Source organism: Budorcas taxicolor, chromosome X, assembly GCF_023091745.1.
Source record: "Budorcas taxicolor isolate Tak-1 chromosome X, Takin1.1, whole genome shotgun sequence".
Classification (NCBI taxonomy): domain Eukaryota; kingdom Metazoa; phylum Chordata; class Mammalia; order Artiodactyla; family Bovidae; genus Budorcas; species Budorcas taxicolor.
In genome coordinates this window covers 78,988,205-80,078,188 of record NC_068935.1, presented here as the reverse complement: position 1 = coordinate 80,078,188, position 1,089,984 = coordinate 78,988,205, and the positions used below count along the sequence as shown (strand labels likewise).

Here is a 1,089,984-nt window from a genome sequence, read left to right as displayed (position 1 = left end):
TTTATTTTGTTCTATCTACAACCGGTATGAAGTGTGAAAAATCTGAACTTAGTAATTTTCCTTAATTCTTAGAAATAACAAGTATTTTAAAAGATTTTAAAAATATTAAAGTAGTTGATTCTTGTTATATCTGAAACTGTTATGAAGCAAAAAAAAAAAAAAGTGAGCAATATACTTTTGTTGATATTTGAGACATATTGTTATCTTGAATTTGCCCAAAAAAAATAGTAAGAGTGAAATGATTTGCAATAAATTTAAAAATAACCTTTAGATCCTGCATTTCAGTGAGATTACTTACATTCATTTAAGAATTGTTTGTACACAGCAAATTTCTAAAATAAAACATATAACATCAGAAAATGTATGTGATGTGTTTAAAGAATAAAAGCAGTTTAAAAATACCTAGTTCTCTATTTTTGTATAGCTGGCTTAGTTCATATAGAGCTTGTATCCCAGAATCTACTTCAGCAAAGGAAGCCTGGAGGGTTAGGGAGTAGGAGTAGAAGGGGGAGGACACAGTAAAAGGTGAGGCTTTGGGGAGGAGGAATGGGCCTGCAGTCTTGGTGGCAGCCTGGAGTGGAATGCTTTCCAGGGAAGGATTTAGGGAGTAACAAGATGGTTGAGGCTATCCTGAGTTGATGTTTCACTCAGTGAAAACATGAAATGGCTTCAGTTAAGGGTGTTCTAATTGCTATGCATGAAAAAGAACTCCCACTTTCCAAAACTTGCCAGTCCAGGGCTAGTTGCAAGAGGGAAAGTACCACTGCTTTTTTTTCCTAAGGGTCAGGGGTCCTGTTTTCAAAATACAAATATGGAATCCTGCCAGATTGCTCACTGTGTAAATGTGTGCATCAGTTACATTTTCATATAGACAGCTGGCTGAGAAGAGGAAGTCCCCAAGAAAACTAGGTATTTGGATGCATTGTGAGAAGAGAGCCTTTTATAGGGGTGAGAATGCTGGCTGGAGACAGAATAGGCCAGGAAGGGAGGCATAATCTGTAGAAGGGGGCCTGGCTGGGAAGGAGGGTGAAAACTGGGGAAGGGGTCAGTCTAGGAGGATGAGTGGGACATGGCAGGGGAAAGGGGAACAGACAGAAGAAGGGGAGATGGCTAGTTAAGGGAACCTGGCACAGGGTGAAGAGGGAGGCCAGGCTAGGAAGGGGATAATGGGGTGGGACTGGTTAGGGAAGGAGACGTGGCTGATCAAGGGAAAGAGGCCTAGTTGAGTTAGGGGGCAAAGGATAAGAAAGGAATACTTGACTGATAAAGCAGGGAAAGACTGGGAACTGGCACCTGACCAGGGAAAGTCTGGCTAGGAAAGTAGGCTTAAGCTGGGGAACAGAGTGAAGCTGGGGAAAGAGGCCTGTCTTAGAAAAGGAGCACAGACTTGATAGGATGGCACAAGCTGAGGATAGGAGACTAGCCGGGATGGGGGGATGAGGAGGTGAAAATATCCTGGCAGGGAAAGGTTGCCTGCCTGGGGAGGGGTTCTGGCAAGGGAGTGGTGCCTGGGAGGGAGGGGACATCTGCCTAGGGAATGAGAGAGTAGTGAGAGGCTTGAATGCTGAGATCGACACAGGCTGGGCATGCAATATAGGCGGGTTGATGGACCTGGCTGGGAGAGGGGGCTTAGCAGGTGGGGAGAGCCTGCTAGGCAGGGATTCTGCCTGGGAACAAGGGTGTGTATCCTAACAGGTCCTGGCTGAGGGAGGCACATGGTTGAGGAAAAGGATCTAGGTGAGGGTGCGGGGCACAGGCTGGGGTTGGGGGGAAGGTCTGGCTGAGGAGAGGGAATAAGCTAGGGAAGGGGTTTGGCTGAGGAAGGGGTACAACAGTTGAGGAAGAGGGCCTTCCTGGGAAGGAGGCCAGCCTGGGAAAATGAGCTTCAATTTGGAGAGAGGCTGTAGGTTCTGGTGTGAAGAGAGCCTGGCTGGGGGGAGGGATCCAGATGGGAAAGAGTTGCCAGCTGGGGGCATGTGTGGGTGCAGGGTTCCTGGCAGGGAAAGGTCACATGTTTAGGGAGGGACTTCACTGGTGATGGAGAGCTGAGAGAGGGGGATGCCTGCCTGGGGAAGGAGGCACTGGCTATGAAAGGCCAGTGAAGGGGAACTCCTTAGAAAAGTGGTCCAGCTGAAAAGGGAAAGGACAGGCACAGGGACCTGGCTGTCAGAAGGAGGCCCCTTCTAGGGTAGGGGTCCCATGAGGGCAAGGGGACAAAGATTTGAAAAGGGGCCTTGGCTGGGGAAGAGTAGCCTGGCTAAGGAGGCTGTCAACAGGGTCGCAGATTTGGGGAGGAGCCTGGCTGGGTGAGGGTCCTATGAGCAGAAAGGTCCTACATGGGGAAGAAGATGGACTGGATTGAGGCCTGTCTGGGGAGGGGAGGCTGGGGCCATAGGATGATACAGAGGCCGGGCTGCGGCACAGAGTGGGAAAACTTCCAGGTAAGTGGTTAGAGGCTGGAGAGTTGGGCACAGGATAATAAGATGACTGGTTTAGAAAGGGGCAAATCCAAAGAAGGAGGCATAGGCTGAAGAAGAGGGTCTGGGTGAGAAAAGGGTCCTGGCTAGGCAAGGGGACATAGGCTGGGAAAGGAAAACCATGTTGGGTCAGGGAGCCTGGGGACAGGCTCAGAGAAGGGAGCAGTAACACTCTGGGGCAAGGGCCTGGGTAGGGTTGCTGCAAAAGGGGATAGTGGCTGGGAATGTGACTCAGCTGGGGAGAAGATCTAGGTGGGTATAGCGGAGGCCTGCCTAGTAGGAGAAGGAAACCAGGCTGGAGAGCTACACTTGGCCAGGGAAGCAGGCATAGGTAGCTGGGGTGGAAGGCATCAATGGACAAAGAGAGCCTGGATGAGGAGGGTCTGGCTGATTTTGAAGTACGGGCAGGTTATGGGCTTCTGATAGGGGACGGGTTATGTACTGGAGCAGGCTGCATAATGTGGGGAAATGGGACTACCTGGAGGGGGCAGTGGGGCTGGCTCCAAGGGTATGTAGACTGAGGAGCAGCATTTGGGAAGTGAGAAAGGAGGAACAGGCTGGTGACAAGGACTAGGGGCCTGGTTGATATAGGGTATAATTGGTATAAGATGAAAAAAGGATTCCTGGCTTTTGGAGGAAGGCCTAGGGTGTGACACCTGGCTAGGGAAGATATCTGCACATAAAGTAGGGAGGGGCTGGGTAGAAATGGGGGAGGAAGGGTGCACTGGCCAAGGAAGGGGGCATGGGTGGAGCAGAGGCCCTGAGTGGAAAAGAGGGCTTAGGTTGGTGAAGAGGGCACTGTCTGGATAATGCGGGCCTTGCTGGGAGTGGTGGGGGAGGGGCTGGTGCTGCTCACGGAATTCTTTGGCAGAAGGCATCAAACAAATCAGCAGAGTCCCATTTTACAGGCTTGTCCTTAAAGAAATAACTATTTCTGTCTTGGGAACCCTTAAGATCTTACTGGGTCTGTCCCAGCATCCTCCACTGGATTTGCCTTCTTCTGGAAGGACAGGGAAGAGTAAACCCAGGCCAGATCCCACCCAGGCCCAGAGCACAAAAAACAAGAGGCTTTCACTGTGGGATCTGGCAGGACAGAGGGAATTGCAGTCTGTCCCATTTTGTAACAGTGACCACAGTCACTAAGGACAGTGATTGTTCTGGGCAATTTTGTGTGCAAAAGCCATGGGGTACTGTTCCCAAAGGAATCCAATTCCAGAAGCAACTTCATTAATTTACTTACTATTCTTCATTCACTCATTATCATGTCTTTTTGCCTTAGGAGCCAAAGACAAGGACATCTAACTGGATTTGAAGCCCAGTTCATCTATCCACTTCCTATTTTTGTGACTTGGATAAGTCATTGACTCTTTCTGGGCTTCAGTTTCCTCATCAGTGGCGTGGGACTGTTAATACTTGTCTTAGAGGTATCTCTTGGGATGTTAGGTACATTAAATGAAAATACACATAAAATGTACAATAAATGTTAGTATCATTACCTAGGGGCCTAAGACTATGACTCTGTCAGGTATGGCTGCAACCACTGCTTCATTTTGTCTACAGTAACTTTTGGAGCCACTTAGCTTCTTTCCACAGGTCCCACAGTAGGAGCCAGAGCTCTTTGGTCTACAGTGTAAAGGCAAAAGCCACTGGAATTTACCAAAGTGCCCTCTTGGGGACAGGGTGGCCCATGTACAAGGACTCTTCAGGTCAGTCAGTATCTTCCTTCCAGGCTTTTTCTGCACAAACACATAGACACACATATTGTAAAAAATCAAACTCGTACCATTCTATGCAAACTACTTTTTTTTTCTTTTACCTAACAATACAATATAAGCGTTTCAGTTTGTCCTTAGTCTTCAATATGATGCTTTTAATGCCTGCATTCTAGCCTGTGAATGTGCCATGATTTATTTATTCTATTCTATTGTTGGACATTTAGATTGCTTTCAATTTCTCACTGCTATAAATATGTCATTGTAATATCCTTGTAGCTGAGTCCTTGTCTATATTTCTGATTATTTCCTTTTGATAAGATTTCTAGAAGTGATCTAGATCAAAAGGAGAGGCTTATAATGCATACTGGTAAATTGCCCTCCAGAAACAGTGCACCAATTTACACTCCCAGGAAATGAGAGTGTTATTTTTCCTTATAGTTGTGAACACTGAAAATTATCATCTTTGCTAATTTGTTAGGTGAAAAATGTTGTATTAGTTCACCCTTTGTTGATTACTACTAAGATGGAATATTCCTCTAAGTATTTATTAGCATGTATATTTCATTCCTGACCTTTGTGTAATTTTCTGAGTAAGTTTGTATTCTTCTTAGGGATTTTTAATAGGTCTTTTCACTTGTCATTCAGATTTTTAAAAAATTATTTTTCCCATATATTATTAACCTTTCAGTTTTGCATATGCTAAAGTTTAAAATTGTAGTGCAGTCTGTCTATTGATCTTTTTCTTCATGGTTTCTGTCTTGTTATCATGCTTAGAAAGGGCCTCCCCATCCCTAGGTTGAATCAACATTTGTATACACTTTCTTTCAAGTTATTTATGCTTTCTGTTTATATTTAATACTAGCATATCCACCTGGAAATCATTTGGGTATAAGATAAAGACATAAATTGATTTTCTCCAATTACAGTAATTAAGCAGTTAGCCCAACACCACTTATTGAATAATCTACCATTTCACCACTGATTTGAAGTGCCACCTTCCACATATATTCCTTTCTTAATGAGAGGGTAGATTGCTTTTCAGTCAGTCACACAGAATAGCTGCATTCCAGTGACCTCCATTTGAAACTGCCAGCTGTCTATTCATCCATTCACTTCATATTTATTAAGGAGAATGATGATAAACAATAGAGGTAGAGAGATAAAAAATCCAATCCTAGTGCTCACCATCCAGTAGAGGTGGCAGATAGGAAAATATAAATAAACAGAAAGTAGCATGACCAGTGCTGTGATGCAACGAAGCACAGACGAAGGACACTTCATTAGACCTGGGGGTTGCAGGGAGGCTTAGGAGCAGCTCACAGGGAACACAGCCAGACCAGAGGCAGGAGTGACAGAACAGGGTGTCTCACATTCACTGGAGCTGGAGGATAGAGGTGAAAGGTAAGGGAGCTGTGGAAAAGAGGCTGCAGGGAGAAGCTAGCTGATCTCTCAGCTTTACTAACCATCAGTTTTACCCATAATATTACAAATTAAGTAAATACAAATTAAATTAGATACCATTTTTCATCAGCCAGATTAGCAAAGAAGTCAAGTTTGATAATATGCTGTGTTCATGGGAGAATGCAGAAATGGGCATTCTCAAACATTGTTGATGATATGTAAACAGGAGAACAATTTGGCAATAGATACCAAGTATAAAGTGTGAAAAACCACTACATATATATATACATGTATATTTCATAGATATAAATATACTGTTTCCCTTGTACATGACTACAGAATATATTTTAAATGATAAGACTGGTTGTTTTTGAGGAAGGGAACCAAGTTGCTGGGGAAAAGGATGGGAGGGGGTTTTGCACTGTGTAATATGTAAAACAGCTGAACTGTTTTGAACTATATGAATTCATAAATAAATCTAAATAAAATGCATGTAGCTTTTGACCTAGCAGTCTATATCCAGGGATCTATACTACAGATATACATATTGTGCAACAGTTATTCAAGGTATTCATTACAGTGTTGTTTGTCAAAGCAAAAACCTAGATATAGCCTAAATATCTTCAGTAAGGACTAGCTGAGTAAATTTTGGATCATCCATATGAATTGTTTCCTCTAGGGAGAGGGAAAGAAATGGGTGAGTAGAAGGAGAAAGGTGTTGTGCTTTTAAACTATATACTTTGATATAGTTTAATTTTTTTTCTGTAAAGCTATATACATCTCCTCATTCTCTCTCCCACTAGCCCCTGGCAACCAACATTCTACTTTCTGTCTCTCAAATTAACTACTCTATGTAACTCATATAAGTGGACTCATACAGTATTTGTCCTTTTGTTACTGGCTTACTTCACATAGCATAATGTCTTCAAGGTTCATGGACACTGTAACAGGTGTCAGAATTTCCTTTTTAAAGCTATTATTCCATTGTGGTATATACCACATTTTGTTTATAATGATATCACTGAATTTTTAAGTAGAAACTTTTACCTATGTATCCTCTAAAAAATAGAAAAAATGATTTCAAAACACTATTTCCTTTCTTCCTCTTCCTCTGCTGCTGCTGCTAAGTCGCTTCAGTCGTGTCCGACTCTGTGCAACCCCATAGACGGCAGCCCACCAGGCTCCCCCGTCCCTGGGATTCTCCAGACAAGAACATTGGAGTGGGTTGCCATTTCCTTCTCCAGTGCATGAAAGGAAAAATGAAAGTGAAGTCGCTCAGTCATGTCCGACTCTTAGCGACCCCATGGATTGCAGCCCACCAGGCTCCTCCGTCCTGGGGTAATTTAAATAGCATAGGAATTATCTGTTTCTTGAAAGTTTGAAATAGTCCATTCACTTGTGAAACTAGGCCTGGGCCTTTTTATAAATGAGACTCTTTGGCAGTCAGGTACAGTCCTTGGAAGAAAAGCTATGTGATAAAAAAACAATCATAATTAATCTAAAATAGATAGGGACAAAAATTAGACAACAAAAATCAGGAGGTAAAGAATAAGTGTGAAATTTTTATTATCTCTCAGAGGGTATCAGAGATACCATTTCACTTTTGAAATTGAAAAATTGAGAATTAGAGGCTTAAGCATGGTGCTTACCATCATAAAAATAACTAGTAGAAACTAAAAGTAAATTGCCTATGCTCCCATTTAGAAGATTTAAAAAAAGAAGAAAAGAGAAAACTTAGCCCTTGGAGCAACAGATAGAAAACAAAGGAAACAGAAATAAACAGTGGACTGCCTTTTGTCATTGGGTAGGGGAGGGTGTGGGAGGAGCCAGGTAGCTTGTGCCTTTTTTTCCTGGTGTCTTTGTTTTTGTACTTTGGTTTAAATTATTTTGCCTATGGAGATACCAACCAAGGTTGTGCTGTGCGACTGTGGCCTGTTCCTAGTTTGAAAAAGAAGACATTTTCTTATCTCATTTTGATTCTTTTTTCAGTGGTATCTCCTAGGGAGATTGTGCAAATGCACATTTACTCAACCATCAAGTCCCAACTTCAGTCTGAATAGGAAAAATGTGCCCCCTAAATATGTTTGTGTGTGTGTGTTAGTCACTCAGTTGCGTCCAACTCTTTGCAAGGAGGTCTCCTGCATTGCAGGTGGATTCTTTACCGCCTGAGCCACCAGGGAAGCCCAAAATATGTTTATTGCTCCTGAATTAATCTTGCCAAAAACTGTTAACCACAGACCTAGATGATCTCTATAGGCCCTTCCAGTTCCCTCTGTGTCTGTTTTGGTCACCCCCCACCTCTCTCTCTCTCACACACACACACACATACACACATGCACACACAAATTTAGGACCTGTCTCTGAACATTGTATATGATTCCTGCAACACCACACGGCAGAACCAATAGGGAAGCAGTTTTGATCATCAGAGCTAGTCAAAGATATGAAGAATCATCTCCCGGTGGTGAGTTCTCCGTTATCGGAGGTGTGTGAGCCCAGGCTGGATAACCATCACCTCACAGAGGTTTTCAGGCCATTCAAGCATCTAATGGGAATTTAGAAGATCTCCACTTTAAGCAATTTGAAAATGAAATAGGTTTCTTTTAATTAGAGGTAGGGAGTGAGCCAGAAGAGGATCACAGAACCCCCAGGGCAGCTGGGCTGGGAGCTGGGGGAGTGCTGAAGGAGGTTTGCTAGGCCTTTTTTTACTCAATTGAGTCCTCTTTCTAGAACCACAGAAATGTTAATCCCTCCTCCAGGCCCTAATCAGTCTTGAGTTGGGAACACAACAGTATTGGGTAGCTGCAGGAAGAGCCTAAGGTGGAGACACTACAACGGCAATATTGACTCTAGCCCATGTTCCTAGGTGCAAAACTAGATTCAGCAGGCTTGGAGAGTTGCCCAAGGGACCTGTTCTAACGAATAGCCTAGAAACACTGGAATACATTCTTAAGTGTGTAAATAGTGCTTCTGAAATATTTGAGAGGCCTTGAAAACAGTTTAAGTATCCTAATCAGTTCAACCAAATACATTAAGTATCTCTAATAGCAGGCACTGCTGGCTGCGTTGGGGCCCAGGAAGGCCAAGTGAGGAGCCCCAAAGTAATTAAGAGTGAGTTTGTGCTCTCCAAGGTGGCCTTACAGCCTCGGAGATGAGAACCATACAAATCCTAGTGACTGCCAACCCAAAGCCCACCCTTAAGTGCTGTGGTCCACCAAGAAGATGAGGAAATGAAATGGGAATGCCCTGGGCCAGCTTGGAGTGGGGAAAAAGAAGGAACCGGGAGCCTTGAAAGTTCAGCTCAGATTTAGGGGGAAAGCACTACAGGGAAAGGCATCCCAGGTTGTGAGGATCCCAGTAGGCAAATACCAGAAGTGGCAGTAAACAAGGCACGGAGTAAAGAAGGGTTGTTCACATCTGTTTCCGTCCATCCCCACAAAAGCCTTCAATTTCCTTATGGGGGTGCTATCCCTCTGTCACCCACTTGGGGTGAAAGTGGTTCACCCCCTAGGGCTCTCCCCTTTCAGGTCTGCCAATCAAAGCACTGATTCTCCCTGGCCACAGTGATTGGCTCAATGTGAATCTATGGCTTGGGCCCGTCCAATCAGAGTGAAGCCCATTGTTTGATGGGCACATGCACTTTTGAACCTGTGAGAAACAAAATCTGGAGCCCCAGCCATCTTAGATCTGTTCAGTTGGGCGCTGGGGGACTGCAGTGACCAGGGCGGCTCGGGTGAAGCCACCATGGTATATCACCAAATTGAATCAGCTCCTGCTGCTGCTGCTGCTAAGTCGTTTCAGTCGTGTCCGACTCTGTGCGACCCCATAGACGGCAGCCCACCAGGCTCCCCCATCCCTGGGATTCTCCAGGCAAGAACACTGGAGTGGGTTGCCATTTCCTTCTCCAGTGCATGAAAGTGAAAAGTGAAAGTGAAGTCGCTCAGTCATGTCCGACTCTTCGCGATCCCATGGACTGCAGCCCACCAGGCTCCTCCATCCATGGGATTTTCCAGGCAAGAGTACTGGAGTGGTTGCCATTGCCTTCCCCGGGATCTTAGAGGAGGTTAATATGATTGGCCTTCCTGGAACCGGAGGCAAGTTCAAAGTTCTTGGAAAATCCCAATCAGAATTTTGGTTGAAAGAAAAGAGGAAGGAGATTGGTAGCAAAACAGTGTTTTTCCATGTCCTTGAAGCTGTTTTATCTGGATTTCTCGGCTACCTTGGAACCAAGAAGGAGCTACGCAAGGTATTCTAACCCCTGGCAAGTAGCTTCTCAAGGGAGTAAGTGGGAACTCTGGGACCTGTGGCAGTCTGATGTGAATTAGTATTTCTCCATTCCCAGGAATGCAGGTATCACTGGGGGATCCTAGGAGTATCCAGTTTCTGATCCTTATCATGAGTTTCTGATCATGAGCTGCCTTCCTGTAGGGCCCAGATGTAGTAACCAGCCACACCTGAGAAGAGAGAATATTTCTACCACTTGCTTCGTGCATGCATGCTCAGTCGCTTCAGTCCTGTCCAACTCTTTGCGACCCTATGGGCCGTAGTCCACCAGGCTCCTCTGTCCTAGGGATTCTCCAAGCAAGAATACTGGAATGGGTTGCCACGCTCTCCTCCAGGGGATCTTCCTGACCCAGGGATCGAACCCCTATTTCTTATGTCTCCTGCATTGGCAGGCAGTTTCTTTACCACTAGCGCCGCCTGGGAAGCTCCCCACTTGCTCCACCCTTCCTGAAAAAAATCTTTTGTGCTGAGGAGTCACAATGTTACACTAGAGGCAGTGGAATCCATTAAAAGGTTGTTTTTCAGAAGGAATGAGACATCAGAGCTCTGCTTTGGGGATAAGGAATCTTAGGGGAAAGAAAGGATTGCAAGAACAGAGATTGGAGACAAGAAGATGATTTGAGAGGCTCTCTTTTAATCCATGACAGACGACACTGACCTGGCCTGCGGCTGTGACAGCAGGGAGAGAACAGGGGACCAAAGCAATGGACACTGGGGGTAGAACTAACATTTATGTAGAGGGTAAAGACAAAGGAGAGAACAGAGGTGATTCCCTGGTTTCCGGCTGGAGTAACTCAGGAAATGGTCCACTAAGATAGGCCCTTAAAAATTCCTCGATTGCCAATCAAGTTGCATGTCCCGTTTTTCTTTTTGTACCTCTGAGCCAAATTGAAAGGAGTGTGTGAGTGAGCAAACTATCTTAGAAAGGATACACAAGAAACTCCCAGGAGATGAACTCAGCAGCTGGGAATAGGGTGGGAATGCATTGCTTATTCAAAATACAAGTATAGTTTAAAATTTTAAATATATAATCAAAATTTTAAAAAGCAGTACAGGATTTCTGGTGATTCAGTGATTAGTACTCCACACCTTTAGTGATTCGTGCTCCACTGCCAAGGGCCCCAGCTCAATCCCTTGTCAGGGAACTAAGATATCACAAACTGCATAATAATACAGAAATAAAAGCAGTAGCAAGCCCAGTGTGTGTCACCCAACAGTGCTGTCACCAAGCTTGGAAGTTTTCAGTTGATAATAATAAGAACTTCAGCAGGACAATGCAGGGAGGGCTCTGCATCCTTCTTCCTATAGTTCTCTAGTAGATAACTATTTGGCCACAGTGCACAGCCTCTCTCTTTGTCTTATGTACATCCCACTGCTTTCAAGGAAAGCAATGAATTCTCAGAGATAATTGTCTGAATTCCCTATTATAAATGCAATATAATTTCTTCCTGAATTTGAACCCACAATGAGTTTTGAGTTTTGCATCATTTGCAAAGCAAAATTTCTTTCTTCAGCTTCTACTCATACAGAGATCTGAGGCCCACTACAATGCCTTGTCTAAAAGTAGAACCACTAAACTGTGGTGACACAAAGAAATTGCAGCAGAAGCTTTGAAATTTAATAACTTTTTGTTTTGTTTTGTTGTTTGTTTGTTTGTTTTTTACTTTGAAAAAAAATTTTAGCCTTGATGTATTTCCCTCACTGATCTTTGAAGATAGAGGGAAGTCCCCAGAGGCCGAGGTGGGAAGGGTGATAGGTAGACAGGATGGCAGGGAGCACCTCTTAGAATTCTGTTAAAAAACAAAATTCACCTGAGTAAATCTGAAGATCAATTGGCTTTATTCAACAATTCATAAATCAGGCAGCATCCCATCTAGCAAGTAGAGAGGAGCTCCAAGCAGAGGTCTATGTGGCAAATTATCTCAGTAGTATTGGCCAAGAAATTCCAGACTGGCTGGTTAAAGTCACTTTCCTGGGATGGGCTAAAGCTGCAATTTGGGTAGGTATTAAGTCTGGGTTTACTGATATGGAACTTAGCACAGGCAATTCCATTTTGAGCCTGTTGTTTCTCTAACAGTTCCATTTGTGTAGAATATGCATGGTAAGAATAGACACAAAGTATTAACAGAGGTTTTCTCCCAGTGGAATTATGGAGTTTAACTTCTCCAGATTATTTACAGCATATATTACAGTTTCATTTTAAATTATATTTCAATAAAAACAAATCAGTGTAGAAATACTGTAAGAGACTCATTAAAACTATTTTGTAGTATTTTTTCTGCAAACAAAATACCTTTTTTCAGTTAAGAAAAAAAAATCATTTAAAATTGCAAATGCTTTCCTTTTTTAATGAAAAAACAATCAGCCATGATTTTTTTTCAATGAATAAAAATTTCCCTAACAGGCTTGCTCTAATTGTTAAATTTTACAAATTTCAGTATTATAGTGTGCTAACTCTGTGCACAAAGCTAACATGATTAAAAGTTAAACTCTTTCTTAAAACACTGAAAATCATTATAATGAATAATTCAAATTAAAAATTCAGTGTTTTCCTAAAAGTAGCTTCATATTTTAAGTACTCAGAAAAATGAAGCTTCAAAGTAATTTGTAAAATGAGACCATATAAGTAAATAGATAATTTATAAGAAAATTAATTGTTCTAAATTTTTAGGTATTATATTAAAACAAAAAATGTTTAAAAAAATAATTTGTACAATGGGAAAAGTGACTAAGAGTGGGGGGAGGCTTCTGAGTGTAATGATACTGCTACTCCATTTCTTAATCTGAGCACTGGTAATATAAGTATATTCATTTGAAAAAACTCATGTAAGAATTAAAGATTTTAAAATTAAAAAAAATAAAAAAATAAAAAAAAAAACTCATGGAGTTGTACCCTTATGAAATGGGCACTTTTCTGTATGTGTATTATTCTTCAGTAAATAATATTAGAAAGAGGGAAGTCAAACAGAATTGAAGGTCACAGAATTTCAGGATGAGGACTGAGACTAGATTGTTGGCTATTGTGAATAATCATAATAGCTACCATGTACATGGCTCATAATTATTATATTGAACACTTGCCATGTGCCAGGAATTACTTGAAGCACTTTGCATATATTACTAAATTAAATATTTCCTTTTTAAAAAAATATAAATTTATTTATTTTAATTGGAGGTTAATTACAATATTGTATTGGTTTTGCCATACATCAACATAAATCCTTCCTTACCCTGTAAAGTATGTGCTATCATAATCCTCATTATATGTATTCACTATCATAATCATCATTTTACAGTTGAGAAAGCCAATGTACAGAGTGGGTTAAGTAACTTGTCCAAGGAGGTTATAAACTACTCTTGCTAGAAAGTGAAAAGTGAAAGTGTTAGTCGCTCAGTCATGTCCAACTCTTTGGAATTCTCCAAGCAAGACTACTGGAGTGGGTTGCCATTCCCTTCTCCAGGGGATTTTCCTGACCCAGGGATTGAACCCGGATCTCCTGCATTGCAGGCAGATTCTTTACCATCTGAGTCACCAGGGAAGCCTCACTCTTTCTAGAAGTCGATAGTAATGAGAACAGTAATTCATATAGGAAGCAGGAAGGTTTGTTTTTTGTTTTTCTGTTGGTCTAGGCAGAGTTGAGTGCATTTATGGTTTGAGGAGTCAGAAGCCAGAGAGAGGAGGGGAAAGAGAGCAAAGGTGCTTGATCCTCCCCAGAAGCCCAGGAGGGGATGGATCAAGAACCCATATTGGTACAGTTTTGCCCAGAGAAAGGCACCTTTTAAGATCTGAAGAAAGGAGAGGTCTACGCAGTGGAGAGCTGAGAGAGTCCAACATCAGAAGATGGTGAGAGCCTTTGCTGGGCCAGAAGGAGGCCAGGAGTGGGTAAAGAGAACTGGAGAAAACCTGCAGTGACGATTACTCAGTGTTTATAACAGTGAAAATTATGGCAATTGCTCATTTCTGGATCCCACCTCAGGCCTGCCGAATCAGACTCTCTGGAGGCAGAGCCCCAGTGCCTATGTTTTTAATAAGCTCTGAAGGAGGTTCCGATAGCCCCTGAATTTGAGAGACATACTGGCTTATAAAATCCACAGGCCTCAGAAAATGAAGCAAAGATGGGTCCACTGTGTAAGACAACATGAAGGGATAGTTTTCCCTAGAATTGCAACCTTTTAATAGACTCTACAGGTGACTCTGATAGAGGTGGTCTGTGGATACACTGGGAAATCTTTCCTCTACAGTAACAGTGGCTAGTATGTAGGCTTTGGAGCTGGATTCTAAATAGTACTAGAGTCTACGGCCATACCACCCTGAACATGCCCGATCTTGTCTAAATAATACTATATATCTCTCATGCCACTTTTGGCAAAGTTAGTTAACCTCTCCATGCCTCAATTTAATCATCTGGAAAATGGGACTAATTATAGTATTCACTTTGGAGGGTTGTTGTGAGGATTAAATAAATTAATGTATGTAAAATGTCTGAAACATAATAAACACAACACTCAATAAATAATAGCTATTATTGTTGCTATTTTTATTATTCACCATAGTTGCAGGGCCCATGGCCACTGAAAGTATGATCTATGAAGAGCAGCTTAGGCAATGGAATGTTCAGGCAGATTCATGAAAATCACCCAGAGAGTAAAAAAGACAGTCTTGTGACCAGAGAAACACTCACGAGGAGAAAGGAGAAAGGTGGCGGAATGAGGGCTTTTCCCTGTCCTGGCTGGCCTTACTGGGGTTCCTGGCTGGCAAAGACAGTCACTGACCAAGTGCACTGGAGCTCCACCCTGCTGATTTAGTGAAGGAAGGCTCAGTGGGGGGAATGGGAGGGGCAGAGAGATGGAAGTGCTGGTATCCCCTCTCCGGGGGGATAGGAACCAGTATGCATCAAGGACTAACTGCTTAAAACCTGCCTTGATTTTCCTCTGGTGGAAAGTACCAGGTTCTAAAATATTCTCAAATGAAGAAAAGTCCTTTATTATTTATCTGACTAAAGGCCTGCCCTTAGATTCTAAGCCAAGTCTCTTGGACATACACTCAGCCATGGGTTCAGGCTGCTGCTTAGCCTCTTGGTCTCTCTTTCTGCACCTTTGAACTTAATCCTGCTAGGTTTCTAGTTAAGGGGAGCCCAGACAGCTGGGAAGAGAGCTACAATCCAGGTCCCATAAGAAGCAGTTGAAGGAGGAGCTGTTAGCTTGGAGAAGAGAAGACTGAAGGCAGTGTGGTACCTGTATCTCTAAAGGGCTCTTACAGGACAGCAAAAGCAGGTGGGGTGGGAGTCCCAAGGGGCAGAGCTAGGGCTTATAAATGGATAGAAACAGTGGGAAAGCATATTTCAGCTCAACACAAGGAATTGACTTTCTAACAGAACTGATCATCCATGAATCAAAATAGATACCTTGTGAGGTAATGAGCTCCCGGACACTGACGTGCAAGCTGAAGTTGGATGATAGCTTGATAGTAGAGAACACTTCAATGTCTGGTTAACCTTTATAGCTAAAACACTTGTTCTGTGCTTTTGTTCAACAGCATGGTTTCATTCCATAACCATTGGTATGCTTAACCTTGCTTTAATATCTAGTAACCAGGTCATATCTAAATATACTGCATGTGTGCACGCTAAGTCACTTCAGTCATGTCCAACTCTGTGCAGTCTTGGGGACTGTAGCCTGCCAGCTCCTCTGTCCATGGGATTCTCCAGGTAAGAATACAGGGTTGTATTGGTGGGTTGTATTCTTGGTCAGTTGCCGTGCCCTCCTCCAGGAAAGCTTCCTGACCCAGGGATCGAACCTGTGTCTCCTACAGCTCCTGCATTGCAGGTGGATTCTTTACCACTGAGCCACCAGGGAAGCCCATCGAAATACACTAGAGAATACCTATTGGGGAGCACTCTGAGTTTCTCATAGGCCTCGTGTGGATCCACGTGTGTCTCTCCTTTCTATCTCTCCCCTCCCAGACTGCCTACAAAGTCTGCTACTCTGCTCTAGTTCCCAGCTTGTTAGCTGGCCAACAACAGACTCATTGGCTGTTTAGGATCTAGGGTATAGAGTCAGTGATGGAAGGTGACAAAACAAGAAACATGGCAAGTAATCCAGAGGCCCAAGAACTCTGGCCAAGTGCCCGTGGCTGTTATCCATGGTCTACGGAACAAGTGTTTCTTAAAGTTTAGTGTGCATCGAATCACCTGGGATCTTGTTAAAATGCAGATTCTTGTTCAGAAGCCTGAGATCCTGCATTTCTAACAAGCTTCCAGGTGCTAATGATTAGCCCAGTCCATGAATCTAAATCATTATACAAATAGGAGGGTTGTTGCTGTGGTTATATTTACCAGTGTGATTATCATTCATTGTTTCGTGCCAGAGTTGTAATAAGGGTTGCAAACTCAAATGCCCATCAGCATTAATAAAAGTGGGTGAGAGAAGGCAGACATACAACAATGAATTCTAACCTATTTGGACTGAGACCCAACATAGCACCAAATAGAGGGTGTCCCCAGTGGCTCAGCTATAAAGAATCCACCTGCAGTGCAGGAGCCGCAGGAGACGCGGGTTTGATCCCTGGGTCGGGAAGGTCCCCTGGAGGAGGGCATGGCAACCCACTCCAGCATTCTTGCCTGGAGAATCCCATGGAAGAGAAGCCTGGCAGGCTACAGTCCACTGGGTCACAAAGAGTCGGACACAACTGAAGCGACTGAGCGTGCATGCACATAGCACCAAATGCAGAGGGTAGACACCTAGCAGCCACCAGTTCAGGAGCTGTGTGAGTCTACATCCGCTCTGCATGTGTGTGTAATTCTTTGTGAGGAGCCTCTAATCTTGATGTCAGTTTGGTGGAGGTCCCAGGGGTTCTGAGGGGGAACAAAAAGCTAAATCGGTTACTCTTCAGGTGCCTCCAGACCCCCTGGGCCTAGAGCACCTCTCTCTCTTACAGAAGTAAAGCCCTCCTTGGTACTTTGCTCAGATTTCTTGCTTCGAAACAAAGGGTTCATTTTTCTTCATTCAACACAATAAGCACTGGGTGCTAATTAGCACTATGCCCTCCTACATGCGCATTAAACAAAAGGTTTGCTGTGGGCATTTTTGGCCAGTAGACTACGGCACAAGGCCCAGTTCAGAAGGGTAAGAGGTGAACTGGGCAAAGGCCTGACGGCAGAGTCTCAGCTCAGCACTCTGTCCCTAGTTTTGGGGAGAGAAACTCCTTGGAAGGGGAAATGATTTCTCAAGCTGTCACTCAAGCCAGATCAAATGATCTCTGCGAATATTTGCCTTTGATCTGAATCTCCCAGATGGAGGAGATCCAACAAAGTGCCATTTCATCCAACTCACCACAGCCACCTCCCACTCAGCAACACCTTAATGTCTTCTCTATTCCCTAAGCATGTTTTTGGGTTAGCCTTTATTTTCCTGAGTGACTTTCCTCCCCTAAGCAAGAATTTTACCTGTCAGAAAAACACTGTTCTTGAGTATAAGTTAGTCTTCAGGGACTGTGGGCTCTTTAAGACTTCACGGCCTGATTTCTCTGTCAGGGTCAGGTGCCAGAAGTCACAATGCTCAGTGAGATGTATTGTTCTTCCACAAGAGGCCCATCCAGTAAGAAAAATGGCAATATAGCAGAAGGCTTAATCCCAGGTTTATGACCAGGGACAGGAAACCCCCCCTCAACCCCCTTGGTCCCTTGGGAAGTGGCACTGGAGAATCAAGTCCAGCTATCCCACAGAAGAGACAGGACAGTGTGCTTCATTTTCTCACAGCCCCAGCCCTTTTTCACAATGGCAGCACCAGCACCTCCTGGAAAGGAATGGTGCTAACTTTCAAGATTGGGCAGCCCATCATTGCACACAGCCTGGGCCCAGAGCCAAAGGAGCCACAAATGGGAATCATCAAGTATGCCAAGAAGGGAAAAGGGCTCAGAGAATTAGCTGCCTCCCCTGAGGGGAGGAGAAGCTGCTTCCAAGGCCCCAGGGTGTATCTGTCTCACACTTTGCCCTGGACACTACGATGGTGGGGGGACCCTCTCCTCTGAGGAGTGTCAAGTGAGACCTCTACTGGCCTATCTCTCCACACCATCCCCCTTAAATTGCTCCTCTGTGTGCTGGGTCAAGGCTGATGAGAACTTAGAGGAACTGAGGCTGGCCCTTCACAGGTGCGATGAGAATGTGGCCAGTCATGATGGTAAGCCCCAAGATGGAGAACCAGAAGGACCCAGGTGGTTCTGCTCCCAGGTGGCCTGCTTCATCGGAACATCCAGCTGGTGAAGAGAGACTGTTGAATTGCAGGAAAAGCTTGCTCTGGAAATCAATCCCATTAGGTTGGAATTCGGCTCCCCCACTTTCTAGCTCTGTGACCTTGAGCAAGTTATTTCACTGCTCTGTGCTTCGGTTTCCTAATCTGTGAAAACAAAAGAGTACCTACCACTTCAGTGTACTATGAGGACTTAACGAGGTATTTGTAAAAGCACCTTTTTTACCATCTGAACCACCAGAAGACCTGGGTTCGATCCCTGGGTTGGAAAGATCCCCTTGGAGAAGGAAATGGCAACCCCCTCCAGTATTCTTGCCTGGGAAATCCCATGGACAGAGGAGCCTGACGGGCTACAGTCCACGGGTCACAAAGAGTCGGACATGACTTAACGATTAACATTTTCACTTTTCATAAAAGCACCTGACGCAGAGCTTGTGCTCATAAGTGTTTCTTCCCTTCCCTTGGTTTGGTAGAATATGTTTACTAAGGACAGGTGAGATACACAGAGGCCTGCCCTATCCTTCAGACTGGTATCAAATTGGAGGCCTCTAGATACCATGCCCCCCAAACAAAAATAAGACCAGAAGAACATTAAGTAAAGCTGCTGTCTGCCTGCCAAATGCATAGCTGATCCACTTGGTCCATGGGCATGTTTGAAGGAGTCATACCTCTATGCCAGGCTTGCCACAGTCTGTTCTTCTTGTGATCAGAAGCAGTCATTTGCAAGACTGCTGGCCTGAGGAACGGTTTCTCTTTGTGAAGCTAATTAATCCACGACGTACTTTGAACTTTGCTCGCTCCTGTACAAACCCCTCTCGCCATCCTTCTCCTAGATAACCTCTCCTCCTGCTGGCCTCAACTTTAAACGTTAATTCTGCAGGGAAGCTTTCCAGACGATCAAACTAGGCTATACTTTCCCAGAACACTTGGCACACCGATAAGTAATGAAAGGATCACACAGTTCTGTATATAGACTGTTTTCCCTGCTAGGCTTGAAGCTCCTGAGGGAGAGACAGGGCCTGTTTTGTTCACCTCTATCACCTCAGCATCTAGCATAGCACCTGGCACATGGTATGTCCTCAGAATAATTGTTGACTGACTAGATAATGCCTGTAGTCCCCCTCAGTCTTAGGATTCTAGTGTCACACAGGCAGGCTATTCCCCTGTAAACCCCCAATGGCAAGGCCATGGCTGACTAGCCAGAGTCCATTCTGGGAATGGTTTGAGATACCCTGAAATATCTCCTCCCCTCTTTCTCTCTCCTTTCTCTCTTTGTCTCTCCTTTCTCATCACCATCACCATTCAGCCTCTGCTGAATTATCCAGTGATTCTAACAGCTCTTTTGGGTTCTGACATAGGAGAGCAAGCCAGGATAAACATAGCACCAGCTCTGTGTGTTTCAGATACCAGATCAAGGTCCTAAGTCCTGGGTAACAAAGATAAAGTCCTTAATTGCCCCGCCTGGTGTACAGTCCCAGGCTGGCAGATGTGTAGGAGAGGCCTAGATTGGGGAATCATGATAGCTCAGACTGTGACTGCCAGGAGAAATGTGGTTTCTGGAGTCAGAGGTCAAGAAGCTCCCCTCCCACTGAGCGCTGGAGAAGAGTTCAGAATGAACAGGAAGTTCAGCACAGAGAGAGCCAGCCGAGAGGCAGCCCTGAAGGAACCATCCATCAGAGGCTCAGATTGTAACTGCTCTTCTGTGTGTTGGCTTAAAAATCAAATTCCATTCTAGACAAATTTCCTTATTGCATGCAAGCTGCTCTAATTTCAAGAATGTCAAATACGCGGCCAAATGCAATTACACTTTAAGCACAGCACTCACTTGAAATATAGCACAAATTTCTAAACCAATTTTAATCACATTACAGAGAGGGCAGACATGCTTAGCAATCTGAAATTCCACCTTATCCAGAGAGCCTCTCGTGATTAGTTAGAAGAGCGGCCAAATTGTTGACTCTGCCCTGCCTATTCTCTTGTTGGCTCTCTGCTGTCAGGTAAGCATTTACCCTCATTCTTGTACATAATGTAGATGTGTTTGTCGATTATTCATTCTGCCCTGGTTACCTATTTGCTTGGTTAATCACAGGAGCAGCCTTTCGGCTGTTTCTTTCTAGTTCCCCTCTGTGAGCCTAGGCCTGGCTTTGGATTCCATTCATGCAGCGTAGGCCCTATCCCCACTCCTGCCCAAATGTTTAGTGGATTCTTTGAGAATGAAAGCACTGGCAGCCATGGACCAGGTCTGGTGGTGGCTGGGACAGTATGTAGCAGCAAGTCCAAGCTCAGCCAGAAGGTAGGCATAGGTGATTTCTGTCTGGACAGTGGGTCCAAGCACCTTAACATCACTCTGGTCTGGGAGACTGGCACACTCCTTGTGGGTCAGCGTCAATTGAGATGCCTGTATATATATTTCTACCATGGGGTAGCTGGAAGAAGGGCCATATGAGTGCTCTCTCTGATCCCCAGCCCAGTGACCAAGACCTGAAGGAACCACACTCAGGGGCCACCTAATAGTAGGGAGATCAGAAACTAGCTAGTTAGAGGGCCTGCAACTGACCTTTGGAGTTCTTCCAGGTGGAAAAATCTAGGCTGCTGATCTCTGGGTTGCCCCAAAGGCTGCAGAACCATCATTCAGGTGGGAGAGGATTCCAGGCTCCACACACAGCCTGAATCTCATGCTCGCTTGCTCTTGCTGGCTTGTGTGTGCGTCTCTCTCATGTTCAGTCCCCATCTCCAACTCTGTGTGTGTGTGTATTAATATATAGATACTGTCTGTTTCTCCTTTCTCTCTTTTCTCTCTTTCTCAGTCCTTGTCTCTCTTTCACTTCTTTTCTATGTGTGTACATGTGTCTCTTCTGGTTTCTCTGTATCACTGTCTCTTAGTCTGTCTCCTCTCTCCCTCTCTCTTCCACCCCCACTCACTCCTCTCTCTGCTCTTTCTGATTCTTGCTCTCTCATCTCTCTCTGTCTCTCTCTTCTCTGTCTCTCTTCCTTCACTGCTCACTTCACAGTCCCAGATACAGAAACACCACTTTTTCCCTTTGACAAACCCACACTTTTCACTTAGAAATAAAGAGGAAGGAATCTGGCCCAAAGCACAGATACTGCCCAGTCAGGATGTTAAGCCCTTAACTCTTCTACTGGTATGTGTTGAGGCCACAGGGCTTGAGCTGCCACAGAAACTGCTGTCCTCCCAGAACCTGGCTAACTGGGATATTCATGCATTGGACAACTTCCTGGGGCTGGCAGAATCAGGTGGAGGAGTTGGGAGATGAAGCTAGACTTCATGGACTAGATAACAGACTTTTAAAGTCTATCTATCCCTGATGTGAGATTCTAAGATTTTATGCTTGTAACTTAACTCAAACCTGAAATAATCACAGTATTGAATTCTGGGCTTCATACATTAAAGGGAACAAACCAGACTATGTCCAGAGAAGAGTGAGTAGAATGGAACAGGGCATCGAGGCCATATCACCATCTCACAGCTGACACGAATTATGTACCTACTGTGCAGACGCTGGACTAAGTAGCGCACGTAGATTAATAAGGCACAGCTTCTTGCCTTCAAAGAGTGATCCAATCTAGAAATATGAGTTTAATAATAATAATCCACACTCACCAACTGCTTCCAATATGGCTAATGCTGTTGTAGACTTTTGCATGTATTATCTGGTTTAGTTCCCATTTATAGGTGAGAAAACTGAAACCCAGAGAAGTTACACTTTGTGACAGTTTAATACCATGAAGATTTATTGAAAGAGGGCTCTTTAGCCTGGAGAAGAGAGGATTCGTGGGTCACTTGTCTTCAGATTTCTGTCCAAGCCCAAGAGGACAGACGTATGCGGCTCCAGAGGGCAGAGCTGGAACCCAGGAATGGATGCACACGTGGAATCACTACAAGGGGGGAAAATCTGTCTTAGGAGTCAGAGTGGTCCATGTCTAGAACAGGCTTCCCAGGGAGGAAGAGGGATGTCTAAGCAGAGGCTGCATGACCATTCAGGAAGGGAAGAGGGGGGAATGTGTCTAAAGGGCTCTCGTAGTTGTGGCAGGCTGCACATCTCCATTTCCTGGCTGCACACTGGCTTAAAGATCCAAACATGATACTTTTAAAGTCCTCTGGGGATCCACACTTCTGTTACCAAAGAGAAATGTGTCTCCCTCTGTACACAGGAAGCCCCTGTGGCGTGTTTGTGTTCATCTTCCTTCACACATTTCCCAATTCTCTTACCCCTCCCCAAGGAGTCTGGGGCATCCATGTCTTGCAAGAGAATACCACCACAGTCTTTCCCCATAGTTTCCTACTCAGGCCTTGGGCTGACATTTTTGCTGTGGAAACTGCAGACCAAGAGTCAAGCAGTGACTCTTTCTCAATCAGGGGTCAGACCGTAGCAGATGACCAGCAGACCAGTCACCACAAGCCAGGTCCACATAGCCAAAAGACCCTTATGCCTCATACATGGTGAACCGTGATCACCCATATATCAAACCCAGGTGCTCTTCTGACTGCCAAGATGAATACTCTTGGCCTTCCTCTAAGTCTGGCCCAAAGCAGAGCATCTGGCAGTGAAGAAGATTGCTAGAAGCAGCCAAGCTTGTGAGGTGGTCAGGCATGGCCCTCAGGGTCACCCCTTTCATAGCCTTCAAGCTCTGGTAGTGAAGGTCCAGACTGGCCAAGAGAGAGCAGCCAAGGCCCTTGCTTGGGAAGGCTACTCTGCTTGAAGCTAGAGAAGTCAAGGCACCGAGCTCCTGTCAGCAGGGAGGCTGTGACTGGGAGTCCTTCATGCCCTTCAGAAAGAGCTTCCATGGAGAGAAGCGCAGGCCTCAGAAGGTCCCTGGAGTTAAAGTCATCCCCACATTGCCCGACCATGTTACCTGAGGGCTTCCCACATGGCTCAGATGGTAAAGAATCTGCCTACAATGCAAGAGACCCAAGTTCAATCCCCAGGTCAGGAAGATCCCTTGCAGAAGGAAATGACTACCCACTCCAGTATGCTTGCCTGTCTTGCCTAGAGAATGTCATGGAATTCTGTGGACAGAGAAACCTACAGTTCATGGGGTCGCAAAGAGTCAGACACAACTGAGAAACTAACACTTTCACTTTCCATGTTGCCTGAGAGAGCCAGGGAGCAAATGGTGGTGAGGGAAGACTCCTGAATGTGAGACCCTGGGCTTGTTCCATGAAGGCCCAGACGCTTCACTGGGAAGACTGCCCTGAAAAGACTTTGTGGAGGGGGCTTTTGAGGGGCTCTCCCCTCTGGCTTCTGTGCCCCCAACACAGGTGCAACCCCTTGTTCCCCCAGTCCACATAATCTCAAATAATCAGGTGGGTGAAGACTAAATGAATAATATTTGTCCAGAGATGTCAAGGGCAAATGGACAGTGGAGAAGTAGGGACTGGCCTCAGAACTAGTGGTGCCATGGGTTGTCACATTCTGGAAATGGTTCCAGGCCATTATGAGGTGCTGAAGGGCAGGAAGCCTACCAGGGAAATCTCTTGGGGGATGCTGCCTGCTTAGGTCAAGTGTGATATGCCAAGATAATACTTTCAGGTTGAACATTATATCATTGTACCAACTGCAACCCCCTAAGCTGGGGATAGGGGACTTGATTCTAGAAAGACCAGGGAGTTGTCAGGTTAAAATAGAGGAGATGGTTTTGGATGGGTAGAAGTAGGAAGTACTCAGTCACTTATGACCCAGGTCTATACCTGAAACTTGTATGCCCTCAGCTATGGATAACTACAGGCCACCGGGCTCCAGTGGAGCTGCCACAGGTTGGGAGGCTGAAGACGGAAATGCAATGAAGAGAATTCTTGGCTGAGGTGAGCTACTACACCATGGGCAAGCCAGCAAATTTCCAGAGTGTAGCTGTTCCTCAGGCTGATGTCCAACAGAGAAGGGGATCTGAGAAGATGCCCCAAGCCAGGCACATCATGTGGTTGGTTGAGAGATTTAGGCTCTCCAGGGAGCTGAGTTTGATCACCTGGTAAGCAGTCATGCCACTGATGAGGTAGTTGACTGAGAGGTCCAGAACCCGAGGGTAACACAAGAACTCGAGTGCTCTGTCATTAGCCAGATGGTTATGGTCCAAGAGACTGGCTGCCAGGGTGAGGGAGCTGAGCTGACAAAGCTGGCCAAGGGCTTCTGAGGCTAGAAGCTCCAGCTGGCTACCCCTGAGGTCCAAGCCTTGGTTGCACCATCCCCTCTAGGACTTTTACGAGGTTGTGAGAGAGGTCGAGCTGTTCCACACTCTATGTTAGCCCTGCCAGAAAAGTTTGGAAGCCAAGACCCTGGCAAGAAACACTCAGCCTGGCCGTCAGGGTGGAGGAGAAAAAAGAATATCCTGCGAAATAGACAGAGTCGGGTGGAGTTGGGGAGAAAGCTAAACCCCATTTACACACACACACACACAGAGGCACACAAGGTCTTGAGCATTTCCCTTGACATTGCCACATAACATTACCTCACTCCAAGAAATAGGAGTGGTTGTTCCTACTTTATAGATAATGAAAGAAGCTCAGAGAAGTAAAGTGACCTGTCCAGTGTACAGGATTTTAACCCAAGTCTGGCTGACTCAAAACCTATGCCCTTTCCACTATTTATCTTGCCTCCTTGAGCGTATCTTTTTCTAGTTCAAAAAGCCCTTGTTCTCTATGGCAACAGGAAATTTGTTTCCATCCATGAATGAATCAGGCGATCCTACAGTACAATACAATCAATACAGTCCTTGAATGTTAGGGCTGGAAGAGACCTTCGAGACTATTTCTCTCTGACAACACTCTCATTTTATAGCTGGAACAATGAAAGGCTCAGAGAGGGGAACAGGTTTGTCTAAGGCGACAGCAAACCTGAGTCTGAATCTGACCGCTCACCCTGTTCCCCAGGAACTCACCAAGTAGGGGCAAAAGAGGGAGAGGCAACGATGGATCCGTGTATAGACTGTTTATACACGGATAGACCCTGCCTTCCCCTGGTTACTCTTTTCGTGGGGATGGGGCACCCATCCAGGACAGGAAAAACCTACTTCTAGCCTTTTCTCTTGGGAGAAAGGTCAACCAGGGAAGTTCTCCTCCCACCCCCCCACCCCATGACACTACTCCCCCCAAATAACTTACTGAATAAAAATTCATCTTGGGGTAAAAACACATGAGTCCAATTCCTGATTTTACCATTAGCTAGCCTAACAATCGTAGGCAAATTCTGTCATTGCCTTGAGCCTCACTTTTCTTATCTATAAAATAGGGATGGTAATACCTCCCTTATAGAGTTGTTGTGGAGATACAACATGATGACATCTATAAAGCACTCAACACAAAGTACCCACATATAAGTATTCATTTGTCCCTTTCTTATCCACGACAAACTCATATATTTTCACCCGAGTGGGCCAGAAAGGCAAAAGTCTCCAGTACAGGGAAGATAGCCTTGGGGCAGAGGGGCAGAATTTCTACTACTGCCCATGAGGTGCAGAGACAGCCAGGCCAGGAGCAGTCTGAGTTCTAACTGGGCCTTGCAGTTGGGTTCCTTTAGTTTTCCTCCAAACTGTGAACCTGGGCTGGACCTTGGGTAATTTTAAATACTCCCATGCCAGGGCAGGAAGTGCTGATAAAAGATGGGAAAAGCAAGAACCAACAATACGCCCTGGGTAAAAGTAATGCAGAGGAGAGGATAAAGGCGACTGAAAGTGAAAAGGAAACAGAGGAGAAGTGCTGGACTTTCCTAACCTCTCCGAATGCCAGGAAATAAACAAACTGGGATACCTTCCTGGACTGGCCTATGAGTTTCCCTCCAGTCCTTGGGGACTGCTATAGGGAAACTCCTTAAGTGGAAGGGAAATGCAGGCTCTGAGTAAATTCACCAGCCTTTCAGCCCCTGTATCATGGGACTCTGGCTCCAAGATGAGAGGGAAGTCAGAGGGTGGGAGCCATGCTGAATCAGGGATAGGCCTCTACCACTGGGCAGGTAAAGGGCTGGGTGGCCCTTCCTCCAGTTATTCCGTTAATTAGTATCAGGTGCTGTGGGGAATGAGGGGCCTCGTCTCACCTATATTAAAAACAACAACAACAACCTGTACCATAATTTCCTTCCCTGGCCCTAGCACTCCTTCTTTTTTCAGGCAAGCTTTTAGAAAAACTTGGTTGTTGATTTCTCCCTCTGAAAAGAATCCATACTCTTCATCTGTTGGTCTCCATCCCCACTACAACTTCTTGCATCTGAGCCCAGCTCGTCTCACCTCCCTCCAGTCTCTGCCCTTCTTCAAGATAGCTGGATCGCTGAGCCAGCAAATGTAACCATCCTTTTCCTTGCTTTAAACTCTTTGATGGCTCCCCACTGCATGCTGGATTAGGTCCCACTCTCCTTCTCATGAGGCCCTTTGGGATCTGGCCCCTGCCTTTATTTCTTGTCACTTCCCCACAAAAAAACAATCATTCAGTCATACTTTACTTACAGGTACTCTGGGATATACACATATTGTTTCATGCCTCTGTCTATTTGCATCTACCATTCTTTCTTGCTGGGATTCTCTTTCCAGCTTGATTGCTTGGCATATGTTGACCTGACCTATGAGCTACAGCTGAAACATGGTCTCTTATGTGAAGCCTTCCTTGATCTCCCACCTTCTCTTGGCTTCAGTCTTCTAGTCACCTAAGCGGCACCCTACTAACACTCGCTAGTCAGTTCTTGTCAAGTCTGGTCTTATTTATCCCCATCCCTGACCCTGATTTTTCTTCAGTGGAGTCTTCTTCCATACCAGGCACTATGCTAATGTTGTATACATACAGCATTATCCCATTAAGTCTCCCTACCACCCTGTGAGTTTGGAACCATTATTATTCTCATTTTACAGCTGAGAAAACTAAGGCTTGAAGAATCTGGGTCAGTTACCCAACATCACCCAGGATACAGGGCTAATAAGAGTTAATACAGTGGAGATCCAAACCCAGGCTGATTCAAAAGGCTTCACCCCGGCACTAAACGCACCTAGCCTTTACCCCTAAACATCCCTTAAGGCAGAGGCTTGTTGAAGCTGGGCAGAAGTGGAGAGAAAATATCTTTAGATCCCTATGCCCTGATGTCCTAGAGGCTGCAGACAATGACCTTGGAGCAGCCCAGTGCCTAGTATCTGTGGCTTCTGGAAAGAAACTAGTACCTTTCTTAGGAGAAAAAGATGCAAGGCTTCAGGCGCTAATGCTGCCTGCTTCAACAGCTCACACAAAATCCCCTGGCCCAGACTTGACAGAGAAGGTCAAACAGTCCTGGGCAAGACTGACAGCCAGCAGGGAAAAATCAAGGGGCAGAGGCAGGGGGGCGAGCAAATAAGCCAGAGTTCAGGCTCCAACTGCCACCTGGTGGTCACCTTAGAGAGGCAAATGGATGGGGCTGGCTGGGGTTCTGTCTTGGCACAAGCCACGAGGCAGAAAGACTGCTGGTCCTGGCTCACAGCATTCTTTCACTCACTCACTCATTCATCTATCTATCCACTCATTTCTTCATTCATTTTACAAAGGTGTTTTGTACTAGGCACAGTTTTGTTGTTGTTTTTCAGTTGCTAAGTCATATCCAACTCTTTGTGACCCCGTGGACTGCAGCACACCAGGCTCCTCTGTCCTCCACTATCTCCCAGAGATTGCTCAAATTCATGTCCATTGAGTTGGTGATGTTATGACTTCAATGGTAAAGAATCAGCCTGCCAATGCAGGAGATGTAATTTTGATCCCTGGGTCAGGGAGATCCCCTGGAGAAGGGAAAGGTTACCCACTCCAGTATTCTGGTCTGGAGAATCTATGGGGTAGCAAAGAGTCGGACACGACTGAGCAACTTTCACTTACTCACATACTCACTGATGGAGAGGTAGGCGGGGTTAGATCCGGTGGGGCTCTGAAGACCTGTTTTACATACCTGCTGAGTGAGATGGTGGGAGACTGGCAGGGTAAGTTGCCCAGGATCACCCAAGCTAGCAAGTGGCACTAGGCATTCTGTCTTGAAAGCCGGTGCTCTGCAGTACTGACAGGAATAGACACATAGAGCAGTGGGAAAAAAGAACCCAGAAATAGACCCACACATATCTTTCCAAATGAGTTTTGACAAAGGTACAAAGCAACTCAATGGAGGAAGGATAGTCTTTCCAACAAATGGTAGTAGAGCAACTGAACAACCATAGGGGAAAAAAATAAATCCCAACTTTATAAAAAAAATGAATTACAAAAAAATGGATTGCAGACTTAAATGTATAACATAAAATTATAGAACTCTTAGAAAAAATAGGAGAACATCTTTAGGACTCAAACATGTTTGGAACCAAACATTTCTGACTCTAGGCAAAGAGTTTTTAGGCTTGACAATAAAAGCACAATCCATAAAAGTAAAAAATGATAAATGGGACCTCATCAAAATTAAACATTTTGCTATGTGGAAGACATGTTTGATTCACACAAAAAGACATGAATATTCATAGCAGCCAAAACCTGAAACAATCCAGATGTCCTTCATCAGGTGAATGGTTAAACAAACTGATACATCCATACCATGGGATACTTATTATTCAGAAGTAAAAAGAATGAACTCTTGATATAGCTAACAACTTGGATGAACCTCCAGAGAATTATGCTGAGTGAAAAAAGCCAATTCTAAAAGGTTATATACTATGTGATTCCATTTTATAAAATTCTTGAAATAACAAAATTATAGACATGGAGAACAGATTTATGATCACCAGGGACTAAGAATGAAAGGAAGGAGGTAGGTTATAAAAGGACAACACAAGGAATTCCTTGCGATGATTGAACACCTCTCTGTCTTGACCCAGGCTGTGGATACATGAATCTCCACATTTGATAAAATTGCATTAGAACTACACACACACACACAGATGTGTTCATGTGAAACTGGTGAAATCTGAATAAGCTCTGTGGATTGTATCAGTGTCCATTAACTGGTTTTGATACTGTATCGTAGATAGAGAGGATGCCAACACTGGCAGAGGTGGGGTAAAGGATGTACAAGACCTCCTTGCAGCTTCCTGTGAATCACTTTAAAACAGAGATCACAAAAGAAACAAAAATCTTAGAAGAAACCATTCGAGATTCTAAACAATAAACTCAGAGTATTTAATCAAAAAAGTTTGAAGATCTCCACTATGTCAGTTTTTTAAAAAAACCAAAAACACCTTAACAGATTTAATAGCATTGATACCCAAAAAAGTCAGTTCCTCAAGAAAAGATCAGAACTACTTATATTCTGACATTAATAAGGGGATAGTCAAGATGACGCTTAGTCTAATACTCTTACTTTACAGATGGGGGAAATGAGGCTCAGAGACAGGAGGCTATTTGCCAAGGTCATACAGCAGAGAAGAAGGATAGAATTAAATCCTCTTGGTTCCCAGTTTTAGAGAGGATGATAAGAGGCTCAGCAGGGGAAACAAGGTCAAGTGCCTCCCTCTCTGTGGGCCTCTCTTCCTTAAACTCTAACTTAAAATGGCTGATTTGAGTATGTAAAGTGCCTAGCCCAGTGCCTGGCACCTAATTGGTATTTTACAAACTGTAGTTTCCTTACTCCCTTTGTTGAGAGGGGGGCCACCATACCTTCATTCAGAGCCAGAGGGAAAGAGACAAAGATTACAGCCACAGCAGGGAGTCACCCTTACCTTCCTTCCAGTTCACCCTGATTTCTAGACCTCTAGTAGGGATTGATCCTGGTTATGTCCTGGGGGTAGGGTTGAGGGTCACCATGGAGATGCCTGGAAGGATGGGGACAAGATTTCTGTTTCTATGGTGACTGCCTGAAAGCAGGATGTGATCTGGAAGAAAGGTTAGGGAGCATAGAGTTCTTTCCATGCAGATGGGGTGGGGACACTCTGAGCCTCATCTAGGGATGGAAGTAGGGGAATTAGAGAAATGAAGCCACTCATCTCCATGGCAACAGATGGGGAAGGGGTGGAGTCACCCAGGGAACAGCAGGTGGTAAAGCTTTCTATCATGCTAGAAAGCTGCTAGGAGTTCACTTAGAGCTATTTAAATGTTTTAACTGTTTCTCCATATAGCACCTAAATTCATCTCTCATATCACCAGTATGCCTCACACGTTGGAAAGACTGACTAGTATACCTACTGTAGTCTCTTTCAGAGCTACTGCATGGGGGGCAGGCTAAGACATTATCTAAGTTTTTTGGAAATAAGTGCCTTACAAATGGGCGTGCAATAGCTCCTGCTTGCCTTGCAATCCATGGAAGCAGGGGTTTTGTCTGTTTCATTCGCTCCAGCACCTAGAACAGTGTCTTGCACATCCACACATCCAATGAATGCATGTTGAATGAATTAATTACCTACCTCATGTTGCCTCCAACTGTAAGTTCCAATAATACTGAAAAACTTCAAGTTCCCTGTACATCCTGTCCCTATTCAAGACTCAAGCACCATCTCTTTTGAGAGTCTATGAACCCTTTGAATAAGTTTCCCTTCTTGGTGTTTCTGTCATACCTACCATGTATCACTATAAAATCATACACCACTTTACACTGAGACAGTGGAAACAGTGTCAGACTTTATTTTGGGGGGCTCCAAAATCACTGCAGATGGTGATTAAAGCCATGAAATTAAAAGATGCTTACTCCTTGGAAGGAAAGTTATGACCAACCTAGACAGCATATTCAAAAACAATCTTTGCCAACAAAGGTCTGTCTAGTTAAGGCTATGGTTTTTCCAGTACTCATGTATGGATGTGAGAGTTGGAATGTGAAGAAGGCTGAGCGCCGAAGAATTGATGCTTTTGAACTGTGGTGTTGGAAAAGACTCTTGAGAGTCCCTTGGACTGCAAGGAGATCCAACCAGTCCATCCTAAAGGAGACCATTCCTGGGTCTTCATTGGAAGGACTGATGTTGAAGCTGAAACTCCAATACTTTGGCCACCTCATGCGAAGAGCTGACTCATTGGAAAAAACCCTGATGCTGGGAGGGATTGGGGGCAGGAGGAGAAGGGGACGACAGAGGACGAGACGGCTCATGGCATCACTGACTCGATGGACATGAGTTTGAGTGAACTCCGGGAATTGGTGATGGACAGGGAGGCCTGGCGTGCTGCGATTCATGGGGTCGCGAAGAGTCGAACACGACTGAGCAACTGAACTGAACTGATTGTCTCTCTCCTTCACCTAGCAGTTAGTAACCCAGGAACAAAGACTATACATACTGATATCCCAGCTGCTAGCACAGCGGCTGGCACATAATAGGTCCTTAATAAGTATTGAAGTAAACCGAATGCCTCCCTGTTGCTTACAGCACATCAAGTTCTACGCACTTCTGGCTGACTCTGCATCCTCCATAATGTGGGTCAGCCTACTGATGCAACCTTACTTCCTTTTACTTTTTAGCACAATCTGTTACATGTCCATTCCCCCTTTCCTTCTTCTCTAGGGATGTAATTTCCCCCTTCTTCTGTAGTGTAGGATAGTGGTTAAAAACATGGGCTCTGAGATAGGATCTGGATTCAGTGGAGTTGGGTTCAAATCCCATGATAAGGGAACACTACTGAGCCAGTTATTTTAATCTCTCTGAGCCACAATTTCTTCATCTGTAAAATAAGGACATAGCAACACCTATCTCTTATGGCAGTTGTAAGGATTCATTGAGAAAATGCATATAAAACACTCAGCACAGTCACCTGACAGTAAATGAGCACTCAGAGAAGGTAAGGTTTTCATTGTTTTGTAGTTCATTTAACATTGAGTCCCTGCTTAACAGGTATCAGGTGCTGTGCTGAAGCAAACAAAGTTGAATGAGACCCTCTCCCTGACCTCAGGCTAGTGAAACACGACTGTGGATAAAGAAAACCAGAGTCCAGTACTATCATAGGGAGATGAATAAGAGAAGGGCACCTCACCTGCAGGTGAAAGATCAAGAAATGCTTCCTTCAGTTAAGTTGTCAGTACTAAATAAAAATTTGCCAGGCAGACAAGGGAGAGAAGGACGCTGCCGGCAGAAGGCACCACCATGCAAATACATGAAGGCCTAAGAGGACACAATAGTTTTAGAGAACTCTGAGGGTCTGCTGAAGGTGGAGCTTAGGATCCATGGGTAAACAGAATGAAAAGGATATCAGCAGCAGAGATATCAGAAAGTCAGGGATGGAGTTTGCCCTTTAACAGGATGTGCCCTCCCCCCACACCCCAACCGAGCTGAAGTTATTCCTTACATTCTTACCAAATTCCTATTTGACTGTTTACTGGTCTTTTCCATTGAACTATGGATCCCTTAAGGGCTCAAAACCAGTGTCTTGTTCTTTGAATTCTCAGTGTCTAGAGTTCAGGTGGGCTTCCCTGGTGGCTCAGATGGTAAAAAATCTGCCCACATGACTCAGAGTCATGCATTCTGTCCATAAAGAAAAGTTAAAACAAAATTCAATTCCTAGTTTGAAGAATGTCAGTAAACCTAAGTATGGACTTAACCTTGCTTCAAAAAGTGCACAGAATTCTAAAGGTTTGTTTATTGGAGAAAAAGCTGTTCTCATGAAGAAGAAAAAGCAAGGACAGAAATAAAGTAGACGAACTAAGACACAGAAAAAGCAGAAGTAACAACCTGAAGCTTTTTTTTTCCCCCTCACTGACTACTGGTAATAAAATTGTGATAAATCTAAAAAAAAAAAAAAAATCTGCCTGCAATGTGGGAGACCGGGGTTTGATCCCTGGGTCAGGAAGATGCTCTGGAGAAGGGAATGGCAACCCACTCCAGTATTCTTGCCTGGGAAATCCCATGGACAGAAGAGCCTGGTAGGCTACAGTCCATGGGGTCACAAACAGTTGGATATGACTGAACGACTAACACACACACATATACACAGGATTCAGGTAGCACATAACACATGTGGAAAGAAGGAAGGAAGGGACTTCTACAAGGTCACACAGCTACTCAGTCACAGAGGTAGGTCTCAAATATCGGTCTCCAGGGTGTTTTTAACTGCTGTACCACATTCCTCAGAGTTGGATATAAAAGTACGAATTTCACCCTTTCATTTAATTATGTCTTCATCATACTGGAGTTCTTCCTTTCATGGCTCAATGAACATCTTGCTGCTAGTCAGGCAAAGTCAGACCTCAGAAATACTTAGTGAAGATAGTTTGAAAACTAAGGATTAAGTCATTATTCCATAAATAATTTTTGGCAAATTACAACCTACTCTTGGCTTTATGCTGCTCACAATTTGATCTCATCTAGTGTTACTGCTGGCATTACAGGTATGAATATCAGTGGACTATTCTTCACTCAAGACAAAACAGCAGTAGGTCAAAGATACAAATTGCCAAGTGCCCCAGTTCAGACAGGCAGGAAAAGGCCGACTATAACATTTCTCTCATGACTCACAAATTTTATCTAAGATAACAAATCTGTGTTGATTCAAACATGACAAATGAATATCCATCATTTCAAACAGGGAGTCACAACTGGGAATACTTAAAAAGTTCATCTCTTTTCTATATTCATGCATAGATTACTTAAAATGCTTCCTACTATTTTCCTGGACTCTAGTTTCTCTCGATTTCAACTTACTCTATATACTGTTGCCCAGTTAGTCATCTTAGCTCTGTGACTTTGGGCAAGTTACCTAACTTCTCAGAGTCTCAGTTTCTTCATCTGCTAAATGAGGGGGCTATGCTATTAGTAGATTAGTCCCTCAGGCTTCCCAGGTGGCTCTAGTGGTAAAGAACCCACCTGCCAATGCAGTAAGAGGCGTGGGTTCGATCCCTGGGTCAGGAAGATCCCCTGGAGGAGGGCATGGCAACCCACTCCAGTCTTCTTGCCTGGAGAGTCACATGGACAGAGGAGCCTGGGGAGCTACCATCCATAGAGTCACATGGAGTCGGACACAACTGAAGCGACTTAGCACACACACATGCACTTGAGTCCCTCAGAGGTGCTTTGGTGCCTTGGGTGCCACTGCAGAAGCTGGGGGAAAGATGGGTTAAGTTGGCAGGCTTCTGGGTACCCACTTCAAATACAGCAGCCCTTTTAGAAATTATGGTTTTGTCTAAAATTCAGTTTGGAAAAAGTTCTGCTACTACACAAAGTTTAATATTACATTTATAAGATTTCTAAGGGCCCTTATAGATCCCCTAAACTGGGATTTTTAAAAAAATTTCCCATACACAACAGGGATTTAATGTGATAAAATGCTTACACACAGAAACACAATAAACAGCTCATTTTTAGTATTACTTTTTTCGAACCACTTTTTAATCTTGGTAGTATCTCAAAATAAGATGCAATGCAATACTTAAAATGATGATGTGAATATATCATATGCACTTTGAAAGTGATTGGCAATTCTCATGAAGACTGTATGTTGAAAGCCATAGAAAAATGGCTTACAAAGCTCAAGACCAAATTCAAATTCTGTATATATTTTTTCTCTTAGGCAACAGTAAATCTATGTCTTAATTCAAACAAATGTGCAGGAATGAATTATCTTTAGCCTCACAATTACTGTGTCTAAGTCTCCTTCACAAGTACAGTATCTTTCTTCTTTGTATTCTTTGTCAAGGCAGACCCCGAAAGTTCAGTTTACCAAACTCATTAGAAGTGCCAGACAAATCAGACTGGTAATTCACCAGAGCTTCCTTTCCTCCTCAGCTTCTAAAGTGTTGCAAGGGGAGGCTTATTAGAATCACCTGGGGAGATTTTTCAACCCACACATGCCCTTCTGCTTCTTGCCAAGTACTCACTGGAGAAGGAAATAGCACCTCACTCCAGTACTCCTTGGAAGAAAAGTTATGACCAACCTAGATAGCATATTCAAAAGCAGAGACATTACTTTGCCGACTAAGGTCCGTCTAGTCAAGGCTATGGTTTTTCCTGTGGTCATGTATGGATGTGAGAGTTGGACTGTGAAGAAGGCTGAGCACCGAAGAATTGATGCTTTTGAACTGTGGTGTTGGAGAAGACTCTTGAGGGTCCCTTGGACTGCAAGGAGATCCAACCAATCCATTCTGAAGGAGATCAGCCCTGAGATTTCTATGGAAGGAACGATGCTAAAGCTGAAACTCCAGTACTTTGGCCACCTCATGCGAAGAGTTGACTCATTGGAAAAGACTCTGATGCTGGAAAGGATTGGGGACAAGAGGAGAAGGGGACGACAGAGGATGAGATGGCTGGATGGCATCACGGACTCGATGGACGTGAGTCTGAGTGAACTCCGGGAGTTGGCGATGGACAGGGAGGCCTGGCGTGCTGCGATTCATGGGGTCGCAAGGAGTCGGACACGACTGAGCGACTGAACTGAACTGAACCAGTACTCTTGCCTGGAAAATCCCATGGATGGAGGAGCCTAGTAGGCTGCAGTCCATGGGGTCGCGAAGAGTCAGATACGATTGAGCGACTTCACTTTCACTTTTCACTTTCATGCATTGGAGAAGGAAATGGCAACCCACTCCAGTGTTTTTGCCTGGAGAATCCCAGGGACGGGGGAGCCTGGTGGGCTGCCGTCTATGGGGTCGCACAGAGTCGGACACTGAAGCGACTTAGCAGCAGCAGCAGCACTGGTTTAGCTTGGGGCTTCATTCTGTCCCACATAAAAGATCTCTCCATCTTTTAAAATCCTACTCAATTTAAGGTAGATGGAGTAAAGACACCTGAACTTAGAAGACACTGGCTTTGTCGCAACTGGTTGGGCAAGTCACTTAACTTATCTGATCTCAAGTTTTTTTTCCTCTAATTTTTGAGATTCCCTTCCAACTTTGAAATTCTATGACTGCATGTCATGTCAAAGAAGCTTTCAGACTACTCCTAGCATAGAATGATTTGTCATTTTTTGGGTTTCCAACAATCTGGGCAATACAACATATCCCCTAGTTATATACTGTCCTATATTGCCCTCTAGTTGTTTTTACATGAAAAATTTTTCTTCTCAATGACAGTTTAAACTATATTTAGTTAAAAATCTTATTTTCCATGGCAGGCAATATGCATTTTAATTAACTTAAATCTCCTAGGACAACTCAGGGTGTGTCCTAAGGTGAAGTGAAGTGAAGTGAAAGTCTCCAGTCATGTCCAACTCTTTGTGACCCCATGGACTATACAGTCCATGGAATTCTCCAGGCCAGAATACTGGAGTGGGTAGCTGTTCCCTTCTCCAGGGGATCTTCCCAACCCAGGTTTCCTGCATTGCAGGTAGATTCTTTATCAGCTAAGCCATGAGGGAAGCCCAAGAAAACTGGAGTGGGTAGCCTATCCCTTCTCCAGGGGATCTTCCTGACCCAGGAATCAAAGCGGGGTCTCCTGCATTGCAGGCAGATTCTTTACCAGCTGAGCTACCAAGGAAATCCTAAGGTAATCAGAATATATTTTATTGATTTGTTCAAAGCAATGAGATCTCTTCTCTCAAAGTCCTGGAATTATATTTTTACATCAGTGCAGTAGAATGGGAAGGGGTGGGAGGTGGGAGGGAGGTTCAAGAGGGAGGGGACATATGTATACCTATGGCTGATTCATGTTGATGTATGGCAGAAATCAACACAATATTGTAAAGCAATTATCCTTCCATTAAAAATAAATAAATTTTAAAATTAAAAAAAATAATGTGAGTCACAAACGTGAACTTGATATGTAATTCTAAGTTTTCTAGTAGGCATATTTAAAAAGCGAAGACAAGTGAAATTAATTTTAATAATATACTTAACCCAATATATACACAAAATATTAGCATTTCAACATGTAGTCAGTGTCAAAATAATTGAGATATTTTGTATTATTTTTTCATAATTTTTTTTCAAAATCCAGTGCATATTTTACGTTGACAGCACATCTAAATTCAAATAGCCACATTCAAGGGCTCAATAGCCCCATGTGGCAAGTGGCTACCATATTGAACAGCGCCGTTCTGCTTAATGGATCTGCTTTCCAAACCGAACACTTATTTTTCTATTCCTATGATGACATTGGGCACGTAATAAGTACCAGGCACTGGGCTAGCCAGAGGAGCGCAAAGATTAATCAGACTCATACAGGTAAGGGAGATAGATTTGTAAATCACTAGCTGTAATATGTGGTAGGTGTTCTGATAGAGATGCACCAAAATTTTCATTTGGCAGGGGAAAGGGGCTCAAGGAAGTTTTCAGAGGAAGTGACTTTTGAAAACGTGTGTGTGTGTGTATAGGAGGGGTGACTTTTGATTGTGTATGTGTGTAAAGGGGTGACAGTAACTGGTAAGTGTGTGTGTGTGTGTGTGTGTGTGTGTGTGTGTGTGTGTGTGTGTTGTGTATAAGAGGGGTGACGTCACGGGGAAGAGGAAGGGCGAGGATTGGCAGGTAGGAACCCAAAGCTCGAGCTGCTGGGTTGCCGGAAGCCGGAGGGGGGCGCTACTTGCCCTTCGCTCTCACGCGCGCAGACCTGCGAACCCGGCAAGCTGCGCGGAGTTCGGAGCCCCTGACCGCCCTGGCCGGCTCCTGGAGTGCTCCTGCTCCTGCCTTCTCGCGCCCGTCCTGGCTCCGAATTCAGCTTCGTCACACCCGATCCTCAGAGCCGATGGCACAGTCCAGGGCCGGGTCGGCGACGAGGAGTCACGCGAAAAGCAGCGCCTGGGGTTTGCTTTTTTATTTGCGTGTGTGTTTCAGTAACAGATGTCTACTACTTGTAATAGGCAGCGTAACAAAATGAGTCCATGGAAACGGTTGCTAGGCTGAGTTAACAGCAGCCTACGGAAATTTGCAGACGCTTAGGTAACAATGGAGCTACTGGACCAATGCGGCGCCCCTTCCGGTTTCTTCATCTCTCGCCTAGCTCAGCTTTCCCAGGGTTGCCTTTGACCCCGGAAGTGAGGTTTTCCGGGTTCCTCCTCCCTAAAATGGCAGCAGTCGAGGACGAGTTACTGTTACCGCGGCTCCCCGAGCTGTTCGAAACCAGCAAGCAGCTTTTGGACGAAGTGGAAATCTCAACTGAACCCACCGGCTCCCGAATAATCCAAGATAAGGTGTTCAAGGGACTGGATCTCCTGAAGAAGGCTGCAGAAATGTTGTCGCAGCTCGAGTTGTTCAGGTATGGGCGAGAGGGTAGTAACCAAAGGCAGAGAACGTAGGTAATGATGATCACCAAAGGTGGAGCCATTGAGCCTGGGTGGAGGAGGCCTTTGAAACTGGGAGCCTTTCTGTCCTACCTCCCCCTGCGGTCTTGTGTACATTGCTTGCATTCTCTACCTCTCTTCCAAGATAGTTAATTTCCGACGACTCTCCTCCTTAGTTTCGGTTATTCGCAGAGGCATTGGATGTGAGTGCTCAGCCACTTTCATTGAAGAAAGCCGGCAGCTGTTCCAGGTGCCGCCTCCCTTTGTCCCACCCCGATCCCAGCCCTCCCCTCCCCCAGGAAGCAAGGGCCACAGTTGGAATGCCTAGCCAGACTTCACAGCCTACTCTGCTCTTTGCAGCCAAAATGAAGATTTGGAGGAAATCGCGTCCACCGACCTGAAGTACCTGATGGTGCCAGCATTTCAAGGAGCGTTCGCCCTGAAACAAGTCAATCCCAGCAAGCGTCTAGATCATTTGCAGTGGGCTCGAGAACACTTTTTAAACTACTTAACGCAGTGCCAGTACTATCATGTGGCAGAGTTTGAGCTGCCCAAAACCAAGACCAACTCAGCTGAAAATAACACTGCTAATTCCTCCATGGCCTATCCTAGCATCGTTGCTATGGCATCTCACAGACAGGCTAAAATAGAGAGGTGGGTCATTTGAGGACTGCCTAATGGCAGTGCTATTGGGGAAGGGTGCATGTTTTTTCCTGGGGGGTGGGAAACAATGGTGTATGTATTCTTTGGGTTCTTATTGAGCATAGGCCCTGGTAAGAGCAAACTCTCAGTTTTTCAAGAGGCCTCTGTCTTGGTTGAAATGATCATCCCTGTCAGACTTCTAGCACCTTATGGTTGCCAACCGCAACAATATAGTTTTAGCAGTGTTTCCCAATCTCTCCCACATCACAGCATAGCAATATTTACACGGTACAGTGGGGCACCCCATGGACTGTACAGTCCATGGGGTCGCAGAGTCGGACACGACTGAGCAACTTTCACTTCACTTCACTTCGCAGTGGGGTAAGTATCTCTGAAAGGCACAGATATCTTATAACTATAGTCCATTTTTGGTCCATTGATTGAGAAGCTCTGTTCTAACAATACTGGATCAGGTGTGTAACATCCTGAACTAATCTTAATACTGGTATAGCTTCATCATGTGAAAGTGCTCACAGTGTTTCGGAGCTATGCTAGGCAGTGGGGATTCAAATTGGGTATGGGCATTTGTATGAATGTGGGTGGTCTCTTCCTTGGAAGAGCATACAATCTGGTGAGGAAAAGAAGCATAGAAATGATATAAATTATAGAATGATGTGATAAGAAAATGTGTAAAGTATTGGGAGAGCAGAGAAAAAGGGCACCTAACCAAAGAGGGAGCAGGAGAGAAGAGAAGGCTTCCTGGCAGAGGTGACTCCTGTGGTGAGTTGCTAAAGGATGCATAGGAGTATTATCTAGAGGAAGAGGAAAGGATGGCTTTAGCCAGCAAAGATAATAGCAGTAGAACAGCTACAGGGGCATTAAAGACCACAGTGTTGGGGTAAAGAACAACTGTAAACAGTTAGGTGATGCTGGAACACAAAGTGGGTGGTGAAGAGGGGGAAAGAATACCGAAAAATGTTGTAGGGTTCAAACCAGGGAGAGCTTGGGGTGTGAGGAAGGTGAAGGAACAACTTTGTTCTGGGAACTTGGGAAGGAGGTTTGAATCCCAGCTCCAGCATTTAATCATTCTGATTTTGGGTAGATTGCTTAGCCTCTCACTGCCTTAATTTCCCCAGGTGTAACACTGGATGATAATAGGTCCTATAAAGTAGTTAGAAGAGAAATGAATTTTAAAAACTCAGCAGTGTCTGATACAGTAAGCACTCAGTCAGCTATTGTTAGATCTTTGTAGCAAAGTACAGGTGGTGGAGTCAGAGACCTGGGTTTGAGACTCAGTTCTACTTATAAGCCATTGAACTTTGGGTAACTTGTGTAACCTGCCTGAGCCTCAGGTTTCCTCATATGTGAAGTATAAGTAACAATGGTAGCTATCTCATAGGGTTAAGAGGCATTAATAAAATAAACCATGTAAAACAGCTGGCACAGTATCTGGCACATAGTAAATATTCTATGTTACCTACTATTAGGCCATGCTAAAGAGCTTGAACTTTGGTTGGTGACTTGGGATCCACTGGAGGTCCCCCCCCCCCCATCCCACCGCAAAGAGTAGCAAGGTCATATTTGCACTTTAACTTGCGTAATCTGGCAGCAGTTAGGAAGCATTCTGAGGGAGAAGATTAGATCCAATTAGGTCACAGAGGTAATGGAGGCCTTACTATCCCAATGGCAGAAGGGATGGGGGAATATATTTATTTATAGGATTGAATCTGCAGAAAACCTGGTGATCAGTTTGTTTTGGCAGGTAGGGTAGAAGGAAGCAGCATGGGAGATGTCTATGTTTCTGACGTAGTTGGAAGACTGTGGAACTCATTGAGATGGGGAATAGAAGAGGAAGAGTAGATAGGGGAGAGTATGAATTCTGTATTGAGACATGTTGCATTTAAGGTGCCTAGAAGACATCCAAGTAGAGGTATCTGTAGCATGAAACTCTGGAGAGGCCTGGTCTAGAGAGCTGAAAATTGATTGATTCATTTAACATATTTATTGAGCCTTTACTGTGTGCCAGGAACTGTTCTAGGTAATGGAGAACCAGAGTCCATGCCCTCATGGAGTTCTTATTTTGGTGGAGGAGACAGACAGTAACTAGTAAATAAAAATGTGACTTTAGTGGTAAGGGCTTTAAATTATAAAGTACGGTTAAGAGCTAGTGAGCAACAGAATGATTTTTGAGGAAATGGGGTAGACTGATATGAAGTGGAATTTAGTGTCATGTCCTCTGTAAGAAGGTAGAGGTAGCCTGTTGGCTTATACCAGTTTAAACAGTGAATTTGGTATCCAAATAATTGCAATGTATCAAAAAAAAAAAACAAAAAAACAAAAAAACCAACAACTAAACGCAATAGAGAGATACAAATGGTGTTTTAGAGAATGACCAGGGAGTGATCATATCTGGTTGGAGGGATAAGGGAAAGATTTCACAATGTAGTAGCATTTGAGATGAGAGGAGAAGCTTGGTTAAAAATGTAAATTACAGGTTTGCCTGAATGTAAAAGTAGTTAATACTCGTGAAAGTTGGAAAACAGAATTTTTTTTAATTAAAAATAAGCTTTCATCTTAGCACTGAGATGATCTTCGTTAACTTCCTGATGTTTTTCCTTTCAGATATATAGTTATTTTAGTTAATACATTTGGAGGAATGCCATTTTTTCTTTTTTAAAACCTGACATCCTGTTGTGATTTCCTTTGTCTTTTGAAGCCAAGATATTTAATGGTTAAATAGTATCAGTCTTATAATTATTTAAGCTAATCTTCTATTGTCAAATGCCTAGACTGTTAATGGGTAGGGGTTTTTATTTGATTTTGTTATTCTAAGTAATGCTACAAAGAAAATAAATGTATCTCTCACTGTTTCCTTAGAATTGATTTCTAGAAGGACCAGTAAGTGCCTAGATTAAAGGGTTTGAATATTTTAAGACTCTTGATGGTAACAGTATTGCTTTCCATAGTAACAAAGTTTCAAAGTATATCCCTCCCCGCCCCCCCACCCCCAACCAGATGGGCAAACAAGAAAGATACCTCATTGTTTTGATTTGTATTTCTTTGGTTAAAAGCTTGATCTTTGAACTTTTTTTTAATGCCCAACAGAGGAGATCAACATTATGTTTTTGTTAATGGCTCCTATATTTATATACTAGCTCAGGCCTTCCCTGACCTTCAGACTCGTGCTTCCAGCACTGTTTGTGGATGTTTCACAGCCACCTCAAACTTAACTTGCCATAAATTGAATTGTTGGCTTTTTAATCCCAAAATGTACCCTCACACTCACGTCCTAAGGATCTCAATAAAGAGACTGCCATTCACCCAGAAGTTTTAAGCTAGAAACCTAGGAGTTGGCTTCAGTTCCTCCCTTCTGGATTGCCACATCCAGTCCATCAACAAGGCCTACCAGTTCCAGCTACAAAATATACCTAATGTCCTTCTGTTCATCTCTTTCTCCGCTGTCATACCTCCACTTAGGCCAGCAGCATGTCTGATCCAAAATATTGTTCTCTTTGGGGGAAATGCTCTTCATTTATGTCTTTCTGGGCTTTGTCTTTTTTCACTACTAAAATGTATATTCCATGAGAGCAGTAGCCATTTCTCTCTCGTTCTCTGTGGTGTGTCTAGCACAGGGCCTGGCATATAGAAGGTGCTCAAAAAACATGTCTTGTTGACAAGCGGCATGTGGGGACAACATGAGCAAAAAAAGCCTAAGGCAAGGTAGTTTGAGGTATGTACAGGAAATGGAGAAGAGTCTGGTTTGGCAGAAGCTAAAAGTAGTATGGTCAGAGGACTCTAGGGAAGTGATGTGTATAGAACACTGAAAAGGAAGAGGGATGCAGAAAGACAAGTTAACATGTTGTAATAGTACTCCAACTGGGAAGAGATGATAATGAAGTTACAACTGTCAGATACTACTTTTGCAAGAAGCATTTATATGATTAGAAAACAAATTGTTTAAATCCTTATTCAATTTCTGTAAGTCCTCCATCCTCTGCCTCATTTACACACTGAGGTCATCCTACATAAAACACCTAAGTAGTATGTCCTCTCTGTCTCTCTCAAAGCATGTTTCTTCATGTATCTTCTCTACTCTTAATTCCCATCTTTGAGGAGTAAGTGTAAGTCTTGTTGATTAATTGAACCTACATTCTTTTGACAGAAGTGGAGAAGTAGAAGCTGGGTAAATAATGAGTCTAGTTTAGGACTTACTGAATTTAGGTCATGATGTGACAACTGGACAGCTGTGTCCGTAAACGGATGGAAATGTGTAACTAAAACTTATGAGACTGTTTTGCAGCTAGTTATAAAAATTCAGGAGCATCGATGGATATGGATCAGTTCAGTTCAGTCACTCAGTCGTGTCCGACTCTTTGTGACCCCATGAATTGCAGCACGCCAGGCCTCCCTGTCCATCACCAACTCCCGGAGTTCACTCAGACTCACATCCATCGAGTCAGTGATGCCATTCAGCCATCTCATCCTCTGTTGTCCCCTCCTCCTGCCCCCAATCCCTCCCAGCATCAGAGTCTTTTCCAATGAGTCAACTCTTCGCATGAGGTGGCCAAAGTACTGGAGTTTCAGCTTTAGCATCATTCCTTCCATAGAAATCCCAGGGCTGATCTCCTTCAGAATGGACTGGTTGGATCTCCTTGCAGTCCAAGGGACTCTCAAGAGTCTTCTCCAACACCACAGTTCAAAAGCATCCTGATCTCCTTTAGAATGGACTGGTTGGATCTCCTTGCAGTCCAAGGGACTCTCAAGAGTCTTCTCCAACACCACAGTTCAAAAGCATCATTTCTTTGGCGCTCAGCCTTCTTCACAGTCCAACTCTCACATCCATACATGACCACTGGAAAAACCATAGCCTTGACTAGATGGAGAAAAAAACATGCAGAGAGAAAAAACCCAAGGATAAAACCTTGGGGCAAATTAAGGAAGAAGGATGAGAAAGAAAAGGGCAGTCAGAGATAAGAGACTCAACATGGTACAGATGGAAGTACTTATAGAAAGAAGCCCAGGGAAGATAGAGAACAAATGTCATGTCGTCTTTGAAGTTTCTCCCTACCTGTCTCCCCTCCCAGATACTATAGCATTTAGTTTTTGTTACTTATCTGGGCATAACTATCTGTTATTCTCTAGACTTGGAACTTCTAAAGGTCAGAGACCATGACTAATTGTATCCTTAGTGTTGTAATTATGTCATTGTATATCCTTGGTACCCAACCCAGTACTTGGATCATGGTAGGTACCTGAGGTATCTTTGGGAAGGACAGAGTGGTCATCAGAAAGATGGAAGCAATATGGTGTAGCAGAAAAATCCTGGGCTTTTGAGTCAGACCTGGGGTGACCCATCCAATTTCTGCCACCTAATAGATGGGACATCATCTAGGCCCTCTCAACTTTTAATTTTTCTCATCTGCTAACGTTATTTATATTGCTGCTTACAAAGCACTTTCATGAGTGTTGGTCATCTGATCCTCTTAACAGTGCCATGAAGCAGATATTATCCCATTTTAGAAATAAGGAAATGGGCTCTCAGTATTGACTTGTCCAGAGTTACATGGCTAGTAAGTGGTCAGGCTAGGATTTAAACTCAGGTCTTCAAATTACCAATTCTAGTGTTGTTTAGAACAGAGAGAAGAGTGGTCATTTGAAAAGACAGAACAGGTTAGGGGAAAGGCACTGGTAGAGTGAAAAATTGTAACTGCAAATGACAGGGAGGATAGTTGATTGAGTGAGGCCTGGAAGAATGTGGATGGGGACTGGATTGATAGTGGAATGGTAAAGACATTTCCTTGGTAAAGACAACAGTGCCTCCTTAAAGGCAAGAGAAGAGGAGGAAAGCTGACACTATAAAGATTTGAAGGTAAAAAGGGAAATTGAATTTCTCCATTGACTGGTCATCTGATTAGCATGATGGTGGCATGGATTTCACAAAAGATGAAGAAGATGATAACTGAACAAGAGTGACCGTTGCACTGAAGTTTAATCATACAAATTTGTCGTTGACTCATTTGACACCAAATTTGTAATTGGTTAGCTCTCTTCAGCAGCTTGGGAACAGAAAGGGGAATGATGAAAGTTGCCCAGAGTCAGAAGGGTGACAGGCACTGGGTGATAAGGATTGTTTGCATGTAGTGGCTCACCATGGGAAATCTAGAACAGTGATGAAGTCTAGGACAGTGTTTTATAGTCTGTTCCTGGAGCCCTAAGATTTCGTCACAGTGCTTGGGTAGGAGAGATGTTGGGAGCCTTTCTCTGATTTAACCAAGGTAGTTTTATCTTTTATTGCTTATTGGCGTTCAAAATAAGCTCTCACAAGAAGCAAGGATTCTTCTGCTAACAAAGGTTTAAAAAACACTGGCCTCAAAGATCAGGTATTCAGGAGCTTAGAAGTCCCAAAGACGACTAGGAACAAAGTCGTAGGAGCAAAGGAAGTAGAGAAGAAAGACCAGAGAGTGCGATTCGACTGCATACATGTGGAGGGTAGGAAAGGAAGCATAAGAACCTTGTTCAGAGGCCCAGCAGACTAACGCAGAATTTACCCCAGGTTATATACGTTGAAGGTCCTGGTATTCTTTTTTTTCCTGACTTAGGTACATCAGGAAAGAGGGTGGGGTAGGAGTGGCATCAGAGTTTAATGTTCTCAAGCGATGTCTGTAATAGCATTCATGAACTAGGATTGACCTGTGTAGTGTTTTACTCAGAAGGCCACCTATGATGGTGCTGTGACATTTATTTGTAACATTGCATAAAGTACCCACTTGTTAATTAAAAGGAATAGAAGAGCCTAAAAGTTTTTATAATAAAGAATGTTTCCAGAGCAGTGGTTCTTGACTTTTTGTGGGTCATGGACCTCCTTTAACGTCTTCTCAGCAAAAAAAAAAAAAAAAAAAAGGTGTATAAATAGAGTTCTATACAAAATTGGAGGGAGTTCAAAGACACCCTTCCTCCCCAAATTCTGTCCATTGAAGTCAAGTTAAGAATTCCAGATTTGAGTGAACACTTGCAGAGAAGCATCTGATCCCGGAGGTCTGGAGTGGAGTTCTAGACATAGGTATTTCAAGATACTTCTCTTGGAAACTGTGGAGTTTTTCCTTTATTCCTCTTTCCCTCAAGCCCTTACATCCAATAAATCAACAAATACTGCTTTATATTTTAATTACATCTGGATCTTACCACCTCCCTATTTCAAGTCACTCTCAACCTGGATTATGGCAGTACCCTCTTAAATTGATGTTCCTGCTTCCACCCTTGCCTCCCAGCCTCTCACAGTCCAGTCAGAGTAGTCTGTTAAAAAAGTTTTCACATCATGTATTCTATTTTAAAGCTTCCAGTGACTTTCTCTTATTCAAAACATTTTGACATGTGATATTTCGTGTCTTATTAGCCTATTGGGTTCTATATGGCCCTGGCTATCTCTCTGACCTCATTTCCTATCATCTTCCATGCCAACCACACTGGCCTCCTTGCTATTCCTCAAACATGTCAGGGCAGCACTCTCCCACCCAAGGACCTTCATATTTGCTTTTCCCCCTTAGAACACTCTTCCAGATCCTGTCATGGCTTCTGTACTTATTTCCTTGAAGTCTTTGCTCAAGTGTCACCTCTTCAGAGAAGTCTCTCCTGAACACCCCTACTTTCACACCATCATTCTATCCAGTTTACCTTGCCTTTTTTTTTTTTTTTGGCTTGTTCAGAGGACTTATCACCACCTGACATCTATTTCTTTTTGACTGCTCACACTAGAATGAAAGCCTCAGGAGAGCAAGGACTCTTTTGTAAGTACTGTTGTGGCTCAAGCACTGAGAACAGTGCATGTCACATAATAAGTACTCAGTAAATAGTTGTCCAGTGAGTGATAGATGACATACTAGAATGCATCTTGGAAAAGGCAGGCAGGGTGGATATGAGTCTTTAAATTATACAGGATGAGTCAGAAGAGCTGGAAATGTTTTGCCCAGAAGAAAAGAAGAGATGACCATTTTTTAGGAATTCCTGCATCAATGGCAGGTAAATAAAAATTCTATGATTATTTGAAGCTATAATTCCCAAATGGACATTGTATGATACTAAGCACCTGACCTAATAAAGGTTGATGTCATAAAATTACTAAAGTACTCCCATCTCGAAAGATGATGGGAAGAGTTGCTCAGATCAGGTTTCCTCTATATTTCTCTGGCTTTAGAATGTATTTCTCCGCCTCTACTGATCCCTTCCTCGCCTTGTAGTCTTGTGAGAACGGCCTTGATGGCAGATTCTGAGGTATAAAATCATTATTTTTGCCAAAGTGAAAATCAGCATCCTTACTACCTGATCATTTGCAAAGGTAAAATCATATTTTGGCCTTCCTTTCAAGGAGCACTTCTTTATTTTTAAGTTCATGGGAAATACTTTTCTGTGGAACAGATACAAGCAGAAGAAGGAGGTGGAGCATAGGTTGTCTGCACTGAAATCTGCTGTGGAAAGTGGTCAAGCAGATGATGAGCATGTTCGTGAATATTACCTCCTTCACCTTCGAAGGTGGATTGGTATCAGCTTAGAAGAGATTGAGAGCATTGACCAGGAGATAAAGATCTTGAGAGAAAAAGACTCTGCAAAAGAGGTAAGCCTGGTCACTGCCTAAACAGCTCAAAAAGCTACTGTCAGAGATTTGAATCTTCTACAGGAGAGTAATCAAATTAAAATCCTTTCATGTTTCCATAAAATCACTGTTTTTATTAACCTTAGTGGAGGAAGGCTGAAGGTTCTCTAGGATAGCTTTCTCTCTAGTTTATAGTATAGTGTTCCCTAGTGCTTTCTGACTGTAACACAGTTCTAGTCTTCTGTAATTTTGTGACATGCCAGGAGAGGGGGAGTCTTCTCTGAAGTGAAAACTGCTTTTGGCTGTGAGCAGTCATGACTGTGGGGGCTTCCCAGGTGGCGCTAATGGTAAAGAACCTGCCTGCCAGTGCAGGAGCCATAAGAGATGCAGGTTTGACCTGTGGGTCAGGAAGATCCTCTGGAGGAGGGCATGGCAACTCACTCCTGTATTCTTGCCTGGAGAATCCCATGGACAGAGGAGCCTGGCAGGCCAGAGTCCATAAAGTCAGAAAGAGTCAGAAATGACTGAAGCAACTTAGCACACATGCAATCATGACTGCTGAAGGAAGGCATAGGGAGGTGTGCCTTGAAAATCTGTGCTTGACTGTAATAAACAGGAAGAGGGATAGGATGGGAATGAAGAAGAAAAGTGGGACTGGAGAAGAGAGAGAAAAAACTTAAAAAGAAGATAAAAGACATGAAATATGTTTTGTTCGGGGGAGAAATCAAAAGTTAACCTTACACAGTGATATACTGACACCATAGGTCACCCAAGTATGAAACATAGCAAGGACCTCTATGCACAAAATGTTAGGCATAATGGTAAAGAAAACTTGGTATAATACCACTTTGGCTGTACCTGAAGACCATAACTATGTTTTGGAGCTGATTTTTCAAAATGTTGGGCTCTGTGTTGGGGTTTCATACATAGCAGAGCAGCTGCCTCACTGTGATCTATTGAAAGTCAGCCCTCAACACAAGGGTTTGTTTAAAAAAAAAAAAAAAAAGGGAAGAATTATAGAAAAGAAAAAAAAAATATCTGGCTCTGCTACCGGTTACTTTTTGGTTCAGGGTATAACATGAATTGAGTTGTATTAATCAACTAGCTGCAGCCATTTAAGTCCTCAGAGAACTCTTGCTAATTTGATTTGTACTAATTAGCCCAGGAGCTTTTGCCTCAGGGTAACATCAACCTAGTTCCTTATGTTAAGGGATCAAAGAACGAACAATTAATATTCTAAAGCTTTAAGGCCCCTTGACTATATCTAGATGAATGGGTTTCAAACCCATTACTATGAGGCTGGACTATTCTGGATCCTCCTGTCTCCTTCTTTGTTTTTTGTTTTTATTCTCTCTCATTTGGTATTGGGATTGGCTATGTAAGTGATGTTACAAAGTGAACATTTTTTCTTAGACCATAGTTTGTTTTGGTATGCCCCTGAACAGCCAAGATTCCTTGAAACATTTCTGTACACCTGTATATGAAAGATACTAACCCATTCTTCCTCCCCCTCTTGCATTTAGGAACATCCACTTCTAAAACACTCTAGGGAGCTGTTGACATTTAATAGCATAATTACATTGGACAGGGTTTTAGCAGAAAGGTCTTAATAATTCAGCTTTAGCCCTGAAAGCCAGGCTGAGGAAAGGGGCTTCAAATTCAGCTCAAGAGGTTTAGGTGAAACATGGAAGAAAGCTTTGGAATCTGCCTCTTTGGAGGGGAGAGTTTTAAAGTCAAGTAATTTTTCACTAGTGAAATGATTCCTGGAAGAGCTTTCTCTTCCTCCCTTTCCAGCATGATACTTGGGCCATCTCAGGAGAGCTAACCAACCTCCACCATTGGTATTCTGCTAATATATCTTAGAGTCTGATAAACAGGGTTTTTCAAGCACCTAAAGACTTAAGAACCTGCATAGTGGGGTGGGCACAATGACAAATACACTTATGATAATTAATTTCCTTTTTAGGCATCAACTTCGCAGTCATCTCGTCAGGACAGGCCTCCAATGAAACCATTTGTTCTCACTCGGAACATGGCCCAAGCCAAGTAGGTGGTATTAAAAAGTGGGTTGCCTTTGCAAGCCCCCTATTTTTATGGTTCGTTTACAGTGCATGAGTAACAGAATGGGCATTGTTAAATAAAGGTCATGGCTTCACCTGGGGAAACTGTTCTTCCATCAAAGGAATATTATCTCTTCCAATACTTTCTCTGTAGCTCTCATCATCAGACATTTCCCTTACAAACTTGAGCTTAAAACCAGGCTCAAGAGGAAGCCAACAAAAATAAATAATTAATGAATTAAATACAGAAAGAAGGAAAAAAGAATCTAAAGAAGAATTGTAGCCCTTAAAGTTGTTTCCCATTGTTTCCTTCAGCTGCAATTCTCAAATGGTCATGTTTGCCTATCTAGGTTTTAATTCTGAGATTAAAGATGAACCTCTTCCATAAGGTTGCAGAAGAATCTCCTTCCTCTGTGTATCTTTTAGACCCACCAAGAATAAATACTCCTTCCATTATATCATCATTCTGTGGGGCATTAGCCTCTGAGATTGCTTATTGGGAGATAAGTCTGGGCCTTTATCTTCTTGTGAAAGCTCTTGCCTTTAATTCTCCTCCCTGGATGTCTCTCTTCACTGTCCTCACAGGAATTTACACAACTCCTCAGAGGATAGCTGGATAAGGGAGCAAGGAGGAAACAGATACAAGCTTTACCACTAAACAGAAGAGGCTTATTAATAGTGCTATTTATGTTTACTTTTCTAAATGTAGTGTGATTCTTACAGAGTATTTGGAGCTGGTTATCCAAGTCTGGCATCCATGACAGTGAATGACTGGTATGAACAGCATCGGAAATTTGGAGCATTACCAGATCAGGGAATAGCCAAGACAACGTCAGGTATGAAGGGGTGGGAGGCAAGTAGTTATACTACTACACTACTGGTCCCTAACTCTCTAGCAGTTAAATTCAGACCACGTATCATTGCCCTTTAGAGCAAAAGAAATCTGGACAAAGATTCTGAGTAACAGATTCTAGTGAGTATTTTATTTCATTTATTATTAAAGTAAATAGCATGTGATTCTGGGAAGATGGAGGCAGTGAAGCAGCATAGGTTTTTTTAATTTTTCCATATATCATGGCATAAAAACAGACTGAACAGATAGATAGCAAAGCCAAAAATCCACAGTTAGCAGTTCTGCTTCTGGTAACAGCAGAGTAGGTTGTTATCAGGCCAACCCCTCCTATAGATAACAGTTACAGACTGAGCAGAATATAACAAAACAGCTATCTGGAGGCCCTGAGAGTGACCAAAAGGAGACACAGACGGCAGGGCAGTCACCAATGAGAAGGTAATGGTACTTGGATCTTCTTGTGGGTAAGAACTTTAGCTTACTGTGTTCTTTGAGCTCACCTTGGTAATTAGATCATACTAGGTACTTGCAGGTGTCTTTGGGAGGGAAAGGTAGAGTTGGTAGTCATTAGATGGAAGCAGTATGATATAGCAGAAAAAGCATGGTCAGATCTGGAGTAACCAATGACTCCTACCACTTAATAGGACAATCATAGCCCCTCTGAGCCTATTTTCCATATCTCATGTATTATCTCACTTTATATTCTTAACAACCCCATGAAGCAAACATTCTTATTCCCATTTTAGAATGAGGAAATGGTATCTGAGAAGTGACCCAAAGTAAACATAGCTAGAAAGTGGCCAAGCTAGAATTTTAATACAGGCCCTAAAATTCCCAGTTCTAATGCCGTTTCCACTATAGCACAGAGAAAAGTGCTCATTTGAAAGGGTTTTCTGTGTTTTTATAGCTTTTCATCCATGGGCAGGCTGCAGTTGCTGTAATATGGAGATAAATAAAACTTGGATAGAAACCTGCAGTCTTATAGTTTGAGGAATGAGAGAACAGATTCAGGATGATTATAGCCTCTGAAAACTGAGGAGATATCCCAGGAGAGAAACCACTGAGGAGGAGCCCTAATTCTCTATATAAACCCTTCCCAAATCTCTGGCAGACTGCTAAGCTATGCATGCATAGGATTGATTCCAAGCACCCTCAGTAAGTCTAAAATAATGAATGGATAATCCAGCTTTACCCAATGCAGAGAAAGAGAACTTGGAATTTTCATTCTAGAGAAATTAAGTGAGAAATAGCTAAAGAAAAATCAGTACTTTTTACAGAATTCGGAATCTCTAACATATCATTCAGAAAGTTTGGGATTCAATTCTAAACTACTGTATGGAAAAAGAAAATGTGACTTATGCTCAAGAGGAAAAGCAGTCAGTGGAGACCAACCCCAAGGTGATTCTGATGTCGAAATCAGCAGACAAGGACTTTAAAGCAGCTTATTTCTATGCTCAAGGGCATAGGGGAAAATATGCTTGTAATGAATTAAAAGGTAATAAATCTCAAAGAAGTAGAAACTATACACCAAAGATTCCAGAACTGAAAAATATAATGTCTGAAGTTTAAAAATTAAAACAGACTCATAGATACAGAGGGGGAAATGGGTGGTTGCCATGGGAGAGGGAGGTTGCAGAGGTGAAATGGGTGAAGGGGATTAAGAGCTACAAACCTCACATGTGCACACACATAGAGAAAAGATTGCAGAGACTGCCCCTTGCATGATCTTGGGCCATTTTTGCTTATGCCAGTCTGTCCAGGCAACTTCTACACAACACCAGTCTGAGCGTGACTCTCACTTGGCAGCAAATTTCTATGGTCTTCATTACCTACTGGAGGGAAACCAAGGTCATATAGATTTTTCCTATGTTACCTTCAATAGTTTTATATTTTACATTTATGTCTATGATCCATTTTAAGTTAAATCTTGTGATAGGTGTAAGGTCTATGTCTTAGCTAAGACTCTGTAAATAATTTTGTCATACAGATGGACTTACCAACTCCATAATCTTATAGTCTAAAAGGTCAAACTTACCCTACGGGATAAGAGAGATGTTTAATTAATATTCTTTTTTTCTCATTGCAGAAAAGGGCATTCTTCCTTGTATAAAATTTGGAAACTAGAGATAGTAAAAAAAAAAAAAATTCACAAATAATCTACAATCAGATAATTAATCTTAAAAAAAGAAGAGCTACAAACCTCTAATTATAAAATAAATAAGCCACAGGGATGTAATATACAGAATAAGGAATGTGGTCAATAATATCATAACTTTGTGGGGACAGATGGTTACCAGACTTATGGTGATCATTTTATAATATATGCAAATGTCAAACCACTATAATGCACCTGAAACTAACATATTGTATGTTAACTATATTTCAGTTTTTTAAAATTTGAATAAGCATAATAGCAAATTCTGGATAGGGAAAGGGCAACCCACTCCAGTATTCTTGCCTGGGAAATCCCATGGACAGTAGAGTCTGATGGGCTACTGTCCATTGGGTTGAAAAAGATTCAGATAGGACTAAGCAACTAAACAACAATAGCATATTGGCAATGACAGAAGAAACGGTTAAATTGAAGATAGATCAATAAAAATTAGCCAATCTGAAAATCAAAAGATTAGGAAAAAACGAAGAGTCTCAATGACTTGTGGAAAAATGTAAAAAGGTTTACCATGTATACATTTGGAATACCACTAAGAGAGGAGAAAGAGAAATAAGGGGACATAAAAAAATTTTTGAAGAAATAATGGCTGAAATTTTCCCCAAATCTGTGAAAGACAAATTGAGAGATTCAGAAATTTCAGTAAGCCCCAAGCAAGCACGTTGAATACAGTGCAAACCACACATAGGCATGTTGTAGTCAGACTGCTGAAACAAAAGTAAAATTTTGAAAGCTGTCAGAGATAAAGTACATATTACACATAGAAGAGCAATGATATGACTTGTTGTCACCTTCCCATTTGGAACAGTGGGTCCCAAAACTACTGCCTCAATTAAACACCTCAATTTAAAAATGAGCAAAAGACCTTAACAGGCACCTCACCAAAGAAGATTATACAGATGGCAAATAAGCATATGAAAAGATGCTCAACATCGTATGCCATATGTTCAGTCGCTAAGTCATGTCTGACTGTGACCCATGAACTGCAGCACACCAGGCTTCCCTGTCCTTCACTATCTCCCAGAGTTTGTTCAAACTCATGTCCATTGAGACGGTGATGCCATCCAACCATCTCATCCTCTTTCACCCACTTTTTCTGCCCTCAATCTTTCCCAGCATCAGAGTCTTTTCCAATGAGTCAGCTCTTCACATCAGATGGCAAGAGTTTTGGAGCTTCAGCTTCAGCATAGTCCTTGAGTGAATATTCAGGGTTGATTTCTTTTAGGATTGACTGGTATGCTCTCCTTGCTGTCCAAAGGACTCTCAAGAGTCTTCTCCACCACCACAATTCAAAAGCATCACTTGGCACTCAGCCTTTTTTTATAGTCCAACTCTCACATCTGTGCAAGACTACTGGAAAAACCATAGCTTTGACTATATGGACCTTTGTCAGCCAAGTGATGTCTCTGCTTTTTAATATGCTGTCTAGGTTTGACATAGCTTTTTTTCCAGAAGCAAGCATCTTTTAATTTCATGGCTGCAGTCATCATCCACAGTGATTTTGGAGCCCCCAAAAATAAACTCTGCCACTGTTCCCATTTTTTTCCCATCTATTTGCCATGAAGTAATGGGACCAGATGCCATGATCTTAGTTTTTTGAATGTTGAGTTTTAAGCCAGCTTTTTCACTCTCCTCTTTCACCCTCATCAACAGTTCCTCTTTGCTTTCTGCCATTCGAGTGGTATCATCTGCATATCTGAGGTTGCTGATATTTCTCCTGGCAGTCTTGATTCCAGCTAATGATTCATCCAGCTCTGCATTTTGCATGATGTACTCTGCATATAAGTTAAATAAGGAGGGTGACAGTATAAAGCCTTGACATACTCCTTTCCCAGTTTGAACCAGTCCATTGTTCCATATCCAGTTCTAACTGTTGCTTCTTGACCTGCATACAGGTTTCTCAGAAGGCAGGTAAAGTGGTTTGATATTCCCATCTCTAGAATTTTCCATAGTTTGTTGTGATCCACACAGTCAAAGGCTTTTGAATAGTCAATGAAGCAGAAGTAGGTGTTTTTCTGGAATTCTCTTCCTTTTTCTGTGATCTAACAGATGTTGGCAATTTGACCTCTGGTTCCTCTGCCTTTTCTAAATCCAGCTTGTACATCTAGAAGCTCTTGGTTCACATACTGTTGAAGCCAAGCTTGAAGAATTTTGAGCATTACCTTATAAGCATGTGAAATGAGCGCAATTGTGTGGTAGTTTGAACATTCTTTGGCATTGTCCTTTTTTGGGACTGAAATGAAAACTGACTTTTTCCAGTCCTGTGGCCATTGTTGAGTTTTCCAAATTTACTGACATATTGAGTATAGCACTTTAACAGCATAATCTTTTAGGATTTGAAATAACTCACCTGGAATTCCATCACCTCCACTAACTTTGTAGTAATGCTTTCAAAGGCTCACTTGACTTCACACTCCAGAGGGTCTGGCTCTAGGTGAGTGACCACACCATTGTGGTGTCTGGATCATTAAGACCTTTTTTGTATAGTTCTTTGTATTCTTTCCACCTCTTCTGAATCTTTTCTGCTTCTGTTAGGTACTTGCCATTTCTGTCCTTTATCATGCTCATTTTTGCATGAAATGTTCCCCTGGTATCTCTGATTTTCTTGAAGAGATCTCTAGTCTTTCCCATTCTAGTGTTTTCTTCTATTTCTTTGCACTGTTTACTTAAGAAGGCTTTCCTCTGTCTCCTTGCTATTCTTTGGAACTCTGCATTCAGTTGGGTCTGTCTTTCCCTTTCTCCTTTGCCTTTTGCTTCTTTTCTCAGCTATTTGTAAGACCTCAGGCAACCAGTTTGCCTTCTTGCATTTCTTTTTCTTTGGGATAATTTTGGTCACCGCCTCCTGTGCAGTGTTACAAATCTCTGTCCATGGTTCTTCAGACACTCTATCAGATCTAATCCCTTGAATCTATTTGTCACTCCCACTGTATAATCATAAGGAATTTGATTTAGGTCATACCTGAATGGCCTAGTGGTTTTCCCTACTTTCTTCAATTTAAGTCTGAATTTTGGAATAAGGAGCTCATGATCTGAGCCACAGTTGGTTCCAGGTCTTGTTTTTCCTCACTGTGTAGAGCATCTCCCCATATCCAAGGACAAAGGAGAAGCCACAAGGAGATAGTAGGAGGGGCACAATCATGTTAAAATCATATGTCATTAGGATATTGCACATTAAAGCAACAATAACCCCACTACACCCCTAAAAGAATGGCCAAAATCCAGAACACTGACAACACCAAATGCTGGCATGGATAATGGAGTGACAGGAACTTCATTGCTGATGGGAATGTAAAGTGGTACAGACACTTTGGAAGACAGTTTGTCAGAAACATTCTCCTATCCTGCAATCCAGCAATCATGCTCCTTTTTACCCAGATGGGTTGAAAAGTTATTAATTGGTCCACACAAAAATTTCACACAAGTGTTTATAGCAGCTTTATTTATAATTGCCAAAAATTGGAAGTAACCAAGATGCCTTCAGTAGGCAAATGGATAGGCTGTGGTATATACAAACAATGGAATAATACTCATTGCTAAAAAGAAATGAACTATCAAGACCTAAAAAGACATGGAGGAATCTTAAATGCATATTACTAAGTGAAAGAAGCTAATCTGAAAAGTCTACATACTGTATGATTCCAGCTGTATGACATTCTAGAAAAGGCAAAACTTATGGAGACAGTAAAAGGATTAGTGGTTGACAGGGATTAAAAGAAAGCAGGGATGAATAGGCAGAACACAGGATTTTTACGGCAGAGAAACTATTCAGAATGATACCGTAATGGTAAATACATGCCATTATACATTTGCCCAAAACCATAGATTATACAACACGAAGAGTGAACCCTAATGTATACTATGGACTTTGCATGATAATGATGCATCATTGTGGGTTCATTGATTATAACAAATGTACCACTGTGATGCTTGATAGTCTGGGGAGGCTGTGCCTGTGTGGGACAGGGTACACAGCCACTGTGTACTTTGCATTCAGTTTTACTGTGTACTTAAACTGCTTTATTCTTTTTCTTAATATATATATTTTATTGAAATATAGTTAACCTATGTTTTTCAGGTACATAGCAAGGTGATTTAGTTATACATGCACACATACATTATTTTTGAAATTATTTTCCATCATGTGAAAAGTGAAAGTAACTTAGTTGTATCCAACTCTTTGTGACCCCATGGACTGTAACCCACCAGACTCCTCTGTCCATGGCAAGAGTATTAGAGAGGGTTGCCATTTCCTTCTCCAGGGGATCTTCCTGACCCAGGGATTGAACCTGGGTCTTCTGCATTGCAGGCAGGTTCTTTACCATTTGAGCCACCAGGAACCATATTGACTATAGTTCCCTGTGCTATGCAGTAAACCTTTGTTGCGTGTTTCATATCTATTTTTTTAAATAGAAATCTAGCATTCTATTCATGCTAAGTCAAACAAGTGGAATCAAAATGTCATAATTTTTTTAATTAGGCAAAAATTCATAAGTTTTATAAAATGTATATATTTTACATATTTATATATGTATACAAAAGCTTTTCTACTATACTTGATAAACACTTGAGAAAGAACATCAAAAAGATGGAGAAATTGGAAAACATAAACTAAATGAAATGGGAGCAATATTTCATATTCAATGAAATAGAAAAAGTAAAACTAGATAAAAGTAAAAGATCATCATATAGTGCAGTTGTTTTTAAGCATGACTACTCATTAGAAACATATCTGGAGCTCTGGAGAAAAAAAGCAATACCTGGGCATTTGTATTTTTCAAAAAATATTCAAGATAATTCTGATATGCATTGCATGGCTTTTAAAAAGTGATTACAGGTTTTTCCATTAAATTGTAGTTCTGGTGATACAGAGTTCTATTTTTCTGTTGACCAATCATGATACAATGGTATTAAGTGAGTAATAGTTAAATAATCACAATAGTAAAAGATATTTATCAGTTTTCACATCAGTAGCCAGACCAAAAAATAAAAGGTAATTACAATTGCACACCATAATGGGAACATGATTAACTTAACTATATAAAATAATTACATAGAATTTGAGGGGGTCAAGCCAAGGGATGTGGCAAGTGAAAGTGTGTACATGCACATGTTTTCATCCACCCACCCAGTCTATGTCTTTTGGTTGGTGCATTTAATCCATTTACATTTAAGGGTAATTATTGATATGTATGATCCTATTACCATTTTCTTAAGTGTTTTGGGTTTATTTTCTGTAGATCTTTTCCTTCTCTTGTGTGTCCTGCCTAGAGAAGTTCCTTTAGCATTTGTTGTCAAGCTGGTTTGGTGGTGTTGAATTATCTTTAACTTTTGCTTATCTGGAAATCTTTTGATTGCTCCATCAAATCTGAAGGAGAGTCTTGCTGGGTAGAGTATTCTTGGTTGTAGGTTCTTCCTTTTCATCACTTTAAATATATTGTGCATTCCCTTATGACTTGTAGAGTTTCTATTGAGAAATCAGCTGATAGCCTGATGGGAGTTCCCTTCTATGTTGTTTGTTATTTTTCCCTTGTTGCCTTTAATATTTTATCTTTGTCTCTAATTTTTGTCGGTTTGATTACTATGTGTCTCGGTGTGTTCCTCCTCGGGTTTATCCTGTCTAGGACACACTGTGCTTCCTGGACTTGGCTGACTATTTCCTTTCTCATGTTATGGAAGTTTTCAGCTATTATTTCTTCAAGTATTTTCTCAGGTCCTTTCTCTCTTCTCTTTCTGGGACCCCTATAACATGAATGTTGATGTGTTTAATGTCCCAGAGATCTGTTAGGCTGTCTTCATTTTTTTTCATTCTTTTTTCTATATTCTCTTCTACAGCAGTGATTTCCACCATTCTGTCCTCCAGGTCATTTATCCATTCTTCTGCCTCAGTTATTCTGCTATTGATTACTTCTAGTGTATTGTTCATCTCCATTTGTTTTTTCTATAGTTCTTGTAGGTCTTTGGTAAACATTTCTTGCATCTTCATTGTTTTCCTGAGATCCTGGATCATCTTCACTACCGTTCTGAATTCTTTCTTTGGAAGGTTGCTTATCTTCACTTCATTTAGTTGTTTTTCTGGGGTTTTATCTTGTCCCTTCATCTGGGCCATAATTTTCTGCTCTTTCATCATGATTAACCTTCTGTAATATGGTTTTGGTTGTAGCTGCTGTAAGACTGCTTCTTCTGTCGGCTCTCTGGTGGATGAGGCTAAGAGGCTTATGTAAGCTTCCTGATGGGAAGGACTGGCAATGGGAAAAACTGGGTCTTGCTCCGGTGGGCAGGGCCTTGCTTAGTAAAGCTTTAATCCAATTATCTGCTGATGGGTGAGGTTGTGCCCTCTCCCTGTTAGTTGTTTGGCCTGAGGTGACCCAGCCCTGGGGTCTGTGGGCTCTATGGTAGAGTTAATGGTGACCTCCAAGAGGGTGTACACCAAGCAGGACTTTCCCAGCCTGCTGCTGCCATTGCCCCTGTCCCTGTAGTGATCCCTTGCCAAACCATGCCTCCACAGGAGGCCCTTCAACATTAGCAGGTAGTTTTGGTTCAGTCTCTTGTGGGGTCACTGGTCCTTTCCCTTAGGTCTTGGAGCACACAAGATTTCGTTTGTACCCTCAAAGACTGTAGTCTCTGTTTCCCCAGTCCTGTGGAAGTCCTGTAATCAAATCCCACTGGTCTTCAAGGCCAGATTCCCTGGGGATTCCCAGTCCCTTTGTTGGATCCCCAGGCTGGGGAGCCTGACGTGGGGTTTAGAACCATCACAACAGTGGGAGAACTTTGTTATTATTCTTCTGCAGTTTGTGGGTCACCTACTCAGCAGGTATGGGATTTGATTTTATCATGATCGTGCCCCTCCTACTGTCTCACTGTGGCTTCTTCTTTGTCTTTCGATGTGGGGTATCTTGTTTTGGTGGGTTCCAGTGTCTGCCTGTCAGTGGTTGTTTAGCAGGTAGTTGCAATTTCGGTGCTCTCACAGGAGATGAGTACATGTCCTTCTACTTGCCATCTTGAAACAGAAGCCTCTTAAACTGCTTTAAATTCCCTGGCAGTCCAGTGGTTAGGGCTCTGTGCTTCCACTGCAGGGGGCACAGTTTTGATTCCTGGTTGGGAAACTAAGATCCCACAAGCTGCACAGCATGACCAAGAAAAAAATAAAACTGCTCTAAAAATAAGGTCTATTTAAAAGAAAAATAATGCAAAGAGACAAAGATATAAAGTCAATGGAGAAATTAAAAGGGAAGAAGGCAAGAATGAACAAAACAACAAAAAATATAGGAAATGAACAGAAAACCAATAGAATGGTAGATTCTAATCCAGCTGATCAGTAATTATATTAAATATCAATGGAATAAACCTTCAAATTAGAAATCAGATTGTCAGACTCACCTGTATACTGTCTACAAGAGGTACATGTTCTTTTTTTAATTATAGTTGATATTATATTATTTTCAGGTATACAGTATTCATTATTTTTGTAAATTATGCTCCATTATAAGTTATTACAAGATAATGAGTTTTGTTCCCTATGCTATATAGTATATCCTTATTGGTTATTTATATTATACATAGTAGGTGGTATCTGTTAATCCCATAACCCTAATTTGTCCCTCCCCACTTCCCTCTGCCCCCTGTCCCTCTGTTTTATATATCCATGAGTCTGTTTCTGTTTTACATAACCATGCATTTGTATTACTGTTTAGATTCCACATATGAGCGATATACATTATTTGTCATTCTCTGTCTTATTTTACTAAGCATAATACCCCCTAGGTACATCCATGTTGCTGCAAATTGCAGAATTTCATTCTTTTTTTATAGCTGGGTCCATTGTGTATGTGTATATATATATATACCACATTTTCTTTATCCATTCGTCTGTTGATGGGTACTTGAGTTGCTTCTGTATAATTGGCTATTGAAAATTGTGCTGCTATGAACATTGGGTTGCATGTATCTTTTTGATTTAGTGTTTTCATTTTTTCTAGATATATACCTAGGAGTGGTATTGCTAGATCATATGGTAGTTCTATTTTTAGTTTTTTAGGAACCTCCATGCTGTTTTACACAGTGGCTTATCATTTACATGCCTATCAGCAGTATATGAGGGTTCCCTTTTCTCAACATTGTCTCCAGCATTTGTTATTTGTAGACTTTTTTATGATAGCCATTCTCACTGGTGGGAGATGATATCTCATTGTGGTTTTGATTTGCATTTTTCTAATAATGAATGATGTTGAGCATCTTATGTGCCTCTTAGCTGTCTGTATGTCTTTGGACAATTGTCTATTCAGGTCTCTGCCCATTTTTCCATTGGGTTGTTTGTTTTTTGATGAAGAATTATATGAGCTGTTTATATATTTTGGATAATAATCCCTTATAGGTCACCTCATTTGTAAATATTTTCTCCCATTCTGTAGGTTGTCTTCTTGTTTTGTCAATATTTTCCTTTGCCTTGCAAAAGCTTTTAAGTTTAATTACATCCCATTTGTTTAGTTTTGCTTTTATTTCTTTTTACTTAGGAGACAGATCAAAAAAAATATTGCCACGATTTTTATGCCAGAGTGTTCTGCCTATATTCTCTTCTAGGAGGTTTATTGTTTCAGGTCTTAAATTTACATCTCTAATCTATTTTGAGTTCATTTTTGTATATGGTGTGAGGGTATGTTCTAATCTCATTATTTTACATGTAGCTGTCCAATTTTCCAACCACCACTTATTGAAGAGACTGTCTTTTCTTCATTGCGCATTCTTGCCTTTTTTGTCATAGATTATTTGAACATAGGTGAATGGGTCTATTTCTCTGCTCTCTATTCTATTTTATCAATCTATTTGTCAGTTTTTGTGTCAGTACCACCCTGTTTTGATTACTATAGCTTTGTAGTATAGTCTGAAGTCTGGGAGGGTTATACTTCTGGCTTTGTTCTTCATTCTCAAGATTTCTTTGGTAATTCAGGGTCTTGTGTGGTTCCATATGAATTTAAGGGTTGTTTATTCTAATCCTGTGAAAACATGGGTATTTTGATTTGTGTGCTCACTCAGGCAGTCATGTCTGACACTTTGTGACCCTATGGACTATAGCCTGCCAGGCTCCTCTGTCCATGGGATTTTCCCAGCAAGAATACTGGTGTGGGTTGCCATTTCCTCCTCCAGAGGATCTTCCTGGAGCAGGGGTCGAACCCACATCTCCTGCATTGCAGACAGATTCTTGACCACTGAGCCATTCTGGGGAAGGCCTGAGTACTTTGATAGGGATTTCATTAAATCTGTAGATTGTTTTGAATAGTATGGCCATTTTGACAATTCATCCAATCCACAAGCATGGGATACCTTTCCCTTTCTTTGTATCATCTTTAGTTTCCTGCCGGGAGCAGGGGGTTTCCTGAGGCTTGGTCATGCCTTTGCATATGCCGAAGCCTTCTTCTCATGACCTTTGCCATGGGCGGAATTCCTCACACTGGCTCCCGGCATCTCCCCCTTTTTTAATTCTTAAAACAGCCCTGTTCAGGCGCCACTTGCCGAGGTCCTTCCCCGGTGGATCCAGGGTAATTCGAAGGTGGGGACAGAATCGGTGTCCTAGGAAAAAACTTATTTAATTACAGGTAGAGAGAGATTAGAAAATTAGCGGAGAAAAAGAGGCTGAATTACTTGGTTTACATGGAATACCAATCACCACCTACGTAGGCCACAGGCGTCTTTCCGTTCTCCTGAAGGAGAGGAGGTACTGAGGCCTCCCTGGTCCGATCTTAGAAGCCCAGGCAAAATTAGTAGGCTTGGTGAGTACCCACGTACCAGATGGGAATTTGGCCAGAAAATAGTAGGAGAGAAAAAGAGGCTGAATAACTTGGTTTACGTGGGATACCAATAAAATTCCAAGACAAGGAATTTGCACCATCTACATTGGGCCACCGGTGCCACTTGAATATCAGAAGGTGCCCCTCCTTAGGCTTCTTCTCGTATGGAACTTAAAAACCGGGGCAAGTAAGTAGACGTGGCGGGTACCCACACTCCAGATGGGAATTCGGCCAGAAAAACGGAGAGCAAGAAAGAAGCGACATGAGGGAATCAGTCTTTCCAGAAACTGATCTGATTTCTTTATTTTTAGGTTTGCTTATATACCTTTTGTTATACATAGGGATGAATACAGAGTCACCCGGGGGTCAGCAGTCCTGACCTTTATCAAAATCAGGTGCTTCACATCAATGTATAAAAAAAGGTCTTAGGGATTCCACATCATCTTCTGGCCATGAGGCCTGCTGACACTCCATGATCCTTTCTTTCTGATAACCAAAAAACTTATTTTTTCCAAGGGTGTTTTTTCTTAAACCAGGCACTACCCTCCAAATAAAGTTGCATTCCTATAGGGTGAGGGTGTAGTGAGTTACAATCAAGAAAGGAATTTATTTAACCCAAGGTTAACATGATTAATCTTAAAGGTTAATACTTATTTCTCCTATATGCTTAAAGGTTAATACTTATTTCTCCTATATGCTAGTTATATTCATTATAAGGGCAGGGAATATGGAGATTTAGCAGCAAACATCAGCCCAACAAATGAAAACCCTTCACCAATGTTCCCCTTAAGATCTATTTAGTCTTAAGATACTGATAAAATTACATTTTTGCATAGCAAGGACACAGTGATTTATAACAAAGTACAGTGATCTATTATAAAAGAGAAAATTCATTAACTCAAAAAATCTAGTATTGCTAACATCAAAAACTACTATATTTCCTTTTCTATATTCCAAATACATTGATTAATATATTCCCAGGTGCCTAAGGATATGGAGGCCTGGGGGCAATCATTGACTCAACAATGAGAAAAAGCCCTATGCTAATTAAGATTTTCAAAATACTCCAAGCTCTCTGTGCTGTTTATGGTTGAGAGGTTGTCATACAAGCTAGTCTGTCAGCAGAGAGGTTTGACCTGAGACACTCTTGTCACACCCAGGGCAGGGAATTAGCAGCAATTATTGGCACAACAAATGAAAAACTCTTCACCAATATAATTCCTAACCAACCCACTATACTAACAATTTCCAACTTCCCAAAAGAATCTGCCTTTCAGTTCAGTTCAGTCGCTCAGTCGTGTCCGACTCTTTGCGACCCCATGAATTGCAGCACGCCAGGCCTCCCTGTCCATCACCAACTCCCGGAGTTCACTCAGACTCACGTCCATCGAGTCCGTGATGCCATCCAGCCATCTCATCCTCTGTCGTCCCCTTCTCCTCCTGCCCCCAATCCCTCCCAGCATCATGTCTTTTCCATTGAGTCAACTCTTCACATGAGGTGGCCAAAGTACTGGAGTTTCAGCTTTAGCATCAATCCTTCCAAAGAAATCCCAGGACTGATCTCCTTCAGAATGGACTGGTTGTATCTCCTTGCAGTCCAAGGGACTCTCAAGAGTCTTCTCCAACACCACAGTTCAAAAGCATCAATTCTTCAGCGCTCAGCCTTCTTCACAGTCTAACTCTCACATCCATACATGACCACAGGAAAAACCATAGCCTTGACTAGACGGACCTTAGTCGGCAAAGTAGTGTCTCTGCTTAGTAAGTCTAAAACATCTCGTGCCTTTCACGGTTGGGAGGCTGTAAACAATCACATGTGGCCAGACGAACCTGTACCGGCAGGCTAGATAACCTTCAGAGGAGTTCATAAGTTGAAACACTCTTGTTATGCTCAGGAATTTTTATTGACTTGGAGCTGTAAGTTAACTTCTTCTCCAAGAGAGGTAATGGGGGTCAGCCCCCCGTAAAGTCAGAGGTATAGGTGAGAGCATGAAAGAGTAAAGTGGGTAGACTCTGGTTTTGGGGGTAGATGCTCAGGAACAGGGGGTTTCCTGAGGCTTGATCACGCCTTTGTGTATGCTGAAACCTCCTTCCTTATGACCTTTGCTATGGGTGGAGTTCCTCACGCTGGCTCCCAGCAGTTTCCCTCATAAATGTTTTGTAGTTTCCAGAGTATAGTATATTTCCCCCTTCTTGGTTAAGTTTGTGTGCTGTGCTTAGTCATATCCGACTCTTTGCAACTCATGGACTGTAGCCCGCCAGGCTTCTGTGTCCATGGGATTCTCCAGGCAAGAATACTGGAGTGGGTTGCCATGCCCTCCTCCGGGGGACCTTTCCAACCCAGGGATCAAACCCAGGTCTCCTGCTTTGCAGGCAGATTCTTTACCATCTGAGCCACCAGGGAAGCCCAAGAATACTGGAGTGGGTAGCTTATCCCTTTTAAGTTAAGTTTACTCCTTGATATTTTATTCATTTTGATGCAATTTTAAACAGTATTTTTTTTTGCTTTCTCTTTATGATATTTTATTATTAGTGTATAGAAACAAAAGATTTCTGTGTATTGATCTTGTATCTGACAACCTTGTTGAATTCCTTTATTAGTTCTAATAGTTTTATTAGTTCTAATGGGTGAAGACTTTAGGGTTTTCTAGATATGATATGTCATCTGCAAATAGTGACAATTTTACTTCTTCCCTTCCAACTTGGATGCTTTTTAAAAATTTTTCTTGTCTGATTGGTGTGACTAGGACTTCCAATACTATGTTGAACAGAAGTGGCAAGAATGGGTATACTTGTCCTGGTCCAGAATTTAGTGGGAAAGCTTCCACCTTTTCACCACTGAGTATGACATTCGTTGTGAGTTTGTCTTAAATGGCCTTTATTATGTTGAGATATGTTTCCTTGATACCCACTTTCAGAGTTTTTATTATTAACGTTAAATTTTGTCAAATGGCTTTTCTGCATCTATTGAGATGATCATGTGATTTTTAGCCTTCCTTTTGTTAATGTGGTATATCATATTAATTTGCATATATTATCTTTGTGACCGTGGAATAAATTCAACTTGACCATGGTGTATGATCCTTTTTATATATTTTTAGATTTGATTTGCTAATATTTTGTTGAAGATTTTTACATTTATTTTCATCAAATATACTGGCCTGTGGCCTTTTTCTGTAGTGTCTTTGGTTTTGGTATCAGGGTGTTGGTAGCCTCGTAGAATGAATTTGAGAGTGTTCCTTCCTTTTCAATTTCTTGAAAAGTTTGAGGACAGGTATTAGTTCTTCCTTATGTTCAGTAGAATTCCCCCATGAAGTCATCTGGTCCTGGACTTTTGCTTGCTGGGAGTGTTTAAATTACAGATTCAACTTCATGTCTCATGATAGGTCTGTTCAGATTGCCTGTTTTTTCTTGTTTCAGTTTTGGCAGGTGTAGAGTTTCTAGAAATTTGTTAATTTCTTGTCAGTTGTCCAATTTGTTGGCATTTAACTGTTCACAGTATCCTCTTAAGACTTTTGGTATATATGTGGTTTTGGTTTTCATTTCTCCTGTTTTCTTATTTTGTTTATTTGGGTCCTTTCTCTTTTCTTCTTAATGAGCCTGGCTAAAGTTTTATCAATTTTATCTTTTTAGAAAACTAGCTCTTGGTTTCATTGATCTTTTCTGCTCTTTTGGTCTCTGTTTTATATATTTCCTTTCTGATCTTTATCATTTCCTTCCTTTTGCTGACTTTGGGCTTTGTTCTTCTTTTTCTAATTCTTTCAGGTCATAGGTTAGGTTGTTTGAGATTTTTCTTATTCTTGAGGAAGACCTGTATAGCTTTAAACATCCCTCTTGGAACTGCTTTTGCTATATCCCATAGATTTTGAAATGTTGTGTTTCCATTTTTATTTGCCTCAAAGTATTTTATGATTTCCACTTTGATTTCATCGTTGACCCATTTGTTTTTTTAGTAGTATGTTGTTTAGCCTCCACATATTTGTTCTCTTCCCATTTTTCTTTCTGTGGTTGATTCTGGTTTCATACTGTAGTGATGAAAGAAATGGTTGATTTAATTTCTGTCCTCTTAAATTTTAAAACATATTTATTTATTTGGCTGCATCGGATCTTAGTTGCAACATGTGGGATCTTTCGTTGCAGCACACAGGATCTTTCATTGCGGCACGAAGGCTCTTCTTTGTGGCTCATGGACCCTTTGTTGTGGGGCATGGACTTCTTTCTAGTTGTGGCACATAGGCCCTATAGTGTGTGGGCTCAGTAGTTGTGGCACGCAGCAGGCTCAGTAATTGCAGCATGTAGGCTTAGTTGCCCTGCAGCATGTGGGATCTTAGTTCCCTGACCAGGAATCAAACCTGCACCCCCTGCATTGGAAGGTGGATTCTTAACTGCTGGACCACCAGAGAAGTCCTCTGTCCTCTTCAATTTGTTGAAACTTGTTTTGTGACCTCTCCTTGTATGTGATCTCTCCTGGAGGACATTCCATGTGTATTTGAATGTATATTCTACTGATTTTGGATATAATGTCCTATAGATACCTATTAAGTTTAACTGGTATATTATGTCATTTAAAACTACTGTTTCCCTATTGATTTTCTGTCTGGATGCTCTGTCCATTTGATGTGAGTGGGTTGTGAAAGTCTCTTACTATTACTGTATTATTGTTATTTTCTTCCTTTATGTCTGTTAGTATTTGCTTCATATATATAGGTGCTTCTGTATTGGGTGCATATATGTTAACGAGTGTAATAGCTTCTTTTATTAACCCCTTTAGCATTTTATAATGCTGCTATTTCTCTTTTGGTATAGCTTTATTTTAAAGTCTATTTTGTCTGAAATGAGTCTTGCTTCCCTCTTATCATTTCCATTCACATGAAGTATCTATTTCCATCCCCTCACTTTCTGTCTATGTATGTATTTAGCCCTGAAGTGAGTCTCTCACATGGAGCATATTGAAATGTCTTGTTTTTTTAACCAGTCAGCCTATGTCTTTTGGTAGGAGCATTTAGTCCTATGATTATGGTATGTACTTCATTGCCATTTTATTACTTATTTTCCAGGGTTTTTTTTTTTTTTTTTTTTGGTAGTTCTTCTCTATTCATTTCTTCTTTTTGTTTCTACTGTTGTGGTTTCAATTTCTTTTGTAGTATGCTTGGGTTCCTTCTTCTTTTTGGTTTCTGTGTATCTGTTGTAGTTTTTTATTTGTGATTACCATATATGTTAGTTAACATGTAATTATATCTACATGTTTTAAACTGGTAGTCATTTAAGTTTAAATGCATTCTTAAAGATCTACATTTCTACTGTCCTCCCTCACCTTTTGTGTTTTTGATGTCATATTTTTCATCTTCATACTTATCTGTTTATTGTAGTTATAGTTGCTTTTACAATTTTTTTGTCTTTTAATCTACACACTGGCTCATTATCTTTGATCTTTACTATATATTGTCTTTCCTAGTGGGGTTTTCTCTTTCCTATAGTTTCTTCTTTTCCATTTAGAGAGACCTTTCACTGTTTCTTTTAGGGTAGGTTTAATATTGATGAATTCTTTTAAGTTTTTACTTGTCTAAGAAGTTCTTTCTCCTTGTAAATGGAATAATTATAAGTGGAATCATCTTGCTGGGTAGGGTGTCCTAGGTTGCAGTTTTTTCCCTTTCAAGGCTTAGAGTATATAATGCCATTCCCTGCTGGTTTGCAAAGCTTCTGTGGAGAAATCAGTTGATAGCCTTTTGGGGATTCCCTTGTATGTGACTCTGTTATTCTCTTGCTGCTGCCTTTAAAATTCTTGCTTTATCTTTAACTTTTGCTATTTTAATTATGATATGTCTTGGTGTGGGTCTGTATGGTTTCATTGTAGGGGGGACCTTCTCTGCTTCCTGTACCTGAATATGTTTCCTTTTTCAGGTTGGGGACATTTTCAGCCATACTTTTCTTCAAGTACATTTTTGATCCCCTTCTCTCTCCTCTCTTTCTTGAACTCCTATAATGTGAATATTGGTGAGCTTAGTGTTAGCCCAAAGATCTTATAGATTCCTTACATTTCTTTTTTTTTCATTTGTGTTTCTGCTCTTCTGATTAGGTGATTTCCATTATTCTGTCTTCCAGATCCTTTGTGCTTTCTTGTGTATCACTTAGTCTGATATTCATTCCTTGTAGTGTTTTTATTTCAGATATGAAATTATGTTTTTTGATTGAATCTTTTAAATATAATCTGTGATCATTAATATATGATCATTCCTTGTTAAAATGATCAGTGTTCAGATCAGTTATTTGCCCTATTTCAGTTAATATTTTTTATTGCCAATGTTTCAAATTCTTTTTCTGGTAAATTGTTTCTATTTCATTATTTATTTGGGGATTTTCTCTTCCTCTTTCAATTGAGAGCAATTATTCTGCCTTTTCATTTTACCTAACTTTCTGTGCCTCTGAATTTAGATAAACAGGTACTTCTTATGGTCTGGAAGGGGTGTTCCTATGTGGGAGCATCCCTTTGCAGACTGTGTATGCCCAGTGCCTTTCATGGGAGATGGATTTGATGTGGACACCAGTCATGTCTTTCCTCAGGGTGTACTCACAGCTATCACCTTGATAGAGGGTGTGGCTGGAGATGGAGGTGCTAGCACAGGGTGGGAAGTGGGACTTCCTCTCTGCTCAGTGTCTGTCACCACCCTGTCAGGGACTGAGTCTGATCCCAAGTTGCGGGAGCGGAAGTCCTGAGGGGTGAGCTTGAGCTGGCTCCATTCCCATTAAGTTTGTGTTTTCCCTGCTCCCCATACTTGGGACCGTTGCCATAAAGGAGGAGAATGCCGAGCCAAGTAGGGCTTGTGTGCCTACAGAGATCCAATGCTCTGCCTTTGTAGAGGTCTGCAGCTTCCCTAAGATGCAGCCAATGGTTGTGTCTTTTCCCCAGTTGTGGCTACCCTAGGGCTAGTGCCACACTGTGACATGGAGTGGGCATGGCCAGAGCATTCTCTCAGCTTGGAGTGGGGCACCCATGCGGCAAAGTGGTTGTGGGCAACCCAGCAGCTGTGTTGCCATCAGAAGTCTAGGGTGCTTCTGGAATGCCTCTTGAGTAAATCCTGCCACTGCTGCCCAGCCTGGGCTCTGCCTCACGACCAGGTCACCTCTCCATCTCAAGGTCAAGTTTTTCCCAGATCCTGGCCACCCTAGTTCCAGTACCACACTTGTGGCATGAAGTGAACAGGGCTGGAGCATTCTTTCAGCTCTGGCTGGAGAGCATAGCATGGCTGTGCACAGTGTGTTACAGGAAAGCAGTAGCCTAAGCCAAACTTTTCTCTGTCCTGCCTGGGGGAAGTCCACCTGTGCTCTACTCATGAGTGGAGCCCAGGCTTCTCTATGGACTTCCGTTTATCTTTTCTTACAACGTTGACTGTACAGGAATCTTTCTGCCAATTTCCAGTTTTTAGTGAGAATTGTTCCACGTGTAGATTTATTTTTGATGTTTTCATGGGGAAAGGTGAGCTCCACATCTTTCTCCACCCTCTTGATCTCCTATCAAGAGATACATTTTAAATATAAAGGTACAGATTGGTCAAACATAAAATGATTTAAAAAAAACCATGCTAACAATAGACATAAGAAAGTTGCAATAGCTATAGTAATGTCAGATAAGGTAGACTTCAAGACAAAAGGTGTTACTGGACTTTGAAAAGGACATTTAGTGCTAATAAAAGGGTCAATTTATTTGGAAGACACAGGAATCCTAAATGTGTTTGTGTCTAATAACAACTTTCAAATTACATGAAGGAAAAATTGACAGAATTAAATGGAGAAATAGACAAATCTACAACCATAGTTGGAGATTTTCATACTTTTCTTTCAGTAACCGAAAAATTTCTGGACAGAAAATCAGTAAGGACATAGAAGATCTGGACAGCACTGGCAGCCACTTTAACCTCTTTGACATTTACAATAACCTCTTTGACATATCCAATAACTGCAAGATACACTTTTTTTCAAGTGCACATGGTATGTTCACCAACTTAGACTATGTTGTAGGCAACCAAATAAGTGTCCATAAATTTTCAAAGATAGAAATTACACTGTGTTCCCTGACTACAACCTAATTTAATTAGCAGTCAATAACAGCATACCTGGGACTTCCCTGGAGTGGTAAAGAATCTACCTGCCAATGCAGGAGATGCAGGTTCAATCCCTGAGTCGGGAAGATCCCCTGGAGAAAAAAATGGCAGCCCACTCCAGTATTCTTGCCTGGGAAATCCCATAGACAGAGGAGCCTGGCAGGCTATGGTCTGTGGTGTTGCGGGAGAGTCAGACACAACTTAGCGACTAAACCAGGCTTCCCAGGTAGCTAGCTCAGTGATAAAGAATTCACCTGCCAAGCAGGAGGCATGGGTTCAATCCAAGGGTCAGAAAGATCCCCTGGAGAAGGAAATGGCAACCCACTCCAGTATTCTTGCCTGGGAAATCCCATTAGCAGAGGAGCCTGGTGGGCTACAGTCCATGGGGTCATAAGAGTTGGACACAACTTAGTGACTAAACAACAACGTACCTAGGAAGTCCCTAAATTTTTTAAAGTTAAACAACATACTTCTAAATAACCCATCAAAGAAGAAATCACAAAGAAAATTAGGAAGTATTTGTAACTGAATAATAGTGAAATACATGAAAACTTGTGAGATACAACTGAAGCAGTGCTGAGAGGGAAGTGTATAACTTTCAGTAGTTATATTAGAAAAAAGAAAGGTAAAATCAGTTACTAAGATACTACCTTAAGAAGTTGGAGAAAACAAGAACAAAATAAGCCTAAAGTATATAAAAGAAAGGAAACAATAAAGACAGCCTGGGGGTCAGGGTTGGTGGTAGTATTGTTGCACAAAAGTTGAACATATATATACTCCCATGACAGTTTCACTCCCAAGTATATACCTAAGAGGGATGAGAGCCTTCTATCTTCAAAAGGTTTGTACAAGAATGCTCATAGCACCATTATTTGTAATACCCCAGAGTGAACACTACTCTAAATGCCCATACATTATAGAATGGATAAATAAATTTTGGCATATCTGCACAGTGAAATACTGTTAACAATAAGGTTAAACAGACTATAGTTCTTCAGTTATAAGTAATAACAAATATTAATTTGTTAAATTTTACAAACATAATTTGAGGGGGAAAAAAACACAGAAGAGCATAGAATTCAGACCCAGGTGAAACTTGTGTATGCTGGTTAAAAGCCAGTATGATGTTCACCCTTAGTGGGAGATTATGAGTGAAACTGGACCTGAGGGCAACTTCTGAGGAATTAGTAATGTTTTGTATCTTAATTTGGGCACTGATTATATGGATATGTTCAGATGTGAAAACTGATTTAGCTATCCTGTGTTTGTGTATTTTTCTGCATGTATGTTGTTATACTTCAATAAAAACACAAAAGAAAAAATTCATAGATAATATTTATAACAAAACTAAGTGACAGTGTGTTCCCATGAAATTCAAAAACAGGTAAGGGAAGATCATTATAACCACAAGATCAACTAGTAATGGGCATCTGTGTAAGCAGAAAGAGTTGACCATCTGAAAGACCTGAAAATGGGAGAATTCCAAAACAGCAAACAGTATTCGCTAATAAGTGTGGCATTCTGACAGGTGCTGTTTCATTGCATTTGAGGTGGTTTTGGTTCGCATTTCCCTCATGATTAGTGATGTTGAGCATCTTTTCATGTGCCTGTTGGTCATGTGTTTGTCTTCTTTGGAAAATGTTTAGATCTTCTGCCCATTTTGTAATCAAATTGTATTGAGTTGTCTGAGTTCTTAATATATTTTGGATATTAACCCCTTATCAGACATATCATTTGCCAATATCTTCTCCCATTCAGTAGTTTTTTGTTTTGCTCATGGTTTCCTTTGCTGTGCAAAAGCTTTTTAGTTTCATATGGTCCTATTTGTTTACTTTTGCTTTTGTTGTCCTTGCCTGAGGAGATTTATCAAAAAAGAAAATATTGCTAAGACTGAGTTCAAAGAACATACTGCCTATGTTTTCTTCTAGATGTTTTATGGTTTTAGGTCTTATATTTAAGTCTTTAATTCATTTTGACTTTATTTTTGTAAACGATGTGAAAAAATGGTCTAGTTTTATTTTACATATAGCTATCTTGTTTTCCTAACACCACTTAGCCATAAAAAAGAATGAAATCTTGCAATTTGTGACAGTATGGGTGGATCTGGAGGGTATTATGCTAAGTGAAATAAGTCAAAGAAAGATGAATACTGTATGTTTTCACTTATATGTGGAATCTAAAATATAAAAAAAAATGAGCACCCCAAAACCCAGAAACAGACTCAGAGATACAGAGAATAAACTAGTGGTTGCCAGAAGTGAGAAGAATGGGAGGAAGAGTGCAATAGGTGAAGGGGATTAAAAGATACAATTTACCAGTTATAAAATAAATAAGGCACAAGGATGTAACTTATGGTACCAAGAATATAGTCAATAATATTATAATACCTTTGTATGATGCATAACCTGTACAAATATAGAATCACTGTGTTGTACATCTGAAGCAAATATTGTAAGTCACCTATACTTGAATTAAAAAATTTTAATTAAAAAAAAATAAGTGTGGCAGTTCATTTTAAGAACAGTAGTTGAAATGGGAGGGGTTTTACCTTCCAATGAAAACTGAATGAATACAAGGAATCTCTTGTCAGAAGGTCTGAAAGGGATGGAGCTGTCTAACCCTTAATGAACTCTTGAAAATGAGGCACCGGATCTCCCTACTCACACAGTCCCACACTGAGGAGAAATTGTTGAGAATAGAATTCAGATGAGCAGAACAGGGACAATAAAGGAGGAGGAAAGAGAAGGTCTGAGAATGGGAGAGAGGACCACAACCAAGACTCTAATCAAGTAAGTCATTATATTCCTTTAACATACATTCAAAACAGAAAGTGTGCCTCTGTGAAGTTAGAAAAGCCACTCTGAACCATACTTCTTTCTGAAAGTTCAGGAAAGCTTAGCACAGTGAAGAATGAGCAACAGATTGTGATAATGGTTGCACAACTCTGAATATACTAAAAACCACTGAATTGTGTACTTTAAATGGGTGAATTTTATGGTATGTGAATAATATCTCAAGAAAGCTGTAGGAAAAATGAATGGGAGATTACCAAGATCAAATGTCACACAAAATTATTATAAGGAGAAAAAAGAATCAAAAGCATTCCATGTTGCTTATCTGTTTTATGTAAGTAGTATGTATATGTTAATCCCATACTCCTCATTTGTCCCTCCCTCCCTCTCCCCTTTGGTAACCATAAGTTTGTTTTCTGTCTGTAAGTCAGTTTCTGTTCTGTATGTAGATTCATTTGTATTATTTTTTAGATTCCACATGTAAGTTATATAAAGGAATATAATCTGAAAAAATACAGATATATGTAAGTGAATCACTTTGCTGTACACCTAAAACTAACAATTTTGTAAATCAACTATATTTCAATTTTTTAAAAAGGGAAAAAAAGCATTCCAGAAAGACACACTCAAAGAACAACAAATCTAAAATATACTGTTTAAAAATTAGTTCGAAGACATTAATAAAATTAAAGAAGACACAGAAGAACAATACGTAGCAGGATTAGAAAAATTCAGAAATGTAGTGACAACTTGGGGCAATAAGAGGAAAGAATCGTTTCAGAAATGAAGGCTAAGGCAGCACACTCTCTGACATAAATCATAGCAATATTTTTAAAGCTCTGTCTCCTCAGGCAGAGGAAACAAAAGCAGAAATAAACAAACGAAACTGATTTAAATTTAAAGACTTCTGCACCACAAAGGAAACCAACAACAAAATGAAAAAACAGCCTACAGAATGGGAGAAAATATTTGTAAATGATATGCCCAATAAGGGGTTAATATCCAGACTACATAGACAGCTCATATAATCGATATGGAAAAAATAATTTAAGAATAGACAGAAGATGCAAGGAGCTCAAACCCAGTGCTCTGTGACAACTTAGAGGGGTGGGAGGTGGGAGGGAGGTTCAAGAGGGAGGAGACATGTATACCTATGGCTGATTCATGTTGATGGATGGCGGAAACCAACACAATATTATAAGTCAATTATCCTCCAATTAAATAAATTTTAAAAAAAGAAGTAAGGAACTATACAGAGGGAAGTCGGAAGGGGGAAAACAAATATTTATATTAACCCATACTTCCGGAATATAGAAAAATGATACTGATGAACCTATTTGCAGGACAGGAATAGAGACGCGGATATAGAGAACTGACTTGGGGAAACAGCAGGGGAGGGAGAGGATGGGGCTAGTTGAGAGAGTGGCACTGACATATATACACCCCCATGTGTAAAACAGACAGCTCCCTGTCACAGGGAGCTCAGCCCGGCACTGTGATGGCCTAGAGGGGTGGGCTGGCGTGGGAAGTGGGAGGGAAGTTCAAGAGGGAGGGGATATATATATATATACTTATGGCTGATTCACATAGCTGTATGGCAGAAATCAACACAACACTAAAGCAATTATCTGCCTGTTAAAAAAAAAATGGACAGAAGACCTGAGACATTTTTCCAAAGAAGATATACAGTTAACAAACAGGTACATGAGAAGATGCTCAGCATTGCTAATCATCTGAGAAAGGCAAGTCAAAACCATAATGAAATATCCTCTCACACTTGTCAGAATGCCTATCATCAAGAAGTCTACAAATAACAAGTGTTGGTAAGGATGTGTAGAAGTGGGAACTCTAGTATCCTGTTGCTACTGCTGCTTAGTTGGTTCAGTCGTATCCGACTCTGTGAGACCCTATGGACTACAGCCTGCCAGGCTTCTCTGTCCATGGGATTCTCCAGGCAAGAATACTGGGGTGGGTTGCCCTGCCCTCCTCCAGGGGATCTTCCCAACCCAGGGATCAAACCCGGTTCTCCTGTACTGCAGGCAGGTTCTTTACTGCTGAGCCATCAGGGAAGCCCAGTACACTGTTGGTAAGAATATAAATCGGTGCAGCTATTATGGAAGGCAGTGTAGTGGTTCCTCAAAAATTAAAGTAGAACTACCATATGATACAGCAATTCCACTCCTGGATTTTTAATTTCATTTTTTTTAAACTGGAGGATAATTGCTTTACATTGTTTTGGTTTCTGCCACACAGCAGTATGAATCAGCCATAAGTATATATCTATGTCCCCTCCCTCTTGAACCTCCCTCCTACTCTACCTCCACCCCATCCCATCCCTCTAGGTTGTTACAGAGCACCAGGTTGAGCTCCCTGGGTTGTACAGCAACTTCCCACTCAGTTCAGTTCAGTTCAGTTGCTCAGTCGTGTCCGACTCTTTGCGACCCCATGAACCGTAGCACACCAGGCCTCCCTGTCAATCACCAACTCCCGGAGTCCACCCAAACCCATGTCCATCGAGTCAGTGATGCCATCCAACCATCTCATCCTCTGTCGTCCCCTTCTCCTGCCCTCAATCCCTCCTAGCATCAGGGTCTTTTCCAATGAGTCAGCTCTCCGCATCAGGTGGCCACAGTATTGGAGTTTCAGCTTCAAAATCAGTCCTTCCAATGAACACCCAGGACTGATTTCCTTTAGGGTGGACTGGTTGGATCTCCTTGCAGTCCAAGGGACTCTCAAGAGTCTTCTCCAACACCACAGTTCAAAAGCATCAATTCTTCAGTGCTCACCTTTCTTTATAGTCCAACTCTCACATCCATACATGACCACTGGAAAAACAATAGCTTTGACTAGAAGGACCTTTGTTGGCAAAGTAATGTCTCTGTTTTTGAATATGCTGTCTAGGTTGGTCATAACTTTCCTTCCAAGGAGTGTCTTTTAATTTCATGGCTGCAATCACTGCCTGCAGTGATTTTGGAGCCCAGAAAAATAGTCAGCCACTATTTCTGCATCTGTTTGCCATGAAGTGATGGGACCAGGTGCCGTGATCTTAGTTTTCTGAATGTTGAGCTTTAAGCCAACTTTTTCACTTTCACTCTCATCAAGAGGCTTTTTAGTTTCTCTTCACTTTGCCACAAGGGTGGTGTCATCTGCATGTCTGAGGTTATTGATATTTCTCCCGGCAATCTTGATTCCAGCTTGTGCTTTCTCCAGCCCAGCGTTTCTCATGATGTACTCTGCATATAAGTTAAATAAGCAGGGTGACAATATACAGCCTTGACGTACTCCTTTTCCTATTTGGAACAGGTCTGTTGTTCCACGTCCAGATCTAACTTGCTTCCTGACCTGCATACAGGTTTCTCAAGAGGCAGGTCAAGTGCTCTGGTATGCCCATCTCTTTCAGACTAGCTAGCTGTTTTACATATGTTTTTACATACAGTAATATATATGTTTCAGTGCTATTCTCAATTCGTCCCACCCTCTCCTTCCCCCACCGTGTCCACAAGTCAGTTCTCTATGTCTGCGTCTCTATTCCTGCCTTGCAAATAGGTTAATCAGTACCGTTTTTCTAGATTCCATATATCTACATTAATATATGATATTTGTTTCTCTCTTTCTGACTTCACTCTGTGTAACAGGCTCTCAGTTCATCCAGCTCATGAGAACTGACTCAGATTCATTCCTTTTTATGGCTACCACTCCTGGATTTTTAATCCATAGAAAATGAAAACACTAATTCAAAAAAATACTTGCACCCCAATGTTCATAGCAGCATTGTTTACATTGCCCAATATATGGAAGCAACCTAAAGTCTCAATAAGTGAATAGATAAGATGTGGTATATATATGCAATGTATTATATCTTATATGCAATTAGATGTGATATATATATATGCAATGTATATATATGCAATGCCATTAAAAAGAATGAAATATTGCCATTTGCAACAACATGGATGGCCCCTAGAGGGTAATAGGCTTGGTGAAAGAAGTCGAGAAAGACAAATATTGTATGATATCACTTATATGTGGAATCTAAATATATATTAATAAATAATCTAATAACAAATAATCCAATAATAAATATATCTATGAGAACTAGAGTCAGAGATATAGAGAACAAACAGGTAGTAACAAGTGAGGAGAGGAAAGGGAGGGAAGGGCAAGGTGGTAGGGGATTAAGAGGTACAAGCTACTATGGATAAAACAAATAAGCTATAGGAATATATTGCATAGCACAGGAAATACAGCCAATATTTTTAAACTATAAATAGAGTATAATCTATAAAATACTGAATTATTATTTTGTACTCCTGAAACTGGCTCATTTGAAAAGACCCTGATACTGGGAAAGATTGAAAGCAAGAGAAGGGGATGACAGAGAATGAGATGGTTGAATGGCATCACCAACTCAATGGACATGAGTTTGAGTAAACTCCGGGAGTTGGTGATGGACAGGGAGGCCTGACGTGCTGTAGTCCATGGGGTAGAAAAGAGTCAGACACAACTGAGTGATTGAACTAAACTCCTGAAACTAATATAATATTGTAAATCACCTATACTTCAATTTGAATAAGAAAAAAGAAACAAAACGACTGAGTGAACACAACAGAAAATACCTTTCTAAAGTAAGAAACTTTTAAATCCAAAAGAAACAAAGATAAACAGAATTCTAGAGAAAGTGAAACATGAAAAGTTAGCAGAGACATATGGAATAAGATTATCTGAAAAAGAAAACTAAAGCAAGGAAAGGAAATAAATGCTTAAAAGTAATATTGAGGAAACTTTCCTGGAACTAAAAAAAAAAAGATTTGATTTTAAAAAGCACAATACCTGAGAATTTTGACTCAGAATGACCAACAACAAAATTCACATTCTAATAAAATTACTAGATTTTTCCTTTTAAAGAGAAGAAATGTCTTGGATACTTCAGCAAAAACAGTAGGTAGTTTGTAAAGGAAGGAAAATTGGATCATCTTCAAACTTTTTGACACCAATACTTTGTACTAGAAGAAAATGGAGTAACATTTAAGATATTCAAGGGGAAAAAATGTAAGTCAAGGACATTATATCTGGTAAAAATGACTTTTAGGTATAAATGGCACAGGTATTTATCAACATGCTAGAACTCAGGAAATATTGGTTCCATAATCCCTTACTGAGAAATTTGCTGAAGAATGAACATAAGACAACCAAAATAAAAGACACTGATATCAGGACTGGTGGTTAACATTAAATAAATAGTTACATATAGAAATAAGACTAAATGAGATTTAAAAGGGAGGGAGTAGAGTATTAATACCTATATACCCTGGGCTCTGATAACATAGATATAGCATAACTTTTTTTAATGAAGAAATGGGGAAAGCACATGCAAAAAAAAAAGAACTATTCTCAGCAGTTATATTGGTAGCAGTATTAGTTATTCCAAGACTGTGTACTATGAGATAATATAACTGAGTAATTATGAGTAATTATTCAAATTCCATCATCGTCTGTCTTTTGAGGGCTAAGACTTTTAGTGTGGAAGAATACAGATGTACTTCAAAAGAATTTAAGTTAGAAACAAAACAGCCCTGTAGTCTTGAATATGAACTCATGAGGAATTTTATTTAAAAGTAAACATACACAGACACACTTTTGCTTTATCCACTGAAAAGACTTAGAAATAATGAACAGCCCAGAAGCAGTGAGCACACCTAGTAACTCAGTTTGTATTCTTGAAATACCATTCCCATTCAAAGAAACCAGGATGTATTAGAGAGATAGCTAACTCCAGGTCTGGAAATAAGATTAACTTGGAACATCTTGTCATAGAAGATAGGAAAGAAGCTTTAAAAGACTACTACAGTCATATCAAAAAGTCTCAGAAGCCAATTTGAAGATGTTTCCACAGGCCAGACAGTTTGGCTTCCAAAAGGATAATTGCCAGTAGCAACGAGTACATCTAGTACCCAAAACTTGGGTTCTAATACCATTTTCCAATTAAAGGAACCAAGGGCTCTTTAGAGAAATGGGTAATTCTAGTGTTGGAGCAGGGAATGTAAAAGATGAACCTGAAATATCTTGTACTCTAGAAAATGAAGAAACACTGAAAAAACAAGAGCAAACAAACTATTGAGGTGTTAATGTGACACAGAGCCTGCTGAAAGAATTGTCACTGGCCAAAACTGGAAGAATGTGAGCAGGAAAATAACAGTATTGGATTATAACAAAAATTATAAAACAAGTATCCATGAGTGTATAGTGATAGAAATAAATGACTAAACTGTACAGAAAAATTCCAAATTTGTGTGTATATACCTGCCTACACCTGTCTCAAGGAGGTGAAGCATAACTCCTCACTTCGTAAGTAGGCTGTGTTTAGTTACTTGCTTCCAAAGACTATAATGTAGAAGAAGGGAGGAGCAGTAACTTCACAGTTGGGAACCCTACAAACACTACCTTAAGTAATCCTAGTTAACATCAGCAGTAATAAGTCATGTAATAAGGTGTATAGCCTTGATTTGCTGTGATGAGGAGGGAGCCTCTCTGTGTTATTCTCCTCCAAGTCATAACCCTAGTCTAATTATGAGAAAAACATCAGGCAATGCCAGGTTGAGGAACATTCTGCAAAATACCTGAGTATACCTCAAAACTGTCCAAGTCATCAAAAACTAGGAAAGGGAGAAATTGTCACAGCCAAGAGCAGACTAAGGAGACAGGGGACTAAATGTAATATGGAATATTTGATGCAATCCTGGAACCAAGAGAAAAAAAATAGGACATTAGGTGAAACCTAAGGAAATTTGAATAAAGTATGAGCTTTAGTTGTTAATTATGTATGTATCAGTATTGGTTCATTACTTATGACACACAAACCACAGTACTGTAAGATGTTAACAATAAAGGGAAATGGGGTACAGATGTATAAGAACTCTGTACTATCACAATTTTTCTGTAAATTAAAACTATTCTAAAATTTAAAAGTTGGAACATCTTTTAGAAGTCATTGCAATTCATTGAAACCCACCAAATATGAGTCCCACCAAATCCATGAGTCCATAACTGTATTTTAAAAGAAAAATTGTTCAGTTTCAAAGGATGGTAAGGAGCTAATTTAGTGCCTTGAGAAATGGTAAATTAAAGTGAAAGAATCAGGCATTTATCTTGTCCTTTTTTTCTGGGTGACTAAATAGTAGTAGATGAGGGGAAGCCTGTCTTTATAAAAGCATTCTATTTAGTAAAAAAAAAAGATGTTAAAGTTAAGAGTATCACCTTTTTGAAACCCCAGGAAAATTAATGAATATAGACATTGAGCATCAACAGCTGCTAACATCACAGCATGTGAGACACAAATACTGTGTGCCAACACCACCTATTTTGATGTGGAAGGAATCAACCCTGAGTCACATCAAGCTCTGTAACCACTTGCCAATCTGCAAAAATACAGAAGAACATGTTGGACTCCATCACTACTATGTAGTCAGCAAAATCCAGATTTTTTCAGAAACTACAGGTCAAATGCTCCAGCCTCTTCGATAGATAACTTGTAAAGAAAGAAAGGGACTGAAGAAGAAACCTGTAAATTAAAAATATATCAAAATATTTTTAAATGGGTAAAACTAACGTCAGAAACATAATGCCAAGTGAGAGAAGTCAGACACAAAAGACCACATGTTACTTGATTCCATGTATGTGAAATCTTCAGAATAAGCAAATCTGTAGAGATAGAAGGTAGATTAATGATTTCCAGGGAAGGAAGTAATGAGAATTAACTGCAAATGAGTAGAAGGAATTTTTTAGGGGTGATAGAAAATTTTTTTGAGACAGCAATTTTTAATATTTATTTGGCTGTGTTGGGTCTTAATTGAAGCATGTGAGATCTAGTTCTCTGACCAGGGACCGAACCTGGGCTCCCTGCACTGGAAGCATGGAGTCTTAGCTTCTGGACCACAAGGAAAGTCCCGGGGTGATAAAAATTTTAAAAATTGGATTGTAGTGATGGTTGCACAACTCTGTACTAAAGATCTTTGAGTAAAAAATCAGTGTAGAAATGGACAACTCTGGGGTCTGGGGATGCATGCTTGGATAATAAACTCGAAGAAGTTATTACTATAAAAGGTAATATAGTGGTTACCTTTGGAGGGCGAGGATATGATTTGGATGCTCATAGAGAAGCCTTGTGGATGGGTACAGAAAATCTATTTCTTGACCCAAGAGGAGGCTATAAAGGTATAGCCTCCTTATGAAAGTTTAAGTTATATGTATTTTTGTGTGATTTCCAGTATCTTTTATTTTACAATAAAAGGGTTAAATAGAACACAGGACTCTTAAGCTATTAAAAGAGATCAGGTTCCCTACATATTTCATTCTTTATCATAGTGACGAGAGTATTTCTCATGGGCAAATTCAAGGTAGCTAGGAAATGTTCCCCTTACCTCACAGCAGAAAGAAAAATTCAGTGCAGAAGAGAAATGGAGCATTTAGTTTCATTTCTTTTGAGTGTACACTGCATGACAAGTGCCATTTGGACCTCACACCCTGTTCCAAACATGTGCAAAATAACATACATTATTTTCTGGTGGGTTCAACTGCCCTTGATATCCAGTTTTACACATAAAATTGTTGAACTGTAATAAAGGAAATGGAAGGAGGAGGAGCAGTCACCTATAGTCAAATCACAAATCATAAAATCAAATATTTTTTACTTTAGTGTTTTGTCATGCTAGTGGGATAACCACTATACTACGGAAATACTTCAGTGTTTTTGGTTTGCTGGGGTTTTGTTGGTCAGTTGGCATTTGTTTTCTGTTGTGAGGGCTTAGCCATTTTAGCAAGAATTCTTTCCCAAAATATAATTCATTTTGAGGGGCAACTTTTATGTGTTTGCCTTCTTATGAAAACAGCTCAGAGAATTTTGTCTTACATGTCACCTGTTAAGTAATATTAAGTACTGTCCCCAATTCTGCTTGTCCCAGGGTAGACAGCTAGCTATATTTTCCTTGTCTTCATGTTATGTGGTCGCGTTCAGAGTGGAGCTGGGGCCCATGACAGTCCCTCCTTTCCTCACCCCTGCTTTCTCATTTTTGATTGGGCAGAGTTTAAAAGAGCAGCTCAGCAACAAGAAGATCAGGAGCATGAGGAGGAAGAGGATGATCAGGCAGTCCGCAAAGCTCGAGAGTGGGATGACTGGAAGGACACCCATCCTAGAGGTTATGGCAACCGGCAGAACATGGGTTAGCCTCCCCACAACAAGACAGGACAACAGGGGCTTACATCTTGCCTGCCAAGGACAACTATGCCGTCTCCCCCTCCCTGGTCTTCTGCTTCAGCTGTGTACAACGAAGGCAGAGATGCTTAGTCTTGCTTAGTGTTCAATAAAATGTCAAGCAATGAAGTGTGTATTTGTACCCTAAATGACAAGCCAGAAATCTTGTTTTGGCATTAATCATTCTCATCATGGTATATTTTAATTTTCTTAAGTAGAAAGAAAAGACTGAGAAATGACTCTGTATAATCAATCAAGGCTGTATGAATTATCTTGAAAAAAATAAAATAAAATAAAGGTTCCCTTCTATCACATGCGCCTGTGCAGAAATAATGGTATCAGCTGCTTTTTTGGGAGACTTGGGGGAAGGGGGTCAGCTATGGGTCCCTGTGCTTATGGCAAGATCCTGGTCATCTCTCTTCGACATAGGCCGTGAGTTACCCAGCATCAGAGCTGCCCAGGCTAGCTGGAGCTTGCTTTCTCCTTCCTGCCCTGGTACTGTGAACTAACCCAACACTTGCTTTATAGGAATGAGCATAAAAGCCAGGACTTTTCCTGTCATATGACCCTGTTTTCAGGAATTTTAGCTATAAACGAACTGATCATAATAATCCTATCTACCCAGTCTTCCTTGCCTCAGCCATGAGAAATGAGGAAACAGATAAAGCACTATGAGAGCCATCCTTGTGTGTGCATCTGAGACTAGGGCCTTTACTCTAGAATTATCTGAAACCCTTAGGGTAAAGAATAGTTGAGGCTATAGCCTAACTCTTAAGTGGGCTGCTGGATCATTGTGGCCCTCTTTGCCTGTTCTATGCATACCTGGCATGGTCCCAAGCAGTCAATGTGCTGTGGTGGTCATTTTGCTGGTAATAAGGTGCCTGCAGTCATGCCAATAACGGAGTGGACAAGAGGGGACGGCAACGATGACAAGGAAAAGTACCTGCTTTCTGCAGTAAAGAGAAGACATCCTCAGCTCCCGAGTTGATACTCTAGAACAGCAACCATGTGTTGAAACAAATGATCTGTATAGAAAACATACTTTTGTTCTATGTGGCTTTGGTACACTTAGATTTTCTGTTAAGAAGATGACTCAGCCTTCCTATTCTAGCTCCTGCAGTCTAGCTTAGGAGAGGGGTTTGAAAAGGAGACTTAGTTCCCTTTCCTTTGCAGGGTGTTATGTGGAGTGCTGTCAGGCAATGAGTAGGAGGTTGTGTTTAGTGGCAGATGACAGAAAACTACCAATAATACATTTGTAAATTGCTTAATAAAGGGTTCATGTCACCCTCACAACATAAGCTCCTGAAACTGGTGGAGCACAGATTAACTTCTCCAAGGATGTGGGAAGCAAACATTCATTTTTTTAGTTCTTTTCCAATCATTGCCAGGCTGCCTCTAGCAATGGCCTATTTCCTGCCCTCCAAACTCCACCCTGAGCTCATTCCCCAAATGGGCCAGGTTAGGGTTTTCCCCTTGGTCCGAGTCTATTTAAAGATGGTCTTTTCAGAAGATCAGCTTGATTAAGCCCCCTCACATTCTGATATCTAAGAGGCAAACTAGACAAGGTGGTTTTGAATCCTGGCTTTAAAGTTGAAAGCTGTGTGACCTTGGGCAATATAATCTCTGAACTGCTCCTCTGTTTTCTTATATTTGCAGGTGAGCTGTTTCATGGGATTGCTGTAAGAGTTCAATGTATAACAGACTGAAGTGTTTTCATCTGAGCCCAGTGACTACAGTCTGTCCACTAGGACGGGAAAGGAAACGGACAGATAAATATGGGGAACTCTGTTCTGTGCCAGGTACTGGAGCCAGCACTTTCACATGCTATTAACACTCACAGTGACCCTGCAAAATAGGTGGCATTGTCCCCATTTTACAGGTGAGAAAACAAGCCCAGAGAAGCTGAATGATCTCTTCAAGTTCACATGAGTAAGAAGCTCTGCTTCTATCATTGTCCATGTGCTTCCCAATTGCTTGTGCTTTTGTTATGCATCTTAAAAGGGCTTAAAAAGGGAGCAGCTTTAAAAATTCAAGCCCAAACCACCACTTACACATTATTGGAACTCTAGAAATTCCTTTTTAGCTGACTCACCAAACAAAAGGTTATGCCAGCCTGCCTCCCCCCTGCCATTTCCCCCTCAGATGGAGGATAAGAAGACAGAGGCGGTGAGCAAACCCATCTTCCTCCATTTTCCTCCCCAGTCCTCTGCTCCTGCCAACCGGGTTGCTAAAAACAAACAAACAAAAAACACCTTCTCACCCTAACAAGGCATTTCAGGGTCCTAGAGTGAGTTCTGTTTGGTGCGCTCCAGGAAGCCAGGACTTAGAGCATTCCACAGACGTTAATAATAGTAGGTTGCACTATGTTTATTTCATCTATGCTGCTCATTTCATTCTCACAGTCCGTCGGGCAGGAGATGATGCCTTCATTTTACAGGGAGGGAAACCAGCGTGGGGAAATACAGTGAGTGACTTAGTTCAGTAACATGGCTAAATAAATACATGGACTGTGCAAATATCAGTGCAGCCAAAGTATTTGCCCTCTGTAGCTCTCACATGGAGGACAATTATTTAGAAAAGGTGAATACTGAGCACTATTTCTTTTAAAGCCATTATGTGGTGATTTGTCCTTTCCGCTCATTCTTTTCAACATCCCTGTAAGAAACACAGGGCAGGGGACTGAGTGAGCAGATTCCAAGCTCAAGAAATTGGAGTTAAGTGTTCTGAGTTAGAGTCTATCCTCTGGGCTCTGCTGCTCCCTAGCCAGGTGACCCAGGCCACCCAGGTCACCAGGGTCACTGCTGTCATTTAAAACAACATGTAAAGGACAAAGCTTTTGAAACTTGATCCACCTCTCTGTGTCTTCTGAAAGCCAAAATCCTCCTCTGCTTGCTGTGGGCCTCCAGTTTGCTCATCAGCACAATAGACACACTGCCACCTGGTTCTGTCGGACACCCAAGATAGCACTCTGACCGTTGCCTCCTTGCAAAACAGCCCCTTCCTACACCTGCATGTCGTTTCCTCATATTACTTTTCACCCATTCATCCAAGGTACAGTTTAACCTTGGCTCAGTTCCCTCACACTCCATAGAAAGGAGATGTGTGTTTTGTCAGATGCTAACAGTATCTGGCCTACTTACCTCACAGGCCAGAATGAGGAGCTAATGAAATCAAATATGGAAAAGCACTTTGAACAATTATAAAACACGGCACAATTATTTGTAAGTTTGGAAGCCAGAGGAGGGGATGTATTTTTTTTTATTCAGTGTTTCACAACTATAACCCCTATGCCCCCATTGCTTTGGGGTTCCCCAGGTGGCTCAGTGGTAAAGAAGTAAAGTGAAGTGAAGTGAAGTGAAAGTCACTCAGTCGTGTCCAACTCTTTGCGACCCAATGGGCTATAAGTCCATGGGGTTCTTCAGGCCAGAATTCTGGAGTGGGTAGCCTTTCCCTTCTCCCAGGGATAGAACCCAGGTCTCCCACATTGCAGGCAGATTCTTTACCAGCTGAGCCACAAGGGAAGCCTGCCAATTCAGGAGCCACAGGAGATGCAGTTTCAATCCCTGGGTCGGGAAGATCCCCTGGAGGAGGAAATGGCAACCCACTCCAGTATTCCTGCCTGGGAAATCCCATGGACAGAGGAGCCTTGTGGGCTATGGTCCATGGGGCCACAAAGAGTTGGACATGACTGAGCGACAGAGCACACATATATCACCACCAGCGAAAAGGTTTGTGACATGCTTTTCTTTGTGTGCTGGAGATGACCAGCATAGGAAAGAATTGTTACATGCAGTAGAAATTGAGAACTGGATTTTACTTATCTGCCCACCAGGTCACCCTTGACAAATGTATGTGAAAGGATGGTAAACAAAGTCTTAATTTCAGTTTCTTGTTCCACCTGGCAATAAGTCCCTCCAAGAGAGTACAACATGGCAATGATTTAGGCTAGCCTATTCCTGTGTGGGAGCATGAATAAAAATAGCTGCCATGTATTGAGTACCTACTGTATACAAGGAGTTAATACAACAAAAGCCCATGGTAGATCATATTATTGCCTCAGTCTGTAAATGAGGAACTTGAAGCTCAGAGACGGGATTTCTCAAAGGTCACTTGGTCCTCAGAGTTGAGCTGGGCCTGGATTCCAGGTGGACCTGACTCCATAGGCCACATCCTTCCAGTCCACCATGCTCCCTAGGAAGTACAAAGCAGAGAGGACATATGAAGGTGGGTGAGACACCCTGCTCTAGTGATAACCACTCCCCTCCTCTCTCTAAATTTTGAGCAACAATTCCATCAGTTTTGCCTGCCAGGCCCTTCAAGGGTACATCTGAGACCTGCACACCAAGGGAACATCCCTGACTCATAAATCTCCCCTTCCTGGGGCCCCACATCCCTCAGCCTGTAGAATATTCCTGCTCCCAAGGCCAGGCCCACCTGCTCTCCCCTCCCAGCCCTAACTGATGTTGGTACAAGTAAATCTTTCAAACCCTCTCTTCCACCCTCTCACCTGGGGGTTCCTACATATTTTCTAAGCCAGTCAAAGCCCCCTCCCCTTCTTGATCTACCAGGCCCTCCTGGACAACTGAGACCAGTCCCAGGCCATGAGCACATGACTTTTCAGCCAGGGGCCGGGAGGGCAGATTTCTGCCTGAATTCTGAGGCCCTTCCACATTTAGCGATAGATAGCACGTCTGCTATCCTGCTGCCCTTGTCCTGGGCTCAGACATTGAGAGATTGGCAGAAAGGCTCGTCACCAGCTTTATGGAACCTGTCTTTTCCTTTCCTTGTCTACCTTCTACCTAGGTGAGCTCACCCCGCCTCCACCCTCCGTGACTGACCACATGTGTGCTGATGGCCTTGATCTTTCTGCTGAGCTCCCTGACCTATATCCCATCATCTACCACACAGTGCCTCTTGATGAACAAAAATGCAAATTCAACAGCCTGGCAATGAACTCATTCCACTCCTCATTCCCCACCCTTCTGGCTCCATTAGAGCGTCTTAGGGCCCCTTCGCCTATTTAGTTCTCTTCCTGAGAAGCTCGGCACTGTGTCTGGCCTTCTCCCCTTCACAAAGCCGGCATTCAGTGTCTGCAGAATGAATTGCTGAATGAATGAATCCCATCATGAATCATGCTTCTTTGTCAGGCAGATTCACCATAATGCAGCCTCTTTCTTTTCATATTCAAACAACTTTCCATAAAAGAAAACCTAGTATCCCTTCACCTTAAAGCAGCAATCATTTCTCTCTCAGACCTACTTTCATCCTATCACTGAAGGGACCACATTTTCACAAAATATAATCAGTGAAGAGGTCTGCTTTATACTTGACTTTGAAATCTTAGTGTGTCATATACTATAGAGTCTGCCTTATAATAATTTTAATGACTGCTGATTAGTCTATAAGATTGCTATATAATAGCTTACTTAGCCAGGCCCAGATTTTGAACATTTGGATTGTTTCCAGGTTTCTCCTGCTATTTCCTTTATTCATTTAACAAAGCAAATTACCTTATTTGCTTGGATTCACACAAAATATCCCTGGAGGAGGAGGGATGTGGGGTTGTTAGAGGCCAGGAGTGGGAAGGAGACTTTTCATTGAATTTTCCAATAGGCGCTTTTAAATTTTGAATCATGTGAATATGCTGATAATCCAAGATATATATGCCAAAAACTTACTGTACATGGAGCATCCCACTAGAAGCTTGATATAGCCCTGGGATCTACACTAACTTCCTAATGTGTTCTCCTAAAAATATGTATAATGTACCTTGGGAATCCAGAGGAGAGAACAGGGTGGAGAATTTCAGACAATGACATTTTCACTGAACCTTGAAGCATGGGTAAGAGTTAGGCTAATAAATAGACCACCATGGGCCAAGGCCCAGAATAGCAAAGGGCACTTCCTGGTTGGGAAAAAGAGACTGTATCCGGTGTGTTGTGAAAGTTATGGGAAATGAGTCTTTCAAGGAGGGCAGAAACCAGTGTAGAAAGAGCTCTGGAGGCCAGGCTTTGGGGTTCAAACTTGATCCCAGAGGCCATGGGAGCCTTTGGAGGGTTGGAAATAGGGCAGAGGGTAAGAGCTCTGTTTGACAGCAATCCTCTGGCAGCAAAGGACCAAAGGAAAGGAGGGCAGCAGGGAGCAGCCTGCTGAAGTCCAGGAGACAGTGACCAAGGCCTGATGTAGGAGACCAGCTGTCCCAGTGAGCCTTTGTTTTAGCACTGAAGGTCCTGTGTCCTGGGCAACCCCTCAGTCTCTGGCAAATAGACATGTTAGGTCATTCTAGCCTGAATCAAGACACTAGATACTGCATTCTCCCCAGCCTGCCTGCTCTGAGAAATGATCTCACGACTTCCAAGACATTTTGAAATATCAATTTCTGGCCCCCATCTGTCCCCTTCTCCAGCCACTACTCTTGGATTCATTTACTTTCAGTAGGTTCTTTCTGGGCTTCCCAGGTGGCTCAGATGGTAAAGGATCTACCCACAGTGCAGGAGACCCCGGTTTGATTCCTGGGTCAGGAAGATCCCTGGAGAAGGGAATGGCAACCCACTCCAGTATTCTTGCCTGGAGAATCCTATGGACAGAGGAGCCTGGTGGGCCATAGTCCATGGGGTCAGGAGGAGTTGGATACAACTGAGCGACCAACACACATATAGGTTCTTTCTAGAGCTGCTGATCTCCAGACATAAAGTGATTTATAAGGAAAACATCCCCATTCACCAAAGTCCAGTCTTCTGTCTTTCTGTTCCCCTCCACAAACCTGAGGCTCCCACCAAATGAAAGTAGTCCCTGTGCCAAAGCAAAGCTGCAGACTTCTTGGTCTCCCAGGCCACCTCAAGACAGATCATGCTCTCTGCTTCTCTGCTTGATTGGGCAGAGTTTATTTTTATTTTTTTTAATTTAAATTTATTTAATTGGAAGCTAATTACTTTACAGTATTGTATTGGTTTTGCCATACATCAACATGAATCTCTGCTTGTCAGAGCACCTCTCCATAGCTGAATGCCAGTACCATGAAGCAGCTCCTGGGTGTCACACACTGCCTGAGAACTTTTCAAACATTACCACTAGTCCTCACAGCAAATAAATATGATTAGTCCCTTTTTCCAGAGGAGACTCAGAGAGGGGAAATGTCTTGTCCGGGGTCACACAGCTACTAGCCTTCCCCTCTGTCTTCTTCACAGTTCTCTGATGGCCCTAATCCTTGTATTGATGCTGTGTGCATTTCTCTCACACCCTGCCAGCCCCATGACCCACCAGACACACAACTGTCAACCTAGAACAATTCCATGCTTGTAGTAGAACCCCAATAAAAAGTTGGTGAAAGAAGGGACTATGTATCGATATGTCCCTTGTGTAGTACCTAACACAATGCCTGGTATTAGATAGGATCTCCTATTCAGCAAAGAAAAAGCAAGAGAATTCCAGAAAAACGTCTATTTCAGCTTCATTGACTACACTAAATGAAGTTTGACCGTGTGGATCACAAAAAAATGTGGAAAACTCTTCAAGAGATGGGAATACCATATCACCTTACCTGTTTCCTAAGAAACCTGTATGCAGGTCATGAAGCAACAGTTAGACTGGACGTGGAACAACAGACTGGCTTAAAATTGGGAAAGGAATATGTCAATGCTATATATTATCACCCTGCTTATTTAACTTATATGAAAGTACATCATGCGAAATGCTGGGCTGGATGAATCACAAGCTGAAATCAAGAGAAATATCAACAACTTCAGATATGCAGATGATACCACTCTAGTGGCAGAAAGCAAAGAGGAACTAAAGAGCCTCTTTTTTTTTTGTAATAAGAATTTTATGAAGTCTTTATGAAATCAAAATACTCATCACCAGATATTTTTGTAAAATTTTCATTATGAAAAGCAATAACCAAAGTAAACACATATTACAATGCAGAAATAATTGCAAGGATATCGAGAATAGAAGAATCAAAAAATTATAAATACTATACTCAAAGATATGTGCAAAGCTATCACATCCATAAAATAAAAATCATAAGGTATAGAAAATGCAGAACCAAAAGTTGTTCAAAATTTTAAAATAATAATAGAAATATAAAAATCAGTAAACATTTTGGAAGCTGACATAAAGAGCCTCTTGATGAGGGTAAAAGAGGAGAATGAAAAAGCTGGCTTAAAGTTCAACATCAAAAAACTAAGATCATGGCATCCAGTCCCATCACTTCATGGAAAATAGATGGGGAAACAATGGAAACAGTGACAGACTTTATTTTGGGGGGCTCCAAAATCACTGCAGATGGTGGGTGACTGCCCCCACGAAATTAAAAGATGCTCTTCAGAAGGAAAGCTATGACAAACCTAGACATCATATATAAAAGCAGAGACATCACATGGCCAACATGGGAGCATAATAGTAAAAGCTATGGTTTTTCCAGTAGTCATGTACACATGTGAGAGTTGGACCATAAAGCCTGAGCACTGAAGAACTGATGCTTTCGAACTGTGGTGCTAGACAAGACTCTGGAGAGTCCTTTGGACTGCAAAGAGATCAAGCCGGCCAATTCTAAAGGAAATCAGTCTTGAATATTCATTGGAAGGACTGATGCTGACGCTAAAGCTCTAATACTTTGGCCACCTGATGCAAAGAGCCAGATCATTGGAAAAGACCCTGATACTGGGAAAGATTGAGGGCAGGAGGAGAAGGGGACGACAAAGGATGAGGTGGTTGGATGGTATCACCGACTCAATGGACATGAGTTTGAGCAAGCTCCAGGAGATGGTGAAGGACAGGGAAGCTTGGCGTACTGCAGTCCATGGGGTCGCAAAGACTCAGACTGACTGAGTGACCAAACAGCAATTCCGATATTGCTGAAATTGCAGGACCGCACCAAATGAGGGCGTGACTGAAGGGAAGCAATCAGAAGAGAGCCTGTTATGACAAAACCTCAGCTGTCCAAAGCTTTCTAGAAATGAGTCATTCTGAAGGCTGAGAGTGAAACTTCAGAAATCAGGAAGAAGAATCCTAGAGCTGTTGCTTCTTTCTCAGAGATTCCCTGGCTTCCACTCCTCCCCTTCTGAGCTACCTGGTCCCCTTGGTCTTCTTTTCCTTCCAGTCTGCTTTGTTTTCCTGTTGTTCCTACAAAGCTTCTTAGCTTCTGGTTTGGCACACTAACTGCAGTCTTTGCTGGACTACCCTTCCCCATGCCTTTTTTGCCCTTTCTCCTCACCGCAACAATCCCACCACCATCGCTTCCACAGAGCCTTCCCTGCCCTCCTCAGGCTGCTGGATGCTTCCCTCACCTGCATTCACATATAGGTGTCTGTGATTATGCCCACCTCACATGCTGGACTGTGTGTTTCTTGATGGTTAGAATCATATCAGCCCTAAATGTTTGTGAATGAAATTTATAGGCCATTTTGTGCTTCTCAGCTGCCTCTCCTTTGCTTACTCCAAGACAGCTAAGGTTTTGCTTGTTGGTTGGTTGGATTGTCATTGGGAAATCATGAGTGCTTGTTGTTCAGGATTTGTCACTCACCTACTTCTCCTCTTCTTGCTTTTACTACATACACTGGTGTTTATGTTGTGCTTATCCATTTGGCTCAGAAGGTTCCAGCTCAGACACTATGCTCTTTGTTTTGTGGGGCAAAGTGTAGCCAATCAAGGTCATGCCCCAGCCCTGCCAGTCCATCTTGCCTAGGAAACCAAGAGACTAGACCTCATTATTTGTTCCAAGAGTGTTTACTTGAATGACTACATGGTACCAGGCCCTGAGCCAGACATTAGAGAGACAGAGATGGAAATTGTGTGTCCTTGCCCTGCCTCTAGCACCTCATGTGAGCCTTTTCTAGGTCTCTTTCATTTGCCCATCTGAAAGTAAAGCGGGGTAGAGACCTGATTTGTAAGCAGCCTTATCTGTCAACATTGGGAACTCATCTATACAGGTTGCTCTCACCTTCCCCACATTTGTGCTTTCCCCCAGAAGAGCCCAGCCCCGCATTGTACCTTGCTCCCTCCTCCCCTACAAATTCTGAGCAGATGTGCTCTAACACATCTCACTCTGTATGTGGCCAAGTATTAATAGCCCCAAGAAGCAACTTGAAAACCTCAGCTAGACAGAGAGGGAAAAAAGAATGAGAAAGAGGAGGAGGGGTATAGAGGGTACATTGGGGTACATGGCCATAGAGAGTACATTGGGAAAGGCCAGTGCATCCCACAGTGCATCAAAGACATCCCCTAAGCCCAACTCTAAAGACTGATATTAGTCAGTCTAATCAAGGACCCCAAACCAGAGTGGGATATGGGGAAGGAGACACAGTTTCACCAACCTTTCTGGACAAGGCTAAGGAATTAACATTTTCTTGCACTAATAGGACACTTGATACTATCTTTGTATTTGGTATTCCTAGTAACCTTTTTGATTACATTCAAAGATATTTTTGACAGCCTACATTCAAAGCCTCCTGTTGAGAATTACTGGCCTTTTCCAGTAGGACACTTATCACAAATTCAAGTGTATAGACAGTTTCATGATTTTTTAATGTGTTTCCTCCACTAGACTGTGAGTTCCATAAAGGCAGGAATGATGCCCATCTTCTTCCACACTGAATCCTCAACACATAGAACAGCACCTGGCAAACAATAATCACTTAAGTTACCAAAAAAAAAATGATCCACGGATCTGGGATCCGGAGACAATCTTTAATTCTAACTAACTCTTTTAGCCTGAAACATAATAGATATTTAATAGACATTAATTTAATGAGAATAATAATAACAGGAAACATAATAGTACTTATCGTGTGCCAGGCCCTGTGCTAAGTGCTTTACATTCACTCACTCAATCCTCAGAACAACCTGATGAAGTAGGTACTATTATTATCCCCATTTTACCGGTGGGGAAACCGAAGCACGGAGGTTCTCCAACTTGTAAATGGAAGAGCTGAGATCTGAACGCCAACAATCTGGCTCTAAAGTCCATGCCCTTAACTGCTGGGTTGCCTTCCAACAACAGAGAGATGGCGTGATTCCCCCTAGTGTCTTGGGAGGAACTTGGTGGAACCTGGACTGGAAGCCAGGTCTGCATTCTGTGCAGTGTTTCTCCCACTGATCGCTGGTACAGAGACCCTGGGAACAGAGGCGCAAGGAGGAATCTGAGAAGTCTAGATATTCACTCAGAAAAAGGCTCTAGTCAACTAGGTAGCTCTCAGCGGAAACCAGGCAGAGTCAAAGCACATCCACCAGGGCAGAAACAAGTGTGATCACCAGGTGCTTTTCCTTAAGCAGGGAAAAGTAGCAGACTCCTTTTCAGAGATCCTGTCTGAGGCCTAAGCCATTCCCTTTTCCTGCACTAATTCATCGGGGAAGCCCTCCCACACACACAGAGCTAGAACCACCCCAAGGCAAGGCAATTGAGTACCTGTGGGGAAAGGATGCATGTTAGGGAGATGAATGTGTGTGTAAGGATATCAGGGTGGGGCCGAGAACAGGGAAGACTGGAGAAAAGGTTAGGTCAAGACTAAAACCTCCAGCAGATAAAAGGACTCAGTAATGAGATGAAAGCAAAGCACCTGTAATCAGCTCAGCTTTAGAGGCACTGGCCTTCTGTTTGGGCTTCCTGCCACAACAGAACAGCACTATGGCCATGGCCTTCCTCTCCCGGCTGAATCTTCAGGAAATCCTCCAGACCCTCTCTGTTTTGCAGTGGGTGCCAGTCTACATCTTTTTAGGTGAGTGAACCCCAGGGCCTTGAGAGCACAGAGAACAGATGAAGAAAGAGAGCAGGAATCTCCAGATGATTGAAAGGGTTCTAAAGAGATCATTTGGTCGGTCTCCTCTCTCTGGGAAGGACTGTGCCTCTCCACCCAGAGAGACGGCCATTGTTGAGTTCACTAGGTATCTCTCCTCCCAACCGAGGAACACGAAGGCCAGGAGTGAAGCTGCAGTTGTTCTGGTTTAAAGTCCACCCCAGCCTTCTCTCAGGACCGCCCCTCTGTGAACTAGCTGAAAAGAGTCTTGTTTGGGGACAGGGGCAGAATTGGTACTGGGCAGATGTAAGGTGATTTTCTTTATTACGATGAGAGAATTATGGAAAAGCTGGGGGCTGCCTGAGTGACTCATTAGATGGAATTTTGAGAAGGGGCCAGTTCTTCAACAGACTCAAAAAATCACAGTCATCAGTGCTGGGCAAATGGGCTGAGAGTTCCAAGCCCTTCCCAGTCAGAAACCAGTTCTTTGTGGGCAGCCGATTACGGGGCCAAGTTTGGAGACTGGGCATGGAAAAATTTCATCCTGAAGGATGGGACAGGATAGGAGGCTGACCAGTCCAATTTATGGGAGGATATATGTCCCTGTAGAGCAGAGGTTCTTAAATAGAGACCTACAGACACTAGTGCCTTCCAGGTCGCACTAGTGGTAAAGAACCCACCTGCCAATGCAGGAGAGTTAAGAGACACGGGTTCGATCCCTGGGTCAGGAAGATCCCCTGGAGAAGGAAATGGCAACCACTCCAGTATTCTTGCCTGGAGAATCCTATGGACAGAGGAACCTGGCAGGCTACAGTCCACAGGGTTGCAAAGAGCCGGACACAGCTGAAGCAATTTAGCATGCACATAGACATAGAATGAGATGGGGAGAGACAATGTTGAATTTGGAAGGAAAAAATTACCTCTTTATTTTCACTAACTTCATATTGAATAGATGAATGTAGGCAGCAAACCACAATTTCTTGGTAACAGACATCATAGAGATTTAAATTTTACATGCCAGTTGTTGCAGGCATCTCAAAAGTTCATTTATGCTTGTCACCACTTCTGAATTCCAATAGTTATTGGAACTACCATTAGGTGTGGTTATCTACTGCATAAATCAAGAATTCATGTTACTGTACCACATTTTTTGCAATATTTCGATAACTGTGTTTTACTATGATGAGTTTCCTTTGTGAGTCTGTGTATTTTGTTTTGTGCATTTAAAAATAATATTCAGAAAAGTGATCTATAGGCTTCACCAGACTAACAAAGGAGTCCATGGCCACCCAAAGATAAAGACTTAGTGAGCCTTATTGAAATCAAATCATGCTAAGCCCTTAGCCTATCAATAACTTGATTCTAGTTGCATTAAGAGAAGGAAGTGATTTTTCTATAAATTTATGTTTCTAGTGTTTCATTTTTTATTGTTGCTGTCCTTTGCGTCTATGTTTAACTTCCTCAAAAAGACCCCTTAACAAGTTCCAGCCCTTAGTTAGGAAAGTGGGGGTCACCGGAATGTCCTAAGAGACTTGACATCGTGGTGGCATCTGTCATTTCAAGTCTGGACCCCAAAAAGAGTGGGCAAAGATGGGCAGAGAGAGCAAGGAAAAGAGGCCCAGAGAAGAGCTGTATGAGCTGAGCCTTTTAGGTGTGGGATCAGTCCCATCCTGGAAAACCTCTGTATGGTATTCGAACACAAGTGCCTAGATTGTTCTGGCTCTTCTGGAGAGAGCTTCTCAATATAATGTTCTCATTTTTCTCCCAGAAAATCACATTTCTTGAGTATTTTTTCTCCTTCTTCCTTTTCCCCTCTCAAAGGACATGAGCTAGGATAAAGGGTATGTTCAGCACTGAATACATAAAGACCTACGACGATAAGGACTAGCCTCCTGGTAACACCCCCTTCCTCCAATCTCACCAGCTTCCAGCCATCCTAGAAGAACTATGGCACCTATGTGTCTTGAATGAAAAACTCTCTGTCCCATTTCATATGAGTGGAATCATGTACTATTTGTCCTTTTGTGATTGCCTTCTTTCACTTAACACAATGTTTTCAAGATTCATCCATGTTGTGACAGAATTTCCTCCCTTTTTAAAGCTGAATAATATTGTATTATATGTATATACCATTTTTTTGTGTATTCATTATCCATTAATGGACTCTGGTTTTTCCTACCTCCTGGCTATTGTGAATAATGCTCTATGAACATGGGTGTTCAAATATCTCCTTGAGAGCCTGCTTTCAATTCTTTTGGCTATATACCCAGAAGTAGAATTGCTGGGTCACATGGTAATTCCATTTTTAAATTGTTGTGGAATTGTCATACTGTTTTCCATAGCAGCTACATCATTTCACATTTCCACCGACAGTGTGCATGAGTTTCAATTTTTCCACATCCTCACCAACACTACTTTATTGTCTATTTTTTTTGGTAGTCGTCCTAATGAAATGAGATGATATCTCATTGTGGTTTTGATTTGTATTTCCATAATGACTAGTGAACTTTTGACTTCTTTTAGATCCATTATCATTCCACTTGTCTTCTGTTAGTTTAGGTTACTATACATCCTCTTTCCCTTCTTCTAGTGATTATGCTAGAAATTACAACACAAATCCTGGATCTTGGAGGTTATCAAGGTAGCTAAAACATGTAACAGTGTATGATACCCACAGAGATGCCTAAGACAGTCAAATCTGCCCAACAGTTACAGAGCAATTACAAAGTATAAGGTTTTGGCTGTCCTTGTGACACTACAACAATGAGTCCAGTATAGGCTCTTTCTATCTAGTAACAAAGAGAAAATAATCATTCATTCCACCATTCTACCATTCCAGGTGTCAGTGCTGAATACATAAGTGAATCATTACACTGTAAGATTGAGTGTGTTAAGTGAAATGAACAGACACAATGAAGCCACTAGAAAATATTACACAAGGTTAACAGGATCAGGGAAGGCAGGAAAGGGCAGCAATGTCACAGTAAACAGGACATGGGTTCTGCAGTTTGTCAAACTTGGTTAACAACTAGCTGTGTGAATTTAGACAGGTACTGTAACCCTTCTAAGCCTCCATATCCCCATCCTCTCAAGGCTGGTTCACAATAAACGCTCCATACAAAAAAAGTGTCCTTCCTTCCTCCCTCCCTTCTTCCTTCCTAATTCCCTTCTGTCTTCTCCTTCTCACTCTTTCCTTCATTCTTTCTGTCTTGCTCAGAGTCGTCCTCAGCACTTCTCCTCCTTCCTGAATGATGGTCAGAATCGTGACTGATTACTGGCAGTGGGGTGGGGGAGGAAGTAGGGAAGAGAGAACAAGAAAAGGCAGAGGGACAAGAAGGAGGAAAGAAGTGAGAAGAGAGGAATGAAAAGATGGTCTGTGTTAGTAGACTGTATTATATGGAATTTAGAAAGATGGTAATGATGACCCTGTATGCGAGACAGCAAAAGAGACAGATGTATAGAACGGACTTTTGGACTCTGTGGGAGAGGGAGAGGGTGGGATGATTTGGGAAAATGGCATTGAAGCATGTATACTATCATGTAAGAAACGAATCACCAGTCTATGTTCGATACAGGATACAGGATGCTTGGGGCTGGTGCACGGGGATGATCCAGAGAGATGATATGGGGTGGGAGGTGGGAGGGGGGTTCAGGATTGGGAACTCATGTACACCCGTGGCTGATTCATGTCAATGTATGGCAAACCAATACAGTATTGTAAAGCAAAATAAAGTAAAAATAAAAATTAAAAAAAAAAAAGATGGTCTGGGGGAAAACAAATGTTCATGACCTTTGGAACTCAGCAATGCTCCTGAGAGCCTCTCTGAGGCCCAGCTTCCAGTTAAAGGATGGCTCTCCATCTGTCTCTCTTTTTCTGGGCTTGTATCACCAGCTATCTAAACTATTGCAATATCCTCTTTCTTGGCCCTCTACTCTCCATCTTCTCCAATATATTCTACTGCTTACATCCAGAAGAGTCCTTCAAATGTGTCTTTGATTACAGCCCTCTACTGCTCAAAAATAGTCACTGATTTTCCCTTGCCTACTTGATGAAGTAAAAATGTGTCATCCGGGGCATTTGAGGACCTCCTCCACTCTCTGGTTTTAACTCTTTGCCAGCTCATCCCCCTACTTGAAGCTTGTATTCCAGGTATCTTTTTCCCAGAACAAATGGGAAGGATACTTACTCTTCCACTCCTTTACTTTTGCTCTATTTCCTCCACTTAAAAAATTTCCTGATCACCCTTCCTGGACTATCTATGGACAATCCCTTCTTTGAAATATTGCTCAAGTCACACCTTCTCTGCAACCCTTTCCTGGTAACCTGAGACTACATTGTCTCTGAAAATCTCTGCACTTTGTAAAAATTGGTTGAGTAGCAGCCTTCACTTTCATGCACTGGAGAAGGAAATGGCAACCCACTCCAGTGTTCTTGCCTGGAGAATCCCAGGGATGGAGGAACCTGGTGGGCTGCCGTCTATGGGGTCACACAGAGTCGGACACGACTCAAGTGACTTAGCAGCAGCAGCAGCAGCAGCAGCCTTTACACCCTTTGTCTCCTCTACCCAATAGGCTTCATGAAAACAGGAGTCATGCCTTGTCAATATTATATTTCTTGCAAGACCAGGCTTGACACAGTTGATTCTTCCACATTTCTTCTCCTCAGTAAAGACCTCTCCTCAGTAAAACAAGTCTACCTCTTATTCTTTTCTCCCTCTCCTGGAAATCCTTTTTTTCATGGACCTGCCTCCTTTCTCTGGTTGCTGATACTACAAAAAATAGAATATAGTCTTGGGAGTCAAACAGACTAAGTCTGCCTTTTACTTATTAGGTGACCTTGTGCAAGTAAGTTAATCACCCTCCACCACTGTAGAACAGAGCTCCCAAGACCACTCTGATAATCAAAGAAAACCCTCAACAGGTGTTCATTTTATTTTGGGCGGTTATAGGCATTGACATTACTTGGAGCCCAACTACTCCACCTCATAAGACACTTTTTAATGTTTTTATGTGTTTATTGGTCATTTTAAAATGTATTTATTTTTAATAGAAGGATAATTGCTTTATAATATTGTATTGGTTTCTGCCATGTATCAATTTGATCAACAGAAGAGTGACTACCACTTCTCAGACAAGCACCCTAGACTCTGATTTCATTGCACCTTCAAGAAGAATAATGAGTAACCAGATCCTAGAAAATGAGGCAAATAGAGATTTTGATACCTTCCCAGCATTTAAACAGGCCCCTTCAAGGCATCACTCCCTACTACCTCTTCTTCACTCCCCTGCATACAATCACCTGCCAAACCCTGAAAATTCTGCCTCCATAGTATCTTTCAAATTGATTTCAGAAATAGTAGCCTATTTCAGGTTCTCACTATCTCTCATCTAAGACACTGCAGCTCTTAGCTGACCTCCCTCCCTCAGTTTCTCCTGCTCCCAAAGTCATTTCAAACAATCTTTCTGACAGACAAATATGATCATGCTCTTTCTCTGATGAGAATCTGGGTTCTCATTCCCTTAAGCATCAGACCTGAGCTCCTCTGCTTCTTTCCCAGCATCATCTGCTATTCCATGGTTTCCCATACTCCCTGTACTTTTGCAAGTTATGATGTTACTCACAGACCTTGAACTGATCCCTATCTAGGCCTTTGTTGGAGCTCTTCTTTGCTTGTGGAAGGCCCTTTTGCCACTAATCCATCTGTCAAAATCCTACTTTTCCTTCAAGATTCAATTTAAGTCGTACCTTCTGCAAGAAACCTTTCTAGATTGCCCATAAACCTTTCTAGGTTGTAGTAAAGAATGGTTCTCATATAATGACATTTGAACCCTGACTGTATCATTCTCACCCTCTGGGATATATCTGTTATTTATGCTCACCCTCTGGGATATATCTGTTATTTATGGTATCAATTTTCCCCTCTAGACTATGAGTTTCTGGAAGGCAGGAACTTTATTTTTATGTTTTAATATGACTTAAAATTAATCAAGCAAATTTAAAGTGCTTAAAATAGTTTTTGGTTCTTAAAGACTCAACAAATACTACCTATTTTTTCTCCCAAAGCATGGAGTGAAGATACATGACCTCTCTGAGCCTCAGTTTCTTCATATGTAAAATGGAGATAATAAAATTATCTACTTCTCAGGGTCGTGAGAGTATTAAATGAAATAACATACATTAGGTGCTGAACAGAGTGCTTGTTGACAATAAATGCTCCCTCCATACAAGGCATCGGTGACCATACTGACATTCTTTTCATCACTTCCGTATTCTCCATCCTCCTCCTTCAGTGCCTCAACCCTGCCCCCACTGCTTCTAGCACAGGGATTTGATGTGATGTGTGCTCAGTCTATGTGTGTTGAATCAAGTTATCTTTTTCACTCCCGTTGGTTCTTATACAAATCCAATATAGTAATTGTAAAGCCACAGAATTCGTCTTTGACAAACCAGTCATGTTCTTGGATTTCTGAAGGCTTTGAGCCAACTGATTAAAAATCTTAGTTTTCATTTTATTCTGGAAATGACAGGCTTCCATAACCTTACACACTCACGCACACCCTAGAACATCAGAAGCTCCTTTCCTAATTTAGAACAAGGGCACTGGTGGTTTCTCTCCCGGTTAACATTCACTTGCTACTAGGAGAATTTTGAAATCAAACTTCTGTGCACTTCAATTGAATGTTACAAATATATTTATCATGAGTCATCTCCCTGTGCTTGGCACGGTGCTAAAGGCTGTTTTCAAAAAGCTTACTGTCTAGTAGGCAGAGGGCCTACTGTGTGGTAAGTTGCTAACCAAACAAACAGCAAATGAAACAAGGAACAGCATCACCAAAGACATGGAGATGTGAAATTGCATGGTGGGTTGAGGGAATGGAAAGTAGACTAAGGTGGTTGAACCTCTGTTTCCCATTCTTCAGTCATTTGCATCCCACCTTCTGGTTCTTTCCACTGCTGAGTACCACCTATCCTTATTACTTAACATTTTCCCCAAACTGATTCACTCCTATAACCTAATTTAATATATTTTATTTATTTTATTTTTGTTTTTTTTTAATTAATATATTTTAATAGGAAACTTTATACCACTACCATGAACTCACTTTGATTCACTACATATTAAAATAACTTTCCATCTATGAACCACTTCAGATCACCCCATGTCCCTACAGTTGTTTGGGGACCACATGCTAGATCATATGGAGTATGAGTCCTGGTGCTGAGATGAGGCTAGGAAGGTGAGTGGGGCCGGTCCATGGAGGGCCTTAAATGCCTGACTAACATGTTCAGACTTTATCCTGTTAGCAGTGGGACAGTACTGAAGGTTTCATAGGAGGCAAGCAACACTACAACTGTGCTTAGTTAAAAATAAATCTGGCAGAAGCATGGAAAACAGAGTAGGGGGAAGAGATTAGCAGGCAAGAATAGACAAAAGACTGCAGTCTAGACCAGAGGAGATCAAGTTCTGGACCACAGCAGTAGCAATGGAGACAGAGGCAGAAGGATGAATGGGAGAGATTTTCTTTTTTTTTTTTTTGGAAAGGGAGAGAAGTTGAAGATATCACCAAAATGTTGAAACTGACATTTATCCTGAGGCCTGAAATATGAATAAGAACTAGCCAGGCAAAAAGCTGAGGGAAGAGTCTTCCAGGCAAAAGGGACAACATGCACAGAAGCCTGGAGGCTGGAGAACAGAATAGGTAGAAGAAATCTACAATAGAACAGTTTGGTGGCATGCAGAGCGCAAGGGGGTGGCCAGGCGCTCCCTCACGGAGGACCTTCAGAACCAAGGTTACAAGACTGGACTTGATCCTAAGAGTCATCAGAAGCCATGTGAGTTATTGAATTATTAAATTACCACCAACCCCATCAGTTCTCATATTTATCATCACTTTTGATCCATTAAGTAATCACTGAGCCGCAGAAATGTCTCTTTCACAAGCCAGCCATGTTCTTGGTTATATGCTGTAGAAGGACAGAGATCTGCATTTACCCTTCTGGTTGCATCATGACTCAAATGTATGCAGGGAACCTATTAGAAGACATTGGCAGTTGGCTTAGAAAGAGAGGTGGTAACTTGGACTGGTGGTAGCATGGAGGTAGGGAACAGAATAATTTGAAAGACGTTTGAAGGACAGAACTGACAGAAAGTAATAATTGACTAAAGGAAAGCAATGATTCGAGCTCAGTAGTTAAGAGTACAGTCTCCTGGTCTTAGTGTTGAGATGGAGGCCTTTGGGAGAGCTCAGTCTCTGGAGGAAGAGTGTGAGTTCTCAACTCTGGCTCACCCACCAGCTAGCTGTGTGACCTTAAGTAGTTATTGAACCTCTCTGAACCTGGGTCCCTCATCCACAAAATGAGAATGCTTATTGTCCTGATGGGGTCTTTATGAAGATTAAATAAAATACGCATGTGCAATACTTAGCTTTACACAATGAGTATACAATAAATGTTGCTGTTACTATATGGGAAAGTTAGTAAGAAACGTGAATCAGAGATGATTTGAAGAAAGGACCCACTTAGATTCATACTGGTACCATCTTTAACCAAAGCTAGTAATCATTAGTAATTTGAGGCTCCACGTGTTAATCTTTTTAAAGTCACAACCAAGGTAAAGTAGATGGTAAAAGGGTCAATTCACCAAGAAGACTTAACTATCCTAAATGTCTATGTACCTATCAATGGAGCTTCAAAGTGAAAACTTCTGAAACTGAAAAAATAAATAAACAAGTTAACAATTATATTTGATGACTTCTTGGAAAACTACAAACAACCAAAACTCACCCAAAATGAAACAGGTAACCTATAACTACTAATTAAATTAAATTTTAATTTTGGAACATTGTAAACTTCCAAAACAGAAATCTGCAGACCTAGATGGTTTCAGTGGCATATTCTTCCAAACATTTTAAAGATGATATATCACAAATTCTACATCATCTTTTCCAGAAAATCAAAGAGGGAGGAACACTTAATGACTCATTTATGAGGCCAGACCCTGATGCCAAAACCAGACAAAACAATACAAAAAAGAAAACTACAGACCAATATTCCTCATGAATATAGATGCAAAAATCCTCAACAAAATACTAGCAAATCAAATTCAGCAATATATTACAAAGAGTAATATACCATGACCAAGTAGGCTTTATTCCAGGAATGCAAAAGTAAATATTTGAAAAACAATATTAACCATATTAACCACCTAAGGGAGAAAAATACACAATTATATCAATTGTTGTAGAAAAAGCATTTGAAAAAAAATTTTTTCTTAATAAAATTTGCTATCTTGGTTTTAAGCAAAAAAGAAAGAGAAGGCACTTGACAAACTTTAATCCCAGCAAACTAGGAACAGAAGGCAACTTTCTCAACCTGATAAACAGCATCTATAAAAAAAAAAAAAAACCTGCAGCTACTTAATGGTGAAAAACTGAAAGCTTTCTCCCTAATATGGGGAGCAAAGCAAGGATGTCCACACTCACCATTTGTATTCAACATCATGCTAGAAGTCCTAGCAATAAAGCAAGAAGAAAAAGAAAGAAAACCATACAGATTGAAAAGTAAGAAATAAACTGTACTAATTAACAGATGACATGATCATCTGTGTAGAAAATCCCATTCAATTACATATTTCTAAGTCTATTTTAAAAATATACTAAAAAATATCCCTCTAAGAATTAACAAATGAGGTTAACAAAGTCCCAGGTCGCAAGATCTCACATAAAAGTCAACCATGTTTCTATATACTAGCAGAGAACGATTGAAAATAAAAATTTAAAAACAATACCATTTAAATGCCTTCAAAAATAAAATACTTATTAATATATTTAATAAAATCTGTACAGCATCTGTAGGCTGAAAACTATAACATGCTAATAAAATTAAAGACCTAAATGGAGACGTACTGTGTTCATGGATTGGAAAACTCAAAGATGTCTGCTGCTGCTGCTAAGTCACTTCAGTCGTGTCCAACTCTGTGTGACCCCATAGATGGCAGCCCACCAGGCTCCCCCATCCCTGGGCTTCTCCAGGCAAGAATACTGGAGTGGCTTGCCATTTCCTTCTCCAATGCATGAAAGTGAAAAATGAAAGTGAAGTCGCTCAGTCATGTCCAACCCTCAGCAACCCCATGGACTTAAGCCTTCCACGCTCCTCCATCCATGGGATTTTCCAGGCAAGAGTTCCAGGTGCCATTGCCTTCTCCGTCAAAGATGTCAGTTCTTCCCAAAACTGATCTATAAATGTAACACAGTTCAAATAAAAATCCCAACAGAGTGCATTTGATAACAGTATTTCCTAAATACTAAAACTAAATATCCCAAATTTGATAATGGCACTGTGAGTGCCTTAATTTTTAGAAAATACACAGTTACTTAGGAGCAAAGCACTGTGATCTCTGCAATGGACTATAAATACAAACATATGTTTATATCCTTATATTTAGGAATAAGTCAAATGTAAAATGGTAACAATAAAGAGAGCTAGATGAAGCTTATGTGGGATTTTATTAAAATATTCTTGCAAACTTTCTATTTAAGTCTTTTTCAAAATAAAAAGTTTAATTTGAAAAGCCTCATCAGGTGTTTTTATAAACATCGACGAGATGATTGTAAAATTTATATAGAAAAACAAAAGAACTACAATATCTAAAACCATTTTGAAAAAAGAATAGTTAGGGGATCATACTATCTGGTTTTTAGACTTAGTGGAAAACTATAGTAATCAAGACAGTGATATATTTGTGAGGAGATAAGCACATGGATCAATGGAACAGAACAGAGTCCAAAGAAAACACAACAGGAAAAAAAAAAAGAAAACACAAAAAGAAGAATAGAGTCCAGACAGATCTGCACAAACATGGCCAATTGATATTTGACAAACATGCAAAAGCAATTAAATGGAGGAAAGATAGTATTTTCAACAAACAATGTTGGGACAATTGGTTATCCATATGTAGTAAATGGATCTTGACCAAAACCTCACACCTTATTATAAGATTAACTCAAAATGGATCACAGATCTAATATTTACATATAGTTTTTTTTTTAATTTTAAAATCTTTAATTCTTACATGCGTTCCCAAACATGAACCCCCCTCCCACCTCCCTCCCCATAACATCTCTCTGGGTCATCCCCATGCACCAGCCTCAAGCATGCTGTATCCTGCGTCAGACACAGACTGGCGATTCGATTCTTACATGATAGTATACATGTTAGAATGCCATTCTCCCAAATCATCCCACCCTCTCCCTCTCCCTCTGAGTCCAAAAGTCCGTTATACACATCTGTGTCTTTTTTGCTGTCTTGCATACAAGGTCGTCATTGCCATCTTTCTAAATTCCATATATATGTGTTAGTATACTGTATTGGTGTTTTTCTTTCTGGCTTACTTCACTCTGTATAATCGGCTCCAGTTTCATCCATCTCATCAGAACTGGTTCAAATGAATTCTTTTTAACGGCTGAGTAATACTCCATTGTGTATATGTACCACAGCTTTCTTATCCATTCATCTGCTGATGGACATCTAGGTTGTTTCCATGTCCTGGCTATTATAAACAGTGCTGCGATGAACATTGGGGTACATGTGTCTCTTTCAATTCTGGTTTCCTCGGTGTGTATGCCCAGCAGTGGGATTGCTGGGTCATAAGGGAGTTCTATTTGCAATTTTTTAAGGAATCTCCACACTGTTTTCCATAGTGGCTGTACTAGTTTGCATTCCCACCAACAGTGTAGGAGGGTTCCCTTTTCTCCACACCCTCTCCAGCATTTATTGCTTGCAGATTTTTGGATCGCAGCCATTCTGACTGGGATCACAGATCTAAAAAGTAAAACATAAAACTTGTAGTAAAAACGTAAGAGAAAATCTTCATGACCTGAGGTTAAGTAAAGTGTTCTTAGATTTAATATCAAAAGCACAATCTGTAAAAGAAAAATAAATGATAAATTGGACTTCATCAAAATTAAAAGTTTTTGCTCTAAGAAAGACTCTGTTAACAGAATAAAAAGATAAACACAGGGAATTTCCTGGCATCCCAGTGCTTAGGACTCTGTGCTTCACTGAGGACCTGAGTTCAATCCCTGGTCTGGGAACTAAGATCTCACAAGCCTTGTTGCATGGCCAAAAAAAAAAAACTTTTTTTAAGATAAACACAAACTGGAGAAAATGTTTGCAAATCACATATCTGATAAAAGACTTGTATCCAAATAAAAGAAACTGTATCCAGATCGTATAAAGAAACTCACAAAGAAAACAAACAACCCAGTTGAAAAATGAGCCAAATATTTTAATAGACACTGCACCAAAATGGATATACAAAAGACAGTTAAACACATAAAAAACTGTTAAGCATGATTAGGTATAAGAGAAACGAAATAAAAACGATGAGATACCGTGCTACATATCTATTAGAATGGTTTAGCCATCTTCAGTACAAACTAAATTAAGAGCCTGCCTTATGTGAACTTCTTCCTTGATAATCCACTCCAAAACTACTCACTTGAACATGGATAAGATGTTGGAAACATCTCTGTGTCAAGGCCATAATGTCTAAGATAGTGCCACACATACACATACACAAATGTGTCCTTTATTCTTGCCTCAGACACCCTTGCTTTCTTTCATGGAACTCCTTGTTTCACAAAGTCAAGCCCTTCCATGTTTGGCCTGTGTTTCTCCTATCTCTTTAACTCTCTCTTTTGTCACCATAAGTGACACCGATGATATTCAAACAGGTTGGGTCTGGCAAGATTGCCCTCAAAGGACACTTATGGTCCTCTGAGGTGCCACATCTGCAGTTCTAACAGATTTCACAAGGGGAGTGATGTTTATTGAGATATGGCTCTCAGTTCAGTTCAGTTGCTCAGTCGTGTCTGACTCTTTGCGACCCCATGGACTGCAGCACGCCATGCGTCCTTGTCCATCACCAACTCCCAGAGTTTACTCAAACTCATATCCATTGAGTCGGTGATGCCATCCAACCATCTCATCCTCTGTCGTCCACTTCTCTTGCCTTCAATCTTTCCCAGCATCAGGGTCTTTTCAAATGAGTCAGTTCTTCACAACAGGTAGCTAAAGTATTGGAGTTTCAGCTTCAGCATCAGTCCTTCCAATTGATTTCCTTGAGGATGGACTGGTTGTAACTCCTTGCTGTCCAAGGAACTCTCAAGAGTCTTCTCCAACACCACAGTTCAAAAGCATCAATTCTTCAGCACTCAGCTTTCTTTATAGTCCAACTCTCACATCCATACATGACTACTGGAAAAACTAAAGCCTTGACTAGATGGACCTATGTTGGCAAAGTAATGTCTCTGCTTTTGAATATGCTGTCTAGGTTGGTCATAACTTTTCTTCCAAGGAGCAAGCGTCTTTTAATTTCATGGCTGCAATCACCATCTCCAGTGATTTTGGAGCCCCCAAAATAGTCTGTCACTGTTTCCACTGTTTCCCCATCTATTTGCCATGAAGTGATGGGACCGGATGCCATGATCTTAGTTTTCTGAATGTTGAGTTTTAAGCCAACTTTTTCACTCTCCTCTTTCACTTTCATCAAGAGTCTCTTTAGATCTTCGCTTTCTGCCATAAGGGTGGTGTCATCCGCATATCTGAGGTTATTGATATTTCTCCTGGCAATCTTGATTCCAGCTTGTGCTTCATCCAGCCCAGCATTTCTCATGATGTACTCTGCATAGAAGTTAAATAAGCAGGGTGACAATATACAGCCTTTATGTACTCTTTCCCTATTTGGAACCAGTCTGTTGTTCCATGTCCAGTTCTAACTGTTGCTTCCTGACCTGCATATAGGTTTCTCAAGAGGCAGGTCAGGTGGTCTGGTAGTCCCATCTCTTTATGAATTTTCCACAGTTTGTTGTGATCCACAGTCAAAGGCTTTGGCATAGTCAATCAAGCAGAAGTAGATGTTTTTCTGGAACTCTCTTGCTTTTTTGATGATCCAGTGAATGTTGGCAATTTGATCTCTGGTTCCTCTGCCTTTTCTAAATCCAGCTTGAACATCTGGAAGGTCACAGTTCACAGACTGTTGAAGCCTGGCTTGGAGAATTTTGAGCATTACTTTACTAGCATGTGAGATGAGCCCAATTGTGCAATAGTTTGAGCATTCTTTGGCATTGCCTTTCTTTGGGATAGGAATGAAAACTCCAGTCCTCTTCCAGTCCTGTGGCCACTGCTGAGTTTTCCAAATTTGCCAGCATATTGAGTGCAACATTTTCACAGCATCATCTTTTAGGATTTGAAATAGCTCAACTGGAATATACCAGTTCAGTAGACTACTTTTAGGACTGGTGGATTACTGAAAATTATTAGATATAAGGCATGAAATTAACCCATCTATACTTTCAAAACAACATTGGATTTAAACAACACAAATGCTGACTAAACACTAATCATTTAAGTTTACCTAATATTGAAAAGAGAAAACATTTCTTCATCTTTCAGTCAATCTATAGATATTTGTTGAATACCTACTGCATGCAAAGCACTCTTCTAATTGCTGGTGATACAAACTAAATTTATTAGAAGTAAGATATAAAAGAAATTATATACTTAGGCTCCCTTTAATTAATAATGATTCATATTTAATTTTATCTAAGTTTTCTTCTGAGGCTTACCCAGCAAATTTACTCTCATCTTTTATGAGGGTCAGAGGTAGCAGGATTTTTATCCATGGCAAGCTTCCCATAAAATTCCTCCCCCTACTATTTCTTATTTAATTAGCATGCTTACAACAGCCATCTCAGCCAGATCTTATAAGGGGAATTCAGCCTATCACTAAGATTTCTTCTACCCCACAACATGACTTTTTTTTGAAATGCCCATTCCATCTTTTTCTTGTTATTTCCATCAGAATCCAAGATGCAAGAGACATATCCGCTGTTTGGTAACTCTTGAGTTTCTTCCCCTTCTCTGAAACTTTTTATCCACTGTGATATGGTTATCTGGTCAACGAAGTGATTCCTTTAGCCGAATTTTTTAAAATTCACAATATGGGTACGAGCCCCTGTCTCATGGATGCAGATTTTAAAATGGAATTCAACTCCCATGGCTGTAAGATGTATCACATTCACATTTCACAATCTGCTGTGACCCTTTGCTAACAGAGATGATTTTTCCCCCTTCTGAACTTTTGACCCATTTTGAATGGGATGAAATTGAACACAGTAAAGCAGTTTCTAATATGTATTGTCCTCTCAGCATCAAACAGCCTATACAGTGCAGGCAGCCCCTCTCCACTGGAATGTGCTGACAGAGCAGTGTGACAAAGGAAGGAGGGTTGAGGACTTCTTGAGGTCTCAGAATGGGGATGTCAGCCATTGGCACAAGATGCTGTTCCTTTCAGTTGCCAAGTAGTGCTGTCCTTTGACCCCAGGTGAGGACCTACTCTGAGAATGCCATGGTTCTGCCATTTCCTCAGTTAAGATCACAGCCATCAAGGGGGCCCAGATTCAGGGACTCAGAGGTCATCCTGGACTGCAGCAGAGCTAAGAGGGAGATGGGGGGTGGGGGGGATGAGGGAAAAACAGTCTCACACTGGCCTTGACCTGCTTCTAAACTACAGAGCAGAGACTGAGGTAATGAGATGTGTATTAAACTTGAAGGGAACTAAAGGGCATGAACCCCTTGTGTCCCCTCAGGAGCTATTCCTATTATCCTTATACCCTACTTTCTGGTGTTCACTAAGTTCTGGATGGTGTCTGTGCTCGCCTTAGCCTGGCTCGCCTATGACTGGAACACCCACAGTCAAGGTAAGAAACAGGGGAAGAGTAGTGATCCCTGTCTGTGCCAAGGAGGGAACCACAGGGACGGAGTGACGGTGGAAGGGAAGAGTGAGAGAGGCAGGGGGAGAAGAGGTGAGGAGAGGAAAGAAGGGGAAAGGGAAAGGAGGGCAGGGAGTGGAAGTGAGGGAGAGAGGAGGAAGGGCAAAGGAGAGAGGGAAGAGAAGAGAGGCAGGGGTGCAAAGCTCAGCAGGAACAGAGGGCTCGGCCAGGCTGCCCAGGAAGAATTAAGAGGCTGGTTTCTGAGCGGGTGCTCTCAGCCTCATGCTATTTCTCTCTCACCTTTCTGGCAGCTCCAGAAGAGCAGGGGCTGCCTGTGTCTTCTTGGGGATTGGATTCAGGGATAGACCTTATAGCTCTATGTCCAAGAAACACGGAAATGTGAGAAGGAACCCCCTCCTGACTCGAGGACATTAGGAAGATCCCTCCACCTCCAGAAGAAGTAGAGGGATTGGCAAGACCTCACCCACTCTTCCCTTCCCTCTGTACTTGCAGGTGGTAGACGTTCAGCTTGGGTACGAAACTGGACAATCTGGAAATATTTCCGAAATTACTTCCCAGTAATGGTAATGACCCTTCCTCTGAAGGGCCTCATTCCCTGTTGCCCAGATTCTCCCTCCCCACTCAGCCCCATATTTTCAAAGGCTTTTGTGGCCAACAGTGGAGGTCAAAGCCCAGAGGCATAATATAGAGTATGGTCCCAAGATGGATGGGCAGGTGGGGAAATGAATGAATAGCATCTTGCCTCACAGTGGCAAACTCAGGTCAGCCTCACCGAGCATCATAACCCCTTGGCAATTCTATGAGAGTGACAATACCCCAGTGAATAGGGATTAGGGGCTCCCCAAGGGAAACACAGGCTACCTGCTGGCCTCTGAGTCCACATGTCCTCTCTTTCTTCTATCTACTGCTCTGACTCAATCTCCCACTAACAGCTGGTGAAGACTCATGACTTCTCTCCCAGACAAAACTATATCATTGCCAGCCACCCCCATGGCATACTCCCTTATGGTATCTTCATCAACTTTGCCACTGAGACCACTGGCTTTGCTCGGATTTTCCCAGCCATCACTCCTTATATAGCGACCTTGGAAGGGATCTTCTGGATCCCAATTGTGCGAGAATATGTGATGTCAATGGGTGAGTATAAGAGATCATTCCATTCTCTGACCTACCTTGGGGCTCCAACTTTAATAAGCCTTGACAGTCAGTCCAGTACTCACTCCCTGCTGGAAGAACACTTAGTAGAAAATGAGTCCCGAGCACACTGGGCCAGTGACAGGAATATGTGGCTGAGCCTCAGGTTTAATCCGGGAGGCAGGGTTTGATTAGGTAGGAGGGTAAGTTATAGGCATTCATAAGAGTTGCCAAAAATCCTTTCAGAGGAGGAAGCAGAAGCCTGGGGTTCGGGATCAAAGCCAAAGTGGAAAGGAAAAGGCAAAAGTCAAATATCAAAACCAAATGTAGGGAAAATCAGGCATGAATGGAACAGCTCAGATATACTTTGCTAGACTGTTTCTGGGATGTCAATTGGCTTCTTTGGGGCAGTCATTTATATAGCAAGTCTCATCCAGGAGCAACTCCAAAACATTTTTGAGACTTTCACACTAGCTGGTACCCTCCTGGCCCATGACCTTCATTTCCTGAGAACCCCTTCGAATTTGTAAGATATCAAGGGATAAAAGGATAGGCATCCATCAGAATCCAGGGCAACTTCCTCATGCCAGGCTTCAAGCCAGGGTATTGTGCCAAATGCCCTTCTCTCTGGGTGAATACCCATCCTCTGGACACCAGAAAACAACAGAAGCCAAACAAAAAGGTAAGATACATTTATATCTGGAGGGGCCAAGTGGGACCACTGGAGTCCCAGGGGATAATTCTGCTCACCTCTCGGGTTGGCATGAATCTGGATCTTAAGGACTGTGGCCTGGAGCCAATGTCTGCCATCCCAGGAGAGAACAGAAAGTAAGCACAGGGCAGAGATGGGAAGCAGAGGTAAGGAAAGACTCTGTGACGGTTGTTGAGCAACAGGATGTCATCCTCATCCCACAGTTCATCTACACGCCAGTTTGGCTTGGACAGGATCCTGGGTCTGCCTACTCTCTAGAAACCCCAGGGAATGGCTTACCTTTACCAGGTTACTCTAAGAAGGAAGCAGTTTGGTGGTGGCCATTCCTGATTACCCTCAGGAAAGAGAACTCTAGAGTCTCAAGTGACATCAGCCTGGGGAGAGTGGGAGACCACTGTGGTTCCCGGGGTAGAGAAGAAAGGATGGGCTTACAAGCTATAGAGCTAAGAGAAAGCAGGCAGAAGAACTCAATGTAGCTCCCACTGAAGTAGCACAGAGCCCCAAGGCAAGCAGCTGGCCCTGAGGACCGACCTCAGGCTAGGGCTAACCCAAGATGTGGAGGGCAGGTCAAAGACAGAAGATTGGAAACAATCACAGCCAGGAGACAGAAGAACTATTTCGAGCAGGAAGAGCCCCAAGGAACACCTTACCCCTCCTCAAGCACCACATCAGTATGTCATTTGGCTCTTTGGTTTTGCAGGTGTGTGCCCAGTGAGTGAGTTGGCCTTGAAGTATTTGCTGACCCAGAAAGGCTCAGGCAATGCTGTGGTTATTGTGGTGGGCGGAGCTGCTGAAGCCCTCTTGTGCCACCCAGGAGCCTCTACTGTCTTCCTTAAACAGCGTAAAGGTTTTGTGAAGGTGGCACTGAAGACAGGGTGGGTCCCCAGGTTCTAGTGCCCCATCGTCAGGGCATCCTAGGTACTCTGTAGCACCTCTCCAAAATGGTGCCCTCTCTTGGAAATGTGTTAGAAGGGGCTCCCTCTTCACCCTCATTGCTTCTTTCTACTCCCTCACACTGCGCCTTAAGGGTGTTTGGGCCTTCAGACACATTCTGATGGGTTCTGTTAAAACTTGAAGTTGGAGAAAGAACAGTAAAAGATCTTTATCTTCTGCACATTACCTGGTAGGCTGGGGGTCTGGGGAAGTGGGACTTTAGACTAAATCACCCCATGCACTGTGAGGCCCAGAGAAACTATCCAGGGGAAGGAAGGCACTGAACTTGATGCTGTGGGGTTTGCAAAGATGCAGAATATATGGATACAGCCCCCAAACAGCACATAATCTGGTTTGAAAAGTAGAAGGCAGTTGTTGAACAGCTATTTTGTGTCAGGCACGGTACTAAGCATTGAGGATGTAAAAATAAATAAGACTTGGTCCTTGCCTTAAAGGTCTTCTGGTCCAATGCAAAACAGACATAGTCATGTATAATTACATAATATATCCAGAAGTCAACCCCTTAGCATCTCAACTATCACCCCCTGGTTTTCCACCCCATCGTCTCTCCCCTGGATTACTGCAAGTCTCCTAAGAGCTCTCCCTGCTTCTATCCTTGTCTCCCTCACATTCCAGAGTCTGTTCTCAACTGTGGCCAGCATGATCCTATCCACCATGAGTCAGATGAGATCATGTCACTACTCCAAGTGCTCCGATGGCTACCATTTCACTCTGAGCAAAACCAAAGTCTTTAAAGGGCCTGCAAGACTCTAAATGATCTGGTCCTTAGCCACATCTTTGATCTGTTCACCCACTGCCATCCCCCTTGCTCCCTCCATTAGAGCTGTTCCTTGCTGTCCCTCAAACAAGCCACATGCTCCTCTCTTAGGGTCTTTGCTCCAGCTGTTTCCCCTGTCTAGGACATTATTCCTCCAAATAGCTGTTTGGCTCATTCTTTCACCTCCTTCAGGTCTTTGCTCAAATGTCTATTCTCAATAAAGTCTATCCTGATCATGCTGCTCTGTTTTTTTCCATTGTACGTATTATCTTCTCATATGTCATCAGTTTTATTTCTTTACATATATGGCTTTTTATTTGTTCATTATTATTTATTACCTGTCTTCCCTTAATAAAAGATAAGTTCCATGATGACAGAGATTATTTTTTTAATCCACTGTGTTCACTTATGTATCCTGAGGGCTTGAAAAAAGCACTGGCACATAGAAGGAACTCAATAAATATTTATTGAATGAAAGATGTGTCATGATGGACATATGTACAAAGCACTATGAGAGCACCAATTGATGGAAAGCCTTTCACCCAAAGCAGAAGTTTCATAAGTGGGTGACATCTGAATTGTGAATTGAAATATTAGTAGGAGTTGTCAGTCTGACCAAAGGGGAGAAATAACTCTGGTATTTAGCAAGGACCTATGACAATATGTCAGGCACTATGCCAGGCCCTAGGAGTTCAGAGATCAATAAGACATTTTCAAATGGCTTGCTGTCTACTGGGAGTCAGCCAGGAAGGAGTACAGAGTTGGGGTAGTGTTAGTATAGCAAAGAAGCAAGCACTAGATGCAGAGGTTGGGGGTGGGAGAAGTTGGAGGAGGTCAAAGAACTGGAGCTCGTTCAAGGGGATGAAACTAGAGCTGAGTAGTGAAGGGTGAAATAGAATAGCCACGTGAAGACAGGGGGAAGGCATTTTTGGCAGAGGGAGTGGGATGTACAAAGACTCATAGACAAGTGCGAACTTAGCACACTTAGTATGGCTAAGCAGACTGTGACAAAGCGTTGGGGAGAGAATAAGCTAGCCAGGTAGGCAAGGCTGGAGCATGTAAGCCACACTAAGCACCTGGTACAAAGTGAGGAGCTCTGGGAAGAGTTTTTAAGAGAGGAGTGACATGTCCAGACACACAGTTTAGGAAGATCCTCTGGATGTGTACAATTTAGGCAATTAGACTTCCTGAGATTAGTGATTCATTTCCTCCAATCACAGGACAAAGTGCAGCAACTCCCCTCAAAATGTTCAGTTGGAGGGATGTGGAGCATAGCAAGGATAATACACAAGGCTGGAGATGCTTGGGTGCTTGGACTCTTGTCCTATAATGGGGCCATTGTAAAGCTTTCCTACCTTGGAGAGGGTTTCACGGTGGGGAGCTTCCTGGAAGAACTCACACTTCTGCCTGTCTCTTTGCAGAGCATACCTTGTCCCTTCCTATTCCTTTGGACAGAATGAAGTTCACAATCAAGAGACCTTCCCTGAGGGCACGTGGAAAAGGTTCTTCCAAAAAACCTTCCAGAACACATTCAAAAAAATCCTGGGACTAAATTTCTGTACCTTCCATGGCCGGGGCCTCATTCGAGGATCCTGGGGATTCCTGCCTTTCAATCATCCCATTACCACAGTTGGTAAGCTTTCCAGCATCTTTGGACCACCCTGGTCCTTGATTCCCCCCATCCAGCCCTCAAGTCCCAGGGGGCCTGGCACACAGCTGGGATGGGCAATGGGAATTCTGGTGGTTGTGGTTGAGAGCAGGGTAGGGAGGAAAACTACGCAGATAAGAGTTGTGGCAGGAGGGACAGGAGGGACAGAGTTCAACTGCTGCCATGAGGGCATCATTATTCACACACGTGCCTTCAGCACTCTCCTAAGTTTACTCTCATTCTCTTAAGCATGCATGAGATTAGGTATTTGGAGAACATGGGTGGGGTTGGAGCAGGGAGAAAGAATAAAGGAGGTAGAGGGGACCAAGATACCGAGTATCAGTATGTAACTTCCTCTGAGGGATGGTAGTTTGAGTTGAGGGGGAAGGTCTGATGCTTGTCTCTTCTCCTGCCCCACAGTTGGGGAGCCCCTGCCAATTCCCAGGATAAAGAAGCCAAACAAGGAGACAGTGGACAAGTACCATGCACTCTACATCAATGCCCTTCGGAAGCTGTTTGATGAGCACAAAGTTCAGTATGGTCTGTCTGAGACCCAGGAGCTGACAATTGTCTAACAGGAGTTGGATTTCCCCATTATTGAACTCCCAAAGCATTGAGGGATCCTAGAAGGGCCCCAAGGAAAGGAGAATCTAGGAAGAGGGGAGGATCTTGGGGTTGAATGATGAGGCCAGCCAAGCCAGAAAGTACTTAATGAGTCAGTCTGAGGAAGGAACCAGAGTTATGGGGAAGACTGGGCAACAACCCAGTTTAGCAAGCAGTCTCTTGTGAGTACACAGAGTCTTGTAAGTCTCTGTGTGCCAGTTATTTTGGCTTCCTAATTCCAACCAACTCTGATCAGAGGAATCAGAAGCCAAAGAATACCATGTTCTTCCTCCTCAGCCTTAATAACACCACACCATCACTGTTTAGGTTGAGGCTTAGAAGCTTTTTTTTTTTTTTTAGATTTTTACTTTTATTTTCATTAATTAAAAACCATCTCATTTATGTCAATAAATACTTTTTCCCATCATTGTCAATCTTGTTTCCTATTTTTATGTTTGGCTATTTGTCTGTGAATTTTAAACATATACATATACATTTATATGCCAATAGTTTTGTCATTGTTTTAGTTAAAATAAGGATGATGGGATCATATGAAGAATACTTTTCTGAAACTTGCATTTGTCCTCCATGATATTTTGTGGCAATCCACTGAGAAACCTTCTTAAGAACAGGGATGGTTTGTTTCCTTTTAGGCCCTTTCCTTACAATTTAGGGGCTACCACAAGGTAAACCGGTGACCTGAGCTGTGAGTTCCTAATCCAAGCAGGCATGATTCCCTCAGCTATGATACATTTCTACACTGGCAAAAAGTTTCTTGAAAATTATACCATTTATTGAACTTCCCTGGGAGTCCAATGGTTAAGACTCCATGCGTCCAATGCTGGGGGCATAGGTTCAATCCCTGGTTAAAGAACTAAGATCCTATGTGCTGTGCCACTTGGTAAAAAGATAATAAAAATAAATTTTAAAATTAAAAAATAACTATGCTGTTTCTTCTATGAAATAAAGCTCTAGATATATAAATCTAGATATAATTATTTCTTAATTACTGTGTATGGTTCACTACTGGGATTCCCTGAAACCCAACCAGAAAGCCGGTCTGTGGAGAACACTTTTCCTCTTGTGTATGTGTCTACGTTCTCAGTCACTCAGTCATGTCTGACACTTTGCGATCCTATGGACTGTAGCCCACCAGGTTCCTCTGTGCATGGGATTTTCCAGGCAAGAATACTGGAGTGGGTTGCCATTTCCTTCTCCAGGGGATCTTTCCAACCCAGGGATTGAAACTGCGTCGCTCGTATCTCCTGCACTGGCAGGTGGATTCTTTACTACTGCGCTGCCTGGGAAGCGCATTTTATTCTGCACCTGGTAGAAAGGTGGCGGGATGGAATCAAAACTGCTGCACAGTGTAGGACACAGGGTAGAACCATGAGAACCTGAGTAGCCTATCTCTCCTGATCCCACATAACCACCCTGGGTCAGGAGGGAGGGCACTTACAAGACCACGTACCAGCTGTGAGTGTACTTTATGTCAAGAACCTACTAAGAGGAATTCCTTGGTGGTCCAGTGGTTAGTACTCAGCCCTTTCACTGCCAAGGGCCCAGTTTCAATCCCTGGTTGGGAAAATAAGATCCCATGAGCCATGTGGCATAGCCAAAAAAAAAGTAATAATAAAGAACCTACCATGTACCAGAGACTATGCCATCATTTTCACAGCCTCTATCTCTGAATGCTAACATCCCTCAAGATTGCCACCATCTCCATTTCACAGTAGCTGGGGCTTCCCAGGTGGCTCAGACAGTAGAGAATCTGCCCTCAGTGTGGGAGACCCAAGTTCAATCCCTGGGTTGGGACGATCCCCTGGAGATGGAAATGGAAATCCACTCCAGTATTCTTGCCTGGAGAATCCCATGGACAGAGGAGCCTGGTGGGCTACACAGTCCATGGGGTCTCAAAGAGTTGGACATGGTTGAGTGACTCACACACACACACACACACAAAACTCCTAGAGGTGAAGTAATTTGCCCAAAGCCATTCTAAAGCTGTTTCTAATAGAAAACCCACCACACCTCCCATTCCTCATTTCCTGGAGACCTATTAATCAATCAGCTTCATTTCCCTAAATTAGGTATGGCGCACTAAGCGCGGGCGGCCGCGACCGGGCGCACTAAGCGTGGGCGGCCGCGACCCGGCGCACTAAGTGCGGCCAAGAAGAGTTACCCCACGTCTGAGGTCAGGGGCAGCAGCCGAGAGTGCCAGGCTATGACGGTGCAGGAATGGCCGAGAGGAGCTACCCAAGTCCAACGACAGGGGTAGCGGCCAAGAGGAGCTACCCCGCATCCGAGGTCAGGGGCGGCCAGGAGGAGACACCCCGCGTCTGAGGTCAGGGGCGGTGGCCGAGAGGAGCTACCCTGCGTCCGAGGCCAGGGGCGGCGGCCGAGAGGAGCTACCCCGCGTCCGAGGTCAGTGGCGGCCGGGAGGAGACACCCTGCGTCTGAGGTCAGGGGCAGCGGCCGAGAGGAGCTACCCTGCGTCTGAGGCCAGGGGCGGCCGGGAGAAGCCACCTTGTGCCCGAGGCCAGGGGCGGTGGCCCTGAGGAGCCACCCCTCACCCGAGGCCAGGCGCGGCGGCCGGGAGGAGCAACCCGCAGCAACCCATCTGCTGCACGGACGCAGGAGGGCCTAGAGGAGCTATCCCACGTTGAAGGTCAGGAAGGGCAGCAGTAAGGAGATACCCCTCGTCCAAGGTAGGGAGCAGCGGCTGTGCTTTGCTAGAGCAGCCGTGAAGAGATACCCCACACCCAAGGTAAGAGAAACCCAAGTAAGATGGTAGGTGTTGCAAGAGGGCATCAGAGGGCAGACACACTGAAACCATACTCACAAAAAACTAGTCAATCTAATCACACTAGGACCACAGCCTTGTCTAACTCAATGAAACCAAGCCATGCCCGTGGGGCAACCCAAGATGGGTGGGTCATGGTGGAGAGGTCTGACAGAATGTGGTCCACTGGAGAAGGGAATGGCAAACCATTTCAGTATTCTTGCCTTGAGAACCCCATGAACAGTATGAAAAGGCAAAATGATAGGATACTGAAAGAGGAACTCCCCAGGTCAGTAGGTGCCCAATATGCTACTGGAGATCAGTGGAGAAATAACTCCAGAAAGAATGAAGGGATGGAGCCAAAGCAAAAACAATACCCAGCTGTGGATGTGACTGGTGATAGAAGCAAGGTCCGATGCTGTAAAGAGCAATATTGCATAGGAACCTGGAATGTCAGGTCCATGAATCAAGGCAAATTCAAACAAGAGATGGCAAGAGTGAACGTTGACATTCTAGGAATCAGCGAACTAAAATGGACTGGAATGGGTGAATTCAACTCAGATGACCATTATATCTACTACTGCAGGCAGGAATCCCTAAGAAGAAATGGAGTAGCCGTCATGGTCAACAAAAGAGTCCGAAATGCAGTACTTGGATGCAATCTCAAAAACGACAGAATGATCTCTGTTCGTCTCCAAGGCAAACCATTGAATATCACAGTAATCCAAGTCTATGCTCCAACCAGTAATGCTGAAGAAACTGTAGTTGAATGGTTTTATGAAGACCTACAAGACCTTCTAGAACTAACACCCAAAAAAAGATGTCCTTTTCATTATAGGGGACTGGAATGCAAAAGTAGGAAATCAAGAGACACCTGCAGTAACAGGCAAATTCGGCCTTGGAATATGGAATGAAGCAGGGCAAAGACTAATAGAGTTTTGCCAAGAAAATGCACTGGTCATAGCACACACCCTCTTCCAACAACACAAGAGAAGACTCTACACATGGACATCACCAGATGGTCAACACCAAAATCAGATTGATTATATTCTTTGCACCCAAAGATGGAGAAGTCTATACAGTCAACAAAAACAAGACCGGGAGCTGACTGTGACTCAGATCATGAACTCCTTATTACCAAATTCAGGCTCAAATTGAAGAAAGTAGGGAAAACCACTAGACCATTCGTGTATGACCTAAATCAAATCCCTTATGATTATACAGTGGAAGTGAGAAATAGATTTAAGGGCCTAGATCTGATAGATAAGAGTGCCTGATGAACTATGGACGGAGGTTCGTGACATTGTACAGGAGACAGGGATCAAGACCATCCCCATGGAAAAGAAATGCTAAAAAGCAAAATGTCTGTCTGGGGAGGCCTTACAAATAGCTGTGAAAAGAAGAGAAGCGAAAAGCCAAGGAGAAAAGGAAAGATATAAGCATCTGAACGCAGAGTTCCAGAGAATAGCAAGAAGAGATAAGAAAGCCTTCTTCAGTGATCAATGCAAAAAAATAGAGAAAAGAACAGAATGGGAAAAACTAGAGATCTCTTCAAGAAAATTAGAGATACCAAGGGAACATTTCATGCAAAGATGGGCTTGATAAAGGACAGAAATGGTCTGGACCTAACAGAAGCAGAAGATATTAAGAAGAGGTGGCAAGATTACACAGAAGAACTGTACAAAAAAGATCTTCACGACCCAGATAATCACAATGGTGTGATCACTAATCTAGAGCCAGACATCCTGGAATGTGAAGTCAAGTGGGCCTTAGAAAGCATCACTATGAACAAAGCTAGTGGAGGTGATGGAATTCCAGTTGAGCTGTTTCAAATCCTGAAAGATGATGCTGTGAAAGTGCTGCACTCAATATGCCAGCAAATTTGGGAAACTCAGCAGTGGCCACAGGACTGGAAAAGGTCAGTTTTCATTCCAATCCCAAAGAAAGGCAATGCGAAAGAATGCTCAAACTACCGCACAGTTGCACTCATCTCACATGCTAAGTAATGCTCAAAATTCTCCAAGTCAGGCTTCAGCAATACGTGAACCGTGAACTTCCTGATGTTCAAGCTGGTTTTAGAAAAGGCAGAGGAACCAGAGATCAAGTTGCCAACATCCGCTGGATCATGAAAAAAGCAAGAGAGTTCCAGAAAAACATCTATTTCTGCTTTATTGACTATGCCAAAGCCTTTGACTGTGTGGATCACAATAAACTGTGGAAAATTCTGAAAGAGATGGGAATACCAGACCACCTGACCTGCCTCTTGAGAAACCTATATGTAGGTCAAGAAGCAACATTTAGGACTGGACATGGAACAACAGATTGGTTCCAAAAAGGAAAAGGAGTACGTCAAGGCTGTATATTGTCACCCTGCTTATTTAACTTATATGCAGAGTACATCATGAGAAACACTGGACTGGAAGAAACACAAGCTGGAATCAAGATTGCCAGGAGAAATATCAATAACCTCAGATATGCAGATGACACCACCCTTATGGCAGAAAGTGACGAGGAACTAAAAAGCCTCTTGATGAAAGTGAAAGAGGAGAGTGAAAAACTTGGCTTAAAGCTCAACATTCAGAAAACGAAGATCATGGCATCCGGTCCCATCACTTCATGGCAAATAGATGGGGAAACAGTGGAAACAGTGTCAGGCTTTATTTTTCCGGGCTCCAAAATCACTGCAGATGGTGACTGCACCCATGAGATTAAAAGACGCTTACTCCTTGGAAGAAAAGTTATGGCCAACCTAGATAGTATATTCAAAAGCAGAGACATTACTTTGCCGACTAAGGTCCTTCTAGTCAAGGCTATGATTTTTCCTGTGGTCATGTATGGATGTGAGAGTTGGACTGTGAAGAAGGCTGAGCACTGAAGAATTGATGCTTTTGAACTGTGGTGTTGGAGAAGACTCTTGAGAGTCCCTTGGACTGCAAGGAGATCCAACCAGTCCATTCTGAAGATCAGCCCTGGGATTTCTTTGGAAGGAATGATGATGAAGCTGAAACTCCAGTACTTTGGCCACCTCATGCAAAGAGTTGACTCATTGGAAAAGACTCTGATGCTGGGAGGGATTGGGGGCAGGAGGAGAAGGGGACGACAGAGGATGAGATGGCTGGATGGCATCACTGACTTGATGGACGTGAGTCTGAGTGAACTCCGGGAGTTGGTGATGGACAGGGAGGCCTGGCGTGCTGCGATTCATGGGGTCGCAAAGAGTCGGACACGACTGAGCGACTGAACTGAACTGAATTGCACTCTACTTAAATTAGATCATAAGTGTGGGTAAAATGACATGGATTCTACTCCAAGTGGTCCCAGGTTAAGCCTCATGGAAAATAATGTGTTAATTAAATAAACTTTTTATAACAACAGAATGGAATTGAGAGTCCAGGAACAAACTCTACATTTATGGTCAATTTTTGCCAAGGGTTCCAAGAAAATTCAATGGTGCAGGGAGAGTAGTTTTTTCAATAAATGATGCAGGTACAACTGGATATTCACATTGAAAAGGATGAAGTTGGAACCCTACCTCATACCATATATGAAAATTAACTCAAAAAGGATTACAGTGAGAGCTTAAACTGTAACTCTTGGAAGAAAACCTAGGGTAGTTTGCTGGCCTTGGATTTGGCAATGGTTTCTTATATATGACATGAAAAACGCAAACAGTAAAATAAAAAAAAAACAGATAAGTTGAACTTCATTAAAATTAAAATTAGGGCTTCTCTGGTGACTCAGTGGTAAAGAATCCAACTGCCAGTGCAGGAGACACGGGTTCGATCCCTGATCCAGGAAAATCCCACATGCCTCGGAGCAACTAAGCCCGTGTGCCACAGCTATTGAATGTGTGCTCTAGACCCCGGGAGCCACAACTATTGAGCCCACATGCTGCAACTACTGAAGCCTGTGCACCTTACGCCCATGCTTCACAACAAGAAAAGCCACAGCAATGAGAAGCCCATGCACCACAACTAGAGAGTGGCCCCCGCTCTCTGCAACTAGAGAAAAGCCCACACAGCAACAAAGGCCCAGCACAGCCAAAAATAAATAAATAAAATTATATAAAAATGGACACTTTTGTGCTTCAAAGGACACTATCAAGAAAGTGAAAAGTCAATACACAGAATGGGAGAAATTTGCAAATAATGTATCTGATGAGAATCTAGTATCCAGAACATGTAAATAGCTTACAACACAACAACAAATGACAATCCAATTAAAAATGGGCAAAGGAAAAAAATGGGCAAAGTATTTGAATAGACATATTCTTCCAAGGAAGATAAACAAATGAAAGAAGTGAAAGTCACTCAGTCGTGTCCAACTCTTTGTGACCCCATGGACTATTCCCTGAGCCACCAGGGAAGCCCATACAAACATGCTCACTTATTAATAACTATTAGAGACAGGTAATACAAAACTTGGGCTTTTTGCATCCCTGGTGGCTCAGACAGTAAAGAATCTGCCTACAATGTGGGAGATCTGGGTTCAATCCCTGGGTTGGGAAGATCCCCTGGAGAAAGGAATGGCTACCCACTCCAGTATTCTGGCCCAGAGAATTCCATGGACTGTACAGTCCATGGGGTTGCAAAGAGTTGGACACGACTAAATGACTTTCACATAGCCAATACAAAACCACAGTGAGATACCATTTCACATCCTCATCAGACATGACTAACCGACTTCACTTCACTTCACTTCTTTACTTCAGGATAACTTTACTTTTTTAATTAATTAATTTATTTTAATAGGAGGCTAATTACAATATTGTAGTGGGTTTTGCCATATATCGACATGAGTCAGCCATGGGTGTACATGTGTTCCCCATCCAGAATCCCCTTCCCACCTCCTTCCCTATCCCATCCCCCAGGGTCATCCCAGTGCACTAGCCCTGAGCACCCTCTCATGCATCAAACCTGGACCAGAGATCTGCTTCACAAATGATAATATACACGTTTCAACACTGCCCTCTCAAATCATCCCATCCTCGCCTTCTCCCACAGAGTCCAAAAGACTGTTCTTTACATATGTGTCTCTTCTGCTGTCTCACATACAGGGTTATCATTACTATCTTTCTAAATTCCATATATATGCATTAGTATACTGTATTGGAGTTTTTCTTTCTGACTTACTTCACTCTGTATAATAGGCTCCACTTTCATCCACCTCATTAGAACTGATTCAAATGCATTCTTTTTAATGGCTGAATAATACTCCATTGCATATATGTACCACAGCTTTCTTATCCATTCATCTGCTGATGGACATCGAGGTTGCTTCCATGTCCTGGCTATTGTAAACAGTGCTGCAGTGAACACTGGGGTACGTGTGTCTCTTTCAATTCTGGTTTCCTTGATGTGTATGCCCAGCAGTGGGACTGCTGGGTTGTATGGCAGTTCTAGTTCCAGTTTTTGAAGGAATCTCCATACTGTTCTCCATAATGGCTGTACTAGTTTGCATTCCCACCAACAGTGTAAGAGGGTCAGGATGACTTTAATAAAAAAAAAGAGACAGTAACAAGTGTTTGTGAGGATATGGAGAAACTGGAGCCTTTAAGGCATTGCTGATAGAAACATAAAATAGTACAGCCCCTTTGGAAAACAGCTTGGCAGTTTGTCAAAAATTTAAACAAATTTATCATCAGTCAGTTCAGTTGCTCAGTTGTGTCTGACTCTTTGCGACCCCATGGACTGCAGCACGTCAGGCTTCCATGTCCATCACCAACTCCTGGAGCTTACTCAAACTCATGTCCATCGAGTCAGTTATCATATGATCCATCAATTCCACTCCCACATATATACTCAAAGAACTGAAAACACATGGTCACACAAACATTTGTATATGGATGAATACAGCACAACTATTTACACAGGCATGCCTCATTTTATTGTGTTTCAATTTATTGTGCTTTGTGGATAATGCAATTTTTAGAAATTGAAAGTTTGTGGCAACACTATGTGGAACAAATCTATCAGCGCAATTTTCCCAACAGTATTTGCTCACTCCTGTCTCTGTGTCACATTTTGGTAATTCTTGCAATACCTCAAGCTTTTTCTTCATTATTATGCTTGTTATGGTGATCTGTGGTCAGTGATCTTTGATGTTACTACTATAACTCATTGAAGGCTCAGATAATAGCCTTTTTCATCAATAAAGTATTTCTTAATTAAGGTATGTACATTTTTTTAGACATAATGCTACCTCACACTTAATAAATTGTGTAACATTACTTTTACATGCACTGGGAAACCAAAAAATTCATGTGACTTACCTTATTGCAACATTTGCTTTATTGTAGTGGTATGGAACTGAACCCACAACATCTCCAACATGAACCTCTAATAGCAAAAAAGTGGAAACAACACATAGGTTCATTAGTTGATGGATGGAGAAACAAAATGTGGTACAGCTATACAATGAAATATCATTCAGCCATAAAAGGGATGAAGTACTGATACATGCCACAAGATGAGCCTTACAAACATTATACTAAGAAAAAGAAGCCAGAAAAATAAAGCTATATATTGCATATTTCCATTTCCATGAAATGTTCAGAGTAGGCAAATATACAGATACAGTGAGAGACAGAAAGAGAAACAGAGAGTCCTTGTCAGGGACTGGAGAAAGAAGTGATGGGGAGTGACTGCTAATGAAAATATTGTGCAATTAGATAGAAGTGATGGTTGCACAGGGCTTCCTAGGTGGCTCATTGGGTAAAGAATCCGCCTGCCAATGCAGGAGACCTAAGAGACTCAGGTTCGATCCCCGGGTTGGGAAGATCTCCTGGAGGAGAGCCGGGAAACCCACTCAAGTATTCTTGCCTGGAGAATCCCATGGAAAGAGGAGCCTGGCAGGCCACAGTCCACAGGGTCACAGAGTCAGACGTGACTGAAGCGACTGAGCACACATGCACAATGGCTGCACAACCTTGCGAACATGCTAAAATTCATTAAATTTTACACTTTAAAATGGTGTATTTTATGATATATTATAACCAAGTTACATACAAGTCAACAGGCCAGTAAATTGAGACAAGGTGATGGGGCAAGGAAAAACTATTTTATTCAGAAAACTAGCAAACCAAAAAGGTGGCTAATTGATGTCTTAAAGAACCATCTCAATTCATGGTAGAATTCAAACGTTTTTTATTCTCAAGAAAGGGGACGCAGAGGGGATTAAGATCAATAAGTGACATTAGTAGCCAAGAAGGGTCCAAGGATGGCTGTGAAAACTCTTTGCTCTTAGCCAGTTGACTTTGGTTGATGTGAGTCTGGTCATGATGTTCCTGTAAATCTTGATAAGACAATTTTTGTTCATACTTTCTTAGTTCCCTGTGGGAGACGAGTTTCAGGTAAGACAATGTTTGCACAAATCCTAAGCTGTAAGCAAAATTCCTTTAGTGATTAACATGTCTACATGCAGGGCTAAGCAGAGGTTTATGACTCAGGGATTTAAGCAGCAGAAAACATGGAGTCAGAGGTGCCAAGTTTCTCCTACAAACAAGATGCAGGCAGGGGACACTGGCAGAAGGGAGGGTCTGTTCCCAAGAGGGCCTCACACAGTCCTGCTTGGTTGTAATAGGAATTATACCTCAAAAAAGTAACCTTTTAGTTTAAGGGGAAAAGTATGAGCTGTATTAAAGTTTGAAAATCACAATTAAAAATATTAACAACAACAACAAAAAGTTAACAGTTACTAGTTTGGAATGACTGTAGATTCACAGGAAGCTGCAAAAAATAGAATCCATTTAGCCCCTTACTCAGCCTCCCACAATGGTAATCTTATATAATTGTAGGACAGTATCAAAACAGGAAATTGACACACATGTTAGACTACAGGCCTTATTCAGTTTTTACAATTTTTATACATACTCATTTGTGTGTGTGTATGTGTATCTACACAATTTGATCCCATATATACATTTGTGTAACCCCATGATCATCAGGATATAGAACTGCTTCATCACCATAGAGGAACTCCCTCATAATACACCTGTATAATCACACACCTCCACTTTCATGCCTGTCTCTTGGCAATGACTGACCTGTTCTCCATTTATATTGCTTTGTCATTTCAAGGATATTACAGTCAGCCTTCTGTATCCAAGATTTCTGCATCCACAGATTCAACGACAGATCAAGAATATTGTCAGGTCAAAAATATTTGAAACAGTCAGAGAAAAATTCCAGAAAGTTCCAAAAGGAAAAACTTGAATTAGCTACAAGCAAAAAACTACTTACATGGCATTATATTAGGTATTATGTATTAGGTATTATGTATCAGGTTTATTATGGTAGAAAGCAAAGAAGAACTAAAAAGCCTCTTGATGAAAGTGAAAGAGGAGAGTGAAAAAGTTTGCTTAAAACTCAACGTTCAGAAAACTAAGATCATGGCATCTGGTCTCATCACTTCATGGCAAATAGACGGGGAAACAATGGAAACAGTGACAGACTTTATTTGGAGTGGGGGCTCCAAAATCACTGCAGATGGTGATTACAGCCATGAAACTAAAAGATGCTTGCTACTTGGAAGAAAAGTTATGACCAACCTAGACACCATACGGGAAAGCAGAGACATTACTTTGCCGACAAAGGTCTGTCTAGTCAAAGCTACAGTTTTTCCATAGTCATGTGTGGATGTGAGAGTTGGACTGTAGAGAAAGCTGAATGCTGAAGAATTGATACTTTTGAACTGTGGTGTTGGAGAAGACTCTGGAGAATCCCTTGCACTGCAAGGAGATCCAACCAGTCCATCCCCAAGGAAATCAGTCCTGAATATTCATTGGAAGGACTGATGCTGAAGCTGAAACTCCAATCTTTTGGCCACCTGATGCAAAGAACTGACTCGCTGAAAAAGACCCTGATGCTGGGAAAGATTGAAGGTGGGAGGAGAAGGGGATGACAGAGGATGAGATGGTTGGATGACATCACTGACTCGATGGACATGACTTTGAGTAACTTCCGGGAATTGGTGATGGACAGAGAAGCCTGGTGTGCTGCAGTCACGGGGTCTCAAAAGAGTCAGACAAAACTGAGCGACTGAACTGAACTGATGTATCAGGTGCATGAAAAGGTGTTCAACATGGCTAATCATTAGAGAAATCCAAATAAAAACCACAATGAGATATCACCTCACTCCTGTCAGTATCAGTTCAGTTCAGTTCAGTTGCTCAGTCGCGTCTGACTCTTTGCGACCCCATGAATCACAGCACGTCAGGCCTCCCTGTCCATCACCATCTCCCAGAGTTCACTCAGACTGACATCCATCGAGTCCGTGATGCCATCCAGCCATCTCATCCTCTGTCGTCCCCTTCTCCTCCTGCCCCCAATCCCTCCCAGCATCAGAGTTTTTTCCAATGAGTCAACTCTTCTCATGAGGTGGCCAAAGTACTGGAGTTTCAGTTTTAGCATCATTCCTTCCAAAGAAATCCCAGGGCTGATCTCCTTCAGAATGGACTGGTTGGATCTCCTTGCAGTCCAAGGGACTCTCAAGAGTCTTCTCCAACACCACAGTTCAAAAGCATCAATTCTTCGGCGCTCAGCCTTCTTCACAGTCCAACTCTCTGGCTATCCTCAAAAAGAATACAAATAACAAACATCAGCAAAGATGTGGAGAAATGGGAATCCTTGTACACTGTTAGTGGGAATGTAATTTGGGCTTCCCTTGTAGCTCAGTCGGTAAAGAATTTGCCTGCAGTGCAAGAGACCCGGGTTCAATCCCTGGGCTGGGAAGATCCCCTGGAGAAGGAAATGGCAACCCACTCCAGTATCCTTGCCTGGAAAATCTCATGGACAGAGGAACCTGGTGGATTGCAGTCCATGGGGTCGCAAAGAGTCGGGCACGACTGAGCGACTAACACACTATGGAAAAGTATCAATAGTATGAAGTTTCCTCAAAAAACTAAAAATAGAACTGCCATGTGCATGCATGCAAAGTGGCTTCAGTCCTGTCAGACTCTGCAATCCCAGGGACTGTAGACCTCCAGGAGTCTCTGTCCATGAGATTTCCCAAGCAAGAATACTGGAGTGGGTTGCCATGCCCTCCTCTAGGGGATCTTCCCAACAAACCCATAGATCAAACCCATGTTTCCTGCATTGGCAGGCAGATTCTTTAGTGCTGAACCACCAGGGAAGTCCAACATATAGTGTGTGTGTATGCAAATAGTGCTATGCTTAGTCTTTCAGTCGTGTCCAACTCTTTGCAACTCCATGGACTGTAGCCTGCCAGGTTCCTCTATCCATGGGGATTCTCCAGGCAAGAATACTGGGGTGGGTTGCCATTCCCTCCTCTAGGGGATCTTCCCAACTCAGGGATCGAACCCAAGTCTCTCACATTGCAGGTGGATTCTTTACCAACTGAACAACCAGGGAAGCCTACATATATGTATATATACACAATGGAATACTACTCAGCCATAAAAAATAATGAAATTTTGACATTTACAACAACATGAATGGGCCTGGAGGGTATTATGCTTAGTGAAATAAACAGAGAAAGACAAACATTGTATGTTACCACCTGAATGTGGAATCTAAAAACTACAACAGACTAGTGAATATAACAAAAAGAAACAGATTCACAGATATAGAGAACAAACTAGTGGTTACCATAGGAAGAGAGAAGAGGGGAGGGAAAAGATAGAAGCAGAGGATTAAGAGATACAAATTACTGTGCATAAAATAAATTAACTACAAGGATAGAGGGATGGTTTGGGGAGGGAGGTGGGAGGGGGGTTCAGGATGGGGAACACGTGTATACCCGTGGCGGATTCATGTTGATGTATGGCAAAATCAATACAATATTGTAAAGTAACTAGCCTCCAATTAGAATAAATAAATTTATAATAAAAAAATAATAAAATGTATCCACAGTAAAAAAAAAAACAAGGATATATTGTACATCACAAGGAATATAGCCAATATTTCATAATAACTATAAAAATAATATGATCCATAAAAATTTTTAATCAATATGTTGTACACCAGGAACTAATATAATATTATAAATCAACTATACCTCAATAAAATAAATAAAATAAAATTTAAAATAATAATATATAAAGGAGGATATGCATATGTTGGGCTTCCCTGGCGGCTCAGATGGTAAAGAATCTGCCTGCAACATAGGAGACTTGGGCTCAATCCCTAGGTTGGGAAGATCCCCTGGAGAAGGGAATGGCAACCCACTCCAGTATTCTTGCCTGGAGAATTCCATGGACAGAGGATCCTGGCAGGCTACAGTCCATGGGGTTGCAAAGAATCAGACACAACTGAGTAATTAACACACACACACATGTATAGGTTATATGCAAATACTACACCATTTTACATAAGGGGGCTTAAATATTTGCAGATTTGGATATTTGCAAGGGGATGAAGTGGGGAGTGGTCCTGAAGCCAATGCCCTTAACATTCATCCAAGGTGTCATATATCAACAGTTCATTCCTTTTTATTGCTGAGTTGTATTCCATGGTCTGAATGTGCAGAAGTTTAACCACTCACCCAATGAAAAATATTTGGATTGCTTCCAGTTTGGGGTATTATCAGTAAACTTTCTATAAACAACCATGTACAAGTTTTTGAGGGAACATGTTTTATTTTTCTGTCATAAATGCCTAGGAGTGCAATCATGGGCTATATAAGTAATTGTGTATTTAGTTTTATAAGAAATTGTTACACAATTTTCTAAAGTGACTATATAGTTTTTACATTCCCCTCAGCAATATATGAAGGAGTAAGTTTCTCTGCATCTTAGCCAGTATTTGGTATTGTTACTGTTTTTGTCTTAGCCATTCTGATACATATGTAGTGATATCTCACTGCAGTTTTAATTTGAAATTGGGAGGATCAGTTTCAGCACACCAATGGTGATGTTTTCAGTTAAAATGTCTAGGGGCACTCACCTAGGCCCTACTATTGAGGACGAGCCCACAAGAACATTTCCCTAAGCAGAGCTGATGTTGTGGCTAGACCAGCTCTTGTGGTTCTTATTATGATTGTAAGATGAATCTTAGCAAGAACCATCAGGGAACTTTAGAAAAACAGGGTTCATTACTCATAAGTCCTGGATGGTACATAGCACATAACAGCCACACAGAGAGGTCATGGGGAGTGGAGGATGGGGAGACAGAATGTGAATCTGGAGTTCTGCCCTTATTGGGATCGAGGATGGAGTACTCAGGATTTCACAAGCTCATTCTTTATTGGTGAATTTAAAACTTAAAAGTGTGGATAGAAGTACAGGAAGGAAAAAACAGGGTCACTCATGCTTTCAGTTATCTAGGTCGTCCAGAGCTTTCTAAAAGGGGAACTTCAGGAGTGGGACAGCCTGGCTCTTTATCTCTTTGTGTAGCTGGCAATGTGTTTATTCGAGATGAATGTTTTTGAAATGGACACTTCAGTAATCAAAAGCTTGATGACAGGCATTTACATTATAATAAAAAAGCTAATTGTCAGGCACTTACGCTACAATTTTCCTAATGGCTAATGATGTTGAAAAATAGTGTTGAAAAAGCTAGCTTAAAACTCAACATTAAAAAAACTAAGATCATGTCATATGGTCCCATCACTTCATGGCAAATAGATGGGGAAAAAGTGGAAACAGTGACAGATTTTCTTTCTTGGGCTCTAAAATCACTGCGGATGGTAACTGCAGCCATGAAATTAAAAGATGCTTGCTCCTTGGAAGGAAAGCCAGGACAAACCTAGACAGAATATGACAAAGGAGAGGTCACTTTGCAAACAAAAGTTTGTACACCCAAAGCTATGATTTTTCCAGTAGTAATTTACGGATGTGAGAGTTGGACCATAAAGAAGGCTGAGCACCAAAGAGGACTCTTGAGAGTCCCTTGGACTGCAAGGAGATCAAATCAGTCAATCCTAAAGGAAATCAACCCTTCCAATATTCATTGGAAGGACTGATGGTGAAACTGAAGCTCCAATACTTTGAGTACCTGATGCGAAGAACTGACTTATTGAAAAAGGCCCTGATGCTAGGAAAAACTGAAGGCAAAAGAAGTGGGCAGCAGAAGATGAAATGGTTAGCTAGCATCACCAACTCAATGGACATGAGTTTGAGCAAACTCCAGGAGATGGGGAAGGACAGAGGAGCCTGGCATGCTACAGTCCATGGGTTTGCAAAGAGTCAGACACGATTTAGCAACTGAACAACAACAACATCAATTGATAATAAGTGGAGGTATGAGTGAAAAGGAGAAGAATAAAAACAGAGTGGGAGAGTTAGGCAAGGATTCAATTACATAAGGTCTTGGAGGTCATGGTAAATATTTTGGATGTTAGTCTGAGTGAGATGGGAAAGCACTGAAAAGTTTTGAATAAGGAAGTGACAATATCTGATCCCCTTTACTCATCACTTTTTTTGATCAGTTTTCTTCAAATTTGAAAAAAAATTTTCACTTTCCCCAATATATGAGAAAAGTAATGGCAAATCAATAAAGAATCAAGAAAGACTATAACTTAAAAATAATATTTTAGGGAATGACCTGGTGGTCCAGGACTCAGGGCTCCCACTGCCATGGCCAGGGTCAATCCTTGGTTGGGGAACTAAGATTCCGCAAGCCACATAGCACAGCCAAAAATAAATAAATAAATAAGATACTTTGACTCCATTAATGCATAATGAGCCAAGCAATAATTTTTGACAAAAACATTCTCTCTCTTAAGGACACATAAAAATAGAGTGAGTGATTAAAAGAAAGCATTTCATCCTGACCAAAGTATACTTCTGTTTCAGTTCAGTTCAGTTCAGTCACTCAGTCATGTCTGACTCTTTGTGACCCTATGGACTGCAGCACACCAGGCCTCCCTGTCCATCACCAACTCCCAGAGTTTACTCAAACACATGTCCATCGAGTTGGTGATGCCATCCAACCATCTCATCCTCTGTCACCCCCTTCTCCTCCCACCTTCCATCTTTCCCAGCATCAGGGTCTTTTCAAATGAATCAGTTATTCGCACCAGATGGCCAAAGTATTGGAGTTTCAGCTTCAGCATCAGTCCTTCCAATGAATATTCAGGACTGATTTCCTTGGGGATGGACTGGTTGGATCTCCTTGCAGTCCAAGGGACTCTCCAGAGTCTTCTCCAACACTACAGTTCAAAAGCATCAATTCTTCGGTGCTCAGCTTTCTTTGTAGTCCAACTCTCACATTCATACATGACTACTGGAAAAACCATAGCTTTGACTAGATGCATCTTTTTTTCAAGAGAGAAATAAATTTTGCTACAAAATCAGAATCGGGGGAGGGAATATCTGCAAGTCCTGGCACAAAAGCATTGAAGGAGTTCCTGGAAAAGTTAACTGAAATCATTGAAGAGGAAGGTTACTATTTCCATATAGGTGTCTAATATCAATAAAGCAGGAATTTTTGTAATCTACAGTTGTCATAAATCTCTGCTGTCAAGAAATATAAATCAAGACCTGGCTATAAAGCAGAGGTGGTTGAATTGTTAGATTGTTAGATTCTCAGAGGAACTCAGCCGTGAAAACTTTATTGAATTAGGAGAGCAAGGGGTCATTACTCAAGTTGCCATAGAAATTATCCCTCTTCAAATATTTACCAATATATACTCAGCTCATTGGCAATGAAAACTTTCCAGAGAGATGATCTTATTTTAAAAGGCACTTGGAAGGTCCTAAGAGTAATAAAGAATGCCTATGTTCACTTGAGGAATATTTGGCAAAAAAATATGACATCGCCATCCCAAACTTCAAGAACTATATTTATTCTTTTTTAAAATATTCAGATGTACTTTACATACCACATAATTATCCTTTTAAAGTGTACCATTCAGTGGTCTTTCATATATTCACAGTGGTCATCTTAGGTCAGCCCATGAGGAAAAATAACCTCTCCCCAAAAGAAGCATTTATGCTGGAGCATTTCTATTTAATATTTTTATTACATAATTAATAAGGATCTTTTAAAAGCATATATTTGGATTTTCTTTTCTTGTTCATTTATTTTCAATATCAATTTTGGTATTTTAAGTATCAAATGAGTTTTCAGGAACAAATTAGAATGTATTATATTGCACTAAGATATGAATTTACCTTATAATAGCTTAATGCCTGAATTTGGTTTGGGAACCAATAGGTTACAAGTTATTTGCAAACAATATGATTGCTTAATTAAAAAACTCAAGAGAGGGACTTCTTTGATGGTCCAGTGGTTAAGAATCTGCCTGCCAGGGGCTTCCCTAGTGACTCAGACAGTAAAAGAATCTGCCTGCCTACGCAGGGAACACTGATTCAACCCCTGGTCCGGGAAGATCCCACATGCCACTGGGCAACTAAGCCCATGTGCCACAACTACTGAAGCCTGAGCACTCTAGGGTCCATGTGCTACAACTACTGATGAAGCCTGTGTGCCTAGAGCCTGTGCTCTGTCGGTAACAAGAGAAGCCACCACAATGAGAAGCCCACGCACCACAACTAGAGAGTAGACCCTAGAGAAAGCCCACATGCAGCCATAAGTAAATTAGTTAATTTTAAAAATAAAAACTCAAGAGAATAAACTAATTGTTAGACTTAATAAGAGAGTTCAATCAAGTGGCTAAATACAAGATAGTATATGCAAAAATCAAATTTTCCTGTATACTAATAATAACCAATGAGAAATATTAAAGAGGAAAAAGTGAGGCCAAAATGGCATCACTTGTGCTAAAACCCATGATGCCAATCCTAAGCCCAAGATAGCAGTTTTGACCTTCCCCAGAAATGTGATCTAATCAACCAATCTGAAATTTTTAGTCAGTACCAAGGAGGTAACCTGTCACTTGGGACTGCTCTATTTGCCCACTTCCCCTCCCTAAGAGTAGGAAGAGGCAATCTCCTAATTCCCTTTCCCATAAAAAGATGTCTTGGCCTAAAATAACCCTTACTTTTATTTTGCTAATAACTTCCTCTCCCCAACTTTCTTTAAAAACCTTCCATTTTGTACTGCTACTGGGAGGGTCCTTCTAGTTGTTAGGTGGAATGCTGACTGAATAATGAATTGTCTAATAAATAACGCAAATTAGATTTTCAAATTAACTCAGTTGAACTTCGGCTTTTGACAGGATTGAGTCTCTCTGCTTACAGTTCCTTTATGGATTCTTCCCTCTAGAGAAAATGGAGAGGGCTTCCTCAGCACCTACAAAGATTTATCCTTGACCCTGGTGTTTTCTAGACCAAAACAGGACCTCAACCCAATAGCACAACAGTATTATCTGAGTGCACAGCAAAATCAGTGGCCAAGGCCCCTCAGAACTTGTTCAACTGAAGAATTGAATAGGATCTGTGCACAGACATCTCTGAAAAGGCTTTGCTCAAGTGTGCCACAGGCCCTCGCTCACTTCTTTCCAATCGCTGCTTAACAAGAGGGTATCAAGAGGGACAAAGCAAAGAGGTCTGAAGGGATACAGATGAGGAGGACAGTGCCTTGTTAGGGGTTGGAAGAGATCTTCAGACTCACTGCTACCCCCAGGTCCAAGGCTGTCACAGGGAAACCCCCCCTTTTTAGACAACCCCCCCCTGCCCGCACACACACACAGATGATACCACCCTTATGGCAGAAAGCAAAGAAGAACTAAAGAGCCTCTTGATGAAAGTGAAAGAGGAGAGTCAAAAAGTTGGCTTAAAACTCAACATTCAGAAAACTAAGATCATGGCATCTGGTCTCATCACTTCATGGCAAATAGATGGGGAAACAATGGAAACAGTGACAGACTTCATTTTCTTGGGCTCCAAAAGCACTGCAGATGGTGGCAGCAGCCATGAAATTAAAAGATGTTTGCTCCTTGGAAGAAAAGTTATGACCAACCTAGACAGCATATTAAAAAGTAGAGACATTACTTTGTCAACAAAGTCCATCTAGTCAAAGCTATGATTTTTCCAGTAGTCATATATGAATGTGAGAGCTGAACTATAAAGAAAGCTGAGGGCTGGAGAATTGATGTTTCAACTGTGGTGTTGGAGAAGACTCTGGAGAGTCCCTTGGACTGCAAGGAGATCCAACCAGTCCATCCTAAAGGAGATCACTCCTGAATATTCATTGGAAAGACTGATGCTGAAGCTGAAACTCCAATACTTTGGCCACCTGGTGCGAAGAACTGATTCATCTGAAAAGACCCTGATGCTGGGAAAGATGGAAGGTGGGAGGAGAAGGGGGTGACAGAGGATGAGATGGTTGGATGACATTACTGACTCAATGGACACGAGTTTGAGCAGGCTCCAGGAGTTGGTGATGGACAGGGAAGCCTGGCGTACTGCAGTCCATGGGCTTGCAAAGAGTCAGACACAACTGAGCAACTGAACTGAACTGAACTGAACTGAACTGAAATAAATTCCTTGAACAAATATGCTCCTACTTCAGGGCCTTTGTGCTTGCTGATCCCTCTGTCTAGAATGGCTCTTCCCTTTGATATCTATACACATTCCCTGACCAATCTACCTAAAATAGCACCCCTCTCCCATCTCCCTTCACGATTTGGCATTATATATTCCTTTGTTGTTGTCATCCCTCCCTAGAATATAAGCATCATGTGGACAAGGACCTTGTTTAGTTTACTGCTGAAACCCCAGTACATAGAACATTGCATACAATAGTTGGCACACAATAAATATTTGTTGAATGAATGAATTAATGAGATTAAGTAAAATAGATTTACTTAAGCCCTTATACTAGTAACTGACTTTACAAATTTTTAGAGAAAACATGAGGCAAAAGAGGTGAGGAAGGCCAGTGCTCTATGGTGACCTAAATGTGAAGGAAATCCAAAAAAGAGGGGGGATATATGCATACGTGTGGCTGATTCCCTTTGCTGTATAGCAGAAACTAACACAACATTGTAAAGCAGCTATATGTATGTGTGTGTATACTTAGTCATGTCTGACTCTTCGTGACACCACGGACCGTAGCCTGCCAGGCTCCTCTGTCCATGGGATTTTGCAGGCAGGAATACTCCAGTAAAAATTAATTTCTTAAAAAAAAAAAAAAAGGTGAGGAGGGAAGGCCTAGGATGGAATGGTCATCCCTGAGGCAAAGAGCATGGAGGAATGAGCTTGAAAAGGAGCTAAGAAGCTTAGCTCAATCCCATTCATAGACTGAAAAGCACTCAAATCAACTTTGTGGTGATTTTAATGTTTTCTGTAACTAACTAAACCTGTCATTTTTGCATTTCTTTTTCCCAAAATTATAAAAAATTTTTAAAAACAACAAAGTTTTCAAATTTTGGAATAAAGTATAGAAAAAATTCTTCATAATCTCAGGGAAATTTTTATTAAAGCAACACACAAACATGCAAACCTTAAAGGAAAGGATGGATACATTCACATTAAAATTAAGAACTTTAAAAAATCTCTTAAAAAAGAGAAAAGACAGTCTATAAACAAGGATAAAGATCATCCATTCAACAGATATTATTGAGCACCAATAACAGGACAGTAATGGTCCTTAGGATAAATTAGTAGACAAGTCAAAACAAAATTTCTGCCTTTAAGGAGCATTCTATTGAAATGCATAATATGTTGAGCAAAAGGGCCCAGGTACTATCCTAAATACTTTATATATATATTAACTCCTTTAATTGGCGCACACACACATGTATATGTGTGTCTATGACAAGTCTATGAGTTAAGTACTCCACAGATGAGAAAAATGTAGATCAAAGAGGTAAAGGAAACTGTGGCACAGAGATTAACTGCAGGAGATCACACAGTTATTGAAGGGAGGAGCTGGGAGTTGAACCTCATCTGGTTCCAGAGACTATATTGACATTCACAGCACCCAATTGACAAAGGATTAGTATTGGTAAATACTAATTTGTCAAGAGATCCTACATATCAACAAGTAAAAGATAACTATTAGGAAAATGAGTAAAAGATATAAACAAGGAGTTTCCAGAAGAAATGTGACCCACAAGTTTAAGAACCAATGCTCAACCTCTTTAGTAAATAGGGAAATACAAATTCAAACTGCAAAAGGTAGCATTTGACCCTAAATTGGCAAAAACTTTAAAGTTAAAGCCAAGTGTTAGGATATGGAGCAACGTGAACCCACACCCTGCTGAAAGCATATGATGTAATCACTTTGGGAAACAATCTAGCATGTCCTAGTAAAACAGAATCTGCCCCAAACCTATGATTCAGCAGTACCACTCCTACGCATATGCCCTAGAGAAACTTTTACACATGAGCACTACAATACATGGATAAGAATGTCCTAGAAACAAGGTTTATGATAGCAAAAATAAGCTGGAAACAAACCAAATGTCCATCAAATAAGACCATGGATAAATAAACCACAGTACATCCATCCATATTCATAGAATAGAATACAAAAAAGCAGAGCTACATATGTCAACAAAGATGAAACTCAAAATCTTAGTGGTTGAGTGGAAACAGTCAAGTTAGAGAGAAATACCATATATAAGTGTGTGTGTGTGTGTGTGTGTGTGTGTACACAAAAGTCTGTGAGTGCTCAGTGGTGTCCAACTCTTTGTGACCCCATGAACTGTAGCCCACCAGGCTCCTCTGTCCATGGAATTCTCCAGGCAAGAATATTGGGGTGTGTTACCATTCCCTTCTCCAGGGGATCTTCCTAACCCAGAGATCGAACCCAGGTCTCCTGCATTGCAGGCGGACTCTTTACCATCTGAGCAACCAGGAAAGCCCTATATATTCCTATAGAGAGAGACAGAATAAACATGCAAAATACTGACAACTACTGACTTGAAGAGATAGATGATATACAAATGTGTATTATACTATTCTTTCAACTGTCCTGTATGCTTGAATTTTTTTAACTGGAAAAACTAACTTTGAAGGCCTTTAGAAGAAACATGCTTTCTCTAGTTCACCATAATTCGCACCATTCTCTATTATAACTCTTCACCCTGTTCCCTCATTTCTAGTACATCTGGTACCTAGAGACATTTGAGTTTGCAACTGGTAGCTCAGCTTGTAGGTCTTGGTCCCTCTTGCATCTCCTTGTCTCCTGCATGTACATGGTTGGTTTGGCCATTCCCACAGGCTGAACAAACCATATGTGAAAGTTGGTTTCTAGGAGAGGACAATACAAGCTAATGTAATTCCCCACTACCCTGCAATAGGGAGGGAAGTCCTCTTCACCCTCCTCCCAGCAGTTACAAAAATTTCAGCAAGTGCACTACACCTTATGAGATAAAGGTGGGGCCTTGAAAAAGTCTAGCCATGCCAGCTAGTTTCTCCTAGAAGATAAGAGGAAGAAATCAATGAGTCTCTATGACTCTCTGGCATCAAAGGTGAAAAGGATGGGAAAGGAAAATCTTCCAGCAACATCAAGGGGCCCGTGAGGTTAACGATTGTATCAGGAATATAAAGATAATTGCCTGTAACCTGTGCCTTGACTTGTGAGTTAAAATCCCTTGAAGGTACTTAGGCATCAGAGAATCTGCAGCCAATAAACTATTCTTCTTCAGACTGATCAGTTTTTAGCCCCATAGAGTCTAGTGGCACCGGGAAAACTGAAGCAGCTTCCCAGTTAGCATCTGCCCAGCCATATTTGGTGATATGACAGGTTCTTTCTTTGCAAACTGGTTTTCACTCCCGCAGTGCTCACACTGCACTAAACAAACCCTTGATTCCTACCACCCTCAGCTTGCCTATTTCTGCACACACCACACAGCATGAATACATCCAATTGTTTAGCATGCAAATAGGCTTAGAAAGGACTAGGCAGATAGCCAGAGGCAGTCAGGGTCACTTGGGGAATAAACTGAGGCTGACTGGTGGCACTGAATGCAAAAGAAGGTAGGGAAAGCACAAGGCTGCAGTCTGATTGTTCTTATCACATGAAAAGAAAGATGGAGATCATTTGAACTTCTGACCTCCACTCACCTCTGACCTAGCCCTAGACCTGGGTGGTTTCTACTGGCCGTGTTATCTTATGGAATGGACTTGTCTCTTGGTTTATTCTTGCTTTGACCTCCACACCTTGTTGACTTTCCAGATCTTAACACTTCAACTTGTTTCTGTTATCCAGCTCTCCGTAGGACCAGGCTTAGCTTTGGGGAATACTGACGCCTGTCCATCTTTCCCCTTGACCTGCTTCGGCTATATGCTGTCCACTTCCTATTGTGAGAGAGCTCACTTAAGGATTTGATGCTGCTATCATGAAACCTTACCAGGCCAGGGACTGAAGATATGGAAAAGAGGAGTTCTATTACCAAAGCTGTAATATCAAGAAGATATCTTCAATATATAGAATGGATAAACAAGAAGCTCCTACTGTGTAGCACAGGGACTAACTATCACAGGAACAATATCCTGTGATAAACCATAATGGAAAGGAATATGAAAAAATATACATGAATGACTGACTCACTTTGCTGCATAGCAGAAATTGGCAAAACACTGTAAATCAACTATACTTCAATAAAATAAACTAAAAAGGACGAAAATACCTTTGGACATATGAGAAGGAAGTGAAGGGCAAGAGCAGATAATTAGTTGCTAAATTGTGACCCAGGGGCAAGATAGTACTTCTCATGTGTAGTGCTCAAGAGGGCAATTCCTACTGCAAAGGTGGGTACATACATACATACATACATACATACATACGTACATACGTACATACATAGGTAAGTGGATAATTAGGGAAGGGGGACATCCGTAAACAGTGAGAATGTCTAATCAACCAAGAATTTTAATTAGTACAATTCTGTGAGGTAATGTTTAAAAAAGGGTGGGAGTAGAAAAGAAAGGATCAGTATATTTACTAACAGTCACTTCTCACATTCCCAGGTTTCCTAATTTCTTTTCTCCATTACTTCTTTTTCTCTGATACAACTCATAGTGGCCAGGACCACCTATATACCAAGAAAGTCCCCAGCCTAGGGAATTGCAATCACTCTCCTTAGTTCAGGTAAGACTAGATGATTTTTTTTCTCAAAAAGAAAACAATACGAAAGCAAAGAAAACAACGTGTTGACACGGCAGATTTCTTTCCCTGATCTTCCCTAAGTTTAGGCTGATCTCAGTGATCCACAGCCTTCAAGACCCATTTTTTCAGGTTTCACCTCAGCCCTGGACTTGGCTTGTGTTTAAACATTCCTGAGTTTGAGCGGAAGTTAAACTAATCAGCGGCCCTTCTAGGTCTAGTACATTGGGAGCCTTCAAGAAACCTGTTTCCTGAGCCATTTGGAGAAGAGGGTCAAGCCCTTTATTTAGACTTAGCTGTCACTTTGGAGAGAGAGAGGCTGATTCTGCTGACCACATTACCTGGTCCCTGGACCTCACCCGGGTTAACTGAGGCTTGAGGAAGTGGCCCATTTTTTGCACCAGTAAATCCTAAAAACTGGGAGGGCGGAAACTGAGCGGTGCCCACTGAAAGGGCTGTGGGTAAGTGAGTGTTTCTGACCAGTGACTTTTCACCTACCATTAAAAGACCTAGAAGTCTGACCAGATTAGTAAAAGAGGCATATCTAAAAATGACTGCTTCCTCAATAATAGGGTATTGGTTAAACAAATCACGGCATAGCCATACAATGAAATGATGAAGTTATAGAAGAAAACTGACATGAAAAATGTCCATAATATACTGTAGGTGAAAAAGCAGATTAAACCCAGTATAAAGGGTCTTCTCTGGTGGAGCAGTGGATAAAAATCTGCTTGCCAATGCAGAAGGAAGAGTCCACATGCTGTGGAACAACTAAGCCTATGTGCCACAAATTCTGAGCCTATGCTCCAGGGTCTGGGAGCTGCAACTACTGAAGACCTCGCACCTACAGCCCACGCTCTGCAACAAGAGAAGCCACTGCAATGAGAAGCCCAAGCACTGCAACAAAGAGTTTCCCTCACTGACTGCAACTAGAGAAAGCCCACATACAGCAACAAAGATCCACCCCAACCAAAAATAAATTAATTTTAAAAAAACAGTACAGAGACTATGATTCTCTTTTGATTAAGAAATTATACATAATAACTAACATTTATTGAGCTTTAAATATGACCATATAAATAAACAAGGAACTGAAGAAAATGCTTTACATTAATTACTTAACCTCCTGACAAATCAACAGTATCAGTAGATATTATACTCACCTTTTACAGATGAGGAAACTGAGGCACTAAGCAGTTAAGTAATTGGTCATAGTTCCCTTAAGTGGCAGAGCTGAGATACAGACCTGGATATGTTGGACTCAAGAGCCTAAACTCTTCACAGTGACACAATATTTATCTCTATATTCATACAGGAAAAAGTCAAGAAAGAGAGATACCAGGATAACAACAGTTAACAGTTGTTATTTCTGGATTGTGAGGTTATGAGTGACTTTTGTTTCCCTTGTGTTTTCTTGTATAGTGTGAAATTTTTAGTAATTACATGGATTATTTTTATAATCAGGGAAAATAATAAATCAATTTCCATTTTGAAAAAAAAGCAAATAAACCATTGTTTCTAACCTGTAAGCAGCAAACCACTGTGGGTAGGTGAGGGTAGGGGGACTAACTTATTATTACAAGGGTTCTGGAAATTCTTATATGGCTCAAGCACTGTCTAGAATGAATAAAAAATATGCTGCCGGGGTCCAGCCCCCGTGGATCCAGGGTGATTCGAAGGTGGGGACGGAGTTGGCGTCCTTGGAAAAATACATATTTAATTACAGATATATAGAGAGATTAGAAACAGATAGTGTAGTAGGAAAATTAGTGGAGAAAAAGAGGCTAAATAACTTGGTTTACGTGGAATAGCATCCATGCTCCAGATGGGAATTCAGCCAGAAAAACGGGAAGCAAGAAAGAACGACATGGGGGTATCAGTCTTTCCGGAAACTGATCCGATTTCTTTATTTTGGGGTTAGCTTATATACCTTTTGTTACACATAGGGATGAATAGAGAGTCACCCGGGGGTCAGCAGTCCTGACCTTTATCAAAATCAGGTGCTTCACATAAAAAGGTCCTAGGGATTTTACATCATCTTCTGGCCATGAGACCTGCTGACATTTTATGATCCTTTCTTTCTGATAACCAAAAAACTTATTTTTTCCAAGGGTATTTTTTCTTAAACCAGGCACCACCCTCCAAATAAAGTTGCATTCCTATAGGGTGAGGGTGTAGTGAGTTACAATCAAGAAAGGAATTTATTTAACCCAAGGTTAACATGATTAATCTTAAAGGTTAATACTTATTTCTCCTATATGCTAGTTATATTCATTATGAGGAACATGGAGATTTAGCAGCAAACATCAACCCAACAAATGAAAATCCTTTCACCAATGTTCCTCTTAAGATCTATTTAGTCTTAAGATAGTGATAAAGTTACATTTTTACATAGCAAGGACATAGTGATTTATAACAAAGTACAGTGATCTATTACAAAAGAGAAAATTCATTAACTCAAAAAGTCTAGTATTGCTAACCTTAAAAACTACTATATTTCCTTTTCTATATTCCAAATACATTGATTAATATATTCCCAGGTGCCTAAGGATATGGAGGCCTGGCGGCAATCATTGACTCAACAATGAGAAAAGCCCTATGCTAATTAAGACTCTCAAAATACTCCAAAACTCTCTGTGCTGTTTATGATTGAGAGGTAGTAAACAATCATGTGTGTAGTGGCAGGAGTATGGATAATCCTGTCACACAAGCTAGTCTGTCAGCAGAGAGGTTTGACCTGAGACACCCTTGTCACACCCAGTACAGGGAATTAGCAGCAATTATTGGCACAACAAATGAAAAAACCCTTCACCCATATAATTCCTAACCAACCCACTATACTAGTAATTTCTAACTTCCCGAAAGAATTTGCCTTTAGTAAGTCTAAAACACCTCGTGCCTCTCAGGTTGGGAGGCTGTAAACAATCACATGTGGCCGAACGAACCTATACAGGCGGGCTAGATAACCTTCAGAGGAGTCCGTAAGCTGAAACACTCTTGTCATGCCCAGGAATTTTTATTGACTTGGAGCTGCAAGTTAACTCCTTCTCCGAGAGAAATGGTGATGGGGGAGAGCCCCCCGTAAAGTCAGAGGTGTAGGTGAGAGCATAAAACAGACTCTGGTTTTGGGGGTAGATGCTCGGGAACAGGGGGTTTCCTGAGGCTTGATCACGCCTTTGCGTATGCCAAGCCTCCTTCCTCATGACCTTTGCCATGGGCAGTGTTCCTCACGCTGGCCCCCGGCAATATGCTTACACATATGTTTTTTTCAAATGTCCTGATGTATACTGTCATGATATATAGCCATAGTGCTGTCATTTGTTTTATCTATCTATCTATCTATATATATATATATCTCAATCAACGTGGAAGTCTATGATATTGTAAACATTAAAATAGGAAAATAAGGGATGTGATCTGCTACTAAAAGGAAATATATATGTACACATATACTCTCTGTAGCTTGAGAGTCTTCTCAACAACTTACCTCCTTTTGGTGGGAGGATAAAAGAGAAAAACTAAAAATGCACAAATTATTAGAAGTTAATCCAGGAAGAGTCCTGAAAAAGATAATTTACAAGGACGAAAAGGCATGGACAGGGAGTTGATGTTGGCCTAGAAAATTCTGTTCTGGAAAGACAGAACGCTAATCTCCCCTATGTTGCCAGGGGCTAGTCCTCACCCCCAAGTACAGGGATGTCAACTAGGATTGCAGGAGATGCTGCAATACCTGAATGCTCAAGCTTGCTCCCGGCAAGGTTGATGTTCAATTAGCAGGAAGAGCTGAAGTGGGAACAGCCCTCCAGGTGCAGAGAAGGCAAAGTATGTAGAACTCTGTCTTTTGCCAAACTAACTCAAAGGTCAGCACTTGCCTTCCTTCCTCTCATTCTTATTTTGCAACGTGTCCCTTGTCCTCTATTTCTATATAACCTTTTGTCTCCCCAACTCATTACCCAGGACACACTCCTCCATAGGATTCCTATGATCTCATTACCCATAAGAAATCACAGACCTCAAACTAAAATACTCATTCACTGTTCATTTAATACTGAGGGCCTAAGACTTTCCAGGCATTATGGGCAGATGCACTAAAAAAAAAGATTTGGTCCCTACCCCTTTAGAAGCATACCAACTCTAAGAGTGAACATCAAATGAAAACAAAACACCAACAGTTCAATTTATTTCAGCGGGCATGAAATTACAACAAGGCAAGAGATGAAAATCAGAAAGAAGAATGAGGGCTTTGCTGCCCCCCTCACTTTGGCCTGTATGTGGTGATCACTTATGCAACAGGCTTTACACCCTCATTCCTGCTTCTGGGAGCTGATTCTGAGGTCTGGAAGACTGGCTTACTCCAAGGGAAATAGTCTTTGACGGGTCAATGGCAGGGGGTAAAGGAAAATAGGAAGTAGGATTGTTCTGTATTAAAAATAAATGAAGATCTTGCTGAAGGGCTCAAACCTGAGTCTGATCCAGTGTTCGAATCCAGCTGCCAATCTGGGGGAAATACAGACACACAGCAGGCAGAGTCTAGACTGTGGGAGATTCTCTAGGTCAAAATGGTCAGGAAAACAAATGGATGGATGGGGAAACTGGAAACTAAAACAGACTTAAATTCTTACAAAATGCCAGAGTCGTAAAAGACAAGGAAAGACCAAGAAACCGTCATAGATTGGAGAAGACTAGAGAGACATGATGACTAAATACAACGTGGGACCTGATGACACCCTGAAACAGAAATGGACATTAGTAGAAAAAACTAGTGCAATTCGAATAAAGTCTGGAGTTAACAATAACGTTCCAGTATTGGTTTCCTAGCTCTGATTACTATACATAAGATGGTTACATAAGAGAAAGATGGGTAAAGGGCATAGGGAACTTTGCAACTCTCCTATCAATCTAAAATTATTCCCAAATAAAAAGTTTTAAAAAGAGAGAACCTAAGGTACATAATAATTTTTGTAATGGACAGGACTAAACTATGGTAATTAGGGAAGTGTGTTTGAGTAATAAAACCATGGAAAGGCAAGGGAAAGATTTTTCTAAATGTCAAAGATAATGGTTACTTTGGGAGGAGGAAGAGGGTTGTGATTGTAATGGGGCATGTGAGAGGCTTCTGGGGTGGGTGAAAAACATCTATTTCTTGACCTAATGGTGGTTGCCAGGTACTTGTCTTATAATAATTCATTAAGTCATGCATTTGTTTTAGAATGCAAGAAATTTTCATCTTTCTGTTCATGTTTCATGGTCATGTTCAACCACTATTAACATTTGTCATACTTGTTTAATCTATCTCATTTTTTTCTTGGAGTATTTTAAAAGCAATTCTAAGACATCTGGGTATCTGTATCCAGGTTCTTTTTTTAACAATGAAAATTTAGAGAGACATAACATCCAAATATAATCAGTGGACCTTGTTTAGATCCTGATTCAAATTAACTACCTGTGACCTGCCTCTTGAGAAATCCATATGCAGGTCAGGAAGTAACAGTTAGAACTGGACATGGAACAACAGACTGGTTCCAAATAGGAAAAGGAGTACGTCAAGGCTGTATATTGTCACCCTGCTTGTTTAACTTCCATGCAGAGTACATCATGAGAAACACTGGACTGGAAGAAACACAAGCTGGAATCAAGATTGCCAGGAGAAATATCAATAACCTCAGATATGCAGATGACACCACCCTTATGGCAGAAAGTGACGAGGAACTAAAAAGCTTCTTGATGAAAGTGAAAGAGGAGAGTGAAAAAGTTGGCTTAAAGCTCAACATTCAGAAAACGAAGATCATGGCATCCGGTCCCATCACTTCATGGCAAATAGATGGGGAAACAGTGGAAACAGTGTCAGGCTTTATTTTTCTGGGCTCCAAAATCACTGCAGATGGTGACTGCAGCCATGAAATTAAAAGATGCTTACTCCTTGGAAGAAAAGTTATGACCAACCTAGATAGCATATTCAAAAGCAGAGACATTACTTTGCCAACTAAGGTCCATCTAGTCAAGGCTATGGTTTTTCCTGTGGTCATGTATGGATGTGAGAGTTGGACTGTGAAGAAGGCTGAGTGCCAAAGAATTGATGCTTTTGAACTGTGGTGTTGGAGAAGACTCTTGAGAGTCCCTTGGACTGCAAGGAGATCCAACCAGTCCATTCTAAAGGAGATCAGCCCTGGGATTTCTTTGGAAGGAATGACGCTGAAGCTGAAACTCCAGTACTTTGGCCACCTCATGCGAAGAGTTGACTCATTGGAAAAGACTCTGATGCTGGGAGGGATTGGGGGCAGGAGGAGAAGGGGACGACAGAAGATGAGATGGCTGGATGGCATCACTGACTCGATGGACGTGAGTCTGAGTGAACTCCGGGAGTTGGTGGTGGACAGGGAGGCCTGGCGTGTTGTGATTCATGGGGTCGCAAAGAGCTGGACACGACTGAGTGACTGAACTGAACTGAAAAAGACATTTGAATATAGACTGGATGATAGATATTAATAGAGGAGTATTAATTTTTTTAATGGTGATAATGGTATTTCTTATTGAAGAAAACATCCAAATTTCTGTAGATGCATAGTGAAATTTAGGGGTGAAATGACACGATGTCTTAGAGTTGCTTTAAAATACTCCAAGAAAAAAAGTGGGGAGATAGATGAAACAAGTATGACAAAATGTTAATAGTTGTTGAAGATGAACATGAAACATGAATACAAAGATGAAAATTTCTTGCATTCTCTAGTTTTGTGTGTACATGGAAATCTTTATAATAGAAAATTGTAAAAGAGGGACATCCCCAAACCAGGCTGTCTCAGGGCAACAGCTTCAACAGACACCTAGCTCTAGATGCTCCCCAACTCCACAAACCCGCAGTGCTCCCTTCCCACTAGCCATCTCTCTGAGGTCACAATACCTACAATCTCAGAGTAACCTGTGATATAAGGGATGTTTCCCTTCTCTGGACCTCTGGGTCACTAGGACTGGATAACAGCCCTTCTCACCTTTTCTCCATCCTGATGTCCTAATAATCCCAGGAAAAAGAATCAAACGGCAAATGGGAAGGGCCCAGGGCTCAGATCTGTTAAGACTGTCCTTATACTCCAAGGCCTGCCCCCTTCAGTGGGTGGTAGGTGTGGGGCAGGACAAAGAACGGATAGGGCAGGTGAAAATCCTCATAATCATATATGTTCGCTACTGAGCGAGCTTCCAGAGGCTAGTGGCACCTTGGGTTGGAACACCGTTCTGGGATCTTCATTTCCTTCAGGCCCCTAGGCACAATGCCTTGTTTCAAGCAGCCTAAGCACTTCCAGAGTCTGCTACTTCTGCACTGGCCCCTGAGCTACCTTGGCATATGTAAGTACTGATCCAAGAGAGCATGGCAAGAAGCCATAATCAGAGGCCAGGACCAGATCTGGGGCAATTTTTATGCTCATGGGAAGTCTCATCTCTGGTCAAGGAGTCTTGAGCTCCCTAAGTACCCTGAGAAGGAAAAGATAGAACCTTGCAGGCAGTAAAGACAGGTCGGGGGAGGTAGAACAGAGTCATGATACTTCTGAGCAGATCTAGCTAATTTCAGCCCCTCCCTAACCCTCACTATCTGGAGAGGAAAAATGAGGCCCATGGAATAAAATGATACCTCTGTAATCTCAAGGTAGCATGGGGAGTGGAGCAGAAGCATTAGCATTAAAGACAGAGAAGTATAACCTGTGTTTGAACCACTGGATTTTCCATTCTGGGAGGGGAGTGTTAGTAGCATGGTTGGAGTGGAAGGCGAGACAGAGATAATGGAAGGAATGGTGAACGGGCAAGAATAGAGGGCTGCAGATGCTGTATGCAAGGAGTATGGAGAGATATCGACACTATATGGGCAAGGGAGGGTGAGCTAGTGGTTTAACAAGCATTCAAGGGTGAGGAATAGGGAAGGAAATAGGAGACGAGGGGAAAGACTGTGTATTAATGGAAGCAGTGGGTGAAAAGCTGGTAGCAGGCAGGGAGCAGGTGTAGGGGGACAGTGAGCAGGCAGGTGGACAGAGATGAGAGGTAAACAAAGAAATAGGGCTGGTGTGTATGGTAGATGAAAGAGGGAAAGTTTGAAGGACAGGTGGATGTGGCTGATGGACAGGCAGGAGCTGGATTGTGCAGAAGGCCAGGACCAGGGGCTTGGAGAGTTTGGAGGGCTCTTAACAGAGCTGGACATGGTCAAGTTCTGCTGGCAGCACAAATTTGGTCTGATCTGCTCCCTCATCAGTTTGGATCTTGCAGCCACTGGCCATTTACCTACTGTTTACATCCTGGTGGCCACTACCAGCCCTTTACTTTGCCTGGTTTCTCCTGGACTGGAAGACCCCAGAGCAAGGTAAGACTCATGGACCTAGAAATAACAGGATTTAGGAATGTTCCATCTCAACCTGTAACAAAGGAGTTCCACTTACCATGCCACAGGACTCTCATACAAGTTCTCGGAGCCAGGAGCTGGCTCCTCTCAGAGAGGGGCTGGGCCAGCCAGGACCATCCTGGGGTCTCTAACTTTTCCACTTCCTTAGCAGAGCCATAGTCCTTCCAGGCTGCTCTGGAAGTGCTGGGTGAGTGAGAGGGCTGGGCTTGGCACAGATCCTACAGACACATCCCCTACTGACATTTCTATCTCAGGTGGCAGGCGATCGGCCTGGGTAAGGAACTGGTGTGCCTGGACCCACATCAGGGACTATTTTCCCATTTCCGTAAGTGTCTCTTCCCCAGCATCCCTCACAGTTCCCCAAATACTAGGCATTGATGCTAAATGACTAGGGCTGTCCATAAGGAAAGCGAGCATCTCAGAGAAGTCTCAGTGCACGCTAGACAGACTTCAGGGTCCAACATTGCTACAGGGCATTTGCTACACTGCTAATATACTTTGAATGTCCTGGTAGGCATGACCTACCAGATGATGCAGGCAGAATCACAAGTACAGTTCAGATCAGTTTAACAAACACTGATTGAAAACCTACTCTGTACCACATAGTTTGGGGTAAAGGGAAGTGAGTAGGATGCAGTCCTCGGCCATTAAAAAAGTTCACGTCCAATGGGGAGGACAGATGAGTACATATTCATGGTTTGGTACAAGGTACATAAGTAGTTCAGATGAGGTGTAAGGAAAGGCTTCATAAACAAAGTGATGTCTAAGCTGGTTTTCAAAGCTCAGTAAACTAGCACTGGTAGGGAGATGGGGGAGAAAATACCAGGAAGAGGTTGTAGAAATGTACTACTATGCTGCTCCTCTGTGTACTCTTTGGAGTAGATAAGAGATACTGTCAAGATTTTTGCCAACCTTTTTCATATGACAGCATTCACAGAAAATGATCCCATGCCTAAAGGGCGGAGACTGCTTTCCAGCCACAGGCAAGGAGCCCAGCAGTTGTAGGTGCCCCCAATCCTACTGGTCTCCCAGAGGGCGAGGAGTCAGATATCTTGACCCCCTCAACGCCACTCCTGGCCTCTCTGTTAAAAAGTTCTGCTTTAGAGAGCTCCCTGAACCCTCTAAGGCATCTTCACCCTTGCTTTCTTGTGTGATCTCATTTCATCACCTTTGACATTTCTCTCTGTGGCTGCAGATCCTGAAGACTAAAGATCTATCACCTGAGCACAACTATCTCATGGGAGTTCACCCCCATGGCCTCTTGACCTTCGGCGCCTTCTGTAACTTCTGCACTGAGGCCACAGGCTTCTCGAAGATCTTTCCAGGCATCACTCCCCATCTGGCCACGCTGTCCTGGTTCTTCAAGATCCCCTTTATTAGGGACTACCTCATGGCCAAAGGTGCTTCTGACCATACTTACTAGAGTTTCTGGCTCATCTCCCCACTTGGAAATACACCTTTTAAAGCCCCACCCCTCCTTCTCAGCCTCCTGCCATCATATTACAGTAGTTAAAAAGCATACGTTGTAGAGCAAGCTGCCTGGGGTCGAATCCTGGCTATGCCACTTACTGTGTGGTTTTGGCAAGCTACTGAAGCTCCATTGGTCTGTTTCCTCATTTGTAAAGTGGTGCTGATGATAACAGTCTAACCTCAGATGTGGCGTGATGATTAAATGAGACAATACAACTGAAACACCCAAGATAGCACCTGCCAAAGAGTATGTGCTCCATAAATAATAGCTGTTGCTATTAGTGGCAACACAGGAGAAGAAAAAGGTAGAATTACAGTTGAGGATTTAGAAAGTCTTTCTGTTTTTTCCCCACTGAAAACCTTCCTACTATAGTTTTGACCCAGTGCCTCCTGTGAACTGGAAATATTGCCTCAAAGTGAAATGTGCTGCATTTGCTTGTCTTAGCCCTCTCTTCTCCACACCCTTTGTTCCATTCATTGATTCTCCTTCTGGGTCCCATGGGAAAGGAGGGCACACAAGCCAGTGAGTCAAGCAGAGGGTATTCCCCCTCAGCCATTCTCCCCTCTCTTGATCCTTTTGCTCCTCTCTCTGCTCTTTGGCTCTCCTCAGGTGTGTGCTCCGTGAGTCAGCCAGCTATTGACTACCTGCTGAGCCATGACACTGGCAACCTTGTGGGCATTGTAGTTGGAGGAGTGGGAGAGGCCCTGCAGAGTGTGCCCAACACCACCAGGCTCATCCTCCAGAAGCGCAAGGGCTTTGTGCGCATGGCACTCCAGCATGGGTAGGTGTCCCTCCCTGGGCACAGGTGGGTGGCCTCTGAGCAACATGACCTGGTAGGCGATGCCAAGATGAATCAGACATGAGTCTTAGCCTCATAAAACTTACTAGTGAGTGGAAGAGACGACTATAGAATTTCAAAGAGACAGGTTATCTACTCCTCTGGAGCTAGCTGGAGCAGTTCCCAGAAAGCCAACCAGAGATCCAGATTCATTATCAGGGGGCTTGGCTAGGGCTTACCTAAGACATAGATGATGCCCACATCATCTCTAGCAACATTGATATCTATATCTGATAATGGTAAGTGCAAGAAGCAGTACATTATGGTGAGTATGCATGTAGGGTCTGGAGTCAGGGGCCCTAATGTCAAACTCCGGCCCCATGGCTTACTGTGAATTCTGGGACAGGTTATTAAGCCATTCTGAGCCTTGCTGCTTTCCTCTTCATCATGTGGCTACTAACAATTGTACCTGTTTCATAGGATTATTGTGGGGTTTAAATGAGTTTATCCACATAAAACACCTACCATGTGCCTGGCACACAGTAAGAGATAAACATTAGCCACTCTGCTGTGCATGCTAAGTTTCTCTAGTCGTGTCTCACTCTTTGCGACCCTATGGACTGGGGCCCACCAGGCTCCTCTGTCCATGGGATTTTACAGGTGAGAATACTGGAGTAAGTTGCTATTCCCTTCTCCAGGAGGTCTTCCTGACCCAGAGATTGAACCACTATCTTCTGTATTGCAGGCAGTTTCTTTACTGCTGAGCCACCAGGGATGCCCCACTTCAGTTAGTGACCGACTCTTTGGGACCCTTATGGACAGTAGCCCGCCAGGCTCCTCTGTCCACGGGATTCTCCAGGCAAGAATACTGGAGTGGGCTGCCATGCTCTCCTTCAGGGGATTTTCCATCCCAGGGATCAAACCTGAGTCTCCTGCATCAAGGATAAAGAGAGGAAGTAAAGAGCGGGAGGGACTTCCCAGGTGGAGCTAGTGGTAAAGAACCTGCCTGCTAATGCAGGAGACATAAAAGACCTGGGTTCAATCCCTGGGTCAGAAAGATCCCCTGGAGAAGGAAATGGCAACCCACTCCAGTATTCTCACCTGTAAAATCCCTTGGACAGAGGAGCCTGGCGGGCTACAGTCCATAGGTCGCACAGAGTTGGACACAACTGAAGTGACTTAGTATGCACGCAAAAAGTAGGAGTCCAAGGCTAGAGCTGTGGGGGCTCCATCATGTCAGCATGCCAGTTCACTGGACACAGGGACAACTGTCCTATAATAGCTTCATAGAAGAGGGGAAGTACTTCTTCTAAGGACCTTGTCTGAGTGGCCTGTTTGTCAGTTTGGAGTATAATGTGGTGGAGAGAGCTCTGAGCTGGGAGGAAAGAGACCTAGGTTCTAGTCCAGCTCCTGCCACTCACTGAATACCTATGTGACCTACCCCCTCCTGAACCTGGGCTTCTGGAGCTGTAGAAAAAAGAAAATAACCCCTCGGTGTGTTTTTCCACTGTCTCTGCTGTGAGGAACCAAAAAAGGTAACATATGCCAAAATACTAAGAGATCGCTGGTAGTAATTCATAAAGATTTGTGTAAGAGAGACTGTTCTCCTTACTCTCACAGGAAGACATAAGGAGCCTTGCTTTTCTCCGTAGGGCTCTGTCAGGGTGGATTCCCATGGCCCTGTGAGAGGGAAACAACTGTACTCTGCTCTAGTCTCAAGACCTAGGACAGAACACCTTATGCACAGTCCCTGCAGGCGAGAGGCACCTCATACATATACATACACATCTGTGCCAAACCATCGTCTTTTACTCTGCTTCCTACTAGTAGAAATAGATGTTCCCCTTCAGAACACCTCCTGGAAGCTTTTTCTTTATGCAGTGTGGGTTTCTGTGGATTTCTGCCCCCATATCTTGTCCTTGTGATCCTGGCCCAGAGAGAGTATTCTCATTGGCCTTGAAAAATTCAGGAAAAAGAGATACTAACTACAGGAGCCATATTCGGTGCAAGAAGAAATGTTTTACACCACAGGGATCTTATAATAGATGGGAGCCTGGCCAAGAACAGAAGTTCTTCCTGGGGGTTTCTCCACCCCGGGCTGTGTTTGGGAAATAAATCAGGGTTTTCCTACAGGGCTCATCTGGTCCCCACCTACACTTTTGGAGAAACTGAGGTGTATGATCAGGTGCTGTTCCATAAGGACAGCTTTATGTACAAGTTCCAGAGCTACTTCCGCCAGATACTTGGTTTCTATTTTTGCATCTTCTATGGACGAGGCTTCCGCCAAGGCTCCACTGGGCTCCTGCCGTACCCGCTGCCTATCGTCACTGTGGGTGAGTCTTGCTCTCAGCCCCTAGGCCAGCTCAGCTTTTCCTCAACCTCAACCTCAGGTCTTCCCAATCTCCGCACCCCCCACCACCAAAGAAGAGGACAGCCTGGGGGAGAAGTTGGGAGCTTACTTGGGATGTGAAAGGATTGGGCCCAGGGAAGAAGAAGGAGGTTAAAGAAATAAAAGATTCTAACACTTGACCCTTCTCTTTTCCCATCTCTCTTGGCAGTGGGGGAGCCTCTGCCTCTGCCCAAAATCGAAAAACCAAGCCAGGAGATGGTGGACAAATACCACACCCTCTATATGAAGGCCCTGACCAAACTGTTTGATCAGCACAAGACCCAGTACGGCTGCCCAGAGACCCAAAAGCTGCTTTTCCTGTGACTGAAGGAGCAGTGTGCCCAATAGCACAAGCCTGGGAGAAGAGATTCATTAGCTGCCAACCGAAAGGGGGGAAAAGGGAGAAGCCAAAGGGCTGTGTGTGGTAGGGGAGGGCACTAGGAATTCCTTCCTTGCTACAGAGCCTTTGCACTCTTCCTCCCTGAACTGCTTCACTGAGTCACTCCTTTAGGCCTGCCCCCTGCCCTGCCCCCTGTCCTGTCCCCTACCAGATTTCCTCTCTGAGCCCAAACTGCCAGGGACTGAAGGACTCAAATGTTAGCCAGGCAGCCTGAGTAACCACCACTATGGTTGTTGTTATTGCACTAATGCATTTTTAAATTAAGATATATTTACATACCATCAATTTAACCCATTTAAAGTGTAAAATTCAGTTGTATTTAGTATACACACAGTTGTGCAACTACTATCACTATCTCATTTTAGAACATATTTCTGCAACCCCCCAAAAGAAACCCAGTACACATTAGCAGTCACTTCCCATTCTCTCATCCCCAACCCCTGCCAACCACTAATCTACTTTCTGTCTCTAGGGATTTGCCAATTCTGGACTTTTTATACAAATGGAATCATAGAATATGTGATCTTTTGTGACTGGCTTCTTTCTCTTAGCATGATGATTTCAAGGTTCATCCATGTTGTGGCATGTATCAGTACTTCATTCTTTTTATGATTGAATAAATATTTCATTTCACCAACTGATGGACTTTGGGTTATTTCCACTTTGGGGCTATTATGAATAATACTGGTATAAACATTCACATACAAGCTTTTGTGTGGTAATCATCTGTCTCCAAATATGTCCTTTCCTTATGTCCATACCACTGAGCTAACAAGCACACCTTTCAGGTAGGTAGATTGAAGGTATTTTACTCAGGATTACATTTCAATTGGTAGAAGCATTTCACATAGGTTATGATGTCCTCTGACACCGTAATGCCAAGGTATTTGCAACCATTTCCTCTTTTTTATGGCTGAATAATATTTTATTGTCTGTGTATGTGTGCATCACATCTTTATTCATCTGACGATGGATAGTTAGATTGTTCTCATGTCTTGACCATTGTGGGTAATAATACTGCAAAGAACATGATGATGCAGATATCTCTTTGAGACAGTGTTTTCATTTCCTTCAGATATATAGCCAAACATACAATTGCTGGATCATATTGGGGTTATATTTTTAATTTTTTTTGAAGAATGTCCATACTGTTTTCCACCGGCTGTACCAATTTACATTTCCATCAACAGTGCACAAGGGTTCCCTTTTCTCTACATTCTCACCAACACTTGTTATCTCTTGTCTTTTTGATAATGATCATCCTGACAAGGTAAGATGATATCTCATTTTTGGTTTGGATTTGTATTTCCCTGATGGTTAGTGATGTAGAGCATATTCTTATGTACTGTTGGCCATTTGAATGTCTTTTCTGGAAAAACATCTATTCAAATCCTCTGCCAATTTTAATATCAGATTATTTGTTTTTTACTCCTATTGAGTTGTAAGAGTTTCTAAATGGTCTTTTAAAAAAACTCTTTATTGAGTTTGTTACAATAATGCTTCTGTTTTATGTTTTTTGGCCTCCAGGCATATGGGATCTTAGATCCTTGACCAGGGATTTAACCCACATCCTCTGCATTGGAAGGTGAAGTTTTAACCACTGGACCACCAGGAAAGTCCCTCTAAATGGTCTTTTAACTTTTCAGCCTTTGCTGTATTTTTAAATCTGTCTTTTGTTGGTTTCCTTGTGAAGGAATAGGTATCTGTGTTTTTATATACTCTTAAAATTCTCAGTATACAGCCTTAAGCTGTATTAATGAGCAAAACAAGTTATTACACTTTCTTTTCATGTACATGCATAACACTCATATATTTGAATTCAAAAATGCTGTTTTTAAAATTCAGTTTATTTAAACTAAAAAACAAAACAAAAACAATTCATCCATTTCTCCCATCTACCCCGATCCCACCTCTGGCCACCACCAATCTGTTCTCTGTATCTATGAGTTTGGGTGTATGTGTATGCATTTATAGATTCCACATACAAGAAATATCACAAAAAAGTATTTGTCTTTTCCTGTCTCACTTATTTTACTAAGCACGACGCCCTCAAGGTCTTTCCATGTTGTCACAAATGGCAAGATTTCATTCTTTTTTTATGGCTGAGTAATCTTCCATTGTTTGTGTGTATTTCACAATTTTTTTTATCCAATCATCCATCGATGAACACTTAAGTTGTTCCCAAATTTTGGCTATTTAAAATGATGCTACTGTGAACATGAAGGTGGCATACATCTTTTTGAGTTAGTGTTTTTTGTTTCCTCAGAAGCGGAATTGCTGGGTAATATGGCAGTTTTATTTTAATTTTTTTGAGAACTCTCCATACTACTTTCCATAGTGGCTGCACCAATTTACATTCCCACCAAGGGCTCTCTTTTCTCTACAACCTCACCAACATTTGTCATTTCTAGTCGTTTTGAGAACACCCATTCTAACAGGTGTGAGGTGGTATGTCACTGTGGTTTTTATTTGCATTTCTGATGATTAGTGACACAGAGCATCTTTTGACCATTCAATGTCTTCTTTGGGAAAATAGTCACATCTTCTGCCCATTTTTTAATTGGTTTGGTTTTTTGCTATTGAGTCATATGAGTTCTTTATATATTTTAGATATTAGCCCTCTATCAGATATATGATTTGCAAATATTTTCTCCCATTCAGTAGGTTGTCTTTTTGTTTTGTTGATGGCTTTCTTTGCTATGCAGAACATTTTTAGTTTGATGTGATCCTACATGTTTATTTTTGCTTTTGTCTTTGCTTTTGATGTCAAATTCAAAATAATCACCACCAAGACCTGTGACAAAGAGGTTACCACATGTATTTTCTTTTAGGAGTTTCACAGTTTAGGTCTTATGCTCAAATCTTTAATCCATTTTGAGTTAGTTTTTGTGTAGGGTGTAAAATAGTGGGACAGTTTCATTCTTTTGCATGTGGCTGTTCAATTATCCCAACACCATTTATAGAAGAAACTCTCCTTTCCCCACTGTATATTCTTGACTCCTTTGTCATAAATTAATTGATCATATATATGCAGGTTTATTTCTAAACATAGAACAGCTCTCTATGCTGTTCCACTGATCTGTGCATCTGTTTTTACACTAATATGATACTGTCTTATTATAGCTCTAAATGTAGTTTGAAATCAGGGAGCATGATGACTCCAGTTTTGTTCTTCTTTCTCAAGGTTGCTTCAGTTATTCAAGTTTTCAATGTTTCCATAGAAATTTTGGGATTGTTCATTCTATTTCTGTGGAAAAAAATGCCATTGGAATTTTATTAAGGATTGCATTAATCTGTACACTGCTTTGGATAGAAAGGAAATTTTAACAATTTAATGTTTTCCAATCCATGAGTATGGAATAACTTTACATTTATTTGTGTCTTCTTTAATGTCTTATATTTTTTGATATGCAGATCCAGTTAAAATTATTCCTAAGTAATTTATTCTTCTTGCTGCAACTGCAAATAGGATTTTTCCCTTAAATTCTCTTTCTGATAATTTATTATTAGTATATAGAAATGCAACAGATTTCTGTGTACTGATTTTCTGTCCTGCAACTTTACTGAATTCATTTATTAATTCTAACAGTTTTTTTATGAAGTCTTTAGCATTTTCTATACATAGCATCGTCATCTGCAAATAGTGACAGTTTTACTTTTTTTCCATTGCATACCTTTTATTTCTTTTTTCTAGTCTAATTGCTTTGACAAAGACTTCCAATACTATATTTAATAAAACTGGTGAGAGTGAGGATCCTTGTCTTATTTCTCTTATTAGAAGAAAAGCTTTCACTTTCTCTAAGAATCCATAACAAGTTGCTTTTGAATCAATTACTGACTGTTCTATTTATCTGCTATCTTTTCACCTGGTAGGTTAGTCCTTGCCTACTCTGAGGCTGGATCTTCCTTGATAACCCTGATACGTCTTCCTGGATATCTCAGACATTCACTCATTCATTCACATCATTCAGCAATATTTATTGATCATCCATTATCTGCTAGGCAGTGGGAGTAAATAAGTCAGACACTTACTCTGTCCTTAAGCTGGATGAACATTCAAATGAAGTTTGCAGTTATTAATGTTGACTTCTTATGTAGCAAGTATTCTCACACACTTACAACAGAATGTATACAATGAGTACAAGACAACTGGAGGAATTTAAATAGTTGAGTTTCAGATTCATTAGGTTCTTGATTTTCCAAAAAGTTGCTTAAGTTCATAATAAATATGATAAAACATTTTTTTTTAATTTTAAAATCTTTAATTCTTACATGTGTTCCCAAACATGAACCCCCCTCCCACCTCCCTCCCCATAACATCTCTGTGGGTCATCCCCATGCACCAGCCCCAAGCATTCTGTATCCTGCGTCAGACATAGACTAGCGATTCAATTCTTACATGATAGTATACATGATAGAATGCCATTCTCCCATATCATTTTATACTGTTAATCTTGCTTTTGTAACTCTGAGTTCTTTCAGAAAGGAGTTTAATGTGTTATAAAAGGTCAGTGTGGGAAAGTCAGTTTTTAAATCAGAAATAAACTAAGCAGTATGTAACAGACCCTGTTCATATCCTACCCAATACTCATTGTCCCCAATTTTTCTCACATGGAAAACTCCAGCCTTGTTTGGGGCAGCAATAAATCCAACTTCCCATACACATAGTTCAAAGTGGTCACATGATCTACCCCTGGTCAATGAAATTTAAGCAGAAGTCAATTGGGTGGGGTTCTAGAAGGGCTATTTCTTTTCTAATAAAGAAAAACAGTTTAGTTTACTAAATCCTTTAGACTTCTGCCTTATGCTCTTATACCTTTCTTCCTGCATAGAACACAGATAAGGTGCATGGAAGTTGAGCAGCCATTTTTACAACCATAAGGATGAAAAACACACATTATAAACAGGGTGAAGTGGGAAGCCATGTTGATCATCTTGAGCAGATGCACCCACCCTTGGACTGCCTACCATGGATTTTTTTGGTTAAAAACAAAAAAAAAAAACACCTATTTTATTGAGCTACCACTGTAGAGTTTCTGTTCAGTTCAGTTCAGTTCAGTCACTCAGTCGTGTTCGACTCTTTGTGACCCCATGAACTGCAGCAAGCCAGGCCTCCCTGTCCATCATCAACTCCCGGAGTTCACTCAAACTCACATCCATTGAGTCGGTGATGCCATCCAGCCATCTCATCCTCTGTCGTCCCCTTCTCCTCCTGCCCCCAATCCCTCCCAGCATCAGAGTCTTTTCCAATGAGTCAACTCTTCACATGAGGTGGCCAAAGTACTGGAGTTTCAGCTTTAGCATCATTTCTTCCAAAGAAATCCCAGGGCTGATCTCCTTCAGAATGGACTGGTTGGATCTCCTTGCAGTCCAAGGGACTCTCAAGAGTCTTCTCCAATACCACAGTTCAAAAGCATCAATTCTTTGGTGGTCAGCCTTCTTCTAGTCCCCTATAATGAAAAGGACATCTTTTTGGGGTGTTAGTTCTCGAAGGTCTTGTAGGTCTTCACAGAATCATTCAACTTCAGCTTCTTCAGCATTATTGGTCAGGGCATAGACTTGGATTATTGTGATATTGAATGGTTTGCCCTGGAAACGAACAGAGATCATTCTGTCATTTTTGAGATTGCATCCAAGTACTGCATTTTGGACTCTTTCATTGACTACAATGGCTACTCCATTTCTTCTAAGGGATTCTTGCCCACAGTAGTAGATATAATGGTCATCTGAGTTAAATTCACCCATTCCCATCCATTTTAGTTTGCTGATTTCTAAAATGTCAATGTTCACTCTTGTCATCTCCTGTTTGACCACTTTCAATTTGCCTTGATTCATGGACCTGACATTTCAGGTTCCTATGCAATATTGCTCTTTACACCATTGGACCTTGCTTCCATCACCAGTCACATCCACAACTGGGTGCTGTTTTTGCTTTGGCTCATCCCTTCATTCTTTCTGTAGTTATTTCTCCACTGACCTCCAGTAGCATATTGGGCACCTACCGACCTGGGGAGTTCATCTTTCAGTATCACATCTTTTTGCCTTTTCATACTGTTCATGGGGTTCTCAAGGCAAGAATACTGAAGTGGTCTGCCATTCCTTTCTCCAGTGGACCATGTTTTGTCAGAACTCTCCACCATGACCCGTCCATCTTGGGTGGCCCTACACAACATGGCTCATAGTTTCAATGAGTTAGACAAGGCTGTGGTCCATGTGATCAGATTGGTTAGTTTTCTGTGACTGTGGTTCAGTCTGTCTGCCCTCTGATGGAGAAGAGTAAGAGGCTTATGGAAGCTTCTTGATGGGAGAGACTGACTGAGGGGGAAACTGGGTCTTATTCTGATGGGCGGGGCCATGCTCAGTAAATCTTTAACCCAATTTTCTGTTGATGGGTGGGGCTGTGTTCCCTACATGTTATTTCAGTTCAGTTCAGTCGTTCAGTCATGTCCAACTCTTTGCGACCCCATGGACTGCAGCACACCAGGCCTCCCTGTCCATCACCAACTCCCAGAGTTTACTCAAACCCATGTCCACTGAGTCAGTGATGCCATCCAACCATCTCATCCTCTGTTGTCCCCCTCTCCTCCCACCTTCAATCTTTCCCAGCATCAGGGTCTTTTCAAATGAGTCAGCTCTTCACATCAGGTGGCCAAAGTATTGGAGTTTCAGCTTGAACACCAGTCCTTCCAATGAATATTCAGGACTGATTTCCTTTAGGATGGACTGGCTGGATCTCCTTGCAGTTCAAGGGACTCTCAATAGTTTTCTCAAACATCACAGTTCAAAAGCATCAGTTCTTTGGCACTCAGCTTTCTTTATAGAAAGAAATATTATTTGGCCCTGTTATTTACTTGGGGCCAAACTATGGTGGAGGTAATGAAGATAATGGCAACCTCCTTCAAAAGGTCCCATGCATGCACTGCTACACTCAGTGAGCAGCAGGCCACCGCCGACCCACACCTCTGCTGGAGACTCCTGGACACTCACGAGCAAGTCTGGGTCAGTCTCTTGCGGGGTCATTGCTCCTTTCTCCTGGGTCCTGGTGCACACAAGATTCTGTTTGTGCCCTCCAAGAGTCTGTTTCCCCAGTCCTGTGTAAGTTCTGGCAGCTCTATGGAGGGGTTAATGGTGACCTCTTCCAAGAGGGATTATGCCATACACAGGTCTGCTGCACCCAGAGCCCCTACCCCTGCAGCAGTCACTGCTGACAGGCCTGCTTTCCTTCAAAGTATCTTTCCAATGCCCTCCAACCTCCACTACTCCTGAAGTGCTCCTGGATTTTCAGACTTCTTGGTCTGTGGCCTCTTAACATGGAAATATTCCCAGAAGAAGAAACATTAAGCTTAATTACTGACACGTAATCATTCTACAAATATTTATTAAGCACATTGGATAATAAAATAACAAACAATTATATTTTCTTAGCTCCCTAGATTCACAGAGTCTTGCCATAATCTGGAATACCTAAAGCTGAGATTACAATCCTCATTTTATAGATGATGAAACTGGCTCAGAGAGTCTGAGTGACTCACCCAAGACACACCTGATCCCCACTTTCATAACCAGGGCTCCAACTTAGTTATTTGATCTTTAGTTCTATGCTCTTTCCTTTCTATCACAGGTAGGAACTCAAAACAAACACACATAAAGGGTTAAATAACAATTCAGGATAGTAGTATAAGCAATATCAAAAGACAATATAAGTGCCAAATGACTGATATAGGCAATAATTACTGTAGGAGTGATCAGGAAGCTCACTGTACAAAAGAGTCAGCAGAGAAGTCCTCAGAGGAAGCGGGACTTAAGCTTGGTCTTGGGTGTACATGCTAAGTTACTTCAGTCGTGTCCAACTCTTTACATGAACCATAGCCAGCCAGGCTCCTCTGTCCATGGGATTCTCCAGGCAAGAATACTGGAGCGGGTTGCCATTTCCTTCTCCAAGTGATCTTCCTGACCCAGGGATCAAACCCATGTCTCTTAGGTCTCCTGCCCTGAAAGGCAGGTTCTCTACTACTAGTGCCACCTGGGGCCTTGGACACTGGGTAGGAAAAAGACAGCGGGAAAACAAAGGGAGGGCACTCAAACATGTGGGAAAGGAAGAATAAAACTGGAGATGTAAGCAAGTGGAGGTCATATTTGGAAAAGAAATAATGAGGAGATCAAAATAGCTGGAGAAGAGGGATTTGTACTGGGGAAGAACGGAAAATAAGACTGAGCCCTAGTCTCTGCTCTGCCCCTAATTTACTAAGTCACGAGCAAGTCATATCTCAGGATCCATTTCCTCCTTTGTAAAGTGAAGCAGTGCCCAGGCCCTAGAAGATTTCCAAGGTACTCTCAAGGACTATGAGTCAACTGAATTGTATTCACATGCATATATACTCTTTCCAAGAGAGAAATCAAAGCTCAGATGAGGGGAGGGGATTAAATAATCCCCAAATGCTCTGACTATGACAGATTTTGGAACTCTGTTCACTTAGGGAATAAAAAAGAAAGAGCAGCAAGCAAACAGAAGAAGTAATAAGAGTGAGAAAAGTAGGAAGAGAGAATTTTTTTTAAACAATTTTATTGAGATGTAGTTTATTTACTATAGAATTCACCATTTCTAAGTATACAATTCAATAATTTTTACTATATTCATAAGGTTGCAAATTACCAGAGAGAAATTTTAAAGCAAGGAGATAAAATAAGGAACTAAAGTTAAAAGTATTACAATAAATGGAAGAAATAGTTACATCAAATATGACAAAGGGTTAACATGTATGTCAAATAAAGAATACATTTAGATAGAAAAGAATACCACTAAGATACCAATTCAAGAAGGATATGAACAGACAATTCACCAAAGAGAAAATGCAAATAGTGAACATGTGGGAAAGTGTTCAATCCCATGAGTAATCAAAGAAATGAAATGAATAAGTTAAATGTTTAAGCCACCCAAAAAGATTTCTTATAAAGTCTAATGCCAGGGCTGCAAGGGAACTGGAACACTCATGTGTCATTTGTGATGTTGAAAATTTGTGCTGTCCTTTGGGAAATTAAGGTCTATGAAACCACTCATGCTCTTTGATCTGGTAATCCCACCCCTGGGAACTTGTCCTAGGAAGAGAATTACAAAGAAGGAAAAAGCTATATGAATTAAAACATTCAAAGCACAGAAAAATTGGGAGTTCCCTAAATGACCAATAATAGGAGAATAGTCAAATAAAATATGATCTACTGATGAATGGAATTTCATGTCATCATTGAAATGAATATGAAAGACTGTAACACAAGGAGAGTATTTGCAATAAAAAAATTTTTTTAAAGAATTTTAAAATATATGTACACTGATTGCATTTAAACATATACATATATATATATACACACACATATGTATTATATAAACTGGAGAATCATGGAACATGGAAAAATGAAAAGAATTGTCTAGGGCTGTGAAGTAGAGGTGAATATTTTCTTTCAAATTTTTATTTAATATTGTCATGCTGTTGCTGTTTAGTTGCTGAGTCTTGTCTGACTCTTTTGCAACCTCATGGACTGTAGCCAGCCAGGCTCCTCTGTCCATGGGATTTTCCAGGCAAGAATACTGGAGTGCATTGCCATTTCCTCCTCCAGGGGATCTTTCTGATTCAGGAATCAGTGGAATTTTTTAATGTGGCTTTTATAAAAAAAGTTTTAAAGTAGGTATGCAACAGGCTTAAGCAAAGCAGAAAAGTCAAAGGGGATGAAGGCAGAGAAAAAAATACCTGAAGGTTTTCCTTATGAGGCAATTTGTGTTCTAGGTACAGAAAAGTATAGGAAGGAAACCAGATCCAGAGAGTTAGGGGATGACTTTGTGGTGAGGAAATGGGATTCATGGTACTCTTTCTAGAAATTTGACAGTGAAATGAATAAGATAAATAGGATTTTTTTAAAAACAAAATGAAATCTGTTACAGAAGAGACTGAAAGTGATGAAGAAGGACAAACAAAGGAAAGCGGGCCTTGATATCTAGAGAGGAAGAGGGAGCCCTTAAAAGAATGCAAAAGGGGACTCAGGGACATTGGAGTCTTTTTTTTCTGCAGACCAGCCCTAACCTTACTCTCCACGGAGACCCCATAGAAGCCAGGAGACAAGTAAAGGATCAGAGTCAGGTCAGCAAGGGCAGGGCAAAAGGAAAGGAAGGCTGGAGATTCAGGAGACCAAAGGGCTGGAAGGCGATTTACAGCGGATGCCTGGAAGGGTAAGCCTACCCTTCTCACAGAGGCCTGCCCAGAAATTCTTCCCATGGCTTGAGGGTTAGCTCCCCAAGTTTCACATCCCATTTCCACTCCTAGCAGCCTGTAAGCACAAAGATGGTGCTAGAGAGGAGTGACTGGATGACAAACTCTGAGGGAAGTTGTCCTAGCCCCTGTGCTTTGCCCTGTCCTCGAAGTCCTAAAGCCTGATCTGAAACAGCTGGTGACAGATTTATCATTTATCTAGGACAGGAGCCAGAGAAAGGGGAGTGACCAGTGAAGAGCCAGCTGTGGGCCTCAGTCCCTGTCACCACTCCGGTCTCTGCACAAACCTGCTCCACCCTTTGGTGCCGGAATTTATGTCATAGACACGAGAGCTCCTCCCTCCTATTCTGAGCCATCCACTCTGCCTTTCATTAAGTACAGGAGAGCTGTCAAATATGTTCTCAGCAAACATCATAAAGAAGGGCCAATCCTATTCCTGTTCCAAAGGCCATTATCAGCCTGGGTCCTGCCCCTGAAGCTTCTCAAGATCCCCACCCCATGAGAAGACTTCCCACCCCATGAGAGGGCTCCCTCTCTACATCGTGGCTACATACCACTCAACAGAGCCATGTCTCTAGCTGCATGTGAGGACCCCAGAAGGCAGGCTGTCTGGACTGTGCCCTAGTTCAGCGCCTGGGTAATCAGGACTATCCTGTCTCCCAGGGGAAACCAGGGAGTGGGTGTGGGCGCTATATATGTCACATCCCAGGCACCTGTGATATGCTGAGGCCCCCGCTTCTTGATTCTGGCTGTCACAATCAAATAAGTCAGCCTAATCCTGAGATCACACCAGCTTCTCCACCCCTCCAGTTAAATGCTCTGGTCTGGCTGAAGGAATGCATGTTGTATAAGGAAACAGGGGGAGAGACCAAAAGTCATATAGGACTAAGAAACAGGACCAGTGGCCCCAGGAAGGGGACAGAAACAAAGAGAAAGGAGTTGAGGAAAAAGAGTGGCTTCTAGTGTTTTGGGCTAAAAAGGAGAGGGCAACTGAAGGGTTTAGGAGTGATAGGGTCACGTGTGATTTCTCTGGCTCCTCCTAAACCTTAAGATGAGGGCCTCTTTCCAGAACCCAGAGAAGAGGAGAAAGCAGCCAGATCCGGTGTCACTATTAGGTTCCCTCCCCTCTGCCCTGCACTCACCCCCTTTCTCACTTCCCAGCTTCCAATGTTACAAACTATCTGCCCAAGGGGTGGGGCAGCTGCCATCCTGGGGGGCGGCTGTCCACCTGCATCTGCTGTCTTCAGGCAGGAACACCAGCACCAGAGAGGAGGCAGCCCTGGGAGGCCGGGACCTGCTACCCTGCAGAGTTGCTGGAGCTGACGTCAGTACTTTTCCCCAGTGAGCAAATAGAGCACAGGATCCAGGCAGCTATTGGCACTGGCCAGAGGCCGAGCCACTTTGTAGACCAAGTTGACGATGCTCAGCACCCTGCAGTCAGCTTCCAACAGCCTTGCCATGTAATAAATTGTGTGGGTGATGTGGAAAGGCACAAAGCAGACAGCAAACAGTCAGCACCACAGCAATGGTATGTAGAGAGCGCAGGCGGGAAGATGACTGGGTGGCCCCTGGCAAGGGCCAATACAGGCGCTGGGCCATGAGTCCATAGCAGACAAGAGTGACCAGGCAGGGCCCACTAAAGAGCAGCCCCATGATTGCCGAACTGAAGTACACATAATGGTCAAATTCCTCAGGCCGAGTGGTGTCGTGGCACAAGACAGTGTCCCCCTTGGGGCTGGTGGTGACAAAGAACAAGTTGGGCATGAGACAGCCAGCTACGACCAACCAAACTACCAGGCAGAGAAGGCCAGCAAGGTGTGGGAGGCCCCAGTGCACCGCCCGCAGTGGGTGGCAGATGCCCAGGTAGTGGTGCACACTAATGCAGGTGAGGAAAAGAACACTGCAGTAGAGGTTCCAATAGAAGAGAAAGCGGATGAACTGGCAGAGCCCAGTGCCAGAGGGCCAGTGGTTGTGGGCCTCATAATAGTAGACTAGAGTGGGCAGTGATAGGGCATACAAAGTATCTGACAGGGCTAAGTGGAACATGTAGGTGGCTGTTGCATCCCACGGTTGGAGGCGAAAGAGGAAGAGCCAGATGGTCAGGGCATTGAGGCCTAGCCCCAGCAGGAAGACAACTGAATAGGTCACGGGCAGCAGGATGAACTTGAACTCCTCATTAAACTGGCAGTCCAGTTCCATCTCACTGTTGTCAGGATCTGAGTGAGTGCCTAAGGTTGTGAACAGCAAGGCCTCTGTACTGGCCATGGTCCCCCTAGAGGCAGAAAGGGCAGAGTGAGGGTAGCTGGATTTCCCTGGCTGCCTAGCCCTAACCTGGGGAAAGAAAGCAGAGATGGGGAGGGCAATGGTTGAGGCACAAGTGGGGTTGAAAGGATGCATCTGGAGGTAATCTAGGCCAGCCTGGCTTCTTCCAGAGACCCCTTGGTCCAGCCCAGGGAGTAGTAGGTAGCAGGCAGCAGTGGGGCTCAGGAGGGCAGTCAGTGGATTTGGGCTGTTCTTCTGCAGCCAACTCTGTCCTTCAGAGCTTAGCTAGCTGAAGGGAGTTGGGGCCTACCAGGACCAGTGTGGGATGATACCCAGACCCAAATTTTCTCCCAGCTCACCAGAAGAGTGACATCGCTGTGAAGAGGGCATCTCTCCACATAGTGACTTCTCTCCCCTGGTCCCAGTGTCTCTGTACTACAGTGATCTCTGGCGCCTTCCCCCAGCCTGGGCCAGCCCAGAACCCCACTGCCACTCTTACCGAAGAAACTTGGCATGTATCCTACCTGGTCCCCTTGAGGCTGAGCCCAGCTGATTCTGTCACCCTTCCCCTTGGCAGCAAGAGGGCATAATCAAGGAGATGGGATTGGGAGTGGGGCTTGTACCTCCTCCCGTCCTGGGAAGTCATTAGCAATAGCAAGGCCCATCAAGATTGGGAAACTGGCGCCCAGCGAGATTACTATTTAACAGCTTCTAAATGACAGTAGGAGAGAGTACACAAGGAAACGTCCGAGTTGACAGATGAAGAGCCAGATCACTGGAGATAACCAAACCTGAAGGATGATCATAGAAATCTGTATGAGCAGAAAAATGGGAAATGAATGTTTTAGAAAATCTAAACTATTGATATAAATCTTAACTCCATGTGCATCTAATTATAAGAAATGTATATATAGCACTAACTACACGCAAGGCACTGTTCTAAATGCTTTATACTTATTAAGGGCTTTACAGGCTCTCTGAAGTAGGTATCATGATTATCCCCACTTTACTGATGAGAAAACTAAGGCACAGGGAGTTGAAGTATTTAATTAGTCAAGATTTGAACCCAGGCAGGCCGGCTTTTGAACCAGGCTCTAACATCCATGGACTTAATTGCTATCTCAGTGGCCTCTCTAAGCCACTGGCCATAATCTAGGAAAGGATAAGCAAATACTTTCTGAGAGCCTACTATGTGCTTGGTCCAGCTCTAGGCACTGGTAGTTCACCAGTACTAAACGAAACAAAAACTCCTACTTTAATGAAGCTTAAATACTGGCGGGAAGGAAAAGATAATAAAATTAACAAGTGAAATATATAGCTCATGATCATTGCTATGGAAAAAAGTATAGGAGAAAAAGAAAATAGAGAGTGTTTCTATTTTAAATATTAGAGTGACTTTTAAACAAAGACCAGATGATTGTGAGGAAGAGGAAACATAGAGATGAGGTCAGAGAGTTCAGCATGAACCAGATCATGAAGGTCCTTGGAAGCCATTCTGAGGACACCTTGGCTTCTTCTTTCAGTAACTGAGAAGCCATTGAGGGTTTAGAAGAGACAAGTGTCAGGATTTGATTGACATTTTAGAAGGCTCCCTGGCCAGCTCTATGTTGAGAACAGTCTATAGGACGGTATACACAGGAGGAAGACGAGATCAGAGGCTATTGCCAATAAAGATGATGGTGGCTTGGACCACGGTGGTGAAGGTTGTAAGAAGTGGCAGATTCTGGCCAGATTTTGAAAGTAAAGATAACAATAGATTATTCATAAGGGATATAAGAGAAAGAGAGGAGTCAAGAATAACTCTAAGATTTCTGGCCTGAGCAACTGGACTTATACCCTTGACAAAGATGAGGAAGGTTATGAGAAAAGTAGATCTGGGGAAAGATGAAGTTTTTTCACCTGTCAATTTTAAGAGGCCTATTGAGCTGGAAAAGACTCTGATGCTGGGAAAGATTAAAGACAGGAGGAGAAGGGGACAACAGAGGATGAGTTGGTTGGATAGCATCACTGCCTCAATGGACATGACTTTGAGCAAGCTCTGGGAGATGGTGATGGACAGGGAAGCCTGGCATGCTGAAGTCCATGGGGTCGCAAAAAGTCAGACACGACTGAGCGACTGAACAATAATTACACACGTAAGAGGAGGTGGTGAGGACATGGTTCACTCTTCCCCAAGGATGCTAATGAACATGCTTCCCTTACAGTCTCCACCTCTTCCTACACGCCACCTCTCCTCTCTCTCTGTCACCCCAGAAGACCCTTGTCTGAATACAGCCAAGAAAGTACAGATGCCAAACCTAGATGCTTAAGAGGCTAGTACTAGGGAATGCCGAATTGTCAGGAGCTCTGGGCCTGAGGTTCCTGGGACTAACTAAGTCTGAGTGATTATGAAGGTCTTACGTTCAGGAAGCAAGCTCTGGGCCTGGAGGGCTCTGAGGGTGAGGTGGGTAGTGCTCTTGGGAAGGGAGAGATGACTACAGCAGAACCACTCTGAAGGGAGCTGCAAAGCAATGGAGACTCTGAACCTGATCTTCAGGTTCTAAGAATATTACCCAGCTGGATCCTGGGAGGAGGAGGCAGGGCTGCAGGGGAGACTCTAGAAGATAGAATCTAGATCTCCTGGAAGGTCCAGAAATCTCTTTGGGGGAAAAAACCTGAATATCCTTGCCCAGTGGTGGGGAGTGGGAGAGGGTGTGGATAAAAGGTAGGCAAGGAAGAAGAGATCATAGCCTGAGTCCTGGATAGCTGAACACTGTGATATTGCACAAAAGGCCCAGGTGTTTGGAGCCAGACACACCTGAATTCAAATCCTTGTTCTTCCACATATTAATTGTGTCACCCTGGATCCCTCTTCATAACTGAGTTTTCTCATCAGTGAAATGGGATCAATAATACCAACCTTTCAGGGTTTTCTGAATTGGTTAATAGATGTAAAAAACACTCTGCAAACTATGTGTGCTGCTGTATTTAGTCATGTCCAACTCTTTGAGATCCCATGGACTGAAGCCCGCCAAGCTCCTCTGTCCATGGAATTTTCCAGGTATGAATATTGGAGTGAGTTGCCATGCTCTCCTCCAGGGGATCTTCTGGATCCAGGGATACAACCTGCATCTCTTATGTCTTTTGCATTGGCAAGCGGATTCTTTACTACTGTGCCACCTGGGAAGCCCCTTGTAAACCTTAAAATGCTGCTAATCTATGAAGTACTTCGTATTATTTACTCTGCTCCCAGGGATGAAGCTGGCTTCTTCAGAGGAGGACAAATGTGATTTGAGGCTTGGCATATACTCAAGAGGACACTCCAGTGTCCACAAAACTAGAGAAGCCCCAGCAGGAGCCAGTTTTTCTCCTACTGCTTCAAGCTGATTTAGCTCTGCCGTGTTTCTGCCAGTCCCTGGACATAGTGCAGCTGCCGCCACTGCCACCACTACCACCCAGTGGCTACTTCAGGAAAACACCTCTCCCAACGTTCCCCAACCGGAAGCTAGCTTCCACTGATGTCACCTAGGCCAAAAGGAATGCCTACTTATGAAAGGCTGCAGACCAGACTGGCTCTCTCCTGTGAAACTCTTCTTCACTTTCATTTCTGTGACTTTACATTACTCTGATTCTCCTATTCCTTTGGATATTCCTTCTGTCTCCTTCCCTGGCTCCTTTCTGTCCTCCTTCCTCCAAATGTGACCCTTCCCCAAGGCTTATTCCCAGAATCTCTTCTCTCCTCTCCTCTCTTTCCATTCTTCAATTGTTTATTCCTCTCTCCATCTCTATCTCTCCATCCACTGTCATGATTCTTACAAGTTATGAATAATTATAATGACCAATGAACTGTGGTGTTGGAGAAGACTCTTGAGAGTTCCTTGGACTGAAAGGAGATCCAACCAGCCCATCCTAAAGGAAATCAGTCCTGAATATTCATTGGAAGGACTGATGCTGAAGCTGAAATTCCAATACTTTGGCCACCTGATGTGAAAAACTGACTCATTGGAAAAGACCCTGATGCTGGGAAAGATTGAAAGTGGGAAGAGAAGGGGACAAGAGAGGACAAGATAGTTGGATGGCATCACCGACTCAATGGACATGGGTTTGAGTAAACTCTGGGAGTTGGTGATGGACAGGGAGGCCTGGCGTGCTGCAGTCCATAGGGTCACAAAGAGTTGGACACGACTGAGTGACTGAACTGAACTAAACTAAGATTCCAGCATACAGATCTGTCTCCAACCAAATTTCTTTCTCACATTCTTATCACATTTGATTTCTACTGAGATTACGGCACATACCACAGACTGCCTGGAATTATACTCATTTGTGTTTTTATCTATCTCCTCCAGATCTTCCCATGCCCAAATCATACCCAGAGTTCCCTGAGAACAAGCATTTGGTTTTACTTTTGTCTTTCTCAAAGCCTTCCAGGTCAAATTATGACGATATATGTTCCAGGATTTTTTTTTTCCAAATTATACACCTTGTTGTCCAAAAAATGCCTTTCATTTCAATGTTAAGAAAGTAGATAAACCTTATACAAGAGGCTATGAGCTATGTTGTTTCAGTTGAATCCAACTCTTTGGGACTCCATGGACTGTAGCCCACCAGGATCCTCTGTCCACGGGGTTCTCCAAGCAAGAATACTGGAGTGGGATGCCATGCCCTTCTGCAGGGGATCTTTCCGACCCAGGGATTGAACTAGCATTCCTTACATTTTCTCCATTAGGCAGGTGGGCTCTTTACCACTAGCCCCACCTGGTGTTAAATAAATATTTGTTGCATGAATGAATAGTCCCTGTTACAGTTAGTTGAACTGAATGATTCTCACATCTATAATCTAAGCCCTGTATTTATTGTTTGCTGTAACATGTATCCACTTGGGTATCTCATTGATATCTAGAATTTAGTGTGCCAGGCAAAGTTCATTATCTTCTTTCCCATGACAGAAAGGAGCAACATGGATACTGTTGTTGCTGAGATCCTTTGGTGCCCCTACTCTTCCAGTCTTCCCCCTCTTGGCCCTTCATATCTAATATTCATAAGTGTCTTGATGACAGTTTCTCTGCAATGTTAACTGTTTCCTTGAGGCCTAAAGAAGGATAAGGGAGAAAGGCATGGTTTCTAATCTCTTTCTCTGAGTTGGGGGTGGGAGGAGTGGGGAGGAAGGAAGGAAGGAAGAACAGGAGAGAAAAGTGAAATAGTGGGGGGAAATGCAGGCTTTGGAGTCACACAGACTTAGAGTTTACCTATGGCTTCATCACCTACTAGCTATAGGACTGTGGATAAGTATTCCTAAATTTCTATTTCCTCATGTATAGAATGAGGATACGAATAACGACCTTGTTGTGAGGAGAAAAAGAGGCAATGTGTCAACTCTCAGGGTCTGGTAGTTATCAGCCTCTTCATCATTAGGAATTAAAGTATACATGAATTTGGAGGGTTTGGAGATTGAGAAATTCACCCCAATTGCCTAGGTTTTCCTTGTGAGGTGAAAAAGTGAGGTTACCTGCTGAGAGTAAGGTGCAGTGTGGAGTGGAACAAGACAGTCCCCACAGGCTTGATGGAAAGGAGCAGTAATCTGAAATCCCGAACAATCCAAATTTATTAGTAAAATCATGGGAGACTGGCTGGTTCCATATAATTGTATCCAGGTTAGTGTTGTACCAGGGGTCTTTTCTGAAGCATTCCCTTTTAGTGTTTCTAAATGTCTGCTCTTTATCTCCAGCGAGGCTATTAACAACTTTAGACTAGAGGCCAGAACCTCTGTGTCCAGTACCTAGGACAGCAGGGGAAGTCTCTGTTTCTGCTATTTGATTAGTCTGTCTCCTCTCCACCCTCCGACACTGAGTGCCATTGTCCACATGCCACTTAAGTCTGCTGGTGTGCTGTCAGCTGCAATAACAGAATATCCCAACTCAGCTGAGTTTAAAATAAGGAAACATATAATCTAAGTCCAGAGGCAGGGAGCTTTTGAGTTGGCTAATTCAACAGTTTAACATTGTCATTAAAAAATTCTTTATATGAAGAAAGACTCTTTCCATCTTTCTGATCTGCACCCTTCAGCCTGTTGTTCAGCAACCCTCATGGTCACAAGGTGCTGTTTTATTTCTGGCATTGCATCCAACCAAACGTGGAAATACCATTGATGATAGGAGAGGAAGGGCTCTCTTCCTGTGTGTTTATTTTTATTACTCAGGAAACCTTTCCCAGTATCTCCCTACCATGCTTCCCCTCATATCTCAGTGGCCTGAGTTTCATTATGCCTATAACTAAACCAACAACTGGCAAGGAGGATGAAGTGACCATGACTGGCCAAGAGGAGAAGTGAGCCATGTGGAGGAAGGTGGGGTATCTGAAAAATGAGGATTCTGTCCACAAGAAGGAATGGCAAGGACTTCCCTGTGGTCCAGTGGATAAGACTCCAGGCTCTCGATGCAGGTTTGATCCCTGGGTAGGGAATTAGATCCCACATGCCTCAACTAAGACCCAATGCAGCCAAATAAGAAAATAAATAAAGATAGATAGATATAGATATATGAAAAGAATCCACCTGCCAGGGCAGAGGACACGGGTTTAGTCTCTGGTTAGAGAAGATTCCACATGTTGTGGACAGCTAAAGCCCATGTACCACAACTACTGAATCCACATGCTTTAACTACTGAAGCCCATGTGCCTAGAGCCCCTGCTCCACAACAAGAGAAGCCACCATGATGAGAATCTTGTGCACTGCAAGAAGAGTAGCCCTAGCTCTCTGTGCAACTAGAGAAAGCCCGAGGGCAGCAATGAAGACCCAGCTCAACCAAAAATAAAATAAATGAATTATAAAAACAAAAAGAAGGAACTGAGAGATGCCTATTGAGTTGATAAACAATCCTGTCTGCTATGATGCCTTATGGAATAAGCCAACCATTTCTCACTCAGAGATCTGATCATCACTTCCTAACTGGAAGGGCGGGTTTGGAAATATCATTGGGGTGTGCAGAGTGAGGGTGGGTAAAGACCTGAAAATAGGTCTCCCCTTAATCTATCACAGGGGCCAGATACTTCACCATTAGAGATGCATTCCTTTGCCTTCTTACTCTTGTCTCCTCATAAAATGCAAATGTGTGTGCTAAGTCGCTTCAGTCCTGTCCAACTCTGTGTGACCCGATAGATTATAGCCTGCCAGGCTCCTCTGTCCATTGGGTTCTCCAGGTAAGAAAACTGGAGTGGGTTGCCATGCCCTCCTCCAGGGGATCTTCCTGACCCAGGGATTGAACCCATGTCTCTTACATCTCCTGCACTGGCACTTTACCACTAGCACCACCTGCTGCTGCTGCTGCTTCTGCTGCTGCTGCTGCTGCTAAGTCGCTTCAGTCGTGTCCGACTCTTTGCGACCCCATAGACGGCAGCCCACCAGGCTCCTCTGTCCCTGGGATTCTCCAGGCAAGAACACTGGAGTGGGTTGCCATTTCCTTCTCCAATGCAGGAAAGTGAAAAGTGAAAGTGAAGTCACTCAGTCGTGTCCGACTCTTAGCGACCCCATGGACTGCAGCCCACCAGGCTCCTCCGTCCATGGGAGTTTCCTGGGAAACCCTAAAATGAAAATACTCCTAATCAAAATGAAACCAGGGTGATGGTTCTCTTTGAGAGATTATCAACTGGAAAGGGACACAGGGGAATTTTCTAGGGAGCTAGAAATGTTCTATATCTTGATCTGGGTAGTAGTTACATAGGTGTAGTAATTTCCTATTACTGCTGCAAAAAAGTTACCACAGATTTGATGGCTTAAAATACCATTTATTCTTTTATAGTTCTGGAGACCAGAAGTCCAAAATCAGGTTCACTGGGCCAAAACCAAAGTATCAGCAGGGCTATGCCTGAACTGTGACAGCCACCTTGCAACCATGAGGGACTACTGGAGAGAATCCGTGTCCTTGCCTTTTCCAGCTTCTAGAGCTGCATTCGTCCATCTTCCCTTCCTCCATCTTCCAAGCCTGTAGCATCGCATCTGGCTGCAATCCTCACACTGCCTTCTGTCTCAGCAGTCAAATCTCCCTCTGTTTCCCTCTCATAAAGAGACTAGTGATTACATTTAGGGCCCACCCAGATGATCCAAAATAGTCTCCCCCTCTCAAGATCCTAAATTTAATCACATCTGCAAAGTTCCTTTTTTCCATATAAGGTAAAATTCATTGCTTCCCAGGATTAGGACCTGATATCTTTGGGGGCCCATTATTCAGCTTTCCACAGTAGGTAAAAATTCATCAAGCTGTGCAATTGAGATTTGTGCATTTTACTTTCGCTAAATTATACCTCAGTCAAGAAATGCACATACTTCAGGAAAAGAGAGAATGATTTAAGTTCAATCATAGTAATGAATTAAAGGCCTACCAGATCTACTTTCTTCCTGCTGGGAGGACCATGGACCTGATTCGAAAGAGAGGCTAAGCTTCAAATGTGGGTCTAAAGACAAAAATAGGTTGAAGCCTAGTCCAAAAGAACATTCATTCTGACTTCATCTTCCCCATGGACACCAACCTTCCCCTCAGAGTCTGGGCTTCTAGCTCTAGCTAAAGCAGAGAGTTACAATGACTAAAAGCCAAGGCCCTGGGGTGCATACTGACAAGGAATGGCAAAGGTTAACATGGTTATTTGGGCAAAGAGAATACCGGACAGCTATTCAGCACCCACAGTGGCGAGCGGGAGGTAGGGAAGGCCCAGCCTCTGAGCCACAGCCGTGGCCACCCTGTGAGGAATGGACAGGCTGTCCTGGAGGGTTGAGGCTGCATCTATGGATAGGTACTGAAGCCCAGCCAGTGCTATGGTGAGGTAAAGTAGGGTGGGGTCCTGTACCCCCAGAGTTTGCAGATCCTGTCTCTACATCCCCCATGTCCATGAAACCTGGGCCTGGGTTCTATGGGAAGGACAGCCAAGAAAGAAAGATTACTTTTGTTGCTGCCATTGCAGGGGTCCTGGCAGCTGCAGGACAAAAATATCTTTAATTCCATGAGTGGTCATATGAGGTGAGGGAAGCTGCTTAGGGCCTATAGCGTGGACTTAGTTTTAGGGATTGGAGCGAGTCAAGGGCTGAGGGCGCATATGGGGGAAGGTTGGCTGTGGTGGGGGCAGACATGTAAAGATGTCAATTGCTTTTTGTGTCCACAGGCAACATTCTGCTGGGATAACCTGCCTCTGAGCCAAGAATCTTGTGTTACCTTCCTCTTCAACAAGAAAAGAAGTTCAAGGCTCACAGATGCGTGCATACAGCTCAGTACACTCAGCCTCCCCTGCCCACTCCACCCCTATTTACAGGAGATCTACTCCTGCTGTGAACATAATCTGGGATAATTGGGTCTCTAAACATTACTTCAAGAGTCCCTTTATGCGAGACAGCAAAAGAGACACAGATGTATAGAATGGACTTTTGGACTCTGAGGAAGAGGGAGAGGGAGAGGGAGAGGGTGGGATGATTTGGGAGAATGGCATTGAAACATGTATACTATCATGTAAGAAACGAATCGCCAGTCTAGGTTCAATATAAGATACAGGATGCTTGGGGCTGGTGCATGGGAATGATCCAGAGAGATGATATGGGATGGGAGGTGGGAGGGGGGTTCAGGATTGGGTACTCATGTACACCCGTGGTGGATTCATGTCAATGTATGGCAAAACCAATACAGTATTGTAAAGCAAAATAAAGTAAAAATAAAAATTAAAAAAAAAAAAAAAAGAGTCCCAAGTAGCGGTGGGCTAGGGAAAGGGTGCTCTTTCCCATACCCCTGACTTTTGTGTGGCCTGTTATACCTGATCAAGAGGTATAGAAAGACTGGAATGTGACACAAGAGTCTCCTTTCAGAATCACAAAGGGTTATACTTTGAGTCTTCCTATTTCTATCCCTCACCTTGCATTTCTTTTAATGTCCCCGACTCCCCTTTGATCCCAGTCCTCAGGTTCAAGGCCTCACAAGGCCAAAACCCTGTAGTTCCTTTTCTCAAGCTCCCCTGACTTTAACACCATCAGATTCAACCCCTGACCTTGGCCCTGTCCCAGCAGCAAACAGCTAATCTTTTAGCAACTAATCTCTTGTTCACTAATCTGCTTTCCAAACTCTTGGCACCTGAGCTATTTATAAAGCAGTATTTTATGTGCCACCCCCCCCTCAGGACCCTATTCTTCTCCCCTGGCCCCCACCAATCTGAAAATTCACAGGACTTTGGGTATAAGAGGTTGGAGAGGCGAGCATAGTGACCAGAGCTGGAGACGGATGTGAGCTTCACCTTCCTCCCCAGGTAAATAGTCCAAAGTCCTCTTATTTCCAGCCCATACTAGGCCCCATATCCCCTGCCCTTAGCACCTTCCTCAATATATCAAGAATTTGAGGGGCACCTTTCCCAACAGAGCTGACAGGCACTCAGGCCAAGATACCCTGGAAGAGACCTCTGAAAACTCCCCTAAGCTCCTCTCGGGCCAGTTCTAATACACATCAAAGAAAAGCATTAGAGAGATATCTTTCTCTCTCTAAGGATCCCTACTCCAAGGCTTAGCACCTGGGGACATTGAAGGGGGTAAGAGTGGGCAAATCTGGGGAGGATGATGAGAACAATGAATAGGTTCAAGGAAGGCTTTCAACTTCCATAGAGGCTTCTGCCGCCAACAACCAAGAGCATGAGGGCACCTTTACTCTTCTGCACCTTTCTCCTTTCTTAGCTGTGTTAAGGCCACCATGAGGTGAACTCAGGCTCAGAATCCATCGCAAAAACCAGAGTCTGGGTTTTGTTCATTCATTCATTCATTCATGTATCTAACAAACATGTCTTGGCATCTACCCTGTGCTAGGTGATGCTCAACCTCATCCAGTACAATTTTCTTCATAATTTCCTGGACGAAGGTCTTTCTCCAAACAAATTCCTTCTCCCAAAACACTCTCGAGAGGAAAGGGCCCCAGCTATTTAATAAAGCCTCATCCTTTCTGGAGAACAAACAGTACGATTAGTCAATAATTTGTAAAAACTAGGGGAGTTTTTTCCCTGTGTTCTGGATGGGTGAGAGTATGCCTGAATAAGTAACCCTGGTAGGAGGAAGAATAGGAAGCATGGATGGTGGTGAGGTGTCTGTCTAAGAAGAAAAGGTTATGTCACACCAGGTGTGTCCAGATGGTATATCAAAGCCAGGTAAGGAGAATGGGACCAAATGATTGAGCCTCCCTCCTTCCCCTCTTGCCAGAAAAGGCTCAACATCCACACCATGGCCAACATGTCTAGGTAAGTAAGAACTCCTAATTCTCTGCTTCTGTGACTTGTGGCTTACCCAAACCCAACGACTTGCCTTTGGGGTGGGGGGGTTTGCAACCTCTCTTTTACTTGTGTTGCCTCCACCTGGGTGTCACTTCATTCTCCTTGGGCCTCTTCCTCTAATCCTAGAAATATTTCCTTTTCTCCCCAATTCCCTTTCTTTCCTTTCCCTTCTTCTCCCCCTCCCTTATCTTCCAATCCCCTTCCATATCCTCTGATTTTCTCCTCATAGGGTGTTTAAGAAGACCTGCTCCAATGGCAAGGTGAGAGAACCTGACCCAGATGGGCAAATGAAAGGGGAAAAGGGATAGATGTGTACGTCCTTCAAGGTCTCAGGGGTTTGGGTTGGGGCCTTCAGGGGAATCCATTAAAAGAAGATTATGAGAGTAACATGGGAGGTTGTTCCACAACAGCTATCCATCTACCTGGGGAAACGGGACTTCGTGGACCATGTGGACATGGTGGAACCCATTGGTCAGTGAGTCCGAAAAGGGAAAGAGCCTGGGGAGGAGGGGAGTGGGGGCAAGGGAGTGAAAGAAAGCCAAGAAAGGACCATGCAGAAGAGGAACTTCTGTTTCATAGTCTGAGGACTTTTCCTGACCAGGGTGCCGTTTCTCCCCCTCTCCATAGATGGTGTAGTCCTGGTTGACCCTGATTACTTAAAAGGCCGAAAGAGTAAGTAAAAATCCTTGTTGGTCTGTGTACATGCCAGTGACCCCAACCTACAATGTCACACACACCAGACTAGTAATCTGAATGAGTGGACTGGACGAGTGGAGCAGAGGGTTATAAGAAAATTAAAAAGTGGTGGGAATTGTGAATGTCTTATCTGATAGAAGCTAACAACTGGGAATTTCAGCCCAGTGTAGCCAAATTTTCTGATTGTTAAAGAGGAACTGGAAATAAAGGTCAGAATAAGACTCTGAGAGGCTCAAAGTCTGAAAAGATTCTAGTGCCTCTTCCCAAATAATATTTAAAATAGATATATTTCTAAAGCATTAATTATATTTTCTTTTCCAAGATCACACAAAATTTATATGTGTGCTGAAATTAAATGCTTTTTTCTAAAATCTCTGATTTTCTCCCTTATTGTTGGTAGGGCCTTTGCTTCACTGCTAACCTGAACACACACTTAGACTGCCTACTGAAAGATCCAGTACACCAGAAATCCATATTATTAAAATATGGATTAAATTATTAAAATTTGCATTAAGCAAATGTCCTGATTTTCAAATGTTGTCAGCTAATTAAGAGATTTTTTAAAAGCCCTGGATAAATCAAAAAACTATTTTTCCAAGGGCTGGACCTGCAGGCTGCCACTTTGCATTTCTTTTTCCCTTTATTTGCATATGTCTTTCCGTATCTCCTTTGTGTAGGGAAACCCATTTTTTCCATTAAAAAAAAGTCCCAAACAAAGAAATAAACAAAACAACAACTACAGCAAGTAATAGCAAAACACATTACTCTGGTTACAGTATTATAGTTCCAGATTACACTGAAATGATTGCTTTGCCATTTTTTTCTTTAATTCTTGCTCTGTGATCCAACAGATTGAAAATTGGGTTCGATTTGAAAAAGTTCAGAACAAACTGATGAATACTAGTTCAAATGTAACCTTTAGGTATTGTGGAATAAACCAAACTTAATTGCTCAGATTAAACAGTGCGGATAAGCCATTCATCCACTTTTAAATATCAGAGGAATTTTGGGGTATAGCCAGTAAATTAATCAACTTATTTAAGACTCTCAATTACTCTGTAGTTCTAAACCCTAAATCATTTTTTCACAGCCCTACAAAATTTTCAGAATAACCTACAGAAAAAAATCTTTAGTTTTAAAAATGTATGTTGACCCAGGAAATAAAATGTGTTTATTCCTTTAATTTTCATCTTCATGTCCCTTCGTAGTTTTATATTATTATTCATTTAAGCTGTATGTATTTAAGTTTATTCCTTAGCTTTTTTATATGCTTTGTTACTTTTATCAAGATAATCTTACTTGCATAACATTTCCAAATATGTATTTTTTCTTTTGAGGTGCACTTGTTGATGTAAAATATACTAATACTATGCCACTGAATGAAAAAGGCCAGTTGTAGGGCCATATATGTGGTAGTGTGAATGAAGTGTGGTTTAACAAAAACTGATGTGGGATCTTTCTGTATTATTTCTTACAACTGCATGTAAATCTACAATGATCTCAAAATAAAATGTTTCATTTCAAAAAGGCAATGAAAGATAAGTCATAAATATCTAAGGTGGCCTTATATTTAATTACAGAAACAAAGTTGGGAAGCAAATGAAACAAATTAAGAGCAGTTATCTCTGAAATATGTATGATGGCAGAACTTTGAGTTCTCTTTTTGTTTGTGTTTTCTAATTGTCACACAACTAATATGTATTATTTATGTAATAAACACAAATATAAATAACTTTAGATGTTGAATTAAAAAAACTAAAACAAGCTATTTCTTAACACAAAAAAGGATGATTGTGAACTGTCAGAGAATCAATAAGATCTTGGGGGTGGGGTGATGCCCTTCCCACGGGATGTGACAAGAACAATTCATCTGATTAACACACCCTGAGCTCAGGGGCTATTAGATACCCTTTGCCCTGGCCCCTCCTCTTTTTCTGATTTCTCTTCTCTTTGACTTCATCCCTTCCCTTGCTTCCTTCCAGCCACCTCTTTTCCTCATCTTCTCTCTTTTTTTCTTTCCTTTGCTCCCTCTTTCCTTTTCCTATTCTTGCTCTCCCTTTTCCCACTTTTTCTGGCATAACTGGGAAACCAAGATGAATTTAATTTATTGTATCTTTTGAAAATTGTTAAGTTTGTCTTCATGTAGAAACATCAGAAAAGTACAGATGAAGGAGAAAGACTGTAATCCTCTCACCCAGAGATAATCGCAAATATTCCAGTTCACATTTATTCATATTTTCTGTGTAAAAATATCTATATTTTTATTTTAAATGCTATATTATACATAATACTTTCTAATCTTCTTTTTTGCCTATGCAATATGTAAAAATCTATAAAATTGTTAGTTGCCTAGTACTCTATTGTATGAGTGCACCATCATATATTTCACCAACTTTAACCACTGGACATTTTTTGCTATGACAACCCCATAAAGTACATGCTTGTATGTATTTTTTTTCATCCTTGTCCAATTATTTCTTTAGACTAAATGCCTGGAAAAGGAATGAATGGCCAAAGGGTAGTCACACATTTTTAAAGCTTTCTATCGCCAAATTGCCCTTCAAAATGGTTGTACCAATTAACTCTCCCTCGTGCAGGGTATCCTGGAGAAGGAAATGGCAACCCACTCCAGTATTCTTGCCTCGAAAATCCCATGGACGGAGGAGCCTGGTGGGTCGCATGGGGCCACAAAGAGTCAGACACGACTGAGCGACTTCACTTTCATGCAGGGCATGAGGCTGCCCATTGTCCCAGTCATTATAAGCACTACCATTACCGCTACTTTCAGTCTTTGTTGTATCTTTTGAAAATAGATTCATTTGCTTTGCTTGTTTGTAATTTTAAAAGCAGATAATCTGGCTGTTGTATATTTTGATTTCTTAAAAATACAAAAATAGGTTGGTTTCTACTAGTGTGTGGCTCTTGGTAGTTTTCTTTTCTTTGGGTCAGGGCTCCTGATAAGATTCTTGACCCCTATTCCATTTTTTCCCCAACCCCTGTTGTAAATCTTTCCTTCCCTCAGTCTCTGTCACTATCCTTGGAAAGATATCTTTCTGTACCCTATCCCACACTCCACTAGTGCACGAAGTAGCTTTCTATTTGTCCCAATAATCTTAGGTACTAGCTGTAATGTATAAGTTCAATTATTATTGTTCCATTTCTCTAATATTCCCATGATGATCATCATCATCCACATCTATAATTTAAATTTCCACAGGGATTTCTCATACATCACCTCCTTACAACCATCCTGTGAGTTAAGTTGGGCATATGAGTCTAGGCTTTAGAGTCATGTCTGAGTTAAAATCCTGGGCTGTCCTTTAGCTACTCTGAGCTCATTTTCTCTACCTATAAAACAGAGATAATAACTGTAGAGCTCTTCTGCAGTCCTATTATTGACAGGTGAAATAACTGAGGCTCAGACAACACAAGGGATTTCTACAAGTCATATGCAAACCTAGGTTCTGACCCTAGAATTACACAATGAATATCCTGTACCCATCACCTAGTTTTAAAAAGAATTACAGAAACCAACTGAAGTCTCCTGTGTATCCTTCCCTAATCCCATACTCCTTCCTCCCTCCCTCCTTTCCTTCCTGCCTCCACCTCGGGTAATAACTATTCTAAATTTGATATTTATTGTTCCCATGATGCTTCTATACTTCTAACTTTATATATCAGTGAGCAAATTTGGTATTGTTCTACATGCTTTTCAACTTTATATACATGGTATGATTGTGCATATCATCCTTCCTTTACTCAACTTTTGAGACTTAACCATGCTAATATATGGAGTTCAGGTTCATTATTTTAATCTCAGTTTAATATTCCATGATATGAATATACCATAACTGTTTACCCACTCTCCCATTGATAGGTATTTAAATCATTTCCAGTTTTATGCTATGACAAACACTGACGCCATGGACATTTTATATGTTTCTCCTTATAGACAAGAGCAAGAGTTCCACTAGATTCTTATTTCATAAGATATGAGCAGATTCCACTTTATTGGACAGTGCCCAACAGTTTTCTAAAGTGGCTATACAAACATATACTCCCACCACAGTATGTAATCAATTGTTTCACATCTGGAGCATTGTTCAACATTTAGTGCTGTCAGACTTAAAAATTTTTGACAGTCTGAGGAGGCAGAAATGTTATCTCATTGTGGCTTTAATTTGCATTTATCTGATTACTAATAAGACTGGACATGTTTTCATACTTCATTGGCCATTCCATTCCACGCTTCTGTGTAGAGCCTATTCATGCATTTTGCACACTTTTATATTGGAATGTTTGTATTTTTATTACTGATTTGTGGGAGTTTTTTTAGATACTATGAACACTAAACTTTTGTTACAGGTGTTGCAAATATTTCCTCAGGCTTTTGCTTGTTTCATTATTTATAAAGATTCTTAATGTAAAGAAGTTTTAAATTTTACTGTAGTCAAATGTGTTAATCCTTTTCTTTATGGCTATACTGGTTTGATAATATTACATTGTTTCTCCATGTCTTCCTCTGAGCTTCTTCTGATGCTGTTAAGATCTCCTTTCCCCCACAGACCTGATAGGTCACTCTCTTGTTCCTTTGCCTGCAGTGTTTGTCATGTTGACCTGTGCCTTTCGCTATGGCCACGATGACTTGGATGTGATTGGTCTGACATTCCGCAAAGATCTGTACGTACAGGTCCAGCAAGTGGTCCCAGCTGAGCCCAGCAGCCCCCGGGGCCCCCTCACAGTCCTGCAGGAGCGACTGCTGCACAAGCTGGGGGACAATGCCTACCCCTTTACCCTGCAGGTACTGACCCCAAGCCCTAGGTAAGGCTTCTAGGGAAGATTAAGAGAGAAAGCTTAACAAAGAGAACAGAGTAAAGGGGTCCCTATTTCTTCTGTTTGCCGACCTCCTTCTGATCCTTTAGATGGTTGTCAACCTGCCCTGTTCGGTGACACTGCAGCCAGGTCCTGATGATACAGGAAAGGTGAGGTCTGGGTTCTCAAAAAGGTGGACAGAGGGATAAATGGACAAGACTGGAGAAAGGGACAGCTAATGGGTGGGATCAGACATTTCCTTATAAACCCATGAGGAAGGGAGTGGGCAGTGTCAGAAATGAGTTCTCTTTGCCTCTGCCCCTTTGCAGGCCTGTGGTGTTGACTTTGAAGTGAAGAGTTTCTGTGCCGAAAACCTGGAGGAGAAAGTCTCCAAGAGGTGTTTCTGTGGTCAACTTCAAAATCCCTGCCTCTAGCCTGCACCAGGAAACAGATCTTGCTCTCAGGACAGAAACGTCCTTACTTCTAACCTGTGTAGCAGCATCACCACCAATTCAGATGCCCATTTCTGATTTCCCTCTAATTTCTCTTCTTTGCTCTAGAGCATGGGTCAGCAAACTCTTCTGTCAAAGGCCAGACAAGAAATATTAGGCTTTGTGAACAATGTACTTCCTGTTGCACCTACTGAACTGTGCCACTGTAGCATGAAAACAGCCATGGGCAGTATGTAAATGAACAAGCATGGCTGCGTTCCAATACTTTATGAACATTGAAATTTGAATTTTATATAATTTCCACATGTCATGAAATACTGTTCTTTGATTTTTTTCAACCACTTGAAAATGTAATGACCATTTTTAGCTTGCGGGCCACACAGACACAAGGAGCAGACCAGACTTAGCCAGTGAGCCATAGTTTGCTGACCTATGGTCTAGATACCTACCTTGAGGGTCCAGAGGCATTCTCTGAGGGAAACCTTCTGCCACTTCCACCACCCAAGCGAGGACTGGGCTATAGGTTTGGCACAAGAAAGGTCTGTGGGTCCTAAGGAGATGTTCTGGCTGTCCCCTTGGCCTCTACTTAGAGACTCTGTGCGGCTGGTGATTCGGAAAATACAGTTTGCTCCCCTGGAACCAGGCCCTGGCCCCTGGGCCCAGACTGTGCGCCGCTTCCTCCTGTCAGCTCAGCCCCTACAACTCCAGGCCTGGATGGACAAGGAGGTTTGTGACCCCCATTTCTCGCCTCCTAGCATGCAACCGCTCTGAAACCCTTTCTTTATTGATCACCTACTTGGGAAGACAGGGGTGGAGGCCAGGTTGGCAAGAGTGCTGAGGAAACAAATTCTAGGTCTTTATCTGAGTGTTCTCCCTCCAACCTTATAACGGCCTCTCCTCCTGCTTTAGGTAAATTATCATGGCAAACCCATCTCTGTCAATGTTTCCATCAACAACTCTACCAACAAGGTCATCAAAAAAATCAAGATTTCAGGTCAGCTTCTTTTCCTGTCTCCCTGCCCCTGGTCCCAAATCCATACGTCTTTTTCTAGAACTCTGCCCCTACTTACCCAGTCTGCATTCATCTAGGCTTTCCCTCCATTGCAGGCTTATCAAAACATACATCTCTGTTCACCATATATGCACATCTTAGTATATCATATGAAGTGTGCCCGTGTACAAGGGCAGTGAGTTGGGGTCTTGAGGATGACTAACTATAGTCATGTGCTTTTCCTGGCTCTGCAGTTGACCAGATCACAGATGTCGTCCTGTATTCACTAGACAAGTACACCAACACTGTCTTCGTTCAGGAGTTCACGTGAGCTGGCGCTGGGGCTGGGGTCAGAGAGCTGAGGGATAGGGTGGTGGAAAGAGGGTCAGGGTCTGGAGGCAGACGAGAGGATTGGGGAAAGAAGGAAGTGGGGAAGAGGCCAGGACTGAGGAAGGTCAAGGTGAGGGCTGACATGGAAAAAGGGAGGGATTCTGAAGAGAGCTAGAGGGAGGATACCCACAAGAGGATCATCGAATTCTGAGAGGGGGCATAAGACGATTTCCCACCAGAGTGAATCGTTCCCACTCTCCACAGTCAGACATGTCAGTTCTCTTGGATATTCCAGTAGGTTCATGGAATTGTGCAAAATACTCTTGGGAATGAGAATCACTTAGTTGGCAAGCCTAGCTTAAGTTCTTCTCTTCTTTTCCTTTCAAAGGGAGACTATAGCTGCTAACTCCACCTTCTCTAAGAGCTTTGCAGTAACCCCGCTCTTGGCAGACAACTGCCAGAAACAGGGCCTGGCACTGGATGGCAAACTCAAGCAGGGTGACACCAATCTGGCCTCCAGCACAATGTAAGCTCATATGTAACTCCCAGCCTTCATTTTCTAACCCCCCAACCCACTCTGTGTGCTATATATACAGTTCTGAGGTTTCACCTTCAATGAAGCCTACCTGTTTCAAAAAAAATGTAAACATTCAGAGACACCTCTAGGCAAGAGGGCCAACAGTAAGCTAAATAATACCCATGGGACCAATGACAGGCTTAGGTCATAGGCAACAAGAAAGGAAAAAGTGGATAGGAAAAATTCCTTATGTTGTATAATATTTTACAACTCAGAAAGGTCTTATGTATGGTACTGTTATCCTCATAAGAATCCCATTAATTAGGCTGAATATGTGTTCTTATTCTATCTCTGAGGCTCAGAGAGACGAGGGAACTTGTCCAAGCTTGCACAGTGGCAGAGGTGGAAAAGATGCTATCACATGTCATATGGCTCTAACACTGTGATCTCTGTAGCAGCTAATCTCTAGTGGAGATAGAAGTTCAGTGGAAGACAGATGAGAAATGGAGAGAAAAGAGGACAAAAACGAATATGATAGGAACTGATAGAATTATATCATCATTTATTTGGTCCTATGCCTAACACTTGGAGGCCCTAGTGTAAGATGTGTCTTCTACCAAAAACCATCTGCCACCATCTGACAAGCATTCATTCCCACTGCCTTTCTCTGTGCTTTATCAATCATGTAGCAATACATTGTTATTGCTTGAAAGAGACTGAGAAATCATCCCAATAGCATTACTTTGCAGATAGAGGATCAGCATCCCAGGGCAATGAAAAATCTTGGAAAATCTCCAAGATCATATGGCTTTCTGTATTTTCCTTTCCTTAAAATTAATTAATTAATTTGGCTGAACTGGGTCTTTGTTGCTGTGTGTGGGCTTTCTGTAGTGGAGGTGAGCAGGGGCTACACTTCATTGTGGTGGCATCTCTTGTTTGCAGAGCATGGGCTCTAGTGTGGGCTTCAGTGGTTGTGGCACAAGGGCTTAGTTGCCCTGCAGCATGTGAAGTCTTCCCAAACCAGGGACCAAACCTGTGTCCCCTGCATTGGCAGGCAGATTCTTATCCACTGTACCACCAGGGAACTCCTGTGCCTTATTTTTCAATCAGTCGGTTTTCACTGAATGCTTGTTACATAGTCATTCCTATGCTAAGCAATGTGGGAGGGTACGAAGAAGTTGAAGATAGTCTCTGCCTTCAGTTTATGGCTGAAATGGGGAACAAAGAGGAATGCGACCCAGCAATCCCACTGCTGGGCATACACACCGAGGAAACCAGAATTGAAAGAGACATGTGTACCCCAATGTTCATCGCAGCACTGTTTATAATAGCCAGGACATGGAAGCAACCTAGATGTCCATCAGCAGACGAATGGATAAGAAAGCTGTGGTACATATACACAATGGAGTATTACTCAGCCATTAAGAAGAATACATTTGAATCAGTTCTAATGAGGTGGATGAAACTGGAGCCTATTATACAGAGTGAAGTAAGCCAGAAAGGAAAACACCAATACAGTATACTAACGCATATATATGGAATTTATAAAGATGGTAATAATAACCCTGTATACAAGACAGCAAGAGAGACACAGATGTATAGAACAGTCTTTTGGACTCTGTGGGAGAGGGCGAGGGCAGGATGATCTGGGAGAATGGCATTGAAACACATATATTATCATATGTGAAACGAATTGCCAGTCCAGGTTCGATGCATGATACCAGGTGCTCGGGGCTGGTGCACTGGGGTGACCCAGAGGGATGGTATGGGGAGGGAGGTGGGAGGGGGGTTCAGGATGGGGAACACATGTACACCCATGGCAGATTCATGTTGATGTATGGCAAAACCAATACAATATTGTAATTAGCCTCCAATTAAAATATTTATATTAAAAAAATTGGAAAAAGAGGAATGTGAATGCCATCTATCAGTTAAATGTTAGTATGTGTAGTTCAGATTATAAACCCAATAGGAGTTCAAAGAAGCCAGCATAGCTGGAGGAGGCAGAAGGAGCTAGATCTTGAAGAATGTGTTGGATTTGGATAGCAATAGAGGAAGAAAAGAGAGTTCCAGGTTGGGAATACAGCCTGGGGAAACATTAGACCGTAAGAATCTGCACGACTTGTTCTGAGCAAGGAGAGAGGATGGGTCTGGTTAGGTCGTATCCCAGGTGTTAAGGAGTTAGGGCAGGAAGGTTAGAGAGGCTGCTGCTGCTGCTAAGTCACTTTAGTTGTGTCTGACTCTGTGTGACCCCATAGACGGCAGCCCACCAGGCTCCTCCATCCATGGGATTTTCCAGGCAAGAGTACTGGAGTGGGTTGCCATTGCCTTCTCCGGTTAGAGACGCTAGTTGGGGCCAAATTGTTAAGGGTTGTGAAAGTCAAGCAGTGTACTAATTATATTCAGAGAGGTAGCCTCTTGAGCAGAGGGTGACATGGTAAAACTGGATTTGAGGAACAGAAATGCGATCCCAATGAGTAGGAGATCAGAGCCTGAGAGACCTGTCAGATGACAAAAGATGCACAGGAAGGGACCGGGGGACTGAATGAGTTAGCTCCCTCACAGCCATTTCCCCTCAAACACACAACGATGACTACTACCACCTCCCAGTCTTCGACCAGGAGTGGACAAGGAGCTGCTGGGGATCTTGGTGTCCTACAAAGTCAGAGTCAACCTGATGGTGTCCTGTGGAGGGTGAGTGAGAATGCAGGGTCTGTCTGGGCAGGGGCTGGGGAGCCACTTTTGTCTTCTTCCCAGTTGGACTGACCCATTCAAGCCACCCCTTCTATGGACCTGTTTCCCAAACCTGTGAGCTCCATGAGCAGGCTACCTTCCCTTCCAGAAACTGATTCTGTGGTTGAGTTGGCCTTACAATCCCTAACTCCCTTGTCAAATTAGGTTGCTACTTTCCATTTCCAGCTGCTAATTTTAGGGTGTCATTCTACCCTCAGCATCCTAGGCGACCTGACAGCCAGGTAAGAGACTGTTGGGTGGGGGGAACCAGGGCAAGAAAGGGAGGATGCAATCAGATCAAAAGAGTGATGAGGGAGAATCTAAGGGCACACTAGGACCAAAAAACAGGGAGAGAGGTTCAGGGAGTAGCCTTGGAGGGAGATCTGTAACCCAATCTTGGGATCCTTGCAGTGATGTTGGTGTGGAGCTCCCCCTGATTCTGATGCATCCAAAGCCGTCAAATGGTGAGTGACCAGGTGGGACTCACAGGAACAGTGGTCCCGAGGGTTGGGGACCAAGTAATTCTGATCTCATGAATCTAGGACTGGCAGTTTGAGTAGAGATTCTATAGCAATAGGTAGGTTGGGTGAATAGGTTTTCAGGGCAATTGTGTGTATGCGTGTGTACACACATGCATGTGTGTGTGTATTGTGTATGTATGAGAGGGAGACGGGTCAAAAAGAGAGAGGGAAGAGTAACAAGACATTTCTTCAGGGAACTTATCAGCTTTAATCCATATTTCCTTCCCTCTCTATGCTCACTACAGAGGCTGCTAGGTAAGAAAATGTGAGGCCTGGAAACCTCGCCCCCCACCCCTTTCCCCACTGCCACTCTCTGTTTTATGACAATGGAAATGTTAAAAAGCTTCCCTGGAGTGTTGTTTTCAATAGGTGTGCAGTGGAAACATATGGTTTAACTTCGTGGCGTAGTTTAGTACAGTGCTTTTCATAAGCCCCCTTTCCCTTTTTGCATCCCCCACCCTCCACCTCCTGCTTTTCTCCCAGTCGTTGTCCTTCACCCTCATCCCTTCCAGTCTTTGCTTTTTTCCCTGCCTCCTAGCCCTTATTTCTCATTTGTCATTTTTCCATGCCTTCTCTCCTTCCTACCCCCAATTCTTATTTCCCCTCTGAGGGGGGAACTTTTGTGTTTGGAGATTGGGGAAGGAATGAAGGAAACAAGCCCAGTGTGGTCCATGTCGGGGGCGGGGGGCAGCTGAGAGGGGGTGAGGGTCTGAGCTGAGTGGCAAGGAAGGGATCACTTCTCTGGGGTCAGGAAATGGGAGTGGATGATGCTCAGAGTTGTTCCTAACCCTCTGTTCCCTTCTGCTGCTTCTGCAAGCTCTGAGGACATAGTCATCGAGGAGTTTGCCCAGCAGGAGCCCAGTGGAGAGGAGAGCCAGGAGGCTTTGGCAGCTGAGGGGAATGAGGACAGCTGAGCGCCTGGCTCCAGTACCTACATGTGGGAGCCCCCTGCAACACTCAATAAATCAGCTTGTCCGGATGTGCCTTCTGATCTCTTTGGTACTTCCTCCTCTTGGAGGAGGATAATGGAACTATCTAGAATGAACCAACTCCCCACCCCAAGCCTCCTACCCCCACTCCACACTAGTGATTAGATTTCCTGCAGCATGTGCTTTTCCTCCAAATGACCCCTGAATTCCCTCTGGCAAGGCCACCTACCCTCTGTGAGTGCTTCAGCTTTCCTGGCCATCCCTGCCCTCATCCCACCCCCCAACTATCCCACTCCCAGGATCACACATGGCCCAGCTGCCCCACCTCAGGGCTGTGGGCAGGGCCTGAGAGGGCATGGCCCCAAGCCCAGGCCTGAAGGTGATGTTGATGGCTGGATGGAGTGCCATGTGACCCCAGGCAGCAAGTGCCACCCACCTGCCAAGCACAAAGCATATCACAAGGCCCACCACTGAGGCTTCAGCCTGGGATCCACCACACCCAAGAGCCAGTCTCTGTGCAAATCCAAGCCCTGCAATCCTTGGCTGGCAGAGTGGTGGGGGCCTTTTTGGGCTTTGGGGATAGGAAGATGTGATGGTATGGAATGGAGTAGCAGGCTCTCAAGGGAATCAATATCCTTTTCACCCAGGGTGTCACTTGGCCTACTTATCCTCACCCACTTTATGTACAACAGCTTGGAACCCAGCGCCTGCTGGGTGAGTCCAGTACAAGGCATCACACAGTACGTTTTTGCCCCCGCCAACTTACCTGGGGATTCTTTTCCTCAAAGTTATCTATTGTAAGCATTGAAAAGTTGAACCAGGACACTTTTCAAGGGCCATTCTCTACTTCCCTGGTGGCTCAGACTGTAAAGCGTCTGCCTACAATGTGGGAGACCAGGGTTCAATCCCTGGGTCAGGAAGATCTCCTGGAGAAGGAAATGGCAATCCACTCCAGTATTCTTGCTTGGAAAATCCCATGGATGGAGGAGCCTGGTAGGCTACAGTCCATGGGGTCGCAAAGAGTCAGACACGACTGAGCGACTTCACTCACTCACTCACTCACTCAACTTCTGGGTCTAAGACTGCCTGGTACTGGGGGTAGAGGAGGGGTACAGAGTAAGTATCTGTCCCTCCTTTGCAGGCAACCTTTGGCATTGACTTCCTGTCTAAGATCATGTCCTTGGAGGACCGAATAGTGAGTGTTCACTCCCACGTCACTAACCCACTACCTCAACCACTTAGGCCTATTCATCACAGTAGGGTAGCACCCACTGTGCTGTGCTTACTGTACTGTAAGCCCACATTACCTGTCGATAAAGGAGAACTAAAAAGTGAAACCTCTACAAGAATAACTAAATAAATAAGACAAAAAAGTGAAACCTCCCCAAATCACCAAACCCTGTGCTGTTTCTTATTCTGTCTCTTCTCATCTAATCTCTACCTGTACGTAACAAAGTACAAGTAGTCTCTAATCCTTAAATCTGTTGCTCTGTAGGGTCTTCTTTCATGAAAATAGTCTACTGAGATAGAACCTCTCTTAGGATGGTAGGCACTTACTTGGTTTGTGGCCATAGCTGCTACTTTTCAGGAACCCAATTTCCTTGACTCTTTTGATTTTCCCTTCATTAAATTCTAGCCTTTAGAAAGCTAGTTAGCTGCAGTTATGAGACACAGCTGGCTAGAAGCACTTTTGCAGCCTAATTTCTAGCAACATTCATGATTCAATTATTGCTGTGGTAGTCTTCAACATCACAAGTGGGTGTTATGCCACATTTTACCTGAAAAGGGGATTGTAGGAAGCAATAGAGAGGTTGGTAAAACTAGCAGAGAGGATAAAAAAAAATACAAGCATGAGTGCATAAGGAAAAAAAAAGACTAGCAGAGAGAAAGACAGGTACATTATTCTCTTTGAATATCAACTAAATGTTTCAACTCTCTGCAACACATTATCCTGTAGACATCAATTTTTTCGAGGAAACAGATAAGTGGGTAGAAGATGTATGGGCAGAGAGAGGTAATTATATCATCATTACAACTGCTTCTGGCATATCTAGCTCAGTCCCAATGGGGAGCATCTCAGTTCAGTTCAGTTCAGTCGCTCAGTCGTGTCAGACTCTTTGCAACCCCATGGACTGCAGTGCGTCAGGCTTTCCGGTCCATCACCAGCTCCCAGAGCTTGCTCAAAATCATGTCCATTGAGTCAGTGATGCCATCCAACCATCTCATCCTGTGTCAACCCCTTCTCCTGCCTTCAATCTTTCCCAGCATCAAGGTCTTTTTCAATGAGTCAGTTCTTTACATCAGGTGGCCAAAGTATTGGCGTTTCAGCTTCAGCATCAGTCCTTTAGGATTGACTGGTTGGATCTCCTTGCAGTCCAAGGGACTCTCAAGGGTCTTCTCCAACACCATAGTTCAAAAGTATCAATTCTTCAGCACTCAGCTTTCTTTATAGTCCAACTCTCACATCTATGCATGACTACTGGAAAAACCATAGCTTTGACTAGATGGACCTTTGTTGGCAAAGTAATGTCTCTGCTTTTTCATACTTTGCTCTATTTACTTGGGAGATTTACCTGTGTCAGGGATTAGAGCTTTGAGGCTTCTTGGTCCTAGGGAAGCATCATTATGCCTCAGAAAGGACTATCCCTATCCAGTAACTCTGGGTCAGAAGAGGGTCTTAACACTATCTGATCACTTACTTCATTTCTCATTTATCCAGACAAGTCTCTACAGAGGAGGCAGAATTATTGAGCCCAGTCCCCAAACCAGTTGCAATGCAAAAAATATAACTCATGTCTCTATGATTTCTCCATTGCATTCATCCCTAGTTATTCACCATGGCTTACTCTTTTGGTTAACTTTGGCTTATCCTATTGTGGGGTCGGGGTAAGGTTCATCTCCATACTATGCAGTGCAAAGGCCTGGAATCATGTCCCTGAACCTAACCTTTGTTTTTTCTTTTGCACAAACACACACACACATATACACACAGAGCTATTCCAAGGCATGGCTTCTGCCCTTCTTTCTAGAGGTTAAATCCTTTCTACTGAAGGAAGAGGAGAGGATCCTTTCTCCCAGTCTTGCTGAGGTAGGGAGGGTACAAGCAGAGAAGGCAAACTTCCTTTGCTGAGTTGATGGCCAGGCCAATTTTTCTGCCTGACATACTGAAGGGGAAATGGGACTAACTTCAGCCCAAAGCAGCTGCCTGGTTTGCTTTTAGGTGAAAGGGATGAGAAGATAAAAACTTCTTTTCTGTGTCTCCTACAAGATGCCTCTGAGAGTTGAGATTTGACTCCAGCCACTTCACTCTACTACCTTCCTTCCTTAACACACACTTTGGTGGTAAAATCCAACTGGGACCCTCCAATGAGTCAAGCATCAAAAACCACTGTTCTTATTGACAGCTTAGGCTATCTCTCTGCCTAATTTGATCAATTTGCTGTATTTGGACTTCCCAGTTCCAGTCCTCCCCCACTTCACGTTTACGGTTTAAATACTTGGCTACTTATGAAGCTCTTATTCAATTCCTAGGCTTAGGAGTAAAACAGAACCCCTGAAAATGCTCTCTTTTTTCCTTGACCACTTCTCACAGTTACAAGGTGGAAAGTTCTTGCAGAGTCCAGGAATCAATCCCACCTGACCATGTGGGATGTCTTACTGATAAACAACATCTGCAGGGGATCCAATTCTACAGCAGCTGCTGCTGCTAATTCGCTTCAGTCGTGTCTGACTCTGTGTGATCCCATAGATGGCAGCCCACCAGGCTCCCCCATCCCTGGGATTCTCCAGACAAGAACACTAGAGTGGGTTGCCATTTCCTTCTCCAATGCATGAAAGTGAAAAGTGAAAGTGAAGTTGCTCAGTCATGTCTGACTCTTCGCGACTCCATGGACTGTAGACTACCAGGCTCCTCTGTCCATGGGATTTTCCAGGCAAGAGTACTGGAGTTGGGTGCCATTGCCTTCTCTGCTACAGCAGCTAGAATATCTCAAAGACCAACACAGTTCCTTCATTGTTTTCTTATCTACACCTTCAATATATGACAGGTCCTTTCACCCCAGTCTCTTATTGTTTGTGCCTTCTCCACACCATACCTACACCTCCACAATGCAGTTGCACCACAGTAGTGTCCCAACACAGAGCCATTCTAAGTACCTCAAAGAACGAACCAATTTAGGGCAAGAGGATTTTTGCCTCTTAGGCCTGTGGTACCTGGCTGGGACTTTTTACCCTGTTCACTACACTTCTTAGATGAGTTGTTTTAAAACCTTTTACCCACAGGGAGAGTCTTGAACCTCAACATTCAGTAGACTCAGCCAATATGTCTTTGTGCAAGTATCTCAGCCCCTAGTTTCTTACTCAGATGGCCATTTGGGGGCAGCAGAGCAAATATGAACATATATTCTATGTGGGGCTGGGGGGGTGGATTTCACTGGTGGCTCAGATGGTGAACACTCCACCTGCAATGGAAACCCAGGTTCAATTTCTGGGTCGGGAAGATTTCCCTGGAGAAGGGAACAGCAACCCACTCCAGGATTCTTGCCTGGAGAACGCCATGGACAGAAGAGCCTGGTGGGCTACAATCCATGAGGTCACAAAGAGTCAGATACGACTAACACTTTCACTTTCCAGGAAACACAGAGGCAGCTAGATTGACTGCACCTCCAGCTCTGCTCACCAGGATATTGCTACCTGACAATAGCACTGAGCCTCTAGAAGAGGTACCATAGTAGAGCTGGGGTTGGGGGGGGGGGTTGTTTATAGGAAGAACCAGAACTTCCTCACAGAGATATGTTACTACTATTTAGAACAGTTTCCCATATTTGAAGACTTACTCAAATTCATTAAAAAGAAGTGGGATGGAAACCCTGGTTGATTAGTGGTCGGCAGAGTCAGTAAATTGGTTGGTTTGTGCAAAATTTGGGAAGAGTAGAGTGGGAAAGTGAGTTAACTGTGGCAACATGAGTAGAGGTGGTGCTGAAAGTGCAGAGGTGCAGCCTTCTAATAGTGGTTTTTTAAAATTGAGGCATAGTTGATATACACAATTGTACTGTGACTTTGAATAAAAAGATCTTTAAGTACAAAAAAATAAAAAATAAATATATATTCAAAAAATCAGACATCTAGGCTACATCTCAAACCAACAACATCACTCTTCAGGGGGAAGGGCCTCAAAATATATCTTGAAGTTTCCCAGGATTCTTCAAGGAAAATTTGGGACTTTCATTATGGGGTACAACTTCACCCCATACCTCATTAGATAACTTTCTATTCTTAATGGGTATTGTGAACATGTCAATGGCATTACACGTGGCCTGGAATATCTAACAATGGATTGCTAAGAACATGGCAGAAGGCTATTTGGGAGTTGGGGTGAAGACAAGGGGGAAATCAGCAAGCAGTCAGTACTACTCAACCAACCAGGTGGAAATTGGGAACCGACTGCTTACTGCTATCCCTGAAAAGAAATGCATCTAAGCCTCTCCCTTAGTTTATGTTCCAGATGAAAGAATCTGGGAAAAGAGAAGACAGAACTATATTAATACTGGCTCCTGCACAGAAGTGGCCATAGTTCATGGGGGAAGGGACACCGTTTCCTCCAGTACCCCTCACCCTATACCCATTCCTCAGTCATAGTGCAGATAAGCTTCCTGGGTCTCCCTAACATTCTGGCCAGAAAGAGATAATTGTGAAGTACGTCCAGTGTTGCTCTGTTGCTTCTAGTGGTTCCTCTCTTTGGAAGAGCTTTTATTTTTATCTCAAAAGCATTTATCACCCAACCAGTATCATTCAAAAGTCACACCAACATGTCCTCAGCACTGTATTTTACTTTTTTGCAGAGAGAAAATAGAATGAGGGAGGGGAGGAAAACATGGTTCCATTGCAGTCTCCAAAATGTACGGGTATACACTGCTAGTATAAGGATAGGATGAGATGAGATGGTCAGGCAGATTAGCGGGGAGGCCCCCAATATCCTTTTTTCTACTGATTTGTATATGCTAATGAAAATGACACGAAATATGTGGAATTGCCTAGCACATGGTATTCAATAAATGTCAGCTGCCTTCTCTAGCAGGGTTCTCCACAAGCTAAGAGATACCTAGACATCACCATCCTTCTCCTTCCAGGGTATGAAGCCCACACAGAAAACTAGAGAACTCAAAGCACAGTACAGTTGGGGAAATGCAGTTGGCCGGCTGGCTCAGTGCAGGGTCTTGCTGTCTTCCCATCCTCCCGACTCCACTCTCCCAAGGTGAGGCTGAGAGTAGTTTCCCAGATGGCTTCCCTGAGACCTAGCTAGCTTGTCCTAGGAGATCCCATGTGGAGGGCTGTGGGTTGCAACTCTCTAGTGCACAGTCCTCTCTTTCTGGCGATGATAATCTTGGGGAAAACAAGAAAGAAAAGGAAGAAAAGCACAGGTTATTTTCTGACCTGAGTTCCCAACTCCCCATCACCAACTTGTGGGGCCTCTAGTAATCAGTATTTAAAGAGTTCCCACTGAGGGGTCTGCCAGGTAAGCAAAAAAGAGAGAGGCACTTACTGTAGGGAAAGAAGCGGACCCGCATGCTGATTTCTCGAGCTGTCTTCAGGATCTCAACAGCCTGGAAGGAACATGGCAGCTTGTACAAATGAAGAGATACAACCCAGGAAAGAATTATAACAGGAGGAAAGTAGTTTGCCACTCCAACCTTCTGGGTCACCAATAGCTGCCTCCCTCTTATCAAGGTGAAATTCTTTATCAGGTTACACATTAGGCTATTCTTGCCCACTGCATCCTACCTGGGATGGCTTCTAGCCTCACCACAGCCCAGGTGCTGTGCTCACCTTGCTGTGCTCAATATCTTGGAAATCCACATCATTCACAGCTAGGACTTGGTCCCCTTCCTGAAGTCCTGCTCGATGTGCATCAGAGTCAGGAATTACCTGTAATATATATAATCAAGGTAGGATAATTTCAAACAGTGTAAGTGAAATTAAATGCCGTTCAAATGTAAGGTACTATATTCGTTGTGTGTGTGTGAGAGAGAGAGATGACGTGGGGAAACAGGTGCCTTGCAAGGTAGGAAGTTGTAAGTGGGCAAGGACAGTCTCACTATGCCCCTTCTATAAGTCTACTGAATCATCCTTCTCCCCAGCCTTGGGACATCAGGGTTCAGCAATCTGATAACAAAGGGAAGTAGCTATCCATATTGCCTACCAGGCAGACGCACCTTGGAGATAAAGATGCCCAGCTGGGAGGCCTTTCCTCCTCGGATGTTAAACCCCAACTGTAAGACAAGAGCACAGAAGGGGGCTCAATACAGACGACAAACACAGCAGTATCTAGTAGCATCAATGTATGACAGCTTGCCTTATGTCCCTCAGAAAGCAGTCAGAAGTTGTGCAAGTGGCATCTCAGCTTTTCTGCTTATAAAAGGAAGATTCAGAGCCTCCTTATCTGCTTCCCAATTCATCCCCCCCCCCCCCAAACCATGGCCAACTTCTGGGCCTGGTATGGACAAACCTAGCCTGGAATAAGAAGCAACTGTTCCATAAGCTCACCTGAGCTCCAGGGGGCTTCTTCAGTGTAACGATGCGGGGCAGAAACTGGGTCAACTCATTGTTGTAGTCTGGATGGTATACCCTCTGCAAGACACAGCAACCCCAGAAATCTTATTATCAGGCTTACTACTTTAATCCAGAACACAAATGCATCACCCTGAAGCCAGGAGAAGGTGAAGTCATGGACTTGGTTTAAGTAAAACAGGTAACACTGTTTTAGAAACAGTTGCTCAGAATCCAACTTCTAGCTAAGATTCACTCTCCATTGAGCTTTCTAACTGCCATCCTCCCTTTCATATATCATCCTGTGCCTATGGGAAAAAAATTCCTTGTACAGATGGTTCCCACCTCATGAGGAGGAATCCATGCTGGGGGATTCTCATAGGCAGGCAGGAAAACCACCGGGTAGTCATCGTAAGGAATCCGGCTGTCCATCTCCAGCAAGGACCTGGAATGGAAGCGTGAATCAAAGCTGACGAAAATGACTTAAAAGGGAAAACAGCCCAGCAAGTTTTAGAAAACAACCCAACCCATTCCAAGACTGTCAGTCTATATGCCCAGCCCACTTCTAGGTAGGTGATAGATTTTGGGAGAGAAGGAAGAAAACTATCAACTTGGCTGACTATCTGGATGCTAACAACCTCTTAGATACACTATAGAAATGATCTGCTTTCTCACGACAAGCTTGTGAAACATATGTTACCGTCCTCATTCTAGAGAGGAGGAAATCAGGATCGAATCTAAAACTATCTGACTACTTTTGAAATTCAACGGAAGGCTGATTCCAACTATCCATATAAACTCGGGGCAAGGCACCGCCCCACATTCCCTAATGTGATGAGTAATGGCGGCGGTCTGCAGATTGGCCTTTCCTTTACCACCAGCCACCTTCCAGATCTCTTTCCCGCATCGTGCCTGAGTCCTGGCCCACAGCACTGTAAAAGTTGTCTTACTACCTCTCCAACCCGCAGGCCTCAGGCGCCGAGTCTCTGCTCACCGCCAACTCAGCCTGAGAACCGGAAGCGGATGTTAGGCTGAGTCGGAAAAAGGCGGGGTCAGGGAGCGACGCGCACGTCCCCCTCCCATGCGTCTTCCTGCGCGCGCCGCGTGCGTGCTCCGCCCTCAGGCTGTCTGCGCTCCGATTGGCTGGCGCCCCCGGGAGTGATTTGAAACTTGGCGGTTAAACCTCTGGTTGGGACAGGGCGGCGGGACACCTGGTAAGGGACGTTTAGTTTGGTGAGTTAAGGGGGCACCTTAGCTCAGGATCTGCCCTTCCTGGTACCCTGGTGTTTGGTTCTTTGTCGTCGTCTCCGCTGGGCTTTTTCTTTCTATTTCAGAGGCCACTTCGCTGTTTTCAGAGGGTCAGGGTGATGGGCAGTCCTGTCCTGGCCAAGACTGAGAGACAGTGACTTTCCCGAGGTAGCGATCCCGCTGGGAGAGAGAGGCTGCCGCCGTAGGCTACCGCTGACTTCCCTAACCCACCACACCCTCCGAGGAGGGCCAGAACTGAAGGAGGACGCTCTCCCACTCCTGCCGACCTACCAAGGTTTATCAAAGAGCATCTTTTTCTTTTTTTTTTACCCTCAGCAGAGACGGTGCAGAAGTAGGATCATGAAGGAAGAGGTGAAGGGCATTCCTGTAAGAGTGGCACTGCGATGTCGCCCTTTGGTCCCCAAAGAGATTAATGAGGGCTGCCAAATGTGCCTTTCCTTCGTACCCGGGGAACCTCAGGTGCGTAGCAGAGTCCTGGGCCTCCCTCTGAACAGCTGGTGCCAAATAGCAGTGAGGGGGCACGGTCTAGCCTTTTTTTTTTTCCCCTTACTCCTTGTTCCTTGCCTTCTCTAGGTGGTGGTTGGTACTGACAAATCTTTTACCTACGATTTTGTGTTTGACCCCTCTACTGAACAAGAGGAAGTCTTCAATACAGCAGTAGCACCACTCATAAAAGGCGTATTTAAAGGTGAGACTGGTTGATTCTTCAAACGGTTCTTGAACATATACTATCTGTCAGGCACTGTGATTGGGTGCTGCCAATACAGGAATGGATGAAACATGAGTCCTCCCTTCAAAAAGCCCACAACCTAAGAACTGACCCAATGAAAGTACCTTTATGCTATATTTGCTTTCTATGGTTCTGCTCATCTTTGACTTGTATATGTTTTTGTTTGTTTGCTCTGAAACCTCGTTAGATTTTAAGTTCTTTGATGGGTGCTGATGACGCCCTAGTTGAGGCCCAGGCACTGCAAAGCCTCTTGAGGGATTCAGAGGTAAATAATACAGCTTCTGGGCCCTGAAAGAGTTCAAAGTCCAGGGGTAGGAGTGGAAGTAGATGACTACGTACACAGTGTTAAACACAGTCTTGTCTGACTCTTTGCGATCCCGTGGACTGTAGCCCACCAGGCTCCTCCATCCATGGGATTCTCCAGGCAAGAATACTGGAGTGGGTTGCCATTTCCTTCTCCAGGGGATCTTCTTGACCCAGGGATTGAACCCAGGTCTCCCGCATTGCAGGCAGAGGCTTTAACCTCTGAGCCACCAGGGAAGCCTGTTAAACACATAAGAAATATTAAACTTTTTGCTTCATTTTTTTTAGACAAAAGTATTTTAAATGTTAAAACCTTTGAGATTTCCTAAAGCCCCTGAATACACTGGCCAGTTAATAATCTTGATTACAGAAGAGAAGCCAGGGCTTTAGTGTTATTTAAGACTATGGCAAAGTTCTGAAGAAGGGAGCAGTGCCAGAGAGGTGTCTAACTGTTAGTCTACTACAGTGGTTAGTCAAGATTCAAAGGATTTAAAAGAAGTAGAACCATGGTGTACTAGTCCTTTAAAGTTGAAAGTGATATTTACACATCATTTAGTCTATTTTTCTTTCCATCCAAAGAAAATTACTTTCTAGCAATATCTCTGTTAAGTGAACTTCCAGCATCTGGTCAAAATTTTTCTCTTTGACAGAAATATCACAGATTGGTTTTTGGACTACTCTAATTGTGTTAGATTATATTGAGATGAAATTTGCTTCCCAGTAATTTCTACTCAGTGACATTAGTTCTTCCAGGCAACAGCTACTCACATTTTTTTTTCACTTCTTAAAATGATGTCATGGCTTAAGACACATCGAACACTTTGTTTCAGATTTTTAAAATAGTAAAACAAACTTAGTAATTTCAAACAAATGTTGCAGGAACAGCATAAAGTACTTTTTTTTTCTGAACCCTTTGACATGAGTTGTTGTCCTGATGGTCCCCTGAATACTTTAGTGTATATTTGCTACGAACAGGAGCTTTCTCCTATGTAACTACAATACGACCATCAAAATCATGAAATTAGCATTGTTACATCACTACCATCTGGTACTCAGACCTCATTCAAGTTTCACCAGTTGTCCCAATAATGTCCCATATAGCAGAAGGATCTAGTTCAAAGTCATATGTTGTGTTTAGTTGTACTGCCTCTGTAGTCTTCTTTATTATAAAACTCATTTGGTCTTTTGACTTTCATGATCATGACAGTTTTGACAATCACAGGCCAAGTTTGTAAATGATATTTGTTTATGATTAGATTCAGATTGTATATCTTTAGCAGGAATATCGCAGAAGTGGTGCTGTATTCTTCTCATTGAATCCTACGGAACAGCACACAATTTTGATTTGTTCTATTACTACTGGTGTTCTTTATGATCATTTGATTAAGGTGTTATCTGCCAGACGTCTCCTATAAAGTTAATCTTTTTCCTATCTATATATTTGGAGGACCATTATTTTATTCTAATTTTCTTCTAATTAACCATCCTTCCTTTCCTTTAGCCATTCCTAAAGAAAAATATAGCATCCAGACCCTGTATTATTCTGTTATCTTTCACGGAATGTACCTTCACAACTTCATAAGAATGTTAAAGTTCTTCTTTTATATTCTGTTTCTTTTTTTGAAAGTGTGGCGTTTTTTTGTTCATATATTACAAAAGCAAGGCTTCATTCACAATATGAATTACATAATTGTAAAACTATTACATACTAAATAGTTATTCCAGCATTAAACTGATTTCTGGAATCCTTAAACAATGTAGTGTGTTTTGCAACCATACTCAAGTTTTATGTTTTACATACCAAATACGTTCTTTACATCAAAGTACATATTAACAAAACTAAGTTCTAGAAATCATATATTCTGTAAGACTACTTAATGAAAAGTCCTTAGTAGGGAATTTAAAAAAAAATACATCCATTTGATAAATGTTTTTGTAGAACTTAAATGAAGTTTATTCTGGACTTTTTTTTTTTTTTTTTTAGTTAATATTCCCTTTGTCAAACAGTTCTGCAGATGAATGGCGAACACCTATTTCTAAAATGAAATGGCACTGGAAAATAGCTAGTGAAATTTTTTCAAAGTAAAAGTATATCCTTTACTTGAGTTTCACGAAGTTGTAGCTACTTACTATATTAATAAAAATCTGAAATAAAATCATTCCCTGTTAATCCCTTTACAGTTTCTTAAAAAGAGTGGAGATAAATTATCTACCAGCTTTAAAATCTAGTTATGTTCACTAAACAAAAATAAATTTGGTTTCAGAACATTGCCTGTTAACAGTGAAGTATTATAAATAGTCCATGTTAAGCTTTTCTCAACTCATTTCTATAAAATATTTTATTAAAAATAAAATGGGAGAAACATTGAATACTTAATGGAAGATGCCAACATCTTTCCAATACAGAATTTAACTCACAAAAATTTAAATAAAACCTTAAATATTTAAAAAAAATACAATACCAAAAAAGTTTCTAATGTAGATTTGCTTCAAAATTGTTAGTGCGTTTAGAATTAACTAGCTTTCAAGCATTGATACCTTTGGAATACAACTGTATTTCAACTTTAATTCATAGGAATTTTTTTTATTTTATTTTATTTTATTTTTTTTAAGTACCAAGGATCTTTATTCTTAGGTCTGGTATTTAATCTGTGGCTGCAGATAGTATGTCACTATTTAGAGAAAAGGTCCCATTATCTTCATTAAAGTCTTCAGCCACAAAGTTACACCTTATTCTCATACAAGATAAGGGTTGGTAGGGGATTAAAGAGGTACACTCAGGATAAAAGCAAAAGGGAACACACACTTTTACAAGCATATCGTCCCAGTTACCGTGAAGGTTACGTTTCAGGTTAATTTACCAAAGTAGTGACAGAACCATGATTTCAGTGAAAATCAACACTTTATACCTTTAAAAAAAACAATTCAGGAATACTAAGTCAGGCAAGCATGCAAAATTTAGAGTATAAAAAAATGCAAGGGCTGGCTGCCCAAACAGGTATTTCCCTCAGAAAGAGGGATTTGAAAATGCTGCACAAACCAAAGGAATTAGAAGCTGAATTAGCAGACCCATTTCCTCAGTCTATATATGAGGCGAGTGGGCAGACATTAACTGGTAAAGCTTACTCAGCCAGATGAAGAATGTATAGCATCTAATTCCTGGTGCTATCCGCAACTACATGTATCTAAAATACAAGGAGATAAATATCCAGAATACATCAAACCCACTGATTTAAAGAAAACATTTCAAGGGAGGGGGTGAAGTTGTTATTATAGCATAGCAGCACATTACACATATTTAAGAGATTAAATGGAAAGAAATAATCTCTTATTTTAATGCTCAGTTTTGATCAACACAAGTTTCCAGCCAACTTTCTAATGTAGAGAAAAACAAGTATATTCTTTAGTTTTCTTCTACATTTTTTTGGGCCTTTCAAAACCGAGCACTGGGTATTTTTAATGTAATGGGATGTTATATGTACATTCTAATTACACATTTTAGGAATAAACAAAATGCATATTTCAGTAATTCATAGTGTATTTATAAAATGAAAAGCTCTCTATCAAAATACACTTTTCACTGGGAAAAATAAATAAAACAGACAAATGGATCTACACAAAGTAAAAATTAACTTTGGTAGACTTCACTGTGGAGGACAGTCCGTAACAAGCTTATCTGCCCTTACTTCCCAGAGCCGATCATCTTCTGAGTTAAGATTTTAAAAATGTGTTTTAATTGAGATCATTATGTTGACATTTGTTTCTCATTCCACATCATCTTCAGCCAAGCTCTGAGCACTTACAATTCTCTGACTAATTGTCGGGAGCTTAGTCAAAAGCATCCGGAACACTGATGGTGGGAGAGTTTGCTGCAACACCTGCAGTAACTGCTGCGGCTGTCCACACACAGCAATCGCATTCGTCAGATGGTCCACGCCCTTCTCATATTCACCTTGAGCTAGTAATTCACCAAGCTGTATTTCTTCTAGAAAGAATTTCTGAACGGCTTCAGCATCTTTAAGGTCAGGTAACTTGGAAAGCCCAGCTCTCTCCTTGGCAAGCTTTTGTTTGTTTCTTCATTCTCGCAGCCTGTTCTTGAAGTTGGGGTCACTCCGTCTCTTGCGGTCAAAGTAAATGCAGTAACCTATGAAAAGGGCCCCGCACACGCCGGCGGCGATGGCGATGTTCTGGCCCACCATCTTCTTTCCACCGAGGAGCCGGGTCGGCTGCGGCGGGGCCCTAAAGGAAGCCGTTGACCGCGAAGACCCAGATCCGAGTCAGGAATTTTTAAATTATACATTCTAGTTTATAGTTCTGAAAAAAAACTGAACTAAATTGCTCTTTCAAAACATCTTTAGTTGTCAGGAAAAAAAAGCGTTGATCACCCTTTGGCCCAGAATATACAGTTAATAAACTGGTTTTAGCATGAGAGGTCCTCCTTTTTGTTTAATGAATACTTTCATTTTATATTTTGTGGTATTGCTTTTATATGAAGAATAAGTAGAAAAAAAATAGCCACAAAAGTGTCAAAATGACAGCATCCTGTTTTTGACAATATATACATACAAGGGCCAAGTTACACATTTGGAAGTGACTGCTGTAAAACTAATCTGAGCTGTAAGTGCTAAAAGCAACAGCAGAACAGACTGCAGACTTTCGATTCACAAGCCTCCGATTGACAAGGAGAGTTATATGGAGAAACTCCTTGATGCTGCTCTTTCAACAGTGCAGTGGAGATTAGTTTAGATTAGATATTAAACCACAAGAACTCATTCTAATGGCTTTGTAGCATTTGGAAGAGAGGACAGAAGATACATTAACTTGGCACTTTGGGGTTTTTGTGGAGACATACCACCAATATTTCCCTTTCACTTACTGTAAGTGTAAAAGTGCTTTTTAGTTAATACTTAATAGGTAAAATGTTTGCTTTAAGCCAGTTAGTAACACTTTCAAGATTTGAATCAAATTTTAAAAATTTTGCAAAGTACACAGAAAGCAAGAGTTAGTAACAATATATTTTATTGTTTGACCAAGCTGTCCTCAGAGTAAGCTAGTTATTACCCAATATAAAAATGACAGCCTCCTATTCAAATTTATTTACTCTAGATTTATATAGCAGGGTGGGAGCTGGAGTGCTCGGTTGGCTGTTTCCCATGCTTGGACTACTCGTGTGGGCGCTTGGTTCACTGCTTGGACCTCCCACTGGGCTGTAGTTCCTCTGACTGTGACAGCCGAGGTTCTGGGCTGGTGGGAAGAGGAACTCTAAGGGATACTTGCTGACACTACAGAAACTACTACCTGGGTAGAGGGCTGCTGCATTAGTGAAAGGCTTCTTGTTGGTGCAGGGAACTACATCAGGGGGTGCGAGGTTTTGCTTTTCAAGTGGCAAACTGGACAACTGTCCTGCTAGAGTTGAGAGCTGGTTTAATGGGTTGTCAACCATGAGTTCTTGGGGGTCTCTTGGCAGGCCCCCTGTTGGTGTGGTTTTTGCCATACTTTCATAGGAGTCACTCTGGATATTTGGGATTTCATGGGCAAAATCATTAAGGTGTCTGGCTCCTGAACCACTGTCGAAGGTGGGCTTAAGTTGATTAGTGCTCTTCTGCTATAGGTCAGATTGCTAATTTTCTTCTGTAAACCCCTGCACATTTTCTTGCTGCTTAAGGAAGACCTAGTACCTTAAACCTAGAACCATTTTAGATTTGTGCTTTTGATGATGGGACAGGATGCTTCAATCACTGCAGCAAAAGGAACACAATCCACATTTGTATGGTTTTTCTCCTATATGGGAACACATATGGGCTTCCAGATGATGATCACAGGCAGATGCAAATGGGCATAAGTGACATCAATGAAGTTTCTCACCTGTATGGATTTAAATGTGTTCAGTGAGCCAGGTGGTGCCTTTGCTGGCATAGTTGCAGTATCAACCCTTGACCTTTTCATCAAAGGTCCTTTCAAACCCATTTACTAACATTCCTGAGTTTTCATCCAAGGAAATTTCAACAGATGGGTGATTGAGTCCATTTTGATCACCATCTGTTCCAGCTCCCTAAAGAGCCTCTGCTTCTTTGTCCCCACTTACTGATCCAGAAATCATGTTGACATGATGAGTCTGCTGAGTCAGGAATTCCTGGAAATCTTTCATGAAGTTCAAAGGCTCTGGTTTCTTTTCACTCATCTTTGTTTTTGAGATATTTATATGGAGTTTACAGTTCATTATACCTTTTCATCCCAAATCAGTTCCCCCCTTTTCTTGCCACTCCAACATTGATGAAATGTAGAGTTATTTAAATTTACTCTGGAGACACACCAAGGGACTCCAGAAGGCCATGGAGGGAATTTCAACTAAACTGAAAAGCCATAGAGTTCACCTGACAGCCACGCTGAGTAACCCCCACCACCTTGTTCAACACTGCTGCTGTCATCATCAGTGTCTTTGTCACTGCCGCCACCCTGTTTGTGTGTCTCCAGTTCCATTACTTTCGTATTCTTAACTTGAGAAACTATGGGAATTATGGTCTTTAGAGGCAATAGAAAGTGATTTCAATGTATATGTGTTTGGTTAATATTGCTCTCAGCTGCAAAGATAAAGCCACTATTTTTCAATCAGCTCAACAGCACCCTGAGTTTTTTGTAAAAAAGTGCTGAAACTTGATTTCCCCAGTTATTACTATATATACATATCTGTGATATTATAGATGGTTATGAAATGTTATTCTCTTGCCCTAGAGTCATGCCAGTTGATATTAGCAATCTATTACAGTGAAAATCTCAATGTAACATCTTAATATCTTCCAGAACATCAAGGTCTTCATTTACATGAATCAGTTCAGTTCTGTTGCTCAGTTGTGTCTGACTCTTTGCAACCCCATGAATTGCAGCACCCCAGGCCTCCCTGTCCATCACCAACTCCCGGAGTTCACCCAAACTCATGTCCGTCGAGTTGGTGATGCCATCCAACCATCTCATCCTCTGTTGTTCCCTTCTCCTCTGGCCTCCAATCCCTCCTAGAATCAGAGTCTTTTCCAATGAGTCAACTCTTCACATGAGGTGGCCAAAATATTGGAGTTTCAGCTTTAGCATCAGTCCTTCTAATGAACACCCAGGACTGATCTCCTTTAGAATGGACTGGTTGGATCTCCTTGCAGTTCAAAGGACTCTCAAGAGTCTTCTCCAACACCACAGTTCAAAAGCATCAAGTCTTCAGCACTCAGCTTTCTTCACAGTCCAACTTTCACATCCATACATGACCACTGGAAAAACCATAGCCTTGACTAGATGGACATTTGTTGGCAAAGTAATGTCTCTGCTTTTGAATATGCTATCTAAGTTGGTCATAACTTTCCTTCCAAGGAGTAAGCATCTTTTAATTTCGTGGCTGCAATCACCATCTGTAGTGATTTTGGAGCCCCAAAAAATAGTCTGACACTGTTTCCACTGTTTCCCCATCTATTTTCCATGAAATGATGGGACCGGATGCCATGAGCTTAGTTTTCTGAATGTTGAGCTTTAAATCAACTTTTTCACTCTCCTCTTTCACTTTCATCAAGAGACTTTTTAGTTCCTCTTCACTTTCTGCCATAAGGGTGGTGTCATCTGCATATCTGAGGTTATTGATATTTCTCCCGGAAATCTTGTTTCCAGCTTGTGCTTCTTCCAGCCCAGTGTTTCTCATGATGTACTCTGCATGTAAGTTAAATAAGCAGGGTGACAATATACAGCCTTGACGCACTCCTTTTCCTATTTGGAACCAGTCTGTTGTTCCATGTCCAGTTCTAACTGTTGCTTCCTGACCTGCATATAGGTTTCTCAAGAGGCAGGTCAGGTGGTCTGGTATTCCCATCTCTTTCAGAATTTTCCACAGTTTATTGTGATCCACACAGTCAAAGGCTTTGGCATAGTCAATAAAGCAGAAATAAGTTCTCTCAAAAAAGAAAAAAAAAAAAAGGACATCACATTAAGTGAAGTCTCTCAGTCGTGCCCAACTCTTTGCAACCTCATGGATAGTAGCCTGCACCAAGCTCCTCCGTCCATGGGATTTTCAAGGCAAGAGTACTGGAGTGGGTTGCCATTTCCTTCTCCAGATGTATCACATTGAATCATGCTTAAATGATGACATTTCTATGAGGAACCTGATAATAGGGTTCAAATGAAGACTTTGTTAATCAAAGAAATACATGTTGGAATCCCTTCTGTCTATGCATTTTCTAAGACTTCCATTTAATTCCCATAATTTAGAATTGTTCAGGTAGAAAGCAGAATTCTAAAACCCTGAATGACTTTTAGACAGTGACTTAGTCACTATCATTATCTCAGTCATATCTTTTTAAGTGTTTTTCTTCCTAGCTTTTAAGAGCTAGCAAGAGAAGCATACATGTGGGTTCGATATTTTTCTTTGCTTATTTGGAGTAATGCAAAGTCATGGCACCCATATAATTTTTCTTTGTGTCTGACATTCCCAAGAGACCCTTGTGTTCAGAGAGCAGTCTCAGTTCTGCTACAAGTAATTACTGAAGGACATGGAGGGTACTGATTGGATGAAAATATTTGAGCCCCCATCACTACACATGTGACTTCTGTTTTGCCAGGATACAATGCAACCGTCCTGGCCTATGGGCAGACTGGCTCTGGAAAAACCTATTCGATGGGAGGTGCATATACTGCAGAGCAAGAAAATGAACCAACAGTTGGGGTCATTCCTAGGGTAATACAACTGCTCTTCAAAGAAATTGATAAAAAGAGTGACTTCGAATTTACTCTGAAAGTATCATACTTGGAGGTAAATGATTTATTTTTATTCTGAATTCAAATTTATCTTTGGGTGGAAAAATAAATGCATATTGAATTTTTCCTGGTATGACTCAATAAATTGAATTTTTAGTAAATTGCATTTTAATAAATTGATAGAGAAAACTTACTGGCTCAGTTGGATCTGGCTCTCACCCAGTTTTGTCCTTGTCAGAGTAGTCTGTTTAATCTGATTGTTAGAGAAGTTGGCATTCCCATATAAAAAGATAGGAATACTTTGAGTTTGGCCTCTATTATTGATTCCCTGTAGAGTCTTTAGAAAAATATTTGATATCCCTTTACTGTTTTGAGGCTTGAGTGATCATGCTGCTACTCCATGAAGAATGTTTATAAAAATTGGGTGACGTTTTGAGCTGTGTAAGTAATGATAGAGTGTTTATTCAACAGATATTTATTGAATATTACAGGCCCTGTTCTAGGTATTTGGGATATATCAGTGAACAAAACATAAAAGTCCCTACCTTTGTGGATATTTTCATTCTAGTATATAGTAGTATACAAATAGACTGACCAATTACATCTAGCCCTCATGATACCAGAAACACATACCTAGAGAACTTACAACTTCTGATAATCTACCTGGTTGATTCCATAGCAATGATAAGATGTCTTATCTTTAAGGAGCAGTAATTAAATGTATATAATTTAACAAACAAACATGGTGCTTACTATGAAACAGTACTTAAAGTTCTGGTTGTTGTTGAAATATTCATTGCCATTCACCCTCCAATAAAGACCTATTACTTACGTTTTAACAAAATCGGTGAAGGTGATGTTATGACCATCTAAGAACTGAATTTAGATACCCATGTAGCTTTTCATTGTGTCTACTATTCCTAAGAAGCTCACTCTCAAATAGCAGTTTTAATTTTATTACAAGTAGTAAATGTGAATTTATTCTTATAAGTATCAATGATTACATTTAGGGTTAAAATCCTTGTCTTAATTATAAAAAATACGTTTGTTGCAAAAAAATTTTTTTTAATACAGAAAGTCAAAGAATTTTAGAAATCACTTGTGGTCCCACAACTCCTTGATTACCACTGTTGACATCTTGTTTTTACCACTTTGTTTTCAATAATGCCAGATTTACAATGAAGAAATCTTGGATCTTCTATGCCCATCTCGTGAGAAAGCCCCTCAAATAAATATACGGGAGGATCCTAAGGAAGGCATAAAGGTGTGTTTGTCTCTCATTTGATGTTATTTTAAAATGTTGGCCACTTCTAACTGTTCACACTCCCTTTATTTGCCACTGTGGTTTTAAATGACCATTAGCACCTCAGTCTTTTAGGTTCTGTGTGAATTAGGTCCTAATTCCCTTTGCTAATCTAGAATTCCTGGATGGGAACTCTTGTGGGGAAGGAAGTTTTACTACCTTCTTAGAGAAGGTTAGAGAGGCTGCTGCTGCTGCTGCTGCTAAGTTGCTTCAGTCATGTCTGACTCTGTGCAACCCCATAGGCGGCAGCCCACCAGGCTCCTCTGTCCCTGGGATTCTCCAGGCAAGCATACTGGAGTAGGTTGCCATTTCCTTCTCCATATTACCTCTTGAAGGAATGCTAATATCAGTTAAATGTTTATTGGCTACTTACAGAGTCCTGAGGCTGGGCTGTCCAGTATGGTAGTCACCAGCCATAAATGGCTATTTAAACTTCAATGAACTGCAATTGAATATAGTTTGAAATTCAGTCTCTCAGCCACACCAGCCACATATCAAGTGCTCATGTGACTAGTGGCTACTGTATTAGATAGCACAGATATGGAACATGGTCATAGAAAATTCTGTTAGCCCTGTAAGAGACATTGTGCTAGATCTCTGTAAGGATATTTAGAAAGTAAGATGATACCAAAATTTTGAGTTTACCATAGGAAGAAGAGATCACTTATTTGAGAGGCTTCTGCCACATGGTATAGATGTAGGCTGAGGACCTGTAGCTGAACAAAGTTTGAGGCAAGGTTGGGAGTTTTGTATATGGGAGTGGGCCAAATCCAGAAGCCAGAAAACAGGCAGAGTTTGGTTCTAGCAGCAGCTTGAGTATTCAGGAGTTGGAGAATTTGAGGAGGGGTGTAGATAAGAATAGGGTAGTGCAGACTTAGGACAACTTGGTAAAATAATACCTTATGCATCTCCCTCTCCTTCTCTCTGTACCGAAAATTGAAATTTAGGTTGCAGGTGCCTGAGAGGCAGTTGCCTGTGCTTCTGAAATTTTTTTCCTTCTGAGCCATTAAGTCATTAGCCAGGCACTAAGGCAAAGCTTGAAGGATCAGACCTATTTTGAAAGCCTGATAAGCATGGAATACAGGAAGACAATTTGCATGGTGGGGATAAGAAACCTGGGTAAGATGCATGCTATCACCAGAAAGAATGTTGGTACTTAGCCAGCTTTTGACTGGCTAAGATCTTCTGTGTGCCTAAACTATACTAGAGCAGGAATTAAATCCCAAACACTATTTGAGCGGAAATTTGCAATACAGAGAAGTGTGAATTTCTGATTCAAATTGTGGTGGGTAAGGAAAAGTTTGTAAGTACTGTTCAAATGGCATGGATGGTAAGAAGTAAGTAAAGAAGTAAGGGCATTCTTGTAGTAAGGAATAGCTTAAAGCAGGAAAGCAGAAAATATACTCATGGGGGTAGTAAGATTAGGTTAGTCTGTCTGGATTAGAGGATATGTCTTAGGAACTAATAGGAGCTATGTTAAGACCAGATTATGAAGCCAGACTAAAGAGCTTAGTTTCTATCTCTGTGAATAGTATATAAGCTACTTAATACTTCCTGTGGCTACTTTTATCAAGTTTTTATCTTTCCGTGTATATCTCTGACTAAGTTAGCTCCTGGGAGGTTAGGAGAATATCTTAAAATCTCTTTGTACTCTCATTATTTCACATGGGGCTTAGGGGTTTGGTGACATTTTAGGAAGCAGGATTTTCAGAAGGCTAAACAAGAATGGGAAAAGGAGAGACTAGGATGAGGGAGGAAAATTTGGGGAAATTGCCTTATTTTTCAGGCATGTGAAGTAATATGGGTCTGGATTAGACAGTAGATATGGAAAGGAAAAGGAAGCAATGGATTCAAAAGGAGAATTATGGAGAGTTGGTAATAGATGAAATATGGAGGAAGAAGAGGAATTAAGGGCAAATCTGAAGTTTTGAGAATAGAGATCTAGAAATGAAGAAGTAGTGTAGAGAATCACTATTGGTGGAAGGAAGATGAGTTTGGTTTTGAAATGTAGGACTAGAAATTAGGGCCACAGATGTTGATTTGGGAGTTATGGCATTCTAAAATCGTAGCATATTAGGGCTAGAAGGGACTTCATTATCATCTAGTTCAATCTCCAGAGGCTCCAAGAGATTTTAACTTATACAGCTTCTCCTGGGTAGATAGAGTACCAAACCTAGGACCCTGTTTTCCTAATCAGTGGAAATTGTACTAGGCTATTTTCCCTAGTGAAAATGAAATATAAAATGGGCCCGAGATATAGGAAAGAACATAGGGCCACATGGAGGAGAAAGTAGCAAAGAGAAATACTACAGCTATTTGTGTTGCCCTTACTATTCTTAAGGCCAAAGCTTACCTTCACCTGAGGCTCCCTGGAAGGCACTTATCCATTGCTACCCTAAAATGATGAAGTATTTGAAGTTGAATTATAAGAGTTTTTTCTTTCTCTGAATTAGATTGTGGGACTCACTGAGAAGACTGTTTTCATTGCTCTGGATACTGTTTCCTGTTTGGAGCAGGGCAACAACTGTAGGACTGTGGCCTCCACAGCTATGAACTCCCAGTCCTCTCGATCTCATGCCATCTTCACAATCTCCATAGAGCAAAGAAAGAAAAGTGACAAGTAAGTTACAGTTTAAAGAGTTAAGATTTTTAATGTTAGTTCTACTAAAGTTGAATAATTGCTTCTTGATTTGACAAATAATCAAACATCAGTACTCTGAGTACTTGTAATAAATCAATCCATTTAGACTGACTTGAAAGAAAATGAGAGCAGGCAGATGAGCCTTGATACTCACCTGCCCTCAAAGTTGTGTACCGTTCTCACTTACGTCCTGTTATTTTCATAGGAATAGCAGCTTTCGCTCCAAGCTGCATCTCGTAGACCTTGCTGGATCAGAAAGACAGAAGAAAACCAAGGCTGAAGGGGATCGTCTAAAAGAGGGTGAGAGTAATTAAGGCCACAGTCATAGATAAAAACCTCTAATACTCTTATTGCTATTGTTGGCGTCTTGACTGGAATATTTCAGGTCACGTTCTAACAATATCAACAATTCAGGTTTGAGGCTGATTTCAGAAATAGTGAAAAACTGTTTCTTTTCCTTGCACTAATTTCCTAATTTAGGTATGAGATTTGGATCTGGTCCTTGGTTTGATTTCATCTGGCCCAGGCAAGTTTTAGTTTTTGTTTTGTTTTATCCCCAACTACTTATTAAAATCAGTATACTGATTCTGTCATTCCAAGTATTCACTATCCTTCCCCAGATGTTGTCACTTATAAACCTCATCAGCATGGTTTCCATATCTCCATTTAAGTTGTTAGATATAAATGATGATGCTCCTAAGGCTACAAGAACCCCATGGTGTATGCTATTAATATTAGAAACCTTCATCCAGCATGCTAGTGACCTGATAATCTGCATGCTTTGGCAATGGTCTTTCAAGCAATTATTAATCTAGCTAACAAAAATTAACAACCAGCTCCCATTTCTCAATTTATACTTATTTATCTTTTATGTCATAAAAGATTTTGTCAAATGCCTTGCTAATATCCAGATATACTATGTCTACCATATTTCTCATGGCTACCAGCTTACTAACAGTGCAAAAAATAAATAAGGATTAGCCTAAATCAACTATTTCTAAGTGAATTCAAGCTGGCTTCTAGTGCTTATTCTTCCATTTCTAGGTTCTTGCAAGCCATCCCTGTAATACTCCATCCCTGTAATAATCTAGAAGACTTATATCAAACTTACTGGTCTGTAATTTATGGAATTAACCTTTTTTTCCTGAAAATTGAAATTACATCTGCCCACTCTTCTGGAACATCCTTCTCTGTGATGCCTGAAATATCATTGACATAGCTTCAGCATTCTTGTTTGAAATTACTCGCAGTTCCCTCAGCTATAATTCATCTGGTCCAAGATATTTGAACTCTTATTAAAGTAGTTGAGTTCTCGCTTACTACTTCTTTACTCATATTGGGCTTCAGTTCCTTCTTGGGAACTGAGAAGGCAGAAACAGAAATAGTAATTGAGGAATTTTACCTCTTTGTCATTTATCATTATTATACTGCTGACACAGGGTAGAGACCTATTTCTTCCTCATTCAGCTTTTTGTTCTGAATATATTTAAAAGTGCCCTTTTTGTACTATGTTTGTACTTTTGAGATTTATCCTTCTTAAGACTATTTTTAAAGGTTCTTGTGGTTCCTTTATCTTTTTTTAGGTGTACATTTCTGAGGGTTTTTTTAAAACAGCTTTATTGAGATATAATTCACATGCCATAAAATTCACCCATTTAAACTGTACATTTCAATAAACTTTTGTATATTCAGAGTTGTGCAACCATCACCACAATCTAATTTTAGAACATTTTCATCACCCGCCAAAAGAAACTCATACCCATTAGCAGTCACTCCCCATCCACACCCCCTTCTCTAGCCCTAGGCAACCACTAACCTATATTCCATATAAATGGAATCACATAATTTCTGGTCTTTTGTGACTGTCTTATTTCACTTAACATAAGGTTTTCAAGGATCATCCATGTTACAGCATGTATCATTATTTCATTCCCTTTTATTGCTGAATCATATTCCATTATACAGATATACAACATTTTGTTTGTCCATTCGTCAGTTGTATCCAATTTGACTATTTTGAATATTGCTCTGTGAACATCTGTGTATAATTTTTTATGAGGACAAATGTTTTAATTTCTCTTTAGGTATAACCTAGGAGTGTTATACCTGGGTCATATGATAGCTGTTTATATTTCTTTAAAATATTAACATGTGCTGAATGTACCATAAAACTCACTTTTTTTAAGTGTATAATTCAGTGACTTTTTTAGTATATTCACAAGGTTATGCAACCATCACTACAATAAATTTTAGAATATTTCATCATCCTCAGAAGAAACCCACACTCATTAGTAGTCACTCATTTTTTTCCATTGTCTACCTCCCCCACCCCACCTCCAGGCAGTGACTAATCTTTCTGTCTTTATGGATTTGCCTATTCTGGACATTTCATATAAATGTAATCATACAATATGTGAGCTTTTGTGACTGGATTCTTTCATTAACATCTTTGCTGGGTTCATTCTTGTTATAGCAGGTATCAGTACTTCCTTCCTTTTATTGCCAAACAGTATTCTACCACATGAATATATTAAGTTTTTATTTATCCATTAATTTGTTGACGGACATTGGGTTGTTTCTACTTTTGGTTATTATGAACAGTGCTGCTATGAGCACTGGTATACAGGTTTTCCTGTGGATATGTTTTCATTTCTCTTGGGTATATACCTAAGTGGAATTGCTCAAATGATAATTCTATATTTAACTTTTTGAAGAACTGCCAGACTGTTTTTCATAGCAACTGTACCATGCTACTTTCTTACCGGAAATATATAAGAATTGTAATTTCTCCATATTGTTAGTTGTTTTATTATGTCTTTAATTATAGCCATCCTAGTGGCTATGAAGTGCTATCTTATTGTGGTTTGGATTTGCATTTCTTTGACGGCTAATAATGCTTTGTGAGCTTCTCAGCAATTTGTGTATCTTCTTTGGAAAAACGTCCATTCAGATTCTTTGCCCATTTCTTAAATTGGGTTATTTATCTTTTTATTATTGAATTGTGTGTGTTCTTTATATATTCTAGATACTAGTCCATTATCTGGAGAAGGCAATGGCACCCCACTCCAGTACTCTTGCCTGGAAAATCCCATGGACGGAGGAGCTTGGTAGTCTACAGTCCATGGGGTTGTGAAGAGTCAGACACAACTGAGCAACATCACTTTCACTTTTCACTTTCATGCATTAGAGAAGGAAATGGCAACCCACTCCAGTGTTCTTGCCTGGAGAATCCCAGGGCTGGGGGAGCCTAGTGGCTGCCGTCTATGGGGTCGCACAGAGTCAGGCACGACTGAAGCGACTTAGCAGCAGCAGCAGCCCATTATCAGTTACATGCTTTGCAAATGTTTTCTTCCATTCTTTGGGTTGCTTTTTCAGTTTTTTGAAGGTGTCCTTTGAAGCACACATTTAAGATTTTTTAATGAATTCCATTCGTTTGTTTTTTTCTCTTATTTCTTTAGTTTGGTGTCATATCTAAAAAATCGTTGCCTAATGCAAGGTCACAAAGATTTATATCTCTATTTTCTTCTAAGAGTTTTGTAGTTTTAGATGTTAAATATAGATCTGAGATTCATTTTGAGTTAAATTTTTTTAAAGATTATTTGTTTTTGGCTGCACTGGGTCTTCATTGCTGTGCATGGGCTTTCTCTTGTTGCAGCGAGCAGGGGATCCTCTTTGTTGTGGTGCACAGGCTTCTCATTTTGGTGGCTTCTCTTGTTGCAGAGTGTAGGCTCTAGGCGTGCCAGCTTCCGTAGGTGCAGTGCATGGGCTCAGTAGTTGTGGCTCTCAGAAGTGTAGATCAGTAGTGTGGCACAGGGGCTTAGTTGCTCTGTGGCATGTAGGATCTTCCCGGACCAGGGATTCAATCCGTGTCCCCTGCATTAGCAGGCAGATTTTTAACCACTAGGCAGCCGGGCAAACCTTTGAGTTAACTTTTATATATGGTATAAAGTGGCGGTCCAAACTTTTATCTTTTGCATGATGTAGATATTCAGTTATCCCAGCATCATTTGTTGAAAAGACTATTCTTTACCCATTGAATTGTCTTGGCATCCTTATCAAGGAATAGTTGGAATCTAAGTTCTATTCCATTGATCTATATATATAGATATATCCTTATGCCGTTACTACGCTGTCCTGATTACTGTAGCTTTGTAATAAGTTTTGAAATTGAGACGTGTGAGGGCTCTACCTTTTTTCTTTTTCAAGATTGTTTAGGCTATTCTGCGTCCTTTGAATTTTCATATGAATGTTAGAGTCAGCTTGTCATATTCTGCAAAGAAGTCAGCTGGAATTTTTACAGGGCTTGTGTTGACTCTGTAGATCAATATAGGAAGTATTGGTGTCTTTCAATTTTTTCAAGTATTTCAATTCACAAACATCAGATGTCTTTCCATTTATTTAGGTCTTGTTTAATATCTTTCAATAGCGCTTTTTAAAAAAATTTTCAGAGTACAGGTTTTACACTACTTTTGTTAAATTTATTCCTGAATATTTTGTTCTTTTCAATGCAATGCTTTTGTAAATGGAATTGTTTTTACTTAATGTCATTTTCAAATTATTTATTGAGCTTTTATATTGATCTTGTGTGTGCAAGCTTGCTGAACTTGTTATTTCTAATAGTTTTTTAACAGAGTCTCTAGGATTTCTATTTATAAAGTCATGTCATGTGTGAACAGAGATAGTTTTACTTCTTTCTTTCTGGTCTGGATACCTTTATTTCCTTTTCTTACCTATTTCTCCTGACTAGAACCTTCAGTACAGTGTTGAATAGAAGTGGTGTAAGTGGATGTTGTCCTGTTCCTGATCTTAGGGGAAAAGCATTCAGTCTTTTACTGTTAAGACTGATGTTAGCTGTGGATTTTTCATAGATTACCCCTAGCAAATTGAGGAAATTCCTTTCTATACCTAGTTTGTTGAGTGTTTTAATCATGAATTTGTCAAATTTTTTTTTATCGTCTGTTGACATGATCACATTATTTTCTGTTCTGTCAACATGGTATATTGCATTAATTGATTTTTGGGTACTGAACCATCTTGTACTCCTTAAATAAATCTAACTTACTGTTTTATACCTCTTGTGACTTTACTGGACTAATTCTATAATTCCCTGAGGTTTGTGGTCACAGAAGTGTATGCTCAGTTACTTTAGTAGTTAGCTAATGATTGGTCATACATACAACTGTGCGTGCTAAGTTGCATCAGTCGTGTCCAACTCTGTAATGCTACGGACTGTAGCCCACCAGGCTCCTCTGTCCATGGGATTCTCTAGGCAAGAATACTGGAGTGGCCTCCTCCAGGGGATCTTCCAGACCCAGGGATCGAACCCGCATCTCTTATGTCTCTGCATTGGTAGGCAGGTTCTTTACCACTAGTGTCTCATTTCCTTTAATGCCTTGAGCCTATAACTCTCTTCCAGCATTTTCCTAGGGCTCTGAGTTTGTGTTGGGGCTTACTTTCAATGCCCAGGTTCTTTACAGCTCTGTCTTAGTTTTTACTTCTTGAGCAGAGCCTCAAAGTCAGCCAGAGGTATAAAACGAGGGCCTTTTAGGTCTTTCCTGAGCATGCATACAGCTTTCTAGCTCTCCAGCAATATATCAGAGCTTTTTTAAAGTCCCCAGTGGACATTTCACTCCCCAGATCTTCCTTTTAACTTTTCAGCCAGGCTCTTGTTTGACCATGGCTTATTAAGTCTGGTGTGTATCATCACCAGATATTTTTATATGCAGATATATGCATGGGCTGCCCTTGTGGCTCAGCATTAAAAGAATTCACCTGCAGTGCAGGAGAAGCAGGTTCAATCCCTGGGTTGAGAAGATCCCCTGGAGAAGAAAATGGCAACCCACTCCAGTAGTCTTACCTGGAAAATCCCATGGACAGAGGAACCTGGTGGGCTATAGTCAATGGAGTCACAAACAATCAGACACGACCTAGCAACTAAATAAGAATATATATATATATAAATGCACATTTAGTAATACATTTGCTATATGCCTTTTAAAATTTTGGCATTGCTAAATTAATTTCCTTTTAATTACACAAATAGTGTGCATGCATGCTAAGTTGCTTCAGTCATGTCCGACTCTTTGCAACCCAACAGGCTGTAGCCCACCAGGCTCCTCTGTCCATGGGATTCTCCAGGCCAGAATACTGGAGTGAGTTGCCATGCCCTTCTCCAGGGGATCTTCCTGACTCAGGAATCAAACCCATGTCTCTCATGTCTCCTGCGTTGACAGGTGGGTTCTTTACCACTAGTGCCACCTGGGAAGCCCCAAAGTTCGTGAATCAACAAGTAGTAAGTAAGTAAGTGAAGTTACTCAGTCGTGTCCGACTCTTTGCGACCCCATGGACTGTAGCCCACCAGGCTTCTCCATGGGATTCTCCAGGCAAGAATCCTGGAGTGGGTTGCCATTTCCTTCTCCAGGGGATCTTCCCTACCCAGGGATTGAACCTGGGTCTCCCATATTTTAACACTTTAACTGGGTCTCCCACGCTTTAACCTATGCTGCTGCTGCTGCTAAGTCACTTCAGTTGTGTCCGACTCTGTGTGACCCCATAGACGGCAGCCCACCAGGATCCCCCGTCCCTGGGATTCTCCAGGCAAGAATACTGGAGTGGGTTGCCATTTGGAAAGCCCAGTATACAAACATAAGCAATATGGATGAAGATAAAATCCCCCTTGATTTACCATCTAATTCTAATCTAGAGGTAATTACTTTCACCTGCCTGGGGGTTAGCATTCAAGATTTTTTTCTGTGTATATACTTTTTTGGTGTTTCCTGTTGTTTTTAAAGATAAATGCTATCATATTGCATATATTAGGGGTTTCCTCGATGGCTCAGAAATAAAGAATCTGTCTGCAGTGCAGGAGCCACAGGAGACATAGGTTCAATCCCTGGGTTGGGAAGGTCCCTGGAGGAGGGCATGACAACCCACTCCAGTATTCTTGTCTGAAGAATCCCATGGGCAGAGGAGCCTGGCAGACTATAGTCCATAGGATCACAAAGAGTAGGACACAACTGAAGCAACTTAGCATGCATGCATACATGCAGAGCATATATTGTTTGTCAGCTTGCTTTTGTCTCAGCAATATATGTTTGAACTCTGTTTGTGAAGTGTTGGTTGCTCAGTCGTGTCCGACTCTTTGTGACCCCATGGACTGTAGTCTGCCAGGCTTCTCTGTCCATGGGATTTCCCAAGCAAGAATACTGGAGTGGGTAGCCATTCCCTTCCCCAGGGGATCTTCCCAACTCAGAACTCTATCAGTTTATAAGTCTACCTCATTTTTACAACTATCTAGGATTCCAGAGTATATTAAGTTCACTTTAACTATTCCTATTTTGATTGACATTTAGGTTGTTCAATTCTTGACTATGGCAAAATGATGCCTCAGTCAACAGCCTTGTGCATGATACACACATGAGAGTGTTCCCTAGGCTATGTACCTGGAAGAGGAATTGCTAATTTGAAGTGTATACATTTCAGGCTTTTAAATACTACTAAATATTGTCCTCCAAAATGTCTCTCTCAGTATGCACATCAATATATGAGATTATGTTTCCCTATACTGCTGACAATACTGAATATTATTGATCTTTTTCATTTGTACCTATTTTGAACATTGCATGTTATTTTTTAAAACTTGTGTTTCCCCAGTTATTTATGAAATTGAGCATCTTTTCATGTTTATTCCATTTCTCTTTCTACTTTTATGAATTTGCCTGCTCATTCCTTTGTTTTGTTTTCTATCAGGTTGAATTTTTCTGGTTGACTTTTGGAGTTGTTTCTATATTCTAGATATTAAACCTTGTTACATATATTGCGTATATTTTTCTCAGTCTCATTTTTTAACTTTGTTAATCTTATTAATTCATTTATTCGAGTGTGCTGGGTCTTATTTACAGCACACAGGATCTTTAGCTGTGCCATGAGAATTCTTAGTTGTGGCACGTAAGATCTAGTTCTCTGACCAGGCCCCCTGCCTTGGAAGCTCGGAGTCTTAAGCTACTGTACCACCAGGGAAGTCCCTAACTTTGTTAATCTTTTGATTCATTTCTTATGTGTGTATTTCTTCTGTATAGTTTTTTCTTGAGGTAAAATTTATGTGCAATAAAATGCACATATTTAAAATGCTCAATTTCTTGAGTTTTGATAGTCATATGCACTCATGCAACTACTACCCCAAACATGATGAAAAACATTTCCATCTCCCCTAGAAAATTCTTTTGTGCCTCTTTCCAGTCAATTCACCCTTCCCATATTCCACTTTAAGAAACCACTTTTCTGACTTCTAGCACCAGATTAATTTTATGTGTTCTTAAACGTCATATAGATGGAATCATTATTTTTTCATGTGTTTGGCTTTTGCTCAACATAAGATTTTGGGGACAGATTTTTTTCATGTTCTTTCTTTGATTAATAGTGTGTTCCTTTGTACTGCTGAGTAGTATTCCATTATATCATTATAATACTACTTGTTCTTCCATTTTCCTATTGATAGAAATTAGAATTATTCCCCGTTTTTAGCTGTTATGAATAAGACTACCCTGAACATTCACGTACAGGTCTTTTTGTTAACATACATTTTCATTTCTCTAGGAGTGAAAGAGGTAGATATATGCTTAGTTTTGAGTGCCAAACAATTCTGTAATATGGTTTGTACTGTTTTATACTCCAGCAATATTATGAAAGTTCCAGCTTATCACAGCTTCATAAAGAAAGATATTGTCTTAGAAATTCTAGTGGGTGTCAAATACATCTCATCATATTTTGTTTTGTTTTGTTTTTTAACCACACCGTGCAGCTTACGAGATCTTAGTTTCCAGACCAGGGACTGAACCTGGGCCATGGCAGTGAAAGCGTCACTTCCTAACCACTGGCCCACCAGGGAATCTGCCCCCCCATAATTTTTTTTTAAATTTTATTGAAATATAGTTGATTTACAATATTGTGTTAATTTCTGCTGTACTTTATACATATTCGTATTCTTTTCCATTATGGTTTATCATAGGATATTGAATATTGTTCGCTGTGTTATACAGTAGGACCTTGTTGTTTATCCATCCTATATATAATAGTTTGCATTTATTAATCACAAACTCCCCATTCTTCCATCCCCTACTCCCTCCTCTTGCTTGGCAGCCACAAATCTGTTCTCTGTGCCTGTCAGTCTGTTTCTGTTTCATAGGTATGTTCATTTGTGTCATATTTTAGATTCCATGTATAAGTGATATCATATGGTTATTCGCCTTTTTTCTTTCTGACTTACTTCACTTGGTCATCTCATCATTGCTTAATTTGCATTTCCAAGATGACAGTGTTGAGCTCCTTTTCACATACTTATTGTCTATTCATATATCTTTTTTTGGGGGGGGGGATCCAAGTGTTTTGCCTATTTTTTAAAATTGTGCTATCATCTTTTTATTGATGATTTGCAGTTCTTTATGTATTCTGAATTCAATCATCAGATATGTATATTTCAAATAGTTTTTTTCCAGTATGTGGCTTGTATATCTTTTTAGTGATGTCTTTTGTTGAATAAGAATTTTAAATTTTTAATTGAAGTATAATTGATTTATAATGTGTTAATTTCTGCTGTACAGCAAAGTGATTCAGTTATATATATATATTCTTTTTTATATTCTTTTCTATTATGGCTTATCACAGAATATTGAATATAGTTCTCTGTGCTATAGAGTAGGACCTTGTTGTTTATCCATTCTATATATACTACTTTGCATCTGCTAGAACCAAACTAGATGGAGAAACAATGAAAACAGTGGCTGACTTTATTTTGAGGGGGCTCCAAAATCACCACAGATGGTGACTGCAGCCATGAAATTAAAAGATACTTACTCCTTGGAAGAAAAGTTACGGCCAACCTACAGAGCACATTAAAAAACAGAGACATTGCTTTGCCAACAAAGGTCCGTCTAGTTAAGGCTATGATTTTTCCAGTAGTCATGTATGGATGTGAGAGTTGGACTATAAAGAAAGCTGAGGACTGAAGAATTGATGCTTTTGAACTGTGGTGTTGGAGAAGAGTCTTGAGAGTCCCTTGGACTGCAAGGAAATCCAACCAGTCCATCCTAAAGGAGATCAGTCCTGAATATTCATTGGAAGGACTGATGCTGAAGCTGAAACTCCACTACTTTGGCCACTGATGCGAAGAACTGACTCATTGGAAAAGACTCTGATGCTGGGAAAGATTGAAGGTGGGACGACAGAGGATGAGATGGTTGGATGGCATCACCGACTCAATGGACATTAGTTTGAGTCAGCTCCGGGAGTTGGTGATGGACAGGGAAGCCTGGGGTGCTGCAGTCCATGGGGTCGCAAAGAGTCGGACACTGAGTGACTGAACTGAACTGAACTGAGAACCAAACTCCCCTTCCATCCCTCTTCCACCGCCCTCCCCATTGGCAACCACAAGTCTGTTCTCTGTCTGTGAGTCTGTTTTGTAGAAAAGTTCATTTGTGTCATAGTTTAGATTCCACGTATAAATGATTCATATGGTTATTTGTCTTTCTGACTTGCTTCACTTAGTATGATAATCTCTGGGTTTATCCATGTTACTGCAAATGGCATTATTTCATTCTTTTTTAATGACTGAGTAGTATTCAGTTGTGTGTGTGTACCACATCTTCTTTATCCATTCATCTATCATTGAACATCTAGGTTATTTTCACATATTGGCTATTGTGAATAGTGCTGCTATGAATGTAGGGGTGCATGTATCATTTTGAATGACAGTTTTGTCTGGATATATGTCTAGGAGTGGGATTGCTGGATCATAAGGCAACTCTATTTTTAGTTCTGTGAGGAACCTATATACTATTTTCATAGTACCAACTTAATTTCCTACCAACAGTGCAAGAGGATTCCCTTTTCTCCACAACCTCTCCAGCATTTGTCATTTGTAGACTTTTAATGATGATCATCTTGACTGGTGTGAGGTGGTATGTCACTGTAGTTTTTATTTGCACAAAAACTTTAATTTTGATAAAGTTCAGTTTTATCAAGTTTTGTGTTGTTTAATATTTAGAGCTGTTGATATCTTGTCCAAGAAATCTTTGTATACCCAAAGTGATGAAGATAATTTCCAAAGTTTTCTACTTGAAGCTTTATAGTTTTAGCTTTTACATTAGTTGTATAATCTATTTTGAGTTAGTTTTTGGTTATAAACTGAGATGTGGGTTGAAAATCATCCTCTACCCACTGTGAATATCTAGTTCTTCTAGCACCATTTATTAAAAAGAAACTCCTTTACTCCTTCTTTGACTTAGTATCTGAGTGTATTGAGTTGACCAATACAATGTGTGGATCTATTTCTGGCCACTATTCTACCCTATTAGTGAATTTGTTTATTCTTAAGCCTTTTATTGAATCTAGTTTGTAGTATGTTTTAATCTCTGGGAGGACAAGTTTCCCCTCACTTTTCTTTTATCAGAACTGTTTTGATTATTTTATTTCCAGGCGAATTTTAGAATCAAATTGTCAGGTTCTATGAAAAATCTTTTTGGGATTTTTATTGAGAACCAAATTCAATTTATAGATTACATATAATTGAGCCTACCCATCCATGAGCATGATCTCTCCACATTTATTCAAGTCTTCTTTTATGTCTTTCAGTAAGATTTGTAATTTTCTTAATGTAATTATTATACCACAGATCTTGGTAGGCTTATTCTGGAATTTTATAGTTTTTGTTGCTATTTTGAATACCTCTTTTTCTATTTTATTTTCTAGTCATGTTTAGGAAAAGTATTCATTTTCAAATTTCCATCTTATATCTAACCACATTGCTGAGTTGCCTTCTTAGTTTCTCATAATTTGTCAGTTGTGTTTCTTGGATTTCCTAGGTAGACATTCACATTATTTTCAAATACTTTGGCCTCTTCCTTTCCAATATATATTTTTTTCATGTCTATTTTCATTATAAGGGTGAGTAGTACCAATGATAGTAACCATTCTCATCTTTTTTTCCTTTTTTTGCTCTCACCAGAATGTTGCTAGCATTTCACCTTTATCTTTTATTGGCAGATAGCCTTTATCAAGTTAATGAAGTGACCTTTGAGTCCTGGTTTAAGAATTACATAGTTTTAAAATAAGAAATGAGTATTGGATTTTATCATTGACTTGGAATTAATGAACATTTAGTATTTTCTTTTATAAATTATTGATAGAATAAATTATAAAAATAAATTTTCTGTCATTGAATCATATCCAGTTGATCATGATAAATTACTTTCTGTACATTGCAGGATTTCATGAACTAGTGTCCAATTTAGGACATTTACATGTCTGTTCCTATGAGAGAGTAGTCTATAACTTTTTTTTAAAGTATGTATATCTTGAGCCAATTTTGGTAATTTATATTTTCTTAGAAAATTATTTTGTCTGGATTGTCAAGTTTATTGATATAATACTGCATGTAGATTTACTATTTTTAATCTATTCTGTAATTATGTCTCTCAGTTCATTTGCTTACATATCTTCACAATTTTTTTCCTATCATTATTTGACAGATTTGCATTTAACTGTACTTTTTCTCCTATTTACCTTTTTACTCTCAATTAATGACTTCCTCCCAGGTTATTTTATTTTGTTTAGATATATGCTTTTTATGGGGCTTCCCAGGTGGCTTAGTGGGTAAAGAATCCACCTGCAATTCAGGAGATGGAGGAGGCGCAGGTTCAATCCCTGGTTCGGGAAATCCCTTGGAGGAGGGCGTGGCAACCACTCCAGTATTCCTGCCTGGAAAATCCCATGGACAGAGGAGCCTGGCAGGCTACAGTCCGTAGGGTCGCAAAGAGTTGGACACAACTGAAGTGACTGAGCATGCACACATGCATGCTTTTTATGGCTTCCTGAGTTGAAAGCTTAACTCTCTTCTTCTCTTTTCTTTTTTAAAAAGCTTTTTCCCATTCTGAAGGCTGTCTTTTCACTTTGCTTATGGTTTCCTTTATTGTGCAAAACCTTTTAAGTTTAATTAGGGCCCATTTGTTTATTTTTGCTTTTATTTCCATTACTCTGGGAGGTGGGTCATAGAGGATCCTGCTCAGAATGGGAGAAAATAATAGCAAGTGAAGCAACTGACAGAGAAGTAATCTCAAAAATATACAAGCAGTTCCTGCAGCTCAATTCCAGAAAAATAAATGACCCAATCAAAAAATGGGCCAAAGAACTAAACAGACATTTCTCCAAAGAAGACATACAGATGGGTCACAAACACAGGAAAAGATGCTCAACATCACTCATTATCAGAGAAATGCACATCAAAACTACAATGAGGTACCATCTCACGCCAGTCAGAATGGTTGCTATCAAAAAGTCTACAAACAATAAACGCTGGAGAGAGTGTGGAGAAAAAGGAACCCTCTTACACTGTTGGTGGGAATGCAAACTAGTACAGCCACTATGGAGAACAGTGTGGAGATTCCTTAAAAAACTGGAAATAGAACTGCTATATGACCTAGCAATCCCACTGCTGGGCATACACACCAAGGAAACCAGAATTGAAAGAGACACATGTACCCCAATGTTCATTGCAGCACTGTTTACAATAGCCAGGACATGGAAGCAACCTAGATGCCCATCTGCAGATGAATGGATAAGAAAGCTGTGGTACATATACACAATGGAGTATTACTCAGCCATTAAAAAGGATACATTTGAATCAGTTCTGATGAGGTGGATGAAACTGGAGCCTATTATGCAGAGTGAAGTAAGTCAGAAAGAAAAACACCAATACAGTATACTAACGCATATATATGGAAGTTAGAAAGATGGTAACGATAACCCTGTATGTGAGACAGCAAAAGAGACACAGATGTAAAGAACAGTCTTTTGGACTCTGTGGGAGAAGGTGAGGATGGGATGATTTGAGAGGGTAGCGTTGAAATGTGTGTATTATCATATGTGAAGCAGATCGCTGGTCCAGGTTTGATGCATGAGACAGGGTGCTCAGGGCTGGTGCACTGGGATGACCCTGGGGGTTGGGATGGGGAGGGAGGTGGGAGGGGGTTTATGGATGGGGAACACATGTACACCCATGGCTGATTCATGTTGATGTTTGGCAAAAACTACTACAAAATTGTAAAGTAATTAGCCTCCAATTAAAATAATTATTTTTTTAAAAAAAGCTTTTTAAGCATATTCAAAAGAAGCCAGGATGTTACAATGAACCCCCCATGTACCTATCATGCAATTTCAACAGTGACTAATTTATGACCAGTCTTGTTTCATCTGTATCCTAACCACTTTCTCCCTGTGATATTATTTTGAAGCAAATCCCAGACATAAGTTTTTATTTATTTCAGTTTGTATCTGAAAAAAAAATGAGAAATCTTTTAAAAATATAATCTTCTAAAAATTAATAATAATGACTAAATATCATCAAATGTCTAGTAAGCATTCAAATTGCCAAGTCTCACTGATTTTATTTATTTGCATCAGGATTTAAGTAAAGTCCACATATTGTTATTACTTGATAGGTCTTTTAATCTATAGGTACCCCCTCCATCTCCCCTTACTCCTCAACTTCCTAGAATTTATTTATTGAAGTAAGCAGGTTGTTTTATAGAATTTCTCGGTCTTGAACTTCACTGATTGCGTGCCCATGTAGTTTTAACATGTCTGTCTTTCCTCTGTATTTCCCACAAATTGCTAGTTGGATCTAGAGGCTAAATCACATTCAGGATCAGTTTTTTTTTTCTTTTATTTGTACATACTGTTTGATTATCTCTCTTTTGGTGGTAGAGCTCCTTTATTTTCAGTTGTCCCTATCTAAAAAGATATATTTAAGACTATACATTTTTCTCTAAGTACCACTTGAATATAATCTTATAATTGTGACAAATGGTACTCTAACTGTTCACTTTTAAATAGGAGCTTTCCTTTTTAAAATTTCATTTATTTGTTTATTTTTCGGCAGCACTGAGTCTTCATTGCTACACATGAGCTTTCTCTAGTTGTAGTGAGGAGGGGCTGCTTTTCATCGTGGTGGCTTCTCTTGTTGCAGAACATGGGCTCTCGGCACACAGGGTTCAGTAGCTGTGGGAGATTTCCTCTTTAATTTTCTCTTTAACCTATCAGTTAGGTAGAAAGTATCTCTATGTAGTCTTTTGTGGTTACTTTCTGGTTTTTTGCATTTATGATCAAGTGTATATGATTTCTATTTTTTGAAATTTTGCCTAATTCTTATTTGATCTTTGTTAATATTCCATGTATATTTGAAAAGAGTATTTTTCTGTTGGGTGTATACCTATGTATACCTATGAAACTCATTAAATGTATTATTCACAGTCTCCACGTCCCATCCTGTTATTTGCTTAATGTTGTTTTCTTACAATCAAGAATTTGTCAATTTTTCCTTTTATTTCTTTATGTATTATATATTTTAAGCTATATTGCTAGCTGCATAAAGTATCATGGCATGTATCTTCTTACATGATTATATCTATTTTGTTTGATTAATATTTCTTCACCTACATTCTATTTGTTAGCCCTTGCTTGGTGTGTCTTTTTGGATCTATTAATTGAAACCATGTATCTTGAGTTCATTCATTCATTCATTCATACCCAATCAGATGTTCTTTTTTAACAGAGGGTTTTTTTATTCTACATGTTTTATTTAATGTTTGTGTTTGAACTTATTCCTGCCATATCATTTGCTACTAGCGCCAGTGACCTACTCCTACTCTGGTACTACAACCAATTACCTTGATTGTTGTCCCAAGGCTCCCTCTTGTTTGCTGGATCCACTGCCTTCAAGTCTGCATTATCCATAGAGCTGGTGCCACCTTTTTACAGCAGTTCTTTCCTGTATATCTTTTCTTATGTTAGTCTGATTCAGCTGCTTTTAATCTCTCAAAGATTTTGAGAGATTATCCACCAGTGATAGATTCACAAGTGATTGCCGGCTTTCTCACTTGGCAGCATCTTCAAATCTCAAAGGAATTTAACTCAATTTCTTTAGAGAGTTTTGCATACATATCCCAGGTTGCTTTTTTTTTTTTTTTGCTTCAGAGCTTCAATTTCCTCATTTGTAAAACAGGATTTGAATATATACTTGAATATTATACTTGCACAAAGATGTGAGGATTAAATGAACAAATACAACATAATTCCTGGTATATAGTAGCCTCTTAGTAATTATTAATTCCATCTTCTGTGTTTTCACTTGCTCTGAGTGGTGGTTAATATAGAATATAGGGGTCCTACTGATATTTATAAACAAGCTCAGATGAACTAAGACTCCTAGGAGCTTGCTATGGTGCTTATCATCATCTGAGATAAATTTTTGAGGGTGGAAGAGGCTTATGGGGATGTGACTTATACCAGTGGAATTGTGTTATTTGGCTAACAAAATATAATTCCCAAAGCCAAGACCCCACTGTTAGAGGGCATGATTTTCTACCTATCAAGAGCTAAGAATGTTGCTGCTGCTGCTACTGCTGCTAAGTCGCTTCAGTCGTGTCCGACTTTGTGCAACCCCATAGATGGAAACCCACCAGATTCCCCCGTCCCTGGGATTCTCCAGGCAAGAACACTGGAGTGGATAAGAAGGTTGCTAGCCCCTCTAAAATATTTTCAGAAGGTGGATATGGCTCATCAGAATTTTGTTGCATATTGCATTACTGGGGGTGGAGGGATGAGGTGTACTCAAGTGTCAGATTTGATTTATGAGGCAAAGAAGTTTATGACAAAATCATAGTTGAGTCTTAAATCAAGTGGGAGATGCCATTAACTGAAAGGAAAGCTAGTGAGAAAACAAGCCATAGGTATATAGGAAGCAGAAAGCAGAAAGATGAGTTTGATTTTGGATGTGTCAGATTTGAAATGCATATTAGAAAAGTCCAGGAAAAAATAGGAAAATTCAGTACTAGAGTGTAAAAGGAACATCTGGATTGGAGATAAAATATTTGGAATCTATGGGTTAGGTTGCCCTGGGAAAGAGTTGTAGAGAAAGACTAGATATTGAGAGAAGCAACTCTAATATTAGTGAGGAGCATTGATATTCAAGAGTCAAGGGTAAAGGAGCCAGCTAAAGAGGTTCAAGAGACACAGGATAGTAGTAGCTAAAAAAAAAACTGAAGTAAGAGTTTCTAGAAAGAAGGGATTGTCACCTGGGTCAGATGCTTCAGAGTGGTTCTGTAAGACGAAGACTGAGAAGAAGCAAATGAATTTGTCTCTCCATCGAGGTTTTTGGTGATCCTTACCTAAACAGTGTCAGTTGTGTGGTAAGGAATTAGGGCAGGTTATGTCAGACTGAGATATGCGTGTACCTACCATTCTGAATGTGATGTTTATCTTTTCCATTTATTTCATTACTCTTGTTATCCCTTAATGGAGAAGGAAATGGCAACCCACTCCAGTGTTCTTGCTTGGAGAATCCCAAGGACAGAGGAGCCTGGTGGGCTGCCATCTATGGGGTCGCACAGAGTCAGACACAACTGAAGCGACTTAGCAGCAGCAGCAATGATACATAGTGCTATTTTACCTGTTTTTAAACTTTTCCTAAGTGGTTTCAAATGTATGTGTCCTTTCATCACTGATTTTTTTCCTCAGTGTTAAATTTGTGATTTTCATCCATCTTTTAAAAAATATTTATTATTTTAAAAAGTATTTATATATTTGGCTGTATCGGGTCTTAGTTGCAGCATGCAGGGTCTTCGTTGGATCTTCATTGCAGCATTGAGGGTCTTTCATTGCACGGGCTTCTTTCTAATAGTGGTGTACAGCCTCAGTAGTTGTGGCCTACAGGCTCTCTAGTTGTGGCGCTTGGGCTCCAGAGCAAGTGGGCTTTCTGGTGGTGGCACACAGGCTTAGTTGCCCCACCGCATGTGGGATCTTAGTTTCTCGTCCAGGGATCGAAGGCAGATTCTTACCCACTGAAACACCAGAGAAGTGCTGAGATTCATCCATCTTGATCCATATAGCTGTAAGTTTTTAAGGGGTTTCCCTGGTAGCTCAGCTGGTAAAGAATCTGCCTGCAATGTGGGAGACCTGGGTTCAATCCCTGGGTTGGTTTCCCCTGGAGAAGGGAATGGCTACCCACTCCAGTATTCTAGCCTGGAGAATTCCATGGACTGCATAGTCCATGGGGTCACAAAGCATATAGTTCTGTTCTAAGTTTTTTAAACTAGTCTTAGATTTTCTTATTATAAAATCATATCAGTAAACAGAAAATTATCTCTTTGCCAAAATTTATTCCTGTTTTTTAATTCTCTAATTTTTTTTTGTTTATTAGTAAGAAGCATGTCGAAGGATACATCCTGAACTTGTAAAGTTGCTTTCCTTGGGAGGAATCTAGTTTCTGATTTTAATTGGAATAGTTTTAGTATTTTAATATTTGGAATGTTAATTGCTACTGGTTTTGGTAAATGGTATCTTATTCTTTTAATTCCAGAAGTCTTTTTTATACTGTACTTTAATGTCCTTGAGAGATCTTTTTTAAGCTCAAGTTGTCTGCTTCCTTCAGCAGCTCTATTTCATAAAAGCCCTATTCTAAGCATTCTGCTTATTCCTCTTATTGACTTCCCAGTCTCCTTATGTGTGTTGTTATTTTCCTTTGTCCACTCATTGGGGCTCAAGTCTTATGCTGGGGTGCTTTACATCATAGCCAGCTGTGTTGAATGGAAAAGTCACAGTGGTTTCTGCCCATGAGCCGGGACTGTAGCAGCAAGCATGTTGTCAGTCAGCTTGTCGCAGCAGGCATGTTGTCATTCAGCTTGTCACCTTCTTGGGAGTGATCAAGAGGAGGCCTCTCTGTACTCTTGTTCCCTTGGTGCTGTCCTTGTCTCAAGGTAGGGAGGACCCAATCCAACTCTTCAGTTTCTTCTCAGCATTTTCAGATCCAGGAAAACCTGGCAAACTCTGATAGGGAATATTGACTCTCCCCTAGGAGTTAATAGAGTCCTGCAGGCCAAGCCTTCACCGGAAGCTGTGTTCCCATTCTTGCACTTTGTCTCTCCTACATCAGACCTCAGGCCAGTAGCCCAGAGCTCTCATCTGTTCCAGAGGTGAAAAATCCTGCCTCACCCCTTATTCTCAGGTCTCAAACCCATCTTGTGACCTCATTCTCTTGGTTGACAACAGTACCTACTTGGCTCAAGAGCAGAATAGATGGATCAGACTTGGGAATAGAAGGAATCTGGGATGTCTTTAACCTACCATCTTGTTAAAAATCCATCTACATTTTTAAATTCCCATGAAGGTATGCAATTATTCATTTTCTAAAGTTTACTCACTTTTCTACTAAGTATTACCAATTTGATAAATTTAAAATGGTATCTCATTTTCATTTCCATAGTTATGAGTGAATTGAACATACTTTTATATATATAGGCCATTTTTTTTTTTGGATGAAATTACCCATTCTAAGTGTTTCTCTCGCTTTAGTCATTGTGGGTGCTGTACATTTCTTGTTAAGTTTATCCCTACTTTTTCTTTTGGCCATGCAGTTCAACATGTGGGAACTTAGTTCCCTGACCAGAGATCAAACCTGCACCCCCTGCATTTGAAGCACAGAATCTTAACCACTGGACCGCCAGGGAAGTCCCAAGTTTATCCGTATTTTTTATTGTGACTTTGAATATAAAACATGTTCAGATTTCTGCCAGATAGGTTATAAATAGATGACAGATGGATAAAAGGTAGATTATTTAATTGAAGTATAAGGTACATATAGAAAGGTGCTCAAATCATAATTATACAGTTTGGTGAATGTTTACAAAGTGAATATAGCCATGTAATTAACACCCAGATCAAGAAACAATATATAAACATCCTAGAATTACCACCTATGCCCACTTCCAGTCTCTATCTTCCCTAGAGGGTAACCTTTGTGTCTGACTTCTTTCATACAATGTAAGGTTGTCAAAGAAAATACAGGTTGGTTAGTTAAATTTGAACTTCAGATAAATGGTGAATCATTTTGCATGGAGGATACATATATTAAAAATGATTTATCATTTATCTGAAATTCAAATTTAACTATCTAGATATCCTATATTTTTTTCTTTTGCTAAATCCAATAACCCTAACTCAACATTATGTTTGTGAGATTCATCCATATTATTGCATGTAGATGTATTCATTCATTTTCATTACTATACATATTCCACAGTTTATTCCTTTCTACTGTTGGATGGGCATTTGAGTAATTTCCAGTCTGGAGCTATTGAATAGTGCTGCTGTGAATATTCTTGTACATATATTTTGGGAAACATATATACACAAGTTTCTTCAATCCTGATTTCTCCTGTAACTGCTACCCTATCTGCTTCCCTTTAAAGTTAAACTCCTTAAAAATGTTTACACTGCTTAGCAACATGTGTGAATCACTCTTAAATTTTTTGGTGAGATATACCTACAGAAAATTGCACAAACCATGTGTATAGTTTATTAATAATTATAAAGTGAACACCCTTGTAGTTACATTTAGGTTAAAAACAAAACATTTTTTTAAAAAACCATTTCCAGCACCCATATATAATCCTCACAGCTCACGATCCCCTCCCTTTTCTCTAAAAGTAAACACTCCTGATTCTTGTGATAGTAATTCCCTTGCTTTCCTTGATAGTGGTGCCACTTGTGTATACATATCTAAACAACATAATTTAGTTCTGTTTACTTTTAAACTTTATGTAAGTGGAATTGTACTATATGTAATCTTTTGTGTCTTGCATCTTCTATTCAACATTGTGTAAAAGGTTCGTATGTTCATATAGGCATAGTTCTTTCATTTCCATTTCAGTATAGTTTCCATTGTATGATTATACCACTATTTATTCTTTCTACTGGTGATGGATATTTCTGTTTCCCGTTTTTGGTTCTCATAATCAAGCATTTTTGTTAATGTATCCTGATCTGTATGTGTAAGAATTTTTTAAGGTATATACCTAGAAGTAGAATTACTGGGTCATAGGGTACATATACACCTAGTTGTCTTCCACAGTGTTCCAGTGTGTGAGAGTCCATGTTGCTCAACATTCCTGAGGTGGTTATATTCCACATGTTTTAGCAGAATTTTAAACGGTTGCCAGTTCAGTGTGTGTGGAGTGGCAAACTTCATTGTGGTTTTCATTTTCATTACCTGGATGAATGGTTGATCACCTTTGCATATGATTATTGCCCATATATATTTTCTTTTCTGTTAAAGTCTTATTCTATTCTTGCCCATTTTTCTATTGTATCAGTCTGTTACTGATTTTAAAAAGTAGTTCTTTATATGCTGTACATTCTAGTCACTCTTCAGTTCAGTAGCTCAGTTGTGTCTGACACTTTGCAACCCTAAGGACTGCAGCAGGCCAGGCTTCCCTGTCCATCAGCAACTCCTGGAACTTGCTCAAACTCATGTCCATTGAGTCGGTGATGCCATCCAACCATCTCATCCTCTGTCGTCCCCTTCTCCTGCCCTCAATCTTTCCCAGCATCAGGGTCTTTTCCAATGAGTCAGTTCTTCACATCAGGTAGCCAAAGTATTGGCATTTCAGCTTCAGCATCAGTCCTTCCAGTGAATATTCAGGACTGAGTTCTTTTAGGATTGACTGGTTTGATCTCCTTGCAGTCCAAGGGACTCTCACGAGTCTTCTCCAGTGCCCCAGTTCAAAAGCATCAATTCCTCGGTACTTGGCTTTCTTTAAGGTCCAACTCTCACATCCATACATGACTACTGAAAAAACCAGAGCTTTGACTAGATGGACCTTTGTTGACACAGTAATATCTCTGCTTTTTAATACACTGTCTAGATTGGTCATAGCTTTTCTTGCAAGGAGCAAGCATCTTTTAATTTCATGGCTGCAGTCACCATCTGCAGTGATTTTGGAGTCCACGAAAATAAAGTCAGCCACTGTTTCCATTGTTTCCCCATCTATTTGCCATGAAGTGATGGGACCAGATGCCATGATCTTCATTTTTTGAATGTTGAATTTTAAGCCAGCTTTTTCACTCTCCTTTTTCATCCTCATCTAGAGTCTCTTTGGTTCATCCTCACTTTCTACCATGAGGGTGGGGTCATCTGCATATCTGAGATTATTGATATTTCTCCCGGCAATCTTGATTCCAGCTTGTGCTTCATCCAGTCCAGCATTTTGCATGATGTTCAGTTCAGTTCAGTTCAGTAGCTCAGTCGTGTCCGACTCTTTGTGACCCTATGGACTGCAGCAAGCCAGGCCTTCCTGTCCATCACCAACTCCTGGAGTTTACCCAAACTCATATCCATCGAGTTGGTGATGCCATCCAACCATCTCATCCTCTGTCATCCCCTTCTCCTCCTGCACTCAATCTTTCCCAGCATCAGAGTCTTTTCAAATGAGTCAACTCTTCACATCAGGTGGCCAAAGTATTGAAGTTTCAGCTTTAACGTCAGCCCTTCCAGTGAACACCCAGGACTGATTCTCCTCTAGGATGGACTGGTTGGATCTCCTTGCTGACCAAGGGACTCTCAAGAGCCTTCTCCAACACCACAGTTCAAAAACATCACTTCTTCGGCACTCGGCTTTCTTTACAGTCCAACTCTCACATCCATACATGACTACTGGAAAAACTATAGCCTTGACTAGGTGGACCTTTGTTGGCAAAGTAACATCTCTGCCTTTTAATATGCTGTCTAGGTTGGTCATAACTTTCCTTCCAAGGAGTAAGTGTCTTTTAATTTCATGGCTGCATTAAATAATCAAGGTGACAATATACAGCCTTGACGTACTCCTTTCCTAGTTTGGAAACGGTCTGTTGTTCCACGTCCGGTTCTAACTGTTGCTTCTTGACCTGCATACAGATTTCTCAGGAGGCAGGTCAGGCAGTCTGGTTTTCCCATCTCTTGAAGAATTTTACAGTTTGTTGTGACCCACACAGTCAAAGGCTTTAGCATAGCCAATGTAGCAGAAGTAGATATTTTTCTGGAACTCTCTTGCTTTTTCAATGATCCAGTGGATGTTGGCAATTTGATTCTCTGGTTCCTCTGCCTTTTCTAAATCCAGCTCGAACATTTGGAAGTTCTCGGTTCATATACTGTTGAAGCCTCACTTGGAGAATTTTGAGCATTATTTTGCTAGTGTATGAGATAAGTGCAATTGTGTGGTAGTTTGAGCATTCTTTGGCATTGCCCTTCTTTGGGATTACAATGAAAATTGACCTTTTCTGTGGCCACTGCTGAGTTTTCCAAATTTGCTGGCATATTGAGTGCAGCACTTTCGCAGCATCATCTTTTAGAATTTGAAATAGTTCAACTGGAATTCCATTACCTCCACTAGCTTTGCTCATAGTAATGCTTCCTAAGGCCCACTTGACTTTGCATTCCAGGATGTCTGGCTCTAGGTGAGTGATCACACCGTCATGGTTATCTGGGTCATAAAGATCTTATTTGTATGCTGCTAAGTCGCTTCAGTCATGTCTGACTCTGTGTGACCCCATAGATGGCAGCCCACCAGGCTCCCCCATCCCTGGGATTCTCCAGGCAAGATCACTGGAGTGGGTTGCCATTTCCTTCTCCAGTGCATTAAAGTGAAAAGTGAAAGTGAAGTCGCTCAGTCGTGTCTGACTCTTAGTGACCGCATGGACTGCAGCCCACCAGGCTCCTCCGTCCATGGGATTTTCCAGGTAAGAGTGCTGGAGTGGGGTGCCACTACCTTCTCTCTTATTTCTATAGTTCTGTGTATTCTTGCCACCTGTTCATAATATCTTCTGTTTCTGTTAGGTCCATACCATTTCTGTCCTTTATTGTGCCCATCTTTGCATCTCTTGGTATCTCTAATTTTCTTGAAGAGACCTCTATTTTTTCCATTCTATTCTTTTCCTCTATTTCTTTGCTTTGACCCCTGAGGAAGGCTTTCTTATCTCTCCTTGCTATTCTTTGGAACTCTGGATATATCTTTCCTTTTCTCCTTTGCCTTTCACTTCTCTTCTTTTCTCAGCTATTAGTAAGGCCTCCTCAGACAACAGTTTTGCCTTTTTGCATTTCTTTTCTTGGGAATGGTTTTGATCACCACCTTCTGTACAATGTTATGGTCCTCCATCCATAGTTCTTCAGGCACTCTATCATTTCTAATCCCTTGAATCTATTTTGTCACTTCCACTGTAAGGAATTTTATTTAGGTCATACCTGAATGGTCTAGTGGTTTTCCCTACTTTCTTCAATTTAAGTCTGAATTTTGCACTAATGAGTTCATGATCTGAGCCACAGTCAGCTCCTGGTCTTATTTTCACTAATGGTATGGAGCTTCTCCATCTTTGGCTGCAAAGAATATAATTAATCTGATTTTGGTATTGACCATCTGGTGATGTCCACGTGTAGAAGTCTTCATAGAACCGTTCAACTTCTTTGCCAGCTTCTCTGGCATTGGTGGTTGGGGAATAGACTTGGATTCCTGTGAAACTGAATGGTTTGCCTTGGAAATGAACAAAGATCATTCTGTTGTTTTTGAGATTGCACCCAAGTGCTGCATTTTGGACTCTTTTGTTGACTATGAGGACTACTCCATTTCTTCTAAGGGATTCTTGCCCACAGTAGTAGATATAATGGTCATCTGAGTTAAATTCACCCATTCCAGTCCATTATAGTTCACTGATTCCTAAAATGTCAATTTTTACTCTTGCCATCTCCTGTTTGACCACTTCCAATTTGCCTTGATTCATGGACCTAACATTCCAGGTTCCTATGCAGTATTGCTCTTTATAACATCAGACTTCACTTCCATCACCAGTCATATCCAAAACTGGGTGTTGTTTTCTCTTTGGCTTCTTTTCTTCATTCTTTCTGGAGTTACTTCTCCACTCTCCTCCAGTAGTGTATTGGACACCTTCCAACCTGGGGAGTTCATCTTTCAGTGTCATATCTTTTTGTATTTTCATATTGTTCTTGGGGTTCTCAAGGCAAGTCACTGTTCAGTTATATTTATTGCAGACCTCCCCACTCCTACATGTTTTGCTAATATCTTGTTCATCTCTGGCTTGTTCATTTACTCTCTTTTCATTTATGATTCTTTTATATTATGTCTTATTTAAGAAACCCTTCAGAACCCCCAAGATATCCTGTACTATCTAATAAAAACTTCACAATTTTGCCTTCACATTTAAGTCTTTAATTCATCTGAAACTATTTTATGAACATGGAATGATGTAGGGGTCCAATTTTCATTTTCCATGTAAACACCCATTTGTCCTAGCAGTATTTATTGAAAAATCCATCCTTTTCCCTCTGATGAGCAGTGCCACTTCTGTCATATATTAAGTGCCCAAATATACCTTGGTCTGTTTCTGTGTACTCTGTTCTACTAAGTAAAACTAAGTCTTCCAAATCTATGTATATCTCCTCACTTATTGAGGACTTCTTTAATATTTCTCAATAATTTTCCTTATAGACATCTTATACATCTTTTGTTCTATTCTTGGGTAATTTGTATTTTGACTCTATTGCAAGTGATATTTTAAAATCTTTTTGGTAAAGTATGATATACAAACAGAAAGGTACATATATCATAACTGAATAACTTGCTGAATTCTCATAAACTGAATAAATTCATGTAACCAGGATAAGTATAATCTTTAAAAATTTTATATTCTAACTTTGTTTTTGGTATATGGAAGTAAAATTTATTTTTTAATACTGACTTTGTATCTAGGCACCTGTAATCTATACCCACCTTGCTAAAACCACTGTGGAAAAGATCACCAGTGATATCTTAGTTGCCAAAATGAATTGGTTCTTTTCAGTGTCCATCTTACCTGACTTCTTTGTGGCATTGACACTTGAACATATCCATCTTGAAACTCTTCTTGTTTGTGAATCCTCACTCTCCTAGTTCTTTTCTGAACTCAAACTACTCCTTTTCAGTTTCTTTTCCTTCTTTCTGTTCTTAATAATATGCTAATTATTGTACTCAGCCTGATTTTCTTGACTAGTAATAAGTACCTGCTGTTAGTTCTTCCTTAGCAATATTGCCGCGATTCACCCACTTTCAGTCTGTTCCTGCTGCCTCTGCTAAGTCCCTTCCTTACCCGACACACCTGGTCAGGAGTCTCCTAACACTGTCTCTCTGAGGACATTTTCCTTCTAAATATCATAGCTATGCTGATCGCCTTAAAATACCACTTTGTGCGTGGCACCTCCTCTGCTTAGAAACTAAGTGGCACATCACTGCTTATAGGATGAATTCTAAACACTATAGCTAGGCCTTCCAAACCTTTGTACCCTGGTCCCAGTTTACCTCCTCAGCTATCTTTCACAGCTTCTCTGCCCACGCTCTCTACTCCAGCTACATGGTCTCCACAACATGCCCTGCTATTTCTGGCTCTGTGTACACATCACAGCTGTCTCCCCTTCTCTCCCACACTGAAGTCATTCTCCCCATTCCCCATCAAACTATCTGCAACATAGCTATCTTTCAAGGTCCAACTTAAGTCTTGGGTTTTTGATGTCACTTTTTATAACTATTTTATCATCTAATGTATTTCTTCTCTGAAATTCCATACGACCAGGGCCATTTTCTGGCCTGTCTGTATTTCCACTCATACGTCTCTCACCACTTCCCCATAAAATCCAGGGATCTAGCCATGGCAGTCTCTACTCCGTGCTTTCCAAACAGTACTGTTGTTTCAGATCTCTGCACTGTGGTACTTGTATTGGCTTTCCTCCCTCAGCATAGAAACATACCAATGTGTTTCTCCCATTTTAAAGCAAACAAAATCCTTCATCCTCCTCACACTACTGCTCTTTTCCCTTTTCCTTTCACTCTGCTTTTTTGGCAGCCCTCCATCCTCATCCCATTGAAACTGTCCCTGCCAAGATCAACCAGTGACCTGAATAACTGAATCCATTAGACTCTTTTCAGTCCTCCTCTTACTTGGTGACTCCATTGTGTCTGACACCCTGCCCCTTCTTCTGGACAGTCTCTTTCCTCCCTTGGATCTGTGACACTACGCTCCTGGGTTTCCTCTTACTTTTCTTTCTTTCTTTTTAAAAATTATTTATTTATTTTTATTTTTGGCTGCACCAGGTCTTAATTGCTGCACAAGCTTTTCTCTAGTTGCAGTGAGTGGGGGCTACTCTCCAGTAGTGGTGCCTGGCTTCTCATTGTGGTGGCTTCTCTCGTTGTGGAGCATGGGCTCTCGACACCCAGACTTCAGTAACTGCAGCATGATTGCTCAGTAGCTGCGGCTCAAGGGCTCTCAAGTTCAGGCTCAGTAGTTGTGGCATATGGGCTCAGTTGCTCCTTTCTGGACCAGGGATAGAACCAGTGTCCCCTGCATTGCACGTCATATACTTAACCCCCGAATCACCAGGGAAGCTCTTCCTCTTACATTTCTGAGGACTCTTTCTCAGGCTCCTCTGCTGCTGCTGCTGCTGCTGCTGCTGCTGCTGCTAAGTCGCTTCAGTCGTGTCCGACTCTGTGCGATCCCATAGACGGCAGCCCACCAGGCTCCCCCATCCCTGGGATTCTCCAGGCAAGAACACTGGAGTGGGTTGCCATTTCCTTCTCCAATGCATGAAAGTGAAAAGTGAAGGTGAAGTCGCTCAGTCATGTCCGCCTCTTCTTCTACCTGCCTATAATTGAAACATGGCCCAGGTTCTGCCTGGGATTTTTTTTTTTTTCTCTCTTCCCGCTGTAAGCCCCTCACCTTGCCACCTCCACACCACCCTAAATTATCTCAACACTTAGACACTTAAAGCTTCTACCCATAGGCTGCTGATCTCAAACTTCTGTCTCCAGCTCATATCTTGCATCTACATTTCAGCCTATAAATGTATTTGCCTATGGGGCATCTCCCAGAGCTCCTCACTTTGTACCAGGCACTCAGCATGGCCTTCACGCTCCAGCCTTGCCTACCTGGCTAGCTTCTTCTCTCCCCAACCCTTTGTCACAGTCTGCTTAGCCATACTAAGTGTGCTAAGTTCGCACTCGTCTATGCGTCTTTGTACATTCCGCTCCCTCTGCCAAAAATGCCTTCCCCCTGTCTTCACGTGGCTTATTCTATTTCACCCTTCACTACTCAGCTCCAGTTTCATCCCCTTGAACGACCTCCACTTCTTTGACTGCCTCCAACTTCTCCCACCCCCAACCCCTGCATCTAGTGCTTGCTTCTTTCCTATACTAACACTACCCCAACTCTGTACTATAGCCATCTCCTTTCCTGACTCCCAGTAGACAGCAAGCCAATCAAAAGTGGAAACTAGGTCTTATTCATCTTTGAACCCCTAGGGCCTGGCATAGTCCCTGGCATATTTTCATAGGCCCTCATTGAATGCCTGAGTTTTTTCTCCCTTTGATCTGACTGGTAGTTCCTACTAATATTTCAATTCACAGTTTGGATGTCACTCATCTATAAAACCTCTTTCTTGGGTTGCAGTCTTTCCATCAGTTGATTGGAGAAGGCAATGGCACCCCACTCCAGTACTTTTGCCTGGAAAATCCCATGGACGGAGGAACCTGGTGGGCTGCAGTCCGTGGGGTCGCTAAGAGTCGGACACAACTGAGCGACTTCACTTTCACTTTTCACTTTCATGCATCGGAGAAGAAAATGGCAACCCACTCCAGTGTTCTTGCCTAGAGAACCCCAGGGACGGGGGAGCCTGGTGGGTTGCCATCTATGGGGTGGCACGGAGTCGGACACGATTGAAGTGACTTAGCAGCAGCGGCAGCAGCAGCAGTAGCAGCTGATGCTCCCATACTGTTTTTTCCTAACACTTTCAAATTTTCAAAGACAACAAAGATTATACAGGAACATTTCTACATCTAGCATCTGGATTCCACCATTAATATTTTAGTATATTTCCTTTATTACATATCTGTCCATTTATCTACTTATTAATCTACATTCTTTTTTTAAATGCATTTTTAAATAAATTGTACACATTAGTACACTTCCTCCCAAATTCTTAAGCTTATGTATTATTAACTGAAGTTTAATATTTGAGTAGATTTTTAATGTAAAATTTACAATGAAAAGCACAAATTTTAAGTGGATCTTAGCTGAATTTTGACAAATGCATTTACTTAAAAGACTGTAATCCAAAGCGTTTTCATGATATATAAAAGATTATCTCCCTTCTCAGTCAATTGTTAGCCTGAGTCTCGCAGCATTCTCTCTTTTCATTGTAATTATATGTCTTCTTTTCTTGTTAAATTTTGAGTTCCTTGAAGGGAGAGACCAGTTGGTATTTTCTTGCCAGCTGTGCTAAGCACTGTGCCTGACACACAGTAGGTGTTCTATAACTGTTGACTGGCCAGATATATGAATATCTGCCCTACTCCTGAAATATGAGCACATGCTGTATTCATTCTCTTTCTTATCTCCCACATCCTAAAAGTTTCTTGGTTATGTCATTTTTATGTCTTAAACACCTTTAACTTCTCAAGACTTTGTTCCTCTCCCATGGTTCCAGTCCTTAACGATCTCTCAACTGAACTATTAAAATAACCTCCTAAATGGTTTCTTAAACACCAGTTTTTTTTTTAATTTTTTTAATAGTTTTTTATTTTTTTAATTTTAAAATCTTTAATTCTTACATGTGTTCCCAAACATGAACCCCCCTCCCACCTCCTTCCCCATAACATCTCTGTGGGTCATCCCCATGCGCCAGCCCCAAGCATGCTGTATCCTGTGTCAGACATAGACTGGCGATTCAATTCTTACATGATAGTATACATGATAGAATGCCATTCTCCCAAATCATCCCACCCTCTCCCTCTCCCTCTGAGTCCAAAAGTCCGTTATACACATCTGTGTCTTTTTTCCTGTCTTGCATACAGGGTCGTCATTGCCATCTTTCTAAATTCCATATATATGTGTTAGTATACTGTATTGGTGTTTTTCTTTCTGGCTTACTTCACTCTGTATAATCGGCTCCAGTTTCATCCATCTCATCAGAACTGATTCAAATGAATTCTTTTTAACGGCTGAGTAATACTCCATTGTGTGTATGTACCACAGCTTTCTTATCCATTCATCTGCTGATGGACTTCTAGGTTGTTTCCATGTCCTGGCTATTATAAACAGTGCTGCGATGAACATTGGGGTACATGTGTCTCTTTCAATTCTGGTTTCCTCGGTGTGTATGCCCAGCAGTGGGATTGCTGGGTCATAAGGGAGTTCTATTTGCAATTTTTTAAGGAATCTCCACACTGTTCTCCATAGTGGCTGTACTAGTTTGCATTCCCACCAACAGTGTAAGAGGGTTCCCTTTTCTCCACACCCTCTCCAGCATTTATTGCTTGCAGATTTTTGGATCGCAGCCATTCTGACTGGTAAACACCAGTTTTTTAACTCCCAAATCTACCTTCCAAATGACTACCAAAGCAGTGTTTCTAAATCTAAATTTGATCATGTTTATGCCCTCTTCAAAACCTTTCATTTGTGTCCATCATCTACAACAGATGTTTTTAGTCTGCCTTCCTTTTAAAGCAGAGGAACTATTTTTAAAATGAAGTCATAAATTCTCACGGTTGAAATAAATTAAGAAACAGATTTGAAATTCACATAAATTTATTTTGTAAGTTCAGATATATAACATTGAGTAGGTCAATCTTCAAGCAACAAGAATATTACAGCTTATTTTATTATCACAATTTCTTTCTTTATATTCACTTGTATATCATGAAATTGTTCATGGTAAAAAATGCAATACATTTAACAAAGGACTTGTATCTAGAATATATGAAGAACTCTCAAAATTCAGTATTATAAAAAGCAATACAACTAGAAAATGAGCAAGACACAAACAGATACTACACTGAAGAGAATATACAGATGGCAGTAAGCACATGAAAAGATGTTTAGCATCCTTAGTCATTAACCAAATACAAGTGAAAACCACAAGAAGATTGCATACCTCTCAAAATAACTAAAAGAAAAAATACCAAATTCTGGCAAGAATGTGGTGAAATCGAATTTCTCATACATTGCACTATTGAACATTTATTCCAGAGAAAGTGAATGTTCACACAAAAACCTGTACATAAATGTTCATAGCTGCTCTATTGTAATAACCAAAAACTGGAAGCATCTCAAATGTCTACCAGCAGGTAAATGAATGGTTAAACAAACTGGTACATCCACACTATGTAATACTACTCAGCAGTAAAAAAGAATGAACTATTGAAACAGACTCCTTGGATGGATTATTATTATTATGCTGAGTGGGAAAGAAAAGGGCTAGTCTCAAAAGGTTAAACACTCTATGTGCTGTTTTTACATTGTTGAACTAGCAAAATTGTAGGGGAGAAAAATTAATGGTTGTCAGGGTGTAAGGATTGGAGTGTGAAGAGGTAAGTGTGCCTAGAAAGGGTAGTACAGGAGACCCTTAAGATGATAGAAAAGTTCTGTATCTTGATTTTGTTGATCATTTCATGAAGTTATACATGTGATATTATACAGAACTATACACATACACAGAGTATGTATGAAAACTAAATAACATCTGGGGATTGTGCTAATGTTAATTTCCCTTTGCTGATTATTGTACTATGGTTATGAGAGATGTTACCATTGGGGGAGGCTGAGTGAATGGTACACAAGACCTTGCTGTACATATTCCTTGCAGCTTCCTGTGAATCTGTAACTATTTCAAAATAAATATTTTTAATGCAGTATAAAGAAAAATATTTTTTTCTCTCTCCCCAGATCCCTTGTCTAGGTGTTTAGACAGTCTATTTAAGTGGAAGCATTCTATGTACTCTCTTCTAATCTACTCTTTATTTATGGAGATTGTTCCATATTAGCATATACACCTCTACTGTGTTCTTTTTCATGTCCATATATTGTATAGATGTGCCATTGTATTTATTACACCATTTCCCTATTGATGAACATTAGGTTGGTTCCAGACTTTTGCACACTAGGCTCCAATGAACATTCTTAGATCTTAGTATATGACATGATGGGGATTCTGGATGACAACTACAATCTTATTTAAGGTTTTGTATCTAATTTTTTCTGTAATTTTTCCTTGTCATACATTATCAAGAAAATCCTGATTCATACTAATACATAATTATGAGTTATAAATATTTATTAACAGCCTACTTTGCAGTCTCTTCAATTATTAAACTGATCTAGGAGCTTTGATGAGAAGTGATAGGACATTTAAATTCAATGTTGGATCACTAATGATATATTTCCTAATTTATGTTATATAATAACTATTAATGTCCAACAAGACACTCACAAAGCTTATAAGAAGCACTGAAATCATCTTTTTTTGAGTGCCGTTGGCTAAGTGCTTCATATATACTATTGCATTTCATTTTTTCCCCCAGCTTTATTGAGATATTCTTGACATATAGTATATATTATATTTATGTTGTACAATGTGATGATTTGACACATGTATTTATTTCAAAATGATTACCACAATAAGGTTAGTTAACACCTCCATCTCCTCATTTGATTACCATTTGTATGTGTGTGTGGTGATAACATTTAAACTTTACTCCCTTAGAATAGAGTAGTGGTTACCAGAGGGGAAGGGGGTCAGGGAAAGATGAAATGAATAAAGAGAATCAACTGTATGGTAATGGATGAAAACTAAAATTTTAATGGTGAGCACACTATAGTGTATATAGAAGTAGAAGTGTAATCTTGTGCACATGGAACATACATTGTTATAAACCAATGTTATCTCAATAAAAATGTTTTAATTAAAAAAAGATTTACTCTCTTAACAACCATTAAGTACATAATACAGTACTGTTGATTATAGTCACCATGCTGTATGTGAAATCCCAGAACTTACTCATCTAATAGCTGGATGTTTGTAGCCTTTGACCAACATCTCCCTATTTTCCCTACCTCTCAGCCTCTGGCCACCACCATTCTACTCTCTTTCTATGAGTTCAGCTTTTTTAGATTCCACATATAAGTAAGGACATACAATGTTTGTCTTTCTCCATCTGATTTATTTCACTCAGCATGATGCCCTTAGAGTCCATCCATGTTAAAAAAGGCAAGATCTTCTTTTTGGTGGCTGAATAATATTCCTCTGTATGTGTGTACCACATTTTCTTTATTGATTCATCCATCAATGGCTACTTAGATTGTGAAACTGTCTTTAATAGCATATCGTAACATGTTGAGTTCCATATTAATTTGGTACCACACAACTGACTATGAAAATGTGATGAGCACATGAATTGAGTAACTGCCTCTGTCTGGTGTTTCAGTACAAGCTCATGTGCTACAGTGGTACAGTTATTTGTACAATTTTCTGTGAGTGTGCACAGAAACTGGGCAAAAGTCTTGTGCACAGCTACAACCTCAAATTACACATTTGCAAAAAATTCAAACGTACAAATAATAAAGGTATATTCAAAGACTGCAGAAAAATTAATTAACCTTGCTGTACAAGATAATGTGTCAGTAGACTCCAGTGTGTTAAGGTTTGCTTTCTAGCATATTAGAATGAGCCATTTAAATGCAGTTTTGTTTAAAATAGTTAAAATAATTTTAAATAGCAGTGATGGTTGCACAACAGTGTAAATGTACTTAATGCCACTGAACTGTACACTTAAAAGCTGTTAAAATGGTACATTTTATGTTATATATATTTTACCACAATAAAAATAATTTTTAAAACAAAATTCAAATTACAGTTACAGAAACTCTACAGTATTTTTGTGGGTCCCTGAAGTATCCCTAAGGTCCTGAGGAACACAATTTGAAAACCACTGTTCTACAGGGTAAATACAGATACCTGAGCATGACATATGCTGTTTATGATCTGCCCCTAATTGTCCTCTGGACTCATTATTTGTTACTCTTTACTTCGTAACTTGCACTGTTTTCCTATTGAACTACCTGTAGTTCCTAAATGTATGATGCCCTCTCTCACAAATATGTGCCTTGACATATGTTACTTCTCTGCCTGGAATGCCCTTACATTCTTTTTTCCTACTCTTCCCTCCTCCATGAGCATTATCCTAGTCATTCTTCACAATTCAGCTCAAATTTTCAATTCCCAGTCCCTCCTATGAAAACTCATTTTTACTATCTTTATCTTTTCCTTTAATATTATATTTGCAATTATTTTTTGTTGGTGTGTCTCTCTCCCTTTATATTTTTAACTCTTTGAAAGTAAGGATTGTGACTTATTCATCTTTATATCTCTAATGCCTAGCACAGTGCCTAGAATATTTAACATATTCACTAAATGATGAAAAGCACTCGAATGTATGAGGTGAGAAAAGTGGGAGAGTCCAGGATATCTCAGATTTGCTGTTTGTTGGGTGACTGATTAGATGGTGAGACAATGAAAAGGAACAGTGCTGAAAGTGAAATAGATTTGCACTGAAAGATGAATTCTGTGTTGTTCAAGTCTGTGTTATGCAATGTCATGTGTGCACAGCCCACTGGAGGTTATTCAGTCGGCAGATAAAATATAGCTTTGGACAATAGGAAAGAGGTCTGGTTTGGAGATGCAGATTTGAGGGAGTCATTAATACAGATATTTATTGGAACTCTAGGCAAGGATGAGATAACCCAGGAAGAATGTATATAGTAAGCAAAAACCTTAAGACAGTCCAAAGAGAATACCAACATTTAATGGGTTGGTATTGGAAAGTCTACCCCACTAAGTAGACTAGGAATGATTGAGAATGGGGGATACAGTAGTCACATGGCTCTGGAGGGAAGACTTGAGAATTTAAGATTTCTTTAAATATAGTTTCTACCAACCCCATCTTTTCAGCCTCAAGTCTCTTGGCTTTCCAAGGTACCTGGTGCCTCTAAGGGAGCAAATAAGCTCATTTCCATAGAGCATAGAGGTTAGGATCATGGACTTTGGAGCCCAACTGCCTCCATTTGAATCCTGACTCTGCCACTTACTAGCTATGTGACCTTAGGCAAGTTACCTAACCTCTTTGTGCCTCAGCTCTTATATCTGTTGACACAAGGATAATCATGCTTTATGCACACTTTATGGGACCACTGTGAGGGTTAAGTGAGGTAATATGTATAAAGTTCCCAGAACAGTATCTGGCTTTTAGTAAAAGCTATATAACTTAGCTGTTATTATCATTGTCATCATCATTATTGTCCCTTTGCAGGCACTTATAGATTGAGGCTCCTCCATCTTGCTGAGTCAGTTATTGCTCTCCACCTGTACTCTAAAAACATTGAGATCTCTTGCCTGTTGGTATTTCCTCTCCTGTGCTCTGTGATCTTATCGGTTATTACTTTTTAAATTCCTTTTAATGGTATCTTAGTGGGGAAAGAAATGCTGATGGTCAGTCTTCTATGTTTGAACAGAACTTCGTCTAATGTTCTCTGTGTTCTTTTTGTATGTGGTTTTGTTACATTGATTCCTGTGAAGCTATATCAATTTTTATTGGAATAATGTGTGTCTAAATAATTACAATTTTATTTTTTGAAAGCCTTTCATACTTTTCCCCCTTTAGACTTTCAGTACCAGAAGCATAACTATTTTTTCCCCTGAGTTCTAGAAATCTGTTTTCTTAACGTCTAGCGTACTGATATTTGATCCTGCACCTCGGTCCCCTATAACCAGATTCTCATCATTTCACTTACACTGTCAGCTCTTCCATGTGTGTCGACTTGAAGGCCAAAGCAGCCATTTCCTTCTTGCAGTATCCTTTTGCTGAAGAAATTGTCATGAGAATAGATAAGGACTGTATTGGATGCTCTGCTTTCAGTGTCATGTAACTTAGCAAAGAACTACATTATCTAAGTTTCTCTGTCCTATTAATAATAACTTACATGTGGATAGCACTTTATAGATCACATTTGATTTTTATCATAGCCTCATGAGGTAAGTAAGGTATGTATTACACCTGTTTTATGGATAAAAGGAAGTTTTAGTGACTTGTCCAAGGTCATACACACTGATAAGTACCAGAGGCAGAGTTTGAGCTAAGATTCTGTCTCCCAATTAAGTTCCTTTTCACCCTATCACCTCTCAGTAGTTATTCCTGTAAGTCTTGTGACCAATTGCAGTAACAGATCATTCCCTTTCTCTCTGACTATGCAGAGTATATCTATACTATCATATTACTTCTTTTTCCCCCCTAATCTTCTCGACTGTGCTACCTGCCTTAGGCTCATGCATGTTTTCTTCTCATACAGAGCAGGGTGTCTCAGCTGTTGCACTATTGACATTTTGGGTCAAATAATATTGGGAGGCAGGAACTGTCCAGGGCATTGTAGAAAGTTTAGTGGCATCCTTGCCCTCAACTCACAAGATGCCAGTAGTACTCCCCCTGACCTCGCAAGTTGTGACAATCAAAATGTCTCCAGATATCACCAAATGTCCTCAGTTCAGTTCAGTCCAGTCACTTGGTCATGTCCTACTGTTTGTGACCCCATGGATTGCAGCACGCAGGCATCCCTGTCCATCACCAACTCCTGGAGCATGCACAAACGTATTTCCATCAAGTTGGTGATGCCATCCAACCATCTCATCTTCTGTCATCCCCTTCTCTTCCTGCTTTCAGTCTTTCCCAGCATCAAGATCTCTTCCAATGAGTCAGTTCTTTGCATCAGGTGGCCAAAGTATTGGAGTTTCAGCTTCAGCATCAGTCTTTCCAATGAACACTCAGGCCTGATTACCTTTAGGATTGACTGGTTTGATCTCCTTGCAGTCCAAGGGACTCTCAAGTGTCTTCTCCAATACCACAGTTCAAAAGCATCAATTCTTCGGTGCTCAGCTTTCTTTATAGTCCAACTCTCATGTGTATACGTGACTACTGGAAAAACCATAGCTTTGACTAGATGGAACTTTGTCAGCAAAGTAATGGCTCAGCTTTTTAATATGTTGTCCAGGTTAGTCATAGCTTTTCTTCCAAGGAACAAAGCATCTTTTAATTTCATGGCTGCAATCACCATCTGCAGTGATTTTGGAGCCACCCAAAATAAAGTCTCTCACTGTTTCCATTGTTTCCCCATCTATTTTCCATGAAGTGATGGGACTGGATGCCATGATCTTACTTTTTTGAACCTTGAGTTTTAAGCTGACTTTTTCACTCTCCTCTTTCACTTTCATCAGGAGGCACTTTAGTTCCTCTTCACTTTCTGCCATAAGAGTGGTGTCATCTGCATATCTGAGGTTATTGGTATTTCTCCCAGCAATCTTGATTCCAGCTTGTGCTTCATCCAGCCCAGCATTTTGCATGATGTACTCATAGAACTGTTCAGCTTCTTCAGCATTACTGGTTGGGGCATAGACTTGGATTACTGTGATATTGAATGGTTTGCCTTGGAAACGAACAGAGATCATTCTGTTGTTTTTGAGATTGCACCCAACTGCTGCATTTCAGACTCTTTTGTTAACTATGAGGGCTACTCCATTTCTTCTAAGGGATTCTTGCCCACAGTAGTAGATATAATGGTCATCTGAGGTAAATTTGCCCATTCCAGTCCATTTTAGTTCGCTGATTTCTAAAATGTCGATGTTTATTCTTTCTATCTCCTGTTTGACCACTTCTGATTTGCCTTGATTCATGAACCTAACACTCCAGGTTCCTATGCAATATTGCTCTTTGCAGCATTGGGCTTTACTTCCATCACCAGTCACATCCACAGCTGGGTGTTATTTTTGCTTTGGCTCCATCCCTTCATTCTTTCTGGAGTTATTTCTCCACTGATCTCCAGTAGCATATTGGGCACCTACCAACCTGGGAAGTTCATCTTTCAGTGTCCTGTATTTTGCCTTTTCATACTGTCCATAGGGTTCTCAAGGCAAGAATACTGAAGTGGTTTGCCATTCCCTTCTCCAGTGGACCACGTTTTGTCAGATGTCAAAAGTCCTACAGAAGCAAAATTGTCCCCAGTTGAGAACTGCTTCGTATAGAGCTGCCTCCTTTCTCTCCTACCTTGTTTTTCTCTCCTGTGACAAATATACCCTTTTAATCTAGTTGTAAAATCTGTTGTAACATGTGTTCATTATACTTGTGAAGTTCTAGTCCCCTTTTAAAGTTAAAATCTCTATTATTTATTTGTTGCCCTAGTGAACAAATACCTGAAGCTATTGAGTAGTATTCTTGATCCTTTCCTCACTTGATCCGTTCTCAATCTTTTAGAGAGAAGAGGAACTTCTGGTCTTACAACTTTATCCAGACATTTTTCTCCATAGCCATACTTGATCAGAACTTTTAAGTCTCTTCAGACATGTTCTTCCCAGTCTTTATGATATATGTTCTCCATCCATGTCAAGAATTTCTCTCTCAACAACAGAAAATCAAATGCTCTTTTGTGATGATTTCTTTCCAGAGAGACATTCATTTCCCTTGCTCCTTTCTATTCCAAAACCCCAACTCTCATTTGAAGAAAAAATTCAGCCTTTTTATTCTTAAGTCTGTGCTTCTTGCTTAGATCACAGTACCCATAATTTCTTCTCAGGGCTTATCTGGGCTTTTGTTGTTGTTCCTGTGAAGTAATAGATGGACATTTTGCTTAATAGGTTTGAAACACCTCAGCAGTCTTTCCTTCACATCCCAGATGGGATATGGGCCAATAAGATGGCACAATGTTCTGTTTGGCTAAAAGGTGTAAGAAGAGAAAGAACTGAACTAATATGAGGATTAGTACAGGCAATGGTGAGGTCTGATTAATCTCAGCAGGATCTCCTTCACATCCTGGATGGGATAAATGGCCCTGGAAAATGGCAGTAAAAGGAAAAGAAAGAGATGGTTGCTTGATGGAACTGTTTTTGTCTTCATCATCATCATTCTCAGTTGCTCAGTCATGTCTGACTCTGCGACCCCATGGACTGCAGCATGCCGGACTGCGGCATGCCGAGCTTCCCTGTCCTTCACCTTTGGAGTTTGCTCAAACTCATGTCCATCGAGCCAGTGATGCCATCCAACCATCTCATCCTCTGTCATCCCCTTCTCCTCTTGCCTTCAATCTTTCCTAGCATGAGGGCCTTTTTCAGTGAGTTGGCTCTTCACGTCAAGTGGCCAAAATATTGGAGCTTCAGCATCAGTCCTTCCAGTGTATTCAGCATTGATTTCCTTTAGGAATTGAATTCCTTTAGGATTGACTGGTTTGATCTCCTTGCTGTCCAAGAGGCTCTCAAGTCTTCTCCAGCACCACAGTTTGAAGGCATCAATTCTTTGGCACTCAGCCTTATATATTGGGTTATTTGAGCATGTGAATAAACTGAAAAGAAGGAATTTGTAAAGGGAAAATAAATTGAAGATCTAAGAGGAAGGTGGAAGATTGAACAATCCAGGGTCCCTGGGAAAATTAAGGGAATAGAAACACCAGCAGAGGCTGAAGGGAAAATAAAGGTAGTTATTTCCTCCTGAAACAGGGAGAACAGAGGAATCAGTAACAGCAAAGGAAAGACTGTGAAGTGAGGAGAGGGGAAGTTAGGGAGCCCTTGTGAAGAATTGATCACCATAATGTATTTGTTGAAATCGTATACTAATAGAGTGAAGGTAGATTTCCAGTCTTGGAAATGATGAGTGTTTAGAATAGCTGCCATGGTGAAGGAAGAATGAAGAAGAGAAGATGATCAATTGACCAAGGGTTCAGCCAAGGTCAGATAGCATGTTTTATAATGGATGAATCCAGTCCATTTGATTATGTAACTTTCTTCAGCATTGCAGTGTGGAGAGAAGCACACATGTGTGTGCATGTGTGCACACACACACACAGCTGGTTTAACGTAGGCCTGGGAATTGACATGGTGGGAATGGCAGAAGGTCATGGGTTTAATGAGTGCTTGGGAAAGTATAACCGAAATGACTGCAGGGTTCAGAATAGGTAGTTTAAGGCCCAGGAAAGATGATCTACCAAGGGTATTAGAAAGAGTCAGTTGGTATTTCCCTGCTGGTCCAGTGGTTAAGACTCCACGCTTCTGCTTCAGCAGGTGCAGGTTCAATCCTTGGTCGGGGAACTAAGATCCTATATGCCATGTGGTGCAGCGAGAAAGAGAAAGAAAGAGTGTCAGTAAATTTGTAGCCACAGTAAGGGTGAAGAATAGCATCCATGAAAGAAACGGAAGGATGGTAGTAGGATGCAGTCAGAGAGGAATTTTGGAGTTAAGGATCTTATAGATATAGTTGTTATATAGATCTTATAGATATAGATCTATAAGGGAGTCCAGTGGCTAAATAAGTAAAGGAGAATAGCACTAACAATCATCATGCCATTTATATATCATATGACTTTGTTTTGTGTAAGGTATCTTATTAACTCCCCACCACAATCTATGAACTGGGTAGATTTGCCCCCTTCTGTAGAACTTACCCAAAATTGCATAACTAGTCAGTGACAAAGCCAGGATTAGAACCTAGCCACCATTGCCCATGCGTTTAACCATTATACTATATAGACTTTCCATGATTGTAATCATTATACTGTATAGACTTTCCAAGCTAAACATAACCATGGAGGCTTTCAAGGGACCTCAGATTATTACAATGTTTAAAAAGTAAACCTTGGAATTTAAGAAGTGGAAAAGAATGTTTACTCTGTTTGAAACAACAAGAGGAAAGTATAAAACGTAAATAACTATACAAGTGGTTGTTGTCATGGTGATCTGTTATCTGTCTGTCTGCTTTGTTTCCATGGAAAAGGGCAAGAAGTGCCAACTGACTTAATTGTGCTTTCACCTTTGCTCTTTGAACTTTACTTAATTGGAAGACCAACTGTTTGAAAGAGGAAGAGATGGAAAGAAAGTAAAATATCAGAGTGGACATCACCAGCTTCTACCAGCATTATGTTTATTCCCATTTCTGTCCATTCCACCTAGGGAAAATATGGTGTGTTTCTCAAAGAGCATAAGAATATTTGATAAGAACACTAAAGATTTTTAAATAATGTTTTTCTTTTATATAGAGCTTTCTGTTTGGGGAAAAAAAAAAGACACTCTCGGAAAAGTGAACAGGATTAAGAGGTTTCCTTAAGATTGCTAACTTAATAATTCTATGGGGTCTTTATTCTTTTCTCTTTCTCAGGATAGGTATATGTTAGATGTTACCAAGCAATTTAAATTTTCTTTCCTATTATTAGGTATTAATATTAACCGAGGCCTCCTATGTTTGGGAAATGTAATCAGTGCTCTTGGAGATGACAAAAAGTGTGGCTTTGTGCCCTACAGAGATTCCAAGTTGACTCGACTGCTTCAAGGTAAGCCCAAAGTGCCTCTAAGAAATAAGAAAGTAACTTAGAATGATAGTGATGAGAATGCAAAGATAGGACAGATATTAATAAAAAGCCAGATTTTTGGACTATTACATACAGAGCTGTCCAATTGATAAACAGGAGAGAGACCTGTTGGCAAGCAGGCTTCTAAGGTAATGGAAAAATGTCTTCATATATGGATTTGAGAGCCAAAAAAATCTGTAGAGTGTCAACTGTACTTAGCACTTTGTATCTGGAAATGAACTTGCTTACTGTATTTATTAATGCTGACAAGCAGAATTCCCTAAAAAGTTAAAATCTACCTAGAGGAAGCATCCAAAGAATGTTTACTCCTAATAGTGGCTCCTAACTTACTTGGCCCAGGCCCCGGTTGTTTTAACCTGATTAACTGCTGACGTCACAGTCTCACTTAAGGAGGACACATGTAATAGCATGCTAAACTATATCATTTTACACAGCAGAAATTCTTGATGTGTTTATATTGATGCAATAGGAAATTTGTAGATACTTAAGAATTATTTTCTTATGGCTCTGAGATTGAAGTTTCCAACCCAATGGACAGCTTTGCTTGCGTCCTACTTGGATTTCACTTCCTTCCATTATTCTTTTTCAGATTCTCTAGGAGGTAATAGCCACACTCTTATGATAGCCTGTGTGAGTCCTGCTGACTCCAATCTAGAGGAAACATTAAACACTCTTCGTTATGCTGACAGAGCAAGAAAAATCAAGAACAAACCTGTTGTTAATATTGATCCCCAGACAGCTGAACTTAATCATCTGAAGCAACAGGTAGAAGGGACTTAACATTTGATGGGGAAAATTACAAGTATGTGAGTGGAATGATAGAGCTCCTATTTCTCAGCTTTTTCTCCACCAGGACTTTAGAGATGTTGGTTAAGCATTCTGTTAGTATGAGGACATGTTAAAGTAACTCCTATGAACATGTTTTTTGGTCATATTTAAGATTAGAGGGTGGCACTGGATATTTCACTGATAAAGAAGTGAGCAGTAAGAGCTGGGGCAAGAGAGGTATGCAGGAGTCAGATCCCAAAGGTCCTTATATGACTGGTTAAAGAATTATAATAACTCAAGTAAACACTATGGCCTGAACTAAAGACAGAAGCAATAGAGATAAAGAAAGGGGGACAAATTATTGACAGAAACAACAACAAAAAAAAACCCCAAGGAGGTAGAATGTATAGAGCTTACAAATGTGGCTACAGATTTGATGTTAAAGGGTAGGTAGGGAAAGTCAAAGTTGATTCCCAGGTTTTTTGCTAGGACAACTGAATAAATGGTAGTAACAATCATTGAGTCCGGGAATTTAGGAGGAAAATAGTGGTCAGGCAGGGAAATGGAAATGATGAAATTCAGTTTGGGACATTTTGAGTTTGAAGCTCTTGAGGGACATCTAAGTAGAGTTATTCAAACATGGCTGGGTATGCGGGTTTAATGTAGAGAGGTCTGAAGATACAGATTTGTATGTCATCAGCATTTAGCTATGACAAACCTAGGCAACATTAAAAAGCAGAAACATTACTTTGCCAACAAAGGTCCGTCTAGTCAAAGCTATGATTTTTCTAGTAGTCATGTACAGATGTAAGAGTCGGACCTTAAAGAAAGCTGAGTACCGAAGAACTAATGCTTTTGAACTGTGGTGTTGGAGAAGACTCTTGAGTGCCCCTTGGACTGCAAGGAGATCCAATCCGTCCATCCTAAAGGAAGTCAGTCTTGAATATTCATTGGAAGGTCTGATGCTGAAGCTGAAGCTCTAATACTTTGGCCACCTGATGTGAAGAACTGACTCATTGGAAAAGACCCTGATGCTGAGAAAGATTGAAGGCAGGAGGAGAAGGAGATGACACAGGATGAGATGGTTGGATGGCATCACTGACTCCATGGACATGAGTTTGTGCAAGCTCCGGGAATCGGTGATGGACAGGGAAGCCTGGCATGCTATAGTCCATGGGGTCGCAAAGAGTCAGACATGACTAAGCGACAAAAGTGAGAATTTAGATGGTACCTGATGTTACAAAGTAGATGAAATCGAAGAGTGCCTGGCATGTTAAAGGCACTTACTCAATATTTGCTGAGTGAGCAAATGGCAAAGAAGAGAGATGAAGGCTAGATAGAACTCAGCAGTATTTAAGGAAGGGGGAAAGGAGAGCCGACAACAAGGGAGATGAAGAAAGAGCAAACAGGTAGGAAGAAAATCAGTGGTTCATGGAAGACAAGGGAAGAAAGTTTCAAGGAGGGCTATCAAAAGTATAAATTTATAAAGAAGTGTAAAGATAAGGGTTAAAAAGGTCCATTGATTTTTTTTTTTTAATCAGCAAGAAAGCTATTGATGACTGCAGTGAGAAGAGGGTCAGGGGAATGATAGGAACAGATTGCTATGGGATGGACAGTGAATGCTAGACAAGGAAGTGGAGGAAGTTGGTAGGCTCTTCTTTCAAGAAAGAAAGATAAAAGAAGACAGTAGCTGTTAGTCATGGGTCAAGGGATATAAATCTGTGTTTTTTTCTTTTTTTTTGAAATATGGAAGAGACTTGAGCATATGAAAGAACCAGAGACTGGTTGGGATAGACTTGGAGAGACTGAGAATAGGAATGAGTTGATAAGGTGTTTTCTTTTAGTTGAGATCCTCTGCACAAATAAAAAGGGATTCACCTTAGACAGTAGAGGGGATACCTGCCCATAAGACTAGAAGAAAAGAGTTTAGAATAGGAAGGATACAGTGACGCTAATTTAGATAAACAAGAAGGGAAACTGAGCAATTTTCAGCCTGATGACCATTTTCTTCTCAGAAAAATAGAAGACAAGGTCATCTTCTAAGAGCAATCAAGCAGATGATAGCATAGAGGGATTGAAGAGACCTCAGAAGGCTTAAAGTCTTAGAAATGGAAGAAGTAGCTGACTAGGAACATGAATTTGTGGTGGTATCAGTATGACTGTGCAACAGCTCAATAGCACTGGCAGAATAGCAGATAGGGGTGTCAGCTTTTCTTGGTATAGTACTCTTCCCAGTGGGAATCGAGTGTTTCTCAACAGTCTAGTGCTCACTCCATCTCTAGCTTCCTCCTCAGTGATAATAATCACACCTCATTTAATCTGTTGTCTTCCCTCCTTTTACTGTCCTTTATTTCCTTCCTCCTAAGGTTCACTATAGAAAATATAAGTAATTTACCTGTTTACAAAATCACTTTAATTATAAAGTATCTTATTCAGTGCTGCTTCTTTGTTTGCTTTCATGTGTACTCCTGTTGCCAGAAATGCTTTTCTTCCTGGTCATTTATTTGTTCATCCATTCCAACAATAAAGATTTACTGAACACTATTATGTGCCAGGTACTGTGCTGGAATATATTGTTGAGCAAAGAAGATAGTTTCTGCCTTCACGGAACTCTCCTAATAGGAGAGACAAACAAACATTAAGCACACAGTCATACCAATGTATTATAAACTGGAATAGTGTACTATAGGGCACTGTGAAAGTATGAACAGGATCTTCTGTTAAATATCTACTCTGAAAAGAAGGCTTCCCTAAGGTAACTACATTTGAGCTGAGATCTGAAAGATGAAGTAGGAATCGTCTATGCAGAAAAGAAAGAAGAAGATTCCAGAGGGAAGAAATACATGTTGTTTTTTAGTTGCTAAGTTGTGTCCAACTCTCTGTGACCCCTGGGGTGTAGCCCACCAGATTGCTCCATCTGTGGGATTTCCCAGGCAAGACTACTGGAGTGGTTGCCACTTTCCTTCTCCAGGGGATCTTCCTATCCCAGGGATTGAATCAGCATCTGCTGCTTAACAAGTGGGTTCTTTACCACTGAGTCACCTGCAAAGCACAATAGTGTGTGTATCAGAGTATAATGGGAAAGAGTATTGACAATGCAGCCAAGCTGCCCGGGTTCAAATCCTGGCTCTATACCTCACTAGCTATGTACCCTGGGCGAGTTCTCTGTGCCTCAGTTTCCCTATCTATAAAACAAAAATAATAATAATAGTACCTGCTTCATAGAGTTTTTATGAGGGTTAAATGAGTTAATACATATAAAGCACTTAGAACAGTGCCAGACATATAGCATGTCTGCAAAGGTCTTGAGTTAGGAATGAGTATAGTGCATTTGAAGACTATTGTTGCTAGAGTGGAGAGAGCAAGGAACAGGTAATCAGACTGGATTACCAGTTTCCCCCTATCAAACAACCTTGTTCCCTGTAAATGCTTTAGAAATCTGTGTTGTTGTTGTTTAGTTACTAAGTCATGTCTGACTCTTTGCAACCCTATGGACTGTAGCCCACCAGGCTCCTCTGTCCATAGGATTCTCCAGGCAAAATATTGGAGTGGGTTGCCATTTACTTTCAATCAGAGGCCTGATTGAAGCCTCATGTACTATGTTAAAAATGATTTTAAGCTAGGTGGCAGCATTAATAATTTACAATTTTGAAAGATGGTATGGCTGCTGTGCACAAATAGATTATGGTGGAGCAAAAATATACTCATGGAGGCCACTTAAGAAGTTACTGCAATGGTCCAAGAGAAAGAAAAGTGGTGGCTTGGACTTGGGGTGGTGGTGGTGATAGAAAGAAGAGACCAGTGGGTTAGATAAGGATAGATTATGGTGGAGCAAAAATATACTAATGGAGGCCACTTAAGAAGTTACGGCAATGGTCCAAGAGAAAGAAAAGTGGTGGCTTGGACTTGGGGTGGTGGTAGTGATAGAAAGAAGTGACCAGTGGGTTAGATAAGGGGGTGAAGGTATGACACCCAGCTTTCTGCCATGTGAAACTGCATATTCACTGAACCAGAATACACTAGAGAAAAACCAGGTTTGGGACAGCAGACAACTAAGTGGAAATATTAAGTAGATAGTTCAGTATAAAGGTTCTAAATTCAAAAAAGTTGAGAAGATCCCCTGGAGAAGGAAATGGCAATCGCTTGAAATCACATGGACAGAGGAGCCTGGTGGGCTACAGTTCATGAGTTCGCAAATGACATGACTGAGCGACTAACACTTTCAATAATAGTAATACTCATTTCCCAGTATTATTTATTAATAATGTTAATATTTCCCAGTAGTAATAGTCCCCTCAGGGCTGATTTGAGGACTTAATGAGACATTATGTCTAAACCATCTTCCATGGTGTCTGGCTCCAGGGGCTAGACTCAGGCCTTAAAGAAGTTCCCTTTGTTTCAGATTTCCTGTCTCACCTTGACATGGTTCAGAAAAACCCTTTTATATTCATTATTTAATTTTATCATCATAATATGCCAATGAACACAGCAGGTATCTTTATCCCCATTTTAAGACACTAGGGTCTAAGAAATGAATATGGTGGTTCAGGGCAAGCTGACAGGAACCAGGTCACCTGATAGCCAGCCCTTGACTTTTCCCACTATCTCTCCCCAATGGAGTGGTAGTGGCTTTTCAAGGAACAAAAAAGTTCTTCTCCCTGCAATTGGATGTAAGCCTTACTTGCAGGTTGCAAGGGAGAGAGCTGGATTGGAGGGAGCAGCACTCCCCTACCAGCAGTTCCTTCACTGATGGCCAGCAAATCGTCCCTAAGCTTTTTGCCTGAAGGCTCCTGTTGATAAAATGGAAGTAAAATATCAGTTTCCCCCTATCAAACAACCTTGTTCCCTGTAAATGCTTTAGAAATCTGTGTTGTTGTTTAGTTACTAAGCCATGTCTGACTCTTTGCAACCCTATGGACTGTAGCCCACCAGGCTCCTCTGTCCATAGGATTCTCCAGGCAAAATATTGGAGTGGGTTGCCGTTTCCTTCTTCAGGGGATCTTCCCAACCCAGGGACTGAACCCATGGCTTCTGCATTGTGGGCTGATTCTTTACTGCTGAGCCACCAGGGAAGCCCAGAGAAATCTGTGTGGATCAAATGAAATTACATGTGTAGTCATGCTTTAGAAATAATGATGTGATAGTAAATGTAAAATACTAGTGTTCTTGCATTTTAAAAGTTCTAAATTCAGAAAAATCTGTGTTTGAGATAAATTTGGGAGTCACCAGTTTTTATTAATAAATGGTAATTGAAACTATAGGCAGAGAGCTTTGAGGAACTTTATCACCTAAAAGACAATTGGAGCAAAGATGAACTAAGAAATTGACTAGAAGATCAGCTTGAAAAATAGAAGGAAAAGCAGGAAAGTGTGGTGTCTGGTAACCCAAATGCTACCAAACAGTCAAATAAAATGAAGACTAAAAAATGCCCATGGGATATAGTGACATGCAGATCATTGGTGACATTATCCAAAGTTATTTCAGTGGAATGTTGTGGGCACAGATCAGATTAGAATAAGTTAAAGAGCAAGTGAGAGAAGAGCAAAGGAAATGGAGGCAGTGGGTGTAGACTATTCTCTTAAACTTTATGAAGAACAGAAATCCAGCAAAAAGTGATAGGAAGCGGGATTAGGGGAGGTGCTGTTAAAATGGTAGAGACTTGAACGTGTTTTAATCTTAATAGGAAGGATACTGTAAAAAGAGAGAAGTCACATATATAGAAGAGAGAGGGGATAACAAATAGAGTAAGATTTATCAGAAGGCAAGAAGAGTTGGGATCCAAAACTCAAGCAGAACAGCTTCTCTTTTGTCATAAGAGGGAATGGAGACAATGATTACAGGTGCACTCTGGTTTAAGATCCATCCCCACAAAGCCTCCTTTAGACTATTGTGGGATTTTATTAATTTGCTTCTTCTCAGAACCCTAAAGTACTCAAGTGTACTTGATGACTTAGCATTTTCTGTCTTGTGTTATTTCCTACTTTTTCAGGCCTTAGTCTTGTCTTCATCAACTAGATTGTAAACTAGATAATAAACAACAAGAGTTTATTTTGTACCCCCCCCCACATTGCCTAGCTCAGTGCTAAGTCTGATTAAAAAAAAAAACAGAATAGAGGCTCAATAAACTCATGAAGATGCTTAGAGATGACATCTTCTAAGTACTAGTTACTCATGTAGTGCTGATTGTCTTTTTATCATTGAATCATCAACCATGTTGCTTTCTGTAATACCTAAGATATGCCTTAGATTTCATAGGCATCAAGTAAAATTCAGTTCAGCTCAGTCGTGTCTGACTCTTTGCGACCCCATGGACTGCAACATGCCAGGCCTCCCTGTCCATCACCAACTCCCAGAGTTTACCCAAACTCATGTCCATTGAGTCGATGATGTCATCTCATTCTCTGTCATCCCCTTCTCCTCTCACCTTCAATCTTTGCCAGCATCAGGGTCTTTTCCAATGAGGCAGTTCTTCACATCAGGTGGCCAAAGTATTGGAGTTTCAGCTTCAACATCAGTCCTTCCAGTGAACATTCAGGACTGATCTCCTTTAGGATGGATTGGTTGGATATCCTTGCAGTCCAAGGGACTGTCAAAAGTCTTCTCCAACACCACAGTTCAAAAGCATCAAGTAAAATTACCCTACTGCTAATCATGATAATTTTGCTGAGTAGGGATAAGTAGTTTTGATTGATAACTAGCTGACTATTTTTCTTTGCCTTTTCCAGGTCCAGCAGCTACAGGTTTTGTTGCTACAAGCCCATGGAGGTACCCTGCCTGGATCTATAAAGTAAGAGCCATAGACTAATTTTAAATGTATATTCTAACAGAGCCTTTTTCTCCTCATAGTTGTTTCCCCCCTGATATTCTAAAGTTTCTGATAGCACTTGGTGTTAAGGTAGGGATCTTAACAAACTTGCTGTCCATTTAGGACTTAGCTAGTTAGCTTTGAGACAACCTGATAAGATAGAAAAAGCATGGGTTCTGGCCTCAGAAATGTATTAATTGGAATCCTACTGTGAGAAAGAGCTATTTTTCTCCTCCTACCACTTATTTATCTGATTATGTATTTATAGCCATATAGACCCATGGGTATTTATTTTATTCTATGCATTAACACCCAATACTATCATCATTTGTTTTATATCTTGTTTTATTTTTTGTTTCTTGTCCACTAGGAACACCTTCAGAGTAGCTCTTGTATTCTTTAGCACACTGTCAAGTTTTTAAGCATTTCCACCAGATGTTGTATTTTCCCTGCCTCAGCTCTGAAATCAATCATATGTCTAAGGAGCCCTGTTTTTTCTTTTAGTTGGAAAATGGTACTTAGAAACATATCTGGGCATTAGGTGTGCTCATTATTACTGGGATATCACTACTTCTAGGCCCTCTCAGTGAGTAGAGCTAGGAAATATCTGTATGTACAGTAACCCACACATATATCTATATTTTTATATCTATCTAACTGTATATATGTTAAAAACCATGATTTTAGACTGATACCTGTGATTCCAGTCTAACATTACAGGGTTTATTTTAATCTTCCCACTCTTTATTTATAACTTCTTTCTCCAGCAGTGAAAAACCAGCTCTCATTATCTGCATTCTATTTACTTACTAGTTCATTTCTAGTAGACACATAAAATAATTTTGGAATTGCTAGCCCATACCCCTGTGAGAAAGACTTTTAGTGACTAGATTATAGCATATATGTACAGTTCTTTTTGTCTTTAGACTTTAAAGTATCCAGGCAAGATACTGTTTCCCAAAGTTACTGTTTGTATTCCATTGTGGATCCCCCTACATCTTGCTTGGTTGGTTTTAATTGTTTATATTTGAGGCATATGAAGAGTATGTGAAGCATTATTGATGGTCTAAGAGTCAGGGTTTTACAAAAAGTTATACTCAGAGCAGAGAAATGCAAATCAAAATTGCAATGAGATATCACCATACACCTTGTCAGGATGGCTACTATTGAAAAAAAAAAAACAGAAAATAACAAATGTTGGAAAGGATGCAAGGAGAGTGTGGAGAAATTACAACCTTTGTACATTGTTGAATGGATTGTAAAATGGTTTAACTGCTATGGAAAGCAGTATGGAGGTAGCTCAAAAAATTAAAAATAGAACTACTATATGATCCAGCAATCCCACTTCTGGGTATATATCTTAAAGAAAGTAAACAGGGTCTCAAAGAGATATTTGCTTACCCACCTACTCATAATAGATCCCATGGACAGAAGAGCCTGATGGGCTGCAGTCCACGGAGTCACAAAAGAATTGGACATGACTTAGCGACTAAGCAACAATATATACATACAACAAAATGTTGTTGTTGTTGTTGTTGTTATCATTCAGTCTCTCAGTCATGTCTGACTCTGTGACCCCATGAACTGCAGCACACCAGGTTTCTCTGTCCTTCACTATCTCCCAGAGTTTGCTCAAACTCATGTCCATTGAGTTGCTATGCCATCCAACCATCTCATCCTCTGTTCCCTCCTCCTCCTCCTGCCCTCGATCTGTCCCAATATCATTCAGCCTTTAAAAGGAAGGAAATCCTGTCACATGTTACAACATGAATGAAACTTTAGGACATTATGTAAGTAAAACAATCAAGTCACAAAAAGACAAATACTGTATGATTCCACTTATATAAGGAATTTAAAGTAGTCAAATTCACAGAAATGAAGAGTAGCATGGTGGTTACCAAGGGCTAGGGGAGGGCCAAAAGGGGAGTTATTATTTAATGGGTATATAATTTGAGTTTTACAAGATGAAACATTTCTAGAGATCTGTTTCACAGCAATGTAAATATACTTAATGCTACTCAACTGTACACTTAAAAGCAGTTAAGATGACACGTTTTATATTATATGTTTTTTGCTGTACTGTGCTGTGCTCAGTCACTTCAGTCGTGTCTGACTCTTTGTGACCTACAGACTGTAGCCCTCCAGGCTCCTCTGTTCATGAGATTCTCCAGGCGACAATACTGGAGTGGGTTGCCGTGCCCTCCTCCAGGGGATATTCCTGACCCAGGAATCGAACCTGTATCTCCAGTGTCTCTTACATTATAGGCAGGTTCTTTACCACTGAGCCACCTGGGAAGCCCATGTGTTTTTTTACCACAATATAAAAAAAGAAAAAACCTACAAGAGAACTAGAAAAAAATACAAAGTTCTCTGCATACAGGTGAAGGTAAAGAGCATGCTATGAATAAAAGCAGTGACAGAAACTAAAAGAATAGACCAGGGATGGAGAGTTGCTGTTGAATGGGTATGGAGTTTCAGTTTTACAAGAAGAAAAAGTTATGGAGAGTCATTGCACAACAGTGTAAATATACTAACACTATTGAACTGTACACTTTAAAATGTACATACAACAAAGTGTTGTGTTAAGATGGTAAATTTTATGCTATGCTTTTTACCACAATGTTTTATTTTTAAAGAAAAATATATGCATACTCAGAGAAGTGTTCCTGTTTGTCCCTGCTATCCTGTCCCCATTCCACCCTTATTTCCACTTCTTTACCACCACATTCTCCTAACCCCTGTATTTAATCAGTCTCTTTAGTTTCTTCCTATATTTCTTTTGTACAAATGAGCGGTTGCTTGCGTATGATTTCATATCCCCTTCTTTCTCATATGAATGGTAGTACACTATAAATATACTTTGTGGCTTTGCTTTTTTCAGTATTTTCTAAAAGTCATTTATCAGTTCATAGAAGTCTTCCTCATTCTTTTTTGTACAGCTCCATGGTACTCTTACTGTGTATATGTGCCATACATAGTAATTCACCTTCTCTCCTGTGTATGGGCATTTAGGTTGTTTCCAATATTTTGCAATTACAGACATGCTGCAGTGAATAACCTTTTATATGTATATTTTGTTCCTTTTTCTTTTTTTCCTTATTAGCTGCACCGAGTCTTAGTTGCAGCATGGGTGGTCTTTAGTTGTGGCATGTGAACTCTTAGCTGTGGCATGTGGGATCTAGTTCCCTGACCAGGGATAGAACTCAGACCCCCTCTATTGAGAGTGTGGAATCTTAGCCATTGAACCACCAGGGAAGTCCCTGCATATATTTTCATATTGTTAGTTTTCTTCAGAGTAGGTTTCTAGGAATGGGATTGCTGGGGCAAAAGGTAAGTGCATGTGTGGTTTTGTTAGATATTGCCACATTCCCTTCCAGGATTATACCCATTTGTATTCCCAACAGCAGTGTGTAAGAGTGCTTTTTTCCCCACAGCCTCGCCAGTAGAATGTGTTGTCATATATTTTCAATTTTTGCTAATCTGATACAAGAGAAATTCTATCTCAGTGTTGTTTTAATTTGCATTTCTTTAATCATGAATGAATTTTAGCTTTTTTTCCCAAATGTTTCAGGGCCACTTTTATCTCTTTTTCTGGTAAACTGTCTGTTCATGTGTCCCATTTTTTATTGGGTTTTTGGATCCATTGGTCCTTTTTTAAAAAAATGTGATTGCTCCTGCTAAGTCACATCAATCGTGTCTGACTCTGTGCAACCCCATAGATGGCAGCCCACCAGGCTCCCGTCCCTGCGATTCTCCAGGCCATAATACTGGAGTGGGTTGCCATTTCCTCCTCCAGTGCATGAAAGTGAAAAGTAAAAGTGAAATCACTCAGTCGTGTCCAACTCTTCGCGACCCCATAGACTGTAGCCTACCAGGCTCCTCCGTCCAAGGGATTTCCCAGGCAAGAGTACTAGAGTGGGTTGCCATTGCCTTCTTCGAAAAATGTGATTAAATATGCATAAAAAATTTAGCCATTTTAAGTATACAGTTCATTGGCATTAAGTATATTCACAATATTGAGCAATCAGCAGCACCATCCATTCCCCAAACTTTTTTCTTTCATCTTGCAAAACCAAAACTGTACCCATTAAAAAACAACTCCTTGTTTCCCCTTCTCTCCAGCCCCTGGCAATCATAATTCTACTTTTATTGATTACTCTAAGTACCTCATATGAATGGAATAATAATTGTATTGTTTGTCCTTTAGTGACTGTTTCACTTAGCATGATGTCTTCAAGTTTCATCCATGTTGTAGTATGTGTGAGGATTTCCTTCCTCTTTTTAAAATATTTATTTATTTATTTATTTGGCTGCTGCTGCTGCTGCTGCTAAGTCGCTTCAGTCGTGTCTGACTCTGTGCGACCCCGTAGACGGAAGCCCACCAGGCTCCCCCGTCCTTGGGATTCTCCAGGCAAGAACACTGGAGCGGGTTGCCATTTCCTCCAGTGCATGAAAGTGAAAAGTGAAAGTGAAGTCGCTCAGTCGTGTCCAACTCCTAGCGACCCCATGGACTGCAGCCTGCCAGGCTCCTCCATCCATGGGATTTTCCAGGCAAGAGTACTGGAGTGGGGTGCCATTTATTTGGCTGAGTCGTGTCTTAGTTGCAGCATGGGGGATCTTTGTTGTGTCATGCAGGATCTTTCATTGTGGTGCACAAGTCTGTGCACAAGTCTGGTTGTGGCACACGGGCTCAGTAGTTGCAGCACATGGGTTCTGTAGTTGTGGTGCATGGGCTTAGTTGCTCTGAGGAGTGTGGGATCTTAGTTCCCCAACCAGGGATCAAACCATGTCCCCTGCATTGCAAGGCAGATTCTTTTTATTTTATTATTATGTTGGCTGTGCTGGATCTTTGTTGCTCTGCATGGGCTTTCTCTAGTTGAGGCAAGCGGGTAGAAGCTACTCTTCATTGCAGGGGCACAGGCTTCTTATTGTGGCGGCTCTTCTTGTGGAACACAGGCTCTAGGCATGTGGGCTTCAGTAGTTACAGCACAAGGGCTCAGTAGTTGTAGCACATGGGCTCAGTTGCTCCCTAGCATGTAGAATCTTCCCAATTCAGTTCAGTTCAGTTCAGTTGCTTAGTTGTGTCTGACTCTGCAACCCCATGGACTGCAGCACGCCAGACTTCCCCGTCCATCACCAACTCCCAGAACTTGCTCAAACTCATGTCCATCGAGTAGGTAGTGCCATCCAACCATCACGTCCTCTGTCGTCCCTTTCTCCTCCCACCTTCAATCTTTTCCAGCATCAGGGTCTTTTCCAATGAGGCAGTTCTTCACATCAGGCGGCTAAAGTATTGGAGCTTCAGCTTCAGCATTAGTCCTTCCAATGAATTTTAAAAGGAAGTCAGGACTGATTTCCTTTGGGATGGACTGCTTGGATCTCCTTGCAGTCCAAGGAACTCTCAAAAGTCTTCTCCAACACCACAGTTCAAAAGCATCAATTCTTTGGCGCTCAGCTTTCTTTAGAGTCCAACTCTCACATCCATACATGACTATTGGAAAAACCATAGCTTTGACTATACAGACCTTTGTCGGCAAAGTAATGTCTCTGCTTTTCAATATGCTCTTTAGGTTGGTCTTAGCTTTTCCTCCAAGGAGCGTGCATCTTTTAATTTCATGGCTGCAGTCACCATCTCCAGTGATTTTGGAGCCCAAAAAACTAAAGTCTCTCACTGTTTTCATTGTTTCCCCATCTGTTTGCCAGTGAAGTGATGGGACTGGATGCCATAATCTTCGTTTTTTGAATATTGAATTTTAAGCCAACTTTTTCACTCTCCTCTTTCACTTTCATCAAGAGGCTCTTTAGTTCTTTGCTTCCTACGATAAGGGTGGTGTCATCTGCATATCTGAGGTTCTTGATAATTCTCCTAACAATCTTAATTCCAGCTTGTGCTTCATCCAGCCCAGCATTTCTCATGATGTACTCTGCATAGAAGTTAAATAAGCAGTACATACAGCCTTGACGTACTCCTTTCCCAATTTGGAAACTGTCTGTTGTTCCATGTCCGATTCTAACTGTTGCTTCTTGACCTGCATACAGATTTCTCAAGAGGCAGGTAAGGTGGTCTGGTATTCCCATCTCTTTAAGAATTTTCCACAGTTTGTCGTGATCCACACAGTCAAAGGCTTTGGTGTAGTCAATAAAGCAGAAGCAGATGTTTTTCTGGAACTCTCTTGCTTTTTCTGTGATCCAACAGATGTTGACAATTTGATCTCTGGTTCCTCTGCCTTTTCTAAATCCAGCTAGAACATCTGGAAGTTCTTTGTTCAAGTACTGTTGAAGCCTGGCTTGGAGAATTCTGAGCATTAATTTGCTAGCATGTGAGATGAGTGCAGTTGTGCAGTAGTTGGAACAGTCTTTGGCATTGTTTTTCTTTGGGATTGGAATGAAAACTGACCTTTTCCAGTCCTGTGGTCACTGCGGAGTTTTCCAAATTCGCTGGCATATTGAGTGCAGCACTTTACAGCATTATCTTTTAGGATTTGAAAGAGCTCAACTGGAATTCCATCACCTCCACTAGCTTTGTTCGTAGTATTGCTTCCTAAGGCCCACTTGACTTTGCATTCCAGGATGTCTGGCTCTAGGTGAGTGATCACCATCATGGTTACCTGAGTCATGAAGATCTTTTTTGTATAGTTCTTCTGTGTATTCTTGCCACCTCTTCTTAATATCTTCTGCTTCTATTAGGTCCATACCATCTCTGTCCTTTATTATGCCCATCTTTGCATGAAATGTTCCCTTGGTGTCTCTAATTTTCTTGAAGAGATCTCTAGTCTTTCCCATTCTATTGTAATCTTCCCAGACCGAGGGTCAAAGCCATATCTCCTGCATTGGCAGGAGGATTCTTCTCCACTCCACCACCAGGGAAGTCTACAAGGTGGATTCTTACCTACTGAACCACCAGGGAAGTCCCAGAATTTTGTTCCGCTTAAAGGCTGAATAGTATTCCATTGTATGTATATACCACATGTTGTGTATCCCTTCATGTGTCAATGGAGATGGGTTGCTTCTACCTCTTGAGTATTGTGAATAATGTTTCTATGAACATGGGTATGCAAGTAACTCTGCTTTCAGTTTTTTGGGTATATACCCAGAAGTGGAATAGCTGGATCATATATTTATTCTATTTTTTATTTTTTATTAAACTTCCACACCCTTTTCCATAGTGGCTACACTATTTTACATTCCTCCAGAAGTGCACAAATGTTGATTTCTCCACATCCTTGCCAGTACTTGGTATTTTCTTTCTTTCTTTCTTTCTTTTTATGATAACCGCCCTAATTTTGGCCCTTATTTTCAATAGTTCTTTTTATATTAGTGGTATTAGTCTTTTGTCTGTAGTGTGTGTCACAAATATTTTCTCCTAATTTGTTTTGTACTTTGTTCCTGGTTTTTTTGAATCATGCAAAAAAAATAAATTTTTATGTAGTAAAAGTTTTTATTGCCTCTGGATTTTTTTTAACCTCTAGATTTATTGAGATATAGTTTATATACTATTAAATCCATTCACTTTAAGTATACAGTTTGATGGGTTTTTTTTTTTCACTTTTTATTTATTTATTAATCTATTTTTTGGCTGCACTTGGTCTCCTTGCTTTGCACAGGCTTTTTTCTCTAGTTGTGGCGAGCTGGGGCTACTCTTTGTTGTGGTGTGAGGGCTCCACATCACCATGGCTTCTCTTATGGAGCACAGGCTCTGGGCTCAGGGGTTTCAGTAGTTGCAGCACACAGGCTTAGTTGCTCGGCAGCATGTGGAATCTTCCTGGACCAGGGATTGAACCCGTGTCCCCTGCATTGGCAGGCACATTCTTATCCACTGCGCCACCAGGGAAGTCCCAATTCAGTGGTTTTTAGTAAATTTACAGAGTTGTGTAGCTATCACCACAATCCAATTTTGGAACATTTCTGTCACTCCAAAAAGATCCTTTGTGCCAGTTGTAGTCACTTCTATTCCCACTCCCAAACCCAGGCAATCACTAATCTGCTTTCTATAAGATTTGCCTATTATGGACATTTCATATATGTGGAATCTTGCTGTATGTGAACTTTTTATCTGATTTCTTTGACCTATAATATTTCTGAGATTATCAGTACTTCATACCTTTTCATTGTTAAATAGTACTCTGTTGTCTGGATATACCACATTTTGTCTATCAGTTTCCCAGTTGATGAACTTTCGGGTTGTTTCAACTTTGGGGCTATTAGCAATTATGCTGCCATGAACATTCAATTGCAAATTTTTGTATGGATATATGCTTTTTATTGGGAAGGTACAAGTGGAATTTCGGGGTCACATAAACTTTTAGAGAAACTGCCAAACCATTTTCCAAAGTGGCTACATTGTTTTTAATGTTCTCCTCATGTTTCTGAATTTTGATTCATAGTTAGAAAGCCTTTCCCTATGCCAAGATTAAAGAGGAATTCACCCATGTTTTCTTCTAGTAGTTATGTTGCTTTTATTTTGTACATTTCATTTTTCCATTTGGAGTTTGGTGTGAACCTATTTTATTTTAGTTTCCTTATTTTTCAATAACTCAATCATTTTTTCTGATTATAAAAGTGATACATTGCTTCTTGTAGGACATTTAGAAAAGTATAAAGAATAAATCTTAAAATTGCCATAATTTTATCACCCAGAAATGACTGCCTTTCTCTTTGAATTCCTCCCTCTTTGGATCATTTAATCTTGGTTTTCTGATAATATTTTAAGAATGTTGGATAAAGAAACTGAAGAAAGCTTGGATCCTTTAAAGGGTCTGCTAAACATTCGTTCTAGTATAGCCAGTTTAGAAGCAGTTGACCTATCTTCCTTTCCTTTCAATTTAGTATAGACTTGTTTCATGTAAGACAAGACTAACCAAAATCATTTCAGACTTCTGACTACCTAGAATAACCTGTAGGATATAATTTCAGCTACAAAAGTAACAGATTTTAAGAAACAGTTGATGAAAGAATCAATTTAGCTCAATTGTTCAATGTTTTTCAGAGAAATAAAGATGCTGCCTCTTTGCTAAAAATGTACAGTTATATTTTTAGAGGTGTTTCTTAAGGCTTTTTAACAAAATTTAGTTTACATACATGATTTTTTTTGCTTTTTCCCTTAGGTTAAATACTTTTCTTTTTGAATGTGTGTCATTGAAGCTTTTGTATAGATTTTCTGAGCCTATTTGTCAATTTGCACATGCTCAACTTGAATTCCTTGTGGCATTGGCAGTTAAATAGCATCTGAAAAGAGGAAACATTGGTTTCCATTGTATTTTCTCCATATGGAGAAACCTTGGAAATTTTTAGAGGGAAAGAAACTATTGAGTAAAAAGCATCATTACTTTGGAGCTTGTCAACTTACATGAATGATACATGGAAGTTTAATAACAATAAAGAAATCAGAACAATCTAAAATAACTCTAAATTTACCCATAGTTTATTTTATAATCCACATTTTAATTGAACATTCCTTCATAAGAGTTCTAATAAATTCTCAAGAGTATAATATGAGACCCTATAGTGTGGCCTTGCTTATTAACTTTTTTTTTTTTACTTTTTTAATATAAATTTATTTATTTTAATTGGAGGTTAAAAGTAAGCCAGAAAGAAAAACACCAATACAGTATACTGAGGCATATATATGGAATTTAGAAAGATGGTAATGATAACCCTGTATGCAAGATAACTTTTAGATAAAGAACATGCTAAGATCTTCTATAAGAATTCGTGGAAGTCTTAAACTGGGTGAGAGGGCATCTGTTATTAAACTCTTTTTCTGTTCTTTCTTGAGATTGAGAACAGCTGTTCCCTGTCCTTTTTTCTCTTTATTATATCCTTGCAACTATTCATTTCCCCCTGCCATTTCCTTCAGATCGAATCTTCATATTTCTTCTGATCTTTTTTTGCCAGTCCTATTTTCCAGTCTTTTGAACAATTAATCCCAGTGTGTTAAAAAGAAAAAAAAAGGCAAATCAAAACTGCTTTTTATTGATCTGCTTCATTATTCTGGAACTGATATAGCAAATTATCTGCATAAATTCCAAACGTTCTTATCTTTTCAACTATTTCTGTCCCTTCCTTTCACTATTTGAAATGAATGCTATTGTTGCCACCACCCACACTAAGCCATTAAAAATTGATAGACAAATGAACAGGAGGCTGTGGGTCATCAGTTTGAAGTAAGGCAAGCATTTAGAAGGGAGCACTTATTTATGGAAAGTTGTGAAATGTGTCCTTAGTGACCACAGATCATCATTTCAACATTTTGGTTCCTAAATGCTATTGCTGTAAACTGTATAGCAGATCGGTAAGTCACTTATGTTGATGAACTTAAAGTTTGACCATGAGGAGTTTCACTTCTACCTCCTCCATACCTCTTCTTTCTCTGCTTCCCTAATCTTTAATGAAGGATTGAGAATGAGAAGAGGGAAACTTCTTACATATTTGGAATAAGTAAAAAGATCTTAAACTAAGAACTAAGGATAAAAGTTAAGTCATTCCTGTTGCAAACATCAGTTCAGTTCAGTCACTCAGTCGTGTCCAACTCTTTGCAACCCCATGAACTGCAGCACGCCAGGACTCCCTGTCCATCACCAACTCCTAGAGTTCACCCAAACCCATGTCCATTGAGATGGTGATGCCATCCAACCATCTCATCCTCTGTCATCCCCTTCTTCTCCTGCCCTCAATCTTTCCCAGCATCAGGGTCTTTTCACATGAGTCAGCTCTTTACATCAGGTGGCCAAAGTATTGGAGTTTCAGCTTCAACATCAGTCTTCCAATGAACACCCAGGACTGATCTCCTTTAGGATGGACTGGTTGGATCTCCTTGCAGTTCAAAGGACTCTCAAGATTCTTCTCCAACACCACAGTTCAAAAGCATCAATTCTTTGGTGCTCAGCTTTCTTTATAGTCCAACTCTCACATCCATACATGACCACTGGAAAAACCATAGCCTTGACTAGACGGACCTTTGTTGGCAAAGTAATGTCTCTGCTTTTTAATATGCTGTCTAGGTTGGTCATAACTTTGCTTCCAAGGAGTAAGCATCTTTTAATTTCATGGCTGCAGTCACCATCTGCAGTGATTTTGGAGCCCAGAAAAATAAAGCCTGACACTGTTTCCACTGTTTCCCCATCTATTTGCCATGAAGTGATGGGACCGGATGCCATGATCTTAGTTTTCTGAATGTTGAGCTTTAAGCCAACTTTTTCACTCTCCTCTTTAAATTTGATCAAGAGGCTCTTTAGTTCTTCTTCACCTTCTGCCATAAGGGTGGTGTCATCTGTATTTGTGAGGTTATTGATATTTCTCCCGGCAATCTTGATTCCAGCTTGTGCTTCATCCAGCCAAGCGTTTCTCATGTTGTACTCTGCATAGAAGTTAAATAAGCAGGATGACAATATACAGCCTTGACATACTCCTTTTCCTATTTGGAACCAGTCTGTTGTTCCATGTCCAGTTCTAACTGTTGCTTCCAGACCTGCGTACAGGTTTCTCAAGAGACAGGTCAGGTGGTCTGGTATTCCCATCTCTTTCAGAATTGTCCAACCATATCTGGCTCTAAATTATTACTTTCCTGCAAACCATTAATTTAAAGTAGTCCAGGCATACATTTTTATTTATCCAGTATACTACCTGGCTGGAAGAATGGACATACTTTTTCTAGATTTGTGAGGGGTAATTTTAAACCAAGCCCTGCAAAGGCCTATGGGAGATATATTTTTAATCCACCTCTAATATAGGAATTATTGATCAGATATTTTTCTAATATGTTACTTTCTTTGTTTCAGTGTGGAGCCATCAGAGAATCTGCAATCCTTAATGGAGAAGAATCAGTCACTGGTAGAGGAGAATGAAAAATTAAGTCGTGGTCTAAGTGAGGCTGCTGGTCAGACAGCTCAAATGTTGGAGAGGATCATTTTGGTGAGGCTCCAAGACTAAACTAGCAGTCTGGACATTTATTAGCTTTAGTTTCTGAAATATTTAATGTGCTTCTCATTATGAGAGACAAGTTACATGAAAAGAAATGGATTATCCTCCATGGAACCCTCCAGGGAAAATCCAACAAAGTATAATCAAACATACAGAGAAGTTAAATGAATTATACTGTGAATACCTATGTATCTACCACAAAGAATCTTCATGAATCCCATTTTAAAATGGATTTGTTCTAAAAGAGCAGAGAGGAAAGAACCAGGTCCCTCTGTCAACTTAAGTTCTGCCTAATCATCCATAATACCAAGTAACTATCTCCTCACTAAGATTTTAGTTCCTTTCTATCTCCCTTCCCCAAATGTTGTCACATTTCACATCCCATCCCAACAGCTGCCATAATGAGATGAAACATCTGGGGAATTAATTTTAGCACCTTTTACATATGGTCAATTTTCAAATGGTGGATCACAATGTAACTAACTATATCAGTTTTGTGTCCTACTACCTGTCAGATAGTAACCTCCTGGTTCAGTTCTGGCTCTTGTCAGGAACATTTTTCTACTAGTCTAAATACAGCTCAGTCACAGCTGTAAATACAGCTCTAAACACAGCTATTGCCAGCAGTGAAAATGAGTTTCCACTAAAATGTAACTGAACATCTGTAATTTATACACCTTCATGCATCAGTGTACTCCAGTCAGGGAAGGGTAAGCTGCTTAAATATTTCTTTAAAGGGGGCCAAATCCTAGGTCCATTGTAATGTCCATTACTAGCAGAAGGGTGAAAATTGGATCTAGGGAATTTTTTACATACAGTTTTCTATCTCCAGTGCTACATTTTATGTCTTTGAAGTAACCCTAGAAGCTGTGTAACATGTGAGTGTGGCTGACGTAACAGACAGTACTTGTTATTCTAGCCACGTACCCATCTGACCTTTTTAAGGTTGTTACAATGGCTGCCCAAAGGGTTTTTGTTTGATGTCTTGTCAGAACTTCATAACAAGCACATTTTTGTCCTATATAAACTGCCCTTCCCAAATCTGTTGCAGCATCTAGCATGTTACAGATACTGTGATTAAAATAAAATGAAAAGTATCAATCACCCTTTCCAAAACATAGCTGTCTCTGCCATTTTGTCTTCTCTGCCATCATTCTTATACCTCATCCTTTTTCTTGCTTTATTTTGCTAAAACTATCAGGCAAGTGGGCTTTTGCACACAGCAAGGAATAGCATGCCAGGAAGTATTGCTTTTTCCCCCATTTGCAAGGTTCTCTATGGAATTAAGGCTTCACACTCCATCCCATAGCTGAGCTTCATTACAAGCAGAAGACCCAGCTGCTTGGATGCTATTTTTAGTAGCTCATGTTGACTGAAGGGCTAATTTCCATGACTGTTAAGAAACACGTTTCTAAATAACCAAAGCCCAGTAAATCCTCTGTTACAACAAATGAGGCAGCCTCTCTACCTAGGTTTTAATCCATTAAGAGTAGAAGAGAGGGCATAATTAGGTGAGGCTATCAGACACTTCCACTGATGATCTCTTGGATCTTTGTTGCAGACAGAACAAGCAAATGAAAAAATGAATGCCAAGCTAGAAGAGCTCAGGAAGCATGCAGCGTAAGTTTCCTCCCAGATGTTTGTTAGTGACCTATACCACCTTAGTGCATAACCATGGACTCACTGGCCTTTGATTAACCCTTGGATTCCTTTGCTTAAATTTTCAGCTGCAAAGTGGATCTTCAAAAGCTAGTGGAGACTTTGGAAGACCAGGAATTAAAAGAAAATGTAGAGATAATTCGTAACCTGCAGCAAGTGATTACCCAGCTATCGGTAAGCTAAGTAAGGGTAGTGTAAATAGCCATATTGCTTTCGTTTGCTTCTCTTGATCCTTATAAACCCATCTAACCCTGTACTTTTTGCTGAAACAACTCGATTGTGAGCTGTTGAGGACAAAGATCATGGATCATTGGATACAATCTGAATATTGAATTAGTTAAAACACTCATAGATCACATGTGCAATGGAACATTATTATTTCAGTATTCTAATCACACACTGGAAACAGCAACCCAAGGGTGCAAAATTGCCTGGGTAGTTCAAGCAGCAGTCATTGATTTGCTGTCCTTTCATTGTAGGCTAACTTAATAAGAGGCCTTATACCATACCCAGATTTTAAATAAGCAGGATTCTGACCCATAGTGTAGAGCCTCCAGGGAATACCATAGCTCTCTTTTATAACCAGTAATAAATTAGTTTGACTGATCATTCTGCTATAAGTTCCCATTTCTATTTATTTTTAGAACTATTATAGTAGTTGTGGGTGGGTTTTATTGGGACGGAGGTTCTTGTTTTTTCCAGATGACAAATTCTTACAGTCCTACCATCCTAAAAACCTCTTATTTTGATGTTCCTTCTCTTAGTCCTTAGGCAGAAATACTTTTTTTAAAAATCAAAATCATATTATGTTCAGGGTCATGGTTGGTAAAAGATTAGGGTTTGTTTTGTTCCATCTGTACTTTCTTGATTATTATTATGAAGCAGTAATGTGTATGTAAATGCCTGCTAGATATTCACAGCTCTGAAACAGAGGTTTTAATTTTACCAGAACTGTGATTCTCTACCCTGGGTCTTGCCCCATGGTGTTGTAGAGTTGTCAACAGAGTATCATAAAATCATCCAGACCTCTATTTTACTCTTAAAGAGTCAGTGAAAAAAATACCATACAGTATTGTGGGGGAATGTTTAGGATGGCCAGTTCAAGAGATTAAATGAGTAAACTACCAAAAGACTAGAAAGCAGTGTTTTAGAATAAGTAGTACTGTATAAAATTGTAACAGGTAGTCCAAGATGACAGTTCATTTATCCAACAAACAGGCCATAGTATTTGAGAATCTGAGTTCCAGGGCCAGAAAAACCCTGGTTTGAAGCCCATTCTGCCACTCACTAGCTGTGTAACCTTGCTAGGTACTGCATTAATATCAAAAGAAAATAATTCAAGTGACTTAAGTCAAGATTAAAGACATTATTCAGCTGATATACTCCGGGGTCTCCTGAACTCCAGCTAACTCCCTGAGTTGAAATATGATTGGAGTTTCATAGGGTAAGAAGATAGGGATGTGTATCTTTGTCGTTTGACTCAGGTGGCAGTTTTTGTTGTTAATTGCTATGAATCTTTTGATTGGAGGATGCTCCGGTTTTCATGCTTCTTGCTCAAGAATTTTGATGCAATCCCATGCTGCTGATTATCTAATTATTTTCAAGAATTGTTCTTGCAAGTCTTGTTTTTTTTGTCAGTTGGCCAGGGATGACAGGTGGGAGAGTTGGCAAAAAAGGGAGAAAGGAAAAGGAGGCAAGGAAAACTAGGAACTCTCTCTCATGTCTGTTTTAACCCTTTTACATCAGCAATATGAGCAAAGAGTGATGGGAGCCCAACGGAAGGGGTGATTAACTGCCTAGAAAATTCAGGAAGAAGAAACTGGGTCCTAAAAAATGAGTAGGAGTTTGCCACACAGAAAAAGGGGAAAGGATGATCTATATAGAGGAAAAGGTACTCGCAAAAGCAGAGGTATAAATGTTTAGAACATGGTAAGAACATCATTGTGGCTGAAGACAGAGTGCATGCTAGAGAATGACTATCACAAGGTTCAATTTCACCATCTGTAATAGATGTGAAGCATCTTATGTATGAAAACTTTGTGAGAGACTGCCTCAGAATTCAGATAGTCAAGGCTGCAGAACCCTGCTGGAACCAAAACTTATTAAGATCAAAAAAGAGTGATCCAGGGCACCATTGTTCATAGCCACTACACTGATCTTAAAGGATTCTACATCATCTTATTTCTGGGTCTTTGGGTCACATGGGAAAGATGAAGAAGGAAATCAATGGAACAAAGTTAACAAAATAATAGAAGTCATATCCTCAGTGAAGATCTGGCAGCATGACTGATGCCTGGTGTGCCTATGGAGGAAGTTGCTAGTGGTGGCTGGCTCAGAGGAACTCTAGAAAATTGCAGTGTCTGCCACTAAAATTCACTCGGCACACATAGCAAGAGGGTGCTAAAGATTGCCACAAGCTGATAAAGTCCCTGGCTTCCATCCACTGTCACCATTAGGCAGAATAACCCTTTTACTCAGGGCTCCTGCTGGACTTTTGAATCAGAGTTTTCTGTGTCTATTGTTTGGAGACCCTCCTAGCTACATATTTTTTTTTTTTTGGAAATACACAACAATGTATCCTGTGGCTTTTATTAAGACTCACTACAGTGAAAGCAAAATGTTTCAAATGTAAATGCTTGTGCCCTTCATTTTGGATTAAAACTATTTTTATTTTAAGTGACGGGCGAACACCCCCTTTTCAGTTATGAGGCAGTCACTGTTCCTGGACCTTTCTCCTGGGGTTTTAAGTGCTAAACTGTACTATTTCTTCCTATAAAATATAATTCAAGCAAACCTCCTATAACAGTTACCTGTGAGGAAATTCATGCAGTCCTTTCAGTTCCCACAAAATAAAAATTTCTTTTTTGTTTTTACTCCCTCCTTCAAGACCAGTTCCATAAAAAGATTTTTGCATGCCAGTAATGCTATTGCCTACAGCCTGTAAGCACAAACTTCATTTTGGTGGGTATTGCTGGTTAATGTAGCTCAGTGTACCATGGCCTTGTTCAGCTGACCACCACCTTCAGCAAATGTATGTCTTTTTATTACAAGAGGTTCATAGTAGCCTTAAAATGGGGAAGAAAGAGGCTATTAGATTGAAATAAGTCCTATTGTTATATATTTACATTTAGGATTATAAAGACAGAATCCTGACATGTTCACATAGAACGTCACCAAAGCTTAAACCTTAGCATTGAAGTTATATTGGGCCAAAAGGTAAACTCAAAGTAATGACATATCTTCTTCGGGGCATGTTGAATCAGATCTACTCTGATCCTGACCCTCTGGAAAGCCCTAGAAAAAGTCTCCAAAAGCCAGTGTCATAGGTCCTGTTAATCTAGGATAGGTCTATAACTAGTCATTTTACTGAGACTTACTGGGAGGGAGAGTCCCTTGGACTGCAAGGAGATCCAAACAGTCCATTCTAAAGGAGATCAGCCCTGAGTGTTCTTTGGAAGGAATGATGTTAAAGCTGAAACTCCAGTACTTTGGCCACCTCATGCAAAGAGTTGACTCATTGGAAAAGACTCTGATGCTGGGAGGGATTGGGGGCAGGAGGAGAAGGGGACGACAGAGGATGAGATGGCTAGATGGCATCACCGACTTGATGGACGTGAGTTTGAGTGAACTCCGGGAGTTGTTGATGGACAGGGAGGCCTGGCGTGCTGCGATTCATGGGGTCGCAAGACACGACTGAGCAACTGAACTGAACTGGAAGGGAGAAGGGGTAACCATTAACCTATAGTATTTTGAAGTGCTCTGTTTTTTAAGAAGAGTTTAGTATGTCCTAGCCTTGGAGAATCACCAGTACTGTAAATCATAATAAGAAAGGATGTGAGAACACTGGGTCTTCCTTTGAATTCTCTTTGAGTCTCACTGATTAGGAATTTCTAGGCAGAATAAGGGAAATGCTTTACAAACAGCATTTACTAAGGGCCTCTTTTTTTCTTCTTCTTTTTTTGGCCACACTGTGTGACATAGCAGGATCTTAGTTCCCCAACCAGGGATCAAACTCATGCCCCCTGCACTGGGAGCATGGAGTCTTAACCAGTGGATCTCCAGGGAAATCCCACTAAGGGCTTCTTTCACTCCTTGCCTTAAAGGTAATAAGATTCAAGTTTCAGTAACTATGTAATGTTTCACTAGGCTGATGCAGAGACTCCCTGTGCTAACCCTAAATTTATCTCCTTGCTATTGAGCCAATAGCTCTTTTACCTATGACCTTAATCATATGACATCTTGAAAATAATCCTTTCTTCAGAGGACTTTGCAGAATCACTTAAACAGAAGTGGTAATCCTTATGTTTCAATGCCAAATAAAACCTGAATTCCAGTGGGAAAAACAAAGCTTCCTCATATGATAGCCTATAAACAAATTTGTCCTAATAAGTGGCTTTAGGTTTCCCTTTTAGGTGGTTGTTATTCTAATGCCCCAAAAAGGATTGTGCCCTTCTCTGAGAGGGAATCAATGCTTACCCTTTCCCTTCAAGTAACCACTACCTGGAGTAACTGCATATGATTTGTTCCAATGTATATGAGGGACAGACTCTGAAGTATGTTTGTCTGACTTCATGAGCACATTTTTCTGGGGTATTTATTTCCTTGTAGAGTAGGCTCTTGCTACCTTGACTGGCTATAAAATAAAAATCAAAAATAATCCTTCATCATATTCACTTTTCTGCTGCATTGCCTTTATTTGCTATGTCTGATCTTAAGATGCTGTGTCCATAAGAACTGACTAGACCTGTACATTAAAACATAAAAAGAAAGGGTAGCGTCTATAAAGTGGATTAAACTTTGGCCTGTTTGAATGACTGTTTCACTCTAGTTCAGTGATCTCTGGCAGAGCAGGAGAGGTGCAATAAATGTCAGTTGCTACATGACCTTATTTTTACAAAGACCACACAATTGACCTTTACAAAGAAGACAGATTCTTGAGAGTTGGGAAGTGGAAACGTGTGTGTGGGGGGTGAGTGGTATATGTGACTACAGAATTGGTCCAATACCTTAAATGATCTCTCTATACACTTGAAAACAACTAAATAACCCATATAAAACCCACTAGTAAGCTCCTAAACTGAGACATCATTTGTCATTGCAGGATGAAACTGTTGCTTGCATGACTGCAGCCATTGACGCTGCAGTAGAACCAGAAACAGTAAGTAATTGGCCCTTTATGTAGAACCAGGAGATTTAACTGTACCATTTCTTATAATTTATCACTCAGCTGAGGAAGAGAATCCCTGACTGTTACCATCCTCCTGGAAATTTAGAACTCTTGAGTATAAATCTAAGCTAAGTATAAAATCCGTAAATTGGATAGGATCTCTCTCTAGTAGTATAACTGGTAATGGGTGACAGGGCTTCTCAGGGATGCCACTTTCTATATTTGCAGTCTGGCGTACTGATTTCTTGTTAGATGCTTGTATTCTGCATCAGCTGTCTAGCACATCAAGACAATGAAGGAAACAAACTAGAAAATTATGGCAAAATCAAAAAACCATTAGAAAAGAAATGGAAGAGAATTTTTTCTCAGCATAGTTTTCTATAGATGCAGTGGTTAGGGGCTAAAAGAACCAAAGAAAATATTTTGAGCATTCAAGTCACAAGAATAGATCAAATGTGTTAGAAACTGGCTGATGGTTATAGAGCAAAGTCAAAATAAAAGGCTGGACAATGGTTTGCTTGAGACAGCTTTTCCCCCCTAAAACAAATATATATTGGTATTTTTTTATATTCTGAAAGAAGAAAGATAGAAGATAAATCAGGTGCCAGAGGCCAGCTCTAAGAATAAATGAAACCTCTTCTCCATTTCCACCATTACAAAGTGCCATTTCCAGAGCCCTCTCTCCTCTAAGGACCCCTTGGAATAAGGTGAAAGTAAGAAATGTTGGCCAGACCTATAAAGAAAAGAGCAAGAAACTTGGTTCATTCTAAAAGAATCAGTCAAAGGATATAAAAAATAAGGTGCTTGTGAGAGCAGGGAAATGGGTTAGCTCAATTTATTTCTGATGTTTAAAGCAAATGTATGAGAAGCCAGTTTTAAAAGAACAGAGGGACTGATAATGGAGAAATGGCTGTGAGACTTGATGAAACAGTGCCTAAGAACTCCAGTTGCTTATTTCTCTTACAAATCATTATCCTGATCTTTTCCAGCAAGAGGCCGTCAGTCCAGAGAGCAGCAGGTCTTCTGATGCTTTCACCACTCAGCATGCTCTACGTCAAGCTCAGATGTCTAAGGAGCTGGTTGAGTTAAATAAAGCCCTTGCACTGAAAGAGGCCTTAGCCAAGAAAATGTCTCAGAATGACAGCCAACTACAGCCCATCCATTTCCAGTACCAGGTAAAATATTTACTAGGGCACATGATATTCATGTCGACCATCTTTCTTTAGTTATACGGGAAGAAAACAGACACACCGTTTTTGATGACAAGGCAACATAAAATGCACAGTATGACTGGAGTTGTACTATTGGTTAAACACAGAAGGGTACATTCAGGATAAAGAAACTAATTTTCTTTCATTTAATCTAATACCTTACTTATATAACAGGTATATAAATAGATAATGTTATAATACATGTGATCCTTACTTGTAGATAATTATTCTAATAACTATGCTGGGATTCTAAGGATTCTGGGATTCTATGGTCTGGGTTCTAGAGAGAATTATGAGGACACCAGTAATGGATGTCTCATGACCTGGCAAATGGGTAAACTGCTTTTCCTAATGTTAGTCCTAAGTGGCTCTTGCTAATTAAAATCAGGTCTTTACTTAAAGACAAGTCTTGGGCTCGTAGGTTGTCCACAAGGTTACCCTTGCTCCAGACCTTATTTTCCCATGTAGCCCAGTGTTTCCCATCCACAAAGGGATGTCAGCAGAACTGGAAGGGGAGAGGATGGATTGTTTTCCTATTCAGACCCCCAAAGTCCTATATGTTGTTCTCAGGAAATCCCTATATTATACATTTCTATCACCAGCTCCTGTAAATTTTCAAAGTGAAATTAAGTAAAGTGTTTCTCCTAAGTAATTTTCACCACTATTTTTTTTCTATAGAGTAGAAGTTGCTTCCAAAATAACAGCCAAGTTGCCAGTAGAGGTTGTATTTCCATTTTGTTATCACAGTCTTAACATTTTTAAAACTTATTTTTTATGTCACACAAAAGCATGTATATCATTTTTACAGGTCAAATAATACAATACTCAGAAAAATAAAAGCAAACTACCTTCTCTCCTATTCCCTAGGCTTATACTTTAAGTTTTTAAAGCTGTTTCCTCTGACATTTACCTCCAGATTTCTAGATAAGAGTTGGTAGTATAGTTGTTACTTTAAAATTTTTATACATTATCAATTGACTTCCCACTATGGAAGATGGGAATATTAGCTCTCGTATACATTCCCCCATGCACATTGCCTCACCCTTTCACAGTTTTTGAGTAAATGAATAATTACTGTTTAAATTTTATAATTACACAAGTTTTACAGCTGAGCCACATAGTATAATGTGATTCCATTTTCTTTCTTGTACAGCCTTTTGCATTTCCTGAAGCTAATAATCTGATTTTGGGGAGTTCCCTGGTAGTCCAGTAGCTAGCACTGGGGGTTTTCATGGCTATGGGACCAGGTTCAATCCCTGGTCAGGGAAATAAGATCCCATAAGCCGAGCAGTGCAGCTAATAATAATAATCTCATTTTTTCATTTACTTAGTTTTCTGTGTACCAGTCAATAATCTATCACCAAGGACTTCCCTGGTGGTCCAGTGGTTAAAAATCTGCCTGCCAATACAGAGAACATGGGTTTGATCCCTGGTCTGGGGAGACCCCACATGTCGCAGAGCAACTAAACCTGAGTGCTACAACTACTGAGCCCATACAGCTAGAGCTCATTCTCTGTAACAAGAGATGTCACTGCAATGAGAAGCCTGTGCACCACAACAAAGAATAACCCTGGCTCACCACAACTAGAGAAAGCCTTTGCACAGCAACAAAGACCTAACATAGCCAAAATAAATAAATACAATTTAGAAAAAAATAATTTATCTCCCGAACTTCCCTTGTGGTCCAGTGGCTAAGCCTCTGTGCTCCCAATGCAAAGGGCCCAGGTTCAATCCCTGGTCGGGAAACTAGATCCCACATGTTGCAACTAAGAGTTTGCATGCCTTAACTAAAGATCAAAGATCCTTTGTGCCACAACTGAGACCCAGTGCAGCCAAAGAAATAAACAAAAAGATAATTTATCTCTAAACTTCTTAACAGAATTATAAAGCTCCTCTCAGTAGAACAAATGTACCAGGTAGTTTATCAGTCCATTTCTTTCTTGAAGACAACCCTCCTATCTTCTGTCTTGGTTTGTTTTCTTTAGGCCTACTGCCCAGCCATCAGCCTGGGACCATTGTTTACTAGGAGCAATGCTTTGCTGCTCATCTCTGTGTTGAAACCAATTCCATGTCTTCCTCATTCTTGGGCTACCTCTTTGTGCTGGTGGAGTACAACCCAGATAGCTTTCTGAGAAAGTGTACATGAAAGGAAAATGTTTTAAACCATTCACTGCATGCCTGAAAATAGCTTTTTGTTTGTTATGGTGGAAATGACAGTGCTTACATTTGTTAATTTGTCTGGGTTTAGAATTCTGCAGTGGGAATTGTTTTTCTTCAGAATCCTGAAAGATTTGCTCCATTATCTTCTATTTCCAGTGCTGTTGATTAGAAATCCATTATAATTCTTGATACTTTTTTTATGGGGAGGAGGGCACACCTAACAGCTTTTGGGGTCTTAATTCCCATGTCAGGGATTAAACCCACAGACCCCCTACATTGGAAGCACGGATTCTTAACCACTGGACTGCCAGGGAAGACCCCTGATTCTTTTTATTTGACCTGTATTTTCCTCTCCTCTGGCAACTTTCAGGATCTTTTCTTTGTCCCCAGATATTCTTGAATTTCACAATGATGTGCCTTAGTGTGTATCTGTTCTCACATATTGTGCTTTGTGCTTCGTGAGTCCTTTCAATCTAGAAATTTGTATTCTTCTCTAGTGGGAAGTTTTCTTGTATTATTTCTGTAATAATGCCCATCACTATTTTCTGTTTTCTCTTTTCTTGCACCCCTCTTAGCCAGATATTGAATCTCTGAGATTTCGTCTCTGCTTATCTCCTCCCTCGTATTTTCTATTTCTTTGACTTTTTATTCCACTCTCTGGGAGATTTCCTTCCACTCCTGGTAAATGTTTTTATTTGCCTATTTCTAAGATTTTTTAAAATCCTCTCATTGTTCCTTTTTATAACCTCTTCTTTTTTTTTCATGGATGCAGTACTCATCTTTAAGGATAGAAATTAAATTTTGTTTAACTTTTCTTCTTCTTCCTGCCTTGCCTCTGTTTCATTCAAATCCCTTTTTTTTTAGTGTATTTGATTTGGTCTTTCTCTAATGTAAGACGTTTTCTTCAAATTTCTAGTGATTTTTGGTTATCCGTTGATATTTAAGAGTGAGACAGTAATAGCCAATAGGAGAAGCCACCACAATGAGAAGCCTGTGTACTGCAACAAAGAATAGCCTCCACTCACTGTAACTAGAGACAGCCTGCATGTAGCAAAGAAGACCCAGCACAGCCATAAGTAAATAAATTAGCCAATAAGAAGTTCTTTATGCATAGGTTTCTCTGGGCTGGGCAGTTACCAATAAAGAAATCTTTCATTCTCCTGCCTAGAGTTGTGTGGGGAGAATAGCAATATGCCCTATTTCTGGTAACTCAGAGCAAATAGGAGAGTTGAAGTCTCTCTGGTTATATACAGACTTCTTATTTAATCCCCTATCAATAGTATGTTAATTTATCCCTGTCTTTTGTTGTGTCTGCTGCCTATGAGTTCAGCCTGTCAGGTTCAGCTTCTCCCAAGAGGAAAGCTCTGCTCTTCTTTGTGGTTCCGATACAAATTGGTTTGTTTCTTCTTGACATTTGTCCTATGGGAGTCGTAGTTTAACTTTTTTAATTTACTCTACTGAGTCAGTTACCACTTACACAATTCTTTTCCTCTTCCACAAAAGTTTGTTTAATTTCTTGACTACTCTCTTCATCCTTGTTGATTTATATCCTTTGGAGAGGTCATTTTAGTAGGTTTTCAAGAGAGGGCAAGTTAAATACATAGCTCAATCCTCCATATTAACAGGATATACAATGCACCCTTTTTTAGGTCAAATATATTTTGGCCTTTTCAGGATAAACAAAGGATTAATGATAAGGCTGAGAAATTATTCCTCTCTTTCTTGTACATTTGCCTAGAAACTCAGGAACATGTTTCCTCAGTGTACTTCTGACCCTATGATGGGTGCTGGTAATGAGCTAGAGCTATAGGTGTAGCAAGATAACGTATCCGTTTTTTCCCCTTGGAATCAAATATGCTTGAGCTTCCAAACTTAAGTTAAAAGGAAATAAATTCTTAGTGTTAACTGTACCTTTTAATCACATGTAAATGTCTCTCTTTTTCTAAGAAATAAAGATAGTTCTTTGTTCTAAACAATATTTTCCTATCACTGTGAAGAATTTCTATAGAAAAAAAAGGTAATATCTATTTATTTATTTGCCTCACCAGGTCTTAGTTGTGGTATGTGGAATCTTTGATCTTTGTTGCAGTTCACAGGATCTTTAGTTGCAGCATGTGGGATCTAGTTCCCTGGCCAGGGATGGAACATGGGCCCCCTGCATTGGGAGAATGAAGCCTTAGCCACTGGACCACTAGGGAAGTCCTGATATAGAAAAATTTGAGGAGGTATAAGTTCTGGTTAGTGCAGATTACCATGAATTATAATAGTACAGTAGTCAACTATTTGAATTATTTCCCTTGTAGAGCCAGTGAGATAATGATTGACTGAATGTGGCATACATAATGAAGAGATACTGTTTTTTTACCTATCCAATTAATAAAAATTTTGAAATGTAGCAATATCAAATGTTGACCACAGTACAGGGAAACAAGAACTCTCATACATAGCTAGTTAGAGTGTCAATTGGAATAACCACTTTGGTAGACAGTTTGTCAGTATCTATTAAAATTGGAAATGTGTACACCCATGAACCTGTAATTCCACCTGTCTCTGCCCTAGAAGAGGCTTGCACATGTGCACAGAAGGCATGTACAAGAATGTTTCATTATGGCAAAAAAGAAAAAGAATGAGACAATGAGATCTGTATGCATTGATATAAATAAATCTCTAAGACCAAGTTCTTTTTTAAAAAAGGCAAGTGACAAAATGTTATCTATGTATAATGTGACTCTATCTTTAACATATTTTAGTAGGTATGTACATATAGCATATGTATGTATATATATTATTTTCAAATCTATTTACATATATGTTCCAGGCATTTGCCAAAACATATTTAATAAATAAATGCACACACTTCCATGTAAATGTCTAGAATATGTACATGTCCAGATACATAGTATGTAAATGTCTAGGAAAAAGTGTCTGGAAGATCTGGACCAAGCTGATGACAATGGTTACTTCTGGAGAGAGGTCTGGAATTTTGGCAGGGGTGAGGCAGTCAAGGGAACTTGCCCTTTATATGTATTATCTGGATTATTTTTTGTAAGAATGTTTTCATGTGTTACTTCTGTAAGTACACACACATACATTATTGTCAGTTTAAATATACAGGGTATATAAAGCAGTGAGATTGGTTTTCATTGTTCATATTACACTTGATCTTAGCCAAAAGACCAAGAAGCGATCATTGTTCATATTGAAATGACTAAAAGTGTGTTTCTTGAAAAATAGCTCTTGCCTATTTAGATACGGCCCTACCTAACCTGCCTTTGCTTCTTTGTCTCATTTCAATACTGGTTGAAGGCCTTCATATAATCTTCTTGGATACTAACCACTCATTCAGCCAGTTTCCTGTGAGAGCAGAAAGGAATCTATTCATTGAGTTTTCCCTATCTTAGAAGAGCTACCAAACTTCCATTTCTAAAATTTGTTCTCTAAATGCATGCAGAACTGCAGTTGCTGATACATGCATACATTTGAAAGTTCTAAATACAAGAATGTGCATCTCTTTACAGTTTACAAAATATTTTTACTTTTTTGTCTTATTTGATCTTCCCAACAACCTGTGAGGCAGATAGTGTTGTTAATTGCTTACATAGATGAGACCACCCCCAGGTTCAGCAGTTCACCAGGAGGAATCACAGGACTCAAGTATAGTCATACTCACCGCTAAGGTTTATTATAGTGGAAGTATACAAAACAAAATCAGCAAAGGGAAAAAGCACATGGGGCAAAGTCTGTAGGAAACTGAGTGCTTCCAAGAGTCTTCTTCCAATGGAGTCACATAGTATGTACTTAATTCCTCCAGCAATGGATTTTAACAATGTGTGTGAAATGTTGTCTATCAGGGAAACTCCCATGAGCCTAGGAGTCCAGGATTGTTAGCAGGGGTAATTCATGTAGGCATTTTGTCCCTAGCACATATGAAAATTCTAGACTCCCAGAAGGAAAGCAATGTGCTCAGGGTAAGTCATATTGCTTGTACAGTCCAGGCATAATGAGCCACTCTTAAAATTGTGGGAATCCTACCAAAATCCAGGTTCCCAGATTTGAGCCTAGGTCCAACTTGCAAGCAGATCTGTTTTTAGGACTGATAAGTCTCAGACCTGCCACGTTAGCTCTTTTTTGCATAGAAACTAAGGCTAAAAGAGATGAAATGGCTTTTCTTAAGTTATTTACATAGAGTATGCTGGACTCAAGGTTCAAACCTAGGCCTTTGGATTCCAAGTTGGTACTTTTCCCACTACATAACTTTAATCTCCATCAAATCAAGTAGAAATGTTTTTAGTGTGCAACTGAAGTGGTAGAAATTGAATGCATAGTTCCTTAAGATGTAAAATGTTGAAGTGATTTTCTTCCTTTACCTTGTAATGCTTTCTTTCTCTCAACCTATAACATTTCTAGGATAACATAAAAAATCTAGAATTGGAAGTCATCAATTTGCAAAAGGAAAAAGAAGAATTGGTTCTTGAACTTCAAACAGCAAAGAAGGATGTCAACCAAGCCAAGTAAGAAAAAAGTCAATAAATACTATTTCACGTTCCTAACTGTGTGTGAAGAACTGTAGAGGAAATAGAAAAGTAAAAGAGCCATTTCCTGCCCTTAGAGGATTTAAACCTAATTATGGAGAGGAGACCTAAAACAAAAGAAAATTAAAGGAATTGAGATTTTAAATAACATTTCATGGTGACAGTAAAAGAATACCATAACACAGCATGTGATTAGAGCCAAATAAATATCTTAGGCAGTAATCGCTTTAAGAGTTCAGAGGCAGAAGATATCAGTTCAGGGTGGCATAATCAAGGAAGGTTTTATAAGAAGTTAGCATTTAAAATTAAATAGAATAAAAATAAAGAAGTTAGCATTTGAGCTAGATTTTGAAAGATTATCAGACCTACCAGACCAGCAGTTTCTTGGTCCCTGTGCTGATGGTAAATTCACTTGTGAATAGAATTAATATTCAGGCTAGTAAATGAAAAATCAATCTAGCCATCCCTTAGTTAGTTAAGAATAAAGCCAAGACAAATTACCAGAATATCCCACTGTCCCTTAGACCTTTGCCTTATTGGCTATTCTACCTTCTTTTTACTCAATGATTCTATTATATTTCTCTATGTATCCAAAGTTCATGTTCTTAGAAGATATGTTGAATGTTTGCTTTCTATCTCAGACTTGTGTAACAATCATCAGAATTATTCCTTATAACTAAAGTGAAGTGAAATGCTTTTAAAGAACCATCCTTTTAACACAAAGTGGCGGTGGCAGGGGTCGGTGGGGAGTAGTATTGAGACAACTGCCTAGTTATATACTCAAAAAATTTCCTTTAGTCTTTGTATTAAGCTCTAATTTTTGAGACAGTTTTAGTTTTGGGGGTAGAATTCATTTTTTTAAAAATTTCTATTTATTTATTTATTTTTGGCTGTGCCAGGTCTTTGTTGCTGTGCATGGGCTTTCTCTAATTGCAGCGAGTGGGGAGTACTCTCTAGTTGCAGTGCCTGGACTTCTCTTGTTACAGAGCACAGGCTCTAGGATGTGCGGGCTTTGGTAGTTGTGGCAAGTGGGCTCAGTGGTTGTGGGGCACGGGCTTGGTAGCCCCAAGGCATGTAGAATCTTCCCAGACCAGGAAATGAACCCCAGTCCTGGCATTGGCAGGCGGATTCTTATCCACTGAACTACCAGGGAAGTCCAGTCTTCCTTATTTAAGATGGCTATATGACTGGTCACCTATATTATATATATCAAGGGTGTAAACCTGGAAGTCTAATATTATGTCTTTTGAAATCAGACTTTGCTCCTCCTAGTCCTCATTCCTACAAAATCTGTGTTTAGGTTGAGTGAGCGCCGCCGGAAACGTCTCCAGGAGCTAGAGGGTCAAATAGCTGATCTGAAGAAGAAACTGAATGAACAGTCTAAACTTCTGAAGCTGAAAGAATCCACAGAGCATACCGTCTCCAAACTGAACCAGGAAATACGAGTAATATACTCTCATCCTTGCATTTACCCTATAGAAACTTAACAACTATAGGCATTCTATTAGAATTATACTACAGAGGTGTTTTCAAGTGAGGAAGTAGCTTGAATCTCTGCAAATGTCCTTTTTGTAAGGACATTGTGATAGTAGTCATCTAGAATTTGAATAACAAAACTCAGTTTTAACATTTAGAATTTTAATGTTCGATTCTCTGAAACCAAAGGGCAAGGATACCTTAATATTTAGTGGTGATATTTTGACCACTTTCCATGATCGTGTAGAAAAATTCCGCAAAGTGATTACAAAATGACTGGCACCTAGAGAAAATTTTTGGTCACTGATGTTTGACTTCTGACATCTACAAAGTGGTGGTTACAGGTCATTGTACTGAACCTATTTGAATACAGTGGTTGCTAGGTAGATTTTGTCCTTGAGATTTAGTAGATACTTCCTTGAAATTTCATTTATATGCAGTGAATTTAGAGCTGGTTTTAGCTTGTAGGTACATTTTTTATACAAAAAAGATCTTAATGACCCAGACAACCACAATGGTGTAATCACTCAACTACAGCCAGACATTCTGGAATGTGAAGTCAAGTGGGCCTTAGGAAGCATCACTATGAGCAAAGCTAGTGGAGGTGATAGAATTCGAGCTGAGCTACTTCAAATCCTAAAAGATAATGCTGTAAAAGTGCTGTACTCAGTATTCTAGCAAATTTGGAAAACTCAGCAGTGACCATAGGACTGGAAAAGGTCAGTTTTCATTGCAATCCCAAAGAAAGGCAATGCCAAAGAATGTTCAAACTACTGCACAGTTGTACTCACATGCTAGCAAAGTAATGCTCAAAATTCTCCAAGTGAGGCTTCAATAGTGCATGAACTTCCAGATGTTCAAGCTGGATTTAGAAAAGGCAGAGGAATCAGGGATCAAATTGCTAAAATCCCTTGGATCATAGAAAAAGCAAGAGAATTCCAGAAAAACATCTACTTCTGCTTCATTGACTATGCTAAATCCTTTGAATGTACAGATCACCACAAACTGTGGAAAATTCTTCAAGAGATGGGAATACCAGACCACCTGACCTGCCTCTTGAGAAATCTGTATGCAGGTCAGGAAGCAACAGTTAGAACTGGACATGGAACAACAGACTGGTTCCAAATAGGAAAAGGAGTAAGTCAAGGCTGTATATTGTCACCCTGCTTATTTAACTTATATGCAGAGTACATCATGAGAAGTGCCAGGCTGGATAAAGCACATAAACTTTGGAAAAGTCTTAAAGTGTTAGGAATACCAGACCACCTTACCTGCCTCCTGAGAAATCTGTATGCCAGTCAAGAAGCAACAGTTAGAACTGGACATGGAACAACAGACTGGTTCCAAATTGGGAAAGGAGCATGTCAAGGCTGTATATTGTCACCTTGCTTATTTAATTTATATGCAGAGTACATCATGAGAAGTGCTGGGCTGGATGAAGCACAAGCTGGAATCAAGATTGCCGGGAGAAATATCAATAGCCTCAGATATGCAGATGACACCACCCTTATGGCAGAAAGTGAAGAGGAACTAAAGAACTTCTTGATTAGGATGACAGAGGAAAGTGAAAAAGCTGGCTTAAAACTCAACATTCAAAAAACGGAGATCATGGCATCCTGTCCCATCACTTCCTGGCACTTTGTTGTCATGGGAAAACAAAGGAAACAGTGAGAGACTTTATTTGGGGGGCTCCAAAATCACTGGAGATGGTGACTGCAGCCATGAAATTGAAAGACACTTGCTCCTTGGAAGAAAAGCTATGACCAACCTAGACAGCATATTAAAAAGTAGAGACATTACTTTGTGGACAAAGGTCCATCTAGTCAAAGCTCTGGTTTTTCCAGTAGTCATGTATGGATGTGAGAGTTGGACTATAAAGAAAGCTGAGCACCGAAGAATTAATGCTTTTGAACTGTGGTGTTGGAGGAGACTCTTGAGAGTCCCTTGGACTGCAAGGAGATCCAACCAGTCCATCCTCAAGGAAATCAGTCCTGAATATTCATTGGAAGGACTGATGCTGAAGCTGAAGTTCCAATACTTTGCAAGTATATCTGATACTCCAATATCAGCTCCACCTGATGTGAAGAACTGACTCTTTAGAAAAGACCCTGATACTGGGAAAGATTGAAGGCAGGAGGAGAAGTGGATGACAGAGGATGAGATGGTTGGATGGCATCACCGACCTGATGGACATAAATTTGAGTTAGCTCCAGAAGTTGGTGAAGAACAAAGAAGCCTGGAATGCTGCAGTCCATGGGGTCACAAAGAGTTGGACAGGACTGAGTGACTGAACTATTTTTTTCTATTATTTGTTCAGAGTGTTCATTTGTATAGTCTATACTTGGAAACCCTGTGCAAGCATAGTAAGGAGTATTGCAAGCATAATCAGAAAATCTGTTAGCAAACTTTTCAACTCAGCTCTGGATTTTCTTTCCTTAATGGTTAGTCTATCCATCTGTATATCAGCCCAGAATAAATGCAGGTGACTACTTGTGCTGATTTTTGTTTTCATAGGTGATAAAAAACCAGCGGGTACAGTTAATGCGTCAGATGAAAGAGGATGCAGAGAGGTTTAGACAGTGGAAGCAACAAAAAGACAAAGAAGTAATCCAGTTAAAAGAACGGGTAAGTAACTGCAGCTTCTCAGAGTCCTAACTAATGAACCCTTTTCTGGGCTGACTAGCATTAAAGCCTCTCTTCTAACAACTGGATCTCTAAATATATGATACATTCATGAATTTAACATGAATTTTTTTAAACGTCTACTATGTGCAAGGTACTACCCACTAGATACCATGGAAAATAGAAAGATGAGTAGTATACGTGTTCTGCCCTTGAAGAATGTCTTATCTACAAAGAGTGGTAGAACATAATTTCTAAAGGTGATGGTAGTTTTATTTTTTAACTGAGCATTATAAAAGAAATCTGTTGTAAAAAGAGAATATCTTGTCTAAATGGGAAAGTGAGACATAAGCATGGTTTTCTTCAACAAGTTAGTGTTCCAATATATTAATTTGAGAGTGATGTTAAGATAGTGAAGTTTATATAATATTTGTATGTAATGTAGCACCAGGGAGGATAACTAGGAAAGCAGAAAATAATGAAAATCATTTTTTATCTTTTTAAAAATGTGTTTACTTTATAAAAAAATTGTTTATTTTTGGCTGGCGGGGGTTGCTTTGCAGTGTTGGTTTCTGCCTTGTATCCTCATTGGTCAGCCATGGGTGTATGTCACCTCCCTCTTGAACCTTTCTCCCACCTCCCTTTTTCTTGTTCTGATATCCAGCAAGGTTCAGCCCAGGTGGTTACCAAATACATACACTGGAGACTAATTAGAAAAGAAAATGTTTAAGAAAAAGAGTGTATCATTTTTAAAAAATGTTTTATTTTAAAATATTTTTAAATTAAAATATTTATAAAGTAATTAAAAATTATTTAGAAGGTTTAAAAAACTCATGGAATTTTTCAAAGGTCTGAAAACAGTTCATATCTTTTTATAAGAATAAACAAAAAAGTTAAAACCATAAAAAATTAAGCATAGTTTTCTTTAATACAAGAAATAAAGAGACTGGTACTTTACAAATAGTCTAAAATGCCAATGTAGTTAAGAAAGGGAATCACACTTCTAGTTGGACTAAAAAGATGATAACTGAAAAGGCCTTGAACAATAGGGAGGATTTTGACAGAGGTAAATGCCAGCATTCCAAATAAATAGAAGATCAGGAATGAAGACACGGAGATGACAGCTTTGTTGGAATTTTCAAGGAATAGCAAATGATCCATGTTGGATGAAGGATAGTCAGAGAAGATTTCATTGGAAAGACAAGTTGAAGCTGGATTGTTAAAGATTCAGGAAATTTGAAATTTGTTAGTGTAAAGATTTTTAGGATTTTTGAGAAACAAAGTAATATCAGCAAAGTACTGCTTTCCAAGATACATCTGGGATTCAGGTGTTAAACAAACTAAAGTATTGGGAATCTAGAGGCCAGAACACAAGCAGATATTGCATCATCCAGAAAGATAATAGGGACCTGAATTAGAATACTAACAGTGATCTTGGAAAGCACAGGAAAGAACATTAATTTGGGATCATTTTTAGAACAGGCCAGAATGTGATATGTCGAATCAAGAAATGAGAGAAATGTTTTAGGAATGGTGGCACAAGGAGCTTTGAGGACTCTCTTTCCAGCAAAAGAAGTGCAACTGGTGACATTTATTAAAACAACCATTAAAAGTCTCTGGAAATTGTCTTAAGGGCATACAGGAAGTAAATCATTCCAGGAAATCTATTTAATCTCAATAAGAACAGCAAAGAGCCTTTGAGCCTCGAGCAACTCCCTCCCTCCTACCCAACAGCTCCATTTTGCTGAAGCTTTTTTTTTTTTTTTTTGGAGTAAGAGCAGCCAAGAGGTCTGGGGATCCCTTCTTCCATCTCACCCCTGTGCACAAAGTGGAAGCTCTATCCCTGCTGCAGAAGACCACAACTACTGGGGTCTGACTATCCTAACCCCTCTAATCATAGGATGTAGGTTCCATGTCAAGAGAGGCAAACCAAGAAAAATAGGGTATGCTGCCCCTGCTCAGCATCCTAAACCTAGAACAGAGATATCACTCAGAGAAGTGGGCTGCTGTCCCACCAGGTCCTAAACAGTGGTACAGATAGTTCTGCCCAGGGGGAGAAGCAGGCCATAGGAGTGAAGTTTTCCCTAAGAGGACTGGCTTTATTTGGCAATAGAATCTGGGGAAGTTAAAACCTAAAGGTGCTGTCAAAAACAATGGAAATTTTGGTAGTGAACAATTAGGAGGAGACTGGTAGCTCCTGAGAACAATAAATGAAACAACAGTCAAAATATTCTAAGATCTAATGACTGAAAACTGTCTAAATTTGATTAAAAAAAACATTACACATCTAAGAAGCTCAATCAACTACAAGTAGGATAAATTTACAGAGATCCACACCCGAGACACATCATGTCCAAATGTTGAAAAACAAAGACAAAAAACTTAAAAGCAGCAAAATAAAATGACTCATCACATACGGAGAAATCCCAATAAAATTAACAGCTGAATTCTCATCAGATCAGGAACAAGACAAGGGCATCCACTCTCACCACTTCTATTCAACATTGTCCTGGAGGTTCTAGCCAGGACACTTAGGCAAGTAAGATATATGAAAGGCATCTAGATTGAAAAGGAAAAGGCAAAACTATCTCTGTTAGAGATGACATGATCTTGTATATAGAAAATCCTAGAGAATCAACTGAAAACTGTTAGAACAAATACATGAGCAGGAGAGTTGCAGGATATAAGTTCAATGCACAAAATTTGGTTATATTTCTCGTCACTAAAAACTAACAATTTGAAAGTGGAATTAAGACAATTCCATTTATAATAACATCAATAAAAATAAAATACTTAGGAATAAGCTTAACAAAACAAGTGTAAGACTTGTATACCAAAAACTACAAAACGTCCTTTAATTAATAGAAGATCTAAATGAAAAGAACAATAACCCATGCTCATGATTGGGAAGACTTAATATTAAGTTGGAATACCCCAAGATTGATCTACAGATTCAACACAATCCCAACCAAATTTTGTCTAGCTTATTTATAGAAATTCACACATTTATCCTAAAATTCATATGGAAATGCAAGTGACCAAGAATAGTCATAACAATCTTGAAAGAGAAGAAACTTGGAAATATGACATTTCCTGATTCCAGCAAATCCATGACCTCACATAGTTACCCTTTATTTTCAGTGTGAAAACACTTAAGATCTACTCTTTTAGCAGATTTAAGTAGAGTTCAACTTTTTTAGATTCTGCATATAAGTGAGAGGGCTTCCCAGGTGGTGCTAGTGGTAAAGAAGCTGCCTGACAATGCAGCTTCCCTGGGTTGGGAAGAAACCCTGGAAGAGAGCATGGCAACCCACTCCAGTATTCTTGCCTGGAAAATCCCATGAACAGAGAAGCCTAGTAGGCTGCAGTCCATAGGGTCACAAAGAGTCAGACACGACTGAAACGACTTAGCACATATAAGTGAGATCATACAGTATTTGTCTTTCTCAGTCTGGTTTATTTCATTTACCGTAATGACTTCCAGGTTCATCCACATTGTTTCAAATGGCAGGATTTCCTTCTTGTTTGTGAATGAATAATATTCCATTATGTATACAGTTGACCCTTGAACAACATGGATTTGAACTTCATGGGTCAACTTACACATGAATTTTTTTCAATAGTAAATACTACACTACTATACTATTCAGGGGCTTCCCAGTTGGTGCTAGTGGTAAGAAACCCACCTCCCAATGCAGAAGACATAAAAGACATTCAATCCCTCAGTCAGGAAGATCCCCTGGAGGAGAGCATGGCAACCCACTGCAGTATTTTTGCCTGGAGAATCCCATGGACAGAGGAGTCTGGCAGACTACTGGTCCATAGTGTCACAAAGAGTGGGACACGACTGAAGAGGCTTAGCACACACGCACTATACTATCCACAATCGGTTGAATGTATGGATGCAGAACCACAGATATGGAGGGCCAACTGTAAAGTTAAACCCAAATTTTCGATTGCATGAGAGTTGACACCCCTAACCTTGTGTTGTTCAGGCAGCAATATATTCCACATTTTCTTTATCCATTCGTTTGTCAACAACTTTTGTTAACTTAGGTTATTTCCATAGCTTGGTTATTGTAAATAATGCTGCAATGAGTATGGCAATGCAGGTATCTCTTCAAGATACTGATTTCATTTCCTTTGCATGTATACTCAGTAGTGAGATTATCAGATCATATGGTCTTTCTATTTTTGATTTTTTAAGGAATTTCATTCTGTTTTCCATAATGACTGTACTGTTGAAAGACTCTTCAGTTACATTATAAGGTTTTATTTTAACTAGCTGAATAGCAATTAAAAATCTGGCTCTTTTCTTCTTAGGACCGCAAGAGGCAATATGAACTGCTCAAACTTGAAAGAAACTTCCAGAAACAGTCTAATGTGCTCAGACGTAAAACTGAGGAGGTAAGAAAATCCAATCTGCTAGGTCAAGTGTATTATCACTTTCAGGCTTAGATGCTGGCAGAATAGCATCCCTTAAATGAGCCAGTGTCCTGAGAAACCAGGGATACCAACCTTGACAGCAATTTGAGTCTTGATCCCTGTGTTGGTCAAGCATAAAACCTGCTGAAAATAGCAGTATTCAAATAAGGATTTTTTTCCTGATTGGACTTGCTTCTTTACAAAAAAAAGAGTAATACTAATATATGACATTTCTAGATACTATCAGTCTGCAGTACTTCCTTGAAATGTGTACCTCCCCTAGGCTCTTGAGCCGTAACCAGTGTTATGTACATGGGGATTTAGAAATGCGGTTCCTATAGAATTCAGACCCATAGAATTTTTATGCTAGAAATGAGAATGTTCTTCTTTCATACCCTTTAATTCAACATTACTATGAACCATTTTTATTTAGGCAGCAGCTGCCAACAAGCGTCTCAAGGATGCTCTCCAAAAACAGCGAGAGGTCGCAGATAAGCGGAAAGAGTCTCAGAGTCGTGGAATGGAAGGCACTGCAGCGCGAGTGAAGGTATGGACAGCTTGAACCACCATTTGTCTTATGTACACTGGGGATAGGGGAAAATGGGGAGTTGCTTTCTTTTTATTTAGAAGTAAACATTACAAAATCTGAAGTTCTACCTGAAAACCTTATTTCCCAAAGATATGATTACCTCCAAATGGTTGTTAAAGAACAGGAGTAGTGAACTCTTTCTGTTCCTGAGTCTTGATCGCTGTTGGTCATAAACTTTGAGCAGATAAAATTTTTTAACAGTTTTATTGAGGTATATTTGACCTACAATAAATTATACATATTTAATGTGTACATTTTTAAAAGTTTTGACACAGATATACACCTTTAAATCATCACCACAGTCAAGATAATGTCAGTGTCCATCAGGATCAAAACTTTGTCCACTTTTGTAATCCCTCCCTCCCATACCCAATCTATCCTTCTACCCCCCATCTCCAGGCATCCATTAATCTGCTTTCTGTCACTGGATTTTCTATGTAGATGATTATGTCATCTGCACATAGGGACAATTTTATTTATCCTTGCCCACTCTGTATGCCCTAAAAAAAAAGCCTTTCTTACCTAATTGTACTTGCTAGAACCTCTAGTAAAATATCAATAGAATAGATAAAAAGAGGACATTCTTGCTTTGTTCCTAATTTTAGAAGGATAGCTTTCAGTCTTTCACCGTTAAGTATATTAGCTATAGATTTTTGTATCAGATTGAATAAGTTCTTATCTATTCCTAGTTTGCTGAAAGTTTTTTTATCATGACTGGATGTTGGGTTTTTTCCAAAAGTTTTTTCTGAATCCTCTTGAGATGATTTTATGATTTGTTTTTACTCAGTATGGAAATGGCATTGATCTTTTTCCAATTTATTTTATTAAGATATAACTGACATACAGTAAGATTTACCCTTTTTAGTGTAGTACAGTTCTGTAAGTTTTAACATCTAATGGTTATTATCAAAATATAGAATAGTTATCCCCTCCAAATTGCCCTGTAACACTTTGTAGTCATCTCCCACATCCATCCCTGGCCTTTCATAAACAGTGATCTGCATTCTGTCATTATTGTTTTCACTTTGCATTGTATCGATGTCATATAACTGGAAACATACAGTATGGCTTCTTTCATTTAGAATAAGGCATTTGAAAATCATCCATGTGTGTCTGTGCGTACTGTCATGTCCAACTCTTTGTGACCCCATGGACTGTAGCCTGCCAGGCTCCTCTGTCCATGAGATTTTGCAGGCAAGAATACCAGAGTGGGTTGCCATTTCCTCCTCCAGGGGATTTTCCCCACCCAGGGGTTGAACCCGCATATCCTGTGTCTCCTGCATTGGCAGGTGGATTCTTTACCACTGAGCCACAAGGGAAGCTCATCCATGCTATTGCCTATATTATTCCATTGTATGGAGGTTCCTTTATCTATTCACTTTATCTAATCATTTAAATGTTATCTTGGAGTCATTTTTCTCCTAGTTTTTGGTGCTCATGAATAAAGCGGTTATAAAAACATTCTCATACAGGTTTCTGTATAACAAAGATAGTCAGTCATTCACTTGGGTAAATAGCTAAGAGTGAGATTGCTTGGTCATATGGTAAGTGTGACCATATAAAGGACAGGGAAGCCTGGCGTGCTGCAGTCCATGGGGTTACAAAGAGGCAGACACAACTTAGCACCTGAACAGCAACAACAATGTAAGTGTATGTTTAACTTTACAAGAAACTGCCAAATTATTTATCTAGTTGTTCAGTGCTAGTATATAGAAATACAATTGACTTTTGTATATTAATTTTTATCTTCTGACTTCATTAGTTTTGTACCTATTTTGTAGGTTCTTTGGGACTTTCTATATAGGTAATCATACTGTTCATGGGGTTCCCAAGGCAAGAATACTGAAGTGGTTTGCCATTCCCTTCTCCAGTGGACCACATTCTGTCAGACCTCTCCACCATGACCCACCAGTCTTGGGTTGCCCCACGGGCATGGCTTAGTTTCATTGAGTTAGACAAGGCTGTGGTCCTAGTGTGATTAGATTGACTAGTTTTCTGTGAGTATGGTTTCAGTGTGTCTGCCCTCTGATGCCCTCTTGCAACACCTACCATCTTACTTGGGTTTCTCTTACCTTGGGCGTGGGGTATCTCTTCACGGCTGCTTCAGCAAAGCGCAGCTGCTGCTCCTTACCTCGGATGAGGGTATCTCCTCACCACTGCCCTTCCTGACCTTCAGCGTGGGATAGCTACTCTAGGCCCTCCTGTGCTCCTTGGACGCAGGGTGGCTCCTCCCGGCTGCTGCCCCTGGCCTCGGGGATGCGGGGTGGCTCCTCCCGGCCGCCGCCCCTGGCCTCGGGGATGCGGGGTGGCTCCTCCTGGCCGCCGCCCCTGGCCTCGGGCGCTGGGTAGCTCCTCTTGGCTGCTGCCCTTCGGGCATGGGGTCCTCCCAGCTTCTGCCCCTGACCTCAGATGTGGAGTAGCTCCTCTCGGCCACGCTTAGTGCGCTGGTCGCAGCCGCCTGCACTTAGTGCACCGGAACAACAGACTGGTTCCAAATAGGAAAAGGAGTGCGTCAAGGCTGTATATTGTCACCCTGCTTATTTAACTTATATGCAAAGTACATCATGAGAAACACTGGACTGGAAGAAACACAAGCTGGAATCAAGAATGGTGGGAGAAATATCAATAACCTAAGATATGCAGATGACACCACCCTTATGGCAGAAAATGAAGATGAACTAAAAAGCCTCTTGATGAAAGTGAAAGAGGAGAGTGAAAAAGTTGGCTTAAAGCTCAACATTTGGAAAACGAAGATCATGGCATCTGGTCTCATCACTTCATGGGAAATAGATGGGGAAACAGTGGAAACAGTGTCAGACTTTATTTATTTGGGCTCCAAAATCACTGCAGATGGTGACTGCAGCCATGAAATTAAAAGACGCTTACTCCTTGGAAGGAAAGCTATGACCAACCTAGATACCATATTCAAAAGCAGAGATATTACTTTGCCGACTAAGGTCCGTCTAGTCAAGGCTATGGTTTTTCCAGTGGTCATGTATGGATGTGAGAGTTGGACTGTGAAGAAAGGTGAGCGCCGAAGAATTGATGCTTTTGAACTGTGGTGTTGGAGAAGACTCTTGAGAGTCCCTTGGACTGCAAGGAGATCCAACTAGTCCATTCTGAAGGAGATCAGCCCTGGGATTTCTTTGGAAAGAATGATGCTAAAGCTGAAACTCCAGTACTTTGGCCACCTCATGCAAAGAGTTGACTCATTGGAAAAGACTCTGATGCTGGGAGGGATTGGGGGCAGGAGGAGAAGGGGACGACAGAGGATGAGATGGCTGGATGGCATCACTGACTCGATGGAGGTGAGTCTGAGTGAACTCCGGGGGTTGGTGATGGACAGGGAGGCCTGGCATGCTGTGATTCATGGGGTTGCAAAGAGTTGGACATGACTAAGCGATGACATGATAGTTAATCATGCCATCCATAAATACAGTTTTATTTCTTCTTTTATAATATATATGTCTTTTATTTACTTGCCCTATTGCATTGGCTAGGACATTCAGGATGATACTGAATAGGAGAAATGACAGTAGAAACCCTTCTGTTTCTGATCTCAGGGGAACAATATTCAGTCTTTACCATTAAGTGTGATATTAGCTGTAGGTTTTTCATAGAGGTCCTTTATCAGCTTGAGAATGTTCTTATCTGTTCTTAGTTTGCTGTGAGTTCTTACCGTGAATGGATTTTTTTTTTTTTTTTTTGGCTACACCACACAGTTTGCAGGATCTTAATTCCCCAACCTGGGATCAAACCCAGGCCCCCAGCAGTGAAAAGGCCTGGTGGGTTCTAATTACTGGACCACAAGGGAATTCTCAATGAGTGGATATAAATTTTGCCAAATACTTTTTGTGTCTAGTTTGTTGATTTGGTGAATGATTTCAACGTTCAAATATCGAGTCAGCCTTGCAATCTTTGAATAAACTCCACTTAGTGGTGATATATCATCCTTTTTATGTATTGTTGAGCTTGTGTGTGCATGCGTGCATGCTCAGTTGCTTCAGTTGTGTCCGACTCTTTGTGATCCTATGGACTATAGCCCACCAGGCTTCTCTGTCCTTGGGATACTCCAGGCAAATGCCCTCCTCCAGGGGTATCTTCCTGACTCAGGGATTGAACCTGGATCTCCTGCATTGCAAGCAGATTCTTTACTGCTAAGCTCCATTGTTGAGTTCAACAATATATAAATTGAAATCTTGCTAAAATAAAAATTTTGTGTACAATTTTTATATCTGTATTCTTGAGGGACATTGGTCTGTTGTTTTCTTATAATGACTTTGTCTGGTTTTGATATCAAGGCCTCCTAGAATAAGTGAGAAAGTATTGCCTCCTCTTCAATTGTCTAGAAGAGTTTGTATAGAACTAATATTGTTTCTTCCTTACAAGTTTTGTACAATTCACACGTTAAGCCATCTAGGCCTGAAGGATGTTTCTGTTAGTTGTTGCTTTGGGTCAGAGGAGGGGTTAACTGTAATTCAGTTAGTGAGCTTTGGTAGTTTGTGTGTTTGACATGAATAACTTCATGGCAAACACATGAATGAATAACTCATAAAGGCATGAAGTTATTCATCAGTTCAGTTCAGTTCAGTTGTACAATCGTGTCTGACTCTTTGCGACCCCATGAATCACAACACGCCAGGCCTCCCTGTCTATCACCAACTCCCGGAGTTCACTCAGACTCACCTCCATCGAGTCAGTGATGCCATCCAGCCATCTCATCCTCTGTCGTCCCCTTCTCCTCCTGCCCCCAATCCCTCCCAGCATCAGAGTCTTTTCCAATGAGTCAACTCTTTGCATGAGGTGGCCAAAGTACTGGAGTTTCAGCTTCAGCATCATTCCCTCCAAAGAAATCCCAGGGCTGATCTCCTTCAGAATGGACTGGTTGGATCTCCTTGCAGTCCAAGGGACTCTCAAGAGTCTTCTCCAACACCACAGTTCAAAAGCATCAATTCTTCGGCGCTTGCCTTTCTTCACAGTCCAACTCTCACATCCATACATGACCACTGGAAAAACCATAGCCTTGACTAGACGGACCTTAGTCGGCAAAGTAACGTCCCTGCTTTTCAATATGCTATTCCCTTATTATCCTCCTAATATCTGTAAAAGCTGTAGTAATGTCCTCTATCTCATTCATATTATTGATATTTTGTGTCTTTTCTCCTTTTTCTTGATTAGTTTGGCTAAGGTTTATCAAAGAATCAGCTCATTCTTACAAATGGTTAAAATAGTAAGCTTTATGTTATGTACGGAGAAGGCAATGGCACCCCACCCCAGTACTGTTGCCTGGAAAATCCCATGGACAGAGGAGCCTGGTAGGCTGCAATCCATGGGGTCGCGAAGAGTGGGACACGACTGAGCGACTTCACCTTCACTTTTCACTTTCATGCATTGGAGAAGGAAATGGCAACCCACTCCAGTGTTCTTGCCTGGAGAATCCCAGGGACGGGGGAGCCTGGTGGGCTGCCGTCTATGGGGTCACACAGAGTCGGACACGACTGAAGTGACTTAGCAGTAGCAGTATGTTATGTATATTCTACCACAGTTAAAAAAACTATCCCCAAAACCCCAGTTCATTGATTTCTAATCTGATCTTTATTATTTCCTTATTTCTGCTTTGGATTTAATTGGCTTTTTTAAAGTTTCTTGAGGTAGAACCTGAGGTCATTGATTTGAGTTCCTTTCTAATATAAACATTTAGTGCTATAAATTTCCCCTTTAATACTCCTTTAATGAAATCTAAAGGATGTTATTTAGTTTCCAAATATTAGGGGGCTTTTCCAAATATCTTTCTGTTATGATTTCTAATTTAATTCCATTGTGGTTAGAGAATATACTTTTTATGACTTGAATTTATTGAGATGTATTATGACCTAGAATATGGTCAGTCTTGGCAAAAGTTCACACTTTGTGTACTTGAGAATGTATATTCTGCTATAGTTGGATAGAGTGTTCTATAAATGTCAATCATGTCAATGTGATAGATTGTGTGGTTCATTTCTACTGTTTCCTTGCTGATTTTCTGCCTACTTTTTCTATCAGTTACTTAGAAATAGGTATTAAAATCTTCAACTAGAATTATGGATTTGTTTTTTCTTCTTATAGTTCTAGGTTTACTCCATATATTTTGAAGCTCTATTATTAGGGACATAAACATTTAAGATTGATCGATCCTTTTATTATTATAAAATGATCTTTTTTATTCCTAGCAATATTCTTTGTTCTGAGATCTACTTTTTCTGATAATAAGTCCCTCAAGTTTTCTTTTAATGTTATCATGGTATATTTTTTAAAATCCTTTTAGCTTTAACCTCTTTGTGCCTTCTTTGTTTTGTTTTGTTTTTAATTTATTTTGATGGTGGGTCTTCATTGCTGTGCACAAGCTTTCCCTAGTTGCAGCGAGCAGGGGCTACTCTTCATTTGAGGTGGCTCCTCTTGTTGGGGAGCACCAGCTCTGGGCATGCAGGGTTCAGTAGTTGTGGTGCATGGGCTTAGTTGTCCTATGGTATGTGGGACCTTCCTGGACCAGGGATTGAACCCGTGTACCCTGCATTGGCAGGCAGATTTTTTTCTATTTGTCCCATCTGTTCTTCATTCCCTTTTCCTTGTTTTCTGGGTTCTTTTGGATCAATTGAGTATATTTATGATTCTACATTATCTCCTTTGTTGGCTTATATATGATTTTGTTTCAGATATCTTGGTGCTTTGTATATTATGGGCATTAACATTAAGGATTAAGTTCTTGAATAATTGACTCCCTTACCATTATGAAATTATCTTTTTTTATCCTTGATAATATTCATTTTTTCTTCCAATTTTATTGAGATAAATCGATATACAGCACTGCATAAGTTTAAGGTGTACAGCATAGTGATTTGACTTATGTACATCATTAAATGATAATCACAATAAGTTTAGTGAACATCTGTCATTTCATATAGATACTAAATTAAAGAAATAGAAAATTTTTTTCTTGTGATGAGAACTCTTAGGATTTACTCTTTTAACAACTTATATATAGCATATAGCAGTGTTAATTATATTTATCATGTTGCACATTATATCCCTAATACTTACTTATCTCATAACTGGAAGTTTGTACCTTTTGACTGCCTTCATTCAATTCCTCCTTCCCCCACACCCCACCTGTGATAACCACAAATCTTACCTTTTTGCTATGAGTTGTTAGTTTATTTGTGAAGTATATTGACCTACAACACTATGTTAGTTCCTGTTACACAACAGTGATTCAATATATGATCACCATGATAAGTCTAATTGCAATATGTCCCCATACAAAGATATTATATAGTTATTGTCTATATTCTCTACACTGTACATTTCATACCCTTGACTCCTTTATTTTCCAACTGGAATTTTGTACCTCTTAGTCTCCCTTACCTATTTTTTCCTCCCTCTGTCCCCCTCTCCCCTGGCAGTTACCTTTTGTTCTCTATAACTCTGTTTCTGTTTTGTTCATTTGTTTTGTTTTTTAGATTCTACTTATAAGTGAAATCACATAGTTTTGTCTTTGTCTGACTTATTTCACAAAGCATAATATCCTCTAGGTGTACTCATGTTGTCGCAAATGGCAACATTTCATTCTTATGGCTGGGTAACATTCCATCTTATATATACATATATCTCACATCTTTATCCATTCACCTATTGATGACACTTAGGTTATTGTACACTGGCTATTGTAAATAGTGCTGCGATGAACATTGGGGTGCATATATGGTTTCTAACTATGCTTTTTGTTTTCTTTGGATAAATACCCAGGAGTGGAATTGCTAGATCATTTGGTAGTTCTATTTTTAATTTTTTGAGAATCTCCATACTGTTTTCCATCATGCCTTTACCGATTTACATTCTCACCAACAGTGCACGAGGGTTCCCTTTTTCCCACAGCCTCACCAACACTTGTTTTCTTTGAAATTTTTTTAAACTTTGTATTTTATATTGGAGTATAGTTGATTAACAATGTTTTGATAGTTTCAGGTGTACACAATGCTATATTTAAAATGGATAACCAACACTTATCATTTGTTGTCTTTTTGATAATAGCCATTCTGACAGGTGTGAGGTGATATCTCACTGTGGTTTTGATTTGTGTTTCCCTGATGGTTAGTGATGTTGAATATCTTTTCATGTGTCTGTTGGCCATCTGTATGTCTTCTCTGGAAAAATGTCTATTCAGATCCTCTATCCATTTTTAAATCTAGTTTTGTTTTTATTTGTTTTTGATATTGAGTTCTATGAGTTCTTTGTGTATTTTGGATAGTAACCTCTTATTAGATATGTCATTTGCAAATATCTTCTCCATTTCACTAGAAGGCCTTTTCATTTTGTTGATAGTTTCCTTTGCTGTGCAAGAGCTTTTAGTTGGATGTAGTACCATTTGTTTATTTTTGCTTTTGTTTCCCTTGCCTGAGGATACTTAGTAAAATATTATTAAAACTGATGTCAGAGAGCTCACTGCCTTTATTTCCTTCTAAAAAGATTTATGGTTCCAGGTCTTACGGTTAGGTCTTTGATCCATTTTGAATTTATTTTTGTGTATGATGTGAGAAAGTAGTCCCGTTTGATTCTTTTGCATGTAGTTGTCCAGTTTTCCGAGTACCATTTATTGTAGAGGCTATCTTTTCCCCATTGTATATTCTTGCCTCCTTTGTCATAGATTTATTGCCCATCTAGGTGTGGGTAATAATATTCTTTAATGCAAATTCTGTATTTGTTGTTTTTCAGTCACTCAGTTATGTCCCACTCTTTGCAACCCCATGGACTGCAGCACGCCAGGCTTCCCTGTCCTTCACCATGTCCTGGAGCTTGCTCAAACTCATATCCATTGAGTCAGTGATGCCATCCAACCATCTCAAGCTCTGTCATCCCCTTCTCCTCCTGCCTTCAATCCCTCCCAGCATCAGAGTCTTTTCCAGTGAGTCGGCTCTTCACATCAGGTGGCCAAAGTATTGGAGCTTCAGTTTCTGCATCAGTCCTTCTAATGAATATTCAGGGTGGATTTCCTTTAGGATTAACTGGTTCGATCTCCTTGCAGTCCAAGGGACTCTCAAGAGTCTTCTCCAACACCACAGTTGAAAAGCATCAGTTCTTCCGCATTCAGCCTTCTTTATGGTCCAACTTTCACATCCATACATGACCACTGGATAAACCATATCTTTGACTACACGGACCTTTGTTGGCAAAGTAATGTCTCTGCTTTTTAATACGCTGTCTAGATTGGTCATAGCTTTTCTTCCAAGGAGCAAGCGTCTTTTAATTTCATGGCTGTAGTCACCATCTCCAATGATTTTGGAGCCCAAGAAAATAAAGTCTGTCACTGTTTCCATTGTTTCCCCATCTATTTGCCATGAAGTGATGGGACCAGATGCCATGATCTTCATTTTTTGAATGTTGAGTTTTAATCCAGCTTTTTCACTCTCCTCTTTCACCTTCATCAAGAGGCTCTTTAGTTCCTCTTCAATTTCTGCCATAAGGGTGTTGTCATCTGCATATCTGAGGTTATTGATATTTCTCCTGGCAGTCTTGATTCCAGATTGCCAAAATTGGTTCCAGATTAATATCAAATAACTATATGTGATTAATAATAGTTAATTAATAATAAATCATTAATATAAAAATATATCCACTAGCTTTCTTTGACTACTTTTAGCATGGTATATCTTCATCTAAAAATGAAAATTTTCATTTTTTGGAAGTATCTGTGTTTTATTACCCTGGATCTCATTGCGATACACAGGCTTCTCATTGTGGTGGCTTCTGTTGTTGTAGAGCACAGGTTATGCACATGGGCTTCAGTAGTTGCAACACATGGGCTCAGATGTTGCAGTGTGCAGGCTCTAGAGCATGGGCTCAGCTGTTGTGGTGCTTAGGCTCAGTTGCTCCATGGCATGTGGGTTCCTCCCAGACCAGGGTTCGATCCCATGTCCCCTGCATTGGCAGGCGGATTCTTATCCAGTGCACCACCAGGGAAGTCCAGGTTACCTTTCTAAAAACTGAATTTATTTCACTCAGATTGTAAAGTAATTAACCTCCAATTAAAATAAATAAATTTATATTAAAAAAACTGAATTTAGTTAATTGCATTTTTTAAAATTCCATTGATCTATTTTAAAGATTAATAATGGTTACTGTTTATTAAGTAGAACAGATGATCAAAATATACTTCAGTTCTATATTATGACTTATTATGGACAAAGGTTAAGGAGAAAATGGAGAAGGTAAAAACAGAATACATAGAAATGCTAGGATATCTGAAGAAAGATTTTCTGCAGAAAGCTTTCTTGTGACCTTTTCAGAAATTAAACACTAAAGGCTCTTAGAGCACTATTGGCATTTTTGGTGAGTTTTGGCACAAATGGAAATCTCACTTCTACTTACTTGGGCTCTGGTTCAAGTGAAATTAAACCTGGAGTGAATCTAGCCCATGGGCCAGAGATTCCTCATCCTTAACCTAACATGACTGATTTATCTTCTAGAGTTGGCTTGGAAATGAAATTGAGATAATGGTCAGTACTGAGGAAGCCAAACGCCATCTGAATGACCTTCTTGAAGACAGAAAGATTCTGGCTCAGGATGTGGCTCAACTCAAATTAAAAATGGAATCTGGGGAGAATCCACCTCCTAAACTCCGGGTAAGTGCTCTGTGGAAATATGTTGGCAATGATCATACTCTACACTCCCCAGAAACCCTCACTAATTTGGAGAACTTCTTTCCAATTAGAGCTTCACCCTCATCCCCACTTCTTTACAGAGGCGAACATTCTCACTTGCTGAACTGCGTGGTCAAGTTCCTGCATCAGAGGGTTCCATTAAAAAGCAGATTGAAAGCCTAGAGACTGAAATGGAACTCAGGTAATGGTACTATCTCTGAGGCATTATAAAAACTTATGCCTTGAATCAAAATAGAAGCTATCAATCAGTGATTCAAAGGCTTTGTGATGTGGAAGAAACAAGAGAAAATAATGATTTTTTGAACTATGCACTTCACTAGGCGTGTTAGATACATTTTCTCATTCAGTCTCTCTGTGAGATATATACATTATGAGATAAGCATCATTCTTCTCACTTTAGAGATCTAAAGTTGAAAGATCTTTAAAAATTTGCTAAAGATTATACAGAACCACGATTTGAAACCCACTTTATCTAATTCCAAAATCTATTATCTTTAGTGTCTGAGCCACCAGGGAAGTCCATGATATATCACAAGAACTGACAAAAAACAAAACTTTAGAGGAACCCAATAAATGATACCAGAAGATCAACAACCTGGGAGAAATAATTTTAGAGATCATCAGCAAAGTAGATAAAAGTAAACTATCATGAGCATTAAACGAGATTAGAAAGTAAAGTATAGGACTTCCCTAGTGGCTCAGTGGCAAGGAATCCTCCTGCCAATGCAAGGGACACAGGTTCGATCTCTAGTCCAGGAAGATTCCACATGCCTCAGAGCAACTAAGCCCATGCACCACAACTGCTGGACCCCGTGCTCTCTAGGGCCCAGATGCCACAACGACTGAGCCTGTGTGCTACAACTACTGAGGCCCCTGCACCTGGAGCCTGTGCTCCGCAAGAGAAGCCAGCACAATGAGAAGCCCGAGCACCTGAACAAAGAGTAGCCCCCACTCACTGCAACTAGAGAAAGCCTATGCCAAGCAACTAAGACCCAGCACAGCCAAAAAAATAAATAGAGAATAAAGTACATAACACAGAACTTGGCATCTTAAAAGTGCTTGATAAATGCTCTTCTCTTTAATCACTATTACTGTCTTTTAAATATCTATGAAATCTATAAGGAACAGAACTTTGATAGATATTTTATACTGTCTTAGGTATAATAGAATTTTATTGCCCAGAAGACCTTGGAGATCATTTAATTTGTTTTCAGCAACACACACTAGCTGTATATCTTTGGATATGTCTTTAAGTCACTCAGCAATCGATGTTCTGCTTTGTGCTACACTTAGAGAAGGAAATGGCAACCTACTCCAGTATTCTTGCCTGGAAAATCCTATGGATGGAGGAACCTGATAGGCTGCAGTCCATGGGGTCACAAAGAGTCAGACATGACTTAGTGACTTCACTTTACTTCACTTTGTGCTACACTAGATGTAGTTGGGATATAGAAAAAGTATAGATGGCATTGTCCTTGCTCTCAAGTAGAAACATTATACTGACTGACAGTGGTGTGTTGAAATTGTTTGTTAAAATTTCAGGAATGCTGTAAACTGTTGATAGCTTACAATCGCTCGTGGTGAGAATATTTACACTATGGAAACTAGCAAAGGCTGCAAATCAGATCTGGTATTTTTAGGTGCTGTTTGTTAAACATTTACCTGCTCACCATTGTGCATAAGTAAATGATTATATAAATGTAGGGCAGGTGCCAGGTAGAGTGCAATTAGACCAAGGTGAGTTTAATCAAAGGAATGTCTCTAAAGACAGGAAAGGGCATTTGATAGATAAAACAACTCTAGTGTTCTGGCCCACCTCTTCCAAGAAGCCTTCCCTGACTCTTCATCCCTCACTAATTTTCCTCTTCTCTAAACTCCTTCAGAAATTACAGTACTCAGTCATGTAGTACAGATGATATATGTTCTCTTTATATTTATTGATTATTTTACATCTATTAGTCTTGTCAATCTAGACAGATTGTAAGCTTGTTGAAGGAAAGGACTACGTATTAGACCAGAGTTCTCAAAGTATGGTGTACAGTCTCCTGGGGATCTCTGAGACCCTTTCAGGGAACCTATGTGACTCCCTGTTTTTATAATAATATTAAGAAATTGTTTGCCATTTTTATACTATGTTGACATTTGCCATAATAATGCCAAAGCAATAGTGGACAAAACTGCTATCACCTTAGCTTGAATCAAAGCAATGGCACAAACCTGTGCCACGTGGTGTGCTCAGTCACTCAGTCCTGTCTGACTCTGCGACCCCATGGACCATAGCCTGCCAGGCTCCTCTGTCCATGGGATTCTCCAGGCGAGAATACCAAAGTGAGTTACCATGCCCTCCTCCAGGGGATCTTCTCAACCCCGGAACTGAACCCGCATCTCTTATGTCTCCTGCATTGGCAGGCAGGTGCTTTACCACTAGCACCACCTGAGAAGCCCAGCACAAACCTTTACTAGCAATCATTGAATACTTCATCATCACATACTCTCATTTTTTAAAAAGTCAGTTTTACTCAAGAATGGCTGTGATAAAACAATAAAAATTGTTAATTTTTTTAAATCTCAACTCTTGAGTTCAAATCTTTATAATGTTCCGTGTGACGGAACGGAAAGAACGCATAAAGCACTTGTGCTGACGTCAAAGGCTGATGTTTGTCTCAAGGAAAAGCACTTGTGCGGTTTGAGGTGTGAGCTCGACAGGCCTCTTTTTTCACAGAACATCAGTTTTACTTGAAAGAACTACTGACAGACAAAGTATGGTTATTCAGACTTGGGTACTTGGCAGACATTTTCTCAAAATTGAGCAGAGTGAGCCTGTCATATCAAGGAAAACAACTGTCAGTGTTTGTCACCAAAAATAAAATTTGAGCTTTCATGCAAAACTTAGAATTTTGTGTATGATGTGTATCCATCACTGTTAACTTGACAGTTTTACATAACTTTTCTAATGCGCCCAGTAGTGATATTAACAATTGTTATCTCATTTCTATTGTGTAACAAAATGTGTTGATTTGAAGGTTCTGTATGACCGTCCAAATGACATGTTACAGAATCACGTAAGATTAAAAGATCCATTCAGTTGGCAAGTAACTACATTTCAACTCTTATAAGGAACTTGTTGGGTTTTGATGTAGTCTCAAAGAAGAATATCCACAGTTTTCTGAAAAGGCTGTTAAAATGCTCTTCCCAGGAATTTCCAGGTGGTACAGTGGTTAGGACTCCATACTTTCACTGCAGTGCCCTGGGTTCAATCCCTGGTCAGGGAACTAAGATCCCACAAGCTGTGCAGTGAGGCCAAAATTAAATTAAAATGCTCCTCTCTTGTCCAACTATGTATCCATGTGTGGCCAGACTACCTTCATTTACATCAACCAGAACATGTCACAAAAGATAAGATGCACAGGGACGTGTGAGAATCCAGCTGTCTTCTACTGAGCCATACATAACAGAGATATGTCAATGTAAAACAATCTCATTCTTCTTACTGCATTGTTTTTTGTATTGGAAAATGTTGTGTGTGTGTGTGTGAGAGAGAGAGAGAGAGAAAGACACTCATGCACACACACACACACATTCATATCCTTCTCAGACCTTAGAATGTGACTTTATTTGGAAACACTCACTGCAGATGTAATTGTTAATATATAATGGATTATTTTGACTTTAAGTGAATTAATAAATATTTTTATCACTTTTACTTTCTAATAGTGTAAATATCTATAGATATAATGTATATGAGCAGAATTTCTTAGAAGTCCTCAATAATTTTTAAGAGTGTAAAGGGGTCCTGAGACCCAAAAAGTTAAGAACTGCTGTCTCAGATTATTTTAGTGTCCATTTTCTTTATAGTACCTTATTGCATGTTACACACTGGAGAAGGCGATGGCACCCCCACTCCAGTACTCTTGCCTGGAAAATCCCATGGACGGAGGAGCCTGGTAGGCTGCAGTCCATGGGGTCGTGAAGAGTCAGACACGACTGAGCGACTTCACTTTCACTTTTCACTTTCATGCATTGGAGAAGGAAATGGCAACCCACTCCAGTGTTCTTGCCTGGAGAATCCCGGGGACAGGGGAGCCTGGTGGGCTGCCATCTATGGGATCACACAGAGTCGGACATGACTGAAGTAACTTAGCAGCAGCAGCAGCATGTTACACACGTGCCAGTACACTCCCTCTTACTGGACACCTAGCAAATTTGAGAAAGAAGCTATTGATGAAACTGAAATATTATGCAGACCTTGATCTCAGGCCATAATTGATCATAAAGTATCTGGAAGCTATAACCAGTATCTTGGTATCTAGTTTTCTTAGAAACTTCTCAGTCCTTTGGCAAGTATTTCAAGACAACTTCTCACAACACCAGCCATAGGTATGTATTTGATGTTCAGTTCCAGCAAAGAGCATCTACCTGTTTGTTCTGTTGAGTTTTCCTTAAGGTCTCTAACCTGAATTTTGTCCTTGTAAATGTGAGCCACCATGTCACAATTCCAGCTTATATGGCCTCAAGACAAAGTGATATTATAGACAATGTGCTACAACAAAAGCCTCACTAAACAAATCTTTCCAAGCCCACTGTATGACCCACTTATTTCAACCAGTATTTAATAAAATAAAAAACATTTGGATAGTCTTAGAGTCCCTTTTGGGAGGGATTGAGGGCAGGAGGAGAAGGGGACAACAGAGGATGAGATGGCTGGATGGCATCACTCACTCGATGGACGTGAGTCTGAGTGAACTCCGGGAGTTGGTGATGGACAGGGAGGCCTGGCGTGCTGTGATTCATGGGGTCGCAAAGAGTCGGACACGACTGAGCGACTGAACTGAGCTGAACTGAGAGTCCCTTTATAACAAGATTTGAGATACTGTATAAAATCCTAACCAGATGACTCAGTCATTATTTAAGTGATATTTAACTGATACCTCTGTCCATAAAAGTATTTGAAGTTTCTCCTTAGAGCTCTTCCCTCTCCTTGATGCTGAGGCTACTAGCAATAAGGCACACTGTTTCTTTCCCTGAAGGAGTGCTCAGATTGCTGACCTACAGCAGAAGCTGCTGGACGCAGAAAGTGAAGACAGACTAAAACACCGCTGGGAGAATATTGCTACCATTCTGGAAGCCAAGTGTGCCCTGAAATACTTAACTGGAGAAGTAAATATTTCTTCCTATCAGCCATTAGGGGTCTGGTTTGGTGGGCTGAAATAAGATGTTAGCCTGGAATGTTGTCATAGTGCTATTGCTACTGTTCGTGGCAGAAACCACAATGACACTATCATTAGAGAAATAGTTTTATTGGTAAAGGTTTGTGTGAGCAAGTACAGCCTGTCACTTAAAAAATATAAATAACTTGCAAGCTGATACTCATGCCTGGCATATAACAGATGTTCAATAATGTTCACTGTTATGAAAAGTTTAACATACCATAGTAGGCCACTGATCAAACGTAAAATATTATACTATACTACTTTTTAAAACTCCTCTGATATGTATTCAAAAAGTTTTAAGTACAATCCAGGAGAGACAAAACCTTTGACATAAAAAGATTCATTTAAGGAAAATCCGTCTTCACTGACCTTAAAATAATATATCATCATCCATTGTCACAAAAGGAATTAAAATTGATCACCTCTGGTGATTGAGGCAAGCATACAAACTCTTAACTCTGCAAGTTTATAAAGGATAGCATATACATTTTTGTGTTGGGTTAGCAGATTTATCCTACTAAGGAAATCCTTATTAGTCTTGTGAACACTGGTATTTATGATGTTCACCATCTGGACTAGTAGAGAATATACAACTAGGTCACCATAGGATATCAAGCTAGCCTAAAGAGCCAAAGCTGCAGTTTCAGCTACTGTGTCTACAAGTTCCAACATGTGAACCCGGGCATTCTGAAATGAGACATAATTAGCCATAAGGGTGTGACTTACGGATTTCTCTTTAAAATTAAGGAAGAACTTTTTGAATATCAGAATTTGGAATTGTCTGATACTCTTTGTGTTAGATTCATTCTTGCCTTGAAGTAGAACAAGAGATTAAATGACCTTAGTGGTGGCTTCCAGCTCTAAGATACCTATCTCAGCAGTTAACTGTCTGGGCTCTTGGTTTGAATGGTGTTGTTACTATTCAATGGTAGAATCCATATGACATGAAAAAATAAGACTAGACATGGACATGGAAGAATATTTCTCAGTCAGTTTCAAGAAAGCTGACATTTTCCTGCCTAATGAATGGGGAAAGGTGACCATTCTCCAAATAAACTGATCTTCTTTTATCCCTTCCAGCTGGTCTCCTCCAAAATACAGGTCAGCAAGCTTGAAAGCGACCTGAAACAGAACAAGGCCAGCCATGCTGACATGCAGAAGATGCTGTTTGAGGAACGAAATCATTTTGCTGAAATAAAAGCAGAGTTACAGGCAGAGCTGGTGAGAACAGAGCAACAGCACCAAGAGAGGGTAAGCTGGCAAGCCAAGAAGCCATACTGAGAAACAAACCATTGTTGCTTTCTGTTGTTGGTTTAAAATAATAATAGTGGGAGGTATGAAGTTTCCTTCAAAAGGCCATGTAGTCTTTTCCAATCTTTGCAAATAAGAAAACAGAAACAGAAAAATGACTTATCTAAGTTTACACGTACCAGTGACAGTGGCTCTTAGCTTCCAACTTTTTTTTTTTTTTAATATTTATCTACTTATTTATTTGGCTGTTTCGGGTCTTAGTTGCAGCATGCAGAATCTTTCGTTGCAGCACACAGGCTTCTCTGTAGTTATGGCCCAAGGGTTCCAGAGCACGTGGGCTCAGTAGTTGTGGTGCACAAGCTTAATTGCCTCATGGCGTGTGGGATCTTAGTTTCCCAACCAGGGATCGAACCCATGTTCCCTGCATTGGCAGATGGATTCTTAACCACTGGACCACTGGGAAGTCCCTTAAGCTCCAACTTTAATACCAAGATGAACATGCTGATAATACTGTGGCTGTGCTTACTACTTCAAGCCATCAGAGTAAAAGAGAATAATTTTCTTTGAAATCACAGGGGAATAACTGCATCACTTCAGTTCAGTTCAGTCACTCAGTCATGTCCGACTCTTTGCAACCCCGTAGACCACAGCATGCCAGGCCTCCCTGTCCATCACCAACTCCCAGAGTCTACTCAAACTCAACTCCATTGAGTCGGTGATGCCATCTACCCATCTCATCCTCTGTCGTCCCCTTTTCTTCCTGCCTTCAATCTTTCCCAGCATCAGGGTCTTTTCTTTTTTCTTAATATAAATATTTATTTTAATTAGAGGTTAATTACTTTACAATATTGTATTGGTTTTGCCGTACATCAACGTGAATCCGCCACATGTATACACATGTTCCCCATCCTGAACCCCCCTCCCTCCTTCCTCCCTGTACCATCCCTCTGGGTCATCTCAGTGCACCAGCCCCAAGCATCCAGTATCATGAGTCAGCTCTTCGCATCAGGTGGCCAAGTATTGGAGTTTTAGCTTCAACATCAGTCCTTCCAATGAACACCCAGGACTGATCTCCTTTAGGATGGACTGGTTGGATCTCCTTGCAGTCCAAGGGACTCTCAAGAGTCTTCTCCAACACCACAGTTCAAAAGCATCAATTCTTTGGCAGTCAGCTTCCTTTATAGTCCAACTCTCACATCCATACATGACTACTGGAAAAACTATAGCCCTGATAAGACGGACCTTTGTTGGTAAAGTAATGTCTCTGCTTTTTAATATGCTGTCTAGGTTGGTCATAACTTTCCTGCCAAGGAGTAAGCGTCTTTTAATTTCATGGCTGCAATCACCATCTGCAGTGATTTTGGAGCCCCAAAAAATAGTCTCTCCCTGTTTCCATTGTTCCCCCATCTATTTGCCATGAAGTGATGGGACCGGATGCCATGATCTTAGTTTTTTGAATGTTGAGCTTTAAGCCAACTTTTTCACTCTCCTCTTTCACTTTTATCAAGAGGCTCTTTAATTCTTCTTCAATTTATGCCACAAGGGTGCCGTAAGGTTCTTCTTCAATTTCTGCATATCTGAGGTTATTGATATTTCTCCTGGCAATCTTGATTCCAGCTTGTGCTTCATCCAGCCAAGTGTTTCTCATGATGTACTCTGCATATAAATTAAATAAGCAGGGTGACAATATACAGCCTTGACTTACTCCTTTTCCTATTTGGAACCAGTCTGTTGTTCCATGTCCAGTTCTAACTGTTGCTTCCTGACCTGCATACAGATTTCTCAAGAGGCAGGTCAGGTGATCTGGTATTCCCATCTCTTTCAGAATTTTCCACAGTTTGTGGTGATCTACACAGTCAAAGGCTTTGGCATAGTCAATAAAGCAGAAATAGGTGTTTTTCTGGAACTCTCTTGCTTTTTCAATGATCCAGCGGATGTTGGCAATTTGATCTCTGGTTCCTCTGCCTTTTCTAAAACCAGCTTGAACATCAGGAAGTTCACGATTCACATATTACTGAAGCCTGGCTTTGAGAATTTTGAGCATTACTTTACTAGCATGTGAGATGAGTGCAATTGTGTGGTAGTTTGAGCATTCTTTGGCATTGCCTTTCTTTGGGATTGGAATGAAAACTGACCTTTTCCAGTCCTGTGGCCACTGCTGAGTTTTCCAAACTTGCTGGCATATTGAGTGCAGCAGTTTCACAGCATCATCTTTCAGGATTTGAAATAGCTCCACTGGAATTCCATTACCTCCACTAGCTTTGTTCGTAGTGATGCTTCCTAAGGCCCACTTGACTTCACATTCCAGGATGTCTGGCTCTAGGTGAGTGATCACACCATCATGATTATCTGGGTCGTGAAGATCTTTTTTGTACAGTTCTTCTGTGTATTCTTGCCACCTCTTCTTAATATCTTCTGCTTCTGTTAGGTCCATACCATTTCTTTCCTTTATTGGACTAAACTGAAATTCCTTTTTCCTCTTATTCCTTTGGTACCACTGGGTTGTATTTTTCTCTAGGTGCTGTACCTCCTCAGTCAGCTGCAACAAAGCCAAATGGCGGAGAAGCAGCTAGAAGAGTCAGTCAGTGAAAAGGAACAACAGCTGCTGAACACCCTGAAGTGTCAGGTACGGACATGAGGCAAAGCTCTCCAGAGATGGGGTCCACAGGCCTGACTTAGAACTCTATCTGATTTAGACCATTGTTCATCCTGCAGAAAAAATTACCTACTGAAAAGAAGTTTATAATGGTAGCCTCTGTTGCTTTGTTAGCCCTATTTGGTCAATTTAGGGATGTTTAGGATGTAGCCCTACATAGGATAACCTCTGTTTTGGTACAGAAATGAGAGTATATACTTTGTACCAGACTTTAAGGCCTCCTCGTTCTTTCTCTCAACTGTGAGCTCTAAAGAGTTGAGAAAGTTAAATCATCCAGTAGAATCCTAGGGGCATTTAGCTCTCTCTTTCTGTGCCTGCTATGAGTTGAAACCTGACCTGTTTATAAAATGCCTTGGGGTCTGCATTTCTTCCAGAGTCTGGGAACACCACACCCTTTAAGAGCATGTTGGAGCACTATTTTATCCAACTTAGCATCTTTTTCCTGAACCACCAGTCTCTAAGTTTTCCTTGGCACCTCTCATTGAAGACATAACCAAACTTGTTAAGGTCATGTACATGAATCCAGTTGTCTTAAGTGCCAAGAAAGTTTAATCAGGCTCATTAGTGTGGCAAATAAACTGCTTAATCTGTTGAGAAGCATGGACAAAAGCATCCAAAGATGTCAAAGAGACAGCTAACTCTCTGGGTGGGTTTCTTTATTGGCATCCTGATGTGAATAAGGGATATGAGGCTAGAAAATAGAAAAAAATGAAGAAGGTGTATAGGGCAGAGCCCATATTTCCTGCGAGTGTGGTCATGGCTGCTTGGGAATGTTGGAATAGAGGTGGCATTCAGTACATCTAGGAATTGGTGGGGATCAGGCATTTTTCTGGGTGCCAATGCCTGCTGTGCAAAAACCATCTGCTGCCAGCAACTTGGCAGTAGTGTGTTTTCATCTCTGAGTTGTTTGGTAACCCATATGTAGTACCCAAAATAACCCCACCTATCACTGCATTATCTGGAAACAGGATGAAGAACTTGAGAAGATGCGGGAAGTGTGTGAGCAAAATCAGCAGCTTCTGCGAGAGAACGAACTCATGAAGCAGGTACTGCAGCTTCCCACCCATTTAATAAGCCCTGGAAGACCCTGTTGCAACTGAGACCAGCCCTTGGGAGCAACTCCTAGTATATATAGTGACTTGGCTCTATCTTATGAGGTCTTCATCTAGTTTCCATGTGATATGGTCATGTGCATTTCAGATGATATAAAAGATATATTTAAATTTGCTCCTTTCTGAATCTAATACTGATCCTGTAAAGTGGGAATCCATCAACCTACTTCACTATTATCCGGCCTCACTTTACCATGGCTTAAAATTAAGCTAATTAGGATTCTGTTTCATCCATGAACACTCAGAAGCTTCCCTGCAAAGTACACTTTGTCTCTTCTTTTCAAATAGAAACTGAACCTCCTCCAAGTAGCCAGCAAACAGAAATCTCATCTTCCTAAGGATACCCTTCTGTCTCCAGACTCTTCTTTTGAATATATCCCACCTAAGGTAAACTACTCAGTGCCTGTGATATCTTCGCATAGCCAAGGTTTGTGGTGAGTGTGCAAAAATCTCCTTTTTTAAAAGTGGTTGAGAGTTAAAATTCCCACATTCCAGCATCTCAAGTTTCCTTGGAGTCCCAGATAAAACTTCAGTACAATCTTGAGGAAAATAAAGTTTCTCCCTCCCTAGAAGCCTGTCTTTGGGCCATGTACAGGCATTATGCAACACAGCTGAGGAGGAGGAACAAAGAGCAGTGTTTAGCTGTCCATCTAAAGATACTTATCATATCATGAGTCCCTCCCTCCTCCCTCAGATTACTCAGCCTCTGTCCCTTCAGTTTCTTTCCCTTCAAAGACTGTAAGGTCAAAAGCTAAAGCAGAATTTTCTTCTGATTGGTAAAGCCAAGTGGGGTATCTTTGAGGGCGTCTAAAATCTATGCTCTGAGAATATAGCTGGCAGCAGCTACTGAGAAGATAGGATCCACATGTTGTTGTTGTTCTTAGTTAAATAACCATTCCAAACCTTTTTTTCTTAGCCCAAACCTTCCCGTTTTAAAGAAAAGTTCCTGGAGCAAAGCATGGACATCGAAGATCTAAAATACTGTTCGGAATATTCTGTGAATGAGCCTGAGGACAATGATGGTGATGGTGGCGATGAGAATGATGAGGAATGGAAGCCGACAAAATTAGTTAAGGTGTCCAAGAAGAACATCCAAGGGGTAGGAGGCAGCCCATCTCTTTCAGGAGTTCTATTCATTAGTCTTCACTGCCAGTGAGAATGTGCCAGCCGCTCAATTCCATTCAGAGGCACTGGCTCCACTGAGGGGTGTTCATTGGGCAAGCTCTATATGGAACCCAGGGCTAATTGAGAGGGCTGCCTGGGTGCACAGAGGGGTTCTTTTCATGTTTTCAGATTCTTACCCAGTCTGAACAGGTAGTAGTGTTCTATACCGTCTCATTGAAACTGGTTCCAGTGTGATCATAATAACCTTTCACATTTTTATAGCACTTTACAGTTTATGAACTATTCTCATATGTTACCTCTTTTCATTGTCACCCCCAAAAAAAAAATCCAGTGATATATTTATTGTTTGTATTTTACAGCTGGATCTGAGACTCAGGAGAGTGAAATGACCTTGCCCAGGCACATAAAACCAAGTGAGAGTCAGGACTTGAAATCAAATGTTCTGACTCCAAGTCCAGTTTATTTCTACCACACCATGGTCAAATCAGTAAAAACCACAGACCAACTTTAAAATCAAACACACCAAAGGCTAGTTAGGAACAATCTGACTTTGAGACATGCTCTATTTACTTACTGGAGAAGGCAATGGCATCCCACTCCAATACTCTTGCCTGGAAAATCCCATGGATGGAGGAGCCTGGTAGGCTGCAGTCCATGGGGTCACTAAGAGTCAGACACGACTGGGCAGCTTCACTTTCACTTTTCACTTTCATGCATTGGAGAAGGAAATGGCAACCCACTCCAGTGTTCTTGCCTGGAGAATCCCAGGAACGGGGGAGCCTGGTGGGCTGCCATCTGTGGGGTCACGCAGAGTCGGACATGACTGAAGCGACTTAGCAGCAGCAGCAGCTATTTACTTACACAATGACAATGCTACATATTTATCAAACCTAGATGTTTTATGTTGAAACACTAACTTCCCAGGCCTTACAGTTCACTACTACCCCAACTGTGCCCTGCAGCCACATTCCACTTAAAGAGAACAGCTCACAAATTACCTTAGCTGGATTCCTAGAAGGTTACTTAACTTCATTAGCTGATAGCGCACAGGGGAACTGAGCCTTGTAAAGCCACAAACACCAGAGAGAAGCAAGTCATGAGAACTAGATCATTGTGGTGGCATTAAGTCATTTGCAAAGTCATCAGGAATGCAACAAAGTCACCATGTGCTCTTGGTGGAACTAAGAGCTCATCCTTAGCCTCAGAGAGCTTATAATTTAAATGGGAAAACAAGACAAAGAACTAGGAAGCATCACAGAACCTTGGGGCTTCCCAGGTGGTGCAAGTGGTAAAGAACCTTCAAGAGACATAAGAGATATGAGTTCGATCCCTGGGTCAAAAAGATCCTCTGGAGGAGGGTATGGCAGCCCACTCCAGTATTCTTGCCTGGAGAATCCCATGGACAAAGGAGCCTGGTGGGCTATAATCCATAGGGTCACAAAGAGTCAGACATGACTGAAGTGACTTAGCATGCATGTACACATAGAACCTCAACCAACTCATCTCAGGGACATGGATTGAGGGGCCTTGAAGAGTGACTATAAAGCCAAACCAAGTAGATAGACTTTAAGGACATGCCATGAAAGAGATGACTATTGCTGCATTATAAAACAGAAAAGGAAATACAGTCTTGGGAGACCATTTTCTGGCACAATGAATAACATATTGCAAAGTCTTGTTAGTAGAGGTAGTAGTGTAACAGAGTTGGGACATTGAGAGAAAATGGGGAAGAACATGTCTTTCATTCATTTACTCAGCAAGCATTTATGCTGTCTACAGTGATTGAAGTGGAATGCATGAGCTGAATGTTGATGAAAACGTCAGCCAGGTAATAGAAAGCAAAGATGAGAAGTACACACAGAAACAAATGGTAAAGGACCTAAAACCCTGGGAAGGAGTTTCCAAATAGGAAGCAAATATGGGTATACTTGTCTTTGAGAAATGCCTATCACACACACACACACAAGTATATATATATGCACTATTGCTATAAACTTAAAAAAGGAAATATGAAAGTATAGCAAAATATTGCAAGTAAGTAATAATTGTTATCAATGATATATCCTATGTCTAAAACACTGAGAGATGATTCTTTTCTAGACTTTCCCCCTGATTTTATAACTTGAGAATATAATTGGGCTTTAAGGGGGGCAAGTTGACAATTGAGTTTCTCCTTTTTGGTGACCTTGAAGTATGCTGTAACTGCTCTTTGATCAGACTGCTTGTAGACACTTCAGCTTTAGACCTTGATGGTTTGCATGAAGGCCATCCTTATTGTTACTGTTGCAACACAGCTGAATCACTAGGTATCTGGACAGGAGACTGCAGCAAGCACCAAACTGATGACTTGTCCAAAGCTAGTGCTGAAAAAATAGGTTTCCTCATTCAGCTGTATTTCCTATATGTACTAAGGAGATGCCAAAGGATAAAGAAGTGATAGCTTAGAAGCCAGGTAGACATGAGTTCTGTCTTGACTTTGCCACTGTTTAGTTGGATGGCCTTAAGCAGGTCACGTAATCTCTCTGGGCCTCAGATTCTTTATTTATGTAATAAAAGGATGGGACTATACTAGTGATACATAAGGTCTCTTCCAGCACGAATATCCTGAGTTAAAGTTGTATATATGGGTTTTGTTGTTGTTTTTAATATGTGGGTTTTAATAATACCACCTTTATATGGTATTATATGGTGTCTGAGAAGTTAAAAGGAATATATGTGAAAGCACCTTGTAAAGGATAAAATACCAGGCAGGTATTGGTATTAAAGCACTGTAACCACTATTACAAATATTCCCATTTGTCCCCTTTGGCAGAAAAGGAGCAGGTATTCTGGTCTCTAGTAATAAAAGAATGGAGATGAACTGAGATGCGAGTGATTTGTCCAAGGGCATGCCAAGTATTGAATATAAGACTAGAGCCCAAGTCTCCTAATTCCTAACCTGGTATTCTTTATGTTACAATTTTTACCAGTTTTTATCATTCTGAGATATAATATAGCACTGAAATCAGTGCTAGAAGAACTATAGACTTTAAAGAAATAATTTTCAACCCTGGTTACACATTAGAATCTCCCAGGGAGCTTTTAAACACAGGTAGCCTGAGACCCCACGCCCAGATATTCTGATTTAATTAGTCTGAGGTGGGACCCGGCGTTTTTGAAAAACTCCCCAGAGATTTCTTATGTGCACATGGACATTACCAGATGGTCAGGGTTGAGAACCACTGGCGTAAAGGAACCCCAGAGGTCTTTCATCTCTACTTCCCACTCTAGATAAAGACTCTCTATTATAGTGGTTCCCAATTATGGTGTTGGGACATGCTGGTTGGTTGCTAGCAGTTGTGGTACACACACATGTGTGTACACACATATACCACATACATCATATTTGAAATTATGTCTGTGCCAAGGTCTTGCTCCCTCTCTTATATTTTGATCCGGGTTGGAAGAAAACAGGATGAAGTTATAGCTAGTGTACATGGCATTCATGTGAATACATCTAACGTGTATGTCATGACTGTTCTATAATACCACTCCCAGGTGTTTATCTAGCCTCTGCTTGCTTGAAAACAAGCAGTCTACTGGGGGAAGCTCACAGTCTCACAGGGAATCCCACTATATTCCAAGTGGCTGTTAGAAAGTTGTACTTTGTTGAGCAAAAGTGTGCTGTCCTATAGATCATCCCAATGAGACTTTGGCTATGTAAAAGTTTACTTGTTCTTCCTTATAACAACCCCTCAGATACCACTTTCCTACCATTAACCCTATGGATAAAATGAAGACACATGGCCTGGGTAATAGAGTGTTTTTGAGACAGATAGATAAATGTGTAAATGGTCAGAGGACCATACCCAGCATATAGCAATCAACGGATCAGTGTCATTCTGGTGAGGTATCTCTAGGACATGTCTTAGAATGCTGTCTTTTGCTCTGTCTTATTCAAAGGAGTGAAGTTGGGTTTTGTTTTGTTTTATTACATCCAGTATTGGCAAAGTGACTGAGGTGGGCATTTCTGTCTGTTGTTGTTAAAATGTAACTTGGCATACCTTTCTGGAAAGCACCTTGTAAATATGTATCAGAAGCCTTAAAAATATTCCTATCAGCAGGGAGGTTCAAAGGGAGGGGACATATGTATACTTATGACTGATTCATACTATTCATGGGGTTCTCAAGGAAGAATACTGAAGTGGTTTGCCATTCCCTTCTCCAGTGGACCACATTTTGTCAGAACTCTCCACCAGTATGAAAAGGCAAAAAGATAGGACACTGAAAGATGAACTCCCCAGGTCGGTAGGTGCCCAATATGCTACTGGAGAAGAGTGGAGAAATAGCTCCAGAAAGAATGAAGAGACTGAGCCAAAGTGAAAACAATGCCCAGTCGTAGATGTGACTCATGATGGAAGTAAAGCCCAATGCTGTAAAAATAATATTGCATAGGAACCTGGAATGTTAGGTCCATGAATCAAGGGAAATTGGAAGTGGTCAAACAGGAGATGGCAAGAGTGAACACTGACATTTTAGGAATCATGGATGGGAATAGGAGAATGTAATTCAGATGACCATTATATCTACTACTGTGGGCAAGAATCCCTTAGAAGGAATGGAGTAGCCCTCGTAGTCAACAAGAGTCTGAAATGCAGTACTTAACTGTGATCTCAAAAACGACAGAATGATCTCTGTTTCCAAGGCAAACCATTCAATATCACAATAATCCAACTCTGTCCCAACCACTAATGTTGAAGAAGCTGAAGTTGAATGATTCTATGATGACCTACAAGACCTTCTAGAATTAACACCAAAAAAAGATGTCCCTTTCATTGTAGGGGACTAGAATGCAAAAGTAGGAAGTCAAGATCTACCTAGAGTAACAGGCAAGTTTGGCCTTGGAGCGCAAAATGAAGCAGAGCAAAGGCTAACAGAGTTTTGCCAAGAGAACAACACAAGAGACCACTCTGCACATGGACATCACCAGATGGTCAGTATTGAAATCAGATTGATTATATTCTTTGTAGCCGAAGATGAAGAAGCTCTATATAGTCAGCAAAAACAAGACCAGGAGCTGACTGTGGCTCAGATCACGAACTCTTTATTGTAAAATTCAGACTTAAAGAAAGTAGGGAAAACCACTAGACCATTCAAGTATGACTTAAATCAAATCCTTTATGATTATACAATGGAAGTGACAAATGTATTCAAGGGATTAGATCTGATAGACAGAGTGCCTGAAAAACTATGGATGGAGGTTCGTGACATTGTATAGGAGGTGGTGATCAAAACCATCCCCAAGAAAAAGAAATGCAAGAAGGCAAAATGGTTGTCTGAGGAGGCCTTACAAATAGCTGAGGAAAGAAGAGAAAGCAAAAGGCAAACGAGAAAAGGAAGGATATCCATCTGAATGCAGAGTTCCAAAGAAAAGCAAGGAGAGATAAGAAAGCCTTCCTCAGTGATCATTGCAAAGAAATAGAGGAAAACAATAGAATGGGAAAGATTAGAGATCTCTTCAAAAAAATTAGAGATACCAAGCGAACATTTCATGAAAAGATGGCATAATAAAGGGTAGAAATGGTATGGACGTAACAGAAGTAGAAGATATTAAGAAGAGGTGGCAAGAATACACAGAAGAACTATATAAAAAAGATCTTAATGATCTAGATAACCATGATGGTGTGATCACTCACCTAGAGCCAGACATCCTGGAGTGCGAGGTCAAGTGGGCCTTAGAAAGCATCACTATGAACAAAGCTAGTGGAGGTGATGGAATTCCAGTTGAGCTATTTCAAATCCTGAAAGATGATGCTGTGAAAGTGCTGCACTCAATATGCCAGCAAATTTGGAAAACTCAGCAGTGGCCACAGGACTGGAAAAGGTCTTTTTTCATTCCAATCCCAAAGAAGGGCAATGTCAAAGAATGTTCAAACTACTGCACAATTGTGCTCATCTCACATGGTAGCAAAGTAATGCTCAAAATTCTCCAAGCTAGACTTCAACAGTATATGAACCAAGAACTTCCAGATTTTCAAGCTGGTTTTAGAAAAGACAGAGGAACCAGAGATCAAATTGCCAACATTCATTTGATCATAGAAAAAGCAAGAGAATTCCAGAAAAACATCTACTTCTGCTTCATTAACTATGCTAAAGCCTTTGATTGTGATCACAACAAACTGCTGAAAATTCTTCAAGAGATGGCAATACCAGACCACCCGACCTGCCTCCTGAGAAGTCTATATGCTGGTCAAGAAGCAACAGTTAGAACCATACGTGGAACAATGGACTAGTTCCAAATTAGAAAGAGTACATCATGCTATATATTGTCACCCTGCTTATTTAACTTATATGCAGTGTATATCATGCTAAATGCCAGGCTAAATAAAACACAAGCTGGAATCAAGATTGTTGGGATACATATCAATAATCTCAGATGTACAGATGACACCACCCTTATAGCAGAAATCAAAGAGGAACTAAAGAGCCTTCTGATGAGGGTGACAGAGGAAAGTGAAAAAGCTGGCTTAAAACTCAACATTGAAAAAACGAAGATCATGGCCTCTGGTCCCATCACTTCATGGCAAATACATGGGGAAACAATGGAAAGAGTGAGAGACTTTATTTTGGGGAGCTCCAAAATCATTGGAGATGGTGACTACAGCCATGAAGTTAAAAGACGCTTGCTCCTTGGAAGAAAAGCTATGGCCAACCTGGACAGTTTATTAAAAAGCAGAGATATTACTTTGCTGACAAAGGTTCACCTAATCAAAGCTGTGTTTTTCCAGTAGTCATGTCTGGATGTGAGAGTTGGACCTTAAAGAAAGCTTAGCGCCAAAGAATTGATGCTTTTGAACTGTGGTGTTGGAGAAGACTCTTGAGAGTCCCTTGGGCTGCAAAGAGATCAAACCAGCCAATCCTAAAGGAAATCAGTCCTGAATATTCCTTGGAAGGACTGATGTTGAAGCTGAAATTCCAGTACTTTGGCCACCTGATACGAAGAACTGACTCATTGAAAAAAATCCTGATGCTGGGAAAGATTGAAGACAGGAAAAGAAGGGGATGACAGAGGATGAGATGGTTGGATGGCATCACTGACTCGATAGACATGAGTTGGAGCAAGCTCTGGAGTTGCTGATGGACAGAGAAGCCTGGCATGCTGCAGTCCGTGGGGTCGCAGAGAATCAGATACGACTGAACATAATGTATGGCTGATTGACGCTGTTGTATGGCAGAAACCAACACAACATTGTAAAGCAATGGTCCTCCAACTAAAAATAAATTTTTAAAAAAGTTCCTTACCTTCAGTCCTGTAATTATACACCTAGGTATTAATACTAAGTAGTCATTGATATGTAAAAAGATTTATAAATCATTTTTGAGCACAGACTATGTATCAGGCACTGCTTCTAGGTGCTGAGGATAAACTGAAGACATTGTTGTGGAGAGAGACACATAGTGACCAGGAAACAAAATAATTTTAGATGATAAGAGATGAAACAAAAATATAGTCAAATCTTAGAGAATGATGGGGTAGGAAGAGAGTACTTTGGAAGAGTGCTTGGAAGAGGCCTCTCTAAAGAGGAGATATTTAAGCTGAGATCTGAACAAAGTGAAGGAACAAGTTGGGAAAAAAATTAGAAAAACATTTCAGGAAAAGGAAACCATAACTGCAAAGGTCTCAGGGTAAGAATGATCTTGGCTTATCCAGGAGCAGCTGAAAAGGTCAGTGTGGCTGGAGGATATTGAGAAATGAAAGAGTGCAATACAGGGGCAGGTCAGAGGGGTAATCACGGCCCTTGTCAGTCATGGTAAGATTTGGATTATATTCATGTACCAGGATATTTGGTGTATGTAACATGATTTATAATGGTAAACAATTTCTTTCAAAATAATCTTAACATCTAACATTAGGTGACTGATTAAGTAAATTGACATTTCCACATAATGAAAGGCCATATGTAATTGTTAAATATTAAAAATCATGGTTTTTATTTTCAGATTTTACAGAGTACTGCATATTATTCTCATAATAAGGAGGGGTAGATGTTTTAATGGTTTCTTTTACCTTCACAACTACAGAACAATTGTGATGATTGTCCATATGAAAGAGAGTTGAGGGCTTGAATTTAACTATAAATGCAGTGTGAATCCACAAAGATGGCAAGCTAAATAATGTTACTGTGATTTTAGGACTCATAACCAGAACTATTGAGTTCATAACAAGGGAGGTGTTTCTCTCAATCTACTTTACAATGGTCACACCACATTTAGAAAGTTGTGCTCACTTCTGGATGTCACAATTAAAGATGAACTTGGACAAATTGATATATAGCTAAGGTGCTGAGAATTCTTGGAAACCATGTCATGTGGTGAATCATTGAGGGAGCTAGGTATATTTAGCTTTGAGAGGATTTGGACAGAGTGGGACTGGGGAGTGAAAATGATACTCAGGTTTGAACATCTGTGCTGTGAAAGTGGGGTTAAACTGATTTCATGTCATTCCAGATGGCAGAATTGGGTCCTGAGGTCAGAATTTATATAGAAACTGTTATCTCAGGATAAATAGATCATTGGATAATAAGACCAGAGATGTTAGAGTGGGGCTTCGTACATCAAATCAGGCTTTTAGTGGTCACTGAGGTGTTCTCTGACTAATCCATCATTCTGTGAGCTCTGCCACCTATATTTGTTCCAAGCCAAACTATCCTATTTTCTTCCACCATTTCTCTTATAACATCACTTCCTATAATGCTGGTCACCCACCGCTTTTTGTTTAATGCCCTCTTTATGAAACACGTGCACACAGTGAACTCCTGAATGTGTGTGCAAGGAAACATTGATAAAATGGGCTTAATATGTGGAAAGCACTTGTAACAGTGCCTGGCACACGTTAATATAAGCTATTACTACTGTAGCATTTTTAGTAAAGGTGAAATATGGCACTATGACGAGTATGGATCAATTGTGGCATATCCATAGAGTGAAGATGAATGGAACAGGAGCTACATGCATCAACAGATTTGTGGTAAAACACACATGAATAAGCATCTAATTCAAGAGACTGCCCCTGAGAGGGAGGGAGGTGAATGGTATCAGGATGCTTCAGTTGTATCTGTTTTTTACTCATCAAAGAAGGGTTGGGGGGACTTCCTGGTGGTCCAGTGGTTAAGATTCCACGCTTCCAATGCCGGGGGCACAGCTTCCACCCCTGGTCGGGGAGCTAAATCCCACATGCCGCAGCTAGCCAAATTGAGGATTGGGAACATGAGTGGGGTTTTTTATTGTCTATACTTTTTATACCAAAAAAAATAATGGTGCCCTAAAATAGAATATGTTATTTCAAGTGGGATCTGACTGACCCAGGTATACTGAAGCAAATTTTTTCACTTCTTGTGATTTCTGAACTCCAGGTTTCTGCCTGACTTTCTTTCTGACAGCCATTTCACACTGTTGACTCGAAGCTTGCTGACACCTCAAGTCCCTAGACCTTTTTTGCACAAACTACCTTTTTTGTTTTGTGTATGTGTGTGTTTTCGGGGTTTTTGTTTGCTTTTGGCTCAGTTGCGAGTGCAGCTTGTGGGATCTTAGTTCCCTGATCAGGGATTGAACCAAAGCCCTCAGGCCCTCAGCAGTGAAGTCTCAGACTCCTAAGGACTGGACTGCCAGGGAATTCCCCTCACAAACTTCTTTTAAGCCAAATTTCCCCCCATATTATATTTATATGGCTGATTTAGGGGGGAACCTAAATGGTAGACTTATCAAATATATTTGAATTGTGTTTCTGTTATCTTACATATTAATCATCCTTCCAGCTTTATGTCATTGTTACCACTGATGAATATGCCTACCTTGTAGACTGGCTATGAGACTCAGATGAGATTTTGCATTTCTATATATGAAAGTACTCAGAAAACTGTAAAGTGCTATACAGATGTAAATTATTTTATTTCGTATCATCAGTGATTTACTAAAATGTTGAATGATTAAACTGCTGAGGACAAAGCCAAGGCCAACACTAAACAAACTAGAAATGTGAGTTGGGTGAAAGTACAGCTGGGTAGATCTCAAGATACTGAGCAGCTCTACTCAGTTATTAAATCTGTCTAACTCTACTCCCATCCAGCTCAGTCCTTCGCTTTAGCCATAAAATCATCATGAAAATCTTTGTCAGTTGCTCTGCATTATTATGGTACCCCTCCAATCTGTCTTTCAAGTAAACTATCCCAAAAATGTGGCATGACTTGTTCTTAGAAAAAACCTATGGTGGTTCTTGATGATCATTGTTTCACTAAAGAAGAGAGGACTGCAAAGATAGAAGATTTTCACTTTTTCTAAAATGGCTTGCGAACGAAGGGAAGGTACTTCAAACCTAGTCTTCTGACTCAGTAATGTTTCTTTCTGCAAACCTGTTTTGCAGTGTTCCTGCAAGGGCTGGTGTGGGAACAAGCAGTGTGGGTGCAGGAAGCAAAAATTGGACTGTGGCGCAGACTGCAGCTGTGACGCCACAAAGTGTAGGAACCGTCAGCAAGACAAGGTAGGATCAGTGCTGTCACCCCTCACCATCCCTTCAGGTCTCCCAGCAGTCTGTGCCCTTTTCTTCCACCTTCAATCTTGAAACCTGGAGTCTCCTGCTCAGCCCTTCCCACCCTCCTTTGCCCTGAAGCAAAAAAGGCTATTTCATTTCTCAGTCCTTCTTTCTTGCTGCTAGCCTGTCCACACCACCCCTCCAGAAGCCACAGCCCCTCCCAGGAGATTCCCAGATAATGCAGTTCCTTACCCCCAGCCTTGGCTGTAAAATTTCTGTGCAATGTCTAAGGCAGGAACAAGGAACCAGAGAGCAAGCATTTACAGGCATACAGCCACACAGGATCAAACTAGTCCAGAGGCTTAGCTGGAGTTGTAAGGGCCATGTGCTGAGGTAGCATCTTCCAAGAAAGTTAATCCTTCTGACATCTTGAGACATTAGTTACTTAGACCTTTGCCATGGGAACCAGCTATTCCAAGGCTCTAGGAAAAGACCCACAGGAACTTGGTCTTCCTGATAAGCACTGTTCATGAGCCAAGCTGACTGTCACTGTTCTTACACTGCTCCCGGGAATAGCAAACTCAGGTGAACAAAATACGCAGGAGATGGGCAGCACCAGGAAGGTCAGATCCCAGTCCTTGCCTTCTGCCCACCTGTGCCCATGAGCAAAAGTTCATCCTACCGCTCTCCATGTAATACACAGGAATTCCAGCAAGACTAGTTCACCATGCATTTTGCAGTTTTGCCCTGGGTCTTCTATCTAAAAGACTTCTGGGATAGGTAGTCATTAGAGAACTAAAATGGCAAGCTAGAGGTCAGGCTAAGAAGTGTAGAAGTAGCATTATAAAAAGCCCTGAAGGGTTCTCTGTTCCCATGCTTTTCTCAGTTTAGGTTCTAGAGTCCTACAGCGGCTCCAGACAGAGGAGTATGGCCCAACTCAGTTTGACCCCATGCCAGCCAAAGCAGCTTGCTCTTGTTTATTTATCAAGTTTCCTCTAAGAATTTCAGTTGTAAAGCCACTGATCTAGTCCAATACTGCCATTTTACAGAGAAGGAAACTAAGGCCCAGAGATAAGCCTCAGTGACTCGCCTGATATTTTACAGCTGGTCATGGCGGCTAAGATTAGACCTCAGGCTTCCTGACTTTTAATCCACTTCAGTTTCCATGACAACAGGCTATAAATCTAATCCAAGCTCTACCACAGAGTCGCCTTGTTACCTAAGCAACTCCTCTCTCTTGGCCTCAGCTTCCTCTCCGAAAGGAAGACTGATACAGGCAACACTCTGTAGAAATGCTAAAAAGGATATTGTAGATTGTGGAGGGGAGAGGATTAATTGAAGAAATGGCCAAGGCTCAGCCTTTGTTTTAAACCTTGCCTCATGATGTGTCCTGTGCTCTCCTCTCCAATCCTTTGCCTTCAGAGGCTTCCTTTGAGCATTGTGAGCCCCGCCCCAGCAGGATCACCCTAAGACTTGCTTAGACTGTCTGATGAGGCCCTCAGAGCTGGTACCTCACTGGCTGAAGGGGAGCAGACCAACTGTGTAACCCTAGGAGCTGAATTTCTTCTTTTTTTAATATAAATTTATTTATTTTAATTGGAGGCTAATTACTTTACAATGTTGTATTGGTTTTGCCATACATCAACATGAATCCGCCATGTTTCTAACATACCAGTCTGCTTGGTTCTCAGGATAGCCTGGGCACAGTTGAGCGGACTCAGGATTCTGAAGGCTCCTTCAAACTGGAGGATCCCACAGAGGTGACCCCAGGATTGAGCTTCTTTAACCCTGTCTGTGCCACTCCCAACAGCAAGGTAGGTGGGCTAAAAGCCAGGTGTTTCCAAATGTATCAGTGTCCATCTCTGCTCTAGCACTGACAGAGAGCTGTGGGGTAGGGAAAGGAAATAAAGGTACAATCAGCTTGCTGAGAATTGGGTATCAGCTAGAGTCTGTTTTCTTCAACAGAGCAATTTTGGGGGTCACCTCTGGGAGTGTGCTAAGTATTTGTAGTGGCTAGGCTGTGCTGAGCCTCTGAACCCAGCCCAGATCTAGTCACAGCTATCTCTGTCCTTCCTAGATCCTGAAAGAGATGAGTGACGAGGAGCAGGTGCTGTTAAAGAAGACAGCTCCAGCTGCCTTCTCCCTTGGCCACTCAGAGTCGAAAGATGTAGCAACAGAAACCCAGGGAAATAAAGCTCCAGGGAAGAAAAAGAAACGAGCCCTGGCTAGCAATACCAGCTTCTTCTCTGGCTGCTCCCCCATTGAGGAAGAGGCCCACTGAAGCTGGATTCATCATCTCTGCCCCCGTCTGGCCTGGGAGACGCATTCAGGTTGCAGCCAGAGGGGTCTTTAAATGACTCCTGTTGATTTTGGACTCCTTGCTGTGGAACAGAGGAACAACACGTTACTGAAAAAGAGTGTCCAGCAGCCCCAGCCCCGGACTACTACTCTCCTCCCCAGAAGGGTGCTGAGCTACCTGCTGAAGAGAGAACCAACTCTCTTCAGAGACCTTCCTGGTGACTCATCAGGAACGAGTCTTCAGTACAATCCAGCTCTTTCCTCCTCGTGAGCAGTTAGGGCTGTCTTATCTCGAGGTTGTCTCAGCTTAATGGCAGAGCCTGCTCTGTGTTGGAGGCCTGGCACAGATCCTTCACGCCACCTCCAGAATGGGGTTGGGAATCTCTCCTGTCTCTGGATTTCAATGTTTTAACAGCACCGTCAGTTGTCTTTCATGTTGCTGGGAGGTAAATGAAATCTTTTTAAATGTTAATGTTAAGTAAATAAATAAATCTTAGTCCATCTGCTGTTTGGAAAGATTCTTCTGTGCCAGAGGGAGAAATACAATTTCAACCCGTGTTCCTCCACCCCTGGGAATTCCATTAAGGAAGCTGGTGCAAGTGCCCAAACCTCACCACCTTGTAGCAGCACTCTTTCCCCAAGGGGTATGTGGAGCAGCAAGCCATGTGTCTTCATGTTGCTGTTATCTCAGGAAGTTAGAATAATGCTAGCAAGGCCAGTGACCTGAGCTTCACTGGAGAGCCTGCCTGACCTTCGGGGGAAGGAACCATATTTACTAAGCATCTCCATGTGCTTGCCACAATTTTATCCGCTCCTCACAAAAACATTCAAGGTGAATAGGTCTCATTTTGCACATGAGGAAACTGAGATACAAAGAAGCTGTCACTTCACTGGTCACATAGTTAGTAATAGAGCTATGACTTGAACCCAGATGTGACACTAAAACTTACATGACCCAAGAACGACAGTGGTGGCCGTTGACTAATGCCCTGCAGCCTGATCTGGCATTGCCTGGACGTGGGGTGTTACTGCTGCCCAGCCCCCGGACAGCACCCCACTCGCTGTCTGCTTTCTCCTCTGAAAGGGAAGAGGAGTGGCGTGGCTGACTCTTGCTGCATCAGGGCTCTCTATCTTTGTTAAGGCCCTGGTCCAAGGGCCTTCGTATCCATGCATTCTGAATCCCAGCCCCCACCCCCCCCAAAAAAGCTCCCAGAATTCGGCACATGAAAGCCAAGACTCCTCCAGAATCCAACAGAGTCCAAGTAGAGGAAACTGAAGGACAACCTGCCTAGAGCGAGGTGACCCTGCAGCCTTTGCTGGCCTCCTGCCAGCAAGCGGCCCTGCTTCTCTTTGCATTTTAATGCCGAGGGAGCAAGGGAGCCTTTGCCATTGCCAACTAGAGCCTCTGGATACAATGGAAAGGCAGAGAAGGAGGGGGGCCAGCTCTTGGCATAAGAGAGCCAGTCATCTCACTGTTTTCAAATCCAGTGCGTTTGGGGGGAGGGGTAAGCTTATTCCCAGAGAAGACATTCTTTCCCACCAACCTTTTGTGAAAGTAAAAAAGCCAAAAGGTAGAGAGGGAAGGTCAGTCAAAGCCAGCCCCTAGTCCCCAGCCCACCCAGAGGCCCATGCTTTAGAGCTAAGCCGACTCTACAACCCGCCTGCCATCCCTCTCCTGCTGATGGTGTGGTGACAGCATCCTTTGTGTGTGCTCACCTTCCAAAAGCCGGTGACCCTAACATTATACACTCTTTGAGTGATTCTTGGAAAGAGACTAGATGCCTTGGGGTCAAGGCAGCTGGAATGATGCAAATCTCAGCACATCTTAAATGAGCATATCCTTTCTGGGCTGATGGGTGGAAGAGAAGGGCTGCTAGTGTCACTCAGGCCCCACCATGTCCCCAGAAACCCCTGGTCCCGAAACAGGGTGAAACAGGAAGTGGCTTGCAACTCTTCTAGATGCACCACCTTGCAGACGCGGATCCCAAGAGGGAAGGGAAGGCTGATGAATTAAAGCTCTCCTCCCAGGGAGCTTGAGACTGAATGCTAGACTTCCTCACACACATACACACCCTTTTCCAGGGGACTGACTGGGCCCCTGCTCCTTACTGCCAAGTTTCAAAGTTGTGTGGTCACCTCCCCCTAGCTTCCCGCCCACCCGTGCCCTCAGCCCTCGCTTCCCTGAGCCAGGACAAAGCCCCAGCACTGACTGAGAGGAGAACAGGAGGAGGGACAGAGGGATGGGGAAAGCTGCACAAAGGAATTCCTCACCCCAAGCCCCCTGACCGGCGGCGGCTACGGCAGCCAGCGAGTAAAGAGGCAGATCTGCTCACCCTCCCCCTTCCTGCTTCCCATCTTCCCACCGACCCACGGACAGACACCACAGGCCACAGAGCAGCTGCAGGCTTTGGGAGAGGACCCACACAGCCTCCGGTAGGTGGCAACAGTGCCACCTGTTTGACTGGTGGGGCTGAGCCGAGGACTGAAAGAGGGAGGAGGCAGACAACTCGGAGAGAAGCTGGGAAGCAGTGCAGAGCACAGAGCGGAGCTACTGCTGAGAAAAGGTGTGAGGGCTGGGGAAGGCTTGGGGCCACAGGCGGGAGTGGCGGGGAGGAGACCGGCTCCTGCTGGCAGGCACTGGGCCCAGGGATTGAGCAGCACCCCTGGTCAGCATCCCTGACTGGAGTTTTCTGACTGCTCAGCTCCTGGAGGGAAAGGGGACCCTGGAAGGCAGCGATTGGGGTGCAGGGGCAGGACCTGCAGTACGGATGGAGCCCAAGGCAGGCTCCTAGCACTTGGTGGTCCCACCATGGGAAGAGGCAGGGGACCTCCCTTTGGGTGGGCTTTTTCCTTACAGGGGTGTCAGGGAGGGGAGAGGTTTCCTCCCCTCAGGCCCTCCCTCAGCTCCAGCCCCCTAACTTCCAAGCCCTTCCCCAACTCTCCTTTCCAAAGGCAAGCAGAGGATGAGAAGGGCTGCTTTGGGAGCAGCCACATCCGCACTCCTTCCAGGGCCCCAGCCACTGTGCACCCCTAAGACTCCGCAGCCTCAGGGGAGCCCAGACCACAAACACTTTGGGTGTATCGAGGGGTACCGTTACATATTCCAAGTCACCTAGAAACCCATTTCACTACCAGCCACTAGTGCACATGCATATGCAAATGCTGACACAAACCCCACACCTCTCATGTAGTCTCACAATCACACGTCCAGCCTCATGTGGAGATCAGTAAGCCAGCTTGGTCTCAGCTTGACCCCAAAGCACAAGGTCCAGGGATCCCCTGCCCCAAGACAACCACACACCCCCATGCACACCTTTGCCCTGTATCTGTTGTACTTTCACCAAAGTGACATCAGAGGGTGGGGCCCCTGAAAGGGGAAAGGCGGTGACTTGGTTCCTGGCTGGGGTTGGGGGATGACTGGGCAGGAAGGGACAGGACTGGGGCGAAGGAGCTTCGATTTTCTAGGTGTGTGCTGGCAGGAAAAAAGTTCCTTCAGGAGGTAAGGAGTGACCCAGGCAATTTGTACTCCTCAAGACTTCCCCATGCTGGTGGTACCCCCTGCCCTCCGGAAGGTGGAAATAGAATCTAAGGGCTTTGTGATGTCTCCAATCTCTGTATCCACAGCAACTGAGCAACTAGCCACTAGCCAGGCCTCCCTGGGTCCCAGGCTAGGACTGGTGTCTCTGCTTCAGGTTTTTCCTGGTTCCTGTGGTGGAAGCCACACCATGGGGCTGCCTGAAGCTTGGCCAGATTTTCCTCAGCTTGCTAAACCCTGTTTGCCCCACCCCAGGCAGTTTTTCCTGAGTCTCCACCCGAGGCAAGCACTCCATCCCCAGATAGGGATGCTGTTAAAAGGGGAGGAGTTGGACAGAGTGGGTGTGTATCCGCCTAGAGGCTAGACCTCCTGAGTGTCTCACTGACTTTCCAGGTGTGCCGTTGAAAGGAAGACCCCAGAAACTGTCCCCTTTGCTCATCTCCTCCTCCAATCTGGCACTTGGAGCCTGCCCTGTAACCTCTGTTGCTGAGCAGTGGCCCAGGCCTCCGCTCCTCCCCGACTGGGCTCCTCACTGGGAGGGAGGCTGGGATCTCCCTTCTGCCAGGGTTTCTGAGAGCCAAGCGTCTCTCCCTCCAGGCCCTTACCATGGCCGAATCCCCTGGCTGCTGCTTTGTCTGGGCCCGCTGCTTCCACTGCCTGTACAGCTGCCACTGGAAGAAATGCCCCAAAGATAGGATGCAAACCAACAAGGTGAAGTACGGATGGGGGGGCGGGGTGGGTAGGGGTGGAAGTCCAAGGTGGGGACCACTTGGAGGGGGAAAGATATCCAGGTGTGCTCAGAGACAGTGGAGGGGCAGGGATAGGGAAGGGACTTTCTCTCCCCAGGAGGAAAATCCCTTCAAATATGGAAAAAAACTGCCTGCAAAGCACAGCAGCCCCACGCCTTGCAGGAAGCCCCTTTGAGCTGCCATCCCCTGGGGACTCTGAGCTAAAGTGGGGATGTGAGCCGCTGTGAGCTTCTCTCTTGCCCCTCTGCAGTGCGAATGCGTCTGGTTCGGCTTGCTCTTCCTCACCTTCCTCCTGTCCCTGGGCTGGCTGTACGTCGTGCTCATCCTTCTCAATGACCTGCACAACTTCAATGAGTGTGTCACGGACCCCCTTCCTCAGCAGACATGTCCATCTACTCCCCACCCTGGGACCCCTGGGTGCTCAGCCCCGACCCTGCCTCTTTGAAAACCTTTCCATGAACTCTCCCCAGACCTTGGAGCCCCTGACCCCATGAAAGGCTTCCCTTCACTCCCTTCTAGCCCTGGTCCTGGATCCACCCAGCCCAACTCCCCTCAGGCCACTATTACCACCCTTCCCCCACTCGGACACCTCCCTCTCCCCTCCCACAGATTCCTATTCCAGCACTGGGGGCACTGGATGGACTGGTCCCCAGCATTCCTGCTGGTCATCTCTCTACTGGTCACATACGCATCCCTGCTCTTGGTGGGTGCAGGGACAGCTGGCCTAACCTTAGCCCTCCCTTCCTCACAGCTCTATGCTGTCACTCTCATCCTGGCCACTGAGGGGAGGGTAGAGGGAGGGGGCAGCCTAGGAAACTCACTCAGTGACCCCTCTTGGCACATCATGACTCCAACCACCTCTGCCCCCAGCTCCTGGCCCTGCTCCTGCAGCTCTGTGGCCAGCCTCTATGTCTGCACACCGTCCACAAGGTAGAGTGGGGATGGGCGCAAGCGGGAGAGGGGTGCGCTGGACCCGGTGCTCACCCGGCTCTTCTCTTCCTGGGCACAAGCCCAGGACCCAAAGCCCAGTAAATATATGTTGAATGAAAGGAGGACAGTGGCTGAGCCAGGAGAACAGAATGCTCCTGTTTTCACAGAGTGAGGGGCAGCCTAGGCAGCCCAGGTTGACACAAACGTGCCCCTCACCCCTGGCTCCCCAGGTGCTGCTGCTCCTCATCATATTTCTTGTGGCTGCTGGCCTTGTGGGACTGGAGGTCCAGTGGCGGGAGGAGTGGCATAGCTTACGTCTGTCACTGCAGGTGAGTGGCTGATATCCAGTGCTTGGGGGGAACCTTCGCCTGTGGCCAGCCCCAGGACACAGCATGCTCCCTGGTGCCCCGAGACTGCAGGAAGCTCTCAACTTCAAAAGTCAGCTCCTAGGACTAGAAGGAGAGAGGTTCTAAGGTTCTAAGACCTTACCAGCTCTTGTCCACAGGCCACAGCCCCATTCCTTCACATTGGAGCAGCTGCTGGCATCACCCTCCTGGCCTGGCCTGTGGCTGATACCTTCTACCATATCCATCGAAGAGGTGCCGACTCCACTACCACCCTCCAGTCTCCTTAATGCCCACCAGTGCTTCTGCCTCCTGCTGCTCCATTTCCTCCACCTGCGCTGTTTTCTGCCCCGAGGGCCCACCACTGCACTTTCTTCATGGCCTGTCCCCCACTCCCCACAGGTCCCAAGATCCTGCTACTGCTCCTATATTTTGGAGCCACCCTGGGCATCTACCTGGCGCCCCTATTCATCTCCTCAGCCTGTATCATGGAACCCAAAGACCTACCACACAAGCCTAAGTTGATAGGACACCGAGGGGCCCCCATGGTGAGTGTGGGGCAGAATGCAGGCAGGGTGGGGCAGGTCTGCTTCTCCAGGCTGCTGCGGCCAGGCCTGTGGGTTGCCAGGCTCCCACCCTTCCCTGCTCCCTCGCCTTTCCCAGCTGGCCCCCGAGAACACCCTGATGTCCCTGCGGAAGACAGCTGAATGTGGAGCTGTTGTGTTTGAGACCGACGTGATGGTCAGGTGAGGAAACCTGGGGCCCCTTCCCCCACCCGAATGACACAGCAGGGGAGCTCCAGAAGTGATGACCAGCCCCGGAGCTTGGTCCTCTGACTCCCCTTGTGCCTTCAGCTCCGATGGGATCCCCTTTCTCATGCATGATGAGCGCCTGACCAGGACCACAGATGTGGCCTCTGTGTTCCCAGACCAAGTCAACAGCCACAGCAGTAACTTCTCCTGGGCTGAACTGAAGAGGCTCAATGCTGGGGCCTGGTTCCTTCAGGTGAGGACAGCCTTCTGCAAGAGACAGCCACGTACAGGGGCACTCTGGGCAGAGTTCATTCATTGATAACCATCTGCTGAGCCCTGTGCTGGGCAACAGGTATACAGTCTCTGCCCTCAGGTCATTCCTTCCTAGTAAGGCTATCAGAATAGGAAACCTCAAGTGAGAACAAGGTCTGCACTGGGTAGAGAGGAGAGAGAGGTCACTGTTGGGCAGGGGCAGTGTGGGAGAGGATCAGGAGTGGGGTCACAGGAGAGGATGCCTGAGCAGCATATGAAGTGAGGGTAGTTTTTAAGATGGGCAAGGCAGGGAACAAGAATTCTGGTTAGAGGGAAGAATGTGGATAAAGCCCACATAAATATGAAGAAGTGTTTTCAGGGAATGAAGAGTGCCTCAGTAGAAATTTTCTGGCAGTTCAGTGGTTAGGACTCAGCACTTTCACTACCTTGGGCTTGGGTTCAATTCCTGGTTGGGGAACTAAGATCCCCCAAGCTGTGCGGTGTGGAAAAAAAAAAAAAGAAAGAAACACACACACAAGACAATGAAAAAGTGGCTCATTGGAAGTGGGAGATAAAGATGAATGGTAGTCATGGGAGCTGAGGCTGGCTGGGGCCTGGGGGAGCAGAGTCTTGGTCTCTGGTGGGCTTTGAATGCTAGGCCGGGAAGTGTGGACTTTAATCCTGCAGATGATGGAAAATATTTCAAAGGATACTTAGTTTGTTTAACTCCCCTTTTCTTGATTACCAAAGTAATAAAGTTCCTTGTTAAAAAAAGAAAAAGTAAAACATCAGAGAACTAATCTAAAATTAAAAAATCTCCTGTAATCCAACCCTTCAGCTGGGTATGTACTCTGAGTGATGAAGACACATCTGATTGCCTAGAGTAAGGGATGTCTGAGTTTGAATCATGACTTAACCACTTCCTGGCTGTTTGAGCCTGGGTAACATTCTTTAGGGTCTCTGTTCTTCATTTTCCTCATCTATAAAATGGGAGTAACAACAGTACTTACCTCGTAGGATTGTCAGGAGAACTAAATAATACACATAAAGCACTTCTAATATTGCCTAGCATGTAGTAAATATTTAATGTGTTGATAGCTCACTTTTTCCATGTCAGTGATTACGAGGCAAGGTCATTTGTTGATTTCAAGGGGAGGAAAGGAGAGTGGCAGAGGTTTGGAATAGCCAACAGGAGGAATGGGAGAGGAAGCAAATCAAGAGCAAGTAAAAGGATGGCTAAGTGGCCCAGAGAACACAAAACAGGACTGCAGAGCCAACAGCCCACGTGATATTCTCTGCCCTCCAATTCCAGTGGGTGGAAGAGGTGGACAATTGTAGAATTCAGTCAGAGTTTAGGATTTGTGGGGCACATGGGGCAGGAAAGGAGTTGAGTGGGTTGTTGAAAAGTAGTTTAAGCTGAGAATGGATCATGGGTAGGGGATGTAGGTGTGGCTAGAAAGGGGCCGATGGACTGGGAAGAAACCAAGGGGTCAAGATCCCAGAGGTCTCCATGAGACCAAGAGAAAGTGTAGTGAGAGTGAGGAAGTTAGGAAACCCAGAGGGTAGGAGGTTGGGGTCAGAGTAAGATGTCAGAGAGTCTAGAAAAGGCTGCAGTTTGGAAAAAGGAAAAACCCTGACTCAACAGAGGGCCAAAGCTGTTCACTAAGTCGGGGAAACGAGTAAAGATAATGAGGATGGTGGCACAGCCTGGAGGCTTCTTCTGGTCTTGAAAGAATTTTCTTCTTCCTATAGAGGCAACCTTTCTGGGGGGCTAAGCAGCTGTCAGGCCATGATCGAGAAGATGCTGAGAATCAAACAGTGCCATCCTTGGAAGAGATACTGAAGGAAGCTGCAGGCCTCAACCTTTCTATCATATTTGACCTGCGCCGCCCCCCAGGAAACCACACATATCATGACAGTTTTGTCAACCAGACATTGGAGACTGTGCTGAGTTCAGGAGTGCCCCAAGCCATGGTGATGTTGTCAGGACCCCAAGTGCCCCCTCTTGCCCCTCTCCCCTGCCTTCCCTAGACCATGACAATGCTGAGGCATACCCCCTCCCCAGGGCCCTGGCCCAGCTCATGTACCCCATCTGTGGTCATACATCTTTGCCCCTGCTGCCACCCCCAGAATCCCCAGGCCTTCTCCAGCTTCATGCCCACCTACCCTGAACCACAGGTCCTTTGGCTACCGGATGAAGATCGGGCTTATGTCCAAGAAAGAGCCCCCCAAATGCGCCAGATATATGGACATCTGGAAGGCCATGGCACTGAGAATCCCCAGTATCTCAACCTCCCCTATCAAGACCTGCCACTGTTGGATATCAAGTGAGTGCCAGAGGAAAGGAGCCGAGGGGATCACGTGAGGCTTAATGGTATAGAAGAGCCAAGGCTGGGAGGGCCAAGGCCATTCATTCATTTGCTCACACAACACATATTTATTGAACACCTACTATGTGTCAGGCTCTATTTATTGCAGGTTTGGGGCATGGGAGAGACAGATAATAAACCACTGCACAAAACATATGCATGTTGGAGAGTGATAAGTGACATGAAGAAAAAACTTTAGGAAGGGGGTAGAGATTGGGAGAGAGGGGAGAAGGTCACAGTAGGAAGAGTGGTGAAAGAGGTGGTATCTGGGCTGAGACCTGACAAGTCACAAGGAGGTGACAATGGGAAGAGCTGCAGAACAGCAGGAACAGCAGCCTCATGAGCAATGGGAAGGTGAGACTGGAGAGGTTGGCAGGGGCCAAACTGGGTAGGACTTTGTAGGCCACCAGGATTTTAGCTTTCATTTTACACCAGAGAGAGGGTGGATCCAGGGGAGAGAGGCAAGGGAGTCGAAGATGTGAGTGGATGCAACCAGAAAACATAATAGACTTCAAAACCTGTAGTCACCAAGCTCTCTTGTAATATCCTTGTGGTTAGATAGGGAACAAATGTGGACTGAATGATGGCCCAGTTATCATATTAAGCATTTCAGGGACCTTCCCCCAAGTTGTCACCATGGGAGGAGACTGGATATCAGGTTAAGACTCCCCTTAGTCTTGTCCTGATCAACATCGACTGCTGATCATGTTTCCAGGAGGCATGAATTGGTAATGAAAAAGGTGATGGGAAAATGGAGGCCCCAGAAGGTCTAAGCACTCTAAGGTGACAGGTCAAATGTACCAAGATGAAATGCAATGGAGATACATGTAAAGACCCATGCCCAGGGTCCAGAGGAAACTCAATTGCACAAAAATAAGAGAGGGAGACACTGGCATCAGCAGGAACATGTGTGAAAAAGACCAGGACTTTGATTGTACACTCTGCATAACGAATGAGTCAAAGTCACTTGACATTGCCAAAAACTAACCTGACCCTGGGCTGCCTTCACATGGACATAGCGCCCAGAAGGCAGGAGGAGTTTTGCTCTCCTCCAAGCTAGTCCCAGCCACCCAGGCTGTCACGTTCAGATGCAGGCTCCATACTTCAAAAGGAACATTGGTAAATGGGAGTAAGATCAGATTAGAGAGGTTTGTATGGTGAAAGGAACCATAACCCAGGTCCCTGACTGAAGCAACTAGGGTGGTTGGGCCTGGTGAAAAGAAGACTCGGGGGAATGTGGTCACACTGTCCCTCAGACCTCTTAAAGGATGGCATGGGACAAAGAGGAGAGACACATTTGTGTGACCCCAGACAGCAAAACTAGGACCCATGGGTGAAATCCACTGGGAGACAGAGCAGGTAGGGGTCTGCTATTCAAAGGCAGAAGTGATGGCTCTGGAGCAGGGACACTGTGGATTCAAACACGGAGAGGGGCTGTTTCCCTCCTGTGCCTGGAGCCTCAAGGTTCTGAATGTTCCTTATTTCTTCCCCGCCTGCACAGGGCACTGCACCATGATAATGTCTCGGTGAACCTATTTGTAGTGAACAAGCCCTGGCTCTTCTCCCTACTCTGGTGTGCAGGGGTGGATTCAGTCACCACCAACGACTGCCAGCTGCTGCAGCAGATGCGTTACCCTGTCTGGCTTATTGTAAGAGCTCAGGGACTGTCACCCCTCCTCCTCTTTTCCTATTCCTGCTTCTCCTTAACCCTGTTCCCCTCTTCCTTACTTATTTCCCCCCATACACCCCCTGAATCTGTATATGGGTGGCTCTCGCCACTGACAGGGACCTTTTTCTTTTCTCACAGCCTGCTCGAACCTACCTGATAATATGGATCGTTACCAATTGTGTCTCCATCCTGCTGCTTTTGTGGACTTTCCTCCTACAACAGTGAGTCCTTTGTGCCTCAGCTTTCTGGGTCTTCATTCTCCCTAGGGTCCTGGTGATGGGGCATATTCAGACTCATTGACGCTGCCTAGGGCTTGGGGTTTGGTCTGTTTGGACCCTTGGAGATTCTTAAACCCTTCCTTTATACGTTTAATTGGCTTGAACCTGGGAAAGTCAGCTTGGGGGAACTCAGGGTCAAAAGGTTGTGCTTGACGCTGGCTGAACTCACAATGCGAAGCTTTTCTCCCCATAGGAGGTGTGCTAAGGAGAGACAGAGAACCGGTAAGAGCTGTTTCCCCTTACCTCATTTTTCTCCTCCTCTAGCCTTCCCCTTACTCACTCCCTATGTGTTCCCACTTACCTCTCCAGGGCTAGAGACAGCAGTGCTGCTGACCAGGATCAACAATTTCATAAGGGAGTGAATGCCCTGTCTTAGGCCCCCGCCAGCCAAAATCGGAGGCCTTTTTGCACTGGCCAACAGCAAGGAAGAGAGGGTGGGCTGAGGTGGAATGTTGCTGAGGTTGGCGTGGGGTGACCTTTCCCAGCAGAAGGTGTTCCCCTTGGGATCTTGACCTGAGGTGGCCAGAAAGACTGAGTCACAAGAAGTTTGTCCCCAAATGAAACTTAACAGAGGAAGAGACAAGCAGATTGCCAAGAGAGTGTTTCAGATCTATGCGCAGGTATTCTTGTGTACAAGGCACAGGGTATCAGGGATGGGACAGCTCAGAACTGTGACTGAAGGAGATGACAAAACGGCCTTTCCTGGAGAACTGTAAGATGATGGAGACATCGACCTGGCTCCATTCACTGTCTCTCTTGACATATGCAATTTATCTGATTTCCTGCCTAAAGACTAGGAGCTAAAGAGCCCATCTAGCCATGTAATTCTGTGCCTGCAAGTGGCTTTTTCTTGTGCACAGTCTTTTCTTCAAGACACACTGGTTCTTGACTCTTGTCGGTTAATCTGTTATTCAATGAATTTAATGCCCATTTGGCACAGTCTAACCTTTACGGTGCTGGCGCTGGGTGGAGGAAGCACCTTGCATCTCGAGTTGTATGTGACATGACATTGAGGGGTCATCATGAGGAGAATCGTGGGTTGGCGGTGCCAAGTGGGCCACCTGGGGCAATGAAGGGCTGCAAATGGTCAGCAGGAGCACCACCGCCACAGGGGACATTCCCGGTGGCCCAAGCGCGCTGTGCAGTGTTGCGCTGGAGCTCCACCTTGTGGTCACCTGCCCCAAAAGGAGGGCCGCGCGTGTCGTCACCTGTGAAATATTAGCTGGATGCCACCTGTTTCTCGTGCCCGTTGGGGACCTGTGTTCCTGACTCCAGACCCCAAGGGCATGATCCGATTTCCACAAGTTCTTGCTTCTCTGGGTTGCGCGCAGGGTCTGGTTGCCCGACCCACCTTCCCCCCGAGGAGCAAGTTCCCCGGTGTGTATGCTGCTTGTGAGTCCCCGGACTAAACAATTTACATGACCAGAGCGGAGCTGGCCTACGATAATGTGACTGATAGAAGTGGGGGAGGGGCTAAAGAAAACACAAGGACAGGAGAGGGCTCTGGCTGCCTCTTTAGTCCCCCACTGCACCCACATTCGCCCCGGTTCGTTTCTCCACGCCCCGGTTCATTTCTCCACACGAAGGGAAATCGAACTAAGGGTCTGACGAGGTTAGGAGGTTCGTTTCTCAATTATTCCTCTCCCTGGGACCAGGGGTGGCACTGGCACCTAGGGACAAGATCCTCCTTGGTTGCAGGGCAAGCAGCCCTGAGAACTACAATTCCCAGGATGGCCCTGGCCACTTCCGTTCTCGGGATGGGTCGACCGAAGTGAGTTTGAATTTGTGCTCCCGCCCCCTCCTCCTCCCGGACCCTGCGCTTTCCCTTCTCGCCGCCCCGCCCCCGCCACGCACACAGAGGTACGTACAGACACAGGCCGCCTTCCACGCCAACATACCTGGTCTGCAGCTGGCGCGATGGGCGGGGGCACCGGCGTGCGACCGACTGGGAGGCCGGAGGAGCCCCAGTAGCCCACGCCGCGGCAGCTGCCTGGTCCCAGTCTTCTCGGGGGTCCACGCCGCCTGGGACCTCCTCTTCCACACACTACCTTTTCAAGTTGCAATTCCGTAGTTTTCTCCCTTCCGGATCCCGCCGCTCAGACAGACCGCCAGCCTCAGCTCTCGGGCGCCGAGGTACCGGCGCCCAGGTACCGCCGGGCTCTCACCTCTCAGCTCGGACCTCCCTCTCCCGTCCCCATCCCTACTTTTCTGTCCCCGCCCAGACGCCCAGCCCCGCAGCCTCTTCCTCCCCTCCCCTCCCGACTAGACCCTGACCACCTTCAGAGTCTCCAAACCCCTCAGCCTCCACTTCTCAGCTCCCAGTCTCAGCTGCAGTCCTCTAACCTCAGAATCTCGACTCCGGGCCCGGCAGGAATGCCCCTAGCCCTTGCCCCAAGCCTCTAGCCTTGAGTACTCAGCCCTGTGCCTGACACCGCCGATGCTTCCCCCCTCCCCACTAGGATTAGACTCTTAACTTCTAAAGGGTCCTGGACTGGAGACTGACACTGACAAAAACTTGAGGGTGGAGGGCCAAGGGGAGCTGCTCATTGGGGTTCCAATGCAGTTGCTCTCTTTATTTTTAGCTGCTGACTCACAGCTTCTGGCACTAGGGTTTGGGGCTAACAGGCTGGGCTAGGGGGCTATTAATAGAGCTAAGGCACAGCCCCGACCCAGTTCAGTTTAGAAGCACTGGGAGTAAGGAGCCCTCCCTTGGATCCTCTGGAATTGTGGACTAGGGCAGTGGCTGGACTAGGACCTCTGGCTGCCAGTACCTCAGCCTGGTATCTCTACCTTGGAACTCTTGAGGGAAAGCCCCTGACAAAACTCGGGGCACAGCTCTCCGCTAAGTTTGCCATGGCTTGGGGCTCTGCCACTATGAAGCTCCTGCTGCACTGAGTGAGCAGATGACTTCCAAGTGCAGGGATTATTGTGCCCACGGCTTTGGCCTGCTTAGACCTACTCCTGGGCCAGAATGCTAGGTTACTAGGAGGAATAGCTGTGGATTTCTGGTTCCCAGAGGCCCTCATGATGATGGGATACTACAGCATGGTCCTAACAGAGAGAGCACAGAGCTGACAGAATTTGCTAGCTCCAAACCAGACACAGGACTAGCAAGCTGTCAAATTCTGTTACTGCTCTCCTGTTCTTTTTTTCTTTCCCTTCCGTTGTGCTCTGTGCCTGCTCACAGGTGTCAACATATCTCAGGATCTCACTCTACTCCACAGAGAAATCTAATTGAGGAAAGTCACTGAGAAACTCCTATAGGACCTTTTTGTCTTAATGGGTAGAAGTAGGATTTTCCTAATCCATTCATTGGGGATGGTGGGGAAATCTTGATACTTTAGTGAACTAACTAATCATCAAAATCATTCCACCCCACGCCCAATGTGCTAGAATTCCCATCCACCAAGAATGCACACCCATAACAATGCCCCTTACTCACAAAGCAGAAACTTCCCAGTTTCAGCACACCCAATCTCTGGCTCCCAGGTGAAAAGCCCCAAGGGCTTTGGGGCAAGAGTGGTTATTTCTTCACACAAAAAGACTGGGGTCACCCAATGAAGCTATACTTTCAAGAATGAGCACAGATTATCATACAGTAGTGGGCCACACCACCCTCACCCTGTCAATTTGCTGAGGGAGCTGGAGAGACCGTGGATGGAAGTCAGAAATAGTCACTCTCCTCCCAAATCCTGTATCAGGTTCCTTGGTGGCTTCAGTCTCATTGTCAGTTCAGTTCAGTCGCTCAGTCATGTCTGAGTCTTTGCGACCCCATGGACTGCAGCATGCTAGGCCTCTCTGTCCATCACCAGCTCCCAGAGTTTACTCAAACTCATGTCCATTGAGTCGGTGATGCCATCCAGCCATCTCATCCTCTGTTAACCCCTCCTCCTCCCGCCAATCTTTCCCAGCATCAGGGTCTTTTCAAATGAGTCAGCTCTTCGCATAAGGTGGCCAAAGTATTGGAGTTTCAGCTTCAGCATCAGACCTTCCAATGAATATTCAGAACTGATTTCATTTAGGATGGACTGGGTGGATCTCCATGCAGTCCAAGGGATTCTTAAGAATCTTCTCCAACCCCACACTTCAAAAGCATCAATTCTTCAGCCCTCAGCTTTCTTTATAGTCCAACTCTCACATCCATACATGACTACTGGCAAAACCATAGCTTTGACTAGACAGATCTTTGTTGGCAAAGTAATGTCTCTGCTATTTAATATGCTGTCTAGGTTGGTCATAACTTTCCTTCCAAGGACAAGCGTCTTTTAATTTCATGGCTGCAGTCACCATCTGCAGTGATTTTGGAGTCCCCCAAAATAAAGTATCTCACCGTTTCCACTGTTTCCCCATTTGCCATGAAGTGATGGGACCAGATGCCATGATCTTAGTTTTCTGAATGCTGAGTTTTAAGCAACTTTTTCACTTTCCTCTTTCACTTTCATCAGGCAGCCCAGTTGCGAAACAATCTCAGTCGCCTGCAGGGGCAGGGGTTGTTTTCCACCTGTAGGGGGCGCCTGTCTCCCTGAGGTCTCAGGCTGGAGGTCTAGCAGTTGGGAGGGGGTTCCAAGTGTCAAAGCATCTCAGGGTTGCTGACCTCTTCCCAGGGTTGCCAATCATGTCCAGTCTGAGCATCAAGGAGCCTGTTAGAGTGGGGAGAAGCTCACTATGAATGTAAATGGATTTTACTCTTATTCATTAAAAATGAAAATGTGAAGGGGGGCAGTCAATGGAGATCAAGCATGAGGAAGGCAGTTTAACCCTCTCCATTCACTCCAGGCTTAGCAATTTTTCTCCTGAGCTACTTCTTGGATGTAAGAAAAGAGTCTAGCACTCTACAGTACTGACAAACTGCTGAGCATATAAAAGACTTTAAGGTCCTGAGTTACCAGAGTAGCCTAGACTTGGTCATGAATCCCTAATCCATTAACCCTAATCCACTGTGTACTAGGTAGAGTGCTCAATGTTTTACATTTAATCCCCACAAAACCCCTATGACTATTTCCATTTCACAGATAAACTGAAGCTCAAGAAGTAAAGTAATGGCCAAAGTCACACAACTAGTGACTGGGTTAGGTGTGATTGAGCAACCACTGTGTGCCAAGGGCTAAGAATACAGACAACCAGACAAATACAGAGGTAGGATATTCCATAAAACAACTGAGTTGTACTTTTCTCTGCCTAATGAACACCTAGTCACCCTTCAGGACCAAACTAAAAATGTCATCTCTTATGACACTTTTCATAAGCCCCTCATCACCCACAAATAGAGTTGATAACTTGCTTTCTTATATACCCTCTGAAATAGCACTTTTTGCAGTTACTGTAATGACCTGCTTCTGTATTTCCTTTTCTCCAGCTTTGAACACCCCAATGACAAGGCCTGTTTACTATTTATCACCACTGGGATATCTGATAGACATCTCAAATTCAAATGTCTAAATCTGGACACCTGATCTTTTCCCCCCAAATGACCTCGTCCTTAAAGTGGTACTCATCTCAGTTGATGAAAATTTCACCTTCCCAGTGAAATTTGCTCTGGTCAAAAAATCTTGTAACCACACCTCATAATCAATCTGTCAGCAAATCCTGTTGACTTTCTCCTCAAAATACGTATAGAATCCAATCACTTCTTATTACCTCCAGTGCTACATCCTGGTCCTAACCACCATCACCTTTCATTTGGATCACTGCAATAAGCCTCCTGACTGGTCTCACTGATTCACCTTTGTCCCCTGTGACCCATTCTCAGAAGTCAGAGTGATGTTGCTAAACACAAGTCAGATCATGCCAGTTCTCTGCACAAAACTCTCCAAGGGCTCCCCATCTCAGAATAAAGCCAGAGTCCTTCAATGTCCTGCAGACTGTATACAGTCTGGTCTCCTTCGAAATCTCTGATCTTATCTGCTAGTACACCCCCCCTCCCACTCTGCTCTAGCTACTTGGTTCTCCTTGCTGTTCCTTGAACAAGCCAGATGCATTCCTTATCCAGGACCTTTGCATTGGCTGTTCCCTTGCTAGGTATACACTTCTGCATGACTTTCTTCTTCACCTCCCTCAAATCTTTGTTCAAATATCATTTTCTCACTGATGCCTACCTTGAAGAACCTGTTTAAGATTGCCTCTATTTTAATGTCCAGTTTACAGCAATACAGGGTATAGAGGAACAAGATAAATGACACCATGAAAAAAAAAAAAAAAGCAAATCCAGAAGCAGGATATTCTAAAACACAACTAACTTGTACTTTTTAAAAAGCCGATGTCATTAATTAAAAAAAAAAAAAGATGAGGGGAGTTCCCTGGTGATACAGTGGCTAAGACTTCTAGCTCCCAATGCAGGGGGCCTGGGTTTGATCCCTGCTCAAGAAACTATATCCCACATGCCAGAACTAAAGAGTTTGCATGCTGCAACTAAAAAAGATGCCACATGTCTCAACTGAGACCCACTGCAGCCTAAATAAATAAATACTTAAAAAAAAAAAAAAGATGGGAGACTTCTAGTTCTGGACTCAGCTGGAGTAGACATACTCCTATTTCTCCCTATTCCTCCCAATAAGAACAGCTAAAACTCTGCATGTGATATGTAAAAACAAGCATAGGAAGACTCTAAAAGAGGGGGAAAAGGGCAGTTTTGACTAAGTGAGCTCCCTGGGTTTTCTTGTTGCCTTATATCCCAGCCTGTAGGCTGGAGAAGCCAGCCTGCAAGTGCCAGTAGGCACAGACAAAAAAAAAACCCTCAGTAAAAGCCTGCTCTCTCTAGCCCAAAGACTAGCAAATGGGCAGCTTAGTTGGGCAACACAAAATTCTTAGACAATAACCACTCTCCTGCAACCAGACATTACAGAAAAACAAAAACAAAGGCTGCAGCTCCACCCACTCTAGCCAGCAAAGACCCAAGTGGAAACCAAGACTTTCCCTCTTGCCAGACTCCCCAGGCTCCCTGGGGTGGTGTCTAGGTAGGGAGTCTGGACTTCCATCCCCACAGGTTAACCTGTGTGGCATCAGAGTATCAGAGGAAGGCCTAGTGGAGAGTCAAGACTTTTGCTGCTGCCCTGCTCCTCCTCCCCTCCCCATCCCAGTCCTCTATCATCTTCCCCTCACCTGCACCCCCACCCGTGGTGAGTGGAAGCTACCTGGGAGCAGGAAGGAGGCCCTTCAACCCTTCCCCAGCCAGGGAAGTGTCAGTGGAGGACTTGTGGGGGTCTGGAACTCCCACAGCTGCCCAGCAGTAAAGAAGAACCCCCTCTTTGGGTATCAACCAGTGTTAAGTGGGGAACAACTTGAACCTCTACCCCCTCCTGGCAGTAGCCAGGCAATGGCCCCTTCCACTGATGGCAACAGTGTCAGAAAATGCCTATCCAAAACAAGAGATTTAAGTAGGACCTAGAGTCTGATAACATAATATCCAAAAATGTCTATGATGCAATGGAAATTCACTCATCATACCAGGAACCAGGAGACCCTCACCATGAATAAGAACTAAGCAACAGATGCCAACACCAAGATGACAGAGAGCTTTCAATGATCTGAGTCTAAAGAAGCCAACGTTAGGAAAAAATGCTTCAATGAGCAATTACAAATAGGTTGGAAACGAAAGAAAAAGATGGAAAGTCTTAGCAGAGAAACAGATATGATGGAGTATCAGACAGAAATTTTAGAATGGAAGAATACAATAACCAAACCAAAAAACTGAGGAAATGGGCTCATCAGCAGGATGGAGAAGACAAGAAAAAAAATCAGTGAACTGGAAGATAGAACATTAGAAATTGCCTGATCTGAATAACAGTGGGAAAATAGACTAAAAAAAAAAAATGATCAGAGCCTCAGAGACATGTGGGACTATAACAAAAGACCTAACATTCATGTCATCAGGGAGTCCCAGAAGAAGAGAGAGAGAGTGGGCCAAAGAAGTCCTCAAGAAACGATGGCTGAAAATTCTCCCAATCTGGCAAAAGACATAAACCTACAGATTCAAGAAGCTAAACAAATCCCAAACAGGATAAAGAAATCCATGCCAAGACCTATTCAAACTTTGAAAACCCAGACCAAGAGAAAGTCTTGAAAGCAGTAAGAGAGAAATACCACTTTATCAACAGGGGGAAAACAATTCAAGAATCAGTGATTTCTCACCAGAAACCATGGTGACCAGAGGAAGTGGCACAATATATTTCAAGTGTTAAAAGAACTACCAAGGCTGGATGCTATATTTAGTGAAAATATCCTTCAGAAATGAGGGAGAAATCAAGATATCCTTAGGAAGAGGAAAGCTATGAGAACTTGACACGAGCAGACTCACCCTAAAAGAGTGGTTAAAGGCAGTGCACACAAGAGAAAGGAAATGATAAAAGAAGAACTCTTGGAACATCAGGAAGGAAGAAGGAATAGAACGAATAAAAACATAAGTACAACAGACTTTCCTTCTTCTCTTGAATTGTTTAAATAATGTCTGATGGTTGAAGCAATAGGTACAGTATCATCTGATGTGGAGCTCAATATATGTAGAGGAAATATTAAAGACAACCATAGGAGAAATGAGACAGGGTAAAGAGACCTAAATAGAGTTAAGTTTTTTTACACTTTCCTCAGTCTTTTAAACTGATGACACCAATAGGTCTTTGTGGTGACAAAATAGTTTTGTATCTTGATTGCAATGGTTGTTATAGGAATCTCTACATGTGGTAAAATGGTAGAGAACTATACACACATTGTACCAATGTCAATTGCCTGGTTTTGATATTGTACTATAGTTATGTAAGATGCCATCATTGAGTAAAACTGGGTTAAGGGTACACAGGCCCTCTCTGTACTATCTATGCAATTTCCTTGTATATCTATAATTATTTCAAAATAAAAATTTTTCTGTTAAGATTGGGGCTGTTCTAGTGGCTAAAGACACAAATGCAATGTGACGACTGTGATTAGATTCTGATGTTAAAACATATAAAAGACAAGTTTGGAGAAACTTGAATATAGACTGGACATTGTTGTTGTTGTTCAGTCACTAAGTCATGCCCAACTCTTTGAGACCCCATGTAGCATGCCGGAGACTAGACATTAGATAATATGAAATAATTGTAATTTTCTTACATGCCATATTCATATTATTGGAGAATGTTTTTATCCCCACACAATGAATGCTGAAATATTTAGAGGAGGTGTGTAATGAAATCTGTAACTTACATTTGAATGATTCAGAAAAAATTGTAGATCGATTGACAGAGCAAATATAACAAGACATTGCCAGTTGTTGGCTCTATGAGGAAGATATATAGGAGTTCATTGTACTATTCTTTCAGCATTTCTGTATGTTTGTAAATTTTCATTTTTAAAAAAGCTAAAGAGGATATGTGAAAGATGTACATGTGATAAAGCAAGTATAGTAAAATGTTAATGCAAATCTAGGTAGCAATTTGCTGATCCCTGTAAAATTCTTTCAGTTTTTCGGTATGTTTGAAAATTTTCCTTTTAAAATGTAAGGGTAAAAAACTTGAAGAAAAAATTATCACAACCTCATATCCTTCCCTAGTACTCCCAACCCCTCTTTTTCTGCTCTTTTTCTTTTTTCCCACAGCATTTATCACCATATACAGTAGTATATACTTCACTTATTTATTGTACTAATTTTTGTCTGTGTCCTATCACTAGAATACAAGCTCCCCAAGGGCAAGGATTTATTGTGTGTTTTTTTTTTCCTGTTTGCTGCTACGTCCTTAAGTCCTAGAACAGTGTCTGGCACACAGCACGTGCTCAGAGAATATTTGTTGAATTAAGAATAAGTTTCTGTAGCCCTAGGGCCTAGGTCAAGGCCTTGCACAGGGTAGGTGTGCAACAAATGACCATTGATTTGAGATCTGCAGAAGTTAGAATAGACCTGTTGTACTTGAGCCGTTCTGAGTATGGACTTGAGTCAAACGGCTAGGATTCCGTCACTTCCACCTGTGTAACCTAGCTGCATTAACATCCCTGAGCCTCAATTTCTCACTGGTATAAGTCAGATAATGATCGTAACACTTTGGTAGGGGTTTTGTTTGCATGTAAAGCACTTAGGACTTTGTAAAGACTCAATAACTGGTAGCTAATGACAAAACAAGAACAGCAAAATGACAAGTTTTCCCAGCATGTCATCCTTCTTCCATCCACCAACAGGCTGAGCCAAGAGAGGTTAAGAAGATGTCCTTGGACAAGTATTCCCAACTTCTTTTCTAGGCCCTCAGGTTTCTTTCATTTTAGACCTCTTCTTTCCTTTCCTCCTGCCCGGGACTTTCTTTACTCTCTTGGCATCCTGAAGTGCTTTCCTCCATGATAACCATGCAGGAGTGGAGTGGAGGAGACAGGAATCTGTGCACCAGGGACAAAAGCTTAGAGCTTTCCTCTCCTCCTGTTCTAGGTGTGAGTCCCTCATTGGTGATAGAAGCAGGTCAAGTGTTAGGTTGTAGTCATTTCAGGGCCTAGAGATTGAGAGAACAATAGTCCTGAGGAAGAGGTACTGACAAGAGAATAGCCTCCTAAGCGGTCCTCTTCCTTGGTCCCGTTAGGAAAGAGCACCTCCCTCACCCTGCTCTAACGTCTCTTCGATCGGTTCTGCCACCTCAAGTCTTTACTTCTGGTGGCCCCAGCTCAGAGCAAGGCCGGGGACCCATTGAGCATCTCTCTGCAACTCCCCCTTGGTAGTAGGGTGGGGTGGGGTGGAGTGGGCGGAGGACAGGCTGAGATTGGAGATGAAGGGGCATGAAATTGAGAGCTGAGCTCACCCATGGCCTAAGTCCCCTGTCCCTGAGCTAGGGTCAGCCCTACCCCGGATATCTGGGGAGCTGGGGCTGAGCCTGGGGGCGCCACTGCCTCTGTTCCTTTAAGGAGCCGCTGTTTAGCATTCCTGCCGCTGCCGCTGCCGCTGCCTGATTCTGAACGCTGATTGGCTGGAATCAACTGAGAACCGAGCCAGGGAGAGATGCTCTTGACTCCACTCAGATTCATCCTGGGGACCAGTGCAGGAGCGGTCCTCGCAGCACCCAGCTTCTGCCCAAGCTTCCGCTTCTTCTTTGCCGCTGGGCCTCGGCCCAGGAGCCACGACGGGCGACACGGAGCCGCCAGTGCTGGAGGGGGAGCCGTGGGTGCGGGGCAGCGTGGGGGCAGAGGCCCCGGGACGCCCGCCCGGCCCCAGGCCCCGCTCCGCCCGGGCACCCCAACGGGTGCCCCCCCCTTCCTGGTCCGAGCAGTGTGAGTGTGCCCGGGAGCCCGGCGGTGGCAGTGGCGGCGGCGTGGAAACCGGCGTGGGCTGGGGGGTCCGAGCCGCGGGGGGCAGTGCCATGCACAAGCACCAGCACTGCTGTAAGTGCCCCGAATGCTACGAGGTGACCCGCCTCGCCGCCCTGCGGCGCCTCGAGCCTCCCAGCTACGGGGACTGGCAAGTACCCGACCCCTATGGGCCAGGTGGGGGCAATGGAGCCAGTGCCGGTTATGGGGGCTACAGCTCGCAGACCCTGCCCTCGCAGGCGGGGGCCACCCCCACCCCCCGCACCAAGGCCAAGCTCATCCCCACCGGCCGGGATGTGGGACCAGTGCCCCCTAAGCCAGTCCCGGGCAAGAGCACCCCCAAACTCAACGGCAGCGGCCCCAGCTGGTGGCCGGAGTGCACCTGTACAGGCCGGGATTGGTATGAGCAGGTATGGACGGGGGGCAGGGAGGGCGGAGGGGGGGCAACCCAGGGGAGCTGGGGAGTGGGGGGCCTAGAGGCCTGGAGTGCAGCAGGGGTTCCTGGGGCTCCAAGCCAGCAGACCCTGAGCCCCAGCACTGCAGCTGGCTCAAGAGAGATGGTTGGAAATGTGTGCTTCTCTGTGTGTGTCTGTTTGGGGGTCTCCATTTGGAGGGGATTGGGAGGAGCTGTGTGTCAGGAGGTGAAGGTATGGCGGAGGGGCACATTTTCCTGTGTGGGGGGATTGGGTTCTTCTCGGTATGGGGGTTGAGCAGTGTCTCTGTGTCTGATAGGGGGCGGGAGGTTCTGCGGGGGCTGTGTGTGGTGTGTGTCTCCACAGGAGGGGAGGAGGGGGCATGGTGCTCTGCGTAGCGGGGACATGTGTGTGTGTGTATGTATGTTGAGGTGTGTAGAGAAAGGCAGTGGAGCGCCTGTGAATCTATGTTGAGGAGCCATGTGCCCAGCTCGCCAAGCTTCATCCCCTGATGCCATGAGTCCCTCTTCATCCCTTTGTGTGTGAATGTGCACATGGACATGTGGGGATGTCTCTCTGAATGTGGAGGTGTCTCTGTAGACGAAGCTGCAGGTTTGGCTGTGTTTGCCCATATGTGTGTGTGGCCACATGTATATGTGTGTGAGCATGTGGCTGCAAGTGTGTGCATGTGTGTGCCTCTATGTGTGTGTGTGCATGTGCGGTGTCCCTGGTGAGAGGCGCTTGACAGGCAAGGAAGGGAGGGGGAGGAGGCAAGAGACACGTCCCAAGCAAGGCTGAGAGGCTGCTGAGAAGGATGGACTCTTTGTCCAAGCAGCTCTGAAGTGTGTGTGTGCTGAGGGGGGAGCTGAAGCAATCTTCCTCGCTCCAGAACAGGCATGGTGCCTGGAACCAGGCAAGGGGCAGCTGCTTTGGTTCAGGGACTGGCCCCGGTGGGGCATGTCCCCCTGGGGTACCCCTAGATGTGGGAAAACTTAGCCCCCCAGCCCTGACTTGGCACAGCCTGGGAACCCCTGGGTGCTGGGCACGACTCCGGCTTCTACCCCCAGCCTAAACTGCCAGCTTAGAAAATGGAAGGAGCATCTGTGGGAGAAGCAGCAAAATGGAGGCTGGGCCAGCAGAGCCAGGTCCCTGGCATGCATGGCGGAAGGCCTGTCTGGTTTTTCAGCTCTGCAGCCCCCAGGGTAGGGAGAAGGGAGGAGGAGGCTTTGCTGGGGAGGGCAGGTGCTGGCTGCCCCAAGCTGGTGACCGTTCTGGCCACCTCTGTCCCCCTCTGGGGATCGGATGTGCTCTCACTCAGAAGGAAGCATGGGGACTTCCTGGGGAAAGAAATCCTCAGTTCTGCCCTTCTGCCTGTTCACACCGACTGTTTCCTGTGTCCCTTGCTTTGGCCCCTTGCCCTCTCCAGCGGGTTCCCCTCTCTCCTTTCCCCCTCCACCCTGGGGCCCTACCCTTGTATACACTCTCTTGTGCTTGTCTGGCTCAACTGGGAGATAAATGCCAGTCCGAAGGATAGGCGGACCAGTTGGTCAAGGTTTCTTTGCCAGGACTGATCCCTGGATGGCTCCTGGCCCTGGGAATGGGTTCCTTGAGGGGGACAATGCGAGACTGGAGCATGGAAGCCAGGAGCTGCTGGGTCTTGCTGGAGCTGGACTTGAAGCATGGCTCTCACATGTGGGCACACATGGTATACCAGATGCATAAAAGAGCTGCATGGAGATCCTTTTGCCTGTGTGTCTGTTGCATGGTATTTCAGGCAGCTGTGTTCTTTCGGGGCTCTTAAGAACCATCAGTTATTCCTCCTGGGATCAGGGACAAGAGTAAGGCTGCAGCAAGAATCTTCCCACCAGCTCCTAGAGCTGCAGGGCAAAAAGTCCTGGGGCCAGGCTCAGGAAAGGTAGAGGCATGATTAGCCAGTCCTGTCCTCCTCTGCTTTTCAAAGCCAGAACTGTGGGGTGAAGGCAGAAGTGGGGAAGCAGAGCAGGGCATGCAAAGGAATCTTCACCCTGGGTCTGCAGCTTCCCTCTTCAGAGGAGGAGATCAGGGGTCAGGAAAGGGGCCTCACAGCCAAAGATGGGGGGAAAGGCACCAGGTTCTCTGGGGAGAAAGGCAAGAGGGCTCCTCCATTCGTGTGGATGAGAATGAGAGCCAGAGAGCAGGTGCTACTTGTCTGTCCAGAATCACATTTTCACTTGACAGTAGCCACAAGTTTGTCCTGCGTGGGAGGCTACTTCTGTGGGTTGGTCAGACCAACCCTGTGTTTCCATCCTCTTTCCTTGCTTCTCCTCCCATGACTACTGCATGTCGAAGGCCATGGACTCTGCTGCCAGTTAGTCCATGGGTCACCAGCTTCTTCCTAATGGGGAACCTTGTCCATTCTGCTCCTGTTCCACCCTTGGCTTTGCCCTGACTCCTGACCAGATCCCTTTCTGCTGAGAAACACAAAGGGTTCGGGGTCAAAAGCCCCTGGATAGAAAATGGATTAAGACTTTGACTCCTTCTGCCCATTGGAGGAATTGGGTTCTTGGGGACACAGAAGGAGAGGCAGAATGAAGATTCATGAGGTACTCTGAGGGGGCAGATTTTCTTTTGCCCATGAGCTTTAATGGGCAAGGCGATTGACTGGCCAGAACATCAATGGCCTTGGCAAGCTTGCTTTACTCAAAAGAGCACCTGGAGATCCAGGTTCTAGCCCTTGTTCTGCCACTAACTCCCAGTATGCCCTTAGGCACAACCTGTGTCCTCTCTGGTCCTCAGTGTCACTGTCTGTCACATGGGAGAGGTTGAACAAGATGGTGACTGCTGTCTTTCCAACTCTGACATGGTGGGAGTCTGTGATCCCCAAGTCAGGGAGACCTGTTGTTCAGAGAGGAGCAGGTTCCCATCCAGGCACGGATGCTGTGTGTGGCATGGTTTGCCCACCATGTTCCATTTCTGCCATCCCCCTCAGGCCAGCCCTGCACCCCTCCTAGTGCACCCTGAGGCCCCGGAGCCCAGCCTCTTGGTGAGTGCACCACTGACTGGCTCAGTCCCAGACAATTGGTCTGGGCTAAGTGAGAAGCTGGATTTGGCCTGTGTGGCTGGAAGCAAGGGGAGGGGAGCCTCCTCAGGGTCAGCCTGCCCCATCTGTGGCCAAGAGGTGTCCCAGGGTCAATTTGGGCTTCCCTACTCTGCAGGGAGTAGGGGGACAAGCAGGTTGACCAGCAGGCAGATGCTTGGGGTGGGGAGGGTTAGGCAGGAGGCACTTAGGGTCCTGCCTGTGTCTTTCCCCAGGTGAATGGCAGCGATGGCATGTTCAAGTATGAGGAGATAGTCCTTGAGCGGGTGAGTCTGGCAGTGGGGCAGGATGAAATGGGAGGGGAGGGTTAGAACCAGGTGGGGGGGGGGGGTTCCTGAACCTCGGTCTCAAGACTCATGGGGACCTGCATTGAGAGGATGGGGAAACGGCCCTCAGAGGCTGCATTACTACATCAATCAACCAACTGACTGTGTGTGCTAAGCTGCTTCAGTCGTGTCCGACTCTGTGCGACCCTATGAACTATAGCCCACCCGGCTCCTCTGTCCACGGGATTCTCCAGGCAAGAATACTGGAGTGGGTTGCCATGCCCTTCTCCAGGGGATCTTCCCAACCGAGGGATCAAACCCAGATCTCTTATGTCTCCTGCATTGGCAGGCAGGTTCTTTACCACTAGTGCCACCTGGGAAGCCTAATCAACCGACTAACAAATATTAATTGACCTTGTTTGCTGAGGCCTGGGGAATTGGGGAGGGAATGGCTTTGCTGAGGCCTCCATGCCAGAATGGTCAGCAGAGGGTGGGAATCTGCCAGATTTGTGACGAATGTGCCCCAGCCTGCCATGGCCCCTTCTGAGGCCTGGAGAAGCTGCTCTGGGGAGGGGCAGGGGTAGATGGGGCCCCAGAAACCCTTCCTTATGCCTTCTGTTTGAGCAGACCATGCCTCTCCACTTCCTTCTGCAGGGAAATTCTGGCCTGGGCTTCAGCATTGCAGGTGGCATCGACAACCCCCATGTCCCCGATGACCCTGGCATCTTTATTACCAAGATTATCCCTGGTGGAGCAGCTGCCATGGATGGGAGGCTGGGGTGAGGTGGTCTAGAAGCAGGGCCAGGGGTTGCAGGGACAGAATGGAGGTGAGAGGGAGGAGGGCTGCCTGACAGGATGACCCTTCCATTAGATTTGAGAGGGGGAGGGGGAGATGAGGGGAGGAGAGAGAAAGAGGAGGAGGTGGGAAGGAGGGTGGAAGGGCAGTGGCAGAGTGTCATGCCTCTTGGGCTTCCCCCGTAGGGTGAATGACTGTGTGCTGCGGGTGAATGAAGTGGACGTGTCAGAGGTGGTGCACAGCCGGGCTGTGGAAGCACTGAAGGAAGCTGGCCCTGTGGTGCGGTTGGTGGTACGGAGGCGACAGCCTCCACCAGAGACCATCATGGAGGTCAATCTGCTCAAAGGGCCCAAAGGTGCGGCCCTCTGGGTTCCCGTGCTCTGGCCAGAGGCCCCTGGTTGGCCCTATAGGAATTGGAAAGGAATCCCCTCACCCTCTGCCTACCTCCCCAGTTCAGCTCACAGTCTTCTTTCTTGACCTCACACTCACCCTTACTGACCACGGGATGACAGCCTAGTGTTTGGGATCCCTGGGGAAAGCTCCTATGGGGCTGGTGGCTTGGCTGAGCATGGGGGATCGGGGCTGGGCTTAACTGAGCACTCTAACTTTTCCTTGTGTCACTCTTCCATTCCCTGCTGGCTTCCTCCCAGGCCTCGGTTTCAGCATTGCTGGGGGGATTGGCAACCAGCACATCCCAGGAGACAACAGCATCTACATCACCAAGATCATTGAGGGGGGTGCTGCTCAGAAGGATGGACGCCTACAGATCGGGGATCGGCTGCTGGCGGTGAGACAGCCTTCCCAGGGATGCCCAAATGGCTTTAGCAGCCTCTCCCTCCCCCTGAACCTCACTCCGGGACTAGGCATTATGGGGAATTTCAAGAGCATCATCTGAGGTGTGTGTCCCCAGATAGCAAGCCCCTAGTCCTCTTCATGGCTGGAACTCCCTCACCTGCCCACCACTACCCCCTGCTTCTCTGCTCCCCACAGCACTGTACTTGGGCCTCTGTCAGACAGCACCATTGAATTTCACTGAAAGAGTACCCCCCCAGGATTCCCTGGGGAGGCCCTCCCTGCTTCTTCCCAGTGCTAGCCCTAAGACCTCTTCCAGGTGAATAACACCAATCTGCAGGATGTGAGGCATGAGGAAGCTGTGGCCTCACTGAAGAACACGTCTGATATGGTCTATCTGAAGGTGGCCAAGCCAGGCAGCCTCCACCTCAACGACATGTACGCACCCCCCGACTATGCCAGCAGTACGTACCCGTCTGTCCTGTCCCTGGCCCGAAGCCCTACCCCCTGGTTTCTGGAGGGGAAGAAGTTAATACTCCTTGTTAAGAGAGAGAGAAGGGGGGGCAGAAAATAAGACTAGTGCTGGGGAGAGCTGAGTGCAAATCCCAGCTGTGTCCCTTCTTCCTGGATGCCCTTGGAGAAGTCCCTTTCACCTGTCTTTAGTTTCCTCTCTGGCAAAAAGGAGCTAGTGATATATGTGCTGCCCTCCTCTTAGGAGTGCTGTAAGGATCAAATGAGATCATGGACGAGAAAGCCCTTGGAAAACTGTATTAGGCTATAGAGATGTGAGGGGTTATTATTAGTCACACCTCTAGTCATGCTTTTCTTTGTAGACTGCCTTGACTTTAGCTCTTTCTAAGACTCAACAGGAGTGAGCTCAGGATTCAGAAAGGGACTGTGGAGGAGGAACCCTGGGGGGTGGAGTAGGGGAGAGAGGCCTGAGGAATCAGCATCCCTTGGTCTGTTTTTTTTTTGCATCTGAGGGAGTGGGGGCAGTCCGTGGTGGAGGGTGGAGGAGGCTACCACTGGGGAGTGGTCTCGGAACTTCTCTCTCCCTTTCTCCATTCCAGCTTTTACTGCCTTGGCTGACAATCACATAAGCCATAACTCCAGCCTGGGTTATCTCGGGGCTGTGGAGAGCAAGGTCAGCTACCCTGCTCCTCCTCAGGTCCCCCCCGCCCGCTACTCTCCTATCCCCAGGCACATGCTGGCTGAAGAGGACTTCACCAGGTAACACCCTCACCCCGCCCCTCTTCATCCTATCTAGGGGTGGGGAGGAGAGGAATCCTTTCTCATTGGTCACGGGCCTTCTTGTAGTATGGCAAAGAAGAGGATAAAGCCCTCCTCGCTTCTGTCCTCAGGGTCTGAGGCCCCCTCTCAAGCCCTTGGGACTGTATGGAGGGACAGAGGTGGCTGCAGGAACAAATTCTACCATCAGGGGGAGTGCCGAGTGTGTGGCCCCCTTTCGAAAGTGTGGCGAAAGGGTAGGATGGAGTGTTTAGGGGGCTGAGCGGGTGGAGGCTGCGGGGTTTCTTGTCCTGTAACGGTTGCAGTCCCCTCTGGTGCAACCATGCCACGTTAGAGAAGAGAGCAGTTCGGCTGCTGGGGCTGGCGGGCCAGGTGGCCTCGCAGGGATCCGCCCCGCCCCACTCTGGCGGCTGCCGCGGGAACTGGCCACCTTCGCGGAACTGGTCGGGCCGGCAGGGGTTCCGGGGGACAGGTTTCTGTGGGGTGGGGCCTGGGAGGCTGCCGTGGAGCCGGAAGGGTAGGCTGACGGAGCTGGGGGGGAAAGCTGGAGGAGCCATGGAGAGGACACGCAAGTTCTCAGGCTCCGGCTTGGCCCTGGGCTTGGGCTCAGCTTCGGCCTCGGCCTGGAGGAGGGCTTCACAGAGGTGGGCCTGGCCGCTCCGCTCCCTGCGGCCTGGAGGGGATACCAGGTAGGAGGAGAGGGGGGCATCCGGTCTCAGGGAGGGAGCCCTGCACTGAAGCTGGGAACAAGAGAGGGAGAGCCTCAGACCTGGGGCTCCTCTGAGGAGAGATGCTTAAAGTGAAGAGTGAGCCGGGGAAGTGTGCCAGGTTTGGTTGTGTGACTACACAGGAGCTGCTGCTGCTCCCATCTGATGACACTGTGACCATTTACAGAGGGGTTCCTTAGACATGGTTAGTTGGTGTTTTCACGTGCTCGGCTCCTCTTTGGTTAGGCTCCTAAGCTCCTTTTGGGGACCTGGGATTTCTTTATCTCTGTCTCCCATATAACCCAGCAAGGGTACATAGTGGTAGCTGGTGACTAAATCTGTTGTCGGAGAAAGTAGGAGGGGTCATAGCTGGTGGGTGGATTTTTGAGACTGCGGAGGAGCATGTGTAAAGTAAGTAGGCGCAGTTTGTGGGTGGTGAGTTGCAGTCAACCCCAGGGCCATTCCACAGCCCCTAACTGATTCCCCTTCTTGTGGCCCAGGGTCCACCACACCAGTTGGTAGGATGGGAGAATCTGGGGAGGAAGAGGACCAGTGAGTGGGCTCTGCGATATGGTCGCTAGAGCCCAGGATAGGGGTTTGTTGACCTGAGAGAGTCAGGGACTGCCCACTGGGAAGTTCATTCCAAGCCCTCAGGAAGAAAGGAGGAAGAACAACTGAAACTTGGCACCTGGCAGCAAACAGCGGCCAAGCAGGTTTCAGGAGAGAAAGGGAGCAACAGAGTATCATACCTAGGGACCTGAGTCCTTCTACAGACATGTGGGCCTTGTTCCAGCCTGGCCCTCACAGGGATGACAGTTTATACCTACTTTGTCCTGACTCTTCCACTCTTTTCCCACCAGGGAGCCCCGCAAGATCATCCTGCACAAGGGCTCCACAGGCCTGGGCTTCAACATCGTTGGGGGTGAGGATGGAGAAGGCATTTTTGTCTCCTTCATCCTGGCAGGAGGCCCAGCTGACCTGAGTGGGGAGCTGCGCAGGGGAGACCGGATCTTATCGGTGAGGAAACAAAGGCAAGGTGGGAGGATGGGAACTGGGCCACTCTAAAAGGGAGGAGGGAAGACCTCACTTTCTCCAAGGAATGTTTCTTGAAGTGGGGGAAGGCTAAGAGCTGGAAAAAACATGTTCTCTTTATAGATATCCTTAGTGAGGAACAGAGACCAGACTTGTACTTAAAGAAGAAATGCATATCTCTTGGCTCTGAACCCTGGTTGACATTTGACCCCCACAAAGATAATTATTACACTAGAGGTGTAATCTTTAGGTTTCATCATAATAGGCAGGGATGGGCTACTGAGAAAGGCATCTGAGTAGGCTTAGGGATGGGTTACCTGTCTCCCTCTCCTAACTGCTACAACAGAGAACTCCTTTCTTCCTTTTGAGGTGGCTCACAACACCTCTCTTTGGACAGGTCAATGGTGTGAACCTGAGGAATGCAACTCACGAGCAGGCTGCAGCTGCTCTGAAACGGGCTGGCCAGTCAGTCACCATTGTGGCCCAGTACAGACCTGAAGGTAGGAGAAGGAAGGTGGAACAAGATGATTTGGGAAGATTAGACCTATTATTCATTGCTGGCTTTTGCCATCATAGGTAACAAAGCCACTTGACTAGTTCTCTTCTACCCTCACACAGTAACCCCTTCCTCTCCCCTTTTCTGGGTGGGTTGGAAGCATCTCTTAAGACTGTGCTCAGAGCCTTCTGATTAGGGCTGCAGTGCAGCTAAAGGCCAGTAGTGGGCAGCAGCCTACGGGAGGAAGCACAGAGACTGGGGCGACTGGAAAAAGGGGAGGGGGAAGTGGGGGCAGAGGCGAAGAACATAACTGTACCCTGGAACAGGAGAGTAACTCTTGGCTAGAAGGACCCAAGGGAGAAGAGTACCAACTTCTCAAGAGAGCTTGGACCAGCCTCTGTGACCCCTACTTCTCCCCTCATCAGGGTGACCGTGAAACACTCATAAACCCGCTGAAAAGGTGATGCTAGGTTCTCCAGGTTGGGACTTGGAAGTGGACATCCCCCTCCCGCTACGGGGGTTCTTCTTTGTGTTCTCTGGGTGCGTGTCCCCCGGCCTGGGCGAATGGGCGGGGCCAGTTATGCAAATGAAGACGTTTGATTGGCTGGGGCCAGCCAAGGCCCAGGTGCCGAGGTGAGCTGCGGGATGGCGCGCCCGAGCCAGCCCGCCGGCGGGGTGGCCATTGGCCGGCCGAGCGCGGCCTCCAGCCTCACGCCCCGCCCCCTGACCCAGGCGGAGGGCGGCGGGCGCCCCTCCTCCCCCCCCTCGCGCGCCTCAGGCGTCTCCTCCTCCTTTCTCTCCCCTCCCCCCTCCTCCTCTTCTTCCCCTCCTCCCGCGCGGGCCCCGCTTTGTGTCCGTGGTCTCCCGCGCGGGACGGAGGGGCCGGCGGGAGCTGGCGCTTTCTCAGCACTAGACCTGGACTCCGACCCGGCGCCAGGTGAGGTGGGGCGGACAGGGGTCAGGCCCCTTCACAGTCCCCCCTAGCCTCTCTACGGTTCTGTTCTCAGACTCCTTTCCCACACTGTGCCCCCAACTCTGCGCTCTCCCTGGAATCCCTGGGCCGCGTGTCCCCGGCTCCGCGCGGCGCGGGGCTTTGGAGCCCCTCCTGAGGGCCCCTCGCCGCCCCACGGAGCGCCTCGCGCGGCTGAGCGTTCGCGCCACCGAGCCCCTGCGGGTCTCTTAACCTCTTGGCCATCACCGCTCCCCACCCACGAACTCTGCCCTTTCTAGCCCGGGGCCTCTGTCCGCCTCCCAGTCTCCTTGCCAGCTGCTGCGCCCCTAATTCCCGTCCTCTGAGGAATTTTCTCCGTCTTCCCCTCCCCCACCCCCGTTACTACCCCCCACCCCCGACCTGGCGACCTCTGGGAACTCCGGAGGTGGGCTTTGTATTCTCGCCCCAACCCACGCCCGCTTTTGCTTGCCAGCGTTTTCCGACTGTCGCCGACTCCTTTCGTCCCCCCTCCCCCTTGTCGGGCCGGTCTTTGTCCCTTAGGGCTGCAGTGCCTGGGCTCCTGGGACACCTAGGCCCCGCTGGCCGGTCACTGAGATGGAGGCAGGGCCCTCCCCTGGGCAGGTGCTCTGTTCCTTGATGAGAATGGGGAGAGACTGGCAGCTCTGTTGCAAAGCCGTGGAAGGATGGAAAGCGCCTACCTTTGTCCTTTCCGCTGCCCCACCCCCACCCCTTGTTCAGCGCCTGCAGGCCAAGAAGAGAGGGGCCTGCCACCTTTTGCACTAGGCTCTTTTGATGGGGACAAGAGTAGGGAGGTGACTAACAGGAGAGCTTGTTGATCTGAGGTACTGGCAAAGAGGGATGCAAATGGACACCTTGAGTCATTTCTTTCCGTGTTGGGTGTCCAGCTTAATGACAAGAAACACACATTAGGGTTATTGTTTTTATGATGCCTGCGTGTGCTGTTTGCTTCTCCGTGTAAACCTCACCATCTGATTTTTATTAGCAACCAATATTTATCCATTTCATGCCCGCTGCTTAGGCAACCTAGGTTCTGCAAAGAAAATGGTTTCTTGTGTGTCTGTGGGGGTGTGTGTGTGAGAGAGAGAGAAATTGATGTGTTTGGTTTTACTTACTGATACTGGACACAGGGAAACTACTGTGAATTTGGTGGTACTATGTTGGAAACTGGTAACTACATGTTTCTGTGAGTTTTGTTGGGAGAATGTAGTTGGTTTCCATAAGGAGCCGCAAGTTGTCCAGGCTGAAGGGATTCCTGCAGTGTTCATTGCTCTCTGGGCATGTTTCTGAGCGTTTATGATGTTTGTCGAGGTGCTGTCTTACGTTAGATTTCTCTACCATTTGAGAAACAAAGCCCTTCTTCTCTTAGGATTTAGTTGAACCACTGTTGTTAAGGCTCTGCCACCCCAATCTCACTTCTTTTCCTTGGTTTGGAAAACCCATCAGGGCCTCAACATGGAAATGCTTTTTTTTTCTCCCCCCCAAAAAAAAGGACCCTTAGAAACAGGCCCAGAGGGACTATCAAGCATTCTATGTTGGGCTCTGAATTCTCTTTGATAAAGTGATAGTTTTTAAGAATAAGGACTGCATGTTAATTATTTTATAATTATGTTAAATACTGTTCTTTGGAGGATTGCCTCACATAGGCATTTACAAAATGAGTAATCCAAATATATATTTGTTGGCTAAAATGGCAGAGACTTTCCATGTTGTTGGTCAAATAAGTGTTCATCATTTGTATTTTTCTTTGCAACGAATGTGGGCACTGGAAAAGATCACGTAGTCCAACCCCTCACTGTTCAGATCAGAACAGCGACAGGAGAGCAGGGACATGACTTGCCTAAGGTCATGAAGGGAACGTTGCTGAAGGTCAGCGATCAGTATAATCCTAAAGTCCACCACTTGGGACAAATCGTGCTTGGGAATACCTAGAAACCTCAGACCTTTTTGGAGCAGAGAAAAGGAACAGGGAAACTAATAGAAGAGAGAGTAAGGGAAAGAAAAACGTATGTGTGGGGAAAGGTGCGAGTGATCACTGTGGTGGCCCCGGAGGCACTATTGCTCAACCAGTGCAGCCTGTAGCTAGATATCTTTTAGTACGAGAACTTAAAAAAATAGCTTTAACTAATTAGAACAATCAGAGTAAGAACATTTTTTCTCCTTTTTTTAACAGCTTAATTGATATATGATTCATATACCATACAATGCATCCATTTAGGTGTACAATTTAGTGGCTTTTAGTATATTCACAGAACTGTGCATTCATCATCACAGTCAATTTTAGAACATTTTCATTACCCCTCTCTTTTGAATACGTAGAGATGGTGCAAGCATTGTAAGGGTGATTGTAAGTGTAGAACAGTTGCTTCCTGATGTATCTCATCTGGGCACTTAAGCTGGATGGCAGCTCTAACTTTGAAATATCTGGTTGCCTAATGGGTTGAACCCATAACGAAGATAGGAAACTTGTCTATCTATATAAACTTTGTATTATGCCTAGCACGGTTGCTTTACAAACATTTGTGTGATGAAGCTTTGGAAGATATTAAAATGGAAATAGAAGTGCTAAATGATAAGGTACCACAGTGAAAGATGCTGTTTAATAGTTTCACTCTTGATTGCTCCAAACTGTTGTGGACACAGCAATCCTACCTATTTAGCTAAAAATAGCATGATGTTCTTGGGCATGTATAATCCTGCTTAAAATTCAAATTGAAAATTTAAACAACTGGCTCTTGGCAAAGGCTCCCTTCCAGTTTATTCTAAAATGAAAAATATTTTTCTGTGACTTGTGGAATTGCTCTATCAAGGGAAGGATGGGTTTCGTATTATAACATTTTGATTTAGAAACTATCATCTCCTACATTTTCCTCCCTAGTTACTTTCTGTCAGCCTCTGTTTATAAACTCAGATAGTATTTTTCTGGAAAGCCCTTTTGTTTTTAGCATAGGACCTGAACCCCAAATCAGGAGGTGAGCCAGAAATTGGTCACTAAGGTAGCTAAACTGGGAACTGATCCTTTGTGACTAGTCTTTTCAACTGGAATGTAAATCCAGACAGGCTGGGGCCGGGGTACAGGGAATGAAAAAGAATTAAAGTTTTCCATACTTATTTTGAAGTGCTGAAGAGGCACACTTTTCACCATGGAAACATGTACAGGTAAGGCCTGGAAGAGTTAAAGGATCAGTCTTGATAATAACTTGTAAGCATAAAAGGGATATTTTCCCCATAACATTGAAGTAACCATCGTATCTCCCCTGTTTGAGAATGAGGGATGTAAATGTAGCTGCCACCCTATCAGCATGATCTCTCTTGAGAGGGTAGAGGTGAAAGTTTATCAAGGCAAAGAATCAAAGTCCTGAAACTCCTACTGCCATCCTAAAAGAAGAAAGGAAGAAAATGAATTCCTGTTAACAGCATTTCTACACTGAACAATTTGAAGGCAGCTACTATTGTATTTATCTTTGTGCCCCAGCACCTAGTCCAGAGCCTGGCACATATTTTGTTATTGAGTATCTCTATGTTCTCAGAACTCGCCTGCCAATGCAGGAGACTTAAGAGACACTGGTTCAATCCCTAGGTCAGGAAGATCCCCTGGAGAAGGAAATGGCAACCCACTCCAGTATTCTTGCCTGGAGAATCCTATGGACAGAGGAGCTTTGCAGGCTACAGTCCGTAGGGCTGCAGAGAGTCAGACACGACTGAGCAACTTAGCACTTAGCACAGCCCTATGTACTTTGGCCACCTGATGTGAAGAGCCGACTCATTGGAGAATACCCTGATGCTGGGAAAGATTGACGGGCGGAGGAGGCGGGGCTGACGGAGGCTGAAATGGTTGGATGGCATCACTGATTCAAAGGACATGAGTTTGAAAAAAATCCAGGAGATAGTGGGCTTCCCTCGTAGCTCAGTTGGTAGAGAATCTGCCTGCAATGCAGGAGACCCAGGTTCAATCCCTGGGTCAGGAAGATCCCCTGGAGAAGTAAATGGTAGCCCACTCCAGTATTCTTGCCTGGAGAATCCCATGGACAGAGGAGCCTGGCAGGCTACAGTCCATGGGGTCGCAAGAGTCGGACATGACTTAGTGACTAAACCACCAACCACCACCACCAGGGAAGCCTAGCAGGCTGCAGTCCATGGGGTCGCAAAGAGTCGGAGATGACTTAGTGACTGAACAACAACAGTGTTCTAGGTGGCTTTATAAGCACTAATATCCATATGGGATAGGTGGTATTATTCCTATTATCTGGGCTTCCCTGGTGGTTCAGAAGGTAAAGAATCCACCTGCTATGCGAGAGACCTAGGTTCGATCCCTGGGTTGGGAAGATCCCCTGGAGGAGGGCATGGCAACCCACTCCAGTATTCTTGCCTGGAGAATCCCCATGGACGTAGGAGCCTGGCAGGCTACAGTTCGTGGGGTCCCGAAGAGTAGAACACGACTGAATGACTAAGCACACACACACAGTCCCTATTTTACAGATGAGGAAAGTGAAGATCAGAGAGGTTGAGTGACTTGCTCAAGGTCCCACAGCCAGTAAGGGGCAGAATCAAAATTTGAAGTCAGATTTCCTGAGAACTTTGTGTCCCAGGCTTTTGCCAATAGACTGCCTTTCTCCACAGCAGAGAAGCTGTAAGCCCCCCTACCCTACCCAGAAGATACTCTCTGAGAGTCCCAATTGTTAGCTTTTTAAATCTTGATGATCACAAACTCCTATACCAAAGGAGGTAACGAAACCTGAGGGAGCACCCCGTCTCCTGCAAAATGAAAGAGGACTTAGGAAGACTGTCACAGAATGGTATTGTGGGGGATACCTCAGGAGGAGCCAAAAGATGAAAGTTGGTTGGCTTGACTTAATATGTGCAGGCTTAAGAATACTAATACAACAACAAAAAAAAGAATACTAATATCGTAAAATGGAGTTGTATTTGTAATTCATTTTTTATGACCTTACAATTCAGTCATTTAAGGGTGTAATTCAGTGGTGTAGAATTAACAGAGTTGTGCAACCATCATGTCAGTCAATTTTAGAACATTTCACCACCTGGAAAAGAAACTGAATTCTTTAGCTGTCTCCCACCCCTCAAACCTCTCCATCCCCCTCAGTGCTACTAACCTACTTCTGCTTATATGGGTTTGCCTGTTCTGGACATTTTGTGTAAATGGATTCATATATTATATGGTCTTTTATGACTGACTACTTTCACTTGACATAGTGTTTTTGAGGTTCATCTGTATGGTAGCATGTATCAATACTTCATTTATTTTTATGGCTGAATAACATTCTGTTGTGTGAATATATCACATTTTGTTTATCCATTTATGAGTTGATAGGCATTTGGGTTATTTCTACTTTTTGGCTGTTACAAATACTACTCTTTGAACATCTGTATGCATATAACTGGATCATATGGCAACTCTATATTTAACCTTTCGAGGAAAACCCAGGCTGTTTTCCGTAGTGGCTGTGCCATTTCACATTCCCACTAGCAGTGTGAGGGTTACAATTTCTCCACATCCTCGCCAACCCTTGTAAATGTCAGTCTTTTTGATTCTAGCCATTCTGGTGGGTGGGAAGTGGTATTTCATTGTGGTTTTTATTTGCATTTCCCCAAATGGCTAATGATGTTGAGCATCTTTTCATGTGCTTATTATTTGCCAGTCAGTTTTGCTTTGGTTGGTCCCTTGATTCTCAAGCTGTTTACGAATTGACTTGAGACCAGAGCAAGCCAACTATGTCATTACTCAGGTGATTAGAGGGAAGCAGGAAGAATGGTGCTACCTTTCACTCTTACCAACTCTGTGCTGGAGGGCTTGGGTGCAGAGAATTTTAGTTAGGAATGCTGACCTGATAAAAATGATAGGGCCCCCCCTTAAAAAAAAACCCAGTTTATTCACATACTATACAATTCACCCATTTACAGTGTACCACTCAGTGGTTTTTAGAATGTTCAGAGTGGTACAACTGTCAATTTTAGAACATTTTCCTCACCCCTAAAAGAAGTCTTATCCCATTAGCAATCACTCCCTATTTCCCCCAAACTCCTCCCCTCTTCCTAGCCCAAGGCACCCACTAATCTACTTTCTGTTTCTGTAAAGTTTCCTTTTCTGGCCCATTCATATGAATGGAATCATATAATATGCAGAATATGCAGTCTTTTGTGTCCTGGCTTCTTTCAACATAGTTTTTTCAAGGTTCATCCCGATGTAGCATGTAACACTTCATTCCTTTTTAAGGCCGAATAATATTTCATCTTATGGTTATACCACAAATCGTTTATCCATTCTTCAGTTGATGGACTTGGGTTGTTTCCATCTTTTGACTGTTGTGAATACCGCTGCTATCAATGTTCATGGGAAGTTTTGGTGTGGTCATGTTTTCAATTCTTTTGGGTATATATTCCTAGGAGTGGAATTGCTGGGTCATAAGGTAACCACATTGAACAGTTTTGAGGATCTGCCAGATTTTGCCAAAGTGGCTACACCCTTTTAGGCCCACCCTGTTTTGCAAACTTAGAAAAGAAAAAAATGTCAGCTTTCTTTTCAGTTTTGCCTCCTGGGGCTGAACTTTATTTACAGCTCGCTCGCTCTCTCTGTGTGTTTGTACTTGTGTACACTGGGCTTTTCGGCCTTCCATGTAGCTTAAGGACATGGTAGCTAGAGTTGGCAAAGCATTCTGATTCTAGCTAGACAGGTGCTTTCTTGTCCTTGTTAGATGGTTTGAGACAAAATCCTAGGAACTTTGGTGTCTATAAAACATTGGTTATTCTGATAGGGTAGAATGATTAGAATAATATAGAAAATGAATTATTTCTTATTTATAGCATTTTAGGATTTCTTTTTAATTTAATGTGTTGCTTGTTGAAATCTTGACCCTGATATTTACACTGTTGCTTTGTTTATTTAAAGCTTTAGACTTATATTCCATAATAGGGTAATTGTTTTATTGTATTTAATAGAGAAATAGAATAATTTGGGCCTATCCCTGGTGGCTCAGATGGTAAAGAATCTGCCTGCAATGCAAGAGACCTGGGTTCAGTCCCTGGGTTGGAAAGATTCCCTGGAGGAGAGCATGGCAACCCACTCTAGTATTCTTGCCTGGAGAATCCAGTGGACAGAGGAGCCTGATGGGCTACAGTCTGTGGGGTCCCAAAGAGTCAGACACGACTGAGCGACTAAGTATGCACACATATCATTGTCATTGAGATTAAAAAATACGGGTTTTGCTCCTTTTATCTTAAGAAAGGGAATCATCTTGGAGGAGTAGCCAAGGCCCTGGGTTCTAGTTTTGACTTTAAGTAGCTGAATGATCTTGTACTGCTGCTGCGGCTGCTGAGTTGCTTCAGTCGTGTCCGACTCCGTGCGACCCCATAGACGGCAGCCCACCAGGCTCCCCCGTCCCTGGGATTCTCCAGGCAAAAACACTGGAGTGGGTTGCCATTTCCTTCTCCAATGCATGAGAGTGAAAAGTGAAAGTGACGTCGCTCAGTCGAGTCTGACTCTTTGCGACCCCATGGACTGCAGCCCAGCAGTCTCCTCCATCCATGGGATTTTCCAGGCAAGCGTACTGGAGTGGGGTGCCATTGCCTTCTCCGGATCTTGTACTAGTCAACCTCTTTGGACCTCAATTTTCTGATCTGTAAAATGATGGGACTGTGCAAAATGATCCCACATGTTTCTTCTAACTCAAATTCTGTGTTAGATAAGTGGAAGTAAGTTGTGAATTCAATTCACAAGTTCCTGTTTGTGACTAGAGTGTTACTGAATCACAGTTTTGAGTTAATAACAATCTTGCATTAGTAAAGGTCTTGTCTTCCCCTCTTCTTTTCTGTGGTAAGGCTTTCATCCTCTTGAAATGGATCTTTGTTTACTTTTCATTGAATTTAGAAATCTTAAAAATGCAAAGACCTTAGAGATTTGGGGATTTTTCAACTTGATAAAATTAACACATTTTGTATAAAAATATACATTGGGGGTCTGCATACATGAGTGTCCTTCAGATTTTCAAAAAGAAGAAAGAATTTTGCAAATCTTGGGTTAAATAAACTATATTATTGAGTTGTTTTGTAAACACTCAGAAAAAGAAGTGGTGAGCACTGAAACCACCATTGATTCACCAAGGTCAAACAAATCATGTCAGACTGCCAAGTTGCTTTGACGGACAGGGTTACTAGACTGGTAGATCAAGGAAATATGGTAGATGTGGTTTATCTAGATTTCAGCAAGGCATTGGCAGGGCTTCTTTGGTTTACTCTTGGGTAAGATGGCAAGGTGATGGTAGTGATAATACGTTTAAGTGGATTTGTCTGCAACTGGTTGAGTGATCAGTCCCAGGGGAAAGTGAAGAATGAGCCAGGAGTGGGAATGGAGGGGAATTTCTAGTGCACGTGTGTCCTGTCTTCATCCTTGGGCCTGTCCTTTTCAGTCTGCCTCTACATCCCCCTCAGATTATATTTTATGTTGTAATATATAATTTTAAAAATTATATTTATCCTGAATATATAAATATTACATTCAGATTTGTAGAAAATTGGAAAACAACAAAATACAAAGTTTAAAAAAAGCTCAAATCATGTGTAAAACTACCTCCAGAAATAACCTTGTATTTGTGTGTATTTCCCTCCAAACTTTTATATCTCATATAGTACGTATGTCTTTCAAGACTGGGATCATTGTATTTAAGCAGTCTTGTATCCATTCTTTTAACTTAGCATATGTCATTAATATTTTATTAAAGTGGTTATTAATAATTAAATATTCCATCATGTGTGTGCCATAATTCATGTAATCATTCCCTTGTTGGAGGACATGTAGGTTGTTTGCAGTTTTTTATTTTATAAATAACACATTGATGGATATCTTTGTATGAGGCTTTTTGTGAATCTGTGATTGTGTGTTCAGAATGAATTCCTTGGAATGGAATTATTGGGCTAACGGATATGAACATGTTTAAGACTTTTGATATATTTAATATGTATTTGATATATTTCTCTATCTCCAGCAACAATATAAAAGTGTATATTTTGACATCCTTGCTAACATGGAGTGTTATTTTTTAAAATATCTGTGCAAATTAGGTAAAAATGTTATGCAATGCATATCTTAATTTGTATGTCTTTTTAACAATAGAATTGAACATTTCTGTGTGTGTGTGTTTATTGATCATTTTTTGTGTGTGGATTGCCTGTTCATACCCTTTCCCCATTTCCTTGTTGAGGTATATTTATCAGTTTTTGCATGCATGCTAAGTCGCTTCAGTCGTGTCTGACTCTTTGCGATCCCATGGACTGTAACCCGTTAGGCTCTTCTGTCCATGAGATTCTCCAGGCAAGATTACTGGAGTGGGTTGCCCTGCCCTCCTCCAAGGGATCTTCACTGACCCAGGTATGGAACCTGTGTGTCTCATGTCTCCTGCATTGGCAGGTGGGTTCTTTACCGCTAGCGCCACTTGGGAAGCAGTTCTTACTGACCCATAAAAACTTTAAAGTAGTCAGTCATATATGTTGAAAGATTTTTCCCATTTTGTACTTTGCTTTTTATTTTATTTTGATGTACAGATGTTTTGTTTTTATGTAGTCAAATCTATCAGTGTTTTCTTTTTTGTGTATTTTGCCTCTGCCCATAGCTTTGGAAAGGCCTTTCTTACCCTGAGAAAATAAATGTCCACCTTTTTAAAAAAAATTCTAGTTCTTTAATGTTTTTCTTTTTGCATTTAAAACTTTAACCTGCTGGGACTTTATTTATGATGTAAGATAGAATACTACCTTATTTTTGCTCCAAATATTTTAAGGAATTACCTTGGAACTATTTATCAGATAAAATCTATTATTGTCTTGCTGTTTTGGAGTGCCACCTTTATTACACACACACACAACCACACTCACATACTCATAATTTGGATTTTGGGTTTCTTAATTCTGTTCTGTGATATTTTACTCTGGGATTATCAGTTACTGAGAAATGACCACAGATGGTTTGACAAATAACCAGAAGGGTCTTTCTCTAGGTCTCAGTTTCTGGGTTCCTTCCACAGAAACTTGACCCAAAAGATCCAATTGATACCCAAATAAACATTGTCAGATAATTTGTGATCCTGTTGGAGTGACCACTGTGAAGAATAGTTGAATCTAGACTCTCAGTTGACGTGTAAAACATAGAAATCAGAGATTTCCCTGGCAGTCCAGTGGTTACGATTCTTCACTTCCACTCTAGAGGGCCTGGGTTCGATTCCTGGTTGGGGAACTAAGATCTTGCAAGCTGCTGGGTGCAGCTGCAGCCACAAAAACCCAAAACAAAACAGAAATCAGTTACATACCTATGGCTGATTCATGTTGATATACGGCAGAAACCAACACAATATTGTAAAGCAGTTATCCTCCAATTAAAAATAAATAATAAAAGAAATCAGTTACATTAACTCATTAGCAAGCTTAGTCATAAAATGTTGTGTTTCAGTCACTATATTGCAATATTTCTGTCAAGTGGGAAAGATTGTTGTGAACAAGAGTACCTGCTACCTTCAGAGCAAGGATAGGTACAATTCTTTATTCATTCTCATGTTTTCCAGATGAGATGTTTTGTCTTGGGGTGATTCTACATAGACTTTGACTTATGGGTTAAAGGAGCTAAAGGCTTTGTTAATCTTGTATTTATTTGAATATGCTATGTGTAATTCTTTAGAAATAGAGAAAAGACCCTATTTGAAGCTTTTACCCTGATCTCTGTTTGGTGATTCAGTATAGAGTGAGAAGAGCCAGTGGCTAGGTCCTATGAAAAACTTTTTCTTAGCTTGATAAAAGATCAAAGCATTTTTCATGCTACTCATTTCAGACCAGGTGGCTGAATGTCATGGCACCTTATATATAGTATAGTGCTTTTGCTCAGTGCCCTTCCTGCATCCTCACTAAGCTCTTTAGGGGACAGAAACATCCAGTCAGTAGGAATAATCTGGAATTTTTTATGGCATGCTGATATGGATTGTCTTGTTTTCTGTTTGATTTCCAGTATCAGGATGCTGTCCAGAACTCTGGTAATGTGTGTGTATGCCTGAGGAAGCATTGTGACAGTGGAGGGACCAAAATACAATGACACTGAAGTTTCTGTTCTGGGTTAGTCATAGCTCTGAGCCCATTGTTCTAAAAGTAGAGCTGAAATTTTCTTCAAGCACCATTTGCCCATATGGAGGCCTGTTTGCCACTTTTCTGCCCTCTCATATAGCCTTAAATTCTTTTTATTTCAACTTATACTCCTTATTTGGTATTTTTTGACCCAAAGAGTATAGGATTATTTGCAGATGTGAAGATTTCCTTCTTGTAGATCATGTTAAAAATTTTAATTAGACTAGTCTTAGGTTTGATTTCTTATGGACCGCATTGATTTGATTCTAAAATCATAATTATATCAAAATCAGAAGGGACCTGAGAAATGGTTTAGTTTTAGAGGTATCAGATATTTTAAATAGTAGGCTCCATAATTAGAAACTAACCCAAGTAATAGGCTTCATATTATTTTATAGAGACAAGTTTGTGATTCTAAGAAATGTGCTTTTTGACAATTCATATGCTTATCTCCACACTGACAGGTATCTTCTTTATTGGGCTTATTTTAGTTTTGGCTCCATTCATTTCTTTTGAAAACATGAACTATGTTGTTGGTACAGATGCTTGTAATTCATACAAATCCTGAGGGTTTGCATTCCACAGGCAACTGTAGAAAACCTAAAACACAATTCATACTCATCAGAATTTGTGACTCTCGCATGTGATTCCTCTGAGCTCAGGGCAGCTCAGCAATGGCAAATGAGGGCTGTATAAATTTGAGATTTGAACACCTTCACTTCCTTAGGAACAACTGAGTCTTTGGGCAACTGTTGACTTATTTTCTGATGATAGCAAACCAAGACACTGTGCTGTGATTCAGCCCTGTCTTTTACTCAGTGTTTGTGTGGGAACTTAAGGTCGGCAAGTTACATTTCTCTTTTTCATTTTATTTGTATTTGTGTCTTTCCATTGTTCCTGCCTGTCACAGTCTGTGTGTCTGAAGTCTGTCATCCAGTTGTCTTCCCAGCTTCATTGTCCTTTCCGAATTTGGTAGGCATGGCTTTTGTTTTATTTTGGAGCATTTACCTTTTATATCTTCGTTCACACCATAGGTAGTCAGTGCTGCATGCAGACTAAGTACTCTTTGTTGCTTTTATTTGTTTCTTGTCTCTACAACATTTTCCTACCCATAACCAAATAGAACCAAATAAGTTTTCTATAGTTTGAGAAACTGAGCCCCTTTCAGTGTTTCCAAATTACTGACAAGTATCATTTCTAATACCAAGGAGACACTTTTTCTTTCATTAGGAAGGTAGATGCATTTGAGATCAAAGTCTTAGAGGGGAGATGGCTTTGGAGGCTTGGTTATGTGTCCATTTCATAGTAGTGAACATTGTAGATTCAGTCCTCTTTGATGCTTTATTAGGCTATTAAGTGGGTCTTGAAAGCTCTGATATGTTAGTGTTTTGCAAAAGTGGTTTACAGTTTTGTTGTTCAGTTTTTACCCTTTTGGGGTGAGTGGAAGGAGAAAGTTTTGTGTTCTTTTTCCATACATTAGTTCCTGAGGAGCCAGAATTTGAGAATTACGGTGTCCAGGTTTGTCCTGTCAGATCTTTATAGCAAGTTTACACCCTTGTTGACTCAACAAGGGTGCTAATTGCCATGCTGAACTTTGAGAAGGAAACAAAAAACACATCAAGGAGCTTATAGTTTTGTAAAGGAAATGACATCACAAATTCTGGGCACTAGATTTTAAAAAGGGAGAGGTAGTGGAAGGCCTGGAAACCATGTTAGATGAAGAATGTTTAAGGAAGTAACAATATTTAGCCTGGAAAAGAGAGAACTTATTTTGAGGACATGATGGCCATTCTCTATTATGGCTGATATTATCCCACCTTTTCCTGGTCTTTTAGGAAACAACTCAGAAGCTGCCTTTGATCCTTTCTCACCCTACATCCAATCAGTTGTCAAAATTTCTCTCCTCTGGCTCCAGCATATTTCTTTTTTTTAAATATAAATTTATTTATTTTAATTGGAGGTTAATTACTTTACAATATTGTATTGGTTTTGCCGTACATCAACATGAATCTGCCACAGGTATACACGTGTTCCCCATCCTGAACCGCCCTCCCTCCTCCCTCGCCGTACCATCCCTCTCGGTCGTCCCAGTGCACCAGCCCCAAGCATCTTTTTATCCTCAGTTGTCCCCACACTATGTCAAGCCTTTGACGTCACTGTCTGTACTAGTAGAACAGGTTCTTGGTCTCTGTTCCCTTTGTTCCTGTTTTCCTTTCTATATTATGTTCTCAGAATAATCTTCCCCCAAACCTAGTTCTAATTGTATTACTTTCCTATTTAAACACTTAACAGTGGTTCCCAAAGCCTAGTAAGAAAAGCCCTTACTCAAACTCTTATAATTTGGCCCCCAGCCTTCCATCACTTCCCCTTCCCCTGTTCACACTCTACCTTCTATTCAGTCTTATTCAGTAGTCTTGGAACCTGTTCCAGGCTTCCCCAGCTCTTTGATTTTCTTTAAATTGTTCCTTCGTACAGTTAACAGAAGAGAATCCGTCATGTTTATACTGTTTTAGACACCAAAATAGGACCAACTAACAAAAGAGATGGCCCTCAATCTAACAATTTTCTCTTGTAGTGTTGTCTAATGATGAAAGAATAGAGAGCTTCCCAACATTGGATATATTTGTGCAGAGATTGGGAGCTAGCTGGTCTGGATGCTGTAAAGCAGGCTGCCCACCCCCAGGCTGTAGGTGCTAGACAAGAAGAGAAAGCATGGTTCTCTGCTCTGAAGAAACTTAAATCTACATGTGAGGCACCACACTTATTCTCCCCATGATAGCTAAAGTGATATACATACACACATGTTCATGTCATTCCTTTGCTTAAAATGTTTCAGTGACTTCTTTCTGTTACTCTTAGGATGGATGCAGAAATCCACAAGGTCATGTATAATCTGACCTCAGTCTGCCTTCCTAGTCTGATCTGCCAGTATCTCCTTACTTCCCTGTGATCCAGATATTTTTTTACCCCCACATATTTTGTTTCTTCTATCTGGAATGCTTTATCTATCCCTCTTCCCCTGGCTAACTCTTCATCCTTAAAGACTCAACCTAAATGTCACTTCCTCATGGAAACCTTAGGTAACATCATCCTATCCCCCTCCTCAGTAGGTTGGGTCACCCTGTTAGTCTCACGATCATAACTAAAGTTGTAATTAAATAGTTGTTTCTTTCATTCTTGTAATTTCTAGGAACCATTTGATTACCTTTATATTCCCATCAGCTCTCATAATGCCTGGCACACAGTAGACATTTAGTTAATATTTGGATAAATAAATGAATGAATAAGACTTCGGGGTGGTGAACAACATAAAGGATGTTCAGTGTCAGGCAGGGAGGAAAAATTTCAGGACAAGGGAGTAATAGCTAGGAACGAACAAATTGTGTTCAAGAGTTGCAGGCAGGTTAACTCAAAAGAGGATTCTGTTATTATACGCCAGAAACCACAAAATTGTAAAGCAATTTTCCACCAATTAAAAAAATAAATAAAATATTTTTTAAAGAGGATGATCTGTCTGATGACACATGGGATAGATCAGCTGAGAGTGATAGGATGATGGTTTTAGCAGTCTTTGACATTTTAGTTGAGATATTAAAATTCTTTAATTGCTATTGAATTATTATAGATACTTGGATGAGGGGCTCCAAGTTGGAGTTTTAGGAAGACTTTTGAAATAAGAATCTTAAACTGGACTGGAATTTGGAGAGCCTGGGGGCAGACTACCAGCTAGAGCAATACAGCAGTGGTCCAGAGAAGAGGTAACTGTGTGACCTAAATCCAGGCAAGAGATAAAATAATAATGAGAAAACAAAAAGGCAATGACAGTGGAAATTAGAAAGAAAGAGATGGATTGAGGAGGCAGTTAGGAAGAACATCAGCAAAACTTGAGGAAACAGTAGTTGTGCACAGGGGAAAGGGGGCTGTTGTTTCCAGTACCAGGGAGATTTGGCTTGAAATTTATCAAGTAGGTGGATGCAAAGTGGTGAAAACTAAAGGTAGGTATTTCTAGAGGTAGACAGAATGTCATATAGGTAGTAGGACAGTCCCTTTAAATCAGCAATTCCACCCACCGGTAGACCTTTCCTGTGATTATGCAGAGAGAACATTTGAGGTTCCTCTTTGTCTATTCCAGAATGCAATTTTGGCTTTACTTTCACATAACCTAAATGCTTATTAAAGTTTTTTCTCCCAAAACGAAAGATCAATCTGTCCTTAAAGGTAAGTTCTATTTCTTCAGGAACAGAAAAGCTGCTGGAAGCTTTAGAATAGCAGTTTATCCTTACTTCCAGTTAGAAGGGTTTCAGAATGTTGGGGTTCAGTTTGGTAGTGCCAATCAAATTTTTTCATGTGCATGTAATTTGACCCTGCAGTTTCAATTCAAGGAATCTATGCTATAGAAATGCTCATACAAATACACAGACCAGCACTGATTATAATGTAAAAAATCAACAATTTAAATATATGTCAGCTGGGATATGACTGAATAAATTATGATCTGTCCATAATATGCAATACTATGCAGCTATTACAAAGAATGAGGTAGATCACGATTCATGTCAGTATAGGTTGCCATGACGTATCAGAGAATGAAAAAAGCATGTGAATCTTTGTGAGTTGCTAATGTACATAAATGATACATACAGAAAATAAGTCTGGAAGGATACATACTAAAAATCCTAACCAGTTGCTTCTGGGTATTGGGATGGGGAAATGATACAGGAATGTCCAAAGGGAAAAAAAATTTTTAATCATATGCTACTTTTATAATTTTAAAAAGTGTAAACTCATCAGCTTTCTTTGACCCCCAGGTGGTCAGTGAAGAACCCTGTTTGGGGAATGATGTCTGACTGTCCTACTCCCACCCCCTTTTCTCTCTGTGATTAGTAAAGAGAATGAGGGAGCAATGACTCACTGTGCATATCTTTTGTGGATTACAAATAGTTGGGTTCATCTGAATGGGAAAAAATAAATATAACACAGTTTAGTAGACTTAAGATTTTAGTAATAAATATTCTTTAAAATAGCCTGTTTGAAGTAGGACGTTTGGGTTATAGAGGGTGGTCTGGTGGGCTTCTAAGGTAATGACTTAGGCCTAGGATATGCCTTCCAGCAACGGGTTTGTTTTGAGTGGAAGGGGAAGTAAGGCCTTGGCAAATTGTGAGGTCTTAGAATTCAGATACTGTTTAGGTGAAGCTTTTGTTCTTGGGAAATGATGCCTCTAATATTAAGATGAGGTACTATCTATCTAAAGACTATTCTAAACAGCTTTTTGTTAAAATTATTTTTTCTTTGTTATAAACAAAGTTTGCTAATCAGATGCCCCCTGTGGGTTATTAGTATCTCAAAAAGGTGTTTAAAAAACATATACTCCATTTGCTTTCAATAATTAACCTTGGGAACAAAAGTAAATGGGAATACCTCTTAACTACCTTTCCAAGCCCTCAGTGAAGCTGGCAGCCATCAGTTAAATAAACCTTTAGGTTTATTAGTTTGAGAACAGAAGCATCAACTTGGGCGCAGTTTTCTAATTTGCTTCTCGTTTACCCAACAATCATTTATTCAGAGGCGATTCTGTGCCTACTGGACATTAGATAACTCTGCAAGTAAAAGCCAGAGGCCTGTGAGCAGCTAGAACTCTAAGGGGATCATCTGAATGGGGAAAAGTGAATAAAACACTGTTTAATAGATTTGAAAGCTTAGTAGCATGTAGAAAACAGAAAATGACTTCCTTAAAGCAATAGCTTTGTTCTCTTTCTATAGTCTATTTTAAGTGGGCCCTCTGGCCCAGTGTTATCAACCTTGGATTAGGAGCTTGAGGAAATGGTGGTTTGGTGGTTGTTTTTTAAAGGGTTTTTAAAGAAATGTAATTACTAAGCAACTGCCATGACCTGCTGCTACGTTGGAGTTCAGTGGGCAAGTCAATTCCAAAGAAGAGAATATGTAAACAAGTTGGGAGAGGGGAAAACAGCTTAAAGATAGATTGGGTGTTTTTTCCTGCGTTCAATGCATATTTCTGCCTTTTACTTATCTTGTGCAAGAAAGGGCTGCTTGGTCAGAAATATCTTTGTTTCACCTGGTCTTCTCTCAGCCGGTGAGTGGGGAGGAGGGCCAGAAAGAGCCAACTGGAGAGGGTTGGGCTGGAGGGCTGAGCCTTAGGGTGGGACCCGTGCCTGGGCGGCTCTGGAGGTAGATAGCCCTGCTGCTGTCCAGGGCTGCTATGACAGATTGGTCACCGCCCTCTACCTTTAGATTGGGACGCCTCATTGATATTGATGTGTTGCCTTGTAACCCTCAGAACAGGGACATTGTCCAGCTGCTGTCTCTCTTTTTTTCTCCCAACATTTAATGGGTGAGTCAGTGACTTAACTGCTTCCTGCAGGATTTCAGGGATGAGAGTAAGTAATGAGGACAAATCACCATAACACCAGTGCGTGATGAATGAAAGAGCACACAAATTTAACCAGTTGGCTTCACTGGTACCAGAGTGAACAAAAAGAAACTTGGTTGGGAAGAGGAGATTTGTTTGAGCTAGAACTCTATTCTCTCCCCTTAAGATTTTTTACTGTTTCCCTTTATACCCAACTGAAGGTCAGGTTGCTTTGGGGTGTCAGGTGTTGGAACAGGTGTTCTGTTTTCTGCCTGTAGAGTCGTACAGACTAGATGGGGATGCTTCTTGCCAGCCCTCTGTGGTGCATGAAAATGCTTTTGTGGAATTTTTTCCCGCTGGAAATGTGTTTGTTTTTTTAAAGCAGTTCCCAACCTTCAACCCCCTAGTATAAACCTTCAACCCTCTAGTATTGACTTCCTTTAAAATCAGCTTCACATAATGAAGTGTGCCTCTTTTCTGTCATTTTCACAGTCTGTGCCATAGAGATATCCCATTTTATGTGGCGATCATAGACCTGAAAAATGTGTGAGGTGTGTGTGTGAGTGTGTGCGTCTGTATGTGTGTGGTAAATGTGAATATCACATTTGAGATGTACTAGGAGAATGTCACAGTAAAGTAACCCTATAAAAAGCCTTTCATAGTAGTTGTATGGATAGAGTTCATTTTCCTTTGTCAGGTTTTCTTAAATTGGATATAAACTTGGCGTCACCATTCCAGAATGACGAGGCTTTTTCAGGCTATGTGATGGTGTCAGTGGGCTACATAGTTGGTCACAGACTTAAGATCTCACTGACTAGATGATTTTGAAGGAGAGAGATGTCAGCAGACTTCTGGGTTTGGGAGAATTTTTATTGTGATGTTTGTTCAATTGTTACTGAACCCTGATTGTTAAGAGGGAAATAATTCAGGAGAGCTTTGTGATCTCCTTTTCTGATTGTGATGTTTGTTTTTACCTTTGTACTGCATTCCATTCTCCCTCCTCAAAAAAAAGTCACCTAGAAACAGATCATCTTCTTTGCCTAATAACCATATAATGGCCTCAGGTCTTTTCCTGCCCTTCCACCCTGCGTCTCAGGGCCATCTGTTCTCTGCAATCCACTTTTCGGGAAAGTCTCCTTTCCCATCTGCTCTCCTTGGGCCTCAATGTCTGCTCTAAAGATTTATGAAGGCTGCTCTGGCACCTCTTTCCAGTTATTTTTTTTAAGGATCAGTAAGCTTTTTCCATAAGTTACTATTTTTTCAGGTGTATTCTTTCATTCTTTCACTCTGGGGGTGGAGGGAAATCTGTCTTTCTATGCTTGCCGGAGGTACTCTGCTTATCAAAGCAAAGATTGACTGGGCTGGCTCTGGCTGCTTTGAAGCCAAGGGTCCTCCTGGCCTTTTGGCCGCTGGCAGATAGGCTCAGTGCAGCTCCTTGGGTTCATTCGTTTCCTGTCCTTTCCCTTGTCTCCCTGACAGAGTATAGTCGCTTTGAATCGAAGATACATGACTTGCGAGAACAGATGATGAACAGCAGCATGAGCTCTGGGTCTGGGTCCCTGCGAACAAGTGAGAAGAGGTCCTTGTATGTCAGGTAAGTCTCACTTCTGAACACCAGGCTTTGCGTGGCACGAGGGAAGCTCTGTGCCAACCCAGCCCTTCTTGTTTAACTAGTGGGATAGGGAGTGTATACTCCCAGTAGTAAAACAACACTTTGCACTGTATGCTCAGGTTGTGTACTTTATGGTCAGTATCTCCTCCCTTTTGTGATCTGGCTTCTTCCTTTTCACTCCTGAATGACTCAGTATGGGAAATTTTCAGTGTACTCTCTAATTGTAAAAGACTGTTGCTAGTCAGCATTCAAAAAGCACTCAAATGTTCAAAGTACTTTGCTCACAATCTGTGATTTGAGGGGAAACTTGGCATTCCCACTTCCACATATGCATAATAGATATCAGACTTTGTATTCGAACATATCAGCTATCACTGTGTTCTGGTACAGGGTCTCTTTTAAGAGACCGAAGAACTGACAGGTTGCTGCATTCTGTTTTGTTTGTTTTAAGTTGTGTTTGCTCGCTCCCTGCTGCACTGGTCTGCTGTAAATGAGTCATGGGACATAGGATGGGATGATGTACCTTCCACAGGAAGGGCGGGTGGAAAGAATATATAGCATTGGATTGCTGCTAAAGCTTTTCAGAGATACTGTCCAAGGTTGAGCTTGTGACCCTTGAGGCACATAATAATACTTTGTCAGGTCAAAGTACAAACCTTGGAGAGTTAGATTGCTAAATGAACACTATGGACTCCTAGAATTAGTGATAGTTTTCTTCTTCCTGCTTGGGCTTCTTGGCAAAACTCCAACAGTCTGGGGTAAGTACATTGTATCTCTCCAAGGGTAAAATCCTCAGAGAAAGAAGTGGTAGGATTACTCCTCTGAGGGGGGTGTGTGTGTCCTCTGAGGCTTGTGTGTTTGTGTATGTCTGCGTGTTTGTGTGTGTCTGTGTGTTAATGCTTGTATCAAACTCTTGGGTTGAACTTTTTCTAGTGGTCTCTGATACCAGGTGGGGGGCGTGGAAGGGAGGCTACAGTTGCTAGTTGCCTGGCAACATGACATCTATTTTGTCCTTGGGGTTTGAGATGACGATAGCCAACCAATGTAAATGCTAATTGCAGTTTTTCTCTCAGTGCTTGATTTTCTTTTTCCTCAGTTGCTAGTCCCTGACCCTCCTGCGGGCAGAAGAGCCAAGGGAGTCCAGATTTGAGCCTCAAGCCCGCTAGACTCACGGTTCTTTTCTAGAATGAATCCTCAGCTTGATTCTGTCTGTGTTGAGAGCAGCTTTCTTCACGTTTGCTGTGAAAAGAGGAGAGCGGGAGGAAGGCTGGGCTACTCACTGGTGATCTTTTCAGTCTCCTGTTTTCTGTCACTCAGCCCTTGTTCTGGGTCTGCAGCCTAGACATTGGGGTGCCAATGGGGGGATTCAAATGTGCTATTGCCTCCCTCAAAAGTGTAATACTTACGTGACTTGGTCAGGATTGTTCCATTCCTGTGCTTCCAGCCCCCGCAGATGTGGCACTCCAGTGTGCGTGGGAAGCTGCTCTTTAGGCAAGACGGTTTCTTTGGAGAGCTTTATTTTTAGATTTCCCCTCTCTGCCTATCCTGCGCTAGAGCTGTCCTTGCCTGGGCAGGGGGAGTGGGGCATCAGCTCCCGACCTACAAGACCTGGAACACCCTTCTCTGGTCCTGGCAGGGGACACATTCTGTCTGACTCTGGGGAGAAGGATGGAGGCTGCACTCTGTTTCTAGTGAAGCAGTTTATACAGTTTATATCATCTGCTCTTAACTGTATCTAGATAACATCTGTATCCTCAGAGGAAAGTAAATATGGTTTAGAATAGTGAACATTTGTAGTCACTAGAATTCACCAAGGGAAATAATATTTTATGGCCAGAGTAGTGAGCTAAGGTATTTTGCTAAGCTAACGCTCTACCAAAGCTTGGAGCCTGGCTCACTCTACTGCCTTACATGCCTGTTTTTGGCCTAAGGTATTTTGCTGAGCTAGCCCTCTACCAAAGCTTGGAGCTTGGCTCACTCTAGTGCCTGTTTTCGGCCTTTTTTTTTTTTTTTTTTTTTAACTCTACAGTGGCTTCCTTTTGTTCAGCATTTAAACATATTCAAGTTTTTTCCATTTTTGAAAAGAAAATTTCCCTCAATACCAACAGTCCTGAAAACTATTGTCTGGTCTCTCTTCTGCTGACCACATTTGCCAAATTATGTGCCAGGAGACACTGGTTCCTCAAGATGTTAAGTATTGTGTGAAAAGTCAGTGGTTCAGTAAGTTGGGCAAATGCAGGATTAAACAGAGGGAAATGGGGTTCTTTACTCTGATTAATCTCCAGGAGGGACTATGCTAAGCAGTGTTTCTCCAAAGAAAGGAGCATAGAAGCCTTATTTGGAGAAATCAGTCTTAGCATCCAGGCTGGAAAATGTTGCAGTCGTCTGTACTTGCTGCTGCTACTTCTTCAAATTGTCTCTCTTTCAGTAGGAAAGGAAGTGTGCATTGGCTTTTCAGCATGATGGTGTGGTCCCAAGCAACTCCAGAAGACTCTGGAGGGGCAGAAGCCCAACTCTTTTGGGGTGACTGGTTCAATGATTCTCTGCCATTGGTCTGACCTCTTCACCACAGTACTTTTCATGAATTTACCAGCTTTCTTCTTTAAAGGCTCTCTTTCTACCTTGCTGATCATTCTTCAGTACCTTTCATTAGCCCTGCCCCATAGATAGCAGTATCATGTGTTTTCACAGCTTCAAATTCTTTCATCATGTAAATGACAACTCTGATCCCTTTACTGAACTCCAGACCTGCGTATCAATCACTTGCTGGACATGTGCCTGGAGCTGCCCTCCCAGTGCTTCAAACAAGCAGTGTGTTCCAAATGGACCCCTCCCCTCCACATATACACACCTTCTCCTCCTCACTGTCCTTATGTTAATTAATTGCATCACCCTATCATGTGGAAAAGGGATTAGATTTGTTCTGTCACCCAAGGCAGATCTCAGTTCTACATAAGGAAGAAAGAGCTAATGATTAAAACTGTCTGAAAATGGAATGGACTGCTTTTGGAGATAGTAAATATGGTCCTTTGTCACTGGAGGTGTTACAGAAAAGGCTGGGGAGCCATTTGTCTGGGGTTGCAGAGCAGGTTGAAGCTAATGATCTGCTCAGAGGCTTTTAGTAGTTCCCAGTGTCTTCAGGATGAAGGGGAACAAACGTTTAGGGAATACATGCTCTGCATTAGGACCTCTGTTAGTCTCTTCTAATAATGCTACACAGTAGGTATTGTTGTTCTCGTTTTGCAGGTAAGAAAACGGAAACTCCAGTTAGACAGCTGAGAAGTTCCAAAACTGGAATTTGAACCCGGTTGTTCTGACCAGAATATGGTTCTCTCAGCAGTTCCCAAACCTACTGATAGGAATCAGCTGGCATGCTAATAAACATACAGATTCCTAGGCTCCTCTCCTATCAATTTGGATTCACCAGGTTTGGGGAAATTATTTTTAACAAGTAATCATAATACTTAGGAATGATGACTTATTTGTCACAATAGACGTTTATTTCTGTTTCACTTGAAAACTGAACATAACGCTTACTTTAACTCTGGCTATGTGCAAAGCAGTAAAGCACAGGCTTGAGAAATTAAGTGTGGTTGTGGGGGTAGACTCAAGGAAGCAGTAGAAGTGGTTCCTGCCCTCCAGCAGCTTACCGTCCACACAGAAGATAGTGTGCAGCAGGTGGTTAAAGTTAAGGAACCCTTTTCATGGGAGTTTCGCCTCTAATTCTACTCTCTATTGCTTCCCCTTCTGACATGAGCCTCCTCCCTTCCCTTCCCCCAAGTCTCTATCCTCCTCCAGTGTGTATGGGCTCGCAAAACTATTTTGAAGCAAATACCACCCTCTTGCAGCTGCACCAAGGCTGTAGCAGGTGAAGCCCTAGGGAGCTACTGACCACAGGGGAGATGGGATTTGTGGAGCAAGTCAGCAGGAGAAAGGACAGATAACAGTGTTTGGAAAATGAGACTTGATTTTAAAGTCACTAGTGACTTAATGGAAAGGCCTTTCCCACCCTTCGCCATACTAGAAACATCTCTTAAATAGTATAGACAGGGTGAACAGAGGCCCTCTTTGTGCCCAGTCTAGGACCTCTGCTCTTCTGTTTCATTTGCCTTCCACCCTGGAAAAGTCCATAGAAATATGCTTCTCCAGCCTTTTGCTCAAGGTCAGGGTGACCAGGTCAGGTTTAACTCAAGCTGTTCTGATGTTGAGGTAGTAAAAAGACACAGGGAAGTTTAGCGTTCCAGAGACCTTCAAGTTCTATGTTCATATTTAATTAATTAATTTCATAAATAAGCAGAAGACCTTGTCCTCCAAAGGTTGCCAAGAGGTTTGATAGTACATTTGTGGAAATAGTTTTTGAAAGTCTGTTCCTGTTAACCTGGCTACATTCTTTGCAGCCACTGGACAGCATTAGGCATTTTGGGAGTCCTGGTCTTCTGGCTGGCCATCTGCCATCCTAGCCTTCTTCCCACTCTTGGAAGGAAATCATGCCCTATCTGTAGTCCTGATTCAAGAAACAGTGTCAGAGTCATCAAAGAAAGCTGGAAGATGCTCCTTCTTGTTAACAAGCATTTGTTACACTGCTCTGTGCTTAGCCCAGGATGATGCTTGAGGGGGTCCAACTTCGTCTTGCTCATTAATGAGTTTCAGTTGTGGATTAAGGGGCCAACAAGGTATAATATTGACAGGCTTCACTATCTGACACAATTTGGAAGTGATGATAATCTGCATCTTAAAAAGCAACAAGAATTTATATACTGTTGGGGGCTACCAGAAGATGAGACAGTTTCATGTATCAGTGATTCTGGAACTGCCTGTCGTATATCCTAGACACCAGTCCTAGACACATCATCACCTCAGCTAATCCAACAGGTGCTGTGAACCCTGAATATTCACACATTATGAACCTGTGAATGCTTCTCTAACTTCAGAATTGCACTCTAAGGCCTGAGACCCTGAAGTAGGCTGCGGAGAACAGTGTCCTTCCCTGTTCTCCATGTTCCCTTCTTCAAGATGTGCCAGCGACTCCTGACTGGCTGCCAGTTGCATTTGCTCCTCTTGTGATGGCCCATCTTGTGTCTACTTAAATACTCAAGTTTGGGGTTTTGAGTTGCTCTTCAGAAGCTGCTAGAAACTTTGACTTTCACGCTAAGGTCAAGGGATGAGGAATTACTGTCACTGCATAGCTCCCTGTGTGTCCTTTAGATGGACCAGGCAAGGGAGGGGCTGCTCAACTTGTAAGTAATCTGTGCCCTTTATCGGCACTTTCTGTCTCAGGTAGCTTGGGCAACTACAACAAAAGACCATAGGCTTGAGTAGCTTGAACAACAACCATATATTTCTCACAGTTCTGTAGCTGGGAAGTCCCAAGTTCTAGGCTCTGGCAAATTCAGGTTCTGGTGAGCCCCCCACTCCCCCCACCTTCTTGCTGTGTCCTCACATGGCCTTTCCTGAGTGTGTTCTGAGGACAGAGCCAGCTCTCTCCTGTCTTCCTCTTCTCATAAAGGCAGTAATGTTAGGATGAGGATCCCGCCCTCATGACCTCATCTAAACCTACTTACTTCCCAAAGGCCCCACCTCCAGTCACCATCACATTAGGGGTTAGGGCCTCAACATATGAACTTGGAAGTGGGGCACCCAAATATTCAGCCCATAACACTGACCAGAGGAAGAAAGCAGAATCTCCCAACTGGTATGGGAGGGATATGTCAATACTATGGAAGAACATGGGGCTTCCCAGGTGGCTCAGCTGGTATAGACTCTGTCTGCAGTGTGGGAGAACTGGGTTCAGTCCCTGAGTACGGAAGTTCCCCTGGAGAAGGAAATGGCAGCCCAGTCCAGTGTTCTTTTTTTTTTTTTTAATATTTATTTATCCGGCTGTGTTGGGTCCTAGCTGTGGCACGTGGGACCTTCGCTGTGGTGCACTCAGTAGTTTCAGGGCATGAGCTTAGTTGCCCCAAGGCATGTGGGATCTTCCTGGACCAGGGATCGAACTCGCATCCCCTGCATTGCAAGGCAGTTTCTTACCACTGGACCACCAGGGAAATCCCCCAGTCCAGTATTCTTGCCTGGAGAATTCCATGGACAGAGGAGCCTGGTGGGCTGCAGTCCATGGGGTCAGAAAGAGTTGAACACGACTGAGTGACTAACACATTCACTTTCATGGAAGAACGTATTGCGGGGTGGTAACTGAGAGGGTATTCTGTGCTCCCTACCCCAACTTGGTCTAATCACCATTCACAAATATCATACATGGCCTTAGTCCTCAAAGGGCTGATGGTTTATATTCCCCCAAAGGGATATAATATGAAAGATTAAAACACTACAAGAATGAAATAGCAATAAACAGAAAATATTAAGAAAGATGATTGCTAAATACATAATATGAATTTGGAAGAAGGAAATTTGGAGTGGGCACAGTCACAGACAAGGGTGGGACTTGAGTTATGCCTCGGAGGAGCTGCCTGCACTGGCAGCAGATTCTGTACCACTGAACTTCCAGGGAAGTTAGTGGGCATCTCTTAGGGGATACTATTTGAAAGATCACCACTTAAACAACATATATTTCAAGACCTTTGATGATGCTTTCTCCTTAGGAAACACAGTGGCATTTAAAGCTGATGTGCTGAAACTTAGCTTGGGAACTTCAAGGGGACAGGCAGAGCCTCTCAGGCCAGGCAGATGGCTGGAGCCACAGGCAGAGAGGTGATCGCACGGAAGCAGCTACTTGCCTTTGAGGCTGAAGTGCTGTTGTTTGCTCTGAGAAACCTGCCTGACCAGTTTCCTGCCATTTTCTTTGCATTCCTATTCCCCAACACACAGGGGTGACTGGGCTAGATGCTTTTGCTTTTTCTGGATCTTTCAGACCCAAAGTTTAAAATTTAGAACCTAAACTGCAGAGACTTTGGGCCTAGTAATCTGTTTACTTTGAGCTGATTATGTTTCTGCTTTCCCTCTTGGCAGTGAGGTCCCAGCTGAAAGGAAGATTAGGCAAAGTCCCCCGGAGCACATACATCATCCCTGTAGGCAGCTCTTGTTGTTGCTTAGTTGATCAGTAGTGCCCGACTCTTTGTGAACCAATGGGGTCAGGAAGATTCCCTGGAGAAGGAAATGGCAACCTACTCCAGTATTCTTGCCTGGAGAATCCCATGGACAGGAGCCTGACAGGCTACAATCCATGGGGTCACAGGCAGTGGCATTTAAAGCTGATGTGCTGAAACTTAGCTTGGGAACTCCAACCTGCAGACCCTAGGGAGTGAGCATCAGCTTTTTATGCTGGTGTGACGTGGTTCCAGAAGGTGGCTTCATTGCCTGCTTTCTGTTTTTATGTGCCACATTTTCCCTGGGACATGCTCTTTATCCACTCTTAAGACAAGTCAGTATTTTTTGGCCTGGCCATGATGTTTGACAAGTGGCTCTCCTTTGCTTCACAGAGGTGCATGGACATATCCAGGGTTGAGGAATAATCTTTTACGTAGACCACTTGCTGTGCTCTTAGGCTGTGGATGATAATGTTTTCATGAGCTTCGTTCTCTCCTGATGTAGTGTTTCCTTCTGACCTGACCAGTCCTTAACTTGGAGACCCCTATGAAATTCTTTTTATTTAGACCAGAAACGGTAAGGAGTTGCTGAGGTTTCTAGTCTCCCAGCACAATCTCTTGTCAATAAGCTTACACATGAGATGGGACCAAGGTGACAGAGTCATTAATTATGGTCTTTCTTGCGGTGTCCAGAGATACATAGGTGTTGTATTTTCCTTCCTGCTCATCCTTGGTTTGAGTCAGAGGCTGGAAAGTTTGGTCGCTGTGTCATCTGGGCTCTGCATGTGTAGGATTTTTGGCTCTGGAACAGTGGTTTAGTCTGATTTAAAGGGGGTGGTATGTTATTGCATTTGACTTTCCCAAGTGCTTTCCCTAAGGATAAAAAGGGGCAGGCAGGAGGATATATTCTTGTTGTGGAGAAAGGTGCCCTTTGATCCTCTTACCAAGCCTGACCGGAAGTGTTTGTAACAAGGTGCCAATCCCTATCACTTCCTTATGTTTCTAGGCTGTTGATAAGACAGACTGTTATTGCTAGATGGCTACAGTTTAGCATGCTTCTTAAAGATCTTAGGTAGGTAGTCGATATTTTTTCAAAGTTTATTAAGGGCTAGGGCTAATTTACATACTTTTTCCTTTACATAAAATGTATGTCATTTGAAAAGTAGTTTAACTTTACTACTCAGGCCTGTTCTTTTACTGAATTGCCTTCCATATGAAAGTTTAGCCCAGTAATGATATTTAAAAAAAAAGAAAGCAGAGGCAATGAAGTCAGTCACACAAGGCCTCCTAAATGAATGCCAGACTCCTTAGCTGGACTCGAGGCTGTCCACAGGCAGGCCCTGGCCTGCTGCTCTCCCTAATACCCTGCCGTATGGCCAAACGTGGATACTGGTGACCCCAGCACACACCCTGAGCTGCTTGCCTCGGAGTCTCTGCTCATGCTCTTCCTTCTCACCGGAAGGGCCTCTCCCTATCTCTGTCTTTTGAAACCTGAACCCTGTTGAGGCCCAGTTCAAAAGTCAACACTTCCTCATAGATTCCCCAAGCTCAATATGACCTATGCTCCCTCCGAAGACTTGGAGGCCTTGGTTTGTCCTGTCCTGTGCCTCTCTCTGTAACACACAGCACAAGGCCAAGACTGATTTTGCTTCTGCATCTCCCGTCGATCAAACACAGTGCTGCCAATTAAAGTCAGTGAGTATGTAAATAATGGAAGAAAGGTATATTCCAGACAGCCAAGTGGACAGTTAGCTTTTTTTGCTTTGTTAAAAAATGTGACCTTGACTTAGACCTCACAGAATTTTTCTGAGATTTAGGAGCCCTGGTTTGAGTTGACCACCAAACAAGTCTAGATGAGGCCCTGTGCATCTCTGGGACTGATTTTCATTGTTTGTGAGAAACTTTTCCAGCTCTTAGTCAAACAAAATTTCAGCAGGAAGAGATTTGGAAAACAAAGCAAGATCACAACAATGGAAGGACTGTTGAAGGAATTTTGAATGTTTAGCCTGGTAGAGAAGACCTAGGAAAGACTGAGACATTAAATGCTTGCACTGAAAAGAAATTTAGAGAATATCAAAGGAATTTTCTTTTTTAGATAGCAAGTGGGATGAAATGACCTTTGAGGCTTTGATGTTCTACAAAGCTCTGTACTCATTTGCAGTTCCAATTGATAGAAACGGAAATTCTTGTTAATTCACCTTTTACATTCTCAACTGAGAATGATAATTGTAGTTCAGAATTTCAGATACAACTATTGTGCTGCTATGTTTTTAACAAAATCATGGCTTTTCGCCAGAACCGCCATCTTCCAGTGATTCGCCAAGATGACCAACACAAAGGGAAAGAGGCAGGGCACCCGCTACATGTTTTCCAGGCCTTTCAGAAAACATGGAGTTGTTCCTTTGGCCACATACATGCAAATCTACAGGAAGGGTGATATTGTAGATATCAAGGGAATGGGTACTGTTCAAAAAGGAATGCCCCACAAATGTTACCATGGCAAAACTGGGAGAGTCTACAATGTTACTCAGCATGCTGTTGTCATCATTGTAAACAAACAAGTTAAGGGCAAGATTCTTGCCAAGAGAATTAATGTGCGTATTGAGCATATTAAGCACTCTAAGAGCTGAGACAGCTTCCTGAAATGTGTGAAGGAAAATGATCAGAAAAAGAAGGAAGCCAAAGAGAAAGGGACTTGGGTTCAGCTGAAGCGCCAGCCTGCTCCACCTAGAGAAGCACACTTTGTGAAGACCAATGGAGAGGAACCTGAACTGTTGGAGCCCATCCCCTATGAATTCATGGCCTGATGAGTGTAAAAATAAAGACCTGGACTGTACAAATGTTTCTCTTAATTGAGTAGAGTTGTTGTGTCCAAATTCAGTGGGTAATGTCTTTTCAAATTTAGTGTTTTTTTTTTCCTGAAAGGTGTAAGATAGTTTGTTGTTCGGTATTTTTTAATAAACTGCCAGATATTATTTATAAAAACAAAAAACAAAAACAAAATCATGGTTTAAAAAAGGCATTGTCCATTCTGTTGTTCAGTATTGCTCATTCACAAATTTATGAGATAGAATGCATTTTATTGGAAAGTTAACTTTTTTTCCTTGTTTCCCAGGGAACTTAGAGCCAAACATGTTCTTCATCTGAAGTAAATGACTAAGTCAGATGTTTGGTTTATTGATTCCTCCCTGCTCCGCGCTTTTTTTTTTTCTTTCTTTTTTTAAAAGTGCCTGGAAGAGTGGTATCTGGTCATGTTAGATGGTGATAAATATTTCTTAATTGATGGATATTCTTAAGAATAGGCTGTTGTATCATCATTAAAAATATTAGTTTTGGAAAATAGTCAATGATATTTCAAATGTTAAACAATTTCAAGTAATAACTAAGGTTGCAAAATAGTGTATACATAGCATGTTTTTAACTTAGTGAAATATGTGGTTTTTTGATTTGTGTGTTTATTATACAATACCACAACAGTATGAAGAGTTACTTCTAAGATATATTAAATGTGATTTTTCTTTTTTTAGGCTTTATATTTTTCAGATGTTCTATGACAAGCTTATATTAATTTTTAATGAAATTAATGTATATGGATAGTTAAAAATCTCAAATATTACAATAGCATATGCAAAAAAAAACCCTTGCCTATTTACCCCTTTTCTTGATTCACAAAGGTAATTGCTTTCAAATATTTTAACTTGCTTTCAAATATTGTAACAGAAATAGTAAATCTAAATAGCTATGTGTTAAATAATAGCTACAAAATAATACAGTTGTAGAAATGTAGTCAAATGAAAAAATCAGGTATTTATTTCCACCAGGAAAAAAAAAATAGAAAAAGTTTATATGAAAAGAGGGGTAGTCATCTATGAACACCACTTACATCATGATGTAAAATTCAATATTGTTTAACCAAAAAAATGTGATGTAACTAAATTGGGAGAGCAGAGGAAAAAGGATGGGTGAGTGCTATAGAAAACCAATACATAATGCCTAAAATATAAAAAACAAAACAAGCAAGAAGAAGCAGTTGTTTAGAAATATGTTAGAAAAGAAAAAGAAACACCTAAAAAATTTGAAAGCAGTTCCTTTTAAAATTGACTTACATTTTTTGAAAGTCATAAAAAGGAACACATGCCTGTGGTTAAAAAACAAGTCAAACAGTTCCATTCCTGACACTGCAGTGGGATCTGCTGGCATTCTTGTTGCCTTGGATCTGTACTTATTTGGTTTTTACTTAGCTTGTGTTATGTGTTTTAATATTGTAAAGTGGCTGAAATTCATCTTAGAAGTAAACCAGCCTTTTAGTTTTCTTTCAATCTCAGATGTTTAATCAATAACCAGTAATTGGATTCCTCATCCACAAAACGTTTATGTCCACTTTACCATATGTACTTCAGCTTCTTACTGCTGTTGCCAAACATCAATATAGTTCTGTGAGGTGCTAAAATATATATTGGATTGTCCCTTTTATGCTTTAAACTTATAACCAGTAAACTCTCCCCTCTAATCTTCTAGAACCTCATCCTAATCTTTCCTAACTCATTTAAACATCTTCCTTCCCTCTCCAAACTGATTTGTTCTGAATCCAAGCTCTGTTCTTTTCTTTACTCCATTTGTTTTAGCCTTTGAAGCTCAGAATGACATTTAGTGTTTCTCATTGTCACTTAGGATAAGGTCTTTACCATGCACCTCTTCAGAGGAACCTCTGACAGAATACCTTCCTTTCTTTAGGACGCTCAGTTTCGAATGCAGTGTAAATGCATTCAGATTTGATTCTGTCACACAAAGCCCAGAAAGAACCTCGGGGATGGAGTGCCTCCTTAACCTGCTGACCTTGGCCTCTCTCCTTATTGCTTTGAGTGCGTAAATTGAGGGAGATAAAGGTCTTCCGAGAGCTTCACTGGTGGCTCAGTGGTAAAGAATCTGCCTGCAGTTCAGGAGACCTGGGTTCAATCCCTGAGCCATGAAGATTCCCTGGAAAAGGGAATGGCAGCCCACTCCAGTATTCTTGCCTGGAAAATTTCATGGACAGGGGAGCCTGGTGGGCTACAGTCCATGGGATTGCAAAGAGTGGGACATGACTGAGCATGCACACACAAAGGTCTTTTGTCAAAGTTCAGGTATTTTCATTTTCACATAATCTGACAGTGATTTCTTAAGGATTGCATTTTAAGAAGTTGGCGGGCCACTCTTCATGGGGATGCAAGAGATTTGGACATGACTTAGTGACTAAACAGCAACAACAGTATTTCACACTCCACAGTTTTACAACCTTCTCCATTTCATTTGGACTGGCCTGCACATGGGGAAATAGTATGTTTTACTTTGCAGCTTCCAGCTGAGCCACATACCACCGTGCTGCAGGTAGAAGTCTAAGTCTTGGAACTAGTTCTGGGAACTCTGCTCGGCTGTGTGTGTAAAGGTGTTAACAGAGAATATGAAGACAGCCTAGATTGCAAGTAGAAAAATACAAACTTCTCACTCACCTCTTTGTGGTGACTCCATATGAGGAGAGATCCAGAGGAGGAGGAAAGTAGATACATGTAGATGGATTTGTTCCCTGAGCAGGGGAGCTCTGTTGTCAAGTACCAGCTTTTCCAGAGCAGGAGTCAGCGGTGTGTCCTGAAGGATTGAGCTTGTAGCTTTGGTTTAAGTTTGCCTGCAAATCTACCCCCTTTTCCAGTATCTGATCATATATGAGGTCAGATTAATGTTTCTAAGGCTCTTCTGATGTGTCACTTGCTTACTCCCAAATCTTCAGAGGTCACTGGATCAGGTCTGTTCAAGGCCTTCCAAAATTTGCCCCAGATCTTTATTTCTAACCTCATTTTCCATAACACTCACTTACAACCTAGCTGGTCTCCACCTTTTGTTTTCAAGCCTAGATGGTATAGCTCTCTTCCCACCTTCTCCTACCTTCCCATTTAATCTGTATTCCACATGTCTTGTCAGAGGACTTAGGTTCTATCCCAGATTAGTTTGGTGTGTGACCTCAGTCAAATTACTCTTCCTCCTCGAGCTTCCATTTTCCTATACATGAGAGAGAGAGAGAAAGAAACTGAATTGGGAGACTTATTTATACAGACCCTGTCAAGTTTATCATTGTGTGGGTCAACATCAGCCTTAGCTTTGTTGCCACAGAACCCAGGGCCTTTTTCACTTTTGTATTTCTACAGCATTTACCATTCATTGTTTGGGATTGTAGTTAACATTTATGTCCTATTTTCAAGTAATTTTTGAAGATTTGTTGTAAACTGAGACAGGCCATTGGCAGAGCTAAATTGTTTCTGGAGGATGTGTCTGAGGGAGAAGACTAGCAAGGGTGTTCTGCTTTGGACTTTCACTTTGTGTCCAGAAGCTGGAAGGAGATGGGAGTCATGAAAGATTTTTTTTCCCTTAACTTGTTGGGAGAATAGAATATTTACATTGTCAAGACTGAAACAAGGATGCAGTCTCCCACAGGATTCCTTCCAGTCTGCTATAAGGCTGCTGGATCTGTGCTGACTCTTTGGGTTGGCCTTCCTCCACCATCCTCCACCACTCTTCCATCCATCTAGGGTTGAGACAACAACTTAATCTTTCACTCTTCGTTTCCAGAGCCTTGTTTGATTATGACCGGACTCGGGACAGCTGCCTGCCAAGCCAAGGCCTCAGCTTCTCCTATGGTGACATTCTACACGTCATTAATGCATCTGATGATGAGTGGTGGCAGGCGAGACTGGTGACCCCACATGGAGAAAGTGAGCAAATCGGTGTGATCCCCAGTAAGAAGAGGTGAGTTGTCATGATCATGAGAGACGCTTTCTTTATCCTCTTCCTGGTATTGATTTCTTTTTTACCTATTATACTATAAGTGCTTGAAAGCAATGGATGTGCATTATTACTCCTTTTTGGTGTTGAATTGGTGCTCAGGACATGATTATGATTCACTGAGCCAAAGATGGCTGCTGAGACCATGCACTGGCAGTAATAGGACTTCTTTCTCACTCCCACACAGGGTGGAAAAGAAGGAAAGGGCTCGATTGAAAACCGTGAAGTTTCATGCCAGGACGGGGATGATTGAATCTAACAGGGTAAGTGGGGATCCCCAAGGAAGTCAGCCATATGTAAAGAGGCATAAGAAACTTGAAATCTGTTTGGTGGATAAGAGAACTGGGGAGCACAAAAGAATATCTCTTTTTCAGGGTGCTGCCTCTGTCCTATCAGAACACTGACTGCTTTTCAGAAAGCAGAGAAAGGGGCACCCAAACTCTACAGCCAGGGTTACTCCTCTCAGCTGGGTAACTGGTTCCTGAAGATGTGTTGGAGCTGCACTGTCTGGAAGGCTGTCTTTCTTGGGGCATATGAAAGCATTTGTGGGTATCTCCCTGGCTGTAGACCCTTTCGGAGCTATGGGGACCCTGAATAGAGCCTGGCTTCATCAGCCAGCCAGGAAGGCCAGCCTCAGAGCTCCGACCGCCCTCCAGACCAAACAAAGCATGAGGGCTCTATCCATTCACCCCTTTTCTTCTGTGAGCTTCGCAGGCCAAAGAACTTCCGGAGCAGTAGAGGGAAGAGAGACATGGAGTAGATGGCTCTTTGTTTATCAGTGGCACCTTAGGGAATGTGTCCAGGAGGCTACAGTGACCTTTGTCATTTAGGATGTACCAGTGAGTGCTGTGAGTCTGGATTAGGTAGAAACCTCTAACATCCCTACAACATTTTTCTGTAAACATAATTTTTCCTCTTACATCAACTTTCATTTAATCTCATAGATTCCATTTGTGAGAGGTGGTCTTTTATTTAGCTCACCATTGTCTCCATTTTAGTTTTTCTTGCATGCTTTAAAATCCATTGTTCTGTTTTTTTTTTCTTCTGTCCTTCCCCTCCATCTTCATGTTCTTTCACAGTCGATCAAACCGAAACGTAAAAAGAGTTTCCGCCTCTCTCGAAAGTTTCCATTTTACAAGAGCAAAGAAAACATGGCCCAGGAGAGCAGCGGACAGGAACGTAAGTAGCAGCAGGGAACAGAGAGCAGACCACCCACAGCCCCACCCTCTCTGCCTCAGTTGCACTGAAGACTGGGAAAGTGTGTTTTGTGTGTGTGTGTGCACACACACACACGCATGTCCATCCGTCCATTGTGTGCATGCATGTTTGTGTGTGTGTGTACCTGCGTATTTGCAGAGTCAGGGTAGAAATTGGTCTGTACAGGGTGACATTGGGTCTTTTTTGTCCAACTCTTCTTCTGAAAGGATGTTGGAGGCTCTGAGGTAGAAGTGATTGCAGGGGGGCCCAGTGGGAAGTCCCGGCACTACTAGCGTTGGGAGTGCCAGGCTGAGCTCTGCTCTGGTGCTGATGAGCAGTTACCAGCTACTGTGTCAAGTTTAGAAAATGGTTTTTCAAGAGAATTAAGTCTAGGAACTCAGTGTTGCTCTCCCGGCTTCTTTCGCTTGTGTTTTCTTTCCCTTATCTTTGCTCATCTATGTCAAGAGAAGAGCCTTTTCTTATCTGGACACTCGGAGTTGGGCTGAGTTCTTGAATTACATGCATGTGCCTATACACACAGAATGTTCACATGGCTCTAATAGACTCAACTGTCTTCCCAGAGTGATTACAGAGCCAGCTTTCAAAATAAAATCCTTCTTGCTAAAAGGAATTGACACCAAATAGGAATTACTTAACACTGTCCAAATAAAGGTTTATTGAAGAAATGCAAAACTGGTTTGGTAGAAAAGGCCATAAAGCTGGGCTAAGTTAACTTGCAATGCTGAGAAATATTCTTTTTCTGCCATATGCCTCAGAAATTAACTGCTCTCACCCTAACCTTAAACACCAGGTCAGGCTGTTGAAATGTTTCTCATGTGGCTCATGGTGAATTGTAAACCTCTGTCCTGGGCTATTGGGACAGGAAACTAGTTCTGCAAGGGAATGTCCTTTTTCTAGGCCAGCGTGTTTCGTGGTCATGGGATACGTGGGTCTGGGGTGGTAGCTGTTAGATTACAAGGGTGCCCTTGTCCCGATAGAGGTTAGGGCTCACAGTCCTGGGGAGCTCAATAAGAAGGCAATCTGAGATAGAGACCTGAGGTAAGGTTGCCACCGTTCACCAGACAAATTCCAAAAGTCACCTGCTGAGCCCAACCTAGGAGGGTTCACTGTTGAGTGGCCTAGCTGAATGGGGGAGGGAATTGGCTGTTGGATAAGAGTTGAAACTGCCTAGTGCTTATTCTTCAGAAGCTGAGCTCATCCCCTGTGGTCTGCACAACTCATGTCAGCTTGGAAGGCCACACCTCAGACTGCACGAAGCTTTCCCTGAAGGGTTTGGACAGAGCAAGTCAGTATTGGGAAACTCCTTGGGATGATGAGTATTGTACCTGCCTCTCTACCACACATAGATGTTTGATTTTTCATTCAGCTTCAGAGGGAAATGATGATTTCAGGGGCAAAGCAGTAATGGCTCTGTAACTACAAATTTAGTCAAAGCAGGTACTCCAAGCCTTGGTAAGTCACCTGTCTGTCTTGTTAGCCCGTGTAGGCTCTAGACCACCTCAGAGAGGTCATTCACTCCGAGGCCCTCTGGCAGCAAATTGGGCAGCATGAAGTCCAGGCATTTTATCTGACCCGGGATGTTCTTCCTGTGCAAAGTTCTTAACCTCACTGTAGCTATAGGTCTTCATGGTATTTCATACTTCTGTCACTGATGCTCACCTGTCTCTCTATTCTTCCTTCCCCTTGTCTTTTTTCTCTATTTTCTTTCTTCTCCCCATTTCTTTCCTGCCCTCCCTCCCTTCTTCCCTCCCTCCCTTTTTGTTCTGCTGTCTGTGAAATTAGGACTTCCCTGGGTTAAGTGACGATTATTATGGAGCAAAGAACCTGAGTAAGTCAAACTTACATACTGTTGACTGTATTTCTGGCATGAGTGGAGATGCTGGGGGTGGGTGGAGGGCACGGCAGTGCGAGAGTCTGTGAGGGTGAACACCACCACAGGAGGAAGTGGAAGTGGCTCTGAGTGTCACACTTTTGCTCTGGATCCCTGGAACCATAATAAAAGCCTATCATTCATGTCTGTTTTTCCCTTTTGTACCTTGCAATGGTGTGGAGCTGTCTTGGCATTCCACCTTACAAGTGAGGGGGGCAGCAAGTGCTTCTCCAGGGGTGACCACTCAGCTCATCTCTAGCCTGTTGTTGAGGTGAGGGGTGCCTGCCCGGTGTATTCTTCTCCCAGTGACACAACACTAAAGGATTGGGCTTAAGATTTAGCTGTTTTAGTCTGTCTAAACAGGGGGTGATAGTGCTGTGAAGCCCTTTACCCAGCAAACATCTGGGATGTCCCAGCAGGTTCAGGGCCCTCAGCAGATGGTGTGGGCTGGCTCTCCAGAGCGTCTCTAAGGGGCTGAGTGGGTGAGGGTCTCAAGAGCGTTTTATGGACTATGTATATTTAGTGCTTTAGCTTGGAAAACTCTGACCATCCTCTCACCTCTGGAAAATAATCTTAGAGTTGAAAAAAGAAGGGATCTAGATGACAGGGCCTTATCCTCCCTGCTGTGCACACAGGTGCGTGTGTGCACACATGCGGCCATGCCTGGCGGGTTCTGTCAGCAAATACTCTCCTTCCATGAATAATAAAGGCATAAGGGTAAAGGTGCTTCCTCCATGGGTTACTCAGGAACTAGCATGGGTGACTCAGCCGTCTTTCCTGGGGGCCACAGCATATCACAGTCTGGAACAGTGTTATCTTGGCTGAAACGAGCAATGCCTCACTCCATGGTTTGTTTTGTTCATGTTTCATCTCCATTTGCCTGTCGTCTTGGGAGTAGTGCATTTTGTTTGGGCCAAACTGTGCTTTGTGCCTCCTGTGAGTACAGTTGCTCTGCCCACTCAGATATGGGTGGGTCCCAACAGTCTGAGACAGGAGGATCATCTTATCTTCCATGTGTTCTTCTTCATTTGTTGTCTCTGTTTTCTCGTCTTTTCATGGATGGAGGAGCATCCCCTTTCACCACTGGGGCTGAGCCCTCCTTCCAGGTAGCAATGGCAGGAGGGCTGTTGGTTCCACCAAAAGGCCAACATGTCATTCCCTGGTGACTGTTCATTCAGCCCAGTGCTTAGCCTCCTAGTCCTGAAACACTGCACAATTCTGTTCTTCAGGGGTTCTATCTGGGGAGGAAATTCAAGAGCAGCCTGCTCACTGGGCTCCTCTTTGCTACTGTCACTGCTTTTCCTTTCCTATTGATAGCATTGGGAGATGCATTCTGAGATAGGATTTGGAAACCATCCAAGTCAGTTCTCTTGATTCAGATGAAGAATGGAAGCTGGTAGTCTATAATGGAGGGCCTTGGAAGACTGAAAGCACCTGGGGACAAGTATGAGGTGGCCAGGGTCTCAGGATTGGAGCTGCACCTCTCAGCTGGTAGCCTGATGTGGCAGGCCTCCTGTGGCCTGACTTGGTTGGCAGCTCAGTGTCTGGCTCTTGGAGCATTTGAGTTTTGTGCTGTGTGTGACCTCTCAGTGGTGTGTTCTGAATCAGAGTCTCTTTCTTGTTGGCTTGCAGAGGGAGTGACATCCAACACCAGTGACAGCGAAAGCAGTTCCAGTAAGTGTGTGTCATTCTTCCCCATGGCATGTAGCTCTACCACGTGTCCCAGCCATCCTCATTCCAGCATTGCATGGCTGCCATATCTGTTCAGAGGCTAGTGCTTCTTTTAGCCATGTACACTTGGAGATCCTGGAAATGCTGTGGCCATTTTGTCCCTGTGGGATGGGTTTTAGGCTGTTAGTTAAAGGAGAGAATATATGCCCTGCACTTCTGGCCAGGACTTGACTTAGAAGCATCCCTACTGTAGGCACTTGGGGCTGTAGGTGCTGCCAGTTTCACATATTTGCTCAGAGACCAAAAGGAGAATGGCTCCTGGGGGATATTGTCCTGAATTGCCTTTCCAGGTCACTAGTACCTCCTGGGTGAAAGCTTGGTGTCTTTGCCTTTTTGCTGGGCTAAATGACCAGGTGACAGCTCAGGTTTCCTTCAGAAATCCTGTGACCAGGCCAGAGAAGCCACAATTCAAACCCCATGAAGTTTGGGACTACTGGCCTTTTAGGAGTTGTAGCTAGAGGCCCTGAGAATGCATCCCAGAGCTTGATGCAAATATCGCTGCCTTCCCTAGCACTGCCATCGGTCACTTTGGGACCTCCTAGTACACAGTACCCGGAGAAGGCAATGGTAGCCCACTCCAGTGCTCTTGCCTGGAAGATCCCCATGGATGGAGGAGCCTGGTAGGGTGCAGTCCATGGGGTCACTAAGAGTCGGACACGACTGAGTGGCTTCACTTTCACTTTTCACTTTCGTGCACTGGAGAAGAAAATGGCAACCCACTCCAGTGTTCTTGCCTGGAGAATCCCAGGGACGGGGGAGCCTGGTGGGCTGCCATCTATGGGGTCGCACAGAGTAGGACACGACTGAAGCGGCTTAGCAGCAGCAGCAGCAGTACCCAGTACCAACTTGCTTGGTGACTCTTAGGAAGTCCTCATCATTGCTAGGATAGACGGAGCTCTCCTGTGTGGGACGAGCAGGGCTCAGTACTGCTCTTAAAGGGCACTGGGGACCTTAGCCCAGCCTTGTGCCACTTTTCTGGGTGCTTCTTCCAGTGCAGGGAAATAGGCAGACCCTAAAAAGGGTAAAGTTCAGCTGCAGCTTTGGGGACCTGCACGAGTGCCCTGACTTCCTTGCCCGCAGATGAGGGACACAGGCAGTGTGTCTCCGTCACTTGAAGCTTTTCCTGTGATTCTTTCTGGAGCAAGAGGGCAACTGAGCAGAGCTGACTGTTAGCTATAAGAAGAGTTCTAGGACATTGGGGTGGTTTTTGGTGGAGGCTTAATGGCTTCTGGGTCATGTTCCTTTGCTCAGCTATATTTTGCTGAACAAGAGGACTCCTGACTTCTGTCTCAGGGGTGATGAATGGTTTCCTGTGCTTTCATTCCAGTGGACAGTAGACAAGCCCACGGCACAGTTGTTAGCAAGAACCAGTTGACAAGGCTGTTTTCTGGTGGAGGTTGGGGTGCAGTGAATATTGTAGGGAGATGAGGATACAAGGAGGCAGATTATAAAGTGCTAACATGTCTTCAATTTTTGTTGCAGAAGGACAGGAGGATGCTATTCTGTCATATGAGCCAGTGACACGGCAAGAAAGTAAGCCCCCTTCTGAGAGTCTTGCCTTTGAGCTAATCTGGTAGTCATGGGACCCAAACCAGTGGTTGGTCATGGAGAGACAGAGGAGAGATTGACGAGAGATGGCGAAGGTCAATTTCAGTGGGTGTGTGGCCGCTGCTAAAAGAGAGGCTCTGGTCCCTCTCTTCAATGGCTGCTCTGAAAAACCTTGCTCAGCTGTTGGTGCCCATGCACAGATTTCTCCTGAATCTGTCGGAAAGGGAGATGCTTCTGATTTCATACTTGCCTTGGACTTAGATATTCTCAAATTAAAGCCTCTTTGATGTCTTTGTAGTTAAAAGGCAAAATGGTTGAAGATGTGCTGCTCTGTCTGAGCGGTGGCTCCAGCACCTCATTGCTCTAGGCAGACAAGGAGGGAGGTCAGGCTGTCTGGTGAGGGCCTCACTGACTGTCTCCATGCTCACTCTCCAGTTCACTATGCAAGGCCTGTCATCATCCTGGGCCCCATGAAGGACAGAGTCAACGATGACCTAATTTCGGAGTTTCCACATAAATTTGGATCCTGTGTACCACGTGAGAGCCCAGGGTGTCTTTGGAGGGGAGGCGTTGGTGTCCTGGGAATTATTGTTGCTCTCATGTTTTATGGAGAGGGCCTGCAGCTGGGTTCTAGGTATCTCTGGGAATAGGGTACATCCAACCCCCCAGAAGAGATTAGGCAGCCATATATTCCCCCGAAGCTGTCCCAGCCCACTGGCACAGCTTCTTAGGCTTGCCGGCTCCTGGACCACATTTGTCACCATCTCTCTGCCAGATCTTGGCCCAGGAAACCCCATCTTTCTGGTCCAGTTGAAGCTAAAGCAGATGGCTCCTTGTGCGTGTGAGACCTGGTGATTAGAAGAGATATAGGCAAGATAAACTTCTTCCCAGCCTCTTTCCCCCATTCATCTGGAGTGACTCTGGGGCCCTGCAGGGGGGAACAAGTCAGCCCTCGGTGGCTTGAGGTGGGACATTGTCCTTGTGCCACAGAGCATTTCCTCTCTTTCTACAGATACTACCCGGCCTCGGCGTGATAATGAGGTGGATGGGCAAGACTACCACTTTGTGGTCTCCCGAGAACAGATGGAGAAGGATATTCAGGACAACAAGTTCATTGAGGCAGGCCAGTTCAACGACAATCTTTATGGGACCAGCATCCAGTCAGTGAGGGCAGTTGCGGAGAGGGTAAGGAGAGAAGTGGTTGCTCTACAAAATTACCCCTGAAGGGAGCACAGAAATGTTCCTGCCAGAGTGCCGCATGGATCCTCGTCCTTCCAGCACATGGCTGGTGGCAGTGCTGACCAAAGCCACGCCTGTTCTGCACGTTCCCAGCCCCTGGTTGGAGACGTCTCTCTCCTCTGTGCAGCTCACCCCAGAGCATCACCCTGTCTGCATCTCCAGATGGGGCCTTTTCTGGATAGTAGGAGCCAAATGTGGAGCCTGGGTACCTCAGAGGTAGAATCTTCCAGGCCTCTCTAGGTGGCCCCACATTTCTCACAGGTGGATGTTGGGGTCAGCACCATGGGTAGATGGGGACTAGGTGGACTGATGGCAGCCCTTTCTTTTTCAGGGCAAGCACTGCATATTAGATGTTTCTGGCAATGCTATCAAGAGGCTGCAGCAGTCGCAACTTTACCCCATCGCCATCTTCATCAAGCCCAAGTCCATTGAAGCGCTTATGTAAGTATTTGCTGAGATTCTCAGCCAGGAGAGGGCTCTGGAAAGACAATGAAAAATCAAGTGGTTTGTTGGGCAGGGGTAAGACCCAGCGGGTACTCAGTGGAAAGTCTGTGTCCCTCTCTGTTCACTGGGGGCTCCTTTGGATTTGTGTCCTCATGCTTGTACCCCTAGTTGAGCTTTAAGACCTAGAAGTTTGGGGAAGATGTTGAGCCTTGGGCCACTACTGCTCTCAGAGGGCAGCTAAGAAGCTTTCCAGGGAGCCTGGAGCAACCCTTTATGTTAATCAAAACATAGAACCTAGTTTGGTACTGTGTTCTTCTGTATCTTTGGAAGGGAAATGAACCGAAGGCAGACATATGAACAAGCAAATAAGATCTATGACAAAGCCATGAAACTGGAGCAGGAGTTTGGAGAATATTTCACAGGTAAGTCTCCCCACTGTGCAGCTGGGGTAATGTGGGAGCAGGCAGATACCTATTCTATGAGGTTTTTCCAAGAGGCCTAGATGCCTGGCACAGTTTCTGGCTGTTTTTGAGCTCGAGCATTTCCAAAGTACTCGAGTGCCCTCCAGCCAGAGTAGTTTAGCCAGTTTATAGTTTGAACCATCATCATCAAATGCTTTGTTTTGTACAGTCTGTCTTCAGGTCTTCCTGGGCTGTAGCTCTCTGTTTTAGTTTGTTTCCCTCCCCTCCAGGCTCCCCCATCCAGCATTGGCTGCCTTGCATGTTTTATGTGCTGAGTGAGCGTTTGTTGATGATGATGGTTGCCTGGTGTGGTGTTCAGGTGTTCTCTGTCAGTGTGTGCACACACATGTGTGCATGTTTATATGGTCACCTACTTTAGAAGGGCAGTTCCTAAAAGGTTGGGAAGGTTTCTGTGTAATATGTTGCTTACCTTTTGAAGTATGGTGACCTATGTGTGCAGGTTGGTGCTGAGTAAACTCTAGCTGGTGATGCTGCAAAGTTAGCTGGCCACAGGATTCATAACTGTTCTCGCATGCCTTGGGTACTGGAGCTCCCTTTTCTGTCAGCAACTGTGTCCTTGTTTGCTGTACTGACCTCTGACATAATGCAGATGTGATGGCCCCAGGAGCACTGCATCTTGCTAGAAATTGTGATTTGCAGCTCCTGCTCTGGATAACCAGGATTTTCCAAGTCTTCCAATGAGGCTGCATCAGAATTGCCAGCTGCTGGCCTGATGGCAGCCAAGAGCAGTACAAACTGCAAGGTCTGGCATCTAATGGGTGCTCAGTAAACATTTTTTTGAGCAACACATTTTCCTACTCATTGCCGCCCAGTGTCACTGTCTCAGCAAGTTGACTTCAAGCCCTGGGCCTTGAGTGCCTGCTAGCTTCCCCACTGCCCCGGGCTCTTGGACTGCCACCTAGTGAACAAGCGGGCTGAACTGTGGGCTGGTTGGGGTGGACCAGACTGTCAGGGTGTGAGGGGTTGCTGTGGACCATAATGATAATTCTGTTTTCCTTTTCAGCGATTGTACAGGGTGACTCACTGGAAGAGATTTATAACAAAATCAAACAAATCATTGAGGACCAGTCTGGGCACTACATTTGGGTCCCATCCCCTGAAAAACTCTGAAGAATCCCCTCCAACCATTCTCTTGTGAGCAGAAGAAATCAAGTCCCTCTTCCCTCCTCCCTCTTCATTCCTGTCCCCACGGGGAGAACAAATGACTACTGTTCTTGTCCCCTTTTTTAGATATGTCCAAAAATTAAGTTTTCTAGTCCTGTTCTGTTTTTTTAAATTTTTGTTTTGTTTCAGTTTAATTTTGGGATGATGCCATCTCACTCATCATGTGACTGTGCCCATGCCTGCATGAACCTTTCCCAAGCACTAGCACAGGTGCAAATCCATCAGAGTCATTGTTTTCATAAAACCAAGCAGAAGAGAAGAGAGGAGGACTGATGGAAAGACAGACTGGACGGCTGCGCGGCTTGTGAAGTGAGCCCTTCACACCACATGAGGAGAGGCTCCCAGGCTTTGCTACGATCTGTATGTGGCCTTGCGGCTCAGGACGGCGCGGTGTCATGGCGACAGAAAGTATCTTATTTATATATAGATATATATATGTAATTTATATAAAATATATAGAAATTATTATATATATATATTATACTCTCTCATATAATATATATATATATATTCACATGCATTTGGACTAGAAAATCTATGGAGACTTCATCAATGGTACTGTGTTATTAGAGAAATGCTTTAATTTTCATATTCTAATCAGATGGCATCTTATATCCCAACTGGTTGGGGAGGAAGTGAAAGTGGTAGTAAGTGCTGGACTGAGGGCACCCACATTGGTCATTCTCTTGAGAGCTAGGCTTTTCTCTAGGAGGGATCAGCCACAGGACAGTGAGAAAGGGTTTTTGCCCAGGGGTCAGATGCTTGGAGCCGTGACTCTAGAGCCGATGCTGCCCTCGGGGCAAGTCAGGCCCGCATGTGGGGAGCCAGAGAATGGCTAATGGTGCTCCCGCCATATTAAATTGCCGATTGTTTTATGCCACCTGATGTGTCTGCATGAGAGGTTTCCTTTTTGTTCATTTTTAAGCTGCTGTTAAACCAAAACCATGTTGTGCTACTGTGTCAGCCTTTTCATTCTTCCAAATTTTACTTTTACTATTTAAGTGAATGCGTAGAATCCAATTTGACTGTGTTCTAAAGGCTCATAATGTTCTGGAAGAGCCAGACCTCGTGATAGACTACATGACCCAGGTTGGGCCGTCCCATCAGCAGAAGGGGGAGCAGGTGAGAACTGACAGGAGCCGGGGCTCCTATTGTGTCCCTTCGCTCACCTGCCAGGGATGTGCTGGGCTCAGCTGAGGCCCTGTCATGGGGCCCACTGGCAGGGATGGGGAGTCACTTGCTGTCCAGCCCTGTGCTGGGGCAGTGGGAGAGCCCTGAGCTTGGCCAGCCACGTGATGAAAAGTTTGATTTGGGCTTTTTCCACAGCTGCTTCATATACCCTACCTACCCCACCCCCTCAGTAAAAGCTGGTAGCTTACTGTTTCTTCAAGAAGAAAGTAGACTTTTAATGCTGTCAGTTTGAGCTATAGAGCTAAGATTCACTTACTATTGAGATGTGAAGCTTTGTTGCTTTTTCCCAGAGTCATACGGTGGTGATTGTGGTCAAGGGGCTTTTTTTCTCTGACCACAGATGCAGGCGGCAGGTATGGCTCAGGCCCCATGCCACCCTCCTGTGCTCCTTTGAAGCCACCATACCTCCCTCAGCGCCACACTGGAGGCACAACACAGGGGAGAAGAGAGTGGATATGCTCAGCCCTAGGGTTGAGTCTGTTGTTTCCTAGCCCACTGTGTCACAACCACTGCAAATGACACATGTTGAAGATGCTTTGAGTGCTACCATCCAAACTTAGGGAATATGTTAACAGTTCTCCTACCAGCATGACTAGGCTAAGTGTAAAGTCTGGGGCCCAGAGTGTGGGTGAAGAAAGGGTGGCAGCTTTCCCTGGGCAGTGCATTAGATTGAAGGCAGGAGGGGTGAAGTGGTGGCCAATGATGACTCTGGTGAGGAGGGGTGAAGCTGGGAATGTTGTTGATTTCTCTGATGTGAAGTGATGTAGTCTAAATGATGCTCAACCCTCTACCCCTCCCAGGGAAGAAAAGCAGAGATTCAAAGCAAGCATGACACTAGTTGGTTGACCAGTGTTCCTTCCAAGGAGACATATATTTTTTAATAAATGATAGTTGCGATGAACTGTGGCTCAGAGACCTTCTTGAAGTAGCTGAGAGGGGATGGTGGGGCAGAGCAGTGGGAAAAATGCCCCCAAACTTTGGGAGCCAAAAGGCTCTCTCCCTAGTGACCATCAGCTGCCCAAGTCAGGTTTCCTCTGGCTGGCTCTTGACTCCTGTGGCTGTAACAGGTCCTTTGTGAAAGCTGTATGCTCAGTCTTCTATCCCCACCCCCGAACACTGTATCCAGTACTGCTGGCCAGGTGTGTGTGGAGGGCATCCGCATCCTTTGGGGCAAAATGCCAAAGGTACACAAGACAGGAGATGCCTACTGCAGCACAGACATTTGTTAGAGAAAGCAGGAGCCAAGGGAGCAGCAGAAATCCGAGTACTAAATACGGTAAGCAAACCCAGCTATCAGAAAGTGTTACTGTGCAAGGGAACCAAGGGTGAGATGGGACCAGGTTGCAGAGCAGGGTGTCAGTCATTCTGGCCGCCCTCTGCTGAGAGGAGGAGCACTTGGAGCAGGTGTCTGTGACTTGGCTGATGTCCCTGCAGCTCACGTGCAGAAGCCTGAGGTCGTCCTGCTATGATTCAAGTCTAGAGCAATGACTGTGTGGGGGCTGAACTGCAGTGGCCCCACACTGCATCCCCACAGTGGGGATGACTTCTTAGCTGTTTGGGGCACGTGGCAGTTTGCAGGGTGCTTCTTTTCACACATTCTCTCATTCACCAGAAGGCAGCCTGACAAAAAGAAGTCCCCAAAGCACTCTGTGGGATTTTAAGGAAATCTGGCTCCTAAGTGCAAAGGGTACAGAGAGCTGGCCTCTGATCCTGCTGTGCTGAGACTCTGGCTCCACAGCTGCTGTCCCTCCTGGAGGCGGTGCGGCTGGAGAAAACGCAGCCCCGGCGGGAAGATGCTGAGCAAGTTGAAAAGAGCAGAGGTGGACAACCTGACCCTGATCTCTACCACCACCATCTCCACAGGGAGGCAACACTATGTTCTCTCCCAGGCTTTGCTGCTGACAACACAGCCAGTCACGCCCTGGCTTCTTCGTTTAACAGACCTTAAAACAGTCCTAGGATGATCTCGTGACTACATAAATTACAGATACAAATGACCAACTTTATCTTAAGGTGAAAGTGGTTCAAGAAATTAGCTAATGAAAGCAAAATCTTTACCCAAAACAAGTGTGGAAGTTAATGCTCAAAGATGAGGCTAATATGTCAGATACAGAGGAAGGTGGGGGCTGAGCTGCAGCACTGGGCAGAGACTAGAGGGAGCGTATCCTGAGTGGGTCAAAGTCAAGCAAAAAAGGAGGGGACTGAAAAGGGACACTGGGCTCCTTGAGCACAAATGCTAGTGTTAAAGGACAGTGGAGCCCTCTCCACAGGGACAGTACTTGCCTGGTGCCAGCCACTGGAGGTCCATGGTGTCAGACTGGCTGGTGAGAGAGCCTTAGCTCTCAGGAGCTAAGTGCCCACAGGAGATGCTCACCTGGGTGCCTGGTGTGCTTGCCTCAGTTGGTCCCTTGTTTTGTCCTTTATCTGTGTTCCCACCTAGGATTTTGTGACCTTGATGCCACTAATCCTCTTATTCAATCAGTTCCATGGCACCTCTACAACTTCTATTACTGCAGGTAACATTGTGAAGCTAAAATTCCAGTTTCCTCAAAAAGTCTCTCTTCTTCATCACTTCCCAGAAATAGCAGAACTGGTGTGTCCCCTCCCCATTCCCCACCCCATGTCTTGATTCTTGTGGAACCAATGTGGTCTTGATAGCAAGAGTTGTCACAGAGGATATTCTGTTCAGCAGTGAAGCCCTCACTAGATTTTTATCTGCAGCATCGAGTTGATACCCACTGGTTTTTTATGTGTTAGGCCTAATGGAGTCCCTCTGTGTCCTGTCCATCCTGGCACTCTCAGAAGCATCTATCTAGTACAGGTCAGAGGACTGGAGAGTGGGTGGTTTGAGAAGAAAGATTCAGACCTGCTTGCTGGTAGTGAAGAGCACGTGCAAGAGGATGTTCTGAGACTGGCCTTCCTGTTGCCACAACCATCCTCCCTTCAAGCTTGGAGGGAAGAGATTTGATGAGGTCCAAACCTGTGGTGAATGTGAAGTTTGTTTTCTGTTTTGTGGAGAACTTCCGTTCTGGAGTCCCTGCTACTTCTCTGATCTTGCTCTGTCAATTAGGACTCCTTTTCATTGCCAACTGCTTCCTCTTCTTTAGCTCCCTTTCTTTTCACTCTGCTGTCTTCTCACCAGGAACTGAACAATCTCCAATTCTGCTCCCTCTTACTGACCATTCATTGGTTCGGTGCAAGTTTATCAGGTAACCGAAAACGCTCAGGGTCAGCTAGGACCTCCCAAAAATGATTTTCAGACTCCTCTCTCAGCATCACAGAAAGATAAACATCTTTCTGTGCACCCCCCACTCCTTGTGCCTCCATTCCTCCCTGGAGCTTTTTGACTTTTCAAGTAAGACTCCTTCACTCTTCTCCCCCATCCTAAATGCCAGCATTTTCCTAGTCACCTATGCTCAAAGTCTGATTTCTCTCCTTTGGTTATCATATCCAATCTCCTACTGAAAATTCTTTGTGGTGTCCATTCAATTTAGTGCTTTGCTTTCATTATCACTGCCACTACCCTCACAATAAGAAGAGCCATGACCAGCGAGCTCCTCATGAGAGGCCTTGTGCTTGGTGCTGGAAGTACAATGGCAAATCAAAGGAAGACAGTCCTCAAGGAGCTTCTAGTCTAGTGGGGAGAGGGCAACAAACAAGTAACTAAGTATATAATTACATGTTATACTAAATGCTGTGAAAGAACTAAACAGGATGTGGCAATAGAGAGTAATATAGAGAGGGGCCCTGCTTAGAGACGGTGTCCAGGGAAGGCTTCTCTGAGAAGGTGACATTCAGGTTAGAGCTACAAGTTCAGCAGGGCCAGCTTGGTGACAGGAGTCTGGGTTGTGGGGGAGGGATATACTGAAAACCCTCCGCAGGCCTTGATCTGCTTTTCCATATTACTTAGTCTATGTTTCTCTATAAACCAATCTAGACTTGCCTTTGAACCTGTGAGCAAAGCCTCTGGAATGTTTCCAGTCCTGATCTCTATGGAACCCTTCAACTTTCAGCTTCAGTGGCATTTTTCATGGTAATGCCACTGGTCTTTCCAGAAGACCTTCCCCCTCCCTTCCTTTGCACCACTTTAGCAGTTTATACGAACTTACTCTGTTCTTCCTTGTCCATAACGTACTTCTTCAACTAGACAGAAAGCTTCTAGAAAGCTGGGATTGCATCTGATGTATCTTCGTATCCCTCACAGCAGCTAATACACGCTAGATGCTCAATAAATGTTTGATGAATGAACTCCCTCTTTCTGGGCCTCAGTCTTAATCTAAAACAGGAGGAAGTTGCACCCATGAGCTCTACAGCCACTCCCAGCTCTAAGGCTCATTGACGATGATAAAGTAGAATTCTAAAGGATGCATACTATGAAGAATCCCTCACAAAAAGACAGTTCATGCCTTTTGTGGATTTGCAGTTGGAAAAAACCAGTAAACAGTGATGCAGATGATGTGAGAGGCTTAAATACAGCTGCCAAAGAACACTGCCCAAGAGCACATTAGGTTTATACGTGATCAAACATTACACGCTTGGTGCCTGCTGGAAAGGAGGGAGGAAAAGGATCCATAGGCGTGTGGACTAGGATGTGGGAAATTTCCTTTTCCCAGCTGGGTAGAAGTGTAGGATCCCAGGGCAGCTTGAAAAATAGAAAACTGATAGAAGAAGGTGCCGATTCTGATTACTTACCCTCAAAGAAATTGTGCTAGGAAAATATGGAAATAGAGGTGTCAAACATGCCACTAGACGCCCTCCTAAGGAGAGTGTAGGTGCCACATGGTGACAAATAGTAGCTCCTGGTGGTGTTTCTCAGGAGAGTGAGGGCTGTCAGCTGTGGGACTCCACCCAGGAAGTGCTTCCTGGTTCTGAGGCCCTGCAGGCAGTGATGCCCCAGGTTGGGCTTTTAGAGCACTTGCTGGCTTTGTGTTTGTTAAATGTGAGCTTTTCAACTTTCAGTTCTTGAGGCATTAAAAAGATTCCCACACAAATAAAGGTTCCCTTACCTTTGACCTATCAGAGAGGTTGAAGTTTCCTAGGCCGAATGAGGGGGAAACTACAAATAAATAAGCTCAAAATGTAAAGGAGAAAAGATCCTAAAAAAGTCAAGGGGGAACCCACCCCTTGCTGTTAAGTAGAGGAGACAAAAAGGGCCCTCCCTCTCTGGTTCACCCCACTGTTTTCAGAGAGTGACAGACAATAGAGAAGGTAAAGGGGAATAAAAACCAGAGTCAAGACTCTAATGAGCAGATTGTGAAACAACAGAAAAGAAGATAAAAACCCCACCTCACTCTGGCTGTTGTATTAAAGATAGGAAGCCTTTCCTGGGGCTGGGAAATTCAGATCTTGTGGAGAAACAGAATGACAAGAGGGTGTCAAGAGTTAGTGGGTGCAGGGAAACACGTGACCCTGCTAGAGAGCAAGAGCCAAATAATAATTACAAACCTTCAGAGGTGTCAGGCGTTGCTCTACCAGCTTTGCATGTATTTACTTATTTACAACAACTCTATGAAACTGTTGTTATGGAACCTTTATAAGCAAGAAACAGGTCCAAAGTGAGGTTAAGCACCTCATCCAAAGTCGTACAGCTAGTGAGTGGGAGAGCAAGGATTTTAACTTGGGCAGTTTGGTTCTGCGTTTTGCTGCTTTGCTGTGCTGCCTCATCTATTTCTTACTACTTCCCACCATGGTATCATTCTTTGCAGTCTGGCTTTTGCCCTCACTACTCCACTGAAACTGCTCTCACAAGTCATGAATTCCAAACCAACAGATTTTATACTTTTACGGAGGTATACAAAGCGCTCTACCATATTTCACACTGTTGAAACATTCTCCCCACCCAGACCTGAAATCTTTGCATCATGTCTGTGTCTCTCTAATAGTCCTCACATCCACCATCACTGTTTTTACTGCTATTATCCCAATTCGATTCTTCATTATTTCATCCATTCAACAAACATAATTCCATGTGTCAGGCCCTGGGGATACAACAGTGAGCAAAACAGATAAGTCTGCCCTTACAGAGCTCACTGTGGAGGAGACAGGCATCGAACAGTCATAGAAAGATATTTACAAACATAAGTGCTATTCATGAAGGGTGTGGGGCCTTATAAAAGGGTGAAATAGAGATGTTATAATGATTTACAAATTAGGCTTCCTGTAGCCGTCTAGTCAAGGCTATGGTTTTTCCATAGTCATGTATGGATGTGAGAGTTGGACTATAAAGAAAGCTGAGCGCCAAAGAATTGATGCTTTTGAACTGTGGTGTTGGAGAAGACTCTTGAGAGTCCCTTGGACTGCAAGGAGATCAAACCAGTCAATCCTAAAGGAAATCAATCCTGAATATTCATTGGAAGGACTGATGCTGAAGTGAAGCTCCAATACTTTGGCTACCTGACACAAAGAACTGACTCATTGGAAAAGACCCTGATGCTGGGAAGATTGAGGGTAGGAGGAGAAGGGGACGACAGAGGATGAAATGGTTGGATGGCATCACCAACTTGATGGACATGAGTTTGGGTGAACGGGAGTTGGTGATGGACAGGGAGGCCTGGTGTGCTGCAGTCCATGGAGTCGCAAAGAGTCAGATACGACTGAGCAACTGAACTGAACTGAGACTCTCCCTTCCAATCCACTTCATGCACTGTTGCCCTGATGTTCCCACAGTCTGTCTTTGACCATACCACTCCCCAGTTCAAATTCTTCCATGGCTTAGAGAATCAAGTTCAAATGCTTAGTCAGGTGTTGGAGATCCTCCATAATCTGCTTCCAACCTATATTTCAAAGCTTTTCCCCTATATTTACCTTAAGCACTCCATATTGCACATAAAAGGAACTATTCACCGTTTCTACTACTGGAAGACTGTGCCTTTGCCATGCTGGGGTTTTTTGTTGTTTCGTTTTGCCTAGAATACTCTTCCCCTTGTCCCTTATGTCCAAATCCAGTTCAACCTTCTCCACAAAATATTTCCTGACCCCCTCCTTTAGTAATCTCAACACATTTCCCCTACTTTTTTATATTAGTCACATTCTATCTTTAATATTATAATCATTGTAACACATTAATTGTAAGCCTAACCAGTTCACTGAGGGTAGGATCTGGGTCTAAACCACAACTACTCATTGGCTAGATGGACAGGTGAATGAATGGATAGTTGATGGCTTCTGGGTTGACAATGTGGATGCCAACATAGTATGAATATTTTCTCTGATCATGTATTTTCATTGCAGTTTAGCAGAGAGCCATGGTAAAGCTATCAAACAAATGCCCATTTCCACCTTCCTTCGCCTCTTGATTTAACAGGTGGACATCTGGTAGGAATGAATGGCCCCACCAAAGGAGACATATAAACCATCCCCAATGACTATTGTGACTGGAAAATTCAGTGACATCGATCAAGTGTTTTTTTCCCTTACAAAAGAAAACTGATACTTTAGAAAAGAAAACATGAACGGTGAAATAGCTGCCTATAGAGAGGGAATTGCAGAATAGGATTTCTTTGTCTGGACTATAGTTTAAAATATTGGATTGCTGGGCTCTTGGCTAGGGACAGAGTTCACTATGATAACTGGGAAAAATGTGTTTACCCAAAGCCTTGCTGATCTGATAAAGAGAACTTTAAATTGAAAATGGAGGGGAAAGGAGGAAAATGACCTGATAATATAAAATCAATTACTATGATATCAGCTATGACAACAAAAACAGCAATGGAAGAGGTGCCTGTTCAGTCATAGAATACATCTGGGAAAAGTCCTAAGTAGAATTTATGGCTTAAGCTGTATATCAACGCACAGCACATACACTGGGTTGAACCACATGAAATTGCCAATATTCTACTGCTTTGGCAACTTCATATGGTTCAACCTAGTATTACGAGGTAATCTTAAAATTTTACCTCAAGACAATAAATATCAACTTAAAGATATTGAGACTTGGTGGAATGAAACACAACTAGAATTTGGTATCAGGAGCACACTGTAAAGAAAGACTCTTGAGAATGGGAGATGGCATTGTGCTGTGTGCATCAGTTCAGTTCAGTTCAGTTGCTCAGTCATATCCGACTCTTCAGCACACCAGGCATAGACATCCACAAACGTGAGGACAAAGTCCTCTACAGAGTTTTGGTGAAGCTGAAAGGCGAAAGGAGCTGGAGTAATATAGTGTAAGCATGTCACACAGCACTTTACAAAATGGGAGAAACGGCTGATGTATTCCTGACACAGATCACAAAAATGGCATTGGGCAAGATTTAGCAGCAATGAGGTACTTTGTCCAGGGTTTCTATTGTTTCATTTGCTTAAAAGCAGAACATTTTGAAATACTTCACTTGTCTTGCTGACAATATTTCCCCTCAGAAAGTAAATCCACAAGTAAACTGCTCTCCATGACCTAATTCTGACCAATAACAAACAACTGATTAGTGAAGTGGAAACAAAGAGTAACCATAATAGCTCTGGACTTTTGACAGCATAAGGCTGGACACAGTAAGGTATTTTGCTCTAGAATTTAAGAAGGCAGACTTCAGATGGTTCAGATAAAAGGTAGCATGAGGACAAAGAAAGAACAGGGATCCAATAGATCTAGTTTTTAATCATGGCTCTGCCATTTACCTGCTGTGTGACCTTGATTAAGTGACTTAAACTCTCTGAGCCTGTTGCCCACAGAATGACAAGAAATGACAGGGAAGGAGGGAGAAAGAAAGGAAAGAAGGAAGGAACAGCAACAATAGAATGGCACCACCTCCTTCCCAGGGTTGTGACAACAATTAGATGGGATGGCACACATGAAGGGCTCCGTGCTTAGTAGGGATATATTCACTGTTAGTTTTCCTGCACTTTCTACTCAACTGCCCTTCCAAAAGGGTTTTAAAGCTCTTAGAAGCTAAATTCTGACCTTATAATTGTGGGGTATTTTAATGAAGAGGTAAAAATAAAAGTATGGAAAGAAAATGATGTAAATGAAATAGTTCTTTGATGATGAGACATTTAAAAGGTGGAGAGACGGCATCTGACCAAAGATGAATATAAAATAGTAACATGGAGCTGTCAAAATTATATCAGGGAGGCCTGACCCCAAATGAGCTAATGCTAGGAATAAGAGAAAGAGGCTTGTTTTCAGTTTGTTTGCATCAAGAAGCAAATCAAGGAGGATATGAAGTCTGCAAGTTGGGGCAGAATGGTATGTTTTAATTAGTTTTAAAAATTTCAAACATAATATAAACACATGTAAAAAGAATTCTAGTAGTACCACAGGGTAAAAAATGAAATGGTGTAATGTTGACAGACAGCCTCTTTAATTCCTCCTTTGCGCTAGTCTTGTTCACCATACAGACTGTTCATTAGACTAGAAAGGGTCAAGCAGACATTGGTAAAGAGGAAACTGAGGATCATAGTAAATAAGAAAATTTTAGGAAAGCATCAGAGTGCTTTAAATAATTTTGAGTCTCCTGGCTGAGACAGGTTGTATTTCAGGATGTTGAAAGAACCTGTAGATGAGATCATTGCACTGGTGTTTGTAACCATGGGGAACAAGAAAAATGCGGGCAGCCTCAGTTCAGTTCAGTCGCTCAGTCATTTCCGACTCTGACCCCATGAATCGCAGCACGCCAGGCTTCTCTGTCCATCACCAACTCCCGGAGTTCACTCAGACTCACGTCCATTGAGTCAGTGATGACATCCAGCCATCTCATCCTCTGTTGTCCCCTTCTCCTCCTGCCCCCAATCCCTCCCAGCATCAGAGTCTTTTCCAATGAGTCAACTCTTCGCATGAGGTGGCTAAAGTACTGGAGTTTCAGCTTTAGCATCATTCCTTCCAAAGAAATCCCAGGGCTGATCTTCAAAATGGACTGGTTGTATCTCCTTGCAGTCCAAGGGACTCTCAAGAGTCTTCTCCAACACCACAATTCAAAAGCATAAATTCTTTGGTGCTCAGCTTTCTTCACAGTCCAACTCTCACATCCATACATGACCACTGGAAAAACCATAGCCTTGACTAGACGGACCTTCGTCAGCAGAGTAATGTCTCTGCTTTTGAATATGCTATCTAGGTTGGTCATAACTTTGCTTCCAAGGAGTAAGTGTCTTTTAATTTCATGGCTGCAATCACCATCTGCAGAAGCCCCATTTTGGAGCCCAGAAAAATAAAGTCAGCCATTGTTTCCCCATCTATTTGCCATGAAGTGATGGGACCAGATGCCATGATCTTCATTTTCTGAATGTTGAGCTTTAAGCCAACTCTTTCACTCTCCTCTTTCACTTTCATCAAGAGGCTTTTTAGTTCCTCTTCACTTTCTGCCATAAGGGTGGTGTCATCTGCATATCTGAGGTTATTGATATTTCTCCCGGGAATCTTAGAGAAGGACAAATACTCCGTTTTATTTTTTAGTATAAATTTATTTTAATTGGAGGCAGATTCATGTTGATGTATGGCAAAACCAGTACAATATTGTAAAGTAATTAGCCTCCAAATACTCCTTTTTAAAGGCAGGATGGTAGGTTTCATAAGCTTTAGATAGGCAAACTTCATCTTAACCCCAGGCAAGTTTCTATGTTATGGGAAAGGATGGTTTGCATGAGACCTGGAAGGGAAGTAGTGATCACAAAGGGTTTATAAAACTCTACCTAAGAAGAGTACAAGACAAAGCTCATTTTCTTTTCTGAAATGAGGTGAGCATATATAAATGGGTAAAGCTGGGGAACATTGTAGACATAGTGTTATCTAGATCCAGCAAGGCATTGACAGCCACTCATGTGTGACTTTTTCCTTGTGAAAAAGTTGGGAAAATGTATATAGTACAATTATGGAATGGGTGAGTGATCATCCCAAAGTCTGCTAGTTAATGGATCAAAGTTTATTTATATACTAATTTATCTGTCACCTCAACTTGGATGTAAGGTCCTTGAAGGAGAGACCTTGTCCTCTAATTTACTCATGGCTTTATCCCCACTACCTATAACCATGTTCAATATATAGTAGAAAGTGTTCAGAAAGTGTTTGTTGCATGAATGAACGAACTTGTGGGTAGGACTGCAAGGCCTGCCACCAAGCTTTGTCTCAGCCCTTCCCTATTAAGTACATCTTTTCACCTACTTGGATGAAGACATAATGTGGTACACTGATGAAATATGCAGATAATATGGGTCTGAGAGGGATAACACTGTAACAAAGATAGAAATTTTAAAAAGAACAACTGGTGAGAGCAGTTTAATAGTGATAAATGCACTTAGACTGGAAGTACAAGCTGCTGCTGCTGCTGCTAAGTCGCTTCAGTCGTGTCTGACTGTGCGACCCCATAGACAGCAGCCCACCAGGCTCCCCCGTCCCTGGGATTCTCCAGGCGAGAACACTGGAGTGGGTTGCCATTGCCTTCTCCAATGCATGGAAGTGAAAGTGAAGTCACTCAGTCATGTCTGACTCTTCGCAACCCCATGGACTGCAGCCCACCAGGCTCCTCCGTCCATGGGATTTTCCAGGCAAGAGTACTGGAGTGGGGTGCCATTGCCTTCTCCGAGTACAAGCTGAGACATCAATTAATAGCAGGAAATATGAAAAAAAAAATCTTAGTTTTCATTCATTAACAAATAAACTTATTGAAAGTGCCGGGCACTGTGCTAGATACTGGGATATACACACTGTCTGCCCTTCTGCAGCTTAAAGGCTATTGAGGGAGACATGCTAATCAAATTAGTCCACAAGGAAATATGTTATCTACAAACTATGAAGAATAAAACAGAGCACTAAGACAGCATATGACAAGAGAACCTGACCTGGTTGAGAAAGGTTTCTTTGAGGAACTGACACTTGAGCTGACTTCTCAAAAACTAAATAGGAAAAAATCCAAGGTGAACACTGGGGAGAGTAAAGAGTAAGAAGTCTCGTGAGTCAACACTATGAAACGCCTGCTTAAATGTAAATGTGCTTCCTTGCCCTTCCCTTTGGTGGGGGACTCGGAAGGGACTCAGCTTGCTCCTTCCCTGGGCCGGGAGCTTAGCTGATGACTTGGCTAGTGTTTGCCAGGGCTTTTTGGACGGCCCTCATGGTCAGTATGGTGGCATCAGGACTGAGGTCTGACTGGGAGATTATTCTCAAACAGGGAGATTGAGCAAATAAGTGAATATTTGAAGTTAATAGGAGTCAGGTTTCTCAATGTTGGCAGAGATAGCTGCAAATATGGAAAAGGAAGAAGGCTAGAATAAATCCTCTGGTGTTGGATTAAAAATGGAAGTTATCAGTATGAACTTAGTATGTTCCTATCAGTATGAAGTTTTATATATACATATATTCACCAGGTGGCGCTAGTGGTAAAGAACCCGCCTGCCAATGCGGGCAACGTAAGAGACTCAGGTTAGATCCCTGGTTCAGGAAGATCCCCTGGAGGAGGGTACAGAAATCCACTCCAGTATTCTTGCCTGGGGAATCCCATGGACAGAGGAGCCTGGTGGGCTACAGTCCATAAGGTTGCAAAGAGTTGGACACAACTGAAGAGACTTAGTTTTATCTGTAGGTATGTATACACCACACATTTATTTCCTAATTCTGTCCACTGAGAGGCTGTAGAAACAATTGCACCCTAGTACACCTAGCACTCAGATAGTGGATAATAACTACCATTCTCCATTAAAAGGAATATGGGATCCTTGGAGAAATAACTGATTCTGGTACAGGAGCAGGGAAAGTGCAAGACGAGCCTGCAACATTTTGTCACAGAGTAAGAAATTGTTTAGTGAATGATGGGGACATGTCAAAAGGACATAGGAGGCAACTCTGAGTAGCAAAATAGTGATAATAGTGTATTATAACACTGAATAAGATAGGAATCCAATCAGTTCAGTTCAGTTCAGTCGCTCAGTCGTGTCCAACTCTTTGCGACCCCATGAACTGCAGCACGCCAGGCCTCCCTGTCCATCACCAACTCCCAGAGTTCACCCAAACCCATGTCCATCAAGTCGGTGATGTCATTCAACCATCTTATCCTCTGTCGTCCCCTTCTCCTCCTGCCCTCAATCTTTCCCAGCATCAGGGTCTTTTCCAGTGAGTCAACTCTGCATCAGGTGGCCAGTTTAGTCTATACTAAAATATATTTTTAAAGTATGAATAAGGGGAAAATGCTCTTCTTTACACATGCCAACTAATAAATGAAGAGGGAATGATGGAAATTTTTTAAAAAACCAACATTTAGTAACCATCACAGTAAAAATGGATTCAGGCAAGAGTCATCAGTGGATCCTAAAACTAGTGAGTGAGAGTTTAATGAGGAACAGGATATTTGATCTTAAAGTTATCTTCCACAAAATACTTCATAATTATGAATTATTAATATGGTAGACATTGTCTTAACTATACCCATCAATGAAACAAACTGACACTGTGTCTGTACGATGCACGGAGAACACATCACTTCTGTGGGTGTGCTTACCAAATGTGTATAAATTAATCATTAGGAAACACCAGCTACACAGAAGTGGAGGTTCATGTTACAAAGTAATTAGCCTACATTCTTCAAAAGTGTCAAGGTCATGAAAGATCAGGAAAGACTGAGAAACTTTGGTTTGCAGATGAGAGACATGACATCTAAAAGCAACTTATGATCCTGAACTTATAAAGGGCTTTATTAAGACAATCAATGCAATTTGAAAGGAGTCTGTGGATTAGGTGGTAGAATTGTATCATTGTGAATTTTCTAATATTGATTGCTGTACTGTGGTCATTTGGCAGAATAGCATTCTTATTTTTAGGAAATACACAATGTGGCAAAGGGGTAATGGAGTGAGAAGTCTGCAAATTAATCTTGAATGATTCAGAAAGAAAAGCAGAGAATGGTAAGGCAATGTGCTAAAATATTAACAAATGGGGACTCTGGGTAAAGGGTATGTAGTAACTTGCACCTTTCCTGTGAGTATGAAACTATTTCACAATCATGTTAATAAATGTTAATACAAACCAACTGGGGAAAAAAGTCAGTGTCATCTCACACACTAGTAAAGTAATGCTCAAAATTCTCCAAGCCAGGCTTCAGCAATACATGAACCGTGAACTTCCAGATGTTCAAGCTGGTTTTAGAAAAGGCAGAGGAACCAGAGATCAAATTGCCAACATCCACTGGATCATCCAAAAAGCGAAAGATTTCCAGAAAAACATCTATTTCTGCTTTATTGACTACGCCAAAGCCTTTGACTGTGTGGATCACAATAAACTGTGGAAAATTCTGAGAGAGATGGGAATACCAGACCACCTGACCTACCTCTTGAGAAACCTATATGCAGGTCAGGAAGCAACAGTTATAACTGGACATGGAACAACAGACTGGTTCCAAAAAGGAAAAGGACTACGTCAAGGTTGTATATTGTCACCCTGCTTATTTAACTTATATGCAGAGTACATCATGAGAAACGCTGGGCTGGAAGAAGCACAAGCTGGAATCAAGATCACCAGGAGAAATATCAATAACCTCAGATATACAGATGACACCACCATTATGGCAGAAAGTGAAGAGGAACTAAAAAGCCTCTTGATGAAAGTGAAAGAGGAGTGTGAAAAAGTTGGCTTAAAGCTCAACATTCAGAAAATGAAGATCATGGCATCTGGTCCCATCACTTCATGGCAAATAGATGGGGAAACAGTGGCTGACTTTATATTTCTGGGCTCCAAAATGGGGCTTCTGCAGATGGTGATTGCAGCCATGAAATTAAAAGACGCTTACTTCTTGGAAGGAAAGTTATGACCAACCTAGATAGCATATTGGAAAGCAGAGATATTACTTTGCCAACAAAGGTCCATCTAGTCAAGGCTATGGTTTTTCCAGTGGTCATGTATGGATGTGAGTTGGACTGTGAAGAAAGCTGAGCACCAAAGAATTGATGCTTTTGAACTGTGGTGTTGGGGAAGACTCTTGAGAGTCCCTTGGACTGCAAGAAGATCCAACCAGTCCATCCTAAAGGAGATCAGTCCTAGGTGTTCTTTGGAAGGACTGATGCTGAGGCTGAAACTCCAATACTCTGGCCACCTGATGCGAAGAGTTGACTCACTGGAAAAGACCCTGATGCTGGGAGGGATTGGGGGCAGGAGGAGAAGGGGACGACAGAGGATGAGATGGCTGGATGGCATCACCGACTCGATGGACATGAATTTGAGTGAACTCCAGGAGTTGGTGATGGACAGGGAGGCCTGGCGTGCTGTGATTCATGGGGTCGCAAAGAGTCGGACACGACTGAGCAACTGAACTGAACTGAATCTTACAGTACACTAATGCAACTCTGGCCAGAATGAGTTTGCTGAACTCTGTGTGGGTCAGACCTCACTGGAACGTGGGCTTTGGCTCTGAGAAAGGTGAGGTAACTACATCATGTGAGGAACAAGTGAGGGAGTCTGAGGATGTATAACCAGAAGAAAAAAGCCAGGATGATAGAGGGACAGAGGAAGCAAACCTGGTATGAGACAAATTTCTGTTCAGTATGAGGAAGCGTATTTTACTAATTAGCAAAAAAAAGGTGGATTGCATTGTCTCAAGATTGTGTTTTCTGTCAGGATATGTTCTGATAGAGCCTGGACAACCAAGTCTCAAGGATGTCATAGATTTCATGAAATCTGATCAATGCTGGGCCCACAGACCACTAAGGTCCATCTGATGTCTATGGTTCTGTTATGTTCAGGTATTGGGAATTAGAGCACTTTTCAAATAAAATGCAATCTGTATTGGATCAGGATGAACATCCCCTTTTGTTCACGTGGGGCATGAATCATTTTGCTCTCACATGGGCTATTTCAATAATCGCTCCATTGTGTCTGACTCTTTCCAACCCCATGGACTGTAGCCCTCCAGGCTCCTCTGTCTATGGAATTCTCCAGGCAAGAATACTGGAGTGGGTTGCCATTTCCTCCTCCAGGGGATCTTCTCAGTCCAGGGACTGAACCTGGGTCTCCTGCACTGCAGGCAGATTCTTTACTGTCTGAGCCACCAGGAAAGCCCAATATATATATGTATATATGTTCTTTAGCATTTTGGAAAAATCATTTGTCCCTCAGAAATGAGCTGGTCACAATAGTATAAGTCAAAATGCTTTTATTTTTGGAAAATTTCACTTTAACATGAAAACAGGGCAAGAGAAAACAGGAACACAACAGCAAGCTTGGTAACAATTTAAACATTCAACATCTTAGAACCACACATCTTCAAGTTGCTGTCAGCTTTCCAGTGTATATACCTTGTTCCAACAGTTCTCATTCTTCATTAAAAGCTGAGCGCTTGTTTTTTTCTAATGCTTCCACAAGCTCACTGTACAGAATATTCACCTGGGAAAGAGAACAGCAAATACATTTCTTGAGAGGAAGGGAAATGTGGGAAAGCTTTCCAGACCCATGTTGATGGCATGAGAATCTAACCTTTACCTTCTGAGACATGAAGCACCACTCTGGGGAGAACATACAGTGCTCTCTTGGGGAAAAGGGATCCTGTGACACTACGTTTAATTTTACTAGCAGCTATTATAAAAGATAAGGTACTTAAAACATAAAATATCCTTTGCTCTCATTTGATACCAAAACTTTTTCTCCATCAAGCCTCTCCTGGTGAGGTAGGGGCCCAGAAATAATTCTGCTCAAAATAATTCCTGCAGAAAATGTCTTTTTAAACAGTCACTGTTTGCAGAGAGGTCTTCCCTATGTGCACTGGTATTGACAGTGATACATCTTTCCTGAGCTCACCCTTGGCATTTTTCTTAGATTCCACTTGCTATTCCTAAATTTGCCTTGTTTGCCATTCTTCCTGGTTTTCACTAATTAAGAATTTCACTAATTTCACTAATTACTGGTTTTCAGTAATTAAGAAATTACTGTTTATAGTCCCATAACTCTTGCAGTTCATGGAACTACCAAGAGGAACAATGGTCAAGATCATTTCCTAGTCAACAAAGGTAGGGCTGTAGCCTTACTGAGAGCTACATAGAACCTCTCTATCCCCCTGAGTCATGCCATCCACCCCTAAGCGTCTTCTTCCTCACCTGAGTTTCATAGGTGCTCTTGAGGGAGCCAAGGTAGTTAAGGAGACGCAGTGCCAGGCTGCACCATTTTTCAGTAGATACATACATGCGTTTACTGTACAGAAATATGCCAATATTCCAGGACTTGATCATCAGACAGAGAATCTCCATTTCTGGGTAGCCTTCCTAAAATCCAAGAACAAGAGGTTTACAGGTATTACTATCACAATCACTGTAGCACTGATTCTATCAGAGCTGCATCCCATTATTATTAAACAATGGGTGCTCTGCCAACACCGAAGAAGAAACTCACAGCTTCTGTGAGCAATCCTGTGCTCTGGAAGAGAAGAGCACCTTTAAGTTCTGTCAGCTGTAGCATGTTCTATAGCAAGACCTCATGAAGTGACATATAAACTAAAAAAGCAGTGAAGTCCTCTTGCACTGAGTTCTGTTTTTTCTGAAGCAGGAGAAAAACCTGTATCCTGTTTGGAGCCTCCCTTGTTGCTGTCCTCAGTCAATTATTTCCCTAATACCTATCTCTAATTTTCAGAGAAGCGTGTCAAGAATCAGTTTTACTGAGTCTGCAGTTTCATTGAATCTCTTAATTTTCTTGACCTGAATCAGTCCTGTGTTTGGAACAGAGCTTATATTAATCTTTATTTTTTGCATATATCGATAGAGATTTATTTTAAGGAACTGGCTCACTCAATATAGGGGTTGGTTGGCAAGTTTGAAATCTGTAGAGCAGGCTAGCAGGCTATAAATTCATGTAGTTGTGATCTCGAGTCTGAAATCTGTATAAATTCACGTATAAATTCAATATGTATAAATCAACATCCTGTATAAATTCATGATGTTGTGATCTTGAGTCTGAAATCTGTAGGGCAGGCCAGTAGGCTGGAAACCCAGGCAGAATTTCTGTTAGAATCTTGAGGCAGAAATCCTTCTCCAGAAAACCTCAGTTTTTGCTTTGAAGGTAAAAACTGATTACGAAGGGTAATCTGTTTTACTTGAAGTCAACTTATTGTAATTTAAAAATACTAATCTTTGTGTTGACAGTATCTACCTAGCTATGAATGCAGGACACATTTCTTTTTAAATTATTTTTTCTTTCATTTTATTTTTTAAATTATGTATGATAACACACGTATAGGAGACTTGGAAAATACAGAACAAAGTTACACAGAGTTCCATTATATATTACACTTATTAAGTAGATAAATTCAGATTTTTAGTTGGAGTTTCAATGTCAAACTCTCAAAAATTAATAGAATGAATAGACAGAAAAGTAAAAGGATGCAGCAGACTCGAAAAGCACTATGAACCAACTCAACATAATTAAGATTTATACAATTTTCACACAACAGTAGGATACAAATTCTATTCAAGTTCCCAAAGACTATAAACCAGGAGACAGTAGAGCATATCCAGGGACATAAAACAAGGTGCAAAAAATTCACAGTCGAAAGGTTTTGAAATCATACAGTCTTTAACCACCGTGGAATTATGTTAGAAATCAGTATCAAAAGACATTTGAAAATAACCCACATATGCAATGTGACATGTACCAAGAGAGACCTTTGACTTAGCCACTGAAAGCCTCAATAAAGTTAAAAGACTGAAAAAACACAGGGTGATTGCAGAGAAGAAAACATTTAAATAGGAAATTAATATCAAAATGAGAGATTAATATCAAAGATACTTAAAAAAAACCATGTATTTGGAAATTAAATGTCCACTTTTAAATGATGGGTATATATCTAAGAAGCTCTAACAAGGAAAATTAGAAAGTATCTGCAACAGAATAAAAATGAAGAGAGAATTTATCAGAATTTATTGAGTGCAGCTGAAGTTGCTCAATATAACTAAATACAATGTAGAATCTTGAATAATGTATGAGAACAAAGAATGGACACTAGCATAAAATTTTGTAAAATTTGAACAAAATCTGTAATTTAGTTAATAATATTCCATCACATGTTAAATTTTCCATTTTTTAAAACAACATAGTATTTCTTTATATTCTCAGAATTGGATTATTTTAATAGAAGTTTCAAGCCTCATTAAAATTTTTTAAATCACTAAGATAATAAGCTTTCTAGACTTTTAGCAGTAATAGTATATGCCAGAATAAATGGAATTATATTAAAGTTTTGAGTGAATGTAAATTAGAAATCTAGCATTCTACTCATACTTAGTCAAACAAGTGGAATCAAAATGTCATAGATTTTTTAGCTAGGAAAAATTCATAATTTTTCTAAAATATATACATGTCATAAATTATATATATGCATATACATATATACAGAAAACCTTTTCTACTACACTTGATAAAGACTTGAGAAAGAACAAAAAGAGAAATTGGAAAATATAAACTAAATGAAATCGAACAAGTGAAACAAACTAGATAAAAAATAAAAGATCATCACATAGTTCAGTTGTCTTTAAACAACTCTGCTCATCAGAATCACATCTGGAGCTTTGGAGAAAAAAACAGTATCTGGGCATCTGTATTTTTCAAAAAATTCCAAGATAATTCTAATGTGCATCTGGATTTAAAAAGTAATTACACAAACTGATACAGCCACTATGGAAGACAGTATAGAGAGTCCTTAAAAAACTAGGACTAAAACTACTATCATATGACCCAACAATCCCACTATTGGGCATATACCCTGAGAAAACCTTAATTGAAAAAGATACATGTGCCCCAATGTTTACTGTAGCACTATTTACAATAGCTAGGACATGGAAGCAACCTAAATGTCTGTTGACAGATGAATGGATAAAGAAGCTATGGTACATGTACAAAATGGAGTATTACTCAGCCATGAAAAGGAATGCATTTGAGGTAGATGAACCTAGACCCTATTTACAGAGTGAAGTTAAGTGACAAAGAAAAACAAATATCATATATTAATGTATAAATATGGAATCTAGAAAGATGGTACTGATGAACCTATTTGGAGGGCAGCAACAGAGATGGAGACATAGAGAACAGACTTATGGACACCAGGGGCGGGGAAGGAGAGGGTGGGACAAATGGAGAGAGTAGCATGGAAACATATACACTACCATGTGTAAAATAGATAGGCAGTGGGAATTTGCTGTTATGACTCAGGGAGCTCAAACTGTGGCTCTGTAACAACCTAGAGGGGTGGGATGGGATGGGAGGTGAGAGGGAGGTTCAAGAGGGAGGGGACATACATATACCTATGGCTGATTCACGTTGATGTATGGCAGAAACCAACATAATATTGTAAAGCAATTATCATTCAATTAAAAATAAATGAAAAAAAATTTTAAAAGTGACTACAGGTTTTTCTATTAAATGGTAGTTTTAGTGAAATAGAATTCTATTATTTTCTGTCAACCAATCATGATACAAAGGTATTAAATGAGTAATAGTTACATAATCACAATAGTAAAAGATGTTTATCTGTTTTCACAGTACGTAGCCAGACAAAAAATAAAATATAATCACAAGCCATAATGGAAACAAGATTAACCTAACAATACAAAATAATTACATACAATTTAGGGGGTTGAAAGCAGAGTGAGGTGGTGGGTGGAAGTGCATACAAGCACATGTTTTCATATAGCCAGCCACTCTGTCTTTGGGTTGGTACATTTAATCCATTTATATTTAAGGTAATTATCAATATGTATGATCCTAGTACCATTTTCTTAATTGTTTTGGGTTTAGTTTTTGTAGATCTTTTCCTTATCTTGGGTTTTCTGGTGCTGAATTCTCTTTTAACTTTTGTCTGGAAAGCTTTTGATTTCTCTATCAAATATAAATGAGAGTCTCGCTGGGTAGAGTATTCTTGGTTGTAGGTTCTGCTCTTTCATCACTTTAAATATATCATGCCATTCTCTTCTGGCTTGTAGAATTTCTGTTGAGAAATCAGCTGATAATCTTATGGGAGGTTCCCTTGTATGCTATTAGTCATTTTCCCTTTTTGCTTTTAATATCTTTGTCTTTAATTTTTGTCAGTTTGATTACTATGTGTCTCGGTGTGTTCTGCCTTGGGTTTATCCTGCCTGGGACACTGTGATTCCTGGACTTAGCTGACTATTTCCTTTTCCATGTTAGGCGAGTTTTCAGCTATTTCTTTTCAAATATTTTCTCAGGTCCTTTTTCTCACTCTTCTCCTTCTGGGATCCCTGTAATGCAAATATTGGTGTGTTTAATGTTGTCCCAGAAGTCTCTGAGGCTGTCTTCATTTCTATTCATTCTTTTTTCTATATTCTGCTTTGTGGTAGTGAGTGAATTCCACCATTCTGTCTTCCACGTCACTTATCCATTCTGCTGCCTTGGCTATTCTGCTATTGATTCCTTCTAGTGTATTGTCCACCTCTGTTCATTTGTTCTTTAGTTCTTGTAGGTCTTTGGTAAACATTTCTTGCACCTTCTCAATTCTTTTTCTGAGATCCTGGATCATCTTCACTGTCATTATTCTGAATTCTTTTTCAGGAAGGTTGTCTATATCCACTTCATTTAGTTGTTTTTCTGGGGTCTTATCTTGTCCCTTCATCTGGGACATAACTTTCTGCTTTTTCATCATTACTTTCTATAGTGTGGTTTTTGTTTTAGACTCTGTGGGACTCTCCTCCTTTCTTCTTCTGTCTGTCCTCTGATGGAGAAGGCTAAGAGGCTTGTGCAAGCTTCCTGATGGGAGGGAGTGGTGGTGGGAAAAACTGAGTCTTGCTCTGGTGGGCAGGATCATGTTCTGTTCAGTTCAGTTCAGTTGCTCAATCACGTCCAATTCTTTTTGACCCCAGGCTTCCCTGTCCATCACCAACTCATGGAGTTTACTCAAACTCATGTCCATGGAGTCAGTGATGCCATCCAACCATCTCATACTCTGTTGTCCCCTTCTCCTGCCTTCACTCTTTCCCAGCATCAGGGTCTTTTCCAATGAGTTGGCTCTTCACATCAGGTGGCCAAAGTACTGGAGTTTCAGCTTCAGCATCAGTCCTCCCAATGAATATTCAGGACTGATTTCCTTTAGGATGAACTGGTTGGATCTCCTTGCTGTCAAGGGACTGTCAACAGTCTTCTTCAACATCACAGTTCAAAAGCACCAATTCTTTGGCACTCAGCTTTCTATATAGTCCAACTCTCACATCCATACATGACCACTGGAAAAACCAAAGCTTTGACTAGACGGACTTCTGTTGGCAAAGTAATGTCTCTGCTTTTTAATATGCTGTCTAGGTTGGTCGTAACTTTCCTTCCATGGAGCAAGCGTCTTTTAATTTCTTGGCTGCAGTCACCATCTGCAGTGATTTTGGAGCCCAAGAAAAGAAGTCTGTCATGGTTTCCCCATCTATTTGCTATGAAGTTATGGGACCAGATGCCACGATCTTTGTTTCCTGAATGTTGAGTTTTAAGCCAACTTTTTCACTCTCTTCTTTCACTTTCACCAAGAGGCTCTTTAGTTCCTCTTCACTTTCTGCCATAAGGGTGGTGTCATCTGTGTATCTTTCACTTTTATCAAGAGGCTCTTTGTTATTATTGTTCTCCAGTTTGTGGATCACCTACCTGGCAGGTATGGGATTTGATTTTACTGTGATTGTGCTCTTCCTACTGTCTCGTTGCAGCTTCTCCTTTGTCTTTGGATGTGGGGTATATTTTTTGGTAGGTTCCAGGGTCCTACTGTTGATGGTTGTTCAACACTTAGTTGAAATTTTGGTGCTCTTGTAGGAGAGATGAACACATGTCCTTCTACTCTGCCATCTTGAACCAATTTCCCCTTTGTCTTTTAACATGGTTGATCACAAGATTTTGCGATAGCAAAAAGGATTAGTCTAAGGAGCTACTTTCACAATTCTCGTATAGGAGATGGACCACAAAGGGAGCACTTGTGTGCTCATTCCATGTTAAAACCCTTCATCTACACAAGAAGTTTCAAGCCCTTGTAAGGGGACATATGATAGAAGACCTGAGCAGCAGCTTCTTGAGAGTGTCAATGACATTATCTAAGCTGTACTTTCACTCATGTGGATTTATAAAAAATTACTATGCATAAAACACTATGAGAATGAGGGTGCTAAGAGGGAGAAGACAAAGCTTTTATCCTAAATGACACATAATCCCTCCGGGGAGACATTGTATAAAGTTATCCATGTATAAAGAGGATCACACCAGTTACATGATTAAGGAGTAGTCAGTGACACAGGCATTAGATGCTTCAGCTCAGTCAAAGGAACGAGCATTGGGCTGCCAGTCAGAGGTCTAATTTTTCTGCTTGAAATGCCACCACTCCCACCCAGTCCTTATCCACCTGATAAAGTTCTACTTTTTCTTCAAATTAACAAGCAAAGTTATTCCTTTCTCTGTTCCCACAGCAAGCTTTACATTCCTCTAATACAACTTATATCACATTGTTTTTAAACTGTGCATTATGTATCTCCTCTACCAGGTTGAGCTCCTTGAGTACAGGGAACTTTTCTTGTTCATCTTTGTATCCTCAGGGTCCAACACTGTGCCAAGCACATAATAAGGGCACAATACATATTTGCTAAATGAATGAACAAATCAATCAACATCCAGTCAAATGCTACCTCCTCTTAGGCTTTCCCTGACTCTCCACAATGAATACATATGTACCACTTTGTTTCTATGACACTTTGTTCACAGCACTACAGCAGCACTTACAACCTGTATTGTCTGTCTCCTCCACTAGGCTGTGCTGTGTGCTTTGTTTAGTCACTCAGTCATGGCCAACTCTTTGTGACCCCATGGACTGTAGCCCACTATGCTCCTCTGTCCATGGGGATTCTCTAGGCAAAAATACTGGAGTGGGTTGCCATGCCTTCCTCTCAGGGGATCTTCCAAACCCACTAGGCTGAGAGTTCCTTAAAGATAGAATGTCATCTACCTTTGCATATTCACAACCTGACACATGACCACGTTGTGATTTTTAACTGATTAACTGAACAATGACTAAACAAATAGACATGATCTTAGGGTAGATGCACAGGTGATCTAGCTATAGAGAGGTTATATGAAATGTCCAGAACAGGCAAATCCAGAGAAACAGCAGATTGGTAGCTGCCAGGAGCTGGGGGAGGAGGGAATTGGGAGTGACTGCTAATGGTTATGGGACTTCTTTCCAGGGTGATGAAGATGTTCTGGATTTAGATACTAATGATATTTGCAGGATTTTGTATATATACTAAAACCCACTGAATTGTAGACTTTAAAATTGTGAATTTTATGATAAATGAATTGTATCTCAACTTAAAAACATACATACAGAGAAAGAGATGGGCATTTCACGTGGGCAGAACTCAATCAATAAAGACTCAGAATGTGTTTGAGTCAAGCAGACAATTGATGTAGGGAAATTAATGGGAAATAGGACTGGAAATGTAGGATGGGGCTACCTAAGCACTTCCTAGATGCTTTTCCTTAAAACATTAGTGTCATGAAAAATGTTAACAGATGGTGTATAAAAACAGAGTTCTTTAGTCAAATACATTTTGGAAGTACTACATTCTATATATAACCTCTTGGAGCGTTATAATGAACATTAGTTCATTAAAAGTTTTAGGAAGTTTTACAGTAATGAAACTCTGTAACTTTGTTTAATCCAGAGTATGTAGATCATTTACTAACATATTATAGAAATTAGTTTGTAAAATATTGGGCTGGAATGTTAAAGGTTTTGCATAACAGGCTACAGATTTTGAAATTTATTCTGCTGGCAATGAAAACTCACTGAAACTTTCTGAGAAGGAAAGTTATATGATAAAAGTGGAGTTTTAATAAGACTGAAATGATAATGGTATTTAGAACAGACCTGAGTGTGAGAAAACAAATACAGTGAGACTAAATGGACTTATAAGAGACAAAGTATGAAGTGATGAGGGTCAGAACTAGAATAGTGACAATGGAAATGGAAAAACGTAAGAGAAGTTCTAAAGGAACAATCAGTATAATTTGGTTTGATATGGGGAATGGAAGATAGGTCAATTAAAAATGGCTTAAAGTATATAGTTTGAGTGGCTGAGAGAAAGCTGATACCCCTAAAAGAAGAAATTGGAATAAAGTGTTTCTGGGGATAAGGGATCAAGATAATTTTAAGTTCTAATTTAACCATGCTGAGACTGAGGCAACTTTGGAGATATGTAGGCTGTTGCAGATATGGACTGGAACTCGGGTTGGAGAATATCAACCCATTTAAATGACAGATTATAGAATATGGAGAAGGAAAGAGTAGAGAATATTAGAAATGTTCATAGTTGGGTGGTAAGAGGAAAGAGGTAACACAGAATAGTGATGAGAAAATAAAGGACAAAAGAAAAGACAATTTCAGTTAATGAAGGCCGGGGTAAAGAAAGAGGTCATCAAATTTGTCTAGGAGATAGCAACTGGTGGCCTTGTACAGTGTGGTTAGCAGTACGGAGAGTGATGCAAAGAGTGACTCAAGATGAGGACAGACAGGTAGGCAGGCCCTTGTAGGTCATGTTCAGGAATTTGGTTTTTAAGAGCAATGGGAAACTACTGAAGGAGATTAAGCAAGGTCATATGTATTTGAAAATTTAAAAGATCACTCTGGTTGCTAAATGGAGAGATGAAGAAAGCAAGAGGTGCTAGGAGACCAGCTAAAAGTTTCCTGTAGTAGCCAAGGTAAGAGATGATAACCTGAACTAGGTTGGTGATGGTGGAAGATAGGAAAAAATGAATGGACACGATATTTAGGAGGTAGAATTGACAGGACTTAGTAATAGAAATGGGAGTGAGGGAGGAGTTGAGGGTAACTCCTAGATGTCTAGCTTGGGTAACTGGAAGAATGACAGTGCCATTCAATGAGTTAGGGAACTGGAAGAGTTTTATTTGCATTTTCATTTGCATTAACTACCCTCCTGTTCAGCACTGCTCAGGTGAACCATTAATCTTCAACAAAGAAATGCATCTATGCAGCTACTCACCCCAATGCAACACAGGCTTGCCTATGGTAATATACAAACCAACTCCAGCAAATAGAGGTGTTTGCACTTATGACTTTCTCACGCTCATATCTGAAGCCAGTTTTCTCTGTCCTTAAGATCTTAATAAATATAGCGATCATAAATATCTCTAACAAAATTGCAGATGTTCTGAACACAAATGCCATCTTTTCAAGTTCTCTTCAGGGGTCCTGAAGTATATCAGCTTTATTGAGATATAATTCACATACCACTATTTAAAGTATACAATTAAACAGCTTTGAGTATACTCACAGAATTCTGCCACCACTACCACAATCAATTTTAGAATATTTTCATCCCCCTGAAAGGAAACAACCATGCCCATTAGCAGTCAATACCCATAAATTGGACTTCCCCGGTGGCTCACAGTATAGCATCTGTCTACAATGCAAGAGACCCAGGCTCGATCCCTGGGTCAGGAAGATCCTCTGGAGAAGGAAATGGCAATCCATTCCAGTACTATTGCCTGGAAAATCCCATGGACAGAGGAGCCTGGTAGGCTATAGTCCATGGGGTCGCAGAGTTGGACACGACTGAGTGACTTCACTCACTTCACTCACCCATAAATTGGACCATTCTGGACATTTTGGATAAATGTCCTAAGTCACACAGTATGCAGTCCTTTATGATCGGCATCTTTCATTTAGCATGTTTTCAAGGTCCATGTTGTAGCACGTATCAATACTTCATTTTTTTAATGGCCATATGACATTTTCTTTACCCATTCACCAGTTGGTAGACATTTGGGTTGCTCCCATTTTTGGCTATTATGAATAATGCTGCTATGAACATTTCTATATAAGTCTTTGTTTAGCATTTGTTTTAATTTTTATGGGTATATACCTTGAAGTGAAATTACTGGGTTATGTGGTAACTCCATGTTTAACCTAAGGAACTTAGCCAGACTGTTTTCCAAAGGAGCTGTACTACTGTAGAGTAACACAGTGTATGAGATCACTAATTTCTTTACATCCTTGTCAATATTTATTATTAAGTCTTTTCTATTATACCCATCTTAGTGGGTACCAAGTGGTAGATCACTTTTTTTTTGATCACTGTGTTCTGATGTGCCTATCTCTGATGACTAATGATGTCAAGAATCTCTCATATGTTTACTGGTCATGTGAATATGTTCTTTGGAGAACTGTCTATACACATCCTTTGCCCATTAAAAAATTTATTTGTTTTTATATTATCAAATTGTAAGAGCTCTTTCTATATTCTAAGTACAAGTCCTTTAACAAATGTATGGTTTCCCAACATTTACTGCCCTTCTGTGGGTTGCCTTTTCGCTTCCTTGATGGTCCTTCACAGAAAAATTTTAATTTTCCTATTATCTAATTTATTGATTTTTAAAATTTTATTGCTTGTGCTCTTGGTGTCAAGCAATAAAACTGAACATGGAACAACAGACTGGTTCCAAATTGAGAAAGGAGTATCTCAAGGCTGTATATTGCCACTCTGCTTATTTAACTTGTATGCAGAGAATATCACGTGAAATGCTGGGCTGGATGAAGCACAAGCTGGAATCAAGATTGCAGGGAGAAATATCAATAACCTCAGATATGCAGATGACACCACCCTTATAGCAGAAGTGAAGAAGAACTAAAGAGCCTCTTGGTGAAAGGGAAAGAGGAGAGTTAAACAGCTGGCTTAAAACTCAACGTTCAAAAACTAAGATCATGGCATCCAGTCCCATCACTTCGTGGCAAATAGATGGGAAAACGACAAAAACAGTGAGACACTTTATTTTCTTGGGCTCCAAAATCAGTGTAGATGGTGATTGCTGCCATGAAATTAAAAGATGCTTGCTTCTTGGAAGAAAAGCTATGACCAACCTAGACAGCACATTAAAATGCAGAGACATTCATTACTTTGCTGACAAAGGTCCATATAGTCAAAGCCATGGTTTTTCCAGTATTCACATATGGATGTGAGAGTTGGACCATAAAGAAGGCTGAATACTGAAGAATACTTTTGAACTGTGGTGCTGGAGAAGACTCTTGAAAGTCCCTTGGACTGCAAGATCACATCAGTCAATCCTAAATATTCGTTGGAAGGACTGATGCTGAAGCTGAAGCTCCAACACTTTGGCCACCTGATGTGAAGAGCCAACTCATTGGGAAAGACCCTGATGCTGGGAAATATTGAAGGCAGGAGGAGAAGGGGACGACAGAGGATGAGATGGTTGGATGGCATCACTGACTCCATGGACATGAGTTTGTGCAAGCTCCAGGAGATGGTAAAGCACATGCTACCATGTGGACTGGCATGCTGCAGTCCATGGGTTCACAAAGAGTCAGATATGACTGAGCGAGTGAACAACAACAATGACAAAGGAGGCATAATATATAATGGAGAAAAGGAGTCTTTAGCAAGTGGTGTTGGAAAAGTTGGACAGCTACATGTAAATCAATATTAGAACACTTCCTCATACTATATACAAAAATAAACTCAACATGGTTTAAAGACCTAAATATACGACCTGACACCAAAAAACTCCTAGAAGTTAACATAGGCAAAACATTACCTGACATAAATCATAGCAATGTTTTCTTTGGTCAATCTTCCAAGGCAAACAAAATAAAAACAAATTATAAGGAAAACATCAACAAAATAAAAAGACAACCTACAGAATGACAGAAGTTATTTGCAAATAATTCCACAAACAATGGTTTAATATCTGAAATATAAAAAGTTTATATAATTCAATATCAAAAAGTACAATAGAAATTGTCAGAAAACTTAAATAGACACATCTCCAAAGAAGATGTACAGACAGCCAATAGGCACATGAAAAGATGCTCGAGATCATTAATTACTAGAGAAATGCAAATCAAAACCACAATGAGTTATCATTGGTCAGAATGGCCATGATCAATAAGTCTACAAATAATAAATTCTAGAAAGGGTGTGGAGAAAAGGAGACCTTCCTACACTGTTGGTGAAGATGTAAACTGGTGGCACCACTATGGAAAACAGTATGAAGTTTCCTTAAAAAACTAAAAAGAGTTATCATATGATCCAGCAATATCACTCCTAGGCATATATCTGGAAAAGATGAAAACTCTATTTTGAAAAGATACATACACCCTAATGTTCATAAACAACATTATTTCCAATAGTCAAAACAAGGAAACAACTCAAGTGCCCATCAACATAAAACTGGCTTAAGAAGATGTGGAATATATACATCCAACAGAATATTTGCTATAATACAATTTGCTGCAACATGGATGGACCTAGTGAATATCATACTAAGCGAAGTAAGTAAGAAAGACAAATATATGTGGAAGGTAAAAAATAAAACAAATGAATCTACATACAAAACAGAAACAAACTTACAGACATAGAAAACAAACTTGGGGTTACCACAGAGGGAGGAAAGGGGGGATAGATAAATTAGGAGTACTGGATTAATGGATACAGATTACTATAGATAAAATAAATAAGTACAAGGTGCTACTGTATAGTGCAGGGAACAATATTCAATATCTTATAATATCTGAAATTAACACAATATTTTAAGTCAACTAAACTTCAATTTAGAAAAGAGAGACTGAAGGGAGAGGTTCAAAAAGGTAGCATAGGAAAACCATGAACACAGTTCCTCTTATGAACACAACAAATTTATAGCTATATTTGGAATGATTTTCCTTTGAAAAAGATCTGAAAACTAGATGGACAGCACCTTCACAAACAAAAGATAAAGGAGACACTTTCAAACAGGTAGGAGAGGCAGAGACATGGTCTTGCCTGGGATTCCACTCTAGGAGCAGTGACCTACAGTTATGAGGGATACCAAAATATGGAATTATCCTTTGAGGAGTGAAGAGATTGAACCCCAGAACAGGCACCTCAACCCCTGGATCCAGCAACAGAAAGACAAGATCCTAAAATGTCTGGTTATAAAAATCAGTGGGGATTAAGAGTTCCAGGAGAATTGAAGAACTGTAGGGAATGAAGAACCTGCACTTAAATGGTTCACAGACAATCCCATTCACACTGAGATCCAGAGGAAAAGCAACAGTTTGAAAAGCACTTAAAGTAAAGGAGACCTACTTACTTATCTTGCAGCAGCTACTAGAGAGGCAGAAATTTCCTGAGACTTTCTTTAGGGACAGAAGCATTGGCTGTCACCGTTTTTGCAATCATATCCTAAACTGCTGGTGACTGAGCTGGTAGGTGCCATTTTTTGTGTCCGCTTTCTAGCCTGGTTACACAGTTGTACATGCTCTGCACACCCTACACAACAACCTGGCTGGGTGAGCACCCTGAGCACTCGCCTACCTCACACAACAGCTGTACTATACATGGACTGGGTAAGAACACTACCCCCCGACCCCCACCCTCCTGAGTACAGCAGTTGCAATGCAGTGAGATCAGGCAGTTATCCTGTGCTCTCCACCTGCACAGCAATCTTACCACAGCTGGGCCAGGGGAGCACCATGAGTCCACCCCCATATAATAATTGTTCTTCAACCAGGTCAGCATGCATCCCATCTTCAACCTTCCACACAATAGCTGTGCTACAACTGAGGGCATAAGCACACACACTTTGCCTCACTCTCCCCATTAGCAGCTGTGGCCCCACAAAAACCCACATAAGGGACATCTCTTTAGTGCTTGGCTCTGAGTCCAGGGAAGAATGTGTTTCCAGGCTCCATAGATCATCGATTACACAAGAACTCTAATTCAAGACCAGGAGAGGTAGCTATTTTGCCTAATATATATAGATAAGCATAGCATCTTGCCTGGAAAATCCCATGGATGGGGAAGCCTGGTAGGCTACAGTTCATAGGGTTGCAAAGAGTCGGACACGACTGAGCAATTTCACTTCACTTCAAGCATAGAGTCACACAAAATGAGGATATAGAAGAATATGTTCCAAGCCAAAGACCAAATCCCCAGAAAAAGATTTTAATGAAAAGTATTTAAACAATCTACCTTATAAAGTGTTCAAAATAATGGTTAAAAAGATGCTCACCAAACTCAGGAGAATAATAGAGAAGAAAATATTACTATAAGAAAGAACCAAACAGAAGTTATAACTGAGCTAAAAATGCATTTCAGGGATTTAACAGCAAATTAGTGAGCTGGAAGATAAAGGAATGGAAATCACTTAGAGCAACAAAATGAAAAAAGAATTTAAAAAGTGAATTTAAAAAAAGTAAAGATATTTTAAGGGACCTCTTGGATAACATCAAGAATATTATTAGTCACATTAAAGGGGTCCCAGAAGGAGAAGAGAGAGAAGGGCCAGAAAAATTACTTGAAGAAATATTGGCTGAAAACAACCCTCATCTGGGAGAGGAAACAGACATCTAGGTCCAGAAAACCCAGAGAGTTACAAATAAGATGAACCCAAAGAAAACCATACCAAGATACAGTATAATTAAAATGGTAAAAGTTAAGGATAAAGAGAGAATCTTATAAGCAGCAAGAGAAAAAACAACTTATTACATTCAAGGAAAACCACATAAGACTATCAGCAGATATTTCAGCAGATAATTTACAAGTCAGAAGGGAGTGGCAAGACATACTGAAAGTGCTGAAAGGAAAAAATTTTCACCCATGAATTTTCTACCCAGCAAGGTTATCACTCAGAATTGAGGGAGTGATTAAGAGATTTCCAGATAAGCAAAAGCTTCAACTCTTTTAGGAATTCATCACTAAGCATGCCTCACAAGAAATGTTAAAGGAACTTCTCTAAGCTAAAAAAGGCAGTAATTGATAACAAGGAAACATATAAAAGTAATACTCTCACTGGAAAAAGGTAAATGTATATAGTAAAAGTTGTAAATCAATCACATATGAAGGTTAAAAGACAAAAGCAGTAAAATTAACTATAATCACAATATTTAGTTAAGGGATGCATAAAGTGAAAATATATAAATGGTGCCATCAAAAATATAAAACTTGTAAAGGATGGAGCCAAAATGTAAGCTTTGGGATGAGTTTAATGTTAATTTACCATCAACTTATAAGAAACTGGTATATACACAGACTGTTATATGTGAACCTCATGGTAACCACAAAGAAAAAAATTATAAACACTCAAAAGAAACATTAAAGAAAGCCACTAAAGCACAAAGGAAGAGAGAAAGAAAAGAAGAAAGGGACAGAGAGAAACTACAAAAAGAAATAGGAAATAATTAACAAAACAGCAGTAAGTACACACCTATCAATAATTACTTTAAAGGTAAGTGTGAAACACTCACAATCAAAAGACACAGAGTGGCTGAATGGATTGAAAAACAGGAACTATCTACATGCTATCTACAAGTGATTCACTTTAGAACTAAGGACATACACAGGCAGTGTGAAGGGATGGAAAAAGATATTCCATGCAAAAGAAACCAAAGAAAGGTAGTGTAGCTATACTCAAATCAGACAAAACAAACTTCAAAATAGAAACTATAATAAAAGAAAAAGAAGGGCACTACATAATGATAAAGAGGTCAGTTCAGAAAGATATAAAGCACGTTATAAGTATATGCACACCTAAAATATGTAAATCAAATATTAATGAACCTAAAGGAAGAAACTGAAAACAATCCAATAATAGTAGGGGATTTTGACACCTCACTTACAGCAAGAGATGGATCATCCAGACAGAAAATCAATGAGAAAATATTGGTCTTAAATGACACATTAGTCCAATGGATATAACAGACATGTAACACTCCATCCAAAAGCAGCAGAATAGTCTTCTCAAATGCACATGCAACATTCTCCAGGATAGATCACATATTAGGCCATAAAACAAGTCTCAATAAATTTAAGAAGACTGTAATCATATCGTGTCTATTCTGACCATGCTGCTGCCGCTGATGTTGTTAAGTCACTTTAGTCATGTCTGACTGTGCAACCGCATAGATGGCAGCCCACCAGGCTCCTCTGTCCCTGGGATTTTCCAGGCAAGAATACTGGAGTGGGTTGCCATTTCCTTCTCCAATGCATGCATACATGCTAAGTCGCTTTAGTTGTGTCTGACTCTGTGCGACCCCATGGACAGCAGCCCACCAGGCTCTTCTGTCCATGGAATTCTCTAGGCAAGAATACTGGAATGGGTGGCCATTTCCTTCTCCATTCTGACCATAAGACCATAAAAAACTCCAGATCAATTACAAGAAGAAAACCAGAAAAACCACAAAGATGTGGGTATAAAACAACATGCTACTGAAAAACCAACTGGCCTTTGAATAAATCAAAAGAGAAGTCAAAATATACCAAAAAAACCCCTATAAATATTACATACCAAAATCTATGGGATAGAGCAAAAGTTGTTCCAAGAGAGAGGTTCATAGTGATGCAGGTCTACCTCAAGAAATAAGAAAAATATCAAATAAACAAACTAAATTTACATGTAAAGAAACCAGAGAAGAAAGAACAAATGAAACCCAAAATTAGTGGAAGGAAGGAAATAATAAAGATCAGAGCAGAAATAAATGAAGTAAAGACTAAAAAGATAATAGAAAAGATCAACTCAGCCAAGAGCTGGTTCTTTGAGAAGACAAACAAAATTGACAAGCCTTTAGTTTAGACTAACCAAGAAAAAAAAGAGGACTCAAATAGATAAAATCAGAAATGAAAGAGTAAAAGTTATAATTGATACTACTTAAATACAAAGGATCATAAGAGAATATGAACAATTGTAAGTCAACAAATTGGACAACCTAGAAGTAATGGGCCAATTCCTAGAAGCATACAACCTACCAAGACTGAATCATGAAGAAATAGAAAAACTGAATAGACCAATTACTAGTAAAGGAGATTAGATCAGTAATAAAACACCTCTCAAACAAAAGTTCAGGATGGAATGGCTTCCCTGGCAAATGCTTCCAAAAATTAAAGATTTATTACCTATCCTTCTCAAACTCTTCTGAAAAATTAAAGAAGAGGGAACATTTTCTAATACATTTTATGAGGCCAGCATTACCCTGATACCGAAACCAAACAAGAACACCACAAGAAAAGAAAATTACAAGCCAATATTGTTGATGAACACAGATGCAAAAATTCTCAACAAAACAGTAGCAAACCAAAGTTAACAATTCATTAAAAGAATCATACCCCATGGTTAAGTGGGATTTATTCCAGGGATGCAAGGATGGTTCAACATCTGCAAATCAATCAATATGATGTACTATGTAACAAAATGAAGGATAAAAATTACATCATTATCTCAGTAGATACAGAAAAAGCATTTGATCAAATTCAACATCCACTTATGATGAAAGCTCAAAAAAGTGGGTAGCAAGGAAATGTGCCTCACATAATAAAAGCCATATATGATAAAACCATGACCTTAGTTTTCTGAATACTGAGTTTTGTTTTTTTTTATACAAAACAGTTTATTTGGAATCATAAAAGTGCACACAGTTGCTTAAAACAAAAAAATAAAGTGTTTGAAGGACAGACCTGCTGACTTGGGGTCACTAACTGTGTTCCCTGCGTTGGTCCACTCAGGCTGTCATAATAAATATTGGGACTGGGTGGATTAAGCAGCAGAAGTTCATTTTCTCACAGTTCTGAAGGCTGGAAGTTCAAGATCGAGGTGGCGGAAGGTTCCCTTGGAGGGCAGGACTGGTTCCTTCTGAGGCTCCTGTCTTCCCCAGCGTGTGGACAGCTGTCTTCGCCCTGCGTCCTCACGTGACCACCCCCTGGGCTTGTGAGCATCCAGGCTTCTGAATACTGAGTTTTAAGCCAACTTTTTCATTCTCCTCTTTCACTTTCATCAAGAGGCTCTTTAGTTCTTCTTCACTTTCTGACATAAGGGTGGTGTCATCTGCATCTCTGAGGTTATTGATATTTCTCCCGGCAATCTTGATTCCAGCTTGTGCTTCTTCCAGCCCATTGTTTCTCATGATGTACTTTGCATAGAAGTTAAATAAGCAGGGTGACAATATACAGCCTTGACGTACTCCTTTCCCTATTTGGAACCAGTCTGTTGTTCCATGTCCAGTTATAACTGTTGCTTCTTGACCTGCATACAGATTTCTCAAGAGGCAGGTCAGGTGTTCTGGTATTCCTATCTCTTTCAGAATCTCCCACAGTCTATTGTGATCCACACAGTCAAAGGCTTTGGCATAGTCAATAAAGCAGAAATAGATGTTTCTCTGGAACTCTCTTGCTTTTCTGATGATCCAGCGGATGTTGGCAATTTGATCTCTCGTTCCTCTGCCTTTTCTAAAACCAGCTAGAACATCTGGAAGTTCACGGTTCACGTATCGCTGAAGCCTGGCTTGGAGAATTTTGAGCATTACTTTGGTAGCGTGTGAGATGAGTGCAATTGTGTGGTAGTTTGAGCATTCTTTGGCATTGCTTTTCTTAGGGATTGGAATGAAAAAAGACCTTTTCCAGTCCTGTGGCCACTGCTGAGTTTTCCAAATTTGCTGGTATATTGAGTGCAGCACTTTCACAGCATCATCTTTCAGCATTTGAAATAGCTCCACTGGAATTCCATCACCTCCACTAGCTTTGTTCATAGTGATGCTTTCTAAGGCCCACTTGACTTCACATTCCAGGATGTCTGGCTCTAGGTGAGTGATCACATCATCATGATTATCTGGGTCATGAAGATCTTTTTTGTACAGTTCTTCTGTGTATTCTTGCCACCTCTTCTTAATATCTTCTGTTTCTGTTAGGTCCATATCATTTCTGTCCTTTATTGAACCCATCAAAATCACTGAAGATGGTGATTACAGCCATGAAATTAAAAGACGCTTACTCCTTGGAAGCAAAGTTATGACCAACCTAGATAGCATATTAAAAACCAGAGACATTACCTTGTCAACAAATGTCCGTCTAGTCAAGGCTATGGTTTTTCCAGTAGTCATGTATGGATGTGAGAGTTGTACCTTAAAGAAAGCTGAGCACCGAAGAATTGATGCTTTTGAACTGTGGTGTTGGAGTCCCCTGGACTACAAGGAGATCCAACCAGTCCATCCTAAAGGAGATCAGTCCTGGGTGTTCATTGGAAGGACTGATGCTAAAAGCTGAAACTCCAATACTTTGGCCACCTGATGAGAAGAGCTGACTCATTTGAAAAGACCCTGATTTTAGGAAAGATTGAAGGTGGGAGGAGAAGGGGATGACAGAGGATGAGATGGTTGGATGGTATCACCGACTCAATGGACATGAGTTTGAGTCAACTTCAGGAGTTGGTGATAGACAGGGAGGCCTGGCATGCTGCAGTCCATGAGGTCGCAAAGAGTCAGACACGGCTGAGCAACTGAACTCAACTGATGACAAAACCACAGCTAACACCATACTCAATAGCAAAAAGCTAAAAGCTTTTCCTCTAAGATCAGAAACAAGACAAGGATGTCCACTCTCACCTCTTTTATACAACATAGTTTTGGATGTCCAGAGCATCTAGGCAAGAAAAAGAAATAAAATTCATCCAAATCAGAAAGAAAGAAGTAAAACCCATGATTTCCAGATAACATGATACTATATATATAGAAAACCCTGAAGATTGCATCAAAAAACTGTTGGAACTAATAAATGAATTCAGTAAAGTTACAGAATAAAAAATTAACATGCAGAAATCAGTGGTATTTCTATATACTAATAATAAACTATCAGAAAGAGAAATTAAGAAAAAAATCCTATATACAATTGCATTAAAAAGAGTACGATACCTAAAAATAAATTTAACCAAGGAAGTGAAAGAACTGTACCCTGAAAAGTATAAGATCCTGATGAAAGAAACTGAAGATAAGCAAATCCATGCTCATAGATTGGAAGAATTAATATTGTTAAAATATCCATAGCACCCAAGCAATCTTCAGATTCAATGCAGTCCCTATCAAAATTCTAATGGCATATTTGACACAACTGGAAAAAATTTTAAAATTTGTTTGGAACCACAAAACAATCCTGAATAGCCAAAACAATCTTGAGAAAGAAGAACAAAGCTGGAGGTATAGCACTTCCTGATTTCAAAGTATACAATAAAGTTGTAATAATTAAATAGTATGGTCCTGGAACAAAAAGACACACCAATCAGTGCAACAGATGTGACAGCCTAGTAATAATTCACCCATATAGATATTTTTGGCTTCTCTCATAGTTCAGTCGGTAAAGAATCCGAGAGAGTCATTTCCTAGGCAGTTTGATAAGAAATCTAGGAGTCCCCAAGGAGAGAGGGGTCTGGAATTCTCAAAGAGGAAGAAAGGACAAACTTTTCTTTCCTCTACATTCCTTAGGATTATGTATCCTGCCTGAGGACAGTCTCTGGATTAAACCTGGCTAATCCTGTTGAGAAGACTCTACACATGGACATTACCAGATGGTCAACACCAAAATCAGATTGATTATATTCTTTGCACCCAAAGATGGAGAAGCTCTATACAGTCAACAAAAACAAGACCAGGGGCTGACCGTGGCTCAGATCATGAACTCCTGATTGCCAAATTCAGATTTAAATTGAAGAAAGTAGGGAAAACCGCTAGACCATTCAGGTATGACCTAAATCGAATCCCTTATGATTATACAGTGGAAGTGAGAAATAGATTTAAGGGCCTAGATCTGATAGATAGAGTGCCTGATGAACTATGGACGGAGGTTCCTGACATTGTATAGGAGACAGGGATCAAGACCATCCCCATGGAAAAGAAATGCAAAAAACCAAAATGGCTGTCTGGGGAGGCCTTACAAATAGCTGTGAAAAGAAGAGCAAAGGAGAAAAGGAAATATATAAGCATCTGAATGCAGACTTCCAAAGAATAGCAAGAAGAGATAAGAAAGCCTTCTTTAGCAATCAGTGCAAAGAAACAGAGGAAAAGAACAGAATGGGAAAGACTAGAGATCTCTTCAAGAAAATTAGAGATACCAAGGGAACATTTCATGCAAAGATGGGCTCGATAAAGGACAGAAATGGTATGGACCTAACAGAAGCAGAAGATATTAAGAAGAGGTGGCAAGAATACACAGAACTGTACAAAAAAGATCTTCACGAACCGGATAATCACAATGGTGTGATCACTAATCTAGAGCCAGACATCCTGGAATGTGAAGTCAAGTGGGCCTTAGGAAGCAACACTATGAACAAAGCTACTGGAGGTGATAGAATTCTATTTGAGCTATTTCAAATCCTAAAAGATGATACTGTGAAAGTGCTGCACTCAATATGCCAGCAAATTTGGAAAACTCAGCAGTGGCCACAGGACTGGAAAAGGTCTTTTTTCATTCCAATTCCAAAGAAAGCCAATGCCAAAGAATACTCAAACTACCGCACAGTTGCACTCATCTCACACACTACCAAAGTAATACTCAAAATTCTCCAAGCCGGGCTTCAGCAATACGTGAACTGTGAACTCCTTGATGTTCAAGCTGGTTTTAGAAAAGGAAAAGGAACCAGAGATCAAATTGCCAACAACCGCTGGATCACTTAAAAAGCAAGAGAGTTCCAGAAAAACATCTATTTCTGTTTTATTGATTATGCCAAAGCCTTTGACTGTGTGGATCACAATAAACTGTGGAAGATTCTGAGAGAGATGGGAATACCAGACCACCTGACCTACCTCTTGAGAAACCTATATGCAGGTCAGGAAGCAACAGTAATAACTGGACATGGAACAACAGACTGGTTCCAAAAAGGAAAAGAGGTAAGTCAAGGTTGTATATTGTCACCCTGCTTATTTGCTGGACTGGAAGAAACACAACCTGGAATCAAGATTGCCGGGAGAAATATCAATAACCTCAGATATGCAGATAATACCACCCTTATGGCAGAAAGTGAAGAGGAACTAAAAAGCCTCTTGATGAAAGTGAAAGAGGAGAGTGAAAACGTTGGCTTAAAGCTCAACATTCAGAAAATAAGATCATGGCATCTGGCCCCATCACTTCATGGGAAATAGATGGGGAAACACTGGAAACAGTGTCAGACTTTATTTTTGGGGCTCCAAAATCACTGCAGATGGTGACTGCAGCCATGAAATTAAAAGATGCTTACTCCTTGGAAGAAAAGTTATGACCAACCTAGATAGCATATTCAAAAACAGAGACATTACTTTGCCGACTAAGGTCCGTCTAGTCAAGGCTATGGTTTTTCCTGTGGTCATGTATGGATGTGAGAGTTGGACTGTGAAGAAGGCTGAGCACCGAAGAATTGATGCATTTGAACTGTGGTGTTGGAGAAGACTCTTGAGAGTCCCTCGGACTGCAAAGAGATCCAACCAGTCCATTCTGAAGGAGATCAGTCCTGGGATTTCTTTGGAAGGAATGACGCTAAAGCTGAAACTCTAGTACTTCGGCCACCTCATACGAAGAACTGACTCATTGGAAAAGACTCTGATGCTGGGAAGGATTGGGGGCAGGAGGAGAAGGGGACGACAGAGGATGAGATGGCTGGATGGCATCACTGACTCGATGGACGTGAGTCTGAGTGAACTCTGGGAGTTGGTGATGGAGAGGGAGGTCTGGCGTGCTGCGATTCATGGGGTCACAAAGAGTCTGACACGACTGAGCGACTGAACTGAACTGAACTGAACCTTGTCATTTTAAAATGTAAATTATGGGAATAGGCCTGGTCTTTACAAGGATTATACAACAATAATGTATCCTGCCTGAGGACAGTCTCAGGATTAAACCTTCTGGCTAATTCTGTTATCTTAAAATGTAAATTATGGGAGTAGGTCTGGTGAGGTCTTTACCACCTTCAGACATTCTTTGGATTCATTGAAGAGTATATAACTCCACTGCTAACACTAAGCAAGTGGGTACTCTTTCTACCCCCTTCTGATGTCTATGTCAGAAGCTTTCTCTATCTCCGTTATACTTTAATAAAACTTTATTACACAAAACCTCTCAGCAATCAAGCCTCGTCTCTGGCCCCAGATTGAATTCTCCTCTGGAGGCCAAGAATCCCGGCATCTTTGGGTGGTTCAACAACTTTTCAAATCTACCTGCAATGCAGGAGACCCGGGTTTGATTTCTGGGTTGGGAAGATCTCCTGAAGAAGGAAATGGCAATCCACTCCAGCATTCTTGCCTGGAAAATTCCATGGACAGAGGAGCTTGGCAGGTTACAGTCCATGGTGTCACAAGAGTCAGACATGACTTAGCGACTAATCCACCAAACCACCATAGACAATTAATTTACAACAAAGGAGCAAAGAATGGAGAAAGGACAGTCTTTTCAATAAGTGGCATTGAGAATACTGGACAGCTACATGCAACAGAGTGAAACTAGGACACCACCCTTACGGCAGAAAGTGAAGAGGAGCTAAAGAGCCTCTTGATGAAAGTGAAAGAGGAAAGTGAAAAGGTTGGCTTAAAGCTCAACATTCAGAAAACAAAGATCATGGCATTTGGTCCCATCAGTTCATGGGAAGTAGATGGGGAAACAGTGGAAACAGTGTCAGACTTTATTTTTTGGGCTCCAAAATCACTGCAGATGGTGACTGCAGCCATGAAATTAAAAGACGCGTACTCCTTGGAAGGAAAGTTATGACCAACGTAGATAGCATATTCAAAAGCAGAGACATTACTTTGCCAACAAAGGTCCATCTAGTTAAGGCTATGGTTTTTCCTGTGGTGATGTATGGATGTGAGAGTTGGACTGTGAAGAAATCTGAGTGCTGAAGAATCGATGCTTTTGAACTGTGGTGTTGGAGAAGACTCTGGAGAGTCCCTTGGACTGCAAGGAGATCCAACCAGTCTATCCTAAAGGAGACCAGTCCTGGGTGTTCATTGGAAGGACTGATGCTAAAGCTGAAACTCCAATACTTTGGCCACCTCATGTAAAGAGTTGACTCACTGGAAAGGACACTGATGCTGGGAGGGATTGGGGGCAGGAGGAGAAGGGGACGACTGGATGAGATGGCTGGATGGCATCACCGACTCGATGGACATGAGTTTGAGTGAACTCCGGGAGATGGTGATGGACAGGGAGGCCTGGCGTGCTGCGATTCATGGGGTCTCAAAGAGTCGGACATGACTGAGCGACTGAACTGAACTGAACTGAGACACTATCTTACACCATACAGAAAAATGAACTCAAAATGGATTAAAGGCTTGAATGTAAGACCTGAAACCATAAATGTCTTAGAAGAAAGCATAGGCGTTAAACTCACTAATATCGGTCTTAGTGATGTTTTTGTGGATCAGTCTCCAAAGACAAGGAAAACAAAAAACAAACAAATGGGACTACATCAACCTAAAAAGCTTCTTTACAGTAAAGGAAATCATCATCAAAACACAAAAGCAACCTACTGAATTGGGGAAGATATTTATAAATCATATACCTGATACAGGGTTAATATCCAAAATATATAAACAACTCATACAACTCAAAAAAAAAAAGTTGATTTAAAAATGAGCAGAGGAAACAAAACAAAACACAAAAATGGGCAGAGGACCTGAGTAGACATTTTTCTAAAGGATATGTACAGATGCCCAACAGGTACATGAAATGATGCTCAACATCATTATTAGAGAAGTGAAAGTCAAAATCACAATGAGATATTACCTCATATCTATTAAAATGGCTATTATCAAAAAGACAACAAGTGTTAGAGAGCACACAGAGAAAAAACAATCTTTGTGCACTGTTGGCTGGAATGTGCAGTTATTATGGAAAACAGTATGGAGATGATTTTAAAACTTTAGAATAGGTTTATCATGTTATCTAACTATTCCACTTTGGGAATTTATCCCAAGAATATGAAACAATAATTAAAAATGATATTAATATATGTACCCCATGTTCATTGCAGCATTATTTTTTATGGCTGAGTAGCATTCCACATGTAGACACAATGTAATGCTATTCAGCCATAAAAAATAATATATCTTCCATTTGTGATAACATGCATTGAAAATATTATGTTAAATGAGCCTTAAGAAAAAAATATGCTTTGATTTCACTCATATGTAGAATCTAAGAAATAAAAACAAAACAAATTCAGAGATAGAGAGACTATACTGGTGGTTACCAGAGGGGAAGAGCACTGGGAACTGGGCAAAAGGAGTCAAGGGAGCCAATTGTATGGTGATAAATGGTAACTATGCTTTTTGGGGTAAACACTTTGTAGTGTATGCCAATGTTGAATTATAATGTATACCTGAAACTTTTAATAAAAAAGGGAACATTCAAAAAGAGAGATTGGCAAAGTAGATGAAAGAAACATGTTTTTTATATGTTGTCTACAAAAAATTCAAATAGGAAGGTTGAAAGTAAAAGGATGGAAATAGGTATATTATGTAAACATTAATCAAAGGATAGACAGAGTTGCAATATTAATATTAGTTATTGTATATTTCAGAGCAAAGAAAATTACTAATGATATAGAGCGACATTATACAATGATAAAAGGTGAAATCCACAAAGACGACATGGCAATCATAAATGTGTATGCATCCAATAACAGAGTCACAAAATACGTGAAGCAAAAACCAGTAAGCGTGAGAAGAGCTAGGCAACTTCACACTTACAGTCGAATATTTCAACATGTTTACTCAACAAATAATAGAACAATTAGCCAGAAAATAAGGAAATATATACAAGAACTTGGTGACACCATTAACCAGAGAGATCTAATCAACATTTATAGAATACTCTTCCCAACAACAGCAGAATACACATTCTTTTCAAGTGCCCATGGAACATTTGGTAAGTTAGATCATATCCAGGGCCATAAAAAAAAATCTCAAAAATTTTAAATAACTGAAATTATACAAGTTGTGTTCTCTGACCACAGTGGAACAAAGCTAGAATTTAATAACAGAAAGATAATAGGAAAATCCAAAGTAATCTATGGATTAAAGAGGAAGTCTCAAGGGAAATAAAAAAAGAATACACTGAGATAAATGAAAATGAAAATACAATATAGCAAAATTTGTGGGCTACAGCTAAAGTAGTACAGTGAGGGAAATTTACAGCACTAAATGCATACATTAGAAAAGAAGAAAAATCACAAATTAATTTACATTCTCATCTCAAGAAGCTAGAAAAGAAGAGCAAACTAAATGCAAAGCAAGTAAAGGAAATAAATAATAAAGATAAAAGCATAAATTAATGAGACTGAAAACACAAAGTCAGTAGAGAAAATCATTGGAGGAGATAGTTCTTTAAAAAGGTAAATAGAATTTACTAACTCTAGGCAAGAATGACAGAGAAAAAAGGGAAGATTTAAATTATAAACCTGAGAAACAAAACAGTAGATACCACTACAGACACTGCACGCATCAAAATAATAATAAAGGAATAATAATGCAAAGAAGTCTATACACCTAAATTTGACAACTTAGAAGAAACAGGTCACTTCAATGAAAATATAAATTACCACACATCACCCAATATAAAATAGATAATGTGAACAGCTTTATAATTATTAAGGAAATGGAATTTGTAGTTTTAAAATTCTTGGAAAGAATCTCTAGCTAAACTGCAGAATTCTACCAAACATTTAGAAAAGACTGATATAGATTCTACACAATCTTTTCCAAAAATATTAAATTTTATGAATCTAGTATTATTCTGATATCAAAACCAAAGACTGTACAGGTAAAAAATACTACTAAACAATATCCCTCATGAATACAGGAAAAAACCTTAACAATATGCTGGCAAACAGAACTTAGCAATATATAAAAAGAATTTACACTATGACCACGTGGAGTTTAATCCAACAATGCAAGGCTGGTTTAATATTTGAAATCAGTCAATATAACCCCTCATATTAACAGTTAAAAGAAGAAAAATCACATGCTCATATCAATTGGTACATGAAAAGCATGTGACAAAATTCTATACTCATTCATGAAACTCAAGAAAAAAAGGAATAAGGGAGAACTTTCTTAACTTGATCAAGAGCCTCTACAAAAATCCTATGGCTAACATTATACTTAATGGTGAAACACTGAGTGTTTTCTCTCTAAGATAGTGAACAAGGCAAGAATATCCACTTTCATCACTCTTACTAACATGGTGCTGAAAGCTCTAGTCTGTACGATAAGGCAAGAAAGGGAAAGAGAAGGCATATTGATCGTAAAGTAAGAAATAAAACTATCCTTATCTGAAGACTAGATGGTTGTTTACACAGAAAATCCTAAGGAATCTTCAAGTCAATTGTATTTCTTCATACTAGAAATTAACACATGGACACCATTTACAATCACTCAAAAAAAACCTACAACCCCCACAACACTTAGATGTAAATCTAACAACACATATATGGGATTTGTATGTTGAAAATTATATAATGCTGATGAAAGAAATAAAGAATCTAAATAAATGAAGAGACATATCCTGTTCATGGGTTGGAAGATTCAATATAATAAAGGCATCAACTCTTTAAAAACTGACATGTAATTTAAGATGTCAATTTTTGATATATAGTGTAACAGGTTGGATGTAGCTCCCCCTCCAAATTCATGTCGTTCCTGGTACCTCATCATATGACCATATTTGGAAATAGGGTCACTACACATGTAATTAAGTTGAGATCATACTGAAGTAGAGTGACCCCTTAATCTAGTAACGGATGTGCACTTATGAGAAAAATAGAAAGACAGACAGATGGGGAGAATGCCATGTGGTGACAGAGATTGGAGTGATAAATCTATAAGCCAAGGAATGCCAAGGTTTGACAGCAACCACCAAAGACAGGAAGAGGCAAACAAGGATCCTCCCCACAGAGCCTATGGAGAGAGTACACCCTGCTGACACCTTGATTTTCAGATTTCTAGCCTCCAGAACTCTGAGACAATAAATTTCTCCTACTATAAGTTACCCAGTTTGTGGCAATTTGTTATAGCAGTCCTAGGAATCAAATACAGTTTAATGCAATTCCTATCAAAATCCCAGGAGGAATTTTTGCAGATTTAGAGATTACTCTAAAATGAATATACAAAGGCAATGGAACTAGACAGCTTATAACAATTAGGCAAAAGAACAATAAAGTTGGGGCAATCATTCTACTTGCTTTTAAGACATAGTAATCAGGACTGTATGGTACTGACAGAAGGATTAACACATAGAGAAAATGAAGAACCCAGTAACAGACTCACATAAATATATCCAACAGATTTTTGTCAAAAGTACAATTTAATGGAGCAAAGACAGCCTTGTCAACAAATGGTGCTAGGACAACTGGATATCATAGGCGAAAATGAATCTCAACCTAAATCTCACAACTCATACAAAAATTAACTTGAAATGTATTATGAACTTAAATGTAAAATATAAAACTTTAAAAAAGAGGAGAAAATCTTTAGGATATAGGATTAGGTACAAAGTATACCAACTTGAACTGAAATTCCTAGCAAGAGCAGATAAACAAGACGTGTTCTGGTGGAAAGAGTTCTAAAATTGAGGTCAGACAGTTCTAATTCTTTCGTTCATTAGTCATACAAACTTAGGCAAATTGGTAACTTGACATTTTTGAATCTTAAAAATTCTCTCAATTGTAAATCAAGGATAATACGTATTGCCTGTTTCATAGAATTATTGGGGGTGGGGTGGTCAAATGAAATAATGGATGTAAGAATGCATTGTAAAATGTAAAGCATGATACTGTGGGCCTGAGGTTTTATGTCTGTGCAACAGCCATTTTGCCACTGTATGGACATACTTGATAAAGGTTATCTGCTTAATAAATAATGAATGAGTGACTGGTCCTCAGAAAAGTCAAACAAGGGCAAATTTTTTTCCCTAGCCTTTAAAACAAAAGGAGTGCACACCACATTCAATCAAACAGTAAAAACCAACATATACTATATAAGGAGATAAAGGGTTATTAAATATCTGCATAAAAAGCTGACTATTCCATCATGCTTCAGAGAATTAACAATTATGGATGGGAGACTGGTCAAAAAAGTGCAAAAATATTAATCTAACAGGCAATTCAAGAGTCAGAGAGATGGAACAGTAATACATTAGACAGAATAAAAGTAGCAAAAACAAAATGCTCAGAGCAGTTCTGGCCTTATATAGAGACTATGGAAACTGATCAATTTGAATTTATAGCACAATTTAATTTTAGTTTGTATTTGTTACTATGGCAGACACATCTGAAGGTCCAGATGAGGCTCATGGCTTAGAAATTAAATTATTTCTTCTTCCAAAAGAAGTTAAGATGAGGGAAAAAAAGATATATGTATCTCCAAAATGTTCAATGCTGAAGTTTTTTTTTTAAACTTAAATTCACACTGGCCGTAATTACATAGTTCCAGAATTCTGGGTTTCTGTAAGACGATGCTAGTTTGTACCAGGTTGTCACCCTGCTATATTATTCCACCATCTGTTGTGGTTTGCAGACATTTGTATATGAAGAAGCAGTTGGGCAAGTCAGGATCCTTGTATATTAACATGGGCTCAAATAATGACTTTTTGTGTGACTTTAAGCAGGCCATTTAACCTTCTTAATATTTTATAGCTCCCTTACAATACCAATACTACCTTACATGTATATGAGCTGCTAAAGTTCACAACACATATTATTATTTCAGTTGATCCTTAGAACCTCAGTGTAGGAGTAAGAGAAAGTATTATTTCCATTTTACATGAGAAAACTAAAGTCAAACAGTAGAAGAGGAATAACCTTGTGCAAAAACAAATAAGAAACCATACAGACCCTTACCTCATACACCATAAACAAAAATTAACTCGAAATGAATCATAGACCAACATGTACGAAATAAGAGTATAAAAGCTACAAGAAAAAAATAGAAGAAAATCTTTGTAATTTTGGAATAGGCAAAGACTTCTTATCATGACTAAAAACATGACCCATAAAAGAAAAGATGACAAATTGGGCTTCATCAAAATTCAGAACATTTGCTTTTTAAATAATGCCACTAAAAAATGAAAAGACAAGCCAGAGACTGGGAGATAATACTTACAAATAGTATATTTGATAAAGGATTTGTATCTAGAATACATAAAGAACTCTTAAAACTCACTGAAAATCCAATTTTAAAAATGGGAAAATAATTGAATAGGTATCTTTCCAAAGAACAAATGGTCAATAAGCACGTGAAAAAAAGATCAACAGTGTTAGCTACCAAGGCAGTTCAAATAAAAACCACAATGTGCTACTATTACATACCCAGTAGGATGGCTATAATAAAAGAATATGGACAATAAAAGAGCTGATAAAGATGTGAAGAAATTGGAACTCTCATACACTGCTGGTAGGAACATAAAATTGATCAACAACTTTGGGAAACAGATTGCAGTTCCTCAAAAGTTAAATATAGAGCATTACCATATAACCTATTAATTCACATACTCTAGAGAATTGAAAACCCTTGAAAACAAAGACTTATCCACAAATGTTTATAGTAGCATTATTTATTATAGCCATAAACTGGAAACAAAGTATTTACCAACTAGTGAACAAAATGTGGCATACTGATTCATTCAACAGAATAGTATTCTATTTACTCAGCAATAAAAAGGCCATTCTTTTATATTACTGATACATGCTATAGCATGGGTGAACCTCAAAAACAGTAAGCTAAATTGAAAGAAGCCAGACACAAGAGGTCACAAGTATGATTTCATTTATATGAAGTATCTAGAAAGAGAAAATAGATAAAAAGTAGATCAGTGGTTCCCTGGACCTGAAAATGGAAGTAGCGATTAACTGCAAACAGATAATGGGAAACTTCTGTGGGTAATGGAAATACTCTAAAACTGGAGTATGGTGACAGTTGCATAACTATAAATTTGCTAAAAATCACAGAGTTATACACAATGAGTGAATTTTATGGTATGTAAATTACATCTTAATAAAGCTAATTTGAAAATTACTGAATTAAACCTGCACTGAAGAGAAAATCAGCAGAGGAAGGACTAAAATATAGGTCATCTTCAGCGTTCCTTCCACTCTATTACCTGTCTCAGAAGTGGCAGGAATAACAATAAACTTTTCCAAAGAGTTAGTATGACCACAAGGAAATAACAATTCTACCAGATTTGAAAATACAAAATAATTAAAAATGCCAGATGGTATACTTTGACCTATTCCATAGTACACTTGGACTTGTATTAGAAATTTTCTACTTTTAACTAGTAATATTTACATTTCACAAACCCAGGGAAATCTTATAGTATGTAACCACATTTTAAAATGAATTTATTCACCATAAAACTCACATCAAAAAGCATTATTCTATGTAATTTCTAATACACAAGACAACTCAGTTCTTTAAAATTAGCTTAAAGTTTAATATTGTTTGACTTACAGTTTGGCTAATAAAGATCAGAGCATCTTCAAAATTGCCCCAAATTTCTTCCATGGGACAGAGTTCTGTATTCGGCACCCCATCTGGCACTAAGAGGTTAACCAAGCTGTGCATACATTTGCTGAAAATCAAAAAGAGAAAACTCATCCCATAAGGAAAGAAATCATTGACTTCATGGCTCAGACAAGTAAAATCTGGACCTCATCCCAGACTATGAGCTTCAAAACACGTCTGTTCTTCCTTCAATTTTATCTGGCCTCCAAGCTCAACGACAGATTTTTGAAGATATAAAAGGGGCTGACCAATCCTTCATTTTATTATGCCTATGGCTGTCTTTCACTTTTTTTTAGTTTCCTGAACTAAGGAGTTGTGTCTGTTTACTATATTTTATGAGCTGGTTTAATCTACATGCACTTTAAAGCATCTCATTACATTCTCAAATGGGGAAAGGGAATTGGATTTAAACTGGGAATAATTCCAGGAGAACTGTCTCTCATGTCTCAGAAAAGGAAGACTGTTATGAAGTTTTCCAGAGAAAAATCACACAATATCTATTTTCCCCCCATGTCTAGGAATAGAGAACATAAAATTTCCAATAAATATTATTTTATATTATGTACAGCACTTATTGGTCCCTAAAGAAAGGTGCTTAGAAAAAAATATGAGGCAAACGTGCCAAAATGTTAGTATCTGTTAAATTTGAGCAGTGGATACATTGGTGCTTGTTATATTAATCTTTGTACTTTTCCATACAATCGACATATTTAGTACTAAAAGAAAGGTATCAACACTTAATCAATAATTTTATTATATATAAAGACTCACAAAAAGTAGTAATTTTCTCCTTCTTTTTCTCCTTTGGGACAATCAGATTCCTTCACCTTGCCTTGGTCTGTAGCAAAACTCTAAATATGGAGCTGTTCTGAGAGCTGAGGACTTTTTAGTCCAAGAGTTACAAGAGTACCCCAATCATCTTTTGCACCAGTTGAGTATGACTGATAACAAATGGGACACTAATTATAGCACTTTTGGCTATCAAAAGCTAGGATTCTGTGTTGAATTATATTTACCAACCTGTATCCCAAAACATCAATTGATTCCTTCCTTTTGTGGAAAAACAAAGCCTTTTTCAAGGCCTTCAGAGCAATAGAAGGATAGCATGCAGGCATTTCCATTGCTAACACTGTAAGAAGGGAAGCAAAAAGATTGTGAACATCATAATCTCATCCATTGAGTTTTCATCCTAGGTTACAACTTGTTTTCTCTAATGAAACTGACCGGAAACAGATACAAAAACAAACACAAAACTCCAAAAATGAATTTCATAATATGATGAATCTGTGGTGGCTTTCGGAGATAGTTTCTACTTTCTGGGCAGAGTAACATGGTAGGATCACTAGGTTATATATATATACATATTTCCCCCCCTCCCCAGTAAACATCAACAGAGAACCTACTGTTTCTGTGACTCAGCACATAGTCATATAGGTGAAGTAATAATCTTATGAACCAAAATGAAGGAGGGGCACATGAAGAAAAAACAGAAAGCAGATCAGTAAAAAGGTACTAATCAAAAACACATTTATATTCTCCATGATCTGTTTTTACTGAAGTGGATCAATAATGAACGTAGTCAAATCTGAACATCAGAAAACCTCTTAGTTTACCAGATGCATGATCTTTATAGTTCCAAAAAGAAAAAGAATAATGTTTTTAAAACAATAAGGTGTGCGTGTGTGTGTGCGTGTGTAAAGGTGACAGTGGATAACTGAGAACTTACTGGTGGGTGAATGAGAGTGGACTGAGGGTATGTATATATGAAATGCTGATCAGTTCTGAGCAATGATGAAAAGGTTTTACTATAGACCTTTATAACTATGAAAATTTCTACACTTGATCTGAGCTCAGAATTAATGAAAAAAAAAATCCCAGATTTTTACTACAATATACTGTTTCTATCTAATATTAAAAACGGGAAACCCCTGGCATAAGAGTACATATCAAAGATAAAACTTTTAAAACTTCTAGATGCATTGAACAGGCCTCTAGAATTGGAGTTCCATTATACAAGGAGCAGTGGTCACCATCACATGGCTATAAGGTATACACCACCAGCTCCATGCTCCTAGAAATTCTGTCTTGGCAAGACAAGGAAAGCCAAATGTGACTCTTGTACATTTGGGGCTATCCAATACCTTTATTGCCATATACAGGTTCCTGAGGAGGGTGAAAGATATAAAGGGAAGATAATTAGGCCATGTCTTGCAGTATATCCCCACAGAGGCTGAGTCCCCAAATACCACTTACAGCCCAATGAAAAATTTAAGGTTGGCAATTATGTTAAAAGTATCACCAATATTTCTCTGTACACTTTAAGAAATAACTAAGATTGTATCACCTTTGATTAGTGAAGCAGCTGATTATCTATTTCTAGCTAGCTGAGCAAACTTTCTTAAGTTTGAGCTACTATCCCTATTGTGTAGTTACATTATTTGATTCTACACAAAATAAATATAAGTACCTATTATGAGCAATGCACATTGCTAGGGTTTATAAGTACAACAAATGTAAGTAATTATTACTCATGATTCTAAGGAGCTTATAATTTCATATAAAGAATAAGATAAACACAAATGATTGTAATACAGAATAGTTCAAGAATGCTATTAGAGAAGGAGAACAAAGTTCTATGGGGATACAATGCTTCCAACCTGGATGAAAGAGAGAAGAAAGAAAAATGTAGTATGATTTAAATGGGTACCAGCCTTCCAAAAACAAAATTTAGCTCTTACCTGCAATTGTTTCAAATGCTTTACTTTCTAAGTGAGGTAGTTCCCACACTGGTTCCAGGAAGTGGTCCAGTAATGGGTCACTCAGTTTGGCTCTCACTTCAAATTCATACAGCAGAAGCAATGTCTCGCATGGATCTCTTGAGAAGTCCCCTAAGAAAGAGGCAAAAATGCAACATTCTCTGTGATTACATTTCATTATTCTCTCCTATTCTAACCTCTCTCCTGGGGAGATTTTCCTATTGAGGAAAATTAATTCTACTTACAATTTGAGGTTATCTCAGCTCCTTTAGATACATCTTTTACATTTTTAAATCTATAAACGTACCAATACTTTCACACCCTGAAATGCATTCACTGAAGTTGTCTACATTTCCTGATATTATTGCCATGATATTTCTAAATAGCCTGGAAAACTCCTGCTGCTATCTAATTCAAATATAATGTTTGTCTGCCTTACTATAATGACTGAATTAACCAGAAGATCCAGTGCAATATAAAACAACTGTAGTTTTATTTTAAACTAAGTAAGGGAAAGTTTCCAAACTGTTTCACTTAGTCAGTCAGTAATATTTATTTTTTGGTTATCACCATGGGCACAATCTATATCAGGTGGCATGTATCATACTATGTGAGTTGGTTTCCAATCACCCTTATTAGACTGAACATTTTCAAAAGTTTTGAGGTATAGCATATATACAATAAACAAGTGTATTAATCTTAAAAGTGTGAATTTTAAATCTTAAAACAGTGAATTTTTATGTCTGTTAAAACCCATATAACCACTACCCAAATCATGATAAAGAACACTTCCAACACTCGTGCTCCTTTCCAGTTAATACCACCTTTGCAGAGTTAACAACACCTTTGCAGAGTTAACAACTATTTTGACTTCTATCACTACTGATTGTTATTTTTATTATTGAACATCAGTGACAGCATGTAGAACTATAACCATCTTTTGAATATTGACCTGTATCCTGTGACTTGCTTAATTCATTTACTAGTTCCTGTAACTCTTTTGGTAGATTCTTTGGATTTTCTATATAGAGAATTATGTGTCCTCTGCAAATACAGATAGTTTTATTTGATCTTCTTCACTCGACACATCTTTTCCCACTCTTTTGCTTGCCTTACCGCGTTGGTTAGAACCACCAGGATGATGATGACCAGGAGTAGTGAGACTAGATATTCTTGATTTGTTTACATCCTTAAAGGGAAAGTATTCAGTCTTTCATCATTAAAATGACATTAGCTGTAGGTTTTATTTTTTATGGATGGCTTTTATCAGGTTAAGGAACTTCCCTACTATTCCTGTTTAGTTGAGAGTTTCTATAATAAATGGATATTGAATCTTGTCACTTAATCTGTTGATATGGTGAATTAACTGAGTTTATAATGTTGAAACCAGGACAAATCTCACTTGGTTAAAATCTGTTAAACTATGAATTCAATGGGTATAGGACAATTCAAGTTATCTGTTTCTTCTTGTGGGAGTTTTGGTAGTTTGACTTTCAAAGGAATTTGTCAGTCTCATCTAACCCTTCAAATTAATGGGCATAAATTTGTTCAGAATATCCCCTTGTTATCTTTTTGTAATGTCTGTAGGATCTGCAGTGATGTCTACACTATCATTCTTGGCATTGTTAATTTGTTTCTTGATCTGCCTGGCTAGAGGTTTCTCATTGCACTGACAAACAGCAACAACAAAACAGCGTTTTCATCAATTTTATTAATTGTTTCCTGTTTTAAATCTTATTGACGTCTGCTTATATTATTCCTTTCATTCTGCTTAGTGTGGTTTGATTTGATAATTTTTCCTGGTTTTTTAAGATGAAGGCTTAGATTATTTAAGATCTTTTTCTAATTGAGGCATTTAATTCTACAAACTTTTTTCTAAACACTACTTTAGCTGTACCTCCAAATTTTTATATGCTGTGCTTTCATTTACTTCCTTTCAAACTATTTCTAACTTCCCCTACGAATTTCTCTTTGATCCATATGATTATTTAAAAGTACATTTAAAAAAACCTGAAGTATAAGAAACAGAATCACAGACTTAGAGAATAAACTTATGATTGCCAGGGGGAAGGATGGGGGGAAAGGATAGGGGGTTTGTAATGGCCAGGTACACACTGTTATATATTATATGAGTGAAGTAAGAAAGACAAATATCATATAGTAATGTATACACAGGGAATCTAGAAAGATGGTACTGATGAACCTATCTGCAAGGCAGCAATGGAGACACACACAGACAGAGAGAACAGATTTGTGGATATGGGGGTGGGGTGGGGAAATGGAATGAATTGAGAGAGTAGCATTGAAAACATATATTATCATATGTAAAATTAGATAGCCACTGGAAATTTACTGTACGATGCAGGGAGCTCAAATCAGGTGCTCTGTAATAACCTAGAGGGGTGGGATGGAGACTTAAGTGGGAGGGGACATACGGATACCTATGGCTGATTCATATTGATGTATGGCAGAAACCAATACAATACTGTAAAGCAATTATCCTCCAATTAAAATTAAATAATTTTTTTGAAAAGAAAAAACTGAAAAAATAAAATGGATAACCAACAAGGACCTACTCTATAGCACAGGGAACTCTGCTCAATGTTATGTAGAAGCCTGGATGGAAGAGAGTTTGGGGGAGAATGGAAATATATATATGCATGGCTGAGTCCCTTTGCTACCCATCTGAAACTATCACAACACTGTTAATTGGCTATATTCCAATACAAAATAAAAAGTTTAATAAAAAAGATAAAATTGAAGCATAGTTGATCTACAATATTGTTAGTTTTAGGTGTACAGCATAGTGATTCAATATTTTTACAGGCTACATTCAATTTTAAGTTATTACAAAACAATGGCTATATTTCACTGTGTTATACAACATATCCTTGCTGCTTGTCTGTTTTATATATAATAGTTTGTACATGTTAATCCCATACTCCTGTATTGCCCCCTCACCCTTCACTTTCCCCATGGGTAACCATTAGTTTGTTCTCTATATCTGTGAATCCGTTTCTGTTGTTATGCACATTGGTTTACTTTTTTTAGATTCCACATATAAGGGATAACATAGAGTATTTGTCTTCTTTCTGACTTATTTCACTAGTATAATATTCTCTAGGTCCATCCACATTACAAATGCAGATTTCATTCTTTTTAATGGCTGAATAATATTCCATTGTGGGCTCAGTGGTGAAGAATCCACCTGCCAGTGCAGGAGATGTAGGTTTGATCCCTGGTTTGGGAAGATCCCCTGAAGAGGGAAATGGCAACCCACTCCAGTATTCTTGTCTGGGAAATCCCATGGACAGAGAAGCCTGGCAGGCTATAGTCCATGGGATCACAAAAGATTCAGACATCACTTAGTAACTGAACAACAGCAACATTCCATTGTGTGTATATATACACACATACACACACATTTATGCACACCACATCTTCTTTATCCATTCATCTGTTGACAGGTTGCTTCCCTATCTTGGTTATTATAAATAATCCTGCTATGTACATTGGGGTACATGTATCGTTTTGAATTTTTTTTTCCAGATACATACACAGGAATTACATGATCATATGGTAGTTCTATTTTTAGTTTTTTGAGGAACTTCTATTTACATTCCCACCAACAGTGTACAAGGGTTCCCTTTTCTCCAAATCTTCACCAGTGTTTGTTATTTGTGGTCTTTTTGAGGCTAGCCATTCTGACAGGTATCAGATGGTATATCTATCTCACTGTGGTCTTGATTTGCATTTCTCCAATGATTAGTGATATTAAGCATCTTTTCATGTGCCTGTTATACATCTGTATGTCTTCTTTGGAAAAATGTCTGTTTAGGACTTCTGCCCATTTTTAATTGAGCTTTTTTTTTTTTTAATATACTGACTGTATGAGCTGTGTATATATTTTGGATATTAACATCTTATTGATCATATCCTTTTCAAGTATTTTCTCCCATTCCATAGCTTGTCTCTTCGTTTTGTCAGTGGTTTCCTTTGCAGTGCAAAAGTTTTTATGTTTAATTACACCCCATTTATTTGTTTTTGCCTTTATTTCTTTTGCCTTAGGAGACAGACTTGAAAAATATTGCTGTAATTTATGTCACAGAGTGTTCTGCCTACGTTATCTTCTAGGAGTTTTATGGTTTTAGGTCTTACATTTAGGTCTTTAATCCATTTTTAGTTTATTTTTGTATTTGGTGTGCAGAAATGTTCTAATCTCATTGTTTTACATGTGGCTGTACAGTTTTCCCAGCATCACTTATTGAAGAGACTGTCTTTTCTCCATTGTATATTCTTAACTCCTCTGTCATAGATTAATTGACCAGAGGTGTATGGGTTAATTTCTGGGTTCTCTATTCTGTTCCATTGATCTGTGTGTCTGTTGTTTTGGCAGTGCCATATTGTTTAGATTATTGTAGCTTTGAGCATAGTCTGAAGTCAGGGAGCATGATACCCCCCCCAGTTTTGTCCTTTTTTCTCAAGATTGCTTTGGCAGTTCAGGGTCTCTTGTGGTTCCATATAAATATTAGGATTGATTATTCAAGTTCTGTAAAAAATGTCATGAGTATTTTGATAAGAATTGCCTCAAATCTGTAGATCACTTTGAGTGTATGGACATTTGAACAATATTAATTATCCCAATCCAAGAACAGGAAAAAAATCTTTCCATTTCTTTGTATAATTTTAAAATTGCTTCATCAATGTTTTATAGTTTTCAGAGTAACCTGCTGCTACTAAGCTACTGCTAAGTTGCTTCAGTCATGTCTGACTGTGCGACCCCACAGACGGCAGCCCACCAGGCTCCGCCATCCCTGGGATTCTCCAAGCAAGAACACTGGAGTGGGTTGCCATTTCCTTCTCCAATGCATCAAAGTGAAAAGTGAAAGTGAAGTAACTGAGTTGCGTCCAACTCTCAGCGACTGCGTGGACTGCAGCCTACCAGGCTCCTCCGTCCATGGGATTTTCCAGGAAGAGTAACCTAGGTATTTTATTCTTTTCATGTGATTTTATTCAGGATTGTTTTCTTGCTTTATCTTTCTGATAGCTCATTATTAGTGTATAGAAAAGTAACAGATTTCCATATATTAGTTTTATATCCTGCAACTTTACTGAAGTCATTTATCAGTCCTAATAGTTTTTTGGTGAAGAATTTAGGGTTTCTTCTATACAGTATAATGTCATCTGGAAATAGTGAGTTTTACTTCTTCTCTTCCAATCTGGATGCTTTTTTTTTTCTTTTTCTTGTCTGATTGCAGTGGCTAGAACTTCCAATGCTACATTAAACAGAAGTAGTGAGAAAGGGCATCCTTGTCTTGTACCTGGTCTTACAAAAAAGACTTTCATTATTTCTTTGTTGAGTATGAGTGAATTTATCATAAATGGCCTTAATTATGTTGATACATGTTCCCTTTATATCATAATACCATAATAAAGAGCCTGCGTATCACAATGAAAGATCCTGCATGCCATAATGAAGATCCTGTGTTCTGCAACTAATATTGGAGGCAGTCAAATAAATAAATATTAAAAAATAAAGTGTCTTATCTGATATTAATATAGGCATTCCAGTTTTCTTTTGATTAATGTTTGTACAGTATTTGCACAGAAGTATGTTGTTTTATTTCCAAATATATTTTTGGAAATGAAAATATAAACCATACATATATTTTATATTATAGATTTATCATTTAATTCCATTATGGTAAGAGAAAATACTTTTTGTATTTTAATATTTTTAACCCTTTTCTGGTTTGTTTTATGGTTTAGAATGTGGTCTATGTTCAATGATCCACATGCATCTGAAAATAAATGTATTCTGGTGTAGAGCATTCTATGTCAATTAGATCAAGTTGACTGATAGTGTTACTTATGTCTTCTACACCCTTGTTGAGTATCTATTGACTTATTCTACTGATTACTGAGTATATTGGAGTCTCCAACCACAGGGTGGATTTATCTAGTCTTCCTTTCAGTTCTATCAGCTTTTGCTTCATGTATTTTGAAGTTCTGTCATTAGGTAAATTACACATTTAGGATAGTTATGTTATCATGCTTAATTGATCACTTTTTCATTATATCCCTCCTTATCCCTAGTAATATTCCTTGTTTTAAAGCATCTTTTCTGGGGATCTCCCTGATGGTCCAGTGGTTAAGAATCTGCCTTCCAGTGCAGGGGATGCAGATTCAATCCCTGGTCAGGGAACTAAGATCCCACATGTAGTAGGGCAACTAAGTCCCATGTGCCACAACTACTGAGCCAGTGCACAACTAGAGATGCCTGGATGCCGTAAGGAAGAGCCTGTGTATCACAATGAAAGATTCTGCATGCCATAATGAAGATCCTGTGTTCTGCAACTAATACCGGAGGCAGTCAAACAAATAAATATTAAAAAATAGTGTCTGATATGATATTAATATAGGCATTCCAGTTTTATTTTGATTACTGTTTGTATAGTGTATCATTTTCAGTTCCTTTTAACTTATCTATATATTCATATTTAAGTGAGTTTCTTATAGACAGCATGCAGTTGGATGTTGATTTTTTAGCCAATCTTATATTCTTTTTTCTTTTCTTGATCTTTTAATTGGTGTGATCAAACTACAATCTGTGGACTGGCCATCTGTTTGGCAATAAAGTTTTATGGGAATAGAGTCATGTCCATTTGTTTAAATATTATCTATGTCTATTTTCCTTCCTGTAATGGCAGAGTTGAGTAGCTGTGTCTGAGACCCTATGGCCTGCTAGCCTAAAATATTTATTAATATTATTGGCCCTTTAAGAAAAGTGCCTTGACCTCTGATTTATATCATTTATATATAATGCAATTATTGATATAGTTGGATATTCCTGAACTTCATTAAAATTAATTTTGTTGTTGTTGTGTTAGTTGTTCAGTTGTGTCTGACTCTTTGCAACCCCATGGACTATAGCCTGTCAGGCTCCTCTGTCAATGGAATTCTCCAGGCAAGAATACTGGGGTGGGTTGCCATGCCCTGCACCAGGGGATTTTACCAACCTAGGGATTGAGCCTACGTCTCCTACATTGCAGGTAGATTCTTTATCAACTGAGCCACCAGGGAAGCCCAAAATTAATTATATTTAGAACAGCTAGAAAATCAAGAAGAAAAATACTATAAACTTTAAGATACTTAGTTCACTTAAAATGTTAGACTGATATTACATTGAGTTAATAAATGGATAATAGATACCAAGAGAACTTTTAAGTAAAACCAAATACTTTCATTACTAAGCATAGTTTTAAGTTTACATACTATTGCTTCTTATTTTTATATGCTATAGAGAGGCAGTATCTTTGGGTTATGTTAAATAATGTGTTCATTCTTCCTCTTTAAAAGGGATGAAGGTAGTCATGGAAAGTTGTGCTGTGTATTCATGAACTCTGCTAGTCTGCTACACTACTAGTGAGTGAGAGATGGGTCTCAATTACACCTCTCTAAGTTTTCTCTTTGAAATAAAAATTATTTTGGTTAAAAGTTACAATTAAAACAAGTGGTTGAGATTATATTATGAGCAATAGCATCAAATGGATATCTGCCTTTGTTTTTAAAGGAAAAAATAGTTTACTTCCAAATCAGTGGTTCTCAAACTTTCTGTTCTCAGGACCCCCATGTATTCTGAAAAAATTATCAAAGAGATTTTTCATATGCAGGTTATAACTATTGATATTTACCATTTTAGAAATTAAAACAAAATTTAAATATATTTCCTGATTGAATTAATTTGAGATGAAGTCACTGTGTGTTAATGTCAATTAAAAAGTAATTGTATTTTTCAAAGTGAATGAGAAGAGGGAGGTGGGAGGGATGTTCAAGTGGGAGGGGACATGGGTAAACCTATAGCTGATTCATGTTGATGTTTGGTAGAAACCAACATAATACTGTAAAGCAATTATCCTTCAATTAAAAATAAATAAAATCTAAAAAAATGAATGAGAAAATTGTTTCAGTTTTGAAAAGCTCCTTAATGCCTGACTTACCAGAAATAGCTAGATTCTTGTATTTTCTTCTGCATCCAATCTTATTACAGTATCACACATCATGTAGCCTCTGAAAAACTGTCTTAGTCTTTTCATAAAACTAGTTTTGACAGGCAGATCCCCTAAAAGGTTGTCAGTTTGTTCAAGAATATAAAAGAGCATAATGAAGGACAAATCTGGAAAGTAAATTTCATTTGCCCTAGTTTAAACCTGAGTCTAAAATAAAGCTCTGTAATGTATTAGAATGGAGCAAAGTTATCTTTTTTTGATGGGCTTGTTTCCTTAGTTTATTAAATGATGGTTTCACTTATAATATAAAAGTTTATTCTTTGCCTTGTATGTAATCTACCTAGATAGCAGATTTTGTGTTTTACCAGAATAATTTTTTGATCTTTATTATCTTTGTGATGTCTTTATTTTTGATCACTTAATGACAAAAAGATTAAGAAAAAAGTTTTCTCATTTATTGAAGAGCTAAAGTTTTTTAGAATTGTGTTATTTTCTATGCTTATTTGTAAATGTGTTACTGCCATTTTGCTTAGATGGGTAACCAAGTACTGTTTCTCAGGCACCCACAATTGTATTTTAATCAAGTGCCCAACTGCCTCTAACAACTCTTAATTTTGCCCTGAAAAGTCACATCCCAAATACAGAAAATAAAAAACAATGTTTTCAGGATATCTTCTAAACCTAAAATTATCTTTGAAATTTCCAAAAGGGCCCCTGGAAAACCGCAAAAATTCATTCTTTCTCCTCATAAAGAGAGAAAACATAAGAAATAATTAGGTTTGTTTGATGGGTTACTATTGCTAAGAGTTGCATGAGAAGAGTTTCAAAATCAGAAGAGATGCTTAGCCTTCTCTATGTTAAATTTTTATAAGTAAAATATTATTAATATAAAAATTTCAGAAATTTTACTCTTTATAGGCAGTTCCTGGAGATTTTTGACTGTCTTCTCTGTTCCTAGTATATTTTCACCTTCAGATAAACATAAATCATACATTTAATGAATAATTTTCAAAAATGGATAGAATATGTAGATAGGGGATGAAAAAGGAAATAGAGGATGCCAACAACACTATAAACCAATTAGAAATAACAGACGTTATATATAATACTCCATCCAACAACAGCAGAAAATCTTTATGCTCAAGTGCTAATGGAATATTCTCCAGTAGAGATCATATATCTGGCTACAAAATAAGTCTCAATAAGTTTAATAAGACTAAAATCACATAGAGTATATTCTCTAACCATAATGGAGAAGCTAGAAATCAGTAACAGAAAGAAAACTGGAAAAGTCACAAGTATGTGGAAATTAAACAACAAGCATTGGACCAAAGGGGAAAAAATCAAAAGAGAACTTAGAAAAATACCTAGAGATGGTTGGTAACAAAAACAAAACATAATGAAATTTATGGGATGTAGTAAAAGCAGTACTGAAAGGAAAGCTTGTAACTGTAAATATCCATAAAGGAAGAAAAATTTTTAAGCAATACCACAACTTTAAATCATGAGGAACTAGAAAAAAGAGCAAAACAAATTCAAAGTTACTAGAGAAGCAAAGTAATAAAGAGCAAAGAAAAATGAATTGGAGGATAGAAAAATAGAGAAAATCAACGAAACCAACAATTTGAAGAGATTTTAAAAATTGAAAAAAATTTAGCTACACTGACAATAAGAGAAGATTCATTATTAGAATCAGATCCTAGTAATTCAAAGAGAGGCTTCAAAAGAGGGGACATTATAACTGACCTTACAGAAATAAAAAGGATTACAAGAGACTACTATGAACTATTGTATGCCAACAAATTAGATTTACTAGATGAAACAACAAATTCTTTTCTTTGATTTTCCCTTAGTTTTAATCTAATGTCCTTTTTATCTTTTAAAAATTTATTTTTAATTGGAGGATAACTGCTTTACAATTTACAATGTTGTGTTGGTTTCTGCCATACAACATGAATCAGCCAAAAGTATACCTATATTCCCTCCCTCTTGAACCTTCTTTCCACCCCTCACCCCATCCCACCCTTCTAGGTTGTCACAGAGCACCAGGCTAAGCTCCCTGTGTTATACAACAACTTTCCACCAGCTATCTTTTTTATATATAGTAATGTATATGTTTCAATGATACTCTCTCAATTCGTCCAAAGCGCTATTTTCCCAACTGTGTCCACAAGTCTGATCTCTATGTTGGCATCTCTATCCCTGCCTTGCAAATAGGTTCATCAGTACCATTTTTCTAAATTTCATGTACATGCATTAATGTATGATATTTTTCTCTGACTTACCTTGTATAACAGGCACTAGGTTCACCCACCTCACCAGAACTGACTCAAATTGGTTCCTTTTTATAGCTTTATGGCTGAATAATATAAAGAAGGGTGAGTGCTGAAGAATTGATGCTTTTGAACTGTGGTGTTGGAGAAGACTCTTGAGAGAGTCCCTTGGAGACTCCAACCAGTCCATCCTAAAGGAGATTAGTCCTGGGTGTTCACTGGAGGGACTGATGTTGAAGCTGAAACTCCAATACTTTGGCTACCTGATGAGAAGAGCTGACTCATTTGAAAAGACCTGATGCTGGGAAAGATTGAGGGCAGGAGGAGAAGGGGATGACAGAGGATGAGATGGTTGGACGGCATCACCAGATCGATGGACATGCGTTTGGGTAGACTCCGGGAGTTGGTGATGGACAGGGAGGCCTGGTGTGCGGTGGTTCATGGGGTTGCAAAGAGGCAGACACGACTGAGCAACTGAACTGAACTGAATATTCCATGTCCCTCTTTGTGGATCACAGCCCTGTCATGGTGAACGAGCTTGAAGCTATGAGCCATTCCCTGCAGGACTACCCAAGATAGATGGGTCATAGTGAAGAGTTCTGACAAAACATGGTCTACTGGAGGAGGAAATAACAACCCACTCCAGTATTCTTGCCTAGAGAACCCCATGAACAGTATGAAAAGGCAAAAGGATATGACACTGGAAGATGAGCTGCCCAGGTCAGAAGGTGTCCAATGAGGTACTGGGGAAGAGTGGAGGGCAATTACTAATAGCTCCAGAAAGAATGAAGTGGCTGGGCCAAAGCACAAACAATGTTCAGTGTCTGGTGTCTGGTGGTGAAGGTAAAGTCTGATGCTGTAAAGCACAATACTGTATAGGAACCTGGAATGTCAGGTCCATGAATCAAGGTAAATTGGACATGGTCAAGCAGGAGATGGGAAGATTAAACATCAACATCTTAGGAATCAGTAAACTAAAATGGACGAGAATGCGAGAATTTAATTCAGATGATCATTATATCTACTACTGTAGGCAAGAATCCCTTAGAAGAAATGGAGCAGCCCTCATAGTCAACAAGAGTCCAAAATGCAGTACTGGGTGCAATCTCAAAAATGACAGAATGATCTCTGTTCGTTTCCAAGGCAAACCACTCAATATCACAGTAATCCAAGTCTATGCCTCAAACACTAATGCTGAAGAAGCTGAAGTTGAACAGTTCTATGATGACTTGTAAGACCTTCTAGAACTAATGCCAAAAAAAGATGTCCTTTTCATTATAGGGGATTAGAATACAAAAGGAAGAAATAAACAGATGCCTGGAATAACAGCCAAGTTTGGCCTTGGAGTACAAAATGAAGCAGGGCAAAGGCTAACAGAGTTTTGCTGAGAGAACACACTAGTCACAGCAAACACCCTCTTGCAACAACACAAGAGGTGACTCTACACATGGACATCGCCAGATGGTCAATACCAAAATGAGATTGATTATGTTCTTTCTAAGTCAAAGATGGAGAAGCTCTATACAGTCAGCAAAAACAAGACCTGGAGCTGACTATGGCTCAGATCATGAACTCTTTATTGCAAAATTCAGGCTAAATTGAACAATGTAAAGGAAACCACTAGGCTGTTCGGGTATGACCTAAATCAAATCCTTAATGATTATACGATGGGGATGATGAATAGATTCAAGGGATTAGATTTGGTAGGCAGAGTGCCTGAAGAACTATAGATGGAGGTTCAAAAACATTGTATGGGGGTAGCGACCAAAAACATTCCAAAGAAAAAGAAATGCAATTAGGCAAAGTAGCTTTCTGAGAAGGCTTTACAAATAGCTGAGGAAAGAAGAGAAGAGAAAGGCAAGGGAGAAAGGGAAAGATATACCCAACTGAATGCAGAGTTTCAAGAAACAGCAAGGAGAGATAAGAAGGCCTTCTTAAATGAACAATACAAAGAAATAGAGGAAAATAATAGAATGGAAAAAACTGGAGATCTCTTCAATAAAGTTGGAGCTATCAAGGGAAAATTTCATGTGAGGATGGGCATGGTAAAGGACATAAACGGTAAGGACCTAACAGAAGAAGAAGAGATTAAGAAGAGGTGGCGAGAATACACAGAAGAAGTATACAAAAAAGGCCCTAATGACCCAGATAACCACAACATTGTGGTCACTCACTTAGAGCCAGACATCCTGGAGTGTGAAGTCAAGTGGGCCTTAGGAAGCATCACTATGAATAAAGCTAGTGCAAGTGATGGAATTCCAGCTATTTCAAATCCTAAAAGATGTTGTTAAGTGATGCACTCAATATGCCAGCAAATTTGGAAAACTCAGCAGAGGCCACAGGACTGGAAAAGGTTGGTTTTCATTCCAATCCCAAAGAAGGGCAATGCCAAAGAATGTTCACATTATTGTACAATTGCACTCATTTCACATGCTAGCAATGTTATGTTCAAAATCCTTCAAGCTAGGCTTCAACAGTATGTGAAGAGAGAACTTACAGATGTATATACAAGCTGGGTTTCAAAGAGGCAGAGGAATCAGAGATCAAATTGCCAATGTTCATTAGATCATGGAGAAGGCATGGGAGTTTCAGAAAAACATCTACTTCTGCTTCAATGACTATGCTAAAGCCTTTGACTGTGTGAATCACAACAAATTGTGGAAAATTCTAAAAGACATGGGAATACCAGACTACCTTACCTGTCTCCTGAGAAACCTGTATGTGGGTCAAAAAGCAACAGTTAGAACCAGACATGGAACAACTGATTGGTTCAAAATTGTTAAAGGAGTATGACAAGGCTGTATATTGTCACCTTGCTTATTTAACTTCTATGCAGAGTACATCATGCAAAATGCCAGGCTAGATGAATCACAAGCTGGAATTAAGACTGCTGGAGGAAATATCAACAACCTCAGATATGCAGATGATACTACTCTAATGGCAGAAAGTGTAGAGCAACTGAAAAGCCTTTTGATGAAGGTGAAAGTGAGTGAAAAAGCTGGCTTAAAACTCAACATTCGAAAAACTAAGATCATGACATCTGGTCCCATCTCTTCATGGCAAATAGAAGGAGAAAAAGTCTAAGGAGTGACAAATTTTATTTTCTTGGGCTCTAAAATCACTGTGGATGGTGACTGTAACTATCAAATTAAAAGACATTTGTTCCTTTGAAGGAGAGCTATGACAAACCTAGATAGTGTATTAAAAAGTAGTGACATCACTTTGCCAGCAAAGGTCCGTATAGTCAAAGCTAGGGGTTTTCCAGTAGTGATGTATGGATGTGAAAGCTGGACCATAAAAAAGGCCGAGTGCAGAAAAACTGATGCTTTTGAATTGTGGTGCTGAAGAGTACTCTTGAGAGCCCACTGGACTGTAAGGAGATCAAACCATTCAATCCAAGTGAACCTGAATATTCATTAGAAGGTCTGTGCTGAAGCCGAAGCTCCAATACTCTCGCCACCTAACTGAAGAGCCAACTCACTGGAAAAGACCCTGATGCCAGGAAAGACTGAAGGCAAAGGAGAAGGAGGCAACAGAAGATGAGATGGTTAGATAGCATCACTGACTCACTGACATGAATTCGATCCAACTCCAGGAGACAATGAAGGACAGGGGAGCCTGGTGTGCTGTATGCTGTGGTCCACGGGGATGCAGAGTAGGACACTACTGAGCAACCGAACAACCACAACAAATAATCCATCATCCTTGGAGACCTAGTGGTCTTCTTTGGCATATAATTCTTTTCATATATTGCTGGATTTTTTTCCAGCTTCATTGAGATGTATTTGACATATAACATTATGTATATTTAAGGTATACAATGTCATGATTTTATACATGTATATACTGTGAAATGATTACCAAAATAAGGCTAGTTAACATATCCATTACTTCATATAGTTGCCATTTGTGTTTATGTGTGTGTGGGGTGAGAACATTTAAGATTTACTCTCTTGGCAACTTTCAAGTATACAATTCAGTATTGTTAACTACAGTCACGATAGTGTATATTAGGTCTCTCAAAACTTATTCATCCTATATCTAGAAGTTTGTACCCTGTGACCACCATCACATGTTTCCCCATGCCCCTGCTCCTGGCAACCAACAATCTACTCTCTGTTTCTATGAGATTTTTTTTTTTTAAGATTCCACATATAAGTTAGGTCATACAGTATTTATGTTTTTCTGTCTTATTTCACTCAGCATAATGTCCTCCAGATATTTATCCATGTTGTTACAAATGGCAAGATTTTTCTTTTATAAGGCCAAGTAGTTAATTGTGTGTGTGCATACATATACATACATACATACATACATACATACATATATATGTATGTCATATTTTCTTTATTCACTCATTCTTAGACTATTTCTCCTTGTCTTGACTACTGTGAGATACGAACACGGGGATGCAGATACCTCTTTCCAACAGTGATTTCATTTCCTTTAGGTATATACTCAGTACTGGGGTTTTTGGAGATGGTTGCTCTATTTGTGCTTTTTTGAGGAACGTGTACATTGTTTTCCATAGTGGCTGTACCAATTTACATTCCCATCAACAGTGCAAAAGAATTCCCTTTTCTCCACATCTCCCTTGTCTTTTCAATAATAGCCATTCTTTTAAACAGTTTTAGGTTCATAGCAAAATTGAGTGGAAAGTATAGAGCATTCCCATATATACCCTATCCCCCACTGCACACCACGTCCTCCACTATTGACATCCTGCACCATAGTGGTACATTTGTTACAATCAGTGAATCTACACTGACACATCATTTTTACCCAAATTCCATTTTACATTAGGATTCACTCTTGGCATTGTATATTCTATGGATTTTGACAAATGTATAATAACATGTATATACCAATGTAGTATCATACAGAATAGTTTCACTGCCCTAAAAGTTTCCTGTGTTTTATCTATTTATTTCTCCTTCCTCAATTCATGCTGACAACCAAAGATCTTTTTATTATCTTCATAGTTTTGTCTTTTTTGTAATGTTACATAGTTGGAATCATATAGTATGTGGCCTTTTCAGACTGGCTTCTTTCACTTAGTAATATGCATTTAAGTTTCCTTCATGTCTTTTCATAGTTTAATAGCTCATTTCCTCTTAGTTCAGAACAATATTTCATTGTTAGGACATTCCACAGTTTATTTGACTATTCACCTAATGAATGATATCCTGGTCGCTTCCAAGTTTTAGCAATCGTGACTAAAGTTGCTATAAACATCCATGTGCAGGTCTTTTCATGGACATAAGTTTTCAGTTTGTTTGCATAAATAACAGGGAGCACTGCTGCTGGATTGTATAGCAAGAGTATGTTTAGTTTTGTAAGAAACTGCCAAGCTGTCCTTCAAAGTGGCTATACCATGTTGCATTCCTGTCAGCAATGAATGAGAGAGAATTCCTGTTGTTTCACATATTCACCAGCATTTGGTGTTGTCAGTGTTTTGAATTTTTGTCATTCTAATAAGTGTGTAGTAGTATCTCATTGTTTAAATTTGCAAGTCTCTAATGACATAGATAGATATAGCTATATAAAGAGAATCTAGCTGTGTTCCTAGAGTGAAAAAACATTTTCAGTAGACAGCTAGCATTCTGATATACTTTTTAAATAAAAGGCACTAAACGTATGAATTTCACTCTGAGCACTACTTTAGTAATTTAGATTCTGTTACGAGGTATTCTAAGTATCATTTTCTAGATATTTCATATCGCTGCTGCTGTTGTTTAGTCGCTAAGCCAAGTCCAACTCTTTTGCAACTCAGTGGACGGTAGCCTGGCAGGCTCCTCTCTCCATGGAATTTTCCAGGCAAGAATACTGGAGTGGGGTTGCCATTTCCTTCTCCAGGGGATCTTCCTGATACAGGGATCAAATCCAAGTCTCCTGCATTGGCAGGCAGAGTCTTCACCACTGAGCCAGGAGGGAAGCCCAGATATTCCATAGTTACTTTTGTTTTTTAAAATGTCCAAGTGGTAAAGGATTCTGTTTCCTAATTCCACTATTAATTTTTAGTTTTATTGCATTGTGAAGCATTGTGGTCAGATAATGCTATTTATTTTATTTTTATGTTTTAGAATTTATTCAGGTTTTTTTTTTTTCATTCAGGTTTTTCTTGTGATCAATTCTGTAAATGTTCAAAGGGCACATGAAAAGAAAATGAGTTTTATATTATCAGGATGCTGCTGCCGCTGCCAAGTTACTTTAGTCATGTCCGACTCTGTGCAACCCCATAGACAGCAGCCCACCAGGATCCACCGTCCCTGGGAATCTCCAGGCAAGAACACTGGAGTGGGTTGCTATTTCCTTCTCCAAGGCATGAAAGTGAAGTTGCTCAGTCGTGTCTGACTCTTAGCGACCCCATGGACTGCAGCCTACCAGGGCTCCTCCGTCCATGGGATTTTCCAGGCAAGAGTACTGGAGTATAAAGTATATTTTCAGGCTATCTGGTATATTTCTATTAAATCTTCCATATTGAGTATGTTATTTAGGTATTTTTCTCTCTTTTCTTTTTATTGTTTTTATGCTTCAAAATGCCTGCCATAGATTGAGATAGGTGAATTAAATTTAATGTTTATGTTCTTTTTTATAATTCCTATAGTTTGATATAAACATTCATCAAAGGTATCATGAATATACACTAAAATGACAGCCCAATAATTTTTAAATATAAATAAATCAAATTCACCATTTTTTAAAATAATAATACACCATGACCAAATGGATTATTCCAGAAATCCAATGATGACTTAATTTCAAGAAATGCATTATTATTATATTTAATATATTAATACTTCAAAAGAGAAAAACCATGTGATGATCTCTAGAGAAGCTTAAAAGGCATGCAATTTGGGACTTCCCTGGTGGCACAGTGGATTAGAATCCACCTGCCTATGTAGAGGATACAAGTTCGATACCTGGTCCAGGAAGATTCCAAATGCCACAGAGCAGTTAAGCCTGTGCCCCACAACTACTGAGCCTGAGCTCTAGAGCCCATGGGCAGCAACTATTGAACCTGAGTGCTGAAGCCCATGCACCCTAAAGCCCACATACTACAACTACTGAACCTATGTGTTGGTTGCAACAACTGAAATTTGCACACCTACAGCCTGTGCTCCACATCAAGAGAAGCCACTGAAACAAGAGCCTGTGTACTGTAACAAAGAAGTAGCCTTCGCTTATCACAACTAGAGAAAGCCCATGCAAAGCAATAAAGATCCAGCATAGCCAAAGTAAATAAATTAATTAATAAAAATAAAAGGCATGAAATTCAATTCAGTATGTATAGATTTTTAAAAAATTCTAACTAAAACAGGAATAGATGGACACAATATAATAAAGTCTATATAATAATACCATCCTTAATTAGGAAACCATAGCAAGCCACTATATAGCTTCAAATGGTTTACTACTACACAGATTATTTCATTACAAAATGTTAACAGTATCTGATATTATCATTGTGGTTTGGAAGATTCTGTACCCTACATTTAGTCAAAGTCAAAATTTGTTTAAATTAGATATCAAATCCAGTGACCTAAGAGCAATAAAGTCATATTGAACAATGATGGTACTATTTTTATACTCAATACTACAATGAAAATGAAGATAAAATATATTCTTGGGACTTCCCCTGGTGGTCCAGCAGCTGACTCTTTGCTCCCGATGCTGGGACCCAGGTTTGATCTCTTGTCAGGGAACTAGATCTCACATGCCACAGCTGAAGATCCTGCATGCTGCAACTAAGACTTGGCACAGCCAAGTAAATAAATAATTATTAAAAAAAATATTCTTACTCTAAGTAGTGTGTCAAAGATTTAAAATACAAAATACAAACATAGAGTGGGGAAAAGCTAGTTCTTAAAGAATCATTTGGCTGGTTATCAAGTATTTTAGTGGCACAAATTTCTGCTGATAAAAGACTAGGTTATTCAGATCTGAAACACCCTTTATAACCATGTTACCATACTCCCAGTCCCACTGTACCTGTTGTTTTCAGGAGATTCCAGATGTTTCTGCATTTACAGATCAGATCAAGTGCATGATTTAGGAAGCAGGTCTGTTTGGTAAGAAAGCGATGAGAAAATTAGTCTCAACGAAACAAAACTTAAAGCAAATAAAAATCATATCATTAAAAGCAGTAAAAAATTAAACTAGAAAAATGGAAGTATAAACTGAATATTTCTGGATTTATATATAAATATTAGCCTCTATTTTTTTCTCTTTTTCTCCCCCTAGTTTTACTGAGGTACAATTGACATAACATAGCATAGCACAATCACTTAACTTACAGAAAATTGAGGATTAAACAGAAAATCTTGAGTATCATCAATTTTAATAATCTAGGACAGAAGAAAATTGCTTCTAAAATGGTGATATGAGAAGATCTATGGATCCTCTCCCCAGCAAAATTACCATAACTGGTGAAAATGCTAAAACATGATCATGTAAAGTCTCAGAAAATTGCCCTAAGGGCTTATATTAATAGCCAATGGGGAAACATCTATTCCAGGAAATCTACTAAAGTCTCAGTAAGAACAGTGAGTACCTGTAGCGGTTGAGCCATGATCTGGCCAACTCCCCTCCCCAGTTCAGTATGATGTAAGAGCACTTTAGGTGTGTATAACCAAGAGGATAAGGCTCACTATACCCTCAGCTTCCAGGCTAGGGATGACCATAAGGGGCATGTTGCCAGGACTTCTCATTCCCCTCCCCAAGATCTGTATTGCATGAATATGTGCTGTGCTTAGCTGCCTGCCAGGCTCCTCTGTTATGGGGACTCTCCAGACAAGAATACTACAATGAGTAGCCTATCCCTTCTCCAGGGGAACTTTCTGACCCAGGAATTGAACCAGGGTCTCCTGCACTGCAGTCAGATTCTTTACCAGCTGAGCTACCAGAGAAGCCCAAGTTCTATTATAAACAAGCACAATTAAGAAGCCTGGCACTCTTTTCTTCTACCCAGTCCCCCCAAGCACTGCAGCTGAAAATACTGGGTCACAATTGCCCTCACCTCAGCTTCCTTATAAGAGAGTTTCCATGCTCAAAGAGGCAAGTTAAGAATGTTAGGGACTATGACTTTTGCTAGTTCCTGACTTACAGAGCTGTATTGTCATTCTGATACAAATGGGTCATGGTCCCTGCCTCTAGCTCCAAAGCAGTGTATAGAGTTTCTGCTCAGGAGAGGAAGGTCATTAGAAGAGTGAGCTCTGTAGTCACCCTAAGGAGACTGACTGACATTTACTGAAATAGAGCTTGGGGAAGTTCAAGTCTAAAGACACTATAAAAATAGTGAAGATTTTGGTGTGGGCAATTAAGAGGAAGCTGGTAACTCAGTGATAATGACAAGCCAAACAGCAGAATACAAGTTTACAGAGATAACGAAGAGGAAGAGAAAGCTAAGATTACTTACCCCTTCAAAGGGGCCTTACGTTAACTGGATCAGACTGTGGAGCAATTTACACCAGAGTATTTTCAAATGCGCGTGCGTGTGCATGTGCACGTACACACACACGCACACACACACACCAGTCACCTAGTAATTCATAAAGACTTACACCTGTGTATGATACCAATAGAAGACCACGCAGAAGCTTAACAGGGTGATCATGGAAAGAGATACTAAAAAATAACCCTGCTAAAACTACTTTCATTCCTCTCCAGGGGAGGGGTCATGGTGACTGCAAAGGCAAAGACTGTGATCTCTGAGGAATAACATTAGAAGCTCTATACTACTATACAGCTGCAGAAATAAGACTGCACTGAACTAGCCCAGACAAGTCACTAATCAAACAAACAAGCACATATTAACAAGTACCAGAGAGGGGGAATCAGTACCCAAAGATGTTCCAAAATACTATGCAAAATGTTCAGTTTTCTACAAAGAATTATAAAATATGCAAAGAAACAAGAAAGTATGACCCATACACAGGAATAAAGTAAGCAAGAGGAACTGACTTTTGAAAGGTCCAATATTGGAAATTAGCAGACACAGGTTTCAAAGCAGCTGTTTCAAATATGTTAAAACAATTAAAGGAAACCACACTTAAAAAAGGAAGGCAAGATGACAATGTTAGGAAATGTAGAATGTTGATTAGGCAGTGGGATAACATATTCAATGTGATGAAAGAAAACAGGCAACCAAGAATCTAATATCCAGCAAAATTATCTCTCAGAACTGAAAGAAAAATAAAGAAATTCCCAGATTTAAAAAAAGTTGCATCTTTTTGCTAGCAGAACCATTTATAAAAATGCTAAGAGAAGCTCTTTAGGCTGAAAGCAAGTGACACCAATAGCAATTTGAATACAAATGAAAAAACAAAGTGTACTGATAATATATTTCTTCTTTCTTTTCTTATTTTAAAATACTGTGTAAAACTATGTAAAGTTTATTTTTATACCTAAAAGATATACATGGACCATTTTCATCAACCCAAGAACAAAGTACATTCTTTCTCAAGCACACATGGCACTTTATCCAGGACAGACCATATGTCAGACCACAACACAAACTTCAAATACATTTAAAATAACATGAAGTCAGACAAAGTATGTACTCTGTCTACAGTGGAACAAGATTAGTTCTTCTACAGGAATTAAGGCCTCTATCCAGGTGGAGGATGATAACCTTAGGCTGAGGACTAGCATGTGGACCCCAACTGGTTGGAACCAGAAGGCTGATATCAGACTGAGATGACGATCATTCTATTATCTCACCACCAGCCAATCAGAGAAGAGCTACACACTCTGCAGTGCCACCTCCCCAAATGTTGCCTATAAAAACTTCCCTGAAACCCACTGGGGAGTTCAGGTCTTCTGAGCACGAGACACTCATTCTTCTTGCATGGCCCTTGTAATAAGCCTTTTTCTGCTCCAAACCCTGACATTTCAGTTTGTTTGGAATGAATTTCAGTTTGACAACACCCTTACTTATAAAGAAGCAAAATGGTTGTTTTGGTTTTGCTCTGAGGCTTGTAGATTTATCTTCTTTTACTATGGAAAAGTTTCTAAAAAGTGGTCCCTTTACTACTCAGGACAAGGACTTTATATTCTTTATCTCTAGTAACTAGCAGAGTGCTTGGTACTCACATGTTTTTTTGAGTTGAACTCAATAATGGAAAAGAAAGGAAAGAAAATATGTTGGCAGAGATCTACTGGTAGCTTGTTCCAGATGTGAAGAATCATATAAAAGAACGTATTTACAGAAGGAACAGAATAAGCAGCAAGAAGGATTTTGTACCAATTGGAAAGAAAAGAAGCTGGCAAGTATGGGAAATGCTTCCCTGGTGGCTCAGAGGTTAAAGCATCTGCCTGCAATCCGGGAGACATGGGTTCGATTCCTGGGTTGGGAAGATCCCCTGGAGAAGGAAATGGCAACCCACTCCAGTATTCTTGCCTGGAGAACCCCATGGACGGAGGAGCCTGGTGGGCTACAGTCCACGGGGTCGCAAAGAGTCGGACACGACTGAGCGACTTCACTTTCAGTTTCAAGAGAAAAAACCAGAGAGATCCAGAAGTTAAAATCATACAAACATGCTAGAAGTCCAATTTGGTGACAACTTTCCTAGCTTGAAAGAAGGAAGGAAAGAACTAAAGACAAATCAGTGAATACTCTGGTATATGAGAGAGTGAGATATTGATGTTGCTATCTCCTTAAAAGATGTAAGGTTTAAGCTGAGAGTGGGATTCAGGCAAAAGTAGATATTTTGTTTTCTTGTTGTTAAAACTGAGTTTCAGTTCTAATGAGGTGGATGAAACTGGAGCCGATTATACAGAGTGAAGTAAGCCAGAAAGAAAAACACCAATACAGTATACTAACGCATATATATGGAATTTAGAAAGATGGTAATGATAACCCTGTATACAAGACAGCAAAAGAGACACAGATGTAAAGAACAGACTTTTGGACTCTGTGGGAGAGGGAGAGGGTGGGATGATTTGGGAGAATGGCATTGAAACATGTATACTATCATGTAGGAAATGAATCGCTAGTCTAGGTTCGATACAGGATACAGGATGCTTGGGGCTGGTGCACTGGGATGACCCAGAGAGATGATATGGGGAGGGTGGTGGGAGGGGGGTTCAGGTGGTGGATTCATGTCAATGTATGGCAAAACCAGTGCAGTATTATAAAGTAAAAAAAAAATTAAAAAAGATTAAAAAAATTTTTAAAAAAGAAAAAAAACGGAGTTAATGTGGATCACAATAAACTGTGGAATATTCTGAAAGAGATGGAAATTCCAGACCACCTGACCTGCCTCTTGAGAAACCTGTATGCAGGTCAGGAAGCAACAGTTAGAACTGGACATGGAACAACAGACTAGTTCCAAATAGGAAAAGGAATACGTCAAGGCTGTATATTGTCACCCTGCTTGCTGGGAAGTCTGGCATGTTGCAGTCCATGGGATCACAAAGAGTCAGACATGACTGAGTGACTGAACTGAACTGAATGATAAAATATTCAAGAATGTGGGTCAAAGAAAACAAATGCAATTGAGTGACAATAAATAGTTCAGTTCAGTTAGTCATGTCTGACTCTTTGTGTGGAGAAGGCAATGGCAACCCACTCCAGTACTCTTGCCTGGAAAATCTCATGGACAGAGGAGCCTGGTAGGCTGCAGTCCCTGGGATTGCTGTGAGTTGGACACGACTGAGCAGCTTCACTTTCACTTTTCACTTTCATGCACTGGAGAAGGAAATGGCAACCCACTCCAGTGTTCTTGCCTGGAGAATCCCAGGGATGAGGGAGCCTGGTGGGCTCCCATCTATGGGGTCGCACAGAGTCGGACATGACTGAAGCGACTCAGCAGCAGCAGCAGACTCTTTGTGACCCCATGGAGTGCATCATGCCAGGCTTCCCTGTCCATCACCAACTCCCCAAGCCTGCCCAAACCCATGTCCACCGAGTCAGTGATGCCATCCAACCATCTCATCCTCTGTCGTCCTCTTCTCCTCCTGCTTTCAATCTTTCCCAGCATCAGGGTCTTTTCAAATGAGTCAGTTCTTTGCATCAGATGGCCAAAGTATTGGAGTTTCAGCTTCAGCATCAGTCCTTCCAATGGATATTCAGCACTGATTTCCTTTAGGATTGACTGGTGGGATCTCCTTGCTGTCCAAGGGACTCTCAAAAGAGTTTTCTCCAACACCACAGTTCAAAAGCATGAATTCTTTGGTGCTCCGCTTTCTTTATAGTCCAACTCTCACATCCATACATGACTACTGGAAAATCCATAGCTTTGACTAGACGGACCTTTGTTGGCAAAGTAATGTCTCTGCTTTTTAAAATGCTGTCTAGGTTGATCATAGCTTTTCTTCCAAGGAGCAAGCGTCTTTTTTTTTTTTTTTTTTTTTTTTTACTTTACAATACTGTATTGGTTTTGCCATACCACAGTCACCATCTGCAGTGATTTTGGAGCCCAAGAAAATAAAGTCTGTCACTGTTTCCATTGCTTCCCTATCTATTTGCCATGAAGTGATGGGACTGGATGCCATGATCTTAGTTTTTTGAATGTTGAGTTCTAAGCCAACTTTTTCACTCTCTTCTTTCACTTTCATCAAGAGGCTGTTTAGTTCTTCACTTTCTGCCTTAAGGGTGGTGTCATCTGCGTATCTGAAGTTAAGTTGCTCAGTCCTGTGTGACTCTTTGCAATCCCATAGACTGTAGCCTACCAGGCTCCTCTGCCCATGGAATTTTCCAGGCAAGAGTACTGGAGCGGGTTGACATTTCCTTCTCTAGGGGATCTTCCCAACCCAGGGATCGAACCCAGATCTCCCTCACTGCAGGCAGCTGAGGTTACTGATATTTCTCCTGGCAATCTTGATTATAGCTTGTGCTTCATCCAGCCCAGCATTTCACATGATATACTCTGCATATAAGTGAAATATCACGGTGACAATACATAGCCTGATGTACTCCTTTCCCAATTTGGAACCAGTTTGTGACAATAAACAAGTCAGCTAAATAATTCCAGATGGCTAACAAAACTGTGGAAGTGGAACTTCCCTGGTGGTCCAGTGGTTAAGAATTTGCCCTGCAATGCAGGGAATGTGGTTTGATCCCTTGTTGGGGAACTGAGGTCCCACATGATGAAGAGCAACTAAGTCTCTGTGCCACAACTACTGAAGTGCATGCCACACCTAGGGAGTCCATGCACCTCAACGAAAGATCCTGTATGTTGCAGCTAAGGCCCAACACAGCCAAATGAAAAAAAAAATGCTGTGGAAGTAAATGTGTTTCCTTAGAGAATGTGTGAAAGGAAACAGAAGTAGAACAACCTATGGATCACTTGTGATCACAGGGAGATGATGAAGATGAAGAATATTTAAAAGCAGATTCACAAAGAGTGGTCCATGGCAAGGGGCATTTTAAAAGAAGAGGCTAAGCCAAATATGACCTTTCCTTAGAAAGGAATTACACATCTTTGAAATCAATTCCTCCAGAATGGAGGAAAAGATTCTAAAAAGAGAATCAAAAAGAATTACATGAAGGAAGGCAAACATACCAAACAGCACACTGAATGCTTGCATTTTCTTTGAAGGTTGCACATTACCTGTTCAAAAGCTGTTGAAGCTTTTCTTCCTTGGTCTAGATCAATTGCAGCTGCCATGAGTAAACATGTTTTCTGTGCAATCAGAATTACTTGATCAGAAGGACAAAACTGGGACAGCTGATAAGAAATAACCAGAACATCAATGAATAGGGAGAATTCTGCCAGGTGAACACAAACAATCAGAATGAAAATCAGCAACATCCTGTCTGAATGACAAAATTCAGCTGGAAAACCACATTTCACCTTAACAATGATATCGGCTATAACACTGATTTATGGTTTTAATTTTGTATTACTTTCCATTTTTTAGCACTTTTTGAGAGATTAAAAAGTATTTCTTCACAATTTTCCTGTCTTTCCCAGTGACAAGTACTGTCATTTGGCCCTGTATCTTTATCTAGTGATTTACTTCTTGGCTTATGTTGTAATTTCCACGTGATTTTTCCCCTGGAAAATAGATTTTCCCTTTGCATTGAATAGAGCTGAAATTAATACCTATATTGTTCATGGCTGAAAGAGACAATGTCAAATCTTGACAGGCATTAGGATAACTTCATCATTAAACCTTGTACTCTAGCTTTAGAAAAAAACTCCCATGGGGTGTGCTTAGAGTAGGGGGCCTGAAGAAATGGCTCCTCTGTTTATAACACATCCAACAGGAATCTGGGTTCATTGTGACAAGGGGCACAAAACTTGTGGCCTTTCTATGAACAAATACCCAAACACATGTCCCTCTGTAGCTCGATATGGTTGCTGGTAGGACCAGCAGGGCTCAATACTGGAAGAAAACCTACAGTATTTAATAGAGAAGTTTGCCACCTAGAGTTGGTGAGGTGCATACACGAGTGGGCCATGGATAGTCTTATAAAGACTTTGAACCTCTCTTTCCAAGGAAAAAAAAAGAAAAAATAGATTGCAACTGCATGCCATTCTGGAAAAGATGATCTAAAGATCAACAGTTGCCAGGAGTTTGGGGGGAGAGGGGAGATGAATACACAGGGTACAGAAGTTTTATGAGCAGTGAAATATTGTATATCACATTATAATGATGGATATATATCATTGTGTTTTTGTCTAAACCCACAGAATATGCAACACTACTGTCACTTATTAAAGCGAACCCTATGGTGAACTGTGGACTTTGGAAATTATGTGTCAGTGCATTTCGTTCTTGGTTTTTTTTAAAAAAAGGTACCACTTAGTTAATAATGGCTATGCATGTGTGGGAAGGGGATATATGGGAAATTTCTGTACCTGTCAATTTTGTTGTAAACCTAAAAATGGTTTAAAAAGTCAAAAAAAAAAAAAGAATTAACACTCAGGGTAGACATTTTTGGCAAAACTTTTGTTTCCCTTTCATGTGTGTATACATATTACACACAAGATCAACAAAGTTTGTAGGCCACTCTAGCCAAATTATGCTAGCAAATAAAAGCACAAATTAACCTCAAAAAATAACCTCCCAGCATTGTACAATAAAATTCTAGGCTACTTAGGATTCTAACATGGAATTCTACTGGTGCTATCACAAATGTCAAAACTAAAACTGATTTATTTTACCTCATTAAAATGGCAATTATACTTAAATTTTCAAACATTATTTCTTATTCTCCCCAAATATTTAGTGATCATAATCATCACCATCATTTAACTAAATAGCATTTCAAGATACCCAATCTCTACATCTCAGGCAACTCATATATAAGGTGAAGGAGTTGTGCTAGATTACCTATATAGTTTTTTCCAGTTCTAAAACATTTAATCTATCTCAACATAACAGATTTCATACTCCTGAATGTGTATGAAGGATATTCTTTACCACTTCCCCTTTCATCCGCTCATCAATGCTTGTTCCTTTGTCTGTCATTTAACCTCTACCTTGCAGGCTAATGACTATTTTTAAATGCTTATAATTGCAAAACAAACTCAAATCCTTACACATAGAGCTTGCTCTCAGAAAAGTTATAAAGCAGATCTAAACTTCTCAGCATCCTTTTAACCTCCTGTTGTCCCCAGATACCTATTCTATATTCCTATAGACTTATATCCAGAACTGTTCCTAACGTTTTGGCAATTTACAATTTCTTAGAGTATTTCCTTCTAAAAATAGTTAGATTTTTATATAGGACTTTGAGAGACTAAAATTCCTTCAAAGATAAAAGAGTAAGTCTCTTATGGTAGAACTTTACACTCCAGGATGGTTGATACTGTGGTATGGGGAGATCTACCTCATGTTCTCATATTATATCCTCTAGGGATCAAATTCTCCTTAGGTCATTCCTGCTTAAACGTATATTAAGAGTTCCCAGATTAAAAGCCAATCTCACTCTATACTTAGTCCTTGACTATAGCCATAGTGGTCATATCCTCGTTGTGGTTCAAACATGAGATACTTGTTAGAAGAGACTTACCTTGTAAGAAAGTACAAAAAACTCTCTCATTGACAGTGGATATTTCTCACATTGCACAGCCAAGTTCCAAGCTGAATATTAACATGAAATAACATAATTATGAAAATTCACTGTTTAATCTGTACCATTATAATCTCCACAGATTTATAATCTCCACATCCTTAATATTAACATACTAATGTAGGGTTTCTCAAGGGTTAAAAAAAGCTAACTTTAGGTTTTTAGTGAAATTTTTTCCAGGTAAACTTAGAGACTTCTATTAGTTCCAATCTTAAATTCTAGGACAATGACTAGTGGCAATAATGTTGAGTTTTTTTAAAATCAGGGATAAACAATAAATTCTTAGTTGACACGAATCCATCTAAAAAATGACGATCACATTGAAGAGTTCACCAACTCTTTTGAAAGAAAGTCAAAATTCAGCAAAGAACAGGCATATTAGACTCAAACGTTCAGGAAAACTGATGGAAAGATTCACAGCTTTCATAGAGCTGTGGACATCCCCATCAGGCAACATTCAGCATGATCTTTATCTTGAAAAATCAAAATTAAAATTCAGTAAAACAAGTATTGAGAAATAACTTTTCAAACTTCTAAAGCATCAAAGTCATTAAATTTTTCTATAATTAAAATGTTTTCTATTTTCCATTATACACATAAGTTTCCCAGAAGCCAGATTGTTGTATCTATTCCTTTTTCTCCTAGAGACCCAGTAAACCCCATAAAGCAGAAAAAGGTTCATGAAGAACCAGTTAACCTTATAACACTGATGCTTAATTGCTCTTACTTACTTACCACTGGAGTGTAAATTTTATAAATAGAATTTACATAAAGTTAATTACATAACTCATAACTGTATAACTTGATGAATTTTCATAAAGTATATAATATCCATGTAACCAATCCAGATCAAAGATCTTTATCATTACCAGAAACCCAGAAGCAATCCCACCTACTCTCTTCAAGTACTACTCCCTTCAACGGTAACCACTATCCTGAGTTGTAACACTGTAAATTAGTTTGCTGGCTTTTTGTTTCTTACTATATATAAATGGATCCATGCAGTATATACGTAACATCTGGCTTCTTTTGCTCAACATAACTTTTGTGAGATTCATTCATATTGTTGCATGTAGTTTATTTTTCATGATTCACATTTAGAGATAAACTGGGCATTCTAGACCAAGTTTAGGAACATAACCTTGGAGACCTGCAGTTCTAATTCATTATTTTATTCTTAGATTCATTTCAATAGGAAATGAAGAAAACTAACAGTTGAGTACATGGTATGTCCCAGGTTCCCCATTTTTTATAGTAAAACTGAGATTAAATAGTAAAACTGAGATTAAGCAAGTTATCCTTATACCCATAGCTATAAATTTAAGAGCTAGAATTTGAATCTGTCTGATTCTATCACCCCACAATGTTTCGCTTAGCCACAGAATTTCCTTTTACCTGTTTTTCGAAACCAATGAGCTTCGTTAATCTTAGAGGCTAAAGTCCAAGCTTCTCCTTCAAATAACTGAGTAAGGTTCAGGAGTGCTGCATCAAACAGGAAAATCTGATATTAAGGCCTTTTACTTTATACTCTAACAAAGTTGTTAATCCTGCTTTAAAAACAGTCAGAAATGAGCCTGGATTTAGAAAGTTCTTTTTCAGTGTGTGTACATGAGTACATACCAAAATAATTAAAATGACAAAAAGCATTACCAAGCTCTTATAAACTGTTAATTCAAACTCTAGAGAACAAACATCTTTGGAGAGATTTTTAATTAGAGCAATCATTCACCACCTGAGGTAGAAAGATATGATTTACGTGTCAGGAAAAAAAGAATAGAAATAATCATTTAAAATACTGAAATGGAGATTGAGGATTGGAAGAGTACTGAGAGGTTGGCATAGTATTTACTTACTGAACTCCTACAGCAAGCAAAGTAAAGAACCAAAATCTGTTGTGATCATCAGAAAACATTTATTACATACTCTTGTGCCCTTCTGAGAGAGAAGAATGCCAACAGTAAACATTCCTCTTAAGCTGTGGTTTCTAAACTGCTTTGTTACATTTAACAACCTGTAAACAGATATTTGAAGTACAAAAGTGAATGACTGCAATAAATGAGATAGAATTTCTAGGATATGGAGTTTTTGGTGTATTTAAGTTAGCTGAATGAAGTGGGCAGGCAGGAATTATTGGTATACAGAGATGACACTGACTTGGATAGATCGATAGTGACTATAGTGAAGTCGCTCAGTTGTGTCCGACTCTTTGTGACCCCATGGACTGTAGCCTACCAGGCTCCTCTGTCCATGGGATTTTTCAGGCAATAGTCCTGGAGTGGATTGCCATTTCCTTCTCCAGGGGATTTTCCCAACTCAGGGATCGAACCTGGGGTCTCCCACATTGTAGACAGACGCTTTACTGTCTGAGCCACCAGGGAAGTCCAGATAGATCGATAGACAGCCTCAAAATAACAGAGTAAACAATCCTAATTTGATATAGAGATCATAAAAATTAGTGGGGTTCAGAGTATTTTTGTTTTGATCCTTTTTTACCTGTTCATTTTCTAGGTTAGAATCAAGTGGCAACAGAGATGGAAGGCAGGTAGGGAGGGAGGAAGGAAAAAACAGAAATGTCTTTTCAAAAACTGCAATAAAAACAGAGCTGAAATCACATTTGGAGATGAATGCTAGTGACGGCAAACTTTTCTCTGCTTGTGAATAAAGAAACTAGGTTTACTGCTGTGACAAATGTTAGTAAAAACATGAAGCTTAACTCAAACATGAAGCCTGAGACAGTGTGCTCAATATACTTGGAGAATTTATACATTAATAGAGGACAGAGGCAAGATGAATGAGTGAAAATAATCAAGGAGATATTTACCTCTGTTGAAGTAAGCCAAAAGTCTATCCATTTCTTTCTTTCTAAAAAGTAAAGAAAAGAGTATTTTCCTGCTGTTCCACAGCTTTACTACAGAAAAGTATCAAAAAGAGACTCTGTTTGTACCTGAGAGCTTCTCAAAGAAAATGCAAAATTGTGAATTTTGTTGCTCAAGGTGCCAATCTATCATTTTACACCGTTTTTCCCCATTATAGGATACTGTTCCTCAGCCCCAATGTCCTCACATTTTTTTCTCTCTTCCCCCTCTACACCTATTCTTAAGCAAAGGATTTCAATGACTGATGAAGTTTTATATTACAGGGTCATAGAATTTGAGAGCAGGTACTGATCTCTGCGATTTTCAACTTTTTTTTGAAGAGGGGAAACCAGAACCTGTGTTTTAGATAAAATTTTATAAAACTCTAATATACAAGAATAGGCAGAAGTGTAGCTGCTCTGTTTGAACCATTCGTGGGCAGAGGCCTAGAGCCTCAGTTCCTGGTCCCTGAGGCAGTGGCACAGAATTTTCAGGTTTCTAAGGAATATAGTTCAAAAATCACTTATCCATAACCTTAATTTTATAGATGAGAAAACAGATCTGGAAATTGGGGATGATTTGTCTAAGGTCATGCAGTGACGATGTCAAGACTACTACCATTCAAGCCTTTTGACCCTTTGTTAAGCTTCCTTGTGTGCTATGCTTAGTCGCTCGTTTGTGTCTGACTCTGCAATCCCATGGTCTTTGCGACTGTGGTCTGCCAGGCTCCTCTGTCCATGGGGATTCTCCAGGCAAGAATACTGGAATGGATTGCCATGCCCTCCTCCAGAGGATCTTCCCAACCCAGAGATCAAACCCAGGTCTCCCGCACTGCAGGCGGATTCTTTACCATCTGAGCCACCAGAGAAGCCCTAAGTTTCCTTAGGTGGGGTACATAAATTTTAACAGAGAAAAACATCCCATTATGTTTAAACAAAGGATTAAATATGGAAGTATTAGCTAACTCAACTAAAAAAGTTTATACTAAGTAGGGTAGAATATACTGTAAGACTAGTCTTATCAGGAGAATGTCTAATATTATACAATGCAGACTCTGCTTCAGGAAAACTAGCCGCTTTCTAAGTGATAAACAATAGACATCTACTTTATATAAAGCAGCTCCTAACATAAATTTCATTAATCTGAATTTAAGCTGAGCTAAAGTTGACTTCTTTACCATTTAATTCAGTGACTATATAAAATAATCTATGAGGGGTCATTAATGTAAATAAATAGTACAAGTAAGAATGAGGATATGGAAAGGAATGAACAGTCTATCTAAGAGACAAACTGCTTTAAAAAGTTTTAGCACACAAATTGTTAATACTTAAGTAGATACTGTAATTTAAAACCATAAGATTGTAAAGCAATTAGCCTCCAATTAAAATAAATAAATTCATACTAAAAAAAATTTTTAGAAGAGAATAGAACTTTAAAAATTTTCCAGTTCATCTTTTATTTAATAAGTGAAGAAAATAAACCTTAGAGAAGTCAAATAAGTTATTATTGTCTAAAGTAAACCAGAAGTTAGCAAGATATCTGAAACTAGAACTCAATTCTCTCTTTCCACTGAATTAGGCCTTTTTTCCCCCTAAATTAGTCTAATCTATTTGTTAAATCAGGTCCTGACCTCTAAAACATTGCTAGTAGATATTCTTTATTTTTTTAGGAGTTCTTTATTACTGTATTTACATGTAAACAATAAAGGCATATTTTTAAAATATTCTGTAATTTAAGTTTGTCCTTAATTTAAACAAGATACCTTTCTTTTTCCCTATCTTCTAATTAGTTTTAATGAGTGGGATCTGACTGCATTGCAATTACATGGAGTATTAAGTACCCTGTAAGTCCAATATAAGCTCTTCTTATAAAGAACTGATATTTAGTCATTTAAACAAATTGAGTGACTATTATGCATCTGATACTGTCCTAGATTTCAGAGATACAAAGATAAATATAAATAGCCCTTTTTAGCCTTCAAGGAGCTTTTATGTTCTATTAGCTATCAAGGTTTAGTCTGAGTTTCCTATTTTATTCTTAATCTTTTCATTGTTGAAAATTTCAAAGAAGTTTACATGTGTTAACAGATGAAAGAACCCCCAGGTATCCATGGCTTAGCTTCAATAATTATTAACTCATCATCAATCTTATTTCAATGATACCTCCACCTAGCTATATTATTTTGAAGCAAATTCCAGACATCACATAATTTCATCCATAAATATTTTAGGGTGTGTCTATAAGATAAAAGGATTCTTTAAAAATCATAACTATATTACCATTATATGCCTTAAAGATAATAATTTTAAAAAATTTTTAAAATTATTTATTTGGCTGTGCTGGGTCTTAGTTGTAGCATGTGGGATCTTTTAGTTGTGGCACGTGGGATTTAGTTTTCTGACCAGTGATCAAACCAGGACCCCTGCATTAGGAGTGTGGAGTCTTAGCCACATACCACCAGGGAAGTTCCAATAATTTCTTAATATCATCAAATATTTGATCATTATTCAAATTCCAATTATCTCAATATTTTTTTTTTAGTGTAAGTGCCCTTCAAATGGATTCTGTAAAGAAGAAGCAAAACTTAACCATACATGTATGGGTAGAATTTGTATTATAAAAAAAGTTATGTCATCAACATAATATTACCTCAGTTATAGACGGTTCCCAATGAATTTAGCTGAAAAAATATTATACCTCCAGGTACAAAGATACAAAGCAAAAATGAAGTAGTGGTACACTATTATAGACTTTTTGTTCAAGCAGAGACAATAGAGATGAGTGATATTTCTCTGAAAGTCATCCCTACTCAAGATCTTGAATAGTTTTCTTTTAAATTATTAGGAGTAAATGAATTTTGTGAATGCAAAATAGGTGACCTAATTCTTCCACAAATTGTTAAGTTCTTGATATCGTATGCCATAGAAACTGTGAGCAGAAAGATATCTGAGTACTCCCAGCTGAGCTGATAGAAAATCAGAATCAACAAACCAATCAGGTTATTTATGTTTCTGTGGGAAAGTAAGAGATACATCTGTATGTAAGTCTCCTGTTAAGAAAGGGAAAAACAGACTTCCCTGATGGTCCAGTGGTTAAGAATCTGCCTGCCAAAGCAGGGGACATAAGTCAGATCCTTGGTCTAGTGAGATTCCACATGCCCCAGGGCAACTAGACCCATGAGCCACAACTACTGAGCCTGTGCTCTAGAGCCCATGAGCCACAACTACTGAAGCCCATAATATAGTTTGCACTCCACAACAAGAGAAGCCACCACAATGAGAAGCCCTCGCACCACAATTAGAGAGTAGCCCCCGCTCACTGCAACTGGAGAAAGCCTGTAAGTAGCAACAAGGACCCAGCACAGCCATAAATAAATAATGGGAAAAACAGATGCAATATCATAATGAACTCAGCTAATGTTACTGAGGGCATGGTAAGGGTCTGGCAATATTCTAAGTGTTTTACACTTATTTATTCATCAAGTCATCACAGTAACCTCACAGGGTAGCTATTATTATTACACCCATTTTACAGATGGGGAAACAGAGGCCCAGGCTACATATCTAATAAGTGGCAGAGCCAAAATATAAATCCAGGAAGACTAGCCCCAGAGTCTATATTGCCCTTACCCATTATATTATATATTTCTCAATATTAGGTTTCTAATGGAAGTTTTTCTATTTTTTTTCTAATGGTGAATACATCATTTCTGTTGAATTATAACTTACTTGTTTTCACATTCTGGCATTTGAGAAACTCTTGGAAGAAAAAGACGAAACAAACACCTGTATGATAAAGTAATAAAAAAAGTGATGCTTAGAAAGAAATCAAGTTAGTAATCTTGATTACCCCAGGGGATGGAAGTAAGAAAAGAGAGGAGAAAAGGAGATTAATTATTTTATTTGTAAGTCTCTGTATGTCTTAATGGTTGCAATGAAAACATACCAACTTTGTAATTTTGGAAGAGTAATTTAGTAAAATAATTTTAAAACAAAAGCATTGCTTATTAGACATTCTTAAATAGTTCCACAGTTTATATCACTGCCCCAAATCACCTGCTGGAACATTAGGCATAGTGTACAAGTCTTTTATTTTTTTCTTTCTATAAAGTAACCTGGAACTGGCCTTTGGGTTCCATATAAACTAGGATGAGTACTTTTTGAAGGGATCTGGCAGCATGATGACAAATGGACAAAATAAGGTATTTTGTGAAGTTTCAAACCTTAAAAATCTTTAAAAATAAAAACACTATCAATCATCCTGGATGATTTTAGATATTTATCTGACTAAATATATGCAATTATCTCAAGACTCCTTCTGATATTAGTATATCTGTGATTCCATTTCCCTTCAGAAGAGTGGACTCAAGTACAGTTGGCCAACAGGATAATCACTACAGAACCCTTCTGGTTTTCAGTTTTTCCACTAGCATATTCTCAGTTACATCATTAGAGGTTACCATTACCTCAGCCTCCTCTGCCTCATTATTTTAAGTAAAAGTTCCCTTTTGATAAATCATTTTCTTTCATAGAAAGAGATAAAGAAAAGATCAGGTTTAACTGATACGTTATTTTTTTTGTACTTTAAGCATTCTTACCAAATTTCCAATAGCATTTTTCACAGAAATAAGAGAAAAAAATCCTGAAATTTGTACGGAACCACAAAAGACCCTGAACAACCAAAGCAAGCTTGAAAAAGAAGAAGAAAGTTAGAGCCATCACACTTGTTTTCAAACTATACTACAAAGCTAATAAGAATAGTCACATAGACCAATGGAATAGAATAGAGAGCCCAGAAATAAACTCACCTGTATATCATCAACAATATTTGACAAGGGAGACATGAATACTTAATAGAGGAAATATAATCTTTGTCAATAAGTGGTACTGAGAAAATTGATATCCACACATAAAAGAATGAAACTGGACCCTTATCTCTCACTACACAGAAGACATAGATCAAAATGGATTAAAGACTTAAATATAAGACTTAAAACCAATTAAAAAACAAATAAATTAAAAAAAAAAAAACGTAGAAGCATAAAACTCCTGGAAGAAAACACAGGGAAAACTCCTTGATAATAACTTTTTGGATATGATACCGAAAGCACAAGCAACAAAAGCAAAAATGAGTTAAAATGAGTAAGTGGGGCTAAATCACAGTAAAAATCTTCTGCATAGCAAAGGAAACTATCAAAAAAATGAAAAGGCAACTAATAGAATGGAAGAAAATATCTGCAAACAATATATCTGATAAGTGGTTAATATCTAAAATATATAAGGAACTCCTACAGCTCAACTGCAAAATACAATCTTATTTTAACATGGGCAGAAGCCCTGTATAGATATTTTTCCAAAGAAGGCACCCAAATGGCCAACAGGTACATGAAAAGATGCTCAACATTATAATCATCAGGGAAATGCAAGTCAAAACCACAATGAAATATCACCTCACACCTGTTAGAATGGCTATTATCAAAAAAAAAAAAAAAGAGATAATAAGTTTTGTAGAGAAAAGGAAACCCTTGTGCATTGTTGACAGGAATGCAAGCTGGTACAGCCACTGTGGAAAAAGAGCATGGAGGTTCCTCAGAAATTAAAAATAAAACTGCTATACAATTCACCAACCCGACTTTGGGGTATGTATCTAAAAGAAAGGAAATCAGTGTCTTGAAGAAATATCTGCACCTCCATGTTCACTATAGCATTATTTGCAATAGCTAAGACACGGAGACAACCTTAAGTGTCCATCAATGGAGGAATAAAGAAAATGTAGTATGTGTACTTGCACACACACACAGGAATATTATTTAACTAGATAAAAGAAAGTCCTGTCTTTTATGACAACATGGACAGATCTTGAGGGCATCGTACTAAGTGAAATAAGTCAGACAAAGAAAGACAAGTACTGGATTATCTCCCTTATATGCGGAATCTTTTTAAAAAAGAAAAGAAAGAAATAACAAAAAATGGAAGAAATCCAAACACACAGAAACAGAGTAGAATGATGTTTGTTAGGGCCTGCGGGTGGAGAAAATGGAGAGATGTTGGTCAAAGGGTATAAACTTCCAGTTACAAATTGAATACAGCCCAGAGATCTAATGTACAGCATGGTGACTGTAGTTGACCACGCTGTATTATATACATGAAGGTTGCTAAGAGAGTAAATCTTAAACGTTCTCACCACATACAGTGTAGTGTTTTGTGAGGTGATGGATGTAATCTTATTGTGCTAACCATTTCATAATATGAATGTGTATTAAATCACTAAGTTACATACCTTAAACTTACAAAACACCACCATTTGTCAGTTATATCTCAATAAAGCCAGGGGAAAAAAAAACCACTTGGTACTGTAGGCATTGTTTCAGCCTGAAGCCATCAGTACTATTACAGCAAAATTTATAGACCAAGAGTAACATGTATAGAGGAAATGCTTTTACATCCACAGGATGTGGATTACTTACTTTAAAGCTGTAAGAACTTGTGGCGGCTCTTCCGAATATTTAGCTAAATTTTCCAAAGCTTTTACTGCTACAACTTGTTGGCCATTCTAAAAAGGATAAATATGATATGTTAAATTACATTTCAAAATGATACTTACAAAATACTGTCTATATTCCTGCCCATTAAGGACAAGAAAAAAATCTAAACTTGTCTGTTTTGTATTCTCAAAAAGTTGCTGCAAGATGGTAGAAGGATTACTCACTGAAAAAATTTTTACTAAACAGGTTCATACTGGCCGCCAAAAGCCACTCCTCTCTATCCACAAATACTGATAGCCTTGCCAACACTGCCTTGACTCCACTAGAACTAATCCTACTGTGCTCTTTATTCCTGTTTATCAGCAGTAACCAAAAGAACCCCAGACTCTGAGATCACTCTCATTTCCAGCACCCTAATCCACATAAGGGTTTCCCAAGTGGCTCAGTGGTAAAAAATCCACCTGCCAACGCAGGAGACACAGGATTGATCCCTGGGTCAGGAAGATCCCACTCCAGTATTCTTGCCTGGGAAGTCCCATGGTCAGAGGAACCTGGTGGGCTGCAGTCCATGGGGTCGCAAGAGTTTGATACAACTCTTTTTTGACTAAACAACAAACTTTTCTAATTCACTCCTTTTATCACTCCAGCAATCCTTCAACTGCATTAAGATCCTTCACCAATACATTGACACTACTAACATTTCACCATTCCTAATCTCTTTGAAGTCCTCCTTTATATCTTGTTTAAATTCCATGGGGATTCATTATAACCATTTCCTTCTTTATTGATTTTCCTGCCCCTCTTTTGCTTTGTTGTGTTCATCTGGCAAAACTATGTTGTTATTGTTCAATCACTAAGTCATATCAGCAAACCCAAGCCTGGTTAAATTCAACTTTCTAGTCACTTTTGTGCCTACATACATGCAGCTGAAACTAGCCAGATAAAAACCTGTACAACTATTTATTTTAAAATTTCATCAAATGGACCTTACTGCTACAAGGCAAGCATACCACATACCCTTGCCATTCACTTTTCTGATTTTCTGGATGATTAGTTGACATCTTGTCTTCTTTTCTCAAGTCCCCAACACCTCCTCTCCTATTCTTACTCTCAGGTAATGACCTTGTTTCCCACTTCATTGAGAAAAGTGAAGCAGTTAGGAAAAGAAGTTCCACAGATTCCCACTACCACATCTACTCACACACCAGGAACCACACTCACATACTCTGCCTTCTCAACTGTTAGCATAAATGAACTGTCCATGTTTCTTCCTACTTGTTGTTTAGTTGCTAAGTCATGTCCAATTCTTTGCAACCCCATGGACTGCAGTAAGCCAGGCTTCCCTGTCCTTCATTATCTCCCCGAGTTTGCTCAAACTCATGTCCATTGAGTCGGTGATGTTTCTAACCACTTCATGCTCTGACTCCCACTTCTCCTTTTGCCTTCCATCTTTTCCAGCATCAGTCTTTTCCAATCAGCTGGCTCTTCACATTAGGTGGCCAAAGTATTGGAGTTCAGCATCAGCCCTTCCAATGGATATTCAGGGTTGATTTCCTTTAGGATTGACTGACTGGTTTGTTCTTCTTGCAGTCCAAGGGGCTCCCAAGAGTCTTCTCCAGCACCACAGTTCAAAAGCATCAATTCTTTGGCACTCAGCCTTCTTTATGGTCTAACTTACATCCATACATGACTACTGGAAAAACTACAGCTTTGACTATATAGACCTTCATTGGAAAAATGATGTCTCTGCTTTTTAATACACAATCTAGGTTTGTCATAGTTTTTCTTCCAAAGAGAAAGTGTCTTTTAATTTCATGGCTGCAGTTAGTGTCCACAGTTTCTTTGGAGCCCAAGAAAATAAAATCTGTCACACATTTTCCCCTTCTATTTGTCATGAAGTGATGGACTGGATGCCATGATCTTATTTTTTTTGAATGCTGTGTTTTAAGCCAGCTTTTCTTCCTACAGCCAACCCCTTAAATTATACACTTGTGTCCATTACTGTTTATATGACATTAGTCTAACAACTTTTATTTTTGTAACATTGCCAACTTTTGTTCTCTAACTAGGTCATTCCTATCAGTATATAAGCATTCTCATCCATCCCATTTCAAGCAAATAAACAAACCTCTTTATCCTACTTCTCTGACCAACTACTACCCAACTTCTTTTATTTTTCTTGCCCAACTTCCTTTCTTCCCTTTGTAGTAAACGTTTCTACAGAATTGTCTACACTTATTGCATACAACTTCTTTCCTTCAATTCTCTCGAGCCTACTGTAATCAGGCATTTGTCCTACCTCGACCAAAACTGCTCTTGTCAAACTCACCAACGACTAACACACTATAAATTCCAATGGTCAATTCTCAGCCCTCATTGTATTTGACATATCAGCAACAATCAACATAGTTAATCACTTTTTCCTCCTTGAAACACAGCTGCCTTCTAAGACACCATGCCATCCTTGTTTTCTCCTACCTCATGGGTTGTTCTCTTTCATTAATTACCCTTTATTGGTTCCTCTCAGTTCAGTTCAGTTCAGTCACTCAGTAGTGTCCAACTCTTTGTGACCCATGGACTGCAGCATGCCAGGCCTCCCTGTCCATCACCAACTCCTGGAGTTTACCCAAACTCATGTCCATTGAGTCAGTGATGCCATCCAACCATTTCATCCTTTGTCGTCCCCTTCTCCTGCCTTCAATCTTTCTCAGTATCAGGGTCTTTTCAGATTAGTCAGTTCTTCACATCAGGTGGCCAAAGTATTGGAGCTTCAGCTTCAACATCAGTCCTTCCAATGAATATTCAGGACTGATTTCCTTTAGGATGGACTGGTTGGATCTACCTGCAGTTCAAGGGATTCTCAAGAGTCTTCTCCAACACCACAGTTCCTCTGAACAGTTACTGGTTCCTCTGCTTTTCTCCAAACCATTAATATTTGAGAGCTCCAGGCTCAGTCTCTGGTCATCTTCTCTATTTCATTTATATTCACTTCCTTGGTGATGGTACCCCAGTCTAATAGCTTTATATATCATCTATATATTAATGACTCTTCGTAAACCTTTAGGGAACCTTTCTCTTCAGCCCAGACCTCTTTCAGAACTCCAGGGCTTTATCAACTGACTACTTGGATCTCCATTTGGATGGTCTAACAGACATCTCAAATGCATCATGTCCAAATCACACTCCTAACTGTCCTCCCAACTCTACTCTATTTGCAGCTTCTCCTAGTTCAGTTGATGGCAACTCCTTTTGATGACCCAGTCTCTTTCTCTTATACCCTTCATCTGTCAGCAAATTCTCTTATCATTTACCTCCATTGTTATCTCCCTTATCTGAGTCACCTTAATCTTTTCTCTGGATTACTTTAAAAACTTCCTAATAGGTATCCTTGCTTCCACCTTGGCTCTTCTTTTCTGGCCTATTCTCAGTATAACACCCAAGAGTATTTCTGTTAAATGAAAGTCACATCATGTCACGACTCTGTTAAAAACACTCCAATGTCATTCAGAGTAAAAGTCAAAGTACTTTCACTAGTCTATAAGGATCTATATAATCCAGACTCTCTATTACCTCTCTGACTTGATCTCTCACTAATCCCACCCTTTATTTACTCTAGCCATTCTGGCTTCCTTGCTACTCCTGGTACCTACCTTATAGGCTTAGAATTGGTGTTACCTCTGCCTGGAATACTGTTCCTCTTCACTTCCCCCATATATCTACAGGGCTAACTCCCTTACCAATTTCAAGTCTTCGTACAGTGTCATCTTCTTGATGAGACCTATCCTCATCACCCTGTTTGAAAAAAATAACTCACACCAATTTCAGCCCATTCCCATCCCTGATCTGCTCTATTAAGACTGCTCTTTTTTTTTCTATATTGCTATCAATTTCTAACATATTATGTAATTTCTTATTTATTATGCTTATTAATATTTTCTTTCCTGCTTGAATGTTAGCTCCAAGAAGGCATATCAATGTTTTGTTTACTTATTTAAACCAAGAGCCCAGAACAATGGGCGGCACATAGTAGGTACTCAATAAATATCTGCTGAATGAATGATAGTCTCATTAATACTTGAAATGCCTTTTGCAAAGCAATTACACTAAGTGAAAACTAGATTCCACTCTTGTTCTTTTGTAGAAATAATATTAAATTTCCTGGGCTTGGCTCAGGAAAAAATACTTCCTTCCATCTTCTAATTCAAACTACTTTGGGTTTCTTCCCCCCTGATTCTTTCTCTTCTATTAAAATTACTTGCTTTTCAGAAATATAGTTCCATAATTCTTCCACCACCTTTCTTCTGCTTTCCATCAGATATAACTTTATAAACCTTCCTTTAAAAATATATTTGCTTTTGGGTTCCCCATTACAGATTTTTCTCTCATTTTCTGCACAAACACATCCTGTATCCACATCTGCCAAATATTTTTCCTCTTCCAGGAGTTTTATTATCCTATTCATTAACATCAAAACACATCATTCAAAACTATATTCAGCTATTACTTTGAGCAAGATACTGGACTGGGTACTAGAAATATGGCCCTCAAGTGTCAGGAAGCATTTAACAGGAGGCTTCCTGTGTGCTATTTTGGATCTGTCATGAATCCTCTGTTCCTTATTAATTCCCAAATATTCAGGAATTAAGAGGGGTGGCAAACCGCTCCCAGGGCTAAGGAATGCATGCATTTCCTTCGTTAGTTTTTCCATACTATAATAAGTAACTATTTACGACCCTCTCCCTTTTTATGAACCATACGGTAAAAGTGATTATTTACAACCCTCTCTCTCTTTGATATAGATTGCCTTATGTTTCCTTGGTAATTTTAAGTCTGTGCTTTTGATCTTTATCTTTGCTGAACAAAGCTACCTGGTAAGATAGTATATATACCCATACTATGTTGAATAAAACACCTTTTTGCTCCATCAGAGCTTGGGTCCCCGTGTCTTTCTCTCTCTCTCTCTCTCTCTCTCTCCGGCTAATTCTCTGGAGTGTAGAAACCTGTCATGCTCACTCTCCTGCCCAGGCTTCTAAGACCCTCTCGAGAAGGCGCACTGTGCCTTCACCCCCTCGAGAGGGCGCCCAGTGACTTCGTGAGCAACGCAAGCCCTGTGTCAAGGACTTCATTGGTTTTCTGCGTAAACCAGGGAATATCAGCCTCTCTCTCTCTTTTACTTTCTTATCGTCGACTCCGGACCACCAGGTTCTGGTCCATTAAAGGACCTCAGCACTCAAGGATCTTATAAGTCAAGTTGGACAGACAATCCATGCATTAGCAATATAACGCAGTATATAAAATATAGACCAAATAAGTAGTATACACATTAAAAATGACTGCAATTCAGAGTAGGAGGAGAGCACTGAGAACTAGATTGATTTGGGATGTCTGTACAGTGGAAGAAAATCTTAAGTTGGACTTTGAAAAAGGTAACATTTAAATAAGAACATTTCTTAAAAGATAGAATGGTGTAAATAAGACACGGAAAAAGGAATGTGATTGGTCTGTTTGAGAAACACTGAATGTGCTTGGAGTTATAGAAGTCTTAAGCGTCCACTATTCTAGACCCTGTGCCTAAGGTAATAGTGGCTTATATCACTATGATGATGATACAGGGGAGTAATATGAGATAAAGTAGAAGAGACACCTGTGGCCAGATTGTATATTGTTAATAACAACAAAAAACTATTAGATCAAGCTTCTTTGATTAGAAATCACATTTTCAGCCATCTTCTCGGTTAATCTTCACAATAATCCTGGAAGTACGCACTATCTTTATTGCAAAATGATGAAAATAAGATTCAAAGAAGTTAAATATTTCAGTGGCAGAGCCAGAACTCAAACCCAGTCCAAGAGCTTGACAGTTGCTACAATGCTTTTGCTAATCCTATATATTACTAAGAGCAGAATTTTGCCAATAAAAAAAGGAGGTAAAAGTTATTATTGCTTCCAAACTAAAGTTGTTTTTTGGTTATCAACTAGAAAGGTCCATTAAGGTTCAAACTCTTTTTTTTTGCAAACCAATGAGATAGATACATCTCCAAATAAATAACTATTTTTTTGCATAGTATAGCATTTTAAATCTCAAGTTTCTATTAAAAGTTAATGTTTTGCTATGTGTATTTTTCTATTGTTTTAAGAACAAATATCTAACTTAACTTTGTTTTACTTACTTTAAATCATAAAAAAAATGAAAAGAAATAAAGCAATTCTACAACCAAATTTGCTGCGAAAATAATGAGGCAAAATAGATGGTAAAGAAAAGCCTCTCCTGTGCCTAACTGATGATGATTCCATCATAATAGTCTCTGAAAACAGAAAAGAGGTAAAAATCTCATAAATGGGTACATAAGAATTACCTCTAAAGCAAACTGGGCAGCCAAACTGAAAAGCATGACACCTGAACTTCTCTTTGTAGATGCATTATTCTCATGTTGCTCGTCAGTCGTTAATAAATACTCTAAAGTGATAATTGCCTCCAAAGCTGAAAAATAAGGAGAGAATTAAAGATGAGATAGTCTTATCAAAGATGATAGCTATCTACGGTTATTATACCACAATGACTTTGGAATTCATTTTAAGAGCACTAATATCTTATTAATTTTCAAGTCACCTAAATAGCTAAACTGTTAAGGAGGACTTGAAAGTCAGAAAAATGCCCAACTGAGCAGTTCACCTCTTTGAATTTATTCCATGGATATACCTGCAAAAGTGAATAAAAACATACAAATATATTCACACAGCAATTTTTATAAGAGTAAATATCCTAAATTTAATCAATAATCAATGGGATAAATATAATTTGGTACATATAATACAGAATACAGTAAAAAAAAATTATATTACATTTCATTATATGCCTTAAAGGTAGACCATGGTAAGTTAAATATATGTACTATAGACCTTAAGTAACAACTAAAATAACAAAAGAAAAAGTTATAGCTAATAAGCCAACGAATGAGATAAACAAAATGATAAAACACACAACCTAAAAGAAAGCAGAAAAAAGAAAAATGGCAACAAAGACCAGAAAAGGCAAACAGAAGAACAAAATGCTAAATTTAAACCTAGCCATATCAACAATCATGTTAAAATATAAATGGTCTAGATGATCCATTGAAAAGACAGAGACAGACTGAATTAAAGAAAGTGACTTTTAGCGATAAGCAACTAACAAAAAACATACTTTAAAAATAAAGCCAAAACTGGTTAAAAGAAAATGATAGGATAATATACACTCTGGTAGAGGTTATCAAAAGAAAGCTGGAGTGGTTATATTAATATCACACAAAACAGGTAAACATAAATTCAAAAATTCTCAACAAAGTATTAGCAAACCAAATGTGACAATACACTAAAAGGATCATACACCATGATCAAGTGGGATTTATCCCTGGGAGGTAAGGATTCTTCAATATATGCAAATCAATCAATGTGATACACCATATTAACAAACTGAAGAATAAAAACCATACGATCACCACAATAGATAAAGAAAAAGCTTTCATCAAAATTCAATACCAATTTATGATAAGTGGGCATAGAGGGAACCTACCACAACATAATAAAGGGCATATACAACAAACCCACAGCTAACATTATTCTCAATAGTGAAAAACTGAAAGGATTTCCTCTAAGATCAGGAACAAGACAACGGTGTACAATCTCACCACTATTATTCAACATAATCACAGAAGTCCTAAATACAGCAATCAGAGAACAAGGAAATAAAAGAAGTACAAATTGGAACAGAAGTAAAACATTCACTGTTTGCAGATGACCTGATACTATACATAGAAAACCCTAAATATACCACCAGAAAACTACTACAGCAAATCAATGAATTTAGTAAAGTTGCATGATACAAAATTAACACAGAGAAATCTCTTGCATTCTTAAACACTAACAATGAAAGATCAGAAAGAGAAATTAAGGAAACAATCTCATTTACCACTGCAACAAAAAGAATAAAATAACCTAAGAATCAATCTACCTAAGGAAGCAAAAGGCCTGTACACAGAAAACTGTAAGATACTGCTGAAAGAAATCAAAGATGATACAAACAGATAAAAGAGATATATCATGTTCTTTGATCAGAAGAATCAATATTGTGAAAATGACTATACTACCCGAAGCAATCTACAGATTCAATGCAATCGCTATCAAATTACAACATTTTCCACAGGACTAGGAAAGAAAATTTTACAATTTGTATGGAAACAGAAAAGACCCTGAATAGCCAATGCAATCTTGAGAATGAAAAGTGAAGCTGGAGAGATCAGATTCCCTGACGTCAGCTTACGTTACAAAGCTACAGTCATCAAATAGCTTTGTTTTATACTGGCACAAAACAGAAATGTACAGCAATAGAACAAGATAGAAAGTCCAGAGATAAATCCATGCACTTATGGTCACCTAATCTGTGATAAAGGAAGCAAGACTATACAGTGGAGAAAAGACAGCCTCTTCAATAAGTGGTACTGGGAAAACTTGACAGCTACATGTAAAAGAATGAAATATAACACTTCCTACCATGCACAAAAATAAACTCAAAATGGATTAAAGACCTAAATGTAAGACTAGACACTATAAACCTCTTAGAGGAAAATATAAGCAGAACACTCATCGACATAAATCACAGTAGGGTCTTGTTTGAAAGACTTCCTAGAATTAAAGGAAAACAAAAATGAACAAATAGGACTTAATTAAACTTAAAAGAACATAACTGCAGTCATCTCACACACTAGAAAAGTAATGCTCAAAATTCTCCAAGTCAGGCTACCACAATATGTGAACCATGAACTTCCAGATGTTCAAGCTGGATTTAGAAAAGGCAGAGGAACCAGAGATCAAATTGCCAACATCCGCTGGATCATCAAAAAAGCAAGAGAATTCCAGAAAAATATCTATTTCTGCTTTATTGACTACAGCAAAGCCTTTGACTGTGTGGATCACAATAAACTGTGGAAAATTCTGAGAGAGATGGGAATACCAGACCACCTGACCTGCCTCTTGAGAAAGGGGAATCCTCTTGTATTACTGGTAGGAATGCAAATTGATACAGCCACTATGGATAACAGTATGGAGGTTCCTTAAAAAACTAAAAACTACCATATGACCCAGCAATTCCACTACTGGGCACATACCCAGAGAAAACCATAATTCAAAAAGATACATGCACCCCAATATTCACTGCAGCACAATTTACAAATGTCAGGACATGGAAGCAACCTAAATGTCCATCAGCAGAGGAATGGATAAAGAGATTTGGTATATACAGACTATCGAATATTAGCCATAAAAAAGAATGAAATTGGGTCATTTGTAGAGATGTGGATGGACCTAGAGACTGTCATACTAGTGAAGTAATTCAGAAAGGGAAAAACAATTGTATATTACTGAATATATCTGGAATCCAGAAAAATTATATAGATGATCTTATATGCAAAACAGGACTGACAGTTCAGTTCAGTTTAGTTCAGTCACTCAGTCGTGCCTCACTCTTTGCGACCCCATGGCCTACAGCACTCCAGGCCTTCCTGTCCATCACCAACTCCCGGAGTTTACTCAAACTCATGTCCATTGAGTTGGTGATGCCATCCAACCATCTCATCCTCTGTTGTCCCCTTCTCCCGCTTTCACTCTTTCTCAGCATCAGGGTCTTTTCAAATGAGTCAGTTCTTTGCATCAGGTGGTCAAAGTACTGGAGTTTCAGCTTCATCATCAGTCCTTCCAATGAATATTCAGGACTGATTTCCTTTAGGATGGACTGGTTGGGTCTCCTTGCAGTCCAAGGGACTCTCAAGAGTCTTCTCCAACACCACAGTTCAAAAACATCAATTCCTCGGCACTCAGCTTTCTTTAAGGTCCAACTCTCATATCCATACACGACTACTGGAAAACCATAGCCTTGACCCAGTTCAGTTCAGTTCAGTCATTCAGTCGTGTCCAACTCCTTGCGATCCCATGAATTGCAGCACGTCAGGCCTTCCTGTCCATCACCAACTCCCGGAGTTTACTCAAACTCATGTCCATTGAGTTGGTGATGCCATCTAACCATCTCATCCTCTGTCGTCCCCTTCTCCTCCTGCCCCCAATCCCTCCCAGCATCACAGTCTTTTCCAATGAGTCAACTCTTCGCATGAGGTAGCCAAAGTACTGGAGTTTCAGCTCCAGCATCATTCCTTCCAAAGAAATCCCAGGGCTCATCTTCAGAATGGACTGGTTGGATCTCCTTGGAGTCCAAGGGACTCTCAAGAGTCTTCTCCAACACCACAGTTCAGAAGCATCAATTCTTCGGCACTCAGCTTTCTTCACAGTCCAACTCTCACAACCATACATGACCACTGGAAAAACCATAGCCTTGACTAGATGGACCTTAGTCGGCAAAGTAATGTCTCTGCTTTTGAAGATGCTATCTAGGTTGGTCATAACTTTTCTTCCAAGGAGTAAGTGTCTTTTAATTTCATGGCTGCAGTCACCATCTGCAGTGATTTTGGAATCCCAAAAAATTAAGTCTGACACTGTTTCCACTGTTTCCCCATCTCTTTCCCATGAAGTGATGGGATCGGATGCCATGATCTTCGTTTTCTAAATGTTGAGCTTTAAGCCAACTTTTTCACTCTCCTCTTTCACTTTCACAAGAAGCTTTTTAGTTCCTCTTCACTTTCTGCCATAAGGGTGGTGTCATCTGCATATCTGAGGTGATTGATATTTCTCCCGGCAATCTTGATTCCAGCTTGTGCTTCTTCCAGTCCAGCGTTTCTCATGATGTACTCTGCATAGAAGTTAAATAAGCAGGGTGACAATATCCAGCCTTGACGTACTCCTTTCCCTATTTGGAACCAGTCTGTTGTTCCATGTCCAGTTATAACTGTTGCTTCCTGACCTGCGTACAGATTTCTTAACAGACAGGTCAGGTGGTCTGGTATTCCCATCTCTCTCAGAATTTTCCACAGTTGATCATGATCCACACAGTCAAAGGCTTTGGCATAGTCAATAAAGCAGAAATAGATGTTTTTCTGGAACTCTCTTGCTTTTCTGATGATCCAGTGGATGTTAGCAATTTGATCTCTCGTTCCTCTGCCTTTTCTAAAACCAGCTTGAACATCAGAAGTTCACGGTTCACGTATTGCTGAAGCCTGGCTTGGAGAATGTTGAGCATTATTTTACTAGCATGTGAGATGAGTGCAATTGTGCGGTAGTTTGAGCATTCTTTGGCATTGCCTTTCTTCGGGATTGGAATGAAAATTGACCTTTTCCAGTCCTGTGGCCACTGCTGAGTTTTCCAAATTTGCTGGCATATTGAGTGCAGCACTAGTTGGACCTTTGTTGGCAAAGTAATGTCTCTGCTTTTTAATATTGTTACTTTTATGGCTGCAGTCACCATCTGCAGTGATTTTCGAGCCCCTAAAAATAAGGTCTGTCACTGTTTCCACTGTTTCCCCATCTATTTGCCATGAACTGATGGGACCAGATGGCATGATCTTAGTTTTCTGAATGCTGAGTTTTAAGCCAACTTTTTCACTCTCCTCTTTCACTTTCATCAAGAGGCTTTTTAGTTCTTCTTTGCTTTCTGCCATAAGGGTGGTGTCATCTGCATATCTGAGGTCATTGATATTTCTCCTGGCAATCTTGAGTCCAGCTTGTGCTTCCTCTAACCCAGCGTTTCTCATGATGTACTCTGCATAGAAGTTAAACAAGCAGGGTGACAATATTCAGCCTTGACGTACTCCTTTTCCTATTTGGAGCGAGTCTGTTGTTCCATGTCCAGTTCTAACTGTTGCTTCCTGACCTGCATACAGATTTCTCAGGAGGCAGGTAATGTGGTCTGGTATTCCCATCTCTTTAAGAATTTTCCAGAGTTTGTTGTGGTCCACACAGTCAAAGGCTTTGACATGGTCAATAAAGCAGAAGTAGATGTTTTTCTGTAACTCCTTTGCTTTTTTGATGATCTAACTTGGGGATTGACATATATACACTGTTGATACTATGTATACAATAGATAAGCAATGAGACCCTATTGTATAGCTCAGGGAACCCTACTCAGTGCTCTATGGTGACCTAAATGGGAAGGAAATACAAAAAGGAGGAGATATCTGTATATGTATAGCTGATTCACTTTGCAGTACAGTAGAAACTAACACAATACTTTAAAACAACTATACTCCAATAAAAACTAATTTAAAAAATAATGGACAAACAGATTTCAGAGCAAAGAGTTAGTGCCAGAGGTTATTTCATGATGATAAAGGAATCAATTTATTATGATGACCTAACAATCCTGAATAAATTATGCATCTAATACCAGAAGGAAAAACTGATAGAACTGCCAGGAGAAATGAACAAATCCATAATTACAGTCAAACTTTTCAATGAAGGCTCTCAAATAACTGACAGACAGGTAGACAAAGAATCAGCAAGGATATTTAACATTATTAGTCTATCTGACCTGATTGACATTTACAGAACACTTGACCTTACATCAGCAAAATACACATTCCACTCAGGTATACAGGGAACATTTACAAAGAAAGACAATACTCTAGTCCATACAACAAGCCTCAGTATATTTAAAAGGCATCATACAAACTTAAGATCATAGACTGAAACAGAATTAAATTAAATTAATAAAAAAGTTCTCTGAAAAAAATTCTCTGGAAATCTACAAATGTTTGTAAAATAATAGCATACTACTAAATAATCCATGGGTTTACACTAGAGTCAAGTCACACTGAAAAATATGACTGAATTAAAATGAAAACACAATATATAAAAACTTGTGCATTGTCACTAAGGCAGCACTTAGAAGGTAATTTACAGCATTAACTGTTTATATTAGACCAGAATAAAGATCTAAATCAATAACCTCACCTTTCAACCTTTGGAAACTGGAAAAGAAAGAGCCAATGAAACTCAAAGTAAGTAGAACGGAAGTGATAAAGATCAGAAAATTAATAAATGAAACAGAAAACAGAAAAAATAGAGAAAAATTAATGAAACCAAAAGCTAGTTCTTTGAGGTCAATAAAACTGATCAACTTACAGCCACTGACAGGGAGGAAGAGAGAGAAGATGCTAATTACAGATATCAAGAATGAGAAATCTGACATCACTTTAGAATTTACAGATGTTAAAAGGATAATATGAATGACATAATGAATGATTTTAGGCCAATAATTTCAACAACTTAGATGAAACACAAATTTCTTGAAAGACATAAACTACCAAAGCTCAGGAAATAGTAGATAACCTGAAGAATTCTATTATCTATTAAAGAAACTGAGTTTATAATTAAAAGCTTTCTCACAAAGAAAATTCCAGCCCCAGATGACTTCACTGGTGAACTCTACCAAACATTTAACAAAAAAATAACACCAACTGAGCAACAAAAACTCTACTAGAAGATGTAAAAAGGAAGTGTATTTTCCAATTCATTCTATGCAATAAGCATTACCCTAACACGAAAAGAAAACCAGAGACCAGTATCACTCATGGACACAGGCATAAATATTCTTAAACTATTAGCAAATCAAATCTAACATTATATTTAAAAAAGAACACATCAAGACCAAGTGGAGCTTATTCCAGGAAGGCAGCATTGGTTCAACAGTTAGAAAATCAATGTAACTGACCATACTAACAAACTTCAAAAAACTAATCATTTCGTTTGCAAATGTTTTCTTCCATTCTGAGGGTTGACTTTTCATTTTGGCTATGGTTTTCTTTGCTGTGCAAAAGCTTTTACGTTAGATTCAGTCCCATTTGTTAATTTTTGCTTTTATTTTCATTTCTCAAGGATGTAGATGGAAAAAGATCTTGCTGCGATTTATGTCACCGAGTGTTATGCTTACATTTTCCTCTAAGAGTTTTATAGTATCTGGCCTCATACATTTAGGTCTTTAATCCATTTTGAGTTTAGTTTTGTGGATGGTGTTAGGGAGTGTTCTAATTTCATTCTTTTATATGGAGCTGCCCAGTTTTCTCAGCATCACTTATTTAAGAGACTGTCTTTTCTCCATTGTATATTCTTGCCTCCTTTGCAACAGATTAGGTGTGTGGGTTTATTTCTGGAATTTCTATCCTGTTCCATTGATCTGTATTTGTTTTTGTGCCAGTATGGATTAATCTTTCCAAAAATACACAAACAGCTCATGAAACTCAACGTCAAAAGACAACCCAATCTAAGAGTAGACTGAAGATCTAAACAGATATTTCTTCAAAGAAGACATACAGATGGCCAAAAAGCATATGAAAAGATGCTCAACATCACTAATTATTAAAGAAATACATATAAAAACTACAATAAGATAGTACCTCATACCAGTTAGAATGGCCATCATCAAAAAATTTATAAACAATAAATGCTGGAGAGGATGTGGAGAAAAGGGAATCCTTCTACAGTGTTGGTGGGAATGTAAACTGGTATAGACACTATGGAGAACAGTATGGAGGTTCCTTAAAAAATTAAAAACAGAGCTACAATACAATCCAGCAATCCTACTCCTGGGCATCTCTCCAGAGAAAACCGTAACTCAAAAAGATACATGACCATTCACTGCACCATTATTTACAATACCCAGGACATGGAAGTGACCTAAACGCCCATCTACAGAGTAATGGATAAAGAAGATGTGGTTTAAATATATGATGGAATATTACTCAGCCACTAAAAAGAGTGAAATAATGCCACCTGCAGCAACATGGATAGACCTAGGGATTGTCATACTGTGTGAAGAAAGTCATACAGAGAAAGACAAATATCATGATAACACCTATATGTGGAATCTAAAAAAAGGGTACAAAAAATTTTAAAAGGGTACAGATGAACTTATCTGCAAAACAATAATAGAGTCACAGATGTAGAAAAGAAACAAGAAACTACTAGGGTGTAAGGGGAAGGAGAGACAAAATATTGGTACTGACATATACACACTACTGTATATAAAAGCAATAACTAACAGGGACCTACTGTATAGAACAGGGAACTCTACTCAATACTCTGAAATGGCCTATATTGATTGGTAAAGAATCTAAAAAAGAGTCAACATATGTATATGTGTAACAGACTATCTTGGTTGTACACCTGAAACTAATACAATATTGTATTAATACTTTAATTACTATTAAAGTATACTCCAATAAAATTTTTCTAATTTGATAATTTCAATAGATGTAAAAAAAATCATGACCAAATTCAACATCCATTTCTGATTAAAAACATCTAGGAAACTGAAAACAGAAGGGAACTTCCTCAAGCTGATAAAAAGTATCTATGAAAAACCTATAGCTAACATCATACTTAATGATTGAAATTTGGATGGTTTCCCTCTAAAATCAGGAAAAAGTCAAGGATGTCTGCTCTTTACCAATTTTACTCAACACTGTGCTAGACATTCTAACAAGTATAATAACGCATGAAAAACTGCACCCAGATTGGACAGAAAGTAGTAAAATTGTCTTTATTAGTAGATAACATTACATCTACAAGGAAGCTACTGGAAGCAATAAGTGAATTTAAAAGTCTTTAGGATATAAGATCAATATACAAAAATCATTTGTATTTCTACATACTAGCAATGAACAATCAGAAACTCCAAGTTTTTCTCAAAATGCCATTTGAAATAGCATAAAATATACAGTATACTTAAGGATAAATCTGATAAAAGATGAATAAGACTGATATGATAAAAGATAGAAAAGATCTCTGAGAGAAATTAAAGAGCTAAACAAATGGAGGTATATAACTCCATTTCACAGATTGGAAGATGTTGATTCTCTCCATACTGATGTATATATACATTCAATGGAATCTCAATCAATGTTTACTTTTGTAGAATTTGGAACAACTGATTCTAAAATTCACAGAGATGTACAAAGACTTAACCCAAACAATTTGAATGAGAAAAATAAAGTTGGAGGACCAATACCACCTGATTTCAAATTTACTATATAGTTACATTAATCAAGACACTGTGGGAATGGTGTAAAGACAAATAGATCGGCGGAACACAATGAAGAGTCCAGAAAGGGACCCATACACATATGACAGCGGATTTTAATTAAAGGTGTAAAGGAAATTCAGTTGGGAAAGGACAGAACTTATAAATAAATGAAACTGGAATGATTAGGTAGCCATGTGCCAATAAAGGAAGTTCAATCCATACTTTAAGTCAAAAAAATGCAAAATGGATCACAGAACTAACTGTAAACTTTAAACCTAAAACCACAAAATTTCTTGAAGAAAACAGGGAAAACTTTTTGTGATCATTAAGTAAAGATTTCTTAGTTACAATACCAAAAAGATCCATAAAAGAAGAAAGAATATAAATTAGACTTCAAACTTGTCATGAAATTCACTAAGAAAATAAAAAGAAAAAATTTATAAAACACATGTCTGATAAATAACTTGTATTTAAAATATATAAAGAACTTTCAAAATTCAATAAGAATATAAAAGCTCCTTATCTAAAACTGGGCAAAAGATTTGTACAAACACTCCACCAAACAAGATGGATGTATGTCAAATATTAGATATTATGTAAATACTAATTATAACCTTATCATGATATCTCGACCTGCTAATTAGAATGACTAAATAATTTTTCCAGTGGACAATTTCAAGTGCTTGTAAAGATGCAGATCAACTGGAACTTTAATACATAGCTAGTTAGACCATAAAACTGTACAGCCATTTTAGAAAAGAGCTTGGCAGTTTCTAACAAACATATACTCATCATATGACCCAGCAAACATATCCCTCGATATTTACCCTAGAGACGTGAAATCTTGTCATTGCACAAAATCTGTAAACAGATGTTTATCACACCTTTATTCATAATCACCCACAATGGAAACCATTTGAATATCCTTCAACTGGTAAATGTATAAACTGCAAGTGCATAATGTATACAATTCATTCATACTTATGAAATACTACTTAGCAATAAAAAAGAACAAACTCTATCAGTATGAATGAGTTTCAAAGGCACACACAACAGTATGAATGAGTTTCAAATGCATTATACTAAGTGAAAGAAAAAAGCTTCATACTATATGAATTCATTTATATGACATTCTAGAAAAGGTAAAATTATAAGAGAGAAATGAGGTTAGTAGGAATCAGGGCTAGAAGTAGTGGGAAGGAGACACAACAAAGGGGCATGAGTTAATTTTTTGTTCTATATCATGATTATGGTGCTAGTTACATGAGTATATGCAATTGTCAAAATTAACAGAATTACTAATATAAATAAATCTCATAAAATCATACACTAGGCTATAATAAATTTTATTGTACATATCTTCAGTAAAAATGACTAAAAATGATCACAGATAAATGGAGAAGAAATAAAAAGACAGCTTATGTTATGCTTAAAAGGTAAAATAATTGTAATAGAATGTTAAAAGAAAAAGTTTAATAGGAAATCTGGTTCTGTGGGGTTATTTTGTTGCTATTTCTGTTGACAAAAGTTTCAAGTTCTTCTATACTTCAGCATAATATATCAAGAAAAATAAATGCCCAGAAGTCTCTAGTAAAAACCTTAATAATAGACATTGACAGCAATATTAACCTTGATAAAGAGCTGATTTCAATTTGTTATTCCTTAATTAATATACAGGTATACTTTACTACCCTAGAACACTTCTTTTTCAAAGAAAAAATATCTTTTTCTTAGAGTGAATAATGAAGTCCACTGCACATACAGTAGTATTCATAAACAGTTGCTTAACTGGATTAATATAAATTCTGTTTGAACCCATTAACTCAAGTTTCTCAATTTCTCTCCTTGTACCTTTAACAAAGGGCAACCAGTCTGGAGTTCACATTGCTCCAGGATTTGCTCAGTCATCTAGAGTTGAGCAGGAATAATATCACAGCATAGCGAAACCTATAACCAAGTCAAGATACCCATGTGTGCAGACAACTAGTAAGGAAACTATGCTAAACTTAATAGAAAGGACAAAGCACTAATGGGATAAGGTTCGTGTTAAGCAATTTTAACATTGTCAACTTTGTGGAGAGAAATTCCATTTTCAGGGCCAAATATCTCACTGATAACCTCCCAGGCTAAGTGAAAACAACTAAAAGGCATCCTGGAGACATCCATTCTCTAAAGACAAATTCTTAACTGACTGAATTATAATTTCTCCCTGCCCCCAGCTTTTTAAGGTTAATTTTTAATAGGTTGGTTCAAATGACAAAATATAAAAAAGTCTACAGTGACAAGACTTCCCTCCAATTCTTGTCCGATATCTGCCTAGTTCCTATTCCTTCAGTAGGTAGACCTTTTGCTTTTCTTTTTATGCAACCTTCCATAGTTTCTTGTTGCATGGTTGTATCATTTTTACATAGGGAAGCTAGCATATATATATATATCCAACTCCATTGTCTTAAAGACTACTTTTTCCTTTTATGGTCAAAGATGATTATTCTTTGTGTTAATAGACAAATGTAACTTATAACTAACGTTTATACCTCTGCCGGAGTTGCCCTCCACGATTGAAATCTTGAATATATAAAACTGAGTGAAAATATTTCTAGGATCACGTTGTGCAGCTTTGATAACCGCCTCTTTAGCCTGAAAAAAAAGAAAAGGAATATTAGTGTACTTTCATAAAGCATATAAGAAAGACCTTACCGTATTTTACTAATGCTATCAATATAGTCACAATGGCTTAGGGACACTCATAATGAAAAGACATGAACATAAGAAAAATCTTTAAAGAACTGTTCTATCACAATGCAATAGAAATCAAGAATTCTGCTTCTGAAAACAGGGCACATCATATATGTCAAACCAACAAAACACATTTTATATGTCAAACCTACTTAAAACAAGCAAAAACGTTGGATAACATTTTTTTTTTTAATTCCAAAAGCAACTGACTAGTAACGCAATTACCAAGAAATATCTAAGGAAAAGTGAGGTCCCAAAGAAGTAAATGGAGATTTAAAGCCATTTAAAAATTTGTTTATTCATCTATTCGCCATGCTGTGCAGCATGTGGGATCTTAGTTCGCCAACCAGGGATCACACCCGCACCCCTGCATTGGAAAAATGGAGTCTTAACCACTGGACCATGAGAGAAGTCCAGCCACTTTCTTTTTCTGGTGGGCATTTGTAAACCTAGGCAAATGTTGACTTTCATTTAGCAAAACTAGCTCAGGAAAATAGACATCAAAACTCAAGGGACCATACTTTTAGGCTAAGGGTAAATCAGAAGTAAACTCAATTTTATCCACATTCTCAGGAGACTGCAAAAAAAGTTACCTCGGTTCTGAGAAGAATGAAACAAAACAGGGTAGGGAGAACCAATCCCTAAGGTATCATATGAACAGACTCTCTCATGTATCTACAGCCCCAAATCATATTATATGGGAGGCCAAAAGATATCAAGCTATGAATTTATCTTTCATTACTATCAAACAGGGAGCTGACTGTGGCACAGACCATGAATTCCTTATTGGCAAATTCAGGTGTAAATTGAAGAAAGTAGGGAAAATCACTAGACCATTCAGGTATGACCTAAATCAAATCCCTTATGATTATACAGCCATATGAATCTAATGAATGTGGTAAGGCCTTCTGTGAGAAGTCTCCAACAGTTGTACATCAGAGAATCCATACTAGGGAGAAACCTTCCAAATCTGCTGAGTACGGGATAACTTTCTCCCAGAAATCACAGATGATCACATACCAGAGAACACACACAGGGGAGTAACACTCCAAATACAGTGACTATGGGAAGGTCTTCTGCCAGCAGATATACCTCACTGGACATCAGAATCCATTTAAGATAGAAACCTTATATACTGATTATATATTTTGCAGCCAAAGATGGAGAAGCTCTATACAGTCAGCAAAAACAAGACTGGGAACTGACTGTGGCTCGGATCATGAACTCCTTATTTGCAAATTCAGACTTAAATTGAAGAAAGTAGGGAAAACCACTAGACCATTCAGGTATGACCTAAATCAAATCCCTAAAAATTTTACAGCAGAAGCAAGAAATAGATTCAACAGACTAGATCTGATAGACAGAGTGCCTAATAAACTATGGATGGAGGTTCACGACATTGTACAAGAGACAAGGAGCAAACCATCCCCAAGAAAAAGAAATGCAAAAAAGCAAAATGGCTGTCTGAGGAGGCCTTACAAATAGCTGTGAAAAGAAGCGAAGCGAAAAGCAAAGGAGAAAAGGAAAGACATACCCATTTGAAGGCAGAGTTCCAAAGAATAGCAAGGAGAGATAAGAAAGCCTTCCTCAGCGATCAATGCAAAGAAACAGAGGAAAACAATAGAATGGGAAAGACTAGAGATCTCTTCAAGAAAATCAGAGATACCAAGGGAACATTTCATGCAAAGATGGGCTCAATAAAGGACAGAAATGGTAGGAACCTAACAGAAGCAGAAGATATTAAGAAGAGGTGGCAAGAATACACAGAAGAACTGTACAAAAAAGATCTTCACAACCCAGATAATCATGATGTTGTGATCACCCACCTAGAGCCAGACACTCATCTAGGCCCACCTAGATGCAAAATCAAGTGGGCCTTAGGAAGCATCACTGTGAACAAAGCTAGTGGAGGTGATGGAATTCCAGTTAAGCTACTTCAAATTCTAAAAGGTGATGCTGTAAAGTGCCACACTAAATATGCCAGCAAATTTGGAAAACTCAGCAGTGGCCACAGGACTGGAAAAGGTCCGTTTTCATTCCAATCCCAAAGAAAGGCAATGCCAAACAATGCTCAAACTACTGCACAATTGCGCTCATCTCACACGTTAGTAAAGTAATGCTCAAAATTCTCCAAGCTAGGCTTCAACAGTATGTGAACCGTGAACTTCCAGATGTTCAAGCTGGTTTTAGAAAAGGCAGAAGAACCATTGATCAAATTGCCAACATCCACTGGATCATCAAAAAAGCAAGAGAATTACAGAAAAACATCTACTTCTGCTTTGTTGACTATGCGAAAGCCTTTGACTGTGTGGACCAAAACAAACTCTGGAAAATTCTTAGAGATGGGAATACCAGACCACATTACCTGCTTCCTGAGAAATCTGTATGCAGGTCAGGAAGCAACAGTTAGAACTGGACATGGAACAACAGACTGGCTCCAAATAGGGAAAAGAGTACGTCAAGGCTAGATATTGTCACCCTCCTTGTTTAACTTATGCAGAGTACATCATGAGAAACGCTGGGCTGGAGGAAGCACAAGCTGGAAGCAAGATTGCTGGGAGAAATATCAATGACCTCAGATATGCAGATGACACCACCCTTATGGCAGAAAGCAAAGAACTAAAGAGCCTCTTGATGAAAGTGAAAGAGGAGAGTGAAAAAGTTGGCTTAAAACTCAGTATTCAGAAAACTAAGATCATAGCATCTGGTCCCATCAGTTCATGGCAAATAGATGGGGAAACAGTAGAAAAAGTGACAGACTTTATTTTGGGGGGCTCCAAAATCACTGCAGATGGTGACTGCAGCCATGAAAGTAAAAGACGTTTGCTCCTTGGAAAAAGTGTTATGACCAACCAAGATAGAATATTAAAAAGCAGAGACATTGCTTTACCAACAAATGTCTGTCTAGTCAAAGCTATGGTTTTTCCAGTAGTCGTGTATGGATGTGAGAGTTGGACCTTAAAGAAAGCTGAGCACGAAAGAATTAATGCTTTTGAACTGTGGTGCTGGAGAAGACTCTTGAGAGTCCCTTGGACTGCAAGGAGATCCAACCAGTCCATCCTAAAGGAGATCAGTCCTGGGTGTTCATTGGAAGGACTGATGTTGAAGCTGAAACTCCAATACTTAGACCTGATGCGAAAAGCTGACTCATTTGAAAAGACCCTGATGCTGGGAAAGATTGAGGGCAGGAGGAGAAGGGGACGACAGAGGATAAGATAGTTGGATGGCATCACTGACTCAATGGACATGGGTTTGGGTGGACTCTGGGAGTTGGTGATGGACAGGGAGGCCTGGTGTGCTGTGGCTCATGGGGTCACAAGGAGTCAGACACAACTGAGTGATGGAACTGAACCCCAAATGTTTCACATGTGCTGCTAAGTCACATTTCATTTATTCTGTTCTTACACAGTTAGTTTTAAGGATCCAAGTACAGGATGTATTGTTGTTCCCTGTTTGTCTTCATCTTGTTAGAATGGGCTCATCATTTCACCTACTGAGATGCCTTCAGATCAGACCCTGTCATCTAATGCATTAGTTACTCTTTTCAGCTTTAGGTCATATGTACATTCAATCAATAATCAAAAGATCTTCATTTACATATTATTAATTTAAATCCATATGGTATGTATCACAATTTGATATTCAATTGCATACTTTTTACTTTCTAATTATTTCATGTGTATAAATCTCATTTTCATTCTCAATACAATAACATTTTAAGTTTATCTATAGAAAGGATCATGTCTTCAATTTATCCTATAGTTGCTGTTGTTCACTCACTCAATCATGTCTGACTATTTGCGACCCAATGGACTGCAGCATGCCAGGCTTCCCTGTACTTCACCATTTCCCAGAACTTGCTCAAAACTCATGTCTATTGCATCGGTGATGCCATTCAACCATCTCATCCTCTGTTGCCCCCTTCTCATCTTGCCCTCAATCTTTCCCAGCATCAGGGTCTTTTCCAATAAGTCGGCTCTTCGCATCAGGTGGCCAAAGGATTGGAGCTTCAGCTTCAGCATCAGTCCTTCCAATGAATACTCAGGGCTGATTTCCTTTAGGATTGACCAGTTTGTTCTTGCTATCCAAGGGACTCTCAAGAGTCTTCTCCAGTACTACAATTCAAAAGCGTAAGTTCTCTGGCATTCAGCCTTCTCTATGGTCCAACTCTTTGTCTGTATATGACTACTGGAAAAACCATAGCTTTGACTATACGGACCTTTATCAGCCAAGTGATGTCTCTGCTTTTTAATATGCTGTCTAAGTTTGTCATAGCTTTTCTTCCAAGGAGCAAGCATCTTTTATTTTCATGACTGCATTCACCATCTGCAGTGATTCTGTAGCCCAAGAAAATAAATTCTGTCACTGTTTACCCAACTATTTGCCATGAGGTGATGGGACCGAATGCTGTGACCCTAGTTTTTTGAACACTGAGTTTTCAGACTGCTTTTTCACTCTCCTCTACCTCATCAAGAGGCTCTTAAGTTCCTCTTCACTTTCTGCCATTAGAGTGGTGTAATCAGCATATCTGAGATTATTACATTTCTCCCAGCAATCTTGATCCCAGCTTGAGCTTCATCCAGTCTAGCATTTCACATGATGTACTCTGCATATAAGTTAAATAAACAGGGTGACAATACACAGCCTTGACATACTCCACTCCCAATTTTGAATGAGTATGTTGTTCCATGTCCAGTTCTAACAGTTGCTTCTTGATCTGCATATGGGTTTCTCCAGAGGCAGGTAAGGTAGTCTGGTATTCTCATCTCTTTAAGAATTTTCCAGTTTGTTGTGATCCACACAGTCAAAGGCTTTAGTGTAGTCAATGAAGGAGAAGTCCATGTTTCTCTGGAATTCCCTTGCTTTTTCCATGATCCAACGGATATTGGCAATTTGATCTCTGATTCCTCTGCCTTTTCTAAATCCAGTTTGTACATCTGGAAGATCTCCATTCCCATACTGTTGAAACCTAGCTTGAAGGATGTTGAATATAACCTTGCTAGCATGTGAAATGAGTGCAACTGTGCAGTACTTGAACATTCTTTGTATGAGGCAATATAGATTGTGTGTGTGTGTGTGTGTGTGTGTGTGTGTGTGCTCAGTCAGTCACTCAGTAGTGTCTGACTCTTCGTGACCCTATGTACTGTAGCCCACCAGGTTCCTTGTTCATGGGATTATCCAGGCATGAATACTTGAGTGGGTTGCCATTGCCTACTCCAGGGGATCTTCTGAATTCTGGGACTGAACTTGGGTCTCTTGCATCTCCTTCATTGGCAGGTAAATTCTTTACCACTGTGCCACCTGGGAAGCCCACCAGGCATAGATTAGATTTCAATAAATATCTGTTGACTTAAAACCAAAATTATAGTGTTTTTACATTATGGCTGTACCAAGAATGAGTAAATATTAATCTTTACCTCAGGGTTACTTAAGTGCTAACTTTCTTTTACATTCAAACAGAAACGTTTGTGGGGAAAGCTATACCTGCCAAAGAGTCAAAAATTGCTTCAAAATCACTGATAAGTTATTATTGTACAAACAGAGGCCACAGTGCCATCTAGTGAATGTTACTCGTTTACTTCTGTTGATCACAAGCTCATTTTCACTCCTATAATGGAAAGGCATGATTTTTGGTATTTCATATAGCAAACAGAACCAATATAAAACCAGCACATGAGACATGGTTAGTTGCACTTTAGGTCTTATAAATTTTCTATAAATAGTTTCATCTTGGGGCTGTTGTAAGTCTTATGACCATACTGTGCTTTGAGATTATGCTTTAGTTTTATCAATCTATAGTGATACAATGTCATTCATGTATCTAAACTGCAGATACAAGCTGAGGATGGAATTTTTGTACTGAGTTAAAAGAGTACTGAATTGCGTATGACTATTAACTTATAAACTATCACCAAAAGAATCCATTATCCTTCTCTTAACAAATATTAAAGTTTTATTATGATTTGCAGTAAATTCCATTATATCAAGTTGTAATAAATTACTCCTATACTTGTAACCCAAGGTCATTTCTCCCATATAAAGTCTGTCCATTCAAATCTATGACTTTCACAAGCCAAACACTTTAACATCTTTGAAAAATCATAAGATTAGGGTATTGGGCTTAAGGGGCTACAAATTTCCCAAAGACAGATTTGATGTCTATGAAACTACAGAGTTTAATATTGCCTCACAAAATGTACTGGAGATACTGACTAGATAATGGTGATTAAAATTTACATTTCTACAAGATAGAAAATAAACTAAAGAAACTACCTAAATTTAGCATTCTTATCTCAGAGTGATGTCACCAAATGCATGAATTGATGAATCTGTAACATAACCTACTAAGAGTTCAGAAGATAGACTCTCCAACCTCTTTAACCCATTCAAATTGATTTATGATCTATGATTCAATGTTTCATCTTAAAAGAAAGGAACTGAGCTAGGGAAAGGAATAATGGGGTGACTTTTTAAATAACATAACCTCATTAACTTCTGATAATCAAAGACATTCATATATTTGGTTACTTTTAATTTCCAATTATCCACAGTAAGAGGACAGAAATAGCATGAACAATTAGAATTCCTATATCAGGGAAACTGGCAAGCATTTATGGAGTCTCTGTGACTTTTTTAAAAAAAAATATAATGAGTGTTTACTATGCAATAGGCTCTATGCTAGATATCAGACAAAATAAAGACATGGCCTTATCTTAGAGGAGGTATCAATTTAATAGAGAGCTAAAATAGGTATAGGGCTTCCCTGTGCTTCAGGGTAAAGAATCTGTCTATAATGCAGGAGACATGGGTTTGATCCCTGGGTCAGGAATATTTCCTGGAGGAAGAGATGGCAACCCACTCCAGTATTCTTGCCTGGGAAATTCCATGGACAGAGGAGTCTGGCAGGCTACAGTCCATGGAGTTGCAAACAGTCAGACATGACTGAGCACAAACACAAAGACAGCTATACAAATAACTAGAGTAGAAGGTATAACATAAGTGAAAGTGAAGTTGCTCAGTCGTGTCCGACTCTTTGTGACCCCATGGACTGTAGCCCGCCAGGTTCCTCCGTCCATGGGATTCTCCAGGCAAGAATACTGGAGTGGGTTGCCATTTCCTTCTCCAGGGGAATCTTCCCAGCCCAGGGATCAAACCCAGGTCTCCTGCATTGCAGGCAGACGCTTTAACCTCTGAGCCACCAGGGAAGCCTTAGTACCTAGGTAAAAACAGATGTGTAACAAAATCTTAGAGGAAGACCAAGACTCAGAAATTTCCTTAGGAAGCTAAGACTGTCATTGTAACCCAGGCTTTGAAAAAGTTATTTCGAAAGGTAGGGATACACAGAAGAGGTAATTTGCAATACAGAAGCATGGGAAAAGTTACAGAGGCAGAAAAACATGTAGTATGGTTAGGAAGCAGCAAGTACTTCAGTTGGGGACAAACACAGTACATGTGTACAGGAAATAAAACAGGATTATTTTATTTAAAGATTACAGAGGCCCTTAACTCTAAGGAATTTGGTCTTTATTTATAGTGAGCCAGTGAAAATTTTCAGCGAGATATAATAATCATTTATAAGATTATTCCAATTGTCTTAGAGGTAATGAAGGCTTGGACTAGGATAGTGAGGGAAAGATGGAAGAGGAGACAGTTGGCAAAAATAACGCAGAGGTAAAAGTGACCAGATGTGGAACATGACTAAATATAGAGGGAGAAGAAAGAATCCATGAACCTGAGACTTCAGTCTTAGATAGATGTATATATCCAAGGACGGTAGGAAAGGTGGAAGTGGGCTGTGAGAAAGATCAGGGTTAGTGACACAGATTTGGGAATGGAGAGCTGAAGCTAAGAAAGCAGATAAGGGATTACTGAGGGGATAGTGTACAACTGAAATAAAAGAATAAATTCAACAAATGTTTACTGAAAACTTATCAAACACCAAGAAAATAAATTTTAAAATGTTTACTGAAAACTTATGTACCCAGCATGTTCATGCGGTGTTAAGGATAAAATGGACAATGAGGTAAACATAGTACCTGCCCTCATCCAACATCTGGGAAAAGAGACTGCTGGTAACATAAATAGAAAACGAAGAGTCAGAGCACAGGATTAAGAGAGTATGTCACACAGAGAAAACAAACTTATGGTTACCAAAGAGGAAAGAGGGTAGAGGAAGGATAGAATAGGAATCTGGGATTAGCAAACACAAACTACTATACATAAAACAAATAAAAAAACAAGGCCCTACCATATAGTACAGGGAACTATATTCAGTATCTTATAATAAACAATGGAAAAGAATATGAAAATACATATGTATATATATACATATATCTGAATCACTTTGCTGTAAACCAGAAACTAACAACACTGTAAATCAATTATACTTCAGTGAAAAAAGGTATGTTATAGAAGCCAAAGAGAAAGTTTCTAGAAGGGAAAAAGTAGTTGACAGTATTATATTCTTTTGTGCTAGAAAGACCAGAAAACAAGAAGGACTGAGAAAAAATCATTAGACTTTATCATTAAAAGGTCATTAGTGGGACTTCCCTGGCAGTCCAGTGGTTAAGACTGTGCTTCCAATGCAGGGGATGCAGGTTTGATCCCTGATCAGGGAACCAAGATCCCACATGCCACATGGTATGGTAAAAAAGTTTTTTAAAAGGTCACTAGTGATATTCAGAAGAGTAATTTATAGAATCATGGACACAAAAATCATGAAGAGGGGAGTAGATGATGAGGCCAAAAACTTTAAGAGTCATTCTTGTCTTTCCCTCTACTATCCTGGTGGCTCAGATGATAAAGTGTCTGCCTTCAATGTGGGAGACCTGGGTTCGATCCCTGGGTTGGGAAGATCCCCTGGAGAAGGAAATGGTAACCCACTCCAGTACTCTTGCCTGGAAAATCCCATGGACGGAGAAGTGTTGTAGGCTACAGTCCATGGGGCTGCAAAGAGTCGGACACGACTGAGCGACTTCACTTTCACTTTCTACTATCCTGTATGTGGTGTGTCAGAGAATTCTCTCACCTTCACTTTCATATTGTATCTAGAATCTGACCACTTCTCCCCATCCACACTTCCTCCATACTGGTTCATGCCACCATAATCTCTTGCCTAGATTATTTCAGTAGCATCCTACCTTTTCCTCCTGCTTCTACTCTTACACTCAGCTCAGTCTGTTCAACACAGTGAATGAGTGATTTTATTAAAATGCGAGTAAGATCTTGTCACTCCTCTGCCTCAAACTCCCTCACTGGTTCTCCATCTCAAGAGTTAATGACATAAATCTTTACAATAAAATCCAACGTCTTTCTTACAGATCTGTTTCCCTGCTACTTCCTTGATCATATCTCCTACTTTCCCTAATATTCCCTTAGCTCCAGACACACTAGTCTCTCTGCTATTCGTCAAACACCATCCACATGTTCCAACTCCCACACCCCCCACAGCCTTTGCACTTGCTACTCCCTCTGTCTGGAATGCTCTTGTTTAAGATATTCATAGCTAGATCCCTCATTTCCTCAGGTTTCTACTGAAAAACTACCTTTTCACTGAGTCCTTCTGTAAAATTAACAGCCCTTCATTCCTCCTCTAAAACATTTAATACTACCCTTTCCTACTTAGTTTTCTCTAGCACTTATCACTGTCTAATATAACAGGGATCAGCAATCTATGGCCTTTGGGCTACATCCAGTTTACCATCTATCAAGCTAAGTTTTACTTTTTTGAAAGGTTGAAAAAATCGAAAGAATATTTTATGACACAAAAAGTTCTATGAAATTCAAATTTTAATGTTCTTAAATATAAAGTTTTGTTAGCACAAAGTTGTGTCAGTTTGTTTACATTTGGTCTACAGCTGTTTTCATGGTACAACTGCAAAGTTGAGTACTTGCAAGAAAGACTATGGCCTAGAAAACCTGAAATATTTACCATCTGGTTCTGTACAAAAAATTTGCTGACCTTTTTAATATACCATAACATTTATCTTTTTATTGTCTGTCTCTCCAGTAGAATATAAACTCTGTAGGGGTAGACAGTTTTGTCTACTTTGGTCACTACTACATCCCCAATGCCTAGAATAGTATTTAACATGTAGTAGACAGTTAATAAATATTTTTTGAATGAATGAATACTAAAAAACTATAGGCAGTAATTTTAGGTTATAAAGTTTGGTAATAAAAAGAAGGACAAACTGTAATTTGGGGAGGATGACAGGTTGAAGGAAAGCTTTCGGATAGAGAAGGCCTAAAAATAATTGTAGTGACAGGGAAAGAAACAGTAGAGAAAAAAAGATTTAAAAACTAGCATTGATATTTGTAGAGAAGGTCCCATGGGAAAGTTACTTCTTTCTCTGAGATAAGCGAGAAGAAAGAATGGATAAAGAGGAGAGGAGCTGATGTCAGTGGCTACAAACCCAGAAAATTATTATATTTTTTTTTTTTTGCTAAAACAAAGGATAAAGCATGGGGCTTAGGAATAAAAAACATTTCACAATTACCAAGGATTGGTGGAGAGTAAGACAGAAAGTCGACGAGAGTCAGTTTTAGTCAGTGCTTATGTGAAAACTGCGGGTTTTCCTAGTGGCTCAGATGGTAAAGAATCAGTCTGCAAAGCAAACCCGGGTTCGATCCCTTGGTTGGGAAGATCCCATGGAGAAGGGAATGGTTACTCACTCTAGTATTCTTGCCTGGATAATTCCAGGGACAGAGGAGCCTGGTGGGCTACAGTTTATTGGGTTGCAAAGAATCAGACACGACTGAGCGACTAACACTTGGGCTTCCCAGGTGGCAGTATTGGTAAAGAACCCGCCTGCCAATGCAGGAGACATAAGAGATGTGAGTTTGATTCCTGGGTTGGGAAGATCCCCTGGAGGAGGGCACGTCAACCTACTCCAGTATTCTTGCCTGGAAAATCCCACGGACAGAGGAGCTTGGTGGGCTACAGTCAATACAGTTGCTAAGAGTAGAACACAACTGAAACAACTTAGCATGTGAAAACTAAGAAATTTTATCAGATTCAGTAAACATGGTTTTGTAAAATTTCTGAACAATGCTCAAATAGATCAAGGGAAGGAGTGAAAAAATCACAAAATAAAATTAACCAGGCTAGGTGCGAATAGCAAAATAGTAAAATATGATGAACTGTGTGATTTTTTCACCTTTCTATCTGTCTTAGTGCACAGTAGACTATTCTTACATACGGAGGGTATCAAATTGGTATCTGGTAAGTTTAAGACAAGAAAAATAAAATGGAGAAAATACTAATAGTAATCAAGTAGGCAATCCAGCCTTAAATGATATAATCACAAAGTGAGTATACAGATTAGAACACACCTGGTTTCCTGCTGTCTTATTCTTCCCTCCCTCACTACTAATACCATTTGAACTCCCAATTATAGGCTCAGTCCCACACTAGGCTCTAGAACCAAAGCTAACACAAAGGAAATTTAAGAAGCATTGCTTCAAGTCTTAGAAAACTCTATTCTCTAATCACCTTGTATTCTCTTTTAGGTAACTGCAGTCTGGCTCCCCATGCTTGAGCTCCTCTTTAGAGCCAGTCACTTTAGGTTTAGAGCTCAACCAAAACATAAACCCAGTCACTTTAGGTTTGGAGCTGGACCTTGCTTTTTTTAGTCTATCTACACATACGCCCAGTGATGTAAAGATTTTAGTCCTGCATCTGAGTCCAAATCTCAATGATTGAAGACCTGTTCCCTGATTGATGAGCTTATGTGATACCAACTACCTATGCGCCTGACTTATGGGATCTTTCCAACTTAAACTTTCCCCACTGCCATAATCTTCTGATTTGCTCTTTAGGATACCCTGATGCCAACTGCTTTACTGAGCCAAAGGCAACCTGTTCATCTTTGTAACTTCAGAGACTATTACAGTATCTCATACTATATTCTTTCCATGTTGATGAGCTGATGAGATATCTCTTCTTGGCCTGCAGATGCATCCATCTCCCAGCTCTAGGTCTCAGTACTTCTCAGTCTTCCAGATTAACACAAATCATAGAAGTCACAAAAGCTTCGTGATTCTCTTCTTTATACATCTTTAAGTAAGCAGTGGGAAATTAACTTTCTGAAATAGTTAATGGTATTCTGAGCAGAAATATAATTAATTAGGTAACAAAATCTATGTGACATCTTTCAAGGTCTTTAAATAAATAGTAGTCACCTGTCTTTCTGAAACAATTAAATGTTAGCCTGTGTAGAAATACGATGTGGTAAATAAACTTTCAACTTCTCTTTCAGGACTGTGAATTTATAACAAACTAAATGGTAAATACTCTTGTGAAAGAAAATCTGAAGTATTCATTCAGACAAATAATCCTTCAAAGTAAACAAATCTTCAAAGAAAATGTCTAGAATTACATCCTTAAATCACATATTTTCCCCTACATTTGTCTTGAAACTTTAAAAGCAACCAAAAGCTTCATAGTGGGTCCATACTTGTCCATCCCATTTCTTTGTCCTACAACAAGGCAATATACTCCCTTCCCATCATGTGCATACTATTATGATAAGCAAAGGAAGAAATGTCCCAATTGCTTTGGGAAGTACGAATGGCTCTATCTTCAAACGAGTTTTATCTATTTTACCTTCTAGAATTTTGTCCTGATAAGAACTCAATTGCTAAACTTTTTAAAGAGTGGTAGAAAGGCAAGAGCTAACCCATAAAGTAAAAGAATGATATTTCATCCAAGTATTTGTTCTAACTGAATGCCTGACCAAAAAAAGTGTTTACCTTAAAATTTATTCTGCTTCAAAGGACAATACTGCAGATGGTTAGTAGCAGATAACTCTGTTCATGAATTCCAATGATACACTACCTTTCAGAACAAAGTGTTAAAAATAAACAGTAAGCAATGGAATTAAGAGTCTATAAATTCTTTCTCCTATTGGGAAGTTCTACTTATTAATGTTCATAGTGTGAGAGTCAGGAAACTATCAATTTGACTTTGTCCTGTATGAAAGAACTCTTAGATATCCTAACCTAATAAATAGTCAAGATATCACATTGTAATTATCTCTCTGCCACCGCCTATAACATATGCTATCTTTGAAAAAGAGATAAATCAAAAGACCTTATCAAATCGTCCCAAATGCAGGTAACAAGAAGCCATGTTCCTCTGTAGCTTGGCCAAGTCCAGATCAGATTGATCAGCTGCATAAAATCTCAGAGAATAACAGTACCAGTGCAGGGCATTATCAAAATTGTGTACCTAAAGTTTAAAAAGAAATAACAAAATTACAGAGATATCTCTACATGTGACCCTAATTGGTCCAAGTCATCTCTAGAGACAAAAAATGGTAATGCTGAAATTTTTAGTCAACCAAAACACATCTTTAGTTGGATGCTAAGTGCATTTTATTACCAGCCTTGATGAATGTAAGTCATAGTGGCAATCAATATTCTCTTTTCTTCCTTCACATCAACAAAATTAAAAGGCAACCTATGAAATTAAGAGACAATACCTGCAAACTATATATTCAATCAGAATATGACCCATCAGGAAGTGTCTGACTCTTTGCGACCCCGTGGACTATAGACTACCAAGCTCCTCTGTCCATGGGATTCTCCAGGCAAGAATACTGGAGTGGGTTGCCATTTCCATCAGGAAGCTTCCATAAGCCTCTTATCCTTATCTGTCAGAGGTCAGATAGAATGAAAACCACAATCACAGAAAACTAATCAAACTGATCACATACAGCACAGCCTTGTCTAACTCAATATTATGAGCCATACTATGTAGGGTCACTCAAGACAGGCAGGTCATGGCGGAGAGTTCTGACAAAACATGGTCCACTGGAGAAGGGAATGGCAAACCACTTCAGTATTCTTGCCTTGAGAACACCATGAACAGTATGAAAAGGCAAAAACACAGGACACAAAGTGCCTGCCTGCAATGCAGGAGACCTGGGTTCGATCCCTGGGTTGGGAAGATCCCCTGGAGAAGGAAATGGCAACCCACTCCAGTATTCTTGCCTGGAGAATCCCATGGACAGAGGAGCTTGGTAGTCTATAGTCCACGGGGTCACAAAGAGTCGGACACGACTGAACGACTTCACTTCACTTCACTTCCCCAGGTCGGTAGGTGCCCAATACGCTACCGGAGAAGAGTAGAGAAATAACTCTAGAAGGAATGAAGAGACAGAGAAAAAGCAAAACCAATACCCAGTTGCGGATATGACTGCTGACGGGAATAATTCCAATGCTGTAAAGAACAATATTGCATAGGAACCTGGAATGTTAGGTCCATGAATCAAGGTCAATTGGACATGGTCAAGCAGGTAATGGCAAGAGTGAACAGCGACATATTAGGAATCAGTGAACTAAACTGGACTGGAATGGGCGAATTTGATTCAGATGACCATTATATCTACCACTGTGGCCAAGAATCCCTTAGAAGAAATGGAGTAGCCATCATAGTTAACAAGAGTCCAAAATGCAGTACTTGGGTGCAATCTCAAAAACGACAGAATGATCACTGTTCACTTGCATGGCAAACCATTTGATATCACAGTAATCCACGTCTATGTCCCTACCAGTAATGCCAAAGAAACTGAAGTTAAACAGTTATGAAGACCTACAAGACCTTCTAGAACTAACACCCCCCAAAAGATGTCCTTTTCTTCATAGGGGACTGGAAGGCAAAAGTAAGAAGTCAAGAGATACTTGGCGTAACAGGCAAATTTGGCATTGGAGTACAAAATGAAGCAGGGCAAAGGCTAACAGAGTTTTGCCAAGAGGACCCACTGGTCATAGCAAACACCATCTTTCAACAACACAAGAGAATCCTCTACATATGGACATCACCAAATGGTCAATATTAAAATCAGATTGATTATATTCTTTGCAGCCAAAGATGGAGAAGCTCTATACAGTTACCAAAAATAAGACTGGGAGGTGAATGTGGCTCAGATTATGAACTCCTCATTGCAAAATTCAGACTTAAATTGAAAAAAGTAGGGAAAGTAGGGAAAACTACTAGGCCATTCAGGTATGACCTAAATCAAATCCCTTATGATTATACAGTGAGGCATTATACAGGAGGCAGGGATCAAGACCATACCTCCAAAAAAGTAATGCAAAAAGGCAAAATGGTTGTCTGAGGAAGCCTTATAAATACCTGAGAAAAGAAGGCAAAGGAGAAAAGGAAAGAGAAGCTCATCTCAATGCAGAGTTCCAACGAATAGCAAGGAGAGATAAGAAAGTCTTCTTCAGTGATCAATGCAAAGAAATACAGGAAAACAACAGAATGGGAAACACTAGAGATTTCTTCAAGAAAATCAGAGATACCAAAAGAACATTTCATGCAAAGATGGGCACAATAAAGGACAGAAATGGTACGGATATAACAGAAGCAGAAGATAAGAGGTGGCAAGAAAACACAGAAGAACTATACAAAAAAGATCTTAATGATCCAGATAACAACGATGGTGTGATTGCTCACCTAGAGCCAGACATCCTGGAGTGTGAGGGCAAGTGGGCCTTAGGAAGCATCATTATGCACAAAGCTAGTGGAAGTGATGGAATTCCAGCTGAGCTACTTCAAATCGAAAAAGATGATGCTGTGGAATTGCAGAACCCAATATGCCAGCAAATTTGGAAAACTCAGCAGTGGCCACAGGACTTGAAAAGGTCAGTTTCCATTCCAATCCCAAAGGGAATGTCAAAGAATGTTCAAACTACTGTAAAATTGCACTCATCTCACAGGCTAGCAAAGTAATGCTCAAAATTCTCCAAGCCAGGCTTCAACAATACGTGAACCGAGAATTTTCAGATTTTCAAGCTGAATTTAGAAAAGGCAGAGGAACCAGTGATCAAATTGCCAACATCTATTTGATCACAGAAAAAGCAAGAGAGTTCCAGAAAAACATCTACTTCTGTTTTATTGACTATGCCAAAGCCTTTGACTGTGTGGATCACAATTAACTGTGGAAAACTCTTAAAGAGATTGGAATACCATACCACGTTACCTGCCTCCTGCGAAATCTGTATGCAGGTCAAGAAGCAACAGTCAGAACTGGATATGGAACAACAGACTGGTTCCAAATTGGGAAAGGAGTATGTCAAAGCTGTATATTGTCACTCTGCTTATTTAACTTATATGCAGAGTACATCGTGGGAAATTCAGGGCTGGATGAAGCACAAGCTGGAATCAAGATTGCAAGGAGAAATATCAATAACCTTAGACACGCAGATTACACCACCCTTATGGTAGAAAGCAAAGAGGAACTAAAGACCCTCTGGATGAAGTGAAAGAGGAGAATGAAAAAGCTGGCTTAAAACTCAACATTCAACAAACTAACATCATGGCATCTAGTCCCATCAGTTCAGTTCAGTTCAGTTCAGTTGCTCAGTTGTGTCCGACTCTTTGCGACCCCATGAATCGCAGCATGCCAGGCCTCCCTGTCCATCACCAACTCCCGGAGTTCACCCAAACTCAGATCCATCGAGTCAATGATGCCATCCAGCCATCTCATCCTCTGTTGTCCCCTTCTCCTCTTGCCCCCCAATCCCTCACAGCGTCAGGGTCTTTTCCAATGAGTCAACTCTTCGCATGAGGTAGCCACAGTATTGGAGTTTCAGCTTTAGCATCAGTCCTTCCAATGAATACCTAGGACTGATTTCCTTTAGGATGGACTGGTTGGATCTCCCTGCAGTCCAAGGGACTCTCAAGAGTCTTCTCCAACACCACAGTTCTAAAGCATCAATTCTTCGGCACTCAGCTTTTTTCACAGTCCAACTCTCACATCCATACATGACCACTGGAAAAACCATAGCCTTGACTAGATGGACACTTGTTGGCAAAGTAATATCTCTGTTTTTTAATATGCTATCTAGGTTGGTCATAACTTTCCTTCCAAGGAGTAAGCGTCTTTTAATTTCATGGCTGCAATCACCATCTTCAGTGATTTTGGAGCCCCAAAAAACAAAGTCTGACACTGTTTCTACTGTTTCCCCTTCTATTTCTCATGAAATGATGGGACCGGATGCCATGATCTGGCAAATAGATGGCAAAGGAGGTGGCATACTTTGGCCACCTGATACAAAGAACTGACTCATTTGAAAAGACCCTGATACTGGGATAGATTGAGGGCAGGAGGAGAAGGGGACAACAGAGGATGAGATGGTTGGATGGCATCACCAACTCAAGGGACATCAGTTTGAGCAAACCCTGGGAGTTGGTGATGGACAGTGAAGCCTGGCGTTCCTCAGTCCATGGGGTCACAACGAGTTGGACGTGGCTGACCAACTGATCTGAACTGACGGACACATTCAATATGGAATTATCCAAAATATATAAGGAATTTCTACAACTCAGTAGCAAAAAATAAAAACACAAACAGAATCAAACAAACAAAAAACTCCAAAAGTCCATTAAAAATGTGCTAAGGATCTGGGCAAGGTGTTTCAAAGAGGATACACAGATGGCCAATAGGTACATGAAAAGGTGCTCAACTTCACTAACCATTAGGGAAATGCAAATCGAAATCACAGTGAGATATCTCCTCACAGCTGTCACAATGGCTACCATCAGAAAGACAAGATTAACAAATGGTACTGAGGATGTAGAGAAAAGGTAAACCTTCTATACTGTTGGTGGGAGTGTAGACTGGTATGGCCACTATGGAAAACAGAATGCAGGTTTCTCAAGAAATTAAAAATAGAACTACAAAACAATTCAGTAATCCCATTTCTGTGTATATATCAAAAGAAAATGAAATCATTATCTCCAAGAGATATCTGTACTCAAATGTCCATTGCAGCAAGCCAAGGTGTGGAAACAAAATAAGTTGTCATTTACTGATGAATGTGGATAAAGAAAATATGGTATATGTTTACAATGGAAGTGACAGAATTTCAGCTGAGTTATTTAAAATCCTGAAAGATGAAGCTGTTAAAGTGGTACACTCAACATGCCAGAAAATTTGGAAAGCTCAGTAGTGGCCACAGGACTGGAAAAGGTCAGTTTTCATTACAGTCCTAAAGAAGGGCAATACCAAAGTATGCTCAAACCATGATACAATTGCCCTTATTCCACATACTAGCAAGGTTATGCTCAATATCCGTCAAGCTAGGCTTCAGCAGTATGTGAACCAAGAACTTTCAGATGTACAAGCTGGGTTTTGAAGAGGCAGAGGAACCAGAGATCAAATTACTAACATCTATTAGAGCATGGAGAAAGCAAGAGAGTTCCAGAAAAACATCTACTCTGTTTCACTGACTACGTAAAGCCTTTGCCTTTGTGGATCACAACAGGAAAATTCTTAAGGAGATGAGAATATCACACCACCTTACCTATCTCCTGAGAAATCTGTATGTGGGTCAAGAAGCAACAGTTAGAATTGGACATGGAACAACTGCCTGGTTCTAAACTGGGAAAGGAGTATGACAAGGCTGCATATTGTAACCCCGTTTACTTAACTTATATGCAGAGTACATCACGTAAAATGCAGGGCTGGATGAATCACAAGCTAAAATCAAGATTGCTGGGAGAAATAGCAACAACCTCAGATATGCAGATGATACCACCCTTATGGCAGAAAGCGAAGAGGAACTAAAGAATCTCTTGATAAGGGTAAAAGAGGAGGGTGAAAAAGCTGGCTTAAAATTCAGCATTCAAAAAACTAAGATCATGGCATCTGGTCCCATCACTTCATGGCAAATAAAAGGGGAAAAAGTGGAAACATTGACAGATTTTCTTTTATTGGGCTCCAAAATCACTGTGGACAGTAACTGTAGCCATGAAATTAAAAGATGCTTGTTCCTTGGAAGGAAAAGTATGACAAATTTAGACAGCGTATTAAAAAGCAGAGACATTACTTGGCTGACAAAGGTCCGAATGAGTCAAAGCTATGGTTTTTCCTGTAGTCATGTATGGATGTGAGAGTCAATCCTGAAGGAAATCAACCCTTAACAGTCATTGGAAAGACTGATGCTAAAGCTGAAGTTCCAATTTTTTGGCCACCTGATGCGAAGAGCCAACTTACTGGAAAAGACCCTGATGCTGGGAAAGATTGAAGGCAAAAGAGAAGAGGGTGGCAGAGGATGAGATGGTTAGATAGCATCACCAACTGACTCAATGGACTTGAATTTGAACAAACTTTGGGAGATAGTGAAGGACAGGGAAGCCTGGTGTGCTGTAGTTCACGGGGTTACAAGGAGTCAGACACTGACTTAGCAACTGAACAACAACAAACTCCCAGTGGGGATGAATCACATCTTAGCATTTTTAAATAAATTCCTGTCCACTGCCCATTAATGTTCTGCATTACATTTAATAAACAGTAAATAAGCAGAAAGAGATTATTAAGTATTTGATGCTCTATGATTTTTATAGTGAACACACTGTTTTATTTGTTAGTGTGAAGAAAGAATATAAAGAATAAAAATAGATTATTCCCAAACCTCAAAACTTCTGGCAGCTTGTTTCCAAATAATGCTGTGGAAATAGCCTATTAATTCTGATGCCAGTGGTTTTCCTGTTTGGTGACCTGAAAAAAAAACAAGCTCTAAGAACAAGAATCAAGATCTATTACATTAAATAAAGAGCAATAACTGTATTCAGAACCTATAATCTTTACGTAATGGACAAACACAACCACATTCAGACAGGTTTTCATCATCAATTTTAGATTTACTAGCAAAATTGACTATATAATACAATCAGAGTTTGCTACAATCACTGTAATTTTCCCATCAATCTGTAATAGTTTTCCAGCCCAGTTTCTTTTTAATGTATTTTCTATGTTCCAAATTTGATCATCATCTGGTGCCTTAATGTTGTTATCAGTGAACAGACAGCAATGCTAGAAATCATTAATAAAAAGTGTTTATACTATTATGTACTAACTAGATCAGTTCAGGTTCACAAGAAAGGCCAATTATACCCTAAAGCCTTTGTAAAATACTTTAAGACCAAGTTTACACATAAACTCTATTACTTTAAATTGTAACATGTCTGATTGTTCCTGGTCTAGACATTTACAGGGTTCAAATACATTAACACACTAAAGTAAAGTTTAATCTATAGTAGAATTCTATACCCCTTCTAATTCCACCTCTTTGTCACAATCAATTTCCACAAAAGTCTTGATTAGAAAACAGAATCTCTCAGCAAAAGACACACAGATGTATAGAACAGTCTTTTGGACTCTGTGGGAGAGGACGAGGGTAGGATGATTTGGGAGAATGGCATTGAAAAAATATTTATATTATCATATGTGAAACGAATCGCCAGTCCAGGTTCAATGTATCAGACAGGGTGCTTGGAGCTGGTGCACTGGGATGACCCAGAGGGATGGGACAGGGAGGGAGGGGGGGGTTCAGGATGGGGAACACATGTATACCTATGGCAGATTCATGTCAATGTATGGCAAAACCACTACAATATTGTAAAGTAATTAGCCTCCAATTAAAATAAATAATTTTATATTAAAACAAAACAAAACAGAGTCTCTGACCCCTCAACCCAGTTAGCAGACAAAGTTTGTTCCACAACTTAGTCAAAAATAGTCACATGAAAGTAAAAAGCCCTGTAAAGTATGTACTTAAAATATTATAATACGTTGAAAGTATAACTGTATAATTAGATACCATAATACAACTTTGGCTAACTGTAATCATGGAAAATTAGTTATTCTAGATAATAAAGTTTTCTAGTTACCTGGCAGTTTACTTTCATCAAACAAAATATTTTTAAGAAGTCTAAATCACTTAAGGTTTTTAATTTTTCTAAAAAGCATGTTTTAAGAATTATGTTTTTCTTTTTAAAATAAATATATATATTTTTAATGAATCATGTTTTAAAAGAAAGAAAGACAGACAGAAAAATGCCCAGGAAATGAACCAGTAAGAAAGTCCATTTTACCATCTGGATCTCTGATACAATAAAAGAAACCAACATGAAACACTTTCATCTCAGCCAGATCCTCCCAGAGTGGCTCCTCCAGCCTTCAATGGTGGGAAGCTATTATCCATGAATATATCTAGTCTTCTTTTTTAAAAAAATTTATTTATTTTAAACATACTTTCTAGTTTATGAAGCATAATTTAACTATTTTTAGATTATTCAAGGTCAACAATAACAGCTATTGTATTTTATTATACTGTTAGTATACCATAATGATGACTTCAGTGATTATTATATAGTAAGAAAATGGAAACCCACTCCAGTATTCTCGCTGGAAAATCCCATGGATGGAAGAGCCTGGTAGGCTACAGTCCATGGGGTCACAAAGAGTCAGACACGACTGAGCAACTTCACATATTATTATACTTTTAAAAGTATTTAAAATGTTTTTATGCAATTTATAAGGTTTTTCCCTCCCTTGTAATCAGGATATCTTTATATTTCCTTGTAGGTCCTTTCTCCCTTTATAATATACTACCATTAAAGTGCTGAGGGTTAGAAAATCATATAACCAAGCTTATCAACACTGGGTCTAAAAATAACTGGATTCATAGTGAGGATACGGAGGAAAGGCGTCATCAGTAAAATACAATTCATAGAATCTAGAGTTCAAAAGACTCAGAGATTATCTAGTCAAGAGATTTCCTTTAAAAATCAATGCCTTTGTTTTTATAAAACATGATTCATACTTATAAAATTCAAGCAATCTGGTAAACAACAAAAGAGCAACAAATCACCAAAACTTCCACCACTCAGAATAAATCCCAGTATTAACATTAGTGACTATTGTTCCAGTAATATCTCTATATGTATAGAGTTGAAAGAACAGATTAGGGTCAGAATTTTCTAATAAAGAGTTCACACTATCTGTGTTCTTCAGAGTATAAGGTTCTACAGAGAGATGGGGGATTAATGGAATGCTGAGATTTGGCTCTACGTCTTTGCTTTAACTACAACAACTCTAATTTGTGTTATTGGGGGCAGGTTCACATAAGATTGCATCACAAAAGGATGCTACTGCTGCTGAAAAGAAATAAAAAATTAGGAATGTGGTTCACAACCTTCATTATATAGTTGGAAAAAACCAAGATCCAGAGATATTACTGACTTGCCTGAAGGTACACAAACTAATCTGAGATCAAACTGAAACATGAAATTAGGCTTCTAACCTCACAATTGGTGGCTCAGACGGTAAAGCGTCTGCCTGCAATGCGAGAGACCCAGGTTCGATTCCTGGGTCAGGAAGATCCCCTGGAGAAGGAAATGGCAATGCACTCCAGCACTCTTGCCTGGAAAATCCCATGGACGGAGGAGTCTGATAGGCTACAGTCTATGGGGTCGCAAAGAGTCGGACACGACTGAGCAACTTTACTTCACTTCATCCTAGTTTACCACATAGGTGGAATCTGGTTAGGTGAATTGTTATAATTAAAGGATATTAGGGAGGAAAAATAGTAAGTGAGAAAAAGAAAAAAAAATCTGTTGATCTGAGGATTTTCCTACTGTTGATATCCATCTCTGAAAGACATGCATATGAACACTTTTCTAAAACATCCGCAAAAATCCTACTGACCTATAATGATTTCTTCAACCTTCTCCTTTGCAAACATTTCTTCCTTCCTTTGTAAAAGCATGTCAATGTGGAGCAGTTGAGCTTTACTAGTATCTTCTGATGACTGAAAATGTTCACAGATAATCTTCAGGAAATAAAATCCAATAGATCCTCTGTTTAAGAAAACAAAATTTTAAGTGGTATGAATAAAATAACTTTTTTAAATTAACAAGCCTAAAATTTGTTTAAGCATGACCCAAACAGGCAAGATAAAACTATATCTGAGCTTAAGTAATACCATTAAATATCTCAACAAAACTATTTGTCAATAACAGATAATTTAATTAACTTCCTGTTTAATTTATCAAGCCACAAGCATTTTCTTCTTATAAACACATACAGTCAGATAATCCTCTCTTTACTAATATTTAATTTATTCTTTTTCTCCAAAACTGATGCCAATTTATACATACTAGAACATGAGATATATGAAGTGAAGATACATGAACAGACATTAGAAATTTACTAGTCCCTGTCCCTTGTCATGAGAACTTTTATGATCTACTCTAGAATCAACTTTCAAATATACCAGCATGTTACATTCTCAATATTCATTTATTTTATAACTGGAACTTTGTATCTTTTGACTATCTTCTCAAGTCATTATGCTGTACAGCTTAAACTTACATGGTGCTGAATGTCAATTATATCTTAATAAAACTGAAAGAATAAAAAGAAATGTGCCAATTCCCTCAGTCAACAACTCCTTTAAAAATTACGCTTCATTACACAAATAATATAACAGTAGATAATGACTATGTTAAATGCAAAGAGTTCATGGATTGGAAGACTTAGGATTGTTAAGATGGTAACACACCCAAAGTGATCTACAGATGTAATGCAATCCCTGTGAACATCCCAAAGATATTTTTTACAGAAATGGAAAACTCCATCCTAAACTCATACAGAATATCAAGGTACCCAAAAGAGCCAAAACAATCCTGAAACAGAAGAACAAAGCTGATGGACACATACTTCACGATTTCAAATTTTACTACAAAGATACAGTAATCAAAATAGTGTGGTACCGGCATAAAGATACATATACACCAATGGAATAAAATAAGAGTTTCAAAAGAAATTCTCACATATGTGGTCAGATGATTTTCAACAAGGGTGCCAAGACCATTCCATGAGGGAAAAAAAATCATTTTTTCAATAAACAGTGCTGGGACAATTGGATATCCATAAGCAAAAAAATGAAATTCTTTCTTTTCATTCTTTGATGAAATCACCTTACATCATATTAAAAAACGAACTCAAAATGGATCAAAGACCTAAACAGAAGAACTAAAATATAAAAGTTATAGAATATAACACTGGATTTGACAATGATTTCTTTGATATGCACTAAAAACACAAATAACAAAATTAAAAACAGATAAACTGGACTATGTCAAAATTTTTTTAATTTTGTGAATCAAAGAATATAATCAAAAGGGTGAAAAGGCAACCTATGGGAGAAAATATTTGCAAAATATACATCTGATACACAGTTAATATCCAGATATGTAAACTCAACAAAAAAAACCAACTGACTTAAAAATGGGCAAAGAGGTTGATTAGACATTTTCCGAAAGAAGGATTTCCCTGGTGGCTCAGTTGGTAAAGAGTCTGCCTGCAATGTGGGAGACCCGTTCAATCCCTGGGTCGGGAAGATCCCCTAGAGAAGGAAATGGCAACCCACTCCAGTATTCTTGCCTGGAGAATTCCATGGACAGAGGAGCGTGGTGGGCTACAGTTCATGGGGTCACAAAGAGTCAGACATGACTGAGTGACTAACTTTCACTTTCAAAACAATAAAAAATCAATTGACTTTTAAAATGGGCAAAGATGATATGGGGTGGGAGGTGGGAGGGGGGTTCATGATTGGGAACTCATGTACACCCGTGGTGGATTCATGTCAATGTATGGCAAAAGCAATACAGTATTGTAAAGTAAAATAAAGTAAAAATAAAAATTAAAAAAAAAATAAAATGGGCAAAGAGGTTGAATAGACATTTTTCCCAAAAAAGATATACAAATGGCAAAAATCACATGAAAAATACTCAATATTACCCATTAGTGAAATGCAATAAAAACCACAATGATGCCACCTCATACCCATTAAAATAGCTCCTGTCAAAAAAACAAAAAACAAAAAAATGTTGGCCAGAATGTGGAAAACTTGGAAAACTTGTGCACTATTGGTGAGACTGTAAAATTGTATAGCTGCTATGCAAACCAGTATGGTGATTCCTCCAAAAAATTAAAAATAATTTCCATAAAATCTACTGATTTTACTTTGTATAAACCCAAATAACCAAAAATAAAGTCTCAAAGAAAAATTTTTACACCCAAGGGTATAGCAGTATTGTTCACAATAACCAACAGGTGGAAGTATTACAAGTCTCCATCAATGGATGAATGAATAAACAAAACACAGTACATAACACAGAGGAATATTATTTAGCCTTTGAAGAGCAGGAAATTCTGACACATGCTACAACACTGATGAAACTTGAGGATACTATGCTAAGTGAAATACAATAATGGGAAAAGCACAAATAGTGTATAATTTCACTAATATGAGGTACCTACAGTAGTCAAATTCATAGACAGATAGTAGAATGGTGTATGCCACAGACAGGGAAAAGTGGAGAACACAGACTTGTTACTGAATGGGTACAAAGCTGCAATTCTGCAAGATGAAAAGAGCTCAGGAGTTTTCTTAATGTACTTTAAACACTATGAATGTTCAATGTAACACACTTACCAATTTATGTGTACTTAACACTGATGAATTGTATACTTTTTATGTTTTATATATTTTACCACAAAAAAATTTTAAATTCCTTTAAACAATTAATTCAACAACTGAAATAAAATGGGTTTTGAACTTTCTCAAAACCTTTTTTTCTGCATCTATTGAGAATATCATATGGGATTTATCTTTCAATTTGTTAATCTGGTGTATCATATTGATTTACTTGCATATATCAAAAAATCCATGCATCCCTGGGATAAATCACACTTGATCACAGTGTATGATCCTTTCTATGTGTTTTTGTATGTAGTTTGACAGTATTTTGTTGAGGGTTTTTGTGTTTATCTTCATCAGCAATACTGGCCTATAATTTTCTTTCTTGAGGATATCTTTGTCTGGTTTTGATATCAGGGTGATGGTAGCCTTGCATAGCATAAGCTTGGGAGTGCTCCTTTCTCTGCAATTTTTGGAAGAATTTCAGATGGGTAGGTATTAACAACCTATCTGAAGGGAATGGCACCCACTTCAATATTTTTGCCTTGAGAACCCCGTGACATTATGAAAAGGCAAAGAGACAGGACACTGAAAGAGGAACTCCCCAGGTCGGTAGGTGCCCAATATGCCACTGGAGATCAGTGGAGAAATAACTCCAGAAAGAATGAAGGGATGGAGTTAAAGCAAAAACAACACCCAGTTGTGGATGAGACTGGTGATGGAAGCAAAGTCCAATGGCTGTAAAGAGCAGTATTGCATAGGAAACTGGACAAACAGGAGATGGCAACAGTGAACATCGACATTCTAGGAATCAGCGAACTACGCGATGGACTGGAATGGATGAATTTAACTCAGATGACTGTGGGCAAGAATCCCTTTGAAGAAATGGAGTAGCCATGATAGTCAACAAAAGAGTCCAAAATGCAGTACTTGGATGTAATCTAAAAAACGACAGAATAATCTCTGTTCATTTCCAAGACAAACCATTCAATATCACGGTAATGCAAGTCTATGCCCCAACCAGTGACGCTGAAGAAGTGGAAGTTGAATGGTTGTATGAAGACCTACAAGACCTTCTAGAACTAACATACAAAAATATGTCCTTTTCATTATAGGTCAGCAAAAACAAGACCCGGAGCTGACTGTGGCTCAGATCATGAGCTCCTTATTGCCAAATTGGAGAAAGTAGGGAAAACCACTAGACCATTCAGGTATGACCTAAATCAAATCCCTTATTATTATACAGTGGAAGTGATAAAAAGATTTAAGGGACTAGATCTGATAGACAGTACCTGATGAACTATGGATGGAGGTTTGTGACATTGTACAGAGGTACGGATCAAGACCATCCCCATGGAAAAAAAATGCAAAAAAGCAAAATGGCTGTCTGAGGAGGCCTTACAAATAGCTGTGAAAAGAAGAGAAGTGAAAAACAAAGAAGAAAAAGAAGGATATTCCCATTTGAATGCATAGTTCCAAAGAATAGCAAGGAGAGATAAGAAAGCCTTCCTCAGCGATCAATGCAAAGAAATAGAGGAAAACAACAGAATGGGAAAGACTAGAGATCTCTTCAAGAAAATTAGAGATGCCAAGGGAATATTTCATGCAAAGATGGGCTCGATAAAGGACAGAAATGGTATGGACCTAACATGAGCAGGAGATATTAAGAAGAGGTGGCAAGAATACACAGAAGAACTGTACAGAAAAGATCTTCACAACCAAGATAATCACGATGGTGTGATCACTCACCTAGAGCCAGACATCCTGGAATGTGAAGTCAAGTGGGCCTTAGGAAGCATCACTATGAACAAAGCTAGTGGAAGTGACAGAATACCAGTGGAGCTATTTCAAATCCTACAAGATGATGCTGTGAAAGTGCTGCACTCAATATGCCAGCAAATTTGGAAAACTCAGCAGTAGCCACAGGACTGGAAAAGGTCTGTTTTCATTCCAAGCCCAAAGAAAGGCAATGCCAAAGAATGCTCAAACTACCACACAATTGCACTCATCTCACACGCTAGTAAAGTAATGCTCAAAATTCTCCAAGCCAGGCTTCAGCAATACGTGAACCATGAACTTCCTGATGTTTAAGCTGGATTTAGAAAAGGAAGAGGAACCAGAGATCAAATTGTCAACATCCACTGGATCATCAAAAAAGTGAGAGAGTTCCAGAAAAACATCTATTTCTGCTTTATTGACTATGCCAAAGCCTTTGATTGTGTGGATCACAATAAACTGTGGAAAATTCTCAAAGAGATGGGAATACCAGACCACCTGACCTGCCTCTTAAGAAACCTATATGCAGCTCAGGAAGGAACAGTTAGAACTGGACATGAGGAGGTGGTCCTAAGCCTAAGATGGTGGAGGAATAGGAGGGGGAGACCACTGTCTCCCCCACAAATTCATCAACAGAACATTTGAAAGCTGAGTAAATTCCACAAAAGAACTTCAGAATGCCCGCAGAGGACATCAGGCACCCAGAAAAGCAGCCCATTGTCTTCGAAAGGAGGTAGGAAAAAATATAAAAGACAAAAAGAGAGACTAAAGAGGTAGGGAGCTCTTCCGTCCCGGGAAGGGAGTCTTAAAAAAGAGAGGTTTCCAAACGTCAGGAAACATTCTCATTGCCGAGTTTGTGGCGAGCCCTGGAACCACAGAGGGCAACATAACTGGGAGGAAAAATAAATAAATAATTAAAACCCACAGATCACGAGCCCAACGGTAACTCCCGGAGTGGAGCAGCAGCACAGACGCCTGCATCTGCCACTAGCAAGAGGGGCTGGCTGGGCAGGGAGGCACGGGCTACATTGCTTAGAGTAAGGACCAGGCCTGAATGTCCCAAGGGCAATCTGACGGATCTAACTTGGGTGAGCAAACCAAACTGCAGGATAGCTACCATGCAAAAAGCCCTAACCTAAGACACCGTCAGGCTCCTTAACAGAACAAAGGACTGAGCAGAGATAGCCGGCTGCAGGCCATCCCCCTCTGGTGACAGGCAGCCAGAGCCAGAAGGGGGCAATTGCGGCCCCAGAGAGGAATTATCTACCAAACTGCAAGCAGGATTTGTTGCTAACTAAGACTTCTTGGGATTCTGGATGGTCAACATCCGCCTGAGAAGGTGCGCCGGTTGTACACCCAAAAAACCAAGCGGCAGGGACAGGGGAGGCGATAAGTCGCAGTGACCGCGCTCGCCAAACACCTCATCACCTGAGCTGCTCGGACCTGGAAAGGGCACAAAACGCAGGCTCAACTGAGTCTGCGCCTCTGAGGACTACTCGAGTACCTGGACCTGAGCAGCTTAGACCTGGGAGGTGCATACAACCCAGGGCCAGCCTCAGACAGTTCCCAGCAGAGCAACCTAGAGCCTAAGCAGTGGAGACAGGGAAAGCACACATGCCATGACTGGGGGCAAACCCAGTGTGGCCGAGACACTGCGAGCACAGGACAGTGTTATTTGTTTGCAGTGTTCCTCCTTCCCCACAGTACGACTGAACAAGTGTCTAAAAAACAAGAGCCTAAAAAACAACAAATAACACACAAGGGGATTCCCATAAGGATAACAGCTGATCTTTCAATAGAAACTCTTCAGGCCAGGAGGGAATGGCAGGGCATACTTAAAGTGATGAAAGAAAATAACCTACAGCCCAGATTACTGTACCCAGCAAAGATCTCATTCAAATATGAAGGAGAAATCAAAAGCTTTACAGACAAGCAAAAGCTGAGAGAATTCAGCACCACCAAACCAGCTCTCCAACAAATGCATAAGGATCTTCTCTAGACAAGAAACACAAAAAGGGTGTATAAACTCGAACCCAAAACAATAAAGTAAATGGCAACAGTATCATACTTATCAATAATTACCTTAAACGTAAATGGGTTGAATGCCCCGACCAAAATAAAGACTGGCTGAATGGATACAAAAACAAGACCCTTCTATATGCTGCTTACAAGAGACCCACCTCAAAACAAGGGACACATACATACTGAAAGTGAAGGGCTGGAAAAAGATATTCCATGCAAATAGAGACCAAAAGAAAGCAGGAGTAGCAGTACTCATATCCAATAAAATAGGCTTTAAAACAAAGGCTGTGAAAAGAGATAAAGAAGAACACTACATAATGATCAAAGGATCAATCCAAGAAGAAAATATAACAATTATAAATATGTATGTACCCAACATAAGAACACCGCAATATGTAAGGCAAATGCTACAAGTATGAAAGGGGAAAATAACAATAACACAATAATACTGGGAGACTTTAATATCCCACTCACATCTATGGATAGATCAACTAAACAGAAAATTAACAAAGAAACACAAACTTTAAATGATACAATAGACCAGTTAGACCTAATTGATATCTATAGGACATTTCACCCCAAAACAATGAATTTCACCTTTTTCTCACGGGCACATGGAACCTTTTCCAGGACAGACCACATCCTGGGCCAGAAATCTAGCCTTGGTAAATTCAAAAAAACTGAAATCATTCCAAGCATCTTTTCTGACCACAATGCATTAAGATTAGATCGCAATTACAGGAGAAAAACTATTAAAAATTCCAAAATATGGGCGCTGAACAATACGCTGCTGAATAACCAACGAATCACAGAAGAAATCAAAAAAGAAATAAAAATATGCATAGAAATGAATGAAAATGAAAATGCAACAACCCAAAACCTGTGGGACACTGTAAAAGCAGTGCTAAGGGGAAGGTTCATAGCAATACAGGCATACCTCAAGAAACAAGAAAAAAGTCAAATAAATAACCTAACTCTATACTTACAGCAACTAGAAAAGGAAGAAATGAAGAACCCAGGGTTAGTAGAAGGAAAGAAATCTTAAAAATTTGGGCAGAAATAAGTGCAAAAGAAACAAAAGAGACCATAGCAAAAATCAACAAAGCCAAAAGCTGGTTCTTTGAGAGGATAAATAAAATTGACAAACCATTAGCCACACTCATCAAGAAACAAAGGGAGAAAAATCAAATCAATAAAATTAGAAATGAAAATGGAGAGATCACAACAGACAACACAGAAATACAAAGGATCAGAAGAGACTACTATCAGCAATTATACGCCAATAAAATGGACAACGTGGAAGAAATGGACAAATTCTTACAAAACTACAATTTTCCAAAACTGAACCAGGAAGAAATAGAAAATCTTAACAGACCCATCACAAGCACAGAAAATGAAACTGTAATCAGAAATCTTCCAGCAAACAAAAGCTCAGATCCAGACGGCTTCATAGCTGAATTCTACCAAAAATTTAGAGAAGAGCTAACACCTATCCTATTGAAACTCTTCCAGGAAACTGCAGAGGAAGGTAACCTTCCAAACTCATTCTATGAGGCCACCATCACCCTAATACCAAAACCTGACAAAGATGCCACAAAAAAAGAATACAGGCCAATATCACTGATGAACATAGATGCAAAAATCCTTAACAAAATTCTAGCAATCAGAATCCAACAACACATTAAAAAGATCATATATCATGACCAAGTGGGCGTTATCCCAGGATGCAAGGATTCTTCAATATCTGCAAATCAATTTATGTAATACATCACATTAACAAATTGAAAAATAAAAGCCATATGATTATCTCAATAGATAGCAGAGAAAGCCTTTGACAAAATTCAACATCCATTCATGATAAAAAAACTCTCCAGAAAGCAGGAATAGAAGGAACATACCTCAACACAATAAAAGCTATATATGACAAACCCACAGCAAACATTATCCTCAATGGTGAAAAATTGAAAGCATTTCCGCTAAAGTCAGGAATAAGAGAAGGGTGCCCACTTTCACCACTACTGTTCAACAGCTTTGGAAGTTTTGGCCACAGCAATCAGAGCAGAAAAAGACATAAAAGGAATCCAAATTGGAAAAGAAGAAGTAAAACTCTCACTGTTTGCAGATGACATGATCTTCTACATAGAAAAGCCTAAAGACTCCACCAGAAAATTACTAGAGCTCATCAATGAATATAGTAAAGTTGCAAGATAGAAAATCAACACACAGAAATCCCTTGCATTCTTATACACTAATAATGAGAAAACAGAAAGAGAAATTAAGGAAACAATTCCATTCACCATTGCAACGAAAAGAATAAAATACTTAGGAATATATCTACCAAAATAAACTAAAGGTCTATATATAGAAAACTATAAAACACTGGTGAAAGAAATCAAAAAAGACACTAATACATGGAGAAATATACTGTGTTCATGGATGAGAAGAATCAATATAGTGAAAATGAGTATACTACCCAAAACAATCTATACATTCAATGCAATCCCTAACAAACTACTGATGCTATTTTTCACAGAGCTAGAACAAATAATTTCACAATTTGTATGGAAATACAAAAAACCTCGAATAGCCAAAGCAATCTTGAGAAAGAAGAATGGAACTAGAGGAATCAACCTGCCTGACCTCAGGCTCTACTATAAAGCCACAATCATCAAGACAGTATGGGACTGGCACAAAGACAGAAATATAGATCAATGGAACAAAATAGAAAGCCCAGAGATAAATCCATGCACCTATGGATACCTAATCTTTGACAAAGGAGGCAAGAATGTACAATGGAGAAAAGACAATCTCTTTAACAAGTGGTGCTGGGAAAACTGTTCAACCACTTGTAAAAGAATAAATTAGAACACTTTCTAACCAGATACACAAAAATAAACTCAAAATGGATTAAAGATCTAAACGTAAGACAGAAACTATAAAACTCTTAGAGGAGAACATAGGTAAAACACACTCGGACATAAAGCACAGCAGGATCCTCTATGACCCCCCTCCCAGAATACTGGAAATAAAAGCAAAAATAAACAAATGGGACCTAATTAAAATTAAAAGCTTCAGCACAACAAAGGAAGCTATAAGCAAGGTGAAAAGATAACCTTCAGAATGGGAGAAAATAATAGCAAATGAAGCAACTGACAAAGAATTAATCTCAAAAATATACAAGCAGCTCCTGCAGCTCAATTCCAGACAACTAAATGACCCAATCAAAAAATGGGTCAAAGAACTAAACAAACATTTCCCCAAAGACATACAGATGGCTCAGAAACACATGAAAAGATGCTCAACATCACTCATTATCAGAGAAATGCAAATCAAAACCACAATGAGGTACCATCTCACACCAGTCAGAATGGCTGCTATCCAAAAGTCTACAAAGAATAAATGCTGGAGAGGGTGTGGAGAAAAGGGAATCCTCTCACGCTGTTGGTGGGAATGCAAACTAGTACAGCCACTATGGAGAACAGTGTGGAGATTCCTTAAAAAACTGGAAATAAAACTGCCATACGACCCAGCAATCCCACTGCTGGGCATATACATTGAGGAAACCAGAATTGAAAGAGACATGTGTACCCCAATGTTCATTGCAGCATTGTTTTATAATAGCCAGGACATGGAAGCAACCTAGATGTCCATCAGCAGACGAATGGATAAGAAAGCCGTGGTACATATACACAATGGAGTTTCACTCAGCCATTAAAAATACATTTGAATCAGTTCTAATGAGGTGGATGAAACTGGAGCTTATTATACGGAGTGAAGTGAGCCAGAAAGAAAAACACCAATACATTATCAGTTCCGTTCAGTTCAGTTGCTCAGTCATGTCCAACTCCTTGCGACCCCATGAATCAGCACACCAGGCCTCCATGTCCATCACCAACTCCCGGAGTTCACTCAAACTCATGTCCATCAAGTCGGTGATGCCATCCAGCCATCTCATCCTCTGTCGTCCCCTTCTCCTCCTGCCCCCAATCCCTCCCAGCATCAGGGTCTTTTCCAATGAGTCAACTCTTCGCATGAGGTGGTCAGAGTATTGGAGTTTCAGCTTCAGTCCTTCCAATGAACACCCAGGACAGATGTCCTTTAGGATGGACTGGCTGGATCTCCTTGCAGTCCAAGGGACTCTCAAGTCTTCTCCAACACCACAGTTTAAAAGCATCATTCTTTGGTGCTCAGCTTTCATCAGTGTCTTATAATTTTCCATACACGGTTTTTTTGTCTCCTTAGGTAAGCTTATTCCTAGATATTTTATCCTTTTTCTTGCAGTAGTGAATGAGACTGATTCCTTAATTTCTCTTTCTGATTTTTCATTGTTAGTATATAGAAATGCAAGTGATTTCTGTGTATTGATCTTGTATCCCTCAACTGGATGAATTCACTGATTAGCTCTAGTAATTTTCTGTTAGTTTCTTTTGGGTTTTCTTTGTATTATATCATGTAATCTGCAAACAGTGAGAGTTTTACCTATTCTTTTCCCATCTGGATTTCTTTTATTTCAGTTTCTTCTCTAATTGCCATATCAACTAGAAGACTTAATTTAATTAGAAAATAAATTAATCAGTTAATTGATAATTAATATTAAATATTAATTATTAACAATTAATTTAATTAATCTTCTAATTTAATGTTTTTTATTGCCAAATTCAGGCTTAAATTGAAGAAAGTAGGGAAAACCACTAGGCCATTCAGGTATGACCTAAATCAAATTCCTTATGATAATACAGTAGAAGTGAGAAATAGATTTAAGGGACTAGATCTGATAGATAGAGTGCCAGACGAACTATAGACGTAAGTTCATGACATTGTACAGGAGACAGGGATCAAGACCATCCCCATGGAAAAGAAATGCAAAAAACCAAAATGGCTGTCTGGGGGGCCTTACAAATAGCTGTGAAAAGAAGAGAAGTGAAAAGCAAAGGAGAAAGGGAAAGATATAAGCATCTGAATGCAGAGTTCCAAAGAATAGCAAGAAGAGATAAGAAAGCCTTCTTCAGCGATCAATGCAAAGAAATAGAGGAAAACAACAGAATGGGAAAGACTCTCTTCAAGAAAATTAGAGATACCGAGGGAACATTTCATGCAAAGATGGGCTCGATAAAGGACAGAAATGGTATGGACCTAACAGAAGCAGAAAATATTGAGCAGAGGTGGCAAGAATACACAGAAGAACTGTACAAAAAAGATCTTCATGACCAGGATAATCACGATGCTGTGATCACTCACCTAGAGCCAGACATCCTGGAATGTGAAGTCAAGTGGGCCTTAGGAAGCATCACTACGAACAAAGCTAGTGGAGGTGATGGAATTCCAGTTGAGCTACTTCAAATCCTGGAGGACGATGCTGTGAAAGTGCTGCACTCAATATGCCAGCAAGTTTAGAAAACTCAGCAGTGGTCACAGGACTGGAAAAGGTCCGTTTTCATTCCAAGCTCAAAGAAAGGCAATGCCAAAGAATGCTCAAACTACTGCACAATTGCACTCATCTCACATGCTAGTAAAGTAATGCTCAAAATTCTCCAAGCCAGGCTTCAGCAATACGTGAACCGTGAACTTCCAGATGTTCAAGCTGGTTTTAGAAAAGGCAGCGGAACCAAAGATCAAATTGCCAACGTCCGCTGGATTATGGAAAAAGCAAGAGAGTTCCAGGAAAACATTTATTTCTGCTTTATTGACTATGCCAAAGCCCTTGACTGTGTGGATCACAATCAACTGTGGAAAATTCTTTAAGAGATGGGAATACCAGACCACCTGACCTGCCTCTTGAGAAACCTATATGCGGGTCAGGAAGCAACAGTTAGAACTGGACATGGAACAACAGACTGGTTCCAAATAGGAAAAGGAGTACGTCAAGGCTGTATATTGTCACCCTGCTTATTTAACTTACATGCAGAGTACATCATGAGAAATGCCGGCCTGGAAGAAGCACAAGCTGGAATCAAGATTGCCAGGAGAAATATCAATAACCTCAGATATGCAGATGACACCACCCTTATGGCAGAAAGTGAAGAGGAACTAAAAAACCTCTTGATGAAAGTGAAAGAGCAGAGTCAAAAAGTTGGCTTAAGGCTCAACATTCAGAAAACAAAGATCATGGCATCTGGTCCCATCATTTCATGGAAAATAGTTGCGGAAACAGTGTCAGACTTTAGTTTTTTGGGCTCCAAAATCACTGTAGATGGTGACTGCAGCCATGAAATTAAAAGACGCTTGTCCTTGGAAGGAAAGTTATGACCAACCTAGATAGCATATTCAAAAGCAGAGACATTACTTTGCCAACAAAGGTCTGTCTGGTCAAGGCTATGGTTTTTCCTGTGGTCATGTATGGATGTGAGAGTTGGACTGTGAAGAAAGCTGAGTGCCGAAGAATTGATGCTTTTGAACTGTGGTGTTGGAGAAGACTCTTGAGAGTCCCTTGGACTCCAAGGAGATCCAACCAGTCCATTCTAAAGGAGATCAGTCTTGGGTGTTCATTCAAAGGACTGATGCTAAAGCTGAAACTCCAATACTGTGGCCCCCTCATGCGAAGAGTTGACTCATTGGAAAAGACCCTGATGCTGGGAGGGATTGGGGGCAGGAGGAGAAGGGGAAGACAGAGGATGAGATGGCTGGATGGCATCACTGACTCGATGGACCTGAGTTTGGGTGAACTCCGGGAGTTGGTGATGGACAGGGAGGCCTGGCGTGCTGCAATTCATGGGGTTGCAAAGAGTCGGACATGACTGAGCAACTGAACTGAACTGAACTGATGGGACCAGATGCTGCAGCCTCTCTGAACTGCTAATCATATTCTGAATACATCCTTATTCCTCCTTTCCATCTTCCTAGTCCTCTCCAACCTTCAAAGCCTAACTCAAATCTCACTCTCAAAGAAACCTTTCTGATGTTTCCAGTACACAATGGTCTAGGCCTCTTCTGAATTCCTATACTAATTTGTCAATTATTCTCCTTTTCCATGTGCTGTCTTGTATTGTTATCTTTACAAATATCTTCTTTACAGTAAGACTTTTAAGTTCCCTGAAAGAAGCCCCTATGTGTTCCATATGTTGTCCTTTACATAGACGATGCTAAATTGGACTAAATTTTAGCACCTTGTGCCCACATTTTTGATCACTTTAATCTTCCTGTCAGTCATTACTACTTACTCACCTATGAAAATCTTACCCATTTCTAAGTCGCTATCCCCTTCATTAAGCATTCTGTGACCAATGGACCCCACAGTGAGCTTTTACTCCTTCTTCTAAAGTCATATAGGATTAATATAAATCACCTATACTATGCATTTCTCAAATTCTACATTTTACTGTCAGCTGACTAATCAAGCATACACATGCTTAGCTTATTGTAGTGGACAGTAAATTCATTGGAGGAATGTCTGCTTCTTATATTTCTATTTATCTCCAACCAGACCCCTGACAACATGTTGCACTAGACACAACTTTTGTTGATAAAATGAACTGCAATGCAACCAATGTGCTAAGGAAAATCAAACTCTTGTCTCCGAAAAACAATCAACCTTAAAAAATCCTTTCTATTCCTTTTACCATCTCAAACATCCTAAAACCAATCCCTACCCCAGGGGGAAATTAAAAAAAAAAAAAACTACAAATGATTTATCCAAACAAAATATACTGAAAAGTCAAGAAATGAGTATATATTCTGTGCCACCTTCACTTCCTACAGACTGGAACTATGATTTCTAATGAACTCAATAAGAATTTTTATTAAAACAAAAATTCTACTTCATGCCTTACCAAAGTATGTTATATGAATGTCTCACCAGAAACGAGAGAAGAAGAAAGATCTTTGGTAACAGTCTTAACAACAGTCCTCTGTTTTGATGGTAGCTATTATATGGGAAAAACCATGTGGCATGATTAAATAAAATCCCAGAGGTAGTTGATGACTGCTTTTACCTCTTAGTGTCTAATGATAATCCTTTAGACCTATCCCAGGAAGGAATTAGTTTTGAGAGTGTGAGGCCTTAATATTAGAAATCTGCCTCTTTTTCTATGTTTTTAGGAAATTGTCTCACTCATCTCAGCTAGCATGCCATTTCTGCAACCCACTCAAGTACTTATTATTATATATTAAAGGAACGAAGTTCATCTACATATCATTAAAAAATTTTGCTGCATTCCTAAGTATGATTTTATTATATCTTAGAGCCAAATATTTTTTGGAGGTCAGTCTTTTTTTTTTGACCATGCCGCACAACTCATTAGGATACTAAGCTTAGATATGATCTTTTTTCTTTAAAATTTTCATTATAGTTATGGTCCATTTGTAGATCTTAGTTCCCCAACCAGGGATTGAACCCAGGCCCTCAGCAGTGAAAGCATGGAGTCCTAACCACTGGACTGCCTGGGAATTTCCTGGAGGTTAAGTCATTTTTATTTTTATAATGTAAACCTATGGAAAAATAGTATTTACTATATCCAATTTTATATCAATACAACTCTTCAGGAACTCTTTTAGTGTGAAGAAATGAGAGAGCTCTTAAACATTTTATTGTAATATTCAACAGTGAGTTCAAAAACTATTATGTTAATAAAAAAAAAATCAAGCCTTCTATAAGAAAAAGGCTGGGAACAAAGCTGAAGGAAAGAAAAAAACTAAAAACAGATTGTTAGGATAGTAAGTTAAATATGATCTTTTTTCTTTAAAATTTTCATTATACTCATGGTAAATTTCAGAGTAAAAATATTGATAAAAATTCTGAAAAGAAGAAATTAAAAAGCAATGTGAGAAGATAGTAGTAATAGTAACTAATAAAAGAGTTCTATGAAAGAGTTTAGGGCTTCCCTGGTGGCTCAGACGGTAAAGTGTCTGTCTGCAATGCGGGAGACCCGGGTTCGATTCCTGGGTAGGGAAAATCCCTTAGAGAAGGAAATGGCAATCCATTCCAGCACTCTTGCCTGGAAAATCCCATGGACAGAGGAGCCTGATAGGCTACAGTCTATGGGGTCGCAAAGAGTCGGACATGACTGAGCGATTTCACTTTCACTTTAGGACCCTTAGATCAAATGAATTTGTATTATAAGAGACTAAGACATTTGTAGATGAGACTCATAAAAGTCTTTAAGAAATTATGGAAAACCGGAGGGGTGATGATAACTAGAGACAGGAAAAATTGTGATGCCCCCCCCGCCTCGAAGTTGGCAATAAATAAACTCCCAAACCTGGCCAAAGTATGGTTCACAGATCTACAATATCAGCATCATCGGGAAGCTTGTTAGAAATGCAAATCTCAGTCCCCATCCCAGACCTATTAAATTAAAATCTCTATTTTAACAAGATCTTCAGTTGATCATATATATATATATTATAAAGTTTGAGATTAACATAAACCAGCAAGGAGTGGTGAGAAAAAGGCATTGAAAATTAATCTTATCTTTAGACAAGTTTACTTAAATGATAAAGTCAGAGAGTAAACAGACACAAGCAAATAGTTTCTGGAAAACTATTCACAATAACAAAATGTCAAACTAACTGCTTTTCTAGAACTCAAAGCGTGTGTTCTTCCTTTATACAGCACCACGTATGATCAGGATCTCATAAACAAATAACCTGGAGTTGTCTGCACTGTGAATCCTAAAGAAGCTTGACTACAAAAGGTAAAAAAAAAATTTTATATCACTTGAAACATGGTATTTTCATTCATTCATCATAGTACTCAAAATTTTGTCATCAGAAGACATTAGCTTTCTTAATAGCAGAACTGCATTCACTTTCTAACAGTTAACATTCTGCACATTTAGCTTTTATCACTAAAAGAAACTTCTCTACGTAACATGTATTTTTGCTTTTGCTATACAATTATTAAAATAATTATCCATTATATAATGCAACTTTTTATACGGTCTATAGATGTAATTGTATAATATACATGAGTGAAATAGACCACACGTTAAAAAAATGGCCAGATACGTAACCAAACTTTATTAACTGAATTATTGTCCAAGCATACTAACGGCTTCCCTGGTGGCTTAGATGGTAAAGAATCTGCCTGCAATGCGAGAGACCTGGGTTGGGAAGACCCCTGGAGGAGGGCATGGCAACCCACTCCAGTATTCTTGCCTGGAGAATCCCCATGGACAGAGGAGTCCATGGGGTTGCAGAGTTGGACATAACTGAGTGACTAAGTACACACATACTAACATAGTACAAACATGTAAAAAAATACAAGCTATATTTTAAGTTTGAAATCTAAAAAATACTTAATTTGTCAAATTTTCTTCTTGAAATTGATTATTTTTTCGATTGGAAATAGAAAACTGAAATTCTTTTTTCCTACACTAATATGTCAATGTCCACATATACTGATAGGGAATAAGTAGCTACCTAAATGGAAATTTGGATAATGTTATCAATAAGAAAGTGGACTGAATGAGTAATGACTGACCAAAAGCAGTAAATGTCCACTACATCTGATATTCCAAATTTGTCTAATAAGAATTTACTATCACACTATACTAGTTTAATTTGTAGTTCTTTAGTAACTTTAGTAATATTAATTGAGAAAGGCAAAATAAACAATGTTTTTCATTATCACAATGTTAAGAATCAGAAAACACATTCTTAAGAATTCAATCTTTAAATCTAAAATTCTGAGTATGTAGTTCATAAAATTAATTCCATCTCGGCCAATCAATTTCAGCATAGAAAAGAGAGTAAGATTAGTCCCTGCCAAATGAGTTTCCCAAAGAAATGACTTCACTAAGAACATGTGAATTAAAATTTACATTCACGTGGGGCTTCCCAGGTGGTCCAGTGGTTAAGAATCTGCCTTGCAACGAAGAGGACACTGGTTCAATTTCTTGTCTGGGAAGATCCCATTTACCACAGGACAACTAAGCCTAGGTGCTACAACTCCTGAGCCTGTGCTCTGGAGCCTGACAGCCGCAACTACTGAGCCCATGTCCAGCATGGTAACAACTGAAGACCCATGTCCTATAGCTCATACTCCTCAAAAAGAGAAGCCACTGCAATGTGATGCCCATGCACCACAACTAGAAGAGCAGCCACCATTCTCCTCCACTAGAGAAAGCCCATGCACAGCAACGAAGACCCAGCACGGACAAAAAAAACAATTAAAACTGTATATTCATGTAATTACTTACTTCAGATGTACAAGTTGGATTTAGAAAAGGCAGAGGAACCAGATATCAAATTGCCAATATCCGCTGGATCACAGAAAAAGCAAGAGAATTTCAGAGAAAACATCTGCTTCACTGACTATGTTAAAGCCTTTGACTATGTGGATCACAACAAACTGTGGAAAATTCTTTAAGAGATGGGAATACCAGACCACCTCACCTGTCTCCTGAGAAGCCTGTATGCAGGATAAGAAGCAACAGTTAGGATTGGACATGGAACCAAGGACTGGTTCAAAACTGGGAAAGAAGTATGTCAAGGCTGTATACTGTCACCCTACTTATTTAACTTATATACAGAGTAAGTACACCATGAGAAGTGCCAGGCTGGATAACTCACAAGCTAGAATCAAAACTGCCAGGAGAAGCATCAAAAACCTCATAGATGCAGATGACACCACCCTTATGGCAGAAAGCAAAGAGCCTCTTGAAAAAAGTGAAAAAGGAGAATGAAAAAGCTGGCTTAAAACTCAACATTCAACAAACTAAGATCATGGCATCTGGTACCATCACTTCATGGCAAATAGATGGGAAAACAATGGAAATAGGAAGAGATTTTATTTCCTTGGGCTCCAAAATCACTGCAGATGGTGACTGCAGCCATGAAATGAAAGGATGCTTACTCCTTGGAAGAAAAGCTACAATAAGCCTAGAGAGCATATTAAAAAGCAGAGACATTACTTTGCTGACAAAGGTCCATATAGTTAAAGCTATGGTTTTTCCAGTAGTCATGTAGGGATGTGAGAGTTGGACCATAAAGGCTGAGCGCCAAAAAACTGATGTTTTCAAACTCTGGTGCTGGAGAAGACTCTTGAGAGTCCCTTGGACAGCAAGATCAAACCAGTCGATCCTAAAAGTAATCAACCTTGAATATTCATTGGAAGGACTGATGCTGAAGCTGAAGCTCCAATCCTTTGGTCACCTGATGCAAAGAGCCTATTCATTGGAAAAGACCCAGATGCTGGGAAAGATTGAGAGCAAGAGGAGAAGGGGGTGACAGAGGATGAGATGGTTGGATGGCATCACCAACTCAATGGACATGAGTTTGAGCAAACTCTGGGAGATAGTGAAGGACAGGAAAGCCTGGCATGCTGCATGCAGTTCATGGGGTCACAGAGTCAGACATGACTTAGCAACTAAACAACAATATTCCATGACATAAGTATACTACATTTTGCTTTTCTTTTCATTAGTTCATAGATATTTTGGTTATTTCCATATTTGATTATTAAAAATAATGCTTCTAGAAACATTCATATACCTGTGTTTATATGGATATGTTTCCTGTTTAACTCAGGATTAGAAATGCTGGGTCATATGGTAACTCTCTATTTAATTTATTCAGGAACTGACAGACAGTTTCTAAAGTAGCCGTACCATTTTACATTCCCACCAGCAGTGTATGAGGATTACAATTTTTCACATCCTTGTCAATTTCTGTTATTATCTATCTTTTTCATTACAGCCATTCTAGTAGTATGAAGCAGTTTCTCATTGTGGTTTTAATTTGCATTCTCCTGATTGCTAACCATGTTCAGCACCTTTTCAAGTGCTTATTTCCCAGTAATTTTGATGAATACCAAAGCTTGAAAACCACTAAAGAGGTCTACAGGTACTTCAAGGTCCCTTCTGACATTAATAATAATCCCATGATGATAGAGCCAGAGGGGTGTATCATCTGCAGAACTACACTCGCACAGGCCTTCCAGTTCCACATGACACTGACCTGCAAGTTAACCTAGTCATCAACTCTGGTTTTACAAAACCCTATCTTAAAATGAAACTTTTTTCATTTATTTTTTAAAATTTTAATATCTATTTTAAAATTGACTTGACTACTTATTGTTTATTCCTTGACTACTCCTTGGAAGGAAAGTTATGACCAACCTAGACAGCATATTAAAAAGCAGAGACATTACTTTGCCAACAAAGGTCCGTCTAGTCAAGGCTATGGTTTTTCCAGTAGTCAAGTATGGATGTGAGAGTTGGACTAGAAAGCTGAGTGCTGACGAATTGATGCTTTGAACTGTGTTGTTGGAGAAGACTCTTCAGAGTCCCTTGGACTACAAGGAGATCAAACCAGTCCATCCTAAAGGAAATCAGTCCTGGGTGTTCACTGGAAGGATTGATGTTGAAGCTGAAACTCCAATATTTTGGCTACCTGATACGAAGAGCTGACTCATTGGAAAAGACCCTGATGTTGGGAAAGATTGAAGGCAGGAGGAGAAGGGGACAACAGAGGATGAGATGGTTAGATGGCATCACTGACTCAATGGACATGAGTTTGGGTAAACTCCGGGAGCTGGTGATAGACAGGGTGGCCTGGTGTGCTGTGGTTCATGGGGTCGCAAAGAGTCGTACAGGACTGAGCGACTGAACCGAACTTATTGTTTAAATCAGTAAGCAAGCAGTTCCACCTTCTAATTTGATTAGCACAATGCCAAATATTGTGCTTTGTGAATATGGATATAGATAGATACAGATATAATTCAATTTATGTTAATGGAAACCTTAAAAAAAGGTTAGTCTTTAAAGAAAAGAAAATCAATTCTTCTATACCTTTCATGATCCACCAGCAGTTTAACAATATTCAGACAGAAGTTCAGAGACATGCCAAAATGCAGAATTTCCATAAGAGCTAACAAAAAGAAAAAATGAAATAATCACATCAGTTTCATTTTTGAGGAAGCTTAGCTATTTTCAATAATTTTCCTTTGTTAAAAATCTACTTTCTAAATGTTTTCCATATATCATGTATTGCCTAACAATTTATCAAAGCCTTTTTATATGCCAGTAATACCCAATGCTACAGAGAATGCAGTGAAGCAGGCAAAGTAACCTTTTGAAAAGCAATTTGAATATATGCTAAAAACCCAGTGATTAAGAGCTTGGGATATGAAGTCAGTCAGACAGATCCATATTTGAAACCACTTGCCACTCTTATGGCCATCGTCAATTTAGTTAGTTTTTCTGGACTTTAGTTTTGCCATCTGTAAAGTGGGGAACAAATCACCAATCTCTCAGGGTTGTTGAGAGACTGACGTGAGATAATACATGTAAATTACATAGCAAAAGAGCTAGCACTTAGTAAGTATTCAATAAATGACAGCTGCTATTATGATTCTCTTTATTTCAGAAATTGTACTTCTGAAAAGTCACCTGAAATAAATGGGGGGAAATGTAACAAAGATATTATTAATAAAAGCAACGCAGATTATAATGACAATAAAAATGATGCATACTGGCGGTTTCCACAATACGATAGTGACAAATTACTATGCAACCATTAAAACTGTTGAATATAAAACTGTGTTTTCCATTTAAAAAATGAATATGCACCAATATGAATTATAAGATTAGTAAAAAAACTGAAAAACAAGGGCTGTCTATAAATTCTGTAAAAGAGCAAATTAAGACAGAAAAACACTGAAAATAAACCATCAAATTTCTAAAAGCGATTGTGTTTAGATTATTTATTCAACAAATAGCTAACAAGCGTATTCTCTGTGCCAGGGAGCTGTGCTGGGAATCCAGCAGTAGGCAAAACACACAAAAATCTCTGCTGCCACGGAGCTGATATTCCAGTGCGTGGTGGACAATAAGTATTTTTAGTATATTCCAAAAACTTCTTCAATGTGTATGTACTACTTTTTCATAATAAAAAAAACATTACATATTTTTAAAATGTCTACTTTCTCTACTATAAAAAATACTGGTGAAGTTCCAATGACAGTAGTTAGGTTGATTCTTAAAACTACTTTCATTAGCAAACAAATGAACATATAAAAATGCAAGTTTCATATATACCAATACTTTCAATATAACAAAATCAAAGATAATTGCATTATTTTAAACCATACAAAACTTAAATTCATGGAAGTTTCCTAATTTATAATCTGATGTTGCAACTTCATTACTCTATCATGAGTATCTAGACCAAGTTAAGTAAAAACAGTCTAGAAATAAGAATAATTTCATTTAAAATTGTTTCTTTTCTACATTTTGATTTAAAAATATTTAATACAAATTAACTTCAAACTAGGTAACTCCAATAATCTCTCTGATCTTCTCACACTATATTACTTTGAATAAGACTATTCCTCTAATTGCTTAGTTGGTTTGTTTATTCCCATATTGTAAAGTAAGAATGAAGTTGTCTTTCTGGCTCTGAAGAGATTTCAGCCTGTGCATATCTGAGCTGATACTATTACAGAGATGCAGAATCCTCTATGTATTTCAGATCCTGAGATCTCCTGATGATTGGCTAATATTCTAGAAATCACAGAAAGTTTCAGTACTACTAAATAGGCACTAAATCTACAGCAAGTTCCAAATCTGATTACAGTCCTACTTATTATAAATTGCTATTATTTATTGGATAATCAGTTATTATACTAACATAATTTTATATACCAAAAATAATACAGCTCTGTGATTATATTTTATACAGTAAAAAATAAAGCATGTACACATTAAAAATTTTAAATTAGTTTTATGACTAAACATAATTGAAATACTGTTAAGAGGTCAGTGTGCATAGATACTTTGCCTCACTTAATTCCTTTATATAGTAGTAATAACAGTTAATAGTAGTAATCATAATAACTAAGTGATAGGTAATATTTATTGCACACTAACTATGTACCAAGCATGGAACTAAATGCTTTACATACTTTTTTCATAGAATTCTCAAAACAACACAATGAGATAGACATTAATATTATATATTTTTTAAAGCCGAAGAAACTGAAGCACAAAAAATTTAAGTGACTTGACAGATGACTCAGAGCTGCATATCAGTTTATGCTGACATATGCACATTCTAGTTCCTTGAGAATTTCTAAAAACAAATAGCAATGTTTATACAGGAAACTGGGCTTCCTTGATAGCTCAGTTGGTAAAGAATCCACCCACAATGACTCTTTGTGACCTCATGGACTGTAGCCTACCAGGCTCCTCTGTCCATGGGATTTTCCAGGCAATAGTACTGGAGTGGATTGCCATTTCCTTCGCCAGGGGATCTTCCCAACCCAGGGATCAAAACCCGGGTCTCCCACATTGTAGACAGACGCTTTACCATCTGATCCACCAGGGAAGTCACAATGTAGGACACCCCAGTTCACTCCTGGGTCAGGAAGATCTGCTGGAGAAGGGATAGGCTACCCACTCCAGTATTCTTGGGCTTCCCTGAGGCTCAGTTGGTAAAGAATCCACCTGCAATGCGGGAGACCTGGGATCAATTCCTGGGTTGGAAAGATCCCCTGGAGAAGGGAAAGGCTACCCACTCCAGCATTCAGGCCTAGAGAATCCCTATAGTCCATGGGGTCGCAAATAGTTGGACACAACTGAGCGACTTTCACATTCACTTCACAGACAAGGAATTATAAAAGGCACAGCATTGCAAAGGCTTTTTCTATCAATAGGTATCTTTTTTCATGATGGGTAGCTGCAATTTTCTGCTAGACTAAAGGAAAACTGATAGCTTTTACTTAGCTCTTTTTTTCTTTACTACTTGCTAAATTTGCTACTGTGTTCTCTTCCTTCTCCTTTGCTTCCTGACAATCTTATGTACTCAGTTTCTTTCTCAGTCACCATCAAATTATACCTATGCTAGTGTAACACAAAATATCTTACAGTCAACAAATTGGTATTAATATTTCTGTATACTTTTCACACACAGATATGTTACTTACTTTGAAAAAGTTCTTGATTAGCCATTTCACTCTTCAAGAGGATTTTCACCTTTAAGAAAAGCCCAACTGGATGTAACTCTTCCTATTTTAAACAAAGAAATCACAATGATATTAACTGTAGAATGTAAAAGACAATTTTCAAGTAATTGCCTATTTCACTAAACCACACCAAGATGACTGATGATCAAAGGAAATCAAAATTATAAAAGATCAAATCATAATATCCAGTCTATCCATGAGGCTATTTTCTGATATTTTATTCAATCTAAATGGAACAGTACATGGAAAAGAACATGTAAACACATCTATTGAGTGGCAAGCATTTAATGGCAAGGTCAATATTTAAACTGTGAGAATATAACACCATATTCTTATCTTGGTAAGCAAAACCTTACACATCAATTAGATCTGCTTTCTTTCGAAATCTTAATAACTAAAGTCCTTCGCAAATAATGGTTGAATGAAATAAACATACTGTCTTTCCTATAGGATATGCCTGTCACATTTACTATTAATAACAATATACTCAGAATGGTTTTTCCAAGTCCTTGCTACTTGAACTTAGTTCTACTTCTGCCAAACAGTGAACATTTTGAAACAGCTGTCTATGATTAAAAGTGCAGGCTAGGCTCACAGAACAGAATTTTTCTTTCTACAACATTAATCAACCTCTACGCGGACACTGTATTGATTAGTTCCATGCTTTGTAAATTCATGTGTGAGATGCCCGAGGAATGGAAAGTTAGGGTAAGCAACCACAGGTATTATAACCATTTGCAAATAACGATGATATCAATACAAGAATAAACTAAGAATGCATTATAATTTCTTACATTACCATCTTTCCTAATGGACATATTTGAATATGTCTTGAGCTCAAAACATGTTTTATATACTAGCAATGAACAATCCAAAAGTGAAGGTAAGAAAATAATTCCATTTATAATAGCAACAAAAAAGAATAAAATACATAGGGATGAATTTTAAGAATAAGGGCAAGAGTTCTATACTGAAACTTATAAAACACTATTGTAAGAAAATGAAGAAGACCTAAATAAATGAAAACACATCTCATATTCTTGGACTGGAAAACTTATAATTGTTTAGATAGAAGTAATCTCCCAATTGATCTATGAATTCAATGCAATCAAATTCCCAGCTGGCATCTTTGTAGAAATTGATAGGCTGATTCCCAAATTCATATGAAAGTGCAAGGAATGTCAAAACAACGTGGAAACAGAACAAAGGAGGATGACTCACACTTGCAATTCCAAAGAGGTATACCACTTTACCTTCAGCGATCAGTGCAAAGATATAGAGGAAAACAACAGAATGGGAAAGACTAGAGATCTTTTCAAGAAAATTAGAGATAACAAGGGAACATTTCATGCAAAGATGGGCTCGATAAAGGACAGATGGTATGGACTTAACAGAAGCAGATGTTAAGAAGAGGTGGCAAGAATACACAGAAGAACTGTACAAAAAAGATCTTCACGACCAAGATAATCACGATGGTGTGATCACTCACCTAGAGCCAGACATCCTGGAATGTGAAGTCAAGTGGGCCTTAGGAAGCATCACTATGAACAAAGTTAGTGGAGGTGATGTAATTCCAGTAGAGCTATTTCAAATCCTGGAAGATGATGCTGTGAAAGTGCTGCACTCAATATGCCAGCAAATTTGGAAAACTCAGCAGTGGCCACAGGACTGGAAAAGGTCAGTTTTCATTCCAATCCCAAAGAAAGGCAATGCCAAAGAATGCTCAAACTACCACACAATTGCACTCATCTCACACGCTAGTAAAGTAATGCTCAAAATTCTCCAAGCCAGGCTTTAGCAATACGTGAACCGTGAACTTCCAGATGTCCAAGCTGGTTTTAGAAAAGGCAGAGGAACTAGAGATCAAATTGCCAACATCCGCTGAATCATCAAAAAAGCAAGAGAGTTCCAGAAAAACATCTATTTCTGCTTTATTGACTATGCCAAAGCCTTGACTGTGTGGATCACAATAAACTGTGGAAAATTCTGAAAGAGATGGGAATACCAGACCACCTGACCTGCCTCTTGAGAAACCTATATGCAGCTCAGGAAGGAACAGTTAGAATTGGACATGGAGCAACACACTGGTTCCAAATAGGAAAAGGAGTACGTCAAGACTGTATATGTCACCCTGTTTATTTAACTTATATGCAGAGTACATCATGAGAAACACTGGGCTGGAAGAAGCACAAGCTGGAATCAAGATTGCCGGGAGAAATATCAATAACCTCAGATATGCAGATGACACCACCCTTATGGCAGAAAGTGAAGAAGAACTAAAAAACCTCTTGATGAAAGTGAAAGAAGAGAGTTAAAAAGTTGGCTTAAAGCTCAACATTTAGAAAACTAAGATCATGGCATCCGATCCCATCACTTCATGGGAAATAGATGGGGCAACAGTGGAAACAGTGTCAGATTTTATCTTTTGGGGCTCCAAAATCACTGCAGATGGTGACTGCAGCCATGAAATTAAAAGATGCTTACTCCTTGGAAGGAAAGTTATGACCAACCTAGATAGCATATTCAAAAGCAGAGACATTACTTTGTCAACAAAGGTGCGTCTAGTCAAGGCTATGTTTTTTCCTGTGGTCATGTATGGATGCGAGAGTTGGACTGTGAAGAAAGCTGAGTGCCGAAGAATTGATGCTTCTGAACTGTGGTGTTGGAGAAGACTCGAGAGTCCCTTGGACTGCAAGGAGATCCAACCAGTCCATTCTAAAGGAGATAAGCCTTGGGTGTTCTTTGGAAGGAATGATGCTAAAGCTGAAACTCCAGTACTTTGGCTACCTCATGCGAAGAGTTGACTCATTGGAAAAGACTCTGATGCTGGGAGGGATTGGGGGCAGGAGGAGAAGGGGACGACAGAGGATGAGATGGCTAGATGGCATCACAGACTCGATGGACGTGAGTCTGAGTGAACTCCGGGAGATGGTGATGGACAGGGAGGCCTGGCGTGCTGCGATTCATGGGGTCACAGAGTCAGACAAGACTGAGCGACTGAACTGAACTGACTGATATCGCTTTACACTGATATCAGTTGTGGATAAGAATTTCCAGTGTTCCATATCCTTGTTAACATTTGGAATTACTGGACTTTTAAGTTTTTGTCCACCTAGTGGGTATTATAACCACTTTAAGGTGTTCCTCTTATCCTTCAAGCACCTTACTGTAAGGCTTTCATAACATTCAGCTTCTATAAAACTAAATGCTCCTTTTTCTACACTCTCTCTTTAAGGAATCTTACACATTTTCCAGACTTCAAATATAGATCCAAGTGAAAGAAAGTGAAAGTGGAGTCACTCAGTCATGTCCAACTCTTTGCAACCCCGTGGACTGTAGCCCTCCAGGCTCCTCTGTAGCCCTCCAGGCTCCTCTGTCCATGGGATTCTCCAGGCAAGAATACTGGAGTGGGTTGCCATTTCCGTCTCCAGGGGATCTTCCCAACCCAGGGATCGAACCCAGGTCTCCCGCATTGCAGGCAGACGCTTTAACCTCTGAGCCACCAGGGAAGCTCCTTAGGTTAAAAAAAAAAATCTGCTGCAAGACCTTTCTTTGGGTAAGAGCTATGCTGTGCTGTGCTTAGTTGCTCAGTCATGTCTGACTCTTTGTGACCCCATGGAGTGTAGCCTGCCAGGCCCCTCTGTCCATGGGGATTCTCTAGGCAAGAATACTGGAGTGGGTTACCATGCCCTCCTCCAGGGGATCTTCCCAACCTAGGGTCTGAATCCAGGTTGCCCACATTGCAGGCCAATTCTATATCATGTGAGCCACCAGGGAATCAGAGGAATACTGGAGTGGGTAGCCTATCCATTCTCCAGGGGAACTTCGCAACCCAGGAATCGAACTGAGGTCTCCTGCATTGCAAGTGTCTTCTTTACCAGCTGAGCTACTGGGGAAGCCCCACAAATACATAACCTGAGTCTAATCATTAAAAAATCAGATAAATCTCAAATGAAGAATTTTCATTTAAAACAAAGTGGGGAGGTACTGTATTCTTCTAAAACATCAATGACACAAAAGTCAAAATAAAGGCTACAGAAATGTTTCAGATTACAGGAGACTTAAGAGACATGTCACATAAATGATCCCATACTCTTCATATATTAGAGAGAAAAACATGCTATGAAGTTCAATACTGAGTGCATATAATATATATTATTATTACAGATGTATCAATTTATTACCCTCAATAACATGAATGCATGAATTATATTTTCTCAATAATATAGAGAGTTATATATTTAGGTATGACCATTCAGGTACAACGTAAATCAAATCCCTTACGATTATACAGTGGAAGTGACAAATAGATTCAAGGGATTAGATTTGATAGAGTGCCTGAAGAAATATGGACAGAGGTTCATGACATTGTACAGGAGGCAGTGATCAAGACCATCCGCCCCAAAAAGGAAATGCAAAATGGCAAAATGGTTGTCTTAGGAGGCCTTACAAATAGCTGAGAAAAGAAGAGAAGCAAAAGGTAAAAGAGAAAAGATATACCCATCTGAATGTAGAGTTCCAAAAAATAGCAAGGAGAGATAAGAAAGCCTTTCTCAGAGATCAATGCAAAGAAATAGAGGAAAACAAAAGAATGGGAAAGACTAGAGATCTCTTCAAGAAAATCAGAGATACCAAGGGAACATTTCATGCAAAGATGGGCACAATAAAGCACAGAAATGGTATGGACCTAACAGAAGCAGAAGATATTAAGAAGAGGTGGCAAGAATACACAGAAGAACTATACAAAAAAGATCTTAATGATCCAGATAACCACGATGGTGTACTCACTCACCTTGAGCCAGACATCCTGGAGTGTGAGGTCAGGTGGGCCTTAGGAAGCATCACTACGAACAAAGCTAGAGGAGGTGATGGAATTCCAGTTAAACCACTTCAATTCCTAAAAGATGATGCTGTAAACTGCAGCACCCAATATGCCAGCAAATTTGGAAAACTCAACAGTGGACACAGGACTGGAAAAGGTCAGGTTTCATTCTAAACTCAAAGAAAGGCAATGCCAAAGAATGCTCCAACTACCACACAACTGCACTCATCTCACACGCTAGCAAAGTAATGCTCAAAATTCTCCAAGCCAGGCTTCAACAGTACATGAACCAAGAACTTCCAGATGTTCAATTGGGTTTCAGGAAAGGCAGAGGAACCAGAGATGAAATTGCCAACATCCGTTGGATCATCAAAAAGCAAGAGAATTCCAGAAAAATATCTACTTCTGCTTTGTCGACTACACTAAAGCCTTTGACTGTGTGGATCATGACAAACTGTGGAAAATTCTTAGAGATGCGAATACCAGACCACCTTACTTACCTCGTGAAAAATGTGCATGCAGCTCAAGAAGAAACAGTTAGAACTGGACATGGAACAACAGACTGGCTCCAAATAGGGAAAGGAGTATGTCAAGGCTGGATATTGTCACCCTGCTTATTTAACTTATATGCAGAGTACATCATGAGAAAGGCTGGGCTGGATGAAGCCCAAGCTGGAATCAAGATTGTGAGAGACATATCCATAATTTCAGATATGCAGATGACACCACCCTTATGGCAGAAAGTGAAGAAGAAATAAAGAGCCTCTTGATGAAAGTGAAAGAAGAGAGTGAAAAAGTTGGCTTAAAACTCAACATTCAAGAAATGAAGACTGTGGCATCCTGTCCCATTACTTCATGGCAATAGAGGGGAAATAATGGAAACAGTGACAGACTTCATTTTCTTGAGCTCCAGAATCACTGCAGATGGTGACTGCAGCCACAAAATTAAAAGACGCATGCTCCTTGGAAGAAAAGCTATGATCAACCTAGAGAGCATATTAAAATCAGAGACATTACTTTGCCAACAAAAGTCCATCTACTCAAAGCGATGGTTTTTCCATTAGTCATGTATGGATGTGAGAGGTGGACCATAAAGAAAGCTGAGTGCCAAAGAATTGATGCTTTTGAACTGTGGTGTTGGAGAAGATTCTTGAGAGTCCCTTGGACTGCAAGGAGATCCAACCAGTCCATCCTGAAGGAAATCAGTCCTGAATATTCATTGGAAGGACTGATGCTGAAGCTGAAACTCTAATACTCTGGCCACCTGATGTGAAAAACTGACTCATTTGAAAAGACCCTGATGCTGGGAAAGACTGACAGCAAGAGGAGATGGGGACAACAGAAGATGAGATGGTTGGATGGCATCACCAACTCAACGGACATGAGTTTGAACAAGCTCCAGGAGTTGGTGATGGACAGGGAAGCCTAGTGTGCTACAGTCCGTGGGGCCGCAAAGAGTCGGACTTGACTGAGTGACCAAACTGAACTGAACAATATAGAGAAATAGAATGCACAAAATGTTAATAACAGGTGATGCTGGGTAAAGTATATAGGCAAGTATTCTTCACACTATTATTCTTTCAGTCTTTTTCTAGCTTTCAAATTGTTTACAAATGAAACTCTTTTACATGTATACTGCCACCGAAATCCTAACACACCCAGTTTATTGATATCTATGATCAATAATTAGCCTATTAAATGTGATATGTCAGGACTAAGGCAGATGAACAACTATTGTTATAAAAATTGCAACTTCTACATCTAGTGAACAAAAACACATACTGAAAAGGAGCCATGTAGCCAGTACGCAACCACCTCAATTGTCTTGGATTCTATTTTTTATTCAGACTTGCATCTCAGCAAATGCAAAACAAAACAGGATGCAACTTTTGAAAATGTTCATGTATATTAATATTTTTAAACTAAAAATTTAATATAAAAGAAGCTTTTCAGCATTTATAACCCCATCCATGTGACATAAATTTCAAGAAAATACAGTTCAAATAAATGGTCTCTCAATTTAATATCCTGATTAAACTATCCCTTTCATGCATCCCATCTTGCTGAAAAAAAAACCTTTAAACATATATTAGTATATTTAATTGCCTTACAGAATAAGATACATTGATCCTAACTGAATCTCTTTTTAAACAGTCGTCTATCAGTGTTCCTTGTTCAGGAGTATAAAGTATGTACACGTGTATGTATGTATATGTGTGTGTGTGTTTGTATGTATAAGTATGAGCTAATGTGAAACACTGATGTTTTTTAAACTAAATCTCATTATCTATTTTATCATCATTTCTTTTCTACCCTAAAATTTACTCACAGTAGACAACACTTTCTGTTCTGTACAAAAGAGAATTTTTTCAAAAATATCTGTTGTCCTAGAAGTATATTTTATTTTTCCTTTCTGCCCTGCAGAAGAAACTGTCACAATATGTTATTTTTTAAAAAAGGAATACTGGAGCAAATGTCTAAACTGGATTTCAAAATGTGAATCAATGCTTTCAAAACTGCATTAAGATAATATTCAAAATAAAAACTTCTTATACCTTGTTTGCTAGGTTTATAATGTTGAGGGCCTTATCATAATATTCGCTGCTGTCCCAATCCAAATAAGCAGTGGCCAGTAACCGCAGGACTTTAGCCTGTAATTGAAAATAGAAAACACACACACACATAATTGAGGGTTAGACTGCAATACAACAGCTGACTATGACTTACACAGTGACAGGCATTTCTCAAACCTCAGTCATAATTATGAAATATCATTTCCTTAAGCAACGACATAGTCTTAGGATATATCTCATCATTATGTTACCCACACCAAACACCGTCTGAGAATTTTATAGTAATAATTTAAATTTAATATAATTCTGTTAATATAATTATTTTCTTAACAGTTTTCTAGTGCTAAAGTACTTTATCATTCCCACTTTAAAAATAAGGAAATCAAAGCCCAGCAGTATTTAGTGTAATCATCTTATCACCTACTGTTTTGGTAGCATTATATTAGGCATCCATCAAAAGCAATAATTAGAAAGCCATAATTCTTCTCTCAAAGTCTTTACAGCCTAGTTGAGATTAACCAACTGGACCATTATTTCAGTAGGAACAGATACTCTTTCCTATAGGGAAGATTTCTCCCAACTCAGCCATGTTTTTAAATTAATAAAGTATTTCTTAATTAAGTCAGTTTCTCCAGTCAGGTCTACATTGATAAGGAGAGTAATTCTAGTCAGCACAAACTTGTTTAACTACAGATTCACATTTTGAAAGAAGGAGCCCTATTTCCATGAATATTCTACCTTTAAGTATAGTGAGGAAAGTAGGACCAGGCAAAGGTGGTCTTCTAACTTAAAAAAAAAAATGTTAAGTACATAATGGCTCTGTGAATCTTTGAGAAAGGACATTTAGGGTGTCACATCTTTTGAGTTTTTTAATTTAAGAACTAAGACAGATATAATATACTTAATATTATTATTATCATGGAACAACTTTCAACTTATAAACTCCTCCAGAGGACTTTGATGGAGTAATTATGGCATCTCTGAAAGAGACTGCAGTTATTCTATAATAGTAAAAGGGTCAAATAATCAGAAAGATAACACAAAATGGATGAATCTCAAAACTATTATGTGAAGCAAAAGAAGCCAGAAATAAGAGTACAAACTGTTCAAGAAAAGCCAAAAATAATCTATAGCAATAAAAATCAGAATACTGGTTTTATCAGGAGGGTAGGAATAGCTGTTAACTGTAAAGGGGCCAAGGTAACTTTTGAGGGTGATGGAAATGTCTGTATCTTGATCTGTGTGGTACTTACAAGACTATATAGATAAACTGAAATTCATCATGCTGTATACTCTTTAACATTTGTACAGTTCAGCTGAGTCGCTCAGTCGTGTCCAACTCTTTGTGACCCCATGAACTGCGGCATGCCAGGCCTCCCTGTCCATCACCAACTCCCAGAGTTCACCCAAACCCATGTCCATCAAGTCTGTGATGCCATCCAGCCATCTCATCCTCTGTCGTCCCCTTCTCCTGCTGCCCTCAATCTTTCCCAGCATCAGGGTCTTCTCAAATGAGTCAGCTCTTTGCATCAGGTGGCCAAAGTACTGGAGTTTCAGCTTTAGCATCATTCCTTCCAAAGAAATCCCAGGGCTGATCTCCTTCAGAATGGACTGGTTGGATCTCCTTGCAGTCCAAGGGACTCTCAAGAGTCTTCTCCAACATCACAGTTCAAAAAGATCAATTCTTCGTCGCTCAGTTTTCTTTATAGTCCAACTCTCACATCCATACATGACCACTGGAAAAACCACAGCCTTGACTAGATGGACCTTTGTTGATGAAGTAATGTCTCTGCTTTTCAATATGCTGTCTAGGTTGGTCATAACTTTATCTCATATATGTATGTATATATAAGTTATACCCCAATAAAGTATTGCTAGCATGAAAGAAAAACTATTTCATAATCTTACTTCTCCATACCTTACAATATGAATATTAGGTATCAATTACACTTAATTCCTATCTTCCATCTTCATTTCCTCCTTCAGATGTCTTCTCAACTAGATCCTTTACCTCGAATTCCCTTTTCCCTCCCTTTTAACTATACAAACTCCATCTGCATTTCAGGTCTATCTCCTACCAGAAGATTTCCTTTTTTTTTATTTTGTTTATTGGTTATGCTGGGTCTGCAGTGCTGCATGGGCTTTTCTTTGATTGCAGCAAGCAGCGGCTACTTTCTAGTTGTGGTGTGCAGGCTTCTCATTGTGGTGGCTTCTCTTGCTGTGAAGCACAACCTTTAGGGTGCAAGGGTTTCAGTAGTTGTGGCTCAAGGGCTCAGTAGTTTCAGTTCCCGGGCTCTAGAGCACAGGCTCAATAGTTGTGGTGCACAGGCTTAGCTGCTCCATAGCATGCGGGATCTTCCTGGACTAGGGATAGAACCCATTTCTCCTGCACTGGCAGGTACATTCTTTACCACTGAGCCACCAGGGAAGTCATCAGAAGACTTCTTCAAATATTCTAGTCAACACCAATATTTCCCTATTCTGCATACCCTTCTGCATACTTCAGCTTAGTACCACACAGTCTATCACTTATTTTTCTCAAGTTGTTTCACTTGTTATTTTTTTTTTAAATCTTCTCTTTACATTTTAACTGAAGTAAAAAATCCATACAGAAAAAGTTCAAAAATCTCAATGGTACAACTCAGAATTTTCTCAAAATGAACAAACATATATTAACAACACAGAAATCAAGAAACAGAACATTAGTCTCATCTCATACCTCTTTTCAGACACTATTCAAAACAACGGTAACCAATTATCTGACTTTTAACACCATGTATTAGGTCTACCTGCTTTTGGCATTCATATTTATGTAAATATACAGTATATATTACCTTGTATTTTGCTCTGTTCAACATTATATGTGAGGACATCCACATAGTTACAATTATTGTAATCTATTCTCATTGCTATATATGAGACTATCTAATATATGACACTATCATAATATAATCTTATTATTTTTAATTGTGGCAAAATACATATAACAAAAAATTGATCATTTTAACCATTTTTAAGTTCATGGTTCAGTAATATTAAGAATATTCACACTTCTGTACAACCATCACCATCATACATCTCCAGAACTCTTTTAATCTTACAAAATTGAAACTCTATACTCATTAAACAATAGTTCACCATGTTCTCCTCTCTCCAAACCTCTGCAACTACCATTCTATTTTCTGTCTCTGTGGATCTGAGAAACCAAGATACCTCATTGAAATGGAATCATACAGTATGTCTTTTTGTGAATGGCTTACTTCACTTAGCATAATGTCCTCAAGGTTCACCTATGTTGTAGCATGTGTCAGAAATTCTTTCCTTTTCATGGCTGAATAATATTCCATTGTATTCACTTATATTAGTTTCACCTTTTAAACATAAGCTTCTTAAGGATAGAGGCAATGTTTTATGCTTCTCTTTTATTCCCTATCTACCACAATGCTAGCTGTATATAAGTATTAAGTTCCATTTTGATTGATATAATAATGGTAAGAAGCAGAGATGGATATTCAAAAAAATTCCATTTTGTTATGGCATTTATTAAATTAGCTTTATATAAGATTTATTACATAATCACATTTTATTTGATTAAATAGTAAAATTAAACTTCCATACCAGGCATGTACTATCTGAGTGGTTACAGGAAACCTAAAATTTTTGAGCATGTAAATAAAAGCTAAAACATATATAGCCAAACATTGTCCTAAGCACTTTACATGTATTAACTCATGAGTATAAGAATCTACCTGGATGGTAGATTCTACAAGTTTATTAACTTTATAGAAACTAACACAATGAGATATTAAGTGATGTGCCCAATGAACACTCAGAAATAGAGAGATGGATTATTATAAATTTATTAAAATAACATAAACTGTATTTCTTCAACCTATTTCTGCAATATTTAACATGATCCTTACCAACATTTCTGGCTCAACAGAATTCCTGTCCGTCCTCCCAATATCATAGCTTTGGCTGTAATTTAAAAAGGAAAAAAGCACATATATATACACGTTTATTTCAAATTATACTTTTTTCCAATATTACATATTACTAAGAAGACATGTGATAATTATACTTAATTGCAATTTTTCTATTTTGTACTACAACAGATTATTAGCCAATTAATACATAAAAATCAACTGTATAAGGCAATATTTTCTAACTTTAGAAAACCACAATTTCCTCAGGATATATATTCAATAAATCAACACCATAATTACAGTATTGCTTTTCTCCATTTGGCTATATATACTATATAAAACTGTTTTACATGTGTGTACAAGCCCTTACTTTATGAGCACATTTTAAAGTGTAAGAAATATATTTTTATAATAAAACAAATATAAGAGTTTCATGAAAACAAATGTTTCAGCAATATTTATTATGTTTCACAACACCCTTGTGACACACAATATTAGTTCCATTTTGCAGCTGAATGAACCAGTTTAGCAGTTAAGTGACTTCTAATATTTCCTAGATTAATACTGAAAATGAGAGCAAGGGGTTGGGGAGAAAAGAAATTTGACTTTCAGTTATCTGCTTTAATTACCATACTATATTATCTATGGGACATTCTGATAACCACAAATAATGTATGAATATGAGCCTCAGGTTTCCAAAACACCTAAAAGCAAAACAAAGATCACTCACCATAAAATTGGTATTCCAAGGAAGGAAGTCAATAAACTTTTGGTGAACTGTACTAAATTGAAGTTATTGCTTTGAAGATTTCTTTTAAAAAACTCTGAAAGACCCAGAGCTACCAAACTGAGTTTTCAGCTTGTTAACGAAGGTATAAAGCTGGCCTATATTATAATAGCCTCATTGAAAGCCCTGTTTCATAGAGGTCTCCGTTGGTACATTAAACCTTCTACTTCCAGTTTTTAAAATAATCAATGAAAACAGAACTTCTGCAACCGTGGTATTAAGAAGTTCTTGGACCCTCTCTCCCCAGTGAAACAACCATCTGCCTGGATAAATCATTAGAACAACCATTTAAGGTCTCTGGAAAGTGTCCTAAGGGCATACAGCAATCGAAAAACATTTATTAAACAAAAACCAACAGAATTTCAGTAAAAACAGTGAGAGTCTCTGGCATTTGAGCCATGACCTGCTCCTATCCACACTACCTCCATGTGATGGCTCCAGATGAGTGCTGTCAAGAAAAGAATTAGGAAGTGGGGTGGGGAGATGAGTGAACTAGGTGACAGAAATCAAGAGGCACAAGCTTCCAGTTTTAAAATAAATAAGTCATGGAGACATAATGTACAGTATAGGGAATACAGGCAACTAAAATTGTGGTGATCATTTTGTAAGATACAAAAATATCAAGTCACCATGTTGTACACCTGAAACTGATATAATGTTGAAAGTCAATTATACTCCAATTTAAAACAAAAAATAAGTGGGAATTCCCTCCTCCTCCAAGTCCTAGACTCAGGTTGCTAGCCTCTCTTATCTTCCCCAGAACTGTGATGCAGAAGTACTATCACAGGCAGGAACAATGAAAGGACTGGGTCTTCCTTTCCCCAACTCAGTTCTCACTCTTAGACTAAGGGCTCTACCCCAGGTGTTAACAGCTGATCACCTTCACCCAGGCTGGCTCTTGGGGCAGAGGCTCCAGGAATGGAAGGCATACTAATAAGATTAGGGGCTACCATCTCTACAACGTCTACTGCAGGAGGAGCTACCACACTCCTGCCACCAACTGCAGCACTGTGGCACAGTTTCTGCCCAAGGGAAGAAGTAGGCAATAAAGAGAAAGAGCTCAGCATTTCTGCCTAAGGGAAATGACTTGAAAACCAAGCAAGGAGAGAGAGACTCCTGCCTAAGGGTAGAGTCAAAAACAGTGGAGATCTTAGCCATGCTTGATTAAGGAGGAGGCTATGCATGTGGTGGGGGCTTCCCCGGTGGCTCAGAGGTTAAAGTGTCTGCCTGGAATGCGGGAGACCGGGGTTCGATCCCTGGGTCGGGAAGATCCCCTGGAGAAGGAAATGGCAACCCACTCCAGTACTCTTGCCTGGAGAATCCCATGGAGGGAGGAGCCTGGTAGGCTACTAGTCCATGGGGTCGCAAAGAGTCAGACACGACTGAGCAACTTCACTCACTCATGCATGTGGGGGGGAAGGGGGTATGTGGGAAATCTCTGTACCTTCCTCTCAATGTTGCTATAATCTTAAAAGTGTCCTAAAAAACTTCTGTCTTAAAAAAATGAAATCACATTCATTTCTGGGGGGTAAGGGGTAGTGGGTAGTGTTGGAGACTACTCACTCAGGCATGACCAGAGAGAGAACATATTGGCTACTAGCCCCTGGCTGAATACAGGGCAAAATAATGAATTCACTGAACTGTGAAGACAGTCTTTGAGCCAAACACATAATCAAAAGGAAAGGGTGAAAATCAAACTGGCTAAGTGGGCTTAAAATAACCTTTGACCAACATGGGGTTTATGTTTCCAGATGCAGGGGTGAACCCCAGAGAGCCATGAAAAGACAAAAACAGGAGAAAAAACTCTCAGCAGGGACATTAGAGGTCATATAATGTAAGAAAAACAGATCTCACAGAATTAGTCCAGTCAGGTGAACTAACAGATGACCAAACAAACAATAAAAGAACAGTAACTACCAGAAAAGAGGGAGATAGGTATCCAAACTTGCCATAATATATTATCCAAAATGTCTAGTTTTCAACAAAATATTATATGACATACAATAAAACAGTGACTCATAGAGAGGAATAGGAGAAAGCAATAGAAACTGCCTTTGAGAAGTCTTAAATATTATACGTATTAGAAAAATACTTCAAAGAAGCTATTGGAAGTATGTTCAAAAAACTTTAGGAAACCATGTTTAAATAAAGGAAGATATGGTAACAGTGATTCATCAAATAGAGAATAAGAATATATTGATTAAATGATCAAAATAATTTTAAAAAGTAGAAATTCTCAAGCTGAAAAGTACAATAATTGAAATGAAAAATTCACTAGAAGAGGCTAAAAGTAGATCTGAGCAGGCAAAAAGAGAATAAACAAATGTGCAGATAGATTGATAGTGATTATACAAATCTAAACAATAAAACATAGATGAGAAAAAAAGAAGAATGCCTCAGAGAAATGTGGGACATCATTAAGCACACCAACATAAGCATAATCAGAGTACCAAAAGGAGGGAGGCAAGAGAAAGGGATAGGAAACATATTCAAAGAAACAATGGCTGAAAATGTCCCAAATTTGATGAAAAAAAAAAAAATAATCTACTCGGTAAAGAATCTGCCTACAGTGCAGAAGACCCCCGTTCGATCCATGGGTCGGGAAGATCTGTTGGAGAAGAGGTAGGCTACCCATTCCAGTATTCTTGGGCTTCCCTTGTGGCTCAGTTGGTAAAGAATCTGCCTGCAATGTGGGAGACCTGGGTTTGATTCCTGGGTTGGGAAGATCCCCTGGAGAAGAGAAAGGCTACCCACTCCAGTATTCTGGCCTGGAGAGTTCCATGGACTGTACAGTCCATGGGGTCACAAACAGTCAGACATGACTGACTTTCACTGCTTTTCATACATTAAGAAGCTTAATAGGCTCCACGTAGGATAACACAAAGAAATCCATACTCAAACACATTATGGTCAAATTATTCAAAGAGAAAATACTGAAAACAATAAGAGAAAAATGTTTCATCATGTAAAAGGGAATGATACATGTAAAGTCAGATTAACAGCTGACTCATCACAAAAAATGGGGGCAATGGCAGGGATGACTAATTAAAAAACTACAAACCCTATATTATATATCTAGCTCTTCTGATAGACCCCAAGGACACCACAGAATATAGCTTTTTAATTATTGAACTAGATGATCTGTAAGAGTTCTCACAGCTATAAAGTGTTATGTATAATAAATTATCTTATTAAAATTGCTACTATATAATTTGTTATATTTCCACAAGATGGCGCTAATATATTTCCATTTTCCATCAAAACATGTCTTCCAGATGATCATTTCTATAGTTAATAATGTAATCATAGTCTATTATTACATACTCTTAACTTTTCAAAGTACTGTTGTATTATTTATGCTATCTTCATTGCAAGTCATCTACACAAATAATGCTGAACTATTTCAGATGAGTAAATCAAAGCACACAAGTAGTTACGTAAGTGATCCAAGGTCACAAATTTCATTAGTAATAGATTTTCTAATGTTAGTTCTATGATCTTTCTCTAGATCACACTGCCTGATTACAGATAATGGTGTCAAATTCTCAAGGTGTCAGGCTGAGAACAGAAGCAAAATTAAAGCAACGAATATTAAATAGCATTAAAACTGATACAAACTTCCCTTGGGCTCATATACTGAACCATTAATATTACCGCACACAAGTACATTTATGCATATTTCCTTTGCTGTTTGCCTTATTTCTTATCAGAAGACCTTGGCATTATATATTCCTATACAACCATAGTTAAAGCTCAATATTGAAAAATATCTCATTAACACTGTCCTTATTGTAAACATAATAACTATATTTTAAAATGATCATAGAAGGACTTCACTGGAAGTCCAATGGTTTAGACTCCATGCTTCCAATGCAGGGGGTGTGGGTTTGATCCCTGGTCAGGGAACTAAGATCCAAAAACGTGCTGCACAGGCAAAAAAAAATTTTTTTAAGTCAAATGAAAGTCTCTTTCTCAAAAAACCATCACAGAACTCACACGACCCCATGAATCGCAGCACACCAGGCCTCCCTGTCCATCACCAACTCCCGGAGTGCACCCAAACTCATGTGCATCAAGTTGGTGATGCCATTCAGCCATCTCATCCTCTGTCGTCCCCTTCTCCTGCTGCCCCCAATCCCTCCCAGCATCAGGGTCTCTTCAAATGAGTCAACTCTTCACATGAGGTGGCCAAAGTATTGGAGTTTCAGCCTCAGCATCAGTCCTTTCAATGAACACCCAGGACTGATCTCCTTTAGAATGGACTGGTTGGATCTCCTTGTGGGGAAAAAACTGGAAGATTAAAATAATATATAACTAGGCCAAGAATTCAAGCCCTTCCTTTTTTCCTCAATCTCATTCTAGTGACAAGAATACAAAAGAGTCAAAAGATAGTGGTGCTCTATAAATCTGTTATTACATAGTTTTTGATGAAAATATGACTGTGGGTCAAATAATGTTCCTAATAATTGTGTGTGTGTGTGTGTAAGTCGTTCAATCATGTCTGACTCTTTGTGACCCCATGGACTATGGAATTCTCTAGGCCTAATAATACATCCACTAAACATACACTGAAGAATTGATGCTTTTGAACTGTGGTGCTGGAAGACTCTTGAGAGTCCCTTGGACTGCAAGAAGATCAAATCACTCTATCCTGAAGGAAATCAGTCCTGAATATTCATTGGAAGGATTGATGCTGAAGCTGAAACTCCAATACTTTGGTGACCTGATGCAAAGAACTGACCTGACGCTGGGAAAGACTGAAGGCGGGAGGAGAAGGAGATGACAGAGGATGAGATGTTGGATGAACTGAAACATATAGTAAAAATCTGATACAGTTAGCTTATGACAGAAATATCAGTCATGTTCTATCACCATCATATTTTCCTTCTATAAGGTTTTCTTAAAAAGATGATGACAGATAAGAGGTCAACAATCCATGGCATATATAATAGCCTACATGTTATGCCACTTCAGCCTAAGTCTACTCTTATAAACCACTTCCTAGAGAACATTCATGTTCATATTTATTCCTGGCATAAACTACAGGCTCACCTCGATAGTGTTAATCTTCCAGAAGCCATCCATGGCACCATAACATCCTTTTTTCTTATTTTGTCCTTCCTATTCCTGTCTCCTTGACATACTAATCTTTGATAGGTTGATGCCATCTTTCTGAGTGCTCCTCCTTCAAATACTGCCAAATCTTGGAGTAGAACTTACTCTTCATTCACTTTATAAAAAGATTGCTCATTTAAAGGAAACCTGTGGTGTGGAGATTCCTTAAAAAACTGGAAATAGAACTGCCATATGACCCAGCATTTCCACTGCTGGGCATACACACTGAGGAAACCAGAATTGAAAGAGACACGTGTATCCCAATGTTCATCAAGCACTGTTTACAAGAGCCAGGACATGGAAGCAACCTAGATGTCCATCAAGCACTGTTTACAAGAGCCAGGACATGGAAGCAACCTAGATGTCCATCAGCAGATGAATGGATAAGAAACCTGTGGTATATATACCCAATGGAGTATTACTCAGCCATTAAAAAGAATGCATTTAAATCAGTTCTAATGAGGTGGATGAAACTGGAGCCTATTATACAGAGAGAAGTAAGGCAGAAAGAAAAACACTAATACAGTACATTAATGCATATATATGGAATTCAGAAAGATGGTAACAACGGCTCCATATATGAGACAGCAAAAGAGACACAGATGTAAAGAACAGACTTTTGGACTCTGTGGAAGAAGGTGAGGGTGGGATGATTTGAGAGAATAGCATAGAAACATGTATATTACCATATGTGAAATAGATCACCAGTCCAAGTTCGATGCATGAGACAGGGTGCTCAGGGCTGGTGCACTGGGACAACCCTGAGAGATGGGATAGGGAGGGAGGTGGGAGGGGGGTTCACGATAAGGGACACATGTACACCCATGGCTGATTCATGTGAATGTATGGCAAAAACCACTACAATACTGTAAAATAATTAGTCTCCAATTAAATAAATTAATTTAGCCAAATAAGTAAATAAATAAAGGAAATCTGTGGTAAATCTACATTAAACTAGTTAGTTCCTTTGGTATACTTTTAATAATTCAATTTATAAAATGTGATTTATAATAAAAACTGTAGGTATATCCCACTTGTGTGAAGTAGTCTAAGTTGAGACAAGTATATCTCTTATAACTGCATAAGCCTGTTCTGTCAGACATAGTTCTTTATAGAGTTTAATCAATCTGTGGGCCCAAAAAAGTCTTTTATACAAACTAGTTATTTGCATAAATATTTTATTAGAAATATATATGCCTGTGAGGACTATAATCTTAATGATATTTCTATTTATTTCATTAATGGCAAATGTAATTTTCACTAGTTAAACTAATGAAGAGGCTATCTCCAAATAACTATAATTAACCCCATACTCAAGAGAAGGGAAACATTTAGTGAATTAATTTAATATATTTTACTCCATAATCCCCTGATATTCAAAGCACTTTATGTAACATCTACAGAAAAATATATTTTTCACAGAAATTCATTTAACCAGCAATTACTGAGTATCTACCATGTGTCAGAACCTGTACTGGGCATAGGTATTCAGTGAAACACAGGATTCTTGCATATGAGTGCTATATTTTTTCACTATTCCTTTGATATTTCCAGATTCAACACAATAGTACAAATCTTAGTATACTAATAAGCATATACTAAGTGCTTAATCTCTTCCCTGGGGGCTCAGACGGTACATATTTACTTGACTATTATTCAAATACCAAAATTCATTTAAGAATAATAATTTTAGCTGATCTTCCTATTTACCCACCTGCCCTTATACTCTTGGGTAGCAGACACCAATATATACCAAAGCAAAAAATAAAGTTTTCCATATTCTTGTTGGAAATACAAAGGAGGAATGGACATAGAAGATGCTCTTTATGTTAGTATTAAGATTAGAATATACTTTTCTATCAACTGGAAACATACAAGAATAAACAATACATGTTAAAAGAGTAAATAAACTTAGCATGTTGGCTTTTGAAATCAGAAAATATTTAAACTTCCAAGTACCCTATGGTAAGTATTAACTGAACTCTATGATAATAATCCTGAATTTACATTCATTATTTTTTTATATTACCTAAGCCAGAAACAACTTTCTTCGTATTTATTCTCCTTGTAGATTTGTATTCCCAAGTTGTAACAGACAGTATGAAGATAACAAGCCTGCAATATAAAAAACAAACAAACAAGATATGTCAGATTCATGATTCTTTTAACATTAAAAAATTTATGGCATTTCAGAGTCTTTAAGACATAATAAGTGTTCTGTACATCAAAATAACCAATAACCCACTCATCCTTGGGGTTCCCTGATAGCTCAGTTGGTAGAGAATCTACCTGCAATGCAGGAGACCCTGGTTCAATTCGTGGGTCGGGAAGATTCCCTGGAGAAGGGATAGGCTACCCACTCCAGTACTCTTCCCTTGTGGATCAGCTGGTGAAGAATCTGCCTGCAATGCGGGAGACCTAGGTTCAATCCCTGGGTTGGGAAGATCCCCTGGAGAAGGGAAAGGCTACCCACTCCAGTATTCTGGCCTGGAGAATTCCATGGACTGTATAGTCCATGGGGTCACAAAGAGTTGGACACGACTGAGCCACTTTCACCTTCACTCATCCTAAACAAAACCTCTCAATTTATATAAAGAGGAACTAAAAGTATTCAGGGTGTGGCATGAGTTACATATGGAAAAGTAATAATTACTAATTGAACTTGAAAGGTTTTTTGTAACAGAAAATGGGGAAACCAATCATTGCCCAGCAAAAGAACAGGCCTCTGTAGGTTGCTAGATTTGTTAAAAAGCAGTAGAAAAGAGTATATGCAAAGAAAACAAAATCACTATTGAACGGGGAAAAAAATGAATATCTTTCAAAATTAAAACAATTAAAAATAATTCTAAAGTTCAAAGCACTATCTAGCCAGAAGACTTATTTAGAAATAATTAATTTGGGGCTTCCCAAGTGGCTCACTGGTGAAGAATCTGCCTGCCAATGTGGGAGACACAGGTTTGATTCTTGATTCAGGAAGGCTCATGTGCCTCGGAGCAACTAAGCCCATGCGCCGTAACTCTAGAGCCCAGGAGCTACATCTACTGAGTTCACATGCCACAACTACTGAAGCCTGCGCACCCTAGAACCCGTGCTCTGAAACAAGAGAAGCTCCCATATTGAGAAGCCCATGCACCACAACTAGACAGTAGCCCCCACTCGCTGCAACTAGATAAAAGCCCACATAGCAATGAAGACCCAGAACAGCCAAAATAAATAAAATTATTTTTTTAAAAGAATTAATGTATCTCTTTACAACAAAAATTTTCTTTACCTAAATTACAACTAAGATAAAAGTAGAAACAAGTATGTGAATGATGCCATAGGAAAATACTCCTACAGATTATTAACCAGCATCTCAGTCCTTCTATCAACAATGTCATCTTATAGAATTTTCATTCATCAAAATACTGGGAAATGGCATAAGAGAAAAAAATTTAATTCTAATAATTTATCCAAATATTCCCACAGTATTTATAAAAATTATCTATCCAGAATCTGTCATACCCATATAAAGGAATCTTTTATATAAGTTTTACCTGAGTAAGACTACAGAGGCAGATCCTGAGGCAAGTTATTCATAAGTAATATGTAAAGAAATATTGCTTCAAATGTTTCCCTTTGAAATTTTGTACAGTACATTAAGAAAGTAGACGTTCAATATGCATGCCTGAGTACATCAGACCTACTGTATATTTAAATCCAAACTAAAGAATAGTCTTGGTAATGTGGGCCTGGCAAGAATCCAGAAGTATTTAAATGCATTCTCAACATTTCAACAGAAAAAGCTTAACTCATTACATGCCCCAGATCCCATAGGTTCACACAGGGCCACACCAATTATACAGCTATACTGGAATAATGCAGCTTGTACCCACTTGCTGCAGAAAGGCTTGCAACTAACTTATACAGAGAAAAATGGAAAGTAAAACTTTTGATGAACATTAAATATACTGAGTCTTTATCCAATTTCCTCAGTGTTTTCTTTTCTTCTGCCCTCACAATTCCTTCAAGTGTACTTACATTAAATGCTACTTTCTAGGGGAGAAAAGAATACCAAATAATAACAAATTTGTAAGATCAAACCTTGTTGTTTTTGTTGTGGTTTGGTCACTAAGTCATATCCAACTGTTTTGTGACCACATGGACCATAGCCTGCCAGGCTCCTCTGTCCATGGGATTTTCCAGGCAAGAATACTGGAGCAAGAATCAAACTCACAGCTCCTGCATTGGCAGCCACATTCTTTATCACTGAGCTACCTGTGAAGCCCAAGACCAAACCTACAAAATACTAAAATATCTAATATTTTAAATATACTAATTTAGTATAATAAATATACTAAGAGATCTGTAACGTATTTCACTGTAATGATCAAAAAAATCTTTTAATTACCAATACTGTTCCCTTCACTCATTCATTTATATAAATAATAAACAATATTATAAATAAAATAAAATAAAAATAAAAATATTTATGAATAATAAATATTTACTAAACATGTTCTATCTATAATGTGAGGGTGTTAGTCATTCAATTGTGTCCAACTCTTTGCAACACCATGGACTGAGGTCTGCCAGGCTCCTCTATCCATGGGATTTTCCAGGCAAGAATACTGCAATGGGTTGCCATTCCCTTATCCAGGGGATCTTCCTGACCCAGGGATCGAACCCAGGTCTCGAACCCAGGGAATATCTATAATATTAGGCAATATTAAAGACACATCAGTGAACAAAACAGACAAAGATCCCTATCCTCATGAAATATTTATAACGGGATATTAAGTACTAAGGTCTATACAAATATCTCTTTTAAAAATACTTTCCTGGCCTTCCATGCAGTGGTAACATCTACTTTGCAAGTAATATACAATGGCAAGTAATACAAAGATGGTAGATCTGTAAGTCTATTGTACATTGGTTATACAGAAATGGACTTATTAGACTAGAACTATGGAATCTCTAGAACCTCCAGCCACTGTTACATCTCTGGCCCAGAAATGACAGATCCAACCAAATACCTACTTTACAATGCCAAGATTAGACTATATTGATGATTTTTAAAACTCACTTAGATATTGCTGCTAAAAATGACTTTGATCACTAACTTTTGAGTTCAATACAAGACTTTTTAGTTTTAATTAACCAGATAATTTCATTTTCTATATATTACTTTGTAAATTAGATTCTTAAAATAGAGAAAAGGCAGACCTATTATTTTTTTTGTTCCAAGCTATTTTCCTTTGTGATTTTGTTGTCTTTTAAACATTTACAGATCATGCATTTTTACATTTTGTTAAGTTATAATAGTATAGCAGTATTTAAATGATAGTTGCCTGACTTTCTTCCTGAATGGCTTTAGGACATATATCTTCCAATCCCTCCCTTACTCAGCTTTCTCTAACCCTCAGGTATCTCAGTAATAATAAACTCATTAGTCATTAGTTACTTCTCTTGGTGCTCTAAGAAAAAATTTTCCACTTTATTTCTTTGCCTCTAAACAACAATACAGCAGTACCTTCTGCCATCATGTCAACGTCTTAGATAATTCTTAATCTAGTTTTGGGATACAGGAAGGATGTATCAGAAAACAAGAAAAGTGGCTTATTTAATTCATTAACTCCTTTTAAGTGACTAACACTACAGTTAGCTCCTCTCCAACCTTTATCTGGTCATTTCCTCACACAAGATTTCTTGCCCTAGATTTTCAAGTCTCATCTAAATCTTAAGTTCATCAAAAGCACACTAAATAATTTCATTGACCTTTAGAATGAAAATATTGAGTTTTCTAACAGTATAGCTTTATCAATCATCTAAATAAAATATAAACTCTTAACTATGAACTTCAAGGTCTTTTACCGGTAGCCCCATTCTGACAAAGGCATAGTTAATTACTTTTTTGTTACATATCCTCGAAACCTCTAATTCAGTCTATCCTCCTCCCTCTACATTTGCTTTTCTCTTTATCAACTCTAACTCTGAGCAAGATACCACAAGTTTCCTTTCCCTAACCACTACTTGAGTCTCCTTTCATATCTTTCAATATGCAGTTCAATGCCCATTTACTCTACAAAGCATATTAAAGACAAGTCTCTATCCTCTAGTAATTTATAATGTGAAATAGATAGCAACAAAGAAAATGACAAAAGAAGCAGATAGTAAAAAACATGCAAATACAAACAATCCAAGAAATTTTACAGATAAAATTATCAGAATTAACAAGATTTCAGAGAAGTTGTTGATATTAAACAAACATTTAAAAGCAACTGCAATGACAACCAACAAAACAATGTAAACTTTAAGATATCACTATCCCTGGTGGCTCAGATGGTAAAGAATCTGCCTGCAATGCGGGAGAGCTGGGTTCGATCCCTGGATCAGGAAGATCCCCTGGAGAAAGCAATGGCTACCCACTCCAGTATTCTTGCCTGGGGAATTCCATGGCCAGAAGAGGCTACAGTCCATGGGATCCCAAAGAGTTAGACACGACCGAGCAACTAACACACACACACACACACACACACACACACACACACACACGACAACAGTTGATTGTGAAATATCTTTATGTAGAAAATTATAAAACTATGCTGAAATACATTAAAGAGGACTATATAATAAATTATATATATATAAATCAATCACATTCATTGATAAGAAGACTCAACATTATAAAAATAGTGATTATAATTATAAATCAAATGCTATTTCAATTAAAATTTCAATAATTTTTCACCAAACTCCACAAGCTGACTCTATAAGGAATATGGAAGAATAAAAGGCCCAGAACAGCTAAAACAATGTTGAGGAAGAATAAAGTTAAAGAACTTATGCTATTAGACTACCGAATGGAATAACGCCTGCCTCCCAAAATTCAGGCCGATCTGGAATCAGTGAATGTCTGTCTTTGGAAATAGGGTCTCTGTAGTGTCATCAAGGAAAACTGGATTAGGGTGCATCCTAAATCCAACATGACTGTCCTTATAATGGCAGCACTCAAAAATAATACGGATAAAATGCAATTTTAAAAATGTTCATTTAACCCACAGGAAGGTGGGAAAACTAAACATGAAATAAAAAAACAGAAAACAAAAAAGCCAGCATTACATTCCTGTTAAAAATGTCACACTGAGCACATACAATTACCTCAGCTCTCTCCTAACACCCCAGTAAAATGACAATAAAAGAAAACTTTTTAATTGTGGTAAAAAGCACATAACAAAATGTACTATCTCTACCATTTTTAAGTGTACTATTTGGTAGTGTTATAGACTATACTCATACTGCTGTGTAACGGATCTCCAGAATTATTTCATCTTCCCAAACTGAAACTCTTTACACACTGAATAATAATCCTTCATTTGCCCCTGCCCAAACCCCTGGCAATCACAATTCTACTTTCTCTTTCTGTGAGTTTGACTACTTTAGATATTTCATATAAGGGAAATCATAAAGTATTTGGATTTTGTGACTGTTATTTCACTTAGTATAGCATCCTCAAGGCTCATCCATGTTGTAGTAGTTGATCAGAGTTCTTTCCTTTTTAAGAGTAAATAATATTTCACTGTGTTTTTTCAATCTACTCATTTGTCAATGAACACTTGTGTCGCTTCAACCTCTTGTGAATAATGATGCAAGGAACATGGGTGTGCAAGCATTTCTTCAAGAACCTGCTTTCAGTTCTATTGGACCCAGAATGGGACTGCTGGATTATACAGTGATTCTATTTTTTGAAGAACTGTCATACTGTTTTCTATAGAATCTACATCAGTTTACAATCTCCACGAACCCAATTTCTCCACATCCTTACCAACACATGTTATTTTGTTGTTTTGACTGTCCTATAGTGTGAGGCAATATCTCACTGTGATTTTGATTTCCTGTTCCCCAATGATTAGTGATAGTTGCATCTTTTCATATGCTTGTTGGCCATGTATATCTTTGAGAAATATCTATTCTTGTTCTTTGTTTTTTGTTGTTGTTGAAGTTCTTTGTGTATTTTGGATATTAACCATTTATCAGAAATATATGACTTGCAAATATTTTCTCCCATTTCATAGGCTGGCTTTTCCCCCTGTTGATTGTTTCCTCTGATGTGCATATGTTTTAAAGTTAATGTTATCACTTTTGCTCATTTTTGCTTTTGCTGCCCATGCTTCTGGTGCATATCTAAGAAGTCACTGCCAAATCCAATGTCATACGGTTTTTCTCCTGTGTTTTCTTCCAGGAGTTTTATAGTTTTAACTCTTACATTTAGATTCTTTAATCTACTTTGAGTTAACTTTTGTATATGGTGTAAGCTATGGCTCCAACTTCATTGTCTGGCATGTATATATATATAGTTTTCCCACAGCCATTTGTTGGAGAGACTGCTGTTTCCCCACTGAGTGGCCTTGGCATACCTGTTGAAGATCATTTGACTATATACACAAGAGTTTATTTCTGGGCTCTCTACTCTGTTTTATTAGCCTCCATGTCTATCTTTATGTCAGTACCACAGTGTTTTGATTGTTGTAGCCTTACAATATGCCTTGAAATCAAGAGGTATGAGGCCTCCAAATTTACTCTTCATTTTCAAGATTGTTTTACCAATTCAAGTTCCCTTGAAATTCTGTACAAATTTTAGGATGGTTTTTCTATTTCTGCAAAACATGTCACTGAGATTATGATAGTGATGGCATTGAGGTTGTAGATAGGTTGTAGATAGTTTTGAGTAGTATGGATATTGTAACAACAGTAAGCCTTCTAAGTCATAAACATGGGGATGTTTTTCCATTTATTTGTGTCAGCTTTAATTTCTTCCATCAGTTTTTTTAAAAAGTTTTCAGTGTACAAGTCTTTCACCTCCTTGGGTAAATTTATTCTTCACTATTCCATTCTTCTAAAGCTATTAAGTTAAAAAAAAATACAAATCGGCTAGGATAAAGACAATATGATACCAGACCAAGACCAATGTAATTTGGGAAGCTAGAAAAGAGATGGGTAAATTAGTAAATGACTTAATAGACATGAAAAAGCAGAATGCTATGCTAGCAATAGGGAAATCTGAAAATCCAGTTTATATTTCCAAATCCTCCTCTAAAATGTAGCAGTTAGCACCCCGGGTACATTACAAAAGTGGAGCTAAAAATAGGAGGATTGGTTAAAAGTCTGTTTAAAAAGGAGTTAGACCTCAAGTCTCTTTCCTCACTCCATCAGACAAGCAATTATCCTTCCATGATCCTAGCAACAGACTACGGGGGGCAAAACTGAAGGCCTCTGAACTTGGAGAGATGAGGCACAGTTGAGAATAAGGGTGCTATACTGAAAAGAGGATGCTCAAGTAAAAATTTACACATTGACTATCAAGACCCAAGTCTGTTTCCTCCTCCTTGACTCCAGAACCCAGGAGGCCAGGTATTGATTCACTAAGGACTAGTCTGGAAGAGGAATTTGATCAACCCAAGAGAAAAGAAACAAGGACACTGAAATCAGCAAAGAGGTCACCTTGCAAATCAGCTCATCCAGAACATCTTACAGAGAGAACCCAGAGCTTCCAATGAGATTTTTAGTGTTTTGTTATTATTATAAATATAAGCATCCACTGATAATCAAAGGCAGAGATAAAACACATGCATACATACATACAGGAAAAAAATCACCTTGGAGAAAACAGAGACTATGCAGAGAAAAAAACAGGGGAGATGAATCTATCAATATCTTCTGAGAGAATAAAATATTGCAACCCTGAAATAAGAACAAGATGCTGTGAAAATAGAATATTCATAAAAATAAAAGGAGCCTTTGGAAGTTAAAAGCATGATATCAAAATGAAAAATTCATGAGAACAGTTAGAAAATAAAACTGAGAAAATCACCTAAATAGTAAAATAAAATGAAAAAGACATGGAAAACAGTTAAGAAAATATAAGAACATTAGGAAACCAATCTAGGAAACCTAACATCTGAAAACAAGCACTCTAGAAACAGAAAATAGAGAAGAGTACATCAACAAAATGAGTAACTAAGAAAACAGAATTATTACATTGAAATGGATTTTCAAGTGCCCATAAAAGTTAATACAAAAAGATACACACCAAGACACATCATCATGAAATTTTAAAACACTGGATACAAGAAGACTCATTTCTAATTAAGAGAGAAAAAGCAGAGTGGTTAAGAGCAAGGACATGGAGTCTCACTAAATTTGAATCCAGTTTTCAGCACTTATTGCGTATCCTTGGTCAAGCTCCTAAAACCCTTTTTACCTCAGTCATCATTTGTATGATGGGGAAAATAATATCCATTCTACAAGGGTGTCACAAGGTTATTGTGAAGGTTAAATGAATTCATATTTACAAAATGCTGAGAATAATGCCTGGCACATAGTAATGGTACATCAGTGTTGGTTATCCTCATTATGCAAATTTCCAAAGCAAAAAATTATGTTTTATACAATGGACAAAGAATCAGAAGAGTGAGTGACATCAGAGAAAATGACACAGTAGGGAACTCCAAGGATCTGGCCTTTGAAAGAAACACTAACAAAAATAATTTTTAAACTGCCAGAAAAGAAGCATTGCTGCTGCTGCTGCCAAGTCACCTAAGTCGTGTCTGACTCTGTGCAACCCCATAGACGGCAGCCCACCAGGCTCCTCTGTCCCTGGGATTCTCCAGGCAAGAACACTGGCGTGGGTTGCCATTTCCTTCTCCAATGCATGAAAGTGAAAAGTGAAAGTGAAGTCGCTCAGTCGTGTCCGACTCTTAGTGACCCCATAGACTGCAGCCTGCCAGGCTCCTCCACCCATGGGATTTTCCAGGCAAGAGTACTGGAGTGGGGTTCCATTGCCTTCTCTGAAAAGAAGCATTAGAACACTGGAAAACAGTCAGATGTCCATAGCAACCAAGTGAATGCTGAATGAAGGAAAAAGTGACAAACACTGTAGGAGAGTTTTGTAGCATTTTAACTTTAGCCTTGACACACTCCATTTACTAACATATTGACAGTCTTAAAGATGGCAGCTTGTATTCCTGCTATAGGTACCTGGCTCCTAAGGAAGGGTTTATTTTATTTGACCTGTCCAGGGAGTAACAGAAGGACTAACACAAGGTGCCTGCCTGACTGTTTCTCCTAATGCAGAACTCTTGCAAGGTAGAAAAATGACTAAATAGAGGATGTTCCTAAAAAACACCAAAACACAAAGAAAATAAGCTACTACTACCTGAGGCAAAAAATGATATCTGGGGTAAAACAATAAACATGTTGAAAGCTTGGGAAGAAAAGTTGTAGAGAGTCACTCTGGGAAATAATGGCTTTGAAAAGTTCAAAAATATAAGAAGGAAACTAGAAACTCATGCAAAAGTCAGGACAAGATACACGCTAAGAAAATACCTGAGAAGACCTCAAGCTTTCACCTCTAGTTGGCTGATCTTTACACTCCAAGCAAGCAATAGCAAAGGCTAAAGGAGAGAAATGAACAGCATGACCAAGTGTTGAAGGAATGACCACAGAGCCAACGTGCAAAGACAGCAAGTTTCCCTTTTTTCCATTTTTTCTGGTTCCAGGCATTTAAGGAAGTCTCTGTCAAACTACTAGCTGAGTACAAGTTAGAGTAAAGAAATAGTTTGGGAATGTCCCTAAACAAATAATTACAAACCACAGCAAAAACAACAAACTGAGGAGTAGAAAAATATAATTTCCAAAGTTATTACATTATAATATTGAAAATGTCCACTTTTTAACAATAAAAAAATAAGTCATACAGCGAGCAAGAAAGTATGACCCTTTCACAGGGAAGAAAGAAGGGAGGGAGGGAGCAAGAAAGTGAGAGAAGGAGGAACAGAGGGATGAAAACTGTCCCTAAGAAAGCACAGATACTGGGTCCAGAAGATGGCAGAGGAATAGGACGGGGAGACCACTTCCTCCCCCACAAATTCATCAAAAGATCATCTGAATGCTGAGCAACTTCCACAAAACAACTTTTGAACACTGGCGGAGGACACCAGGCACCCAGAAAGGCAGCCCATTCTCTTTAAAGGGAGGGGTGTGATTACTGGCTTGATTGCTCTCTCCCCTTTGACTTTCCCTTTTCTCCCCCAGGTGACCTCTATCTCCTCCCTCCCCCTTCCCTTCTCTGCTTAACTCTGAATCTCTCTGGGTGCTCTGGGCTGTGGAGAACACTTAGGGAACTGATTAATGGCTAACGGGTCTCTCCCCCTTTGACTCCCCCTCTTCTCCTGGGCACCTCTATCTCATCTCCCTCCCCCCTCTTCCTTTCTCCATGTAACTCTGTGAACCTCTCTGGGTGTCCCTTGCTATGGAGAACTGTTTCATCATTAACGCAGATGCTTTATCATCTGTGCTGTATGGATGGAGAAGTCTTGAGTCTACTGTAAGGATAAGACTGAAAGCCAGAGGCAGGAGGCTTAACTCCAAAACTTGAGAACATCAGAAAACTCCTGATTCCAGGGAACATTAATAGACAAGAGCTCACCCAAAAGCTTCCATACCTACACTGAAACCAAGCTTCCACCCAAGAGCCAAAAAGTTCCAGAGCAAGACATACCATGCTAATTCTCCAGCAAAGTTGGAACACAACCCTGAGCATTACAAGACAGCCTGCCCAAAGCCATGCCAAATCCATAGACACCCCAAAACTCACTACTGGACACGTTACTGCACTTCAGAAAGAACAGATCCATATCCAACAACCAGAACACAGACACAAGCTCCCCTAACCAGTAAACCTTGACAAGCCACTAATCCAACCCTACCCACAGCGAGCAGGTTCCACAATGAAGAGGAACCACGAACTTCTAGCCTACAGAAATGGAACCCCAAACACAGCAATCTAAACAAAATGAAAAGGCAGAGAAATATTCAGCAGGTAAAGGAACATGATAAATGCCCGCCAAAGCAAACAAAAAAGGAGGAGATAGAGGAGATAGAAAAAAGAATTCAGAATAGTGATAGTACAGATGATCCAAAATCTTAAACACAAAATGGAGTTACAGATAAACAGACTAGAGTCAAGGACTGAGAAGATGCAAGAAATCTTTAACAAGGACCTAGAAGAAATAAAGAAGAGTCAATCAATAGTGAATAATGCAACAACTGAGATCAAAAGCACTCTGGAGAAAACCAACAGTAGAATACTGAGGCAGAAAATAGGATAAGTGAGCTGGAGAGAATGGTGGAAATAAAGCAGAGAGGAAAAAAGAATTAAAAGAAATGAGGACAACCTCAGAGACCTCTGGGACAATGTTAAACACCCCAACATTCGAATCACAGGAGTCCCAGAAGAGGAAGACAAAAAGAAAGGGCATGAGAAAATACTTGAGGAGATAATGGTTGAAAACTTCCCTAAAATGGGGAAGGAAATAGCCACCCAAGTCCAAGAAACCCAGAGAGTCTGAAACAGGATAAACCCAAGGCAAAACACCCCAAGACACATATTAATCAAACTAACAAAGATCAAACACAGAGCAAATATTAAAAGCAGCAAGGGAAAAGCAACAAATAACACAAAAGGGCCCCCCCATAAGGATAACAGCTGATCTTTCATAGAAATTCTTCAGGCCAGAAGGGAATAGCAAGACATACTTAAAAGTGATGAAAAAGAAAAACCTACAACCCAGATTACTGCACCTAGCAAGGATCTCATTCAAATATGAAGGAGAAATCAAAAGCTTTACAGACAAGCAAAAGCTCAGATATTGAGCACCACCAAACCAGCTCTTCAACAAATCCTAAAGGATCTTCCTTCTCTAGACAAGAAACACAGAAAAGGTTTATAAACTTGAACCCTATATGGGAGACAGCAAAAAAGACACAGATACAAAGAACAGACTTTTGGACTCTGTGGGAAAAGGCGAGGTGGGATGATTTGAGAGAATAGCATTGAAACATGTATATTACCATATGTGAAATAGATGACCAGTCCAAGTTTGATGCATGAAACAGGGCACTCAAATCCAGTACACTGGGACAACCCAGAGGGATAGTATGGGGAGGGTGGTGGGAGGGGAGTTCGGGATGGGGTGGGGGGGACACATGTACACCTGTGGCTGATTCATGTCAATGTATGGCAAAAAGCACAATATTGTAAAGTAATTAGCTTCCAATTTTAAAAATTAATTAAAAAAAAAGGAAGCATAGATACTGGACATAAAAGACAAAGACTTTTTTTTTTGCCAATGCCGCATGGTTTGCAGGAACTTAGCTTCCCAAATAGGGATGGAACCGAGGCCCCAGCAGTGAAAGCACTGAGTCTTACCCACTGGATTGTCAGGGAATTAATTTCCAGGATGAATACTTTAAATCAATTGTCTTAAATATGCTCTGCTCAATCAGCTAAAGTAATTCATGTAAAAAGAACTAAAGGAAACAAGGATAAAAATGTCTTACTAAAGAAAAATATTTTTAAAAATGGGATAGAAATTACATATATAAGAAAAGAAATTCTAGAGCTAAAAAGTACATTACTTGAAATTAAGAATTCACCACAGGGTTTCAAATAATATTAGATCAGAAAGAAGAATCAACAAACTAGAATGTAAGATCAATTGAAATTACTCAGGTCAAGGAGCACAAAGAGAAAAGAAAAAAGGACAATGAACAGAGCCCGAGACCCATGAGACAACAACAATATCCCTTAAGGAGAGAAGATACAGAAAAAAACAGAAAGAATACTCAAAGAAATATAGCCAAAAACTTCCACATTTGATAAAAAGATATAAATCTACAGGACCAAAAAGCTCAACAAACTTTAAGTATAATAACCACAAATATATACACACTGAGACGTATTATAATCAAACCATCAAAGACAAAGAATCTTGAAGGCAGCAAGCAAGATGAAATCATTCATGTACAAGGGATCCTCAAACTTCAGCTGATTTCTCATTAGAAACCATACAGGCCAGAACACAGTGGAATGACATATTTAAAGAGATGAAAGGATTTCTGGTTCAAGATCACAGAGTAGAAGGAATGCACTCATCTCATCCTGCAATAACATCAAAATTGCAATAGCTGTTGAACAACCATCGACAGGACACTGAAACCCATCAAAAAAAAAGACATCCCATGTCTAAAGACAAAGAAGTAGCCACAATGAGACAGTAGGAAGGGCACAATCAAATTAAAATCAAATCTCATACCTGTCAGGTGACCTACAAATTGTAGAACAATAATACCAAAGAAGTTCTCCCACAGTTGTGAAGGTTCTGAACCCCACATCAGGATTCTCAGCTTGGGGATCCAACAAAGGTACTGGGAACCTGAAGGGAATTTGGCCTTGAAGACAAGTGGGATTTGATTATAGGACTTCCACAGGACTGGGGGAAACACAGACTCCAGTCTTGGAGGGTGCAAACAAAATCTTGCATGTGCCAAGACCCAAAGAAAAGGAACAGTGACCCCACAAAAGACTTAAACAAAACTACCTGCTAGTGTTGGAGGGTCTTCTGTAGAGGTGTGCGTTGGTGGCGGCCCACCACAGGGACAGGGGCACTAGCAGCATCCGGCTAGGAAGGTCCCCCTTGTGTAAACTCTCTTGGAGTTTGCCCTTAACCATACCAAAGAGCCCATAGACCTCAGGCCAAACAATTAACTCCACCCATCAGCACAAGGGGCTGCGACTGCCGGCGCACTCGGCCAAGAGGAGCTACCACGTCCAAGGTCAGGGGCAGCGGCCAAGAGTGCCAGGCTGTGACGGCGCAGGAATGGCCTAGAGGAGCCACCCCATGTCCGAGGTCAGGGGCGGCAGCCGGGAGGAGCCACCCCGGGTCCGAGGCCAGGGGCAGCGGCCAGGAAGATCAACCCATGTCCAAGGAGTGGTGGCTGTGCTGGCGCAGGAGGGCCTAGAGGAGCCATCCCATGTTGAAGGTCAGGAAAGGCAGCAGTGAGGAGATACCCTTCGTCCAAGGTAAGGAGCAGTGCTGCGCTTTGCTGGAGCAACCGTGAAGAGATACCCCACACCCAAGGTAAGAGAAACCCAAGTAAGATGGTAGGTGTTGCAAAAGGGCATCACAGGGCAGACACACTGAAACCATACTCACAGAAAACTAGTCAATCTAATCACACTAGGACCACAGCCTTGTCTAACTCAATGACACCAAGCCATGCCCACGGGGCAACCCAAGATGGGCGGGTCATGGTGGAGAGGTCTGACAGAATGTGGTCCCCTGGAGAAGGGAATGGCAAACCACTTCAGTATTCTTGCCTTGAGAACCCCATGAACAGTATGAAAAGGCAAAATAATAGGATACTGAATGAGAAACTCCCCAGGTCAGTAGGTGCCCAACATGCTACTGGAGATCAGTGGAGAAAGAACTCCAGAAAGAATGAAGGGATGGAGCCAAAGCAAAACCAATACCCAGCTGTGGATGTGACTGGTGATAGAAACAAAGTCCGATGCTGTAAAGAGCAATATTGCATAGGAACCTGGAATGTCAAGTCCATGAATCAAGGCAAATTGGAAGTGGTCAAACAAGAGACGGCAAGAGTGAATGTCGACATTCTAGGAATCAGCAAACTAAAATGGACTGGAATGGGTGAATTTAACTCAGATGACCATTATATCTACTACTGCAGGCAGGAATCCCTTAGAAGAAATGGAGTAGCCATCATGGTCAACAAAAGAGCCTGAAATGCAGTACTTGGATGCAATCTCAAAAACGACAGAATGATCTATGTTCGTTTCCAAGACAAGTCATTCAGTGTCACAGAAATCCAAGTCTATGCCCCAACCAGTAACGCTGAAGAAGCTGAAGTTGAACAGTTCTATGAAGACCTACAAGACCTTTTAGAATGAACACCCAAAAAAGATGTCCTTTTCATTATAGGGGACTGGAATGCAAAAGTAGGAAGTCAAGAAACACCTGGAGTAACAGGCAAATTTGGCCTTGCAATACGGAATGAAGCAGGGCAAAGGCTAATAGAGTTTTGCTAAGAGAACGCACTGGTCATAGCACACGCCCTCTTCCAACAACACAAGAGGAGATCAGTCCTGGGTGTTCTCTGGAAGGACTGATGCTAAAGCTGAAACTCCAATACTTTGGCCACCTCATGTGAAGAGTTGACTCATTGGAAAAGACTCTGATGCTGGGAGGGATTGGGGGCAGGAGGAGAAGGGGACGACCGAGGATGAGATGGCTGGATGGCCATCACCAACTTGATGGACATGAGTCTGAGTGGACTCTGGGAGTCAGTGATGGATAGGGAGGCCTGGCATGCTGTGATTCATGGGGTAGCAAAGACTCGGACATGACTGAGCGACTGAACTGAACAGAACTGAAGTAAACCTTTTGGGAGAAGACTATCCATACTGTTGGGGGAAAATACTCGTTTTCCATATTAAAAAAGTAAACAAAAAAAATGAAGCTCAGCAAATCCCTTACAGGTAAATCCAAAAAAATCATGCTCAGACATACCATCAGCAAACTGCTGAAAATGGAAGACAAAGGAATAATCGTAAAAGCAAATAGAAAAACAATACCACTATATACCAACAGCTAAAATTAAAAGGACTAACCATATCAAGCAACCGTAGGGATATACAACAACTGGCACTCTAATATGCTACTGGTGGGAGCATAAAATGGCTCGACTTCTTTGGAAAATACTGTACTCGTTTTTAAAAATATTAACCATACATCTAACATGACTCGGCCATTCCATTCCTAGAGTACTAAAGGGAAATAAAAACATACGTCCACACAAAAATTTGTACATGAGTATTTAAAACAGTTCTATTCGTATTAGATTTAAAAATAGCTAAAAACTGGAAATAATCTGAATATCCATCAACAAGTAACTGGATAAACAAATTGTGGTATATCAATATAATGGAATTTTATAGTAAAAGATAAAACTATTGATAAAAAATAAAAAACCGCAAACTACTGATATGAAAAAAATACATTAATGAATCTCAAAATCATTACATTGAGTTAAAGAAGCCAAATCAAAACAAGTATATACTGTATGATTCCATTTATATAAAAATTCCAGAAAATGCAAACAAATTTATATATAAAGACAGAACACTAATCAGTGGTGCTTGGGTATGATGGAGATGGCAGGGGGCGGGACAGGGAGGGACAGGGAGGGACAAAGGAAAGCTTTTGAAGTTTATGGAATGGCTCATAATCTTGACTCTGATAATGGTTTCATTAGTGTATACATAGGAGAAGGCAATGGCACCCCACTCCAGTACTCTTGCCTGGAAAATCCCATGGGCAGAGGAGCCTGGTAGGCTACAGTCCATGGGTCGAGAAGAGTCAGACACGACTGAGCAACTTCACTTTCACTTTTCACTTTCATGCACTGGAGAAGGAAATGGCAACCCACGCCAGTGTTCGTGTCTGGAGAATCCCAGGGACAGGGGAGCCTGGTGGGCTGCCATTTAAGGGGTCGCACAGGGTCAGACACGACTGAAGTGACTTAGCAGGAGCAGCAGCACTGTATACATATGCCAAACTCATCAAACTGTATAATATAAATGTGTGTGATATATACCTCTACCTCAATAAAGCTTTTTTTAAAACGCCAATTTCATCAAACATAGACTGGCGATTCGTTTCTTACATGGTAAAATGCCAATTTCATAAAAGATAAAGGCAGATTACTAAGGATACTAAAGAGGCAGAACAACCAAATGCAAAGCATAATCCTGAACTGGATCCCGGCCTGGAGAGGAAAAGGATATGTATAAAGTACAATTAAGACGTCCTTAGTGGCCCACTAGTTAAGATGGCATGGTTCCAATGCAGTGGGCACAGGTTCAAATCATGGTCACGGAACTAAGATCCCACATGCATGCAGTCAAAATAATAATAATAATAATTTTCAAATAATAAAGTACAATTACGAGCATTAGAATATGGAGTGTACATTAAAGAACTTATGAATGTTAAATTTCTTGAATTTGATCACTGTACTATTTAAGGAGAGACTACTCTATTCTTAAGAAATAGACACTGAAGTGTGCATATGTGCTCAGTCACTAAGTCACGTCCAGCTCTTTGCGACTCCATGAACTGTAGCCTGCCACGCTTGGAGTGGGTTGCCATTTCCACCTCCAGGGGATCTTCCTGACCCAAGGATGAAACCCAGGTATCCTGCGTCTCCTGCATTGCAGGTAGATTCTTTACAAGTCAGCCACCTGGGAAGCCCTATATGCTGAAGTATTAAGCAATAAAGCTGCATGATGAGTGCAATCTTCTCTCAAAAAAGAGAACAATATGATGTATCAAAAATTATAGGAAAAAAACACATGAAAATTTCAGCTGATTAAAAAAAAACCACTTCACGGAGTCCAACAACACAACCTTCCACAATAAAAATACTGAAACTTGGAATAGAAAGTAACTTCTTCAACATTATGAAAGCTAATATACTCAATGGTAAAAGACAGAAATCTTTTCTTCTAAATTCAAGAACAGGATATGATGCCAGCTGTCACCACTTCTATTCAGCATAGTACTAGAACTTTTAGTCAGAGCAATTAACAAGGAAAAGAAACAAAATACATCCATATTGGAAAGAAAGAAGTAAAACTATCTCTATTCACATGTGACAAGATCAAAAATGTATATATTCTTAAAGAACCTTTTAAAAATGTAGAGGTAATGAATTCAGCAAAACTGCAGGTTATAAAATCAACACAAAAAAACTCAGTTATATTTCCATACACCAGAAATGAGCAATCAATTAAGAAAATTAAGAAAAAAATTCTATTTACAAAATCATCAAAAAGAATAAAATATTCAGGAACAAACTTAACCAAGGAGATGTACACTTACACACTGAAAACTAGAAAACATTGTTGAAAGTCTATGTTCGATACAAGATGCAGGATGCTTGGAGCTGGTGCACCGCGAAGATCCAGAGATGGTATGGGGTGGGAGGTGGGAGGGGGGGTTCAGGATTCGGAACTCATGTACACCCGTGGAGGATTCATGTCGATGTATGGTAAAACCAATACAATATTGTAAAGGAAAATAAAGTAAAAATAAAAATTAAAAAAAAAAGAAAAGAAAAAAGAAAATTAAAAAAAAAAAGAAATTAAGGACCTAAATAAATGGAATGGCATCCCACGTTCATGGGCTGAAAGACTGTTAAAATGACACTACCTGAAGAGGACAGGTTCAGTGTAACACCTATCAAAATCCCAATGGCTCTTTATGAATAAATTTTAAAAATCTACCCTAAAATTCACATAAATTTTCAAGGGACCCAGAAGAGCCAAGATAGTTTTGGAAAAGAAGAGCAAAGTTGAAAGTCTCCCAGTTTCTATTTCAAATGTATAGTTAAAACAAAGCTGTGATAAAACAGTGTGGTACTGGCATACAGATAGACATATAGACCAACAGAATACAATAGAAAGCACAGAAATAATCTCTGACATCAATAGTCAACTGCTTTTTGACAAGGATGTCAAGACCATTCAATGAGAAAGAATATTCTCTTCAACAAACTGTATAACCATAACTGGATATCAACATGTCAAATAATGAAGTAGGACCCTAATCTTATACCATTACACAAAATTAACTCAAAATAGGGACTTCCCTGGTGGTCAAGTGGTTAAGACTCTGCACTCCCAATGCAGGGGGCCCAGGTTCAATCCCTGATCATGGAACTAGATTCTACATGTCACAACTAAGAGCCAGCATGACAAAACTAAAGATCCCGTGTGTGTGCTTAGTCACTCAAACATGTCTCTTTGTGACGCCATGGACTGCAGCATGCCAGGTTCCCCTGTCCATGGAATTTTCCAAGCAAGAATACTGCAGTAGGTTGCCATTTCCTTCTCCAGAGGATCTTCCCAACCCAAGGATTAAACCTGCATCTCCTGCATCCTCAGCATTGGCAGGTAAATTCTTCACCACTAGTGCCACCTTGGAGAAGGCAATGGCACCCCACTCCAGTACTCTTGCCTGGAAACTCCCACGGACAGAGGAGCCTGGTAGGCTGCAGTCCATGGGGTCGCTGAGGGTTGGACACGACTCAGTGAATTCACTTTCACTTTTCACTTTCATGCATTGGAGAAGGAAATGGCAACCCACTCCAGTGTTCTTGCCTGGAGAATCCCAGGGATGGCGGAGCCTGGTGGGCTGCTGTCTATGGGGTCGCACAGAGTCGGACACGACTGAAGTGACTTAGCAGCAGCAGCAGCAGTGCCACCTTGCCACAACAAAGATCCCACGTGCTTCAACTAAGACTCGGTGCAGTCAAATATTGTTTTGTGTTTTTTTTAATGAATTAAACACCTGAATTTAAGCGCTAAAGCTATAAAACTCTAAGAGAAAAACATAGGAGAAAATTTTCATGACCTTGAATTTGTCACAGTTTTTAAGTATCACCCCTAAAGCACAGGAAACAAAAGAAAGCAATAAATTGGACTTCATCAAAATGAAAAACTTTTGTGCATCAGACGGTATAAAAAACAGTGAAAAGACAACCCATAGAATGTGCAAAACTATTTGCAAGTCATATAAGGGTTTAAAATCTAGATAACAAAAATAAATTTTACAACTAAACAACCAAAAGAAAAACAACCCATTTTTTAAACTGAAGTATACCAGATGGTGAATACTGAACCAGATTGATTATATTCCTTGCAGTCAAAGTTGGAGAAGCTCTACACAGTCAGTAAAAACAAGACCTGAAGCTGACTATGGCTCAGATCATTAGCTCCTTATTGTAAAATTCAGACTTAAGTTAGAGAAAGTAGGGAAAATCACTAGGCCATTCAGGTATGACCTAAATCAAATCTCTTATGATTGTACCGAGGAGGTGATGAATAGATTCAAGGGATTAGAATTGATAGAGTACCTGAAGAACTATGGATGGAGGTTCATTGTACAGGAGGTAGTGACCAAAACCATACCAAAGGAAAAGAAATGAAAGAAGGCAAAATGGTTGTGTGAGGAGGCCTTACAAATAGCTGAGGAATGACAAAAAGCAAAAGGTAAGGGAGAAAGGGAAAGATATACCCCAACTGAATGCAGAGTTCCATTCCAAAGAATAGCAAGGAGAGATGAGAAAGTCTTCTTTAAGTTAACAATGAAAATAAAGAGAAAAACAATAGAACAGGAAAGAATAACGATCTCCTCATGAAAATTAGAGATACCAAGGGAACATTTCATGCAAAGATACGCAAAGCAAAATGTGCAAGGACCTAACAGGAGCAGAAGAGATTAATAATAGGTTGCAAGAATATACAGAAGAACTGTACAAAAAAATCTTAATGTCCCAGATAACTATGTAGTGTGGTCACTCACCTAGAGCCAGATATCCTGGAGTGTGAAGTCAAGTGGGCCTTAGGAAGCATTCCTATAAGCAAAGCTAGTGGAGGTGATGGAATTCCAGCTAAGCTATTTAAAAATCCTAAAAGATGATGCTGTAAAGTTCTGCACTCAATATGCCAGTAAATTTGGAAAACTGAGCAGGGCCACAGGACTGGAAAAGGTCAGTTTTTATTCCAATCCCAAAGAAAGGTAATGCCAAAGAATGTTCAAACCACTGTACAACCCATACAATTACACTCATTTCACATGCTGGCAAGGTAATGCTCAAAAGCCTTCAAGACAGGCTTCAGCAGTACATGAACCAAGAACTTCTGGATGTACAAATCAGATTTAGAAAAGGCAGAGGAACTAGAGATCAAATTGCAAACATCCATTGGATCATAGAGAAAGCAAGGGAATTCCAGAAAAAAACATCTAATTCTGCTTCATTGACTAAAGCATTTGACTGTGTGGATCATAACAAACTGTGGAAAATTGTTCAAGAGAAGGGAATACCAGACCACCTTATCTGGCTCCTACGAAACCTGTATGCAGGACCAGAAGCAACAACTAGAACTGGACATGGAAAAACTGACTGGTTCAAAATTGGGATAAGAGTATGTCATGGCTGTATATTGTCACCCTGCTTATTTAACTTACATGCAGAGTACATCATGGGAAATGTTGGGCTGGATGAAGCAAAAGCTGGAATCAAGATTGCTGAGAGAAATATCAACAACCTCAGATATGTAGATGATACTACTCTAAAGGCAGGAAGCAAAGAGGAACTAAAGAGTCTCTTGATGCAGGTGAAAGAAGAGAGCAAAAAAGTTGACTTAAAACTCAACATTCAAAAAAGTAAGATCACAGCTGCTGCTGCTGCTGCTGCTGCTGCTAAGTCACTTCAGTCATGTCTGACTCTGTGTGATCCCAAAGGTGGCAGCCCACCAGGCTCCCCTGTCCCTGGGATTCTCCAGGCAAGAATACTGGAGTGGGTTGCCATTTCCTTCTCCAATGCATGAAAGTAAAAAGTGAAAGTGAAGTCGCTCAGTCATGTCTGACTCTTCGCGACCCCATGGACTGTAGCCTACCAGGCTCCTCCATCCATGGGATTCTCCAGGCAAGAATACTGGAGAGGGTTGCCATTTCCTTCTCCAAAGATCACAGCATCCAGTCCCATTACTTCATGGCAAATAAATGAGGAAACAATTAAAATAGCAGCATATTTTATTTTCCTGGGCTCCAAAATCACTGCAGACAGTGACTGCCGCCATGAAACTAAAAGATGCTTCCTCCTTGGGAAAAAAGCTATGACAACCCTAGACAGCATATTAAAAAGCAGACACATCACTTTGCCAACAAAGGTCCACATAGTCAAAGCTATGGTTTTTCCAGCAGCCATGTATGGATGTAACAGTTGAACCATAAAAAAGGCTGAAGGTAAAAGTGAAAGCCACTCAGTCATGTTCAACTCTTTCATTCATAGGCCAGAATACTGGAGTGGGTAGCCTTCCCCTTCTCCAGGCAATCTTCCCCACCCAGGGAACAAACCCAAGTCTCCCACATTGCAGGCGGATTCTTTACCAGCTGAGCCACAAGGGAAGCCCAAGAATACTAGAGTGGGTAGCCTATCCCTTCTCCAGCAAATGTTCCTGACCCAGGAATCAAACCAGGATCTCTTGCATTGCAGGCAGATTCTTTACCAACTGAGCTATCAGGGAAGCCCCAAAGAAGGATGAGCACCAAAGAACTGATGCTTTTGAACCGTGGTGTTGAAGAAGACTCTTGAGAATCCCTTAGACAGGAAGGAGATCAAACCAGTCAATCCTAAAGAAATCAACACTGAATATTCATTAGAAGGACTTGCTGAAGCTGAAGCTCCAATACTTTGGCCACCTGCTGCAAACACCTGACTCATTGGAAATAACCCTGATGCTGGGAAACATAGATGGCAGGAAGAGAGGGGGGCGACAGAGGATGAGATGGTTGTGTGTACACACACACACACATTCTTTTCCCTTATAGGTTATTACAGAGTATGGAATATAGTTTTCTGTGCTATACAGTAGGTCCTTGTTGGTTATCTATTTTATATAAACAGTAGTTGCTGCTGCTGCTGCTGCTGCTAAGTCGCTTCAGTCGTGTCTGACTCTGTGCGACCCCATAGATGGCAGCCCACCAGGCTCCGCCATCCCTGGGATTCTCCAGGCAAGAACACTGGAGTGGGTTGCCATTTCCTTCTCCAATGCATGAAAGTGAAAAGTGAAAGTGAATTCACTGAGTCGTGTCCAACCCTCAGCGACCCCATGGACTGCAGCCTACCAGGCTCCTCCGTCCATGGGAGTTTCCAGGCAAGAGTACTGGAGTGGGGTGCCATTGCCTTCTCCGATATAAACAGTAGTAGATGCATGTTAATCCCAACCACCTAATTTATCCCTCCCAGCCTTTTCCCTTTGGTAACCATAAGTTTGTTTTCGATCTAAGTCTGTTTCTGTCTTAAATAAGGTCATCAGTATCTTTTTCACATTTCATATATAAGCAATATTATACGATATATGTCTTTGTCTGGCTTACTTCACTTAGCATGTTAATCTCTAGATCCATCCATGTTGCTGCAAATGGCATTATTTCATTATTTCTTATGGCTGAGTAATATTCCATTGTGTATATACACCACATCATCATTGATTCATCTGTTGAAGGATACTTAGGTTGCTTCCATGTCTTGGCTATTTATAAATAGTATTGCAATGAACACTTGAGTGCATGTATCTTTTTCTATTACAGTTTCCTCAGGGTATATGCCCAGTAGTGGGATCGTTGGGTCACATGGTAGTTTTATTCCTAGTTTTTAAAGCAACCTCCATACTGTTCTCCATAGTAGCTGCACCAATTTACATTCCCAACAACACTGTAGGAGGGTTCTTTTTCTCCACATCCTCTCCACCATTTATTATTTGTAGACTTTTCAATGATGGTCATTTTGACCAGAGTGAGGTGACTTCACTGTAGGAAAAACAACCCAACTTTATTTTTATTTAAACAGCAGGAAATAATTTCTTACAGTTCTCAAGGTTAGAAAAGTCCAAAATTAAACTTTAACCATCACTTTTCTAAAGGCTCTCTTCCCAGAGCTGCCTTCTTGCATGATAGGGTAGAGGATGTGAGAAAAGCAAGTTCTCTGGTGCCCTTCTTATAAGGGTACTAACTCCATCATGAAGGCCCTTCCTCATCTAAGCTTAATTACCTCCCCAAAACCCTACCACCATACACACTGAGAGTTAAGGCTTCACAAGATAAGTTGGGGGCAAGAGGGGACACAGTTTAGTTCATAGCATTTTGTAAAAACTGGCACCAGTAGAAATGTTAAATATTTTAATGTTCAGCAACTTGTAACACTATTTATAACAACATTTAAAATCATATTAATATAGTTGTAATCTTAAAAATTCCCATTTTAAAAGATCAAAGGACTTTAATACGTATGTCCCAGGGAAGCTATAAAAATAATTGCTAAGCACATGAAAAGATGCTTAGTGTCATTAGTTAGTAGGGAAATGCAAGCCAAAGGCACAATAAGAAACCACTTCACACCTACTAAGATGACTATAATAGTAAATTTTTTAAAAGCCCAGACAATAACAAGTGTTGCTAAGGGTGTGGAGAAACTGAAACCCGAATTCAACGGCTGGTGAGAATGTAAAATGGTACAGCCACTATGAAAAAGAGTTTGGTGGTACATCGAAAAGTTAAACATAAAATTACCATATTACCGACCATTCAAGTCTTAGATTAAAACAGCTAAAAGCAGGGATTCCGATACTTGTACACCAATGTTCATTACAGCACTATTCACAGTAACCAAAAGGTGGAAACAACTCAAGTATCTATCAACTGATGAACAGACAAACAAAATTAGGTATATACATACAATGAAATATTATTCAGCCACAGAAAGCAACCCAGTTCTGATACATACCATGATATGCACCTTGAAAATATTAATGCTAAGTGAAATAAGTCAGACACAAAAGGATAAATATTATATGATTCCATTTATTTAAAATATCTAGAACAAGCAAATTCACAGAGACAGAAAGTAAATTAGAGGTTACCAGGGGAGGCAGTGATGAGGAGTATTTGTGTAATGAGTACAGAGTTTCTATCAGTACAGAGTGGTGACGGTTATACAACACTGTGAATGTACTAGTGCCACTGAATTGCATGCTTTAAAATTGTTAAAATGGCAAATTTTGTGTTACATATACTTTAGTTCAATAAAAAATTATAGTAGAATGTCACCTCATAAATATAGAAAGAAGGATAGAGTTAGAAAAATAGCCAGGTGTCAACCGTCACAGTACCAATTCAGGCAGGAAATCTCAACAGATAGTGTAAGTTGGATGAGAAACTGGATTTTACAAAGTCTCAGAGCACCATCTCACAAAACACTTAGGAATAACAAAGGGAAGAAAATACATAAGTTTGAAACCTGTAAGACACCATTTTAACCAAGAGATCAAAGTTAGCACCACCACCAAAAGAATAAATCAATCTTGTATATCACTCAGCAGAATCATTTCTGTGATTTTCTGGCCCCAAATTCATAACCTAGTCTAATCATAAGGAATCTTTGAACAAACCCTAATTTGGTTAGAGAGAGGTAATTGGGGAGACGTCGTTTAAGGGTTTAAACTTGCAGCTAGTAGATAATTTCTGGAAATCTAATGTACAACAGTGATTATAGTCAACAATACTGTGCTGTAAATTTTTAAATTGCTAAGGAACTAGATCTTGACTCTTCTCAACACAAAAAAATGACATTTATGTGACATGATAAAGGTGTTAGCTAACACTACTCCAGTAACCATACTGCAAATTAAAAGCGTATCAGATCAACATGTGAAATACCTCAAATTTATACAGTGTTATATGTCAAAATACCTCAATAAAATTTCTTTTTAATTTTTGAAAAATAAATTAAGTCACATTCTACAAAACAGCTGTTCTGGAATCTTCAAAATTGTCAAGGTCATGAAAGTCAAGGCAAAAGTGAGGAAGTTTTCCAGTGAAATAGACTAGAGACTAAGTGAATCCCAGAAAGAATCCATTTTGTGTAAAGAACAGTATTGAAAAACTTAAACTAGGTCTCAGAGCAAAGGGTATATACAAATTCTTTGTAAGATTCTTGTTACAGTTTTGTAACTGTGAAATTGTTTTTATTTTTTTAAAGACTAGAAGAGTACCTCCACATAATATTCAGTTCAGTTCAGTCACTCAGTCGTGTCTGACCCTCTGCGACCCCATGAATCAGCACGCCAGGCCTCCCTGTCCATCACCAACTCCCGGAGTTCACTCGAGTCCATGATGCCATCCAGCCATCTCATCCTCTGTCATCCCCTTCTCCTCCTGCCCCCAATCCCTCCCAGCATCAGAGTCAAGTTACTAAATTAAGTTCTACATTATAACATAGAATTTGAGAGAAAAGTAAGACCAGTTTCACATGAAGGTACAAATGATGGAGCCCTGAGACCATCCTGATACCAAGACTGAAGTAACCATAGGCCTGAAATAGGGGAGAAAAAACGGAAAAGGGAGGTAAAGTGGAAAAATTTAAAATTATCTACTCTGGAATACTGATGAACTCCAGTCTGAGAAACAGGTTTTATTTATCCTTTCAAACTGCTCACACTCCAAATCCCAATATAGAAAAATACTATGGCAATGATATGAATAGCTGCTATCAACCTTGTCAGTTGGGCAATAAACTGATTTTTTCTTTCTTTCATCATATACCATGACATATGGAGGAAATATTACCGAAGTATTTTGACAATAAAAGGGAAAGCAAAGAAATGTTAAGTAACCTGTATCACTTTTTAGAACACCTGTTCTATTAAAGAACAAAAGAAGCAAAATATTTCAAATCTTGGCTAAGTAAGTAAATCTTATACAAAATATAAACTCTATAGGATCACATGAAGTAGTAATGAGTCTGTATTTTCAAACTCATGGAGAATGAAGGCAGAGATTTCACTCACCATTTGGGGAAGCCTCATCAACATATCTTTACAGCGTAGTATACAACTAGATGCTCTTTGAAAATCCCCTTCAGCAACTGCCTGTGAAAGCAAAAAACAAAATATCAGTAACTGGTTAAAATGAATAACAAGCTACATGTCTAAAAGTCAATTCTGACATGTGAACTACTGTTAAAAGGTCTTGATTTGTTTACTTCTTCTTTTCCAATGTGGATTCCTACTATTTTTCTTCTCTGAATGCTATGGCTAGGACTTCGAAAATTATGTTGAATAACAGAGGTGAGAGTGGGCACTCTTATCTTGTTCCTGACTTTAGAAGAAACGCTTTCAGCTTTTCACCATATAGGACTGTGGGTTTCCTGCATATGGCCTTTATTATGTTAAGGTATGACTACTTTCTGAAGAGTTTTTAAATCATAAATTATGATTTAATTATAAATCATAATTTTCTCCAACGCTTTCTATGCATCTATCGAGATGATCAGTTTGTTAATATGGTGTATCTTCTTCAGCTCCATAGTTCAAAAGAATCAATTCTTTGATGCCCAAGCCTTCTTTATGGTCCAACTCTCACATCCATGTATTTGTTGCTGTTCAGTCGCTCAGTCATGTCTGACTATCTGCGACCCCATGGACTGCAGCACACCAGGCTTTCCTGTCCTTCACCACCTCCTGGAACTTGCTCAAATTCATGTCCAATGAGTCAGTGATGCCATTCAACCATCTTGTCCTCTGTTGTCCCCTTCTCCTCCAGCCTTCAACCTTTCCCAGGATCAGGGTCTTTTCTAATGAGTCAGCTCTTCACATCAGGTGGCCAAAGTATTGGAGCTTTAGCATCAGTCCTTCCAACGAATATTCAGGACTGATTTCCCTCAGGATTAACTGGTTTGATCTCTTTGCAGGCCAGGGGACTTTCAAGGGTCTTCTCGAACACCACAGTTCAAAACCATCAATTCTTTGGTGCTCAGCCTTCTTTATGGAGCAACTCTCACATCCATACATAACTACCAGAAAAACCGTAGCTGACTATATGGACCTTTGTTGGGAAAGTAATGTCTCTGCTTTTTAATATGCTGTCCAGGTTTGTCATAGTTTTTCTTCCAAGAAGCAAGTGTCTTTTAATTTCATTGATATAGTCACCATCCACGGTGATTCTGGAGCCCAAGAAAAAAAAAAGTCTGTCACTGTTCCCACTGTTTCCCCATCTACTGGCATGAAGTGATGGGACCAGATGCCATGATCCATCTTTTGAATGCTGTGTTTTAACCCAGTATTTTCACTCTCCTCTTTCACCTTGATCAAGAGGCTCTTTAGTTCTTTTTTGCTTTCTGCCATAAGGGTGGTATTTGGAAAACTCAGCAGTGGCCACAGGACTGGAAAAGGTCAGTTTTCATTCCAATCCCAAAGAAGGCAATGCCAAAGAACGTTCAAACTACCACACAATTGCACTCATCTCACACACTAGCAAAGTAATGCTCAAAATTCTCCAAGCCAGGCTTCAACTGTACGTGAACTGTGAACTTCCAGATGTTCATGTTGGATTTACAAAAGGCAGAGGAAGCAGAGATCAAATTGCCAACATCCATTGGATCACTGGAAAAGTGAGAGCGTTCCAGAAAAACATCTACTTCTGCTTTATTGACTATGCCAAAGCCTTTGACTTTGTTGATCACAACAAACTGTGGAAAATTCTTAAAGAAATGGGAATTCCAGACCACCTGACCTGTCTCCTGAGAAATCTGTATGCAGGTCAAGAAGCAACAATTAGAAATGGACATGGAACAACAGACTGGCTCCAAGTCAGAGAAGGAGTACATCAAGGCTATATATTGTCACCCTGCTTATTTAACTTATATGCAGAGTACATCATGAGTAACACTGGGCTGGATGAAGCACAAGATGGAATCAAGATTGTGGGGAGAAATATCAATCACCTCAGATATGCAGATGACACCACACTCAGGGCAGAAAGTGAAGAAGAACTAGAGAGTCTCTTGATGAAAGTAAAGAGGAGAATGAAAAAGCTGGTTTAAACTAAACATTCAGAAAACTAAGATCATGGCATCTGGGCCCATCATCTCATGGCAAATAGATGGGAAAACAATGAAAACAGTGAGAGACTTTATTTGGGGGGGGGGCCTCCAAAATCACTGCAGATGGTGATTGCAGCCATGAAATTAAAAGACACTTGCTCCTTGGAAGAAAAGCTATGACCAACCTAGATAGCATATTAAAAAGCAGAGATCTTGCTTTGCCAACAAAGGTCTGTTTTGTCAAAGGCATTGTTTTTCCAGTAGTCATGTATGGATGTGAGAGTTGGACTATAAAGAAAGCTGAGCACCGAAAAACTGATGGTTTTGAACTGTGGTGTTGGAGAAAACTCTTGAGAGTCCCTTGGACTGCAAGGAGATCCAACCAGTCCATCCTAAAGGAAATCAGTCCTAAATATTCATTGGAAGTACTGATGCTGAAGCTGAAACTCCAATACTTTGGCCACCTGATACGAAGAGCTGACTCATTTGAAAAGACCTTGAGGGTGGGAAAGATTGAAGGTGGGAGGAGAAGGAGACGACAGGATGAGATGGTTGGATGGCATCACTGACTCAATGGACATGAGTTTGAGTAAGCTCCTGGAGTTGGTGATGGACAGGGAGGACTGGTGTGCTGCAGTCATGAGGTGGCAAGGAGTTGGACACAACTGAGCAACTGAACTGAACTGTACTGAATAAGGGTGGTGTCATCTGTATATCTGAGGTTACTGATATTTCTCGCAGCAATCTTGATTGCAGCTTGTGCTTCAACATCCACATCCATGTATGACTACTGGAAAAAACCATAGCTTTGAGTAGACAGACCTTTGTCAGCAAAGTGGTGACAAAGCAGACCTTTGTCTGATTTTTAATACACTGTCTAGGTTTGTCATAGTTTTCTTTCCAAGGAACATGGGTCTTTTAACATTGTGGCTTCAGTTACCATCCACAGTGATTTTGGAGCCCAAGAAAATAAAATCTGTCACTGCTTCTACTTTTCCCCCTTCTATTTGCCATGAAGCAATGGGACTGGATGCCATGATCTTAGTTTATTTGAATGTTGAATTTTAAGCCAGGCTTTTCACTCTCCTCTTTCACTCTCATCTAGAGGCTCTTTAATTCCTCTTCACTTTCTGCCACTAAAGTGGTGTCATCTGATCTGAGGCTGTTGATATTTTTCCCAGAAATCTTGATTCCAGCTTGTGATTCATTCAGCCCAGCATTTATGATGTACTTTACACTGAAGTTAAATAAACAGGGTGACAATACACAGCCTTGATGTACTCCTTTTCCAATTCTGAACCAGGCTGGTTCTAATGTCTGGTTCTAATCGCTGCTTCTTGACCCACATTCAGGTAACTCAGATGACAGGTAAGGCATTCCCATCTCTTTAAGAATTTTCCACAGTGTGTTGTGATCCACACAGTCAAAGGCTTTATTTAGCATAGTCAATAAAGCAGATGTTTTTCTGGAATTCCCTTATTTTCTCTATGATCCAACAAATGTTGGCAACTTGATCTCTGGTTCCTCTGCCTTTTCTAAGTCCAATTTGTACATCTAGAAGTTCTCAGTTCACATACTGTTGAAGCCTAGCTTGAAGGATTTTGAACATTACCTTACTAGCATGCAAAATGAGCATAATGTCCAGCAGTTTGGACATGCTTTGGCATTGCCCTTCTTTAGGACTGGAAGGGAAGCTAACTTTTTCCAGTCCTTTTTTGTGGTCATCCCTGCATGAAATGTTCTCTTTATCACTCAAATTTTCTTGAAGAGATCGCTAGTCTTTCCCATTTTATCGTTTTATAATGATTCTTCATTATACCTATCATAATATTGTTTTTATTTAAGTATGTATATGAAGAATATCCACTCTCACACATTTATGTAGTTGGAAAACAGTCTTTTCAGATAATTGTGGCTATTCTTCTTTGATACACCAAAACTCAGTAAGCGGCAGTTTCTTAAAGCTTAGTTGTAATGTGAATTCTGGAACCATACAAATGAACTTTTCATAAATAAACTTTTACATTAAAACTCATGGAGTTTTACTTGATGAGTCCATCAAAGGGCTATAAGTGGGCAGGCATGAATTGTGACAATATGAACTGGAAATTTGGAAAATATTGGTTAACTAAGTTATGTAGATATACCAAAGGTTGACACACTGCATTATAACATGTCCAAAAAAATCATTCATACTCACCACTCTTATTCAACATAGTATTGAAAGTCCTAGCCAGCACAATAGGTTAGAAAAGAAAACTTATACAGATTTGAAAGGAATAAAATCATCCCTATCTGTGGATGACATGATAGCCCACACAGACAATTTAAAAAAATTTACCGAAAAATTCTAGAATAAGTCAATTTAGCAAAGAGATAAGATACAAGATTAAGAGTAAAGGGACAAAGTAGGTGATTAAATAGTTAACTCTACCGCGTGCATGCATGTGTGTTGCTTCAACCGTGTCTGACTCTGTGACCCTGTGGACCATAGCCCGCCAGATTTCTCTGCCCATGGGTTTTTCCAGGCAGGAATACTGGAGTGGGTTTCCATTTCCTCCTCCAGGGGATCTTCCCAACCCAGGGATCAAACCCACATCTTTTATATCTCCTACGCTGGCAGGTGGTAGTCCTGCCAACTCATGCCAACCCCACTAGGGGATTGTAAGTTGGAAAAATATATAGGCCCTGTAAGTTAATTACTCAAGAAAGCAGGTTTGCTTAATTGCAAAGCAAAGCAGGCTTGCTCAGCAACAGAAGCATGAGACAAGCCCCCAAACAATAAAATAATGGTGGCAAGAGACCAACATCCTGTCCAGTGCACACAATAAATTAATGACCCCTAGGACATGCTCTCTGCACATATTTAAAACAACAACAATAATTTGTGGACCTAGCTTGACAATGTAGGAACAAGACAACTCCCTTGCCCAACCTGGAAGAGGAGATGATGATGGAAGCATGGTATCTACTCAAGAAAGACCAAGGTCTTCTCCTCTTCCCCACTTTTCCTTTGATTATGAAACTATAGCCCAGTTAGTTCTTGGGAGCATAGCACCCTCTCACCTGCCCACTTATAGCCCTTGCAAATGACTTATTCTAATAAATCACTTATCTAACACTTTGCCTCTCACTAAATTCTTTCTGTACTGAGATATAAACTTCAGAGCTTTCTGAAACACCACCCAATGGTTTCAAATAGACTAAAGCTAATAGTCCAGAAATAAATGGTTACATTTAGGGTCAACTGATTTTTGACAAGGGTACAAAGACAAGTCAATGAAGAAAGAATAGTCTTTTTTAAAAAATGACGGTAGGACTGGATATTCAATACAAAAGAATAAAATTGGATATCTACCTCATACCATATGAAGAAAATGACTCAAAGTGGATCAAAGGCTTAAATGTAAAAGCTAAAAGCTATAAAATTCTTAGACTAAAATATAGGAGTAAATCTTCCTGATCTTGGGTTAGGTAATGGTCTCTCTGATATGACAACTAAAGCACAAGCAACAAATGAAAATAATAAATATCAATTCTTCCCAAATTGATATATAGGCTGAACACAAAATGTAAATTCTAGTAAAATTTTTTGAAAATGTGGACAAGATTATTCTAAAATTTATAAGTAAAGGAAAAGGAATTAGAATAACTAAAATAATTCTGAAAATAATAATAAAATGGAAAGAATCACTCTACCCATTTACAAGACATCATTGGCTATAGTAATCAAGACAGTGTGATAGTGAAAGGGGGATATACCAATATATCAAAAGGAAAGAATAAATATCCCAGAAATGCCAATAGATCCATCCACACAAGCATGGCCAACTGATATTTAACAAATGTGCAAAAGCAATTCAATGGTGGAGGGATAGTCTTTTTAACTAAAGGTGCTGGAGCAATTAGATATCCATAAACAAAAAAGGAAACTAAATCTCACACCTTACAGAAAAATTAACTCAAAATCAAACACAGATTTAAATGTTAAAGGTAAAGCTATAAAACTTTTAGAAGAAAATATAGGAGAATATTTTCATTTTTAGGGTTTGGTGAAGAGTTTGAGACATGACACCAAAAGCATAATCCATAATAGGAAAATATCAACTGGACTTAAAATTACTTTTTGTCTGCAACCCTATTGAAAGACTTAACAGACAAGTTACAAACTAGGAGAAAATATTTCCAAACACATATTTGCCAAAGAACTCAAATCTAGACTATATAATTTTTAAAATTCACAGTAAAAAAAACCAAACAGTACAATTAGAAAATGCTCAAGACATGAACAGACATCTCACTTAAAGAGAACATACAAGTGGCAAATAAGTACATGAAAAAGAAATTCAACATCATTAGCCATTAGTGAAATGCAAATTAAAATTGATGAAATAATACCACACATCTAACAATAGCTAAAATAAATTAGGTACAATACCAAATGCTTGTATGCATGCAGAGAATGGGATCTCTCAGATATTGCTGGTGGGAATTAAAATGGCACAGCCACTCCAGAAAACGTTTGACTTGACAGTTTCTTCAAAAATAGACAGCTAAACATATACTACCCATTTGATCCAGCATTTACAGTCCTGGGCATTTATCCACAGAAATAAAAATCTATGTTCAAACAAAAATCTAAAAAAAAAAAACAAACAAAAAAAACACTACACACAACTGTTCTTGTCAATTTTATCTGCAAAAGCCAAAATTGGAAACAACCCAAATTCCTTCAATAGTGAATGGCTAGACAAATTGTGGTATATCTATACCACAGAATACTACTTGCAAATAAAAAACAAACTATTGATAACAGAAAACTTGGATGAATGTCAAAGGAATTATGCTAAGTGGGAAAAGTAAATATGAAAAGGTTACATACTATACCATTCCGTTTTTATGTACCACGCCAAAATGACAAAATCATAGAACTGGGGAATAGGTTATTGGTTGCCTGGGACTGAGGACAGGGGAATGGGTATGACTACAAAGGTGAAGCATGAGGAATCTTTGTGGTCATGGAACTTTTCTCTATCTTGACTGTGGTGGTGATCGTGGGGATAGTGGTTACCCAAATCTATCCATGTGATAAAACTGTATAGAAGAACAGATACACATGAGTTCACATAAAACTGGTAAAATATGAATAAGATTTATGGATTGTACCAATGTCAACTTCTTATGCAAGATGTCACCAAGGATGAAAAGTGGGTGAAAGGTACACTAGAGCTCTACTATTTTTGCAACTTCCTGTGAATCTATATTTTAAATAAAAAGTTTTTAAAAATCATATTAGCTAATACCATCATTGATTTCATCAGAGAAGTCTAAGTATCTGGAAGCTCTCATGGTCATGGTAGAGATATACAAGTTTTCCAAACTTCTAATTTTTACTTTTTTAAAAGTTTAAATTTTATCACTGGCAACAAATAGTTGGTTGCCTTCCTTGAAATCACATTCCCATTTCATTCATTTTTATAAAAATGTCTGCTAAATACCCAAGTCTGAATTAACAAAGTTTATCTATCAGTCAGTCTTTCCAGTAAAAATGGTGTTCTGTGAAAACAAAAGTAGCTAATTCAGCTCACAACCCAAAGAATTACATATGGGCCTTTCCTTAAGACAATCCTCACACTTCAATATACAGCAGAAATACTATGGGAACTTTCCTTTACATTACTTAGAATATTAAAACATTATATACTCAAGAGTCAAGGTTTAATAAAACTAATCATTTTTATTGCTTCACCAAGGGCATTTTTAAGTAAAATCATAATTCTTTTTACACCAAGGGTGTAGCAATGAAGAATACAATGACAACTAGTAAAGGATACGCCACTGTCTTGATTATTGTTAAAGTATCAGCAGTTTTACCCACCACTGCTTTTGAACCACTAATACAAATGTCAACAGAGTAAAAAAAGCAAATGCTCTGAATTATCAGAATACTTTTGACCTCAGAGATGCTCCCACCATACTAACTTCTTCTACTGCCTCATCATCCACCCAGCACTTAAACTGCTGTAGTCTGTCTTCTGTTTTTCACCTTGCCAATGATATTGCTTTCTAAGGTCACTATCATCTTCCAGAATGCCAGATCCTATAGCCTTTTCTTCATCCTCATTTTTTTTCCTATTTCTCTGAAGCACTGACCACTGCTAATCATCCAATTTTCCCTTGAAATTCTCTTTTCCTCTCATACATGACTTACTTTTATAGTCCTCTATCTCTGGCATGTCTTCCCATCTTTATGTTTGCTTTACTTTTTGCTACATTCTCCCCCTCCCCCGACCCCAACAACATGTATACATTTGTGAAATGAATTAGTTTTCTTACTCTCCCTTTTCTGTCTCTGAACTGAATGGTTTAGTTCTTCTCACTGAGCATAAATGTTTGCTTCCTTTAATTGCCCCCTTCATTTCCATTCTTGTTGCTAATACTACAGTCCAAGCTCTTATCATTTCATGCTTACACTTATGGTAGATTTATTTTTTCAATCCAGTCTAAGCATTATTGACAGATCGCACTTTGTGGTACCTTATCCTTCCCAAAAACCTTCAACCACTACACTACCTTTAAAAATTATTTTTTCAAAGAGCCTTCTCAATTTGGGCCTTCTCAACTTGACCCAACTTATTTCTTAAAACTCAGTCCTTACTATACTCTTTCACAAATACTTTCCTTTGAATAAACAGATCATTGAATAGTCCTTAAACCAGACATGCACATTTCTATCTGCATGACTTTGCTCATGCTCAAGTCTGTGTTATGCTTGGAATATCCTGTGCCATCTTCCCTGCTTATCTAAATCTTTTCCTTTCTCCAAAGTGCAAACTATGTTTTAAATCCTTTGTGTGTCTCCCTCTAACAACCCAGCCCACAATAATCTCACCCCCTGCTTCCCCTTTCCTATAATCATATAGCACTTGTCTATACCAGTGTCTCTCAATCTTTTATAGTTTATATACTACTGTCAGGAGTATATTGCTTAGAGAAATACCAACAACCACAGATATGCAGATGACACCACCCTAATAGCAGAAAGTGAACAGTAACTGAAGAGTCTCTTGATGAAGGTGAGAAAGAGTGAAAAAGCTAGCTTAAAACACAACATTCAGAAAACTAAGATCATGGCAACCAGCCCCATCACTTCATGGCAAATAGATGGAGAAACAATGGAAAGTGACTTGGGTTCCAAAATCACTACAGACAGTGACTACAATGATGAAATTAAAAGACGCTTGCTCTTTGGGAGAAAAAGCTATGACAAACCTAAACAGCGTATTAAAAAGCAGAGACATTACTTTGCCAAAAAAGGTCCACATAATCAAAGCTATGATTTTTCCAGTAGTCATGTACAGATGTAAGAGCTGGACCATAAAGGAGGCTGACTATCGAAGAATTGATGCTTTCGAATTCTGGTGCTGGAGAACTCTTGAGAGTCCCTTGGACAGCAAGGAGACCAAATCAGTCAATCCTAAAGGAAATCAACCCTCAGTACTCACTGGAAGGACTGATGCTGAAGCTGAAGCTCCAATACTTTGGCCACCTGATGCAAAGAGCCAACTCATTAGAAAAGACCCTGGTGCTGGGAAAGATTGAGAGCAGGAAGAGAAGAGGGTGACAGAGGATGAGATGGATGGATAGCATCACTGATTCAATGGACTTGAGTTTGAACAAACTCTGGGAGATAGTAAAGGACAGGGAAGCCTGGTGTGCTGCTGTTCATGGGGTCACAAAGAGTCAGACACAACTGAACAACTGGAAAACAATACCACCATCACTCTTCAAGGGGACAAACAGGTCAGAGAGGGATAACAGGAAAGTAGCTTCATTTGTAGAACGTGCATTTAACATATTATTTATTATGTGCCAGCTACCATACTAGATACTGACGATGTACAGATTAATTTTTATGCTAATACTTAACTAGTAGGAAAGAGAGAGGACCGAGGCTCTTGGTATAATAAAGGTAGTGGACTTTCCAATTGACTTACATCTTCAGGACACCCTTCACCATAGTCTTTATGGATAAGCTAATGGCTCATATGCTCCTATGACCATACCATCTTTTATAAGTGCTCTTACTCTACTAAAGAGTGAAGGGTAGGAGGGAGTGGGAGGGAGGCTCAAGAGGGAGGGGAATATATGTATGCTTATGGTTGATTCACACTGTTGCACAGCAGAAACTAACACGACATTATAAAAGAATTAGCCTCTAATTAAAAATAAATTTTAAAAAATTTTAGAAAGAAATCAAATTGTTTTAAATAAATAAACTCAGCAAAAATTTCAAGGCCATAAAAAAAAAAGAGGAAAGGGAGCAGCAGAGGACATAGCCAGCAGAAAGAGGCATTGCCAATAGACAAGGGAAATGGGTAATTTGGAGAAACACCAAGATCTACAGTTCCTTCTACAGTGCTAAAAGGTTACAGATGGATAATCTGTGGCACAAGGGTAAACACAATACTTGCATCACCTTACCACCTTAAACAAAGTCTGTGCTCCACCTGATCTATGCCACTCATCTTGCACTTATATTGTCCTTTGTCCATTTTTCAAAAAGTATTATCATTTTCTTAAGGGTGGTAACCATACCTTCAAACAAAAAGAGGCAAGAATGTACAATAAAGATAGTCTCTGAAACAAGTGGTGCTAGGAAAACTGGACAACTACATGCAAAAGAATGATATTAGACCATTTTCTCTTACCAAATACAAAAGTAAGCTCAAAATGGATTAAAAACCTAAAATGAAGGACTGAAAGTCATAAAACTCCTAGAAGAAAACATAGGCAGAAAACTCATTAACATAAATACTAGCAATATTTTTTTGGATCTTTCTCTTAAGGCAAAGGAAATAAAAGCAAAAATAAACAAGTGAGACCCAAACTTAAAGCTTTTGCACAGCAAAGGAAACCAATGACAAAATGAAAAGACAATCAATTGAATGGGAGGAAATATTTGTAAATGATATGACCAATAAGGGATTAATATCCAAAATATATAAACAGTTCATACAACTCAACATCAAAAAAGCAAACAGTCTGATTAAAATGGGCAGGTGTAAATAGACAGTTTCCAAAGAAGACTCTGATTAAAAACGGGCAGGTCTAAATAGACAGTTTCCAAAGAAGACCTTCAGATGGTCAACAGGCACATGAATAGATGCTGAACATAACTAATGCAAGTCAAAACCACAATGAGATATCGATTCACACCTGTCAGAATGGTTATCATCAGAACGAACACAAATGACAAATGTTGCCAAGAATGTGGAAAAAAGGGAACCCTCATACACTATGGGCTGTAAACTGGTACAGTTAGTATGGAGAACAGGATAGAAGTTTCTCAAACGCTAAACACAGAACTACCATATGACTCAGCCATTTCATTCCTGGGTATATAACTGAAAAATAAAACACTAACTCGAAAAGATACATTCACCCCAATGTTCATAGCAGAATTATTTACAATTGCCAACACATGGAAGCAATCTAAGTATCCATCAATAGATACCAAAAGAAGATGTGGTATGTATATGTACTGGAGTACAGCTGCTGCTGCGGCTAAATAGCTTCAGTCATGTCCGACTCTGCAACCCCACAGACGGCAGCCCACCAGGCTCCCCCATCCCTGGGATTCTCCAGGCAAGAACACTGGAGTGGGTTGCCATTTCCTTCTCCAATGCATGAAAGTGAAAAGTGAAAGTGAAGTCGCTACTCAGCCGTAAAAAAATAAAATTTTGCCATCTGCAACAACATAGATGGACTTGGGAGGGTACTATGCTAAAAAGTGAAATAAGCCAGATAGAGAAAGAAAAATGCTGTATGATATCACTTGTATGTGGAATCTAAAAGCTGCATCAAACTAGTGAATAAAACAAACAAAAAGACTCACAGATGCATAGAACAAACTTGCAGTTACCAATAAGGAGAGGGGAGGGGGGTAAGGGTTATATAGGGGTAGGGGGGATTAAGAGGTACAAACTATTATGAATAAAATAAGCTATAAGAATATACTGTATAATATGGGAATATTTTATAATAACTATAAATGGAGTATAACCTTTAAAATTGTCAATCACTATAGTGTACATGTGTAACATTTAACACTGTACATCAACTATACGTCAACAAAACAGTAAATAAAATAAACCATATAGGTCTTTTTCACATGAACTACTATCAAGCCAAATGTATCCCTGTCACAGTATATAATATAGAGTTGTGATCTCTTAAATATTAGATTTTTATAGGCCTGAGGAGGTTAAGTAACAGCGCAAGGTCATAGAGCAAGTTGGTAGAGGAGTTAAGATATAAGACCAAGACCTGCTGGACTTCATATCGATTTTTCAGTGGTTGCATTAAAGTAACCGACAAAGGATATTAACATTTAAAAGCAAACAAAATTACCACAAAGGGTTCTCTTTTTATACAGTAACGTAATTTGAGTAAACTCCAAGAGACAATGGGGGACAGAGGAGCCTGGTGTGCTGTAGTACATGGGGGGTCACAAAAGAGTTGGACATGACTTAGTGACTGAACAACAACAAAGTTTTGGGTAGGGAGTGTTAGACTAAAAGAGAATCATGGTTCTAGTCTTAGATCTTCAATTAACTTGCATCATCTCTCTGAATCTCAGTTTCATCATTTAAAAAATGAGAAGGAAATTAAAACCTAACTAAATGGGTAATATCTCATATCCATGGATCAAAAGACTTAACATTATTAAGACAGCAATACTCCTCAAACTGATTATTAAGATAGCAATACTCCTCAAACAGATTCATTGGTTTTCTTATCAAAATTCCAGCTGGCTTTGTTGCAAAAATTAACAAGCTTTTCCTAAAATTCATATGGAAATGTGAGAGACCCAGAAAAGTCAAATAATCCTGAAAAATAGCAAAGCTGGAAAATTCACCCTTCCTTATATCAAAACTGACTACATAGCTACTGTACTCAAGACACCATAGCACTGGTATAAGGACAAACATACATATCAATGGAACAGAATCAACAGTTCAGAAATAAATCCTCACATTTCTGATCAATTAATTTTTGACAAGGGTGATAAAATCATTCAATGGGGAAAGAACAGTCTTCAACAAATGGTGCTAGGACAACTGGAGAGTTACATGCAAAAGAATGCAAATGGACTCTCATCTCATGCCATACATGAAAATTAACTTGAAATGGGTCAAGTCCGAAATGGAAATTCTAAATCTATAAAATTCCTAGATATGAAGAAATTAGAGCCCTCAGAGACTAGTGGCAGAAGTGTAAAATGGTACAAACCCACTGTGGAAAACAGTCCAGCAGTTTCACAAAAGGTTAAACAGAGTTATCCTGTTATTGAGCAATTATATTTATAGGTATGTATCCAAGAGAAATAAAAACATGTACATGTAAAAATCTGTACATGAATGTTCACAGTAGAATTATTTACAATAGCTCCAAATTGAAAACAATCCATATGTTCATCAATAGCTGAATGGATAAACAAAATGTGGTATATCCATATAGTACAATAATATTTGGTAATAAAAATACTGATAGATGCTACAACATAGACTGGGCTTCCCTTGTGGCTCAGCTGGTAAAGAATCTGCCTACAATGCAGGAGACCTGGGTTCAGTCCCTGGGTTGGGAAGATCCCCTGGAAAAGGGAAAGGTTACCCACTCTAGTATTCTGGCCTGCAGACTGTATAGTCCACGGGGTCACAAACAACTGGACATGACTGAACGACTTTCACAACATAGATTAAATTTGAAAACATGCTAAGTAAAAGAAGATAAGCACAAAAGATTAATTGTTATACGATCTCATTTATATGAAATGTCCAGAACAGATAAATCTATAAAGACAGAAAGTAGTTGCTAGAGGTCAGGAGAAATAGGGAGTGACTGCAATGGATAGGGGATTTGTTTTGGGGGTAATGAAAATGTTTTAAACTTAAGATTGTGCTAAAAGTTCTCAACTGTATGAATATACTGAAACCACTGAATTATATTTTAAATGTGTGAATTTTACAGTATACGAATTATATTTCTGTGAAGATATTAAAAAATGAGATTAGATGATTTTTAAATTCTCTTTCATTTCCATAATTACATAATTTCAGAGAGTAAACTCATCCCAGCTTATATTTTGTCAACTTAAAATGCACACCGAACAGCCTGGTGACAAAAGAAGGAAACCTATAAGCCAAACGGAGGTAAAGTACAACTCTGAACACTGACATCAGCACACTTTTAGAAAATATTAGCAAACAACTCAGAATAAATGCAAATGTGAAGGCTCTTTTGGGGCAATACTTTAGGTATTGGAGAAGGAAATGGCAAACCACTCCAGTATTCTTGCCTGGAGAATTCCATGGACAGCAGAGCCTGGTAGTCTACAGTTCACGGGGTCACAAAGAGTCAGAAATGAATGAACGACCAACACACTTTAGGCATACTGTGAACGTAAGAGAGTCACAGAGATAGGTGTTTCAAATAGAGACCGCTGCCACAAATAAATGATAGATATTACATGCAGTGGTTGAAAATAAGGATTAGTTATCTAAGTCTTTTCAATTTCATCTACCCCAATAAATACCAATTACCATTAGTAATGTCACCTTCAGCTATAAAACAGAGATTTAAAAGGTTAAATATAATATGCAATAAAAGACTAATGACACCTGACTTTCTTCTAATAGGTTATATCTCATCGCTTTTGCATTTACATATAGAAAATGCCGCACTGAAAAGCTCTGGTGACTATGATACCTACTGCTTCTGCTTGGTAAGAAAGCACTTTCAAAAGGTCCCTCTCCACAGTATTCTTCTGCATAATCACATGTTCCTCAGTGGGGCTCCTCTGAGTTAATTTGGAATATAACTGCTCCAGACTCTGGAAAATATAACACAATACAATGTAATGATAAGAATAACCACAATTGCTACTAACAGTTAAAAATCAACAGTAACTTACAGTCATGGCAGATTGAAAAAAATCATCAGCAAGCGCCACATTTCCAACATCCACCCATCCTTTTCCTGTTTTCATACTCATCTGGAAGAAAGAAGGTACAAAATAATTGTTAAAAATTCACACCTCAAAGACGTTCAAGATGGCAGAGGAATAAGATGGGGAGATTACCCTCCCCACCCAACAAATACATCAAAAATTCATCTGAATATGGAACAACTTCTACAGAATGTCTGCTGAACACCAGAGTTCCAAAAAGGCAAGCCAACCTCCCTACAACAAGGTGCAACAAAAGATAAAGATAAGAAAATAGACAAGATTTCAGGACAGGGACTTGTGCCCCTGGGAAGGAATCACGAAAGAGGAAAAGTTTCCACACACTCAGAAACCCCCTCAGAAGGGTCAGGGGGGAGCTTTGGAACCTCTGAGGGAAAAACAGCAACAGGTGCTTAGAAGGCAAAACGGAGAGAATTCACCTGGGTTCGTTGTCAAACAGCACTTTTCAGCAGAGAAGCAGCTTACATGCCCTTCACAACAACTGGGGCTAGATGCTCAGGCTCAGGCTTCAGGGGTCAGACCCCAGGGAGAGGATCAGGGTTGGCTGCCATCAAGATACTCTGAGGGGACTAGAACAACACAGCTGAGGGAGTCCAGGGAAAATCATGGGCTAGCCAGAGAGGCAAGAGATCACTGCTGTGGGAACACTCTAACTACACACACTCCCAGAATGCAGGACCTCACCTTTGCCAGTGCCATAGGTGGGATGAGTCAGCTGCGGTCTACAAAGGTAGAAAAGACACTGCAAGAGCTAGAGGCAGAGGACAGGAGGCCAATACAATCTCAACCCCAGGGGTTGCAAGTGCCACCAAGCTGTGAGCAGGCACAGGTCACTGCCCACACCTTCCTGGGAGACTGAGCAGTTTGACTCTGCTGAGGGACCCACAACTCAGGGCCAGCTCCCATGGGGAAGTACATGAGCCACCTGAGACTGTGGAAACCTACCACAGGTCTTGGCTCCAGCAGGCACTCCCCACACACCCCAACTGTGTCCAACTGAGCATGTGAGCCCTAATAGGCTGCCTTGTGTCTGGGTTGGGAACAGACACCAGAGAGCAGCCTACAAACAGAGGGAGGGCCAAAACCAAAGTGGAACACCAGAGGATGTGTGAGCAAAGGAGAGAAACACTCCTATAGCAGGTGCAGTAGATTAAATCCCCACAATTAGCCTGAGACTGTGGGCTTAGGAGCAACTGTGGACTTTAGGAGCAAGTACAAGCTGGAGGAAGGCAAGATATGCGTCTCAGACATGCTGCACAGAACAGCTCCACAGATCTTCCTAGAAATATTGGAGGAATTTCTGAATAGGCAGATTGACTAGACCACACAGTGTGGAAAGGTCAGTGGAGGAATTACAAGAATATTTTCATATCACCATTCAATATATACTTTGCTATTTTTTCCCTTTTTTTCTTTCTAATACTGTTCTAATGTTGTTTTTTCTCCATTATTCTTTTAATTTTTATTTTTTATAACCTATTTATTCCTTTTTAAAAAACATCTTATTTTAAAATAAACTAATTTTTCCCTATTTTTACAGTATTTTAAAATTGTATTACATTTTCCCCATGTTTTTTATTTTGTGTTTTTGCTAGTCTAGTTTTTAGTATTCATTTTCACTTATGGGTTTGTCTGTTGGCTTGACTGTTCTCTTCTGACTCCTGCTTTTATCTTAATTTTATTTCTTTTCTCTTTTTTTTCCTGTTCTGTTTGTAAGTGTGTTAGTTTCTTTGGGTGTTCTGGGCTGTTCAGTGGAGCTTTCACCATTAGTCTTCTCTACTGTGTGACCTGTGAAGTCTTGGTCCTACAGTAAGGGTTCAGGCCTGAACCCCAAAGGTGGAAGACCCAAGTTTAGGACTTTGGATCCCAGAGAACTCCCAACCCCATGGAACATTAATTGATGAGAATTCTCCCAAAGGCCTTCATTTCAACACTGAGACCAAGTCCCACCCAAAGGCCAGCAAGCTACAGTGTCGATGCCTCACACCAAAACTTCTGCAAACAGGAACACAACCTTGCTCATTAGCAGAGAGGCTGCCCAAAGCCATATCAAACCCATACACACCCCAAAACACACTACTGGACCCAGCACTGTCCTTCAGAGAGACAAGATCTAGCTCCATCCACCAGAACACAGGCACAAATCTGCCAAACCAGGAAACCTTCACAAGGCATTGGTCCAACCCCACCTAGGGAAGGGAGACTCCACGGTTAAAAGGAACTACAACCTTCCCACCTGGAGAAAGGAGACCCCAAACACAGTAAATTAAATAAAAGGAAAAGACAGAGAAACATCCTGCAGGTAAAAGAACATGGTAAAAACTCACAAGACAAAACAAATGAAGAGAAAATAGTCTACCTCAAAAATAAATCAAGATTAACGATAGTAAAGATGATCCAAAGACTAAGAAATAAAATGGAAGCACAGATAAATAGACTGGAGTCACAGATCAAGAAGATACAAAAATGTTTAACAAGAGTATCTGTAAAATAATCCACAATATTAACAGATTAAAATGAAAAAATAGGAACAATTCAATAGATACAGAAAAAAGTATTCAATAAAATTCAACAATCATTAATGACAACAAACTTAAAAAAAATGTTTAACAAGGACCTAGCAGAAATAAAGAAGAGACAATCAGCAATGAACAACACAATAACTGAGATTAAAAATACACTAGAGGGAACCAACAGCAGGATAACTGAGGCAGAAGAATGAATAAGTGAGCTGAAGACAAAATGGTGGAAATAACTGAAGCAGAGCAGAATAAAGAAAAGAAGACAGTCTCAGAGACCTCTGGGATCACGTTAAGCATACCCAACCTTTGAATTATATGGGTCCCAGAAGAAGAAGAGAAAAAGAAAGGGTAGGAAAAACACTGGAGGAGATTATAATCAAAAACTTCCCTAACATGGGAAAGGAAATAGCCACCCAAATCCAGAAAACCCAGAGAGTCCCATACAGGATAAACCCAAGGAGAAACACACCAAGACAAATACTAATCAAGCTAATGAAAATTAAACACAAAGAACAAATATTAAAAGCAACAAGGGAAAAGCAACAAATAATATTCAAGGGGATCCCTGTAACAACTCATCTTTCAACAGAAACTGCAGGTCAGGAGGGAGTGGCAGGATATACTTAAAAGTGATGAAAGTGAAAAGCCTACAACCAAGATTACTCTATCCAGCAAGGATTTCATTCATATTCAAAGGAAAAATCAAAAGCTTTCCAGACAAGGAAAAGTTAAGAGAATTCAGTACCACCAAACCAGCTTTACAACAAATGCTAAAGGAATTTTTCTAAGCAGGAAGCATAAGATGAAAGAAAAGGACTAAAAAAACAAACCACAAACAATAAAGTAAATGGTAATAGGATCATATATATCAATAATTACCTTAAGTATAAATGGATTAAATGTTCCAACCAAAAGACACAGATTGGCTGAATGGATATAAAAACAAGATGCCTATATAGGCAGTCTACAAGAAAGCCACTTAAGACCTAGAAACACATACAGAATGAAAGTGAGGGGCTTGGAAAAGATATTCCATGCAAACAGAAATCAAAAGAAAGCTGGAGCAGCAATACTCATATCAGATAAAATAGAAAGACTGTTACAAGAGACAAAGAAGGGCACTACATAATGATCAAGGGATCAATCCAAGAAGATATAACAATTATAAATATATGTGTACCCAACATAGGAGCACCTCAATACAGAAGGCAAATGTTACCAAATATTAAAGGGGAAATCAACAGTAACAAAGTAATAGTGAGGGACTTTTACACCCAACTCACACCAATGGACAGATCATCCAGACAGAAAATTAATAAAGAAACACAAGCTTTAAATGATACATTGGACCAGTTGGACCTAATTGATATCTTGATACATAAAGGCCATTTCATCCAAAAACAGTAGATTGCACTTTTTCTCAAGTGCACATGGAACATTCTCCAGGAGAAATGACATCTGAGTCACAAATCAAGCCTTGGTAAATTTTAAAGAACAGATATCATTTCAAGCATTTTTTCTGACCATAATGCTATAAGATTAGATATCAACTACAGGGAAAAATATAAAAACACAAACACATAGAGGATAAATAATACACTTATGAATCACCAAGAGGTCACCAAAGAATTTAAAGAGATCAAAAAATACCTAGACGTAAATGACAATGAAAACACAACAACTCAAAACCAATGCGATGCAGTAAAGGCAGTGCTATGAGGGAAGTCTATGGCAACAGAATCCTACCTCAAGACACCAGAGAAACATCAAATAAACGACTTAACCCTCAACCTAAAGTAACTAGAAAAAGAACAAAAATAATCCAAAGTCAGAAGGAAAGAAATTATAAAGATCAGAGTAGAAATGAAAGAAATCAAGGAGACAATAGCAAAGATAAATAAATCTAAAAGCTGGTTCGAGACAGCAAAAGAGACACAAATGTATAGAACAGTCTGTTGGACTCTGTGGGAGAGGGAGAGGGTAGGATGATTTGGGGGAATGGCACTGAAACATGTATAATATCATATATGAAACAAATCGCCAGTCCAGGTTCGATGCAGGATACAGGATGCTTGGGGCTGGTGCACTGGGATGACCCAGAGGGATGGTACGGGGAGGGAGGTGGGAGGGGGGTTCAGGATGGGGAACACGTGTACACCTGTGGCAGATTCATGTTGATGTATGGCAAAACCAATACAATATTGTAAAGTAATTAACCTCCAATTAAAATAAATAAATTTATATTTTAAAAAGCTGGTTCTTTGAGAAGATAAACAAAATTGATAAACCATTAGATAAACTCATCAAGAGAAAAAGAGAAGACTCAGATCAATAAAATTAGAAATGAAAAAGAAATTACAACTGACAATACAGATATACAAAGGATCACAAGAGACTACTACAAGCAACTCTATGCCAATAAAACACACAACCTCTAAGAAATGGACAAATTCTTAGAAAAATATAACCTTGCAAAACTGAATCAGGAAGAAACAGAAAAAATGAAGCAACCAACCAGAAGCATGGAAATCAAAACTGTAATAAAAAAATCTTCCCACAAACAAAAGCCCAGAATCAGATGGCTTCACAGGCAAATTCTACCAAAAGTTTAGAGAAGAGCTAATACCTATTGTCCTCAAACTCTTCCAGAAAATTGCACAGGAAGGAAAACTCCCAAACTCATTCTACAAAGCCCCCATCACACTGATACCAAAACCAGACAAAGGACAAAGTTGCCACAAAGAAAGAAAATTACAGGCCAATATCAATGATGAACATATATGAAAAAATCCTCAACATAATTCTAGCAAACAGAATCCAACAACATTAAAAGGACCAGACCATACATCATGTTCAAGTGGGCTTTATCCCTGTGATGCAAGGATTCTTCAGTATATGCAAATCAATCAATGCTATATACCATATTAACAAACTGAAAGATAAAAAACCAATCATCTACAGAAAGCTATTCCACAAAATTCAACACTCATTTATAATAAAAACTCTCCAGAAAGTAGGCATAGAAGGAACAAACCTCAACATTTAAAGGCCACATATGACAAACCCATAGCAAACATTATTTTCAATGGTGAAAAACTGAAAGCATTTCCTCTAAAATCAGGAACAAGAAAAGGGTGCCCACTCTTGCCACTATTATTCAACACAGTTTTGGAAGTCCTAGTCACAGCAGTCGGAGAAGAAAAAGAAAGAAAAGGAATGCAGATTGGAATAAAACATACACAGATATCCCTTGCATTCCTATACACTAACAATGAAAAATCAGAAAAAGAAATTAAGGAAACAATCCCATTCACTACTGCAAAAAAAAAAAAAAAGAATAAAATATCTAGGAATAAACCTATGTAAAGAGACAAAATATCTGTATGTAGAAATCTATAAGACACTGATGAAAGAAATCAGAGATGACACAGAGATATAATATGCTCTTGGATTGGAACAATCAACATTGTGAAAATGACTAAACTACCCAAAGCAATCTACAGATTCAGTGCAATCCCTAACAAACCACCAATGGTATTTTTCACAGAACTAGAACAAGAAATTTCGTAATTTGCATGGAAACACAAAAGGCCTCGAATAGCCAAAGCAATCTTAAGAAAGAAAAACAGAGCTGGAGGAATCAACCTTCCTGACTTCAGACTTTATACAAAGCTACAGTCATCAAGACAATATGGTACTGACACAAAAACAGAAATATATATCAATGGAACAAGACATAAAGCCCAGAGATAAACCCACGCACATATGGGCACCTTATGTTTGACCAAGGATGCAAGGATATACAATGGAGAGAAGACAGCCTATTCAATAATGGTGCTGGAAAAGCTGAACAGCTGCATGTAAAAGAATGAATCTAGAACACCTCCTAACACAACACACAAAAATAAATTCAAAATGGATTAAAGACTTAAATGTAAGGCCAGAAACTATAAAGCTCCTAACAGGAAAACATAGACAGTACACTCCTTGATATAAATCACAGCAAATCCTCTATGATTCACCTCCTAGAGTAATGGAAATAAAAATGAAAATAAACAAATGGGACCTAATTAAACTTAAAAGCTTTTGCACAACAAAGGAAACTACAAATGATGTGAAAAGACAAACCTCAAATGGGAGAAAATAATTGCAAATGAGATATCTGACAAAGCATTAATCTCTAAAATATACAAGGAGCCCATGCAGTTCAATACCAGGAAAACAAACAACTCAAACAAAAAGTGGGCAGAAGATCTAAACAGACGTTTCTCCAAAGAAGACATAATGATGGCTAATAAACACACGAAAAGATGCTCAACATCGCTCATTATTAGAGAAATTCAAATCTAAACTGCAATGAGGTGTCACCTCACACCAATCAGAATGATCATCATCAAAAAATCTATAAACAATAAATGCTGGAGAAGATGTAGAGAAAAGGGAACTCTCTTGTATTGTTGGTGAGAATGTAAATTGATACAGTGACTATGGAGAACAGTATGGATATTCCTTAAAGAACTAGGAATAAAACTACTATATGATCCAACAGTCTCAATACTGGGCATATACCCTGAGGAAACCATAACAGAAAAAGACACAAGCACCCAAATATTCATTGCAGTACTATCTACAATAGCTAAGACAATGGACATAGATATCCATTGACAGATGAATGGATAAAGAAGTTTGGGTATCTATATATAATGGAATTTTTCTCAGCCACAAAAAGGAAAACATTTGAGTCAGTCCTAATGAGGTGGATGAACTTAGAGCCTATTATACAGAGTGAAGTAACTCAAAAAGAGAAAGATAAATACAGTATATTAACGCATATATATGGAATCTAGGGCTTCCCTGGTGGCTTGGACAGTAAAAGAATCTGCCTGCAATGCAGGGGACCTGGGTTCAGTCACTGGGTCGGGAAGGTCGGGAAGATCCCCTGGAGAAGGGAATGGCAACCCACTCCAGTATTCTTGCCTGAAGAATTAATTCCATGGACAGAGGAGTCTGGAGGGCTACAGTCCATGGGGTCACAAAGAGTCAGACATGACTAAGTGACTAACACTTTCACTTTCACATGGAATCTAGAAAGATGGCATTGATGAGCCCACTTGCAGGGCAGCAATGGAGATGCAGACATTGAGAACAGACTCGTAGACACAGTGGGGGAAAAAAGACAGTGGGACGAATTGAGAGAATAGCATTGAAACATATATATTACCATATGTAAAACAGATAACCAGCGGGAATTTGCTGTATGATGCAAGAAGCTCAAATTCGGTGCTCTGTAACAATGCAGAAGGGCTGGATGGGGTGAGAGGGAGGTTCAGGTTCAAGAGGGTGGAGAAATACATATGTCTATGGCTGATTCATGCTGATGTATGTTAGAAACCAACACAATATTGTAAAGCAAGTATCTTCCAATTAAAAATTAATAAATTTTTAAAATTCACACCTCTTCTAAATTGGCTGATTATATTAGGTAAGATATTTATACTCTGTCCAGATTCAGTAGTGTAATCCTCAGAAAACAAAAAAGTAACAGCATTTATTAGAATCCTATGTTCTGCATAGAACTCCATAATTAAAGAAAAATGGTCTTAAAAGCAATAATAAAAAATTAATAGACTTGAAAATACATCTTCTAAGAAATATGAAAAGAAAACATTGGGATAATTTAAATAAGAAGAGAAAGTTCTAAAAATTAATGCCTCACATACTTGAAGAAATTTTTCTATGATAAACACTAGATTATAAGTCAACATACCTGGGATCTGATATTTAATTATATCTCTAATAAAAATTGTCTTAGTTCAGCAAATACTTACTATATATCCATTATATGCCAGGTACCCCAAAGAAGCTCACACTATTATAACTGAAAGACATCTAAATAAATAGTTGATGAGTAATATGTATAAATACTGTGGAAGCAAACAAGAACTGAATCAAGATGGAGGACTGAGTATACACTATAGCCACCCCTTTTATTACAAATCCCTAGAAATGATATGTATATATAGTATATACTATGATATACTAGAAATGATATTTAATATCATATAAATATATATTATGATACAGATATATCATTTCTAGGAATTTATGTATTTTTATAGAAATAATATTATATGCATATTTTCATATTAATAATAGTCCTGAAAAAACAAAGTATTTTTAGTTGATTGGAAATTATGAAGAACCTCTGAAAAATAGACAGCAAATGGACTGGGGCAAAAACCTACATGCTAAAATGCACAAAAATGCAAAATATGGAAACATTCTGGATGTGAACAGTAGAGTATCAGGCAGTAGGCTTCACTCCCAAAAGACTTTCCCCTCCTCCTCAGAAAGGAACAGTGAGTATGATCACTTAGACTAGGAAAAAGTAAAGTTCCAGATGGCTGACAACACAGGTCAATGCAAAATCTCTGCTCCTAATTCTCGATCAGTTACTGGACTCGGGTTACAGTAAACAGTGTGACACGCTATTCACAGAAAACTATCAAGGACTCTCAAATCAAATATAAGCAAGAATCACCAAATTTTTGAGGGAAACCGGTAATATGAAAGGACAACCCACTACTCAACAAACAGAATACCTGAGGAAATAGGACAGCTAATAGATGAAAACATAAAGAGATATATCATTATTATCCACAGAATTAAATCGCAGTCATAATCAATAAAATGCTTTTAGTTACCATTCTTTGAAATCAATAAAGCCAAAAATGCAAACGTTAGATGTAACTGAAGTTGGAAGGTTAATGATGAAGAAAGGGAGAGAGGATGATAAGGTACTAATATCCTCACAGAGTTGAACATAAAGATATACTCTCTGGGACTTCCCTGGTGGTCCAGTGGTTGGGAATCTGCCTGCCAATGAAGGGTACGCAGGTTTGGTCCCTGGTCTGAGAAGATCCCACATGCCGTGGGGCAACTGGGCCATGCACCATAACGACTGAGCCCGCTTGCCCAGAGCCTGTGCTCCACGTAAGAGAAGCCACCACAAGGAGAAGCAAAGAAGAGTAGCACCCCTACTCACCACAACTAGATAAAGCCTGCATGTAGCATTGAAGACCTAGCACAGTCCAAAAATATAATTAATTTTAAAAATATATACTCTCCAAAACTGATGGAGTAAGAAATAAACACTTAAATATATAAAAATAAATAAATTTAAATTTAAATAACAATTATTAACATAAATCAAAAAGTATGATATAACTAACAAAAACTGAAAGGCAGAGTCAGGGAGGTAATATGTAATATGAGATAAATCTTCACATATCTGTGAAACAGAGTATATGTAGTATTTCTGTATAAGAAACAGACAATATGTGAAGCTGATGAATCAAGAATTAATTATTGTAGGCTGAACTGTATTGCCCCCCTCCCCATCCAAAACTTTATATGTTGAAGCCCTAGGTCCCAGTACCTCAGAATGTGACTGTATTTGAAGATAGGGCCTTTAACAAAATGAATTTAAAATGACACCATTAAGGTGTGCCCTAATCCAATCTGACTAGTATCCTTATAAGAAATCTGGATACACAAAGGGACACCAGGGATGTGCACACACAGAGGGCACGGCCAAAAGGCAGCCATCTGCAATCCAAAAAGAGGCCTCAGAAGAAAACAAACTTTCCAACACCTTGATCTTAAACTTGATTTTAGATCATGATTTTTGACAGAATTGTGAGAAAATAAATTCCCATTGTTTAGACCACCCGCTCCATAGTATTTTCTTATGGCAGCCTACCAAACTAATACAGTGATATTAGCATATGATTAAGATATATGGAAGTAAACATGACAAATAAAAACAAAAATGGTTATGAGTAACAGCCTTAAAAACAGGAAAAGATACATGCACAAGGCATTTCATTGCAGCACCCAAATGTCCATCAAAGAGGGCAGGTTGAATATAAAGTACATGCACCAACTGAATAATACCATGTAGCTAAAAAAATAAAGAATACGTCTATATACGGCTATGGAGTGATCTCTAGGATATAATGTTGCTGCTGCTGCTGCTGCTGCTAAGTTGCTTCAGTCGTGTCTGACTCTGTGCGACCCCATAGACGGCAGCCCATCAGGCTCCCCCGTCCCTGGGATTCTCCAGGCAAGAACACTGGAGTGGGTTGCCATTTCCTTCTCCAATGCATGAAAGTGAAAAGTGAAAGTGAAGAACGACTCTGTGCGACCCCATAGACGGCAGCCCATCAGGCTCCTCTGTCCATGGGGTTTTCCAGGCAAGAGTACTGGAGGAGGGTGCCATTGCCTTCTCCAAGGATATAATGTTAAGTTGGGTTAAAAAAAAAAAAGGAAGGACCTACCCTAGAGCACATAATCTGCTCAATGTTATGTGGCAGCCTGGATGGGAGGGGAGTTTGGGGGAAAATGGATACATGTATATGTATGGCTGGAAAAAAGTTAAATAAATAAAAAAATACACCTAAAGCCAGACATCCTAGAGTGTGAAGTCCAAGTGTGCCTTAGGAAGCATCACTATGAAGAAAGCTAGTGGAATTCCAGCTGAGCTATTTCAAATCCTAAAAGATGATGTTGTTAAAGTGCTGCACTCAATGTGCCAGCAAATGTGGAAAATTCAGCAGTGGTCACAGGACTGGAAAAGGTCAGTTTTCATTCTAATCCCAAATCAGGGCAATGTAAAAGAATGTTCAAACTACCATGCAATTAATTGCTCCTATTTCACATGCTAGCAAGGAAATGCTCAAAATACTTAGTTAGGATTCAATAGTACATGAACTGAGAACTTCCAGATGGTAGAAGCTGGATTTAGAAAAGGCAGAGGAACCAGAGATCAAATTGCCAACACCCACTGGATCACAGAAAAAAGCAAGAGAATTTCAGAAAAACTTCTGCTTCATTGACTATGCTAAAGCCTTTGACTGTGTGGATCACAACAAACTGTGGAAAATTCTTCAAGAAATGGGAATACCAGACTCCCTTACCTGCCTCCTGAGAAACCTGTATGCAGGTCAAGAAGTAACAGTTAGAACTGGACATGGAACAATGGACTGGTACAAAATTGGGAAAGGAGTACATCAGGGCTATATACTGTCACCCTGCTTATCTAACTTATATTCAGAGTACATCATGTGAAATGCTGAGCTGGATGAAGCTGAAGTCAGAATCAAGATTTCTGGCAGAGATATCAGTAACTTCAGATATGCAGATGACACCACCGCTATGGCAAAAAGTGAAGAGGAACTCTTGAAGAGGCTCTTGATGAAGGTGAAAGAGGAGAGTGAAAAAGCTAGCTTAAAACTCAACATTCAAAAAACTAAGATCATGGCATCCAGTCCCATCACTTCATGGCAAAGAGATGGGAAAACAATGGAAACAGAGACAGACTTTATTTTCTTGGGCTCCAAAACCACTGCAGATGGTGATTGCAGCCATGAAATTAGACAACGTGTGCTCCCTGGAAGAAAAGCTATGACCAACCTAGACAGCATATTAAAAAGCACAGACATTACTTTGCTGACAAAGGTCCATATAGTCAAAGCTATGGTTTTTCCAGTAGTCATATAGAGATGTGAGAGTTGGACCATAAAGAAGGCTGAGCACCAAAAAACTGATGCCTTCAAACTGTGCTGTTGGATAAGACTCTTCAGAGTCCCTTGGACTGCAAGGAGATCCAACCAGTCAATCCTAAAGGAAATCAGGACTGATGCTGAAGCTGGAGCTCCAATACTTTGGCCATCTAGTGAGAAGAGCCGACTCACTGGAGAAGACCCTGATGCAGGAGGAGAAGGGGATGAGAGGATGAGATGGCTGGATGGCATCACTGACTTCATGGACCTGAGTTTGAGTAAATTCCGGGAGATGGTTAAGGACAGGGAAGCCTGGCATGCTGCAGTCCATGGGGTCTCAAAGAGTCGGTCACGACTGAGCGACTGAACAACAACAAATCATAAGCATTCACACTCAGTCATGTCCAACTCTTTGTGATCCTAAAGACTACAACCCACCAAGTTCTTCTGTCCATGGGATTCTCCAGGCAAGAATATAGTAATCAAAGTTAACTGTAGTGATCTCAGAATAAAGTAAACTATTATTTTCCACAAAATGGTGGAGAAAAGTATACATATGGAATGTTACCAACTATCTAAGAGCCTTGGGGCAGGTTCCTAGATAAACAGGTATTCTTAGATAAATAGATAGGAATATTCTTAAAAGTATTCTTAGATAAACAGGTAAGATATTCTTAGATAAATAGGTATGAATACCTATTTGCTTCTATTTTAAAACCAAAAGAAAGAAAGTGAAAGTGAAGTTGCTCAATTGTGTCCAACTCTTTGCAACCCCATGGACTGTAGCCTACAATACTCCTCTGTCCGTGGGATTTTCCAGGCAAGAGTACTGGAGTGGGTTGCCATTTCCTTCTCCAGAGGATCTTCCCAAGCCAGGGATCAAACCTGGATCTCCCGCATTGTAGGCAGATGCTTTACCATCTGAGCCACCAGGGAAGACTTTAAAACCAAAAGGAAAGACAAATATTCTATGCTATCACTTACATGAGGAATCTAAAAGATAAAAACAAATACATATAACAAAACAGAAACAAGCTCACAGATACAGAAAAGAAAATAGTGGTTACTAGTGGTGAGAGGGAAGAACGGACAAGAAAGGGGTTCGGGATAAAGAGATACAAACTACTGTGTATACAATAAATAAGCAACACAGATATATTGTACAGCAAAGGGCCATATGGCCATTATTTTAAATGGAGTATAATCTATAAAAATACTGAATCTCTATGTTGTACACATGAAACTAATACTATATATAATGCTTCAATAAAATACATGTGTACATGCAGGCATACATACGTGCATTTATCAAAAATGTTTGTATACATATTTATATACGTACACACATGCATACATACATGTCTATCAAAGGATTTGTTAGATACCATCACCAACTCAATGGACATGGACAAAGCAAACTCTGGGATACTGTGAAGGACAGGGAAGCCTAGTGTGCTGCAGTCCATGAGTCACAAGGAGATGACTTAGCAACTTAACAACTACAATCAGAAGGATAAAAAATAAATAAACAAAATAGTTATCTACAGGGGAAGGGAGAGAATAGCGTGTAAAAGACAGAGATAGAAGCTAGACTTATCCAAAGATAGTTCCTTTAGTAGATTTGACTTGACTTCAGAACCATGTCAATATTTTACATAATTATAAAACAACATTAAATCAAAATGGGTAAGAGGGAAGCAATCACAAAAATCAAAAGCAAATAGAAGCAAATAAATCTAACTGTATCAAGTTGACAGCATAATCATAGAGAAAGGAATTTTTTACATAATTTTAAAATAACATTTTAATAATACTGAAACAATATTTTGACTGTAATTCCTAGTGGGATATACCTTTAAGAACAAAACTGCAAAAAAATTCCTAACCATTTTTAGAAATCATTCTTTGTAATAATATTGATACTGGTATATTATGAAACTATTATAAAAATAATTTTTAGGATAAAAGAGGTTATTCATTATATTAATGTTTAGCTCCAAGATTTTTAGAACCAGAGACACAAATATAAAATCAAGAAACTAAGTTTAAAAAAAAGAAGCTAAGTAAAACACTATAATCCTAAATAGCAATTGGAAATATCAGTATGAACTCATTATGTACTTTCTTTTTAAAAAAATGTACTTCATAGCTCTGTCAACTTAAAAGGTCTAGAAACAATGCCAATGCAATAGCAATGAGCACTTGTAACATCCAGACTCTTATTTCTAAATAACACTCTCCACTAAAAGGAAACAGGGCTCCTCAGAGGAATGGCTGATTCCAGTTCTAGAGCAGGAACTATACAAGACAAACCTGGATAACTTGTCATCTCAGAAACCAAATAAAACTATTAAAACTGCTGCATTCATGCCAAAAGACTCAGAACCACTTAAAGAGGCTCCTACTAGCCAAAAGTAGGACACTGTGCTTCAGTAAGAATAATAACTACAAAGGATTGAAAGTCACTAAGTATGTTAAAACCCATGAATTCACAATATTAAAAAAAAACAGTCATCTTTAAAGGATGTTAGAGAACCAACTCATTATTCTGAAAACTGTTAAATAAAGGGGAAGAGTCACGACTTTCTCAAAGTATACTTCAGAGTGACCAAATCGTTTATGAAAGCTTCTCTCTATTCCAGTTAATAAACAAAGAAGGAATACATAGTTAGAATATGCAAATCTCCACAGAAATAATGGACCTAGGGATAACAATCATCAAAGGGCACTACACAACAGAAGAGAAACAACAGACATTACTGCCTCCTGATAGAAGTACACCATACCGCTGATGAATGATTCTTGACAAAAATGAACCTGAATCAGATCAAGCTTCTAAATCTAACTATTAGTTTTCTGGAAAAACGGAGGACAAAGTATTGTATTAAACAATATACTTATGATGTAGTTATCAGAATGCAGAATTTAGGAAACTACAGAATATATTAACAAAGTACAAGGTGCAAATTTAATGCTGATTCTAAAAACCAACTGGAAAAAAGCAGGGTGGAGGAGGATAAGTGTGAGAAGTTACAGGGAGGGAAGACTGGATATTTTATGATTTTAGAAAAATCCTTATTAAATTTTATTGGGTATAATAATAGGGTTTTTTGGAATAAAAATATCTTGTCTTTAAGAGACATGTACTGAAATATTTATGGGCAAAATAATATTTTTTTGGATTTGTTTGAAAATAATTCATGGGATTGCTTAGGAGAGATACAGAATAAACAAGAGTGGTGGTGAGTTGATGATTACTCTAGCTGAGTGATGAGTAAATAGGGGAATCATACTATATCTTCTAGTTTGTGTGTACATTTGAGCTTTTCAATAAAATACTGTTTTAAAATACTGGGAAAAATATTTTCCATTAAAAACATACTTGCTTATAGGGAGCAAGACAGAGGGTAGAAAGGGAGGGAGTAGAAAACTATTACTTTTGACTACTTTCATTACTTTTCATAAATTCTGAATTATAAGTTCAACATTTAGCCCACTGAATCACTGTACTAACAACTACAGTACTACTGAGACCTCTAATGATAATAGATACAATTATTATGGAAGTAACATTGATAGTATGAAAAGACAAAAACATACGACACTGGAAAATGAGACTCCCAGGTCAGCAGGTGTCCAATGTACTACTGGGGAAGAGCAGAGAAATAGCTCCAGAAAGAATGAAGAGGCTGGGCCAAAGCAGAAACAATGCTCAGTTGTGGATGTGTCTGGTGCTGAAAGTAGAGTCCAATGCTATGAAGAACAATATTGCATAAGAACCTGGAATGTTAGATCCATGAATCAAGGTAAGTTGGACACGGTCAAGCAGGAGATGGCAACAGTGAACACCGTCATTTTAGGAATCAGTGAACTAAAATGGATGGGAATGGGAGAATTTAATTCAGATGACTGTTATACCTACTACTGTGGGCAAGAATCCCTTAGAAGGAATGGAGTAGCCCTCATAGTCAACAAGAGTCCAAAATGCAGTGCTTAGGGAGCAATCTCAAAAACGACAGAATCATCTCTGTCCATTTCCAAGGCAAATCATTCAATATCACAAAAATCCAAGTCTATGCCCAAATCACTAAATGCCAAAGAAGCTGAAGTTGAACGGTTCTATGAAGACTTACAACACCTTCTAGAATACCCAAGAAAGATGTCCTTTTCACCATAGGGGACTGGAAGGCAAAGTAGGAAGTCAAAAGATGACTGGAGTAACAGGCAAGTATGCCCTTGGAGTACAAAATGAAGCAGAGCAAAGGACAACAGAGTTTTGCCAAGAGAATGCACTGGTTATAGCAAACACCCTCTTCCAACAACACAAGAGACAACTCTACACATGGACATCACCAGATGTCAATACCGAAATCAGACTGATTATATTCTCTTCAGCCAAAGATGGAGAAGCTCTATACAGTCAGCAAAACAAGACCGAGAGCTGACTATGACTCAGATCATGAACTCCTTATTGCAAAATTCAGACTTAAATTGAAGAAAGTAGGGAAAACCACTAGGCCATTCAGATACGACCTAAATCAAATCCCTTATGATTATACAGTGGAAGTGAGAAATAGATTCAAAGGATTAGATCTGACAGACAGAGTGCCTGAAGAACTGTAGACAGAGGTCTGTAATACTATACAAGAGATGGTGACCAAAACCATCCCCAAGAAAAAGAAATGCAAGAAGGCAAAGTGGTTGTCTGAGGGGGCCTTACAAATAGCTGAGAAGAGAAGCAAAAGGCAAAGGAGAAAGGGAAAGATATACCCAACTGAATGCAGAGTTCCAGAGAACAGCAAGGAGAGAAAAGAAAGCCTTCTTGAGTGAACAAACCAAAGAAAAAGAGGAAAACTAGAAATCTCTTAAAAAAAAATTAGATACCAAGGGAACATTTCATGCAAAGATAAACACAATAAAAGAGAGAAATGGCAAGGACCTAGCAGAAGTAGAAGAGATTAAGAAGAGGTGGAAAGAATTAACAGAAGAACTACACAAAAAAGGTCTTATTGACCTGGATAAGCACGATGGTGTGTGTGGCCACTGACCTAGAGCCAGACATCTTGGAGTGTGAAATCAAGTGGGCCTTAGGAAGCATTACTATGAACAAAGCTAGTGGATGTGATGGAATTCCAGCTGAGCTATTTCAAACCTAAAAGATGATGCTGCACTCAATATGTCAGAAAATTTGGAAAACTCAGCAGAGGCCACAGGACTGAAAAAGGTCAGTTTTCATTCCAATCCCAAAGAAAGGTAATACCAAAGAACGTTCAAACTACCATACAATTGCCCTCATTTCACATGGTAGCAAGGTAATGCTCAAAATCCTTCAAGCTAGGCTTCAGCAGTACATGAACCAAAAAATTCCAGATGTTCAAGCTGGATTTAGAAAAGGCAGAGGAACCAGAGATCAAATTGCCAACATCTGCTTGATCATACAGAAAAAAAGGGAATTCCAGAAAAACATCTACTTCTGCTTCACTGACTACACTAAAGCTTTTGACTGTGTGTGTGGATCACAAGCTGTGGAAAATTCTTAAAGAGATGGGAATACCAGATCACCTTCTCTGTCTCGTGAGAAACCTGTATGCAGATCAAGAAGCAACAGTTAGAACTGGACATGAAACAAAGGACTGGTTGAAAATTAGGGAAGGAGTACATCAAGGCTGTATATTGTCACCCAGCTTATTTAACTTATATGCAGAGTACAACATGTGAAATGCCGGGCTGGATGAATCACAAACTTGAATCAAGACTGCTAGGAGAAATAGCAACAATCTCAGATATGCAGATGACACCACTATAATGGCAGAAAGCAAAGAGGAACTGAAGAGGCCCTTGATGAAGGTGAAAGAGGAGAGTAAATAGCCTGGCTTAAAGCTCAGCATTCAAAAGCTACGATCATCGTGTCCAGTCCCATGACTTCATGGCAAACAAATTGGGGAAAAGTAGAAACGGTGGCATTTTTTTTTTTCCTTGGGTTAAAAAAATCACTGTGGAAGGTGACTGCACCCATGAAATTAAGATGGTTGCTCCTTTGGAGAAAAGCTATGACAAACCTAGACAGCATATTTAAAAGTAGAGACATCTCTCTGCCAACAAAGGTCCATCTGTATAGTCAAAGCTATGGTTTTTCCAGTAGTCAGGTACAGATGTGAGAGTTGGACCATAAAGAAGGCTGAGCACTGAAGAACTGGTGCTTTTCAAATGTGGTGCTGGAGAAGACTCTTAAGAATCCCTTGAACAGCAAGGAAATCAAACCAGTCAATCCTAAAGGAAATCAACCCTGAATATTCATTGGAAGGACTGATGCTGAAGCTGAAGCTCCAATATTTTGGCCACCTGATGCAAAGAACCAACTCACTGGAAAAGACCCTGCTGTTGGGAAAGACAGAGGGCAGGAGGAGAACGGGGCAAGAGAGGATGAAATGCTTGGATGGTACTGCTGACAATGAACGCAAGTTTGAGCAAACTCCAGGAGATAATAAGGCACAGGGAAACTCGGTCTGCTGCAGTCCATGGTGTCACAAGTCAAACACAACTTAAAGACTGAATAACAACAACATTGACAGAACTAAAGGATATAACACCTCTTCCATGTTTACACTAAATTCAACCATCTTCACAGGGTAATGACTATCTCACTGCATATGCCCTTTCCTGATTTAATTAGGACTTACCAAAATTTGTCTTTGAATAGCTTCTTCTGAAGCATCTGGGTGTTCACACATGCGAATCAACTTACAAGCAACATGCCGCACTGCAAAACAGTAATTCAGTAATTAGATACCCATAAACACAAAACATTCTCCTTTTATATACACCTTTGAGAAAAGAGGAGTGAAGTAAAATCATATTTGTTATTAAAAATAGGACTTTTAAAGCCCTTTTTAAAAAATCAATTACCAAAAGTAAAATTACCAAAACTACCAAATGAATAATTTGCTTAAGTCAAACAGATATTTTCAAATTTTAATTTCTGCAGGTCTTAAATTCCAAAGACTCATATGATGCTCTTGTATGCACCATGCCAGCAGGAAAATTCTAAGTAGAATTGAAATCTAAAGCTATTCAACATCTGACAAAATTTCTGAATATTAGAATATTTTAAGATTATTCTCCTAAAATGAGAAACTTCCTAAATAATTTTCTTCAGATGAGGTAAAGTTCTTGAAGCATAACTTAGAAACTACAGATATCTTCGTTGTACAGTTAATTTACCCTGAAAATAGGAAAGCTTGAATAACTGTAACCTTTTTATTTGTGTGGTTTTTTTCATCATAAAACATACCCAGATTTTTAAAGATAATTCCACATATAACTGAACTAATTGCCTTGATATTTTTAAAACTCTGCAGCCATTCTATCTATGCTAGTATCATTTAAATTAATATTCCAATAAAAAAGGGATTTGCCCAGCTTAAATTACAGGGTAATTGAAGTAATCAAATTTTTATTAACCATCACAAAATGTAAAATTTATTCATTCCCTCAACAAATTTAATTTGTTTCTGGAAAAAAACTTACAGTAAAATAATTTCTAAATATATATTTACATTGTCTTGCATTTCCAGTTTTGAAAATGTTTCTTTTTTTTCAAAGTTTACTAATTTTTCAGTATTCTCAACGACCCTGATCTCTCAATTATTTCCCCTCTCCAAAAATATTTTCAGTGCTTCTCTCTATTCCTTCCCCTCTACCTTCAAATATATCCATTCCCCTTCTTTGAAAAAATTCAACTAACCCCACTGTGCTTTAAGTTTCCATCCCATTTCACCTCTTCCTCTCAATGCCAAACTTTTTTTTAAAATTAATTTATTTGGCTGCATCAGGTCTTAATTGCAGCACTCCAGGTCTTCTGGTTAAGGCATGTGGTCTCTCTAGTTGTGGTGCAGGCTTGTGGGATCTTAGTTCCCCGATCAGGGATCAAACCTGTGTCCCTGCATTGCCAGGTGGTTCTTAACAAGGACCACCAAGAAAGTCTCAAAATTTCATGAACTGAATGACCTACTATCTCAATTTTATTACTACTCCCTCTTTTCCCTAACGTCCTACAATCTGTTAGGCTTCATTATCATTTTACTAAAGCTGCACTCACGAAGATCAGCTTCCCTGACTTCACAGCAACATTTCCCAATGATCATAACCTTTTTGAAAAATACCACTTCCTTCACCTCACTCTATCTTAGTTCAGCATGAAGCAGTGTCCCTCTGTGGGAAATGTCTAAGAACTTTGCTCCAGGCCTAGCTTCTTAATCCAGGTATGTATAATTATCACCATTAAGCCTTCTGACCAAAGGCAGCTGAGGCTAAGACAGAATGCTATTTCAGTATAAAGATGTTTTCTTTGATGTTGTTGTTCTATCCTCATCAGCCTGTTCTTGGCCCTCTATGCTATAAATATCCTGGTTAGGTGCTTGTTGATGGACTTGACACAAAACAAAGATTTTTTTCTCACATCTCTAACTTTACATCTGCTGGCACTTGTGAATTCTTTATTTGTCCTGTTTATGTTAGCTTTAATCCATTCCTTTCTAAACCTTCAAGAATAATGTGCCTGGTATTTTCATTCTGGAGTCTTACCTTGTCCCTTTGACCTACTGCCTGCCATAACATGGTTTGACAACCCTATAAAGGAGTATGTACTCAGTAAGTGGGTAGCGCTTATTTAACTTATATGCAGAGTCCATCATGTGAAATGCCGGGCAGGATGAAGCACAAGCTGGAATCAAGATTGCTGAGAGAAATATCAATAACCTCAGATACGCAGATGACACCACCCTTATGGCAGAAAGCAAAGAGGAACTAAAGAGCCTCTTGATGAAAGTGAAAGAGGAGAGTGAAAAAGCTGGCTTAAAACTCAACATTCAAAAAACTAAGATCGTGGCATCCGGGCCCATTCACTCCATGGCAAATAGATGGGGAAACAATGGAAACAGGGACAGACTTTATTTTCTTGGGTTCCAAAACCACTGCAGATGGTGACTGCAGCCATGAAAGTAAAAGACACTTGTTCCTTGGAAGAAAATCTATGACAAATCTAGACAGCATATTAAAAGGCAGAGACATTATTTTGCCGACAAATGTCCATCTAGTCAAAGCTATGGTTTTTCCAGTAGCCATGTATGGATGTGAGAGTTGGACTATAAAGAAAGCTGAGCACCAAAGAATAAATGCTTTTGAACTGTGGTGTTGAGAAGACTCTTGAGAGTCCCTTGGACTGCAAGGAGATCAAACCAGTCAGTCCTAAAGGAAATCAGTCCTGAATACTCACTGGAAGGACTGATGTTAAGCTGGAGCTTCAGGACTTTAGCCACCTGATGTGAAGAATTGACTCATTGGAAAAGACCGTGATGCTGGGAAAGATTGAAAGCAGGAGAAGGGGATGACAGAGGATGAGATAGTTGGATGGCATCACTGACTTAACGGACATGAGTATGAGCAAGTTCTGAGAGTTAGAGATGGACAGGGAAGCCTGGTGTGCTACAGTCCATGGAGTTGCAAAGAGTCAGAAACAAGAGTGACTGAACTAAAGTGGATAGTGAGTCTCCTCTAGAATATTTTGACTATTCCTTTTATGTCTTCTATCCTTGCTCTTTTACTTCTTTTACTTATCTGGAAGAATTAAGGTTAAAATCTCACTATTCTCTCAACACCATTGGTTCTTAAAATTTGCTGTGCATGAAAATTCCTAAGATATTTTTACAAATTATAGACATGCCCAGAATTCCTCCTAAACCCCAAAATCAAAACCTCCAATGATGGGGCCTCAGCATCTGTATTTGAAAAAGGCTCCACAAGGGACTCTCATTTATACGAATATTTAAGAGCCACTGTTCTTTCTTTTCTCCCTCCAAGAATTCAACAACTTGTGTGGCTTCAACAATCATCTCCATGTGAATAACTATCAAATCTATAGGCAGCCCAACCTTTCACACTAGCTCCAGTCTCACATCTCTAACTTGGTCGCCTCAAATACAACAGGTCAAAAACTAAAGTTTACAAGTCATTCCTCTACTTCTCACTTTCCCATTTCTGTCCATTGTTCCATAATCCTTCCCAATAATAAAAAATTACAGTGCATAAATCTTTAATGACTTTTTGATCACATAACATAATCCAGGCACATTGAATTTGTTTTTGAGACAAAATATCTTCCAACCAATCAACATATCTTGGAAATAAAATTTTTTTAAACCAGATGCTTCCTGCACTACATCCTGTATTCCATTGTATCTGAAAAATACTGTACACATAACAAGCACCCAAATATCTAAGAACTGCAGAGTCAGTACATTAGGAAAGGTCCTAGGGCTGCAGCTCCCACTTCATCTACCAAATCCCCACTATTGGGCAAGAAGTGAAAAACAGCCAAAGCAGTGTCCCTTGATATGCAGAATGGGAGGAGTTTAGAATTAACCCATTTAAACATCACACAATTCATCTGTCCAGTAGGTTTCTCCCACAGATGTATTTCCAACTCTTCCCTCCTCCCAACTCCAGGATCTAAGCCTTCTAGGAGTAATGGTATCAACATTTATCTGAGAGTTAAAGAGACAGAACTGTTCTCTAAACATCTTAATAGAAGAATGAGCTAGTAAGTAAGTATATTATTGGCTATACTAACCACTAAGTACCCAATATGTACACTGAGGTTGTATACAATTTGGTTTATATTCATACAGATAAATATTTAGTATTAAATTCTATTTGTTGCATACAGACAAAATTCATTTGTCTACAAGGCAAAGCACTACAGAGATTCACCTTTTGACAGGTTGCCTCAACATACTCTTTATAACGAGGCAATATACTTTCCAAAAATGCATTAACTGTCACTATCCTTGTTGGAAATTAGTAACTGTCAGCACACTAGATCCTGCCCATTTAGCTAAAGTGCTCATACTCTGCAAGACAGTGGATCACATTTAATACACCCAAGCAGATGAATATGGTTTGGGGTTTTTTTTAGTTGTTGTTATTCTTGTTTGCTCTCACAAAAACTTCTATAATTTTCCTCAGTAACTCAGTCCAATGTTTATCAACGCACCTCATGAAGAAACTATATTCTTTACAGATTTTTTATTCAATCTAAATTCCTCAGACAGCAACATTTTTCATTATTTTCTTAACGGAGAAGAGAACCTACTATTTGATGGTTCTTCAGAATCTGGACGATTCTGATCATCTCTTCTCCAGAGAAATAAACCATGTCCTTTGACATTTCTTCAAGTTCTCATTTTCCCCACCTCATTTTTAATCACCTTTTTTGTTCACCACCAGACTATTTCTTCAGTGAAGCTTTTAAATTTCTATGAAAAAGAGCTAACCTCTGAAAAACCATAAAACCACAGCAGGGTTTGCTCGAGAAACTACGGTCTAAGGATTGTTTTATTTTCTTTTAATAAATATGCATTTAAGAACTGATCAAAATATTTAAATTACAGGAACACAATCTGATGTACAATAAGAATATTCCTCATAGTATGAGTTACAAAACGTATACATACCTTTAGCTTTCTGTTCATTTATCACCAAATCCATTTTATTGGTAATTGCCCAGTTCCACAGGTTTACCGCCATTTCTTCAATCTGTGCAACAGAGACACTTTCTTAGTTAAAATACTGTCTGCCTCCAGTGATATTTTCTTTCTTGCATGTTTCACATTTATGCGACTATTGTGGGTTATTTACATGTCTGTCAGGAGCCGTGTTAGGCATTACTGACAAAATGGAGGCACGGCCCCAACCCCCCTCCTCATCCCACAGGCATGGTCCCAGGATGAAGGAGTTAGGTCTTGTGATTCTGACTTGTTCTTTCCTTTCTTCAGTTGAGTTGGCTGGAAAGAATGTTAAGGTGCTTATTGTTCTTGAGAGAAGCATGAGAAAGCACAAAGCCTTCTGCAGTTGTGCCCAGAAAATAATCTACAAAGTAACCATTGACATTTGTTCAAGGAAGGATCTTTACAAAGAATGCTCCAGGATGAGCACATAGGCCACAGCTTGAGGCCATGGGAAGGATTGTTATCTGAGACTTGTTTGTGAGGGAAATATTTATGGCAAAAGAAGTTTGCTGAGTGTAGGGTTTAGGAGTAATAAAGAATAGTTAGAAGCTAAAAGTTTAAGGAATGTTGTAGTGTTAGCATATTTTACTATAGCTTATAGAGATTAGGAATTTTAGAGAGATTAATAGCTAGAAGCCTTTTTAGGAGATAGTGATCTTAAGATGCTAGGGGCAAACAGGATTTAGAAAGATAAGCAATAAACTGAGGAATGAAGCATGAGTTACAATGTAATCACAAGTTAAGTATAGGACACATAAGAGGAAGTAGATAACAGATAGTAAAGCCAGCTGAAGCAGGAACTCTGTAGGGCAACAATGATTTCTGGAGACAATAAATCTGGGTGGGAGGGGAACTAAAAATGTCAAACCTCTAACCTAACGCTTTTGTCAAAATATAAAAGAAACCCTGAAGCTTGAAATAAACACGTAGCCCCGCACCTTGAGTCAGAGGCTACATCATTGTCCACCAACACCGCTCACCCCTTCAGGCTGATTCCCTGGCTGCTGAAGCTAGACTCCAGCACATGTCCTCTATAACCTAGTCTCATTTTACCTTTTCTCCCAAAAACTTAGCATCAGAGCAATTATATCACTGTCCTATCAACACAACTTGTTCATTCCTATCTGTGTACCTTTATTCATACAAACCAGTCAGTCCTAAAGGAAATCAACCCTGAATATTCACTGGAAGGACTGTTGCTGACACTGAAGCTCCAATAATTTGACCACCTGATGTGAAGAGCCAGCTCACTGGAAAAGACCCTGATGCTGGGAAAGATTGAGGGCAGCAGAAGGGGGCAACAAAGGAGGAGATGGTTGGATGGCATCACCGACTCATTGGACAAGAGTCTGAGCAAACTTCAGGAGATAGTGAAGGACAGGGGAGCCTGGCACGCTGCAGTCCATGGGGCCGCAAAGAGTAGGACACAACTTAGTGACTAAACAAGAAATACATACTGTTGGCTTCACCAGATATACCTCCTCCCCTTATCTTTATGTAATTCAAATTCAAATTCAACCTCACCAAGAACATACATGAATTTTCAACAACCACTACATTCTTCATTATCTTTCTCTTCTCTGAATTCCTGTATTCACTAAGTTTCACATAATTGAACAATTAAATAATGCTGCTGCTGCTAAGTCACTTCAGTCTTGTCCGACTCTGTGCGACCCCATAGACGGCAGCCCACCAGGCTCCCCAGTCCCTGGGATTCTCCAGGCAAGAACACTGGAGTGGGTTGCCATTTCCTTCTCCAATGAATGAAAGTGAAAAGTGAAAGTGAAGTCGCTCAGTCGTGTCCGACCCTCAGCAACCTTTGTATCATTTATCCTTTGTTTTTGTTGTTATTCTTATTTCCCAACTAGGCTTCTTGATATCAAAGATTATATCTTACTCAATTTATGTAGCACTCACATTACCCACCAAAGTGCTAAGTAAAGAATACATATTCAAATAATAAGATTCATTTTACTATGTCCTGTTCTAGCAACAAGGGGAGCAAAGATTTTGGTAGCTTCTTTTGGGGTTTATCTTTCTATCAGGTGGAACCTAGTCAACCAGATGAGAAAATGAATCAATCTCATAGCATCACAAGAATAAAATTTACAATAAGTTGGCTTCTGGCCAGAGATCTCTAGAGGCAATAGTTGATCCTGGGTGGTACTACTGCCTGAGACGAATATACCACAGCTCTGGCCTAAATCTCCCAGTGTGCTTATAGTGACTATAATAAAAGTTATACCTACCATTCTTATCATAAACATATTGAGAGCAAATGACTAAGAGGAATAATAACTGGAAAAAACTTAAACTCAGTTTGTGTACAATAATGGTACACAATTGTATTTTAGTTTATTAGTTTATTTTCTCCAGTGCCACTTTTCCCCACTACGGTTTCAAATTTCCCTGATGAGCTCCGCTTTAAACAGATTATTTATTTGGCATGGCCATCATTTCACTATCATGCTCACCTCCATCTCTCTCACATAGTATCCCCATCCCACAACTGACCTAATGATGACTTTCACATGAAGTATTATTTGATATGTTTCATCAAAAGCACATGGAGTTAATATTTGACTCAAAATTTCCCAGAAGAACAAATGGTATTTAGGGGGAAATATAAACATCCAGAATAAAGCAACTTAAAGAAGTTGCCTATTTTGGTATTTTGGAAAGCAATTTAAAAATATGTAAAAAGAGCCAAAAAATGTTCTTATCTTTTGACACAGTAATTGTTTTACGGAAATCATCTAAAATATGGAAGGGATAATCTCTGCACTTAATACTGTTCCTCATATCATTATTTACAATAGTGAAAAATTAAGAACAATATAAACACTCAGTAATAAAGAAATATATAAACAAATTACAATAAATCTACTAGATGGAATATTATTCAGTCATTTAAGACAGTGATCATGGACTTCCCTGGTGGCCCAGTGGTTAAGACTCCACCTGCCAACACAGGGGACATAGGTTCAATTCTTGGTCCAAGAAGATTCTACATTTCTCAGGACAACTAAGCCTGCATGCCACAACTACTAAAGTCCACATGCCCTAGAGTCACAAAACAATAAATACTGTTATGATTCCACTTATATGAGGTACCAAGAGTAGTCAGACTTATGGAGATAGAAAGCAGAATGGTGGTTGACAGAGTCTGGGGAAAAGGAAAATGGAGTTGTTGTTCAACAGGTGTAGAATTTCAGTTTTTCAAGATGAAAAGAGTTCAGGAATTGGTTGCACAATGATGTGAATGTACTTGATACTACTAAATTTTACATTTTAAAATAGTTAAGATGGTAAATTTTATGTTATGTATACTTTACCACAATTAAAAATAAAACAAGCACAATGAGATACTTTACATTCACTAGAATGGCTATAATAAAAAAGACAGATAACAATAAATTTTGCTTATGATGTGAAAAAATTGGGTCACTCATACACTGCTGGTGGGAATGTAAAATGGTAGTCACTTTGGAAAACAATCCGGCAGTTCCTCAAAAATAAAAGAGTTACTATATGACCAGCAAATTCACTCTTAGGTACATACCTGGAAAGAAATGACAGAAACCAACAAAATTTCTGTAAAGCAATTATCCTTCAATTAAAAAATAAATAAATTTTTTAAAAATATGTAAAGCCTGTACACGAATGTTCATAGCAGCATTATTTTTAAGATGTTCATTCTCCTCAGATTTATATATAGATTTAATATAATCTTTATTAAAATATCAACAGGGCTATTTTTCACTTGGATTAATACTTTTTAAATTAGAGAATATTACTTAACAATATTGTGATGGCTTTTGCCATACATCAACATGAACTGGCCATAGGTATATATGTGCCCCTCCCTCTTGAACCCTCTCACCTCCCTCCCCATCCCACTCCTCTAAGTTATCACAGAGCACCAGCTTTGGGTTCTCTGTGTAATACATCCAACTCCCACTGGCTATCTATTTTACATATACTAGCATATATGTTTCAAGGCTATTCTCTCAAATCATCCCACCCTGTCCTTCCCTGTGTCCAGAAGTCTATTCCATAGACACAGACAGCAAAGTGTGTCTCCTTTGCTGCCCTACAAATAGGATCATCAATACTATCTTTCTAGATTCCATATATATGCATTAATATACGATATTTGTCTTTCTCTTTCTGACTTACTTCACTCTGGGAAGATTGAAAGCAAAAGAAGAGGGTGGCAGAGGATGAGATGGTTGGATAGCATCACCAATTCAATGGACATGAACTTGGGCAAACTCTGGGAGATAGTGAAGAACAGGGAATGGTGGTGTGCTACAGTCCATGGAGTTGCAAAGAGTTAGAAATGACCTAGTGACTGAACAACAACAATATTCCTTTGTGTATATGTACCACAACTTCCTTATCCATTCATCTGTCAGTGCACATCTAGGTTGCTTCCATGTCCTAGATATTGTTAATAGTGCCATAGCAACATTATTTATAGCAGCCAAAAGGTATAAACAGCCCAAATGTTCATCAACAGATGAATGGATATACCAAATGTGACACACCCAAAGAATGAAATATTATTCATCCATAAAAGGTAATGAGTTACAGATACATGCTACAACATGGAAGAACTTTGAAAACATTATGCTAAGGGAAGATCCCCTGGAGAAAGTAGAGGCTACCCACTCCAGTATTCTGGCCTGGGGGTCGCAAAGAGTTGGACACAACTGAGTGACTTGCACTTTCACTTTCAAGTGAAAGAAGTCAGTCCCAAAAGACCACATACTGTATAATTCCATTTATATAATATGTCCAGAATAGGCAAATCCACAGGGACAGAAAGTAGATTAGAAGCTGTCTAGAGCTGGAGAAGAGAGAAGGAAATAGTGTGTTTCTTTCTGGGGTGATGAAAATGTTCTGAAGTTCACTTTGGTGATAAGTATACAACTCTGTGAAATACTAAAAATCATTGACTTGTACACTTGGGTAACTTATATGGCATATGAATCATATATAAAGCTACACATGTGTGTGGGGGGGGGTGTTAGTCACTCAGTCGTGTCTGACTCTTTGTAACCCTATGGACTGTAGCCCACCAAGCTCCTCTGCCCATGGGATTCTCCAGGCAAGAATACTGGAGTGGGTTGCTGTGCCCTTCATATGAAAGATATTTACAATAAACTTTCTTCTCACCTTTCCATTTGTACAGTCAGCTAAACGGAAGGCTCTGCCCAAGATAAACATTTTCAAAATGTTTCAGAACCTCAAGGCAATTTCAAAATTAAGTGACAGACTTCCAATGAAACACTAGAAAAAAAAAAATACCCTCCCCTCAAAATAAGCACTACCTCCGAAGGCTTATAGTCAACTGAGTTCCTCACTACTAGGTAGTTTCTTATTTTACTGCAAAAGGAAGGGAAAGAGAATTACTATTAAGTGACTAACTACTACGTATAAGATGGGTTTAGAAAAAGCAGAGGAACCAGAGATCAAATTGCCAACATCCGTTGGATCATACAGAAAGCAAGAGAATTCCAGAAAAACATCTTCTGCTTCATTGCCTATGCTAAAGCCTTTGACTGTGTTAATCACAACTGTGGAAAATTATTAAAGAGATAGGAATACCAGATCATCTTACCTGTTTCATGAGAAACTTGTATGCAGGCAAGAAGTAACAATTACAAATGGACATGGAACAACTGATTGGTTCAAAACTGAGAAGGGAGTATGATAAGGCTGTATATTGTCACCCTGTTAACTTACATGCAGAGTACATCATGCAAAATGCAGGGCTGAATTAATCATAAGCTGGAATTAAGATTGCCAGAAGTATCAACAATCTCAGATAAGCAGATGACACCACCCTAATGGCAGAAAGAGAAGAACTAAAGAGCCTCTTGATGAGGGTGAAAGAGGAAAGTGAAAAAGCTGGCTTAATTAAAAAAACTAAGATCATGGCATCTGATCCCATCACTTCATGGCACGTAGAAGGGGCTCCAAAATCACTGTGGATGGTGAGTACAGCCATGAAATTAGAAGATGCTTGCTCCTTGGAATAAAAGCTATATAACAAATCTGGACAGTGTATTAAAAGCAGAGACATCACTTTGCCAACAAAGGTCTGTATAGTCAAAGCTATGGTTTTTCCAGTAATCACATACAGATGTGATAGCTGGACCATAAAGAAGGCTGAGCGCTGAAGAACTGATGCTTTCAAACCGTGGTGCTGGAGAAGACTCTTGAGAGTCCCTTGGCCTGCAAGGAGATCAAACCAGTCAATCCTAAAGGAAACCAACCCTGAATGGAATGATGTTGAAGCTGATGCTTTAGTACTTTGGCCACCTGATTCAAAGAGCCGACTCATTAGAAAAGGCCCTGAAAGACTAAAAGCTAAAGGAGAAGGGGGCAGGAGAGAATGAGACGGTTAGGTAGCATCACTGACTCAGAGGCCATGAATCTGAGCAAACTCCAGGAGATAGTGAAGGACAGGGGAGCTTGGCGTGGTACAGTTCATGAGTCATAAAGTCAGACACAGGTCAGCAACTGAACAACAACAACCCAGGACCTTAAATATGTTATTTTGTTCACTATTCATAACAACATTTATTATTCTCCTTTTAACATATGAGAAGAGTGAAGCCTAGAGAGATTATATAGTACATATTAAATTTGAGACATATTTTTCCATTGGTTTCTAAAACACTATTTTCCCTAAATGTGCCATTAGGCTTGATTTCTATGTACTTAGATTTCATGTTAATCATGAAGATTGTTTTTTTATTTATACATTAATTAAAACAGTGAATCATAAAAACTTATCATTAAATTATTTTTATACCAACCTGACAATCCTGTATTTCAGCCATAGACCCTCTGTTGATGTTTCCTATATCCATGAAGAGTCTATCAATTGCCTCAGGTGTGTTAGGTGAAATGTCTGTTGCAAGTAGGTTTTCAACAGTTTCTGAAATAACAAATGATAAAAGTGACATGAACTATCAACATTGGCTGAAACTAGCAAATCATTCTGAAATCTGTTCCTAGAGTGTGAAGAAACTTCAATGATCCTTAGAGTAAAACTAAACTGGAGATAAAGTTTATTTTAGCTAAAGGAAGAGTACAATTTTCAAATAAATTTTCTATTTCCTGGGAGTCACTTATTTATAACTTAATCACCATTACTCATTCTCAAAGTAAAGTGCATTGACTTCACAAACAGTATTGTTATTAATAGGTCATTTTAAAACTATAAAATAGAAATTAACAATGTCTTAGAAACTACAAAATGTAGAAATTCTGAAGGGAGAATTAAGATATATGCCCTGTAAAACTGAGATACTTATTAATACATTCAAGCATTAGGCAGACATACTCTGAAGTCTTGACCCTACTTTCTGAGAAAAAAATGACATGCTCAGTTGGCAACAACATTAACCAGTTACTGAATCTGTAGAAATGATTTCACCATTTTCTAAAAAGACTTGAGCTCCAGAATCCACATGGCTGAACCTGATTAAGCCATAGAATTCCTTAAAACTAAAACATGATGTATAACCATAATTGATGCCTTTCACATTATCAAAATTGAAGTTTTTTCAAACTCATGTAACAGAGGTCTCCGTAACCTACATGTCTCTTAATTTCTTGCATTGCTTCTGAGCATTAACTAGCATTAACAATACTAATAAGAACACCTTCTGGAATATTTTTAATCTGCTACAATAAACAGATTTTTAACCTGTTAAAATAAACAATAAATCTTCTAAATGAAATTCTTTGTTAAATATCAGAAAATAGATTCATATGGCCACTTCACAAAGCAAATTATTTTCAAATATACTCAAATATTTTTTAAAGCTCATAGAATCTTTAGAACCCTGCATGGTCAGATTTTAGGGAAAACATACCATATATATTTCAGAGGTCTCAAGTAATGATACATATGAAAATAAAAACCTCTAGCTTCCTTACTCCCATAAAGCAGTTAATAGGCTAATATTAAATTTTTTTATTCTTCCAAGATTAGGTAACCATTATGCCTTGCTCAAAATACTGATAACAGATTTAGGAAAGTTTAGAATGGAAGAAAACATTTGCAAACCATATATCTGATAAGGGCTTAATACCCAAAACATATAAAGAAATCAGACAACTTAACGGTAAAAACTCCAACTTAGGAAACATAATGAAGACCACTAGGTACATGAAGAAAAGAAGCTCAACATCATTAATCATCAAAGAAATGCAAATCAAAACCACAATGAGATATCACCTCACACCTGTTAGAATGGTCATCATAAAAAGACAAGCAATAAGAAGTTTTGGCAGGAATCTGGAGAAAAGGGATGCCTCAGCACTGTCAGTGGAAATGTTAATTGGTGCAGCCACTATGGAAAACGGTAAAGTTCCTCAAAAAATTAAAAACAAAACTACCGTATGATTCTACTTCTAGGTATTTTTCTGAAGAAAATTAAAAAACTAATTGAAAAGATATGTGCAAACTCATGTTCACTGTAGCACTATTTACAATAGCTAAGATGTGGAAGAGAAGACTACACATGGACATCACCAAATGGTCAACACTGAAATTAGACTGATTATATTCTTTGCAGCCAAAGATGGAGAAGCTCTATACAGTCAGCAAAACAAGACCAGTAGCAGACTGTGGCTCAGATCATCAACTGCTTATTGCCAAATTCAGACTTAAACTGAAGAAAGTTGGGGAAACCACTAGACCATTCAGTTCAGTTCAGTTCAGTCACTCAGTCGTGTCTGACTCTTTGCAACCCCATGAACTGCAGTACGCCAGGCCTCCCTGTCCATCACCAACTCCCGGATTTCACCCAAACTCATGTCCATCGAGTCGGTGATGCCATCCAGCCATCTCATCCTCTGTTGTGCCCTTCTCCTCCCGGCCCCCAATCCCTCCCAGCATCAGATTCTATTCAGGTATGACCTAAATCAAATCCCTTATGATTATACAGTGAAAGTGAGAAATAGATTTAAGGGACTACATTTGATAGAATGCCTGATGAACTATGGACAGAGGTTCGTGACATTGTACAGGGAGCAAGACCATCCCCAAGAAAAAGAAATGCAAAAAAGTGAAATGGCTGTCTGAGGAGGCCTTACAAATAGCTGGGAAAAGAAGAGAAGCGAAAAGCAAAGGAGAAAAAGCAAGATATAAGCATCTGAATGCAGAGTTCCAAAGAATAGCAAGGAGAGATAAGAAAGCCTTCCTCAGCAATCAATGCAAAGAAATAGAGGAAAAGGACAGAATGGGAAAGACTAGAGATCTCTTCAAGAAAATGAGAGATACCAAGGGAACATTTCATGCAAAGATGGGCTCAATAAAGGACAGAAATGGTATGGACTTAACAGAAGCAGAAGATATTAAAAAGTGGCAAGAATACACAGAAGAACTGTATAAAAAAGATCTTCACGACCCAGATAATCATGATGGCGTGATCATTCACACTCATCTAGAGCCAGACATCCTGGAATGTGAAGTCAGGTGGGCCTTAGGAAGCATCACTATGAACAAAGTTAATGGAGGTGATGGAATTCCAGTTGAGCTATTTCAAATCCTAAAAGATGATGCTGTGAAAGTGCTGCACAATATATCAGCAAATTTGGAAAAGTCAGCAGTGGCTACAGGACTGGAAAAGGTCAGTTTTCATTGAAATCCCAAAGATAGGTAATGCCAAATGTTCAAACTAGCGCACAATTGCACTCATCTCACACGCTAGTAAAGTAATGCTCAAAATTCTCCAAGCCAGGCTTCAGCAATATGTGAACTGTGAACTTCCTGATGTTCAAGATAGTTTTAGAAAAGGCAGAGGAACCAGAGATCAAATTGCCAACATCCGCTGGATCAACAAAAAGCAACAATTCCAGAAAAACATCAATTTCTGCTTTATTGACTATGCCAAAGCCTTTGACTGTGTGGATCACAATAAACTGTGGATAATCCTGAAAGAATTGGGAATATCAGACCATCTGACCTGCCTCTTGAGAAACCTGTATGCAGGTCAGGAAGCAACAGTTAGAACTGGACATGGAACAACAGACTGGTTCCAAATAGGAAGAGGAGTACGTCAAGGCTGTATATTGTCACTCTGCTTATTTAACTTATATGCAGAGTATATCGTAAGAAACACTGGGCTGGAGGAAGCATAAGCTGGAATCAAGATTTCTGGGAGAAGTATCAATAACCTCAGACATGCAGATGACACCACCCTTATGGCAGAAAGTGAAGAACTAAAGAGCCTTTTGATGAAAGTGAAAGGAGAGTGAAAAAGTTGGCTTAAAGCTCAACATTCAGAAAACGAAGATCATGGCATCCGGTCCCATCACTTCATGGCAAATAGATGGGGAAACAGTGGAAACAGTGGCTGACTTTATTTTTCTGGGCTCCAAAATCACTGCAGATGGTGACTGCAGCCATGCAATTAAAAGACGCTTACTCCTTGGAAGGAAAGTTATGACCAACCTAGACAGCATATTAAAGAGCAGAGACATCACTTTGTCAACAAAGGTCCATCTAGTCAAGGCTACAGTTTTTCCAGTGGTCATGTATGGATGTGAGAGTTGGACTATAAAGAAAGCTGAGTGCTGAAGAATTGATGCTTTTGAACTGTGGTGTTTGAGAAGACTCTTGAGAGTCCCTTGGACTGCAAGGAGATCCAACCAGTCCATCCTGAAGGAGATCAGTCCTGGGTGTTCATTGGAGGGGACTGATGTTGAAGCTGAAACTCTAGTACTTTGGCCACCTGATCCGGAGAGCTGACTCCTTTGAAAAGACCCTGATGCTGGAAAAGAATGAGGGCAGGAGGAGAAGCGGACGACAGAGAATGAGATGGCTGGATGGCATCACCACCACAATGGACATGGGTTTGGGTGGACTCCAGGAGTTGGTGATGGATAAGGAGGCCTGGCATGCTGCAGTTCATGGGGTCGCAAAGAGTCGGACACAACTGAGCAACTGAAGAACCTAAGTGCCCATCAATGGATGAGTGAATAAAGAAAATGTGGTAAATATATACAATAGAATATTATTCAGCCATAAAAGAATGAAATCTTGCCATCTGCAACATGGATGGACTTCAAAGGTGTTATGCTATGTGAAATAAGTTGGAGAAAGACAAATACTGTATGGTCTCACTGACAGAGACAAAAAAGAGAAAGCCCATAGATACAGGAAATAGACTGGTGGCTGCCAGAAGCAGGAGGCAGAGGGTGAGCCAAATGGGTAAAGGAAATCAAGATACACTTTCAGTTATAAAATAAATAGGTCATAGGAATATGACGTAGAGCATGACAACTATTATACATTTTTAAATTGCTAAGAGTAAAAAACTGCTAAGAATAAATCTTAAAGTTTTTCAACACAAGAAAAATTTCTAACTATATATAGTGATGGATGTTAAATTAGACTTATTGTGCTGATCATTTGTAATATACACAAATACTGAATCATTATATTGCACACTTGAAACCAACAAACTGTTGTATATCAATTACACCACAATTTTTTAAAAATTAGGAAAAAATTTTAAGTGTTTTTAAAAAATCCAAGTATCATTTAGAAAGATTTCTTAAAATGATTTTGAAAAGAAAAAAACCATTAGCGTGGGGTGTCTGGCACTGGAGCTTGATGCCTCTTGGGTGGAGCATGGTCTCAGTGTAGATATGTGTAGGGAACAATATTCCCTGGGGTCAGGAATTCTATAACAGTCCAAAGTTCTGGAGTTGAGCCCCCTGCCTCTGGGTTTCAATCCCAACCTCTGACAGTAGCATGAAGACTTCTCTGTCTACACAACACAGAAGACAAAACCCTTAGGTTAATGGTGAAACAACTCCCCACAGACAGGAACACCCAAAGAAACTCACAGAGTTATATAGAGAAGAGGGAGGAAGGAGATAGAGGTGACCAGGAGGAGAAAAGGGTGAGTAGTCAAAAGAGAAGGCAATCAAGCCAGTAATCAAATCCCTAAGTGAACATGGATATTAGAAATTAAACTCTTAAAGGTATAAAATTAATAACAAAAGATCAAAAAGCAAAAATTAAAAACCTAGAATAAAAATTGGACTCCTAAAAGTACAATATTAAACAAAAAGTAAATTGAACATAAAGAACCATAATAGGATAGTATGAGGAAAAAAAGAAAATGAGGATGGGGAAGAAAGTTTTAAAAAGGAAAAAAACAAGAATAAAAAATAAAAAGAAATAATAAACTTTTAAAAAATAATAATAATATAGAAAAATATATCTAGGAATTTCTCTGGAGCTGTTGTAGGCAGTGTGGGGTCATTTCAGTGTCAGATAATCCCTTGTTCCAGCTTGTACTTGTTCTCAAAGTCAACAGTTGCCCCTCAAATGCAGTCTCAGCTTAACTGCAGGATTTTAATCTGTTGTACCTGCTACTTCTGGGGCAGTTCCTCTTTCTTTTCTTTGCTTAGGTTGGCCTCCTCTGCTTGCAAGTCTCTTCAGTATCTCATTTCCGCCCTGACATGAGGGGACAAAAGTGGCCACTTATTCAGGCTCACTTGCTCAGTTGTGCTGTGGCAAGGGAGGGATACTGCAAACAAAACACCGCTGAGATGTGTGGGGTGGATGTGCTCGCAATGGATGGACCACACGGGAGTCACCATAGCCCAAGGTGGCATGCACTTCCCAGGTCCAAGGCACTGGAACTAATCAGTGAATATAGTAAAATCACAGGATATAAAATTAATATACAGAAATCCCTTGTATTCCTGTACACTAGTAATGAAAAAAAGTTAGAAAGAGAAATTAAGGAAATAATATCATCCACCACTGCAATGAAAAGAATAAAACATTTAGGAATAAACTTCCCTAAAGAAACAAAAGCCCTGTATACAGAAAACTATAAAACACTGATGAAAGAAAGGAAAGATGACACAATAGATGGAGAAATATGTCATCTTCTTGGATTTAAAGAATCAATATAGTGAAAATGAGTATACTACCCAAAGCAATCCACAGATTCAATGCAATCTCTATCAAACTACCAACAGTATTTTTCACAGAACTAGAACAAATAATTTCACAATTTGTATGGAAACACAAATGTCCCCAAATAGCCAAAGCAATCTTGAGAAGAAAGAATGGAACTGGAGGAATGACCTGCCTGACTTTAGACTATACTACAAAGCCAGAGTCATCAAGAAAGTATGATACTGGCACAAAGACAGAAATATAAATCAATGGACCAAAACAGAAAAGTCCAGAGATAAATCCACACACCTATGGACACCTTATCATTGACAAAGGAGGCAAAAATATACAATGGAGAAAAGACAGTCTCTTCAACAAGTGGTGCTGGGAAAACTGGGCAACTATGTGTAAAAGAATGAAAGAACACTTTCTAACATCATACACAAAAATAAACTCAAAATGAATTGAAGACCTAAATGTACAACCAGAAACTATAAAACTCTTAGAGGAAAACATAGGCAGAACATTCTCCAACATAAATCACAGCAAGATCCTCTATGACTCACCTGCCAGAGCAATGGAAATAAAAACAAAAATAAACAAATGGGATCTAATTAAACTTATAAGCTTGAAGGAAACTATAAGCAATGTGAAAAGACAGCCCTCAGAATAGGAGAAAATAATAACAAAGGAAACGAATGACAAAGAATTATTCTCCAGAATATACAAGCAGCTCACGCAGCTCAGTATCAGAAAAAAGAACACCCCAATCAAAATGTGAGCAAAAGACCTAAATAGACATTTCTCCAAAGAAGACATACAGATGGCTATTAAACACATGAAAAGATGTTCAACAATACTCAATTTAGAGAAATGCACACCAAAACCAGAATAAGGTACCATCTCACACTAGTCAGAATGACCATCATCAAAAAGTCCACAACCAATAAATGCTGGAGAGGGTGTGGAGAAAAGGGAACCCTCTTACACTGTTGGTGGGAATGCAAACTGGTATAGCGACTATGGAGAACAGTATGGAGATTCCTTAAAACATTGGTACTAGAACTTGCCATATGACCCGGTAATCCCACTGCTGAGCATATGGAGGAAACCAGAATTGAAAGAGACACATATACCCCAATATTCACTGCAGCACTATTTACAATAGCTAGGACATGGAAGCAACCTAGATTCCATCAGCAGATGAATGGATAAAGAAGTTGTGGTACATATACTCAATGGAATATTACTCAGCTATTAAAAAAAAACACATTTGAGTTAGTTCTAATGAGGTGGATGAACCTGGAGCCTATTATATAGAGTGAAGTAAGTCAGAAAGAGAAAGATAAATACAGTATATTCACGCATATATATGGAATTTAGAAAGATGGTACCAACGATCCAACATGCAGGGCAGCAAAGGAGACACAGACATTAAGGACAGACTTTGGACTCAGTGGGAGAAGGCGAGGGTGGGATGATTTGAGAGAATAGCGCTGAAACATGTACATTACCATATTTAAAACAGATGACCAGTGCAAGTTCGATGCATGTAGTAGGGACACCAAAAGCCAGTGCTCTGGGACAACCCAGAGAGATACAGTGGGGAGCGAAGGGGAGGGAGTTTCAGGAGGAGGACACATGTACACCTGTGGCCGATTCCTGTTGATGGATTATGGCAAAAACCATCACAATATTGTAAAGTACTTATCCTCCAATTAAAATAAATAAACTAATTTAAAACTAACTTTAAAAAAAGAAAAAACAATATAAAACTTTAAATTTGACTTCATTTTTTTAATCCAGATATTTTATTAGAATACCAATTATAACTCCTAGTACATAGTATATGAGACTCTGATTTTGACTTGTGAATGTTCTCTTCATATTTTATATTATTCATTCTTCGTCAAAATAATCTGATCCTTTCAAAACATATTTTCAGTGTCATTCAGTTGAGCAACTTGACTGACACCAGCTGAGGCAATGACAGCACTGCAGTTCTTTAGGATAAAATGCAGTCAGCAAAGCTGAGTAAGTAAGAGAGATCACATAGCTGAATGGTTGAGAGTTACACTACGAAGGAGAGACTTTCTTCTGGGAGAAGTTCAGAAAAAAGCTTCTATAAATACAGCCTATTCCTGAGATGTGAAGACAACATCCTGTATTAAGGTTATATCAAGCAAGATTGTACATTTTCAAAGAAAATGATTAAATTATCTTCCCGGCTACTGAAATAAACTATGATTTACAATATGATTTCAGTTAATTTAAATGAGATTCATCCTGGTTAAACCTGGGAGTCACTCTATTGAAGCAGCCACGTTAATCTGTACCAATTAATTCTAATTAGGTAGACAGCATTTTAGGTACAGTATAGGGAAAATTTCTGTCCTTGAGGACAGGAGCTTCTGTTACAACATGGAAAAAAATCTATCAACAGTCCTGCCAAGTCTCTCCCCATGACCTCCATCAACTCAACCAGTCATTCAAAAGCCAAAGCAGTTCAAAGACTTTCCAGGGGCAAGATTTTACTCCAAATCACAATAATTATCTGCAAATGCTTCAGTGAGAAAAGGACAAAAAATGACAATAAAGTTAACATGTGCCTAGTGCTTTATATAGTCTCTTAGCTTTTTCATATGCATTTTCATTTAATCATCAATGCACTCTGTAAGGGAGATTATTTATTTAAAGAACTTTCTTCTTTTTTGATATTTACTTATTTGGCTGGGTCTTAGTTGCAGCACACATACTCTCTAGTTGTGGTATATCAGTTCTCTAGTTGCAGCATGCAGGCTTAGTTGCCCCTTGGCATGTGGGATCAAACCCACATCCACTGCACTGCAAAGTGGATTTTTAACCACTGGACCACCAGGGAAGTCCTGGAATATACTTTAATTTTATGAGATGCAGGCACTGAGATTTAACAAAGCATAGTAACTTCTTAAAACTGACAGAAAGAGGAAGTAGTAAACTAGGACTTGAACTGAGACTTTCTATTATGAAATCCTATACTTTCCACTATACTAGGCCTATTGAGAAAGGCCTGGAAGAACTGACTTGCCAGGACTCTGAGACAGCTAAAAAATAGTAAAGAGAGAATAAATGAGCCAACACTATTGAGAGTGCCACACTATAATTGTGTTGTGGGCTAAGAAAATCTCCCAGCAAGGGCTGGTTTTAATGAGGACAGTCAAAATGTCCAAAACAGTGTCAAGGGGGCATGGGGAAAAAATTGGACAAACAGGTTAGTGATGGACAAAATCACACTGCAAATCATACTGCCTATCTTACGGTCAGAAAGACAATCATTTTTCTTATGCAATGTTCCAGGAGGACCCAACTGACGAACTGGGTATGGCACAACAGAATCCAATCAGTGAATCATAATGCCTAAGTCACATGAAACTGCATGCACCATAGTTTTAACAGAATTATTTACAGCAATGTATTGTAGTTCTGAGCAGAACCTTCATCCTTGAGAGCAACTAGGAAAGGATACAGGGCAGGGTTAACTCCATGAAAACCATGACAGTCAGAAATGATAAAGCTCAACAGGGGCCTAAAGTATACCCATAGCATGTTAAATATCAAATCTGATGGCCACTATGACTTCATTCCAGAACAACCTCTTCCCTACTTCATAATACTGTTATTCTTTCTCACTCCAGACAGAACTGGCTCAGGGACTGGAGCAAACTTAAGCCTGGGTTCATCAGGAGATAAAGGTACGTAAAATTTTAGAGGGCAAATGGCTGGGCAGCAGGGAGGGTAAAAAGGCAAGAGATGACTAGATCATGCTAATCAAAAAAGGAATTTCCAACTTGATTCTGGTGAGGAAATACATCCAGCCTCATCCAGGGCACTAAACTTTAGAGACTAAAGGGTAGAACTATACTTACTCTGAACAAACTATAGCAGTAAGAGGACTATCTCAAAAAGCCACAACTCAGTCCTCTCAATCAACTGCACATTGTATACAGGTTTCAATGAATTTGGTATTTTATTTCTTTCACACACCTATAAAATGGAAGGTCAAAAACCAAACTCAACTCGTCAATTCATCCAATCCTACCCCTAAGCATCTGTATAGATTTACAAAGTCTCTGTATAAGTTTTACTCTCATTACATCCTCTTACCCACTGTAGCTGAGCCCCGTTGCTCTTGACTGAGTCTTTTATTCAGCTGAAATCTGGTTTGTTTTAGTTACCACCATATCAAAGGCTATTTCTATCTAAGTACTTAATTAACTTCTGTTTACATAGTGTTAACACATTAAAAAGCAGAGACATTACTTTGCCAACAAACGTCTGTCTAGTCAAGGCTATGGTTTTTCCAGTGGTCATGTATGGATGTGAGAGTTGGACTGTGAAGAAAGCTGAGGGCCGAAGAATTGATGCTTTTGAACTATGGTGTTGGAAAACACTCTTCAGAGTCCCTTGGACTGCAAGGAGATCCAACCAGTCCATCCTAAAGGAGATCAGTCCTGGGTGTTCATTGGAAGGACTGATGCTGAGGCTGAAACTCCAATACTTTGGCCACCTCATGCGAAGAGCTGACTCATTAGAAAATACCCTGATGCTGGGAGGACTTGGGGGCATGAGAGGAAGGGGACGACAGAGGATGAGATGGCTGGAGGGCATCACCGACTTGATGGACATGAGTTTGGGTGAAATCCGGGAGTTGGTGATGGACAGAGGCCTGGCGTGCTGCAATTCATGGGGTCGCAAAGAGTCGGACATGACTGAGCGACTGAACTAAACAATGCACTAGGCACTGAAGACAGACTTATCTAAGCCACTTGCCCAGTAAATTCACATCTAAATCAGACCAGAAATAATAATACATGGAAAGGCTGGGAATACAATAAGTAGACTATAACAACACAGTTGGAAGGTTAAAATGGGGTTAGCTAAGCTGAGTGTATTAAAGCAACTCTTACCAAACAAGTCTTTGAAGGAAAAAAAAAGTCTAAGTTGATTCAACTGTCTCTTTAGTTTCTTATCTCTACACTATTGTAAACTCCACACAATATACATAAAACTTGCCTGCAAAAGAGGTCAAATGTTTAATGAAATCAAACGAATGATGGTTAATTTTCCACACAAGATATCTTCAGCCTTTCCATTCCTAACAGAATGGCCTAGTTATTTAGAGGATTGCTAAGCAAAATGTCATAAACAATTAAGCATCTTATGAACTGCCTTAGATGGTGATAGAATAACACAGAAAAGTCTTATCTGAGCCCATGTACATTTCCAAATCATCATGAGAAATATACAGTATCATCCCTGGTGACAGTATTGCTATCCCTGTGGGCCATATGAACGAAATAGACATGTTTAATTCAATAAGCATTTAATGATAATCAAGTATTTTGTTAAACAGACCAAGAATAATGTAAACAAGACACAGTTCCCTCCCTCGAAGAGTTTAAACACATTTCCACTCAAGATATGTGTATATACAGGTATCAATCAACCAGCTATCCAGAGCTGTAAGTCACCTTAAAATTCTACTAACACACTCTAATTTTATAATTAAGTTATAATTTTATAATTAATTGACCTATCAATAACTGATTTTATCACTGATACAGAGAAGTTAAGTGACAATTTTATAACTGATATAGAAGAAGGCCAAGATAAAAGCTATTAGTAGCACAGCATGAACAAAATCCACAACTGTACTTCCTGCTTTGGCTGGTGTCTATGTCTCCTTGTAAAATTTAATACAACAAACATTCACTGAATGCTTAATATTAGGCACATACTAAGCATCATCCTGTTGGGTTTCCCTTGTGGTTCAGCTGGTAAAGAATCTGCCTGCAATGCGGGAGACCTGGGTTCGATCCCTGGGTTGGGAAGATCCCCTGGAGAAGGCAAAGGCTACCCACTCTAGTATTCTGGCCTGGAGAATTCCATGGACTATATAGTCCATGTGATCACAAAGAGTTCCTTTGGCACTCAGCAACTTTCACTTCACTCAAGCATCCTGTTAGGAATACAAAGATGAGTGAAACTCTACACTGTCAAGTACATCACACTGTTAAGAGAAATTAAAAGGAGAAAACTTACAATATAAAATAAGTGCTGTGAGTTCAAGATGCTATGGGAGTATAGAGGAAGAATTAAGTAACTACCCATTTGAGAGTTGGGATATAGGGATGGCAGGATAGACTTCACTGAGGTGCTATCTAAGGTGGGTCCAGAAGGATCACTTAGAGATTGCCAGGCAACATGCCAAACAGGTGTAGAAAGTTCAATAGGTTCAAATAATCATAAGCGACTATGTATGGCTGGAGAAAAAAAGTAAAAAAAAGTTACAGAAAACACAATTAGAAAGGTATATAGGGACCAGAGCTTGAAACCTATTGTATGGCATATTAACAAAATTCAATGCTGTTAGTTATACCATCTCTTTATTTCATAAACCATCTTATTTCTACCTAATATGCGCATGCCAGGTGACTCCAACAAGACTATCAACAAGGTTTCTGCACAGGCCATATAGAAGCTGTGTTCATGACACACGGCACTCTTGGGACATATCCTAATAACTCTGTCATTCCTAATCTGAGGATATTACTGTGGCATTTAAAGGAATGGGAACAAATAGTTCAGGGAGGCTTTCAAATGAATAAAGTCCTCTGAGATTCAATGAAAGTCAATTATCTTGAGTGAGTTCTCCTACTACAATTTTCAGTCTAGATTTGCAGTCTAAAATATTTCAGTAATTTTGGATACCGATTATATACTGAAATAATATTTTAGATATGTGGGGCTAAAAACATGGCACCAAAATTATTATTGTATTATTTAAAATAACTACCTGTTTCTGCTTTTTAAATGTGGCAACTAGAAATTTTTAAATTACATTTGTTCAGTTCAGTTCAGTCGCTCAGTCATGTCCGACTCTTTGCGATCCCATGGACTGCAGCATGCCAGGCCTCCCTGTCCATCACCAACTCCCAGAGTTTACTCAAACTCACATCCATCAAGTCAGTGATGTGATCCAACCATCTCATTCCCTGTTGTCCCCTTCTCCTCCTGCCCTCAATCTTTCCCAGCATCAGGGTCTTTTCCAATGAGTCAGTTCTTTGCATCAGGTGGCCAAAGTATTGGGAGCTTCAGCCTCAGCACGAGTCCTTCAAAATTTGAATATTCAGCTACCAATTACATTTGTAGCTCACACTATATTTCTATTGGACAGGGCTGGTCTAAAGTATATACTGTCATTATCTTCTGAAGATTTAATGATACAAATTTTTAATATCTATCAATACTACTTTAACAGTCATCACAGATTTAACAGAAAAAAAAGTAAAAACTTGGATATGTTATTAGACCTCAAGGATGTTTATATTATAAAGCAAACATAAAGATGTTAGAAATTTAGAAAAAGGAGAATTGTCTCCAAATTAACAACAGGAAAGGGAAAGCTTGATAAAGTTGCCATTCTTTAAGAAGAAATAACCCTCATATTGAGAAGGACAATTGGGCTAAATTATCTTGGTACAACTATTTAACAACACAAACTTTTTGCTATTCCCATGTTAAGTCAACTTCTACTGTATATGGTCCTGGTGCTTATCAAAATGAGGAACTTTTTCTTCCTGAATCAAGCAGGATCATTTTAGGAACTGCTCCCAGCCCAGTTGTTATTGTTTCTTAAGAAATTGGGCCTTTTAAAACCTGTCTTCCAAAAAAGGAAATACTCTAGAAAAACTGTTGAAACCTGGTTAAAACACACTTTTTAATCTCAACAAATCCACTTCTAGATAATTTCCTCAAGAGAAATGAAAACTTAAATCACTTAAAACATATACATGAATATTCACAGTAATCTTATTCATAATATTCAAAAATATCCATCAACTGATGAAGAGATAAACAAATTGTGGTCCAGTCATTAAGTAGAATGCTACTAAGCAATAAAAAGGGATTAACTACTTACATATGAAATAGTATCAATGACTCTCAAAACGATTATGCTTAGTAAAAGACACCATAGAAAGAAAGAATACATACAGTATGATTTCATTTATAATCTGCAGTGAAAGAAATCAGAACAGTGGCTATCTGGGATAGAGGGTGGGGAGTCGATCGACAGCAAAGGAGTATGACAGAATTCTCTGAGATGAAAATATTCTGTGTCTTGATTGTAATGGTGGCTACACAGGTTACATTTGCAAAAAAACAAACAAATAAACAAACACATCAACCTGTACACTTAAAATGTGAATTTTATTGCATGTAAATGACAACTCAAAGTTAATTCCTAAGAAAGAAGGAATAGGAAAAGAAAAATGAAGGAGAAAGGGGAGGAGAGAGAAAAAAAGAGCAACTACTACAGAAACGAAATCCCTGCAGGCTGTAGGTCAGGAGCAGGATAGCATAGTGTGGCATTAAACTTTGTTCAACACCAAGAAGGCAGTTCAAAGGTGAACAGGAGGTTCATCCCATTTAACCACCCTCACCCATTTCCCTCATCCTTCTCCCCCAAAATTGTAACTATGTGAGGTGATAGATGCCTTAAACATTATTGTAGTAATCACTTTGCAATATATACATATATAAAAATCACTACGCTGTATATCTTAAATTTACACAATATTATATGTCAATTATATCTCAATAAAGCTGAGGAGAAAGATGAATAGGAGGAATTGGTAACAGAAGTTCATATACAGAGAGCCTCAACAGGCCTTCAAAGAGATGAACCAAATTCTAAATCTAGAGTTAAAGCCAAGTACAGAATAAGACAGTGGCCAGGCTTTGGAAACAGAAAATCAGGCAGGTTGAATAAGCATACTCAAGAGTACTTGAGCTCATCAATGAATTTGGTAAAGTTGCAAGATACAAAATGAATATATAGAAATCTCTTACATTCCTATATACTAACAACAAAAGATCAGAAAGAGAAATTAACGAAACAATTCCATTTATTATCACATCAAAAGAAAAAATACCTTGGAATTAACCTATCTATGGAGGCAAAAGACCTCTACTCAGAAAACTGTAAGATACTGATGAAATCAAAGATAACACAAACAGATCGAAAGATTTACCATGTTCTTGGATTGGAAGAATCAGTATTGTGAAAATGACTATATTACCCAAAGTAATCTACAGATTCAATATAATCACTATCAAATTACCAATGCCAGTTTTTCACAGAACTAGAACCAAAAAAATTTACATTTTGTATGGAAACACTAAAGACCCAGAATACCCAAAGCAATCCTAAGAAAGAAAAACGGAGCAGGAGGAATCAGGTTTCCCGACTTCAGACTTATCCTACAAAGTTTATAGTAATCAAAACAAGGTGGTACTAGCATAAAAACAAATACAGATCAACAGAAAAGGATAGAAAGTCCAGAGATAAACCCACACACCTAAGATCACCTAATCTATGACAAGGGAGGCAAGAAGATACAATGGAAAAAAAGAACCTCATCAATAAGTAGTGCTGGGAAAACTGGACAGCTACATAAAAAAAAAAAAAATGAAATCAGAACACTCTCTAATACCATACATAAAAATAAACTCAAAATAGATTAAAGACCTAAATGTAAGACCAGATACTATAAACCTCTTAGAGGAAAAGAAAGGTAGAACACTCTCTAACATAAACCACAGAATGATTTTTTTGATCCATTTCCTAGAGTAATGAAAATAAGGACAAAAATAAACAAATGAGACCTAATTAAACTTAAAAGCTTTTGCACAGCAAGGACTTCCCTGGCAGTCCAGTGGTTAAGACTCTGCGCTTTCAATGCAGGGAGTGTGGGTTTGATCCCTAGTCAGAGAATTAAAGATCCCACATGCTGGGGAGCAGCCAAAAAAAAAAGGAATCCATAAACAAAATAAAAAGACAACACATTGAATGGGAGAAAATATACGCAAACAAAACGACCAATAAGGATTACTCTCTAAAATATACAAACAGCTCATGTAGCTCAATATCAAAGAAACAAACAACCTAGTCAAAAACTGGACAGAAGACCTAAATAGACATTTCTCCAAATACAGAGGCTAAGAGGCACATGAAAAGATGCTCAACATCACTGATTATTAGAGAAATGCAAATCAAAACTACAATGAGGTATTACTTCACACAAGTCAGAATGGCCATCGTCAAAAAATCTACAAACATTAAATGTTGGAAAGGGTATGGTGGGAATGTAAATTGGTACAGTCACTATGGAAAACAGTACAGAGATTCCTTAAAAAGGCAAATATAGAGCTACCATATGACCCAACAATCCCACTCATGGCCATATATCTGGAAAAAACCATAATTTGAAAAGATACATGTGCCCCAATGTTTACTACAGCACTACTTACAATACCCAGGTCATGGAAGCAATCTAAATGTCCATCAAAAGAGGAATGTGGTTATATATATACACACACAAACACACATACAGAGGAATATTACTCATCAAAAAAATAGTAATAATAATTTCATCTGCAGCAAAATGGATGGACCTAGAGATTGTCACACTGAGTGAAGTCAGAAAAAGATAAATATCATATGATATTGCTCATATCTGGAATCTAAAAAAAATGGTACAAATGAACCTATTTACAAAACAGCAAGAGTCACAGATGTAGAAAACAGACTTTTAGTTACCAAGGGGGAAAAAGGGGGGAGGGATAAATTGGGAGACTGGGATTGACAGATACACACTACTTTATATAAAACAGATAACTAAAGAATCTACTATATAGCATAGGAAACGCTACTCAGTACTCTGCAGTGACCTGGGAATAGAATCTAAAAGAGTGGATACATATGCATATATAACTGATTCACTTTGCTATAAGCAGAAACCAGCAAAACATTGTAAATCAACTATACTCTAATAAAAATTAATTCAAAAAAATAAATACTTTTTAAAAAAGCATACTCAGAGCTTGCTGCCTAATGAATTCATGTCAGTCTTAAGTTTTTAATAACATAACATTCTGCCCTTGGCTCTACTCTATTTAACAATTTTATCAATGATGTGCATGAAGAAGTTGAGAGAGAAACAGACAGGAAATAAGAGACAAGATATAATCAGAAACAAAAATTAAATCCCCAATTACAGAATGACATTAATGTAAGAAACAAAAAGTCCTGCATTTAAGTCTCTGAAACTAACTCTACCAATATATGACAGTCAAAATGTAGCTTAATATAAGCATGTATTAAAAAAAGACTGAGGGTCTTCTGGGGACCAAAAGCTCAAAATGAGTCATTAGTATGGTGTGATTGCCAGCTCCCAAAAAAAGGAAAACAAAATTCAATCTTAGCTATAACAGTATCTAACGACAATAATGATCATTTCTAAATCTAAAGCAAAAGATTATTTTGAGCTTATCATACTGAACCGAGAGAATTGTGTTCTGTTCTGTGTACCATACTTTAAGGAATAACATGAAAAAAACAGAGCATGTTCAGAGGACAGCACACAAAATGATGAGAGGACTAGAATCCACTTAACATGAGGAATGACTAAAAGAACTAAAAATGCCGAATCTGAAGAAGAGACTTTCCAGGGACAGAAGTATTTTAAAATAGTTTAAGAGCTGACATGCAGAAAAGGAGTTACAATTATTTAGACACAATGAGTATAATTTAGACCAATTTCTGTTCCTTTTTGACCTTGAAACTGACTAGAATTGTTGATATAAAAAGACAGATGTTATGTCAATTCTCCCTGAGAAGAAAATAAGCTAAGCCATCATATGGCCTTTTGTGATCCATTTTTATAAAACTTGACTGAAAAGGTTATGCACACAGAAGATAAAACTCAAATGAAAAATAAATATATGAAAATATACCCAACTTTGCTACTTAACAGATATGCAAATTAAAACATCCATGTAATACATTAGAGCAATGTAAAACATTACAGCAAATGGAACTAGCTGAGGAGTATCTAAGAACTCTCTATACTCTCTCTGTAACTACTCTGCAAATCTAAAACTGTCCTAAAATAAAATGTTACTTAAAAACAACAACACCCTTCAATCATGCACAATTTTTTAAGTCTGACAAAAGCAAATATTAGAAAGAACAATAAGGAAAGAGAAAGGAAGAGGCAGTATAAATTGTTCAGCCTGCTTTTGACAACGATTTGGCAATATTTGTTAAGTTAAAGATGCTTATAGCATTTCACCCAGCAGTTCAAATTCTTAATTACAATCCAGAGTAGCACTGCCACTACAGGGTAGCCATTAGCCATATGAGACTATTGAGCACTTGAAATGTGGCAAGTCCAAAATGAGACATGCTTTAAGTATAAAATACATACTAGACTTCAATGATTTTGAATAGAAAAGAAAAAGAATGTAAACTATTTCATTAATAATTTTTATATTGATTACATGTTAAAATGATAGCATTTTGGATATACTGAGCTAAATAATTTGTATTGTTAGAATTAATTTTATCTGTTTAAGCTTTTTTAATGTGGTACAAAAAATACAAAATTCTTTACATTTGCACTATGTTTCAATTGTACAGCACTGCCCTAGAGCTTCATCCACTAGTGTTCAAGAAATAAATGAGTCATAACCAACATTTACATTTTTAAAAGAAAAAGCATAGAATAGAAAATATTCAAAAAGCATAGAATAGAAAATATTACATACACATGCACTGTATGTAACAAGGGTAAAATGATTTCATTAAACTTTTGATACAGTATGTATATACCAAGATGTGATGGAAAATATATTTCCTTTCCATAGGTGTTGGTGGTAGTCAAAAATGTTTGAAAGCTCCTGATAAACTCTTCAAAACACAATGCTGTAATGCTGTTGAGATTAGATAAATAAATTGTGGTACACTTATAGTCAGTGTAACAATATTAATAAGCAGTGTAAATAAATGAACTAGAGCTAAAATATCTGTATGGGTAAATATCCAAAATATAATACAGAGCAAAAAAAAAAAATACAACTTGCAGGAAAAAAATCATACAAAATGATGCAATTTATGTAATATTTCAAAGATGAAAAAAAGGCACCTTAATCTTTTAGAGAGCATCCTTGGGGGCTCAGATGGTAAAGAATCCACCTGCAAGGCAGGAGACCTGGGTTCAATCCCTAGGTTGGGAAGATCCCCTAGAAGAGGGTATCGCAACCCACTCCAATATTCTTGCCCAGAGAATTCCCACCGACAGAGGAGCATGGGGTCACAAAGAGTTGGACAAAACTGAGCGACTAAGCACAATCTTTTAGAAGTATGTGGCAAAATGTGAAGATTCAACAAAACTTAGTGGTAGTTTTACAGGTCTTCACTGTATTCTTAAACTTTTCTGTGTGCTTCAGATATTTATGTAAATACCAGGTCTCAAATACAATATATTTAAAAGTAATAATCCCTATTCAATGTTTTTAATCCTTAAGATGAAAGTGAAAATCACTCAGTCGTGTCCAACTTTTTGTGACCCCCATGGACTATACAGTCCATGGAATTCTCCAGGCCAGAACACTCGAGTGGGTAGCCATTCCTGTCTCCAGGGGATCTTCCCAACCCAGGGATCGAACCAAGGTCTCCCAAGTTGCCGGCGGATTCTTTACCAGCTGAGCCACAAGCGAAGCCCTAAAATAGCATATCCTAAATTAAAACTTAAGGTTAAGTGGTAATGGGCTTTGTTGTTGTTGTAAAATGATAAGCATTAACAAAATACTGACCTAAACTTTTTTAAATCACAGATTTGTAGCCAATCTGGTTATGACGTATTTCATTATTATATGAACATGAATGCAAATGTACCATAGCTCTATGTCCCCGCAAAAAAGAAATATGGTAAACTCTCCCATACCTGGCATGGTTGCGGAATCTGGTTTTCTAGTCAATTGAACTGCTTTTTTAACTAAGAATTCCCACAAATATCATCCATTGGGTACCAATTTTCAAAAGAATTAAGATACAATAAAATGCACTTAAACCTAATGCTACACAAGATATAATTTATTTTTCACTGATGATTATGGACAGGTACTTCAGGATCTAGCAGTAATTTTTTTAATGTCCTTTTAACACAGATTTCTATTTCAAATTAAACCAGTGTTACTACACATGCACAACAATCCCGAGAAAACAAGCTATAAATTGTGAAATTCTATTTCCCTATGCTAGTTTATAAAAGGATTCCAGTGTCTTAAACATTGTTTTCCAATACGTAAATGAGAAAACTTGGAGCTACGGATACTCTGAAGAGACAAAATTAGGAAACAAAATATATTCAGATGGTCTTAGATAAGGCAGCAAATAGTTAAACATTTTCTTTACTATTTTTACATTTTCTAGTGTAAAGCTAGATACCTTTAAAGTCCATGAAACGAAAATCATTGCTGTCCATTTTGGAATCTCTGGCTCAGGCCTATGAAATAAGAAAATACTTTAATATTCCGTCCTTTATTCTCCAGCGTCGCAATAAATTTCTTTTCAAATTTTTCCTCTCAGTTCTGTTCCAAAAGAAAAAATGCTGAGGAAATTTTTAAACCCAGAAAAAGCAGTTAACGAAGGCCAGGGTCAAGCTCCTGCGACGTGAACTCGGCTGAGAAAATTTTCATCTCGAGTCTTTGGACAATCTGCCCCGTGACACAAAAACCGCCCTCCCCCTCCACCCCGGGCTCGGGTTACCCTGTGATTGGTCTGTCTTCTTGTTGCCTCCTCTAATTGGTTCAAAATCTCCCACTCTTGCCGCTCATACCTTCAAAGCATCCAATCACTGACCGTCCTTTTTCCCGCTCTCTGCAGACCCAGCTAGCGCCTCAGCTCCCTGCCCCCAACAGTCACGAGCCACGCAGCTCCCTGCCCCCAACGGTCACGAGCCACGCAGCTCCCTGCCCCCAACGGTCACGAGCCACGCAGCTCCCTGCCCCCAACGGTCACGAGCCACGCAGCTCCCTGCCCCCAACGGTCACGAGCCACGCAGCTCCCTGCCCCCAACGGTCACGAGCCACGCAGCTCCCTGCCCCCAACGGTCACGAGCCACGCAGCTCCCTGCCCCCAACGGTCACGAGCCACGCAGCTCCCTGCCCCCAACGGTCACGAGCCACACAGCTCCCTGCCCCCAACGGTCACTAACCATGCAGCTTCAACCAAATTTTAAGTCCTTCACATTCGAACTACAATAAGTATCTCCCACTTTCGGTGGCCCCACACCACTGTCCATACTTCATCCATGTCCCCAAACCCTGCCTTTTGCCCACCTTCCTTCACCCAAGAGTCAGTTCCATAGTTCAAAATCACTACCTCAGAACCACTTTAAAAAGTATTTGCCTATGGCCGATTCATGTTAATGTCTGGCAGAGGCCATCATAATATTGTAAAGTAATGATCCTCTGATTAAAATAAATATTTTTTAAGTGGTAACCTAACGGCAGCATCTCCTCGCTAATTAGAAACCACCCAACTAACTTGTACCTGACCCTCCTCTAGCACTTCCAACCAAAAAAATCACTCACATCAGCCGGCACAGCCGACGCCACCGTGCTCCTCCGAGTCCACAGTGCGAGTCGAGTCGTCGTCGAAGAGAACAAGAGACGCTAGGAAAGCTCCTCCCCCAAAGTGACGTAAATCAAAGGACGTAAATCGCAGAGCCGTCGCAGAACGGATGTAGAGCCTGAGCTTCCAGGCACAGTCTGTACATGAAGTTCTGGGAATGCAGTTCAGAGGGCTGGGTGAGAATCACTGAGCGTGAGGGAGTATAGTGCAATACTAAAACATACTGCAGTTACTACGGGAAGAGTGCAGACGGTGAGGGTTACAGAAAAGAGGAGAGCAGGTCTTCGAAAGAAAAAAAAAGAGAGGAAGGAAGGAAAGAAAAGTAAAATAAACAATGTTGCCCATTGATATTCAAGAGTAGCAAAGGTCAGAAATATCAGAAGTTGAGGAGACTGAAAAACCCTGAGTTCCAAGATATGTTTCTGCTGCCCTGCCCTTGTCAAGTCTTAAGAAAAATACCCAATGGCTCCCCTGCAGGTTCACAGCAAGGGCATGGCACCTACCCATCTCCAAACAAATGATTTCATTGATGGTGTGTAATATATATATATGAATATGTTTGATTCCAGCTAAATCTATGGGTGATGCTTGCAAGGAAGGAGTTGGCCTCTGCTGAAATCGCCACTCAGAGACAGCAGTGTTAAGACATGATGTCTCCATATTTGGAGACACCCCATATCAAAACATTAACAAGCTTCCCACCTCTTGCCTCACATACCCCTTTTTTAAGCCCTGTGCATCTCAGTCAAGCCAGATGCAGAGCTGGCTAACAAGATGAAGAGAAGAGATTATGGCTTCAAATCTGGGAACACTAACAGAGCTTCCTCGCAACCCTGAGTCTCAGATTAGTCATTATTTACTATGGAAAAGATGAGATTTCTAAAAATAATTTCTTTTCCCTCTTCAAAATTTTCTGCATCTAAATCACATAGTATCACGAAGAAAAGGGGTAAAACAGGAAGTACTGCTGTTAAATACTTTTCTTTTGGATCCTCCTCTATTAAACCCTGGTATATAATTCACAATCCTAGATTGCTAAATTAGGGGAAGAAATATGGTAGAAAAGGGCAATGTGTGTGTGTGTTCAGTTGCTTAGTTGCGTCCAACTCTTTGTGACCCCGTAGACTGTAGCCTACCAAGTTCCTCTGTCCATGGAATTTTCCAAACAAGAATACTAGAATGGTATTTCCTCCTCCAGGGGATTTTCCTGACGGAGGGATCAAACCTGCATCTCCTGCATTAGCAGATGGATTCTTTGCCACCTGGAAAGCCCAAAAGCAGTAGAGTATCCCATAATTGACTGAATATGCACTACATACTGTGTGACCTGGAGCTAGCTACTTAGAATTTCAGTACGTCAATTTCCCCATCTGTGAAAGCAAAAAGTGAAAGTGAAGTCGCTCAGTCGTGTCCGACTCTTTGCGACCCCATGGACAGTAGCCTGCACCAGGCTCTTCCGTCCATTGGAATTTCTAGGCAAGAGTACTGGAGTGGGTTGCCATTTCCTTCTCCAGGGAATCTTCCTGACCCAGGGATCGAACCCAGGTCTCCTGCGTTGTAGACAGACGCTTTACCGTCTGAGCCACCAGGGAAGTCTAATAAAAATCATTCGGAGAAGGCAATGGCACCCCACTCCAGTACTCTTGTCTGGAAAACCCCTGGACGGAGGAGCCTGGAAGGCTGCAGTCCATGGGGTCGCGAAGAGTCAGACACGACTGAGCGACTTCACTTTCACTTTTCACTTTCATGCATTGGAGAAAGAAATGGCAACCCACTCCAGTACTCTTGCCTGGAGAATTCCAGGGACGGGGGAGCCTGGTGGGCTGCCGTCTATGGGGTCGCACAGAGTCGGGCACGACTGAAGTGACTTAGAAGCAGCAGCAGGCTTCTGGTTCAATGGAATAGTGTACATATAAACATCTAAAACAGTGGCTGGCATTTGGTAGGTACTCCCTGGTGGCTCAGACGGTAAAGCGTCTGTCTACAATGCGGGAGACCTGGGTTCAATCCCTGGGTCAGGAAGATTCCCTGGAGAAGGAAATGGCAATCCACTCCAGTACTCTTGCCTAGAAATTCCAATGGACGGAAGAGCCTGGTGCAGGCTACTGTCCATGGGGTCACAAAGAGTCGGACACGACTGAGCGACTTCACTTTCACTTTCACCTTATCAAATATAAGTTCCCATTGTAATTCCTTATTTCCTGGTTGGCAGTTAAGAGCTCCCAACTTCCATCACCCCACCCAAGCTCCTGGCTGTAGCATAACTCCTTTGTTCATGGATGAACTAATGAACAAACAGGACGATAATTAGACCTCAGTTCTCAAGCCTACAGTGGTCCTTTGAGAGCTCTTAGTTTCTAATAATGTCTATAATAGAATGGCTATTATATTATCCAAGATTATATAAGGCATCCAGGAATCAAGTGACTCAATTGATCAATACTGACTGCAAATATGACTCCAAAGTCAGGTCTACTTACTGAGCTGACACCACTGCATTGAAAGGCCCAGTGGAAAAAGGAAAATATGCAGAAATATGTTGTACGGGTATCTCCAATGTTTTTTTTTTTTTTTTTGGTCTCGATAGCCTCTTTAGATGTTGCAAGTAAGTAAGATTAAGAGAAAAAAAAAAGTAAAAGAGAAGAGGAAAGGAGATAAAAGAAACTGGTGCATGTTGAAAAGGACATGCAAGAGTGAGCAGTGAAATACCATTAAGCAGCACTCAACTGGCTGTAACTAATCTTCCCTTTCCCCTAGCATAAACTATAAATTTTCCACTCCAACCCTTTAACAAATTAGTGCAGAAATGGTGAGATAAGTACATAAGGCAGGTGAACAGCTTGGACTCTAATAAGAGCTTATTAAGACTCTCATTAATAGAGTGGATTAAAAGAGAATAAGCAACTGAGAATACAAATTAGTTAATAAGCATTACACCTTGTCAAAAGAAGAAAAAGACCTCTAGAATAAATATGTCAGTATAGGCTGGAAAATTCCAAAAAACAAATTAATAATGAAGCAAGGAATGGGCTTATTCTACTAGATATTAAAACTACCATAAATAAAATTGTATGGTAATAGTACATACAGAGAAATGGAACAAAATAGAGTCCAGAAATAGGTCCAAGTATATATAGAAAGGATTCAAATCAGTGGAGAAAAGAGTCAGGTAAAAGTACTGAAGTGCGATAGCCATTTAAAAAATATAATAAAACCAAATCCCTGACTTACTTCATATATCAAAATGAATTCTGAATTAATCAAAGACTAAATTGAATCATAAAACTTCTAAAGGAAGTTTGAGTGAATATTTTAAAAACACAACAAGATTTAAACATGATCTGAAACCAGAATCAAAATGGAAAAATAATAAGTTTTACCACATAAAGATTAAAATCTTCCTAATGGTACTATAAGCAAGGTTGAAAGACAAACCAAAGATTAGAGAAAGGTACTTCCAACGTATATAATAGATAAATAGTTAACATATCTAACATAAGTGCTCTTAAAGTTAAAAAAAAAAAAAACAAATGTTCTAGCACATAAATCACCAAAGGACGTGATCAGACAGTTTGCACAGGAAGAAATATAAATAGCCAATAAACACATGAAGAGATATTCAGCCTCACCAGTAATCAAAGAAATCCAAATAAAGCAAGTGAATTTTTTTTCATTTATCAGATTGGCAAAGGTTAAAAAGATTAACAAAACTTCAAACTGATAAGATGTACAAAAGACCCACTCCTGTGCACTCTTCATAGGAGTATGAACGGGTATCAAAATCTTAAAAGTGGGGGCTTCCCTGGTGGTCCAGTGGCTGAGACTCCCATGTTCCCAATTCTGGGGGTCTCAGGTTCAATCCCTGGTTGGAGAACTAAGATCTCGTATGCCACAACTAAGACCCAGCACAGCCAAATAAATAAATGAATATATCTTTAAATCTTAGAATGTATATACCCTGTTTCACAACAATTCCTCTTCTAGGAATTTTCCTAAAGAAATTGGAAAATTCTGCAAAGATAGATTAACAGAAATGTTCACTGACACATTGTAAATCTCTTAAATGTTCACCTAATTGAATCTAGACTATTTATACAGCCTAGTGTACATTAATACCATATAGTGGAATACTTATACAGCCTTTAAAGACACTGCTGAGAAAACAACCTAAATGTATAAGATGGGAAATGCCTGTATCCTACCATTGAATTTTAAAAAGAAAGAAGTTACTAACTGCTCAAAAAGGTGTAATTTTATAGATTTGAAAAACTACAAAAACTATTATACAGGGAGTTCCCTGGTGGTCCAGTAGTTAGGACTCAGCACTTTCATTGCAGTGGCCCCAGGTTCTATCACTAGTTGGAGAACTAAGATCCCACAAGCTGTGCGGTGTGGCCAAAAAAAAAAAAAACTACTATACATACTATAGATATGCAACAAAGATTTACTGTATAGCACAGGGAATTATACCCAATGTCTTGCAATAACCTATAAATGGAAAAGAATCTGTAACAAAGCTGAATCACTATGCTGGACACCTGAAACTAACACAATTGTAAATCAAGTATATGTGTGTGTAGCTAACTTTTTGTGACCCCGTGGACTGTAGCCTGCCAGGCTCCTCTGTCCATGGGATTCTCCAGGCAAGAATACTAGAATGGGCTGCCGTGCCCTCCTCCAGGGAATCTTCCCAACCCAGGGATCAAACCCAGGTCTTGGGCATCTCCTACATTGCCAGGTGGGTTCTTTACCAGCTGAGCCACAAAGGGAAGCCTTAAATAAAAATAAATAAATATTTTAAAAAATAATAAATAAACTATTGGGATGGTTTCTGTCTGAGTATGAATGGAAACAACATACATGGCTACAGGGACCAACCAATCCCACTAATACATAAATGGAAAAAAGAAAACAGTTCACAGAAAGATAAACACTTATGTATGTATATTTTAACAAAAATGTGTGAAAGAATATTTACCAAAATATTAATGTTTATCTTTGAGTGTTGGGATTTGGGATTCTTTATATCTTTCAGTTTTTAAGTGTCCTACAATGAACACACTTTTATCATTAGGGGAAAAAAAGAAAAGCTATTTCCATTTTTAAAAATCCACAGGAAGATGAGGAAGTTTTTATCTGATGGGCATGTGTTTTTGCAATAAAGTATGAGACAAAGTCAACAGCAGATAGTAGGAGGGAGAGATCTGAAGAACGTGAATAAGGTAAGAAATAGTTGTTTCAGAGAGCAGGGCAATCAGAGAGAAAAAGAGGATTTCCAGCACATTTGAGGGCCTGGTCAAACTTGATCGTTAACCCACCCACCTGTGTGATTGCCACCAACAATCTTGAACTACAGAGGTGAAAGTATGAAAAAGATGTTTGGATTCCTCTGGGTGGGGTAGAGAGTACTCTGGAGTATTGCCTAGTGAGATAAAGATATTCACAAGAATGATAATGATAATAAATTCAGAAATGTAAGTGGAAAAGAGAACAAGCAAAGATTGGAGGAAACTGATAAAAAGAGAGAAAGTATATCTGGAGAACTGGGGAGTAGTGAATTGGAGGATTCATGAGGTCAGAATTGTAGCAGTGGGGTTACTTGGGCAAATGAGCTATAACTTGAGAAGATGTATACAGAAAAATTGATGTAAGTATCTGAGGTGTATGTAATTCACTGAAACAAATCACAGACCCACTCTCACCTTCACCTATTATAACACTAATCCACACACTTCCTGTCCTTTAGTTGCAGGCCCTGGAATTAACTGAGTTCAAGAGTGACAGGAATCTACCTCTCCTTCTTTCCCTATCCACTTCAGTACTTCAAAATCCTAGGCTCTGGGGAAACAGAATTAAAAACTTTCCCATCTTCTTGCCTTTGGCACAACGTTCCCTCCTCCTGAAATGCTCTTCCATCATATCTGGGAGATACATATTTTATCCATCCTTTAAACCAGTTTAAAAGCTTCAACCTCCAGGAAGATTTCACAGAACTCCCTCATGTGACTGGTACTTCATGCATACCTCTTATGATACTTATTATTTCCCACTTTGTGTCTATAATTATTTGGGGCAATTTTATCTCTGACTCTTTGAAGAGATTGATTAGACCATGCTTAAAGAAAATTTCTACTCCAGCTTCAAGCATAGCATCCTACAGAGATTATTCACTTTGTTACCTGTTTCCAAAATATGGTGTAGGCCATTATTTTAGGTAATGCACAGCCAAGCATTTTTTCATAGTTGGATATTTTAATGTATATTAGAAAAATTTTATTTTCCACTTATAACAGTGGTAAAATGTTTTCTTTTTTGATTAATTAATTTATTTTTCAGCCGTCCTTGCTCTTGGTTGCTGCACACAGGCTTTCTCTAATTTCAGCAAGTGGGGGCTACTCTCTAGTTCCAGTGGGTGGGCTTCTAATTGTGGTAGCTTCTCTTGTTGTGGCGCACAGGCTTAGTTGCCCCATAGTATGTGGGATCGCCCCGGATCAGGGATTGAACCCATGTGCCCTGCATTGGCAGACGGATTCTTAACCACTGGGTTACCAGGGAAGTCCCCAAACAGTTTTTTTAAAGTATATTTAATCTTAAAAATGGTGTTTTTTTAATAAATTGTATGTAGCACTTACACAAATAGAGAAAAATTCATTAAGGTTATACTTATCTGTCTGAGATCTGGAAACACTGCACTGAAAGAAAAAAGACGTAGAGAACCGAATCAAAGATGATTTGTTTAAACAGTAGTGCCGGGATGTATTGTGTTCTCTCCATTGACAATCTCTTTTAAGCATATAAATACAAGAATTGCTCATCTAAAAAAAAAAAATAGGAAATCTCTCCCTCAACTCCCTCCAGCTGTGCCTTGAAATGTTCACCTATAGCACACATCCTCCTCACCTTCCATTCAGGATCCACTGCAATCCCCTCTCCCCCACATCTGACCGTGCTCTTAAAATGATCAATTACCTACTAACTAACAAAATCAACGAAACCTTTCTGTCGTCATCTTATTTAACTTGACTCTCTAAGGCAGTGTTTGGCATTGTTGACTGCTCCTGAGAAGTTTCTTCCTCCCTCGACTGCCACATCACTCTCCTGTCTCCTCAGTCATTCCTTCTCCATCTCCTCCTGCACCACGTCCTCCTCCTCCTCCATCCCTTCAATGTTAGTTCCTCCAATTTTTTACTATGATTATAAAAGGAATTTTAAAAGTAATGTTTGTAGCTAGTAAAAAACTGAAAAAGTACATAAGCGAAATCAGAGGTTTCTGGCGAATTTTTCCACACACAAAAAAAATATATATAGATGCATTCTCTTTTGTTCTTTCACACAAATATTTTGCACCTTGGGGGTCTTTGTTCCATTTTGTTCTGTCTCTGCTTAAAATGTGTCTAGGATCTCTGTCCATCCATATCATCTCTTGGCACATATAATTCTATCTCATCTTTTTTTAAGTAAATACCATACTGTTTCATTTTATTTAGATTTATAAGCTTTATATTCAGAAAAGCAAGATCTTCTACCATGCTATCTCATCTTTCTAATGGCTGTATTAAGTATTCCACTGAATTAATGTAACTTAACTATTTCCTGGCTGATGCACATTAGGTGGTTTCCAACTTTGACACTATTATAAAAAATGTCACTGTAAATATCCTTATATATGTAAAATTTTAATTCCTGTCAATGAAATTATCAGATTAAAAAGGAAGTGATTTTAATTCTGGTATCATCAAATTACCCTCCACAAGTCACAAGAATGTATATCCCTATCATGCATAAGATTGCCTTTTTACCCTCACTTTTCCCAGTGCCTTGTCATTGAAATTTGTTTTGCCAGTCTGTAAGAACTGAATTCTCATGATTGTTTTCATTTGCATTTCTTTGATAAGTGAGGTTGAGTATCTTCTTTATATTTGTTTGCATTTTATATTCTTTTTCTGAAAACTATATCCTTTCTATCAGGTTATTCATCTCTTATTGACTTTTTATGAGTTCTTTGTATATAAAGGAAATTCTATAATTTGTGCTTCAATTTTTTTGTTTATTTCACCCCAAGGCAATCTTTAGCCCCACACAGCTTCCATTACATACTCATCTGTTCTCTGAGTTCAGTTCAGTTCAGTCACTCAGTCAGTTGATAACTTCTAAATCTGTAACTCTAGCTTAAGATTCTAGCCTAGCTCCAAGTTCCAATTGGTGATTATGTATCTTCACCTATATGAAGCTAAACTCCTGTACATGTTTATAAACTCAGCGTATATGGAACTGAATTTGAAAAGTGAAAGTTAGTCACTTAGTCGTGTCCAACTCTTTGTGACCCCATGGGCTGTACCCCACCAGGCTCCTCTGTCCATGGAATTCTCCAGGCAAGAATACTGGAGTGGGTTGTCATTTCTTTCTCCAGGAACTGAATTTATCTTTCCCCAAATATGCTCTTCCTCTTATGCTCTCCATGTTGGCTAATAATTTGATCATTCACCCAGAAATCTAAATCAGCCACTTTTCTTACCTCGCACATCCACATGACCAAAATTCTTGAAATATTTTGCCCAAATGACTAAGATGCTCTTCTAGTTACTGCTAGCAATGTCATACAGTGGTTACAGAGTACACACTGCAGAGTCAGAACTGAGTTTGTATCCTGGCCCTAATCATTCCAAGTTATGTGACCTACAGCATATTCCTTACCCCAAACCTGTTCCCTTATCTGTAAAAAATAATTATCATAACATCTACTTCATTGGGTTATTGCAAGAACTAAGAGATTTATTCACACTATCTGGCCTATAATAAACACTCAAAAAATGGCAGCTATTATCATACTGCTCTAACTTCCCCCGCCCTCTTCCAAGCTATTCTCCTTGCTGCTGCCAGACTAATAAATCCAACCACATCTTTGGCTTGGAATCATTCAGTGACAACACCCCCTCCCCTACACACACACACACACACACACACCCATTTTAAGATAACATCTGAATTCCTAGGTAGGGTACACAAGGCCATCCGCATGTTCTGTTATCTTTTACCACAACCCCATACATGCTGCCCTTCAGCCACATTAAACTATATGTCATACTCCCAATACAGCACGCCTTTTCACACTCCCACAGCCTTGTGCACACAGTTCACTGGTAGACAAGCCCTCCCCTCAGTCCACTTCATAAACACCTACTCAAGGGAATTCCCTGGCAGTCCAGTGGTTAGGACTCTGAGCTTTCCTTGCAGAGGCCCTGAGTTAATCCCCATGAGGCACACTCAGGTCAAACACATCCTTTTCCAGCTTCTGCAGCATTCAGCACTTACCTCTACCCTGGGACAAATCACACCATTTCCTGCTGACCTGCTTGTCTCCACCACTAAATGATGAGTTGCTTGAGAGCAAGGACTATGTCTTATTCACGTTGGTATCCTCAGCACCCAGCACAGGGCCTAGCATTTTATAGCAGCTCCTCATATGCTTGTTGAGTAAATGGATGAATGAATAGTTCTTGGTCTGAGCAGCTCTAACCTGTTCCCTTACAACAAGTATCTATAACATATACAGTCCTTTACCCACTCTCTCCTGCTGTCCCCTCTTCTTCCCAGAAGTACCAAACACCCCAGCCAAAATTTCTGTTGTCCAGGCAGTCACAGGAGTCTGGGACTGGTCCAACTAGAAGGAGTGGAACAGAAGACAATGGTCTCAGTGTTGGCCTTGACCAATGCCAGTGTTGAGATCAGAGTCCACCCCCAAATCCCAGAGATGAGTGTTGTTGCCTATTTATTTACAAACTAACCTTCAGTGTAGCAAGGGAAAAGTATATCTCAAGTTTGTTCCCTGAAGTGTGATTAGACTTGATGCTACTTACACCATCCTACTCAAACCCCAAGCCAATAAGAAGCACACACAGGCACAGAGGATACTTTTGTGCTGACAGAGCAAACAAAAGACACTTGTCTGAAGTTCTCCACACCGAAAGTCAGGCTCCATATCACCTCTAACAAACAAAGAACAAAACATAGATTCTTTTTCTAGTTTCTTTTAATAATAATTTTTTAAAAGCTGGTTAAGCAACTACAGATACAATTAAAAAGTAAACGAATGAAAAAAAAAAAAAGATGAGAAACAGCAAAGACACATCCTTGACTCCACAATAAATACAGAGCTCTATCTGTGTTCCCCCACCAACATCCCATGGGAAGCCTAGCTCAGTGTGGTCAGGAGTACACTCTATTATTGTGCAGGGAGACCAGACAGCACTCAGGTGTGATGATGTCAAATCGAATGCACACAGGCACTGCTGAGGTCCAAATCTACAGTTCTGGCCCTAGACTTGAGTGAGGGTTGGTCACTCTTAACCTCTTCCAGGCTGTGCCGCATCCCATAGCCGAAGTAGATAGCAAATCCTAGTGGGAAAAGGTAGCTATGAGATAGAGAAATAGTGGTCTGCAAAGGCTTAATAGGACTCCTACTTGAGACCAAGACAGAAAGGAGGTGGGAGAGGACCCAAGAGGCCTACTCTTCCCAAGAATACCTACCAATCAGCATCCAGACCCCAAATCGGGCCCAGGTGCCAGCTGTCATCTGCATCATAAGGTAAATATTCACAAAGATGCTCATTAGTGGAAGAAAAGGCAAAGCAGGTACCTGGGAACAAAGCAAAATCTTCTTTGTACAGACCACAAGGTAAGATAGAAGAGATTCCTAACCTTTTTTAGCCAGGAAAGGGAGAGTCTGACTCCTACTCATGCTATGCGTTTCAGTGCCTGCTCATGTAGTGTACCTCAAATGGGACTCAAGAATATGCAGAGTCTGGGGAAATGGAACAGGAAAGAAATAAGGATCAGATAAGATGTTTTGGCCTAGGTATCTCCTATATCTTTCCCTTCTTGTCCAGTTAAAGAATATGTGAGACTGTGAGGTATCTAGAACCTATTCTTCCAACATGGGTTAGTTGTGGGGAAAGAAAGAGGTCATTTACCTTAAAGTGAAGTTCAGCAGAGCTCTGTGGCTGTCTCCAGATGACTCCAGTGATCCCAGTAATGAGCATCAGGAGCAGCACAACCACTGCAATCCACACTGGGTCTCCAGAAAGCAGTGGAATGGACCACTGGGCCAGTACTAGGCAAAGGACACTCAGCAGCAGAGCTTCAAGAGTCAAGTTGAAATGCATCAAAACCAGTTCTTGAGAGCAACGTGTTAAAACATCAGGCACCCCATTCCAAGGAGAGCCACCCTTTCTCCAGTTCACATCATGCTGACTCAAGAGAAAAATTCCAATGCTCACCAAGCAGTGAGGAACAAACATAGACAACTTGGCCAGAGACTGGAGTAGGGATGGAGTTGAGTGGACAAAATAGTCCCTGCAGGGTCAGTTTCTCTGCTTCAGGGATCTTCTCCTCCTGCAACTCCACTTCATCTTCCTCATTCCTCATCTCCCGGTCAGGCTGATACCTGAGGCAAGAGGAAGATGGGAGTATTAAGAACAACCCTTAACCATCTTCTCCCAGGCAGGTTAACCTTCGTCATCACCACTAAGGGTAGTCACATTTTTCGGCAGGGAGGGATAGCCATACTCCTCGAGGAGAGTCAGGATGATGAAGGCAGAAAGGGGAAGAGAAGCAGATCCCCATCACTCCTCATCTAAGAATTAAAACCCAGACGACAGTATGCAGAGGAAAGGAGCCTCACCTGAGGATGAGAACACAAATAGCCACCAGGGAATAAGCAAGCAGGGTTCCAATTGACATGAGGTCCACCAGATCAGTGAGTTCAAAGAGGAATGCCATGAATGCTGAAATTGATGGGCAGAAAACATGAGCGAAGGCAAGAGCAAAGTGAAGGGAGTTGGTGAAATAACAAGGGGAATGGCAAAGAGTTTTCACCTGCAATAATGCCAGAGACCACAGTGGCCACGATGGGAGTGTGTGTGCTGGTGTGGATCCGGGCAAGGCCACGAAACAGGAGGCCATCCTCTGCCATCGCATAGATCACTCGAGGCATGGGGAACATAGAGCCCAAGAGGCTGGAGAGAAGAATGCCCAGAGTGGTGTTGACCAGGTATCTCTTTCCTCCAAAATGTGAGCTTAAGGAGCCTCCATTTTCTGCTCACAGGCTTTTTAAGGGCTTTTAAAGGGCCTTTTAGGGCTTCCCAGGTGGTGCTAGTGGTAAAGAACCCACCTGCCAATGTAGGAGATGCGAGTTCGATCCCTGGGTTGGGAAGATACCCTACAGGAGGGCATGGCAACCCATTCCAGCATTCTTGCCTGGGACATCTCATGGACAAAGGAGCCTGGGTCACTGAGAGTCGGACAGGACTGAAGCAAATTCGCATGCAGGCAGGCATGCAAGGGCCTTTTTAGGGGTAGTCTCTGGTATGGAACACTATCACCAGAGACTCTGGTAGCAGAGGAGAACAAACATTTGACACTGACCTGGTAGAAAGAGCACAGAGGGATCCAATGGCTACAACATAGCGGGCTGGGGCCCACCCAGTATAGAGAAAGGCCTCAGGCAAGGGACTCTTGGGTTGAAGCTGGTAGTAAGGCATCATGAGCGTGAGCGCCGAAGAGATCCCAAAATAGGCCAAAAAACAGACGAAGAGTGAAATCACAATGCCTGTGGGGATGGAACGCTGAGGATTCTGGGCCTCTTCCCCTGCAGGAAGGGGCACAAGGTCTGAATCAGAGAAGCAGGCTTGGTTCTCTACCCTTCCCCCAACCCGCAACACCACCTGAGCACAACAAGGTGCACAAGCCCCGATGGAATGGAATGACTATTACCAGTGGTAGCAATACAGTCAAAACCAACGAATGCGTAGAAACAGGTCGCTGCTCCACGGAGAATCCCCTCGAAGCCAAAAGGCACAAACCCTCCAGAGCCCAGAGGGCCCAAGCTAAAGTGAAAGAAGAGACAGAAAAGGTAAGGGCATGTTCAGCCAACTGTTCTTTTTCTCTGAAGCCCAGCTACTCAGCTGGGTCTTCAAGGCCTAGGTTCCCACCCCCACCCCCACCCCCACCCCCACCCCCACCAGAGGCCTCAGTGCAGATCCCCTGCTCTCCACCATGCTCCCAGCTCTGTGTCTCCTCTCCTAACCTAGAGGTGTCATTGAGTCCGGCCACGGCCAGTTTGTAGTCCTCTTCTGTAAGCTTCCAATTGTGCAGATCTCCCTTAACGAAGCCAGAGATGATGACAAAACCAAGAACTAAAAGATTCACCACCGTGAACACCTTGGTAACTAGGGCTGACTCACTAGCCCCCAGAGCCAGCAATCCTGTGGGAAAGAGGCATTCAGGACTTTAAGAAAGGCCTCAGTCCCAGCTCTGTTGCCCTGCCTCTAGATGCAGACCTTTCCTCCCCAGCTTCTCTTCTTTCTCACAGCTACCACTTCCACAAGTTCCCAAGCCTAGTCCCCACTAGCCCCACCCTGGTCACTGTCCCTGTCCCTTGCCTCACCAGTGAGCAACAACACAAGGCCCATAGCAAAAAAATCTGGATATTCTGCGAGGACACGGGGAACGTGCAGTGAGATGCTCCCCTGCAGGGTCTGAGAGATGTGGTTCCCAATCAGGTTGTCAAAAGCTGAGCTCCAGGCCCGGGCCACACTGGCTGTACCTAATGGAGCAGAGGGAGAAATACGGGGTCAAGTTTCCTCTCTCATCTCCTTTCCTCCCTCTCCCAGACCAGTGTCATAAGAACCCTGCTATTTTCACCCATTCTTACCTTTTAAGAACCAAAACCAGCCAATTAAGGAAGCCAGGACAGAGGTAAATAGAATGAACAATTTCTCCACACCTTCAACCCACCCAGCCCCCCAACAAATACACGCATTTATGAATATTTAATGCCTGTGAATAATGAATATCTTGCTTCACCATTCCACCCAGATTTCCTGACTCCAAGCCCCTTCACTGGCTGCGTAAGTGCCCCCCTGCCCCACCATCTCACCGATGACATAGGAGAGGATGAGGTTCCAGCCAGTGGTGAAGGCCCAGAGTTCACCCACAGTGACATAGCTGTAGAGATATGCAGAACCAGAACGGGGAACCCGAGCACCAAACTCAGCATAGCACAGCCCAGCCAACATAGAAGATAGGGCGGCCACCAAAAAGCAGATCACAATGGATGGTCCTGCTTTATCTTTGGCCACCTCACCAGCCAAGACATACACGCCTGCACCCAAAGTGCTGCCCACACCTAGGGCCACTAAATCCAGAGTGCTCAGGCATCTGGCAAGGCGAGTCTCAGCCATGCCTGGCTCCAGCGTACGTCTGCGTACCAGCTTTTGACCAAATCTGCAAAGCGCCTGCCACAGCATTCTAGCTGGAATTGAAGAGGATGCTAGGAAGGATCTGGTGAAAAACAAGACAAAAGACCTTCAATAGGGCTCATTATCCCTAAGCTCTAAGAGTGAATTACAATACCCACGCCACCAAGTAAAAGAATTGTGGGGGGAGGGGAGGAGGATGTTGAGGGGACAAAGGCAAGTCACTCTTCCTCTAACCTCAGTTTCTTCATTTGCAAGTAGGAATAACAATACCTCACAGGTTTGTGGAAGGACAATTTCAGAAAAGGCACGTGAAATTTCGCATCCTTCAGTGGTCTGGCACCTTGTAGGTGCTCAATCAATATCAGTCTCTTCTTTCTTTGGCGGGGAAACTATTGAGCTTATCCTAGACCCCAACCCAGGAGCCAGGGAAGCTCATTTGCCTCTGTCCCCTGGCCTGTGGCTCTTTGGGAATTAAACAGAACTCAACCCAGGAGGGGCCAGCAACTCTGGGGAGAACCTCCTTCTAGCACCCAATATCCACATTCCTTTCCGGGGCTCACCCCCAGGGCTTCAAATAAGTATGGTTCCTAGATCGCCCAGAGCGACGGGAGACCAATCTCGGCCACAGATCAAAAGTGAGCACCGACTCAGTTCCATCCCTCATCTCCAAGCCCTCACAGGCACTGCCGTCGCCCAGGGGAGTAAGCAAAAGCTCCCCCACTTCCTCCCGCCCCGCAAGGCTGACCAGCAAGCATCAACAGCGAGGCGGGGCTTCGACATCTGAGGATTAGAAGATACCCACCCCCCGCGAGAGGGGCCCCTGAGCAGCCCGAAATTGCTAGCACCCGAGAGGAGGTGTTCCGCCTTATGCCCCCCGACTCAGCTCCCAGTTTCTTATGCTCTCATCTAGAAAAGGTCTGGGGCTGAGATGCAAATGGGAGCCTTGGCTCCCAGGACTGGGGTCTCGCCTGCAACAGGTCACGGCCGCGTTGATGCAACTGCATGCCATGGTTGCCAGAGAATCCTAGGTATGCCCAGACCCTGGCTCGTCCCCTCCGACACACGTGTCGGCCTTCAAGGCTTACCCGGGAGCTGTTGCAAGCCCAGGGCGCGGAAAATCTCGGTTAGGATTCCGCGAGGCTGAGTTCAGCCGAGTTGGGTTGGGGCTACCGAGTTCGGTTGCTCAGGCTTCAAAGCTGCTGCTTGGGGTCGTTGCGCGCCAAGCGCCCCTTATATACACCGGGAGGCGGAGCCGCTAACGTCATGGAATCCCACCCCCAATCCTCTTCGCTACACACCACCCACACCACAAACACACACACACACACCACACCACACACACACACACACACACACACACACACACACACCTCTCTCTCTCTCCTGCTTTGCAAAAGGGATTGCGTGGGGCCTGACACTGCTTTCCACTTGCAAAAGCAAGACCGGTGTGGCAGGGAGCGAGAAAGGGGGGAGGGCAGCCTTTTCCTATTCTTCGCTAGGCATCCGAGCTGGACAATAAGAGGCTTCCTGGCCTGAGACCCCCAGGGGATTTTCTACCTTTGTGCTAGATAGTCAGAATCGGGGATTGACAGGAGTGGGGGAGGGGTGGGAGTTGGAGGGGAAAACAGCACAGAGGGATCTCCAACTCAACTCTCTCCTTCCCAAGCTTTCTTTCCTACATGAGGTTACCTGAAATTAACTGAAATTAACCTGAAATTCTATGTGAGCTTTCACCCCTGAAATCTTTCCCAAGGACCCTACCAGATTGTGGATAGCCAGCTGACTCCAACCCCTCAGTTCTCACCCTCAGCTGTGGTGTTATCATAATGCAGTCAACAGGAGAATGGAAGATGATTTCAACAGTTAATTAATCCCATCTAGATGTATAGGCCCGAGTTTCTCCATAGTATACCTCCAGCTACCCATTAATTAATAAACTAAATATTAACTATGGCTCTTTGGGAATTAAACAGAACTCAACCCAGGAGGGGCCAGCAACTCTGGGGAGAACCTCCTTCTAGCACCCAATATCCACATATTAAACTAAATATTACCTATGAAATTATGACAATATTGAAATATTAGAGGAGGAGGCTTATTTAATTCCATTTTACTGATGAGTAAACTGAGGCTCAGAGGCATAACTTGCCTGACATAATAACACACTTATTTGTTGACTACCTTACTGATAAAATCTGGCATATTGGACTTTAATACCTGCCTCTATAAGTGCCATGGTGGTGTGTGGTGGTTTAGTTGCTAAGTCATGTCGGACTCTTGCAACCTCTTGGACTACAGTCCCTATGGACTATAGCCTGCCAGGCTCCTCTGTCCATTGGATTCCTCACACAAGAATACTGGAGTGGGTTGCCATTTCCCATTTCCCACACAAGAAAAGGAGGGGTGTAAGAAAGCAATTTAACTTGCTTATTTAACTTATATGCAGAGTACATCATGAGAAACACTGGGCTGGAAGAAACACAAGCCGGAATCAAGATTGCCAGGAGAAATATCAATAACCTCAGATATGCAGATGACACCATGCTTATGGCAGAAAGTGAAGAGGAACTAAAAAGCCTCTTGATGAAAGTGAAAGAGGAGAGTGGAAAAGTTGGCTTAAAGCTCAACATTCAGAAAATGAAGATCATGGCATCTGATCCCATCACTTCATGGCAGATAGATGGGGAAACAGTGGAAACAGTGTCCGACTTTATTTTTCTGGGCTCCGAAATCACTGCAGATGATGATTGCCGCCATGAAATTAAAAGACGCTTACTCCTTGGAAGGAAAGTTATGACCAACCTAGATAATATATTGGAAAGCAGAGATATTACTTTGCCAACAAAGGTGCGTCTAGTCAAGGCTGTGGTTTTTCCAGTGGTCATGTATGGTTGTGAGAGTTGGACTGTGAAGAAAGCTGAGTGCCAAGGAATTGATGCTTTTGAACTGTGGTGTTGGAGAAGACTCTTGAGAGTCCCTTGGACTGCAAGGAGATCCAACCAGTCCATCCTAAAGGAGATCAGTCCTGGGTGTTCATTGGAAGGACTGATGCTGAAGCTGAAACTCCAGTACTTTGGCCACCTCATGCGAAGAGTTAACTCATTGGAAAAGACCGTGATGCTGGGAGGGATTGGGGGCAGGAGGAGAAGGGGACAACAGAAGATGAGATGGCTGGATGGCATCACTGACTCGATGGACATGAGTCTGAGTGAACTCCGGGAGTTGGTGATGGACAGGGAGGCCTGGCGTGCTGTGATTCATGGGGTCGCAAAGAGTCGGACACGACTGAGCGACTGAACTGAACTGAAGCAAGCAAAGCCAAACCAGGTGAAGCACTAGCGTGGAGACAGACCCTTTTAGGCTAGGAGTTTCTAGAAAACAGAAGAGAAGCAGAAGAATCAAAGAAGGATCACACCCTAATCCCATTCAGCCTAATCAGTTCTTAGAAAGAAGCAACCAGCTTTGTGAAGGTATGGTTCTCTTCCATACACATCTCAGGCATTAAGGAAGGACCTAAATACCCTTGTTTCCTTTAAGTAATCCGTTCTGAATAGATTACCAGTGAATCTATCTAAAATATAAATCCATTTTGAAGTAACTGGTAGTTTCAGCTAGCTACACCTACTGGCTTTAAGTACTCATTGAGGACTATGCGTATAGCAGTTAGCATACACAAAGCAGAGGAAAGAGAAAATCAAATCCTTGCCCTCCTAGTCTTAAAAATCTAGTTAGGGAAAGAAAACATATACAATACAATTGAAACTGTATTATTAATACCTAGTGGTTAGGAGGGCAGTCTTTGGAGTTCAGTTCAGTTCAGTCGCTCAGTCGTGTCCGACTCCATGAATCGCAGCATGTCAGGCCTCCCTGTCCATCACCAACTCCCAGAGTTCACTCAGACTCACGTCCATCGAGTCGGTGATGCCATCCAGCCATCTCATCCTCTGTCGTCCCCTTCTCCTCCTGCCCCCAATCCCTCCCAGCATCACAGTCTTTTCCAATGAGTCAACTCTTCACATGAGGTGACCAAAGTACTGGAGTTTCAGCTTCAGCATCATTCCTTCCAAAGAACACCCAGGGCTGATCTCCTTTAGGATGGACTGGTTGGATCTCCTTGCAGTCCAAGGGACTCTCAGGAGTCTTCTCCAACACCACAGTTCAAAAGCATCAATTCTTCGGCGCTCAGCTTTCTTCACAGTCCAACTCTCACAACCATACATGACCACTGGAAAAACCATAGCCTTGATTAGACGCACCTTTGTTGGCAAAGTAATGTCTCTGCTTTTGAATATGCTCTCTAGGTTGGTCATAACTTTTCTTCCAAGGAGTAAGTGTCTTTTAATTTCATGGCTGCAATCATCATCTGCAGTGATTTGGGAGCCCAGAAAAATAAAGTCTTACACTGTTTTCCTCTGTTTCCCCATCTATTTGCCATGAAGTGATGGGACCAGATGCCATGATTTTTGTTTTCTGAATGTTGAGCTTTAAGCCAACTTTTTCACTCTCCTCTTTCACTTTCATCAAGAGGCTTTTTAGTTCCTCTTCACTTTCTGCCATAAGCATGGTGTCATCTGGATATCTGAGGTTATTGATATTTCTCCTGGCAATCTTGATTCCAGCTTGTGCTTCTTCTAGCCCAGCGTTTCTTTGGAATTAGACCTATGTTAAATTTCCAGCTCAGACACTTGGTCTTGAGCAAATTATCTAACATCCCTGAGCCTCAGTTTTTGGATACATGTTTCAAGGGGGCTTCCCGGGTGGCTCAGTGGTAATGAATCCACTTGCAGAGCAGGAGTCAGGGATCCGATCCCTGGGTCGGAAAGATCCCCTGGAGGAGGAAATGGCAACCCATTCTAGTGTGGTTGCCTAGGAAATCCCATGAACAGAGGAGCCTAGTGGGCCACAGTCCATGGGTTGGCCAAGACTTGGACATGACTTAGCAACTAAGCAGCAGCAGCATACACGTTTCACAGGGTTGTTGCGATGCTTAGATGTGATTATGAAGTCAGTTCTTCCTGCCTGGCACATAGGAAGTATTCAACAAAAACTTAATACATATTTAGAATAATATGCGTGTGTCTGATAATTATTTGGTTGCTTAGATTAGGTGATTGATTCAATTATGAGACTGACAAATTGCTATTGTAAATAATTCAGGGAAATAAGTCATTGGTACAGACTGGAATATATTGATATAAAGAAGGCCTCTTAGTTGGTAAGGGGTTGAGGCATGAAGTAAATTCAGGAGCCCCTGTAGAGAGTAGTCTAGCATGTGCAGATTAACAGTGGATTTAATAGACCCTCAATCGAAGGTGGCCCCCCAGGTGGCTCAGATGGTAAAGAATCCACCTGCAGTGCAGGAGACCTGAGTTCGATCCCTGAGTCAGGAAGATCTCCTGGAGAAGGAAATGGCAACCCACACCAGTATTCTTGCCTGGAGAATTCCATGGACAGAGGAGCCTGGCAAGCTACAGTCCATGGGGTGGCAAAGAATCAGACATGACTGAGTGATTACACTTTCACTTTCACTTTATTCAATACAAACTTGATCAATTAATTAGAAGCATCAGGAGGTACTCTCCAATTCTAGCATTTCAAGATTTTATGCAGCTCTTCTCATTCACTTACCTATCTCTTTCATGAGCGTGTAAGTTCAACCATATTTCCTTTGTCAGCTTTTATTTTTTCCAGAAGTTCCACGGTATCCTCCATCATTATGGACTTTCTCCAATTTCATTATCTCTTTCTTGTGGTATAATGGCCAGGGGCAAAACAATGAATTTTGTGTGTTTTTATTATAAAACAATTTAATACTAATGAAAACTGTCCTCCAAACCACCAAATATTATTATATAATTTTGCCTATTTCTTTTTTCATGATCAAATATTTTTCAAATTACTTCTAATACTCAAAATTATCATTGCTAGTGGTTGTATAATATTCCATAGTACTGGTACACAATTTTGTATGTAACCATTTAAACTTTTATTCAGGTTGTTTCCAGTTTTCCTTCATTCTAAGAAACACTTTCATTAATACAATGTCTATATTTAGTTGAATTACTTTCTTAGGTTTCATTCCCAGGATTGGGATTATTGATAATCAATATCAAAGATAAGAAACATATTTATAAACTTTGATACTTGTTACAATACTTTCCCAAAGGATTTTTATCAATTTACAGTGCTATTAGCCATGTTAGAGTAAACCAACCTTCACAATCTCAACAGCGTGTCTACAATTTAAATAAGTCATTTGCTAATAAAAGTAGAAGGAAGTACATTCTGTTTAGAATTAATATTTCTTTTGGAAATTGCTTATTCATATCTTTTCTTTTCCCCAAACTTAGTTATTTGGGTCCTTATGCTTTCCTTATATGTTAGAATGTGATATCCAACCAGTCCATTCTAAAGGAGATCAGTCCTGGGTGTTCTTTGGAAGGAATGATGCTAAAGCTGAAACTCCAGTACTTTGGCCACCTCATACGAAGAGTTGACTCATTGGAAAAGACTGTGATGCTGGGAGGGATTGAGGGCAGGAGGAAAAGGGGACAACAGAGGATGAGATGGCTGGATGGCATCACCGACTCAATGGACATGAGTTTGAGTGAACACCCGGAATTGGTGATGGACAGGGAGGCCTGGCGTGCTGCAGTTCATGGGGTCGCAAAGAGTCGGACACGACTGAGCGACTGAACTGACTGACTAAATATATGGATATTAAACTTTCTTCTATAATATTTGATTCAAATATTTTCCAATGTCTGTTGCTTTTATTTACAAAGTTTAAGCTTTTTAAACTTTTTATTGAGGTATGATATACACAGAGAAATGTGCACACTGGTATCATAAGTGTACAGCTCAATGCATGTTCAGAAAATGAACACACTCATATAACAGCACCTACATCAAGAAACAAAACATTATCAGTACCCCAGAAATCCCTTTCATACTTCCTTCTAGTAGCTACTTTCCCTTCCCACAAGGGCAACCTCTGTCCCAACTGCTAACAGCCTAGATATTTTTTGTTTGTTTTTGTTCTTTATATAAATGGAAGCATATAGTATGTACTATTTTGATAATTGAGATAAAATTCACATGCCATAGAATTCAACCTTTTGAAATGTACAATTCGCTAGTTTTTAGTATAGCTACAGAGTTGTACCTCCATTACTACAATCAATTTTTTGTATATTCGTTATCCCCAAAAGAAACCCTGTTCCCATTTCCAGTCATTCCCTGTTCCCTCCCAATCCCCTCATTCCAGCTCCAGGCAACCACAATTCTACTTTTGGTCTCCATAAATTTGCCTATTCTAAACATTCACCTAAATGGAAGCCTGCAGTATGTGGTCTTTTGTGAACCTGCTCCTTTCATTTAGCATAATGTTTTCAAGGTTCATCAACTTTGTACCATATATAAGTACATACTTCATTCCTTTTTTTATTGCCAAATAATGTTCTATTGTATGGAAAAAACACATTTTATTTATCCATTAATCAGCCAGTGAACATTTGGGTTGTCTCTTTTCTTTCCTTCTTTTTTGGCTATTATGAATAATGCTGCTATCACCATTAGTATACAAGTTTTCCTGTGGACATATGTGTTAAATTCTTTTGAGTACATACCTAGGAATAGAATTGCTGAGTCATGTGGTAACTATTTTTAACCTTTTGAGAAACTACCAGACTGTTTTCCATGAAAGCTGCACCACTTTATATGCCCACCAGCAGTATTATGAGGCTTCCATTTATTCCACCTTCTCACCAACACTTGTTATAATTCATCTTTTTTTTTAATCCTAGCCATCTTAAGTGTGAACTGTTATCTTATCATGGTTTTAAATTGCATTTCCCTAATGATTAATGATGTTGAATATCTTCTCATGTGCTTATTAGCCATTTGGCTGTCTTCTTTGAAGAAAAATCTATTCAGATCCTTTGTCCATTTTTAATTGATTGTCTTTATATTGTTGAGTCTTAAGAGTTCTTTATATTGTCTAGACACTAGACTTCTATAAGATAAAAGATTTGCTAATAGTTGTCCATTTTATGAGCTGTCTTTTCACTTTGTTCATAGTGTCTTTTTTTAAGATGTATGCTTTTTTTTAAATCTTGCATTTATTTATTCTTTTGGCTCCACTGCATGGCATTTGGGATCTTAGTTCCCTGACCAGGACTCAAACCCATGCCCCCTGCAGTGGAAGCTCAGAGTCTTAACCACTGGACCATCTTGGAAATCTCCTTCATAGTGTCTTTCAATACATAAAAGTTTTTAATTTTGATGAAGTCAAATTTATATATTTTCTCTTTTATTGCTTCTGATTTAAGTGTCATATGTAAGAAACCATTGCCTAATTCATGGTCACAAAGATTTATACCTATGTTTCCCACCAGTTTTATGGTTTTACTTCATGTTTAGGTCTGTGGTCCATTTTTTAGGTAGTTTCTGTGCAAGGTGTGAGGTAGGAGTCCAAATCCATTCCTTTGCATACGGATATAAAGTGTCCCAATACCATTTGTTGAAAAGACTATTCTTTCCCCCATTGAATTGTCTTGGCACCTCACCAAAAATCAACTGACTGAAAATGTGAGGGTTTACTTCTGAACTCTCGGTTCTATTCCACTGAGTTACATGTCTGTCCTTACACCAGTCCCACACTTTCTTATTTTAATATCTATTTATTTGGATGTGCTGGGTCTTAGTTTCAGCATGTGGGATCTAGTTTCCTGACCAGAGATCCAACCCAGATCCTCTGCTTTGGGAATACATAGTGTTAGCCAATGGACCACCGGGAAGTCCCCCACACTGTCTTGATCACTGTAGCTTTGTAGTAAGTTTTGAAATTGGAAACATGAGTCCTTTAACTTTGTTCTTCTCTTTGAAGATTTTTTACTATTCCATGATCCCTTGAACTTCCATGTGAAATTTAGGATCTGCTTGCCAATTTCTACAAAGACAGCTGGAATTTTGAGGGATATGGCCATATATCCATACATTAATTTGGAAAGTGTTACCATCCTAACAGTATCAAGTCTTCTGAACTGTGAACATGGATGTCTTTTTATTTTTTTAAGGTCTTCTTTCAATTTGTCAACAATATTCTATAGTTTTCAGAGAGTAAGATTTATATTTCTTTAGATAAATATATTCTCAAGTATATTACTCGTTTTGATATTATTGTAAAAAAAAAAGTTTCCTTCTTTTCTTCTATAGAAATATAATTGATATCTGTATTTTGTTTCTGTACCTTGCAACCTGGCTGAGCTCACTTATAAGTTCTAATAGTGTTTTAATGGATTCCTTATAACTTTCTATATACAAGATAATGTCATCTACAGAGATGGTTTCACGTCTTCATTTCCAATCTGAATGCCCTTTCTTTCTTTTCCTTACCTAATTCCTTTGTGGGACTATCACAATTTATTCCTTCCACCTTGTTGATCACTTTTTGGTTATTTTCCAGTTTAACTACTGCAAATAGTACTGCTTTGAACATTCCAATACATATTATTTGCTGAAAACGTGTACATTACTATTGGGTATAAACCTATCAGCATGGGCTTCCCTGGTAGTCCAATGGTTAAGAATCTGTCTTGCAATGTGGGGGACATGGGTTCGATCCCTGATCCAGGAAGATCCCACATGCCACAGAGCAGCTAAACCCGTCTGTCATAACTACTGAGCCTGCACCCTAGAACTCATGCTCCACAACAAGAGAAGCCACCACAATGAGAAGCCTGTGCACTGCAACTAGGAAGTAGCTCCGCAACTAGAGAAAGCCATGTGCAGCAACAAAAACCCAGTGCAGCCAAAAATAATTAAATAAATATTTTAAAAAACTATCAGTGGACTTCCTGAATAATAGAATGTGGATATATTTGACTTTTGAAATTTTATATTTGAAGCTGTCAAACTTAGTTTCAAAAGATATTGAAGTATTTTTTGATATTTATTCGATGCAAGTAAAATGTTAGTCCTTCAGTCATGTCCAACTCCAAGCAAGAATACTGGAGTGGGTTGCCATTTCCTTACTGAGAGGATGCATAATTTCATAGTGATGCTTTAAAAGGGCATGGGGAAGCTCTTCTTTATAGAAGAACACCAGCTAACAAAGACTTCCCCAGTGGTCCAGTGGCTAAAACTCCATGCTTCCAATGCAAGGGGCCCAGGTTCTATCAATGTTCAAGGAAATAGATCCCACATGCTACAACTAAAAGATCCTGCATGCTGCAACTAAAAAAAGGTCCCACATGAAGATCCTTCATGCTGCAACTAAGACCTGGTGCAGCCAAATAAATAAATAAATATATATTTTTTAAAAAAGAACACCAGCTAATAAATCTATAAGAAATGCTAGAATTAAAAAAAAGAAATGCTAGAATTCAAAACTCACCATTTTGTACTCGCCAAAGAAATAACTGATTAGACAAAGATAACCAATAGATAATCCTTGAGTAATGGAAAACACAACATTCACATGATCTCAAAGTAGCACCTCACTATTTACATATTAATTACAAAAGGAAACATACCTATATTAGTTTTCTATTTCTTCAGTAAAAAATTACCACAAATATATTGGCTTAAAACAGCACAAATTTATTATTCCACACTTTATAAAGGTCAGAAGTCTAGCACTGAGTGGCTGGATTTTTTGCTCAGGGTCTCACAGGGGTAAAATCAAAGTATCTGCATTCCTATTTAGAAGCTCTGGGGAAGAATTCACTTCCAAATTCAGTCACGTTGTTGGTAGAATTTAGTACCATGCAATTGTAGGACTGAAGTCTCATTTCCTTAACATATAATCTTCTCCATTTCTAAGCTCCAATGCATCAAATCCATCTGCTTTGAATCTTTCTGACCTCCCCTCTTCTACTTTTAAGGGCTTCTGTGATTACACTGGGCCCACTGAGGTAATCTAAGATAACCTTCCTGTTTTTGGATTGGTAACCTTAATTTTGATTGAAAACTCAGCATTCAAAAAACTAAGATCCTGGCATTCAGTCCCATCACTTCATGGCAAATAGATGGGGAAACAATGGAAACAGTGACAGATTTTCTTTCCCTGGGCTTCAAAACCACTGCAGATGGTGACCAAAGGCAGATGGTGCAGATATACCAAATACAGACTCAGAACTAGGGAAATCAAAATGATTTGCCAAAGGAAACCTGGAAGAAATGCCCCATATGAGTGACTCAAACTACCACAAAGGCATGACTCTCTCTCTCAGTCCAGCCATGTGTCTATCCACACATACTGTACTCTTTTCCTCCTAGAAACACTTGGTTCATTATTTCCTGTCTTTGTGGGAATTCTCTTCTGAAAAGCTGAAGGGCCAGGACCTTGTCACTGACCACTGGTCTAGTGGCTAGGATTCAGCACTCTCACTGCTGAGACCTGACCTCAATCTCTGGTGGAGAACTGTAACCCTGCTTCAAGGTGCTGCAGGCCAAGGCCACCTGGAGATCATATGTGGTTCTGAAACCTGGGAATTCAAGGTAAACTGCGGACTTCACAGCCCCTGACTCAAGTCAGCTTGAGGCCCCTTTTCAAGACTCACAAGGCATAACCTCTGTCTGCCCACAGCACTATGGCTTCCCCCAACATTGGGAGTGGCAGGGGGGTTCCTTGAGCCTTGCAGATTCCAAATAATGCTTGGGTGACAGCTGACGCTGCCCTCTGGGACATGGTAGAAACACAATTTCCAACCATGCAAGAGCTCAAGTGATCTCTCTCGCTCTCTTTCTCTCACTGTCCCATGTGGAACCCTCCACTATGCTTTTCTTTCCCACCTTACTCGCACAACAAAGTCTCTTTCTCACTTCTTATCTCTGCATCCATTTAGGGAAGGATTTCCTGGACTTCATTCCTAAACTGCGTCCATGCAACTGCCAAACTTGGTGTTGTGTCAGACAGAATCATCAGACGATTCCCAATTCTATCTTAGCTGCCAGACAAATAGGGCAAGGGATTTGGGGTTCTTCTGCTGTCCAGTCTCTCACCTCACTCAATGCCCAAAAAATTTACTATGAGAATTTCTCCACCTTCCAGCACTTGAGTCTTGAATCTGTGCCATCTTCCATAGTACCCAACTCCAATTTCTCCAAGGGTCCCTCTTTGCATTTATCAGACCCCTTCACTCCAGTCCTTGGCAGCCTCCACAGTGCTACCGACAATCTATCAGGCTGCTTGCTACCCAGAAGCCCAAATTATAAACTTTCTTGATGCTCAGTTGTGAGGAATAGACAGACCCCAGCACAGGAAAACTCATTACAGGAGATAAGCTCTATAGACAAGGGATCTCTCCAAAGGAAAGTCTGGCAACTGGTCTGCACTGGTTCAAATGTCCTCCCCTGGCCATGTAGGGGGACACCTTGTGTTGTTGTTGTTCAGTCGCTAAGTCATGCCCAACTTCATGATCCACGGACTGCAGCACACCAGGCTCCCCTGTTCTTCACTACCTCCCTGAGTTTGCTCAAATTCATGTCCATTAAGTCTGTGATGCTATCCAACTATCTCATCCTCTGCCACCCCCTTTTCCTTTTGTCTTCAATCTTTCCCAGCATCGAGGTGGGACCAAGGAAGACTAGAGACATTTGGTCAGGAATCAATGGGCGAGTAGAGGACACTTGAAACTTCATCCGGTTTAAAGGGAATTTAGGGGGCATCCTGAACCCCTTTAAGCTAAAGCCTCCTGGTAAATATTTCCGGGACACCAGATTTCATTTCTAGGAGCACTCTTTTGTTCTCTGTTGCAAGTTACCCAACATGGGAGGGCTCCCCATCCCCACCCCACTCCGCCCCTACAAACCAGAAGCAGCACCTCTGGAGTGTATCCTTAAGAACTGGAAATTGTTTAAAATAAAAGGACTGAGAAAGGAAAAACTTAAGTTCTACTGTAATGGTGCCTGACCTTTGTATAAGTTGGGGAATAGAGAAAAATGGCCTGAAAATAGGTCTCTAAATTATAATACCATTCTGCAATTGGATCTTTATTGCCCCTTTCTTGTTGTGCCTCAGTATCCTACTCCTTTCCTTGGTAGGGACCTTCTGAGCTCCCTTGGGGCCACCCTCCAGTTAGGAGGCCCCAGTTCAGTTCAGTCGCTCAGTCGTGTCCAACTCTTTGCAACCCCATGAATCGCAGCACGCCAGGCCTCCCTGTCCATCGCCATCTCCCGGAGTTCACTCAGACTCACGTCCATCGAGTCCGTGATGCCATCCAGCCATCTCATCCTCAGTTGTCCCCTTCTCCTCCTGCCCCAATCCCTCCCAGCATCAGAATCTTTTCCAATGAGTCAACTCTTCACATGAGGTGTCTAAAGTACTGGAGCTTCAGCTTCAGCATCATTCCTTCCAAAGAAATCCCAGGGTTGATCTCCTTCAGTGTTGAAATGTTCTTTTGAGGAATTTGTGAGGGAGAAAGTGGTCTTCACGTCCTATTCCTCTGCCATCTTAGGACCGCCCCTCTCTGATCTCCTTCAGAATGGACTGGTTGGATCTCCTTGCAGTCCAAGGGACTCTCTAGAGTCTTCTCCAACACCACAGTTCAAACGCATCAATTCTCCGGCGCTCAGTCTTCTTCACAGTCCAACTCTCATATCCATACATGACCACAGGAAAAACCATAGCCTTGACTAGACGGACCTTAGTCGGCAAAGTAATGTCTCTGCTTTTGAATATACTATCTAGGTTGGTCATAACTTTTCTTCCAAGGAGTAGGCGTCTTTTAATTTCATGGCTGCAGTCACCATCTGCAGTGATTTTGGAGCCCAAAAAAATGAAGTCTGACACTGTTTCTACTGTTTCCCCATCTATTTCCCATGAAGTGATGGGACTGGATGCCATGATCTTCGCCCCTTATTTTGACTCTGCTAAGACAGACCAGCCAGAAGAGCAAGATTCTATTCCCAGCCATATTCTACAAAGAGTCGACTCTTCCATATGGGATAAAGGAATCCCTGGAAGGGCCACAAACGCCCAACCTGTAAGAATTAGCCTTGGGCCAGAAACTGCCTATCCTAACAAGAGACAATATCCTATAAAGTTGGAAGCAAAGAAGGGCTTAAAACCCCTCGTAGATAAATTCTTAAGGTAAGGCCTCTTGGTTCCCTGCAGTCTCTGTGCAATACTCTTATTCTCCTAGTTGTTAAGCCAAATTGGGAATATAGGATGGTACAAGACCTTAGAGCAGTCGGGCACAACTGACCGAACTGATCTGAACTGAACAGGATCTTACATATTGATAATTACCTTAAATATAAATAGATTAAATGCACCAACCAAAAAACAGACTCACTGGGTGGATGGAAACATGTGCAAGTATGCCCTTCCACTTACCACATCACTCTGCTTGATCCCCCCAAATTGTATGTAATTATTTTATATTGATAAGTTAATCAAGTTCTCATTATGGCTTGCAATTGTAATTATCTCTAATTTTTGTCTGGCTATTGGTTATGAAAACTGATAAATATATTTTACTATTGTGATTATGTAACTATTACTTAATACCATTGTATCTTGATTGTTCAACAGAAAAATAATAGAACTGTATATCACCAAAACTAGGAACTAATAGAAAAACCTGTAATCACTTTTTAAGATCAGATGCATATCAGAATTATCTTGAAATTTTTTTGAAAAGCACAAATGCTCAGGTATTGCTTTTTCCCAGAGCTCCAGATATGTTTCTAATGAGCAGTCGTGTTTGAAAACAACTGGACTATATGATGATCTATTACTTTTATCTAGTTTGTTTCACTTTTTCTATTTCATATTCAGTGCTCCCATTTCATTTAGTTGTGTTCTGCAACTTCTCAATCTCTTTTTTTATGTTCTTTCTCAAGCCTTTATCAAGTGTAGTAGCAAAGCTTTTGTGTATATGTATGTGTGTGTATATATATATATATATATATATATATATATATATATATATATGCAGAGTATATCATGAGAAACGCTGGGCTGGAGGAAGCACAAGCTGGAATCAAGATTGCTGGGAGAAATATCAATAACCTCAGATATGCAGATGACACCACCCTTATGGCAGAAAGTGAAGAAGAACTAAAGAGCCTCTTGATGAAGGTGAAAGAGGAGAGTGAAAAAGTTGGCTTAAAGCTCAACATTCAGAAAACGAAGATCATGGCATCTGGTCCCATCACTTCATGGCAAATAGATGGGAAACAGTGGCTGACTTTATCTTTCTGGGCTCCAAAATCACTGCAGATGGTGACTGCAGCCATGAAATTAAAAGACGCTTACTCCTTGGAAGGAAAGTTATGACCAACCTGGACAGCATATTAAAAAGCAGAGACATTACTTTGCCAACAAAAGTCCACCTAGTCAAAGCTGTGGTTTTTCCAGTAGTCATGTATGGATGTGAGAGTACGACCATTAAAAAAGCTGAGCACCATAGAATTCATGCTTTTGAACTGTGGTGTTGGAGAAGACTCTTGAGAGTCCCTTGGACTGCAAGGAGATCCAACCAGTCCATTCTAAAGGAGATCAGTCCTGGGTGTTCATTGAAAGGACTGATGTTGAAGCTGAAATTCCAATACTTTGGCCACCTGATGCAGAGAGCTGACTCATTTGAAAAGACCCTGATGCTGGGAAAGATTGAAGACAGGAGGAGAAGAGGACGACAGAGGATGAGATGGTTGGATGGTATCACTGCCACAATGGACATGGGTTTGTGTGAACTCCAGGAGTTAGTGACGGATAGGGAGGCCTTGCATGCTGCATTTCATGGGGTCGCAAAGAGTCAAACACGAATGAGCAACTGAACTGATATGTATAATATATATATTTTAGAAAACTTAAAAAAAAAAATCCCAGCACCTTATAATGGCCCCCTCTAAGTCAGAATTCCAGCTATGTACTTGTGCTCAAACCTTAACTTGCCCCCCATGGAAGAAGGATCCACACAGGAGAAGCAGATACCAGGATTGACACAGGTGAAATAGGTTGGGTTTGCAGCTGGAGAACATTTCCATAGCTGTAGAACTGGATGGCTAGTTTTTATTTTTTTCCAAACTAGAATTCTATGTTTGGTGAAAATGTCCTTCATATGTTATGTCAAATAAAGCTAATTTAAAACAGAGAAAGAAGAGAGAGATTAATTGTGTCTAGTGACGTGCACTTTAAGAAATGTTGAAGGCTATTCTTCAGCTGGAAGGAAAACATTACCATCAGTTCAGTTCAGTTCAGTTACTCAGTCGTGTCCGACTCTTTGCGACCCCATGAATCACAGCACACCAGTCCTCCTTTTCCATAACCAACTCCCAGAGTTCACCCAAACTCATGAGCATTGACTTGGTGATGCCATCCAGCCATCTCATCCTCTGTCATCCCCTTCTCCTCCTGCCCCCAGTTCCTCCCAGCATCAGAGTCTTTTCCAATGAGTCAACTCTTCGCATGAGGTGGCCAAAGTATTGGAGTTTTAGCCTCAGCATCAGTCCTTCCAATGAACACCCAGGGCTGATCTCCTTTAGAATGGACTGGTTGGATCTCCTTGCAGTCCAAGGGACTCTCAAGAGTCTTCTCCAACACCACAGTTCAAAAGCATCAATTCTTCGGCGCTCGGCTTTCTTAACAGTCCAACCCTCACAACCATACATGACCACTGGAAAAACCATAGCCTTGACTAGATGGACCTTTGTTGGCAAAGTAATATCTCTGCTTTCCAATATACTATCTAGATTGGTCATAACTTTCCTTCCAAGGAGTAAGCGTCTTTTAATTTCACGGCTGCAATCATCATCTGCAGTGATTTGGGAGCCCAGAAAAATAAAGTCTGACACTGTTTCCACTGTTTCCCCATCTATTTGCCATGAAGTGATGGGACTGGATGCCATGATCTTCGTTTTCTGAGTGTTGAGCTTTAAGCCAACTTTTTCACTCTCCTCTTTCACTTTCATCAAGAAGGTTTTTAGTTCCTCTTCACTTTCTGCCATAAGGGTGGTATCATCTGCATGAAAGTGAAAGTGAAAGTGAAGTCGCTCAGTCGTGTCCAACTCTTTGGGACCCCATACTGTACCCTATCAGGCTCCTCCGTCTATGGGATTTTCCAGGCAAGAGTGCTGGAGTGGATTGCCATTTCCTTCTCCAGGGGAATCTTCCTGGCCCAGGAATCGAACCTGGGTCTCCCACATTGCAGGCAGACGCTTTACCGTCTGAGCCACCAGGATATCTGAGGTTATTGATATTTCTCCTGGCAATCTTGATTCCAGCTTGTGCTTCTTCCAGCCCAGCGTTTCTCATGATGTACTCTGCATAGAAGTTAAATAAGCAGGGTGACAATATACAGCCTTGACGTACTCCTTTTCCTATTTGGAACCAGTCTGTTGTTCCATGTCCACTTCAAACTGTTGCTTCTTGACCTGCATATAAGTTTCTCAAGAGGCAGGTCAGGTGGTCTGGGATTCCCATCTCTTTCAGAATTTTCCACAGTTTATTGTGATCCACACAGTCAAAGGCTTTGGCATAGTCAATAAAGCAGAAATAGATGTTTTCCTGGAACTCTCTTGCTTTTCCCATGATCCAGCAGATGTTGGCAATTTGATCTCTGGTTCCTCTGCCTTTTCTAAAACCAGCTTGAACATCTGGAAGTTCACTGTTCACGTATTGCTGAAGCCTGGCTTGGAGAATTTTGAGCATTACTTTACTAGCATGTGAGATGAGTGCAGTTGTGTGGTAGTTGGAGCATTCTTTGGCATTGCCTTTCTTTGGGATTGTAATGAAAACTGACCTTTTCTAGTCCTGTGGCCACTGCTGAGTTTTCCAAATTTGCTGGCATATTGAGTGTAGCACTTTCACAGCATCATCTTTCAGGATTTGAAATAGCTCAACTGGAATTCCATCACCTCCACTAGCTTTGTTCGTAATGATGCTTTCTAAGGCCCACTTGACTTCACATTCCAGGATGTCTGGCTCTAGATGAGTGATCACACCATCATGATTATCTGGGTTGTAAAGATCTTTTTTGTACAGTTCTTCTGTGTATTCTTGCCACCTCTTCTTAATATCTTCTGCTTCTGTTAGGTCCATACCATTTCTGTCCTTTATTGAGCCCATCTTTGCATGAAATATTCCCCTGGTATCTCTAATTTTCTTGAAGAGATCTCTAGTATTTCCCATTCTGTTGTTTTCCTCTATTTCTTTGCATTGATTGCTGAGGATGGCTTTCTTATCTCTTCTTGCTATTCTTTGGAACTCTGCATTCAGATGCTTATATCTTTCCTTTTCTCCTTTGCTTTTTGCTTCTCTTCTTTTCACAGCTAGCTCCAGTGGCACAGACTAAATTCTTAGTGCTTGAGGCTAAGACATCAAGGTTTCCCTACTTCCACCCAGCTCCCAGTCATAGAAGAGAGCCTCTATCCAGGTGCCCCAGGACAAAATGATTGCAGTTCCTAAGGCCCTTGCCCAGCTAGCTTGTAGGGCAGAGGTTCCACACTGGCAAGCCAAGAAGACCAGAGGCTACCAGCCCTTTTCAGTGGCCAGCTCATAAAACAGGGGTGTCACTTTAAAAGGCCACTGTCCCTACCCTGATCTCCAGAGTAGAGGCTCAGAGATGTAGCACAGGAGGAGAGGTAGGTCTCAGGAACTAGAAAAAAAAATCCACAGGTAACATCATACTTGGGGCTTCCCAGGTAGCTCAGTGCCAAGCAAGAGAAGCGGGTTTGATCCCTGGGTCGGAAAGATCCCCTGGAGAAAGAAATGGCAACCACTCCAGTATTCTTGTCTGGAAAATCCCATGCACAGAGGAGTCTGGTGGGCTACAGCCCATGGCCTCACAAAAGAGTTGGACACAACTTAGCGACTAAACAACAACAACAACAAGGCAATACTCATCAAAATTCCAATGGGCTTCTTTGCTAAAATTGACAAGCTGATTCTAAAATCCATATGGAAACTCAAGAGACTCAGAATAGTAAAAATTAATCTTGAAAAGGAACAAGAAAGTTAGAAGACTCATACTTCCCAATTTCAAAACTTACTACAAAGTCACAGTAATCAAGAGAGTATGATACTGGCATAAGGACAGATATAGAACCCAATGGAATAGAATAGAGAGTCCATAAATAAACCTTCACATTTATGGTCAACTGATTTTTGACAAGAGTGTGAAGATAATTCAGTGGGAAACAGAATAATCTTTTCAACAAATTTTGCTGGGACAGTTAGATAGTCACGTGCAAAAGAATGACTTTGGATGCCTCACATTATACACAAAGATTAACTCAAATTGGATCAAAAACCTAAATGTAAAAGCCAAAACTATAAAACTCTCATAAGAACACATAACTGTAAGTCTTCATGACCTTGGAGTAAGCAATGGATTTTAAATACCACACCAAAAGCACAAGCAACAGAATTAATAAATTAGATTTCATCAAAGTGAAAAACCTTTGTTCTTCAAATGACACCTTAAAGAAAGTGAAATGACAACCCATAAAACAGTGGGAAATATTTGCAAATCATTTATCTGATAAAAGATTTGTATCCAGAATATAAAAAGAAGTCTTATAATTCAATAATAAAAAGATAATCATTTCACATCCACTAAGATGACTATTATTTAAAAAAAAATAGAAAATAACCAATTTTGATAAGAATATGAAGAAGTTGAAATTCATGTGACTTGATGGTAGGAATGTAAAAACAGTACAGTTGCTGTGGAAAACAGTATGGTGATTCCTAAAAAGAAAAATTAAACATAGAATTATACTATGCTGCTGCTGCTGCTGCTAAGTCACTTCAGTCGTGTCCGACTCTGTGCGACCTCAGAGACAGTAGCCCACCAGGCTCCCGTCCCTGGGATTCTCCAGGCAAGAACACTGGAGTGGGTTGCCATTTCCTTCTCCAATGCATGAAAGTGAAAAGTGAAAGTGAAGTCGCTCAGTCGTGTCCGACTCTTCACAACCCCACGGACTGCAGCCCACCAGGCTCCTCTGTCCATGGGATTTTCCAGGCAAGAGTACTGGAGTGGGGTGCCATCACCTTCTCCCAGAATTATACTATATGATCCAGCAATTCCATTTCTGAGTTATTTACCCAAAAGAACTGAAGGCAGGGACTTGAGTAGGTATTTGTACCCTTATGTTCATAGCAGTATTATTTACAATAGCCACAAGGTGGAACAACTCAAATGTCCATTGACAGATGAATGGATAAACAAACTGTGGTACATACATACAATGGAATACTATACCACCTTAAAAAGGAAGAAAATATTGACATACGCTACAACTTAGATGAACCTTAAAGACATCACTCTAGGGGAAATAAGTCAGTCACAAAACGGCAAATACAACACCATTTGTATGAGGTTCCTAGAGTAGTCAAATGAACAGAGATAGAGTAGAATGGTGGTTTCTGGGGTTGGGGAGATGTGCGAATGGAGAGTTATTATTTAACAGGTACAGAGCTTCAGCTGAGGAAGATGAAAAAGTTCTGGAAATGGGTAGTGGTTGTTCCACAACACTGTGGTGTGCTTTATGCCACATAACTGTACACTTTAAAATGGTTAAATTCGTAGATTTTATGTTATGTATATTTTGCCACAATAAAAAAACAAGATAAACAACTTAACTTTAAAATGGGCAAAGGATCTGAATAGACATTTCTCCAAGAAGATATGCAAATGGTCAAAAAGAATGTAACAAGATGCTCAACATCACTAGCCAGCAGAAAAATGTGAATCAAAACTACAATAAGGTGACTTCTCTGGTGGTCCAGTGGTTGACTCAGCACTGCAAGGGGCACAGGTTCAATCCCTGAAAAAAAAACACATACAATAAGATACCACTTCATACTCACTAGGATGGCTATGATCAAAATGACAGAAAATAACAAGTATTGGTGAAGATGTTCAGTTCAGTTCAGTTCAGTCGCTCTGTCGTGTCCGACTATTTGCGACCCCATAAATCGCAGCACGCCAGGCCTCCCTGTCCATCACCATCTCCCGGAGTTCACTCAGACTCATGTCCATGGAGTCAGTGATGCCATCCAGCCATCTCATCCTTGGTCGTCCCCTTCTCCTCCTGCCCCCAATCCCTCCCAGCATCACAGTCTTTTCCAATGAGTCAACTCTTCACATGAGGTGGCCAAAGTACTGGAGCTTCAGCTTTAGCATCATTCCTTCCAAAGAAATCCCAGGGTTGATCTCCTTCAGAATGGACTGGTTGGATCTCCTTGCAGTCCAAGGGACTCTCAAGAGTCTTCTCCAACACCGCAGTTCAAAAGTATCAATTCTTTGTCACTCAGTCTTCTTCACGGTCCAACTCTCACATCCATACATGACCACAGGAAAAACCATAGCCTTGACTAGACGGACCTTAGTCAGCAAAGTAATGTCTCTGCTTTTGAATATACTATCTAGGTTGGTCATAACTTTTCTTCCAAGGAGTAGGCATCTTTTAATTTCATGGCTGCAGTCACCATCTGCAGTGATTTTGGAGCCCAAAAAACTAAAGTCTGACACTGTTTCTACTGTTTCCCCATCTATTTCCCATGAAGTGATGGGACCAGATGCCATGATCTTCGTTTTCTGAATGTTGAGCTTTAAGCCAACTTTTTTCATTCTCCTCTTTCACTTTCATCAGGAGGCTTTTTAGTTCCTCTTCACTTTCTGCCATAAGGGTGGTTTCATCTGCATATCTGAGGTGATTGATATTTCTCCCGGCAATCTTGATTCCAGCTTGTGTTTCTTCCAGTCCAGCGTTTCTCATGATGTACTCAGCATATAAGTTAAATAAGCAGGGTGACAATATACAGCCTTGACGTACTCCTTTTCCTATTTGGAACCAGTCCGTTGTTCCATATCCAGTTCTAACTGTTGCTTCCTGATCTGCATACAGATTTCTCAAGAGGCAGGTTAGGTGGTCTGGTATGATGTAGATTAATTGAAACCCTCATACACTGCTGGTGGGAATATAAAATGGTGCAGCCTTTGTGGAAAATAGTTTGGCAATTTCCCCAAAGATTAAACATAGAATCACTATATGACTAAGCAAATGTACACCTAAATATATACCCAAGAGAAATGAAAATGTATGTCCACAAAAACACTTGAGCACAAATATTGATAGCAGCATTATTTATAGTAGTCAAAAAATAGAAACAAATTGTCCATCAATGGATGAATAGTAAAATAAAATGTGGTATGTCCATAGGTCCTTCGATCAATTGATGAATAGAAAAATAAAATATGGTATTGTTAGAGGAAGCACACTGACTGAAACCGCCCACCCTGGCCAGGCACTTTAGTAACCATTTGCATGAGCTGTTTCATGACAGGAGATCCTGGTAAGGAATACGGAACTAATAAGCCGCCACCAACCGGAAGAGTTCAGGAAAGGTCAAAAGGAGACACCACGTGTCCGTCCACTTCCCAGAATCCCTCTCGCTAGCATTCATCTTGGGTGAGAGGTGCATGTGCCACCAGGAAAGACTGAATTAGAATGATTGGCCAAAGACCACCCAGAAGCTAATCCCATCACCATAAAACCCGAGACTGTGAGCCAGGTGGCGGATGGGTTCCCTTACCCTACTGCTCTCCACCCGGGTGTCCTTTCCCAATAAAATCTCTTGCTTTGTCAGCCAGTGTCTCCTTGGACAATTCTTTTCTGAGTGTTAGACAAGAGCCCGCTCTTGGGGCCCTGAATGGGAGGCCTCCCCCTTCCTACAACAGTATATCCATACAATCAAATATTATTTATCACTATAAAGAAATGAAGCTCATGCTATAACATGAACCTTGAAAACTGTTTGCTAAGTAAAAGAAGCAAGTCACAAAAGACCACACATGGTTAAGATTCCCTTTATATGAAATATCTAGAATAGGCACATTTATAGATACAGAAAATAGATTAGTGGCTGCCAGGGCTGGGAGGGTTGAGAGGAAATGAGGGATGACTGCTAAACTCTGTGAATATAATAAAACCCATTTAAATAAGTGAACTATATGGTACATGAAATATAGCTGCATCAAGCTGCTTTTTTAAAGATATAGGTGAATTTTTTTTAATAAGGGATATCTTTAGGTTTGTGGATGTATACAAACATATATCTTTCTAATAGATAGAATAGATTTAGATAACATACATAGATCTCCAATACATATGGTTATGTGAATAAAGACAGATGTAAGACAGCATATAAGATGACATCATTTCTCTAAAAAAGAAAAATTATATATAAATATATGTATATATATGCATAGCTGCTTATATATGGTTATCTCTACATCTTTTCTCAACCAGAGTTCAGAGATTAAAGCCCTATAGAAAAATTTTTTGTGTGAATATTCCTTTAATTTTCCCAAGAACAGCACGTAACTAATGCCATTCTAGATACCTGGTGGTAAGTTTATTAATTACATACAATAGGGCTGGGCTACAAAGGGATAGCACAAACTGAAAACCCTGGTTCCCACTGGGATGGGAATGGGAAAGAAATTTTTCCTGTATGCCCTGTTATAACTTTTGAATCTTGAACCAAAACAGAAATAACAATAAAAGTTTAAAATTGTTTGTCAAAGAAAAAAAGAATTAAGTTTAACTAAAGCTGGATATAGAATTAATGAAGCATATCTTTTTCTCATAATACAGTAGATTCTAAAGCATGTTTACCTGCTGAGGGCAAGAATCTGTGATGAAGACAAAAAAGTTTAAGAGATAAGAAAGAGAAGTAATAATATTGGCCAAGTCAGGACCCTTTAAAGATGTGAGGTCATAGGACTTTCCGCACATGTAGAAGATTAGCTTTTCACAAAGGGAGGTAAACAGGAAAGTAGAGGAGCTGGTATTTGGCTTCAGTTTTCTTTATGAGGGGAGGCAAGAACATCTTCAGAATGGGAGGGAACTGAGATGGAGAAGGCAATGTGAGAAGAGAGGTGAGGAAAGGTTTAAAATAGCATCCACTGGGAATGCGAGCAAGAGCTAGCTAGTAATAGTAAAGAAAAAAAGAAAAAAAAAAGATTGCTGGGTCTTTGTGGTTCCTTTAGGGGACATTGTGAATTTCCCTTGGGGCTCCACATGTGAGGAGGCCTCTGCCAACTACATGTAAGTTCAGGTCAAGGCAACCACGATGGGAAACCTTTCTGGAAACCTTGTTATATGAGGACTGGCTGAAGAAGCTAGAACTATTGAACTTAAAACGAACCTAAAATGGGCGGGTGGAAAAGGAGCCACGAACAATGGTCAAATGTGATGGTTTGCCGCATTAAGAAAAGGGCAGAATTAAGAAATCTTCTAGTTCTAAGATACTGTGATTTGCTCCATACTATTGTTATCTTCCCAGACCACCACTGGAGTGATGGGGGTTAGAATGTAGTAGATTAAAGGGTGAATGAAAGGGGAGGAAAGTGAGACAATAAACACAGACTGTTCATTTTAGAAGCAGGGTTATGAAGGAAAAGAGAAAAATAAATTGAGCTAAAGAAAAATGCAGGATTTATGGGGTTTCCCTGGTGGCTCAGAGGTTAAAGCGTCCGCCCGCAATGCGGGAGACCTGGGTTCGATCCCTGGGTCGGGAAGATCCCCTGGAGAAGGAAATGGCAACCCACTCCAGTACTCTTGCCTGGAGAATCCCATGGACAGAGGAGCTTGGTGGGCTACAGTCCACGGGGTCGCAAAGAGTTGGACACAACTGAGTGACTTCACTTCACTTCACTTCTTCATGAAAGGCACAATGATAGCAACTAATACCATTTAATTGATCAAAAATTGCACTTTTCTTCATGCTTTTAACATTTCTAAAATCGGCGTGCAGTTTATAACTAATGGAATCTCACAATTACTGTTGGCCAGGAAGATCCCCTGGAGAAAGAAATGGCACCCAACTCCAGTATTCTTGCCTGGAGAATCCCATGGACAGAGGAGCCTGGTGGGCTACAGTCCACGGGGTCGCAAAGAGTCGGACATGACTGAGCGACTTCACTTTCACTTTCAGGCAGCAGTTATGATGTAACTGTCATTGTCTGACACCTTCTGGTAAGATCAAGAAACAACCGGCATCAAAACTTGCAAAATGGCTGCAGCAACATGGACGAACACCTTGGATGGACAAAAGTGAACACTTCGCCCACACCCCTCCCCCCACTCCCCTGTCACCACCAGAAATAATTCATTTCTAATGTTGTTAATAACAAAGAATAATATTATGTGGAAAATTCAGAACATATTGACTGAGCCAAAAAGTAATTCAGAAGAGTCAGATTCCAAATGTGAAGATGTTTTATTTATTTTTTAAAATATAAACTTATTTATTTTAATTGGAGGTTAATTACTTTACAATATTGTATCGGTTTTGCCAATACATCAACATGAATTCGCCACAGGTATACACATGTTCCCCATCCTGAACCCCCCTCCCTCCTCCCTCCCCGTACCATCCCTCTGGGTCATCTCAGTGCACCGGCGCCAAGCATCCAGTGTCATGCATCGAACCTGGACGAACCAATTTATTTCATTTCAGAGTTCTTTGTAGCATATATAAAAGAGTTATACATGATAAAAATCCTTTTCTAAACAAGTCTTAAAGAACACTCCCAATAATTATAAAATATAAATTATAAAAGCTAAAATGTATTGTGTTATTTAATTGGCTGTATTTTTCCTTCTGTTTATTTTTTTTATTGAAGTATAGTTGATTTAAGGGAGCATTTTGCCCAAAGATGGGCACAATAAAGGATAAAAATGGTAGAGATCTAGTAGACACTGAAGAGATCCAGAAGAGATGGAAAGAATACATGGAAGAACTGTATAAAAAAGGTCTTAATGAACCAGATTACTATGATGGTGTGGTTAGTCACCCAGAGCCAGACATTCTGGAGTGCAAAGTCAAGTGGGCCTTAAGAAGCACTGCTGTTAATAAAGCTAGTGAATGCAATGAAATTCCAGCAAAACTATTCAAATCCCTAAAGTATAATGCCATCAAGGTTTTATATCCATTATCTTAGCAAATCTGGAAGACCCAGAAGTGGCCACAAGATTGGACAAGGTCAATCCTCATCCCAATTCCCAAGAAGGGTAGTACCAAAGAATGTGCTAACCATCAGACAATTGCACTCATCTCACATGCTAGTAAGGTCATGCTTAAAATCTTGCATGTTAGGCTTCAGCATTATTCGAAACAAGAACTTCCAGATGTCCAAGCTGGGTTTAGAAAAGGAAGAGGAACTAGAGATGAAATTGCCAACATTCTCTGGATTATAGAGAAACCAAGAGAATTTCAGAAAAACACCTATCTCTGTTTCATCAACTATGCTAAAGCCTTTGACTGTATGGATCATGAAAAACTGTGGAAAGCTGTTAGAGAGATGGGAATACTAGACCATCTTACCTGTCTCCTGAAAAACCTGTATGCAGGTCAAGAAGCAACAGTTAGAACCCTGTGTGGAACAACTGATTGGTTCAAGATTGAGAAAGGAATATGACACGGCTGTCTGCTATCACCCTGTTTTTTAATCCTATACACTGAGCACATCATGAGAAATGCCAGGCTGGATGAGTTACAAGCTGGAATCAAGATAGGTGGGAGAAACATCAATAACCTCAGATATGCGGATGATACCATTCTAATGGCAGAAGGTGAAGAGGAACTAAAGAGCCCCTTGATGAGGGTAAAGGAGGCAAGTAAAAGAACTGGCTTAAGACTAAATATTTAAAAAACTAAGATCATGGCATTTGGCCCCATTCAGTTCAGTTCAGTTCAGCTCAGTCGCTCTGTTGTATCCGACTCTTTGCGACCCCATGAATCACAGCACGCCAGGCCTCCCTGTCCATCACCAACTCCCGGAGTTCACTCAGACTCACGTCCATTGAGTCAGTGATGCCATCCAGCCATCTCATCCTCTGTCGTCCCCTTCTCCTCCTGCCCTCAATCCCTCCCAGCACCAAAGTCTTTTCCAATGAGTCAACTCTTCACATGAGGTGGCCAAAGTACTGGAGTTTCAGCTTTAGCATCATTCCTTCCAAGAAATCCCAGGGCTGATCTCCTTCAGAATGGACTGGTTGGATCTCCTTGCAGTCCAAGGGACTCTCAAGAGTCTTCTCCAACACCACAGTTCAAAAGCATCAATTCTTCAGCGCTCAGCCTTCTTCACAGTCCAACTCTCACATCCATACATGACCACGGGAAAAACCATAGCCTTGACTAGACGGACCTTAGTCAGCAAAGTAATGTCTCTGCTTTTGAATATGCTATCTAGGTTGGTCATGACTTTCCTTCCAAGGAGTAAACATCTTTTAATTTCATGGCTGCAGTCACCATCTGCAGTGATTTTGGAGGTCCAAAAAAGAAAGTCTGCCACTGTTTCCACTGTTTCCCCATCTATTTCCCATGAAGTGATGGGACCAGATGCCATGATCTTCATTTTCTGAATGTTGAGCTTTAAGCCAACTTTTTCACTCTCCTCTTTCACTTTCATCAAGAGGCTTTTTAGTTCTTCTTCACTTTCTGCCATAAGGGTGGTGTCATCTGCATATCTGAGGTTATTGATATTTCTCCTGGCAATCTTGATTCCGGCTTGTGTTTCTTCCAGCCCAGCGTTTCTCATGATGTACTCTGCATATAAGTTAAATAAGCAGGGTGACAAAGTACAGCCTTGATGTACTCCTTTTCCTATTTGGAACCAGTCTGTTGTTCCATGTCCAGTTCTAACTGTTGCTTCCTGACCTGCATACAGACTTCTCAAGAGGCAGGTCAGGTGGTCTGGTATTCCCATCTCTCTCAGAATTTTCCACAGTTGATCGTGATCCACACAATCAAAGGCTTTGGCATAGTCAATAAAGCAGAAATAGATGTTTTTCTGGAACTCTCTTGCTTTTTCCATGATCCAGCAGATGTTGGCAATTTGATCTCTGGTTTCTCTTCCTTTTCTAAAACCAGCTTGAACATCAGGAAGTTCATGGTTCACGTATTGCTGAAGCCTGGCTTGGAGAATTTTGAGCATTACTTTACTAGCATATGAGATGAGTGCAATTGTGCGGTAGTTTGAGCATTCTTTGGCATTGCCTTTCTTTGGGAAAAAGTGGAAGTAGTGACAGATTTCCTGTTTTGGGGCTCCAAAATCATGGTGGACAATGACTGCAGCCATGAAATCAGAAGACGACTGCTTCTTGGCAGGAAAGCAATGACAAACCTAGACATTCAACCTGTGTTGAAAAGCAGAGACATTACTCTGCTGACAAAGGTCCATATAGTCAAGGCTATGGTCTTCCCAGTGGTCACATATGGTTGTGAGAGCTTGACCATAAAGAAAACAGAAGGCCAAAGAATTGACACCTTCAAACTGTGGTGTTAGAGAAGACTCCTGAAAGTCCCTTGGACAGCAAGGAGATCAAACCAGTCAATCTTAAGGGAGATCAACCCTGAATATTCACTGGAAGGACTGATGCTGAAGCTGAAGCTCCAGTATTTTGGTCATCCAGTGCAAACAAATGGCTCATTGGAAAAGTCTGTGATGCTGGGAACAATTGAGGGCAGGAGGAGAAAAGGGGATCAGAGGATGAGATGGCTGGACAGCATCACCAGTGCAATGAACATGAACTTGGGCAAACTCCAGGAGATGGTGAGGGTCAGGGAGGCCTGGTATGCTGAAGTCCATGGGGTTGCAATGAGTCAGACAGGACTGGATGACTGAACAACAACATAGTTGATTTGCAATGTTGTGTTAGTTTCTGGTGTACAGCAAAGTGAATTTTTTTTCTTTCTTACTAAAAGAAGAAATATCTCTCTGTGCATAAAACAAGAGAATATCTTATAGTCAATGATGTTTCAGATTAGATTAAATCCAAATTCTATATCTTGAGAAGTACCTATTAGAGTGGACTTCCCCAGTGGCTCAGCAGTAAAGAATCTACCTGCAATGCAGGAGAAACAGATACATTGGTTTGACCCCTGGGTTGGGAAGATCCCCCGGAGACAGAAATGGCAACCCATTTCAGTATTCTTGCCTGGGAAGTCCCATGGATAGAGAGGCCTGTTGGGCTACAGTACATGGGGTCACAAAGAGTCAGACACAACTGAGCAATTGAGCACATATGCACCTATTAGAGTGCAATACTATTAGATGCAAAAAAAAAAAATGCTTATTTATCGGGCATTAAAAATGTATTAATTCGTTCATTCAAGAAATAGTTACTGAGAGTTTATTACATGCCAGGCAATGGACACTGAATGTAGAATGGTGAATAAGACAGATATTGTCTTCACTCTCATTGAGCTTAGTTGCTAGATAAGACAGCAGTTCCCAAACTGGTACCTCAAAATAGCTCCTTAAGACAGTCCAAGGAAAAACAATAGCTCTGTGATCAGATTAGTTTGGGAAATGTTGCACACTAAATTCACTTCTTCATAATGTACATTATCACACTAAAAGCTTTTTATTTTTTTTCATTTTCTTTTTTATTATTTATTTTTTAACTTTACAATATTGTATTGGTTTTGCTATACATCAACATGAATCTGCCACGGGTGTACACATGTTCCCAATCCTGAACCTCCTCCCACCTCCCTCCCCATCCTGTGGTAAAGAAGCTTTTGTTTTACTCTGCACACCCCAAATGTATTATGTAAACCCAGAGTCAGAATTGTGATGCATAATATAAAAAGAACTCCCACAAATCGACTTGAAAAAGACAAACAATATGGGCAAAGGACATCAGCAGGCAACTCACAGAAGAAACTGGTTAATGAAAAATACATCCAAAAAATGCTTAACCTCACTCATGTTTAATAAACACAAATTAAAACAATGAGAGGACAGACTTCTGCTCATTTGAATAGCAAAATGGAAAAAGATAAATGATAAATAATTTTTAAATAGTGTCGTGAAAGTAGGATCCTCTATGACTCACCTCCCAAAATACTGGAAATAAAAGCAAAAATAAACAAATGGGACCTAATTAAAATTAAAAGCTTTTGCACAACGAAGGAAACTATAAGCAAGGTGAAAAGACAGCCTTCAGAATGGGAGAAAATAATAGCAAATGAAGCAACTGACAAAGAATTAATCTCAAAAATATACAAGCAGCTCCTGAAGCTCAATTCCAGAAAAATAAATGACCCAATTAAAAAATGGGCCAAAGAACCAAACAGACATTTCTCCAAAGAAGACATGCAGATGGCTAACAAACACATGAAAAGATGCTCAACATCACTCATTATCAGAGAAATGCAAATCAAAAACCACAATGAGGTACCATCTCATGCCGGTCAGAATGGCTGCTATCCAAAAGTCTACAAAGAATAAATGCTGGAGAGGGTGCAGAGAAAAAGGAACCCTCTTATACTGTTGGTGGGAATGCAAACTAGTACAGCCACTATGGAGAACACTGTGAGTGAAGTGAAGTTGCTCAGTCGTGTCCAACTCTTTGCGACCCCATGGACTGTAGCCTACCAAGCTCCTCTGTCCCTGGGATTTTCCAGGCAATAGTACTAGAGTGGATTGCCATTTCCTTCTCCAGGGGATCTTCCCGACCCAGGGATCGAACCCGGGTCTCCCGCATTGTAGACAGACGCTTTGGAGAACAGTGTGGAGATTCCTTAAAAAACTGGAAATAGAACTGCCAAATGACCTGCCAATCCCACTGCTGGGCATACACACCGAGGAAACCAGAATTGAAAGAGACACATGTACCCCAATGTTCATCGCAGCACTGTTTATAACACCCAGGACATGGAAGCAACCTAGATGTCCATCAGTAGACGAATGGATAAGAAAGCTGTGGTACATATACACAATGGAATATTGCTAAGTCGTTTCAGTCGTGTCTGACTCTGTGCAACCCCATAGACGGCAGCCCAGGAGGCTCCCCCGTCCCTGGGATTCTCCAGGCAAGAACAGTGGAGTGGGTTGCCATTTTCTTCTCCAATGCAGGAAAGTGAAAAGCGAGAGTAAAGTCACTCAGTCGTGTCCAACTCTTAGCAACCCCATGGACTGCAGCCTACCAGGCTCCTCCATCCATGGGATTTTCCAGGCAAGAGTACTGGAGTAGGTTGCCATTGCCTTCTCAGCTATTAAAAAGAACACATTTGAATCAGTTCTAATGAGGTGGATGAAACTGGAGCCTATTATACAGAGTGAAGTAAGTCAGAAAGAAAAACACCAATACAGTATACTAATGAATATATATGGAATTTAGAAAGATGGTAACGATGACCCTGTATGCAAGACAGCAAAAGAGACACAGATATAAAGAACAGTCTTTTGGACTCTGTGGGAGAAGGCGAGGGTGGGATGATTTGAGAGGGTAGCATTGAAACGTGTGCATTATCATATGTGAAGCAGATCGCTGGTCCAGGTTCAATGCATGAGACAGGGTGCTCAGGGCTGGTGCACTGGGATGATCCTGCAGGATGGGATGGGGAGGGAGGTGGGAGGGGGATTCTGGATGGGAACACATGTGTGCCTGTGGTTGATTCATGTTGATGTTTGGCAAAAACAACTAAAAAATTAATAAATAGTGTTGTGAAGATGTATGGGGAAAATACTCTCATTCACTGGTAGTTGGAGAGTGATATGGGTCTATGTTTTAAGAGCACAATTTGGCAATATCTACCAAATTTACTTCTGGCCAAGTCCCTTCACTGTTCACTTGAAACTATCACAACATTGTTAATCAGCTGTACTCCAATATAAAATGTTTTCAGTGTTTAAAAAGAAAAAAGTACTTGCCCAAAGATGTATGCACAAAGAATGTCTACTACAGCATTTTCTGAATAGTGGAAAACTGGAAAGAACCCAAATGTCCATCAATTGGACATTTAATAAACTATATTACATCCACACAAAGGTCCACCATGAAGCCATTATAAAGATAAGAGAGTTCTAATTGAAGATGTCTGACTAAAGATATGTGCTTATCTCCTCCCTTTTGACATTCATTAAAATGGTAATAAAGGAATAAGCCCTTAACAGTGGAAAAAAATGGGCTTAACAAATTTCTGGAAGATTGGAAATGTGTCAACTGATGAAACAGAATGGAACAAGCCAATGGACCTGGCAGAATCCCAAAAAGGCTCCCATTTTAGAGCTGGCAAGTATTCAAGGTCAAAAGAAGAAGGGAGTCTGAAAACTGTGAATTGAATTAAAAGCCTGTCTATGAAACAAAGGTCCCCATTGGCTCCCCATGATCTCCTCACCCATCATCCCCAAATTCTGCATAGTTAACCCAAATCTTACCTCCCAGCAAAAAAAAAAAAAAAAGAAAGAAATTGAAAGAAAGCAAAAAAAGAGAGAGGAAGAAAGAAAAGAGAAAAACAAAAGGAAAAAATAAAAGATGAGGACTCAGTAGAAATAGAATAAACACGTGGAGAAAACTGAAGGGTAGTACAGGTGTTGGTGCCCAAGAACAAATGAAAACTCTTCTTAATCCAGCATCTGGGGTCCCCCAGCCTAAAGTCAACTTCCAAACACAAGTCTAAAGAGAAGGTTGTTATGCACAAGTCCTGACCAGCTACACAGACATCTAGTCCAATCCCCTATTTAGAGAACTATGAGAAAATGGATCTACATACATCAACTATATCAATTACCTATCCTTTCATTTATAAATATGAAGAGACAACCAAAGACCATCAGAAATATGAAGAAAAATAGCATGATGAAAAGAAAGGTCAAGATAAACAAGCAGAACTAACCTCAGAGGAAACAGATAATTCAAATACAATTTTAAGCGTCAGTTACTAAGATCAAAGGGGAGAAAAGACCCATACTTAAGACACTATATCATTTTATATGTCAAAAATAAAGAAAAATGATAATACTTCCAGAAAGAAAAAGCAGGCTACCTATCAAGAAACAAAAATCAGTTTTCTCATTAGCAACACTAAATGCTAGAGTAACACTCAAAAATTCTGAGGGAAAAGTATTATGCACCTAGAATTAAAAATCTAGCCAAATCACCAATCAAGTATGAATACAAAAAAGATATTTTCAGAAATGTAAAGACTCAAAGAATACTTTCTGCAGTCTTTCTTAGTTTGTTATTCTAAAGTGTACTTCAACAAAACCAGGGTAAATCCCACAAAGAAAAAGACATGAGAAACAAGAAATAAAAGACTTAACTCATCAATCCATTGAAAAAACCCCTCCAGGATGACAACTGTGAAGCAGGCCTGGAACCAGAGGGATGGTATGGGGAGGGAGGTGGGAGAGGGGGTTCAGGATTGGGAACATGTGTACAACCGTGGCAGATTCATGTTGATGTATGGCAAAACCAATATATAATGTTGTAAAGTAAAAAATAATCATAATAAATAATAAAAGGAAAAAAAAGAAACCAGCATGCTACAGAAAGAAGGTCTTCAAAAAGAAGCAACTTGATTCTAAGTGATGGATAGAAAATATTAATGATTAGAAGAAGTGATATCTTTCCTCAAAATGAAAATATAAAAGGCAATTAAAAACTCCAAGAAAAACAAGCAAACACTATACCAGAAAATAATGATAGAAACATGAAGCAAATTTTCCATTCCTGGTTATATGGTAGACTAGGTATTTGAACCAATCTTCCAATGGAAAACCACTTAAAGAGACTGGATAAAACAGAAAGAACTCTATTAAAAGCATCCAAAAACTGGTATGATAAAAAAGTATTAATAAGATAAAATAAAAGGGAACCCATATAGACATGTGATAGACTGAAACTGCTTTGCCCTGGGAGCATCTACAAAAACCTGGTGACCTTTGTGGATTCCTAGATCCCTCCAAGGTAGGGAAAAGCCTTCTTCCTGTACTCCTGGAATTTAGCTGAATCCTGAAAGGGCCACAACCCTAAGTAAGGGCAAATTAGAAAGTAATCTCACCAAACCCTACATCCTCAGCTCCAGGGAACTGAAAAAAAAAAAAAAATTGCCTTGGTTCTCTCTTATAGAAGGGAGAATCAAGGACTTGAGAAACTGAACAAAAAGCTGGTCCTTGCTCAAGTTTATAGCTGAAATACACGCCATCTGGTGGTAACACACACACACACACACGCACACATAAAACCTTGATTTAGTTTACAGTCCCAGATATTGCTCCTAAGTGCCTAGCAGAAGCAAACATAGAAACTTTCTGAAAGAATGTTCTTTCACCCTACTACTCAAAAAATTCCCACAAATAATTTCCTAAGGAAAATGAGCAGCTCATTGTTAAAAATGAGTAAAACATACTTTTCTCTCACTAGAAAGGTAATTTTCTCATTTATTGAAAATACCAATTTTGACAAGAATGTGGAGCAATCTGAACACTGATAATTACTAATGGCAGTGTTAAATTGATATAAGCAATTTGGAAAACTATTTGGCAGTATCTAAAGCATACATCTACTTTACAACTCAGCAATTATACTTCTTAGGTAAAAATTCAACAGAAATTAATGTACATATCCATCAGAAGACATGTATAAGAATATCCATAGCAGCTTTATTCATAAAAGTCAAACATTATAAATCCATCAACAAGAGAATAAATGAATAAACAGTGGCATATCCATATAAAGGAAAATACTTTGCATTAAAAAGAAACAAACTTGATACAGGCAACAACATGACAGAATTTCATTATACTGAGCGAAAGAATCCAGACACAGAAAACTACATACTGTTGATACCATTTATATGCCATTCTGAAAAAGCAAATCTATAGTAATGGAAAGCAAATAAATGATTGTCTGATGCCATGAGTGAGAAGGATTGACTGGAAAGGAACACAAGAGAACTTTCTGGGATGATAAAAATGTTTTCTCTTGAAGGAGGTGGTAAGTTACACAGGTATATTTATTTGCCAAAACTCATCAAACTATACATGTAAAATAGGCACATTGTATTATATCTTATTATATGTAAATGATGTTTCAGAAAGTTGATTAAAACTTTTAAAACATAAAAATGAGGGATATAATAATTGCCATTAAAACTTAATGTAATGTACACGGTGATTTCTGGAAGTTGATAAGGTGGCAGTTTTTCAATTGCCCCAAGTTCCTCTATAAAAAGAGAAAATAGGATAGCAAACCCAAAACCTACGGACAATATCTGCAACAAAAATAGGTAATAAGATACCCCTGTGAACCCTGAAATATGAGGAAAGGGGACAAATTATCAGCACCTATAAGACATATATGGGTTTCAGCAAAAGGAAGCAGAGGGAAGCAATGGGGCATCCAACAGACCAGAGAATCCCCAAATAGCTAGTTACTCAGTGGAAAGCTCAGAGAGCCAGTTTAAGGAGAGCAGCTAAAACTGAGAGAGGTTTTGCATATGCTTATAGAGGTCCCTAAGAGTCAGACACGACTGAGCGACTTCACTTTCACTTTTCACTTTCATGCATTGGAGAAGGAAATGGCAGCCCACTCCAGTGTTCTTGCCTGGAGAATCCCAGGGACAGAGGAGCCTGATGGGCTGCCGTCTATGGGGTCGCACAGAGTCGGACACGACTGAAGTAACTTAGCATAGCAGGGCAGTGGTAAGACCTAGAGAAGCTGGAGCAATCTGGGCCTGGGGTAGAGTGAGCCTCGAACTATCAAAACCAACCAGCTAAAGCTCCATTCTAGGACAAAGCCCACCCTGAGGAGAAACTTCTGGGAGTAGAATCCAAACTAGGCAGTGCAGCAAGAGAAGGTCCAGACGAAAATAGGAGAGCACCATATCATTTGTTTTAATGTTACACAAAAGCGACAGAAGAGGGCGCTCAAAAGCCATGAAATTAAAAAAAATACTCAACCCAAATTTCTTTTAAAATTAAAACCTTTTCATGCAAAAATGAGCAACAGAAAAGGATCAAGGTTTATTACAGTGAAAAAATAAGGCTAATAACATCCCTTGACAACAAAATCATGGTAGATAAATAACACTACAAAATATAAAAACTATAAATCAACTGTTTTAAAGCAAGTAAAAGGACATTAAGGAAATTATACAAGATGTGAAAGAACAATACAAATCAGAATTAGAAAAACTCAAAATTTAGGTGACAGAAGTAAGGAAAGAATTGGAGATAAAAGAAAAAAATCAGAAATGAATTCTAAAGTAGAAGAAGCACAAGAGCAAATAAACTCAACACACAATTCCTTAAGAGAAAAAGAAAATAAAAAGAAGAAAAAAATTTAAACTAAAAACCAGAGATAGATTCTGAGAAAAAGTGATAAATTCAGAAGATAGAGAAAAGTCAACATACATAGAAGAAAACCAAAGCAAGGGGAAAAGGATGAATAATAAAGACTATAAGAAAGTTTTCCTAAAATAACTTTCAACAGACTTGAAAAAAACATTAAGAAGGGAATTTGTGAAACTGAGAAAATTAACCCAAGATGATCATATCATAGTAAAATTACTGGACTTTAAAGAAAAAGAATCTTATGTATCCTAGTAAAGAGAACGAGGGAAAGAAAATCAACAAGTTATCAGATGTATTGACAGCAATGGCTTATGCCAGAAGAAAATAAATTTACATGTTCAAGATATACAAGGAAAGAAAACGTGGGCTAAAGTTTATCTCTAGCCAAACTGACTGGTGTGGGCCGAATCGTGTCCTTCCCTCCCGACTTGTAGTGTTCTTATGCTGAAACCCAGTATCTCAGAATGTGAACTGTATTTGGAGACAGGACTTTTCAAGATGATAAAGTTAAAATGGGACCATTTTTAGGGTGGGCTGTAATTCAGTCCCACTGTCATCATAAGAGGAAATTTGAAGACCCAGAGAGAAACCAGGAATGTATATGCACACAGAAAAGATTACGCAAGGACGCAGTAAGAAGCTGGCCAACTGCAGGCTGAGGAGAAAGGCCTAAGAAAGAATCAAACTTGCCAACACCTAGATTTTGGACTTCAAGCCTACAGAACTGTGAGAAAATGAATTTCTGTTGTTTAATTCATCCAGTCTGTGATATTTTGTTACAGCAACCCTAACTAACTAATATACCAACTTTCTAGATTAGAGGCTACAAACTATTATCAACAGGTAATCATTCAAGAAAGATTGGTTTTGTGACCCCCTACGTGAGGAATCTACTAAAGAATAAACTTCAGAAAACCAAAATAACTAGAAAGACATTGCCATAAGGACTGGTGTGTGCTTCGTAGCTCAGTCATGTCCAACTCTTTGTGATCCCATGGACCAGGCTCCTCTGCTGAGGAGGATTCTCCAGGCAAGAGTACTGGAGTGGGTTGCCATGCCCTCTTCCAGGGGATCATCCCAACTCAGGGATCAGGCTCAGGTCTCCCACATTGCAGGCAGATTCTTTACTATCTGAGCCACCAGAGAAGCTCAAGAATACTGGACTGGGTAGCCTACCCCTTCTCCAGGGGAATTTTCCAATCCAGGAATCAAACCAGGGTCTCCTGCATTGCAGGCAGATTCTTTACTAGCTGAGCTACCAGGGAAGCCCATAAGGACAGATAGTGAGCATTAAATAAATAACAAACACACATACACACACATGTAGAACTAAGATTCAGTGAAGGTTCTAAGTAAAAGTATAGTATATAATTGCTACTAAAGGGGGGAAATGGAGAGATGACATGCAGAAATGTTTAACTGTTTTCATTATTATATAGGTGGTGGTAGTATTAATACTGCCATTTTGAGACAGTTGTGTATGTTAGTAGGATAAAGCAAATGAGTAATTATGTGATATTCTATTATTCCCTATATCTACGGGAACCATAGTGGGCCTCAGGAAACATTACTAGGAACAAAGCTAATGGAGGTGATGGAATTCCAGCTGAGCTATTTCAAATCCTAAAAGATGATGCTATGAAAGTGCTTCACTCAATATGCCAGCAAATTCGGAAAACTCAGCAGTGGCCACAGGACTGGAAAAGGTCAGTTTTCATTCCAATCCCAAAGAAAGGCAATGCCAAAGAATTTTCAAACTACCATACAATTGCACTCATTTCACATGCTAGCAAGGTAATGTTCAAAATCCTTCAAGCCAGGCTTCAGCAGTATGTGAATCAAAAACTTCCAGATGTACAAGCTGGATTTAGAAAAGGCAGAGAAACCAGAGATCAAATTGCCAACATTTGTTGGATCATAGAGAAAGCAAGGGAATTCCAGAGAAACATCAACTTCTGCTTCATTGACTACACTAAAGCCTTTGTGTGGATCACAACAAACTGGAAAATTCTTAAAGAGATGGGAATACCAGACCATGTTACCTGTCTCCTGAAAAACTTTCAGGCAGGTCAAAAAGCAACAGTTAGAAGCAGACATGGAACAACAAACTGGTTCAAAAGTGGGAAAGGAGTACGTCAAGTCTGTGTATTGCCACCCTGCTTATTTAACTTACATGCAGAGTTGTTGCCATTCAGTTGCTCGGTTGTGTCCAACTCTTTGCGACCCCATGAACTGGAGCACCCCAGGCTTCCCTGTCCATCACCAGCTCCTGGAGCTTGCTCAAGCTCATGTCCATTGAGTTGGTGATGCCATCCAACCATCTCATCCTCTGTCATCCCCTTCTCCTCCTGCCCTCAATCTTTCCCAGCATCAGGATATTTTCTAATGAATTGCTTTTCGCATCAGGTGGCGAAAGTATTGGAGCTTCAGCTTCAGCATCAGTCCTTCCAAAGAATATTCAGGGTTATTTTCCTTTAGAATTGACTGGTGTGATCTCCTTGCTGTCCAAGGGACTTTTAAGAGTCTTGAGCACCACAGTTCAACGGCATCAGTTCTTTGGTGCTCAGCCTTCTTTATGGTCCAACTCTCACATCACTCTTCTCAGGCTGGATGAATCACAAGCAGGAATCAAAATTGCTGGGAGAAATATCAGCAATCTCAGATATGCAGATGATACCACCCTTATGGCAGAAAGCAGAGAGGAACTAAAGAGCCTCTTGATGAAGTGAAAGAGGAGAGGAGAACAGTGTGGGAGATTCCTTTAAAAAACTGGAAATAGAACTGCCATACGACCCAGTAATCCTACTGCTGGGCATACACAATGAGGAAACCAGAATTGAAAGAGACATGTGTACCCCAATGTTCATCGCAGCACTGTTTACAATAGCTAGAACATGGAAGCAACCTAGATGTCTATCAGCAGACAAATGGATAAGAAAGCTGTGGTACATATACACAGCAGAATATTACTCAGCTATTAAAAAGAACACATTTGAATCAGTTCTAATGAGGTGGATGAAACTGGAGCCTATTATACAGAGTGAAATAAGTCAGAAAGAAAAACACCAATACAACATATTAACGCATATATATGGAATTTAGAAAGGGTAACAATGACCCTATATGTGAGACAGCAAAAGAGACACAGATATAAGGAACAGACTTTTGGACTCTGTGGGAGAAGGTGAGGGTGGGATGATTTGAGAGAATTGCATTGAAACATGTATATTACCATATGTGAAATAGATGGCCAGTCCAGGTTCGATGCATGAGACAGGCTGCTCAGGGCCAGTGCACTGGGATGACCCTGAGGGATGAGAGGGAAGAGGGAGGGGGGTTCAGGATGGGGGACACATGTACACCATGGCTGATTCATGTCAATGTATGGCAAAAACCACCACAATATTGCAAAATAATTAGCCTCCAATTAAAATAAACAAATTAATTTTTTTTTAAGTGAAAGAGGAGAGTGAAAAAGTTGGCTTAAAACTCACCATTCAAAAAACTAAGATCATGGCACCTGGTCTCATCATTTCATGGCAAATAGATGGGGAAAAAGTAGAAACAGTGAGAAATTTAATTTTCTTGGGCTCCAAGATCACTGAGGATGGTGACTGCAGCCATGAAATTAAAAGATGCTTGCTTCTTGGAAGAAAAGCTATGACAAACCGAGACAGCGTATTAAAAAGCAGAGACATCACTTTGCCAACAAAGGTCCATATAGTTAAAGCTATGAGCCACCAGGCTCCTCTGTCCATGATATTTTCCAGGCAAGGATACTGGAGTGGGTTGCCATTTCCTTCTCCAGGGGATCTTCCCAACCCAGGGATCGAACTCGGGTCTCCTGCACTGCAGGCAGATTCTTTACTGACTGACATGTACAGATGTGAGAGTTGGTCCATAAAGAAGGCTGAGCACCAAAGAATTGATGCTTTCAAACTGTGGTGCTGGAGAAGACTCTTGAGAGTCCCTTGGACAGCAATGAAATCAAACCAGTCAATCCTAAAGGAAATCAACTCTGAATATTCATTGGAAGGACTGATGCTGAGGCTCCAATAATTTGGCCACCTGATTCGAAGGGCTGGCTCATTGGAAAAGACTCTTATGCTGGGAAAGATTGAGGGCACAAGGAGAAGGGGTGACGGAGAATAAGATGGTTGGATGGCATCACCGACTCAATAGACATGAGTTTGAGCAAACTTCAGGGGATAGTGAAGGACAGGGAAGCCTGGGGTGCTGCAGATCATCGGATCACAAAGAGTCAGACACAACTTAGCAACTAAACAACAACAATGGGAACCAAGATTCTCAAGTTTGAAAGAAAGGAGATTCAAATACAACATAGGAGTTAAGTAAAATCCCATAGGCTTGAGTTTGAATTAAAGTATCTGTGGGAACTCATGAGGCATTTTTTCTTAAAAGGCTTAGAAACAGTGACCAGCCCTGTACCTATGAGCACTGCTAGCATCTAGACTGTGACCTTAAAATACCTTTTTCCACTAAAGAGAAACCAGGGCTTTTTGGAGAAGTGGCTGATTCAAGATTTGGGACAGGAAATGTACATGGTGAGTCTGAGATATCAAATATATTCAAATCCATGAGTTCAAAATGAGTGAATTTTTGTTGAAAAATAAGTGAAATCATACATGTCAGCAGTATCCAAAGGGCCCCTGTAAAAGTACAGCAAATACACAGCTTATCTCTTGGGACTAGGATCATAGAGAATTTTTCTTTCCAAGCCACAACTCTCTGGTTGTTTGTTTAAAACTTAACGAGCATACATTATTTCTGTGACTAGCAAAAGCAGTGATTAAAGAAAAAAATTTTAAAGACTGATAATCACATAGTTTCAAGAATCAGTTTATAAAATGAAACATTCCCATTGACGTAATCAAAATTGAGCAATGACAAACACTAGGCTTTGGTAAAATAAAGTTTCCTAAACTCACTTTTAGAATGTTTTTATATTATTGTTCAAAATTCATAGTTTTGAATAGCTAGAGGACTATTGTTATTGATAGAAATTCATATATGCTCACAAATGGATTTCTGATCAGGCGGTTCAGTAGTCTGAAAAAAAAAGTGGAATCCTGCTTTAAGTTTTTTTAAACATTTATTTCCTTCTGCTTTGGTGGAATATGAGGATCAAAGGGAAAAGCTTCCCACGGACTTTCTTATCTCTCACTATTTAACCTATGTGGCATGGATCTCAAAAGTGGTCTCTAGACCAGCAGGCACCAATTCTCAGGCCCCATCCTGACCTACAGAAACAAAACCATTGGGAAGTGAGGCCCAAGCTGTGTTTTAATAATGCCTTCGAGGAAAGTTTACCAGATAAAATACAAAATGGTCCAGTTAATTTTGAATTTCAGATAAACAACAAATAATTTTTTGTTATTGTTCCCTGTTGAGTTGCTCAGTCATGTCCAGCTCTTTGCGACACCATGGACTGTAGCATGCCAGGCTTCCCTGTCATTCACCATCTCCTGGAGCTTGCTCAAACTCATGTCCATTGAGTTGGTGATGTCATCCAAGCATCTTGTCCTCTGTCATCCCATTCTCCTCCTGCTTTCATTCTTTCTCAGCATCAGGGTCTTTTCTAATGAGTCAGCTCTTCATATCAGGTGGCCAAAATATTGGAGCTTCAGCTTAAGCATCAGTCCTTTCAATGAATATTCAAGATTGATTTCCTTTAGGACTGACTGGTTTGATCTCCTTGCAGTCCAAGGGACTCTCAAGAGTCCTCTCCAACACCACAGTTCAAAAGTATCGATTCTTCATCACTCAGCCTTCTTTATGGTCCATCTCTCACATCCATACATGACTACTGGAAAAACCATAGCTTTGCTGGCAAAGTAACGTCTCTGCTTTTTAATATGCTGTCTAAGTTGCTCATAACTTTTCTTCCAAGGAGCAAGTGTCATCTAATTTCATGGCTGCAGTCACCATCTGCAGTGATTTTGGAGCCCAAGAAAATAACGTCTCTCACTATTTCCATTGTTTTCCCATCTCAGTCAGTTCAGTTCAGTCGCTCAGTCGTGTCCGACTCTTTGTGACCCCATGAATTGCAGCACACCAGGCCTCCCTGTCCATCACCAACTCCCAAAGTTCACACAAACTCATGTCCATCAAGTCGGTGATGCCATCCAGCCATCTCATCCTCTGTCGTCCCCTTCTCCTCCTGCCCCCAATCCCTCCCAGCATCACAGTCTTTTCCAATAAGTCAACTCTTCGCATGAGATGGCCAAAGTATTGGAGTTACAGCTTTAGCATCATTCTTTCCAAAGAACACCCAGGACTGATCTCCTTTAGAATGGACTGGTTGGATCTCCTTGCAGTCCAAGGGACTCTCAAGAGTCTTCTCCAACACCACAGTTCAAACGCATCAATTCTTCGGCACTCAGCCTTCTTTACAGTCCAACTCTCATATCCATGCATGACCACTGGAAAAGCCATAGCCTTGACTAAACAGAACTTTGTTGGCAAAGTAATGTCTCTGCTTTTGAATATGCTATCTAGGTTTGTCATAACTTTCCTTCCAAGGAGTAAGCATCTTTTAATTTCATGGCTGCAGTCACCATCTGCAGTGATTTTGGAGCCCAGAAAATAAAGTCAGCCACTGTTTCCACTGTTTCCCCATCTATTTCCCATGAAGTGATGGGACCGGATGCCATGATCTTCGTTTTCTGAATGCTGAGCTTTAAGCCAACTTTTTGACTCTGCTCTTTCACTTTCATCAAGAGGCTTTTTAGTTCCTCTTCACTTTCTGCCATAAGCATGGTGTCATCTGCATATCTGAGGTTATTGATATTTCGCCCAGCAATCTTTATTCCAGCTTTTGCTTCATCAAGCCTGGCATTTTGCATGATGTACTCTACATATAAGGTAAATAAGCAGGGTGACAATATACAGCCTTGAGATATTCCTTTCCCAATTTGGAACCAGTACGTCGTTCCATGCCCGGTTCTAACTGTTGCTTCTTGAGCTGCATACAGGTTTCTCAGGAGGCAGGTAATGTGTTCTTGTGTTCCCATCTCTTTAAGAATTTTCCACAGTTTATTGTGATCCACACAGTCAAAGGCTTTAGCATAGTCAATGAAGCAGAAGTAGATGTTTTTCTAACACTCTTGCTTTTTTGATGATCCAGCGGATGTTGACAATTTGATGTCTGGTTCCTCTGCCTTTTCTAAATCCAGCTTTAACATCTGGAAGTTCATGGTTCACATACTGTTGTAGCCTGGCTTAGAGAATTTTGAACATTACTTTGCTAGCATGTGAAATGAATGCAATTGTGTGGTAGTCTGAACACTCTTTGGCATTGCCCTTCTTTGGGGTTGGAATGAGAATTGACTTTTTCAAATCCTATGACCACTGCTGAGTTTTCCATTTGCTGGCATATTGAGTGCAGCACTTTAGCAGCAGCATCTTTTAGGATTTGAAATAGCTCAACTGGAATTCCATCACATCCACTGGCTTTGTTTGTAGTGATGCTTCCTAAGGCCCACTTGACTTTGCACTCCAAGATGTCTGGCTCTAGGTGAGTGATCACACCATCGTGGTTATCTGAGTCATGAAGATCTTTTTTGTACAGTTCTTCTGTGTATTCTTGTCACCTCTTCTTAATATCTTCTGCTTCTGTTAGGTCCATACCATTTCTGTCCTTTATTGCGCCCATCTTTGCACGAAATGTTCCCATCTCTAATTTTCCTGAAGAAATCTCTAGTCTTTCCCATTCTATTGTTTTCCTCTATTTCTCTGAATTGATCACTTAGGAAGACTTTCTTCTCTCTCCTTGCTATTCTTTGAAACTCTGCATTCAAATGGGTGTATCTGCTTCTCTTCTTTTCTCAGCTGTATGTAAGGCCTCCGAAGACAACCATTTTGCCTTTTTGCATTTCTTTTTCTTGGGGATGCTTTTGATCACCACCTCCTGTACCAGGTTATGAGCCTCCATCCATAGTTATTCAGGCACTCTATCAGACCTAACCCCTTGAATCTATTTGTCACCTCCACTGTATAATCATAAGGGATTTGATTTTATCTTAAAAACAAATAATTTTAACTATAAATATTTGTCATATTTGGTACATAACTATATTCAAGTTAAAATTTAACTGGACATTTTGTTTTTGTTTGTTTGGTTTTTGTCTTATTATTTTTCAAAATCTGGCAACTTTACTGCCAAGGGATTCTGATCTATACTGAAGTTTGAAAACCACGGAGGGAAAGGTAAGAACCTGGGCCTTGGGTTCAGGTATATCTGACTCCATCATTTTGTTAATAATTGGATGGAATCTCACAAATATGACTGGTATCTCCATGTGACAAAGGAAAACATCAGGGAGAGAGCCAACAAGCCTCAGGGACTAGAGTAGAGTTTGATAGCAGAGAGGGCCTGGATTTTACCAGAAAGTTCAAAAACACCCTGAGTTGCCCAGGGGGTACCGTTCTTACACAAAGCATAACTTCAGTCTAAATGGGAGAAAGGGTTGAGGGAACCAAGGAAGGAAAAAAAACAGATATACAAGAGAGAGGAAGGAGAATAAAGGGCACAGAAAAGGGCTAAGACTTAGAACCGGCCATGCTACCTTGTATTCATAGCATGTTCTCTACCACTGACTTTGTAGGGAGGAAAGACTGGGGAAGAGTTACTCCCTTTGGGTATAAAGAGGCTCCTGGGCAGCACCTGCTGTGTTCTGTGAACCTCTAAAGCAGTGATTCTCAATCAGGGAAGATTTTAACCCTTAGCAATGTCTGGAGACATTGTCGATTGTCACCATGTAGTAGGGCTGAAGGATATGCTACAGCCATCTAGTGGGCAGAGGTCAGAGATATTAGTAAACATCTCATTCATGAGACAGCCCCCACAACAAAGAATTACCCAGCTACAAGTATCAAATTTCAAGGCTGAGAAACCCTGCTCTAAAGCAAGTCAGTGTGAAGAAAGAACTACCCTCTTTGCCACAGGCTCACCCCTTATCCCAAACCTGCGTTTGCATTGCACTAAAGACATTTTATACATGCACATTCCCATAGGTCTAAATTTGAGCAGGCTACTAAATTCTCTAAGCCTTTGCATCCTAATCTATACAGTGTGGGTAGAATTATTTACCTCATAGAGTTACTGCAGAGATTAAATGAGGTATTTTAATACTCTAGATTCAAACATTTAATACTCTAGATTCAAACTGTGTGCTGGGTGTTAAGGGTACAGACACAGTCCTTACTGTTAATGATTTAAGTCTAGTGAGTTTTAAGTCCCAGAGTACATTGTTAAACATAGGCTAATTTCCTTCACACTAAGCCCCTACCCATGTCCTTCTCTTTCATTATTAGACAGGTGTCTAATCCTCTCTCTTCCTTGCCAGAGAACTAGAAAGAAGAGCAGAATTAATATCTATTATGAAGAGGAGCTATATCACCACTTTGTGCTATTTTGTTGATGCTTCTCATCACTATACTGAGGACAGCGTTGAAGCAAATGTATTGTTCTTAATATCAAGAGATTCAGTTAACTATTTAAGACTAGCACCTGCTCTGTTCTCAGACTTGACTATCACCTTTGAACATGGTCAGGAAATTTTAAAAAGCAAGTTCACTCTCTTTCTGACCCTGACCTACATGGCTTCTACATTCTGCTCTGACAGGGCTTCAGTGAGCCAGGTAAGGTTATTGGAATATTAGAAAATGTAGGTGCTTTCCCAGCATTCCCAATTGTTCATTAAATGGAATGAGAGAAAGAGAGGACTCAAGTGTCATATCCAAGTTTGGGGATTGAGAAACTGATAGTGGTGCCATTTACTGAGACTGGAAAGTTTGGGGAAGCAAGTTTTGAAGGGAAATCAGGAATGCCACTTTAGACATTTTAGAAAATTTCCCTTTTGCCTCTAACCTTTCCTTCTCTCAGCCTGTACAAATGATCAAGTCTCTTTTTTCTTAAAACAAATGAAGCCCTCCACAAACCTTATAATCCCTGTAACTATTGCCCTCTCTCCTTCCTTTTAGGTCTGAACTTCTTTAAAGGATCATCTGCTTCTCACTATGTCTACTTCCCTACCTTTGAGTCTCTTCTCGACCCCCTGTAATCTGGCTTTGGGCCATCACCATATTATTGGAACTACATTCACTAAGGTGGTAAATAATGCCCTATTTGCCACATGTAATGGATATTTTTCAGTCCTAACCTTACTGAACCTCTCTGCAGCCTTTAACATGGCTGATCATATCTTCTTTGAAGATCTCTCCTCCCTTGTCTTCCCTGCCATCAACCTCTCCTGCTTCTCTTTCTCCTTGCGTTCTTCCTGACTCTTCCTCTATCTGCTGCTTAAATATTGAATTTGCAGGGGTTTTGCTCAGCTTTTTTTCCTCACTTTACACTGTTTTCAAGGATGATCCCATTTAGATCCCATTTAGATGATTCTGGCTCTCATCTATAAACTGTCAACTCCCAATTTGCTATTTACCAACTCTAATTCTCTTTGGAACTAGAAGCTCATATTTTGAGTTGCCTACTAGACAGGTCATCTAGATGCTCCTAGATGACAAACTCAACACATTCAGAATTCAGTTTTAAACAAGGCAATTTACAGAAGAAATTCAAGTTGTCAAAAACAAATGAGAAGATGCCCAATCTCACCTAGTAATCAGGAAAATGCAAATTAAAGTAATAAATGCAATATATCTCACCAAGCCTGGCAAAAAATTAATGATACTGATAACATCCAACACTGGCAATGATTAGGGAAAACAGGGACTCTCATACACCTCTGAGGAGAAGGAAATGGCAACCCACTCCAGTATTCTTGCCTAGAGAATCCTGTGGACAGAGGAGCCTGGTGGGCTGCTGTCCATAGGTTGCACAGAGTTGGACATGACTGAAGTGACTTAGCATGCATGCATGCTTTGGAGAAGGAAATGGCAACCCACTCCAGTGTTCTTGCCTGGAGAATCCCAGGGACGGGGGAACCTGGTGGGCTGCCGTCTATGGGGTCGCACAGAGTTGGACATGACTGAAACGACTTAGCAGCAGCAGCAGCAGCAGCAGCATACACCTCTGATAGAAGAAAGGCTTATTATAACCTTTCTGGAAAGTAATCTGGCAATATCTATCAAAATATAAAATACATGCATGTCCTTTATATGCCAAAGAAATTGCTACACAGGTTCATAGGGTGCATGTACGAGTATGCTCATCACATTGTTGTTTGTGTTACCAAGAAGTTGGAGATAATCTGCTTGCTCATCATTGGAGAAACTGATAGGGAAAATATGGTAGACATATACCTTGGAGTACTATATACCAGTCAGAGGGAATACCTTAGATGTATGTATGCAATAAACAGGAATGGCATTTTTTTCCTTTTTTTAAAATTTTATTGGAGTTATATACAATGTTGTGTTAATTTCAGGTGCACAGCAAAGTGCTTCAGTTACACATATACATACTTTCATTCTTCTTAGATTGTTTTCTCATATAGCTTATCACAGAGTATTGAGTAGAGTTCCCTGTGCTATATAGAAAGTCCTTGTTCGTTATCTGTCTTATATATAGCAGTATGAGTATGTTCACCCCGAGCTTCTTATTAGAATGGCTTCTACAACAGAGTGCTGAGTGAAAAAATAATTGAATGTTTAACACAATATGATTTATATAAATATAAATAATACACATATAAAATAACAAATTGCATTTTACATTCAAACAAAAGCATATACATTAAGGAATGGTTGCATGTGGGGTGAAGAGGGCATGGGAGTGGGGAATGGGGCTAAAAGAAAATATATAAACAAATAAAGGAGGAATCTTGCATGGGTCAATGAAGACAATATGCCATAAACTGAGGAATATGATTCACTCAGCCCACAGCACTGAGAACCTCTTCTCAGTTAATAACACATTCTCTTTGATCCTATAGTCTATTCCTATTTTTGCCAGTAATGATAATGTTAAAATAAATATTCTTTATATATTTTTGTATTAGTAACTCTATGTCTGTAACATATATTTTAATTGTGATATCTTCAAATATAGAATACAACGCAGTTATTAGAAAGGATGAATTACAAAGAAATCCATGCTAAGACACATTATAATTGAACTTCTGAAACTGAAAGACAAGAAATCCTAAAGTCAGCCAAAGAAAAGAGATGCACTACTTATAAGGGAACATCAACTTGGATGATGACAGATTCCTCACCTGAAACCATGCAGGTCAGAAGATAGTGGCACAAAATTTTTCAAGAACAGTAAAAGAATAACTGTCAGATTAGGGCAATACATAAGATGAGCCTAGAACATCTTATAGAGCCAGAGAGTAAGAAAGTGCTGAGGAAAGTGCAAAGGAAAAAAAAACCCACAGTGATGGAAGTATGTCAAAGGGACAGAGGAGCCAAATGAAAGAGCTCTCAATGGTCAAAGCCATTTGAGCAATATAATAAAGCAATATTGGGTTATAACCCAAAGTATAAAATAAATATCCATGAGTATATATTTATACTCATATAATGGTTGATTTGATGGATAAATATATACATACAAGCATATTAATACATTTATTCATAACACCACATATATGTATATACATACATATATGGAGGAAAAGAGACAAATCTCCCATGCAAAATTCTAAATAATTTATTCTGATAGTTTGCTCCCAAGGAGGTAGTAGAGCAAAACTCTACTCAAGTTTGGGTATACATAGTGACTTCTAAGAGTACAACACAGGAAGGGGGATAGAATAGTAACTTTACTTTGAGGAAACCTGACGAACACCAACTAGTCAGGTGTTCAATGTGAACATCTAAAGTGAGAAATCATTCGATAGTGTGTACACTTGATACGATGCAGTGAAAATGGTACTTTACCTCTGTGGTCTTCCTTCCCAAAACCTATAACTCCAGTTTTATCATGCATTGGATAAATTCTAGTAAAGGATATTCTATAAAACAGCTGTCCAGTGCTCCTCAAAACCATCAAGGTCATCAAAAGGAATACAAATCTGAGAAACTGTCACAGCCAAGAGGAGCCTAAGAAGACATGATGACTAGATGTAATGTGGTATCTTGGGTGGTTCTGAAACAGATAAAGAACATCAGGTTAAAACAAAGGAAATTTGGATAAAGTATAGACTTTAATAATAATGTATTGCTATTACTTCATTAACTGTAACAAATATACCATACAAATATACTAATGTAAGATGCTAACAATAGGGAAAACAGTGTAGGGGATATGGAAACTGTACTATCTTCTCAATTTTTCTGTAAACCTAAAACTGTTCTAAAAAATAAAGATTAGTCAAAAATAAACAACTGTTGGACTTCCCTGGTGGCAGAGTTGTTAGGAATCCACCTGCCAATGCAGGGGACACCGGTTTGATCCCTGGTCTGGGAAGATTTCACATGCCTCAGAGCAACTAAGCCCATGCACAACAACTACTGAGCCTGTGCTCTAGAGCTTGCGAGCTGCAACTACTGAAGCCCATGTTCCTGGAGCCCATGCTCCACAATGGGAGAGCAGAGGGGGTTATTCAGCTTCTGCCCTCTGCAACTAGAGAAAGCTTGCATGCAGCAACAAAGGCCCAGCATAGCCAATAATAAATAAATAAAGCAGTGTGTACATGTCAACAAATTTTTTTAAATAAATAACAGTCAACAACAAATTCTATATCTGTCAAAACTATCCTTCATTCAAAGGAAAGCTGAGAGAATGTGTTGTTAGCAAACCTGCCCTTAAAGAACAGCTAAAGGAAGTTCTCTAAATGGAAAAGAAACAATAAAAGGAGGTCTGGAAATTTAGAAAGGAAAGTACATCAGAATGGGTGAAAATCGGGGAATACTATCTTTTTCATGAGTTTCTTAAATCATATTTTATGGTTAAAGCTAAAATTATAACACCATCTGATGTGGTGGCTCAATACATGTAGAAGAAATACTTAAGACAATTATACATTTTTAATGTGGGTATCATAAAGCGATCTAAATGAAAGTAAGTTCTCTCTACTGTAGTTGAAGTAGTAAAATACTAATAAGAGTAGACTATTATAAGTCACTGTTTCTGGGGTTCTCAAACTTGCTTAAAACTCAACATTCAAAAAAATAAGATCATGGTATCCACTCCCATCAGTTCATGGAAAATAGATGGGGAAACAATGGAAACAGTGACAGACTTTATTTTCTTGGGCTCCAAAATCACTGCAGATGGTGACTGCAGCCATGAAATTAAAACATGTTTGCTCCTTGGAAGAAAAATTATCTCCAACCTAGACAGAATATTAAAAAACAGAAACATTACTTTGTCGACAAAGGTCCGTACAGTCAAAGCTATGGTTTTTCCAGTAGTCATGTATAGATCTGAGAGTTGGACCATAAAGAAAGCTGAGCAATGAAGAATTGATGCTTTTGAACTGTGGTGTTGGAGAAGGCTCTTGAGAGTCCCTTGGACTGCAAGGAGATCAAACCAGTCAATCCTAAAGGAAATCAATTCTGAATATTCATTGGAAGGACAGATGCTGAAGCTGAAGCTCCAATACTTTGGCCACCTGATGTGAAGAACTGACTCACTGGAAAAGACCCTGATGCTGGGAAAGATTGAAGGCAGGAGGAGAAGGGGACGACAGAGGATGAGATAATTGGATGGCATCAACAACTCAATGGACATGAGTTTGAGCAAGCTCTGGGAGTTGGTGATCGACAGGGAAGCCTGGAGTGCTGCAGTCCGTGGGGTCACAAAGAGTCGGACACAACTGAGCAACTGAACTGAACTGAACTGATTATAAGTTACATGTTTACATTGTAACATTTATAACAACAACTAAGAAAACTATATAGAGCAGTGTGCTCAAAAATACTATAAATAAATCAAGATAGAATCCTTAAAAATGTTCAAGCAAGCACAGGAAAGCAAAAGAAGAGAAAGAAGAACAGAGGAAACAAACAGAAAATAATGAAATGGCAGACTCAAGTCTTAACATATCAATAATTACTATTTTTATCACTAATTACTATTATAGGTTGAATTGCTAAGTCACTTCAGTCGTGTCCGACTCTGTGCGACCCCATAGATGGGAAAGATATATTGAAGCCCTAATCAAAGTACCTGTGAATGTGGCCTCATCTGGAAACAGGGTTGTCTTAGTTCTGGCTTCTGGACAAAGTACTGTAGAGAGGGTAGCTTACAAACAACAGAAATTTGTTTCTCACAGTTCTAGTGGCTGGAAGTTAGATATCAGGGTGCCAGCATGCTTGGTAGGCAAGTTCTTTACCCACCCAGGGAAGAACCTGTGTCTCCTGCATTGGCAGGAGAGTTCTTTGCCACTGCGCCACCTAGGAAGCCGCTGGAGTGGGTTGCCATTTCCTTCTCCAATGCATGAAAGTGAAAAGTGAAAGTGAAGTTGCTCAGTCGCGTCCGACTCTTCGCGACCCCATGGACTGCAGCCCACCAGGCTCCTCCGCCCATGAGATTTTCCAGGCAAGAGTACTGGAGTGGGGTGCCATTGCCTTCTCTGAGTATAATACAACTGGTGTCCTAATCAGAAAAAGGGAAGCTCCCCGCATTGAGGATGGTTAAGAATCCAGTATGGAATAAATTGGGGGAAATAGATAGGGCTCAGTGAGGTGCCCTGTACCACCTCACGGGCATAACTCCCCCAGCTCCCCCCAAGCCCTCATTAGTCTGGCGGTGGGGGTGGGGAGGTCCAGGATTGAGCCCCCCTCCAACAGCTGGCCCTCTCCTTCTCCCAGCAGTGCCCGCCTTTCAGCCGCGTGGTAGTTTTTCGACCCAAATCGTTTCCATCTCCCCTCTACTGACTCCCAAGTCCCCTGAGTCCCCGCTGGCCTCCATCCTCTCACCTCATGGGTGCTCATTCCGCGATCCCCCCACCAGATTGTCTACGCAACCCTGCCCTGGCACTCCAGTCACTCCAGTTGCTACCATTCCCCCCACCCTCAACCTTCAGGCGATCTCTGAAGATGTAAATAAGCGGGGAGAGTAGCAGACAGGAAGATGAAGGGAGAAAAGCTGCCCACCATTACGGGACAGGAATGTAGGTGAACAGGAAAATGATCGAAGAATCATACCTGGGTGAGGACAGCTATATTATGCACGTGGAGGCTGTAGTTATGACCTGAGGTGACTTCAGCCGGACTGGATGGTTCCCACAAGAAGGAAGGCGGGATCTGCAATGTTGTGCACGCGCGCGTGTGCGTGCGCGCGCACGTGTATGTGTGTGTGTGAATCGCTCAGTCGTGATGGCAATGGACGAATCGGCTTTCTCATAAAAGACAGAAAGACAGAAAGTGAAGGACAGAAAGACAAACTGGTGGTATTGGAACTCTTTTAAGAAATGACTCGGTCTACACCAAAGCCTTCCCTGGTGGCTCAGATGGTAAAGCATCTGCCTACAGTGCGGGAGACCCAGGTTCGATCCCTGGGTTGGGAAGATCCTCTGGAGAAGGCAATGGCAACCCACTCCAGTACTCTTGCCTGGAAAATCCCATGGACAGAGGAGCGTTGTAGGCTACAGTCCATGGGGTCGCAAAGAGTCAGACACGACTAAGCGACTTCACTTTCACACCAAAGTCAACCCAACCTTTCATCATTGGAAGGTTGACAACAGTTAGTTTTGACTTAATTTCCAAAGCCTTGAGTGAGGAAAGCAATCAAAGACCTTATAAAAAGCTCAACATCATCTTTTGCCGTCCATTACGAAACAAGCTTTGCGATGACAACGTTTTATTAATACAACAGCTAATTCATCTCAGAAGGAGCAACTTGTTCAGAGGATTTCCTCCCTCACATCCTGTTAGCACCAGAGGACTTACAGCCTGGGTCACCTCCCAAATCCATACCTCACAGACAGTTATCATCTCAAACAGCTGATGGCAAGGCCCCACTGGCAGGTGAGGAGATCGTGAGCATCAATCCAGGGAGAATATCAGGGACAAGCACTAAGAGGATTACCAGTGAGGACAAAGGACAAATACCTGGACGCCTTGGAGGATGCAGACCCCGACCAGTGTTTCGCCAAGGGCAAGGTCTCTAAGCACAACTACAGTTACCCCATGTGGACTCCTTAGACTTTGGCTTCAGTGTGGGACCAGTGAGATTAAGACACAGCCATCTCAGAGCAAGTCCCAGAAGGGGAAGGAGAATATCATGCACATATACCAGAATGCATTCAACTGTGAGTAAAACGGAATGGGCTGCTGTCAAGACTCAGTGAGAACTTGGCTCCAAGCAGTGAGCTGTATGTGGGGAGGACAGCATGCTCTATCGCTGTGTGTGGGACCGATGGAGACTATACAGACCTGTGCTTGTGCTATGAGAAGTTTTGCCTCCAATGGATGGCTCTAACAGAGTTCTGTTTCTTGGCCCTCTGTTCTTACTGTCACCTCCCACTTTGGGCCTGCTACCACTGAGGAATGATGTGCAGGTGCTATGGAAGGAACCACAAAGCAGCTGTGTGACTCAGTTTCAGAGAGAGGGGGGGAAGGAGGGAGGGAGAGGGAGGAAGAATATGATTTCATTTTTATTAAAAAAATCATCTGTGTGTATAAATACATACACATGACGAAGATGTGAAAGGCTGCACAAATTGGTACCCTCAATATTACATGGGGAGGGGAAGGGGATATGAAAGGGGAGATTTTTTTTAATTTTAAAAATTAATTTATTTTAATTGGAAGCTAATTACTTTACAAGATTGTGGTGGGTTTTGCCATACATTGACATGAATCAGCCACAGGTGATTCATCCCATCCCCATCCCATCCCGCTGGGTTGTCCCAGAGCAGTGGCTTTAGGTGCCCTGCCTCATACATTGAACTTTCCCTGGTCATCTATTTTACATATGGTAATATACATGTTTCAATGCTACTCTCTCATTTCATCCCACCTGTGCCTTCTCCCACAGAGTCCAAAAGTCTGTTCTTTACATCTGTGTCTCCCCTGCTGTCCTGCATATAGGGTCATTGTTACCATTGAAGGGGGAGATTTTAACTTTATCTTCGTTTTTTTAAAGAATAAATAAATAAATAATACTAAAAAATGAATAAATGAATCCATTTGTTGCTGCACATGGGCTTTCTCTAGTTGCAGAATAGAGGGCTACCCTCTGGTTGCAGTGCATGGGCTTCTCATTGCAGTAGCTTCTTTTGTTTGCAGAGCAGGGGATCTAAAGCATGCAGGCTTCAGAAGCTGCAGCATGTAGGCTCAGCAATTGTGGCTCACAGGCTCTAGAGCACAGACTCAATACTTTTGGTGCACGGGCTTAGTTACCTCAGGGCGTGTGCAATCTTTGCAGAGCAGGGATGAAACCCGTGTCCCCTGCATTAACAGGCAGATTGATTCTTAACCACTGGGTCACCAAGAAGTCCTTTATCTTCTTGCATTTGTTATTTCATGTCCTACAATGAGAACATACGTATTTGTAACTTAAAAGAAAATGTCAATTAAATAAATTTTTGAGAGAAATTATTTCCCTCAAACCTAATTTTACTCTTGTTCTCTGCTCTGGTGGACTGGTATCATCATTCACTTCCAAGACAAGAGACCTACAAGTAATTCAAGATCCTTCCTTCTCTGTAATCTTCCACCCTTCCACTTAGTCACTAAATCCAGATTTTAGTTCATAAATATCCCGACCTTCTTCTAATTAATATGTCCTGTCTATTCTAGTTCCTAAATCTCTTTTAAATCCCTTTCCCTCTTTACCATCCCTGCAAATAAGGCTTGTTTTTGTTTTTTTTTTAATTCAGGACTTCATCATCTGTCAATAATCACCTGTTTTATTCCCCCATCCATTCTCTCTCATATAACACTCTCAGAACTATCTTTCTAAACAATTATAGTGTACCACTGCTGGAAAACAAATGAAAATAGTTTTATTTTAAGAGGCATACTTTTATTTTAATATTTATAGGAAATATATTAAACTCATAATTTCAAAAATATTATTGCCTAAATTTAAAAAATTAAAATGGTAAAGGTAGAATATGAATAAGTGAACTTGGAAAACATTGGCTGATAAGGATAAAGCCCAAACTCCATGAATCTTTATGACCTAGTCCCATCCTACCTTTCCAATTTTGTCATCATAAAAGTACCATTTCAATTAGAGAAAACTTTCTGATGGCCCCAAATATGCTTTCTTCTTTCATCCCTCTCTGCCCTTCCTCATGATATTCTTACTCATTCTACTTAGTAATCTCCTTTTCTTTGAATATTCAGCTCAAATACTTCTTCTGTGAGGATCTTTTTCGGGGGGTATGTGAATGTTTACAGCAGTTTTATTTATAATTATTAGAAGCAACTAAGTGGTAAGTGACTAGATAAACAGAAAATGGTATTTCCAAACAATGGGATACTACTGAAAGATAAAAGGGAATAGACTACCAACCCATGCAAAAACATGGATGAGTCATAAACATATATGATTTATATGTGAAACAAGTCAGTATGAAAAGACCTACTGTATGATTCCATTTATATGACATTCTAAAAGAGGCAAAACTAAAATGACAGTAAAAACATCACTGGTTTCTAGGCATTTGGAGAAGAGGAGGAGGTTGAAGGACAGGGGAATATTTCAGGACAGTGAAATTTTTCTCTATGATACTGTAATGGTGGATGCTTCATATTTTTTTCCAAACACATAGAACTTTAGAGCACAAAGTAAAATATGAAAAGAACTTAATATATTTAACTAAAACAAAAAAGTCACTTAGGAGATCAAGTGATACAAAGGTCAGAATGCATAACATGAAAAAAGAATTTGCAATTTTGGTTACAAATGTACAAAAGAACGTTCCTGAAGTGGGTACAAACCTAAGAAACTTTGTAAATGAGTGATGTTTAAGAGTATAGGCAAAAGGGACTGTACATAAGCATTCTATTCTAGTTGACAAAATTGTTTCCCCTAAGGGTACAGGCTAATAATTCTGAAACCACTATACATGTATATTGGAATTGAACAATTAAGTATCTGATGGTGGACTGTAGGAGCCAGGTTCCTTAGTGTTGAAGTGGGAGAATACAGATAAGCAAAGGGAAGAAGGTAAAATGACCCACAGGGTAATAGATATGAATTGGAAATATTAGTATGAATTCATGTTTACCTTAATACAGATACATGTATAAATATATATATGCTATTAAATTAATTAAATAAGGAGGCCATTAGACTGATGTGGCTCTAATGCCACGGTGGCCTATGCAAGCAAGCCAGAATCTAAGCCTATAAATGCTTCAAGGTTTCAAAATCACAACAATAAGGACAGCCAATCACAGCCAATTAGGCTTTAAGTAATAGGCTTCAGCAGTACATGAACCAAGAAATTCCAGATGTAAAACCTGTGTTTAGAAAAGACAGAGAAGCCAGAGATCAAATTGCCAACATCATTGACTATGCTAAAGCCTTTGACTGTGTAGATCACAAAAACTGTGGAAAATTCTTCAAGAGATGGGAATACCAGACCACAAATATTTTCACCACCTTACCTGCCTCCTGAGAAACCTGTATGCAGATCAAGAAGCAACAGTTAGAACTGGACATGGAACAATGGACTGGTTCCAAATTGGGAAAGGAGTATGTCAAGGCTGTATATTGTCACCTTGCTTATTTAACTTATATGCAAGGACATCATGCAAAATGCCGGGCTGGATGAATCACAAGCTGGAATCAAGATTGCTGGGAGAACTATCAACAGCCTCAGATATGCAGATGATACCACTCTAATGGCAGAAAATGAAGAGGAACTAAAAGAGCCTCCTAATGAGGGTGAAAGAGGAGAGTGAAAAAACTGGCTTAAAATTCAACATTAAGAAAACTAAGATCATAGCATCCAGTCCCATCACTTCATGGCAAATAGAAGAGGAAAAAGTGAAATAGTGACAGAGTTTATTTTCTTGGGTTCTAAAATCACTGCAGACAATGACTGCAGCCATGAAATTAAAAGACACTTGCTCTTTGGAAGAAAAGCAATGACAAACCCAGATAGCATATTAAAAAGCAAAGACATCAGTTTGCCAACAAAGGTCCATCTAGTCAAAGCTATGGTTTTTGCAGTAGTCATGTATGGATGTGAGAGTTGGACTATAAAGAAGGCTGAGCACCAAATTGGTGCTTTTGAATTGTGGTGTTGGGGAAGACTCTTGAGAGTCCCTTAGACAGCAAGGAGATCAAACCAGTCAATCCTAAAGAAAATCGATCCTGAATATTCACTGGAAGGACTGATGCTGAAGCTGAAGCTCCAATACTTTGGCCACCTGATGTGAAGAGCTGACTCATTGGGAAAGACCCTGATACTGGGAAAGATTGAGGGCAGGAGGAGATGGCGGTGACAGAGGATGAGATGGTTGGGTGGCATCACTGACTCAATGAACCTGAGTTTGAGCAGACTCTGGGAGATAGTTGGGACAGCAGCCTGGCATGCTGCAGTTCATGGGGTCACAAAAAGTCAGACACAACTTAGTGACTGAACAACAACAACAAATGTTTTTTGCAGAATTATTCACAAGAGCCAAGATATGGAAACATCCTAGGTGTCCATTGACAGATGAATGGATAAAAAAGTTGTGGGATACACATACACACACACATATATGCACATACATACAATGCAATATTCAGCCACAAGAAAGAAGGAAATTCTTCCATTTGCAGCAACATAGATGAACTTTAAGGGCATTATACTAAGTGAAATAAGTCAGACAAAGACAAATATAGTATGCTGTCACTTATATGAAGAATCTAAAAAACTGAACTCATAGAAACAGAGAGCAGAATGGTAGTTTCTAGGTGCTGGGGAGTAGAGGAGAAGGAGAAATGTTCAAAGGGTACATAATTTCAGTTATAAAATAAATAAATGATGAGTATCTAATGTACAGGATTGTGACTGTAATTAAAAATATTGTATTTTATACTTGAGCATTGCTAAGAGAGGATCTTAAATATTCTCACCACAAGAAAGAAATGGTAATTATGTGGCTGGTGGTAATCATTTTATAATATATACATGTATAAAATCAATGCATTGTATACCTTGAACTTACACAGTATTATATGTCAATTATAGCTCAATAAAGTTGGAAAAAATAATTATCAGACAGATGGTTTAAGAATAATTGAGCTGACACAATAACAGAAGCCACCACAATGAGAAGCTCATGTGCTGCTACTAGAGAAAGCCCTCACATGGCAAAGACGACCCTGCTACTGCTGCTAAGTCGCTTCAGTCATGCCCAACTCTGTGCGACCCCATAGACGGCAGCCCACCAGGCTCCGCCGTCCCTGGGATTCTCCAGGCAAGAACACTGGAGTGGGTTGCCATTTCCTACTCCAGGGGATCTTCCTGACCCAGGAATCAAATCTACATCTCTTTCGTCTCTTGCATTGGCAGGCAGATTCTTTACCACTGTGCCACCCGAGAAGGGCATTAAGCCAACTAATTTATGGTAATTGGTTATGGCAGTTCTAGGAAACTAATATACTTCCTAACTTATCTCCCTGCCTCCACCTGTTTACTTCTAATCCATTTTCTACACTGCCACCAGGATGGCCTTTTCTAAAATACACATGTAATCATATTACTCTTCTGCTTAAAAGCCTGCCATGGTTCCCTAATGATCCATGCTGATCCTTACAGCTTCAGTTCTTGCTACTCCATTACATAATCCCTACACATTAATAACATGTTACTTGAAATTCTCCCCCAAATACTATGGTCATGCATACTTATCTGCTCATCTATATATTGCTCTCTCTGCCTAGATCATAGCCCCTGAATACCATCAAATTTTTCTTTGCAATCACATATGCAAGAAGAGGCAGTAGTGAATATAGAATGGTTTTTCAAGAAATCTGGCTATGAAGGCTGAGAAACTTTTGTCACTGACAAATTTTGAAACCAGAGCTTCTGGAATCTGCTTTCTAACAAACACTGCTAGAAAGGGATCCCTTACTTAAACAAAGCCATTCTCCCAAATTCTGTCATTGGCCCTCTTCTGTTTCACCTCTGTTTTCTCCCTCTGCAATGGCATCTAGTCTTCTGTCTTCAAATACCACCTATTATCATTGAGACTAGCAAATCTCTATCTCTACTTTCAATATCTCTCCCAAGTTCAGACCACTGGAAGTTGTCCCACTACACACTGATACTCTGTTAATTTTTTCTTCTACTCATTTTTTCTCTGTGTGATTCATTTCAGATAGTTTCTACTGCTGTGTCTTCAAGTTCCTTAATTTTTCCTTTGGTTTGTCTAATCTATTAATCCATTCAAGTAATTTTTTCTCAGACATTAATATCTATAAGTTTAATTTCAGTCTCTTAATATCCTCCATATCTCTCCTCAATATGATCACATTTTTCTTTATTGAACAAATAGAGTATATTCGAACTTTAAGTCTTTGCCTACTGATTCTGTCATCTGTGCTATTTCTGGGTCTGTATCTGTTGATTGATTTTGCTCATAGTTTCTTGCTTTGTATACTTCATTATTTATTACTGGATACAAGGCGTTGGGGATTTTACGTTGTCGAGTGCTGGAATTTTTCTTCGTTTTTCCTTTAAATACTTTTGCAATTTGTTCTGAGATAATAAAGTTACTCAGAAACAGTTTAATCCTTTAAGGGTTGCTCTTAAGTTTTGTTAGACAGAATTAGAGCAACCTTTGTGTGTGTGTGTGTGCGCACACACACATATGTGCACACGCTTAGTTGCTCAGTTGTGTCTGACTCTTTGAGATCCTTTGGACTATAGCCTGCCAGGCTCCTCTGTCCATGAGATTTTTCAGGCAAGAAATACTGGAGCAGGTTACTATTTACTCCTCCAGGGGATCTTTCTGACCCAGGGATCAAACCTGCATCTCCTATGTCTCGTGCATTGCAGGCAGATTCTTTACCTGCTGAGCCATCAGGAAAGTCTTTGGTCTAAAGCTAATTTATCTGTAACACTGAGGCAATACTCTTTCTCTTTCTCTCTTTGTATCTCTATGTGCATGTCTCTTCTCTTTGTTACTGTGCCCTATGAATTTTAGCCACTTCCATTTCCCTGGATTCTCAACTCTGCCTTCTAAACTCAAAGAGATTGCTTGACTCTAGCCAGGCTCACTCTCTCTGAACTGTTTCATTTATTTTGTCCAGTTGTGTAGTTATTTAAGGTCAAAGAGTAAATCCAGTCCTTGTTAGTCCATTATAACCAGAAGGATAAGTCCTTACTCTTTTGAAAATATCACTGTATCTACTCTGAGAAAAACCAAACTGTTGAAGGGCAAAAGTGGGAGCAGAGAGACTAAGCTATCACAATAATCCAGGTAGAATTTATTATCCAGCAGGGGTAGCAGTGGAGATGGGGTTTTACCTACTGGGGCTTCCTTGGTGGCTCAGCAGTAAAGAATCCACCTGCAACGCAGGAGATTCAGGAGACGTGGGTTCAATGGGTCAGGAAGATCCCCTGGAGGAGGGTGTAGCAATCCACTCCAGTATTCTTGCCTGGACAATCCCATGGACAGAGGAACCTGGCAGGTTTGCAAAGAGTTGGACACGACTGAAGCAACTTAGCATGCATGCATAGTGCCTGCCATACAATGGGCTCTCTATAAAAGTTAGTGATTATTATATTATAGTTACCACTCTCCAAACTTGTTTTATTGCCAAGTTTTATTCTTAGTTAATTGTCTCACTATTAACCTAGACTCCTAAACCAGGGCCTTTTAGGGTATTAAGCCATTCTAATGCTATTCCCTTCTTTTTTTTCAGTTTCTTTAAAAAAATATATTTGTTAATATTTATTTGACTGTGCTGGGTCTTAGTTGTGGCATGCAAACTCTTAGTTGTAGCATGTGGGATCTAGTTCCCTGACCAGGCATCAAACCCAAGCCCCCAGCATTGGGAACTTGGAGTTTTAGCCACTGAACCACCAGGGAAGCCCCCCAATGCCACTCCCTTCTTAACTCCTCTCATACTCTTCACAGTCACTTAGTAAGCAAAGGTCTATTGAAGCTTCTTCAGAAATACTTCTCTAAATCTATCACTTCCTCTCTTTTGTTTAGGACCTCACTTCTCCCTGAGATAATTCCAATAGCCTTCTAAACTAATCTTCCTTCCTCTGGTCTTTCCTAGTCTATTCTTCAAACTGTAACCAGTTGTCTAAAACACAGTGGACTTTCCCCTTTAACACTCTCCAATGGGAATGCCCTGGAAGTTCAGTGGTTAGGATGCAATACTTTCACTGGCGGATGGGGTTCAATCCCTGGTTGGGGAACTAAGATCTGTAAGCTATGTGGTATGGCAAAAAAGAAAACAAAAAAACCCCAACTCTCCAATGGCTACCACATAGTTTGGTATAAAAGGCCCTTTTGTGTTCTGACTCCTGCCAACCTATCCAACTTTATCTTCTTTATCTTCTATCAATTCCTTATACCAGTCTATTTTCAATTACAAGAATGGGCCATGTGGTTTTACCATTTCATGACTGGGCAATTTAATTTCTTCCTGAAATGCCCTTCCTTACCTTGTGCACTTAGTAAGTGCTTATTCATTCTCTGTCTCTGTTTAATTGCATTCTCTCTGAAGATATCTCTAATCTCACTCTCTGTTGTTACTTTATCACATTTGTTTCTATTTGTTTCCCTTACCACTAGATTGTCTTTATTCCTTAAGAGCAAAAGTCACATTCATACTTTTATTCTCAATGTGTTCCATAGTATCTAGTGAATAAAAATATCACCTCCAAAGATCCTGATTTAGTAACTGGGTGTGGGACCTGGGAACTGGCTAAAAAAAACTCCAGGTGATTCTAATGCAGATGAGTGGGTCTGCACATGCCCTTTGGGAGGTTCATGAACTCAATGAAATTACATGAAAACTGTAAATATATTAATATATGTGTATTTATCTAGAGTCTATACTTTATATCATCTATGACCTCCAAAAAAGTAAAAAAAACTCAGTGATTAAATGGGAAACATATATTGCTGACAAGTTACAAAACAATTAAGCTAAATTCTAGAGCAAAAATATAAATAAGGTGTTGCGGGAACATAGACCAAGGAGCAACTATGTGTGCCTAGGGTAGCTAAAAAAAGCTTCACATGAAGATTACATTTTAGCAGGATCTTCCAAAGTGAGTATAAGTTTGCCAAGGTGGAATAGAAAAATATTAGTGTTCTAAGCAGAGGGAACAGAATATGTAAAGACACAGACACAAAAGGGAAGTATTACATTCAACATGTTTAGAGTATTTGTGAGAGGAAGTGCATGGATATTATGAAAAGAGACCTTGTATGCCAAGTTAAAGAATTTGAACTTTATCCTATAAGTAGAGAAATAATGTTTTTGTAGTTGAGATAAAGTTTTCATAACATAAAAGTCACCATTTTAACTATTAAGGTGTACAAACTCAGTAGCTTCTAGTGCATTCATATTGTTGTGCAACCATTACCACTAATTCCAGAACATTTCATCATTCAAAAAGAAACTATGTGCCTATTAAGCAGCCACTCCTCATTGCCCTCTTAACCCCCCAAGCCCCTGGCAACCACTAATCTGATTTCTGTCTCTAAGAATTTTACATTTTAGATATTTCATATAAATGGAATCATACAGTGTGAGGCTTTTTCTGTCTGGCTTTTTAAACTTAGGTTTTGTTCTCTTCATCCATGTTGTAGCATGTATCAGTACATCATTCATTCATTCTTTTTTTGCTGAATAGTGTTTCATTGTATGGGTATACCACATTTTGCTTATCAGTCAATGGATATTTGGGTTATTTCCATTTTGGGGCTATTATGAATAATGCTGTAATGAACATTCATGTACAAGTATACATTGGAAAGCCTATTTTCAATTCTCTTTGATAATATATCTAGAAGTAGAACTGCAAAGTCATATGATAATTCTGTCTTTAACTTTTTGAGGAACCCCAACAGAGACTCTTAAGCAAAGTAATGAACAGTAGGATAGGAGCTATAGCAAAGTATAGAAGAAAGCTGGAATGGGAAAGAGACAGGAGGCAGGAAGACCACAGGGATGACTATTGTAATAGTCTAATAAGAGTAGAATAAGGGTTTAGATTTCCCTGGTGGCCCATATGGATAAGATTCTGCCTGCCAATACAGGGGACATGGGTTTGATCCCTGATCTGGGAAGCTCCCACATGTAGTGGAACAACTAAGCCCATGCTCCACAATTACTGAGCCTGTGTTCTAAAGCCCATGCATGAGCCGCAACTACTGAGCCCACATGCCACAACTACTGAAGTCCACATGCCCTAGAGCCCATGCTGTGCAACAAAAGCAGTCACTGCAATAGAAGCACAGAACACAATAGTGTACCACAACAAAGAGTAGCCCCTGATCACCACAACTAGAGAAAGCCTGCACACAGCAATGAAGACCTAGTGCAGTAAAAAAAAAAAAAAAAAAAAAAAAAGTCTGTCACACACATACACAGATTAAAAAGAGGCTAGAGAAAAGGCAAAATAATAGTGTATGTAATGTTCAGAATAAGGAACAGGGATAAGTCAAGAAGATGACACTGAATTTGCTAGCTTAAAAAACCAGATGGATGGTGACATTAACTGAAATTAAGAACAAAGGAGGGAGAAGAAACTTTAAAAAGGTAGTAGAGCATACTGGTTAAAATTATTGGCTCTAGAGCCAGACTGCTTAGGTTCAAATTCAGATATAGCCACTTACTAGTTGTGTGACCTTGGATAGGTTACTTACCATTCCATGTATCAATTTCCTCATCTAGAAGATGGATATAATATGCAACTTCATCAAGGTGCTGAGAAAAATAAAATGACTTAAAATACATAAAGCACCAAGAATAGTATTGAGCATGTAGTAAGTGCTCAATATCATCTAGTATTGTATTATTTTTGGTAATGATTTCAATCTTTTTAATTTGTAAAGATTTGTTTTGTGGTCTAACATGTGGTCTTTCCTACAGAATGTCCCCCATGCACCAGAAAAGAATGTGTATTTCTGATGTTGTTGGGTGGGATGTTCTGTATATATGTCTGTTAAGTCTAGTTGGTTTCTTGTTTTTTTATTTGCATAATATTTGGTACTTATAACATATGAAGAGAACATATAACATATGAAGAACATATAACATATGAACATATAACATATAAGACATATGAACATATATGAAGCATAAGGTAAAAATCCATGAAGCCACCACTCCCTTTGAGCACGAGAATGTCATACACCTTCACTCTCCCCAAAACACACCCCTGTACCATCCCCATAGGGAAGCATTGTGGCCATTGTGTTGATTCCCTTGCTTTCCTTCATAATTATAGCATATACGTATGAATCCTATGAAATGTATAATTAGTATTGAGCTTTATTAAAATGGTATCATATTGATAAATTGCCAAACCCTGTATTTATTCTGCACTGTATGATAAGAGTCCAGGGTGATGTCAGGGCTGTGGTCCCTGTTTCACTGACTTGACACTGAGGTACAATCATCCCTCAGTCCTTTATTCATCTTTCTGTAGATGGGCTTTTGGGTGGCTTGTAGTCTTTTGCTCATCTACATCTCCTGATTTCTCTGTATTCCACTCAAGAGCACCCAAAATATAACAGACGAAGGGTACAGAGATGCTCAATGAGACCACCTGGTAGGATGACACCCCCAATTATGCCTATACCCTCGGAAAGGAGGGCCTGATATTGTCAATGATGATGATATTATTTGGGGTGAATAATCTAAGTTTTAGATGCTAAGTTTGAAACATTCAGGGAAGAAGAGTCCAGTACAGAGTTAGAAAAATAAACTGAATTTTGGAAAAAAAAAAAAAAAGTATTTAAAGCCATTAGTATAGATAAGACTTCTTACAGAGAATGTAGAAGATAAAAAAAAAAATAAGGAGAGAAGATAGAAATTTTCTTTCTGGGCTATTTCTTAACCCAACTTCTAAACATTCCCTTGGGTACTAATGTTAACCTGTTCCTCTTATTAAAATCTCTGTAAGTAATTTCATATATCCCCATGCTTTTAACCATTAGCTAAGTGCTAGTAGTTCTTAAATCTCTACTTCCTGTGTTCACCTCTCCTCTGAGCTAGAATTCTTAGATCTCATTTCTGAATAACTACATCTTCTTGGATTCCCTGCTGCTGCTGCTAAGTCGTTTCAGTCATGTCCAACTCTGTGTGACCCCATAGATGGCAGCCCACCAGGCTCTGCCATCCCTGGGATTCTCCAGGCAAGAACACTGGAGTGGGTTGCCATTTCCTTCTCCAATGCATGAAAGTGAAAAGTGAAAGTGACATCACTCAGTCGTGTCTGACTCTTAGCAATCCCATGGACTGCAGCCCATGATGAATAAAAATTCAAACACAACATACCAAAACTTATAGAATGCCACTAGAGCAGTACTTACAAGAACTGTATAGACACAAATGTCAACATTAAAAAAGATTGCAAATCAGCAACCTAACCTCCCACTTGAAGAGAATGGAGAAAAAGAGTAAACTAAACCCAAAGGAAATGAAAGGAAGAATACAGATTAGAATGGAAACAAATAAAATAGAGACTAGAAAAACATTATAGAAAGTCGATGAAATCAAAAGGTTAAATCTTTGAAAAGATGAACAAACCTACTAAAGCTTTAGTTAGACTGATGAGGAAAAAGAGACTCAAATTACTAAAATCATAAATGAGAGGATTTCTCTGGTGGTCCAGGGGCTAAGACTCTGTGTCCCCAATGCAGGGTGCCTGAGTTCAATCCCTGGTCAGGGAACTAGATCCCACATGCTACAACTAAGAGTTCACATGCCACAACTAAATATTACACATGCTGCAACTAAAAGATCCTGCATGCTGTAACAAAGATCAAAGATCCTAAGAGCTGCAACTAAGACATGGTACAGTCAAATTAATTTTTAAAAAAGAAATGAAAGTGGAGGCTTCACTACTCACATTAGAAATACAAAAATGATTACTAGGGAATGCTATGAAAAACTGTATGGCAACAAATTAGATAACCTAGGTGAAATAGACAAATTCCTAGAAAGACACAAAGTAACTAAAATTACTCAAGAAGAAATAGAAGATTTTTTTATTCTAATATTTTATTTTTTGATGTTTACTGTTGCTGCTGCTGCTGCTAAGTCGCTTCAGTCATGTCCAATTCTGTGCGACCCCATAGATGGCAGCCCACCAGGCTCTGCCATCCCTGGGATTCTCCAGGCAAGAACACTGGAGTGGGTTGCCATTTCCTTCTCCAATGCATGAAAGTGAAAAGTGAAAGTGAAGTCGCTCAGTCGTGTCTGACTCTCCGCGACCCCATGGACTGCAGCCCACCAGGCTCCTCCATCCATGGGATTTTCCAGGCAAGAGTACTGGAGTGGGCTACCATTGCCTTCTCCTTTGATGTTTATATTCTTTAAAAAATTTTTGTTTAATTGAAGGATAATTGCTTTACAGAATTTTGTGGTTTTCTGTCATACATCAACAAGAACCAGCCATACGTACACCCATGTCCCCTCCCTCCCAAACCTCCCTCCCAAACTTCCCTCCCATCTGCCTCCCCATCCCACCCTTCTAGGTTGTCACAGAGCCCCTGTTTGTGTTCCCTGAGTCACACAGCAAATTCCCATTGGCTGTCTATTTTACATATGGTATTGTAAATTTCCATGTTACTCTCTCCATACATCTCACCTTCTCCCTTCTCCCCTCCCCTCATGTCCATAGGTGTGTTCTCTATGTCGGTTTCTCCATTGCTGCCCTGAAAATAAATTCATCAGTGCCACCTTTTTAGATCCCATAATATGTATCAGTATATGATATTTATATTTCTCTTTCTGACTTACTTCACTCTGTATAATAGGTTCTAGGTTCGTCCACCTCATTAGAACTGACTCAAATATGTTTCTTTTTATGGTGGAGTACTATTCCACTGTATATATGTACCACAGCTTCTTTATTCACTCATCCGTCAGTGGACAACTAGGTTGCTTCCACATACTAGACCCTGAATAGCCAAAGCAATCTTGAGAAAGAAGAACGGAGCTGGAGGAATCAACTTTCCTGACTTCAGACTATACTACAAAACTACAGTCATCAACACAATATGATACTGGCACAAAAACAGAAATATAGACAAACAGAACAAGATAGAGAACCCAGAGATAAACTCACGCACCTATGGGTACCTTATTTTTGACAAAGTAGGCAAGAATATACAATGGGGCAAAGACAGCCTCTTCAGTAAGTGGTGCTGGGAAAACTGGACAGCTATGTGCAAAAGATGAAGTTGGACCCTTATCTCACATCATATACAAAATTAACTCAAATGGATCAAAGGCCTAAATGTAACATAAATGTAAATATTCATTATGTTGAATTGGGCAATGGATTCTTACGTATGACACCAAAGACATGAGTAATTAAAGAAAAAATAGATATACTTGACTAACCAAAATTTTAAACTTTGGTATTTCAAAGGATATATCAAAAAAGTGAAAGACTCCATCAATAAAAGGACCCATGGCAAGACAGTCCATGTCAGATCCCAGGAGAATAAGAAACAAGATCTCCAAATATAAGCAGGGGCTGAAGAACTTGGACAAGGAGAATAAAGAGGTCATTGCTGTTAACTGCATCTAAAATTAATTTTCTTACAGGTTTAAAGTACAAGATATTCAGAATTATGAAGATCTCTTCAAATGCAACCAACCTATCTAACTTTATTCTTGAAGGTGATCTCACATACCCAAATTAAAAATGTTCAGAGATAATGTAAAACATATCTAAGACATCACTCTACTTATGAGAATAACTGCTTAGAGAAAGCAGATGCACAGGTACCTGAGATGCACAGGATACTTATAAAGACACAATTCAGCAGAAAAACTATTTTTAAAGCATAAAAATTTACTTGGGGAGAATTCAGACAATGATTTACTTAGACAATAATTTGTGTTTTATTCTCTCTGCTGTAAAACATCAAAAAATGAAAGGTATTAGACCTTCTCCATTCTAAATCAGTGGCCACATGAATGTGTCCAGAATGTAGGCTCCATAGCCAAGGACCTTTTTAATAACCGTTCTATGACAGAACTTCAAATAAGAAGTTGACAAACACATGAAAGACAAATATCCCCCAGTGCCTGCCATCAGCTCTTGTTTGAGAGATGGCAGCTTATAAAAAGGTATTGGTATAGGCAGTGGCTTAGATATCTGAGGGGAAAAATAATGGGAAAGTTTGAGCTTCTCCAGGACAACAAGGGAAAGAAGGTACTAGACTTCCAGGGAATAATGAAAAAACAAAAAGAAAGAAAGTGAAAAGACAACACACAGAATGAGAGAAAAATATTTTCAAATCATTTATATGTTAAGGGACTAAACATAAATAAATACATAAATTCTTGCAACTTAATACTAAAATGAATAATCCAATTAAAAAATTGACAAAGGAGACTTCCAATTTTTAGTCTGGCACATAAGAAGTCATCACTCCATCCTAATAAGTAAAAAGCTGAACAAACTAAAAAATTAACAACTCTTCTAGATCTGTCAGTGAAGTAATAAGGCAAACACTGCCCCCCAAGTTGGGGAACAAGCAGGCAGATTCAGAGAATTACAACTTGCCAGAACAGAAACCCATGAGCAGAAACTTCCATAGGAACCAGTATTGGGGTAGAAAATTCTGAACTATTGATGAAATGCTGGAGTATCAGAGTGGACAAGCCTGAGAGATTTAAAAAAATCCAGGAAGACCCAGTCATGGAGATAACGCACTCTCAGGATTCCAGTAGGAGGAGAAAGTAATCTTTTTGAAATATGCTAGGCCATTCTGTTCTACCCTTAAGAGAAACTGTTTTACAAGAGCCTAATCTATTGGGGTCTTATTAGAGCTTGCTCAACCTAGAGGAAGGGAAATAGTCAACTCTTGCCCCCCTCTAAACACTCTGTACCACCTAAGTGGGGAGAATAAAGATCTGAGAGACACATAAATTTCACAGCCCAGGGACACAGGGTCACTGAAAGATTAAGGCTTAATCAGAGGATTTATAAAACACTTCTCCTCCCACCATACTTTACCAGTACATTACAACAGTCCTATTTACCAAAGTTCCTTTTACCTCATACACAATGTCTGGTTTCCAGTGAAAAACAACAAGGCATGCCAAAAGGCAAAATACACTTTTAAGTGACAGAGCAAACATCAGAACCAGATCCAGACATACCAGATGCTAGAATCAGCCATGAATTTAAAGCAACTATGATAAATATGCTAGGGGCTCTAATGGAAAAGGCAGATAACATGCAAGAACAGATAAGTAATTTAAGCAGAGAGATGAAAATTCTAAGAATCAAAAAGATTTTCTACAGATCAAAAACACTGTAAACAGAAATGGAGAATGCCTATGACAGACTCATTAGTACACTGGACATGGCTGAGAAAAGAATCACTGAGCTTAAGAATATCAATAGAATCCTCCAGAAATAAAAAGCAAACTGAAAAGGACTTTTCTAAAAAAGGCAAAGAATATCTAAGAACTGTGGGTCAACAAAAATAAAAGTGTAATATATGCAAAATGGGAATACCAGGAGAAGGAATTAAAAAAAGAAGAAATTTTTTCTTATTCTAAATTGATCTAATAGATGCCAGTTTGCTCAAATAGCAACAGTGCATTCAATTATGTATACGTGTGTATGTGTGTTTATAATGAAGTGAAATGAGTGACAGCAATGATAAGAAAGAACAAGAGGGAGGAATTAGGATTATTTTGTCATCATAAGGCACTTGTGCTACCTGTGAAACAGTGTACAGTTGTCCCTAGGTATCCACAGGGGATTGTTTCCAGGAGTCCTCAATCTATGGATGCTCAAGTCTCTTATATAAAATGGCATAGTACAGTTGCCCCTCCATATCTGTAGGTTTCACAACTGTGGATTCAACCAACCACAAATGGAAATTTCACTATGCAGTTGTTGAACCCACAGATGCAAAACCTATGAATACAGAGGGCTAACTATGTATTTATTGGAAAAAATCTGCATATAAATGGACATGTGCATGTTGTTCAAAGGTCAACTGTAGTGTTATTTGAAAAGTGGACTTGGATTAGCTACAAATGTATATTGAAAACTCTAGGGCAACCACTAAAAAGGGGGAAAAAGTATAGTTGCTGTTCTAAGAACGGAAACAAAATGGAACTATATAAAATGTTCAGTTAAAACCACAGAAGTTACAAAAAGAATAAAAGATAAAAACAGGAACAAAAAACAAGGGCAGCAAATAGAAAACACTAATGAATATGATAAATATTATCACTTTGAATGTTAATGGTCAAAATGCACCATTGAAAAGATAGAGATTATAAAAACGAATTAAGAAAATAAGACCCAGGTATATGTTATCTATAAGAAGCCCATTTTAAATATAAAGACACATATAGATTAAAAGTAAATGGATGGGGAATTCCCTGGTGGTCCAGTGGTTATGAATCTGCTTTGTAATGCTAGGGGCATGGGTTCAATTCCCGGTTGGGGAGCTGAGATCCCACAAGCTGCAAAGCAACTAAGCCTGCATGCCATGTGCTGCAACTAAGACCTGATGCAGTCAAATAAATAAAAATTTTTTATTAAAAAGTAAATGGAAGGAATAAAATATACCATGCTAACACTAACAAAAAAAGAAGAGTAGCTATATTAATTTCACACAGAGTGAAATTTAAGCAAGAAAAGTTATCAGGGATAAAGAAGAGCATTACATAATGATAAAAGGGCTAATTCTTCAGGAAGACATAACAGTCCTTAATGTATATAAAACCTAACAACAGAGCATTAACTTATGTGAGGCAAAAACTAATAGCATTGCAAAGAGAAATAGATAAATCCAATATCTTGTTTAGATACTTCAACATGCCTCCATAAAATAGAACTGTCATAAATGAACAGTTCTAGCAGACAGTGAGGATCTAGCTGAACTTAAGAACACCATCAATCAACTGGATATAATTGACATCTATAGACTAATTCGTTCAATAATAGTAGGACACACATTTTTTCTCAAGCTCACATGGAACATGTACCAGGATAGATCACAGTCTAGGCCATAAAACACACCTTAACAATGTGAAGAACAGAATTTAAAAGAATAGAAATCAAACAATTTTCACTGTCAGGCCACAGTGGAATTAAACCAGAAATCATAACAGAAAGATGACTGGAAAAATTCCAAAATATATGGAGATTAAACAACACTCTTCTAAATAACACATGGTCATGGAGGAATCTCAAGAGAAATTTAAAAATATTTTGACTAGATGAAAATGAAAATATAACTTATCAAAATATGTGGGATACCACAAAAACAGTGCTTAGAGAGAAGTCATAGTATTGAATGCACGAAAGAAGATCTAAAATCAGTAATCTCAGATTTCACCTTAGGAAGCTAGAAAAAGAAGAGCAAATCTAAGTAAGCAGAAGAAAAGACAATAATAAGAATTAGAGCAGAAATCAATGAGCCTGAAAATAGAAATCAATAGAAAAAAATCAATGAAACTAAAAGCTGGTCCTTTAAAAAGGTCAATATACTAAATTATACATTGGATTGTACACTTTAAATGAGTGAGTTGTGTGGTGTGTGAACTATATCTCAATAAAGCTATTTTTAAAAATCAGATCAAAACTATTAAAACAGTAAAAAGGCCAGTGGTTACCAGGGGTTAGGGAGGAGAGAGGGATAAATAAGAACACAGAAGATTTTCAAGGGGGTGAAACTATTCTGTATGATACTATAAGTAGCTATATGTCATCACACAATTGTCAAAACCCACTGAATGTACAGTACCAAGTATGAACTATGGACTTTGGGTGATAATGATGTGTCATTATAGGTTCATTAATTTTAAGAAATGCACCACTTTGGTACAGAATGTTGATTGTGGGGGAGGCTGTGCTTGTGTGGGGTCAGGGGGTATATAGGAACTTCCAGTTTAATTTTGATGTGAACATCAGTTCAGTTCAGTTCATTTCAGTCACTCAGTCGTGTCCAACTCTTTGCGACCCCATGAATTGCAGCACGCCAGGCCTCCCTGTCCATCACCAACTCCCGGAGTCTACCCAAACCCATGTCCATTGAGTTGGTGATGCCATCCAACCATCTCATCCTCTGTTGTCCCCTTCTCCTCCTGCCCTCAATCTTTCCCAGCATCAGAGTCTTTTCAAATGAGCCAGCTTTCCACATCAGGTGGCCAAAGTATTGGAGTTTCATAAAACTGCTCTAAAAATAAAGTCTATTAAAATTGTTTAAATCAGAGACTCTTCAAATAGAATGTGAAATAACAATAAAAAAAATACTATACCTTTATACTTTCTTTCCCATGGCTGTTTTTTAGGCCTAGCAAAATTAGGTCCATAAAAAGTACAGTCCATGTCCTCCTTTGCTATTTAGACTGAGAAGCCTACTTCCTCCTCCTTAACTTGAATAGGCTGATCAGAGAACCTCATTAGGACCTCTGTTTTAGACTCCCTGTGGCACTTCAATTCCAGGCATTCTGTTTCACTCTACCCAGACAAGTGACCTAATGAAGTAAATCGAAAAGGTAATCTACACTAACTATGGAGAAATCTGTACCTTTTATACTCTTAACACTTACCATCTTCTCTGTTTTTAACTAGCATGGTCTGTCTACTTGATCTGTTGATGGTTTTGCCATCTTACCCAGAATTCAAGATCCACATAAAACAAACAAAAATATTAAAAACACTAAAGATAAATCTAGCTAAAATGCTAATGTTAAATGTACTGTTCTGGAAGGGAAGTGTAGAAGACTTAATTTGTTACAAACTCAAGAAACAAAGGAAGCTACCCTCCTTCAAACTGGCCTGATTAGCACCCACTGTAGCCCTGATCTCCAAGATATTCTGACCTTGAAACTTCTTGCTGCAAACTATCTTGACAAGAAATAACTAATTGCATGCCTACCTGTGAAGAATCATTCATCACATTACTGCGCTCCCATCTCATTTACTCTTGCTTCCAAAGCCTGATAATAGTGACTGTATGTTGAGCTCTAAGTATGTGCTAGGCATCATGTTATACACTTTATATATTTTTTCATTTAATTTGTACGATAACCATATAAGTATACCTAATCTATTTGATAGGTAAAGAAACTGAAGTTTGAGAAGGTAACTAATTTTCCCATGGTCACACAACTAGTAAGTTAAAGAGCTGGGATTCATTCTCCTAAATATAAAAGAAATCTTTAAAATGTTATTATCATCTCCATAGAGCTAATATTGCTTTAGAAAAAGATACTTCATAACTGGATCACCTTACTGTATACCTGAAATTAACACGACATTGTAAACCAACTATATAGTCCAATATAAAATAAAAATTAAAAAACAAAAGATAAAATATTGCTAGTTTTCTAAAAAAGAAAGAAAAAGGTACTTCATTAAAATTAAGCTTCTATCCATTTTAACTTCAAGGCATACTTCTTTCCTATTTAACTTTGCCTTCATAGGTACTTTTATTGCAGTTCAACCTCAGTTTCTTCATGCTTGAAGTCAAGTCAGGTCTCAAAACAGAGGTTATTCTCCCAGTATTTTTTTCATGAATTCCACTCTAGTGAACTTGTATATAACCCCCAGGGTCATCTTCACCTGTTTTGCTGCTTATGGCCCAAGCCTTAATTTCTCCTCTAGGGCTTAAGATTCATATCTAGATTTTTTCATACTCCCCTACTTTGGTTTTTTCTTTCTTGTTCTTTTCAGAGAACAAGAAATTAGTCCATAGGGACTACTCACCTGACTAGACCAGAATGACATAGATTGCCTCATGAACTGGAATTCTGACAGCCCAAGAACTCAATATCCTAGGTCACAAACGATGAAGAGGACTGTACAGACAATTGGTTTCTTGTGGTCTCTTTTCTGATGGCTGCCGGAATGACAAAAAAAAAAAGGAAAAAATATTACATCTTATAAGAGTAACCATTAAACTCTTTCATATCATTACAAAGTAGAATCAATATAACAAGTCCTCAGCATACTCATAAATAATTTTCCTGCTGTTATCAACCAATGCCAAATATACAGTATTAACATAAAAACAGCTGTAAGTCTTCTTGCTAGCTAACCAACTCCCCTCCTCCATCCCACTGCCAGCAATTATGCACCTCAGTATCCAATTATTTCAATGTTCTTTCAGTTAATAACAAATGATAGCTAGAATTGAAAACGTGCCAGATTACCATCACAGCAGTTAATCTTCTTAAAGTTTTCATAGCCGGAGCTCTACATCTACAATTCAGACTCATTTTTGCTTTACATTTTCTCTTCTCCTACACGCCTATGTTTCTTATACATAGACACAATCATATCAAATAGAATCAGTCAGGGCAACTGAGATCAAAACCCCCATACCAAAGCAGATTCTACACAGTCTTCTATATATAGTGGATTACAGATGGTTCTAGAAAATAGAAGATTATTCTAAAAAGTCAATACATTTTTAAAGCTCCAATTTTCTAATTACAAAAGGCCAAAACTCATCAGTCTCCTGGATATATACCTATCAAAATTATGATTTATAGTCACCTTCAATTCCAGTGGTGGCATTAATAACTTATCAAACATACACCAATATGCCATTTGTCACAAAGTATTCTAAAGTTGTCAAATTGCTTCCTAGCTACCAATATCAGTTCCAAAATTTCCCTAAGATCTAAATACAATAATTTCAAAAAGTTTCCTTAGTATATCATCTAACTAATAATATTTTTAACAATAACATTATTTATAGTCTGCTGCTGTTGCTGCTAAGTTGCTTCAGTCGTGTCCGACTCTGTGCGACCCCATAGACGGCAGCCTGCCAGGCTCCCCCATCCCTGGGATTCTCCAGGCAAGAATACTGGAGTGGGTTGCCATTTCCTTCTCCAATGCATGAAAGTGAAACGTGAAAGGGAAATCGCTCAGTCGTGTCCGACTCTTAGCGACTCCATGGACTGCAGCCTACCAGGCTCCTCCATCCATGGGATTTTCCAGGCAAGAGTACTGGAGTGGGGTGCCATTGCCTTCTCCTATTTATAGTCTAGATTCAAACTAATTTGAATTGCTTGAATTCAGACAATATTATCTTCTAATATATTCCAAATTACGGGCTTCTCTGGTGGCTCAGTGGTAAAGAATCCACCTGCAATGCAGGAAACACAGTAGACATGGTTCACTCCCTGGGTCAGGAAGGTCCCCTGGAGGAGGGCATGGCAACCCACTCCAGTGTTCTTGCCTGGAGAATCCCACGGACAGAGGAGGCTGACGGGCTACAGTCCATAGGGTAGCAAAGAGTTGGACACAACTGAAGTGACTGAGCATTCACACACACATACTCTGAATCACACCTATGCTTAAGCAAAAAAAAAAAAAAAGAGAGAACTATCCACCATTTCCTAAAACCTTCTTGCTCTTGCTCATCCATTCAAGGAGTTTCTATCTCCTCTCCTTAACTCTGGGTGTCCCAATTTTGTTTCCCTTGCAAAGTTCTTAATTGGAAGCTATTCATTTTCCTTTATTCATCCCTTCCCATAAATCAAGACCAAGTTAGCATTGTCTCATGTCTTGTTCACTGGATCCCCAAAGTATTATTTTACTCAATAGCCCTTCTTTCTTCAGAGTTTATACTGCTTAATTTTATCATCCTGTTAATGTTAAATGTCAACTTTCAGATCTCCCCCTGACATTCACCGAGGACTTTGGTACCAACTGTTTTCTTTCCCCTTTTCGTTATGAAAGCCTTCACTATTCCCCTTGATGATCTAACACCCAAACTTCACAGCTCCATGACATTTCCTATTTTAATTTCTTCAGCTCAGCCATCCATTTCTGTAGTGACACCTGGAATGGCTCTACCTCCAAAACCAGAGTCTGCACTCAGAACTGCCTGTTTGTCTGCTTGTCCTACACTTTACAGTCTTCGAATTTACCCTTCAACTTTTCAAAGGCTTTCGATTCATCAACCCTCTTAACTCTTCTCAAAGGCCTCAATGTCCCTTTGGACTTCACTACCTTCTCTACCTAGGAAAGATTCCATGGACAGTGGGACTTCAGTGACAGTAACCAGCACACTCAATTCTCCTATCCCCTTGATTTCCCACTATATTTATCCTGCCAATCCCTACTCACAAATCAACCCAACGATTTCTTTTTTCTATTCCTGTTTACAAATTACAAAGTACTATTAAGGAAAATCCTATACTCCTGACCACAAGTTTCCCCTCCACCCAATTGATCTTCTATTGCTATCAGAGTGATCTTTTACTTTTGGCAGGGGAGGGGGCTGCACTGAGTCTTCTTTGCACCACACAGACTCTCCAGTTGCAGTGCGCGGGCTTAGTTGCCCTCAGTATATGGGATTTTAGTTCCCTGATCAGGGATCAAACTCATGTCCTCCACATTGGAAGGTAGATTCTTAACCACTGGACCACCAGGGAAGTGCCAGAATGATCTTTTAAAACATAGATTAAGCAAGACTTCATGAATGGCAGAATGAGGGGCTCAGCTAATTTTCTCCCCATGAAAACAATGATATAACTGTACAGATTTGTCAAAAACAACCATTTCAAGATTCTGGAAACAGACCAAAATTAAAAAATAAATTTAAAAGTATTTAAGAAAATCTATTAAATGTTGGCTAAGAACAGTGGGAATCTATGGTGTTTTAGCCTGAGGCTTGTTCATATTCCCACCTCCCTCCCTAGCTCTACTGATATTATAAGGTTAGGGCAAGTCAAGCCATAAAAACCAACAACTTGGCTGCTGGAGGGGAATTACTTATATGGGAATGAGCACACACACAAAAATTTCTATGCTCAGGGGTGTTGATAACAGCAAACTCCTTAGATCAGAGAAAATGATCATCACAGTTACCTGAGATTACAGCATTGGTTGGGGCAAGCAACAGAACAGCAGGCCTGCTGAGAGTTTAGCAGAGAGATGCAGAGAGTAAGACAACCCTAGTAGGGCTTAATAAGCTCACTCATACCCGCGTGGGTCTGCAATGCTATGCGTATGCACAAGGTTGCACTCAAGCTCCAGGTACTAGAGAGGATCCTACTTATTAACTACATTTCCCTGCTTGAATGTGAAGCCTTACAAAGGTACAGAGGAGACACAAGAAGGCCTAGCAGAAAGTAAAAATCAAGGAAAAATTTTAAACTCTCCTGAACTTCGACTATGCTTCCAAACCTACACACAATTCCGTCGACAAAGAGTAGACCACAATACTGGCCCAAGGTATTTAGAGACAATCTCTAATAAAACAATTTGCTGAACACTAAGCTGTCCTGACCTGTATGGCACCAAGGAAGCCAAGCTTACAAATAAAAGAGTAGAAACATTAATAGGCTACACACTGAAGAGAGAGAATTCACAGAATCAATCCAGGCAAGCCACCACTGCAACCTCAGAGACAGAACGGGTAGGAATCAAAACCTGAAATTAACCTTTTGATGAACTGCCAACTGTTTTCCAAAGTGGCTACACCCACTGTTTTCCAAAGTGGCTACATACCACAACCAGAGAGTCTGTGTGGTATAAAGAAGACTCAGTGCAGCCCCCTCCCCTGCCAAAAGTAAAAGATCACTCTGATAGCAATAGAAGATCAATTGGGTGGAGGAGAAACTAGTGGTCAGGAGTATAGGATTTTCCTTAATAGTACTTTGTAATTTGTAAACAGGAATAGAAAAAAGAAATTGTTGGGTTGATTTGTGAGTAGGGATTGGCAGGATAAATATAGTGGAAAATCAATAGGATGGCTATGGTCAAAAAGATGGACAATAAACAAGCTTTGGCAAGGATGTGGAAAAAACTGTAACTCTCATACACTGTTGCTGGGAATGTAAAACTGTGTAACTGCTTTGGAAAACAGTGTACCACTATTTACAATAGCTAGAACATGGAAGCAACCTAGATGTCCATTGACAGATGAATGGATAAAGAAGCTGTGGTACATACACACAATGGAATAAAAGCCATAAAAAGGAACACATTTAAGTAGTTCTAATGAGATGAACAAACCTAGAGCCTATTATACAGAGTGAAGTAAGTCAGAAAGAGAAATATAAATATTGTATTCTGATGCATATAAACGGAATCTAGAAAGATGGTACTGATTAACTTATTTTCAGGGCAGCAATGGTGAAACAGACCTAAAGAACAGACTTATGGACATGGTAGGAAGGAAGAAGGAAGAAGGTGAGATGTATGGAGAGAGTAACATGGAAACATATGTAAAATAGATAGCCAATAGGAATTTGCTGTATGACTCAGGGAACTCAAATAGGGGCTCTGTGACAATCTAGATGGGTGGGATGGGAAAGGAAATAGCAGGGAGGGAGGGGACATGGGTGTATCTATGGCTGATTCTTGTTGATGTTTGACAAAAAACCCACAAAACTGTGTAAAGAAATTATCCTTCAATTAAAAAAAGCTAAGTGGCAAAAAAAAAAAAAAGTGCTGCCAGTTTCTCAAAAGGTTAAACTTAGAGTAACCTACCATATGTCTCAAACAACCCAAAATATCCATCAATTGATGACTGGATAAACAAAATATGGTATATTCATACAATGGAATACTATTTGGACATAAAAAGGAATAAAGGAAGTTCTGTCACAAACATGGATGAACCTTGAAAACACTATGCTAAGTAAAAAAGTCAGACCAAAAGGAGATATATTGTATGATTTCATTTATATAAAATGCTCAGTTCAGTTCAGTTCAGTTATTCAGTCATGTCCGACTCTGCAACCCCATGGACCGCAGCACACCAGGCTTCCCTGTCCATCACCAATTCCCGGAGCTTGTTCAAACTCATGTCCGTTGACTCAGTGATGCCATCCAACAATCTCATCCTCTGTCATCCCCTTCTCCTCCTGCCTTCAATCTTTCCCAGCATCATGATCTTTTCCAGTGAGTCAGTTCTTCACATCAGGTGGCCAAAGTATTGGAGTTTCAGCTTCAGCATCAGTCTTTCCAATGAATATTCAGGACTAATTTCCTTTAGGATTGACTGGTTTGATCTCCTGGCAGTCCAAGGGACTCTCAAGCGTCTTCTCCAACACCACAGTTCAAAAGCATCAATTCTTTGGCACTCAGCTTTCTTTATAGTCCATCTCTCACAGCCATACATGACTACTGGAAAAAACATAGCTCAGACTAGATGGACCTTTGTTGGCATAGTAATGACTGCTTTTTAATATGCTGTCTAGGTTTGTCATAGCTTTTCTTCCATGGAGCAAGCATCTTTAAATTTCATGATTTTGCTTTTTTTTTTTTTTTGGCTATATTTTGCTTAAATTTCATGCAGTGACCATCTGCAGTGATTTTGGAGCCCAAGAAAATAAAGTCTGCCACTGTTTCCCCATCTATTTGCCATGAAGTGATGGGACCGGATACCATGATCTTAGTTTTTTGAATGTTGAGTTTTAAGCCAGCTTTTTTACTCTCTTCTTTCACCTTCATCAAGAAGCTCTTTAGTTCCTCTTTGCTTTCTGCGATAAGGGTTGTGTCAGCTGCATATCTAAGGTTATTGATGTTTCTCCCAGCAATCTTGATTACAGCTTGTGCTTCATCCAGCCTGGCATTTCGCATGATGTACTCTGCATATAAGTTAAATAAGCAAGGTGACAATATATACCCTTGACGTACTCCTTTCCCAATTTGAAACCAGTTCATTGTTCCATGTCCAGTTCTAACTGTTGCTTCTTGACCTACATACAGGTTTCTCAGGAGGCAGGTAAGGTGGTCTGGGATTCCCATCTCTTTCAGAATTTTCTACAGTTTGTTGTGATCCACACAGTCGAAGGCTTTGGCATAGTCAATAAAGCAGAAGTAGTTGTTTTTCTGGAACTCTCTTGCTTTTTCGATGATCCAACAGATGTTGGCAGTTTGATCTTTGGTTCCTCTGCCTTTTCTAAATCCAGCTTGAACATCTGGAAGTTCTCAGTTCACGTACTGTTTAAGCCTCGCTTGAAGAATTTTGAGCATTACTTTGGTAGCGTGTGACATGAGTGCAATTGTGTGATAGTTTGAACATTCTTTGGCATTGCCTTTCTTTGGGATTGGAATGAAAACTGACCTTTTCCAGTCCTGTGGCCAATGCTGAGTTTTCTAAATTTGCTGGCATATTGAGTGCAGCACTTTAGCAGCAGCATCTTTTAGGATTTGAAACAGCTCAACTGGAATTCTATCACCTCCACTAGCTTTGTTCATAGTGATGCTTCCTAAGGCCCACTTTACCTCGCACTCCAGGATGTCTGGCTCTAGGTGAGTGATCACACCACTGTGATTATCTGGATCATTAAGATCTTTTTTGTATAGTTCTTCTGTATATTCTTGCCACCTCTTCTTAATATCTTCTGCTTCTATTAGGTCTATACCATTTCTGTCCTTTATTGTGCCCATCTTTGCATGAAATGTTCCCTTGGTATCTCTGATTTTCTTAAAGAGATCTCTAGTCTTTCCCATTCTATTGTTTTCCTCTATTTCTTTGCACTGATCACTGAGGAAGTCTTTCTTATCTCTCCTTGCTATTCTTTGGAACACTGCATTCAAATGGGTATATCTTTCCTTTTCTCCTTTGCCTTTAGCTTTCTTTTCTCAGCTATTTGTAAGGCCTCTTCAGGCAACCATTTTGTCTTTTCTATTTCTTTTTCTTGAGGATGGTCTTGATCATTGCCTCCTGTACAATGTCATGAACCTCTGTCCATAGTTCTTCAGGCACTCTGTCTATCAGATATAATCCCTTGAATCTATTCGTCACTTCCACTGTATAATCGTAAGGGATTTGATTTAGGTCATACCTGAATGGTCTAGTGGTTTTCCCTAGTTTCTTCATTTTAAGTCTGAATTTTGCAATCAGGAGTTCATGATCTAAGCCACAGTCAGCTCCCCGTCTTGTTTTTTGCTGACCGTATAGAGCTTCTCCATCTTCGGCTGCAATAAAATATTCAGAGTGGACAAATTCATAGAGACAGAAAGTAGATTGTTGATTGCCAGGGACTAAGGGATGGTGAAAATAGGAAGTGACTGCTAACTGGTACGGTTTCTTTTTGGTGTGATGAAAATATTCTGGAATTAGATGGTGGTAATGATTGCACAACCTTGTGAATATACTAAAAACCACTGAGTTATATACTTTAAAATGATGTATTTTATGGTATGTGAACTACATCTCATTTTAAAAAAAGCAGTGTTTAACTGAAAGCAGCCAGATGCCAAAGGTTATTTAGTGTGTGATTCCATTCATATGAAATTTCTAAAAAAGGCATATCTATAGAGACAGAAAGTAGATTAGTGGTTGCCCAGGGATAGGGACGAGTAAGGAAACTGACAGACAAAGGGTACAAAAGATCTTGTGGTCTGATGGAAATATTCTAAAGTCAGATTGTGGTCACAGTTGTACAACTATATAATTTACTAAAAATTGTTGAATTGTATACTTCAAATAGGTGAATTTTATGGTATGTAAGTTGTACCTCAGTAAAGATATTGTTAAAAAAGAAAATATAAATAAACTAAGGCTCCTTAGAGAAATGGCAGGTTTCAGGCAGGAAATATACAAGGTAATCTCTATACCAAAAATCAAGCAAGCTATGAAAACCTAATGACTAGTGTTGAAGGGATACAGGAGGTAACATTTTGGCAAGATATGGGACAATTTGAGTGTTAAAAAGGATAATGAATGCAACCGATTGAAACCCACTGAATATATTTTTAAAAACACGGGTTCATAATGATAAAGTGAGAACAGACACATACAACTCACTGGATATCATTGAAAGTAAGTAAACAGGGCACAAAGTGTTTATTCTAAAAACTGGCAATCAAGTCCAAGATAAAGAATTAAGTATCTCGACTGTCCTCTCTGCACAAGTAACTCAATAGCTGTAATTGATGAGAGAAAGTTTATTTTCAGAAGAATTCCAACTAATTAATGTAGAAGATAAAATTGGAAAATCACCACCTTGAAATTTCTAGTAAAATAATTAATTCTGCTAATGATCATCAATGAATTAAATCAATGGATGAAAGGTTGATGGGAAACATCATAAAGAAGGAATCAGACTGTCACCTGCTCATTAAAAGTAGAATAGACATGAGGCTCCAGATGCAACACCAACCCTTGTGAAATATTCTTGACAAAAAAAAAAAAAATAGTTGAACCTGAATCAAGCCTCTAAAGCTAACTTCCATTCTAGAAAAATATGGAGTGTATAGAGGAATAAAGTAAATGACAGCATAAGAAAGGTAACAGACAAATCCAAAATGTGGGATTTTCTGTAGGACAACTGACCCACTTTTTGTAACAAGTCGATGGCTTGAAAAAGTAAAGTGCAGACTGCTCTAGATTAAGAGAGCCTTAAGAAATAATATGGACCACAGCCTTGTCTAACTCAATGAAATTAAGCCATGCCGTGTGGGGCCACCCAAGATGGGAGGGTCATGGTAGAGAGGTCTGACAGAATGTGGTCCACTGGAGAAGGGAATGGCAAACCACTTCCATATTCTTGCCTTGAGAACCCCATGAACAGTATGAAAAGGCAAAATGATAGGATACTGAAAGGGGAATTCCCCAGGTCGGTAGGTGCCCAATATGCTACTGGAGATCAGTGGAGAAATAACTCCAGAAAGAATGAAGGGATGGAGCCAAAGCAAAAACAATAATGCTGAAGATGAAACTCCAATACTTTGGCCACCTCATGAGAAGAGCTGACTCATTGGAAAGGACCCTGATGCTGGGAGGGATTGGGGGCAGGAGGAGAAGGGGACAACAGTGGATGAGATGGCTGGATGGCATCACTGACTCGATGGACATGAGTTGGAGTGAACTCTGGGAGTTGGTGATGGACAGGGAGGCCTGGCGTGCTGTGATTCATGGGGTCGCAAAGAGTCGGACACGACTGAGCGACTGAACTGAACTGAACTGAAGAAATAATAACCATCTTGTGTAACTGAAACTTTGTATACCTTGACCAACATTTTTCCCTTTAACCCCTATCCTCCCTGGTCATAGTAAATATTCCCTAGTGTATACCTGTATCAAATCATAAAGTTGTGAACCTTAAATATATAGAAGTCTTTTGGACTCCGTGGGAGAGGGAGAGGGTGGGATGATTTGGGAGAATGGCATTAAAACATGTATAATATCATATATGAAATGAATCGCCAGTCCAGGTTCGATGCATGATACTGGATGCTTGGGGCCGGTGCACTGGGACGACCCAGAGGGATGGTACGGGGAGGGAGGTGGGAGGGGGGTTCAGGATGGGGAACACGTGTATACCTGTGGCAGATTCATGTTGATGTATGACAAAACCAATACAATATTGTAAAGTAATTAACCTCCAATTAAAATAAATAAATTTATATTTGAAAAAAATAAATTAAAAAAAATAAATATATGATTTTTTTTCTTTTTGGTAGAGCTTTGTAGGCTCTTAGTTCCCTGACCAGGGATCAAACTTGATCTCCTGCATTAGAAGCATGGAGTCCTAACCACTGGACTGCCAGATAATTCCTTAAATATATACTACTTTTATTTGTCAATTACACCTTGTCTTGGTCTGTTCGTTCAGGCTGCTATAACAAAATACCATATACTTGTGCGTGTGTGTGTGTTCAGTTGGTCAGTCATGTCCAACTCTTTGCAACCCGCCAGGCTCCTCTGTCCATAGGATTCTCCAGGCAAGAATACTGGAATGGGTTGCCATTTCCTACTCCAATTATACCTCATCTTAGTCTGTTTGTCCAGGCTGCTATAACAAAATACCATAACTTATAAGTAACATAAATTTATTTCTTATAGTTCTAGAGACAGGGAGGGAAGTCCAAGATCAAAGTGCTGGCAGATTAAGTGTCTGGTAAGATCCCCTCTTTACAGACAACTCTTCTCTGGGTCCTCACATGGTGGAATGGGTAAGGGATTTCTCTGAAGTCTTTCTTATAAAGGCACTAATCCTATTCATGAGGGCTCTGTCCTCACGACGTAATCATCTTCTAAATGCCCTACCTCCTAACGCCATCACGATGGGGGTTAGGTTTCAACATACCAACTTGGGGAAGGGGATGGAACACAAACATTTATTCTGTAGCAATGTCAGTAAGCAGGTAAAAATGATGATAACCAAATGTAATATGAGAACATTGTTTGGATCTTTATATGAACAAACCAACTGTTGGACAATCTTTTGAGATAATCTGAGAAATTTTATAATGAACTGGGTACTAGATACTACTAAAGGATTATTAATTTTGTAAGATAGCATAAGGAGAAGGCAATGGCAACCCACTCCAGCACTCTTGCCTGGGAAATCCCATGGACAGAGGAGCCTGGTAGGCTACAGTCCATGGGGTCGCGAGGAGTCAGACACGACTGAGCAACTTCACTTTCACTTTTCACTTTCATGCACTGGAGAAGGAAATGGCAACCCACTCCAGTGTTCTTGCCTGGAGAATCCCAGGAATGGGGGAGCCTGGTGGGCCGCCGTTTATGGGGTTGCACAGAGTTGGACACAACTGAAGTGACTTAGCAGCAGCAGTTAATGGGTACATGAAGGTTCATTATATAATTCTCTTTATTTATGAGTACATTTGAAGACATTTATTTAAAGTCACAAATCTGACCATGTAACTTCCGAGTATAAAAAAAGCTTCAGTAGTTCTCCAAGGTCCACAGAGATAAAGCTCAAATCTATAGCATGGTCTATAAAGCCCTCCATAATGCAGTCCCCAGCTTCATCTCCTACCACTCCCTAAATTACAGTCCTTAAACCTATTTCACATCCCCTTGCCTTTGCTCCTGTTTCCTCTGTTTTTTGTTATCACACTTCCTCCTAAAACTTTCTGGCTTGAGGAGAGCTTTCTGACGCCAGCACAAGTCTCCATGAAGCCTTTCTTGACCTCCAATATTCAATCTACTTTGGTTTGAACCTTTTTCTCCTATCACATAATATCTGTATTCTTATCTGTAGCCTTAGAGTCTTTGCTCAGGTTCGAACTGTACCTAGGAACTGCTGTACCAAGTCCTTCCACGGATCTCCCTGGACTGTTTCCCACTGAAAGAGCTCAAACCACAACATTTAAGGAGGCACTCACTCTCAGGGTCAAGCAAGTGTAGCATCAGCACTACAGGCATCTCATTTTGCTTCACCTTAGATCTGGTCCCTCCTCACACCTAAGTCCAAACATTAAAGTTCTTCTATCTTTTATCACTCTGGTCTCAGGTTCACTCACATATACCTCTTTAATTCCCTTCTGACAGTTGGCATATGAGAAAATGTGCCTCTCTCCATTTGTAAGTTGAAAATTTCCCCTGACTGTGGGCCCTGGTTGCTGAGTATAAGGGAAGTGTTGGTGTTACACCAGTCACAGAAATGGAAATAGCTTAAATCCTTAGTGAAATTAAACATAAGAACCAGCTTTTCGGCCAGAACCACCATCTTCCAGTAATTCGCCAAAATGACCAACACAAAGGGAAAGAAGAGGGGCACCCGCTACATGTTCTCTAGGCCTTTTAGAAAACATGGAGTTGTTCCTTTGGCCACATACATGAGAATCTACAAGAAGGGTGATATTGTAGATATCAAGGGAATGGGTACTGTTCAAAAAGGAATGCCCCACAAATGTTGCCATGGCAAAACTGGGAGAGTCTACAATGTTACCCAGCATGCTGTTGTCATCATTGTAAACAAACAAGTTAAGGGCAAGATTCTTGCCAAGAGAACTAATGTACATATCAAGCATATTAAGCACTCTAAGAGCTGAGACAGCTTCCTGAAATGTGTGAAGGAAAATGATCAGAAAAAGAAGGAAGCCAAAGAGAAAGGGACTTGGGTTCAGCTGAAGTGCCAGCCTGCTCCACCCAGGGAAGCACACTTCAGGAGGACCAATGGAAAGGAACCCAAACTGTTAGAGCCCATTCCCTAGGAATTTATGGCCTGATGGGTATAAAAATAAAGACCTGGACTGTACAAATGTTTCTCTTAATTAAGGAGAGGTGTTGTGTCCAAACTCAGTAGGTGATGTCTTTTCAAATTTAGTGTTTTTTCTTCCTGAAAGATGAAAGATATTTTGTTGTTCAGTATGCTCCATTTTTTAATAAACTGCCAGATATTATTTATAAAAAAATAATAAATAAATAAATAAACATAAGAACCAGTGCCATCAAATTCTAAAAACTCTTGAAAATAATCCGCAGATCCCTTCAAAGCACTGTAAGTATCTACCTACATCTTCTTCCTCTAAGTGTATGTATGCTAAGTCACTTCAGTCATTTCTGACTCTTTGAGACCCTATGGACTGTAGCCCACCAGGCTCCTCTGTCCATGGGATTCTCCAAACAAGAATACTGGAGTGGGTTGCTGTGCCCTCCTCCAGGAAATCTTCCCCACCCAGGGATCAAATCCACGACTCTTAAGTCTCCTGCATTGGCAGGTGGGTTCTTCACTACTAGCACTGCCTTTCTCTCAAATACTCAAGTTAAACTTAAAAAATTCATCCAATTTTCATTTAATAACTAATATTACAAAAATATTTTCTATTTTTCATTGCTTATGTGTAATGCTTAATTTACCCTGTAGGCTTTTTATCTGCTACTCTGAAAACACAACCACTACTCTTAAATAGTTTCTCTGATAAAACTGTCCAAAACTTCAAGTCACTAATTTTAAAAATGTTTAAAAATATAACCATAAAAGAATTAAATATTCATCCTGCCAATCATGTTTAAACTATGTTTCAGTACACCAAATAGACCTAGCCAGTCAGAGAAAATTCTTTACAAAAGATTTCCAGCCAACAGATGTAGAAAGAATGATAGAACTAGAAAAGTCACCAGTTTGAAGCCTCTTATAAAATAACTGATTTAGACAATGATCATTGTGCATACATTCATGCTTAGTCGCTCAGTCATGTCCGATTCTTTGTGATCCCATGGACTGTAGCCCACCAGGCTCCTCTGTCCATGGAATTTTCCAAGCAAGAATACTGGAGTGGGTTGACATTTGCTACTCCAGATAATGATTATCACTGGATGCTAAAACTAATAGAAGACAAATAGGGAACTTTACAGTCGGGGGATCAAATGGTCACTAATTTGCAACCAGATACTAGAATAGCATGTGTGAAGGTTTCAATTCAAGAGGAAGAGGCATGGAATTCTCAATAATGGAAAATGGGGTTTAGAATGACTGAGATAAAGAGTTTGAGATAGAAAGTTTTGATAAAAGAAGCTGATACAGGAGCAAGATGTAGGATCTTGGAAGCTACTCAAAGAATTGTGGACTTTCTCTTACAGGGACTAGGAAGCCACTGAAGGGTTATGTTTTAGAAAGTGTTCTCTGGCTGTAGTGTGGGGAATGCTTTGGGAGTAGGAAAGTGGGGGCAGGTAGATGAATTAAGAGATAGTGGCAATAGTGGAGGTGAAATGTGATGGTGGCCTGGACCAGAATAGGAATAGGCAATAGGAATATAGAAGTACATGGATTCAACAGATATTTAGCAAGTAGACCTAAAAGGATTTGGTGGTAGAATAACTAGAGGGAGGACAGTATGAAGGTTTCAGGCTTGGGCCACTGAACTAACAGTGGTGCCATTCTCTGAGATAAGGAACAGAAGAGGAGGAACAAGTTTTGACAGAAAAGGGAAGAACAAGCTCAATATGGGAAATGGTGAATTTGAGATGCCTATCCACATAGGCAGATGGATACACTGGGTCTAAAACTCAGAAAAGAAGTCTGAGTTGAACATACACTTATGTAAAGTGAATGTATAGTAAGCAACTGAAGCCATGGGAACAGATAAGAGAACCCCAATTAAAAAAAGAAAAAAGAAAGAAAACAGCAGAAGTTCCCTGATGGTCTAGTGGTTAGGATTCTGGGCTTTCACTCAGTTGGGGAACTGAGATACCAAAAGCCATGCAGCCTGGCCAAAAAACAAAACAGAACAGCAAAACATAACACATTCCCTGTAGTCCCATATCTTTAACCTTATTATCTATGTAGTTTAAAGCAAATAAAACTCAGAAAAGGCTAAAGAAACAAAATATCATTCTTCTCCTTTCTAGGCTCCTTGCCAAAACCACCCTTCCACTTCTATGCACAGTTTTCTATCTCAGAGGGCCAAGTTATAAGGCAGCTGAGTAAGTTAGGATTTTTTGCATTATTACATTTCATTCTCTTCTTTGATGGAAACTTGAAAGATACCCTAGTCTCATTAAAAGAAAACGTAGAAGCTCTGTCTTAAGGTAGGTTAATTCTCTTAGAAGCATGCTTTCAGATAGCTACTTTTATCCATTATATTTAATTTTAAGACAATGACCTTTCCCCATCCTTATTTGCAATTCTGAGAGCACCTTACAGAATAAGGCATACTTCCTCCTTTTTAAAAAGGTGTGTAAATACTTGTTGTCAAATTTAGCAGATTAAAATAGAAGGGTACATTATTAGGAGGTTTCGACAGTCAGATTTTTGAAGCTTGAACTAGATGATCCTTAAAGTTCTTAGATTCAATAAAGATTCTATGATTAAAGTAGAATAGTCTTGGCTCCCTGAAACATTTTCCCTTGACTCTGTCACCAAGGATGACACAGAACGAGCCAGACCAGGTCAGTTTTCATGCAAAAATGTTTGGACTATGTGAAAGGCCTCTATTTTATAAGAAATAAGCCTTCTTATGACCTTGAAGCACTGACCCTATGAAAACACTTAGAAATTGGACCTATTTTGTGTATTGTGACAGGTCTGTTAGCTCAGATCCTAGATACAACAGTAACTGAAGATAGATGAACACCACTAACCCTTATTTGACAGACTGATTTCAACATGGGAGAAAAGTCTCCAGTCAGGCTGAAAAGAGTTGAGCTGCAAATTGCCCTTCTTGATATTTTTAAATAGTTAGTTGTATGAACACACCAACAGCATACTAAGCAAATCTGCAGATGATAGATGGAAAGAAAGCTAGTACAACCAGACAGACATTTAGGATTCAAAATAAGCTTGACAAGCAGGAATAATGGGCTAAATTTAACAAGGTGAAGAGAAAGAGATCAACTTAAAGAGTGCATTCTGAGTCCTAAAACACAACTGTGCAAGTACCAAATGGATGAACACAGCAGCAGAGTCAGAGTCAGTCTTAGGAATTTTGACTACAGGGAGGCCTGGCGTGCTGTGATTCACGGGGTCGCAAAGAGTCGGACACGACTGAGTGACTGAACTGAACTGAACTGAACAACATAAGTCAACAGAGTGATTGACGTGATTGTCAAAAAGAAAAAAAAAGGCAAAAGCTAAATAAATCTTCGTCTGCATGAGTAGTAGCATAGGATCTAAAACAAAAAGTCATTGACTCCTCCCTCTGTAGTGAACAGAACATTGCTTGAAATAGTACATTTCATTCTAGATGCCAATCTTTAAAGAGAGATATTAGTGAACTGAAGTAAGAGCAGAACAGAATAACCAGAATGAGTGGATCTTAAAACTGTCATGAGAATAGTGGCAGTAAAGGAATTGCAGACGTTTAGCACAAAGACAAGACTTAGTAGAGGAAACCAATAACCACTGTTTTCAAATGTAAATGTCATCAAGTACCAAAGCTGCGCAACAATAGAAAAGACTGTCTCTGGAGCATATCCTCAAATAATGAAGTATTCAAGCACAGACCTAGACAATCACTTTATGGGAATATAGAGAGAATTTCAAAAGCCTGGGATAATTCATAGGTCTCTCTGCTAAAAAAGCCAAAAGCCATGGTACTCCAGTAGTAATAAATATACCTAGTACAAGATCTTGGTTTCTAAATATCATTCCTCATTTAAGAGAGCCAAAGCTCCTTGGAGAAATAGCTGGTCCCGGGGCAATAGCAGGTATATGATAAGCAAGTATATGATAAGCTTGCAATGTATAAGATGGAGAGGCTCTATACAGTCAGCAAAAACAAGACCGGAGCTGACTGTGGCTCAGATCATGAACTCCTTATTACCAAATTCAGACTTAAATTGAAGAAAGTAGGGAAAACTGCTAGACCATTCATGTATGACCTAAATCAAATCCCTTATGATTGGTGACAAATAGATTTAAGGGCCTAGATCTGATAGATAGAGTGCCTGATGAACTATGGGATGAGGTTCATGACATTGTACAGGAGACAGGGATCAAGACCATCCCCATGGAAAAGAAATGCAAAATAGCTGTCTGGGGAAGCCTTACAAATAGCTGTGAAAAGAAGAAAGGTGAAAAACAAAGGAGAAAAGGAAAGATACAAGCATCTGAATGCAGAGTTCCAAAGAATAGCAAGAAGAGATAAGAAAGCCTTCTTCAGCGATCAGTGCAAAGAAATAGAGGAAAAGAACAGAATGGGAAAGACTAGAGATCTCTTCAAGAACCAAGGGAACATTTCATGCAAAGATGGGCTCGATAAAGGACAGAAATGGTATGGACCTAACAAAAGCAGAAGATATTAAGAAGAGGTGGCAAGAATACACAGAAGAACTGTACAAAAAAGATCTTTATGACCCAGATAATCATGATGGTGTGATCACTCATCTAGAGCCAGACATTCTGGAATGTGAAGTCAAGTGGGCCTTAGAAAGCATCACTACGAACAAAGCTAGTGGAGGTGATGGAATTCCAGTTGAGCTATTTCAAATCCCAAAAGATGATGCTGTGAAAGTGCTGCACTCAGTATGCCAGGAAATTTGGAAAACTCAGCAGTGGCCATAGGACTGGAAAAGGTCAGTTTTTATTCCAATCCCAAAGAAAGGCAATGCCAAAGAATGCTCAAACTATCACACAATTGCACTCATCTTCACACGCTACCAAAGTAATGCTCAAAATTCTTCAAAGCCAGGCTTCAGCAATATGTAAACTGTGAACTTCCTGATGTTCAAGCTGGTTTTAGAAAAGACAGAGGAACCAGAGATCAAATTGCCAGCATCTGCTGGATCACGGAAAAGGCAAGAGAGTTCCAGAAAAACTTCTATTTCTGCTTTATTGACTATGCCAAAGCCTTTGACTGTGTGGATTACAATAAACTGTGGAAAATTCTGAAAGAGATGGGAATCCCAGACCACCTGACCTGCCTCTTGAGAAATCTGTATGCAGGTCAGGAAGCAACAGTTAGAACTGGACATGGAACAACAGACTGGTTCCAAATAGGAAAAGGAGTACGTCAAGGCTGTATATTGTCACCCTGCTTATTTAACTTCTATGCAAAGTACATCATGAGAAACGCTGGACTGTAAAAAGCACAAGCTGGAATCAAGATTGCCGGGAGAAATATCAATAACCTCAGATATGCAGATAACACTACCCTTATGGCAGAAAGTGAAGAGGAGCTAAAAAACCTCTTGATGAAAGTGAAAGTGGAGGGTGAAAAAGTTGGCTTAAAGCTCAACATTCAGAAAACGAAGATCATGGCATCCAGTCCCATCACTTCATGGCAAATAGATGCGGAAACAGTGGAAACAGTGTCAGACTTTATTTTTTTGGGCTCCAGAATCGCTGCAGATGGTGACTGCAGCCATGAAATTAAAAGACGCTTACTCCTTAGAAGAAAAGTTATGACCAAACTAGATAGCATATTCAAAAGCAGAGACATTACTTTACCGACTAAGGTCCATCTAATCAAGGCTATGGTTTTTCCAGTGGTCATGTATGGATGTAAGAGTTGGACTGTGAAGAAGGCTGAGCGTCGAAAAATTGATGCTTTTGAACTGTGGTGTTGGAAAAGACTCTTGAGAGTCCCTTGGACTGCAAGGAGATCCAACCAGTCCATTCTGAAGGAGATCAACCCTGGGATTTCTTTGGAAGGAATGATGCTAAAGCTGAAACTCCAGTACTTTGGCCACCTCATGCGAAGAGTTGACTCATTGGAAAAGACTGTGATGCTGGGAGGGATTGGGGGCAGGAGGAGAAGGGGACGACAGAGGATGAGATGGCTGGATGGCATCACTGACTCAATGGCCATGAGTCTGAGTGAACTCTGGGAGATGGTGATGGACAGGGAGGCCTGGCGTGCTATGATTCATGGGGTCGCAAAGAGTCGGACACGACTGAGCCACTGAACTGACTGAACTGAACTGAATGTATATATATCATATAGCAAGTATATGATAAGCTTGACATAGTCTTATTGTCCTAGAAAGTAAGGAAGTGTTAAATAATGATGGGGATATGTAAATGGTTACAGATATCAGCTTGAAAGGGCTCCTACTGCCCAAGTCTGGGCCAATTTAACTATAAAACTGAATAATGACAGTAAAACATGACTGTTATCGTTCAGTCACTAAGTTGTGTCTGACTCTTTGCAACCCCAAGGCCTCCCTGTTCCTTACATTATAACCCACGTTATAAAATATTATAGAGCTATCTTTCCTGGTGGCTTAGACTGTAAAGCATCTGCCTACAATGCAGGAGATCCGGGTTCAATCCCTGGGTCAGGAAGATCTCCTGGAGAAGGAAATGGCAACCCACTCCAGTGTTCTTGCCTGGAAAATCCCATGGATGGAGGAGCCTGGTAGGCTACAGTCCATGGGGTCACAAAGGGTGGGACACAACTGAGCTATTTCACTTTCACTATAAAATATTATAACTCATGCAAAAAATAAGAACCCATGTATCCATACTGATAATCAATCTATCAATACATGGGGTAAAAAGGAAAGCTCTTTGTTTCAGCAGAATGCCAACTAATGTAGAAATAAAGATATATTTAGAAAACCACTATTTTCCAAACTACATAGTAATGAGTAATTCAGGTAAGAATTATCAGTGAACGTTAAAAACTATTAGGTGAAAATTTGATGAGGAAAAAGATATTTATACAGTCTCAAATTATCCCCTCACAAATTGTATATTGATTACAAAAGAAAAAATAGTAAATTTACAGTGGAGAAACCTGGCAGACTTCACTTTACCAAATAGCCAAACTTAGCATCAGTGATCGCGGGAAAGGCAAACATCATGTGCTTCCTGTTGTAATCCATTGAGAGCAAATCACTTCTGCAATATTCCTATTAAAAATGCATAACCTGAAGTTAATCATTAGGAAGCATCAGACAAACCCAAACTAAGGGACATTCTACAAAATAACTGGCCTGAACTCTTCAAAAATGGCAACACTATGAAAGAAAAAAAGACAGGAACCATTTCAGATTAAAGGATAATAAAGTGACATGACAAATGAATTCAATAAATAATATTGGCTTGTAATCTGGACTGGGAGAAAATTGCTATTGAGGACATTACTGAGACAAGAAGTAGATAGATAGTGATAGTACTGTATTAATATCAATGTTAGTTTTTCTGATTTTGATCATTATGCTGTGATTTTGTAAGAGAATGTCTCTGCTCTTAAGGAAGACATGCTTAAGGATTTAGGAGAATAGGAAATTTATGTCTGAAAATTACTCAAGTGATTCAAAAAATTACAGAGAGATGATGATAGAATAAGAAAGCAAATGTGGCAACATGTCAAAAATTTATGAATCTGGGTAGACAGTATATGGAAATGCTTTGTGCTATTCTTCCAACTTTTAAGTTTGAAATTACTTCAAAGTGATGTTTGTTTTTAAGCTTTAAATGATATTTTAAAAGGGGAAAACTATACCAAATGTTTACTAAAGTTCTATCAAGACTAATAGCAGGAGCCAAATTCCAAAACCAAAGCTTTTAGCAAAAAAGATAATAACCTTTTTTAAAAATTGAAATATAGTTCATTTACAATATTGGATTTAATGTTTACACATAGAAATTCAAAATTTTTACAGATTATGCTCCATTTATAGTGAATATAAAATTGGTTATATTCTCTGTGCTATACAATATGCCCGTATGGCTTGTTTATTTTATATATAGTAGTTTGTATCTTTAATTCTGTAGCCCTCTCTTTCCCTTCCCCCTTCTCTCTCCCCACTGGTAACTAGATCTCTATATCTGTGAGTCTATTTCTGTTTCATTATATTCATTAATTTGTTTTATTTTTAAGGTTTCACATATAACTGATAATGTTATATACAGTATTTGTCTTTCTATCTCTTATTTACTGAGCATAGTAGCCTTCTTTTACATGTAGCTGTCCAGTTTTCACAGCACCATTTACTGAAGAGACTGCTTTTTTGCCCCAGTGCAATCTCAAAAATGACAGACTGATCTCGGTTTGTTTCCAAGGCAAACTATTATATATCACAATAATCCAAGTCTATGCCCCAACCACTAATGCTGAAGAATCTGAAGTCAAATGGCTCTATGAAGACCTAAAAAACCTTTTAGAACTAACACCAAAAAATGATGTCCTTTTCATCACAGGGAACTGGAATGCAAAAGTAGGAAGTCAAGAGATAACTGGAGTAACAGGCAAGTTTGGCCTTCGAGTACAAAATGAAGCAGGGCAAAAGCTAACAGAATTTTCCAAAAGAACACACTGGTCATAGCAAACATCCTCTTTCAGCAACACAAGAGACGACTCTACATATGGACATCACCCGATGGTCAACATAAATTCAGACTGATTATATTCTTTGCATCCAAAGATGGAGAAGCTCTATACAGTCAGCAAAAACAAGACCAGGAGCTGACTGTGGCTCAGATTATCAGCTCCTTATTGAAAAATTCAGACTTAAATTGAAGAAAGGAGTGAAAACCTCTATGCTATTCAGGTATGACCTAAATCAAATCCCTTACGATTATACAGTGGAAGTGACGAATAGATTCAAGGGATGAGATCTGATAAACAGAGTGCCTGAAGAACTATGGATGAAGGTTCATAACACTGTACAGCAAGTAGTGATCAAAACCATGCTCAAGAAAAAGAAACGCAAAAAGACAAAATGATTGTCTGAGGCAGTCTTACAAATAGCTGAGAAAAGAAGAGAAGCTAAAGACAAAGGAGAAAAGGAAAGATATACCCATCTGAATATAGAGTTCTAAAGAATAGCAAGGAGAGATAAGAAACCCTTCCTATGTGAATAATGCAAAGAAATAGAGGAAAACAATAGAACGGGAAAGACTAGAGATCTCTTCAAGAAAATTGGAGATACCGAGGGAACACTTCATGCAAAGATGGGCACAATAAAGGAAAGAAACGATAGGGACCTAACAGAAGCAGAAGATATTAAGAAGAGGTGGCAAGAATACACAGATGAACTATACAAAAAAAGATCTTAATGACCCAGATAACCATGATTGTGTTATCACTCACCAGACATCCTGGAGTGTGAGGTCAAGTGGGACTTAGGAAGCATCACTATGAACAACTAGTGATGTTGTTCATAGTGGAGGTGATGGAATTCCAGATGAGCTATTTCAAATCCTAAAAGATGCTGCTGTGAAAGTGCTGCACTCAATATGCCAGCAAATTTGGAAAATTCAGCAGGGACCTTGGAGTACAAAATGAAGACAGCAAAGGCTAACAAAGCCCAGTGATTTGGGAGGCTCCAAAATCACTGCAGATGATAACTACAGCCATGAAATTAAAAAATGCTTGCTCCTTAGAAGAAAAGCTATGACAAACCTAGACAGCATATTAAAAAGCAGAGACATTATTTTGCTGACAAAGGTTCATCTAGTCAAAGCTATTGTTTTTCCAGTAGTCATGTATGGATGTGAGAGTTGGACTAAAGAAAGGTGAGCACCGAAGAATTGATGCTTTTGAAGAGTGGTGTTGGAGAAGGCTCTTGAGAGTCCCTTGGACTGCAGAGAGATCAAACCAGTCAATCCTAAAGGAAATCAGTCATGAATATTCATTGGAAGGACTGATGCTTAAGCTGAGTGAAACTCCAGTACTTTGGCCACCTAATGTGAAGAAGTGACTCATTAGAAAAGATCATGATGCTGGGAAAGATTGAAGGCAGGAGGAGAAGGGGACAACAGAGGATAAGATGGTTGAATGGCATCATTGACTAGATGGACATGAGTTTGAGCAAGCTCTAGGAGTTGGTAATGGACAGGGAGGCCTGGCATGTTGCAGTCCATGGGGTCGCAAAGAGTCAGACATGACTGAGCAACTAAACTGAACAGCAGTGGTCACAGGACTGGAAAAAGTGTTTTCATTCCAATCCCAAAGAAGGGAAATGCCAAAGAATGTTCTAACTACTGCACAATTGAACTCATTTCACATGCTAACAACATAATTCTCAAAATTCTTCAAGTTAGGCTTCAACAGTATGTGAACCAAGAATGTCCAGATGTATGTTTTCTGAATTTAGAAAAGGCAGAGGAACCAGAGATCAAATTGCCAACATCCACTGGATCATAGAAAAAGCTAGAGAATTCCAGGAAAACATATACTTCTGCTTCATTGGCTATGTTAAAGCCTTTGACTGTGTGGATCACAACAAACTGTGGAAAATTCTTAAAGAGATGGGACTACCCGACCAGCTTACCTGACTCCTGAGAAACCTGTATGCAGGTCAAGAAGCAACAGTTAGAACCAGACATGGAACAACCGACTGGTTTCAAATTGGGAAAGGAGTACGTCAAGGTTGTATATTGTCACCCTGTTTATTTAACTTATATACAGGGTACATCATGCAAAATGCTGGGCTGGATGAAGCACAAGCTGGAATCAAGATTGCTGGGAGAAATATCAATAACCTCAGATATGTATATGATACCACCCTTAGGGCAGGAACCAAAGAGGAACTAAAAAGCCCCTTATGAAGGTGAAGGAGGAGAGTGAAAAAGCTGGCTTAAAACTCAACAACAAAAAAACTATGATCATGGCATCCAGTTCCATCATGTCATGGCAAATAGATGGGGAAATAATGGAAACAGTGACCAACTTTATTTTCTTGGGCTCCAAAATCACTGTGGATGGTGACTGCAGCCATGAAATTAAGATGCTTGCTCCTTGGAAGAAAAGCTATGACAAACCTAGACAGCATATTAAAAAGTAGAGACATTACTTTGCTAACAAAAGTCCATATAGTCAAAGTTATGATTTTCCCAATAGTCATGTATGGATGTGAGGGTTGGACTATAAAGAAGGCTGAGCACCAAAGAATTGATGCTTTTGAACTGTGAGGTTGTAAAAGACTCTTGAGAGTCCCTTGGACTGCAAGGAGATCCAACCAGTCAATCCTAAGGGAAATCAACCCTGAATATTCATTGATAGGACTGATGCTGAAGCTGAAGCTCCAATACTTTGACACCTGATGCGAAGAACTGACTCATTGGAAAAGACCCTGATGGTGAGAAAGACTGAAGGCAGGAGGAGAAGGGGACAACAGAAGATAAGATGGTTAGATGGCATCACCGACTCAATGGACATGAGTTTGAGCAAGCTCCAGGAGATAGTGAAGGACAGGGAAGCCTGGTGTGCTGCAGTTCATGGAGCTGCAAAGAGTCAGACATGACTGAGCGACTGAACAAGAACAATATTTTTGCTTACCTTGTTGTAGATTAATTGACCATAAATGTATGAGTTTATTTCTGGGCTGCTCTCTATTCTGTTCCATTGATCTAAGTGTCTATTTTTGTGGCAAGAAATCAGTGAGCATACTTGGGGATCTTTTCTGATTTCTATCTAAGTTTTAGGATTATTTGTTTTAGCTTTGTGCAAAATGTCATGGGTATTCTAATAGCAATTGCATTAAATCTGTAGATTGCCTTGGGCAGTATGATCATTTTAAAAATATTTTTATTTATTTATTCTATTTTTGGCTGTGCTGGGTCTTCATTACTGTGCAGGCTTTTCTCTAGGTGCAGTGATCAGGGGCTACTCTCTAGTTGTGTGAGGGCTGCTCATTGCGATGCCTTCTCTTGTTGCAGAGCAGGGTCTCTAGGGTGCACAGGCTTCAGTAGTTGCAGCATGTGGGCTCAGTAGTTGTGGCTCCCAAGCTCTAGAGTACTCAATAGTTTTGACTCATAGGCTTAGTGGCTCCATAGCATATGGGATCTTCCTGGACCAGGGTTCAAACCCATGTCTCCTGCATTGTCAAGAGGATTCTTTACCACTGAGCCAGGGAAGCCCAGTATGACCATTTTAACAATGTTAATACTTCCAGACCATGAAGATGGGATATCTTTCCATTTCTTTGCATCATTTTCAATTCCTTTCATCAGTATTTTATAGTTTTCAGAGTATAGGTCTTTCACCTCCTCTAAGTTTACTCCTAGATGTTTTATTCTTTTTGATGCAATTTTAAGTAGGACTGTTTTCTTGCTTTCTCTTGTTGATAGTTCATTACAAATGTATATAAAAGCAACAGGTTTCTGTCTACTAATCTTGTATCCTACAACTTTACTGAATTCATTGATTAGTTCTAGTAGTTTTCTGATGGAGACTTTAGGGTCTTCTATATTTAGTATCATGTCATCTGTAAATAGTGACTTTTACTTCTTCCCTTCCAATTTAGATTCATTTTATCTCTTTGTCTTGTCTGATTGCTGTGGCTAGGGCTTCTAATACTATGGTAAATATATGCAGTAAGAGTAGGCATCCTTATCTTGTTCCTAATTTAAGAGAAAATGCTTTTAGCTTTTCACTATTGAGTATGGTGCTAGCTGTGGGTTTGTCATATATGGCCTTTATTATGTTGAGATTTGTTCCCTCTATATCCACTTTGATGAGAGTTTTTATTACGAATGAATGTTGAATTTTGTCAAATGCTTTTTCTGCATCTAATGAGATGAGCATGTAATTTTTATCCTTCCTTTTGTTAATGAGGTGTATTACATTGATTTGTGAATGTTGAACCATCCTTGCATCCCTAGAATAGATCCCATTTGTTCATGCTGTATGATCCTTTTCATATATTGTTGAATTCAGTCTGCTATTTTTTTGCTGAGAATTTTTATATCTAAATTCATCAGAGATACTGGCATATAATCTCTTCTATTGTAGTGTTTCTGTCTAGTTTTGGTATCAGGGTATTGATGGCCTTGTAGAATGAATTTGGGAGTGTTCCCTCCTTTTCAATTTTTTGGAATCGTTTGAGAAGGATAGTATTCTTTATATGTTTGGTAGAAATCCCCTGTGAAGCTCTCCAGTATTGGACTTGTGTTTTCTGGGAGTTATTTAAATTACTAATTGCACTTCCAGATGTTCAAGCTGGTTTTAGAAATGGCAGAGGAACCAGAGGTCAAATTGCCAACATCCACCGGATCATCAAAAAAGCAAGAGAGTTCCAGAAAAACATCTATTTTTGCTTTGTTGACTATGCCAAAGCCTTTGACTGTGTGGATCACAATAAACTGTGGAAGATTCTGAAAGAGATGGGAATACCAGACCATCTGACCTGCCTCTTGAGAAACCTGTATGCAGGTCAGGAAGCAACAGTTAGAACTGGATATGGAACAACAAACTGGTTCCAAATAGAAAAAGAAGTATGTCAAGGCTGTATATTGTCACCCTGCTTATTTAACTTCTATGCAGAGTACATCATGAGAAACGCTGGGCTGGAAGAAGCACAAGCTGGAATCAAGATTGCCAGGAGAAATATCAATAACCTCAAATATGCAGATGACACCACCCTTATGACAGAAAGTAAAAAAGAACTAAAGAGCTTCTTGATGAAAGTGAAAGAGGAAAGTTAAAATGTTGGCTTAAAGCTCAACATTCAGAAAACTAAGATCATGGCATCCAGTCCCATCACTTCATTGCAAATAGATGGGAAAACAGTGGAAACAGTGTCAGACTTTATTTTTCTGGGCTCCAAAATCACTACAGATGGTGATTGCAGCCATGAAATTAAAAGATGCTTACTCCTTGGAAGGAAAGTTATGACCAACCTAGACAGCATATTGAAAAGCAGAGACATTACTTTGTCAACAAAGGTCCGTCTATTCACAGCTATGGTTTTTCCAGTAGTCATGTATGGATGTGAGAGTTGGACTATAAAGAAAACTGAGCACTGAAGAATTGATGCTTTTGAACTGTGATGTTGGAGAAGACTCTTGAGAGTCCCTTGGATTCCAAAGAGATCCAGCCAGTCCATCCTAAAGGAGATCAGTCCTGGGTGTTCATTGGTAGGACTGATGTTGAAGCTGAGACTCTAGTACTTTGGCCACCTGATGCAAAGAGCTGACTCATTGGAAAAGACCCTTATACTGGGAAAGATTGAGGGCAGGAGGAGAAGGGGATAACAGAGGATGAGATGGTTGGATGGCATCTCTGACTCAATGGACATGGGTTTGGGTGAACTCTGGGAGTTGGTGATGGGCAGGGAGGCCTGGCGTGCTTCAGTTCATGGGGTTGCAAAGAGTCGGACACGACTGAGCGGCTGAACTGAACTGAATTCAGTTAGTACACTGTATACTCTCCTCAGCAACAATAGCCCTTGTCCTAGCGGGGAGCTGTGCTGGAGCAAGAGAGGCCATAATGGGTTCTTGGTGTGGGCCAGGGCACACATCGTGATACTGGTCAGAGTTCCAGGCAGTTTCTATCAGCTTCCTCTGCCATGTTTTGAGAGTAAGCAAGTGTGTGCCTGCTCTTCAGGGGCACAGTCTTGGTTTCTTATAACTCTATTAGTGCCATTAGTTTTCAAACCAGCTAAGAGGATTTGTCTTCCCAGTACTGGACCCCAATATGTGCTTTGAGCTGTTCACTCCCTAGGAAGGGTCTCCAAGTTCGGTGTGCAGGTTCTGATCAGATTGCTGCTTCTCCCTCTCTACCAAATTCATTTGGATCTTTCTTTACAGCTTTGGTTGCAGAAGAGTCTTTCTGTCTTTCTCTAGTTTGTTTTCAGTGAGAATTGCTCCACCCATAGATATATTTCTGATGTATTTATAGGGGTAGGTGAGATCAACATCCTCATACTTCACCATTTTGATCTCTTCCCCCAAAAGACAATAATCTTAGAGAAGTTTTCCAAATCTTAGGACTTCCCTGGCAATACAGTGGATAAGAATCTGCCTCCCAATGCAGGTGTTGCTGCTGCTGCTGCTGCTGCTAAGTCGCTTCAGTTGTGTCCGACTCTGTGCTACCCCAGAGACGGCAGCCCACTAGGCTCCACCGTCCCTGGGATTCTCCAGGCAAGAACACTGGAGTGGGTTGCCATTGGACACAGGTTCAATCCCTGGTCCAGGAAGATTCCACATGCTGCAGAGCAACTAAGCCTGTGCTCCACAGCTACTGAGTCCATGCTCTAGAGCCCATGAGCCTTTTACTGCTGAGCCCCTGTGTCACAACTACTGAAGCCTGCTCACTCTAGGGCCCACGAGCCACAACTACTGAAGCCCATGCTCCCTAGAGCCTGGAAGTCGCAATTACCGAGCCTGAGTGCAACTACCAAAGCCCATGCACCTAGAGCCTGTCTTCAACAACAAGAGAAGCCACAACAGTGAGAAGCCCATACACTGCAACTAGAGAGTAGCCTCCACTCTCCTCAACTAGAGAAAGCCCATGAGCAGCAATGAAGATCCAGTGCAACCAAAACTATAAATAAATAAATAATTTTTTAAAGAATTTTTATAAATCTTGAAAAGTTATTAAGAGACTAAAAATAATCTTTTTCTAAGAGAAGGAACATAGTATTTTGTGTCACACAGGCCAGGATTCAAATTCTTGCTCTGTCACTTATTTGCATGATCCCCTGGAGAAGGGATAGGCTACCCACTCCAGTATTCTTGGGCTTCCCTTGTGACTCAGCTGGTAAACAATCTGCCTGCAATGCAAAAGACCTGGGTTCAATCCCTGGGTGGGGAAGATCCCCTGGAGAAGGGAAAGGCTACCCACTCCAGTATTCTGGCCTGGAGATTTCCACAAACTGTACAGTCCATGGGGTCGCAAACAGTCAGACACGACTGAGAGACTCTCCCTTTCACTTTCAGGCAAGTGGCTTAGCTTTTCTCAGCTTCAATTTCTTCATGTTGTAAAGATAATACTACTTAGTTCTCTAGTTATACACACACACTCACCCCTCCCTAACTTACAAAGAGCTTTTACAAATCATTACAAATCAACAGGAAAATGATGAACACCCCAAGAGAAAAATGGGCAAAATATAAGAATTTATTAAACATTATATATAGATAATAAATATAGTTTGTGGAAAAATGTTCAATCTCACCACTAGTCAAAGACATGCCAATAAAACTGAAATATAATTTTTAATCTATGAGAGACTGACAAGGAATAAAAACATTGATAAAATCCAGTGTTGATGAAAGTATGGGAAAATGTACTATTGGTGATAATGCAAACTGGTATAACATTTCTATAAAGCATTCGATAATATCCATTAAAACTGACCTAGAAAGTTCTACACTGAAAACTATAAAACATTCCTATAAGAAAATTTTAAAGGCCTAAATAAATGGACACGCCATGTTCTTAGATTGAAAGATGCAATATTGTTAAGGTGTCAAACCTCTCTAAATTCATCTATAGACGCAATAAAATTGTCATCATAACCCCATCACGTTTTAAAATAGAAATTGGCAAGCTGATTTTTAGATGTACATGGAAATGCAAAGGACCTACAATATCCAAAGGAATTTCAAAAAAGATTAACAAAGTTGGTAGATCTATATTCCTGACTTTAAGACTTACTACAAAGAAAGTCACAGTATTTGATAGACAAGTAGGTCAATGGAACAGAATAGAGAGTTCTATACATGCAAAGTAATTTGATTTTTGACAAAGCAATATTGACTTGAGGAAAGGAAAAGTCTTTCAACAAATGGTGCTGGAAAAATTGGCTATCAATACAGAGAAAATAAACCTCGACCCCAATCCTACATCATCATAAAAACTAACTGAATGTCAATTATACCTCAATAAAGCTGAAATTTTTAGAAAACCAATTGAAGATAGATTGTGGAACCAGTCATAAAATATAATTTTTAAAACTATGAAGTTTCTAGAAGAAAACTCAGGAAAGGATCTTTGAGACTTGAGGATAGACAAAGCTTTCTTAGAAAGAACACAAAGCAATATTCATATAAAAGAAAAATTATAAATTAGATTTCACCAAATTAAAAAAAAAGAAACCTGCTCATCAAAAATCACCACTAAGAAAATGAATAGGCAAGTGACAGACTAGGAGAAAATATTTGTAAAACATATACCTGACAAAGAACTTGTAACCAAAGTATAACGAACTCCTATCTTAGAAGACTATGTCAAAAGATATAGAATGTGTTGAAAGTCACAATCTAGGAGGAAGATAAATGCCATGGTTGTTTACTGGATGGTCTGTGGTCACAGCAACCAGACCTGTATGTAGAACAAGAGGAAGTGCCTTCCCCACAGTCTTAACAGGAGCTAAAGGAACCACTTCCACAGGCTTGGCATGAGTATACTCGTTTTCCTGCCTCCCTGCCAGCAATAGCTATAAAAACTTCATTTGTATGCATAGATACATGGGAAATCTCTGCCCCTTCCCCTCAATTTTATTGTGAACCTAAAAATTTCCCCCAAAAAAAGTCTTTATTAAAAAATACAGAAAAAAAGAACTCATGCTTAGTCGCCAAGTCTTGCCCAATGGACTATAGCCCACCAGGCTCCTCTGTCCATGGGATTCTTCAGGCAAGAATATTGGAATGGATTGCCCAATTCAATAATTTAAAAAGGCAAACAATCTAGTTTGGAAAATGGAGAAAATATTTGAATAGACACTTCACAAAGAAAAATGTATAAATAGTCAATAAGCAAGTGAAAAAGTGCTTGACATTACTAGTTATCAGAGAAATCCATATTAAAACTACAATGGATGCTACTACACAGCAAAATGCCTAAAATTTAAAAGACCAACCATATCAAATGTTGGAGAAGATATAGAACAAGTGGAATTCTTATACATTATCAATATGAATATAAAATGGTACAACCATTTACAAGAACTGTTTTGAAGTGTCTTATAAATTTAAATATATATCTATCCTACAGTCTAGAAATGCCACTTCTATCTAGATACTTACCAAAAAAACCCTCCAAAAGACAAAGCAACAAAAGTATACGTTTATGAAAATACTTTAGTCATAATAGCTAAAAAAAACAAACAATCCAAATGTTCATCAATAATAGAAAGGACAGACTGGTATATTCACACACTCGGATATCACTCAATAATGAAAAGGAGAAAACTTGATATGCACAATTAACATGGGAAAATCTCAGAAACATTATGCTGAGCAAAAGAAGCATTACATATAAACTGTTCCTTACAAGCTATAGATTTTGAAGCAAATGTTGGTTAATAAATGCATTAACAAGTAATACATTTTACTAAGGAGAGAACCAGACAATTACACAAAGATTCATGGGTAAGAGTGTTCATCACAGGTGCTTATAATAGCAAGAAAACCTGAAAACAACCTAAATGTCCATTAAGAGAAAATTAAATAAAATTATATTATATCCACAAATTAGAATACTACACAGCCATTTAAAATTATGGTATAACGTATATTCATTGACACAGAAAAAAATTCAGAACATGCTACTGAGTGCAAACAAAATGGATTACAAACAACTCTCCTTGGAAAGGATATAAAATGATTGATAATACCCAATATTGACAAGTATGTCGGAAAAACATACCTTCATATTCTCTTGGTAAAGGGTGTAAAATGGTAGACTCTATGACTGTAATTAAAATTCTAAGTGTGCGTACCTTTTCACATAGCAATACATTTCTAAAACTTCATCCTATATACTCACATGGGCACATAGATACATGTACAAAGAATGTTTGTAATAGTCAAACATTATAACAACCCAAACATCTATCAGTGGATTTGGCTAAATAAAATGATAGTCCATATACACAATGGGACACTATACAGCTATTAAAATTAATTAGTTGGCATTGAAGTCAGAAAGTATAATGGTAGTTACCACAGGCTGGGGGTGGAGGGAAAAGAAAAAATAATTTTTTTGTATCAAAGGGTACAAACTTTCAGTTATAAGATAAATAAGTTCTGGAAACCTAATATACGCATGGTGACTATAGTTAAAAACAATGTATTATATAGCTAAGAGAGTAGACCTCTAGTGTTCACACTACACACACCAAAAAATGGTAACTATGGGAGTTATGTTAATTAGTTAGGTTGTGGTAATCATATCACAATGTGTACATATATCAAAGCATCACATTTTACAGCTTCAGTTCAGTTCAGTTCAGTTCAGTTGCTCAGTCATGTCCAACTCTTTGTGACCCCATGAATGGCAGCACGCCAGGCCTCCCTGTCCATCACCATCTCCCAGAGTTCACTCAAACTCACCTCCATTGAGTCAGTGATGCCATCCAGCCACCTCATCCTCTGTCGTCCCCTCTTCCTCCTGCCCCCAATCCCTCCCAGCATCAGAGTCTTTTCCAATGAGTCAACTCTTCGCATGAGGTGACCAAAGTACTGGAGTTTCAGCTTTAGCATCATTCCTTCCAAAGAACACCCAGGGCTGATCTCCTTCAGAATGGACTGGTTGGATCTCCTTGCAGTCCAAGGGACTCTCAAGAGTCTTCTCCAACACCACAGTTCAAAAGCATCAATTCTTCAGCGCTCAGCTTTCTTCACAGTCCAACTCTCACATCCATACATGACCACTGGAAAAACCATAGCCTTGACTAGACAGACCTTTGTTGGCAAAGTAATGTCTCTGCTTTTCAATACACTGTCTAGGTTGGTCATAACTTTTCTTCCAAGGAGTGTCTTTTAATTTCATGGCTGCAATCACCATCTGCAGTCATTTTGGAGCCCCCCAAAATAAAGTCTGCCACTGTTTCCACTGTTTCCCCATCTATTTCCCATGAAGTGATAGGACCAGATGCCATGATCTTAGTTTTCTGAATGTTGAGCTTTACACCTTAAATATATATAATCTTTAAATATATATACATATATATATAATTCTTAGTTATCTAAATAAATAAAAAAAAATATTTTAAATGAATGAGCTAAGACTCCAAATAGGCAAAATAATCTTGAGAAAGAAGAACACAGTATCACACTCCCCGATTACAAACTATACTACAAAGCTACAGTCATCAGAACAGTGTTACTGGCATAAAAACACATATATAGATCAATGGAACAGAGTGCAGAGCTCCAAAATAAACCCATGCTCTTACGGTCAATTGACCATATGACCAATCTATGACAAAGGAGACAAGAATACACAATGGAGAAAGGACAGTCTCTTCTATAAATAGTGCTAGGGAAGCTGGACAGCTACATGTAAAAGAATAAAATTAGAACATTCTCGGACTTCTCTGGTGGTACAGTGGATAGGAATCCACCTGCCAATGCAGGGGAAATGGGTTTGCTCCCTGGTCTAGGAAGATTCTACATGCCACAGAGCAACTAAGCTACTGTGGGCCATAACTACTGAAGCCTGCACGCTCTAGAGCTTGCAAGCTGCAACTACTGAGCCTATCTGTTGCAACTACTGAAGACAGTGTGCCTGGAGCCTGTGCTGAGCAACAGAGAAGCCACTGCAATAAGAAGCCTGCATACTGCAATGAAGAGCAGGCCCACTCACCACAACTAGAGAAAGCCCATGTGCAGCAATGAAGACTCAGTGCAAGCAAAAAAAAAAAAAAAAAAAAGAACATCCTCCAACACCATATACAAAAATAAACTCCAAATGGATTAAAGCCCTACATTTAAGATTAGATACTATAAATACTCCTAGAGGAAAACTAAGTTCCTTCACATGGGTCTTGGTGACGGTTTTTTGGACTTGACATCAAAACCAAAGGCAATAAAAGCAAAAATAAACATGTGGGACTACATAAACTAAAAAGCTTCTGCACAGCAAAGGAAACCATCAATAAAATTAAGACAACCTAATGAATAGGAGAACATATGTGAAACTCATATATCTGCTAAGAGGTTAATATTCAAAATATATAAAGAATTCATACACTCAATAGGTACACTCAATAGTGTGTACGCTCAGTCATGTCCAGCTTTTTGCAACTCCATGAACTGTAGCCCACCAGGATCCTCTGTCCATGAGATTTCCCAGGTAAGAATACTGGAGTGGGCTGCTATTTCTTTCTCCAGGGGATCTTCCCAACCCAGGGATTGAACCTGCATCTATTGCATCTCCTGGATTGGCAGGCAGATTTTTTACCAACAGTGCCACCTGGGAAGCCCACACTCAATAGTAACAAACAAAAATCTGATTTAAAAATGAGCAGAAGAGCTGAATAGACGTTTTTCCAAAAACATTCAAATGGCCAACAGGTACATGAAAAATGAAACATCAATAATCATCAGGGAAATGCAAATCAAAATCACACAATGTCACCACACACCTGTTAGAATGCATGCTAAGTCACTTCAGTCATGTCCGAAACTTTGCAACCCCATGGACTATAGCCCGCCAGGTTTCTCTGTCCATGGAATTCTTCAGGGTGAGAATACTAGAGTGGGTTACCATTTCCTCCTCCAGGGGATCTTCCCAACTCAGGGATGGAGCCAGGTGTCTTATGGCTCCTGCACTGGCAGGCAGGTTCTTTAGCACTAGCACTACCTGGGAACCCCCCTGTTAGAATGGCTATTATCAAAAAGACAAGAAATAACAAATGTTGGTAAGGATGTGGAGAACAGGGAACCCTTGTGTGCATCACTGGTGGGAATGTAAATTCGTGCAGCCAGTAGGGAAAATAGTTCAGAGATTCCTCAAAAAATTAAAAATGGAACTACCATATGATCCAGCAATTCCACTGTTTGTATTTATCTGAAGATAATGAAAACACTAACTCAAAAAGGTATATGCACCCCCATATTCAGTGGAGCATTATTTACAATAGTCAAGATATGGAAACAACTTAAATGTCCATGAATGATGTGGAACAAGCCTGTCTGTATATCTGATAGTTCTCTCTTGTTTTGTTTTTCCTTACCAGTATCCTACCTCACGTTTGCCCCTGTGATGGCTATATTGCTAGCAAGCACACCTGTGGTTGTAAAAATAGTAGAGCAAAAGAGAAAAAAACTTGGTTATTGATATACAAGATTTGTGTATGTCTTTTAAACATACATAATTTCCACCTTACATGGAATAATCAGGAAAAATGTAAAAACTCAAAAGTTAAATAAAAAATTTATGAGTTAAAAAAATAAATGTTCATCAATGGATAAATAAAGATGATGTGGTAAATATACACAATAGAATATTATTCAGCCACAAAAAATGAAATTTTACCATCTGTGACAACATGGATGGACCCTGAAGGCATTATGCTAAGGGAAATAAGTCAGAAAAAAAAATACCCTATGATCTCACTTGTATGTAAAATCTAAAAACAAACAAACAAAAAAACAAGACAAATCAAGCTCATAGATATGAGAGAACAAATTAGTGGTTGCCAGAGGTGGGAGGCAATATGGGAGAAGGGATCATGGGGATATAACATAAAGCATGGTGACTGTAATTAATAATACTGTATTACATATTTGAAAATTGCTGAGAGTAAATTTTTTAACATAATCAACAAAGACACACTGTATCACACAAGGAACTATACTCAATACTCTACAATAACCTTTATGGGAAAGGAATCTGAAAAAGAATAAATGAATATATATAACTAAATCACTTTGTTGTACACAAGAAACTAACACAATATTATAAATCAACTATACTCCAATAAAAACTACTTCTAAAAAAAGGAGAGTAAATCTTAAATAAGTTCTCAACACAAGAAAAAGAAGTTCATAACTATCTATAGTGATGGATGTTAACTAGACTTATTTTGGTGATCATTTTACAATATGAAATTCAATAACTGATATTGAATCATTATATTGTATACCTGAAACTATATGTTCATTTACACCTCAATAGAAAATTGTTTGAATTTTAAAAAATGAATGCATTGATGCTGTATGTGTAAAATGACCGAAATGTCCAAAATAGATTATGCAAAAAGGAAACACAGAATGGCATATAAAATATAACATGTGCCCATTATTATAAAAACATAAAAGTATGTGTATAGATGAAACTCTGGAAGACCTACACTAAATTCTTAACAGAGGTTATCTCAGAGTGATAGAACTACCAGATAGAACTCTCTAGACTGTAGGTTTATGTTATTAAGCCATTCTTTTATAATATATATTATTTTAAAATAATAAGAACACCTTTTGAAAAATAAAGTGAAGGATGGACTTCCCTGGTGGCTCAGTGGATGGGAATTCTCCTGCCAATACAGGGAACACAGGTTTGATCCCTGGTCTGGGAAGATTCCACATGTTGCAGAGCAACTAAGTCTGTGTGCTGCAACTACTGAGCTCATGCACCTAGAGCCCGTGCTCCACAAAAAGAGAAGCCACCACAATGAAAAGCCAGTATATCGCAATGGGAAGCCCATATATCACAATGAAGAATAGCCCCTGCTTGCCACAACTAGAAAAAGCCCGAGTCAGCAAGAAATCCAGTGCGACCAAAAATTAATTAATTCATAAAAAGAAAGTGAAGGGGTTATGGATTTGAAGGGAAATGACAAAAGGATTAAGGTAGTGAGAAACCAAAGTGGAGGACAAAGACTGCAATAATGGAATTTTACATTTTCAGTAGAGTAATTCTGGGAAATGGCCAAATCCAGGAGCAGGCAGAGAGATTTTTGTCGCAGAAGTGGAGTGGAGAACACTAGCAGTGGCCAGAGAACTGTGAAGCTGGGGTGCTGCTTGGCTAGTCAAATCACAGAGCTCTCTGATCAGGTGAAGAGCTGGAGTTTGAGTAGAGGGGAGAATAAAAGCTAGATGCCTGAAAAGTTGGGACTTATCTGACCAGGGTTCGAAATCTGGCCCCCTTGCATTGAGAGTGTGAAGTCCTAGCCACTGGACCACCAGGGAAGTCCCAGTTCCTTCTTGATGTAGTAATTTATTAACTTCTTTTATATTTCCTTATATTTTTTTTTGAGAACTCAGGCATCTGGCTCTTATTCTCCCCTCTATCCAAACTCTACACTCCAAAACTAGGGGGCCCAGATTCAATCCCTGTTGGGGGAACTAGATCCTACATGCTGCAACTAAAATCCTGCATTCCACAACTAAGATCGAAGATCCCACATGCTGCAATAAGACTTGGCACAGCTAAAGAAATAAATAAATAGATACTTTTTTAAAAAGAAGAAGGAATAAAAAGGGAATTCCTCAGCAGTCCAAAGGTTGGGACTCCACACTCTCACTGCCAGGGGCCCCGGATTTGATTCCTGGTCAGGAAATGAAGGTCCCACAAGCTGTGGGAGGCAACCAGAAAAAAAAAAAGAATAAAAAGTAATAATACCAGAGAAGTGAAAGTGAAGTTGCTCAGTCGTGTCCCACTCTTAGCAACTCCATGGACTATAGCCTACCAGGCTCCTCCATCTATGGGATTTTCCAGGCAAGAGTACTGAAGTGGGATGCCATTGCCTTCTCCGTGAGACATGAGCACTGAATACTACCAGAAGGCATGAGCCTTTTAATCTGAGTGTTGAAAGCAATGGTCTGAAAATAGTGAAGAATAAGAACGATGATAATTTCTACTGTGAAACAAAAAAAAAAAGACTAATGATTAAAATGACTGAAAAAGACAAATAACTCTCCAGCATTGGTGACATATAATAATATGGGTACTCTCATGTATGGCTGGTAAGAATGTACATTAGACAAACTTTCTGGAGTAGTGTGGGTAGTGCTGAGTTTCTGTTCAGTCCTGTCTGACTCTTTGCAGCCCCAGAACTGCAGCATGCCAGGCTTCCCTGTCCTTCAACACCTCCCAGAGCTTGCTCAAACTCATGTCCATTGAGTTGGTGATGCCATCCAATCATCTTGTCCTCTGTTGCCCCTTCTCCTCCTGCCTTCAGTCTTTCCCGGTATCAGGGTCTTTTCTAATGAGTTGGTGCTTCGCATCAGGAGGCCAAAAGATTGGAGCTTTAGCTTCACAGCATCAGTCCTTCCAATGAATATTTAAGGTCGATTCCTTTAGGATTGACTGGTTTGATCTCCGTGCTGTCCAAGGGACTCTCAAGAGTCTTCAGCACCACAGTTTGAAGGCTTCAATTCTTTGGCACTTATCCTTTTTTATTGTCCAGTTCTCACATCCGCACATGACTACTGGAAAAACCATAGCTTTGACTATACAACCTTTGTAGGCAAAGTGATGTCTCTGCTTTTTAATACACTGTCTAGGTTTGTCATAGCCTTTCTTCCAAGGAGCAAACATCTTTTAATTTCATGGCTGCAGTTGCCATCTGCAGTGATTTTGGAACCCAAAAAAATAAAGTCTCTTACCAGTTCCATTGTTTCCCTATCTACTTGCCATGAAGTGATGGGACCAGATGCCATGATCTTAGTTTTTTTGAATGTTGTGTTTTAAGCCAGCTTTTTCATTCTCCTCTTTCATCTTCATCAAAAGGCTCTTTAGTTCCTCTTCACTTTCTGCTGTAGGGTGGTGTCACCTGCATATCTGAGGTTATTGATGTTTCTCCCAGCAATCTTGATTCCAGCTTGTGCTTCATCCAGCCTGGCAGTTTGCATGATGTACTCTGCATATAAGTTAAATAAGCAGGGTGACAATATACAGCCTCGATGTACTCCTTTCCCAATTTGGAACCAGTCCTTGTTCCTTGTCTGGTTCCAACTATTGCTTCTTGATATGCATGCAGATTTCTCAGAAGGCAGGTAAGGTGGTCTAGTTTTACCATCTCTTGAGTCTCCTTCATTGGCAGATGTGTTCTTTACCACTAGCATCACCTGGGAAGCCTTGCTAGCATGTGAAATGAGTGCAGTTGTGTGGTAGTTTGAACATTCTTTGGCATTGCCCTTCTTTGGGACTGGAATGAAAACCAGCCTTTTCTAGTGATCCCATAAGAGACTGAGCCAGACTTCCCTGTTTGTGTTGACAAGTCTTCAGCAGAGACAAATAGTCCACAGTTTGTTGTAATCCACACAAAGGCTTTAGCATAGTCAATGAAGCAGAAGTAGATAGATGTTTTTCTGGAATTCTGCTTTTTCTATGATCCAATGGATGTTGGCGATTTGATCTCTGGTTCCTCTGCCTTTTCTAAATCCAGCTTGAACATCTGAGAGTTCTCAGTTCATGTACTGTTGAAGCCTAGCTTGGAGAATTTTGAGCATTACTTTGCTAGCATGTGAAATGAGTGAGTGTGAAACTTTCAATTGATATACTGAACTTCATCAAAATTATGAACTTCTGCTCTTCAAAAGATACTGGTAAGAGAAAGAAATGACAAGCTACAGACTGAGAGGAAATGTCTGCATATCTGATAAAGGACTTGTACTCAAAATATAAGAACTCTCAAAACTCAATAATGAGAAAACAAATAATCCAATTTTTTAATGGGCAAAAGATTTGAACAGACATTATACCAAAGATGCTCAATACATTAAGTCAAATACAAATTAAATACAAATTAAAACCACCACTTAATAGAACTAAAAAAAAAATTGACACTACCAAGTGCTGAGGAACTAGAACTAACTGGAACTCTCATACATTATTGAAAGGAATACAAAATTGTATAACCAATTTGGAAAACAGTTTGGCAGTTCTTATAAAGTTAAACATACATTGACTACACAACCTAGCAGTCCCATTCCTATGCATTCACTCAAGCAAGATGAAAATATGTGTTCACACAAAAACCTGATGCTAATGTTAACAGTGACTGCATTTGTAATCACAAAACACCAGAAACAACCCAAATGTCCCTCAACTGGGGAATGGAAAAACAAACTGTGGCACATCCATACACTGAAATCTATTTAGCAAAATAAGAAGGAACAAAGTACTGGTACAAGCAACAACATGGAAACATTTTAAAGGTTGTGCATGGATTGGAAAAAGCCAATTTCAAAAGGCTATATGCTGTATAATTTCATATATATATATATATATATATATATATATATATATATATATAAAATTTTTTTAGCCATCCTGTACGGCATGCAGGATTTTAGTCCCCCCCAACCTGTGCTTCCTGGAAGATCAGAGTCTTAACCATTGAACCACCAGGGAAGTCCCTGTTTGATTTAATTTATATGACAGTTTTGAAAACACAAAACTACAATGACAGAAAATAGGTAGTGAGTACTAGGAAGTAGGGAGGAGTTGACCATAATGGAGAACTGGGGAATTTTTTGAAGTGATGGGTCTAGTGTGTATCTTGATTATTAAGGTTGTTACACAACTATAATGCATTTGTCAAAACATGTAGAAATGTACACTAAAAGGAGTGAATTTTACTATACATAATTATACCTTAATTAAAAAATGAAAACATAATCCTAGCACACACATGCATACACACACATACACACTTAGAAATGTATGAGAACAAAGGATCAAGGAGATTTGGGGGGTGATGGACATGTTCATTGTAGTGGTAGTTTAATGGGCATGTACATATGTCAAAACTCATCAAACTACATTTTTGATGTACAGTTTACCGTACATTGATCATACCTCAATAAAGCTTTTATAAAAAGGAGGAAGAAACATGAGGGGACTTCCTTGGTGGTCCAGTGGCTGGGACTCTATGCTCCCAATGAAGGGGGTCTGGGTTCAATCCCTGGTCAGGGAACTTGATCCTGCATGCCCCAACTAAAGATCCCGCATGCTGTAGCGAAACTGAGGTTCCCATGTGCCACAGCTAAGACTCAACACAGCCAAATAAATAAATTAATTAAAAAAAATAAAGACATGAGAAGAAAATATAAGTGAGTATATTTAAAACCTTAGAGTAGAGACAGCCTTCTTAAACAGACGAAAAATAAAAAGCCATAATGGAAAAGAATGATGCATTTGACTACATCAAAATTTAAAGTTTCTATTTTAAAGAGATAAAAAATAAATACAAAAGAAGGGTAGATTGGGGAAGTGTTTGTAACATATATAGAAGACAGATAATTAATATCTAAAAAATAGAGAACTACAAATCAATGAGAAAAAACAACCCAATAGAAACATAAGCAAAAGATATAATAAGCAAATAAGAAGAGAGGAAATGCAAATAATAAACATATGAAAGGAATATATATAACTTGGCTAATAATCAGAGAACTACAAATCAAAACATCACCTTTTGCCTTACAGATTTAAAAAAATTATTTTAATTCTTTGGTTGTGCTGGGCCTTCACTGCTGCATGTGGGCTTTCTCTAGTTGAGACGAGCAGAGGTTATTCTTCGTTGAGGTGTGCAGGCTTCTCATTGAGGAGGCCTCTCTTGTGGGGTATCACAGGCTCTAGGCACAGAGGTTTCAGTATTTGTGGTGCAGGGCCTTAGTGGCTCTGCAGCATGTGGAATCTTCCCAGACCAGGGATTGAATTCATGTCCCCTGCACTGGCAAGCAGATTCTTATCCATTGTACCACCAGGGAATTCCCTGTCTTATAGATTTTTAAGTTTAAAAAGATTGATATCAATTGTTGGCAGAGGTATGGGGAAATATGTGCTTTCACACATTGTTGTTGGAAATATTCAGTCTTTTGGTGAGCAATACTGTACTATCTATTAAAATGTAAAATGTGCATACCCTTCAACTCAGTAATTCTATTCATTACCTATCATGTAGAAGCACTTGCATATATCCACAAAAAAAAAAGGTAATGAGGGGAGATAAATCAGGAATTGGAATTAACATATACACACTACCATATACAAAATAAACAAAGATCCACTATATAGCACAGGGAACTCTACTGAATATCTTGTAATAACCTATAATGGAAAAGAATCTAAAAAAGAATACACACACACACACATATGTGTATATAACTGAATCATTTTGCTGTATACTTGAAACTAACATAATATTATAGATCAACTATATTTCAATAAAAATATTTTAAGCCTGAAAAATATATGTTTTTTAAAAATGCAATATGCTTTGAATCAATAGCAGTTCTAGGAAATAGTTGTAAAAAATAATCAGAAATGAAAAAAAAAAGACCAACATACCAGGTATTTATTACAGTATTATTTATAATAACAAAAAATTCCAGTGTATATTAATAGGAGAACATGAGATAAATTTTAGACATTGCTTAGAAAAGACTGACATCCACATAATGACATGTTAATTGTATTGCTATGATTTATCACTTGTATTTTCTCATTTTCTACAATAATGTTATACTTTCATAATAAGAAAACAATTTAAAAAATTTCATTGTAAAACTTTTTTAAAAGAGTTAATAGGAAAAAACCAAAAACTAGAAACTATCTCAGTGATCCTCAAACTATAGTGTTACATATTGGTACGTAACACTTGTAATTTCTGTAACATTATACATCAATTATATTTCAATTTAAAAAATGAAAATAATTGTTAAATGGTAAATTTTATGTTATGCTTATTTTATCACAGTTAAAAAAGGGAAGTGGGAAATGGTATATGCATACAATAGAATATGATACAGCATGTCTTATGTAAGAAACACTGATTTAACCTCATTCTCTTAGGTATATTGCCAAATAAAAAAGCTGTGGAACAATGTAGAGTATATCACTTATATAGGAAAAAATAAACAAAATATATATATTGATATTTTTAAATACACAGAAGATGATCTGGAAGAACAAACACCAAATTGGTAACACCAGTTTCCTCTGGGACAGGGACCTACATTGGAGAGGCTGAGAAAAACTATCCATAATCTTTGACTCAAACAACAAAAATATGTTCACGAATTACTTGAAGAATCAAAGCTTCAACAGTATGTGAACTATAAACTTCCAGATATTCAAGCTGGATTTAGAAAAGGCAGAGGAACCAGAGGTCAAATTGCCAACGGATGTTGGCTCATCAAAAAAGCAAGAGAGTTCCAGAAAAACATCTACTTCTGCTTTATTGACTACACCAAAGTCTTTGACTGTGTGGATCACAACAAACTGTGGAAAATTCTTCAAGAGATGAGAATACCAGACCATCTTACCTGCCTCCTGAGAAACCTGTATCAGGTCAAGAAGCAACAGTTAGAACCAGACAAGGAACAATGGACTGGTTCCAAATTGGGAAAGGAGTACGTTAAGGCTCCTGCTTATTGTCACCCTGCCTATTTAACTTCTATGCAGAGTACATCATGAGAAATGCCAGGCTGGATGAAGCAGAAGTTGGAATCAAGATTTCCGGGAGAAATATCAATAACCTCAGATATTCAGATGACACCACCCTTATGGCAGAAAGCAAAGAACTAAAGAGCCTCTTGATGAAAGTGAAAGAGGAGAGTAAAAAAGCTGGCTTAAAACTCAACATTCAAAAAAACTAAGATCATGGCATCTGGTTCCATTACTTCAAGGCAAATAGATGGGGAAACAGTGGAAACAGTAAGAGACTTTATTTTCTTGGGCTCCAAAATCATTGCAGATTGTGACTGTAGTCATGAAATTAAAAGATGCTTGCTCCTTGGAAGAAAAGCTATGACCAACCTAGACAGCATATTAAAAAGCAGAGACATCACTTTGCCAACAAAGGTCCATCTAGTCAAAGCTATGGTTTTTCTAGTAGTCATATATGGATGTGAGAGTTGGACCATAAAGAAGGCTGAGCAATGAAGAATTGATGCTTTTGAACTGCGGTGTTAGAGAAGACTCTTGAGAGTCCCTTGGACTGCAGGGAGATCCAACCAGTCAATCCTAAAGGAAATCAGTCCTGAATATTCATTGGGAGGACTGATGCTGAAGCTTAATCTCCAATACTTTGGCCACCTGATGTGAAGAACTGACTCACTGGAAAAGACCCTGATACTGAGAAAGATTGAAGGCAGGAAAAGGGGACGACAGGGGATAAGATGGTTGGATGGCATCACTGACTCGATGGACATGAGTCTGATCAAGCTCTGGCAGTTTTTGATGGACAGGGAGGCCTGGCATGCTGCAGACTATGGGATCACAAAGAAGCGGACGTGACTGAGGGACTGAACTGAACTGATACTTTTCCACAATTTACTGATTAAAAAAGAGTTTTAAAGAGGATTTTAACTGGCAGGAGGAAGGAAAATGCATGATGCCAAGTTCATTTTATAACAACTATACAATGTTGCCTCTATACATCAAATATCTCCTAGCTTTATTTATGTGCATGGGCAATGTGGGAAGGGAGGACAGGAAGTGCTCGGGAAGTTTTTGGACTCATAATATTCCTAAAAGAATTTTTAAAAATAACATTTACATATTTATTACTACTCATAAATAACCATGGAAAAGTACTATTGTTCATCAAGTTATTTTAAAAAAAGAGTATCAAAAACAGTATCAGATTAGAGAAATAAATACATAAGACACCACTTTCTTCAATATTATTAATAGGAAACGTCTATGGGGGGATATTGGTCAAAAAGAAGAATTTATAGTAAATTGAAGGAGCGAAATAAGAAAGTGACTTAAGAGAAACAAAATTGATTTGTAAATTGAAAAGAAAAGTATAAGTCAACGAGTTCTTGTTGGCAGAACAACAGGGAGAAGTTGGCAGAACTGCTGAGTGGTTTACCTCTTTCCTGTGAAAACTGAGGGTGTAAAAAGCATGGCTAAGGTCTACGCAGAGTTGACATTTCAACAAAACAATTCAAATTTCTAGACTGACACTGATGTATATCCCCTTGTGTTCAGATAATAGGACTCCTGATGATATTAAAGTGAGAAAGGGCATGTGCTAATGAAGTACAATGTTAGATCCTAGCTTCATCTTAGGAAAAGATCTGCTGAGAAATTCAGGAGAACTGTTATACTTAAAATGGATGAGACTGTGAGGAAACAGATATAAATTATACATAAAAGCTTAAAATAAAATTTCCAGGCTCAAAAGTTTGTGAGTTCTATGTATTTTTCAAATACTCAAATATATAAATGTGATCCACATGTGACTGATAATGGATAGACACACTTCTTATATACAAAGAATTTTCTCTTGTCATTAGAAAACAATACAGGCATTACATAGTGGTACCAGTGATTTTATGGTGGTAGCTGTGTTTTCTTGATTTAATGTCAGATTTAAATGCAGGGCAATAGTGCATAAATAGTAAAAGAAGATAAATGAAGCCAGAAATAAGTAAACAAACAAGAAACAAAAAATTAATATATGGATCTCAACAATTAGAATATCTGCATGCAGAAGCCATACAAAACATACAGTTATTAAATATTAACTTCAAATTGTATGGGTGAAATGGCCTAAAAGAATATGGCACAACATCATATTGTGTGTTCAATTTCTTATAATGATTAAAAAATGGAGACATAAACTATAACATTTAACAACCAACAAGGACCTACTATACAACACATATTCAACATTATGCAATAACCTATAAAGGAAAGGAATCTGAAAAAGAATATATTTGTATATACGTATGTGGAGCTATTCCACATTCAAGGTCAGGAGGGGTGGCAGTGAGGAGATACCCCTCGACCAGATTAAGGAGCAGCGGCTGAGCTTTGCTGGAGCAGCCGTGAAGAGATACTCCACGTCCAAGGTAAGAGAAACCCAAGTAAGATGGTAGGTGTTGCAAGAGGGCATCAGAGGGCAGACACACTGAAACCATAATCACAGAAAACTAGTCAATCTAATCACATTAGGACCACAGCCTTGTCTAACTCAATGGAACTAAGCCATACCCTGTGGGGCCACCCAAGAAGGGCGGGTCATGGTGGAGAGGTCTGACAGAATGTGGTCCACTGGAGAAGGGAATAGCAAACCACTTCAGTATTCTTGTCTTGAGAACCCCATGAACAGTATGAAAAGGCAAAATGATAGGATACTGAAAGAGGAACTCCCCAGGTCAGTAGATGCCCAATATGCTACTGGAGATCAATGGAGAAATAACGCCAGAAAGAATGAAGGGATGGAGCCAAAACAAAAACAATACCCAGTTGTGGATGTGACTGGTGACAGAAGTAAGGTCTGATGCTGTAAAGAGCAATATTGCATAGGAACCTGCAATGTCAGGTCCATGAATCAAGGCAAACTGGAAGTGGTCAAACAGGAGATGGCAAGAGTGAACATCGACATTCTAGGAATCAGCGAACTAAAATGGACTGGAATGGGTGAATTTAACTCAGACGACCATTATATCTACTACTGCGGGCAGGAATCCCTTAGAAGAAATGGAGTAGCCATCATGGTCAACAAAAGAGCCTGAAATGCAGTACTTGGATGTAATCTCAAAAACGACAGAATGATCTCTGTTCATTTCCAAGGCAAGTCATTCAATATCAGAGAAATCCAAGTCTATGCCCCAACCAGTAACGCTGAAGAAGCTGAAGTTGAATGGTTCTATGAAGACCTACAAGACCTTTTAGAATGAACATGCAAAAAAGATGTCCTTTTCATCATAGGGGACTGGAATGCAAAAGTAGGAAGTCAAGAAACACCTGGAGTAACAGGCAAATTTGGCCTTGGAATATGGAATAAAGCAGAGCAAAGGCTAATAGAGTTTTGCTAAGAGAACGCACTGGTCATAGCACACACCCTCTTCCAACAACATAAGAGAAGACTCTACACATGGACATCACCAGAAGGTCAACACCGAAATCAGACTGATTATATTCTTTGCAGCCAAAGACCAAGAAGCTCTATACCATCAGCAAAAACAAGACCGGAGCTGACTGTGGCTCAGATCATGAGCTCCTTATTGCCAAATTCAGACTTAAATTGAAGAAAGTAGGGAAAACCACTAGGCCATTCAGGTATGACCTAAATCAAATCCCTTATGATTATACAGTGGAAGTGAGAAATAGATTTAAGGGACTAGATCTGATAGATACAGTACCTGATGAACTATGGATGGAGGTTTGTGACACTGTACAGGAGACAGGGATCAAGACCATCCCCATGGAAAAGAAATGCAAAAAAGCAAAATGGCTGTCTGGGGAGGCCTTACAAATAGCTGTGAAAAGAAGAAAGGTGAAAAACAAAGGAGAAAAGGAAAGATACAAGCATCTGAATGCAGAGTTCCAAAGAATAGCAAGGAGACATAAGAAAGCCTTCCTCAGGAATCAATGCAAAGAAACAGAGGAAAAGAACAGAATGGGAAAGACTAGAGATCTCTTCCAAGAAAATCAGAGATGCCTAGGGAACATTTCATGCAAAGATGGGCTCGATAAAGGACAGAAATGGTATGGTCCTAACAGAAGCAGAAGATATTAAGAAGAAGTGGCAAGAATACACAGAAGAACTGTACAAAAAAGATCTTCACGACCCAGATAATCACGATGATATGATCACTCACCTAGAGCCAGACATTCTGGAATGTGAAGTCAAGTGGTCTTAGAAAGCATCACTATGAACAAAGCTAGTGGAGGTGATGGAATTCCAGTTGAGCTATTTCAAATCCTGAAAGATGATGCTGTGAAAGTGCTGCACTCAATATGCCAGGAAATTTGGAAAACTCAGCAGTGGCCATAGGACTGGAAAAGGTCAGTTTTCATTACAATCCCAAAGAAAGGCAATGCCAAAGAATGCTTAAACTACCGCACAATTGCACTCATCTCACACACTAGTAAAGTAATGCTCAAAATTCTCCAAGCCAGGCTTCAGCAATATGTGAACAGTGAACTTCCAGATGTTCAAGCTGGTTTTAGAAAAGGCAGAGGAAACAGAGATCAAATTGCCAACATCTGCTGGATCATGGAAAAAGGAAGAGAGTTCCAGAAAAATATCTATTTCTGCTTTATTGACTATGCCAAAGCCTTTGTATGGATCACAATAAACTGTGGAACATTCTGAAAGAGATAGGAATACCAGACCATCTGACCTGCCTCTTGAGAAATCTATATGCAGGTCAGGAAGCAACAGTTAGAACTGGACGTGGAACAACAGACTGGTTCCAAATAGGAAAAGGAGTACGTCAAGGCTGTATATTGTCACCCTGCTTATTTAACTTATATGCAGAGTACATCATGAGAAACGCTGGGCTGGAAGAAGCACAAGCTGGAATCAAGATTGCCGGGAGAAATATCAATCACCTCAGATATGCAGATGACACCACCCTTATGGCAGAAAGTGAAGAGGAGCTCAAAAGCCTCTTGATGAAAGTGAAAGTGGAGAGTGAAAAAGTTGGCTTAAAGCTCAACATTCAGAAAATGAAGATCATGGCATCTGGTCCCCTCACTTCATGGCAAATAGATGCGGAAACAGTGGAAACAGTGGCTGTCTTTATTTTTGGGGGCTCCAAAATCACTGCAGATGATGACTGCTGCCATGAAATTAAAAGACGCTTACTCCTTGGAGGGAAAGTTATGACCAACCTAGATAGCATATTCAAAAGCAGAGACATTACCTTGCCAACAAAGGTCCGTCTAGTCAAGGCTATGGTTTTTCCTGTGGTCATGTATGGATGTGAGAGTTGGACTGTGAAGAAAGCTGAGCACCAAAGAATTGATGCTTTTAAACTGTGGTGATGGAAAAGACTCTTGAGAGTCCCTTGGACTGCAAGGAGATCCAACCAGTGCATTCTAAAGGAGATCAGTCCTGGGTGTTCTTTGGAAGGAGTGATGCTAAAGCTGAAACTCCAGTACTTTGGCCACCTCGTGCGAAGAGTTGACTCATTGGAAAAGACTGTGATGCTGGGAGGGATTGGGGGCAGGAGGAGAAGGGAGCAACAGAGGATGAGATGGCTGGATGGCATCACAGACTCGATGGACATGAGTTTGAGTGAACTCGGGGAGATGGTGATGGACAGGGAGGCCTGGCGTGCTTTGATTCATGGGGTTGCAAAGAGTCAGACATGACTGAATGACTGAACTGAACTGAACTGATGTCTTCTCTAGTGGCTCAGATGGTAAAGAGTTTGCCTGCAATGCGAGAGACCTGGGTTCAATCCCCGGGTCAGAAAGATCCCCTGGAGAAGGGCATAGTAACCCACTCCATTATTCTTGCCTGGAAAATCCCGTGGACTGAGGAGCCTGGCGGGCCCCAGTTCATGGGGTCGTAAAGAGTTAGACATGACTGAGCAACTAACACACACATATACGTATAACTGAGTGGCTGTGCTATATACCAGAAACTTACATGATATTGTAAATCAACTGTACTCTAATAAAAAAATTGAAAATCCTTTTTTATATAATTGTTAAAACTTTATTAGTTTTAATGAAATTTTGGCCATACCATGTGGCATGCATGATCTTAAGTTTCCTGACCAGGGATGGAACCCATGTCACTTGCAGTGAAGGAGTGGAGTCTTAACCACTGGACAAGTCCCTGAAAATTCTTAAATGAGTTATGTACTCAATGTTCTTCCCACTCCCCATCACTCCACAGAAATTGCCATTGCAAAGGTCACTAAATCTCACAGATGCCTTTCAGTCCTCATCTTACTTTGGTCTCTCAGCAGCATTTAATACAGTATTAAATGTACTCCTTCCTTTCTTCCTTCCAACAATACTCTATTCCCTTGGTTTTCATGACACCTAACCCTCCAGGTGTTTCTCCTATGTCTCTTCCCATTCCTTAGCTTCTTTTATGAGCTTCTCCCTTCTACCTCCTATTCCCTCTATAATCCAACCAAAGGCAGATAGCATATGATTGGGGAATTATTATGGAAAGGTTATCCAACTGCCAACATCTGTTGAGTCATAGAAAAAGTTAGAGAATTCCAGAAAAGCATCTACTTCTGCTTCATTAACTATGCTAAAGTCTTTGACTGTGTAGATCACAACAAACTGTGGACAATTCTTAAAAGATGGAAATACCAGATCCCCTTACCAGCCTTCTGAGAAACATGTATCAGGTCAAGAAGCAACAGTTAAAACCAGACATGGAACAACAGACTGGTTCAAAATTGGGAAAGGAGTATGTCAAGGCTGTATATTGTCACCCTGTTTACTTAAATTCCATGTAGAGTACATCATTCGAAATGCCAGGCTGGATGAAGCAGATGAAATCAAGCTGGAATCAAATTTTTTTGCGGGGGGAAGGTAAGCCTTTATTTGGAAAAGAGAATTCAAATGACCCCATTTAAATCCCCCTTTCATTTCCAAAACAGAAACAAGAAAACAAGGAAAAGATTATATCTATCAAGCTCCTGCCCTCTGTCATCTTTAGCCATTTTTAAACTACATTTCCTGACAGAAGAGAACAGCTGATGAGGGGCTCTAGTTCTAGGTTCTAGGAACCAAGGAAAAGACAAACAGAGTGGATGGTGGGGTGTGGACAGATGGGCCTGGGGCTCAGACAGGCACATGCCCAGTACCCAAGAAACAATGTTTAAAAATATATATGCATAGATAAATTCCCCAGAACCTAGGCATGGAAAGCTTATAACCATGAATACAGCAGCAGAATTCAAGCTGTCTTTGGCTCTCAAAAAAGAAAGGAGAAAACGTGAACCTCAGCTAACTGTCCCTAACTTTAGCCTCTCAGTTATATCCTCCAGTCCCATTCTGGGGGCCACATCTGCAGGGCCAACAGCTACTCTGAATGATGGGAGGTATGAGGAGGATCCAGCCAGGAACATCCCACGCCAAATCCAGCAATGAAAGATTAAAGCCTGCAGGTGACTCATGTGGGCAAGGGAGCGCCCTGAATGGGCCAGAGTGTCCCGCCGTACCAGGCGAGGGAAAGCAGAGGCAATGAGCAGCCGAGGCCTTGCCTGCTGGAGCAAACCCTCAAGCACTGCCACCTCCAGGTCTCAGGCCACTTTTGCCCAAGGCTGCCTTTCTACTGAGAAGGTTTGGCCTGAGCTAAATATCAGGCTTTTCTAGGGGCAAAAAAAGGGAAGGGAATGGGGGACGTAGCAGAAAGTAAAAAGCAGTAGGAGGAGAGGAGCAGAGAGTTGCAGCTGAGGTGTGTGAGGAAAGGGAGCAAGTCCCTGAGGTCTTGAGTCCTAGCTGAGGCCGCTGCCTGCTCTTCCCGCCGCTGGGACTCTCACCCTCACCTCAGTCCTCCAGTGAGACCAGAGTTTCCTGATAGCCTTAAAGAGCTTTGAACCTTGAACCACTATCTCTGCCCACTGATCCCCCCACAGTTCAGCCTGGGGAAAGGGACAAGCCCTAGGGGAAACACGCAGGCCTGTGGGGAGCTCTGGGCAGGAGGCTCAGAGGCTGCTAAGACAGCAAATAAATGTACTCCTTAGTCTGCTGCTCCAGGTTGTGGCAACCACTTATTCCAGAGCCTGGATGAAGAGGATCCCCTGGTTGGCCAGATGAACGCCTAATGAAACACAGAGGATAAAAGGACCTGGTTATGCCCTCCACTGGCCCCAAGGCCAACAGCCCCAGTGTGGAAAGCAGGCTAGTCAGAGACAGGCATGACCGCACATAGCAGTTCCACCCTGAGAGGATGCAGACATGACACAGATTTTAAGCCACTTGTCTGCTGATGAGTAAGGCTGTGTTCCCACTGTTTGGTTGGGCTAATGCAACTTCTGGAAGGGCTCACACCAGTAGTTCAGTTCAGTCGCTCAGTCATTTCTGACTCTTTGCGACCCCATGAACCGCAGCACGCCATCACCTGTCCATCACCAACTCCCAGAGTCCACCCAAACCCATGTCCATTGAGTCGGTGATGCCATCCAACCATCTCATCCTCTGTCATCCCCTTCTCCTCCTGCCCTCAATTTTCCCCTGCATCAGGGTCTTTTCAAATAAGTCAGCTCTTCGCATCAGGTGGCCAAAGTATGACAATATCTACTAAGATTATAAATGCATATAGTTTATGACACCACTCCTAGGTACATGTCCTAGAGTAGATGCTCAGATGTTCTCAAAAGGTGGTCTACAGATCCCTAGAAACCCCCAAGATTGTCTTGGAGGGTCTGTGAGATTCGAAACTTTTCATAAAAGTATTAAGACAGCTTCCTTGGTGGTCCAGTGGTTAAGAATCTGCCTGCCAATGCAGGGGACACATGTTCAATCTCTGGTCCAGGAAGATTCCACATGCTGTAAAGCAACTAAGTATGTGCCACCACAACTAACTGAAACTACTTAAGCCAATGCACTCTAAAGCCTGTGCTCCACAACAAAAGAAGTCACTGCAATGAGAAGCCCACGAACCGTAACTAGAGAGTAGCTCCCACTCACTGCAACAAGAGTAGCCCCTGCTAGCTGCAACTAGAGAAAGTTTGTGCACAGCAATGAAGACCCAGTGCAGCTATAAATAAATAAAGTATTAAGATGTGTTTGCCTTTTTTACTGTGCTGACATTTGCACTGATGGTGCAAAAGCAAATGTGGGAGAAAAAGAAAAAGCAAAGGTGGATAAAAGGCAGTGGGATCAAGCTGTACTAGTAGTCACTATTTTTTAACCACCACACACTTAAGAATATCCTTGGTGAAGCAGTAAAAGTTATTACATCTCCATTGTTGAGTACATGGTTTAATATTTCGTATAACAAAACAGGAAGTACAGATAAAAGTATTTCTGTTGCATACTCAAGTTTGGCTGTGCCAAGGAAAAGCACTTGTGAAACCGAGTTGTGAGCTGAACTAGTCACTTTTTAAATGAAACACCATTTTTCTTGAAATAACAACTGACAGATTTAACCATGGATATTCAGACTTGGGTTCTTGGCAGGTGTTTTCTTGAAATGGAGAAAATGAGCCTGTTGCTTAAAAAAAACCTGACAGAATCTGAGCTTTTGAGCAAAAAATAGAATTTTTGAAAACTTACACCTCCACCATACATAGGTTTGGCAGGTTTTCAATACTTAAAGACTTCTGATGAGAGCAATGGTGATATTAATGAATGTGACTTTTTTGACACTGTATAATGAACTGTGTCAACATTTGAAAGATCTGTGTAACAGTGAAAACAACACTTTCCAAACTTCCAATACATGTTATAAAATCATGCACCCAGTAAAAGATCTATTAAAGTACAAGGTAGACTAATGGATTTTAATATAACAAAATATGAAAAGTTGACTAATACAGTTTCAAAATCCACATTAAAAGTAATTTTTTAAAACGTAATCTTTAAGGAACTACCACTTGTTAAGGATTGATGTAATATTAAACAATATACACAATTATTTGAAAAGGCTATTAAAATACTGCTCATTTTTCTAATTACACCTGTGTGATATACTTTAACCAAAACATCATAGTAGATCAAATACAGAAGCAGATATTAGAATCCAGATGTTTCCTATTAATCCTATTTAAGAGACTTGCAAAAAATGTTGCACAATTTTACTGTTCTTTTTTGGCTTTGCAAAAGTAATTTTTCATCTACAAATATCATTTAACATGTAATTAGTTTATTGATGTTATTTTTAATGACTATTTTTAAATTATCACTTTGTAATTTCTAATACATTGAATAGTGATAGATATAAACCCACATAAACAAATTCTCTTAGGAGTGTAGAGGGTCCTGACATTAAAAAGTTTGAAAACCACTTTCCTAGAGAAATTCTGACAAAAATGTCAAGTCAGGAAATGTCCATAGCAGGGCTCCTTGTAAAAGCCATATCAATAAGGAATGGTTAAATAAACCATTTAATAGCCATTCTATGGCATGTTTCTGTATGGTCAGTTGCTCAGTCCTGTCCAACTCTTTGCAACCCCATGGACTGCAGCCCACCAAGCTCCTCTGTCCATGGAATTTTCCAAGCAAAAATACCGGAGTAGGTTGCCATTTCCTTCTCCAATTCTATGGCCTTTTTTTTTTTTAATGAAGTAAATCTTGATATTAGTGAAATTAAAATGTTTCCAAAACATTGAATGAAAAACTTTCAGGATACGTACAGTATGGTATACTTTTTGTACAAACAGACACAACACATTGTCTTTAATGTGTTGCAAGACTACAAGGATATATACCAAACAGTTGATAGTGGCTACCTTTGGGAAGGGTAATGGGACTAGGGTTGTGGGTAATGGCCAACGTGTACTTTAGAACTATTTTTGTGTGATGTTTTGAGGGCTTCCCCCGTCCCCACCAAGGAGAATGTACTAGTGTAATTAAAAACAATTGAGGGAAAGGAATAAAGCAACGAGGTCAGGTCCACTGACACTGAGAAAGAAAGGGCACTGGCTCTGAATTCAGGCTGAGATGGCCGATGTATTTGCTGAAGTCGTTCGGGAGCTGATGAGTCTAGGAAAAAGCGAGCGGTGAAATCAGGTGATGGAGGGGATGGTTGCCTCAGTTTTGACCACCTGGATGGAGAAATTTCTGAGTCAGGCACCCCCTGCGTCCTTCTTGGTATTTAATTCAAAGGAGGCCTTCACAGCCGCAGAGCCCAGCCTCTCCCGCTTCCGGCTTCACCTCTCTCTCTGGCCTCCGTCCGGGTCCCCGACCCCCACTCCCCTGGCCACATCTGAGGAAGTGCTCGGGACCAGCGGTGGTGGAAGGAGCCCTGCAGGTTAAGGCACGGCCCCTCTAAGTGCTAGGCAAGGAGACTACAGCAGTGTCGTGGCGGCACATCCGGAGACACTGTGAGACGCCAAAGCGTGGACCTGGGGTGACGGGTTTGGGGGGTTGGTTAGAGGGTAGCTAGGTTGCGGGATACAGGAAGTTACCGAACAAGCCAAACGAGCTCCGAGGTATCCCGCCGACTCTTCCAGGTGCCCTGAGGCAGGTTATGCTTTCGAAACCAGTGCCACAGGGTCCCCATTGGTCTTCCATCCCAGCCAACCAGCTGGAATCCCTATGGCCCACCCCCTCGATTAAGAAGCCAATCAGAGGAGAGCATGTGCTTCCCGTTGCATAGGACCAATTAAGTTTGCTCATTTCTGACATGTGGATAGCCAACCAGAAGAGCGGAGGCCTGGCGAGTCGGCCTCTTATTTCAGTCCCCAACTCTTATCTACGTCACTGTCCTTGTCCCGTCCCTACCTGTAATATAAATAACCGAAAAGGAGATCCAAGCTGGAGGGATCGTGGTCCAAAAAGCAAAGTGGTATTTCCTTGAGTTTCAAAGGAGATTAGCCCTGAGGTCAGAGGAGCCTGTGGTTGAGCTATCAGTCCTGTTCTGGGATTGGCCTCAAGTAGTGCCAAACTGAGAAAAGTATTGGTTGCCATGAGAGAGCCTCAGATATGTTGCTTTGCCACTAGGCTAGTAGTTTCATTTTCCTCCAAATTGAGGTGGGAAGAAGGCTAGGAACATCCTGGACCTTTAAGTGATACGGGTTTTTCTATAATAAGAAGTATAGGGATGCTCAATTAGCAGCAATAGATACTGCTTATAGAACAACTAAAATGAAAAGTATGGGGAAATTTTAAAAAACCTGACAGTGCTATCATTACAAATAAATGTGCCAGGAAATGCAAATTAAAACTAAGAAACACAACTTTCACCAAATAGTATGGATAATTATGAATTGTTTAATATTTTTCCACTTTTGGCAAAGAAACGTTTTGGAGGGAAACAGGATTTCTCGACTTTTGTAAAGTTACAGAAATTTTCATTTTCTGTAAGTGGGAAACTAAACTGCACTCTTTAAGAAGGTACCTTAGTAGTACCTAACAAAATGTAAAATGCACACATCCTTTCACCCAGGAATTCCTTCTCTCAAAATTTATCCTACAGAAACACTTAAAACACACAAGGTTATATGCAGCATTAGTTATAATAGTAGACGATTTCCACCAATAAGTGAATCATTAAATGTTGATACAACTACACTGTAAAATGTTATGTCACCATTTTTAAAAAATGAGGTAAATTTCCATGTACTAATGAGAGGAAGTTCACACAATATTACAAAATAAAGTTGCAAAATACTTCATAAAATATTCCATTTTGTTTTCAAAAAATTATATACAAGTGTGTGAGTATTGATGATGTTTATGTGTGTATGAATATACGTATGTATTCATATACATGCATTTGTGCATAGAAAAATGCCTAGAAGACCCATACCAAATTAGGTTATTCCTGAGGAATGGAAATAGGGTTAGGGAATAAGGAGAAATCTCACTTTCTACATATTTTTTTTTTTAATTTTGTCAACTAGCATTAATTACTTTTGAACTTTCATCACAATAAAACATTTTAACAAAATTGGCACTTTTGTAATCAAAGCTATAATCTGTATATTTTAAATAAGAATAACTACATATAGTTATAAGGTGATTATTTCATTTAAAAATTTTGGCTAGGGTCTTCCTGGTGGTCCAGTGGTTAAGGTTCCACCCTTCTACTGCAAGGGATGCAGTTTGATCCCTGGTCAGGGAACTAAGATCCCTCATGTCACTTGGCAAAAAAAAAAAAAAAATTTCTTAAATAATAAAAATTTTGGCTAGAAGACCTATGAAAAAATTATGGCAACTGTAAATCAAATCACCACTGAGATTCAATGGGGTACTCATGACACAACAGAATATGTGCAAAGAAAATCTAATCAGGGTAACTGAAGAGTCATTCATTTCTGGGAGAGAAAACCTAACTGCACCATAGCAAACCACATCACAGAGGGAAAACTGTGCTTTCACCTTTTTTGATAGCATCACCTCCAGGATTTCTCAACTCCTTGAGAAACAAGGGTTGAAAATCATAAACATCAGAGATTTAAGATAACTCATATATCATTTAGTTAAACCCCCTCACTTTATAGCTGAGAAAACAGGCCCAGAGTGGTGATGCAATTTGCTTAAGGAGCTATAGCCGACTAATAGCATAGCCAGCTCTGAACCCAGGCTTCTCTTCCAGGTTTAGTACTCTTTCTACTACTTTTCAAATCTTCCTGTGTCTTTATTCTGATGACATATTAGGGAATATTTTTAAGTCTTATGAATATTAATATCTAATATTCTAATAGTCTAATTGAATATTAGACATCTCTGTATTTAAATTTTAGGACAAAAATGCATAACAAAATATTTAATAATATCTCTCCACTAGCACAGATGATCAAAGTTGATTGTATTTGGACAAAGAAGTTACTGGATAAGAAATAACATTAAAAAAACAACATTTTCTTGAAAAGTAATGTATAAATTTCTGTGAATCTAACTGTATTTTACTATTCACTTAAGAACTACCATTTTATCCAATTTGATTGTTCCTCTATTGGCAGTGCCTCTTAATCCTTTACCTTCAGTTTATCTATATTAAGTAGTTGTTGATCTATATACAAACATTTAAAACCACCACAGAAGTACATATTTAAAAGACACCTGCTGCGATTTTAAAACTCCTTTATTCTGTATATTGTTAATAATTACCTGTTTGTCTCTTTTGTAAGGAATGACTTTTCTGTTCTCAGAAGAGTAGACAGACAGACAGGAGGGACAGAGAAAATAAAAGTAAAATAGGGAACAATTCTTTTGTATAACGTAAAAAAGATAAGAAGAATGAGGGGTGGTGGGTGGTCGGGAAGGCAGAGAACCACAAGCTGAATTAGTCACAAAGTGTTTGTATTTTTAAAGTAAACTTGAATACTGTGATATATAGATGGACTAACAACCACCTAAACTTCAGGCTATAATTAAAGTGGTATCCAGTTTTAGACTCTATGACTTGGGGACATATGAGGACCTTGGAGAGACTTCAGAATAATAGAGATAAGAGGGTTAAAGATGAGTGAAGTGAGGAAAACTCAAAACTGTTATTGTGTCTGAGAAGACCACAGATGACTCAACAATCCTCAAAGATAGGAAGAAATATCTATTTCAGTCAGCAGTTAGTCTGCATTTCCAAAGCAAAAGAGTAATTTTACTTAAATTATTACAGCATGTATTTGAAGATGGAAATGCCTTACCTAGGACACCTCATCAAATAAAAACTCCAAAGAAGCCTGAACGCTGTTCATCTCTCCCACCCTATACTAGCTCAACTCATCTCAAAGAAAGGTTCAAAGGGTAGCTAAGCCATCTTTGGAATGTGAAGATTTAGACTTCCCTTGGGTACAGCTACTATATTCAAAAATTTTTGTTAGCCTCTGTTGCACAGCTTCCAGTGAAAAGTTGAGTTGCTTCTGTGCTATGGAAAAAGAGGATTAATTAGTAGTAAATACCTAGATGCATGCATAAACTTGAATCTCTTATAAAAAGTATGCTTCTCCTTCTCATTGTTCATGGGCTTGGATTTGGGGTTCTTTCAGAACCCGGTTACATTTGAATCCAAAGAAATAATTTACCTGACTGACATTAAAAAGAAAAAAGTTAAGACAACTAACTAGATATATCTGGACCTCTTAATTTGTCTCTGGCATTTTTTGTCTTACTGAGATATCTCCTGAACTAAAGTATAAAAAGTATAAAGTCTATGAAGAAAGAGAATGTAATCATTTTATTTGTACCTTGAGCACCCACCCCATCACAGCCCAACTTTTAGCATAAGGCTGGGTGCACAAGCAGCTATTGATTAGTACTTGTAACATATGTTATCTGTCAAAATTTTGTTAATATTTTTATAGCTGCTTTTTCTGGTTATTCTATATTCATTCTCCAACACTGCTGCCTATGAAGGCTACATTTCTCTTATTATTCTTCCTTTTTCTCATCTCATAGAAACAGCTATTCTTCCCTATTCCCTTAGATATCTTTAGGTATCTGATTCCCAAATCTCTTTAACTTCTTCAATTCAGTCCCCACTTTTCTACCTGGACTAAAATATCACTGTTAAGTCATCTTAATTCATCATGTTTTAATGACATCACTTTCTATACCTTCTTTTCATGCTCAACTACGTGATTAAAAGTAGCTTTGACTTCCTAAATGCCAAGATTCCTAACTAACCTCTCATTCCAAACCTTTCCCAAAACCCACTTTGTGCATGAAGCCATTTGAGAAACCAATGGTCAAGTGAAACTATCCATCCATCAAAAATTCTCAGAGTTCACTCACCTTTCTGCCTACATCAAATTTATTTGAAAGGAAAACATCTCAATTGAGGTAAAAATCCTATGAAAAAAAGTGTTTGTAGGGCATGTGTGGGTGTGTTGGAGGATGAGCGTATGCACACGTTTATGTACACATATAGCATTTGCATATACATACACACACATACTATAAATATGTTTTGCCCAAATTAGCACAAACCTACAAGCTTAAAAACCAAATTTGCTAAATCTGACCCAAACCACAGTTACTGAGCCCTATGGCTACTTCCTCCAAGCAGATGCATTACCTCTGTGACAACGTCAATTGGAAGTTGCAAAAAGGACAGGTAAATACTGCTACAGGTAGCTTGGATTCTGCTTTTTAAAAATTTAAATGTAAAAATTACTTATCACTTTAAGACATTGACCATGTTAATATAATTCTGCACAATACCCAGAATATTCTAGAAACTAAAAAGTACTAAATTTACAACTTAAACAGGAAAACAGAGGCTTGCTTCACAGTGGTTTAATATGAACAGAGTTGAATATGACATTGTCTGACAGAAGAATGAACATTTTGCTGAATGAAAGCCCCGAGTCAGGATATATACACAGCATAAATGGGACCTCAGGCTCTCAGCACTTGTGCACAATGAAAGAAGGAATCTTTAAAAACAAATAGTAACAGAGGATACAGATGAAAAAGGCAGCAACAACACCAACACTGGAAAGGTGGGAAAGGGAGCAGAGCGTCTCTCTAGGGGCTGCTCAGGCCCGGTAGCCGGAGAGCTGGTCTGTCTCAGGGAACTTCAACATATAGATGGACTTAAACCCCACGTTAAAATCCAATCCTTAACCTCTCTGTTCAGGGTCTTGTCAGAATCAGTAATCCTTTTCCCCAAGACCCTATATAAAGAACTCCAACCCTTCCATGACAGAAAGTCTAAGCAAAGGGCCCCCACTTTTGACCTGACACCAGAGTTAACCTGCTTCCATCCCACCACTTGGGACAGACATTGGGCTCCAGCAAACAAACCACCACCTCCCAGATAGAAGCCCAGGAAAGCTGCCAGCCTCAAGAAGCTGCTTCAGACTCTAAGATTTAGGAAATCTATACCCAGCTGCTAACCCTAGCTCAGCTTCTGGGGAGAATGCTGGGGTTCCATGGGAAACAAGTGCAGGCAATTCAATAACCCTGTGACCAAGCTGGGGAGGGCAGTGACAACTCTTGCCCCTAAGCCCCATTCAACAGCTCAAAGTGCTTAGGAGAAGTCAGACTGTATGGTTTGTTCATGTGTTTCTACCTTGTGGCAGCACTAAATAGGATGGGGGGTGGGGAGGAGAATGGAAGGAAGAGAGTGGTGATGTCCTTCCCTACCACTGGGAGGTACCTAGAAAATGATCTACTCCCACCCTTCAGGGAGTTACCTGGCAGTGGTGAGTTCCCCCAAGCCCTCAAGCCACCAAACCTGCAAAGCTAACCCATAAAAGTAGCGAGGACTTGGGGAGAGAGAACTGCTGGCCCAGCCCATACTGACTCACCTGCTGGTGAGCAAGAAACAGGTAGCCAGAGTGGGGAGCCACAAAGGAGGGGCTAGGCAACAGGATCTCCCTGACTGTCCTATGGCTTTCTTCTGACTCTGAAGCAGCCATGATGATGGGCCCAAAAAACCCACACACCTTGCTCCATAAACAGACTGCTTAGACCCTAGAATTACTGCCATGAAAAGCAACAAGGGAGAGAGAAAGTATAACAAAACAAACTCTTGAGAAAACTGGGAAAAGGCCTAGAGAAAATGAGAGCTTCGGGGTCTCTCCCAAAGAAAAAAGTTCATGCAGGTAGGAAAGGCAGGGTCTTTCCCTGCTCAACGTTCCTGGTTAAACCTAAGAGTAAGAAAAATCCCCTGGACTTGCAGCATCAGTATGTATCCAAGTGCCCCACCAATACAAGACCTACGCCCCCAAGGTTGGCCTTCTGGTATGGGTAAATGCCCAAGAAATTGCCTTCCAGTCCAATACCCCCACCCACCCCCCCAATCCCAAGCAAAGGGCATCTGCCTGTGGTTTCCCACCTGTCCTCAGAGAAGAGGATCCTAGTAGAGTGCCCATGGTATAGTCAGGTACCAAGGAACACAATGCCAGACAGTCTATCAGGCCAGGGGATGGACAGACAACTTCAGATCAGAGAGAGAGAGAGGCTTAGTGTAAAAACCAATGTCATTTCAGCAGGAAAGTAGAGGGCAAGTGGTGAGAGGGGCTCCTACTGGCGCACCTTCCCAGGGACGTAGTTCCTGTCAATTGCCTCCTCCTGCAGGAACATGTGTAGGCAGCGTTCGTTCTGAGCCAGTGGGTGCCCAGCAATTCTATAAAGAAACCAAGATGGTTATCAGTAGCTTTTGGGACTAGAGAGAATTTACAGAGGGGCAGGGCTGTGGATGTGGACAGGGGAAGAAGGGCAAAGTCAGCCCTGAGGTTCAAGCAAGTAAAGGACAGCTGCAGGGCATGATTTCAACCACAATACTGAAGAGAGGAAGGGGACAGAGAGGTAAGGTAGGGGCAAATTCCTAGACACATCCAACATGCAATGCTTCCTCAGGCCCTGGGGTACAGGATCAGAATTCTGCTCAAAGGAATGGAGTTTTACTGTCCAGTGACCCCAGCACACAATCAGCACATCATATCACCCATTACAAAAGAGCAGAGAAATGAAACATACAGAAAGACTAAGATGGCAAAAGTAGCAAAAGGAACCCCCAGGAACTTGGCTTACTTGTTAATAAACTGTTCCAGGCCCTGCCTCCTTTCTTCAATAAAGGACTCCTCAAAGATCCCTTCGTCTCCTCGGAAAGGGAGCTGCCGCTTCAAGGCTTTCCCAGGGAGTGGTGGTACTACAATCTGTAGGCAGATGCAAAATATCCGTGGTAATGCATTGTACATTTAATTTCCTATTAGGAATAGGGTCCATCCTATGCCATAGTTCAGCAACTTGCAAGAACTGAGATCATAAGAACAGTCAGGGGTGTGGAGAAAAGGGAACCCTCTTACACTGTTTGTGGGAATGCAAACTAGTACAGCCACTATGGAGAACAGTATGGAGATTCCTTAAAAAACTGGAAATAGAACTGCCATATGACCCAGCAATCCCACTGCTGGGCATCCACGCTGAGGAAACCACAACTGAAAGAGACACGTGTACCCCAATGTTCATCGCAGTGCTGTTTACAACAGCTAGGACATGGAAACAGCCTAGACGTCCATCGGCAGACGAATGGATAAGAAAGTTGTGGTACATATACACAATGCAATATTACTCAGCTATTAAAAAGAACACATTTGAATCAGTTCTAATGAGGTGAATGAAACTGGAGCCTATTTTCCAGAGTGAAATAAGTCACAAAGAAAAACACCAATACAGTATATTAATGCATATATATGGAATTTAGAAAGATGGTAACCAAGACCCTATATGCGAAACAAAAGAGACATAAAGAACAGACTTTTGAACTCTGTGGGACTCTGATTTGAGAGAATAGCATTGAAACATGTATACTACCATATGTGAAATAGATGATCAGTCCAAGTTCGATGCATGAAACAGGGCACTCAAAGCTGGTGCACTGGGACAACCCAAAGAGATGGGATGGGGAGGGAGGTGGGAGGGGGTTTGGGAGGGGGACACATATACACCTGCAGCTGATTCATGTCAATGTATGGCAAAAACCACCACAATATTGTAGAGTAATTAGCCTCCAATTAAATAAATTAATTTAAAAAAAAGAACAGTCAGGATGGCTCAAGTTAAAAATTAATCCAACTGTTTCTGTAGGAGAACAGGTTTACCATCTCAAAAGAAAGGAAATAAACTTCAAATATTCTTCACTTTATTTAACAGTCCACTACCATCCAAGAATTTAGCTCAACTTTCCATTTTTAGCACCTATAGGAATTAAGTTGTATGATTTTTCTATCCGCTGAGTCAAGTAATAATTTTTCTTTACAATTTCTCCTGAACTTCCCACTTTCAGGTCTCAAAGGGTATCACTCAGATCTAACATATTGGGATTTGGTAGATAGAGTATGTTCACCCTCCCTATTGCCTTCAAGATTTTATAAACCTGTGGAGATCTCCTCTCCCAAGGGTCACACAGGGAACAGAGCCATACCTTACTATCTCGCTCCAGCTCATTTTTTAGCCACTCAAAGTCACTGTAGCGCCGTCGTACACAGGACTCCTTTAGTTTGAAGATAGGTAGGTTTGTCTACAAGGAGAAAGAATGAGAGAAGAGAGGTGGTAAGTAACACTCAGCCTGTGACGGCCACCTGTCACAACCACTTGAACACGTCTTAAGAAAAGAAACAGCTCCTAAGGACCATGCTCCGATAACCCTTTTGAAACACCACTGGGTGAATACCAATTCTCACCACATCCAGCCTTGTCAGAGGTGGTGATCAGAAGTCTCATGCTGCTTAGAATTTATCCCACAAACAGACTTGAAGTTATACATAAATATGTGTATACAAGGGTTTTCACTGAATTTTCTCATTTGTAATAATAATAAATGTCCATCGATAGATAATCGGTTAAATAAATTATGGTACACTTGCAGAGTGGAATACAACTATGAAAAGAATGAGAAAGATATATATGTCCCAATACGGAAAGATATTAAGCATTAAAATCAAGGCAGAGAACAGTATATAGTCTGTGTTTTTAAAAGGGGTATGTATACATGTATATATTTATATTTATGAATTAAAACATTTATGAAAAGACACTGATAATAGTGACTGACTTTGGAGAATAAAACTAGACAACTGAAATGGGTAGGTCACATTTTTCACTGTACAACTGGAGTTTATCGTGTGCATGTATTACACTTTCAACTGAAAAGTGAATTTACGGTCCCTGTAAAAAAACAAGAGATAAGCACCTCCAAAGTATGCTTTCCTTTGCTTTTCCTGTCCAAATCCCTTCCGTTCTAAAAGTCCCAGCTCAAGTCCCACTTCATCCAGGCAATCTGTCCTGACAACACTGGCTTAATTTATTGGTCTCCTCCTCTGAACTCTTAGGACACATAAGACTTTGGTATTGCCTGACACACTACTGTTTTATGCATTATGTTAGTCTTGCTACCAAAGTAAATTATAATTTCATTGAAATCAGGAGCCATGACTACTGCTGCATCTCCCTAAATGCAGATTATGCAAGTTACTCAATAAACACTCAATTGGTTAACAGTGAACTATGTATCTGTTTACCCTCCCCTTATCCAGAAAGTGCAGCAGAAATAGCAATTACATTAAGTTGATTTTCCATAGTTTGCTCCCTGATATACATCAGCTGATTCCCACATTTTAATCACTGAGAATTTTCCCAAGACTCCATTGGCAACATGAACCTCCAACAAACAAAAAGCCCTGATCCTCACTCCTATCTATAGGTTCTAAACAGAAATAGCCAAACAAATGTATTAATACTGACTATACTTCCTACCAGTCAATTCAGATCAGTAGATGGAAATAAAAGGAGCTAGTTTTTCTACTTTCTCCACAACTAACTCAGAGCAGGAAAAGGGCACTGGCACTATGCTGGAGCGTCACACATTCCTTGCTATGTTACGTTCTGTAGTCCTCGTCTGGATACTGACTTTTCAGGATCTAGGTATACAGCATCACACAATAAAGCCAAATAACTGGCCAACTTACATTAGTTACAACTCTACTCAGGATCATGATCCCAGGAATGGCAGTGGATTGAAGTGGAATGAGAAATGTGTAAAGCAGTATCTTATTAATGGAAGCAGTAGTTTCTTCAGAAAGAGGAACCTCCAGAATGCAGGAGAGGGAGACCTCATTGTTACAGTACAGCTGACCCTTGAACAACATAGTTTTAAATCACATGGGTCCACATGGGTACACAGATTTTTTTCAGTATATATAGTATATCATTTTTGTACCTTTCGATTTTGTACCATGTGCATGTATTAACTATTCAAAACAAGCCATTATAAAGAACATTCTCAGAATCCTGTACACAAATATGTATATGTATCAAATCATCACATTCTATACTTTAAACCTACACAATGTTATCACTGACTCAATGGACAGAATTTGAGCAAGCTCCAGGAGATGGTGAAGGACCGGAAAGCCTGGCATGCTGTAGTCCATGGGGTCGCAGAGAGTCAGACATGACTGAGCAACTGAACAACAACACCACACAACGCTATCTGTCAATTATATCTCAATAAAGCTGGGAGTAAAAATAATCATTTAAGAAAAAAAGCTATTCAGTATTTTGAGATTCTAGGTTTCCACCAGAGCTCATTACAAATACTGTGATCCCAAACAGTAGAACCTTAACTAGTAGGCCAACAGAAAGACATAAGAAAAAAAGTGCTGAGTAGATTCTTCCAAGACACAGTAAAACCACCGTCATTTTGTGGACTTCCTCCTTTGACTTACAAAAATATTCTTCCCTACCTCATGGTGACAATAATGACCTTTCATCTCAGCACCTAGCCAACTAAGGAAGGGGCTACTATGTACTAGGATACTCTCTCAGCTCCAACCTACAAACTGTATGAGAGAGACAGGATTGTGTAGTACAGGATACACAGTCCTCCTTTGGCTCTGATCAAAACAAAATCAAGGGAAAGGAAAGAAAGAAGCAAAGTTCAAGTCCAAAGGATAACTGACATTTGCAAAGTCCCATACATATCATGTGAAGTCACCAGAACAACTCTCCAGACTCATTTCTTATGGGGGTGAGGGGGATAGATATTCCTTCCCTGAGCTATTATTATACAAATGAAAAAAGTCAGTGCCATCTGCTTCTACCATACACAATGCCCAACTCCCAAAGCCCATTCTCTGAGCCTCATACTCCCTATAATACCTACCATGATCAGTCACTTAGATTAGCAATTTAAAACCAAATGATTTCATCAATTTCCCCTCAGAGCTCAACAAAATATTAAAAGTCTATACAGCCATACAAATTAACAAAAATACAAATTAACTCAAACCCACAGAATTAGGAACTGCCATCAGTCCTATCATTACCATACAATTAGTAATTGTGCTAAGGCCTGATGAAAAGCTTAGTGGGTAAAAAAATCCTTGCACACTAAAGTTTTGCAACTAAGCACTGCCAAAGACACTACAATGTAGTGGAAAGAGTATGATGGGCTTCGGAGTCAGGCAGATCTGGGTTCAAATCCCAACACTGCCACTTATTAGCTATGTGTACTTGGGTAAATTACTTATATTGCATTCCTCCTTAGTTTCCTATCTGTAAAATGGTGTTTTTGTAAGGATTTAGAAATTAAATCCTAGTTCAGTGCCTGACACACGACAGGCACTAGATGAACAGCTCTTGTTATTAGAAGTAGCGTAGCAAACAATTCCATTCATAATCCCTACAGCTCTTGGGTAATACATCAAGACAACGTCTCCAAAACCCCACAGCAGAAGAGTTCTTACACTGAACAAGTTACGCCCAGGCCTCTTTAGGTACCATTAACAGTTCCCAGCTTTTATCATATTTTGAGGGATCTAACATCCATTCTTCCCCAAAGAGATGATTTCATATAATTCTTATATAGATGAGTTTTTCTCATTTTCTGCTATTCGTGTTTCTTTCTTCAGTTTGGACTTTGCCAAACTTGGAATTTGGAGATCACTTCTCAGTTAGATTTCAAAGTTGAGTTGGGACAGCATACTCTCTCATTCAATTCATTCATTCAAAAATAAAAGCACATACACTCTTCTAGGTCTTCAAATGCTGTTTGAGCAGCATGCTGTCCATAGAGAATATTCTGGCCCCCTAGTCTGAGAAAAAAAATAAGGAAAATTAGGAAATGGCTCTCAACCTTTTTGCCTGTAACCACTTCAGTGGGGGCAAAGAACCTGCAAACCATGTACTCTGCACATTCCATCCTTGCATGGTGGACTAAGAACTAGAGAATAAAGTCCTCTGTAGTGCACACTGGAAGAAGCCACTCCTAGAGCAGCACTTAAATGTCATATATTAAAGTTAACTACAGACCAAGGACTAATATAATGAATCCAAAAGGTTAATTTAGGGCAGAAAGAGTAAATGGGCATTCATATACAGAAAACCCAAATGAGAGCCAGTAAATACTGAAATAAACATTCTGGATACTTCAGATCTAAAGGGTCAGCACAAGATGAGGGCAGCGACTAACAATCCACCAATCCGAGTTGCAAGGTCAGGTTTTCCAGTGAGCATGTAGTACCTGAGAAAACAAGCACTGAACACTTCTCTCTTTCAGATGTTAATTCTACACAAGTCTGGGAAGCACTCAAGGAGCCTCCCGTTCTTATATCTGCTCCACCAAGTCCACTGTCTCCCTTTCCTGTAGTCTCTCTTCCCTTTAACCCAGGCTTTGCTCAACCCCATCATCCACGACAGAGGATGAGATTGTTGGATGGCATCGCGGACTCGACGTGAGTTTGAGCAAGCTCCGGGAGTTGGTGATGGACAGGGAAGCCTGATGTGCTGCAGTCCATGGGGTCGCAAAGAGTCGGACACGACTGAGCAGAACTGATCATCCACGGAGACCTCATTAGGAAGAAGTTGGGCCTTCCTGATCCCCTTCCTCAGACTGACTTCCCACAACCTCGTTTTGGGACCCCGCAGCATATCGCTCTGGCTTTCCATCCCCCAGCCCTCCTCCACTCTTCCTTCCCTCCTTCTGTTGCTACAGCTCTGATTCCTACTTCCTGGAATTCCTCACTCTAATCCTCTCCACCCCCACCGTCTCCAGCCCTGCTTCCTTCTTGCTCCTGGGTACCTGTTTTCCCTCAGGCTGGTCATCAGGCCAGGAGTGCCCCCTCAGGAGTTTTCTGCATCCTCAGGCCACAACCTTGTGTGCAGACCTCTCAGCAAACCTACTAAGCCCCTAACCCCCAAATGACCCCTCAAGTGTTTCCTCCACCGTTAGCCTTCCCTATGGCAGTTTTTCCCCCTCCCCGCCCCCGCCCTTCCCGCCCAGCCGCCCGGTCCTCCCTCAGCTGTCTCCCTCACCCCGTGACTCACCCGCATGCGAACCTCATAGGTGGTGAAGCGCGCGCGGCCCACGCCCACCGTCTGTGGATTAAAGATGTCGATCTCCAGGAAGTTACTCGGAGGCCCGTAAGCGTCGGTCAGGTCCTGCGGCTTCGAGTTAAGGCGCCGAGTGTCAGCTACTGCCGTGTCCGACATCTTTCCGAAGGAGAGACCCAGACCGGGGAAAGGGGGGGGTGGGGGGACAGAGACCAAAGACAGAGAGCGCGCACGGCCCCTCCCGCTTGCAAAATAACCAGCCAACCCACAGACGGCGGCGCCGCGCACGCGCGCCCACGCACGCACGCACGCACGCACGCACGCACGCGCACGCCGCCACGGCCAAGGGCCCGGAACCCTGAATAGCGGCTACGCTGACGGCCTGCACGCCTGTACGAAGAAGGCATCATTCAGACTTCCGGGCGGGTGTGTGCCCCGGAACCTGCATCTCCAACATGTATTCCCCCCAGTATCCTAGGAAGCACTACAGGGGAGATCCGCCAATCGCTGCTCCTCGACCCAAGAAATTGTTTTTATATTATGCATCCATCAGCAGTGAGCACTGCCCCGCAAGCTGGGATCCTACAGTGATAGGTCGAGGCCCCGGGACCTGAATAAGTCCTGGTTTTGCGCGAAAATAGAAGGGTGGTCTCCCGAGGGTGGGGTTCCAACAATAGTAAAAACGTAGAACGCAGCCTGGCCACTTGTGCCACTGATAGTTTCAATTCATTTCACATGCAGTTGAGCACTCAGTGAACGCTACTTATGATGCCAGGAAAGCAACAAAAATGAGGTAAAGAAAGATGATTTCTCATCCTCAGTTTTCAGGAAAATGTGGACATATCTTCATCCTCCACTTGTTGTCACATAAAAGCTAATTTCAGGTATACTCAGATATTACATTTCTCAGCAAACTGAGAGTATTTATTTCAAAATCTTCTATCTCTAATCTGCAAAATTCCATACTTGGCACTGCTCTGAGGTTGCTTACAGCCCATTATGGAGATAGACTATATGTCTACATGAGAATATCTAAAGAAATATTAATACTTATATGACTAATTTGCACATGACCCACCTGAAGAGGGTAGTGCCCACAGTAAAGGTGGTAGTTTTAGGTCATTCTTTCTCCTCCTTTCTCTAGCCCTCTTCTACCTAAAAAAAAAATCCCATATCATTGATGCCTGAAATTCTTTCAACAGAGTACATGGCCCTATAATTTCACAGTTAAGCTTTTTAATTCAATTTAACTGATATCTACTAAGCAACTGCTTCTGTGTCAGTGCATGGGTGCTCAGTCGCTCAGTCATGTCCTACTCTTTGCGACCCCATAGACTGTAGCCAACCAGGCTCTTCTGTCCATGGAATTTTCCAGACAAGAATACTGGAGCAGGTTGCCATTTCCTACTCCAGGGGATCTTCCTGACCCAGGGATCGAACTGGCATCTCCTGTTTTGGCAGGCGGATTCCTTACCACCAGGCAACCTGGGAGATCTACTTATGCTAAGCGCTAGAGACCTAGAGTTCAATAAGAGAGTCCCTGCCCTCAAGGAGTTAACATTATAGAAAAGGAGATGAGTAAATAAAACTAAAAATAATGTGACAAATAGGAAATAAGTGAATGTTCACAGCAGCATGTAGGACATGAGTAACTGGAGGAATTAAGGAAGGCTTCCTGGAGGAGGAAACATCTGAGTTTGACAGACATGAAAAGACAACAGGAATGGAAATGGGGAAAGGTGATTTCATGCAGAAGGAATAGCATATGCAAAGTCATCCAGATAAGAAGCAGCACAATATTTTTAGACAGTTATCACCAATTCAGGTTGTGTTATGGAAGTGTTTAAAGAGGTAGCCTGGCTGGGGATGGTCAGATGAGGATGATTCTTCTATATTAAGCAAAGGATCTTTGGCTTTATGATGTAGGCAATAAGAAACCACTGAAGGATCTTCAACAGAAAGAAAAAAAAGACACAATCAGATTTGTGTTTTAGAAGGATTATTTTGCAGGCAACGTGGAAGAAGATGTATCGGAGTTGAATGTGACCAATTATGAGTATCTGCAATAGTACTTGGAATCAGGTGGTGGCGGTGGGAGTGGAGAAAGGGGAAGACAGAAGGCTAAGACTGAGGAAATAAAATAGATAGGAGTTGTATCTGATTAGATATGGTGGTTGTAGGGCCTAAATGTGTGAGCTATGGACTTAGGCTCCCTGGGTTTAGATCATTGCTTCCTAGCTATATAGCCTTGACATGTTATCCAACAAGTTTTCCTCCTCTGTGAAATGGAAATAAGACTAAAAAAACTACCTCTTGGACTTTGGTGAGAATTAAATGAAATAAAATATGTGCAAATAGTAAATGTTCAGTAACTATTAGCTATTATTACTATTTGAGGGAGAGAAAAAAAATAATAAAATGACTCCTAGGTTTCTGAGATAGGTAACTAGGTAGATTGCTGGTGAAAGTGAAGTAAAGTGAAGTGAAAGTTGCCCAGCCACGTCCGACTCTTTGTGATCCCAAACACAAGCCTTGTGTACTTTTTAAGTTTATCCAGTGATCGCTCATTTCTTGCTATTCAGTGAATGTGAAAGTGTTAGTAACTCAGTCAGTCGTGTCCGACTCTTTGTGACCATATGGACTATAGCCCACCAGGCTCCTCTGTCCATGGGATTCTCCAGGCAAGAATACTGGAGTGAGTTGCCATTCCCTTCTCCAGGAGATCTTCCCGACCCAGGGATCGAACCCAGGTCTCCTGCATTACAGGTAAGTTCTTTACTGTCTGAGCCACCAGGGAAGCCCAGATTGCTGGTACCACCAATCAAAACTGGCATTACAGAAAGAAGAGTGAGCTTGGGAGGGAAGACAGTGAGTTTAATTTAGGTGAATCTGGGGTATCTATAGGACCTCCAAATGTTCAGGAAGTGGCTGGAAATACTGGCCTGGAGCTCAAGGATGTGATTAGGGCTAGAGATTTGGGAACTATCATCATATAGTGTAGAAAGAAAAATGTGAAGAGGCAAGGACAGAATATTTTTAGATTGGTGAAGGCATGCAATGTTGATGAGAGTGTAAATCCATACAATCTTTCTGGGAGGCTAACTGGCAGTATATATTACAAAAAAAAAAAAAGCCTTTGACCTCAAGAAACTTGTAATACTGCTTGTCTCTGGAAAACAGAACTGGAAAACAGGAGTCAAGGACAGCAGAGAGAGTTGTTTTTCATTTTCATTTCATTTATGTTTAAGTCCTTTTGTATTAAAAAAAATTTTTAATGGGAATTCCCTTGTAGTCCAGTGGTTAAGACTTGGCTCTTTCACTGCCAGGGCCCAAGTTCAATCCCTAGTCAGGAAACTAAGATCCTGCAAGCCTTGGGGCATGGCCAAAACAATTGATGTCATTTATCAAAACTTTTGGCTCAAAATTTTCACCTCAATAGTAAAACTCACTGTCTTGTGTAAATGGCCAAATTCAGGGCTCTCCTATGTATCCATTTAAAATAATGTTCTTATATTCATTGATATGGGATAATGCCCACAAAAAAGTGGGGGAAAGCTGGTTAAAAAAAATATCCTCGATCATGATCATTGGCAAGAACAAGCACCTTATGAAAGGCAGCAAAAAGGAAGCCAAAAAGAAAGTACCATGATTGAAGCTAACATTGATGTCAAGACTACTGATGATTATTTGCTTCATCTCTTCTGTGTGGGTTTTACTAAAAATGCAACAATCAAATTTGTAAGACTTCTTATGCCCAGCACCAGTAGATCCGCCAAGTTTGGAAGAAGATGAAGGAAATTGTGACCCAAGAGGTGCAGACAAATGACTTGAAAAATAAATTGATTCCAGACAGCATTGGAAGAGACATAGAAAAGTCTTGCCAATCTATTATCTGCTTCATGAAGTCTTTGTTAGAAAAGTAAAAATGCTGAAGAAGCCCAAGTTTGAATTGGGAAAACTCATGGAGCAACATGGTGAAGGTAGTAGTTCTGGAAAAGCTATTGGGGATGAGACAGGTGCTGAAGTTAAACGAGCTGATGGATATGAGCCATCAGTCCAAGAATCTGTTTAAAATGCAGACTTTTAATGGTGACAAATAAAAGACCTTATTTGTGAAAAAAGATACTGTAATATGATACCACTTGTATTACTGTATGTTGTTGTTCAGTTGCCCAGTTGTGTCTGACTCTTTGTGACCCCATGGACTGCAGCACGCCAGGCCTCCATGTCGCTCACCATAACTGGAATTCTGCTCAAGTTCATGTCCATTGCATCAGTGTTACTATCCATTAAAATGCCATGTATTACTGTATATGATATATATCATAATTTTTAAAGACCAGAAGGTTATAAATCAAAATGTTAGTGGTAGTTACCTCTGTGTGGTGGTAGAGTTTCACTTTTATGTTTTTAGTTATAATTTTCTAAAGGATCTAATTTTTAACAATAGGTGAAGTGAAAGTGAAAGTCACTCAGTCGTGTCCGACTCTTTGTGACCCCCTGGATAGTCCATGGAATTTCCCAACCCAGGGATTGAACCCAGGTCTCCCGCATTGTAGGTGGATTCTTTACCAACTGAGCCACCAGGGAAGCCCTTTAACAATAAATATGTATCTTTTTTCATCATAAAAATAGAACTGTTTATAGTTGGAAAAAAATTAAAAGACAGGCACAGGAAGAGAAGTTTGTGAAGGAAACCTAGAAAGGAGTTGTCAGAGAGCTAGAAAGAGAACCAGGAGACACTAGTGATCTGAAGGGAGAGAAATAAAAAATGTTTCCAAAAGGAACAAGTAGGTGGTTAACAGTGTTTAATACAATAGAATGGTCAAATAAGACCTGGAAGATGTCCACTCAGTTTAACAATTATCCAAAGGTGAAAGGTTTGGCAGAGCACTGGAAGTAGAACCCAGATTGCAGAAGATTAAGAACTGAATCAGAGGTGAAGTGAAAACATTTAGTAGAGACTATTCTTTTGAGAAGCTTGCCCAAGAATCCAGGAATGTGGTAGATAGAAAGCAATGCATTGACAAAGAAAGATTTGTGTGTTTGTTTAAAGAGAAAGGAGATTTGAATATGTTTAACAGCTGTGGAGAGGGGTAGAAGTTTATAGAAAGAGAGAAGTTGATTATACAGGTAAATAAAATGAAAACGCTTAAAATCAAGTAGCCCTAGGAGAATTGTGAAAATTAAATTCACAATGAGTCATAAATTCACTGTCTTTTGTTTTTTAGATTTTTATGTGGACAATTTTTTAAATCTTTATTGAATTTGTTACAATATTGATTTTGTCTTATGTTTTGGTCTTATGGCCCCAAGGCATGTGAGATCTTAACTCCCTGACAGGGATCAGCCTTGCACCCCCTGCATTGGTAGGGGAGGTCTTAACTACTAGACCGCCAGGGAAGTCCCAACACAGTCATTTTTTAAGAGGAAGATTTGATAAGATGGAGAGGAGAGTAGCAGGGTACTGGGCTAATTAAATCCTTTGCAGTAATAATGCAATTGACAGCTGTTATCATCTGGCTCCCATGCACACACACACCCACACACACACACACATGCAGAATAGAATAGCCAAGTCAGATCTCTTGGCAAACAGGTGACATCAGAGTGTGATGTGAGAGTAGTGCCTATTTTCTTTTCTATTGGGTCTCTTTGACTGTGTTCATTCTTTGTCAAAAGGAATCCAGAGTTGAGGGGAGGGTAAGAGAGAATTTAGGATCCTCACATTGGAAGGAATCTCAGTAGTTCATCCTCCTGCCCACAGGCAATACTATACCTTAATCAAACATACATTTATCCATCTTTCTGCCCTTAAACTTCTCTCAAAGGAGATTGTACAATCTCTGAATCAGTCATTTGCAACAATAGTGACAAGAACTTCTTTTTAGTTTCTCTTCAGCCTCTCCTGAGGAATTGGCACATCAAGAACCCCTATAATTTGGAGTGTTTTTGTTCTTGGGAGCAGGGCTCTAAAACTGCAGGGAGGGAGTAGGGGAAAGGTCTGAGTGCAAAAGAGGTAGCGGAGAGAAGAAATCCAGAAAGTGGAACTCATGACAGACAGTCTACTCCAGGGAATGTTGTCCCAGAGTTTACCTGCCTTCTTATGATGCCCCACTCTGTCTCTGCACACATTGATCCAGCTGCCTACTACCAGTAGTGATTTCTCCCCTTGAAGTTCATTTAACCCTAGTTTCACCTGGCACCTTCCTAGGGATCATCTCTACTGTAACTAAATCCCTTCTAAAAGTTGTCAGTTCCCTCACAATGTTGTTGAAAAGTTCTTTAAATACTCAGCTTGTCTACTTGAGTTGGTAATTGTATTTATTTTACTAAAGTATCTCTGGATTGCCTAGGGGTGAGGGCTATCTGGGGAAAAGTGGTGCGGCCTAAGCGTGTGTGTGTCTATGCATGTTTATCAGGTGTTACTAAAGACCTAACCTTTAGCTGACAAGAGGCTGGCCTCCAACTTCCGTACGGGTGTTTGTTAATTATTTAACAAATTATCTGGCAACAATAAGACCTGGAAAGATAATAATGTTGTAGTTAGCCAGCCTTCTTTCCTTAATAAAAGCTAACATTTATTGAACACATACTATATGCCAGGCACTCTTTTAAGCACTTTATATATTTTAACTCAGTTAGTTAATCCTCAAAACAACCCTATGCCATAGGTGCTATTTTTATAGCTGCATTTTACTGATGAGGCACAGACAGATTAAGCAATTTGCCCAAAATCACACACCTAATGAATGGTAAAGCCAGGATTTGAACCCACACAGTCTGGTTTCTGAGCCCAGGTTTTCAACCTGCCTCACAAAGATTCTTTTAGCCCTATATATCACCATAAAGGGAGTAAGATGGATAAAAAAAAGAATTAGGAAATGAAAAAGGGGAGAAAGACCAAAAAAATGGAATAAGGGGTAGAATTTCACTAACAACAGCTTAGTAACATTCTGGTGTAAATTGCCTGCTCCTGCCTAGATGTTCTTCATCTGACCTTTAATCTGAAACTTTTTGTATTGAATTCTATCTTCTTAATGCCAATGGTAATTTCAAGATTTTTTAATTTCTGTCCATTCTTCAAAGCCCAGTGCAGGTCCCACCTCCTGCATAAAACCTCCATATTTATCCAGTCTATAGTAATCTGTACTTCTGAAATTTTCTACAAACTTATCCTCTGTAGTGTTCATTTGGCTCTGACTCACATTTTTAATTAGTTTTGTACTTATTTATGTCTCATCTTACCAACCATACTGTAAACTCCTTAAGTGAAGAGAGTACAACTTTTATTTCTCTTGCATCATGTATCCCCCATAATGCCTAGCATGGTGTATTGCAAATAATAGGCACTCAGCAAATATTTGTTGGTTGACTGATTGATTGGGAAAGGTCAGGGACTACATCAAATCTCGGTTAACCTCTGCATCATTTAGTGAAGAACTATGCACTCAACGTGTACTCAATAAACATTAATGATGATTACAAAATCATTCAAAATGTCTTTATAGAGTTTCTACAGTGTGTAGAGAATGGGTGCTGTGAGGATTGAAATTAAATAGAGGATACAGCTTCTACCTTTGAATAGTTTAGTCTTCTCTTACTACTTCAATGCACACTATCTCCTTTCTCTGAATTCCTGCTTTCATTTGAAGTCAGAAGTGAAGTGAAGTGAAGTGAAGTCGCTCAGTCGTGTCCAACTCATTGCGACCCCATGGACTGTAGCCTACCGGGCTCCTCCGTCCATGGGATTCTCCAGGCAAGAGTACTGGAGTGGGCTGCCATTTCCTTCTCCAGGGGAACTTCCCGACCCAAGGATCGAACCCGGGTCTCCCGCATTGTAGGCAGACGCTTTACCATCTGAGCCACAAGGGAAGCCCTTTGAAGTCAGAACTATCACTCAATTGTTTTCTCCCTCAGTTCGATTCCCAGCTCCTTGAAGGAAATGGATAACACTGTGCTGGAACCATAATGGAATCACAGAATTAGGAGGGACTTTAGAGCTTTCTGTATTGTCAAACTTCCCACCCAATGTGAGAATCCCTTTTGCAACGGCCCTGATTCAGCCCTTATTTAATTATACACTTATAGTATCAAGAATTAACCAAAATAAAAAGCACAGGAGGAAGAGTAGGTTCAGGAGCTAGATAATGAGTTGGATTTTGTCTATGTGCAATTTAATGTAATTGTTAGGCAACCAAGTGGAGACAAACAGCTGAAATTCAAGTGTCAATCTCAAGAGAGAGATGAGGACTGAAGATAGAGACTTGGAGTCTGGAGCATAGAAGTGGTAGTTGAAAAACTAAGGTTGAGTAAGACTGTCAAGGACAAGAGAAGAAAGGAGCCAAGGACAAGTCCTTTGAGAATTCCTCTACTTGGAAAATTAAAAGAGAAATCAATGAGGTGAGAGAACTGAGAGATAAAGAAGAGTTTGAAGGAGAGACTGGTTACCAGAGTCAATAGAGGATGGATCAATGAAGTTAGAAAGGATGGGACTAAGATAAGGTTATTTGATCTGGTGATTAAGAAGCCAGACCTTTGATCACCTTGAAGAGAGCAGTCTCAGTGAAGTAAGGTCTATTTGATTTGCTCTTATTAATACCTATAATGCCTAGTTCAATGCCTGACTCAATACATGTTTGTTGAATAACTGAATAAATAAAATGGTTGGAATAACTATAGTTCCTGCTAAAAACAGGAGGTGATGGGAAAAAGCAAACTAGTTAGCCTTTTCTTTTCCTCTGAAGCAAGAGGAGGATATGGGTAATAATATAGAGAAATGTTAAGGTGAAAAAGAGAGAAGTTGATTCTTCCTCCCAAAATATAAAGTAAGCTCATCCGAGAATCTCTCACAGGTTTGGTGGAATAAGCCCTCAACAACAACTATAACGGAGAAGGCGATGGCACCCCACTCAGTACTCTTGCCTGGAAAATCCCATGGACGGAGGAGCCTGGAAGGCTATAGTCCATGGGGTCGCGAAGAGTCAGACACGACTGAGCGACTTCACTTTCACTTTTCACTTTCATGCATTGGAGAAGGAAATGGCAACCCACTCCAGTGTTCTTGCCTGGAGAATCCCAGGGATGGGGGAGCCTGGCGGGCTGCCGTCTATGGGGTCGCACAGAGTCAGACACAACTGAAGTGACTTAGCAGCAGCAGCAGCAACAACTATAAACTCTGGACAAAATACACACACACACACACACACACACACACACACACACACACACACACACACACACACATACCTGAAACCTCCAGAGAGAAAACAAAAGTAGGCAGACACTGGACAGAGGTTGGAACTTGGAAGAAAGGGACAGCATGGAACAAGGTTCCTACTTTTTATGGATTTAATCTGACAGCAGGCTGCAGTCACCAACCACATGGCTAAAAGTACAGTAGAAAACCCTCCTATTTCTAGCTTGAAGAGCCAGAGGACAGGATCTGGGGAAACCACAGTCTCTAGAAAGTGAGGGAATAGATCAGAAAGAGATCCTGAGAAAAGGAGCCCTAAATTATCTGTATAAATTCCTCTCAAGACTTATCCTAAACCATGCATGCACAGGGCAGACTGAAAGCAACTTTCATCTAAGATAAAAGAATGGAACTGAGATTTGAGCTGCCACCCATCACAGGCAAGGCAGGGTTTTTATTTTTAATTTAACCAAGTTAATTGCCTGCTGAAACAAATGCATCCTCACTCTTAAGAGAAATATAACAGTATTCAGAGACTCCACAGCATAACATTCACAATGTCTAGGAAACACTCTAAAATCACTCAATATATGAAGAATCAAGAAAATGTGACACATTTTCAAGGGGAAAACAATGGATGCCAACCCTGAGATGATGATGCTCAATGAGGAGAGTAAAAATGCACTGGTAATGAATGAAAAGATAGGAAACTTCAGCAGAGAAATAGAAAATATTTTTTAAAAAAAAAGGAAGTAAATGGAGATTCTAAAACTAAAAAACACAATATCTGAAATTTTAAAAATTAACTAGATGCATTTAATAGCAGAAAGAAACAACAGAGGAAAAAGTAAGTGAATTTGATGGTATAGCAATAAAAAGTATCTGATCTGAAGAAGAAAAGGGTTGAAAAAAATTAACAGAGCCTTACAGCCCTGTGAGGGAACATCAGTGGTCTAAAATATGTGTGATTAGCATCACAGAAGAGAAAAGAGAGAATAAGGCCAGAAACATTATGGGAAGAGATAATGGTTGAACACTTCCAAATTTGGTGAAGGACATACATTTACAGATTCAAGCTCGGCAAAGCCCACACGGGATAATTACAGAGAAAACTGCACTTATGTGTATCATAGTCAAACTGCTAAGAACCAAAGATCAAGAGAAAATCTTGAAAGCAGCCAGAAAAAAATAGTACATGACGTGTAATGATTCAAAAACAATTGACTTCTCAGAAACTATGGATGCTAGAAGACAGTAGAAAAACATCTTTAAATTACTGGGGGAAAAAACCACTTTGGACCCAGAATTCTATTAATATGTTCAGTAAAAAATGTTATTTAATAATGATGGCAAAATAAAGACTGCTTCAGATGAAGAGAGTCTCTGTCATGCTTGTAAGCCTTTATCCTTGCTGTTCCCTCTGGAACACACAGTCTCTCCTCCAGTCCCCTTCCTATCTTTAGCCTGCTGACTCCTACTCATCTCTCACAACTAAGCTTAGATACCACTTCTTCCAGGAAGCCTTCCTGACCCACAAGTTCAAGTTAGGTGTCCCTCACTAATATATCAATAGCCCCCCATATTTTTCCCATCTTAGTATTTATCATGCTGTATGTAATTAACTATGTTGATTGTCTGTGACATCCACTAGACTAAATATTCCATTAGGGCAAGCACTATGTTTCCCTTATTGGTGTATCTACAGTGCATGTAATAGGCACTCGATTAATATTTATTGAATAAAGAAAAGAATATCTGATTCCAAAGTATTTTTTCTTTCTCCTATGCCAGGCTGTCATCTTGGAAAGGGAGATTCTAACACTACTATAAGATTGAAAACAATTACATTCTCTTAAACTTTATGGAGAAATCTACTGTGCTTTGAAAAACTGAATCTTTTATTGAACTATCATTTTCCTGTGATTTCATGGGCAATTACTGTTTGGAGACTATCATATGTGCTTAACATAGATCCTTGGTAATCAATGCTTGTGAAAATCCTCATTCAATACCACTTCAAGATAAATGTCTAGTAATAAAGAAATCATTAAACTATGATACATCCAACTGATAGAATATTATGTAGGCACTAAAATTGTATTTATAAATCTGTGTAATCATTTAAAAACACATTTATATGTTGAGTGAGAGAAAGACAAAACCAAAAATACAGAATTGTATGTATAGTGTGAATACAACATTGTTTAAAATTTTATGTGGAAGGGAAAAATAATGCTGGAAAGAAATACAACCAAATTCTTAACTGTGTTTTTCGTTGGGTGATGGAACCACAGTTACTTTAAGCAATTCTTTTCTGTATTTCACAATTTTTCTTTAATTAACAAATTATTTAAGCAGCATTATTTCTATTCTGACTGTAGGAGGACTTTCTTATTTAAAAAGCTTGAAATAGAAAGTCTAAAGGTAGGTAGAAGTCCTCTGATATTCCGGACTAAAGCATGAGTAAAACAGGACTGTGTTAAACCTCCTTTTTCTTTAACTTGTACCTTAATGGCCTGATACCAATCACAGATTAACCGAGTGCATGACCTTGTTGAAGGATGCTATAAGACTGATCACAGGAAAAGAAGAAAGTGAATCCGCAGTGGAAACTGCCAGAGGCAGAAGGAGAAAGAGATCAGAGAAAGTAAACATAAAAGAACAGGAAAGGGGAGTGGGGAGAGAAAGACAAGGGGATAGGTATATGTATATACATTGGTATATCAGCACCCGCATGAAAAAGAGGAGCTGGTCATGGATTTTTATTACAGGCATAGCTAGCATATTTTTTGTGTTATTTTATTATTATCTGTATTAAGAGTACGTGTGTTTGTGCCTCATGCTTCACTATTCCCCAGGGGCAGACTGTGTATTTCTTCAGCCCACATGTGCTGTCATATCTGCCTGATGTTGCCAGGGAAGATCAACTGGACACTAGGTCTGGACATTCTGGAGCCTACTCTGAAAGCAAATTGCATAACCACATGCTTAACTATGTGAGCTATAGATTTAGCAGACTATGTGGGATGGTTGGGAACATTCTGGGTGATAAAAGAGATCTGGATAAGGATTTGGGAAGTCCCAGAGGCATTTATAGAAAACAAGTAGATTAGTTCTCGCTGGATCTAAACCCATTTATGACAAACAACTCGACTAACTGTACAACGCTTGCTCATAGCCAAGACTGTTTTTGTAAGATGTTCATATTATTCTGTTGACTTTGCATACTGCTCTGTTATCACTGAAGCTTTCACTGGGCTAGTGGGATGGTTGGTGGGGGGATTCAATTATCAAATGTCAAGTGAGGGTGCTGGAATTAGAAATTAATTTCTACATGGTTTGATTTGAGTACAGTCATTTCCCAGAAAACTTTTCTAGCAATCCTGTCTTTTCCATATGATAATCCATCTTTTAACACATTTGGAAATCAGAAACAAGGAGACTGAACCTTAAAGGTAGGATATGTAAAAGGACCAACACAAGATCTTAGCATCATTCATTGACCTTTAGAGAGTGGGACACAATTGTTGTAGAACTCCTGATGATATAATTTGTAGTATAGAAAATTGTGGCTTCCATTACTGTATGCTAGAGTCTTCCACCATCCAACACAGTAGCCACTAGCCATTTGACCAAATTTAAATTAAATTAAAACTTCAACTCCTCAATAACCTGGCCACATTTCAAGTGCTCAATAGGCATATGTGGCTAATGGTTACTGTATCAAACAGAACAGATATAGAACATTTCCATCAACACGGAAGTTTCTATTGGATAGCACTGTTAATCTAGACTCACAGGATGGTGATCTGAGGACCAAGCATCTCTGTATCTGCATATAAAGTGACTTTAAAATTTTCTTTTATGAAAGTATAGTTGATTTACAATGTTGTGTTGGTTTCAGGTGTATAGCAAAGTGAATCGGTTATACATATACATATATCCACTCGTTTTAGATTCTTTTCCCATATAGTCCATTACAGAGTATTGAATAGAGTTCCGTGTGCTAGACAGTAAGTCCTTATTAGTTATCTATTTTATATAGGCTTCCCTCATAGCTCAGTCGGTAAAGAATCTGCCCGTAATGCAGGAGACCCTGGTTCAATTCCTGGGTCAGGAAGATCCCGTGGAGAAGAGAAAGGTTATTTTATATAGAGTGGTGTGTATGTGTAATTTCAATCTTCCAATTTATCCCTCTCCTCCCTAATCCCCTGGTAACCATAAATTTGTTTTCTACATCTGTAACTTTATTTTGTTTTGTAGATAAGTTCATTTGTAGCCTTTTTTTTAGAATCCACAAACAAGCGATCAGTTCAGTTCAGTTCAGTTGCTCAGTCGTGTCCAACTCTTTGCGACCCCATGAACCGCAGCAGGCCAGGCCTGCCTGTCCATCACCAACTCCCGAAGTTCACTCAGACTCATGTCCATCGAGTCGTTGATGCCATCCAGCCATCTCATCCTCTGTCGTCCCCTTCTCCTTCCCCCAATCCCTCCCAGCATCAGAGTCTTTTCCAATGAGCGATATCATATGATATTTGCCCTTCTCTGCCTGACTTACTTTACTCAGTATGACAATCTCTAGGTCCATCCATTTTGCTGAAAATGGCATTATTTCATTCTTTTTAATGGCAGAGTAAGCTGCGTAACTAAGCACAGCACAACACAACATTCTATTGTATGTATTTGCCACGTCTTCTTTATCCATTCTTCTGTTGATGAACATTTAGGTTACTTCAATGTCCTGGCTACTGTAAATAATGCTGCAGTAAACATTGGGGAGAATATATTTTTATCAAATTATGGTTTTCTCCAGATATATGCCCAGGAGTGGGATTGCTGAATCATCTGGTAGTTCTATTTTCAGTTTTCAAAGAAATCTCCATATTGTTCTCCATAGTGACCGTATCAGTTTACATTCCCACCAACAATGTAGTAGTGTTCCTAAAGTGACTTATTTTTTTTTTAATTTCAGGTTGTCTCTTTGCATTAATATGCTCAGCTCAGAGTGACACTGGGGAAGCTGAGGCAGTTTAGCAAAATTATTAACCCTCTTACCACACACACACACACACAAAGATAAGAATTCTCCCTTATGGAATGGTTAAATGAAATGTGGCATATTCATTAAATGGAATACAATACAGCAGTTAAAGGGAATGAACTAGAGATATCAATAAGGATAGATCTCAAAATTGCTGAACGTAATCATTTATTGCACACAAAACAATATTACATTCTTCCTATGTAAGAGCATTTTTCAAAAGGTCTGGAAGAGTACGTATCAAACCCATGACAGTGTTAACTTCAAGGAGGGAGGAAAGGTGAGTGAGATAAGGGACCAAAGGAATTTTTAGATTTTTCTGTAATGTTCTAAATTTTTAAAGAAAAAGGTACTCATGTACTACTTGTGCAACTGCAAATATTAAAACAGGACACAGGGACTTCCTTGGTGGCCAGTGGTTAAGAATATGTCTTGCAGTGCAGAGGACATGGGTTCAATCCCTGGTCAAGGAAACTAAAGTCCCACATGCTATGGGGGACCTAAGATTTCACATCCCTCAGGGCAACTAGGCCAGTACAACACAACTAAGACCCAGACCCGATGCAGCCAAATAAATAAATATGTTTTAAAAGGACACAAATTTATATATATAACATGAATATAAATATGTAAAAATATGATGTTAAAAAAATAAGAGAAGTACACAAAATTCTAATGATAGTTGTGTTAAGATGGTGAGTTTGTGGGAAATTATTTTCTTCTATTTCTCTATTAAAATTTTTTTTTCTTGTGGCCGTAATGTTAATACAATAAAAAATTTAAATAAAAGAAGAATCCACCTTTATGCTGCTGACATATTACTACAGATCAGATGTAGCTCTTAAGAGGCAATGGGCTCTGGTACACAATTAGTCCCAGAAATAACAGCTCAACATGATTTATGTGAAAAATTTCAGTTGTCCTTGGTGACAGTCTCCAAGATTCAATTGGTCAATATAAAACCCCATTCTACAGCTAATTCATACTGGCAGACACATGGGATCCCACAGTTCCTAAAAGCAGAGGGTCCATTGGAATATCTACAAGACTTTCCTTCTTATGCTCAGGCCACCTGACTGGTTATGGGTTTTGAAAATTGTTCAGATCAAAAATACCTCCTCTGTGGTGTGGAACTCAGTTCCAAAAGCTGTTTCCTGAGAAAAATCTGACTTCACCTGCACCCTACCTCCATGGTGATATGAGGTAAACTTCCATGTAGGAAACAAAGTTGGTCAAACTTCCCAACTTTCAAGCCAGAATGTTAACGTGTCACCCAACCACTTGTTCATTTGACTTCCAAAACATATGGATCCTGTCTCAGTCAACAACAGAGCATACCAACACTTCTAGCCTTCATCAGAGAATAAGTATAGTCAGCTTCTGAGGTCCTGTCAAAAGCCTGACTGTGAAAAGAGATATGTACGGAATATATTGTAAAGGACATTCTATCCATTCACTCCTTTAGGTGGCATTTTAAGTTGTGTCCTCAGATCAAGTTAGAGCACCAGAAGGTTACATGCCTGAACCATGTTAGCTCGGCCCCTGCAGAAATGCTTTAATGTTATACCCTTGGCTTTTAGCCAGGACAGTTACAAGAAAGTAATATGAAAATCTCTTCTGTGTGCATTATAAAACTGTTACTGAGGACATTATTCCTTATGGTAAATCCCATATGAGAAATTTCTTATGCAATTTAGTGCCAGCAATGAACCATTATGTAGCTGTTAAAAATTGTAGTTCTGGAAGACTAAATATGAAAACATGTTTAAGATATGTTCATTGAAAAAAGCAACAACACAAAATGGTACATAGAATCTAATTGCAGCCATGTAAAATTATTTGTGTCTGTGGACAAGGCTGGGAAACTTGAAAACGTTTTCATAAAATTTTAAAAGGCAAAGCTGAAAATTATATGAGGGCAATAGGATTACAAATTTTTTTATTTTTTTCAAAAAATTTTGTTTGCTGAAGCGCTGTCTTTTCAAGTGAAGGAAAAAAGAATTTAGTGACGAAAGTCTCTATCTCTCTTGAGGAATGGCCACGTGTCTTTCATTCTGATAGCAAGAATTGTGTAATTTACTGTGTTTTCCCTGTTCCCCTAGGCAGCTCAGGAGATTAATTTAATGTTCAGTCATCGCACACTAGCTGCTTCATCCTCTACATGCCTCTGATGATCTAGTTCTATAATCTGATGACATTTGTACTGTTTTTTTTCTGGTAAAGTGCCTCAAATTCCTTATAGAAAGAGCAAAACACGAAGCAGTTCCTTTAGTTTAAGAGTTATACACAAAGAAAATTGGAAAAATATAAGGAAGCAAAAAGAAAAAAAAAAACACTGTTAACACTTTTAAACATTTCTTCCTATTTTTTCTCAACATATTTTAAACAAAATTATGAGCATATAGCATGTAAAGTATCACATCTAGCTCTCTTCATAAAATTTAAAATGCAAACATCTTGGGGCTTCCCTGGCTGTCCAGTGGTTAAGCCTCTACACTTCCACTGCAGAGGGCTCAGGTTTGATCCCTGGTTGGGGAAGTTCCACATGCTGTGAGGTGTAGCCAAAGGAAAAAAAAAAGTTAAAATTAAAAAAAAATAAAATACAAGCATCTTTTTGTGTTTTGGACACTCTTCTGATAATAAGCCTAGTAAATATCATGCCATTTGAAGGCTGGAACCATAGAGGCCTACAGGACTGGTTAATGAGAAAGCTCAAAGATCAGTTCAAAGAGCCAGAATACTGATAGATGAAGCTTTGTGGACCTTATTCCTGCAGGAAGCCAGGACAGAATTTGTATGGGTGTGAAGCGTAAGCTCAGTGCGGTCTAAAGCCAAAAGTTCAATCTGGAGTCTTGTACCCATCTTAAGCACCACAGAAAATAGGATTTTAGGCCTAGGAGAGATTTTAGAGATCACCCAATACAAAATTCCCATTTTGCAAAAGGAAAAAACAAAGCCAAAGAGGTGAATTGATTTGTGCAGGCTCTGAAGTCAGATGGCCCGGATTTGTATCTCTGCTCTCTCACTTAGTAACTCTGGATCTTAAGTAGGTCCCTTTACCCTCTCTAAGTCTCATTTTCCTCTGTGAAATTAAGATAGTAATGGTATTTAATTTACATGCTTATTCTGTGGATTAAACCAGATAATCCTTGTAGCACTGTGCCTAATACATAATAAAAACTCAATAGGGACTTCCCTGGTGGTCCAGTGATTAAGAATCTGCCTTTCAGTGCAGGGGGTGAAGGTTCGATCCCTGGTCAGGGAACTAAGATTTCCCATGCCTCAGGGCAACTAAGCCCTCTTGCCACAACTAAGAGCCAATGCAGCCAAATAAATACATGAAAAAAAATTAAAACTCAGTAAATGTTATTTATTAATAGTAGTGCAATTATTATCATTATTCAACTAGTTTGTGACAGAACTACAATGAGGACTCAATCTCCCAACTCAATCTAGAGCTCTTCTCACTACATCAGACTGACTTCTAGGGTTTGGAAACGACTGAAAGCTGCCTCAATCTTAGTAGTAGTGCCAACTCAAATCTACTTGGGGCTAAATCTTAGGATTTTAGTCTGGGGTGTACTTTATGCAAAAGCACGTAGCCTAGTGTCTGGAAATGTAGGCTCTTACGAAATGTTTATTAACTAAAAAGATTTTTAAAAAACAACGACAGGGTTGGGAGGGTGTTGCTGGCTTCTAAGAGAAGAACATGAAATCTTTCACAGAAACACATAAAGAAGGACTTAGGGAAGAGGGTTACAAAAACATGTATGTTCCATACTTGTCCGTGAAGACCAGGGACAAGCTGAGATTCTTTGAGCTTTCTCGTTGTTATTTTTGTTAACCCCTGCATCTTTCTCTATAGTTAATAGCAAAAGTCCTGTGCAAACCTTAGATAGGAGGGGTTTTTTCCAAAACTGGGTATGGTAAGAAGAAGTGAGGAAATGTTTATCTCAATTCAGATGAATAAAGCTGGTTTGGCAGCAGGCTTTGGGGGGGGGGGGGTGGCATCCAGGTAGAAGAGTTGGTGGTAGCAGTGAAAGAGGCAAGTGAGCCAAACCCTTGGACAGTCAAGAGGGAAAAAATCTATCGATTTTTTTCATATTCTTTTCCATTATGGTTTATCACAGGATATTAAATATGGTTCCCTGTGCTATGCGGTAGGTCCTTGTTGTTTATCTATCTTGTATATAGTAGCTTGCATCTGTGTTGGTCTTCTGTCCTGAAGGATGTCTCTTCTATTTTCCAGGGTTACCTTGTTAACTTTCTTTCTTGACTACTGTGTATTCCAACACAGCAACAGTAATAAAGTGCATAACTCTGACTTCTCTAGATGCATGCTTTAACGTCTCAGTGCACTTACCATTCCATTGATCCTTCAGCTCACCCTCCTAAAGCATCTGGTCAGATGGTTTATGGCCATTTTTATCTGTCCAGAGTCTCAAGGTATACCCTCATCTTAACAGTCAATAAACATTGGTGGATTGATTGCAGAATTTTTACTCTAGCTGGGGAGAGAATACGCCTTCATGAAATGAAGAGCCATATAACCGCTAGCACAAAATGAAAGAATACAAACAGTTCATAGAGGCTTGGGAGGTGTAGAGTTGTTAAGTGATCTGTCGGGTTGGGTTAGTTGGGGAAAGTTTCCAAGGCATGTAAGTTTTGAGATCTGAATTTGAAATTTAAGGTGATGGACACGAGTTGGTGGAAAGATGGACATTTTCAAACAAATGCACAAAGGGAGATAATGCAAGATATAACTCAAGCCAGGACAAGTGCCTGGCCCACCTTGCCATTTCCCTGTCTCAGCAGCTCTGTATGGTTTGCCAACATACCTATTTCAGGTAGAAGAGAGCTCCTTGTGACCTAGTGCCCAAAAGGCTCCCCCCTCTACCAAATTCACTATTTGTGCAGCCCTTACCAAGTACCCCAGGCATAGACAGGAAATGTCTACAGTCATTGTGAGCAACTGTCTCCTATCTCTCTAGTCTAGACCTCAGGTGTGAATACACTGTCTTCTGTTTACCCTTTACATGACAAATGCATGTTGGAGTAAAAGAAGGTGGAAATATGTAGAACCAAATGGTTATGTTACCATGAGCAGACTAATATCACTTTGAAGGTCCAATGTGCTGTGGCCTCTGAAAAATTCTGGGTCGTATGGCTCTACAACCTTGATGGGAGGGAGGACTAATCATCACAGTGCATGTATCAAGCCACACTGCCGATGGTGTAATGCTAGGCACTATACAGAAAAGTTACATTACAGTCCCTATCCCTAGGAACTTTCTGTCTAAGGAAAAATGGGACATGGCCAGGTGGTAAATAAATATGATACATTTATTAAAACGTTCTCAAATGTACGAGTGCAATGTGATTTGATTCCTTATCTCATTCATTCGACCAACAGTTATTGAATGTCTACTATGTGGGGTCACAGAGATACATAAAACTTGTCTCTGCCTTCAAGTTCACAGTTTAGTGGAAGAGATACCTAAAAGCAAGGAATTACAGTATGATACAGTTTATGCTGTATAACATAAGCCTGCACAAAATGCTTGGGAATGCTTCCAGAAAAGGGAGAACTAACTGTACCTGAGGGAGACTAGGAAGGCTGAATAGGAGTTTTCCAGCATAAGAGACTTGGGGAAAGGCTAATGAGAAGGAAAACATCCCAGGACGAGGAGGGAAAGGTATAAAAGGGTATGTATGATATTTCCGGGAAACAGCGCAAAACTCGGACTGATTGGAACTTAATGCGCCCAGTGAAAGAGAAAGCAGGAAAGGTAGCCTGAATCTGAAGAGCCCTGTATGCCTTGCTAAGGAGTTTGAACTTTATCACATAGGGAATAGGGAAAATCAAAGGAAGTTTTAAGCAGGGAAATGCTAAGATCATGTATAAGTGATACCTCAGTTCTCCTGCCTGCTAACTGTGTGACTGTGGGCAAGTCACTAAATCTCTGAGCATTAGTGTCCTTGTCTGTAAAATGGGTATAACAGGGATATCTACCTCAGGGATGATTTGAGGAGTAAAGGAGCTAATGTACATAAAGCAATCAGCACAGTGCCTGGCACATAATAAATGCTCCATAAATTTTAGTTGTTATTACCAGGAGTGTTTCTTAGAAAAGTTAGTTTGTTGACAGCAAAGAACATAAACAGCAGTTGGGAAAAACTTCATGGTAGGAGGTCGGCTTAAGGCGATACTGCAATTTAATCCACTGATAAATAAGAATCTTGAACTGGGATTTGGATGTGGGAGGTTAGGGAGATGAAAAGACGAAGGGTAAGTCTAGCTTAGGAGACCGGGTACATTAGGACAACCATTAACCAAATTCAGAGATAAGAGTATCCAGAGGATAGGGGTGTGGGCGCAGGAACAGATAATGAGTTCTGTTTGGAACCTGTTGAATGAGAAGTGAAGCCGCCGAGGATGGGAACCTGGAGAATATCAATATTTGAGGAGAGGCCAGAAGAGTCAGTGGAGAAAACTGATTGGTCAGCAACCGCACTATCGGTGGGAACTGCGTATGCCGAGTGGAGGGCGGTGGGGGAGACACTACGATCAGCTAACCACGCGTTTATGTTCCCCAAGCCTTCTGACCAACTCCTCAACACTAAAACAACTCTATTTCCTCGTTAGTTCTTTGCTTCTTGCTTTTCGGTTTTCTGCTTCTTGCAGAGACCTCAATTTTTTTTTCCTTTTGCCCTCTTCTGACGGAAGAGGGAACGGTCTAGCATCTCTCCACACGCTCATCTAGCGATCCTGAATCACCAGGGAGGAGGGAGGAAGAGGGGAAGGAGAAAAATGATTTTTAACGAAAAGAAAAAGTCCGAGACCACCTCTAATAATAATAATTAATGTTCCCCCTCTATATATCCCGCCACGCCGCTCTCCTGCCACCCTGATCGGGCTGACCGCGAAGTAGGACGGGAGATGTAGTCCCCATGCCGGACCAGGGTGGCACGACTAGAGAACTCGGTTTCCCAACCCGCTCTTCAGGCGCGTGCGCAGATGGCTGCCCTGGCGAGTGGTAAACAGAGACGTCAGGCGGGGGCCGCTGCTTGGAGCAAAACAAAAGGGAAACCCGGGGGGCGGGGGGTGGGGGGTTTGATAGGGGGATTGGTGCGGGAATTCGAGAGGCTGGGGCCGCAGAGACCTGGACCCGATAAAGAGGGGGGGAGGGGAAAGGCGGGGGGAGAGGGAGTCAGGGGAGGGGCAAGTGACGCGAGGGAGCGGGGCGTGGGGGAGGGCAGTGATCCGGGTGGAGGAAATTCAGGAGGAGTGTCCGGGGGGCAGCAACTTAAAAGGGGGAGGGAACTGCGGCTAAAGAGGCGTTCTGTGATGGGAGAAAGATTTGTGAGGGGATACGGAGCCTCAGGTTTAAAAGAGCAGGAAGCTGAGAGGTTAGGAGAAAAGTGCCTTCGCTAGGCGGAGGTTACAGGTGGTGTCTCAGAAAGAGCTCCGAGGCTGCAGCCTGTAGCTGAGAAGAAACGGAGAACTGTGTGCAAGGGACAGCTTAGGATCAAGCATCCAGGGGTGAGGGGAAGTTCGAGACTTTCTGAGGACTGGCAGGAATGTGCCCCCTGGCCCTCGTTGCTTCCCCCCTGAGGGGAGGCATCGCTAGGGACTGTGGCAGGCTCCTCTGAATGCTGAGCGGCGGAGGTCCAACTTCACGTATGGATCCAGTAAATGAGAATTCAGCCAGAGAGGCTGCCGCGATCGTAGACCTCGATCCCGACTTCGAACCCCAGAGCCGTCCCCGCTCCTGCACCTGGCCCCTTCCCCGACCAGAGCTCGCTCCCGAGCCGTCCGAGCCGTCCGAGGTGGAGTCAGGTCTGGGAGAGAAGGTACACCCGGAGGGGCGCTCGGACGGGCGCACCCAGCCGACCCTGTTGCCCGCCAGGCTCCCAGACTCGGCAGGGGGTCCCCAGCCCGGGATCCTGGGGGCTGTAACAGGTCCTCGGAAGGGAGGCTCCCGCCGGAATGCCTGGGGAAATCAGTCATATGCAGAACTCATCAGCCAGGCCATTGAAAGCGCCCCCGAGAAGCGACTGACACTGGCCCAGATCTATGAGTGGATGGTCCGCACGGTGCCCTACTTCAAGGACAAGGGTGACAGCAACAGCTCAGCAGGATGGAAGGTAACTATGATCCCCCTCAATACCTATCTCCTCCTGGTTCCCACCGGTCTTCTTACTTCTACTCTGCCTCCCCTTTGATACCCCTACCCCAGAGATCCACCTTCCGCGGTCAATTAGACAAGCCATTTACTTAGGACATAGTATATGCTTCTAGGTGCTTGATGCTGAAGGATCACAATGAATAAGACATTGTCCTTGCCCTGGAGAAAACTGAATTCTCTGCTCACTGCTCAACACTCCCAGCACTTTGGCTTGGGCTGCCCAAAACACTTATCCCCACAGAGAAGTCTTTATCCTATGTGCAGCGGGAACTGTGTGGATTCCCTGCAGGAACCTAGCCTTCCCTCCTCCCCCACCTCCCACCCCAACACCTTTTCTCCCATTCCTGTGGGATTACTTGGATTCCCTGCTTGCCTCCCAGTACCTCAGGGTAGAAGTACTGTTCTAGGATTCTGCTACCCAAGAAGATGGAATGAAGTGGCAAAAGGTAAAGAGTGATACCCCCGTGGGAAGGAAGTGGATCTGATGCACTAAGAGGAAAAAAAAAAAAAGGAGGGGCTGCCTCAGTTTATCCTATATAATGCCGAGAAACTCTCCCTAGTCAGGGGCTATCCAAGTTGTGGGGGGAAGTTTTCATTTGCTGTTGAGGAATATTCATGGAGAAAAATAGGGCTCTGACTTTAAAACACAAGGTTGGGGGTTCCCTTGGCTTCCCATGAGGCAATTGCGAGGAGGGATTGCACTAGATGCTCCGAAAGCTTGTCCTGAGAAATATGGGACTCACAAAGTTAGGGAGCTTCAACTCCTACTGACGCCTTGTACTCCAGTAGGTGGTGAGACCAGCGTGCAAGGAAATACGGAAGGTTGCGTGAGCAGAGGGTCTTCTTCTAGGTATAAGAGATCGAGGGACTGAGTCTGCAGTATCCCTTGGGGTTGGGCAGAAAAGAAAGCAAGACAGCTGACTGAGACCCTTGGCACTATTTCTGGGTAGACTGCCATGCCACAGTCGCAGCTCATAAAGAGCTCCCCTCCTTGGACCCAGCCTGCACAGCTGTTTTTTCTTTTCCCTTAGGTTCATTTTCCAGGGTAGAAGAAATAATCATGAGTTGTTAGTTATGCTGTGGGAGTGTAGTCTCTCCTTAGAATTTACACTTATATTGGGTTTTCTTCGTTTACAAAGTAGTTAAAAATTTTAATCTTCACAGCAGTTCTGAGATTCCACATGTTACGTATTAGGAAACTAAGGTATAGAATGGTTGGGAAACTTGCCAAAATCGATAGAATGAGGACTTGAACTCAGGTCTAACTATAAATTATATGCTCTATCTGCTAATCCACGCTGACATGGAATGATGGCAAAGCCAAATCAGGCTCAGTCTGGAGCCTGCAAGGCTCTCCCCCCTCACTCTCTACCCCCAAGCCTGAGCTGGCTTCCCTGGTGATATGCCAAGGTTACCACCACCCCACCAGGGGGCGGCACTCACTTAGAACAAGAAGGCTTAATTTAGGTGGCTTGGGGAGCAACCAGCAGATGCCCTCCTTCCAAGAGGTAAAAACGGTAGGCTTCTAGGGAGCCAACCTCTCCAAGTAGGAGGCTGTAGGAGGTAGTAGTTCCAAGGGCTAAAGAAGAGGGGATGAGCAAATGGCACTCATGGGTACTGAGTATAGGGAAGGGAATGAGCCTTCTCAGTAGACCCAGAGTTAGAAGTTGGAAAAGAAGGGGGGAGTGGGGAGGGGGTAGAAATCATAGTGCCAGAAGTAACTGTGGCTCTTAGTTACTAAAAGCTCAGGCTGAATGGACAAGTGTGATTTCCCTGAAGGAACCCAAAACAGTGCGGCCAGAGTAGTTAGAGTGCTGTTACTGCAGGGTCCCAGGGAGACAAGGAGTTCTTCGCTAGAGAGCCCTGGAGCAAGAGGCCACTTAAGAATATTTTCCCAGGCAAAGGCTCTCCTTATCTAGAGCATCTGGCTGAAACACATGAAGTGATTTCTGACTGTCCATAGCCTCAGCCTCTGAGTTGCTCCAAGGCCTCTGGGCTCTTCCCAAGTTTCTAAACACTAAAGAGCTTCATGTGGGAGGTCAAATGCCCCTAAGTTTAGAGTTCCTATGCAGAAATTCCTGACGAGAAGTGGGGAAAAGGAGGTAAGAAAGAGAAGGGAGGTTCCTGGGGGGTGGGGGTGGGGAGGGGGTGGTGGTGCCGAGGTGGGGGATGGGGTGGGGGAGGCCCTGCGGATACAAAGGGATGGTGCAACTAGCCTGGAGCAGCCAATAGAAATAAGCTGCTCTAGGGGTTCAAGAAGCTGCCAATCTCAGCTTCCTGGGCCCCTGGGGAAAAAACTTATCTCTAGCAGAATATCAGCAGCGAGGGAGGAAGGAAAAACAGAGCTTCTAGTACCCAAGGCACTCAAGAGCTGACGGAGCTTCAAGGGGAGATTCACCATTCTTCACCCAAGGGCCACCTGTCAATCAGGCAACAAATATTGATTACGTACTGGGAGCTTGGCACTCTGAGGGGGCCACTGCAGGAGGGCTGCCTACCTGGACAACATGTCCTGGCATTTACAATTGATAATACAAATTACTTGAAACTATAAACAACATAATATAGATTTGGGGAAATTTTGTGTGGAACAGATGAAAAATACTGAACAAGAAATCTGGCTGCAGAAGTCAAGCAACCACTTTAGGAAAGCGAGAGGACTGAAGATTGATCTTGACAAGCTAGTAGAATTGAGAGAGGGGAGCTCCTTCTCCGGACAAGGAGGGAGGGAGGGAGGGGCCTGGTGTATTTGAGGCACAGGGAGAACCCTGGCCTGAATGTAGTTGAAGGTGTGTGTCAAGGAATCTGGGGGGGGCGGTGGGGGAGGGAATTAAAAAAAAAAAAAAAGGAATCAGCAAATCCTGTAGAGTGCCAGGGCCCAAATGCCCTGTGTGGAGTGGAGCACTAGCCAGGCTGAGGTTCCAGCCCCTCAGCCTGTTCGGAAGACTGACTCAGGACAGGGTGGGTCTGTCCTGGGCTGCTGCTGTGCCACTGTCCTGTAAACTCCACCCAAGCTTGCACTCAAGGAAAGGGGTGGAGCTGTGGAATGCTCTTTCCCACTGGAGCCTAGTTCTTGATGAACTAGGAGTGCGTCTTTCCAATGCTTACAAGCCCCAGGCAGCCCCCAGAGACTTGGGTCAGGTAGAGGGCTGTGAGCTTTTCAGGGGGAAGGGGGTGCAGCGCCCCGTGAATAGGTCTTGGCTCTGGTTGTCTCCCTGCCCTCTGTGCAGAGAGGTCTGGCCAAGAAGCTTGTCTTCAGGTGGGAATTGTGTGTGGTCTCCTCAACTGCCACTACCTCCCACCCCTACTGTTGCCTGTTTTCTCCTCGAATTTGACTAGCTTTGCATCTCCAGGATCGCCCCCCACCCCCAGCTGCGCCCCAGTGTCCTTTTTGACTGGACTGCTGACCACTGACCTCCCTTTCTTGTTGCCTCTGCCCCCTCCAGAATTCGATCCGCCACAACCTATCCCTGCATAGCAAGTTCATCAAGGTTCACAACGAGGCTACTGGCAAGAGCTCCTGGTGGATGCTGAATCCGGAGGGAGGCAAGAGCGGCAAGGCACCCCGCCGCCGGGCAGCCTCCATGGATAGCAGCAGCAGGCTGCTCCGGGGCCGCAGCAAAACCCCCAAGAAGAAACCAGCTGTGCTGCCAGCTCCACGTGAAGGTGCCACTCCAAGGAGCCCTGCTGGCCACTTTGCCAAGTGGTCAGGCAGCCCTTGCTCTCGAAACCGAGAGGAAGCCGATGCATGGAGCACCTTCCGTCCACGAAGCAGTTCGAATGCCAGCACTGTCAGCACCCGGCCCTCCCCCAGGGAGCCGGAGCCTGAGGTGCTGGCGGAAGAGGAAATGCCAGCCTCAGCCAGTGGCTATGCAGGGGGTGTCCCTCCCACCCTGAAAGAAGATCTGGAGCTGTTAGATGGGCTCAATCTCACATCTCCCCACTCGCTGCTGTCTCGGAGCAGCCTCTCTGGCTTCTCTTTGCAGCATCCTGGGGTTCCGGGCCCCTTACACACCTACAGCACCTCTCTCTTCAGCCCAGCAGAGGGGCCCCTGTCAGCAGGAGAAGGGTGCTTCTCAAGCTCCCAGTCTTTGGAGGCTCTGCTCACCTCTGATACGCCACCACCTCCTGCCGATGTCCTCATGACCCAGGTAGATCCCATTCTGTCCCAGGCTCCAACACTTCTGCTGCTGGGGGGGATACCTTCCTCCAGTAAGCTAGGCACGGGGGGTGGCCTGTGTCCTAAACCCCTAGAGGCTGCAGGCCCCAGCGGTCTGGTTCCCACCCTCCCGATGATAGCACCAGCACCACCTCCAGTCATGGCGGGGGCTCCAGTCCCCAAGCCCCTGGGGGGTCCTGTGCTCACACCTCCTACTGAAGCTCCAAGCCAAGACCGAATGCCTCAGGATCTTGATCTCGACATATACATGGAGAACCTGGAGTGTGACATGGATAACATCATCAATGACCTCATGGATGGGGACGAAGGACTGGACTTCAATTTTGAGCCAGGTATGGCCCATCTGAGTCATGGCAGCATCTCACAACCTATTCTTGCTCCTAGGTGTCCAGCTAGTCCTGTTATCTAGCAAGGGGGAGACTGAGAACAAGGGGTAGCTGGAGGTCCCAGGGAATTAGAGGGAGGACGTCCCATTAGAGTGGCATAGTTTCCAGATGGGACCTCCAAGGCCCCTCAGCAGCGCTCACTGCTACAAGGAAGCACAGGAGAGGTGGGGGAGGGGCTGTTTCTGTTTTCCTTAATGTGGTTCTTGCTGATAGAAAGTTGTCATGCCCCCAGATGAGCCTCTGACCTTGTCCTCCGTTTTTTCTTCCCACAGATCCCTGAGCCGTGGCCGGCAGCTTCATTCCCTACTTCAGAGACAGAACCAGGCGTGCCCATATCCACTCTTTACCCTTGACCCCTCCCAGGGAGTTTGGGACCCTGCTTTAGAGCTAGAGTAGGGTCTGCTAACCTGGGTACTGAGAAAATTATAAAGATATAGCTGGGGGGTGGGGAGGGAGAGGGGAGGGGAAGGGGAGAGGGTTTATTCTCACTGTGCCAATTAGGGAGCCATCCTCAGCTCCCCGCCCCCACGCATTCCCACCCCATAGATTTTGTAGCATGGGCGGGCAATACTGTTGGAAATGTGAAGTCACCAGTGGCCTTACCCCTGCCTTTGGGAGCAGGATTTTTTGTAGAGTCTTATCTGAGCTGGTCCAGGCTGGATTGAGCTTGAGATTTTTATTCAGTGGCCCCTTGGGCCAGTGGTGTGGGATTGGGGGTGTAACAGGGATCTGGAAGGGCCAAGGTATGAAGCCTGGAGCGGCTGTGGCTCACCAAGCCAAATCACCCTTGGAAGACTACAGATAACAGAAAGGCTTTTTGTAAACCTTTAAAGAAATATAACAGTGGCAAGGTGTTAGTGATGGGGAGAATGCTTTTTTCTTTTCGGAAGGCTTTGCCATAGTCACCTGATGCAAACACTACAGATATTATTTCTGGAAACACGGGGGAGACAGGGGAGAGAACCCTAGGCCTGCAGAGAGCAGGGGGCAAGGGGAAGAGCTCCCATGAGGACCAGGTCTAGAACATGGTCTGCGCTGAACTAGCTTGGAGTTTCCCTGAGGAAAAGCTAAGCCAGGTGCCTTCATCCTGTCACCTTGTGCCTGGGAGTATGTGGTGTTGGGGTGCAGCCACACTCTCTCATGACCCCCTGTGGGTTAGTGCTATGGTGGGACAGTGCAGTTGAGGGCCTGGAATGAGTCTGTGGCCTGGGAAGGGGATGGGAGGGGGGAGAAGAAGAGGGAAGGATTTAGGGTGGTAAAGTTAGGCACAGAGACCTCCCTGTTCCAGGCCCCAGACAGCTGTCCCTGCCCTTCTTCCCCTTGCCTGACTGCAGGGGTTATGGGGAAGTGTGTGTGGTGGCAGGCAGGGGGAGGGGCGGAACAGGGAAGGGGGAGCTGGGGAGCTTGGCTGAGGGTCTGGGAAATGAGCAGGGATGGAGGAGAATGTAGATCAGGTTTACTAGCACCTGCTAGGGAAGGCCATCTGGGGCTCATTCTCCACCCTAGCCCCCAAAGCAGTCCCTCCCCCAGTCCTCTTTGCATTGTCCCCTCCCCCGCCCCTGCTGTGGGTTCCCATCATTTCCTGTGTCAGCGCCTGGCCTATCCAGATTGTTTCGTGTGCTAGATTGGAGTGGGGAAGTGTGTCAAATCAATAAATGAATTAATTCAATAAATGCCTATAACCAGCTCTGGTTTCTGCTGCCTCTCTGTTCCCCTGCGGATAAGGAAGGAGCAGGGATAGGGACTGCCCAGAGGCAGACTGGTTGGGGGCAGGGGAATTTCAGCCGGGGACTTGGTGGAGTACGGTGGGGGAGGGAAGATGCCCAGCCCATCACCTAACCCCAGCAGGAGTAGGCGGGCTGTGATAGGCCTCCCAAGGGGAGGTTGTCTGGTTGGAAAAGACCCCACCCCCTACTCTGTCCCTCAAAGGCTTATTGTACTACACTTCGCTGCCTTTCCTCACCCCCCACCCATGTGCTTGCCCCTGCCCTCTCCTGCTCCTATGGATCCTGAGAGTCTCCACAATGCCCGGGGCAGATTTAAGCCTTGGTGTCGATATTAGGAGAAGTCTTTCTTGAAAAAAGGAACCTCACATTAAAATGCCAGTGATTTCATTGCAGCTCTCACTTGGTCACTTTATTTTATTAGCGATGTTTATCCTTCCTACTGACAAAGTCCGCTTTGGTCTTCAAGACGGGAGCCCTGCGAGTGGTCCCCTCATCATCTGATCGCCCTGCTGATTTGGACTGGAAAAGGAAAGGGTCAGTAAGCAAAAAGGCCCCTGCAGAGAAGTTTTCTACAAACTAGGGCCAAAGGGAGAACCAAAGAGGTGAGAGGCAGGTCTTGGGCATGAATGTTGGATTTGGGAAGGAAATTCACCCCAGAGAGCCGGGGCAGAGGAGCCTTCAGTAGACAGGTGGGGAAAGGAGGCTGCTGGGACAGACCATGTTTGGTAAGGCTTACTGTGAGGTTCACAGAGGAATCAATTGGAATGACTTTCTTGGCTTCTTGGATTCTAAGCATTTTCACTCGACTCCTCTCCAGGAGGTCACATTGTGTACGCAAGGCATCTAGGAACCAGAGAAAGTCACCCCCCCACCCCCACACACACCTCTGAGTACTAGAGACCTTCCCTACCCATCCCGGCCCTTCCATCGTTCACAGGATCACTTGGAGTAACCGGGCCTAAAGCTAGGCTGAGAAGAAACCCGAAGGTGCCTAAGCTTTACTCTTTTCAGTGGGAATCGGGACACCAAGATTCCAAAAGCAGAAGGTGACGGGAAAGATGGGAATGAGGTGGTGGGGATAGGGAGATGTACTGAGAAGATGGCTGAGAAATGGCGAGGAGGGGTGAGTGAGACACACACACTCCACCTGGTTTGAGCCAAGCACCACTCCTGAAGTGGACCTAGACTCTAGACCCCTTTACCTAGGATCCTGTGATCCTACCTGACAGACTACACCAGCCCCAGCCCATATTCTCGATCACCCAGCTGAGTCCAGTACCCTCCACGTTCCTCCTTCCTCCATCCTGCTGCTCACCAATAAGCTCGGGTTCTGGGTTCTTCAGGAGGGGAACAAATGCTTTGTAGGCACTCTCAACTCTAGTTCCTGTGAATACAGTAGTGCAATACACCCAGCCCCATTACCCAGCCTCTCCCTTCCAAAGCCCCAAATTTCAGGACCCTAATACTCAATATTACCTTGGGCTGGTGTAACTTATTTCCTCCCCTCGGGTCCATCCCTCAGCCAGGTCGGGGTGGGGGTTGGGGGCACAGAATGTGCTAACTTAACCACTGTCACAGAAGCAATGCTCTTAGGCTTGACTAGAGACAGTCAATTTGGATCTGGTCCAAGGGGCCCTATTTGAAGGATCAGATTCATGGTCCAGCTTTGGGGCCTTGCTCTATCTCTGGGGAATGCTCCCAAGTCTCTACCTGGCGCCCCACGCTCCACCTTACAAACGTAGTAGGTGTTTCGAGCTGTAAGGAATTTGTTGGCATAGTCTCCAGGAGTCTTCATCAGAAAAAACAACTTCATTGTCCCCGCTTCATCGCATAAATCGATGGTTTCTGGAGGGAGGCCACAGGGTAATCAAGGCAGCTAAGGAAGGGGAGCAGGAGCGAAAGGGGCCAGTGATCCTATCCAGAACGGGCTGAGGAAGCTGCGGGGATTCAAGGAGTTCTCTTCTTGCCAGCAGGAGAACTCGGGGGCTCGAAGTAGTAGGCTTGATGACCCTACTACTTCAGACCCTTGGCCGTGAGTCCCCTCCCCACACTCCTCACCTGTTTTAGGCAACCCCACTTGACGGCGGACATAATGCAGCAGCAGAAGGACAGAACAGTTAGCATTGGCCAGAAACTGCTGATTATCTGAGAAGAGACAGGATGGGCCATGTGGCCCTTCCCCAGTTATACCATCCCTGTGCCCTCCACTGCCCCTCCAACACCCTCACCCCTACACATAGACTCCAGCTCTGTGATACCCCTCACCTCCATGTTTGATAAAGATGAACATGTTCTCAAGATCTTCTCACTCTTCAAAGAGAGTCTTGATACGTCATGGCAGAAGGAAGGTGTCCTAGAGGCCTTGGGGGGCCAAGTGGGCCCATAAGATCAGGGGGCTGGAGAGGCAGGTGGATTACATTGACTGAGGAGGCCCAGACTGGGCAGACAGGAGAGAGCTATGGGCAGTTGTGGATAACCAACATCCCTAGGGGTGGGGCCTGAGGCTGCAGCTGAGGGATTATGAGGTCAGAAGTGCTATGTGTGGCAGAAGATGGAGGAAGGCTAAGGGGGGAAGAACCTGGGTGGGGTCTATAAAAATGTGTTGAAAATGGGGGCAATGACAATAACCAAAGAAAATCAGGGCAGCATGGTAAATCTTACTCTAAAATGGGCCCCGGAAGGAGTGTAGAACACCTAGAGTGAGGTCTGTTTCTGGAGCAGCACTCTTTCCTAGGGAATTTGTAGAGCATCGCTACTGTGGCGGGAGCCCATGGCTCCTGTTTTGTGCCCTCAATACTGTGCCTCCCACCCTGATTGGATCCCACGTTTCCCTTGTTCCCCACCCCAACAATAGACATCCTTGATGATTATCAACAGAAATTTTATTTCTCATTAGTTTCTGGAACAATTGAAGGGTAGATGGAAAGGGGAGGGAGGGATGGCAGAAGCAATACTGTGAGAAGGAAGGGCTGGACTGGGGGAGATGAGAAACATGGACGGGGCCAAGGGGCAATTCTCAAGTAGGAGATATTGAATGAGGGGGCAGTGATGGGGGAACAAAATTCAAAATCAGCCACAGGCGGCGAGGTGAGCATTGGACCCAAGTTGGTTGGACAAGGGCAAGTTAGCACAGTTTAGGGCTCCGGGACCCTGGGTTCTTGTCAGGGCCTCAGGGCTCAGGTTTCAGGGTGTAACATGGAGGAGCCCAGTAGGGGCTGTGCTGGCTGCAGGGGGAGCCCCCAGGCCCTTCCCCTCCTTTGGGGGGAATCTCACTGACGTGGCAGAGCCGTTCACTGTAGTCTGGCTGCAGACTCTCGGCCAGTCCCTTAGATACACCACTCCAGGCCTAAAGACAAATATCTCCAGGTCAGGGGTCTGTGCCAAGGGAACTCTCCTGATCTGCAACCACTGTGATTACAGAAGGGACACGCACACTCCTGGCCCCCCAATACCACTGTTTCCATCTGCCTCAACCAATCTAGGATCAGTTCTTCTGGGTGTCTCTCTGTGTCGAGCCCATCCCCCAAATGGTCAGCCACATCCTGACTGTTAGTGCAGGCCCCTCTCCCCTCCCCTCCTTCCCCCATGCTCTCTCTAGCTGGCAGGCAGTTGGTGGCAGTTGACACACTGAAGTCTGCGTATGACAGTGTTCTCACCGAGAAGTTTCCATGGTATTCAGTAACCAGATCCTCTAGGTTCTTGAGGGTAGGAATTCGGGGCATTGTCCTGAGCAGGGAGAAAGAAGGAGTAGGAGCACATCAGTCGCACTCTTTTATTGTCCTTCTCCCCCTTCTCCCACATGGAATGAAATGATTCTGTGTTGCCTGTGCCTGCATCTTCCTTTCATCCTCATGCCCTCTTGGGTGATCCTCTTGGGTGATTCCTTACTGTCCGCCCTCTACTTCTGGAGACCCTATGATAACCCTCCTCTACTATTCCCAGCACCACCACCCCCACCTCATTTTCCTGGGATTCAGAATTCTCACCGTTCCAGCCAGCAGTACACACAGATGAGGCTCACAATCAATCCCATGGAGCCAAGAGGGATCAGCACAGCTTCCAATGCAAACAACGAAGGATTTTCTGGATTCTCAAGATTCTCTGTTGGAAAGAGGAAAGGAAAAGAGACCTAACATTTGTAGTACCCCTACTACGTGCCAACATTTAGAGTGCCAACTTGGTGCCAGACACTGTGCTAAACACTATCTGTGTGTGTATTCAATCCTCACAACTCCTGAGGGGCCAGGGAGCAATTATTATGTCCATTTTACAAACAAAGGAACAGAATCAAAAAGGTCAGTGATGTGCCCAAGGTCAAAGAGGTAGGAAGTGGCAGAGGCAGGTTTAAACCTTAGATTTGCCTGGTTCCAAAAGCCATCTTTACCATGCAGGCTTTCTGGGAATGCTGCAGGGAAATCTTACACATTCTGTATCCCCTTTGAATACCCCCTCAGCCTCCTTCTCAATCCACTCCCCCTGCTCTAACAACACACTGATCCAACACTACACAGAAAAATCCTGCTTCCTGGGAGTTGGAGTTGAACAGTGAGGGGAGATGGGCCACCAAGTTTGGGGTCTTAGTGGTAGGGAGGCAGGGCAAAAGACAATGGTGCTAGAAAGGTTGGGGTACTCGGCTCATGGGTCAGGGTGATGTGTTAGGTCCATTTTACCTTTTGAAGTATTGCTGCCCCAGTGAATTGGGTAGCTCCAGTCACTCCAATGCTGAGCACTTCCACAAAGTGGGTTATAACGGCTCCGAACACGGAATGTGTAGAGTTTCTGTGCATCCACGCTAGGCAGAGAGAAGCTATGTCTGTGGTCCACGGATTGTTCCTTGAGGAGAAAGAGAGTGAGGGAAAGATGGGTGTTTATAGAAGAAGGCAGAATGAAAACTGCTGCCCCCACTCCTCTCACATCATCTTCTGGTTCTTCTCAGTTTCTCCCTCCTCTCTTGACTATTCAAGTCACACTGCTACCTTCACTGACCAGAACTGAATGCTTTTGTTTACTTGCCTTTCTGGTATTGGGAAGTGTATGGGTAGGGAAACCTTAAGGAAAAATCAAAGATCAGGAGAGAAAGGAGTCAGAGGAGGAGGGTGGAAGGTGGGCAGGGGAACTGAGAGACAGAGAGCAGGAGCTGGGGAGCAGCATTCCTGTTGGCTGATTGAATCCTTTATCCCTACTTGCTCGGCCTGGGCTGCTATCCACACTCACTCACCGTCCAGCTTCGGTCCCGGTCACTCCGGTACTGCACCAGGTGCTCCAGACAGTGGTCCAAGTATCTGTTGCTCCAGCTCAGTTCTACCTGGAATTCACTCAGGTTGCGAAGCGTCAGGTTCTCCGGAGCCCAAGGGATCACTGGAGATATGTGTGCATGTGTGGTCATTCCCCTGGCCTAGATAAGTCAGGATCCTGAAGGTAGTGCCCCTGAGCTCTCCTCACTTCCCCATTCTGTCCCTCACCTCCTCTTTTCTGCCACATACACTTATGGTGAAAGAACACCACTTTAAATACTCCAGTACCCCACAATATCCTTCGACCTTCCTTTCCAACTTACCCAGATCCTGCAGTTTTAGCATCTGTTTGGGCTGCTTCCTGTGTTCCCGTGGGTCCTGGAGCTGGACAACAAATGTCTCGTAGAGACGGATCTCCTTTTTTCCAAACCAACAGCCAGAAGTGATTCCTTCAGAGAATAGATAGTGGCCACACTCCTGGAGTTTATCGGCACCATTCCTGTACCTAGAGAAGGTTTTCAAGGGAGAATAACAATGAGGTAAATAAACTTGGGTACTCCAGATTTCCACAGCCCAGCCTCGGCTCCTCTAAACTGATTTATGACTTACCCCACGAGAAAATAGTGGAGAGCTTAGGGTGCTGGCTACTCTCTTTCTTGGTCCCCACACAGTCTTTTCACATCTAGTCTTTCACATCACCTCCTCCTCCTCCCCACCCCCGTCCCGGCTACCCGTCTCATACCCATAATGCAGAGTCAGGTTGTTGGGCTGGGGCTCAGAGCTGCTGTTCCAAGTGCAATTCATATACTCCACATTGAACACAAAACATTGAACCTTTGGGAGTGGCAGAGTGGAAACATCGAGGGTCCCAGCGGGTTTCGAAGTCAGGAAGAAGTCTAGGTTGGAGAGAAAATGAAGTGGGGGAGGGGAAGAGAATACAAGATGGTCAGACGCAGAAGCAGAGTGAGGCAAGGAACCCTTCCCTTACCCTCCCTACAGTACTTTTAAATTCTGCCCGCATCCTTCTAATGCCGGGTGGCAGGTTTCAGGATTCTGTGCGACCCCTTCTCACAGCTTCCCTTCTCACCAACCTCCTCCAGTCCCAGGTTTCCCACCAATGTCTTCATTCCCACTGGGCGTGAGGAACTTTGGGTTCAGCCCCACCCCCAGCAGAGGTAGCTGGAGAAATAAGAGGGATCTGAGTGGCAACGGTGGCTTCAACATGGCGCTTACTCTTCGTTCCCTGGGTGTCGACTGTGTCAGGAACCTGGGCCCCTTACCGACTACTCCTCCCCACCCACACATTTCCTTCTGTCATAACTTCCGGTGGAAAGAACCTTTGAAACCAGGGCTTTACGGAGGGTGTGGTCAAACTACCACACAACTGCACTCATCTCACATGCTAGTAAAGTAATGCACAAAATTCTCCAAGCCAGGCTTCAGTAATACGTGAACCGTGAACTCCTTGATGTTCAAGCTGGTTTTAGAAAAGGCAGAGGAACCAGAGATCAAATTGCCAACATCCGCTGGATCATGGAAAAAGCAAGAGAGTTCCAGAAAAACATCTATTTCTGCTTTATTGACTATGCCAAAGCCTTTGACTGTGTGGATCACAATAAACTGTGGAAAATTCTGAGAGAGATGGGAATACCAGACCACCTGACCTGCCTCTTGAGAAATCTGTATGCAGGTCAGGAAGCAACAGTTAGAACTGGACATGGAACAACGGACTGGTTCCAGATAGGAAAAGGAGTACATCAAGGCTGTATATTGTCACCCTGCTTATTTAACTTCTATGCAGAGTACATCATGAGAACCGCTGGACTGGAAGAAACACAAGCTGGAATCAAGATTGCCGGGAGAAATATCAATAACCTCAGATATGCAAATGACACCACCCTTATGGCAGAAATTGAAGAGGAGCTAAAAAGCCTCTTGATGAAAGTGAAAGAGGAGAGCGAAAAAGTTGGCCTAAAGCTCAACATTCAGAAAATGAAGATTATGGCATCCAGTCCCATCACTTCATGGGAAATAGATGGGGAAACAGTGGAAACAGTGGCAGACTTTATTTTGGGGGGCTTTAGAATCACTGCAGATGGTGACTGCAGCCATGAAATTAAAAGACGCTTATTCCTTGGAAGAAAATCTATGACCAACCTAGACAGCATATTCAAAAGCAGAGACATTACTTTGCCAACAAAGGTCTGTCTAGTCAAGGCTATGGTTTTTCCAGTGGTCATGTATGGATGTGAGAGTTGGACTGTGAAGAAGGCTGAGCGCCGAAGAATTGATGCTTTTGAACTGTGGTGTTGGAGAAGACTCTTGAGAGTCCCTTGGACTGCAAGGAGATCCAACCAGTCCATACTGAAGGAGATCAGTCCTGGGTGTTCATTGGAAGGACTGATGCTAAAGCTGAAACTCCAATACTTTGGCCACCTCATGCGAAGAGTTGACTCATTGGAAAAGACTTTGATGCTGGGAGGGATTGGGGGCAGGAGGAGAAGGGGACGACCAAGGATGAGATGGCTGGATGGCATCATGGACTCGATGGACGTGAGTCTTAGTGAACTCTGGGAGATGGTGATGAACAGGGAGGCCTGGCGTGCTGCGATTCATGGGATCGCGAAGAGTCGGACATGACTGAGCAACTGAACTGAACTGAACTGTGGTGAATGTCTGCTATGACACAGGCTAAATCCTCCAGGAGATTAGGTGTTAATCTAATCTGTATGTATAACACCACCACTGTAATGTGGTGTAAGTAGAGACTAAAGCTGGGTATCCAATATTGTCACAGACTCAAGAATCCTCAGACTACCTAGATCATGGGAAGGATCTGTTCACTACCACCACCATTCCCAATCACCTTCTCATCTAAATTGTTTCATCCCATAGAGTGGAGGGTCCGAACCTCCATTCATTTGATGCTAAGCTTCTTCCTTGACTCAGTTACCCTGAAACTGCTATCAAAGCTCTACTGTCTTGGGCTGGACAGAAAATGCAGTCTTGGCTCCCATGAGCAGATCTATAGCTATCTTTCCTCTGACCTAATCCAAATCAGAATATCCATCCTTATAGTTGTTTCTAGAGCTGGGTCCCTGTGAAGACTGGCAAGGAGGTCTGACTTACAAGATTTCGGAAATGAAAGAACAACAATGCTACCTTCAAACTCCTCATCTTGCCCTGAATCTGCTTCTCTTCCTGTGTCTGTATCTCATTTAATGGTATCATCACCCTTTCAGTCATCCAAACTTGAAACCTCAAAGTCATTATCAGTTTCTCCATCTCCCTCATCCTGAGAATCCAATCAGCTCTCCTGTTGTGTGTCTCCTAGGTATGTCCTCCTTTCTGTGATTCCCTCTAGTCACCATTAGTACTAGAACCCATGAACTGGCCTCCCTTTCTGAAGGCCCCCTGCTCTCAAATCCATTCTTCATTCTGTTGCCAGATGTACCTTCCCCCAAACACAGATCTGACTGGAGACTCTATTTACATAAATTGATTATTTAGTAAACATTTATTGAGGCTTTCATATGTGCCAAGCACTGTGCTTATTTTCTAAACCATGTTAATTTTCTGTGGGTTAAAATTCCTCAGGGTTAGCTCAAATGTTACCTTCTCCAATATGTCTCCATCTCCCCAACCAGAATTAGTCTTCCCATTGATTCAACAGCATTTTGTTATTGTTACTTTTGTTATTTGCTAGTTTTATTATTTTCAATTTATTGTTGACTGACTGAGATCAAATCAGTCAATCCTAAAGGAAATCAGTCCTGAATATTCATTGGAAGGACTTAGGCTGAAGCTGAAACTCCAATACTTTGGCCACCTGATGGGAAGAAGTGACTCATTGGAAAAGCCTCCGATGCTGGAAAAGATTGAAGGCAGGAGAAGGGGATGACAGAGGATGAGATGGTTGGATGACATCACTGACTCGATGGACATGAGTTTGAGCAAGCTTTGGGAGTTGGTGATGGACAGGGAAGCCTGGCATGCTGCAGTCCATAAGGTTGCAAAGAGTTGGACACCACTGAGTGACTGAACTGAACTGATTTATTGTCATCTGTTACTTTTATTACAGCACTCTATCTTTTCTCTAAAAGGCAATATTATTATAGAAAGAATGTCAAGAGTCAAGAAAAGTACAATATCATTTATTTGTGAAATCTAAAAAAATACAATAGAAAATTCCCTGGCAGTCCACTGGTTAGGGCTCCGGACTTCTGCAGGGGGCACAGGTTTGATCCCTGGTCTGGTCGGGGAACTAAGATCCTGCAAGCTGCTTGGTACGGTCAAAAAAGAAAGAAAGCAAAAAATACAACCAACTAGTGAATTGTTGGTTCAATTTATTTATTTAAAAAACAAATTAAATTTATTTAAAAGAGAAGCAGATTCATAGATACAGAGAACAAACTAGGGGTTACCAGTTGGGAGAGGGAAAGAAGAAAGAAAGAAAAAAAGAAAGAAAGTGAAGTCACTCAGTTGTGTACTGACTCTTTGCAATCCCATGGACTGTAGCCCACCAGGTTCCTCTGTCCATGGGATTTTCCAGGCAAGAATACTGGAGTGGGTTGCCATTTCCTTCTCCAGGAGCTCTTCCCAACCCAGGGATTGAACCTGGGTCTCCCACATTGTAGGCAGGCACTTTACCACCTGAACCACCAGGGAAGTCCTGGGAGAGGGAAAGGGAAATATAGGGTAAGGGAGTAAGAGACACAAACTTATGTATAAAATGAGCTACAAGGATATATTATACAATATGGGGAATATAGCGAGTATTTTATAATAACTAAACTTTAAAATTGTCAATCACTATATTGTACAGCTGTAACTTATATAATATTGTACATCAAATGCAGGTCAACTTTATAAAGCAGGAAAAAAAGAAGAGCAATGAGATGATACACTACTTTAAAAAAGAGAGAAGAGAGAGTTGAGAAAAAAAATCCTAATCTCAAATGTTACTCAGTAGCCTAGTCTCAATTGTTACTCAGTAGCCTAGTCTCAATTGTTACTCAGTAGCCATATAACACAGGGCACCTGAACTTCCACTCTGAAAATCAGCTTCCTCAACCACAAAATGGATACAATAATATCCCTAACTCATTGGTTTTTGGGGGGGGGGCGTGAGGGGGGTTGGATTAGAGACAACGTCTGAAAAGCATCTGACACTTAGTAGGTGCCTCTCGATAGAGCAAGGATTCTTAACCTGAAGTTCATGGACCCTTAGAGGATATGTGAATAAACTTCAGGAGAGGGCCTAAGAATCTCCCTACAAAGTATCTAATCTGTATCAGTTCAGTTCCCTTCAGCTCAGAGTGGGGGCTCTTGGCGAACCCATGAACCGCAGCATGCCAGGCCTCACTGTCCATCACCAACTCCCGGAGTTTACCCAAACTCATGTCCATTGAGTCAGTGATGCCATCCAACCATCTCATCCTCTGTCATCCCCTTCTACTCTTACCCTCAACCCTTCCCAGCATCAGGGTCTTTTCAAATGAGTCAGTTCTTCCCATCAGGTGGCCAAAGTATTGGAGTTTCAGCTTCAACATCAGTCCTTCCGATGAACACCCAGGACTGATCTCCTTTAGGATGGACTGGTTGGATCTCCTTGCAGTCCAAGGGACTCTCAAGAGTCTTCTCCAACACCATAGTTCAAAAGCATCAGTTCTTCAGGGCTCAGCTTTCTTTATAGTCCAACTCTCACATCCATACATGACCACTGGAAAAACCATAGCCTTTACTAGACCCTTGTTGACAAAGTGATGTCTCTGTTTTTTAATATGCTGTCTAGGTTGGTCATAACTTTCCTTCCAAGGAGTAAGCGTCTCTTAATTTCATGGCTGCAATCACCATCTGCAGTGATTTTGGAGCCCCCAGAAATAGTCAGCCACTGCTTCCACTGTTTCTCCATCTATTTGCCATGAAGTGATGGGACCAGATGCCATGATCTTCGTTTTCTGAATGTTGAGCTTTAAGCCAACTTTTTCATTCTTCTCTTTCACTTTCATCAAGAAGCTCTTTAGTTCTTCACTTTCTGCCATAAGGGTGGTGTCGTCTGCATATCTGAAGTTACTGGTATTTCTCCCGGCAATCTTGACTCCAGCTTGTGCTTCTTCCAGCCCAGCGTTTCTCATGATGTACTCTGCATATAAGTTAAATAAGCAGGGTGACAATATACAGCCTTGACATACTCCTTTTCTTAGAAAGTATCTATTTTGTATATCTCTATGCACATTTTTTTCTGGGAAGAAGGGCCTTAGCTTTCATCAGCATATTAAAGGGATTGTGAAACACAAGCGGTTAAGAACCTCAGTGATGTACCATAAAGACCTTGAGGGATTAGAGCCGACCTTTCAGGATTTAATACGTGCTTTCTCATGCATATGTAGTTTCTAATCTTCGCAACAGTCCCTTAAAGGAGGTGTTAGTAGTATACCTATTTTTCAGATGCAAAAACGAAGAAGCGGTTGAAAAAGGCAAGAGTTCCTACAGACGATCTAGCCCTTATTCGAGGCCGAGAACTGAGAGAGGCTCAGAGAACCCAGTTCCAGTAGGAGCTCATCGCCTCGGCCGCCTCCCACTTCGCAGGTTCGTATCCCCAGCGCAGCACACGACTGGCGGTCGCTGCAGGAATCTTGACTGAGTGAAATCCACCTCCCGCGGCGGGCGCCGAAAAGCTCCGGGGGCGCGGAGCTCCGCCCCACGCCGGGCTGGGCCCGCCCCTGCTGCGGTCGGTATTGTCAGACGGTTCCCGGCGTCCCTCGGTTTCCCTCGGTAGTTTCCGGCAAAGATCGGGAGTTTCTAACGTGCCCCCTGTAGTCTCTCGGCTGCCGTCCTCGCCACCGCCGCCCCTCTTTTCGGCTCCCTCTCCCCTACCCCGCCCCCCCTCCCCCCCCCCCCCCGCGATCGGCCCGGCTGGCGCCTCTGTCGTTACGGGCTGAGCAAGATGGCGGCCTTCGGGATCTTGAGCTACGAACACCGGCCCCTGAAGCGGCCGCGGCTGGGGCCTCCTGATGTGTACCCTCAAGATCCCAAACAGAAGGAGGTGAGTTCAGAAATTCGGGCTCCCAGGGGGCCAGGGGCCAGCGATCGGCAGAGGAGGAAGCACTGATGGCTGGGGGAAGCGGGGGCGGGGCGGCTCTGTGGGAGTGCAAGTCCCGAAAGGGGGAAGAGTAAAGTGGACTGGTGTCGGAGAGTAAGACCTGGGGGAGGTGGGGGCTGGTTTCTGGGCTAGAACCGGGAGTGATGTTGGGGCCACGCTGGAGGCGCCCCCTCTACACACACACACCTCAGAAAGTTGTCTGAGGCGGCTGGATGAACTAAGGCTGCTTGTAAACTCGCAGGGGAAGAGTGCTGTTGAGGGAGCTCTGGGGATTGGGAATCTTAGTACTGTGGGGGTGAGGGTGGGGTCCAAATTAATATAAGAGATTATTTTAAAATAATAATGTGCTATCTACTCCCCAATCATTTTCCTATTTTTTTCCACCCTTGTTCCCTTCTCTTCTGCCCTCTTCCACCACCACCACCATCTCCCCCAAGGAAGGAAAAAGCTAAAATGTTGTTTTCCTGCCTCAGGATGAATTAACGGCCTTGAATGTAAAACAAGGTTTCAATAACCAGCCCGCTGTCTCTGGGGATGAACATGGCACTGCCAAGAATGTCAACTTTAATCCTGCCAAGGTGAGACAACCCCATCAGGCTGAAGGAAAAGGCTGGAAGAATCTGAGAGGGAGCAAAGACCCTGGGCTGGGAAGACGTAAAGGGATGACCTAACTGGCGGTGTTTTCCTTTGTAACCTAATGCTACCACACTGGCATTTGCCCATCAAAGGCACAGCCACCTTTCTGCTCTGTCTTCCCACCCTGAGGTGTAGCTTTCTTCCCTCAGATCAGTTCCAACTTCAGCAGCATCATTGCAGAGAAGTTACGTTGTAACACCCTCCCTGACATTGGTAGAAGGAAGCCCCAAGTGAACCAGAAGGACAACTTCTGGCTGGTGACTGCACGATCCCAGAGTGCCATTAATACTTGGTTTACTGATCTGGCTGGCACCAAGCCACTCACACAACTAGCCAAAAAGGTGAGGTACTGTTTCCTGTTCTTTAGGCCAAAGGGGGGAACGTGAGTACCAAGTACCTTCTGATTCTCAGATTGAAGTACACGGGTGTCAGCTCACTGGGGTGAGAGAGGTCTCACTGTTTGCAATGTCCATTCAGGTCCCCATTTTCAGTAAGAAGGAAGAAGTGTTTGGGTATTTAGCCAAATACACAGTGCCTGTGATGCGGGCTGCCTGGCTCATTAAGATGACCTGTGCCTACTATGCAGCAATCTCAGAGACCAAGGTTAAGAAGAGACATATTGACCCCTTCACAGGTGAGTAACTCCTAATACCAGAGGACCTACCACTGATCACTTCAAAGAGTGGTGGAGAAACCTTGAAATTACTCTCCTTCCTCATCTATATTCCTTGCTTCTGCTTGTATCTTGCATTCACTCAGTTAGTAAACATCAAGTGTCTTGAGTATCTACTGTATGTGTGCTGCTGCTGCTGCTGCTAAGTCGCTACAGTTGTGTCTGACTCTGTGCGACCCCATAGACGGTAGCCCACCAGGCTCCGCCATCCCTGGGATTCTCCAGGCAAGAACACTGGAGTGGGTACTGGGCTATAAAGATAATCACTACCTAATCCCTGCTCTTAGGATGCTTGTAGTCTAGTAGGGATGCTAAGGCCACTGTACAAATCCCATAATTAAATATAGAAACATAGTGTCAAAAGTGGAGGCAGGGGCTTCCTTGGTGGCTCAGTGGTAAAGAATCCACCTGCCAGTGCAGGAGACATGGGTTTGATCCCTGATCTGGAAAGATCCCACATGCCTCAGAGCAGCTAAGTCTGTGAGCCACAACTATTGAGCCTGGGCTCTGGAGCCCATGTGCCCCAACTACTGAAGCCTGCACACCCTAGAGCCCGTGCTCTACAAGAGAAGCCACTGCAGTGAGAAGCCTGTACTCCACAACTAGAGACTAGCCCCACTTACCACAACTAGAGAGCTTGCGTGCAGCAATGAAGACCCAGAGCAGCCAAAAATAAATACATAATATTATGTAATATAAAAAAGTGGAGGCAGAAGTTTCTTTGAGACTTCAGTGAACAGAAAGGTTATTTTCTTTTGGGGATACCTGGAAAGGCTTTAGGAAGGTGACATTTGTTTTTGTTTTGTTTTGTTTTATTTTGTTGAAGTATAGTTGATTTATACTGTTGTGTTAGTTTCTCGTGTACACCAAAGTGATTCAGTTATACATATGTGTGTTTATCTATATTCTTTTTTGCATTCTTTTCCATTATAGCTTATTATAGAATATCGAATGTAGTTCCCTGTGCTATGCAGTAGGACCTTGTTGTTGAAGGTGGCGTTTGACTAGAGCCTATACGGGGATGAATAGGATTTAGAAACATGGTGACTGGGAGTGGGGGTGGGGGACAGAAGGTGTTCTAAGCAGAGGGACACTGTAAAATAGCCATCTTCCCATCTTTTTTCTAGAATGGACTCAGATCATCACCAAGTGCTTATGGGAGCAGCTTCAAAAGATGGCTGAATACTACCGACCAGGGCCTGCTGGAAGTGGGGGCTGTGGCTCCACTATAGGGCCCTTACCCCATGATGTTGAGATGGCAATCCGGCAGTGGGACTACAACGAGAAGCTGGCCATGTTCATGTTTCAGGTAGGAAGGAGAGTGTGGCGTGTGGCATGGAAATGAGCCTGACCTCATACTCTGCCAACATGGAGCAGAGTCCACCTGCCACCTTGCCCCACTGGTGGTTTTCCTCATCCTTTCATTTACTTTCTCTGCCTCATCTCTAATAGTCCCTGTTCGAAACTCATCCCCTTCCCACCCCTGGTGTCCATAGGACGGAATGCTGGACAGACATGAGTTCCTGACCTGGGTACTTGAGTGTTTTGAGAAAATCCGTCCTGGAGAGGATGAATTGCTTAAACTGCTGCTGCCCCTGCTGCTTCGAGTAAGGCCTAGGATTTTGGGGGAGGGGGGGTCTCAGGAGGATTTGAGGAGATATAAGGCACAAGAGCTGTGTCCCTTGGAGAGAACTGGGGGGGGGTTTGATCATCATGTCTCCACAGTACTCTGGAGAGTTTGTTCAGTCTGCATACCTCTCCCGCCGCCTTGCCTACTTCTGTACACGGAGACTGGCCCTGCAGCTGGATGGTGTGAGCAGTCACTCATCTCATGTGATGTCTGCTCAGTCGACAAGCACACTGCCCACCACCCCTGCTCCTCAGCCCCCAACTAGCAGCACACCCTCTACACCCTTTAGTGACCTGCTTATGTGCCCTCAGCACCGGCCCCTAGTTTTTGGCCTCAGCTGTATCCTTCAGGTAGGTACTGGGTGGTCCCATGAAAGTATTAATATTAAGAAGCATCTTGAGAAGAGTCAGGTGCTTGTCCTGGAAAATGGGAGTGATTCTAACTTGGGGGCAAAAGTAGGCACTGAGAATTTGCTTGGAAATTGTCAGCTTCTGATTCATGGGGTGTTGGTTCCTTTTCAGTTAATACCCATCCAGGCCTAAATAGCAGACCCAAAACCTTTAGGAGGGTAGATGAGGAGAGGGGCTCAGAGATGGAGTGGTGCCACCTCAGGGACTCAGAATGACTTTGGATCAGAAGCCAAAGGGTGGGGTCTTATAGTGGGCTTCTAGACAGGTAGCCATGGAAACCGAGTTTGACTTAGCTGTTTCTGTCTGGCAGACCATCCTGCTGTGTTGTCCTAGTGCCCTGGTTTGGCACTATTCACTGACTGATAGTCGAATCAAGACTGGCTCACCACTTGACCACCTGCCCATTGCCCCCTCCAACCTGCCCATGCCAGAGGGCAACAGTGCCTTCACTCAGCAGGTGAGTCTGACCAATAGCCTCGTACCCCCAGGGGACTGGGATGTGAGAAGTTACCCGTTCAGAAATAGTGACCTAGCATCTGCTACTCTTCTTTTAGCCTAGAGCCCTGGCCTTTTTCTTTATGCTTTACTGCATCCTTAAAGCCCTCCTTTTTGCAGGTCCGTGCAAAGTTGCGGGAGATCGAGCAACAGATCAAGGAGCGAGGACAGGCTGTTGAGGTTCGCTGGTCTTTTGATAAGTGCCAGGAAGCTACTGCAGGTGGGTGCCAGAAGACAGACTGTAAGAAGAATGTTTGAGGAAAGGATCAGGATGGTAAGGACATACAGATCTGAGAGCTGGCGTAGACCAGGCCTCTGGTTAAGTCCCCTTTACCACTTTTCCTCCTTAGGCTTCACCATTGGACGAGTACTCCATACTTTGGAAGTGTTGGACAGCCATAGTTTTGAACGCTCTGACTTCAGCAACTCTCTCGATTCCCTCTGTAATCGAATCTTTGGATTGGGGCCTAGCAAGGATGGGCACGAGGTAATAAGCAAGAAGGGGAAGAGAGGTGAAAAACAGAGCAAAAGCAACAGTATATATGAGGGGAAAGCGTGGTGAGGCATTGAAGCCAGAGGATGTCTGAAGAGACAACCCATCTTACTGAGCCTAGGGTATTTTAAGATGGAGTCTGCTGCAGCTGCTAAGTGGCTTCAGTCGTGTCCGACTCTGTGTGACCCCATGGACTGCAGCCCACCAGGCTCCTCCGTCCATGGGATTTTCCAGGCAAGAGTACTGGAGTGGGGTGCCATTGCCTTCTCCAAAAATGGAATCTAGTTGCTGGGAAGTTGGAACTTGGTTCTTTGTCCTCAACTCTACCTACTTACCCTATCTTCCTTTGGTCTCCAGATCTCCTCAGATGATGATGCAGTGGTATCATTACTGTGTGAATGGGCTGTCAGCTGCAAGCGTTCTGGTCGGCATCGTGCGATGGTGGTAGCCAAGCTGCTGGAGAAGAGACAGGCAGAGATTGAGGCTGAGGTTAGGGACAGCCCATGGGGCAGTGGCAGTTGGGATTGGAGCCAGATTGAGCTGGTAGTGGGACAAAAGTTGAAACTGTGAGAGTGAAGAAGTGGTAGAAAATGTACAGGGAAAGTTGAGGACATAAGGCAAAAGCAGAAAGGAGCGGAACCATGTCAGAGTTAAGAGAAGCGACCAAGGTGCAACTGGGAGATGGTAAAGAAAATGGGAGTCAGGGGAGGGGAGTGGAAGTAAAAACCTTGGGGATGGAGGCAGAACAGTCAGTAGTTCAAGGATTACACATGGGCGAGTGAAGAAATAGTTGAAACCCAGTCTTACAGTCTGTTCTTTCATCTTACAGCGTTGTGGAGAATCGGAAGCTGCAGATGAGAAGGGTTCCATTGCCTCTGGCTCCCTTTCTGCTCCCAGTGCTCCCATTTTCCAAGATGTCCTCTTACAGTTTCTGGATACACAGGCTCCCATGCTGAGTATGGACCTGCCACTCTCTGGTTCCCTCTGCCTAGACTCAGCCATCCTGTCATCAGAAAGCACAGTGAAGGGCCTTCTGGGATATATTTCAGTCTTGAGCTCTAAGCATTCTGACTTTTGGACATAATTCTAGTCTTTGATCATCTTACAGTTCAACAGGGTCGAAAAATAAAGACAAGAATAAGAATGAGAGCATGCAGTTGACGCATTTTCACGTATAAATAGCAGAGATGCTGTATTCCTTTAGGAGATGGTGTGTGGGGCAGAAGTTGGGGTAGGATAACCAACCACATTTCGTCCCTCAATAGCTTTGGTTTTGTTCGTTTTTTGTTTTTTTGTTTGTTTTTTTTTGAGTCATTCCTATTCTTGTCTACTTCAGGTACCTAGGAGCACCATGCCTTTGGTGTATTTCCTTCTTTCTGCCTGTCTCTTTTGTGCTCCTCTAATTCATCTTTTCTCCTTCCCTCTCTCCAGCGGACCCCCGAAGTGAGAGTGAGCGAGTGGAATTCTTTAACTTGGTACTGCTGTTCTGTGAACTGATTCGACATGATGTTTTCTCCCACAACATGTACACTTGCACCCTCATCTCCCGAGGGGACCTTGCCTTCGGAGCCCCTGGTCCCCGGCCTCCCTCTCCCTTTGATGACCCGGTTGATGACCCAGAGCGCAAGGAGGCTGAGGGCAGCAGCAGCAGCAAGCTGGAGGTGAGTGAGCTTTTCCTTGTCCTAGATTGTTTCTTCTTGACAGCCGCATCTTCCTGGCTCCAGGAGTCCTCTGAGAATCCTTTACGAAGTCAGGAGGGTAGGATTTGCTTAGTGCTTTGCAGTTTAGCAAGCACTCTCAAGTTATTATTTTTTTTCATTTGATTCTCACAACAGACCTGTGAGGTATTGTTTTTCTTTTGGGGGGCGGGGGGGGGGACTGTGTCACACAGCTTGCGGGATCTTAGTTGCCCAACCAAGGACCACAGCAGTAAATGTGCCGAGTCTTTGCCACTGGACCACCAGGGAATTCCCTGCTACCCCCTGACCCCGCCCGCCGTGAGGTATCCTTATCCTCATTTTAAAGCTGAGAGAAACCAAGGCCTGCAGAGGTTAAGGGACCAGTCAAGGCTTGGATCTGGAACCAGTGCTTTTCCCAGTATGGGCTCCTCTCTTCGACTCCAATCAACTTTTCGAGATGGTGGGGAGCTCAGGGCTAAAGCAGCTTCGCTTCTGTTCTCTACACTCAGGATCCAGGACTCTCAGAGTCTATGGACATTGACCCTAGCTCCAGTGTGCTCTTTGAGGACATGGAGAAGCCTGATTTCTCAGTAAGTTACTGGTGTGGAAGCATCCAGCTCCTGAGGTCCTTCCGTTATGCCACTTTGGGGAGTTTCCTTATGCACCCCCCTCAATCCCTTTGTCTTCCTCTAAACATTCTGCCCTTTCGCCTTTCTCTTAGTTGTTTTCCCCCACTATGCCCTGTGAGGGGAAGGGCAGTCCATCCCCTGAGAAACCAGATGTTGAGAAGGAGGTGAAGCCCCCACCCAAGGAGAAGCTAGAAGGAACCCTTGGGGTTCTTTATGACCAGCCGCGGCATGTGCAGTATGCCACACACTTTCCCATCCCCCAGGTACCGTTCACCAACACCTTCCGACCCTCTGTTCTGAGCCCAGGTTTCTGTCCAAGGACTTTGCCGAGGGGTTGGAGCTGTTCTTGAGGGCGTGGTATGCTGGGAAGGGTTGGAGTGCTGGGGTGCTGAGGGGCATGGAGCATGCTTTTGAGAGGAGGGAGAGTGATGCCTGCTGGAGTCTGATGGTGCCGCTGGGATGCAGGAGGAGTCATGCAGCCATGAGTGCAACCAGCGGTTGGTCGTACTGTTTGGGGTGGGAAAGCAGCGAGATGATGCCCGCCATGCCATCAAGAAAATTACCAAGGATATCCTGAAGGTTCTGAACCGCAAGGGGACAGCAGAAACTGGTGGGTTTGAGGCACCTGAAATGGATCTCCCCCAAAGAGCGCCTTAGTCAGTCTTCCCTTCCCCAGCATAGGGAACTCCCAGTCATGTCCCAATGTCCTGTCTCTTGGAGTCTCCTGAGAGCTCTAGTCCTTTTGAAACTTCCCCCCTCATTCCCCCCCTCTGCAGACCAGCTTGCTCCTATTGTGCCTCTGAATCCTGGAGACCTGACATTCTTAGGTACCTCACAGTAAGCCCCATACTACCCGCCCTCCCTCTCCCTTCCCTCCCTCAACCTAGCACTTCCCTGTACATACTCCTCTAAGGTCCACATAGTATGTGGTCCTCCAAACCTTTGCTTCACTGTTCCCTTCCCTTCATCCCTCCCCCAGCCCTTCCTTGACCCTCCCTTCCCGTCTTCCCTCTTCCTTCCTTCCCTTCCTCCCTCCCTCCCTTCCTTCCCCTTTCCCTCCCCACCATAGCCTTCTCTCCATATCCCCCCCCACCCCCAGTTGCCTGGTTATCTTCCCTGTCCTGACTGGTCCCTTTCAACTGTCCCCTCAGGTGGGGAGGATGGGCAGAAGCGGCGACGAAACCGACCTGAAGCTTTTCCCACTGCCGAGGATATCTTTGCTAAGTTCCAGCACCTTTCGCATTATGACCAACACCAGGTCACGGCTCAGGTGTGGGCCTAAGTCCAGCCCCCTTCCCACATTCTGGCCTCCCTGTCCTGTTTTCCTTCTCTCCTTATCTTTTTTCTCTCCCAGGCAGGCTAAGCCTCCTGTTCTCACCCCTTTTCCCCATCATCCTTTCCTGCTACCCTGGTTCTTCTCACCTCTCTCCACTCCCATCTCTCACTCCCACTGCCCTTATCAGGTCTCCCGGAATGTTCTGGAGCAGATCACGAGCTTTGCCCTTGGCATGTCGTACCACTTGCCTCTGGTGCAGCATGTGCAGTTTATCTTCGACCTCATGGAATATTCACTCAGCATCAGTGGCCTCATCGACTTTGCTATTCAGGTGGGGGAGTTGGGGAGATGAGGGAGAGGGCGTTTGTGCAGTACAGGGTCACAGGGACAAGAGCAGAGGCTCAAGCCAGTGTCCCATGTTATTTGGAGGGACCAAAAGGCTAGTGTCGGGAGAGTGGCCCGTGAGCTAAGCCAGCAGGAATAGAGACTCAAGTGCTCCCTGGGGAGGCCCGAGAGATGGATTAGAGCACTGGGCACAGACTGTCCTTCCACTGTGGACTTCATAGGATTGTATCCTGGACACTGGGTAGATCATTGATGTGGCTTGTTGTTAATAGAATAAAGGACAGCGGCATATGCCACTGGGGCCCTTCCAGGCTGAGGCATCTCTAGCAGGAAAGGGCTCCAGTTTTCTCACAGGAAGGGGAATGATGTATAACATTCGAGGCCTCTTCTTGTTTCTCAACCCCCACTCACTCTGCTAGCTGCTGAATGAACTGAGTGTAGTCGAGGCCGAACTGCTTCTCAAATCCTCAGATCTGGTGGGCAGCTACACCACCAGCCTGTGCCTGTGCATCGTGGCTGTCCTGCGCCACTATCACGCCTGCCTCATCCTCAACCAGGACCAGATGGCACAGGTCTTTGAGGGGTAAGTGGAGCTTCAGAATAACCAAAACCCATGGGGCCCTGGTGAAGGCCGTTGGAAATGACCTGCAGAGAACACATAGGGCTCTTGCAATGCAGAATTGCGTGCCTTCCTGGTAGGGAGGGGAGAGAACATTGCGGAGGGACAGGAATCTTGGCGCCCAGACCCGCCATTGCTCCAGGCGTGACCTTGTCCCTTCTCGACAGGCTGTGTGGCGTAGTTAAGCATGGGATGAACCGGTCCGATGGTTCCTCTGCAGAACGCTGTATCCTTGCATATCTCTATGATCTGTACACCTCCTGTAGCCATTTAAAGAGCAAATTTGGGGAACTCTTCAGGTAAGAGAGGTGGAAGGTAAGGGGTAGAGAGTGGGACCTCATCCCATCTCCTTGCTACCGCCCAACTTAGGAGCAGAGCACAGCTTACCACCCTGCTGTGTCTGCAGGGTCATTTGGGGACAGTGTCCTCTAAGTGTTCTTGGTCCCCAGAGTGGGCCTCCTTCCTCATCAGCCTTGCTTCTGGCCCATGGCTGCAGGGCCCACGCTCCTCCTCCCTGCCTCCTGGGGCCCCTGTGCCTTACCCTCACTGGGTTTCTTTCCCGCCCAGTTGGTCGGCTTTGTCCCATTTCCCCTCTTCTTGCCTTAAGGCCCTTGGTCCCTCATTTTCTCCTTTTTGTTCTTTTCTCCTCTTTCCTGACCATCCCTCTGGCTCACTAGCACTTCCTCAATACTGCTCTCTCCTCTCCCCTCCTGCAGTGACTTCTGCTCCAAGGTGAAGAACACTATCTACTGCAATGTGGAGCCGTCAGAGTCCAACATGCGCTGGGCACCTGAGTTCATGATCGACACTTTAGAGAACCCCGCTGCTCACACCTTCACCTACACGGGGCTAGGCAAGAGTCTTAGTGAGAACCCTGCTAACCGCTACAGCTTTGTCTGCAATGCCCTTATGCACGTCTGTGTGGGGCACCATGATTCGGATAGGTATGGGGCGTACTGAGTGAGGCATGGGCACCACGCTCCCGCCTGATGTTGGGAGGGATGACTTGCCCGGGAGGTACCACAACCTTGGTTATAGCCGGGGTGGAGATGAAAAGTTAATGAGTCTGAGGTTTTGCCAGAACAGGGTTTTTGCTGAGGGCATTTGTACTTTTCCCCAGGGTGAATGACATCGCCATCCTGTGTGCAGAGCTGACCGGCTATTGCAAGTCACTGAGTGCAGAGTGGCTGGGAGTGCTTAAGGCCTTGTGCTGCTCCTCTAACAATGGCACTTGTGGTTTCAACGACCTCCTCTGCAATGTAGATGTGAGACTGGGGGTGGGGGCGCACCGGGCAGTCCCCAGGGCAGGAGTCTGCTCCCAGTGACTGTGAGAGCAGAGGGACAGCTTTATGCAGAATGGAGGCCCAGCACTTAGAGTAGGAGAACTCTTTCCACACTGAGTCCTGGTGTGTGTCTGCTTTTTTCCTCCAGGTCAGTGACCTGTCTTTTCATGACTCCCTGGCCACTTTCGTTGCCATCCTCATCGCTCGGCAGTGTTTGCTCTTGGAGGATCTGATTCGCTGTGCGGCCATCCCTTCACTTCTTAATGCTGGTAAACTACCAATTTGTGACCCCTAGAAAGTCTAGACCCCCAATGTCAATACACACTTAATGGCCATACTCTCCTTGTTCACTGTGGGGCTCCTGGTGGCACCAGAAGCCAATTCTGTTGTGTATCTCAGGCTGGGAGGGACCTCTTTCTGACCCTGCACCTGTATCCCCAGTCTTTCCTGTTCCTGACCCTTCCAGGTTCTCCCCTCTACACTATAGAACAGTTGGCTCCCTCACCTCTCCTCCAATGTGTTATCTCCTTTTGCCTGACCTCAGCCACCGTTTTAGTGCCTCAGCACCCACAAACCCACATATAGCCCACCTTCATCCTTTCCCCGCCTCTGTGTCTTCTCTGTAGCTTGCAGTGAACAGGACTCTGAGCCAGGGGCCCGGCTTACCTGCCGCATCCTCCTCCACCTTTTCAAGACACCTCAACTCAATCCTTGCCAATCGGATGGAAGTAAGTGACTCCATCCAAGCCAGCCTGCCAAGGATAGTGTGGCTACCCTACCCCCACAGTTTCTACTTTGGCTTCCCCTGACTTCAGCTCTCTCCACCAGACAAGCCTACTGTAGGAATCCGCTCCTCCTGTGACCGCCACCTGCTGGCTGCCTCCCAGAACCGCATCGTGGATGGAGCTGTGTTTGCTGTTCTCAAGGCTGTGTTTGTACTTGGTATGGGGGTAGGAAGAGTGGTGCCAAAAGTGTGTATAGGGTGGAGCGCCAGCTAAACTACAAAGGGCAGTCTTTCTCTCTCCTAAAGGTGGTCTCTCTGACCTTTCTGGAGGATAGGAAGGAGGGAAGTATGTTTCTGTCCCATAGGGCAGGATTTGGGGAGTGCTGCTTCTGTGGCTCTGGGGCAGGTCTCCACACAGCATTGTGATCTCACTTTGCACTCCGTATCTCCCGCCTGTGAACCGCAGGGGATGCGGAACTGAAGGGTTCGGGCTTCACTGTGACAGGAGGAACAGAAGAACTTCCAGAGGAGGAGGGAGGAGGTGGCAGTGGCAGTCGGAGGCAGGGTGGCCGCAACATCTCTGTGGAGACAGCCAGTCTGGATGTCTATGCCAAGTACGTGCTACGCAGCATCTGCCAGCAGGTCAGTCTCACCTTCTCTCACAGACCTCTTCAATGCTGCTATATAATACAGTCTTGTTTCCTGTCATGATCACACCACCTCCCCGCCATACATTTTGTCCCTCACCAACCGCTGGTCCATCCCCCTTATTCCTAACCCCCTCACTGGTTGGTCCAGTCCCCTGATTCTTGGCTTCCTCAGGAATGGGTAGGAGAACGTTGCCTTAAGTCGCTGTGTGAAGACAGCAATGACCTGCAAGACCCAGTGTTGAGCAGTGCCCAGGCCCAGCGCCTCATGCAGCTTATCTGCTACCCACATCGGCTGCTGGACAACGAGGATGGGGAAAACCCACAGCGGCAACGCATTAAGCGTATTCTCCAGGTAGGCCAAGGTGACGGGGGTCTTGGAGGAAGCGGTGGGACCTGAACCTGGGGTGAAATGATGGGAACCTTGAGAGAAAAAGAGAGGGAGAATTAAGTAGGAAGATGAATGAAGATATGGACAAAAGGTGGTGAGAGAAACAGCTCCAGCATGGGTTTCGAAGTCAAGCCAATATGGTCTAGACTCAAGAGTGAACCATTGGGTGAGGGCACACAGCTGGCTGGAGTAGGGCTTTGGCTTATCAGTGGGAGACAGAGCATCTGGGAGGTCTAGGTTTTGGTCTTATGTGTCTGGCATGTTGGTCGTAGCTCAGTGATGAGTAGTAATGCTGTTGGAAAGCTACTGCTTATTGAGTGGCTGCTTCATGCTGGGTACCGTGCTTAGTACTCCATGTAGATTTCCTCAGTTAGTCTTTACAACCCTGTGAAGTAGGTATGAATATCCCTGTTTTAGCATCAATGAAACTGAGGCTTGAAGAGGTTAAGTAACTTGCCCGAGGTTCAGTAACTCACGCAGCTGGTAAGTTTAGAGTCAGTATAGGAGCCCAGGTCTGCCTGCACCCTTCCTGCCTCGCCACACTGCTGCAGACATTCATGTGACTGGGGGTGGAAAAATAAAGCTGTTGAGGGAAACCTAAAGGAATGAGGCCTCTTCAGCTGAGAGAAGATAATGCCTCAGAGAGATTAACTAAGACTAGCCCTCGGGTCTGTAAAGGACTTTGAAAACAGGAGTGGTGAGCTTCAACTTCAACATCAAAGATTTAAGTTAAGCATTAAGCAGAACTTCCTGATGCTGAGGAATGTGAGGCTCTGGAGCAGGAAACTGGGGAAGATGTGAAATTTTTCCAAAACCACTTTTGAAATAGGATAGATTTTTTTCAGTCATTTTAGATTATTTAAGTGTGATTTTTGCTAAAGAGGGAAAGTCGAGGGCCCTTTCAGACCTCCAGGCATATGTGATTCAAGGTTGTGAGAGATCAGGGGCTGGCATCAGGGTACTAAGTGGCTGGGATGACACAATGATTGCTGATGGGGTCTCTGTCACAGAACTTGGACCAGTGGACCATGCGCCAGTCTTCGTTGGAACTACAGCTCATGATCAAGCAGACCCCTAACAACGTGAGTGGTTCCCAGACCCTCTCTCATGCTCACTTCCAACAATATGTGTCAGGGAAGGGGGCTGCCATAGAAGAGCCTAGGTTCTATCTTTGGGTTCTGGAGATAAGAGAGGATGGGAAGATGGCAGATGTGTGGAGCCGATGATAAGGGACATGGGTTGAGAGTGTTGGGGCTCTGAGCTGTGGGGAAGGTTGGCAGCTGTGGTAGTAGAGGCTGTTTCTGTGGCCACAGCTGTAAGGGGGTATGTAAAGGAGAAGACGGTGGGGCACTGGAGAAGTACTGCAAGGTGGTGGAGGGCATGATGCCCAACAGAGTTGTGTCCCTACCCTCCCATCAGCCTCCACGGGTGCCTTCCTCTGTCTTCATCTCCTATCTCTCCTACTATCTCTTTGCCTTTGCCACAAGCTAACCTATTTACCTCCCCTGTGCCTTTCATCCTCCTTAGGAGATGAACTCCCTCTTAGAGAACATCGCCAAGGCCACAATCGAGGTTTTCCAACAGTCTGCAGAGACAGGGTCATCTTCTGGAAATGCTGCAAGCAACATGCCCAGCAGCAGCAAGACCAAGCCTGTGCTCAGGTTGAGTAGAAATGTGTTAGGACCCATCCCCTTCTGAGTTTTCTCTTCCAGTAGTGTAAATGATTTCAGCTGCCCGGAGATGTCAGGCATATCCATCTAGAAAAGAGAGGAGGGATTGTTCCAGCCTTGCCTGGCTCCTCTGTAACCCTGCGTGTGCCATTTCTCCAGCTCCCTAGAACGCTCGGGTGTATGGCTGGTGGCTCCTCTCATTGCCAAACTGCCCACCTCAGTCCAGGGGCATGTGTTAAAGGCTGCTGGGGAAGAATTGGAGAACGGCCAGCACCTGGACACCTCTTCCCGCAAAGAACGTGATCGACAAAAGCAAAAGAGGTAAAGCGGCTGTTGTGGGGCTGGGATTGTGGAGTGGAATGGAGAGGAGGCCCGGGGAGGAAGACAAGTTGGGGCAAAGAGGTGAAGATCAAAATCAGAAAAAGGTGCAATTGGAGGAGAAGAGAGATGGTCAAACAAGAGGCTAGATCTTAAAAGAGTAGAGTCGGGGGCTTGGAGGAATGAGGTTGGAAGTCGCCTGACCTGGTCCTGTTCTTTTTCTTCTCCTGTCTCTAGCATGTCCCTGTTGAGCCAGCAGCCCTTCTTATCCCTGGTGCTGACATGTCTGAAGGGGCAGGATGAGCAACGTGAGGGACTCCTTACCTCCCTCTACAGCCAGGTCCACCAGGTATGGGTCTTTGGGCCTGGAGCTAGGCAGGAGGGCAGAGGAAGATGCACCCAAGAGGCCACTTATGTACTCTTAATCTTCAGTATTTTCTGACAAGAACACCCTGGGTGCTTTGGCATGGACATGATGAAATCCCTGAGCTGTGTGTTATACTTGTTTCTGTCTTAGATTGTGACTAACTGGAAAGATGACCATTATTTAGACGATTGCAAACCAAAGCAGCTAATGCATGAGGCACTCAAACTGCGGCTCAACCTGGTGAGAGAGGGAGCTGGGAAGAAGGAGGAAAGGGGTGGAGCTAGGACCACAGACAAAGAAGCCCCAGCCTAGGGAGGCAAGGATGCAGATAAGGGCCCAGGCTCGCCTGGATCTTCTCGTATTAACCCATCTCTCCTAAAGGACGTGGGACCTGGAAGTGGTTAAGGAGACTATCCTTGCAGGGACCCTGCCTCAGTATTGTAGATTTTGGCCGGGCCCGAGAAGCCCTAGACACCTATTGTGGAGTGTTCAATGAGATCCTGGACATCCTTTGGTCCAACTCCATCATTATATAAGTAAGGAAACCAAGGCCCAGAGAGGTCGAGAATTAAGTCATTGGCCTGAGATCATGTAGCCCAGGTTCTAATCTGAGCTTCCTTAAAGGCTGGCCTCCGCCCCTGAGCCATCTGACTGACTTGATGTGGCCCTGGCAGGTGGGGGGCATGTTTGACACAGTGCAGCGCAGCACCCAGCAGACCACGGAGTGGGCTGTGCTCCTCCTGGAGATCATCATCAGCGGCACTGTCGACATGCAGTCCAACAAGTAAAGCATCCCCCTCCCCTCTCTCCACTTTTGCCCCCAAGAGAAGCCCCTCCCCCAACAGGTGCATGACCCTGGCAGTAGATGTGGTTGACACTTTGGGCTCTGAGGTCCAGGGTCTGGGGTTTCTCACACGGTTTGGGTGCCTGCTCCCTGCTCATGTCCAAGCCAACCATCTCTGTCTGTCTGAAACTCTCTCCTCTGGTTTTCTCCCTGGCTTCCTGCTATAGCGAGCTCTTCACCACTGTCCTGGACATGCTAAGTGTGCTCATCAATGGGACCCTAGCTGCAGACATGTCCAGCATCTCCCAGGGCAGCATGGAGGAAAACAAACGTGCCTACATGAACCTGGTGAAGAAGCTGCGGGTGAGCAGAGGGAGCGAGGCCTAGAGGCCTCCTCCCTCTTCCTTGAGGGAGTCCAGCCTCAGTGACATCATCCTGCCCCCCTACCCTTCCCTCACACATCTGTGTCTTCTTTGTTACTTGTTTAGTGAGGATTTACTGAGGGTTTTCTTCGGGCCAGCTTCTGTGCTGGCCCCTGAGAGGTCCCATTCCTTGTTTCCTGTGTCCTGAAACTCTTGTCCCGTCTTCTTGTGCCTGCAGAAAGAGTTGGCGGAACGCCAGTCGGATAGTCTGGAAAAAGTTTACCAGCTGCTGCCACTGCCCAAGCCGACTCGAGACGTGATCACGTGTGAGCCGCAGGGCTCCCTTATTGACACCAAGGGCAACAAGATTGCTGGCTTCGACTCCATCTTCAAGAAGGAGGCACGTTCCATTATCTTCCCACCTCTTGCTTCCTGCCTCCCACCTTTGTTCCCCTTTGGGCCAGAGCCTCGCCTGCTTTAACCTTGTAGCTGCAACAAGTTCATTGGGCTCCATGAGGAAGCAAGAACCGTCCCTGGGGTGTTGAGATGATCACTTAATTTCCTCAAGTATCTTCTCCCTGTCTTGGGAGTCTCAGTCTCTTTCCTTGGTCTCTCCTTTCACCCTTCCCCACTACCCATCATCCCCACCACCTTTGTACCTGCCACCCATTTCTCAGCACCCCAGCCTCTTTCCTCTGCCCCACCCACAGCCCATCCGGCTCCACTCCAGCCTGCACCCCACCTATCTGCCTGGGCGAGGGCCCACATCTCTTTAATCCCTGCATCTGTTTCCTCCCATCCACCTATCTCAACATAGTTTTCTCTGTTCCCTCTTTCTGTGAATTGCAGTATTTATTGAGTAATCATAATCATTGTGTGTAGTAGAGAGAGACGAGAATAAGGATGTGGTTCCAAATCTGAAGCTCAGCCTGTTCCTATAGGTGTTCTCTTCATTGTTTTCCTGCTTATTTGTCTCTAGCTTTCTGTGTATCTCTCTCTCTCGGCCGATCTCTCTCTTCCTGTTTTTCTCTCTCTCCCTGTCTCTGTCTGTCTCTCTGGCTGCCTTCAGTCTCTCACTGCCTTTTCTTTCTCTGCCTTCCTGCTTCTCTATCTGTCTTCCTCTGACTGTTGGTGTCTGTCTCTGTCTCCCTCTGCTCCCTCCCGTCCCCTCTTCATTCTCCCTCCCCTGTGTGTATATCCATGTCTGTCTGTCTTCCTCTCGCCATCTTCCCTGAATCTACCCATGAACTTTTTTTTTCTTTTGTTGCCAACAGATACTTTTCCCTCTCCTGCAAGCCTTCAAGGTCTGTGTTGTATTTTCCAAGTTTCAGCAGCTCACTATTTCTCATTTTCTGGAGCAGGGTCTTCAGGTTTCCACCAAACAAAAGATCTCTCCCTGGGATCTTTTTGAGGGCTTGAAGCCATCAGCGCCACTGTCTTGGGGCTGGTTTGGAACAGTCCGGGTGGACCGGCGCGTGGCCCGTGGAGAGGAGCAGCAGCGACTGCTGCTGTACCACACACACCTGAGGCCCCGGCCCCGCGCCTACTACCTGGAGCCACTGCCACTGCCTCCAGAAGATGAGGAACCCCCTGCCCCCACCCTGCTAGAGCCTGAAAAAAAGGCTCCAGAGCCCCCCAAAACTGACAAACCTGGAGCTGCTCCACCCAGCACTGAGGAACGCAAGAAGAAGTCCACCAAGGGCAAGAAGCGCAGCCAGCCTGCCGTCAAGACAGAAGTGAGCACCGCTGCTGCCATCTCCTTGCATGCCGTCCCTGTGCACGTCTTTCCCAGCCCCTCTCTTCCTGATCCTGGTTGTGGGAGGGCTAGGGGCATTTGAGGAAAGAGTACTTTTAGAATTAAAACAATGAGCCACATAGCTCCACCTCCTGTTCTGCCCTCCTTTCCCACTTGACCCCAGCCCTCTCACCTTCCTCCCTTGCCATTCACACAGGACTATGGAATGGGCCCAGGCCGAAGTGGCCCCTACGGAGTGACAGTACCTCCAGACCTCCTGCACCATGCCAACCCTGGCTCCATCTCCCACCTTAGCTACAGGCAGAGCTCCATAGGCCTCTACACCCAGAACCAGCCACTGCCAGCAGGTGAGTACCAGCCACTGGGTGCGAGGGACTGACCCGAATATTCCTCCCATCTGAAGAGCGATGCTACTTCTCCCAGGAGCTATGGATGTGCAGGGTGCTGAGCAGGGGACAGAGGGACAAAGAGCCTAAAGAGGTCAGCTGGCTCCCCTTTCCAGGTGGCCCCCGCGTGGATCCATACCGCCCCGTGCGGTTACCAATGCAGAAGCTGCCTACCCGCCCACCTTACCCTGGAGTGCTGCCCACGACCATGACTGGTGTCATGGGACTGGAACCTGCCTCCTACAAGACGTCTGTGTACCGACAGCAGCAGCCTGCAGTGCCCCAAGGACAGCGCCTTCGCCAACAGCTCCAGGCAAAGATAGTGAGAGGGGCCGTAGGGAGGGCCGTCAGGGAGAGGGGCTTTTGAAGGTCACAGGAATTTGGGGTCTTCACAAGGACATGCAGAGTGGGAGATGCAAGAAACGAGGTGACAGAAAGCATTTCCAGAGTTTGAGTTTGTTTCCTTTTTCCCCTCTAACAGAGTCAAGGGATGTTGGGACAGTCATCTGTCCATCAGATGACTCCCAGTTCTTCGTACGGTTTGCAGACCTCCCAGGTAAGGGCGCAAGATGGGGAGACTTGGGGAGCTCCAGGCAGGCTGGTCTGCACACCCCTGGCTCTGACATCCTCTCTCCTCCTCCCCTCCAGGGCTATACTCCTTATGTTTCTCATGTGGGATTGCAGCAACACACAGGCCCTGCAGGTACCATGGTGCCCCCCAGCTACTCCAGCCAGCCTTACCAGAGCACCCACCCTTCTACCAATCCTACTCTTGTAGATCCTACTCGCCACCTGCAGCAGCGGCCCAGTGGCTATGTGCACCAGCAGGCCCCAACCTATGGACATGGGCTGACCTCCACTCAAAGGTACCCAAATGAGCCAGGGATGGCGAAGACACTGAGGCTTTTGATTTGGGAAAACCTGGGCCTGGATGTGGTGAGACTAGTCAGAACTTTTGGAGGCATCAAGAGCACATACCTGGCCTGTCAACACAAAATGCCAGAGCTGGAAGGGACACTGCTGGCCAGTACTCTCATGCCTGCTTCCCAACATTTCTTTGAGAACCAAAGAGGATAAATCACTTATATGCTTGTGAGAAGGAAAGACCTGGAGTTCATAGATGCAGTGTATGGGAAGGAGTCATCTAGCTACCATTAGAGCAGCTTAGTGCTGGAATGGACCAGCAAACACATCCTCCCACCTTACTGAATGTCAGTTAGGCCTTACTTAAGACATTGTAATCATGTCTTGAGGTTCTACAGCTTAGGGTTGAGAACACTGCCGGGTGGACCAGAAGAAAAGTCCCTAACTTAGAGGTACTGATTAAGTGCCGACTGTGTGGCCAGCACTATGCTAGGACCAGGTAGGGTGAGGAAAGCTATTTGAAAAAAAATCCAAAGTCCTTCACCACACAGAACTTTTACTCTAGCTGGGAAGAAGAGACTTATTCAGAAGAGTACTTAGAGAACGTGGTAATGAAAGATACAAGCAGCTGTGCAGTTGGGTGCTGTGAAATAAAATGGGAATTCAGGAAAAGTGGGGGATGATATCATTGTGGGCCTGAGTCATCAGAGAAAGTTTCATGAAGGAGGTCAGACTTGAGTTGGCCTTTGAAGGATAGCTGTGGTTTGGATTTGTGGGGAAGAGGAAAAGGAGGGGGATCCCAGGTAGAGGACGTAGCATTAACAAAGACGTGTAGGGTGGCTGGGAGGACAGGCAGGAGAAGAGCTTGGCTGGAGTTTAAGATTCATGACAGGGAAAGAGTAGGGATAGGCTTGGAGTAGATAGGTTGAGAGAGAGCTTGGAATGCTTGGCACGGGGTTGAGACACAATCCCAGAAAGTGCTCTTGATCAGGAAAATGATGTGATGATTTGGGCATGTTGAGATTAACACGGGTCTCGTGGAGAAGACGGGCTTCCCTTATAGCTCAGTTGGTGAAGAATCTGCCTGCCAATGCAGGGGAGCTGGGTTTGATTCCTGGCTTGGGAAGATCCCCTGGAGAAGGAAATGGCAACCCACTCCAGTATTCCTGCCTAGAGAATCCCATGGACAGAAGAGCTTGGCAGGCTACTGTCCATGGGGTCACAAGAGCCGGACATGACTTAGCGACTAAACCATCACCACGTGGAGAGGATGCAAAGGGAAGGTGACAGAAGACTTGAGACAGGGACCCAGCCAGTAGCCTGTTGAGGTGAAGTACAGATTGGGGTCAGAAAAGTGTAAGGAGCAATAGAACTCAGCAGTCTTCAAGACCCTGACAATAGTAATAAGCTGAACAACCTCAGTGAGTGTTTATAGACTAGCTAGCCTATGCTCAGGCTGTGTTTCATTTTCATAAGAGAAAAACAGCTATAACAGAATTGAAAAATCCCTAACCATGAAGGTTAGGAGACACTAAAGTAGGGAGTTGTCTTTGCTTCTCATTCCCCAACTTAGTAATCTGTCACAAGCCAAAAAGGCTCTTCTCGTTGGTGACAGAAGTGAATGAAATGGCCTTTTGGTATTTCTTTGGGGTCAGAGACCTGGGGCTCATCTGCCTCTCTCCCCCCACAGCCCATGCCTTGATCTCTGCCTCTCCTTGTCTTTGTAGGTTTTCCCACCAGACACTGCAGCAAACACCCATGATAGGCACCATGACCTCACTGGGCCCCCAGGGTGTCCAGGCCGGCATCCGGTCGGCTTCCATCCTGCCTGAGCAGCAGCAGCAGCAGCAGCAACAGCAGCAACAGCAGCAGCAGCAGCAGCAGCAGCAGCAGCAGCAGCAGCAGCAGTACCATATCCGGCAGCAGCAGCAGCAGCAGCAGCAGCAACAGATCCTGCGGGTAAGGCCCTGGGATTTCATCTGGGACCTGGGAGACCTAGGAGGAGGAGGAGGGGAAGAGGGCAAAGAGAGGCACAGGCTCTTCTGGGTGGTTCTCCTATTATATAGAGTGAAGTAAGTCAGAAAGAGAAAAATAAATGTCATATATTAATGCGTATATGTGGAATCTAGAAAGATGATACTGATGAACCTTTTTTTCAGGGCAGCAGTAGAGAGGCAGACATGGAGAACAAACTTGTGGACACAAGCAGAGGGATTGAGAGGGTGGGATGAATTGAGAGACTAGCACTGAAAAACATACATTACCACATGTAAAATTAGAGCCAGTGGAAATTTGCTGTATGACTCAGGGAGCTCAAACCTGGTGCTCTGTGACAACCTAAATGGGTGGGAAAAGGGTGGAAGGGAAGTTCAAGAGGGAGGGGACATATGTACACCTATGGCTAATTCATGTTGATGTATGGCAGAAATCAAACAAATATTATAAAGCAATTATCCTTCAATTAAATAGAGTTTTAAAAAAAAGACAAAAAGATAGAATGAGGCAGTGCAAGTACCTTAAGTACCCTCAGGGGAGCTGGCATGTAATGGGGCCTTGAGAAGCTAGTTCCCTCTCTCCATCCCCCCCTTTGCCAGGGGTCCCGGTTGGAGAGAGTTGGGGGTCATCTGCTGGGCCCTCCAGATTAGATTTTCTCTGCAGCTCCCTGAACAGGGAAGGCAGCAGACCCAGAGTTCCCTGTGCTTCCTCTGCTCTCTCTATCCCTCTACCACTGAGGTTCAGCCCCTTGCCCTCCTTACATGGATCTCTTCTGTCTTCACGGCAGCAGCAGCAACAGCAGCAGCAACAGCAGCAGCAGCAGCAGCAGCAGCAACAGCAGCAGCAACAAGCACACCAGCAGCAACAGCAGCAGGCGGCTCCTCCTCAGCCCCAGCCCCAGTCCCAGCCCCAGGTAGCTGCTGGACTCAAGCCCCCGACCCCCGCCCCCACTGGGGCGGCAGCATGTGCAGTTAGGGAGAGGCAGGAGGCAAGCCCAGGCCCTCTACAGATGGGTGGGGACATGAGGATGGAGAAGGATGGGGAACATTCAAGTTCCATCTTCCATGTCCTGTTTTCACCTCAGTTCCAGCGCCAGGGGCTTCAGCAGACACAGCAACAACAACAGACAGCAGCTTTGGTCCGGCAGCTCCAACAACAGCTCTCCAGTAAGCCTGCCTTCCTGCCCAAGGAGTGCCCCCACAGAATAACTGGGGGGGGGGGGGGGCGGGGGGGGTGGAGGGTAGAGGTCAAAGTGGCTGAGGTGATTGCTTCAAGCCCAGCTTGTGGGGGAAGCATTGCCTTCTACCCCTTTCCCTCGGCACCTGAGTGGCTCACCTCGTGCAGACCCTTGCCCCCGCTCAGCTGCCCATCCCTGATAGTCTCTGGTTTTTCACAGACACCCAGCCACAGCCCAATACCAACATATTTGGACGCTACTGAGCCACCTGGAGGAGCTGCTTGTACACTGGATCTGGCCCCACCATTTCCTCTTAATTCCCAGTCCTCTTCCTGGGCTAGCACCAGTAGTGGTTGGGGCTCTTCCCTTAGGCTCCATTTTTAATGAGTTTTTAGTATTTTTGTTAATGTGAGGCATTGAGCTGTTGGGTTTTGTATATTATTTATATAGAGACCCCAGAGCTGTTGCACCCAATACACAGAGCTTCTTTGCAAAGAAGGTGTGTGAATCTGCGTGTCCGCGAAGGGTGGGCTCTTGGAAGGGTTTCGGGGCTGGACCAGCAAGTCGGCACCTTCATTCTCTTCAGATCATCTCTCCTGTTCACCTTCCACCCCCTACATTTCTGAATTCTAATTGGGTTGCTACCATCTTTTCCTTTCTCTAACCTGGCAACATGTTGAGACTTGGAACCTTAGTCTCTCAATAAGGGCAGCTCATCTTCTCATCTAGATGGTGTGGCTTCTGTATAGCTTGTCTCCATGGAGGAAACACTGCTGGGATTGGGGAGGAGCCACTGGACCAAGGGAAAAATCACTGGAACCTGATTCTTCTTCCACCCGCGCCACACACTGGTTTTGAATAAGCTTCAGGGTGGGGGGTGAGGGTGACAGACACTGCCTATCCTTTGGGCCACCTTGTGTGGTCCCCATCATGCACCAAGTGATATCCTAGATAGAGAAGTTCCCTGAGTCACATTTCTGGGACAAAACATTGTCCTCCATTGGTAAGGGTTGCCATCACATAGGTGGTGGAAGGGCAGAATGGTTCCAGGAGGAAAAGAAACCAGTGAAAGGAAGCACCCTTTTCTCTCTCTGTTCTGTTACTGGAACTGCTTGTTTTCACACGACCCATCTTCACAGTTACCCAGAGTGACCTCCTCACTCCCATCTTATAGTAGAGAAAACTCAAAAATGTTGCTCCAGAGTCACATTTGGAACTGTGGCAGGGCCATTTTCAGTGCCCTTGCCTTCAGGTTGGGGGCTCAAGATCTAAGACTATCCATGAGAGGCAACTGGTTTACTATCATGGAGCCCTCTGGTGGGGCTGGAAGAGGCCAGTCCCAACCTCATAGGTGGGTGGTACCTGATGATTGGACAACTTCAGGATACCATCCAGGCCATAGTTGCACTCTAGTACTGGGAAATGTCAGGTGTGCTGGTAAAACCAGGAGCACCAATCAATACCCAAGTTACAAAAAAAAAAAAAAAAAAAAGTCCCTCTGAGGTCCATGAAGCCCTTGCTCAGATGGGACTTACTAAATTTAAGAGTAGTGTGCACAAGGAGCGGAACTGTCCAACAGGATGAAGTTGAACATAACTGACTGAAGCTTTCTTCTGCCCTGTGTTATCCTGACAGAAACGTTCTGAGGAACTATACGGGTAGAGGCTTGGCTGGGATAAGGGACACTCACAGGGGCTTCGGATGGGGGGCTAATGAAACTGGACAGGTGCCCTACACACAGAACACAAGACACTGAGACAACCGGGTCTGGAGTGGGAGAGACTGACATGGTTGGACAACTGGCATGCTGACAGCCGGAGTCTGACATGCCCCAACAGTAAGGAACAACACTGACCTTTTTGAGAGTGACAGGATGAGGGCAAAGTGCACCCCACACTACATACCTATTGTTGGTGCTTGAGTGGTGCTGGTGCTGAGGAGAGGTGAGGGATACCAAGTGGGCTGGAGGCTGGCCTTCATGGAGTGTGACTGAGGACTCCTGCAGGCAGTGCCTCAGTTTCTCCCTTTGTTTTGAGGTCTCAAGCTTTGAAGGTAAAGTTTGAACTAGCTACCCTGGAAGATCATCTATCTGTGATTTGAGGGGTGTGTGAGAGAGAGGATGGGGAGAGTGTGTTTGAGCCTGGGAGGAATTGGGCCATGCCCCAGGACTTGAGCCATCTCTGGCGCAAAAGGAGTTAATGGCAGGGACCGCGCCCCCCCTTGTCCGGGTACGCGCAGCGCGCCCCCTCGGTGCGCGGGCACAGCAGCCAGGCTGCCGGAGAGCAGATCTCGGGGATTCGGGTGCGGAGCCCTTGGCCTGGAAGCGATATGGGTGGTCCGTGGCCCGGTTCAGTCGCTCGCAACAGCCCGGGGAACAGGTGAGGCCGCCTGCCCCGGTCTCTCATCCTCTAGCTGCCCATACCTTGCCCCGATCCTATCCTTTCCCAATCCTGGGGTGCTCCACTTCCCAGCCAATGCACCCCATCCTCAACCCCATGTTCTCCATCGGCACCCCTGACCCCCCCCCCAATCCTCCCCCGCATTTCCCCTCCACCTCCTTCCTCCCTGAATCCCGCATCCTTATCATCCTCCCGCCCATGGTCCCTCTATTTCCACTGCCCTGCCCGCATGCTCATCAAAATACCCCTCCTGAGGGCTCCCTGCCCCGTTTCTGTTTTGCACATTGCCAGTCCCCCCTCCCCCGCAGTGCAGCCCCATCCTTCTTCCATCATAGCATCTCACATCTCACAGCCAGACTCCCTCCCCCACTCTCTGCAGCCCCCCCCCCCAACGGAGGCCTTTATCCTATCCTTCCCCATTCCAATGCAGCTCCATCCCCCAATACCATTCAGAACCCGCAAAGCCCCCAATACTGCAGTTCTCGACACCAGTCCATTCCTGCACAATGCCCCCCGCCCAATACTGCTCCAGCCCAGAGTACCCCCCAGATGCTTTCTGAATCCCCGGCTTTGCCGCCTCCCGTTGTCTTCTCCCAAATTGCAAGTTGGACCAGTCTGGAGATCTTGGCCTTGGGAACTCACAGTGGGTCCTAGGGTACAGAGGGCGTTTGGGGGTCGGTTGATTTGTCTAGGTGTTCATGGGGAAGGGCTGCAGGAAATTGACTCACAGGAGAACAGCATTTGGTGCTCAAGGGTTACTGGAGAGGAAGGCATCTCAAAAGGGTTAATGGAATTTGCGGGGAGGGGCAGCATCGAGGGGGTTAATGGTGTGTGTGGTGGGGGGGGGGGTTGCTGGCGGGGAAGCCGTGTGAATGAGCGTTCTGTACCCCGGAGTTGCCATGGAGACGGTGAATGGGGGGATTGTGTGAACTCAGCTGCGGACTAACCCCCCCCCCCATACACACACGCACACCCACTCCCTCCTGCCCCACCTCCCTACTCCTACCCCTTCCCCTCCTCCCTCCACCCGGGTGCATTCTGGGCAGTGTCTGGGATCTAACCACCCATACTTTTCTCCCCATTTCCTCTGAGCCCCCCCTTTAGTCTCTTTGCCCGCCCTCCCTCCTTTTTCTCTTTCCCTCCCTCTCCTTTTTCTCTTTCCCTCCCTCTCCTCTCTCTCTTCCTTTCTCCCTCTTTCTTTCTTTCTCTCTCTCTCACACATACACACACGCTCTCATTCCCCTCTCTCGGTGGCGGTGGCCGGGCGTTCCCATTCTCCCTCCCCCACCCCTTCAGCCAGTTCTTAAAGGAGCAGGCCTACAATCTTGGAAGGCGGGAGAAATAGGGGGAAACTCAATTGTGTGTGTGTGTGTCCATGCGGGAGTGTCTGTGTGTGCCTATGTATATGTGTTGACTGTACAGCTGTTGTGTCGGAAGGCCTGTGTGCCTCGAGTGTGTTGCTCTTTCTGCTTCTGTCTCCACCTGTGTGTCACCGTTATGCTGCCTGTGTCCCTGGATATTTACCTATGTAGTATGTGTGATTAGGTTTCAGTGAGTCTCTGAATGTATCTCTCTGTGAGTCTCTGGCTCTGTGAAGCTCTCTGTCTCAGAAGGTGGGACTATATGAGGGAGTCTCTGTGGGTTTGAAATATATGTGAATATATTCTGAGTGAATATCAGTGTCTGTGATTCCGGCTTTCTCTCCCTCACTCCCTCTTGAGTCTTTGTGAGTTTATTTCTGTGAGTCTCTGAGTGTGTGTCCCCCGCCCTCTGTTGTTTATTTTACACTGGCTGAGCATCAACAATGCCTAGGGTGCTAGGCAGACTGCTTTCTGCCTCAGTTTCTGGCACCCCGTGTGAATTAGAGATAATTGCCAGAAAGGACTGATGCTTAAGTATTTGGAAGCAGTGAGGGCTGTGGAAAAACGTACAGGAGGGCCTGGGGACTGTTGTGAATGTCTGTCCTGCCCCCTGCCCTGCCAGAGAGAGAGGGGGTCTCTCTAGAGGCCCCTTTGCTTATGTGACGCATATTCCCTTATTCTGCCTTAGTCCTGGAGTGAGGTGCGCAATCCTACCCTCTCCTGACGTGGAGGACCCTATGGGGGTTATGGGTCTTGGAGGCTAGGAGCTCAGTGTCCAGGAAGAGTACCCAGGAACTTGAGCTCCACTTCCTGTTCCCCCACATGCTACTCTGGCTCCAGTTGACCCCGATGAACTCCATTGGCTGAGAAGTTGAAGTTGGGGACTGGCAACTTACAGTGGCAACAACTGTCCATCTCTCCATCCCCTTGGCTTTTCCAACCACTTCCCTGGGTGCAGCGGATGGCCCTGAATGGCAGTCTGAGGGTCCTTGGAATCCTGGGTGTGAAGAAACCTTTCTTAACTATAGGAGAACAGCCTGAGCACAGTAGGGCCCCAAAGACCCACTCCACAGTCCTCCCAACCATCTTGGATGACGCATACTTCCCTCTTTCCACAGGCCTGTCTGGCCCTGAGGGAGTCCCCTTTCTGAAGCTGTGGTGCTCGGACGACCTGCTCTGTACGTTGCCGGGCACCTGTAGGTGTCCCTCGAGAGTTCAGTTTTGAGGTTCAAGTCAGTGTGGCCATGAAGGGGCTGCCTGTTGGGCTGATGCTGTGACCCTGGAGTCTGCCTCTCCTGCCAGTCCCCCGGCCCGGAACATGTGGCTGTGGCTTGGCCCACCCTCGCTGTCCCTGAGCCCCAAGCCCACAGTTGGCCGGAGCCTGTGCCTCACCCTGTGGTTCCTGAGCTTGGTGCTGAGGGCCAGTACCCAGGCCCCAGCACCCACAGTCAACACTCACTTTGGGAAGCTAAGGGGTGCCCGGGTACCATTGCCCAGTGAGATCCTGGGGCCTGTGGACCAGTACCTTGGGGTGCCCTACGCAGCTCCCCCGATCGGCGAGAAACGTTTCCTGCCCCCTGAGCCGCCCCCGTCCTGGTCGGGCATCCGGAACGCCACACAGTTTCCCCCAGTGTGCCCCCAGAACATCCACACAGCTGTGCCCGAAGTCATGCTTCCTGTCTGGTTCACCGCCAACTTGGATATCGTCGCTACTTACATCCAGGAGCCTAACGAGGACTGCCTCTACCTGAACGTCTATGTGCCCACGGAGGATGGTGAGTGCGGCCAGGCGCTGTGCCCTCCCTGCTTCCCACCCGCCCCACCGTGTTTGTGGCTGGCATGTGGTCGTGTGCCCTGAAGCATGCATCTGTCTGTCTGTGAAAAGGCTTTTAACCATCACTTGGCTTGGCCTCCCTTTTCCTCCTCCCTGTTCTTTCCTCTCCCAGCATTGTCTGAGCTCCCATGTGTGAGTGACACTGTTACCACAGGATGGGCCTGGCCAGGCCTGAGAGCTTTGACAGGTCTAGGGCCAGATGCTGGATGGGGGTTCCCCGGGGGAGTATGGGTCACTGCTGGCAGCTTCCCCGCGGGAGGATGCTGGCTCCACCGGGCCCCCCTGTTGCCATTCCACCTGTGTGTGTGTGGCCAAGGGAGCTGGGTGTGTGTGGGGGGAAGGGGGCAACCTGGTGGGCAGTGCTTAGGTGCCTCCTCTTTCACTAGCTGATGCCTCCTCCCGCGGGGGTCACACTAAGGTAAGTGACAGAAACAAGGAGATGGTGGGACAGGCTCTCTGCCATGTGCCGCCTGCAGAGCAGCTATTGGGGCCTGGGGGGTGGGGGGTGCATGCCCCCGGGCAGAGGCCTCCTGTTATTTTTTAGTTTTTTATTCATTTTACAGTAAAGCGGATTTCCAAGGAATGCGCCCGAAAGCCCAACAAGAAAATTTGTAGGAAAGGAGGTAGGTAGCCAGCCGGCGGGGAGGGAGAGAGAGAGAGAGGGAGGGCTGCCTGCCCACCTGCCCTTGCCCCTGAGGACCCAGCCTTCCTTCAAGTAGCCCAGGCTCAGGGGGCGGTGAGCAGGCATAAATTCCACCTCATCCAAGGGCCCCGGCTCCCCTCAGGGAGGCTCTGGTGGCCTAAGGCAGGTTCAGAGCAGAAGCAGCAAAACCCCGTTTCTTTCAATCTTCCTGGCCCCCAATTCCACCCTAAAGTGTGTGCCAAAGACAGAGCCAGTGCTTTCCTCCAGGTCACCTCAGGAGAAACTCTAAGCCACCAAAATGGAGCCAGAGGCTCTGCCATTTTCCGGGTGAGGGAGTTGCCAGCTCATCCTTCCGTGCTCTTTCCCAGGTTGAAAGTTGAGATTCAACTCTCCAGCCCTGGAGCTTAGACCAAATTGTACCCAGGTGTAGTAACCCTGCCACCCTGTCTACTGCCTCTGGCCAGGGCATAGCTGAGTGCCCCCGGCTGGCCTGGTGGCAGACCTTGGGAGGTCTCTGGGAACTGTGGACTCTGGCGTTCCCAGTGAACGTGTCCGCTCTTCTCGGTCTGTCTCAAATTTCAAATTGGCACTCTTGCCAGGAGGAGTTTGTCCCCTCACCACCTGTATAATAACTCTTCTTGTTCCAACACCACTTTATGTTTTCTGCGAAGTATTTGCATACTTACCTCAGAAAATCCACCCCACCCCCCTTCTCTGGAAGCTTATACAGCACGAATTGGTTTCCCAATTTTACAGACGTGGAAACAGGCCCAGGGGAGTGACCTGCTGCTGCTCAAGGCCCCTTCCCTGGTCTGTGGCAGAGCCTGGACCAAAACCTGGGTCTCTTGACCCTCAGGGAAGTGTTCTTTCCACTGTAGCATGCAAGGCAACTCCCATCTGGTCATTCCCACCTCCCCTCTGAAACAAATGGTGAAATACAGATGGGGTGAATCAAATTGGAAGCAGTAACAGACTAAGGAACAGGTGGAAAATCACAGCCTGGTCCCTACAACCCTTTGGCAAGCTTGGAGTTTGTTTTCCCTTGAAATCATAGGGCAGGATTCCCCCAGGTGGGGTCATCAGGGACTGGATATTCCCTACCGAGTAAGAATCTCTTGGGAGAAGAGCCCGGAAATGTATACATAGCGCTTTTGATGCACACTGAAGCTCTGAGGGAGGTCCCCTGCCCTGGAGATAAGCTTTCCACCACCTCCTCACACCCAGCTCAGGGCTACAGTAAAGAGCTCAGAAGGCAATCAGTGAAAACGCTTTGGCATGAATGAAGAAAGGAGGTGGGGGTGCTGCGTAAAGAGTATGGGTCTGGGAGACACAAGCCTGGGTCCCATATCAGCTGCTAACTCACAGTGAAACCCATATCAGCTGCTAACTCACAGTGAAAGACAGTGAAGTCTTTTCCTTTGAGGACCTCTTTTTCTGCATCTGAAGGTGGTAGAGGACTATTCCAGTCTTAACATTCCTTTAACCTGTAAAAAAATTCATGAAGAGGGTCTGTTAAACCTGCTTCTAGTAGTTACTTGCTTACTTAGGTGTGGGGATGGAGGGGGAGGCGATGACATTAACCATTTCCTAGGAGCAGTTGATCCCCCCAGAGCACCAGTAAGAGCCTAGGGCAGTCCAGTACAGTCCTGAGAGTCCAGACCTGGAAGCGCCAGTCAAGTTCAAACATTTACCAATCGTGATTGTTGACTATGGGCAAGGCCATGTGCTAGGTGCTGTTGGGATGTGGAGGGATATGAGGTAGAGGAAAGATTTAGAAATAACTAAAGACTCGATCGCTACTCTGAAGAAGCTCATAGGCTAGTGTTGAAACTCAGCTGGTTTAGTGAAGCCCCACAGGCCAAGCTGGGAAGTGGGTTCCAGACAGTGTGGGAGAGGGCATCTGGTCATTTAGCTGCTCAAATTAGTTCCCTATCCAGGGCCTGTTGGCCATTTGGAACAGATTTTAAAAGCCTGCCTCTTGGGGGAGACCCGTCCGCAGAGATGGTTATGGGGGTGGTGTGTTCAGAGCAGGCAGGGCTGGCTGGGCACCTGCAGCAGCACAGTACCGGACTTGGAGGGGGGTTGGTCTAGCTAGTCCCTGGAGGGGCGGGGACAGGCATGGCAGCGAGGAGTTGCTCAGTGAGTACTATGCAGAGGGAGCAAAGCATCTGCAAAGGAGGCTGGGACAGTGCAGCAAGCCAGGGACATTCCCACAAGGGGACAAAAGGGATGCATCTTTTAAGTCAGGGTCCAGAGTAAGTGAAGAAATTCCTGGGGAAGGTGTGCCCTGTCCCCCAACCTCCACCTCCATCAAATTGGAGGGAATTCGTGTTTACGGATGAGTGATTCCTTGCTGTTTGAGGACGGGTGGGGGTTTCTGCTGCGTGGGTGATGATGCCCCAGGCCCCACAGGGTTTCTGAGGGCAGTGCTGTCGTCAGGTGTTAAGACGGTAGGCACCATGGGAGGTTCAGAAAGCCAGAGGCAGTTTCTGTCCCTCAGGCTGGGCTCTTGCCCTAGTTGTAAAGTTATTTTATAATTTGAGGGCGGCTCCTGTTTTGATTAATAGCTGTAAGGAAACCCAGACCAGCTAAGAAAGAAAGCTATTTGCTGCCTCCGGGCCAAGAGTATCTGATGTCTTAGACAAGAGGATAAGCCCTGGGGTACCATAGAATGACCTCTGTTTCCACACACTGATCAGCACCTGGGCGGTGGGTCTTCTTTCTCAAAGTCATTTTCAAGATGGACTTCCTGTCTCCTTAGAATGGGAAGGAGAGTTGGTGCCAGCTCAGCCAGGTCCTAAACTTCTCTCCTCTAGTTTCTTCTTTTCTCTTATTCCCTCCCTTCCCCCTTCCCCATGCTCCACCTCTTTTCCTGACTGATTTTTTCCCTTCCCTTTCCTCATCCCAGAAAGGTGGCATGGTGCCGTGGAAAGACCATTGGCTTTGGAATCAAGCAGACCTGGGTTTGGATCTCACCTCTAGCACTTCCTAGCTGTGTGATCTTAAGCAAGTCACTTTGCTTCTCTGATTCTCAGCTTCCCCATCAGTGAAACAGGAATAAAGATAGTCCCTCCCTCACTGGGGTGTAAGGATCAAACAATATGGCAGAAGTAGCGTGTCTGGCACATGGTAACCATTCGGTACATGGTAGGAGCTGCTACCATCATTCCTCTCTCTGTTTCTCTCTCTCTCTTCCTCTCTCTCTCTCATGTCCTTTTCCCCTTCCTTCTCTTCCCTCCCTCCCTCTCTGGCTCTCTTTTGATCTCCGAGCAATGCTTGCTGCTCTCAGGCCTGGTTCCTGTGGGCAGGAACCCCATTTGCCATTACTCAGAGCAGGTCCCAGCGAGGAAAAGCAGAGGGAAAGCTTCATCTCCCATTTTCTCCTGTGGGAATCAGGATCAGTTGAGACCCAGCTTGAGCCTACCCACTGGGCCCAAATAGCTTAGGGCTAGGGTCCCTGGCTCTGCCCTGACAGCTCACACCTGTAGCCACACGGTGGTGATGCCGCCTCTCACCCTTGCTGCCTGCCCCCACGCTCCAGCTCAGCTGGCCTGTGTACGCATGTGCAGCCCCTTCCACCTGGGAGAAGGCCTTCCCCTGAGATGGTCTCCAGCTCCATGCCCTGGCCCACCTCCTGCTGCCTCCTTCCTAACTGGGAAGGCGGTTGGCTGAGACAGGCTGTTGGGGACAGAGAGGCAGGTAGGGAGGTGCAGTGAGGCCAGCACAGCAGGGGCCTGCAACACCATCATCCTGATGAAGGTCTGGGCCTCAGCCCACCCATTCCCTCAGTTCTTGCCATCCCTCCTGCCTGTCCTGGGCCCAGGCCCAGAGCTGGCTTGCTGGGCCACGCTGCAGTCATGCTGTTTTTGAATTCTCTCTCTGTTTTGTTCTCTGTTCTGTGCTGTTGTGTCTCCCCGTGTCTGGTCCCCAGGATCCGGCGCTAAGAAACAGGGCGAGGACTTAGCGGATAATGACGGGGATGAAGATGAAGGTATTTGGGGGCTGCAGGGCGTGGCGGCTGGTGCATGGCACAGAGCCCCTCCCCCTCTCAATGGGGAGAAGCCCCGTCTGTCTGTCTGTCTGTCCGTTGGTGTGTTTCTGTTCCTGTACAAGGCCGTTGGGCTGTTCATCCATCTTTGGCCTGGTCAGCCACTGGGAGTTCCAGGGTGATGGACACGGCTGGCGGGAGCAGGGGACCACGAGCAGAGCCACGGGGTCCCCCACTGCCCGGAGACAGCTTCCTTCCCCATCTTCTGTGGTTCCTGGGCACCTGCCCCGACTGAGCAGCAGGGAGAGTGGAGAGAAAGCAGGACTGAGGAGGGCGGGGGCGGGATGGGGAGATGAGGAGAGGTGCAGAGGAACTTGAATGGCAGGAGCCCCTGTGTTTTTGTGGGGAGGTTGGCTCCTGGGAGGGGGAAGTGAGGAGTGAAGCAGTGATGACCGCAGGGGCTGGGGAACAGCGCCACCTAGAACCTCCTTGGCCTTCGCCCAAAAAGAAAAAGATGGCCTGGGGTCAGGGGCTGTATTAGGTTCAGGATGGCCACAAGAACCAGGCTGAAACACCAGGCTGAGGCCAATATGCCACAGACCAGGCAGTGGATGGCATAAGATCCTTGGGTGACGGTTGAACCAGTCTTCCTTCCTCCTCAGGAAAACAGGTTGTGTTTGCGGCAGCAGAGAGCATTCCCTTCTACCTCCATGCCCTGGCCCCCACCCCTGGGGGCCACACAGCTCAAGGGGGCCCACTGGTGGCTGGTAGGGTGTGCTGGGGCAGTGGGGTGCAGCCCAGCTCCCAGGCCGGGGGTGGGAGGTGTGCTGCAGGTCTAGGCGATCAGCCCTGTCCCCACTGGGACAGTCACAGCTTGGGAGCAACCGCTTAAAAATCCCTTGCTGAGTGGCCTCTGTGGAGGCTCCATCTTCACCTCAGAGCTGACTCGGGGTGGGCTCTCTCATTCTTAGTTCTGCCCCACCTCTTCCCCATCCCCAGTGTTTGCAGCTAAGTCTGCCTGATGTCCAGGGAGAATGGGGTAAATGAGCACATGGTTGAGAAACCATGTCAGTAAGGTCCCCCCAACCCCATCTCTGCCATTCTCTCCCCTGTCCCCACATTTTCCCTTGTTCTCTTCCTGTGCTGCCCCTTATCCCCACACCTCTTGTCTCTGTCTGCACTGGGGGGCCAGCTGCTGCCAATGGCCGTATTTCCATGTAACTGGTCTAGCCTTGGGGGTTTCAGGGCTCCCCAGCCCCTGCTCTCTAAAGCCATGTCAGGTCCCAGGACTCCTGGGTGCCCAGGGCAGGAACTCACTGATCCAGCTAAGGGACCAGCCCTTTCTCTTCCTCCTGCCCTCTGTCCCCCAGGGCTCAGCCACAGCCTCTGTAGAACTCACTGTATCAGGCACGCCTGGCTGCCTTCAGCTGGGAGGCACTTGAAACCAGTCTTTAAAAACATCACCAGAATCTGACTTTCTCTGGCCGATGGCCCAAGCTCTGGGCTGAACAGCCCCCTGAGTCCTGCCCTCAGAGATGGCAGTGGTGTCCTGGAACCTGGGATAGCTTTGCTGCCCGCACCCCACCCCAGGGCTGGCGGGGGTGGGGGAGGAAGGGCAGCCTACCCAGCCTGTGTCTCAACCCTTCTCCTTGCAGACATCCGGGACAGTGGCGCTAAGCCTGTCATGGTCTACATCCATGGAGGCTCTTACATGGAAGGGACAGGCAACATGATTGACGGCAGTGTCCTGGCCAGTTATGGCAACGTCATCGTCATCACCCTCAACTATCGGGTTGGAGTGCTAGGTATGGTTCCCTGTTGGATGCCTAGAAGGAAGCCTGAGCTCTCAAAGGAAGGATAGAAGGCTGAGGAGTTGAGAACAAGCCCCTGGGTTCTCTAGCTGGTGCTAATGATGGTGGTCACAAGGTTGTTATCCCATGGTTTTACCCAACTGCTCAGAGCTTACGCACATCCCTAGGTCCTTTCCTGGAATGTTGAGATGCCATTCCAAATTCAGTTCAAACTTCACACCCTTTCTTAGGCCTCAAGCTAGGTCTCTGCTTCCAGATTTTTGCATGGCTGAGTTTTGTAAAATCAATTTATTTTCTGGTGTCCTGTCCTTATCCCGACTCTCCCACCCTCACATTCCTAAACACCCTACACATACACAGATATTCCTTTTAGTCAGTCACACATCTGCACACCCATACACCCTCACATGTCCACATGTCCACATGGCCCGCATCCATCCGCATGTGTCCAACTATTTCTCACCTCCACAAACATACACACACACATCCCTACATCTACAGACCCCCTCACATATATGCACATTCTCCCACCACTCCATACACACTCCACACATATGTTTTCCCCAGCGCACATATCCAGATACCTGCATACCTCTCTATACTCCATATCCATACCCCGCATCTACACAGATTTTTCTCACCTTCCATGCGTACGTACACACACAGGTTCCCTCCACATCACTGTATCTACATCTATGCCCATATATACCACACATGCCCACCTCATGCTTCCCTCTACCCCCATAATGCACTCTACACAAAGACCCACACCCTGGGTCCGTACCCACACCCAAACACCACACATATGTATATGGGCACAGATGTAGATACAGGGATGTGGAGGGAACCTCTGTGTGTGTGTATGTGTTTGTGTGTGTGTACACATGGGAGGTGAGAGAAATCTTTGTAGATGTGGGGTATGGGTAAGGAGTGTAGAAAGGTGTGGGGTATCTAGATATGTGTGTTGGGGAGACTATATGTGTGGAGTGTGTATGGAGTGGTGGGGGAATCTTCTACACACACACAGATCTATGTCCCCCTACATAGCCCACTTCTGTATCCTCTCTCCTCTAACATCCACACACACGCATATATCCCTCAGCTTCCCTACATAAGCATGAACCAATGTTCCCCTCCCTACACATATAGGAGCCATACCTGCAAGTCCACACCTCCCCACCCCAAAGTACACAAATACTACATATATCCCTCATATCCCTGCTTCCACGTGTACATACACATTCCATGCTCTACATGTAATATGTGTTCCCTCTTATACGTCCCCCCTTATACACAAACCCACAGACCCCCATGCACATACCCACACGTACACACGTACATAAGCACACATACTCTTCCTATACACATCTAGCATATATATGTCCAATACATACATGTATACATATTCCTACCCCACAAATATACATGCATCCATATACCCACACCTGGTCATCCATATCCATACATGCATACACACTCATGCACACCCCACACTTACATACCCCATATACATACACTACACATTTCTTCTACTCTCTCCACACATATATCTCCATATACTCCTATCCCTTACACCACTGTGCTCCCACACATGCACACTTAGTTCTCAAATACCTCCTCATATACACCCTTATCCCCTTCCCCCACATACTTTGTCGCCCACATGCTTATTTTGGAGATTTAGGCTGCCCCTCTGCCCTGTGCCTTCCTTGATAACTGTTAATGCCTAACTGTGGCCAAGGTCTTGAGGTAAACAAGTGCCTCAGAGAGGGCAACCAAGCACACAGGCCTCTGAGGACGCATGCAGTCCCATACCCTTGGAGTGGCACAAAGAAGCCAACTTCCTGCCTGGAGGGCTGGTGTCCTCAGAGCCCCAGTGGGGGTCAGGGCTCTTTGTCAGGTCTGAAGGCCTGGGTGCTGAACCAACAAGTAGGCCTGGCTTCTTCAGGGCTGGTTGGCTGATGGGACCTTATTTTCATATACTTGTGAATATGTGGCTTTGCCTGTTCGAACCTCAGAGGCCCCAGAGCTGCATTTCACTTGTGGGTGCAGTTCCATACACAGAAAGGCCACCTCCTGTTGACTTTCCCTTAATACTATATGGGATAGCAAGACATCTTTTGGGGGTTCAGGCTGGAGAAATGATATTCCCTGAAAAAAGTGGAGCCTGCGTCCCATTCCACAGATCCAGATACTAGATGTGACGTATGTGGGGCATCTCCCTGGTCTCTCCACAGTCTAGTAGGCTTCGGGTTTCATAGTTCTGCCACTGCTCCTGTGGCTCTCGGAGTTGCCCCAGACATCATGGCAAGGCTCTCGTAAGCTGTTCTGTCCCACTGAGAAAGAGATTTGGAGTCTCTGACAGTAAAAATGGTACCATGCAGGTGGCTGTAAACCCACACACTTGGGCTGCCCAGTGCCTGAAGAGTAATGAATATACAAACATAATTACACACAGATATGCAGGCACACATGCATGGTTGCTGAAGGCCAGAAGTAATTCTGTTACTTTATTTTCTAAATGAGAGTGATAGAAAATGTTCAACTCAGCTGCTTTTAAAAATGATCAACACAAAGCGCCATTCTCTAAGGACCAATGGAAAGCACAGAGAATACTAAGAATATGCTTCAGTTCCGAAGTATCTGACCAGCTGGAATGAAGGCAAAGAAAGAGTGGAGAATTGGGGAAATGAGGGTAGAAAAGTAAGAAAGGGAAGGAAAGGATGGTAAAGAGAAAAGAGGATGAGCGTGACACAGAGAAAGGAGGCAGAGGAGAGACTCAGAATTTGAAGTGTCACTTGGGAGCTGTGGGCTGCAAGCTCCCTGTGATATCCTGGTTTGATGATTACTTAACAACCCTTCAGTTGCTCTAACCCTTAAGCTTGTATATCAGAAGTTTTTAACCTTTTGGGGAGTCTTGGACCCCTTTGAAATTGTGATAGAAATGATGGCCTCTTATCCCAGAAAATGCTTGTGTGCATACACACACACACACACACACACACACACACACACATACACACAAACTTATAGAAATTATTTCATGGATACTACTGAAACTCATCCACGAAATTCAGGTTAAGACCCCGAACACCACCTTACAACCTCCTCTCGTTGGCATAACCAGAACAGCACATCTTGGGGTTAAAAAAAACAACACATTTTTTAAAATGTTTACTTTTAAAGAATAAACATTTGTATTCTTTAGACTGAAATAGTTAATGATCAAAATAATACTACCCAAACCTCAGAAGGAGCCATTAAGTAAGATTTGGCCAGAAGTTTCCCACCACCTCCTGTGTGCCCTTCCGTGTCTGCTCTGGAACACAAATGTAATCAATAGGCCACTGATCGGACTCTGGATACATACAAGATGTTTTTGTCTCTTGGCGCCAGATATAGAACATGGGTTTGTCCCTATTTCTTGGGGATTTTGCTATATAGCTGAGGCTTTGTTTTGTTTCCCAAAACATGTGACCAGTTTTGGACCTCATTTATATGCATTCATTCACTCTCCTTCCCATCAGCTTCTCTGAGCCCTGAGCCCAAACAGACGGTTCCCTCCAAGGTGCTTCTTTAGACATCTTAGGTGATGCACATATTTTATTAGATGATGTCACAGGCGAGTCCATGGATCCCATCCAAGGCAGAGCGGTATTTATAATTTGAAAAGCCCCCACTGGGCTTGAGACCAACAAAAGAAAGGGACCTCAGCAGGATATAGGATGTGGATATCCCTGGGGCTGAAGAAGTGGGGGCTTGCTGAGTTTTCTTTCAGGTTTCAGAACTGAATCCTACATCCTTGCTCAGGTGCCTTCAGGCAAACTGAAAACCTGGTTAATGTCAAGCCTTGGGTGACATACTATCTGATTTTGATACAGTATACCAGATTCCCCTGTCTTCTGTTGACAAGCAGCTTACCATGTACTGCAGTATAAACTCGGGCCAAGGGAGACTGGCTCAGATTTGCTCTAGCAGTTTATGGAGTTTGGTGTCTCAGCCCTCATTCTCACATGGTTTTTCACTGGATGACTGAGTTACTGGGGAACCAGCAGCAAATGACTGCTCTTCCAAACTGCCAGGTTTTGTGTGTGTTTGTGGTCAGTGACATTTACTGTATCATCTGCCTGAGCCTGTTGGATAGAGCACTTCAAGCGGGATGCTTGCAGTAGGATGGTTGACATGACGTCATCCACAAGCTTCAGTGCCTCTTATCCTGAGGTTCATGGGACCTGAGGGAGAAGAGAGTGATGCTCAAATCCTCCACTCAGCCCTTTCAGGCCTTTGTTCCCAACCCAGGAAATTGGTTCATTTTGGAGAAATCTACTTTACTACATCCAAATGCAGGCTCTCCCTGCTGATTAGGACAGGTGTATTTGACACATTTCACTGAATGGTACCTTGGCAAAGACCAAAGCCAAGTCTACTATTGCCTAAATAAGAGACAAGGTAGAAAGAAAATGGGGGAAGGAGAGAGGAGGGAGGGGGGACAGGCAGGCTAAGAGAAACACAATGATTTTTGCTGGAGGGTCTCAAGGCTTGGACAGCCAGGTTGGATCTTGGTCAGCATACTTTTCAAGACTTGCAGGAACAACTTCAGCTTGTGAATGGGCCAGACAAGAAGCTGGTTCCCTTGTCTAGAGGCACAAGAGCTCCTCCATTCATCCTCATTCAGGCTTTCTCTAATTCCTTCTCATTTCCTCATTGGGAACCTGGGGCTAAAGAGGGCTTGTGACTAGATCCTGAGAGGAATTACTAAGTACTTTACATACTTAATTGCACCAAAGGTAAATTAATAACATACTTGAAGAGGGTAAAATGAGCTCTTTCACAGTAGCTAGATTCAGAAGGGCTCAAGAAAGACAGTGATGAGGTCTTGTGCCTGCTTGAGTCTGTTTGAATTCAGCTTCTGCCCATGGTCTACCAGGCCCATTGGAGAACTCTCTGTGAACTGAGGGAGCCTCCTCAAACATGGCCTCCCACAAAGTTGATCCCAGGGGCTGTGGATGAGCTTTTAACTGTGGAGTTAAAAAGTACTGACCCAGGTATAGGTTTTCAGTGTGTAAGAGCACCACAGCTATCCACCTGGAAAGAACCTTTCCAAAAGCCTAGGGCAGGAGATGATAGCCTTCCAAGGAACCTAAATATCAGGGAAGAGGATGAAATGAAGCAGCAAGATCAGACTAAAATGGAAGCAGGGTGGGGTGGGGGGAATATAGGACATCTCTGTGGGATAGCCAGCAGGTGGGTGGGAAGGTAGTTGCCATGGCAACAAGTCTCCATAGCAGCAAATCCCAGCAGGTGGGTGGGAAGGTAGTCTCCATGGTGACATGTCTCCTCAGCAGCAAATCCCAGTGGGTGGGCGGGAAGACCTGTTTCTGTGGTAATGAGCTGCACTGACTTCCCCATTTTTCCACCAGACGAAAAAGATGGTCTAACCCAGTGGTTTTCCAACTTTAGCAGGCATCAGAATTACCTGGAGAGCTTGTTAAACATAGAGATTGCTGGGCCCCACCCCCAGAGTTTCTGATTCATTAGGTCTTGGAGGATGGGAAAATGAGGACCTGCCCTGAGAATGAGGAGAAGGGGGCATCTGAGGCCCTGGAGGAAGTGGAAATGGACAAGCTTGGACAGGGGGTGCCAGGAGGGCTTAGGGATTATAGTCTCTTCGAATCTTAACTTCCTCCAGAGACAGAATAAAGGGAAAAGAGAAGTAGCTATAGATGTCTAGTGTGCTGAGCACGTCTGATATGCCTATGCTCATTTTATCCTTGATACAACCCTTTGAAGTATTTTGTCCCCATTTTACAGGAGAGGAAACTAGAGCCCAGGGATTTTCAATAAGTTGCCTAAAACTACATGGCCAGTAAATGGTAGAGCCAAGGTCCCTGCTCTTTCTACTCTATCTTGACAGGTGCTAGAGTAGTGTATCAGTTAGCACATCAAGGCAGAGGATGCTGGATACTGGCCATTTACAGTTCCTGCAGTTTAAGCCTCCCAACTGGAGGCATCCCTTTCAGACAGTCTGGAGACCCTGCCTTTCAAACTGGGGAATGAGTAGGAAGTAGGGAACTGATATTTCCCAGAGTGATGGTGCTGGACCTTGCAGAAAAGAGCAATGGTTAATGCTAACTGGGTGAAAAGAGCTACACTGCATGCTCATCCTCCATCCTTATGCCCCTGACAGTCATCGTCATCCAAATGCTCCATCCCTCCACCTTCACTGTCCTTGTGCCCTTTATTGAATTCAGGTTTCCTGAGCACTGGCGATCAGGCTGCCAAGGGCAACTATGGGCTCCTTGACCAAATCCAGGCCCTCCGCTGGGTGAGCGAGAATATCGCCTTCTTCGGGGGTGATCCCCGCCGTATCACCGTCTTTGGCTCAGGCATTGGTGCATCCTGTGTCAGCCTTCTCACACTGTCGCATCATTCTGAGGGTGAGTAGCTCTTGGAACAGCACAAGAACTAGCCAAGTGCTGGCTGCCGACCCTGACCCCAGGCCCTCCAGGATCCAGGGTGCCCAGCTTCATGTCCCAAGAGCACCCAGGGGAATCAGCAACCCTCGCCTACCAGCTCAGTGTCCCTTTGGGGAGAAAGTGAAAGTGAAAGTCATGTCTGATTCTTTGCGACCAGTCCATGGAACTCTCCAGGCCAGAACATTGGAGCGGGTAGCCGTTCCCTTCTCCAGGGGATCTTCCCAACCAAGGGATCAAACCCAGGTCTCCCACATTGCAGGCAGATTCTCTACCAGCTGAGCTACCAGGGAAGCCTTCTTTGGGGAGAAGTGGAAAGGAAATGTTTCTCTAGGGGAAGATATATATCTCCCAGTGTGAGAGAGGAAAGGAGAGAATCCCATTTATATCTTGAGAAAGGAAGGTTCTCCTTGTGATGTGGGAGTCTTATTGAGGAGTGTGGGAGTAGGATGTCTCTCTCTCTCTCTCTGAAGGGACACTGGCTCTTTTTGGGCAGGGGAAATCTTTCTGTGTGGGAAGGACACGTGACTTCGGGTAGAGCTCTAGAATGGAAATTAGTTTTTAGGTGTAAGAAACACTCATTCTCGGCCTTCATCTCTGAAGAGCAAGTCTGTGTAAGACAGGAACTGCCCTTGACAGGGGAGACGGGACCAAAGCCAGCATTAAAAACCTGTGGATGAGCTTTGTCTGAGGGATGGCAAGTTCTTATCACACTCCAGACCAAACCTCTCCCACCCCCAAGCTGTATGATCCCAGCTAAGGGAGACTTTAAGTTTTAGCCTGATGGGAAGCCTCTGCCAGTGACGCTTCCAAGGGGGCCAAATAGACCCTTTTTTGTGTTCAGCAGGAAATGTTCTCTTCATCTGTGGACTATGAGTACATGCTAAGTTGCTTCAGTCATGTCCAACTCTTTGCGAACCTATGGACTGTAGCCCACCAGGCTCCTCTGTCCATGGGATTCTCCATGCAAGAATATTAGAGTGAGTTGCCATACCCTTTTCCAGGGGATCTTCCCGACTCGGGGATAGAACCTGTGTCTCTTCAGTTCAGTTCAGTTCAGTCGCTCAGTCGTGTCCGACTCTTTGCGACCCCATGAATTGCAGCACGCCAGGCCTCCCTGTCCATCACCATCTCCCGGAGTTCACTCAGACTCACGTCCATCGAGTCAGTGATGCCATCCAGCCATCTCATCCTCTGTCGTCCCCTTCTCCTCCTGCCCCCAATCCCTCCCAGCAGCAGAGTCTTTTCCAATGAGTCAACTCTTCACATGAGGTGGCCAAAGTACTGGAGTTTCAGCTTTAGCATCATTCCTTCCAAAGAAATCCCAGGGCTGATCTCCTTCAGAATGGACTGGTTGGATCTCCTTGCAGTCCAAGGGACTCTCAAGAGTCTTCTCCCACACCACAGTTCAAAAGCATCAATTTTCAGCACTCAGCCTTCTTCACAGTCCAACTCTCACATCCATACATGACCACTGGAAAAACCATAGTCTTGACTAGGCGGACCTTTGTTGGCAAAGTAATGTCTCTGCTTTTCTATCTAGGTTGGTCATAACTTTTCTTCCAAGGAGTAAGCGTCCTTTAATTTCATGGCTGCAATCACCATCTGCAGTGATTTTGGAGCCCCCCAAAATAAAGTCTGCCACTGTTTCCACTGTTTCCCCATCTCTTTCCCATGAAGTGATGGGACCAGATGCCATGATCTTCGTTTTCTAAATGTTGAGCTTTAAGCCAACTTTTTCACTCTCCTCTTTCACTTTCATCAAGAGGCTTTTGAGTTCCTCTTCACTTTCTGCCATAAGGGTGGTGTCATCTGCATATCTGAGGTTATTGATATTTCTCCCGGCAATCTTGATTCCAGCTTGTGCTTCCTCCAGCCCAGCGTTTCTCATGATGTACTCTGCATAGAAGTTAAATAAGCAGGGTGACAATATACAGCCTTGACGTACTCCTTTTCCTATTTGGAACCAGTCTGTTGTTCCATGTCCAGTTCTAACTGTTGCTTCCTGACCTGCAGGTTTCTCAGGAGGCAGGTCAGGTGGTCTGGTATTCCCATCTCTTGAAGAATTTTCCACAGATGTGTCTCTTACATCTTCTGAATTGGCAGGCGGGTTCTTTACCACTAGCGCCACCTGGACTGTAAGAGCCCTTTCTACCTCTGAGAGGCAAAGATGAGCTTCTCAAAATAAGTGTCCTTCTCTAAAGTAAGGAAAACCATGAGAGAGAACACAGTTTTTCACTGAAATCCACCTTATGAGTTAGTGATATTCTCACAGGAAGACTTGCTTTCTCTCTTTGAAGAAGGCCTGTCTCTCTCAGGGAGAAAAATCACCTTTTCTGACCTAGAAATTCTGCCTCTGTCCCTCCAGAGACTCCATGAGGGAAGACTAAGGTGGGAAGTAGGCAACTTAAAATGTGTTCCTAGGTGATGGTATGGGAACAGGAATTCCTTTTTTCCATCAAGGAGAGTGAAGTGACGAGTGGTGAAGGTGCCTCTGTCTGGAAAGAGGAACAGTGCCTCCTCTGATTGGGGACTATTTCCCTGGGAGGAGAAAGCCTTTCTTGGTGTGGTGCTAATTCTCTGTCTCATAGTGGGCCTGTGTCCCTGGCAACCTGGCTGCTTTAAAGATTTATTCTCTCTGTCTTTCTGTAATTGATTAATGGAGAATAATCTTTCAAAAAATGAGGCTTTCTTATGTAGTCATCTATATTTCTCTCCCTCTCTTTTTTACCCATGCAGACTCTCTTCAACTCTCTTTCTTTCTCTCTTTTCTGGCTATGTCATATGGTATACAGGATATTAGTTCCCTGAACTGGGCTCAAACCTGTGGCCCCTACATTGGGAACACAGAGTCTTAACCACTGGAGCACCAGAGAAGTCCCATAAACTCTTTCTCTTTGAGGAATAGAACGTGCACCTGTGGGCCAGAGTTTCCCTTACTTGGGAATGTTGAGGTCAGAGAAAGAATGATACCTTTTTTCCATAGAGGGGAAGAATCATCTACATTTTGAGTTTGGGGGACTGGCTCCTTCTTAGCAAGGGGAAAATCTGGACCTGAGGCATCAGTAGCTTCAGGAGAAGGAAAGACTCTGTGGAGACTACAGTTTGGGAGGGCACATGCCCTGGAGACCTTCAGACCACAGGGCCTTTGCCCTCAGGAATCCTTCCCCAAACTCCGAGAACGTGAAACTCTCTCCTGCCTGCATTTCTCATCCCTCATGAAAAAGACCCCTTTGTGGTGGAAGCGCCAGCTCCCTGGTGGTGTGCTGGCACAGAACTGGGCCCAGCTGGGCAGGAAGCAAGAGGGGAAGAAAAGGAGAGATAAAGAGAGGGAGCCTAAGGAAACTGATGTCTGGGACCCAAGGGGTTAATTCTTCCTAGCATTTCCTTAACCCCAAAGTTACCAACCACCATCCTAGAATGAGGAGACAAGAAACAGGCAAGGGACCAGTCAGGAAAGGAGCTCAACAACCCCTCCTCTAGTCCTAACCCATCGTTCCAGCAAAAGGGTTATTCCTTCTTCACAGCCCATTCAACCCAGAGGGCGACCTCAGTAAAACAGGAATGAAGAGGTGTTTGATCTGTCACGATGATCTGACTTGGTGCTGTCTATTTTCTAAGGGCTTTTCCAGAGGGCCATCATCCAAAGCGGTTCTGCTCTGTCCAGCTGGGCTGTGAACTACCAACCGGTGAAGTACACCAGCCTGCTGGCAGACAAGGTGGGCTGTAATGTGCTAGACACGGTTGACATGGTGGACTGTCTTCGCCAAAAGAGTGCCAAGGAGCTGGTAGAGCAAGACATCCAGCCAGCCCGCTACCATGTGGCTTTTGGCCCAGTGATTGATGGTGATGTCATTCCTGATGACCCAGAGATTCTCATGGAACAGGGCGAGTTCCTCAACTATGACATCATGCTAGGTGTCAACCAGGGTGAGGGGCTCAAGTTTGTGGAAGGGGTGGTGGACCCTGAAGATGGTGTCTCTGGCACTGACTTTGACTATTCAGTCTCCAACTTTGTGGACAATCTGTATGGCTATCCTGAGGGTAAGGATACCCTGCGGGAGACCATCAAGTTCATGTACACAGACTGGGCAGACCGTGACAATCCTGAGACCCGCCGTAAGACATTGGTGGCACTCTTCACTGACCACCAGTGGGTGGAGCCCTCAGTGGTGACGGCTGATCTGCATGCCCGCTATGGCTCGCCTACCTACTTCTACGCCTTCTACCATCACTGCCAGAGCCTCATGAAGCCTGCTTGGTCAGACGCAGCTCATGGGGATGAAGTACCCTATGTTTTTGGTGTCCCTATGGTAGGCCCCACTGACCTCTTCCCCTGCAACTTCTCCAAGAATGATGTCATGCTCAGTGCTGTTGTCATGACCTACTGGACCAACTTTGCCAAGACTGGGTAAGGAGAAGGTGGGGGTTCTTCTACTTTGGGACCCTAGCGTGCCCTCCCCTCTGCTCCTCTACCTAAACCTCTTCCATCATCTCCCTTCCTAAAACAGTCACCAAATCTTGATTGGTAACCCCTTCATCCCTCTCTGTACATCCTCTTATCTAGTCTTTCATGCCATTTCCTTCCCTTAAAAATTTTTGTGGAGGTTCAGAATTTGGTCAGCGTTAGGATCAAGCAGGAATGAGAATTACTGGCATAACTATGGGATTTGAGTTTAGATGGTAAGAAGCCAGGTGAAGTGGGAATAAAGTACATTCAGAAAGCCTTTAAAGGGCTCTTGGAAAAACTGGGCAGCTGAAAAGATGAATGGATGCTCTGTAACTTGTGAGAAGAAGCGTCCTATCGCTTGATCTCAGAGGATGGGTGCAGGGGAGGATATGATGGTTTCCATGATGCCATGGGCAATAGGAGTTCAAGGTCTGGGGAAGATGAGGGGTATGGACAGGGTGAGGGACCCCAAAAAAGATGGAAATGGTAGAACATTCTGGACTGGGGAAGGGGTTTAGGGCTGAGTGTTAAAGGAAGAATCTGGGCCTTTTCCTCATTACATAGAGTGGTGACCCCAGATTTCCATGTGGTATTTCAGGGATCCCAACAAGCCGGTCCCCCAGGACACCAAGTTCATTCACACCAAGGCCAACCGCTTTGAGGAAGTGGCCTGGTCCAAATACAATCCCCGAGACCAGCTGTACCTTCACATCGGGCTGAAGCCAAGGGTCCGCGATCATTACCGGGCCACTAAGGTGGCCTTTTGGAAACACTTGGTGCCCCACCTATACAACCTGCACGACATGTTCCACTACACGTCCACAACCACCAAAGTGCCGCCCCCGGATACCACCCACAGCTCCCACATCACCCGCAGGCCCAATGGCAAGACCTGGAGCACCAAGCGACCAGCCATCTCCCCCGCCTACAGCAACGAGAATGCCCAGGGGTCCTGGAACGGGGACCAGGATGCAGGGCCACTCCTGGTGGAGAACCCGCGTGACTACTCCACTGAATTAAGCGTCACCATCGCTGTGGGGGCCTCCCTCTTGTTCCTTAATGTCCTGGCCTTCGCTGCTCTCTACTATCGGAAGGACAAGCGACGTCAGGAGCCCCTGCGGCAGCCCAGCCCTCAGAGGGGAGCCGGGGCTCCTGAACTGGGAGCTGCTCCCGAGGAGGAGCTGGCAGCGCTGCAGCTGGGTCCCACACACCACGAGTGTGAGGCGGGTCCCCCCCACGACACCCTGCGCCTCACCACGCTGCCTGACTACACACTGACCCTGCGGCGCTCCCCTGATGACATTCCACTCATGACCCCCAACACCATCACTATGATCCCCAACTCCCTGGTGGGGCTGCAGACATTGCACCCCTATAACACCTTTGCCGCAGGGTTCAACAGTACTGGGCTGCCCCACTCACACTCCACCACCCGGGTATAGTAGCTCTAGCCCAGAGCACAGCCTATATCCTGATTCTACCCCTCCCAGATCCACAAAAACACATGCACACTTGCACACACACACACAGACACATGCAGACATCTATGTATACGCACGCACCCACACCCAACAGCAGACCCACGTGCACAAACATAGACAGATATGGACATGCACCCACATGTGCAACAACACAAATAAGGAAGTAAACCTGAATAAGCCCTTCAAATGGAGACACACATGAGTCCTTGGGAAACTGAGGACCCATGGAACAGCAGCTGAAGCCGGCTCCCAGACCTGACCACAGACACTCCCAGGGAGCCTGAAGCACCAGCTGGATACCCCTTGGTGCTCGCCTTCCACATCTCTTGGAACTGCACCACCCGCCAACTCCAGACTTGGGAGCTTTAAAGAGCAGAGTAGCTCTTTCTCCCTTAGACTTGGTCTTTTTTCTGGGTCTCGTTTTTGTTGATTTTTAAAAAAAAAAAAATTGGAACAAATGCTTCTCCAACCCATGAGTGCAAAGAGGCTCCGGAAGGGAGGGCTCCAGGCCCAGGTCTCTCTGGCTTTGGAACTCCCATTGCTCACACAATGACTGAGAAACATGAGCCCCAAGAAAGAAACAGATTCGGGCAAGACCATGGGGGAGAAGGAGGAAGGGGTTGTCACTGGATGGGGTTGGAAGGCCATAGGGGGCAACTCACCAGCCACCTCTATCTCTGTGGAGGGCTGTGGAGACCACAGGTGACCTGCGTTCCCCAGGAGCATTGGCCTCCCTAGACCAGGGGACCCCAGATTTGGTGAACGAGGTTTTGTGGAGGCCATGTCATTATTGGGGGCCCTGGGTGTAAGCTGGGTCCTACCTCTGCCCTTGGGGTAATGCTATCAGAAATTCGCCCCATTTTCTTTAGAGTCTCTTTCGTGTATGTCATTTCTCTTTCAAAAAGACGGTGTTTTTTTGTTGTTGTTGGCTTTTTTTTTTTTTTAAAGAAAAGTTCTTAAAACACTAACGGAAACCCATGGAGTTTGTCCTTTGTAAAAATTTTAAACACAGTGTCTTGATATAAAAATAAAAAATCCAGTTAGCACTCCCAACCTGCCTCCCTTGCACAGGCCTTGCCCCGACAGACCTCCTGGCAGGGCACCTCTGCGGGTGAGGACTCACAGTCTCCCTCAACATCCTGTGCCTTTAAGCTGATACAAGTCTGGGCAGCTGGCTGCTGACCCCCTGCACAAAGGCCTCTCAAATCTTAATCAGGTTGCTGTCCCCACCCCCACCCTCACCCCCCAACGCTCTGGGTTCCTGCGGCTGAATTCTCCTCGGGCCTCCTAATGAAACTGCAAAAATAACACTTCCTTCTCCACTGCGCCATGGCTTCTGCGGCCACCGCCACTGCAGCCCGCTGCTGGCTCTGCCACCATCGCCACCACCCTGCCCTCGTCCTGGACCTGGACGACTGGGAGCTGGGACGAGGTCCGCCCTCTAATATGCTGAAAATTCTTTTTCATGTCTGAATCCAGTGCAGCATCAGATATGTGGACTCCCTGGCCTTGGGTGACTGACAGAGCAGGGGCCCTCTCCTCCCCAGGGATACTGGTTTCCTGTTCCGTGAATTAGAATTGGAGAAGTCACTGGGGCCCTGGCAGCATTTCTCTCCAGGACTGTGATCAGTGGCTCCCTGTCAACCCTGGGGGACAGATTCAGTGGGCTCCACAGAGTTAGCATTATGGTATCTCATATTACCCACACTGACTTGAAGGACTAAACCAGGAGTCTGCTCCTCAAGTGTGACAGTTAGGTGGGGTTGCTGACACCTCAGAAACCAAGAATAGCATTCTTCAAAGTGTCCCTGATGGAATGAAGGAGATGAACCAACACAACACGATGACGTTCAGAGGGAACAAACACAAGGTAGTAAAAAGACCAAAACCAAGAACTAAATACTAATATGGTATGTGGGGGCAAAGGAGATTGGCAATGATTGACTTGACCTAGGTTAGTTAAAAAAAGAAACTAGAACTGGGGGGAGGATGTCAGGGTGGGTCTTGAGTTGGATGAGTCCCTAATGTAGAACTGGTTTTCTCCTCCTTCCCTCCTTCCTCTCACCCTATTCTTTCTCTTCTTCCCCCCATCCCTTCCTTCTTTCTTTCCAAAACTAACTTGGATACTAGCACATAATAACAAAAATTTAGTATGGAGTCACTGGGAAGTAATCGCAGTCTGAGTTTTTTAGAAGTAAGCTTGAAGTCATGTAGTCCAACCCACTTATTTTATAACTGAGGAAATGGGCTCAGAAAAACACGTCACAGTGTTAGAAACAGACCTAAAATGTAGTCCAGTAACATATGACCTTTCTCATGGTCCTCAATTTTCTCCACTCTACCTAACATTGGTTAGGACTTTGAAAACAGTAATGGGTCTGCCCTTGGTCAACACATTTTCAGCATATGTGGAAAAGCTAGAGAGGATCTGGAGAAGAGCAAAAACAATGTGCCAAAGGACTAAGGTTTTTTTTTTTTTTTTTTTAATTTAGAAAGGAGGAAGCAGATGAAATAACATTTAATAATTGCGGAGCACCTACTATATGACAAGTGTGACATATCATCAAAAAATTAGGAGGTATATCATCCCCTAAATCAGGACAGAACTGGGTGATCTGTTCTCTATTTCTTCTGAGAGTGATTGGGGGAAAGATTAAGTTAGACACAAGGCAAAACTTTGCTGTAGATAGGAGTTGATCATGGCATGTAGTAAATCCTCAATAACAGTTGCCAAATTGAGTGAGTGACTAAGGGAAGCAATGGTGTTCATCTTTCTGAATTCAAAGGGCTGGGTTATGTGACATTTTAGATCAATCAGTCTTTATTATTATGATCCTTTGATTACTCCATGTCAGATATGCCGAAATGAGCCTCCTCTGATGAGGGGTATGTGTGCGCCTCCAAATTAGGAGGCTTTCTAGTTGGGGAGGATGTAGACATTGTTTCTCCTCTAAGAACTAAAGGTGCCATAACAAACTCAGCTCCAACTCTATTTGGGACTCATCAGTGAGAGATCATAGTTGGTCTTCACACCTAAAAAAAGGTCTGCGAGACCTCTAACGCAGGCAGAGTTTCAGTCTAATTGACAGTCAGTGCTGTGCCTGGGTGGTTTGAGTGTTCTTGACCCCCTTGCTGACTGCCAGCCCCGAGTCCAGCAAAAAAAAAGAAAAAGAAAAAGCCCAGGTTCTTGTTTAAAGGGCTGAGGGTATACTTGGATTTGATTTCACGTGGCAAAAATTGTTAGGGCCTAAACCAGATCCAGCCTGCATCTCTAGATTTATCTAGTTTCTATATTAGTCTTTTGAGGAGCTGGACACAGATATCTTGGGATCTGAACTCGTGGTGTGTGTGAAGGGCCAGAGGTCAGTCACTGTGGAAAATTTCCATGGGAAGCAAGGATGGTTATCAGGACTGTAAGCCAGGCCCTGTACTGGTTTATATACAATGAGGGATAAAATATACCCCCTTTGGGGTGCATACTGTCAGGAAGACAGTTCAGATCTGAACTGTGATCAGATGAGTAAAACGCGTAATCTCTGTGACTTCAATTGTATGGTGAAGGTAAAAAGCTGGAGAAATTGCAAGAAAAGCTATGGTAAGATCTGGGTGGGTGATGGAATAATGGGCATTTCAAATTGGGGGAAAGTCCTCAGCCAGAGCATGGAGGTAATATTCTAAATGTGCTTGAGGAGCAGTGAGGGAACTGGCTTGACAGAAGTAAAAGGTTCAAGTCAAATGATGGGAAATCATTTGGAAAGATTGGAAAGAAAGGTTGTGGAGGTCTTCATAACAGCAGAAGAGTTTGGGTGTTGCCAGATGAATAATGGGGGGGCCCTGATTTTTCTTTAGTTTGCTCATGGTTTCACAGACAGAAAACAAAATCTCCTTGGCAACTCCTGTGCTTCTTCTTTTCTGCAAGGAGAAGGATTTTCAGAGTCAAAGGGACAAAGTGAGCCCCAGAAAGAGGCTCCTCAAGGGAGTTTAGTCCCAGAGAGCCTTTAGCTGCTCTGAGCAACTCCATCTCCTAGTCTCGGTCAATAACAGCCCAGGGCATTGTGACGACCTGCAGCTCCAGTTGCAGGACAACTGGTGATGGCTTTGAAAACCCCATGGAGGGTGAAAGGGATGCACACCGCTGCATCACTGAGATCAATGAGTTAAATGTTGATTGAGGGCAAGATTCTAGAACAAATGAGGGTTGGTGAGCAATTACAAAAGGAAGAGAAGAACACTTAGCCCCTGCATGGATTCTGGAAAAGCCATTTCCCACTCAAGCTCATTTCCTTTGACAGGCTGACTCGATGGGTAGATTAGAATGTTACCCCTACAGTGTATCTGGAGCTCAAAGAAACATTCTCTCACCATACTTTTAGGACAATATGAAGAACTGTGGGAATTCTAGGCGATTTCCGGCTTTCATGTCACTAGATCAACTTTGAAAATTATACATAGCTGGGAGGAAGTGCCAAAATATGAGATGACAGAATAAGAACTTGTACAGATGTCAAGAGGCTCGTATGATGGACTTGCTATAGCAAAATCAGAGTTTACAAAGACAAGGATGATGTCACCTTTTAAAATTTCAAAATGTAACAGGGTAACTGTTAAGAAGTGTGAGATGTGACTTAAAGGCTTTTAGAGTAAATGGAAGCTCATCATGATCCACGAGACAAAAGTGTGGTTTGGTTGTTACCAAAAGTATCATGACCTTAAGCCATATTAATAAGAGCATAATGTCCAGAATAAAGGAAGTAAGTGATCGTCTTGTGCAGTAGATCATCTGTGCTGGTCAGACCACCCCGAGGCCCTCTATTCAATGCAGGCATCATACTTCAAGGGACATGTCAACAAAAGTACAGCCAGAGAGAGTGGTGAGAATAGCGAGGGAACTAGCAAATCCCCAGAGAAATTTCTCTACTGTCAGCAAATCATTGCTGGGCTCATAGTGAAGAGGAAGCTGGACATTTATTCTGTGTGGGACTCCAGGGGCTCTGAGATCTAATGGGGTGGAAGTTACAGGAAAGTAGATTTGGGCTAAATAGAAGGAAGAGGCTTTTTTTTTCTTTTTTATAATGAGAAAATGATAATAAAAGTTTTGGCTCATGATTCCAGCCTTTTGAAGTCCTTTTAAAATTTATTACCAACAGCTTCAAAAACAGAGAAGAAAAAACTTCCTAATCTCAACATCCTGATATAAACATTTTGCTATGTTTAAGAAGAACTTTCTGATGATTAATAACACTCTCTGAAATTAGAATAGACTAACTCAAATGGTAGGCAGCTCGCCATCACCAGAGATATTTAAGCAGTGACTGGATAATCACTCCTTGTGGGTGATTCAAAGGCAAAGAAAGCATCTGATAAAGGACTGAGCCCAATGACCTCTAGCGTTACTGAGATTCTATGGTGAGCTGGAAAGTCTCATGATAAAGTATTCAGAAAAATATTTCTGAAGCCTTTGAGCAGGGCAATCTGGAGCCAGAGATAATAACTAGTTGAGAGGTACCTACTTTGAGGTACAACTATGTTCACCTCTGGCCCCAACCCCTACCCCTGACTTGAATCCCCAAATTACAGTGTCAGAAGCCAACTTAATGGTTGCCTAATTCCTCACCCCTATGATCTGCTGCTTGATTCCTTCTGCGGCCTTTGCCAAATAGTTATCTTGTCTCTGTTTAAATACCTCCAGTGATGGGAATATCTTGTCCTTTCAAAGCTGACCATTGCATAATGTTTGGTCATCTTGAACCATCATAAAGTTCTTCCTTAGGTTGAGTCAAAATATGTTTTCCCAGAGCACATGCCCTTTGTCCCTCTTACAGAGCAAAACAAGATGAATCCATCTTCTATGTGATGATGGTTCCAACATATGAAAACTTGATCCCAAACCACAATCACGCCCTTTTTAATCCTTTCTTCAAGTTCACGTACAATGATTCTGGAGTCCTCTCATACTCCTGGTCTCGTGTGCTTCATGCATGCTCCAGGTTGCTAATGCTCCTGTTCTTTTGTGGTGTCCAAGGCTAAAGACGGTCCTCCACTGTGGTCTAATGAGCAGAGAAGAAGGCACAAATGTAATCTTCCACATCCTAGCCCTGAATTCATTAGCATTTCAGGCAGCTAGTGTCAAAAATAATGAACTTACAGGCACCTCAAACACCTGAAACCTTTTCACAGAGTCATGTCTCTCCTACCTTACACTTAAGCATTTGGTTTCGATGAACTCGACTACGAAACTTTACATTTCATTTCCCTGGTTCATTATGGCCTCTTGGGATCTTCCTGAAACCAGCATCATTTACAAATTTGATAAACATGCCATCAATGTCCTGATCCAAGTCATTAGTTAAATTATTGGACAGGCCAGGGACCTCCCTTCAAGCCCCCAAAGATCCATTAGTCACCAGCTGTGAATACACCTTTACTGTCCTATCTTCACTTCACGTGTTTTCTTCTTATCCACAAGGACATCTCAAACCAGGACATTCTTAAACAAAGTAAGATTGTATTCTGAAATCTTCTTTGGAAACAAGGAAGCAAGGGAGGGGGAGAGGTACAAAGGGAGCAGAGATGAAAGGAGTTTAACCTTTAGATCTTCCCCTCTTCCCTTTCCCCCAGTCCCATGATGAATTCTATGACCTCAGTCTCCACAAAAGAATTCCCAGCCACCAGCTCAGGTAGAGAAAATGGGAAGAACTGAATTTAGGGTCAGAAAACCTGCATTCAGATCCATCTCTGCTTCTTCCCAGCTGTACAACCTTGAGCAAGCTCATTAACTTCTCTGAGTCTGTTTGCTCATCTGTAAAATAGGGATGCTCATGCCTACCTCACAGGGTTGTAGTTAGGATTAAATGGGAAAATGGATGTGAATGTATTTTGTAAACTATAAGCACCATGCAAGGGCTTCCCGGGTGGCACTAGTGCTAAAGAACCCACCTGCGAATGCAAGAGACGTAAGAGACGTGGGTTTGATCCCCAGGTTGAAAAGGTCCCCTGGAGGAGAACATGGCAACCCACTCCAGTATTCTTGCATGGAGAACCCCAGGGACAGAGAAACCTGGTAGGCTACAGTCAAAGGGTCGCAAAGAGTTGGACACAACTGAAGCGACTTAGCACAGTACAGTGAAAGTGAAGTAGCTCAGTTGTGTCCGACTCTTTGCGATCCCATGGATCGACCAGAAGTCTACCAGGCTTCTCTGTCCATGGGATTTTCCAGGCAAGAGTACTGGAGTGGGTTGCCATTTCAAGCACTATACAAATGTAAGATATCATTATCATTATATATTGAGTACCTACTGTGTTCATCGATATAGGTTATAAAAGATACACAGGCTACGGTCCTTGCCCTTGAGGAGGTCACAATTTCGTAGGGGAGACATGAAGTAGAAGCATAGAGCAAATGAGGAAATCAACCCTGAATATTCATTGGAAGGACTGATGCTGAAGCCAAAGCTACAATACTTTGGCCACCTGTTGTGAAGAGCCAACTCATTGGAAAAGACCCTGGGAAAGACTGAGGGCAGGAGGAGAAGGGGGCAATAGAGAATGAGATAGTTGGATGGCATCATTGACACAATGGACATGAGTTTGAGCAAACTCTGAAAGATAGTGAAGGAGAGAAAAGTCTGGGGTGCTGCAGTATGGGGTCACAAAGAGTTGGACACGACTTAGCAACTGAACAACAAATAGAGCAAATGGCACAAGTCACTAATTTAGAAAAGCAGAGGTCCCTTCAGACTGGGGGAAATGAAGGAAGGCTTCACGGATTTCCATCTGCACCTCAACGCGTAGCTTGGATCTGACAGAAATGGCTGAAAGAGGACAGCATTCCAAGTGGAGGAACCTGGGAATGGGGACTTAAGGAACATATTTGTGGGGGCTGGAAGCGGTCCTGTTTGGCTGCAAGAGGCCATGAGGCTGGTTGGCCACACTGCAACTTGTTTAGACATGGTCATTTCCTAGCACACACATGACAGAGCACTTGGCCCTTCAGAAGGGGGCCCAGGATTTGAGCAGAGCCTCTGAAGTCTGATGTCTGCTACTTCTCAGCTTACCACCTGGGAGAAAAACAACTCTTCTGGAGGCTGGAGGCATCTGCAATGATTCAGGAAAGTCACCATTTTCCTTATCTGCAGCTGAGAACTAGGTCTCCAGGAAGGGTGGAGACTAAGGCTGCATTTAAATCCTAGGAACCTTCCGCTGGAAGATTAAAGTGTTTTTACTGAATTAGAGTTATCCACCATATCTGAAAGGTTTCTTATTTTTCAATTCCATGTGGGGAATAGGGAGGGAGAAAAAAATAGTTCAAGGACTCTCAAGGTCCATTTCCTGCCAGTTTTCTTTGGAGTTATACTTGTGATTTGGTGCCACCTGGTGTCCGAGATGGAATAAAGCAGCTTCCTGCCTAAGTTGAGAGCCCCGGAGCGCCGCCCAGCATCTATAGGAGGGGGCCAGCTTCCTTCCAGTAGGGTAGAGTAGGGTAGAGTCGCTCTGGGGTATGCGTTAACAGAAAAAAAAAGAGCGAGGAAGAGAAAGTGCTGCTCCAGGCACGCCTCTTGGCCATCCTTTTTTCTGTCACTAAAGCTTCTATTTTCTTCAGACTGCCCCTGGAAATGAGTGCTTTCCCAAGGACTATAGGTTTATGTTTGCTGTGTCCTCCTCCTTCCACCCACCTTCCACTCACGCTTTCTTACAATGGCTTGAATATCTGCAACAGACGCGACAAGAGCTCTCTTTCAGATCTGACCAAGAGACACTGCTGTGAGCCTCTAGGGTGGCCAAGGGAGGAACAGTGAAAAGGTCTGGTTCCCCCTTGAGCTCAGGCCTAAGGGTTTCCTCCTGCGTGAGTTATACTGGTCTAGAATGACTGAGCTCAAACTCTTCCATAAGAAATCAGCTCCTGGAGGCTACACTTTGCTTCGTGTGCATGCATGTTTAGTCGGGTCAGACTCTTCGTGACCCCTTGGACTGTAGCCCACCAGGTTCTTCTGTCCGTGGAATTTTCCAGGCAAGAATACAGGAGTGGATTGCTATTTTCTTCTCCAGAGGATCTTCCTGACCCAGGGATCGAACTGCATCTCCTGCTTTGGCAGGCGGATTCTTTACCACTGAGCCACCTGGGAAGCTCCTTACACTTCCTACAGCCCTTCTAAATGGTTAGGGGAGGGAAAATGAGAGTAGAACAGCACGTGGTCCCCTTTGCCCTCAAACCCCATTCCTGAATAGATTCAAAGCAATCAATAAAACTAAAACTGAATTAGTCTGATGATGCCTCACAGTGGGGTAATACTAGCAGGTAGTTTGAGGGGGTCACTTGAATTGAGATGGCCAGAGCTGAGTAAGGACAAGACTAAGCTGGTCAAGATGTGAACCCCTCTGCCACCGCCTGCATTCTCACGTACCCTTGAAGTCTCCTTTTCTGTTGTGCCCATCTTCTTAGGCACAGCCTTTGCAGGCTCTTCTGAGTGTCGGGAATCTTGGGCAGCTCCCAGTTTGGAGTATGGATTGTGGGTGGGAGCGTGAAAATGGTTGAAGTGCAAACGGAAGGAATCAGCTAGATCAGAATGCTTCCATTCTCTGATCACAAAATATATACATTCCAGCTCTTCCCTGGTCCCTAAAATTCAGGGCAGCATAGTGGATGCCCCCTAACTTGACTGGCCAAGAAGTTAACAAATCCCTTTTTATCCTGTAGTTTAGTTACAACCGGGTTGCCATTTAAAAATATATAACATCTGCTAGGAAACTAACAGATAATAAATCTAATAAAAGAACATAAAAATAGTTTAGGGGTTAACTGACATTTCTCGTCCTATCCTGGACCAACTAAAGGTGAACTTATCTGGTACAATGTACAGGGCACCCAACCAAGCCCTTTTGTCGGGACAACCTTGCAAAATCAAGTGAGGTCTGAAGTTAGAGCAAGCCGCCTAGACTTCCAGCTGACATAGATCTGGTGAGATTGGCAGTCCCGGATTGAATCTGCCGCCCACGCTGCCCTCTGGCCTGGCACCCAGCTGCCTTCTGGTTCTGCAGTAATCTTGACTCCTGGGATCCCTCACTCTTTCCAGCTCCCTGAGAGAGAAGCGCCCCAGTGAAACTCCACCCCCTTCAAATGTCGTTTTGATGGTTTTTAGGACCTATGTTTCCATGAACATAAGTGTGCTTATGAATTTAACTGACCAAAACAAAAAAAATTGGATTCGAAACTGCTTCTGAAAATCTGAATCCTAGGTGGCTGTTCCTATCATTCTCACTAGTATCTCGTTTAGTCCCCTAAAGTGGCCATGTGACCTTGATGGCAAACGCCATCTTTCCAAGAAACCAGCCTTCGCTGCATCAGCTCCTCGGACGGCTGCTCGCGCTCTGTCTTTTCCGATTTCAAAGCCTTTAGACCGCCCACCGAGACCCTTTTTCCGGTCTGAGAAGCCTGGAAGGCTCTCAGGTCATTTGTGGAGCAGATGTGATTGACACCGTCGATGCCTAATGAATGCTCGTCTCCTTCCCAGCTCGGATTACTAGTTCCGCTCTCGTTCCCAGCTTCTTTTTGATGACTCATCCCTCAAATTCTTCGCTCAGTGTCCTTAGTAATACCCGCCCCGCCCGTTCTTTCTCTCTTCGCTCCTAATTGTCCTCCACCCTTGGGGGAATGGTTTTTGTGAATCCTATCGGGTCTAGTCTTTACAGTGTACTTGAACCATATAGAAGCAAAAAACGGAATTTCCGTGCAGGAACGTGAAGGTTTTTTTCATTATAAGGAGCTTAACCCGTCACTGTTCTTTCAGCTTTCCCTTTCTTGTGATGGGGTGGCTTTCTGCCTCTGTTTCCAGCTCAATGCCAAACCCCAGGCGGCTCTTTCCTAGCAAAGGTCAAGCAGCCCCGCTCCCCTGGCTGGCTGGCCTCGCAGAGGGAGGAGTCAGGGGAGGCACGATTAGGGTTGGAAGTTTTCAAACATTTCTGTCAGTCTCTTGGGCATCTACATCAGGCCACATGTGACAACTGTGCTTGGGACTGCAGCCCCAAAGAGGAAACAGATCTTGAGTCGTTAATGGCGTGGGGAGGGGAGGGAAGTGGGCGATGGGGAGGGGATGAGAAAAACAAGTAGGGGGCTGAAACCGAACTTAAAAGCTGTCCTGCACCCAGTCCACTTACACAGATGAATGCATGGACTTCCACCTGGGTAAGGGTCCTCACAGCATGCTTTGCTGGTTAGTCAAGTGAAGCATAATAGTAGATCTGTACTAGAAAGTGGGAAAGGGACTGGCTAAATGTGTCCCCTTTGGGCATTTGTAGGCTCAGTTGCTCTTTCTAGTTTACATGCTCATCACTGCTTACCCCTTCTCTCTCTTATGCCACAGCTGAAACCTGTGATTGAAAGCTTCAGTTCGCCTAGGTTTAACACTGCCTGTATAGGGCTTTGTAGGTAGTGGAGTATCATACCAAAGGCTAGAGACTCAGGAACCATCGCATCTGCAAAGTGCTCTCAGCTATTCAGAGGGAGCTTATGCACTTTGGTATTGTGTCTCTGGGAAGAAAGAGTAGTTTGTCACTTGGGGAAAAGAAGTTGCTGTGAAGTATGTAAGGCACCTTCCTTTTCTGTTCACTCCTCATCAGCCCTGCTGCTTTCCTTTTGGAGGACCCTTGGCTAAGTCCCATCCACAGCTCATTTGCATTGTCCAGGCTTGCCCCTCTGGCCTCTGAAAGGAATGTAGCCAGTGAATAAGAAAAGCGGCATGCTTTCTGCCCCTGCTGACATGAAGAGCAAGTAGGGACACAAATCCTATCTCTTCCTCAGCTCTGCTTCCACTTCCTCTCCTTCATTTTCATAAAAAAAAAAACAATCCGGAAGCATTTCTCTACTCAAAACTCTTGTCTGTCCTCGTTTACACACAGCCCTTTCGCTAACCATCAAAGGCAACAAGGGCTAAGTGACACCAAAAATGCAGAAAGCACACATGGAGATGGGGGAGAGAAGTGGGTTAATGTGGTAAAATGTGTAGTCCAGAGATATTTATGCCAGTGATACATCTGGGGATAAGTGCAGTTTGTGGCTAAGAAATCAGGATAAATGCATGTTAATTGTGATGAAAAGTGGAGGTGGGCAGTTGTGAGAGTTTTAGACCTAGGTGGATTGGGACAAGCAAAGCTATTGCCTCTTAATTGTAAAAGGATTTCTAGAGGAGGTGGGATTTCAGAAATAGGTAAGTGACAGAACCAAATGGCTATAGGGTATTTACATCCTGTGATGGGAGATTTAGATGGAGTAGACTTTGATCAGGAAAGCTTGAATAACTGCTGATTGTTATTCTTTTTCCTCCTCTCTTTTCAGTGCACATTTGTTGAGTGCCAACTCTGTCCTAGATACTGGGAACATAAAAATAAAAATGATAGCAGGGACTTCCCTGGTGGCCCAGTGGTTGGGGGTCCATCTTGCAATGCAGGGGACACAGGTGCTATCCCTGGTTGGGGAGCTAAGATCCCACATTCTGCAGAATAACTGAGTGAATGCTGCGATTACTGAAGCCCGGGCACTCTGGAGCCTGTGTGCCACAGCTAGAAACTCTGTGCACCACAATAAAGGATCCTACATGACCTAATGAAGATCCTGCAAGCCACAACTAAGACCCGATGCAGCCAAATGGATAACAAATAAATAATGTGCTTTAAAAAAGAGAATGATAGCAAATAGTTATTGAGTACATACTATATGCCAGGTTCTGTGTTAAGCACATTATCTTATTTATGTCTCACATTGGCCTTATGATGTAGGTATCGTTATTATGCACATGTTGCAGATGAGCAAACTGTGGTTCAAAGAGATGAAGTGACTTGCCCCAAGATCACACATCTGGCTGTAAGTGGAAGTGGTGAGATTTGAATCTAGGCAGTTAGAATCTAGAGCCCATGAATTTAACCGGCGTGCTTTACCTAATCTGCTAGTTGGATACTGATAGAAATGAAACTCCTTTGATGGCAAGGGAAGCTACAATATGGAGGGCCAGGACTTTGAAAGCAGACCAGGTAAAGTAGAAGATCCCAAAAGCAGCAGCAGAACCCCCAGCCAGTTGTTTAGACAGGCAGGTACAGCAAGCATCAGGGTAACCAGGATACAGCAGACACTAGGAAGAAGCCCAGACTGGCAGGTGGTTGGCAGCCAGAATTTCTGGCAGCCAGTGACAGAGGGTATGCTATGGGGCCTGGGCATGATGCCAGATGTCAAAAGGTCTGGCAAGAGCTGGATAAAGCGCTATTCTAGCAAAGACTAAGTGGCCATACAGGGCACCAAGGTAGGACTGAGGAGCTGGAGGCACCTGAATGAGGCTTAACGGATGGGCCCTAGGGAACAGCCCAGTTATTAGAGCTAGGAATCAACTCCATTCATTCATCCTCCCATCTGTTCTTTCAACAACATATCTTGAGCTCTCACTATGTTTTAAGTGCTACGCTAGGCTCTGGGATAAGGCACAGTCTATTGGGGTGTGAGTCAGAACTATAAAACAGATAGCTACAAAACAATGATTAGTTCTATATTAGAAGCATGAACAGACTCTGTGTGGAGGAGGAAGGAGACTAACTTTCCTCGGGAGAGTTTACAAAGAATATTAACTCTAAGATGGGTCTGCAAAAAAGAGGGGAGATTTCCCAGACTCCGGAGCGGTAGGGAGGATTTCAGGCAGAAGGAATATCATGAGCCAAGGAATAAAATCTTGAAAGAGTAGGCTACATTTGGAGAAAAATAAGCAATTCATACTGGATCATGGGGTATATAGCAGGGAGGAGGGGGGATATAAATCTGAAGAAGACTTGAGGCCAGATTATGAAGGCTCTTGTGGCTGCTGCTTGACAATCTTGGACATTTTCCTACAAGTAAAGGAGACCCAGCTGCAGTCTTTATGTTGATAATTGATGGGATTGCACCAGGAAGGTGTTTCAGGAAGACTACGGGAGAAATAGTGTCCAGATGTACTGGAGGCAGGCAGATCACTCAGGAGGTTACTGCAATTGTGAAGGTAAAAAATGATGGGAGCTTGAATTAAGATAGTGACGGCAACTATTAGTTCAGGAAAATATTTCTGAGGGAGAACTGACAAGACGCAGTGACTGATGTGGTGAATGAGCGGGGAAAAGGAGTCAAGGACAATACCAAAGATTTCTTGATTGACAGCTGGATCTATAGTGACATCATTCACATAAAGACTGGAATATAGGGTGAGGAGTGGGCTTTACAAGAGGAGCTACAAACTTCAAACTAGAAAGCTCCTCAGTTTGAGGTATGCTGAGTTGGAGGTGCCTAGTGTTGTGCTGGTAAATGTTTACCAGCTCTGAGTGCTGGAGGAGATCCTTAATTTACTCATTTCGATGATGTAAATACACTCACCATAGCCAATTTCAAGCTACCAGTGTGGACGGAGGAGCCTGGAAGGCTGCAGTCCATGGGATCGCTGAGGGTCGGACATGACTGAGTGACTTCACTTTCACGCACTGGAGAAGGAAATGGCAACCCACTCCAGTGTTCTTGCCTGGAGAACCCCAGGGATGGGGGATCCTGGTGGGCTGCCGTCTATGGGGTTGCACAGAATCGGCTCGGACACGACTGAAGTGACTTAGCCTTAGCCTAGTGTGACATCAACCCACTCACAAAATTCCTGAAAATGTAACACTCAGTTTCAGGGACTCAGAAAGGACTTTGCCAGGTAACCAGGGGTACAGGATTCTGATGGCATTATTTAAATAATTTTGAGACCATACCACTGGATTTAGTTAGGATTTTCAAAACTCCACTGGAAAAGCTAATGGGTTCATTAAACTGCTAACCCCAAATCAAGCAGAATAAGAATGAATTATATGGCACTGAATGAAGGATGATTATGGCTTTTGTTTGGAGTATTGCCGCTGGATTTAAGGAACCCCTCTCTTTTCTCTTAAGTTAGCTATACTAATAACAACTAGTAAATTATACTTTTGTAAACAGAAATGAAACTTTTCTCCCTGATTTCTCCAGAATTTGAAAACTCTTATTGAGTATTATTTCCATGATAATATAATTATTTGCATAAGTTCAATAAGAATCTGTCCTCCTTATAACAGGACATAATTAGAAACATTGCATATATAAGCCAAGATGTTGATTGGAATGTCATATTTGAAAATAAAGTGCTAGAATCAGATAGGACTAGACAGTTTTACAGAACTAAGATTGACTTTATAGAACAATACTTACAAAGTCCTCTTGAAAAAACTGTCCTGGTACCTGGCTTACAGATTTCCCAGATTTACAGGTGAATAAAGAAGGTCACTTCTTGCAAGGAAGGCCCAGGAATCTTGGGCTATTTGTGGGACCTCAAGAAAGGAGGAATTCACCTACATCTATAAGTACTGCAAGTAAAATCTGGTGGCAAGTTCTTGGCTTGGCTTCAAGAAGGCCTTTGAAAGTCTAATGTAGAATTCTTTATAAGTTCCAGGAAAGCAAACTTTAAAAAGTGTATGTGGTCAATTACCATTTTTTGCTGTATTTATGTAAATAATCAGGCCAAATCTAATGAGATGAGATGTAGTTTGTAAACAAGAATCGGAAAAGTTGGGGGTGACTGTAGAGAGAAATTTTGTGTTCCATAGAAAACTATAGTGCACCTCTGTTGGTTATTAGATTGTAGTCCTGTTTGTTGTCTTTGAACCGTTTTTCACCTCTTAGTAAACTACATTTTATTTTCTACTTTGTTGTCTACCTGTAAATTGGACTGAATCCTGTCAGCTTGCACATTTTGTCAGTCCTTACCAGCTTCTTAATTCTTCTAGTTTCCCTCAATATCTGGCATTTCCAATTTACAAACTGGCATTTCCAATTTTTCTCTCACCTTCTTGACTTGGTGCTGCTGAGAACTAAAACATCACTGCCCAGGTCCTTACTGGGATTCAAGGTTGTCTGGTAGCTGACCTTCCCCCATGATCTAAAGAAGCTTTGTAAGCTGAAGCTGGACAACTTAATGTAAACCTCAAAGGGGCATCACCACAGCAGATCATATATGGGCAACCTTTGTGCCTGCCGCTGTGTGGGTCACTCAGGAAGTTCACTGGAACACTTGCATCTTTCATGTTCTGCTCCAGGAAACAACCATGCAGACTTCAAGCTAGAAAACCCATCAGATTGCCAATGGTGTCCTCATTCCACTAGTGTGAGAAAATCTTCAAGCCCAGTGTATAGACATCTTCTTGACTGGCTGCTTTCTGGACTCAGAAACTGGGTTTATAATCTGCTCCAACCACTAACCTTTGTAGTTATTTTATTTCCACATAAATTCCCCTCATTAAATGCCCAATGGCTCATATCATCCAGCAAATATCCTCTACTTCCTAGTCTTAATATATGGTTCAACTGGTATCTAATAAGCAAAACTGAGAAATGGACTTAAATTGTTTAGAGAAAAGAATAATATCTTTTCTTTGGTCTGTCCAGTTCAGTCTTGGCAAAGAATTTTTTGTTGTTGTTGCACTGGGTCTTCCCTGCGGTGTACAAGCTCTTCATCGTGGTATGCAGGCTTCTCTAGTTGCAGCACATGGGCTCTCTAGTTGTGGTTCAGTTCAGTCGCTCAGTCGTGTCCAACTCTTTGCAACCCCATGAACCACAGCACACCAGGCCTCCCTGTCTATCACCAACTCCTGGAGTTTACCCAAACTCATGTTCATTGAGTCGGTGATGCCATCCAACCATCTTATCCTCTGTCATCCCCTTCTCCTCCTGCCCTCAGTCTTTCCCAGCATCAGGGTCTTTTCCAATGAGTCAGCTCTTTGCATCAAGTGGCCGAAGTACTGGAGTTTCAGCTTCAGCATCAGTCTTTCCAATGAATATTCAGGACTGATTTCTTTTAGGATGGACTGGCTGGATCTCCTTGCAGTCCAAGGGACTCTCAAGAGTCTTCTCCAACACCGTAGTTCAAAAGCATCAATTCTATGGTGCTCAGTTTTCTTTATAGTCCAACTCTCACATCCATACATGACTACTGGAAAAACCATAGCCTTGACTAGACGGACCTTTGTTATGATGCATGGGCTTAGTTGCCCCATGGCATGTGAGATCTTAGTTCCCTGACCAAAGATTGAGCCCATGTCCCCTGCACTGGAAGGCAAATTCTAAAGCACTGGACCACCAAGGAAGTCCCTTGGCAAAGAATTCTGCTAAGTCATCCTCCCATCTTTGATATATGATCAAGTTCTTCATCCCACACTTCAGTTGTGTAAGTCCTTGGCCTGCCATTAGTAAGACTGTTAGGTCAGTTTAGCAAGAACCCCTCATCCTTGACGTGTCCTCTTAGTAATTTTCCATCCACTGACCCTTTCACTCTGGTTATTGGCTATAAAATCCCAGTTGAACCCAATCTCTCCTGTGTCTTGTAAAATTCTTATCATTAAGTGAGGGAAAATCTGATAAAACTTCAAGGAGAAATAGATGAATCCACTATTATAATTGGAGACTTCAACACTCCTGTATAAGAAATGGAGAGATCCAGTAGGCAGAAAATAAGGAAGGACATAGTTGAATTCAATAGCATTGTTAATCAACTGGATATAACTGACATACACAGATTACTTTGTCCAACAACAGTAAAATACACATTTTTCTCAAGCTCATATGGAACATTCACATAGACCACATTCTGGGCCATCACAAATTCAAAAGAATAAAGATCGTATGATGTCTGCTCTCAGGCAACAGGGGAATTAAAATAGAAATCAGTAACAGAAACATAACTGGAAAATCCTGAAACACATGGAGATTAAACAACACACTGCTAAATAACACAAAGGTCAAAGAAGAAATCTCAAGACAAATTTTAAGATATTTGGAGCTAAATGAAAATGATTACACAACTTAACAACATGTATGGAATGCAGCAAAAACAGTGCTTAGAGGGAAATTTATAGCATTGAATCCTTATATTCAAAAAGAAGAAAGATCTAAAATCAATAATCTAAATTTCCACATTCAGTTCAGTCAGTTCAGCCGCTCAGTCATGTCCAACTCTTTGTGACCCCATAAATTGCAGCATGCCAGGCCTCCCTGTCCATCATCAACTCCCGGAGTCCACCCAAACTCATATCCATAAAGTCAGTGATGCCATCCAGCCATCTCATCCTCTGTTGTCCCCTTCTCCTCCTGCCCCCAATCCCTCCCAGCATCAGGGTCTTTTCCAATGAGTCAACTCTTCGCATGAGGTGGCCAAAGTATTGGAGTTTCAGCTTTAGCATCAGTCCTTCCAATGAACACCCAGGACTGATCTCCTTCAGAATGGATTGGTTGGATCTCCTTGCAGTCCAAGGGACTCTCAAGAGTCTTTTCCAACACCACAGTTCAAAAGCATCAATTCTTTGGCACTCAGCTTTCTTCACAGTCCAACTCTCACATCCATACATGACCACTGGAAAAACCATAGCCTTGATTAGATGGACCTTTGTTGGCAAAGTAATGTCTCTGCTTTTGAATATGCTGTCTAGGTTGGTCATAACTTTCCTTCCAAGGAGTAAGCGTCTTTTAATTTCATGGCTGCAATCATCATCTGCAGTGATTCTGGAGCCCCCCAAAATAAAGTCTGCCACTGTTTCCACTGTTTCCCCATCTCTTTCCCATGAAGTGATGGGACCAGATGCCATGATCTTCATTTTCTGAATGTTGAGCTCTAAGCCAACTTTTTCACTCTCCTCTTTCACTTTCATCAAGAGGCTTTTTGGTTCCTCTTCACTTTCTGCCATAAGGGTGGTGTCATCTGCATATCTGAGGTTATTGAGATTTCCCCCGGCAATCTTGATTCCAGCTTGTGCTTCTTCCAGCCCAGAGTTTCTCATGATGTACTCTGCATAGAAGTTAAATAAGCAGGGTGACAATATACAGCCTTGACATACTCCTTTCCCGATTTGGAACCAGTCTGTTGTTCCAGGTCCAGTTCTAACTGTTGCTTCCTGACCCGCATAAAGGTTTCTCAAGAGGCAGGTCAGGTGGTCTGGTATTCCCATCTCTTGAAGAATGTTCCACAGTTTATTGTGATCCATACAGTCAAAGGCTTTGGCCATAGTCAATGAAGCAGAAATAGATATTTTTCTGGAACTCGCTTGCTTTTTCAATGATCCAGCAGATGTTGGCAATTTGATCTCTGGTTTCTCTGCCTTTTCTAAAACCAGCTTGAACATCTGGAAGTTCACGGTTCATGTATTGCTGAAGCCTGGCTTGGAGAATTTTGAGCATTACTTTACTAGCATGTGAGATGAGTGCAATTGTGTGGTAGTTTGAGCATTCTTTGGCATTGCCTTTCTTTGGGATTGGAATGAAAACTGACCTTTTTCCAGTCCTGTGGCCACTGCTGAGTTTTCCAAATTTGCTGGCATATTGAGTGCAGCACTTTCACAGCATCATCTTCCAGGATTTGAAATAGCTCAACTGGAATTCCATCACTTCTACTAGCTTTTTTCCACCTTAGGAAACAAGAAAAAAAAGAGCAAATTAAATCCAAAGAGCAGAAATCAGTGAAATTGAAAACAAGAAATCAATATAGAAAATCAACAAAAATAAGCTGAGTTTTTTTAAAAGATCAATAAAATTGATAAGCCTCTAACCAGGCTAACTATAGCTACCTAAGAAAAGAAGGAGAGCACAAATTACTACTATCAGAAATGAAAGAGGGATCATTGTAAACAGATAATAAAGGAATACCACAAACAACTCTATGCCCACAAATATGTCTACTTAAGATGAAATGGACCAATATCTTGAAACACACAAGCAGCCAAAACTCACACAAGGAGAAATAGACAATCTGAATAGGCCAATTTATCAATGAAATTGAGTTAATACCCCCACCAAAACAGAAAACACCAGATCTGGATGAGTTCACTCATGAATTCACCCAAACATTTAAGGAAGAAATTATACCAATTCTCTACAATCTCTTTTAGAGGATAGAAGGAAAAGGATTACTTCCTAACCCATTCTATGAGGCCAGCACTACTTTAATATTAAACCAGAAAAAGACATTGCTAGAAAAGAAAACTACAAACAAATATCTCTCATGAACAAAGATGCAAAAATCTTCAATGAAATATTAGCAAACCAACTTAAGCAATATATAAAAAGAATTATATACCATGACCAGTTAGGATTTATCCCAGGTATGCAAGACTGGTACAACATTCAAAACTCAAATAATGCAGCCAATCACATGAATAAGTTAAAAAATAAAAATTGTACAATCATATCAGTAGATGCAGAAAAAGATTTGATTAAAATCCAACACTGATTCATGATAAAAAAGAAAAAACTTCCAAATAAATTCCTCAGTAAATTCTTAGGAAGAGAGGCAAACTTCCATCACTTGATAATTAATACCAAAATACCTACAACTAACATCATACTTAATGACAAGAAACTTGAAGCTTCTCCACCAAGATTAGGAACAAGATAAGGATGCCCCCTTTCATCACTCCTTTTCAACACTGTACTGGCAGTTCTAGATAATGCAATAAAACAAAAAAAAAGAGAAGAAAAGTTATACAGATTGGGAAGAAAGAAATAAAACTATCTTTGTCTGCAAATGACATAATATGTAGAAAATCCAAAAGAATCAACAACAACAAAACTCCTGGAACCAATAAGCAATTATAGCAAGGTTAATATACAAAAGTCAGTCACGGACTTCCCTTGTGGCTTACTGGATAAGAACCTGCCTGCCAATGCAGGACACAAAGTTTAAATCCCTGGTCTGGGGACATTCCACATGCTGTGGAGCAACTAAACCCATGTGCCACAACTAGTGAAGCCCTTGAGCTGCAACTACTGAAGCCCACGTGCCTAGAGCCTGTGGTCCACAACAAGAGAAGTCACTACAATGAGAAGCCTGTGCACTGCAATGAAGAGTAGCCCATGCTTGCCACAACTAGAGAAAGGTCGTGCAAAGCAATGAAGACCCAGCAGTCAAAAACTAACTAACTAAATTTAAAAAGTCAGTCACTTTCCTAAATACCAGTAATGAGTACATGAAAAACAGAAATTGAAGACACAATATCATTTACATTAGCACCCTCAAAAATCAAATACTTAGATATAAATCTAAAAAAATGTATAAGATATATATAAGGAAAATTGTAAAACTATGAAAAACAAAAGTGAATAAGAACTAAATAAATGGAGGGACTTCCCTGGTGGTCCACTGGCTAAGACTACACGCTCCCAATGCAGGGTGCCTGGGTTCGATCTCTGCTTAGGGAATTAGATCTCACATGCCTCAACTAAGAGTTTGTGTGTACAACTAAAGATCCCCCATGCCACAACTAAAAAGATCCCACATACCACAACAAAGACTGAAGATCCTACGTGTGGCAACTCAGACCTGGTGTAGTCAAGTAAATAACTAGGTAATTTTTTTTTTAAGTTTGTTCTTTAAATAAATAAATAAAGAAATGTTCCATGTTCATGGAGCAGAAGACTCAATACTGTCAAGATGTCAGTTCTTCCCAACTTGCTGTATATATTCAAGGAAATCCCAATCAAAATCCCAGCAAGTTATTTTATGGATATCAGCAAATTGATTCTAAAGTTTACATGAAGAGGCAAAAGACCCAGAATAACCAACACAATACTGAAGGAGAAGAACAAAATTGGAGGACTGACACTATCCAATGTCAAGACTTACTGTAAAGCTACAGCAATCAAGACATTGTGGTTTTGGTGAAAGAAGAGACAAAAAGATCAATGGAACAGAATATAAAGCCCAGAAATTGATCCGCATAAATAAAGCCAACTGATCTTTGACAAAGTAGCAAAGGCAATACAATGGAATAAAGATAGTACTTTCAACAAGGGTTGGAACAACTGGACATCTATATCCAAAAAATGGATATAGGGACTTCCCCAGTGGTCCAGTGGCTAACATTCCACACTTTCATTACAAGTGATGTATGGGTTCCCCTGATTGGGGAACTAAGATCCCTTAAGCCATGCAGTGTAGCTAAAAAATAAAAAAAGAAAATTCTTAGGAAATAACATAGGCAAAAAATCTAGGTGATTTTGGGTATGACACTGACTTTAAAAAAATAATAATTTTATTAATTTATTTTGGCTGTGCTGAGTCTTCATTGCAGTGTGGACTTTTCTCTAGTTGCAAGGAGTGGGGGCTACTCTTCCTTTCAGTGCACAGGCTTCTCATTACGGTGGCTTTGCTTGTTGGGGAGCATGGGCTGTAGGGCGCTCAGGCTTCAGTAGTTGCAGCACGTGGGCTCAGTAGTTTTGGTTCCCAGGCTCTAGATCACAAGCTCAGTAGTTGTGGCACACCAGCTTAGTTGCTCCAAGGCATGTGGGATCCTCCCAGACTAAGGATCAAACCCATGTCTCCTGCATTAGCAGGTGGATTCTTTACCACTGAGCCAGCAGGGAAGCCCAGCAATGACTTTTTATAATACCAAAGGCACAATCCATGAAAGAAAGAACTGACAAGCTTAAGATTAAAATGAAAAACTTCTACTCTGTGAAATAATGTCAAGAGAATGAGAACACAAGCTACAGACTAGGAGAAAATATTTGCCAAAGACACATCTGATAAAGGACTGTTATTCAAAATACGCAAAAAAAAAAAAAAAGAAAAGAAAGAAAACCTCTTAAAACTCAATGGTGAGGCAGCGAACAACCCAATTTAAAAATGGGCTAAAGACCTTAACAAACAGCTCATCAAAGAAGATAACCAAATGGCAAATAAGCATACAAAAATATACTCTACATATATGCCATCAGGGAAATGCAAATTAAAACGAGATACCACTACACACTTGTTAGAATGCCCCAAAGCTGAACACTAACAGTACCAAATGCTGGTGAGGATATGAAACAACAGGAACTCTCATTCATTGCTGGTGAACATGCAAAATGGAAGACACTTTGGAAGACAGTCCGGTGGTTTCTTACAAAACTAAACATACTCTTACCATATGACCCAGCAATTGAACCCCTTGGTATTTATCCAAAAGAGCTGAAAAATTAAGTCTACTCAAAAACCTGCAATAAGATGTTCATTACAGCTTTATTCATAATTGGTGCAACTTGGAAGCAACCAAGATGTCCTTCATTAGGTTATATATTTAAACAATAGAATATTATTCATTGCTAAAAAAGGATGCGTGATCAAACCATACAAAGACATGAAGAACCTTAAATGCATAGGGCTTCCCCGCTGGCTCAGTAGTAAAAAATCTGCCTGCAATGCAGATCCCTGGGTTAGGAAGATCCCCTGGAGGAGGAAATGGCAACCCACCCCAGTATTCTTGCTGGGAAAATCCCATGGACTGAAGGGCCTGGTGGGTTACAGTCCATAGGGTCACAGAGTCGGACACAACTGAGCAACTGAGTACGTATGCACTCACATGCAAGTGAAAGAAGCAATTGGAAAGGGCTGTATACTTATAATTTCAATATAAAACATCCTGGAAAAGACAAAACTTTGGAGACAGTGAAAAAATTAGTGCTTGCCAGGGACTGGGGTTGGTGGAAAGATGAACAGGCAGAGTACAGAGGATCTTAATGGCAGTGAAACTACTCTGTATGATACTATAATGGTGGGTATATGTCATTATGCATTTGCCCAAATACATAGAATATACAACACCAAGAGTGAATCCTAAAGTAAACTATATATGAAGATATATTCATCTACTGACCTTGCACAGATTCCAGGAGGGGAGTATGGGAGTTTTCAAAGAAATGGATGTTCACACTGGGAATAGCTGGAATGAGCTGGAGGGGTGGAGGTGGGAAGGAACCATCAAAACCTGAAATAGAGCTCTAGGAGTCATCAACAAACAGATGGTACTTGAAAGCAAGAGAGTCAGGTAAATCACTCAGCAAGAGTCTTGCAGTAAGAAGACACTAAGGAAAAAAAAAAAAAGAAGACACGGGACTGTGCTGTGTCTTGTTGGAGAAGCAGAACAATTCGTTACCTACCTGGAGTGTCTTTGGCTGTGGGCATCCCCTGCTGTTAAGTTTTTGTTTTCTTTTTAGCCACACAAAACTGCACCCAAGCTTGTTTGACGTCTGTTCTGTCAACTGTCCATGATGTTGGGCCCTGAGAGAGATGAAGGCTTTGTGGTCAAGCTCCGTGGCCTGCCCTGGTCCTGCTCTGTTGAGGATGTGCAAAATTTCCTCTCTGACGGCATGATCCATGATCGGGTCACAAGTGCTCATTTTATCTACAGTACAGAAGGCAGGCAGAGTGGTGAGACTTTTGTTGAACTTCAATCAGAAGATGATGTAAAGATGGCCCTTAAAAAAGACAGGCAAAGCATGGGACATTGGTACATTGAAGTGTTCAAGTCCCACAGAACTGAGATGGATTGGGTGTTGAAGCACAGTGGTCCAAACAGTGGTGACACTTCCAGTGATGGTTTCATCAGACTTCGAGGACTCCCGTTTGGATGCACCAAGGAGGAGATCATTCAGTTCTTCTCAAGGTTGGAAATGATGCCAAACGGGATCACACTGCTTGTGGACCCTGAGGGCAAGACTACAGGGGAAGCCTTTGTGCAGTTTGCTTCAGAGGAGATAGAGAAGGCTCTAGGGAAGCACAAGAAGAGAATCAGTTCAGTTCAGTTCAGTCACTCAGTCGTGTCTGACTCTTTGCCACCCCATGAATCGCAGCACACCAGGCATCCCTGTCCATCACCATCTCCTGGAGTTCACTGAAACTCACGTCCATCAAGTCAGTGATGCCATCCAGCCATCTCATCCTCTGTTGTCCCCTTCTTCTCCTGCCCCTAATCCATCCCAGCATCAGAGTCAACTCCTCGCATGAGGTGGCCAAAGTACTGGAGTTTCAGCTTTAGCATCATTCCTTCCAATGAACACCCAGGACTGATCTCCTTTAGAATGGACTGGTTGGATCTCCTTGCAGTCCAAGGGACTCTCAAGAGTCTTTTCCAACACCACAGTTCAAAAGCATCAATTCTTTGGCACTCAGCTTTCTTCACAGTCCAACTCTCACATCCATACATGACCACTGGAAAAACCATAGCCTTGATTAGATGGACCTTTGTTGGCAAAGTAATGTCTCTGCTTTTGAATATGCTGTCTAGGTTGGTCATAACTTTCCTTCCAAGGAGTAAGCGTCTTTTAATTTCATGGCTGCAATCACCATCTGCAGTGATCTTGGAGCCCCCCCAAAATAAAGTCTGCCACTGTTTCCACTGTTTCCCCATCTCTTTCCCATGAAGTGATGGGACCAGATGCCATGATCTTTGTTTTCTGAATGTTGAGCTTTAAGCCAACTTTTTCACTCTCCTCTTTCACTTTCATCAGGAGGCTTTTGAGTTCCTCTTCACTTTCTGCCATAAGGGTGGTGTCATCTGTATATCTGAGGTTATTGATATTTCTCCCAGCAATCTTGATTCCAGCTTGTGCTTCTTCCAGCCCAGCGTTTCTCATGATGTACTCTGCATAGAAGTTAAATAAGCAGGGTGACAATATACAGCCTTGACGTACTCCTTTTCCTATTTGGAACCAGTCTGTTGTTCCATGTCCAGTTCTGTTGCTTCCTGACCTGCATATAGGTTTCTCAAGAGGCAGGTCAGGTGGTCTGGTATTCCCATCTCTTGAAGAATGTTCCACAGTTTATTGTGATCCACACAGTCAAAGGCTTTGGCATAGTCAATAAAGCAGAAATAGATGTTTTTCTGGAACTCTCTTGCTTTTTCCATGATCCAGCAGATGTTGGCAATTTGATCTCTGGTTCCTCTGCCTTTTCTAAAACCAGCTTGAACATCTGTAAGTTCGCAGTTCGCATACTGCTGAAGCCTGGCTTGGAGAATTTTGAGCATTACTTTACTAGCATGTGAGATGAGTGCAATTGTGCGGTAGTTTGAGCATTCTTTGGCATTGCCTTTCTTTGGGATTGGAATGAAAACTGACCTTTTCCAGTCCTGTGGCCACTGCTGAGTTTTCCGAATTTGCTGGCATATTGAGTGCAGCACTTTCACAGCATCATCTTCCAGGATTTGAAATAGCTCAACTGGAATTCCATCACCTCCACTAGCTTTGTTCGTAGTGATGCTTTCTAAGGCCCACTTGACTTCACATTCCAGGATGTCTGGCTCTGGGTGAGTGATCACACCATCGTGATTATCTTGGTCGTGAAGATCTTTTTTGTACAGTTCTGTGTATTCTTGCCACCTCTTTTTAATATCTTCTGCTTTTGTTAGGTCCGTACCATTTCTGTCCTTTATTGAGCCCATCTTTGCATGAAATGTTCCCATGTCCGAGGTCAGGGGCAGAGGCCGAGAGGAACTACCCCATGGCTGAGGCCAGGGGCGGCACCAGGAAGAGCTATCCCCCCAGCCCGAGGCCAGGGGCGGCGGCCACGAGGAGTTACCCCACGTCCGAGATCAGGGCGGCGGCCGAGAGTGCCAGGCTGCGACGGCGCAGGAGCGGCCGAGAGGAGCTACCCCATGTTGAGGTCAGGGGCGGCTGCCGGAAGGAGCTAACCCCCGTCCGAGGCCAGAGGTGGCGGTCCAGAGGAGCTACCCTACGGCCCAGGTCCGGGGGGGTGGCCAAGAGTGCCAGGCTGCGACGGCGCAGGAGCTACCGAGAGGAGGTACCCAATGCCCGAGGTCAAGGGCAGCGGCCGGGAGGAGCTATCCCCTGCCCGAGGCCAGGGGTGGCGGCCGGGAGGAACTACCCCCCCATCCGAGGCCAGGGGTGGCGGCTGCGAGGAGTTACCCCAGGCCCAAGGTCAGCGGCGACGGCCAGGAGGAGCTACCCCATGTCGAGGTCAGGGGCGGTGGCCAGGAGGAGCTGCCCCCAACCCGAGGCCAGGGGTGGCGGTCCAGAGGAGTTACCCTATGGCCGAGGTCCGGGGGATGGCCAAGAGTGCCAGGCTGCGACGGCGCAGGAGCTGCCGAGAGGAGGTACCCAATGCCCGAGGTCAAGGGCAGCGGCCGGGAGGAGCTATCCCCTGCCCGAGGCCAGGGGTGGCGGCCGAAGGAGTTACCCCAGGCCCAAGGTCAGCGGCGACGGCCGGGAGGAGCTACCCCATGTCGAGGTCGGGGGCGGCGGCCAGGAGGAGCTGCCCCTCACCCGAGACCAGGGGCGGTGGCTGGGAGGAGTTACCCCACATCGAGGTCAGGAGTGGCGGCCGAGAGGAGCTACCCACGTCCGAGGTCAGGGCGGCGGCCGGGAGGAGCTATCCTGGGCTCGAGGCCAAGTGCAGCGGCTGCGAGGAGTTATTCCACGACGAGGCCAGGGGCGGTGGCTGCGAGGAGTTACCCCATGTGGAGGTCAGGAGTGGCGGCCGAGAGGAGCTACCCACGTCCGAGGTCAGGGCAGCAGCCAGGAGGAGCTATCCCCGGCCCGAGTCCAGGGGTTGTGGCCAGGAGAAGCTATCCCCGGCCCGAGGCCAAGGGCGCTGGCTGTGAGGAGTTACCCCACGTCGACATCAGGGCGGCAGCCGGGAGGAGCTATCCTCCGCCCGAGGCCAAGGGCGGCGGCTGGGAGGAGCTATCCCCCGCCCGAGGCCAGGGGCGTCAGCTGGGAGGAGCTATCCCCCACCCGAGGCCAAGGGAGGCTGCTGGGAGGAGCTATCCCCCGCCCGAGGCCAGGGGCGGTGGCTGGGAGGAGCTATCCCCAGCCCGAGGCCAGGGGCGGTGGCTGGGAGGAGCTACCCGCAGCCCGAGGCCAGGGGCGGTGGCTGGGAGGAGCTACCCTACGCCTGAGGCCAAGGGCGGTGGCTGGGAGGAGTTACCCCACCTCGAGGTCAGGGGCAGCGGCCAGGAGGAGCTACCCCCAGCCCGAGGCCAGGGGCGGTGGCTGGGAGGGGCTATCCCCTGCCCGAGGCCACGGGCGGTGGCTGGGAGGAGCTATCCCCGCCCGAGGCCAGGGGCATCAGCTGGGAGGAGCTATCCCCCGCCCGAGGGCACGGGCGGTGGCTGGGAGGAGCTATCCCCCGCCCAAGGCCATGGGCGGTGGCTGGGAGGAGCTACCCCCAGCCCGAGGCCAGGGGCGGTGGCTGGGAGGAGCTACCCCCAGGCCGAGGCCACGGGCGGTGGCTGGGAGGAGCTACCCCCAGCCCGAGGCCAGGGGCGGTGGCTGGGAGGAGCTACCCCCAGCCCGAGGCCAGGGGCGGTGGCTGGGAGGGGCTATCCCCTGCCCGAGGCCACGGGCAGTGGCTGGGAGGAGTTTCCCCACCTCGAGGTCAGGGGCAGTGGCCGGGAGGAGCTATCCCCTGCCTGAGGCCACGGGCCGTGGCTGGGAGGGGCTATCCCCCGCCCGAGGCCACGGGCGGCGGCTGGGAGGAGCTATCCCCCGCCCGAGGCCAGGGGCATCAGCTGGGAGGAGCTATCCCCTGCCCGAGGCCAGGGGCGGTGGCTGGGAGGAGCTACCCCCAGCCCGAGGCCAGGGGCGGTGGCTGGGAGGGGCCATCCCCTGCCCGAGGCCACGGGCAGTGGCTGGGAGGAGTTTCCCCACCTCGAGGTCAGGGGCAGCGGCCGGGAGGAGCTATCCCCTGCCCGAGGCCACGGGCTGTGGCTGGGAGGGGCTATCCCCGCCCGAGGCCACGGGCGGTGGCTGGGAGGAGCTACCCCCAGCCCGAGGCCAGGGGCGGTGGCTGGGAGGAGCTATCCCCTGCCCGAGGCCACGGGCGGTGGCTGGGAGGAGCTACCCCCAGCCCGAGGCCACGGGCGGTGGCTGGGAGGAGCTACCCCCAGCCCGAGGCCACGGGCGGTGGCTGGGAGGAGCTACCCCCAGCCCGAGGCCAGGGGCAGTGGCTGGGAGGAGCTACCCCCAGGCCGAGGCCAGGGGCTTCAGCTGGGAGGAGCTACCCCCAGCCCGAGGCCAGGGGCGGTGGCTGGGAGGAGCTACCCCCAGCCCGAGGCCAGGGGCGGTGGCTGGGAGGGGCTATCCCCTGCCCGAGGCCACGGGCAGTGGCTGGGAGGAGTTTCCCCACCTCGAGGTCAGGGGCAGCGGCCGGGAGGAGCTATCCCCTGCCCGAGGCCACGGGCCGTGGCTGGGAGGGGCTATCCCCCGCCCGAGGCCACGGGCGGTGGCTGGGAGGAGCTACCCCCAGCCCGAGGCCAGGGGCGGTGGCTGGGAGGAGCTACCCCCAGGCCGAGGCCACGGGCGGTGGCTGGGAGGAGCTACCCCCAGCCCGAGGCCAGGGGCGGTGGCTGGGAGGAGCTACCCCCAGCCCGAGGCCAGGGGCGGTGGCTGGGAGGAGCTACCCCCAGCCCGAGGCCACGGGCGGTGGCTGGGAGGAGCTACCCCCAGCCCGAGGCCACGGGCGGTGGCTGGGAGGAGCTACCCCCAGCCCGAGGCCAGGGGCGGTGGCTGGGAGGAGCTACCCCCAGGCCGAGGCCACGGGCGGTGGCTGGGAGGAGCTACCCCCAGGCCGAGGCCAGGGGCGGTGGCTGGGAGGAGCTACCCCCAGCCCGAGGCCAGGGGCGGTGGCTGGGAGGGGCTATCCCCTGCCCGAGGCCACGGGCAGTGGCCGGGAGGAGTTTCCCCACCTCGAGGTCAGGGGCAGCGGCCGGGAGGAGCTATCCCCTGCCCGAGGCCACGGGCCGTGGCTGGGAGGGGCTATCCCCCGCCCGAGGCCACGGGCGGTGGCTGGGAGGAGCTACCCCCAGCCCGAGGCCAGGGGCGGTGGCTGGGAGGAGCTATCCCCTGCCCGAGGCCACGGGCGGTGGCTGGGAGGAGCTACCCCCAGCCCGAGGCCACGGGCGGTGGCTGGGAGGAGCTACCCCCAGCCCGAGGCCACGGGCGGTGGCTGGGAGGAGCTATCCCCTGCCCGAGGCCAGGGGCGGTGGCTGGGAGGAGCTACCCCCAGCCCGAGGCCAGGGGCGGTGGCTGGGAGGAGCTACCCCCAGCCCGAGGCCACGGGCGGTGGCTGGGAGGAGCTATCCCCTGCCCGAGGCCACGGGCGGTGGCTGGGAGGAGCTATCCCCCACCCGAGGCCAAGGGAGGCGGCCGGGAGGAGCTATCCCCCGCCCGAGGCCAGGGATGGCGGCCGGGAGGAGCTATCCCCCGCCCGAGGCCAAGGGCGGCTGCTGGGAGGAGTTACCCCACCTCGAGGTCAAGGCGGCGGGGAGGAGGAGCTACCCTACGCCCAAGGCCAAGGGTGGTGGCTTCGAGGAGCTATCCCCCGCCCGAGGCCAAGGGAGGCTGCTGGGAGGAGCTATCCCCCACCCGAGGCCACGGGCGGTGGCTGGGAGGAGTTACCCCACCTCGAGGTCAGGGGCAGCGGCCAGGAGGAGCTGTCCCCTGCCCGAGGCCACGGGCGGTGGCTGGGAGGGGCTATGCCCCACCTGAGGCCACGGGCCGTGGCTGGGAGGAGCTATCCTATGCCCGAGGCCAAGGGCGGTGGCTGGGAGGAGTTACCCCACCTCGAGGTCAGGGGCAGCGGCCAGGAGGAGCTATCCCCTGCCCGACGCCACGGGCGGTGGCCGGGAGGAGCTATCCCCTGCCCGAGGCCAAAGGCAGCAGCTGGGAGGAGCTACCCCCCGCCAGAGGCCAGGGATGGCGGCCAGGAGGAGCTACCCCCGGCCCGAGGCCAGGGGCGATAGCTGGGAGGAGTTACCCCACGCCCGAGGCCAGGGGCAGCGGCTGCAAGGAGTTACCACACGTCGAGGTCAGGGTCGACACTCGGGAGGAACTACCCACGTCCGAGGTCAGGGGCCGCGGCCGGGAGGAGCTACCCTACGCCCGAGGCCAAGGGCGGCGGCTTCGAGGAGCTACCCCACGTCTGAGGCCAAGGGCCGTGGCCAGGAGGAGCTACCCCACATCCACGGAGTGGTGCCTGCGCAGGCGCAGAAGGGCTGATGAGGAGCTACTCCACGTTCAAGGTCAGGAGGGGCGGCGGTGAGGAGATACCCCTAGTCCAAAGTAAGGAGCAGCGGCTGTGCTTTGCTGGAGCAACCGTGAAGAGATACCCCATGTCCAAGGTAAGAGAAACCCAAGTAAGACAGTAGGTGTTGCAAGAGGGCATCAGAGGGCAGTTCAGTTCAGTCGCTCAGTCGTATCCGACTCTTTGCGACCCCATGAATCGCAGGACGCCAGGCCTCCCTGTCCATCACCAACTCCCGGAGTTCACTCAGACTCACGTCCATCAAGTCAGTGATGCCATCCAGCCATCTCATCCTCTGTCATCCCCTTCTCCTCCTGCCCCCAATCCCTCCCAGCATCAAAGTCTTCCAATGAGTCAACTCTTCACATGAGGTGGCCAAAGTACTGGAGTTTCAGCTTTAGCATCATTCCTTCCAAAGAAATCCCAGGGCTGATCTCCTTCAGAATGGACTGGTTGGGTCTCCTTGCAGTCCAAGGGACTCTCAAGAGTCTTCTCCAACACCACAGTTCAAAAGCATCAATTCTTCGGCGCTCAGCCTTCTTCACAGTCCAACTCTCACATCCATACATGACTACTGGAAAAACCATAGCCTTACGGACCTTAGTCAGCAAAGTAATGTCTCTGCTTTTGAATATGCTATCTAGGTTGGTCATAACTTTTCTTCCAAGGAGTAAGCATCTTTTAATTTCATGGCTGCAGTCACCATCTGCAGTGATTTTGGAGCCCCCCCCCCCAAAAAAAAATAAAGTCTCACACTGTTTCCACTGTTTCCCCATCTATTTGCCATGAAGTGATGGGACCAGATGCCATGATCTTCGTTTTCTAAATGTTGAGCTTTAAGCCAACTTTTTCACTCTCCTCTTTCACTTTCATCAAGAGGCTTTTGAGTTCCTCTTCACTTTCTGCCATAAGGGTGGTGTCATCTGCATGTCTGAGGTTATCGATATTTCTCCCGGCAATCTTGATTCCAGCTTGTGTTTCTTCCAGTCCAGCATTTCTCATGATGTACTCTGCATATAAGTTAAATAAGCAGGGTGACAATATACAGCCTTGACATACTCCTTTTCCTATTTGGAACCAGTCTGTTGTTCCATGTCCAGAGGGCAGACACACTAAAACCATAATCACAGAAAACTAGTCAGTCTAATCACAGGGACCACAGCCTTGTCTAACTCAGTGAAACTAAGCCATGCCGTGTGGGGCCACCCAAGATGGGCGGGTCATGGTGGAGAGGTCTGACAGAATGTGGTCCACTGGAGAAGGGAATGGCAAACCACTTCAATATTCTTGCCTTGAGAACCCCATGAACAGTATGAAAAGGCAAAATGGTAAGATACTGAAAGGAACTCCCCAGGTCAGTAGGTGCCCAGTATGCTACTGGAGATCAGTGGAGAAATAACTCCAGAAAGAATGAAGGGATAGAGCCAAAACAAAAACAACACCCAGCTGTGGATGTGACTGGTGATAGAAGCAAGGTCTGATGCTGTACCTGCAATGTCAGGTCCATGAATCAAGGCAAACTGGAAGTGGTCAAACAGGAGATGGCAAGAGTGAACGTCGACATTCTAGGAATCAGCTAACTAAAATGGACTGAAATGGGTGAATTTAACTCAGATGACCATTATATCTACTACTGCGGGCAGGAATCCCTTAGAAGAAATGGAGTAGCCATCATGGTCAACAAAAGAGCCTGAAATGCAGTACTTGGATGCAATCTCAAAAACGACAGAATGATCTCTGTTCGTTTCCAAGGCAAACCATTCAATATTACGGTAATCCAAGTCTATGCCCCAACCAGTAATGCTGAAGAAGCTGAAGTTGAATGGTTCTATGAAGACCTACAAGACCTTTTAGAACTAACATCCAAAAAAGATGTCCTTTTCATTATAGGGGACTGGAATGCAAAAGTAGGAAGTCAAGAAACACCTGGAGTAACAGGCAAATTTGGCCTTGGAATATGGAATGAAGCAGGGCAAAGGCTAATAGAGTTTTGCCAAGAGAACCCACTGGTCATAGCACACACCCTCTTCCAACAACACAAGAGAAGACTCTATACATGGACATCACCATATGGTCAACACCGAAATCAGACTGATTATATTCTTTGCAGCCAAAGATGGAGAATCTCTATATCGTCAGCAAAAACAAGACCGGAGCTGACTGTGGCTCAGATCATGAACTCCTGATTGCCAAATTCAGACTTAAATTGAAGAAAGTAAGGAAAACCACTAGACCAGGTATGACCTAGATGAAATCCCTTATGATTATACAGTGGAAGTGAGAAATAGATTTAAGGGCCTAGATCTGATAGAGTGCCTGATGAACTATGGACGGAGGTTCGTGACATTGTACAGGAGACAGGGATCAAGACCATCCCCATGGAAAAGAAATGCAAAAAAGCAAAATGGCTGTCTGGGGAGGGCTTACAGATAGCTGTGAAAAGAAGAGAAGCAAAAAGCAAAGGAGAAAAGGATATAAGCATCTGAATGCAGAGTTCCAAAGAATAGCAAGGAGAGATAAGAAAGCCTTCCTCAGCGATCAATGCAAAGAAATAGAGGAAAACAACAGAATGGGAAAGACTAGAGATCTCTTTGAGAAGAGAATAGGGCACAGGTATATTGAGGTGTTCAACAGCAGTCAGGAGGAAGTTAGGTCATACTTGGATCCCCCACTGAAGTTCATGTCAGTGCAGCTGCCAGGCCTCTATACTGGAGGTATACTGGCATCATCAAGCAGGCAAGCCTGGAGAGGATGAGGTCTGGTGCCTACAGTGCAGGCTGTGGGGGTTATGAGGAGTACAGCAGCCTCAGTGATGGCTACGGCTTCACCACTGACCTGTTTGGGAGAGACCTCAGTTACTGTCTCTCTAAGATATACAACCACAAGTATAGAGATGGTGAGTTCACTGTCCAGAGCACCACTGGACACTGCGTCCATATGAGAGGACTGCCACAGAGAATGACATTTACAACTTCTCCCTGCTCAACCCTGTGAGAGTCCACATTGAGATTGGCCCTGATGGAAGAGTGACCGGTGAAGCTGATGTTGAGTTTGCCACTCATGAAGAAGCCGTGGTGGCCATGTCCAAAAATGGGCAAACATGCAACATAGATACATAGAACTTTTCTTGAATTCCACAACAGGGGCCAGCAACGGGTCATATAGCAGCCAGATGATGCAGGGCATGGGAGTGTCAACCCAGTCCACTTACAGTGGTCTTGAGAGCCAGTCTGTGAGTGGCTGTTATGGGCTGGCTATGGTGGCCAGAACAGCATGGGTAGATATGACTAGTTTTGTAGTAGCTTTTGAGTTATGTCAGTCAAATTTTCACAGGCAGCCAACAAGCAGTGAAAAACAGTTATTACTCTAGAGGAAGCTAGGGGACCCATTTTGCACCATGAGTTTGTGAAATCTGGATTTAAAAATTACCTCTTAAGTGTTTTCTCATGCAAACTTTCTTCTAGCATGTGATATTGAATAAACTAAAACTATTTTCAGCTTTTCTTGATTAACATTTTGGTAGTGTACTTCTGGAGTGATGTTGTCTGAGTTAAAGCAGTCTTAAGTACGTTAAATGTGGATCTTTTACACCACATCATCGTGTACACATTGGGGAGGTGTGCTTTTTTGGAAAACTCAAGGTGCTAGATCGTTAATTCAAAGAGGACATTTCTCATGTTTGTTCACTCTAGTTTATTTTCATTTAAAATGTCTTAGGTTAAGTTTAAGCTTTTTAAAAGTTTGTTTTGAAAATTGAGACACATCACAAATACTGTAGGAATTGGTGAGGCCTTGACTTAAAAACTTTCTTTGTACTGTGATTTCCTTTCGGGTGTATTTTGCTAAGTGAAACTTGTTAAATTGTTTTGTTAACTAAACTTCTTTTTCTTAAAAAGACTTTTTCACACACGTACACACACAGACACACAAAAGAAGACACTGAGGCTAGACCTCTGGGGAACATCTACAGAGGAGCCGGAGGAGGACAATGCAGACAAAAATCATGAGCATGATATAATGGAAACCAAAGAAAGAATAATTTTCTAGAAATGAGATTTATTCTTAGCATCACACACTACTGAGAAGTTCCCTCTGAAGTATATCTGCAGCTTTTCTAATATGGAAACCACTTATCAGCATAGTGAAAGCTGATGGTTGGGGCAGAGACCAGAATGCAGAGACTGAACTATGATGTGAAGATGTCAGTGTTAACTATTTTTTCTGAAAATCGGAATCTGGGTAGTTTTTTTCACAATAGCAACACTAGTTGTGTGTGTGCTAAGTCGCTTCAGTGTCGCTTCAGTCGTATCTGTGCTTACTCAGTTGTTTCAGTCGTGTCTGACTCTTCATGACCCTATGGACTGTGGCCTACCAGGCTCCTCTGTCCATGGGATTCTCCAGGCAAGAATACTGGCGTGGGCTGCCATGCCCTCCTCCAGGGGATCTTCCCAACCCAAGGATCAAACGCAGGTCTCCTGCATTGCAGGCAGAGCATTTACAGCTGAGCCACCAAGGAAGCCCACAATACCAGTTACCATATGTTAAATAACAAATATATAGAAGGTGAGTATTACAATTTCTTTCAACTCTGGAGAACATATTATTGGGTGCCTTGGCTGTTGGGGATATGAAGAAGATCAAGGTGAGGTCACTGTCCCCAAGGTGCCGATAACAATAGGAGACGGACAAAGAGGTCTGGGGGCATAGATGAGGGAAGAATAATTTCTATCAGAAGGGGATGGGAATCTGAGAAATCCTGACAGAGGAAATGACATTAGAGTTGGGATTTGAAAGATGAGTGAAAATTCTTCTGGTGGAGGGTGGAGAGGATGTTCTAAGTAGAGGGACACAAAGGCAAAAGCTTGTAGACAGAAATGTCTCTGCCATGTTTGGGGATGACTTGTGGCTCAGTGCAGATAAAGGGCATGTTAGTGAGTTTGGACTTTAACAGAGATAATGGGAAGCTTCCAGAGTTATTTTAAGCTAGATCAGTTACATGTCCAGAATTGAAAGAGTCCAACTGCAAGTGGGAAGACACACTGAGAGACTTCCATAACTTTCTGAGTAAAAGAGGATGAGCGCCTGTTCTAAGAGGATAGCAAAATGTTGGAGGAGAATGAAACAAACAGTGAAGCAAGGCACTTCAGCTAATTGAGGAAATAAACATGATGACTTGGTGACTGATCATAGTGAAATTATTAATCTCTCGAGCCCTGGAATAAGGAAGAATTCTGGTTCTGCAACATTCCATTGCTTGCTCTTAGAAACATTATTGGGCTTCCCAGGTGGCGCTAGTGGTAAAGAATCTTCCTGCCCATGCGTGAGGCTCAAGAGACGCAGGTTTGATCCCTGAGTCAGGAAGATCCCCTGGAGGAGGGCATGGCAACCCACTCCAGTATTCTTGCCTGGTGAATCCCATGGACAGAGGGAGCCTCATGGGCTATAGTCCATAGGGTCGCAAAGAATCAGACATGACTGAGCAAGCACAGACACATTATTTAATATTTCTGAGCCTCAGTTTCTTCATCTGCATAATAGGGATAATAAAATGCCTGCTGTATAGGACAAAACAAGATTAAGTACTCAATAAATGTCAGTGATTATGTTTAATACTATTATTTTTACTGCCAGCTAAATTGCAGTCACTAATAGAAGTGCCCAATAGGCAATTAGAAATGTGAATTGAAGTGCAGAAAGAAAATATGGACCAGAGATTTTTTATTTACCTTATTACCTTGGAGAGTGGTTACACTGCTGTGAAGGGCAGAGAACGGAACTTTGCAGAATATTTGTGCTTAGAAGTGGTAGGAGAAAGTGTACAGAAAAGTAGTGGTGTGTGAGAGAGAAGTCTTACCTTGGAGAGGATCATTTTAAACTGCTAAATGCAGTGGCTTCATCTAGATCCTTTATTCCTGACACCTCTGCACCATTAGATGCAAGTGACCTCTTCAAGCCTTCTTTTAGAAACTCTCTTCTTCAGTTTCCATGGCATTCTGTTCTCTTCTGGCTTCTCTGATTATGCATAGAACGTCTCAGCCTTATCACTTCCTTGTGCCAACTCCTTCATTTTACAAATGAGGAGACAAAAGAGCCAGGAAATGGAAGTAGCTTGTTCAAGGTTCACAGTCAATTGTTCCTTCCTCATCTTTATTTCCACCCTTTTCTCACTTCCTACAGTTCTTTGTTCTTTGCCCTCCTATACTCACTTTCTCTTTCTAAAAACTTATCTTTTTGCACAGTTTCTAGGATTGCTTTTAGGTTTTTTGATTTCCAGCTTGAAATCTCCCATCCTTGCCTCTCCAGAGCTGCTATCCCACCCCTTCAATAGTTAGTCAGATGTTCTACCAACACCTCATACTTAGCATGTCTGAAATATCGTCTTTCCCTACAAGGCTAGCTTCCCTCTGACTCCATTACCATATCAGTGCTGCCTTCATTCTCCTAGTCCGCTAATTCCTTATCAAATTTGGTCAGTTGGTCCTATATAAATGTCCATGTAGTGCAGGAGTTAAGCACACTGCCTGTAGGGACAAGACTGCCTAGGACCAAATAATGGTTTTGTGATATTGGACAAGTGACTTATTCTGAACCAGAGGCTATTGGTGCTGGAAGAGAACTTAAAGATAATTATTTCCCAAAGTTTCACCTTTTTCAGAAAAGAAATCTGAATCCCTGAAAGGTAAATCCCCACAGCCTGTAAATATGAGTCAGGACTGGAACCCAGGACTACTGGAGCTCCAAGTCAATGTGCTTTGTCCTGCACCATGTTGCCTCTTGCTGTTTTATTGGACCTGTCACCACTGCCACTTCCCAAGACTGAATATTTATAACTTTGTGCCTGGATTATTGACATAGCCTTCTACCTACTCTTGCAACCTTTCCTTTACCCCATCCCCAGTTCATCCTGCCAAGTTAATCTCCCTAAAGCTTCATTTCCATCTTGTCATTCCCCTCATTGAAAAGCTTTTGGTGGTTCCTCCTCGCCTACTATATAAAATTCAAATGTCCGAAAGTGAAGTTGCTCAGTCGTGTCCAACTCTTTGTGATCCCATGGACTATAGCCTACCAGGCTCCATGGACAGAGTCCATGGGATTTTCCAGGCAATAGTACTGGAGTGGGTTGCTATTTCCTTCTCTAGGGGATCTTCCCAACCCAGGGATCGAACCCAGGTCTCCTGCATTGTAGGCAGACGCTTTTACAATCTGAGCCACCAGGGAAGTCTCAGATGTCCAAGCTAGGTATCAAAACTCCTCCAAAATGTGCTGCCAGCCCACCTTTCCACGCTTCATTACCCATACTACCCTTTTATACTTCATGACCCAGCCGTGCCCAAAACTCTGTGTTCTTTGAACAGCTCATGCACTTTCATGCCCTACTGCCTTTTTACATAGTGTTCTCTCAACTTTGAATGTCTTACTTTGATTTTCTTCCTGTCAAATTCTTACTCATTTTTCAGGGACCAATTAAATGTCCTAGTGCATGAATACTTTTCAGATTCCCCCAGTCAGAATTAATCTTTATGATAACGTATGTGACAGGAATCGACAACATAGCTGAGTGTTTAGTGAGTTCCTGTCTCCCTTTCTTTCACCTGTGTTCCCACAACATATTGCTTATACTTCTGTTTAACACTTATTTCACTTACTTATATTCAAGCTGATTATTTAACCTACTAATGAGACTTGTCTCATTCATCTTTGCATCCTCCATGGCCCCAAGAGAGTTCCTGGCACACAATAGGTACTTAACAGATATTTATTGAAAGGAAAGGAGAGGAAAACTGTGGAGCCAAGTCTTGAGACATCCCCTCATTAGTAATTCAGCAAGACCAACTCCTCTTGCTGAACATGGAGTGACATGTTGAGAGAAGAAAAATCTGGGAAACCCTATTGGCTGATCTTCAACAAAGTGCTTCAGGAAGCCTTGGTTCAACCTGACAGTTTGCTTGAGGGTGATAAGGTAGGAGAGGTGAGACAACTCAGATAAAATTCTTATCCACACATTCTTTAAAATAAGCTGAGATCAATGCAGGTCCATTGTTCCTTGCCAGCTGGTTTACAAATAGCTAGAGAGAGCAGTGACTTGTGCTAAAGAGGGGAGAAGGTAGAAGTAGAACGTCTTTGGAGCCATTTGCAAGGGGAGGTTACCATGATCCATGAGTTAATCTTTCCCTGGAAAAGGATTCTTTCTGTCAATTGAAGTATAGTTGATGTATAATGTGCTAATTGCTATTGTACAGGAAAATGACTCAGATAGATATATATATATTCTTTTTATATTATTTTCCATTGAGGTTTATCATAGGATATTGAATATAGTTCTCTGTGCTATAGAGTAGGAAGGACCTTGTTGTTTATCCATTCTGTATATAAAAACTACATCTGCTAACCCCAGTCTCTCACACCATCCCTCCTCCAGTCCCCTCCGCCTTGGCAACCACCAGTCTGTTCTCTACATCCGTGATTCTGTTTCTGTCTCACAGATATGATCGTTTGTGTCATATTTCAGACCCCACACATATGTAATATCATATGGTATTTATCTTTCTCTTTTTGACTTCACTTCAGTTCAGTCGCTCAGTCGTGTCCAACTCTTTGCGACCCCATGGACTGAGGCACACCAGGCCTCCCTGTCCACCACCAACTCCCGGAGTTTACCCAAACTCGTGTCCATTGAGTCAGTGATGCCATCCAACCATCTCATCCTCTATCATCCCCTTCTCCTCCTGCCTTCAATCTTTGCCATCATCAGCGTCTTTTCAAATGAGTCAGTTCTTCACATCAGGTGGCCAAAGTATTGGAGTTTCAGCTTCCATATCAGACCTTCCAATGAATATTCAGGACTGATTTCCTTTAGGATGGACTGGGTGGATCTCCTTGCTGTCCAAGGGACTCTCAAGAGTCTTCTCCAACACCACAGTTCAAAAGCATCCTTTGTTCAGTGCTCAGCTTTCTTTATAGTCCAACTCTCACATCCATACATGACTACTAGAAAATCCATAGCCTTGACTAGATGGACCTTTGTTGGCAAAGTAATGTCTCTGCTTTTTAATACACTGTCCAGGTTGGTCATAGTTTTACTTCCAAGGAGCAAGGGTCTTTTAATTTCATGGCTGCAATCACCACCTGCAGTGATTTTGGAGCCCTCCAAAATAAAGTCTGCCGCTGTTTCCACTGTTTCTCCTTCTATTTGTCATGAAGTGATGGGACCAGATGCCATGATCTTAGTTTTCTGAATGTTGAGCTTTAAGCCAACTTTTTCACTCTCCTCTTTCATTTTCATCAAAAGGCTCTTTAGTTCTTTGTCACTTTCTGCCATAAAGGTGGTGTCATCTGCATATCTGAAGTTATTGATATTTCTCCCAGAAATCTTGATTCCAGCTTGTGCTTCATCCAGCCCAGTGTTTCTCATGATGTACTCTGCATAGAAGTTAAATAAGCAGGCTGACAATATGCAGCCTTGATGTACTCCTTTTCCTATTTGGAACCAGTCTGTTGTTCCATGTCCATTTCTAACTGTTGCTCCTGACCTGCAGACAGATTTCTCAGGAGGCAGGTCAGGTGGCCTGGTATTCCCATCTCTTGAAGAATTTTCCACACTTAGTATGATAATCTCTAGTTGCAGCCATGTTGGTGAAAATGGCATTATTTCATTCTTTTTTATGGCTGTGTAGTATGGAAAAGGATTCTTGATCAAACTCCCTGGATCACTTCCCTTGGAAGAGTGGGTAATTGTGAGGGGTAATGCAGGCCAAGTAGGTTCTTCATGATCTCTCAGTAGCATTGGACAAAGCTTTCAGCTAAGGCCTCTATGCAGGTCATCCTAATTCTGGAGTAATGGCAAGATAAAAGATGACTTGCATTCTCATTTTGGCCAGACCTTGTGGCTTGTGGGATCTTAGTTCCCAGACCAGGGATTGAACTCAGGCCCTCAGCAGTGAGAATACAGAGTCCTAATCACTGAACCTCTGGGGAATTTCCTGCATTCTCATGTTGACAGTTTAAGGACAGGTTGAAAACCTCAGGTTCATTTCTCTGTTGGCCACCTCCATCATTATCAATTATCATTCATCAGAATTTTTCTAAACACCTACTACATGTCAGGTACATGGGTACTGATGCAGATTTGAATGGAATGTGCCCTTAAAAAAATTGTTATTCTAGGAAATTCCCTGGTGGGCCAATGGTTAAAACTCCACACTCCCAGTACAGGGGGCATGGATTGGGTGCCTGGTTAGGAACTATATCCCATATGTCAATATCCCGCAACTATATCCCACAACTAAGACCCAGTACAGTCAAATAATTTTTTAAAGTGTTATCCTAACAGAGGAGACACGTAAGTAAACAGACAATATGGTGGACTCCGATAAGTGCCATCACAGAGATATACAGCACAGAGGAGAAACTAAGAGAGAGAGAAAGTGGATGGAACAAAACCTTAACTTCTGAATTTAGCATAAAAGGCCACTGGCTACCTCTCTCTACTCCTCAGCCTTTGTATGTGAACAGCAGACCATCTGAGCAGAGTTTCAAGGAATGGAGAGTTGGCAAAGAAGTGGGGAAGAGGTATTATAGGCAGATTTTATCCTAAAGGCAATGAGGAACAATGGAGAACTTGAAGTAGAGGAGGGGTATGATCAGATATGTATTTTAGAAAGACCACTCTAAGGAAAGTTTGGAGAATGGATTGGAAGAGGTCAGGAATGGAGGAAGGGAGACAGGAAACTGGTTTACTAACCCAATTGTAAAATTATTATAGTCTATACTAGGGCAGTGGAAGTGGAATAGAAAGAAAAGGAGCTGAAAGATATGAGAAAGCAAAACCTACAGGGTTTAGTTATTTATCAAATACAGAGTTAAAGGAGGCTAAGCAAGGGGAGGAAGCTAGTACTGAGTCAGCAGATTCTTGGCTTGAGCTATTGGGTGGATATGAGACCATTCAATGGGATAAGGGAACACTGGAGGGGCAGCAGGTTTGGGAGCAGAAGAGATTAGATGAACATCATATACATGTTTGGAGACCAGGAGTGAGGTCTGGCCTGAAAATACAGATTTGAATCTATCTGTAGTTGAAGCCATGGGTTAGATGAGCCTACTCAGGGAGAGCCTGAAAAGTGACAGGAACAGAGGGACTAGAACTCTGAGGAACATCAACATTTAAGGGGCAGAGTAAAAGAAAAGCGTGGAGCAATCAAATAGACAAAAGTGAGACCCGAAGAGAAAAGTGTAAGAAAATACAAAACAGATTCTGTAGCCATTAAAAAAACACTTTAGAAAAATATTTAGACATCTTTGTTGTTGTTCAGTAGTTAAAGTGAAAGTGAAAGTTAAGTTGCTCAGTCATGTCCAGCTCTTTGGGACCCCATGGACTGAAGCCCACCAGGCTCCTCCGTCCATGGGATTCTCCAGGCAAGAATACTGGAGTGGGTTGCCATTTCCTTCTCCAGGGGATCTTCCCAACCCAGGGATCAAACCCAGGTCTCCCACATTAGAGGCAGACGCTTTAACCTCTTAGCCACCAGGGAAGGTTCAGTAGCTAAGTTGTGTTCAACTCTTTGTGACCCCATGGGCTGCAACACACCAGGCTCCCTTGTCCTTCACCATCTCCCAGAGCTTGCTCAAATTCATGTCCACTGAGTCAGTGATGCCACCCAACCATCTCATCCTCTGTTGTCCCCTTCCCCTTTTGCCTTCAATCTTTCCCAGGGTCTTTTCCAATGAGTTGGCTCTTCTCATCAGGTGGCCAAAGTTTTGGAGCTTCAGCTTCAACATCAGTCCTTCCAATGAATATTCAGGGTTGATTTAGGATTGACTGGTTTGATCTCCCTACAGTCCAAGGGACTCTCAAGAGTCTTCTCCAACACCACAATTCAAAAGCATCAATTCTTCAGCACCCAGCCTTCTTTATGGTCCAACTCTCACATTCATACATGACTACTGGAAAAACCATAGCTTTGACTAGACGGACCTTTGTTGGCAAAGTAATGTCTCTGCTTTTTAATAAGCTGTCTAGGTTTGTCATAACTTCCTTTCCAAAAGGCAAGCGACATCTTTAAATAGTCGTGATATAATAGCAAGTGAAAGAGGATATAGAACAATATGCACTGCTGAGAACAGATTGATGATTGCCAGAGGTGGGGGGTGGAAGGTGGGCAAAAGTGTGAAGGGAATCAAAGGGTACGTACTTGCAGTTACAAAATGAATAAGTCATGGGGATGTAATGAGCAGCATGGTAAGTGTAGAAACAATACTGTATTGTATATTTGAAAATTGTTAAGAGTAGATCTTACAAATTCTCATCACAAGAAAAAAATTCTGTGTGGTGATGGATGTTAACTAGAGTGACTGTAGTGATCATTCCACAATGTATACAAATACTGAATCATTATGCTGCACACCTAGAGTTAATATAATGTTATATGTCAATTATATCTCAATAAAAATAATATGTAGTATATGATGACAATTTTATAATAGTATAAGTATATATTTTCATTGAAAAATGACTGTAAGCTTTCACACCTTGTAGTAATGGTTATCTCTGGATGGTGATGCTACAGATTATTTTTATTATTATCCTATGAATTGTTTTGGTATTTTCCAGTTCTGCCAGATGAAGAAGGAACATACATTGCTTGTGTAACAGCAAACATAAAGATTAATATAAAAGGGAGGGACATCCCTGGAAGTCCAGTGGTTAAAACTATGTACTCCCAATACAGGAAGCACGGGTTTAATCCCTGGTTGGGGAACTAAGATCCCACATGCCACAGGATGAGGCTATATATTTATATATGGAAAAATCAAAGAAGAAAGTTTAGAGAAGGTGGGAGTGGTCAAGTGAATCCAACATCTCAGAGTCAGTAAGACTAGTTCTGAGGGATGTCCATTGGATTTAGTAACAAAGTGACCATGGTGAAAACTATTTCAATGGAGTAGGGAGCAGGTGCAGAAGCTGGGTTGGAGTGGAAGTGAAAAGTGAATACCAGATGAAGAAGTATAGATGGCAAGTATAGACATATCATTCAAAAAATGTGGTTAAGAAGGAAAACAGATAGGGTAGAAGCCCAGTCTCAGATAGATAACATTCAGTTTAAGATTTTCACACTACTACGTGTGGTGGCTTTGAGTGCCCTGAAGAGAGGTAAGTTATGATGGTTTTCTGATACTCAGATTTTCAGTATAAGGGGTACGGCATAGTATGGAATTGTAAGCAGGAGCCATCAGGAAATCAGCATCAGAAATTGCTCTTATGAGCTCAGAGACAAACTTAGCATCATTGGAACTGAGTGAAACACTCCAGTATTACATATGTGGCTACATAATTTAGAGTGTGGGTTAATACTTGGGAAAGAGCCCTTCCCAAAAGCCTGTGATAAGTATGAAATCATTGTGGAAGTTCTAGTGACTCATGTGATAACAGTCAGGGCTTCTTTATCAAGGTGTGCAGCTCAGTTTCATAGACAATGTTGTTCTCTAGGAATAATGCCAAACCTCAGTGCACGCTATGGCTCAACACATCCCCAACACTGTGAGGTGAAATGTCAAAAGTGAGAAAGAGCAGTTTATGTTTATTAAAGTACTAACACAGATTCAGCAATCAATAACTGCTTGACACTCTGAAAAGCGCCCTCATGCTGGCAAATCCAATGCCACTGAACACCCATTTCTTGGAAACAATAAAGTAGCTCAATTATCTTTGTCTTTTATAGGAGGAAAAAGCAACCAAATGAACCAAAATGGAATCAAAAAGCGATCAAAATTCATGATTTCAGGGATCTGAATGGGCCTAGGAATCAGCCCTTTAACTGTCAGCAGAGTCAGTTGGAGCAGGTAAAATAGGGGGGAAAATGTCTGGGTTTCCTACCTAGATAGCCTTTCATCCCTCCTATGAACAATACTTGTTAGCAGAAGCCTTTGCTTTCAGGATGTCATCAGCAGCCTGACACTCCCCTAGGTATTGACCTAGGAGTGCTGAGTGGTTCAAAGAAATAACAGGGGCAGTGGCTGTGATTGCTGAGACAGGGAGATTCTTAATAAGGCATTTGTGGTGTTATGGTTGGCAAACTTGGTTGACAGGGGGAAGGACAGAGGAGTCCAAAGATTAGACAGAAAGGATGAGCCTCAGGGCTTCTATTTAGGGTCTGATTTACATGTTTTATTTGGATTATCAGTTTGAGGGGGTGGGTGATGAACCAGTACATTTCTAATTGGGAGTCCTGGAAACAGATCCTATGAAAAAGAAGTTCCCTTTATATACAATATGAGTTCAATGATAGGTGTGTATATAAAGAAAGGAAACTGGAAAGTACTAAATTATTAACAGCTTAATGGGCAGGGTGTTAGCTCATCAGGTTGGACAATTAGCAGAACTAGCTAAATTCTTCTGTGTCCTTTTTGCTTCACCCTTCATACTTGACACGTGGCCCCCTTTTTTTTTTTTTTGGCTACAACCTGGACTCCTCTCTGATTCCTCACCCCTATCACACGACTTCTACCCTTGGGATTGGATGCAACCTGGGAATTTTCTCCCCCTGCTCTGCTGTACCTCAAAGCAGAATGATCAGGAAATGGACATCAAGCTGTAACATTAAGATAGGAGCCCAACAGTTCCGGTTTCTCATTATGCTTGTTTCACTTGGCTACCTGAAATGATGTGGAATTTCCTGGGGTCTTTTACAAGCATACTCTCCGTTGGTGCAGTGATCAGACATCAGTGAAATATAGGACCATTCCTAAACCCCAGGAGTTTGAGTCTTTTTAAAAAAGATTTATTCTTTTATATTTTGGCTGTGGTGGGCCTACATGCCAGCTTTCTCTAGTTGCAGCGAGCAGGAGGGCTATTGTTGCTGTGTGCACCTGGCTTCTCATTGTGATGACTTCTCTTGTTGCGGAGCACAGGCGCTAGGTGCGTGGGCTTCAGCAGTTCCAGTGTGTCGGCTCAGGAGTTGTGGCTTGCAGGCTTAGTTGCTCCGTGGCATTTGGGATCTTATGGCACCAGGGATCAAACTGGTGCCCCCTGCATTAGAAGGCAGATTCTTGACCACTGGACCATCAGGAAAGTCCAGGGTCTTAATAAAATACAAAAATGAGGGAGGCAGGGGCAAAAAGAATTTGAAACTGCAGGGAGTAGATATGGTGCTGCTTAATGCTCTTACTCCCAGGAAATCCGAAAGCTCCAAGAAGCACCACCTCACCTTTAGGTTTTACTGTTGGTAGAATGAGTGCACCATCCTGACAATATGGGGCTGGTTTAAGGATATTTCACACTTTTAGGTTTTTTTGAGCGGGAGAGCTGAAGCAATTTTGCTTTGTTCCCTGCTCCCAAACTGTCCTAAGAGCAAAGGGTATATGCTTAACGTCAAGTGAATTGGTGCACTATCTGCATCCAGTTCTTCAGAAATCCCCTTGGAAAAATACTGATAACTCTCCGTTTTTGATCTCTTCTAAGAATATGAATTCCTGAGGCACAAACTCATTCATACAATTACATCTTTTAAAAAGGATCTGTGGGGACTTCTCTGGTGGTCCAGTGACTAAGACTCCACACTCCCAATGTAGGGGGCTCAGGTTTGATCCCTGCTCAGGGAACTAGATCCTACATGCCACAATTAAGAGTTCACATGTCACAACCAAAAATCCCATAGGTGTCAATGAAAATCGAAAATCCTGCATGCTGCAACTAAGACCTGGTGCAGCCAAACAAAAAAGTAGATAGATAATTTAAAAATAAATAAAAAGGATTTGTGACAACCAAGAGCAATTATGAATACAGGACAACTTTCATCTTTCCCTAGCAGCCCTTACTGTAAACAGTTTGCATAACCTTCCACAGCCTGAGCTGGGGTGGGAACTTTTGAAATGTTCTGCAGATTTTCAGGGTTAGCCATTTCATTAATCCTATGGACCCATTTGGGAAGATCTTTTTGGCCTGTGTGTCTTAAGCAACATTTATATGGGAAGCTGTCTCCTTTGATTTCTGAGCCATACAGCAGTGCTGTCTCATTGATCAAAGCCATAGAAAATGCCACATTTTGTTTGGTAATGAGGCCCAGGGACAGGCTTGATGATGGACTCCACATGAGAGGCAGCGCTGCTGCAGACCATCCAGGGAAGCCTTCAGATCGCTGGGCTGAGGCAGCCGGCGCTGTTCCGGGATGTAATGAGCAGAGCTCCCACTGGCTTTCCGATTCTGTTTATGAGTTTAGAACCTCTGAACTCTGACGATGTTGCTGGAGAAATGTGCTCTGAAATAAAGTGATCAATTTCTTCCAGCAACTGTCCTGGTCCTGGGTGGGACAGAACAGGAAAGCCCTTGTTTGGGCTAATATCTGAGCCATGCTGGAGACAGCAGGCTTATGTTTAAGACCTCTTATCTTGTATATTTTAAGATCTAATAAAGATCTTCCTGAGTGAATCTGAGGAAGTAAACAGGCTGATGTAAAAAAAAATTTTTTTTAATATTCCCCCCAAACGTCCATTGTGAGAAGAAAGGCTGCTTAGGATTCAAGGCAGACGCTGATTTTAGCTGCTTACCAGGAGCAAATGGATTTACACTGCTTGCTGTAGTAGTTTTCCTCCTCTCCTCTCCATTTTCCTCCCCTCCCATGCTCTGTCCTCTCCCCTTTCCAGAAGATGTGTTCAAGCAGCAATAAACAGGCAGAGGACAAGTCAATTCTAGCAACAGTATTTTTTATACCACTACAAGCTACTCTAAAAGACTTCCTGTAGCCTAGAACTACAAGCACTTAGAGAAACCCTGCCAGAACTCTAAGAAACAATGAGTACACACTGATATTGACCTGTATTTTCCCTTCCTAGGAGCTCTGTTATAGGAGCTTTCTCTTCTGGTCAAACAGGTCTGCCCACCGTTCCCTAAACACATCTCACAGCTTCCTGTCACCTGGAATGCCTGGCCTCTCCATCTCCTTTATGATCTACATCCAACTCTGTCTCTTCCTATAATAAGTACCTTTTAATCCTACATCTGAATGCCTTCTGGCCCCTCGTATCTACACAGGTCATTCAGGACATAATCCCTTGTTGTAGGTACTTGGGCGTATACTTATCTCTCCAGCTAGTTTTGAACCTTCTAGAGTTAAGGACCAGTTCTCACTCAGATTCTCCATGGAACCCTGTAGAGCTCATCAGCTCTGATGCTGTGGTTAAACAGCCTCTGGCACAAGACTGCCTGGGTTCAAATCTTGCTTTGTCACTTGCTGGTTGAGTGACCTCACTCATGTCACTTAACTTCTGTATGCCTTAATTCCCCTGTAACATGGGAATATTAATAACACCTTCTGCAAACAGCTATTTTGAGGATCCAAGTAATACTTGCAAAATACTTTGAACACTGCCTTTCACCCATTAAGTACTCCAGAAATGCTAGTCCTCTTTATCCACTCCAACCTGTATGCTCAGCATGAACTGCCAAGTACCAAAGAATGGCATTCAGCCTGCCCTCATGGTGTCAAGCTTGGTTTTGCCTTATAAGTTTACCAGACACTCACTGAAGGAATTCCCTACCTGACTTTCAATAGCCTTCCTGCTCTGAGCCCTTTACCTGACTGCTGGTATCATCCACAGCCACCCAACACAGTCTTGCCTCCTTTCTGTCTCCCAGTCATGTCCCACTCATTCCTACCTTTGTACCTTTACTCAGTGTTCCTCTTCCCTGGAAAGCTAGCCCTACCCTTCCCCTTTCCAATTCCCACCCATCCTTCACTTTTCCACTCAAGCTTTACCTCCTCCAGGAAGCCTTCCCTGATTATCTCAGTTTATCTTCATCTTCCCCTTGTGGCTCAGCTGGTAAAGAATCTGCCTGCAATGTGGGAGACCTGGGTTTGATTCCTGGGTTGGGAAGATCCCCTGGAGAAGGGAAAGGCTACCCACTCCAGTATTCTGGACTGGAGAATTCCATAGACTGTATAGTCCATGGGGTCACAAAGAACGACTGAGCGACTTTCACTTCACTTCCCCTTCTTCCAACTCCCTCAGCAGTCTAAGTTAGAACCACATAACTGAACATACACTGACATTTTCCTGGCAACTTTTGAGTCATAGTCTCATTTCCTCAGGAAGCTGATAAATTCCTTAAGAATAGCTAGAATGTTTCCCCCTCTTTTTCCATCTGCCCCTGGCATGTAACCAGTACTGGGTGGGTACTCAACAGGTGTCCAGTAAAGACTTATCAATTGATGTACCTATATGCCCGGGTATGGCCAAGGGAAGCCGGGGTTCTGGCTCTCATCCTGGCAGTGAGCTCAGGCTGGAGTGAAGAGATGGCAGGGAACCAGTGAAGCTGACTTCAGTTATTTCTTCACTGCCATCCAGGCCACAGAATTAGCAGGGTCTTCAGGTAAACTGTCCTTCAAACTGGACTTATCTCTCAGTTAATGGTTGACATTCTTTGTTTACCTTAATGATTGCCAAGATCTGTTGCTGCGCACGGTACATTTTGTGGCTCAACTGCCTTGGCCCCGAAGGTAGAAGACAATTTGGAAGAGGTTTGGGGTTGTGGGATGGGACTGGAAACGCTTTGGTCCATTCCTAGCCACTTAGGGCATGGGCAATAAGCAGAGAGCCCAAGAGAACCCCGGTACTGCCATGTGGGGGAAGCCCTGCTGTCTCTCACTTTGGCCTCAAGGGGCCAGTAGTCATTGCCCATAGCTGTTTTTTCTCTCCCCATAGTCAGCATTTTCAAGGCTGGGAGCTGGAAGGGATGGCACCCAGTGCGGGAGCCCTCTCTGTAGCTCGTCCACACACCGGATCTACCTATGGCCAGTGGGTGAGGGAAGGCTGAAGGCTGAGGCCCAGGTCCAGTTCCGTCTCCCAGATTGGGCTAAACATGCATACATGGGTGACGAAGATGCCTCTCTTCCTCTGGGATGGGGCAGTAACTTCAGGCTATGTGATTTGTCTCTCCAAAGTTACTGGGAGTTCAGGGGATCAATCTTATTTAATGATTGTGTGAGGGAGGAGGTAGAGCTGGTTAATGTTTGTCTTGTTCCTCTTGGGCTGTGGGCCATATCTGGCTCCAGCCCTGGGCTCTTTGTCCCTCCCCTGGACTGGGCTGACAGTACCTAGTGACATAGTGCAGACACGCCTGCAGACATTCCCTGGGAAAGGGCAGCAGCAGCCAGGTGAGGAAGCTGCGGGCTGAGGGACGTGGGCCCAGGGGCTGGTGTGGCCCAGGAGGGCAGAAGTGGGGGTTGGGGAGAGGCTTGGGTCTTGCCTTCTCCTGGGCTCAGCATTCAGCCACTTAGATCCCTTCTGTGTTTCCCTCTGAGCTGGACTGAGGCACCTCCTACCCAGGTGCCAGGCTTGCTTAGTCTCTCTCTGTAGCCCCCAACTCATCCTTTTCCCAGGCTCAGTGTTGCTTCTGCTCTCACTCTTTTTTGCCCAGGCAAGAATCACCCTCATCCCCACAGGGTCAAATACCCAGAAAGACTGGAGGGGGCCCCCAGGCTCAGGGTGTCTTAAGTTTATATCTTTAAGACATTTCCTGCCACACAGGGTTAGGGTTCAGTGGGGGCCTCTGGGCACTGCCAGGTGCTGTTTTCCTTCCCTGATTAGAAGGCTAACCAGGCGTGCCACCAACATAGGGGCTGCGGGCGGATGAATACAGCACACTCAGTAGGCACAGAGGACCAGCCAGCCGGGCCAAGGTTTGGGAGCATGCATTTCCATTTTCTTGAGGGAGGCAGGGAGACTCAAGCTGAGCTTGGAGTAACTGACGACTGGGAGATCTGAAGGATGGGTAGTCCCCTAGTTGTTTGAAAGTTGTTCCAGCTGTTGGGAATGGCACAGCAGAATGCATGGACTTAGAAAATGAGATGAGGAGAGGAGAATAGAGACAAGATGGGTTTGAATGGAGAGAAGTATAGAGGAGGATGCAGCAGAGCAATGGGGAAGGGACCCCGGCTTTGATGAGGGGCCAGCATGAGCCCTAATCTGAGCTCCAGCACTGGCTTACCAGCTGTGTGATAAATTACACAGCTTCTTTGAGTCTCCATTGCCTTGTCTGTGAACTGAAGACAATAACTCACAGCTCACAGGTTGGTTGTGAGGATAAGAGTTAAGGAACAGACTACTCCTAGCACAGAATAGGTATTCCCTCAGTGGTGGCTGCTATAATAAGCCCAAGTAGAGAGCAACAGGAAGTCAGAGAGTTGATGGAGGAGTAAAAGGGTATAGTCGAAACAGTGAGGAAAGGAGCTGATATTACCAGGAGCTCTGTGGAAAGATCATGGCAGAGCGAGAGAAGGAGAAAACTGGAATGAGTTAGACTGGCCCTGACCCAAGCCTGGCCACAGGATACATGCGACAGTGTGGAGGGAACAGTGCTGTGACTGAGGTGCTGTGGGACCACAGGCTGGAGGCGGGGAAGGGAAGCGGCTGAAGAGGAAGAGGGATGGAGGGGTTTGGTCTTAGCCGCACCAAACTGATGAAGGCAGCTGGAAACTCAGAAGAAAATCTGAAAAAAAAGCCCCCTGTCCTTTCCTGCCAGAGGCTGCCTGTGAAATGGGGGAGGGAGTATGGAGTCTGAGGTTGAGTATAACCTCATTTAGCCAAGCCAGGCCCCTCTTTCCCAAACCAAAAAGATACAAGGATTTCCCATAGTTGGAAGGAGGGACAGGAAAGAGGTAGGAGCAGAAAGAGATAGACTTGAACGTGTGTGTGTATACATGCATACACACGCATGCAGGCACATGTACAAAGGAATGCTGAGAACAGTTTTTGAGTTCTGAGATCTAATTATCTCAGAATGCAGTGTCCTTAAAGGAAGAGAGGCTGCCAAGGTACAAATACTTTGAGGTCAGAGGAAAACAAATTTGAAATTTGACTCTACCATTTAGCAGAAGTGCAGTTGTCATTGAGGTAAGTTGTTTAACTTCTCTGAGCCTCACCTTCTCTGTCTGAGAAGTGGGTATAGGGACTAAGGACAATCTCCTGATTTTGACCTGTGCTTGAGTGCTTGGGCAAATCTGGATCTGAGGACAAGGCCAGAGCCAGACAGGGTCAGAGAAATCTTGTCTAATTAAACACAGGAGCCAAACATGCCTGGAGAAACACAGAGCATATCAACACCTGGACTTTAACCCAAAGTCACAAAAACAGTTTGGATTCCAAAATCAGGTGACTCCCATGAATGTTTTTGAAATGAAACCCTTGAGGTACTGATGTTGACATAGGGATCAGCTCTTTCCAAAGGGAGAGCAAAAATTGAGATATCAGTGCTCACACAAGGGTCCTTAGGGGCTCCAAAGGGAGCTCCTGGCTATGTCCCAGAGGGCTCAAGAAGATGGGAGGTGGAGAGCTATAAGAACCTAGAAACTCAGGGGTGGCCAGGCTGGCTGTGAGACATCCCTAAACGACAGAGAGAAGAGAACAGCTGAAGTTCACTTTGGGGTTTGAGGAAGCAGCCAGAGAAAGGTAAGGACAAGGAAACAGAACAAATCTGGAAGCAACTGAAAGCCCTGGGAAGGGAGGAGAGGAGAAGAGTTGTCAGTTATAGGAAAGAAGAGAAGGGCTAGAGGAGAATAAAAGTCAGACAAATCTTCAATCTCGCTGTTTCTTAAAAGCACTCAGAAAGAAAAATGATTGTATCTGAGGCAGCAAAGCTTCTGGGAAAAAACATGGGCTCTGGAGTCAGCTTGTGTTTGTGTGTGTGTCTGTGTGTGTGTGTGTGTGTGTCTGTCTGTGTGCGTGTCTGTGTGCATGTGCGTTAGTCGCTAAGTCGTGTCTGACTCTTTGTGACCCTGTGGGCTATAACCTGCCAGGCTCCTCTGCCCATGGGATTCTCCAGGCAAGAATTCTGGAGTGGGTTGCCGTTCCCTTCTCCAGGGGATCTTCCTGACCCAGGGATCAAACCTGCACCTCCTGCATCTCCTGAACTGCAGGCAGACTTTACCACTGAGCCACCAGGGAGTCAGCTTGATCTGGCTCAAAAATCCCAGCTCTGGCTTGTACTCACCACATGAACCTTGTGACACTGAGATAAGTCCCTTCACCTTTCTCTACCTCAGTTTCCTCATCTGTGACATGAGGGTTACAAATAACACCTACCTCTCAGGGTTGTTTTGAGGTTTACAGGAGATGGTGTGCAAGGGCCTGGCACAGAGCAGGGGCTTGGGAGATGGTTATTCTTAACAATATGCTCCTCCACCACCTATTTTGACTCTAACAGGTCTCATTGGATGAAGCATTTCTTTCCATTGTACCTCCTGTACCAGCTCTGTCTTCAAAATCCCAGGCTTGGGAGAAAGGGCACCTGTGTTCCTGCTTTTCCCGCACTGGTTTAGGCCCACAGCATGAACTGACTGAGGCTTTTTTTTTTTGTAAGCTGCATGAAGAAACCTTGTACAGACTATCCCTTTACCCCTTAGTTTCTTTCATTCCGCTCCCCCAACTTTTCCTGGGCTTCCCTGGTGGCTCAGTGGTAAAGAATCCGGCTGCCAATGCAGGAGATGCAAGAGACCCGGGTTCAATTTGTAGGTTGGGATGATCCCCTGAGAAGAAAATGGCAACCTGCTCCAGTATTCTTGCCTGGAAAAACCCATGGACAGAGAAACCCAGCCCGTGGCTGGCGATAGTCCATGGGGTCACAAAAGAGTCCATCATGACTTAATGACTAAATAACAACAAATTTTTCTAGCTACTAATACCCTCTCCCTTCCCCCTACAACAGAGAGGACCACCCAGAACTTGCCACAAAGTTCAGGCCTTGTGTTCTCACAGCCAGTTTCTGGCTTGCAGCATGATCTCCTTGCAACTTAATGGCAGACAAGGTGGGAGGTAGAAGGAAGCCTTCTCCCCTTGCCTAAGAGACAGAGGGGAATTTCTTCCCTAGAGCAACTGGCAAGCTCAGGAAACCAGGAGTTAAAATGTATACTTGACCCGGGGCCAGGGCAGCAACGGAATGGTCTGTTCTATTTCAGACAGACACTATAGGTCAACAGCAGCATTGGGAAGAAATAAAGAGGGATATTGGGTTTGGCAAACCACTTAGTTCTCCCCAAGTCACATTGTTTTCTCTTCCTGATAAGGTTTTACTTCCCTTGATCACCAACCATGAAACTGGAGCTGGGCTAAGAACTTTTACAGGTTGCTTCATTGAACCTCACAATAACACTGGGTATGAACCTCATTTATAGATGCGCACACAGACTCAGAGGTTTGGTAACTTACCCCAAAGTCATAGTAGATAAAAAACAAAAACCCCAAAGCTAGGTGGCTCTTATCTTTTCCATCTCCTAAACTTCTTCTGTTTGCTTGGTTAACTTTTGCTTTTTCCTTCTGGCTTGTCTTCACTTGGCCATCCTCTGTACCGGCTCAAGGAGAGATGGTCAGGCTTTGCTCTGTGATTTGGGGATAGGACTGCACTCACAGGTTAGCGACTTCCTTGTTTCTTGTGTTTTTATGGGTAGCCTTTGCTTCTGTTGCTGCTGTTGTCATCATTAACAGCTAGCCTACACTTCAGGGAACGCCATCTGCAAAAGCACAAAGACTGTACCGAGCAAAGAGCTTAGAATTCTGCTTCAGACACTTTTGTGTTTCATCCTACTCAGACACTTCAGCTGTGTGACCTTAAGTGAGTTACTTAACCTATCTGAGCTTCAGCTTCCTCAGCTCGAAAGACTGGGGTCCTTAGAGGCTTGCTAAGTGGGTCAAAAGAAAGAATGTATGGGAAAATACTTAGCACAGTTCCTAGCTTGATAAAAGTGAGCTCCTTTTCCTAACCTCAGGCTCACCCATATCTTGGAGGGGATTTAAGCCAGGAAAAATCCTGCTGAATCTAAGTTTCTAGTAGAGTCATGGGAGAGTGCCTTAGGCCAGAGGCTTCTGGTTCCCCTGGGTCCCATCTTACATGCACCTGTCCTTGTTCCATCTTCCTCCCCACTGTGGCCATTCTTCTGGTGGGGCTATGGGGTGGGTGCGGCGATGGACCGGGCGGGCACTGAACAGGTGGGTGCAGGCTGGGTGTCCGGCGCTGGGACACAAGTGCTCTGTGTGTAGGGTGGGCGGAAGTCAGGGCGTTTGATCTGAATTCTAAAGGGCGTTGTTCAGAGCCCCACAAAGGTCCCATTGTGCAGACACTGGGTATAAAGCAGCATATGACTCCCCAGCACCGGGCGGTGATGAATTGGGACGCAGGCGCGAACCCAGGGACCACTCCCCCTGCATAGACATGAGACCATAGGGGACCTGTCTGGGTGGCCTCAGGGATAGGCGCTCCCCAAGGTAACGGGGCTTTGTTGGGTTTAGCCCAGGTCCAGACTTAAGGAACTGGGGGAGGGGAAGCTAAAGAGGATGGCTGATGGCAGAACAAGATGGGCCTGGCAGGGAAGGGCAGGAGAGGAGAGAATGTTGGATGAAGGTGGAGAAGAGAGATGGGGCTCAGGGAGGTCAAGTCATCAAGTGAATGAGTGAGGAGGAAAAGAAAGAGAAGGAGAGGCTGGCAAGGGAGAGGGGGTGGTGAGGAAAGCTATGACTCTCCTTCTTCCTTTCTTGTCACTGGCTCTTGGGAGGGTTGGGGGAGGTGTCAGGCAGTGTTATGGAGCCTGGCTTTCCACCCTAGCTTTCTGACAGCTTGTGCTGTGGCTCATGTTTTGCAGGTGTGAATGAAGCAGGATGAACTGGACGGGTTTGTACACCTTGCTCAGTGGCGTGAATCGGCATTCTACTGCCATTGGCCGAGTATGGCTCTCTGTCATCTTCATCTTCAGAATCATGGTGCTGGTGGTGGCTGCCGAGAGCGTGTGGGGTGATGAGAAGTCTTCCTTCATCTGCAACACCCTCCAGCCTGGCTGCAATAGTGTCTGCTACGACCACTTTTTCCCCATTTCCCACGTGCGTCTGTGGTCTCTGCAGCTCATCTTGGTGTCCACCCCAGCTCTCCTCGTGGCCATGCACGTGGCACACCAGCAGCACATTGAAAAGAAAATGCTTCGACTTGAGGGCCACGGCGACCCCCTGCACCTGGAGGAGGTGAAGAGGCACAAGGTCCACATCTCAGGGACACTGTGGTGGACCTATGTGATCAGCGTGGTCTTCCGGCTGCTGTTCGAGGCCGCTTTCATGTATGTCTTTTATCTGCTCTATCCTGGCTACGCCATGGTGCGGCTGGTCAAGTGTGATGCCTACCCCTGCCCCAACACAGTGGACTGCTTCGTGTCCCGCCCCACGGAGAAAACCATCTTCACGGTCTTCATGCTGGCCGCCTCAGGCATCTGCATCATCCTCAATGTGGCCGAGGTGGTGTACCTCATCTTCCGGGCCTGTGCCCGCCGAGCCCAGCGCCGCTCCAATCCACCCTCCCGCAAGGGCTCGGGGGGCTTCGGCCATCGCCTCTCACCTGAATACAAGCAGAATGAGATCAACAAGCTGCTGAGTGAGCAGGACGGCTCCCTGAAAGACATACTGCGCCGCAGTCCTGGCACCGGGGCTGGGCTGGCCGAGAAGAGTGACCGCTGCTCGGCCTGCTGATGCCACAGACCAGGCAACCTCCCATCCTGCCCCCCACCCCTGTCCTGCCCCAGGCCTGCCCCTCCTTCTCCCCTGCCAGCGCGCAGGCCTCTACCTGCTAGAGGTTGCTCCATCAAAACTTTCCTTCCCTCCCTACTTCTCTTCCTCCTCAGGGCCTTCTGCCTCAGGGCCTGAAGGTGTGGGGAGCTGGAGGCCACCCACGCCAGCACTCAAGGCTATTGGGGGCGCAGGCAGCTCTCGTTGCCTGCACCCCTTCCTCTTCCCTCTCCCTCTCCCTGGGACCACTGGGGACCAGAGGTGGGATGCTCTGACAACATCTCCAATTATGAAACTAATCTTAACCCCGTGCTGTCAGATACCCTATTTCTGGAGTCACATCGGTGGGGAGGGATGTGGGCAAGTGGAGTGGAGGGAGGGTGCTGTGGACGTGTGGGTGGGGAAGGGAGGGTAGCAAACGAAAGAAAAGGAGGAACAGTGCTTGCCGGCCCTGAGGAAAAGGAGGACATGTCTGGGGTGGAGGAGCTAGGGAGGGAGAAGCAGGCAGATAAGTTGGAGTGGGGGTTGGTCAGGGTTGCCTTTGCCTCTAGTCCTCAAGGCCTCTCTCTGCCTGAAATGTTACACATTAAACAGGATTTTACAGTAAACGAAGAGGTGGCTTGTGTGTTTGTGAAGTTCTTTCTCCTGCAATCTCTGACCACCCCCTGGATGAGCTGGCCTTGGCTTTTTGCTGATCAAGAAAGAAATGGGAAAAGAAAGAGAGCAATTTGAGTAGCTGAAACTGCCAAGGAGGGACTGCCGCATATACCCCACTATCCCACCGGCCAGGCACAACCAGGCCCAGAGCCATTCTCTCCTGTGTTTTGTTTGGTATGGGTTCTTTTGCCCCCATTTTAAAATAACAGCTTTATTGGACTCTAATTCACTCATCCCTTTCTCTGATTGATTTTTTTCATCCATTTTAAGTATGTAGTTTATTGAGTTTGGGTAATTTTGTGCAGTCTTGTAAACATGACCACAATCTATTATAAAACATCTACATGCCCTCAAAAAGTTTCCTTGGGCCCCTTCCTCTGATTTTAAAAAGATTAAAATGACAACTCCCTCTGGAGAGACAGGAAGTGATGGAGAAAGTTCACAAGTCTGAGAGAGTAGCATACATCTCCTTGGCGAGGCCCGTCCCCTGCACTCCTGGGAGGAAATATGGCCTGTCCTCCCTCAAAACTCAGCCTTCACTGCCTATGGATGGTCTCCAAGCCACCCACTGGATTGCACAGTGACTCTGACCCCTTTTCTCAGATGTAGCCCTAATTCTACCCTTCTCCCCAGTTTCCTTCCCTCAGGAATCAATGCCTCCCACCACAGAGATGTCTCTAACACAGGTTAAGTATTTCACAGCAGCAGTTTCCTCAGCATCACTCACCCAAGCAGCAGGTACCTCCCCTCTTTCCCTGGGCTGTGGTGGGAAGAGCCCCAGGCTGGCACTTGATAAAGCTGGGTTCGAGTCTTGGTTCTGTCACTTAGTAGCAAGGTATTCCCTTCTGCAAGCTTCAGCTTTCTCATGAGCAAACAAGGGCTGGCCCAGAACCTTTCTAAGCTTCCTTTGACACTCTGGGCTCCATGGATTCCCCAAAGCCTCCCCCAGGCTCATGAGGGCTCCCTGTTGCAGAGTCACTGCCCTTACCAATGGCCCCTAGGAATAAAAGTTTCCCCCACAGTGGGTTTCTCCCTTCAGCTTCCCTATCTCTTAACAGAAAAAATTATTTGCTACTCCCTTTCAGAGAATGCTGACTCCCTGTGGGAAGTATGTCAGAAAGGAATAGAAAATCAGGCCTAATCTTATCAGAATTGTTCTCTAGAAACAGTCTTTTTCCTTCAGACAGAAACCCTGGGAGGGTTCCTCATTCAAGGAGGTTTCTCCTTTAGAGAAGAAAGGAGTGCACAAATATTCCTTTCCCACACACTCTGCAATCGTGAAAGAGAGTTTCCTCCTCTCTTAAAAGAGAGACATTTCTTTCCTGTGAGAAATCTCCTTCCTTAGTAAACTGACAGCTACTGTCAGAGGAGAGGTCCCCATCCCCTCACGGTGAGTGGAGATTTCTGTTCTTATTGAAATACATTCTCCCTCCCTCCACAACACAGCACAGCAAACAACAGCACCTCTTTTTTGTCCAAAAGACCAAAGAAAGTTTTTCTTTTTAGAATTCCATCCTGGTTCAACAAAGGAACTTCATACTCTTCCCACGTTGAGAAATGTTAAATCTATCACCTCAGAAATCTGGTTTCTCTTCAGATTCTAAAGGGGTTCCATCTCCAGATCAAGACTTTGCTCTCCAGGGGGCAGTGGTGGGACAATAAAGCTACTGGGCTGGGTGTTCAGACAAAAGGACACTTCCTCTTGTGTGTTGTGAAACAGGTGCATGCATGTGTGCTCAGCTGCTCAGTTGTGTCTGACTCTTTGTGACCCCACGGACTGTAGCCTGCCAGGCTCTTCTACCCATAGGATTTTCCTGGCAAGAATACTGGAGTGGGTTGCCATTTCTTCCTCTAGGGGATCTTCCCGACCCAGGAATCAAACCCACATCTTGTGCACTGGCAGGTGGATTCTTTACCACTGAGTACCTGGGAAGGTGGGAGCAGGCCAAAGGAAGTTTGAGGGGAGCTAGTGTACATAATATATATAGCAAAGAGGGAGGCGGGTACAGCAGGCTAACCCTAGGACTGCCTTTTTTATTTGAGGTTATGTCACAAACATGTAAGGGTTTCTTATACAGGAGGCAAGTGGAGCTTAGTACTTGCCACACAGAAGACACCCAGTAGAGCAACTGTAGTAGTGAAGATGGCAATGAAATTAGGAAACCTACTTCTAGCCCCTGGAAACTTCATACTTATCCTCTCTGAGTCTCAGCTTCCTCATCTGAAATAGAAGGCTCTCTACCTCTTTCACAGAGCTTTTGTGAGACTCAAACAAGGTATGTTCAAAAGCTGGTTATACACTGTAAAAGTAAAGGATGATAGTATCATCACCACTGAGACCACAGCCTTAGGGCATGCTAGAACTCGATGAACCAGGAAGGAGTGAGGCTGGTTCAGCCAGGTTGGAGCTAGTGGAAGGAACTTGGCAATGTAGGGTTGCCCCAGGAAATGGACAGCAGTCTAAACAGCAAAGTCCAGGAGATGTCACAAACTTCTTTTGAGCATGATCCATTTAAGGGTAAATATTCAAGGGGTGTGATCTGAGGGTAGAAAAGGCTTGGTAACAAGCTTCTGGCATTCTCTCTCATGGTACTAGTACTTCTTAGAGACATTTCTGGTCTTTTTAGAGCATCTGTGTGTGCAGAGATACCAGGAGCTGGGGGCAAAGGAACAGAGTCAGCTTCTGGATGAAGGGACTGGTTGAACTAGGATAGTAGTCAAGGCCCCAGCCAGCTGAGTTGGGATTTCAAAGCAGGCTGCAGTCTCCATAGAGAATTGGCATGGCAACCATGAACTGATTCAGATGCCCAATCAGATAGCCTGCGTGCACACAGTGGTGGCTAGAGGGGAATGCTTGCTCCATTTACTGATTCCAAAATACTTAAATTCCAGACCTGACCTGTGAGAGAGAAGGGGCTATAAAAGCCCACCAAGCTAGGCTCCCTTTGATTCCTGGACTAGGCCAGTCTGAACCTGTCAGGTGGGGAAAGAATTGGGGCACTTTAGGGAGGGAGAATAAAGCGGGCAGAAACCATACAGATATCTGAAAGGGTATGGTGTTGTCTTCAGAGTTAGAGAAACAATCTGCTATTAAGGATTTGAGGAGGGAAATGGCTAGAGGGGAGGTAGGACAGATAAACTGTGACCTGTTAATAATGGGCCTTGTACGTCACTATAAGGCATTAAGACTGTTCTATAGTTGAGTTTTGAGTAGGGGAGTGCCACCTTCAGATTTGCAGTGTGGGAGCTCACTCTGGCAGCTGCAGAGACAGTGGATTGGTAGTTGGAAAAATGAGGGGAAGAATGACTGGCAATGGGACTGTAGCAATAGCCCAAGTGGGGCCTGTGGGACTTGGACAACGGCAGGAGGAGTAAGAGGACACAAATGTAAGAGACTCTTTGGATGCAGGATTGATGCCAGGACTTGATGTCTGAGTATGGCAAGACTGAGGAGCCAAAGATCATTTGGAGATTTCCTCCCCCTTCCTTGACTGGCAGACTCCTAAAATCATTGAAGACTCAGCTCAAAGGTCAGTTCCTATATGAAAACTTCAACTCTCTTCTCCTTGCCCCCTCCCCCCAACCCCTCAGAAAGAACAAGTCCTCCCCCCATTCTGAATTCCTACAGGATATTGTAGTACTATGTGTTGATTAGAGTTCTTATCAAACTGTGTGGTAATTACTTGCATAATCTTAGCACACAGTAAGTGCTTAGTCTGTTGAATTAAGGGCAGTAGGAAAGAGGATATAGGCGTGTGCAAAGGCTCAGGGTCTTGAAAGAGAGGAGTGTGTCCTAGAGCAAAGAATGCCTGGGATGGGGCTCAGGGTATGATAGGAAATAAGACTGGCAATTCAGGCTGGGGCCAGGCCATGAAAGGTCTCATATGCTATGTGTAGAAATTTAGACAGGAGTTTGAACTCTCAACCATCACAGGTAGGTATGCTTCTTTTTTAAAAGTTAGGTCCCTACTAGCGTGCATGCATGCTAAGTTGCTTCAGTTGTGTCCAACTCTTTGCAACCTTAAGGACTATAGCCCACCAGGCTCCTCTGTCCATGGGATTCTCCAGGCAAGAATACTGGAGTGGGTGGCCATACCCTCCTCCAGGGGATCTTCCTGACCCAGGGATCAAGCCCATGTCTCTTATATCTCCTGCATTGGCAGGTGGATTCTTCACCACTATGCCACCTGGGAAGCCCAGGCTCCTACTAGACTTGTAGGCAATTCTGTACTCATCATGGTAGGCAGACGAGATACTGAGGAGATTAAGGTCAGGGCAGACCTTGAACAACTTGATACATTAAGGTTGACAGAGAACTATGGAAGAAAGGGCAGAGTGATTTGACAGTGGACTTCAAAGAGAAAGGGTAATTTATTCAGGATGGTGAACAACTGTTCTCCATGTCAACTGAAGACCCTCTGAAAAGTCAGTACAGCATAGTGACCTTTGCCAAGTTGTTTGACCACTCTACTCTATGCCTCAGTTTCCTCTTCTGTAAAATAGAGATAATAATAGTACATCTGTCACAGGGCTGCAGTGAGGATCAAATGCACTCACTACATAAAAGACACTTAGAATAGTACCTAGTTGATAGTAAGTTCTATGCAAGTGTGTTTTTATTTCCTCCCACCATCTTTGCCATCCTCCAAAGATTCACCAAGAAAAAGAAATGCAAAAAGGCAAAATGGTTGTCTGAGGAGGACTTACAAATATCTGTGAAAAGAAGAGAAGCGACAGGCAAAGGAGAAAAGAAAAGATATATCCATTTGAATGCAGAGTTCCAAAGAATAGCAAGGAGAGATAAGAAAGCCTTCTTCAGCGATCAATGCAAAGAAATAGAGGAAAACAATAGAGTGGGAAAGACTAGAGATCTCTTCGAGAAAATTAGAGATACCAAGGGAACATTTCATGCAAAGATGGGCTCGATAAAGGACAGAAATGGTAAGGACCTAAGAGAAGTGGAAGATATTAAGAAGAGGTGGCAAGAATACACAGAACTATACAAAAAAGATCTTCACGACCCAGATAATCACGATGGTGTGATCACTCACCTAGAGCCAGACATCCTGGAGTGCGAAGTCAAGTGGGCCTTAGGAAGCATGTCTATGAACAAAGCTAGTGGAGGTGATGGAATTCCAGTGGAGCTATTTCAAATCTTAAAAGATGATGCTATGAAAGTGCTGCACTCAATATGCCAGCAAATTTGGAAAACTCAGCTGTGGCCACAGGACTGGAAAAGGTCAGTTTTCATCCCAATCCCAAAGAAAGGCAATGCCAAAGAATGCTCAAACTACCACACAACTGCACTCATCTCACACGATAGCAAAGTAATGCTCAAAATTCTCCAAGCCAGGCTTCAACAGTATATGAACTGTGAACTTGCAGATGTTCAAGCTGGTTTTAGAAAAGGCAGAGGAACCAGAGATCAAATTTCCAACATCTGTTGGATCATCAAAAGAGCAAGAGAGTTCCAGAAAAGCATCTACTTCTGCTTTATTGACTATGCCAAAGCCTTTGACTGTGTGGATCACAACAAAATGTGGAAAATTCTTAAAGAGATGGGAATACCAGATCACCTGACCTGCTTCTTGAGAAATCTGTATGCAGGTCAGGAAGCAACAGCTAGAACTGGACATGGAACAACAAACTGGTTTCAAATTGGGAAAGGAGTACGTCAAGGCTGTATATTGTCACCCTGCTTATTTAACTTATATGCAGAGTATATCATGAGAAATGCTGGGCTGGAGGAAGCACAAGCTAGAATCAAGATTGCCGGGAGAAACATCAATAACCTCAGATATGCAGATGACACCACCCTTATGGCAGAAAGCAAAGAAGAACTAAAGAGCCTCTTGATGAAAGTGAAAAAGGAGAGTGAAAAAGTTGGCTTAAAACTCAACATTCAGAAAACGAAGATCATGGCATCTGGTCCCATCATTTCATGGGAAATAGATGGGGAAACAGTGGAAGCAGTGGCTGACTTTATTTTTGGGGGCTCCAAAATTACTTCAGATGGTGACTGCAGCCATGAAATTAAAAGACCTTTGCTCCTTGGAAGAAAAGTTATGACCAACCTAGACAGCATATTAAAAAGCAGAGACATTACTTTGCCAACAAAGGTCCATCTAGTCAAAGCTATGGTTTTTCTAGTAGTCATGTATGGATGTGAGAGTTGGACTATAAAGAAGGCTGAGCGCCGAAATATTGATGCTTTGGTGTTGGAGAAGACTCTTGAGAGTCCCTTGGACTGCAAGGGGATCCAACCAGTCCATTCTAAAGGAGATCAGTCCTGGGTGTTCACTGGAAGGACTGATGCTGAAGCTGAAACTCCAATACTTTGGCCACCTCATATGAAGAGTTGACTCATTGGAAAAGACCTTGATGCTGGGAAAGATTGAAGGCGGGAGGAGAAGGGGACGACAGAGGATGAGATGGTTGGATGGCATCACTGACTCAATGGACATAAGTTTGAGTAAACTCCAGGAGTTGGTGATGGACAGGGAGGCCTGGCAGCCCAGGGAGGCTGCAGTCCATGGGGTCGCAAAGAGTCAGACACGCCTGAACTGAACTGAAAGATTCACCAGCTCTTTCAAACACTGAGCTAAATTCTTTGTCTCACCTAACTAACATGTTTTCTTGACTGTCTAGTTGTCAATTGTGTGCTGAAGTAGGCAAATATTTATGTTTGCACACATGTAATGGTACATATGGCCACATTCGGATATAAGTGGAAGGATGGTTGTGGGGGGAGGGCCTTAATTCTTAATGTAATTTTAATGAAAAGAATGTGTCTCAATCATAATAAATTCTGAAACTTTATTCCCAGACTTACAAATAACTTAAGTGTGGGACTTCTTTGGTGATCCAGTGGTTAAGACTCTGTGCTCTACTGCAGAGGGTGTGGGTTCAGTCCCTGGCTGGGGAACTAAGATCCCACATGCCATGCAGTGCAGCCAAAAAAGAAAGAAAGAAAAAGGGAAATAACTTAGGTGGATGAAAGGAAAGAAGAAAGGGGATTGCTTATGGAGCACCCAGTATGGACCAGATTTGGTGATAAATTAAGCACTTATATGTATCATCTCAGTAATGGTAACATAGCTATTACTATACCCATACTTGTAGATGAGGAAATGGAGGTTCAGAGAGGTTGAGTAGTATATCTAGCTGAAAACTGCAGAGCTAGAATGAACACTTAGGTCTATTCTAATCCAAAATCTGTGCTATCTCCTCTATCCCAAACTAACCACTCTCTGTTGCCCTAGGAAGGCTTTCATGATAGAGGGGGGTTGTGGGGGAAGCTCAGTATGATATGAAAAAATTAAGTTGCTGGAAAACAAGATGTGCATTTGGGGGCCCCTAAGGTTAGGAGAGAGGAATGATGAAAGCTGAAGAACAGGCTGCCCTGTGCTTCTTCCAAGATCTCTGCTTGGAGCAGAATCCAGAAATTGTCCATTTCTAGGAAGGAAGGCAATTTGGGGAGTGCAGGCAAGATGGGGAGAGAGAGTTATTTAGAACCCCTACCTTTCAACACCATGAATCATGACACGTTTTTAAATCCTACTATTTCTCTCCCTTAAGCTTAGAAATCTCAAATGCAGGCTTCGTTTTCCAGCAGTTCCCTTGCCACTTTCTCTTTGCCTTTCACCTTCCCTTTAAGGGGCAAAGCCCCTCATCCCACAATTAGAGATAAAGGTCTTGAAAAGCAGATTCCTTGGAGGATTAATGCCAACAACAACAACAAAACATCATTCACACTAGAATATAATCAATTCACCAACAAAGAAAGTCTTGTAGGTCAGCTTCCCAAATCTTTCTCAAGTTCCTTTCCTCCTCAGCATTCTCATTATGCTGCAGTCTTCCTTCAGGCCTTGAAATTATCTCCTAACTGGTAATGTAGACAATAAAAGCTAATGTTTATTAAGTGCTTGTTGTGTGCTGGGCACTGTGCTAAACCGCATCTCCCTTAATCCTCACCATTCATGGAGGTAAGCATAATTATTGTCCCCAATTTACAGATGAGGAAACAGGCCCATATAGTAACTTGGCCAGACCAAAGAGCCCTAGGAAAGAAAGGGCTGAGCCAAGGATCTAGAACTCATGTCTGCCAGATGCCCTAGGCAAAGGATGAACTCATTTCTGTACCACTGGCTCCCTGAAACTGGCCTCCTGGGTTTCTTCAGCACTCAGTTGTCCATTCACCCAGACATGCTAGAGTCACCTTAAAACATGAAGCCGAGGACTACCCTGGTGGTCCAGTGGTCAATGCAAGGGGCATGGGTTCAATCCCTGGTCAAGTAACTAAGATCCCACATACCCCATGGTGAGGTCAAGAAAATTTAAAAAACAAACAAACAAAAAACCATGAAGTCTACCCTGTCAATTCTTTGTGAAAATCCTTTGATGACTTTCCACTGCTTTGAGGATAAGGTATGACTGTTTCAGTTTGCCTGGACCAAGGGGTTTCCAGGGTGCTGGGCTTTCATTGCTAAAACTGGTTGGTCACCTTAGCAGGCCATGGTATTAGATGCCTTTCACAACCTGATCCCTTTTCCCCCAGCAACACGTCCCACCACTCCTCATCCCTTTTCCTGTGCAGTGTCCACCTCCTGTGCAGCCCAACGACCCTTTCCTGAAGATACTCCAAGATCTCTTTTACCTCTATGCCTTTATGTACATTGATCCCTGCACCTCTACGCTACCTGATAAACTATCTACTCTTCGTGAGAACACAGCTGCCATATCGCCTCTGTGGTCCATCTTGATTTCCTGGGACAGAATGAATAACAATTACTTTCTACCTTGGTTATTTTATTGACATATGAGTCTTCCCCAGGGTCAGACCAGGGTGAGGCAATCAAGGCACCTAGGGTATAAAACGCCTCCTTAAGGAGGCAGTCACTCTCAGGGTGGCTCAAATGCCAACCTTATATTTGCATGACCCCAGCCATGAGTGCCTCCTTAAACTTTGCACCCCAAATGCCTTAATTGGCTCACTGTTGTCCCAGGCTTGGTCCTATCAGACTGGGGACTTCTCAGAACAGACTATAAGTTCTTACTCATCTTACTTGTGATTAGCACAAGGCTGGGCACAGGGAAGAAATCTAGTTGGGCAAATGACATCACACCCTTCTCTCTTGTAGTAGGGGAAGGAGGTAGGAGAGCTACATGGCTTTGGGCCCTGCTGAGGATGAGAGAAGGAGAAAGCAAATTAACAGGCTTCACCCTGGCCTGTGGTATAAGGATAGGTTTTAATCAGGTGGTTTTACCTTTGGCACCTGGCAGATTTGGGGTTCCACCTATTTGTCTGGTCTCTCCTTCTCAGTTCCTTTTGCTGGTTAATTGAAGATATTCTCTAAGGTACCTTTTTTTTTTAGTCCTTTTCTCTTATTTCCCCCGAATGATCTTGTCCATTCTCATAGCTTCAGCTAGGAGCCTTTTGCAGATGACTTCTAAATTGACACCTCATGCATTATGCTAAGTGAAACAAGTCAGATAGAGAAAGATAAATACCGTGTGATATCACTTGTATGTGGACTCCAAAAAAGCTGAACTCATAGAAGCAGAGAGTAAAATGGTAGTCTGCAGGGGCTAGGGTGTGGGGAAAAATTGAGAGATGTTGGTCAAAGGGTATATACTTCCAGTTCTAATATGAGTAAGTTCTGAGGATCTAATGTGCAGCATGGTGACTATAGTTAACAACACTGTATTATATATTAAAGAGTTACTATGAGAGAGCTTAAAACTTCTCACCACACATACACACAAAAAAAATGGTAAATAAATGACAGGATGGAGGTTTTGGCTAATGCAATGGTGGTAACCATTTTGCAATATATAAGTGTACCAAATCAACACTGTACACCTCAAACTTATGCAGTATTATATGTCAATTATATCTCAATAAAGCTAGAACAAAGTAAGACACTTTATCTCTCTTTTAAGCCTCAGACTCACATTTCCAACTGCCTAGTATATATAATAGCATCTAGCATCATCATTATTGCTCTTTCATACCCATTTTGTCATCTGACCTTTGCAATAATTCTGTGAGCAAGTCAGGGCATTTTTTAGAGGAGACTCAAAAGGTAGGCTTGCCCAAGTTTTAGTGGCAGAACTATGATTAAAACTCAAGTTTGGGTATTTTCTTTTATGCCATGTTGCACAGCCCACCACATGGATATGTCAATGGAGTCTCAAACCAAATGTGATCAAAACCTCAACTTGTTACAACCTCCTCCTACCCTAACTCCCCTGAAAAAACCAACCAACCAACCCCCAAGATAAAACAACAAAACCCTGCCTCTGTTTCCCAACTTGGTTAAAGGAGTGTCACTTTCACTGTTTCAGCCATCTAGGAGCCTGTGGAGGCCTGCTGGGAAAAAGACTTCTAAAAGGACAAACATGTCTGGAAGGCTATGGTCCAAGGCCATTTTTTTTTTTTTTTTGCTTGCTATAAGCAGGGTGTCCGGAACCAGAAGGAGCACACAGCCCTTTTTAAAATTGAAAGTCTTTATGCTCAAGATGAAATTGAACTATATGTAGGCAAGAGATGTGCTTACGTGTTGAAAGCAAAGAATAACACAGCAACTCCTGGTGAAAAACCTAACAAAACCAGAGGAATCTGGGGAAATGTAAATCGTCCTAATGAACAGCAGCAGGGCTTGTGTCGAATTCTGAAGCAAACTTCATGCTAAGGCCATTGGACGCAGAATCTGTGTGAAGCTGTATTAAGTAAATAAAAGTGTGGATTTGTTCTGTTTAAAAAAAAAAAAAAAAAGATGTCTCACTTTTCCAGTCATCAACGCCAGAAACGTGGGTTTCATGTTTGATTCTTCCCTCTCTTCCATAGCCTACAGACTTGACCTTCAAAATGTCTGAAACTCATTTTGAATTCATCCTCTTTTTCTTCTCTGTCCCCATTGAAGCTCATAGAATTTTAGCTACAATCCTTCCACTGATGTCCTGGCCTTCTGATCTACCCTACCCCCGACCCTCCATATTGTCCTGGAGATCTCCTCCCTAAAGCAGCACATCTGATCCCCTCACCCCCTCATCAGAAATCACAGCCTTTGATTGTGCTGGTCCCCAACCCCTCCTACTTACTGAGACCTGAGTCAACTGCCACCTCCCTCAGTGAACTTACACACAACCCCCCTGTAAACCTGAAATGATTCCTTATTCCTCGCTCTCCCATAGCACTAGGTATTGTATTTCATTCTGCTAGTCTCACAGCTAACTGTTCACTGTTCTCTCCCCCGTCTAGCCTGGGAACCTGCTGGGGATAGGATCCCAGTCTAGTTCATCTGTCTTCTTTGAAATGTATAATCTGAAACTAGGTCCTTAAACGTAGTAGGTCCTTAATAGATAGCTGCTGCATAAATCTTTCTCCTGAGTGTTTGTAAACTTGTTATAACAAGGACCATATTCCTAGTGGATTCATTCAATGAGATGGATAAAAATGATTCTCAGCCTGCAGTGGGACACCTCACTTTACACCTTGAGAGATCTGAAGTGGTCCAGCATTGCTCCACTATATCCTTCACCCCTCAAAACATTGCTCTCCCTCCCCAAGAGAAGGCAAAAGACAATTTTAATTCTTTATTTGAAACAAACAATTTCAGAGACAGAATGTTAGTCGTGACAACAGCTTCTCACTACAACACAAGGTGGGCATGGCTCACTGAAGGGACAGGCCGGGTGCCTCAGAACAATATATACAATTTAAACAGTGGCTAAACTGGTGACAGTTATAAAAACACAAAAAGGAGGCTGGGGAACAGCAAAGCCAACAGGGAAAGAACTAGGTACCCCCTTTGCCAGACGCTAAGAGTTTTCTGCAACTACAGAGGCAAGATGGGGAAGAGAAAAGATGGAGGCAGTGGGGGCAGGACCCATGCCCACAGTTCTTCACCTATCCTTTGACCACAGATCCCATCCTGCATGACTCAGGGCCCCCACAGGCTTGGCCTGGCTCTTACAATGGGGGAAGAACAAGAGTGGGGAACCCAGCCCCAACCTAAGTCAGAAGGTGGTTTTTGCCTTCAGAACTCTGTCCACTGAACTAAAGGGAGGCAGTTACAGAAAGCCGCTAAGCATGTTGACACCATGGCTCATGCCAACCTAAGATGGCAGAGAGAGACAAACACATAAACCAAGGGGACAGGCGTCTTCTCCCCATACTTAAGAGTCATTCTCTGCCTTTGAAGGAAAAAAAAGCATTTAGATTTTTTTAAATTGCAGCACCAAGGGTTGGTGCTTGCTGGGGTGGGGAGGAGGAACAAGGTAGTGAGGGGCTTCCAACCACCAATTATCTTGTGGGAGGCAAGAGTGCCTAAGCTCTGTGTTTTAGGTAAATGGTCTCTTCATTACTTTCATAGTTTCTTTTGTATCTTTCATACAAGACCCTTTAGTTTGTGACCAGGGGAGAGTAGAGAAGTGAGTGGGCACAAGGTTGAGAAGGCAGCTGGGTTCTTCCCTCGGCCAAACCTAGGAACAAGGGCCTTGACCTATGTGGGATGGGTCAGGAAACCCAAAGCCAACAGGATCACCAGAGCTATGAACACTTCACTCAGAGTTTGGCCCCAGGAGTTTACTCTGAAACATGAAGAAAATGGCCTAGCTGGTTTTTGCCCACCACTGGGAGACCAGTCTCTCAGTACAGAGGACTGGGGCCTTGTGGTCGTCAAGTGGTTTGGGAGAAGGTAAAAGCCAGGGATTCCTAGGGAAGGCAGGGAATGGATGAGTAGAAAAGGGCAGTCAGGGCCCTTCAAAATGAGTAGCATCGGTTCCTGGGCCTGTCACCCTGTGGGACATGGCCGTGGGACAGATGTTGTGTGGAAGATGGATATGGGAAGCATGTGGGCTCAGTCCAGGTCTTCCTCCCCGGGACGACCCAGCTCCTCATAAATCTCACGCACAGCCAGAATGCGATTGAGCATGCTCTCCAACATGCTGCGGTCCATGGGGATCACAGAATACCAGAGAGGTGACTCAGCAATGCAGGACCGCTCAGGTTGCAGGTAGAACACATCGTTGCGTGTCCGGAGGCTTTCAGGACTGCAATGGTGGGGATGGGAGGGGGGCAGGTGGACAGAGATCAGTAACTGGAAGAAGTAGAGCCCGTGGGTCCCCAGGCTAATGCCATTCCTGTGAACCTGCCAACTCACCATTTTGAGAGATAGAATTCATAGAACTTGACGGGGCAGCGGAGGGGATTCATGCGGTTCTCACGCTGCTCTAAGATGGGGGCTTCATCATCTCTCTTCCGTTTCCCAGGACCTGTGTCTGTGGAGGAGGCAAATGACCTGGACTCATTAAAAGTGCAGTCTCAATAAAGGACCTCCAAGAGCACAGTCCAGGGCACAGGTTGAAGGCCTCAGGACACAAAATGGGCTCACGGAGAAATAAAGGCAGAAGAGTTGGTCAGTCTCTCTGCACCAACTCAACATTCTGCAGTGTGCTGCTCTGAAGGGCGCCCTGGTTCTCACTGTTAAACACTATCTATCATCTTCCCAAAGTTGATTTCCTAAAGAGGTGATCTCAGAAGTCACATGGACAAACTGACAAAACAGACCCTACTGTAAAATCGGGGCTGCTTTCTGGGATAAACAGTCATGGCTCCAGCACACCACACATTAGTCCTGGTAGAGTCTCAGGTCCAGAAGGGACCTTGGGAACTGACTCAAGGGCCAGAATAGAAACCAAGGTACTGTGGCAGTTACGCCCAGCAGCAGAGCCATGGAAAGCCTGTCATTCACTCTTGTCAACTCCCCCTTCAGCCAAACACACCCAACAGCTTCCCACCTGTCCACCACACCTCCTAAAAAGTAAATTGCCCTGAAATGAGGAAAGGCAGGAAACAGGCAACTGGGTGACCTATATGCAACAATCACTTCCCACCAGACTGAAGGACTGGGTGTTGTTCCTTTTTTCTGGAAATCCAGGAATGGAAGGATAGGGAAGCTAGAGATAATGGAGAGGGCCAACCTGGTGGTATGATGGGGCAGGGAAGGGGAAAGCAGAGGGGGAGGAAAAGCAAAGGCGGGGGCAGCATCATACCTCGCCCTTTCCTCTGGCGGACAGGAGCATAGTAGCGGATGCTCACCACCTTAGTAGTGCCCCGAGGGGTGGTACACTTGCGGGACTGCCGCACCACATTGGTGAAGGAGAGCTGCATGTGCTCCTCGGCTGTCTGAAGCCCAAAAAACTTAGTGTTGAAGAACATGAGGGTGTTGAGAAGGACAAAGGGTGAGTAGACCCCCAGCTGCTTACACTCCCAGAGGTGCTCTTCCTCTACTCGGGAGAACACCGTATCTGCAAAGGCAAGGGGGAGAGGCTGTCAGGAGGGACTGGCTACCCACACCTATCCCCTTTACTCCCACACATGCCACTCACAAGCACTGAGCACACCAGACTCGTTTGGTCACTAAAGGACCACCACGTGCAAAATCCTGACACCTTGCTATACTGCACAGGAGGACTGGATTTGTTTGTTGGCTTTTGGTGGGGTTTGGGGGGGATTTTTTTTCCCACAGTTTCCACCTGCATTAGGAGCTTCACTCATGTAAACCTTCAGGAGTCCAACTTCTTTCTTTCTTCACTTACCACTCAAACCCTGGTCACTTTTTTGGTCCCAGAGATAGCTCTTCAGACCTAAGTCTTGATCCCCTCCTCATGTTCAAGGACAGGGGCTCTGATTCCCTTAGCTCTAAACCCCAAGGCACCCAACTACATGCTCCTGTACTCAGACCCTTTTGTGAAGAGTGGCAGACCCAAGAGTCCAGGGCTCGGAGTGGTACACTGGAAGAACAGAGCAAAGGGCAGAGGGGTTGCCAAGTCCCTGGCCCTTACTGTTAGGGAGGAGGGTGGGCTGCCAGGTACTCAGAGACTTGTTGAGTTCTTGAACAAAAGTCAGGTAGTAAAGGTCCGTGAAAATGTTCACCATTCGGTTATTTTCCAACAAGTACTGGAAAAAGAAAAACAGACACACATACAGCTAGACTCTGGGCCCTAGAGAAAAGACAATGATGTCAACGGCCTCAGGCATGGCGACCTTGACAGTTAGGAGACCATGGGAAACAGTAGCTCGATTAAGTGATCCAGAGTGGTTTTCCCCAGGTAAACCTACAGCTCTCAAGTGCTGAGGCCCTGCTAGAGGAGAAGAAAGTTTAGAAGAGATGTATCACAGCTGCTTCTTCACAAGCCCAGACCCCCTTGTCAGCTAAGGCACGTTTGACTTCTCCCCATGGAAACCAAATATTACCCCACCATTCAGGAGACCCCGCTCTGCCCATCCGTCCCCTCTGAGCATGGGTTTGAGGACGACAAAGCAACCCAGACAGCAATGAATATTGCTCCTTGGTCAACAGTCCTGGAGTGCAGCTTTGATTTTGGTAGAGTATTGTCATTTCTTGCCCTGTCTGGAGTAGGAGATGCCTGCTCAAGGCAGCAGATGAGGTGAGGAATAGGAAGTGGGACAGAATCATTTCAGGTAGGACCCTGCCTACTGGGCTGAGTTATGACAAGTGAGGCAGCGTGTCAGTAGTACCTGTTGGATGCCAAGACACAGATAGTAGATGCTATCAGGTTCATATCGTTCACCGTTGGGTCGAGTAATTTCTCTCACAAACTGGGCTAAACCGTAGTTGAGTTCAGCAGCTGAGCAGGCCAGAATATCCTCCTTGATACGCATAGGTTTGGCTGCAGAGATACACAGTGGAGGTAGCTGGCATTAAGACAGCTCCACATGGAGAATTTCCCTTAGCTCCATCATTAACCCCTTCATCCCTTAGTCATGTCCAGCTCCAGAACAAACCCAATAATCACACAAAGAGCCTTCAGCCTTGAAACCTAGATGGCATCTCCCCTTATTCTGCAACTCCTCCACATCTGCACAGGATGCCCTATGGACACCTTCAGCTGAATCACAGCCCTGCTCCCTCTCCCCTTCCCCTGGTACTTACGGCCAAAGCGCAGCTCATCACCCTTGCTGGTTTCTCCATTGGCATATTTTGACTGCACCCAGCACTTCCAAGCATTGACACCATAGGAATAGTTGAGTCCAGTACAACTAGGCTGGCTGCTCATGGAGTCCCGGGAACAGCTCTCTGAAAGCACCAGCCGCTTTTGACCCTAGAGAGGAAGAGAAAGGAGTGGGTAGCAGAGGTAAGGCCAGGAGCACTGTGGAAGCAAGTCAGGACAGTGTTCACCACCAGGGCGGGGTGGGACCAATGTAAGAACGCAGCCAGCTTCCACAGCACAGGACCCCAGGAACAGCTCTGATGAGCTCTGATGAACTGGGGAGAAACTAGAGTTTGGCTGTACCTTAATGTACACAGCCCCTGGAGAATGGAATGGCAACCCACTCCAGTATTCTTGCCTGGAGAATTCTAAGGACAGAGGAGCCTGGTGGGCTACAGTCCATGGGGTTGCAAAGAGTCGGACATGATTGAGCTAATAACACAACACAATGCACACAGTGGTAGAGAAAGGAGGCTAGGGAAGGGGAAACTAAGGCTTCTGATTTGGCTATGAAAGCCCCACACCCACCCCACTACCCTTCATGCCTCCATCCCTCTTCTGTGGATATAGCAGCTCCAGTCCTCACCTTCCTCATGGCTCGGGGAAGGTCTTGCTCAGTAGACACGTCCTCAGGCCCTACCAGGCCACAATCAAAGAGGAAGTCCACACTGGGGTTAATGTCCAAAGGATCTAGAGGGGAAAGGAAGAAGAAATCGATTTTTTAAGACCTCAACCCTGTAGTCCTCCCACCTCACTCCCACTACTTGTCCACTTGACTTGAGATGAGCCTCCCAGACACCTTCATTGTAGTCAACAGGACAAAGCTATACACAAAGAACGTGTTCACAGGCATGTACACACAAAATTCACAACATTGAGAACATTCCTAACACTACTGAATTATAAACTTAAACATGGTTAAGTTGGTAAATTTTATGTTATGTGTTTTATAACAACTACAAAAAGAAAAAAAAAAAAAAAACAAGAGTCAAGTGTAGGAAAGTGTCCTGATATCTCTGGCACTGCTCTCTGTGAGAGTCTTCTGTTTAGGGTCATTCTTGGGGTCACAAGCAACACTTCTTTCCTGACAGTACACATGCTACTATATGCAGTGGGCACACCCTGAATCCTACTCACTCTTGGGGAAGTCTGCCTCCAAGTCTTGTCCAGGCTCATCCAACACATTGGCCATCTTGACGGCCATGGCCAGGACATCATCCCGAGCTGGCCCAAACAGGTCACAATCTTCCAGAAGTCCCTCTGCACTCTGGTTGCTCACAAGATCTGGGTGGCAGGGAGGTTGGCTCAGTCTCTGCAGCTCCCCCTTGGCGCCCCCAAAAGGCTTTCAGGGGCTGATCCCAACTGTTCCCCAATCCCACCAGGCAACAAGATCACCATTCTCCACCCCCTTAGGCAGACACAGACCAGCAGCACCGTCTCCCTCACCACCGCTGCCCATGGCATACCACAAAGGTCAGATGAGGCCTTGTCTAACTCCTCGGCCTCTGCGATCATCTCTGCCATAGCCAGGATATCGGCCTCCAAGGGGTTGGACGGGATCTTCACCTTCAGCTCCTCAATGGTCTCCACAATCTTGTCTGTGCTCTCCAAGGTAGTGGGCAGGAACATGGGCACAGGCACCTGGAGGCATGAATCCCAACTAAATGCCAAGAACCACACTAGTACATGAGATGAACGGCTAGTGAGAGGGAGGGAGTGGGGGTGGTGGCCTCCAGCCTGGAAAAGTGAAAGAGGCCCCCAGCAGGAAAGGCAGGAACACTCACCGGGATAGGCATTGAGAAAGGCACCGGGACTTTCTGGCAGTACAGATGCATAGGCACTGGCACAAAGATGGGCACTGGGATGGGCAGCACAATCACCTGTGGCTTCCACTCTTCTGTTGACAGGAAAGGGGTCTTCTCAGAAACCCTGGCAGATGAGTCACATCCACCCCAGGAACTGATATTTGTTCATCACCCCTAAAAGCTCTAACATGTGCTCAGTATCACAAAGCTGCCCTTGAAACAAATGTTGACAAATGACCCTGGGATTCCAAGACAATATGCAGGACACTTTAGCCATCTAAGAAACTCCCTTGTCCAGCTCCCAGGCACAGGAGGAGGCCTAAGACCATGAAATACAGCCTGTGGTGCCTTGGTACCCTCACTCACCTGTCTGACTCCCTTTGGACTTCATCTCCACCTTGCAGGAGACCCCCCGATTCTGCATCAGTGGTTTACACATGGCAGCTTTGTTTTTGCGGGGTGCTGCTGGGGGTGGCGGCGGTGGTGGTGGAGGAGTAGGAGCAGCGGGGGCTGGTCGGGTCTTCACAGGGATCTGCAAACACAAAGGAACATGAGTACCACTGCTACGGTAACCCCTTTGAGACCATCTTCCCCCTTGGCTCTTGCCTTGACCTTGCCCAGATTTCCATTTTCCTGTAGGGTCTTTATGGTGTTTCTGTTCTCCACTTTGGTTTGAGAGGGTGTCTGGGGCTTTGCCTCAGAAGACTGACCTGTAGATCAAAACAAATGAATGCTCTCATCTGAGGCACTAGCTCTCTGTTTTCCTCACCCCTGCTCCAGGAGGGCTTTGTTAAGAGAACTCTGAATGTGAATGGTAAGTCTAGAATTTTCCCTTCACTCCACCCCAGCTCTAATCTTCTCCAGGTCCCAGCAATAGTGGCCAAAAAGATTCTTTGCTCCTGGCTTCCAAGAAGGATTAAAAACATTGCTTCCCCGATAACCCATAATTTGAGACCTTCCATTAAATGGCCATCAGGAGTTTAGTACCCCTGGAGTGTGGAGGGTCCATGGTGATATTCTAGAAATGACAATAGTCTTCATTCTCCCTAAAGATGTTTACGTTGAGCTTGTGTTGACATTTCCTTCTCTCTGAAAACTAACCACAACCCCTATATGCCCCACTCTACCAGGGCAGGTACCCATTCCTTACAATATATCCCTTATAGAAAATCAGTAGGCTCTAACTCTCAGAACCCCTTTTTTAAAGCTCTCAGAACCTTTAAATGAGACTTCTCTAGTACCTGCACAGTTCAGAAGCTAAAAAACAACACAGAAACAGGAGCTCTGGCCAGGGATGAGGTGAAAGCAGGAGAGGAAGAAGAAAGTGGCTGGGCCCAGGGTCAGAGGAGTCCAGGCCAGTTCTAACAGACTGTGCCCCCTGCCCAGGACTCACTGTTCAGGAGGCTCTCAGGCCCACTCTGGGTATCCAGGTTGGGTTGGTTCTGCTGGCTGTAGAAGCGCAGCAGACACTGTTGGTTGCAGAAATGACGGATCTGCCCACGCCAGTGGATGGTCTCCAGCAGCTTCCCCTGGCGCTTACAGGCATGGCACCGGGCAGCCTGAGGGTGTTGACAAAGTGGTCAGACCTGCCTCCCTAAAATGTGCTGGGTCCTTTGCCCTGGGATAATCCATGCCACTCTACAGAAGCTGGGCTAGTCGGAATCCCCTCCCTGGAGATGGACCCACAGCCTGATGGTGGCACAACAGCCCGTGCTCCTCGCTGCCCTTGCCTTCCTTTGTGACATGCAGCCCCCCTTACCTTGCAGTACCACAGCAGGTACTTGCTCTTACAGTCCTCGCTGCAGAAGTCCCAGGTGCTGCCATCCAGCTGCTCAGTGACTCCGCGCTGGCAGGTCTGGGAGCAATAGGTACAAGTGATACAGCATAATCCCAGCTTCTTAGTGAAGTCCTGTTTGTATAGCAGCACACAGCCTGGAAAGGGGGCAACAGAGAAGAGTCCAGAGACGTGAGATCTCCATGTGGCCATGAGACCCAACTTTCTCAAGGCAGTGCACCCGAAACGTCTAACAGCCTCCAGAGTGTCCTAAGCAGAACGGACCACCCTGCAAGCCTACCTTACTTAATCTGCTGTTCTTCCCAGTTGCAAGGTACAGGACTCTCTGGCCCTTCCCCATCTCCTTACCTTCGCTGCAGAAGCTCTTCTCCACCCCACTGAATCGGAGCTTCTCATGCAGGAGTTTCTCCTGCCGGCAATGCTCACACTGGGACACCACACCCCGGAGGCGCTTAAAGTCCTCACAGCAATCACGACAGCAGAACTGGAACACCTGGTCCTAGGATGGGGCATGGGGTGGGGGAACAGGGCTGCGACATCTGGACCCAGCGAGAGCCAAGTGGAAGGACCCCTTCAGACAGACGTCTGGTCATGTAGCAAAATATGGGTGGGGGTGGGGATCTTACCTGCCAGTCCAAGACCTCAGGCTTGCCACTGAAGAGGCTGTGGCAGTAGTGACAGCTCAGGTGAATGCCCCCCTCAGGGCTCGTGCGCTGGAGGGAAGGAAGACAAACAAGGGAGGGGCAAGATGTGTGCAGTGGGCTGGCGGAGGGAGGGGAAGTCAGGCTTGCTCTTTGCTCTGCCCAGGCCTACCTACCCCAGATCTCATACCCTCTCTATTGCCACACCCATTATCCCTCGTCCAGGGTCTGGAGTACCTGGAACTTGGTCCAGCAGCTGGGGCTGCAGAATTGGTAGACTGTGCGATCAACCTTGTTGTAGTAACAGGGGTCAGAGAGGCTGCGGCGGCAGAAGCTGCAGGGTCGGGGAGGGCCTGGGGCACAGAGAGAAAAGGAGAGAGAGAGAGAAGGAGAGGAAGAGAAAGAGAGAGAGAAAGAGAGAACACACAGCAGGTGTAAGGCAGTGCAGAGATGGAACAGGAAATCCATGGGAGAGTGTGGTTGGGGCCGAAGTTGGGCAGCAGGGGTTACCATAGAAGGAGTATGGGAGGTAGAAGGAAGGCCAGCAGGGGTCTCAGAGAAGAGGGCTTTGCACCTACCAGTGAGCCCTGCCTGCTTCGCTTTGTAAGAAGTGGTACAGCACAGGGAACAGAACAAGCTGGTCTTGCCATTACGGTCCACATGGGATAGCATCTCAAAGTTCTTACACAGGGTCTTGCACCAGACACATGGGTACACCCGTGTGTTTTTCTGTGAGGATGGGGAAGGAGAGGCTGAGGCTGGATTTGTCCCTTCACTTTTATTTTTAAAATTTTTAAAACATGAGATATTTCAGGCATACAAAAAAAGTATAGATGATGAGATAACAAACACCTGTGTGTCCACCAGCCAGCTTCAAAAATAAAACATAACAGATACAATTGAAACCCCCTTTATTTGTTTTATTTCTCCCAGCCCTCGACCCGTCAGGCACCTTTATTTCTCACCCAAGGACCGCACCCCCTTCCACAGCCCTCTAATGCACTACTCCCTCGGCCCCACCTTCTTGTATGCCCCCAAGCAGGTTGTGTTGCAGAACCGCTTTTGTTGGCCCTCGTGGAAGAGGAGCTCGGGGCCAGGGCTCCCAGTCTTGGCGTAGATGTAAGCCCCGCACTGGTCACAACAGTTGGTTTTCAGTCCCTTGTTGGCCCGGAATTTGGAGAAGCAAGAATCGCTGCAGAGCCGGTGCACCACGCTGCCATTGCTGACCTCATGCAGGACCTGCCACACACACACACACACACACCCTGAGCTGGGGCCTGGCCACCACCACCCACCCTGGTGCAAGGATGGCCCACCCCACTTCACCCTAGACCTTTACAGCAGACAGTGGGCCCAGGGACCCCCCAACCTGCACATCAGGATGTCGACTTGATGCTGAGGTCCTGGGAGGCAAGGACGGCCAGCCGCACACAATCCTGGAGAAGCTCTAGCCTTGAATCCACTCCCTCACAATGGCTGCTTCCCCCTCCCCACATCCCTCATCCACAGGGCCTGGCCCCTGCAGCCCCAGGATTGCAGGGGTGGCTCAGGGCTGGCCAGGCTCTGCAAGTCAGCCCCCATCCAGCTTCCTCACCTCTCCAGTCTTCTGGCATATGCTGCAGCGAGTGGCATCAGCAGGATCCCCAGACTGGGGAATTGGGCGCTGCTGCTGGGCCTCATACAGGGAGAGACAGACGGATGTGCAGAACTCATGGAAGGAGCCTCCCGAACCGGTCTGCGCCACAACTGAGTCCTTGGTGTTCCAGATCTCCCTGGAGGTGGGAACAGGTTTGTACATTTAGTTGATACCACCCCCTCATTTCACGAGCCTCCACCTTCCTCCTCTGGGATCAATGACCACAGAATCAAAAACATTCTCAGACACCCTTCCTATTAGTGAATTGCTCTATCCCATATGGTGCTAGGGTCTTGCCAACAGAATCTGTCTCACCCTTTACTCCCGGCCTGATCCCTGCTCTCCCCAGAGCCCCAGACCCTCACGTACTTCTTGCAGAAGGTGCAGGTCTTTTTGCCAGAGGGCTTCTTGGAGAAAGTGGTGAGGCAGGATGAAGAGCAGAAGAGCTGCGGCAGCCCCTTGCGCTGGTAGGCCGTCTGGCCCTTCTGCAGCGGTGTCCGGCAGTGGGCACACGTCATCTTGGTGCCTACTGAAGAGCGTCCGGCTCTCTGTGCCACGCTTGAGCGTAGAGACATGCGAGGAGAGCGCCGGGGCCGGAATGGCACGAAGTCCTCATCGTTTGGGTCATCTACCATGGCATCAGAATCCTCATCTGACACTGGAACTGGGCAGGGGAGGGGGGGGGTGCGTGGGGAGAAAAGGCTAAGGGACCAGGCCTCCAGCCATCACCTGACCTGCAGGTAGTTCAGCTGATCCTGGGATCCCCAATCCCCATGGTTCTTGGCTTTCCACTCTGCCCCTATTACACGGGAATCTCAAGCTACTGGTGTCACCATCCCTTAGTTACTCTGCAATGTCCTAGGGAGGGGAAGGTAGGGATCCAAGTGAGAAGATTCGGGGACAGGGATGGCAGAGCTGAAACAGGAAACTCCATTCTCACTGCTCTTGTTTTCAATTTCCCCCACTGCCCCAGGTTCCCATGCCAATCCAGGGCAGAGATAGGCGCTTCACATTCTGCATGGTGCACAGCACCACAGGAGCTGGGAGATCCATTCCGGCTACATCCCACCCGGTCACACTTCAAGTCCTACTCACTGCTCTCAGTGGAATCCACAACCTCAGGTTTTGGAGGCTCTACTCTTCTAACGCGCTCGCTTCTCTTCTGCACCTTGGAAACATGGGGAGGGAGGAAAGCTGACACCAAGGGCAGGCTAAAGGGCCAGCTGCACTAGTACAGGGTTTGGGGGGTGTACAGAGATGGGAGGGGGAAGAGAGAGTAGGGACCCTGGGCCCAGCCCTTAGGAGTAGGGGAGAAAAGGAGGCTGGACTTTCTCCTTAAGAAGCAATAGACACAAGTGCTCCCTCCCTCCTCCTAACTCTCCTCACACACACTCTCCACAGAACAACATCTGGGAGGGAAAATGAAGGGTCTGCCCTTCCCAGAGCTATAGGGGGAACCAGACTCCTTCCAATCCCCTCCCCCCTCACCCTCTCAGGCGGCTTCTCACTCGCCTTCCCAGTCAGGCCATCTCCTGCAAAGGAAGCAGAAAGCAGCCTAATTCTTGAGCCTGCCCTCACCACCCCCTCCCCGGCTCAACCCCCGCCTCCATTCCTGGGGAAGAACTTACTCAAAACTGAAAGGGAAAACTCACGTGCCTGTGGCTTCTTGAGGCCCCTCTCAGGGTTACCTCGAGCTCTGCACTAAGTGGGGGGGGGGGGGGGGGGGGGGCGGGCTGCAGCTATTCTCCATGAAAAAACAATCCTACCTTCCCACCAGCTTTCTATCCCAATGGTTGGGAGTTAAGGAAATATAGGTAACATCCCTTTCAAGAATTCATAGTTTATCAACAAAAACAAATGCAACCACCCAAAGGTAGCAAGGGGAAAAGGAAGCAATAATGTATGGGGAGGTTCCCCTGGACTCAGGTAGTTATATAAGCCCTAAGACCCTGGTCACAACCTGGGAGAGGCACAGTGCTAGGTAGAACTGGGAAGAAATGCAAGCCTCTTAAGTCTCTATCAGAGACACAATCCTAGGCCCTGCATGTCTACCATTCCTCTGAAAGCACTCTGCACTTGGCTCCAGAACCTGGCATCATTCATCAAACCCAGAAACCCCACTCTCATCTAGAACAAAACAGAAAGATCTTAGAACCAAGAAGCCTGGTGTCCTCCCCAAGTCCTGAAGGAAGCAGGACCCTGGTACCAAAAGCCCATCGGGAGAAGAAAAAGGGACTCTCTCCCACAAAATTCAGCCTTCTCAACCCACCCCCTGAAATCTTGCCCCTATTTTTCCTCCAGAGCGTCTCCCTCCCTACTTTCCTTCATCTTCTTCACCACATCTCCATTCCTCCTTTCCAAACCCCTAACTCCTCCATACACATCCCTACTCTCCAACCCCACTTCTTCCCCAAACACACAGCCACCTCCTTACCATCCCCCAGCCTTGATTTTCCAGCTGATCAGGCAACCTACCTGGCAAGGAAGGGTGTGCAGGGGGGCTAGGGCTCCCAGGTTTGGTCTGAGAACTGTTGATTCCATCCCCCAGAGTCTCTCCCACTGAAGGGCTGGGGGGGCCATTTGGGCTCTGTGGTTGCCCTTGGGGAAGCTCCTCCTCCTGCCCAGGGGAGCCCCTTCTCCCTGTAGCTATGGAGGTGGTCTCCTCCTCTTCAATATGTGGGGATTGCAGAGTTATTGGAGAATCTGGAGCCAAAGGCTCTAGTAGCCCCTCAGGTGAAGAGGGATTTGCCCCAGCCCCTGGGTCAGGTGGCACCACCTCAGGGGTCCTGCCCCCTGGTCCAGGCTCTAGGGTCTGATCGCTTGTATCCCATGCAAGGGTCCCCTCAGGACCATGGTCCACCTCTGGGGGAGAAGGGGCTTTATAGAGCAGCCCTCCCAGCCCCAGCAGCTCAGTGGCTCCATCCAGGACTCCAGGGTCTTTTTCCAGGCCAGCAGGGTTATCAAGCAGGTCCAGGGCTCCCGAGGATGGAGAAGGGCCAGGGGGGGCCCATCCTCGAGTTGGGGCAGTCTGAGATTCCAGTAGATCCTCTCCAAATTCCATGTCTACTGGAAGGTCTCCAGCCAAGGGCTTCTCTGGCAGGGTCAATGGGTCAAACGGACTGGGGAAATCACTGGGATCCATGAGGATGACTGGATGTGGGCTGTAGATTAAGGGTAGAAAAGGGGGCAGAAGAGGTGGTCTTCGCCAGAATTCCTTCTTATATAGGCTCTGGGACACACCCCACCATCCACTTGGATTTCTCTTGAACCGCCCCCACCACTATCGACAAGCATTACCACAGGTTTTAGTGCGAATGACCACTCCTCCCCCCAGTACAGCGCCCCCTGTGGGAAGAAGCGTTCCCCGCCTTGGCCCTGTACCCCCACTCTTCAGGCGCTCCACCCGCCCGCCTAGCCCCCGCCACCCCATTTCAACTCCCAGTTCCCCTCCCCCTTCACCTTTCACTCCCCCCGCTCAACTCCGGCTGAACGCCCCCTTAGAGTCTCCCAGGGCCGTAGCCACCAGGAGCCTTTCCCGCCCCCGCGGTCTCAGTTTCTATCTCCCCTCCCCTCTCCCCTAGAGCCCCCCAGTTCCCCAGTCTTTACCCACCCTGTCTGGCCCCACCCCCCCTCCCCGCGTTGCCTAGTCGTCCCTCAGCCCCTTCCCCGCCCCCCCAACTGCCTTTCCTAACCCCTCCCCCCAGTTACCTTTCAGGGTCGCCCACTTCCTCAAGCCCAGTCCCCCTTTCCTATAGCTCCCCTGGTCCTTCTTCTCCTGTTGCCCACCCCCCACCGCAGGCATTTACAGGAAGACATTTTGGAGCTACGGTCTCTCTTCAGACCCCCCTCCCGGCTACTGCGAGCTCTTGCCTGCAGGTTCGGTTCGGCTTAGTCAGGCCCGACCCCTACCTGCGGCAGGGTTAGTGTAACCGCTACAAGCCTAGAACTGCAGTCAGCGACGGCCCCGCGCTCCTTCTCCACCTCCCTCCCTAGCAGCCGGGACAGGGGTCGCGGCCCCTTTAAATGGCAGCGCCGCTCACGGAGCCCAGCGCTATGCACCAGGCGGGCGGGCGGCGTCAGCAACCAACCCCATTGGCTGGCTCAAGGAGGGGGCTCGCGAGACAGCGCCGGCCCCCGGCGCGAGACTCCCAGCCCAACGGACGCCTGGAAATTGCGGAGTGGAACGTCGGCACTGGAGATGGAGCTCGAGCCCCCGCCCGGGGCCCCGTTAGTTGAGGAAAAGCTAGCCTCCGGAGCTTGGAAGCCTGCCCCTAGGGAAGGAGGCACCCCCTTTTCCACCAAAGGGCCGAGTACACTAACCCACAAAAAACAAATCTACGCACCTGCTTCCCTTACCTGGCTCGAGTCTGGCCCCTCGTCAACACCCGCGCCCGCCCTACCTCCTGGAGCCCACTCTACCCGTGATCCCCTCCTCTCATTCAAATGGTTCCCGGTCCCCTCCCCCTCCTCGTGTCTCTCTCCCCTTCCCACTCGTGTTCAACCCCCCGGCGTCCGCCCCCCTCAACAGTCCCTACCTACGCCATGCAGCAGGCGCCTGCCAAGATTACCCTCCCCCCAACCCCACCTCTCCGGAGCCCGCCCCCTGGGCGACTGTTGGGGTAATGAGTGACAGCGGAGGGTGGGGGGAGGCAGGGACCCAGCCCTCACGTGCCCCTCCTCCTCTTGTCTGCAGCCTCGGGCCCTCCTAACCATTCTGAGACTCAGAGTTGTGGGGTGTCTTAAGCCTGCTCTCCAGCCACCCAGGGCGGGTTAAATGGTTCTGGCTCAATGACAACGCCTATGCAGTAACCGTTACTGCCTGGTGACCCCAAAACCAGGTCCTGCAAAGACACTCCCCCACTCCTTCCACGGTCTTAGGGTAAGTTCTGGGATCTTCTCCCTAAGTCTTCCCCCAAGAGCCCCCTGAGTTATCTCTTCAGTAGTTTTCCTCACCGAGGCCGACAGATTTTCTTCCTCCTTTCTCTCTGTTTCTCCCTCCTTTCTGTCCTTGTCCCCCACCCCCCACCCCCACCGCGCGCACTCTCTCCCCCAGTCTCTTTTTTGTCTCTGTCTCTCTGTCTCTCTTAGGCACGAGCACGCACGCGCGCGCGCGCACACACACAACACACACTCCCCCTCCTGGATGGTCCTTAGCATGTGGGTGTGGCTGGGGTTGAAGCTGGAGAAGTAGGGGAGGGGGGAGGGGGTATTAGCATTAGGCCTACTGGCTTTAAAAAAAAAAAAAATGCGTGCCAGGATCCATTCCCAGACCTCTTTAGAGTTAGAGCACTTTACAATCCCCGCTCTCCACTTCCCCTCTAAGGGCTGGAGAGTATTTAGTATCCTGAGATACTAGAAGAGGCTCGGGCTGGAAGGGAGTCCCAACACATTTTTAGGTTTGGTGTCCAGTTCCTGCTCTGGCCTGCCTCTTTGCTCTGGGCCTTTCTTCCTTCCCACACTAAGCCTCTCCTAGCCTTGTAGTCCTTGAGAGTCTTATCCTGCCTTGCCTCATTCACTTTCTCAGAAACCTTATCCTTCCTGGCTCCCCTCATGGCCTTGAGGTTATCTTTGCTCTCTCCTGTACACAAGATAAAAGTAAGAATTTTCCCCTTTAGGTTTCCCAAACCCAGCTTTCTCTTTATCTTAACCAGTATACTGTGTAACCATCTCTCACTTTCTTATTTCTCTGTCCCTGTACCTCCTTTTTGCGTTTTCAGTTTGTTCCATCTCAGTTGGGCCACCTTGTTCTTTTGTATTGCCAGCCCTTCTCAACACATGCTTGGATCTTTGGCTGCTCTGGTTGTGATCCTTGTGCCTGGTTTCAAGTTGAGGGGAGACAATCTAAAGGGGGTTGATGGTGTATTCAGAAGTATAGTGTGTGGGTTCTGGAGACAGACCAGAACTCTGATCTCAACTCTGTCTTCTTTTTAGCCAGTTGCCTTTGAATACATCACTTGTCAAGTCACTAGGTCTTATTTTTCTCATCTTTTAAACAGAGATAAGAAAACCATCTAAATCTACAATAGGGGCTGGTCAAATCAACTTTGGTTATATTCATACAATAAATGTAATCATTAACAAACACATTTTTGAAAAAACTAATGATGTAGAGCACAGGATTTTTAAGGCAGTGAAACTATTCTGCATGATTCTGTAATGGTGAATACATGTTTGTGACATGTTAGAACTCATAGAATGTACAACAAAAGTGAACTCTTACCTGAAGTATGGGTTTTGAATGATATTAATGTGTCATCTTCTGCCGCCCTTTTCTTCTTTTGCCTTTAATCTTTCCCAGCATGAGGGTCTTTTCCAATGGGTGGCAGAGGATGAATGGTTAGATAGCATCACCGACTCAATGGACATGAACTTGATCAAACTCTAGGAGATAGTAGAGGACAGGAAAGCCTGGCGTGCTGCAGTTGATGGGGTGGCAAAGAGTTGGACACGACTTAGGAACTGAACAACAACAACAGCAAATGCCTCAGTGTAGGTTCATCAATTGCAACAGATGTACCACGCTGGTGGGGGAGGTTGATAGTTAAGGGAGGCTGTGGAGCTGGGAGGCAGGGAGGGCAGGGAGTATATGGGAACTCTGTACTTTCAGCTCTATTTTGCTGCAAACCTAAAACTACTCTAAAAATAGTCTATTAAAAAAACAAATGATACATGAAAACACTTCTGATATTACATTTTTTACAAAAGGAGTTAAAATATGATGCTAACTTTTAGAAAAATTCTATATATAGGTGTGCTTAGAAAATTACTGCAAAGGGGTTCCCTGATGGCTCAGTGGTAGAGAATCTGCTTGCCAATGCAGGAAACACGGGTTCAATCCCTGATCCAAGATGATCCCACCTGTTGCGGACCAACTAAGTCCTAAACCCGTGGGCCACAGCTGTTGAGCCTGTTCTCTAGAGCCCAGGAGCCGCAACTACTGAGGCTTGAGTGCTATAGAGCCCATGCTCTGCAAGAAGAGAAGCCAGCAGAATGAGAAGCCCGAGCACTGCAAGTAGAGAGTAGCCCCTGCTTGCCACAAGGGAAGAAAAGCCCAAGCAGCAGTGAAGACCCAGCACAGCCAAAAATAAATAAATAAATACAATTGTATAGAAAAGAAAATGACTGGAAAGAAATAGTGAATCTAATGATACCTCATATAGCAATGCTACTAAGATTTAGTGAGATGTACACTTGCCTGACATATAGCAGGTGTTTAATAGATACTTGTTAGTATTATAAGAGAAACAGCTGATTTCATGAATGATTTGGGACTTCATACACTCGAGCCTTCATGTTGTTAAAATATATGTGTATATATGTATATATATTTCTCTTTGAGTAAGCGAAGATTGCCCGTATTTAATAGGTTTGAGTATGTATTAGCCACAGATGAAGGGCTCTAACATAGAATGAGCTGATGGGGGACAATAGAGCAGGTGTTGAGTAAGACTGTGGCCTGCAATTCAACACTTGTTTCAGCCTTGTTACAGTTATGACATAGTACTGAGTACTATTACTTGTTATTCACCGTTTATAAAGCAGTCCTAAAGTTCTGTAAACACCATAACAGGTAAAAACTCAGTCCCTGTCTTAATGAGAGTTCTTTCATTTTAGTTATATATATACTTTTCTGATTATAAAAATATAAATGTTCACTGTAAAAACGTTGAAAAGCATAGAAAGTTTGAAGAAGAAAGCAATGATCACTTTTATCCTACTCATCATACCTGGAGATACAACTACTCTTTTTGATGTATATCCTTCCAGTCCTTTGTTTTCTTTTCACATATGTCTTTTTTCAAAGTAGGAATTATCTTGTACAGTGTGTTCTACAACATAATTGTAATAGCTGTAGATTATTCCATCATTTGCATGTGCCATGCTTTACTTAACTAACTACTGCTGGATGTCAAACTTTTATTATTTTTTCATGACAGGCAAGGCTGCATATAACTTGATTAAACAAATGGTGATACTTCCCTTGTGGCTCAGCTGGTAAAGAATCTGCCTGCAGTTTGGGAAACCTGGGTTCCATCCCAGGCTGGGAAGATCTCCTGGAGAAGGGAACAGCTACCCACTCCAGTATTCTGGCCTGGAGAATTCCATGGACTATTTACATGGGTCACAAAGAGTCAGACACGACTGAGCAACTTTCACTTTCACTTGGCAGCCCTTTGATTAGAGTCATGTTCACTCTTTTTTTAAAAAATATATAAATTTATTTATTTTAATTGGAGGTTAATTACTTTACAATATTGTATTGGTTTTGCCATATATCAACATGAATCCGCCACAGGTATACACGTGTTCCCCATCCTGAACCCCCCTCCCTCCTCCCTCCCCGTACCATCCCTCTGGGTCGTCTCAGTGCACCAGCCCCAAGCATCCAGTATCATGCATCAAACCTGGACTGGCGATTCGTTTCATATATGATGTTATACATGTTTCAATGCCATTCTCCCAAATCATCCCACCCTCTCCCTCTCCCACAGAGTCCAAAAGACTGTTCTATACATCTGTGTCTCTTTTGCTGTCTCGCATACAGGGTCATCATTACCATCTTTCTAAATTCCATATATATGCATTAGTATACTATATTGGTATTGTTCTTTCTGGCTTACTTCACTCTGTATAATAGGCTCCAGTTTCATCCACCTCATTAGAACTGATTCAAATGTATTCTTTTTAATGGCTGAGTAATACTCCACTGTGTATATGTACCACAGCTTTCTTATCCATTCATCTGCTGATGGACATCTAGGTTGTTTCCATGTCCTGGCTATTATAAACAGTGCTGCGATGAACATTGGGGTACACGTGTCTCTTTCAATTCTGGTTTCCTCGATGTGTATGGCCAGCAGTGGGATTGCTGGGCATATGGCAGTTCTATTTCCAGTTTTTAAAGGAATCTCCCCACTGTTCTCTATAGTGGCTGTACTAGTTTGCATTCCCACCAACAGTGTAAGAGGGCTCCCTTTTCTCCATACCCTCTCCAGCATTTATTGCTTGTAGACTTTTGGATTGCAGCCATTCTGACTGGCGTGAAATGGTACCTCAGTGTGGTTTGATTTGCATTTCTCTGATAATGAGTGATGTTGAGCATCTTTCCATGTGTCTGTTAGCCATCTGTATGTCTTCTTCGGAGAAATGTCTGTTTAGTTCTTTGGCCCATTTTTTGATTGGGTCGTATATTTTTCCGGAATTGAGCTGCAGGAGCTGCTTGTATATTTTTGAGATTACTTGTTTGAAAAATATGGAACGCTTCATGAATTTACGTGTCATCCTTGCGCAGGGGCCATGCTAATCTTCTCTGTATTGTTCCAGTTTTAGTATATGTGCTGCCAAAGCGAGTGCTAGAGTGATGTTCACTCTTTAGAACTGACTCTGGAAACATGTATTTTTACGTAATGTTCTATACCATTCTAAAGTACCCTTGGGCTTCCCTGGTGGCGCAGACGTCAAAGAGTCCCTCTGCAATGCAGGAGTGAAAGTGAAAGTGAAGTCGCTTAGTCGTGTCCCACTCTTTGGGACCCCATGGACTGTAGCCTACCAGGCTCCTCTGTCCGTGGGATTTTCCAGGCAATAGTACTGGAGTGGATTGCCATTTCCTTCTCCAGGGGATCTTCCCAACCCAGGGATCAAACCCAGACTTCCTGCATTGTAGACAGACGCTTTACCATCTGAGCCACCAGGGAAGTAACGAGAGTTCAATTCCTGGGTCAGGAAGATCCCCTGGAGAAGGAAATAGCAACCCACTCCAGTATTCTTGCCTGGAGAATCCCATGGACAGAGAAGCCTGGTGGGCTACAATCCATGGGGTCGCAAAGAGTCAGATATGACTGAACGACTAAGCGTGTGCACACACACACACACACACATAAACAAAGTACCCTGGAATGAAGAAAAGGAAATATGCATTTAGGGAGACAATGGGGAAATGCTAGACTGTGAGCTCCTCAACAATAGGGGCCAGTTCTTACTCATCTCTATCTCCAACCTCTAGCATAGTCCCTGGTATGTTTATTGGATGAATTGCTGGACAAATGAGTTATGGAGAAAGGGGGAAAGCCTCAGTGAACTCAAATTGCAGTAACATTTCTATAATATAAGGTTAATAAGAAAAGAAATAAGAGTGAAACAAGAGGGGAGAAAAGGCAGACAGTCAAAGATAAGGAATCTTCATCTTCATCTTTAAAAAGAAGAATACTACTTAGCCATAAAAAAGAATGAAGTAATGCCTTTTGTAGCACCATGGATGGACCTAAAGATTATCATACTAAGTGAAGTAAGTTAGAGAAAGGCAAATACCATGTGATACCACTTATATGTTGAATCTAAAATATGATGCAAATGAACTTATGTATGAAACAGAAGCAAACTCATAGACATAAAGAACAGACTTGTGGTTGCCAAGGGGAGAGAGCTGGAGAAGGGATGGAGTGGGAGTTTTGGGGTTAGCAGATACAAACTATTATACATAGTTAGAATAAACAACAAGGTCATACATACTGTATAGCACAGAGAACTATATTCAGTATCCTGTAATAAACCGTCATGGAAAAGAATATAAAAAAGAGTGTATATTTACCTATAACTGAATCACTTTGCTGTAAGGAGAAATCAACACAAATTGTAAATCAACTATACTTCAATTTTAAAAAGTAAGCAGAGTCAATAACATTGCTTCAGTGAAAATTAAGAAAAAAATATTCTATTGAGAGCAAAATTCTTTTTGTATTGTTAAGCAATTTTAAAAATACAAAATAAAATTATTTGAATATTTTTTAGAAAAAGAGGGAGAGAAATGTAGCAAAAGGGCACCTATTCCTCCTAATCAGAAAGTCCAATGGTGGCAGTCTTGACTACACTCTTTTTTAATATTAATTAATTTATTTTATATGTGGCTGTGCTGGGTCTTCATTGCTATGGGCAGGCTTTCTCTAGTTGCACCAAGTGCAGGACACTCTCTAGTTGTGGCTTCTCTTTGCAGTGACTTCTCTTGTTGCAGAGCATGGGCTCTGGGGCTTGAAGGCTTAATTGCCCCACAGCATGTGGTATCTTCCCAGATCAAGGATCAAACCCCTGTCCCCTGTATTGACAGGCAGATTGTTAACCACTGGACCATTAGGGAAGTCCTACACTCCACTCTTTAACATTCACTCTGACCTGTCCAAACATCTCTCCCAGGTTGGGAAGCAACATATCCTAATTTACTCCACAGAGGGTCAGCTGACTTTATGAGACACACACTCTCAGGTCTGTATGGGTCCCAAGATTTCTACAGGACTTTCTGCTATGGTGCTGTCCCTTGAGAAATCAACTTAGGTTAATATTACTTCTTCGGGTCCAACATATACTTCTTTTTTTTAAAATAGGAGCTTTATTGAGATGGAATTTATATACTATACAATTTGGCCATTTAAAGTGTACAACTTAATGGATTTTAGTATATGCAGGGATATGTGCAACCATTAATAATCAGTCAATTTTACATTTTCATCATTTTAAAAAGAAATCTTGTATCCTTTAGCTATCTTCCCCCATCTCTCTATCTCCCAAAGCCTTATCCAAGCACTATTCTACTTTTTTGCTCCGTAGACTCCCCTATTCTGAACATTGCATGTAAATGGAATCATATAAATATGTGGGCTTTTGTGACTGGCTTTTTTCACTTAGCATAATGTTTTCAAGATTCATCCATGTTGTAGCATGTATCAGAACTTTGTTACTTTTTTATAACTGAATAATATTCCATTGGATGGATATATCACATTTGTTTAACTGTTCATCAGTTGATGTACCTTTTGGCTATTATTAATAATGCTGCTATAAACATTCATTTTTACCAGCTTTTATGTGAATAAATGTTTTCAGTTCTCTCAGGTAGAGTGCCATTTCTGGATCATATGGTAACTTTATGCTTAATTGTTTGAGGAACTGCCAAACTATCTTCCAAAGTAGCTGAACTATTTTATATTCTCACCAACAGAGTTCCAGTTTCTCTACATCCTTGCTAACTCTTGTTATCTGATTAATCAAAGTCCATTTATTTAGGTCTTCTTTAATTTCTTTCAACAATGTTTTGTAGCTTTCAAAGTATAATTTTGCACTTCTTTTGTTAACTTTGTTCCTAAGCATTTTATTCTTTTTCATATTATTGCAAATAGGATTGTTTCTTATTTTCATTTTCAAATTGTTCATTGCAAGTGTATAGAAATACATTTGACATTTGTATATTGATCTTGTATCCTGCAACCCTGCTGAACTTGTTTATTATTCTAATCATTTTTTAGTGGATTCCATAGCATTCTCTGTATATAAGATCATGTCATCTCCAAGTAGAGAAAGTTTTACTTTTTCCTTTCCATTTTGTATACTTTTATTTCTTTTTCTTGCAAATTATCCTGGCTAGAACCTCTAGTACAATGTTGAATACAGGTGGCATCCACTTATAGTTCTGAAGACAGAGTCTTGTAGACTTTTTGATAGCAGCCATTCTGACCAGCCTGAGATGGTACCTCTCTGTGGTTTTGATTTGCATTTCTCTGATTATGAGTGATGCTGAGCATCTTTTTGTGTGTTTGTTAGCCATCTGTATGTCTTCTTTGGAGAAATGTCTCTTTAGTTCTTTGGCCCATTTTTTGATTGGGTTGCTTATTTTTCTGGAATTGAGCTGCAGGAGTTGCTTGTATATTTTTGAGATTAATTCTTTGTCAGTTGCTTCATTTGCTATTATTTCCTCCCATTCTGAAGGCTGCCCTTTTACCTGGCTTATAGTTTCCTTTGTTGTGCAAAAAACTTTTAAGTTTAATTAGGTCCCATTTGTTTATATTTGCTTTTATTTTTGTTACTCTGGGAGGTGGGTCACAGAGGATCCTGCTATGATTTACGTCAGAGAGTGTTCTGCCTGTTTTCCTCTAGGAGTTTTATAGTTTCTGGTCTTTCATTTAGATCTGTAATCCATTTTGAGTTTATTTTTGTGTATGGTGTTACAAAGTGTTCTAGTTTCATTCTTTTGCAAGTGGTTGACCAGTTTTCCCAGCACCACTTGTTAAAGAGATTGTCTTTTCTCCATTGTATATTCTTGCCTCCTTTGTCAAAGATAAGGTGTCCATAGGTGCATGGATTTATCTCTGGGCTTTCTATTTTGTTCCATTGATCTGTATTTCTGTCTTTGTGCCAGTACCATACTCTCTTGATGACTGTTGCTTTGTAGTATAGCCTGTAGTCAGGCAAGTTGATTCCTCCAGTTCCATTCTTCTTTCTCAAGATCGCTTTGGCTATTTGAGGTTTTTTGTATTTCCATACAAATTGTGAAATTATTTGTTCTAGTTCTGTGAAAAATACCGTTGGTAGCTTGATAGGGATTGCATTGAATCTATAGATTGCTTTGGGTAGTATACTCATTTCACTATATTGATTCTTGGAAAAAGGAACCCTCTTACACTGTTGGTGGAATGCAAACTAGTACAGCCACTATGGAGAACAGTGTGGAGATTCCTTAAAAAACTGGAAATAGAACTGCCATATGACTCAGCAATCCCAGTGCTGGGCATACACACTGAGGAAACCAGAGTTGAAAGAGACACGTGTACCCCAATGTTCATCACAGCACTGTTTACAATAGCCAGGACATGGAAGCAACCTAGATGTCCATCGGCAAACGAATGGATAAGAAAGCTGCGGTACATATACACAATGGAATATTACTCAGCTATTTAAAAGAACTCATTTGAATCAGTTCTAATTAGGTAGATAAAACTGGAGCCATTATATAGAGCGAAGTAATTCAGAAAGGAAAACACCAATACAGTATATTAATGCATATATATGGAATTTAGAAAAATGGTAACGATGACCCTATATGCGAGACAGCAAAAGAGACACAGATATAAAGAACAGACTTTTGGACTCTGTGGGAGAAGGCGAGGGTGGGTTGATTTGAGATAATAGCATTGAAATATGTATATTATCATATGTGATATAGATGGCCAGTCCAGGTTCGATGTATGAGACAGGGTGCTCAGGGCTGGTGCACTGGGATAACCCTGAGAGATGGGATGGGGAGGGAGGTGGGAGGGAGGGTCAGGATGGAGAACACATGTACACCCATGGCTGATTCGTGTGAATGTATGGCAAAAACCACCACAATATTGTAAAGTAATTAGCTTCCAATTAAAAAAAAAAAAGACAGTCTTGCACACTGGACCATTCACTTTTTTCTTTTTGGCTGCACCACGTGGCATGTGGAATCTTAGTTTCTTGAGGGATGGAACCTGTGGCCCCTGAATTGGAAGTGGAATCTTAACCACTGAACTGCCAGGGAAGTGCCACCTTTTAAAAAAATTGATGTTACCTGTTTATTTAGTTACCTGGAAATTTGTGGAGGACAGATCATCCTTAGTACTGAAAAACCCTATATTACTATGTTCGGTGTGTGTGCTAAGTCACTTCAGGTGTGTCCAACTCTGCAACCCCACTAGGACTGTAGCCCGCCTGGCTCCTCTATCCATGGGATTCTCCAGGCAAGAATACTGGAGTGGGTTGCCATGCCCTCCTCCAGGTGGGTCTTCCTGACCCAGGGATCGAACATGTGCCTCCTGCATCTCCTGCATTGGCCAGCAGGTTCTTTACCACTAGCCCCATTATTATGTTCAGCACCTTGAAAATATTCAAGTATTATGTGATTGATAATGATAATTAGGAAAAAAGGACTTATCAGAGCCTTGCTTTGACCCTTTTTCCTCTGTTGCTTGGTTGGCTCTTCTCACCTTAAACTCACCTTGACCAAAACTGCACTGATTGACTTTCCCTCTGCTTCCGCTGCTTCCCGTCCTGGCACAACCAATCAGGCACCCAAACCAGAAACCTGCAAATCATTCTAGTCTTCTACTCCTTACCTTCTTAACTGATTAAGTCTCCTTGATCCTACCTTCTAATTATTTAGATTTGGTTTCCTCTCCTCTATCCGTACAAAGACTTCGTTCAGTCCTTCTCCATCTTTCACCTGAAATTATGATTGTATTCTAGCCGGTGTTCTGATCTCCTAGCTTGTCTCTCCCAATCTTTACTACACACTGTTGCCAGAGTGACTGTGGTAGCTGAATAATGCCCCCCAAATATATCCATGTCCTAATTCATGGAGCCTGTGAATATTACCTTATTTGGCAAAAAAGTAGAACTTTGCAGATGTGATTAAGGATCCTAAGATGAAGAGTATTCCAGGTGGTCCCTAAATGTAATGACAAGTGTGCTTATATGAGAGAGGCAGAGGAAGATTTGACATATAAAGAAGAAGAAAAGGCCCTGTGACCACGGAGGGAGAAATTGGAGCCGTGCAGCCACAAACCAAGGAATACCAGCAGCCACCAGAAGCTGGGTGAGACAAGAAGCACTCCTAGAGCTTCCTGAGTGATCCTGGCCCTGCTGGCACCTTGATTTCATCCCAGTGATACCAATTCCAAACTGCTGGATTCCAGAACTGTGAGAGAATAAATTCCTGTTAAGTCACCAAGTTTGTGGTAATTTTTTAACAGCAACCTCAGTACATTAATACAGTAATCTTTCTGAAGTTCAGACCTATCATATATGGAAAAAAATTTTTGTCTTTGTCTCTCAGTCTCTTTGTCTCTCTCTGTCTCTGTCTCTCTCTCTATGTGTGTGTGTGTCCATGTATCTGTGATAGCCTGGAAGAAAATCTACCAAAATGCTAACAGTAGTTTCTTTTTAAAAATTATTTATTTATGGTTGTGCTGGATCTTTGTTGCTGTGTGTGGGCTTTTCTCTAGTTGCGGTGAGTGGGGCTACTCTTCGTTTTGGTGTGCTGGCTTCTCATTGCAGTGGCCTCTCTTGGCACAGACTCTAACAGCACGGGCTTCAGTAGTTGCAGCAGGTGGGCTCAGAGTTGCAGCAGGTGGGCTCAGTTGCACATGTGGCCTCTAGGGTGCATGGGCTTAGTTGCTCTGTGGCATGTGGGATCTTCCCAGACCAGGGATCAAACCCATGTCCCCTGCATTGGATTCTTATCCACTGTACCACCAGAGAAGTCCAACAGCTATTTCTGCATAGTGAATTTTGATGTTTATGTGTGTGTGTTTAGTCGCTTCAGTTGTGTCCAATTTTTTGTGACCCCATAGACTGTAGCCTGCCAGGCTCCTCTGTCCATGGGATTCTCCAGGCAAGAATACTGAAATGGTTGCTATTTCCTTCTCCAGGGGATCTTCCTGACCCAGGGATTGAACCTGTGTCTCTTAGGTCTTCTGCATTGATGGGCAGGTTCTTTACCACTAGTGCCACCTGGGAAGCCTATGGATGGTGTTTATGTGTATTCTTGAATGTTTCCTTCAATAAGCATTTATTACTTTTAAAATGAGAATAAAGACATGTTATTTTTACAAAACCCTTAAATCTCTCCATCACCTACAGATTAAAGTGAAAAATTCTAAGCATGGCACAGGCTCTTAATTATTTGTCTTCCTTGGTGGCTGAGACAGTAAAGAGTCTGCCTGCAATGCAGGAGACCTGAGTTTGATCCCTGGGTGGGGAAGATCCCCTGGAGAAGGGAATGGCTACCCACTCCAGTATTCTTGCCTGGAAAATCCCATGGACAGAGGAGCCTGGTGGGCTGCAGTCCATGGGGTTGCAAAGAGTCAGACATGACTGAGCTCCATCATCTACAGATTCAAGTGAAAAATTCTAAGTATGGCACAAGTCCTTAATTATTTAGCCTATATCCATCTCTTCAGTCTAATTTCCAGTCACTCAGTCTCCCCCCTTCTCTTCAGTCATGACAAATTACTTAAAACATAGGTCATTCTGTCTCTGAACCTTTGTACACTGGTGTCTCTGACTTCAACCTCTTAGTTAAGATGATTCAAAGGTGCTCTTTTCTGTGAAGCCATTCCTGATCCACTCAGGTAGAGCTGTGTTACCTTTACCTTTTCAGTTCAGTTCAGTCGCTCAGTTGTGTCCGACTCTTTGTGACCTTTACCTTTAGCATGATACTATTATTTGATTTGCCTACAGTATTGTTTACATTAACATTTCTCTGCTTATGTTGTGATTGCCTTAAGAAGATACACAAAAGTACAAGTTTTCTTTTGTTATTTCATTTGGTTTTCCAATGGTGTAAACAGCTGTGGTAATTAAAAAGTTAATTTAAAATGTTATTGAATCCATAGCTTTTTTGTAACTTTGTTTTTCACTCAGCATATACTAAAAACAATCATGCCAGAGTCTGTAAAATATTTGATGTTAAAAGTCCTTATAGATCTTTATGCATTTATATAGAAAGATAGCTAAAGTATTTTTAAAATGAGAAAGCCATGGCCCAGAAAAATATATGTAGCTTAATCCTTCATGTATAAAAAGGTAGAAACTTTTCTCTTTGACCAGGACAGTATAAATATAGAAAATAGAAATGCAAGAATGCAGTCATAATTGTAACCACTGGGATGAACAGGAGAGAATTTTCTCTTTTTACTCCTGAGTATTTGTTTTTGTTTTCTGTAAGCAGGAAAAATGTCTTTTTCAGGGTAGAGGTATTAATTCGTTTTTCATTATAGAGGTGTTGCCTGCGTGCCAAGTTCCTTTAGTCATGTCTGACGTTTTTCGACCCTCTGGACCATAGCCCACCTAGGCAAGAATACTGGAGTGGGTTTGCCATGCCTTCCTCCAGGGGCTCTTCCCCACCCAGGGATTGAAGTCCAGTCTCTTGTGCCTCCTGCATTGGCAGGCGGGTTCTTTACCACTAGCGCCACCCGGGAAGCCCAATAGAGGTATTATTTATTCTCCAAAAGTTTGGTAATCATTGGTATTAATATGTCCAACATGGTAGCCACTAGCCTTGTGTGACTGCTTGAATTTTAGCTAATTAAAATGAAGTGGAATTAATAATTCAGTTCCTCACGTGCACTCCTCCTATTTCAAGTTCTCAATGGCCACACAGGGCCAGTAGGTACACCCATATTGAACAGAGCAGAAATAGAACATTTCTGTCATTGCAGGAGGTTCTAGACAATGCAGATTTAGATCACTGTGTCCCCACATAAGGTGGCGCCAGTGGGAAGACCCTGAAACCCTGAGTGTGAGTTAGTGGGAATTAACTACAAAGACCTATCAGGTGAGCAGTTGTAGTCCTCGATTAGCCACAGGGCTAGCTAGGCATTATTGAAAAATTGGCATCCTTTGGAGTACAGAAATCAGTCTGATCTGGAGGCCTAAAATGTATCCATGGCAGTAATGACACCTGTTGATTCTCTCTGTAAAGCACGGGAACAATAATGATGTTTGGACTGCTGGGTTCCCTGGTTACCATGGAAATAAGAGTGCTGGTTGCAATTCTGAGTAATTACGCAGAGACTGAAGTATCGATCTCCCCTCCTCGCCTGCATCCCTTTCTTTAACCATAACCATAGTGATGACTGTTTCAGCTGGGCTTCATGAGTCCACCTGGCAGCAGGAGAAGCAACTAAAAAATCTGATTAAGTAAGAAGTGTCAGAGTGTAAGTCTTAATGAGGAAATGTGAAAAAAGAAACATGGCGGGGCATTTTTTTTCAGTGGAAAAAAGCGAGATCTACTACACTGAATACAATGACATTGTTACTCTAGCTGTTTGCACAGGCGCAGTGCAGGAATTCTCAGAGCACGCCTACGCGCACATTATCTCCTCTTCTCTTTCCCTCTCTTTCCACTTTCCTCTCTCTCTCCCTTTTTCCCCCTCTCCTCTGCCCCTCCCATCACTTGGTCTTTCGGTCTTTCCATTACTTAGTTGACGTCTCTCCTTTCGACCCTCCACTCCCTACCCGTTTATCCCCCTCCCCCTTTCCTTTTCCGCCTCTAGCGGACGCAAATTGCGCAAGCGCACTCGCTACAAAGCCTCGCTCTTTGTCCCCATCTGTCGTTCACACGAACTCCAGTCTTTCACATTCAGTAGCCAATAAGATCGAAGAAATGGTGGAAAACCGAGTCCACCTCTGGAGATAAATGTTGATTGGCATATCAGATAACCAATAGGGAACGCCACTTTGTACCCCTTGGGAGGCACCGATCTCCGCCGTCTCGTTTCCGGCGGTCGCGCGCTCTTTTCTCGGGACGGTAAAGGCCGTGTAGCGTCGCCGTTACTCTGAGCAGAAAACAGTCGGTGAGGGTGAGTATGGGGTCGACTTAGTTCTTGTTCGAGAGAAGAGTAGGATTTCTAGCGACAATCGGTGAAGGAAGAGATGACGGCGAGGCTGGGTTTGAAGGAAGGTGGGCCGTTCGTTCTGCGGCCCCTTGAGGCCTTGTCTCCGCGGCCACACGGTCTCCTCATCCCACCCGCGGAGGCCCATCGCTCTCCGCTGGTCTCGCCTTCTGCTTTAACCTGATTCCCTTTTCCCTTCCCTTGCCGTTTTTTTGTGCAACACATCTTGGAAGCTGAATCTTGTCAGTAAGTTCCCCAATCGTTGAGCCGCCCTGGGCCTGAGGGTGTGGGGTCTATTATCCGAGAGCGCTGAAGTCGCGGCTGAAGGAGGAGGCGCTTTGTCGGGCGCTCCTCCTCTCGACCTCGTGAGGCCGTTAGTTCCGGAGGAGAAAGGGGGCCCCCTCCCCTACCCCAGCGATGCTTCTTTGTCAAAACTCTGAGCTGGGAAGTTCATCTGCTCGTCCAGCCCTTGCTGTTTTCCTAGGCAGATTCCTGAAGACTTTTTTTGTCCTGTTGCCTGTCTACTCGACCTGTTTATGACATCACTTTTTAAAAAATGAAAATTAATTTTATGGATTTCCTATCGGGTATTTTACCTTTGGAAAAACTGTTCTCGTAAGCTGCCGCTTTGTGTTCTTAACAGAAGTCGAGGTTAAAGAGGACTGGGAGGCACTTTGTTATCTTCAGTCAAAGTTGAGGTAGGGGTAGGGTTGTCAGAGAAAATACAGGACACCCTGTTAGATTTGAATTTCACGTAAACAACAAATTTTTTTAGTACACATGAAATGGAACACTAAAGAGATTTATTTTTCAAAATCTGAAATTCAAATTTAACTGTAATGTGTTTTTATTTGATACATCTGGCCACTCTTAATAGGGGGATCCTGGCTAGATTTATATTGTGTCTTTGTCCATGTTCCTTATTACTAAATGAAAGGTCCTAAGAGATTCTTGGAAACGGGCCTTACCTGACCAGTGTCTCCTGCAGCTTTCAGGCTGGTCCACATCCAGGCAGCCATTTCCATCTGGTAGATTTTTACCAGGTTTCCCCCACACACAGTTTCCACTTAAAAGTTGATCCTTTTCCTGAAAATTAAGGGGACATTTTATTTAGGTTTCAGATACGTGGTGTAGTGTTTGGTTTGTGCAGTTGTGTTGCAAATAGCCCCAGTTTTTCTAACAGCAATATGTATTTGCTCTCAAGAAAGTCCATCAGGGTTAGTCTTTGGGGCAAATAAGTAGACATAAATCCTTACTGTTGACCTTTATGATTTATTCCCTTCTCAGAGGCCCCAGTGGCTAGGGGCAGTGAATTTATTACCCAGATATTTGCACATATTTCCAAATTATATTGGTGGTCATCATCAGAAGTACATTACAGGGACAAATGCTTACTGAATACTTGCTACTTTGTGGGCACTGTTTTAGGTGATTTATACAGTATTATTTTGTGTTCACTGTTGAATGACTTCTTGGGAGATAAACTGAAGGGAAAGAGTAATGATTGGCATTATGGAGACATTTACTCGACACAAAGGTAGGCAGTTTGGTTGTAAAAATAATTTTTGCTAGAATCCAGAAGAGCAAGGGAAGAATGTAATTGATGAAATTTGTCTAACTGGAGCACCGCATATGTAGAAATAGGGGTGGTGATTGTCAGCAGGAACAAGTAGCTGTAATGTCCATTATCTGGTTTGGTCAAAATAACCAGTCCTGTGAGATAGATGTTACCCCCATCTTACAAGTGAGGAAACTAAGAGTCAGAGGTTAGGTGACATTTTAGTAAGTGTTTTGAATTCTAAAGTCTAAAATCAAGGTGAGTTCAATTACTCAGTTTAGACCATAGCAATGAGCATGAGCTTTAGAGTTCAGCAGACCTGAGTTCTACTCCATGCTTCATCACATTTGTGTGACCTTGGATGTACATCAGTTTTCTTATTCAGAAGATAGTTGTGAGTATTAAATGAGATAATATAGGCTTAGCACAGTGCCTGACATTCAGTGATCAGTTAATATCTGGTATTAACATCTTAACTACCACATTGCACTTTCTAAAATAAAAAATAACTTCCATTGAAGTAATTCTAAATAGTTTAAAACATCCCTATGATCAAAGAGATAATTTCTACTAAGAAATTATAAAATGGCCTTTTTGAATGGAGTGAGGTGTGATTAGGATGTAAATATAGAGTTTTTAATATTTCAGTTTTGAGTGGATCTCTGTAAGGATTTCCATTAACATGTAACATTGTGGGTTCCTGAATGGGATGCAAGATATTGAGGCTGGGGCCACTGACTCTTAAATTAAAGGCTGGAGATTTAAAAAAAAGGTGAGAAAGACTCTTTGGATTCTAGCCAGAGGTAAGAAGAAATAGTTGGAGAAATGGCTATGAAAATAATTCACGTTTCTGCTATAGGCTTTTGGGATCAGGGGAATGGGGGTGTTTAATATGTAGGACTCATAGGGGAAAACATCTGATGCTAATGCCCACCTTACCTATCCCCAGCTCTATTTTTATGGTTTAATTTCTTATATCTTATTTTTAAAAACATTTTCTCTTTTTTTTAAGGTATCAAATTTGCTCTGAAACTGTTGCACTTATTCACAGTATTTAAAGTTTTTAAACTAAAAAATAAAAATAAAAAAAAATAAAGTTGTTAAACTATAAACTATGTGGCAAAAGTCACAAAGGTGTTTAATAAGAATTTATCCTATGGAGATATTTATTGCAGCATTATAATAGGAAAAAGCTGAAAACAGCCTAAATGTCTCATAGGGAGTAGTTTAGTAAATTAGTGTACATCCAGGTGGACTTTATGTAACCATTAAAAATTATAATTAAGTTGACACTAGGAATGAGAAAAGGGTGAATATAAAATAGTGCATTTATGGTTGCAGTTTTGAAATGACAATATATGTTTTTAAAGGTTAAGAAGCGAAAATGGAAATTGTGGGAGGAATATCTGTTCATGGAGGTGCCCCAAGACTTAGCTGAGAGCATTGGTTTATAATAGTGACAAATTATAAATAACCTAAGTGTCCTGGCACTATGAGGGCTTGGTTGACAGTAGAATACAGAGTCCATTAACAATAAATGTAGAAGATTTAGGGACATGGAGTATACCATTTAGAGTACATACAAATATGTAAATAAGTGACTGAAATGGCATATCAGAATGTCAACAGTGACTTTTTCAGTGGTCAGTCTTTGGGTTTTTGTTTTATTGTTTTCTATGTTAAAGATGTAGTTTGTACTTTATTAATGAAGAACAAAAGACTGATGAAATGATATACATGAGAATTCAAGTTTTGGCTTGAATGTCAGATTTCTAGTGAGGCCAAACTCACAACTATTTAAAATTGGAAATCTTCCCCTTCCACTCCCTGTCCACTTTCCCCTCCTCTCAACTTTTATTTTCTCCTAGCACTAAACCTCTTAAGTACTATGTAATTTAATTATTATGTATATTTTCTCTCACTGGAAGGTTATCACTGCTGAAGGCAAGACTGTTCATTGATTCATCCCAAGCACCTAGAATAGTGTCTAGCAAATAAGCATTTGGTGAATAGTTGTTGAATTAATGTAAAAAATTAGTAAAAAAGAAAAAGTCATTTTTATCATTTTGTTACTGGAAAGCCAGTTATAGAGACTATTTCATGGATGTAGTTTTTAAATCTTAAATTATATTCTTAGAATAAATTATTAGAAGTAGAATTCCTGAGTTAAGAAATATGAACATCTTGATACCTCTTGTTACCTGTTGTCTTATAAAACAACTTTATACAGAACTTAACTGCATTGATATTTTCAGTTTTTGTAGGATATGATATAAAAAATGTATCAATGTTAAAGTTTTATACACATAAGTGTCTTGTATATTCCTCATCCAGAATCAACAGCTACCAAGCCTTTGTCACATTTTTTTAATCTGAGGAATATAATTTATTTTAAGGGAATCATGATGTTAATAATACAGTTTTTGGAGAAAAGATCATTTTCTGCATCTTTCTTTCAATTAAATCTGACTGGAGGGTCTTATGTTTAGGGTAAAAGATTCATGATTGATTTTTGTCCTTTAATTTACTGGAAAACTGCCCTTGGATAAGGGAGATAGTCCTCAGCTGATCCATTAGGAAATTTCCATCTTGAAACCATCAACTTTTGTATTCAGCCTTGATTATACCAGGAATTTTCATTTTAATCTTATGGGTTTTTGGCCATGCCTAGTGGCTTACAGGACCTCTATTCCCCAGTCAGGGATTGAAGCCCAGCCACAACAGTGGCTTGGAATCCTAACCACTAGGCAACCAGGGAACTCCCTTATGTTGATTTTAAACGACAAAATTTAAGATTTTATGATTGTATATGTTTGTATTGGATGCTTTCATTACTTTGATAGTCATTTATCTTTCTATTATGGTTAATAATGATATTTAATAATAACAATATATGCTAATACAGAACTAGTATTTTCACATATTCATCTTCATAGCTACCTTGAGAGGTAGGTGTTTTTATTATCCCTTTTATAACAACTTAAGGAACTGGTTCAAAAGTAATTTACTAGTAAGTGTTAGGACCATGTTTCAAATATAAGTATGTCTAAATCTATACAGCCCATACTTTTCCACAGTATCAACTATAGGCTAGGGCTGCAAGGTGCCAAAGAACAAGACTTACTAGTCCTCGAGATAACGAGAATCTATTTCAATCATTGTATTTTTAAAGTGTGCTTTAATATTATGATAGGGCCATTTTTTAGGGAGTAGATTATTTTGGGAAAGTCACTTCAATGCATGTAGTTATTGAACTGGAAGGTTCCTCAAGTCATTCTTTTGCAAGCTGTTCTTATTTAGTACTTGTCTAGTTTCTGTGTGCAATATAACTGCTAGTGCTGGTGGTTTTAGATGGTTGAATTGTACTCCTTCACCATACCTGTTTGAAATAGTACCATAGGTGATTAATTGACATGTAAGTCACCAGGAAATTAGTGACTGAATATGTTCTAAGCACTGAATGTGTCTGACATTTCAGTTTATTTTTAGGGTACAAAGATGCAGAGCAATAAAACTTTTAACTTGGAGAAACAAAACCACACTCCAAGGAAGCATCATCAACATCACCATCAGCAGCACCACCAGCAGCAACAGCAGCAGCCACCACCTCCACCAATGCCTGCAAATGGGCAGCAAGCCAGCAGCCAGAGTAAGTACATGCTATGTAATGAAGTAGAAATAGGTTCTGTCTTGGGAATAGTTTCTTGATTTTTAGATTCGACTCTTGGGATTATAAAGGAATGGGCTTTTGTGGCACACCTTTGTTGTTCTTTTCCCTATTTACCTCAATACTTAGGATAGAAAAAGGCTGATTCTCTGAAAAGGAGCAGATATGTAGGATAGCAGTTGAATACAGGTTGCTTCGCTGCATTGGCACATTGTTTTGCTAAACACTGTGGTAATTGTATGACTAGTAGGTAGAGAAAATATAAAGAAGGTTTTTAAGACTTAATGGAGAAGAAATCTGATACTGAGTATTATACTTTTAGCCTAGGGCCTCTGCCTCCCTAGTTTTAATCAGAGTAAAAAATCTTTAAAGATATGTTCTCATCCATTCCACTAACTTTGAGCACCTCTTGTATGCATCTAAAACTACAAACAACCTCATCTTCCTTATTTCCAAAAATTCCTACAAAGAATACTCTTTCCTAACTCATTTCTTTTCATTACATTACCCCAAGCCTGAAAGAATGGGAACTGTTAAGGTTATGAAGATTGATTTGGGATTGGGAAATAGGGCAGTTTGTGTGTGTGTGTGTGTGTGTGTGTGTGTGTGTGTGTGTGTGTGTGTTTTAATTATGTTTTAAACGTTAAAAATCCAGTCACTTCTGACATAGAGCTCCTTGACTTGCTTGGTTTTCTCTTTGACAGTAGCTCTTGTATTGTCTTTCTGTCTCTTGAGTTAGTCTAGGTTGGCTCCTGGACCATAGTAGAGCTGTTGAGAAGTCCGTCCTCCCTCCCTCCACCCCCCAGATCTCTGCATACTGCTTTCACATTCTAAGTGCAATTTACTGATAAGTGGTTAGTGGATAGATTCCATTGGGAAATGGTGTTGACTTCTTTATAGCAATTACATTTCTTATCTAGCAGCAGTTGTAACTCTTTGAGGATATGACTGTAAATCTCTCCCCAATCTTTTAAGTGACTATGTTTCTTCTCTCAGATGAAGGCTTGACTATTGACCTGAAGAATTTTAGGAAACCAGGAGAGAAGACCTTCACCCAGCGTAGTCGGCTCTTTGTGGGCAATCTTCCTCCTGACATCACTGAGGAGGAGATGAGGAAACTGTTTGAGAAATATGGGAAGGCAGGCGAAGTCTTCATTCATAAGGACAAGGGCTTTGGCTTTATCCGCTTGGTAAGCAGCTGTGGGCTTTTAGAGCATGTGCTCTAAAAGGTGGTGAAGCTAGGAAATGATGGCTATGGAAAATTAGGCAGTAGAAATAATTCTCAGATGATGTTTGTGAAAGCTTATAGTTGGTAGAACAGGATAGAATGCAGATTTTATTTTAATTTTTCCTGATAGGTTTTTGTTTCAAGACAACATAGGTTTATTTGCCTAGGACTCTGGGGCTTAAGTGTGCCCTTTGGAACTTTTTTTAATCGGGAAATTTCAAGCATATAGAAGTGGAGAGAATAGTGCAGTGAACCTGTACATACTTGTTACCCAGCTTCAATAACTATCAAGTCATAGTTAATCTTGTTTTTTCTGTACCTTTCCCCTGTTTACTGTCCCCTACAAATACTTTTAGTAAGTTAAGATTTTTTCCTGAAAAAATAGGAAAAGACTTTTAGTAATGATCAAGATTTATATAATTTATTTCCAAAGCCTTTATGCATGTATTATCTCACTTAAGAGTCCTCAAAACCATGAGGGGACAGTTTTATATCTTTTTTTTAAATCTACTTTGAAAGAAAAATTTTAATTGCTAAAATCCACATAATATAACATTTATCATAACCATTTTTAAGTGTAGATGTCTGATTTGATTTAGGAAATGTGTTTAAGTGTGTGGGGGAAACCTTTTTGGGCATTATCTATCTCCATAAATGAGGAACATAATGTGCTAGTGAGATCACTGGATGTTATAGTCAGAACCAGTCTTCATTCCAGATCTACCACTAACTCAAAACTGTATGGGCAAGTCATTTTTTCTGGGGCTCAGGTTCCTCTTTAAGAATGTGGAGGGGAGGGTCCCATCAAGGTCTGTGGTTCTAAAGAGGCCTCTTGGAGGGTGTAGTGATTCTGATTACTCTGGTATATAGCTAGCTGAAACTAAAATAACTCTGACTTCTGTATTGTAAGAGTAGGTTTTATGCTGGTCATTGTCCAGATTTAACACTTAAGAGAATAGCTTGTCATACTGATGACCATGGAAGTGATGTTAACTGTAGAATTTCCAATTGATTTATTACAAGGCCATCAGAGCAATTAGGTTAACCAAAGAATTATCTGAAACACATGAATCCGTTCTTCCAGTTCCATCCTTTTTTTTTGTTTTGTTTTGTTTTTGTATGCTTGTTTCCAAGGGTTTTGGGTTTGGTTTTTTCTTTTTTTGAGACACTGAGGTATTGAGCTATGGTACTTTAGACTCTTGATGGCTGTGTAGGTGGTCATTGTTCAGCTGTTGAGTTATTCTGACTTTTCTCTGCTTCCTAGGAAACACGAACCCTAGCGGAGATTGCCAAAGTAGAACTGGACAACATGCCACTCCGTGGAAAGCAGCTGCGGGTGCGCTTTGCCTGCCATAGTGCATCCCTTACAGTCCGAAACCTTCCTCAGTATGTGTCCAATGAACTGCTGGAGGAGGCCTTTTCTGTGTTCGGCCAGGTGGAGAGGGCTGTAGTCATTGTGGATGATCGAGGCAGGCCCTCAGGAAAAGGCATTGTTGAATTCTCAGGGAAGCCAGCTGCTCGCAAAGCTCTGGACAGATGCAGTGAAGGCTCCTTCCTGCTAACCACGTGAGTGAGGGGTCATTTTCAGAAACATACCTTAAATGCTACTTCCTTCTGTGGTCTGGGGAGTTAGCCTCTAAGAACCATGTTCTTGTGTTCATTTAGAAGACTAGATACTATCCAGCTCTCTGGTAGGGTTTTCAGTATAATCTTAAATTAATGGAAATGGTATGAGGATTAAAAGATAGACATTTTCAGTAAGTTGTCATTTAGTCAGTTGTTAAATCTCCCCTTACTGTGAAGTTTTAGAACTCGTAAATTGTTTTATGCATGCAACATCTCTCTTAGTATTTATTCCAAGTCGTTATTTTGAGTTGGAGTTGTTGTATGTGAGCTAAGTTGAGTTCTGAGCTTGCTCAGTTGTATCCGACATTTTTGTGAACTCATAGACTGTAGCTCACCAGGCTTCTCTGTCCGTGTACTTTCCCAGGCAAGAATACTGGAGTGGGTTGCTGTTTCCTTTCCAGGGGATCTTCCTGACCCAGGGCTCAAGCCTGTGGAACCTGCAGCATCTCCTGCATGGCAGGCGAATGATGGCTGCAATGGGGCAGCCCCACACTTAAGTACTTTACCTACTTAAAGGCTGTGTTCAGAGATCTGAACCATGACCCCATCCTGTCAACCCCAGATTCCACAGAGTTCTGTTTAAAGAACTTGGTTACTTGGGACTAGGTGTAAAAGCACCTTCAGAAGTATGTTTAATTGTTTAGTGCTGACCCTTAATTAGTTCATTGTGCCACCAACTCGTAGAGAGGGAAGCCTAATGAAGGTTATACTTTGACTAACACTGAGTGTTTTTCTTTCTCCCAGATTTCCTCGACCTGTGACTGTGGAGCCCATGGACCAGTTAGATGATGAAGAGGGACTCCCAGAGAAGCTGGTTATAAAGAATCAACAATTTCACAAGTATGTGATCCTGACAGATTCCCTGTTAGTTGTTTGCCTATTTATTCTTAAGGAAGCTTGTAATGGGTTGTGTAAAAGAGGCAAGTCTTTGCTCTATGTGTTCAGTGGCAGCCATTGTCTTGGCCCTTGGGAGGAATGTAGTGTTTAGTTGGGAGAATCTTGGACAGAGTTTTAGTAACCCAGACACCTTGTCAATAGAGAGCGAGAACAGCCACCCAGATTTGCACAGCCTGGCTCCTTTGAGTATGAGTATGCCATGCGCTGGAAGGCACTTATTGAGATGGAAAAGCAGCAGCAGGACCAAGTGGACCGAAACATCAAGGAAGCTCGTGAGAAGCTGGAGATGGAAATGGAGGCTGCTCGCCATGAGCACCAGGTCATGCTGATGAGGCAGGGTGAGTATCTACCTAAGGCTTAAAACTAGAAGAAGGACAAAATAACTTTTTTTCAGGAGTTTCTTTGTATCAATCAATAGAGAAAGGCCTAAACTTCAGCTTTTATTCTCTGAAATATTTTGTTGATCTTGGTAGGCAAATGAGCTTGGAGATGTGGCAGAGGATACTGGATTCTGTGGAGAAGGAAATAATAGGTTTGACTTCATTTTTGGAATCTGGATACCTCGGATGGCCACTCAGGGATTAAATATCCCCTTTGCTTTCTGGATCTTTATTTGTGGAAAATTAATGGGCCTATATGAGGAGGGTGAAGAATACTCTGAATCAGTCTGTTGTTTTTCTAGATTTGATGAGGCGCCAAGAAGAACTTCGGAGGATGGAAGAGCTGCACAATCAAGAAGTGCAAAAACGAAAGCAGCTGGAGCTCAGGTAACTTTTTTTTCCTCCAACCCTTTTTCTCTGACAACTCTGAAAGGTAATGTCTTACTCCTGCTTCTTAACTACCATGCTATCTCATGCATTTGTAAATATGTTGGCAAATATTTCCTGGCTGCTTCTCAAGTTCTCCCTTTAGGTAGATGTTTTGACTGCCCATGGTTCTGTGAATTCTTGGGACTGCACTAAAGAGGAAAGCAGCTGAGTGATTGGTCTCATGAGGCTGGCTCCTTTGGGAAAGAACTTTTTCCCCTAAAGGACACATTGGGGTTGTTTTAGGGCTCGGCCCACTTAACAGTTGCCTGGAGAACTAAGGTAGTTTTCAGTGGGCTCTTGGATCTCCTTGGCTGAGTCCCCTATTAAGACAGATAATCTGTTCAAGTTCTGGAATGCCTGTGCTTAAATATCTTGGTGACTCTGTGCAGGCAGGAGGAGGAGCGCAGGCGCCGAGAGGAAGAGATGCGGCGGCAACAAGAAGAAATGATGCGACGACAGCAGGAAGGATTCAAGGGAACCTTCCCTGATGCGGTATATCTCTCATGTGCCCATGATACGACAAACTCACCACTAGGATTAGGAAACAATAGGCTATGACCAATTTTTCCATTCTGTGACACTTCTTTTAGAAAGAAGCAGTCATAGGAAGGAAAGGTAAGGTTTGAAGAGGAGCTCTTTTTGCCTCACAGGCAATTTAGGATGAAAAGCTGGGGCTAGTTTGTGCTGTTTAATCTCAGTGACTGCAGGATCAGATAGATTCAGTCCTGTAGCAGCCTTGCCTGGTCTTCTGATGTCCTCAGCAGTTGTACAGGTTGGAGCCCTGAAAGAAATCATGTGTCTCTCCTTTCATCTCTCAATTTGTTCCTGATAGGAAACTCAACTTGTGTCCTAGTAGCTCTAAACTTGAGTTCATTGTACAACTACAGTGAGTTAATTTAAGGAGCTGTTGCAGATGTTCTTTAGTATGTGGTCCTTAGTGGATTGTGGTAGAATGAATGCAGTGCTGTCTTGGACTGTCTTGAGTGTTTTTTTGTTTTCCAGAGAGAGCAAGAGATACGGATGGGTCAGATGGCTATGGGAGGTAAGGGCTTAGGAGATTAATGGTACAGATTTCTTTTTTTGTCTCATCTCTGGTGAACTATGTAGCTTCTCCTACCTAGTCCAAATTTAAGGGGCTTGACATTTCTGGAAGCAAATTTTGGTGGGAGGGTAACATGTCTTAGCCCAGAGGTCTTGGCTTGTTTCCTTTGGCGTAGATTAAGAATGTCAATGTCTGTCTCCTCTACTGATCACTACTCTGCTTTAGGTGCTATGGGCATAAACAACAGAGGCGCCATGCCCCCTGCTCCTGTGCCAGCTGGTACCCCAGCTCCTCCAGGACCAGCCACTATGATGCCAGATGGAACCTTGGGATTGGTAAACTGCAGAGCTTTATAGTAGCTAAATGGTGATAGGAGGAAGGACTTTGCCTTCATGGTCCTTGGGCCTGCTACAAATTAAATAGTTTTTAGGATCACTGTTATCTATAAAATGTTAACGTCAAGCTCTTTGAGTCTTGTGCAAACCCAGTCTTAAATTATATTTTATCCTCTGACTGGCTAGTCTTGATTGACATTTTTTGCTACCCTGGGTAAATAGGTTCCTTTTTGGAGGGAAGGCAGCAAAGGTTAGGCATTATATGAAATACATGTGAGTCCAAAAGATTTATGGCTCATGCAGTCCTGAGGTGGTTTAGTTGTAGTGTCAGAATGTTTACTTTGAATAGGGTTAAATTTGCTGAAGAGTGATGGCCTGCCCTTGTCCATATACCTAGTTCAGGAAAAAGGACTTGGCTAACATTTATCCAGCCCAGGAATTTAGTATATAATGTTACTTAGCCTGTAGGAATCAGGATAAAAAGTTAAAGATGGTTGGGTGGACCTGTCAGCAACTTCCTTTTTAGGGTTATCCACTATAGTTTAAACAGGCTTAGTCTCCCCTACCATCAGGAATGTTGAATGGAAATGGCCTCCAGGGGAGGGACTATGGATGGGTGGGAAGCTAGGGCACAGGTTCTATTATAACATCATTCTCTTTTCTCCTTAAGACCCCACCAACAACTGAACGGTTTGGCCAAGCTGCTACAATGGAAGGAATTGGAGCAATTGGTGGAACCCCTCCTGCATTCAACCGTGCAGCTCCTGGAGCTGAATTTGCTCCAAACAAACGTCGCCGATACTAATAAAATTGCAGTGTCTAGTTTCCCAAAACCCTTAAAGAAGGACCCTTTTTGGACTTAGCCGAATTCTACTCTGGAAAAGTGTTAGGGATTCCTCCCAATAGTTTAGGTCTTCCCTGCCTGTAGTACTCTAGGGAGTATGTTGGAGGCAGAGGGTAAGGGAGGGGTGATATTTAACAAATCAGTTCTATGTGGTATATCCTTTCACTAATCAATTCTGTGTGGTGCATTCCTAAAATCTCATGTGATTGTTGAGAGCCTGCGAGGGCCAGGGAGCCATGGCAGAATGGATCCAATTAGAGCCCCCATTAATCTTAATCATTCCACATTTTGTCCACCCTGTTCTATTTGCTTTCTTGAGCCCCCCCCCCCCACCCCAGTCGGTAAAGAATCTGCCTGCAGTGATGGAGACCTGATTTCGATTCCTGGGTCAGGAAGATCCCCTGGAGAAGGAAATGGCAACCCACTCCAGTATTCTTGCCTGGAGAATCCTGTAGACAGAGGAGCCTGGCAGGCTACAGTCCATGGGGTCATAAGAGTTGGACATGACTTAGTGCACTGTCTTACCCCAGAGATCCTGCCGCATATACCACAAAAACCAAACATCCCCCAATGACCTTGGCCCCACTGTTCCAATCACTCCCAGGTGGGAATTCAGGCACATGTCCACAGAGGTCACAGACAACATACATACGGTTCTGTTATGTCCCATATATTACCCTTTCATGTCCCAAGGAAGACATTTTCTCTTAGAGATTTTCATTTAGTGTATCTTTAAAAAATCTTGCGTTAAACTTGCCTCCATCTTTTTCTTGGGTAAGGACAACCCAGAAATGGCCCTTTTGTGTCTGTGATGTTGCCATTCACAGCTTTGATAGGCCTAGTACAATCTTGAGAACAGGGTTGCTGTATGCTGAATGTCAGACGGTAGCTCTTAGCTTTGCCTATCTTAGGTAGTTATGCTGTGCATTTTTTATTGGTGTACCATGTTTGATTTGTCCCTAATACCTTTGAAGTTTTTCTGAGAAATGAAATAATGCAACATGAACTTATTAAAATACATTTTAAGCCTTTTAATTTTCTGTGCTGTTTTTGAAGGGGGGAGGAAGGGAAGTTCTGTCTCAGATGAGTGCAAGGCTATAAGAATAATCCTTTATGACCTTTTGCTTAAAATATTAATTATCTAGGTAAACATGGGAAAGTTAGATGTATACTATGGTCAAAGTGGTTGAAGTTCCGGTGCTATTGGTGGTACACAGAAGTAACGAGGATGGGAGGAAAGCTGCTGCTTTGAAAGAGGGAGAAAATGGGCTGGAGGAATTGGGGTACCTTCAGCAAACTGGGAGGGGGCTTAAAATTGGTTGTTTCTGAGCAGGCTTGAACTTGGCATGGTAAATCTAAAACAAGTCTCAGCAATGGTTAGCTGACCTCACCCAGGTTCCAAGCCCTACTCTGCCTGATACTTTTTTCTTAAGCCTCAGAGCTGAAATGTTCCTGAGTTCTTTCCTATTGGCTGGGAAGACCAAGTGAAGTTCCCTTGCCCATGTTAGGAGGTGTACGCCTCCTGAACTAAAGATAGAAACAGCTGGCCTTTCCAGGCAGCTAAAAGCCTCCAGACTAAGAGGTGTTCCCCACTCTGCAGCCAGACTCCTTGAAATACCCTTTCAGTAATTCTACCAACGCCTCCATGTCTCTACTCTGCCATAACAAAGGCTGTGGGCAGCATTTTGATCCCCAAACCAACCTTCCTGGTGAGTAATCCTGACCTTGCCAGGAGCTCTGTGGGTGCTAAGGGAGTAGTCAGCTGTAGGCAGTCTGTTAAAGGAACAGAAATTTAGTGTGTACCTGCCTTAGTGTAATTGGTCTGGGTGTTCTTCAGTCTTTACTGATATATGTATATATATATATTTATACCATGTGGAAAGATTGTCAGCATATAAGCCTGGAAAAGTAAGAATTCCTTTCCTTCCTTGATCTTGTTACTGGTATCCACAGATTCCTGTTACCATCACCCTGGGGTCCCAATCTTCCATGATGCACTTAAGGTGAGGAATAGGGAAGGGGGGAATAGCAAGACCATTTTGCAAAAGAAATGCAGCCAGGAATCTAAGCTGAGCTGGGTCTTTTGTTACCAGGGTTGGTCCTGCTGCCGGAAGCGAACTGTAGATTTCTCTGAGTTTCTAAACATCAAGGTAAATTCTTGACTTTCGGGTATTCTGCCCCCAATAGAAGGATTCCATCCCTAATCTTCTTTCCTATCTATACTAGGGCTGTACTGTGGGACCACACTGTGCTGAGAAGCTCCCTGAGGGCCCTGGTACAAGCAGTTCACTTCAGGAGCAAAGACCTCCAAATGTGATTCCAAAGTCAGCAGAGACTTTGCGTCGGGAGAGGCCCAAGTAAAGAGGAGGTCCCTGGGTTTTTCGTACATTCATTGAGCTTTTTAGGAGTGATTAATAGGTCATTGAGGTTTGGGAGCTAGAGACCAGAGATATGAGGAGACCCAAGTGTCAGGGCTTGGTGTATGTTTTGTGCCTTAGGGGAAATTTGTCCAGAAATAATGTCCTTTGCTCTTAAGATTGGTATGGGGTATGATGGGGTAGGTATTTTGAATCAACAGAGTAGATAGCCTCTCACAAATACATACTTAGTTATAATACAAGGGTGATTGTTGAATGAATTGGGTTTTTTTCTTTTGGGGAGAGTTTTAAAATATGTTTTATATATTAAGAATGTAGTAGTATTGGCAGCCAGGAGGTTGCCAAGAAGAATAAATCAATTTTGTGGCAATAATATGAGCAACAGAAGAAAGTCTACAGTTAATTAGATGGAGAAAAGGGAATGATGCAGTTGTATAGAAAAATATGGATTTAGAGTAACTGAGTAGATTGGCAAGAGAAGCCCTGGGGAATTCCCCAGGGTTCAAGGATTTGGCATATCCACAGAGAAGAAGATTGGCAATGGGATTGCTATCCATCTTCTCTAACTCTGCCCTACTTTCACCAGACTTCTTCAATTCCAATACCACCGGTGGGAAGGTTGGCACTGTTGGTCACAGTTAGTGGGTCAGGACTAAATCACCGCACCCATACCCCCTAGGTCAGAGTTGCTTCCAAAGTTGCTTCCGCTAAATATATCCCAAGCCCTGGAAATGGCACTGGAACAGAAGGAATTAGACCAAGAACCTGGAGCAGGTAAGTGGGTCCTTAGTAGGACAGGTTTCACAGGCTGGAATTTAGTGAAAGTGGCAGTTGGGTGGAAGAAATGAATAGCGTTCCTGACTCTTGTTTTCTTTGCCCAGGAGTTGACAGTAGCCTGATCCGGATTGGGGCCAGCTGCCAGAACCCAGGATGTGATGCTGTGAGTGAGAGTTTCTGGAGGACTCAAGCGTGTGTTTGAGAGATGTGATGCCCGAGGGATGGCTGGGTATAGATGTGAGGCTGCATACATTTTTATTCATTCTGATCTGATTCTTTTCCTGATTCTCCTTTATCTGTCTTAGGTATACCAAGGCCTAGAGAGTGATGCTACTCCGTGTACCTACCACCCTGGAGCACCTCAATTCCATGAGGGGTGATGGAGGGGACTGGGTGGGCTGTGAGACAGGTTTTTCCCAATATTGACCTTAAGATTGGAGTGCTTGTGAAGAGGGGAAAGGAGATTAAGTGAATTCTATTCTTACCTCAGGGTGAAATCTTGGAGCTGTTGTGGCATCCAGACCCTGGATTTTGGGGCATTCCTGGCACAGCCAGGATGCAGAGTTGGTAGACATGATTGGGGGAAGCAGGTAAGTCCTGACTTTAATGAACCCTTGATTAGAACCCAGTTCCCAAATAATTTCTCCTCCTTGTACCTCATGGCCAAGCTCTGTATCTTCTCCCTTTTGCATGGACCAAATAAGATTTCTGCTCCCAGTGGTTTTGCAATATGAGGTCGTGTTAATCTTTCTGACACTCCCTTGTTTCTTCTCCACATACACCATGAGAACGCCCCTTGGGATAAGAGTCCATTCTTACCATCCACATTTCACATCTTCTTTTTAGCTGCCAGCATCTTGCCGTCATGATTGGCATCAGACAGATTCCTTAGTAGTGGTGACTATATATGGCCAGATTCCACTTCCTGCATTCAACTGGGTGAAGGCCAGTCAAACTGAGGTGAGGAATGTCTGATGCTGGATGGGAGGCCAGTGAATTGGGTGATATTATCATCTTACAGGCTGAGTTGTCGTATGCAGTTAATATGTAGGCTCCATAGTCCTCTGGTAGAGCTCTAAGGTCAGGGTTATCTGACTGGCCTGTGGATGTAGGAAATACACCACTGGCCTGCTTCTGTGTCATAATAATGTGTTCTGACCTTCTGGGATTGTTCCTACCCCTGTAATTCTTTTCTCTCAGCTTCATGTCCACACTGTCTTTGATGGTAACCGTGTGTTCCAAGCACAGATGAAGCTCTGGGGGGTAAGTGAAGAGAAAGGGGCTCAAGAGGGGGAGGCAGATGGGGTAAAAAGAAGGGCTGGACTGGAATGAATAGAGGGTGTCTTGAGGGACGAAGTTGTAGTGGGAAAGTGGAGGTTTTCTCTTCATTTGCTTTGATATTCTCTCTCTCTCTCCCTCTTCTCCCTATTTTCTCCCCTTCCCCCCAACTCCCCTTTCTTCCCTCTTTCTCTCTCTCCCTTACTTATTCCTTCCCTATATTTTTCCCCATCTTGCATTTTTTATTTTTCTCCCTGTCATTCATCACCACCCTGCCCTGATCCCAATCCCTTTGGTTTCCTCATTTTCTCTTCTGTGTTCCTCTATCTTTCCCTCCTCCTCAGGTCATAGACGTGGAGCAGAGCTCTGTCTCCTTGATGCCATCTCGGGTTGAAATTTCCCTGGTCAAGGCTGACCCAGGATCCTGGGCCCAGCTGGAGCACCCCGATGCACTGGCTGAGAAGGCTAAGGCAGAGGTTGGGTTAGAGATGGATGAGGAAGAGTCTGAGGATTCAGATGATGACTTGAGCTGGACAGAGGAGGAGGAAGAGGAGGAAGCAATGGGAGAATAGTGACACCAGACAGTCAAGTCTAGATAGGATCTCAGTGACTCCCTTAGAATTTCAGAGACCAGGATATGGTTGGCCATGGAGTGTCACTGAGCAACAGGAGGCAGAAGGAGGGGAGAACAAAAGTGTCCAAACCATGCTGTTTTTTCCCTTAAATAAATCTTGTATTCTGCAGTTTCACATAGTGTTGGAGATTGCATTCATTCCCTCCAGCTTCTGTGTGTGTGTGTAACACACATGTGTGAATACAAGCACATGCAATCAATTCTTCACAACCACCAAGTATTTACTGAGTACTTACTACGTGCCCAGTTACATGTTAGGTGGTTTAGAGGTATCTGAGAAGCAGTAGGCTTATTCATTCCTGTTAGGAAAATTATAGTGTGGTTGCCAAGTCAAGGCTAATCTATATGAGATAATAATAAACATTATCACGTAGTTTAACTGAGTGCTAAATTGTGCAGTACAATTTTAAAAGCTATAGGAGTTGAGAGAATGGAGTGATTAATGTGGACTGTAGTAGAAAGGGAAAACACCATGGAACAAGTACATTTTTTACAGCTTTAATTAAATATAGTACACATCGTATACAATTTACCCAAGCGTAAGTGTAAAATTCAGGGGTTTTTTTTTAGTATACTCAGAGTTGTGCAGCCACAATCAATTTTATTTTTATTTTTTGGCCATACTGCAGCATGTGGGATCTTAGTTCCCCAACCAGAGATTGAACCCATGCCCCTGTAGTAGAGCGCAGAGTGTTAATCACTAGACCACCAGGGAAGTCCCAACCACAATCAGTTCTAAAAGTTTTTGCCATTCCCAAAAGAAACCCTATACCCATTAGCAGTCACTCCCAATTTCCCCCCAAACTGATACAACCACTGATCTACTTTCTGCCTCTATGGATTTACCTATTCTGGATATTTCATACAATATGTGGTTTTTTGTGACAGACTTCTTTCACTTAGGATAATGTTTTCAAGGTTCATCCATGTTCATCCAACATGATGCTCATCCGACATCAGTACTTTGTTCCTTTTAATGACCAAATGATATTTCACTGTGTGGATATAACACTTGTTTATCTCTTCATCACTTGAGGTATATTTGGGTTGTTTCTACTTTTTGGCTATTATGAGTAATGCTCCTGTAATAATGCTCCCATGAGCATTCATGTTCAAGTTTTTATGTGGACCTATGTTTTCATTTCTCTTAGATATATACCAAGTATAATTGGAGTGTAATTTCTGGGTCAGATGAGAACTTTTAACCTTTTGAGGAATTGCCAGACTGTTTTCCAAAGAGGCTGCACCATTTTACATTCCCATCAGCTGTGTATGAGGGTTCCAGTTCTCTACATCTTAGATATCACTTGTTACTTTTCTTATTTAAATTACAGCCATCCTAGTGGGTGTGAAGTAGAATCTCATTGTGGTTTTAATTTGCTTTTTCCTGATGACTAATGATGCTGAGCATCTTTACATGTGCTTGTTGACCATTTTTATATCTTATTTGGAGAAATGGTTAAACCAAACCTTTGCCCATTTGTTAATAGGATTGTTTGTCTTTTTAGTGAGGTTTTTAAAAAATATGTTCTAGAGATAAATCTCTTGTCAGAAACATTTATAAATATTTTCTCCATTCCCTGTGTTGTCTTTTTACTTCCTTGGTGTCTTTTGATACACAAAAGTTGTAAATTCTTAGGAATTCTAATTTATCCATCTTTCCTTTGGTTGCTTATGCTTTTGAGGTCATATCCTAGAAACCATTGCCTAATACATGGTCATGAAAATTCATTCCTGTGTTTTCTAAGAGTTTTATAGTTTCAGCTCTTTCATTTTGATCTTTGATCCATCTTTTAAAAAATACTTATTTATTTGGCTACACTTGGGATCTTCCATTGTAGTGCACAGACTCTGGTTATGGCACGTGGGCTCCAGAGCACAGAGACTTCAGTAGTTGTGGCACATGGGCTTAGTTGTTCCATGCCACGTGGGATCTTATTTCCCCCACTAGGGATCAAACCTGCGTCCCCTGCATTGCCAGGTGAATTCTTAAAAGTTTTTGTATGTGGTATGAGGTAGGGGTCCAACTTTATATTTTTGCCTATAGCTATCCAGTTATCCCAGCATTGTTTGTGGGAAAGACTATTCTGTCCCCACTGAATAGTCCTGGCACCCTAGTTGAAAATCAATTAACCATAAATGTGAGGGTTAAGAAATATATTTTGAGTGGAAATTTGAAGAGTAAGAAATTTGGATAGCTATGGAAGAGTAGGGAAAGCCAGGCTTGGGTAAGAAGGTGTTCTATTTTACTTTTTATGTTTTATTATAAATTCCAAAGGGCTTCCCTGGTGGCTCAGAGGGTAAAGCAATACATTGTCATTGTAAAAGACAACGCAAAAATGTGTAGAGTAAGAATTAAGAACTCCTCTTTGGATTCTCTCCAAACTTAGTCCTTTTGCTGTTTGTAACCATGGCTAACATATCAGAGGATTTTTTTTTTTGGCCACTTGGTATGCAGGATCTTAGTTCCTTGACCAGGGATCCAACCTGTGCTCCCTGGAGTGAAACCATGGTGCCCTAACTGCTGGACCACCAGGTAATTCCCTCAGAAGGTTTAAATGAGGGAACAAAAGGGTCAAGTGAAGTGTGGCTAGATTGGGAAGAGCCTAAAATTCTGGATCAAGGATTTTGAATATGATTTTAAAAGAGAGTTAAAAAGGCATTATAGACATTTTCTTTTAAAAAAATTTTATTCTATTTATTTGGTTACACTGGGTCCTTGTTGCTGCATGCAGGATTTCTCTAGCTGCTGCATGCAGGATTTCTCTAGTTGCAGCGAGCGGGGGCTATTCTTTGTTGCAGTGCACCAACTTCTTGTTGTGGTGGCTTCTCTTGTTGTGGAGCACAGGCCCTAGGTGCACATGGGCTCTGTTGTGGTGCACAGTCTTAGTTGCCCCGTAGCATAGGACCAGGGATCAAAACCTGTGTCCCCTGCATTGGCAGGTGGATTTTTATCCACTGTACAACCAGGGAAGTTCAGCCTTTTCTTTTTAAATGTAGTTTTTGTTTTTTTTTTTTTTTTTTTGACTGCACCTCACAGCTTGTGGGATCTTAGTTCCCTGACCAGGGATTGAACCCAGAACCATGGCAGTGAAAGCACTAACCACTGGACCATCAGGGAATTCCCTTAAATGTAGATCTTAATTAGAGGAATGATATCTCTTTTTTGGAGTCTCTCTTCAATCAGATTTACTCCCTCAACAGCGTGGCCAAGAATCTGGGATTTCAGATTCTTAGAAACATCAAACTAGGAAGCTTACCAAACCTCAGGTGATCTCAAGTATTTTTCATAGCACCCTTTTATCTCAGTTCAGATTCAAGGAACATAAGGTTTCATTAGTAGCTAGGAGTAAGATGGGGGTGGGAGAATGGACATGGGCAGCAAAGGTGAGGGATTGCAGCATAGCATGGCTGAGGATTTAGAAACTGAGGCAAGATTAGGGGATGTTAGAGAATGCATCAAGAAAGTTTCCTCTACCTTTCCTCTACCTTGCAGGAAAGTTTGAGCAGAAATAAAGGGGATTCCTGGACCTCCAGGATATTCAATAATTCTGGCTTAGCTCTCTGCTCTCATTCAAGTACAAATAAAGTTTTCCCCTTGAACTGAACCTTTCAGATCCTTTCTAACTAGGTGGCATGTGGGATCTTAGTTATCCAACCAGGGATCAAACCTGTGCCCCCTGCTGTGAAAGCTTGGAGTCTTAACCACTCAACCACTAGGGAAGTCTAGAAGTTTACTTTTAAAAAAAATTCTTTTAAAATAATTTTATTTATTTTTGTCTGCACTGGGTCTTTGTTGCTGTTCATGGGCTTTCTCTAGTTGTGGCAAGTGGAGGCTACTCTTCGTTGCAGTATGTGGGCTTCGGCTTCTTTTGTTGTTGTACAGACTCTAGGCACATGGACTTCAGTAGTTGCAGCACGTGGTCTTAGTAGCTGTAGAACTCAGGCTCAGTGTTTGTGGTGCACAGGCTTAGTTGCTCTAAGGCATGTGGAATCTTCCTGGAGCAGAGATCGAACCCTGCATTGGCAGGCAAATTCTTATCCACTTGCACCACCAGGGAAATCCCAGAAGTTTGTTGTTGTTCAGGTGTTGTCATGTCCGACTCTTTGTGACCCTATGGACTGTAGCACATCAGGCTTCCCTGTCCTTCACTATTTCCAGGAGTTTGCTCAAACTCATGTCCATTGAGTCTGTGATGCTATCTAATCATCTTATCTCCCGGCAATCTTGATTCCACCTTGTGATTAATCCAGCCCGGCCTTTGAATACTTTGCATGTAAGTTAAATGCTCTGCATTTTGGTACTCTGCATGTAAGTTAAATAGAGTGACAGTATACAGCCTTGTCATATTCCTTTCTCAGTTTTGGACCAGTCAGTTGTTCCATGTCCAGTTCTAACTGTTGCTTCTTGACCCATGTAGAAGTTTCTCAGGAGACAGGTTAAGTGGTCTAGTATTTCTATCTAAGGATTTTCCATGATTTGTTGTGATCCACACAGTCAAAGGCTTTGGCATAGTCAATGAAGCAGAAGTAGATGTTCTTCTGGAATTCTCTTGCTTTCTCTGTGATCCAGCAAATGCTGGCAATTTGATCTCTGGTTCCTCTGCCTTTTCTAAATCCAGCTTGAACATCTGGAAGTTCTTGGTTCATGTACTGCTAAAGTCTATCTTGAAGGATTTTGAGCATCACCTTCCTAGCATGCAAAATGAGCTCAAAAGTTTAGTATTTTTTTTAAAGTAGGAACACTTTATTATTATTTATTTATTTTGGTTACACTGGGTCTTTGTTTCGGTGAATGGACTTTCTCTAGGTTGCAGCAAGCAGGAACTACTCTTTATTGCAGTGCTTGGGCTTCTCATTGTGGTGGCTTTCTTGTTGTGAAGCACAGGCTGTTGGGGGTGTAGGCTTTAGTAGTTGTGACTTGTGGGCTCAGAAGTTGTGGTGCATAGGCTTAGTTGCTCTGCAGCATGTGGAATCTTCCTGGAGGAGGGATCAAACCCATGTCCTCTGTATCAGCACATGGATTCTTATCCAGTGAGCCACCAGGGAAGTCCAAGTTTACTTTTAATGTCATTTTTCTGTGGGTGAAACATCAAAAGGGGCTTTAGAGGATGTATTTTTTTAAATTTAGAGATGTAAAATATATATAGAAGAGTGTATAAAGTACATTAATCTTAAATGTACAACTTTTTTCTATCTTATCAAAATCAGGGGACCAGCAACTACTCAGAATTCCTGGAGAGGATGGAGGTGAGGAATCAAAAATTTCAAGTAACCCTTGTATATAAACTTGATATATAAAGCTTAAAATTTGCAGCATTAATAAAGTAGTATACTAGATCCTTTTACATAGCCCAAAACCCAAAATATGAGTTTCAAGCAGGTATATAACATTATTAACCATCACTACAACAACAATCATAGCTACCATTTCTGATACAAACTAACCTGCCAACCATTATACTAAGTGCTTTGCATATATTATTTCATTTAATCATCTACTTCCCACCATCACATCTACATATTTATTCATAATAGCACAAATACTCTCCCTGCCTCCTTTTATAGTTCTCATTTCTTTCCACTGTGCATTGTATCGTATTCCCTCACACCTCTCTGGAAACCTTACACCATTAATTATCCTCTCTCTCCCCTGTTTGTTCAGCCTTTCTCTCTCTTTGGATATTTTCGTTGACATTTAAACATGTACAAGTCTCCCCAGTCTTACAAAAACAATTTCCCTTGACTTCATACTCCTCTCTAGCTACTATTAATTCCTTTCTCTCCTTTGTAACCGAACTTCTTAAAATAACTACTCTTTTTTCATTTCCTTCTTCTTAGTCCATTCACAACACACTTCAATATGTCTTCTAACTACCTCAGTCTGGGGTGATAAGGTTACCATTGACCGGGCCACCAAGTCACTAAATCCAATGGATGCTTTAGTCCCCATCTTACTTGAACTTCAAGCAAAATTTGACATTAATGATGGTTTCTCCCTTGAAGTACATTTCATACATTGGCTTCTATGACCCATCACTCCTCTTGGTTGTCTTCCTACTTCTCTGGCCATTTCTTTCAGTCTCTTTTACAGGCTCCTCCTCTTCTTACTGGCCATTCAATGATGAAGTTCCTCAGGACTCGGTCCTAATCTCAGTCTCTTCGTTGTTGTTGTTCAGTTGCTAAGTTGTGTCCAACTCTTTGTGACCCCATGGACTATAGCACGCCAGGCTCCTCTATTCTCCGCTATCTCCCGGAGTTTGTTCAAATTCATCTCCACTGAGTCGGTGATGCTATCTAACCATTTCAACTTCTGCTTCCCCTTTCTCCTTTTGCCTTGAATCTTTTCCAGCATCAGGATCTTTTCCAATGAGTTGGCGCTTTGCATCAGGTGGCTAAAGTTTTAGAGCTTTAGCATCAGTCCTTCCAATGAATATTCAGAGTTGATTTCCTTTAGAATTGACTGATTTGATCTCCTTGCAGCCCAAGGGACTCTCAAGAGTCTCCTCCAGCACCACAATTCGAAAGCAATCAATTCTTTGGCACTCAGCCTTCTTTATGTTCCAACTCCACATCTGTATAAGACTACTGGAAAAGCCATGACTTTGACTATATGAATCTTTGCCCATAAAGTGATGTCTCTTCTTTTTAATATGCTATCTAGGTCTCTTCATATATTGATATATATAACTCTCTTCTAAACACTCTCAATTACACCCATGACTTCAAATACCACCCACAGGCAAATGACTCATGCATTTTTCTCTCTAGACCATATTTTCCCTTTGAGGTCTAGATCTGTGTATTATAATAATAATAGCTAATGCAGATTTAGATCAGTATCTGACATATAGTAAGTACCTATGATTAGTGCCACTACTATTCTTTCTTTTCACCAAAAACTTTCACCTTGGCCTATTGGGCAGGTTGAGGTGTTTCTTTTCTTTTTCCCTTGGAGAAGAAGGACACATTTCCAATATCCAATTTTATAATGTTTCAGTAAGAAAATAGGATTCTTTTAGCTGTACCTCATGACTTGTAGGATCTTAGTTCTCCAACCAAGGATTGAACCTAGACTCATAAGCATGGACTACCAGGGAATTCCCAGAAAATAGAATTTTCCTTGACCGTCAGACTTTGCTAGTCTATAAAGTGATAACATATTTACCATACAATTGCATCAACTTCAGCATTATGTATGATTGTACTCACCTCCTGAGGGAGTAAACATCATATATAGTAGAATGCCACTGTGTAGGATGCTTCTACCCACATTATTTTACTTAATCCTCACACCTGATCTCTGAGGATTATTATCCCCAGTTTTTATAGATGAGGAAACCAAAGCTCAGAGAAGGACATAGCTTGCTTGAGGTCACATGGCTACTGATTAAAACCTCAGTCATTGTTCAAGAGCCATCTGAGAATATCCAAATATCTAAAATCCAATTAAAATCTTAGAAGAGGAGCTTGATATCACACCCCTCTAGCCTAACAGAGTCCCTTAGATAAGCCTCTCTGGGAAACAGCAAGGCTCTTAGTTAGTAATATCTCACATTGATATAATGCTTTCCTAAACTAGGGATCCCCAACCTCTGGGATCTAATGTCTAATGATCTGAGGTAGAGCTGATGTAATAATAATAGAAATAAAGTGCACAATAAATGTAATGTGTTTGAATAATCCTGAAACCATCCCCAAACCCCCTGGTCCATGGAAAAATTGTCTTCCACGAAACCAGTCCCTCATGCCAAAAAGGTTGGGGACCAGTGTCCCAAACAACTTTTCATCTCTGATCACCTCATCTCTAACCTAAGTGGGACCCTTAGCTACTTTACCTGTCACTTCATCTGGATCAGTAATTCTCTCTCAGTTACACCAGATTCAGTGTTACTGATTCTGGGACCCCTGCCTCCACTGTCCCCTCTCTGTCTGCTCCCGAAGTCCCAGAATACTGCTAGAGGGAGAACCAAGCAGGCCAGTGTAAATTCATGCTGTCCAGTTTCAACTTGGCCCTTGCAGCTGCCCAGCAACCCTTTTATTTGTCTCATACATTCCCTGGCACTCTCCCCACAGAGGCTGTTCCAGACCTTCCTCTTCTCATATTCCAGCTCCTCCTGTTCCACTCCTTCAGATTAATATACACACTTTCATCAGATGCTTGATAATTCAATAACATTTTAAAAAGCATTTTAATGGAGAATGTAAAACATATATAAAAGTAGACTGAATACTGTAATGAATCCCTTACTAAACACTCAGCTTCAACTAGTATCAACTCTTGGGCACTCTTGTTTCATCTGTTTCCTCTGTCCCATAATATTTTGCAGCAAATTCCAGATATGATGTCATCCCATACCTAAATATTTCATTATGTGTCTTTAAAAGGTAAGGATTGTTTTTCAAAAATCATAATTGTAGTACCATTAGCATACATAAAATAAGCAGCATTTCCTTACTATCATTAAATATCAAGTCAGCATTTAAATTTCCAATAGTTTCATAAATGTCAAAAGAATTTTACAGCTTTTTTGGTTTGAATCAGTATCTAAATAAGATCCACACATTGTGATTGAATATATATTATATGTCACTTTTTTCCTTGCAACTTTTTGTTGAGGAAGTTGGATTGTTTTTCAGTAGAATTTCATAGTCTGGGTTTTGCCAATTCCATCTCTGTTGTATAGGTTCTCTATTGTATATATTGGTAAGATCAATAATGTCTGTACAATGCATATTCTATATTCATTGTCCTATTTTCAGCGGTGTGGGGAAATTGTCTACGTGACCAAAGAAATGGAGGGTGTCTGGCCTAGAGACTGACTCAGGAAGAAGCTAGGACCTCTTTAGCAGGAATGAAACAGATGGTTCAATAAATAGTAACGGAGATCCAGGCAAGATAAGATGGGTGAGGGGCCATTCAGTGTCAGATTTCTACTCTGCTGGTATGTAGAGCAGGACAGTCAGGAAAGCAATGATCAGGCTGAAGTCAGAACTAGAAAAGGAGAGGTAGCTCTTGAGGCAGCAGCTGGGATTATTTCTCAGGGGATTACTCTTCTTGCTATACCCTGTTTTCTAAATATATCTTATTCATTTCCACCTCTGTGCCTTTGCCCTGGATGTTTCCTCTGCTTGGAATAGCATCTCCTTTCTCTCTACCCATCCAAATTCTACTTACCTTTAACGACCAGTGCAAGTTCCCTCTTCTCTGTACTTTAGCTTGTAGAGTCATAAAATATCTCTGAAAGGATAAACAAGAGATCAAGAACATTGATTGCTGTCCTGGGAAGGAAACTGGATGGCTGGAGGACAAGGCTGGAAGGGAGAAAGATATTACTGATTTGCTGCAGAAGGGACAGTTAATCTGATGAAAGTGTCTAATATGAAATCTATGGAAGTAGAAGGAGGGAGATTGGAGTTTATAATTTGAGGAGAAAGAGGAAGGTCTGAAACAGCCTCTGTGGGGAGAGTGCCAGGGAACATATGAGACAAATAAAAGGGTTGCTGAGCAGCTGCAAGGGCCAAGTTGAAGTTGGACAGCATGAATTTATGTCGGTCTGCTTGGTTCTCCCTCTAGCAGTGTTCTGGGACTTTGGGAGCAGAAAGAGACAGAGAGGACAGTAGAGGCAGGGGTCCTAGAGTCAGTAACACTGAATCTGACGTAATTGGGAGATAATTACTGATCTGGATAAAGTGACAGGTAAAGTACCTGGCGGAGGGTGGGGGGGGGTTGTGTCCCACTTAGGTTAGGGAAGAGGTGATCAGAGATGAAAAGTGATTTGAAAAAGTGTTGTATCAATATGAGATATCACTGATGAACTAAGGACCTCATTGATTCCCACATAGGCTTGTCAAAGGGATGCTGTTAGGCTAGAGTAGTGTGATTATCTTCTAAAATCGTCTTCTAAAATCCCAGTTGGGTCCTTAGGTTTTAGATATTCTTAGATGACTCTTGGACAACTCTTAGCAATGACTGAAGTTTAAACATGTGGCAGTCATCACTGAAACTGGAACTTCTGCAAGATACATGATGGGAAGGGTAATTTTAAAAAAGCTCTTCATTGAGCCTTTACTGTGATCTAAGTACTGTAATAAAATATGTGCATGTGTACATGCACACTTTATCTGTTATTTCTCTTTTTATATATTATATATACATATATCTCAAATGAGAATATATATTCTCCTTTACTTCTCACAATAGTGTATTAAAAGCATGTTTATTATTTTTCTAATAGATGATGAAACTGGGCTTTAGGGAGGTTGCATAATTTTCTCTAGGTCACACATCTATCAAGTGTCAGAACTGGCACTCAAATCCAGGTTTGAGTACAAAGCCTGTAGTCTTTCGTTTCTAACACTACTTTTCAGCAAATACCTCCATCTATTAAATCAGTGTTATTTTGCCAATGACATCCATTATTAAAACTTTAGATTCATTCTCACCAAAAAGATTTATACACTGAATTGAAAGCTTTTGGTGAGTAAGAAGTTAATTGACTAGGGTGGAAGAAAGAGATTCTTAGAGACTGTGAAACCAATTGAAGATAGTTGCAGTAGTCCAAGAGAGAAAGATGAGACCTCAAACTTAAGTGGGTGTGGTAGTAAGAATGGAGGAGAGGATAATATATATAAGAGATATGTCTTAGTCGATTCATGCTGCTCTAACAAAGTACCATGGACTAGGTGGTTCATAAACAAATAAATTTATTTCTTACAGTTCTGGAGGCTGGAAGTCTGAGATCAGGGTACCAACATAGTCACATTCTGATGAGGGACCTCTACCAAGTGGAGAGGAAAGAGAGCAAGCAATCCCACTAATCCCATTCATGATCTCTTCTAATCCTAGTTACCTTCCCAAAGCCCCATCTCCTAATACCATCACATTGGAGGGTAGGATTTTAATGTATGAATTTTAGAGGACACAACACTGAGTCCCACAACATCAGAAGGAGTGAAAGTAATATATTGGCCATTGCTAGTCTCTGTGTTCCTTAAACTTAATGTAACTTACTCCTTCCTCAGTGCCTCTGTACTACCTGTTTCCCCTACCTGGAATAGTCTTTCTCCAGGTCTTTGAATAGGTGATCGTTTCTTAACATTCACAGCTCAACTATCACCACTCATGATAGGGAAACAATTCATTATCTCAAAAATTAATCAATAAAGGGAGATAATCAAGTATTTATCCTGCCTTTCCTGGATGAACTGGGTAGATGAAGGGACATGTCTTTTTCCAAAACCATTCCAATTAATAAAAAGAAATAAAATTAGAATATCACTGTTTTGCAATCCTTGATAAATATTGAGCAAAGATATTAGACATTATGTCTATCCTATAGTCATATGAAAGGGATGGGTTCCGAGTTTGATCTAGTCTTTGGATCCAGGTGCCAAATACATAGAAACCACATAATGCCTATGCAGTTAGCAGAGTGAGAAGCAGAGTGAGAAGCTTCATAGATCAAATTTGAGTTCTTCTATTAAACAAAAAAAATCACACCCCTCAGTGAGGCCTTTCTTGACCATCTTCTCTAAATTAGCACCTACTTACCAAGGTACTATCACATTACCCTGTTTGATTTTCCCCATATCCATTATCATCTGCTGAGGTTTCCTTACATGAGAAGCAATATAGCATAACAGTTAAGAGGACAAACTATTAATATAACATCAGGCTGCCTGGGTTCAAATCTTGACTACTTACTAGTTATGTGACCTTAAAGTACTTAAGAGCTATATACCTCAGTTTCCCCAACTATAAAATGGGATTAATAACAGTGCCTATATCATAGGGTCATTAGGAGTATTAAATGAGATAAGTCTATCTAATTTAATATCTACCTCATAGCTTATCATAGTACCTAGTACAGAATAAGCATTATAAATGCTAACAATATTGCATAATTATTTTTTCTTGTACATTATTCTCTCATTCACTAGCATATAAGTCTTTCTGCACTATATGCAGCATCTAAAACTGCCTGCGCTTAATATATATTTGTTGAATGAAAGGCCTGAGTTAGGGTGATAGAGAAAGTAGAAAGGAGATATGTAAGATATTATTTAAAAAGAAGGAAAAAAAAACCTTGGGCTTGATTTTTTTTCTGATAAAGAGGGAATGGTATAAGATAATTACTCCAAGGCTTCAAACTTAATTAACAGATAGGTTAGTGCTTTTAACAGAAACAGGAAAACTGGGAACTGGAACTAATATCTTTGAATATTCCAATAGTGAATTTTATTTTAGATACGACACGACTTTGAAATGATGGCAAAGCATGTGAATGGAAATGCTAGCAGGCAGTTAATTAGAAATGCAAAATTAGAGTTCATGAGAAAAATCAGTACTGAAGATAGATTTCAGTATCTGCATCAATATGACATAAACATTTAACTTACTAGTATGAGCTTCCTTCATCTTTAAAAAACAAAAACATGCAGATGTGAATAAAGTGGAAAACACAGTATTTGAACTCTTAAATTGTTCTCAGAAGAAGTCACCATAAGAAATTTGGTGTGTATTCTTACAAACATTTATAAGCATATTGGCATACAGCATGTAGAGACATAGTAAAAGTATGAATGATACCTACATTTTTTAAAATTACTATTATTGTTTTTTTTTACTTTACAATATTGTATTGGTTTTGCCACACATCAACATGAATCTGCCATGGGTGTACACGTGTTCCCAATCCCGAACCCCCGTCCCACCTCCCCCACCACACCATCCTTCCAGGTCATCCCAGTGCACCCACCCCAAGCGTTTGGTTTTTCTTTTTGGCCAATTTGGAATTATTCTATAAATATTTTTCTGTAGCTTAATTGTTAAGCATATCACTTTATTGTCCTTTAAAATATTTCCACATCAATATATATAGATCTCTGACATTCTTTTTTGTGCTGCATAGTATGGATATGCCATGATTTATTTAACTATTCTGCTATTGGTGAACACTTAAGTTGTTGACAGTTTTTTAATATTACAAATTGCTGCTGCTGCTGCTAAGTCACTTCAGTCATTTCTGACTCTGTGCGACCCCATAGACAGCAGCCCACCAGGCTCCCCCATCCCTGGGGTTCTCCAGGCAAGAACACTGGAGTGCGTTGCTATTTCCTTCTCCAATGCATGAAAGTGAAGTCTGTCAGTCGTGTCCGACTCTTCGCAACCCCATGGACTGCAGCTTACCAGGCTCCTCCGTCCATGGGGTTTTCCAGGCAAGAGTACTAGAGTGGGTTGCCATTGCCTTCTCCAAATATTACAAATTATGCAGCAATTAAAATCATTATACACATATCTTTGAATATTTATACTAATATTTTTTGAGGATAGAGTCCTAGAAGTGGGATTGCTGGAAAGGAGGTATAAATATCCTTACACATTTGAAGTGTTAATATATACTGCTCAATTTCCCTCCACAAAGGCTGTTTCAGTTTACATGGCCACCCAGCAGTGTGTGAGGTACCAGTTTACCCAAAACCCTCTTCAATATTTTGTTACGAATTAAAATTTTTATCAACAAGATATGCAAATAATGGTATCTCATTTTTATTTTGCATTTCTTCTGGTCTCAGAAAACGGTAAGCATTCTTTACTGAATATAGTAGTCCTCCTTATCCATGGTTTCACATCCCATGATTTTAGTTAACCCTCAGTCAAATGTAGTCTGAAAATATTAAATGGACAGTTACAGAAATAAGCAACTCATAAGTTTTTAAAAAATATTTTATTGAAGTATAGTTGATTTGCAATGTTGTATTTAATTTCTGCTGTATAGCAAAGTAACTCAGTTATACATGTATATATATATTCTCTTCATATTCTTTTCCATTATGGTTTGTCACAAGATATTGAATATTGTTCTCTGTACTATACAGTATGACCTTATTGTTTATCCATCCTATATATAATAGTTTGCATCTGCTAATCTCAAACTCTTAGTCCTTCCCACCTCTACCCTCTCTCTCTTGGCAACCACAAGTCTGTTCTCAGTATCTGTAAGTCAGTTTTTGTTTCATAGATTATGTTCATTTAGTATTTGTCTTTCTCTTTCTGACAGACTTTGCTTAGTATGATAATCTCTAGGTCCATCCATGTTACTGCAAGTGGCATTATTTCATTCTTTTTAATGGCTAATATTCCATTGTGTATACATACATACCACATCTTCTTTATCCATTCATCTGTCGATGGGCATGTAGGTTGTTTCCAAGTCTTGACTATTGTGAATAGTGCTGCTATGAACATAAGGGTAAATGTATCTTTTCAAATTATAGTTTTGTCTGGGTATATGCCAACAATGGGATTGTAGGATCATATGATAGATAGGTCTATTTTTAGTTTTTTGAGAAACATCCATATTGTTTTCTCTAGTGACTATACAATTTACATTCCCACCAACCATATAGGAGGGTTCCCTTTTCTCCACACACTCTCCAGCATTTATTATTAGTAGACATTTTTTTTTACCGCACTGAGTGGCTTGCGGAATCTTAATTCCCCAGCCGAGGGTCAGACCTGGGACCTGACAATGAAAACGCTGAGTCCTAACCACTGGAATTCTGCCAGGCACTTAGACTTTTTAGTGATGGCCATTCTGACTGGTGTGAGGTAGTACCTCATTATAGTTTTAATTTGCATTTCTTGAATAATTAAGCAATGATGAGCATCTTTTCACGTGCCTATTGGCCATCTGTATGTTTTGTTCGGAGAAATGTCTGTTTCAATCTTCTGTCCATTTTTCAATTGGATTATTAGTTTTAAATTGAACACAATTCTGAATAGCAAGATGAAATCTTGTGACATCCCACTCTAGGATGTAAATCATGCCTTTGTCCAGCACATTCATGCTGTATACACTGCTGCTGCTGCTACTGCTGCTAAGTCACTTCAGTCGTGTCCAACTCTGTGCTACCCCATAGACGGCAGCCCACCAGGCTCCTCCGCCCATGGGACTCTCCAGGCAAGAGTACTGGAGTGGGATGCCATTGCCTTCTCCCACTGTATACACTACCCTCCTACTAAACACTTAGGGAGGGATTATTAGTTTTAAATTGAACACAGTTCTGAATAGCAAGATGAAATCTTGTGACATCCCACTCTAGGATGTAAATCATGCCTTTGTCCAGCACATCCATCCTGTATACACTACCCTCCTATTAATCACTTAGGGAGGGATTGGGGGCAGGAGGAGAAGGGGATGACAGAGGATGAGATGGCTGGATGGCATCACTGACTCGATGGACGTGAGTCTGAGTGAACTCCAGGAGATGGTGATGGACAGGGAGGCCTGGCGTGCTGCGATTCATGGTGTCGCAGAGTCGGACACGACTGAGCAACTGAACTGAACTGAACCTCCTAGAAGTTATCAGATCAACTGTCTCAGTGTCACAGTGCTTGTGTTCAAATAACCCTTATTTTATTTAGTAATGGCCCCAAAGTGTAAGAGTAGATGCTGGCAATTCAGATATTCTCTTACTGTACCTAATTTATAAAATAGGCTTTATCATAGATACTAATATGTATGGGAAAAAACAGTATATATAAGTTTTGGTACTATCTGTGGTGTCAGGCATCCCCTGGGGGTCTTAGAAAGTATCCCCTGCAATTAAGGGGGGATCACTGTTTCTGTGTACCAAATTTATGGTAAACTCTGTTTCCAGCCCCATATGCCTTGTGCATCCTCTGCTGTACCTGGTGTCTTGGATCTCTGCGTAGTTTTTCTGGTGAAATGGCTCCTTCTTATCTGTATCCTCTGTAGTAGATCAAAATTTCTTCCCAGCTACTATTAATATTTCAGCTACAATTTCTCAAATGACATTCCTGCATCGAGAAAACCCCAAGAACTTTATCCTTTCGGGCTTATACATATTTTGTATATTGTTTTGGTTTACTTTTAGTGGTCCCTCAGAAGAGATTTGAAATGCAATACTTGTCATAAACTAAATTCTCACACATAACTGCTTCTCTATTCAGTTCCATTGATATATTTGTCTATTCTTGAACTATTTCACAACTTGATATAATAATTTGATATTTGGTAGGCAAAGCTTCCCTCACTTCTTCTATCTTTTAAAAGTTTCTTGGCTGTTTTTATATGTTCTTCCAGATGAACTTCAGAACCAACTTCTTTAGTACTCTTATCCCTGTCCTCACAAATCCCAGTGAGATTGTTATAGAAATTTACACTTACTTGAAAAGTTTTTAAATAATGAAATTTCTCATTCAGGAATATTGTACATCCATCTGTTTGTCAAATATTCATACTTATAGCCTTCAGTAATATTTTGTAATTTTATTCATGTTAGTGTTTTGTATGTTTCTTGTTAGGTTTATTCCTAACATTTTTTTCACTGCTGTGAATGAGATCTTCCCCCCATTGCATTTTCTAATTGGATATTGTTTTTATAGAGAAAGGTTATTGATTTAAAACTTAAACTCTATTTCTATTTAATTTTAATTCATTTCATTATTTCATATTATTATTTCATTTCATTTCATTTCATTTCATTAATTTAATTCATTTTATCATTTCATTTCATCATCATTTCATTTCAGTATTTCAGTTCATTCTCTTATATTGTCTATATATCATATATAAACAAGGACATTATATGATTCTTCCTTTACAGCATTTTAACTTTTGTCTTCATGCTTTGGCTAGAACCTGCAGAGCAACATTCAGTATTAGTTGAGAAAACAGGTGAATATTCTTGATTTTGTTCTGACTTTAAGGTGAATGCCACTAGTATTTGACTATTATGATGCTTGCAGTTGTTTTCTTCTTTTTTTAATTAAAAAAATTTTATTTATGGCTGTGCTGGGTCTTCATTGGTGTGCAGGCTTTTCTCTAGTTGTAGCGAGCAGGGACTACTCTCTAGTTGTGGTGCACAGGCTTCTCATTGTGGTGGCTCCTCTTGTTGCAGAGCACAGCCTCTAGGGCACATGGGCTTCAGAAATTGTAGCACAGGCTCAGTAGTTGTGGCGCATGGGTTTAGTTGATCTGCAGCATGTGGGATCTTCCCAGACCAGGGATTAAACCCAGGTCTCCTGCCTTAGCAGGTGGATTCTTTATCACTGAGCCACCAGGGAAGCCCTGCAGTTGTTTTCTATATTCTCTTTCTTCGGCTGCACTGGGTCTTAGTTGCACCATGTGGGATCTCCAATCTTCATTGCAGCATGCAGGGTCTTTAGTTCTGGCATGCGAACTCTTAGTTGCAGCCTGTGAGATCTGGTTTCCTGACTAGGGATTGAACCCAGGCCCCCTGCATTGGGAGCTCGAAATCTTAGCCATTGGACCACCAGAGAAATCCCTGTGTCTCTATTTCTGCTTTGCAAATAAATTCACCTGTACCATTTTTCTAGATTCTCCATATAAGTGATATTATGCGATATTTGTTTTTCTCTTTCTGACTTACTTCATTCTATATGACAGTCTCATTTGTTTTTTCAATATTGAGCTGCGTTAACTGTTTTATATTTGGAGATTAATCCCTTGTCAGTTGCTTCATTTGCAAATATTTTCTACCATTCTGAGGGTTTCTTTTCATCTTGTTTATAGTTTCCTCTGCTGTAAAAACCCTTTTAAGTTTAATTAGGTCCCATTTGTTTATTTTTGTTTTTATTTCAGTTAATCTAAGAGGTGGGTCAGAGAGAATCTTTCTTCAATTTACGTCAAAGGGTGTGCTGTCTGTATTTTCCTGGAAGAGTTTTATATTGTCCAGCCTTACATTTAGGCCTTTAATCCATTTTGAGCTTATTTTTATATATAATGTTAGAGAGTGTTCTGATTTCATTCTTTTACATGTAGCTGTCCAGGGGATTTCCCTGGTGGTCCTGTAGCTAAGACTCCAAGCTCCCAGTGCAGGGGTCCCAGGTTCAATCCCTGATCAGGTAATTAGATCCCACGTGTCCCAAGTAAGAGTTCACATGCTGCAACTAAGAGTTTTCATGCTGCAGGTAAAAAAGAGATCCCGCACATGCCACAGCTAAAGATCCTGCAAGTGGTTTAGTCACTCAGTCGTGTCTGACTCTTTGCAATCCCATGGACTGTAGCCCACCAGGCTTCTCTGTCCATGGGATTCTCCAGTCAAGAATACTGGGGTGGATTGCTATTCCCTTTTCCAGAGGATCTTCCTGACCCAGGGATGGAACGCTGGTCTCCTGCATTGCAGGCAGATTCTTTACCATTTGAACTACAGGAAAGTCCTAAAGATTCTGCATGCCGCAACTAAAAGCTCCTGTGTGCTGCAATGGAAACTGAATATAGGGCATGCCACGACTAAGACCCAACACAGCCAAATAAACAAACAAACATATATAGCTGTCCAGTTTTCCCAGTACCACTTATTGAAGAGACTGTATTTTCTCCATTGTATATTCTTGCCTCCTTTGTCATAGATTAGGTGATTATAGGTGTGTGGGTTTATCTCTGGGCTTTCTATCCTTCCATTGATGTATATTTCTGTGTTCTGTGCCAGTATCATACTATCTTGATTACTGTAGCTTTGTAGTATAGTCTGAGGTTGGGGTGGTGCCTGATTCCTCCAGCTCCATTTTTCTTCCTCAAGATTGCTTTGACTCTCATGGCCAATTTTGTTTCATCTATATTTTGCTAGCTCCTGCTTCTCTGCCCATGTAAGATTATTCTGAAGCAAATATCAGATAACATATTATTTCATCTCATCCATAAATATTTTGGTATGTATCTCTAAGACGTAAGAACTTTTCTTAAACATGACAACAAAACCATCACCTCTAAAAAATTCTAATATTCATCAAGTGTATAGTCATTGTTCAGATTTTCCTGATTGTCTCATAAATGTTTGTGTGTTTATTTTTAGTTTGTTTGAATCATGATCCAAGCACAGGTTATATGCTGCAATTGGTTGATATGTTTCTTTAAAAAAAAGTATTTATTTATTTTGGGCTACATTGAATCTTAGTTGTGGCATGAGGGATCTTTTGTTGCATTGCTCGGGCTCTTCAGTGTGACTTGCAGGCTTCTCTCAAGTTGTGGGGTATGAGCTCGGTAGTTGCAATGCACAGGCTCTCTAGTTGTGGCACACTGGCTCAGTAGTTGTAGCATGGGGGCTTACTTGCCCCACAGCATGTGGGAATCTTAGTTCCCTGACCAGGGATCAAACCCATGTCCTCTGTAGTGGAAGGCAGATTCTTAACCACTGGACTACCAGGGAAGTCCCTGTTTCTTAAGTCTCTGAATCTATAGGTGCCCGTTCCTTCTCCCACCATTTTTTTTAGCTCCCATGAGATTTATTAGTTGAAGAAACTAAGTGATTTGTCTCATAGCACTTTGCATAAGAGACATTTTAGTAATTGTATCCCTGTGGTGATATTTTCCTATTCTTTATATTTCCTAAATACTGATGAGGGCTAGAGACTTGATTAGATTTACATTTCCGTTCTATTTTTTACTCTATTGAGGGACAAGAATATGTCATAGGTAGTATTGTGTACTATAAGTAGACACACATTATCTTGTTCCTTTTACAATCTTTTTGATGTTCTGAAGTTTCATTAAAAATGTCTGAGTGGAGATTCCTTTCTTTGTTTTCTTTTTCCTGTTTGGGATTCCTGAGTTTTAAGATTGGCATTTAAAAAAAAAATCAGTTCTCAGCTATTTCCCTTCAAATATTATTGTTCTACTGTTTTCTCTATTCTTAGCCTGAACTCCAATTAGACAACACCTGTAAGCATAGGGCTTTTAAAACTTACGTTGTTGGCCACCAGGGGTCAGATGGCTTCAGAGTTGGCTGCAGCAATTACCCACTAGAGTTGTGGTTATTCATTGTTTCCTCTGCTTTACTGCCAATGTACCATATATGTTTATATGGACAGAGATCTATGTTTATATGGACACAGGTATCTCCACACACAGTTAGAATATATCTTGAAATTCATTCCTAACAGTATATAATTCACCTCATTTTTTCCACTGAGGTATAACTTACATCCAGTAAAACGTTCAAATCCGAAGTATACATTTTTGTGTATGAATACATCTATGAAACAACCCCCAGCTCAAAACAGAACATTTCTAGCACTACAGAGGCTAGCTCCTCGTGACCTCTTTCAGTCATTATCCAGTTCCAAGATTAACCACTTTCTGACTTCTATAGTCATAGATTAGTTTTGCCTATATTTGAATTTCATATACATGGAATCATACAGAGTATGAACTCTTTTGAATCTGACTTCTTTCAGCATTGTCTGTGAGCTTTGTCTATTTTCAAAGTATCAATAATTTGTTCTTGGGAATTCCCTAATTGTCCAGTGGTTAAGATTCCAAGCTTTCACTACCAGAGGCCTGGGTTCGATTCCTGGTCAGGGAACTAAAATCCCTGCAAGCCATGCAGCGCTGCCAATAACAACAACAACAACAACAATAATAATAATTTGTCCTTTTTCATTGCTGTGTAGAATTCTTTCTTAAAATTAACTTTCTCTGTGATGACCTACAGAGAAGTCAATGGCACCCCACTCTAGTACTCTTGCCTAGAAAATCCCATGGATGGAGGAGCCTAGTAGGCTGCAGTCCATGGAGTCACTAAGAGTCAGACACGACTGAGCAACTTCACTTTCGCTTTTCAATTTCATGCATTGGAGAAGGAAATGGCAACCCACTCCAGTGTTCTTGCCTGGAGAATCCCAGGGATGGGGGAGCCTGGTGGGCTGCCGTCTGTGGGGTCTCACAGAGTCGGATATGACTGAAGCGACTTAGCAGCAGCAGCAGCAGCAGCAGTGATGACCTAGAAGGATGGGATGGGGAGAGGGGAAGGAAGCTCAAGAGGGAAGGGATTATATCTATAATTATGACTGACTCATGTTGTTGTATGGCAGAAACCAACACAACATTATAAAGCAACTTTCCTCCAATTAAAAAAATTAACTTTCATTTTGTGGATATATCATAATGTAGATAACAAATCCTCTATTGATGGATATATTAATGGTTTTCACCTTGGTACAAACACTACTGCAGTACATATGTTTATTCATGCACCCTTGCCAATATGTATATCAATAGGATAAAATCCTAGATATGTATATGCTAGGTGAAATATTCTGTGCATTATTAATTTTAATAGATTTTACCAGATTGTCTTCCAAAGAGGATATATTAATTTATAAATCCATCAGCAGTATATATATGAGTCTGATTCTCATCACCCGTGCTAACTATTAACAATTTATAAATTGAGGTATAGTTGATTTATAATACTATACTAGTTTCAGGTATGTAACATAATGACTCAAAATTTTTATAGATTATATAGCATTTAAATTATAGGGACTTCCCTGCTGGTCCAGTGGCTAAAAACTCATGCTTCTCGGTTTGATCCCTGGTCGAGGAACTAGATCCCACATGCCACAACTGAGGGTTTGCATGCTGCAACTAAAGATCCTGCTTGCCACAACAAAGACTGGAGATTCTGTGTGCTACAACGAAGACCTAGCAGAGCCAAATAAATACATAAATGAATAAGCAGAACTTGAAAAAATTAAATTATTATAAAATATTGGCTATATTCCATGTGTTGTATAGTATATCCTTGTAGCTTATTTATTTGTTTCTGGCTGCACTGGGTCTTCATTGCCGCACGTGGGCTTTCTCTGGTTGCAGTGAGCTGAGGCTACTCTCTAGTTCTGGTATGCAGGCTTCTCATTGCAGTAACTTGTTGCGGAGCACAGGCTCCAGGGCATGCAGGCTTCAATAGTTGTGGCACACAGGCTTAGTTGCCCCGCTGCGTGTGGTATCTTCCTAACCAGGGATCTGACTCGTGTCCCCTACACTGGCAGGTGGATTCTTAACCACTGGACCACCATGGAAGTCCACGTAGCTTATTTATTTTATACATAATTTTATATTTTAGACTTCACATATAAGTGGCAACATAAATTATTTTCTCTGTCTTATTTCACTAAGCATAATACCTACAGGTCCATCCATGTTGTTGTAAATGGCAAAATTTTATTCTTTAACACATCTCATTTATCCATTCATTTGTTAATGTACACTTACTTTGCTTCTATATCATGGCTATTGTAAATAATGCTGCTATGAACATCATGAACTCCTTATTGTCAAATTCAGGCTTAAATTGAAGAAAGTAGGGAAAACCACTGGACCATTCAGGTATGACCTAAATCAAATCCCTTTTGATTATACAGTGGGAGTGAGAAATAGATTCAAGGGATTAGATCTGATAGAGAGAGTGCCTGAAGAACTATGAATGGAGGTTCGTGACATGGTACAGGAGGCAGGGATCAAGACCATCTCTAAGAAAAAGAAATGCAAAAAGGCAAAATGGTTATCTGAGGAGGCCTTACAAATAGCTGTGAAAAGAAGAAAAGCAAAAGGCAAAGGAGAGAAGGAAAGATATACCCATTTGAATGCAGAGTTCCAGTAAGAAAGCCTCCCTCAGTGATCAGTGCAAAGAAATAGAGGAAAACAATAGAATGGGAAAGACTAGAGATCTCTTCAAGAAAATTAGAGATACCAAGGGAACATTTCATGCAAAGATGGGCACAATAAAGGACAGAAACCAGACCTAACAGAAGCGGAAGATATTAATAAGAGTTGGCAAGAATACACAGAAGAACTATACAAAAAAGATCTTCATGACCCAGATAACCACGATGGTATGATCACTCACTTAGAGCCAGACATCCTGGAATGTGAAGTCAAGGCCTTAGGAAGGGCCTTAGGAAGCATCACTACAAACAAAGCTAGTGGAGGTGATGGAATTCCAGTTGAACTATTTCAAATCCTAAAAGATGATGCTGTGAAAGTGCTGCACTCAATATGCCAGCAAATTTGGAAAACTGAGCAGTGGCCACAGGACTAGAAAAGGTCAGTGTTCATTCCAATTCCAAAGAAGGGCAATGCCAAAGAATGTTCAAACTACCACACACTTGCACTCATCTCACATGCTAGTAAAGTAATGCTCAAAATTTTCCAAGCCAGACTTCAACAGTATGTGAACTGTGAACTTCCAGATGTTCAAGCTGGATTTAGAAAAGGCAGAGGAACCAGAGATCAAATTGCCAATATCCACTGGATCATCGAAAAAGCAAGAGTTCCAGAAAAACATCTACTTCTGCTTTATTGACTATGCCAAAGCCTTTGACTGTGTGGATCACAATAAACTGTGGAAAATTCTGACAGAGATGGGAATACCAGACCACCTGACCTGCCTCTTGAGAAATCTGTATGCAGGTCAGGAAGCAACAGTTAGAACTGGACATGGAACAACAGACTGTTTCCAAATAGGGAAAGGAGTATGTCAAGGCTGTATATTGTCACCCTGCTTGTTTAACTTCTATGCCGAGTACATCATGAGAAATGCTGGGCTGGATGAAGCACAAGCTGGAATCAGGCTTGCTGGGAGAAATATCAATAATGTCTGATATGCAGATGATACCACCCTTATGGCAGAAAGCGAAGAAGAACTAAAGAGCCTCTTGATGAAAGTGAAAGAGGAGAGTGAAAAAGTTGGCTTAAAACTCAACATTCAGAAAACGAAGATCATGGCCTCTCGTCCCATCACTTCACGGCAAATAGATGGGGAAACAGTAGAAACAGTGACAGACTTTATTTTGGGGGGCTTCAAACTCACTGCAGATGGTGACTGCAGCCATGAAATTAAAAGACCCTTGCTCCTTGGAAGAAAAGTTATGACCAGCCTAGACAGCATATTAAAAAGCCAGAGACATTACTTTGCCAACAAAGGTCCATCTAGTCAAGGTTATGGTTTTTCCAGTGGTCATGTATGGATGTGAGAATTGGACTATAAAGAAAGCTGAACACTGAAGAATTGATGCTTTTGAACTGTGGGATTGGAGAAGACTCTTGAAAGTCCCCTGGACTGCAAAGAGATCCAACCAGTCCATCCTAAAGGACATCAGTCCTGAATATTCATTAGAATTATTGATGCTGAAGCTGAAGCTGAAGCTCCAATACTTTGGCCACCTGATGCAAAGAGCTGACTCATTTGAAAAGACACTGATGCTGGAAAAGATTGAAGGCAGGAAGAGAAGGGGACAACAGAAGATGAGATGGTTGTATGGCATCACCGACTCAATGGACATGAGTTTGAATAAACTCCAGGAGTTGGTGATGGACAGGGAGGCCTGGTGTGCTGCAGTCCATGGAGTCGCAAGAGTCGGACACACTGAGCAACTGAACTGAACTGATGAACTTTGGGGTACATCTGTTTTCTTTGCATGTGTGTGTGTTTATTTCTATTTTCTTTTTTTTAATATAAATTTATTTATTTTAATCAGAGGTTAATTACTTTACAATATTGTATTGGTTTTGCCATACATCAATATGAATCCGCCATGGGTGTACACATGTTCCCCATCCTGAACCCCCCTCCCACCTCCGTCCCCATACCATCCCTGTGAGTCATCCCAGTGCACCAGCCCCAAGCATCCTGTATCCTGTATCGAACCTTCTGTTTTCAAATTAGTGTTTTCATTTTCTTTGAATATATGCCCAAGTGTGGAATTGCTGGATCATATGGTAATTCTGTTTTCAGTTTTTTTGTAGAATCTCCATACTGTTTTCCACTGTGGCTGCACCAATTTACATTCCCACCAACAGTGTACTGGGGTTCCCTTTTCTCCATATCCTCACCAACACTTGTTATTTGTTGTCTCTTTGATGATAGCCATTCTGACAGGTGTGAGGTGATATCTCATTGTGGTTTTGATTTGCATTTCTCTGATGACTAGCAGTGTTGAGCATCTGTTGACCATCTGTGTGTCTTCTTTGGAATAATATTTATTTAGATCTTCTGCCCATTTTAAAATCAGATTTTTTTTTATATTGAGCTCTATGTAGTATTTATATATTTTGGATATTAACCCCTAGTCAGTCATATAATTTGCAAATATATATTTTTTCCCATTCAGTAGGCTGCCTTTCCATTTTCTTGATCATTTCTTTGTTGAGCAAAAGCTTTTACGTTTAATGAGGTCCCATTTGGTTATTATTGCTTTTATTTCCTTTGCCTTAATTGACAGATCCAAAGAAATATTGCTATGGTTTATGTCAAAGAGAGTTCTGCCTGTGCTCTGTTTTAGGAGTTTTAAAGTTTATTTTTGTATATGGTATTATATAATGTTCTAATTTCAGTTTTTACATGTAGCTGTCCAACATTCCTGGTACCATTTATTGAAGAGACTGTCTTTTTTCCATTGTGATTAATTGACCTAGGTGTGTGATTTTATTTATTTATTCTGTTCCACTGATTTATGTGTCTGTTTTTGTGCCAGTACCATACTACTTTGATTATTATAGCTTTGAGGTATAGTCTGAAGTCAGAGAGCATCATTCTTGAGTTCTGTTCTTTCTCAAAATTGTTTTGGTTATTTGGGATCTTCTGTGTTTCCATGCAAATTTTAAAATTATATGTTCTAGTTCTGTGAAAAATACTATGGGTGTTTTGCTAGGGATTGCATTGAATGTGTACATCACCTTGGGTAGTATTTTAACTACTAAGTCTTCCAATCCATTAACACAGTATATCTTTAGTATATCTTTCTACCTGTTTGTGTCATCTTTAATTTCTTTCATCAGTATATTATAGTTTTCTGAGTACCAGTCTTTTATTTCCTTAGTTGGATTTATTCCTAAGTATTTTATTCCTTTTGGTGTGATTGTAAATGAAATTGTTTCCCTAATTTTTCTTTCTAGTAGTTTATTGTTAGTGTATAGAAATGCAATAGATTTCTGTATATTAATTTTGTATCCTGCACTTTACCAAATGATGAGCTCTACTCTTTTTTTGGTGGTGTCTTTAGAATTTTCGATGTATAGTATTAGGTGGTCTGCAAAAAATAACAATTTTCTTTCCTTTCCAATTTGAATGCCTTTTATTTCTTCTTCTTGTCCAATTGCCATGGATAAGACTTCCACTATTATGCTGAATAAAAGTGGCAAGAGTGGGCATCCTTGTCTTGTTCCTGATTTTAGAGGAAATGCTTCCTGCATTTAACCATTGAGTATGATGTTAGGTGTGGGCTCATCATATATGGCCTTTATTATGTTGAGGTATGTTCCCTCTGTGGGCTTCACAGGTGGCACAGTGGTAAAGAATCTGCCTGCCAATGCAAGAGACGCAGGTTTGATCCCTGTGTCAGGAAGATCCACTGGAATAGGAAATGGCAAACCACTCCAGTATTCCTGTCTGGAAAATTCCATGGACAGAGGAGCCTGGTGAGCTACAGTCCATGGGGTTGTAAAGAGCTGGACATGACTGGGTGACTGAGCACGCATGCACACATGTTCCCTGTATACCCACTTTGTTTTTTACTCTTTGGCTATGCTGCGTGGCTTGTAGGAGGAAGCACAGAGTCCTAACCTCTGGACTGCCAGGGAATTCCCTTTTTTTCTATACCACTTCTGTAGAAAGTTTTTTAATCATAGATGAATGCTGAATTTTGTCAAAAGCTTTTTCTGCATCTATTGAGATGATCATAAGATTTTCATTCTTCAATTTGTTAATGTGATGTATGACATTGATTGATTTGTAGATATTGAACCATTCTCACATACCTGGGATAAATCCCACTTGATCATGGTGTATGATCCTCTAATGTATTATTGAATTTGGTTAGCTAATATTTTGTTGAGGATATTTGCATCTAAGTTCATCAATGATAATTGGCCTATAATTTTCTTTTTTTGTGATATCCTTGTCTGGTTTTGGTATCAAGGTGATGTTGGCCTCATAGAATGAGTTCCAAAGTGTTCCTTCCACTGCAAATTTTTTTAATAGCTTGAGAAAGATGGGTGTTAACTCATCTTTAAATGTTTGTTTGGTAGAATACCCCTGTGAAGCCATCTGGTCTTGGTCTTTTGTTTGTTGGGAGATTTTTTATTATTATCACTGATTCAGTTTCATTACTGGCGATTAGTCTGTTCGTATTTTCTGTTTCTTCTTAGTTCAGTCTTGTGAGATTGTGCATTTCTAGGAATGTGTCCATTTCTTTTAGGTTGTCCATTTTATTGGCATATGGTTGTTTGTAGTAGTCTCTTATGATCCCTTTAATTTCTATGGTACCAGTTGTACTTTCGTTTTCATTTCTGATTTTATTGATTAGGGCCCTTTTGGTTTTTTAAAAAAAAATGTTTATTTATTTTTGGCTGTGTTGGGTCTTCATTACTGCACAGGCTTTTCTCTAGTTGTAGCAAGAGGGGGCTACTCTCTAGTTGAGGCGCACAGGCTTCTTATTGTGGTAGCTTCCCTTGTTGTGGAGTACAGGCTCTAGGGCTCATGGGCTTCAGTGGTTGTGGCTCATAGGCTCCAGAGCACAGACTCAATAGTTGTGTCACATGGGCTTAATTGCTCTGTGACATGTGGGATCTTCCCAGATCAGTGATTGAACCTGAGTCTCCTGCATTGGCACATGGATTCTTTACCACTGAGCCACCAGGGAAGCCCCTTGTTTTTAGTTTTTTTCTTGATGAATCTGGCTACATGTTTATCAATTTTATTTATCTTTTCAAAGAATTAACTTTTAGTGTCATTGATATTTTCCATTGTTTTTTAGTCACTATTTCATTTGTTTCTCTCTGATTTCTTTCCTTCTACTAACTTTGTCTTTTGTTCTTCTTTTTCTAGTTCCTTTAGGTGTAAGATTGTTTATTTGATATTTTTCTTGTTTCTTGAGGTAAGCTCGTATCACTGCATTTATTTATTTATTTGGCTACACTAGGCCTTAGTTGCAGCATGTGGGATCTTCAGTTTCAACATACAGAATCTTTAGTTGTAGCATATGGGCCCTAGTTCTCTGACCAGGGATCAAACTGGGGCTCCCTGCATTGGGATCAAGGAGTCTTATCCACTGGACCACCAGAGAAGTCCCTTGTATCACTATGAACTTCCCTCTTAGAACTGCTTTTGCTGTGTCCCATAGATTGTGGATCATTGTGTTTTCGTTTTCTTTTGTCTCCAGGTGTTTTTAAAATTTTATCCTTGATTTCTTCACTGATCCTTTGGTTTGTTTAGTTTCCACGTATTTGTGGGGTTTTTTTTTTTTTCAGTTCTATTTTCTTGTAGTTGATTTCTAGTCTCATAGTATTGTGGCTGGAAAAGATATGATACTTGATATGATACTAGTTTTCTTTTCTTTTCTTTTTACATTTCAATTTTTTTTTCTTTAAAAGGAGTGAGTTGTGTACAGGAGGGTTAAATGCTTTATAGACAAGAAAAAAAAACTGCGCTAGAACCAACTTATTCATCATCTTCTTTTTCCTCCTCATCCTCTTCATCTTCTTCCTCCTCCTCATCCTCTTCATCTTCCTCATCTTCCTTCTTTTTCTTGCTTTTTTCAGCCTTGACAACTCCCTTTTTTGCTGCATCAGGCTTCTCTTTAGCTCGGTATGCAGCAATATCCTTTTCATACTTTTCCTTCAGCTTAGCAGCCTTCTTCTCATAAGGCTGCTTATCATCCGCAGCAGTGTTATTCCACATCTCTCCCAGTTTCTTTGCCATATCACCAATGGACAGGCCAGGATGTTTGCCTTTGATTTTTGGACAATACTCAGAACAAACCAAGAAAAAGGCCGAAGGAGGCCTCTTGGGTGCATTGGGATCCTTGAACTTCTTTTTTGTTTCCCCTTTAGGAGGGATATAAGTTTTCATTTCTCTTTTATAACGGGCCTTGTCTGCCTTTGCCATGTCTTCAAATTTTCCTTTCTCTTTAGCAGACATGGTCTTGCACCTCTCTGAGCACTTCTTAGAAAACTCTGAGAAGTTGACTGAAGCATCCGGGTGCTTCTTTTTGTGCTCCTCCTGGCAAGTTTGCACAAATAATGCATATGATGAGATTTTGCCTCTTGGCTTCTTAGGATCTTCTTTGCCCATGTTTAATTATTCTTCCTCCGCGAGGCACAGAGTCGCCCAGTGCCCGTCCGGCTCTCACTTGCCCTGGTGCTGTCTCTATGGAGCTCAGTGTACTGCAATGGCTGTGAGAGTGGGAGCCAGACGCTGATACTAGTTTTCTTAAATGTACTGAAACTTAGTTTAATGGCCTAGCATTTGATCTCTTCTGCCGAGCATTCCATGTGCACTAGAAAAGAGTGTATATTCCACTGTTATTGGATGGAATCTACTATATTTATCTATTAAGTCCATTTGGACTAATGTTTTATATAAGACCAGAGTTTCCTTGTTTATTTTTCATCTAGATTATCTGTCCATTGATGGAAATGGGGTGTTAAAATCACCTAGTATTATTTTGTTGCTGTCAGTTTCTCCCTTTATGTCTGTTAATATTTCCTGTGTGTATTTAGGTGCTCTTATGTTGGGTGCATATATATTTCCTATTGTTATATCTTCTTTTTGTGAGGAAGCTTTGCCACAGCATGCAAGATCTTAGTTCCCTGACCAAGGATCAAACCTGTGCCCCATACAGTGGAAGCACAGAGTCTTAACCATTGGACAGTCAGGGAAATCCCTGTTATATCTTCTTCTTGGATTGATCCCTTAATCATTATGTAACACCCTTCTTTGTCTCTTGTTACAGTCTTTGTTTTGATATATATACACTACTTATATAAAATAGATAAGTAGTGAGAACCTACTATATAGCACAGAGGACTCTACTCATATTCTGTGGTGACAAAGGGGATGTATTACATGTATAGCTGATTCAATGTGCTCTATAGCAGAAACTAACAACATTGTAAAGCAACTAAATTCCAATAAAATTTTTAATAACCTATAAAATAAAGTCTATTTTGTCTGATATAAGTATTGCTACCCCAGCTTTCTTTTGATTTCCATTTGCATGAATACCTTTTTCCATACCCTCATTTTCAATCTGTGTGTGTCTTTGGATCTGAAGTGTGTCTCTTGTAGGCAGTGTATATTTGGATCTTGTCTTTGTATCCGTTCATTCACTCCATGTCTTTTAATTGGAGCATTTAGTGCATTTCCATTTAGTGTATTACCCATTATTGATGGATACATACCTATTGCCATTTGGTTAATTACTTGGGGGTCATTTTTGTAATTTTTTTGATCGTCTCTTATTCTTTTGTTCTATTCTCTTGTAATTTGATGACTGTCTTTAGTGTTAGTTTGGATTCCTTTCTTTTTGTGTATGTGTTTCTATTATAGATTTTTATTTTGTGGTTATCAGGTGTGTGTGTGTGTATAAAATCAATGTATATACACATATGTGTGATTAAGCTGCTAATCTCTTAATTTCAAAGGCATTTTAACAGCCCTGCACTTTTACTTTCCTCACCCCATGATTACTGTTTTTGACATCATGTTTTACATCTTTTCATCTTGTGTAGCCTTTAACAGCTTATTGATTTTTAGTGCTTTTATTTTAAAACTTTCCTACTAGCTTTGTACGTGGTTGATTTACTACCTTTACTGTATATTTGCCTTTATCAGTAAGCTTTTTCCTTTAGTAATTTTCATGTTTATAGCTGTGGCCTTTTCTTTTCTACTTCCCTTTAAAATTTCTTATAAAGCTGGCTTGGTGGTGCTGAACTCATTTTTTTGCCTGTCTGTAATACTTTTACAGATTTTATTTGATTCCTCCATCAGATCTGAATGAAAGCCTTGCTGGGTAGAGCATTCTTGATTGCAGGTTTTTCCTTTACTTTATTTGTTTTTTTCTTTTACTTCACTTTATATGTATTGTGCCACTTCCTTCTCACCTGAAAAGTCTCTGCTGAAGTTAGGTGATAGTTTTATGGGAATTCCTTTGTGTGGTATGTGTTGCTTTTCCCTTGCTGCTTTTTATATTCTCTTTATCTTTAATTTTTGCCCTTTTAATTACAGTGTATCTTGGTATGGTCCTCCTTGAATTGATCCTGTTTAGGACTTCGTGCTTCCTGGACCTGGATATCTGGATATCCAGAATAGGGAAGTTTTGAGTTATTATGTCTTCAAAAAGTTCTCTGTCCGTTTCTCTCTCTTCTCCCCCTGGGACCCCTGTAATGTGAATGTTAGTATACTTGATGTTGTTTCAGAGGTCTCTTAAACTGTCCTCTTTTCATTCTTTTTTCTGTTTTACTTTGGTGATTTCCACTACTCTGTATGCCAGCTTGCTGATCCATTCCTCTGTATCATTTAGTGTACTTTTAATTCCTTTTAGTGTAGTTTTCATTTCACTTATTGTATTCTTCATCTGTTTGGTTGTTCTTTATATATTCTAAGTCTTTGTTAAAAACTTCTAACTTCTCAGTCTATTCATCTCTTCTTATCCTGAGTTCTTTGATATGTTTACAATCATTACTTTGACCTCTTTATTGGGTAGATTGTCTATCTTCACTTCACCTAGTTCTTCTGGAGTTTTACCTTGTTCCTTCATTTGGAACATGTTCCTCTGTCACCTCATTCTGCCTAATTTGCTGTTTTTATTTCTATGTATCTGGTAGATTGTTTATGTTTCTCAACCTTGGAGAAGTAGCCTTTTGTAGGAGACATCTTATGTGTCCCAGCAGCACACTTCCCTGTTGTCACCAGAGCTATATGCTCTAGAAATGGTTCCTTCTGTTATGGTGGGTTGACTACTATGGGTGGTCTCATAGGTGTGGCTCACCCCTGGTTTGGTTGGTTTTCAGACCCTGCATTGTATAGAGGCTACTAGCTGCTGGTCAGCAGGGTCAGGTCACAAGATCTTGGCTAAAGGACCCAGGTTTGGCGGGGGGTGGTCCTGGGTGCTTGCTCACTGGTGGGCAGACTCAGTTTCTAGGATGAATTTCCTGGATCTAGTGTCAGCCTTCTGAATGGGGCTGGTGAATGAGGCTGGTTCCTGATGTGCCTAGCTGCATGTTCCCGGGTATTCCATTCCTGGTACTGGCCCACTGGTAAATAGGGCTAGGTGGCTGGCTGAGGAGTCCAAGGCATCTCAGTGATGGTATTGGCCTGCCGATAGGTGTGGCTAGGGCCCAGGTGGTCCCAAGGCTAATTAATGCCAGCTCATTGGTGTGCAGAGCCAGGTCTTGGTATCTCTGGCTTCAGGGCCCTATGCATCCCAAAGGTGGTTTCAGCTCACTCTGGTATATGGGGCTGGATCCCAGGGCTGCTGGCTAAGGAGCCTAGGGTGTCCCTGGGCTGCTCTCTGCCTGCTGATGTTTTGACTGGGTCTTGAGAAGGCAGGCTGTGGGGCTGTGGTGATCCTGAGGCCAGTGTCTATCCATTGGTTGGCGGGGTTGGAGTCCAAGAGATCTCACCAGTGGTGCCCACTCACCAGTGGGTGAAGCTGGGTCCTGGCACTAGTGCCAATCCACTTGTGGGTAGAACCAGGTCCTGGGGTCTCTGGCTGCAGGGCTGAGGGGTCCCAGAGCCAATGTCTGGCCACTGGTAGTTGAGACCAGTTCTTGACATGGCTGCAGGTTCTGGGGTGTCCTCAAGCTTGTGTCAACCTACTGGTGATTGGGGATGGATCCTGGTGGCTGAGGGGCTCAAGAGGTCTCAGAGCTGATGTTGGCCTGCTGGTGGGTGAAGGCATAGCCCAGTAGGTTCCAGGGCTAGTGCCAGCCTGCTAGTGGGTGGGCTGGGTCCTGCCATGGCAGGTTGTGGTGCTACAGTGGTCCTTGGGCAGGTGTCTGCCCACTGGTGGGTGAGGCTGGTTCCAAGGCTAGAGCTTGCTCATGGGTGGGTGAGTCCAGGTCACAGGGTGTCCTGAGGCTGGTGCCTGCCCACTGGTGGACAGAGCTGAGTCCTGGGGGTCTCTGGCTGCAGGGCTTTGGGAGTCCTGGGTCTAGTGCCTGTGCTCTGGTGTATAGGACTGGGTCCTGGGCCCTCTGCGGACAGGGCCATGTCCAGAGACAGCTGTGGGTTCAGAGGGTTTTAAGACTGCCTGCCTGCTGGTGTGTGTGGCTGTTCCTGCCTGGCTAGTTACTTGGCCTGAAGCATCCCAATATGGGTGCCTACAGGCTGGTGGGCAGGAGTGGGGCAGCATCCCAAGGCTAATAAACTAAAAGCAGGATTCCAAAATGGTGCTTGCCAGCCCCAGTGTCTATGTCTCCAGGATGAGACATATGTCTATGTCCAGTTGCCTCTTGCCTCTCTGGAAGGCTCTCCAAGATCAACAGGTGGGTCTGACCTAAGCTTCTTTCAAATTACCGCTTCAGCCCTGGGTCCTGGAGCATATGAGATTTTATATGCCCTTTAAGACTGGAGTCTCTATTTCCCATAACCCTCTGGCTCCCCTGAAAGTAAGCCCCATTGGCCTTCAAAGCCAAACATTCTGGGGATCATCTTCCTGATATTGGACATTTGCACTGGGGAGCCTGACGTGGGGCTCAGACCCCTCGCTTCTTGGGGAGAGCCTCTGCAATTGTAATTATTGTCCCATCTATAGGTTGCCCACTCTGGGGTGTGGGTCTCGACTATACCGTGACTCTGGCCCTCCTACTCATCTCATTGTGGTTCCTTCTTTACGACTTTAGTTGTAGGAGATCTTTTCTGCTAGATTCTGTTCTTTTCTCATCAATAGTTGCTCTCATCAAATAGTTGCGATTTTGGTGGTGCCAGTGACAGGAGGTGAGCTTAGAGTCTTCCTGCTCAGCCATTTTGACCAATAAAGAAACTAGTAAGAAATATTTTTATCTTTGACAATCTGACAGGTTAGGAACCTATAACTAACAATTTTTTTTTACTAAAAATACATGTACATGGCAAAAAAACAACACAAGCAATATAAAAGGATGTACAATTGAAATTATAACCTCTGTTCCCTCAGTTCCCTTTCCAGAGATGCCCCCTGTCAGTTTCTTGTTTATTCCTCCAGATATCTTGTATGTAAACCATGTATATACAAGTATAATAAATGGGTGTATATGTGTGTGTGCACATGGATTTGAATATCTGTCTGTCTGATTTACTGATGAAAACATCTGAACATACTTATTTGTTCATGTGGGTTAGTATATTTTAGGAAAAATTCCTAGAGGTATGATTGTTGTATCAACGTATTATAGTGATTGATATCATTCCCAGCCCAGTATCCATGCCATGTCTTCACCATTGTTCAGCAGTCATAAAGTTTGAAGAGAGTGGAATTGATCTCATGCCCAGCTTCAAGACTGGGTGCACCACCGTGTAACATGATCAAAGTAAGTCTATCCCCTATGCCTTGGTTATTGGTTTGGGCAAGCCAGGCCTTCGCCAATCAATGCATACTGTCCTGTCAAAGGGAAAGTTCAGGAATGGTCCAGTGATACCAAGTCAATGAAATGTTAGAAGATATTTGTTAATGTATTGGGAGGGAAGAAGGTTGATTTTCTTTTTTTTTTCCTTTGCTGTTGTGAGAGAGAATAAAAGCCAGCTTTGTCTCTTCTTTTGCACAGTATGTTGTAGCTGATGTGAAGAGTTCAAGTGCTGCAGCCCCTTTGCTACCAAGAATGGAGTCAAACAGTGGAGCTCATACTTGGGATGACTGAACTGACAGATGGTAGGAAATTAGGTCCTTGGTGATATTGTTGATCCACAGAAGCAAACCAATTTCCAAGCCCACTCATCCCCTGGAATTTGCATTACTGGAACCAATAGCTCATCTTTATTGTTTAAGACTATTGGAGTTGAGTTTTCTGTTACTTACAAATAAAAAAGCATATAAACTTTATTTTTTTTCCTTTTTTAGAAAGGTTTTTATTGGTGTATAGTTGATTTACAATGCTGTATTAGTTTCAGGTGTACAGCAAAGTGATTCAGCTATACATATACATGTATTCAAAAATGTGGAACGCTTCATGAATTTGTGTATCATCCTTGCTCAGGAGCTGTGCTAACCTCTAGATCATTCTAACTGTAGTAATGTGCTGTAGTAATGTAGTAAAGTGTGCCAAAATGAGCATATTTTAAAATTTTTTGATAAGTTGCCTTACAAAAGATGTACAGATTTACAATCCAACAACAAAATATGAGTGTTTCTCCACAGCCTTGCCAAATAATATATTATCAAACTATCTGCTACTGCTATTTTTATAGGAAAAGAGTGGTATCTTAACAGTCTTTTTTATCTTGAGTAAGGTTAAACTTTTTGTTTGTTTATGTTTTGGCCACGCTGCTCAGCATGTGGGATCTTAGTTCCCTAACCAGGGACTGAACCTGTGTCCCCTGCATGGAAGCATGGAGTCCTAACCACTGGGCTACCAGAATTCCCTAAGCTTTCTAATGTACTTAGAATTCACATATATTTCCTTTTTTTCTGCATGTGTGTGGGTATACTACTCATGTCCTTTGCCTAGTTTTCTATGTCTCTTTTCTTACTGCTTTGTAAAAGCTTTTTGTATCCTAAGTAAATCAGGTTCTTGTTATGTGGGTTGAAATGTACTTTCTGAATCTCTTCTTTGGCTTTTGATTTTCTTTTTCCATTAAAAAATTTTTTTTTTTTTGGCTGCACTGGGTCTTCATTGCTGCTTATGGGCTTTCTCTGTTGCAATGCACAGGCTTCTCATTGCAGTAGCTTCTTTTGTTGTGGAGCACAGGCTCTAGGGGATGCAGGCATCAGTAGTTGCAGCTCATGGGCTCTAGAGTGAGGGCTCAGTAGTTGTGACACAAGGGCTTAGTTGCCCTGCAGCATGTGGAATTCTCCTGGACCAGGGATTGAACCCCATCCCCTGCATTGACAGGCGGATTTCCAACCACTGGACCACCAAGGATCTTTCTTCATTTTTAAAAAATTTTGCTTATTTATTTATTTTTGGCTGTGCTGGGTCTTCATTGCTGGGCAGGCCTTTCTCTAGTTGCTGTGAGCAGGGGCTACTCTCTAGTTATGGTATTCTCTTGTTGTGGATCACAGACTCTAGGGTATGCAGACTTCGGTAGTTGTGGCTCCTGGACTTGAGAACACAGGCTCAGTAGTTGTGGTGCACGAACTCAGTTGTTTGCTCCATGGCATGTGGGATCTTCCTGGACCAGGGATCAACCCCATGTCTCCTGTGTTGACAGGTGGATTCTTTACTACTGCTTTTTGCATTTTTGTGGCAAAGATATATATAACATAAAATTTAGCATTTTAAACCGCACAATTCATTGGCATTAAGTACATTCACAATATTGTATAACCTTTACCACTACTTATTTCCAGAACTTTCTCATCCTAAAGAGAAACTCTGTTCCTATTAAACGATAATTCTCCATTGTCCCTTCCAACAGACCTAGTAAACTCTATTCTAATTTCTGTCTCTATGAATTTGCCTATTGTAGGTAACTTATATGAGTGTAATTGTACAATATTTGAATTTTTCTGTCGTATTTCATTTAGCATATTTTCAAGATTCATATTTATTGTAACATATATCAGAATGTTATTCCTTTTTATGGCTGAATAATATTCCGTTCCATGTATATACCAAATTTTATTTATTTATTCATCTGTTGATGGACACTTGAGTCATTTCTCAGTTCAGTTCAGTTGCTCAGTCATGTCTGATGCTTTGTGACCCCATGGACTGCAGCACACCAGGCTTCCCTGTGATCACCAACTCCCAGAGCTTACTCAAACTCATGTCCATTGAGTCTGTGATGCCATCCAACCATCTCATCCTCTCTCATCCCCTTCTCCTCCCACCTTCAATCTTTCCCAGCATCAGGGTCTTTTCAAATGAGTCAGTTCTTTGTATCAGGTGGCCAAAGTATTGGAGTTTCAGCTTCAACATCAGTCCTTCCAATAAATATTCAGGACTGATTTCCTTTAGGATTGACTGGTTTGATCTTGCAGTCCAAGGGACTCTCAAGAGTCTTCTCCAACACCACAGTTCAAAAGCATCAATTCTTCAGCATTCAGCTTTCTTTACAGTCCAACTCTCATATCCATTCATGACTACTGGAAAAAGCATAGCTTTGACAAAACAGACCACCTTTGTTGGCAAAGTAATGTCTCTGCTTTTTAATACACTGTCTAGGTTGGTCATAGCTTTTCTTCCAAAGAGCAAGAGTCTTTTAATTTCATGACTGCAGTCACCATCTGCAGTGATTTTGGAGCCCCCAAAAATAAAGTCTGTCACTGTTTCCATTGTTTCCCCATCTATTTGCCATGAAATGATGTGACCAGGTGCCATGATCTTAGTTTTTCAAATGTTGAGTTTTAAGCCAACATTTTCACTCCCCTGTTTCACTTTCATCCAGAGGCTCTTTAGTTCTTCTTATTATCTGCCATAAGGGTGGTGTCATCTGCCTATCTGAGGTTATTGATGTTTCTCCCATCAATCTTGATTCCAGCTTCTGCTTCATCCAGCCTGGCATTTCACATGATGGACTCTATATATAAGGTAAATAAGCCGGGTGGCAATATACAGCCTTGATGTGCTCCTTTCCATATTTGGAACCAATCTGTTGTTCCATGTGCAGCTCTAACTGTTGCTTCTTGACCTGAATATGCTGCACTTAATATGCTAGCAAATTTGGAAAACTCAGCAGTGGCCACAGGACTGGAAAAGGTGTTTTTATTCCAATCCCAAAGAAGGGCAATGCCAAAGAATGCTCAAACTACCACACAATTGCACTCATCTCACATGCTAGTAAAGTAATGCTCAAAATTCTCCAAGCCAGGCTTCAGCAATACATGAACCGTGAACTTCCAGATGTTCAGGCTGGTTTTAGAAAAGGCAGAGGAACCAGAGATCAAATTACCAACATCCGTTGGATTATCGAAAAAGCAAGAGAGTTCCAGAAAAACATCTACTTTTGCTTTATTGACTATGCCAAAGCCTTTGACTGTGGATCACAATAAACTGGAAAACTCCTAAAGAGATGGGAATGCCAGACCACCTGACCTGCCTCTTGAGAAATCTGTATGCAGGTCAGGAAGCAACAGTTAGAATTGGACATGGAACAACAGACTGGTTCCAAAAAGAAAAAGGAGTAAGTCAAGGCTGTATATTGTCACCGTGCTTATTTAACTTATATGCAGAGTACATCATGAGAAACGCTGGGCAAATGAAGCATAAGCTGGAATCAAGATATCCAGGAGAAATGTCAATACTCTCAGATATGCAGATGACACCACCCTTATGGCAGAAAGTGAAGAACTAAAGAGACTCTTTATGAAAGTGAAAGAGGAGAGTGAAAAAGTTGGCTTAAAACTCAACATTCAGATAACTAAGATCATGGCATCTCATCCCATCACTTCATGGCAAATAGATGGGGAAACAGTGGAAACAGTCGCAGACTTTATTTTTTTTTGGCTCCACAATCACTGCAGATGGTGAGTGCAATCATGAAATTAAAAGATGCTTACTCCTTAGAGGAAAAGTTATGACCAACCTAGACAGCATATTAAAAAGCAGAGACATTACTTTGCCAACAAAGGTCTGTCTAGTCAAGGCTATGGTTTTTCCAGTGGTCATGTATGGATGTGATAATTGGACTATAAAGAAAGCTGAAAGCTGAAGAATTAATGCTTTTGAACTGTGGTGTTGGAGAAGACTCTTGAGAGTCCCTTGGACTGCAAGGAGATCCAACCAGTCAATCCTAAAGGAAATCAGTCCTAAATATTCATTGGAAGGACTGATGTTGAAGCTGAAACTCCAATACTTTGGCCACCTGATGTGAAGAACTGACTCATTTGAAAAGACCCTGATGCTGGGAAAGATTGAAGGTGGGAGGAGAAAGGGATGACAGAAGATGAGATGGTTGGGTGGACATGAGTTTGGGTAAACTCCAGGAGTTGCTGATGGACGAGGATGCCTGGCGTGCTGCAGTCCATGGGGTTGCAAAGTGTCGGACATGACTGAGTTACTGAACTGAACTGAATACTTAGGAGTGAAGTTTTCACATCATGTGGTAATTCTATGTTTAAATTTCTGAGACCCTACCAAACTATTTTCCAGAGCAGCTAACATTTTACATTTCCATCAGCAATGTGCAAAAGTTCCCATTTCCTTTTTTTTTTAAAAAAACTTTATACAATTTATTTAAATGTAAAAAAGTTCATGCATTTCTCCCAACCCCTGCCCCCCACTTCTTAAAACCCCTCTTTGCCTCTTGCCACCATCAGTCTGATCTCTGTATCTCTAAGCTTGGGGATTTTTGTTGTTATTATTTTCAGGTTACACACATAAGGAAGATCATACTCTATATATCTTTCTCTGTCCTACTTGTTTCACTTCCCTCTAGGTCCATCCATGTTGTTGCAGATTTCAAGATTTCATTCTTTTATGGCTGAAATATATACATAATTTATTTATTTATCACTTCATCTATCAGTAGATAGTTACATTGTTTCCATATCTTGGCTATTGTAAATAATGCTGCAGTGAACATAGGGGTGCATATATCTTTTCAAATTAGTGTTTTTGTTTTCTTTGGATAAATACCCAGAAGTAGATAAGACTTCCCTGACTGTTCAGTGGTTGAGACTGTGCTTCCAGTGCAGGGGCCTCTGATTTGATCACTGGTTGGGGAACTAAGATCCCATATGCCGAGCAGTGCAGCAGGAAAATAAAATTAAATAAATAAAAATTAAAATACCCAGAAGTGAAACTGCTGGATCATATAGTAGTCCTATTTTTAATTTTTTGAGTAATCTCTATACTATTTTTCCATAGTGGTTGCATCAATTTACATTCCTACCGACAGTGCGAGGGTTCTCTTTTCTCCACATCTTTGCCAACAACTTGTTATTACTTGTTTTTTGTTTGATTATAATAGTCTTTTTTTTTAAGTAAAGAATCTCAAATTTTTGTTGTGAAAAATACGAAGCTCAAAACTGGATCACTTGGCGCTTTTTCTTCTTAACTCCTCCTAGCTAAAAATGTTTGTATCTCTCTCTTTTTTTTTTTTTTTTTTTTTGCTTGTATCTCTTAATAGCCAACATTCTCTTAGATCTGCAGTTGGGCTCAGTGCATTCAAGCCTGAGTACAATCTACTTTGTAGTTTTAGCCTTTTTCTGGAAAATCGGCTTAGTCTACACACCATAGTCACTCTGCTTTCTGTCAAAACGCCGCTTTTCCTGGCCATACAGAGAATCTTTGCCCTTCTTGTACTGTGTCACTTTGTGAGGCTGGTACTTGCCATACTTCTAACAGAAAGTCCGATAGGCTTTGGGAATGTTCACCATGTTTGCGAGAGTGTTATCAGAGAAAAGAGACCTGGCCAGAAAAGAAGTATATCCATAATAGTCATTTTAACAAGTGTGAGGTGATATCTATCCCACTGTGGTTTTGAATTGCATTTCCATGATGATTAATGATGTTGAACATTTTTTCATGTACCTGTTGGCCACCTTTTGTCTTCTTTGGAAAAATGTCTTGTTCAGATCTTTTGCCCATTTTTAATCAGACTTCTTTTGCTGTTGACTTGTATGGGTTCTTTGTATTAAATATTTTTCAGATAAATAACTTGTAATTATTTTCTTTCTTTTTAATTGAAGTTAACTGGTTTACAATGTGGTGTTAGTTTCAGCTATACAACAATGCGAATCAGCTATATGTATACATATATCCCCTCCCTCTTGAGCCTCTCTCCTGTAATTATTTTCCTCATTCAGTAGGATGCCTTTTTATTTTGTTGATGATTTCCTTTGCTGTGCACAAGATTTTTAGCTTGATGTAGTATCACTTGTGGCTTTTGCCTTTGCTATCAGACTAAAAAAAGTCATCATCATCAAAACCGAAGTTAAGGAGATCTACCTCCTATATTTCCTACCTATATTTTCTTCTAGATGTTTTATAGTTTTAGGTCTTACATTTAAGTCTTTAACCATTTTGAGTTAAATTTTGTGTATGATATAATATAGTGGTCTAGTTTCATTCTTTTCAGTGTGAATGTCCAAATTCCCAACACCATTTATTGAAGAGACTGGTCCTTTCTCCATAGTACATTCTTTGTTCCTTTGTCATTGACTAGAGTGCTAGTCAATTTTGTAGTCAAGTTAAGTTCTAGTCTAGTTTCTTAGTCTAGTTAATTTCTTCACATCCTCACCAACACTTGTTATTTTTCATTTTTAGTCATAGCCATCCTAATAGTATGAAGTTGTATCACATTGTGATTTTGATTTGTATTTCCTTAATGACTAATTATATGTTGTACATCTTTTTGTATGTTTATTGGCCATTTATTATACCTTCTTTGAAAAAAAATCCCTTTGCCCATCTTTGAATTTGGTTGTTTTATTATTTTTCAAGACCATTTTAACTATTCAGGGCCCCTTCAGATTCCAAATGAATTTTAGGATGGATTTTTCTATTTCTGCAAAAAATTACATTGGAATTTTGATCAGGATTGCACTGAATCTTTAGATCACTTTTTCCCCTACAATGTGTGTGTGAAGTGAAAGTCGCTCAGTCGTGTCTGACTCTTTGTGACCCCATGGGCTATACAGTCCATGGAATTCTCTAGGCCAGAATACTGGAGTAGGTAGCTTTTCCCTTTTCCAGAGGATCTTTCCAACCCAGGGATTGAACCCAGGTCTCCCGCATTGCAGGCGGATTCTTTACCAGCTGAGCCACCAGGGAAGCCCTTAGTGTGTGTATGTGTGTATAAAATTTGAGATGATCATGTGATTTTTAATCGTTTATTATGTTAATATCGTGTATCACATTGATTGATTTGCATATACTGAACCATCCCTGCACCCCAGCGCTAAATCTTGCTTGGTTGTTGTATATGATCTCTTTAATGTGCTGTCGGAATTAGTATGCTAGTATTTTGTTGGGGATTTTTACATCCATGTACATCAGGAATGTTGGCCTATAGTTTTCTTGTGGTATCTTTGTCTGGCTTTGGTTTCAGGGTAATAGGCCACAGAGTGCATTATGAAGTATTTCCTCTTCAATTTTTGGAGAAAAGTCTGAGAAGAATTGGTATTGCTTCTTTTTTAAATGTTTGGTTGAATTCACCAATGAAACCATCATAATCCTGCGTTTCTTTGTTGGGAAGTCTTCAATTACTGGTTAAATATCCTTACTAGATATAGATCTTCTCAGATTTTCTATTTCTTTATGGGCCATTTTTGGTAATTTATGAAGGGGACATACTCATTTCTTCTACCTATAGATTACTGTATTTCAAATGTGTGAGTGTTTTTTCTACACCAATTTCAAATGTGTGAGTATTTTTTCTACACCAAGAAATTCTGCAGTTCTCAGGGGACACCAACTAGGTGTTCTATGATTTAACTCAATTCTGACACTATCTACCAAGGGATAGCATCAGATCCTACAAGTTAAGTGTTCAGTCTCACAAGTGTGCCCCCACTTCAGATGCCAATTGCAAGTCCAGGTTGTCGTTTGTGTTTTTGACTGAGCAGCTACATATCAGAGGTTCCCAACACCCCCTTTTTGTGTTTGGTAACTTGCTAGAATGGCCCACAGAACTGAGTAAAACAGTTTACTTACTAGATTATTGGTTTGTTATAAAAGGATAAAACTCAGAAACAGTCAGATGTAAGAGATACATAAAGTTAGATTTAAGAGATACAGAAAGTTATGGGGGAAGGAGTGTAGAGCTTCCGTGACTTCTGGGTGTGATACCCACTTAGTACCTCCACATGTTCACCAACCTAGAAGCTCTCCAAACTCCTTTGGTTGGGAAGGCAAAATGATAGTATACTGAAAGAGGAACTCACCAGGTCAGTTGGTGCCCAATATGCTACTGGAGATCAGTGGAGAATTAACTCCAGAAAGAATGAAGGGATGGAGCCAAAGCAAAAACAACACCCAGTTGTGGATGTGACTGGTAATAGAAGCAAGGTCCGATGCTGTAAAGAGCAATATTGCATAGGAACCTGGAATGTTAGGTCCATGAATCAAGGAAATTGGAAGTGGTGAAACAGGAGATGGCAAGAGTGAACGTCGACATTCTAGCAATCAGCAAACTAAAATGGACGGGAATGGGTGAATTTAACTCAGATGACCATTGTATCTACTACTGCGGGCAGGAATCCCTCAGAAGAAATGGAGTAGCCATCATGGTCAACAAAAGAGCCCAAAATGCAGTACTTGGATGCAATCTCAAAAACAACAGAATGATCTCTGTTTCCAAGGCAAACCATTCAATATCACAGTAATCCAAGTCTATGCCCCAACCAGTAATGCTGAAGAAGCTGCAATTGAATGGTTCTATGAAGACCTACAAGACCTTTTAGAACTAATACCCAAAAAGATGTCCTTTTCATTATAGGGGACTGGAATGCAAAAGTAGGAAGTCAAGAAACACCTGGAGTAACAGGCAAATTTGGCCTTGGAATACGAAATGAAACAGGGCAAAGGCTAATAGAATTTTGCCAAGAGAACGCACTGGTCATAGCAAACACCCTCTTGCAACAACACAAGAGAAGACTCTACACATGGACATCACCAGATGGTCAACACCAAAATCAGACTGATTATATTCTTTGCAGCGAAAGATGGAGAAGCTCTATACCGTCAGCAAAAACAAGACCGGAGCTGACTGTGGCTCAGATCATGAACTCCTTATTGCCAAATTCAGACTTAAATTGAAGAAAGTAAGGAAAACCACTAGACCATTCAGGTATGACCTAAATGAAATCCCTTATGATTATACAGTGGAAGTGAGAAATAGATTTAAGGGCCTAGATCTGATAGATAGAGTGCCTGATGAACTATGGACTGAGGTTCGTGACATTGTACAGGAGACAAGGATCAAGACCATCCCCATGGAAAAGAAACGCAAAAAAGCAAAATGGCTGTCTGGGGAGGGCTTACAAATAGCTGTGAAAAGAAGAGAAGCAAAAAGCAAAGAAGAAAAGGATATAAGCATCTGAATGCAGAGTTCCAAAGAATAGCAAGGAGAGATAAGAAAGCCTTCCTCAGCAATCAATGCAAAGAAATAGAGGAAAACAATAGAATGGGGAAGACTAGAGATTTCTTCAAGAAAATTAGAGATACCAAGGGAACATTTCATGCAAAGATGGGCTTGATAAAGGACAGAAATGGTATGGACCTAACAGAAGCAGAAGATATTAAGAAGAGGTGGCAAGAATACACAGAAGAACTGTACAAAAAGATCTTCATGACCCAGATAACCATGATGGTGTGATCACTCACCTAGAGCCAGACATCCTGGAATGTGAAGTCAAGTGGGCCTTAGGAAGCATCACTATGAACAAAGCTAGTGGAGGTGATGGAATGCCAGTTGAGCTATTTCAAATCCTGAAAGATGATGCTGTGAAAGTGCTGCACTCAATATGCCAGCACATTTGGAAAACTCAGCAGTAGCCACAGGACTGGAAAAGGTCAGTTTTCATCCCAATCCCAAAGAAAGGCAATGCCAAAGAATGCTCAAACTACCACACAATTGCACTCATCTCACATGCTAGTAAAGTAATGCTCAAAATTCTCCAAGCCAGGCTTCAGCAATACGTTAATTGTGAAATTCGAGATGTTCAAGCTGGTTTTAGAAAAAGCAGAGGAACCAGAGATCAAATTGCCAACATCTGCTGGATCATCAAAAAAGCAAGAGAGTTCCAGAAAAATATCTATTTCTGCTTTATTGACTATGCCAAAGCCTTTGACTGTGTGGATCACAATAAACTGTGGAACATTCTTCAAGAGATGGGAATACCAGACCACCTGACCTGCCTCTTGAGAAATCTGTATGCAGGTCAGGAAGCAACAGTTAGAACTGGACATGGAACAACAGACTGGTTCCAAATAGGAAAAGGAGTACATCAAGGCTGTATACTGTCACCGTGCTTGTTTAACTTATATGCAGAGTACATCATGAGAAACGCTGGGCTGGAAGAAACACAAGCTGGAATCAAGATTGCTGGAAGAAATATCAATAACCTCAGATATGCAGGTGACACCACCCTTATGGCAGAAAGTGAAGAGGAACTCAAAAGCCTCCTGATGAAAGTGAAAGAGGAGAGTGAAAAAGTTGGCTTAAAGCTCAACATTCAGAAAACGAAGATCATGACATGTGGTCCCATCACTTTATGGCAAATAAATGGGGAAACAGTGGAAACATTGGCTGACTTTACTTTCCTGGACTCCAAAATCACTGCAGATGGTGATTACATCCATGAAATTAAAAGATGCTTACTCCTTGGAAGGAAAGTTATGACCAACCTAGATAGCATATTGAAAAGCAGAGACATTACTTTGCCAACAAAGGTCTGTCTAGTCAAGGCTATGGTTTTTCCAGTGGTCATGTATGCATGCGAGGGTTGGACTGTGAAGAAAGCTGAGTGCCGAAGAATTGATGCTTTTGAACTGTGGTGTTGGAGAAGACTCTTGAGAGTCCCTTGGACTGCAAGGAGATCCAACCAGTCCATTCTGAAGGAGATCAGTCCTGGGATTTCTTTGGAAGGAATGATGCTAAAGCTGAAACTCCAGTACTCTGGCCACCTCATGCGAAGAGTTGACTCATTGGAAAAGACTCTGATGCTGGGAGGGAATGGGGGCAGGAGGAGAAGGGGACGACAGAGGATGAGATGGTTGGATGGCATCACCGACTCAATGGACGTGAGTTTAAGTGAACTCCGGGAAATGGTGATGGACAGGGATGCCTGGTGTGCTGCGATTCATGGGGTCGCAAAGAGTCGGACTGAACTGAACTGAACTGAACTGTTGTTTGATATGCATGTTTGATTGAATCATTGGCCATTGGTGATTGCATTGATTTCCAGCCCCTCTTCCTTGAAAGTCAGGGGATGGGACTGGAAATTCTAATCCTCTAATCACGTGGTCATTTCCCTGGCTGTCACCTCCCATCCTGAGGATATCCAGAAGTCCCCAGCCAGCCAACAGTCATCTGGTTTATAGTCTTGTTCAAGTCGTCTATTTCTGCATTGATTTGTTTGGTTCCTTGGCTGATCAAATTGTCCTGTTCCTTTTTCTCCTCCAGTTTTAGTTCTTACTTTTAGTCAATAAGTAATAACTCCTGTATTCAAAACACTTAAACTTACACTTTTTATGTCTGTAGCAATAATTATTTTGTACCTATTGTTCTCCCTTCATATTTTTCCCAACCTCTAATGTTTCTGTAAAATTATTTCAAATTTTGGTTTTAGGATTATTAAAATTCTTGGCTAAATTTTACCTCTTTTATTTTAGGAATCCTTAATGATCATATGAAAGTCAGAGCCATATTATCAGAAAATATTTATTTTAATTATTATTTACTTTTTGAATATTTCCATAGTTTCAAAATTTCAAAAGTTTCAAGAGGATATACAGTTTAAAAATCACCTTGTCTTGTCCCCAAGCCAGACAGTTTCTCCTTCTAGGAAACAACTAAAGTTACCAGTTTCTTTTTTACTTTTGCTACACTGCATAGCATGTGAGGATCTTAGTTCCCCAACAAGGGATCAAACTCACATGCCCTAAACTGAAAGGACAGAGTCTTAACCACTCACCAACAGGGAAGTCCCTAAAGTTGCCAAGTCTTGAGTATCTTTTCAGAGGTATTCTGTGATATATAAGCAAAAATTCATAGTCTTTCAATTTTTTTCTTATCAAATTGATAGCATACCATCCACATGTTCTGGATCTTGTTTTTGTCTTAACATTATATCTTGGAGGTCATTCCAAACTCTCATTTTTAAACCTTTTACTATGGAAATTTTCAAATATATACAAAGGAGAGAGAATGGTATAGTAAGTCCCCATGTACCTATCATCCAATTCAATAATAACGAATACTCTGTTATTATTGCCTTATTTAGCCCTCTCATTTATTACTATTAATATTATTATTAGGAAAATTTTGCTGTAGTATTTAAAGCATATTCTAGACATCTTCCTACACACTTCACTGTTAAATATTTTGGCTTATATGTATCTGTAGAAGACAAAGACTTTAAAAATATAACTACAATAACATTATTACACTCAATAAAATGTATAATTTCCCAATTTCATCTAATACCTAGTCTGCATTTAGTTTTCCCTTAGTAGCTCTAAATGTTTTATTTTGCAGTTGCCAACCTTCAGTTATTTTTATTGACAATTTCAGAAGCTCTGCAAAGAACAATGCAAAGAAATAAAGGAAAACAATAAAATGGGAAAGACTAAAGATCTCTTCAAGAAAATTAAAAATACCAGAAATGGTATGGACCTAACAGAAGCAGAAGATATAAAGAAGAGGTGGCAAGAATACACAGAAGAACTATACAAAAAAATAAGTAAATAAAAGCTTAATGACCCAGATAACCACAATGGTGTGATCATTCAACTAGAGCCAGATATCCTGGAGTGTGAAATCAAGTGGGCCTTAAGAAGCATCACTATGAACAAAGTTAGTGGAGGTGATGAAATGCCAGTTGAACTATTTCAAATCCTAAAAGATGATACTGTGTTAGTGCTGCACTCAATATGCCAGCAAATTTGGAAAACTCAGCAGTGGCCACAGGACTGGAAAAGGTCAGTTTTCATTCCAATCCCAAAGAAAAGCAATGCTAAAGAATGTTCATACTACCACACAATTGTACTCATTTCACATGCTACCAAGGTCATGCCCCAAATCATCCAAACTAGGCTTCAACAGTACGTGAACTGAGAATTTCCAGATATACGTGGTAGATTAAGAAAATATAGAGGAACCAGAGATCAAATTGCCAACATCCACTGGATCATAGAAAAAGCCAGGGAATCCCAGAAAATCATCTACTTCTGCTTCATTGACTATGCTAAAGCCTTTGACTGTGTGGATCACACACAACTTGGAAAATTCTTAAAGAGATGGGAATACCAGACCACCTGACCTGCCTCCTGCAAAACCTATATGCAGGTCAAGAAGCAGCACTTAGAACCAGACATGGAACAACTGACTGGTTCCAAATTGGGAAAGGAGTACATCAAGGCTGTATAGTGTCACCCTGCTTACTTAACTTACATGCAGAGTGAAAAGTGAAAGTGAAGTCGCTCAGTCGTGTCCAACTCTTTGTGACCCCATGGACTGTAGCCTATCAGGCTCCTCTGTCCATGAGATTTTCCAGGCAAGAGTGCTGGAGTGGATTGCCATTTCCTTCTCCAGGGGATCTTCCTGACCCAGGAATCGAACCTGGGTCTTCTGCATTGCAGGCAGATGCTTTACTGTCTGAGCCACCAGGGAAGCATATGCAGTGTACATCATGAGAAGTGCTGGGCAGGATGAAGCACAAGCTGGAATCAAGATTGCCAGGAGAAATATCAACAATCTCAGATATGCAGATGACACCACCCTTATGGCAGAAAGCAAAGAGGAACTAAAGAGCCTCTTGATGAAGGTGAAAGAGGAGAGTGACAAAGCTGGCTTAAAATTTGACATTCAAAAAACGAAGAACATGGCATCTGGTCCCATCATTTCATGGCAAATATGTGGGGGAAAAACAGAAAAAATGACTTTGTTTTCTTGGGCTCCAAAATCAGTGCAGATGGTGACTACACCCCTGAAATGAAAAGCTGCTTACTCCTTGGAAGAAAAGCTATGACAAACCTAGACAGTGTATTAAAAAGCAGAGACATTACTCTGCCAATAAAGGTCCATCTAGTCAAAGCTATGGTTTTTCCAGTAGCCATGTATGGATGTGAGATTTGGACCATAAAGAGGGCTGAGCACCAAAGAATTGATGCTTTTGAACTGTGGTGTTTGAGAAGATTCTTGAGAGTCCTTTGGACTGCAAGGAGATCAAACCAGTCAATCCTAAAGGAAATCAATCCTGAATATTCATTGGAAGGACTGATGTTAAAGCTGAAGCTCCAGTACTTTGGCCACGTGATGGGAAGAGCCAACTCATTGGAAAAGTCCTTGATGCTGGGAAAGTTTGAAGGCAGGAGGAGAAGGGGGCGACAGGATGAGATGATTGGATGGCATCACTGACTCAACGAACATGAGTTTGAGCAAGCTCCAGGAGATGGTGGACAGAGAAACCTGGCGTGCTGCAGTCCATGGGATCACAGAGTAGGACACGACTGAACAACAACAACGGAAGCTCTGCCACTGCTGCTCCCTGTTTTCCTTAAGCTCTTTTTCCTATTTGACACTATTGCGTATATTTCTTATAACTTTTACAGCTATTCTCCATGTTCTGTTCTGAATCCTTTTTATTGGCTCCTGTACTTCCTTTTATCTGCACCCTTGAGGCCCAATGTTGAACTCTCTTCTCTTTTTCTCTACCTTTCTTTCTTTCAGGTAACTAATCTATATTATTGTTTCAACGATCACCTTTGCTTGAAACTTATCAGTCAGTCAGTTCAGTCACTCAGTCCTGTCCAACTCTTTGTGACCCCATGGACTGCAGCCCACCAGGCATCCCTGTCCATCACCAACTCTCGGAGTTTATTCAAACTCATGTCCATTGAGTCGGTGATACCATCCAAGCATCTCATCCTCTGTCATCCCCTTCTCCTCCTGCCTTCAATCTTTCCCAGCATTAGGGTCTTTTTAAATGAGTCAGTTCTTCGCATCATGTGGCCCTAGTATTAGAGTTTCAGCTTCAACATCACTCCTTCCAATGAGTATTCAGGACTGATTTCCTTTAGGACTGACTGGTTGGATCTCCAGAGTCTTCTCCAACACCACAGTTCAAAAGCATCAATTCTTTGGCACTCAGCACTCCTTATGGTCCAACTCTCACATCCATTCATAATTACTGGAAAAACCATAGCTTTAACTAGATGGACCTTTGTCAGCAAAGTGGTGGCTCTGCTTTTTAATATGCTGTCTAGGTTGGTCATAGCTTTTCTTTCATGGAGCAAGCAGCTTTTCATTTCATGGCTACAGTTACCATCCATAGTGATTTTGGAGCCCTAGAAGATAAAGTCTGTCACTGTTTCCATTGTTTCCTCATCTATTTGTCATGAAGTGATGGGGCCAGATGCCAATGTCTTTGTTTTTTGAAAGTTGAATTTTAAGCCAGCTTTGTCACTGTCCTCTTTCACCTTCATCAAGAAGCTCTTTAGTTTCTCTTTGCTTTCTGCCAAAAGGGTGGTGTCATCTGCATATCTGAGGTTGTTGATATTTCTCCTGGCAATCCTGATTCCAGCTTGTGCTTCATCCTGCCCAGCATTTCTCACGATATATTCTGCATAGAAGTTAAATAAGCAGGGAGACACTATACAGCCTTGACTTACTCCTTTCCCCATTTGTAACCAGTCTATTGTTCCATGTCTGGTTCTAAGTGCTGCTTCTTGACCTGCATACAGGCTTCTCAGGAGGCAGGTCAAGTGGTCTGGTATTCCCATCTCTAAGAATTTTCCACAGTTGGTTGTGATTCACACAGTCAAAGGCTTTAGCGTATTCAGTGAAGCAGAAGTAGATGATTTTCTGGAATTCCTTGGCTTTTTCTATGATCCAGTGGATGTTGGCAATTTGATCTCTGGTTCCTCTATATTTTCTTAATCTACGATGTATATCTAGAAATTCTCAGTTCACGTACTGTTGAAGCCTAGTTTGGATGATTTGGGGCATGACCTTGGTAGCATGTGAAATGAGTGCAATTGTGTGGTAGTATGAACATTCTTTGGCATTGCTTTTCTTTGGGATTGGAATGAAAACTGACCTTTTCCAGTCCTGTGGCCACTGCTCTTTCAAATTTTCTGGCACATTGAGTGCAGCAGTTTAGCATCATCATCTTTCAGAATTTGAATTAGCTCAGCTGGAATTCCATCACCTCCACTAGCTTTGTTCATAATGATGGTTCCTAACGCTTCAGAAGCATCAAGCATAGTGATGCTTGACTTCACACTCCAGGATGTCTGGCTATAGGTGAGTGATCACACCATCATGGTTATCTGGGTCATTAAGCTCTTTTTTGCATAGTTCTGTGTATTCTTGCTACCTCTTTATATCTTCTGCTTCTGTTCAGTCCATGCCATTTCTGTCCTTTATTGTTCCCACATTTGCATGAAATGTTCTCTTGGTATATCTGACTTTCTTGAAAAGATGTCTAGTCTTTCCCATTCTATTGTTTTCCTCTACTTCTTTGTATTATTTACTTTAGAACATTTCTTATCTCTCCTTGCTATTGTTTGGAGTTCTGCATTCAGATGGGTATATCTTTCCTTTTCTCCTTTGCCTCTTACTTTTCTTTTCTCAGCTATTTGTAAGGCCTCCTCAGACAACCATTTTGCTTTATTGCATTTCTTTTTCTTGGAGATGGTTTTGATCACTGCTTCTTGTACAGTGTTATGAACCTCTGTCCATAGTTCTTCAGGCACTCTATCACTTTTAATCCCTTGAATCTAAAAGATTTGAACACGTACTATACAGGAAAGCTATATCAATAGCAATTAAGTAAATGAAACGCTGTTCAAATCATTGGGCATTAGGGAAATGCAAGTGGAAACCCCCATGAAATACCACTATATATACCCACCTGAGCTGCTAAATTAAAAAGACAATATGGGACTTCCCTGGTCATCCAGTGGCTAAGAATCCACCTGCCAATGCAAGGGATGCTGGTTTGATCCCTGGTCTGGAAAGATCCCATATGCCGTGAAGTCAATAGGCCCATGCACCACAGCTACTGAGCCAGTGCTCTAGAGCCTGCAAGACACAACTACTGAGTTCATGTGCCTAAAGCCTGTGCTCTGCAACAAGAAAAGCCACTGCAGTGAACGGCCTGGACACCAAAAGAATGAGTAGCCCCCGCTTGCTGCAATTAGAGAAAATCCACATGCAGCAAGGAAGACCCACCATAGCTCCCCTCCAAAAAAAAAAATTTTTTTTAAGACAATAGGAGCTTCCCTGGTAGTCCAGTTGCTAAGATGTCACATTCTCAATGCAAGGGGCCTGGTTTCAATAGCTGGAACCCAAATGCCACGACTAAGAGTTCACATACTGCAACTGAAGCTCCCACATGCTGCAATGAAGAACAAAGATCCCAAGTGTCGAAAGTATGACCCAGCACAATCAAATAAATAAATAAAGACTTAAGACAAGACTAAGTGATGGTGAAGGTGTGGAGTCACTGAGACTGTCATACATTAGCATCTTAAATGGTACAACCACTTGGGTGTGCTGTTTGATAGTTTCTCAAGATGTTAAATATTCAAAGTTAAACATACACCTACCCAATGACCCAACAATTCCACTCTTAGGTATCCCTCTAGAGAAATGAAAATATATGTTTAAAAACAGACTGATGAAAGAAATGTTCAAGCACTGAGGTGTGGGGGGAAGTGATTCTGGCTTATACCTGAGTTAACTTGAATTTTATACACACAGCCTGTTTGTGGCCTATCAAGCATACATTGTAACTCTGCCTTAATTATTAAAGAAAAGGACGCATTGACCAGAAGTAAAAAATGTCCATGTTAAAAATAAAAATTAAATTCCTCCCTGCTAGAGATGCCGATACTGATAATCCTTTCAAGATAAGATGTCTTTTCCAGGTGCTAAGGCCAGTACTGACTCAGGGTGTACATGCTGATCTGTTTTTTTGGTTTGTTTTTGAAAGCCTTAAAAGAATGTATCCATGACTTCTTTGATGTTCTTTGTTCTGGCAAGATACAAAATTGTGCTGAAAACCATGCTTATCTGGAGCAGTTCCTCAGGGTTATCTGAGAGCTGTCTTCTGGGCTACAGTTCTCAGTCTGGCTCAAATAAAACTCTTTTCTACTCCTATTATTGTTTATTATTTCTGTCAGTAAGACTTATACACAAATATTCATAGCAGCTTTATCCATAATGGCCCCAAACTGGAAACAAATTGCATATTCTTGCTACTAAGCAATAAAAAGGAAGAAACTACTATTATGCCCCACATTAATAAATCTAAAAAATATGCTGAGCAAAAGAAGTGGATACAAAAGAGTAAATGCTCTATGATTCCATTTATATGAGGTTCTAGAAAAGTATAATTAATCTTTAGTGATAGCAAGCAGAACAGTGGTCCACTGGGAGTGGTTGGGATTGACTGCAAAGAGATACAAAGGAACTATTTGGGGGTAATGGAAATGTATGTCTTGATTGTGGTAGTAATTACATGGTGCATACATTTGTCAAAAGTCATCAAACTATAAAATGAGCTTATTTAATGGCATATAAATTATACCTGTATAAATCTGATTTTAAAAGAAAAAATATAATTTAGCAATAAAAAGGGATGAAGTATTAATACATGCTACATTGTGGATGACACTCAAGAACATTATGCTAAGTAGAAGAAGCCAAAGACAAAAAGATAATATATTGTGTGATCCCATTTATGTGAAATGGTCAGGAAACACAACTTTAGAGACAAGTAGATCAGTGATTGTTGCCTGGGGGTTGGGAGCAGGGAGTGACTGTTACTGGGCATGAGAGATATTTTGGGGTGATGGAAATATATTAAAATCAAGTTGTGATGAAAATAGCACAAAGTCTTAAATGTACTAAAATTCATTTAATTGTACACTTAAAATGAGTGAATTTATGGTATGTAAATTATATTTCAATATAACTGTTTTAAAACATAATTGACTAGCAACCACGCTCCTTGATATCTATCAAAATGAGTTGAAAACTTATGTCTGCACAAAAATCTGCACTTAGGTGTTTATATTGTTTTGTTCATAATTGCCAAATCTTGGAAGCAACAAAGATGTCCTTCAGTGGGAGAATGGATAGTGATACATCCAGACAATGAAATATTATTCAGCACCAAAATGGAATGAGCTATCAAGCCATGAAAAGACATGGAAAAACCTCAAATGTATATTACTAAGTAGAAAAAGCCAATCTGAAAATGCTACATACTGTATAATTCCAATTATATAGCATTCTAGAAAAGGTAAAACTAAGAGACAGTAAAAAGATCAGTGGGTGCCAGGGTTAGGAGGGAGGGAGGGATGCATAGACAGGCCACAGAGGATTTTTAGGGCAGTGAAACTATTCTGTATAATACTATTATGGTGAATACTTATGTTAAAACTCACCGAATGTACAGCTCCAAGAATAAATCCTAATGTAATCTATGGACTTGGGATAATACTGATGTGTCAATGTAGGTATGTTGATTGTAACAAATGTATCATGGGAACTCTGTACCTTCCACTCAACTTTGCTGTGACCCTGAAACACGACTGAGCGACTTCACTTCCAATGCTGAGGACAGAGATTAGAGTTTGATCCCTGTTCAGGGAACTAAGATCCCACGTGCTACAACTAAAGATCCTGCATTCCACCATAAAGACCCAACAAAGCCAAATAAATATTTTTTGAAAAAGTAACTGTTTAAACAAAAATGATAACACGTTTTATGAGATACAAGTAGAATGTGTAACGAGAGTAGTCCAGGAAGAGAGAAATGGATCGGTATTAATTTAAGCTTCTTATACTTTTTGTAAAGTGGTATAATAACACTTGAAGGTAGACTGATAAGTTATAGATGTACACTGTCAACCTTTAAGCAACCACTAAAATAACACAACAAAGAGGTATAGCTCAGTCGTGTCCGACTCTTTGTGACCCCATGGACTGCAGCCCACCAGGCTCCTCAGTCCATGGGATTCTCCAGGCAAGAATACTGGAGTGGGTTGCCATTTCCTTCTCCAGGGGATCTTCCCAACCCAGGTATCAAACCCGGGTCTCCCACATTGGAGTTAGACGCTTTAACCTCTGAGCCACCAGGGAAGCCCAAGAAGCCAACAAAGGAGATAAATAAATAAAAATAATATTCATTGATTCAAAAGAAGGTGGAAAAAGAACAAAGAAGAGTGGAGGAATGAAAAAAAAGTGGCAAGATGACAGACTCAAACCTAATCATGTTAAATGTACATGACCTAAAGACCCCAGTTTCAGGGTAAAGATGATCAGACTGGGTAAAAAAGCAAGACCCAATCGTATGCTGCCTACAAGAAATATTCTTAATACAAAGATACAAATAGGTTAAAAGTATGTAAAAAAAAGATGTATCATGATAACACTAGTCAAAAGAAAGCTGCAGGAGCTATATTAATATTGGACAAAGTAAGTTTCAGAGCAAAGATACCAGGAATAAAGAAAGTGATTTTGTAATGACAAAGGAATCAATGCATGCTGCTGCTGCTGCTCTGCTAAGTCGCTTCAGTCGTGTCCGACTCTGTGCGACCCCATAGACGGCAGCCCACCAGGCTCACCTGTCCCTGGGATTCTCCAGGCAAGAACACTGGGGTGAGGTGCCATTTCCTTCTCCAATGCATGAAAGTGAAAAGTGAAAGTGAAATCGCTCAGTTGTGTCCAACTCTTAGCGATCCCATGGACTGCAGCCTACCAGGCTCCTTGGTCCATGGGATTTTCCAGGCAAGAGTACTGGAGTGGGGTGCCATTGCCTTCTCTGGAAAATCAGTGAATGAAGAGACATAATTCTAACGTTTGTGCCTCTAATATAGGAGCTACAAAATACATGAATCAAAAACTGATAAACTTGCAAGGAGAAATAGACAAATCCACAGTTCTAGTCAGATATTTCAATACTCTCCTCTTAATAATTGATAGAGTGAGTAGGCATAAAATCAGCAAGGCTATAGTAGAGCAAACAACATGATCAACCAAATTGACCTGGTTGACATTTATAGAACACTCTACCAAATAATAACAAAATACACATTCTTTTCAAGTGTACATAGAATATTTACCAGGATGTGAAGGCTTCCCTGGTGGCTCAGAGGATAAAGTGTCTGCTTGCAATACAGGAGACCCGGGTTTGATCCCTGGGTTGGGAAGATCCCCTGGAGAAGGAAATGGCAACCCACTCCAGTATTCTTGCTTGGAGAATCCCATGGATAGAGGAGCCTGGCGGGCTACAGTCCATGGGATCGCAAAGAGTCGGACACGACTGAGTGACTTCACACAAGTGAACATAGAATATGTATTTCAAGTGTACATAGAGTATTTACCAGGATGGGCTATGTTATAGTCCACAAAACAAGTGTCAATGAATTTGAAAGGATTCAAGTCACACAAAATATGAATAATGGAATTTAAATTACCTACTAATAACAGAAAGATTTCTGGAAAATCCTCAAATATTTGTAAATAAACAATCCACTTCTAGATAACACAGTAATCAAAACAAAGAAATAGAGGAAAACAAGAGCATGGGAAAGACTCAAGATCTCTTCAAGAAAATTAGAGATACCAAGGGAATATTTCTTGCAAAGACGGGCACGATAAAGGACAGAAATGGTATTGGACATAACAGAAGCAGAAGATATTAAGAAGAGGTGGCAAGAATACACAGAAGAACTGTACAAAAAAGATCTGCATAACCCAGATAGCCATGATGGTGTGATCACTCACCTAGAGCCAGACATCCTGGAATGTGAAGTCAAGTGGGCCTTAGGAAGCATCACTACAAACAAAGCTGGTGGAGGTGATGGAATTCCAGTTGAGCTATTTCAAATCCTGAAAGATGATGCTGTGAAAGTGCTGCACTCAATATGCCAGCAAATTTGGAAAACTCAGCAATGGCACAAGACTGGAAAAGCTCAGTTTTCATTCCAATTCTAAAGAAGGGCAATGCCAAAGAATGTTCAAACTACCACACAATTGCACTCATCTCACACGCTAGCAAAGTAATGCTCAAAATTCTCCAAGTCAGGCTTCAATAGTACGTGAACTGAGAACTTTCAGATGTTCAAGTTGGATTTAAAAAGCAGAGGAACCAAAGATCAAATTGCCAACATCCCTTGGATCATAGATAAAGCAAGAGAGTTCCAGGAAAACATCTACTTATGCTTTATTGACTATGCCAAAGACTGACTGGGTGGATCACAACAAACTGTGGAAAATTCTTCAAGAGATGGGAATACCAGACCACCTAACCTGCCTGCTGAGAAACCTGTATGCAGGTCAAGAAGCAACAGTTAAAACCAGACATGGAACAACAGACTGGTTCCAAACTGGGAAAGAATTATGTCAAGGCTATATAGTGTCACCCTGCTTATTTACCTTATATACCGAAGTACATCATGCGAAATGCCAGGCTGGATGAAGCACAAGCTAGAATCAAGATTGCCGGAAGAAATACCAATAACCTCTGATATGCAGATGACAGCACCCTTGTGGCATAAAGCTAAGAAGAACTAAAGAGCCTCTTGATGAAAGTCAAAGAGGAGAGTGAAAATCTTGGCTTAAAACTCAACATTCAAAAAACTAAGACCATGGCATTTGGTCCCATTACTGCATGGCAAATAGATGAGGAAACAATGGAAACAGTGACAGACTTTATCTTGGGGGGCTCCAAAATCACTGTAGATGGTGACTGCAGCCATGAAATTAAAAGACCCTTGCTCCTTGGAAGTAAAACTATGACCAACCTAGACACCGTATTAAAAAGCAGAGACATCACTTTGCCAACAAATGTCTGTCTAGTCAAGGCTATGGTTTTTCCAGTAGTCATGAATGGATGTGAGAGTTGGACCATAAAGAGGGCTGAAGCACTGAAGAATTGATGCTTTTGAACTGTGGTGTTGGAGAAGAGTCTTTAGAGTCCATTGGACTGCAAGGAGATCAAACCAGTCAGTCCTAAAGGAAATTAGTCCTGAATATTCATTGGAAGGACTGATGTTGAAGCTGAAACTCCAATACTTTGGCCGCCTGATGTGAAGAACTGAGTCCTTAGAGAAGACCCTGATGCTGAGGAAGATTGAAGGCAGGAGAAGGTGATGACAGAAGATGAGATGGTTGGATGGCATCACCAACTCGATGGAGATGAGTTTGAGAAAGCTCTGGGAGTTGGTGATGGACAGGGAAGCCTGGCATGGTAAGTCCATAGCATCACAAAGAGTCGGACATGACTGAGCGAATGAACTGAACTGAACTGAGATAACACATGGGAGAAAGAAGAAATAAAAAAAGTAAGAACATATTTTGAACTGATGACATTCTGCTAAAGCAATAGCTAGGGGGTAAATTTTAAGCACTAAACACCTATATCAGAACAGAAGAAAGTCTCAAAACAATAACTTCATCTTTCAGCTCAGTAAAAAGAAGAGCAAATAAAACTCAAATTAACAAAAATAATGAAGATCAAAGTGTAAATCAGTGAGAGAGAAAACAAAAACAATAGAGAAAATCAACAAAACCATATTCTTGTATGCCAATGTTTGTTGTTGTTCAGTTGCTCAGTCGTATCCAACTCTTTGCGACCCCATGGACTGCACCACACCAGGCTTCCCTGTCCTTTGCCATCTCCCAGGGCTTGCTCAAACTCATGTCCATTGAGTCAGTGATGCCATCCAACCATCTCATCCTCAGTCGCCCCCTTCTCCTCCTGCCTTCCATATTTCCCAGCATCAGGGTCTTTTCCAATGAATTTGCTCCTTGCATCAGGTGGCCAAAGTACCAGATCTTCAGCATCATTCTTTCCAGTGAATATTCAGGGTTGATTTCCTTTAGGATAGACTGGTTTGAACTCCTTGCAGTCCAACGGACTCTCAAGAGTCTTCTCCAACATCGCAGTTCAAAAGCATCAATTCTTTGGCACCCAACCTTATTTATGGTCCAACTTTCACATCCACACATCACTACTGGAAAAACCATAGGTTTGACTAGACAGAACTTTGTAAGCAAAGTTAATGTCTCTGTTTTTTAATATGCTGTCTAGGTTGGTTATAGCTTTTCTTCCAAGTCTTTTAATTTTATGGCTTTTCTTCCCAATCTTCTAATTTCATGGCTGCAGTCACCATCTACAGTGATTTTGAAGCCGCCCAAAAATAAAGTCTGTCACTGTTTCCATTGTTTCCCCATCTATTTGCCATGCAGTAATGGGACCAAATGCCATGGTCTTAGTTTTTTGAATGTTGAGTTTTAAGCCAAGATTTTCACTCTCCTCTTTGACTTTCATCAAGAGGCTCTTTAGTTCTTCTTAGCTTTATGCCACAAGGGTGCTGTCATCTGCATATCAGAGGTTATTGGTATTTCTTCCGGCAATCTTGATTCTAGCTTGTGCTTCATCCAGCCTGGCATTTCGCATGATGTACTCTGCATAGAAGGTAAATAAGCAAGGTGACAGTATACAGCCTTGATGTACTCCTTTCCCAATTTGGAACCAGTCCATTGTTCCATGTATGGTTCTAACTGTTGCTTCCTCACCAGCATAAAGGTTTTGTAGGAGGTAGGTCTGGTGATCTGGTATTCATATCTCTTGAAGAGTTTTCCACAGTTGGTTGTGATCCACCCAATCAAAGGCTTTCGCATAGACAGTGAAGCAGAGATAGATGTTTTTCTGGAATTCTCTAGCTTTTTCTATGATCCAAGGGATGTTGGCAATTTGATCTCTGGTTCCTCTGCCTTTTCTAAATCCAGCATGTATATCTGGAAGTTCTCAGTTCACGTACTGTTGAAGCCTTGCTTAAACGATTTTGAGAATTACCTTCCTAGCAGGGGAAATGAGTGCAATTGTGTGGTAGTTTGAACATTCTTTGGCATTGCCCTCCTTTGGAATTGGAATGAAAACTGACCTTTTCCAGTCTTGTGCCATTGCTGAGTTTTCCAAATTTGCTGGCATATTGAGTGCAGCACTTTCACAGCATCATCTTTTAGGGTTTGAAATAGCTCAACTGGCATTCCATCACCTCCACTAGCTTTGTTTGTAGTGATGCTTCCTAAGGCCCACTTGACTTCACATTCCAGGATGTCTGGCTCTAGGTGAGTGATCACACCATCATGGTTATCTGGGTCATTAAGACCTATTTTGTATAGTTCTTCTCTGTCTTCTTGGCACCTCTTCTTTATTCTGCTTCTGTTAGGTCTATACCATTTCTGTCCTTTATCGTGCCCATCTTTGCAAGAAATATTCCCTTGGTATCTCTAATTTTCTTAACAAGATCTCTAGTCTTTCCCATTATATTGTTTTCCCCTATTTCTTGTCTTTCTTATCTCTCCTTGCTATTCTTTGGAACTCTGCATTCAGATGGGTATATCTTTCCTTTTCTCCTTTGCCTCTTGCTTCTCTTCTTTCCTCAGCTATTTTTAAGGCCTCCTCAGACAATCATTTTGCTTTTTTTTTTTTTCCTTTTTCTTGGGTATGGTTTGTTTTCTTTTGGGGTGGGGTGGAGAATTTTTTTTAATTTTTATTTTTACTTTATTTTGTTTTACAATACTGTATTGGTTTTGCCATACATTGACAAGAATCAACCACGGGTGTACATGAGTTCCCAATCCTGAATCCCCCTCCCACTTCCCACCCCATATCATCTCTCTGGATCATCCCCGTGCACCAGCCCCAAGCATCCTGTATCCTGTATCGAACATAGACTGGCGATTCATTTCTTCTGTACATCTGTGTCTCCCCTGCTGTCTCGCATACAGGATTATCATTACCATCTTTCTAAATTCCATATATATGTGTTAGTATACTGTATTGGTGTTTTTCTTTCTGGCTTGATCACTGCCTCCTGTACAATGTTATGGACCTCCATCCATAGTTCTTCAGCCATTCTGTCTATCAAATCTAATCCCATGAGTCTATTTGTCATTTCCACTATATAATTGTAAGGGATTTGATTTAGGTCATACTGCAAGGAGATCCAACCAGTCCATTCTGAAGGAGATCAGCCCT

The 1,089,984-nt window shown here is 41.5% G+C and overlaps 22 protein-coding genes, 1 long non-coding RNA gene, 6 other non-coding genes and 5 pseudogenes across 39 annotated transcripts; 21 read left to right on the top strand and 13 right to left on the bottom strand.

Moving 5' to 3' along the window:
* The first annotated feature begins 37,744 nt into the window (after positions 1 to 37,744).
* On the top strand, positions 37,745 to 82,707 carry IGBP1 (immunoglobulin binding protein 1). Its single transcript, XM_052663338.1, has 6 exons — positions 37,745 to 38,146; positions 38,532 to 38,825; positions 47,226 to 47,421; positions 49,367 to 49,446; positions 50,184 to 50,296; positions 82,231 to 82,707. The coding sequence occupies exons 1-6, from the start codon at positions 37,854 to 37,856 to the stop codon at positions 82,371 to 82,373; spliced, it is 1,119 nt and encodes a 372-aa protein (XP_052519298.1). The 5' UTR covers positions 37,745 to 37,853; the 3' UTR covers positions 82,374 to 82,707.
* Positions 82,708 to 94,023: 11,316 nt separating this feature from the next.
* DGAT2L6 (diacylglycerol O-acyltransferase 2 like 6) lies at positions 94,024 to 115,707 on the top strand. The gene is made up of 7 exons (XM_052663828.1): positions 94,024 to 94,114; positions 109,784 to 109,894; positions 110,420 to 110,490; positions 110,860 to 111,064; positions 112,474 to 112,648; positions 114,906 to 115,117; positions 115,553 to 115,707. The coding sequence occupies exons 1-7, from the start codon at positions 94,024 to 94,026 to the stop codon at positions 115,705 to 115,707; spliced, it is 1,020 nt and encodes a 339-aa protein (XP_052519788.1).
* Positions 115,708 to 147,699: 31,992 nt separating this feature from the next.
* Positions 147,700 to 153,779, top strand: AWAT1 (acyl-CoA wax alcohol acyltransferase 1). Its single transcript, XM_052663827.1, has 7 exons — positions 147,700 to 147,775; positions 148,671 to 148,778; positions 149,072 to 149,142; positions 150,013 to 150,217; positions 150,898 to 151,069; positions 153,200 to 153,399; positions 153,625 to 153,779. The coding sequence occupies exons 1-7, from the start codon at positions 147,700 to 147,702 to the stop codon at positions 153,777 to 153,779; spliced, it is 987 nt and encodes a 328-aa protein (XP_052519787.1).
* An 11,505-nt stretch (positions 153,780 to 165,284) lies between these two features.
* On the bottom strand, positions 165,285 to 166,379 carry P2RY4 (pyrimidinergic receptor P2Y4). The gene is given in 3 exon segments (XM_052663940.1): positions 165,285 to 165,418; positions 165,421 to 165,623; positions 165,625 to 166,379. Coding segments are annotated over 3 exon segments (1,092 nt in total).
* Positions 166,380 to 177,585: 11,206 nt separating this feature from the next.
* Positions 177,586 to 189,601, top strand: ARR3 (arrestin 3). Its single transcript, XM_052663345.1, has 16 exons — positions 177,586 to 177,602; positions 177,865 to 177,895; positions 178,046 to 178,106; positions 178,263 to 178,307; positions 182,933 to 183,132; positions 183,254 to 183,313; positions 183,473 to 183,540; positions 184,186 to 184,321; positions 184,505 to 184,589; positions 184,841 to 184,913; positions 185,305 to 185,442; positions 188,044 to 188,127; positions 188,385 to 188,408; positions 188,578 to 188,630; positions 188,933 to 188,942; positions 189,505 to 189,601. Exons 1-16 carry the CDS (start codon positions 177,586 to 177,588, stop codon positions 189,599 to 189,601), a joined length of 1,182 nt encoding a protein of 393 aa, XP_052519305.1.
* Positions 189,602 to 195,426: 5,825 nt separating this feature from the next.
* On the bottom strand, positions 195,427 to 198,193 carry PDZD11 (PDZ domain containing 11). Its single transcript, XM_052663339.1, has 7 exons — positions 198,115 to 198,193; positions 197,507 to 197,606; positions 197,159 to 197,242; positions 196,828 to 196,884; positions 196,442 to 196,540; positions 196,158 to 196,218; positions 195,427 to 195,997 (listed from the first exon to the last, which is right to left on the bottom strand). The coding sequence occupies exons 2-7, from the start codon at positions 197,591 to 197,593 to the stop codon at positions 195,963 to 195,965; spliced, it is 423 nt and encodes a 140-aa protein (XP_052519299.1). The 5' UTR covers positions 197,594 to 197,606; positions 198,115 to 198,193; the 3' UTR covers positions 195,427 to 195,962.
* Positions 198,194 to 198,769: 576 nt separating this feature from the next.
* On the top strand, positions 198,770 to 331,427 carry KIF4A (kinesin family member 4A). Its single transcript, XM_052663055.1, has 30 exons — positions 198,770 to 198,889; positions 199,004 to 199,118; positions 208,055 to 208,245; positions 209,362 to 209,454; positions 211,947 to 212,113; positions 212,340 to 212,434; positions 253,103 to 253,219; positions 253,848 to 254,023; positions 260,752 to 260,813; positions 272,609 to 272,741; positions 274,312 to 274,370; positions 274,478 to 274,583; positions 279,511 to 279,567; positions 280,566 to 280,751; positions 287,355 to 287,458; positions 288,780 to 288,924; positions 291,470 to 291,580; positions 295,901 to 295,984; positions 296,436 to 296,549; positions 307,091 to 307,246; positions 307,366 to 307,466; positions 312,313 to 312,442; positions 313,576 to 313,746; positions 316,265 to 316,372; positions 317,371 to 317,448; positions 317,803 to 317,901; positions 318,431 to 318,613; positions 329,039 to 329,155; positions 330,838 to 330,960; positions 331,224 to 331,427. Exons 1-30 carry the CDS (start codon positions 198,770 to 198,772, stop codon positions 331,425 to 331,427), a joined length of 3,705 nt encoding a protein of 1,234 aa, XP_052519015.1.
* Positions 202,541 to 203,735, bottom strand: LOC128069861 (mitochondrial import receptor subunit TOM20 homolog; annotated as a pseudogene).
* Positions 331,428 to 331,657: 230 nt separating the features above from the next.
* On the bottom strand, positions 331,658 to 344,481 carry LOC128070283 (uncharacterized). The gene is made up of 3 exons (XR_008201607.1): positions 344,221 to 344,481; positions 336,974 to 337,110; positions 331,658 to 331,883 (listed from the first exon to the last, which is right to left on the bottom strand). It is a non-coding gene; the product is annotated as an uncharacterized LOC128070283 (long non-coding RNA).
* On the top strand, positions 335,586 to 342,684 carry GDPD2 (glycerophosphodiester phosphodiesterase domain containing 2). Its single transcript, XM_052663588.1, has 15 exons — positions 335,586 to 335,690; positions 335,979 to 336,082; positions 336,338 to 336,431; positions 336,599 to 336,658; positions 336,889 to 336,987; positions 337,164 to 337,257; positions 337,405 to 337,550; positions 337,666 to 337,748; positions 337,857 to 338,007; positions 339,759 to 339,980; positions 340,185 to 340,333; positions 341,877 to 342,024; positions 342,183 to 342,265; positions 342,516 to 342,544; positions 342,632 to 342,684. Exons 1-15 carry the CDS (start codon positions 335,586 to 335,588, stop codon positions 342,682 to 342,684), a joined length of 1,620 nt encoding a protein of 539 aa, XP_052519548.1.
* A 9,144-nt stretch (positions 344,482 to 353,625) lies between the features above and the next one.
* On the top strand, positions 353,626 to 406,194 carry DLG3 (discs large MAGUK scaffold protein 3). Its single transcript, XM_052662877.1, has 21 exons — positions 353,626 to 353,982; positions 356,954 to 357,007; positions 357,277 to 357,327; positions 357,982 to 358,106; positions 358,309 to 358,478; positions 358,774 to 358,910; positions 359,235 to 359,379; positions 359,986 to 360,145; positions 361,731 to 361,887; positions 362,300 to 362,402; positions 382,330 to 382,444; positions 396,103 to 396,279; positions 396,503 to 396,578; positions 399,316 to 399,361; positions 401,036 to 401,077; positions 402,617 to 402,667; positions 403,118 to 403,219; positions 403,695 to 403,867; positions 404,253 to 404,362; positions 404,696 to 404,787; positions 405,851 to 406,194. Exons 1-21 carry the CDS (start codon positions 353,626 to 353,628, stop codon positions 405,955 to 405,957), a joined length of 2,550 nt encoding a protein of 849 aa, XP_052518837.1. The 3' UTR covers positions 405,958 to 406,194.
* LOC128070012 (60S ribosomal protein L21-like) lies at positions 391,824 to 392,309 on the top strand (annotated as a pseudogene).
* A 17,224-nt stretch (positions 406,195 to 423,418) lies between the features above and the next one.
* Positions 423,419 to 670,504, bottom strand: TEX11 (testis expressed 11). The gene is made up of 30 exons (XM_052662695.1): positions 670,498 to 670,504; positions 659,966 to 660,022; positions 650,550 to 650,671; positions 643,666 to 643,747; positions 638,836 to 638,915; positions 620,017 to 620,097; positions 619,816 to 619,935; positions 605,008 to 605,088; positions 578,725 to 578,810; positions 570,791 to 570,845; positions 566,850 to 566,945; positions 559,434 to 559,515; positions 556,300 to 556,378; positions 535,996 to 536,147; positions 532,919 to 533,004; positions 526,587 to 526,724; positions 513,292 to 513,394; positions 501,174 to 501,298; positions 494,800 to 494,885; positions 492,062 to 492,118; positions 488,300 to 488,340; positions 486,874 to 486,960; positions 485,419 to 485,489; positions 483,008 to 483,124; positions 476,445 to 476,517; positions 458,153 to 458,302; positions 456,435 to 456,543; positions 455,361 to 455,481; positions 424,198 to 424,362; positions 423,419 to 423,490 (listed from the first exon to the last, which is right to left on the bottom strand). Exons 1-30 carry the CDS (start codon positions 670,502 to 670,504, stop codon positions 423,419 to 423,421), a joined length of 2,781 nt encoding a protein of 926 aa, XP_052518655.1.
* On the top strand, positions 456,976 to 457,055 carry LOC128070677 (small nucleolar RNA U2-19). Its single transcript, XR_008201651.1, has one exon. It is a non-coding gene; the product is annotated as a small nucleolar RNA U2-19 (small nucleolar RNA).
* On the top strand, positions 457,198 to 457,267 carry LOC128070676 (small nucleolar RNA U2-30). Its single transcript, XR_008201650.1, has one exon. It is a non-coding gene; the product is annotated as a small nucleolar RNA U2-30 (small nucleolar RNA).
* LOC128070686 (small nucleolar RNA SNORA11) lies at positions 483,605 to 483,735 on the top strand. The gene has a single exon (XR_008201659.1). It is a non-coding gene; the product is annotated as a small nucleolar RNA SNORA11 (small nucleolar RNA).
* Positions 597,243 to 597,315, top strand: TRNAG-CCC (transfer RNA glycine (anticodon CCC)). The gene has a single exon. It is a non-coding gene; the product is annotated as a tRNA-Gly (tRNA).
* Positions 670,505 to 682,452: 11,948 nt separating the features above from the next.
* On the bottom strand, positions 682,453 to 686,509 carry SLC7A3 (solute carrier family 7 member 3). Its single transcript, XM_052663305.1, has 11 exons — positions 686,125 to 686,509; positions 685,633 to 685,791; positions 685,273 to 685,450; positions 684,960 to 685,072; positions 684,612 to 684,834; positions 684,063 to 684,202; positions 683,869 to 683,971; positions 683,465 to 683,631; positions 683,159 to 683,325; positions 682,716 to 682,824; positions 682,453 to 682,583 (listed from the first exon to the last, which is right to left on the bottom strand). The coding sequence occupies exons 1-11, from the start codon at positions 686,492 to 686,494 to the stop codon at positions 682,453 to 682,455; spliced, it is 1,860 nt and encodes a 619-aa protein (XP_052519265.1). The 5' UTR covers positions 686,495 to 686,509.
* A 52,106-nt stretch (positions 686,510 to 738,615) lies between these two features.
* LOC128069536 (sprouty-related, EVH1 domain-containing protein 2-like) lies at positions 738,616 to 740,022 on the top strand (annotated as a pseudogene).
* A 32,022-nt stretch (positions 740,023 to 772,044) lies between these two features.
* Positions 772,045 to 772,514, top strand: LOC128070011 (60S ribosomal protein L21-like; annotated as a pseudogene).
* A 47,736-nt stretch (positions 772,515 to 820,250) lies between these two features.
* Positions 820,251 to 827,502, bottom strand: SNX12 (sorting nexin 12). Of its 2 annotated transcripts, none has more exons than XM_052663341.1 (4): positions 827,262 to 827,502; positions 822,361 to 822,456; positions 820,968 to 821,092; positions 820,251 to 820,560 (listed from the first exon to the last, which is right to left on the bottom strand). In XM_052663341.1, exons 1-4 carry the CDS (start codon positions 827,424 to 827,426, stop codon positions 820,458 to 820,460), a joined length of 489 nt encoding a protein of 162 aa, XP_052519301.1. In that variant the 5' UTR covers positions 827,427 to 827,502; the 3' UTR covers positions 820,251 to 820,457. The 2 variants fall into 2 exon arrangements, with proteins under 2 accessions (XP_052519301.1, XP_052519302.1); XM_052663342.1 differs by having other exon boundaries at positions 827,274 to 827,502.
* A 21,280-nt stretch (positions 827,503 to 848,782) lies between these two features.
* On the top strand, positions 848,783 to 855,940 carry FOXO4 (forkhead box O4). 2 transcript variants are annotated; one of them, XM_052662882.1, is made up of 4 exons: positions 848,783 to 849,652; positions 853,140 to 853,844; positions 853,993 to 854,205; positions 854,532 to 855,940. In XM_052662882.1, exons 1-4 carry the CDS (start codon positions 849,158 to 849,160, stop codon positions 854,610 to 854,612), a joined length of 1,494 nt encoding a protein of 497 aa, XP_052518842.1. In that variant the 5' UTR covers positions 848,783 to 849,157; the 3' UTR covers positions 854,613 to 855,940. The 2 variants fall into 2 exon arrangements, with proteins under 2 accessions (XP_052518842.1, XP_052518841.1); XM_052662881.1 differs by having other exon boundaries at positions 853,140 to 854,205.
* Positions 855,941 to 856,403: 463 nt separating this feature from the next.
* Positions 856,404 to 858,276, bottom strand: CXHXorf65 (chromosome X CXorf65 homolog). The gene is made up of 6 exons (XM_052663877.1): positions 858,252 to 858,276; positions 858,045 to 858,131; positions 857,697 to 857,831; positions 857,302 to 857,370; positions 856,723 to 856,829; positions 856,404 to 856,505 (listed from the first exon to the last, which is right to left on the bottom strand). The coding sequence occupies exons 1-6, from the start codon at positions 858,274 to 858,276 to the stop codon at positions 856,404 to 856,406; spliced, it is 525 nt and encodes a 174-aa protein (XP_052519837.1).
* A 613-nt stretch (positions 858,277 to 858,889) lies between these two features.
* Positions 858,890 to 862,457, bottom strand: IL2RG (interleukin 2 receptor subunit gamma). Its single transcript, XM_052663550.1, has 8 exons — positions 862,312 to 862,457; positions 861,963 to 862,116; positions 861,544 to 861,725; positions 861,205 to 861,344; positions 860,657 to 860,819; positions 859,973 to 860,087; positions 859,643 to 859,712; positions 858,890 to 859,332 (listed from the first exon to the last, which is right to left on the bottom strand). Exons 1-8 carry the CDS (start codon positions 862,442 to 862,444, stop codon positions 859,156 to 859,158), a joined length of 1,134 nt encoding a protein of 377 aa, XP_052519510.1. The 5' UTR covers positions 862,445 to 862,457; the 3' UTR covers positions 858,890 to 859,155.
* Positions 862,458 to 868,164: 5,707 nt separating this feature from the next.
* MED12 (mediator complex subunit 12) lies at positions 868,165 to 890,412 on the top strand. 5 transcript variants are annotated; one of them, XM_052662849.1, is made up of 46 exons: positions 868,165 to 868,268; positions 868,799 to 868,903; positions 869,111 to 869,302; positions 869,439 to 869,595; positions 870,762 to 870,943; positions 871,131 to 871,241; positions 871,360 to 871,614; positions 871,985 to 872,131; positions 872,290 to 872,389; positions 872,520 to 872,656; positions 873,020 to 873,151; positions 873,492 to 873,618; positions 874,094 to 874,323; positions 874,851 to 874,931; positions 875,063 to 875,233; positions 875,436 to 875,580; positions 875,747 to 875,797; positions 876,122 to 876,240; positions 876,434 to 876,577; positions 877,011 to 877,174; positions 877,378 to 877,509; positions 877,927 to 878,154; positions 878,331 to 878,475; positions 878,642 to 878,762; positions 879,120 to 879,221; positions 879,322 to 879,435; positions 879,684 to 879,859; positions 880,040 to 880,219; positions 881,266 to 881,337; positions 881,783 to 881,916; positions 882,085 to 882,246; positions 882,481 to 882,592; positions 882,761 to 882,850; positions 883,285 to 883,394; positions 883,622 to 883,757; positions 883,995 to 884,156; positions 885,118 to 885,492; positions 885,709 to 885,859; positions 886,015 to 886,220; positions 886,380 to 886,454; positions 886,547 to 886,601; positions 886,677 to 886,764; positions 888,490 to 888,721; positions 889,545 to 889,670; positions 889,842 to 889,923; positions 890,154 to 890,412. In XM_052662849.1, exons 1-46 carry the CDS (start codon positions 868,170 to 868,172, stop codon positions 890,195 to 890,197), a joined length of 6,459 nt encoding a protein of 2,152 aa, XP_052518809.1. In that variant the 5' UTR covers positions 868,165 to 868,169; the 3' UTR covers positions 890,198 to 890,412. The 5 variants fall into 5 exon arrangements, with proteins under 5 accessions (XP_052518809.1, XP_052518807.1, XP_052518806.1 ...); XM_052662847.1 differs by having other exon boundaries at positions 886,547 to 886,764; XM_052662846.1 differs by having other exon boundaries at positions 885,031 to 885,492; positions 886,547 to 886,764.
* A 4,600-nt stretch (positions 890,413 to 895,012) lies between these two features.
* On the top strand, positions 895,013 to 914,335 carry NLGN3 (neuroligin 3). The gene is made up of 7 exons (XM_052663284.1): positions 895,013 to 895,469; positions 896,092 to 896,151; positions 900,103 to 900,162; positions 901,815 to 901,964; positions 908,222 to 908,407; positions 912,065 to 912,854; positions 913,492 to 914,335. The coding sequence occupies exons 1-7, from the start codon at positions 895,013 to 895,015 to the stop codon at positions 914,333 to 914,335; spliced, it is 2,547 nt and encodes an 848-aa protein (XP_052519244.1).
* A 24,118-nt stretch (positions 914,336 to 938,453) lies between these two features.
* LOC128069910 (heterogeneous nuclear ribonucleoprotein F-like) lies at positions 938,454 to 948,519 on the top strand (annotated as a pseudogene).
* Positions 948,520 to 959,014: 10,495 nt separating this feature from the next.
* GJB1 (gap junction protein beta 1) lies at positions 959,015 to 970,719 on the top strand. Its single transcript, XM_052663665.1, has 2 exons — positions 959,015 to 959,064; positions 969,849 to 970,719. The coding sequence occupies exon 2, from the start codon at positions 969,865 to 969,867 to the stop codon at positions 970,717 to 970,719; it is 855 nt and encodes a 284-aa protein (XP_052519625.1). The 5' UTR covers positions 959,015 to 959,064; positions 969,849 to 969,864.
* Positions 970,720 to 983,082: 12,363 nt separating this feature from the next.
* Positions 983,083 to 998,291, bottom strand: ZMYM3 (zinc finger MYM-type containing 3). Of its 4 annotated transcripts, none has more exons than XM_052662875.1 (25): positions 998,263 to 998,291; positions 995,785 to 996,470; positions 994,798 to 994,841; positions 994,405 to 994,477; positions 993,679 to 993,973; positions 993,268 to 993,445; positions 992,694 to 992,912; positions 992,252 to 992,402; positions 991,911 to 992,026; positions 991,659 to 991,745; positions 991,381 to 991,531; positions 990,997 to 991,169; positions 990,631 to 990,796; positions 989,850 to 989,947; positions 989,604 to 989,769; positions 989,217 to 989,329; positions 988,899 to 989,073; positions 988,570 to 988,716; positions 988,019 to 988,122; positions 987,375 to 987,543; positions 986,960 to 987,111; positions 986,263 to 986,377; positions 985,471 to 985,725; positions 984,579 to 984,696; positions 983,083 to 984,468 (listed from the first exon to the last, which is right to left on the bottom strand). In XM_052662875.1, the coding sequence occupies exons 2-25, from the start codon at positions 996,449 to 996,451 to the stop codon at positions 984,276 to 984,278; spliced, it is 4,125 nt and encodes a 1,374-aa protein (XP_052518835.1). In that variant the 5' UTR covers positions 996,452 to 996,470; positions 998,263 to 998,291; the 3' UTR covers positions 983,083 to 984,275. The 4 variants fall into 4 exon arrangements, with proteins under 4 accessions (XP_052518835.1, XP_052518834.1, XP_052518833.1 ...); XM_052662874.1 differs by lacking the exon at positions 998,263 to 998,291 and adding an exon at positions 997,845 to 997,866; XM_052662873.1 differs by lacking the exon at positions 998,263 to 998,291 and adding an exon at positions 997,219 to 997,315.
* A 4,265-nt stretch (positions 998,292 to 1,002,556) lies between these two features.
* Positions 1,002,557 to 1,002,663, bottom strand: LOC128070705 (U6 spliceosomal RNA). Its single transcript, XR_008201675.1, has one exon. It is a non-coding gene; the product is annotated as a U6 spliceosomal RNA (small nuclear RNA).
* Positions 1,002,664 to 1,012,352: 9,689 nt separating this feature from the next.
* NONO (non-POU domain containing octamer binding) lies at positions 1,012,353 to 1,025,523 on the top strand. Of its 2 annotated transcripts, none has more exons than XM_052662885.1 (11): positions 1,012,353 to 1,012,457; positions 1,017,527 to 1,017,697; positions 1,018,712 to 1,018,905; positions 1,020,208 to 1,020,509; positions 1,021,314 to 1,021,409; positions 1,021,608 to 1,021,804; positions 1,022,149 to 1,022,233; positions 1,022,665 to 1,022,767; positions 1,023,278 to 1,023,317; positions 1,023,543 to 1,023,652; positions 1,024,323 to 1,025,523. In XM_052662885.1, exons 2-11 carry the CDS (start codon positions 1,017,547 to 1,017,549, stop codon positions 1,024,455 to 1,024,457), a joined length of 1,413 nt encoding a protein of 470 aa, XP_052518845.1. In that variant the 5' UTR covers positions 1,012,353 to 1,012,457; positions 1,017,527 to 1,017,546; the 3' UTR covers positions 1,024,458 to 1,025,523. The 2 variants fall into 2 exon arrangements, with proteins under 2 accessions (XP_052518845.1, XP_052518846.1); XM_052662886.1 differs by having other exon boundaries at positions 1,012,372 to 1,012,457; positions 1,017,538 to 1,017,697.
* A 537-nt stretch (positions 1,025,524 to 1,026,060) lies between these two features.
* On the top strand, positions 1,026,061 to 1,029,678 carry ITGB1BP2 (integrin subunit beta 1 binding protein 2). Its single transcript, XM_052663260.1, has 11 exons — positions 1,026,061 to 1,026,205; positions 1,026,450 to 1,026,499; positions 1,026,590 to 1,026,646; positions 1,026,723 to 1,026,853; positions 1,027,554 to 1,027,648; positions 1,027,756 to 1,027,814; positions 1,027,957 to 1,028,027; positions 1,028,142 to 1,028,241; positions 1,028,498 to 1,028,611; positions 1,028,852 to 1,028,914; positions 1,029,274 to 1,029,678. The coding sequence occupies exons 1-11, from the start codon at positions 1,026,142 to 1,026,144 to the stop codon at positions 1,029,499 to 1,029,501; spliced, it is 1,032 nt and encodes a 343-aa protein (XP_052519220.1). The 5' UTR covers positions 1,026,061 to 1,026,141; the 3' UTR covers positions 1,029,502 to 1,029,678.
* Positions 1,029,679 to 1,057,832: 28,154 nt separating this feature from the next.
* LOC128070027 (high mobility group protein B1-like) lies at positions 1,057,833 to 1,058,483 on the bottom strand. The gene has a single exon (XM_052663325.1). It carries the CDS (start codon positions 1,058,463 to 1,058,465, stop codon positions 1,057,833 to 1,057,835), a length of 633 nt encoding a protein of 210 aa, XP_052519285.1. The 5' UTR covers positions 1,058,466 to 1,058,483.
* A 5,819-nt stretch (positions 1,058,484 to 1,064,302) lies between these two features.
* Positions 1,064,303 to 1,064,405, bottom strand: LOC128070658 (U6 spliceosomal RNA). Its single transcript, XR_008201632.1, has one exon. It is a non-coding gene; the product is annotated as a U6 spliceosomal RNA (small nuclear RNA).
* Between the last annotated feature and the right edge of the window lie 25,579 nt (positions 1,064,406 to 1,089,984).

Bases quoted from the DNA above. Each gene is read 5' to 3' on its own strand.
- IGBP1 (XM_052663338.1), top strand. From the start codon at position 37,854: ATGCGGCGCCCCTTCCGGTTTCTTCATCTCTCGCCTAGCTCAGCTTTC. The intron at 49,447-50,183 runs GTAGGTGGTATT...TGATTCTTACAG, and splicing joins CGGAACATGGCCCAAGCCAA to AGTATTTGGAGCTGGTTATC. The intron at 50,297-82,230 runs GTATGAAGGGGT...TTGATTGGGCAG, and splicing joins AATAGCCAAGACAACGTCAG to AGTTTAAAAGAGCAGCTCAG.
- DGAT2L6 (XM_052663828.1), top strand. From the start codon at position 94,024: ATGGCCATGGCCTTCCTCTCCCGGCTGAATCTTCAGGAAATCCTCCAG. The intron at 109,895-110,419 runs GTAAGAAACAGG...CTGTACTTGCAG, and splicing joins CTGGAACACCCACAGTCAAG to GTGGTAGACGTTCAGCTTGG. The intron at 111,065-112,473 runs GTGAGTATAAGA...TTGGTTTTGCAG, and splicing joins AGAATATGTGATGTCAATGG to GTGTGTGCCCAGTGAGTGAG.
- AWAT1 (XM_052663827.1), top strand. From the start codon at position 147,700: ATGCCTTGTTTCAAGCAGCCTAAGCACTTCCAGAGTCTGCTACTTCTG. The intron at 148,779-149,071 runs GTAAGACTCATG...TTTCTATCTCAG, and splicing joins CTGGAAGACCCCAGAGCAAG to GTGGCAGGCGATCGGCCTGG. The intron at 153,400-153,624 runs GTGAGTCTTGCT...CTCTCTTGGCAG, and splicing joins GCTGCCTATCGTCACTGTGG to TGGGGGAGCCTCTGCCTCTG.
- ARR3 (XM_052663345.1), top strand. The intron at 177,896-178,045 runs GTGAGAGAACCT...GTTCCACAACAG, and splicing joins AGACCTGCTCCAATGGCAAG to CTATCCATCTACCTGGGGAA. The intron at 188,128-188,384 runs GTGAGTGAGAAT...TTCTACCCTCAG, and splicing joins CTGATGGTGTCCTGTGGAGG to CATCCTAGGCGACCTGACAG.
- PDZD11 (XM_052663339.1), bottom strand. From the start codon at position 197,593: ATGGACAGCCGGATTCCTTACGATGACTACCCGGTGGTTTTCCTGCCT. The intron at 197,243-197,506 runs GTGGGAACCATC...TGTGTCTTGCAG, and splicing joins CATGGATTCCTCCTCATGAG to AGGGTATACCATCCAGACTA. The intron at 196,541-196,827 runs GTGCGTCTGCCT...TATATATTACAG, and splicing joins TGGGCATCTTTATCTCCAAG to GTAATTCCTGACTCTGATGC.
- KIF4A (XM_052663055.1), top strand. From the start codon at position 198,770: ATGAAGGAAGAGGTGAAGGGCATTCCTGTAAGAGTGGCACTGCGATGT. The intron at 208,246-209,361 runs GTAAATGATTTA...CAATAATGCCAG, and splicing joins TGAAAGTATCATACTTGGAG to ATTTACAATGAAGAAATCTT. The intron at 280,752-287,354 runs GTAAAATATTTA...TAACATTTCTAG, and splicing joins CCATCCATTTCCAGTACCAG to GATAACATAAAAAATCTAGA.
- GDPD2 (XM_052663588.1), top strand. From the start codon at position 335,586: ATGGCCGAATCCCCTGGCTGCTGCTTTGTCTGGGCCCGCTGCTTCCAC. The intron at 336,432-336,598 runs GTGGGTGCAGGG...CTCTGCCCCCAG, and splicing joins CATACGCATCCCTGCTCTTG to CTCCTGGCCCTGCTCCTGCA. The intron at 342,266-342,515 runs GTGAGTCCTTTG...TTCTCCCCATAG, and splicing joins TGGACTTTCCTCCTACAACA to GAGGTGTGCTAAGGAGAGAC.
- DLG3 (XM_052662877.1), top strand. From the start codon at position 353,626: ATGCACAAGCACCAGCACTGCTGTAAGTGCCCCGAATGCTACGAGGTG. The intron at 353,983-356,953 runs GTATGGACGGGG...CATCCCCCTCAG, and splicing joins GCCGGGATTGGTATGAGCAG to GCCAGCCCTGCACCCCTCCT. The intron at 396,579-399,315 runs GTAAGTGGGGAT...CTGTGAAATTAG, and splicing joins GGATGATTGAATCTAACAGG to GACTTCCCTGGGTTAAGTGA.
- TEX11 (XM_052662695.1), bottom strand. The intron at 526,725-532,918 runs GTTTGGGAATAA...TTTAAACTTTAG, and splicing joins AAGCTGCCAGAAGTTTTGAG to GTACACAATTTTGATAATGC. The intron at 455,482-456,434 runs GTTGGTAAATAT...TTTGATTTTCAG, and splicing joins ATTGATGTTTTGGGATACAG to CAAATGTATGCACAGCTTGG.
- SLC7A3 (XM_052663305.1), bottom strand. From the start codon at position 686,494: ATGCTGTGGCAGGCGCTTTGCAGATTTGGTCAAAAGCTGGTACGCAGA. The intron at 684,203-684,611 runs GTCAGTGTCAAA...TCTTCTCTCCAG, and splicing joins CTCTGTGCTCTTTCTACCAG to CCTCTTGGGCTCTATGTTCC. The intron at 682,825-683,158 runs GTAAATGACCTC...CTTTGTTCCCAG, and splicing joins CTGCTGAACTTCACTTTAAG to GTACCTGCTTTGCCTTTTCT.
- SNX12 (XM_052663341.1), bottom strand. From the start codon at position 827,426: ATGTCGGACACGGCAGTAGCTGACACTCGGCGCCTTAACTCGAAGCCG. The intron at 822,457-827,261 runs GTGAGTCACGGG...TTCTCCTTGTAG, and splicing joins CCTATGAGGTTCGCATGCGG to ACAAACCTACCTATCTTCAA. The intron at 821,093-822,360 runs GTATGGCTCTGT...ATCTGCCTACAG, and splicing joins AGCTGGAGCGAGATAGTAAG to ATTGTAGTACCACCACTCCC.
- FOXO4 (XM_052662881.1), top strand. From the start codon at position 849,158: ATGCTGAGCGGCGGAGGTCCAACTTCACGTATGGATCCAGTAAATGAG. The intron at 849,653-853,139 runs GTAACTATGATC...TGCCCCCTCCAG, and splicing joins ACAGCTCAGCAGGATGGAAG to AATTCGATCCGCCACAACCT.
- CXHXorf65 (XM_052663877.1), bottom strand. From the start codon at position 858,276: ATGTTCATCTTTATCAAACATGGAG. The intron at 857,371-857,696 runs GTAGAGACTTGG...CTGTATTCACAG, and splicing joins GGTGGAGCGTGGGGCGCCAG to GAACTAGAGTTGAGAGTGCC. The intron at 856,830-857,301 runs GTGAGCAGCAGG...TCTGGTTCCTAG, and splicing joins CCCAGAACCCGAGCTTATTG to ATGCCTTGCGTACACAATGT.
- IL2RG (XM_052663550.1), bottom strand. From the start codon at position 862,444: ATGTTGAAGCCACCGTTGCCACTCAGATCCCTCTTATTTCTCCAGCTA. The intron at 861,726-861,962 runs GTATGAGACGGG...AACCTTCTCTAG, and splicing joins AACCTGACTCTGCATTATGG to GTACAGGAATGGTGCCGATA. The intron at 859,333-859,642 runs GTGAGAACACTG...ATTTGTCTTTAG, and splicing joins AATACCATGGAAACTTCTCG to GCCTGGAGTGGTGTATCTAA.
- MED12 (XM_052662846.1), top strand. From the start codon at position 868,170: ATGGCGGCCTTCGGGATCTTGAGCTACGAACACCGGCCCCTGAAGCGG. The intron at 881,917-882,084 runs GTTGAGTAGAAA...CCATTTCTCCAG, and splicing joins AAGACCAAGCCTGTGCTCAG to CTCCCTAGAACGCTCGGGTG. The intron at 882,593-882,760 runs GTATGGGTCTTT...TTTCTGTCTTAG, and splicing joins TCTACAGCCAGGTCCACCAG to ATTGTGACTAACTGGAAAGA.
- NLGN3 (XM_052663284.1), top strand. From the start codon at position 895,013: ATGTGGCTGTGGCTTGGCCCACCCTCGCTGTCCCTGAGCCCCAAGCCC. The intron at 900,163-901,814 runs GTATTTGGGGGC...TTCTCCTTGCAG, and splicing joins TGACGGGGATGAAGATGAAG to ACATCCGGGACAGTGGCGCT. The intron at 908,408-912,064 runs GTGAGTAGCTCT...CTATTTTCTAAG, and splicing joins ACTGTCGCATCATTCTGAGG to GGCTTTTCCAGAGGGCCATC.
- GJB1 (XM_052663665.1), top strand. From the start codon at position 969,865: ATGAACTGGACGGGTTTGTACACCTTGCTCAGTGGCGTGAATCGGCAT.
- ZMYM3 (XM_052662875.1), bottom strand. From the start codon at position 996,451: ATGGATCCCAGTGATTTCCCCAGTCCGTTTGACCCATTGACCCTGCCA. The intron at 986,378-986,959 runs GTACTACTGACA...TTCTTTTTCCAG, and splicing joins TGTGTCTTGGCATCCAACAG to TACTTGTTGGAAAATAACCG. The intron at 984,697-985,470 runs GTATGATGCTGC...CCTCCTCCACAG, and splicing joins CCGCCAGAGGAAAGGGCGAG to ACACAGGTCCTGGGAAACGG.
- NONO (XM_052662885.1), top strand. From the start codon at position 1,017,547: ATGCAGAGCAATAAAACTTTTAACTTGGAGAAACAAAACCACACTCCA. The intron at 1,022,768-1,023,277 runs GTATATCTCTCA...TTTGTTTTCCAG, and splicing joins AGGGAACCTTCCCTGATGCG to AGAGAGCAAGAGATACGGAT. The intron at 1,023,318-1,023,542 runs GTAAGGGCTTAG...ACTCTGCTTTAG, and splicing joins GGGTCAGATGGCTATGGGAG to GTGCTATGGGCATAAACAAC.
- ITGB1BP2 (XM_052663260.1), top strand. From the start codon at position 1,026,142: ATGTCTCTACTCTGCCATAACAAAGGCTGTGGGCAGCATTTTGATCCC. The intron at 1,027,649-1,027,755 runs GTAAGTGGGTCC...TTCTTTGCCCAG, and splicing joins AGACCAAGAACCTGGAGCAG to GAGTTGACAGTAGCCTGATC. The intron at 1,027,815-1,027,956 runs GTGAGTGAGAGT...TATCTGTCTTAG, and splicing joins AGAACCCAGGATGTGATGCT to GTATACCAAGGCCTAGAGAG.
- LOC128070027 (XM_052663325.1), bottom strand. From the start codon at position 1,058,465: ATGGGCAAAGAAGATCCTAAGAAGCCAAGAGGCAAAATCTCATCATAT.